The sequence below is a fragment of the Camponotus vicinus genome, unplaced genomic scaffold, assembly GCF_025532165.1.
Source record: "Camponotus vicinus isolate PSW18456_S1 unplaced genomic scaffold, iyCamVici1.0 SCAF_1, whole genome shotgun sequence".
Classification (NCBI taxonomy): Eukaryota; Metazoa; Arthropoda; class Insecta; order Hymenoptera; family Formicidae; genus Camponotus; species Camponotus vicinus.
The window spans coordinates 2,998,538-4,082,172 of NW_028141945.1; the positions used below are offsets into that span (position 1 = coordinate 2,998,538).

The 1,083,635-nt window shown below is 33.7% G+C and overlaps 37 protein-coding genes, 5 long non-coding RNA genes and 3 pseudogenes across 98 annotated transcripts; 22 read left to right on the plus strand and 23 right to left on the minus strand.

Annotated features, from left to right (window-relative positions):
• Positions 1 to 352: 352 nt before the first annotated feature.
• On the plus strand, positions 353 to 322,917 carry Sli (slit guidance ligand). 4 transcript variants are annotated; one of them, XM_083092293.1, is made up of 30 exons: positions 353 to 1,700; positions 292,152 to 292,223; positions 292,543 to 292,686; positions 299,914 to 299,985; positions 300,420 to 300,491; positions 300,597 to 300,810; positions 301,151 to 301,314; positions 301,794 to 301,865; positions 301,971 to 302,042; positions 302,120 to 302,191; positions 302,469 to 302,612; positions 302,773 to 302,936; positions 306,344 to 306,494; positions 308,738 to 308,884; positions 309,673 to 309,744; positions 309,836 to 309,907; positions 310,010 to 310,173; positions 310,599 to 310,800; positions 310,879 to 310,950; positions 311,043 to 311,114; positions 311,521 to 311,592; positions 311,668 to 311,831; positions 312,430 to 312,649; positions 314,080 to 314,389; positions 316,544 to 316,757; positions 317,080 to 317,541; positions 318,412 to 318,612; positions 318,953 to 319,102; positions 319,293 to 319,432; positions 319,894 to 322,917. In XM_083092293.1, the coding sequence occupies exons 1-30, from the start codon at positions 1,408 to 1,410 to the stop codon at positions 319,978 to 319,980; spliced, it is 4,527 nt and encodes a 1,508-aa protein (XP_082948419.1). In that variant the 5' UTR covers positions 353 to 1,407; the 3' UTR covers positions 319,981 to 322,917. The 4 variants fall into 4 exon arrangements, with proteins under 4 accessions (XP_082948419.1, XP_082948429.1, XP_082948439.1 ...); XM_083092303.1 differs by having other exon boundaries at positions 302,773 to 302,930; XM_083092313.1 differs by lacking the exon at positions 353 to 1,700 and adding an exon at positions 175,044 to 175,183.
• On the minus strand, positions 124,120 to 242,820 carry LOC145967443 (uncharacterized). Its single transcript, XR_014437425.1, has 3 exons — positions 241,709 to 242,820; positions 219,902 to 219,992; positions 124,120 to 124,435 (listed from the first exon to the last, which is right to left on the minus strand). It is a non-coding gene; the product is annotated as an uncharacterized LOC145967443 (long non-coding RNA).
• Positions 322,918 to 330,971: 8,054 nt separating the features above from the next.
• LOC145968311 (uncharacterized) lies at positions 330,972 to 332,040 on the plus strand. Its single transcript, XR_014437712.1, has 3 exons — positions 330,972 to 331,186; positions 331,511 to 331,625; positions 331,940 to 332,040. It is a non-coding gene; the product is annotated as an uncharacterized LOC145968311 (long non-coding RNA).
• Positions 332,041 to 332,810: 770 nt separating this feature from the next.
• LOC145967335 (pheromone-binding protein Gp-9-like) lies at positions 332,811 to 334,648 on the plus strand. Its single transcript, XM_083092137.1, has 5 exons — positions 332,811 to 332,898; positions 333,213 to 333,321; positions 333,592 to 333,707; positions 334,035 to 334,155; positions 334,413 to 334,648. The coding sequence occupies exons 1-5, from the start codon at positions 332,857 to 332,859 to the stop codon at positions 334,550 to 334,552; spliced, it is 528 nt and encodes a 175-aa protein (XP_082948263.1). The 5' UTR covers positions 332,811 to 332,856; the 3' UTR covers positions 334,553 to 334,648.
• A 2,432-nt stretch (positions 334,649 to 337,080) lies between these two features.
• LOC145971122 (pheromone-binding protein Gp-9-like) lies at positions 337,081 to 340,106 on the plus strand. Of its 2 annotated transcripts, none has more exons than XM_083098447.1 (5): positions 337,081 to 337,205; positions 337,396 to 337,492; positions 338,922 to 339,037; positions 339,499 to 339,610; positions 339,871 to 340,106. In XM_083098447.1, the coding sequence occupies exons 1-5, from the start codon at positions 337,167 to 337,169 to the stop codon at positions 340,008 to 340,010; spliced, it is 504 nt and encodes a 167-aa protein (XP_082954573.1). In that variant the 5' UTR covers positions 337,081 to 337,166; the 3' UTR covers positions 340,011 to 340,106. The 2 variants fall into 2 exon arrangements, with proteins under 2 accessions (XP_082954573.1, XP_082954583.1); XM_083098457.1 differs by having other exon boundaries at positions 337,126 to 337,264.
• Positions 340,107 to 344,748: 4,642 nt separating this feature from the next.
• Obp4 (odorant binding protein 4) lies at positions 344,749 to 347,852 on the plus strand. Its single transcript, XM_083097879.1, has 5 exons — positions 344,749 to 344,840; positions 345,042 to 345,138; positions 345,688 to 345,803; positions 347,218 to 347,329; positions 347,589 to 347,852. Exons 1-5 carry the CDS (start codon positions 344,802 to 344,804, stop codon positions 347,753 to 347,755), a joined length of 531 nt encoding a protein of 176 aa, XP_082954005.1. The 5' UTR covers positions 344,749 to 344,801; the 3' UTR covers positions 347,756 to 347,852.
• On the plus strand, positions 345,810 to 347,179 carry LOC145970864 (uncharacterized). The gene is made up of 2 exons (XR_014438644.1): positions 345,810 to 346,540; positions 346,633 to 347,179. It is a non-coding gene; the product is annotated as an uncharacterized LOC145970864 (long non-coding RNA).
• A 2,840-nt stretch (positions 347,853 to 350,692) lies between the features above and the next one.
• On the minus strand, positions 350,693 to 402,939 carry LOC145967741 (putative G-protein coupled receptor No18). Of its 3 annotated transcripts, none has more exons than XM_083092690.1 (7): positions 402,574 to 402,939; positions 357,079 to 357,266; positions 356,669 to 356,806; positions 356,175 to 356,287; positions 354,874 to 355,210; positions 351,583 to 351,883; positions 350,693 to 351,082 (listed from the first exon to the last, which is right to left on the minus strand). In XM_083092690.1, exons 2-7 carry the CDS (start codon positions 357,232 to 357,234, stop codon positions 350,907 to 350,909), a joined length of 1,221 nt encoding a protein of 406 aa, XP_082948816.1. In that variant the 5' UTR covers positions 357,235 to 357,266; positions 402,574 to 402,939; the 3' UTR covers positions 350,693 to 350,906. The 3 variants fall into 3 exon arrangements, with proteins under 3 accessions (XP_082948816.1, XP_082948808.1, XP_082948807.1); XM_083092682.1 differs by having other exon boundaries at positions 357,079 to 357,304; XM_083092681.1 differs by lacking the exon at positions 402,574 to 402,939 and adding an exon at positions 373,282 to 373,587 and having other exon boundaries at positions 357,079 to 357,304.
• A 3,457-nt stretch (positions 402,940 to 406,396) lies between these two features.
• Gen (XPG-like endonuclease) lies at positions 406,397 to 409,495 on the minus strand. The gene is made up of 6 exons (XM_083092668.1): positions 409,255 to 409,495; positions 408,843 to 409,122; positions 408,481 to 408,764; positions 408,226 to 408,387; positions 407,978 to 408,143; positions 406,397 to 407,894 (listed from the first exon to the last, which is right to left on the minus strand). The coding sequence occupies exons 1-6, from the start codon at positions 409,410 to 409,412 to the stop codon at positions 406,728 to 406,730; spliced, it is 2,217 nt and encodes a 738-aa protein (XP_082948794.1). The 5' UTR covers positions 409,413 to 409,495; the 3' UTR covers positions 406,397 to 406,727.
• A 754-nt stretch (positions 409,496 to 410,249) lies between these two features.
• LOC145967857 (modular serine protease-like) lies at positions 410,250 to 421,902 on the minus strand (annotated as a pseudogene). Its single transcript, XR_014437579.1, has 8 exons — positions 421,665 to 421,902; positions 420,505 to 420,544; positions 420,018 to 420,410; positions 419,498 to 419,928; positions 419,109 to 419,330; positions 411,340 to 411,633; positions 410,920 to 411,250; positions 410,250 to 410,671 (listed from the first exon to the last, which is right to left on the minus strand). The product of XR_014437579.1 is annotated as a modular serine protease-like (transcript).
• On the minus strand, positions 412,688 to 414,985 carry LOC145967824 (uncharacterized; annotated as a pseudogene). The gene is made up of 3 exons (XR_014437567.1): positions 414,828 to 414,985; positions 413,437 to 413,718; positions 412,688 to 413,270 (listed from the first exon to the last, which is right to left on the minus strand). The product of XR_014437567.1 is annotated as an uncharacterized LOC145967824 (transcript).
• A 1,764-nt stretch (positions 421,903 to 423,666) lies between the features above and the next one.
• On the plus strand, positions 423,667 to 425,875 carry LOC145967766 (charged multivesicular body protein 7). 3 transcript variants are annotated; one of them, XM_083092703.1, is made up of 5 exons: positions 423,667 to 423,789; positions 423,907 to 424,366; positions 424,600 to 425,377; positions 425,452 to 425,644; positions 425,703 to 425,875. In XM_083092703.1, exons 2-5 carry the CDS (start codon positions 424,083 to 424,085, stop codon positions 425,789 to 425,791), a joined length of 1,344 nt encoding a protein of 447 aa, XP_082948829.1. In that variant the 5' UTR covers positions 423,667 to 423,789; positions 423,907 to 424,082; the 3' UTR covers positions 425,792 to 425,875. The 3 variants fall into 3 exon arrangements, with proteins under 3 accessions (XP_082948829.1, XP_082948835.1, XP_082948845.1); XM_083092709.1 differs by having other exon boundaries at positions 423,698 to 423,803; XM_083092719.1 differs by having other exon boundaries at positions 423,717 to 423,803; positions 423,884 to 424,366.
• Positions 425,876 to 426,278: 403 nt separating this feature from the next.
• Positions 426,279 to 431,285, minus strand: LOC145967661 (modular serine protease-like). The gene is made up of 8 exons (XM_083092674.1): positions 430,988 to 431,285; positions 429,850 to 429,889; positions 429,365 to 429,757; positions 428,845 to 429,275; positions 428,457 to 428,678; positions 427,429 to 427,727; positions 427,009 to 427,339; positions 426,279 to 426,747 (listed from the first exon to the last, which is right to left on the minus strand). The coding sequence occupies exons 1-8, from the start codon at positions 431,109 to 431,111 to the stop codon at positions 426,506 to 426,508; spliced, it is 2,082 nt and encodes a 693-aa protein (XP_082948800.1). The 5' UTR covers positions 431,112 to 431,285; the 3' UTR covers positions 426,279 to 426,505.
• Positions 431,286 to 431,560: 275 nt separating this feature from the next.
• Positions 431,561 to 435,564, plus strand: LOC145967792 (uncharacterized). Its single transcript, XM_083092751.1, has 4 exons — positions 431,561 to 431,889; positions 432,084 to 432,256; positions 432,434 to 432,588; positions 434,245 to 435,564. The coding sequence occupies exon 4, from the start codon at positions 434,257 to 434,259 to the stop codon at positions 435,427 to 435,429; it is 1,173 nt and encodes a 390-aa protein (XP_082948877.1). The 5' UTR covers positions 431,561 to 431,889; positions 432,084 to 432,256; positions 432,434 to 432,588; positions 434,245 to 434,256; the 3' UTR covers positions 435,430 to 435,564.
• A 700-nt stretch (positions 435,565 to 436,264) lies between these two features.
• On the plus strand, positions 436,265 to 440,875 carry LOC145967709 (uncharacterized). Its single transcript, XM_083092679.1, has 9 exons — positions 436,265 to 436,601; positions 436,896 to 437,153; positions 437,246 to 437,338; positions 437,422 to 437,556; positions 437,698 to 437,829; positions 437,980 to 438,111; positions 438,585 to 438,817; positions 439,699 to 439,858; positions 440,146 to 440,875. Exons 1-9 carry the CDS (start codon positions 436,400 to 436,402, stop codon positions 440,265 to 440,267), a joined length of 1,467 nt encoding a protein of 488 aa, XP_082948805.1. The 5' UTR covers positions 436,265 to 436,399; the 3' UTR covers positions 440,268 to 440,875.
• Positions 440,876 to 441,407: 532 nt separating this feature from the next.
• Positions 441,408 to 463,057, minus strand: LOC145967838 (flap endonuclease GEN-like). Of its 5 annotated transcripts, XM_083092877.1 has the most exons (7): positions 462,848 to 463,057; positions 445,271 to 445,622; positions 444,918 to 445,196; positions 444,542 to 444,835; positions 444,376 to 444,443; positions 441,668 to 441,778; positions 441,408 to 441,568 (listed from the first exon to the last, which is right to left on the minus strand). In XM_083092877.1, exons 4-6 carry the CDS (start codon positions 444,616 to 444,618, stop codon positions 441,729 to 441,731), a joined length of 195 nt encoding a protein of 64 aa, XP_082949003.1. In that variant the 5' UTR covers positions 444,619 to 444,835; positions 444,918 to 445,196; positions 445,271 to 445,622; positions 462,848 to 463,057; the 3' UTR covers positions 441,408 to 441,568; positions 441,668 to 441,728. The 5 variants fall into 5 exon arrangements, with proteins under 5 accessions (XP_082949003.1, XP_082948967.1, XP_082948992.1 ...); XM_083092841.1 differs by lacking the exon at positions 462,848 to 463,057 and having other exon boundaries at positions 441,668 to 441,815; positions 445,271 to 446,039; XM_083092866.1 differs by lacking the exon at positions 462,848 to 463,057.
• LOC145967833 (uncharacterized) lies at positions 446,381 to 448,840 on the plus strand. Its single transcript, XM_083092830.1, has 4 exons — positions 446,381 to 446,561; positions 446,741 to 446,937; positions 447,015 to 447,325; positions 447,414 to 448,840. Exons 2-4 carry the CDS (start codon positions 446,754 to 446,756, stop codon positions 447,666 to 447,668), a joined length of 750 nt encoding a protein of 249 aa, XP_082948956.1. The 5' UTR covers positions 446,381 to 446,561; positions 446,741 to 446,753; the 3' UTR covers positions 447,669 to 448,840.
• On the minus strand, positions 454,358 to 464,780 carry LOC145967673 (modular serine protease-like). 3 transcript variants are annotated; one of them, XM_083092677.1, is made up of 6 exons: positions 464,637 to 464,780; positions 459,161 to 459,496; positions 458,773 to 458,994; positions 455,450 to 455,703; positions 455,030 to 455,360; positions 454,358 to 454,787 (listed from the first exon to the last, which is right to left on the minus strand). In XM_083092677.1, exons 1-6 carry the CDS (start codon positions 464,758 to 464,760, stop codon positions 454,546 to 454,548), a joined length of 1,509 nt encoding a protein of 502 aa, XP_082948803.1. In that variant the 5' UTR covers positions 464,761 to 464,780; the 3' UTR covers positions 454,358 to 454,545. The 3 variants fall into 3 exon arrangements, with proteins under 3 accessions (XP_082948803.1, XP_082948802.1, XP_082948804.1); XM_083092676.1 differs by having other exon boundaries at positions 454,359 to 454,787; positions 455,450 to 455,748; XM_083092678.1 differs by lacking the exon at positions 464,637 to 464,780 and adding an exon at positions 463,052 to 463,156 and having other exon boundaries at positions 454,360 to 454,787; positions 455,450 to 455,748.
• Positions 464,781 to 465,168: 388 nt separating this feature from the next.
• Pus1 (Pseudouridine synthase 1) lies at positions 465,169 to 467,728 on the minus strand. Of its 2 annotated transcripts, none has more exons than XM_083092731.1 (6): positions 467,437 to 467,728; positions 466,764 to 467,150; positions 466,144 to 466,480; positions 465,810 to 466,068; positions 465,428 to 465,573; positions 465,169 to 465,330 (listed from the first exon to the last, which is right to left on the minus strand). In XM_083092731.1, the coding sequence occupies exons 1-6, from the start codon at positions 467,501 to 467,503 to the stop codon at positions 465,237 to 465,239; spliced, it is 1,290 nt and encodes a 429-aa protein (XP_082948857.1). In that variant the 5' UTR covers positions 467,504 to 467,728; the 3' UTR covers positions 465,169 to 465,236. The 2 variants fall into 2 exon arrangements, with proteins under 2 accessions (XP_082948857.1, XP_082948866.1); XM_083092740.1 differs by having other exon boundaries at positions 466,773 to 467,150; positions 467,437 to 467,726.
• A 126-nt stretch (positions 467,729 to 467,854) lies between these two features.
• Positions 467,855 to 472,701, plus strand: Mrpl45 (mitochondrial ribosomal protein L45). Of its 4 annotated transcripts, none has more exons than XM_083092811.1 (7): positions 467,855 to 468,068; positions 468,443 to 468,763; positions 469,023 to 469,174; positions 469,393 to 469,441; positions 469,537 to 469,686; positions 469,768 to 470,078; positions 472,547 to 472,701. In XM_083092811.1, the coding sequence occupies exons 1-6, from the start codon at positions 468,018 to 468,020 to the stop codon at positions 470,062 to 470,064; spliced, it is 1,020 nt and encodes a 339-aa protein (XP_082948937.1). In that variant the 5' UTR covers positions 467,855 to 468,017; the 3' UTR covers positions 470,065 to 470,078; positions 472,547 to 472,701. The 4 variants fall into 4 exon arrangements, with proteins under 4 accessions (XP_082948937.1, XP_082948927.1, XP_082948918.1 ...); XM_083092801.1 differs by lacking the exon at positions 472,547 to 472,701 and adding an exon at positions 470,692 to 470,837; XM_083092792.1 differs by lacking the exon at positions 472,547 to 472,701 and adding an exon at positions 470,181 to 470,326.
• LOC145975923 (uncharacterized) lies at positions 470,411 to 473,352 on the minus strand. The gene is made up of 6 exons (XM_083106694.1): positions 473,197 to 473,352; positions 472,807 to 472,901; positions 472,531 to 472,707; positions 471,741 to 471,930; positions 471,364 to 471,617; positions 470,411 to 470,832 (listed from the first exon to the last, which is right to left on the minus strand). The coding sequence occupies exons 1-6, from the start codon at positions 473,350 to 473,352 to the stop codon at positions 470,616 to 470,618; spliced, it is 1,089 nt and encodes a 362-aa protein (XP_082962820.1). The 3' UTR covers positions 470,411 to 470,615.
• A 1,198-nt stretch (positions 473,353 to 474,550) lies between these two features.
• On the minus strand, positions 474,551 to 477,382 carry LOC145967725 (glutamate receptor ionotropic, kainate glr-3-like). Its single transcript, XM_083092680.1, has 7 exons — positions 476,989 to 477,382; positions 476,738 to 476,832; positions 476,421 to 476,594; positions 476,000 to 476,226; positions 475,570 to 475,787; positions 474,910 to 475,160; positions 474,551 to 474,795 (listed from the first exon to the last, which is right to left on the minus strand). The coding sequence occupies exons 1-7, from the start codon at positions 477,199 to 477,201 to the stop codon at positions 474,567 to 474,569; spliced, it is 1,407 nt and encodes a 468-aa protein (XP_082948806.1). The 5' UTR covers positions 477,202 to 477,382; the 3' UTR covers positions 474,551 to 474,566.
• Positions 477,383 to 479,666: 2,284 nt separating this feature from the next.
• LOC145967592 (uncharacterized) lies at positions 479,667 to 703,787 on the plus strand. 7 transcript variants are annotated; one of them, XM_083092658.1, is made up of 7 exons: positions 479,667 to 479,937; positions 499,264 to 499,378; positions 676,331 to 676,417; positions 679,923 to 680,211; positions 680,615 to 683,009; positions 698,825 to 698,961; positions 699,163 to 703,786. In XM_083092658.1, exons 5-7 carry the CDS (start codon positions 682,832 to 682,834, stop codon positions 701,668 to 701,670), a joined length of 2,823 nt encoding a protein of 940 aa, XP_082948784.1. In that variant the 5' UTR covers positions 479,667 to 479,937; positions 499,264 to 499,378; positions 676,331 to 676,417; positions 679,923 to 680,211; positions 680,615 to 682,831; the 3' UTR covers positions 701,671 to 703,786. The 7 variants fall into 7 exon arrangements, with proteins under 7 accessions (XP_082948784.1, XP_082948772.1, XP_082948780.1 ...); XM_083092646.1 differs by lacking the exons at positions 479,667 to 479,937; positions 499,264 to 499,378 and adding an exon at positions 668,759 to 669,857; XM_083092654.1 differs by lacking the exons at positions 479,667 to 479,937; positions 499,264 to 499,378 and adding an exon at positions 668,759 to 669,857 and having other exon boundaries at positions 679,923 to 680,020.
• Positions 482,534 to 484,931, minus strand: LOC145975932 (glutamate receptor ionotropic, kainate glr-3-like). Its single transcript, XM_083106701.1, has 6 exons — positions 484,846 to 484,931; positions 484,530 to 484,703; positions 484,101 to 484,327; positions 483,657 to 483,874; positions 482,877 to 483,124; positions 482,534 to 482,762 (listed from the first exon to the last, which is right to left on the minus strand). Exons 1-6 carry the CDS (start codon positions 484,929 to 484,931, stop codon positions 482,534 to 482,536), a joined length of 1,182 nt encoding a protein of 393 aa, XP_082962827.1.
• On the minus strand, positions 486,803 to 490,169 carry LOC145970144 (glutamate receptor 2-like). The gene is made up of 7 exons (XM_083096650.1): positions 489,960 to 490,169; positions 489,170 to 489,264; positions 488,621 to 488,797; positions 488,217 to 488,434; positions 487,607 to 487,824; positions 487,105 to 487,355; positions 486,803 to 487,019 (listed from the first exon to the last, which is right to left on the minus strand). Exons 1-7 carry the CDS (start codon positions 490,116 to 490,118, stop codon positions 486,803 to 486,805), a joined length of 1,335 nt encoding a protein of 444 aa, XP_082952776.1. The 5' UTR covers positions 490,119 to 490,169.
• Positions 492,329 to 757,221, minus strand: Ror (tyrosine-protein kinase transmembrane receptor Ror). 4 transcript variants are annotated; one of them, XM_083092607.1, is made up of 15 exons: positions 756,793 to 757,221; positions 756,524 to 756,674; positions 540,937 to 541,030; positions 532,252 to 532,462; positions 531,859 to 532,018; positions 499,285 to 499,363; positions 497,779 to 498,031; positions 497,567 to 497,691; positions 496,887 to 497,440; positions 496,565 to 496,801; positions 496,341 to 496,474; positions 496,047 to 496,263; positions 495,620 to 495,961; positions 495,221 to 495,489; positions 492,329 to 495,134 (listed from the first exon to the last, which is right to left on the minus strand). In XM_083092607.1, the coding sequence occupies exons 2-15, from the start codon at positions 756,591 to 756,593 to the stop codon at positions 494,436 to 494,438; spliced, it is 3,444 nt and encodes a 1,147-aa protein (XP_082948733.1). In that variant the 5' UTR covers positions 756,594 to 756,674; positions 756,793 to 757,221; the 3' UTR covers positions 492,329 to 494,435. The 4 variants fall into 4 exon arrangements, with proteins under 4 accessions (XP_082948733.1, XP_082948725.1, XP_082948742.1 ...); XM_083092599.1 differs by having other exon boundaries at positions 756,524 to 757,221; XM_083092616.1 differs by lacking the exons at positions 756,524 to 756,674; positions 756,793 to 757,221 and adding an exon at positions 733,296 to 733,451.
• On the plus strand, positions 579,953 to 584,115 carry LOC145970030 (uncharacterized). Of its 2 annotated transcripts, none has more exons than XM_083096421.1 (10): positions 579,953 to 580,492; positions 581,269 to 581,396; positions 581,497 to 581,646; positions 581,999 to 582,271; positions 582,360 to 582,514; positions 582,618 to 582,874; positions 583,013 to 583,197; positions 583,270 to 583,432; positions 583,500 to 583,633; positions 583,759 to 584,115. In XM_083096421.1, exons 1-10 carry the CDS (start codon positions 580,405 to 580,407, stop codon positions 584,092 to 584,094), a joined length of 1,869 nt encoding a protein of 622 aa, XP_082952547.1. In that variant the 5' UTR covers positions 579,953 to 580,404; the 3' UTR covers positions 584,095 to 584,115. The 2 variants fall into 2 exon arrangements, with proteins under 2 accessions (XP_082952547.1, XP_082952551.1); XM_083096425.1 differs by having other exon boundaries at positions 579,953 to 580,475.
• Positions 757,222 to 757,586: 365 nt separating the features above from the next.
• LOC145967973 (uncharacterized) lies at positions 757,587 to 762,224 on the minus strand. The gene is made up of 12 exons (XM_083093122.1): positions 762,031 to 762,224; positions 761,602 to 761,740; positions 761,029 to 761,410; positions 760,633 to 760,719; positions 760,420 to 760,495; positions 760,168 to 760,339; positions 759,834 to 759,915; positions 759,235 to 759,345; positions 758,906 to 759,065; positions 758,213 to 758,434; positions 757,970 to 758,039; positions 757,587 to 757,769 (listed from the first exon to the last, which is right to left on the minus strand). Exons 1-12 carry the CDS (start codon positions 762,087 to 762,089, stop codon positions 757,704 to 757,706), a joined length of 1,626 nt encoding a protein of 541 aa, XP_082949248.1. The 5' UTR covers positions 762,090 to 762,224; the 3' UTR covers positions 757,587 to 757,703.
• Positions 762,225 to 764,106: 1,882 nt separating this feature from the next.
• Positions 764,107 to 768,684, minus strand: Spt5 (Transcription elongation factor subunit Spt5). Its single transcript, XM_083095621.1, has 12 exons — positions 768,607 to 768,684; positions 768,447 to 768,531; positions 768,141 to 768,229; positions 767,754 to 768,006; positions 767,420 to 767,652; positions 766,837 to 767,335; positions 766,408 to 766,756; positions 765,726 to 766,315; positions 765,277 to 765,638; positions 764,801 to 765,202; positions 764,543 to 764,715; positions 764,107 to 764,402 (listed from the first exon to the last, which is right to left on the minus strand). The coding sequence occupies exons 1-12, from the start codon at positions 768,617 to 768,619 to the stop codon at positions 764,160 to 764,162; spliced, it is 3,291 nt and encodes a 1,096-aa protein (XP_082951747.1). The 5' UTR covers positions 768,620 to 768,684; the 3' UTR covers positions 764,107 to 764,159.
• Positions 768,685 to 768,854: 170 nt separating this feature from the next.
• Positions 768,855 to 773,498, plus strand: LOC145967881 (uncharacterized). Of its 6 annotated transcripts, XR_014437595.1 has the most exons (14): positions 768,855 to 768,938; positions 769,296 to 769,600; positions 769,684 to 769,906; positions 769,999 to 770,243; positions 770,363 to 770,552; positions 770,654 to 770,809; positions 770,971 to 771,142; positions 771,907 to 772,011; positions 772,084 to 772,166; positions 772,290 to 772,348; positions 772,427 to 772,479; positions 772,540 to 772,660; positions 772,741 to 772,921; positions 772,985 to 773,497. XR_014437595.1 is itself a non-coding variant. In XM_083092959.1 (13 exons), exons 2-13 carry the CDS (start codon positions 769,409 to 769,411, stop codon positions 772,822 to 772,824), a joined length of 1,620 nt encoding a protein of 539 aa, XP_082949085.1. In that variant the 5' UTR covers positions 768,855 to 768,938; positions 769,296 to 769,408; the 3' UTR covers positions 772,825 to 773,498. The 6 variants fall into 6 exon arrangements, 4 of the variants coding, with proteins under 4 accessions (XP_082949085.1, XP_082949061.1, XP_082949075.1 ...); XR_014437600.1 differs by having other exon boundaries at positions 772,572 to 772,660; positions 772,741 to 773,498; XM_083092959.1 differs by having other exon boundaries at positions 770,717 to 770,809; positions 772,741 to 773,498.
• Positions 772,911 to 783,460, minus strand: Oga (O-GlcNAcase). 4 transcript variants are annotated; one of them, XM_083092913.1, is made up of 14 exons: positions 783,032 to 783,460; positions 782,824 to 782,875; positions 782,067 to 782,400; positions 781,493 to 781,937; positions 780,578 to 781,158; positions 780,191 to 780,511; positions 779,921 to 780,095; positions 777,441 to 777,494; positions 776,047 to 776,132; positions 775,804 to 775,973; positions 775,454 to 775,649; positions 775,198 to 775,357; positions 774,866 to 775,038; positions 772,911 to 774,699 (listed from the first exon to the last, which is right to left on the minus strand). In XM_083092913.1, the coding sequence occupies exons 1-13, from the start codon at positions 783,099 to 783,101 to the stop codon at positions 774,902 to 774,904; spliced, it is 2,781 nt and encodes a 926-aa protein (XP_082949039.1). In that variant the 5' UTR covers positions 783,102 to 783,460; the 3' UTR covers positions 772,911 to 774,699; positions 774,866 to 774,901. The 4 variants fall into 4 exon arrangements, with proteins under 4 accessions (XP_082949039.1, XP_082949029.1, XP_082949044.1 ...); XM_083092903.1 differs by having other exon boundaries at positions 772,911 to 775,038; positions 783,032 to 783,458; XM_083092918.1 differs by having other exon boundaries at positions 772,911 to 775,038; positions 780,593 to 781,158; positions 783,032 to 783,457.
• Positions 783,461 to 792,938: 9,478 nt separating this feature from the next.
• On the plus strand, positions 792,939 to 919,462 carry Ih (hyperpolarization activated cyclic nucleotide gated potassium channel Ih). Of its 8 annotated transcripts, none has more exons than XM_083093038.1 (16): positions 792,939 to 793,087; positions 815,195 to 815,278; positions 851,742 to 852,097; positions 856,486 to 856,756; positions 890,700 to 890,863; positions 892,087 to 892,223; positions 892,683 to 892,826; positions 896,087 to 896,161; positions 901,688 to 901,795; positions 906,923 to 907,072; positions 907,488 to 907,706; positions 907,791 to 907,937; positions 908,195 to 908,312; positions 908,456 to 908,744; positions 909,777 to 909,912; positions 910,109 to 919,462. In XM_083093038.1, exons 1-16 carry the CDS (start codon positions 793,050 to 793,052, stop codon positions 910,253 to 910,255), a joined length of 2,583 nt encoding a protein of 860 aa, XP_082949164.1. In that variant the 5' UTR covers positions 792,939 to 793,049; the 3' UTR covers positions 910,256 to 919,462. The 8 variants fall into 8 exon arrangements, with proteins under 8 accessions (XP_082949164.1, XP_082949123.1, XP_082949170.1 ...); XM_083093044.1 differs by having other exon boundaries at positions 792,940 to 793,087; positions 908,456 to 908,732; XM_083092997.1 differs by lacking the exon at positions 896,087 to 896,161.
• Positions 919,463 to 922,247: 2,785 nt separating this feature from the next.
• Positions 922,248 to 942,560, minus strand: LOC145967943 (uncharacterized). Its single transcript, XM_083093056.1, has 4 exons — positions 942,118 to 942,560; positions 941,714 to 941,868; positions 922,791 to 923,369; positions 922,248 to 922,687 (listed from the first exon to the last, which is right to left on the minus strand). The coding sequence occupies exons 1-4, from the start codon at positions 942,358 to 942,360 to the stop codon at positions 922,495 to 922,497; spliced, it is 1,170 nt and encodes a 389-aa protein (XP_082949182.1). The 5' UTR covers positions 942,361 to 942,560; the 3' UTR covers positions 922,248 to 922,494.
• On the plus strand, positions 927,702 to 941,525 carry LOC145967950 (carbohydrate sulfotransferase 11). Of its 2 annotated transcripts, XM_083093077.1 has the most exons (8): positions 927,702 to 927,974; positions 928,411 to 928,547; positions 932,513 to 932,685; positions 937,393 to 937,646; positions 938,869 to 939,109; positions 939,375 to 939,554; positions 939,752 to 939,909; positions 940,058 to 941,525. In XM_083093077.1, the coding sequence occupies exons 3-8, from the start codon at positions 932,554 to 932,556 to the stop codon at positions 940,140 to 940,142; spliced, it is 1,050 nt and encodes a 349-aa protein (XP_082949203.1). In that variant the 5' UTR covers positions 927,702 to 927,974; positions 928,411 to 928,547; positions 932,513 to 932,553; the 3' UTR covers positions 940,143 to 941,525. The 2 variants fall into 2 exon arrangements, with proteins under 2 accessions (XP_082949203.1, XP_082949193.1); XM_083093067.1 differs by lacking the exon at positions 928,411 to 928,547.
• Positions 942,561 to 942,910: 350 nt separating the features above from the next.
• Positions 942,911 to 950,671, plus strand: Tnks (tankyrase). 3 transcript variants are annotated; one of them, XM_083093101.1, is made up of 11 exons: positions 942,911 to 943,327; positions 944,085 to 944,287; positions 944,398 to 944,723; positions 944,910 to 945,163; positions 945,275 to 945,608; positions 945,729 to 945,850; positions 945,928 to 946,156; positions 946,488 to 946,873; positions 947,092 to 947,523; positions 947,694 to 948,226; positions 948,318 to 950,671. In XM_083093101.1, the coding sequence occupies exons 1-11, from the start codon at positions 943,126 to 943,128 to the stop codon at positions 948,906 to 948,908; spliced, it is 3,612 nt and encodes a 1,203-aa protein (XP_082949227.1). In that variant the 5' UTR covers positions 942,911 to 943,125; the 3' UTR covers positions 948,909 to 950,671. The 3 variants fall into 3 exon arrangements, with proteins under 3 accessions (XP_082949227.1, XP_082949217.1, XP_082949236.1); XM_083093091.1 differs by having other exon boundaries at positions 942,912 to 943,327; positions 945,720 to 945,850; XM_083093110.1 differs by having other exon boundaries at positions 942,912 to 943,327; positions 944,431 to 944,723; positions 945,720 to 945,850.
• Positions 950,672 to 952,865: 2,194 nt separating this feature from the next.
• Gbs-70e (Glycogen binding subunit 70E) lies at positions 952,866 to 982,297 on the plus strand. 2 transcript variants are annotated; one of them, XM_083093318.1, is made up of 5 exons: positions 952,884 to 953,591; positions 970,255 to 970,503; positions 973,334 to 973,855; positions 974,542 to 975,031; positions 980,597 to 982,297. In XM_083093318.1, exons 2-4 carry the CDS (start codon positions 970,261 to 970,263, stop codon positions 974,719 to 974,721), a joined length of 945 nt encoding a protein of 314 aa, XP_082949444.1. In that variant the 5' UTR covers positions 952,884 to 953,591; positions 970,255 to 970,260; the 3' UTR covers positions 974,722 to 975,031; positions 980,597 to 982,297. The 2 variants fall into 2 exon arrangements, with proteins under 2 accessions (XP_082949450.1, XP_082949444.1); XM_083093324.1 differs by lacking the exon at positions 980,597 to 982,297 and having other exon boundaries at positions 952,866 to 953,591; positions 974,505 to 974,642.
• Positions 982,298 to 983,890: 1,593 nt separating this feature from the next.
• Positions 983,891 to 986,918, minus strand: LOC145968089 (serine protease snk-like). The gene is made up of 6 exons (XM_083093337.1): positions 986,811 to 986,918; positions 985,899 to 986,053; positions 985,344 to 985,453; positions 984,977 to 985,230; positions 984,648 to 984,817; positions 983,891 to 984,406 (listed from the first exon to the last, which is right to left on the minus strand). Exons 1-6 carry the CDS (start codon positions 986,884 to 986,886, stop codon positions 984,239 to 984,241), a joined length of 933 nt encoding a protein of 310 aa, XP_082949463.1. The 5' UTR covers positions 986,887 to 986,918; the 3' UTR covers positions 983,891 to 984,238.
• A 2,507-nt stretch (positions 986,919 to 989,425) lies between these two features.
• On the plus strand, positions 989,426 to 993,021 carry LOC145968043 (venom protease-like). The gene is made up of 6 exons (XM_083093250.1): positions 989,426 to 989,598; positions 990,635 to 990,904; positions 991,336 to 991,606; positions 991,912 to 992,177; positions 992,273 to 992,439; positions 992,772 to 993,021. The coding sequence occupies exons 1-6, from the start codon at positions 989,511 to 989,513 to the stop codon at positions 992,952 to 992,954; spliced, it is 1,245 nt and encodes a 414-aa protein (XP_082949376.1). The 5' UTR covers positions 989,426 to 989,510; the 3' UTR covers positions 992,955 to 993,021.
• A 1,718-nt stretch (positions 993,022 to 994,739) lies between these two features.
• On the plus strand, positions 994,740 to 997,638 carry Scgbeta (sarcoglycan beta). 2 transcript variants are annotated; one of them, XM_083093298.1, is made up of 4 exons: positions 994,740 to 995,338; positions 995,560 to 995,721; positions 996,012 to 996,237; positions 996,425 to 997,638. In XM_083093298.1, the coding sequence occupies exons 2-4, from the start codon at positions 995,582 to 995,584 to the stop codon at positions 997,082 to 997,084; spliced, it is 1,026 nt and encodes a 341-aa protein (XP_082949424.1). In that variant the 5' UTR covers positions 994,740 to 995,338; positions 995,560 to 995,581; the 3' UTR covers positions 997,085 to 997,638. The 2 variants fall into 2 exon arrangements, with proteins under 2 accessions (XP_082949424.1, XP_082949432.1); XM_083093306.1 differs by having other exon boundaries at positions 994,740 to 995,130.
• On the minus strand, positions 997,632 to 1,000,379 carry LOC145968052 (interleukin enhancer-binding factor 2 homolog). 2 transcript variants are annotated; one of them, XM_083093286.1, is made up of 5 exons: positions 1,000,251 to 1,000,379; positions 999,216 to 999,519; positions 998,801 to 999,107; positions 998,439 to 998,696; positions 997,632 to 997,994 (listed from the first exon to the last, which is right to left on the minus strand). In XM_083093286.1, exons 2-5 carry the CDS (start codon positions 999,510 to 999,512, stop codon positions 997,708 to 997,710), a joined length of 1,149 nt encoding a protein of 382 aa, XP_082949412.1. In that variant the 5' UTR covers positions 999,513 to 999,519; positions 1,000,251 to 1,000,379; the 3' UTR covers positions 997,632 to 997,707. The 2 variants fall into 2 exon arrangements, with proteins under 2 accessions (XP_082949412.1, XP_082949406.1); XM_083093280.1 differs by lacking the exon at positions 1,000,251 to 1,000,379 and adding an exon at positions 1,000,033 to 1,000,167.
• A 751-nt stretch (positions 1,000,380 to 1,001,130) lies between these two features.
• On the plus strand, positions 1,001,131 to 1,003,657 carry LOC145968035 (uncharacterized). Of its 2 annotated transcripts, XM_083093228.1 has the most exons (5): positions 1,001,131 to 1,001,464; positions 1,001,626 to 1,002,146; positions 1,002,710 to 1,002,907; positions 1,003,060 to 1,003,198; positions 1,003,364 to 1,003,657. In XM_083093228.1, the coding sequence occupies exons 1-5, from the start codon at positions 1,001,209 to 1,001,211 to the stop codon at positions 1,003,567 to 1,003,569; spliced, it is 1,320 nt and encodes a 439-aa protein (XP_082949354.1). In that variant the 5' UTR covers positions 1,001,131 to 1,001,208; the 3' UTR covers positions 1,003,570 to 1,003,657. The 2 variants fall into 2 exon arrangements, with proteins under 2 accessions (XP_082949354.1, XP_082949364.1); XM_083093238.1 differs by lacking the exon at positions 1,003,364 to 1,003,657 and having other exon boundaries at positions 1,003,065 to 1,003,171.
• A 1,787-nt stretch (positions 1,003,658 to 1,005,444) lies between these two features.
• On the plus strand, positions 1,005,445 to 1,011,847 carry LOC145968048 (venom protease-like; annotated as a pseudogene). Its single transcript, XR_014437655.1, has 6 exons — positions 1,005,445 to 1,005,710; positions 1,006,924 to 1,007,164; positions 1,007,596 to 1,007,866; positions 1,010,732 to 1,010,997; positions 1,011,093 to 1,011,259; positions 1,011,599 to 1,011,847. The product of XR_014437655.1 is annotated as a venom protease-like (transcript).
• On the minus strand, positions 1,009,079 to 1,009,792 carry LOC145968103 (uncharacterized). 2 transcript variants are annotated; one of them, XR_014437669.1, is made up of 3 exons: positions 1,009,669 to 1,009,706; positions 1,009,468 to 1,009,589; positions 1,009,079 to 1,009,376 (listed from the first exon to the last, which is right to left on the minus strand). It is a non-coding gene; the product is annotated as an uncharacterized LOC145968103 (long non-coding RNA). The 2 variants fall into 2 exon arrangements; XR_014437667.1 differs by having other exon boundaries at positions 1,009,468 to 1,009,792.
• Positions 1,011,848 to 1,014,442: 2,595 nt separating the features above from the next.
• LOC145967981 (disintegrin and metalloproteinase domain-containing protein 10) lies at positions 1,014,443 to 1,082,673 on the minus strand. 3 transcript variants are annotated; one of them, XR_014437630.1, is made up of 19 exons: positions 1,082,264 to 1,082,673; positions 1,070,973 to 1,071,661; positions 1,066,433 to 1,066,574; positions 1,052,838 to 1,052,956; positions 1,027,791 to 1,028,034; positions 1,026,934 to 1,027,062; positions 1,026,078 to 1,026,265; positions 1,024,457 to 1,024,597; positions 1,024,216 to 1,024,340; positions 1,023,771 to 1,023,899; positions 1,023,466 to 1,023,634; positions 1,023,134 to 1,023,303; positions 1,022,584 to 1,022,751; positions 1,022,354 to 1,022,481; positions 1,022,128 to 1,022,242; positions 1,021,913 to 1,022,047; positions 1,021,077 to 1,021,307; positions 1,019,965 to 1,020,913; positions 1,014,443 to 1,019,697 (listed from the first exon to the last, which is right to left on the minus strand). XR_014437630.1 is itself a non-coding variant. In XM_083093146.1 (18 exons), exons 2-18 carry the CDS (start codon positions 1,071,238 to 1,071,240, stop codon positions 1,020,023 to 1,020,025), a joined length of 3,492 nt encoding a protein of 1,163 aa, XP_082949272.1. In that variant the 5' UTR covers positions 1,071,241 to 1,071,661; positions 1,082,270 to 1,082,673; the 3' UTR covers positions 1,014,443 to 1,020,022. The 3 variants fall into 3 exon arrangements, 2 of the variants coding, with proteins under 2 accessions (XP_082949272.1, XP_082949259.1); XM_083093146.1 differs by having other exon boundaries at positions 1,014,443 to 1,020,913; positions 1,082,270 to 1,082,673; XM_083093133.1 differs by having other exon boundaries at positions 1,014,443 to 1,020,913.
• LOC145968113 (uncharacterized) lies at positions 1,057,239 to 1,058,939 on the minus strand. Its single transcript, XR_014437671.1, has 3 exons — positions 1,058,582 to 1,058,939; positions 1,058,360 to 1,058,477; positions 1,057,239 to 1,057,864 (listed from the first exon to the last, which is right to left on the minus strand). It is a non-coding gene; the product is annotated as an uncharacterized LOC145968113 (long non-coding RNA).
• Positions 1,082,674 to 1,083,635: the final 962 nt, after the last annotated feature.

Genomic DNA, 1,083,635 nt, shown 5'->3' on the forward strand with positions numbered 1-1,083,635 from the left:
GTTATAAATGATTATGAAATTTAAGCTTTTTTCTGTAAATATTTTTTTAATCTTGATGTATATACTTTGTTGCAGGTGATGCCTCTTCCCCGTATAAACTTCTTGGCCATTTCATCGATACATTTGAGCGGCTCGTTAATGCTAATAATGCCCATGTAAGAAATAATCGTTGACAACGTACCGATTATCCTCCATCCATTAACGCACTTGTTTCGTCTAGTGCATAATTTTGTCGTGTATTTATAATCCATCCGATCATTGCATACCGAACTGAAATCGATTCGACATCTAATATCATTGGCGTTATTTGAAACAGTAAATGATTGTCTACGCACCGCAAAGTATCGATAGAAGATCTTTTCGCGATACAAGCCACGTACCCACTCGGGTACGGTAGATCCTTGGCCGAAAACCAGCATCAAGATAAAGTCAGTGGGAGCTGTACCGCAGGATGCGCGGGAACGGGTGGTGCTGTTAGTGGTGGATAACAATTCGTTGAAGGAACCAGCGAGCGGCGAGAAAGGGGGCCACGGAAACGGCCCCCGAAAGGGCCCGCTGGATGGTCTAGCCTGCGAGCAACCATCGAGGAGACCTAGTCAACAAGAAGGTGAGAATATCCAAACGACCGAGACGCAGGACTCCGATACCGACTACGGTTCAGATCTGGCCGCGGTGGACACCGGGCTGGGATCGATCGACGAAGGTGTAGACCTCAATGAAAGGATCGGAAGCGAGAAAACAAAGCGGCCGCAAAGCCCCATAGTGTCGACGATCGACAACGCCGTCCCGATCTTGATACACTGCAAACGTCAACCGGAGGAACTCAACGGCGCAACCTTGGAGCTACAATCGACCGGTAATAATTCCGACGCGCGTTCGAAGCGTTCGGAAAAGGCGTTGGACGACGGCAACGACAACGGCAACGACGACGAGCAACCGGCAAGGAGAATCTGCGCTGCTCATCGGCACAGAGTGTCCTGTCACATAATACGAACCCACGCGGAGCCACCCTGCCGAAGAGACCGAAGCCGGCCTTGTCGTGTTCATGATCGCCGACGGAACTGCCCGAGAGGAAAATCGACGGAGAGACCAGAACACCGGAATCTGAGATACCACGATCCGGAGAACGCCATCATTCGATTAGAACAGGATCCGATACTTCGTCCAGTGCGCATCCTCGGTTGCCCTCCAACGGAGGATCAGGAGATATCTTCCTTTCTGGAGCCAGCTGGGCCTAGTTACGTCTACCCGGGCATCAACGTGAGTCAGTTCGCCGGCGGTGAGCCGTCCTGTTTCGCTCAGCACAATCCAGACAATATTCTGCCCAAGAGCCGCGCCGGCAACATCGCCAGATTCCTCGACGGGCCGAATCGCGCCGTGAAGGACATCAATCGCAAGATCCTGGCGATGGCGCGTGCCATGACGCCCGCCTGGTCGCTACGTCTGCTCGGCGTCAGCTGCGGCTCCGTAGTTTGCGCCTGGGGACTTTTGCTAATATTATCCGTGCTCGGTGGCGGCGCCTCGCATGGCACCGGGATCGGTAGTTTCGGCCTCGGTAGTATGACGGGTACGATGGACGATTTGAATCCAATCAGGTGTCCTTGGGCATGCACGTGCGGCGGACAAGAGGTCGATTGCTCTTATCGCGGCCTGACGCAAATACCTGGTGACCTGGCGAGCTTGCTCATCGCGGAAAAACTGTAAGTAATTATTATAATTTTGAGAGTGCATGATATGATTGTGCTTATAAAAAACATTTGTATAATATGCATTAATGTGTATGTTTGCGTGTGAAAGATGAACTCTTTCATAAAATAATTTCACTTAAACACGCGTTGTCTTCAAAGAAAAGACAACAATTTGACTTTCTGGTCTTGTTTAAGTATTGATTTTCTAAAAACAAAAGCTACTAAAAATATCTAAACGTAATAATTATTTCACTTATAACATTACATATAATTGGAACGTCGGTACTATAATTATGCGAGAGCAAAATTAACCGAAGATTTAATTTGTGTAACTATAGTTTTTAGTTTCTCGAGAAATCGTCAATGATTTCAATCGTGTCGAATTAACGTCTCATTTAAAAATTTTAAGTGGGAAATTTTTATTTGACTTTTCGAAGATTAATTTGGAATACGGGACAAGTGGACTCAACGCGTAAATTTCGAAATATTACGCCATGATTCCAAAGCATATTCATGCATAATAACGCGCGTGTGTTTCAGTTATATAATTGACGTTTTTTAACATTCGCGTTTTTCGGTTTCGATACATGACGAGCCGTAGCACTACGCTGCAGATATTTTCAGTTTATTTATAAATCAACTGGAAATCTAAATTCGTGTTTGCTTTCGAGAGAGACTGTCTCGAAATATCGTTGGTCAAATAATCGATATGGCGATAAAAAAAATCGACTCGCCTGTGCGGATCGTAGCGTTCACTTCGTTATTCGCAATCCATTCCTTCGGAAAACAATCCACATCGTCTTTTTTGCAAGGCAACTGCTACATAATGAACGTTGGCTTCTGTCGCGGCTCAATATGTTCCTTTCGCTCGTGTATTTGTATATGCGTACTTAATTGAACCAAATTTAACGGCGAACACCGCGAAAAATTCAACGGCGGAGCTTTTCGAGTGTCATGATATTTGCATATTTTTATCGAATCGAGATACCGAAGTAACGACTGTTTAACAACTGCGCGCTCTTGTTGCCGGTTGGGACAGAAGGTAATGCAATAAAAATGGGAGGCAATAATATACATTACAGTCGGCAATAGAAGGAGATATAAAGAATGCCTTACGTTCTCCCGAAGAATTCTCAGAAATATTGCAGTGCTCCCTTTTTACCAATAATACTGTCTCGAATATTATAGTACCACGCACATCCGCACATTGCGCTCAATAATGTCTCGGTATATTTATATTGATTTGACGCGAAATAGGTATCCCGATTTTCGGGTAAGCAATATTGTCAGGAGTCCATAGAATGAACATGCTTTGTTTCTGCTTTACGCAATCTGCGCAATTCAAATAAAAGCACCGACATTCATTGAAATGATGTATTAACTCTTTATCGGATCTTTATTTACCGATGCAATATTGCACAATTTGCGAGAAACGTTATTTACTTTTTTTCGTATTGTATATTTTCAGTGAGATATTACAATGTCATGATCATAATTAAATCAATAGTAAATAAGGTAATAATAAAACCCGGGTAAATATTTAATGAATGCAATATGAATTTTGATGTATGTATTGTCTGAGTGTTTGCTTATACGTAGATATTTAAAATCAGTCTCGTAGACTAATTGAGTTATAAAAAATACGTGCGCTCAATCTCAATTTCCTTATCATATTTTTTTTCCGAGAATAGACGATCTCGACATCACATGTCGATAAATCCGTGCGTGATGTTCAATGTAGATATATTAACGGCTTTTGATTAGCATATGATTAATATGCCGTAGATGAACGTAGAGAGATACCAGGAATAATTAAATCCTCGAAATACATTGACACGCGATAACTCATCGTGGATGCACGAAGAACCTATCTTGAAAATACCATTGACTCGAAACACGAAACAGCTGCCGAATCGACAGACGACGTCTTTTTACGCGAGATTACGAACGCCTAATGTGTTGGCGCGAGCCACGAAATTCATTACGTCTTGTAAGCACGGACCGCTCGTATCTCAAAGAATATGCGTGCGCGTGTCCTGCCTGTAAATTAAATTCACAACTCAAATCGAGCATCGCGACTATGACACATCGCGTTAAAATGCGCGTACGATATTGATGTTAAATATTAACATGTTTTTTTATTCGTACGCCGGACGATCGCGCGTGAATATATTATTTGCGTACTATTATGTAGATGCACGTGCGTTTTTTGAAATTTGTTGAAACCGTCGGATCGATACCGATATAATTGGCTCGAAATATATATTTGACGCAGATATATTGCAGATACGTCGCGTAATATATCTGGAACATCGACGTATGGATACCACTAACACAATACGTTATAATTTAACTAAAAAAGAAGTAAAAATACGTAAGATATGTAAATCGCATAGAAGGAATTTATAGTAGCGTTGCTCTAGCTTACATTATCACATTTAAACCACTATCGAGAATGCATGATATCGGTACTTACGATCGATGCCAGAGCGAGCTCTCGAAATGAGATTAATGACTGCAGTCAATATGCTTGTATGAAAGTGACGTGATTGATAGCAAGCATGTATAAAGTAAGACTACGAATACGGCGAGCGAAAAGATTCGAGAGACGGGCGGTGAACGGAAATACTATGGTATAAAAGTAACGTCATTTATTTTTACATTCCTTTTACTAAAACTGTTAACATCCAATAATTCCTATCAATTTTATTAAAATTTTACACATATACACATATTTTATTAAAATCTTACATATATATTACATATATCTTACATATATCTATCATATTTTATTAAAATCTTATCTTTTACTTACATTTCAATATTTATTATATAATAACACAAGAGATAATTAAAATATCACTTCACCCATATAAAGATTTTTGGGTAATATATTCTTAAATTTTTAAAATACACATTCTCTATGTTTTCCATATCAATTTATGTTCCTAAATTCGCGTTAATCAATGAAGCTATAATAAACGTCGGCACAAAATCATCAACTACAGGAGACGGGCGATATAGATGAGCCACTTTGATCACTATCCAACTGAGAATCACTGTTTATACCTGTTCACCCGCAGCGAGTCGATCTTGGGATAATTAGGAACCCAAGGCAACTAGATTTCCCTCTTCATAGCCAACCCTATCTAAATCCGTAGCCTGCAGATGGCTAAACGTTCCCATGTTATACATGAGTATACATTGATTGGTGTCACTACCAGCCATACCTTGCTATCAGTAGTTCGAATAAATCTCCGGGGACGGTTCTAAGCTATGATGTACATGATCTAACACGCCTGAGGAAGATCCTGGTAGAGTGTATATCGATATATCGCGCACAAATATATTCAATATTATATGTGGTGAATTAAATTATTATCTTGATTACATCAAGTTCATAATTATGTTATGCATTAACAGGATTTTCTATAATAATATTTCATGACACGTTATTATGATCATATAATGATCATGTCATGTGAAATTTATCAATTGATATCAATCGGTTATAATATAATTTCGAAAACAAGGAATATATATATATATATATATATATATATATATATATATCCTAGTACTAAATTAAGAAATATTCTTTCTACGTGACATGATATTTTTTTATTATATTTTTATTATATTTTTATTATATTATTATATTACTGTAAAAATATTTTTTACAATAATATTGAATAATTTTCAATAAAATTTTACTTTAAGGGGAATATTGATAAAATAATACAATAGTAATTCTATTTTAATTTTATTTTTAATCATTAGCGACAAATCTAAACTTTATTTTATCGCCCTGTTTATATCCAAAATTTTTTTGTCGTTTCTCCATTTTTTAAATAAAATAATGTGTCGACGATTAACATAACATATTCTTTCTCGCTTCGAAACAACCATTCAGAAATTCACAAATATATAGGAGCTCGAGATCGACGCCGCACTTTGCTTCCGGCAACGTTCTGCTTTCATGAGTGGAGCACGCCGTTGTATAATAGTCGTACGTCTACGCGATATCGCCTGCACTTATGATTTTTCGATTAAGCTACGTAAACAGAGTACACGGTAAGCTAAACATCTGCCAGCGCGGGCCGAGTGTTTGGGCAAGGCTCCGATACGTTCAGCCAACTAACATTGAACGAACTGACGTCCGTAAAGTAACGTCCTACATTCAGTTCACCTCGACTTGTAGCTACCGCACTACGATGCAGTAAATATTAAAATCGACACGTGTGGCAGCCATTTTGTTGATCCACCACCATTCCCGATATTTACGTTTTCCAACCGCTTGTAAGCCAGATTTTACCGACTATCTTCATGCCCGCTCGCTAAATACATATTTTCCTGTCAGTATCGTTCCATTATATTTACACAATCGCAGAAAATATTGTCGAGTTAATTTTACGTGTCAATTATAATTTCGGAGTGGAACTGCCGATTATACATTATCGACAAATATATCTCATATTTCCATTATTTTCAGATTAATTCAAAAATCTATAACAATGTGAAGATATCATAATATTATATTACATGATAATACTTGCAGATTTGTTATTAAAATATATATAGCTTTGTAAAGATATAATCTAATATACCAACTGAATATCGAAAAACGATTTTTCATAATTTCGGAAAAATTGCTCTTAATTTAATAATAAAATATTTGAAAAATCGCTCGTTCTTGTAATATGACCGTTACAAAACTCGTGGAACATATTACATTACAATTACACAGACCCTGGAAATGTAACAAAATTAATTTATTAGAAACATTTTAATGTAATTCTGTAAAATCAGAAATTTCTATTCTTGTGACATTTCTGAATCAAAACATTAAAATTATGTTCTTGTACCATTCCACTTTGTGAAACTTCAAATATAAGAAAACGGTGGAAATTCATGAAATGAAGGTGGTACGCATTTCAACTTAATTAAGAAATTCCAAGCGTACACTTTTTTAGTCCAGTCGCGTACCGCTGGCGAATTGTTAAAGTCAGTGACCCTCATGACGATCAATGATTTTAATTAGAATTTTTTTACGTGCAATCCCATGTTTCGCGACGTGTGAAATCGGGTAAGATATGTAGCCGGTTCCCTTCAAATTCCTCGAGTGCAATGCAGTGATCCGCATAGTTGCTCGCGCGGCGTGAAACTACCATGTTCGCTTTACGCGTTACACGAAATGGGAAATGTGAGAAAGTGATATACATGGCGTTTCGATAGTACTGCAGTGCGGTATGATGATATTCTATTCTGGATTAAGCTAAAACCGAAATGAAATTTGACTACTCTCAATTTCTTGAAAAATGATAATAATTCTAAAACGTCTTTATTATTATTAATATTATATAATTTCTTGCAGAAATTGAAAGTTTTTTAAATTAATTAGAAGTTTTTTAATTGGTGTAATTAACAATCGTGTAAAGCGTCCGATCTACGGGTATAAAAATATTAATAATATATTATATATTTATTACTAACAATTTCACATCGCGATCAATTTTATCGGAAAACAACTCGATTTCGGAGACTTTCAACGAATGCGAAATAACATTCTCGAGACGGTTGCGGAAATGCGGTAGGAATCGTCGGATATTCTGTACTTTATAACGCTTTGCTACAGAAGTTACGACGATGAGATCACGTCGCGTCAAGGGTTACACAAATATTTTCATTTTGACGTTCGCGCGTTGCGGCTTTAGGACTTTTCTGCCGTATGAGAGAGAGAAAGAGAGACAGAGAGTAAGACAGAGAGATAGAGATCGCTCACAAAATCGTTTATAAGCGCCCGGCAATTTTGAAGCGTAGCGACGAAGCACCGTCTACGGAAAACGCAGTTGGCGGTTTCCATCACGCAGTTATTTGGGTTACCTCACCGACATCGCGCATAATAGGTACGCTATAGTATATGGTGAGAGCGTGTATAGCAGGGATGGTAGGGGCTGCGGCGTTTTGCTGCCGCAGTACGGGGGTAGACGATGCGACGCGGCGCGAGGGGTTAACGCGAATATTTTACGGCACCTTCGGGCGAATCCCTCACGTACTTTAATTTAGACTCATACGCGAAAAAGTGGAGTCGGCCGACACATAGATCGGACACATGCATCCTTAGATCCGCGAAATATAAAATGCAATAACGTTCCGCCAAGTTCGCCAGGATGAGCAGACCAACTTTAAGCGGCGCACAGTGTTAAAAGCATACCGAGATTCCGGCTGAATATTTATGCGGACGAAAGATTTCCCACTCAGGGTGTGAATTTTTTTTTAATTCCGTGAGCTGTGAAGATGTGCCGGTTGATTTATCTCGAATAATACTACTTTTCCAATGGATTAATAATAATTGCCACATTCGAAGGAAACATACATCATTTTTGATTAGAATGCAGAGAATTGTTAAATATAATAAATTTTTTAAAGTTTTTTGGTTATAATATAATAAATTTTTTAGTGTATTTTTTAGTTAAATATTATTGACACATTTTATATTTTGATACAAAAAGAAATTCAAATGTTGCAATCAAGAACGCTAATAATCGCAAATATTAATTCCATGAGTTATTCCAGCGCGTTCAAACAAATAGCGGCTTCTCATAGAATATTGACCGTTCATTCTTTTCACGACGTTAACTACCTTTCAAGTTCATCGAGACTCTCAAAAACTTGGAAACTCTGAGGGATTTTCAAAACTTTAAGAACTTTTCAAAACTTGCAAAGTACTATCGAGACACTTCAAGACCTTGAAATTTTTTAAAAATGCTTTCAGTATTTTATTCCTTTTAGTTTTATGCCATAAATTGGATATGATCGGTATCTCATAATTTCTATTGATTAACCGACGACATTCTTTTTAAAATACATCAAAATGCATTAGTGAAGCTATGTCTAGCTGTCAGAGTCTGTCAATATTATAATTAATCCGACCATCGATAATTAACTCAATGATAAACGAGGTGTCGGAGAAATGATTTGTATAATTATTTATAATAACACACCAATCTGTCGTGCGTAACGCGCTTTTGCTGGTGTACGCATCAACAAAACAATTAATCATCACTCCAACAACAATTACAGACGATTACAGTGCGGATCGATCGAGATATATTGTAATTAGTATACCAACAGCGCCTTGCTGCGGGTACAGTATTTGCAAAAAGTATATTGTCGATGTCCATGTTGAATATAATATAATAATTTCGAATCATGAATTTATAAATTATTACTTTTATTACTGGTTTTTTGCAGTAATTAGAAGTTTGTATAGAAATTATTTATTAAATTTTGACAAATATTTCACGTTTCTAAATTAATTTATTATTTTTAGAAAAATATGTTTAAAATAATGTTTAATAGAAATAATTAGATTAATGCAAAATAATATATTATCGTTGTATTGCATAATGTACGAGCAAATCGATACGACGCATTCATACGCGACTTCTCACATTGCGAGTACGCTCTTTTTCATTATTGTCTGCATTGAATATGTGTATATATATGTATATATATATATATATATATTATTCACACACATACATACATATATACATGGAAGAGTGCACTTTCTATCGAAACCCGCGAAAGTTCCATTAGACGTTGTGCAGCTTCTATCGGAATTCAGGAAGGGTGTCGATATGTCTGGGCGTAACGATTTTCTACCTGGTTCTGCTCGATCCATTCTGACAGCGGAATTAATGGCTTTCCCGGACGTGAAAGTGCGCAGGTCAAACAAAGAATTATTTGGGAAAGGGTTGGTTGCATTTTTTCACGTTGTCGGATCTTGCACACACCTTCGACTTTCCATCAGATATTGTCCCGTTGGCCACCCTCGCGGTGAAAAATTGCGGCTATCTATTTTCGGATCAAGTGGAGAGGCTACGGAAATTACATTTTTATTGCATTTTATTGCGTTGTTCGGAAGTGTATAGCACTATTTCTGATAGTATATTACATGTGTGTCCATGCCAGATGCAATTGAGCTCTTGTAGCTCAAAATAATTCAAGCGCCTGTTTTATCCGTCCTTCGTAATCCCAACATTACATTTTATTTTCGAAATGGTAGTTTTTAACTTATACATTCGTTTATATAATATTTTATTAATATACATAAAACGATAAAAACAAATATTAAAATCGTAAATAATTAACATAGAAAATGTAAAAGATACTTGTGGAATTTTTTTTCAAAACCATTTGCTTTTTGCTAAAATCTTTTTTATTGCTTTGCTGCATCACGTCTAATTATTTTATAACCCAAGTTAAGTTTGCTCGTAACATTATTTTTTATTATCTTCATCCATGCAATTAATATGCGCTCATTAAACGTTTAAAATGAAACAATACGAGACATTTTTACGACGATATACGATAAAGGGATGAGCGATCCATTTTAACGCAAAAATTAATGGCTTTACCCGACAAGAAGGCGCGTAGGTCAAGCAATGAATTACTTGTGAAAGGAGTCGCCGCATTTTTTCACGTTTCACGATCTCCTCCATTTCCGACATAATAGCATCCCCGCTGAGCGGTTTTCGGACGCGGCCTCCTTGGGTCGATTACGTGTTGGTATTATTATAGTATTCGCGGTTGCGGTAAGTTTTGGAAGAGCGGCTTTTTGAATTAATTATCACACATGGTGGATTCAGTCGCGTGGCACGTGACCATGCATTGACGGTCGACATTCTCGAATTTGCAGAATATTGTATTCGTCCCGCGTCCATTGCTACATGTATGCACGGGCACGTTTCCAAAATTCGATGGCTGCCGCAAACTCCACATCTGTCTTCCGTTCTGCGGAATGCTTTACAAGTTCACAACCCGTATATCTAGTATATGCATCTCGAGAAACTTTGAAAGTAACTATACTCCTGTGATAAATTGATATAATACGAGAAGAAAAAAGAGAAAAAAGAAAGATATAAAAATTCTTAAGAGAAAATATATATTCTGATTTAAAAGAATTTTCGTATTTTTTTGATATAAAAAAATAAAAGTACATTTTGTATATTTCAATATTTGTATATTCAATATTATATTATAAACATTTAAAATGTACCATTTAAAACGATTTATGATAATACTTTGATACCTATAGATATATTGAATATTTTATGAGGAATAAAACTTCTAATTTGACGCAAATTATACTTTATTCTTAATGAATGTCCATAAATGAGAATAATTTCATCGTCGCTCTAATTAAATCGCTTTTAAGGGGAGACTCGATTATCAAAGCCGGCCTAACGATCGTCATTACGAGAGATTATATTCCAAAAGTAATATAATAAAGAATTGATGCAACCGCGATCGCTTTACGCCAATGATGAAGACTTTCGCCGCAGTCTGCGCCAGATTGTCGATAAATCAGAATTAAGGCTTAGACATCTTATACGGTCGATTTAACCAAACGACGTTGATCTGAGCATAGGGTCTCCGTTGTCAATAGATAAATCTCCGTTTAGATGCCGCCCATTGTCGGCGGATTATGCGCCCATAGTTGATTCCGACTGGCTTCCATGGACCCAAACGGAGGTCGCGTCGAGATCAGAAGATTTCGAATTTTCAATCGGAAAACCTGTTGAAGGGTAAAAGCGACGACTCTCTGGAGTGGACGATTTTGTGGGATTATCAGACGAGCGATTCAAAAATAACCTTAATGATGGCCAGTATATTCTATTTCCTTGAAGAGATTACTTTTCTCTTTATGTCTTTATACTTGTGCTTTTGTCGCTCGTACTGATTTTTCATATTGATCGAATGTTCCGCGGATATTGGTCCGCTTTATGACATATAACATTATGGAAAAAAAAGTATAATAAACAGAGATGCGAAGAGCATCAGTCATCCATTGTAAATTATATTCAGAGTCTGGAAATAATGCATCTGAAAATAATTAACATGATCTCCCATTATCTCGCAATAATAAATCTCTACAAAAAAAAATAAAAATTGAAAAATAATAAAATAGAATGTACGTGCTTTATCGATATTTCGAAGAGAAATTAATCGCAATATGTAAAAAATTAAATGCAAGTAGTATTAATTAATTAAATGAAAGTAGTATTAATTAATAACGATGTATGCCATAGTTTGACATTGTAACGAACTAGATTAAAATTTTTCTAATGAAAAATATGACAAGTATTAAAACGAGTATACAATTAAGCAAACATCATGTGAAATGACTTCTTAAAAAAAATTTCCATTCCCATGACGACGTTTATCTCACGCATTCGTTTAATAAAGCAATTCGACCGTCAAGAGAGGATTCGCCTCTTCAGACGTGCTCTCGTATACTTCTGCTCTCTTAATTTTCCTGCCCACCGCCCGGAATCCTTGACGGTCCCCGGAGTACTCGACAAACGAATTTTTCGAGGAATGTCTGTAATCTCGACGATATGTCGGCAGACACCGCGAACATAAATAACAGCCAGCGGGATAGCGTACGACACGTCGCGTTTTCACCGCGAAACACGCCCTTGGATTTTTGGGTCGTGTCCTCTACCCCGGGAAGCGAAATTCTACCGCGTCTGCCTCGAGAAACATGAATCACGTGGCACATGTAAATGAAAAGGTGCGCGCACGTGTGGGGGGTGGACGCTACCTTCAAAAGGTCGTAAGTGCCGCGACTACGAAAGGAAGGGCGACTGAGTGAAGAAGAGAGGAGAAGGCGTGCTTGGTGTGTTGTACGCGGTCTGTCGGGAATTCTTTTTCTACGGGACGGCCACGCAAGTGCGGCGAAAACGTTGTTGCGGCTGCCTCGGTCGCCGAAATTTATTACAGCGTCACGTTACAAGCTTACTCGAGGGAAAAAGAGAAAGAGGGGGAAACGTAACTCACACAGAGACATGCTTGCGTTGCTTTTTGCGCGTGAATTCCACTACGCGTGACAGCGTATTTCAAGTACGACTCCGTTCGCTCTTCGTCCGACTACAATCCGCTCTACAATCCTGCGCTGGACAGAAGAGGGGAACGAAATTGTGTTGAGGGGATAAAAATAAAAAAAATGTCGCCATGTATCAGATATTTTCATATATTTTATCGCGCGCTTTTTCGCGATGGGCGGATTACAGCCACACATCAGCGAGAGCGAATCATAACATCTTCGTTTTTTTTCCGACGCGCCTTTTTAAATTTTTCCCTTACCCCGTGGTCCGCATCCTTACCTTTTCAAGTCCAGTAGCATTAACATTTATATTGCTCCGCTTCCCGCTTTCTCTGATCCCGATCCACATTTTTCGGACAATGCCGACCGCCCGCCGGGAGCTCGGAGCGATTCCACGCTCCACGATCCTGAGAACCTTTTATTATTCTCGTGGATCGTGCCGAGAGTCACGACGAGTACACCTGGGGGGATCATCGTGCGAATTTCGTCAAGTTGACAATCGTGTACTCCGGTAGTCGATACTATGGAACTCATGTTACCGCGCCATGGGGACTAAGAAAAATACGCATATGCACATGTATTCCATAATTACTTCGATTTTTACACTGAATTAATTACATACATCGATTGCACTTTTATAACGTGCATTCGCCGAGATGTTGATTATAGATGCTTACGTCAACTGCATATTAAGGATTCAAATAAAGTAATATTGTGCTTAAGGGATATATCACAAAAAATAGCATCAGAGAATAGCATATGTAAATGCTGATTTTAATATTTTAATATTGATTACAACGACATTGGCAGTTGATAATCGCAATAGCTCGCTAGTAATGGCTGTTAAAAATTGCAAGAAAAACAAAAATCTTTTACTTTATTTTTCTCTCTCGACGGAATAAATAACATATGTGCTGCGAACGTAAATGTAATCAAAATCGAGCGGTGATGATATTCGTTTCCTCCAAATTCAAAGGCAATTTCAATCAACAACATCTCAGTGCGCTCGTATGCGCTAAACGCGTTGAAAGCCTAAACGCAAGTGCCGAAACTTCGGCGTCGAGCAGAAAGAAGATTTATGCCAGGCGGTGGCGAGAAAGAAAAAAAATAAGTGTATGCACGCGAAGGGTGAGCCGAAGAATCGAAAGGGGCCCAAAAGGAAAGGAAGATGTACAGAAGGCGGATGGGGGAAGAACGCGAGAACTGAAAGCGAACAAGGACAAGAGGAAGGGGACACGATGATGGAGGACCGAAGGGAAGTGGGTCGGCCAAGAAAAGATGAGCAAACAAAATGCATTCGTATATCTCTGGCGTCTGTCAAAACAAGTGACGGTGCTTCGTTGGAGATCTTTTTGGTCACCACCTCGTCTCTGATCGTCCCCGAGACGATTCATGACACGCGATCGATGCGTCACAATTAACTGAATCATCGAAAGTGATTGATCGAAGGATCGGTTAAACACGAGGGGCGCTTTAAAGTGCTAGATATTAAATTTTTTTCTGCAAAAAAAAGCGTATTGATATTAAGAAGGGAAAAAATCTGACGTATGATTGATATACATCCCTCCTGCTGACAACGAACTATCCGTTCGTTGACTTCTTAAGGTCAACTTAATGATTATTAATGTATTTCTTACGCGCGAGAGGTGTGGAATTCATTCCTGGCTATGTTATTATGTCGTTACTTGACGAGGAGGCACGTTGAACGGTACGCATTCAATTGCATCACATTATTACATCGCATTACCATACGCATACGTTTATATCGCGGCCTATCTTTGCATGATCTTTTATCAAACATACAACATATTTTTATAATCGATGTGTCATGTATGATATGAGAGCCGCGATAACGCGTTTTTGATCTCAAAGCTCGATGTTAATCGGCCGTGTCGAACATCTCCTTTCTAACGAATACAGCCATCGCGAAATTGATTCATTTTTAAAGACCATCGAACACTTAAAGTTGAGGATTAAAAAGATTTCGCAGCGTCTTCGTTCACGCGATGTAAATCGATCAAGAGCACGGTAAGTACCAGAGAGCCGGCCAATCCTTAAAAAATTTGGTCGTAAGCCCGGATTAAGTTATGATGGCCGAGGGCTTCTTTCCGTCCATTCACCCTGTCCCCCTTCCTGTTCCCCTCCATGTGGCGACGAATAAACGGATACCATCGAATGCCTCGCCGACACAGGAAGAATCGAAACCAGTTTCTCCTCGCGCCGGACCATTATTGTTTCTTTTACGAATCTAAGCGACAACGACACGACGTGGAGGAGGAGAAAAAGCTGGTGGTAGGATATAACGGAAGAGGCGGCAGTGAGACATACGGGAGGGAAAGCCTGCGAAAAAGCTGCGGCCGGAGTTGAGAAATAATGGAACAAGGTAGGGTAGAATAGCGTGCGCGGCAGTACCAAGATACCGAGGGAAGAAAAAAGGAAGCATGAAACGGGAGAAATAAAGCACATCCGCGGTCTATTAAAGTCTCGACCGCGCTGTCTGTCCATTATTCGTCTCGTCGGCGAGATACACGCCTCACGGTAGATTCTTCAGCATCAGGTATCTCCGGGAGCAACGCATCGGAGACACGATATTTACGTCTTATCGGTAACAGCGCTTCGCTCTCATTCGGGATATCATTTCCTTGAGAAAATTACCATCCCTTGTAGAAGAGGGAACGACCTTTCGGGGGCCGGAGTAGAAAAAAGAACGTCTAGTGCGCCGTCGGTACGCATCAGATAAAACGTCAGATATCCTGACATCGACGAGCGTTTTCGTCGCACCGATATCGCGAAATGACGCGGCATCTTCTTCAACGACAGAATGATGAGGAGGGAGTAGAGAAGTATTTCGGTGACAATGCGAATAATCGATGGCATATCAGTGGTCATTGTTATTATAGCCCCTACAATAAGCTAATTTCGCACCCTAAGACGTATGACCTAATCGTATGATCGAGTGATGCGATTACTATCGCGTTTTAGGCGATTGATAATAGACGCGATTCGCATTTGCAATCCAATAATGAACGTGGTGCTAGTTTGTCTGGAAAATCAACGCTGCTCTCTTGGGGAGCACTTCGGGCAATCCCGTTCGCAAATGGTTGAGGCTTGCGTCATCGATGTAATTTCCGCCGGGAACCGTAAAAATGCTTCAACAAACGATTTTTAATGTTTGAGAGACTCGAATATTGTGGTCATATTAAAACTGAAACGCATACCATATTCTTTCTACAGTTTACTGAGCAAATTTGAATAGACTTTTCCTCTTTAATAAAAGTGGAAAATCCATAAGTTATAATTTAAAGTAACTTTTAATAAGATTTTCAACATTAAATAGGCTGATATAACATTAAAATAATTAAAGTTACTCCGAAAATTAACATTGAAATTTTTAAAAATTCATTCATTTAATTAATTATATTTTTGAAACTTAGTTTAGGATAATCTTTTAATCTTTAATAAAACTATGTAGATATTAATTAAACATATTTTTATAATGATTTAAATTTATCTGTTGACATTTAGCTAATTAAGAAAACGGGATCCAGTGTTTTTATTGTACTACAAATCGAATTAAAAATCCTCTCGTATGCGTAACAAACTATATACATAATCTTAACATATAATTATTCTAAACTTACAATATGTCATATAATCTTAATATAATTATCATAAATTCTAAATTTATCGATTATGGATTAAACTATAAAATTGCACTAAAATAAATTTTGTTTTTTACATGCATTTTGTAGGAACGCGCACTAATTTTGAGGAAGAAAATCAATGTATGCGCGCACAGAGGAGGGCGTCAGGAGGAAATTGTAAATAATACGGCGGGAGTTAGGGGCGCATCAAAGAAAATGATGCACTGCGCGAATTTCATATGCAACACTTCTGTGCCATTTAATCCGAACAACGCCGCGAGATGATTTAGCGCCGTCGAAGATATTGTGTCCGCCGCTTTTGAACACGTAAGCGAAACGTGCGATTTCGTGCGTTTTCGTGGAAAACATGGGAAATAGCAGCGAGTCCGCGTTGTCGATATTCGATACTCGTGGTGACTTCGGGATTTATAGACAATAGTGTGTTGGTCGCGCGGATTATTTTCTTTTTTTTCCGGAAACCAGGCCGATTATCCGGAGAAAAACTCAGCGGTAGGCCGACGACTGGCCGGAGGGAGAAATGAAGGCAAACAATTACCCAGCTGGCACTTACGTAAATGGCGGAGAACTAATTAACTTAGAATTCAGTTTTGTTCTCGGCAACGAACTCGACTGAAAAACTTCTGCGTGCTTACTGGTTAATTACAGGGCTTGATGAAATATCGAGGAAACTTTAAAGTTTCGTGTAATGCGCACGATATTGCCCGTAATGATACGAATTGCTTGAATTTAATCTTCCTCAATTGTCTACTTTTTAAATCAGATTTTTATTGAATTTATCACGGTAGAGAGTTCTAACGATTCAATTGAATATGTTTAAAGGAAAATCTTTTTTTCATTTTTGAGCTTCTTATAATACATATATATTCTCACATTTATTTTACTTGCTAAAATTTATTACTTGCGTAGTATATTCATATGATGATACTTTTATTTTGTTCTTAACTTTACAAAAATCCTTTTATGTTTCTCAATTAAATGGCATATAAACCACATTTTAAATCTGTAAAATTATATGCAATTTTCTTTTACGTAATGGCGTATTTAAATATGTAAATTTGCTTTTAATACTTTTTAATGCGTTATAATGATATGATATTAAATTTTTATTATCTGTCCAAAATTTTTATATTTAATGTATAGCACAACTCGAAACAATAAATATTCATACATCCGTACTACCATATGTTCATGCAAATGGCTTATCGTATTTAAGAGACACAAAATTTTTGCTTGGATAATATATTTACTTTATGATATAATCATATTGATAAATTTATGAAAAATCCGATGATCTGCTATACTTTCGTCTATTTACAGTCACGATGATATCGGATAATACAGCTACCCCTTTTCTCCGATTCGACATTTATCCAGCATATGCATCGAATCATATCATGATTCTTCGATGCGACTCATACTCGCAGCACGAGGCCGGTTTTACGGGCAGAGGCCACACCCGAGATGGGTGTGTGTATCGGAGAAGTCACGATGAGACTTCTCCGATCCTTCCCTCTCGATTTCTTCGCGCTCCCGTATCGCGCTTGGAATTGCCTTCCGCACAATGCGACCGCGATTAAGTTTATTACTCGAGACCAGACCGTTAAAAGACCTGCTAATTCTCTCTCTCTTTCTCCCTCTATCTTTCTTTTCTCATCGTGTCCGACGCGCACCACCTGTACGCCGATTTACCGGATACAAGAGACGATGGGATAATTGCTTTCGGTTTGATCCGTTCTCCCGAAACGGGAGGTGAGATTTATCGCCGAGCGTTCGTCGATACTGGACCCCGTAAAACGTTCCGAAGGCGATCCATATGGTACGTCGTAACGTCGGGTTATCAAGCCCGCACAGGACACAGACACGTTTACCGTTTTAGACAACAAAATCGGCGAGACGCGTTGAAATAATTGAAATAGCTACCTGGATGGACAAGAATACCAAATTCGAAAAAGCGCGAATGAATTCTGCTGAATCGGCGCTTTCGATGACAATGGATATGGAATGTGCGAAAAATTTTACATGGCGAAATATTTCCACGTGAAATTTAGAATAACTTATTTAGAGATTGAGCGTTTGAATATTTTACGTGATAAAACGTCGATACATTTCATTCGTGTTAAGTGATGGTATTTTTCCCTTGTCTACCTGTTAAATTTATAATTTTTAGGAACTTCACATAAAAATAGTTTTCTTGTAAAAATAAAAATTCAATTGTTTCAATCTTTAACACTAAAAATATGCTCGTTAAAATAACATTGAATCGATCTCTAATCTAATCTCTTAATTAAATACAGTTAATACGATAAAGGAAGTTATGCAAATTTATATTGATATTAATGGATAAATATAAGAACATTTTATAATTAATAAAAAAAGAATACGAAACGACGAATATTTTTTGTTCGTGTCAATAGCACTTGTCAAACATTTGAGCAAACCCAAGAGCGCATAAGTGATATGCGTCAGCACAAATCGAGGTTTATTCTGGGACAGTCGGCATCATTTTCGGCTGCTGTTCGCCATGATGTCGGCCTGATTCTCACTCCCTGTCGGCAGCGAAACTCAAACGTCAAGTTACAGCTTGACAGCTAAATTCGTTAAGAGGAGTCGTAATAAGATTGGGACAAAGTTTTGCACGACTGCAGCTGCTCCCGGTCCTCGCTCAATCTCCACATTTGGCTACGACGTAAGTGGGCGTCTCCTCGAACTCAGAGAGTAATGCGATTAACCGCTATATAATCTAATACGCTAGTTGAAAAATGGCAGTTTGCGTGAATAAGCGCGTTGCGGATTCGGAACGCGATTTAAAAGTTTCGACGCGGCGCCTCTCGTGATAGTCACGCGTTTCACGACGATGTAAACCGTAGTTGAAGGCGAGCCTCTCACGTTGCGATAAGAGTTTGCAAAATTGAGTTGCAGCTTTCATCTGCGTCTGATTTGTTTTGTTATTATTATTATTATTATTAGGTGCGAGATAAGCTCCATGCTAATAAAATTTCTGCTCTGTGCAAGCAAGAATTTATTTTTTCCGTAAAACTAACAGCACATTGTTTATGCGCGATATAAACGCGATGCATTTCTTTACAAACTTAATTTGTATAAATTGTTTCTGTTTATATTATTATTTATTATTTATTATTTATTATTTATTATTTGATATAATAATTACAGATTTTTACAGACATTTTTATTTGGAATAAGATATGATTACATCAAAATATTGAATTTATAACATAAAGACATTACATGAAAATATTGAATTCATAACATAAAAAAAGTAAAAGAAGATATTTTCAAAATGATTACGCGATGCATTGAAAAATATTGCGAGATTATGATTGTTTGTGAATAATAATAACGGGTATAACATGGATAAAAATAGAACAATTATGAAAAATGTATTGAAATTATAACATAATTAACTTCATATCATGTATCGCAAGAAAAATCTTTTATTAAAATTAATTTAAAAAAGTGAAAATATTCACATTATATATTATTCTTGATTCGTTGTCACGTATCTCTGTTAAAAAGTATCTTGTTTGAACATATGTTAAAGTTGTGTAATTTCAAGCGAGAATGTATTATCTCTATCTCACATGTTATGGCTGAAATTTCACCAACCTTAATTATTATAATAATGTTTCACTGAACTAGAGAAACAATTAAAAGTACGCAAAAAAATTTGGTCAACATACTGCCATGGAAAATATTATATATACTATACATATTATTTTAAAATGAATTAATTAATTAGTAATTTTATTTTCCTTTATTTTTTCACACATTATATATATATATATATATATATATATATATATATATATATATATATACTCCTGGACCAAATTAACGCATAATTTTTTTTTCACTTTTTCTTTAAAATTTTTCGTTAAAATTTAAATATCAGCTTTTAAAGAAAAAGTGAAAAAAATTATGCGGTTATTTTGTCCAGGAGTATATATATATGATGCATCAATTATATTAAACTTAAAGTGAATATTTAAGATATAATATCTGAGAGGTGCAATATTTCATGTTGCTATATGATGTAACATGCGACGTTTGTGAACTAATTTCTATCTAAATATTTGCACGCTCGATATTTCAAGGGAAATGCAACAACAGTACAAATTAGGTTACTCGTATACGAGGTTAATGGCATTAATTTAGCTTCATAGTTCTTGTTGCGACTCAAAGGATATCTCGGCGATGATATAACTGCAAGCGCGCACATTTTGCCGTCTCGACTACCATTTCCAAGGGAGACCTATTAGCAAGTTTGTCGTAAAGGTCTGTAAATATGTACGATGAAGTGACGGGGATCCTAAATTTGGACAGGAATATTCGCGATTTTCTTGGATCTTTTAGCAGATTGCAGTATGAATTTAGGGGGCGCGAAAGTGTAGAAAGAGAATTCGTCAGTGACATTTTGAATCGGAAATTATTATGTTTCCGTTGCAAATGTAGAAATCAAATTTACCTCGTCAACAAACGTTGCGTAATCAGATTTCCTACAATTTAAGAAAATCACAGCTTCAAAAATACACCGATTCACGTTGAAAGCAAACTTGTTTGACGAAGTGTACAATCGTTTTCCTTAAATATCTCTGCATCAAATACTTTTATCTCTATACTTGTCAGTTCATACTTCAGTTCGCGAATCAAAAATAACATTATGCGTGTTTGAAAGAATTGACATAGTTACATTATCTTTCATCTTATTTCGCTAAAAATATTGTTTACGAACTTTGCGAACTTTACTCACGATCGATAGAGTATTCGCGACATACGTACATTATCACTCTTGCTCCACCAACGCAAGAAACCCAATTTAAACTCGTCTAAGAATTCCCCGGCAAATTGCATTCCGTTCTCAAAACCCTTAATGACTTTCGCTTTCGCTGTTCGCCGTATTCGTTGTTGCGGTTTATTTAAAGACAAGAATGTCACGAGAGAAGTTGTTCGTGGGGGTGCGAGCGAGTGAGCGCACCGGCGCCCTTTTTGTCGAGCGTCGTGGCGTCTTTCTGGGAAAGGGCGTAGCGCGTCGAATGATTAACCGTACATACATATATTTCTCGCCGGGTAATTTGTCGCGTTAATTAGGCGTGTAACGAGGTCGGAGTAGCGAGCACCAGCAGCGGCAGCAGCAGCCTTTTGGCGATCCTCTTAGGTGCATTGTGCTGACGCGTGTAAGCATTTATTAGGTCGTTACCGATGCTCATTCTTACGCATGATCGGCGAGAAAAAGGCCGTAGGCCAATATGGAAGGCAGCACGGTGCTCGTAAATCACGTCGCGCTTCAAATGAGTTTCGGATTCCACTCGACTCCGTGTATTAAAACGAGGATCGATTGCCGCACGCGTCGCACGAATTTGTCTGTCTCTCCAAAGTATCGCCGCGAATAATCTCCAAGTGTATTTTTTCTTTGTTTTTTTTTAAGCTGATTTTCATATAAACTGGTATTTATTTTTTAAGGTAGTTTTACATAGCGTGTATCCGAGTCAAAAAAATTTTGCTCCTCTTTTCAATTTGAATTTTTTCACGTTTATGGATTCTAAAGAATTCCGATAAATAAGCAATACGAATAGTCTTCCATTTAGACATTTAAAATAGAAGCTTTGGGCAAATCTGCAAATAGTTTCAAAAGAGAATAATCTAGCTATGTGCTTAAAGAGCTCAAAATAGATGTTGGATTAAAAATTGAGGCCAAAAGCGAGAAAAAGATTTTGACTAAAGAATTTCAATAAAAGCAGTAAACGAACAGTCTTCTACTTAAAAATTTAAGAGATATTTTGAGTAAATTTAAAATAATTTGAAAAGAGGATAATCTGTGTACTTAAAATATCAAAATAGATATTAGATTGAAAACTGAGGTCAAAGGCGAGAGAAAAATTTTGTGACTCGGATATTGCGTAAGTAATCTTACCCATTACTGTATGAATATGAATAGATTTAATTATTCATATGAAAAATTAGAAATAGAGTGAAAAATGTTTATTTAAAAGATTATAATGTGCATAACGTCAGTTTTTAATTTAAAACTTTTTAATAATTTAATTTTCTCAAGCTGTTTAAATTGCGAGATTAATATCGATTTTTATTAATAATATTATCAGCATTTATTTAATATCAAATTATCATTTCACATGATGATCATTATATTTCTCGACTAAAACCGGATAATGATAACATTGATATAATAATAGAATTTAATTATTATCGCAAGTGTTATCGCATATTTCATGGCGATAACTAGACATTGTATTGTTCGAGCAAAAAAATTGAAAATCTTAATTTGATAGCATGTCGTTAAATATTGTTTTTATGTAGACACTTGAACGTTACAGGACGTATCGTTACGTCTCTGGCAGTGCACTCACGCGATAATGCGTTCTTTCGTGGATATAAATTACGCACATGGTACCCTATAACTTAAGCCATGCGATACGAGAAAATGAACCCGTAACCCATCCTCGTTTATCCTCGTGTAATATAGGTACTATATTGCCCGTCACCCATGGCGAGCATAAATCTCATTGCGCCGAATACCGTTTTATAATTAATAGCGCTGAGGCCCTCTCAGACTCACATCGTGAAAAAAAAATATTACTCTCATTCATTTTGAAAAATCACCTTAAGTTATCATCTAAGCGTTAATTATTTTAGCAGTGGATTATTCGACCAGACTAATATTAATTATTCGTCTTTTTATGATTCAAATGGTAAGCTCTCTCTTCCAATAATCAATATCTTTGATGTCTGATATACACGTAATATGCAAATAACCAATTATTTATACAGTTTTCTGATTGAGTACTAAGACGGTATAAAATAATATTATAATAAGTAAAAGTTACAGAGTGATGACATTATTAACACACACCGCAGAATTCGACACTATAATGTTTTTTAATATTGTGTTATGTAACTCGATGTATTATTCGGCATTATTTTCTAACGTACGAGATAAGGTATTTCCTGCATACCTAATAATTTCTCGTAGAATACCCAGGCTCATCACTCTGTTTGACTTAAATAGGTATTATTAGGCGCGTCCCTAATTAGCTCCAAAAGACAGGAAGAGAGGGACGAAGAAATATTACGAGGCTGTCGGCTTTAAACGAGTTCGTCGACGAAGTCGAATAACTATCTACGTCGTGCAAAAATGATTTACATGAGAAAAAGTGTGAGGAGAGAAATGTTCTCCCTTTTGGTCGAATGTCTTCTCGTTTTCGTCGAAAGCGCTCTTAATGCCAGTAGCTGTTTATTTCCGTTTATTCTTTCGTACGCGGGTCAAAACATTTTTGTAATTAGCTCGTTCACGACTCTGTAAGGGACTGGAACAAAAGAGGGTGAATTCGAAATGACAGACGCGACAACGTAGATGACGTTTGCGGAAGAGCGAAAACAATCGGAAATAGGTACAGGGAAGCAGGAACGGGAAAAGGCGACGGAGAGAGACAGGGGGAAAAAGGATAAGATGAAAGCTGATGAATTTATGCGCGACGAAGTATATCGCGAATAAGAGAGAAGGGAAGGTATGGGGGATAAAAAATTGCGACGGGCCTTTAATTACTACCGGGTGCGTTACGGGCGATTATTTTTAATTGCTGCGATTAAAAGAACAAGATCGTCACACGTCGGTGCGCGCGTTTGATGTGCGTAACGTCATTTCGGCAAAACGTAACTCGACGAAAGGGAGAGGGAAGAACATACGTGAATCGAGCATTTGTATCGATGGTGCCTATTATGTTTTATTTCTTACGGAGTAAATTACCGGAGGGGTGAATGGAATTTTGAAATGCACACTTTCATGCACAAACGAGCATCAGAACATATTTTTCGCTTTCAAGGATGGTCGATAGTCGACTCGCAAATTATATCGGCACTTAGTTCGACCGGAGAAAATACGAAATTGCGTGCCGAGACCGCTTTGAAAGAGACAGCCTCTGCTTTGTGTTTCGTAAAAACGCGCATCTTTGTTGGCCCTTAAATCAACAGCGTAGTCTTGAAGGAAAAAAAGCACCCTCGCACGCCGGTTCTCTGGCTGTACATCATCGAGTTTATGTTACGAGTTATTTCCATTCTTTACGTAAATCCACTAACACCGCCTCCGCACGTGTCATCGAGCACGAATTTATTTTTCAATTCTTCACGACCAACTTTATCGCGTCTTAACTGCGGACATTAAATCGGTCGCTGTAATTAACGTCGAGATATTCGATGTGGAACGCATACAAAACTGGAGAAAGTCTCACGCGCGCAATATAAACTTCTTTACGTAAAGTTGTGAAGTCCTATAATAATGTATCACGAGCGACTAAGCTAGTGAAATATGAACGAAGCACAACTATCATACGTGAAACACGAAATGGAATCTATAGGATAGTTATACACATATAACACATTTCATAATGTAAACTTTCTTAATGACACTTGATAAACGATAATTACGACAGAGCATAGATATCTTCTATTTGTTTTCTAATAATAATGAAAATTCGACATGGTTATCATCTTTTATATATTTTTTAATAAAAAAATAAAATTAAAAATTAATTAATAAATTAAAATATTAATTTTTTATTAATCAGTTATCAATATGCGTATAAATATATTTCCTCAGTAAATAATAGATATTATTCGCTTGGCTCACAAGCGATCTCCTCTGTTAAATTAGAAATGAAGCCACAAGCATCTCATTAAAGTCGTATGATTTATTCGCGAATCTTATCTTATTTTCTTGCAATATCCGTTCAGTAGAATGAATAGGTGACGTGCGTCACCTGGGATGGTGATCAGATTTTTCCATAACGTAAAGGCGATTTAGGATATTAAATGTTAGTGGCAAAAGACCGCCGGCGCCATCGTCGACGCATTAGTCGAGACATTAGTGACGATATCGTGTTACTGTCGCGCCCTATCTCGAACAAGCCAATGCTCGACGAAACAGCGTGTAATCTGCCGGAAACTGTATGGATGAAATCACATATGTATATAGCGGTTCTGGTTGTTAGATAACCGCGTATTATTGCAATAAGAAAATATTGAAAATACAAAGTATGATGCAATGCAACAGGTTTATTTAGCGTAGCAGCATTGAATATCCTTCTCGCGACCGCGATATAGCTTAAATTTATGTTCAGAGAAAAGAAAAGAGTCCGATGTTTATAATTCTCAAAATTTTTTTTATCTCAAAATATTTTTATTCAATAAATATAATATATACGAAAGAAAAATTTATTAGAAAATAATACGCTCAAAACGTCGTTGAAACGGAATTAATTAATCGATTTAACGTAACAAAATTTTTACAATTTCCCAGCAATTCCTCACAAATATTAAATTATTTACATACTCGAATTTTTGATATCGATATAATGAAGACACGAGTCTGAGAAGGGAATGCGAAGTTATAATTTTTAATAACGCACGCTGCGACTTCGGTACTTGATCATTGTGACGTAGGGAGGAACGTCGGAGATCTTTAGGTGGCAGAGAACATGCAGAGAGCGGCGCTCGTCAGCTAATGAGTCGGTCGCTTTGAAACGAGGCGCTTGTCTCTTTTCGCGCGCGCTCCACAAGACCGTACGTGGGACGCGCCGGCATGCGAAGTTACAGTAATAATTAATTTCGAAGTCACTTTGAAGCCAGCTGCGCGACGTACACCTCGACTGTGGGTGGGAGCGTAATATAAACGCGGCGGGCGGACGTCGTCTGCGGATCCGACATCGCAGCATCCCGCATCTGGGTGTCGTCATCGACGCCCGGTTTTGGTTAACCTGTGTTTCGCACAATGTGTGCGCACCGGCGTAAACGCTTCGGCGATTTGATGGGGATTTGAGTCAATTAACGTATCCGCGCTTGCCGACGTGAATTATAAACAAAGCATTTATATCCGAGCATTTGCAAAAACGGCGCAGTGTTCGCGTTAACGATTGAGCCGTATAAAAAGCGGATTTAAATGTTTTTGAGCTGATTGATTATGGCAAACGCGCGAGCATCGTTTAATGGCATTTGTTGTAATTTGTCGGTAAGGATAATATGATTATTTTGCCGCCTAAATCGCGATCGATGGAAAAGATCAACGCTTCACCTCAAATATAACTTTTCACAATTTATATTTGTCATGCAATGTGAAAAAAATAATTTGTTAATTTTAAAAAATACACAGTGTTACGAGAAATAGATGAAAATATCTTTAAAAATCACTTGAAAAATTCATATGTTGTAATTTCTTTTTTAGATATAAATATAAGCCACAACGAAAAATTTATGCATATATGCAGATTTATTTCTTATAAAGTTATAAATATATAAAAATGCATGTTCTCCTATATGCTATTTTCTTGAGAGATCGATGCTTCCTTGATTAATTTCAAGATAATCAGATTTATTTGAATTGTTTATTAACGTCTATGATCATGTGTATTTGCAAATTTTATTGAATTTTAAATTGATCCTTCCTGGTTCATACATATATATGTGGCCAAGTCGCTGTGTGTTATCGGTATTCTGCAACTTTAATTAATCTTGTCTCGTGGAAGGAAGTTCTATATTAATGCTGAGCTGATTCAGGTCGACTTAGACATCGGACCAGTTCCTATCGATTGGGCCAATTAAATACGGTCTAGCTGGCAAACAGTACCGCCAGTTTAATTCCGACGATGTCGGTGACAAATACGCGGTTATAAGCCTCTCGTTAATAGTTACAAATACTGTATATAAGTCTAACTACATCGAAACAATTTCAAAATATCATTGCATTTATTGTTCCGCCAATAAAAATTATTACTGCATCCAAACATGAATGCTGTTTTATAAATAAAATTCCTGAAATGGCGAATAAAATTAAATGGATTTGAAAAAAATAAATAATTTAAATTAAAATTTTAAAATTTATAAAATTACTAATAATTTCCAACTCTTTTAAAGTGCATGATAAAATATATATACTATATATACTTAGTTTAATTATTATTAAACTAAGAATTTATTGTATATTATATAATTATTTGTTACTATTAAACTTACTTTTAATTTATTATTAAATTTAATTCTTCTACTATGATAAAATTATATTATGATAGTTCTCGCTCTGTATCGAGGAAAATATTAAATGTCGGTCTTTTGAATGTCAACAGAAAGGAAAATTGCATTTTTCTTAAAATTTATCTTGTAGAACATCTGGAATGAGAATGAAGTTTGTCCTAGGAGAATAAATGTTTCATAACAAGAAGATATATATGTGTGTATATATATATATATATATATATATATATATATATATATATATATATATAAGTTCAATTCTTGACTTCCCGTTAAGTTTTCTTGTTAATGATTTCATGCAAGTTAAATATATAAATAAGTTTCTCAGTAAACTAATCGACAACCTCGACAATCTTTCTCGAATCACTTCCTGCACTCTACATTTCCTGAATGTAGATTAAATGTTAATTAATAAAAAACTAAACACTTTCTCATTAAAACTTATTGGCGCACTGTATCTTTGTCAAATATCTACGTTAGATATTTTTGCCAGAGAATAATTTTATCGAATAGTTTTATTATCATTATAGAACGATATCTAAATTGAAAACTGCCGGAACTTTTACGAAAAGCTATACTATTCGATTACAAAGGCTAAAATTGATTGTTCAACTTCTGTAAAGCGAGAATGTCCTTGCTTTTGGAAAGAATCGGACAAAGGAACGGACGTGCTTCGAACAACTTGAGCCGTTACGAGAAAAATAGATTGCGCGGAATTAATTTCCGCTAAATTTCAAGTATCGTAACACAATCAGCTCAAATTAGAAATGTTACGTTGGATCGTTAAAAATGTAGCATCGACGTTCCTTTCGATACATCGCGACGTTGATGTACGAGTTCGTATTTTCCGGTCGGGTACGAAATGCCATCCTCGTCGCAGTTCCGTGGCATTATTACCGCGACGAAGGAGCCCGGTAAGAAGGGTCCGTCTTCGCGGCTCGCCGCCGTTAACGACGTCGTTACGTCGCGGTAACCACGCGGTTCCACGTCCTTCGGCGTTTGCATTTATAAGAGACGCATAGACGCACGTGCTGCTGCGGCGACGGATGCGTAAATGCACGGCGGAATGAGCTTTTCACTGTTGCCCGAGACCATCTGGTGACCGCTGAAATTACGGCCTCCACTCACGATCGGCGTTTCCGCTTCATCAACGATCGTAAATCAGAATTAAAAGATCGTCTCGCGAGAGTCAAAGTAATTAAACCGTGACGCTCCGGATTCTTCGAATGGTTACTCGTCTCCCTAGAAAAGTTTCCTCGTCTTTTCTAGCGTGTCAGTTTCAGATCTCTCTTCGATTTATCGTGATTTGTTGTATGCGCTTTTAAAGACGCTTTAAAAGGGCAAAGAAAAAATGATTGAGTATCTAAATATGACATAAGTATTTTTCTATTTTTTTTATTATTTTTCTATTTTTTATTCTATTTTATTTCTATTTTTTATTTCTATTTTTCTATTTTATTTTTGGAGAATCTATTTCAACTTATTGAACGATCATTAATCAGATTGCATATAAAAGTATCATGCAAACATTCTTCCGAGAAGAATTATTATATTTTTGTTATTTCAAAATTACAAAAGTAGGTATTACATATACTTGAAATTATATACATAATTTATCTTTCGTGTAAGTACCGCGCATCTCTACAAAATAACGCGCATATTAAACTCGGGTAAAGTAAAGATCTAGTGACAAGGCCGACTTTTATGGGGAAGGACTAACCGTTTTGTTCTTAAAAGGTTATTAAGTAACGAAATACTGCTCACGGGACTCTAAAGAGGTGTGACGGACAGCTAATGTTCCCGGATGGAATAAAAGACACGTTCGCCAAGACTGGCAGATCAAATAAAATCCGCCCCCTCTTGCCCTCTCGGCGACAAGGGAACGCTTGTCACCGAACAGAACGAGCACACGAGGAGTCGCGTTGTTTGTTTCTGCAAAATAATCCACTCCCCGTGTGACTAACGATCGTCTGGACCCGTCTGGTCCTCCTCGGACCTCGACGGTGTGTGAGGTCCTGAGAAGCTTTTCTATCCTGACATACATATATTCATATAACTCATCGTACATTATTCCCTTTGAACATGGTCCACGCTTTCATATGCTTACCTTCATCGACTTCAACACCTTCTTCTTCACGACGTCACAAGGTTAACTCGTTTTTCTGGGACCACGAAGTTCTACTTGCTCATGTTGCCACTTCCTCAGAATTGTTAGGTACACGAGACTGCGCGTCGTAAAAACGAACGAGTTCCCTAGTATTTTATGGTTACATTTTGTCTAGGGATTACGTTGAAAGATACTTTAGAAAATTTTCCTCGCGTGCAGACATTTGTCGTTTTTCGTTTCTCGGTGAAATTAATTTTTAAAGATTACGAATTTTCGATTATATCCCTTTAATTGTTGCCTTTGATTAATTCAATGGTCACGTCCTATTATATACAATTAATTAATTAAAAGTTTAATTACTTAATTAGTATAAATTAATTTAATTATTTAAAAATTTAATTCATTAATTAGTATAAATTAATTTAATTAATTAATTAATATAATTATTTTATAATTCTAAATCCAAAACTATCAATTAAATATATTAAGAAGAAGCAAATGTACTTAATGCATCATCTTATAAGCAATTTGAGCAAGTGAAAGACTCAAAGTTAAGAGCGGCAAGATTCGTCCATCAATCTAGAAAATGGCATATTATGAAGGAACTGTAGCGCTTCGTCATTGTACATTATATATGGATGAGAATAGGGCTTCTACTCCAGCTCGCATAAAATTTTCAACCTAGAATTTCCGACAGACATTCTCAATGGCAGACGACATACAGAGTACTATGTGCATGCGTACATCTTGAAGACGTAGCCCATTATATAGCTTGCACATGCAGTCTCGGGTGCTCTTTGCTCTTTACTCACCTTTCTTGTTTGCAAGGCTGCCGTCTGCCGCCATCGTATAACGACACCAACGCATCAACGCACCTTTTCTTTGACTAATGCCTGCGAACGATCGTCGCTACCTCGTCTTTCGCATGTCTCGTTAATGCAAGTGGGAACGTATGGCGCGATCCATACACTCGATGCTCACAGATTTGCTCTCCAACGATCATTACTGGTGATCGTTCTTTGTCAGCGTTGAATGCTTGATGTATTTGCGACGTGCACAAAATAAACTCATTATATTTTTTGCTAACGTTCTCAGTGCAATATGATTCTTTACACAAATATTCCTCATCTCTTCGCATGCACAACATAACTTTTTCTTATCACTAAATAATAAATTTCGCATATAATTGACATTTAATTCTTCAAGCTTTATATCAAAGTTTATATCTCTTTAAACGCTGTTAATTTGTTAACATTTCTTCTGACAGTTAAGTAAAAATTGCGCATTTTTCTGCGCGCTTTACGTGAAGTTTCTAGGAGCTAAATCTGCTTAAATCGACATTTTACCGTAATTAGTCTGTGTAACGCAATGAGGCAAACGCTAGCCCATACAAAACAGATACGCTCGACAGTATCAACTCGATTTCGCAAACTCGAGTTACTCCCAACTTCCGACCGTGCACTTATGCACAGTGGAATCTCCGTCATTGCGCAGTGCTCTCATGAAAGGCGCATTAACCTCCCGAACGACAATGGTCATCCGTTCGCCGAAGCGCAGAGACGAGATCCCGACGAGATCCGAGGGTAGTCCTGGCGCTTTCACTCGTCTGGTTTACCTCTTCCTCGTCTCGCGCGCAATCCTCATCCTCCCTCGGCACTCAGACGGACCAAGAGTGCTTCGGGATCCCTCGCTTTCCTTTCTGACTATCCCTCCAGCTTTACGGTTCCTCCTCCCTCTCCCCGGACCATTCGTAGGTACACTGTATCCCCCTGTGCTCCAATTACGAGAAGGAATGCTCATTTGGTACGCGGCAGGGGATCCATAATGGTCAGCAACCACTCGAAACTATTATCGACCCACGGATTCTCGTCTAAAACGTGGGCGACATCATCCGCTCAGCTCCTCTCCTCCTCTTCCACTCCCGAATTTTTAATCTGGCTCCACCGCCCACTGACTACCAATCTCTCGGAAAGCACTTTCGACCAACGGCTGCGTCTTGCACGTTGGTGTAGACGGCTTGCATTTCTTATCACGGTGATGGTGCACGCCAGTGGAGTGGAAACACCAATCGTGCGATGGAGATTGCAATGCTAACCTCCGGGAAAAGCCTTTCTACTGCGGTTCCCTCTCTCTCACTTTCCTTCCCTTTCTCTCTCCTTACAATCTAGATGCACGGATTCCCCCGTCTTGCATATTCGATGTCTCGATTCCGGGGCATTAGGTCTGCCAGTTTTGCATGATTAGATGGATGTTTCACGCGATCGTTACCCTAAAATTATACATATAATCCATAAGAAACAAAACGTTTTTTAACGTGGAATTTTTATCCTGATAAAAATGGAATGTCGAATGATATTAAAAATGTAATTTATATTGATGAATAAATATATATAAAATTGCTCAGACATTATATGTTTTTTGACTTTTTCGACATCTATATTTACAATTGTATAATAATTATACATGTATGACTTGAGTAAATCTTTAACGTAGACAAAGTAACCATTTTTATCACGACACATGTTCCTCTCTCAGCTGTTACTTAAAATTATATTTGACACTTACTTAAAAAATGTTAACGATCGTGCGCGAATGGAAACCGAAGGCAGTACAAATAACGCGGCCACTCGAAAGAGGGATTTCTCTTTCATAGCGCGACGTGGAGGACATACTTGTCACTTTGGAAGCGCGTAACGAACAATAGCCCATTTCGACAACAGGATGGAACAAATTGGTAATGAACGACGCTGTGGAAGCCTCCGCTCTCCCTGCTTCTTGTTCATCTTCCTCTTCTTCTCTCAACTGCGAGGCAATTCCGACGCCTTCGTACTTCAAGGCGCGTACGTGAATGATTGAGACGTCCGCGAGCGAAGTCTTGCGCGCACAAATTATATTGGCTCGAATATAATAACAATCTTTCATGTACTCATTTGCGCGCGCGCTTCAACACACACACACGTACACATATCACGGATGTACATGTGTGTGTTGAGTGTACGTGAAAGTTGACGCAGCATGCAAGAAATAAGGAAGTCGTATAATTTCAAAGCTGCAGGTGTAGACGGTAAGTGATGGTTTAATTCATTTTCAGAAATTGAGACAAGTAATTATACCAATCATACTCGTAATTATATATGACGTTATCTCATATCTTGTCGAAATTTTTACTAGGAAAATTAAGTGAAATATATGTTACGCATAAAATTAATGATATTTTGTGCAATTGAACTAATAATAATGACAAAAGTTTTTTGCCAGTAAAACGTAACCCTTTTTAAAATAAAAATTATACAAGTCTTTAATTACACGAACATGTTTCAATTCTGCAATAAACGTGCATGGACGATTTAGCAAAATTAGTGTATCAAGGATACACGCTTCGGTACCTCTATTGTCTTATGCCTTCCAAAACAAAAGTCTTCCGTTAACAATGTGCCTGCATGCAGGCCCTCTTATGTATCAAATACATGCTTGTTCACGAACGTACTCTACCTGCGAAGTGGTGTACACGTATATTGTTGATACGTACGACAGAGAGTGAGCAAACAGTTTTCTCGTGTTGCCCTAAAGTTGCTGCTTGGCGACGAGAGGCCCTTTCTAAAGCGAGCAATTCAATTACCCGCAACTCCAACTTCCGTCCTTGTTTCCAGTCGAATTGCGTGCGAGCACCGATATTCATGAGAAGGAAACGCGATCTAAATTGTCTTGTACCGCAGAACAGAAAACGATTCACAAAATGAAAACTTGACCGGCCGGAAAAAGTGCGCTCTGTAAACGGTATTCCATGGAAACTGTCAATCATTTGTCACCAAACACGAATATTATTATTTTTTTATATAATAATATTTTTTTGTTTACTTTTTGTTTATATTCTTTATAGTGCTTGCAACAATAAAAAGTATGAAATTTACGAACTAACAATATTTTTAATCATACAATCTACATTTAAAATTTATTCTCATAATACCGCGAAATAGAACATGTGGCAAAAAAAAATATTAATATAAATAGAAAATAAATATTAATTAGTAGAATACAATTCTTCTTACGACAGAGTTTCATCTTAGAAATATCTTAATCTAGAATCTGTCAATTTAAAAAGATAGGAACAGACTCTTTTTAACGTTTTCTTACATAATAAAAATCTATCATTTGTAATATAATCATAATAATTCAACATAAATTGGCAATTTTTACGATATTTTTTCATTTAAAAGCATTTTGACAAGCGTACACAAATTGCATTGTAAGAGGAGGAGTTGCTATCGATACGGCACATAATATCGCCTTCTCTTAAGTCCCTTTCACCTCGTTTCGACTCATTCTCTTTTCTTTCTTCTTCACATTCTTTTTCATTCTGTCGGTGTCTCGAGACAATTTCGGCCCTCTTTAAACGCTCTCAATGCACGCACACGCATATACACCGACACACCTAAGCACGCGTTCACTTTTACACGCACAAAGGGGGACGTGACGCGGCTGGATACGCACAATCAGCCCGCAGTGATTGAGGTATTCAAGGCGTGGGCACGCACTCTTACGCGCGCTTACGCACAATTCGCTGTGGGATTCTCACGCTCTTCACGAGCTCGGTTACATAGTGACATTGAAGAACATTGCTGCAATCATCTTGTAAGAGTAATTATTATTCTTGCAGAATGATAGGTATGTAACATCGTAAGTTTCCAAGCGCATCTTTTGATCTTTTTAAATATACTTCTCTCTCAACAATAATTATATTATTTTTAAAAGTAATCAAAAATAATAATGTTAATTTAAAAAATAATTAAAAATCTTTCTACATTAAATTATGCGTAATGGTTATTATTGAATTATGTATTCCAATATGCTTTTATTCCATTTCAAGTTTTCACAGAACACAACCTTCAGTTTACATAATTGATACGAATGCGCAACGTCTAACGATAAATTACTTGGGACAGCTTTCAGTCTCGAGATGGAAAGTTCAATTCACAGAATTTTACCTGCGACTGACAGTTCCATTAACAAATTTGCACCGGGGACCTCGATTTTGTCGGTAGTTTTTTTTTTCTCCGTACCCCCATCGCGCTGCGTTTCGGCGACTGGTCGCGTCGTGAGAGTCGCCATTGAACGCGCGAGAGGTAATCTTTCGGAGCGTTTCTTCCCTTGCCTCCAACTTTAATTACTTCGTTTCATTTTAAAAGGGCGGGTAATTAGGAAGTAGCGACTACCTTTCTCTCGTCATATTTTTCCTCTGAGTGGAGCACTTGCGGAGAGCATCCATGTCGAATTCAGCGTCCCAACCTCTCATCTTGGCGACCGTGGAGTCTCGCGGAGCTCATCTCCCTAAAGAGCGCCGATCTATTTATTGATAGCACCGCGGCGCGCCGCGATGGCCGCCAAGATTAATCGCACGGTCATCTATAGCGATCCCCGCCCTCTCCGCTTTTATTAACTCCGCTCGTTCTGCTCTTCCAATATCACATTATTGCACTCGGCCGCCCGCAGCGTCACCGTAACACTCGAGAGTGGAGACGGCTGCTCATCTCTAGCCTCGTCTTTTTCGATTTACCTTCTCGCTTTCCGCCTCCTCGACTGTCATCTCTCTCTTCGGCGACGAGATCTCTGCTTGATGCTTTATTTCCACCTGCTAGGATTGTCCACAATACGCGGCAATAACCGAGAAATCGACGTTTTTACGTTGATGCCCTGTACCGTTTGTCCACTCGAAGTCACAACAAAGCATCTGCTATGGCATTTCTACGATCGTATCAAGATATGGCCTCGATGTATCGTCTTGAGAGATTCGATACATTATGATATTTTGTCAATATATCGAAATCAAACTTAAATTACACGCCGTGCAGCCTTTTTCTTGTCTTTGTGATAAAAATAATGTTTTGTTTTTTTCGTATATAAATTCTATCTGTGCAAATACAGATCCAGGCAACGACGATGATGATGGCGACGATGAAGGCATCTAACACGATTTGTAACGCCGAGTATCATTAAGATACCAGATCAGTTATTTTCGAAATGGACGGCAGGAATTCCTGACGACACGCAGCTTCGAAATATCGAGGTCAAACGAGTCCGCTGTAATATTTTTTAGCACGACCGCTTATTAGAGCGTATTAAAGAGTAGATATTATACGCAGTCCGTTGGACTATGATAAATAACTTTTGTTGCCTACACGCTTTAGATAAAAATGACGTGCTCTTCCCATATCCATGATAATGACGGTTGCAAATCTTTTTTTATTTCAATATACAAGTATAAAAAACAATCTATGACTGTTTATCATTTTTAATCGTTTATAAATAATAATTTTTGAACTTGATGGCCTGAAAGATGTCTTTTTATTACGTGCAATCTCACTCACCGCACAAGAATATAGCGTTAACTGTTAAAAGGAAAGGGAGAGAAATGGAAAGAAATTCCCTATTCCCCAGCTAATTTAGTAGAAATCTGATGGCCGCGACCGATGCTCGTTGCTTGTCACGATCTGTGCATTTAGAAAACTCATCTTCCTCTCCGCCGTGTAATTTTGCAATTTCACGAGATTCTCGTGCGACGTCTGGAATATCAAAGTAGTAGAATTGCACGATGCACACCGAAGTATGAAGCTAATAGTGATGGCCGATGTAGTTGTTCGGCAGTCGTTGCACGCATCTCCATCTATTTCTATTAACGTCGACCACACCTTGCCCGATCTAGATTACCCTGGGAGATGTCTTTCTTGTCAACATTTGTTATTCCTTTACAACCCGATCCTCGTACATCCGTTCCCAACGGACATCGTTACGCGTTGTGTCGTATGTATAGTCGTAGTTTCTTTTTTTTTCGGTCGATTAATTGCGATATAATGTCGGGAAGATAGAGTTGCGATAGATAGAGCTACGATCCGTAAACGCGACGATCTATTGCCGGAGCTCGTTATGCCCGCAGGTGAAGGTCTTTGGCGCGTTTCAAGCGAGATTCTTACCTAACACGCTGTTTAATTTCCTCGACCCTATTAGTAAATCATATCCGCTTGAGTAATGGCGGTGAGGATCTAGCCGGGAGAAATTCCTCGGCGCGGTTATAGACTTTTCCCGGAGAGAATATATAATCTTTCTACGAGAGATGTTCGGAGTAGTTACCGTCTCGAATTACATTATGGATGAAGGAGACCGTAGGAGGATTCACCGAATTTGTCAAAAGGGATCCGTGGATCTAGACGGATAAGGTTACCACATGGTGCTCGCGTTATGGCTGACGCATTGTCTGAACACGTGCGTCGCACCTATTTTTGCGATCGAGCCCGATATCTCGTTAAGGTGTACATCTTATGCCTGAGTCGAAATAAGAAGCAAACATCTTCATCTAATCGAAAAAACGCTTTGATTTTATATAAATCGCTCATAATTATATATAAAATTTATTTGTTACATATTTATTTGCAAATATTATATTTAGATATATTTGAAAATATTTTAATATTTTAATTTTTTTTGATACTATTAAATATCACAATTAATCGCGAGGAAGAAACGAGTTAATATTTTGACGTTTCATTCAAAATCGCGCATGTTCCGCTTGCAACATCTGTGTTATTAAGTTTCATCTGGAAGTAATTTATCTTACATGCGCCAATGCCGATGACAAATATTTTGCCAAAGATAATTCCCAATAATTGACCCCGATAGAAGTTTCCTCGCGTAGGATTTTCCCCGTCGCTAGTTTCCAACAATTTATTCCGCATACACTTGGCGAATCGGGCGTATATTGAATTAAGTTACAGCGGCTCCGCGTCGGACGACGACAAAAGGAAAGAAAGGACCAGATGCTACCCGGCAGGGGAGGAGGTCTGTCGCGTTTCTCGTGTTTTTATAGCCGTCGCTGGCCCACACGCCCACGAATCCGGAAATTCTCCCGGCGTAAACGAATTAAACCGGCTTGCCTATCTGCAACCAAGTGCTTCCGGGCTTCTAGAGCGACGCGCGAGAGATAGAAAGTTGCTAGAGGGGGAAAGGAACACGGCTTGCGAGAAAAGCCGCGTGCGGGCGAACGACGGCTACGCGCGGAATCGTATTCCGTCGAGTTTCCACCGAGGATTAACAAAAACCCTCCCAGGTTGAGGTCCATTGTCTTGCCTCGCCCTCCTTCTTCGATTTTCGCCGCGGAGTTTCTTAGCTAATTTCTTGGCGCGTGCTGCCGTCTGCTGATGGGAACAAGAGCAATTGCGAGGAAGCGAGCGAGGGAAGTGATGGAGAAAGAAAGATAGAGAAAATGAGAAAGAAAGACGGAATGCGGGGGCGAGAAGAAGATGGGAACTTTGCACGGGGTTGAGACACCTCGCGGATAAGGTCGAAAAGGTAATCAAACTCTATCCTACCGTGGCTATTAATTACTGCCTACCGCTTACGCGGCCCGAATTCCAAAACTCGTCGCTCTCGACGAGTAGATGCCGCATTGCCTTGAAACTCGAAGCTGCAAAGTGCAAATATCTCGCCAACGACGGCTGTGCTCCTATGAGTGTTTGAGTTTCTAATCTGTAATCTTGACGTTTTGTTCTTGAAACTTGGGCAATCGAGATCCGTGGCATAACGATGCTGTAGAAATAGTATATGTTCCATATTCAGCATATGCTGCATAATAATGATGATTTTTGCACAATGTTATCAAGACAAATTTATGCGCTCTGACTTCATTTATCGCCGCTCAATCAATCAATATTCGCATCTATTATTATTGAACGTAACGTAATATCTCTACATTATTTTGCCAAAAATTATTTATAACTTGGAGTAAAAAAGTTTGCATTTCTTTCAGCTTCAATTATTATTATTTCCTTTAAACGATTGTCACGTAAATCATTCGGAAGATATTAAATCATTTCTCTTGCTCCTTTATCCTCTATTGTTTTACATTTCCATTACTCATGCTTCTTGTCCAGTATATCATTATTCAAATGTGTCTTGCGTTATCTTAGTCTGTCACTATATAATTTGTTATTCCTACATTCTTACATAAAAAAATTTGTATTTTCTTCCTACATTCTTATATATGCGCATTTCTAACAATCTTTTATTACTTTGACTTCAAGAATTTTATGCCCTATTTGCAATTATTAGTTTTTTAATTTCTTCTTATTTTTTTCCCTCTAATAAGGTCTCGTGTAGCAATGGTGTAAATATTAATCCGTGGGTTTTCATCATTTTAATTTCATACGCATTCAACAAGCCATGGCGGCTGATCTCGTTTACCCCTAATGTATTCGATCAGCATGGTTCAACGGATTTATATATCATGCTGCGGCGTCGGGAGCTGGGATCAAGTTAACCGTCCAGGTCGTTGTAGCAATTGTGGAGTATATCGCGTAAGCGCCTTACGGTATGTATGGCATTGACACACGGGGTGCAACCGCGCGCCTGCTATTGTTTTCGGCTTATAACCGCCCCTACGCGCTGTGCGGTCTCTCTCTTTCTCTCTTGCGAGCAACCCCGTCTTTTGGGGTTCCGATTCTGGCACAATGAGAGACATTCAACGGCCTCAGTACCGTCTGGCCCCGTCAGAAAGAGACCGACGACGACGAAGTTGATCCTTTCAACGAAGTCGTGCCAGATAGAGGGATTTCGCGCGTTTCGAGAGCCTCAAAATGTACTTTCTGATTTTCTCTCTACGAGAGAGCAATCGCAAGGATTTTGCTCTTGGAATCTACTGGCTTGGCGCTCGTTATAACGGTCCAGTTGGTCGTTCGATTAACTGGAAACCAATAAGGACCACAGAGCGACAAGGAGCTGGGAAACGCCTCCAACAATAAACGTCGTTCCGAGGTCGTTAGAAAGAAGACAAAAAGAATTGACTTTTCTGTGGTTAACGAGTGGTTATTGTAATTTTTTTTTAAGTAGAGATTATTATTGCAAGTATATTTTTCATGATAGTAATTGATCTTACAATTTAATGATCATATTTGCTGATTTGAGCATTTTCGTATCTTTGCACACATTTAGCCATTTATAAAAAATGAGAAAGGAGATTATATAAAAATACATAGTGTAATTAAGATATAAAATTATATAGTATCTACTCGTTATCTAAATATTTATTTTCTTTATATAAAATCAAGATAACAAGTGTCATATAACCAAAAAAATGTATAATAATTTCTTTTAATTTGCTTCACTTTATGCATACAATTACATGCATCTTTATATTTATATTGAAACAATTATATTATCAAACAAATGATATGTAAATCTTAAAGAGAGAAAAGACGATTAGATTCACGTAATATTTTTGCGCGATGCATGATAAACTATTAGCTCAAGAATAAAGGTCATAGTTGCGGACATGTTACGATGTAAATATGCAAATGCTGTATTTACGTATCGCGAATAATCATCGGTTTCACCGCGATAGCCCTGGGAAAGGAATGTCAAAATAACGGGTCATTTTCGGGGCATATTCAAGCGCACGTGTAATTGAATTTCGTAGCCGGGGATGGCGGCTACCGCGTGATTCTGTAATATACCCGGTATACGTGGGCTTTTTAGACTTATTATCGATGAAACAAGACGGCGACGTCAGTGCGCGCTACAGCTGCTCGCCTACAATCGGTGCTCCATATTTAGCGACGAGCTTCGTGAACACCATCAAAGGAACGCCTTAATCATTCTCCCGAAATTCTCGTGCGTATAAAATTACAGTAATGCCTACCAGGCTATAATGATACGACATCAAACATCGTAGCGTGTTCCTGATGATTAGCGTCATTAACCTTTTTTAGCTATCAATGTTAACCAAAGTTTGATTCGGAATGGTAATGAAGAAGCTAAAGTCGATTTGCACAAAAAATAACAGAATTATATTTGAATATTATAGAAACAAAAAACATTTAATGATGTATTTTAACATCGTAGTAAATTCTATTTTAAATTTTATATCGCTAAGCGTATAAATCATGTTAATTATACATTTTGAACTACAATGTAAATGGAAATCGATGTTTTAGTTAACCAGACACACAGTGTTAGTTATTATTTTATGCCAATATAATTTACCAAAGATATAATAAATTTAATTATAAATAAAAATTATAGTAAACAGAATAATATTTAGAGATAAAGAATTTTAAATATATAAAAACAGAACATAATAAGAAATGAATTAATATAAGTATACAATTTTATAGTGTACATCTGTTTACTTTGTTTTACATAAGTTATGACTATATTATTTTGTGTGCTTTATATATTTTTTATCATAAATTCTCTATACTTTCTCTATCATAAATCTTATAATAATAGTATTTTAAATTTAAACTATTGAAAAATTAATAAACTAATAGTCTTTACAACGGAAAATCGTTTTAGAAAATAGTAAGCCAAGTTGCACAATAGATAATCGAGGATGATCTCTTTATATTGCTCGACGACAAATATTTTTCTACATTCTCTAGCTCGTGAATGAGAGTACGGATTTCCCAGCTATTGCATCTTGATTACGGTATTCCAAGTTATATCTATTTTTTAATGAATTTACGGCCGATTGTTAAACAAAAATAGCTAAAAAATTTATCCTCTTTCGTTATCGCGAAATTATTTAATATGACAATTTAATATGACAAATGAAAATGTGTAATCCATCTCGTTTTCATTCGTGAAATTTCCGCAATAGTTATTAGTAGGAAATTATATTTCCCTGGAGTACAATATGAAATGTCATGTTCATTTTATTCAAGATGCGTTTACACGAGTAATGATTGCGTGACGTAATGTAGCTAAAGACAATACATTTCTCTCTTCACAGGTAAAATCTTCTCTTCATCTATTCTCAACAGCGAGTTAGCGCTATTATAAACGGTATTTACTTGTTATTATACATTCTGTATCTTATGTCTCTCTACCTTTAATCTCTTAAGCAGGCATGACAAATATGCAACGCTCCACGTTAAGTAACTATTCCATATAATAGTTTATGAATGAAAGGACGGGTTTTTGGGATTAACATTTGTTAATATATTTCATCATTTAGATTCCAAAGCGTTACAATTATCTTTATTATTTACTGGATCTCTTGATGCTTTTTAATACTAATATCCACATAATTATATTAACAAAACAAATCATGACTTTTAACTTCCTAGTTTATTACACATGAATAAAAAGTTATTATTATAATTCACAAAAACTATAGTATAATATATTAGCCGATTCCATTAGTTTGCAAGAAAGCTTTTACAATTAGTGATTGTTTCAAAATTCTCTGTTATTACTAAAATTCTATATATCTCTCATATATTCAAAATACTATACTACAATCAAGAATCAAATCTCAACGTTACTCAAACTTTGTGCAAATTACTCGCTGATTGCCTCCGGCAATATGAATAATTTGCATTGGATACGAAGGACTTGAACTTAATTTCTAAGTTAATTTCAAGAGAGGTTTATCGTCACTTAATTGAAGTTTTGAAGAAGTGAGCACGATATTAAAATATTAAATTAATTTTGTCTGAAATTAAAATAATCTCGGTTTTATTCTCTGTATCAGATTAAAATAATATGCAAATTATTATATCATATGACATTTGTTAAATGGATCGTTTAATTTTGGAAGCTCAAATTAGTCATTCGCCTTTTCTAAATATCTGATACACTTGTAATTCTTTCAATTATATCTGAAATGCAAATAAAAAAAAATATTACGCCATTTTTTAAATGCGAACTTGATAAATTCAATGTCAGGAGAAGCATTCGAATTATTGCTGCGCGATTTCAAAAATTCTCGTGCTTTTAACGCGTCGCATTTATAACGCATTGTTCTCATACCTGCACGCGACACGAGATCGTGTCGCACGCGTGCGACGTGCGTCGCATGTGGCGCGACTAGACGTACCACCCGGCGATTCCGCGGTGAATTAAGCGCATACATGCGGCGCGCTACAGACGACCGGCATTATGCAGATTCGTCCTGCCGTATAACGCTGAGTTTAGCGCAACCGCAGCATAAACTCCGCGGAGTTATTCGCTATCGCGGACGATGGTGACGGCGGCTTCGTATCGTCGTCGGCGTCCTCGGCACGAAGGGCCGCAAACACCGCTGGCACTTGGGCAACGTATCGACACGATGCCGCTAAGCACCGATGCTCTCTCTTTCTCTCTTTTTTTTCTCTCTCTCGCTCTACTCGTTCCTCAGATTTTGCCGCTTTTACGAGGCGAAAGTCATTTACACCGCGCGATTTACGGCTGCGTTTCCTTTACCCTGCTCCCGCTGCCTCGGGTTGGTCCACCAACCGAGTATCAATGCCACGATAGAGGGCTTTACTCTCCTCGAACTCGACCTTCCTTAGTCCCGCGCGATGCATCTTCTCTGCTGGCACAGCTATCAACCTTCGACGGGCATCGCGCAAAACGACCTCGCAAAACGCCAAGTTAAGGTTCTTATTAACGCTCGGTCTACGCGAACGACAGGGAGCGCTATACCAAGGTGAATCGAGGTTTGATGCCAGCGATTGAAAAAGGCAACTTAGCACCTTTTATATATAAGATTGGCATTTTATCGTTGAAATTTTAGTTGGCATTTTATCCTGAAACGTCTGCGCTCCTCCATTTCGTTTCTTTGAAAAATTTATGCTCCGCAATGTTTCTTCTACAAATTTGTTATGCAAAATTCCATTAATGCATCTTGGAATGTAATAAAATGTATCTAGCAAAAAATATTTAATATAAAAATCTTAGTGTAATATATTCTTTTGGAATTGATGATGTTTTCTTGCATCTTTATATTCATATTTTTATCAACATTTTTAACAAATTTTGCAATCAATTATATTTCTATTTTATCACAGTGATATAATTTACAATAACGTTTTTAATACATTATAGAATATCTCAATTGATAATAAAATTATCAATTTGAAATTTTTTCTTAACAAAATCTATCATTTTCTGTTGATTTACAGGTAATATCCTCTATTTACCGTTTCAATCGAAGTATTTTATCCTCGCTGTCGCGCTTTCAAACTCTGCTTTTCTAGATTCCCCATAGGAATTGCAGAATGAATCGATCGGAGAATGAATAATAAAAGACAATGTGAGTTTAGTTAGTATATCCAATATAATATCCAGTGTTTCATAATCTGAGAGCCAGTCGTCTCTCAGCACATCTGAAAAGGGGCCTGATAGAGAGATAAAATATCTCTGACATGTTCACCATTTATCTCTCGAATGCGCTTATATATCATATGGATTTAGTTTTCCAAAATGCACGAATCCGTTCTATTTAGAAAAAAATAATATCTCTTTATAAAGATTTATAATCTTCTCAAAAATAATTTTGATCTACTTTAACAAAATGTCACATTATTTTTTCGTGACTATAATTTTATTTGCACCTAAATTCTACGCGAGCTCCGTTAAAAATTTTATCGAGACGATGTTAAAACCGCGAACAAATTCTGCAGAGCATTAAACCAAATTATCGCGACCCGAATCAGACCGTAATCAGGCGTTTTTCTAACACAGTAGAATTCACATTTGACATGGAACGCATTGAGCGCGAGTGCATTTTGCTTTGTATCCACGGCTTCACCCGCTAATCCGCTAATCGTTCGCGGATCTACGTCGCGCAAAGTTTTCGTGACGTTTGTTCATTCGTAGAGCGGCGATATAAATTTTACTTTGGATGTTATATTGCGCGTACGATCACATACATAGGCTGAATCGGTTAAGCTGGTGGGTGGAACAAATGGGATAGCGGCGTGAAACAACATAGAGGAGGGACCGCACGTCATAAGAGAGATTTCCGTCATGAAACAAACAACCTCCGTGCGTCGAGGCACGAAGCAACCTTAAGCAAGCGTCTAATCATCGATCGGAACCGAATGTAAATCCCCCGCTTCGTTTGTCTTTCCGAACTACACGGTAATTTGCCGGGGCGCACCCTCTAGCCCACGATCCTTAATGAAATTTGAATCTTTAACCACGTCATGCACTTGTCTTCGGTGTTTGGCTCGCAACTACACGCTGTTTTATTGTACACGCAAACTTTAGCAGTTTGCTGTGCAAAAGTAGTTGTACCCGTTAAAATGGAATGCCAGTTTAACGGGCCACCAAATCACCTTTGCGTTGCATTACCTTCAAAGTCCGCGAGAAACGGTTAATCCATGGCATTCTCATTTTTGCAATAAGGGACGAACAATTTTTGTTTCGAGTTTCTCGGTACAATTGGCGTTTTTTTTTTGCGGCACGTTATTTTTCTCTCCTCTCTCTCTTTCAATAGTATATGTTTCTGTTGAGCCAGAGATGAGAGGAGAGAAAAGAGGCAGAGGTAGCAGCGCGTGCGGAGTGTGTACTCCTCGCGGGACGAAACTTTCCGCTATCTATCTTCCGAACAATTAAATTCGTTTACAAACCGGATCCGCGCTCTCCCGTACGCGGGGTTTGTTTTTTAGATTTTCCACCACGGGCTCCTCCTTTTCCCCCGACGGAGTTTCTTCAATTTCGCTTTAACTGCACGGTTCGGGCTGATTGCGGAGCGAAATACAAACTTCGCCATGGATTCTGACACAAACGCTTCGAGACGCCACGGCCGTAATCTCGAGCGCAAACATGGTGTCGAGTTTTATCTCCGCTCGCGTAGCCCGCAATAAGGATTTAAGGCGCGAGCTGGGACGCTCTTAAGCGAGATCTTTCTCTTATCGCGACGCTTTTAGGTGTCTCGCAATATATGAAGCTGGGACGCGCCGTTGAATTTTTAAAAGGTTTGTGTCGCGCGCGGCGCGTTATCGACCGACACGCTGTAATCGGATCAAGAGTCTTCCTCGAGTTAATCCCCGTGCATCTTGGGCGACAATCCGGTAGTCCCTTCCTTTCCTCTCCCCTTCCTCCCCCTCTCCCCCTTTATCCTTTCCCTCGGAAAGAAGGAAATGGAACGGGTGAGAAAGAGTCTCTTTCAACTTTTCGTTGGCGGTTACGCATACGTCGCACCTTCGATATTAATTATAGGATAATCCCTTTGATGTTATACCCTCGGGTTAAAGCTGCAGATCGGAGGACGCTACGGAGGATCCCTTCTTTTCACGACCTGTGCTTGACGGGAGGAACAAAACGATGTTATACGCCTTTGTCGAGATTACGACGAGGAGCCCCCAAAATCGGAAGTCGCTTTTCACTACATTCCGAGCGTGTTGACATTCCGCAATTAACTGAGCGTGTTCTCAATTTGAAATCGTTGTGAAGCAATCAAGTGCGCAGGTGGATAAATAATATTTTTTTAACTACTCCTTTTATTTTAATCGAGCAATATTTATAACGTGTAGAACAAAATTATATCGTAATATATATAATTGTTAAAATACAAGAAAATATTTCATAAATTGATTAAAATTGCAATTTAATTGAAAATGAAATTATTCAGAGGGAAACAAATATCCGGCTTTAAAAAAGAAATAATTAGGATTTCTGGTACACGTACATACAAGAGACGTATCGATATAGGGATACTCGCAAAAATTTTCTTTCCGCCGAAGTGATTTCACTAACTAGAGCGCTAACAATTCTCTAGATGTAACTATGTGCTTCTCATTATGCCGGGTCAACGAGCTCATTCTCCGATACGTTAATCAGTAGATACAGGCGCGGAAGAGTTTCGAAGTGGAGTTCGCCCGCGAACAAGTAAATACGTACCCCGAGCGTGTATCCCGTGGTACGTATATTTCAGGCGTCTGGTGGAAATTTGCGAGTAAATATAGGAGTTCGGTGGTCTGTATGCGACACTAACGAGCCGCCAAACTTTGTAGTCCGTACTTCTCGAAATCGCGTCGTTGATCGCGACGCGGCTCGGAAAGAAGGAGGATGAGGTATCAGGTGGAAAGAACGTCGTACTTGCGCCTTCTTTTTCCATTCGAAACTTTCCGTGGAGAAACGAACCGCGAAGGGTACTGGCCGGCAACTCACGTATCGCCGGACGGAAACCGGTGATCTCCCCCGGTTGGGATACCCGGGATCGTTTCGACGAAATCGAGCGACTTATCTCGACAATTAGGAACCAATTAGCAGCCACCTGCCCTGACTCGCCGATTGCTCTCTAATTGTCGGTCGCATCAGCTCGCGCTGGAATTGCTGGATCGTCGCCCATCATCGGCCAGAATTCCATACGTTCACGGTATCTACAAATAAAAGCGTGACTTTGCTGGTTACTCGCTCACGTGTCGCGCCACGAGACGTGTCGCGTTAATCTAGAAACGAATAAATAATGTTATTCGCCGTCACGACACGAAGAAACTCCGCGCGACTTCGTGCAGATAGGAAGGCGATCGTGAGAACTGCTTAGATCATTACGATGAAAAATACGGAGAAAAGTTTTCCTTTATTTATAATCAAGGCTTTCGAACAACTTAATATTCGCGCTGTGCACGTGAGGTCGTACTTCGGATCAACGACTGCGAGAAATTCATGGAGAGCGAACGGAAAACCCTTAATCCGCCAAATAAGCGAGTAAATCAAAAATCCTACCTGAGCGCGGAACAACCGAATTGAAAAGGAGCGGCCCAATAGTCAATTAACTGTCGCGACGTAAAGTCGGCGAAGTAACGCGTCGCGGTTTTCATCGCTGACGGGCTTCCGTCGGCAAAACACGGCTTTTTCTCGTCCGCGGTAAGCGAGAGCCCGCATCCGGACCCGTCTACACCGCGGAATTATTTAATTTTCAGCCGACTCCTCGTCTCCGCGCCGGAACTTTTCACCAGGATCGTTAGCGCGACTCGTAGAATTCTTCTCTCTCTCTTTCTCTCCCTCTCTCTTTTTCTCCTCTTCTTGTTCCTCTCTTTCTCTCTCTCTCTTTTGTCAGATTCCCAGGAAACTGAATAAAGCTCTACGCCATCGAGGGGCGAGTCGCAAGCGTCGCGACGCGCTCGGACGGCAGAGTAAACGACGCGACGGCAAGGAAAGAGGAAGACACCTTTACAACGTATCCCAGGACAGGAAAAATGTGCTTCTAGGGGATTGCACCCCCAGGAGAAAGAGAGAGAGAGAAGTGACAAGTCACACCGCGCCAGGACGCCCTAATAATTGGACGCCTCATTACTTTCATCTTTCTCTCTCGCTTTCACTCTCTTTTTCTTTTCCGCTTTATCCCACGGTCGATCTGCCGCGTAGGAGAGATCCGGAGCGTATCGTGTCTCGCACTCGCTCTTTAAGCCGTGGCCACCACTTTCCGCTATGCATCTCGCCCACCAGCCTTCGACCGACCACTCGAGTACACCGCAAACGAGAAAGTGCTTCGTTAGCGAAGGAAAAAACTCTCGGATTCTCTCGATTCTTGTTAACGCTTGATGCAGGTGTGCAGCTCTCGAAATTGCATCATAATTATTTATCACGTCTTTTATTGAAACTGTACAAGCGGCAGCTTTCAGCACGTTTTTTTTTTCGTCTCGCTAAGTATTATTCCCTCCCTTACATAAGGGAGATGAGAGAGATTGTAGAAGATGTTCCACGTGTACTTGTCGTGAATTTCGATGAGACTCCAGTTCTTTCTTTTCTATGATAGTTTAAAATTTTTTTTCTGGAATCAGACTAGTATTAGCACCTAAATACATATGCTAGTCGATAAAGTGCATTTAGTCGAAAATCTTAGCTTTTATTTTCCGCTACCAAACGCAATAAAATAATAAGCGATGAGACCATAATAGCGGAAGAAATATACTACATAATTTATACGTATTTGCGTTCCGCGAATATTTACGCATAATAAAAACATTTATCGTTTGGCATCGAAACTGCAGTCGCATTTCTGCGCACAATATTGCGCCTATATTTTACAAGAGACTTTATAATGCATGCGCGACACTCTTAATCGTTTCGCCTTATGCGCGAATTTTACGCTTCTGCGAAAGGGCCCAATAACACACTCGGTTTCTGGCGGGCCCGCAGCAGCGGGCTCGGTAGTGCGCGTTGCCGTAAAATCTGCTCGTTAAAACGACACGTTCCTTTCGACGCGCTATATATCATCCATAAAGTCGGAGCTATAACGGTTCCGCGCGCGCGCGCCGTCCGATTCGAAAGAAAACGCTGAGCGGTTCGATTTCTCGACCCGGCTCTGACAACTTGCCGGACATTGGCGATCGCGATATCTATTACCGTCGCGCGCGCTCATCGATTATACTCGCCCGTCGGCATCGATCAGCACTTTCGTCCTCGGCCACGCTCTTACGTGTCCATGTCTCGCACCCACACACGTCCTCGGCGAAATGAAACTTTTGTCCGCGGGACTTCGACACTTTGTCAGTGTCGTTTCTCGATTATTACGCTTCACGGTAGACGCGTCAAATAACGGGTGTACAGGACGTCGCAGAGAGCATGACATGCAGACGCCTTGTTAGCGTAAACTGGCGACGAAGTTGGCAGAGAGGGTATCCGACTAACGACGCGCAGGTATCCCACGGATGCTCATGTCGGTACGAGAAAATTTGACGCGTCGTGTTCGTGAAACATGACCGCTTCGATGAACCAACTGACGACTGATGTATTGCCGTTCGAGTCGATGGAAAAATGTTTGCCAAGGATACATCTCGCGCAATCTTTCGATTAACGGATTATATTTCGGTCTCATTAAGAGAGAGAGTGGAGTATAATTAACCATCGGTATCATTTACCTCTAAATTGGACATTAGCCCAAATAGATTAAACGAACTAATTCTGTGGAGAAACGGACGGGGATGAAGAGGCAATATGATAAGCCGGAGGGGAATAGCGAAGAGGATCGAGTTCGTCCACCGGCCTCGCTAAATTTGACTGGTCTTTCCGTTCGCCACGTGTGACATGTCCACGTACGGCGTGAACACAGGGACGGTCGACGATGGTGGTGGACAGTGAGAGCGAATTGCGGCGTCTGTGGGTAGCACACGTGCGCAACGGGCTCTCGTATCGTCGCCGTCGCCGTCCGTCGTCTGGGTTATGAAATATCACAGGGTCAGGTCAGCTACGTGTCACTGCAAGGGACTTGGACGCGTCTTAACAAGGCGAACTCGAGCCACCCCCTCGAATTCAGAGAGACGCTCCGTGTTCTCCACCCACCTCTTCTCCATAAGATCTATGCGATCGTTCCCTCTTCCTTCTCTCCTCGATGGACGGTGACACGTGATAGTAGACCTGTCTGCGCCGAGAAGACGCGGAGGGAACGAGGGAGAACAAAGACTGTGCGCAGTTAGCCCGAAGCCACTTCCGATCCTCTAATTGAGAGGCCCGTCCGGATATCTACCCTCGTGGATCAGGATCTCCGTCTCTCTCTCTCTTCTTCTATCGTTCTCCAAATAACTATCTATCGATCTGTACAGCATCGTGGATGTAACTATCTAGCCGCCTATATCGATCTTTCACCATCTGTCCCCATCTTCTTCCTCTCCCTCTTTAATTTCACGACAACTCGACGGCGTATCCTTCGGCACATGTATCCTCTAGACGATTTGCTTCATGGCTCTTTGTACCAAGTTCAAACGCCTCGATGAGTTCTTCGCGCCTTCTCGCAGCCAAGAATCCACACCCTACGGGAAGGGAGCACGTCGCGTCGAAACTTTTGGTAATTACACGGCGAGAGAGCCCTCGCTCTCTTGTGGCGAAAAATGTCGCTACCTCGTTAATATTTAACGAGTCGTTAATTACGTCCGTGAGCGACGCCGTGACGAGTGCTCGTGTACGAACGTATATTTGTTAACACTTTCTTTCGAGCATTTCCTCTAACGTATTTCGGATGTGGTAATAAATTTCTCTGCCTGATGGTTTTAAGAGCAACACGCGGATTACCACTACATATTAATTTACACGTATCTGTGCAAAGATACACCTCAAAAATTGCAAAAATACAATTTAATACTTTAAGCGAAAAGTTTGTGACCAAATTTCTTAAAAATATTAATAATAAAAAATGACATGTCTCTAAGAGAGACATTTATAGCTCATAAAAATAATATTATAAATAAATATTAAGATTTAATTATTCACATGAGAATATTTTAGAATTTCTCTTCGTTAATATTTTATGATTTTTCGATTGATAGTTATTCCTGCTATTTCCATAAATGAAGTTTTAAAAGCTTCGATCAAACGAATCCATAGTACTCAAGTTGAAAGTGCGATCATTCCAATCTAAATCGTCAAGCTCCGTAATACGGAGAAAGCGTGCATTTTCCACTCACACAACTCACACTTTCTTTTGCTATCAAACTAGAATCTTTCAATTGGCACTGTTAAAGTCGATCGATATCTATTAAAGAATCGACTCGGTTTAAATGACTTTGTGACAGGCAATCGGTTTTTAAAATTGGGACATTTTACCTGTCCTGCAGCAATATTTGACGTTTTAATATCTCTGTGTCTATTACATCTGGAAGCAATGTTCAAAATAAATAATAACAATAATATCGCGCCAGATAACCAAAATACGCCAAAATAAATCAGGACAGATACAGAAATATCTTGAAATTAATATCCAATATCAAGATAATTTTATTATACAATAAAATAATACGATTTATTTCTTGTCAGTAAAATTATAGAAGAGCGTGATGTTTTGAAACAAAGATGAGCTGAAATATGCGGCGTGCATTTTTTAAATTGCTTCTTGTTTATCGTTAAAAATATAACGCCAAGTGCAATTTTTAATTAATGGAGATTATTGATCGAGAATACTATTCACTTATTTTTGCGATTGAAGGTAAATATTTTCAATCTTGTATTACATATTGTATATTATTGTATATTATTAAGTGACAAAGTGAACAAATTTATAGACGATGTTAAAAACTACTCTGGAATGCTTCTGTAACTTGCACATTGTTGCATAACGATTCTTATTGCATTGTGAAATTTATAATCGAGATTAAGGCACTTTTCATAGATAGATCCGTTGAAATGTCACGTTTCAACGAACTAACGACGAGATGATGCGATTGTCGTAAGCAACGTAAAAAGAAAGCACATCTAACGAAATGGCTTTGATTCCGCGCTTTCCTCCTTTTATATCGATTCTTTTTTTTTAATGTCGTTGAAAATAATGGAGCTCGAGGTACAGACTCTCGTTCGAGCGAACGAATATAATGGTGGATTTTTATAAAAATTGTACGGTTCGACCTGTACGACGTAACGAGGACCACGCCTGTTTCCTCGCGCAACGATGGATCAGCGATTGATTACCGCCTCGTAAAAATCAAGAGCAACGTCTTGTGCGATTGCCTTGTAGATCTCCGCGAAACGCTTTGAAAATGTCATAAATTGTGCGTAAATGTCATATACCTGCGAATAATGTATGAAAATGGTCGTACGTTTGCCATGTGCATGACAGAAGTGCTACAGCGAAAGGTAATATACGCACGTACACCTGTGCATATCGATCGGGATCTTATTTGCTTTTAAAGACAGAAACGTATAATTTTCACGGAGTTGGTCGTCCGAGAGAAGATATTATTATCATTATTATTATAACCACAAGTAATTGCAACGAATATATCGGTAATTGGATACAAAGCAAAGGCAGGTACAGATCGAGTCCTTTCGATATGCGGATCGAGATCTACGGTAGGACGAGAGAAATGCGCGCAATTAAACGCAGGTGTGTGCGTAGCTACTCGAGTCGAACGTTGTTGCGTAAGCGCGTATCGATAGGCGCGAGAATTTGTTACGTTAGAGGATTATAGAGAGAGGAAATTATTTATTGTTCATCGGACGAGCTTGTACTTCGGCTGTGCCATAATTGAAATAATGATTTACAGCCATGTTGGAAGCGCGAGGAGAGAGAGTTTCTTTATTTCCGCGACGCGGATAAATCGGGCAGCGCCCGATATACCTTGGATTTAAACCGGATTATCGCCGAATCGTCGGCCATTATCATCGGCTCACCATCAAACATCGACGCGTGGACATTTATCGGCGTAGTTAGGATTTATTATCGCGGCTGATGCTAGACATTTTTCTTCCACGCTCGACGGCGCGGTACCCGGCGATTTCCGATCGATCCTTCGATCCCGCGAGGATCTTCGCTCTTCGTTAAGAGCACTCGTACCGTGCCGGATCGTCGCGTCGAATCCGCTGTCGCCGTTAATCCCCGTCGCTGATATTTATTCCGAGTGTAATCGGAACGAGAAGTAGAGCCATAAGACTCGCTAACTAAGCGTCCCAAGATGTTAAATCGTGCCGCCGATTCGCCACGGAGGGCCCTCCATTACCGGTACGCGAGTTTCGAGCAAATTCATCGAGGCGATAGACCGCCTCGTCGAACTTGGAAGATTCAACATTTTAATGGTCTAAAAATTTCCGTAACGCTATAACTTTGTTATTATAAATTGGAAAATTATTCGATTAATAGCTGCAACATATGATGATTAATAATTTTTAATAATAGAAAATGAGCAGGTTCATATTTTTGTGGAGCATCATTGTGGATAAAAATATATTGGAAATTATTAGAAGAGAATTATGCGATTGATACTAATATTAATGATGTAATGTAGTAAGCAGTTAATGAATTGTGAAATAATATCGGATCATGTTGACTTATCGCTATTTTGTTACCATTAAACATACGTTCTGTTATATATATACACACACACATATATATATATATATATATATATATATATATATATATATATATATGCACCATTAGTTTCCACATCCAGCATTTGGAGCAAAAGCCGCAGAGATTAATTATCGCAATCATTACAGTAATTGAGTTAACTAATAACCAATATGAAGCACATTAGTGCCGATAGTGTCTCTGTGCGCACTGTTAAGAGCACTGATATCATAATTATCGTAAAATTGTTTATCCTCTTTAGCGATTATCGTATTCTGTGTTTATCCGCATTCGATCCGCAATGTTCTTTAAATAAACGGAATATTTGCGTCTTGAATCAATTTTATCATAAAAAGGACTAATGCGTTCAGGATGCAAAAAGTCAATTCAGCTATAGCGTCCGTTGGCGTAGTTTTGGAAAATGAGGCAAGTTTGTTTCGTTATTTTGGACGTAAACTTTGCTGTTTAAGTTTAGTGCTCGCTAATAAATTCTCGTCAGTTTTTCATGAAGCACTTTACCAGCGCAAGTTGATATGGTAGCCATTGACGTGCTCGAACTTATGCTAAAGGAACGAATGCAGCACGTTTACGTACTGTATATAAAGTATGTTGTTGTTCGAGCCTCGGAACTATCCGCTATCCAAACTATCCAGTAAACAAACTTAACGAACTCATTAAGCAAACACTTAATCACCATCCCCTCGACACGTTTATTAAGCTTAAAGTTAAACCTATAGACTAAGATGGTGCAAATATTAACATAAGTAAGATATATAAGTTTCGTAAAAAGGCTTACTTTAAACAAAGTTTTTACAAGCACCGATTTATTTTTCTGCAATTTATTTTATCGATCCATTTTTTAATACGTATATTGTTCCACTCTTCACTGATTAATTTTGTTAATTTGTAAACTGATATGTGAATAGCGGTTTATTTATGCCGAAATCGGATAATTGAATCATGGTTCGATTCCCTAATATCTCAAAATTCTTCGAAATCCAAATTATTTGGAATGTTGGCCAACTTTGGCCCGTCCTAGTGATTTATATGAGGTTGTCATGACGACGATTTATCGGTATGGAAGCACCAACAACTGCACGAAGCGCGACAACATCAAACATATCGAAAATCTGATCAAATCAAAAACGCCAATGTATCAATTTAATTGAAATATCCGACAACACGATTGTTTATTTGATTAATGACTTCCGCGTTTTCAATCTATTTTTAAAAATTACATCATTGTTTCTTGCTATTTCATCAATTGTATATATCAGATATATATAATTTTTACATTACATTTGTATAATACTTGAAATAAAGTAATATCAATTATATGAGTTGTCTGGAAATCTTGTGCGCGCAATCAGACATATAGAAACATTTGTCATGTGATACAGTTTAGCAAAGCCAACTTTTCCATGCATGTGCTTATCTGTCAATCGCTATATATATGTACCGGGTATATAATATTTCAATCTCGCTTTTTCAAAACTGTCACTCGATTTAACTCGATTTGACAAAACTGCTTGTATACATATTGAACGTTTCATTTTCACTTGATCAAATTTCGTTTTGATTCCTTGACAATTTTAAGTTTTTTATAAGTTTTTTTATTGGTTTTTTTTTCAAAATATCGAGAAATAAATCATCATCCTACAATTTTATTAAATGTATTATGTATATATTGAGTTTCTAAAATATTATGTATCTTCGCAAAATTAATCTTTTCGTTTTGATTCCTTGACAATTTTAAGTTTTTTATAAGTTTTTTTTTATTGGTTTTTTTTCAAAATATCGAGAAATAAATCATCATCCTACAATTTTATTAAATGTATTATGTATATATTGAGTTTCTAAAATATTATGTATCTTCGCAAAATTAATCTTTTCGTTTTGATTCCTTGACAATTTTAAGTTTTTTTTTATTGGTTTTTTTTTCAAAATATCGAGAAATAAATCATCATCCTACAATTTTATTAAATGTATTATGTATATATTGAGTTTCTAAAATATTATGTATCTTCGCAAAATTAATCTTTTCGTTTTGATTCCTTGACAATTTTAAGTTTTTTTTCAAAATATCGAGAAATAAATCATCATCCTACAATTTTATTAAATGTATTATGTATATATTGAGTTTCTAAAATATTATGTATCTTCGCAAAATTAATCTTTTCGTTTTGATTCCTTGACAATTTTAAGTTCTTTATAAGTTTTTTTTTATTGGTTTTTTTTTCAAAATATCGAGAAATAAATCATCATCCTACAATTTTATTAAATGTATTATGTATATATTGAGTTTCTAAAATATTATGTATCTTCGCAAAATTAATCTTTTCGTTTTAATTCCTTGACAATTTTAAGTTTTTTATAAGTTTTTTTTTATTGGTTTTTTTTTCAAAATATCGAGAAATAAATCATCATTCTACAATTTTCAGCTTTGATTAAATATATTATATATACATATATTGAATTTCTAAAATATTTTCTATCTTCGCAAAATTAATATTTCTTTTGAACAATCTGTCACTTGAAAAACCTGTCTATGCAAATTACATGTCATGTGATATTTCGAGAACAGATTAAAATGATAGTTGATTATAGAGTATTCATATCACACATAATAATTATGTCACTATCGCTTGACGCAGCAAAGATTTAAATCTTTCTCGTATGCAATATGTAGGCAATATGTTTTAATTTATGCGACAATACGAGAAACCGACAGAAGAGAAAAGGGGTAAAACGATTGGCGGTACGAAGTATACAAGGAGAAAAAGATTACGTAGGCACGGGAAATGGAAGGTGGAAAGGAAAGGGGGAGGGAATAAAGAAGGGAAGCAAGGAGACGCGCGCTAAGGGAGTCGAAGAGAAGCGAAAAGCACGAAACTCGCATTTCCCTAAGTATAACGTATGCTCTTAATCCCGGAATTTATGCGAGCGGAATTAACGCTGGCGCTCGACTCTCTCACCGGCATTATAGCTCTCGTCTTAAAGTACACGCCGTCCGCCTTCATATTCTACAAAAGATTCCAACACCGTGTGTGCAATCGTCGGTAGTGATGGCCCGAAACCGATATCCAACCATGCGGTTTTCGAGCGACGTATTGCATATTCCTTTGATAACCTGGAATAGAAGAGCAAACATCGAAGGTACGGAGAAGTGTATAAAGGTCGGTTATAGGCTCTTATCGGGATTTACGACACCTTCGAGGCACACTTCAGCTATGAGCGAGAATGTGAGGAAGGATAATATTTTTGTTTGCGAGCTCTCGTGAGAATTATACACTTTGGGCGATATCGAAGAAAACCTTAAATCATGCAGAGACTCTCAACCTCGAGATGAATCAGCACATCTACCAATCCACCGGCGATTATTTTGAAGGTTTCTGATGGAATAAAAATATATGCAATTGATAAAATATATGCGCTATTGAAGAAAGTGTGGATAGAAAAATATAAATTCTATTTTCTCTTTCTTTTATATATCTCGTCTTTATAAGCACTATTATTTCATTATACAATTTATCATGCTCATATCAAGCAACTTACATTAAATTTATTTACAATATCACCTATGTTTTTTTTATCATTAATTTACAATTAGCATACATTACCATAAATAAATTTTATCCTTAACATTTCTAATTAATATTATTCTACAACAAGATTAATGGGACATAACAATAAGATTAAATCTGAAATGTTTGTTTTACGGTGAAATAAGCGCAACCTACTTTCGCGAGGAACGTATATATCTATTATCAGCGAGCCAACTTGCACGATTGGCGGACAATTAATCTTCATGAGCGTCGAAGCACGGGAGCTATTTGATGTATCAGGAATTTCTGGCATATTGGCAGTCAAGGCAGTCGATAGCCCTTACGCAAGGAATATCGATTCCATCGCTAACTGTAGATCTCTGACATACGTTTGCGGATCCCTTCTCGGCTTTGCCGTACTCTTTCCGCCACGCACTTCAACGTATAAAGCGGAAAACGCATGAACGCACTCGGGAGCTGGCGCGGAAATCGTCTTGCTGCGTTAGGCCCTTCCGAAGGGTGAAGAAGAGGGCCGTGTCGAAGGGCGCGAACACGTCGTTGTGTATGTCGTTGCCGGATTTCATAAAGAGACCTTTAGCGACAGACGGCTGCTTATTCGTCGGAGATTTCGTAAAGGACTTTCCTATAGTCGATGGTCCCGTCGTCGTCGCTTACTCATTTCTCTCAGTCTCCGAGAGAGCACCCCGGCCGATTTACTTCCGATTGTGCCCTTATTGATCGACCGAAATTTCATTTCGATTACGAGTTATTTCGACCGGAGCCAAGTAGCTTCGTCGGCAAATCCCCCTTGCGTTTCCATGCAAGCGAGCCAAGATTGACATTTTTCCAAGCTTGGCTTTTTCTCCACATTCGCGTCCACGTAAAATTCTCACAAACCGAACGAAAGATACATTCATTATTCCTCATTTTAATGAAATGAAGATTAGCCCGTCATAATTATAACCGATAGGCAGAGTTATTCACATCGTTGCGCGCATGCATATGCATATTTTAAGGTATCTTATGCGAGCGACAAAATGAGATTTTCCACACCTACTTCAAAGTTACTCTATGCAAATTCGTTTATCTGCATTACAAATGTGTCACATGGCTTGCGGTACAAACATAAGTTCCTGTGTCAAGATATATCTATGGAATAGAGAGAGTGTTTCTTTCTTCACCGTTAAAATTCTAAAAAAAATTCTATTCTGTTCGGATAAGTATATTATATTTAAACGCAGATTGTGCTTTTCTATAAACTTATATGAGTATCTTTCGTATGAATAATGTTATACAAGTCTCTACGTTAATAAACGATGACCCGCATGCTGTCGATAATGTTGAGTTGGCGCACAAGACGCTGTATAAATTATTCTCGCGATAAAGCACGCACGTTGCGAGATTGTAAAGGCGATTTAAAAATTTCAAACAACGTGCCCGCGAGGAGATTAACCAATCGAATTGCCTTAAAGCAAGAGAAATACACGTACGACGTCGCAAGTAGCGGGGAAAGATGTGTACTTGACATAAAAAGTGTATTACCGGGTCTCGATTGCTCCCAGCGGTGTACCTGAGTGCGCGTTTTACGGGCAGCATGATTGGTTAACTTTAATCGCTTCCTGTTCAAGAACCTAACTTCCTCCTCCTTGGTATGTATATGAAGATTTTCATCTCTCAACCTCTCCCGTAGAGTCTGTTGAAGTGGCTCCCTGGTGATTGTACCAATGTTGGGTTTAAGTACCGAAACTTAATATTTCTCTTGGCGTTCAATTCTTGGGTATATTAAATTAGGAAAATCAAACCGCACACTCCAACTAACGTGGATAATTTATATGTAACGCTGTAATCGATACGCATTATTAAAGATAAATAAGTACGTGAGATATACAAAATATTTTATACCGTTGGCATCATTAATCTTAACAATAAATAAAAAACGATAAATTTCAATATCCAGTTCTTTGCGCATTAACCTGTAATTAAAATTAACAACAATGTAATTAAAATGTTTGCGGTGTAATTCCTAGTAGAAAATCCGGTATATTGATACGAATCGATAAATGTGTTAGTCGTGACGCTGCAACGTGAAGGGTAAAAGTGGTTTACGACGGATTGTAGTGTAACTACCGGCGCTTACTTCTTAATGATCATGCAGATTTATATGAAACGCATGCCTGGCTACCGCGAAAGCCGACATGCATGTGCGATGGATGGTGTACAAACAACTTGGGTTATCGGGGATCTCTAAATCGCATTCGAGCGAGGATAAGAGGACGGCTACAGTGACGTGACGTGACAGGAAATTCCGGCGTGATTATGTCAGGGTATCGAATTAGTGTTGGAAATTGATGAAGCTACGACTCTCAAAGCGTAAGACTAGCCGGCCACCATGAATCCGATATCGGCGATCCTATTCGATTGCATTTGATCCGATTAATATTCGATTGCATGGGCGATTCTACTTCTTGCATATTGGAAACCGGCGTCGATTTCAACGGAAAGGATTAAAAGATATTTGTGGTTTTAATGCAGATTTGATTCGCGCTGCGTAATTGATGGATTGTTTCACGCGCGGACCGGAAAACAGATCGCTGATAGTAAATAAATTGTGTCGTAACACGCCGGGGTGTGTACGAACGCGACAGAGCACGAGACACGTTCCGTTGTGCAATTATGTAACGCCGTTATACGTGCTAAATAATGCAAGCGGCGGTATAAAGTGACTTACCCCATTTTACGAAATTGGAGTTCAGCAACGTGATCTAAACTAAGTTCGCCTGCCGCTTAAACGCCGTTCCAACGTATCACTTACGGAATATTTATTCTCCATTTTAGGACACGAAAAAAAATGAGAAAATGACAAGAATATATTGTATATTACACTTTTCATTACGTCACTTTTGTCAGATGATAAGGGAGAATGAAATGTTTTAAAAAATTTCTAGAAAATCTCTTTTTAGTAACGTTATTAAAGATGCATTCTTATTTGAACTGTATTATATTCAACTTTTAATTGCCGATATTTAAGGCATAAAATCGATTATCCAATTCCGATAAGAACAAACGTATTGCAAGATGATAACTCGATTTATCATTTAATATTCAAAGCATTGGAAATTCATTCAGTTTGATTTCTTGAATGATATTTCGAGAAAAATAGTACGAATCTCTCGATAGTATGAATCAACCTAGCGCTTACGGTAATCTCAGCCTCGGGTAATAAGACAGACGGAAAGAAATCTCTTTACAGTCAGATCGCGTCCGCGAGGGTGGAGGTTTCGATTGAGGCGATTATAATAAAAATCGCAAATCGGCAGGAAGGCCATCGGCGGTGACGACGGCACGAGAAATGGGGTGACAGGGGGACCGCTGCGACGGTCTGCCATGACGGCTCTGTGGTTTCCAATCACGCAGATTTACATTTTTAATTTCCGCCCCGCGCCGTCTCGAGTTCCGTCCCTTCGCTGCCGGTTTAATTAACTCCGTTTTCTCGCTTCTTATATCGCTTGTCGTATCCGCCTCTCATCCTCCTCGTGCGATCTTTCTCTCTCTCTCTCTCTCTTTCTCCCTTTCTATTCCTCTCTTCCCTTCACGCTACCCCCTCCTATCTTGACGGCCCTCCGGCGGACGTATCGGTCCCGACTTTCTTCGGGCTATCGACAATTTTTCAATTACCCGAGCGTAAGCGAAGTAAATTAATTGTTACGGCGAGTTTACCCTCTCGCTTTCTCTCTCTCCCTCCGGTTTCCTCTCGCGCGCCCTGAGCTTCGCTTCGCGTCCGTTCTCGCTTCGTTTGTGTATCCAGAAGACTGTTCAAAGAAACGAGTCAACGATTTGCAGATCGCTCGCTTCTTTTGCCGGTATACTTCATTAAAACTCCCGAAGCTTTCCGGAAGCAACCTAAGGAGCGCAGTTTTTGGATCTGTGGATGGAGCGCGACTATCACTATAGCCGTCGCGCTTAGTTAAAACTGTGAAACAACAAACTTTTAATTAACGATGTCTTGCATAGTCGCGCGAGCTATTTGCCTTCTTCGATGAATTCAGATTTACCTAAGATATTAATGAGAGCTCTCGTACACGCTACATTGCACCATAAATTTGTTTTATCATTTTAGGTCTCGCGTATATAGAGAACAATACTTTATGGCTCGCGTGATTCAGGTTACGGAGTAGGATTAAGGTTAACGTCAATCATACTCGGAATATATTATTGATATAATGGTAAGAATAAATTTCTAACTATTGCACGCTCCCTTGCAGTTTTTTCTTCTTTAGGCTCATAAATACTAATATTTTACATCTACAATATATACCATATATTCTCAAATTTTTCTTGTGTAAGAAAATAAAATAACAAAAAATTATTATAGATAATTTTTTCTTATTTTATTTTCTTACACAAGAAAAATTTGAGTATATATCTATAATAGAAAAGTATGTGTATATCAGAGAGAGAATTATCAACGGAGACATTTTGCGAAGAAATATTTCTTATACACATGTTTATTAGATTAAATAGTTTTTTGGCCGTATGTCATAAATTTGATTGAATTGCGTGCGAGCGAGAATAAGATTCATTCTATCACATCAACATTTACTTCCCCGACTCGGAAGTTTCCCGAAGCGAAGGGTCGCGTTAACAAGCTGGGCACGTTCGCCGTCTCATTTTTTCGTCTGGCGGGAATATGACAGTCGATCGGTTTTGGTAAAGATTTCGGCGGTGCCACGTTGAAAAAATTGATAGAGTGCGTGGAAAGGGTGTGGGCGTGGGGATTTCATATTTTTCTCTTCCCTTCGTACGTAGTCGAACATAAAAGAGAAAAAGAGAGGCAGAGAGAAAGAGCTAATAGTGCCAGGTGCGAGCACTCGATGGAATATAAATAAATACGGAACGATAGGCCGATCGATCAAACCATCGAGCGTACGTATACGTTCTGGCGACACGCATCGCTGGTCACGCAGTAGTATAGGTTCCCAAAGCGTATAGGACCCATAATCTAGGCCCGCTCTTGAAGTCAGCGAATGGAAGCATCGCGTTTCGCGATTCGTTAATTCTACGGGGAGAACAAGTTCCCAGGCGAGCACGCAATAATGCAAACGCTCGATCAAGCATGGCTGGCTTTAGATGGGCGCTCTCAAAGTTCGCTCGACTAAAGTAAACTTACTGCCATTTACGACACCACAAATATCCTGTGGAATCGTATTGCGCAACACTTCCGAGGATACGTACGATTAAACCCGATGTAAGAATGCACTCTTTAGAAACAATTTAAAATTACGCTACGATTGTTATAAATCTTGAATGGAATTTTAGAAGGCAATTTTGGGAATTAAAAAATAAAATCGTTTATACTTGTAAATGTGATTTACGGAAATTGCATACTGCGTTCTTCTGTTTATCTCAAGAGCAATCTGTATAACTGTACACAATATACTGTGCATTCTATTGACTCGCGAGTTTATATTGATATTGCATATTGATATTTTTATCTATTCGCGTAAATAAAAATTAAATAAAGTAATATATATATACATTGAATAATATTTATATTAAATTATAGCTTCATCCATTATCTTTTAATCAGATTAATCGAATCAAAAGAGAAATACTTTTATAATAAAATATAAAAAATTAGATAATTATGAAGTAAATAATTTAATAATTTAAAGGATATATTATTAAGTTTGATTCTCTCTCAATTATTGCCACATTTAGAAAAAATTTTGCGAATTTTATCAATATTTTTTTCAATATTGTGCATCGTAGACATATCAGACGATCATAGCGAAAAGATAGTAGATATTTCTCTCGTCCCACATAGTTACGTAAATCCGATAGCCTGGAAACATTCTGACAAGGTTGTAATACGATATACCCTGTATAACCCGATTCACGTCAATTCCCATAGTCGTATATACCTTTCTCGATCATCGAACTCGTTAGACACGCACGACGCGCATCCCAAGCTCACGCACATTCTAGTCAGTAACACACGCATCTTGCCAACGTAAAGCCTCGTGATCACGAAGAAGTTTTAATATCGCAGAAACTTTTCGAATCAAAAATATCCGTCGTATTTGTAATAATTTAGCATTTACTCTAATCCCTTGAAACGTGTCTACATAATATATTACGACATCATAAATAATTTTAAATGATTTCTGAATATATTTATAGAGGGATATCGGAGGATTCGTCGCACACAAAATTTCTTATCAATGGATTTAAGCTCTCGCAGATTATCTCTATTGGCCGGGTTGGAAAAATCGAATAAATGACTTAACCGTAATCCATCTAGGTGGTAGCAAAATTCTGCTCGACGTCTGTTTACGAGCCAACCGCGGTCTTAAAATGGACAAGAAAATAAGAAGGTTGCGGGGCACATGCGGTGCGTAAATACGAACGATTAGCGTGTCATCCATCATTCGGAGTGACGTTCGGTTACCAAACACTGGTACGGACAACACGTGGTCGTCGTCGTTCTCGTTGATGTCCCGAACTGACACACGTTCCACCATGCAGCCGGTGCACCGACATCATTCGGTTTCTCCCACGTTGTCACTCGAGCCGGGTCATCCTCTCAAACGGAGGGGGTTCAAAATTAGGTTTTTATCGTTAATCGGATTCCTCGAATCTCTATCCACCGAGAATAAACCGATTCTTTTCCTGGATCCGAAGAAAAACACGATCTCCTGGCTTTCTAGAATACTTTTCCGCTGGACGAATTTCTCAACAGATCTGTAATAATAACCAACGAAATATTTTTAGCTGTGATAAACTCAGACTAAATCTTGATACACAAGATATCCGCAAAAACCACGTTATTTTTTTTACATTTTTCTAAATTTACTTGTACATTTTATATTTTTTTAGAAATATTTCTTGTATTGATTAATTTTTTTATATAAATACTGCAAAAAGAGAGAATGTTCTTTTCTATTTGAAATATAATTATTAAGCTTTGTAAATTGCTTGTTTAAAAATACATATATGAAATCATATTAAAAAATAATAATTATATTTTGTTTGAAGTAATCAATATTAAATATAACAATCTTTAGACAAATTGATTTTGATAAAATTGATTTATCGAAATTAATTAATAATTTAGAAAATTTATTGCAATTTCACTTCCGCGCGCTAACTTCACTCGTTTAACTTTACTATGTAACCTCGGTCCGCAAATTTGCGGATACCCTATAGTACGATGCAGGACTCGATTTCGCATAAACCGTTTACCATATCGGCTAAGCGTTGTAGAAACTCGTTTGAAAATGGATCTTGGAAACTGTCGATTTGGTGACGTACATTATCTTTGGATTTATCTTGCGCCAAATCAACCGTGATGCTGCTTGCCGATGGTACTTATCTCGAAACTTAGTGCCACATATCTCCAATACTTCATTGCTGGGGCCTGTCCAGAAGTGGCCGGGTCCATTACCTTTGGCCATTTCGTCTCGTTACTTCGAAACGCAACGTCATGGCCAGAATCGAGCTTTGAAAAAGGGGCTTTGCTGATGACCAGGCAATGGTCGAATGTACATTCCACGAAATAAAATAGATTGCACGACGTAAAAGCGGCATTCATACAGATCAAATTTTTTTATCGTGGCATGTTAATATTAAATAACTACTCGCCAAATCATTTATTATTTACTGCTTTTAATTTTAATACGATCGGATTTATATTTAACTTTTGTATGTGTGTGTTTTCAGTGAGATTTATTTTTTTTCATAAAAGTGTACACAGAAAAAAAATAAGTGTGAAATCAAAACTTATATACTTAAACTAACGCATTCATTGTTTCGTATATACGCAACAATTTATAATCTTCTTAGAAGAATTTAATAATTTTAAATTTCAACAATATTATAGTCTTATTTTAATATTGTAATTGTCACCTCAAGAATATATAATTATTTCATTCTACTTTAAGAAAATTATAATCTTTGATTTAAAAATGTTATTTTCTATCTGACATTGTTTCTTTTCCATTCAAGAAAATTAAATCTTAAATCATAAGAATATATTTTTCTTGATTGAACTATATAAAATGGCTTCATTCAAGTAAGCAATTATTCAAGCAATTATATTTTTTCTTAATTAACGCAATAAATATAATCTCATTTCAAGATTTCCATGTTAAAACTAAATATATTTTCAAAACAAGAATGTCCTTTTTTTCTGTGTAGAAAAATTTACGACATTATTTTATTATTTCTATTTCTATAAATTATATAACGTGCAATGGCCAAATAAAAGAACATTGATAGTCTTAAAAACCCCTTGCACACCTGTTATCAAACGGGATCATTTATCCTTAAAGCTTAATTCTTTGTGACATATCTTCGTGACGGCAGTCAGTGAATCACAATTAGCCGCCGCAGGGAGCATAAATATTCGAGGCGAATTATAAACGCGTTCTAGGTGATTATCGTGAAGGCGCACGTTTGATAAAGTACGCGATCAAATCTCGGTGGGAGAAACACGAGATTCACGAGATCGATATGCAGCAATCGTCGTCCTCGTCGTCCTCGTCGTCGTCGTCGTCATCGGTCTCGTCGTTGTCGTCATCTCCTCGTCGCGACCACGAAATTGCGCACGTATTTCGTGTCAGCGGGTCGTAACGCCGATGTCACACGTTATGAAATGAGCAACGTGCACGAATGTACGTAGATGTTATAAAGTTATAGTTGTACGGGAGATTGACGCTGTAACAACGGATACGGTATGCATCGCGGGGCAAAAGTCTTGCAATACACTTCTTGTGGCATTTTGTTTTCATCTCAGAATCGGAAGATCCGAAGGAATACATAACTGAAAAATACTTCATGAAGAGATGGAAAATTTTATGTCCCAGAAGACGGCGGTACGTAAATATCGGCGGGAGATGGTATGTCTCACGTTATGCGCTTTATTCAAGAACGTAAAATCGGTCTCCTGAGATGCAGTTCTGTATCACATAAAAATCCATGATATACTTTTCCTTCGCTTTCCACGCAATGTCGCATATATGAATTATTCGAAAGCCTTGACGCGCTAATAAAGACATAACTGCTACAGTTTAATAAATATGGTATGTAGTTTAATAAAATAAAAGAGAGAGAAGAGAGAGAGAATCTAAGACAACATAAGTATTAATAGAAATTTTTCATTTAAAAGATACGCGCACATTTTCATCCTTTTTTAGTCATTGTTTATTTTTGTTCTGATATCCTAGAAAATTAAGTTTTATATGAAAGATTTTTACATTTATTTATAATTTGTCGTAATATCTCTTTTATATAATTTTATATAATTTTATATAATAAATGAATTGATGCAATATATATATATATATATATATATATTTTTTTTTTTAATTTAATTGTTATAAAACTAATGTAACATTCTCACATAGAAAATTAAATGTTCAATTAAAATGTTAATTTAGTTTTCAGAAATGGGCTTCATAAACCATATTTTTCTCTTCGATCTTTTCATCAACTTTTCTGAATTAGGCGAATGAATAAAATTTAAACACATGTAGCTAAAAGCCTGTTTCACGCTGAGAGCCTTGCGATAGAGGCCGTATTATTACGTACACGGATCGATATTATCATCTGTGCCCCCGCCCCTGTTTTCCTCTATAAAAACTCGAAGGCGAGAACAGGCGATCGAACTTTACGAGGTAACCCTCTAAGTTCAGATATACGTAGCCACCTTGGGTAGGAAGGGTTCGTTTCGCCATTACATACATGAAATCGATTTTTTCACTCCACCATGCGAAACCACACCTCGCATCGCTAACCAACATCTCTCTTTTTCTCCCGCTCTCTCCTCTCTCTCTCTCTCTCTCCTATTTTTCTCGTAGAAGTCATAAAAGTCTCCGCATATCATGCGACACGCCAACCGTTGACCAACACACTGCGATTTCCCGTCTCGTTTCTCGTATGTTTTCCAGCAGGGCACAGTCGGGCCAATTAACACCTGCCTTGCGGCATTCTGCGAATACACAACCGCGACTCTGGCGCATTGGTCTTTTTTTCACAATATGCACGATATTAACTGTAGCAGCATCCACTTTTGTATTCAATGCCAAGCACGCTGGATGCCGCTTTTTATTCGCGACTAACATCATCCCCGATAATTAACAGAGTACGCGATTCTGCTTGTACCATTTAAATCAGAAGCGTTTGCAGATAACGGTCAAAGTTTTAGCAATTATTATATTCTTGGAGGGAGAGAGATTCTGTTCCTTAAAATTAAATAATTCTTTTAATCTTTATATAAATATTATTTATATAAATATATATTATTTATTAAATAAATATGATTGACTACATTAACATTGATATGTTAATAATTTTAATGATATGTACCACACAATAAACTTTTCTTTTATATACATATATATATATATATATATAAAACTTTAGAAAAAAAACTTATTTTAAAAATAGTATTAAATTTTTCTATCTAAGTCCTAAAGGAGTCTATTAGTTACATAAAAAATAAAAAATAAGAATCAAGTGAAACTATACAGCGTGCAACTTGTCACATCACTATGTGTATGGACTTGTCAATAATTATATTATATACAATTTTAATAGCTCGATTGATGTTTGTAATCCACTCGTTACAAATCTACATATTGGGAGTCAAATATATAAGTCATAAATTGCAAAACTGTATAGCCTAAATAGATATAATAAACATTGAGCAATTTGGAGCAAAATTTGAAGAGAACAAAATCAGTAAATTAAAATTACACTAATTTGTCAAACGTTTGCTATGCAGTGCTTGATAACATGATACTATCTATCAGAGAAAATAACATTCAACGTTCGTATACGGTACACCAAATTCTAAAGCATCCAATTCGGATACAAATTGCCGAGCAATGAAGCAGAGGGTCCCCTGCATTTCGAATTCCATGGCGGTAAAAACGTAACGACTGATCGACTGGGTCAATCTAGCTAGCGATTTAAAGGAGAGCATACGCGAGGACACTATAAGACCCTGCTTCGTCGAACGCGTGTTTGCACAGCGGTGCTCGATAGTTTGCCTCATCGAAAGCCAAGCGGAAGAAGCAGAATTCGGATCGTATGCGTTCTTTCGGGCGCAGCTGCCCTCGGTCAAATTCAGTCCCTACCTTTGCACCGACAGAATATTAAGCAATTCGCGGAGGGTAGCCCGGTATTAAAATAGGAGGTTCAGGAGTGGCGCAAAGTGGCCGTTATCAGTCAGAACCGTCAGCGGCAAGGCGCCCCTGGGTGGCTTCCAAATCGAGCAAATAAATTCACGTCACGACTAGTAGCTTACACGGCCCTTCAAATAATCGGTTATTTCGCTATTGATATATTAGCAAGGGAGGTATCCACGCTAGACACACTACAAATGCGTTGTAGATAGAGTTTTGGATTACTTTCTACTCTTTTCTCTTCACATTGCGCATTTTTGAAATACTGAATTGAATTATCGGATATTTATTATTTAGATTTTAACTGAAAATATGAAAATGATTATATCGAATAAAATAAAAAAAATAAATACATACATATTATGAAAGTATAAAAAATATTTTTAATATTTACATCGAACGTATCTTATTTTATGAAAGTGTGTCACCCATAATAATTACATGGCGAATAAATGAAGAACTTTTAAAATCTCGTTGTAATTTGATAATACTATTTTGATATATTAATTTTGTAAAATAAATTTATTAAAGCATTATTGGAATAGCGCTCTGTCAATACTATATATTTATTCTTTTTCTTTTCTATCCGTATGTATCTGCATTTTAATACAATAACAGTTGCAGTCTTAGAAATAATTCTCTTGGGAATACATGTACTTCACAAGTGCAGCGATTATAATTGCACGTCATTTCATCCTCGTTAAAACTTTTGTCGTAACCGATCTGCGCGAAGTTCATCGGAAGAGTAGCAAGTCTACTTGGTACTCTTGACTCTAACTTTCTTAGTGATCTTGAAATTTCAACTATTTCCTCTCTGTTTCATATTTTCTTGCAAGAAATATAATAATATTACGCTTTAATTATATCCAAGTCTCTTTTATTTTGTTAACAAATTATGACACGAAGACATATCGATGCAATTTTATTCGAAATTAAAAGAGTACGAGTTGTTCTTTTATTAAAACGAAGCAATAACACGGGAAATCTATCGTCAATGCGATGCTATTAACTCCAGCCGCACTTTGCCCTTAATCCGCGTCGACCAACCCACGAAAGCCCTCAAAAAGAATCAGCCACGAAGAAGACACACGGGGAGAATGCGAGCGATAAAAGCGCGATCTCTATAAAACAGAACGATACTTGCCCTTTTGTTCCGCGCACCTCCGGGCGATCATAATTGAATCCCGTTTTCAAACGGATAAGCAAAGCCGCAAACGCGATCGAGCCAGCGCGCTGTTATTAACGCGGCGGGAACGAGAGGGAAACATTGCGCGTGGCATACAGAGGACACTAATTATACGCGAATGGAAAGGGTACAACGTCGACAGGGCGCGATGGACCAGTCGACGAAAGGTGGAGAGGTGGAGGGTGTTGACGATGACGGGCGAGGAGGGACGGGAAGGGTCGGTGAAGGCTGGCGAGAGCAGATCGGGGTCGATGACGTTAATTACGATCACGCTCGTCGTTTTCCCGTTGTCTACGTGGATTTCAAAAAGTAAAGCGAGTGTCCCATACCACGCCGCAGCTTCCGCACTGTAACTCGCTGCCACCCTCTCACCCCCTTTATGTTCGTTCATCCGAGAATGCGCAAGCAAAATTCTGTTCGCGGGATGGCGCGTATGGTACCGCTCTCTCGGCCGTGCGTTAAAACCGAACGCGATTACACATTTTGTGAATCGATTAGTCACATGTCGACGAGCATCGACGCAATTTATAAATATCGGCCTGATCTTTCGGTGAATACCGCGAGACAAAGTCGTATATTTTCGAATTTCTCATGATAAGAACAGAACAATTGCATTTTGAGATCGCGATGCACTTGGGTGCAATCGCGATATTATTTTTTAAGAAATATGCAGAAATCTCTTGTTAGATTTATTATTCTGTGCTACTCTCAAGTAGCCTGTTCAAGTAGCCTACCTTGCTCAATAAAAACACAAAAAACAGACACGTTTAATTATGAGATGTATTAGAAATATATTATAATTTAAAATAAATTATATAAAAATAAATTATATATATATATCATATATATATATATATATATATATATATATATATATATATATATAAACAATATCTCGCTTAAATAAATCGAAACAAATTTCGAGCAACTGTTAGAGATGTTTTATGGTTCAATAATCTGGAAACGTGTAATTTAAATAACATACACATGCAATCATAAAATGTTATACTTGTTGTTATATATAGATGACACTTTTTTAGCGAATATACATGTATAATATTTATAGAATATATAAGATACAAATTATTAATAACTAAAATATAAAGAATTTTTTATATTTATATGTTGCTTGTAATTATATTGAAATATTGTCACATGTTATACATTTTACACAGATAAGATCATAAAATTCTCGCATTCGAAGAGACGAAATATAATGGTTTGATCAATTCAATGGAGATATGGACGGCGAACACGAATCGGCAGAAGCTCGTACGTGCGATTTGGACCGATTGTAACGTCTGTCAAAACCTGCAATGACAGACTTTACCAGATGCTACTATCAGTTAAAGCCAGCAGTGACAAACGATAGCATCGGAAGAGAAACATATGCCCGTGTCTGAAACGTCCATCACTCTAGCTTGCTTTACGATTAAAACGGTAGCTAAATAGAACACTGTTTCGTGAATTCAAAAGATAGAGGACGTGTGTCTGTCTGATATATTGTTTGTTAATTTTCCGAAAAACCTCTGAGGAAAAATTAGCGTGATTTTACACATACTTTATGTATAACACACAAGTTTGATGAAAGCAATCGAGCAATTTAAAAAAATGATTGGAAATATCCGTTTGCCATTCTCACTAATAAATCGCGATGTTAAATCTTATGACAGTTATGTCGATCTTAGGATGATATATAGGATGAGAAAGTTCGATCCAATTGCATCGAATCGTGACTTTTAGAAAATTACGGTCAAACAATTTGTCAGACAGAATTAATTTCGGATCCCAATTACAGACTGAACGTATGTAATAAATGATGACGCCGATGAATCAGCGTGAACTTATACGAGAAGCGAACGCGTCTGTGTGATGTCCAGCTAGCAGCCGTTTTCTAATCACATGGCTTATTTAATCTAAAGGAACCCATCGCGTTATATACCCTCTCTGGTTTCTGTCAATGTTATGAGAAGACAGACTTTGTTGCTTTTTTACATTCCGGCTTTAGTACGTCATGTTCATTATGCTCATTAGCTTTCACATATCAAATTTCATGTAGCTTTAACAGGGACCAGTGGCTATAGAATGTATCGATTATAATATCATTAACCTACTAATGAAAACGTTGGCTTTAAGGGACAACGTTATCTAACTTTTCTATATACTTTGATTTTTTACTGGTAGTTAATTTATTTCGAGATTTAAAATAAAGATAATTTTATGAATTTTATTTTTTAGTATATCTCAACATATGAGAAATATTTTAAATGAAATAAAAATTATGTAATAAAATTATAGCTAAAAGAATATTAATACAAAAATCTAATAATAACAAATAAATAATTTTTTGTGAAATAAAATAAAATGTGATGTTTGATGTTGACACATTATCCATATTTTTATTTTATTTCACCCATAATTATATATTTTACAAATTTATTTTTCAAGAATAATATTTTGTAAGGGAATAAAATCACTATCTCTGATTGTAATACCATGTAAATCTCGCATATGGAGGTGCCCCTGCTCGGAAATATCGTGGTGGAGATAGAACGTGACTGCCAATATCGGAACGTAATGCCCCAGGATCGGACGTATTCTCGCAACGTCAATTCTATTAATTCCGTCCGCGTGGCGAGCCGTCGGATTTGTCAGATCCGATACAGCGCGGCGATGCCGGAAGCGGGGCCGCCGTTGCCACCGAAGTAAGCCAAAGTCACTCGCCGGAAGTTCTCGGGGAAAATCTCGGAGATGAAATTTCCGCGCGTCCCCACGTTATATACATGCTCGCCGCGACCGGATGGATTTGTCGGGCGATCGCGTGAAAAGCGATCCCGGGATTTCTCGCAGATGACCGTGCGCGTGCCTTTAATTCCTTATTAGCCCCCTTCGATCTCGTGGAAGCAGCGGAATCCCCGCGTGAGACTCCGCCGTCGTCGGGTTTCCGCGACGGGAGACGATCGTATCGGCGCTCACGATTTCCGCGCTGCGATCGTGTCGAGAGAGCGCCGGGAGCGTTCTATCGTCGGACGACATAAATTATTAATGCGCCTCTTCGCCGCGATCGTGAACCACCAGCCGGGAATACGAGCGGAATGCTGCGGATCCACCGAGAACGCTGATCGTTAAAATCATACCGAGCCGGTAGAGAGGAGCCGCATACCATACGCCGGAGATATATCGTTTCAAGCGTGATTGGCGCGAGAGGCACAAACTCAGGCGAATCTCAAATCAGCAGCGCGACCCTGGATCGCGAACTCGTGGCTTCGAGGGAGGGATAAAAACGTGAGAAACTGTCTTCGTTTGAGAAGTCAGGGTCGATTTAAAGCTACTACAATAGCCGGCTGAGAGTGCCCTGAGGGCAGTAGCCTTTCCGAGGACCTCGAATGGTAGAGCTATTGTTCTGACGTAGAATCGAATGTAAAAGTAGCTTATCTTTTTTTAAACTCGATATGAAATATTTTTGAACTTTTTTATGTTTTTCTCGTAATTGTCTACATTTATGATTTTCCATTGTCAGACAGCGTATAGTATAGGAATTTTTTTTGTAGAAGAACCGCAAAGTTAATGGAATTGAATTAGTATTGCATAAATTATTTATTTGTGCAAAAAGAAAGAAAGAGAACGAGAGAGAAAGAAAGAGAAAATGAAAGTAAAGGTCATCGTAAATAAGTCTTAAATAAGTAACAAACACACATTTTATATATGTATAGTATACATTAAAAACATTTATATTAATATTATATTATTACTTCTCAATTCTTCTAAATTGAAAGAGAACGCAATTATAATAAAAGCTTTTTTCATTATTTAATTATGATTAATCATTTAAAAAGTTTGTTTTTTTTATTATATATTTTTGACATTTTTATATATAATTGTTTTATATTTTTTGGTATTATTTTATTATGATTAATTTATTATCCCTTTTAATTAAATCATTGTTCTATTTAATTTATTATATACATATTCAATGTGATAATAAAATATTAAAATGTGAAATAAATCATTTTATTTTATCTTTTAATAAAATATTTTTAAAAATTATCTTTTAATAAAATATTTTTTAATAAAATATTTTTAAAAATTATTCCCATTATATTTCAAAAATTTTATTTGTAACACTTATTTTATTATATTTTTACGTATTCAATTCTCTGAAACAAATTAAAGCCTCATGTTGTAAAGGCGAAATTGAATTTTGACTTCCTTGATATAGACTTCTTCTCTCTGTCATTTCGATCGTGTTTCGATTACTTTTTTCCATATTCATGCTTCAAAACAATATTATATTACTATATTACAAACTATTACAAAACTTTAGACTCTTTTTATATTACGTTTTACTACTTGTCGAAAACTACTTTTTATCGAGCTGAGTTCAAAATCTTTTGACTGGAGATTTAAAAATATAGCTCACAAGAGCATACATATATACATCCACATAAGAAAATAATCTAAAAAATATTTCGTAAAAAACGAAAAATAAAAAATTATCTAATATACATAATTATATTTATTAAATCATATATTAGAAAAAATTATATCAAAGTATTTAATTTTTAGAATAAATGTGTGTAGTAGTTTCGCTAGTATTTATTTCGATGAAATAAATAGCAATAAAAATTTTACATGTATTCATACATGTATGTGAATGGATAAAATATCAAAGAAAATAAAATTGTAAATTTCCACATCACATACATCCATCTTTTATAGTCTATAAAATATTTCTTCACTCGTGTATGCGTCGCATTTTTTAGATTTTACTGCTACATGCAAAAATAGCTCATAACACGTCATCCATGTATCTCGACTTTCTTTCCACACGTTTTATTCAGCTTCTGGATCTTCTTCGAAAGAAGAAAGTTAAAAAGATCCTCTCGTCCTTTATATTATGTCTATTTTCTTTTTCAAGTACCGCGCGTTACTATCTGATAGTATCGCATTCGAAAGGAACGCATTGAAAACTCTCAGTCGAGTTTATACTCTGCCCGCGAATATATTTAAAGGACGTTCGTACAGAGAGAGAGTGCGTATACACCGTCGTCGAATTTCACTTGAAATAATCCGCGTGCCTTTCCTCGGAAGAAGATCGGGTTCCTTTCGGTTTTAAGCGACGAATACACTGTAGTCCCGGGGAAAAAGCTGCCTGAAAGTACGGACTGTCGAGGAGTTTGCCTTCGCTTATATAGCGGACCGGAGGATCGATCCCTGATCCTTCCTTTCTCGGTCACAGTAGAGCCGTTTGGGATTAGCTCTTGGGAACTTTGATTGAAATATGTTTTGCCACCGTTTACCGCCCCAACGTTCAACGTCGCAGTTATATTCTGGCGACCGTTATTACGATATTTTGCTCCTAATACCTCAAAGGAAAGGATGGAACCATTCAACCGAATTAACAAGTTATAGTGTTCTTTTATGTGACAAATCAATTTCAAGCATGTGTATTATATTTTAATTTCATAAAACACACTAGAATTACATAATATTTCTTTTAATCTTTTAGAATACTTAAACCAATATTGTTAAACGCAAGTCCTCTACTCATAATTCTAATACATTGCTGTTGCATATGCAGTTTGCGAGGCACACTTTATGCTAGTATAATATGCAATACTCACGAGAGATTACGCATAAATGAGCGAAATTACAAATGTATGTAAATTTTCTGCAACATATAGCGACGTAGTAAGTAATATTCTTTCGCGAGAGTTTCTATTTTTAGGTTTATGCTGTACAATGTACGAGCGCGAGAATTTAAGAAGCCATTAAGAGTTTTACGAGTGCGATATTTCATCCTAGAAGCTCAAGGAGGTCACACTACATCTTCCTTTTGCCTATCTCCGTCATTGTAAAAAGTATCATGCTCGCCATCGAGAGAAACGTACACGTACACGCTCAATCGTCGGCATTCCGAAAAAAAAATAAATCTTTCGCGGCACGCGCGATAGGTTTGAAGTATGGCCGTCTCCTACGCAGCACGCATCTCTATTAGTAGAAAATTGATGCTGGTTGCCCGTAGCCCGTCTTCTATGCAGCGCTCGACGGAAAACGGAAGACGTGAAAGTGACAGGCGCTATCGCGACTGTCACTTCACGCATCTCTAAGTCCGTGAACGTCTCCGCATGGCGAGTGTCTTGGCGATAAAAGGCGACAGCTACTTCTTTAAAAGAAACCCCTCGCGCGCCTAGTATGTGTCAGGGATTCGACTCGTCAGACGCGCCGGTTTGACGGCATCGAAAATCCATAAACGACAAGTTTCCTTCACCGCCGCCGAAAGTCGTTCTCGCGGAATCGTCGATATGTTCTTAGCGTGGCGGATCGACGTCGTCTATGCCCATCGGACACTGCGAAATATTGTTTTGAGAAATATCCTCGGACTTGCAGTGCGCACCCCTTATTGCTTCTCGCTCCGTTGGCGCGGAATACGATTGTTTTATTATACGATCTTCGTCGCGAACTTGGAAAAGTTCTGCCTCCTTTTTCCCCGAGCTTCTTTATCTTCCTCCCTCCGTTTTTGTGACTTCGATCCCATTTCGTATATCATCACCTTACTCATCTCCGATAGTTCGGAAGTTCGACGACTTCGTAGTTACGACTTTTACCCGGTAAACAACGTTGATTTTAGCATGATGTCATCTCGGTTATGGACTCGGATCGGCAAGTTATCTAATATAATAAACAGAGAATTCGAGAATATGGCTGTCATATCTACGAAATATATAACGCGCGCGGCGAATTTTATATTCCTCTGCATACGATTGTGTCTCCTCGCGCATTTCTAGTTCTTTATCTCTACAAAAAAGATCAGAGAATCTCAGATAAGCTTTAGAGAGATAGTTTCGAAACGTGTGAAAACTGTCGAAAGATAAGTTTTTAGTTTGATTACATGGTAATTAAGATAATCAATGTTGCATATTCAATATTTCCGTCGATGAAGAGCATAGATGAAACATTTGTCTCAAGTCTAATTGGCATTATCGAGCGTGTCATTCTCCGAGATAACGGAGAGCTAGTAGATAACAGAAGCCGATGTAATCTTGCAAGTGTGTGTCAGTCTTCGGCATGATACGCTCGCTTATGTGTATGTCGGCAAACACGTGCCTAGAAAGTCTTGGGAGAATTGCCCCGAGGTACGTCTGCCAGGAAGCTGCTAAATCGCTTCTCTACGATTCATTTGGAGTCGAAAGTCGCATTATCGTTTTTACCCGTGGGCTGTTTGCGAGGCCAAAAAGACTATTAAAATTTCCATAAGCTTGGCAAGCATAATTCAACGAAGGATCGCTGAAAGACGATAATTGTATCGATGTTACATCTTGCTCATGGAGAATAATCGCGGACTCTCTTTTCGCTTCTTGCGTGCATCCATCTTTCATTCCGATAGAGCATCTTTTAATGGAAATTTATCACAGTTTTTGCAGCCTCGTTAAGAGACATCAATAACTGTCCGAAACAAATTCGTAATTCGATAATACTGCATGAAAATATGTTTTTATACATACAATGATTTAAGAGGTAGTCTCTGCTACCACTCTTTCTTTCTCTCGCGATTTATCTCAAGAAGCCAGGGTTGCCTCGTAACGAGCGACATTCTGAATACCCCGGTGAAAAATTGTATTCTCGGAAGTCGCGTTTTCGCATGGATGAAACACCGGCAGAACCGCATCGTCACGACCCGATCGTCACCGTCATCATCCTTTCGGCGTGTGTGCGGCCAGTCGACTATGACGAGCGTTGATCTCTGGTTTTTGCGGGCGCGCGTCGTGCGCGACGAAACAAATTGTCCGCTTTAATCTTCGTCGATGGAAAATGAAAAACGAGATTCTCCGATCGCGGGCATAGGTCGTATAGAACGGGCTCGTGTGCCATTTTTCTGCGTTACGCCTTCGCGCGTCCGAGCAAAAAACCGAAATAATCGCACCGTAAATTCGCGCGCGTGCAGGGACCCCGATATAGATTCTCTTCGTTTCTTCCTTTCGTACGAATACGCGCGCTAGGGGGCCGATGGAAGTAGCCACCCCCGGTGCCACTGGATAGCTACTTTTTGCCGAATTGCTGTTCCTTTTTCCTCCTCTCTTTCCTTCGCCGCGTCTCTTGCCAAATCGCCAAATTATTTCGCTGCCGATTAACCTCCTGCGTGAATTAATCGCCGGTTTCTTCGAACGGGCAGAGTAATCCTCATGAATCTTGATATAAACGAGAGTCGGCGTTGGTATTTTTCTCTACGTTTTATGATTGTGAAAGGTTCTACGGTATAATATAATCTTTTGGGATTTAAAGTAAAATTGTGTGTGCCTGAAATGTTTCTTTTTATACATGTCAAGTGGATTTTTATAATAATTTCCAAAAATATTATATATGATACTTACACAGAAAAAAAGGACATTCTTGTTCTGAAAATATATTTAGTTTTAACATGGAAATCTTGAAATGAGATTATATTTATTGCGTTAAGTAAAGAAAAATATAATTGCTTGAATAATTGCTTACTTGAATGAAGCCATTTTATATAGTTCAATCAAGAAAAATATATTCTTATGATTTAAGATTTAATTTTCTTGAATAGAAAAGATGTTAGATAGAATGTTAGATAGAAAATAACATTTTTAAATCAAAGATTATAATTTTCTTAAAGTAGAATTAAATAATTATATATTCTTGAGATGACAATTACAATATTAAAATAAGACTATAATATTGTTAAAATTTAAAATTGTTAAATTCTTCTAAGAAGATTATAAATTGTTGCGTATATACGAAACAATGAACGCGTTAGTTTAAGTATATAAGTTTTGACGCTTATTTTTTTTCTGTGTATACTCTCTGCCTCTCTCGAGGATAAATAAATATATCATGCACTTTGAATCGATTTTGTATATAAAATGCCTTTATATATGTGCAAAAAAAGTAACATTATTAAACGAAGAGAGAAAAAGATAAAATAATTTTAATCATCTATTACGATTTATTTACTTATCTGTATTAACAAGATAAGAAATGTGAACCGAGTTTGAAAAGAGGTACTTTGTAATCCTCAAATCATTGTTATTTAAATGAATTCTGTAATTATAGACCTACTGGAGTTAGACAAACAACCCCAGCAGTTTTGTCTGGATGGATGTCAAGTGTCGTCGGCAAACAAACTTAATAGGTTGCGCACGTTCGCTAATTATAACAAATAGTTCTCGACAAAAAACAATTTACACTTTATCGAGCTCGTCGCTCGCTCTCGGCTTTCATCGAGAGAAGTTAACGACGAGTAAATGAGAGCTTTGGCCACCCGCTGAACATCGACGCCGACTTCCGCGATGTACCCGTCGACTCGACGATTCCGTCGACGTGGCGTATCTGCTTATTCACCGGCCGCGTAATAGGGCGAATCTCCGCGTGACGAACAAAGCAAGGGGCGAAGAAACGAATTGGCAACCCATCGCCGGGAGGCCGGGGGTGGGTTAGGGGTTCCGGTAACTAAGAAGATGGAGGACTCGCACAGAGAGGGTGCGCTGGAAGTCGAGAGAATCGAGAGAAGAGGAATGCTCGTGGATGGGGGATGGTAGAAAGAGGGAGATCGAAGTCACTGCTGGCGGTTACGGCAGCGGTGGCACGACGATCGTACTATCTCCGGTGAACAAAGGGTAGGTTACCCTCCCCTGGTGTACCGGAAGCAGGGCGCAGAAGGGAACGGAAGACACCCTGAGACCCCGACTTCCGGTTACTGCCTTTCATATCCAGGCCTTCCTATGTCGCGCAGCCTATGTGGCACATGAGAAGGAATCTCTGCGTATACGCAGAATTCGCGATGCATGCGTATGCGTATAACGAGACGCTTTACTACATATCCAGAACTAATAACTCGGGGTTGGAAATTGGCTGAAGGCTTCGCGTTGCTCCGAAATATCTCTTCCTTTACTCCCTCCCTTCTTCTCTTCTCATGCCGTACGGATTGTGTCCCTTCTCGATTACGCGTCTTAGATAGTATGTTTGCAGTGGTTCTGAATGGAGAAGAGAATCGTTCGAATGTAAACGCGAGGGGAACTTTCGCGACTCCGATGAAAACCCTAGTCTCAAATGTCACAGTATATATTGCCATAGGAAATACACATAGCAATTATGTATTTAAATTATAAGTATAATAAATAAATAAATAAATAATATAATATAATAAATAATATAATAAATAAATAAATAAATAAATAATATAATAAATAAAAAAATAAATATATAATTTTATTTTTGAAACATCTGTTTATCATTGTCAGTTTAAAATATTTCTTTTGTAATTAACTTGCTGTCAAGCATATTAAATCGAGTTTTTTTCACAGTGTAATGACGTTGCCGAATAGGAACATCATTCGCAATCACTGTCGTTCGTGTAATATCTGGCAATCCGTGATCGATCGCAATAGCCGTAAGCTATACCGGTTAAATTTATCGGTCCGCGAGAACCTGTCTCATTGAGCAATCCAGCCTAGGGCTATGTTATATCGGCACTCTGTTCTCGTAAACCCAGCACTCTTAGATGATGGGTTTTAACTTATTCACGGTACAGCCGCGCTTTCTTCGCTGTAAATACGTCGAGCTTTTGATAAACAATTAGTTCCGGATATTATATTCGATTTCACGCGTCGTCTCGGATAACTTGTGTAGCGATATGTGTGGGTATAATGTTCCGGAAAGAGAAAGAGAAAAGAGCATCATGCGAGATATAGGGTGTGGGGCAGAACATAAAGAAGAGCTATCAGCTTTCAATTATCCATTAGCCATTCTTACGTGACTTTGTTGACGACTAATTAAGGTTAATTTTCTCGACATCATTTAATGCCATTATATATAAATTATAAACTGAATAAAAACAATAAAGTTGATAGATTAAATATTTACACGATTTTTGTACACGTCTCTCTCGTATATTCAGAACTTTTCTCGGGATAGGGTCTAACGTTCAAGCAAGAGAGTTTGTTCAATGGATGAGTGTCTCATCGCGTTTATAATAGAGATGAATTTGTCGGCAGCGGAAATTCTCATTTGGAGGAACCACTCGCCGTTGGCTACATTATATCGGTACTTTGTCGTCGTCCTCGTAAAACTACCTGAGCTCTCAAACAACGGGGTTAACTTATTTACAAGACTGCCGCGGTTATGGTCGTGTAAACACGTCCGGCGTATTTACAGGTCCATAACGTGATACCGAGACTGGTGTCGCGACACGTCTGCGAGAGTCTATATCTTATGAATGTGAACGTCCGTGTGCATCGTAATGCCAACGCGATATAGAAAGACAGCCGTAAAGGATGGTTTTTGAGACGGTCGTCTATGGCCGACGACAGTTTACTGGCTATCGACACTTCGAAACATATCAACGCTTGCAATCAATTGTTTGTTTGCTAGATTAAATATTAAATACGATATATATTACACGATAACATAGATTGTACATTATTTTAACGCTTTTATTTCTGACGCTTTTAATAAATTTAATATCACTTTTACATCATAATTGTGAACCTCTTTTGAATTTATACGACCATCAACAAAGTAATATCTGCGTTAAAAATATATGACACAATCAACAAATATCTAATGATTAATTCTTACAATAGGCAAACAATTTCATTTACATTAAGCAACATTATACCATAAAATTATCTGCCAACTAGTGCGCGTTTGTCAAATATAATGGTTAAAACTCTCCTGATAATCATTCTAAGCATGCTTAATAAACGTAACGATTCTCTCACTTCGAATAAATTAATGTCCTTGCAGTTGTAATAGAATTTTTGCTCGGAAAAGTGTGTAATAAAGTCTGAACAAGAAGCAAATCCTTCCTCTCTTTATTCTCAGCAGTATTTTCCGCCAGAGCTTGAATGTAACTATATGTACGTACCATAATGGCGATGTATAGGATGTCCCGTAAAAGACACGACGGAACGTCGGTAGGTGCCCATTAAGGGTAGTCGTTTCTGCCTCGAAGGACGGCGGTCGCAAAATCAATTACGTCAGAAGCTCATGGACCCCGGAGGTGGCCTCTGCTGTAACGTAGTGGAAAGATCAGAAGTCGACGACGGGGTCGAAAGTGCAGGCAGAGTCTTCCTTCCTTGTGGAGGCATAGACCAAAGTCAATAACTCACTCGGCTTCATCGAGAAACAAAGTGAGCGCCAGCTTCCCCCTTCCGCGCAGAAAAGGAATTTTCGTCTCAATAAATAATTTGCAAAGAATAAATAACTTGCAAAGAATTTTTTAGACTAGATATTAATCTTTTACTAAATATCATGTATATTTATTTATTTTAAAATCTAAACATTTAGTCGTTTTCTTTGAAAATCTATTTTTGAAACTGATGGACAATTTATGTATACGTGAGACTCTTTCTTTGCATAAGTTTACATAAAAACTAAAGTATGAATAATTTTAATTCTAACTTTAATAATAATATTTAATTTTATAATCTTAAATATGTTTGCACATATGTACGCATATTTTTCTGCTAATTGTAAATTATATATATGAAATCAGTCTTCAGTGTTTCTCAGATATATCTGCAATAAAAAGATGACTAATATTCGAACGAACGAGAGGGTACATTGCGAGGAAAGAAGGAGACACTTTACAGTTCAATTTCATAAAAGAAAATCCCAGTTATCTGCAAGAAACGGAGACCGACATTGCATTGATTCTCGCTACATTTCACGAAGTGAAATCGAACTTGGCAAAGCATGAACAAGAAGACGTTGTAGTATAGAGAACAGAATACCAAACTATGTAGCAAGTAGCTACTTAGTGACGCGTGATTCATAATCCTAGTCAAGTAGTATAACTTTAGTCTGGGAAACGATTATCTGCGATAAAATCAAAGAGACCGTGAGTTGATTAATAATCGAACACATTGCAATCTTGTTAAAAATGTATGATAATAACAATAATTAAAAGTGCTTTCTAATATACGAAACGTATAATTTGCGGCAATATATGATAGCTTGTTTTACATATCGAATTGAAAAAATACAAATACGTACTTAATGCAAATTTGTTACTATAACGAAAAAATATAGATGGAACATAACAAAAATACAGTATTAATATAAATATTTTTTCAACTCTTCTTCTTTTTCTCTTTTCATAAGACAATAAAATTTTCTTCTGATCTCACATCGATATATTATGTGTACACATTTTTTAAAATAGATACTTAAGTATATAATTTTTTTAAGTACCTTATTTTCTCGATACTTAAACATCTGTAGAAAATTGGAACATTTCGATGATATCATTCTGCCGAGTCGCCTAGAAATAGACGAGCGAGCGAATATATTACGATTTCCGGTAAGTTAACGTAAGCAAACGCGCGTGGCAGAGAAATCGCGAGAATAGCGTCGTTAATGCAGTTGCCAAGTCGGGCTTCTCGGACATTTTCAAACCATCTTTGAGTCGTCTTTGAAACCTCACCTTTGATGAGCCGCCGCTGACGTCGGAGTTGCAGAGCAAGGCTGCTGGCTTTAATAAGAGTCTGCCAAGCGCCGCCACAAAGGAATGCCACTGGAAATTTCTATGTCTCGAAGATAGAGTGGTCGAGAGTAGGAGGATGGCCGCTAGAAATGCCAGTTTTCGTATGTATCTTTCTTCTCCTCTCTCTTTGTCTCTTTTTCTCCCTTTCCTTCTCTCTCCCCATCTCTCTCCCTTCTCTTTTTCCGACTGTTTTAAATGCAAATAATACAATTACCGGGGGAGCATGTGCGACAGGTGCGCTTCTTCGACAGGGCGCATAATTCATGTCCAACCGCAAAAGGGGTGCAAAGTAGGATTACGGAATTAATTTCGGATTCGTTTGATTCGACATCGGATGAGCTATTAATCGGGAGGATTGCACCAATCGTTTTGACGCGTATAGGGATGAATTGAAGGGAAAATTAAAACTACAATGTCCATAAAACATGATATCAATAATCTTTCTTGTTGCATTCCGTAAAAAATTCGTTAGCTTATGCGTTATTCATTTTCTATTGAATTTTTATATTATATTCATCAATGAATTTTGAAACGATAGGATCCGATAATGAACTGAAAAAGTGAGCGGCAAAAGAATATAAAATCATTGCCAAGCGTCTTGGAAGACGCGTTTTAACAATTATCTCGTCCTCGGTGAGGCAGCCTTGTGACGCATTCCATCCCCGACTTTCTTTCAGCCCCTGAAGGCAGGGACTTTGCCTCGAAATTCCTCGCGAGCTTCCCGCGCTACCACCTTTGTACACTATACCTATCCGCCCTTTTTCACCGTCACGCGCCCTCCGTCGTGGCTCGCCCTCCCTTATTTTCCTATCGTCCTCGCCATTCTTGTTCCCTCTTTGTCGCCTGCCATAGCCGTTTCCTGCGGATCACCCCTCGTTCGTGCGGCACTCTCACCCTCGCCGCAGAGGGCATCGTAGAACGGAACGAGCGGCGACCAGTAAATTGATATTAAATGACGAGGTTGGTCACCTTGTATATTTCTTTATTAACTTCGCGGAATGGGCCATCCGACTCCCTCGCCGTTTCCTTATAAAAGGACCCATCTCGCACCCATCTTGCTTTATTCCACCGCGACTTTTTTCTATTTCGTATTCTAACATTGGAAGCGGCTCTGCGAGGATCCTTAGCGTCACATTTAAACGGTCGAGAAGGAAATGACAGACGTCTTTTACCTTCTCTCGCGACGCGACGTACGCTAGAAACGGATGATCGTACTTATTCGAAGATTGATGAAGAGCACGCGTGTTGTGAAAGGATCTGTAATTGAAAAAAATTGCTGCGAGGGACGATTCCCGCGATATCGAGGCCCAGCTTAACGGTTTCCAGCCACTGAGGGGCAAAAAAAAAAGCGGGAGCTAATTCTTATGAGAAATTCCCAGGGACGCCGCGCAGGCGGCGGGAGAAGGACAGATGATGAGAGACAGTGAGAAGGAGCGCGGGAGATGTCTTGGTTAATTAACGGCCACGTGCGTCTCATTAACAGACTTTCAACCACAAATCACGGCATGGCATTGCGCGGCTACGAGCATAAATACCAATTATGCGTAGCTCGTACGACTCGCTTCGGCCTGAAGCGACGGAGGGTGCGCGAAGGGTTCCCTAAAACGAAATTCAACCAGGCATAATTGTAATGCATATAGGCCAACGAGGGGTGACTCGAGATTAAAACTCCTTTCTCGAAATTAGTACGAGGGCTCTTACGCGAAACGTCGTCATCGGCGTCGCCGGCGCCAACATCGTTGTTGTCGTCGTCTTTCACGCGGTAAATCACAGATTGCTTTTATTTATTTTATTCCTCGGCGAAAGGAAATTTACCTTGCGGGGGAGTAGACGATACACGTCGTAATTCATCTCGTAAGATCGTTTAGCCGCCATGTAAATCATATTCGTATCGCATCCGATCGGACGATCCATTTTTATGAAATATCGATGCGAGGAGGCCCACACGCTCGTACGCGCCTTTATACCCAAAGTGATCGTTCGACGGGGCTTAAAAGCGCTCGTCGGACGCGCAAGTACAGCGCAAAAGTACCGTACTTAAGCGGAATCGATCTCCGGGCCGGTCCAACGATAATTTTCTGGGTTGTATAAATTAATTACTCTTGCCAAGCACTCCCCCTACTCTATACTCTCTCTCTCTATCTCTCTTGCTCTTTGCGAGTCCCACCGTAAATTACCCGGTGCATTATGGAGCACGATTTATTAATACAATTTGCCTCCATGTAAAAGGCGCCAGGCGCCAATTACCGTGCCACGTTCTTGACGCCGGTGCTACTGCGACGTGGCTGCAACACGTTACATCCGTTAAACCGCACATGCACCGTGCGGGACAGAGAACGGATGCACACGTGCGGCTTAGCTGCCTGAAGTTTTGCGGACCGTACACGCCCGCGCTATCTCGTTTTAATACATAAGTATTCCTCTCATCTCGCAGCAACGTGGACAAGGAAATCTCGAAATAAAATTATTTAGGAGCGAATAAAATTATGCATCCGCCGGCATTTACGCGCCGCGCGGCTCTTTACCTAGCAGCTGGGGTCAGGTGTTGTCGGAACTTTTTTAATCCCACTTACGCCAGGAGAATATCGTAAGAGAAAATTGTGATAAATCCGAAGGCGCGCGACCATTTTATCTTCATTTCCGAGTGGTGGATGGCAGAGGATCACCTGTTTTAGAATTAAAAACTTGTATGAATAGAGCTCGATTTATCAGCATTCCGATCAAGTAATATGCGTTATCGCAATTGCTAGACCAATTAAAAGGGAAATGGTATAAAATGTATTAGCAAAGATACGCGATAAGTCAACAGACGCGTTATTGCAATTTTCGTCAACAACGATAATGTCATAATGTACCTTTCTGTTCTCGTTCCTGCAGTCATTTCATCGCGGCTTTCACGTCGCGACCGACGTAATGAGTATCCAGTTGCATTACGTTAGACAAGAACTCGACTAAGCCCTAGGCATATTTACAAATGCGTACGCATGCGTTTATTTAAGTTTTAATACGTCAAAGCAATAGACTCCAAATACAAGGGAGGCATTAGCCTCCTTTGCGCGAGCACTTTACAGCTCCCATTACCCAAGTTTCACCTAGTGATTAAACCTCAAGCAAGTCACTCAGAAGCTTTTCGACGTTAACTCAGCTTCCCGTTGGTATTCAAGATTTCAAGCAATTTCGCTCGGCTGCATTGTCGTCGCCGTCGTTCCCTTGTCACCGCCTCGCTTGGCCCGCTCGTTTCGTCTCGTCTCGTCTCGTCTTTTGCGCTCTCGGCGCCACGAATTGTTCCGCTCTGCTTAGGAAAGAGTACGCGCGAGTCCTCTGGTATAAGTGCTAAAGCGTGACGGGGCTCCGGCAGAATTTTCGTCCCGACAGGAAACAATTTCGTCGTCTTGATTTTCTATCGTTCCCCTTTGCGACGCGCTGATTCGCGAAAACACACACATAGGGCGTGCAAGCAAGCATTGTGACTCGCGCTCGATTTCACGTCAAAACTCGGCGACGGATACTCTCGTTGAAATTGTAATCGCACTGTTTGCCGATTTCAATGTAACTAGTGTTGAAATTACTTATAAAAAATATCTGGTTTTAACATTTGTCATGCTAGAAACTCATTCAAACAGTTTTATCAGAACTAGATTTTATCAGGGAGTTCAAATATTTATTTTTTATCTATATTTTTTAAAAATTCTATTTACAGATAAATTTGTAAATATTTTTCTCTTTATTTTCTACCATAGTTAAAACTTTTTAATACCTGGTATTTGTTGCAAGGATTTTTAGAAAAAGATTTTTTTGTAATCTGTGAAATTCCATTGAGTCGCTAATAATTTTTTCAGGTTATTAGGTCTCCGTTTTAATTCTCTTCCCCGTTGAGCCTCGTTTAAGCTTTTCAGCGGACCACGCGGGGGACCGAAAATGTTGCCGGAAACTCAAACATAATTAATATCGCAATACTCGCCATCCCGTAGGAAAAGCCAATATTATGTACTGACGGTGAGCGAAGAAAAAGAATGAATACGAAGGGTGCAGCGTAGGATAATACAGGGGCCGCCTAATATACCACTAGATATTCGGTAACTTGGCATGAATGGAGTCATAATACAAGTAGGTAGTACTAAAGGCTCCTTCGAAGGAACGTATCCTTCGAGGGATGATCGGCAATGGGGGAAACCGTTGCCTCGGGGTTTCCCCGGAGACTGCAGGGGACTCTTTATTTAATATCCCCAGGCTGGTGTCAAGGAATATGTATTACCGGACCGTCGTCGCTTCGGCACTTATTCGCCTTCTTCGCCTCGTTACTCTCGCCAGATTCAACGATGCGCTCGCGTTTTCGCCAGATTTAAGATAGCCAATTATCGTAATTAAATGATATGAGATTTTACAGAGACATACAAAAATTTTTGTGCGCAAAATTTATCTTATACAAGGTGTCAGGGCAATCTCTTCCCCAAAAAAAGCTCTTGTAATCTCGAGAGCTTTTTAAAACACTATAATAAAGTATTTTTTCATTGAATACTTTTCGAGTTATGAGACTTGAAATAATCTCTTAATTTTACATAAACCATAAAATATCTAGTAAAATATTCATTTTTCGATTATTTTACCTTAATATTTTTATGTACAAAATAATGAGAGGAATCAATTGGTGTAAAGAAAACAATATGTAATTTGCAATTAACAACTACAAGAGCTTTTTTGGGAAGAGATGCTCTTGTACCCTGTATATTCTATAAATATGTAAATATTTAAAATGTTTGAGCTCTGAATAAAACGCCATTTTTCCTTAAAGCTACAAGACAATTATATTGGCTGTAATGAAATAACGTTCCATAATCTTGCAACAGTAGATGTTTCCATTGCGATGCGACTAGTGAAAAAGTTCAATATATTTCTAGCACGTCCTTGGAAACTCTCATATGATGGACTTACTTCGACTTGCGAACTTCTCGTGAAAAACTAACATGCAGTAGCACACTCTTTCTTCTCCTTGACACTCGGTACGTGGGGAAACTCTCTTGGCCCACGGAAGTTTTCGAAGAGGAGCTGTCTACGGTTTTTCAATGTCTCCTTAGCTGCAAGTTTGGATTGGAGTTGCAGTCGCAACGAATCACGATGCGGTAAAGATGAAAAATCACAGTTTGCGCGATAGCTGCATGAAATGCAAATCCAAAGAGGACGCCGAACGTAATCATTTTTGAGAGTGTACACGCTTTGTTGGGATAAGTCCGTGGTATGTGTGCGACGTCTTCATAAGCAGCATAATCTTCGCTTGGAAATCAAACGTTTCCGAGCATACCGTCATATTTCACGATCAGCCGCACGGTTGCTCTTTCATCCTTCCCTCCGCGAAAGCATTTTACGCCCGTTTGATCTCGCCAGTTATACAATAGCGAACGCGTGTTACGACGCGTATAAATGCAGTGAATACCGTATAACGTTACGTACCCTTCGAGATTATACAAGCTTTTACGTGGAAATATCGCAGACTTAATTGACCGCGCATGAATACGCTTCATGTGCCTTTAAATGAACTCTCTTACTTCCTATCGGCTTGCATCGATATCACGGGTTCTTTTACTTATTTTGATATTAATTATACGTGTAATTAAACTTTTAAATATTATATTAAACTGGCTAACGTTTTCTTCAAATTAATAATACTTTATTAAAAAAGATGAAATATTCTACATGTTGTAAAAACACTGTAATTGAGCGATTAAAAGCGTATTAAAATTTCCGGTATTTCTGATTCCCGTATACACATATCTTATATCAAGTTTTATAACATGAAAATCATGGCGTAATGTTTTTTTAATTAAAATTCTTGTAATGTTTAATATTATCGATTCAATAGAGTATTTGATATTGTCGTACGTATCCGAGAAATTTCGAAAAATGCAAAAATGCGGGCAAATATCCGGCGCAACAGCATTCAGTATTTGCTGGATCCGGGCGATATTTGCTAGCGGAGGCACACGAAATTGAAGGGGACACCCTCTATGTATCGCACAGAAGTGCAATATCCACTCTCAGTTTCTCTCATATACTTACTCTCGTTTATATACGCGTAGCTTACATACAAGACGGAACGAAACCCGGGTAAAATCACCTGACGCGTGTAATGCGTTTTTTATTAAAGTCTCAACTCGCGCCTCGGGCATGTAGTCGTACTTGACGTTAAACTTACAGCATGAATACGCAAAATAATTTAACAAATTTGAGAAAATACTCCGGGTTCATTTAAAAAATTTAAATTTACTGGTCGACAATTGACGACGATTATTAATCGCTATGTTTTATTTGTTTCAGGTAAGTCCCAGTGGTTTTTTCATTAAGCGAGTCCGACAAAAACAAGGTAAATGTTTGATAGCACTAGTCACGAAATATCCATGATCGGCTCGAACTATAATATTTTCTAACGGTGTATCTCACATCCCCGCCTCACATTCCATCTTGCAATATTTTCGCCGATCGTTTTGGCCAACCATTCCATATCGCTGAAAAACAAGACAAACACTGTATTTTTTTAGGATTTTTGCCATTACATGTTAACCGTCGGTTTGCAGACGATCCTTTTAACTTTATCAAGTCAACAACAATACCAATCGCGCTTACGTTATCCTCTTGCAGTTATTGTTTGCTCTCAAACCCAATTTTTCGCGTGCAAACCGCGCTCAGTGCAGCCAGGGGAAAAAACTGACAAGCCAGCCAGCAGCGGTTTTCGTTGACACACGCGCGAATCCAGCGAGTCCGGTAATTGCCTTCTCGATTGCGCGGCCTTTCTCAGCCGGTGAAAGTAACGCGATCATATGATTCGCTCTCATTAGAGGTGCAAAACGCGATCGCGCGATGCGGTTGCTTACGATGCACGCTCGTTCGCGTCCCCCAGCCTCTCGCGTTCTCTCGGGGTGTCGAGCAACGAATCGTGCCGTCGAGAGAGACGCGGCTTTGCCATTAGCCGACACCCGTTGTCGCACTACGCGGGGAACGGCAACACGCAGCCTCTTCTCTTCTCTTCTCTCCTTCGCTACTTGGCACGCTAATTGGCAAACATCGGCCCGCGGACGGCTTATCGCGATCGGCCGGCGATTTTTGCAAATTACGACTCGCTCGTCGTTCGACACGGACCACGTCCCCCCCATGGCCCCCTTTCGCCTCTCGGCACCGCTGCTAGTTCAGAGATCGACGATAACGTGGTCCGTCGATATCAAACACAGCCGTCGACCTTTCGAAACACACGCCCGGCTCTCTCTTTCCCTTTGTCCCCGCTCTATTTTCTCGCGAATTAATTTTCGCGCTTCCTCTGTTTTAACCGTTGTATTATTCATCTCAACATGAGCTGGATGGATAATTATATTTACGTATGCCGTGTGCTTTTGTCGGATGAATGAGTGATAGCTTACGATAGATGAAATATTCGATTAATGCGAGAAATCGACATGTTATTAGTCACTGTGTTTGTAATTTGTCGGGCAATTCTACAGGTTATTTATTAATCAATTACACGTTCTCTCGCAGTTATGTAATATAGGTCACGTTTGAATTGTTATGTGCGTCTATTTTTAAAGAAAAAAGCGGAATGAACGCGATTGCCAAGTTTAAATTTATAAAATACGGTGACACGAATCGCGGTTCGTGTTTATGACATCTCCATTCTGTTTTATTTTTATTTCACCGATTATACAGGATTATACAGGTACATTGAAAAAGAAGTTAAATTGCATCTCTAAGGCAAAATGATACAATAGCTTTATGCTTTCTCGTTTTTTTCTTTATAATTACTATATAGAAAATAGTTATAAAATGTAAAATTTTATAAATTTATTTCCTTTTCTTTTTGTCTCTTATTTTATTTCTATCCTTCTTTTTTTCTTTAAAATTTATTTTTATTGATTTCTATCAATATAAGTCGTATATAAAAATCTAGATTTTGACATATAAAAAATCTTAATTACGAGATAAATGAATTAGTGATTTCTATCAGTTTAAGTCGTATATAAAAATCTAGATTTTGACATAAAAAAAAATCTTAATTACGAGATAAATGAATTAGTGATTTCTCAATCAATATAAGTCGTACATAAAAATCTAGATTTTGACATATAAAAAAATCTTAATTACGAGATAAATGAATTAGTGATTTCTATCAATATGTCGTACACAAAAATCTAGAGTTTGACATATAAAAAAATCTTAATTACGAGATAAATGAATTAGTAATTTCTATCAATATAAGTCGTATGTAAAAATCTAGATTTTGACATATAACAAAATCTTAATTACGAGATAAATGAATATTTTTACACATTATTTGTTTCAAACTTTATGTAATAGCAAACTATTGCAATTGAAAATAATATCAACTTCTGAATGGTTGCGTCTGTTGTGTGAGCGAAACATTATGATATATTCAGTGACGCAGCCTTGCTAAGTTCTATGGCAAGCGGAAACGCAGATAAATCTTGCAACACGGGAAGGAAAGAATGCATTACACCGCTTGTCGTCCCGGTATACCGCACTCAGTTTTCATGACACCCGTTGTTTCAAAACTAAGATTGTAAATACATAATAAACATGTATGCTATGCAGTTCGTGCTTACACATTTTAGAAAATTGCGAGATGGTGTATACGATGTTGAGAAACTATACTCCGGGTAATAACTATATCAAGATAAGATGTGCATTATCCAAACGCGTTTCTCTTTCTCTTTCTTTCTGTCATAGTGCATTTTAAATAAAATAGGGAGAAATGTGTCGCTTACCAGTCGGCAGGATCGATATTTTTGATCGACAAACTTCGACATACATTCTTTGAAAGCGGCATTCGCACGTGATCGTGCATGAATAGCATTCGCTAGGCTGACAAGAGGATCTTTTCACGAGTAAGCTCGCGCTGAAATCGAATACGTGTGTATGTATATATTTTTTTATTTCCCGACGCGAAGCATTTTTCGACCGAGCAGCCAAGTTTGTGGGTTTGCGCTTTTGTCCGCGGTGGCGCGCGAACTGTAGTTCAATCCCCGACGCCCTTCCCGACCGGTTCGGAGTAAAAAAAAAAAACACGAAAGAGTTCACCGGCAGGTGGCACGAAAAAATGGGCCGAAAAGGTTTGAATTGCGATGCGGCGAACGGTACGCTGCACGAGCAAGCGGACTGGAAGCGCCATCCCCCCCCCCTAGCTACCCCCTTTCCACCTATTCCGGCCCATCCTGGCACCGCAACCGCCCTGCCTGACACCCCTCTCTGATACTCTGCCCTTTTTTTTCGCGTTCCCTTTCTTCCCTCGTCGGCGAAATTAATTTTACCGGCGCCGCCACGATAACTCACGGTTGCATGTCAACGCTTTGACGCACATAAAAATCTCGTTGCGGTCGGGACCCGGCGTGTGCATGCGACTCGCATGCGACAGAGCCGCGCGTTGCCACGCCGTTGCACATTAGTCCGCGAGTTGGAAAAAGATGTACGTTTATACCGCGGGCACGCGCACCGATTTGCCTAAGCAACGGAGAAAATACGTGCCGCGGTATAATGCGGAATTACAATGCCGCGCGTCTTGCCGCCATCGGAGGAAGAGCAGGAGGAGGAGGAAGAGGATGAGGAGGAGGAGGAGGAGGAGAACGGCGACAGCGGAGGCGGCAGAATGCGACCGGCGACATAAAATGTCCTTAATTTCCCTGAAAAAGATTATTTATCTCCGCGGCTCACTTATCCGGATGATCCAATTTCGCGCGCACGCCCGAGTCGAGCGGCAATGCTTACGCTGGATGGAAATCACGGCAGGAATATTGTGCGAGTTGTAATAAGTCTTATTTTTTTTTTATTACCGTGGAATGTATTTTTTTTTACATTAACCCGCAATACTAGCTTCAATTGCCGCGGCAATTGCGCGCAGATTGCGAATGATAATTACACAATTCTGCAATGCTCGTACAATTGCATAAAAGCACTGCATGTGTAGGGTTGGGCGATACCGATGATGTTAGGAAATAATTAAGATGATGTTTGAAGCAAATGGGATCTGTCACGATACTAAATTGATTCTCAGGCGGCTTGTTCCGAGGTCAAAGGCCATCTGTAAATCCTATTAACCGTGTCTGCTGCGAGGACAATGCAACGATGAAACGTGCAATTAGTTCATTGCTTCAATTACGTTTCTTATTACGCCCTTCTTTTACATACTATGTGCTTTTGAATTTACTTGATAATACACAGTAATAATGTAGCAATCACGCTTTAATAATAGCGCGATATCTCGAGAATTCAATCGATAGTTGTTAGAAACAAGGAAACAAGGACAAGTATTTTTCTCGTCACCTTCTTTGCACATTTTAGAAAAAATTAAATAATTCGTTACTGTATAATAATCTCTTCGTGACTTTACATCTCTAATATTATTTCCGATATCAAATCATATAAATTAATGGGTGTAAAATTTTGTCGACGCTTTCATTACATACGTTATTCGTATTAACATACGTCAGGGAAATACGTATTATTGCAAAGTGGCAATTTTTAATAACATCAGTTTCGCGTTCGGTCGCGAGATTAATTGCGTTTCCATGATTACATATCGCGTAATCTGGCGCTCTCTCACATTCTCCTAAAAAGCCTTCCCGCTTTGACCAGCGTGGCGAAACGGTTCTACCCAATTATCTAATTCGATAATGCGACACAGGCCCGTTATAACGTAACGTTAAAACATAGAGCCGCGTTGTGCTTTTCCCACACGTTCCTCGGTTTCTCGCGCCACAGTGGGAAATTCAAAATCCGTGCTCGCGGCGATAAATCCTCCCGCTCGTGAATCAACGTTTCCCTCTGGCTCGTTCCAGTTCGTTCATCCAACGGTGGTTGCGCGGCCCGTGCTGTTTGCACATAAAGAGGGCAAAGGGCGAGAGAGAATGGGGACAGTGGGAGAATGGAAGAACGCAGGAATGTAACGTATCCAAAGAGACCGAGAAATGTGAAAATATGGTATCTCCTTGAATGCGGTTACGAGTGTGTATGGAATTAGGTGTTCAGGAACAATATACGAAGACACTTATGTCATCTAACAATAAGTTAATGTAATAATGTAAATTTGATTAATATTTCATTTTAAATATTATTACACTTTAACAAAATAATCGTTTCAAATAACACTTATTAATCCATGCACTTTGGTAGAAAAAAATTGCACGCGTTGACATTTAGATAGCCATACTTCATTTACCGTTCAATTCTCTTTATGTAATTAATCAAACAGCACACGAGCTCGGCTCGCTTCTTTAAAGCGCCTGTTGCTCTCGATACGCGCTCATTGATTGTATGCGTATCGCGAGCAGTATAAGGGCTTTCACTCGCAATCAGAACGAGAGAGAGATTCGGTGGAGAGAGGACAGTCGATCGACGATCGAAAGAGCGAGAGAGCGCATCGAGATGCTTTTATTTTCGCGTGGGTGGATGCACATACAGTCAACGATCCGGACTCTCACTCCCTCGCTTTCCAGCAAGTTTCTCTCTCTCTCTTTCTGTCTTTTTCCTCGTATCTGGTTCCGCTTGGTTCTTCTGCGACACACAAATACTCGCAGACCATGCGAGTACCTAGCTACACACGCCGCATTTACCCTACCTACTTATCTCGTTAGAACCGACGCTCTCCTACGCCGACCGGTGTCGCGAATCCCGGATCTAGCAATTTCCCTTCGGTATCATATCGCCCTCTCTTTTCTCTTATGCTTTGTAGGAGAATATTCCTTATGACAGCGCGAAATTCGGAAAAATGTGCGATTCGAATTAAAAGCGACCGCGCGCTCAATTTATTAATAATAAGTATCGTAATTGGGCTCTTTAGGATTTAAATCCAATAGGCTTAAGAGCGCTTTAACGCTCGTAATTATTTCGCACGGCAAATTACACGAGAAAGATTTCTTGTATTTTTTTTATTATTACGGTCTGGATCGCCTGAATGAACTGCTCCGCGTTGATAAATTATAGTAGATGTATAGGTCTTATTGTCTACTACATCGATCCATTAGTTTAAGCTCTTAATCAAAATTGCATACATCTCTTTTTCGAGAAGCAAGGCGCATTTTTTCGTAAGATCAAAAATTAATTTGTTACTCTCTTATACATTACAACATGTTTGATTAAAAAGCAAAATTTCAGAATCGTTTAAACTATAATCAAATTAAAAAATATTATTAAATTAGAAGGTTATTTCTTTCAAAATTATAGAAAATTAAAATTTCTGCTTTGTATTTTCCATATTTGTAATAAGAGTCCTACTTTAATAATTGAAAGCCATATGCTGGAAAAAGAAATCATCGAGTTAAACTATCAGCTTATGTGAACATGTCATCTTCTCTGATCGGATCGCGGCGTCAACATGGATCGACAACGACGCTGTCAGGTCTTTACAGCATGTTACGACGTGCGTGCCTCGATGCTCGCCGCGGAGGGTGCATAGATATTAGGAATTAAAAGCGACATTTGCATGCAGACGGTCCCGAATATCATCTTGACACACTGTTCTCGCAGCTAATTCCTGCTTCGTCTCGCGCAACATTTTGTAAGTTCGACACTTCCAAAGTTCGGGAAATTGCCGGGGGGCGGGAAGGGAAGGGGCTAGAGGCTGTACACATTCCTACGAGCATCCATCTCTCGCGATCGCGCAAATCTTGAAACTCTATTTGGCATAAAACACGAGCGGCAGTTAACGCGCGTTGAGATTCTGCATTACCCTGCGGCATTCCGGTATTGTATAACTTTGCTGAAACTTGGTGTCTGAGGCGGGAAGAGAGGATTGGGGGCAAAGTGCAGCGCGGCGAGGGTTTAAAGGACAACAGAAAGTTCGGTCGCTTCGCTAAATGAAAATAGCGGTTTTTTTTAACAGTACTCCTATGTTGGCTTCCTCGCGATGCGAGAACATGTGTGTTTTTTCGCATGAAATATTTCCTCTCGTATTATTCGTAAAGTCAATTTTAAACTTGCCAAAGCTATATTATTTAAAAAAAAATTGGAAAAATTTAATAGAGCATCGCTACTTTTCTTAATTACTTTAATGAGATATTTAATGACGTGACATTTCAATTTCTATTTTATCAACGGCACAAAGCGTCTAATTACTCTCGTATTTGCCTAATTCCGCGGGACCATGTAAACCAGAGTATATTGAATGTCTGCACGGATATCCAACTCCGATAATGAGGAATAGTTAGCGTCGTAATGGTGAAATAGTGCGTCCTATCGATCAAGCCGATACAGCGTAGGCAATGATGGAATACTGTTTTGGCAGCAATAGCGAGAGCACCTCGAAATATTAAGTCAACGCAATTATCTCATGTTTTACAGTGTTCAGTGAGTAAGCCGCGAGAATAACTCAAACGATCCTTACGGCCCTTCTCTCCAAGTTGCTTACGTCGTCATTTGTCTTGTCTTTCGACAGCTTTACTGCTTTTGTGGCGCTCAGAGGCCGTTCTTTAAGAAGGTGGTGCCAGCTTAAGTATCTATCGAACGCGGATGGCCGTAATGCCGCACATATTGCGTATAAAGCAGCACTCACGACGGCACATTCCGAACGTGCTCTTCCTCTCTTTCTCTTTCTCCCCGTCTCTTTTTCTGTCTCTCTCTGTCTCGCAAGAGATACGATACCGTACTTTACGCCTACGTGGCTCAATACACACGGTGCTCTCGCGCAAAGCTGCTCGTGAAAATCCAATCTAACGAAGTCGCCATTGAAATTGATAAGTATCCGCATTTCAAGTCACCGCCGCAAAAGCCATCTCGGAGATATCGTATCACTTTTTTTCATTCTTTCTGTCGCCATCCAACGTTTTGAATCGCAATACGATCTCGTAGCTTTTATTATGCGATTGTATTATTATTTAATATATGATAGAATTTCATAATGTTGTATTAATTCGTTTTTATATATTGTGTCATATATAAAAGATTATATAATTTTAAAACTCATGCATCATTTTTTAATAACTTCTATTTCTTTCTTTCGCATCTTTATATCGATATGATGTTTCGAGCTATAAAAACACGAGGTATTACGCGGCTTAAAAAAAATTCTGAAAAAGAAACTGAAATTCAAGAAAGAATTAAGGCCAGCAACGATAAATGATTATGAAATTGCAGGGGAATGTAATGCAGTGCATAAAGTATAATATTCATTTCTATATTCCAGTCATTCTGCAGTATGATCTCGCCGAGCGATGGCTTGTGCGCCAGTAAGATTTACCTGCAGATATCTTGGAGATTCATAAATTTCAATTTCATATAATAAATGTTTTCAGATAAATTTCGTTATATCCTAACGCAGTTCCTCTGTCCTTATTAAAAAAAAAAAAAAAGAAGAATTGAAAAAGAAAATTGTCATGCGCTTGTATGACTCGCCATAACCAAACTCATTTCGCAAATTAATGCGAGTGCACTAATTAGATCTCATCCATCGTAAATATAAAATATCTTGAAAGAGGAATCGTTAATTAACGCGAATCGGCCGCGAGCTGCGTAGCATTCCTAAAATGTACGAGAGTCATTTTATAATTAGCCGCGGCTTTATCCAATTTACTCCAACTTTTGTGATCGTATTCCTCATCTGCCTACGTCGAGCGTATAAATAACTTGTATTATTCTGCTATCTTAAAATTTATTATGCCATGTTTCCTTTATGAATGAGATAGATGACACGCTGAGACGATAAGAATTTTAAATCGCCTCTGGCACACATCACATATAGATTAAATATTCAAGTAAATTGCGCGCAAATTCTGACACGTAAAATTAACGAGCCTGTTGTTTCGTTACGTGACACCCGGTTTAAGAGAATGAACTCCGACCGTCGTGAGTAAAGAGTTCGATCGTAGTCTCGGACAGGGCAGGTGTGTTTTGCAGCGGAGTCCGACGTAGCAAGTCGAAGAGGCAAAGAGCGGGAACACGTAGGTGATCTTTGAACCCGGTGGACTCCCTGCTATTTCTCCATTCCTCTCCTTGGGCCCACGTTATACACGTTTCGCGTTGGCCAACCCTTTTGTACCATTCGTCTTCCTATCGAAGTCACCACCACCTTCTTGGATACTATGCCATTGCATATCTCCGCAGCATCCTCGATTGATTTTCTTTTACAGAAGATTCGTGATTGTACGGAGGGCACACACGATGTGCAACGAGAATAATAAAAACGCGATAATCAAGCCAGCGTTCTTGGAGGACTATAAATCTCTCGCTTCATTAAAACTCGCGCTGTACTTGTTGCCTCCTTTTTCGGTAGATTCGTATCAACGATGTTTTCATTAATAATTAAGTCCATCATCTCCATGGTCACCGTATTATATTTTCAATTCGAAAATATTCTCAAGGCACGAGATGTAACGATTCATCGACGCTTTCATCGCAAATATATCTTAAATTCTGATTTCCATTATTAATTGACGATTAATTCATTATATTTTTCGAAGCAACATGATACATGCGGCCGATCGGTTTATTTCTCTTTGGTACATTATGGCCTCAAAAATGCCGATACTCGGGCTCCATGGAACACAATGGACGACTCAATACCTATATTTATGGCTGTTCTCATTTGTTCTCTTTTCTTTCTTGTTCTCCGCTACGTACGTAAATCTGTGCGAGAGTATATTTGCACGGGGCAAGTGCGTTTAATCGTGTTAGTAAGATATGGTCTTAAACGCATTTAATACGCACGTCTGCGTATACGCATGTACGAACATGTAACGTACAATTCTCGAAGGAGAGAAGGAGAGAGATATGCTCGCGCGTATACATTAGGGTCAAGATACTCTCGGAGTTTCTTCGCGTGAAACGGCGTTCAGTTAGTGAACGTGGGGTACTGTTAATGCAACCTCACGATCGCGCGATCGCGATGAGGCGCGAGAAGACTGGATCCGAAGAGGATCCAGCTCCTCGACGTGGTGCGCCGTCACGAGTTTCTCTTTGAACCGAGTACTCTTCAAGTTGCTTATATTTAACGGATTGTTGAACAATCGACTCTCATGCATTCTCGATCGATAGTTCACTCGAGGGGTGACTATCTGCAGTCCTACAAACCGTGTTGGGCTGTTAAATAAAACACATCAACGAGACAACTTAGTATATAACGAAATACTAACAGTTTGTTAGTAGAATAATTTGCTGTCGAATAACTCGTCTAGAAAATATTTATAAAAATTACTTTAATGCAAAGAAATCGTGTAAATCATGTAAATGTGTGGATTTTCGATAAGACTTTTTAAAATCGACATGTATTTTTATATTTTGCATAAAGGTAGATGTTTTCTTTAAACCCCTTTAATCCCCTCTTCTTTAAACATCCCTCCTCACCCCTTCAAGCGTGGGCGATCGATTGACTCGCGCAAGTAATGCGGAAACGTGCCTCGACAGTACCTTTTTTTGAGTTCGCGAATGAGAAACGTGGCTGATAAACACAAATAAAGCTTTCCACTTCGTCTAGAATTGCTATCGGTATTTCTCTACTCCGCGCAAATGAGGGAACCGAATCAAGTCTATAAGCAAACGAATGGTAATTTACACCGCAGTTACCTAATGATCCGTAACTCTGCTCCGCGTTTCTGTTGTAGCGCTTCTCATCATGATTGTATTTTATAGCATGTATTTCTTGATTCAATATCAGTCTAGCCTTGCATATTCATGTGATTATCGTAGAAAGTATTCAAGTAACGATATAATAAATAAAATCTAGATGAGATATGCACCATTGATTTGTGCAAGCTTTACATTAGAGAGAGAAAGAGACATGCATTCTCAGCGTCACGACATAGCTTTCTATGCTTCACAACGCTTATCAGCGAAAAGTGGGCCAATCAACTATCACAATAATCAACAATCGAAAGCTAGTGGAAAATCACTTTACGTGAAGATGGTGTCGAAGATACACTCGGAATGTGTTCTGGTATGCAATGCAATATGGAAAGCTGTCGGTTCCTTCGCCGTATCTCAGGATGGCTCGGGTGAGATTTAAGATGTATCAGCTTACTCCTGATTCTCTCTCATACATCGTTGGAAGACGTTGCTTTCAATTAAAGGGGGAATCTTCGAGGACACGTTCGGTTCTAGAAACAGATTAGAGGAGAGTGTAACTTCGGGTTGTAGGATCGAAAGACCTCTTCCTTTTGAGCCCCCCGTTTGCGTGTGTCTCCTTCGTGGAACAGAGAGAACCAGTCTTTAGTCTTTGGCTCGGGTTGCCCGAGTCGCTTCTCCATCCCTTCCCCCCTCCCAGTGAATTACCACTAATCTCCTGTGCGTCTCCTCTTCTCCTCGTCTGTCTGTCTCTCTCCCCCTTCTTGTCTTCTCCTCGGTTCTTTTGCCGTTACATCTCTCACTCTATTTTCTCTCACGAATCTTCCTCCTATACCTGACTCGACAACCCCCTCTCCCGCCTTCTCTTACCCTTCAGAGTGGTTCAAGTGGTGTCTAAGCGCACTACTGGAAGCACAGTCGAAGAGGCTCGTCTCTTTTGCTCCGTCTCCTCGCACACCTATTCTGTCTGGTCTCTTCTTCCCCGTATCGTTCACTCTCTTCTCCTCCCATCTCTTCCTCGATCTTCTCCTTTAGCTCAGAGGCGGACTTGACGTTTAGCCTCGAGCACTCGCCACTTTAAAATTCCTCCTAATCTCAGTAACCGACCTCGTGTTCTACGTAAGCTGCCTCTTTACCTCTCCCGCTTTCGTTCTACCCAAGTAACTCCTCTTCGAGCATCGTGCTCCTTCTCTCTCCCTCTCTCTTTTTCTCTCTATCTCCTAGCTTTTACCTTCCACGTTGAGCGTTAATGACGACGATAAAAAGATTAACGGGGATTGCCCGCAGTGGATTTGAGCCTATGGGCGCCTACGGGGGCATTCCGACCCGACGAGAATTAGGCGGGTGGAAGAGAATGGCGCCGCGTTGGAAGAACGCCCGCCAGCTCTGCCCAGAACGTGAAATACATACACGGCGAGTATGGAGTATATATACCTCTCTCGTTTAGCGCGGAACACCGGGATGCAGGAATGCGGTACGGATTTTTGAGCACGTATATATGTACGTTGAGCGAGGGCGGAGAGAGGAATTATTTTCCGGCGCAATGTGAAATTAGTATATAGCTCACACATACGCGTACTCGATCATATTAACGTTACTCATATTCATCATATCGTTTGATGCATGTTGATCCACTAATTTAAACCGCAAATGCTGTGTTTTCAGAGAACACGGGTTTTAACGTTTACAATATATATCACAGCACATACATATGTATATCTCTCGTATCACGATGCGAGCGATAGGATTTGCATGTGTCGTTAGCGGAGAACATCGAAAAAAGTGTGAATAATGCAATCATCTCATTCCCGACGTTAAATGTTTTTCCACATCGGTCCGCTGAGTAAATAAAAACAATGCGAGCGTAATTGTAACGCGATTGCCTCGCGATCGTTCGATCGGTCGGGCGCGGACAATTTATCGCTTGCCACGCGCAAATCGCAACTTTCAACTTATGTAAAACAATCCGGCGGCAAAAAATCCACCGGGCCCTCGTTTATCCGCTTGTTTAGTTGCTCGCCAAGCCGCGTTTCTATTTATCAGCGGATCGCTAATGTGTATCGCGGCGTTGAAAAAATAATCGATCGCACGTTAATTGCAACGTCGGCCAGCTCGGCCGAATAATAATACGTAGACACCGGGCACGGAATTATATGTAAATAACAAATGACCGAGCATTTCGGATGATAAACGCTCGGCGCGAGCAAGCGACGCGACGCGGCTCTCCGACGAGCGTTTTCCAATTAATGGATTTCCGGCTTTATCTGGCTAACGGCTACTAGTCGTCGTCCGTGCGCGAGCAGCGAGGCTCGAATTTATTCACAGGTAAGTGCATCGTTGCGCAGGTGCGCGCGTCAACGATGCGAGGGATAAATCTCGTTTTCGATGCCAGAGCGCGCATGACACCGTGATGACGCGTTGAGCCGCGAGCGTGGTTTCGATGATTTTTATTCGCGTCCCGACTCGGTCGCCTCCCTCCCAAATTCCGTCCAAAATCCCGCAAAATTGGCATCCGTACATCGAGACATGTGTGTAATGCATTATGAGAATAAATGCGTATATGTATCTATTTCTCTCTGTGATTAAATTATTTTAATGATTTTATGTGATTTCTATATACAAATTGTATGCGACACGGCGTATGATAGTATTAAACATGCATATGAGATAAAGCGCAAAAACATAATATTTTCCATCGGGAATCGTTTGAATCTCCAATGCAAACTAGATTGAAAGGTAAACGTGTACATCCCAGAATTGATATTCACAGCGAATGAATATTCCAGTCACAACACTATCTTCTTTGCGATTGGATTTACTCTTTTTAATTGATTCGTTATGTCTTTCTATATTTATCGAACGGTGTGCAATAGAGTTTACCGTTTACCATTGTTGACGAACGAACTGGACGTTGGTAACGTTGTAGTTCAACCGGTCTACTGGGAAATCTCTCGCGTTCTCAATTGCAAGATGACTGTGTACAATTGCTCGTCAATTCAATTGGCACGGTTACAACCGATCAAATAGTATACATAGAGGCGTATGTACGTACATAATTATTAAATTACACAACACTATGCACGTTGACAGATCAGCAATGCCTCCAATTCGCGTCGCGCTCTTTTTGAAGTATTAAAATCTGATTTATATTTATATGTAAAATATTTCTTTTTTTTCTCTCTCTCTTTTCGTTGCACCTATAACACTATTGTTTGCGTTTCCATGACTCGCGTTTCCCGCGACGATCCAGGAATCCTTACGAGGTGAAAGTATCTTGTGGATTCTCATGTTTCTTTTCGAATATAAATATCGCAAGAGCTAATACATGTGATTATATTTTTAAAATATTCAATTGCAAAGTTTATGATACGTCAGATATATTCTTTCATAAACTGCAAGCACGCAGTAGAAAATTAATATTGATATTTTAATGCTATATAATATATATACATATCTCCCCCCTTATACAATATACGTACGAAATTAAAGCAAGCGTTATAATATGTTGATCGAAACGGTATAATGTCATTTGCGACATTACTCCTAGAAGCATTGCGGGACATTCCGATATTCGCAGCGTCTCCACAATGGCATCCACATTGTACAGTGGCACCTACATGTCAACGTCTGCTAATGTCAGTCGCCGCCACCGCAATGTGCGGTATTGCATCGGGGCTTCCCGGCTTAGAATTACAAACAAACGCGATTACGCTATTCCCTTACACGGTATAGGATCGTCCACGTGGTGCTACGCAATGGTAACTTGCTAGATCGATTGATAAACAAGTCGAGGCCGTCGCTGCCTTACTCGAACTCCGTTTCTTGATTTTTGTGTCTATTCATCAACTATAAATTCTATGTAATGTTGTAATACTTTTGCAATTATATGTAAACAGAAAAAATGAATAAACATTTCAATAATCACGCGATCATATATGTTTTTATTTTTTTCAATCATATTTAAAGAAGGAAAAAAGGTTACATTTTCTCTTTTTAATTAATATTTGAAAACGACAAATAATAAATAATTATTTACTTATAGGAAGCTTGAACGAGAAAAATAACAGATTTTGTTGAGTTAAATATAAAATTAAAAATATAATAAGCTATCAAGTTAAGCATATAATATACATAATAACTGATGAGATACGTATTTAAAAATTTTGTGCATAGCAGAGAGAGAAAACATTTATAATAAAATTTTATTTTTTCTATATATCGGAAACAAAAATATTAGGGACGATACTTCTTTATTTTTCGATTTCTGTATACATGTTGTCTTTTTCAGTTCATAATTTAATTCTTAAAAACTAAAAAGCACCGAATACATAGCATTATAAATTCAATGATATAATATCGGAAAATATACGAGGATTATAAATATCGAAAATATAATCGATATAATAGTCGGAAAAAGCCAGTAATTTATGCTTTATAATGACTGCATCTTTAATAAGCAACGCTCATTACTTTTTCAAGCATCTTCAGGATCGAATGTATGAGACGGGGCGTCGCGCAATCGGGCCATCTAATTATCGTTAATAGTAGAACGCAATCCGTGCCTTAGAGCGGACGGTTTGAATTAATCGACGAATTACCGTAGCCGATAGCTTCATGGACTGGCAGGAACGAAGGGATAACACTTAAGTGTCGCAATTATAGAGGATTTACTGCGGGATATAACGCGCGATAAGGCCGCCTTCGGAACGCATCATCCATTTAATTAAGGGCCGTCAATGAGTTTACAATTTCGCCGTTATCATTATATTCCGTGGGAGCTTTTACGACCGACAATTTGCAAGCTCCGTTCCATCGATATACTTGTCGTCCGCACATTATGCATCCCTTTATAAAGTTCGCGTCCGCGCCCGTCGCCTCGTATCTTTCTCCTCTTATATTCGTCGCTTATTCTTCTTTTTTCCCTCACCGCAATCCCGATGCCATTGCCACCATGCTGATCGTTTGGTTTACACTTATCTGGTTCACCGACTGCACCCATTGCGCCGGCAACCTCGTATCGTTAAAGCGAGTGCCTTCTAGACGGTGTCATTAAAGACAATGTTCGAGTAAAAGTAACTACAATCTGCACGGATAGAAACTGCGGCGCAACAGGCTCTATTAGTCGTTTTATTGGCCGTGCTCTACTGCATATTTCCGTTTCGACGACAATGAAGAACGACCAGATAAATCGGATTTCATGCGCTCGAACTTGCGTGTCTCTCACGAAATATGAGGACGAGAAATTTCCCGTGTAATAGGAGAAATAAGAGAAATAAGAGAATTCAAAATTTAATAATATATTAAGAGAGATAATTATAATTCAAGTATAATCATAAAATACACATAGTGTTATCGAAAATATATAAATAATATTATGATACGATGAATAATTATTTCTTATACTGAATTCTCACCTTTTATTGGCATAAGTGAAGACTCAATATTATATTAAAAATTTTCGAAAATTTAAATCTTGTCTTTTGGTTTTGAATAAATTTGTATAGTAAAAGTTTCATCTTGTATTGTCTTGCCTCGACTTTATTAATAATTTTTATAAATTATGCAAAATTTATATTGTTTATCTTATGAATGTATTGTATTAATATGTATATTTATTGTATTAATTATATCTAAATTTATTAATATAAATGTATGTGTTTTTATTTATTAAATAAAATTGTTAGTTCATATACAGGGTGACCCATTTTAACTTAGGCAGCCAAATAACTCGAAAAATAAGCAAGATAGAGAAAAATGTTTTAGACAAAAGTTGTATGGTTTCGAGGGGGCCATAAGATGGTATCATTGGTTTGACCTCGAAGAGTCATTTGAAGGTCACGTGAAGGTCACTTCAATTTTTTTAAATGGAACATCTATATATTTTTGTACATTCTTGTAGCTCATCTCGAGAGCTTTCCAAAACACTATAATTAAGTACATTTTCGTTAAGTACTTTTTGAGTTATGAGGCTTGAAATAATTTCTTAATTTTACATAAACCGTAAAATATCTTGTAAAATATTCATTTTTCGATTACCTTACCTTAATAGTTTTATGTACAAAATAATGAGAGGAATCAATTGGTGTAAAGAAAACACATAGTTGTTTCGAAGAAAAAATATGTAATTTGCAATTAACAATTCCATATTTTTTCTTAAAAACAACTATGTGTTTTCTTTACACCAATTGATTCCTCTCATTATTTTGTACATAAAAGTATTAAGGTAAGATAATCGAAAAATGAATATTTTACAAGATATTTTACGGTTTATGTAAAATTAAGAAATTATTTCAAGCATCATAACTCAAAAAGTACTTAACGGAAAGGTACTTAATTATAGTGTTTTGGAAAGCTCTCGAAATAAGCTACAAGAATGTACAAAAATATATAGGGTATTCCATTTAAAAAAATTGAAGTGACCTTCACGTGACCTTCAAATGACTCTTCAAGGTCAAACCAATGATACCATCTTATGGCCCCCTCGAAACCATACAACTTTTGTCTAAAACATTTTTCTCTATCTTGCTTATTTTTCGAGTTATTTGGCTGCCTAAGTTAAAATGGGTCACCCTGTATATATAATATACTTATTTTTTTCTTATCTAATTTATAAATATATATTTTAGCTTTTAAAAAAAATTAATAATCTTGACAAGACCAATAATCTCTCTTGACAATCTTAGTCTTGGTATTGTCTTGATAATTCAAAATCTTATTTTGAGCTCGTCTCGAATTTCGAGACAAAACGAGACATCAAGACTGATCTTGGCCTCTCGTGCGATTCTAGCTAGAGCAGCAGATACAATCGCTTCATTCTTAGACCGTGACATTGTTACTTGTTTGAGATTTCGCTTTTCCATTACCGAAATAGAATGCAGATCTTCACACTTGGCGACGAAGAATAATGCGAGGGAGCATTCCAACCGCGAACGCAGAAGGAGCCCAGTTTGAATCACAAATTCGCGCGACGACTAGGCGCAGCCAAAATAATATCGCGCCGCCAGTATATATTTTGAATCCCACCTACGACATACGGTACCTGACACACGCCACTTCTGCGAGTCTGTTGCCGCGGCCGTTATGCCCGGCCGTGTTTTGACGGGCCATATATTTTTCCGGTCTTTCGCGGGAGCAGAACCGAGGGTTTAGAACACGGAACGTCTAAGTATAGAGTCCCGGTTCCCTCGGAATCGTGGCGCAGTCGTAGGCAAGATGAAGCACTTGAAGCAACGAGATTGTCACGCGGGACTAGCAATTTAACCGTAACCCCTAAGTCCCAGGCAAGACGCACAGCGCGTATCGCCTCGCGGATGATGAACCGATGCGAGATAATTTCGGAATAAATTAGCGAGGACGTGAGCATGCAAAATGCAGATGCGCGCGCGAAACGACCGAGCCTCTCGCAGCATCGCTTTCGAGGGAAGCAGACAGGCTGGCTTGTCGCGTTTCTTAAATAGCTTCGTGAGTTGCGACTGACTGGGAAATAGACTCGAGGCTTATCGATCCTGCAGCAGGAAATGATATGGCTCCGCGCGAATACATAATGCTAGTGAGGCATTTTTATATTTTATGTATATGTATATAATGTATAGGCGGTTAAAATATGCATAACCGAATGCTATATATTTTAAGCAATTTAAATATATAAATCGAACCATGTTCAAAGTAAACATTACGCAAAAGATACATTTTTCTCTATGAAATAAGTTTCTTACGTAAAATGCATTTTATTCACCATTTTTAGTTAATAGCGAATTGCCACCTTTATACTGATAATTAACTTTCATCAACGCAATTTTTTTCACAAATAATTAAATTATATAGCACGATGGACAATAATTTCAGAAAGTAACTTAATCACAAAGACGGATATGATTTCCCTGCAAAATGGAATTTACCGTGATGTACGTAATTTATCCTGTGACATGGACGACCCTGCGAGAGAGACCGGGTTCTAGTCTCACGCTTCCAAAGCGATATGTCCGTTAAATGTGTTTACGGCATGAAGGACAGCGATTCGGTTACCTATGAAGTGCAGTTCGACGGACAATTATCCGCGCTTGTCTCTCCTGTCTGCCTCATCACCCATTTGGATCGGTCCGATCTGTCCACGCTTTGGTTTCACGAGACAGAAAATCCAGTCGTTCCACTGACGATTATTAACGTGAGTTTCTGTTCTACGTTTAGCGGTGCTCGTATTTGGACAAGGACTGCTTTTCATCGATAGTTAAAATACCGATGATTAATTGCCGCTTGTTATTGCGATTTACCGAATCGCTGGATGTTTGGAATCACGCAAACCCTCTGAAAGCGGTTTATAATGGGCGACGGCTGATAAATTACTTTCCGCCGCGTAAGCATTGCAGATCCGTCGCCGTTTATCGTTAATCGAAAATTTTGCTTTATCTCGTCGGTTGTTGAAACGCGAAATGCACGTGTATCAAAAGGGCTTTCAGCTACGTATTGCATTAAAATTCTTTTCAAATTTAATAGCGATTCGCTGCCTTTGCAACATTGAAGGCGGCCAATCAGTGCCGATATTTGATGGAGTGTGGGAGCGATTACAGAGTTTCGCGTCAGCATTTTTTTCTTGCATGAATGCAAGTGATATCTGTAGAATCGATCTATAGAAATGATATATACATATATATATTTTTTTCTTTAAATAAATGTATATACCACATTTTTTCGCAATATTTTAGTGTGATTGCATAATCAATTATATGGAATAACGTGCTGAATATTTAACATCATTACGTATATTAATAGGTAATGTCGAGGAAGATTTAAAACGTTCATTTAAATTTTTATTTACGTCAGTATTTCTTTCGCGACACATACATTATAATACTAATAGCACGCAAAATCAAGGGGTTAATTTCGTGGGCGATAAATCGCGTATCAGCCGCAGAGACCTACATCTATACGCGCGTTCATTCGACCGCGAGGAACGCGTTTAGTCGCGGCAAAACGCAGCTGCCGGCCCGAGCCTGGCGTGTTTCACGAGGGAAAGAGGGAGGAAAAAAAATAAGCGATGCGTTTCATTTGCATTCGCTTTGCAGTAAAACCACGGCGGCCTTAATTAAGCACCGACGTGGATGAGAGCGCCGGCCGGGCGATGAAGACACGCTTACACATCCGTTATCTTTTCGAGAGCCTCCACCCACGCGGAGCGATGGCGCATAACTCGTCTATTGTTCCCGCGAGGATAAACGGGCCATTATCATTATTCATAAACGACGTGAGCTTGTTCGGTTAACGCGAGACGGAGGCGCGGGTGGACGAAGGGGTGGAGGAGGAGAAGGAGGAGGAGGAGGGGGAGGACGAAGAGGAGGAGGCGGCGGTGTGCGCCGTGTATACGCGCCCCGGTAAACCGTACAGCCGCGTTGTTTTCACGGCACGGAAGCGCCACGATTCAACCCGTGATCCTCGCGAAGCCTCGCGTTTGCACCTACCCGTTCCTTCGCTTTTACGCCCCATCCGGGCTCTTGATATGTTGCCGGTGCCGCGCGAAATCCGGCCCGAGCACGCGACGTGCCTTCGCAAATCGAGAAATGACTTCGTCTTCGTCATACGCGGAGATATTCTCGCGAGAGCGAACGGCCTTATCGTGGATTTGTCGGAGCAAAACGCGGATATACCTGCATTTCCAGAGAGCTTCCCGTGACCGTGATAAATATAAATAATAAAGATTTATCACGCGAGTTGCGAAACGCTACCTATTTTCCAGAGTTTCCTTCTGTACATTTCGAGGCCAGCTTAGGGAGCAATCTGTTCCGGCGGTTCTTGCTGGGAATGCAGTTCGTATTTAGTTAATTGCCGTTGACACGAAAACGAAGAGCCATAGATTTAGATGCCTTCATCCGAGCGCGAATTACACACCATGTTTCGCCCTAATAAAAGTCCAAATAAAGCTTAAGTTGTTGGAAAAGTTCAAGCAAGAAAATTCGTGTTTTCTTGGGATTATAGTACTGTATTGCCTTCGTCTTGTAACTAGGAAGTTTCCTACGCACAGTCGTTGAAATTTGTATTTTTAGAAATATAGAAGAGGGCGAAGAGAGAGAGGTTTCGCGAAACTTGCTCGTTGCTTGTTTCTCGCGCTACTTAAGCTCGGCAGATGATACGGTGCACGTATGTGGGTTAAAGAGAGTTCGAAACTTTCGCGATATAAGCCGGTTCGGGTGAAAAGCGCTTTACGAGGGCTGCGGAGTTTCTCCTTGAGCCGGTTGATTCGACGAAACTCGTTGCGGCGAATCGAAATGAAATGTCAATTTTCGTAAACAAAGCGCAAAAAGTTTAAAGCCTTTGTTCTCTCTACGCTCTGTAGTTAGAGCGATTAAAGAATCACCTTATATGTGTCAGATTAACTGAAATTCGATTTTAAGCAACCACTCTAAACGAATATACAGAAAAAGAGAGAGACATAAATAACAAATTTTGTTACATTTTTTAATTAATTTAAAAGAAACCTTATTTTTCAAGATCTGAAATATTTTTAATATTATCGAGGTACTTGATATTCAAGATTAAAATTTGTCAAAATCAGCGGTAAGCTTGCTTTTAACGGTATAACAGTCTTAGCAGTATATACAACCTAGCAGGATGCAATATACGACCTAGCACAGTGCATTAATTAAATGGCGACGACGACTTGTAAGATAGCATGATGAATGATCCTTCTTTCTTTCCTAGAGCCCATTCGTGTACCAATCCAAAATGGAGACACTTTATCGCCCCGTGCTTGTACTTTAATACGCCTTTATTCCCGTTTCTCGACCGTGAAACGTCCAGAAGAAAGATCCACGCCCGAGATCGCGGTACGAACGATTTGCCGGAGACGTTCTATGTAACCGCAACATAAATGAACATGGTTGCTCGAGTGCGGTTAAACGTGCGGCCGCTTTAAACACACGGGGCTGTGCACAGGAAAAAGTCGTTGGATTTACTGCGACTCTGGTAAAATCCATAGCAGTGCGATGCAACCTTATGACCGCCGTCGCTTTCTTCTCCGACTCGTTTTCTTTTTTTTATGTGGCATTAGCGTTCCGTAACGCGAAGAATTTGTAACGCGTTAGCGCGATAACAATCGATCTTAAATGTTACAAAATTCTCATAATTGAATGTTATAACCGAGGAAATAGATTCCATTTGACGGCATATCATCGTTAATGTCGTTATCTAAATGGATTGATCATGAATAATAATATCTACCAAGCCATGTGCATTTTAAATTGTTTAATATTCAAGTGTCACGACTAATTATAAGTACACTAATTAATAAGCATGTTGTATAAATTACGTAAGATATTCCAAGTATTTTGCACTTTGTTAGATATGACAATTTGACAATTTGATATTTCGACTAATATAGAATCTGTCTTTAAATACAAATTTCTTTCTTTCTTATATCTTTCCTTTCTTTTAACATACAATTGATATAATTTTACATCAAACTCTATATTTTTTTGTAAATATAATCTTTACATTTATAAACATTCAAAACTTAATTATAAAAATTTTAATAATTTCTGTTAATAAAAGTTTTACCTTCAAATATTCAATAAATTAGATGGAAAAAATGCATAAAATCTGGATATACACACTGTATATATTAAATCTTCACATGGTTGTATTAAATAATTCGTGCGAATAGTGATTCGTATTTTGTGCATAATTGAATGTCGCATTTACGATAATCCGCGCATTCGACGTTTGCACCGTAACTGTAATGCTTTTTATGCGTTTCGATCATTCAAGTTGAAAGTCGAATAACATTAATACATGGACCAATATCAGATGAATTTTAATGCGATATTTTACGGTCGATCCGGCTGTGCGATATTCTCCAGAAAATGCTACAAGTACAGCCGCGTCTCTTGTGAGGGAAACATAATTTAAAACGCGCCGAACGATTTTCAAGTACACACGTAAGCTTTTTACCTTGGGAAATGCATATTATCGATGGCAGTGCAATTAAGAATATCGTGTAAATAGGTTAAGGAATCGGGCATTCCTAAAAACGACCGATCGAATGTTATCTTTATTTGCAGTTCGAACGCAAGTATCGCTCTTATCCAAGGCAGACTCTCGCGATATGAACGAGATTGAATCACGAAGTTGGACATATCGTGCGACATCGTCTTTTCTGACAGTGTGCACGCTCTGTACCTTCTCGTAGACATACGGTACGATAACAGATAACCAAGTTGACATAAGCAGAGTATACATTCGCAATCCATTTGCCGAGCGATAGATATCTCTAAACCAGATCTCGCTGGAATTCGCGCGAGAACTGCGACGGTTCAGCTCTAGAATTATGTCATTTCGTTACAATTCACTCGCGTAACGTGCACATTATTTCGCGAGAAATGCGATTATTTTATTATAATTTATATATATACAGAAAATACAGTATTGTTTTATTTTTTTAATTCACTAATATTGCATTATTATTACTCAAGTATCGTATGATTAAAATTCATACGATTACACGCTTAGGAGAGAGAAAAGTATCAACTTTACATTTAATAATATAATGATGAAATAATATAAGACATATCTGAATTATTTGCTAGGTTTAAAATTTTTTACAATTATATAAAGAGAGATAATTTTTAAATTTGCAATATTTATTACATTTAAATTACATTTGCATATTAATTTTATATTTGAATATTTTTATATTTAAATTAGTTTACAATATTCCCTTCAATATTTGAATTGGAAATTTAAATTGACATGTTGAGCAATGATTAATGTTATTTGGTATAATGGATGAGAGGACATGATAATTGCTGCTTCATCGCAAATAAAGTAATGCACCGTTTATTTTGCGAACGTGAAGTCACGAGAAAATATCTCTTTTATTACATAATTGAAGATATTTGCAAAAGTTAGCAAGTAGGGGCTCAAATAATATGATTACTCCAATTTCGCATAGAATCGATAAATCAAAAATACTAATTTAGCTACGATGCAACGCGAGAGAACCAGTTATTTTAGATTCCGGTTGATTGTAAATTGAATCAACATTGCGGGTCATTTAATGGAAGTCGCGTGTGACAAATGAGACAACTTCTGCGATTTTAAACGATGTTATCTTACAATAACATATAATTTATTCACGCGAATATGTCGTCAATAAAAAAATTAGAAATGGAAATAGAATCAACGAAGCGATCTAGAAACGCGATAGCTTAACTCACCGGTCGTACAAAAATAGGAATCATCGTTTTCAAACTTCGAATTACCTTTGCACGATGTCCCCTAAACTAGATGTAATCTCTCGTTACATCACGTTACTATTTCCGGTGCGTAGCGATATGCGTCGATCGTACGCACACCTTGAGTCGTAACAAGTTCCGATCCGCTCGTAATAATCTTTTAAGCCTTTAACCGTGACTTTAACTCGTTCGTCTTATCTGTCGTTCCCTTCCCTCGTTTCGCGGTCGATCGCCGATCGTATTCACAAACGCTGACGCGCTTCGTTATCGACTCCCCTGTCGATCGTGCGGCGCGATCGCGACGATACATGACGGGTCCGAGCGCCCCGTTTCACTAGAGCGCACATTTCATTATCTAAAGCGCTCGCGTATCGCGTAATTACAAGAATAAACGATCGCCGACTCGTCATACGCGCCGATGAAATTCCCGCGATAACGAGTCAGCCGGTGTCGCGCCGATCCATCGAATATCGGAATCGCGTGCGTCAACCGATCGGAAAGCACGCCCGTCGTTTAACCGGATTATTCACGCTCCGCCAATGAAAAGGGTCCAATGAAATTGCGATAAAGCCGAAATTGTGAGCCTCGCGAGGTCGACGGGTCGAGAGGTCTCGGAGGGAGGGGGAGTCACAGCGATCGTGCCACCGTTCTATAATAGTGCGCGGGGGTGGCGGTGTATGTAGGTTCGGCAGAGCATAGGGGGAGAAAGAGAGGGATTGATCAAGCCCGCTGGCAAATATCGCCGGACGACTTTCATTTTCAGCGTACTAATTATTCAGCTAGGCGCAGCGCACGTTCGTTTGTTTCTGCCGCTTTCGCAAATAGAAGCGCGAGCCGAAAATGCGGCGTATCCGGCGCTCAACAGGAAATCGCGGGAGCGTCTCTGAACGAGAGGGTGCACCGACAAAAAGCCGATGGTCGCAATTAATGAGCGTTACGCTCGAGGACGTCGGCGACCTTCTCGCGAGTGTATGATTAAGCGTCGCTTATTTCGAGCAATGTTGAGAGACTCGCAAAGTTCTCCGGCAAAAAAAGATTGCGTGCCTCGTGTCCTGGTCGCTCAATTCTTTCGCCCGAGGTGCATTTTCAAGGATGTACTCGTTCTCTTTTATTTATAATATGCATGCGTATAACTGCAAAAGACCTAGTGTAATGTTTGCTTGTAATTATCAAATGTATTATGTACACGTTCGGGGAAAAGGCGGGCATACTTTCATAATTTCCCCCCTATTATGTGATTTAAATAATTCACTTTTCCAAAAAATGTTGTACATCACAAATTCAGGCTTTTGAAATGAATTTCTCGGATAATACAATCGCGCACTAACGATAAGATCAAACATATTTTGATTAGCTATTTGATCGCTAATGTCCAACTTGTATTCAGCTTTCAACTGACGCAGGTCATTAAACGTTCATCTATCGATCTGCAATGACGTCAATTAGTGAGCTCACGTTAATTACTAATCGATCCGTAACGATCGAAATATACCTAATTAGCGGCTGTTAAATCGCTCGCTGATCCTCCATCACGCGACCGAATATGCATTCCGGGCAAAAAGTTGCCGCGATGTTAAAAGTGCCTTTCAAAAAACTAAACGAGATTTGCTTAATTAAATCGACGGAGATGAAAATTCGCCTCCTGCGCTGTCGCGCAAGGCCTCTATACGAAATTGCAATGAAACGAGGAAAGGGGACGGATTAATGGCCTTGACGATGATACGATTCCACCATGACGGGAGTATGGTTAAAAGCGATCATTTCACCGTAATGCCGTAACGTCCTCTCGTTATTATTAATTGGCGGCCGACAACCCGACGTTTCGCGTTAGCGGACCGTACACTGGATTGTCGTCTATATTCCACCTGCCTGATTGAAACTGGATATCTATTTAGATTACATAGCATATCTTGGAAGTATATATATATCGTACCAAGTTTCCTCGCGAAAAAACCATAACGCGCGCCAGAATTGCTTCGCGAGCTCGTAAAATGTAATAAAGCGAGATATTTATATCGAGAAGTAAAAATACAGAATATTGCATATAAATATTAATTAGAGATATATTGTGATATAATACTACTATTTTCATTAATTGACAGCAGCCAGTAATCCTATGAAAGGAGAATGCGAAAATGGAATGAAATAATAAACGCAATTAAGAGGAAACAAGCGGTGCGCGCGTTGCCAGCGACGGCGAAACAATCGCAATAATTTCATTAAGCTATCAGGCAGACATCTACCATTTTACCATCCTACCCGCCGGTAGACCGTATGTACTTAAAAGATACGGACCTTCACATCCATTTCTCGCGGGTACATATCCGAAGGTAGAAATAAAAATTAGATTACACGGCGCGCTGTCGGCGCCACGCTCGCTCATTAAATTCATATAATTCATTAGGCTCCCCCATCGGTGGGTAGCGTCGTGCTGCGAAATGGAAGCTCCGCGAACGTACGCATATTTTAGCACCTCTTGGGAGTCGAGCTAAAACGATTCGAGATACTCAACACGATCGTGAGCGGAACTACCGCTTGCTCTCACAACTGGAATATCTCTAATTATCAGGTATAATCAGTTTCCATCTCGGTTTTTCCGACCAAACGAGAAATCTAACATGAACTTGCGAAAAATCCATGACTCTAGAGATCTCTTCATTTCCTTGTCCTTCCAATTAAACTCTGCTTTCTTAATCATTTTTATAATTAAAAGATAAAAAATATTTTTTCATATAATCTCTCTCTCTCTCGAAAAATAAATAAATTTTGATATAAAAGAGAGAGAGAGAGAGAGAGAGAGAGAGAGAGATGCGACAAAAAAACAATTATTTATTGATGAAAATTTGAACAATGAAAATTAAGAAAACGAGATTTTTAAATCTCATTGGAAAACCTCACAAAATAATTTTATTCTGTTTAAAAAACAAATCAATTTTTTTTTAATTATACATTCTTGTGGAAAAGTACACACACGTTTCTTTTAACACCTGGCTCTTAGTTTTCGATAATGATTTTTACAAAAGAAAACTTAACAAATAATTCAAAATTATTTAGTTGTACTCTTTTTTCTTAATTCACTTCCACAACGTGCTTGAAATCGCTTTCTTTGTACTTCTTCAGGAAGGGATGTTTAGTTATATCCTACCCTCACAGAACCTTGTTCGTAGCAGAATCGACCATAAAGGGTCTTTTCATATAATTTCGATAAATCTATCCCAGTACTAGTCAGTCACGCCGCAACTTCGAGGTTGCTGGTGACACGAAATTTCGTCGTCGACGTAGTCGCGTCCACCACGAAGTGGCGGGACGCGATAATTACTAGGCGCGTTGCCAATTCGCTGCGGCGCTGTTAATTGATTCCCGGGGAAATGGCTGCGGAACGACGACTTGTCGACAATGATTTTGCCCGCTCGTCGTTGGCGGGTTATCATCGCTGGACTTTGTGTGGAAGGGTAACGCAAAATCTAGCGTTATCTTTCAATTCTAAGTAGAACTTTGGTCAATAATCATAAACTATTCGAATATGCCATTCATATATCGATTAAAAAAGACAAATTGAATCGATCATTTCGCAGATTCGTCGTATGTGTGAAAAAATATTAAAAGATTGCAATGTGAAATAATATTTTTATCTCAGTATTATATGTACATATATTTTAACTATTAATTGCAAAATTATTCTTACTATTAAAAAAATATTTTAATTCTGCAAAAAGTTCTCAGTGAGATTATTTATTTATTTGTTACATTTTTTTATAAAATATTCTTATCTTTATTTTAGTAACAATATCTATTACATCTTAAATTAATTAAAGATTTAGTCTATGTGCTTGACACAATTCTCTCTATAATCAAAACAGTATGTCAATATGCTGTCATTACCATATGATTAATAGGTATGTGTATGGTGCAAATCCCTTAATTTGAAATCGATTTCCTTTCATGGAACTTTCTTACTTGAATAAGGGAGTGATTCGGGTCTTATATAGTGTCTCAAGAGGCCGTCAAGATAAGGGGAACGTATATAGCGTTGTGCTTTCTGGATGAAGCACACGGAATGGCATCGATTGGTCGGTTGCGCGGCTAGTGGTGGGAAAATAACGATCTGCTTATTATTTATTTAACGAGAAGTGCCAACAACTAGCTAATAATTTTTTTTTTACGTTCGCGAAATAGGGGAAGAAAAGACAAAAGTTGGAAACGAATCCCCAATAGAATAAGAACACATGTCATTTCTGTATTGATTTTACGAGAAAACAGAATTTGAGCATAAAATAGAGAGTTAACGAGATATTCGATACAAATTTTTGCTTTTTGTGACCACAGAAATAAAATCTTTTAAATTGAACAATTGTTAATACGTAATCAATTGTTTTCGTTTTTTTTAAACTGCATGCTAAAAATACGATAACAGCAAAATTATTTCAGCACAAAACGATTTGTAGATTAAAATATCATATTTCTCGTAAATTTATCGAGATATTGCATCATTGCAATTTTTAATACACTCTGTTCGGGGATTATTCAGGATATGGGAAACATAATGCAAGAATGTAACACGTTCTTGATGGCTTATGCACCGAGTTTACCACAAAACCTCATTTGAAAGTTTGATTAAAATTTCAACGAGTCGACCGTATAACAAACTCATCGAACTCGGAAGAGTTTTATATGGATTGAATACGACAATTTTTATCAAATCTGATAAACATCCTATTTTACGCAACGTATAAATTTCCTACTCTGTATAACTAAAATATTAAAAATTTTTTATATAAAAAATATTCAAGAAGTGCTGCTTGTAGAATTATAATAGACAAATCAAATTAGTAGAGGCTCTTTTTCTTTCTTTTTTCCCTCTCTCTAATTATAAAAATGCGTTAGTATTTATTATGGTAATTAGTATTAAATTAATATTTTCTACTTACACATTTAGAGGAATATAATACGAGATACAATATACACTAGAAAAGAGAGATATCATTTTTTTAAATTTAGTACACTTCTTTAAAAAAATATTAATTAGCACGTACTTTAATACGAGATGAATAAAAATCGCTTTACGTCATTTTTAAAATATTCCAACGTTTTCAAGTGATAAATGATATGATTAAAGATGAAATAATTTTTCTAAAACAATAGATAAATATAAGACATTTCATCTTATAATTAATACTTGTATTTAAAAACTATATATTATAAAAGCTATATATTATATATAGTAAAAAGCTTTATTCTAGTTGATGAATTCATTCTCTTAGGTCAAAGAGGTAGATTTTTCTACGTAACAAGAAGGACCACGTGCTTCAGGTTGCTCTCCACGGTGCATTTAAAGACAACAAACGCACGAAACGCTTTACTTCCGCTTTTTTTTTCATAGAAGGCGGATAGAGCATGTCCATAAATTTTCGAACACAGACAGAGTCTATAAATATTTGGTTCGTTCCTTGCGGCGCTGCATCCATCTCTCTCTTTCTCTCCGATTTCCCTGAGTGTTGAGCCAAGGCGAGAGAGCGTAGAGAAAGTAGAGGCGCCAGAGAGAAGTACCATGCAACGTCCCTGGGATGAGCTCCGTCTCTGTCTCCGGCACGTGCTTCTCACTCTGACTTAATTAAGCCGTCAGTACAAACGCGCGGCATCCAAACACGTGGCTATGTCAGATTTTGGCGTGGCGTCCTTTCCACTACACGGAAATCACGACGGCGTATGAAAGCCGGGAGAAGAGACGCTTAATTCTTGTTTTCAGGATTAGTCGTTAAATCGGAAGCGCGTTAGTCTTGGATTTCATCGCAATCCGATTTTCAAATGGCCCCTAACATGAGAGGGATTAATACTTGTTACGGTTGTCGTTTCCGTTGCTCCCGATTACGTCCGTGATTAAGTACATATCCATATTATATATTATTTTATCATGTATATCTAGAAAATCTTATACAATTACTTTGATTTGCATATTAAAATATTATTTCAATTTATTGCTTTTACATGTATTTATTCTTAACTTTATACTAGAGATCTTTCAGTCTAATTCACACATATAAATTTCTTGACTCATCGATAAATTAATTAAAATGTAGCACTTTAATTTTTTCCTCTGTTAATACTGTACATGTATTCATGACGCTGCTAATCCCTAACTAGATTGCGATAAATCTCTAAGATTTCGGCCAAAAGCGCACCATTCTGCCCGCCTGAGTTAGCGGAATTACGGTCCAGTCCCGTCTTACCTTTCACGCAAACGCAATTTGTTAGCGCGCGTCTGAGCTAGGTCCAAACTGTATCTGGGTTACGCCGAAGTTTCATCTCTATCTCGCGCACGTGTTTCTCGCTCTGAATTAATTAAGCCGTCAGTACCAGCGGGCTAGAATACGACCGCGTGGTTAAGTCAAGCTTCAATGTAACAGTTCGGTGGACCGGTAGAGACCGAAATCACACAACAGCAGGTAAACGCTCGGTAAACATACACAATACGAACTACGAAAACGAGTTTGCGCCGCCTTATAATGGTGCCGGTTTTGGAACCTGTCACAGACTGTCGGACCGTAATGATAGCTCATTAGTAGCGCGGTCAACATGCGTTGAGAATCAACATGGGTCTTCTTATTTTTCCCGAGCCGTTACAAATGGTCACACAACGTTTCTACGTGTCGTCGGCATAGCTTACGTAGGTGGGAGATGAAGAATAGGCGACATTCGGGCCCGCTCTCGGCAAAAACGACGGCCATTATGGCGCAACGGATGAAACGGCGCCGCGGATCAAGCGGCGATTATTTATCGCTTGCCCAAAGATAATTGGTCGATCGGTCGAACGGCAATCAACAAATTCCCTCCCATTCCTGTAACCCAAATTTATGCCGCGCAAAAGAACTTGACGAGATTATTAAAATACGATAATCACAGATAATATACGATCTTGTCATTTTTCAAATATAAAAAATGTTAAAAGAAAAACATAAATTTCATAATTATAAACAAGCAATATAAATCATAATATTTTCGAAAGCGACATAATTTTGCAAACAACTCGATAATATTCTTCAGCCTGGAATGAGAAAATTAAATTTATATACAAACGTTTAGCATATGTAATAATGCATTGTTATTACGTGTATATATTTTATATATTTTATTAAATAAAATTATATTATTATTATAATTTTAATTTAATAAAATATCAAATTATTAAAACTGAGAAACAGTCGATTGCGCAGCTAACATTTATTTCATTGTTTTATCTCTCGCGTGTATCGCATCATTTTTCTACATTTTACAAGTAAATAATTTCGTACATTTTTCTAACAAAAGCTTTAACTACTTCATAATCGTTTGCGTTTTAACATTTACATCATGAAAAAAGAATACGCATATATATCACATGGTGATGAAGTAAAATTTTCTGGAAAATTCAACCGTGAATTCGCATTATGCATGCATTAATTTACTAACTTGATGAGCTTTCATTGTTTTCGCTCTATCTCGCTCAATGCAGCATTATGTAGTTTTATGCAAAATATTACTATTTTCACACCGTAACACAGCTTTCCTGCTTCTGACATTCTTTCAGAGTAATTTACTCATTAATTTACCTGTATTTTTCGCCGACTTCATCTCTTTCCTTGCTTGCTTTACTCGACGGTGTAAACAATAGAGCGTAAACTTTATGCTCGTTAAAATAAAAAGAAGTTGGAGTAAAGTCGATTAAAAAGGAATTTCGCGAAGGCATTGAAAGCAACAAGAACCACTCTCTCGATTATACACACGACGACTTCGTAGCGCCGACAGTCTCGTGGACGTTATCGATTAGTCGTACTTGAGCCGATCAGCTTCGACTCGACCCTCATGTTAGCACAAGAACCAGCAGTGGTTTCTTGCGCGAACCGAGCGTTCCTTCCGCGAGGAAACAAAGAGCCAGATTTTCCACGGCGCAGTCGAGTATAGCTTTCAGTCTGGGCCCTTTCGCCTCGTGTTTCACTGCTCCAACGGGGTGTTAATGGTGCCCGAGGCCACAAGGCCATCCATCACCGCACTCGGCCTCTATATGCTTCGCGCTGTCTACTCACGGTGTCTCCGGGCTCTTCCGTGTGAACCGTAACAATGCTTCTTCAGTTCACCGATACACTTACGTTACCGTGGGCGTTATACCGGCGAGCTTTGGCATCCGCTTTCGAACTGCAATTACTAGGAACGGCGATATCGATGGAACAGCTATTACCGGTAGCTACTATATGCGTCAGATACAAGCGTGCTCCAGCTGCGTTATTAGTGATTGCATTTGTTTGGGCTGTGTACAGCTTAGCTGTGTACACCGTATACATAATTGCATGTGCGGCAATTATTGGAAGATGCATTGATGAACGTTAAGGTATGCATACAGTTGTGGATGCGAAATCGTGCACAGATCAAATTGTTAATTACTATCTTCACTTACTCTAATATCTCTATGTACTGCGAAAATATACACGTGTGATTCTAAATTGGTACAATTATTTATTCTTTTTTTATTCTGTATATTATACTTTTATTTTATTATTCGGGATCTCCACAAGTATTTTACGCAATGTAGGGAAGAATTTGTAATTAAAGTTATTTCTCAAAAAAAGTTACTTCTGAACAAATTTAGATATAATTACTGAAACTTGCGCAACCACATCAAAAAGATCAGGAAGAATTTATTTATTTGAGAACTACATTAATCTCAAGAGGCACAAGTGGATCGCTTTCGAGAGATACTGGTGAGCGAGGGAATGTACGCTTTATTTACGGTCTAAAAAATGCAGACACGCGGTATGGCCATCGAGCTCTCCTCTTCGGATTCCCTTCACAGATCGCCTATCCCATTTCTCTTTTGCCGCGGGCCTCCCTTTCGGTATCGTTCCCTCGTCCTTCATTTGCCTAAAAGATCCCTTTGTCCACTCATCTTCATCCTGCTTCACTTGCAGAATCCTCTACGCATTTCCTATCCCCTTCTTCGACCACTCTTCTCCCATTCGAGATCTCGCGAACGATGATGCCAGCCGTTTCGTCGATGAAACGACGATAACGAGATATTCGGTTTCGACGATACGGAAGTGAATTTTTCGCGAACGGAATTCGATACATCGTACATTGAGGGCGGTTCAGCTCATTGAATTGACGTATCCGCGTATCTAATATTGAGTGCCTTCAATGGTCGATATTTGATCAAGCACTACTATAAGGCGTATGAAAAAGATTAGATTAATTATACATTTGAAAGCTTTGCTCCCCTTTATCGTACGTACGTGTGTGTGCGTATTTTATCCAAAATAGCAAATGTCTATTAGTAATTCATACTTTCTCCATTATACTTTTCAATAAAAAGTAATAATTGTAAAAAGTTGTTGGAGAATTCTTTGATGTGCATTTAACATTTATATTGACAATCTCTGAATAATTTTAATATAAGTAACAAATATTCAGAAATACATATATGACACGAAAAAATAATATCATAAATATACATAATATACAGTCAGAGTTGGTTTAATTTATAAAATAATTTTATATCCAATTACAAATCCAAATGCAATTACATTAATTGTTAAACGCACGATAAGTATCAATATAATGTTCTTTCGCTTGCGGACATTTATTTAGGAAAACCACTCGTATTTTAATGCTCCACTTCCACATACATACATTATATATCTTGACGTATTAATGTCACTGATTCAACCTCACTATACAATCAGTATGCGAATCGATCTGTTGCGAACGTTGCTGAAACGCGAGGTTCTATTTGCGTAATGAATAAATATAAAATATTTAATGCGTTATTCCTCCGAAACCAGATAAACAATCGCACTTTGCTCATCCATGTGCATGCCCAGCCCACATACGCATATACACGAGATACCGTTTAGCAGATTTATATTGCATCATACACATAGAAACGGCGGAATAAAATTAACTGATATTTAGTATGCGCGTATATATGCCAAGTTGATATTTTATGAATGGATTCTCTCTGAATGTCGAACCAGTATCACGGTTTTGGATTGATTCTCTCCTGAAAGCCAATGCGAAAGGATTAATCCGTCTATGTATGACAGGATTTATCGAAATCTATCTATATTCTCGTAATCAATAAACACGCATTAAATTCTGACCGATTTAGTAATACTCGTTAATTAAGTCGCATTAATGTTGCTTGATATTGTTGTTCGATTAACACGGTAAATTCAAAAGGATATTGTTGCGATAAAATTAATAAAATGCGCAAAAACTGATATAGCGGTAACTAAATAATCTTAATAATATTACGATAATACAATACAGAAATAATTAACTTCTGTCTTTCTTTTAATATAATTAATTAATTAATTCCTGTCAGGTTTGAGCCGCATTTCTTGCTAACAAAGTATAAATTAAATTAGAACAAAACATACATATTTTTGTAAATAAGCTTTCTTTAAAGTGAAGTATAATAATTATCGAATTTTTTTCAATAACGTAGTATATTTTTTTAAGACATACATTTCAATAAGATATTTGCATTGATCTTACAGAGATTTTTGAAAGTGAACATTTTGCAGACATACTCGATTGAAAAGTTTGCAACTCTAACTTTGCTAATAAAATCTTACAATATCTCCTAATTAATCAGCAATAAAATTTAAGTCGAAATATCAACTTAATTATTCTTCAAACGGTCGCTCTTCGTTTCGTTCTTAACCAGAGTATCACGTGAGGTATCATTGCAACCGCATCATCCCCTTAGACGAGTCCTTAACAACGAGCTCACCCTTAGCTCGGATACTGAAGCACGGCAGACCGACCAAGTTCAAAGGGTCGTTTCATGACCGATCGAAGCATTCGGAGGGAGTCTCGTCGCCGCAATGGCAGGAACAGCTCGTTTTTGCGATTGCCACGAGCGTAACTACTCACCCTTTTTCCTCCCCCGCGAAAGCTCAACGATACACGAGGCGTTCGGCGAATTGCGTAGGCGCGCGTGTTCGCGTGACTCCGCCGCATTTACGCATCGGTCGCGCAACCCTGTCATTTTTTTTCCTTCACGGATTCCGTGGCGCCGAGTCGGAGTCGGGGAAGCTCCCTCCCCCCGCCCCAAAGTCTGAACCAAGTTGTAGTGCGGTGTACGCGTACACAGTCTAACCGATTATGGGTTATGATTTCCCATAAATGCCTCCCTCGCCCCTCACCGCGCCCCCACCGTTTCTTCCGGTGTTCTCTCACTCGCACCTCTCTGTCCTCCCCTTACGCTTTATTCGCAGCGCCACTTTCGCAGATAAAATCGCGCGACGTTTTTCTCCCGCAGCCACGCATAGGATAATTACACGGCTAAATGCGGGGTTCATCGTTAATTTTCAGTCGGCCGAGCGTGAGCGCGCGAAAAATGTTTGCGAGTCGCCACGGGAATCGCTACTCGACGAGGCGGCGCGACACCGAATACATGAAATCGCGCACATACTTCGCAATGTGATAACTACCGCACGATAAACTCGACATATTACGCCTTTATTTGAAAGCTCGGCGCAAAAAAAGGCAGTGCCATATTGTCCAAGTTATTTTTTTCATTGAAAAAAAAACCGACCAACAGCACTGTGAAAAAACGCAAAGCGCTGTTTTCAAAATTTGTTTTGAGATATCTACCAGCTATAAATTTTTAAAGAATTCCGATTGTTTTGTGTAAAAATGTGCTTTTAATAGTTTTTTCATCGAGCATTTTTTTCTGATTTTAAGTAGCAGCAAGACTTTACTCCAATAATTATTCGAGGAAAATGTTTGACATAAAAGTGACAGTTAAAGTATTTAAGTTATTATATGTATATAGACTTAAATATATGTATATAGACTTAAACATATGTATATAGTCTATATATGTATATAGACTTAAACAAATATAAAGACAAAAATGCATAAGAAATACGACGAAACTCTTCATTTATTCGATTTGTCCATAATCAATTCTTCTTAAATTTGACATGACGTCGAAAGAGAGACGGAAATATATTTTAACTTAAGATTTACTGCACTTACTGATTTACTGCGGAATCTCGTGCTTTCGCAGAGAGCACTGTGAGAGCCGTCGATTATGGAAGAATATATGTCGGCCTTTCAATATTCGGCGTTTATATTTTTTATTTTAACCAGTCGAGCGCCGGCTATATTTCATCTCCACATAAAGAGCGCTATCCCAAAATTGGAATATTTAATTACCACGTTTGAATGCCTCAGCAGAGCATTAAAACATTCCATAAAAAGCATGGAATTCTTCAGTCCAGTAATTATGGTAACCGTGAAGTACTGCAAGTGCAGCCTCCTGCAAGCAAAAAACAAATGCAATAATATAAATAATATAAATAATCAATTTTTTAACATTGATATGATTATAATTATATAATAATTTAAAAGATTTGATTCTTCAATAAAACTATGTAATATATACAACTTAAATCATACACGAAATTTTTAGCAGGTAGAAACATTTTGTATAAACGATGATAGATATAAATAGATCACAAGTCGTTACTCAACCTAAACCATTTTACGCATTTTGATTTTCCATATCTTCCGTGTAATATGAGTTGCCGATTTCTTCTTTTTATCCTCGATTTCGAATTCGTGTTACACGAATGCGATGTGATCCCTTTTCCTTTGATATGTTATACGGTTGAGAGGACGCACGCTATCAGTGTCGCAAACGTATACGCCGAACGCAGCAAAAGGACTTTGTGAAACAAATCTGATGCAATTGAACTTCGAACTGTGCATCTGAGTATTCTACGCGGTAAAAAAAAAAATCTCGAAATCAGTCGTGCGACGAATTCGAAAACTGACTTGTACAGATATGTCCGATAGCATTCGGCAGCTCGCTCGTGACAGTTATTGAATTTCATTTTGAAGTAAACAGATACAAGGATCATCACGAAAAAAATTTTTTATACTGGAAACAGATGTATCGATCTTACGCAAAATATTTTTTATCACATGCAGTAGAAATTAAATCAGAACTATTGTCATGTGCTTTAATTTTTCAGGTAATATAATTTTTTTTAATAATCTTTATGAGAGCTCTACTATGAATTAATATTGGAAAAATTCTCGATGGTAATATAAAATAAAATGCGTGTATAAGGAGTTTCTTTTATCAAAGATGCTACGGTCGAGAAAGCACGTTTGTGGCACACACCATTACGACATTATCGAAAAAAAGCTACTGTGCCAAATATAGCGAAGGCGGTACCGAATAACGGCGCTTAATACGGCGCCATGGGAAGAAAGGCTCTAAAAAAGAATTTTCACAGGCAGTTAAAGAGCTAATATCGCGGGCGCGCGCGTATGCAGCAGTTTTTATACTTAAGAGCCTCTTCGCGGCCGTAAAAATACCTACCGAAATTCGTTTTCACGGTACGAAAAGACGGCGGACACGCACCGGCTATTCTTTTGAATTCAAGCGATCCGCCGTTCAGCGTTTACATCGTATCTGCAGGGTATGTTGCATGCAACGCTCGTAAAAACTGTCTGGAAGAGGTCTGCACGCTCGTGAATCGTGGAAAAAACAAAGGGAACGAGTATGCTACGTCCAAACAAGTCGGGCCCCCCTGCTTGTGCCTCAACTCACCCGCCACTTTGCTGCCATCTTTGACAATCACCGCCAGTCTTGTGTATATGTGTGTGGGTGTGTGTGCTGTGCAGCTTCACAAATTTGCTCTAGCGTGTATCTCGACCGTCCCGCGCGTGCTGGAAAAGTCGCGTAAACAGACGAACAAATAACGAAGACGTGTGCCCTCTCTCTGCTAAAAGAAAAGAAAATGGAAACGCGGCTATTTCAGAGTAGACACACGTAGGAGGTGTCCCCGTGCGTCCTTCTGACGTTTATTCCGCTCGTTGCGTCTCCTAATTGCCCGTAACCGTTATAGAAATCCAACCGTCCCCGAGAAGATTGTTCGAGCGGATGTAGCGTGATTTTACGGTAATTGCAAAATTATTGTGATTACGTTCTTAATGACGCGATGCTTATGGAGCACTCCTAATGTAATGTTCTTCACATAGTATTCGAAATACGTAAGTATGATGAAATTATCTGATGATGATTTGAAGTCTTTATATCTTGCGACAATATATTATATTAATGAGCACTCTTTACTAATTTGAAGAATCAAATGACATATATGTATAATGTCATACAGATGTAAACAAAGGATTTTTAAATAAAGAGCGATCTGTGTACAAAATAATTTTTAATTGCACAAAATAAAGAATAAATAATATAAATAAAAGAGATATGTGTAAATAAGCAATACTCTCTCTCTCTCTCTTTACTAACATGCTCATACTAAACATGCAATATATGTATAAATAATATATTTCTCTGCACTTTAAGTTTTTAATAAAATTTAATTTATCGCGATTATTTACCTTGTAGCATGAAACAAAGCTTTTAATCTACATTTGTTTTTCATATATCTTATTTTCAATCTCGATAACAAAACAGCCGTAATTAGATTCGTATAATTTTATTCAGTATATAATGTGAAACGGTATGTTTTCTCCTATGCAATTAAGAATTAGTTCCTGGAGAAAATTATGGCTACCTAGAAACGCGCTATAAAGGGAAGGCAAAAAGTTTGGGTGGACATCACGAAAGATACGGTGTAGCAGGAAGCGGAAACTCGCCGCGGTATTTCGGTAAGCTGGAAATGGAAGTTACATTCCCACTGTCGAGGACGTTTCACTTTTTGCCCTTATTGGCAGTAATAATCCGCGGTGACTACCGAGGAGCTGCGGCAATCGGGGTATTCGGAGTTGAAGGTACCCGTAACCCATAACCACCTTTATCCGCGGGTTTGCGGCGGCGTCGACGACGACGACGACAACCGGGAGCGGTGCGGTTCATGGCGAGAAGAAGGAAAAAAAAAGGAAAAGAAAGGGAAACAAGTTTTCCGACCCCTTTCCAACGCATACCACGGACATTACCGCGACACGAACCGGCACAAAGTATTTCCATTACGCGGCGATGTATTTCACCGGTGCATACTTCGTACGACGATTTTGCTCTATTTGAATTGTAAACCGCGATTTTCTTTTCCCTCTTTCCCCGTGAGTTATGTCGGCCGTTCTTCATTTTCGCGAAATGGAACGCCGTTCGAAATATCTCGCGTTCTCGTTTGCCCTCGACGAATATTAGTTGAACGTTGTTATTGCATCCGGCACTCGGTCCTGCAATGCATCTACGAATTGCAGGAGATTCGACAGGCTTGTTTGGAATAACGACGATAACTCGGAAGACGGTTGGCGTTCCCTGTAAACAAAAAATATCCGCCGTTCTCGACGTTTACGAGGAAAGATTACGTCCTTTATACTTATGCGTATAACGCCCGAGTCGCTAAACGCGTTTCCGATGGGCCGTCATGCGGCGAAACTTTGTTAATCTAAGACGGCGAATGGCTAATCATGATTTAATTACTTGCTTACTTACATAATTGCATCGCGCGTAATAACGTTTACCTATAATAGGATAATGTTCTTGTTCACGCAGCCGCAAATTTTGTTCACAATAGTTGCCCCATCAAACGCGAAGTTTCTATGTAGCGCTATGTTACAAGTCTCATTACCCGATAAATAATTCGTGCGCCTATAATTACTGGCGGCTAATTCGATCCTGATTAACCGAAATGCATTTATAGCGAAACGATTATGTTATTTTCGGGAATTAATTAGGTGAATAAAGACTCAATTAGCGTACCTTTTTCGAAAATTCAAAAGCACCGCATTAATTGCGAGACAAACATTTCGAATTAAATTAATTAATTTGCAAAATAACACTCTTTAAATTATATCAGATGATTTCCTTGGTAGAAAATTATATTAAACAACTTGTGACTTGAGAGATTTGCTAAAATAAATGTATCGCATAATACTTTTTTAAACGATGATCGATGACGCCACGGGCGCATCTCGTTTTAAAAAACGATGACTCTAATTATCTAAGGTACCATTAACTCGACATTAGATTCATTTTCATTAACGTCTCGCGTGAAGATAACGTTTCAGAATAGAGAGTCGTTAAGCGCTCTTCTCCTAGAAATTCTCATAAAGTTCTCTCAAACCGCGCGCGCCGCATACTCGGTGCATAAGCCGGTCGCAAGTGTACCAGGCATGCATTTTCCATTATTATCTCGACGTTTTATGACGTCCCTTACGTGGCTGATTAGCTGTCACGCTCGTGCATTATAAATATACCGATCTACATCTGATCTATGAATAATGCGAGTGGTTTAAGCCGATACTGGGACCCCGGCGCATTAAGTCGCGCACTCTGCTACCGGAAAGGTAAAAAAAAAATTATTCGAGCAACTGCCCGACCGCCGGAAGTTCCATTTCTTCGGGGATTTATCATTGACGTAATGCTGGAAACGAAATGTACAGTTACTGAATATTAAAAAGGTTCTTTCGAACAATTGCGGATTATGGAATAAACTATGCATGTCGAAAAATTAAGTTTCACACTCATGCGCGTAAAATTTCCAGAGGATATCGTCGTCTGAATTGCATAATGTTGAGATTCTCGCATCGATCATCGTGTCTAGTTACCATCCGACCGGTACCGTAAAAGCTAATCGCGTCTTGCCGTGTGAATATTATTCTTCTAACGATCTCAGGATATTTCTGTAATATATTATAAGAAATAATATTATTCTTTCCCTCATTATGTAAAAGAACAATGTTGCAATTACTGTTATTAATGTATGGCTGTACTTTTATGCAATTATTTATGTACTATTATTTCGAAAAGCTGTATCTAACGCAGCATTCTTTGACAACAAACGACTTCGAAAACAAATTTTCATCAAAATAGTGACAACGTTTTACGATAATATATAATTATGCCTTAGAATTTTGCAAGCATTTAAAATAATAAGCATATTAAATAAGTATACTTTATCGCAGTAAGTTGTTCGGTATCAACGAAAAATCTCTTGTTCGCAATAAAAAAATGCCAATGTGGTCAAGCATTAAGAAAAAAATAAAACACGTCGCTCGTATTTCAGGCCAGGCATTAATGCATCATTAGTGCACTTTCACGGACGGAAATAAACATTATCACGACTCATTGCCAAGTTGCATAGTTGCATGTGTTGCGGGGGAGCGTGGCGCGCCTTATCCGTTTTTCCTCGAATGCACGCGAGCTTCCGTTTTCTTCGTTACCGTGTAATAATTATTATCTATTGCTCGAACGTTTTTATCCGTCATATACAACTCGGTTGCATTAGCTTTATCGGTCGCCGTCTCGTACGCGCTGGCTTTTCGCGAATCGCGATGCAGCGCGATGCAACGCGACAGAAATGCTCCGCCAAAAGTAACGAAGCTGCCGGAGAGAGATGACCCGAGTGTGAAATTTACAAAAAATATTACGAGGGCGTCTCTCTGTGCACATCCTCGCCGTAACTCTTATGCTAATTTCGCACGGAAAGAAGACAAATTGTAGTGGGTCTTAATGCACACACAACGACCGTAATCTAGCGACACACAAACGTTTCTGGCGCACTTTCCTACGCCCGACTCGTCGTAAAGAGTATTTTCCTTAACGTCTGATATTAGTCTTTATGAGCCGCGCACGATGCGAGTTCGTACGCGCGGAAGCTAACCAGGTTTCCTCCGAATTTCGCAGATGTTAAATTAACACGACGAGCACAGATTAACTGCAAATATAATTTACGAAGGTCTTCCCGTCGAACGCTCTTGTAAATATTCACGTACGAAACGCGCTCTGGCATATTTCTTATCTAAATAGTTAGACCCGAGATTTACTCGTTTTACTATTTCGAGCGTTCCTGTTTATTTTGTTACTTTTGACAACGATAAATCCCACTAAAAAATAGTCTGCTCTTTAAAAATATGCACATATTTTTTATTTTACTTTTCTTTAAAATAAAAATTAGGATAATATGATAAATAATGCATCTCTTATATAACTGGGAGTAATAATCATGAGATAAATTTGAAAATAACAAGCGAATATATTTTTCGTCGAATTCTTCGATTTTCGATATTTATCTCGATAATTTTTCATATTTATTCATTGTAACGTCGATCAACTTCAACTTGCGTTCCATTCACTGCTCTCAATGCTATTGGCAGTTCTCTTTGTCAGTCAGTCGATGACGGAATATGCCTAAGAATAGAAGTAGACCCGTTGCATTCAGCGAGCGGCCTTCATTGTGCTCGCGATGGCAATGTCACGCGGCACTGCTCGCGCTCGCATCGATTTCTTTTGCCCCGGTGCCCGATACAATTACCGAAGCTATTAATCGGGCTGCGTGCGGCGTCATTTGGCACTCGACAGGTCAAAAACCGCGAGATGAGTGCCACCGTCCAGACGCCCCGCGGGAACGCCATTAGTTATACACGGGCAAGCGCCGACTATGAACACCGGTCAGAGAATCAGAGACGCGTACAACCCCTCGAGACCGGCAACGCGGAGGGTGTCCCGAAAGGGTGTTTGACCTCCCCCGTTTAAGGTCTCCCGGTAAAGGGTATCTCGGTTGGCCGCATGCCCGGGAAGTTGGAAACGGAACCGAGAACTTGGTGTAAACGACGTCGCGCCGTTGTCTCCGGGCATATCATCGCGATTCACGCGCATTCCCTTCGCGACAGCCGTTGTAAAACACACTCTTCCCCTTTTTACGGTTGACGCACTCACGCGGGCGGACTTTCGCGAGGCGCGACTCATAGAAATGAAATTTAAATAATAATTAGAATTCGCGCTTCGGCAGAAGTAGCTTCGGATTCGTTGACAGGCGGAAGCCTTAATCATTTAATGAAGTAAGATCCGGAATAGGATTAGATTAAATCAGGGGAGAACCGAGAGAAACGGATTCGTTCGAGGCGTCCGTTGTTTCATCGACAGTTTTCAGTTAACGATTTTACGATAGGAGAAAGGAACTCTCGAAGCGATTTCCGAGAGTTTTTTCCGAAATTACCGGTCGCATTCGGTCGCGAACGAAACGGTTTTATTCATCTCTTGCCCTGGACTTTTAAAATAAACGATTTTTTTATCCGACCGCAAAACATTACTCGTTCGCTCCAACTGTTTTTCATTTGTCTGCCGCTCCGTCGCTCTGTTCTTACTCATACATTCGTTGGACAAATTTTCCATAGGTCGTCTCGCAGAAGGACAATGAAATTTTCATTCGTCGACAATTTTCATTAAATCCGCAGACACCTCTCGACCGCGTCCGGCAACCGTCCGTCCTCTTTGAGGATCAGCCAAATATTTTCGTCCCGCATTATCGAATCTCGAGATGTTCCGTCTGGCGTGCTAGGAATAATCTGAAGTATCTCTAAGAGAATTTTGGATTATAAATAAAACCGTTGATTGTGACAAAAACTGAAATGTCAAATTTTAATTATTTATTATTTTTAATCGATATATATGTTATTAATTTCTATATACTGATTATATTATTTTAACAACATAACTATAATTTTTTTATGAAATAATATCTTACTATCGTTTTTATATAACATGAATGTGCAATAACTATTAATAATAAAGTAATTTTGTAATTGTTACTCTTGAATTTAAAAATAGGTCGAAATTTTACGAAAGATATGTAACCAATGTAAATTTATGTATAAATGTCAAATTTTAAATTATTTATTATTTTTAATCGATATATATATGTTATTAATTTCTATATATTAATTATATTATTTTAATGACATAACTATAATTTTTTATAAAATAATATCTTATTATCATTTTTATATAGCATGAATGTGCAATAACTATTAATAATAAAGTAATTTTGTAATTGTTACTCTTGAATTTAAAAATAGGTCGAAATTTTACGAAGGATATGTAACCAATATAAATTTATGTATAAATTCTGTTATAATTCTGTCTTCAACATTGTTAAAGCATTATTCTTCCCATTCGCAGTGGAGCATAATTGTCGGCGCAGTACTGTCCGAATGAAATGGCTCGTTGATAACCTTTTATTTTGAAAATTCCGTTGAACGATAATTTGATTTGCCGTAACTTTTTATCAGCTGCCAACTATAAACTGCTGCGCGCAATAAAAGCGTGAGAAATAGACCGTCTAAAAGGTTTATCGAAAGCGCTGGAACTCTTTCGCTTCGAATGAAATCTGACATTTTACGGAGCGCGTAAGAGCAAACGAACATTTATAAAATTTTAAGTAACTATTACTGCAACACGAAACTAGGGTGAATAAAAAGGCTAGGGCTCCTGCTGATGTTGCGTTATTCACTAATCATGAACGGCTGTACATAGTTTATAGCTTTGGGTTGGTCGACCTTACTTCGCAATCGATACTTACTCAAACCACACAATGTATATAATTCGTAGTTGTTTGTCACAGTGCAAGATAAAAACAAGTCAAAACACTGTTATCTGTCTGGAAACGCATTTAGTCACTCACTGCAAAGTGTGATTATCATTAACTGTCATTAATTATTAAATTTGTTATATCAATCTTTTTATATTAAAAATTCGCAATTATTATTAATTTAATTAATTTTGTAATCTCCATATTATTGATGAAATTCAAAATTTTATTAATCGAAAACTCTCGATGTCAAATTTAAACAGAAATAATGTCAACGTGTTATTTTGAATTCGAGATTAGGATCGGATAATGAACATGGTTTAATTGATAAATAAAACTTTTTTTAACCACATGTATCATATGCATCGCCTCGAAGATGTTTTCAAAAGTGCACGTCATATTATCGATTAATAAATATCGAGAAACTGTTCGCTTGTCATACAATGAAAATAAAACTAGAACTGCCAATAGAGAAAATTGCATCAAAATTATAATTTTGATTTCATTTAAGACAAATATGCATTAAAGAATTAAGTTTAGTGCAATGCATATCATTTGATTTACTTTTGAAATGTGAAAAATAATAATAAAAATAAAATAATTGTGAAGAAGACAAATATGTATAATTTGTCGATTTATAAAAACTCACGAGAACAAAATGAACGCAATTTATATATTTTATAATATTTTATGATGACATCTCTTAAAACAATTAAGAAAATACAATTTTCATGTCAACCTCATTTCGAAAAATAAATCTAATAATAATCAGCTTAAATTATCTTTTAATATGACTCTAGTCTTTGAGATCGCTTAACAAACATGTTCTACGTATTTTTTTTATATCTTCTACTTCTTTACATTCATTATCTCCTCTTTGTCTCTACGTTCTCTACTTTCATTATTTTACGTCGTCTAACATTTGACAAAGAATATAATTTTATTTTATGCTTTTCTTTCATTAACACTATCTTACCCTACAATTATACAAAATATTTCATGACACTTGTTTTAAGGAATAATGTTGATTGTAAAGAATATGTTTATAAATTATGAGTTTTGATATGAGAAGTCATCGTATATTCTTGATTAAATTTATTGTGTTTGCTAGATGCTGTTACGAACAGCACTCAGAAAGAACCGGTTCACTTCTGGCCCTCTTCGATCTAACGAATCTCATATTTCACTGTTAACCACGGTACTTCGTGGCCAATTAACTTCGATACTGCGAGCAAAAAATCAGATCACCGTGGCTGCGACTCAAGTGAAAGATATCGACCATAACACGTCATTGCGTACCGCAAGAAGAATGCGTTTCAAATATAGTTTACGGACTCGGAGCAATATTTCGCGCCAAGTTACGACATAATTCATGGAACGAAATAATATTGATTAAACATACTTCCAAATTAATATCCATGTACCGCGCAATTAGAAATTCAATTTGATTTGTATTCTATTCATTATTTCATATTCTTGCCTCGTAATTGCATTTGTAAATAAAGATCCCATTGATGATGTTAATTTCAGTTAAAACTAATGATGTTGAATATCACATTTCTTGTATTCTCGAGCATATCGATGAGACAGGCACCTTTCACTGATATTGATCGGTGCGGCTTTAATAGATGATTAAGCGTTCTTGATACTCTAGACACATGGAAGTTCAGCGCGAAACGCACACGAAATAGTTCAAAGGTCGTGAGAACATCGACCTTTAGCATTCCTGGTCGGCTTCACCATCACCGGAATCGAACTCGGTGGCTACCTCGAGCGAGGGTCAAAAGCGAAGGCGATGGAATGGAGAGCTAAGGAAATGTAATTAAATGTATACCTACAGTAGAGTCTAACGTGCTTTGATAAAATGCACATATACCTTTTGTGGATATGTGTATGTGTGTGTGTAAAGTAAGCGTTAATTTGACTAGAATGATTTACTCATTTTCAACAGACATGCCCTGCGCGGCATTTCTTCGCTTTGCGTAAAAAAAGTTGCATAAACACCGATGAATACTGTTTACTTGTGACTCTTCATTAGCATAAAGGAATAAGAAATTTCAATAAAACTATGATTCTCTTAAGACTCGTCTTAATTAAAGTGCTCGTTTAATATCTCCGCTTCAAATCTTCTCTTAGCTCTTGAAATCTTTTTAATTTTATTCCCTTTTATACGCTCTTGCAAACCTCACATCTTTTCTGATTATATTCCTAGTGACAGAGATATTTCAACACACGCAATTAAATTTACAGTTGTTTCGCATTATGCGAATATGTGTTATATCGCAACAGAATATTTCAGATGTCAACGACTGGGTTTGGTTGGTTAACTTATATATGTCGAAATTTATCATGATAATATAGGCTAGTGTTAAATTAGAATTCCTTTGCAATATTGCACGGCTGATAATCTTTTAGCACACAAGCTATATTAGATTAATCCACTTTCAACGCATTAATATTGTCAACGTCAATATCGTTAATTGGCATCGTGTGACGTAATTTTGTCGTTGACGTGCCGTGATAAACTGAGCATCAAGATTTGATTATATAAGTTGATAAATTTATATATATTGCGAAATACATTCTCCCGTGCGCGACTATCCTATCAGTATCGATATTGCACTCGGACAGTCGGACATGATATTATTTCAAATATTTCTCCAAATCATATTTTTGTATTTAATACGAAAAAACTTAAGCTTGTAATTCTGAACATATTATCTTATAAAATTTTTTATTGAATTTTATTAAATAATTTTCGTAAAATTGTATATTCTCAGAATTAAATAACATATTGCGTTGAAAATAATCATTATCAATTATTTTGGTAGAAATCTATCACATTTTAGGTATTTTTTATTATAAATCAAATTTTTACAGAAATTTACAGAATTTTAGAATTACATTTCTACAGAATCTATATTACTTCTTTTAGTTTGTGAAAAAATATATGTAAAATATATACGTGAAGGTGCGTTTAATTATATAATTTAATTAATAAAATAAATAAATTAAAAACAAAATCATGAATAAAATTATTAAAAATATTATTGTACTGTGCATAAAAATTCTAGAAATTAAATTATTAATTAGATATTATTGTGTTAAAATGTTAACTATATAGTTTATTCGCAAAATTGGCTTGTATTATGCCTAAAATAGCGTCTGTTTGCAGTCTTCTTCCATGAATACCGAATGCAAATTGCATTTGGTCTCACGTCACAGCCAAACACATCCGAATTACTCTGCAAATCTTTGCACGTGCTCAGCAACGGAACTTCGGGCGACAACGACGTTCCGTTGGAGCGTGCATCGGAAGCCATAATCTCACTGTCGGTTGAAAGGATCGCTCTTTGTATTCGGAAATAAGACAATTCTATTCGCGTAATATATCCATACTCGCAAAACGAATAAATACAGAGAAGCCTGCTATTAATTTCACAATAAAATTTCATTCCCCGATATTCACAAACTAAAAAGGACATGTGACATGATTTATTTAATTAAATTAACTTATTCATTTATTTTTATTATTTTTTATTTAAATTATATTTAATGTTGGATTTTTTAAACTCTTGAAATACTCGAAATAGAGCACTGACGTGAATGACAACCACGAAAGATAGTTGAAAATTGCTATTTTACCTGTTCTACGACTTGAAATTTTGTCGTTACTAGTCCGTCATCCCGTGGGACAAGCCCGTGGCGTGTCCGCATCCACGTAGGGCTTGTGAATATTTTATACTCGTAATATCTACGCAGAGCCTTCGAAGGAAGGTCCTCTCTTCGATGGCAATATCGGTTATACGAATGGAGAACGCCCCGCGAACGAAGGGCGCCTTGGATGCACGCAGTGGATGGGAAGTCCGAGGGAGAGAATCATGAAGAGAGAAAGAGAGAGAGAGAGAGAGAGAGAGAGAGAGAGAGAGAGAGAAAGCTAGAGTACTTCTCGCAATAAGGGTGAGAACGAGCATGTGCCGTCGCCATAAGTACCTGGAATATATATTGTCGCGATGCTACGCTACGAAACACCGGTAGCTCGCGCGGTAAACCGAGCTAGACAGACGAGTAGACGATGGCTGGCGGAGTAAAGCACAAGAGGAAGACAAAGAGAGATAAAGAGGGAGGGAGAGAAGAAGAGAGATGTACTTGCTCTCCAAGCAATTGCGCTCTACGTGCCGTCGCTGGAAATGAAAGAGGTACCAACGATGGGAGCACACTCGATATTGTTTCTACTGCTTTTCTTCGTTTCCCTTTTTTAATTCTCCGCCCGCTACCTTGGCCTCTTTACGTTCGTCTCTCTTTCTCTCCCTTTCCTCTGCCTCTCTCTTGTCCATTCCATTCTGCCTACGTTATCTAGTGCGTTGTCCTCTCGTCGGTCGCTTATAAGGTGGCCCGCCACTTTATTGCATCTGTGATCTTTTCCTTTATTACGTCCTGCACGCAGCGCAGAGACAGAACAGCAACTCCGGTCTTTATGGACGCAATTACGGCGCATCCGGAGAGTGTGCGAGCGGCCAAACACAATCGACGAAGCCGGACGTGAAATGTTCTTCTCAATGGTACGCGCAATTCAAAAGCGACGGCGGTAAATCTCTACCGATCGTCCGGAATTTCCGCGGGCGATCGCGACCGAGGGAAAAAGAGGAAGAATGAGAGCTTTTTATACGAAAACCGCGAAAAATGTAAAATTGATTTAGATTTTCGATGCTTGCGCGAACTCGAGCCACGCTCTCTTGTCAGATGTGCAAATACATATGCTAAAAATGCGCATATTTAGGAGATTAATATATGACTTCGAAAAATATCTTGTACTATAGAAAAAAGTCGAGAATTAAAATAGTTTACTCTCGGGGTCCGATCGCCCGACTAAAAGCCACCGCCAATATTTTTGTTCAACTTGAAAATTCCCCGATAGCAACCGCAGAAATGAAATGATCGTATATGTACTCTGCAAATAAAATTTTCCTCAATATAGAGTTATTGAAGTAAAATTGAAATAAAATTCTACGTGTTTGTACAATATGCGAATATAATGTATAGATCAACAGAAATCTTGAATTTTTGTGCAATAAATTTTTTTTATAATAACAAATACGGATACAGCTCTTTTTTTAAGTAAAGTACAAACACGAGAGTTGAAAGTTTGCAGCAATTTTGATGCGAGCAAAGATGGAAACAGCGCGATAAATTGACAAAGATAAAAGAAAAGTTTAAATAGATGAGCGAGAGTAATAACATCGGGGATACAAAGATCGGCGCATACGCAATCAAGTTAGTCTCTCGGCCACTCTTTCGCATTGTTTGTCTTAACGTTAATTAGACGCAGCTTTCTTTCATTATAACTTCGGAGCGATTCGACGATGTCGGAGAAGTACGCCAAATTCCTCAAATCGCCCTTTAATAACATTCCACCCCTTTCTTACGACAATCATCCCCGGGAATCCGGGGAACCATTCTTCAAAGTTGCCTTTGAAGTTAACGTCCGCCAGGATAAAAGGGGAGATAGTGATGGGTCCTTGCTCGGGAAGAGGGGCATCAAAGAGATCGCGATCGCTGACAGGTGCACGATAAATTGGCCCGCCACGATAATAAGAGGTGCCTCGTCCTGTGTGCCTAAGAGGCAACCGATACCAAGGATATCGGATACTTGTACGACGCCGATCCCATAAATTTCGTGAGAAACAACGTGCAATTTCGACACCTCATAAATCGTGACCGAACGGCCATCGTCGATCTCGCAGCTTTTCGAGCCGCAGGATCGCCACGAAATGTGCGGACGAGGTGGGTGCAACGCGCGCTTGAATTTCAGTTGACGTCCTCTCTTTCCCTCTTTCTCTTTTTCTCTCTCCCTGATGGGCCGCGCGACCCGGTATTTCGTCCGATGCGGCATACACGATGTCCGACGCGTGCCAATGAGAGTTTCGTGTATTTACAGGACAAAGATTCGTTGTACACTGAAGAACTACAAATGGACGATGTGGAAAATTGCTTCTCCCGATTACTCTCCCAGAAAGCTTTCGAAATTTCGTTTTCTAGCGCGCTGCGATACGCGTCCTGCAACGATATCAATTTATATACGTTGGTATTCGTTTGCCGAAAACATTTCTCGGTTAGCTAATTCGAGTCTGATAGCAACAAAAGCGGAGAGAAAATGTATTCTCTCTCAAATGAAAATGGACAAATAAAAATTGCTTACAATTTTCCATCTGTTTCGATATTCTGGAATTTAATTTAATTCGCGAATGATAATGTGATTAATTTGATTTAAAATGCTATTTTGTTTACGTATCGGACGGTTACTTTACGTTGCAACTTGGAAAAAGAACTTTATTTGAAAAATCGCATCCTTTTAGTACTAATAAAAAATTATTAATTTAATCGTATTCGAAAAAGCATCTATAAAATCGACTTCAAATTTAATAAAGTACGATAAAATGCAATAATAAAATTAGGCATCGAGACAAAGGTTGAAAGGTTGCTCATAAGCTCGTCATACTTCATCCATCCATATATTACGAGATATCTTAGGATATACCGCACATTTTCTCTCACGCAAATAGCGTAAAGCTATTCAGAGACTCCATGACAGGCAATTTCTGACGCGTAATGACGAATGGAGGACAGCGTCATGTCGTGACGCTCTTTCGGCCGATTAAACATAGCGGACATAACTACTCGACGCGGCTGATATTTATACAGGGGAGTCGCGTTCCGCGACAAAATCGAAATGCGTTTCGCATAACGAACGGTACGTCGCGCCGGCGCGTGTTTGAGAGCGGCTGTCACGCGAGGTGACGATCCTTTCACCACCAATGCCGTCGAGCGCGTGGCAGATTTTTAATTAAAAAACAAACTTTATCATTGGCGCACACCCCCGGTGCAGTCGCCGGTCTGGGCATAATTTACACGACGAAATAGACGAACCGCCGTGTTAACGACGCACAGCGGCGGCGACGGCGGCGGCGACAATGATGAATCCTCTCATCCCCACGAAATTTTAATTAAAACTAATATTCACTAACGAATTTATCGGCCGATAGCCATTCGCTGTATCGAGTACTTTTACGGATGATCCGGCTCCATTTAGCGAATTGGATTGAGAATTCGCACGATTTTGCACGATTTTCAACAGGGGATATCCGCACAGCAGTAAATTATTAAAGAGAAATTATAACTCACCCTAAATTATTTATAATCAATAATGTATTTTATTTCACCTATGCTTTTTCGAGATTGCAAAATACATTCAAATACAATATCGATAAATGAATAAATTCGAATCTCAGAGGAAAGGGAATTAATTGTGTGACGTCTTTCAATCAGTTGTCATAATTGCCCTCTTTACTTCTATCTTACAATCTTTCTCCTTTTATTTCCCTTACATCAACCGTTGTTTTTCAGTTCGCTTTTTTGATCCTACCAAGTTCAAGGTTAATCCACTTATTTCTCGCAAGGCGAATACAATAACAATTAATTCGACGAGGGTGTCCCTGCGCCTGGATGTCGTCGTCGTCGATATCCTTTACGACGAGCATTGTGCCCAACAACGAATGCGGCTGAGGGATGGTTTCACGTAGACGCGCGGCGGGAGAGAACCCTCGATATTCCGTGAAAACCCGTCCACCTCCGCGGTCAGAACGCACGCGCGCGCCCTTATTGTGAGAAAAACAATGCAATTGTTTCGAGCTAATGTGGACGGCGACTGTGTCCATTAGAACACGCTGCCAAGGGACCCGCTTCGGGAGATCCACGACGGCCACGCCGTCCGCGTATATACGTGGCTCTCTTGTACATTTCGCGCCGCCATTAATCCATTCCCGATCCATTATACCAAGGGCCGAGACGCACCGTGTGTACCTTAGAGACGCGCTAATTTACCCGGCTGGGCTCTCCTCTCCCCCATCCCGGCTTTATATCGCGCTTTCATCTTTCGCCAGACCGACCGATCCGCGTAACGCGCAGGGGTAGTCGCGGCATTAATTATTTCTGTAATTAGTACCGCGTCCGTTCGTCCCACCCGAGGGATAGAGAAGTTGGCGGCTTGGTCGGACGACGCGATGCCGGCGGTCCACCGACGATCGCGGAATAAATATCGCGCCCGGCGTGATCGTGACGCTGATGAGTTCAGGGAGTCGCGCGCCATCAGGATGCAAATGCGATCGCCTTATTTACAATTCATGCAGAAGGGCCGCGTTATTAAAAAATTGCGACATCGCGGCAATGTATGCGTGTACCGTGCATACGAGACGCGATTCTAAGCGAGAGGATTAATCGAGCTGAGCGGTGGGATTTTAAGTAGCTATATTTTAACTAATAAATCTCCTGTGTAAGATACTTCTATTTTCCATTATCCAGACTAGTAATCTCTTTCGTTTAAAATTCTTTAAAGAATCGTAAACTCTGTATTCTTATTTACTCTCCTTCTTTTTCAATTATATTTTTCCCCCATAATTATTTTCTGTCTTAAGCACACAACTCTTTTCCTAGAAATTGAATAAAAGAAAGTACTGAATAAATCTTGAAATGCGCAGATATAATTTATGGCAAATATGTCTCCTTAGCTTTGCGAGGTTTAGCTTTGATTGCCGTTTTACTGATGGATCAGCTCGCAATAATTTATGTCGCGATGCGGCTTTATGCCACCGTCTGGCGTCAACATGCGCGTTCACCTACGAAACCATTCTCCGGTAGTTTGTAATCTTCGTGGTTTTAGCACATGAAATAATACATTACGACTTGCTTTGAACGTGCGCCGATCGATCGTAACGGCAATAAATGATTAAAACGGATTCTCATGTACAAGCACGCAGAGCACATATCTCTCTCAACGTCCTTTTCTGCTTTGTTCGTGCTTAACCTTTTCACGCTACGCTGAAGGGCTTATAGATGTAGAATGAGTTTTATTGTATTTTTGTAACGATATAAAATATATAAAATCCGATAAAATACTTTCAACTCTCATATTTCTTATCTCATAAAAGGCTTTCATGAAAATTATCTTGTTAATTGCGCTTTTGCAATTATGTGCACAAAGTGAATACATAAAATATATCTTCTTTTGTGTCAGAAAAATGTTCTTTCACAATTGTACATGTTTCATTGGAAAGAAATTTATTTCTATCGATAAGTAATATAATAAATTATAAAACATACACATACAACGCCGCTACGTGTAATACAAATTTTAAAGGTAGACTATTCTATACAAAATGCCATACTTTGCATAGACAATAAAAACTCAGATATTCGACAAATGATTATCTTCGTCTTTCGTCGCGATAGTTTATCATTGACCGAAAACTTGGGTTGAATATTTCGATCAGCATAGCAGGTCCTATACGACATGCGTGTGCGTATGTACGCACGCACGCACGCACACGCTTACACGAGAATGCCAAACTGGAAGAACGGGATTGGTACTTACGACCTTAGCGCGACCGAAACTCATTTCATTCAGCGATTCGCTCGGGTTCGTTCCTCTCCGTCATGCTTGGCCGGACGTATGAGAAATGGACCGCTATAGCCTGCAATTTTATACCTGGCATTTAATAGAAAGCAAGTGCGCAAGAAACGTATGAGAGCTGATCGTCGATCGAACGCTTCCTTCGTACATTCGAGATAATTCGAGATAATTCTTGAATCACGATTATCGTACTCTGTTCCTCAGGTACGCGATAATCTCGTGGACGTAATAATTAAGGAATTATGTCGAATCGTTTCGGCCCAGATGCAACATTGTAATCCAGCGATCGACTCTGATCATAGATAATGTTAGGATACAACTGAATCGTGAGTAATTTATTAATTTTTATTTAACTTTTATTTTTTAACTTACATATGACTAAAAATGCAGAGAGATATATATTATATGTGTTTAAGAAATTATATTTCCAACATATTAAATAGTAATCTTTAATTTCTGCGAATAAAAATTGCTAAACAAATATTATTAGTATTATTCATCACTTGTTCGAGTTTGCGATCATGATGCAAACGATGTCTTCAGCAAATATTGTCGCGATAATCGCATGCGCTTCGTACGCATTGCTCATCGCAAACACGTGTAGATGTTACTCAATACTTCAACAACACTTTGCAATTTGCATAACGTAGAATAATGTTATTCACCTGTTGCACCGAACTAGAGAGATACTAATTAGTAAGTAAAAAAAAATATCACACACACACGTACACAAAATGTAAGCCTAAATTTTTAATTATATTTTTAATATAATATAATGTGCAATAATGCGTGTGTGTAATAATTAGATATTAATGAATTATAATTCTAGATATATTAGTATTAAGAAAATATATACATATATTAATATACGTGTGAATTTATTTCCACGATATATTAATTTCTTTATTACAGCTTTAATTAACAACATTAAAACGCAATATATGCTTTAAAATTATTTTTGCCAATCTCAGCCAGTTCGAGAAATTCGGGACGTCACATCAAGAAAAGAGACAGAGGAGACTATGAATGAAACGACTATGATTATTGGTCATGATAGATGTTTCCGCGCAGATTAATTAATACACGTTGAATATAAATGCTAGAGATCACTCGCTCTTTACCATCTCTATTTTTATTCCAAATAATTGGATTTTTTTTCATGTGTACTTGCATACATAACGAAGAATTCATTAAACAGCGGAAATGTTAAACAAGACAGCGCGTTTCCTGCTTTTTATGTCAAAAAGTATTAGTCATTCTACGTTGTGCATCTCGGAAATACATCTGATTGCTTCAAAATTTCATTGACAACTTGAAATATTGACTTGAAACGTCGATTTTCAAGAATGGAACTAGGAATATAATTCGTCCTTAGAGATGATCAATGTTATAAATAATATACTCTTGCTTAAAAACATAAAAATATACTGCAAAAAAAATAAGTCACAGAGAGAGAGAGAGAGAGAAAGAGAATCGAATTTATCGCAGCGCGAACAAATCTCATCGCAAAGTTTATTCTCCATAGCAGAAAAAATCATAGAAAAAATTTCTACTACGTATGTATGCATTATGCATGTGTACTATTATGCACACATTTCATATACAATGATTTGGATTATTAAATACTTTCTACCTTTACTGAAACACATAAATTAAAATAATATTATATTTTTCTGAAAAAATGTAATGTTAAAAGAGAAATGTTGCGTAGTACATAAAACAGAATAATAAATAAATTAGATTTGACATAATTATAGGATTAATTTGCATTAATATGCAAATATAATTCGAACCTGCATTAGAATACTGTTGCACTCTGCTATATCAAATATCAGATATTATTTCGTTCATTTATTTCACAGATTTATTCATGAAGATGGTAAATTATATAATTGAGTAATTAGACACGATATTTAATATAACTATATCAAAGATATTTATAACAAAAGTATTTACAATCATCAAATTTTTAATAATTTTCTTCTTTTAATTATGCATTTTTTTATACATCAGCCGTAAACGTTATGGATTTCATATAACATAGTTGACTGCTGCAAACGTAACGGCATTTAACAAAGGAATTTTTTTATGCAGTTCACGTTATAACGGTCAGATTTTATCAAAAACGAAAATGGCTGGATATGTTGAAAATAAAAAATCTGATATTACATGATTTTCTCTTTTATAAAAAGTGTCTGCCTCACAAATATATAAAATATGAATTACTTTTTATCCAATTGTTATCATTTTGACTCTATTGTATTACAGATAAAGTTGTAGCATTTATTGAGTTATTAAACGAAATAATTGATTAAATCATATTTTTCTCGTTTCACAGAAAATAAACGAATTTATAAAAATAAAATCTATAAGTACTTTATTGCGGGATTTTTCAATGATTCTACAAAAGGATAAAATGCAGAATCTTAAATTAATTATGCAAGAAAATAATATGTAATAAATTTCTATTTTTATTTATAAGTTATTAAGTTTTATTAAACGTTATGGATCTCGTGACATAGTTGACTGCTTCAAACATAACGGCATTTAACAAAAGAATTTTTTTTATACAATTTACGTTATACAACGGTCAGATTTTATCAAAATTGAAAACGACTGAATATGTTAAAAATAAAAAAAATTTGATATTACATGATTTTCTCTTTTATAAAAACTGCCTTACAAATATGTAAAATATGAATTGTTTTTTATCCAATTGTTATCATTTCGATTCTATTCTATTACAGATATAACGTTGTAGCATTTATTAAGTTATTAAATGAATTAATTGATTAAATTACATTTTTCTCGTTTTACAGAAAATAAACAAATTTGCAAAAATAATATAAAATTTGATTATTTTACTTCTTAATTTCCTAAAATGTAGAATATTGTTTTGTTAAATTAATTATGCACAAAAAATAACATGTATAAAAAGCTTTTTCTTTATATTCATAAATTATATGTTTTATTCTGCATATGTGAAAATATTTTTGTAAAATTCTTAGAACATATATATCTTTGCCACATAAATTAAATTAATGTATCTCGACTCTCTTGCAATTCAGATCAGTCAGCATATGTAATAAAAAAAATGCTGTTGGAGATATAAAAAGATACGTGAATAATAATTTTTCGAAAGCGGTCATACACAAAGTACTTGATTACGCTTTCCAATATTATCGATGCGCTTCGAGGCTTCGAGGAAACCCGGCGTTTTAGCCGAGTCAAGTGTATCGTAAAAACGTATAGTCCGGGGAAACGCGAGTTGAAAATATGAACGGTTGCGCTGCATACGGACCTGCAAGGCCCTCTCATAACGTATGCCGTGCGAGGCTTCATGCGCCAGGTGCCGGTAGTTATATCGTACGTGTCCCGTCGCACTTCTTGCCTGTGTGCCTGTCGTGGACCGTTGTCGTGTGTATGCACACGACAAACAATCCTCAGCTGCGGAGGATGGCCCTCGCGTTTTCTTTCCGCGAGGCATCTAACGACTCGACCCTCCTCCCCCGCCCGCGAAAGATAAACGTCCGACACAAGGGGAACAGGTGCGAATCTACGCTCTCGGGAGGCAGTCAGTTATGCACAGAATCTCTAACGAGGTTGAGCAACGCGTCGCGTTCTACTGGCACGTTTATAAAGAAATTGAAGGGACTCTCGGATCAAAGTCCTGTTTATTAAATCACGCGTTTTCGGCCAAACATTAATAAATTTTTTGGAATACTTAAAATTTATGTTTGAGAAATATCTCTGAAGGCTTTCATTTTCTTGACAGATTTTCGTCAAAGATATATTTACTTTAAATTCATCGATTGAGTAATTACTAAATAAAATAAGATTTAATTAAATTTAAATAAAATAAATTATAAAAAGTAAATTTAAATAAAATAAGAAGCATAAGATAAATACATTATTGAAATTATTATCCAGAAATCATGTATCATTTGTTGAATTGGTAGACTCCCTGTCTTTCTACCGAAACATCTAATGCTTCTGATTCGGTGAACAAACACTGCCGGCAAGCACAGATCTTCGTTAGTGCAGCGGAAACGGTTAGTTAGACGGGAAATCTGTAATAAGCCGGTACAGAGATATAATCTTCAATTGCATGTCACTGAATTGGAAATTCGCTACTCCGTACAATCCAAAGCATATCGAGCGTTACTCCCTGTATATGCTTGAATTTCAGGGACTGATGAACTTCTAATCAAAATTTTGTTCAATTATACGTGCTATCCTACTTCGATTAAAATCCAATAAAATAATCCAGTAAATATAAAATATATCTCTACAAGTATTATCTTCGTTTAATTTGCAGAATTTAATCGTTATCGCTATAATAATGATATAAAAAGCGGCTTATTTGACAATTTCGCCGAACGTTAAATCCCAAATAATCCGTGGAAGCATCGCGATGAGTCTGTATCTCCGATGAATGCATCCATGGCCTGCCTATGCATTCGCAAACAAACGAGCACCACCGTTAGCCGCTTAAATGCACAAGAAACGGTGCGAACTATTGGAGGCTATCATGAAATCGGATGTGCCCGTTTTCGATGCGACCGTTCGTGCAAAGCTGAGTAAACGACGAGGAGAAACGGCAGTGATGGAGAAGACGGGGAGGAGAGAGGGAAGAGAAAAGGAGGAGAAGGAGAGGAAGCGGAGAATGCGACGGAGGCTGTCGATCGGTGCGGGAGAGCCTAGTAACGCTAGTACGAGTCGGGCCTAACGTTGTACATGTATGTGTACGTACGCGCGGAAGACAATCACAGCGAAACCCTTTGGGCCAATATTGACGCAGGCTGCTATCGCAATAATGGACAGACGTGTAGGGATAACGCGATGTGCCATGGTGCTCGCCGCGTACATTATACTCCCGCTGCGTATACTTGTGTTTATACAGTCGTTCGTGTGGATTTCTGTGCGCGCGCGTGTGCGACACATAATCGTGCGTCCCGTACGTGCGAATAGCGTCGCTCGTGTGCGTTCGCTCCTCGATAGATACGTGCGAATATGTGCCGTCCCGCGATACGTACGCGCGTCTTACAGCCATGTTTTCGAAACGATCGTGCGCGCACTCGAGCTGTCAATCTCGGAGCGTTTAGACAGCGTGCCGTCGACGTCAACCACCGTCATGCACATCCCGTCCGTGGAGGAGAAGAAATATCGTCCCGAGATGTTTTCCCTGTGTCGGCGAATCCGAGCCGAGGGGGGATACGTAAGAGAGGGGGGGGGTGAGAGCGCGGGGCGCGAAAAGGGTCGCTGAAATTTATTTAACGCGGATATCTCGAGTGCGCGCCCGCTACCGTGATTGCCTGGCCCAAGCCCGGCTTACGTCTGCGCGAGAGACGTAAATGGGATTTTTGTGTTGACGCTGCTGGCTCGTTCTTTTGTTCGAGGGGACTGTTTACCCAGAACGATAGACTGCCGATGAGACCCCCCGTCCCACGTTTACTCGCCTCGTATTCATCTCGGATCTCTATTCGAAGAAAAAATCGGGGGAGGAAGGGGGATGATACATTCCGTTCGCTCGCCCTCCGTTCTCGATTCCATGACAGATTCGATTCGATCGCGAGCCAAGTCGTGTCCATGCGATACGCGTGTAAGTTTGCATGTAAATGGCCGCGTTAGAAGTAACGAGCGGAGTAATGAGCGAAGCGTGTCTAATGGATGGGACTACACTCGACCGATTGCGCAATCGCTGAGAACGCGGGGTTAACGCCGGAATTCTCGCAACTGCTCTCGACATTGCCGAGTATCATCTCGTTGGAAGACCTCCAACGGCAGGTATTCCGCCCAGCGCACACTCTCGGATCGTCGATATTTTTTATAGCCTATTTCCCCGGCGACCACCGAGAGGAAACCTCAATTTCGCGTTGATACGCTTCGCGAAATAACTCCCCGCAGAGGATAATTCGCATTTAATAATTAACGACGGATGAGACACGTAATCTTCTCCGCCGGCCCGACGTATGGATAGCCCACTTAATGGAGGATGACGCTGTAAAATGCATCGGAGAGCATCGCCTGGAAGATAAATCCGCGCGGAGGGAAAATAAATCATAAGGCATACAAATTGAATTTCGACCGGCGGCCGCGTATATCCTCCCTTGTTGCGCGGGGGAGGCCCACTTTTTTCAGATCATGAATCAAAATGACGTTCATTAGGTTTCTTGTCTTTTCATCCCGCGAAAAGTATTCGTCGTATCGACGATGTTCACGTTCACGCGGTGTCTCGGAGACGACTAGGAGGCGATCTTCCTGATTAAATTGCTTTTCGACCGGGATTTGCCCCTCCCTCAAACGAGAAAGCGAGAAAGAGAGAGAGGGAGAAAGAGAACGGATTCAAATGAGATAAGCGATTGTCAAGCTCAATCTATTATGATGATATAAGACAAAGGGCGACGTCGAATGACGAATGACCGTGATCCCTTGTCTCTGGCTTTGTATCCGCGTTCCTTCTCCGGCACCGCCTTCAATAGCGAACCCGCGTATTTCACTTTTATCTCCGAGACCACGTCTCTTTTCGTAGACGAATACACCGTAGAGGGTTCCGCCTTGAAATATGAATTTGTTTTCGAAGGGAGGAAGAGAGGGAGATCTTGCAAACCTCGCGCTGCACCTCGGAGGATCGCCTTCTTCGCCTCCTTCGCTCGCACGAGGATTCTTTGTAAACCTTGAGGAAGGGACGACATTTATTGCCGTTATTCATGGCGATTCGGTTTTGCCGTGATTGCACATTCAATTTATGTGGCTTTCTCTCTCTCACCGCTGATAGTTACGCCGAGCTCTTTTCGAGTGTGATCGATTTATAATATCCGAAAGAAAGAAATAATTTGAAAGATAAGTTATTTCAGGAGATCTAACAAAGTTAAAAATAATTGACTTATGAAGAAGTGTTAATATTTTGTTTTCAATGGACGGAGCGTTTTATTGCAACAGGAAAATTTAATAATCTTTGTTCTACACTAATAACATTTATTGTTCAAAATAGCTCTCACGTTTCAGTCAGTGCAAAGTTTGCAATTCTTCTATTTATAAACTTTGCAAATTACGTTATCTTCCCAATTTTATCTTTTAAATGGATTTAGCCATTGCTAAACGAATAAATTATATACTCAACAAGTAGCAGTTAAAAGGGTTTTAACGCTATAGGAATATTTCAAATTTCCTCTGGTCTGGCGACAATATATATTTCAATATAACTTTTTGGTTCATCGATTGTTTGGTTTATTCGTCCTTCCTAGTCTTTTATTATTCTCATTGCTTCTCTTTAAATATTAAAGGCTCGGAAATAGCCTGTCGCGAGAGAATATTACATCGAACATACATTTATCGAATTTCAAAGTTCATTTCATTGTGTTAACACAAGTGTAACGTGCTGAAACGTATTTTATATATACAAATGTGAAAATACTCGACAATTGTTTCTTTATTTATTATTTAATACTATATGTAATTTTTATAATATATGTAATTATTATAAATTTATGCAATATATGTAATTTTTATAAATTTATGTTATATTAAACGAAATTAGAAATTAAATATAATACAATGATAAGTAGATAAAATAATTTATCATTGAATACACTGAAATATTATAATATAAAATGTTTTTCATTGTTTTTTATAATTGTAATCATCTCAAACCAATCAATATTATTTTGAAAGTCACTTAGTTACGTTTGATTGTAAGCAATCAAAGGAATCAATAATCGGAAGCTTTGAATATCCAACAGGTTCCTCGTGGGAAGCATTCATTTTTCTTGCGGATATCGAAAATCAATCAATTACTGTAACTATTCCGCACAATTCTATTGATAAATCGTCCACTTCAATACCTTCAGGTCTTTTCTACTCCATGCTAAAATATAGTTATCGCGAAACGAGTATAATTAAATCGGTACTAACATTTCAAAACTTTTTTTCCTTCTTCATTGGTTACATTCAATAATTTCCACATTTCCGCTGTATGTTCTCTTAATAATACTTCTATTTCCAGAAAATATGTAGATAGTTTATCGTATGTATTTTACAAATGAATGTATTCCATTTTTATAGTAAAACTTCCGTTGCACATTTAATGAAAAATGTGCCAAGAGTCATCACAAAAGTGCACACAGTATTTTTTCCTTTTAACTGCGCTATTTCACGAAATAGCACACGTATGTTTACATTGTACAGAAAGAGAAAAGTTGGAGATAAAGTACTAAAAATGTTAAAGAGATCAGAATAAACGTTAAAATGCTCCGCAAAGACTAAAATGCCGACTATCAATTTTTCTTTCATGTTCTTATTACCAACAATAGTGAATTCACGTTTGTTTCACATAGTTCGGATAGAATGAAGACTCAAAGGATGCCATCGAGATCACCATCTCGATATTAAAACCATCATTGGCGTCGTATCAATGGAGAATTGCAAAGCGCGATCGTTCCTCGATAACCACAGTTTAGGTTCGCGGTTGCAAGGTACAATCCTCACACACATCGAGAATGTTTTTCTCTTTTCCCGTTTCCAGTCTATCGTGCATTCTCTCTCTCTTTCTCTTTCTCTTCCGGTTTCATCCGGAACTACCTGCGGTAATGTTCTCTCACCGGCCGTTGCCTTTGACCACCGCACAAATTGCAAGCTCGAGTCGTGGCAAAGCCACGCGAGCCAGCGCACGCACACACGCACAGCCGCATCCACGCATACGTGTTCATGTCGGAGATACTATGGTTAAAAAGTTTGCAACCGCGCGTGCTACTTTCGCGGAAATTCGCCCCCGCATCATTACAGGAGCCGGGACAGAATCGTGGTCAGCGCACCCTGTAATTTGTCGTAGTGCGTGTAAGTAATAAATGTGCGCGCCTTTTTCCTTGGAAAATTGTTCGCTTGTCTCCCCTATAGTGAACGAGGAGATCAAAGGAAAAATATAGCATAAATCAAGTATCGTAACATGTAGGTACATGGCACTGTACATGCGTCAATATTGCAGACTACAATAAAATACAGACATTTTGTTTCCGATTGAAAATTGGTGGCTAAAATTTATGGTACGGTATATGACAATGTTACGTAATGAAAGATAAATTTTTCAATAATATGAAAGATGTAAAATCACAGTGTTGCATACAATTTTAGATATTCCTAGTTAAAAATACAAAGATTTTCATACGGGAAAAAATAGATCAGAATTATTCATGAAGATATTACATATTTTTTTTATAAAAGTTACAATTGTAACAATACACGCGTCAAGCAGTTACATTTTAATTATAGACATAATGTAAGATGAAAATATTATTATATATATATATATATATATATATATATATGTATATATATATATATATGTATGTATGTACTTGCCACGAAATAATCGAATATCAATCAGAATAAAAAATACGTGAGAAAGATAATCTAAGGAACTTTTTTCGCAGTCCAATAAAATCGCGAACATAATCAGAAAAAATCGGAATTGTTTTATAATTTGTTAACAGGCGTTGCCACGGAGAATGCTATCGATCTCTCAACTTCGTATAACCGTCGATAAATCCTTTCCCGACGAGTCGGCGGTGCGTTGTACGCGGAGGGAAAGTTGGACGATATATCTCGGGGTGCGAAGAAAAGTACTAGAAATCTCTGTTACAAAGTTCGACCGCGCTAATAGACCGCGCGTAACAACGACAGACGAGCGGAAGTATCCCATTATACGATACGTACGTACCTGTCTTTCTCTCTTTCGCGAACTTGCGCCAGTGCCAGATAAACGTGGCGAGAAAAGCCGAAACGGCGCCCGGGAGGTCGCGAAGCGTTAACAAACTTTTGGCGGATATTGTATGCGCACGTTGGCACCATGCCCAATTTCAATTGTTCCGTTTCATATTCTTTCTCCCCCTCACGCCCCCTACCCCCTTCCCGCGCCGGCACGGCGTTTCGCCGACTCGTTTTTTGCGCCGCAAATAGCTCGCGCCGTGTATGTAGCCCTAGCCCCGCCGACGCCCCGCTGCGCCATTCAACCCTTGTTTTGCTTCGCGATGGTGGCAAACCGGTGTGTCCCGTTTCGTCCCGTTTAGCGCAATCCGCCCGAATGGTGATTAAAAGTGTGCTGCTGTCCGGTCGGAGAACTCGGAATGATGCATAATAACAATGCCAGGCTCGCATCGACGTGAACGACGCGCCTTGGGCTCGAGTTCCCCCTCGTGCAATTCCGATCTTTTTATCCGGTTTGCAGAAATGAATCGTCAATCGCGGCAACCGGAACCGAGAGCTGCTACTCATCTGTTAATTGTTCTTTCCAGCTAATTCCAGTTATCTACCATCGCGGATGGCGGCAGGTAATTGGGTTAGACGAGAGCTGCACATAAAGTCCGGTACTGACCTCGCCGTAACTTGGAGGAAAACTTCCGATAGTCAAACAATAGCTTCCTTCGCGTGCACTTCCATATCGCCGAGATTCAAACTTGTATGTTTGGCGTAAGATATTGGAGGGACAAGATTTAATGGCTTTAGTATACAAGATTATGCGAAGAGATAGATTGTTTAAAAAGTGTATGAAAAATTTTGTGATATTATATAGATTTTGGATAATTTTAATATAATATATGTAGGCATAGTGAGACACAAGGGATTGACGAATGTTTAATAAAATTGTAAACAGAAATGCTGGATTCCTCTCGCCATGTTACTCGCTTTAAGTACAGCGTTCCACTGTGATTACCATATATAGTAGATAACGCTTTTATGTATTTCAGCCCGAAGCAGGGAGATACGGTTAGGCTGAGATTGCTCAGCTGCCAATTGCTTTGAACTTACCTTTGCTACCCTCCTTGTGATCCGATCCTAGTTGGAGCAAACTGTATCGTTTAATCGACCCTTATCTGTTACGTTAACCCCCCCGATAATAATAATATTGTATATAGATTTTTCAAACGACTAAATTATAGATAACGCCAGGAAGATGAGTTCATAAATATAAATTGATCGACACAAGTTTAAGAATTTGCATACTTATAGATCAATAATGAGATATTAGTGGAAAGAATATCCATAATTCTAAATTTATAATAAAGTTTCTCATTTTACTTTGAATTTTTGCCGATAATAATAATGTTAAAATATTTAGATATATAAGGAAAAAGATATTTTCCTTTACTTTCAATATTATTAATTTTGTATATTGATTTGTTTTATGTCTTTCTGTTTCAGGTGAGTACACATACTACTGCGTCAACGATCATAAATGCACGTAAGATTAATATATATGAATTGGCATATTTTTATCGCAATAAATTTGTCAAAATCTTTTAAATTTAATCAGCTGATGAGCAATCAATTTATATATTTATAAAATTTAAGTAAATATATTTTTAATATATTGTACGATATATCATCACATACTATTCTATAAAATGTTTCTCAATGATTCATGATGATTATTATCTCGAGATTCAAGTTCACTTGGTGATCTAAAAAGTGACTCACATACTAGATAATAGATCCTTCTAAAAAGACCCGCGTGATTGAATTGTCACTGCTCCTTCAATAATCTCGTATCTCATAAAGAAAATAAATGGTCTGTCGGCCGTCTCGACATCATCCATGGAATCGGTAACCTCCAGAGACACATTTCGCAAGTCTCCATTCTGTCTTGCACAATGGCCTGTTCGCGACGAGAGGAAGCTGTCACGTACCGTCCCGTGATGTAGGAAACGAGAAGTGTCATCTTCGCCGTCGTCGTTGTCGTCGTCGTCGTGGTTGGCGCCGGAATTATTCACGAAAGCATGCGCGTCAGGCGTGTGTGGGTGGCGGTCTCACGATCCTTATCCGCCGATAACCATCGGCATACATCGATGTTTCGTTTCTCCCGCGGGGACAAACATCGGTGCGCGACGGGTGCACCGGCAGGTATTAGCATAATATTGGTTCCGAAATATGAGTGAACGAGGACAACGTCGCCGGACTCGGTGGAGGGGCGGTAGAAAGGTAGAGACCGCCGATAATGCATAAAAGATAAGAGAAGGTTCGCTTCTGCTACGGTCACGAAGAGGACGACAGGGATCCGAAACTTATCTCCCGCGGCGGTATCCCGACCGAAGGACCAAATCGAGAAAGAGCGAGAGAGATAAAGATAGGAGAAAGAAAGACGGTGGGAAAGGGTGAAATAGGAGGGGGCGGAAAGTTTGCTGAAACTCGCTAGGTCCGCGCGCTTCAAAGTTATTCCGAAGAATTATTGAAAGTCTTCGGCGTGCTCTCGCATATACCCTCGCGTCGCTCTTTCTCCGTCTGCCTCTCTGCCTCTCTTGTTTTCTCGCTCGAGATCCTCCAGCAGGTTCTTAGCCACCTGCTTCCCTTCTTCTGGAAACCGACGTGGAAACTAGAAGAAAAGAGACCGACGCGACGGACGGACAGACAGGCGGACGGAATGACGGGCAGAAAAGGGTGGTGGGCTTTACTCGCGTCTACTTCCGGTGTAATGAATGGAATCTTAATGGACGGAGCCTTGTTTACGATCCGAGTTTCTCCGATTAATTACCAGCTAGATGAGGGCGCCGGTTAACGCGGCGGTAATAAACGGCAAAGTTTCCGCAGGCAGGCCAGTCACCTCGCCCATCCTCTCCATCGGCGAGATGGTTAGGAATATCTACGGGAACAGCGTTCGCGTCCGAGCGCAAGTTCTCTCGAAACTTGTCGGCTGAAAATCCTTCAGAATTTCTAACAAATTTTTTTTCACTATCTGCCCCGGTGCTACTTGCAAACTCGTCGTAGAGGTCCCGGGGCGGATATCCAGATGCTACTGGAAGCGGACACAGTAATTCCGACTTTGGCGCGCCAAGTTTCGCGAAGGGATACAGGGCTTGCACTTCGTTTCCTCGATTTTTCATGCTCGTCGTGCCGCATGGAATGCATCGAGAATATTTCGTCGGGCAAGATATATATATATACTCTTGTCTCTACAATTTCAAGATGTATATATTCGCTTGGAAGAAAAAATATTCGCGATCTCGTTGCTGTGATGCAAATGACAAATATGAGAGACAATTTTGTGTCAAAAGTGTCGTACGAAGCGAGTCGTATGATGGTGATATATAGGGTATTTTAAGTTTTTGTTTGACATAAAAGTGGAATTTTCACTAAAATCGATGGCGCGCTGGGAAAAAAGAACGCAGTTTGTCGGGATTGGCTGTTAAAATTCCAAAAATTCCATATCTCGATATCTCGACATAATGGAACTTCCGATAACTCCAAGAAGTTCGATATAAATAAAATGCATCCATACTTAATACCAATAAAATATTATCGTCGCTCGCTTTTCCGGATATTGCCAAATATATATGTAGGTATTTTTCGAGGCATATATGCGAATCGATATTACTTTCGACTTCCGCACGTTTCTTCTCAGCAGAGAAACTCTTTTATAAAATTTTCGTACAACCATCTTAGCCTTGCATCGAATATACGGGGTAAAAGCTTCGCTATATTTGCAAGCGTTCTTTTTTTACGAAGAGCTATATACAACACTGGCAAAATTTCGCACTACGGCTAACAGAGTTTTCTTGAAAGCGGGAGAATATTTTTTTATAGATGTAAGAATCTAAAACGTGATCGTGCGCGATCGTATATCCATCGCACATATTCTGTAAATATATGAACGTTTCCAGGAATTTCAAAATTTACGAACCGAAAGACCAAACGTAGCAAGAGTCTTTTACACTGAACATTCATTCATACATATATCTTATTTTTAAATTTGTTGTTTGAAATATAAATGTAATAATAATATTATAAATAAATAATGCAATTATCGACATTAAAGTTACACGAGAATAATTTCATTAAATCCAACGTATAATACGACATTGAAATGAAACGTACCAGTGCATAAAAGCCGAATTGCGCAAGTTTACTTTTACAATCTATTGTGAAATAACCAATGCACGTGCTGCATATTATATAGTGCAAAACAGTCGCACCATGCTTGTTGTTCTTCAATCCTTAAATTTTTGAAAATTAATTCGTTTTCGCGTGTCACAATATAAACCTCACGTCGCGCACCCGGACATTCGGTGCCCTATCGAGCGGTAACTCGACTCAATTTTCATATTTATAAGAACACCAAAGTACCGAGTTATAGAGCGGGACACGGCCAACGAGCGATTTTTCCACGGTGCGCACGTGAACGTCGAGACAAACAATGCGGTGGGATCCGCGTGGCATCTCTGTAGCTCCCCGCTCGACGCGGCTAAGCCTCCCTCACGGCGGCCCCTGTGGATCACGAAAACGTTACCAGGTACGAAATTATTGTATGACATACAAAGGATAACGTCGGGTCGATGATAGGCCCTCGCCGCGTCGAAAGGGTTAGCAGAGCATACTGAAGTGGTTTCCTATTGGTCCGGGGGAACACGGTTGCACCGTGTTTGCAGTGTTCAGAATGGACGGAGACCCTATTGTCCCGGCGAGCTTGTTTCTATGCAGATGAGATATGCGAGCGCCCGTGGACCGACGCGACGAACGGACGGATGGACGAGACGGGGCCAAGTCTCTCTTCCCCTTTACTTCAACTCCCTCGTCGCTATCTTCTCGTTAGTCCCATCTCTTTCCGTCTTCCTTCCTCGCCAGCCGAGAACCACCCTCCGCTCTTTTTCCACGGGCAAAATTCGATACGTCCTCTCTCTTTCTCTCTGTCCCTCTCTATTACTTCTACACCTTTGCGTTTCCTCTGTCGGTCTTTCTCCTCTCCTCCCCTCCCTGTCGTCGATAACTCTACCTCACATTTAGTCCTTCTCTCGCGCTCCAGTATTCCGCGCCTCTTTTCTCTTCTTGTCTTTTTTTCGATTTTCCGTATTTCTCTTTTCTACTTTCGACTACATTTCTCGGTCCTACTGTTTTTGCCTTCCTCGTCCTGTCGCTCCTTTCGCGTTCTGCACATCCTGCTCGCCTGGCACAATATCTTTCTTCTTCTCCGCCTTTCTTCCCTCTTTGTCGTCCAATCGTTTGTGGCGCATTGCTACCAGCTTACTCCTACGCTCGGTTCTCCCTTTAACGTTCCAACGTTATTCCAGAAGGCTGCTCCTGTTTCTGCCTTCTGCAGTCGAGTGTCGCGGACGCGGAAGGAAGAGAGACGGCGGGTAAAAATAACGCGAGCGCGCGCGCGCACGAGACATAAAACGAAGATAACCCCCGAGCGGGGGTGGCTCAACTTTCGACCCACACTCTTTCCTCTCCGTTGAGTTGAAGAAGAGTGAAAATGCGAGAAAGCATAAGTTCTCGCGACAGTCGCTAATAAGGAAGCGGAACCCTTGTCATCGATCTCATTGAATTTTTGGTAGGTTTTCAGCACAATGAACTGAGAAATAAAACATCACATTCATTTATTATAAAATATAAGATGTTTTTAACATTTAAAAGTCATGAAATTATCATATTGCATCCACAATGCTTTTTCTATTTTCTGTTGTGAAAAAAAATGATATATATTTTTGTTATTTCATTTAATCAGTGCGATATTCAATCAATCAATTCATTTAATCGATCGGTAATTTTATATTAATTTTGGTCGTTAATTTTAACTTTATATACATTTTATTGAAAGTTTCTTTGAAAGAATATGAAATATAATCAAAATTAACAGAAGTCAATTTAACTTTGCTATTCCGGTTTCTAAGCTAAAAATCGTTATTGACTGGTCAGAATTTCAACCCCAATTCAATGTTGAACGAAATAGGAATTGTTGCCTTAGGCTATGATAAAGAGATAGAGCGCCCCTTGCTAGCGCTTGCTAATGTGATGATATGCTCAACTGTCATCGCTGCGGAAAATTATTATGTCAGTAATGATGACTACACATAACGAATATAAATTTATGCTCAGAAAGAAAAAAGAGAGAAATGGAAATATTTTACGAGAGAATATCTATCTAATATTTCAACAGATAGATTGAACTAATATTTTCTCTACAATCATATTAAATGTTATATTTTCCAACCTGAATATTTTTTAAATATTTTATTAGATTAAATTCATTCATACTATTTATAAAATATAAATTATGCATATTTATTTTACATAATTATTCAAATATTATATTATAATTATTATAAATATTATAAATATTATATTATAAATATATATTTTAATTATTCACAAATATTATACATACTTTTAATTATTCAAATATTATTTAAAATTATATATTGTAAAATGAGTCTTGTTTATAGATATGTGATAAAACTATAATCACCTTTCGAATTTTTTAAAAATTTTACTGCTTTAAAAAGAGTATTTTTAACAGTTTTTATTTTGTACCTATATTTGCACATTTTTCTCACGCTTGTTTTGGTGCAAATGAACGCTCGTGAAATATTAGAGTATCCGTCAATGATCTTCTGTCAATGAGCAAATATGAACTGTGTGGGTATCGAATAAAAATATTTCATTGGCGCGATACTTCACATTCTCTTCTATACATATTTTTCTCAAATGTCATATAATAGTCATAAAATAATTTTGAAAATCGTACTTTGAAACAAAATTTTTATTATCTATGAATATAAATGAAACACACTATCAAAAGGTTAATTTTCATAACTTTTCCAGCAGGAGGTATTCTTCTTCATAATAAGAAACAATCATTAAAACGACCATTAAAGAAATAGCCATCGAATTATTTCATTTTTGCAACTAACATGAGAAAGGATCAGTGTCATTATAGAGCTTACAGTAATATTGTATTCAGTTGATAGTACGTGCTAGTCTTAAACATTTGATGCTGCCCACTACCCATAAGTTATGACTGTATTCCTGTCTACCTTTCACTCTATGTACGTAAAACTACGTTCGCGTGTAGGCGCCGCATACGCGAAACGATGACAACAATGACAATAGCGGTGACGATGAGTATGACGGACGGCGAAGAGGGATCGTACAATAGTGAAGTCGTCGTGTTATAGTCGTATTCCTCCGCTGCATCAACGTAGCGGCTTTCCATCGAAATAATCCGTCGTTTCGCGCACGGATGTCTACGACATATGGACGATTTCGCGGCTGCTCGCATAAAGGGACTTGAGAAAATTATTGTTATAATCACGCATTCAGTCACAAGTGCTCTTTCACAGACCGCGCTTTTTATTCAATAGAGACAGATGATAAAAGATAATTTATTTTCTGATGTCTGTAATCGTAATTATGCAAGGCATAGAAAATTAAGAAACAATAGCAAAAATACATTCAACTTTGTCTCTTTTGATATAAGTTTAAAACAATATATATGAAATTATATAATTTGATTAGTATATTTCTATATTCGAATGTTAATTATGTGCGCTTATTGTTATATTAATATTACAAACCGTCTTTTTGCATGAAAATTGATTCTCTCGCTAGTGTTAAGATCTTTTTTTTATACTCACACATTTTTCGAAGCGTTAAGTATATGGCATATGAAAGTTTCATGATGCATAAAAATCGAGAGATGGATGGAATCGATGGAAACGTTAAGCCAGCTCGCTCAGAAATGAAGCCACTCGTCAGAATGCAATAAAAATGTAACGCGCCACTTCACATATTCTAAAATTCACTTGTTATATTTTCCGATAATTTGACATGCGCGATACTATTCGGTCAATAATATCGGTCAATAACGTCAATATTACTCGGTCAATGAACGACAAATACGGCAGCTGCCGCTTTTCGGCCAAAATCTACGAACGGACGCATATAATTTATACGTAATAATAGCCCATGAAATAAAAATACGTCAGCCACGTTCATAAAATACACGGGACGTTTATTGAAAGAAAAACAAATACGACGATGAAGGCGAGCGTTATAAATGAAATATCGCATTGTACGCGAACTGACAGTTAAATTCTCTCGTTTACTATTGCGAGTAAACTGCATGCGCTATCAGGAGTGCGAGCTTTGTTCGATTAAACAAGAAGCCGATATGCAATGTGTCCGAGATAGAAAATTTCCCAACTGTAAATTATGAAGCTGCGTGAAAATCCATTTTCGCGCGATAGGCTTATTCGCCGGATATTCGCTTGACAAAGCCTTTACGATTCGTATTGTTGAAATTCAACCGCGATTAAAAGCACAGCATTGATACATACAATCATGTCATTAAACTCGCGAACAATAAATGTGCGATAGTTGAATAAATTTTGCTTTGTTTTAATATTAATATTTCATATCGATTCATAATTAGTTACGTATTTTCTTATTATAGCTAAGTATTGACGTTTTAATTAAAAATAGATATTGTGAAATAATCTCTTTGTAGTCTTTATAGGCACTACAAATAAAATTAACGAATAATCTTCTTTTACTCTACTATAAAAACATTATTGCCAATAGTAATTAGCGAATATTTAAAAAGAATTATAGCTTTAAAAATGATAGCTTTGATGTCACAAATTTAAGAAATAAAAGTGTGTATATATATATATATATATACATGAATAAATTATATATATATATATATATAATTTATTCATTTAATCCAATATATTATTTATAATAAATATATTTACAGCGACAAAACAATTAAGTCTTGTCTAAATAAGTCTAAATAAAATTATATTACGATACATTTTAATATTTATGATATTTTTTAACGTACGCAAAATTAACAATTTCCATAAAAAAAAAGTTGGAAAGTTTTATTTTATTGGATTTTATTGGATATCTTATATAAAGAAAAAATTATCAAGTACTATACATGAATTAAATTAAATCAATCAATGATTATATCATTCGTATCAATTAATTGGTAATTATGAAACTAGATTGAGCGACTATCGCGATGATCATTCACGCCCAAGAGTGATCCATTTAACGAGGGAGATAAACTTTATTCTAGGAGCGTGGCACCCTTCGGCACAAAGATATTCGATGCTGGCGCTTTTCCGCGATGAAGCACCGTGAATGAGGGTGGACGGCAGGTTTCAAATGCAAACTAAGCATTTCGCCGCGGGTCTAATAAATGTAAACCGCCATCCTATTGTGATGGAGGTCCATTGAAAAGTTTTGCATGGACCAGGCTGCCCTTCCTCCGCTCATGAAAAGCCTCCGGGGACCTGACCGTGGGCAGCCGTTGTTCACCATCTCTTGCAGACGACCAGATTTACACGATGTGTAAACACGGATAGCCCACAAAACTTGACAATTTTCTCGCTCCTCGTCACAACTTCATCTTCGGATTACACGCTATCCATCTCTCCTTTCCTTTTTATCTCCACGAGCGCTAATATGTCAATTTATATCGATCAATGCTTACGATTTAATAATCAAACAAAGTGTCAGAGTCACATAGTAAAGAAAATGAGCAGAGTTCCGAAATATTTTTACGTTACCTGTGTTGATTCAAAACGCGCGTAATGCAGATATCTCCCATTTCTTTTCGTTACACTAATAATTCGTTTAAATTATCGCATTCTCGTCTAGGCAAGAGCGCTAATCAGTTTCGACATCACCTACCGCAAAGAGACAGTTAACGAGCAACCTCCGAAAACATACCGATCGAAACGGAACGCCGTTTAGAGACCTGTTGTAGCAGCAAATTTCTATCCGTACCTCCTATCGCGCGGCCGATCGATGTTCATGAAGGAGACGGCGTTAATGTAAATTCGTATGCATAGCCCGTTTGATCATACACAACGCTGACCCGACTGGTCGGCACCTCGTTTGCCTTTGGATGCTGACGCGTGTGGTCGCTTGCATCGGGCAGCGCACGTGTTCGGGTCCCTATGCGCCGTCGATATGTTCGCACCTGTACAGCACCGCAAATAGATTCTACCGCATAGATGAGACGCACTTAGCATGTTCTAGTTACCGTTTGATGCAATTATTGGAGTTATCACTGCCGCGTCTGGTTCGATACGCTCGCCAAAAGAACCGTATTTCTGGCACCGTCGTCGACTCTCTGGAATGTCCAGATACGTTCTTTTCCTTCTTTCCATTCGTATCATGTTTTAATTGCGATCAACTTCTGGGTGGCATTTGCGTAGCGGCATCGATATGTGCCCCATATGCACGTGCTTTGCGACAATGATGCATAGCATACTGTCAAATCAGGCCATTGAGTTGAATTATGGCTATTATGTAATCGAAGAGAATTTATGTAAACCATTGACATAATTATTAACAATTACATTAACAGTTACATTAATAATTAAATTAACTTAAAAAAAACTATAATTATCTGAGAGTTTTTTGCAATGAATTATTACATCTAATTAATATATTTCTCCTCTATTTGTAATAATAATAATAATAAAAATAATCATAAATTAATAATAATAAAATTTAATTAATAAAAAAAATTGACGTTTATCAGTAAAAATATGTTCACTATAAACTTGCTAAATATCTTTACTTGTTACATAAAATTTGATTGCAGAATAAAAAGAAATTTATTCTTTATTCTTTAATCAGATTAATACGCATGATGAAAAATGTTTAGACAACACGATACCTTGAGAGGTTTTTTTACATTTTTTAGCATGTATCGCAAAACATGTGGGAAACCTTCTTCATGTAAACTTAATTATATCATTACAAATTCCCTGCGTAAATGGCTATGCGCGCATCTTGAAAAACCTGTTCGACCCGTTAAAGTATATCAAACGTGATTATCTCCGCGGATAAAGAGTGCGCTACAAAACGAAACATACGATCCTCGGCGAAACTTTCGAACTTCTATCAAGCGTGGAATCTATGAATTGCTGGACCTAAGATTACATTATGCGATACCGCGGTGGAAAATGCTGCGAGGCATACGAGAAAAAGACGCGGTCGTATTAGCGAGTGGGTATAACGTACAAGATTAGGGGGATAAGGGTTCAAGGCGTTTTATACGATGGCGAACGTGAAACTGTGGAACGCTCGTAAAATTTTCGACAAAGATCGAAAATAACGACGCATTATCTTTGATGACGTGTTGAAGGAGCTCGATTAATTTTTTCAATGGATACGTCTTGCGTTATCGCGAACGATTCTTAATTAACCGGACAAATTAATCGTCGGTCGTGGTAACCTTCGCAAAGAAACGAATTCGCGCCGATTCGAATCCCAGGGCATTACTCAAGCCCACGGGGACATAAAAAATAATTTGATTTTATGGGTACTTAATTTGTGGAAAAAAAATGCGAAACCAAGCCGAGGAGGCGCCATAATTTCGACTTTAGGTTTTGCTTTACGAGCGACAACGTCAAAGGGGCCAGGCTTAAGCGATCGTAAACACAATTAGTGTCTTCTAGAGAGCCCGCGACATAACGTATACCCGTTTTCTCGTATTTACAGAAATTTAAAGCCCATAACGGCACGCTTAATTTCTTTAATTAAAATTCTCAATGATCCTTTGCATACTCCATGTACGCACTGCTTTAAAAATAAAATGTACACGCGCCAACTTCGACGGCGCGTAGAAGCTCGTCTCTCGGGACGAAGAAATAACTCTCGTGAACATTCAGCGTCTCCGTATAATTTCTTATGCATGTATAAATTCCACAAATATTTATAACCGCTACTTTATAAAAATAACTTTGACTCGCGTACCGTGATCAGCACTTTAAAGAAAACTAGTTAATTGCTCTTGACACTAAATATTTCACAAGACACACAAGTAGGAATTTTCGATCATGAAATATTCCCGCATACATCATAGAAAATTACTATTCCGTATACGTCGTATATCATATAAAGTTACTAAGATAGCACGTTACCTAAGAAAATCGCATCGTACAAGGTATATATTCTGTTCATATCTCTATACACTTCTTTTTATAATATATTATAAATTTATACGGCATATATAAAATATAATGGAAATTTAAGTACATAATTTTTCATTTATCTTTTTACATAATTGCAAGAGAATATTTCATTATATAATTATATCGACCATTAACTATTAAATATCTATTTATATGATATTATATATGTCTATTCGTATTAAATGTATGCATTTTATAAATTTAATATACTTGACTAAAAGTCCGTGTAATTACATTATAACAAATACCAGGAAAATTATAATCGATCTATCTTGGAGCACCATGAATAACACTTTGAACGGATATTGCGAGTAATGGCCATATCTAATAACGAAGCAAATTTCGCTTTCCAGCCTGTCTAGTGGAGTTTACCTTATCTACTATCCGACATAGTTCTGCCTGTGAAGCATTACTCTTAGCGATATCGCTCGTAAAACGGAACGCTGTTCTTCTCCCTAAAACATACAGCTTATTCTCTGAAACATTGTACCAAGCAAGGTATTCTCCACTAACATTCCGCGATAAGAATTTACCACCGCGTTGCCTCTTGTATCCTGGAAAGGATAGATTCAACGCGTACAAAATATACCCGTCAACTCGTACCAAATTATATCTGTGCCCAATACCAACTTTCTCTATCTACCGGAATTCCTTCGCTCTAAATATGCGTCAGAGACCGAGCTTGCCATGTCGAAAGTGAAATCAACGCTGTTGGAGAAGGGTCTGGATCCTCGAGACATCGCGCTCCTTGAATGATATGCGTAGGTAGCATCCTGTTACGCTCATCTGACATTCTAACGGAGAATGAATCTTCTCTCTATCCACGCTTTCCACTCGCTTATCTGAAAAAATGGGGACCGCCATACCGAGGATATAAATCTAGCAGATCGAATCGTGTATATTTCACGAAGGTAATGGTAATTTCTGCGAAACGCGTGCGCTACGAATGTGGAAAGTAAAATTATTCTTGCGCGTGCGGGGAAAAAGAAATTTCGACTCCGGCGGCACGCATGAATCTTTTAACGCTGTGAAATTTATCTGGTAATTACGTGCGTCGGGTGCACACTTGTCTTTCCTAGTGAAACGCGCAAAAGAAATTGCAAGTTTCCAGCTTGTTATGTTTTTAGAATAATACTTCTCAGAGGGAAAATAAAAGTTTCGTACTAATTAATTTTAATTGCGCAAATTAACAGCGAAATTTTTACATAACGTATTTAAAATAAAGATTACAATCGTTATCCTCTGCGAAAATTTTGAAGAATATTAAAAGAGCCGGCACTCTTAAAGCTTGAACGTTTTAAAACGGTTTTAAAATAAACAGAGCGTTTGTGTGGGAGTAGATACAAGCATTGACAAAGAAATTATTTTTAGCCAACAGGGAAGGAACACCGAGGCACGAATCCCAGTAGCAGCTATGAATCTTTTAGCACCGTGCTTTTTCCCGGTAATTGCGCGGTGCCACGGGTAGTTACCTTCATCTTGTGACGATAGCCGCTTTTCATTTAATTGGCTAGTTAGGCTTCGCTGTAGACCGTGAACGGTGATCTCGAAAAAAAAAAGATCACGGCCGTTAGATACCGGCGGTCGGGAGAATCTACATTATGGCTTCACAGGCCGGACGTATTGACAAGAACATCGACTTTGCCTGGCGAGAGGTTTATGAATTGGAGTTCACTCTTTGTTGGCTCACCAAAGCAGTTTTAGATTGTGATATATCATGCAGCTGTCTCGCTGAGATCCGATAGTTGGTAACGATTATTAATGACGCCAGCCGATCCTTATGATATCGCTGTATCACTTAGCGACATTCCATATATTTGGTACATTTTTACACGAATATGTATGTAGTTCCATTATGTGAGTAAATTCTCAATATTAAATTAACAAATCTTGTTATTAAACCCTATTACTTTTTTTAAATATATTTTCTAAATTTTTTTAGACTGTTTTTTTTTTTAGAAACAAAATGGATAGTTTTTCTTCGGCAATAAATAAATATTAATATAATAATAAATAAACATTAGAATAAACTGTAGTGCAAATGACAGTCTTAACTCATGAATATAAATAGATGTGCAAGCTCTCAATGAAGCATTAAATGTAATCGCGTCTGAGAGACCACAAGACAATTTATTTTCGTTTACGATTTGCCGGCGCCATGTATACGGCTCTTTTCAAGAAACCAATCGCCGGGCGGTCTTCATTTGATTTCAACCGTCTTATGTTGCTCCGTGTAAACAGCAGATACAATCGTGTAGCATGGAGACAACTTTTCCACATGTACAAAATTGAAAGATCTCGTCCCCTTTTCGAGTGTGGATACAGCATCATTGAAAGGGAACGGAGAAAAACGATCGTAGAAGACCTCGCCATTACCGCGTTTCCACGAAGGGATCCTGAACCGCAGGAGGACGAGAACCTTTTCCCTCTTTCTCTTTATCTTGTCCGTCCTATCTCGCTTTATCACCCTACGCGATGCATCGAGCTCTTCCTCCTCTCATCCGCGTTAAAAAGAGGGCATCTCTGGCACCGGGCCCTGTTTTCTCAGGGGGGAGCAATTTGAAAGGCAATTTGTGCGTTCGTAAGAACGATCACGATTACCGGTAGAGCGGGACTAATGATGATGGCACGGAGACTCCTTTCCGTCCCTCTTTAAGTCGTCCCGGGCCGTCGAACAAACGACAGAAAGAGAATTTCGCATGTTGTCCCATTTGCTTTTTTATCTCTCCCCTCTTTCCTCCCGATCATCCTAGTCGGATCTAATCGAAAGTATTTGATAGGCCAGTGTAAATTTCTCTGTAGAAACTCGTATCAGCGTATTTATAACAAAAATGTAGGAAATAGTGTAGGAAAGAGTTAAAAAAGGAGATAATTATAAGCTCTTACGCTGAACATGCTTTATGCCTTCGTCTCTGATTAATCTTTATGTCGGTGTTATCCATGGGGAAATTAACCGGTTGACAGATTGACTTATGCATACACCTGTTTAAGTTATATGCCGCGGTAAATCGCCAGTATTCGTTGCACTAGTTGCGGAAAAACTGGCTCTATCAGTCTTAAGCAAGTTGTAACGCACGTGTGTACCCACCTGTTCGAGGAGCAATAAACTACGATTATGCACCTACTAAAATTCTGTTGCAAATTACGCATAATTGCTACGCACTTATTATTAATTGCATATAAAATTACTACAAGTATCTAATATGCATGTATATACATGTATATATAGGGTGAGCCTGACAAAAAGTTTACTACACTTTTCTCGAAAATGACTAAAAATAGAGGCAGATGCCCATTATCAAAATTATAGGGCAAGAAGACATGCTATGTGATTTTCAGTGTCCGGAATGTCTTTTTTACACTAAAATTTCTTTTTTTTTTTTATAGAAAGGAATACTTTTGAGTTATATGTATTTCCTCGATAGTTCAATAAATTTAATAACTTTTGTATCGGAAAATCTTTTCGAAAAGTCAATCTAACTATTATCGGGATATTTACAAGATTAGAATAAAAGTTTGGCATCGAGTGATCTGCAATGATTCAAAATATTTCATCAGACTCACCCTGTATATTAAGGAACGCAGTCACTCGGATAGAAGTTAGAAATTAACTAGATAAATTTATCATTAGCACAAACATCGACAAAGTAATAAAACAAAGTTATAATGAAATAATTACATCCTTACGAAACGTCTTGATAATCAAAACATACAGATTTCAAGATACCTATATTTTAGCGATAAAATAAATTTTAACTGTTAATCGTAATATACATTCTACTTCATCGGCCAAGCCGTTATTCTTCCGCGCAATTAACATATGGCCTCGTCACTGGGAAGCAGCTTAAGGATTGCCGGCATTAGTCGCTGAAAAGGAAGAGAAAGGTTCACGTTAGGCAAGACGCGAGATAGCGAGAAGTACAAAAGGGGAAGAATGACGTCGGTAGCACCCGGAGCACGACCTACTTTCTTTCATCGCGCGCCGTCCGTTTTTCAATTTTCGATTTAGCCTGGTCGCCGATAAAGTAATACCGGCCATTCATCGTGACTCGCCCGTGACTGCCGCGAAAGGTTGGCCGGTGGGTAGGAGAGGGAATGAGAGAGGATCTTCCATTACGCATTGATCCCCTCTTCCCCCACTCGCAATTTTTTCGTTTCTCATACGTACGTATCCGACATATGGATCGGCACGCGGACAAAGCTCGCCGATTGGACCGATTGGCCCGCCGGGAATAAAAAGCGAACGCAGAAAAAAAAACTCACGAAAGATGCAGGCAAAGAGGTATCTCGATTCGTTTCGCACAGGCGATCCCTTTGTTTCTCGCGCTTGCAAATAATCTTTCCGCCTCGCACCGGTGTGTACGAAATGATGGCGTACAAGCCCGAAGCTCAAGTATCCCGCACCGATACATCCTCTCCACGAATGTTTCAATCGTTTTCGATATTTCGGCACTCGATACGAATCATGACATCAATCTCACTTAAACACATCCCACCCCTAATGGAAAAACAATCGCAATGCTATCATTTTTGTGTTACAATTATGTTATAAATGTTTGCAATGATTGATCTTTTCGTTTTTTGGATGGAAAATATTTTTAATGTAGCGACACTATCCATGGATGTTCGTGAGAACAATGCGGAAACAATAGCGCGTACGTTAAAATAGTTCGTGTTAGTTTCTTTTAATAGCGGTTTTGCTTGTGATTAAAAAAACCAACACAATTAAACGTTTCGATGTAATGCATGCATATCTCTACCTTCCACGCTACTTTTCTATCTTCCTTGTGACACACCTTGTATCTTGTTTTCAAGCAAGTTGAATGTATTCGCATCGTCAAGCTTACATAACACTCTTATCTAATTAAACGGTCTAATAATTCACTGAAGAAAAGCGAGAATAAAAACAGCCACAAATTGTAATAACAGCGTATGAAAATCTTGCCTACAGATATTTTGCGAATAAATTAAAGAGACTTGTTAAAAAGAGAAAGATCTATAAAATGAACAAAAACAAGAGCCATCCTATTATTTAAAAAATAAAACAGCCATGTAAGAGGAAGAAAGGATGTATACGAGAATAAAAGTGAAACGAGATACTCGATGGTCCGACGTGTTTCCTGGTATCTTCTGTTTCTCGTGAAAAAAGCCAAGAAAATGTGCAGTATAGTTACGTGGCTTATACGTGGCTTATACGGAGTCACGAACAACAATCGACAGGCATACACGTGTTATAGACGTAAATGGTAGATATGGTGCTGAATTTCAAATCAGGGAATAAGTTACGCTCGTTGAGCATAAGCCGGGTTGAAGTTTCCTTCTTTTTCGAGTTGGATGACTTGCGCCCCCCTCGTCATCCGTTTGTTTCCACGCAGGAAATCGATCATAATTCGCTCCAATTACTATTTTCGGCGTATTAAACCGACTAATGATTAACGCGAGCACCAACTGACAATATTCGCACGAGAATCGAAGTAGTTATCGTCTCTGACCAATTATATGCGACTATGCGATTAACAATTATTTTCTCCAAGTTTATCGTACGCACACCTGCGTGCACGTTCGTACACACAGTAGAGAATATCAATTTGCCCGTCTGCATTTCATAAATCATAATGGAAAAAAAACGCGCGGTAAAAGCATTCGCAATAATCGCGCAAATTAAATAACGCATAAATCACAAAAAGCCGTAAATATGAAGCGCACACGCCGTTATCGCATTCATCTTCTACCACTCGTCATAATTGTTCGCGCTACAATCAACAGCAGTTACGACAGTCAGACGTAATTAGACTGCACAATGCACACAATGCGCATTGCGATAAAGGTCTAATTACAATTTCTATGCCTTCTAATTAACGAGCATCGTACACGCCAGACAATTATATTTGGCCGTCGACTATCGACGGTAATTCGAATTTTAAGAATATGTAGCTTCTATTTTTTTTTGTCGTCAAAGAGAGGAAGAGAAAGAGAGAGAGAGAGAGAGGAGCGTTTACCGGTCGAATAGGTCAAGACGGCCCACGTGGTCGACCCGCTCGCGGTCCGGCACCATAGATCTCGACGTCTCGATCGTTTTGTTTGGGCGAAGGGTGGTCGTCGAACCATCGGCTAGAACAATGGTCCATTTGAACCACGGTTACAAGGCGCGCGCGTTCTCCTCTTCTCGCGTTCTTCTCTGTCGGTGCTCCGTGAGCTCGCATGTGGATTCCGTTGTGTCTCTCACGGCTCGGACGGAAAACCGAGGCTTTCGCAAATTATGTTCGCGTGGGCTCGTCCCGTAGATATCGATCGAGGTCGAGGAGAGCGGGGGATCGCGATATTTCAGAGCTCTCGCGGTTTACCCGCACAACTAAATAATATATAATATACCGTCTGTGCGCAAGCGAGTGGGTGAACGCTGCAATTTCCGGTATTCTTGCGCACACGCATCGCGGGTATCGCGGACTTCCCGTCGCCGACGCGCCATTTAAATTCGGAATAAATTCGGTGAGAGGCGATCTATGGAGATACGTCCGCGGATGAGACCGCTCGATTTAAATTTGATGTTGGGATAATGGAGCGAGATGTTCCTTAAATTACGCTCTATTCAAAGGGATCGCATCCGGACGGAGATAAGGACGATCCGACGAAAGACGCGGAAATGGAGTCTTCATCCTGGCCCACGCTTCGAAACTTGTTATATATCGTGTTTCACTTAACGGTATGCTCCGTATCTATTTTCAGCGTACGAGAGTTTCTTGTTGCGCTTCTTCGTTGCAACTGACATTAAGGAGGTACACGTAGTTATCTGCACGCGAACGCGATATTGAACGATGACTCTCTAAAGTATTAAATCGTACATCGGTAAAAGATCACGTAGATTGCAATGCAGTTAAAGGAATTAATTATACTTAAAAGTCGCACTTTTAAGGTCTGTGTACAATAAGATGTAATCTTTTTATTCTGCTTTAAAAAGGAAAGAGTGTATAACGGTAGAACTTTAATATAAAATCTTCAAATACTAAGATCTCTTATATCCTGTTTCTTTCTTTACTCAGCGCTCTTATTAAAATCTTCAGATATAGTACAGAGTACGTAAGATCTGCTCATTTAAATTTCTCCTCTTTTAAGTCGAGATAATAATGACAGCTTTGACATATCGTATAACTATTTGCTAAATTCCATTAACTCGATTTCAAATATGCATAATCGCTAGAGCACGTGGAAACAAATAGCAAATATCTAAATGAATATTGCCGTTTAAATGAATATTAATTAATTATATATAACAAATTATATATAACATAATTTAATTGATAAAATATATTGATAATTAACGTTGTTGACTAACTACTACTATTAAGTTCGTTGTCAATAGTGCACGACACAGTCATATATAATTCACATTGTTATAAATTCTAAATTATACGCGCGTGCGGTGCCGCGACATGCTGAATACATCGGACGCATCGGATCGAATTGGTTAACCAACGATAGATCGATGCCCTCCTGCAGTTGGCAGAAAATAATTAAAAATAAATTATAGGAGAATAGCGGATAATCAGCGTAAAACGTTTCGTCTTATCAATTATATCGGCAACGATTCGAGCTCATAACGATATTACTTCGATGTAACGTCGTTACATCATAACGCGACATAAAGGTATCACCCGTTTCCTCCTCTCAGTTCCTTCCTACTTTCTACTTTAATATCGGACGACTCTTCATTATGAAGAACCTGAAAAAGTGTCGGGACACTTCGCAGACTCCCAGACGTTAATCGTGCGTATTAAATTGATCCTCTGTCGATGGAACTGCCTGACGCTGATAACGCGCAAAAATATCGCGCGCGATATTACTGCTTTTACTTTCCTGATGTCATTAATATTGCACCGTGATTTCGAGAAAATAATCAAATTCCGAGTTAGAAATTTATAACGCCAACTTATCATCAATTTATTCAGTAGCGAGTCATTGATGGTTTTCTCACTTAAGTCGAATACATTTTGTAGATAATTCTATCCTTGTCTCAACGAAATTATACATCGCTATCATTTCGCGAAATCGCAGGAAAGATTTCCGTGTCGTTCATTATTTGCGGAATCTCGGTCCCATTATTCATTTCTTAACGAGATCTTTAATCTGAGCGATACAGAGTGTCGGACAGTCTATTCTTTTCGAGGGAAACGTCCTAACGAACAAAAGAGGCAATCTTCCTCCTCGACGTAGATCGCAAAGCGGCGGAAGCTCAATCGAATCGCGCGAACTCGGTCACGACTCGTCGAGGGTCGACTGTATCTAAGCACGGGTCGATTATATCCGTGGCTCATCCACGAACCTTTCCTACGGAGGAAGATGTCCGACAAAACAATGGCTCCTCCTCGGTGCCAGGAAGTCACTTAACCCCGACGTGCATTGGCTCGAACCTATCTCGGATAATTAATAGCCTGGTCTCTCGATCGATCAGGGCCAACATCGTACAACCGTGATCCCGAGCTGGACGAGCATAATGCCAAGGTAATTGCTTTATACTTGTTACCCGTTTGACCATCTTGCCGACCGATCGATATATTACTTTCGAATAGTGCATTATACTTCATAAGCGTACGCTTAATGCTTATATCCGCAAATAACGGACGCCTTTTATCATGATTGAAGAAGCTTTACTTTGTGGAAGATGGAGTTTTCGTGAAATTTCAATCTGCCGTGTAACTGGTATTCCCCTTGCCTTTCCTTTCCTTATAATCTATTCTCGATCACTTTTCTAAACAAGTTTTTCCTTAGGAGAGGAAGCGCTAAACGCTACTATCGATTTTCCTTCATTCTCTCTCCCGAAGACAAACTATTTCGGGAAATGGATGCGGAGATAAACGTTACATATAAGATCCAAATGTCGTCCGAAATGGCATCACGTATAAAACCGACGTGATGTGTGCGCGCTTCTCTTACATCCCGAGTGACGGCGAGATTTTCGAAATTCCGGGTACGTAATCGCGGAATGGTTCCGTTAGGAGAAAGTCGGTTAAGTGAGCTTGCGAGTTTGCAAAACGACCCTTCCTCTCCCCCTCCCCTCCCTGTCTCCCCTTCCTCAGACCGAGTGAGCTTGTTGTTAGTGTGTCACATGGGGTGCATTCGTAAATTTCGAAGTGCGTTACCTTGTTAAAGGGCCGTTTAATGCTCTCAAGTCCGCCTCGAGATTTCCCATCGGGAGCTTCGGGTGTTGAATGCAATCTCATCGTCCCGGGCTTGCACTTTCGAAACACTCTGTACACGCTTACAGGTACACGCCTCGTATCCCGACGACTCCCACGCGACCATGGAAAAAGATCATTACGGTGACGTTCTATCTCTGTCTTCCGTTCCGCCGAAGAGCCTTCCTCTTTTTCCATTCGCGTCCGCCCCGGTATCCCCCATTCTTGTTCAATTACACGACCGAAGCAATGATTGATACGCGGCTTATCGTGTTCGTGCAAAAGCCACTTCATGCCTCTTGGTGCCTGATGTCGACAACGAAATGCTCTACATTGCAGGCGAAATGTCCGCGTGTATATGTGCGCACGTGTACATACGTACGTACGCTTAAATAATGATGATTGCTCGCGCATGTATGCATGTATGTATGTATTAGCGATGGTGGATTTATGCGCTCCATTCGTCCGTTTTATAGCCTGTAAGAAACGCGACGGATTAAATTTATGTTTATATAACCGCGAAATACTTCTTATTATTTTAGTGGAATTTTAATGAAATTTTTTATAACTCGCATTACACCTGCAATGAATTATTCCCATCTTTTATACTCATTTCGACAAACATAATCGGTTTATGAGCAAATTTTTATATTTAACATTTTTGTATATATATGGTTATATAAAAGAAATTCGAAATTATATTGCGTTAAATGTAAAAAATATCTGTCGAAACGAATATAAAAAATGAAAATAATTGTAATTGTAATGTAACCCATAAAATTTCATCAAAATTACACACGTATGTATGTAAGATACCGGATCAAAGTATTGCATTACGTATAAAAACAGGAGATTTATTTTAATAAACAAAAAAATATATATATAAATATTACCAAATCATATTTCATTACTATTATTTTATATTTAATAATTTTATGAGCGAAACAGCTAGAGGAAAAAAATAAAAATCGTAATCATTTACTTGTGTTTTTTGAGGATTATATGCAATACTTTTGATCGATATTGTGTACATATATATAATCCTAAATAAATAATTTAATTTATTACACATAATAATATATTTTTTTCGAAAGATTGTTTTTTTTTTTATAAATATTTCAATACAGAATCCTTTACTTATCTTTATATTTGTTTTTTAATATTTTTTTTTATAATCAAGAATAGCTATACACAATTTGTTAAGTATTTTACTTAAATTCGAATCGTGAATATTGAGCGAAAGTTTGATTCGAGCATCATTGAAACGCGCATCTCTCTCTCTCTCTCTCCGGGAAAGCTTTAAGTACCTTTAGTCAGACCTTTTAGTCTGTATCAGAGCTCGTAAACTGATCGCCGGAGTATTCTCGTTCAAGGTATGGTGTCTACTGAGAACATCTGGTACACACCTTATCGAAATCGTAACGCAATCTATTTAAACAAAACACCAGGCTCTGTCGTAACACGAGAAACTGCTCATAAAATAGTTCATCGTACGAGATACAACGCAACTCGCCATGCTACCTGCTATAAACGGCAATTACTTATGCACCCTATTTAGGACATCTTTTCTTAAATCTCTGTCATTAAAATAAAGCTACTGAAAAGTCAGGGGAAAATTTATATATATTTTATTATCTTCAAATTTTTTAATTATTTTTTTTTTGAAACGTGAATTGTGTATTTTAACAATAATAAAATCTAAAAATAATTTTAATAACGCATTAAATTGTAATATAATAATGATATTATTAATAAATAATATAATAATAATATTATTAATAAATAATTTACTGTAAAACTATATTAAAGAAAAACGTTTGAAATGTATAAATTCGATATATTAATTTTGACATAAAAATCTTATTAAATAAAAATATCTACGAGAGTACCATATTATAAAACTAATAATCTAATTTCGTACCTATATGTATATATTTTTCTTGTCAGATTCAGTCATGTGGATGTAATAAAAGCTAGAAATAAAGAAAAACTTGCCGAACAAGAAGCAGCATGTACGAATAGACGGAGATACAACGCAAAAAGTAATAAAAATATATTCTTATATTGCAGTTGCTCGTTGTACGGTTGCATTCCGTTCACGATTTACTATTACATTTCCAAGTTCCAGACGAGATTGCCGCGGCGGATACGCGCTCCATCGTCAGAACACGAAGAATCACAGGGACGCGATTGCGAAGGTCGGAAATAAGTATCGACGCGATACTACCGTCATAGCTGATACAAACGACATTCCGTTGCGATGATCCGAGAAGGGTACCTCAATTACCGTACCTGGTCAGCCGGTAGCAGGTATGCGAGCAGATTGCGTTACCGTAATTGATTAGGCAACGGTAATTGCCAGTAATTAGAGCATCGGTAGTAACGCACCACGTGCTGCGCATCTCCATCTCTATGAGACGGGTGAGATGAGGATGGGGATGTTGCGAGGGCACCCTCAATCCGCCAAGTCCGACCAAAGAGTACATAATTAACTCTAATTCCACGTATTGTAATCTACCTCGTGAGATTGGGGTCTAATCCGCATGGACGGCTAGCATTTAGCAATTTTACCGATCGCTATCGAAAAACGCTTCTTTATCTCGAAATCTCTGCCTTTGGCCAGTTACGTACCGTGTCAATTTCGCGAATGGTTCAGGCTCGACGCACGCGTTGTCGATTATAATCCGCTCACGCTATATTTGTCAAAAATATTTAGAGCGTACGATTCACCGTTTCAGCGATATAAATTCTTCTGCCAGTTTTTGACGCGTTTTTAACGCGCGCTATATATCTCTTTTTTCTCCCGCTGAAAACTTTGCTCTGCTGGAGAATTTATGACGAGTCTCGAGCGACATTTTCGCTTTAGTATCGCGCTTTTAATTCAATTGCAGATCATTTTAGTGTGCGTTATATCTACCGAATATCCTCGAAAAACGTAATTCCGTTGACGATTAACGTGCGCTAGAAAAGCGACACGGATTCCGATAAATGCTGAATAAAACTGTACTGATTTGTATTTCTCGGCGTTATCATACTATCCGTGCGATTCACTATTCCGCGTTCTTCCCATTCTCTCAGGACGGTGATGGAGATTCAGTGCGATTTCGGAAATATTTCTGCCGAGCCAGTATCTTGGCCATTCGATAAATCGAAGCTATATATGCGTGCATCGGTCGACACACAGACGGGACATGCGCCAATGTGCACGTGTACACATATCTGAAGGAAGCGTGAGCCATTCACGCATTCACTCGCCGTGTCTCGATAATATCGAGTGTACGAACCGCTTATCGATAACGGGCCTCGTTCGACGCGTTTCCCGTCCTCCGTTCTGTCTACTCCATTGCCTCGTGTAAACGTATGTAGATCGGCTCTAGCGATCGCTGCCCGGTAATCTGGACCAAGTAGGTATAGGTACCGTGCCAGAATCAGGATTCTCGATGGAAGCGGGAAGTGTATCGGAGAGCACTCTATGCCGAATCAAGTACTGTCAACGAATCGATCGAGTGCTCGCAGCGAGAAGGAAGAATAATGGGATGCACGCGGGACGCGATATAATTTACAACGTACGCCAAAATTGGGACGTTAGCCTTTTTGCTTACGTCAATGTCGAGTGACTGCGCGTTAGTTTGAATTAATCCCGCTGATCACATCGCGCTCCTTTTTGTGAAATCGCTGCTCGTACTTTGCTACACGTGATATGAAACATATCAATGTATAATAAATTAATTAATCTTCAAGAAAGAAAGGAATAATAATAATGAAAAATGTTTTCAACGAAGAGATTAAAGAGAGAAATTTTGAAAAAAAAGACATTTAATCCTATAATCATGTCTAATATTTAATATATGAATGTTTTTTAATATTTTTATTACTAAAATATATTAACAAATTATCTATGTCAATATAAATAAATTTCGTTGTATTTAGTGAAAGATATCCGTACACACAGCATACTAATTAAATTACGAAATTATTCGAACAATGTGACGTGTATAATAGCGGCAATAATGACTGTTAAAAATTAATAGAAACGTTACATTGTTTGCAAATATTATATATTCGAATTGCGAATATATAATATTTGCAAACAATGTAACGTTTCTATTAATTTTTAACAGTCATTATTGCTGCTATTATACACGTCACATTGTTCGAAATACTTTCTAATTGCGAATATTATTGTTATTGAATATTTACCTAGCATTTTAAAATAAAATGCATTCCAGTATAAAAGGTAAGATAATATGATATTATTGATCTATATCCAAGAATCACAGTTCTGTCAACATAATTAATCCGTAAATGGGCGAGATGCATCTTGTGCGCGATTCACAAAGCCGAACAGAGAGGAAATACAAATAACGTGGAGAGAGCTGATTAGAACGTGGAAACTCTATTGACCAGAAACCAGAGCGTACAAACATGTCCTGCCTACCTTTGTATGCACTCAATTTTAAAGCCTTTCGACGACAACGGACAATCCCACCAGGTCCCCGTCCATTTAGATTCACTTCCCTCTAATTACTGTTGATTCGAATCTACGACGATAATAGGCTTCGGCTGATTGTTTCGTGTTTCCGGCGTTTCTGTCGTCATATTATCGTCATTTTATCGCCATTTCTATCATCATCATCATCATCCGCGACAGTGTCCGTGATGCCTGGCTTTTATCTTATTACGGTTTCACCGGATACACGCGCTTATGATTTTCCACGTGGTACTATTCATTTCCAATATTGGAAATTTGATTTGATACCGCGAGTGATTGATGCCACAATCTAATCTTTAAAACATTCGAGCAACTATCGAAATTTGGATAGGATATCCAATTCTGCCGATGATAATACACAGTCTCCCAACACAATTTTGTTCTTAATATATTTTATAATAAATTTTATGATCCGAAATAATATTTCATGAAAATCTACTGCAGACAATCAGAATTATGGTATCATTAAGAAATATTAATGCAAACGTCAAGTGAAACGATAAACTCCATCCTTCTCGAGAATCGCTTTAAATTATCTTTTGCGAGTTATCTCTCTGAAAGTAATTTCATACAAGAAGCCGTTGTCAGCTTCTATTCCAAGTTTTTGCAACAAAAGTTTGTAGAGTATGGCAACGGCGGTAGCGATTTTCTCTCAGCGTGGCGCGCTAAATATTTCAGTCGGGCATTGGTAATCCGTTTCCAGCTGAAACCGTTGACGTTGCTTCAACTAAGGAGTGCTCCATCCTTTTAAAGCCGGTAGAAAGGATCAACGACCGAGATGAGACAATCCGTAGACGGATTCGCCGAGGAGGATAAGGGCGCGAAGAGGGACAAAAAGATGCGGAACGATGGCGCACACGCGCGCATCCCTATCGCGGATGAAACCCGAAGTGTGTTTCTCGCGCGAGATCTCTCGCGAGGTATCTGAAACGATGCCTGCTGCTTGTGCAGAAAGGAAGGTAGGGTAAGACCGTGTTTCGCTGTCCGCGCGAGCCTCCGTTTTCCTTCCTCGCCCCTATTTTCTCGCTTCCGTTACAATCGCACTTGCACCTCTTCTCTCCCCCTCTAATCTCTCCTTGCACAATTCTCGGCGCGGTGTGACACGCGGATCCCGAGCTCAGCCTTTAAACACGAGAAGCAGCTTTCAGCCTAGAGTCTCGTAGCCAGAGGTCTCGTCAACCGAGATCAAGCCTTTCGCTTCTATTCCCGACTGTTTTCCGCCACGCGCTCGGGTTGAAAAGTCGAAATCTTATGTAGACTATGCGACGTTAAAGCTCGAGGTCAAAGATAGTCGTCGACTTTGCTCGGTTAATCCCTTGATAATTAATGAGAGACGTTTAATCTTTTATTAAAGTTCATTATAGAGCTCGTATTTCCTTATTTATGGAAGTCTCGTTATTTTTCTGTCCACTGCTTTCAGAACGATTTTTACGTACGAAGAGTATCGCATATTTTTCGCTGCTTTTTGATGTATATGTGAATCGAATAAATTCGCTTCTTCTCTAAGTGGCAAAGTATAGAGATTTCAACTCACGAGCATTAACGTGATGTTTGGTTCAACGGTGTTGGCTGAGAAACCTGTTTCCACAGTAAAAAGTTTGTAATATCACATCGAGAAGTTTCTGCACGCGTAGAATAAAGCGCGTACGGCTTCGTCATCGTGCGCAAACAGTATGTTAGCGATGAGTATAAATAACGTTCGAGGTCTACAGTCAATTATTTTACACATCATACTAGTATAATATCCACTACTACTACGATATCTTGTACGACCTTCTCGACCTCGATCTTACAGGATGTTGAAAATACATATTTGAAAACGTGAATATTTGAAAACGTGAACGCTTTATACAGATTTTTGTTCCAGACAATTTGAATAATTTAAAAGGTGAACACGCGATGATAACCTATAATAATCTGTATGTTGAAAGATACTCAGAATTTCTTTTTTAAATATACACGCTTGTCGACTTGTCAAGTTGTAAAAAGGATATCTTAAAAAGAGAATATTTAATAATATATTTCTTTCCCGAAGGTACAAGTAATATATCTTTTTCTTGCATCGATTGAGAATAATTTAAACTTCTTGTAGCATCTTGTACGTACACATGTGACGTCTGAGAAAAACTCAACCCTCCGCAACGGTATCTGACCCTTCCTTAGAGAAACGCTAGACGAATACATAGTTAACTGTAAAGCTGCTCGCAGCAGGCGGTAATAAGCGCTTATCTTTAACACGATAGTAAAGAGCCGCCGTTAAGACTGTGGACAATCGTGTATGCGATTCGTGAGACCGGAAGAAGGCACTCGAGACGTGTATACGAAGCAAGTTTTTAAATGGAACGCAGCGACCTTTTTATATATCATTTCAAATTTTCCCCTCTAATTTTTTAACCAATTTCCCTCTTCCTCTTGTAGAATTTTAGCACATAACGTGCCGATTAAAATGTACATCACATAAATCAGGATTGGAACGCGATGAAAATACTGCCAATGTAATTTTAATTCACAAGAGACGTCAATATAATATTTCTGTCAGATCTTGTATAAATTTTGAGTGCGGCGTTGAATATTAGAGATGAAATTCCATTTTTATTTCCATGAATTTTTACGTAAAATTGCGCCAAAGGTAATCATATTAATATTTTGCGGACCACCGGTTCTATTTGCACAAGCTGACTGGTCACGTTCGCAATTACGTGCAATATGAATATATTATATAATGCCCAGTTCGCGAGAATATAGTGCTTATTATACTTTTGAATACGTCAATGAAAATCATACATTGCTCTGTACGAAGATAAGAGAGCTCGTAACAACTCAATCACGATTTATAATTATGTGATTCGTAATTACAAGTTGCAACAAAAGGCTCTTTTCTTGAGTGCGCGAATCGAGAAGAAATCTCAGGTCAACGCTGATAGAAAAGGATACAGAGAGATGAGCCAAGCTTCACGAGGGCAGAGGGTAGAGAGCGGAAACGAACGATCGAATATATTAGAAGAGAGATCCTATCAGGCGGTACAGCCCGTTATACCTGTGTTTGCCTCGGACCAAATTGGAGACTGGTTCGTCGTGGAGACTCTCGTGGAATACATTCTCCGATCCCTCTCGACTCCTTGCGAGAGACGCTCGCGGAGTGACAAATGGTTTGGCCCTGAAAACGCCACAGCCGTTCTTTCGTGTTTCTCCTTCGCCCCGTGGTTTCTTCGATTCCGTTTTTTGCGTCGCGCGCACGACACGCTTGTAACAAACGTTTCGCGACGATATTTGCGTATAAAGAACTCTCGGCGTTGTTACAACAGCATCTCGTGACGTATCGCGACGACACGCCTCGCGGAAAGGACATGTAACCGGAAATTTATCTCTGTGAAATTTAACGATCGAAGTCATAAAGCAATGTCCCGTTAACGCTTATTAAAAATTCCTTTAACGCACGCTGTCTTAATTATTATTTTACGCTTGTGTTAAAACAGAGTTATCAACAGAGTTTACAACAAATTTCCATTCGTAAATCAAATTCTTTTCCGCAAGACTTAGAAATTTAATCAAGTCGCGTGAGATGTACTCGAATGAAATTTGAATTAGTTACGCTTAATTCTGACATAAAACGGTATTATTAAGACGCGTGTTGAAATTGACCCTCTTTTCTCAGTTAATAAACAATTTGCTGAGTTTCTGCCTGAAGAGACATTATTAGCATCGGTATGTTGATTATACATTTAATATATAATATTAAACCTGAGGCACAAAATATATGAAGTTAATTGCGCGGAAGGGCAGCTGACCTGAATGTTGATGACGCATTTTGCACCGGTAACAGCTATAGGGAAGGTATTGACAAAAAGATCGGTTGCAGATGTCAAACACAAAGAGACCATCAGGTATCTAATAGTTTTTGTACAGCTCATCATTGTAGCTCATAATTGATGCAATGAAGGTCTTTGTGAACATATCAGATTGTAACTACTGAAATTATCAGAGTAATATCATTATTTCTATCTCGCACGAGGAGAATATGCATTTCACGATAATTTTACCAAGCGTTAATCATACTTTATGTAAAATGGAGAGACTAATTGTAATTTTTAAGCCCTATATTTAAACTTCTAAAATCTATAAAACCGAAAAAGGCACTCATACAATTTTTAAATGTCACGTTGATTATTAGAGCAGAAAAATCAGTACGTTAATTTACATATCGCCGTTGATATGTTAGCGATAATGAGATTTGCAATAAAAACAGCAGAATGTCACCGCTATGCGAGGATGATACTATTAAGGTTTTACTATCGCTCATACGTCCAATCAAAGTATCCCAATCAAATAGTCGCAAAATTTTTATCGTCCGAGTATTTAATTTTTATAACGGTCATTTGTGTATCTCGTGAAACGAAATGGCGAAGAAGAAAGAGATATTCCACAGAGAAGCAATTTCCTGGATGTTGTGGCGCACGAATGTATCTGTCGAATGAACACGTGTCCAAAGACGCACATGACAATTAACGATCCGCGTCATATAAAATAAGCGAGTTAATAAAGTGTCGCGTAAAACCAAGTCCGTAGCGCACGTTCTACAAAAGAAACCTCGCGTTCTAGTAAATCAGTTAAAGTTAGGCAGAGAGAAAATGACATAAAGCGCAAATCGGCGAAGTCGTGAGTTTGCGGTCGCGCGCTTGTTTCACGGACGTTTACAGCTCCGTCACGGTGCGGAGAAAATATGAAAGGAGGTTTCTGGGAAATCGCGGAGAATTGCGATGCCGCGAATTCGCCACTGTATTTTAAGGATCTCGTTAAAGCGACGCATCGATCATGCTCGTCCGCGGCAAAAGAAAACGCGCGACGAGAGACAAGGGGGAGATGGCGAAAAAAGAAGCGAGAGCGTAATGCGTGGGTGGAGAGGAATCCATTATGACGTCGGTTAGCTGTCTGGAGGTAGCCGGCGCGGGGGGCAGGATCCAGTAAGAATTGAATAAACATGCACGGGATGGCAAGTGTCCCAGGTCGAAAATTAATGTGCCTGTGGAAGTGAACGCGGCGGGGCATCCTTATGTTGCGCCAGCCCTTTAACTCTACCGACGACCTTTTTGAGGAATCCAGGGAACGCCGCAAGAACCTCCTAGCCGTTGTTATTGCCCACGATCAATTTAGCATATCCACAAGATCACAAGAGTGGATCTATGTACCTTCTTCGCGTAAGTCACGTGCCAAGTACGATCGCACATCGATAAATTTATCACGTGGTCTAAGACGTGGCTAGAATAATTTCTAAGAGAATATTTTTCGAAAAAGAGATTTTATTTCGAATATCTCTAGTTTTAAATATCTGATCATTCAAAAAAATTTAATTACTCTCGATTATTACGCCGGAATTATAATGTAATAATAAGTATGGATATTAACAAAAGTAAATACGGATTATACAGGGTGTCCCGAAACTAACGCTTGATATTTTAAAGGCAGATTCTCTGGCCAATTTAAAAACGATTTTTCCTCAGCGAAAATGTCGCGGCACTAATAGTTTTCGAGTTATAAACGATTGAAAATAAAGGGTTTTTCGCAAACTAAGGCTTATGGGAATAAAATATTAATAAAGTCACATTCTTTAGTTCATTTTAGGTAGAGTTTACTTTAATAGAATTTTAATTTAAGGCTTAGTTAGAAAGATACATGATGACAAAAATTGGGAATATGCAAAAAATAATGATCTCCCTCGACATTTTCGCTGAGGAAAAATCGTTTTTAAATTGGCCAGAGAATCTGCCTTTAAAATATCAAGCGTTTCGGGACACCCTGTATACTTGGAATTATCTTCCGATAGATATATTACAGAAAGTAATTGTTCAGTATATGAATACTATTTCTTCACAACTGTATATTCACGATTTGGAATCGAACATCTGAAATAGGACGTGGAACTGCCGTATCAATTTTTAACGAGCGGTTTACGTTGTTAAAAAAGACGAATCAAACGCACATAACTCAATAGTCACGAAAGTCATTTTCCCCGAGCGCATCGAGTGTGGACACTGAGAGAAATATTTTCGTCTTGTCTGATGCTCTTCCGCTCGAAAACGAATAGCGGCGGAGATAGCTTACTGCTTATCGCGATTTCGACGTCGCTCGTGCAAAAATTTCTCGCGGAACGGGAATCCTATACTCACTCTTTTCCACTGAATCGAATAGACTTCCGGTTCCATGAACGGCATCATCCGCCAACGCGGTGAAAATCGAAGGCGCGGCAACGCTCGCAAACATATATATGTATATATATATATACTCGGTGTTTCGGAATTATTATTATATCAGTAGATAAAATAAATAATATTGCGAAATAAATAGAAATGATAAACTTTGATGACACAATTTTCGTCGTATTAATTATATTTCTAATAGCTAATATATTTGCGCTATCGATTTTATTCTTTTGTAGTTGCATTAAATATATATATTTTCTCTACGACCCTATATATGCGCGCATCATGATATATATATGTATATTCTTTAAAAGTCATCCTTCTTCGATGTTCATCTCCCGCGGAAATCAATATTCTGACATGAACTTCCCATCGGACGGTGGGCGCACAATTTATTTTTCCCTCGAACAGGACCACGTTATCTATCGCCGGTTCCCTTTTCCTCCCTTCTCGGCGTCCCTTTTGTGAGAAAAGCGAAAGAAGACCTGGAAATTGAGACTAGAATTTGATTTCGAGCCGGGATCGTCGCGTGGAATAAGAGATACTCGAAACCGTAAAGATACAGCGCGATCCAAAACTTTGTCGCAGTTAAATTTCTAAGTCTTCCTCGAATATGACTTTGACTGTGGTAAATCTAGGATTTTATTTATTTAGTTTAGTCTTTTTACAATCCACTTTTTGAATATAAATCAAATACTAGCTTAACATTGAAGAAGTAAAACTCGCATAAAAATGATAAAAAAAATTTTTTAAATATAAAATAAAAATAACAGAAAGAGGGGAAAAATTATGCTATTTACGATAATATAATATGCATATTTTTTGGCTATAGATTTGAATTCAAAGACTTGCTTTTATTTAAAAAATTGTATAAAATGAGATAAAACCAGTAAACATACTAGTATATCCATTACATGATCATGTTACACTTACAATTAACGTAAAGCATCAACCTGTTGCGGTACGTTTATGTTTCTCTGGATGTTGTGAAAACAGTAGGACAAATAAAATCTTGTTTACCGTGATTAATACTAACAAAACAAATTCAAATCTTTTATTATAGGAGCTTGGAATGATATGTAGAAATCGAGCAAAGATAAATTTGAGATACAAGAGGGATATCTATTTACAGCAAATAATGCGGAAAAAAGAGAACAATCTCGCTCGCATGGCGAATCGCCTGGAATTTTTCGTTTTACTCTTTTCGACAACCCATGCGATCCTTCAGAATGAAAATTTCCGTGTGTGAGCACACCAACACGCAGGTAGAGACTCTCGCGCGTCACGCGTCAATATAATGCGTACGCGGCTGGCTCGTACGCAAAGGTCGAACCTCATTTTCCCAGGATTCTGAAACATTCCCCGCATATAGGACGAGTATGATGTACCGCGATTGCGGGGCAAAATTACGTTTATGTATTTCCGGTATACCGAGCGCGGAAATCACGGGACACGCACGGTCGAAAGGAAGTTTCTGCGTATTAATCATGCAACCATAGAGAATATATACGCGAAATTATCGCGCTTATACTTCGTATGAAATGTTTCGCCCGCCGCTTATATTCGCTCTCGCCGAGCATAAATACAGATTGCGAATGAGATTTTCCACGTGCGCCGAGTGGAATCACATATCGTATTGTAAATTAATTAATCTTTTGTCAGCTCGCGTCGGTTCGAGATAAAAAAAGAAGAGGGAAGGATTACGCCGCAACCACCAATCAATTTCATCCACCCGTCAGCATCCTTCACTCGCAGCTACCCGTTCGAGTTAACGCCACTGATGCAGCAGCGGCAGCATCGGCTTTGGCGCGAATTCGCGTTCATTGCGGAAGCCTACGTCGAGCAAACTTCGCGTCTCCGGCACGGCAAGCATACTTTGCATACTGAAGAGAGGAACGTCCATTTGATGTGGTCACGACTAAACCTCCCAGGCTCCACCTCGATTCGTTGTCGAGGCAGCTCTCGATGGAGGCGGAGGGAAAAGCGGCGGAGAAGCGGTTGCGTTCGATTCGCCCTTAACGGTATCTTACAGGCTCGGCTAGAGCAGGATATTGCAAGCTGTAGGATGTTTGACTTGCCAAGTAAACCACCGTCAACCCTTGGAGCCTTCTAGCTCTCCCTCTCATTCCGACCACCCTTTCCTCCGCGCCATCTCCATTCGCCTTCGTCGTTTCTCGCACACCTCCTCGATATCCGCACGCCGCAATTTCTACCGAGCGCGTTCTAATAAGGGATATTATGCTGCAGTAGACAAGTGAAGCTTTCTCGAAGCGCAGTCTAGCAACGTTAGACCATGCTAGGGGAAAGGGGAAGGCGGAGCAAGGATGGGGAAAGACTGAGGACCAGGGGTAAACTAAGAGAAAGAGAGAAAGGAAGAGAGGAATAACTTTGTCCCGGCACTGGTTGGCGCTACGCTAAATTGCGGCTTACCTACCCTAATTAATTTCGGCAGATTTATATCCTCATGCTCGACACGTCGGGGGGGGAAAGACGGCCGAAAGAGAGGAGGAGGGCCGTCACACGAATTACCTCGGTAACGAGGCGCAGATGCGCTACCCTACCTCTTATTAGACGGGATTCCTTATTAATGGACATCCGATCATCGAGATATAATGAACTCGGATCTCGCTGGACGCGGAAGATCGAATGCTGGGAGGAAAAAAAGAGAAGGGATGATTAAAACGGGTTCGGGCGCGGTGGGTTATTGCATGTCGCTTTCGTTGGAATTTTGAAGGATCGCGGAATTTAATTCGCGCGCACACTGCGGAATTTCGCGAGGGGAACGATCCGAGAAGTCGCGAAATCGAAGGGCGACCGATTCAAAAAAAAAGAAAGAGAAAGAAAAAAAATCGGGATATAAGAACCTGAGCTCATCTCTTGCGAACGGGACGGACACGACAGACGACATTCCTCGAGCGAAAATTTATTGAAAATTACTTTACGGTTCAGTTGCTTGCGATATGTTCACTATCTAGTGAAAATTTTCTGCGCGATCGGGATACATCGACTTTGTGGAATTTATTTTTACGCTCTAGATATTTCTCGCTATTTCTCTTTTAATATTTTTCAACACTTCAAATTATATTATTTTTTCTTATATACATGCGTGTAATACACGTGGAAGATAAATGTGATTATTTTCTTATCTCTCTCTTTCTTCTTTCTCTCTTTCCTTGTTTCTTTTTCCCTTTTTTTCTCTCTCCTTTAATAAAACTCTAAGAAGAAATTTTACTACAACAAATCATTAAACTGTAAAGAGCTATAAAAACATTCGTATGTGGTCTCAGTTTATAAGTAGCCCCCTGAAGTTGACACAAACGGAGGAGAACAAACATGTTGAGTTTGAGAACGATTTCCACGGGCTTATCGCGGTGACATTTACATCCTCGTCTGGTCGAAAAAGAGATTATCGAGAAAGAGTCTTACGAAAGAATTCCTTACCAGATGGAACGCCGAGATGACTGCGTTCGAGAGAGGGCCACTCGCGGAAGTGAATCTGAAGGCACACGAGAGGGAAGTCTCTACGAAACACGTGAAGCGATAGGCGGAATGTGGCATATCGGAGCGTGTCGCTTTAGATTCAGAATTATATCCTCTTTTTCCGACTCTCTTTCTCTGTCCTCTTTTTTCTCTCCAGTTTCCGCTCATCCCTCTCGTTCGATCTTTCGCTCGTTCGCGAGGACCTGGCGAGGTACGTGTTTTCACAGCAAACATTCCCAAGAAGCGTCTCCATGTAACAACACGACGGTGAATACAAAAGGTACGCGTTCGATTTCTTCCCGACAGCTATGGCGTATCTTTTTGTCACATTCTCTCTCTCCCTCTTCTTTCACTTAAAGCCAGTTCGCCACTTAAACGGGACGTGTGAAAAAAAAATTATGTTTGCGCCGCTACTTACACACAGTTTGGTAACGTAAAGAGCTGTGCTGTCGATTCGTTTAACAACGGAAGCTCATAGCTAAAGAGCGCGTAAGTAAATTGACTCTTTACCTTCTTCACTTGAATTAGCGTGAAAAACTAATCTCTCAAACAGTAATCTAACTTTCTACTTTTGTAGAATTTTTAGTGTATTATGTGATATACCGACGTATTTTTATACATATATGTTATTGTATATATATATATATTGAAAGTTTATATAAGTCACACATCAGTGATTCTATTTTAATTTCTCTCTTTTTGAATTTAAACACTTAAATTATCTCCACTATTGTTTTCATAAACAGATATGTTTTAAAATTAATAAACTGAAATTCACATACAAAATATATATTTAAAGGTTTTTGAAACAGAAATTATTTATCACGTCAATTAAAAACGATTTATACAAGTTTAAATTAACACCGTAAGGCAAGGCGTAAATTCCTCGTCTTTTTCTCGATCTTGTAATATGCATATCTCTCGATAAGGACACGATACAACTTGAATCCCGGTGTGTACCCTTCTTTTTCTTTTTTTCTTATTTCTCTGTAACATTTCTCACCAAGCGATACCGGCTATACCGTTCATCGGCGAAATGAAATGAGATAAAGTTGACGCCGCAACTTCTCGAATCTAGGAAGAAAAAAAACGGGACGAACGAGCGACGCAAACGAGTGGAAAGTAAGTGGAAGTACACTTCCGCTGCGCGTGCCGCTACGACTTCGTTGAAGAGAGTGTATACCGCCTTAATTCGATTCGCGTTAATTGACGGGTTCTAACGAAGGCCCAACTTCGTCCATCCCAACCTACTCTGCCCTCCATCACTTCTACTTTCTCGTTTAAGCCTCGCCATCCGTCGCTAATACCGTGATAACCGCATTGCAGCTGCACCTGTGCAATTTGCAAATGTCGGATATTCTCCACGGATTCCTCTCGGTCTCTTTTAGATATGCTTGAATATGAATAAACAATCTCTCTCATCTCTTCAACCTCAGAACTCTATCATTTATGCGACATTCCCTAGATTCCCTCCGGAAATTTATATAATTAAAGCAAAGTAATAACTGAAGAACCGATATTAATGGAACCCGTACAAGAATACCGATAAATAAAAATTGTTATAACTCTTTTATAACCTGTATAAAATTCTTTTTATGAGAATATCGAAAAATATTTGTAGTATGTTATATTCCTACTTTTCGATTATTTATGTGCTCTCTTCTCTTTATTTTAGAATTTTTAAACGAATAAATTCAAAAAAGAAACATGAAAATTTTATATTATTGTAAAATACTACATGACATGAGATTTATATACGAAAAAAATTATGTTATTCTTTAATACGTGATAATGTTATTATACTTTCGACAAAATTTATATCAAATAATCGTTGATGAATAATATTATCACAATTTCAGTATTGCATAAACAATACAAAGTTCGTTATTTTGTAGTTGATTTGAAAAACATCATATGAGAGAATCGAAGAAAGTCTTAACACTTCCGAGATTCTAGTTCCAGGTAAACGAGACTCTGGATTCTTAACCGATCAGATAAATCGGGGCTAATTTCTCTTAGGGCGCCTCGAATTGCTTTCAAAAGCGATAGAACGTGTACGTTTGGTCACGCACGTCTCGATCAATGCGAAACCTTCGTCTTTGCTTCGTACACACGGCGAATCGACTTACGGCCGCATGCACGTGTAACACGATGTATCTGCTCCTCTTTGTTAGAGAAGCCGAGTCGACCCTTTGGGGCTGATATTCCTTCACTTTGTTTTTGCTTTTACTTCGTCCGACGGACACGCGCGAGGCGCACGCAGAACGTTGATTGCAATAAATTGCTATGCGCTTGCGTGTCTGGGTAGAGTTTTATTGCATTACGAAAGGGTGGCCTCCTTACTCACTGGACGATTGAGCCTCGTACGCATAAACTCGTACGACAAAATTGCACATTATGCATCGGACAATTCCGTCTTGATTAAACTTGAATTAATCCCACTGAGCGCTATGCAACTTGAGGAGAGAGACACGTCAGAAAATTTCTCGCGATTTCTCTCACGTAAACAACTGCTATTCAAATTTATTTTGAAATAATATAAGAGTTTAATGAAATGCATATTCATGTATCGCGTCATTTTTTTTATATAAGATTAAAATTATGCTTGAAAATGTAGGGACGAGATAATCAACGTAACGAAATATTTTCGAGGCTCTTTTAAGATATATGATATGTACACGTTAAATGAAACATGTATATACATATACACAGATACAGATTACAAGATTCTTTAAATAGCCAATATCCGCGTGTACAATGATCGTTAAATCAAGATTAAATTATAGTGAAGCGCTACATTCACGGTACACGATGAGACTCCTTTCAAGAAAGTTTCTCCTCATACGATGGAGAGAGTCCCAACACTTGTGGAACGCAGGTACCATCAGTAAGACACGACCCTCTATCGTGACCACATCGAGAAACTTGTTGCGCGTTGGAAAAGGCACCGCAAAGCTTGTTGGGCTGCAGCAAAGACGTAGGAGTTGCACATCAAATATTGAAGTCGATTTTTGCTTATTTATAAATATAAATATTTTATATATATATATATATATATATATATATATATATAAAATATTTATATTTATAAATAAGCAAAAATCGACTTCAATATTTGATGTGATATATAATACAGGGTGTCAGGGCAATCTCTTCCAAAAAAAAAGCTCTTGTAGTTTACCTCGAGAAGCTTTTCAAAACACTATAATTACACTATAATTTCTTAATTTTAAAAACTATAATTTCTTAATTTTTACGTAAACCATAAAATATCTAGTAAAATATTCATTTTTCGATTATCTTACCTTAATACTTTTCTGTACAAAATAATGAGAGGAATCAGTTGGTGTAAAGAAAATACATAATTAATTCCTCTCATTATTTTGTACATAAAAGTATTAAGGTAAGATAATCGAAAAATGAATATTTTACTAGATATATATTTTATGGTTTATGTAAAATTAAGAGATTATTTCAAGCCTCATAACTCGAAAAGTACTCAATAAAAAAATACTTTATTATAGTGTTTTGAAAAGCTCTCGAGGTAAGCTACAAGAGCTTTTTTAGTAAGAGATTGCCTTGACATCTTGTATATATATCGACATATATATATTTACAATCCAGAACAGCGAGAAAATAAAAAAAGAGAGAGAGCGACTGAGTAGGAAGGAATAAAATTCATTTTATGATTACTGCTTTTGCGCAAATCGTGTCGTAGTTTAACGACAATTCCTTCGCCTCGTTCGATTTATGAAGACATACGAATGTATTCCGTTAACACGTGACGTTATCTTGGATCGACATAAGCACAGTTTTCTCGTTCTCGTGGGTGGTAGTAATCTTAATGCGATTTCTGAGATTCGGCACGAAAGCTTGCGCTTTACGATTTCGATCGTAATACGATTAGAAAATCGAGTGGTGCATGTGCCCAATGTATATGCGCACGCTACCGCGTAAATACATATGACGATAAGTGTGCCTGTAAACGAAGCTTTCGTCCAGGTGACAACGCGTTTAAACGGTTTATCGATTTCTTCGCTGCACCCGTCGATTAGATAACACGTAGGGAGATTACATTGGCACGGTTCTCTCTCTGGTCCTGTGGGTAGTCGATATATCGACCAGGCGCGGCGATAAATAAATGACACAAAAAACTGAAATGAAAAATGGTAGGAGACTTTTTTTTAGAATTGATCACACGCGGATTGCAATCTCTTTTTAATCGAGTATTATTTTTATGCCGGCATCGGCGTACGACGTGATACATTAATTAGATATCTGACAGAGCTTACGATATCATTTATTATTATATGCTGCGGGCTGCATATCTCACGCATACTGCATTTTTTATGCAAAATTTTATGCATATTTTATTGCAAAATTACATTTATAGGTAAACGTTTGTACGATAGTATTTCAATTGAAAATGAAAACCATTAGTCATATAAATTATGCGCATTTCATAACTAACGATTGACGATTCAGTCAGCGTTGAAGTTATGGCCTGGCTATAATCGATAAATGGCATCGAGTCAACCGGATCGTGAAATTTGATATGTATCCTCTATACACAAGGTGTGCGGTATACGAGGTTATGCTATGCGTACGTAAACATTTCTTCAGCACACGAATTTTCACGAGGTGCACTTGCATTTATTCGCCCAGTTATTCCGCGTTCGCGCGCCCCAACGGCTTACAACCGGATAAACGCTGTCATTCGGACAAGCCTTCAATGTAATTCACTAGCATTGCAATCCAGTAAAGTATTTATGCCTTCCTCTCTGCCTCTTTTACTTCCAGAATATCATTTTCACCGAGTGTTGGTTCGAGACAGCTTTCAGAAAATTTACATTTGACGCTCCGCCGCACGACGCGTTTTGCTTCGCAAGAAAATTATTGTCACGCAAAAGAGTTTTGTAAAGATTGTAGACCATTTGATGCGCCGTTTAAATTGCATCCACCGCGTTTCGTTGCTCCTTCTGCCTTTACACACGACAGTAGCAAGAGATGCGCCACAAGATCCGCCGTCTTTAAATTGTATCGCGCACAACGCGCTATTAAAATGAAATTATTATTCTACCGATTCAATTGCTTCTTTCGTAACTCGTCTCGCGAAGAATCAGAATAACGAATAATGATAATAAATTTTCATTGAAAGTGAAATTTAACCGTGGCACCGTCTCTGCGTGCAAATGCAAGTGTATACAGTGTCATAAATTATTTTCATTGCATGTCTCTAGCGTCGTGTGTAAAGAAATCTCGAGAATGTTAAAGAGCACAAAGGTCGCCAACATTTGCAAGATGCAATAAAACATTCACGGTAAGAATGCGTACGGAGATCAATGTCGTGAGCAACATGCGGCAGAAGCGGCACGAAAGATTTAGCACGGACGGCGCGAAAACAAAGTGGCTGATTTGAGATTTAGTGAGCCGTAAAGGAGGCCCCCGGGAGGGCAAACAAGCAGACAAGGGCTGACGATGTTCGCGTAACGAGGCAGCGGCGTAAATATGCACCCGGCGCGATAATTAATGCAATTAAGTTCCCTCTCCCGTTTCCGAACAACAACGCGCTGGTGCGGCGAAAAACTTCCCGGACATCCCCGCCGGCTTCCTTCTTGATTTGTTCTTGCGGTTGGTTGCTAATTCATGGAAACTTAATGTCCATTTCGGTGCCCGAGTGCGCGGGTGGCTCGTCGTTAAAGTAACCCGTGGCGAAAGCTCATTAAGGGAATAAAGATAATGCGAAACGTAAATGTGAAATTGTCACATGAAAGTTTGAAAAAACAAATCCAACGTGTTATAATTTATTCGAATTGTGCGTAAAATGTGCGTCTAATGCGTAGCTCTCTAGTGTTTCTAAATATTTTAAAAACTGCACGTACGCTGTATATTTTTACTTATTTATTTTGTTAGTTCTAATGGCCGCACCGTACACACCGCGGGCACAAACAATGCGCAAATTGCGAGCAACATAGTTTTGTTAACGGTAAACGTCAGTTAAGTCCGCAGCTCGTGTAAAATTAAAAGCTCGCCCGCAATGTGTGAAGATACTTTTAGGTCGGTGCGTCGAAAAGGAAACGAGAATTCCACCGGTTATAATTGGATGCGCTTGCATACCAACTTTATTCGCCGCGCGAGAGATATAATTCTAACAAATGCATAAATTTTAATCAACCGCGTGAAGCCGTTTCAGCGATATTTATTATGATTTATCTCACTACGGTCATTAGGGCGATATCACGCCCAAATACAACATTTACCATCGTCAGAAACTACCTAGTATTTTCTTCCATTAATTAAAATCTTGACTCTTGTGAAACATAATTATGGCACCAACTGCAACGCTATCGTTTCTAGATAATATTTCGTACTCGATTAACATCATGAAATATTTCAGATCTTGTAATAAAGAATACAATATTCCTGACATTATTATAATTAATTTTTTCTTAAATATTTTTTTTCTACAAAATTGATCAGCATATTATATCGTGTCATAATTTAATGCGCGTTGTAAAGCTTTCATTTCGCGTCTTTAACAAAGTGGCAGGTATTGAAATTTTGCATGTGACATGTTTATCCAGATAATGCAAATTCTGTAGCCAATAATCGGGCTACGCATTCCTTCCGTTATATACATTAATATAACGTTATATATATAATCATAGCTAATAAATACCTATTAATGTTAATTTAATTTTCATATTTTATTAATATTATTTCCTCGCATTGATAATATTCATCCTCTATGCGCGCATATCGGGCATTATTAATTCGGCGGCGCAATAATGTAATATGAATTACCCGGCCAATGAGAGGCTATATAAACAATACGTATTAAATTTCGATGTAATGCGACATAGCTCGCGCGTATTATTAGACAAATCTCTATCGAGATCCAAAGTATCCGAATACAATCCGCCATTTGCCGATAGCAATGCCAAAGCAATCGTTACTGGAACTGTTCCCGTTTTTTTGTCAAGGGAAAAAAACGATTGATTCGTACTGTTCCAGCGCGCCTGGCATTTTAATTACGCGCGAACAATATATCCACGGCTAATACAGGTTATGTATAGGACACTTGCATGGACGACAATTCATACGATAGCCGATTCATAGTGGATCGTACCGTGACTAATAAAAGTCGAGGAGCTTCTGGAACTCGTTCGCGAGTAACCCGACGCAACATATCACTGTTGTCATGTCAGTATCCAGCCTGAAAATTTATTCTTTTTAATGTCGTATATTCATGTGCGATGAAACATGACACGAACGAGATGACTTGCTTACGTGAATATATGTTCCCGTTATATTGCTAGATCAGTATTTATGATATGCAAAAAGGTTCTGATCGCTATTCGTCGAGTACTTGGTTTAAATACATAAAACACATTGAATCGATATATTTAATGTCGATAATTTTTATTACAATGTATTAATTTGACGCAACGTACAGTTTAATCGAGATATTTGTTCTCTGCTTTTCCCCGGATTATTTTAATTAAAAATAATAATTAATTAATAGGAGAAGGGATATATCGATGATTGAAAATGCTGAGAGTACAAGTTAAGACAGCCGAGATAATGAAAACGTTTAATGCTCGATAAATTAAATTTCCTTCTTGGAAGTATATTCTCTCGCCATCATAATCGTACATAGTCACGGCAATAAACGCTTGATACATAGGAACAGTTCACAGATCTCACCCGTCGGATTGCCCTCGCGAATGAGAAGACGGACGAGGGAGGATGTGTATACGTGCTGATGCGTGGGCGGGTTGTATAAATACTGTGGTTCTCGGTCGTAAGTCGGACCATGGCGTCTTAAGGAGGCACGCGTATAAAGGAGCGCAAAAAGAAGAGCCGCGATAAAGAGAGAGGAGGGAAGAGGAGGCCCTCGACGCGGTGGAAGACACGCGGAATGGACTCCAGGAGGATCTCGGTAACGTTGAGACACTGGAGTCACGCCAACGAATTAATGGCCTCGGTCCTCGCCCCGAACGAGAGACAATTATCCAGAGTATTTTATTTAGCTCTTACGTCCGGCCTCGCCCGTCAAAATATTTCCAGTTTTCGCGATGATCGAGCGTCTTTCCCTCCTCCCTCTCTCCATCATCTCTCTCCTTTTCTCCCTTTTTTCTTTTTTATTACCTCTTGGCTCGTTTCCAAGGCTACCTCCCTCGTCAACCGCCTCTTTCTTTTCTTCACTTTAATGCGAACGACACGCCGTATATCTGACAGCAGCGTCACTCGATACGCGATACGTTCGCGCGCTCGGAAGAGAGCATAAACCCCCCTAACGAATGTAAATTACCGTGTTCGAGAGGTAAGGGCCTAGGTCTCTCCGCGAATGATGACACGGGCAAAAATCTACCCGGAGAGGAAACGCACTATTACCTCGGGCGACGACGTGTACACCTCGGAAGGCGCGTTGAGCCGAATGCAAATGAGCGAGGTGCAAGGGTGGGTGGATAGATAGATGGAAGGGGGAGAGGGCGAAGGGTGGCGCTCCGAAGAAGGCGGACTGCCGGCGGCACGATCGTGAATCGCTATGGATTTAATTTAGCCGGGGATCCATCAGTCAGACACTCGTCGTAATTGCGCTTACCGGTGCAAAAGCTTTTTTTGCCATCCCGATCGTCGGCGAGAAGATGAGGAAAAGCGAGGCGCGTGGGAGCCGCGCGTCAAGTAGGCGCGTCGACGCATCGACGCGTGGGCGCGAGCGGTTTCCTCTTCGCGTATCGCCGAGTTAACGACAAGGAGGAAGTCGATATCGCAAGGGTTGACGATGGATTCGGTTCTCGCCGAGACAAAGGGTAGAAGCAAGATCGTCTATAATCGCAACGCGCGGTCGTAATAGCGACGATCATGTCCGCTCGACACGGAATTTCTATTGTCACATACGCATGTCCGGCTTAATGATTTAGTGCTTATTGTTAGTCCTTGTCGCGATTACGGAGGGCTATTGTATCGCAGGTAGACAATACTGTCGCCGTTGCATTAAACGATGTGTGTCGCATAAGTATATTAAGGACGTTTGAAATGAGTCGAGTAGACTTTTCGCATTTATTCGCATTTATTGTGAGATATATCTTCCGCTGCAAGCTTTAGACTGTCACTTTTTTACGGTAATCCATTCCCCGTTTTGCAGAAATGTCTCTCTTTCCGCATACGGTACAAAATTCTCTGTTTTCCAGAAATTTCTCTTCCCGCATGCAATACAAAACTATTCGGTAGTTTTAAGCGTAGAAATTTTTCGCGCACACGTAGTTGGCGTGTATATTTGCACAAACTGTTTCATTACGTAACTTTACGTAACTTTTTAGAAAAAATTCCGCCAACATACATTTTTTCGTACACATGTTTTACATTGAAAAATGTATCATGGGATTCTTTTTACCAAAAATATTACCGCAAATACCGCCATGTCACGGAATCGATTTCGAATGCTCCGCAATATTCACATTTGTCACGTACACTCTCGATAAAATATCTAATATCTATTGAATTTCGATAGAACTAATCTTGCGGATTCGCGATAGATTTGCCAAGTCACCCTAAGAATTTTTCTTTCCGCCCTTCCGATTGGTGTACATTTCGGCAGCTTTTTATCAACTCTCCGATACCCTCGAAACCCCTCGTTCTCCCCGATCTCTTCCTCGGTGGTCGTATCAACGTTATTGTGCCACGTACATCAGATACTATTCGATTATCGAGCACCCAAGGGACATCCACAGGTACCCGAGAGGTACTCTCTCTTCGCGACGATGGTGTTGCGAGTCGTTTCTAACTTATTCATCGCGCATTTACTTAGACCCGTGGAAGCCTTGGGATCGAACTGCCCCTTCGAGATATTTTCCGTTTTACGATTCGAGTACTTACGACGCGTTTAAGCCGGCGAGCGGGGAAATAGGCCGCACGTCACGCCGGATATCGTTTCGGTCCCTGCGTTTTTTGGACTGAAATTTCTTCGGTATAGGAATTGTTAGGCACTTTCTCGCAGTTTCCCGACATTATGTTGTAGTGAATTATGTCCCGAGTAAATGGATTAGAAAAATCGTCAGAGACATTAACATGCCTGTGTTTTATGAGCATAATTTGCACGATTGATTATAATTGCTTTCGAAATTATTTAAGCTTCCATCTCATTGAAATGGTCGAGCCATTTCGGAGAAGCTTTAACGTAATATTTAATTTGTTCTTCTCACAAGAGATTTTAATGATTCATGATACCAACCTTGTTCGTATTAAAAATTTAAGTTTATTTCCTGGACTGATATCTTCTTGGGAGTTTCGCTCCTGGAAATTGGAAATTTATTAAATTTTCTCAAAATATATAGAGATCTTGCACGTTATTTAATTAAAACGTTTGCTATTTTTATAAACACGTAAAATTTAATTGTCTAGAGATTTTACAACTCACAATTTTAGATCATTGGATTCATTTTATAAATTTAATAATATTTATTTATTCCTAAAGACTATCAAACATCGTAAGAAATAAGAATCTGAATGTCGCATATTATTTATTAAATTCAATGAATTATTTCATGAATGAATTTTATGCGAATGTTCAATCATAGCACACAAATGACGTTACAACAAGATTTCGTACAGTTATAACAAGATTTTTTTTTTGGCCATTTGTATACTTATTAATAAGCAAATGCAAATCATCTTAAACGGATGTATTTTCTTAAAGAGGCCGAAATTATCACAACGAGCGAAGGCGGCGACAAAAGTCGGACGAGCTAGAGTTCTTCCTCTTTAAATTTCGCAAGTCAAAGAACTTTGTTTCCCGAGTTTCTCGTGTGGGAGAAAGGCTCATCGCGTGTCCGTCGACATCAGAGAAATATAATACGGGAAGATAGCAACCGAGTGAGCGAAAGTTTGTAATAAAAGTACGTAAGAGTTTCCAAGTCGACATAGCTTCGCCGTTATTATTTTCCACTATTAGCTAGAACCAACGCTATTAATTTTGTCATTGCATTAATATGCAGGTTGCAGGCAAACTTGCGGGATATATAACGATTACATTTCTCAAAAACTTCTAAATAATAACGCACGAAACCGGGCATTTTGCAGATAGTAGCACTTTAGATGCAAATCTTCATCTGACTTTCTTGTAATTGCTTCCGGTGCCACTATTTTTAAAGAGGGATATATCATCGCGGGCTATACTATTGTATGCTAAATAAAAATTTATGAAACGTATCACATTAATATATTGCTTTATTTGTCATTTATATATATTTACCTTAATATAATTATATTACTGATTGTGTTTTTACTATTTTTTCGCGCACTAAAAAGTACAATATGTATGATTGTATGTATTTATCATTTTTGATATTCTTATGTTATCGATTAAAATATAGGGTCGCTTGTTCTAATATGTTAGTCAAATAATATGTGATATGATATTTTTATTTTTCTGTAAAAAAATAAAATTGCAACAAATAATTCTTATAAAAAAGATGAAATATTTTTAATAATTAAATACTTGGCATGGAAAAAACTGCTTCTTTAAAATGATATTTATATTCACTTGCAAATAAAAATTATATTTTTTTATTTGCTTTATACATTAAGAATTCTTATGCACAGAATCTTCCTCAACGATAAATTAATCTTACTTGTCTTGCGTCTTCAGATTTTTATTATTTATATGAAAAGCGTGATTCACACACAAACATACACATATAAACTGAGAGATTCATAGCGCACTTTTATGCTATTTTCCAATAGTATTCGATAAAATCGAGTATGCTTCGAGATATTGATAGAACGCCTTAACCGAACATATGTGGCCGAAGGCATGTATGCGATTCCCGTACACGTTACAAATACGACTCAAACGTAACATTAACATCCGTTCGTGCGAAAATCGATGAACACGCCATAATGTTTTCGAGCAACGCGTTGAAACAACCATACAGTTATCTGCAAATATCAGCACGCCGTTTCCCGTACAACTGTGTGAGTGGTTGATTAAAGCAATTTACAATCCCGTTTGTAAACAAACCGTCGTTCGTTTGTATACGCTTGCCCATCAACACTTTTGTTTTATAGTAGTAAAATTAATGTCGCGCTTTCTCAGAAGGATTGCATTGACATTCAATCGATTTAGTTAAACAATCTGAAAGGAATATGATTTAGAGGAGTATGATTCAGTCTTAATAATTATCATTAAAAAATATTTTACATTACTTTGAATTTTGACTTTGAATATAATTTTTAAAGTATAATTGTAGGTAAAAATATAAATATTTTGTAAAATAATAATTAGACATAATATCATGTACATATTCTCACGAAATATTTAGAAATAAATATAACGATATAAAATACTGAAGCGAAATAGAATACTAATGCTGTGCCGAAATTTACACAGTGACCATATCTCTGTTCATTGAAATTAATTAATAACGATTGAATGCCTGCAGCCAGAATTTATCGAAGTGTGAAGTAAATTGCATCGTGCTTTGAGTCTCTTACGAGATAAATATTGAATTATAGTAGAGAGACAAATTTGGAAGGTTAACGGAAAAAAATGTTCAATAAGTGAAATGAGCAATGAGATTAAAATAACGTTGCATTTATAATGACGCAAGTAGATCGCGAATAAAGAATATGTTAACGTAGATTCATTACGCCTCGATCGTCAAAAGATTCGCGCGACCGTTTAACAACTTTTGCCTTTGATCACCGTATATGTAGTTCGTACTTCCTATCGCTCGTATTTCCATGTAATTTTTGCCGCGGTACTCCAATATACTTACTCCAATAATCACCTATCTTGCGTGACCTGAACAATTACCGACAACGCTCTTGTGGGAGAGAAAATCGACCCGCGGCGACTACCCTCTTTGGCACGTCAGCTTTGTTCCTAGGAAATTGGATTTGTCTAGAATGCAAATGGAGTACTGGACCCACGTATGTCGCACATTGGTCGATTACGAAGTACGCGATTGCACGTAGAAATGCGGAAATTGGCGTCTTTATCGCGTAATTCCAAAACTGATGAGCACCAAGTAGAACATAAGGAAAAAGCTTGGATTGATTGATAATAGCGAGAGGACAATGATACTTTATAAAGCAATTTTACAAGGTACACGTATGTTTAGAAAAAAAAATATTACGCGCGTTATTGCAAGACGCTATACTATTTCATACACTGAGAAAAATCGTTTGATTGTATCAACAAGACGTAGCGTATCTGATAGCGTATCTGATAGAAGGCATTTTGGTTAAACCAAGCAGAATTTCTATCATAATAACACTCGATTTTTTATAACTAGAATAGTTTAATAGACTTTACTACAAGGATTTGGTTAGTATTTTCTAATTGGATCTATAAAACTTCTTGTTATATTAATTAAACATGGACAGGGCCATTTTTTTTGTAAATTTAGTATTATTACCAAGAAAATTTGGTAAATTTAACAGGAAGAAATTAATTATACTCATCTGGTAATTCCTAAAGAGGAATTCTGATTCGTCTATTTTCCAACAGACATACTGATTGAAGCTACCAGATTTCTAATTAATGCAATCAGATTTTTTTCTCAGTGTAATTCTTTCGTTGAAGCTCGCATCGTCAATTTTTACGATTCATCGACATCGAACACATTTCGCGTTAATCTTCCCGCGACAAATAAACATTCTCTCGCGCACTTTCAGAGAATCGAACTTCAAAGAGATATCAGAATCAATCTGACAGTGACGAGCATAAAGCAACGCTGCAACAGAACATGCAGCGAACGTAAGGTGCGGAATAAAAGAACAGGCTTGCTGCAGCGCACGCTGCAGCTTTCGCTTTAACAAAAAAAAGGAAAAGAAGAAAAAAAATAAAGTGAAAGAGAGAGAAAGAGAGGACGACCCGTCTGGCACAATGCCGCGCGAACAAGCTCGCAAGTGTGTGCGGCGAGAAACCGTGTAATCTTACTTTCTAGCCGGTCGATTGGCCTCGAGGAGAGTTACTCTTTTAAGCTCGACGGTCAGGCATGTAGACACACATAGCCACGGATACATACGAGCATAACGAACAGCGCGCCTGCTACTGCGTTTCGCCGGCATGAAAATTGCTTGTTGTGCGCTACGAGCACGTTGCTCCCGGTTGTTTCCGTCATGTGGCGTAACGAGTCATATCTAAATATTTCACCGGCATGGTGAGATACGTCGGATAATTGATAATTGAACGTTTGAGATATACGTTATCTCCGATTTTTTGCGTAAACGAGGGAGAGAAATATTGTACGCGTACGAGAGAGATACGCGTTCATTAAAAGACTGGTTCGTACAGTGACGTTGAGCGCTATTCATATGAGATGGTAGGCGCAATTAAGGCTCTGGCTAAAAATCATATAATGACGTATTCAGTTTTGATCCTGCATTTAATGCTATACGATAATTTTTCTCGATATGTCGTATTCTATTACAAGTTTCAGAATTTTTTATATTTTAAAAAAGTACAATATTATATGTACATTCGCAGATATCATTAAATGTGTTCATTTGCATTATAAATTTGTTTTTATCTTATTTATTTATATACTTTATAGAAAATGTTTCTCCCATCTAAATAAATATATTTTATAATATTTTAAACAAGAGAGAGAGCATCAACTCTGCTTATATTTATAATAAGTAAACTAGAAGATTAATAAGTGCTAGAAATCTGCAATAATTATATAAAACAATAACATTATTTTATGAAATATATTTACTCTACTATGTCGAACTATATCATACCAATCACAATTATTAATAACATCTCATTAAAAATATTTGAAAGAGTTTTTCCATTAATAAGACACTGTGTAAAAGTAATTAAATACTGTCAAATAACATTTATTTATTCACTGTTATCTCCGTTATCATTGTTATCCCCCATTATTAGAGGTTCGTTAGAGAGGGCGAATTTGGTATTTTTAATTAAATTCTTTTATCGCGAGCAACGAACGGACAGGGACGCGCAATAAAAGCATGACAACGACGATGGTGGTGCGTAACGCATGAGATTTACACCATGCCGATCGGAGTGCGGCGTCTATTAAAACGGCTTTCCGCGCATTCGCCGGTGTCGAAGGCAAATAACCGTTGACCAGAAATTCTCACACGTATCGCCGTTGTAAAACTCTCGAAAGCCGACCCGTGCCCATCTCGACGAGGTGTAATCATCCCGCTAAGTCCTAAGTACACACACGCATCACCTCTCGTTCGACCGTGATTTATCCGCGCGATAATATTTTCCCAATTGCCTCTACAGGTATAGAGAGATCCGACTCTCCTACCCTCGCTCGTGAATAATCGACACTGACAACGTGAGGGATAATTTTGTAATAATTTATGAAAAGCGCGGCGAATGCACGTCGGTAGCGGATAGCCCGACGTGTTTCAGGATGTATATCATTTAAGTATTATGCCGCTGGAACAACGTGTAATTTCGTATCTATCTGCTCTTCCGTGAAATTAATCGGAAAGGCAAAGATGACCAGCGTAGCGTTAAAATAATTATGCGATAACACATTTACCTGTCGTCCTCGGGCTTTTCAGGTTGAAACTTATAAAAGCAATGGCTTTAAGCTGACATTCCGGTTTACAGGCAACAAGTTTTCCAAGCGTTCTCAGCGATAACTAAGTAGACGTAAACATGTGTAGAGCGGACATTGCCTGCAATTCTTCTGATGGGGGTCCGCGACTTTGAATATTTCCTTAAGATAAGTGCTGCCCGATATCCGGAACACAGGTCGCGATAATCGAGGACGGTGATTTGACACGGGGTCAAATCACTGGATTAAACTTTACGTGGGACTCGGCTACGCTGGCCCGGCATATCGCGTGACCGCGATGATCGATGTCTCTCGTGTTAAATAATTCAACGATTCCCGACGTATAGTCTCGTGCATAGGTACTTTTTCCTCCTGCTCTCCTTCGTAACTGCAATTGCGCGTGTAGAGGCCTAAGTAGAGGCGAGTGATACCTTCCAACACAAGTATGTAACGTAATAAGGACAAATTGCATGTGTCTCGCATAAAATGACACGATGCTGGACAGACGTGTGTTCAAGCCTAACGACTACTGGTTTCTCCTAAGACATTAGGTCAGCGAGTTATCAATGTCGTCCGCGAAATGATTTACTCCGAGTAATTATGACTCGCTCAAAACTTTTTTCTTCCAACGGAGACTTAATTTCCTGGCTCCGTTATATGAATTAGAATATGTGCTCTATAGAAGCCTTCATTTTTCATGTATTTAACTTTTCTGTCTCTTTTTGTTTCAGGTAAGTGCATCGTACGTCAACAAACATTAATGTTACCATGTACGGAGCAAGGTAAATATTGCTGCAACAATTTCGGATCATGTTTGGATTGTTTCCCTTGCTATATACGTTTGCTTTTAATGTTATATAAACAATGCTATGTCAATGCAAACATAAAAAAGTTCTGATTCGTGGAATTAACTTATTTTCTTAATTACGTAATTGCGCGAGCGTGCAATTTTCAATAAAATTCGAATTGAAATACAGCTATTTTGGGTTATGCAAAACTGTCCTAAACGCTAATTCGATCGCAATATTGTTCCTTGTGAAAGGAGTGTGAATCGAGTACGTATTCATCTCATGCGCGTATAATGAATCACGAATGCTCGACAACGTTGTTTAGATAGGTGTAGTTACAATAGTTAATTAACTCGTAGCATTCAAGGCACAATCGAACACGATGCTCGGCTAAATTTTGCGTGGCGATCGCGCGCTATTTTGATCGAACGCGAACCTGTCCAAACAATCGGCCGATCATCTATTAATTTGCTCACTATGCGAAATTGAACGCGAAGTATCTACGCGCCGAGAGATAATACGCTCTGAAACTGGACTGATCGAATCGCGAAACCCCGTCGCATTATTCAGATGCCGTTCCACGACGAATCAGATTGAAGCTTATAATAATTCTTGGGCGAGAGGTCGCGAGATCATAAAATGCAAACAAGAGGAAGCATTTAAATTTTTTACAGCGATTCTGTAATTTTTGCCCGAGTTTCTTTCTCTCTCTATATTTATCTATCTTTCTCTCTCGTTGCATTTAGATAGCAATGTGCCGGTAATTCATAAATCACGTCCTGACTTTGGCGTGACGCGACGACGTAACGCACAAGCCGAATGAATATACATAAAATACTTATATGCATGGTGCGCGAGATTTTATCGAACCACGCGGGGACATTAATTCCCATTGTACCGCATTATACGGATCATAAAGCTCCGCTGGACAGGGCGATGGCAAATCTATAACAAGCAGATCGGCCGCCCGATAATCGGCCCCGCTTCGGATAGCGTCGACTTTAATGGAATCATCTCTAGCCGATATTGAATATCAGTGTGAAAAGTGTCGGTTCAATTATAAGTAATGCAAATTTCTCACATTTTGCGATTGGAAAATACGACGAGAGCGTGTTTTTATTTTATGATAAAATCCGTTAATGCATAGTAATTAATATTTATGAATGATAAGCAAGTTACGAATGTTTTCATTTGTTCGAGTAAATCGCGATTATTTTTATTTATTAAAAATAAGCATGTATGTATTTTTGCTCTATTGAAACACGATTATAAATATTTTATTTGTAATAACGCGTCTCTCTCCATTTATCATAATCTCTTCAAGGATATTGGCACAAATGTGTATTAAGTTTTAGTATATGAAATCCTTTCAGGAATAGTTAATTTTACCTCACAATGGCAATATATATTTTTTCAGATATTTTATACATTCTTTAATTTTTTGTTTAAATTTAAAAAATTTAGCACAAATATATTTTGAATAAAATATAATTGAAAGAAAATATAAGATAATTTCTCTGGCTTTAAATAAATTTGTTCTTAAAGAAAATAATATAATTTTAATGTAGCTATTCTCTCTCTCTCTGTATGTCTGCGTTAAATCATGACAATCGTCAACAATTTTAATACACTGTTATTTAATAAAATCACGCAATGTTTTTAAAATAAATAGCTTGCATTTTACATAACGATAATAAAAAAAATGGTTTCTGCAATAATTTTCCTTTTAATATATTCGTAGATATAAAACAGTTATTTCTAGAAATATAAGCAAATTATTTTTATATAACCATATATTGAATTAGATATAAAACATTATAACAATATGACGTTTAACAAATATCTTTATAATATAAATAGTCTCTCTTTAAAACTCGAATAATAAATTACATTTAACGACACTGTCCCTCTTAAGTACCTCTTATTAATTTTTTGCCAAAAACATCGTCTGCATTATTTCTCAGAAAAACGTCCGACGCAGAGCGTTAAATCGTCTGCCGGTACGGAAACGGGCCGAGAAAGAGAGCGAGCACTATCTCCGCACCCGGTTCGAGGTGACGGCGAGGATCCGGAGAAATGGACTACATCGAATCTGCGGCCGACTTCATAATACGGTCTACGGAATATCCATTTGTCGTCGGGCCAAGCCTACGGCCGCCGGGATATCCTTCTCCCCGCGGCTGTACGCGCGGCCGCATTACTTTTATTCGGACGTTATTGATAAACGATAAAATCTCCAGTCGGAAGTCCTCCCGTTCCTCCCCCGGCTCATAAATTCCGCGGCACTTCCGCCCGACGGGCCGTTCGACAAACCACTCGCGATGAATAAATCACTTCCACCCCCGCGAAAGCATTTCCCGGCTAACCGTAATCCGAGCATCGACGAATTAAGAAGCCCGCTGCGGCCGGGTTTTGCGCCGGGTCGATCAAATTATTATGCGATTTATATGCCAATGCTCCGTGTTTCCTCGCGCGTTTCACACACGGCTTCACGAGCGGCTTCGAATGCGATGTGGATGCAATTTAATCGTACACAATGCCGCGTGTAGATTGCAACCACCACCGATCGGTCGAGAATGAAACCTTCAGTAGCGATTTGCGTAAACAATAGCTGCTGTTAATTCTCTTGAAATAATTATTGTATTTGTCAAATGCATTGCACAACACGATACTATTGTTACATTTAAACATTTACGTGAAGAAAAAAACAGTTCCATTATTACGCGCGCGCGCATTCGATTTACTCTTTTTATATTTTCTTAATGATTTTAATTAAACCACGTTGTTATCAGTTTTAATAGTACACATTTTTAACGATGCTTATTGAGCACGTTTATACGCTGTGTGTTTTTTTTTAGTAAAAAATTCTGCTTTTCCTCTTTTTTTTCGAAAGGATAAAAATTCTCGGTTTTATAAAGTACGACAGTAGGAAGAATCGATCAATCTTTTTTTTTGCTCGAATTACTTACGCGGTCGGCAGAGTTAAAATGACAGATACAGAAGCTATTCAATATCGCTGGAATACAGTGAGAGAGGAATCTGACGAATAGGCTCTAGTGCGACATTATTGTGATGTGTCGTATATGTATCGGAAGCCAATGCCAATCTTTTCCCTTCGTGTATGCGTTGACGTGAAGACGTATGTTCTCTCGTGCAGAACCGTAGAAACGTGAATTACTTGAAGCGCCTTTCAACCCCAACCACGTAAACGTGTGTACCTATCTCTCTGCCTACACTTTTGAATTGAAGTATAACTGCACGTGCTTGCGGTACTGTCGCGACTTCAAGACCGAATAGTCTCCTCAATTTCCTCTCCCTCTTCCTTTTCCTTTCCCTTTTTTCGTTGAAAATATTTCCCTTTCATCTTCGATCGGCGGTTCCAAGAACTCTCGCTATGCAAATCGTATTTTGTCGTAAAACGTGCAGATTCGCTGCCGAAGAAGCCAGCACGATGGAACGGATGTAAATGTCGTGACTACGAATCCAAAGGGAGGGATGAGTAGTCGAGGGTGAACGGCGTCCACGTTTGCGAAAACACCGAACGGGAAATTTAAGAGCGAAGTACCGTTGTTGTAGAAAAATAAGGAATTCTCATTCTGCATAGAGCATTTTTACAGCTAAGCTTTCGTGAATGCCAAATCGGTATATATTTAAGCGAATCAATCGTCTATGAATAAAAATAGATTTCCTGTTAAGGTGGAATTGATCAATCTTTTTAATTATATTTTTTTAATCTGGCTGACTACATAGAATCATTTTTAATAATTGAAGTGCTTTATAAATTATTCTGTACGTGTTAAATATAGCTCGTATTACAATGTGATAAAATTACACACATGATAAATTATGTTGTATTAAACAAGATCAAACTTAGCATCAATTAAGATCGTAGAAAAAGCTGATCAAATATAGCATCACTTTTATACATATAAATAAAATATTATATATTCTAGTTTTTCAAAAATAATTCTACATTAAAATCGGCATTTTTTATGTATCTATCTTTTATTTAACAGAGAGAGAGAGAGAGAGAGAGGGAGGGAGGGGGAGGGGGAGGGGAGAGGGGGAGAGAGGGGGAGGGAGGGGAGGGGAGGGGGAGGGAGGAGGGAGGAGGGGGGAGAGAGAGAGAGCGCAAGAATTAACAGAGATTACGCGTACTACGGTCGCAGTTTCGGATTTGATTGCCCATAATGGAAAGTGAAATGGCATCGTGCGAGGTTGTCACCGGATGCGTCTGCGGATGCTGTGTACCAATGGCGTGTACCTATCCACATAAGCGAAGCGGCATGTACGAGAAGAGACGCGATGCGATGCGACGCGACGCGGACGCGTGTCTCCGTGTTAATAATCGCGGCGCTTTCGAGACGTGTGCGTTGCTTTACATGCAAATCAGACAATTGCAGCCGATATATACCCGTGCGTGCGTCGGGAATGGGGTTAGAGAGCGGAGACTATGTCCATCGGTGGTTTAATTAGATTATGCTGCCATACCTCATCGGGCTTCACCCTGGTTTCCCCACCATCGGCGCCGGGCTCTGTGCAATCTGACAAACACGGAATGACACTCTGTCCGGCGATGCATAACGCGATAGCGCGTGCACAGATTAGAGATAGACAGCCACGATAAGTACACCGAGACAAAAACATGATGGACTTCACCATAAATTGGAGCGAATTTTGGCAGAACGCTCGTATACACGTCTCAGATCTGGGCAACATACACGCTCCTAAATCGCCAAATTTGCTCGCTGTGTACTGCGAGCGAGCCAATATGTACGGCAAGATTTATTTTATGCGCATCTCCAGCCTTGAAATGTGTAAATTACATAACATACTAGAGTACAATGCACACCATTTATTATTATTATTTTATACGCATTTAATTGTAACAACAGCTACTGAGCAAAGCTTTGAGAAAATAATCTATTTGATGATATTTAAGAATTAATAAACGGCTCGATAATGAGATGAGAAAAATAACGTGTGTAAACATATTTGATTCTCATATTTGATATGCACAAGCACATGACGTTTTCCAAGAGAATATATAAATATGTTTGCGTTTAATTTAATTCGTTTCTTAATCGCATTGCAATTCGATCCATTAATAGACTGCGCTAAAATTTGAATCAAATTTAAATAAATTGAAAGAATACTATTAAAAATCGCGTCAATGCTGCTGAATGAATTCTTGCATTCTTATATTCACGATCAGTGTGAAATTTTCCATGCGCGGTTCCTAAATTAAATAAAGATTTTATGCCCGCCAATTTCCGTGCTATCTCGCTATCAAACGTAAATTCATAAACACGCGCGCAGACAAACGGCATATTAAATATGCGGACGAATAAACAGATACGCGCACAGACGGATGAATAAGCAAACGGAGATCCAGCGGGATGCAACGCGAGCAAAGAGCGAGAGGAAGAGGGGACTGAACAACGTTGAATGCTTCGGGATATTCGGAGTCGACAGTCCCTGCGTTCCTGTCCGACCCGATGATTGGACACATTCCATTCGTCTCATCGTCGCCGTCAAGCACGACGGGGCCGTCATTGTTTCTCGACAAATTAGTTTGTCAAAACCAGCAGGAACGAGAATGACTCGCAAGCGCGCGAGTCATTTCGCCTTGAAGCCCGACTAGGACGAAATTGAGGCAGCAAGATGGATCGACGGTGGCGAGAATAGCAGAAGCGCGAAACGTGCCGGTCAAAGTTATTTCCGTGCGCGATTGGACTCTTTTTTTCAATACGCGGAGGTTCAACGAACGACGGACGGGCGGCTATCGCGCAATGTCGTTTGTTTCGTCTGCGTGAATTGAATTTTGCTTTTTGAACTTTTCGCGGTGGATACTAGTTAAAAAAGACAAAAGCGTTTGGTTTAGACGTGAATCAGATATCAGTTTCATGTCTGAATTAACTGGAATTATTATTATTAGCTTCCATTTTTATCAGGATCAATATCTCGGAGATTTTATTTATTCTTATCATTGACTAAATTAAAATATAAGATTTCTTTGACACATGTGTGTAATCATACATAATATATATACATGTACGTTAATTTTTTGATTGTACTAAGAATAATATATTTTAACAGTTTAGAACAAAATTAAAATAATGGTAAAAATGTACTGAAATATTTCTGAAAATATCTCTCGACATAATAGTAACCAGTCGTACCGGGTGTGAAATATAATCATGCGCGAAAGGGATGTAACGGGAGGAGAAAAATGTGCAGATCTTAAAGAAGAGCGGACAAACGAGAAAATGTTAACACGACTTCGAAGCAAGAAATCGCGCGACCGCAAGGTAGTCGGGTGGAAGTCTTTGAGATTTTATTTCCGCCCGAGATAACACCCTCAACTCATGACGCTCGCGTGGCGGCATGGAGCCAACCAGAGTGGCGTAATTACCTACAATCAGTCACAGGATTACGTGGGCTCTGCAGACCCGGCCATTCGTTCCTTTTTTCTACGTCTATCTTGCATGCACGCACATCAACGTGCGCATGTTTTTACACGGTGGCCACTGTCTATGTATTCCCGCGACGGATAAATTGCGCAAAAAGATAACGACTAAAAATGCGTCTAATCTCGGCCGAAAGTCGGAGCGATGTCTTTTTCCGCAAGAGTGCCCTGAAAAACGAGCTATGGCCGAGTACTTACTTTGCGGTACTCGATTACGGAAATCTTACAAAATCGCGATGTCATCCGTAATACTGAGCTTTTTCATGAAATTAAGATCCTTGTCGTATAATATCGCATCGGATTTTAATGCTAAAAAAAAACTTAGCGAAATCCCTATTCCGTGAGCGTATCATGACGCTACACTGATATTATGTGCCATTGTTCGTAATTCAGATCTAAAATGAGTCAACGACCCGAAGACATTTGTATTTCGTGCAATTATGAAAACGACACACGCTATTCGGTATTCACATCGCAAAAAGAGAAATCCTCATTCTAATGCCGTGACCGAGGCAAATTAAAAGGATTGGCTCGCAAGTTTTACAATGTAAAGTTATTATCGCGACGTGACGTAAACGTTGTGACACCTGCTCGTACATAAGTATTCCTGGAAGTTAATATCGTTTACATAAAGCGGTAATTTCGTTTGGCAAGTATTAGTTTAATATTGAGTTGTAAATATTGAACTTTCAACATGCAATTTAGCGCAAGATACGGTCTCAAATTCTTTTAATTATTACATCAGTGGCACATAATAACCATGCTTTTAAGAGAGTTATCGCGGAAAGTAATACGAGAAACTTTCAAGAAATTAAACAACTTTTTTTTTTATATCGCCAGATTCAAGATAATATTACTCGCGCGAGCGCGTTATGCTTTCACTTTATTCCCAAATCAATTATCAGCACTTCAGCAATTAACATTAATCACGCAGCAAGTACACATATACCCCTTCCCAAGAGGAGCCGGGCATTTTTCAACATTAAATGACTTCACGTTCTCCGCGCCACCCTCACGTAGGGTCAAGAATTTAACAATTGAACAGGCTGCCGTTTATCTCGTCAGGGGTTGATCGCCTTTTTGCGCGACCACCCTCCCTGCCTGTGCAACGACTAGACGCGAGCGAGGGTGGATGTGGTGATGGACGAGGAGCAAGAACGAAGCTCCCCGGTTGCATGATGCGAATCGCTATGGGGATATATATGCAGTTATGCAGACTCCACCGATGCGTCACTCCAACGCATTATACGACGTGCCTTGGGATCACATATTCCCTCGGGAAGTCTCAGGGGAAGAGAGAAGAGGAATCCTGGCGGAATATATTTCCTAAGTCGCGCGAAGCGACAGGTTGAGCTCGTAGAATCACGATGTCGTCCTCTTTAATCGGAAAACCTCGATGCACCTTCGATTGCATAGAGTCGCTCATTTCACGGTTGATTACGCGATAATGAGTTATATCCATAGCTTCAAGCGAGCAGAATTAAATTTTACCAAGCTTTGATAAAATAATTAATTTAGATACGAGATGCTATAAAGCATCTGAATGGCATTTCACACATTTTCCTCTCTATTCTCGAAAAATGTGTAAATGACGTAATCTGTCAGAATAATCGGATTTTATTTCACGAGTCGATAGATTGAAATAAATACTTTCATTTTGACAATTATTAATCTCTATTGCCATGCTCGCGATAATGTGCCACGGATTTTCGCAATTAGAATATTTAGCTCATGAAATATTTCATTCCTGCTCTGTATTACATCTTTGTCGGCAAATCATGCATTAATACTATTTTCATGATAGATTACTTGGCAAAGCTTATTATTACCATTCGGTATTGATGAATCAATCGAAATGTCACCGACAAGCTCATCAATTTGCATACAGCTTCACCACGCCAGATACGCGTGACCGCCGCGATGCAATTTCATTCCTTCATTTCCACGGAAGGTAATAAAACAGTAATGGAGACTGATAACAGACACAGAATGATGCTGATTCGCAACGCTTTGTAACAAACCGCGGAAATTAATGCCTGCCCGACAAGATAGATGTCTTGTTCTTTTCTCTACAGACGTCGACACGCTATTCGAAATTAATACCCCTTCATTAAAAAATTCGAAATATATTAAATAAATTTTATACTAAATACTCAAGTATTGCACTTTTTTAAAATTATTACGATTATGAAACAGGGGACATTTTTAAAATCTACTCATACGTTATCTTTTTGCATATTATTAGTAGTACTAAATAGTTTTAATTGACCATGAGACTATCACATCTTTTTACTAAAGAGATAAAAGCCGAAAGAAGTCCGTTAATTATTTAATCATTTATTATTTAATTTAATTATTTAATTATTTAATTTAATTTAATTTAAAGTTAATTATTTAATTTAATCCGTGTAATTATTTATTCAATTCCTAAGTCTTATCTATCCCGGTGCAATGGTGTCCGGTACTTCTCAAAGTTGCAGATAATACAGAGGCGACCGCAGGTCGTCCACAATTTTGTGAGATAAATTTAGGAAAATCGATTCTATTGATCAGCACGCGACGTAATTAAGGGGGATAAACAAGGCGCCGTACTCCGATGCAATGGTGCAATAATCGATCGTTGTAGCCACGTGGAGGAAAGGGCAGAATAGCGGGTTCGGAATAGATAACCTTGTGGGTGGCACTAGCAGCAGGGATGGCGATAGCTACAAAGATTGATTGCCAGTAATTAAATGATCGCGGTCTTCCCATCTCGTAATATTTCGCTGAGCTCGGTGCTGCGCGTGCATTTGCGTAACACGAAAATATACAGCCTGATTTTATGCGCAAGTTACACGCAGACTATTCGGAATTGTTAAACGAGAAACTGTGCAATAATGTAAATTGTCCAGTGAAAGTCAATTATCAAATAGAATCGGAAGGATTTTTCAGCAGTAAATTCATTAATTATCGTAAAAAATAAAGTAGGTTCTAAAGAAAAATATTACGTTGCCGTTAATCCATTCAGACCTGAATTTTTTCTGGTAATGTAAAAAATTATGTATTATTATTATTATTGTTATTATTATTATTATTATTATTTTATTATTATTTATTTTTTTTTATTATTATTATTTTTATTATTATTTAGTCCACCGAGAGATCGCAGGGAAACTAATTCTAAAAAATAACTATTTCACATGATATATTTTAAAGTTTTTGTGCATAATTATGTACATAGGGTCTGAATGGGTTAACAAGGCTTCAAATTGCACGACAAACTTATCTTCTTAACGGGGATTGTGATTCACGACTATTATTTGACAGTGATTAGGGGATAATTTGAACACACTGATTAAAACGATGTTATCGAGTTAACGAGAGGTATCATATCTCGCATATACATCAAGGTATGCGGATGATGCATGTATATCTTGACATGCGCGTCAAATCTCGCTGAATCAACACACCTGAATTCAGTTGATCGAGTCAACTGTATCATAAGCCGCGTATGCATCCGCGACGCGTGCGAATCAATCATATCGAAACGTGCAAAATGTGCGATACACGAAACTCTTGACACATGCTCACGCGCTGTCGTAACAAATAACAAGGCAGAACAGAGCTCTCTCCCCAATAAATGCGCGAATTTTGGGTCCCCGTGATGAGACTCGAACCCGAGGTCGAATAATCATCGTGTACAGTAGATTGCGCGCGCATAGGACGAAAGATATCCCCTTTCTCTCTCTCTCGCTCGGTGGGGGAGATGAGGTATATTCGGTCGGATCTATTGGATCGATCAGCCCCTTATAATTAAGGGACCTCCTAACTAGGCGCCACATTTTGATCGCATAATAATCATCGGGCGTCAGTGTCGGGGACACGCCGGGCGCAGTCGGCCCGAGTGAGATAATCCTATGGATCAGAGGAGCCAAGGAGCGACGGCGACGACGCGCCTCGTAAATTCCACGCTGGCGCGTGACTCACGGCGGGGGATGGATTAACCACCCTCTACCCGGGCTGCACCCCTCGCAGGCCGCATTGCGGAAGGAACGCCGTCACGACTCCAGGGATCTAGAAACCCGCTCGCGGTGGAATGAGACGCGCGCCGAAGATGATGTTGGAAATCGTTCTCGCATTGTTAAGTAACGACCAAGCTAGTTCACTTCCTGCGATAAGATTTTTATCATCGGAGAGAGACTTTACTTATACATATATATTAGATTTCCGTTGCAAAAGTCATTTTATCTTAACCCCTTCACTGTCAGTTTGGCCACTATAGGGGCCAAAAAAATTCGTGCCACTTTTGCTTCATGACCCCTATAGGGGCATCTTGAAAAAAACATGTTATTACTATTACGATTTGGTTGTCCTTGGATATTTTAAGGTTTCTGAGGTCGCTGAATTCGAATCTGAAATCAGAATTTCAAACTTCAAAATGGCGGATCAAAATTCAAAATAATTTTGGGTTTGAATAAAAATGGGTTTCTTATCGTTTTTGGGGTCGCCGAATTCGAATCTAATATCAGATTTTCCAAATTAAAAATTGCAAATTTAATATGGCGGGCCAGAACAAATAGTTGCCATACATAAAAGATGTACACTTTTTTCTTCAATTACTTATAAATCCCGCTATCTGCCGAATCCAGAGTCACGAATTATCAAATCAAGCTGTTTGCACAGAAGTGGAAACGTATGCCAGTTTTCAAGAAATAAAAAAAATAAAAAAATGGAGTCAATAACCGCCACGTTCTCGATTCGTGACTCTGAGTTCGGCAGAGAGCGGGATTTAAAAATAATTGAAGAGAGAAATATACAACCTTTATGTACTTATGTCAACTATTTGTTCGAACTCTGATCCGCTATATTGGATTTGCCATTTTCAATTTGGAAAATCTGATATTAGGTTTGGATTTTGCAACCCCAAAAATGATACAAATTTTTATTGAAATCCAAAATTATTTTGAATTTTGATCCGCCATATTGGATTCACCATTTTGAATTTTGTAATTCTGGCTTTAGATTCGGATTCGGCGACCTCAATAATATTTATACTGACGTATTCATGCAATTTTAAAAACGTTTTTCTTCAACACACTTTTGGCACGGAAAGTTTCTTTTCGCTTGACAGTGAAGGGGTTAAGAATGCTTTAAATGTCATTCAATCTTATAGATTAAATGCTAAAATAATAAACGTCTAAACGTTATAAATATAAAAATCAAGAAACTGAGCATTACATTTGAAGCAGATTACAGACGGTTATATTACGTTTAGTTTGTTACAATTTATACTTGTATATTTTAATTTAGAAGCATAATTTCCAAGAAAGAAAAATATATTACATAACCAGAGAAGAGTAGTCTTGAAAAAAATACTAACTGCTCGAGATTTATAAAAGACATGCATTCTCATTTACGTAACTCTAAATTTACTGCTTTATTCTGGGTATGTCACTTTGGACAAGAAACATCGTCGCATTCAGCAGCGGAATTCATGTTTTCCGCGACGGGAAGAGCAGTATTTTGCGTCACGATTTATCGGAGTTAAACTCGGGATTGGTTCCATTTGCCGCGCGTATCGACCACGCGCGAAATATCGCCGGTGAAATCGCACCGCGTGCCAGTGCGAGCGGAATCCAGATTAATTTTGTGCCGAGGTCAGAAATCCAAGAAAGACGGTTTATGCTCGATGCTTACGTGGGTCGATTCGGCAGTTATTTAGGTCATGTAATGTCGCGACGACAGAGACCGACAATGCGGCGCCATAAACTACGATTTTTCTATTACGTAACATGCACAGGCCGTTTCACCTTCGATGGCACGGCTATTATTTCGATCGTTCGATTGTTTCATTCTATACACGAAGGAATCCGAAATCGATGAACGTTTCGGCGTGCGAATGCACGCGCACGTAACGCCGGGAGAATGGCGTTGCGATGGTTTCAGATTCTAGCGAGCTGTCAAAAGAGGATTCCGAGAGAGCTGCGATATTTAAAACGCAGTCAGCCATTCGTTGTTTGTTTGGAATTGATTCCTGCTCACCGATAGGTAGACAATTCGCGTTTGGACGAATCGGCGGAATGCATCACGCTGACTGTCAGAGATTTACTTTATCCGACTCTTCAAATGTGTAACAAATTCACACGTAGTTCGTTTGACAATTGTCAAAGATTTAACTCTCGGATACAACGCGTAGTTCGATTTCCGCGAATTAATTCCTAGATGCTCGTTTCACGAAAAATGCTTTAACTGCTGCGAAATGAAATGCGCATCTTGCGCATCTAAGCCTTGTCGAGGCGTAAACTCGAAATTGCTTCCGTTTGTCTCGCCTACTAATTGAAAAGCGAGTTTTGTTTTCGGAATGGACTGTGGAATGCGCCTGGGCGAACGTGGAATTCAGTTTAATGCCATCTCGAGATCAGAAATCGAGAAAGCACCCTTCATAATAGCACAATTGTAGATGCCATTGACTCGGTTATTTAATCATTTTGATTTAGATTTAAAATGCTTGAGAAGTAAAATATAAACTGGTCCAACTAACTCCTGATAGTATATACGTAAAGCGCGTGTTGCAATAACACGTGTGCACCGATCTGTCATCTATTATTCAACACGAATGTGCGTAAGGCACGTTGAATTTATTCAGACACGTAATTTATATATATATATATATATATATATATATATATTTAAAAATAAAAAATGATTAAACACAAATTCACCGAAAAAAGTGATTGTCCCGCTGTTGCCCTCCTCCTCCTCCTCCTCCTCCGAAATTTAAAAAATATTACAAATGTAAATTGTTATAATTATCATACGCGCGGGAAAATGATGGATGGCATAAAAGGAACATATTCTTATCTTCGCGCAAGAGTCGCCACTCAATGTAAACATTTAAAAATCTCGTTCCCTTCACAATTCTCTGCTTCCCCTAACAAAGTGCGCGAGTATACTTTCGACAAAATATCCTCCCCCGCTCACTGTCCTCTTCGTACCTTCCTATTCTTTGCCATAGGGGATGAAGAAGAAGGTAAGGAGTAAAAGTAAGGAGATAACGTGGCACAATAGCCGACGAGAATGGCTTCTTAGCATCGGCGATTACATTAGTCAAATTCTTATTCGGCAGCTACCTCTTGCGAGAACTTTTGCGTCGAGCTGCGGGGAAAGTAAGAGAGAGAAAGATGTAGGGAGACAGAAATGTATAACGTTAAAAACAGGGAGCGAGAATTACGTTAAAGAAGGATAGGAAACAAGAATTTCTTTCTTCGCGGTACCCCTGAAGAAAATGAAAAAGGGGGCGACTGCGAGGAGCGGAGGGTGTCGCCCTGATGGGACGAGAAGTCTGTCTCGCTGCCGTGCCTCGTGTTGTAATGCGAAACTAAAACAGAATTATCTGGTGCCCCTGCCCTCTACGGTACACGGTATGGGGGCCGAGTCGCTCAGGAGGTGAGGGTGACTGTCGCCGCCCGGGCGCCGTAGCTTCCTACCAGGGGTGCATTTTAACGCGAGTAAAAAACGGCTGCTTAAGGCCATATTCAGCTCCGAGGAGAAACCCGGGGATGGGCGTATATTTGTGTGCACTGTGTGTGCAGATATGCGCGAACCTGGAACGGGGTGTTTTGTTTGTCGACGCACAACGGAGGGTCAAGAATTTATTGATTTACGGCCTGGACGGATGCATATCGATTTATGTAATTCAGAGATAACTCGCTTTCTCTCGCGAGAGGGAGGAAAAGTTCATTAAGTTAATGTGGTACATTAACTAACTCAGGGGTGCGCGTACGTGCGTATATTGTTTTACATATCATTATGTATCTGCCAATTTTTATATATGTATAATTCAAATTTTTCCTTCCGAGAAAAATTTCCAAGAATGTATCGCAAAGAAACTTTCAATACAATATATAAAAAAATTTTTCAATCACACAACTTTAGTTTTTTCTATATATAAAATAATATTCGCAAAAAATGCATAGACTATATGGCCGTTTACATTTATGAAATAACGGTAAAACTAAAGTGGATTTCGTAATCTAACAACGGGGGGTATTATATCGAAAAATATGAACGTAAAAGAGACGAATCGCGTTATTGCTTTACACGCATGTTTCTTGGTCGGCTGTGACATTGGATAAGCTTCAAAACATATTTCAGACTTATACCCATACGTGTGCATTGCCAAACCCGGCTGTAAATTCTCGCCTCACCCACACAAAGTCGAAATACGACAGGCAGACTTTAAATTTCGAAAGACGGTACAAGGCCTGGACATAAAGCGACGCGATTTAAAAGTTCGCGAAGAAAGTATGGCGATCCGTCAAACTTCTTTAATGCTAAAGAAAACTCTGCTAATTCGCGTGTCCGTTTAAAATTTATGTCTGTTTTGATGAAACTCACGAGTTAGTTGATACGGATGATAAATAATTAAAAGTCTTGCAAGTATTGTTAAAACTTGAGTAATCTACTCGTAAATTCGCAATAAATTGCAATAAAAGGCAAGATAATTTCCTAACTCTTAATATCGTCCATTAAGAATATTACTAAAATTAAATAACATGATATTTAATTATACGTTATATAGAATTATGTTTTTAAATCTTTATTTAGAAAAGACATTATCCCGAAATTCATTCATATTCATGATCCGAGATTTTTACGAACGAATAAATCAAAATTTTGGTTAAAATTTATAATAATTTTATAAATTATATGTTAATGATCAGTTTTACATACTTTATATGTACTTGACATAAAATTTATACTATATATAAAAAAAAATTATAGAGACGCATAGAAGTAACTATAATGTACCATCATTTCCAAACTGTTTCAACGTTCATCGAAGACAGATTTTGCGTATCCATGCGTCAGGTTCGTATTACCTGTGGCATATATGCGATACGTTTTCTCGTTATTTTTTTTTTTAACCAAACGCTCCCCGTTATTAACGCAAGCGCGATCCAGCTGTAGGGATATCAATGATAGCCGGATTTTTCAGAGATCGTTCTGTTCAACGAACAAGAGTATCTGGTTTCAATAGTATCGGTGATGTTACCATGTCGATACCTTTGCAACCTCGATCGTAGATGTATCGTAATGTCGCACTAACGGTATATATGTCGATATAACATATGAAATGGATCGATCATAAAATGCAGAACCTAAACTCCATTATTTTTTTTTGCGAGATGTTCTAAACCTTATATAAGGTCTAAACCCTATATAAGGTTTTGAATATATATATATACATGTATATATAATTTGTATATTACTAAAATTTTACTGAAGAGTGAAATCAACAAAGGAGAAAAATTATTTTCGTTACTAGGCAATTAATATCATTGGAACATGCGCATAATTTCATATTTCTGTGATTATATAAGACGTTTGAGATATTTTCTATATGTTTTAATATAAATTTGTTTTAACTAATATAATACCAAGTTATCAATTAAAATAGATTAATTGATACTTTCATAATAATATATAATATTATATATAATAAAATTTATAATAAAAAATTAATTAAACATTTACTTAAATTTGTATCATTATATTTTCATTTTAAAATCATTACTTCAGAGAGTATCATTCACTTATACTTTAATTGCTCAAATATAACAAATAACATATTTCTTTAAATATAATAAATGATTTAATAACTTTGGTTGATCGATAACTTGGATTTGCATTAATTAAAGCAAAGTTTTTTGATACATTACACACTACATAATAAAAGAATGAACTACAAAAAATTAGAATAAAATTAGCATTATAAGAATGCGTTATAAGAATAAATTATTACAAACAATATTAATAAAATTATTAACGCGTTCTTTATTAAATAAATCTGAATTATGTTTTTTGTTTATATTTCTATAATTTATATTTTAATTTACTTGTCTGTAATACATTTATATGCATATTGAAAGAGTTTATTAAAAATTATTTAGCCTAATTCATTGTAGCCCAGCCATTTTTTAAGACAACGGACCTATTTACAATACAATCGTAGTTTAAATCTCATGGGTACGCGATTAATACAAAGAAAAAAAAATAAATTACTCACCCCAAAATTCCCATCAGCTTCGCTAATGCCCGGATGCCTCTTCTAAGCCTCCTCTTCCTCTCAGGTTATCAAGCTCGTCAGCTACGTTGATCTGTAACATACAAATAAATTCTAAATTGCAGTAGCGCAAAATAATTAATATTTTAAAATTTTTAATATAATTTTAATATTTTAAAATAATTAATATTTTAAAATTAATATTATATGCATTCAATTTTATATTTGACGCATATAATAATATAAACAAATTAGTGAAATAATTTTATAAATTTTGAAAAGAGGGTACTAATAAGTTTTAATAACTCTATATAAAAGCTATAATCCTCTAAAAATAGAAATTTTTGCAAGATTATAGCTTTTTTATATAAGACTATTTTTCTCTAATTCTGCCTTATTTAAATTATATAAATAAAAAATTATATAATTAAAATTAATTACATAATTTAAATTACATGATGTGTCATATATTTTGTCAAATTATATAATATAGATATCGAATGTGTGTGCGATTTAAAATGTTTAACATTAAAAATTGATTATCAATCACATTATAATTCGATGCGAGATTATATTCAAGTATAAGAAATGTATAGGTAGTGTAATCATTACAATGTAATTATTACAAAAATAATTATTACGTGTAAATATATCGGAATAGAACGGTAATTTACAATTTCCATTCTCCATTGCATCGAATTCTACTTTAAATAAATTGTGCAAAGTATTTGTTTCGGTAAATAGTAGCATTCTTGATATATTTTGACAAATTTTTAATCGTAGAATTTTAACTATAGATTAATCAATCATATAATCGACAATTATTAATTATCATTGCGTTTTGATAAATGGGATATGAAGCGAATTGCATGTTACTACCTGCTGACTCGAGTTTTATCATGCGAACATTATAGCACGCATACATAGCGTAGGCGTAGACAAACTATACAGCCAGGTGCCAACTGATCTGTTATCATTCCAAAACATTATTATATATCAAATATTTCATACTTTATAAAATAATTTCACTTTTATTTCTCGCATTTGATTGATTATAACGCAAACAAACAAATTAGGATATCATAGCTTTTCTAAAACATTCAATTCCATAATTCGTATATTATTCTACGGTTTACCAATTGTTTTCCTCTATTTAAATATTATTTAATCTGATGAATCCATTGTTATTTTGCTCGTGATAAATGTTTGTATAATAAATAGCCATCGCTTTAATATGTTTACAAATTATAAGTTTACAATAAAAGTTTAATAATCATGTGAACTGAGTTAAAATTGTTTGTAGGGAATAATTGCGTTTTCTCTTAATATTTGTCGCAATCGCGTTTCGAAGAATAATTATACGGCAACTCGTACCACTATCTGTCGGCTTGAGTCTTGCCATGAGACACAATCCCAAATTCGATTTGAATAGCATCAACAACCTTCGTAGGAAGATCGCGACAATTATAACGTAGACTTCCCTACACGCCTTAATGCTACCAAGTTGAAAGGGTTAATGGTATCTAACATGCATTTAATCGAGATTCCACAAATGCAGTTTCCATCCTGACGGCGCGCCATGCGTGATTCCTATGGAACGTAATTGCTTATTATGCCGCGACTTTACGAGATTAAATTCTCACTCATGATGCCTGATCTTCCTTTTGCTCCATCATCCATCCTCCCCTCCTCTTCCGCCCCTTCGCGCCAATCTCGGCAAATGACGACGACTGTACGCCTCATTAGAATCGCAGAATACGCGCGAAAACAGCGGCGACGCCTATGGATTTTCCATTCGGGCGTTCATTCGTACGCCCGCGCACGTCTCTCGTAATGCGTGTGCGTGTCGCCGGCATTCGTGGGCCCCGATAATGCACTTATCCAGACCGTGGGGCGAACCAAGCGAAGCATCGTAACAAACGCATTCAATGCCACCTTGATTGGACCCCCGAAACGCGACGATACGTCGCCGCCTGACGTTTTCAGCTCCCGCGATTTGATTACGCTGACGTTTCATCGAGCTGACAGCTTCTCGTGATCGCGTAGAAGGATAGAAGGATTCGACCCTATTTATTTACGACGAGAAAACCTCTCATCGCGCTCTTAGGCTTTTTTTTCTGAACGAGTGCTCAATTTTTTAATTTTATGACATTATGACAAACGTCTTGCTAAATGATAAATGTAGCGTAATCATTTGATTTATTTTACTAAATTTATTTGTTCATATCAAGAATAAAATTTCAATTCAATTTTAAAATGTATTCTGTAATGTTGTAGAAATATTATAGAAATATTGCGTAATATAGGAATATTGTACAAATATTATTAATGCAGTAAAGTGAAACTGTATTAAAATTGTCTGTAATTGATTTAGTAGTCAATATTTTAACTCGTATTCCAGTATATTTAACATATGTATTGATTTTCTTTTTTATCTCGTTTGAAATCGGTCTTTTTTCGAAATTTTATGCCTCATATGATTGACTCGTCATATTTGGATATTATATGGATTATATGCATTTTAAAAATATTCGAGTACCTGTGAGAATATCCTGGCGATATTCTAATATGTGCTCAATGAATATTCATAAAATATTCATAGGTCGAGAGCTCTCAATGTGAATTATCATTTTAGTGATACAAAATAAAATTAAATCTGGGAAGAAGCAATCAACGCAATTCCGCTACTCCTTCAATATGATATCCAATACGTATATTCCAATATGTATATGATATCTTTATTTTTCTCGTATTTTTTCGTAATATGCAATAATACAAAAAAAAACATTTTTCTAAAAATTCTAAAAAATTCTAAGTTTAAAGTAATTATGAATCTTTTAAGTTTTAAATACAAGTTTGTCTGTGTGTCATAAATTTCTTTTAACAGTGTAATAAATTTTACATTAGAGTAAATCATACATATAACTTATTATTTATATAGACATCACATGTTTTTCAAAATTTCGAGGTTAAAAACAATTTCAAAATTTAAATTGTAAAATTGTACGCCGTGCCATCAAGGTTATTTATTTTTATAATATTAAGATTTATATATATGTATTATTATAACTGTAATAATCTTTAGAATGTTATTTATATATGTATAAGAATTTTATATCCCACAAAATATGATGCTTCACTTTAAGATAGAACTTTCAGTCTATCGCTTTATGTTGCTTCTCTTTATAGTAGGTGGTTTACCTCGTAGCCGTTTAAACGGAAATTCCGGTGGTACTTACATCAACGTTTGAATACTGGAATGCCTTTGACGTTTGCAATAAAACACAACTGTAATAAATTCATACGAGATCAGACGCAACGCTAATTATAGTAATTTGCCATCTCAACGAACAAATAGATAGTTCCCTCTCCATTAATCAAAATACACGCACATCATATAATAAATTACACAATTCAGCTGTACATAGACGATCAAAAGCGACAATCACGATACAATAGCGACATGGTTTTCGTTATTACCGTCAAGAAAAAATACAAATAATAATGTGGTACATAAACCTATCACGGGCAAACTTATCCTCTCCCTCGATAGATCCTCGCGCAATCAGGTGTTCTTCGCTGAAACGCTTTTTCATCTCCATGGATAATAAACGTATAGCTACGTGTGTGCAAGAGGAGTTTATGCCGGCCTACAGAAGCCGATCGACCTGTTATTACGCGATCACATTCGTTATTTAAACTCCTGCATCGGCCGGTTGCACCCCGACGGCGACTGGCTTTAATTCATAACGCCGGACCGATAAGAACGCTCCGGAAGATTAACGAGTGCGATTTTCGCGACGTTTGCTGAACATCTTCGCGTTATAACGACCGTGGAAGATCGACGAGCGCTGCCGGGTCTCGGACGGATAAACGCCGTATTTGCATAATCCCGCTATTTTTGCGATTCCACCGAAAAATGAACAAACGAACGACGAGTACCGGCGGCCCGTTTCGCTCGATCCTGTCGATTCGTTTAATAAAGCCGACTCATTTACATAACGTCTACCTTCGCGTTGTTGCGCCGCGACGGAATTACTTTCGTCGATGGCAAACTTTCATATTTTTTTCGCGGACGCATAATATAAGCGGATAACTTTCCAAAGTACATACGAACTTGGCGCGAACGTAAGATCGAAGTTTATCGGCCATTTATTTGCAAACTTACGTAATGATAAGTTATTTTTGAATAAGTTTAAAAAATATCGCGCCAAGGAAATAATATTACGTAAATAATTGGCAATCTGAGCATTCCGTTTCCTCGAAACGATTATTTATCAAACTCTAATCGGAATAAAAAATTACAATTTACCGCTGTCAGCGTTACGTAGTCAAAGGCAAGACTGGACTCAAATCTCGTCTAATTCCTCATCTTATGGCTAACATCGAAAGTCCAGGTTTATTAACATTTTTGATTTTTCAATATGCATTACATAATAATTTAACGTAGACCGAAATATTAATCATGTAGCATGTGACTCTTGCTATGTAAGATAAAATATGTAAGATAAAATGCGGCAGAGATATAAAAGGGATTCTTTCAAATCGATATATCTTGTTATGTAACATTATTACACTAATCATCAGTTTCGTTAAATTACAATACAAACTGTAGATTTTCGCGCGCGAACGACAATCAACAGTGAATCAACGAATTAGACGCCGAAAATAATTACAATCCGCTTTGACGAATCAATCGTGACATATACTCGGACGAGACTCGCTTGCCGTTGCTTTGATGTCCACACCGGGATCGTGGGATTAATTAACTCGACGACGCAATTATTACGTCGGTGGGACGCGCCTTCTTTCTACTAGATTTCTAATTAAGTCGCCAATTTCATGCGATTACGGTAGAATGCAGACGCGCAACGGAATAATTAACGAATGCACAAAGAAAATGTTGGGGCATAAAGCAAAGGACGTGCATAAATGTAATTTGACTTATCGTCCGTACGTGTAATACGTCTAGCGTATCATCGTGTGCGTCTGTCAGTTTAAGACGCATCCGCGGAGCATCTCGCGCTGTTTCCGTCTAAATTTTTTGGTCAACCGTGAAAAAAAGAGATAGATACGAATAAATGCAGTATTTTTCGGTCCGCGCGATGCTTCCTATCTGTAGGCGCGATATCGCGTTTGTACATTTTTGCATACAAATTTCCGCGTGACGATGTGATAATGTAATTTTTTATGGCCGTCCATGCCTTTTGAACATGTGTTACCGCGCGAGATAATTTTGCATATAAATTGGCTCACAGTCGACGCATGTCGAGAAACGGGAAACCGGTATTCAAAGTACGCTCAGAATACCGTGAATACGATTACGGCACCGGCCTGTGTGTGTCTGAGCAGTAGAAAAACTTTCATATTTCCAGGCACGCGAATGTCATCGTCGTGTTGCCGCGCGTACGTACAAATTTCAGTCTCGACAATGCCATTCGTACAGGGCGCACTTCGAGCGAGATAATCGCGGTTTGTGCATGAATGCTTTTTTATATGAGCGCCCTCATGTGCCGCATAAAGACGCGGATGTATCGCTGATATTATATGGCAAACAAAGAGACCTCGATGCACGCCTATCATTACCGACGATACTTTATAGGTACATAAACAGCGCCAAATCGAGACGACTCGTGCGATTTCTCGGATGATTGTCCTTTTAAATTCAATTATATTTTCTGTATGCTAAAATATGCGGTCTAAAGAGTCTTATCAACTTTTATGCAGACGATATAGCGCGATACTCTCCCTTCAATAAATTAAATCGACCGAGATCGGCCGAGAATCCTCTCGGACGATATAACGCGCGCGATTTCACCTTAATTGCAGTTTATTCGATATCTCGGCTTTTTTGAGATTAAATCTCGAAAGTGAAAACGGTTACGCGAAAAGCTCGCTGTTCAATCGAGCACGAATCTATGAATGAGGCAATGATCTAAAAAGCCAATGGCTACCGTCTCCTTCGACGGCTTCCTACGCTCAACGACAACATTTCCCCGGTGTTCTGCACGATTACTCCAACACCCAAAGTGTCTGGAAAGCACCTTCGATCGCCCACGCGAGCCTTTATCGATAGTGTGTACGGAATTTATCATAGGTGCAGGCCCACAAATCATTTTCACAGCAGGCGAGAATCTCGCTCGCACGCAACGCTAGCTCTAACAATACGAATACGCTGGATACGCGCCGGAATAATTGCATTTTAACAAGGAACGCTCTTAAGCCTTATTGCACGTTGCAGGCGATACACAATCGCTTTCGCGGCTGCGAATGAATGACGGTATGAAAGTCAAATTGCGGCTTTCAATTTCATCGTATAATGCAGATTGTATCATCAAAATTATTCAATTTCTCCTACGTTTCTACGAATCCATGAATTTCATGGCACAAGAACTTACATCGTTTAGCTCTTTAACCTTTAAAAAAAATTCCACGTTGCTCATTATACCAATTTACCGCTTGCCTAAACGTGAATGAATATTTGATGTTCTCGGATTTACATATTTCATGGAGCCTCATCCGAGCCTTGGAGATTCCGCCCTTCTAATTAGCGACTAATCGTTCAATAATTAATCGCGGAATGCGATCGAGTGGAATCGTCATTAGCTGCGGCAGCCGGCAACCACGCTAGATGGCTTTTCGACGATTCCTTTCGCGAGCGAGCGCGACGACAACTTCTCCCCGGGGTGAAACCCGTGTAATTATCCCGTCACCCTTGGAAGGCGTCCCGCGTGCATCTTCCACTGTGGCAGTGCCACAGGAAAGCGCGATCGGAGGCGAAGCTGGATTTAAATCGAGGGGACTCCACTTCGAAGGAGACGAGTCGCGAGATAAGATCAGAGGCCACTTGCCAAAGGCATGGACCGGCGTGGCACATAAAGGCCGAGATTCCCCTGACCATGGTATACGATGATGTCGGGCCGCGCGAGAGAGGGACTCGACAGGCGTAAGCGAGGTCGTGGCAGAGCCGAGTACCGAGAAAGAGAAAGAGCTCGCGCTTTTCTGGCCCTTCGCGAGCGTAGTTTCGCGATTGTGTGCATTCGGGCGTGCATACATACATATGTACGCGCGTAGATGTACTCCCCTTCTTCGCTGCACGAGGCGGAATTGGGTAGCGCGCCTATATCTATATGCAAGCCGCCTGCAGATCACCCATGTATATGCATAAAAGATGCTAATCTCAAACGGTAGCTCGCATCGCCGCGAGTGGAGCAAGCTCTCCGACGTCGACCAACTGTTCACTTCACCGGTCCCGGCGGTCGAGCTGGGAGATCCACAAGCGAGATTGCGAGCTCCATTCATGGGAGAACGAGCTATACGTGTAGATGGTCCGCACGGTCCGCACTCGTTAGCGGCGCTAAATAGTCGCACCGATATATCGAGGCGAGGAACGTGCTCTCCCTCTCTCTCTCTCTCTCTTCCTCTCTCCTCCGTCTTTCTCTCTGTCGTTCGAAATGGCCCGGTAATCGCCCGCACGGAACTTTGCCAAACAATCGTAGGAAAGTGTCTTTCCGTAATCTGATCTCCCGTGGTCTGGCTCCTGGCCGAGATGATGTATCACTCATGAATGGAATTTCATCAAAGGATCTTCATAATCTAAATGCGACTCGAGCTATAGATATATCTCATACAAAATTCTACGAGAGCAGCGCACGTTGAATCGCGAAATCATCGCGATATTTGTATGGTACATATTCGTTTCAAATCCGAGCAGTTATGTCCGCGTATATATACCCTATGCAAATATAAATTACATTAATCTCGCAGATGACATGACTTAATCCTCCGCTATATCGAACGACTACAGTACGCCGGAATTTTCTCGAAAATTACATACGTTGAAACAGATTAATTTTTTAGCTTGCTCACGTGATTAAATACGTAGAGAGTTTTCTAACGAGCTTAAAAAACATTTTTTCATTCAATACAATTTTCTGTACAAATTTATATCTCGTTTAACATAAATTGTGAAGTAGTTTAGATTGCGCTTGTCGTATAATGTTTTAATTTCATACTGACCATGAAAGTTTTGCAAATTGCGACACTGTCCAGATTTTAGATCTGCGATAAAGATTATTTTTTTACGAAATCTGTTATTCTTATCATTTTTATGTAAAAGCGCGCAATTGCGTATTATAAAATAATCTCCGCGCATCATCGCACGAAAAATCGCTCTTTCTTTTTTTCTTTCTTAAGGCAATTGGTAAGATCAAAGATATTCAGTTTTTCATTAATGAAGTAGGTAAAATGCTGTGAAATCGTATTTATAATTGCCGAATGAATATACAGATGAGAAAAAATTAAACATATTTAAATATATTAATTTTCGGTTTTATATATATGTAAAAAAATATCAGTATCAACAAATAAAACAAAAATTGTAATCAATAATTAACAAAACAAAATATTTAAGGATAATTTGTGTTGCATAACTCATTCAGTTATCGGGCTGAGTTAGACGAATTTTATACTTTTTAATGCCACAAAAACTGAACACGTCGTGTTCATGAAATGCAAATGTGTCTCGCACTTGTGGCGAGTCTTCCGTGGCCGGACCAGGTCGGGACGATAAGTTTCCTTTGCGTAGGCCTTGAAAAGCGCTGTATGCCCAACGACTGTTCGCTCGCTGTCTGCTCGCGCTTCGAGATCCAGGGGTGAGATTGGTGCCTCATTCACCGGATAATGCGTTCACGGCGCACGGGCCGAGCTATACTCGTTAACCGCTCGGTAAACAGGCTGATATATCGCGATAGGCGCATGTGTGCATCGTTTCTCTGTGCCAGCACCAATCAGATCGGAGACAACGTCTCATTGTCAGGCGTTCCACGCTGTCGGTAGCCGATAACGATTATTTCAGCGCTGTCGGCGTCTTCCGAGTGACTGTGTGATTTATGCGGTATTTATTCATCATTCGTCATATGCGACGATATCTTCTAGATTCCAACGACTGTTTTCAAATATCGCAATTCCACAGGCGAGTTTTGGAGTCGGAGTAATTCAAATAGCACGATTAAAGGGAAAAATAAATTATAGAAAATAAATTTATAGAAATGATTCAAATTTTTTAGAAAATAAAATTTTCAATTAGTTTAAAATATATATTTGCGATAAAATTATAAATTTATTGCGTTCGTTAACATGATATATATGGATGGAAACTCTATATGAAATAGTAATTGCATCATTTTAAAATAGATAATATTTAATTCAAAATGTTTATTTTGCAGAAATTACGAAAAATATTTGATATTAATTGCATACAAATATTTCATTATTTCAATTTTACTATGATTATGTCAATGATTGAAATGGTTGGTCTACAATTGTTAATTGTATAATTATTTTAAAGTTATCATGTGAAAGGAAAAATTACAATAAATTAAAAATAACAATAAGAATATTTTTGAACATTTTTTAAATAAACGTTTCTGAATGCAATTAGTTTGTTTATGCGATTTACTAACGTAAAATATTGAGTGGAATTTTAAAAACTCGTATTCCTTTTTATTTCCAATTTAATCTCACATTCCTGCTAAAATAAATATTTCACAATCCCACGAATTTTTCGAAGTTATAATGAGACAGTTCAATAATTAACGAATGATGGAATGCAAAAAGTAACGTCGACGTAAGTAACGCAAGTTAAAATGCCGTTATATGTGGTATAGGAACACAATGAATATGCAAATATTCGAACGTCCCTCGTTAGTTCTGTTTTAATAAAGCCAACATCGAGACGCAACATTCACATTGATATCAACAGTTCGCGAAACATGAACAAACTAACGTTTACACGCGATACACGAAAACCTGTTGAATACTATTTGGCGTCGAATAAGTTTGTAGGAAACTCATACACGTAGACTGGTCGGGCAATCAATATGTAACATGCAAGTTAGTTCGACGCGTTTCACCGCATTCAGATTCCAGCTAACCAACAAAGTTACTTTCGAGTTCACAAATATAATTAGTCCGATCAAATATACCATGAATAGCCAACGTTTGTATAATTCCATTGTGTGAACAGGCTTGACTTGTAATAAATCTAAATTATTTTTGTCAATTATGACTTTCTAATGATGGCACGATTTTCTGTAATATATTCATCTAATATATATATATATATCAATTCTCATAAGTTGCATCGAAAAATTGATAAATTAATCCTTTAATTACGAAAGTCATACATCAATCGTCGGTTGCGAAATCTATCTGTATATTTGCACACATTTAGCAGACGGTTTGCAAACGAAATGTACTGTAACTAGTAATAAAAATATAGAAATGCATATACATATATCTTAAACAATGACTCTATAATATAACGAAACATTTCATGTAATTTCTCTAGTATTAATCTTGTTTTATTTTTGTTTCAGGTAAGTGAGCTCGAATAATAGCAAGCGAGAGAAGAGGAAGGAAAATGGATTTTGGCTTACCGGCGCAATTGTTTTTCATATTTCTCTCGGATGATATAAAAGTGAAATTGAAATTTTACTACGATAACGATAAAGCGACACGATCACTCGGATAAAATAGTTCCAATTAGCAAAATATTCTTACAGCGATAAAATGGCAGAAGAGCACGCGTAAATAAAAGTTTTACCGACGCACTAAAACTTTACTGCGGTCATAACTACACTGCGGTTGGCTTACTCCAATTGCTGTCAATTTCGTTTCACCCTTCGTTATTAATTTTCAACGGCAACCTATATCAATAATATTTTTTTTTATTCCGCTTCTCTTTCCTTTATCTATCGATACAATATTATCTTCCGTCAGATTCCTTTACAAAGAAGAGATTATAAAGTAAAGGGGAAAAAAATATAAATCCTTTGATAAAAAGTGCTCGAGAATTAATTAAAACCGAATAATTTCACGTATAAGATAGATTTCAATATTATCTTTGTAATATTGAATAAAAATGTAGTTTCTATATAAAAGGAAACTATATATCTTATATCGAATATTCGTAATTAAATACAACAGCTGATCGTTAAAGTCGCGCGCAAGCACTATCGAAAGACATCATTAAACCCATTGCCAGCCATGGCCTATATTTCGACACATAACTGCCAAAGTTGAATCAGAATCAACATCCGGAATCAGAAATGTTACAGTATTTTCCACGAATACGGATCTGAATTTCAAGGAGGCTAATCGCGTGCTGCTTGCTCGAGCACTTCAAAATCGGAGCATTCATGTCTTTCTCTCTCTCTCTCTCTCAATCATCAGGCTGCCCGAAGGGAAACGACCGAGCAAGGATTCGGCTAATGGATTCGCAAAGAGCCGTGTTCACCCACACGCGCGTGCAGCGAGTGCGACCTTCGCGCGTCGACCGACCGCGTAAACGTACACGCGGGGGAGGAGGACGAGTGTTTGTCGCGCTGACGTGTACGCACTAATCGCGAAAATGCACTAAGCGCGCCGATCCCCGGCCCGGAGGGTGCTCGAAAATTCGTAGGAATTAACACAACTGAATTTCAAGTCCCCGTCCGACGGCGTGCAAAGTTCTCCAACAATTTCCATCACGGTATATCGCGCGGGTATAACGGGAGTAATTCTGAATTGAGAGGAGAGCCGGGGATATATCCGCGGGTGCCTCTCGCGGCGCCAGACGTCGTCTCGTGAGCGAGATCGACTCGTCGTCGTCGTCGGCTGCCGTCAACGTCTCGATCGTTCCGTGACAAAGTGGCATTAATTTCTGCATCTATGTTGTTTCCCGAGCTGCTGGAAAGAGCCGTTTTGAGCCGACGCTCGGTATATTTAAATATATGTACAGTGTCGATCAAAAATATATCAAAATAAAATATATCAAAAATATATCTTTGTTTTTTGAGGGTAACTTAATTCAAAGTACATATATTTTTATCTAGTCAAATATGTTTAATACTAAGTATATAAGTTACTGAACAATAAACTTTTCATTCAATAATGAAAACAGCAACTCAAGAAAAATTAATCAAATATATACATTTTGAATTAAGTTTTTAGTAATTATCCTAAAAAGAAACATAAAGGTGATATATTTTTGGCCGGTACTGTATTTTGCATTGCGGAGCGTATCGCAAAAAGAAGCAAATCAACATTAATCGTCTGCAATTGCGCGTGCACCGATTAAATTTCAAGATAAACTATGCACACTATAAGTGTATTATTTATGGAGAAAAGATTTGAATGCGAAATATATTCCTGATTTACGTCATGTCGTTTCTGTATTTTATGTAATTATTCATAATGATTTATTTTTATACAAGAGATATCATACAGCAAACAATGGTGATATTAACAATCTATTTCTCCATTAAATTTATATCATCGTGTATTGTATAAGAATGTTATGTAGAAAGTAATCAGATAGGAGAGAAAGCTCTTGGAGCGAACTTAGATATTTAAATATCGTTGGTAACTTCCGTTCATGGTCAGTTTTAACATGGAAATCTTGAAATGAGATTATATTGCGTTAATTAAAGAAAAATATAATTGTTTGAATAATTGCTTGAATGAAGCCATTTTATATCGATCAAGAAAAATATATTCTTATGATTTAAGATTTAATTTTCTTGAATGGAAAAGAATGTTAGATAGAAAATAACATTTTTAAATCAAAGATTATAATTGTCTTAAAGTAGAATTAAATAATTATATATTCTTGAAGTGACAACATTAAAATAAGATACTATAATATTATTGAAATTTAAAATTATTAAATTCTTTTAAGAAGACTATAAATTGTCGCGTATATACGAAACAATGAACGCGTTAGTTTAAGTATATAAGTTTTGATTTGACACTTATTTTTTTTCTGTGTATATACGCAAGTGCTTTATCGGCGTATGTGAATTTTAAACGTCATTTATCTCTGACCACGATATTACGTTAAACGCTCGTAAAAGAATGAGGCGCACGCGGCTTCTCTCGTTATTCGCGTCAATCAGTATAATGCACAATAAATCAAGCAGATTAGAAATAAGAGTTACGCTAATGGGAATTAGGTAATGCCTCGCTCGATAAATGCCGCGCGAAAGTATGTATAACGTAAGTTACACAATCCCCTTGTGATGTCGTGTACCATTTTAGCGTTACGTAAAGTATATCGAGCGTCTCGTTCAAGCATTCGCCGGCTCATTCAATCCCCGCGCTTATGTTGGATCCCTCGGTGGCCGTTATCACATGTGGTGGGTATATCGCACCCAGGAATGCGGTCCCGTATATCGCATTACATTTGTTTATGTACGCTTCGTTGGTCGATTACGTGAGCCATTGTAATACCGCGGACACATACTCGACGAGGGCAATATGTTACGTTCTTATTGTTGGCAAGTACTCGCAATCTCAGTTTCCCGGAAGCTACTAAAGGACTGCCCGTTTATAACGCGTCGAGGAATCAAGCTGTTGATATAGCTGAATTCAGAGTGCCGTGCGGCGTGAAATTAAATTTCCTTTTGACGCGTCAAGATGCGGACGTTAAAGGTAATCAGAGGGATTATTCAAGTGTGTGCGCGGCTATTTCTCTAATACAAAAATTGATGCTAACAAATTCCGTACGTTCCCAGTGTGGAAGTGCGAGAGACGTCTCAATAGGTCTGACACGGAAGTCATAATTTACATTAAGTAAGATATGGGAGATATACTGATACACGTGTGCATGAATAGCCCGAGCTAATGCAATTTGCAACGCTACTATACGATTCTAGTGTAATACGTGAGATTTACAGCGTTTTCTAGATGGTAGAAGCTGAAAATTATACTTTGCGAAAATGCAACGCCAAGTTTCGATTTCACCAAATAACTCTAGAAGTTCAGATCAATATCGTTTCAAATGTTAATATTGATTCTAAATAAACAAAGATTTAATTAATTATGATTTGTTGACATTCAGTTGACAATTAGCTGGCATTGATATACTATATTTAATTGCCAATTAATATTTGAGTTTACTAGCGTAATAATTAAAGTGGTACACGTGCACAATGCTTAACGAATCATGTTTTGAAGATGAAACCATAAATATTCAATGATTAATTTGGACAGATTTATGCTTTGTGGGATCATAAATTGTCGCAGCTCTCATTGCGCGCACATTATATAAAATTGATCTTTGCCATGATAATTGCTCTGATGCATGAGATCACGTTATATCGCACATAGGAGGAGAGACGCGCTAAATACTTTAACATTTGACATAGTTAAGCCGTCACTACTGACGACATTACTGTCAAGTGTGTCGCTACTTCTGATATATTATCATTGAAAATTCCAGTTAGGACTTGAATAATGTCACGTTTCTCATCAATGTATACGAGGTCCTCTTAAATCAGGTCAAGTGACCTGGTACCTTCGCTCCCGACACGTTCAAGTTTTATTAAACATCAAGGTCTTTATAGAAAGCTTCACAGAAAACTTAGCGTTATTTTAAACATATGCTTCTATTTTATATTAATTTAATAGTTTAAATAAGAAGAATTAAGAGCAAAATTTCAAAAGTAATTATATTTTTTCCCATAAACAATTACGGTTAATTAGAAGCGTGAAAATAAAAGACAGATTTAAAGAAAATATAGAAAAATAATTAACTTTTCACTAGGAAACTATAACTGTTATAATATGTACTAACTTTAATTACACATCTTTTTCGCATATAAACTGATTTACGATCATATTTATGGACTATATTTGCCAATACTTGCGCAACGCTTTTAACGTCACATAGAAAATAGGCAATCAGCATTTTACGAGATGCAGAAAATATCAACTTTGAAAACGCTTTTACCGCGATGATTTTTGATTACGTATTAAATTATTTTTACTTCATGAAAAAATATAAATTAATCGCGCATTACGTTCATATACGTGATTTTGCAGATCGTTTTTGCATAACTAAATATTAATGTCTTACAGATAATATATTTTTATGAAATCATAACCCATTGTCGTAAATTGAAAAGAAATTCACGCGAAAGGAGAAAGAAGCGACGGTTTGCCGCGCGATTTATTCACGTCGTTAACGAATCACAAAGCGCGCTGTCGCTCTTTCAGAACTATAATCATAACGCGGAATAAGCTGAAGTAGTATGAGTCATAAGCAGCCTACGCGGATGACAACAATCACGAGCATCCTGCGGTAGGAAATAATCACGTCATACGACCAACGTCGACGACAACCTAACCATGATTTTATAAAGACATACGGTGCGCCGTAAATATATTGCTAACGCGAGTCAACTTTGGACTTTGAAAAAAATCTCGCGCTTCATTTCCTCGCAAATTTGCATGCGACTTGATCGCAGCGCTCGTTGAATTTCATGAGATCCTCATCAGAAGAAGATACCGTAGCACAAATTGTAATTTCAAAGATATTCCGGGTCACTGGAAACGATTCGCACCGTTACTTTTTATTTCCGAAGCGCAACATTTGTTCCTTAAAATCCCGCCAATTATATTTTAATCGCGTCCTCCATGAAATCTCGAGTAAATATTCAACTCAAGTGATACCTAGAGACGTGATACGTAGAGACGATTTTATCTGACAACCAAGCCAATTCAGCAACAAGTTGCGAACCGTAGACGATCGCAAACACGAAACGCGCTTTGACTTTCATAAGGTTCCTGTTGCGGAGGCGACTGTGACTTACACCTCAGGAGGAAATGTCATAGATTTTCGCGGGACGCTCGCGCGCAGAGGATCGTTCCCTTGTAGGAAACATGGTGTAAGTGCCTTTCCACTTTCCCATGCAGGGAGTCCACCCTACACTTGGTCCATCCGACACGGGCCTACGAGAGTGCTCGTATGTATATCGTCGCAACGCACCGAGTCTTTCGAGTTGGCCGAGTCCCAGCGGGCACCCTTGAGCCCCGTTACAGAGAAATTTGATCGAAACGATTGATAATCTATGCCCTTTTCGAGATCGTGATACCCGCTGACAGCCGGATATGCTTCGACGCCAGTAACGGTGATCGAACTGCTGCTTTATAATCTATGCTCTTTTTGATCGTGAACTCTGGCCCGGACAGTGGCGGAGATGTAGATCGTGCTCGCGGAATGGATCATCTTGTAAAAAGTATTGAACAAGCGGAAAGATGTATCGCTGGCATTATACGGAAAAGAGGAAGGCATATAAAGGCAGATATCAATCGAGCATACATCAACGATGGTTTTTAGCAGGCAACATTATTTTTTTTTACCCATCGGATGCACATACTTGCGAAAAAAGGTACGCTTTTGTACTTTGATATTAACGTTGAAATGAGAAGGTAACAAAAAGATACATGAAGATTATAACGAAAATATATATAAGGAATTATTACGCACTCTTATTACAATACACGATCTTTATCACACGTGCTTTATGATATAACGAGTGTGACATGAATGTCAAACGTGAACGTGGTCGGTTGAAATCGCCTCGTCGTTGATGTTACTTAGTTAAAGCGCATAACGTTGCATCGTGAAACTACGATGCAACGTTATTATAACGAATAAAGCAAAGATACGCACGGGTCATAATTATTTACCATCAGCAAAACGCGCGATAAAAGACATATCTGGCGAGGATCGGAGCGTGATTACTATGCCGAGTTAACCCGACAAAGAGTCGCCCGTCATAGTTGGTCGGGCGACGTTGGCATCCGTAGCGATCGTTATTCTTTGGCCGGAAGCCATGAACAGGCAACCTTACGCGCGTTTACCCTAAGCACGTATACGCACGTGCGTGTGTCGTTCCGTCGTGACGCGAGAGATCCAATAACGCTCGACGAAACACTCGTCTATATGATAATGAAGCGCCGTCGCCAAAATTAATGCCGATGCGTAGCGAGGTCTCTCGTCAAATCGATCGAGATACATTCCACCCGGCATACAATCTAACTTCCGCTACGTTGTTGTCGCAAAATCAAAAGTCAAATTAAGAATTTCGAATTCAAGTACATGAGCATTTTCATTATCTTAAGAATCATTTCTACGATGAAAAAAAAGTCTCGATATCGATTATCCATGCATCAGTAACGAGGGTATACAGGGTGTCCCATTTTAAATAATACGCTCAAATATCTCCGAAATGGTGCGTTAAATAAAAAAATGTTTCAAACAAAAGTTGTATGGCTTGAAGGGGGCCATCAGATAGTGGCAATGATTTGACCTTGGAGAATCGTTTGAAGGTCACGTGAACGTCACCTTCAATTTTTTAAACAGAACTCCCTATTTTTTATTACTTGTTTTTGTAGCTTATCTCGAGAGCTTTCCAAAACACTATAATAAAGTATTTCTTCATTGAGTACTTTTCGAGTTATGAAGCTTGAAATAATTTCTTAATTTTACATAAACCATATAATATCTAGTAAAATATTCATTTTTCGATTGTCTTACCTTAATACTTTTATGTACAAAATAATGAGAGGAATCAATTGGTGTAAAGAAAACACACAGTTATTTTTAAGAAAAAATATGTAATTGTTAATTGCAAATTACGTATTTTTTCTTCGAAACAACTATGTGTTTTCTTTACACCAATTAATTACTCTCATTATTTTGTACATAAAAGTATTAAGGTAAGATAATCGAAAAATGAATATTTTACAAGATATTTTACGGTTTATATAAAATTAAGAAATGATTTCAAGCCTTATAACTCAAAAAGTACTTGAGGGAAAAATATTTTATTATAGTGTTTTGGAAAGCCCTCGAGATAAGCTACAAGAATATGCAATAAAAAATAAGGGGTTCCGTTTAAGAAATTGACGGTGACCTTCACGTAACCTTCAAATGACTCTTCAAGGACAAATCATTGCCACCATCTGATGGCCCCCTTCAAGTCATATAACTTTTGTTTGAAACATTTTTTTATTTAACGCACCGTTTCGGAGATATTTGAGCGTATTATTTAAAATGGGACACCCTGTATAATTGAATTGAATTTATTAAATTACAAAGATAATGTATTGCGTCATATCACATACACAAGTGCGCAGATATTCCCATGCAGCACAGAATTGTTGTAACATTGCAACAATATTGAGGCAATATTACAATGTTACTGCAATGTTACAATGTTCTGTGCTGTATGGGTTTAATCTAGGAAAACTGATTAAAGATTTTGCAGAGTAGAAAAAGTTTGATTATATATAATAGACTACTCTCTGCCATTAAATATATTTATAATGAAATCAATTTGTTTCAATTAATTTATAATTCAATATTCCGCGCGCTATGTCTTGTCATTCTCGTTCTTGCTAAAGGATGTTTCATGAATTAAACATTATCACGCCCTCGTCGTAAACAGGTATACGCTTGAAACACGACGCTGAAAGTCGCGCCTGTAAAAATTAATCGCACTTGAACGCGCGCGAATATCGTCGTGAAACGCGTGTTTTACCGGTAACAGGTGCTAGTTTGATTTTCACGCCCTAAAGGGCCCTCCTCCGTAGGTGTCCGCCGACCCGTGAAAGTCGTTCTTCTCACCAAGTAACCCTACCTTCTGGCCGCGTGTCTGATCGCCGGGGCGTGCCGTCCTACGGGAACGACACGGAGGACCCTCTTCTGCGGCGAAACGATACGCATATCCCGCAATTATTCAATGAATATATGAATACCGGTATCTATCGATTCCAACCAGCTATACGGCAAGCAACATGCATAATGTGCATACTTTAGATAACGTGCGGAGTAACTAGAAATTGCAAGGCATTAAGAAAGCTCGCTGAGATAAACATATGATTAACTATAAATGTAGGATTTTCATTAACTCTGAATACGATATTAAAATAATATCGCATGTAGATAAATTAATAAGCTTGCATTACATTATAATATCCGCTTGACATATATGTGGACTTGCGTATTTTATAAATTGTAAATCTATACTTATAATTGCATTTTATATAAATATCACGATTGGTATTGGATTAATTTTATTAAATATTTACATTATTGCCCGATAGCTTCGTTCGAATTTTATTTAATTTAATATTGCTCGAGTACATGTTACTCTTATTTTTCACGTTAACGCAGAGTTGAATTATTAGCATCTTGCTCTTAAGACTGCGTAATTGCCTACCAAAGATGTCAGAGTGCGATCGAAGCGAGTGATTAATCATGCATAATCGAGAATCGACGGACGAGAGTTACGGGCCGGCATTAAGAGGCCGTGCACCATAGTTTCCCGAGTCGGTGCATCGACATCAGGAACACGCATCTCCGTTGAATTGTGAGTATTATGCAATAGCATAGGCGCGCGCGCGGTAGTTACAAGACACAATGGGACTCGTCCGGTATCTTTTCTGGGCTACAATTTTCTCGATAAACGAGGTGGATAATTCACGGGTGTGCTGATTCACGCCTCGGCACGATACCTCGCCCTAGGGCTGCCGATATCCCACGGGATTGAATTAGGAGAGGACCGATCGCGCGCACCACTTTACTCCTCCTACACATCTTCCGTCGTCCTTCACTTCGGGAAGATGCGCGGTACGAGTCGTGGGAAGGGGCAGGTGCCGCTTTTGTCTTTCGCTCTGGAAACGATATTTAAGCGCCGTTCGATGTTATCGCCCTCGGAATTCTCGCTTTGGCGAATCGTGAAATTCCGGATGCCCTATTTGTTAGAAAATTTCATCTCCTCCCGCCGATTACCGCTGATCTTTGCGCTAGTGCCGTCAATGATTCAATAGCTCATCGCGTTTAATGGCCTCGGAACGTGAACTTCCTAGTTTGCACTTTATTGCTCCGATTTTGTGCAGCGTACTTGAAGAAAGCTGGAAGTCGCGCAAATTCGCAAAAATCTTGAATGCTTTTTGGTAAATTACTTCAATAATTGTGCAAGAGTGAATGAAAATTATATTTATTTTGAAGATGATAATAAAAGCAATTTAATTTATACAAAAGCCTTAAAAATTACAAACAGATTTTAAAGCTGAATAATAAAAAAGATATTAATAGATAAAAAATTTTATTAAGAAAATTTAACGAATTGAAATATTTTTATCTCATGTCAATATCTTCTATATCTTAAATAAAAACTTTCCATTGAGATACAAGTAAAGAGAATTAAATGGTCGTTGGTTAAGACTAAGAATCCGGTATAAATTTAAATACATTTGTTTCGCTAATTTTGAACACCTGTTGAGAGTTCCTTTTTCTTATCATCGTGTGGCTTCTTGTGTGGCTTGGTATTAACAAGAAAACTAAATGTAAATAGATTATATAAAATTTTGCAAGCGTCAAGTATCGTGCAAATTATCATCTTTCGATAGAAATTATATAATATAATTATATAGAAATTATCGATTCTCTCTCTTTTACGTAGCATCCCGTTCTTGTTTCTACTTTATTAGGTTCGGACGCGCGCGACCGAGATGTTTCCCATATTGTCTATCCGCAGACCGCATTGCAACAAAGGAAAAGTATAGCGTTTCGCCCGCACAAACGCACCCGTCAATTTCACGAAGCATAGAATTCGAAATTGGATCCGCAGACGCGTATTCCCCCTTTGTCCATTAACCATACGAACCCCCCAGCTTAATCCTATAGACGCGTATGTTCCTACATCTTGTATGGATGCTGCCCCCTCCCCCTCCCTCTCCCTCTTCATATATGAGATGCGGCAAGTGGACTCCCTCGTTACGAATCTCGCATAGTCATGGATGAGGGGGCACTCGGGGGTAAGAAAGGTGGCGGAAAATAGTTACAAAACAGACGTCACGGGGGTCGGTAGCGCGATAGAGAAGCCGCATTTGATTCTTTGGGGGGGGGGGGGGGTACCATCGCGGGGGCGGGAGTGTGAAAATATTCAGGGGTCCCGACGGAATCCACGGGGAATCTACGGAAAGATTAAGTGTCCCTTTCTCGTACAGCACGTGGCTCGCTCTCATGCGTCATACTGCGACGCCGATATTAATATATGTGCACATGCGGTATAAGCATGGTAAAAGATGGTTGCTTATTATATTTATACGTCATATATGACAGTCTAAATGAGAGATTTGTACAAAAATCAACTTTAATTTATCCATTTTATTTATTTATTTAAAGCAATGGACTTATGAGGTATTCAACTTTAATTTATCCACTTTATTTATTTAAAGCAATTGATTTATGAGATATTCGTTTTTATGAGATATTCATGTTTAATAAACGTGATAAAAAAAATTACAATTTATCGTATAATTTAAATCTAATGTCGAAATATTTTATTCATTTATTTAAAGCAATATGAGATATTCAACTTTAATTTATCCATTTTATTTTATTTATTTAAACCAATGGATTTATGAGATATTCATTTTTAATAAACGTGATAAAAAGCAAAAATTTACAATTTGTTGTATAATTTAAATCTTAGACACAATGTCGAAATATTTGATTTATATTTATATTTAAATATTAATTTTGCCGTATGTATATTTTAATATAAATATTTTAAGCATTTCAAATAAAAGAATATTTTACATACATTGTATTGCAATAAAATAAAATGGATCACTATCCCGTGCATGAAAAGACGAGCAATCAATTTTACAAATAATAAATAATTATATTAATACGTTGAATGCTGTGTCAGTCACCAGTGATTGCTAGAAAGATATACGTAATAAACGTAAATAAACGTGAAATACTTTTAACCATTCTGCATCGATCACCGATGATTGATAGAAAGATAAATATCATACGAATAATAATTTTGCAGAAATCAATTATATCGTGTAATATTTTATCGAGATCTAACAGTGAAAATTTCATTCTGATGTAAATGAAAGACAAGCGAATTAGAGCCGGCATTCAACGTGTTAAATAAGTTATAATTGTCTATCTCACCTTACAATTGTTTCGTCGTTATTCGATGCTATCCCTCCTGGGTTAGAGTCTCCTCCTGCTCCTCCTCTTCCTCCTCTTTCTTTCTCTCTTGTCCCTCTACTGCTCCTTTTATAGCATTCACACACACTCGCGAAAACACATTAATTACGATCGCGCGATACTTTGCACGGCACTCTCGATAAATCGCACACTTATATTGAAGGAGAAAGACAAGGCGAGAATAAGATTATGATTCACTCGCAGGCAAATTCACGCACTATTTTCCACGACGTTACATTTGTTGCTAAGAAATAGTCAGGGCCGGATTTAGGGGGGGCAACAGGGGCTAAAGTCCAGGGGCCTCCACAAGAGGGGGGCATCCACAACATAAATTTTTGGGTAAAATTTCCTATCGAATGGTATACAACACTTACAAGGTCTATGTATATTGCTTGACCTTGTTATTTCGCAATAAATTATTTAAACAACGTAAAAATTTCTATTTGATTTTGGTTCAAAAATGGTTAGGGGTCTTCGTTGCCCCAGGGCCTCCACATCTTTAAATCCGGCCCTGGAAATAGTATATATATTTGGGCAATTTTATTCTCTTTATAATACAAATATCCACGAACTATTCAAGATTTACCGACTGTTTTTCACGGTATAGATTTTGATGGATTAAAGGTGCACTCCGCTTAACGCTACGTTCCCTTCTAATTTTAAGCGCCAAATCTTCGCCTTGAAGCGAGCTCAGATTAGGTTAGATTCATCAACCGCTTTGAAGTGAAAATAGTCCTTCAAACGAAGCGCATCCTATAATTCTCGCGATATACGCATTTCGGCAATTTAAAATGATATACAAATCCCGATTTTATAATAACGTGCTTGACAAATTTGATTAATGACGACTGTAAGTATTAATTTCATTTTAACTTAATTATCGTCCGTAAAGATCGGAATAAAAATATAAAAATATAATTGATAATTTCTCCTCACGTTGTTTCACGTCTGGAATACATTGCGTGAAATAGCTGCTTTAATAGATGCTCGTCGTTTCGTCGTCGCTTAATCATTAATAAATTAATCACATAAGTTGATAATTGCTAATTTTATAATCGTGAAAGGAACGATCGCGCTCGGCACTTCTTGACACGACTGCGCGTCAAAGGATAATACGACGACACGCGGAGCACGTACGTCACTGCTGACGTCACGAGTCGCGTCGCGCGGCGTACTTCATACAAGTAAATCGCGTAGAATTTCATACAAGGCCGCGGAATGTAAACAATACCACGCTACGCGAGCAAGTGATTCTCTCGTTGAGAGATATTTAAGTACGTAATATTTAATATATTATAAAATGAATTCACACGGGATATTCTATTCGCTGCTCTTATCGGATTTTGCATCAATGAATAGTGAGATTGAGATATATCGTGCCTCTTTAAATGTATACATTTCAAATATATAACAACGAAAACCGAAAATTATACATAAATTATGATTTTATTTTAATTACTCTGCAATTCGCGTATTACGTTTTCAATCCGAGTCCAATTCCCGTTTTAAACAAGAACAAAAATTATGAATTATGGTTTTATTCCGACCTTTCCGAATGATTAAAGTATTTATAAATCTCGCATGGAGCGAGTAATAAGGTTATAACGCATCGCGCTCTTGTATCGTATTATCTCTTAACACGCGATCATATCAAGAAGTACCAAATGCGACTATTAAAATTAACGATTATTAACCGGTGCGTTAATTTATTAACGATTAACGATGATCGTCAGCAAATCGAAACGACCAGCATTTATCAAAGCAAGTATTTCGTGTGTATAAATGTATAAATTCCAAGTATGAAATAACGGGAGAATATAAATTATGGTTTTATCTTATAATCTTTACGAGAGAGAATAATTATATTTAATAATGCTTAGATATCAATATGTATTAAAAGTTAATCTTACGAAAGGATTTTGAAGGTCACTATCAAAGAACAAGAATTTTGATAACAATATATAATATCCTAAATGTATTGGTAGAGAGAATAACAATTTTTTTTTGTCTCGCGCGTTAGTCCTTTTCCCCTTTTCGCGATGCCTACATCATAATATAACTACGTGTACCAAGGACATATTTTGTTATTACTCACAAGTATCAGTTCCAATTTGTCAGTCATTGATAGAACGTCGGAAATAAGAGACGACTGCGATAAAACTATAATAAAGCGACATGTTGCATTAGATTAATTTTATTATAATAATTATTAATCCAGATTTCAAAATTTAACAACGTATACCATAAAATCGGGATTTATATATCATTGTAAATTATCAAAATGTATATCTTGCCAGAGCGATTTTATTTAATTGAAAATCTGTCGTGCAAATAATCGACAGACTTAAACATATTTGCAGATATTGCAGTTCGCGGATATTTATATCTTCAATTTTAATTTGTGTGTTTGTTCACTGTTATATGAGAGATAACATGAAGTAATAAAATATACTATTCTTTAGCAACAGATATAGCGTTATCGCAAAGAGCGATGTGTGAATGTCGCCTGCTAAATAAATCATAATTTTATGTATAATTTGCATATAGTTCTCGCAATATTTTCTCTGTACAAAAGTACGCGATTTATCGGGAGTGCCGTGCAAAATGCCGCGCGATTGTAATTAATTTCGCGAGTGTGTGCAAGTGCCATGAAGGAGACGACGGATAAGAGGGAGAAGGAGGAGACAGCCAAATCAACTATAAGGTAAGAAAATTATAATTTAATTAATTATAACTTATAATGCCATGAAAAAGCAGAAAATAAAAAGAAAGTAAAAGCGCGGAGTAGCATAATATGTATAAGTAAATTACGTTGAAATAAAAATAAAAAATTATTGTTACAATATGTTACAACAATGAGATTATATAGTAACGTAACTTGTAAAATACAAGTGTATTATAATTATATAAAACTTTTTATTATATAAAATGTATTATGATTATATAAAACAAATAGCCAATATAAAATAATATTTCGAAAAATAATTATTACAGAAAGATAAATCTTTTAAATAGGTATTTAATTTAAAAAATCATAATTTGAAATCAAATTTTAAATTAAAGACAAAATTTTTCCGCTTCTATGTAAGTAGTTTATAATTAATCGTAAACAATTTTTAAAAATTTTGATATTTACATTTTTTAATATAAAATGCAAAGAGAACAACTAAAAATTTTTAACCGTTGTATGCACGTACGAATGAGAATAGAGAGAGAAAATGAGCTGTTAAAGAGATATTCCGAAATTTTAACATAATATTATTTTGTCTTTTTTTATTATGAGATATCATAAAAAATGTGAATATCATAATTCTTTCATTTTTGGTACACAATTTTATGATTTTTGGTAGAAATTTCAAATCTCCATGTTTTTAACTCTTGTTTATCTACATGAATTTTATATTTTCACACATAATCTTATTTTATTTTCATTTCATCGTTTTAAATTTATATGTGAGCATGTTTTCAAATCTATTTTATACTAGCAAAAATTTTAAATTTACAATCTAAAAACACGTCAAATTTTTAAAATAATGTAGAATATAAAATTCTTTTTTCGTATAAATCGAATGATGAAACATTTATCGATCGATGATCGTGTTATTTGCTTTCGATAGCCAAAAATAAATTTATTGCTCACCGTTGACACAGCACATATTGCATAAATAATCATGACAGGCAATCTCTGCACATAATCATCGTATCGATATCACGCGTATTGACTTTGTACATACAAGGAGCAAAATGAGCAACAGCAACGCACCCCGCTGCATTCATTATTCATACATGGACGTGCGACTTTAAATTCCGCGTATTATTAAGATTCTAATTTCGTTTCGCGGTCCAGCGGGCACTCATTCCGTCCGAGAGGCAATCACGGAATGACTGGCGGGGCAATAGCATTGCGTGGCCTTACATGTCGTGCGTGAGAGGGTGACTTTAATGTCTTTAATCTAATTCCCCGCGTGTGCGAAGCTTGCACGAAACTCCTCCCTCGGGATGCGATCCGCCTCGCTGGGGAATTTTTGCATCGCGCATAGACAGAATCCAATGTGACAATAGGGCGCGCGAGTCCTTTTTGAAGAATGCCTCCGGTGATTCCGCATTATCGATCCTTGTCGAGGCCTCTCCTTCGAATTTCATTTCTTAATGTACTTTTGTACTCGCTCCGCGTTCGATTTTCTACACATTCGCACTTTAGATAGGTAAGCTCTATCTTGCTCCCCTTATTTTTTTCACTATTGTCTGGCATATCTCACACTCGGTGATTCATGCATTAATATTGCATCCAAATTATCCGATGATATACATTTGTGTGTTTTTAATTTTCACAACATCGGATTACATTAAATAAATGTTCATGTTATTCAATTATTTATATTGTTTTAATTACGAAAGTAACAGAGTGTCTATTGTAATCTCTTCTAAAACTTTTTAATGCAAAGAGGGGAGAATTCAATACACCATTGAAAAAAAATTGCATCATAGAAATTATTTCATAGAATTTCTCGCATGTAAAAGAATGCCTCGTCCCCAATTCGAAATGACATTAGCCTGACGATTGCAATGCAGCACGTACTTGCACTGCGATGCATCGAGGCAGAAAGGTTTCATCGACAGTAAACCAGTGACATTCCGATAAATCGTTGGGTAGTACTTTGACTGCAATTAGTATGGTAATGAGAGGAGGCAGGAGAGGGGAACACAGACGTACCGTGCGTGAGGAGGACAGAAAACGTGGAGCTGTCGTTGAATGGGACAGACACGTGTGTGCGAGCGCGTATGTATGCGTGCGCGTAACACGGTGCAGCGCATCCGCCCACGCACGTGGACCACCGCGGGACGCGTACGCGTAACCGGTCGTTACACGGAGAGAGGTGCAGCAGCGGCAGCGCCTTTCGAAATCACTTAAACTGATTAGGCAGCGAACGCGCTCAGGGTGGCCTCGGAACAGAACGAAACGAAACATGACCGACCGAGTGATTTATAACCACCGGCCAATTTCGCATTTTCGATATCCGAGCGCGGCCCATCCACCCGCTCGTTTTCGATCTTTTCGCGCGCGTCTCGCTCGTTACGCGCGCAGTCGTAAAACAGCATGTGCCCCGATGCGTAACGGCATGGTCGAGCAAAAAAAAAAGTGCGTCACGGTGAAACTGTGAATAAGAATGGATAAATGCGATTTTTCGCACGTACAGATACACTGTCGAGGCAAATTACTTGATATTTCTTCGAGAGAAATAACACAATATTAATATACTTTTATTGTAACTTCCTTTAAGAGATAAAATCGCGATGAATAAAATTTTGCAGATATGTATTAAAAGAGGAGAAATTATGAAACACAGTACAAAATAAAGTTTGATTTCTCTTTTATAATTTTTTCATATTTGCAGCGCTGTTATTGAAGATACAAGTATATGTGACCTAGAAGAATATAATTTTATTTGAATTATTTGAGAGAGTCTCTCCCTTTTGATACCAGTAATTTGACACATTTCGTTCAATTTTCGAGTTACTATTATATCAGGCTGTCCCTTCCTTAATAAATTGAGTGAAAAATACTTACACATATAAGAAACTGTACATAGAATAAATGAATAAATGAAAATGTGCATATTATTTGCAAATTGCAGCTATTTATTATTTTTTTGCGCATAGCTGATATTAATTAGCGGGTCTAAAGTAATCTTTTACCTTACCGTTTTACCGATTGATGTAAATATTAATTAGATTATGAACGTGAGGAATCGATTTTTTTCACTTTATTTTATTATAATTATTTGATTGCTTAATATTTGATTTGTTTTAATTGAATACATAGAAATAAAAACAAATAAAAAATAAAAATATCCGCAGTAGCTTTGCGAATAAATAAGCGTGTTGCAAATATTTGTACTGTTTATTTCCACTATCATTTAATTTTCTTGAGTTGTTTACACAGTCTCCGTTTCTCGTGACCAATTTTCGCACAACAAACGATTAATATAATAGCAAGTACGAGTACAGATTTATAAAACCGTATGAATTACGCGAGAGAACGTTTTATGATTTACCCCCGCTAATTGTAGAGCGGGCGAGCTCGTCCATCCAATTAGTTCTGTTATTCTACCCCGCACAAGCTTAATTTAAGTTAAGACTAAAGCCTAGTTTAAGATCAGTTTAAATTGTAAGCAGCGCGAGCACACCTGCACCGCGTTAACTAGTTGGTACCTTGCGCCTCCGCGCGCTAATTGGTTTGCACGTCGAGAAAAAATAATACGCACCTTTAGAAACAGTTATTCACGATGTTGCATTTTAGCAAAGAGCTTTCCACCATATTTTGCTTTACCGGAGATTAAATAAAAAAGCCACGCGGAAGCAAGTTATAAAGAAATAAAATGGTTTTGCGCTGTTTCGTCATATCTCTCCGAATAAAACTAGCGATTATTGCAAATTGAAATAAAAAAATATTGAAAACATAATTGCAAGAACTGAGGCTAAAGAAAATATATAAAAAGACGCATTAAAAACGTACAACTGTTTGAAAGCATTTACGATTGCATTTGATAAACATTCGTATAGAGAAAATATTTCAATTCGTTGTTAGCACATTCTACTTGTAGAATATTTTATTATTTTCTCAATACTTGACGAGATGAGAATAGAATCCAATATATCTTGAAAAACGATACGTCTTCTACTCTCTATTATTTATAGCATTTTTTCACGAAGATATTTTCCGTCGAACGATAAGGGAAAACTCTTACGAGGGTATCGCGACGGAAACGAACTTTGAGAAAATGGGAAACGTCACGGGGATCAAGTGCGTGCATTAAAGCGAATCAGCTCCACGTCTCATTGAGCCGCTCTCGCGGCATCATCTAATTCTTCCGTGCTTCACGGTGCATTTGGCATCGCCTTTCTTCATTTTCCACTCCGCTCGTGGCATTTATGCCCCGCTTAAATGTTTGCCGAGCGCGGAAGTGGGGTGCGCGCGAGAACGTTGGAGCGCAGGAGCGTGTCAAGTGATGGAATTAATCGTAGATGGATCCCTCGAGGGTAGTACATGATTCACCACACAACACATCGCGCCACATACACCCCGTTCCCGCCACAACGCTCGCTGCACCGTGCACGCTTATGTGACAGCGGGGTGTACACGCCATCGAACCGCGTGTCGATGTATACGAAATGCGTGTTTCGATATACGCGACCCTTTATCGAGGGGTTTCGCTAAAATATCAAGATGGTACAAGATTGGAAAAAGGCAGGGATATTTTGCTATCGCAAAATTCAGGAAATTCTCTGCTGTCAAATAATGATTATAAAAGATAGCTTTGACAAAAGATACAGATAACCGCTCTCTCTTTCTTTAAGATATATGCTATATTAGAATCTTCAAATCTCCAGTCGGTTGAAGATATTTCGTATCTTGCGATATAAAAGCAGCTATTAAAGATAATTGGAAAGAGACACACGTTTAATTTTTTTATTTTTTTTTTAATAATAGCAATGATTTTAGTCGCAGATAATTGAATTGTCCATTCGACGAAGACTGAGAAATCTATTATTCTCTTTCAATCAATGCGCGCGAAAGTGCACACGTATGCGTTTACAACAGCAATAATTTACACGTCATGGTGCACAGGCACGGTCGATCCGCCGCGACATATTTCACAATAATTACCGGGGAGTAAACAGCCTCCGCGATCATAACCGCGCACTGACAAGGGCCGCTTTCCCTTGGCCCGTGTTACTACGTAACCGTGCCGAATCCCTTCCGATTATCATGCCAATATTGTCCCCGGTGCGTGATCGATGCTCTTACTGCTCATGCAGATACGGCGAACCCTCAGAGACGCTCCGGCGTCGCCAGCCGTGCGCGTACGCACTACACACATCTCCGGGTACACGCATCTGCGTGTGGGCACGCAAGCAGGCGGTTGCTGCGTGTGCAAATTCAACCGCAGAATATTGTAACATATGGCACGGTACACGAAGCTCACGTACTAGTGGGCGTCTTCGAGTGATTCGGACTCGGTATTTGCATTTTGCGGACGGGGGCGATTCGTTGTTTAATCAGGCGCGGTAGTGCATCAACGCGCCGTTGATCGCTGTTTGATTACGATTGTGAGTATCCGTGGGTGTTTTCGCGACGCAGCACGTTCATTAGCGTTTCCCGGAATACCTAGTACGGCGACGTGCATAATGACGCGTTAGGTACGTATGTATGTGTGTGTGTACGTGTGCCATCGCACGCGTGCTCTAACGAGCGACAATTTTGCGGGAATCCCGCGTGCTTTTATATGGTTTTCTATAAATCATGGTTAGCCTTTGTAATATTTCAAGCGGTCGCGACAACTTTTGCAGGCATATTGAAATAATGAGATTGTACAGAGAGAGAGTTTACATCGATTTGTGCAATCATGGTGGAGAGATGCCAAAATTATCGAATAATTTAAAATGTTTTATCTCTACATATTATCAGTATATATTTATGATTTGTTTATATAAATTTCGAGCTAACTTTGAATCTAATTTTGTTTATTGGGGTAATCGAATTTTCACAATTTACAATTTTCTTGCTCATCTCGTGAAATTTATATTGATGTACATTAACAAAATTATTTAAAGATATTGCATATGCTACACAAATATATTTTTATATTTGAAAGATAGGTACGTGTGTGGATATTTACCAAAACAAAAGTGATGGAATCTAAAAGCTTCCACAAATGGACGGAGCGAGTTTTGGAATCATACCTTTCAATTCCAGATCAACGCCTGAGAGAGGAATAAGTTTTCCCCTCTTTACTTTCACTACCATTCTATGAATTTTAAAGGAGCTCTTTCGCACTAAAGAACTCACTTTTCTTCACTGACAAAATGGGGATAAGAAATCTATCTAGTCTATTATATTATTCAATTTCATCTCGAGATCTCGAAAATAATAGTAGCGGGGAATAAAAGAATCTTAAAAAAAAACTTGATATAAATGTGAAAAATTTATGCTTGTCCTAAAATTTTTTGTTAAATATACTAAAAATGTCTCCTCTTCTTAAAATTAAAGATTTTTATTTTAATTTATCAATTAAACAAATAAATCAATATCAATTTAACAAATAAAAAAAGGAAACGTGATTTATATTTAAAACATTTTTTTTTCGATAGTCGTCATATGACAAACGTAAATAATAATACTTAAGACACGAAATCTGCTCGTCGTGTTTGAAATTCGTTCAGCTTTTGATGTCTGATCGGTTTTACGACACACAATGATCCTTTACGTTAGTAATTCCACCCACGCGTTTATTTCTCGTCCCACTTTGCGACCACAAGTGCCTTCGACGCGCACGACACCCAACACGGTAATTAATTATAATTATATCTGAGGAGAGTCCGCCGAAGTCGAAGTTATAATTACACCGGAAACAATCAACAACTACCGTGTAGGGCAACTTGACGCTGGATGGGGATGGATGGGGAGGACGATGTGAAAAGGGCGAGTTGCTAGTTTGGTGGCGCCCCGTGCGATCGAGATGAGGGGGAGGGTGGGTCGAAACTCGCCTCGTGTTTGGAGTCTCTCGAGGGCCCGTTCACCTCGACAGGAAACTTTATTCCTGGCAGACCCGTCTCGCCTTGCGAGCTGCTTGTCTTTCGTGTCCTCTCGATCCTCTTCCCGCGGTTCTTTTTTTCTTCTCGTCCTGTATTTTCCCCTTCCCTCTTCTTGTTTTATCCGAAGGTCTCGACCCTGGAGATCGGATCGGTATTGTCCTTGCTTTCGAATCCTCCTCTACGCTTTCGCTACCCGTCCGCTTTCTCCCTCTCGTTTTCTCCCCCGGATGTCTTTCCTTACGCGTTACTCGCCTGACCGTGAAAGGAAAAGTTCGGAATTAAATGAGTGCCGAGTACCGCTCGAGGGATCATTATCCATGCCGACGAGAGAAACGCCGGTTCTTGCCAGCTAAATGCGTTATCATTAAACGCGTATCTCCTTAGGGATCCATTTTCGCTGATAGTCGCGCAGGAAGAACTTTACTTGCAATTCGCATTAATGGCATTAGGAGATAATACAGATATCGTAACAGATATTGTACAAAATGCAATTGTCTACAATTGCACACATAATGTGTGTATATATGCAGAGAGAAAGCCATGTATATAAATAATTATATATATAAATTACTGATATTATATATCTTTAAAAGAAGGATATAATTTATTAACTATTAATCTACTGGTGCGAATATTTTTAAAATTTTTTAGAGAATCGAGGCGCTTTTTTCCATGAAATCGACCGGCGCGAAACCAAATTACGTGGTAGGTGAGATCATTTTAGTGAAGTAAATTTGAATAAAATGCGCTAGCTCCAGATTTATTACGTTGCATAAAAGTCGCTGCGAGTGTAGATACTCCTTATGAGAGGCAATATTTCAAAAGTAACAAATTGTGATATCTTCCGCGGATGCATTTACGTTTTACACACGTCAGAGTAAAACACGCTTGAGAATCCTGCGTTTTACGCAGTCCTCGACTTTATTTCTGGTATGATCATAATTTGAAATTGCAGGAATTGCGAATCTATAAACTTTTCTTCTTTTTATAAGAAACAAGAATTTCAACATCCTCTTTCCGCCAAACCAAAAGTTAAAGAAACAACTTTGAATTTAGATTGAAAATATTGCAAGTATCGCTGTTTCCTGGTTTCTTATCGTATGTGTATTTTTCTTCTGAATTTGAAATGTGCAAACATATATTAAAATCAATTGGCACTTTCGTATCAATTTATGATACATTCTGAGTTTTGTATAGTTTTTAAATAATAATTAACCAGAAAAAGATAAATTATATATGCGCAATATTGTTAATAAATAATCGCAGAAAACGCATGTAATCTTTCGTACAAAACAAGTTAACTAAAGATTGAATAGAAAGAAATGATTATTTCCGATAAAGTTTAATATGCAGACAAGGTACTCTTTAATATATCGATCCTGTCCAAGATTTGATCGTGCAGAAAAATACGAAATCGAATTTTAAAAGCAGCCAAGATAGTTCGTAATTTCATAAGCTCGTGCTTTATGATTCCCGACAGACCGACCCGCGGATGCTCGGTGCATCATCATATCGCTGAATAATATCGCAGTATTTCCGTATCTGGCGCATCGAGACGAGCCCCGAACAGTGCAACGTTCGCGTCGGAGGCGTATGCTTACTCGAGTATACATACGTAATAGGGTCACCGTGCGAAAAATAAGACGGAGAGGAGAGAGGTGGCTGCATGCGAAAAGACGCCCTGTGCACATTGAAATTATTTGCGACGTACATTATGTTAGTCTCGTTGAGAATTTTTCCCTGCTCCCTGAGCGCCTCTATCTGCTCCGAAATATGCAGCCGTGGTGCATCTTGTCGTTACCGCGCCGGCATTATTGTCGCGACGACCGTAAATAGCCAGCCGTGCAAAAGAGCGACGTGAGCTAAGCTACATCTTGATAAAATGCTAAAATCTCCAAGGGATCGTCGCGATAACGATACGTTCCACCAACGAAGACGCTCTTGCGACATCCGGGACCTCAATGTGGCGCGAGCCCTTCAGATATTCTCTCAGATACCGTTGTGGCCCAGATAGCTCGATTTAGTAAATTACACCTACCATATAGTTGAGACGGAGCCGTATGACGTGACGCGAAATCAAAATCGATGATTATATTCACGAAGTTGCTTCTTTGGAGTTACGAGGCAATATCGCGAAACATGATGCCAGTGAGAGATTGTAAATCGAGTGGTTTAATTTTTTTTTTGCCAATTTAAATTGCAGTCTTGTTTTAAAATTTTAATTTTTCGCGATGGCATATTAAAGTCTAAAGAATGAAATATACCATTAGACTTTTTAATACGAGATTATTTTGGAAAGAGCCCTTTACCTTGGAATATATTTAGCGCGGGGAGAGGGGGGAGGAGGGAAATGGGTGGGAACAAACGTTGAAGATATTCAAAAATGTAAATCATGTTTGAAGAATGATTACATGCGGCAGCCTTTTGAATTTTTAACTTGGAGCAAGCATACATAACGCATCAATTAACAAACTTGTATAAATTTAATTATTTCATGGAATTTAGTTATAATGTAGGCAGAGCGCGGAGGCCGATGCGTATACCGGGTATATATAAATTTTATCTCCGTCGCGTTTTTGCAAATAAACTCGCGAATACAAGTTGTTACACCGACCCACGAGGGCGCAAAAATATTATTCTGCGAGCGCGCGACGGTATCACGCGCGATTATTTTTATTCGATTTTTGCACGGTCGTCGCGCAAAACGGCATGGCGCGATGTTGCACGATCGGCGATTTTCGGATACGGATATCGTTATCGATATCGATGGCATTTACCGACCACGAGTGAATCCAGGAAGCGGCGGTGCGTTTCTACTTAACATTCAGCTCAACATGCCCGCTGATTGGCTATTAATTATCGACGTAGCTTCCCGGACAAGAATAACGATTAACTTCGTGTACTACGTTGTCTGTGGCACTGCTACCTTCCTCGATTCTCTCGTAGATCGATCGTAGATCAAGCAAGAACCATCGCCGTCCCATAAATCAAACGCGTCTCGCTCGTAAATTCGATCTTGTGTGCGACGACTCATCGTTCGATCATCGATCCGTCGCATAATTTTGCACGGCCATCACCACGGCGGATGGTGAGTCGGTGGTAATCGAGAAGTCACTAATTGATTCGGTGATAGATAGCGATTTCAACAGGAAACGAGCTCTTGTGCGGCCTGAATGGATAATACGCTTCGCGAAGAGTCGCCTTCTTTTTTCGCCAGCAAGTCCGTCGCTTGTGGATAATTAAAGGATGTGTTGTCATAATCGCCGTCGAAAATCGCTCTTTGATCGATCCCGGTGACAGAGAGGCGGTCCCGTCGATTGATTAAATCTTGTATCCACGAAAGGCTTTCCCGTTCGTTGTATCGCGAGAGATGTAATTTATGTTAATGCCACGCAAGCCCAGGTATATGTATATAAGATACGACGCGATGTGAAATTTTAAAACTGCGAGAGTTACGAGTTGTATGTGCATACGGCTCGCTATTGCACAATATCGGTGAAATATTGTTCCGTTTAAATATACCTTGAGGAGATACGAACGAGGTCGCCTTCGAGAGATTCGCAAGACTGTCCGCCTCGCACCCTCGTTGCTAAAATATGACAATTAGCGAGCATAGCATTATCGAAGGACTGTACCCCTTTATATGAAAGTTATCGTTCTTAAAAGCCCTAATCGACAATGACTCTCAGATTTTCAGCGTACATACGATTTTGCTCCGATACTGTGCGCTTCGCGATACTCATCGAGGATTCCGCGCGGCTTGTGTATCCACCCTTCCGCTTTTTTTTTCTCCCCATCAAGCTTTTTTTATTCGCCGCGACCTGACTTCCCCGTCCGACGGGCCACGATTTTAACACGTACAGCGACACGTGAAATAAAACGAGATAAAGGTCGACAAACTTGGCGAGTCACGTACGGTGTCAAGTGCGGAGATAAAAACGAAAAACTGCGTTGCCAGGTAATTTATTTTTACGTGGCAGTTGATATTTTTGCGTGTGCGCGTGTCCCTGAAATTTTGTAATACACGAGCAATACGGCAATTAATTCTTTGGTCGCGCAAAACTTTTGTAATTGCATTTAAATATTTTTTATTTAATCGTAAAGAAAAAAAATACAAAATGTAAAAGAAGGCGTGCAAATTGCGCTTTTTGGAAAAGCTGATTACACTCCATACATGTATATCATATGAGATTTATACGAGAACAAAAATATTTGTCCATTTCTCAATTATTCTAAGGATTAATGAAATGCGTCATAACGGATAATGTTTTTACAACATATTCGAGATAACGTGATGTATTGTTTACAACCGCATACAGTGATATTATGTATGGATCGCAATCATTTTTTAACGTGAAAGTTTCACAATCGCGAACATCGAATATCGATCGCAGAATTCGCTTCCTGCGATGTGCAATTTGATCACCGAAGGATCAGCACATCGATCGGGCTTTAATTGTGGCGGGGATTAAAACTTTCTCGTTTCGAAAACTGACGCGTGGATTTTACGCGGCTTTGCAGTTTTTTTTTTTTTTTCCGACATTATATATCAAGGGTTGAATGTGCGCGTCATAAACGTCAGTTTCAGTAGTTTTTTTTTTTAACAATTCTCCTTCGCTGCTTTTCACTCCTGCTCCTAACGTGATTATATGTATTAAGGAATCTTTTGATTGTCAAATATTCTTCATATAGGTATGTCACAAATTTATTAGGTAAAATATGAAATTATATTTTCTAACGTTTCGTTAATATACGAATTTTAATCATTAAAAAATTATAAAAAATTCAATAAAACACCGAGGATTCAATTTAAATTAATAATGAATATATATCGATTAAAATACTTTTAACGGAATAAATTGCCAGAAATTATTCTATCAATAACTTAGCTTTCAGCTTCAAATTTACGAATGTCTGCACATTTTCATTAAAAAAGAATTACGAATTCTTTATAAGAAGCGAGAATTAACCATGCATAGTTATATTTAATCATTTTCAGCCATCTCATTAATGTTCGCGTTAACGGACATCGTTACTTCGAATGCAAAATATTTTAATCCTTACATTTTAATTAGTCAACCGTATTTCGACGACTTTCTTAACGGGACGCACACGGCCATATCTGTATTACTTATGCTCGAAAAGTAATCTCGTATTTACTTCGATGTTATTGGGCGAATTAACACACTCGGCACGTTTTACGAGCAATTCGCCGCATTTACGTGCGCCCTTATACATAAGTCGGCGCAAGTATGAGACGGCATGTGCGCGATCCTCGGGTCGGTGCGGCGCGACGTCTGCACGTGCCTCTCGACGTGCACCACGAGAGCGAGGGAAATTACCCTCGCTGATGGAAATATCTCCGTCGCGACGGACGACATACGGGACTCGAGATTTCGCGGAATTGCAAGCGATAATGCTTCACCAGCCGAAAAATGATGACGAACATATTCTACAAATTCTATATTGAATTGGGAGAAAAAAACGCGCGCGTTATTAAAGAGAATAATAATAATAATAAATCATATAATTAAAAAACATGAAGATGAAATGTATCCTAATTAAAGGAAACAATTCGCATCACATACTGATATATAATTTATATATAAAATTTTCTTCTGTCAAATGTCTAAAATAATAATCAATTAAGATCCTTTTTTTCATTTACAGCACTAAAAGTGAATCTAAAATTCTCTCTTAAAACTACCTCATCTCTTCGCGTCCCCGGTCTCAGCTACATCGATTATGGCGGTAACCCTGGACGTCGTGCTATTAACTAATCGCTAATTACGCTTCTCTCCGTCGTACGTCCGCCTGCTTATTCCGTAGCGATATTATCGCGAGAATTGTCGGGGAATTGAAAGCAGCAGCTAGCGCGTGCCGGTACACACGACGCGATATCAAATTGCGGATTATACGACGTTAGAACGACGAAAATGTTTGCCGTTGCGGTCCACGGTTGCACGCGCTTCGCTATGCATGAAACAGCAATTGCCGGCGCGGCCGAGTTTTCGCGATAACGCCGAGTTAGCGCGTCAACGGAGTTGATGAGGTCATTACGGTCGTAGAGATTTGTTAAAATGGCTGCGCGTCGCAACAGCCGTTAATTATCGTCGACGAATGCGCGTCCTTCTCCTCCTTCGCCTCCCCTCCGTCCCTCCCTTTCTTTCTTCTTTTTTTTTTCACTTTTCCATACAATTACTTCGGCACGATTTACCGTTACAACGATGTAGCGCGCAAAGTCTGAAGAGGGTTTTATGAAATTACAGTTTTTACTTTGATGTCGCAGCTCATAATACTTTAATTCGCAGATAGCAGCGGATATTAGCTTTTTTTTTCTCCTTTTTTTTTGTCCGAGTGCACGTTTGTCGATGCACACCGCGAATTGTTTTATTCGGAGACATTGTTCCGATAACGGTGTAAGAACCACTCTGCGGTACACCGCTTTCGTTATTAATGCTGGCAAATGCACCATTTTTCCGGTCGCGTTAATGGATCGCTTAGGGTGAATACGAAAATAATGGGAACCCGCATTATCCATCTGAAAAATTAAACGCACGTTTCTATGCGTCATTCCATTTCTATTCGAGAGAACATGTTATCATACAATTACAAATTTTATATAAATAATTTATATATACAGGGTGTCAAGGCAATCTCTTCCAAAAAAAGCTCTTGTAGCTTACCTCGAGAGCTTTTCAAAACACTATGATGAAGTATTTTTTCATTGAGTACTTTTCGAGTTATGAGATTTGAAATAATCTCTTATTTTTACAGAAAAGAAAAAATATATAATTTGCAATTAACAATTACATATTTTTTTCTCGAAACAATTATGTGTTTTCTTTACACCAATTAATTCCTCTCATTATTTTACATAAAAATATTAAGGTAAGATAATCGAAAAATAATGAATATTTTACTAGATATTTTATGGTTTATGTAAAAATTAAGAAATTATTTCAAGCCTCATAACTCGAAAAATATTCGATGAAAAAATACTTTATTATAGTGTTTTGAAAAGCTCTCGAGGTAAGCTACAAGAACTTTTTTTGGGAAGAGATTGCCCTGACACCCTGTATATATCTCTCCGATATTTAGGAATTAAAGTCACATTGTACGCTATTTCGTTGCAAAATAAACGGGGCATTTTATATACGCAACTAGTCGATTTACTTTACAGTAGCTTATTTAGTACTTTACTACTTACTTATACTTTGCTACTTTACACAGTAGCTTATTAGTTTGCTATACCACGCGTACCAGTATATCTTGATATCCTGGACACACGTTATACTGTATACCGTACAAAAGATGCTCGCGCTCGACCGTGAACAGGCTGCTTAATTAAATGTATTCACACGTGCGGCATCGAGCATTTATCTCGATTAGCCTAAGTAAAAGCACTCTCGTCGCTTTATTCGCAGAAGCCGGCGTATCTAATAGCAAACACGTTTAACGTCGTGGAGCCGCGAGCCATGCAAGTCCTCCCTTCGCAAGCTGCAACGTGTTACACGGTAGCGGACGTTGATGTTTTTACATGCGCAGCTTCCGCGAGCGCTTGATTCAACGATCGCATCTATCTCGAGGGCGCGGAGATCCGGTCGCGTTGCATAAGTGCACATGCACAAGTCCGGGAGGATGGCGCATCGAGATAATGACGGGTCGGCCTTATTGAGATATCACAATAAGGCGCGCGCATCGCGTTTTGCAAATTATACCCGCGCGATTGCATCCGATTGCTCGCTCCATGGTTCTCCTCCGTACGTATCGATCGCGCATATCGATCAGGGTTGGTCCCACGAGAGAGATCGAAGATACATGACTCCGCGATCTCGAGTGAATCGATGGGAATTGCGATTTATGACAGAACTGGACAATCGTCTACGATAATGTGAACCCTTCTCCGAGTTATTGCAAATAAATCTCTTTAAATATCGTGACATGTTGGCTCTTTATCGATCTTCTAATTTTAGCATATCTTCTGAGATTTCGAATCTTTCGAAATTTTTATTTAAAATGGCAAGATATAAATGGCAAGATATAAATAAAATCTGTTTATCGCGGTCTTTTCATTGCAATAAATGTGTCACGTCAAGCTTTGGTCGAAAACAACCGAGAGCCCGTCTAAGAAAATACTTTTGGGACAAAAACTCTATTTCATTGTACATGAAATAGAATCAACTTCCATGCAGTTAGGCGTGAACGTTGGTTAACGTCCAAGTTATTTCACGTCAATTAACAGTTCTGAGCGAATTACAGCTTGTTCGACCGCAAAAGCATCCGTATCCGCTTGAAACGTTTAGTTCTTCGAAACAAACGCTATTTCGCTGCACGAGTTAGCTTCGCAATGTCCGGCACGTCAAGACTCGTTGATCTCCAAGTAATTTCACGTAACTATACAATTCTGTGTGAGTTACAGCGTGTTTGACCACGTTAGCCAGAATGCAGCCAGATTCGCCTGAGAAGATTTAGTTCTTCGAAACAAACATTTGTTCAAATTGTGCGAATCAGCTTTAGTATATCTGAGAGAAAAAGAGAAAAAGAGAAAGACAGAAAGACGTAATTAATGATTCCAAATTATTTATTTTATGTTACTTAACATTAACAGAATAATTAGTAAATTAAGTAAAATTATTCTCCATGTATTTTAAAATATATGTCAAATGCATAAATTTCAAATTATACCGGTTTATATTCCTGACATTTCCTGATTTTCTACGTATTAATATGTGAAAATTGATGCCATTTTATATATGCATTTATATAATTACAGAGTTTAACGACACATTTTTGATTTCTATCAAATGCAAAAAATCTATAAAACCAGATTTGGAATACATTTGGCGTTAAAGCCGCTTTGTCTACTTTGTCCCGCGAATTTTTGAGCTTAATTACACGATCGAGTAAGGAAAGTATGAGACACCCGGTAGAATGTCTGCGCCATGGACGGCCGTGCCGTTTCATTTAAACCGGAAATTGGAATAAAAGCACAGCGCGACTCAATTAACCGCCGGCAAATATTTAATTACAAACGCAAACCTAGCGCGTTGGCGCTCCATCGGTTGCGGGCAACGAGGGAGGATGGCGTCCATTCAAGACAACCTCTTCCGTCTGCTTGCACGCGGTTTCCGTTAACTCCTTTGAATGCGAGACTGCGGGACACCGACAAGAAAATAAGACGACCGTCGCCACTAGTCGGGCACAATTTCTCATTCCGTTATTCGCCGGTACCCGAATTAATCCAATCGAGAGTCCGCGAGCGGTTCCACAAAGCATGAACGATGATAACTGATGAATGTTTTAACGCGCGCACCAAAAGTTTCGGCTGGTTTCTACCGCGTTTCCGTTTACTCCTTATCGCGCATTAATAATACGAGCTCGAATGCCGCGGAAAACACTTCACCGAAGTTTGCAGACGCGTATTTTTGACGAAACGACGTCTGCGTCTGAAAAGTACGAATTACCGGTCGACGTTTATAAACGAAAGCGATTGATCACAGTCTAACGCTTTCTTCAAATATTTTTGAACTTGATGAATTGAACAAACCAAGTCTTATTGCGGACAGTCTGGAAAAGACGCGAATTAAGGAAACTGAAATATCCACACACACATAGACCCGCAATAATTTTTTAAAGCACAATTATTTATTTTATTGCCTCGTTAATAGTTTTATTTTTACGTTTATTTATTTTTAGTTATTGATTTGACTTAGTGATTATTTCAATGTTCTAAAGCAATGTTCAAGAATTAAACGCTTTAATTTATGATGTGTATAAAAAAGACTGAGACATTATTAAATGTGTGTGTGGTATCGAATTAAATTTCATATTTTACTTGCTAATAAGTTTCTTGAATTCCTACAAAGTAATCTAAAAAGTGATTAAAACCGTCTCGAGAAGTCTTTGTGTTCGCCAACGTTATCATTTATTACAAGATATCTGATGTCGCGATACACGTGAAAAACTTCAGATCCATTTGAAGATATAAATTTTTTTTCACTTTCTGATCACGCAAATAAAAAGGTCAGAGAATATCAATCAAAAAATACGAATTGCAACACGACGTGTCCGGATTCCTTCTGCGCCAGCTATTTATTTTAAACCGCCCTATAGATCGTCCGACCGTACTAAGTGCATAGTTGAGAATTTTACAGGGCAGTACCGGTTAGACGGGCTAGCCCTCACTCGGCAACGATTCTCCTTTACACGGCAGGTGCACCTTGCCGCTTACGTGCATCAGAATCTTTCGCATCACAATAGCACGGCATGGCAGTCGCGCACCGACTACTTGTTACGCGGATAGACGTTGCCAAGTACGACGTAATCCGGTCTACCAAGATATCAGCATATGACGTTTCAAGATCTGATTATCGTGCTTCTCTTTCACCCTGCTTTATACCGTCACAATGATATCTATTATAGATCATTACAGATGCATAAACTTCATTATAACTCTTGATATATATATATGTAATAAATCTTGCATACAACTAGGTCGTTCTGGTAAAAAAGCCGATTTGATATTATCATATAGAATTATTCAAATAATTTCAAACTATCTGAGGAAATAAAATATTCTAATTTTTATATGTTTAATAATTTTATGAACATAAGCAAAACAGATAAGGAAAAAAAATAAAAAAACTTATTCATTTCTGTGTTTTCTGTATTTTTTTAGAGTGATGCAATACTTTTGATCAGTGCTTAGTATATCTTCTTTTCTCTCTTTATCAAATCATATTCATCATTAACAATTTAATTCTTGCTAACCCGGAAAAAATAAATATCTATATAAGTGTGCCATAGTTTATAACCTGGATCTATTATAGATCATTACAGATACATAAACTTCATTATAACTCTTGATATATACATGTATAATAAATCTTGCATACAACTAGGTCTATCGTTCTGGTAAAAAAGCCGATTTGATATTATCATATAGTATTATTCAAACAATTTCAAACTATCTGAGAAAATGAAATATTCTAATTTTTATATGTTTAATAATTTTATGAACATAAGCAAAACAGATAAGGAAAAAAAATAATAAAACTTATCCATTTACTTGTGTTTTCTGTATTTTTTGAGAGTGATGCAATACTTTTGATCAGTGCTAAGTATATCTTCTTTTTTCTCTTTATCAAATCATATTTATCATTAACAATTTAATTCTTGCTAACCCGGAAAAAATAAATATCTATATAAGTGTGACATAGTTTATGCACGAAATACGAAATAGCTAAAACTATTCAACACTAAAATGCATCAAACCTCGTAAATCATGATTCTTCATCATGCGATCTTTGCCTTTTTCTGTGCCGCATGTCAAAAGAAGCTCGCAAAATCTGCATCGAAATTGCCAGCTCCGCTCGGCTTTAGCACATGCCCGGAAACCGATGACACCGTCGTAATATAACGATCTTGTTGGCCGGCCTTTAAGAGCGAAAGCTGTCAAAGGAAAAAATAGAAGAAAAGCCGGGCGGAAACGAGAAACGAAAAGTCGCGCGAGCGGCAGCAGTGGCACTCAGGATGGCGAGAAGAAGGTAGATGAATATCGTACGATGAACTGAGTAGAAAGGAGTCCGGTTGTAGAAGAGGAAGGAGCGGCCGTTAATAAACCTTAGTTATGCCTTCGAAGCACAGAACCGCTCGACCGTCTAATCTCTTTTATCCACACTCATTACTTAAGCAGCGGTTCTCATGCCCCCCCCTCCTTTCTTCCATTATCTGTATCACGTTTTAGTTGTTGCCCCGTGACGTGGCATGACAGAGAGAGGGATGAAACTGAGTAATTATAGTTTGTAATTGCATCACAATTCATTTTCTTTGCGATGTTTAATTAAATTAATTTCTGCATCGCGTGCCAATAGAGGAACTGTTTCAGGGCGAGTGAAGTTCAACGAAAGAAAGTTGTTGCAAAAGCTATCGTTAATTTACTTGTAAGTTACCGCGGTTTCTATAGACCCGCGATCGATTTCCCATAATTAATTGCACGGTTGCTTTCAAAAAGTAATTTCAGAGTAAACGTACTATCCGGCGTGATAAATCGTTTGACAAAGTAAATTTGCTCGCACCATCATTGCGTTCCGTATAGCCTAGTTAAGTTTTATTGCAATATTGACCGGATCTTACGTGAAGATTAATGTTATTAAAAATAAATTTGTCAAATACTTAAACTAATCGATTCGAACTATATCGACGTAAAACAAAGCACACCGTTGTAGGAGTACGGTAATGTCAGCTTCTCTGAACACGATTTATCGCTCTATCGCTTCGATGAATAGCATATAATCGGGGAGGAAGTAACTGATGGCCAAGATCTGATCTACATATCGTTATCACTTTTCTCGCGTTAGTTCTCACCCTACGGACAGCACGAACCCTTGTCATTCTACCCTCGAATCCTCTCGAGCAAGTAATCCCAATGTTTTCTTATTCTCAGTTCGAGAATAGGTTCGTCGGAATCGATAAATCACTTTTTCATTTTTAATATAACTCCCACACTACTGAGTAATTTTTAAAATCCATTAACATCCATTAATCCAGATTAACATTGTTTAAAGATAGCTTTATAATTCAGATAATAGTTACGCGCGTTTATGTGTATTAAGGTCTCTTGCATAGAATTTATATATTCGTTTAATACAAAGAAATGTTACCCTACAAAGCAATATTATGAGTAAATTTAACTTTTTGCAATCATATATCATTTTTATCGTGACAATTCGTGGAATTTAATGCATCCATCACTAGTATATTGTACGACTAAATCAAGCTGTTTATTATGCAAAGCGTATAAATCATCGCTCGACATAAATTCGCGATAAATTCGTGATTTTACCCGGCACCTTGTTCCACCTTATACGTATTTATCTGATTTTTCAGAGACGAAAAATACATTAAGTTATCGTCGGCGTCGTCACTAACGTCGTTGACGGCCTCGTCTAAAGAGAGCAAAACGGTTTTAATAAAGTCTATAGTACTTTGTACGGCGAGATCGACCGATCGAACGGGTTCACCTTCGGCAATCTCGGTTTTATTCCGGCCGTGGGCGGAAAGTCTCTTTGACGCGAACTTTTCGCGCTCGTTTTATACTTCATGTGTATTCAAATCTCGGCTCGCACATTCGTCTTTATAGGGGCAAGATGGAACTTATCGTAACCAACTTATTCGCGACGCTCATATAGCAACACGTATTTTGAACAAGAATTTTATACAAGCAGATATTATATTTCTTACTGATTTTTTAATAGATTTTTCATGTATTTTTTAGCTCTTGACAAATTTTTGTAATAAATTTTATATTCACTGTTAGTTAATAAAAATTAGAGCTAATTTTTTTGTAGGTTTTTAATTTCTAAAATTAAATATCCAAGTCTCAACGAAATTTTATCAATTTCTTATCACTCGTTATTTTACATTGTTACTCTTGTATTATTTTCATGCATCTAACTACGATTTACACCGAGAAATTACGACATGAAGCATGTTCGATAAAATTCTCTTTGCAATATCGCGCTGTAGATAATTACTCGATTCTCGCAGTCTCCCTTATCACTGATTCACAACAATCTGGTAGCTACTATAGCGCGCGCATTACGAAACAAAGGACGCATCAATCGCCCTGCGAATTTGCCCGTCGATCGACTCCATTGTGACAGATCAATCCCAACGAGCTCTCCCATCGAAAGTAGCCACGATAATCGGTCCATTACCAGATGAATCCACTGGACGTGGGATCCACCTGGCTTTGCGATCGCGGATGACATATTATATCGCGATGGCAATCACTGAATTACGCGGCGAATGTAACGATTGTCAGCAACTGAGTGCGCTTGCGAAGATCAATAAAAATACGACCTATCGGACCATAATTGCAGCCGGCATTTATTGCCGATGTGCTATCCCGGTATTTCGAGGTTACGATTGCAGCTCCTGCTTTCAGCCCCGATAACCCAACGGTTAATACGCGGTGAGTGCATGGAAACGTTACCTCGCGGAAACTATCGACTTCTGGTTTCCTCCCACGGACTTCCGTATCTCTCAGAACGGTCGGATTACCTCTGACCGGAACAGACAAGATCCGAGTATTTTCACTGTAGAGAAAAGAACTTGCGTTAGATTACGAAAAGCGTCCAGAAATTAACTTAGCAATCCGATTAATTAGATTGTAAAATTATTAATAATGCTAATAATATCTAAGATGTAAAAAAATACTTGTCAATAATTATTTTATCTAATATGAAATAATTAGTATACAAAGAGCTGTTTCTCTCTTTTTCCGGAGAACATTTTAACATATTAATTAAATTATCACTGTCATGTTAAGTTATTAAAGAAGATTAGCATTTAATATCATAATTTCTAATAAACATGTAATATTTATATTTTATCTTGCTTGTTTCGAAAAACAGAGTAGATTTAAACATTAATTATTTATACTTATTGTTAGCATGAGATATATCTCTATTCAGACGGGAAAAATATAATAGAGTAAAATATATAAAAAAGAAAAGCGATCTTCATGTATATCAATCGAACAAATGTCACTATTTATTTATTTCGAAAAGTGAAACGTGGTTTTCAAAATATACTTTTGTATACTTTTGTATACTTTTGTATACTTTTGTATTTATACGTGTAGATATTACGATCTCGATATCGATTTTACGTTATGGACCACTGTACACGCAGTATCATTTTCCAGCAGAGTGCTTCAATATCGCACATTTCTTGAAAATTGCAATGTATACTATAATGGTCCATCAGAGAGACTTGTAGAGGATTATAGTGCAGCCTTAAGCGTATTTTACATTAACACGTTTTTACATTTCATTTTATAAAGTCTGCATTTCTATCAATATTTCAAATCTTTTGTAATTTTTCTATTACTTTTACACTTATCACTATTTTAATTATATTAAAATTATATATTTCTTATTTCAATTTTTTTCTATTTTTTAACTTCCAAATATTCATGATAATCTTCTTTTTATCGTTTGCATAAAGCGTTCACAATTATAAATTTTGCTTTGTAAGTCACTGTTTTAACTTAACCTTTGTAGATAAAGGATTGCTTTCTTAGGTATGCAAAAAATATGTTGCCAGGAAGCATTATAAGCTGCTTCGTTTGCACGACACGTTGCTACGTTGCATGCAGATTTAAGAAACTACATCTCGCGCGCATTGAAAGACGATCCTGTCGGAGTAGGTACGGTAAGACCTATGTCAGCCGTACGCGGGCGCTATTAGTATCCTGATATTTAATCTCTAAGGAAAGCATACCAAAGTAAGAAGCGATTACTTTAATATGCGGGAAAAAAGGCAAAATTACGGCATTCGTCAGAAGTACATTTAATTCCTATATGCATACTTTACTTAATGAATTAGTTTATGATTAACTGGAAATTGGGAGATTACGTACACATAACATAAAAACACAAACATAAAAATTTAATTTTACTTAATTTATTATAACGTTGATACAAAATTATTTAATCTCGTGAAAAGAGTTTAAATAATTAAATATATTCTCCAATTTTTGTAGTAACCGTCGCGAAAGTGACAGAAGTACACAATGCAAAATTTGAATTATAGTTACATCGGATATTTTACTTAACAAACGCGATGATACACAATATGCTAGCAGTTATCAATGGCGAGGGGAAAGCTTACACAAGCAAACAGGATCTATTTTCGCTCGTAATTAAATAAGGGTATTATTACGTTTCAACGAGTACAGCCGATTAATCGAGTAATTAACAATCATCAGAGTGATTTACGTGGTGCGCGACTGGTATCGTCTATGTTATATTAAACGGCGTCTGTGCCCGCAACTCGCTGGAGGGCGATCCCGTCAGCGAGAATTCTCCGGCATGTATATTAACTCTCGGAGCGGGTCATTAATATCGTGATTTTTAATCAGCCGGCAAAATGAAATGAGCCCGCTTAACCGAACGACTTGGAAGTAGAATGTCGATAAAAAGAGAGGAGGCGGAAAGTTAAGTTTTGCCTCCGCTAAATTTCGCCCGGGCGTTTTTACACGCTTGTTTTTTGCACACGCAACTTTTGAGGTAGAATATTTATTTGAACTGTCGCTGAACTGTCGTGCTTTTATATAAACTGATTTACGTAGTCGCAATCGCCACTTTTCGCGCAAGATAAACGTGCGAAAAAAATTCAATTTCGAACGGCCGTATGCTTCGTTGAAAAGTTAGATCTCGCATCCCTCTCTCTACAGAGAATTAATTGAATAAAATAACTATCATTCTTTGTTTTATATATATATATATATATATATATATATATATATATATGCAGCTTAACAAAGAGCAATATTATTTCAATGCTCCAGTTGTGTAAAAAGAAAGAAGAACTGTATTAAATATCACAGTTATATAATAGGAAACATGCATGATGTGAAATTAAAGTATTATTGCAAATTATGGAAATATAAGGAGATACATTACATGAATTATTTATTAATAATTAATAATTATTAATAAATATTATAAAACTCTTTTATTACTTGAACATAATCTTCTTTCAAAAGAATATTTATACAGAATATTTAATGATTTTTTTTATAAATGTCATCTTTATATATTTTATATAAAATGTAAATGTAATTTGTATTTTAATCAAATATGCAAAGATTAAAAGTGTTCTTCTGTATATATCAGCAAGAATTTTGTTTTGAAGCTTTGATCCTGAATAATTAAGGAATGTTATTTCTGCGAAGATTTCAAATATTAACTCTTCAATATGTACTTTGCCATCGCCATCAATGCATTAAATTAATAACACGATTAATACACGTTTAACAATATTTGGTTCTCATTTACTGCACGCTTTTTAATTAATTTCATCGCGCGACCTAGATCAGAAAAAAAAACGAAACGATAAGATCTCTCCGGATCAAAGAACGATCACGCATGCTCGATGTTTGGATCTCGGACCTTCTATTCTTCGTCGTTTCGTGGTATGACAGCTGACTTTGAAAAGCTGCACCCGTCTGACAGAGCTGTCGTCTGGATGACTTGAACAACTAACAGGCGCGGACAAAAATATACGTCTACACATAAGCGCTACTACGTTCCTTTCCACGCTACCGTGACCGACTTCTACCGAATAAATTATCGTCTTTTATAATTTGCATTAGCCGATAAAATCATCAAGTCGCAGTCCCCCCAGTGCATGTATGACGACCAGACGCGTTTTGCTTTACTGACAATGTAACTTTCGAATGAAATCCGATCGCATTCTGTTAATAATTTCACTACGCTTTGTCATGGTATATTTGCAGATTGATTAAAACGTCATACAATAATATCATATTTTTAATGAGGAATATTCTCTCGATGAAGCGAGTTTAAATTCAAAGGCAAAAGTGCACGGTTTTTATTCTCGATTTGTGTGATTTTATTACTTTTATTCTCTGTTATAAAAATAAAATTGATTATCTTTTTTAGTATAACTTCAAGTGTCAAATCTCATAGATAGTTAAAAATAACTTATACAAACTCTCTGTTAAAAATAACTTATACAAACAAATTCATTGAATTAAACATAAAAGATTCCAAGTTTTTAAAATGCATAATCAAATAATATCAATATAAAAGTTAGTTATTGCATTTTATGTCTAGTTCCTTCATTTGACAATTGAATGAAAAGATATTAAAATGACTTTAAAAGTTGACGTAGTATCAATATTTGGACACATCCTTTTACTTTTTACCTCTCTGAAGTGTTGAAGCCAACTTTTACTTCTCGAAGGCTGCCGCTTGAAAGTAATGCTCGCAGAAAAGAAAAATTTCTCGCTCGAAAATAAGTAGCGAATGGTCGGAGGAAGAAGATTCGAACCACCTGGTTAGCGCGTTTCAATTTGCTCTCCTTCCAAGGGCATGCGAATAATAATAATTCATACGGTTACCGCAGCGTGCGTCCGGACCGAAAATAACTTGGAAACGCGAATCGTGCCTCTTCGTCGGCTTACGTATAATATCGACTTGACGGCGGCCGAGTTTATGCCCCGTTTAAACTTTATGCTCGATTAAAGTCGTGCGCATTTACTTCCAAACTGCAGCCGGATAATGCTTAAATCCGCCGAGAATTGTAAATCCTATACGCGAGGCTGCATGAAACTTAAGGTGGTGATTTTGTATAACGAATATTTGAATATATTCGTTGTATTGCTCATACATAATTGACTCGCTAAAATGCTAAATTATGATAAAAATTCAAATTAAGATAGACGCACTTTTCATATAAAAATATTTTAGAAACGATCGATATTAAGAATAAATTATTTTCTTGAATTTAATTGTTTATACAATTCGCATTTTAAATTTGAGTTTGCTTTTCTTATATTAACCCCTTAACTGTAGATGACGCACATATGCATGAGGAAGGTGGGCTCCTAGTGTGGTTGACGCATATATGCGTCATGAACAAAATCATATTTTAAAGATTATCATACCGTAAAAGCCAACTAAAATATGAATTTTAATAAATTATAAAATTAATAAATTAAAAAATACAAAAAATTTAAAAATTTGGAAAAGAAATAAAAAATGTTAAAAGCAAAAAAAACAAAGAAAAAAGAAATGCAAGACTCTATCGTATCTTCCTCGTGGCGCGCGTATTCATAAAATATTTTATAAAATTAATTTATTAGCTAACTGTGCAACAATACTAATTTTTATTTTATATTAGAAATACTTTAATATTCTTCGATAAAAAACCGATAATATATATTCTTGAAATAATATGGTCTAATAGTTAGAAAAGAATTATTTCAGGCTTTTGTTTGAGTTTATTGGTTTTTCTGCGATACAATCATAGTTCTCAATATACCTTTAAGTATTGTAAATCTCTTAATACCGATATCTGCATCCAATTTATATCTCATCTTCGGCAGCCATGAAAATAGCGCGCATCGATGGGGAACAGTAATTCGTGTTTACATAGCATACAGCGGGGTATTACAGAATCCCTTCGTCTCGGTTAAGCCGTATTCTTATAGCGTCTCGTTGTAATCGCGTGCTCAATACGGTGGTACGTGGTTTTCGACTGATCTCAAGGCAGTAGATAGAATCACGTGCGAAACACTTGGTTTGTTACAAGGAAGGGCAATAAAACGCGAAACTACATGGAAGCATAAGCGACGATTATTCTGACGCGCATTATTACCGCGATGAATATTGCGTGCTTCATGAATATCGCGTAATACATAATCATCTCTCAACTCTTTTATTAAAACAGATATATAAAACATAAGCAAAATAAAGAATGAATTTACGAAAAGAGAACATTTTATATTTTTTACACTCGTGCAAAAATTTAATCTTTTAAATAAAAAGTTGAAAACTACCTAACGCATGAATCTTCCGTTTTAGATAAACGTGATGATAAACGGTGATGATAAACGTTCATGCCGTATCATTCTCAATCCTGCGGGGACAAATCAAGCGGCATAATGACGATTTATGAAGAGAACAGATTTATTCTAATTGCAGACAGCCCCTTTAAAAAACGAATACTTTTTAATTGGCGCGGCAATATAAGCGCGAATGAGCGAGCGAGCGAACGACTATTCAATAACGAGATATATCCTCGTAAAGTCTCAGCAGCCGTTGAACCCCGTTGAAAATTGGAAAGTTTTAATCTCTCGAACACAATGTCGATTTCATGGTGAAATTACTCGGTTTGAGGCAGACGTTCCCGGGCCGGGACGCAAATTGCGGGTTCCTTCGTTCGGCGGCCGACTCCCGTAAAGATTTGCATGCGCATCCGGCTGCGATTTCGAGCACGTCGATGATTCCTCGTTCGATGAGCCGCGCCGTTTCATTCCTTCATTTTTACTCGTCGGTCCGACTCGCCTCGCCTCTCCTCCTCTCACCCCCTCGTCGACCCGATCTTCCGCGCCGGCTGGGAAGTTCTCGAGTGCGCTGTTTATAAATACCGACTCGGTCGACCATCTTTCGCGAATTGCACGTGGCTTCTCTTCGTCCCTATCCGTGAACAACCGGCTCGTTGAACTTCTGAGAGGGCGGCTCTCGAGGCTGCGAGAGGTCGATCACCATCGATTATCGTGCCTGAGAGTCTGGCTGTACGCGAAATCCACCGGGTGTCCTGGGAATCTTGACAACACTTTCGCGGGAACATGCAAAATTATATATTATTGTATATAATTCAATAGATATCGTATTTCGTATCAAAACTGTTAGTTAATATCAAAATAGCTAAGTGCAGAAATTTATTAAATTTGCTAAATTTGAAAAATTATTGCTAAAAACATTTAAAATTGAAACATAAAAAAGTGATATTCATACGTTTCCGCTCAAAAAAAAAAATTTTTAATTAATTTCCAAATTAATTAAAAATTTCTCGATTGAAAAACGCTACAAAAAGCTTAGGATATATTCTACATATTTTAATTATTAAAATTAGGTAATAATGTACAAAATTTAAAGAAAAAGAACAAAAAAATCAATAAAGCCTGCGTTTTTTTTTTGCGCGAGAATTTAAAAACTACGACGTAACCATGAATCAAAGTGTTCTATTGATGGAGTTAACAGTGCGCCGAGCTGAATCGCGAAAATGGCCATTCGTTACTCCGGGATTGGACAGCGATCGGTAGCGAGACCGACGGCGTAACAACGATTATGCCTCGCGACCGCGAGGATTATTTATCGTCGTGCGTTCTGACATGCCTGCCGCCATCGTGCAAATGAGAAGGACCGACGCAATTTCGGCGTGCCTGTCCGCCGCGCGTCATTAATAAAAGCTTCAAAGTCGCGTCCGCGAATGCCGCAGATAGCGAGCACGAGATCAAGAAGGGCGGCCGTGTCGTGGGATGTTATTAACGTGACATAACGCCATAACCGTGCCGCGGCTCAGTCGTGCTTATCCTACCCTGGCGTGCGGGTGTCATCCCGAAGATGCCGCGGAATGGAAAAGGAGATGCAACGAGACGTTGGAGACTCTATATTTAAATGCGACGTCCCCGTCGCCTACGACGGTGACTGGGCCGAGAAGCCGTGGCTTTTGCACGTGCATGCGATTCCTAGAAACCATAAAATCGACACTTAACGAGGCCAGGGAGCTTCCTTTAGCCGTTTAAGCGCGAAAAAGCGAGACCGATAGAATGCTCTTCGTATTTCTCGAGATGTCCGATGTAGAGACTTTTTTCCGCAGTTTTGCCTCGAGAGAGTTGCAGTACAAACACAGTTTAAAGAAAAATATGCAGTTCGTTAATTAAAATTTCCGTAAAAATTTTAAAAATATTTATAGAAAGAATCCATCAATCATTAATGAGAATTAGCTTTTGATCTAACTTTCGATAATTTACTTTTTAATCGATTATATATAATTCATACAAACGCAAGATTTGTTTTAAGATAGAGTTTATACATTTAAAGCTATAAATAAATATAGATCAGCAGACCTGCCACAAGTTTTTCATCATGTGACTTATCATATTATCGTCCTAACTCCCTAATAGCACGCAAATGCATGAATACAATTTGCTCGGCAAGCTTATCGAGCGACCCTGAGCGATTGCAAAGTTTCACTTTGCGAATTCCATTTGTGGCGTACTTTTCTTCAAGATTAGCACTCGTAAACTTAAGGCGATTTCGATAAAAAAAAAAAGAGAAAGAAAGCAATTAATTTCAATTTGAATATGAAGTCGCACACAAAAGTGGCTCGCTTGATGGAATAACTTAGGTAGCACGCGGCGCGCTGATTTTCACGAGCTTCGACTTGCGATAAGACCGAAACAAATTTCTCTTTTGTAATGCAAATCTCCTTGGCCAGGCGTTGTCATGGCACTCGCACGAAAGCACGGCCATAAAAGCAATATTGTCGTCTCACCGGCATTGACCCAATTCGCGCCATTAAATTATTACGGTGTATCAAGCCGGTAATAGCGTGTCCCAGGGGTTACCACCAAAACCGTATCAGACTCTCCATGCGAGCCAATATTATCGCATGCCGGGACAGGAATATCCGAGCATGCGGTTTCTACGTGCGTGTGATCTATGCATGCTCTATACAGAAATTAATTATTGTCACATAATTTGTATTTATCGGGAAAGAATAATTCCTATAATCAAAATTGAAGATTATTATCATTATTTCCATCTTGTATCATTGGTGGAAGAATACAAATATTTGTACAACTCGGAAAAATTGTTGATATCAACAAGGGTAGATGATAGAAAATGATTTTGGCAAAAGATTCATAGTCTCAACGTGGCTCCTACATGTTACGCGTAATAACGATCTTATCGGAATCCTTCGCAGCACGTACGACCTATAGGTATGGATCAAGTGCAAACGGGGCAGGTATCGAATTTCCACATACCACAAAGTAAATGCGGCTACAGGCACCGGTATGGCACCCGCTGGCATAACAGCTCACTATCTGTTTCAACAGACGCTATAAAACCAACGCGTCACGTTGATAGTAGAGTACGATACGCGGACCGCGAATTTCTGGACATGGAAGGAAAGGGAGATCCGAAAAAAAGGAGGGAGGTAGGGAATAACCGGCGATAAAACTCACAACGAGCAGGACTCTGCTTTTTTTCGCGCTAGCAAAGCAGATTTTATGGAATTATTACGGTTAATGGACTACCACTGGCTCTGTTACCATAATTATGCGGCCGATGATAAAAAGCGAGTGCATAAATAGTGACTTTTTCTCACGTTTGTAGATTTAACGCGAACCGCGTATTTCTGAACAAAATTTTGTTAATAAAATTACAAGAAAGGCTATTATTTGTATATGTGCATATATATATATGTACAAATATAAATTCATATTTAAATTTTATCGGAGTTTTATCATGAAGTAACATTTCATAAAAATGTAGAAGGTAATAGGAGCAAAACTAACTCGTAAAGACTCAATTTTTTCTTATTAATATACGAACGTAGCTCAGAAAGAATGAAAATTCTGTCCAACATCGCAATCTGTCCATCCAAGTACAAGCACTAATAAAACTCGAAGAATTTCAGCAACGCTGTGATATTTCGTGACAAAATTATTAAACGCGAAGAGAGATTTGATCGAGATATTTTCAAAGCCAGCAGGATGCTGCAGCGAAATCGATGTCGCATGTCGCTCATTAGAATGGCATATAACAAATACAATTTAAAAAAAGAAGAGAATAAAAATGATAAAGCATGTAACAATATCCTCCAACGTAGGTATCTTTGTTGGGAAATAACAGGCTCTCGCTTCACGCACGATATTCTATGGGGCATTAAACCGGCAATAATTACCCGCCGATTCGCGGTACACCATCGTAATGTCTTTATGGTGGTTCCTCGCGGCTAATTAATATCAATCCGATATTGCGGGTTTATCGTATACACGGTGGTGTAAAACCTTTAATTAACTCTATCCTCGCAGCATTTACATATGATAGGCTGAGCAATTGTGAAAAATAAGGATTTTTTAAAAGCGAAAGTGTGAAGACGATAGAATAATCGCTTCGATTTTATAATATTGCTCCCGATATGTAAAACAACATTTAAACTCTACAATTGTTATTTCTAATTAGAATATTTAATTAAGAATTAATTACAGATACATTAAATATTTGGTATATACAGGGTGATTCATTTGAATCTTAACAGGCAAATATTTTGAAAAATATGCGAGATACGAAAAAATGTTTCAGACAAAAGTTATATGGTTTTAAAGGAGACATAAGATGGTGTCATTAATTTGACCTTAAATAGTTACTTGAAGGTTACGGGAAGGTCACCCTCAATTTTTTAAATGGAACCGCCTACTTTTTATTACATATTCTTGTAGCTTATCTCGAGAGCTTTCCAAAACACTATAATTAAGTATTTCTTCATTGGTTTATGTAAAATTAAACGATTTCAAGCCTCATAACTCGGAAAGTACTTAATAAAAACTAACTTAATTATAGTGTTTTGGAAAGCTCTCGAGATAAGCTACAAGAATATGTAATAAAAAATAGGCGATTCCATTTAAAAAATTGAGAGTGACCTTCACGTGACCTTCAAGTAACTATTTAAGGTCAAATTAATGACACCATCTTATGTCTTCTTTAAAACTATATAACTTTTGTCTGAAACATTTTTTCGTATCTGGCATATTTTTTAAAATATTTGCCTGTTAAGATTAAAATGAATCACCCTGTATATGTATAATATAAAAAATATCTTTATTACAGGATTTATAATCAATAATTAATGATTTCTTATTTTTATCTCTTTATAATTAATGATTTCTTATTTTATAATTGAGTGAAATTTATCAATTAATAATTATATATAGACATTTTAACATAAATTTATTTATGCTAAGCAATCTCTCTCAGCGACACTTTCGTCTTTTTCCGTTATAAAAATGCTCTATGCTGATGGGAGTTTGGAACAGATGGACTTTCTACGTTATCTCTTGACTTTTCATGCTAGTGGAGCTACGTGTGCATGTATTATTAATTCCTGAACATTCGTTACCGAGCGGATTCGAGCCAATGGTAATAGTCGCGTCACGCGCGCGGAAAAAGGTTTTATCCATCGTTGGACGTGAGTGCTCAGACCATCGCGATTAATTCCCAGCAGTATCTTAAAACGATGAGGGGAAGGGTGCAACCCACAAGGGTAAGAAAAAGCGAATGAAAAGAGACCGGCCGCAGTTGTGGTAAGATAATATCGAATCGAGCATAGACACGCGAGATTAGCTTGTATTAAGATTATGAATCCATTAGCGAGGAACGGTTAGATGAGGTTGAAATATTCCTTAATGTTTCTAATGGGCGTCCCTACTTTGTATCTTTTATAACGCGAGCTGCAGCTTGTTGTGGACAGAGAGAGTCAATGCATTTCTTCGATACGCTATCTAATAATGTCAGTCATTCGCGCTGAAAGTACGAGATAACGGGGGATGATTGATTGTTATTCTTTATGATTTATTATTAAATATCTCCTCTAGTTTTAGCTCTAATAATCAGATATTATATGTGAATTTATATCGGTGTTTATACATTCATAGGAATAATTCTCGTTTTATTCCGCCATATTGCAAATGTTTTAATCCTTGATGGAGTCTTAAGCGATATCCGCTCGAGAAATATAGTAAAATAAGAGCTCTTTTATGATCAGTTCTTCGTAGACATTTTCAAATCTTTGCTATCAGCTGATCAGTCTTATATGACGGTAGTGGCTTTTATAATGATACCGTGCAATTAAAACGCGACGTGCTTCATCTTACGCGACAACGATAAATGTCGGGCAATAAAGCCACCGCATTATGTTAATTAAAACGTTGATATTTATTGAAGGCATTCCCGGCTCGTTAGCGCTCGCGATTTCTCGGAGAAAACAACGGCATCGCCCTATTCCGTCTTCCGTCTCGTCGACGGCCCGACGCGTGCAGTCGACGAGTCGTTTACTTTAATTACACGAGTGCGAAACAAATGATCCGTCGCGCGTAAAGCACCGGAATTAATAGAGCGACGCGTTTACGTTAGTAACGCGTAAAATGAAAAAAGGCAGCAAGACTCGTTCTCACGCGCACGTACACATGACCAGAAACCCGGAAAATTTTATTATCCATAAATATTTGCCGCGTTTATGAAAAGCCAAATTTTCCTGTTGCGTGGCGCGAAATTTATTTCCGGGGACGCGCAATAATAAAATGTGTACCTGTTACTCGGTGACACGTGTACAAGAGAGGGCCGTGCTTTCAGTGTGTATGCGCGCATAAACTCATAAATCGTGAAATCCGCTTTAAAACTTCCGAAACGGTGGAGTTTAAAATTAAAAGTGATAACGCAACGATGCGGCAGTTAGAACATTTGCTAGAGGAGATGCAAACTATATATAAACCATGAGACGTATATTATATTATATATAAATATATTTATACATACTTTTATATATATATATATATATATATATATATATATATATATATATACATGTGTGTATATATTTCTTTTTCTATAATTTATTTTTCGCGATATATATATGCGTCATATATAATGTGCGGTATGTGGAATTAAACCGCAATTTCAATAATGGCGCCGGTGCGAAATTCATATTACCCGAGTTGCGGAGAACATTATATAACAGAACCATTGAAACTTGGTCACTAAGGACAATGCATTGCTTATTGCATTAATAACTATTAATAACTATTCCGTATTTTGGCCAGCTTCCCCTACGATATGACACGTATAATTGATTATGTTCTGGAATCAAGTGCTTGTGATTTAAAGTACATAAGTATAGAAATATATAAATAATATATAAATAAGTACATAAATATAGAAATGGCTCTATATGTAAAATTGTCGCGTTTACAAAAGATGATTTTTTAACTTATTATATATTTCAAGAGAATATTTTTGTTATTAAAATAAAATTGCCTATTAAATGTTGATTTTCTGATAATAATCACAATAATATTAAATGAACGCGACTTGGAATACCTTTTAACGTTTTCAATTCATTGATAGATATCTGAAATCGTATTTTACCACAATGCTGTAAGCTCGCTAGAATAGCAATTAGGCGCGAGCCGATGACACGATATCGCGTGACAAAATAAACGCAAAATGAACAACGTAGTTTACCCGATCACGTATACATGTTGGGGGGAAAGAGTAATCAATAGTGCGAACAGCGCGAAAAATAGATGTATTGTGCACGCCTCAACCTCCCGTTCTCCACGTCTCTTTGTGCGCAAATACCGTCCCAAATGTTTGAACCGCGACTCGATCAAAGCATATTTACCCCATGTGCTTTTCTCTTGCACGGCGTTTATAGTCTTACGCATGCAAATTATGTATTGCTTTTGGCCATAATGATTAAATGCCATTCGTCAATTTGTCGACTAAATGCGACTAATTGCGACACTTCAAAACAATAATTATTAAAATTTATAACATTATAGAGAGAAATTTATAACGTGTTAATGTTTGTACTATTGTAGATATAAATTCCCGTAATATTTTAAATTACTTTATAATTAAAGAGAGAAAGAGATATTGAATAGATTAAAACTTTTGCGTAAAATTCAATTGCGTGAGTATTGTTACGCAATTGCATTATTATTAAAGATAGGCATGTAAATGCGCACAAATGCTAAAATAAATGTCATCGAAATGTTAAACTGCAAAATGCTGGTAGTCATCATCAGCGACAAATATTCGAAGCTGCGTGATCGGCCGCGATGATATTTATGATAATGCGTTAAATGTATATTAGAGAAATGCGCTCGGTATGCAGCTGCGCATGTCATAAAAACATGATATTACAATTTTAACTATACGTTATACAGTGTAACATTACCGTGATATTACAAGCGTGGATCGTCAGAGATTTATATTTCACGAAGCACAAGCAGCACGAACTATAAATATAGCTATTAATAGTGCAACGCAGCATTCGCAATATAACGTTGCAACGAATGTATCATGTTTTAAGTTCCGGTAAATCAAGATGGATATTCCACAAATGCATTAATATTTTATGATCCAATTGTAACATTGGATTTTAGGCCAATTACTCATCAGAAAGATAAATATTTCTTTCCAGTATAATATAATTTATTATATAATATAATATTATAAAATATATAAAATTAATAAAAGTTACTAATAAATAAAGACAAACAGCGTTTTCTGAACATTTCTTTCATTTTTCAAAGAGTTCTAATCAACAGCGATAATTAATTTTTTTATTTACTTCACGATTAACCTCGTACCGTCACATTTTTAACGTATATGAAATGAGAGTTTGGAATTCTATTTATAATAATTTATAATTTATTTTACCCGAGAAAATGCTCAGAATTTCAGGAGAATCATTTTAGACTAAACAGGCCTTCTAATATATCAATCAGCATTTCAGTTTTATATAAATATATTTTTCCGATCATGTACATCTGATATTCATAACATTTTAATAAGTATATTTGTAATATATTTACTACAGAGATAACTTTTAGATAAATTTAAAAACTTCAAATTAATTTTAAAAAAAACTTCATTTTTTAAATTGAAAATTTTTTTGTTATTTAAAAAAATAATATAAAATTTTAATTAGACTTATCTTTTTATGACATATTAAGCAAGAAATACTTAAATTTTAGTTCAAAAGAATGTTCTAAAATATAATTAAGCTTATTGGTCACGTATTAATGTTACAATATCTAAAATTGTAAAAAAAAGCTTAAGAACTCTCCTTTAAAAAGTTATCATTTTCCTGAGGATTTAGCCTTTCATATAATATGAAGGACATTAATCCTTCTCTCGTGCTGGAAAAACATCTTGATAACGTTCGTGAAACGTCACACGACAGGGAGAAAAACGCAAACATACGCTCAATTACACGAGCATGCATTTCAAGTAGTAGCGGACAATTTTCCTTAATTACTGAATCCTCTACAATACCAAGTTTGATTATACTCAGACACGTGAGTTTCGCTTTCTTGTTTAAATTGTACATACAGTTGCGGAGAAGGATTATGACGTTATTTCCATGGATTTCGTGCAAAATATAAAAGGATATATATAAAGAGACGAGGTACGCGCACATAATTCTAAAAAATGTACACTGCAAAAAATACATCGTTTATTTTAAAATTAGTACCAACGTGCACACGAATATCAAGTTGTTGAATTAATTATTTATTCATTTTGTTATACCAGATCAATACTATATTCAAAAAGAGAGATTTTTCTTACACACACATTCACACACGTACGCACGCACACATACACGCACACATCCAATACTGGATGTCAATAGCAAGTGATAAACTTTGTGTTCGATTTGCCTTACATATCGAGAGGACGACACTGCAAAGTTGCAATATATCGTTATTGCAAACAATACACAGGCATCTGTGAATTGAAATTTCAACTTTAAATTGAAATACAAATCCATCGTAACCTCCGGCAAAAATCTGGCATTGTCACTTCTTTTATTTCCAGAGGCAGCGGATTTTCCCCATGCAAAAATGTACAAAAATCCGATACGTCCATATTTATTGACTGATCCGGTGCATTTTCCCTCCACGCTTCTTCACGCGCGGAATTTTATCCGGGTGCCGTTAACAACATAAAAATACATAAGCCCTCGACGCTGCGTTTCAATTATTCGCGAGCTCAATTTTTGGTTTATCGCGAAATCGACTGGCGAAATAATCCCATTGCTCACGTAACCAATTGTGTTTTCCTCTTCCTGCTTCTGTGTGTTATGACCACATTCTTAAAAAATAATATGTAAATGTTTCACGGCTACGCGATTTACATGATATATTCCGTACATTCGCCGACAAATTACGCAGTCAAAATGCGCTAGCTCCGTTATAACTTATATTTTATGATGACGATATTTTATGATGGCGTAATAACGAAAGCAATGAAAAATTCAGGATTATTCGATCTTTATCAAAACTTTTTGATTCCTTGTCAATTTTCGCGATTTACCTTTAATGAAATAGGTTTCAATTGAAACATCAGTAAAATAAATTCTCAAACAGACAACGATTGAATGAGATCTTGAAATGAGCATCGCTCATGGAAATCGACGGCATTAATGTTGGCGTTAATTACGCGGTTCGCGTTAACGATAATTAGTCGTCGCCCGGAGAGGAGAAACAGAGGCGTCGTGTTGCGACGCCGTTTAGATTTAGACGCCTGATTTCCAAGCATGAAAGCACGCCGCATATTTACTTTCTTTTTCTTTCTCTCCGTGTATTGCTCATGCACCCTTTCAAGTTTGGCTCGCGGTGTTACGTGCACGTTGCGTTCATGTATGTACGCGTGAGCATGCGTGTAACTTCATAGCCGATGAGCGACATATACATCGTCCGTGATTTAACTCCGCAAAATATAAAAGCGAGCTGTCTGGGAATTTATAATCGTATTATCGTAAAGGCTACGTATTTTATTCGTATTTTATTGCAATTATTTTCGGACATTAATTATCCTTTATTTTTTTCCATATACTTTTAGTTATAAAATGATTTAATGATACGATAAATGTGATGCAATAATAACAGATCACGTACAAAAATATTTTTTTTAATTATATCACGTTTTTCTTTTACTATTTAAAAATAATCACACTTGCAAAAATCGTATTTATGAATGAACATTCGATATATATTTGTTTAAAAGAAATTTGCACAAATTTGAAATTTCCAAAATTATTTCGCGAAATCGCAACAATCATTAAAACTACATTATGCCTTCACGTTGAGGAGAAGAATAATAAAAATTGGATTGCGTTTTGAACATTGTAATTAAGAAAGGTAAGCGTAATAGCATGTACGTTTATAATGAGCACGCGGAATGGCGGTATGACGATAAACGAAGGACGTGACAACGAAAGAGCAAAAACGAAAAAAATGACGTAAAGGCAAAAGCATTTTTTCCCGGGTGCTCTTCCATGCGGAAAAAATAGCATCAACAGAAGCGCTAAAATGCACGACTTTGACAGGCACTTCCGCCTCGAGACGTTTTTCGTTAATTGCTACGCGTGTTCTTCAAAAAATAAAAAAAATGATAGTTATTGCTTTTCGTATATATTTGCTTTTCGTATATATTTCAACGTCAATATTGCACGTTTTATACAATAAAAGCTGGAAAATTATTTGTAAGTTTAATAGAAACTCTTCACAAAAGAAAACACAATGACGATGTCATCCAACAAAAATATTCATTTAAAGTTATAACATGTAAAATATTTACAAATAAAAGATTTACAAAATGTTTGTTATAGTAAAATTAAACACATTTTATAATTGGTGTCTCTCAATTCAATTTACATATAATAAAAAGCTAAAAAGACGTAGCTATACATATTTAATTGCACAAATAATTGCAATCGTTCCTATGAGCAATACGATAGTGTTCTTCTTCCAAAAATATAAAAATATACTAAATATTAATTTAGAAGTAAAATTACAATAATCACATTTATAAAAAGCTATTATAACTCTGCTTAAATATATTTTAATCAAAATAATGGCTCTTACAACACTATTTATCAACGAGTAATATATTTTTAAAATTTTTTTAGATAAATATCCAGAATTTTTTGAATTTTGTTCTCATCAACAATGCTTTTTATTTATGAAGTTAATTTTCAAGCTGAATTTTTTTAAAACACTAACGAGAAGTATGCATTTAGCCATATTTGCTTTATATCAAATGCTAAAATAATATTACAGACTATTTCTATTGTATGCAATGTTCTAATTTAATTCTCGTACAAAAATATTTCTCTCGTAATATTTTTGAGATAGTAAAAATGAATGTAAATCGGTATTAACAGAAAATATTAAAACAAAATATGGAATTACGCAAAATTTTAAAATATTCTCATTGCTGGTTTTATATCGAATAATCAGTAATATTAGCGTCAGATTATGCGCATATTCGCGATTCGTGTTTCCCGATACATGAATAATATAAAGAAATCTGATTAATCAAATTTTGATGAATCTTCTATCTACACACTATTCACAAATTATAAACGAATTGCGAGTATACAGTTTAGAGCTAACAGAATATGTACAGGTATAGATTTTATTTGAAAAATTGAAAATAATACGAATATTGTGAAAATATAATAAATTGTGCTATTATAAATACTGATAGAGATTAGATTTGTTATAATTATTTTGGCAATTTATTAATTTATTAATTAACATACAAAAAGCACATATTTTTAACGAGTCACGATTTATATAATTACATAAATTGAAAAATTAATTATTATCTTATTTTATTTGTTCTTTAGATATATATACACATACAAGAAATATTTATTTTTGGTTAAATATTATTAAAACTAATCTAATAAAAAATATTTTTCAAAAATATTAATTTTTATATTATGCTTTAATTGTTTCTTTCAACTTTATGCGTTAAACTAATCTTAAAAAATTCCTAATTTATACATATATGTATAAGTGCAGATATTTCCAAATATACATATATTTTATTTTAACATCGAGATAAAAATGACTTGAGAATTACCAGAATCTCGAAACCACTGTGATGCATGATTCACATCAACAGTTGGCGTTTCGTAGACTGCAACAGCTGGTAGAAATAGTCGTGAATGTCTCGGCGCTGGTGCGTGCATCTGTATTGGACATTGCATTGGAAAATGCGAAACGCTGGTATTCGCGAGCCTCCGGAGAACATCGTCTACGATACAATTATATCATATTGGAAAAAGAACAACGCACTCTGTTTATCGAATATTATGGCACGTAACAACGAGCCTTGACGCAAAAGAACGAAAAGGAGCTCGAGCGATTTTAATATTTCAGCAAGCCCGCGGAGAGTGTACGGCGTTGTTTAATTATCTTGATTACAATGCTGCCTCGCGATTCGCTGATTGCGCGGAGGTAAAAGTACCGTCGAGGTCGTTTAACGAACTTGGCCCTTTGATCCTCGTACCGAAGTTCTTAATTATTTTTCCACTGCTTAAGGCAGTGTATCTATGAAAGAAAACGTTATATATATATTTATTTGTAATAGAGTTTTTCATTAATCCATTAAATAGAATATTATGTATATATTATATATATATATATATATATATATATATATATATATATATATACACGATATGGCACATACTTTGTTATATTATGACGTGTATATAGGAAAAAAATATAATTCTTATGATGACTATAAAGCAAATTAACGCAATGGCATTGTCGGGCTCTATAGATAAACTTCATAATTTTATTCAAAAGAATAAATTAATAAGATTGTATAAAAGAAAAAACCGTGTTCTCAACAATTATCAAACTTCACTTTTTCTTTTGTTGCTTCTTTTGTTCATATAATGCATATGAAAGACGCACTATATTCTTACTTTTGCTGATGCAGAAACACAGATTTTATCTTGTTCACGTTCAACTCTTAACGCATTCCATCTCATTCCTGGATTACACGAACAGCGTAATAGACGCACCGTACATCCTGTTTTACAGCGCGAGAGGATGCTCTGCTCACGAGATGCATGCTATCGCGATAAAACTCGCATGGACCATCGTGGCCGCTTTATGTTCTCGCGATATGGGGTCGGTCTACTTGGAGAAAGAACAGAAAAATCATACAAGAATTATCTAACATGAGAGTCTCTACGTAATTTCTCCTGCATTATAGCGAGTCCATGTCGGTTGTTATACATACTAGTGTATTTATCTTTTCTGAACCAGTTGCTCTAGCCAAGATATGAGTGTCAGGGAATCTTGAAGGAGATACATGCGCTTTCGCTGGATAAAACGATACAAATTACTGCTTTGGAGCATTTCAGGTCATGAAAGCGAAAAATAGGAAAAATAACGTGCGACATTTCACATATTTTTTCGTTTGAATATTTATTGTCAATTAATTCGCATATTTCTTATACAATGTATATTAACGAAATTTATCAATTATTACCAATGTATTAATTAATGCCAATTTCTTGTTTGGTAAAAATATGAAATTTATTATTTATAATTCATTGTAACATAATCCATGTTGTAGACACTCTGTAATTCGTTGCATACCAATGTATATATGTATATTATATATAATACATTGCATAAAATTGTAAATAAAACTTTATCTTGAATTTTGTCGAAATTGTGAGATGTATAGATTATTTAAATATAGTTAAATTAAATACATATATATCCATGAAATAGGTCAATACAAGCGATTTTAAAATTATATATAACTGCATGTTACAAATATAACAATTTTATATTTTATATGATTAACAGTGTCTTCTGAAATCTTATTGCTTTTGCATATTTATTGATAATGTCTTTTCAAATCTTATTGTCTTTGCATATTTATACGCGAACAGAAATCAATGTGTACCCATTTTATCGCACACAGATAATACAATCGAAATATCTGCTCGATAACGTAAATTTATTTCTAAGATCTGTTAATAAAAGATAAATAAGAGATCGATTTCACTAATTTTATTATGGTATTTGACATTAAATATTTATGAAGTAATATATGTGTTATCTAACATTGCCGTAGATATAAATTCTCGTCGCACATAGTTGAATCTACGACTGATCGCCGATTCGAATAAACGCTTATCTAAATTGTAAAAAGGCTCCAGGTTACTTTCATGCTTTCCATAGTTCGGGTCGGACTGCACTGCTACGTGGGTGAATATTTATTTTTGCTTGACTAGTTACACTCGCTAACGAACCACCCACACTGTCGGAAATTCTTAAAAGTGTAATATATCCTCCAGGCGAAACGATATTTTACTGCTCTCGGTTACATTGCAACTATTACCGTCGCTACTTAAAATAATGGAGAACGAATATCTTAGCGCCAGCAAAGCATTTGTAGGGCATCAAATATTGATATAAATGATATAAAAAGATGTTTTAGATTATTACATATTTAATAATAAGATTGTATCAGAAGAGTATCATAAAAAATTATATATTTTGATGCAAATAGCTGTCATATTTGCACACTCACAGAATTAATAACAATATAAATAACATATTTACATATTTAATAACGCATACTGCATTTTCGAAACATTTGCAATCATAATTATAATTATAAATTATTTATTTCCGTCTATACGTGAAACAATAATATTTAAAACACCTTCTGTAATTTAAAGCAAGAGAATGTATTTATAATCTCCATGAAATGTTTGCTATTAGTTTTCGTTCAAGACTCTGAACACAGAAATACACTAGGAAGTAATTTGCCGCCCAAATGACAAATCGATCGATCAATTACTACTCTTAGCGCAAACTCCAAGGAGCTTTTCTTCGCCGTATTTTAGGTCAGTTCAGGTAGCTCCTTTATACGCGACCCTGCATTTATCTTTGCTGAACTACTTGCGTCGGCAAACGAATCCTGGTCTGACAGCCGCGGAAGTGAAACAATAGTTTGGCGCTCCTCTCGTATACATAACCAGAGATGTTTAGTATCGATTCTGCTGTTAGGTGTACGCTAACAGACCATCATACGCAGCTGGTGGAGAAATGCTAAAATGCATGTAGCGGACTCAGTGATCGTCTACGTTTCTACGCTACAAAAGCAGCGATTGTTATTACTGCCCCGGACTGCGTCTAAGAAACATGGCATTCGCTTTGAATTGCACTGTTCGAAGACTCAAACGATTCTCTTGTTGAAGACAATGACCGCTTGTAAATTGATGTCATGATGAAGGCAATATTATTGGTCATGGAAATTAGCCAGTTAAAATTTAATTGATTTAAACGCAAAAGAAATATATATATGCATGTATATTTACCCTTAAAATGTTTTAAAAAATTATGCTTCTATTATATGTTTTTTATAATATATTAATAATATAATAAAATAATAAAATATACTTATATTTTATAAACATACAATGTATAATTTTTTAAAAATTATATTTGAATACATGATGTATATATATATGCGTTTGTGTATAGATGCTGACGTAGCATAATGAGAAATGTTATATATATTAATATCTTTAAATTATTCAAATATTGCAATTACTAGAATAATGTAAGTTAATTTAATGTAAGTTTATTTAATTTTTCCTCGCACAACAGATATTGTAGAAAGCAAAGATAAAGTTTAAGCAAAGTAAATTTGAAATAATATAATTAAACGAAGATTTGACAAATATAATCAATCAACGAATTAATTATTCAACGAATTAATTATTTAACGAATTAATTATTCAACGTAACAACGAGCAGCCATAACATTTTGATATAATAACAGTGCAACATTTTTCCTATCTCTATAGACTTTTTGTCTGATTAAATCTGATAAAAAACTGAGCTAAAATCGATCTCTCAATATCATTATGACAAATGTTATATTTTAATCACTAGATTTTTATGCATTTTTTATCTGTCAGACAGTTTCTTCGTATTTCTAAGACTCTTTATTTTGTCATACATCTCGCATAAAACATAGCTGGTATAGCACAGTTGATACGTCGCACCATAAATACGCAGGCATATGAGCGCGATTCTACGTCCCGGCGATCGTTAATATTTGATTTTACTGAGTTGACACGTGCGCGGCGCGCGGTGAGGAACGACTCGCCACGAAACAAAAAAGAAATTTCATCTTGGATGTATGCCAGCTTGATAAATTCAAGCATAGACTGAGCGACACTATATTACAGCGTAAAATTCCGTCTAAATGTTTTAGAAGTCAGCATGTATTTGTTGCGTTACAACTTCCTTCGCCGCAATAAGTTTCCACGGTAATGCGGACAAAGCTTAAGTTTAAACACTAAACTGTTAATTGCATTGTTCTGGGACGGAGGAGGAAACGACAGTAATGTAAAAGCCATCTGCCTTCTATGTCAAACTATTATACCATGAATCAACTGTCCCCGTCTTCAATTTGCTACCATTACCTCAAAATATACACAGACACTAAGTGTCACTTGTTATTCAGCAAAATAATGATAGCGAATAGTGGTAGTGAATTATTATCTATTATGTTGAAAAACATAGAGTCAACACAAGTCTATAAGATAATAAATATGTATTATATTAATATAAAAAATAATAGTATTAAAAGAGAGATTTTAATTATAAGTAATCTGAATACCAACTTTTATTTAACTGTTCGTTTGTAGAATGAATCATTGCATACCGTTCACATTCCTGTCATTCCTAGTCACAATTATTCGAGAGTAGCGAGTCGAACGGAAAGCCGTCGATATATCAAATCAATTCGATACCTTCGCTTTTTTCCACCCTTGTTGAAGAGACTAAAGGCGTTGATATTTCAACGGTAAACTCAATCAAGAGATTCCATTTGCATTTCTACGCTGACACGCAGAAGACTATATTTTCTATCACGGCAGCTTTCTTATCTGACACGATATTTTCATTGCGCAGCTATCTCCGTCCATCCTTCATCTAACTTGCTGCAAAATTCCCATGGATTCGATCGCAGAAATGAACAGTCGCTCTAAATGCAATATTCAACTTATCTAGATTTGCGATTTTAGACGCTCCGAATGCACTGGAAAAATCGAAAATGCGATCTATTCGGGCGAGGAGACTATATTTTCTCAGGGAAAATAAATCGGCCTGCAAGCGGATATTACTGCCACAAGGTGTACATTATAGATCCTCCTAACTTCATGGGAAATTGTACGACTTACAATCAGACATAAACAAATTGAAGTACATTATTGCGCGAGAGAATTTTTACATTATTCAGTATCAGATCAATTGAAATAATTAGAAGGATATATATGTGCACACACTCATATGACAAATTACATCATGCCATTTTTCTAGCATTTTTAAAATTATTAATATACAGATACACATGATACCAGCAAGCATATGCATAATCTGAATATAATCATTGCCTATAAATTATTCGATTCTCAAATCTTGGCAAGAAGATGAGGCAAGAGGAATCGCGCAGGGTCGATCCTTTCTGTCTTACTTTGTCGCGGTTTCTCTCCTTTATTTCCACCCGCGACATTTCTACGACATTAAGCAGGCGTATCGACAACGCGCGGCGTGTGAGATACGATGGGATATCCGGCCGATCCCGCGGCGGTATCCCTTATGTTCCTTCCCCTTTTCTGTTTCTCGCAGAGCCTCTCCTTCGGGTCGGGGTTGTCTGCAAACTTTGATTACATCTGCCAGCAGCCTGTCCTCCCATCCCTCTATGCTTTCTCATCCCGCCACAACTCAAATATAGACATGTACTACCAACACCTTATTCTTGGACGTTGTCTACCAAGCCCGCGTCACCCTGTGTAACTGCCCCTTTTTGTTCTTTCAGATTCTCATACCATTATCCCTCGTCCCATCAGATTTACCATTCTCGAGGACTCTCCCGCCATTTTCATTCCTCTCTGCGCCGCTTCTGTCCTCCCGTCTTCGCGAAAACCCATGGAAACGTATTTAGCGGATGTTCCGGTCGACGACGCGAGATCTAATTTCGTTAGCCGCTACGTGAGTCGCCTGGCAAAAGTGCAAGATGAAAATTGCGTCTTCTAGAATGCTATTGGATTTACGACGTCGTTGTAGCGATCGAATCGAATCAACGACAAGCTATACGACTTGAATCGCAGAACCGCAATGATAAGCACTCATCATCGCAGCGGCGAGTATATCTTTTAGAATTAGTTATTTTTTTTCTAAATTGTTATGCGTTTTTGTTGGACGGTCTGCCATGTTACTAAACTGTTGTAATTAATTGTGAATTTGGACTGACAATTTATTTCATTGAACGCGAAGCGCATTTAATGATGTATGCGACTCAAATTTTATGGAATTTATTCCATCGCGCGATATAAATGTGACAAATTTAAAAATTCACATTATTTCACGTTCATTTAACGACTTCTGTGTTGTAATATGTATTCTCATTTTATTGAGCGATTCATCAATTTTAAATATCACTGCGCTTCAAACAGATTTTCAATGTTTGATTTAAAATATCTTTTATTAAACACTAATATTAATTTCAAGTAACTATATTTTATAAATAAAGTATCATTTTATTTTAAAGGCCGCGCAAAAATTAGTCTTGACTTTTACTCTTAGGTGACATTTCATGTCCTTCATCGAAAACTTTGTCAAAAAGAACTTAAGATATTTATAGAACAAGCACAACGAACATGGGCATATTGCGAAGTTTTGTCTCATCGTAACGACGAATTACGAACTGTCGCTTCGGGCGATCGACCCTTTGCATCGCTCAGACACTCCTCTCAGTTCGTCGAGCAAAGGTTCTCCATACAAGACGATTATCCGAACAATCGCCGTTATTGCTTTCCGAGAAGATATCGCGCTATTTTAATTGAGCGTAACACTACGTAAGATGGCAAGACTCTCCGCGAAAGGCCACATTAGGATTCCTAGAAGCGCAAATCTGTCGTGCAAACGGCACACGCCAAGTTTCTATCTTATTCTGCGAGTTGGCGGTTAGTTCATGAACCACGATATTTCGCATAGAGGATGTCGTCGACGACATTGAATAATCGTAGTAATAACGGAGACAGCGGTTTAAACTTCTATTGCGTTCGCGACCATTCATCGTACATGATCAAATAATGTAGCTTTTATCTCATACACACACATATATTAGATAGCGCGTAAAGCCTTGATATTTTAATTAGAAAAAAATCAGATAAATTAATTAATTCATTATTGATATTAAAAAATCGGTAGTTTTTAAATAAAATATAATTTTATTAAGTTAAGAGAACTTAATCAAATCAACTTTTACATGAAAGTCGAAACTAAAATAATATTGTCATCTATTCTCCCGATGACATTGTTTGTTCATCATAACGACATTCATCACACTCATTCTACAAGAGAACCATGGAAAGAGTAGTGACAACGTTAACAGGAAAAGTGACATCGTTCGTTAGGTAGCTCCTAAAGCTCTCGTTAGACGCTGGGTAGCCGTCACCGTTTTATCCCATCGAGAATTAATCGAATCGTCGATAAAATGGATTATGCGTCGAGGTTCGATGGGCCTCGATTCTATAATGCGATTGGCCATGCTCCTCCTGCGGGAGGTATTTTCAGCTTCCTTCAAGTATAATGATTTGTAATTAGATATTACCTGCAACGTATTAAGGAGGGCGCTTAATATCTTAATAAAGTTAGCGGGAAGTATTCGTAGTCGTTATCTTAGGGTATTATAATTAACTAGCTCGCGAACGACTCAACGGGAGTGATTTTTTTTCCCCTTACTTTCAAACTTTTATGCTTGTACGAGAATTTTTTAGAATGAAAATTGTATCGTGTCATTCGACAAATATTTTTCTACTATATTTATATTGGCGAAATTCTGTAGAAATACAAAAAATAAATCGTACATGATAAAAAACATAAATATTGAGATAAGAAATGAAACAAAATCTAGAGATGTGGTATAATTATAAATAAACAAAATATATAAATAAACAAAATATTATGATTTTATAATGATGACGTTATTTTCATCAGTAAACAAATCAGAAATTCACTGATGAAAATCGATGAGAATAATTTCACTGAGTATTCGCTCAGGAATTAAATCTTATATGTGAGATGTAGATTTCGAATGTACACTTCTGCCATTTTATTGTCGGTAGAGAATTACACGTCAGTGGGCGAAAACGAGGGAATAATTTACGCCAGTCGTCAGGCCAGAAAGGAGAAATCTGCGTTGAGGGGAAAAAGCGTTCGTAGGCTGACTTTGTTACTCGTTCTTATCCTGAGCTTTTTGTCAGGTAAAAAAGTTTCCCCGGGAAAAGGAACCAATTTAATAAGGCCTTAATAAAACTTCCCCGAGAGAGGTAGACGCTTGGCGTACGGCTGTGTTTGACGGCTACTTCACGGTCTTCTTCTTTTTCGATGTGAAGAGTAAATTCACGCTTCCTCGTAACGGAGTGGTATAACCCTTTATTGGCAGAACAGCGATACCGTGTACTCATTCTCTTACTCTCTCTTTCCCTCGTGGTACAATTGTTCGCCTTTTATTCCGCGTCAAGGGTTACGGGGTATAGAACTAGATTCGTTGAATCGATAGTATTACGTGTTAAAGAATCTTATAACAATGACGATGCATTATGTCAGAAAGAAGAGTTGTTTAAGAGTTGTTTATTTTTTCTTGCACGATATGCAATGTACACCTGAACTGACATGTCGATTTATTATCGTACAAATAATTTTTTAACAATTATTATTAATTTATTTAATTTTTTACTTGTTAAGAACTGATATTTATATTGGCTTTGTTTTTCTTGTTGCAGAGACCTTCAAGGAAATAATATATCGGTGATATTCAAAACAGACTTTGAAGATATGGCAACGCTCCACGTTTTGTAAGTAATAATCTTTTACTTTGATCAAATCTTTAATTATTTGTCAAATTAATATAAACTGTTAATTATATTATTGTATTAATTTTTATTGTTGAACATAAAAGAACTATATCAGAAATATATCTATTTAATTTCTAATTACATTAATCATAAAATGCAAAAATCAGAACGTTGTTATATATTATTTTTCTATAGCAATATATATATATATATATATATATATATATATATATATTGATAAAATCATTCATATTATATTCGCATTGCAATAACCATTTTTTCCGATTGGTATTGTACATTAGAATTTTTTATATTACAGGTTGCTATCTAACAATCAAATTCACACCATCGAAAGAGGGGCTTTTCAAGATTTGGTGGCAGTGGAAAAGCTACGTCTAAATAACAATCAAATACGCCATTTGCCCGATCTTCTCTTTAGCAATATGATGAACTTAAAACGCCTGTGAGTACAATATTATGTTGATAATTGGATTTCATCTATATTATATAATTAGATGATAAATATCTTCTGACATTTATGATTCATTAACGTTAGACCTTCAGCGTCTTGTTAACAGACTTGCATTATTGCATTAGTTTTGCAAATTCGAGGCATCTCATGTGTGAAAGATCGACGAACAAACAAGTACAACAGAATTTGTTAAGAGCCGGTAACATGTTATGTCGTGGGGTTTATGCAATCTGTCAGTGGTATACGGTACATAACGTGCGACTAAAGCGCAGCAACATTGCGAGATACGAGCGATGTTGCAACGAGTCTACAACGTCATGAAAGTTCGTAATATCGTAGCAACATCCGCGCCGGTATTTCGCGCGCGCGTATTTCTCGAGAAGCGAAATCTCGGGAGAATAATTATATGTGAGATCAGTCCAAATGTCAAGTTTCATATACCAGATATATACGCACAATACGCACGTACATATTGCCGCCTCTACATCCCTCTCTGTCTCTCTGTCTCCGTCTGTCTGTCTCTCTCTGTCTTTTTCTCTCCCGTCATTGTGTTAAGCACGACGACGAGGTTTATCGCATAAACTTTTCAGACGACGGCCTACATACCTATTGTACATGTACGTATGTACTGCGAGAGGCAAGTCAAGCCGGTAAGCCTGTGTAACCTGCCGCGAGTCGATCGAATGTACGCGGCTGCATACGCGACTTTTCACCCCGGGGTTTAGTTTCTTAAAGGTGATCGTTCGATATGTAACCCGCCGTCCCGACGCTTGCCTTTCGTCTTTGCACGCGACGCTCTAAAGTGTTTTCACTCTTCCGTGACCAGTTGCTTGAGTACGGGGTGCGCTATCGCTCACCGACTGTCTTATTAGCGAGGCCTGATTCGATAACCGGAGGAGGGCAAAATGAATAGACGGGAGAGAGTCCACAATTTTAGACATTTGCCATGTACAAAGATTGATGAAGTCATTAGTTAGATATGATAAAATCGATGCTTCGCGTTGTTCATATAGGGTTGCACGTGATTCATGCCAAGATAATATTTGGAAAAATATTACATCAGTATTGAAAATTTTTTAAAACTTGAATTTTATCTTGATCTTAAATAAATCTTTACAGCAAAAATCTCATCTTGTCTTGTTTCGATTTTATAGACAATTTTTATTTAATATCGAACAACTGTTTAAAATAATATTTAGCATTTAATCTGACAATCTTAGTCTTATTGTTTTGACAATTAATTCAAAATCTCTTCTTGATCTTGTCTCGAATTTCGAAATAAAATAAGATCAAGACTAAAATAATAAAATAAATAAAATAATATCAGGACTAGTTTAGATCTCTCTCATGCAACTTTATATACACAGAAAAAAAGACATTTTTGTTTTGAAAATATATTTAGTTTTAACATGGAAATCTTGAAAATCATTATATTGCTGATCATTATATTGCGTTAATTAAAGAAAAATATAATTGCTTGAATAATTGTTTACTTGAATGAAACCATTTTATATAGTTCAATCAAGAAAAATATATTCTTATGATTTAAGATTTAATTTTCTTGAATAGAAAAGAAACAATGTTAGATAGAAAATAACATTTTTAAATCAAAGATTATAATTTTCTTAAAGTAGAATTAAATAATTATATATTCTTGAGGTGACAATTACAATATTAAAATAAGACTATAATATTGTTGAAATTTAAAATTATTAAATTCTTCTAAGAAGATTATAAATTGTTGCGTATATACGAAACAATGAACGCGTTAGTTTAAATATATAAGTTTTGATTTAACACTTTTTTTTTTCTGTGTATGAATCTTTAATACACACACATGAAAACTCATTAATTTTGGCGCATTAAAAGAGAATAAACTCTATATTCAATTATTATGAATATTACACACGAGAGAAATAATTATTATAAAATTATATTTAAAAAATTATTGTACTTTTGATTTATGATCATTGATTTTATTTACAATTTATCAAAGATACTCCACTCTTAGCTATAGCTATTGATCTCAGAAAGTGATTGTATCGGAAGAACACTCGACCGTTCTGTATACACAAATTATGCTCATCCATAAGGTATCCATCGAGAAAGCGAACCGACTTTTTTCCAACGACATGACTGGTCCTCCCCGTATCTGACATACGGTTCGCCTCTCACTAACGAGAACAGCTACCTTGACGTTCATAAGAAATACCGATCCCGCGTGATTACGCTGTCCCGCCTTCGATGCTTTTCCTCTGAACGCGCGCGCCGTAACATTCTTCACGATCCGGAATCTCAATCAAACGCGGCACGACGCTACCTCGGTTGTAGAGAAAAACAAAATAGAGACAGGCCGACTCGACGAGCAACGATATCGCGTCTTTATCGCGATGGAGCGAGGGGCACGAACCGATTCCGTTCCGAGGTTCCTGGTGTTCCCAGCAGCTGCCAACCACGCAGTCGAAAAGTGCACGAGTCTTCTCCTCTCGTCGTGGATGACAGGACGACGGGATCCGGGAAGAGAGCCGAGGCGCAAAAAAAAGAGAGACAAGAGGAGCGGCAGCAGAAAGCGAAAAAAGAAAAAAATGAGGAAAAAGGAGAGGAGGAGATCGTTCATCTATCATCCTGCAAAGTGGGCAAGATGGACGGGACTCGAAACCTCCCGTCTCCCTCTTGGAGGCTGCGCTTCGCTCGGGCATAACCTGCAGTTTCTGACGATAAGGCTGGATCAGCCACCTTACAAAAGGACGTATTATGTTACGACCTTACGGCAAGATTCCCACGAGCGTTTGGATGCCCGATAATCCTTCATCCGGCGCGGATAAATCGGCGTTAAAATCGTAAAGTGGAAGATGCTAATTCGCGCACTGCTCCGGCCGCTATTCAGAAACTCTCAGAAACTCGTAATTCCGCGACAGCTTGCTTTGCAGACCTTCTCCAAGATATTTCTCTAATTTATAATTAAATCAGACCTCCCGCATTACAAAACTCGCTCTATCTTTCCTTTTCTCTTTGTAAAGATTCTAGATACGGGATTCTCCGCTTTTTGTCGAAAGAATCAACGAAGCAATGTCATATTGCAGTATTATTTTTGTACCTTTTCTTCTTACACAATATTGTAATATTACGATAAAATTGATTACATACTATATTCATTATTTGCATATATATAATTCCTTTTTTTGTGTATACTTTCTCAATGTATAATTAAACTATTTTACAATTACGCGATAATTAAACTATTTTACAATTACGCGATTTATAGAAAATCATCGCCCAGATACAGAATCTTGAGCCTGATAATTGAGCGATAAATGGACAGGCAATTAATTAAACCCTCCTTGATACACGGTCGAAAGCCACGTGGACTTAATTATGTGCTCGTCTCGTAAATTCGACGTTGACTCGCCGGGATGTGGGCAGATCGCGGTGAACGTAACATATGATTAACCCATCGCGCAAACGTAAAAAGATACGGTATTCCATACGATAAGAGGATGAAACCTACGTGGTAATAAATGGTTTGACACAATGGAAAGGGGCGCGGGCACTTCGCTGATTAGTATCACTCCGTCGCACGGTCGTATTTGCGGCGCTTGTAACGCGATGCAGCAACGTGCAAGCTTATATTTTACGACGTTGCAAAACATTTGTCCACTGTTATGTTTAAGCGTGATAATAACCAGGACAAACGTCCGGTTCCAAATGGAACCGAAGTCGCGCGACCATGCGAATGATTTAGAGGACAAAATTCGAGAACTCGAAGAGACCGCGGTGGTTTTCAGCGTCGACAAATTATAGGCCCGTCATACAAGGAGCCGTGCACTCAACCCCCGGTTTATCGCTCGAGCGGCTGTAATAATTATCGTACAGTTGTTATCGTGTATCCCGACGATCGTAATATGCTGTATTATGCAGCCTTCATGGCCCTTGCAGTAAATCCCTCTCATCCTGACGTATGGTGTTATATCACATATGAGCCGGATGTAAAATCGCGTTCATTTCATCTGACATTTTCATATATTCTTCAACGCGTAATTATATCGGCTGACGCACCGTAAATTCGTTGTTGCTTCATTTTTATTCGATTCTCCATATTACGGAGACGAATATATACGAGTTGGAGTGTCTACTCGAGAGAATGAAAAGTTTTCAAACTGCAGTCCAACTCGCAAGTCGCAAATATGCTAAGCAAAAAATACCAAGACTCGACGTTGAATGTCGTTATAAAGACCATTAAAACCGCATACGCAGGAATGCTTCTGCGTAACATTCTAAGCATCGGAGGAATGCGCGGTCGATTGTAATTCTCGGCGCGTCGACGTCCCTCGAAATTTCGCAATCCCTCGTGAGAAGGCGATTATGCCACACCGGCCATAGGAAAAGATTGTAAGGCGCGGGTCTTCTGTTACGAACAGAAGCAAGCGATTTCTCGTTGGATCTCATTTTGTCCCGTTCTTATCGCGGTAACGCAGTTAGCGGCCCCGGCAACATTCGGAATTGGACAGACTGGTCGCGAGAGACGAGGACCACCAAGGTCCTTTTGTTAATTTCGCGCGGGCGCGGCCACGTCGAAATTCGGTAATTGCTTTCTGGATTGACCCGAGCGAACTGGGAGTTATTCTAGCTCCCTCGTCTTACATGCCACGACGCGAAAGTGCACAAAGCGAATGCTCGATATGCTTGCTTTCGCTGTTGATTATTGTCGCAGCTCATTATCGTCGTCTATTCTCTGAGCTCGCCCAGCTTGAGAAGACGCGATGCCATACGTAATGAATTTATTTTGAATAATGTCTCATTCTTCTGTGAATTTCAAACATGGAGTGTCGCGTTTATCAAGCTTTACCTTTGTAATTTTACGTTATTCGATTACTTGATGATTAAGTCTTCATTTGCATTGTTTTCGTAAATGTAAATTGATTTGTGTTTAATTAATTTCTTTTATCTAAAATTTTTCTCTAATTATATATATGTGTAGTGACCAGATTTGCTTTTATCCTCGTAATCAATCGCTTGAAATAACGAATGGTATTTCGAAATAAAACAGAGGCTTTGGCTCTCTTTGTCGAATTAGCGTAGTCATTTTGAAATTCGAATATCGCTTTTTGCGATTGGACCGAACGCACTGGGAATTTAATATTCCAAGTTTTTACATGAAAATACTCCAACTTTTTATTATCATATTTCTCGTATCTTTTTCTTCTTGCATCTTTCCAATTTATTAAACACATCGTACATAGAATATTTCCAGTTCATTAGCAAATGTATATTTTCGTTACTCGAAATAATTTATACGAGTATTTTTATCGATGAAAAATGCATGAAGGGGATATCAAATATATAATTTCTGACCTCTAATCGATAGCTATACAATTTTTAATTTGCTTCAGTTCCGCGAAGTAGAACTCTAGAGAGACAAACTTTTATTGTGCAGCGTGTGACAAACGTTTATTCGATGGCACGATCAAACTCTACGGGGACAATAATATTTCGCGCCGATCGAACTCGAACGCGAATGACGCGAGTTCCCTTTGTGCGTTCGGTGCAGACGCGGCCGCGCGTCGAAATTCGGTAATTACTTTCTGGATTGGCTCGAGCGAACTGGGAGTTCAATCTCCCAGTCTCACACTCTCACCTTACATTCCCCCCATCGTCTTTCTTTCTCTCTCTCCCGGTTACCATCGCTATCCCGTTCTCTGTTTCGCATTTTTATTGTTCCCCCTTTTCCTCTCGCTCATTCCCCACGATCCCTCCTCGCGTTCTCTCGCAAACATAATTACAGATTACGAGTTCCAACCCAATGGATGGTCAATGGCAAGAGCCGTACTGCGAGACCACTAACCTATCATCACAAGCCTCTGGTTAACTCGGACTTCGAGGAGAGATTTCGAGGTTCCACGATATTCGCGTGCTTTTCGAGAGATTCCAACCGCGCCATTTGTCTAATCCTCGATCGGTTCAGAGGTGTCTTTTCGTATCAGCGGGAGACGATTCAATTATTTTGTTAACCCTTATTCCTTGTTTCATTAGTATTTAATTATACAGTAAATATAAAAAATGAGTATTTAGTATAACGTATAATTATTTTTCTATGTTTGTGATATACCATTCAATTTAATTTAAAAACATAATTAATAAGACATGTAATATGAATGAATATACACAAAAAAAAGATTAAATTTCTAATCTCTTGGAAAGAGGAGTGACAACCGATATTTTTTATATCAATATAGTACAGTCCTTTTTTTAGATTTGAATTTCTCTTCTTTCTATGAATCAATTTTAACGTAACGTGAAAGTAACTTTGAACTTCGTATGATTATGAAGTACGTCAAGATGCTCGTAAGAAGGCGGCTGTCGCGTGAGACGGTGGAAATGGTTTCTCGTTACACGGGTAATGAGTCCAGCCGCGATGAAGAGTAAGTCTATAGTCACTCACGTGACAGTCTGATACACGTGTGGCCGGTCACACGCACTAGCGACAACTTTCCGAGGGATAATCGGAGGCGCGCGGAGAAGGTACATTTGCCGCGGCATTCGAAGCTCTTGAATAATTGATCGAAAATGTAGGACGAACTCGCGACTATGGCTGCAATAAAGTGGAACGGGCGGGTGTTGCACCGATGATGAACGTGGTCATCCGCCTTCGAGAACGTATAGGTCGAGAGGTCAATGGACAGTCGCGAGTTTGTAACGTGGTTCTGGCGAACGTGACGCTGATGGATTTTAGTAGTTTTTACATACACGTGTACGAGAAATTAGGGCAAAGTACTATTGAATTCGAGTATGCTTGAAATTTGATTTAATTTGATTAAAAAAAGAATCGGACTCGTATACACACATGTATACATAGATGTGTTATATTGCACAGCATGTATTTTGGAAAATGTATTGTATAAAAATATATTTAAGTTTTTTAATTTCTAACCCTCTTTTGTAATGGATTTCGAAATTGGACAGAAAAAAGTTTTTAATATTTCTATTAATATCTCTTCGATAGAAAAAAAAATCTGAATTGCGCTTGTCGAAGTTAACGAAACATTTTTTTGTATATTTTATTTGCGTATTTGACATTTTTTTTAAATTATGTTAATGAAAATTAAATAATAATATAACCATGATTAATATTCAAGATAATAATTATTGAATTTGACTAAATGATTTAATTGATAGATCAAGATCTGACGTTTAGAAAAATTATTGTGTTTTATATTACAGAGACCTCAGTCACAATCAGATTGCCACTATAGGACCAAAGACACTCAGAGGAGTGTCCGCTCTTAAACATTTGTAAGTATCTTATCAGACATACTTGCTACAAAGACAGATTGTTTCGTGACAATCTCTCTGCAGGCCATTTAGTCAAAGTCCACTAGTCCATTATAAGCTAAGATGTTTTATATATGACGTCTTTACTCTCACATTATGCAACTAATGTTCTCTAACAAAAATCTAGATAAAATCTACGATTGAGTCTACTTTTCAAATATATATGTCGAGAAATATTAGTATCAGCTTTCCTACGTTATAAATCTTTTTCATTGTTATTTATTTAAGTAGTAACATTCTGCATGTGGTCAGACAATTTCAAAGAAAATCAAAGAAACAAAATCAAAGAAACAGAACTTTGAGATACAATTATAATATTTTTAAAAGTTGATTATTTACATTGTACTAAATTATTTTGCTTATTTGGAAAACATAAATTGTCACTTCTTTTCCAGATTACTTGACAACAACGTATTGACCTGCATGGATGAAGCTTCGATACGAGAATTAAAAGATTTAGAAATATTGTAAGTACATAAATGTGTCTGTCAAGATTATTTAGAGTGGATCTTTTGTAGAAATAATTTTGCGTTTGTGATAGAAGATAAACATGTGGTCAATATCCATTTTAGAATGCTAAACAACAACAAACTCGTAACACTCGGCAAGGAGATGCTGAACGGCTTGTCGCATTTGCGAACTTTAAAGCTTGCGGACAACGCTCTCGCTTGCGATTGCCATTTAGCATGGCTATCGCGTCATTTGAGAACTTATCTTCGCCTAGGGCAACACACACGATGTGCATCTCCGGCTCATCTCAAGGATCGCAATCTGGCCGATCTACAGGTGAGACTGATTAAAGAGTCGATTAAACTTTAGTTTGCAAAATCTACAAACATTTCTCATTAGAATTTATATAGATACTCTGATCTACATATATTTTTAATATATTAATATATGACAAATAATACTACAAAAATGCATCTTTATAAATTATTAAATTATTTACATATCCATAACTGTCAAACTTTCTAATGAAACAGAATAGTCTAATTATTATTATTAACCAAATATAATTGTATGAGAAAAAAGTTTCAATAGTACATTTTTAACAATTATTAAATTTATCGATACTCCTGCTAACCTACTTCATACTTGATACGACTTCTAAACCTATTGTTTGCAGGAGCACGAGTTCAAGTGTTCGGGCCTGGTTGAGCGAACGGGATCGGAATGCAGCGCTGAACCTCAGTGCCCGCATCCTTGTAAATGCGCTGATGGGATCGTCGATTGCAGGGAGAACTCCTTGACGAAAGTGCCAACCCACCTCCCCGAGGACACCACTGAGTTGTAAGTAAAACCGCCATACCATGTTCGCGCATTGTGTGTATCTCCTCTTTGTCTGAAATTTGTTTCTTGTTTGAATATTATCGATAACACGGGTTGATTCAACAGATTTATATCTCAAACCTGCTTTATTTCTCTTTTTATTGGACGCTTGTAATTATTTATTCAAAAGATAACAAAAAATAATACTAGTAATTTTTTAAATTCGTGATTTTTATTAATAATATTTCCATGTAATCCTACATAAAGACAACAATCACAGATGGAATCTTAATACAATAATAAATTAATAATACATATAAAGTGCATAAGAAGAAATTTATTTTTGTACATATCTGTGGAAAATTAAAAAGATTAATGAAACCTAAAATAATACGAATAGACAAGAAACGATCGATAGCCGATGTTTTAAGAGATCACTAGCATAAATGTGTAAATTTGCCAATATAATTTTGTAATTCACTTTATTTTTATTCATGCAGGCGATTGGAACAGAATAGTATTACGGAAATTCCACCCAAGGCCTTCTCACCATATAGAAAATTGCGAAGAATGTGAGTGACTGCCTACTTTAACACATATATTTACACACTATTATTCAGTCATGTACGAAACGTTTAATTTTGTATGTTTGTATGTTTCCGATTTTTCGTCTGCAGTGACTTGAGCAACAACCAGATAAAAAAAGTAGCGGCCGACGCTTTTCACGGTTTGAAGTCACTCGAATCTCTGTATGTATTTTTTTATTGATACCTTTAAAAAATCTCCTATTTTGTATAATAATAACCGGCGATGTATTTCGTTGCAGAGTTTTGTACGGCAACAAAATCACGGAGCTACCAGCTGGTCTTTTCCAAGGCTTGACAAATTTGCAATTGTTGTGAGTAGATACAGAAAATTACAAAACATAAAGTTTAGAACCAAAACATGAAAATTGCATGGAAAAATCTTGTCGAAATTTAATAATTTAAAGTATATATAGATAGTTTTTTCACATGAAGCGAGGTCAACTTTAAGAAAGCGGGAGAATTAATAATTCATATTATAACTACTGAAGAAAATGTTTTTATTCATGGCCTTACGTATTGTTCTCGCTTTCCCGTGAGGTATTGCAACGAAGCAACTGTTGGAAATTATGGCGAAACTTATTGTTTCAGGTTGCTGAATGCCAATGAGATATCATGCATACGAACAGACCTGTTCAAAGACTTAACCAGTCTCACCTTGTTGTCTCTATACGACAACAATATACGTTCATTAGCTAATGGGACTTTTGCCAACCTGCGAAGCATTAAAACATTGTTCGTATTATTAATGAAAAATATTTTTACTAATATTTTCACTAGCATGTTAAAAACATCCCTTTGTAAAAGCATTATTTTTAAAATAATTGATCAAAAGAAAGTATTTTTCTTGCAATTTTTACAGCACCTTTCCAGTAACTTTATTCTTTTTCCACAGACACTTGGCGAGGAATCCATTCATCTGCGATTGCAATCTACGATGGCTGAGCGCGTATCTTCACGCGCACCCTATAGAGACATCCGGCGCTAAATGCGAAACGCCAAAAAGAGCACAGAAACGGAAGATCGATTCGATGCGGGACGACAAGTTCAAATGTAAGGGTAAGCACAATTCGACTTTTCCGGTATATCTCTTCTTAACACTTCGGCAGGATAGTATACAGGTCGGTAGTCTATGTGGAGGAAGATATATTGCACGATGAATGTAAATAGGCCCCTATTATCCGCTCAGACTTGCATTTACATTTCACACATCTTCACGAATTTTCGTATTATCATATATTCATATATACATATATGTATCTGTGTGGATTTAATCATCTTTTCATCGACACAATTTAGGTGAATATTGTCATTATTCATTTCATCTTAGCTTTTGACTCATTAAAGATCAGAAACGTGCACTTATCTTAAATAGAAAGCAAATATAAAAAGCGAATATGAAATTAGAAGAAAAAATCTCTCTGAAATTAATTTAAGATCTAAATATTCTTTTCTTGCTGAAAAAGGATATTGAAAGTCTACGCGAATCGTTGAAATTGATCGATCGTATTACTTTATTATCAATCACTCGATGGATGATAACACACGGTGTGCCATTTCCGAACCGATCCTCGGTTTCCATTTTCGCTCGTGTGAAATCACCCACCGTTACTTTCAATGCTTCTTGCATCCCATATCCAGACACGTACGTCTTCTCCTTTCTCTCTCTTTCTGTCTCGATTCTTCTTCGTTCTTGTCGACACGTCCGGAACAGGTGACCAGACGATCTATATAGGTGTTCTCTCACAGTAGGATCCCTTGATAAATGCCGGTCACTTTGCCGGGCGTATGTAATTGCCGATGGATGTATCTCGCTAATCTAATATAACACGGTAGGTATGCATTAATGTCAGCCGATGTTATTATGTGCATTTGCAGGCACGCTCGCAAACTCGTTTCGTTCGTGCTCGTACGGACGATAATCATTTACCGAAATAAAGCTGCATACAAATGATAGATGTAGATAAACGTGCCATAGAAAGGTTGCATTTTTCGACGTTTTATCTGTCTGTTGACGTGAAATTTTATGTTTGAGCTCACGGAAGAAAATCATAAGAAAATATTCCAGCACGTTATACTGTTAGATATAACGATGCTGTTGGTAGATAAGGAAACTATAATTTATGTATAACTGTGAAATTTTAATATACATTGTCATTTTGATATTCTCCGCATTTTAGAAAGACAGTTAAAAATGTTTCAACAATATTGCATCAATCTTATATATAAGACAAATTTATATTTTCTATGATTAAAGTCACTCATATCTTCGATGAATATTAAATTTTACGAGATATACACACACATATCTACATGATTTACAATGTGCTTATCATCGTACAATTCACAAATTTTGATATGTGACTTCTGGAATTACAAGAATTTTATATCTCGGTTACTTTTCCATCACGTAGTCGTTCACATTTGTTTCGTCTTTCCGTGACTTTTATAATTTAAAAGAAATTTATTGAAAGTATACGAATGTCATCACATTTCTTTGAAATGCAGCATATATGAGATTTTTTACCGAGCAATTTGTGTTTTTGCTATATCCGTTTGACAATAATATCTTGAAGTTTCTAACATTTCTACTTGCAGTTCCATGTTTCGCTCGGATGCATTTTCCTTGTATGCCACGTAATTCCAAAAAAACGTATACATATACCGCTGTATAAAGCATATATTCGGTTATATAGATGTGAAATGCAAATACTGAGAACTGTGTAATATCTTGCTTGTTAACGTCTTGAGCATGTATCAAATAATGAAAGGCAAACAAATTTGATATAGTATCGTTGGGAAGAAATTGTCTTACGAGTTATGATATTAATATATGCATATATATATTTAATACAAATTTAAACACAAATGTAAATATATATTTTTAAAAAACAAATTTAGCATCCTTGCATAAGTATTGGTATAAAATGCTCGCCATAAATATTAATATAATCAAAATTTAAAATTAGTCTTTAATATGCGTCACAATAACCGTATTTAAAAATTGATATCGCTGAAGATAGAAATTTGCCTTTCAAAAATAAACGATATTTAATTTTATATTGTTATATTGATTTATTCACATTTCAAGAAAGAATATAAAACAGATTGCGTTGCATTATTCAAGCAACATACGAGCACAGTTAATGCTACTGGAAGAAAAGATGATATCCATCTCTGACGACTTACCCCGTATGTATTTATACAAAACTCAATTCAGAGTTAGTGGAAAACAAACATGTTGGTAGCACTCATATGTGCACACATATATGCCAGTATAAACGCGCATAACTGCTACGTGTAGCTCTGCAAACAAGAACTTACGTTGCTAGAGTAAAACTTGTATACAACTTTCGCAACTTGCGCGCCGCTGGCTACGACAAAAATTTACACAATACCCTTGCTTCTGTTTTACGAAGGATTTCGCGAGAATTAGGAGAAAAGTGCTTTTAGTCTTTGCAGAAGGAAACGAATGTCGCTCCTTAAACAGCACTCTATAAGAATATCATCAGAAGTGGTTCGTCGAAAAGTGGATCAGACAACGGAGAGTACTCGATTAATTGTAACTTAACAAATTTACGCTTTTTATTTTCCTTAATCATATACATAAAATAATACATATGTACATTTTTATGCGGAACAAGTATAAAGTTATTATATGATATTTTCTTTATTTTTGTATATTATATCACATTGATGTGAAAAATAATTGATAGTTCCTTCTTTTGACATCATTAAATATCAGTTTTTAATCCGTGATTTCTCTATTCGTTTACAAAATGCAGCATCGAAGATAGAGAAAATAAGCATGTGTGCGAATTCAATATAGGAAGGGAGAAAAATCAATTCTTGGTTTCTTTTCTTTTAACAGTCTTAACGACTAAAAATAAAAACGAATAAAAATTGCTATTGTATTTTGACTACCGTAGAGAGAGCACAATCGATATACATCATATAACTCTGCATTATACAATGTGTATCGTCAATATAATTACGTATGCGTACATCACACCCGGCAAATTGTAATGTGGTGTATAATATGATGATAAATCATTTCTGCCGTAGCCGCATTCATACATAAACATATTTAGTTCTCAACACTAACGCACGACGTTAAACACTCGATTAACGTGCAAGCACATACGGTATCGCGCGTACGAGTGGTTCGTTTAACGACGTCATTAATTACACTGTTCATTATCAAAATTTATCGTTAATGAATCGACATCATCATCATCATCATCATCATCACGTTTATCGTATAATTGCGTTTGATCGAATTTTCACGAAGGAATGTCTCGTATGCAGTATTCATTCGTGACCGGAATATGAAATGACGCTCTTCGAGCGACACGTGTACATACATTATTCGCGTCTTAACCCGGAGAAAGATCGTGATCGAGTGCGGAAGTGTTGCTCAGGCGCGATTGTTCGAGTTCGACTCTATCTCGAAACTTTGTCCGCAGGTGACGAGGAGCTGTTAACAAAAAGGGCCGGTGAGTGTATTCTGCCTGGCGCCTGTCCCGCGCCCTGCACATGCAACGGTGCAACGGTTGATTGCTCCAATAAGAGATTAACTGCGATACCGAAAGATCTGCCGCTTTACACGTCGACTCTGTAAGTACATCTCTTAATCGACATGTTAAACTTGCGCGCGATAAGACAACACTTGTGGTTAAGTCCTTCCAATTGGCTATAAACAATGTCAAAAGATTTTTATCGGAAAACTCTATAAATTACTTTCTTTTATATCTTGATAAATAAAAATTCCATTGATAACGGAAAAATTTGACAGATAAAAAACCAGTTAATTTCCGTTAAAGCTTCCTCTAACAATATTTTACTTGTCGTTACATCGCGAGAGCGACAAACGTAGGCGTATAAAATGAAAGAACCAAAGGCAAACTCAATTTATGTCATACAGGATGTAGCGGCATCCGCAATATATTTCATGCAGTTATGTTTGTCACGCTGAACGCACTTGCACCGCGAACATTTTTAGTGTCTCCCGAAATACTATATGACATCGCGTTGATAAAGAGGTAGTTGGTCGATCTAAAATAAGAGAGATATTCCCATCAAGTATTTTGTTATTTAAGGTATACAAATAAAAATAATAGCGCAATTTATTATCATTTTTGTTATATTTACCTTTGCCGGACAATTCTGTCTCTCAGAATTAAAATTATAACAAAATGCTTTTAATAAATAATAGATAATAAAAATGATATGCTATAATATATATTTAGTGCAATATAATTATATTATCATAATATCTACCATGTAAAATTTATCTATTGAACACAGAAATTCGCGATAAGTATAAATAATGACATCACATTTAAGCGTGCAATGAATACACATGAGCCATAATATTATTAGCAATATTAAAGGGCAAAATTATAAAAGTAATTAATATGGGTGTTAAATGCAACTGGCGTCAACCAGAATGATAATTATTTTTAGCTAATGGCAACAATTAGCGTGTTAAATACGGACATATATGTGCATTAATAATCCCTAGTATAAATTGCAGATTGCAATTGCAAAATGATGTAAGTACACATAGGAAGATAAATTGAAGTAAACCAAAGAATTGATTAAACCGTTCAAATATGTATGATGAAATATATTTAGCAATAAAAATGATAAAAAAATAGATAATATTGAGAATGAATGCAGTAAAGTTTAATGATCTGTTGCATGCACAAATATGTCGTTTACAATTAATAATGTTTCATATAACATGATTGACAAAAATGCTTCATCTAACATTACACACATTTCACTAGATAATTTTGGAATAGTTTTTTATGAGGAAATGTTTATTTCGAGTGTCGGACATGTCGATCGATCGGTCGGGACGGTCCAGTTGAGTGGTTAGGATGAATATCATTCGTCTGTAGAAAATTCCTCGTCGCTTCGCTCGAATATTAATTCGATCGTCGAACCAGATAATCACCTGATTAAATCGTGGAATGCGATGGAAAAAAGACAATGAAGAGATCCGGCTATTATTCCCAGTAAATTATGCATCCTGCCCGTTTAATGGATTGGTACTTTGGAAAATAATTTCTCGATACTATTTAACGAGAGAGAGAGAGATTCATGCATATATATCAGTTTTTAAAAATAAAAATACACGTCAAATTATTTTTCTAATATGTATATATAGCCTTTTAATTTTCCTTTATTATCTTATTTGTATTGCTTATATATTAAAATGTATTAATATATATCTGATATATATTTATGCAAGATTTATCTCTACTCTTTTGCAATCTGATATTTTCGCGTTGAAAAATTTTAAAACTTTATATATCCGAAAATTAAACAACGAACGCTGGTAATAATTGTTATAGGAATTGCGTTTATCATTTTACTTTATTTCACATGTGCGCGTAGCGTACATTTTTGTACCCCGATAGGTTCCAAGTTAATAGTTGTAGCTATACGTTAGAACGTATTAATTACGAACGAAGCAAAACAATCAACTGCACAAGTTACACTATTGCTCGGTATATCGCACGAAAATTCTGCAACACACCAATTTCTGCACGAGAGTTATTCCAGCGTGCAATTCGCAAAATTTATTGGGCGGTGCATTGTTATAACGCGGTAGAGAGAATAAATTGCTCGGCGGGTAGTCGAAAACAAGTGATGGAGTAACGAACGGCAAGTACCAATTTCGCTCTTTTCTCTCTCCGTCTCTCTCTCTCTCTCTCTCTCTTTCTTTTTTACTATTTGCTGTTTGACTAACGATACATACATACCGCAAAACACGCAAGCATTTCGGCGCGATCATGTTGTCGCGACTTTTGCTCTACATATATCTTTTTCTGCTTGTGTGTTCGCGCCAGACTGCTGAGCAACAACGAGCTGGACAAGATCAAAGCAGACGGCCTCTTCGAGAAGCTGCCGGAGTTGCAGCATCTGGACCTCAGGAAAAATAAAATCTCTCGCATCGAGGCGTCCGCCTTTCAAGGGGCTCACAATCTCACCGACCTGTAAGTCAACCCGAATTTACGCCGCTTTCGTACAAGAAGCCGGCTTCTTCTTCACGATGTCGTCGTCGTCGTCGTCGTCTTTCCGGAAAACTTCGCTTTTGCTGGCACAATAGAAGTCGTTCTAAAAGTACCGTTGTGTAACGCCAGGATTGTTTTCTTTGCGCGACCTTCTTAGTCGATATTTTCAACTTTAGAGAACCTTCCGGGGAATTTTCGAAGGCTGCATTGTCCCCGAGAAAATTATTAAAACAATGCCGACGGTTTTCCATTAAAGACTAGAGTGGTATCTTGAGTATCTATTTAACGGGTTGTGAAATTTTATTCCAAAACGTGGTTTATATATCTGATACTGATTACTAGAAACATTACAATGTCACAAATGTAGTCACAATTGATCTATAAATATAATATATTAATTAATTTAATAATATCTAAATATTGTTTTATCGCGTCTTATGAAAAAGTAAATGATATATAAGAATTTAAATTGCAGATACTGTATTAGCCCTTCTTGACATTTATTACGTACAATTTATAATTCAATAGATGACAAGGATCATAAATTCTTCATAGCTATATATATTTTTAAAGCATGCACATATCACGCGTGATATTATCTTCGAAATGTTTCGCATACCTTCATGTCTTTCATAATGTTCGTACGCGTTGTATGATATTTATCGACTCATAAAAATAACGACGGCAAATTGTAATTTGCGGCACAACTCAGTTCGCAATCTTTTCTCATTATGCCTCGTTTCGCGAAGTGACGAGCTTTCTTTTCGCAGGCTTCTGTCTGAGAATAGGCTACGAGAAGTACACAATAAGATGTTCGCCGGTCTGTCGAGCCTTAAAACGCTGTAAGTGCCTCGTTGATACAACATATCGTCTTCGTTGATAAAACGCTACATGTAATACAAAACGGTGATTCGTATAATTCACTCTGCGTAGGAATCTCCACGGTAATTCCATTACGTGCGTTATGCCAGGATCGTTTGATGGAATGCCGCATATACGCGCTATGTAAGTAAACAATTATCGGTAAAAAGAATCATTTAAAAGTATAATTTCACTTATTTCTTATTTTGCTACTGTCTCGTTTGATATATTTCTCGGTGCTTGCAGCAACATGCAAAGTAACCCGCTATCATGCAACTGCTATCTCGCGTGGTTTGCCGGATGGCTGAGGAAACGAGATATAGCTGGAATCACTGGCCGTTGTCATGATCCGCCACGATTAAAGGACGCCATCATTAAAGACATTCCCCATCATGAGTTTAAATGCAACAGTGCGTACCATTTAATATATTGTCTAATCGCATTTGAATATTGTGCAATTGTAGATAGATACATCCATCTTCGTGTATAATTCGTACTGTCGCGTTTTATCGTCCATCAGATCGCTATGAATTTAAAATAGAATACAAATATGATAGGTATCCCGTGAAATCAATGTATACAGCTTTGAATACAAACTGATTCGGACACGTATTACAAAATCGATATCAGTTTGCATATCAATTAAATTTGAACTTTTAACGAATTTGTTTGTGTCTTCGATTTACATGTCATCCGGATGGCGATCGCGAAGAAATTTCAGAAATAAGCCAATTACTTTCACACCGCGCATCTTTATTCGCTTCGATAAAATAATATTCGCGATTTGAATTGCAAATCCTCGTTAACGATCCACCAACCGTTTTACACCCATCAGACGACAGCGTGGGTTGCCTAGGCGACGATTACTGCCCGCCTCAATGTAATTGCGCGGGCTCGGTGGTGAGATGTTCGAGGTCTCAGCTTACAGAGATTCCGCGCGGGATTCCACCGGAAACCACCGAGCTGTATTTGGACGTGAACGACATCAAGACGATCCAGCCGGAGAGGCTGAACCACCTGAGGATTCTCACCAGACTGTAAATAAAACACGCATGAACCGTCCGTATATCTTTCGAGCGGCTTTCGCCATGTTTTAACGTCCGCTTCGTTTTCAGGGATCTGAGCAACAACCAGATCGGAATGCTGTCCAACGATACCTTTAGGAATCTCACGAACCTGTCGCACCTGTAAGTCGAATATTTACTTCGCAGAAAATTCTCGTGAGACCTAACCCACGAAGCGATTTATGTAATGTACGACGCATGAATCTCTTTTGCAGAATCATCAGTTACAATAAACTGCAATGCGTGCAGCGAAATGCCCTCGCGGGATTGAAAAATCTGCGAATAATGTGAGTTACATCTACAAACACTCGGTGAAAGTTTTTATCGTGACGTGCCTCTTTTACTGTCGTCGCGAAACGATTTATGCACACGCTTTCATGCACTTTGCGTCGCAATTGTCGGATCGATATTTTGTACTAAACGGATACCATTTAATAAGCTCTCTATAACGAATCTATTAACGGGGGAGAAATAAAATTTAACGTTACTAATTGCATTAAAATGCGAATAAAATTTTATATTAAACTTTTAATTTGATTCGTAGTTATAACACAATAGAGCTATTAATCTTGATAAAGTAAAATTGCATAATGTTAAAAGTCTCAAATTATTAATCGATATCTGAATCTCCTTTCAATCTAATAAAATTTAATGTTTACCGATAATGCAAAAAATGCACAATCTCATTTTCAGTTCACTGCACGGCAACGATATATCAGTCATCCCAGAGGGAGCTTTTGAAGACCTCAAGTCTATAACGCATCTGTAAGTATCGTTTCGTTCGTAACCACATTAACTCGATTTTCGACACCAGCCATTTATCGATGACGATATTTACAGCGCCCTAGGGTCCAACCCGCTTTACTGCGACTGTAGTATGCGATGGTTGGCCGAATGGGTGAAGAAAGATTACGTGGAGCCTGGCATAGCCAGGTGCATGGAGCCTCCTGCAATGAGAGACAAATTGCTTCTGACGACACCGGCTAGTGCCTTTCAATGCAAAAGTAAATATTTTATAAACATATATCTCGATTGCGAGCAGAATGGCCAAGAGACTTCGCTTGCCATCAAATTAATTAATTGTTATTCATGAATGATGCGATAACAATATGCATTTGTTGATACAAATAATATAGAAACGAACGATCATTTACGTCATATTTGCTTACTCTAATTTTCTATTGTGCTTAAGTATGCAATGACACTCATTAATATTGTTTAATAAAATATTTACCACTAGAAGCGAAAATACAGGTCATTGTTCTGCTTCGTTGTAAAATGGCTTTGTTGTAAAACGGACCATTGAGTATTGATTTTCCATTAGAACTGAAAAATACATGACTTTTCGTTCTAGTTAATAATGTTATTTGACGGTGTGTCGATACGTAGAGTCATACAATGTTGTAAGAGAGGCAAGAGGAGAGCTTTTTCAATACTTGGCCATTACTGATCCGCGATCGCTTATTGATTGTCGCACGTGATGATGTTTTTAATTTTTCGTAGTACAACGCGACGCAGTCTGTTTAGTTCGTGGTTTTTTGGCCCAGTATCACGGTAGGGTACTAAAATTGCTCATTAATCGTAGACCTTTCTTCCGCGCAGCCAAGCAACAGCCAGCCGAAGTCTTGGCCAAGTGCGACCTGTGTTACACCTCGCCATGCGAAAACGGAGGATTTTGTGAGGCGCTTCCGGACCGGCAATTCCGTTGCAAGTGCACGCCAGGATATCACGGGGACCGGTGTCAGCATAAAATTGACGCGTGCTATGGAAATCCTTGCAGGAACTCCGGAACTTGCAAAGTACTGGAGGAAGGAAGATTCAGGTACTTACCAAACGCGACAATCCGAGTCTTGATCAAAGTAGTGGCTCGTCGGGCTGACTTTAGAGTTGATCGTTCAGTGGTACCCGTAGACAGCGTTTGCTATATCGTATTATATCCAGACGGAACTGACTTGCTTCGAGATTCTCTTGCGTAATGCCTTACAGCTGTTTCTTCTTTCTCGCATTAGCGCCTTTTGCTCTTACAAAAGTACGTAGAATTTTCACTATGTATAATCAAACGCATAATTAAACGAAAAATTGATGACATTCGAATTTTATTACTTTGATTATTGTTTTCAAAGAGGATCAAATAAATAATAATAACACTGCAAAATAGATCTATCGTATAAAAAATATAAAGACATATATTTTTTTAAGACAATAATCAAAATAAATTATTTAAATATTGCTAACTATTGAATGATATTTAAAATAGATTGGCATAATCGTAAAAAATTGTATAAAAAAACACAATGTCATCGTGATAATGATATGATCGTAGATATTATATCAGTAGAATTTGCACGTTATCAACATCATTTCACATCAGAGTATGCCAAATAGTTCTTTGAGATTATCATAAATAGTGTGGACATCAAAGTAGACTTAAATATGCACGATAGAAAACGCTTATATAGATGGATTGTATATCGAAGCTCGAGTTTGATTGACTCGTGAGAAAGCAATAAAAAAATCATTTTTCTGTCGCTATGCTATTTTGACAACTTCAATGCGTCGTGTTGCTAAAGTGCCGCCTGGAGTAGAATCCGATCGAAGCGTTCGTCAAATTCCAGCTCCCAACACGCGTAATAAACGGGACCTTCTGCACATGAGCCCCGAGGAGTGACGACTACCGGCTATAAACTGCCGACAGCGCTGTCAATAACCTGCTCAACAAAGAGGCTATTACAATTATCGAAAAATCAAAGAACCAAATTTACGCGTCTGCTAATTTCAATGTGTGTGTATCATGTGTGCTCAATATAAACTCAAATTAAAAATGTTGCGTAAAATTCACGCGATATTTTTGATAAAAAAATAATTTGTTTTTCTAAACAAGTTTATTTCTTTATACATATTATTGCTTACAATAATAATAAAAATAATAATTCACACACATACACACATATAAATTTGTAATAATAATTACATTCATGAAACTGCAAATTTTTTAAGTTAATATATTTTTTCTCGAAGCGCTCAATATATATCATTAAATTTACGAGTATCTTTGAATTTCTCTTTTTCTTATATCATGTCACAATATAAGCATTTATTCGGCAAATTTAATGCGTTGGAAACACGCGACAAAGAGAAGAGAGATGCGCAAATGTATCGGCAGTTTATCGCCCGCGGTATACGTTTGGCGGATTTACCGCGATCGCATGTCGGGCTCAATGTCTCGATTGACGTTCAGTCGGTGTGTGACAGTTGCGACTGCGCCCCCGGGTACAAGGGACTTCGATGCGAGAGCAACGTCGACGACTGTGCCAACAACAGGTGCGCTAATAACGCGACCTGCGTCGACCTCGTACAGGCCTATCGATGCGACTGCGCCCCAGGATTCATGGGAGAATACTGCGAGGAGAAGATACCCTTTTGCACAAAGGGGCACGACCCCTGTGAGAACGGAGGCCGATGCGTCGACCACAAGACCCACTACAGCTGCGAATGCCCAGTCGGCTTCGCCGGCCTCAATTGTTCCACAAACCTGGATGACTGTGTCGATCATATGTGCCAGGTATGTGCGTGATATCTTTCAATAATATTGCGTTCAATCGATTGCCGGATTTAATTTCTCCGCGCGTTGTGCCAATTTGATGTCATTTCCTAATCTTTCCGTGCGACGAAGCTATTATACGTAGCATATAACATAACGTAGATATAACGTGCTTTGTTGGAATAATATATCGATTATCGGATTGTTATATATTCTGTGCCTCATTCGAGTGTACGGCGATTGTTTGGCAAAAGTACATAATATTTTGCGTGTTGTTATATGCTTCTACTAACGAGTGTCACGAAATATTGAATAATTTCAATTTAATTTTGCAGCAATATTTTCCCATGTTTCTTCTCTTACGTCATTTTTTAAATGTCGATATCGAGCGCGATTTTAACAAATAGATTTAGATTTTATGACAAATTTTGCAAAGGATACTTAATATATTTTTTAATAATATTTTTTTAATTTACAATATGTGCAATTAATTCTAAACATTTATAAATACATGATCACAGTGTTATTATTTCAATGTAAAATTCATTAAAATAAGTAATTGTACCATTACTGTAGAAATCGCGTGCACGACGGTACCTATTTACATGAGGTCGATGATATCTGTTTCATTTACAGTATATCGTACAAATTTATTTTCTCATATCGCTAGCAGTCGCGACAATTGCAATTAATTTCTCGCTGTCACACTATCAGTTCCTTTTTACGTTTGTAGCAATTGTAATAATATAGTGCTCTTTGTTACTTTGAAATATTTTAATTATGTGACATTATATGTATTTTATAATCATTATTTTTTTAATTGCGTTATATATTGATATGACATTTAATACATCGATGTTATTCTTTAAATTGCATTTTGAAACGTATTTCTTGGATGAATCACTTAACGTAGTATCAATTTAATTCACCACAGTATCAACATGAAAAGTCAAACAGCGACATAACGACTTTCATGAGAATCAAACTTTTATTTGACTATCGACTCTTAAATAGAATCTCAGCCGAACAGATATGATCTTCCGATCGAAAGAAACTTTACAAGATCGACGACCTAGAAGCAAAGTTGGCGCATAAAATTTTACGCGAAAGTTCTTCACACTGTTATAATACTAGCCAAATTTCATCGGAGTGTTTGCGCGGTTTTGGAATAGCGGAAGCCCGTGTGGAGTTTTCGGTTTTGTGGTGCTAGCTCTAAAGCCACGATACTATATCACGTTTCAAGCTTCCTAAGCTTTCATGAATGGCGCAAAATTGACCTACAGAGGCTCTTCCATTAAATCTTCCATTTGCGTATATCGATCTTGCATATTAATTAACATAACTTAATAGACTAAATTTACGATATATTATTTATATTAATTAATTGCAAAGCCTATTACATTAAATTTTTAATTAATTGTAATCATTATTGATCGACGCGCTTATAGATCTTTATATTGTAACATTATATAACGTCAAACTTTCGAATTGCTTCCATTGGTTCAAACAGGATTCAGCTATTGATAAGATTAGCACGTGTAACTCGCAGAGGAGATATAGTATTGCACATATGTGACTTAAGCCGGAATACATGGCCTTTAGTTTGAGACTTTAGACCAGGCATGTGAAACTGGCGGTCTGTTCGATGATTTGTAACCCTCTGCTAGTAGTTAGCTGCATCCACACAGTTTGCGCGCGCGTTCCTATCTTATCCGTAAAGTTACTGGTAGACATTAATTACACGGCTACATTAGAAACGCATCGATAACCAAATTATTATTTCTATTTATTTTCTCTGTGATATTTTATCTTTAGGTATAGTAATTTTAAGAAATTCTTTATATATTAACCCATTTATAATTAACATTTAATAACATAGTCTATCTAGAAGCATAATCTATCAAAAACATAGTATCTATGTCTAAATACCCTTTTAATTTATCCAATGTTTATGTTTTATTTCTCTTTATAAAAAAGCAAAGATTTCTTAAAAATAATATTGAAAACATAAAAATATTGAAAAAGATGCTCGAATGATAAAATGTTATAAAATGTAATAAATATGTTAAGGTTTAAGTTAAATTTATTCTTCTCTCTGTCTCTGTCTGAGCTTTAATTAAAAACTTTTATCGACAAATTTGCATCTTTGCAAACTATAAATTATTTGCTTCGCAGAACGGTGCTACTTGCATTGACGGCATAAATAATTATGAATGTAAGTGCGCGGCGGAGTATACAGGGAGATACTGCGAGGCTGCACCCTCGACAGCCATGCTGTATCCACAGACCAGTCCGTGTGCCCACCACGACTGTCAGCACGGTGCCTGCTTCCAGCCAGCTCCTGCCTCCGCCGCGGACTATCTTTGCCAGTGCCACCCCGGCTACACCGGTAAGTCTTTCAAGAAAAAGTTCATCTCAATATATAGATGCCATGATCATATTTCATTTTAAAACCCCAATACAATATATATTATATAATAATTTTGAACAATGATAAAGCAAGATTTTTTCTAAATTATTCTTGTAAAATATTCTCTATATAAATATTCTCTATTTTTTTTCTGATAAATTATATTTGATATATTCTCTTTAAAATCCAGAATCAATTTAGTTTCTTCATAATTTCAAGATAATTTTCTATTACCTCTTGCGTGCCATGCGTGGCATTTCACGATAAACTGCGTGACATGCGAGACCACCTATCATTTCAGGAAAACGATGCGAGTACCTGACGAGTCTGAGCTTCGTGGACAATAGCTCGCTGGTCGAGCTGGAACCGCTACGCACGAGGCCCGAGGCGAACGTGACCATCATATTCACGACCACGCAGGAAAACGGGGTTCTTCTCTATGACGGGCAAAGCGACGGGCACATCGCCGTCGAGCTCTTTAATGGGCGGGTCAGGGTTTCATACGACGTGGGTAATTATCCTACCTCGACGATGTACAGTTACGAGATGGTGGCCGATGGCAAGCCTCACATGGCGGAGCTGCTGGCGATCAAGAAAAATTTCACAATGAGCGTCGACCGGGGCCCCGCCAGGAGCATCATCAACGACGGTCCAAAGGAGTATCTCAAGCTAGTCACGCCGATGTTCATCGGTGGCGTAGCGCCGGAAGTTGCTAAAGTCGCATTTACCGAGTTTCACCTAAGGAACACTACGAGCTTCCAAGGTAAATTCTTTTCTGAAAAACATCTTATCAAATTTTGATGAAATTCTGCATTATCCTTATAAAGTTACCATAATACTTAGATTAAAAAAATAGAATATTTATCAATTTCTTATTTAGATCAGTCTTTTTAGATAATCATCTTTATTGAATTATCACAATTATAATTACGTTTACACAGTTATAAAAAAAGCTGTCATAATAACATTCTAACAAAACCATCGAGTTGGGAATTTCGAAGATTTCATAGTTGATTTGTGCTCTCCGCCACTGCTAGTTCCAACACCAATATCCTGCGGTTCCTCGGGGAAACGATAGTTGTCGCAAACTCGGAATATCAGCCACAAATTTGCAACTTGCGGAGATCTCATTTAATATTCGGTTACATTTTTGATGTCCCTCGGCGCAATACTGATTTACTATGTTTGCATATGGTGTAGGAAATAATATGTAGCATGGTATTCATAACTGAGAGCTAGATTTGAAAAGTTTTGTAACAATACGATATGTGCAATTTGTAATCACACATGTGGAATATATTATATAGCGAAATTTATATTATAATTGTATTTTAAACTTCTTCTTTATTATAAAATAATGATATTGTTAATATAATAATATTGTTATTAATAGTGAGAGAAAGTATACATCAACGTCATCGATACCAATCGCACTGATCTTATACGTGTGACGTAGTCTTAATATAAAAATTTATATAAATGCACACACACATAGAATACATGCTTACTTATTATCTTATCCAATTGCATCATATAACGTCCAGTACACATTCGTGCCGCCACTCTTTATATAAGATAAAGCAAAAGTTTCTCCCTCGCCAGATCCATTAAAAGTTTTCTTGCTTTATCTCAGGCTGCATCTCCGAGATGTGGATCAATCATAAGTTGGTAGACTTCAGCAACGCCGCAAAGATGCATCGCGTTACTCCCGGATGTGCTGCTAGCGAAGAGGAGGCCGACGAGGCGAGAGATATTGTTGCAGCTGAGGGAATTAACAATAGCGGTAGTAATGAGGAATCCATGCCGCAAGAACATATACCTCGCGAACATTCTGGTATGTTAAACATATAATTGCTAATGATATAACTTGCTAAATTTAAAAATCGAGTACACTTGGATCCTTAAATTTCTAAAATATTCTAAGAAATATTCCTTTAAAAAAGCAACTTATAAAACACATGCTTAAAAAAATTTGAATTATTTCATAATCACGACATTATATAATTTTTTTAATCAACATGCTTATCATATTCGTTGACGATATTGCATTTATAAAATATGTTAAATTGATTATGTAACGCGAGAAATTATACATCTTAAATAGAATTAAAATAAGAAATTAATAAATTATAATTTGAAATATTGTTTGAAAAAATAATTTATGTTAATTATAGATATCATCATGTCGGTAACTGGGTTGGTGTCTTCGCACGCATGTATCGGACACGAGTGCAGAAAAGGATCGCAATGCATACCATCACCGTTCGGCACCAGTTATTCTTGCCGATGTCAAACTGGTTGGCAAGGACGATATTGTGAGAAAGGTACATGTCACGCATCCTTTATCTTTATGAATATAAAAATATATAGGATAAGCATACATTTATGTAATAAAAAAATAATGCATAAATATATTATAAATTATTATTTAAGATATTTTTTATTATTATTATATTTAATTCGTAATATCGTGCATGTGTCTTTCGATAAAAATAATTGACACTGTTATCGCAGCACCGACCTGTCGTAAGGAGCATACAAGGGAGTACTATAGCGAGAATGGTTGTCGGAGTCGGCGACCGGTGAAGCTTGCTAAATGTTGGGGAAGTTGCGGCAATTCCTGCTGTTTACCGCGGAAGACTAAGCGGCGCAAGGTACATAGGATATTCATATATCGATTGAAATTCGCGAACGATACGGTTTTCCGCGAAATACACTACAATGCATTGATTCTATTGTATAATTTTCAATTGTCTGGGGATATTCTCCCTGCATAACGTGAAATCTCGGAGTAAATTAATGTTGCGTCAACATTTACATGTTATGAGACCTACTATTATTCCGGTCGACAATGGGCAATGTCGTTGAATATTAAAGCCCATATCGCTCTTATTCTTGTTAATTGGTGTCAAATTCCGCGGCGCGAGGTGAAGTAGACTAGATGCCACGTCTTCCAAAGTGATCGATCGTGCAATGAACCGCGATCGAAGCAACCGCGTCAATTACTGCAATTATGATCATCAAGCTGGTTGATTTCGCTGCAGTTATTTGCCGATAACGGTTATACAATGATGCCAATATGTGGCCATTACAAACAATTACATATTAATTTCAGGTGCGATTAATTTGCACGGATGGCATGCGGTACACCAAGGACGTTGACCTGGTGCGTAAGTGCACGTGCACCCGCAAATGTTACTAGCCAGTCGACGCATCGCGGCCCGAGTCTCGTCGACGCGCGTCGAGACGTGAAACGAGACCGAGAAGAAACCCCCGGATCCGTAGCACTGCCACCGCTCGTGCTTCCATGCGAAGATGACGAAGGGAGCGGCAGCGGGATGACGAGGACCGAGAAGCTACCACGCGTCCACGACATCCCTACGCGTTGTCCCTTCGCGAGACGCAAGGGAGCGCGTGACGAAGTGCAGGCCAAAATGAGATGGACACACACATAGCCGGCTCAGTGTGATATGTATTATTAAAGAGAAAAAAAAGAGAAAGGGTGAGAGGAGAAAGTGAAAGAAAGAGAAAGAAAGAAGAAGCAAGATTATATTGTACGTATATATAGCTACGGACTCTATCGATATCGAAGCAGTTAAACGTATACTAGGTATTATTCGTATATAATGATCCGATATAGTTAATATAAAATAAACGAAAGGGTGAGACGCGAGCGCGCGCGCGCGGACAACGTGTCCGCACATTTGCGATCGCGGACCGCGCACGCGGGCGCTTGCGTGTTCGTAACATCGTACGCACGAGTGCGTGCGATTACGTCGTTGATTTAGCGCGGAATGGACCTAACTGGTAATGGGGGATTCGCGGCGGCGTGTAAACAGGCTTCCGTAATCTTCTTATAGGATCTATACGCACCGCATTTTGTTTAATACATTTCTCCCCCCCGATGGCGATTATAATCTCCCTTGAAAGTCTGATGTAATATACCAATGTAATCGGTCCGCTCCTTTTAAAAGTCATCACTTAAAAAATATATTATTTATCCTTCATCACGATATATGAGGATATTTGAAAATATCTGAAAGAAAGAATAATATTTGTGATTGTGATACGTTTATTTAAATTATTCGTGAAAAACAAGATATCAAGTTTATTAATATCATACATGAAAGTATCATATTTAATGAAAATTATTGACAATCGTAATTTCTCGAACAAGTTTTATAAGTATTTATATCGCGAAGCCTAGATCCCACGTTAGGTCTACCTTCCTCCCAGCGAATTTTTACACTAAACGCGAATCTTCGACCGCATAGTTATTTCTACCCACGGAGCAAATGGTCTTTGAATTTTTGCAAAAAAAAAGATCTACAAATACGTGAAAAATAGCGAAATAAAAACAGAGAGAAAGAGAGAGAAAAATGTTTGTGAGAATGACGCGAATGCAATATTGCTATTACTGCAGATTGTTTGATCTGGCGATCGAAACATTTCGCTTGTACCATACACATGCGAGTAACATCGTCATAATAGCCAATAAATCTAAATGAATCGGCGACGTGTAATAATGACACGAATAGCGACGTGTTTCTTGTCTTTTTCATGAGTTTAGTTACAGTGCTGCTAATTTAGCGTTCCAGCTATCACTTTAACTGCACGATCTTTAGCTAGCATATTAGACCGTTTGTAAATGGTACGATAATCAGAAGACAAGCAGTTATGCCATTAAAAAGTTATGTAGGGTCACAAGTGTGTGAATATAAATCACTGATAAATGTCTAATTAAATGTAAACTATATTTTAAGCGTGGCAGGAACATTTAATTGAAAGTCACGCCGTCGACATCTTCTTACCTCACCTCACCGACAGCAGCAGTGGGAATGTAGCTTAATTTTTGAAAAAGCCAAGAGATCATGCCGCGACGAAATCGCCGAGACGGACTGCATCGCGAATTTCGAAGGGCGCGCTTCGAATTTTTCACTTTACGGCCTAATATTACGTTTCGAGGTGCGAGATGCAGCCTGTAAGCTGCATAGAGCAACGGAAGAGTCGCATGCGAGCGTTACGGATCGATAATAGGAAAACAAATTATGGAGAACCTGCGTATAAACATTTGGTTAGCCGATCGCGAGACGAATGTAACTATATAGATCGGTAAATTCGAAACGGCGTTCGCCGATACAAAACCGCGTAATTATTTTTGTATAAGCGGATTATTTATATCTAAGCTAATTTGCTATTAGTTTAATCAAGGAGCGTAATTCGTTAAGTCTCTATTAATGTATGTCGTATCACGTACCTATGCTATATCTATTTATATCTATCCCAATCCCCCAGCCTCTCCCATCCCGGGAAACTGCATCGCATCTTCCACTGCCAGTATTTATATGTATTTATTCCGTTTCTTTCTTTTATTTGATAACATTTGTGTGTTAAACTATTTTTTTAAATGTACACCTAACGAATATCTCTCGACGTATTTCGCTATCATTCTTCACGATATCGACGCGATCTTATCATCTAGCGTGCGCCTCGCGAGAAAGTACCAATCGTAGGATTTATATAGACATAGCTTTTGGCCGCTAAACATTCAACGGTCACACGATTGTAGTGTATCTTTTTCGGATTTCACTACCATTATACGACTGTTATGCTTAACAACTGCCATGTATTTATCTGGCCATATATGAGAAAATGCGATAAACAAATTATCTGTCGACTTAAAGACACACAGGAGACTTTTGACATATTTTTTACATTTTTTTACTTAATTTCATACTGCATGAAAGATATATTTATTTTGATGCAAAGCGAAAGTAGAGACGAATAATAAAAGATTTATAAGAACCGTATAAACGTGGACGATGGTATCCATCATATTGATAGACAGGACTGAAGATCATCCTTTGTCTTTACGTTTTATTTTTTATATGACATAATGGAAAGGTAGGTGTATCATGATCGTATGATATAATATAAAATATAATTTAATAGTGTTAGTAATCGCATAAGTTCTCTGTGCCGTTACGTTTACGTATCATACGGTTGTCAGTATTCAGTTAATTCACGCAGTTAATTTCTATGAAACATTTGAAACTGGCGCATGTCGAACAGATTTTTGTAACACGATTCTGTACATTTGGTCCAACGAAATATAAATAAACATATGCAAGCAAGCATACGTGACTCATCGTATCAATAATCCATCGCAACATATGATTTAATCGCTTATGCATTTAGCATTAAAGTGCAGAGTTACAAAAGTACAATTAATAAGTATTATTACGGGCTCTAAAAAATACGAATATATTTTGGACGAAATACATAAAATATGTAAAAGTACGTTCCTTTATTTATATAAAGAAACCGTGTTATTCAGCTTGAAATTAATATTCAGATTCAGTGCTCAAGCGCGAAATCGTTATTATGATTTTACATTACATTACGGCAAATCTGTGACATGTTTATGTCATATGAAATTATAATGTAGAGAAATATTTATAACGAATTCTCCATGCATACAGTTATGATATATATTAGACAATAATAAAAGGGGAAATGCTCGTAATATTGTAATATATTTTCATGCCGTGCGCCTCGGAATTCCTGTGTATAACTGTGTATTTGTATATTTATTTGACGAAAATGTTTCATGTATATTTTGTGATCGATTGACTGGCGCATGCGACCGACGCATACCATTTGGCTTTTATTCTCGTAGCGAACACTTTTACGTCGAGTTATCGAATCATACGCTTCGAAGGACACATACATGCCTCGGCTTTGCCAGACATTAGCAATGGGAACGAAATCTTTCACTTGAATTTACGAAGGAAAGTCTTTTCGGAAAGCACCTCTTTATCGAGATCGGGTTGTTCGCTTCCGTGAATTTTGCGCACCGATTCACTCAACGAAGGATATATAAGCATTAAGACACTTTGTCTTTTGATGCTTTGTAAAATAGTCGATGCAGGAATCGACGAAACTACTACTTTGTCGCCTGTAAATCTCTTACGAGAATTTAATTAAATCGTATACGCGAACAATCAAAGGGAAACAAATTATAGATAACAAGCATCAGATCAAGTAGAAAAGATTTGTTACTAAACTATTTCGGGATTAAATAAATCTGCGATTGACATAATACATAATTTATTAATACATAATTTATTGATATGAATTTATTTATTTTTAATTCGTAAAAAAATATAATGTAGAGAAAAATTGACATTACATAAATTATGTAATATTATTTGCAGTGCACATTTGGCTAAATATGATTGTACTTTCATATTTTATGTCAATATTCAATATGAAAATATTTGCAATATTTGAAAATGCACAGACATGTTAATATATAAAAATATTAATATATAATTATATTTCTCAAAGCAGCCATATTTAACATTAGATGCATGGTGATAATTCAGATTATACGTAATCTTACATGCGATGGATATATCTTATACATTTTATTTTATAGATTCCATTTGTAGAATCTTTACTTAATTTGAATTTAGTTCAAGTTTTTAGAGAACTTATGCGAGCACAAAGGTGATATAACATTCCACATGAAGAATGCAGATATGAATTAAAAGGAATATGTGTTCTTAACAATGAATAAATTTGATTCATGTAATTTCTTTTTTTTTTTTAGTATTTGCGGAAACAGAAAATTTTTGGAAGCGTAATATAATCGTAATATGATAATGGAAATTATTAAATTTATTTTAACTTCATATATTGCAACTATATAAAAATTATTAAATGGTATATGAGTAATTTTTAACTTTATGAATAATAGATAATAAATGTTTTTTTATGAAAATAACGTTTCCTGTATACTTACGTGTATCTCAATCTGATTATATCGACTCTGCAAATTTCAAAAGTCACAAGTTTTTGTGATAAAATTTTTTAATACATTACAATAAGTTTATTTTCAAACTCCCCAAGATTATGTTACAATGCAATGACGCAGTGAAAGTCTGACACTTCGTTTTTAATGAAAATTTTAGCGACATTTTTGGATATATATTCGATAATATCCTCGAGGCATGAATTGATGAGAATAAATGAACAGTGCGAAAAAATGTATGCGTCAGTGAATACTATATGAGTGTAAAAAAAAATATTTCAAATGAGTATGCCAAGGTATTAGGGAGTGTGCAAGGCAATGAGTATAAATGTGTTTACCGTGCAAGCACGTTTTACTAAATAATGATGGAATACTGCATGCCTAGAAGTACTCTAACTCTATACCATAGGTATATCAAATTAGATAATTAGCGTAAAAAAGCAAAATGTCTATGTTTATATAATGTAATAAATTCTCGAAATATGAACGCTATTAAATAAACGTATGTAAAGTTTAACAAACGTTTTGCTATTAATAGTCCCATATATGTGAAAATGAAATCGAGACAAACATTTGCTATAATTATAATATAATAGGCACGTAAGAGTGTCCGATATTTACTAATTAAATATAATATTTATAAAATATTTTTTTTCGTATGTTTTTTTAAACATTGGAATAAGTCTTATTGAGATACAGAGAAATTAAATTATATCGAATTATATTAAAAATTTTCAAGATATATAAAATGTCTTCTTTATATAAAAACAATTATAAACAGATTAGTTTTTATATTATTTATTTTTAGATTATATTTTTATATTCATCATCACACACAATCATTTGTATTACACAAGTAATTTTATATAATGTATAAAGGTTTTTTTATATTTTGCTGCAGCTTTTTTCGCTATGATATATAATTTTATTTAACTATATATAAATATATATATATATATATATATATGTATTTATTTATTTATTTACATCCTTAAAAATAGCTTATATTTGTATTCAAATCCTCTTCATCCATCTGTACGAAAGAGCGTGAAACTGCATTGCGTTATACCACTACATTTTCCAAGTTCGGTTATATCGTATACTGTAAAGAGAAAGGAGTTTTGAAGCAGTACTTGTACTCAGCTGGTAATGTGAAAAAGTCGAACATTACATTAATATCTTGGAGTTATGTAATGTATACACGTACTTCAAAATATTCTTGTTAAATATTCCTTTAATAATACTTGCAATAATAAGCAAATTTATATATTTATATTTAATATGTAATAATTTATACATGCAATTTTATCAACGATACACAATATTATCTATGTTAGGTATATTGCCAATTTTATATTTAACAAAATGCATTTTACGATCAAAATATTATATGTATGACATAAAATATTATTATAATACATAATTCTACTCTTTTCAGTAGATTTTAAAGAAAAAATGACTATAAGATAATTATTATAAATATTAACTTCTTTTTAAATATTTTTATTGTCATAATTTAAAAATATATTGTTAAAGATTAATAATTAAAAAAGCTAAAAGTGTGTTACAATAATATTAAATTTGTATTTTAAAAGATATCAAAGAGATATATGTGTATGTATCGATATGTCGAATATTAAGTGGCGTGCCATCCGAGATAAACCTTGATTTGTGATTAAATTATCAAATTATTCGTAAATTAAAATATTTTATCTTTTAATTAATATTTTATCTAAATTACGAGAAATTTGCATAAAATAGCACATTACAAAATAATTTTTTTCACATTTAATTTTCATATTAAATCCTATATTTTTTTACGTTTGATTTGTCATGCATATTATAATAACATGATGCAATTATAAAAAAACACTCATTGTTTATCAAACCAATTTTATTGTTATATAGAGCAATAATATTAATTATCGCATTGATTGAAATTACGCGTGTCGCAATCGAGTATTGCGATCTTTATTTGTCCACATTCATATATGAAATTTAAAGTTATCGTGATTTATTTTTTTAATAAACTATTGGCTTAACGCTTAACCTATTAAAACTTTGCCCATCTTTTCGTGAGTTGAATTATCTATAAAATAAAAATTAAAGCACAAGAACTTAAGATGTTTATTAGAAGATGTAACAATTTCTTCTAAAACATAATAGCAAAGCAATCTTTTTCATTATTCTTTATTGTTTTCACCATAAAAACTTAATCAAATATTTATTTGATAATATATCAAATTTTTTAATTTTATGATTTTATTATTAAATGATTCATTTATTTATTATGGTGCGATAATATAAGACTTATGATAAGGAATAGAATCGTAAATCCAGGTTTGCAATTTCATCAAATATTAGTCTGTAATCTTATATCTTTGATCTTATTACGCATTTTATATTTTTAATGCGTATAAATATGATAGCTTCCAATAACTGCGATTAAGATTTCATAGAAGTTTTTATACTGTCTATACACAAGAATAATCTTAGTAAAATGAAAGCTTTCATACTCTGCATCTGTATTTTAAAATGTGTTGTAAATATCTTTCTATCATAATAAACTAACTGATTTTTAAGCGAAAAAGAAATCTTATTTCTAAAATTTAATAAAATAATTTAATAAAATAATTTAATAAAATTTAATAGAATTTTTAATGTTTTTCAATAATTATATATTAGAACATCTGCAATATATCTTTTTACATAACTTATTATATTACTATTTTTTTACATAATAACTTCTTTAAGACATAGATTCTTACATAATAACTTATTTAGATAAATATGAATTATATAGTTATTAATTATTTTAAATAATATTTAAAATAAAACTATATAAAATATGTATTAGGCTTTTATTTTTACCGATACTATAATGGCAAAACTAAAACGAGTAAGAGGTCCTGAGGACCATGGAAAAGAATTAGTGGATATTTGTCTTAATGAAGTTAATTTGACTCGAGGTAAGCTATTAAATAAATATTAATGTAAAATATCACTGATTTTAATTCTTGATTTTCTGAATAATTCTAATGACATGAATTTACATTTCATTAAATGAATGATACTTTTCAAAAATTGGCTACTTTCTAAAAATTTGTGATTTTCTAATAACCTAAAACAGTATTTCTCAACCCGTGGTCCGCAATGCATTATCAAGTGCTCCGCGGTTATATTATCAATTTAGTACTTTGATGTTTGATTTTTCTCTGATTTTTCTTTTTTTAAGTAATCCTATATTTTCTATAATTATTTGAGTTGTATTGATAGGAGGGGACGCACATACTAAAAGATGCCATTATACGGCGTGTGATCGGAGAGCTTGGCTCGCGACTTGCCGCGTCAAAAGAAATACGCTACTCATCGAGGTTCGTCTCATGACATGTTCACATAGGCTCGGAGTTTGTACGAGCCGCGCTAGGCTCGCCGAATCACGCACCGTGTAATATTGCCTTAACAAAAGAACGGAGGAAGAGCCACGAAACGAATAAACATACTTCTTTTGTCTCAAATGTTTTTTAGACGTTTCTAAAACGTTGCACGTTGTCTAAGTCACAATTTTAGTTTCTTTGATACTGTTCAGTTTTACCTATTTCTTTAAAATGAATAAACAGATTAAGTTATTTAAGTTTTTAAAACGAAAATCTGTTGATGACGATAAGTCATGTGAAGTCGGATCGAGTACGTCAGAGAGATTAGTTGCAAGTGGACAAAAGTGTAGAAAAGCTGCGAATCGTAAATACAATTCAGACTATATTAAATATGGTTTTACATACATTGAAGACATGGATGTTCAACAACCTCAATGTGTAATATGTGCTGAAATATTAAGCAATGATGCAATGAAACCGGCAAAATTGCTCCGCCATTTTGAATCCAAACACAAAGATTATGTTGGTAGGTCTATTGACTTTTTTAAACGTAAAGAATCTGAGCTGAAATCAAGGAAAAAAATAATGCAAACATTTTCTAATCACAATAAAGCTAGTTTGAAAGCTTCTTACATTATATCTTTGAGAATTGCTCAAACGAAGAAACCTTTTACTATAGGCGAAAATTTAATTTTGCCATGTATTGTTGATGCATCTCGTGAAATATTGGGAGAAAAATCGTCCCAAAAAATGATGTTCATACCTCTTTCTAATGACACAGTTACACGAAGAATTAAAGTTATGTCTTCAGATGTAGAAAATCAATTAATATTAAAAGTGAAACGATCTAAATGGTTTTCTCTTCAAGTTGATGAGTCCACTGATATAACAAACAAAGCTATGTTATTAGTTTATGTTAAATATATTGACTTTGAAAAGCTCTGTGCTTGTGAAGAATTTATGACTTGCCTAGAAATATCAGGTCATACAACTGGTGATGAAATTTTTAAAGTCTTAAATGGTTATATACAAAAATATAATTTGTCTTGGACTAATTGTGTTGGTTTATGTACTGATGGTGCTGCTGCAATGACAGGTCGAAAATCTGGACTTATAAGTTTAGTTAAGAAAGAAACTGATGAAAATATACAAATAACCCATTGTATTATTCATAGAGAAATGCTTGCCGCAAAACGTATGAACACTGAAATTTATGGCATTTTAGAAAGTGCTGTAAAAATTGTGAATTTTATTAAAAGCCGTGCACTTAATTCAAGACTATTTTCAATTTTATGTGAAGAAATGGAATCAACTCACACAAAGCTGCTTCTGCACACAGAGGTTCGTTGGCTTCTCGAGGACGAGTTTTAAATAGACTTTATGAACTCAGAGAAGAAGTATTTACATTTCTTATTAATAATAAGTCACATTTAGCTAATAATTTCAAAGATCAGCAATGGTTAGCAAAGTTAGCTTTTTTGTCTGACATATTTTAATTGATAAATGAATTAAATCTTAGTCTTCAGGGACCATCAAAAACAATTTTTGATTTTGGAAATAGAATGGATTCATTTTAAAAAAAACTAAAATTGTGGGAGAAAAAAACACAGGAAAATTGTTTTGATATGTTTCCTCTCTTCTCAGAATACATTTCCAACACAAAAGATTTAAACACACGAGACGTATTCTTATGTATTAATAATTACATTCAAGCTCTTCAAAAAAATTTTGAAGATTATTTTCCAGCTAGTTCTGATTTTAGGTCAGGAAATTTATGGATTATTGATCCATTTTTACCAGATGACAATAACAAATTATCATTTTCAGAGCAAGAACAACTAATTGAACTGTCTTCTGATTTGCATCTTAAAACATTAAAAAGTAACTCGATTAATATAACAACTTTTTGGATTCAAATTCGTAAAGAATATCCAATATTGAGTGGAAAAGCATTTAAAGTACTTCTTCCTTTTCATTCAACTTATTTGTGTGAAACTGCATTTTCTGCTCTTACTACTATAAAAACAAAATATAGAAACCGTTTGCAAGTAGAACCAACTTTGTGACTGTCTTTAACTGCTATAAAGCCTGATATTGAAAAACTAGTAAGCGAAATGCAAGCACAAGGTTCCCATTAAATATTTTATAATTCTTAATATTATTTCTATTATATTATTATTATAATATATAATAAGCAAAATGTGCAATATGTACGCAATATATGTGCAATATACGCAACCAAAGAAACATATATAAACTCTTTTTGCTGCATTTTTTGAAATAAATTTTTGTATTTCTTCTCCCCCTCCCCCTTACATATATAGACAGATGGTCCGCAATTCATACTTAGTTCAAAAAGTGGTTCTTAGATGTGGAAAGGTTGAGAATCACTGACCTAAAAGAATAAAATAAGTAAATTGCATTTTGTACTTTAAGAAAGATTGTTAAAAATGAAAAAAAATGATAAAATATATAAAATAAAGTGTATTATAAAAAATGCGATTCATTTTTCAGAGCAGGCCTATAATACAGGTCCCTGAATGGTCTGTACAAACTTTGTAAATAACTTCCAAGGATCTAAACAAGCAGAAAATGTCCCATAAACATGGGGTCGGAAACGCTTGCTTCTGGAGTTACGACGGTTCGAAGTTTTCCTGCAATAGCTGGAGAAATTATCACGTCAAATCGCATAGGTGTTACAAAACTGTGTTTAAAAACATGAATGAATCAAATTATTCATTTGATGAACTGGCGGATATCCATCTGGTGTATGGCCGTGCCGGTGGAAATGGACGGTTCGCCAGACAATGCGGCGACGTGCGCAGGCTTTCTTGGAATCTAACGGAGGCCATTTCGAACATTTGCTATAGCAAGTGTACTGTCCTGTTATGTCCGTGACAAAACCGAGGAAATAAATAAACACAGTTTTGTAACACCTATGCGATTTGACGTGATAATTTCTCCAGCTATTGCAAAAAAACTTCTAACCGTCGTAACTCCAGAAGCAAGCGTTTCCGACCCCATGTTTATGGGACATTTTCTGCTTGTTTAGGTCCCTGGAACTTATTCACAAAGTTTGTACAGACCATTCAGGGACACTCTGTATAGAAGATATTTTAAATAATGTACATGAACAAATTAACGTACATGAAATGAAATAAAAAAGAAAGAAACATGGTTGTGCAATTGAATGCATTCTAAAAAAGTTTGACTGGGTAAAATTTCATATCATCATTTTTTTCAATTTTAAAGTCTATTGTTGTATAATTTGCATAACAATACTCGACAATATAAATTGCTCAAATAATAATATAATTTTAAATCATTAAAAGTTTAATAATTTTAATGTAAAAATCACTAATATTCTAAGAGTAAATTGTTTTATCATAAATATTTAAAAATTGATTTCGTCACAAATAACATTATATTTATGCATTTACTTAAGGCAAATTTATTACAATATAAATGAGAAAAAGCTAAATTTTACAAAATATAATTAATTGTACTTATTAAAATATTATTTTTTTTCTTAATATAAGATGGAAGGAACAGAACTGAAGGAAGAGAGAATTTATGCAAATATAACGGAATTACTGAATAACCATCCGTTTCAAGCTACAGCACAAAAAATTGTACGTGATTGTGCTAAAGAAGGTAAACTATTATTATATTTATTATAAGTTTAAAAATGCACATAATTAATTATATATTTAACAAAATTGTTTGTAATAAATGTTTATTTTTTTATTTTTTTAATTTTAAATAATTTTTTAATTTTCTCATCTTAACATCAAAGCAATTGATTATCCTAATTATCACATTAATATTATAATAAATAATTAATATTATAATAAAAATTAATATTATAATAAATATATTATAATAAATAATTAATATTATAATAAAAATTAAAAAAATAATGCATTACTTCCTCTAATGTGCTTTAATTGCGTTTGTATATATTCTAGTAAAAAATACTATGCAAGAAAAATGTGAAAAAGGCGTTACAGCAATGGTATGTGTAGTAAAGAGTATAGATGAAAATCACACCTTAATATTTGGAGAAGACGAAGAGGATTGAATTTCAATAACTGAATATTATATGTTATAATAATTGATATTATTCTGTAAAAATAAACTGTAATTTAACAAGAAGGAAAAATAAATCTATATGCATTCTTGCACTCTTATACATTTTGATTTACATAATAAAATTGTACAGAATTAAAATTGTACATTTACATTTTTTAAATATAAATACAATAAAAATAGATTTATATATGTATTTAATTTTTATACATGTATTTAAATTTTTATTTAAATTTCTAAAAAATATAAAAATATGTTATATTATTATATTCTATATTCTATAGTATTATATTTCTGCAACATTATGATGTAATATTGCACCAATGTTGTTGCAAGCTTGTGTACTGTACAGGAAATTATGACAGCATTTGAAGAAGCAATGTATGAAAATCATAGACGTATTAATATAGAGTGTTTTCCAGCTAGGATACGCTAAATTACACTGTGTAAAAATCTTGTTGAAACGATCAAAGTATAGGTTTAATTTCTGAAAATCTCTATAGAGAGGGCCTCTATTGTGATTAAAATATGGTTATGATGTATTATAATATATTGTATAATTTAGAGCAATAGTTTTATTACCGTTTATTTTGTTCTCTACTAACATTAGTCATCAAAATAATAACGGAAAATTATCATTGTTTTGCTTATTTTACACTTAATATTTATATAATCTATGAACTTACATCTTTAACCCACACATTTTATATTTACAAACAGTATAAATACGATGTTTTCCAATCGCTACAAATATTCTACAAAATTGTGTGTAATAAAGTAAAATAATCTTAGCAAAATGAAGATTATTGTGCTTTGCGTCTGTGTTTTAGGATTTGCTGTAAGAATTTTATTATTATTATAATGTAAATTATAACAATATAGTAATAATAATAATAATAATAATAGTAAAAATAATTTAACTATAATTTTATACATTATCTTATAGATTTTGATATATTAAATAATATAATATCCAGATATTTTTTTTATGAAGAAAAAAATTATTTTTAATTATTTAAAGAAAATAAATTAATATTATAAAAATATTATATTTAATTAACGTATACTTAATATAATTGTACATGATTATATAACAATTTAGTAAAAAAATTATTTAAAATGGTATATAAAATAAAATTGCATATTTCTCAGTCATCTAACTTAGTTGAAGATGAAATAAAACGACAATTCAAAAGTGCAGTATCAAGTGAAAACAGGAACAATTTTCAGACTTGTAAGACAGAAAATAATGTAACTTTCGGTAACTATCGCTATAATAATACACATTATATATTGCAGAATTGTCTCACAGCTCATTATTTAAGGTTTTTTGAGCAATTTTGAACAAATTGTGCTTTGCATTATTTATAAATATTTCTTTAACATAATTTTTCAGTGTTTTATTTAATTAATTTTCTTTAATTTGATAGAACTTCTATATTTACTCAATCTATTTAAAGTAAGTTCAAAATAGCATAAAGTAAGAGCAAAAAACGCACTTTTCCTTGCAATTCTACAATTTATTTTTTAGATGATTGGTACGGAGAGGAACAAATAATGACTGACGTACATAAAAAACCTGAAAATGAAGAAAAGACAAGAAAACTAGGTTGCACCCTAGCTTGTTTTTTAAAGAAAGAAAATGTGGTAAATTTTTTATACTATATTATTTTATTTTCTGTGTATAATACATGAAAATATGATACTTATTGTTAGTTACAAAACTTTTTAATTTAAAAAAAACTAAAGAATTTTCTAATAATATAAAGATAATATAAGGACATCAATATGTGTAATAAAATATTATTTCACTATAAAGTAATATAAAAATTGATATTTTATACATTATTAATAGTACATACATGTAATTATGGATTTATTTTACTTTTATGAATATCTAAGTTAGAAAAATACTCAGAACTTTATATTCTTCTGTTTTTCCTATTTTATTTATAAATTTTATTTATAATATAGATGGAAGATTCAAAGATTAATAAAGGGAAATTTCATGCAAAATTAAATATAATATTTAATGGTCATCGTGCCGAAGTCATTAACGAAGTACATAAGATTGCACGTAACTGCATGAAAGAAGGTAACTTATTATTATTTCTATTATAAATATAAGAAATTTTACATATTACAAATATTATAGGAAATAAGAGAAAACAAACTCAGATTCATGATATAAGTATATTTTTGCACTAATTTTTGCTTCAGTTTTAAATAAGCTAATAAAAACAGATCTTATATTTTGTGTTAAAATATAATATAAAGAATAAAAAAAATTATATTTTTTTAATTTTTCGACAGTTTTTAATTATATTTATATTATTTTTATTTATATTCTAGTAAAAAATATTACAGAAGAATGTGAAAAGTGCTTCTCTCTATTTACTTGTGCTACAAGAGCTGTACATAAATTACAGAACCATGGAGAACATGAAAGATCAGAAATAAATGAAAATGAAGAAACAGAAGAAACTATTTGAATGTAATTAATTGAACATTATCTGTGTATTTTTATTAATATAAATTTGCAACAAAATGTAATTAAATAAACAATTATATATGTTTTTTCTCTTGTATTATATTCTTAATTTTCTGATATAATGAATTCTGATATAATGATTCTGATGATGAAATAGCTGCAAATGTAAAACAATATTAATTTTTCTAATATTTTAAATTTCATAAATGGATGAATAATAATAAAAATATTTGAAAATCAGTTTTTATATGAAGTTGTTTAAAATTAACAACAGTTGCATGAATAAAATTCTGATACTTTTAACGATTCAAAATCGTGTATTTCTGTAGAAAACTTAATCATAAGAGATTTAACGAAAAGAGATTCAACACTTTTCAAAGATTTCTTTAAGTTAATATTTTAATTAAATTAAGTTGCATATATATAATATATTATTTGTCGATACATATTATATAAAAGATAAATAAGCAAAAGTAACGTATTTTATAGCTGGGTAATCATTGTTTAAATTTTATACTCCTAATTATTGAATTTGTGATAATAACAAGAAGAGATAATCTTGACATGATTGAACTCATTAATAGTGCTGATCAAATAAACTTTACCATATAAGAAAGAAAAGGAAAAAGGAATAAAAATATGTCTTTTAGTTTCAGAAACTATTATGTTTTAGAGATTTTTTTGAGGCGCTATGATATATTTAACTTTGGAATGATAAAACTGTATGTATTCGTGTATTTTAGTACATGTAATTTGTGTGTGTGTATATAATAATATAATCTCTTCACAATTTCTTTAATTAATATTGCAAAAATCCCATATCTATTTTATCACATTATTGTTTATTACATTTTTGTTTTCCTAGAGTAAATTACTGCAAGATTACTATATTAACGCTAAAGCATAAACTATTTCAAAAATTTTTCCAAAAAAAAAAGATTTATAATTACCTTCTTTAAAAAAACATGTAAATAGAATGTTTATCCATTTAGATTAATTCTATTAATCCAAATTCATTCAATTTTAACTCAACTTTATTAAAAAAATATATAAAATATTTAAATAGAATAATTCTCTCTCTTTCTCTCTCTTTTTTGAGTAGAAAAATAAAATAATTTGTGCTCTCTCTCTCTCTCTCTATATATATATATATATATATATATATATATATATATATATTTATATATTTATATTTATATACATCGTCCTTTATTAACAAAGTTTATGGACAACAAGAAAATGTAAGTCGATCACAGATGTAATTTTGGTGATGACATAATTGGACGAGTTCGAAACTCATGTACATGAAAGTTTCAAATGCATCTTTGTGCCCGTTAATTGTAACAGGTTAATTTCCGATATGTATCATCCAAGAATTTAATCTATTCTTCAAACATTTCCAATGTGTCAAGCTAAATGAAATTTATCGAATAGAAAGTGCAGGTAAATATAAACTATGCTATAATTTATTAAAATTTAGCACAAAAATAGACATCAACATAAAAATATAAATTGTATATATAAGAAAATTATATATATATATATATATATATATATATATATATTATATATGTTATAGGTAAAATTCGCGAAACGCGGTCCTTCTTCGGAATAACTAGTCAATCCGCGGATTGACCAACGACTTTGGTCAAAATCCGAAATAGATTTAAATTTTGATTGATGTGTTTTTAGTCAATCCTAGGAGAGAATAAACAGGCCGGTCAAAGATAGAAACTAAAATAATCCAGTTCGTCCTTTGACTAGTTTAGGTGTAATTGCAATGAGGTAGACAAATCGTGATGTGCATCTTGTTTGTCATACATGTTATGTTTTTTTTATATCAATATATCATTTTAATACGTTTTTTTAAAAGATACCTAAATTTTATTTAATAAAAATTTGTCTATTTTAATGTTATTAATTACTTTATTTGATATGATTTCAATTATTACTACGAAGTTTTTGTTAATAAATGTAAAAATTAATAAGATATTAGAATGTACCAAAAGATTATTTAATACTACTTTTTAAAAGCCTATCCATTAATTTTACAAAGTTACTTACCTTTTATATTATTTTATATCGAAAATAAAAGAAATATAAGCGTTTTGTTGACACTTGAAAATTCAAGTACGAAAATTGTAACAATTTATTAAGTAAATAAAAAAAAGATAAAAATAATCAGAAATATAATTTTTTTTTATTAATCAAACTCTGAATAAAAGCATACCTTTGATCAGGCATGCTAGTTCATCCTAGAATCGACAAAAAACGCCCTAGTTAAAGGCTAAAATATAAAAATGTTTCGAAGATTGAGACTTGGTCAATCCTCAGAATCGACTCAAAGTGAGAAGTGACCGTGCATCGACCTTTGACCATAACATGTATGTATATGTCATGTCATATTCTAGTATATCATATCTGGAACAGTAAGAAAAAGTAAATTATCAATATACTTTCTTCTACACATCATATGTTTTATGTTTATATAATGTATGACCTCGATTTTATCTATGCATTTTATATTTGCAGCCGATATAAATACAATGATGCTGTTATGCTTCGCACAGTATACTTGAACAAGTATAATTAGAAACAGTATTTATATAAGCAAGATGGCGCGCGGATTCTACATTATCGTTTTCGCATTTATTGTAAATATCTTATTTTGCTATAAAAGAAAGAGTTAAAAGTAAAAAAAAGATAAATAAAAGTAAATTGAAATTTTTAATTAAAATTAATATATAAATATATTAAATTATAATTAACATATAATATTATAATATAGAAAAAGAAGAACAAAATTAATTATAATAATACAAAATATAATTGCACATATTTTAGCCTGCTATCTTAGCTAAAGATTTCAAAATGGACGACAAACTAGCATCCGATCGAAACTACTACAACGCTTGCCTGATTGAGACTGATACCACTAATAGTAAGTTATTAATTTATACATGACTTAATTTATATTAAGACTTTATTATTCTCTCTCTTTTTCTCTCAACTTGTGTTATTAGGAATTGTGTGATTAAGCCAACGATTTTTTGAGAAATAAATATTTTTTTTATTTTATGTTTAATCACACAATTTTCAATATCTACCATAAGATTCGAAGATCACTATTTCATATATATTAAAATTTTATTTAAATGAAATTTCTTTTAATGTTTATTAAAAATTAAATAGGGAAAGTGTTACTTATTTGCACTTCGAAATCCATAAATTCTGTTAAAATAACATATATATATATATATATATATATATATATATATATATATATATATATATATACAGGGTGTTCAAAAAGTCCCGGACCGGTTGAATAACTTGTAAAGTAGGCGTCGCACTGAAAAATGATCAAGACGAAAGTTGTATGGTTTCGAGGGGGCCATAAGATGGTACCATTGGTTTGACCTTGAAAAGTCATTTGAAGGTCACATGAAGGTCACTTCAATTTTTTTAAACGGAACACCCTACATATTTTTGCATATTCTTGTAGCTTATCTCGAGAGCTTTCCAAAACACTATAATTAAGTACTCTTTTGTTAAGAACTTTTTGAGTTATGAGGCTTGAAATAATTTCTTAATTTTACATAAACCGTAAAATATCTTGTAAAATATTCATTTTTCGATTATCTTACCTTAATACTTTTACGTACAAAATAATGAGAGAAATCAATTGGTGTAAAGAAAACACATAGTTGTTTTGAAGAAAAAATATGTAATTTGCAATTAACAATTCCATATTTTTTCTTAAAAACAACTATGTGTTTTCTTTACACCAATTGATTCCTCTCATTATTTTGTACATAAAAGTATTAAGGTAAGATAATCGAAAAATGAATATTTTACAAGATATTTTACGGTTTATGTAAAATTAAGAAATTATTTCAAGCCTCATAATTCAAAAAGTTCTTAACAAAAAAGTACTTAATTATAGTGTTTTGGAAAGCTCTCGAGATAAGCTATAAGAATATGCAAAAATATATAGGGTGTTCCGTTTAAAAAAATTGAAGTGACCTTCACGTGACCTTCAAATGACTTTTCAAGGTCAAACCAATGGTACCATCTTATGGCCCCCTCGAAACCATACAACTTTCGTCTTGATCATTTTTCAGTGCGACGCCTACTTTACAAGTTATTCAACCGGTCCGGGACTTTTTGAACATCCTGTATATACACACACTATATATTATATACTAATATATATAATACTAAAAAATACGTATTATGTTTTAGATATATTTTATTTAAATATTTAAATCTTTTATAAAATGAATAGAAAATTATAGTTATTGTATAGATGTTATAATATATAATGGATATTATATATTTTTTTAAATACTAGAATATTTATTTTACAGATGATATGTTCACAATAGGAGATCTAATACATGAGAGGCATAAACAATCTGAAAATCAAGAAAAACTAAGAAAAAATAGTTGCGTTGTCTATTGCATATTACAAAAAGAGAATATGGTAAGTTTTTTGAGATAGTTTTGTATAACATATGACGTTCAAAATTGCAAACTATATTTTTAGATAACAAAAAATTATTAAATATTAAATATATAAATGTAATAATCTTATAATATTTTTATTTAATAATCTTATAATATTTTTATTTTTTTTAAGTCAGCATATTAATTATTAACTTTATCTAGAAATTATATAGTACGTTCAATAAATAATGTTCAAATAATAACATAAACTAAGACTTTTAGAACGACTTTTAATTCATGTTTCACTTGAAGATTAATAATATTCTAATAATATGCTATATACTCTAATAATATAATTATATATCATCATATTTTATATCGATGGGAAAATTTGGTTTACTTTAAACATAATGTAAAGTAAAATTTTTGTATTGTTAAAGATAATCAATTTTTATCGATACCTTAATCTCCTCATTTATATTTTTTAAATAATGTTAGATGGAAGAATCGGAATTCAAACTAGAGACATTACATACTAAGTTTACTGAAATGACAAGTATCCAACCAGGACACATTCTTTACAAAGCTCTGGATGATTGCATAAAAGAAGGTAAAATAATATTATATGCATATTCTAATTTTTGCAATAAAAATAAAGTTATTTAGGTTACGTTAAGGAAAATTTATAATATTATTCATTATATAAATTCATAAACAGAATAAGTTAATTTATTTACATTTTGCTAATTTAATGTTATAGCAAAAAATGCATAATATGCATATAATATTTAAATGTATATGATACTTTATATTTTATAATATATATATTTTACTTTATCCTCACTTTTACTAATTCTTTTTTTGTTGTAGTAAAAGATATTGCAGCTAAATGCGAAAAAAGTTTTGCTCTAGCAACGTGTTTCTTCAAAGCTTACGAAAGACTTCTTTCTCAAGGAGAACATGGAGATCATGAGGGACACGAACACCATCATGAACATGAACATCAATAAATACAATTAACAATAATTGGAATCTTCTGGAATTATTTTTTGATTTTTTATGTAAAACAGAATTTTTTTATTAATAAAATATACTTATGTAATGTTCATGTGTATGTGGGAGAAGTCCCGTTTGCCTACCTTCCCGATTGCCAACTGCTTCGTTTGCGCACAACATTTTGCCGACAGCTTCTTTTGCCAACATTCCTGATTGCTTACATCCCGATTGCATGCATGTATTATTGCACACACGAAAAAAAATAAAGATACGAAAGTACGATTGCACACATGACATTATTGTACACATACACATTGCACACATAATATTATTGTACACTTGCACATTGCACACATGATATTATTTCATGTAAAAAATAAAAATATAATTAGATGCTTTGGGCAAGATTTTCATATGCGACCCATCTCCAAATTTGATCAATTTTTACAGACATATAGTACTAAATGAAGTCGAATGCTACAAATGCGAGTAGGCAGAAACGTTTTGTTCTTAAGGTATTCAAATTTTTATTATTTTTATACTATGTTATTTATATTATGTTGAATTTTTCGATTGTGTAAGCGCAAGATCGGTTCTTTGGAGAACTGAGTGGGTCATTGAACATAATGCGGCCCGAAATGAGATCTATAATTATTCTGTTTCACATGGGTTATCGATATTTCTTTTTATATGGAAATCTTAAATATTATTCATTTAAGAAAATAATTAAAATTAAAATATCAAAAATAAACGTTTCTGCACATTCGCTCTTATAGCATTCGACTTTATTTAGTACTATATGCTTGTAAAAGTTCCTCGAATTCGAAAATGGGTCGCATACGGAAATCTTATCATCAAATTGATTAAAGATTTAAAATCGGATTGTGTAAGCAATCCAGTATCAGTCTGCACTTTTAATCGTGGATTCTAATTATGCAAAGTCATTTTCTTATTGTATGTGTGCAATAATGTTATGTGTGCAATGTGCATGTGAGCAATAATGTCATGTGTGTAATGTGTATGTGTGCAGTAATGTCATGTGTGCAATGTGTATGTGCGCAATAATGTCATGTGTGCAATCGTACTTTCGTTTCTTTATTTTTTTCGTGTGTGCAATAATACATGTAGGCAATCGGGATGTAGGCAATCGAAAATGTTGGCAAAAGAAGCTGTCGGCAAAATGTTGTGCGCAAACAAAGCAGTTGGCAATCGGGAATGTAGGCATCTGAAGCCCTCCCCAATAAAATAGCAGCAAATATAAAAACAATATTAATTTTTCTAATATTTTAAATTTCATAAATGAATGAATAACAATAAAAATATTTAAAAATCAGTTTTTATATGAAGTTGTTTAAAATTAACAATTGCATGAATAAAATTCTGATACTTTTGACGATTTAAAATCGTGTATTTCTGTAGAAAACTTAACCATAAGAGATTTAATGAAAAGAGATTCAACATTTTTCAAAGATTCCTTTAAGTTAATATTTTAATTAAGTTAAGTTGCATTTGTCGATACATATTATATAAAAGATAAGAAAGCAAAAGTAATATATTTTAGAGCTAGATGATTATTGTTTAAATTTTATACTTCTAATTATTGAATTTGTGCATAACAAGAATAGATAATCTTGACATGATTGAACCCATTAATAGTACTGATCAGATAAACTTTATCATCACAAGAAAATAAAGGAAAACGCGAATAACAATATGTCTTTCAGTTTCTAGAAACTATTATGTCTTAGATATTTTTATTAAGGAGCAATTACATTTAAATTTGGAATGATAGAACTATATGTATTTGTGTATTTTAGTATATGTAATTTGTGTGTGTGTATAATAATATAATCTCTTCACAATTTCCCTAATTAATATTTCAAAATCCCATGTCTATTTTATCACATTATTGTTTATTACATTTTTATTTTCCTAGAATAAATTACTGCAAGATTACTGCATTAACGCACAAACTGTTTCAAAATACCAAATATCTTTAAAAAAAAAAAAAATTATAATTACCTTCTTTAAAAAAACATGCAAATAGAATGTTTATCCATTTAGATTAACTCTATCAATCCAAATTCATTCAATTTTAACTCAACTTTATTAAATAAATATATAAAATATTTAAATCGAATAATTCTCTCTCTTTCTCTCTCTTTTTTTGAATACAAAAATAAAATAATTTGTGCTCTCTCTCTCTCTCTCTCTCTCTCTCTCTCTATATATATATATATATATATATATATATATATATATATATATATTTATATACATCGTCCTTTATTAACAAAGTTTATGGACAACAAGAAAATGTAAGTCGATCACAGATGTAATTTTGGTGATGACATAATTGGACGAGTTCGAAACTCATGTACATGAAAGTTTCAAATGCATCTTTGTGCCCGTTAATTGTAACAGGTTAATTTCCGATATGTATCATCCAAGAATTTAATCTATTCTTCAAACATTTCCAATGTGTCAAGCTAAATGAAATTTATCGAATAGAAAGCGCAGATAAATATAAACTATGCTATAATTTATTAAAATTTAGCACAAAAATAGACATCAACATAAAAATATAAATTGTATATATAAGAAAATTATATATATGTATATATATATATATATATATATATATATATATATATATATATATATGTTATAGGTAAAATTCGCGAAACGCGGTCCTTCTTCGGAATAACTAGTCAATCCGCGGATTGACCAACGACTTTGGTCAAAATCCGAAATAGATTTAAATTTTGGCCTTTGATCGATATGTTTTTAGTTAATCCTAGGAGAGAATAAACAGGCCGGTCAAAGATAGAAACTAAAACAATCCAGTTCGTCCTTTGACTAGTTTAGGTGTAATTGCAATGAGGTAGACAAATCGTGATGTGCATCTTGTTTGTCATACATGTTATGTTTTTTTTATATCAGTATATCATTTTAATACGTTTTTTTAAAAGATACCTAAATTTTATTTAATAAAAATATGTTTATTTTAATTTTATTAATTACTTTATTTGATATGATTTCAATTATTATTACAAAGTTTTTGTTAATAAATGTAAAGGCTGTTAATAAGACGTAAAGATTCTTAATAAGATATTAGCTAATATTAATTACTAGATATTAGTTAATAAGATATGTACCAAAAGATTACTTAATACTACTTTTTAAAAGCCTGTTCATTAATTTTACAAGTTATTTACACAGTAAAAGATTTTGTGTTAAATTTAACATATTTCATATGTCCCAATTTATCCACTCTAATTTTAATGTTAATTTAACAGAAGGCAAATATGTAAATAAATAACACAAATAATATGTGAAAAATTAACACAAAAATGTAACACTTAAACGTTATCTGGAAGTAAAGTTCATGTTAAATTAACATATTTATAGTGTTAAATTTAATTAAAAGAAAATGTTATTCTTACATTTTTAAAAGTAGTTATTTAAAGATTTTGATAAAATTAAAATGTTAAATTTACATAATCCGTGTGTTAAGAATTCTATATTTTAACGTAAAAAAAATGTTAACGTTACATTTTTTAAATGTTAATTGATATTATTAGTATTATCGTTGCAGCGATACTATATATTACTTATTGTTAAGAAATAATACTAATATTAAATATTGTCGAGAAATAACACATTTTCCTGCACAAATGGCTTCAGCACATATAAAACATACGGATAGATGCATAAATGCTTGTTGTCGTATCACTCTTTGCCGCACAGTAATCGTGTCCGCACTTGCGCGTGGCAACCAAAAAAATAAAAGACAGTGATATCTCTTTATGATAAATAACACAAGAGACATGTCGATTTAATAGATGGAAACTGTTATAGAGAGAAAAGTAACACAACTTATCTGTTCATTTTAACATATAACATATTTCATCAAAAATTCGTGCATTTACATATTTAATTGTGTTGTTTTGACTCTTAGAAACGGTTAATATTAACTCAACGCAGGAAAGTCAAAATAACGCAATGACAATATGTTACATTAACATAAGAGTATGTTAAAAATTTAACACAAAAATTTTTACATGAGAAAATTTCAACAGAAATACAAAATGTTTTTTACCGTGTACTTCTTATATTATCGAAAATTAAAGAAATATAAGCGTTTTGTCGGTAGTTGAAAATTCAAGAACGAAAATTGTAACAATTTATTAAGTAAACAAAGAAAAAGATAAAAATAATAATCAGAAATATAATTTTTTTTAATCAAATTCCGAATAAAAGCACACTTCCCATACAGCACAGAATATTGCAGCAATATTATTAATATTGTTGTAACATTGCGGCAACATTGCAATATTGCCGCAATATTACTGCAATGTTCTGTGCTGTACGGATTAGGATTGATCTAGGCAAGATCCGAAATATTTTTTTATTTTCTTTCTTTGACCAGGCATGCTAGTTTATTCTAGAATCGACAGAAAACGCCCTAGTCAAGGGCCAAAATATAAAATTGACCAAGGGACTTGGTCAATTCTCAGGATCGACTAGTCAAAGTAAGAAGTGACCGTGCATTGACCTTTGACGATAACATGTATGTACATGTCATGTCATATTCTACTATATCATATCTGCAACAGTCGGAAAAAGTCAATTATCAATATGTTTTCTTCAACATCATATGTTTTATGCTTATATAATGTGTGACCTCGTCGATTTTATCTATGCATTTTATATTTGCAGCCTATATAAATATAATGATGCTGTTATGCTCCGCACAGTACTTGAACAAGTGTAATTAGATACAGAGTAATTATATAAGCAAGATGACGCGCGGATTCTACATTGTCGTTTTCGCATTCATTGTAAATATCTTATTTTGCTATAAAAGAAAGAGTTAAAAGTGAAAAAAGATTTTTTAAAAATATTTTTAAAGTAAATTGAAACTTTTAATTAAAATTAAAATTAATATATAAATATATTAGATTATAATTAACATACTATAATGTAGAATAAGAAGGTAAAATTAATTAAAATAATACAAAATATAATTGCACATATTTTAGCCTGCTATCTTAGCTAGAGTTTTAAATGAGAACATGAAACTAGCATCCGATCAAAACCACTACAACACTTGCCTGATTGAAACCGGTACCACTGATAGTAAGTTATTAATTTATACAAGATTTTATTATTCTCTCTCTCTCTCTCTTTCTCTTTGTCTCTCTCTCTCTCTCTCTCTCTCTCTCTCTTTCAACTTGTGTTTTTAGGAATTGTGTGATTAAGCCAACGATTTTTTGAAATAAATTTTTTTTTTATGTTTAATCTCCTACACAATTTTTAATATGTACCAAGATTCATTCTTTCATATATATTAAAATATTATTTAAATATTATTTAAATAAACTTTCCTTTAATGTTTATTAAAAATTCAATAAAAAAAGCGATACTTATTTGCATTTTGAAATCCATAAATTCTGTTAAAATAATATATATATATATATATATATATATATATATATATATATATATATATAATACTATATACTAATATATATAATATTAAAAATACGTATTATGTTTTAGATATTTTTTTATTTAAATATTTAAATCTTTTATAAAATGAATAGCAAATTATAGTTATTGTATATATATTATAATATATAATGGATAATATATATTTTTTTAAATACTAGAATGTTTGTTTTACAGATGATATATTCACACTAGGAGATATAATACATGAGAGGCATAAACAATCTGAAAATCAAGAAAAACTAAGAAAGAATAGTTGCTTAATCTATTGCATGTTTCAAAAAGAGAATATGGTAAGTTTTTTGAGATAGTTTTGTATAACATATGACGTTCAAAATTGCAAACTATATTTTTAGATAACAAAAAATTATTAAATATTAAATATATAAATGTAATAATCTTATAATATTTTTATTTAATAATCTTATAATATTTTTATTTTTTTTAAGTCAGCATATTAATTATTAACTTTATCTAGAAATTATATAGTACGTTCAATAAATAATGTTCAAATAATACCAAACAAATAACAACAAACTCAAATAATAACAAACTGAGACTTTTAGAACGACTTTTAGTTCATGTTTTACTTGAACATTAATAATATTCTAATAATATCCTATATACCCTAATAATATAGGAGGAGTTCCCCTAGTAGCGGACACTTAAGGTTTTTCGTAGATAAATTAAAAAAATGTATTTTATTTCTTTTATATTTTGCATTAATTATTAGTTAACAATATTAGAAATGAGAATAAATGAACGGAATAATCAACTTTTCTATAATATAATATTTAAATCAGTGTCAAACTTTGGTATAAAATTTTGTACGATCTTGAAGTGGCGCCTAGTACCGGACATGGTTAAAATAGATCCCCTAAACACCGTATAACTTCAAAATAATTTATAATGATCACAAATATAATTATCAGAACACTCAGGGATATCAGCATATGCCTCGTGAGCCCATTCTTAGCAGTTGGAGCATTGAATTCAATCTTTTTCATTGCTCTCTAGGCAAACTACACAGGTAGTATCATCGTTTGTATGTTTAGATGTTAGTGTTCTAGTTTTCTTTATCTTCTTTGATCGATTCGTCTTTTTAAACTTATTTCTTCACAGACATGCAATACTGACATTTTTAGTGTCTGGCAAGGTTAGAACAAAATATTCTGTCCGAGCCAGGGGACAAAAAATGTATTAAAAAATAACGAATAAAAATTAGTTTACTTTATGCAAAAAGCACATAGATATTTGAAAACTATTTATCAAGATACTTCATAATACAAGAACACGTATTGTAGACAACAAATCTTCGTAAGTATGACCTGTTTCTAAATTATACAATGCAATGTTTTATCTTCAAACGCATCGATTAACAGTCCTCTTAGCTTGCGTATGCAAATCTGGAGTGTGTCGCATCCTGCACGTGGATCACTATACTCTCTCCGCCCTATCACCGAAATAACCACCCAATCGCGTTTTTATTCGCATAGATATGACATATGTCCGGTACTAGGTGCCGTCCGGCGCTAGGAGAACTCCCCCTAATTATATATCATCATATTTTATATCGATGTGAAAATATGGTTTACGTTAAACAATTATGGTTACGTTAGACAATGTAAAATAAAATATTTGTATTACTAAAGATCAATTTTTATTGATACTTTAATCTTCTCATTTATATTTTTTAAATAATGTTAGATAGAAGAATCGGAATTAAACCTAGAAACAATACATACTAAGTTTACTGAAAAAACAAATTTCCAACCAGGACACATTCTTTACAAAGCTCTGGATGATTGCATAAAAGAAGGTAAAGCAATATTATATGTATATTCTAATTTTTGTAATAAAAATAAAGTTATTGGCTACGTTAAGGAAAAATATTTATAATATTATTCGTTATATAAATTCATAAACAGAATAGGTTAATTAATTTACATTTTGCTAATTTAATGTTATAGCAAAAAATGCATAATATGCATATAACACTTAAATGTATATATTACTTTATATTTTACAATACATATTTTACTTTTTCCTCTCTTTTACTAATTTTTTTTGTGTTGTAGTAAAAGATATTACAGATAAATGCGAAAAAAGTTTTGCTCTAGTGACGTGTTACTTCAAAGCTAAAGAAAGGTTTCTTTCTCAAAGAGAACATGGAGATCACGAGGGACACGAACATCATCATGATCATGTACATGATCATGAACATGATCATGAGCATGAACAGTAAATACAATTAACAATAATTGGATGTCTTCTGGAATTATATTTTAACTTTTTATATAAAACAGAATTTTTTCATTAATAAAATATGCTTATGCAATGTTCATGTGTATATTATAATTTAATAAAATAAAAAATGTTGATTATCTTAAAATTAAAATTATTTAAAAAAATTAGTACATGTTTTTAAAACTTATATCATATAAATCAATTATTTAAATAAGAAGATAATTATATAAATACGTGAAAATATAATTGAAGAGAGAGTATATATTCTCTTTTTTATTTCTCTTTTTATAATTATATTATATTATTATAATTATGATTTCTGTTTTATAATTATTGTTTTTACAGATTAATAAGAATACGTAATCATATGTAATGTATGTCTCATTAAGATTATTTCTTATGATATAATTCTGTATTTTTGTCTTAAAATGTAAATTGTAAGATTAATTAAATGCATAGATTTGTGAACTATATTTGTATTTCTTATACTTATGTAATGTTGTCATTCACGTTATTTGAAATACACATCCGTATCCATATTTAAACATATAGTTTATAACTAATTTTTTTAAACTTTGTATCATCCTAAACATATAAACCCCTAAACATATAAAAATTATTATATCTATAATTATTATATCTATAAATTAAAAACTGCAATATTTGTAAGAAAATAAGCCAATAACGCCTGTTATTATTTGCTTCATAACATTCTTGATATTGTTTTATCTATGTTTGAAATATTTTAGAAAGGCAAAATAAGAATATTAATCGCAAAATTGTATATGAAAAAATACAGCTGTGAATAATTTTTTTACTCACAATAAAAATTATATTTAACATAAACATACAATAGAGATTTATATTTATGTTTTATGTAGACATTTTCCGATACATTATAATAAAATAAAAATAACAGATTAGGTAAATGTGACACTAGAACATTTTCTAATGTATTTATTACATATTATATATAACTACTTATTTAATTGATGGCATTATGAAATAATTAATAAAATATAATTATTATATGTATTAATCGAAAATATTGCAATATTAGTAAATATTGCGATTTTAATAATAGCAATTAATTCTCAATTATTGATTCTCACGAATATAACATTGTTCAAAAGATTCTGATTATATGTGGTTCCGTATAAAGTATATATTTTTATTAATAATCTGCACATAAATTAATAATTGTTGCATTATCATATATGTTACAAATGTACATTTTAAAATTTCAAATATTTATATTTATACTTAATAATATTTATTTATATTTTATATATAAATTATAAATTAATTCATAAATGCAAGTTATAAAATATAATATTTTCATAATTTATACAGTATTCTTCAAAATTATATACTAATTATTTAAATACATACAACCAATATGTAAATAAGTTATTTTGTTTGTTAGTGCATCAAATTCACACACTTATATGTATTCATTTTAATTACTATTATAAAAATATCAATACGATAAAGCAAAATATATGCTGAATTATTGGAAATAATAATAAACGTATAAATCGTTTACTAATTTTGTCTTATTAATTATATACTTATGCGTCTTCGACTTATGTAATATAAAATCTTTTTCTGGTGGTACATTTGCAATAATATATAAAAGAATTTAAAAAATCAATTGCGCAATAGGAAATAAAATTTCGAAAATATATAAAATATTATACACAGTTCTATTTTTAATAACAGATTAAAAATAGATTATCTATCCCTCATCAGAGAGTTCCCTATTTTCTAAAATACATTATGTAGAATATCTACTTACAGTCTTTAATTAGAATGTTGATGAATTTTAATAACATATGAAATTTACGTATATCAATATTCTCTCAGTTAACTAACATCTTTCTCACTTAATTAATATGCGTAAAAGTTTTCATTCGTAATTTAATGAGTATTAGATATTTTTTATATCATTCTAAAAAATAATTTAATATTCCCTAAACTATCTATAAATAACTTTTTGGTTATTTAAGTTGGGGGGTATCTATCTATAAATAACTTTTTTACTTTTACATAATTTATAAATTTATAATTTTTTACGTAATTTATAATTTTAATACGTATATATAATGTCCTGCTATTATTTTCTTATATATGTAATCTATATAAATAAATATAAATAAAATATTATTTTAAAATAATTTTGCACACATTTTGCAGTATAAAATTATTACTAAAAATTCGATGCATGTAGCAAGCTTTCCTGGAAAAGGATGTAAAATGTGCGTAAAAATGTCATACACATGTTGATATGAAGAGAAACTGGAAGAAGAAAATTTTCAATCTTCTATTCCTTGTATAAATAGATTTCAGGAATAAATGCGACAAGATGACGCGACATCGATATCAATCACAGATTAAGTATACAGCTATCAGTCATACATATGATTGTATAATCCATTGTACATTGTTTTTCTTGCGAAAGTAATCTCATTATATTATATATTCATGTATATTTCCTATTTTTATTTCAAAACGTTTTCATTAAGAGAATCTGCTACATGCTACGAATCTACTGCATTTTAACTTATATTCACGTGCATTTAATTAAATCATTCAACAAATATATGTCAGTCAATAAATTGTATATACGTAATATTAAAAAATCTTTAATAAAGAGGTCTTGAACAAAAACTAAATGATGGACATATTAAAAAATACATTTTATAGTATATTAATATTTTACTTTCTGATACATATGTATAAAATTAATTAAATAAATTGAATTTTTTTTAAATTTAATTTATAATTAAACATAATCACATAAAATTATTTCAATGTGAATAGACATTGAACAAAACTGTGAAGACTAATTATATTGTATACACAAAAAGAATGACTTATATACATATATCTATATGACTTTTGAGAATAACTATTTCAATATGTATTCTAATGTATTGTGCGTAGTGAAACATTTATACTTTATAAAATCACATAATAGCTATTGATTATAAGCACATACATACTTGAAATTATACACGTTTAATCTTGATACGCGTCATTCCTCATTAGTGTATCGCGATTATGAATAAACGCAACTCAACCATAGTCATTCTAATACCGGAGATGCCACATAATTGAACAAGTTTGAAACTCTTGTGCGGAGATCTTCACGTTCTCGACGTATCTTTCTTCCAGTTAACTGGAGCGGGTAATTTCCGATTCGTACCAGCCAAGTTTAGTCTACTCTTTGAACATTTCCGACATGTTAGTCGCCAGAAAGCGAGCCTGAAGTCTGCTGAATAGAAGGCGTAAATGAACGGGTTGATAGCCGAATTGATCCACCCTAAACATATAAAATCACTTCCGATCATTTTATCCCACAAAAATATTAGAATAATAATTATCAATTGATTGCTGTTATATTATGATTTTAAAAGTTAAAAATTACAGAAATAAATTATAAACTAAAAATACAAACATAACATAAATGAAATTATGTTAGATTTTATTCAATTTATATCCATTTCCGATTTCAATTTAAAAAAAAAACTAATACGTATAAAAACTGTTCTCTTAATTTTAATGTATGATTTTAATATAAAAAAAAATTTATTCTTTTTATATAAAAAAAATTTAATGTGGAAAATGTAATTGTTATTAAAACATATGATTTAGACGTAAAACATATAATTTACTAAGTCTTACATGAATTTAAATCTGTCAAGAGAGATTCACAGAAAATAAAAAAAAACGAACATACTTTAAAAAATCTATATATATGTGTGTGTGTGTGTGTGTGTGTGTGTGTGTGTGTGTGTATGTGTGTGTAAAAAAAGAAATTACCTAGCCACGTCAAAGCTGGCATAAGAATATCCGGCGGCTGCACAGGTATAAAAGGTGTTGCCAGATATAGAATAAAAAATGGCAGCCAGCATGCAACAAAACCACCCACGACTACGGCCAGGGTACCCGCAGTTTTCGTTTCCCTAGCGACTTTATTAATGCAGCTCTGTTGATTTCCTCGAATTGTACCCAACTTTTTACACATGCTCGTTGGTTCGGCTTCGTCGGATGGCTTGCCACACGTCTCATTACTCTCGGCACAATCCGTACGTTGCACTTTAATACTCTTCCCACGATCAAGCTATTAAAAAATAATTCCGAGAATTCCGCACATACACTTGTATGTAACTAATTATTATATATATATATTTTTTTCTAATCTACTATGTATATATATATATATATATATATATATATATATATATATATATATAGATTAATTACAACATATTTTATTTTAAAGTGAATATATGCAAATTTTTCAAAATCAATGACTGTAACAAAATCATGTAAGTTAGCTTTATCTTTAGCCGTTTATTCTTTATTTCTCTTAAACATTATCATGTTTATAATTTAATACATCTTTCAATTATTATAATTATATTTTTTTGTTTTGCGTCGACCATCTACGCGTGTGGTTCATTTGCCTTGTCATTATTAATTTGTTGATTCTTATCTTTATAACCACTTTTTAGTCTTATTCTTTTTAGCTTTATCATTTAGCCGACTTAAATACTTGATAGTAGAATTATCGTTTAACTGGAGATAAAAAAATTATCATTACGCTTTGCTTTATATGTTGTTCCATTAATGTTTACAAGATTTGCTATCTCTTGTTTTTTAAATTTTATATAGATTAGGAAAAAATTAATTATAAATCAGAAATATTATATTATATAATAAAATATTAATTTTTTTACAAAAATATCACATACGCAAGAAGAAAATTCTCTAATAATTTAAGTATTACGAAACCTAGATAAATGTATAATAACTTTATATATTGAAAATATAAACAACAGTAAATATAATTTAATATACAAAATGTTATCAACATAACAATCAATATCAATTTTTGAATGTAATATGCTTTCATAGAAAACATATTTTTGTATATTACTTTCTTATTTTCTAGTTAATAAAATAATAATAAATATAAAAGAAATATCTCGAAATTTTAAATGTTGCTATATAAATACATATATAACAAAAATATAATTTTATATTAAATCAATTTTAATATTTACTTAAAACATAATCAAATTTTCTTAAAACTAAGAGAGCTATGAGAGAGAGAGAGAGAGAGAGAGAGAGAGAGAGAGAGAGAAAGAATAAGCAATTTTACACACATGAAAGCATCAAAGTAATTTTTCATAATATTATATTATTTTATTTTTCAAAATTTATTTGATAAATTATATATTTCCTAAAAGATATATACATATAATTCTTATTAATTATTTTAACAATAATTGCTTGAATAAAACAGCAAGATAATATTTAAAAATTTATCGGCGTTTAAATAAAGGTATATGTTTAAATGTATGAATTTTGTCCCGCATTGTTACACAAATTATATCAATATTTTATAATTATTGTACAAAAGATTTTAATTCCCTTTTTATTTTAATTAAAACTTTTTATTAAGCTGTCAAGTATTCACTCAAAAATATTATTATAAATAAATTTTTTTATTAAAATATCTTATATATATATCGCTAATATTAATTAATTTCTTTATCATTTAAACAATAATAAAAAAGTTAGAAGTATTACATAAATTAAATATATTCTTATGCATATCACTTTTTATAAAATAGGAAAAGATAATAGTAAAATTTAAATCTAAATAATATCACATGATCCAATTGTATATTTTTAATGATTTTATTATCAACGTAACAATAAGATTTTATGAATAATCTTTATATATCTCTTTATTTGTTTTCTATGAAAATAATGATAGGTATTTATTTGTAAAGAAATTTTATAGATCGTTATAAATCAAGTCCGACGATGAAATCCAGATGAGATATGTTGTATAAAATAATTTATAATATATTAATTGCATAAGGTCGGATAATGTGTGAAATCCGCGTCTCGCATTTTTTTAAAGCATGGATCACTCTATCGCTTGCGTGAAAGAGCAATTGATTTCTCTAATCTTTTTTTCAATTAAAAAAAAAATTGTGAGAATGATTTTGAATCGTGATATTGTCATTGCACAAATCACGATATGTTTTGCATTAAAAGCAGGCTAAATCTTCATTTCTGCAATGAATTTTTTCTGATTAAAAGTGAGCTTTAAATTTGGAACAAACTCATAACGCAACAAATTTGTCGTTTTCGTATTCGCGTTTAACTCTCTGCTGCTACATTTGTCATTGCAAGCATTTTAGTCTTTTTTTTTATTTTGCTGCCTTTTTATCCTATTTCTGTATAAACGCTGCAGTATTCTTTTTAAAATTTAATTATAAGAATGAAAAGACATCATATTTTATCTATAAAATGAACATCGTAGAAAGATGTTTCTCAAGAACGAAAAAACATTTCAGATAATTAAGAGTTTTTTCAAGAAACAAAGAAAGTTTCTTTTCAATTATGCATGGAACACATAAATAGACCATGCATACAAATTTTCATATTACGCGTATATGTAGATTTCAATGAATATTTAATATTGTTTAAATATTATATATTTTTAATATATTCAAATCTTTACTCTTATATTTTAAATGTTTTATTTTATTCACTTATTATCTCTCGAAGGTATATGATAAACTCAAATATTGATTGAACAGAATCTCAGCAACGAATGATTAATATCTTGCCGTCAGAATGAGCCTGCAATATCATCCATCGAATCAACAAACAAAGTATAATATTAGGAAGATTAATGCATAGGCAGGTGTAAACATAGGAAAATTTAATTTAATCTTATCAATATTATATCAAAAAATTTTTGTTATATAATAATAAAATTCAATTTTTTCATTCAAATAAATAATAACGCTATTGTTTACAAAATTGTAAAGAGTGAGAGGAACACAAGATAAACATAATCAATCGTATCACGATATTTCGCATAAAATACTAATTCCAGATGAATTTCACTATTTTAATTACAAAAATTTATTTATTCAAATAAAAAATACGATGCCACCGTATTAGATTTTATCAAATTAAATATATTTAATAAAAAGCCATTACACATAACAAGAAATAGCACTGGTCGTACACTGATGATTTTCGATCGCGTCTATAGGAAAGACTAAATCATGTAATTCTCACCGTGATTTTACGACGTGATCGAACATTTTCCACTTCGTTGCTGGTCTCCAAATTTCTATGTCTGCTCGCTATGACGCACGAAATTCTGCCGTATACATATAGCATTACCAGCATGGGCAAGAAGAAACTGCCCATCGCTGAAAATATCACGTACGAAGAGTCCATATTGTAGGAGCATTTTTTGACATCACGATTCGTTGCACGCGGAAAACAACCTAATAAAGGTGGGCTTGTTATGGCACCGGCCATTATCCATACCGCCACGATCATCACTCCGGCCAGTCTTTTACTCCTGCGTCTACGGCTATATATCAATGGCTGAGTTACGGCCAAATACCTTGAACAAAGAATATGACGCGATGGATTTCGCATAATTTTATTAACACATATCTGTGTTGAACGATCACAAATACACAGAAATGTAATATCGTAAATATTAAAGAAGATATGCTTTATTAACGAATGTGTCGAATGAATCATTCTGTTGTCCTAGAATTTTTGGAGCAGAATTCTTATAGCATTTTGGAGCATTGTATTTCCAAAGTTACATTGCAGAAAAAAGAAACGCGTATTCAAAATTGTATTTCTGAGAAATGCAATTAATCGCGTATGGTAATTTTAACTTCTTGAACAAATTACTTAGTCTGTAACCATTAAAGTAATATATAAAGTTAGAAGTATCTCATCATGCACAAAATATAATACAAGAATTAACTCAAAGTTAAAGTAAAAGCTGCAGAAAAAACTAAGAAAACTTCAATTCTAAGTAATTCCTTTACTTCTAAAAATTTGATTTAATTATAAACTTTTATATTAAATCTATTTTTCATTATCTTGCAATATGATACAAAAAATAAAATAATACATAGTTATACACATATATGTATGTACATATTATATTTTAAATATTATATCTATCAAAATATCAAATATAATATCTATCAAAAAAAGAGCATATAACTATAAAAAATATAAAGAAAAGAGAAGATGATAAAAGGATATAAGAGGATAATCACTTTTAACGAGCAATATTGACTTGTTTAGTTATAACGATAAACTAATAATAAAAGTATAATAAATTACTGGAACAAATTTTCTACCAACCAAAAGATTCGTTTGCTCCCATCATCGTTTTCTCGCGTGAAAACTCGTAAAGCGCGAACGTCGGAGAATTTACACGTGAAATTTTATTTTCTAATGACGTGAATATCTATTCGCAAAAGGTAAAACGGCTAAGGGTATTCTCCGATAATATCGCTATCTACGTGATGAGATTTGAAAATTCATACTACCAAATTTACCTGTCTATAGATATGGCACATAACGAGAGAATACTAGCTGTGCAGAGTAGAATATCAAGGGACACCCATGAGTCACATAGTATCTCGCCCAATTCCCAAGTACCTCCTGTAAGCTTCATCAAAGAAGAAATTTTATTTAATAAAAGCGTAATTAATTTTTTTACACGGTAAAAAAATTTGCATAAAACAAACGATATCTCTCTACTCTCTGTTACATAGTAATAATGTCGATGATGAAAAGTCAAAGTCAACAACATTGCAAGCATTTGCCCGCAGGGTTATTAAATGCTACATATAATGCAACAGTAATTAAATGCTCTAAATATCGTCACAATAATATGCGTGACGCAATTTGTCAATAATGTATGTATCTCAATTGCAGCATATTAAATAAAATCTTATCATAATGGTTCGATGAAAGCTCGTAGCTTAGCATTAAAGATAAATAGTTTGTGTAATTGAACATTTATTTAGATCTTGAACAACAAATGTACCTGTAACAGAACTGCTGGTGGCATCACAGCTAGACCGACTAATAAATCTGCTGCTGCGAGGCTGGATACAAAACAATTAGTTACGGACCGTAATCGCCTAGTAGTAATTACAGCCGCGATCACTAGAGTATTGCCGACCTGTAATAATAGAAAGAAAAAGTCAAAATTATTGCAAACATGTGTGCAAGTTTAGACAATATTAAAAATTTTTTAATTATTACATATTTGAGATTCCAAAAACAATATTTCAGGAAGTTTTTCAATGTTTAAACTCTATTCTGTATGTATGTAAAATTCTAAAAACGAATGTTTATATTTTAATGCTTTGCACTTTAATAAAATTTAATTATTAATATCTTGATATAGAAATACTTATAAAAATTAAAATATCAGATGATGCTTATGCTCACTATGGTAACAATAATCAGCATCGTAAATAATCCAGCTAGAACAAGATCGGTCCAATTGGGTAGATAATATTCCGTTTCCACATCCCCTTCGTCCGCCAATACTGTGAGATTCCATTGGTAAATGTCCCCATGGTAATCAGCTGTTTGATTTGCCATGACGTTCACCTTCGATCCATAGATGATAATTTCTGTTTTGCGGTGCATATATTTTGATACATGATGATTTCTAAGAAGAATTTATATCCTAAATATGACACATAAAATATTGTGCATTTTGTGTTCAATTTGTGTAATAAAAAAAATTAGGTAAAATATATGCAATATATTATATATTACAGTGTTATATTATATTGTTATTTTAATTTTGTCCTTATTAATGAATATTATTTTGATAAATATAAAAAAAAAATATATATATATATATATATATATATATATATATATATATATATATATATAATGTACACCAAACTAATATTCATTTATTATTAATAAAATATTAGTACACCTAGCATCAATGCGTTATGTTCTTTTACAGAATTTTTATTTCTATATTGCATAAATGAGTCATGCATACGATTTATTTGCTAATTTAAATAATCAATTTGATAAACAAATCCTGTATACAAAGATTAGCAAGAACATTTCTAAAGAGTGCGATACACGTATTTAAGTTAATTTTTATAAGTTATATTTCACATTAATGTTTTTTATTTGTAAATAAATAAATTAAATATTTTGCTCTCTTCCTCTTTCATAATAATTAAAATTTGTTGTCAAACAATTTAAGAAAATATTAGTTGATCATTAAATTGTATATAATATTATATATAATACTTATATAATAATTGTATATAATACTTATATAATAATTTGTATTATGAAATCAGAAATAGATGATATCTCAATAAATTTATTACTAACAACAAATTTTTAATAGCTAATTTTTTTGTCATAGACATATGTATATTTCAATTGGTTGTTAATTAATTTGTCGACTTAATCGAAATTAACAGACTGTGTAATAAATTTGTGCTGAAAAAATTTACAATAAACATTTGGCAAAATCTGTTCGAAGCTGATTGCATAGTTTCTTAGTTAAAAAAAAATAAATAAATTTTGTTCTTTGAATAAAGCATTAGATTTTATTTGCGATGATAGTGCATCAACATTAATTTGAAAAACAAAATGCAAAATATTCAGAATTAATTTATATTATAAAATAATATATTGTTACATATTTCGAGGCGGCAATAAATTAATGATGACGCATTTCAATCTTTACGGCATATAATGTATTATTATATTGTTATATTGTTATATGTATCATATTGTTATTGTTATCGCAAGCGCTCAATGTGTTGTCAGTCACGCGGCGACACTCGAGCAATAGTGGTACGAGACGCTCCATACATTAAAGTTAAATTTCTTTTTGAAACGCGATTGTGCGAAATATCTCAAAATAATTCACTATATTCAATTGATTTGCAATTGATGATTCATTAATTATAAATATATCGTGACAATTCTTTATCAAAGTGCGTATTTCTCGTCATTTATTCACTACATTTATAATTTCAATTATAAGCAATAAAGTTGAAAATTATATATTATTGTTTTGTTGCAATTTTTACGGGTTATAATTATTTCTCTAATGATGCTTAAAGTTAAATATTTCATTCGAAGCTATATCATTCGACTTTTTAATGATTTAAATATAATTCGAACTATGAATACACAATATATAAAATACAAATCGCAGGATCGAATAATTAACATAACAAAAGATCTTATGATTGATACATTAATCACGTTTAATAAATAACATACATATAATCTATAATCTATAATCATACATATAATCTATAATTGAAAATATAGTAATCCGCATATATATATATATATATATATATATATATATATATATTTTTTTTTTATAATGCATAAAATATTTCGTTAATAAGAATTAGTAATAACATGATGTTCGACCTTGATAACATAGCTTTTATTTACATGCTTCTTATCATTCGCACTGCGACTCTCAACTAGTAAAGTAATGTGAAATATTTCGTAAATTATCGAACTTCTTTTCCAATTGCGACAAATATTGCAAAATAATATGCTATATTTATTATAATTAATGAATGATTAACTTTTATAAATGACATGAAATTGTATCTCAACAACAGGTCTTTATCAAAATACGAATTTCGTGCGATTATTTATTCTTTCAAAATTTAAGCGATAGGAACAAAAATTATAAAATCTTTTTATAAAAATTATGTTATAAAATTATAAAAAAACTAAAAGTTAAAACTGTTCTGATCCTTACGACCTTTGACAATAATTATTTCCCTAATGATGCTTAAAAAGAAAATCATATATTTCATGCAATGTTGAAATTTTTTACTGATTTAAATGTAATTTGTGATTCAGAGTGAGCTTGTATAAAACATAAATTGCAAAATCGATTAAAGTAATTAAAGTAAATGCATTAATATAAATGGTAGTAATATGATAATCATTTAACAATTAATTTGAAATTCAAGAAAATAATTCTCTATACACAGAATAATAATTCTCTGCATAAATTTGTTTTGTATTGCGTTATAATATTTCGTGATAAAAATGAATTAATTTATTTGATATGCTCATTTTCTTACAATATATAATATATTCATTTTCTTATAATATGCATGTAACATTTCTCGCAAAATTTATTTGATTGAAATTTATCGTATAAACAATCAGCAAGTCTAATTATATTCCTAAATATTATAATACGAATATTTATCATTTTAATTTATAAATTTATTCACTTATATTAAAATAGAATATAAGTATACAATCTCTCCATTGTAAAATAAATTACAAAAAATATATGTTTTACATATATTACAAAATATATTACAAAATTATTTACTATAATCCTGTCAATGATATCTTGTTAACGGGAAGTTTTAATACCTGAAAAGTTTATCGTTCCTCTCCTTCAAATACCCAAACGCAGTTAATAGTTTTTAAATTTTGCAAGTCCTATTTTATCGATCTCTTTTTGCATTTGTAACTATCACCAAACGATTAACTTTCTCTTTTTAACGATCTCTTTTTGCATTTGTAACTATTACCAAACGATTAACTTTCAATGCTAAGGGAATGACATAGCTCGTTAAAATATTGCTTGGCAACGCTCAATGAGAGCACGCTCTATTCCAACAAGCGGTTTAGTCCGAATCGGTTAAAATTGTTGCTCGAAGTTTCATCGATTCGAAGTGTGATTCTCGTGCGAAACAACATATTGCTTCAAATGATTGCGGAATTCGAGATTGTGCAAAGTGTCGCATTTAAGTGCGGGAATACCATTCAAAATGTCGTGCATCTAAATGCGGGAGTGCCGTTTAAAGTATTGCGTGGTGTGAATTACCCTGACAACCTTGACAATCTTGATAACTTGAAAGAAAGAGCCGGTCTAGAAAAGGCATCGTGTATCGGAGTAACTCTGAGGTGAATATTTTATTATTTGCATATTAATTATATACATTAATTGCATGCGCACAAGGTTTGAATTTCATGATTAATAGCGAAATTTGATCTGTTTATTTAAATAATTTAAAAAAGAGAGAAAGAATTAGAGAAAAAATCTTACATATAAAAGTTATAATTCTTTAAAAATTTCTATTTAATAAGAAATAGAATCTTTTCAGAATTTATACAATTAGTTATTTATTATAAAATTCAATTTGTACAATGATTTTTTAAAATATTAATTATTTCGAACGTTACTCTACAATTTAAATTTTCTATTTATATGTTAGAAATTAACGTAGCTTTACTCCAATCCATCAACTATCATTAATTCCGCTGTTGTGCATCTGTTGGTGAGTGACGAATTTGTATTTTATTTGAGATAATGGATTTATAGAAATTATAGATATAGATGTATATTCTAGATTATAGATCAACATTTATCCCACAACGAAGGGATAAAACAGATTAGATTGAATAACTTTTAATATAGATTTTTTATATATGTATTCCATTTTATATATGTATTTTTTATATATGTATTTCAAAAGTAAAATAATAGATAAAGAATAATAGAAAACATTTTTTAATCAGTGAATTTTACTTAATTTATTTCATAAAGAATGTATTAATGATTTTATAGGCTCTAATTTTTTATAGTCTATTCGTTTATATTCACATATTAAAAATATCGTCTTAACTATTATAAAAGTAAGCTATCAATTAATTAAATTACATGCAATGTGATAATAAATAATAGAAAAATTTAATTAATTTTGTTTTACTATAATTATAAATTATAATTATAAATTTTATTATAAATTATATTATATATTTTAATATAAGAATTTTAGTCAATCAATTATGAAATTGACAGTTTGGCTTTGTATCAGTTAAAACAAAGTTACGTGAAAACGATATTCAATGAACAATCATCATAAGATCACATGATCGTAAAGCTTAAAATGTTTACGCTTATCTATCGACAACGGTAATGAGCTAGAAAGAGAATTTTTTTCCATCCTTGAGCTTTAGTAGAAAAATAGCTAAATGTAGCCAAAAAAAAGATGTAGTCAAAGCAAACGTAGTCAGGAAAGATAAAGAATAAATCCAATATTGGAAAAATGATACAACAAGCTATGCAAAGAATAGGTGGCCAATATTGGCTAGAATGCATAGCGAAAGATATAAAAAAAAGTTTTAACGGAAGCATATCTTGGAGAACATATTTTTTATTACATGTAATAGCATGAAATACTCCCAACGCATTTGATTAGGATATGCTATTAGAGCATGCGACTAGCTCACGAGATTAGGTCACGTTCTCCAAATCTCGGTTTCCGGCTTAGACAGCAAGTAAGAGATTGTTCTATTGAGATTATTACAACTTTCTTAACACAGAAATACCGGAGCTATTAGAATACGAATAATGTTAGAAATAAAATTTAAATATATTAATAATATTAAATTTAAATTTATTTATAAGAAAATTTAAAAAATTAAATTTAAATTATTTTTAAGAAAAATAAAATTAATTTATTTTTAGGAAAATTTGAAAAGCCTATTAATTATTAATTTATCAATTGTGCGTGATATCATTACTTATAGAAGTTAAAATAATATTATTTTAAACAGTAAAATAGTTTTTTGTGACAATATTACTTCTTACGATTTTCATTTTAATTAAAATAATATTAATTAATAATTGTTTTAAAACAGTTTGCTTGCACTGACAACAGCCGTATAAATGTAATGTTTTTTCTTACCTCTTTATAATTGAAAATAAAGTGTCGTTACAGTTATGTATTCAAGATATTATATTTGTATATTTTCTTTAATAGTACCAGATATTGGCATTTTTTTTATTACTTAAAGAAACAAATTATAATCGCGTTTTACATATAAAGAGATTAATAATGTAATCTTGAATTTATTTAAACTGTAATTACAATAATATCCAATCACATTGATATACTCAAAGGCTATCAATATAACCGCATGATCGAAGACATTGGAAAATATAATATTTGCATTAATAAAATTACATTTCTAGAATTGACTAATAATTAAAAATATTGCGATAATTTAATCATTTATTATTTTTCTGGTTTTTCTAAAATATTTCTAACCTTTTGTAATCAACAACCAATTATTATTATTAGGTTCGAGCAACAAATAGAATTCTCATCGGTTCGTCGAATTAAGCAAATTATAGCGATGTTTCCGCTTCCACGGCGTGACTGAATAATAGCAACTTGAAGTAAGAAGCAATTTAAAGAAAATGAAATTCCAAGCACTTAATTCTAATAACTATTTTATTTAACTCGAATAATCATCAGTAACAAACGCAATGTCAGATTATAAGATGTCATTTAATGAGCATTGTAATTCTTTGCATTTGTTAAATTTGTAAATCTTAGTTGCTTTTTAACTGCAAATTTCCTTTTCTTTATTTCTCTTTACATCTCGAGTCGTCAAGCACTTTTCAAGCGTTTTTATTAAATTGTAAAAAATAAAATAAATCGTAAGAAATAAAAAAAAACATGCAATGCAAAATGGTGTCTTTCACGCGTCAATATAAAGTAGCTTAAAGAGACTATATAATATTTCTTAACATACATCCAATATTTTTCAGTTAATATTCTAGTTATATGCAAGTGAAAATTTTAAATAACTACGATTCGTAATCTCTCGGCATTTATAAAAATTATATATATTATTTATTAAAACACATAAAATGTATGTCTTTGCATTCTTTAAACTCTATCACATTTGTACCTATGAATAGGAGAATACGTTACTATTATAAAAATTTCATATAAAAATGCCATTTTTATTATGATAAACTAAAAATTATTTATTAGTGAATTTTTAATTAATTTCAAGTATAAGAAAAATATGCACACTTTCAATGTACATACAATAACAATACTGCATCTATTACATCTGTATATTTCACACATTATTCAACTTTCACAACATAAGAAACGTTTAAAGATATTGAATTTTTATTGAATAGTTTTGTAAAAATCACGTTTACGATGAGATATCAAAGAAAAATGAAAGAAATTATATATGAAAATGTTTATATGTGGAAATATCGAGATATGTGCTTGCATCGGAAAACAATTTAAATATTACTAGGTCGATCAATGAATTTTTGATAAGAATAATCTCACTTGGAACAATGGGAGAAATCACACAGCCATAAATAATCGTCAATAACACGCAAACAAGGGAATAGTTTATTATATAAAATTTGACTGATAGTATTTGTGAAACTCGGATATATAAGATGAATAGACCGATGAATTGCACACGATCGTTATCGACTCTGAAGGATAAAATAGGATGGATTACTGCGAGAAATTCTGAATCCATTCTATTTCCTGAGGTAATAAAATATTTCGCAGAGACTTTGTATGGTAGTGCATTGTGTTGAGACAAGGTGCATTATCTTCACGAGAATATAATAAAAAATATATAATTCGAGTCAAATTTTTATTTCTTAAAATATTACTTCCTTATTTTATATTATATATATTAAAAACTCAGATACATAGTATTTTACTGAACTACATTAATAAGTAACATGTACTAAGATAACTAAGATGTATTGAAATCAGGTTATCTAAAAAAATATAAGTATCAATTAGAAAAATTAAATTATATTATATTAACAGCTTTACATTAACATAATATATATCTTCCTAATTATCGTTAAATACTATAAATGTTTTTGAAATATTTGCCATTTCTCTTATGCGAAATATCATTTTTAATATTTAATACGTTTAGTACGTTGCGATCAATGAGTGGGTTTATCTATTTGATAAAAGAGAAATTGATTCTTGCGTATCACGATATATATTTTATCTCTCCACTTTTGTCAATGTTCATTTTTTATAGAAATATACACAATAACCAATACTATTAACATTTTAATCCTATCTGGCATACGTGTATAAAAAGAATTCAATATATTCATTGTTACGGTTAGAACTGCATTGCATTAAACATGAATAGGATCTTTTCAAATGGTTTGGGTTGACCACAATTGTATTGCTCGGATTGCTCGTGTGAATTTTTCGCCGATTATTCTCAGATTTTGTTCTGGCATATCACACAGATAACATGTAAATGCAGTGGAACAAGATAAAATGTAGTGATCAATCTAAACAGACATATGTCTAGAAGTTTCAAGATTATAGATACAAGTTAAACATTTATTCCATAATATAATGACTGCATAATAATGTTTTATGAATGTATGTCATATAAATGAATAATTGAATGTGTAAAATGTAGCGAATCAATGCATATGTTCGCGTTTTTTACTCTTTCTCCCTTTCCCTCTATAATATTTAAGAAAGAATATTTAACTACTCTGAAAAAGTTTTGCTGCAACTTCTCGCTTAACTGTACGCAAAATTTGAAGAAGAGGAGAGAGAAAGAAGAAAGAAACACGCAAAAATTTCAAAAGTTTTTGCTACAACAATTTTAATGCAAATAGAGTTCTTCGACAATTTTGCCTATTATCCTAATAAAAAAAGAAAGTACAAAAAATGCTGCTAATAATCTTTGTACTAAAAATATTTTCATCGTGAATCTTTCTCTTCAATTATAATGCAAATATTAAACGTAATAATATTAATAATTACTATTTTATAAACATTTTTGGATTTAATATTTATTCATTTATGTATCTGATCAAATATTTAAATTAGCATACAAACAATTTTCATTATATTATTATTTGATTTAATTATATTATTATTACATTTAATTATCAACTATCCAAATTTTTAATACTTTATCATCTTTTGTATTTTATAATTTTATAATATTTTATTTTAAGTATATGTACTTGTATAAAATTTATTTAAAAAGTTTTTAGGTATAGGAGTAAATAATATAGATACTTATTTCATTTGCTATATTGTTTTAATATATATATATATGTTTGCATGATATTTATATATATATAAATTTCATGCAAACTGTTATCTGCGACTCTCGTTTAGCCGTGTGCGTGGCACGTTTTTTCTCTTTTAGTCAATTCGCGAAAAAACTTGGATTATTTGGACTCTGAATAAGAATGCACTGTTTGCCATAATTATGTAGTTTTCTTTATTCTCGTATACGTGTTTTCTTCTCAAGCGCCACACACACTGTCTCTCTCTCTCTGAGACTACTATAAACGCCAAGATAGGGGCAGTGCGCCCCGGCGGGGCGCAATCTGCCCTCTCGCGGCAGATAACTAAATATACGTTTAAATTAAAGACACGTGGCCAAGGGCCTGAACACAAACATATATACTCAATGAAAATAACATAAAAAGTTAAAATTAATTTTTTAGCATATATGCATGTAAATTTATAAAAAAGAGAAAAATATATCTATCTAAAAATTTTAAAATTCAATAAAAATTTAAATTATTGAATTTATATAATCTAAAAAAGTAATATAATAAAAAATGTAATTTAAAATAAGATATACATTAAAAAAATAGGAGAATATTGTGAGAAAAAAGATTGACTTTTTAATCACAATCCTTATCTTTTTATTTTTTATTAATTGTGTTTACTATAAAAAGAAAATTCCTGGGATAACTTGCATATATCGAATTAAACAATCATCCTTGTTTGTTTATTTGAAATTAAACAGAAATTAAAAATCGTTCAATTTTCCATAATTGATTGATTTCCATGATAAAATATATCTATCACTAATTGTTCCATTTTCACATGTATTGTTATCAATAAAAATAAAATATCCTTTCTTCATATATCTACAATATTGATACCTAAACATTTATCGAATTTATATATTTATTTCAACTTCACGGTTGAAATGAATAATATGATAAATATAATGAATTATTTAATTATTAATATAATTAATATTATTAATATAATTTATATAATTTTTCTTCCATCTTTTAACAAGAACTCATTATATTCTTTAGTTTCTTATTGAATAGATTTACTTTTAAATATATTGTCTTTTGATGATACAAGAAATAAATGTTCTTGTATCATGCAGTAAAAACAGAAAAATCGCACACATACAAATGATTGTTATATTAATTAATATATCATTTATCATTCTCAATTCTCTAATCGATTGCGTAAACTTAATCTCCTAACTTTTGTTATGATTTCACTGCGCTTTTATTTTAACAAAAGTAGAGAATATATGATACATAAAATATTTACAGATGCATATGTGCATGAAATAATATTACCGTTACTATTGTTATTAACTTTTATATTTTTTTAAGGTTTTCACGATATTTTTAGAAATATCATATAAGCAGTTTAATAAAATACGACGTATCTTAGTTATATAATTGAAGAATTGTTTCTATATCTGTATATATTTTATCGGAAATCTGTCGATGATACAAATAACGTTAATAATAGAAACGAAAACTGCATTGTACGCATGTTATAACATCGGAGCTGCAGATACGCGGATTCAATTGTAATGAATTTCCCGTAAATGTAAAAACTAAGGACTTTTATCAATCCACCGTCAAGATTCTTTGTTTTGAAAAGACTGCATTCAGAAGCATGGCAGCAAGCATGGATGCTCGCAAATAATAGTTATTCGTAACTGCCTTTTGAGATCATTAGGATTAATTGGATTTTATAATTAAATAAATAAATTTTAAAAAATGTGCATTTTTATATCGTAATCTTTGATTTAAGATTCAATCTAAAAACAAGATATTCTGTACAGTTAATATACATATATATATATATATATATATATATATATATATATATATATATATACCGCTTTGCGTCTTAGAAATAGCAAAACTAGAGATTCTGATAAATAACACGACCAACTCCCAGCATAATCCTCGTCTTATTCTATTGTAGCTTCGAGGATACTAGACACGTTGTAGCGGTTCAGGTATATGAATTATCTTTACAATATATATATATATATATATATATATATATATATATATATATATATACACGGTGAGTCATTTTAATCTATAATCCCAATTATCTCGTTGGCAAAGCATGACAGAAAAAAAATTTTCCCACAAAAGTTGTTTGTTTCTTTGGGGGCCATAAGATGGTGCCATTGGTTTGACCTTAAAGAGTCATTTGAAGATCACGTGAAGGTCACTTCAATTTTTTTAAATGGAACACCCTATATATTTTTGCACATTCTTGTAGCTTATCTCGATAGCTTTCCAAAACACTATAATTAAGTACCTTTTCGTTAAGTACTTTTTGAGTTATGAAGCTTGAAATAATTTCTTAATTTTACATAAACCGTAAAATATCTTGTAAAATATTCATTTTTCGATTATCTTACCTTAATACTTTTACGTACAAAATAATGAAAGGAATCAATTGGTGTAAAGAAAACACATAGTTGTTTTGAAGAAAAAATATGTAATTTGCAATTAACAATTCCATATTTTTTCTTAAAAACAACTATGTGTTTTCTTTACACCAATTGATTCCTCTCATTATTTTGTACATAAAAGTATTAAGGTATGATAATCGATAAATGAATATTTTACAAGATATTTTACGATTTATATAAATTAAGAAATTATTTCAAGCCTCATAACTCAAAAAGTACTTAACGAAAAGGTACTTAATTATAGTGTTTTGGAAAGCTATCGAGATAAGCTATAAGAATGTGCAAAAATATATAGGGTGTTCCATTTAAAAAAATTGAAGTGACCTTCACGTGACCTTCAAATGACTCTTCAAGGACAAACCAATGGTACCATGTTATGGCCCTCAAAGAAACAAACAACTTTTGTGGGAAAATTTTTTCTCTGTCATGCTTTGCCAACGAGATAATTGGGATTATAGATTAAAATGACTCACCGTGTATATATATATTTCAACTTCACGGGAGTTGGATATATATATATATATATCTATCCTTTTCTCAATATGCATGATCATCAGGAATGACATAATTGATGTTGTTTTCTAATAATATTACAAACAATGAATACAGAAATATTATATTCTATTGAAATCAAGGCAATATAAATAACAATATGAAGATTGACACCTTAAAAACAAATCTGAACATAATTAATAGCTCTCTCTCTCTCTCTCTCTCTCTCTCTCTCCTCCCCTCTCTCTCTACCGTATTACATATACATATATAATATGTAAAGAAATGTCCATCTATGACAAAGATATAGTACATTTGCTTTATTTGTCATGTGATAAGTTCGAATATAATTTTAATCTTCGAATATTTTTTAATCTTTTTTATAACGTAATATTGTGTTTCTCATGCTATTTATAAACTTTACATACGATACTTTAAGTCAGCCCGATATCACAGAATAGAATTTGTTGAAAGCGCATACAACTGACCATTAAATGCATTTTGCTTCGCCGCAATTCGGAATATAGATAAGGTAACTTTGACCGCAGTTTTGACCGCAATCGAAAGGAAATATATATCGATAAATATATAAGCGATCGGTATATTCCATAAAAATCTTATTTACAAATCGATTTTAACTATGAATATATATTGCAATATTTCAAATTTTATATCTTATACTTATTTATTTTTGTATACGTATATTTTAAAATAGGTTAGATAAAAAAACACGTAAATGTAAAATGAAAATCTTGAATAATAGAGTGTAAAATGTTACATTTTATATATATGTGAGTGCGTATGTACGTGCGTGTACGTGTGTGTGTGCGTGCGTACATGCGTGTGTGTGTGTAATATTTTAAGAAAAGATCTTTCGAAAAAATATCTTAAGAAAAAAGACCTTTCGAAAAAAATTAATTACCGCACACAGCCAAATGCCACCTCAAAATAATATTTTAGGTCAGCAGAGATATTTCTTAATTCATTTCTTTAAGTACTAAGGGAATTATCTTGCTGGCACTTTGAAAGCTCGCAATTCTCATTGCAGTCCGTAATTTTTCCGCAAAGTGGTCGGTACCACCGAAGATTAAACCAAAACGAATATTCCTCATTAAGGGATTCTACTTCCTCAGTGCCAGCAGCAAACCGGATATTAGTTGGATAGTTATTAGTCTTCGATCGAAAAGTCATAATTGCCCGGAACATAGTTATTAAACGAACCTTATTTCCATTTAATAAATTCCGCAATTTATTTAGTGCAATTTATATTATTTAGCTCATGCGCGAAATTTTATTCATATAATATCAATACGCGCATTTTCGATAATGTTATTAGATTGAGCCGCGTACCAATTTTGCAATAGTATGTTACTTTTTAATATTTAAAATCATATGGTAAAATAAATTACGAGATGAAAGAAAATATATAATTGAAATGAGAAGAATTCCAATGGAAAATAATGCGCGACATGTAATACGACGTGATTACATAATGAGTCAATAATACTAACTAATTAATGATGAAATTGAATTACCTGCATCGTTAGTAATGATTAGCAGAAGTGCTTACGTGCTACGATCAACCTTTACCTATTGTGTAATATATACTGCTTTACATGTGTTATTCAATACTCAATTAGTATGCTGTTATCTCAGTAATTCATCACATAGCGAAAAAGGATGTACAACATATATATATCCTTGCAGATATAGACTATCTGCTCGTAAATATATTTATACGAGAGAAAGAGAGAGAGAGGAAGGGAGAAATGTTTCTTAATATACGCTGCATGCATTTTGCGTATACGCATTATAAATATGTATTAAAAATCATGTTTCTAATTTTTTCAAATGTTACAAATTATAAAATGTTTTATTATTAAAATGTTACAATATTATATTTATCAAAAGAAAAACTGATTCTATATATTGTATATAAGAATTATATAATCTTTCTAACACAATTCCAATACTTTTCTACATGTATGTGTGTGTCTATGTGTATAAAATCACACTCTTATTATTATGTTAATTATAAGTTATAATTAATATTTATAAAGTTTGACTTTTATATATGTACATATATATACATATATATATATAATTTTTGCAAGCAATATATTGTAAATCTTTATAGAATAAAACTTTTTAAAAAAATTCAAATTTGCATAACGATTATCCACGAAAGTTTCCACGACTTGGGAAAAGAGATTTTGACATTTTAAAATTCTATGCAATTCGAATTCCCTTGATACTTTTGGTGCAAATGGAAACGTGATGTCACGTATTCCAATATTTAACGTGTATATATATATATATATATATATATATATATATATATATATATATATGAAAAGCTACATCAGATGAAAAGCTATACATATATATATAGTTTTTCATCTGATGCCTAGGAATAGCTTCTTCATCAGATCAATGACTTTAAATTTTAAATGCATTAACATATAAACATTGTGTGTGTGTATATTACATAAATTTTTAAAAATATATTTATAAAAAAAGGCGCATTAATATTTATGTTAACTTTAAATATTTATCAAATTTTTTTATACAAGTATAAATATTATATTATCTGCATGTGTAATACAGAAAGAATATATTTTCAGTAAAAGCAATAAGGGTAGTAAGCTTAAAGGGTCACGGTATTTATGTTACATGAAGTGGAAGCAGGTGCAATGTTTCTCTTAAATATTAGGTGAATTACATAGTTAAGTAACATATCTTCGTACAAATTATAAATGTATGATCTATTCAAGCGTTTAAAGTGACGGCGGACTAATCTCTTGTATTTCTGCAGAACTATAACTGTTCTGCTCGTGCTGTAACCGCCAAATCATGCATTGCATTTAAAAAATAACACAAATAGTTTCATCAACAAGAGAAAGATAATTCACAAATATTTCTAAATTTTTTTAGTTTTCTATTTATGCAAGAAGGTAATAATTAAAACTCTTTCTCGGATATTCTTTGATGATAAGTTCTATTAAAAATCATGTAGTTTTGTTAAAGCATCAAGAATAATGGGTATACATAAATAAATATTTTTTGATTTTATGAAAAATTTACGATACGATTATGCATGTACAATATAAATAATATTAAAATAATATTATATTTAAAGAATTGTCTGGAATAGTGTATATTATATATATATATGCATATATGATAAATATATAATATATATAAAATATAAATCTTGATGAAAAGCATAATTAGAAATAAAAATCAATTTAACACGTAAAAATTGAAAATTAAAATATTAGCCAAGTCTTAGCGTCTTATTAATACAATTTATTTTCTATCTATTTCTATATACGTTTTCTCTTCTTCTTTATCTTTCTAACGAATTTCGCTTACAATCAAGTGAAGAAAAACATACCAAATGGTCCGTGTGACAAAGTACATGCATGCTTAACTATCTATATAACGTCCAACTATAAGGATAATTTCACGGCTGACATAATCTTCCAAGCGTATAAATGTCAAGTGGCTAGCATCCTAAGCTTTACAGTCGTTAAGAGTGCATTCATCATGGACATAATTGAATATACACTGTAAGGTGCATTTACATATGCTGCTGCTCCATGTTCGTAGACACTGCAGCGGCAACTGCTCAGAATAGATATGAAATACCAAGGAAATACCACGGAAATACAGTATTCCCTACCGAGCTCATACCGAGCTGCTAAATCGTCTGGCATGTCACGTATATATATGTATATATGTGTATGCAATATATATATATATTGCATACACATATACAAACACACATACAAACACATATAGTTGAAAATCCTGTCAATAAAAACTATTAATGGTAGTGTTCGTTCACAAATTCGTATATTATTTTCTAATAAGAACAAGATTTATTTATCTATTTATTACTTTAAAGACCAATCAAGCATGAATTGAATATTTTGTGGAAAGATATTTTTTTGGTATATGCAAACATAAAACATCGATAATATTAAAATTTTCAAACATTTAAAAGTTTACGCATAAAAATATACACGGAATAATCCAAATAATTTACGTATCTCCAATAAATAGTTTATTTTACACAATTTATTTTGATAACTGCAATTTTTATAAAAATATTTTTTATCTATAAAAAAAATTTATTTTGAACTTGCAATATTGATATATACATATACACTACATACAGGGCGATCCTGAAAAACGTTATGTCTTTAAAATGACGTATTCCTGACACCATTCTAAGACAATTTTTCCTTTACCAAAATTTGATTTGAAGCGTAGTTTTTGAATTATGAGCAAAAATAGTTAGTAAATCACGCGTCGGGTACAGAAGGCAGGCAGGAGCGGCGCGGCGTGCCGCGAGCGCGGGCGCAGCTGACCGCCCGACGGGTGATTATCACCGCATGAGTCGCTAACTATTTTATCTTATAACATAAAATTATGCTTTAAATAAAATTTTGGTAAAGAAGAAAATGTCTTAGAATTACGTCAGAAATACGTGTTCCTTAAAATAACGTTATTTTAATAATGAAAAGTTGTTCCGGATCGCCGGCCGTCCGACGTTGCAATCAGCTGATTGCTACACGCGATGTGTGTATGGCGGAGTGTGTGCGTAAGAGAGAGAGAGAGAGGGAGGGTAGGAGGGACAGACATTCATACACACGCACGCACTTTTTTTCTCGCTCTCTTTCTCTCTTTTACGCAACACTCATACACTCTCTCATTCAGTCTCTCACTCACACTCTCTCGGTCACTCACTCACTCACTCACCTGCTTACTCACTTGCTCACTCACCTTGTAGCAGCGTAGCGAATCTTCATGCTATGTATTGTTGTTATCTGCTGCACGATTATGATTGCTAGAGATGCGCGACACATCGAAATTTTTTCGATTATTAGTCTCACACTCGATTGACACAATACAGATTACACGATAACGAGTTTACTGTTTATTCACTCACTATTGATTTATCGATACCAAAAATTACTTTCAAAGAAACGCGAATGCAAACAGCACATGACTCGACGCGAAGCGACGGACCGCGGAGACTGCGCGACCACAAGAGTTATGTTGCGTTGATGAGAAACGCGACACGCGACATCTAACAAACGACTTGCGCGTGGCGCGTGATTGACGCGAGATAAGACGATTTTAATTACATTCGTCTTATCTCGCGTCAATCACGCGCCACGCGCAAGTCGTTTGTTAGATGTCGCGTTTCTGGCAACATAACTCTTGTGGTCGCGCAGTCTCCGCGGTCCGTCGCTTCGCGTCGAGTCATGTGCTGTTTGCATTCGCGTTTCTTTGAAAGTAATTTTTGGTATCGATAAATCAATAGTGAGTGAATAAACAGTAAACTCGTTATCGTGTAATCTGTATTGTGTCAATCGAGTGTGAGACTAATAATCGAAAAAATTTCGATGTGTCGCGCATCTCTAGCAATCATAATCGTGCAGCAGATAACAACAATACATAGCATGAAGATTCGCTACGCTGCTACAAGGTGAGTGAGCAAGTGAGTAAACAGGTGAGTGAGTGAGTGAGTGACCGAGAGAGTGTGAGTGAGAGACTGAATGAGAGAGTGTATGAGTGTTGCGTAAAAGAGAGAAAGAGAGCGAGAAAAAAAGTGCGTGCGTGTGTATGAATGTCTGTCCCTCCTACCCTCCCTCTCTCTCTCTCTCTTACGCACACACTCCGCCATACACACATCGCGTGTAGCAATCAGCTGATTGCAACGTCGGACGGCCGGCGATCCGGAACAACTTTTCATTATTATAATAACGTTATTTTAAGGAACACGTATTTCTGACGTAATTCTAAGACATTTTCTTCTTTACCAAAATTTTATTTAAAGCATAATTTTATGTTATAAGATAAAATAGTTAGCGACTCATGCGGTGATAATCACCCGTCGGGCGGTCAGCTGCGCCCGCGCTCGCGGCACGCCGCGCCGCTCCTGCCTGCCTTCTGTACCCGACGCGTGATTTACTAACTATTTTTGCTCATAATTCAAAAACTACGCTTCAAATCAAATTTTGGTAAAGGAAAAATTGTCTTAGAATGGTGTCAGGAATACGTCATTTTAAAGACATAACGTTTTTCAGGATCGCCCTGTATATACAGGGTGACCCATTTTAACTTAGGCAGCCAAATAACTCGAAAAATAAGCAAGATAGAGAAAAATGTTTTAGACAAAAGTTGTATGGTTTCGAGGGGGCCATAAGATGGTATCATTGGTTTGACCTTGAAGAGTCATTTGAAGGTCACGTGAAGGTCACTTCAATTTTTTTAAATGGAATACCCTATATATTTTTGTACATTCTTGTAGCTTATTTCGAGAGCTTTCCAAAACACTATAATTAAGTACCTTTCCGTTAAGTACTTTTTGAGTTATGATGCTTGAAATAATTTCTTAATTTTACATAAACCGTAAAATATCTTGTAAAATATTCATTTTTCGATTATCTTACCTTAATACTTTTATGTACAAAATAATGAGAGGAATCAATTGGTGTAAAGAAAACACATAGTTGTTTTTAAGAAAAAATATGGAATTGTTAATTGCAAATTACATATTTTTTCTTCGAAACAACTATGTGTTTTCTTTACACCAATTGATTCCTCTCATTATTTTGTACATAAAACTATTAAGGTAAGGTAATCGAAAAATGAATATTTTACAAGATATTTTACGGTTTATGTAAAATTAAGAAATTATTTCAAGCCTCATAACTCAAAAAGTACTTAACGAAAATGTACTTAATTATAGTGTTTTGGAAAGCTCTCGAGATGAGCTACAAGAATGTACAAAAATATATAGGATGTTCCATTTAAAAAAATTGAAGTGACCTTCACGTGACCTTCAAATGACTCTTCGAGGTCAAACCAATGATACCATCTTATGGCCCCCTCGAAACCATACAACTTTTGTCTAAAACATTTTTCTCTATCTTGCTTATTTTTCGAGTTATTTGGCTGCCTAAGTTAAAATGGGTCACCCTGTATATATATATATATATATATATATATATATATATATATATATATATACATAAGAATATATAATCACAAAAGTGCGATATAAAAATGATTACTAAGCTAATCGATACAAAACTATCGAAAATGGATGAAGCGATAGTATATCACGTCTATACCCTGCATATGTGCACTTATGATACGATCGTGATATGCCGCTAAAAAGGAAAATGGGAGAGAATTTTTTACGGCGCACACATTTTAAATGGAAAATCAATATTTTTTACCGGACAAGATTTCAATTTTATAGAAGGGAATTATTCAATAATATATACGATATTTAAAACTAAAGTATAAAATCGACTCAAGAAAGAAAATATATATAATATAAATATTTTTATTAATACATTTCATATATTTTTCAGCATAATCATTATTTCAGCATATCTATTATTTTTTGTTATTGTAGTTTACCGGCTTATATTATTTTATAAAATCAAATTTAATTAAAATGTTATTGTAAATTTATAATGAAACATCTGATATAAAATAAAAGAAAATTTTATTTAATAAAATATGGAAGATATAAAAATAATATTTATGAAAAATTGTTATGTATAGAAATATATGTATATATATTATACGCGCAAATATACATAACACGTGTTTAATAAAAGAAGTTAAAAAATGTTAAACTTTCTATAGTATCAGATTCATATTAAACGTAAACCATAAATGACAGTTACTTTTAAATTAATGTTCAAATTTTGATAACTTGTATAAAAGTTTAAGGCGCGAAACGTTTTATTATAGTCTATAGAAATATTGTCACATTAATGTTACAGCAGATACATTACTCGGGTAAGAGTAGATTACTTTAACATAGTTGAAACTTATGGTAAGTTCCTAGTAAGTTTAGTACATTTGGTTTATAGAATTAAGGATTATATTTTAAATATATATATATCTGCGAATACATATAAAAGATATTCATTCAAAAATGCACTATGCAGTTTCTTATTTATAAAATGGCTACAATTAAAACTGAATTATTTTATATTCTTCTTTTGTCGATTTTAATCTGATTGAACATATATTTGAAATATACAGACTTACATACAGAACTAAAATGTGGTAAAGCCGCTTTTTTTATAAAAGTTTTTGTATAAATTATAAAGTTCAATTCACTTTAGTTGATTAACATCTGTGGGTGAAATAGTATGAGAAAACTTTTTCTCTAGGTAGTTGCAGTATTTCCAACCAAATAAAACTCACTCTATATATAAACTTTTTTCTCTCTCTTTCTCTACGATCATATTTTGTAAAATAATAATAACAAAAGTTACACTAAAAATTAAAATACTACATAATAATATATATTGTGTTGTATTAATATTAAGATGTACTAATATTTCACAGATTTTTGAAGAATATGTAATTGAATTGATAATTTGATAATTTAAAAAATTAAAATAATTTATATCTATAATTTAAAATATATTATACATTTAAATTATATTAAAAGAATGTAAACCCCGTATAACCTGATTAATCTCTTAAAATTTAATTATGATTATAATAATAAATTGGATAGAAAGTGAATAGAATTTGCAAGCTGACAAGATGCATGAGATATCAGATGTGAACTACATATTTCTGACACCAGTATCACGTCGAGTATTAATACGATGTGTGTTCTCGCATGTGTGGCAGCTGTATGTGCTGCTGCATGTTTAACCGATAGCATTTAAGCGTCAGCAATGTATGTGCAAATACTAAAGCCTGATTACTGCATGATTGACATATGGCAAACTGCAAATAAATGATATTATAGTTAACTGCCAAATGAACGTTCGCATAAGTGCATAGAACGAAGGATTTCTGCTTACATAACTGTACGAAAGGAGATACACAAACAGTTCCAATTTATGTACAGAATGATCGCAAATCTGTGTTCGCATACCATATAGCAAGATTCCTTGAATAATTCAGAGCATTTCTTGTGCACTTGCGGTCCACGCTCAATATCTAATATATGTATAACACACAGACACTTTCTAGTTTTTCTTATATATATATATATATATATATATATATATATATAATATATATAATATATATATATATATTATATATATATATATAAAAATATTATTGTTAAATGTGTGTTATATATAAAATAAAATAAAATAATAAATACAATACAACAATAAATATATTGGAAATATATTAAATAAAGAAAGAAAATTTATTATATAAAATAATATCGTATACATATATATATATATATATATATATATATATGTATACGATATTATTTTATATAATAAATTTTCTTTCTTTATTTAATATATTTCCAATATATTTATTGTTGTATTGTATTTATTATTTTATTTTATTTTATATATAACACACATTTAACAATAATATTTTTAATTATACATTTTTATTTTTTTAATTTTATATAATGTCATATTTTTAAACAAAGTTTACTTATTATATTGTTCTCACTACTTTTATAGTATTATAAATATGTATCAATTTCCATTTACTACACACACACACACACACACACACACACATATATGTACCATTTTTCCATATATATAACTAAACATTAATATCTATTTCAGAAAAAATTTGCTTAAAATTAATCTAAACATAATATGTTTTAATTTCAAAACTTTATTCCAAAAATGTCAGATCTTTTAATGAAAATTGAGTACCTTTGTGATTTTCCGTTGCTATATTTTTATCACTTAAAACACGATATGAGGTCAAAGATATTTTATCTGCTTTTATCTGAGCTTGGTTAATTTCCTTAATAAACGTACACACATTATTTCTTTAATCAAAGATTCGCAAATGCAAAATTAGACAATGTGATTTTATTTTTAATCTGTATCGATAAGTATAATACAGAAATGGAATATAAATAAGGTGATATATTTATGTATACGGATATCGAAACGGAATTTCAACATAAAACTAGTCGACTCTTAATCGGAGGCATCGATTTTACAAATGCTACATGTCTACTTTTTAAAGGGGAAGGAATGTTCTTAAAAGTAACATAAACTAACTTTGGAAAAAAGAGAAATAATTTTATAAATAAATTTTATAAATATTATACCACAAACAAAAGCATATCTTTCTATAATAATAATAATAATAATAATAATAATTATTATTATTATTATTATATAAAAATAATAATAAGAATAATATTTATTATTTCCAACATACATTTTACTGCTTTTCGCTTTAAATATCTTGATTCCTGATTTATATCATTCTAAAATAATTAAAAAATATATAGTATTTAGATAGGGGAAAGAGATTAAAAAATATATATATGTGGAATTATATATGTAATTTTTCCTAAAAATATTTCCTTTTTACACAAATGTATTGTGCAAATAAATTTGCATGTTTATGTAACATAGCACTTACTATCGCTTTCGTCTTTAATCTGACACTCATTTAATATTTCTTGCTGGATACGCGCCTCGTATTTGCACAATTTGAGAATAAATTTTCACCTCTTTTTTCTTAAGCTACTAAACTTTTAGAATTTTAAAAGTTGCTCGCTTTGCTTGGTATTACTACTCATCGCTTTATATCGCATAAAACAGCTTCCACGATTATGATCTTGATGCTTATCGCTCATCTCGACTGCGCAATAGTTTTTATTTTGCAAGCGTTGCACCCTTTTGTAAACGTGTTGCGAAAAAAAGTGAGTGCGGCAAATAACCGCGTTTTAGCACTGCATTAAAAAAATATGATGCATGAAATAGCACAACGATGAAGAAACAAAACAAACGCAAACCCATTTTTCATATTTTGTAAAGCACATAATGACATTTATGCACACAGATTCTAATTCTTCTTAATGTAGACATGTAATATACTATAGTCTGAAGGATATTATAACACAAGACATGCATCACATACTTCAGAGTGTGTTAATTATACTAATATTAATTTATATAGCTAATTAATCTTACTCACTTATCTTGTAATATAACCTTTTAACATACAATTTGTTTATATTAGATTATTATGTTATATTTTTATAATATATTATTATTACATATATTACTTTATTTTTTATTTATTTGTGTTTTTTAGTTAATTAAAAAATGGAAAGATATGAAAAAAAGTTAAGCAATTCTTACGTCATCTTTAAGATATATAAATTATACAAATTTATTATATACAAGTAGTATAAAATAAAATATTTTGTACAAGAAATATATATACATACGTAATTAATATTAATATAAATTAAGATAAAAAAAATAATAATAACGTTTCTTTCATGCTTATATTTAACAATCTCAATCTCAAACTATTAAAACAATGATAATATAAGTACAATGTGCTAGACATTCTTTTTTTATCACAAAGAAATACTTCTGAAGACCTTGGTCTTACATTTCTTTTTATGCGCTTGTTCACAGTCAGCACTTTTCGAGACTTCAAAGAGATATCTAATGTTAGAACACTAAAATGTATTATACATATATAAAAAGCAACATTTAAAAAGAAATATTCTGAAGTGTATAAATTCAAATATAACTAACAAAAATAATAAAATGCTTTCTTATAAGTCGTGATAACGGCAATAGCTTTTTTAAAAATTGATCACGTTTAAATGTTTTTATCGATATACTCTGATTTAATCAGTTCTTTACTTCCCTCTCATAGTCGTATACTTTGTAAACAACGTGAAAATAATGATATTACTTTTATTCAACAGCAAGTTTCTACGTTTTAAAAGCTATTCTTGAAAACTTCTAAAAGAGAAAATTCTGTAATATAAAAAAATTTCAGATGCAATATTAACAGAAAAGTTGTATCTATAATGACATGTTGCGACATTCATTTCATGAAAAGTAAGAGTGTGCATCGTGCGAGATTAAAATTTTTTTGCACCACAATTTTAAAAAAAGTATTCTTGAGATCTTGCTTAAGCTCGCATTTTTCTTCATGTTATATACAGGCAGCAAATTTTAAAACATTAAATAAAGATTTACAGTTCGAAAATATTAAAATGCTTTACGCGCGGTAAAAATTAAATAGGAAGAAGGAATAAGAGCAGCAGAAGTATAAAGTCGATTGAAAAGCATTTTGTAAGAGTAGGAAATTACTCTCTTACAAATTGTAGTTGGTAATAGCTTTTAAAATTCGATTGGACGTTCTCTATACATTATACGAATTAATCAGTTCTTCACTTTCGTCACGTATCGCTTCTATTCGTAGTAAAAAGCGAGTTTGAATTTCACTTAACTTGCGTTCACGCTTGTGTACCGAAGAAAGAATTAAATTACTTACGTACGTGATAGTGTTCTACACTTGGATAATTTTCAACATCGCTAAATTACATGTTCCTGATTAGTATCATATTCTTATGTCTGCATCGTCCGAAATACCGCAGTTGAGTAACAATAAGGAAATCTCGAATGCTTCTCATACCATTAAAATTCTGTGGCAAATAAGTCGAAAAATTCACGAATTTATTTCAAAAAACTATAAATAGAACTCGACGATTACGACAATACATCGCGTTTGCAGGCCTAAAGAGCTTCTTGTCTGCAACATTTTTTTCGTATAAAATTAGCAGTGTCTAATTGACCGACTTTCAGACCAGCTATGAGATTCGTGAGATTCTTACATTTGCAGGAACCGTAAAGTTCCTTTTTTTTGCTATAAAGACGATTAATTACACAAAGTCTAATCAGTTCATTTTAATAGAAATATTTTGATTATTATAAATGATTAAAACTGAAATAAATAAATGTCTTATTTTTCATTAAATTTTATATTAATTTTATTTTAATTAAATTTTAATTATGATGTAAACGTTATTGATTAAAAAATTATGATAAAAGTTTCTATTATACATTGACACATTTTAGCTCTCTATTAAATTTATAAATTAAATTTATAATAAGACAAAATCGAGTGCTTAATTAATCGAAAAATTTGTTGTTAAAGAAGAATATATCTAATAGAACATTCTATACATACAACATATAATTCCTATATCGCATTTAATACCGAATAAAGCTATTCTCCTTTGCCGTTTTGTTGTGTGTTTGTTTTTGCCACTGCGTGAGAAATTCGAGTACATACCAGTCTACGTCTATCCTCTACATATCAGATCTGTTATCAGTTTACGCAACAAAGCTCCTACACATGTAAAATGAAAGCATATACCGTAATTCTCTTAAATGTATGTAGGAATTATTTATACACAAAAAATTAAAATATCTTTTCCTCTTTTTTGTTCATTAATAGATAAAAGCTTAAGTTTTGATAATATAATGATAAAAATAATTTGATAAAATTATTAGCATCTACAAAGAAAAAAAAATTCTCAATTATTCATATATTCTTAAATTTTCTTTGATTTATATATTAATCACATGATCAAATTTATTATCAATCATAGCATTTCTAATCAATATTCATTTACTAATCAATATTCACGTAATAAACAAAACATATTTGCGACGTGTTATGAACATGTCATATTATCATATAGTTAACATAATAGTAGCATTATGATGATAAATTGATATAAACTTTGTAGTGTACATATGCTAATATATATCACAATCAAGTTGACACATACTATAAAGAGTTTCTATATATCATATACATATACATATATACAATTCAAATCATCACTACTTGATACGCATTTATATATATTATTGAAAAAAATATATATTTTTTTTTCTACAATAATATACATAAATGTGTATCAAGTAGTGATGATTTGAACTGTATATCGGATAATTTGTGTTTGCTTATAAGTTTACATGTGCGACGTATGAGTAGTTACCATGAAGTATACTCATACAATTGCATATTATATGTAACAACATCTATCTATGCTTTAACGTTATAATATCATTAAAATTAGCATATAGAGTAAAATACAAAACTATTTTCTTCGCGAAAACCTAATTTACAGGGAGTAAAGTAATATACAAGCTTTCCTAAATGAATATTAAAGAAATAGATAAGATGTTAATTCTTGAAAAGCCTAAATATTCATTTTTATTTTATGCAGAAACAATCTTAATATCTAATTGTTTCCTATTTGTAAACGATATTTATCATTCTTTATCTCATATTGTCGCAAGAAGTTATCATAATTTTGAAATTATGCAGCTACAAAGAGCAATTCGAAACAACATTATCTTTTTAATTAAGAACTGCAAAATAAGAGAACAATTTAAAAGGATTGCCTCAAAAAAGCATTAATAACATGTTTATTATTTAAAAAATTAAAATTTTTAATATTTTGAAACGTACTGTGTTGTAATAAGTGTTTATTAAATCAAATATAAATTTCGAATTGGCTCAATAATTTACACTTTTGCTCCTATTCTGTCTACTTAGCATTACTTACTATTCCCTATAGGTACAAGATGTTTAATGCATACGACAACAATACAAGGTATGCCACGTGTACTCGACAGAAACTGGTTTGCGGTAAATTGGATGCGATGAAAGAGGTGAGGGGCAAAATGGTTGAGGCGAAACGGAAGCAGCATTAACTTGAATGTTACTCTTAGATATTGTGAATATGTTACATTAATTATATATTAATGTCTATATAAATTAAAATTATTTTTCACAGAATTTATTTTCCTTTTTTCCTTGTATTGTATCTGAAGAATTTGATTAAGATACAAATCTTATAAAAGATTTTAAAATAATACGATGTAATGATAAACGAGGATCCACTTATTAAACTATATAAACACTTTTTGCTTGCAACATATATTATTATTTTATTTATAAAATATATTTTATTACTTTATTTTTAATTTGCTTATATATATATATATATATATATATATATATATATATATATATTTGTCGTGCACTTTATATCTCGCTTTCATTACTTGTTTTCAATCAATCATTTCTCTTCACATATAAATATTGAATTATCAATATTGGAACTTTTTATCAAGCAGGATTCGTTCACATCAAATCGCATAATTAGCAATCAATTAACATCGAAAAAAAGCAAATTAAAACAAATTATAATTTGCAAAATTTAGGCTATGTTTTACTTTTTTCCATATTTTTTGTTTTTAATTTGTCTCAATGTATCAAATATGAACCATTTTTTTATTTTATGTAATTGCTCGATATTAAATTGTCAACATAGTTGTCAATATTAATTTGAGAGACTATCAGTTTGAGATTCAGAGACTAACATCAATTATATTTACAACATATGATAGGATTAATAAGCGACGACATAGTAATTACGAATCAGCGAAAGACTCGCCAGATTCCCCAATAATATCTCTGAGATTTGAGATATTATATTGCATTTTATCTTATAATATATATAATTCATTTCTTCTCTTACCGTTACATTTTTTCTTTTTATGTTTTATTTGTCAATTTTTTTAGCAACCATTTTTTTAATGCATGTTAAATATAAAATTGTTAACATAAAATCTATTACCAATTCATACAAATTTACGCATCCTAAGACACGTAATTCAGACAACCGATTCGTATTACAAAGAAACTACGATTCATGAAATGCCTCGCTATGTTCTCTTTAAAATTTAATTATAATAAACTATGCCATTATATATTTTAATTATTTATTATAAAATTATATTTTATAATATATATTCATACCTTATAAGTATATATTTACACGTACATATTAGATATAATATTAATTTTATTCAATACAGTTTGCTTTTTAATTTTCAGCATTTAAGAATAATTGATAATAGAAATTGACGATAAAATTTTAGAAAAATTCTGTACACACACACACACACACACACACACACACACACACACATATATATATATATATATACATATAGGGGGAGTTCCCCTAGCGCCGGACGGCACCTAGTACCGGACATATGTCATATCTATGCGAATAAAAACGCGATCGGGTGGTAATTTCGGTGACAGGGCGGAGAAAGTATAGTGATCCACGTGCAGGATGCGACACACTCCAGATTTGCATACGCAAGCTAAGAGGACTGTTAATCGATGCGTTTGAAGATAAAACGTTGCATTGTATAATTTAGAAACAGGTCATACTTACGAAGATTTGTTGTCTACAATACATGTTCTTGTATTATGAAGTATTTTGATAAATAGTTTTCAAATATCTATGTGCTTTTTGCATAAAGTAAACTAGTTTTTACGAATTCGTTATTTTTTAATACATTTTTTGTCCCCTGGCTCGGACAGACTATTTTGTTCTAATCTTGCCAGATACTAAAAATGTCAGTATTGCATGTCTGTGAAGAAATAAGTTTAAAAAGAAGACGAATCGATCAAAGAAGATAAAGAAAACTAGAACACTAACATCTAAACATACAAACGATGATACTACCTGTGTAGTTTGCCTAGAGAACAATGAAAAAGATTGAATTCAATACTCCAGCTGCTAGGAATGGGCTCACGAGGCATATGCTGATATCCCTGAGTGTTCTGATAATTATATTTGTGATCATTATAAATTATTTTGAAATTATACGGTGTTTAGGGGATCTATTTTAACCATGTCCGGTACTAGGCGCCACTTCGTACAAAAGATCGTACAAAATTTTATACCAAAGTTTGACACTGATTTAAATATTATATTATAAAAAAGTTGATTATTCCGTTCATTTATTCTCATTTCTAATATTGTTAACTAATAATTAATGCAAAATATAAAAGAAATAAAATACATTTTTTTAATTTATCTACAAAAAACCTTAAGTGTCCGCTACTAGGGGAACTCCCCCTATGTGTATACACATATTTCAATGTTAGGTAACCGCGAGCATTTTAATATCCTGCCATACCGCGTCAGAGTTTCTTAGCAGAAATTACTTCTTTGTAAACGTTAAATGAAGGAACTTTCAAGAACGACGAAAATTTACATAGAAATCTAATATCAAGCAATATTAGCTTTTATATAAAACACTCGATATAATACTATTATTGTACAACTATGGTTTCTTTAAATCTTTAAGCATAGTTCCTCTATTATGATAGCTTTTTCTTTCGAATGGAAACGATGCTGTCAGAATTTCAGAATACGGAAGTATATGCCAGAAATACCACGCTCTGTACACTTTCTGGTATTAAATGAATATTCACATTCACACATCCGCAAAATATTCTCTTTTAATACAAAGGATATATATGCACATCACATATAAGTTTATGTATTTCAACATGAAATCTATGGAAATTTTACGCTTTGCATTACTGGACGGAAAAATTAGACTATTCTTATAATATTTATTCTAAAAGCTTCCTCTTTTTTTTTCATCAAACGCATATGTACATATACGCGGTGCGCGAAACATTTCAATGAAAAATGTACCGAACGTCAAATGCAACGTTTGGTCGCTGCATGTTGGTGCAGATCAGCATACAAAAATTGTATATAGAGGAACAGTATAAAATAAAATTCCCCGCCGGGCTTTCGTTCACGCGACGATAGAAATTCTGACTGCGCAGTGTCATCGTGCGATGTTATTTTCGCAGATAATAGCTGAGAGAATAGTAATTTACATCATAGTAAGGCATCACAATTCTTATGGTAAGCGTGATTTATTCTTTGTCATATATTATATTTAGATCTTACATTCTTTATATCTACAGTCACTTTTATTTTTACTATTTATTAATATTTAGCATTTGATCAGCGTAGAATTTTAATAAAATATTCAAAAAGAAAAAAAATTTTGCATGTAACTTTATAGACTTATTACCACAACATGTATTATACATGAAATATATCTCAGAGATATTCCCTGCAAATGTTTCTTCTATCTCTCCCGACGGAAGATCTACAATACTTTAGATTCTCCACTTGAATTCAAGAATTTGAGGTTTCAAAAGATAAACAACCATTGAATATAGTATTACATAAACAGAAATAACACAATAAATCATTATATGTATATGTATAAAGCAGAAAATATCTTTAAAAAAAAACACAAAATATTAGTATATAAAATGTTTATATAAACCTCTTTTATTTCACAGAGAAAAAGAGAAAAAGAGAAAAAATAAAAAAGAAAACGAAGATCTTTTTTATGCCATTACTTATTCTTCTGCTCTTTGCAATAATCATTCATATTTTTAATTATTTAGTTCTAAGATATAATTGAAATTTTATAGTTATATCTTGCATAAGTAATTATTTTTACATTTAATCATTACACAATCAGAAATTAAATTAAATTATTCAGTGTATACATAATTTTATTATCAATAACTAAAGATTTACAAGAGCTCAAGTAGATTTGTTTGTAAATTTTATAGCAGTTTACCTTTTAAAAGATTTCACTCAAAAATTTCACAACAAAAATTAAACTATTAAGTATATAATTTATATTTTTGTTATTAAAAATAATTTTTCTAATTTTTTTAAAGAGTTAGAAAAACTTATTGTTCTCAGATAATTATAATTTTATTAATTCTCTTATATTGCAATTTTTAATTCGGATTTTTATTTCTCAACTTCAATATATTCCTTTCGAATTCCAAGCACTTTGTTAGCCTTAGGCAACCTATAGTGCCTAATAGATAAAACGATTCTGCTATCTATGGTATGAGAATCAAAAGCATTTATATGTCATATCCTTTGTCGCTATAACCTTTGCCATAACATCTGATGCATTTCAGCAAACGTTAGTCACTTTGTGACGGTTGCTAGTAATGCTGATGACAAAGAATGCAATTCTAGTTAATTAAGAACCGTATAAATCATATTTTACAAAAGTTATTATTTTGCCGGTTAATGCACATATATTGCAAATAGTAGCTAAAAAATTATTTCTTACATAGTTTAATAACATTAAAAATTTATACATTTATTACTTAAATTTATCACTTATAAATAATTAAATAACCTTCCATTTATGCCTAATACAAATAATATCTCATCGTTATTGATGTGATAAAGTGTTCTTAATCCTCTATAACCACGATATCCTCTATAAACCGTACAATATAAGAGCATATAATATGGCCTAATATTATGCCATGATGTGCCACCAATAATAAACTCAATATTTTTTTAAAGAAAGCTTTTTTAATATGAAACCTAATTATCTGAAAATATTGTATTTATGCTAATCAATTATATTTTAACCTATTTTACTTAATTACATTCCTTACAGATTAAAAATAACAAGTCTGCCAATTCAATTATGCAATTGCATTATGCAGACATTCCTTCATTCTCTACTATTTTACGAAATATATAAATAAAAATTTAATTTATAAAAAAGTAGAAACTACATGTGTGTAGTTAATATTATTTCCTTCTTTAAAAAAAAGTTTTTCTTCTAACTTTTTAAACAATATTTATTGAATATTACGTAATAAAATCAGAGAGATATATTACAGTTTGTATTATTTGAGAGAGAAATTGAGACATTGTTATTACGATACAAAAAATTCTAAAATTATACGAAAATATAGGTCAATCAATGGCTTTAAGTCATTTGTCAATATCTCAATACCGTAATAAAATTTGTTGAACTTTCTATATCGTCGAATTTCCACGATCTGCGAAGAGGAAAAGCAAAGAATCAAAGTCAGAATGATTCAGAATAATAATATTCTGAAATAATAATATTAATCTGGAATAATACTTTAATGTCATAGAATCATTTTTACAAATTTAGCAATTTAAATTTTCAACAGATGGTTCAACATAAAGATATAATTCAACTTATTTCATTCAATAATTAATCATTTTTTCTTTACAATTCGTACATATTCTGTGATAAGTTTGAAACATGACATTTCTATAGTAAGATTTTGATAGATTTTGAAGTGATTTTTTAAATAATTTAGAATATTTTTTAAAAATTTAAAAAACTATGAATATTTTTGTTGAAAAAATAAATTCCCAATTCAAAAAACTATCAACGAAAAGATGGAAAAGGATATATTTTCTATATATAAATATATATAATTAATCAAGGTTAAAGTTTTATATTGTTTATAGTATTCAATTTTTCAATATAAAATAAAAGATCATGAATGATAATTCTTATATTTTCAAAACGTGCAAAACAATATTTAATTAAAGAAAGATAAAATTAACATCGAACATATATATTTGTATATTAATTAAAATTTTATCCGATTAGTCGATGGTAATCCGTTTAATTCCTGATAATAATACGTGAATCAATCTTTACCATTAAAAGCAGACTTTTGAGCGTTTCACATTCTCTAGAGAAACAAAATGCCGATAATGGGTATCCTGTATGCAGAGTACGTATGTATATTTTACTATATAAGTTCTACATTTCCCATTATGACATAAATAAAGCGCAGAAACATGCAACGACGGTAATCCTGCATTCAACAGTGACGCGATTATTGCACACAAAGTATGCAATTTCTATCTTTTTTGATAGAAGTGTTTCTATGCGCTTTCTAGATAGTGATAAAATTTATACAACTACTACATCAAAAACCAATACTATATATTGTCTTATTCAGTTCAATCTTATCCAGCAAATATTTATATCAGATTGTAAAGATTGTAAAGATTATAATATACAATGATAATTATATTTATACGATAAATATAACAATAGTTATAGTTATTATTATTTCTTATATAATATATAAATAGATTCTATTGAACTTTTTATTTGAAGAATTTTCATTAATTAATGTAAAAGTTAAATAAAGAAGCTAATAAAACTAATGCTCAATAATATTTTTTGTATTGTTATACATTTTTTAAGAAAAATAAAGCGAATTAATATCCACAGGACTTTAATTATCGAATTTAATTAGCAACACCGCGCGTGCAACACGTTTGTAAAAATGCGATAAGTTACAACACACATTTGTATATTATAACAGCTGTCAGTAGTCGCAATTAACTCTTTGAAAGTACCTATTTTACTCCGGCAAATACATGATTATATAATCCCAAATAGTTGTCACACATTGTCTCTAAATAAGTACAAATATACATCAGGAAAATTTGCAAAATTGGCAATTTGTTAAATTTATAAAATTTGCAAAATTAACATGCATTTTGAATGCATTAAAGCAACAACTTTTTAATCGAATCGCCCTTTATAGTTTAGAATTGCGAGCAATTATGCCTGATGTATTTTTACTGAAAATTGGTTGTATTGACTTGTTTTTCATTGACACTTTAGTGTGATATTCCGCAATGCAGACGAATCCAAACAAACGGAAGTCTGCTAAACTATTACCATACTCAATTTGATCCATGAGCAATTAAGCGTGCAAAAATTAAAACACATTTCGAATAGAATCGAAATAGTCAGACATCTAAATCGAGAGATCAATGCTTCTTTCATTTTTTCGGTCAAATTTTTAATTAGTTCTGCTCAAATTCAGCATGGTATACATATAATAAACGTTCTTTTATTGATTTAATCCTCATTATACTCTTATTGACATTTCTGTGCAAATATAATAGTAGAATTATATTACGCATGGCTATACAATTTATATTGACATATTGTAATAACAAGTTTAAATACGGATATAAGATAAAAGAAATATATAGAATCTCACATAATTTACTGTATTTTTCTATATATTTTAGTCATACAAGATCCTACTTGTTAGAAATATATTCTTCTGTAGAAAAGGTAAATATAGAAATTTGTAATCACTTGCTTTTAGAACTATATAATACTACTCTCATATGAAAATATCAACTCGGTATAGTACTCATAATGTCTTTATATATATATATATATATATATATATATATATATATATATATATATATATTGGATATATTTTAATCCGAGGCGAAGAACTTCGAAATTAGAATTCAGAGAATAATTTGAAAACGAGAAAAAAATACATTTTAAATGAAAGCAACTGGATACGACATAAAGTACTAGTCGCAGCTCGATATTAAGCAGAAAGTTTCATAATTTGTAGATGAATAATTATAGGAAAGTTTTAAAATTATTGCGCAAATATGTAAAGTTGAAAAAAGTCCAAATAAATCCAATAATCCAACTTAATTTAAAAAATATTAAAATAATCATTTATGATAGCAATTTTTCAAAAGATACATTCGCGAAATAAATGCCAAGTATTTGCTTATATCTGAATAATATAACCTAATTTCGAGCAAAAATCTGAATAATATAACCTAATCTCGAGCAAAATTCTTCAAGATGAAATTAGAATATATTTAAAAAATAAGATATCAAAGAATATAAAATATGTTTGTGTGTGTGTGTGTGTGTGTGTGTGTGTGTATGTGTGTGAAAGTATATAAGATATCAAAATATAACAAGAACATTGCAAGAGATAAATTGTTTTTAATATTTTTTATTTTATATATAAATAATGAAAATTGTATAATAAATTACTATAAAATAAAAATTTTTTTAAAAATTTATCTTTATGGATATCAATGGACATCAATGAAAAAGAATGTTTGTATTTTCTATTGTTTGTTTATAAAAGTCTATATACAATAAATATAGACAATAGCATAACATTTCTTTAAAATTAATTCTTTAATTTATTTTAGAATAATATTTATCAAATAAATGAGAATAAAATAAGAAAAAAATAAGGAAAGAATAAAGTAAGAATAAAAGAAGAAAAAGAAAAAGAGGAAGATAACAAATTTATAATTAATTTATATTGCAGATATTAAAAATCTAATATTATACGAATAGTGTTATTGTGAGTAAGATTGGATAATTAATTCCAAAATTAAAAGAAGCACTTTATTTTCTCTTTCTGCTTCTTTGTCGTTTTATATTCATAAAAAAGTCTCATGTTGATACTTGATTTTCATTAAGTTTATTAAATTTGCATTCTTAAATTCCTCCTTCCAAAAATTTTTTTATTAGAGAATATATTTCGCAATTTTCTTTCCTATATTTGATATAATTTTTTTATGTGCATTATCTCTTATTTTATTTATCTTATCAGGCCGCGATATAGACCTACGCAATGAGATAAATTATCATGTTCAAGCTATTACAAAAGTTCCAAGAAATATTATTCATAAAAATATCACTTCTTTAATAAAATTGGTTGATTTTAAATGATTGAAATACTTATAAAAGAAGTAAAGTACAAAATAATCACTATCTAATCTGATAATCGAGTCGATCTCATTGTACATAGATCAATGTGTTCTCGAACATAAGTATAACAGAACAGAAATTATAAGAGATATTACTAGCTAACAATTATTTTTTTTAGGAGTAAATAAAGAAGAGTAGTATACGTAAAATAGTAAGATAAGAAGGAATATATAGGTTTAGTATTATCAAGTTTTATTTAAAAAAGATAGCGTAGATTATGTCATCATATATATTATAAATTATCATTTTCTGCAAAAAATTATAATAAATTTTAAAGAATAGACTATAGAATTTTATTTTAAAGAATAGACTATAGAATATTTTTAGTGTAAGTCTCTCACTATAGATGACATGTATTCATCGATCTATTCATGTCATACGTAACTTCGTGAACTCTTCTCTGTACTCTACTAAACTCGCTATCGACAAAAGCAATTGTCACGCACAACACATTAATTTACAGTCAAATGATGTAACCAACAGAGAAACGATTTCTACTATACTATATGATACAATACGATGTAGCGAAACCGACGCGCATGTATTACCGCAAACTTATCTAATTTGCACCTGCTTTTCAAAGTTACAGTAAAAATTATGTATTAAGAAAAAATTGAATATAGCGTGTATAATTACTATGTATTTACCTGAAAGTATATAATCAATTGAAACATATCTTAATATAAATAAAACAATTAATATTTTATTATTTTTTAGCTTGCCGCAGAGTATGTTATAATTTCATATCAATGCTCAACGCATAAGGAATACATAAGTTATGTCAATTGCACCTGACAGAGCAATAAACACACGTTATTTAGTTATAAATAAAAATTTGACATTAAAATTCACGAAATATTTGGAAACATATTTATGAAAAGCGAACGAGGTTTTCAAACGTGAATATAATATGATTATGCTATGTCAATGATTCAGTATAGATACGATGGAAATTACGTTTGCAATAGTAAACTCACTGCTTGTTGATTTCTCTCGCGTGCTGTAGATTCATAAATTATATCACCCAACCGGAGACTGAAAAACTTGGTATAAGGAAAAGCATCTACAGATTTTTTTTTTAAAAAGTCAGTGCAATAGATGAAAATCCAAATCTCATTAATAACTTTTTCTTGATTAAGTCTCAGTTCTTGACTATCAACTTTGAAGGAATATAATAAGCTATTGAACGAAATAATGATGTAAGTCAGTAAAAATAAAATTCTTATATGTTTCCATATCTTCCCAACTTTTACACATAATTATCTTAATATTACATAAGTCCTCATAAGTTTTTCTCCACAAAATATTATGGAAAATTATTATAATAGAAGTTGTATTTTATATATCAAATATTTTCATACATATAAGTATACACATTGATATATAAAAATAATATAAACATGTAGTTATAAATACACATGTATATACACATGTATATATACATGTAGTTGATACTCTTTATATTTTATAATATAAGGTACGCGACGTATTATTTTATTTGATAGAAAAAGTAAAAAATATTTTTTTTTATTTAAAATTCTTAGATTAATACTAAATATATTCAATTCATTTAGTTAATATTCAATATCAATACAGAAAAGTACAATGTATAAATTATTATGTAAATATATGTACATTATGACGCATTTTAAATTTTAATTACGACCATAGCGATCGATTAAATCCTAAATTTTCTCTTCAAAAGTTAATAGATGCGTAAAATAATAAACAGTTAATTAAAATGGAAATCGAAATGTATAATCATGATTATATTCTTCATTATAATGCCCTTGTGAAACATTTGTTATATAATTATAAAACTCATTGCCTAATTATTCATTAATTAATTGCGTTATATATGTCATGTGCTCAGAATTTCAGTGATAGAAAGTGTAAAATAAGCTATTCAAGCTTTTTTAAAAGTACATATAATCATGCGATATAAATAAAAAAATTCGCAATTTTTTTATAGTATTATAAATAGTCAATTTCATTTATCACTTGGCAGTATTATAAATAGTCGAATATAAAAAAGTTGAGGTCCTATTATTAATATAAAAATTATAATTAAATAATGATTATATCTTTTGAATGATGATATAGTGCATATATAAATCTGATGGTCTAACTATAAAAAAAATCGATAATGTTAATGATAGTTTTTTTCATAATACTACATTAACCACGGTTACTTTATTAGTAACGTTATATAGAGAGAAAAAATTTTTAGATATTTATTTAAGATTTTGCAAAGATTTCTATCTAATATTTTAAGATTATATATTTTTATATATTTTTCTAAGATTATATATTTTTATATGTCTATTTTTATATGCTAAGTCTTGATATGTTATATAAATCACTGGTATGAAATTTTAGGATTTCGCTTTCAATTATATTTCTTTTTTTTGTAATTTTAACGTATATTTCTAATTTTATGTATCAATATTTAGTACACATATGATATATATACTACCGCTTCTGGCAGTATTTTAAAAACTTCTTTGATAATAAATGTCTCCAATAAATTTCTCTCGATTGTAATTGTTTTATTAGCTTTAAGGAAAAATCAGGATTATTATAAACTTCTTTTCTATCAATGCTTATGTATCTATTTTATCTTCTGCATTTTGCCTTATTTATGCATTTAAATAAATTCAAAGATAAGATATTATGTTTGAAATTTGACAAAGCATTGTGCATGTGCATAATACGAAAATATTCCTATCACAATTATTAAGGATATATTTTATAATTATAATGCATAATTATAAAATAATTTGTATTACATTTTTATACAATAATGTGTCTATATTTTTTTACATATTTTTATTAATTTTTTAAATACATATTATTATGCAAATTCTATATAAACTAAACTTTTAACATAAATTATTAAATTTTTTCAATAAATCTGCATTTATCTATCTATTTCAACTTAAACGATTTGAAATAGCATCTCTTTATTAATTATGAAATATGAGGAGAACCGTTATTAATAATTCATGAATCATTTAGAAAAGATTAATGTGATCCGTAATGATTCACGATGAGCTAAATAAGGAGTTATTAAAGCATTTTAATGAACAGTAAAGCTTCTTCTTTCACTTTTATAATAAGCGCTGTTTTTATTCAAGACAATTTTTCTACTACCACAAAGATAGTTTACACTTGAGTGGACAAATCCTTCCTTTGCTTCAATTATACTGACTGGGTCCTTTTATTGTAACTTATCTTCATTTATCTATATTCTTTTTTCTTTTCTTTCTCTCTTCATGCTCTGCTCATTAGATTTTCCTCTATTATCGTTTATTTTATCATTCTTACGAATCAATTAATAATGAATCTTATTCTGCTTTTCAGATAAATATGTATTGTATGTCATTCATAATTTATATTTATAATATAGATTTATTTTATTCACTGTGTTACATCATCTGTTTAGACATTGTATAGCTGCTATTATTTATCTCATTGTCTAGGAATATAAATTGCTCGTTCAAAACAATTGGCAATAAAGATAATGCGTTTCCAATGTATGTGAATATGAGTATTGAGTTGCGCTATGATATATTCCAATCAAATAGCAGTGGGCCACTACAGTAGCCACAAAACTTTGAGTATTCCATAAAAAGTAGAAATCAAACATCTTGTTTAAACTTCTTTTATAAGTATTTTTGAGAGAAAGCCACACATAAAATATTTTTAACTACACACATAAATATTTTCAAAAAAATTGCTACATATTTGATTTTAATAATCAGTGAATAATTACATAATTTGCAGAATGCTATTGAATATTCTTTGACGAAATAATTCCATTTGATGTTAATATATTGTTTAAAAATTCTAGATGTATCGATAGATATGCAATATATATTAAAACTTTTAGCAATCATAGGACTTTACGCAATTGAAACTATTGGTTATTAATAAAATACTCGAATTAACTATTAATTACTTTTTGGAACAAATCTGCACCAACCTTTTACTACTTATGAACGGAAATCGATTGAAGAGCTTTATCGACAGGATAATTGCACTTAGTAACATTCCATTCGCAACATAGGCACTATCTCTCGATTTCTTTTTCTAAATTTCCTTTAAACAATTTCTATATAAATTCTATCACAAACATCATAGTCTTTCTTTTAAAGTTAATAAGATATTAATAACATTTAATATCAATATAACTTAATCTAAGAACAACTTGAAAAATAATTCGATAACTTAACGAATAGATTAGAAAAGAGACTAATTTGCATCAAAGATAATCTTTTATTTGTTTAATTAACTCACCCGCCAGTTGTTTTAACTTAATTCAATAACAGATTTACTGTATTGGTGCACAATTTATACTTATAAATGAATTTATGTCCTTAAGCGTTATTATAAAATTAAAACAATATATACTACAATTAAAAATTGATGCAGTTACTAGAAAAATTTTGGAATTATTTATTATATTTGCATTATAGTATGTGTTATATGTATGCATATAGTATGTGTTGAGCAAAGTAAATTATATATGTTATATTTATGCATATGAGTAGAAATCACTTACTTTATTAATTAAATTCTTGTTATTCCTTCTAATAAATTATTTCTTCTAATTAAGTAACAATAATTAAGTTTAAAATTGAATTTTTTAAATTTAATTATTATTACTTAATTATTGCTATTTTATCAAAAATAGTCCAAATTATCAAAATATATAAAAACAATAAATTTCTTAACATATCAATTAATCTTAAATGCATGTTTCCTCTCATCGAAATAAATTGACTTAAATAAATTGAGCCAAATCATTCTTATGATTCAAACTGTTTGAAAAAATTGATATTCCTTAAAAAATTATTAAATATATCTAATATAGAATAATACACAATAATCTAACACAGAATAAATCACAAAATGAGAATAAGCAATTTTTTATTTGTTTTTATCACATCATCTTTGCTTTAATATCTGAGAAAATACCTCGAAAAACTTGAAAGTGTATTGGATGCATGCATATCTACTGTATTTCAAATGAAACAACGGTTCTTCCCAAGAGTATTGTCACCATTTTAAGATGAGACTTTTCATTAAACAACTATATGCACTCTCTTAATTCGAGATGCACTGCTTGTGCAGTAAAAAATATGCAGTGACTGCGAATTAAAACCAGTTCAACAATGCAAGAAACCAGAAATCAGCACAAGAATATTAAAGAGCTGAAAAGTGTACTGTAAGATTGCTCTAGTATAACAAAAGATTAGCATGATCTGGATTTATCAATAATGCAACTGCTCTCATTTGTGAAAAGCGAAACTGACCGTGTTTAGTCAATTAATATTAAACCAGCAATTAAATATCTCATCACATCATTCTTTTTACCATGAAAACAGAAAGAATAATTGTATCTAGTATAGCGAGTACATATTTCTTGGTGATAAAAATTTGGGGTCAGTTCAAAGCGATAAGATGAGAGATCTTATGGGAAATTGCAATCGATATATGATGTAGCAGATAAAAATGGCGATCTTGTTATAAGATACAAGGTGCCCTGAAGAGTTTGTTTTTTAAATCGACCTATCTGATATGCAAGAACGTATCTTCGAGATCGAAGTATCTAATGCAAATTGAATCAAGTAAAATTCGTATTGAGTAAAATCATTGTCATATTTTATGCAATTGTTATATTTTATGCAATGCAAAATTAATTTTTTTATAAATAGATTCTTTACAAAAACTGTAATAACTGTTAATATATAAATTATTGAAAAAACATTAAATATTTGCACGTGATACATCACATATCAGTTTTTATATTTACATTAAAATAAGAAAAAACAATTTACTATTTCTATGATACTTCTACTATTTTCTTAGCAAGTACTAGATTAAGTCTAAAAGATTAAAAATGTTTTGATATAACTAATAATGAATTATTTACTAAAAAACAATTTACTATTTCTATGATACTTCTACTATTTTCTTAGCAAGTACTAGATTAAGTCTAAAAGATTAAAAATGTTTTGATATAACTAATAATGAATTATTTTTATATAGTATTTAAATAGCATTATTTTTCACAGTTTTATCGATTCTCTAAACAGTGATTTAATTTATAGAGATACAAGAGTATCTAATTTTAAAATATTAATAAATGTAAATAAAATAAATTTTCAGATTTCACTGAAGAAGTCTGTTTAAATTCTTTAAAAAACAGAAAAGTGTGGCAAATTTGAAACATTTAAAATGAGATATATTTGATAATTAATTTTTAATTAATATTTAAATACTAAATAATAAATATTAATTATCAAAATAGCGCATCAAGCATTTTATATTATTCGGATAATTGAAAAAAATAGCAAGCAAAGTTATTTATCTTTTTTATGTTATACTTGTCAATAAAATATTTCAACACAAAAGTAATAAATAAAGTTATTTAATATTACATATTGAAAGTGCGTTATATACGACATGTAAATAAAAAACGCATAAAAACAATAAGAAAACACATATTCTCGTATTAAAAAATGACAAAAAAGCGCAAACTTGTAGAATTATTTCTTTATCTTTCATACTTGTAGTATTATTTATGTTTTTAAATATACATATAAATATCAGGACAAATTTTACTTATTAATCGATTAATGTTTAGTTCGTAGAAATATATATATATATATATATATATATATATATATATATATATATATATAATCTTACCCACCCAACACAAAATATTGCCGCAACATTGCCGCAACATTGGTGCAATGTTGTAATATTGCCGCAATATTGCTGCAATATTCTGTGTTTGCTGGGTAGCCTTATAATTGTATGTATCTCTTTTTTAATTGTATGTCTTTCAATTATCTCTATCAATATATAATTTAAATAAAAATCTTTGATTTCTATTAACTAATCTAAACTTTCTATTAACTAATCTAAACTATCGATTAATGAATAAAACTTGTAATGTTTTTGATTAAATAACAGAGCAAGTTGTGAAGAGTATAGAAAAGCAGAATAAGAGAAAATAAATTAAATGATTTATACGCAGTTATGGTTTGAGAGTAATAATTTGAGTTAAAATTTTTTCAATTGAAAACACAATATTCAAATACCGACATTACAAAAACAATAATAATAAATTTACAATAATTCTTCAAATACTTGACAAGGATGCGGTGATTTTGCATAAAAATACGCCGTTCATGTAAATGTAAACAGTGTTTTGCACTCAAGTCTCTTGCGCATTGATTTTAATACAAATTTACTTGTAAAATTGTATCATTAACGATGAATTGTCTCATGAAATTTTAAACACATCCTATCCGATTATTTTAAAAATAATTGTACATTAGGATTATATCAACACTGATTTATGAAATTATTTTAGCTGTATTTGACACGTGAATTTGGGTAGACAAATCAATTTATAATAATTATTTTTAATAAATAATTATTCTTGAAGTCTCCAATTATAGTTATAATTTAATCTATCATTTTGATTCTTTCTAAGAAATTAAAATACTAGAGTCAACTTTCTTAATAATAGACACAGCACAGAGAAATTCCTTGAATATTGAAATACAATCTTATTTTGAATTCACACAAAATTAATCGAGATTACAATTTTATTTATGTGACTTCTGTTTTAAATTTTCTTATTTATAAAACTATTAATTATAGAATAAGTACTTTGTTAAATACCATTGTACTTTCGATATTAATTAAGATAGTAAATTTGCTAACAATGCATCTACGAAAAAACTATAGATATTGTATATATGTATATAATACTTTAATATGATGATTTTCCCCGAGTTGCTTCAGTTATTCACAAGCTCGAACTAATTTAATTTATGCAATTATGAAGGGCGCATAATTATGGTCAGCATTTCAATAAGAAGTTTGTTAGTAGTGCAGTTTAATCTCATATATGCTTTCATTCTCTAAAATTCTCTCTATCTATCTATCTATCTAACTAAAAAATTATAAAAAATGTTAAAAATTTAATGTCAAATTAACTTTTGCCTTGTTGAATACGTATAAAAGCACAAAATATTAATTTTTGAAAATTAAGAAAATATAAAAATTAATATTGTCAAATATAAAGAAAACAGCATTGGAAAACTATTTATTCAATTTTACATTAAATTGTAAAAATCTTGAAATATCTTTGAGAATTTACACTCTTCATAGTAGTGGCTACCAAATACACCATATTTTCACCGTGGTTTCGATATGTCAAATATCTATATTTTTAAGTTTTTAGATTGTAGTTTCTTTCAATCTTCATGATCTTTTCTCGGGATTTTGAAAGCTTAAAAACTATTTTAATAAGTCATCTGTAGTAGCTGTTACCACATAAGTTTTATAGATCTATATTTATGAAAAAAATTTCTCAATTAATAATTTAAAATTTTATTGGAATTAAAATTAGCGCATAAAAAATTAAATTTTACATTAATTTATATATAAAATTTTATTTTATATTATATTAATATATTGATAAAAAAAGGCTTAAGATAACGTTTCTTATATATTGGTAAGTAACTTAATATTACCTAAAAAATAATTTTTTTAAAGATTTTTTATATGTTTGATATTTTGGTTCTGACACTGCTTTTGTGCCTATCATAACTTGTAAACTGTTATCTTATTTAAGCTAACCTTTGATCATTTTTCCTCCATTGTCTTGCTTTTAAGATTTATACAATTAATAGTATAATTCATAATATAATTTCTATATTTTTATTATAGGTTAAAAATTGTCTTTTTATATATATTATGGTTCTTTAAAATATTTTTTTTTAAAGTCAACAATGTAATATTAAACCCTGTATATATCTTTAATTAGATTGAATAAATATTAATATTAATACTAAATATATATAACTTACCAAATAATTAACAACCAGATGTAGCAATTCATACGTATCAATCAAAATTTATCTCACAATGTAAATTCAATTTGCTCAATTAATTATATCATTACTAACATATAAATAACAATTAAATACATAATCTATTAATATATCAGTCATTCATTTACATAAATAATCTGTTTAACATGTTTCGCGCAATTATTGTTATAATGAAGGACATATAAATATAATATTATGAGTTATACTATCATGATACAAGCGTTAACATATCCATCCCATTAATTGTCTGTGTTCCCGTCTCCCGTCTTACAAGACTTTATTAATTAAAGTGTTTGCAACATAGCAAAGTGCTCGAAAACCAACATCAAGCACGTCGTATGTCGCTTATAAAATATAGTCTTATATAATGTCGCATATTTCGTAACATGTGCATATATTATGTGCACATAATATGCAATATCCGGGCGCCGGCACCTTATAAAAATTAGCTTATGAAAAAACTATACAGGGTGACCCATTTTAACTTAGGCAGCCAAATAACTCGAAAAATAAGCAAGATAGAGAAAAATGTTTTAGACAAAAGTTGTATGGTTTTGAGGGGGCCATAAGATGGTATCATTGGTTTGACCTTGAAGAGTCATTTGAAGGTCACGTGAAGGTCACTTCAATTTTTTTAAATGGAATACCCTATATATTTTTGTACATTCTTGTAGCTTATTTCGAGAGCTTTCCAAAACACTATAATTAAGTACCTTTCCGTTAAGTACTTTTTGAGTTATGATGCTTGAAATAATTTCTTAATTTTACATAAACCGTAAAATATCTTGTAAAATATTCATTTTTCGATTACCTTACCTTAATAGTTTTATGTACAAAATAATAAGAGGAATCAATTGGTGTAAAGAAAACACATAGTTGTTTCGAAGAAAAAATATGTAATTTGCAATTAACAATTCCATATTTTTTCTTAAAAACAACTATGTGTTTTCTTTACACCAATTGATTCCTCTCATTATTTTGTACATAAAACTATTAAGGTAAGGTAATCGAAAAATGAATATTTTACAAGATATTTTACGGTTTATGTAAAATTAAGAAATTATTTCAAGCCTCATAACTCAAAAAGTACTTAACGAAAATGTACTTAATTATAGTGTTTTGGAAAGCTCTCGAGATGAGCTACAAGAATGTACAAAAATATATAGGATGTTCCATTTAAAAAAATTGAAGTGACCTTCACGTGACCTTCAAATGACTCTTCAAGGTCAAACCAATGATACCATCTTATGGCCCCCTCGAAACCATACAACTTTTGTCTAAAACATTTTTCTCTATCTTGCTTATTTTTCGAGTTATTTGGCTGCCTAAGTTAAAATGGGTCACCCTGTATACTTAGATGTAACTGTAGTTAAAATAGATTTATGAGTAATACTTAAGAAAAGTTGTTATGTTTGCACGTTTAAAATAAAATAAAAATAAAAATAAATGTTCTTATTATTAATTATATATCTCAATTATTATATATCTTAATTATTTTTGTGATTAACATGATATAATTTTATATATGTGTTAAGTATTTTCTAGTAATCCAAAAAAACAGTACATCGTAACATTAAAAATTAATAAAAATATTATTAAATTCTTAATACTTTCGTTCACATTTTCATAAATAAATAATTGCATTATCAACTTTGTACGTCAATGTAAAATGTCAGTGTTGTAGATGTTGTAAATGTTTGTAGTGCGTATTTTTTAGTATGTATAATAAAGAATTTTATATAAGTAAAATAATTTATCTAGTGATATATTTAATAATTAATTTATTACAGCGTTATTTACAGCGTTTCTAATTATCTATGATTAATTTATTTATCATTTTATTCGATCTATTATCAGGTTGCTAAATTTATAGCGGAGTTTAGACGGAAACTGTTGGCGTGATTAATTCATTAGTATGTAGATATGCTGCTAATTGTCCTCTGAAGAACATTCAAAATCACATTTTATCATCTTATCTCACATGCAATCATTACAATGTTTTTAAAAATTAATTAAAAATAAAAATTTGTTATGAATCTTACTTTATAATGCTTGTTCCAACTTGCATTTGAATTAAAGACACATGATTATTGAAGTTATCCTTTTTTCAATTCACAAAATTTACACACTTTCAATATGTTAAGTACAATGCGTATCATCGGATATCATTTTTTTATATTATTTTATTAGCAACTAGTCATAGATCGCACACGCGGATTTCAAGATACGAATATTCAGGAAGAACCATGTTTTCGGCACGGAGATCGCGCGCGTACTGAAAATCCCAGCAACCACCCCCATCGACCCTCGCTGTTCGCCCCCGTTCCAATACAGGCAACGATGTATACGTAATACGTGTAAAACGCATGGGCTGCATATTCAAATGGAACAAGAGCAAGAATGCAATTATAACAATACCGTAAAATGTAGTATTTCTTGTACGAATATTTTGTTTATTAATTTGTTGATTGTTTCTTTTTTCGATTTAATGAGCAGCAAATATTGCCTTCATTAATATTTAATAAATATTAAACATGTGAACACAATAATAAACTGTATAAAAATTATCGGTACCTATTTTAATAATTAAAATTCTTAACTAACTTAAATCGCCTACAAACACAATAACCACTCCTCGAAGTTTGTGTCTAATTTAATCCGTTTTGATAATTAAAAATAATTTATATATTATATAATGATAATTTTTTAAGTATAAATTATAATATATTACACTATATATATATATATATATATATATATATATATATATATATATATAATACAATATATATACATATATATATTGCTTAAATATGCATAAAATTGCATATATGTATGCAATACATATATAAACTATTTTCTTAGATTAATTATTCAATTAATAATAAATTTAAAACTTTGAAAGGTTATATTAAAATTAAATGTACTAATGCGCGTATGATTGTTATTCGTGATTGTGACAATTGTACTCAGAGGCTCAAGAATTTGTAAAAATTATTGTAAATTATTCTATACATATCTCATTCAGAAAATATAATGTCACCTATTTCAATTAGGCGTTGATTGAGTTGCATCAGTGATTCGAATATTAAATGCATCAGTTTACGCACTAGTTAATGAACTACTCACCGTTATTAATTGCTGAAAGTTAAATTAAACGAAAACATGCACTCTACATGTTTCACGAATATGCATAAATAAAAGTCTAAAAAATTTAGATGTACTTATATATTGTATTATATTAGTATTAAGATATACTTTTAAAAATTTAATAATCATTACAGAAAACATCATAGATAGTATTTCTCTTTCACTTTTTCATGCGAAACATTATTATATTCTTGAAAAATAAAATTTTATTCTCTCCTAAAAAATAAGATTTTATCTTCTTGCCTTTAATTTATTCTATTTATTTCTAATTTCGTGTTTCAATCATTCGCAGTTGTATTTTTCAAACTAATTTCTATGGTTGTACAATCACGATACGTGATACGTTATTATTATAAGAATATATAGTTATCGACAAGTAGACATTTCTCAATTTCAATAAGACGGCAAATATATTTTAAACGATGATTGGTTCTCTCAACGGTGATAGTTCTCAATCGAACTATCGCACAAGTAGTTGCATAGTCGGAAATCAATACTAATATCCTGCTTAAAACTTCGTAAAATCCGATTACTACTCTGACTACTATATTGACAGTTACATACTTTTGTACATACTCGTATAAATAAATTGAATTAAAACCCATTTCTTTTCCTTTCTCTTTTTCTTTTAGTAAAAATCTTATAATTGTATCTTAGAATTATATTTCAGATCATCATTCAAACTGTACAATTGGTTTTAATGTCTTAATTTTCCTTCGTTATTTTTTATCTTTAAATGATCATCGTCTGTATTTTTTTGCATCACAAAGAATCTAATATCAAAACAGCTGTGTTTTTCGCCCATAATTTCTTCATAATCCTTCAGATTATGGAGATTATCAATGTATAAAAATTATATTATTTATATATATTTTGTTGGTAATATTGAAATTTATAATATCATCGCCATCTAATTTATGCAAATATAAACATTTTGTCGAAATTTCCAGATCCATGCTTGACCTATTTAATGCTAAATTAGGATGCTATCGTGCTCTGATATAATTTTAATAAGGTAATTTCAAGCATTTCTAGAAGTTATCGACTGACAAAGGGATAGATGCACGAAGAATATTAAGAGTTTAATAATGTGTTTAGCTAATTGATCTTCTTACTCGCTAATATAGATAAATTTCTTTCTAAGAGCTAGTTTGCATAATACATAAATACAGTTTGTACAAATAAGTGTGTTAAAAGCAGATTGATCATCATCATTACAAAAATTCAAGCAGCAACCTAATATAAATCAATAAAAATTTTATCAAAATTATTAAGACTATAAACCGTGGATAAAACAAATAGTATTTCTTATAACGAAATATGACATTATCAAACATCAATGTAAAATTCGTCTGTAGTTCGTCCGTACAGCATGATCGATAAAATTCTCGACAATTAAAAGTCAATTGATATTTATATCAAATATTATTAATAACTTTATTTCCTCTACATTTACATTTGCATAAACTGTGAGATGACAATGGAATTAAACTTTATTATTCCAACAATAAAAAATGTGGGGAATGCTAAGGAGTAATCAATAAAGGATTACGCGAGAGAATGACATTCTCCCAATATCGGATTCTTTTTCACGTCGCAAAGTACTATTAAGATGTACGCGACGACGATCGTTTTTCGATATTCGAAACATTTGTACAGCAATGTAAATAGTAAAAGAAATATTTGTAAATATATTTATTAGATATAATATTTCGATCTATCGAGGCAACCATTATTTTTCAATCTACCTCTGACCTAATAGTAGATGATAATCGCGAAGATTTTTATATAATCATAACCCTAATCTTTACCCTCGAAATATGTATAACGATCAAATGGATAGAATTTTTATAAAGGACGAAAAAGATTAATAAATGATACGATTTCTATTGCTGAAAGCAAAGATTGAAAGAATTCGCAATTGATATACATTGATATAATGGCCAATTATTCAAACCGAAAGACTTGCTCGATTTTCGTACTTCGAAATTCTGATCTAATATGTCACAAAATTATTATACTTAATAATCTCACAGTTTAAAAGTTGACGCTGATTATGAATAATCATATCTATTAGCTCAATTACCTTTTTTTTCAGCTTATTTATCCCGACAATACTGTAACTTCGATGCTCTGCTTCATGTGATGTCCCGCGAAAAAAGAAATAGGAAGTCATAACGCGCAATGCGCAAGCGGATATGATATAACCAAGATAAAATTTCCTTGTTCTAATTGGTCAAACGGCAGAAAGAACAAGTATGAAATAAAGATAATTAAAAATAGTTATTTGTTAATTAGTTTTAAAGAAAAGAGAAAAAACAAAATCTTTCTCAGAATATTAAAAATCTTGCATCTAAATTATTATAAATAATGTATTTGATGCACATATAAATAATATTTGAGATATTACACGTGTAAATATTTTTTTACATTATATACATATATATACGCACCTTTGAAGTAATCTAAATAAATGTGTAAAAATAAAATATCTCATTTTATAGTTATATTATAAAATATGAAACAGATTCATGCACATTGCGTATATAAAAATAAAAAGTTATTACATAATTTATAAGGTTTAACATGTACAAATTTTTATCAAATATGATAAGCATATTAGATACTGCAGAATTTTTATAAATTTCAGATTTTTTCTTATATCATCCGAATTAAACACGTATACAATATAAATAATATATAATAATATAAATATATATTGAAAAATTATATTTTTTTTATTATAATTACAATTATAAACAATTAAAATATTTACTCTTTAATAGAATTATATCTTTAATTATAATTTAAAAAAATACAATAATGATATAATATATTTAAAAATTAATCTAAGAATAATGTAATGTGATCCACATGCCACTTTCATGTATTATAATATTTATTTTTTTATTATACATCTTATTTTAAAAACCTGAATTTGACAAATATAATATAAAACTGAATTATATTGTAAAACTTCATATATGATAAAACTTTCCATTACATTTAGTAATTACAGTTTTTAAAAATAGTATTTTATATAGTATCACGTGTCTAAATGTATACTTTCATTATCAGTTTCGTCCATAACATTTTCAAAAGCACAACTACATTTTTTTATTTGATTGCATACCTTCTTGCTTTCCTTACTTACTTTTACCTTTTCCTGTATCCTTCGATTAATTGGGATATACAATTCACTTATATCACCAAATTCATCATCAGAATCACCTAATTTCTGTTTTCCATTCTCGGCATAAATATATTCTTCCTTCTGTATCATGCATTCATCAATTTTATTTTCTAGAAAATTTTCCGCATTTCCTTGATTAGTAGATTCAATGGACTGCCAATTTTTTACGCTAAATTGAAAAATTCGTTTGCCACATATGTTATTTATTATGTTTGTCACATTTAAATCATTGTCTTCATTCTCACTCATAAAATCATTGGGAGAAAGTTCATTAAAAATCCTATCAATCGTATTATTCAATTTTGAATCTATCTTATCCATTTCCAAAATTTTTTTAAACTGTGGCCCACGTTTTACTTGTTTTATGTCCATTGCAACATTCTCAGATACGTTCTTTAATTTATTTATGTTACTCAAAGCATTTTCCTGCTTTGATCTTTTTGGTGTTATTGCCATGTCCTCAAAGGATTCTTCTAACGACATAGAACGATTTCTAGATATAAAATCTTCAATCTTTCTATTATTTTTGCTTCCTAATGTTTTCTTTTTTGCTTTCTTTTGTCTTGATTTTGCGATATTTGCTATTTCAATGTTATTTTCTTCTACATTTGTAGTAATCTTTTTTCTGCGAGAATTAGCAGTTCGTTTCTTCGTTTTTACGTTTCTAGTATTTTCAAATATTTCAACTAATTCTGGATAACATTTTAAAACCAAGTCTTGTGGCTCAATAGTTGTTAGTAAAATGCCTTCTACATCATTATCATTTGGCTCTATTTGCTCTTTGTACTCTTTCAACATTTCTATTACACTATGTTTTTTCTTCCAAATAATTTCATAACTGGCTATAGATCTGATATTACGTATCTTTTTTATTTGATCAGGAATAAATAAATTTGACATACACAAACGTTCAGCAGGTGTAAAATCTGACAGATGTAAAAGCTGCCATCTAGTAGTTAATGTGAATATTTTTTCAAATGCATATTGTGGTTCCCAACATAAATGTTTCTCCATAAAATCCTAATACAAAAAAGATTATATATATTTAATAGTACATTTAATAAAAAGACTATTTTATAATATATATGTAACAATATATTTACAATAAATTGATCGACTTGAGGTTGCTTCCAACCTATATCCAATTTAGATGGAATCAGATCTTTTTTATTGAGAAATTCTTCTATTAACTCTTGATTAGGGAAATTTTTATCATGGAGTACCTTTCTTCTCAATGATATTTCATTTAACATTAGTGCTCTCTTTTCTCTGCATATATTATAAAGCGTAATATATTGAATTATTAAATACAATATATATTTCAAAAACATATAATGCACTAATAATTTACCTGAAATTATCATTACATTTTCCAACAGTACCACAATCGTCACAACCTGATTTGTTATGTTTTTGTAGTTTACCTTGATGACCACATGATGTACATAAATTAGGATTTAATAAATCTGATTCAATTCTATCTAAACTTGTGTCAGTTTTCCAATTTTGAATCCTGAAAAGAGAGGGGAAAAATGGTTTAGTTATAATAAATAAATTTTATAAGTTTGATTAGTATATAATCTTTTAATATATCTAATATTCTAACCTTTGTAAAACATTTTCATCATCTACAGTCTTGAAAAATTTTAACGCAGCCTCCTTCCCAACACCATTCACTCCTTCGCTATAGTCACAGCCACACAATAAAGCCAATACTATCATTTTATTTCGTCCTATGTTTAATGTCTTTTCTATCTTTTCTATATTGTAGACATCTACAGAACCAGCAGTAGCTCCATTGTTTCCTTTACTTGTACAAAAATTTCTATATACTATTTTTGCGCCATATAAGAAGCAATCACTGTCTTGACTTACACATCCATCTACAAGCTAAAAACATATATTTTTTACAACTAAGATTATCAGTAATTTGTTAATTTTTATCAAAGAAAATCAAGTTATATGTACCCCATTCTCATTCAAATATGCACACATAGCTTCTGCTTCACCATAGCTCTGTACACAAGCAATACCCATAAATTTTAGCATTTCTTTACATTCATTTAAAACTCGATTAAACTGTGTCCTCCCTCCTTTTTTAGCAGCCTCCTTCCTTTCCTGAAATCCACTACGAACATCATTCCTTCGTGCAATAGTTTTATGTTTTAGAGTAGGAGCCTTTCCTTCCAATACAAATACTGGAGATATTCCTTGCATAAGAAGAAATGCTGTACGAAAGTATAGATTCCTGCAATGCAATTTAAATCAATAATTAACATCTTATTAACTGTAACATAATTCGAAGAAGAAAGTATGCTGTATATTAATTAATATCATGTGTTCCATTTCGAGCTAGAAAATGTAATACGAATAAATTTACCTGAGATACATCTTTGGTTGTACTGCATTGTCAACGATCGTCTGACTATCAACGACCCATCCACTTAAATCAATCGCAATAATCTTTCCCTGTAGTTCATATAACGGTTTTCTTTCGCATAAAGGCGATAAAATATTCCATAAATCCTTCACACCCATCTTGTGTCAAGTATTTTGAATTGAATCTGTGAACGTTTTTTTTTTTTTTTTTATTCAGAATAAAATGGTGGCATAAGCAGCGCCATCATGCCTGTACATCTCTGTAGATACGTATAAAGTCGATAAAGTAGTACAAAATCGATACTAAGTGTAATTATAAATATCTGAGTAGTATATAAAAAAAAACTCCAATCAGAACCGCTAATGTGAATGTATGTTTTCAAAAGGATTTATAACATCGCCATCTCATATTTCATATAGCTAATACAATAGTCAATTACATTCTTACCTGCAATAGATAAAAGTGATTACATTTATCGATCACCTGAAGCAGTCAAGAGTGAATGAGAGAATAAATAGACAATTATGAATTCATTTTAAGTAATTTACATGTATATTATGTATATAAAGAGAATTAAATATATAAAAAATAAAAAACATGCGACTCTGAAAATTATCAAAACTATTTTGTGACTTAGTATAAAATGACTTAGTATAATTGGTTAAAATTAAAATATGTGTGTGTGTGTGTGTGTGTGTGTGTATATATATAAAGCAACTAGAGTTCATGTATATTTCAGTCTATTTTTTATGCATATTATCTATATTTTTATTGTAAAATAATAAAAAGATTAGAATCAGTAAATTATAATGATGAAATAATAAACATTTTTTAAATTTGCGAAAATAACTTCCATATTTATTATATATTTATACTATTATATATTTATATTATATTTATTATATATTTATTATATTTATTATACTATTTATTATATATTTATATTATATATTTATACCATATTTATTATATATAAAAAAAATTATTTTTTTTAATTGTTAATTATTTTATTCAATAAAATACAACTTCTCTCTCTACATAATCACATTAAGTCTCATTTAAAGCATACATACTTATCAATGATATGGTATTATATGGCATAAAATTAAGGTTCTTTAAATTATCCATAATAATCTCAATAATTCCATTAATAAATTTGAAAAAGTATACAATATTCAAGTCTTAATTGTGCATGAAGTATATGACTGATTATGTTTTATATTAGCAATTACATTTTGTATCCAATCAATATAATTAGATACTTGTGTATATAAGGTATATAAATTATTGTCACAATGAGCAGTTCCACCTTCTAATATCGTGCCAAGGGAAACGTTAACAATACCTCTGAGATACCACAGACCATTAGTTTTAAAAACTAATCCTCCACCATTATCACCATCACAAACGGTAGAACCTGAAATATACCGCTTATAATGCTTATAACTAAAAAATTATTCTACTTCTTACAATTTTACAGGATAATAATTCTTACAAATGATTGAAAAATAATTATACTTTCCTCTCTTTTTCTTATTTTATATAATTTGAAAATTATATATATATATATATATATATATATATATATATATATATATTATTGATCAATTTTATGGAAAATATAAGATAACATTGAGAACTAATATTAGTTGTTCTTTGACTAACCATTCGTATAGCCTCCGCAAAACTTATCATTAGTAAGATATTGTTGTGTATTGGCATCTTGGCTTGCAGACTTGCATTGACTGAATGGAATATATGGTACTGTCAAAGCCTGTAAGATTGCACTGGATTCACTGGTTGCAGTTCTACCAAGTCCCGCAACTTTTCCAGTCACACCTGCTTCCAACACACTTCTATCGCTGAAAAGATCTATACACACAGGAGCTAACGTAGATGACAATACAAATGGTTGCATGAGTTCTAATATAGCGATATCCCTGATATAATTTCCTAAACGTCCTAGATAATTACATACAATGTAAATATGTTTCACCTACAAGAAAAAATACATGTAAACAATTAAAATATGTAAACTGATAATATTACATATAAATTAGTTATGTGATATATAAACTTGCAAACCTGATTTTTTTGAACATATTGTGGATTGTGATAAATAGATTCATAATCACGAAAAATGTTTCCCGTTGCTACGTAAATCTTCTTGGGATTAATCACTTGTCTAGTATTTTCATCATATACGCAATGAGCTGCTGTTATCAAGAGATTGTCTTGAATGATTGATGCTCCACAGAAGAATTCCTTTGACTTGCCTTGTACATCGAGGTACAATGAGGCATGCCATGGAAATTCCGTGATATTAGCTGGAACACCGCCTACAATGAGCGGTGTAAGATGGGGGCGGTATACCGCATACTATAACAAATATTTTAATATTGAAACAGATGTTATAAAATAAATACATATAAATATAGCATTGTGTCGGCATTTATATTTCGATTAGGTTCAGCTAATGAATTGCTTGTTTAGTAGCAGAAACACAAAATAACAATGAAAATTCTTTGAATTCATTGATTTGGACTTTTGCTCCAAAACACTTTCATTCTGGAGCAAAGATTGTTGAAACAGCAACTTTTCTGGCAATTATTATCTTTAATGAAGGATTTATGACAATTTTGAAAGTTATAAACGTAATGGGAGTGACTATTGGTCAGCAAGCGGAAATGTACGCAAATTTTCGGAACGAAGCTCATATCACCTCGAAACGGCATTCAACTGACTTCGCTACAGACCAGAGAATAAATCGCAGGGAAGAGAGAGCAGCTCAATAGAACTTCTATAAGCAGGAGGGAGGACCCCTATATGGCTCTGAGCTAGCTGATTGATCGTAAATAAAATTATTTCTATGTAATCAGTACGAAAAACTTTAAACGCGTTTTTCTCGAAATCACATTTTTCAAACTGGCGAACATGATCTCTCGAAAACCAGTTGACCAATTGAATCGGGCTTATACACACATCTTCAGCATATGTGTGGCTATAGTTCCTACCAAAATCAAGTCAAAAAATATTTCTTTTTAATTTTTACAGTCCTTTAATGATGAAAAAAAATGACAAAAATAGGAACTTAACTTTTTAAACGACGCCATTTTTTTAAATTTTCAATATTTTTTTCCTTTTAGTACCTGCTATAGCCAAACTCATACTAATTAAGAATTTTTTAGTTTTTTTGTTTCAAATAAACAGAACAGCCGGAATCACGGACACCACGGACTAACTTTTTTTTTCACGGTCTTCTTTAATATTATATACTGAGCTTATTTATAATCATTTTTTAATAAAAAAAATTTTTAAAGGTACTTTAAATATGTAGAAATATGTAGGAAAAAACCTTATTCTAAAAAACCTTATACCTTTTTTAAAAAAAATTCGTAAAAATAGCATAAAAATTCGACTTCTAGACTAGAATACTCCCTTAAATAGGAATTATAACATAGAAAGACATTTGTGTGTGAATTATCTCAATGAGAGTGATGATATATAATATGTAATTATTATATGCTAACTATAGAAATAAAATTATTTAAAAACTACTATTTATAGTCTATTACTATTTCTCATAATTTTAAGACCATGTCCAAGGCATTTCTTTTGCTAAATCATTGTTTGATGTTGACACCCTAACATCTATATTTGGATAATTTGGATATTTAGTTTTTATATGTATAATGACTCTGTCATTCAAAATTTCAATAAATGTTGCATTGTTCCGATCTAAAGTGGTATGCAACGCAAGATTAATATCGTTAAGATAAATATTGTGAGCGGACCTGGAATACATCGTATAGGCTTTGGTACCCATTGACCATTCTCATTACATCTCACAAAATCGCTTCGTCTTCAAAATAGAGAGCTTTCATATTGATAATTGTCTCGGCAGGACAATTTGGCACATGTTCCAGGTAAAATTGGAGAATCACAAGACACCCCCTCATAGTTGTATGTACAGTCGGCATTAATTGATGCTGTACTTAACGTTTGACAGCGTATTTCTATTAAAAAATATTTTAAACATGAAATTAATACATAATTGCACATGAAAAATACCTGTTATATTAAAATATTTTTACATTGTGACCATCATATTTCTAAACTTTTCTTTTATTCTACATATTTTCTTATATTTTACAAATATGTGTGTAATTATTATTATCATACCTATACAACTTGGTATATTAAGCCATTTTCCTTCAACACTACAGCTTACATCCATAGAACCTTTTATCTTATATCCTGAATTGCAGGAGTAAATTAGATGAGAGCCTGGTCCTAAGTTCACTCCTTCCGAAATATAACAGTTCTGTTCAGTGTTTGAACATTGCAATCGATGCAACTTCCAATGACCGTTTTGCGGTTGCGGTGGGGCTTTGCAAGTTTTCGTGCCAGATATTGGAACAAAAGGACTTGGTGAAGTTTGTGCATACCCGGAACCAATATACACTATGAGAAATCCAGGAAACAATTTTATTAGATAATGAGAATTTAATTTTTCTCTATTATATACATTACATGCGTTGTATAATTATACGTGTGTGTATATATATAAATTAAAATTACATTTTATAAAATTTTTAACTATCATTAGAATTTTTCTAGTAATATGCATGCAAAAATCCTGTTTAATAATTATAAATTTTTTTATGACGAAATTAATCAATTACAATAATGTCAACTTGTATCTTTAAAAGAAAAATTTTAATAAACGTGACAGAGATAACACACATCACATATTTGCGAGTATTTTCCTCGTTATTATATACCAATATATGTAAACATATAGATTCTTCTACTGGAGGTTCAAGGTCATCAAACTGGTTTTTAAGATTGGCTGAGATTACGGCGACGTTTTGCAAATCTTTTGAACTAAAATGTTGCAGATACTTAATTATTATAAACAAAGTTTAGTGCATATATGCATAAAATTCGTCCAAATATATGAAAAATAAATAAAAATAAATGGAAGTAAAAAATAAAAATAAAAATAAATAAATAAATAAAAATAAATGGAAGTAAACAATTTTTTTATCAATTGTCTCTCATTCACAAGAAACTATTCAATCAATCAGTTATATACATACAATATATAATTCATTGATTTCAATTAAAATTAAAGTATACAAATGTATACAAGTATGTAATAATTTTAAACAATTTTGAAATATATTTAATATTTTTTTCAAAACTTTTATGTTATATGTGATGTTATTTTTTATTAATATGATTTCATTACTGTGGAATGCCTAGAAGTTCATTATTGAATATAAGATAATATCAATCGGCGTCAGTGAAAAACAACCATATTTTTATGCATTCTCAAATTGTTTTTCAATGCTATTTTAAAGTAATATGCTTCAAAAGATTTCTCATAAGCCTAATTTTAATGTAATTTAAGTTTCTTTTATATATTATGCTGTTATTATATACTAATAAATAAAAAACTTCGAGAAAAAAATTAAATTAATAATAATTTCTCTAAAACATTATAGTTTTACAGTTACAGTTTCGTAATATTCTTACTTTCATAAATATGTAATAAGATTCTTACTTACCATAAACAATCGTTGTAGCGCGTAATAGCGCAGAAACGTGCTTAATAATCCGCATGATGAAGCACTGGAGAAAGACCGAGAATTGTTCGATCCGCGTCTTCTTATAAGACGCTCGATCACTAACTGCGATCATCTACTAGTTAGTAGTTACCACAAGGCTGGGATAACTGGGGATAACCTAAGCAAAACGTGCACATCATCTCTGTGTGTAAATGTGCGGAGATGCACAAGGAAAGTATGTATGTGTTAACATATGCTACAAATAAATCAACAAGAATCAACACAAACGATGATGTATGTGAACACATTCACAATTTAGTTCAAAGAACTCCTACAAAAAAGATGATATGTATATCAGAATACATGACTGAAGAATCATTGCTCTCTGTGTGGGTGTGTGTGTTTCAGGTTTGCATAGAATCATTCAAAAATTTGCACAAGAAATTATAATTATACTTATATTAATTAAAAATTATACTTATACGCGAAATTATAATTATAGTCTTGAATAAAAAATAATTAAAAATTTTCGTGTGATAAATAAAAATATTTGTTTCTTCTTGAATATTTTATTGTATTTTTTTTTTGTTACAGAGACGAAACTATATATTTTATATATTATTGTCCTTCTTGTTCTTCATTATCTTCCATAGGAAGTTCTTCTCTATTATTAAATGAATGGGAGGGAAGACCTGCTATCCATTTTAATGTTCTAACATAACATTGATTAAGGTAAATGAAAGAAAATTTTGAAAGTGCAAAAATAAAATAAAAATTATTATACAAAAAATATTATTCACATTTAAAAGGATATGTTTGTTCTGTAATCTTGGTATCCACCATATATTTCAAAATATATTCCTTCTAAAATTTTTCTACTTCATCTTCACATTCTTTCCAGTCCAATGTTTCATGAAGACCATCTGCACCATATCTCTTACTATAATAATCATAGTGTACCTGTCAATAATCATATATAAAATCATATATATATATATATATATATATATATATATATATATATATACAGGGTATCTGAAAACTTTTCGCGTTCCCGAAGTGTGAAGGTAGATTGGCTCAAATTAAGAAGGAAGGTCCTCTACTGTTTTGCGATATTTAGAATAATTAACGAAAAATTAATTAAAGAAGATCGACCAATGCGCGTGACGGTGTAGAAGTGCGTGGCGGTGAAGGCGGTCTCACTGTAACATAATGGCAACGCGCGGCGAGGCGGTGATTAGCTCGGCTATTCAAAAAATATATATTATTTAATTTGATATGCCCACAAGGAAAAGATATTAAAAGCATCTCAATGTTTATAATTATCACAATGAGAAACATATCTGTAACTATATAATAACTCTGAAACCATTTATTAAAGAGATTCTATTTTTATATTCTTCCAAAGCTTCTATTCTTTTAAACATTTTACTGCATCTATTGTGTTACATAATAAAAAATAGAATACATATTATATTATGTATATAAAGAGAATTAAATATTTAAAAAATAAAAAACACGCGGCTCTGAAAATTATCAAAACTGTTTTGTGACTTAGTATAAAATGACTTAGTATAATTGAAATTAAAATTAAAATATGTGTATGTGTGTGTGTATATATCTATATAAAGCAATTAGAGTTCATGTATATTTCAGTCCATTTTTTTATGCACATTATCTATATTTCTATTGTAAAATAATAAAAGGAGATTAGAATCAATAAATTATAATGTTGAAATAATAAACACTTTTTAAATTTGTGAAAATAATTTCAATATTTATTATATATATAAAAAAATTATTTTTTTAAATTATTTTATTTAATAAAATGCAACTTCTCTCTTTACATAATCACATTAAGTCTCACTTAAAGCATACATACTGATCAATGATATAGTATTATATAGCATAAAATTAAGGTTCTTTAAATTATCCATAATAATCTCAATAGTTCCATTAATAAATTTAATAAAGTATACAATATTCAAGTCTTAATTGTGCATGAAGTATATGACTGATTATGTTTTATATTAGCAATTACATTTTGTATCCAATCAATATGACTAGATACTTATGTATATAAGGTATAATTGTCACAATGAGCAGTTCCACCTTCTAATATCGCGCCAAGGGAAACGCTAACAATACCTCTGAAATACTACAGACCATTAGTTTCAAAAACTAATCCTCCACCACTGTCACTATCACAAACGGAAGAACCTGAAATATACTAATTATAATGCTTATAACTAAATTATTGTACTTCTTCCAATTTTACAGGATAATAATTCTTACAAATGATTGAAGAATAATTATACTTTCCTCTCTTTTTCTTATTTTATATAATTTGAAAATTATATATATATTTCATTTATATATTATTGATCAATTTTATGGAAAATATAGGATAATGTTGAGAACTAATATTAGTTGTTCTTTGACTAATCATTCGTATAACCTCCGCAAAACTTATCAATAGTAAGATACTGTTGTGTACACAATGAGCTGCTGTTATCAAGAGATTGTCTTGAATGTGTGTGTGTGTGTATGTGTGATTGATGCTCCACAGAAGAATCCCTTTGACTTGCCTTGTACATCGAGGTACAATGAGGCATGCCATGGAAATTCCGTGATATTAGCTGGAACACCGCCTACAATGAGCGGTGTAACATTGAGAGGCGGTGTAACATTGAGAGGCATATATACCGCATACTATAACAAATATTTTAATTGAAACAATTGTTTTAGCATAAAACAAAAAAGAAAATTGAGTATTTAATATAAAAAGAGGTAATTCACAATAACTGTAATTTTATTGCATATCATTACATATAGTTCTACAATTAAAGATAAGGAAAAGAAAAAATGGAATTAATGTTATATTTGTAGAAAAATTAATTTACTGAATAAATTTATTGAATATATTTTGCTTAGCTTAGTATAATTTTAATAGCGTAATATAATATTAATATATAAATATATGTATATATGTATGTATATATAAATTTGTGCATTACTAGAAAAATAGAGTATATTTTAATAATACTTCATTAAAACTTTGGTTCAATAGGAAACATTTTCAAAGTATAACTTAAATAGCAATTATAACAGAAAGATATTTGTGTGTGAATTATCTCAATGAAAGTGATGATATACTGGGTGTTCTAAAAAGGTATATCAAAAATTTAAGGAGATATTCCTCACACCTGAAGGATGAAAAAATGTTATATGGACATAGGTGCGGAAATGCTTATTTCAGGAGTTATGTTGAAAATACTGTTAGCTGTATTACTTACACAAGGAAAAATTTAGGATTAATTATTGTAGACGACAATCGTTTAATTAGGCTTATTTACATTTGGTTTTAATGTGACCTTGATTAATTGACTTATGTTACAATAAATGTTGAAAATGTTCACTATTTTCCTGAAAACAAGCAGTGACACGTCGACGCATCGATTCACGGACACGTTCAAAAATGCCTGGCGTACAGCGGATTGTCTCGCAACCTGCAGTGATACGGTCACGCAGATCTTGAATATGGCGCACTGGTGTAGCATGATCTACAGAATTGAACTGAAATGTGATGACAATATTCTGCCGATTTCAAAGGCGCATATTATTATTCAACCACTGCTATTGTCTAGGTGTAAACAAGTAACCATAACATTAAAGGGCATTTTTGAACGTGTCCGTGAATCGATGCGTCGACGTGTCACTGCTTGTATTCAGGAAAATGGTGAACATTTTCAACATTTATTGTAACATACTCAAGGTCACATTAAAACCAAATGTAAATAAGCCTAATTAAACGATTGTCGTCTACAATAATTAATCCTAAATTTTTCCTTGTGTAAGTAATACAGCTAACAGTATTTTCAACATAACTCCTGAAATAAGCACTTATGTCCATATAACATTTTTTCATCCTTCAGGTGTGAGGAATATCTCCTTAAATTTTTGACATACCTTTTTGGAACACCCTGTATAATATATGATTATTATATGCCAGCTATAGAAATAAAATTATTTAAAAACTACTATTTATAGTCTATTACTATTTTACTTAATTTTAAGACCATGTCCAAGGCTTTTTTGTTGCTAAATCATCGTTCGATGTTGGCACCCTAACATCCATATTTGAATAATTTGGATATTTGGTGTTTGTATGTATAATGACTCTATCATTCAAAATTTCAATAAATGTTGCATTGTTCCGATCTAAAGTGGTATGAAACGCAAGATTAGTACCATTAAGGTAAATATTTATTGTAAGCGGACCTGGAATACATCGTATAGGCTTTGGTACCCATTGACCATTCTCATTACATCTCACAAAATCTCTTCGTCTTGAAAGTAGATTGCTTTCATATTGATAACTGTCTCGGCAGGATAATTTGGCACTTGTTCCAGGTAAAACTGGAGAATCACAAGACACCCACTGATTGTTGTATGTACAGTCGGCATTAATTGATGTTGTACTTAACGTGTGACAGCGTATTTCTATTAAAAAATATTTTAAACATAAAATTAATACATAATTGCACATGAAAAATACCTGTTATATTAAAATATTTTAACATTGTGAATATTATATTTCTAAACATTTTTTTTTATTCTACATGTTTTCTTATATTTTACAAGTATGTGTGTAATTATTATTATCATACCTATACAACTTGGTATATTAAGCCATTTTCCTTCAACACTGCAGCTTACATCCTTAGAACCTTTTATCTTATATCCCGAATTGCAGGAGTAAATTAGATGAGAGCCTAGTCCTAAGTTCATTCCTGTCGAAATATCACAGTCCTGTTCAGTGTTTGAACATTGCGATCGATGCAACTTCCAATGACCGTTTTGTGGTTGCGGTGGGGCTTGGCAAGTTTTTGTGCCAGATATTGGAACAAAAGGACTTGGTAAAGGCTGTACTGGTAATCGTTCTGCTGTTGGTCGCACCGTTGGTCGTAACGACCACGATCCGCTGGCACACGATTTTCGAGTCTCATCTGATCCATCGACGCAATCAATTTCTCCGTTACATCGTAGATCACCGTCGATACAAGCTCCATAATCGCATTGAAAAACTATCGGTGGACAACTGGAAAGAAATTGTCGATTGTAAAATATCTGTTTGCTTAATATTTGACCTAGAATTAGCAAAAAAAAGAAAAAGAAAAATTCTCTTACGTCAATGACCCGCATAGTGCTGACGTTTCGTCGGAGCCATCCACACAGTTTTTATATCCATCGCACACACCAGTATTACTGATGCATTGTCCATTAGTGCATGTAAATTGATTACGTCTGCATTGTAGAGGTCTTGCTAATGTTTGATTATTTCTCATGCACCCAGGTTGCGTTTCGTCGCTATTGTCGACGCAGTCCTGGATGCCGTTGCAGACGCTGTCCCCATTTATACACGCACCGTATTTACAACGAAAAGCATATACAGGACATAAAATCTCCGGTTTCGTACATTCGACCTGTGTCTCGTCGGACGAATCCCTACAGTTCACTTTACCATCGCATAACAATTCGCCCGCTATACAATCTCCATTGCGACATTGAAATTTCCTGTACCTATTTGAACAATAGAATAAAAATATTTATTTATTTGAATATATTATGTGTATATCTCAAAGTGATTTTTATTATTATATAATCATGAACTCACCCGCAATTATTAGTTTGTGCATACCCGGAACCAATATACACTATGAGAAATCCAGGAAACAATTTTATTAGCTAATGAGAATTTGATTTTTCTTTATTATATACATTATATACATGCGTTTACTATTACATTGCGTTGTTTAATTATACGTGTATATAAAAGTATATGTATATATAAAAATTAAAATTACGTTTTATAAAATTTTTAACTATCATTAGAATTTTTCTAGTATAATATGCATGCAAAATCCTGTTTCATGATCATAAATTTTTTTATGGCAAAATCAATCAATTACAATAATGTCGACTTGTATCTTTAAAAGGAAAATTTTAATAAACGTGACATATAGATATGCGCATGATACAGATAACACACATCACATATTCGCGAGTATTTTCTTCGTTTATTATCTACCAATATATATGTAAACATGTAGATACTCCTACTGGAGGTTCAAGGACATCAAACTGGTTTTTAAAACTCGTTGAGATTACGATGACGTTTTACAAATCTTTTGAATTAAAATATTGCAGATACTTAATTATTATAAAGCAAAGTTTACCGCATATATGCATAAAATTCGTCCCAATAAATGCAAAATGAATAAAAATAAATGGAAGGAAAAAATTTTTTTTATTAATTGTCTCTCATCCACAAGAAACTATTCAATCAATCAGTTATATACATACAATGTATAATTAATTGATTTCAATTAAAATTAAACTATACTTGTATACAAATGTATACAAGTATATGTAATAATTTTAAACAATTTTGAAATATATTTAATATTTTTTCAAAACTTTTATGTTATATGTGATGTTATTTTTTATTAATATGATTTCATTACTATGGAATGCCTAGAAGTTCATTATTGAATATAAGATAATATCAATCGGCGTCAGTGAAAAACAACCATATTTTTATGCATTCTCAGATTGTTTTTCAATGCTATTTTAAAGTAATATGCTTCAAAAGATTTCTCATAAGCCTAATTTTAATGTAATTTAAGTTTCTTTTATATATTATGCTGTTATTATATACTAATAAATAAAAAACTTTGAGAAAAAAAAATTAATAATAATTTTTCTAAAACATTATAGTTTTACAGTTCCGTAATATTCTTACTTTCATAAACATGTAATAAGATTCTTACTTACCATAAACAATCGTTAATAGAGCAGAAACCTGCTTAATAATCCGCATGATAAAGCATTGGCGAAAGACCGACAATTGTTCGCTCCTTCTTATAAAACGCTCGATCACTAAATGCGATCATCTACTAGTTAGTAGTTACAAGGCTGGGATAACTGGGGATAACCCAAGCAAAACGTGCGCGTCATCTCTGTGTGTGCGTAAATGTGCGGAGATGCACAAGGAAAGTATATATGTGTTAACATATGCTACAAATAAATCAACAAGAATCAACACAACGATGATGTATGTGAACACATTCACAATTTAGTTCAAAGAATTCCTACAAAAAAGATGATATATATGTATATCAGAATACCAGAGTTAGGAACGTTACTTCAAAAAAGTAACGCGTTACCGTTATCGTTACTTTTCGTGAAAAGTAACTCGTTACCGTTACTCGTTACTAATTTTGAAAAGTAACTCGTTACCGTTACCGTTATTAAGAAAGTAACGATTCGTTACTTTTTCGTTACTTTTTATAATACAAAAATTAAATTAATTTATTTTAAAATATAATTATTATTTTATAGTATTTATTATAATTGATTTTAAAATATAATTATTACTTTTCGACTACTACTTTTCGACTACTATATTCGACAATTATAAATTATTCCATCATTGATGTTCTTCATATTCAATTTTTCATTTATTGTAATTTAGAAATTTTAGATTTATGAATACAGAGAAAAACATCATGCATGTATATAATTTTCCAAAATATTTGTAAACTGTTTTGTAATAGGAATAGATTTTTCAATTACTAAGGGGATACTATCCAGGATTACAAAATTAAAGTAACGATAAAAGTAACGGTTAAATTCCTTACCGTTACTGTAAAAATGTAACGACATTACCGTTACCGTTACAGACAGAAAAAAGTAACGGTAACGGTAACGACGTTACAAGTAACGCGTTACTTCCCAACTCTGCAGAATACATGACTGAAGAATCATTGCTCTCTGTGTGCTTTAGTATACATAGGAGATCTATTATTGTACGGTTAATTCCACATGGGTTTGCTACTTTCCACGCGAAGCAAGGTTCAATCCACACCTCCCTGTGCTTTCAGTGCGAAATTCATAATACATTCTCGTAAAATCCTCGTTAATCTTTTCGGTATTTATCATTTTTAGTATATTATAAAGTTCAAATTTCATGCGCTCTACTGGTGACGAATAAATACATTTAGTCGATATGACAGGTTTCCTGATCCTAAATAACTGTCAACTTTAGTGTTTCGTAACATTTTTCCTAATTGAGAGGGACAATTTTAATTGACATATTCATGTTTTACGCACTAAAATATCCAAAATTGTAAAATTTCAGCGAAATCGGTGAGGATACCACTCTCCTTCACAATTTTTTGAAAAAATTAAAAATTTGTTTATGATTTTCTGAAAAAACAGGAGACTACCAAATGTTTTGAATACGATACCAAACACTACTAATCAATAATCAAACGATTGGTAAAAAAAATACTCAATAGTCAAAGTGGTGGGGCTAAAAGAAGATTAAAAATTTGTTTACGATTTTCTGAAAAAACGAGAGATTATCAAAAATTTTGAATATTATATCGGCTGCGTTCCAAAATTCACTGCCAGTACTGAAAATCTATAGCTTACGTGACGTACACTATAGATTTTCAGTATTGGCAGTGAATTTTAGAACACAGCCCAAATATTACTAATCAATAACCAAACGATTGGTGAAAAAAAATTTCCAATAGTCAAAGTTGGGGAGCTAACTTTGAGTCCGTTTTCCCCGCTCCAAGTGCATGCTAGCGGCCGAGCGCCGGAAGAAAATATAATAATATATTATATTATTTTATATTTCATATAATATATATATTATTTTATTATATTATTTTATATATTATGTATAATATTAAATAAACATATATTCTATGTTAATATATATATTTTTTTTTCTACGCGACGGTGCCCTCTTTGCTACCATCACTAGACCGGCATAGACGGTACTGCTTTTCGCGGCGTTCGGCCGCCAGCATGCACTTGGAGTGGGGAAAACGGCACCAAGATCCGGACTCTGGTTATGTTCATCGATTTCGACAAAGCATCGTTTAAAGTAATTTGTAACTTGCAAGTATTTTATCAAAATGTTGAGTTTGAAATGACATTCAGTGTTTATTAGTTAGTCATTTATTTTACATTTCAAAAAGTTGTATTTTTTTTATTTGTATAGCACAAATCTCGCCATTTAGGTTGAACGGAAATGGGGAGGGAGCTGAGAAAAGATTTGCATGTGTAAAAATAGAAGGCCTTCATTATAGCCAAGCAATCTTTATAACCTAACTTGAGAAGCAGAGACTACACGAGATTTTATATAATTAACTTTAGAAAATTAGCATTGACAATAAGATGGTTGATAAAAACATCAGTGGCAATTTTCTGCTACCAGCAGAAAAACTACCAGAATGTTGGAATCAAGAAGAAAGAATGAGTGCATTGTTCTCACCATTTCGCAGTAAATCTGCCAATCCACAAGATTGGATTTCTAAGTACAAATTCTGGAATAATTTAATATATGAATGGCTGGAATATACCATGCAATGCAGTTTTTCTATCATCGATTTAAATGAAGCTTTTAAAAGAAGAGGTTGTACACCCCTTTGTCTAGTTACTGTGATTGAAGAACTTATCAGGTATTATTCTCTATTATATAGCACATTGATTAAATATTTTTATTTTAGTAAAAACTAGTCAATCATGAATTGATTAGTGAATTGTTAATCAGTTATTATATTCAATGATTGTCTACCATAATAAAAATAATTATTTGTGTATATCTGTTATCAATTCAAAAAATATATATTATTTAATTTGATATCGTCTTTAATATTATATCTTAATATGTGTATTTTATAAAATTTTCCAGAAATAATGAAATAATTAAAGAGACTGATTTTTTTCAAGAACCATGCGAAACGTGGACAGCATGGTCAATTGATGTATTTATAAAAAAACCAATTAGTTGGTCTTTCTCAAAAGTGAAAAATTATATAGTAGGCCAGAATGTAAATAATTTAGAAGTGAGATACATACATTTGCGAATCGTTCAGGAATTAGGTGATATTATTCTTTCTATTGTTGATATTAAAAAAGACAATGTTTTATTCCTGATTTCTGAAATAGTGGAATATTGCAAGAGCAAAACTAAGAAACAGATTTCGGACAGTACAGTGAGATTAGTTTTGGAGTGGCTAAGGCGTAGAAAAAAAGTTACTTTCAGGAAAAGTTTCAATTCAAATAACGAATTATTAGTTAAAATTTCTACACAAACAGTAAATGAAATTACGGAAGTAGAAGAAGGCATGTATAAATTGATCAAGCAGGAAAATGAATTGATTAAGGAGATAGAACTTATGGAACAAGAGAAACTTAATATTATCAATGAAGCAAAATCATATTTGGCAAAAGAATTGCGTCAGATGGCAAAAACACGCTTAAGAAGAAAGATGGAATTGGAAAAGACCATAGAAAAACGTGCGCAAGCTCTTGCAAACCTACGTACTTTAATTACCAATATTGAAGATGCACATTCTAATTCTGCTGTATTATCTGCTTACAAGACTGGTTCTGATGTATTAAAGAAAATAGGGCAAAATGATTTAACAGAATACAATGTTAGAGATGTTATGGACGATATTAATGAGGTAATTATTTTGTATTATTTGTAAATGATTGTGTAACAAGAGAGATATATTAACATTTATTATCGGTTGACCAGATTTTAGAAGAGAAACAAGAGATAGACTCAGTTTTATCTGAAACATTGAATCTCACAGACTCGGATGCCGAGTTGGAAAAAGAATTAGCAGAATTATTGAATAAAGACAATGTAGATATTTCTAATACAATTTTTGAATCAAATCCAGAAATTAAAAAATTAGAGCAACGTTTGAAAGACTTGCACATGGAAGGTAAATATTGTGTAATTTATTATATTTCATATAAACTAATGGGATATTTATAATATAGGTATAGTTCAATCTGACAAAAATACATCTGTACTACCAACTGTGCCATCCCACAAGGAAAAGATGTTAAAAGCATCTCAATGTTTATAATCATCACAACGAGAAACATGTAATTATATAATAACTCTATGAAACCAATTTATTAAAGAGATTCTATTTTTCTATTCTTTTAAACATTTTACTGCATTTATTATGTCACATAATGAAAAATAGAATACATGTATATTATGTATATAAAGAAAATTAAATATATGAAAAATAAAAAAACAGGCGACTTCGAAAATTATCAAAACTGTTTTGTGACTTAGTATAATTGAAATTAAAAATTAAAAATATACATATACATATATATATATATATATATATATATATATATATATATATATATACATACACACACACACACACACACACACACACACACACACAATATATGTATATATGTATGTATGTATGTATATAAAGCAACTAGAGTTCATGTATATTTCAGTCTATTTTTTTGTACACATTATCTATATTTCTATTGTAAAATAAAAGGATTAGAATCAATAAATTATAATGATGGAATAATAAACACTTTTTAAATTTGCGAAAATAATTTCAATATTTATTATATATATAAAAAAATTATTTTTTTTTATTATTTTATTCAATAAAATGCAACTTCTCTCTACATAATCACATTAAGTCTCACTTAAAGCATACATACTTATCAATGATATGGTATTATATGGCATAAAATTAAGGTTCTTTAAATAATAATCTCAATAGTTCCATTAATAAATTTGAAAAAGTATACAATATTCAAGTCTTAATTGTGCATGAAGTATATGACTGATTATGTTTTATATTAGCAATTACATTTTGTATCCAATCAATATAATTAGATACTTGTGTATATAAGGTATATAAATTATTGTCACAATGAGCAGTTCCACCTTCTAATATCGTGCCAAGGGAAACGCTAACAATACCTCTGAGATACCACAGACCATTAGTTTTAAACACTAATCCTCCACCACTATCACCATCACAAACGGCAGAACCTGAAATATACCGCTTATAATGCTTATAACTAAAAAATTATTCTACTTCTTACAATTTTACAGAATAATAATTCTTACAAATGATTGAAAAATAATTATACTTTCCTCTCTTTTTCTTATTTCATATAATTTGAAAATTATATATATATATATATATATATATATATATATATATATATATTTTACTAATATATTATTGATCAATTTTATGGAAAATATAAGATAACATTGAGAACTAATATTAGTTGTTCTTTGACTAACCATTTGTATAGCCTCCGCAAAACTTATCATTAGTAAGATATTGTTGTGTATTGGCATCTTGGCTTGCAGACTTGCATTGACTGAATGGAATATATGGTACTGTCAAAGCCTGTAAGATTGCACTGGATTCACCGGTTGCAGTTCTACCAAGTCCCGCAACTTTTCCAGTCACACCTGCTTCCAACACACTTCTATCGCTGAAAAGATCTATACACACAGGAGCTAAAGTAGATGACAATACAAATGGTTGCATGAGTTCTAATATCGCGATATCCCTGATATAATTTCCTAAACGTCCTAGATAATTACATACAATGTAAATATGTTTCACCTACAAGAAAAAATGCATGTAAACAATTAAAATATGTAAACTGATAATATTACATATAAATTAGTTATGTGATATATAAACTTGCAAACCTGATTTTTTTGAACATATTGTGGATTGTGATAAATAGATTCATAATCACGAAAAATGTTTCCCGTTGCTATGTAAATCTTCTTGGGATTAATCACTCGTCTATTATTTTCCTCATATATGCAATGAGCTGCTGTTATCAAGAGATTCTCTTGAATGATTGATGCTCCACAGAAGAATTCCTTTTTTTTCTTGCCTTGTACATCGATGTACAATGAGGCATGCCATGGAAATTCTGTGATATTAGCTGGAACACCGCCTACAATGAGCGGTGTAAGATTGGGGGGCGGTATACCGCATACTATAACAAATATTTTAATTGAAACAGATGTTTTAGCATAAAACAAAAAAGTAAATTGAGTATTTACATTATAAAAGGAGATAATTCACAGTAACTATGATTCTGTTGCATATCATTGTGATTGACATATAGTTCTACAATTAAGGATAAGGAAAAGAAAAGATGGAATTAATGTTACATTGGTAAAAAAATTAATTTATTGAATAAATTTATTGAATATATCTTGCTTAGCTTATAGTATAATTTTAATGTATAAATATATGTATATATGCATGCATATATATAAATTTGTGCATTATATACTAGAAAAATAGAGTATATTTTAATAATACTTCATTAAAGCTTTGGTTCATTAGGAAACATTTTCAAAGTATAACTTAAATAGGAATTATAAAATAGAAAGACATTTGTGTGTGAATTATCTCAATGAGTGTGATGATATATGATTATTATATGCTAGCTATAGAAATAAAATTATTTAAAAATTACTATTTATAGTCTATTACTATTTCTCATAATATTAAGACCATGTCCAAGGCTTTTCTTTTGCTAAATCATTGTTTGATGTTGACACCCTAACATCTATATTTGGATAATTTGGATCTTTAGTATCTGTATGTATAATGACTCTGTCATTCAAAATTTCAATAAATGTTACATTTTTCCTATCTAAAGTGGTATGCAATGCAAGATTAGTATCGTTAAGATAAATATTTATTGTGAGCGGACCTGGAATACATCGTATAGGCTCTGGTACCCATTGACCATTCTCATTACATTTCACAAAATCTCTTTGTCTTGAAAGTAGATTGCTTTCATATTGATAACTGTCTCGGCAGGACAATTTGGCACTTGTTCCAGGTAAAACTGGAGAGTCACAAGACACCCACTCATTGTTGTATGTACAGTCGGCATTAATTGATGTTGTACTTAACATTTGACAGCGTATTTCTATTAAAAAATATTTTAAACATGAAATTAATACATAATTGCACATGAAAAATACCTGTTATATTAAAATATTTTTACATTGTGACCATCATATTTCTAAACATTTTTATTATTCTACATATTTTCTTATATTTTACAAATATGTGTGTAATTATTATTATCATACCTATACAACTTGGTATATTAAGCCATTTTCCTTCAACACTGCAGCTTACATCCATAGAACCTTTTATCTTATATCCTGAATTGCAGGAATAAATAAGATGAGAGCCTGGTCCTAAATTCATTCCTTCCGAAATATCACAGTCCTGTTCAGTGTTTGAACATTCCGATCGATGCAACTTCCAATGACCGTTTTGCGGTTGCGGTGGGGCTTTGCAAGTTTTTGTGCCAGATATTGGAACAGAAGGACTTGGTGAAGGCTGTACTGGTAATCGTTCTGTTGTTGGTCGCACTGTTGGTCGTACCGGCGACGATCCGCTGGCACACAATTTTTGAGTCTCATCTGATCCATCGACGCAATCAACTTCTCCGTTACATCGTAGATCACCGTCGATGCAAGCTCCATAATCGCATTGGAAAACTGTCGGTGGACAACTGCAAAGAAATTGTCGATTGTAAAATATCTGTTTGCTTAATATTTGACCTAGAATTAGCAAAAAAAAAAACAAGAAAAATTCTCTTACGTCAATGACCCGCATTCTACTGCCGTCTCGTCGGAGCCATCCATGCAGTTTTTATTTCCATCGCACAGATTAGTAATACTGATGCATTGTCCATCAGTGCATGTAAATTGATTATGTCTGCATTGTAGAGGTCTTGCTGATGTTTGATTATCTCTCGTGCACCCAGGTTGCGTTTCGTCGCTATTGTCGACGCAGTCCTGGATGCCGTTGCAGACGCTGTCCCCATTTATACACGCACCGTATTTACAACGAAAAGCATATGCAGGACATAAAATCTCCGGTTTCATACATTCGACCTGTGTCTCGTCAGACGAATCCTTACAGTTCACTTTACCATCGCATAACAATTCGCCCGCTATACACTCTCCATTGCGACATTGAAATTTCCCGTACCTATTTGAACAATGGAATAAAAATATTTATTTATTTGAATATATTATGTATATATCAAAGTTATTTTTATTATTATGTAATCATGAACTCACCCGCAATTATTAGTTTGTGCATACCCGGAACCAATATACACTATAAGAAATCCAGGAAACAATTTTATTAGATAATGAGAATTTGATTTTTATTTATTATATACATTATATACATGCGTTTACTACATGCGTTGTTTAATTATACGTGTGTGTATATATAAATGAAAATTACATTTTATAAAATTTATAAATATTGGAATTTTTCTAATAATATGCATGCAAAATTCTGTTGAATGATTATAAATTTTTTTATGACGAAATTAATCAATTACAATAATGTCGACTTGTATCTTTAAAAGGATAATTTTAATAAACGTGACAGAGAGATATGCGCATGATAGAGATAACACACATCACGCATTCGCGAGTATTTTCTTCGTTTATTATCTACCAATATATATGTAAACATGTAGATACTCCTACTGGAGGTTCAAGGACATCAAACTGGTTTTTAAAACTCGTTGAGATTACGATGACGTTTTACAAATCTTTTGAATTAAAATATTGCAGATACTTAATTATTATAAAGCAAAGTTTACCGCATATATGCATAAAATTCGTCCCAATAAATGCAAAATGAATAAAAATAAATGGAAGGAAAAAATTTTTTTTATTAATTGTCTCTCATCCACAAGAAACTATTCAATCAATCAGTTATATACATACAATGTATAATTAATTGATTTCAATTAAAATTAAACTATACTTGTATACAAATGTATACAAGTATATGTAATAATTTTAAACAATTTTGAAATATATTTAATATTTTTTCAAAACTTTTATGTTATATGTGATGTTATTTTTTATTAATATGATTTCATTACTATGGAATGCCTAGAAGTTCATTATTGAATATAAGATAATATCAATCGGCGTCAGTGAAAAACAACCATATTTTTATGCATTCTCAGATTGTTTTTCAATGCTATTTTAAAGTAATATGCTTCAAAAGATTTCTCATAAGCCTAATTTTAATGTAATTTAAGTTTCTTTTATATATTATGCTGTTATTATACTAATAAATAAAAAACTTCGAGAAAAAAATTAAATTAATAATAATTTCTCTAAAACATTATAGTTTTACAGTTTCGTAATATTCTTACTTTCATAAACATGTAATAAGATTCTTACTTACCATAAACAATCGTTAGTAGCGCAGAAACCTGCTTAATAATCCGCATGATAAAGCACTGGCGAAAGACCGACAATTGTTCGATCCGCGCCTTCTTATAAGACGCTCGATCACTAACTGCGATCATCTACTTGTTACCACAAGACTGGGATAACTGGGGATAACCCAAGCAAAACGTGCGCGTCATCTCTGTGTGTGCGTAAATGTGCGGGGATGCACAAGGAAAGTATGTGTGTGTTAACATATGCTACAAATAAATCAACAAGAATCAACACAACGATGGTGTATGTGAACACATTCACAATTTAGTTCAAAGAACTCCTACAAAATAGATGATATATATGTATATCAGAATACACGACTGAAGAATCATTGCTCTCTGTGTGCGTGTGTGTTTCAGGTTTACAATAGAATCATTCAAAAATTTGCACAAGAAATTATAATTATACTTATATAATAATTAAAAATGATACTTACGCGAAATTATAATTATAGTCCCACACAGCACATGATATCGTACGAATATTCTATATTCATTCTGTGAATGTACGTACTGTACGTAATATACTGAGAACATCTCTATAATATCTTGTGTAGTATATTATTTTTCGTATATTCACAGGATATTATCAGAACATCTTGTGTAGTATATTATTTTTCGTATATTCTCGTATATTCTCAGAATGTACTTTTAATATCTCTTATAGTATATTATTTTTCGTATATTCTCATAATATACTATTGAATTACGCGCATTTTTACTTATGACCGGATATGTATGCCATTTTGGATACGTAATTTCCGCTATTGCCGTCATTTGTCTTTTCCTTCTTCTTCTTCACTGACCACGTGCAAGTGCTATGTGCAATCTGGTGCAATTATATTACGATTGTGATTAATCGCAGGTAATCCTTTTTATTTTCAAATAAATTAAATGTAAAAAGGGTATTTTATAAAAGCTATTCAATGATTTATTAATACTTCATAATTATAAACACACAAATTAACCTCATTAATGCAAATTATAACCTCACAATCGAATATTATAATGTATCAAAAATATGTATTTTTATGTGAAATTCTTATTATTATGTTACAGCATTTGCACAAAAAAGGACGTCATTATCAATTGTCGTATATTATATCAATTATCATTTTGTGATCTCTGCAGAATCTTTCTAAAGAAAAAGTATCTCCGCATACACACACATATATATATATAGATGGGATATGTAAAAAATAAAAGTAAAACTCTGGATTCGCAAAAATCAAGTGAGTTTTATAACATATTTTAATTATATAGTGTGCGATTAAGTAAGAGCTAAGTTATTACTGCAATTAATTTTTAAAATGATTTTAAAAGTTAATTGCAGTAACAACATAGAGCTTATTAAATATATGTTAGATATTAAATGTATTCTTATGTGAAATTATTATTATATGTTACAGCGTTTGCACAAAAAGAACATTATTATCAACTTCGTGATCTAATACTTTCTGGGAAATAAGAAAAATTATATACATATATATACGTGGGATATTTACAATATATATTTAAAACAAGGAAATATAAACTGCGGACTCAACAAATCACAACAAATCAAGTAAGATTTAATGATATTTTTTAGTGTAAGTAAACTAGCTGTTATTGCAATTACTTGTAAAACGATTTAAAATTACTAAAGTCTTATTTAAATTCACTACTACACTAAATTATTTTATATTTTACAAAAATGTTTACGTATCAAATATATAATTATGTATATATAATTTAACTGGAAAGTACTAATTAATGCTAATGTTAGAGGCAAAATGAATTTAAAAATAACTAAAATTTCAAAAATTTCATTTTCATTTTTTAATAAGATTTTCTAAAATAATGAGAAACAGTTTTCTGAAAAATTTGAACTGTACATCATTTTTGGCTACAATATAAAAAGTTATAACTTGGGTAAATTGATTGAATATTTTCTTATTTTTACTGTGTACTATTTATTATTTTATTTGTATTATGTGTATGTGTATTTATATTTAAGTATAAAATATATTTATATAAGTATAAAATAAATAATAAAATAAATTTAATGAAATAAATAATAAAACAAATGATAAATAAATAAAATAAAATATATATTTAAAAAAAATTAAAAATTATTTAATTTAAATTGTAATCTTTAAAAATAACCGGAGATATTTCAGGTAGACAAAATTATTGTGTGGTCCCTGTACATACACAAAATATCCCATTTAAAAGAATACACTGGAATATCTGCTCAAGAAAACATTTTAGAGAAAAAGATTTTAGACAAAAGTTGTTTGGGGGACATAAGATGGTGCCATTGATTTGACCTTAGATAATTATTTTGAAGGAGACAAAAAAATTTTCAATTTCTTAAATGGAATCTTATTTTTTTATAGCATATTCTTGCAGCTTACCTCGAAAGTTTCCCAAAACACTTTTATTGAGTTATTTTTCATTCAGTATTTTTGTTAAAGTTTACAATATTTTGACAAAATATAAAATATCTTGGGAAACATTCAGTTTTCGGTAGTCTTATCTTAAAACTTTCATACACAGAATAATGAGATCAATACATTCGTGTAAAAAAAACACAGTTGCTTTTTAAACAAGTAATTTGCAACATGCAGCTGCGTACTTTTTCTGAAAAGCAACTATGTGTTTTCTTTACACCAATTGATAGGTCTCTCATTATTCCATGTATAAAAGTATTAAGATTAGATTATTAAAAACAGAATATTTTACAAAATATTTTAAATTTTATGTCAAAAATTGTAGACTTCAAGCTTTATAACTCAAAAAATACTTTAGTGTTTTGGAAAGTTCTTAAGATAAGCTACAAAAATATTCAATAAAAATAGTAAGTCCCATTTAAGAAATTGAAGGTGACCTTTATGTGACCTTCAAACAATTATCCAAAGAATCAAATCTTTGTCACTATCTTATATCCCTCTTGAAGCCATACAACTTTTTGGTTTGAAATATTTTTCTCTAAAATACTTTCCCTTCAGATATTCCAATGTATTCTTTTAAATGGGACACCCTGTATAATTACAATTTTACCATACAATTTTACCAATATTATATTTTAACAATTTTAACAGCAATATTTTATTTTATAACATCAATTTTATTAACATATATATGTATATATATATATTATAATATCGACATAATAATTAAATATTAAATTATATATTTAATAGTTAATATATTTATCAATTTCACAATATGTTAACAGAAAAGAAAAAAAATGGATAAAAAGCGCTCAAGAAAAGACGCTGCATGTGTATCAAAACGACATTTAAAAAGATTAGCTGTACAAGAATCCGAAATTGTTTGCGATGCTTTATTAAGTACGACTACAGCGTCATATAGTAACATTACTTATAAATGCACAGAACATTTGGAAAATGTTTCTATAGTAAATTCAGAAGTAAAAAACATTCAAGCTGCTGAGAATGCTGTAATCGAAAATTATAATGTTCACGAGTGGAACGAAAGTAGTAACAATGTATCGAACATGCAACAGTCTTCCGTTAGCGATTCTTATGAATCACAAACTGATTTAGCATCTGAAGATGCAAATGTAACAGATGACAATTTGAAAAATGATCTTGCTATCTGGGCTGTGCAACACCAAATTTCACATACGGTTCTAAAAGCATTACTTCAAAGATTAAAAAAACATTCATGTTTTTCATCATTATCTGTAGATGCACGTTCACTTTTAAAAACTCCGAGAAAACAAGATATACGTGTAGTAGAGCCAGGAATTTACTATCATTTTGGATTGCAAAAGTCTATGTTGAATATATTAACCTCCATGAAGAACAATATTGATAGTATAAAAATTGCTATTAATGTCGATGGATTACCACTCTCAAAATCATCGCAACAACAATTTTGGCCCATACTTGGTTCAATTTTTCCATATAATAATGTATTTACAATAGGAATTTATCATGGAACTGAAAAACCTGCAAATGTTAATGATTTTTTAAAAGATTTTGTGAACGAGGCTGCAGAAATGTGTGAAAATGGAATATATGTCAATAGTCGTAATATACAATGCAGAATAGAAGCATTAATATGTGATACACCGGCAAAAGCATTTGTGCTATGTGTAAAAGGGCATTCCGGATATTCAAGTTGCACTAAATGCACAACAGAAGGAGAATATGTCGGAAATCGTATATGCTTCCCACAAATTGATGCACCAATTAGATCAGATAATGATTTTATTCAAAAAATTGATGACAGTTATCATAAGCCAGATATAACATGCAGTCTACTCAAAATACCTCATTTCAAAGCAGTTACAAATGTTCCCATGGATTATATAGCACCTAGTGTGTTTGGGAATTATGCGGAAATTAATGTATTTATGGTTGAATGGAGAATTCTATTATCGGCTACAACATAGAGCCATTGAAGAAATATCAACACGTCTAACAACTCAATTAAAGCCATCGATACCTGTAGAATTCGCAAGAAAGCCACGCAAAATAGATTACATTAAATTATGGAAAGCTACGGAATATAGACAAATATTGTTGTATACAGGTCCATTGGCTTTCAACTCAATATTGAAAAAAAGTGTGTACACCCATTTTATGACACTGCATGTTATTATTAGAATCTTGTGTTCAAAAACTTTGTATGATGAACATTTATCTTATGCACAAGATATGATTCTTTTTTTTATCAAAACATTTATCAAGATTTATGGAGTGCAAAACGTGTCGCATAATATTCATAGTCTCGTACATCTTGTTGACGATGTAAAAAAATTTGGACCACTCGACAATTTTAGTGCGTTCAGGTTTGAGAACCACATGCAAGTGTTTAAAAAATATCTCAGAAAAGCAGAAAAACCTTTGGAACAAGTAGTACGAAGATGTTTTGAAAAAGAAAATTTAAGTACATCAAGTAGATTAAGTACATTGACTAATTTGTCAGATTCTATCCTGATACATCCCACTTTAATTACATTACATGACGATGGTCCACTTTTACTCGACTGCAATAATCCACAATATAAAATTATCAAATATGTCAATGGAATAACATTTAAAACTGGCTCACATGCAGATAATTGTTGTGGTTTAAATTGCGGTGCTATAGTATGTATTGAAAACGTGGCACACTGCAAAAAACGAAATATTCTAGTTATTATTGGATACGAATTTTTGGAAAAGGAAGATTTATTTAATATACCTTGCTCATCATCGTTGCTTGGGATTTATTCCGTAAAATCATTATCAGATTTGAAATCATGGCCATTGAAAAATGTGATAAAAAAATATGTCAAATTGCCATACGAAAATGTTAAATACGCAGTTTTCCCATTAATACACAATGAAATATAAGTAATTAATATTCATTGACACAGAATGACTGATAAATTTTATGCAATCGTGGAATTCGAAGATGGACTGCAAGTTATACCAAATAATTGGTTAAGTGGAGACTTAAAGAAAGCTTTTTGGCCAAATTTTACGAACAACAAGCGGTATGATAAAGCAGTTAAATTGAGGGAGGAGCCAGAATGTACTTGGTTGGAGCATCCTATTCGAAAAATATATGGAACATTTCGTAAGTAATATAGTTATATTTTTTGTATATATTATTCTGAACTATTCTTTTACAATAAATAATAAATATACAGTGGCGGCCAACTTTTTAAGATCCCTTGTTTAAAAAATAAATGTCTCACATTTCATAAATTTCAATCTTTTTATGTTAAAATCGTAATTAAGATACATTAAATAGCTTTAGGCCGCCACTATATATATGTTGCTATTTTGTAATAATATAAAAAAATATGATTTTATAAAATTAAATTTGTATTAAATTATTTACTGTTTTATTTAAAAAAAACTTTTTCAGAAAACTATGGAGTGGCAAGGAAAAAGCTAAAAGATGCCGAAGAATTATCCGACATTAACTCTGGCGCTGATATAGAAGAAAATTTAAAAAAGTCGAGAAAAATTAGAGCTGCTAAAATTGTTGACGAAACAAGTAACGATGCTGATGAATCATCAGACGAAATGATACTAGTCTCAGAAATTCCAAAGTTTCCAAACAAGCATTCCATGACTGCAGAAACCAGTAAAACATCGAAAATTACAAAAAATGCACCAAAAGGTAAGTACGATCTAATAATAATATAAAAGTAACAATAATAGATTTAAGTAGAGAAAATATTTTAATAATAGAACACTGTTTATGAATTACAGATGTTAATAATTTGGAAAGAAAATGTACAGCAACACAAATAAAGAAGTTTGCAAACATAAACACAAATATAGAAAAAAGAACAGATGATTCATGTATGATTTTAACTTATTCATTATAATTATTAAAATATTATATAAACATTTATAATATAATAAAAACATTTTATTATTTTCAGCTCTAAATTGCAATAAAAATTTGATTGATGCACCCGCAGAACAATCATCGTTTGATGAAACCGATGATGAAGTTAATGTACAATTGCCAATTCAACTAGGAAATAAAACATCGTCAAATTTATTTTATAAGCAAGGTACAATGCACAATTTCATTTATTTAGTTACGATAATTTTTTATATATTTTAAAAATATTACATTTTTTTAAAATAATTTTTTTTAGTATTTTTTAATTTCAAAACTTATGTTGGAATAATATAACGACGTATTTTTTTAGCTCTGCATTGTAATGAAAACGTGCTTGATGCATCCGCAGAACAATTATGTGATGAAGTTGATGAAGTTTATGCAAACGTGCCAACTCAATTGAGAAACAAGACATCATCAAATCTATTAATTCATAAGCAAGGTACAATGCACAATTTTATTTATTTAGTTACGATTATTTTTTATATATTATAAAAATATAACATTTACTGTTTTACTAATTTTTCCTAGTATTTTTAAATTTTTAAAATTATGTTGGAATAATATGATAACATAAACATTTTATTTTTAGCTCTGCATTGTAATAAAAATGTGCTTGATGCATCCGCAGAACAATTGTTTGATGAAGTCGATGAAGTTAATGCAAACATGCCAATTCAATTGAAAAACAAGGCATCATCAAATTCATTGATTAATAAGCAAGGTATAATGCACATAATTTCATGTATTTTAGTTACGACTTTATATATATATAAATATATATATATATATATATATATATATATATATATATTATATTGTATATTTTAGTGTATATGTATAATTCTTTATTTCAATTTCAATTACTTGATTATTTATAATGTAGTTCAGAATTATATAGTATACACACACATTTATTCTTAAACTATTTTTCCTAACATTTTTCTAACACTATTTTTGAATTTTTTAAATATATATAGATTTTATATTTTATTTTTATACATCTTACATCACACATATGTATCTTACATTTTTTATATTTAATATTTTATCTGTACATATATCTTTAATAGTACATATATTCAAAAGATGTTTAGAGAACGTCTTGTCCTCTATTCTATACATTTTTTGAAAATACGTGGTGTTTGGGATATAATTATAAATATAACCAACATGTGTTTTGAATATTTTTTATAGAATCTGACCCGTACGAACGATTTGTCATTAATAAACTTATAAGTTTAGAATTAAAACTAAACTCTATAGAAAGATGTCAAAAACTTATTCTAAAGAAAATTTCAATCGACACATTTGAGGCCAAAGAAAAAGAAACAATAGATATCTATCAAGATCTACCGTTAAAAACTGAAACTGATTTACAATCAATGGAAAACAAATTAAATAATGATTCATTATATCGAAATGAAATGGTAAGTTGAATGTCTTGTGTATTTCGACGTTACAAAATGAAATCATATACAAAAATAAGAAAAGGCTCTAGCAAATTCAAAAATAATAATATAAAACGACTAATGAGAGCCACACAATTGTTAATGAATGTTAAATAATAAAAAGAACTAATTAATATTCAGGTATTTGTTTAATGATAAATGTTTTGGGCCACTCTCAAAACAATATTTAATCTAGAAATAAAAAAATATATAATTATTATATTGAATATGAAGTCAGAACACAAGCGTTAATTTTACAATTAATTAGCATTAAAGAAAGTACACGATTATCTACATATGTTAGAAAATAGTATATAGTAAAAATCTCGGTGCATGCTGGTATAAAAGTCTGTCGTTTGATAATTATATATACATATTTTTTGTTTTATTTTTAGTTTAAATTATTTTTATAAAGAGGATGGTCGGAAATGGACTGAAACATTTATCATTTAATAAACATCTGAATATTAATTAAGTTTTTTTTAACATTTATAACTTTTGCTCTCATTAGCAATTTTATATTATTTTTTAAATTATATATACGTCTCTTTAAAGATGTTTTAATAATTTTCGTAGACTTTTTATTAAAATATCACATAATTTTTAGAATAATTAAATTGATATATATTTACAGTATTTTTACATGAATATATATATTGGATGATTGCAAAAGTTCGTGCCCGATTTGAAGTTATTAATCCATCTATGCAAATCGGGCACGAACTTTTGCAATCATCTAATATATATATATATATATATATATATATATATATATATATATATATATGATAATTTTATTATATAAAAGTTTCTTATAATATCTATATATATAATAATTCCATACTTTGTAATAATTTTAGGTTAAACAATTAATCCATGTTACATGCCAGGATCTGAGGACTTCTTGTATACGTCTTATGAAAAAAATTTTTGTAAATGAACTGGCCGTGAATTATAGTTGGTACGGAGCAAAAAAAAAAGAAAATTTTTCCAAATTGCACATGTGCAAAGTTATTATGAGTAAGTAAAATCAAAAACAATTTTTCTATTTTATTATTATAGATGCTATATAATTTCTGTACAAATTAAAAAATATATTTACAAATATTTATAACTTATTTATTTATTAAATTACTTAGAAATGTTCCAATTGTTTTATATGTTTATAGTTTTAAACGCTCATCTGTATACATATATTGTAGAAATGAGGTCGAAATTTTTTTTTCAATATTTAACTTGAAATTTTAAAAAAATTAAAGAAATTTTATTTATCAATAATTCATAAACAATTTTAAAAACTTTTCCAGGTGCAGTAAGAAAATTGCACATCAATGCTACAGACGAACAGATTTCAGCTCCAATAAAAATATGGTTGGCTCATGCCAAAGAGCGTATGCAGAGACAAACATTGAATAGTGAAAAGGACTAAAATAGTACTTCGTTGAATTTTTCTTCAGTCTTTTCTTGAATCTTTATAATTTATAATTTGTTTTGAGTTATTGTTGACAACGTTTATAATTACGGTGATTATCCGTCGAATCCTTTATTTTAAGTAGCTATTCTTTAGATTTATTCATTTTTCAAAACTCACACACACAATTTTGTCCTAAGTTTTCTTTTGTTTTATCAGTACTAAAATTTTTTTAGTGAATGTTATAATGTATGTGAACTCTTTTATATTCATTAAGAAGAATTCTATGAAAATCTCGCCGGTGGGTGCTGGGACTGTCAATTTTTAAATGACAGAGTCCGCACCGACGAGATTTTTAGAGTTTAAATATATATATAATATAGCTAAACATATAAACTATAAAAATGTCATGTTTATGTAAATGTTTAATAGTATGTGTTAAAGTGTTTCATATATATAAAGTATATTATAAATATATAAAAGAATAAAATTTTATAATAAATAATAATAAGTAAAATGTTTATATAAAAAAATATAAAAGTGCAATTATATGTTCAAATAATATATGTGCAATTATAACATATATTTAAGAAATTTGAATAAAAAGATTTTATATGTGAACAAAATGTTAATATTTTACACCAATAATCCATTTATAGTATAAATATAAATGGATTATATATATATGTACCGTAAACACTCGAAATCTGTTTTTCCGTATACTTAGTAGTCAAAATTTGCATATTTTTACTAGTAAGTATATGAAAAAACGGATATGGGGTGTTTATGGTAACATATATCATTTATATTTATATATAAAATATAGAAAATATAAGTTAATCTATAGAATGTCTTGAGTATATTATTAGTACATTATTAGTACATATATGTATATACCAATGTCATACTCAAGACATTCTATAGATATACTTATTATATACTAAAAGATATTTTCAGTATGTACTGAGAAGCAGGAAAAATCGGACATAGTAGCATTCTTAGTACATACTCAGTATATCGCAGTATGTATTTCGAATGTTCCTAGAACATACGCAATATACTTTTGTGATATTCTCAGAACATTCTCGGAATTTACATGTGCTGTGTGGGGTCTTGAATACAAAATAATTAAAAATTTTCGTGTGATAAATAAAAATATTTGTTTCTTCTTGAATATTTTAATGTATTTGTTTTAGTACAGAGACAAAACTCTATATTTTATATATTATTGTCCTTCTTGTTCTTCATTATCTTCCATAGGAAGTTCTTCTCTATTATTGAATGAATGGGAGGGAAAACCTGCTATCCATTTTAATGTTCTACATAACATTGATTAAGGCAAATGAAAGAAAATTTTGAAAGCAAAAATAAAATAAAAATTATTATACAAAAAATATTATTCACATTTAAAAGGATACGTTTATTCTGTAATCTCGGTATCCACCATATATTTCAAAATATATTCCTTCTGAAATTTTTCTACTTCATCTTCACATTCTTTCCAGTACAATGTTTCACGAAAAGACCATCTGCATCATATCTCTTACGTTAATAATCATAGTGTACCTGTGAATAATCATATATAAAATCATATATATATATATATATATATATATATATATATATATATATAAAATATATATTATTAGGTGCGCAACTAAGTTCCCGCTGTTTGTCAATAGATTGCGCCACCAATAAGTGTTGGTCGATTTCGACATATCCAAAACGTCATGAACCAAGCTTAGACATATGGTAAACAAACCGTTTTGACACAGTAGTGATTTTGTTTTGGCGTCATATACTTTTGGTTGTGTGAAAATGTCTGATTTTGTGCTAAATAATCGTCATTTGCGGGAAGTGTTGATTTTCTTCTTTCATTCGAGGAAAACGGCGGCTGAAGCGCATCGAGAGCTCCACAAAGTTTACGGAGATGCTGCTCTAAGTGAAACAACGTGCCGTGATTGGTTCCGTCGCTTCAAAGACGGTGATTTCGATGTTGACGACCGTCCGCGTGAAGGAAGGCCAAAAACCTTCGAAGACGCTGAATTGGAGGCATTGCTCGATGAGGATCCATGCCAAACGCAACAAGAGCTTTCATCAGCATTAGGAGTTACCCGCCAAGCCATTTCCAAGCGATTGCATGCGTTGGGAATGATTCAAAAGCAAGGAACTTGGGTTCCTTATGATTTGAAGCCAAGGGACGTTGAGCGTCGTTTTTTCGCCTGTGAACAACTGCTCCAGCGGCAAAAAAGGAAGGGTTTTCTTCATCGCATCGTGACGAGTGATGAAAAATGGATTCATTACAGCAACCCAAAGAAAAGAAAGTCATGGGGACTGCCCGGTCATGCTTCTACGTCGTCGGCTCGGCCGAATATTCACGCTGCGAAGGTTATACTGTGTATTTGGTGGGACCAGGTCGATGTTATTTATTATGAGCTGTTGAAACCGAACGAAACCATCACTGGGGAACGGTATCGACTTCAATTGATGCGATTGAGCCGAGCACTGCGCGAGAAACGGCCACAATACGAGCAGAGGCACGAAAAAGTGATTCTACAGCATGACAACGCTCGGCCTAACGTTGCCAAACCCGTTAAAACCTACCTGGAAACGCTCAAATGGGAAGTCCTACCCCACCCGCCATATTCCCCAGATATTGCGCCGTCCGATTATTACTTGTTCCGTTCGATGGCACATGGTCTGGCTGATCAGCAGTTCCGCTCATATGAAGACATCAAAAAATGGCTTGATTCGTGGATAGCCTCAAAAGATGAACACTTTTACCGTAACGGTATTCGAGCTCTGCCAGAAAGATGGGAAAAAGTTGTAGCTAGCGATGGGCAATACTTTGAATGATTCATTTGTAACCATTTTTTCACAATAAAGTTGCATTTTCATAAAAAAAACAGCGAGAACTTAGTTGCGCACCTAATATATATACTTATTCTATATATATTTTTATATAATTTGCTTATATATTTAAAAAAAATATACATATATATATATAAATGTGTGTGTGTGTGTGTATCTTAGCAAATTATAGTAAAAAAAAAAGTGATATAATCCCCAAAAACTTACTTTTTTAAAAAAAGGTAAAAAAAAGAGCGCCAAGTTGATGCACTAATTGTATCCAATTGTCATATTGTCTACAAAAATAGTGATATAAAAAAATCGCGCCAACTAAGAATAAAAATTTGTACAAGATAAATAGAAGTACAAGGAAGAAAACTTGTACAAGTTTAAATAGAAATATTTTAATTGAAAACATTGTTATACAAAATAGTTGTTTCAATTTTCAAAAATAATAATATTAAAAAATTAAAAATTTATTTAAAAATTGAAAACTGAAAATTAATATAAAACAAAGTAAAAAAAATTTTAATTAAAAAAATTTGGCGCTGCCAATTTTACTAATATATTGTTCAGCTTAAAAGTCTAAATTTCCAAATATAAATCAATATGAATTAATTAAAGAAATTAGGTCATTAAATTTAAATGTTAATAATTGGAATATATTCCAATTTTTTAGATTTCCATACTATATAAAGTTGATAAAATAGAAAAAACATAAGCTTGAATGAATCTCACAGAAATTTCTAAAGTAAAAAGTATAATTTGTGAAAATAACATAAGAATTATAATAATTAAATTATTAATTGAAGATCCAGAAGATCTTAAGAGAGTTAATAATAAATGTCCAGCAATTATATTTGCTGTTAAATATATATTTAATTGGAATATATGCCAATTTTATTGGGAGCGCCGTTTTTTTAATTAAAAATTTTTTTATTTTTTTGTTTTATATTAATTTTCAGTTTTTAATTTTTAAATAAATTTTTAATTTTTTAATATTATTTTTGAAAATTAAAAACTATTTTGTATAACAATGTTTTCAATTAAAATATTTCTATTTAACTTGTATAAGTTTTCTTCCTTGTACTTCTATTTATCTTGTACAAATTTTTATTCTTAGTTGGCGCGATTTTTTTATATCACTATTTTTGTAGACAATATGACAGTTGGATACAATTAGTGCATGAACTTGGCGCCCTTTTTTTTACCTTTTTTTAAAAAGTTAAGTTTTTGGAGATTATTTGTAGTTTACTTTGATGACCACATGATGTACCTAAATTAGGATTTAATAAATCTGATTCAATTCTATCTAAACTTGTGTCAGTTTTCCAATTTTGAATCCTGAAAAGAGAGGGAAAAAATGGTTTAGTTAATAAATAATAAATAAATGTTATAAGTTTAATTAGTATGTAATCTTTTAATATATCTAATATTCTAACCTTTGTAAAACATTTTCATCATCTACAGTCTTGAAAAATTTTAACGCAGCCCCTCTCTCTCTCCTTTCCAACACCATTCATTCCTTCACTATAGTCACAGCCACACAATAAAGCCAATACTATCATTTTATTTCGTCCTATGTTTAATGTTTTTTCTATCTCTTCCATATTGCAGACATCTATAGAACCAGCAGTAGCTCCATTGTTTCCTTTACTTGTACAAAAATTTCTATATACTATTTTTGCGCCGTATAAGAAGCAATCACTGTCTTGACTTACACATCCATCTACAAGCTAAAAGCAGATATATATTTTTTACAACTAAGATAATCAGTAATTTGTCAATTTTTATCAAAGAAAATCAAGTTATATGTACCCCATTCTCATTCAAATATGCATACATAGCTTCTGCTTCACCATAGCTCTGTACACAAGCAATACCCATAAATTTTAGCATTTCTTTACATTCATTTAAAACTCGATTAAACTGTGTCCTCCCTCCTTTTTTAGCAGTCTCCTTCCTTTCCTGAAATCCACTACGAACATCATTCCTTCGTGCAATAGTTTTGTTTTAGAATAGGCGCCTTTCCTTCCAATACAAAATACTGGAGATATTCCTTGCATAAGAAGAAATGCTGTATAAAAGTATAGATTTCTGCAATGCAATTTAAATCAATAATTAACATCTCATTAACTGTAACATGTGTAACATGTAACAAATAAATTTACCTGAGATACATCTTTGGTTGTACTGCAATGGCTGCGTTCAGCAGGAAAAGCTGCTTTGCAACTGTTGTAAAATTCGTGAATCTGATTGGTGTATGTTCTTAGATCCAGTCAAAATTAAGAGCATACACCAATCAGGCTCACGAATTTTACAACAGGTGCAAAGCAGCTTTTTCTGCTGAACGCAGCCATTATCAACGATCATCTGACTATCAACGACCCATCCACTTAAATCAATCGCAATAGTCTTTCCTTGTAGTTCATATAACGGTTTTCTTTCGCATAAAGGCGATAAAATATTCCATAAATCCTTCACACCCATCTTGTATCAAGTATCAAGTATTTTGAATTGAATCTGTGAACGTATGTTTTCAAAAGGATAAAGTCACTAGATATACAAAGTACCGCAATCATTCGCCATTTTGGCTCCAATAAGCGGTTCATTCAAATTATATATTTACATGACCCCTTAATGATAATGTATTTTTGGCAATTAATTTCAGCCATTTTTTGCATTTTTTGTTGTTATTTTCGCTTTTTGGGATGCGAAATAAACGAAAACCTTTTTCGCTTTGATTTCTATAGCCTTTTACGCAACAACTTAGTCACGAATGCTTCTCAGATTTCACATACAGGTTAGAAAATTGCACTTAAAGTGTACATACATACGTAACAAAAGTGTGCACTTGTACTTTTTGGCGTCCATTTTGGCCCATATTCTGAATCCTCTTTTATCGAAAGTGCTTCTAAAAGTGGCCTGTAGCCAATCAGAAGGCTTATATGCCACTTTTAGAGGCACTTTTATCGATAAAAGAGGATTCAGAATATGGGCCTATGGCTCCAAATCCTTATACATTAAGGCCCAGTTCCACAACTTATTCTAACCGAAGTTTAGCTCGTTAAAGGAGGATTTACGTTGCGTCCCAAATCCATTGTATCCAATCGGACGTCATACATTGGACATTGAACGCAATGTAAATTCTCCTTTAACGAGTTAAACTTCGGTTAAAGTAAGTTGTGGAACTGGGCTTAAGGACCGGTTTCACAACTCAAGTTAACCCGAGTTTAATACGTTAAACTGGGTCCTGATTGGTCCATTCGCCACTTATAGCGTTTTCGATTGGGAAAAAGTTAGTGCGCACCAGTGCGCACTCAGTTCACACGAACACTGGACAAGTTCCATGGGTTGCACTGAATAGTGCAGGTGAAAAAGAACACGCCGAAATTTTCAGTGCCACTTGAGTTGACTAAATCGCGGGAAGAACGAAAAAGTAACCTCGACATCTCGTGTTCAGTTAAGTAATGATTTTTACTATATGTAATTAAATAATATAGAAGATGATCAAGAATATCACGTATTTATCAATAATTGTACACACTTACATGCAATAAATTATTACATGCAATGGCACAAATAAAAAAATTTTAATCTAATCTTTGAGTTTTTACTAATATTTGATATTATTCATTTAGGATTGAAAGCATAATGGAAAAAATAAATGTAGAGTGCAGTTTCTGTGGAATTGTTGGATCATATAAGACTATATTGAATCATATTAATTGCGATCATCCCGATTCAGAAACTAACAATTGTGAATCCCAGGCTGGATGTAGCAATGTTCAGAAATCGCAAGAAAATTCAGAAGTAGACGAGACTGATAATAGCAAAAGTAATATATTTTTGGTAAATAAATTATAATAGACATTTATCAATGCAATGAAGGTCTAATAATATAAATATTTTAAGATTTGGCAGAATGGAGTGAAGGTGAAACGAAATTACTCCTAGATAAATATGGTCAATACATGGTTATGATTGGTCCGATGAAAGAATTTAAAACAAAGAAAACTATGTGGGAGAAAATAGCAATGGACTTAAAAAATATTCTTGGTGTGTCCAAAACATCTCTGCAATGTGAAAATCGGTATAAAACCATCATGAAACGAAAGAAGAAGGCAATCGATAACAACAAAAGTACAGGGCGGAGTAAAATGACTGTTCCTTATGAAAATGAATTATCAGGAATTGTAGGATTAGATGATAGCATAGAACCTGAGGTATAATTTTAATTTTAAATCATGTAATCAATCTTATAAATTTTTAATTATATTTTATAATTTTAACATTATTTGTGTATAAATATAGGTTTTAATGGCCAAACATCTAGTTGTAAACAAGAAACGAACATTATCTAATCTTGGAAATGAAACCAAAGAAAACGTTTCTGATAAAGAGACAAATGCTAAGAAAAAGAAGATTTCTAATAAGAATCGAAGTGTCGAAGACACTTTGAAGGAAATACATGAAAAGAAAGAAGAAGGTAGAGAACGAAAACATCGAGAAAAACTTGAGTTGTTTAAACAATTTTGTGAGAAATATTACGAAAAGAAAAGTGAATAATATAACATTCCAAACACTTTCAACGAAAAAGTTATATACATTTATATACATGTAAACCCCTTCAGGGTTAGCCGAGTAAACGGTATTACTTCCAAATATTGTACCAAAGTACTTGCATTATTTCCAAATATTCTACCAAACTTAATATTGTGTCATGTTTTGTGTTCATTACTATTATTTTTTATTTTATTTTAATTTAAAGATTGTTACACAAATTAAGGCATTAATAATAGAATAAGAATTTACTATTAACTATTATCAAATGACTCGCATATTTCATTTCTCTTCTGCTCTCCTCTTCTTTTTGCTTCTATTTCTCCCAAAACTTGGGGATCATCGATATTAAATATTTCATCATTATTGGGCTCGTTTATTAATTCTATGTCGAATGAATCCTTCAAATCAATACACAAATTGTGCAATACGCAACATGCCATTATAAATTTTGACATTTTTTTGACATCGTGAAATTGTAATTCTATTAACTGACGAAATCGCGACTTTAACAAGCCAAATGCATTTTCGATAAGCACTCTAGTTCCACAAAGCTTTTTGTTATATATTCTTTGTGATCGAATAAGATTTCCATAATCTTTATAAGGTGTTAAAAGATATTCCCTTATTGGGTAAGCACTATCGCCTAACAAGTGATACTTTCCATTTTGACATATACCACTAATATTTTTGCTTATGAAGGATAATGTGAATGTCCTGCTATCGTGAAGTTTGCCAGCCACTCCAGTGAAGGCGTCAATAAATCTCTTCTTATCATCACAAATTCCTTGTAATACAAGACTCGTTTTGTCATGTTGATTAGCGTAAGTAGATCTTATTTTATACTTAGGAGTTCGAATGTTTATATACGATCCATCAATACATCCTAATATATTTGGAAAACCTGATATCTGAAAAGAAATAATTATTTATTATTTTAATTTATAACAATTCAATAATAATTAGAAGTAATTTTCTCTCTTTTATTTAAGATGTAACCTTTGAAAAACGATAAGCCAGCTCATCTTTTTCTTCGTTATTATTGGGAAACTGTATAACATCTTTCGCTATGCTTAAAAGATAATTCATAACCCTTGATAAAATCGTTTCGCAGGTTGAAATAGCTGTATCGAATCGATCTGCTACATCTCGCATCGATGATTTGTTTCCTGCAAACCTGTAAAATATATTATATCAATTTTTATACAATTATAATTATTAAAAGGAACTGTTTTATGCTGCACTAACCACAAAAAAGATAAAATATGCTTTTCAGCAGAAACTGCTGATCTACCACCATGCATTTCATTTTTTGGAAAGAAATCTGATTGCTGAAAACCATCTATTAATTGCTCACATGTTTCTGGACACATTCTGAAATGCCTACAGAACTATGACAAATATAAAAATTATTATTATTCAGTATAAAAATGCTATTATATTACATTGTACATTAATTATATTTTAAAAAAGGATATAGGTTCGATGTTTATATAAAAAGATATAACACTTACGGTGTCATTATCCATGTTTTTCACACATGCTACGTAATTTACAGTTTTTGGAATTATTCTTCTAGTTCGAAGAGTTGTAATTATTTCTTCTTCCTCGCTTGAACTAGAAGAAGATTCCAAAAATGTCTCCAAAATATTAAAGAGAGCCAAATCCGAATTGCTCATTTTGTCGAATTTTCGTTCGTTATTGTTCAAAAGAATGCCCTACTGCTTGCATGCATCCAGTGCACTAAACTGGCACCGTCAAAATATCTCGTGCCACTTAGTGCGCACTGAGTGCGCACTATGCGAGTGTCGTGCGTTCAAACGAACACGCAACACTAGCCAAGTACGCATTGGCACTGCCAATCGAACACGCGCCTGACACTCAGTGCAGCCAGTGCACCCCAATCGAAAACGCTATTAAACTCGGGTTAACTGAATTGTGGAACTAGGCCTAAGGCCCAGTCCGACAGTGGCCAGTTAGCTTAACTATCCAGTTAGCCAAGTCTGCTCGAACAGATTTCGCCAAGTGCTTGCTAAAAATTGTTGTCAGCAAAAAGGCTACAATTTTTCTACAAGAGTTGTTATTACCTGATTAAGCTGGCAGATTGGCGGCAAAAACCGAACAAAGCTTGCTGACAAAATCCGACAACAAATTGGCGGCAAAAAGCAAGCGAAGCTTGCTGCATTACTTGACGTCAAATTGGCGGCAAAAACCAAGCAAGATCTGCGCGTACAAAATTTGACGTCAAGTTGGCGGCAAAACCCGAGCAAAATCTGTGCAGGAAAGTCTGATGACAAATTGTCAGCAAAAAGCAAGCAAAGCTTGCTGCATGACTTGACGTAAAATTGGCAGCAAAAACCGAGCAAGATCTGCGCGCATAATTTGACGGCAGATTGGTGGCAGAAATCGAGCAAAACCTGCATAATCGGTATTTAGATGCCTTGATTCAATAGTTCCTTCGCTTTCCGCTACGCGATGCACGCTTTCTCGCAATCAAATTTCTGTTAGAAGTAGATATAAAGCCTGCTAGTGGCTATTAATAAAAGATCAAAAGTATATTTCTATTGGTTTAATTTTTGATATCTCATACAAGCCTAATATGAGAATATTAAACTGATTAGAATCAACAGGATAAATGGAAAATTATGGGTGCTTTCCATTTAGCGACACAAATCGACACAAGTGTCATTCTATCTTTGTTTGTGTTATTTACTGAAAAAAGATAGAACAATGCTTGTGTCGACTTGTGTCGCTAAATAGAAAGCACCCTATCTTATTTGAAGCATAAAGCAAAAGTTTAATTATCATATAAATTATATCTCAATTTTATAAATTAAATTTAATTATTTTCACAATTTACTTTATTATTAATCTAATTAAGTTGAAAGAGAATTTGCTACGTGAGATATAACTACGATATAACATTACATTTCATAGTTATTTATGAAAAGAAAATTATAATTTACCAATAAAACTTATTCTGTAATATTAAATTTTATTGCACTTTGGTCAAAAGCAGATCATGCTCGGTTTCTACCGTCAATATGCTGTCAGATTGCGCGCGCGCAGATCTTGCTCGATTTTTGCCGGCAATTTGACGTCAACATGTCAGCAAGCTTTGCTCGGGTTTTGTCACCAATTTGCTGTCAGGTTATGTCAGCAAGATTTGCTAACAAAACACGAGCTTAATGCGGACACAGATGGCTATGGATTTGGTGTGGAATTTTGATTAAATTTGCTGCCAATTTGCACGCAATTTGTTAACATTTTGCTTACTGGGTAGTAGTTAAGTAGTGATGCCAACCAGTGAAACAAAATTCGGTAAGCTATTTACAAGCTATTTTAATTAATATTTAGCTTCGTTCTCATTACGATACCTCATCGCAAAACGAAAATGGATATCAAAACAAATCGTATACGAACACTAAATTTTTGTCATGAGGAAAAACTGGTACTTGTATCATTAATAAAAAAATACAAATTGATAATAGAAAATAAGCGGACTGATGCTGTGAGTGTTAGGGCCTGAGCAGAATGGCTGCCTTATAATTTTAAGACTATGTTTTATGCCTTAGGTCTTTGTCTTAGGTAACGCACAATACTGTGTGTTATGTCTCGAGTCTTATGTATACGCGAACGTTTGTAAGAAATAAACGTTCGCGTATACATAAGACTCGAGACATAACACACAGTATTGTGCGTTACCTAAGACAAAGACTTAAGGCATAAAACATAGTCTTAAAATTATAAGGCACAATACTGTGTGTTATGTCTCGAGTCTTTGTAAGAAATAAACGTTCGCGTATACATAAAGGGCAGTCTACAATGGCAGTAGCAGTAGGTCGTAGCAGTCGTAAGCGAAATGAACCAAATCCATTTCCTACGGATTTCGTGCGTTCTACGGCGGTCGCGCATACGCAGTCACGGCGAAGAATTCTGCGTTCTTAATTCTGATTGCGCGTCCGCCGTAGAACATACATTATAGCCGTAGGAAATGGATTTGGTTCATTTCGCTTACGACTGCTACGACCTACTGCTACTGCCATTGTAGACTGCCCTTAAGACTCGAGACATAACACACAGTATTGTGCGTTATGTGTCGTCTACAATGAGATTTTAAGGAGACTTAAGGCGTAAGATTTAAGAAATTGACCAATCACAGTCGAGTATTCTCTTAATACTTGACTGTGATTGGTCAATTTCTTAAGTCTTACGCCTTAAGTCTCCTTAAAATCTCATTGTAGACGACGCTTTACCTAAGCCAAAGACTTAAGGCATAAAACATAGTCTTAAAATTATAAGGCAGCCATTCTGCTCAGGCCCTGAGAGACAAAGAAGAGGCTTGGCTGAAGATATTGGACGAGTAAACTTGTCAAAATCTAACCTTGTAAATAGCTTACCGAATTATGTTTCAGTGGTTGGCATCACTACTTAACTACTAGTTAAGCTAACTGGCCACTGTCGGACTGGGCCTTAGGCTGCGTTTGCACACTCACACGCTATGAGCATCATTCTGTTTTTATTGCACATCGAATATCAAACAGAGATAGATCGATGTTTTCAGTGCTGAAAGCGTCAAAACGAACGCAGCCTGAGTCTTATGGATTGCGGTACTTTGTATATCTAGGTTACGTTCCAAAACGTCCTCTCCGAGGAAAATTTTAGGGTGCAGTCCCACGTAGAAGAAAAAGCGGAACGGAAAAGCGGAACGGAAAAGAAGTATAGTGGGGGTAACCAATCAGAACGTTTCTCCAAAAGACATATCTGTTCTGATTTTAAATAACCGGGTTCCCCATGTACTGGAAAAAGCGGAAATAAGTAAGAGTAAAAAATTATTTTTTACTCTTACTTATTTTGAATTATAGTTAACAAGAATAATCAATTTTAATTAATTTTTGAATTATAGTTAACAAGAATAATCAATTTTGTAAAAAAATATCTTTTTATAATAAATGGAAAAATTCCAATGGAATATAATTTACGAAAAAACAAAGCTAATTCAGAATTATTGTAAATTTTAGGTTAGAATTTTTTCCGTTTTTGCGTAAAATATATTTCATGGGGAACCCAGTCATATAAAAGCGGAATGGAATAAAGAACTTTATAATAATATAAATTTAACAAGAGAAATATATTATTTTAGTGTAATTTTGTTATGTTTTTATATTTTGTGAAAATATAAAATTAAACTAAACTATTTATATGAAACAATAATAAAATTACATTTTATATTGTAACAAATATTTTATTCAGAATAATATATTTTCACCTAATTTAATGTTAAGTGTAATAAATTGTTACAAAATTTAATATATATATCTAAAAATAAAACACACACACACATATTTTATATTATAATAAAAAAATTTACCGATGACATTATTATTATATATAAAAATAAATATATAAATTTTATTTATGAATAAGAAAGACTAGATATGCTAGGTATGTACATACATACGAGAACGCTAGGTATGCTGTCTTTTGGAGAAACGTTCTGATTGGTTACCCCCACTACACTTCTTTTCCGTTCCGCTTTTTCTTCTACGTGGGACTGCACCCTTACTTGATGGCCGTTCCGAAACTCTTTTAAGTCTTTCCGATTGGTTCAAATCGGCCATCGAGTAAAATTTTCCTTGGTTATTTACATAGACATAGTAAGTATAGACCGAGCATCCATTGTATAAGCGTTAAGTATACGAAAAGAAAGACAAAAGATGTAAGATGAGTTTCTTTCTCTTTTCAATGCCGGAGGAGTGGGGAGCACTTCTCTTCATCTCCTCGCGCCGGTTCGTCGTTTCCCCTATTGAGATGAGGAGAAGTGCTCCCCACTCCTCCAGCATTGAAAAGAGAAAGAAACTCATCTTACATCTTTTGTCTTTCTTTTCGTATACTTAACGCTTATACAATGGATGCTCGGTCTATACTTACTATGTCTATGGTTATTTACGTTTTGGAACGTAACCCTAGTGACTTTACAAAAGGATTTATAACATCGCCATCTAATATCTCATATAGCTAATACAATAGTCAAATTACATTCTTACCTGCAATAGATAAAAGTGATTACATTTATTGATCACCTGAAGCAGTCAAGAGTGAATGAGAGAATAAATAGACAATTATGAATTCATTTTAAGTAATTTACATGTATATTATGTATATAAAGAGAATTAAATATATAAAAAATAAAAAACATGCGACTCTGAAAATTATCAAAACTATTTTGTGACAGTATAAAATGACATAGGTCCATATTCTGAATCCTCTTTTATTGATAAAAGTGCCTTTAAAAGTGGCTTATAAGCCTTCTGATTGGCTGTAAGCCACTTTTAGAGGCACTTTTATCGATAAAAGAGGATTCAGAATATGGACCTTAGTATTTAAAAATATGTGTGCGTGTGTGTATATATATATATATATATATATAAAGCAACTAGAGTTCATGTATATTTCAGTCTATTTTTTATGCATATTATCTATATTTTTATTGTAAAATAATAAAAGGATTAGAATCAGTAAATTATAATGATGAAATAATAAACACTTTTTAAATTTGCGAAAATAATTTCCATATTTATTATATATTTATACTATTATATATTTATATTATATTTATTATATTTATTATACTATTTATTATATATTTATATTATATATTTATACCATATTTATTATATATAAAAAAAATTATTTTTTTTAATTGTTAATTATTTTATTCAATAAAATACAACTTCTCTCTCTACATAATCACATTAAGTCTCATTTAAAGCATACATACTTATCAATGATATGGTATTATATGGCATAAAATTAAGGTTCTTTAAATTATCCATAATAATCTCAATAATTCCATTAATAAATTTGAAAAAGTATACAATATTCAAGTCTTAATTGTGCATGAAGTATATGACTGATTATGTTTTATATTAGCAATTACATTTTGTATCCAATCAATATAATTAAATACTTGTGTATATAAGGTATATAAATTATTGTCACAATGAGCAGTTCCACCTTCTAATATCGTGCCAAGGGAAACGCTAACAATACCTCTGAGATACCACAGACCATTAGTTTTAAAAACTAATCCTCCACCATTATCACCATCACAAACGGCAGAACCTGAAATATACCGCTTATAATGCTTATAACTAAAAAATTATTCTACTTCTTACAATTTTACAGGATAATAATTCTTACAAATGATTGAAAAATAATTATACTTTCCTCTCTTTTTCTTATTTTATATAATTTGAAAATTATATATATATATATATATATATATATATATATATATTATTGATCAATTTTATGGAAAATATAAGATAACATTGAGAACTAATATTAGTTGTTCTTTGACTAACCATTCGTATAGCCTCCGCAAAACTTATCAATAGTAAGATATTGTTGTGTATTGGCATCTTGGCTTGCAGACTTGCATTGACTGAATGGAATATATGGTACTGTCAAAGCCTGTAAGATTGCACTGGATTCACTGGTTGCAGTTCTACCAAGTCCCGCAACTTTTCCAGTCACACCTGCTTCCAACACACTTCTATCGCTGAAAAGATCTATACACACAGGAGCTAACGTAGATGACAATACAAATGGTTGCATGAGTTCTAATATAGCGATATCCCTGATATAATTTCCTAAACGTCCTAGATAATTACATACAATGTAAATATGTTTCACCTACAAGAAAAAATACATGTAAACAATTAAAATATGTAAACTGATAATATTACATATAAATTAGTTATGTGATATATAAACTTGCAAACCTGATTTTTTTGAACATATTGTGGATTGTGATAAATAGATTCATAATCACGAAAAATGTTTCCCGTTGCTACGTAAATCTTCTTGGGATTAATCACTTGTCTAGTATTTTCATCATATACGCAATGAGCTGCTGTTATCAAGAGATTGTCTTGAATGATTGATGCTCCACAGAAGAATTCCTTTGACTTGCCTTGTACATCGAGGTACAATGAGGCATGCCATGGAAATTCCGTGATATTAGTTGGAATACCGCCTACAATGAGTGGTATAAAAGCTTTGCGAGGTGGTACACCGCATACTATAACAAATATTTTAATTGAAACAGATGTTTTAGCATAAAACAAAAAAGTAAATTGAGTATTTACATTATAAAAGGAGATAATTCACAGTAACTATAATTCTGTTGCATATCATTGTGATTGACATATAGTTCTACAATTAAGGATAAGGAAAAGAAAAGATGGAATTAATGTTACATTTGTAAAAAAATTAATTTATTGATTAAATTTATTGAATATATCTTGCTTAGCTTATAGTATAATTTTAATGTATAAATATATGTATATATGCATGCATATACAGGGTGACCCATTTTAACTTAGGCAGCCAAATAACTCGAAAAATAAGCAAGATAGAGAAAAATGTTTTAGACAAAAGTTGTATGGTTTCGAGGGGGCCATAAGATGGTATCATTGGTTTGACCTTGAAGAGTCATTTGAAGGTCACGTGAAGGTCACTTCAATTTTTTTAAATGGAATACCCTATATATTTTTGTACATTCTTGTAGCTTATTTCGAGAGCTTTCCAAAACACTATAATTAAGTACCTTTCCGTTAAGTACTTTTTGAGTTATGATGCTTGAAATAATTTCTTAATTTTACATAAACCGTAAAATATCTTGTAAAATATTCATTTTTCGATTATCTTACCTTAATACTTTTATGTACAAAATAATGAGAGAAATCAATTGGTGTAAAGAAAGCACATAGTTGTTTTTAAGAAAAAATATGGAATTGTTAATTGCAAATTACATATTTTTTCTTCGAAACAACTATGTGTTTTCTTTACACCAATTGATTCCTCTCATTATTTTGTACATAAAACTATTAAGGTAAGGTAATCGAAAAATGAATATTTTACAAGATATTTTACGGTTTATGTAAAATTAAGAAATTATTTCAAGCCTCATAACTCAAAAAGTACTTAACGAAAATGTACTTAATTATAGTGTTTTGGAAAGCTCTCGAGATGAGCTACAAGAATGTACAAAAATATATAGGATGTTCCATTTAAAAAAATTGAAGTGACCTTCACGTGACCTTCAAATGACTCTTCAAGGTCAAACCAATGATACCATCTTATGGCCCCCTCGAAACCATACAACTTTTGTCTAAAACATTTTTCTCTATCTTGCTTATTTTTCGAGTTATTTGGCTGCCTAAGTTAAAATGGGTCACCCTGTATATAAATTTGTGCATTATATACTAGAAAAATAGAGTATATTTTAATAATACTTCATTAAAGCTTTGGTTCATTAGGAAACATTTTCAAAGTATAACTTAAATAAGAATTATAAAATAGAAAGACATTTGTGTGTGAATTATCTCAATGAGAGTGATGATATAATATGATTCCCAATAAGCAAAATGTTAACAAATTGCGTGCAAATTGGCAGCAAATTTAATCAAAATTCCACACCAAATCCATAGCCATCTGTGTCCGCATTAAGCTCGTGTTTTGCTAGCAAATCTTGCTGACATAACCTGACAGCAAATTGGTGACAAAACCCGAGCAAAGCTTGCTGACATGTTGACGTCAAATTGTCGGCAAAAACCGAGCAAGATCTGCGCGCGCGCAATCTGACAGGATATTGACGGTAGAAACCGAGCATGATCTGCTTTTGACCAAAGTGCAATAAAATTTAATATTACAGAATAAGTTTTATTGGTAAATTATAATTTTCTTTCCATAAATAACTATGAAATGTAATGTTATATCGTAGTTATATCTCACGTAGCAAATTCTCTTTCAACTTAATTAAATTAATAATAAAGTAAATTGTGAAAATAATTAAATTTAATTTATAAAATTGAGACATAATTTATATGATAATTAAACTCTTGCTTTATGCTTCAAATAAGATAATTTTCCATTTATCCTGTTGATTCTAATCAGTTTAATATTCCCATATTAGGCTTGTATGAGATATCAAAAATTAAACCAATAGAAATATACTTTTGATCTTTTATTAATAGCCACTAGCAGGCTTTATATCTACTTCTAACAGAAATTTGATTGCGAGAAAGCGTGCATCGCGTAGCGGAAAGCGAAGGAACTATTGAATCAAGACATCTAAATACCGATTATGCAGGTTTTGCTCGGTTTCTGCCACCAATCTGCCGTCAAATTATGCGCGCAGATCTTGCTCGGTTTTTGCTGCCAATTTGACGTCAAGTCATGCAGCAAGTTTTGCTTGCTTTTTGCTGACAATTTGTCATCACACTTTCCTGCACAGATTTTGCTCGGGTTTTGCCGCCAACTTGACGTCAAATTTTGTGCGCGCAGATCTTGCTTAGTTTTTGCCGCCAATTTGACGTCAAGTAATGCGTCGTCTACAATTAGATTTTAAGGAGACTTAAGGCGTAAGATTTAAGAAAACGTAGACTTAACGACGACGCTTAAAGCGTCGTCTACAATGAGATTTTAAGGAGACTTAAGGTGTAAGACTTAAGAAATTGACCAATCACAGTCAAGTATTAAGAGAATACTCGACTGTGATTGGTCAATTTCTTAAATCTTACGCCTTAAGTCTCCTTAAAATCTCATTGTAGACGACGCTTAATGCAGCAAGCTTCGCTTGCTTTTTGCCGCCAATTTGTTGTCGGATTTTGTCAGCAAGCTTTGTTCGGTTTTTGCCGCCAATCTGCCAGCTTAATCAGGTAATAACAACTCTTGTAGCAAAATTGTAGCCTTTTTGCTGACAATAATTTTTAGCAAGCACTTGGTGAAATCTGTTCGAGCAGACTTGGCTAACTGGGATTATTATATGCTAGCTATAGAAATAAAATTATTTAAAAATTACTATTTATAGTCTATTACTATTTCTCATAATATTAAGACCATGTCCAAGGCTTTTCTTTTGCTAAATCATTGTTTGATGTTGACACCCTAACATCTATATTTGGATAATTTGGATCTTTAGTATCTGTATGTATAATGACTCTGTCATTCAAAATTTCAATAAATGTTACATTTTTCCTATCTAAAGTGGTATGCAATGCAAGATTAGTATCGTTAAGATAAATATTTATTGTGAGCGGACCTGGAATACATCGTATAGGCTCTGGTACCCATTGACCATTCTCATTACATTTCACAAAATCTCTTTGTCTTGAAAGTAGATTGCTTTCATATTGATAACTGTCTCGGCAGGACAATTTGGCACTTGTTCCAGGTAAAACTGGAGAGTCACAAGACACCCACTCATTGTTGTATGTACAGTCGGCATTAATTGATGTTGTACTTAACGTTTGACAGCGTATTTCTATTAAAAAATATTTTAAACATGAAATTAATACATAATTGCACATGAAAAATACCTGTTATATTAAAATATTTTAACATTGTGACCATCATATTTCTAAACATTTTTATTATTCTACCTATTTTCTTATATTTTACAAATATGTGTGTAATTATTATTATCATACCTATACAACTTGGTATATTAAGCCATTTTCCTTCAACACTGCAGCTTACATCCATAGAACCTTTTATCTTATATCCTGAATTGCAGGAATAAATAAGATGAGAGCCTGGTCCTAAATTCATTCCTTCCGAAATATCACAGTCCTGTTCAGTGTTTGAACATTCCGATCGATGCAACTTCCAATGACCGTTTTGCGGTTGCGGTGGGGCTTGGCAAGTTTTTGTGCCAGGTATTGGAACAGAAAGACTTGGTGAAGGCTGTACTGGTAATCGTTCTGCTGTTGGTCGCACTATTAGTCGTAACGACCCCGATCCGCTGGCACAAAATCCTGTTAATCCTAATAAGGGAAAAAAAATCCTTCTGAATCCTAATAAGGGATCAAATCCTTCTGAATCCTAATAAGGGATCTAGATTATTAAACAAATAATTTGTTTAATAATCTAGATCCCTCGTTGGGATTCAGAATATTAAACAGATTTTTCTTCATTGAATCGGTAAATGGGAAATAATTCATTTATTGCACGTTTTAAAATATTCTGGTACCGAGTGTATGTAAAATAATTGTATGTATATTATTGAGATAAATATTTAATAAGACATATTTAATAAAAAACACTAATAGATATTTTTTTTCAAAGGCGATAAATGTTTTTTTTCCTATCTTTCTTAAACATTTCTTTATATTTTCAGTTTATTTATTAAATTTAAAACGGTCTGCATTTGCAATAGCAAAACGCGTTTTAATATTGCAAATACGTTGCACCATAACATTACTACAATCTTACATTGTAATATTTCTGAGGGCGGACATTGCAACGTTGCTGCAAGCTTGCAGTAATGTTACAGAAACATTTCGCAACTTCTATGCAATATTACAATGTTTCAATGTTAGATCTATGCAACGTTTTTGCAATCTTTCGGTGCTGTATGGGAGAATTTGATTTTTCTTTATTATATACATCCCCAATAGCCAAGTCTGCTAAAGCAGATCTTGTCAGGTAATCTGTTACAAATTTTTGTCGACAGAAAGATTACAGAATTGATGCAGGTTCTGATATATCATGTGATGTCGGCATAATGTCAACAGAAATATAACAAAATCTGTTCACATAACTGGACAACAGATTATCAACAGAAACCGAGCAGAACTTGTTGATATAATTAACGGCACATTGATGGCAGAAACTGAACAGGATCTGTGCGGCGCAATTTTGACAGCAGATTGGTAACAAAAATCGAGCAGGATCTGCGCAATGAAATTTGATATCAAATTGTCAGCAGAACCCGAGTAGAGCCTGCTGATGTAACTGACGGCAGATTGATGGCAGAAATGGAACAGGATCTGTGCGGCGAAATTTGATTGTCAGATTGCCTGTAGAAACCGAGCAGGATTTGCGCACACAATATCTGATAGCAGATTGACGGCAGAAGCAGAACAGGGTTTGCATGATTCGATAGTTCCTTCGTTTACCGCTATGTGACATACTTTCTCGCAATCAAATCTCTGTCAAAAATATATATAAAGTCGCGATTATTAATAAAAGATCAAAAATATAGTAACTATTTCTATCACTTTAATTTCTGACATCTGATACAAACAGATTCAGAATATTAAACTGATTGGAATCAATAGGATAAATGGTAAATTATTCATTTACTGCCTATTTGAAGCATAAAGCAAGAATTTAATTCTAAATAAATTACATCTCCAGTTTTACAAGTTACATTTACTTTTATCATTTACTTTATTATTAATTTAATTAAATTGAACTAGTCCTTCGTTATGTGAGAATAATTACAATATAACATATATTATTATACATTATGTCATATCAGAAAAAATTGTAATTAATCGATAACTCACCGATAATACTCTTATTTAGCACCTGTAATAATCAATTTTATTGCATTTATACAACATTAATATAAGTAAGCCCAAATCTTGTTCGGTTTCTGCTGTCAATTTGCCATCAGATTGCGTGCGCAGATCCTGCTCGATTTCTGCCGACAATCTGTTGTCAGATTATGTTTACAGATTCTGCTCGGTTTTTGCCGCCAATCGAGCGTCAAGTCATGTTAACAGATCCTGCTGGATTTCTGCTACCAATCTGCTGTCAGATTCTGTGAGCAGGCTCTGTCAGCAGAATATAAGCTGAATGAGGACGCAGTTGATGTCAGTCTGCTGATATACTTTGATTAAATCTGTTACCAGTCTGCCGACATACTGCTAACATTTTGCTTACGGGGAGGAAAACAAAAGAATTCGTAGAGACACGTGTACAGTCGACTGTTCCGACTTTCGACTCTCGTATCGTGCGTTTGCTTTTTGTCAAACTTTAGCGCCAAATACACGATAAAGACGACCCTGGCAAAAATGAGACGTTTGTTTGGCGTTTACATGAACGTTTGTGGAAGTTCGTCGAGAGTTTAAAAACGATTAGTAAAGAGTTTGTAGAACAAAAATTGCAACACTGCAGCGTTTAAAAGACGTTTGTACGTTATAGCGTAAACGTAAACGTTTGAAAAGTCTGAGTAAACTCTGTACACGAAGATGTATCAACGTTTACTGAACGTACTCTGAAAAATGTTACCTCAGCATTGCAAAACTTTCATGTAACATTATATAAAGAGTTTGTAGAACAAAAATTGCAACACTGCAGCGTTTGATAAGCATTCAAAACCCAACAGCGTTATGTAAGTGCTCTTACAAAGTTTGAAAAGCATATAAACTCTCAGAAAACCCTCACTCAACGGTTGTTAACGCTTTATAAAGTTTCTTATTTTCGCCAGGGGGGCACTCGGGTGATGTTTCCGAACGCAGCCTATAATTATTAGTGAGATATAAGATAAAGTAACAAAAATAATATTTACCAATACTAGGAAAAATAATTAATAAAAATTATTTATGTTAAGAGAAATGTGTACACATCTATCATACATCCATAACCGACGTCTAATGGACATCCATGATGAATTTACAAACGACATCTAGGTACCGTAGAGATAATATGGATTTCTATTAGAGATCCATTGAACATCCACCGTGGAGATAGAGGTCATATGGAGGTATGGAGGTTATATGGACCTCCAATGGATGTCATGTTCCGTGTGGGATGTGTGTATATATAAATGAAAATTACATTTTATAAAATTTATAAATATCATTAGAATTTTTCTAGTAATATGCATGCAAAATCCTGTTTAATGATTATAAATTTGTTTATGACGAAATCAATCAATTACAATAATGTCGACTTGTATCTTTAAAAGGATAATTTTAATAAACATGACAGAGAGAGGGAGAGATATGCGCATGATAGAGATAACACACATCACGTATTCGCGAGTATTTTCTTCGTTTATTATCTACCAATATATGTAAACATATAAATTCCTCTACTGGAGGGTCAAGGTCATGAAACTGGTTTCTAAAACTGGCTGAGATTACGACGACGTTTTGCAAATCTTTTGAGTTAAATTGTTGCAGATACTTAATTATTATAAAACAAAGTTTAGCGCATATATGCATAAAATTCGTCCCAATAAATGCAAAATAAATAAAAATAAATGGATGTAAAATTTTTTTTTATTACTGGCGAAAATAAGAAACTTTATAAAGCGTTAACAACCGTTGAGTGAGGGTTTTCTGAGAGTTTATATGCTTTTCAAACTTTGTAAGAGCACTTACATAACGCTGTTGGGTTTTGAATGCTTATCAAACGCTGCAGTGTTGCAATTTTTGTTCTACAAACTCTTTATATAATGTTACATGAAAGTTTTGCAATGCTGAGGTAACATTTTTCAGAGTACGTTCAGTAAACGTTGATACATCTTCGTGTACAGAGTTTACTATCAGACTTCTCAAACGTTTAACAAACACTTTTTCCAATACCGTTTTTTCACTTTCAGCAAATACTTTTTCAATGTGGCGAATTGTACGGCGTTTACACAAACGGCTTGGAAACGCCTAAGAAACGCTTAAGAAATGAAATAGTACATATGTATATAGAATGTATATGTATATGTATATAGAATATGCTTCCTCGCTTTGCCACTATGCGGCGCTGCATCAAATTAGCTAACTCGTATTCAACTTTCCGTCATAAAGTGTATATAAAGAACTGATACTAACACGATCCGAAGTTTATTTTTTCTTTTAAGGACCGTCTACGATGGAAGTAATATGGAGTGGACGGTGGAGTAAGGCGTAAGCGAATGATTCTTTTCCATTTCGCATTACTCTTAGTCTTACTCCACCGTCCACTGCACCGATATTATTTTCATTGTAGACGGTTCTTTAGTCAGTTTAATTAATAAACTGATTTAATTTAAAATAATTTGTTTAATAATCTGGATCACTTGTTGGGATTCAGAATATGGAACAGATTATTTGAAATTAAACGGATAAATGGGAGATAGCCTATTTATTGCGTATATTAATAAAATATAAATAAAAATAAAATTATTCTTATGGCCGAGTGTATTTATATACTTTTATAAATGTCCAAGATATTCACTTATCAAAAATGAAAAAAGTAATATGTCTCGAAAGTTCATGAAATTTTCACATAGATTCCACGTAGATTCTAGTACCGTTTTTGAGCGGATTATCCACTTGAATATCCACGTAGATTCAACGATATTAATCTACGTGGTAATAACGTGGATTTCACGTACTGTTTTTGTCGGGTAATCGCTTAATAGAGGATGCACGCAGTTTCCAAAGATGAAATTAAACACTTAATAGAGGATCTATAAATGTTTAAAGAACTCTTTGCATACGCCATGTAAACGCTATGCAAACTCTCAAAAACGCTATGTACAAACGTCTTTCAAACGCTGCAGTGTTGCAATTTTTGTTCTACAAACTCTTTACTAATCGTTTTTAAACTCTCGACGAACTTCCACAAACGTTCATGTAAACGCCAAACAAACGTTCATGAAACGTCTCATTTTTGCCAGGGTAATTGCCTCTCCACAAGAAACTATTCAAAATCAATCAGTTATATACATGCAATATATAATTCATTGATTTCAATTAAAATTAAAGTATACAAATGTATACAAGTATGTAATAATTTTAAACAATTTTGAAATATATTTAATATTTTTTCAAAACTTCTATGTTATATGTGATGTTATTTTTTATTAATATGATTTCATTACTATAGAATGCCTAGAAGTTCATTATTGAATATAAGATAATATCAATCGGCGTCAGTGGAAAACAACCATATTTTTATGCATTCTCAGATTGTTTTTCAATGCTATTTTAAAGTAATATGCTTCAAAAGATTTCTCATAAGCCTAATTTTAATGTAATTTAAGTTTCTTTTATATATTATGCTGTTATTATACTAATAAATAAAAAACTTCGAGAAAAAAATTAAATTAATAATAATTTCTCTAAAACATTATAGTTTTACAGTTTCGTAATATTCTTACTTTCATAAACATGTAATAAGATTCTTACTTACCATAAACAATCGTTAGTAGCGCAGAAACCTGCTTAATAATCCGCATGATAAAGCATTGGCGAAAGACCGACAATTGTTCGATCCGCTCTTTCTTATAAAACGTTCGATCACTAAATGCGATCATCTACTAGTTAGTAATTATCACAAGGCTGAGATAACTGGGGATAACCCAAGCAAAACGTGCGCGTCATCTCTGTGTGTGTGTAAATGCACAAGGAAAGTATATATGTGTTAACATATACTACAAATAAATCAACAAGAATCAACACAACGATGATGTATGTGAACACATTCACAATTTAGTCCAAAGAACTCCTACAAATAGATGATATATATGTATATCAGAATACACGACTGAAGAATCATTGCTCTCTGTGTGCGTGTGTGTTTCAGGTTTGCATAGAATCATTCAAAAATTTGCACAAGAAATTATAATTATACTTATATTAATTAAAAATTATACTTACGCGAAATTATAATTATAGTCTTGAATAAAAAATAATTAAAAATTTTCGTGTGATAAATAAAAATATTTGTTTCTCCTTGAATATTTTATTGTATTTTTTTTTGGTACAGAGACAAAACTATATATTTTACATATTATTGTCCTCCTTGTTCTTCATTATCTTCCATAGAAAGTTCTTCTCTATTATTAAATGAATGGGAGGGAAGACCTGCTATCCATTTTAATGTTCTACATAACATTAATTAAGGCAAATGAAAGAAAATTTTAAAAGTGCAAAAATAAAATAAAATTATACAAAAAATATTATTCACATTTAAAAGGATACGTTTGTTCTGTAATCTCGGTATCCACCATATATTTCAAAATATATTCCTTCTGAAATTTTTCTACTTCATCTTCACATTCTTTCCAGTCCAATGTTTCATGAAGACCATCTGCACCATATCTCTTACCATAATAATCATAGTGTACCTGTCAATAATCATATATAAAATCATATATATATATATATATATATATATATATATATATATATAATATATTTCTTGGATAATGGATATGTTTTAGACAATTTAATGTTTAAATAAATAAGTTATGAAATAGTGATTTATAATTCCTGTTAATATTATATTAACTGCAAACAATATAAATAATATAAATTCTACATTTTAAACATAATATTGCAAATATATAACAAAATTTCTTACATGACATAGACATAATCCTAAGCTAGGTGCAATCGGTATTTCCAACCTATCCATTGTCTTAAATGCTTCATTGATTATTTCTTCAGATATAATATTCCTCGCAATCCCAACTACAATTGCGACCATTTTTCGAATTTGATGTAGCATGAAACTTTGTCCTTTAATTTCTAATATTGCGAATTCCATACCATTTGAAATAAACGTTTCCACGCAATGAAATTTGATTATGTAACGTTGGGCCCGTGGGTCTAATGGTTTTCTGAATAAAACAGAACATGTGCTTTAGTTTTGAATAGTGAATTCAAATACATTTCTTCAAATTAATACTATTTACACTTTAGATGTGAAATTATGAAAATTGTGTGTGCCTTCCATAAGTTTTAAAATTGAATTTAATCTATTTAAAGATTCTGGAGATAATCTGTAGTCAACATATGACTTTCCAGCAATAGTTGATAACTGTTTGATTCTTTCTTCTTCATTAACTTCTTCTCCGATTTTTAACAATGTCAAATCCTCCGGTGCAAATGCAAAAGTAGGAATGATGTATCTATAAGTACGCGCATCACATTGGTTTTTGCTATTAAAACCTTTTGTCACTCGCTTTATTCCAAATACTTTGATTACATCAGGTAAAAATTTATTTATTACTGTCTTGTCAGACTTTTCCGCTGTAAAATATATTTAATATTTAATAGTGTAATAGTGTAATAATATAGATTTTTAATACTTTAAATAAAAAAAGATATTTCAACTATTTTTAAATTTAATAACAAAGATCTAAATTCCATTAAGAATAATAGCTTAATAAAAAGTATTATTGTGAAGATATTAGATTAAAATATAAAGTAAAATATAAAATAATATAGTAAACATAAATTAAAATGAATTTAACTTAAAAATTTTTGTAAAAAATCTATAGACAAAAATCTATAGATTAATATTATTAAAAACCTGTCTTACGCAGCTTCAGTGAAACAATTTGCCTAATTGCTGATACTCCTTTGTCTGTACGTGCAGCTCTTTGAAAACTGATTAAACGTATATTTTTGAAATGTTCTGTAGTTATTAAGTCTGCCTTCAATAAGGCAGTAACCAAATCTTCCTCAATAGTTTTCATGCCAGGATTTCTTTGCATACCATAATAATCCTTACCAAGATAACCTAACAGTATAGCATGATTTTTTCTCTTAATCTTTTGCATTATCTCTGTCTTTTGTATTTTAGCTTCAGTCTCATTGCCATCATCTAACATTTGTCTTTTCTCTCCATGCATAGTATTTATATCAGGCTGAGCTATAGGATCCACCGTAGTCGACATAATTCTGTGACAAGTATTTTCTAAACAGAGATTTACATAAACATTAGTATATAAACAGGTAATAATAAAATATTGGAGTCAAAGCATGATTCAAATGAAAAAAAATAAAGTGACAAACATTTCATTAACTTTAAGTCTGTCATATATATGTTATACATGTTTTTATATATATATATGCACACACATATTTTTAAAATTTTATTTTATATAAAATCATCTTGCTTATATATATATCTTTATTTAATATTGTATATCGTATAAGTAAATATTAATAATAATAATAATAAATAAATATTGTATACACACCTAATTTAATCTTTAACCAGTGAAGTGCAGAATTATTTAAGAGACAATGTTTTGTCTTATACAACATTAGCAATCTCTTAATTCTTCTATTTTACAAATTATATATATTCTATATTAGAATAAATTCAAACTCTCTCTCTTAATTAATCGAAATTCACGTCATTTATAGTATATATCACTTTAGAAAAAACGAACGCATGAGTATTTAAAAATCCACAATATATACGTATAAATTAACCTAATACGAGATTTTGTTTCCTAAATTCCTCGTAAAGCAGCGTTATCGTATTGACTTTTGAGAGTGAAATCATTTACTCTACCGATAAAATCATTGGTAAAATTATCAGCAGCGCAGCGAGTTGGTCACGCCATCTATTTTTATGAGAATAACCACTTCGTCGGCAATATAATTTTCACAATATTATCATGGCTTGTGATGTGTTAGGATTCTATTTGGTTAGAATTGATTATAATTCGCGCTGATGCGATATAACTCTGAAACGTAAAATAAAAACACGAAGTTTTACGTGTTCGTGTTTCTCTCTTTTACAATTTTTAATAAATAAATAAAGTCTTTAAAAATGCTGTCGAAATATGTAAACTCAGTATTTACTTATGGAAAATTTATACAGGTTAGATACAGCATCTTTTTCTTTAGAGAACTAAAAAATTTGCAATAACTGATTTGTATCACTTAATTATTATAATATGAAATTTAATAAATTAATAAAGAATCTCTCTAAATATTAAAATGACTCTTCTAAAGAAACATCACTAAAAATCAAATTATTTGATTTCCTTTGTGAAATATACAACTATTTTAAAAATTGTCTATATTAACTTAAATATATATGTAGTTATAATTTTTAAAGCATTTTTTAAATATTATATATAGATATAAATATATTTCATATAGTAAAAGAATCATTTATTCAAGTATAAAAAATTATAATAATACAAGTGTATTAAATGATGAGATATCTAAACGGATATAATTTTATTTCAGAACAAACTATCATTATTTAGTGCTATTAATTATCCTAATGATTTTACACAAGTCAGACATATCAACAAGCATTGGAATCCAAAATTTAAGAAATTAAGAAGAGAAAAAGTTATTAAAATAAATCTTCCAAATTTTAATGAAGATAATGATGATCCTATGAAAATGTATAAGGAACAAATACGATCGCGTATGAAAGAGTTTGGTTTTATCCCTCAAAAAACTTGGCAAGAAAGATCAACATTTATCACCTCTACCCCTACGATTTTTGAAGCCTATATTGCTCCTGAAGGAGATGGAAAATATTCTGCCATGACAAAAGAGGTATTTTCTTTCCTTTTTTTTTAACTCAGTAATATTATTTATATAATATAATTTGGAAAATATAAAATACGTAAGATATATTTTTTATAAAATACATGTTTATTTCCTAATTTTTTACTAAAAAAGTTTCACCAACATTAATTGCTGAGTTTTAATATAATAATTAATATATATAATAAAAATTATATATATATATATATATATATATATATATATATATATATATATGAATTTTTTAAATTATTATTTCGTGATATAGGGAGCAAAACAAAAATTTACATTTTTGGAGAAAAAGGGCAAATCTTTAATGGCTATTAGAAAAATTAAAACGTTTGATGATACATTTAAGACGTCATATTTTATAGAAGAGGCTACAGATATTTATCAAAAGGCACATGAAGCTTTAGCTGCGTAAGACACACAATATATATAATATTCTTATAATTTCCATCATACAAATAATATTAAAAATTAAAAAAATTATGAAAGAATAAAATTATTAATTAAAAAATTATGAAAAATAATGAAAAATTAATAAAATTATTAATTAAAAAATTATGAAAAATGTAAATATTGTCTTTGTTTATTTAGAGTAACGTTATTAAATAAAATAATTGTTTTAATTTCAGAAAAAAGAAAGGAATGTTGATAAAATATGTTACAGAATCAGCATATCCTGTAAGTTCAAAATTTATCTCATATTGCTGCTAACTCAGAATAAACACAAATCTATGTCATAATAATATATATTACGATAATTTTTACATTTTTAGAAAATGATACACAACTTGATGGGTAAAACTATACATTGGAAGTTTTTAGAATCTTTAGAACCAGCTCGTGTTGTCCATGCAAGGACTACAGATGTGATAACAAAGGAAAATGTTTTTGCACAACTTACTGTTCGATTCCACACACAACAGGTAACTTATTACTCTTTGTAATTTACTTTTTTCATTAAATATTAATGATTTCTAAACTAAAAAGCTCCTCTTTCTTTGCAGATATTAGCTGTTTATGATAGATTTGGTCGTTTAATACAAGGAAGCGAGATTCTGAGGAAAGATGTATTAGAATACATAGTATTTGAAAAGCATTTAGCTAATGAATATGGCGCTTGGCGGATTCACGGTAAAATTATACCATCTTGGATGACTCCGACAGACATAGCAGAAAGCACATATGTTTTGAAAAATTCGGAAGAAAAATATGATCCTGAACCTAGTGAACCTCATCCTGTGGAAGCTACCTTAGTAGAAGAAAAGGATACGAAAAATGTGACGAGTGCACAATCTTCATGAATTATAATAAATAGGTATGCTAGATAATGATTGTATTATATATTGTTGGTAAAGTAAAAAATATATCAATTTATATATCAAAATACATTTGGGATTATTTTGTGATTGTAATATAGGAAACAAAACAAAAATTTACACTTTTGGAGAAAAAGATTTATAATGGCCATTAAAAAAAGTTAATCGTTTAATAACACGTTTAAAATATTTTAAAACGTTTATATTTAATAGAAGGCATATTAATAATCAAAATGTATTTGTATTCCAACAAAATTTGATAATAATATATTCACAAAATACATGCATTATTTTTTTCTAAATTTTAATTTTCATTAATGGGGATAATTAATAACAACACTTCAGAATACAAAAAATACTCTTTAAAAGTTTTCTTTGATATTACTCACATACATATGTAGCTACTTATATCATTATGTTTCACAGTATATTACTGTAAATTTATTAAAATTTTAATCATTAATGATAAATAATTTTTATAAATGCATGTGTTTAAATTCCAACTTGTGAATAAATCTTTTGTAGATTACACATAATCACAATTGCTTGAGTTTATAAATGAATACGATTTTTTCGATTATGAAGATAATAAAAGCAATTATCATTCCACAGCACAACACTGCAATTATTAAAGAAACTTGATATATTTCAATCGGTTGCGGCGTATTGTCATCGTAATTCTGTTTATCTTTTTGTCTCAACCAACGATCTCTTAATATATTCAACAGTCCAACTTCCTTTAACTTGAGAATCCTATTCATAAATATTATTTGTTTATATGTCAAATTCTGTAATATGTGATTATGACTATAAAATTGCTTTATAAAGTTGCTTTATAAAACTATAAAACAAACAATATATCGAATATTCTGAAAAATGAAATCGCAGCATCGATCTTTTCTAAATAAATTTTACTTAATAGAGGATCAATTTAATCAATAATTAACTTATTTAGCTTTATGTCTATATGCTATTTGTTTTTATTTATTTTAAAATTATTTAGATATTTAGAAAATTAAAAAATCTAGTTACAATAACAAACATGTATAATAGTTCTTTTCTATTATTCGATTTAACGCAAGTTAGATAAATATTCACATAATGGAAATAGTGATTCATATAATGGAAATTACAAAATTGAAGTAATTTTGCATAGTGTTGCATTCATTTGAGCAAATCATGTTATCACAAATCATTTTATTAAAGAACTCCATGATTTATTGCTGATTCTTATAATTTTTGAAACTTTGTCTAAAATATTATCTTATGCAGATATTTCTTTACCCAAGATCCACTGTCCTTTTGTACTTAAAATTTTTCACAATGCCGGAAGCAATCCATATTTTTACTAAAGGTCTTCCAGTCGGAATTAAATGACACATAGTATGTTCTCTCATTCTGTGATCATCTTCACTTTCGTATATAGCATATTTGTCTTTTTGCGAGAAACATGCCCATTTTTCCATTTTTTCAGTAGTTGATATTATAATCAAGCGTTTTATCTTTCTTGCTTGCACAATTCGCGGATCAGAGTGTCCCTATAAATTTTAAATAGTAAACATTTAATATATAAAATGTTCAACGGTGCATTTCTAAAACATTAAATAATTTTTTAAATACACACATATGTAATATTATTAAACATATATTTATTAAAATACCTTAAACATCATAGCTCCAGTAGAACCTTTTAGACTGACAACGCTATATTTAGTATTAGCTATTAAAGAGGTGAAACTATCGAATGGTGATACATAAACATTCCTCGCCATATAAATGAATAATACAGCACCAAATGCTATGTATATTAAAGAACAAAAAAAACCTAGTGATACTTCTAATATCTTTGATCTTCCATTTAAGAATTCGGGAATGTAGCCTTCATATATAAATATACATGTATATATAACAATTATTATTCTATTACAAATTAAATAATATTATTATATATCACTATATAAATTATTATTATTATCTTACAAATTAATAATGACTTTTTATTTTATCATTGTTATGATTAAATAATATATTTATTTTATAGTGTATTAACTTATTTCTTTTAAGAAGGTTACAGTATATTAATCAATAATTTTTACATACTTTGATTGCAGAGATTTCCAAAGTTATAAAATAAATGTTCGTTGAAAGTCGTGTTTCGGTATTTATCTTTATTCCGTACAAAAATATTCTGCAATTAAAAAGGTGCATACGCTTATTAGTATATGCATTATCAATATAGTGAACCATATTTGCCAAGAGAAAACTCTTAACATCCATTCATTGTCATGTATTATTTCACGACGAATATATAAATGATAACTATGAAATTATTTTACAATTATTATAGTCATCTATATGTAATGTAGTTTATATTAATACATTTTATAACAATGAATTAAAAAAGCAAAAAAAAAACTAAAATTTAAAAACTGATAAATTAAATTGATATACTTGTTTATTCCAAAAGGTACTGTAAAATCAAGAGCCATAAGTCGGTCAACAAACGTATCGACCCTTGGTATTACAATCGTTTCATTGCGAGCAATAATACCTAATAATCCGTCTTTATAAATTCCGTCTTCCTCTGGAACACCCATGCCGTCTACGTTTACTCTCACTGGCTGCAATCTAAAAGAATGAAATATCTTTTGATTATTGTTTGTTGTTAGTTTTGATCTCATAACATGAAAATCTGTTTTTGTGATCTAATTCGTGCAAAGTGCTTACGTAAAATTCAATAATTCGGAAAGAAGAATCCATATTTCACCGTTAACTCCTGTAATCTTTGTATCATTATCGTAAAAATCAAAAAAATACTCTTCCTGAAAAATATAATCGAAGAAATTATCATTCAATCCCTCGTTAATTCATACTTCTTAATAGGTCATTATTTAGTAAGCTACAAGCAATCTCTGTTATAAATTATTTATCTTTTCACGTAAATTTTTACATCTCGATTAAGACTGGAATTTAAGATACCGCAATTTAAAATGTTATAATTTAAAAAATTTTATATGAAGATAAAATAATAATAAGTTATTATGCTTTTATTAATTAACAAATATTGAAAAAATAATATTAACCAAAAGTATACATATATATTTTTTCTTTTTATACCTTGAAAGATGTTACGGTTAAATTCTGCAGTTGAAAATTGTGAGTCTCGAGTGCTCGGCTCTGTCTGTAACGTTCTTGTTGTATCATTGCAAAAATCGGTACACTGGAAATCGGCACAAAAGTCTTTTGCATTTTATTCCAAATAATACCATTCATTGTCTCAGACGATGGAATTTTATACAATATAATCAGAAACAATAGCCGTTTCATAAAAATATATTGTTAACACTTACAAAATTTATAAGGTTCTTGCTTTGGTAGCAAGACTCGAATTATTTACAATTTACATATCCGCTAATATTCAAGATCAATATCCAAGAAAAAAAATGATCATTATTAGATTGATTTCCGTGATAGATGAAAGGTATGTCATTATGTCACTTTAGATAAGATCTTTTTTCTTTTTCTTTTTTTTTCTTTGAAAAATTGCGTTATGCGTACATGTCAAAACATAATCTTTAGATTATTTTATCTATTTTTATCTATATTTCTATTTTCTATATTTTATTTAATATATACAAAAATAGTTGTATATAAAAAGTACAAGTATATAAAAATGAAATAATAACAATGAATAAAATAAAATCAATGTATAAAAATACATAATCTATTCAATATTTGCTTTTAGAATCATTATTTTTGATCGGAAAAAAGATCTCATATCAGGGATTTTATATTATATCTATATAATTTATCGTGATATCAATCAATTTTCTAATCAATTTTAATCGTTATTACGATTTGCGGAATTCTGCTTCGACTATTGCATTTAAAGAGACACATTAATATGTTATCATAAAAGTCTAATTGCGGACATTGAAGATAATAGAAATCAATTTTACGTATCGAAATATTCAATATAAATGTAACATGAATAATTATATACATACAAAGTCTTGAATTGTGAAAAGCGTTAGATATATATTTTATTAAAAAGCATAAATTATGACATATACATTTTTCACATAATTTCAATTGCTTGATATATAATTATTGTTTGTGTCTATGTTTCTTATAATCATATCTTTTTATTAAAATATATTAAATATATATATTAGAAATGCGAATCTATTTTAAAGTTCTATCTATTTTAAAGTTCTTTTTGACCACAATATATAAAAGTTTGCATTTAAATTTGCAATGAATATAAATGCAATATTAAAATCTTATTTATTACATGTTTCTATAAACTACTTGATATTAGAAACTATTATTTATTATGAAATTAAAGAAGAAAAATTAATTAATTGAAAAGATATAAGAAGAAAAAAATTTTTATTATTGAAAAAGTTATATACATATTATTCAGTTTTTTTTTAATTATAGTTATGTAATATATTTTTTCTATTCTAAGTGTATCCAAAATTTATTTACGTACGTCTATGCAAGACGTTTTTTATTTCATAATAGTACATTATGTTTTCTAAAAGGAGTATCGCAAATGATATAAGCGTTCCCCAAAAGAGTATTAGAAAAATTAGATAAACTTGATGCAAGTCGATCATCTTGAACTGTATTTCTTCTATTTCCTCTAATTTTATATCCAGCCAACGATCTTTAAGAGCGTCCATCAGTCCAACTTCATTAAATTTGATGAGTCTGGAAAATACATCTTGACGATGAAAAAACATGTGATATCTATTAATTAGACTAATAATTCCTTAAATGATCAATGTATTGAAATTCTAATGTTTATATTTGTGCAATACTTACGCGTAATCTATATTTTTTTTGTAAGGATAATGCTTCTGAAATCCAAATGATATATAAGTCTCGTTGTAATTACCAATAGCTGTGAGCGGGCAATCGTTTTTTTTATTCAATGCCATAAATCGATCGTCAATCTCAAACATTGCATATTTCTTTATATTACTGCAAATTGTGTTATGCATATCCTCTGCAATATCTATGAATTGAACACGCTCAAGTAGATTTTTACCATTCGTGTTATTTGCATATTTATCCTAAAATAATAAGTGATAATTTAAAATGTACATGTTGTTGTTTCTAATTTATTTTTTAATTGGTTTGTAGAAAATATTTAACACGCATATAATAAAATATTCTAAATGTTTTTTATATAATTATATAATTTATTATATAATATTTTTCTAAAAATCATTTTGCAAAATATTATTTATATTATATTTTACAAATATATATATATATATATATATATATATATATATATACATATATATTATCTGTTAGAATATAAATATATAACTCTCGAATGATTATAATATGAAAATTTCTTTCGATATCGTATGAAAATTAATTTTGCTACAGACGTTTAACAGATTATATTTATTAATTAAAATTCCTACATTTTAATCGAAAAAAAAATTTATGTAAATAATTTTTAATATTTACGTTAAGATAATAGTAAATGATGGAGCCACGAAATGCTAACAGGATTTTCTTTGTATTGGAAAAAAAAGTATCTACATCCTTAAATGGTAGTATCGTTTCTTTAACCGTCATGCGATATATGAGATGAGAACTAAAAGCTAACAATACCAGCCATGCGAATATACTTTTTGATATTGACAAAATCTTAAACTTGTTGTAAAAAGCATCAGGTATGTATCCTATAAAAAAACATAGATTATCATAATTCATCTTCTCGTAGCTTTAATTGCTCTGTAAACTGTAATGCGTAATTATTTATAACTGGAAGTTTCCTTTTACTTTATTACATTTTACGTTGTTAAAAAATTCTATTAATAAAGAGTTTTGATAAAATTATTTTGTCGAAAAGATTAATGCGTTTTTACTTAATTTTCTTAATTGTATTATGTACCTTGTGCGCACATCATGGCGAAAGAATGGAAAAAATGATCATTTAGACTAAAATTTACGGAAATTTTATTTTTGAGCTTGTAATCCATCGGTAATTTTTGCAGAAAATAACCGACGAAACTTAGGATAATAAACAGGAATATTATAGAATACCATGTTTTTGGGCAAAATAGCGTAAATACCCATGTATTACCAAATTGCAATTCCGATTGAGTATAAATGTGAAATCTGAAATGTCAATTCATTAACAATCCATTATTATACTACAGATAATAAAAAAATATAAAACGATATTTCTTTTTACATCATTTTGTTTTTCACTCGATTGTACAGGAAAATTTCAAATAATAATTTAGAAATGCCGCATTGAAAACAATTTCTCAGTAATTTATTATCAAATGCATATTGACGTAAAATCTCACTGGCTTTTCCAAAGAGGTCCTGTATAATCCAAGATATCCATACGATTTATAAAATATCCAGTTCTCATGATTGCCTGTGCTTCATTTCGCACTAGCATACCAATTATGCCGGTATAACTGCCGTTCTTAAGCCTCTCACCAAAATTTCGATTAGTCGTTTTCATTGGAATAAATCTGAAAAATGCGATAATTTAATTAATGATTAATTCATGATTAATAAATTCCCCATTGTGCGATTAAATGAATGCACAATATTTCAAAAATAAGTGTACTGTTATTATTCAGTGATATATGAAAAAAAATTTATCGTTACATACGTGAAATTGAGATAATCCGCAAGAAGATACCATATTTCGCCACAAATACCATTAACTCTTGTGTCATTGTCATAAAACATTACCATATTTTTTTCCTATAATCAAAAAAACTTTTTTTATAATAGAAATACATTATTATAAATATATGTTTTTCAATATTGTAACATATACTCTTATTACAATATTATAACATAAAGAATTAAAACTTTGCGAATTTTGGTACTGTTGATCTCTTTAGAATCACCTCGCACCTCATAATATACAGCTCTTACTATTTCATTTTTCATGTCACTTATCATTTCACGTTTGGCTAAATTTTCCTTTTGCAGAGCAGCAAATTGCGGGATACTAGACAATTGCACAAATTCCTGCTTTTGTTTCAACCAAATTATTCCGCTCACAGCACAACAGCCAATGATTGCAAGTTGAAAAACCATAATTGTTAATATGCATTTCTCAATCATTTTCGTAAATTTTTAAGCGTTAATCCAATTTTACGTCGATCATGCAACATGAAGTTTACATAACTGAGAATATATTAAGTTGCAATTTTTAACAAGATATTACGATATGGTTTATTATTTCCTTTCATATAACTTTTAATGCATAGTTATTACGAGATCGTCGAAGATTGATATCACGTAATCACTTTTCTCGATTAATGGATGTCAGATATTAATCGCATTCATCGGTAATAATTTATTTTAATGGTATTCAAACCGTGACCAGTAATGTCTTATTTTGTCTGTCAATCAAATATATTTGCTATTTTTTTATAAACATACTTTTAAAAATATATTTTTTTATAAATATTCAAAATGATTGATGTTAATCTTTCACAATTTGGTTCTTTCAGAAATGTACAGAATTCTTTCAGTAATATGTCATTTAAGACCGGGATTTAAGACAATTCAAATTCGCAATTTCAAATGTTATAATTTCAAAAATTTTACATAAAAATAGAATAATATAAATTATTATGTTTTTATTAATTAATAAATATTGAAGAAATAATATTAACGAAAAGTATATATATATTTTTGTACCTTATAGTTAAATTTTACAGTTAAAAATTGTGGGTCTCGCGTGCTCGACTCTGTGATGTTCTTATTGTATCATTGTAAAATTCGGTACACTGGACATCGGCACAAAAGTCTTTTGCATTTTATTCCAAATAATACCGTTCATTGTCTTAGACGATGGAATTCTATAAAATACAATCAATACAAGAAATAATAATCGTTTTATAAAAAAATATATTGTTAACGTTTACAAAACTTATAAAGTTCTTATTTTGGTACCAAGGCAGAATTACAATTTACATATCCACAATATTCAAGATCAATATCTAAGAAAAAAGTGACCAAGTGACCCATTGATTTTCTGTGATAGGTGAAACAAGATATGTCATTGTGTCATTTTAGATAAGATCTATTTCTTTTGAAAAATTGCGTTATGCGTACATGTCAAATCATATTCTTTAGATTCTTTTATCTATATATTTCTATTTTCTACATTTTATTAAATATATACAAAAATAGTTGTATATTGCAAATATATAAAAATAAAACAAGTAATAACAATGAGTAAAATAAAATCACTGTATAAAAATATTCATTATTTACTTTTAAAATCTTTATTTTTGATCGGGAGAAATATCTCACAAATCGAGGATTTTATATTATATCTATATATAATTTATCGTGACTAATCAATTTTAATCGTTATCACGATTTGCGGAATTTTGCTTCGATTGTATTTAAAGACATTAATATGTTATCACAAAACTTTAATGCATGTATTGAAGGCAATAGAGGTCAATTTTATATGTCGTAATTTTCAATAAAAATGCAACATGAATAATTATACAGGGTGATTCTGAACAAACGTTTATCTTTAAAATATCAAATTCTTGAATGAATTCTAAGATGATTTTTCCTCTTGCAAAATTTTGCCCGGAGCTTAGTTTTTATACTATAAAGGAAAATAGTTAACTACTTACGGAACGAGTACAAGAGGTAGGCAGGGACGACGCGATATAGGCGATTACGTGGGCGCACTCGCCGCGATCAGCTGATTGCTATACGCGATGACTGTAACAATCAGTGTGTGTGTGAGAATGTGTATGCACGCGCGCGCGCGCACACACACACACACACACACACACACTGATCGCGTATGATATATATATATATATATATCACGTCGAGGGAGATCATTATTTTTTGCATATTCTCAATTTTTGTCATCATGTATTTTTCTAACTAAACCTTAAATTAAAATTCTATTAAAGTAAACTCTACCTAAAATTAACTAAAGAATGTGACTTTATTAATATTTTATTCCCATAAGCCTTAGTTTGCGAAAAATCCTTTATTTTCAATCGTTTATAACTCGAAAACTATTAGTGCCGCGACATTTTCGCTAAGGAAAAATCGTTTTTAAATTGGCCAGAGAATCTGCCTTTAAAATATCAAGTGTTAGTTTCGGGACACCCTGTATATACATATATCACTAAAATGTTACAAATGTTACGTGCGAATTAGGTCCTTCTGCTATGTGGTATAACACAAGAAAAAATACAATTGCAAAAATATATCACGCCGAAGACGATCATGATGTACAAGTAATGAGTATAAATCGGGGCGTAATTACTTACAATGATTTAATGTATCGCAGCGACGGCTGTTTGTCGAAAAAAATATTTCGTGTGCTTTATTTATTTGAGTAAATATCGATGCGAAATATTTATGTAAACCATTATCTCATAATATATATTTCCAATGAATGTCATGTAATAATATTATATTTTAATACTTTTCTGCTGCGTAGCGTATAAATATGATATTTGTGTGACCATCGATGATTTATTGAAATCTTTATTGTTCGTGCGCATGCGAGGTTAATCTTTTTAAAGATATCGCGGACAACCGTGAAATACAACGAGCGTTTTTTCTCGCGTTACATTCTCGGCATAATTAAATGCGCCTGCCATTAAAATTGGAAGTTTCGTGTAAAGTGCCGCGTGCACATTAATTATATTCGAATGTGATCAGTGTAGTTATAATTAATTAATTTCATTTGCGAATGTATGCTTAATTGTAATTAATTATTTTTTTAATGCCACAAAGGAGTGACAAGTGAAATAAGAGAAAAGTAATGAGGAGCTGTAACTATGATAACAACAAAGCAATCATGAGGTGAATAATTTATTATTTATTTATTATTATTTATAAAATATTCGATAAAAGACAAATTTTAATGCACGCAATAATTACTTCTTGAAATATTAAATATAGTTTGAACTTTTCTTAACTTAAATTAAATAAATATATTTGTGTATTCTACAGATCAATGTTCTGTAATACGCTGTGTAACTCCATAATGCGATACTGCACCGGTGATTTTAAATTGTTTTTTTCCCTTTAATTATGAAATAATTATCGATTTATGAAAATTTTTTTATCAGATATACATATATATGGAATGTGTGTATCCATAAAAAAAATATTAGACACACGAATCTAATATTTTCAAATATCTTTTTGATCACTATATATATAAAAGTTTGCATTTAAATTTACAATATATATATATATATATGTGTGTATATATATACATATATGTATATATGTATACAGGGTGTCCCAGACCACCCGTACACTCCTTTTAAAATGAAAATAAATGGCTTTTGTCAAAAATCGCGAACAATTTTTAAGTAAATCAGGTACGCTCTATCAAATGGTGATATTTTCAACTTTTGATTCCGATCGGAAATACGCCATCCGGATTGGAAGTTGAATTTTTTAAGGGGAACATGGTACTTTTTATTACAGATTCGAATTGTACGTGAAAAAATAAGAAACTTTTGTATCAAACGTTTTTTCTGAAAGTGCCTCTGTCAATCTTAAAATTGACCTTGAAAGTAACTGTGATGAACTTTCAATAATTAATATTTCTATTATTATTACAAAAATCGTTACATGGAATAGGATTTCTTTATTTAATTTACTGCGCTCTACCTCCTCACAAGTGCGTGAGCTCATGCTCAGGGACACCCTGTATATATAGGGTGTTCGGAAATTCAATCGACAAATTTTCAGAGATTGTCGGGGGCACCATAAGAATCATTTTTTGCAAATGAACCTGGGGTCGGAAACGTGTCATTACATCGCTACGGACATGGAGTGTTCGAAAGAGTCAGGACCTCGAAATATCACAAAAAATAGAAGTTTTACAAAAATTGTTTCAAACAAAAGTTGTAGGGTGTAAAAAGATCTATTTACTGGCGCCATGTGTTTGACCTTGGATGGCGTCGCCAAGGTCACGACAAGGCCACCTTGAATTTTTTAAATGGAACCCTCCACTTTTTATTGCATATTTTTGTAGCCCTTCTCGAGATCTTTCCAAAGCACTAATTTTACCAACTTTAAGTAAGCTGTTTCGAAGTTATTGAAGTTATAAAGTTTTTCCTGATAAGTCGACGACTGTAGCTATTGTATTATTATCCGCGAATGAAGGTAGAAGTGGTAAATGATGGTGGATCTACTTTTATAACTGATCGATGCGTATGATATTTTGGGTCATTTTTTATTACAGACATTCGAGCAAATAAAAACCTTCATTTTTTTGTAGACTTGAGTTTGTACTCCAAACAATACTGTTGTGCACTGTTGTTAAAGCACGTATCCGATTGAAATCATCATCTAGAAAATAAAGTATTTTATTTCTGATTTCTCTAATATGCAATAAAAAGTGGAAGGTTCCATTTCAAAAATTCAAGGTGGCCTTGTCGTGACCTTGGCGACGCCATCCAAGGTCAAACACATGGCGCCAGTAAATAGATCTTTTTACACCCTACAACTTTTGTTTGAAACAATTTTTTGTAAAACTTCTATTTTTTGTGATATTTCGAGGTCCCGACTCTTTCGAACACTCCGTATGCCGTAGCGATGTAATGACACGTTTCCGACCCCAGGTTCATTTGCAAAAAATGATTCTTATGGCGCCCCCGACAATCTCTGAAAATTTGTCGATTGAATTTCCGAACACCCTGTATATATAATACTATAATATATATAATAACATCTCATTTGTTATGTATTTCTATAAATTATTTGATATTAGAAGCTATTATTTATAATGAATCATATTCAAAATATTAAAAATTATATTTAAGAACATAATGAAAGTTAATGTTAAAAATATTATTGATATATAAAACTCACAAATCCTCATGGTGTCTTAAAGTGAGCAGATTAAATTAAGTTAAATATTTAAGCTTAGAATATATGTGATTATTAATATGCATATAAAGATGTACACATACAAGTAATTTAGACATTATTTTTATTTATGCATTATTTACTAGGTTGGTCATTTAATCCCATAAAAAATATTTTTACAACTTTAATATAATTGGTATAAAGTTATGATCAATGATAAAATATTTTTGTTAGAAAAAGGAATTGTTTAAACTTGTGAAAAATCTGAAAAGATAAAAATATTAAGCATCTTCTAAATTCTCATTCTTTATAAACAGAATCGAATATTTAATTTACTAAATACTTGCCAATAAAGTAAAATTAAAATGAATAAGAGAGAGATTATATATTAAAGATTGGAAAAATTAATTAATTAAAAGGTATAAGAGGGAAAAAAATTTTTATTATTATTAAAAATTTTATTAATATTGAAAAAATTATACACGTATTATTCAGTTTTTTTAAATTCTAATTATATAATTTATTTTCTAATTACATATAGTATATCTAAAATATTTGTTTAAGTACATCTCTATATAGAACGTTTTCTTTTTTCGTAATAGTATATTATGTTTTCTAAAACAAGTATCACAAGTGATATAAGCGTTCCCCAACATAGTATCAGAAAAATTAGATAGACTTGATGCAAGTCGATCATCTTGAACTGTATTTCTTCTATATTCTTATATTCCTCCATTCTTATATTCATCCAACGATCTTTAAGAGCATCCATCAGTCCAACTTCGTTAAATTTAATGAGTCTGAAAAATGCAAATTGACGATGAAAAAATATGTAGTATCTATTAATTAAACTAATAATTTTATAAATGATAAATATATGTAAATCCTGATGTTTATGGTTGTGCAATACTTACGCATAATCTATAGTTTTCTTGTAGGGATAATTTTTCTGAAATCCAAATGATATATAAGTTTCGTTGTAATTACCAACGGCTAAGAGCGGACAGCCGTTTCTATTTAATGCCATAAATCGATCATCAATCTCGTACATTGCATATTTCTTCATATTATCGCAAATTGTGTTATGCATATCCTCTGCAATATCTATGAATTGAACACGCTCAAGTAGATTTTTACCATTCGTGTTATTTGCATATTTATCCTAAAATAATAAGTGATAAATTGTATTTAAAATGTATATGTTGTTTTTAATTTGTTTTTTGTAGAAATTATTTAATATACGCATGTAATAAAAAATTCTAAATATTTTTTATATGTAATCTATATTATATGATATTTTTCTCCCGGAATTTATGATGAGTCATTACGTATATTTTTAAAATATAATTTATGTTATATTTTATACACACACACATACGCACTATATATATATATATATATATATATATATATATATATATATATATGTTACATGTTATATGTATAATCATATGTATAATCATATTCGAGAGTTTTATATATATATATATATATATATATATATATATATATATATATGTGTGTGTGTGTATGTATAAAAAACTCTCGAATATGATTATAATATGAAAATTTCTTTCGATTACATAAAAATTAATCTTGCTACAAACAAGTTTAATTTACTATACTTATTAATTAAAATTTCTATATTTTACTCGAAAAAAAGTAAATTTATGTAAATTATTTTCGATATTTACGTGAAGATAATAGTAGATGTTGGAGCCACGAAATGCTAACAAGATTTTTTTTGTATTGGAAAAAAGAGTATCTAAATCATTAAATGATAGCGTCGTTTCTTTAATCGTCATACGATATATGAGGTGAGAACTAAAAGCTAACAATACCAGCCATGCGAATATACTTTTTGATATTGATAAAATTTTAAACTTGTTGTAAAAAGCATCAGGTATATATCCTATAAAAAAGCATAGATTATCATGATTCATCTTTTCTTCAACTTTAATTGTTCTGTAAATTGTAATGCATAATTATTATTTAGATTTGTAGCTGAAAGTTTCCTTTTGCTTCATTGCATTTTACATTTGTTAAAAAATTCTATTGATAAGAAATTTTGATAAAATTATATTGTCAACAAGATAAAATGCGTTTTTATATATAATTTTCATAACTGTATTATGTACCTTGTCCGCACATCATGGCGAAAGAATGGAAAAAATGATCACTTAGATTGAAATTTACGGAAATTTCTTTTTTGAGTTTATAATCCATCGGTATTTTTTGCAGAAAATAACCGACAAAACTTAGGATAATAAACAGAAATACTATAGAATACCATGTTTTTGGACAAAATAGCGTAAATACCCATGTATTATCAAATTGCCAATCTGGATGAATATAAATGTGATATCTGAAACGTAAATTCATTAACAATCCACTATTATACTACAGATATTAAAAAAAATATAAAACAATATTTATTATTTCATCTTTATGCCTTCCATCCGATTGTACAAAAAAAATTTCAAATAATAATTCAGAAATGTGCATTGAAAACGAGCAATTTCTCAATACTTTATATATTATTAAATTATATTGAAATAAAATCTCACTGGCTTTTCCAAAGAACCATTGTGTAATCCAAGACATCCATGCAACTTATAAAGTACCCACTTCTCATGATTGCCTGTGCTTCATTTCGTGCTACCATACCTATTACGCCAGTATAGCTGCCGTTCTTTAGCTTCTCGCCAAAATCTCGATTAGTCGTTTTCATTGGGATAAATCTGAAAAATGCGATAATTTGATTAATGATTAATTTATAATTAATAAATTCTTGTCTCATTGCGCGAATAAGTAAGTGCATCTATTAAATATAAATGTAGTATTTAACTATTTACTGATAAAAAAAGATTTATCGTAACGTACGTAAAATTGAGGTAATCTGCAAGAAGATACCATAAATCGCCGCAAATACCATTAACTTTCGTATCATTATCATAAAACATTATCATGTTTTTTTCCTATAAATAAAATAAAATTTTTTTACAATAGAAAGAAATTATTATAAATATACGTTTCCAATATTGTAACAGTATCATATATTCTCTTATGACAATATTATAACATAAAGTATTAAAACATAATTCTTTATGATATAAAGAATTAAAAATTTGCGGATTTTGGAATTCTTTAGAATCATTTAGAATTATTTCAATTCATTACCTCATAATATACAGCTCTTACTATTTCGTTTTTCATATCACGTATTTTTATCGCTCGACGTTTGGCTAAATTTTCTTTTTGAAGAGCAGCAAATTGCGGGATACTAGACAACTGCACAAATTCTTGCCTTTGTTTTAACCAGATTATTCCGCTCACAGCACAACAGCCAATGATTGCAAATTGAAAAACTGTAATCGTTAACATGCATCGCTCAACCATTTTCGCGAATTTTTAAGTTTTAGTTCAATTTTATGTCAACCATGGAGTATAACTGGAATATAACATGGAGTATAACTGAGAAAATGTTAGATTGTAATTTTTAACAGAATATTACGGTACGGTTTATTATTTCCTTCCATATGACTTATAATGCACAGTTATTACAAGATCGTTGAAGATTGATATCACATAATCACTTTTCTGGATTGATGGACGTCAGACAGTAATCGCATTCATCGATAATAATTTAGTTTAATGATGTTTAAATCATGATCAGAAACACATTATTTTGTCAGCCAATCAAATGTATTTGCCATTTTTTTATAAATATACTTTTTAAAAATATGCTTTTTATAAATATTATTTAAATGATTGATTTTAATCTTTCTCAAATGTAATATGTCTGTTCTTTTATAAAGTGTTTGGACAAATTTAATACAGATATAATATAATATCACATCATTACGTAATGCGAAAAAATATATTCACACATATGTTAATATAAATCCTATGTTTAAATCCTAAACTTATAAAATATATCTTATTTTTTTGTCAAGATATTATTTTATTATTTTTTATAACATTATTAGTTTACATTAAATTTTAATTTTTTGAGAGGAAATTAAAATTATGTAATATTTAAAAAAAAGTAATTTTCTAATAGTTCTGGGAAAAATTCATATTTAGTTAAATATATACTTATATTTGATTATATATGGATTAATATTATATTTCTTCCCCGAGTACATATAATGAATAATGGAATGATTGATTTATTATATACAACGCAGATATATTTTGAACAAATAGAAAAATTGTATAAAAGTGTATGCTAATAACAATACTATTTTCTTCAAAGTATCTCTTATATATGATCTCTAATTTATATGTCATAATTTTTGTATTTCTCGTCAATATTATTTTCTTAAAGTTAAAATACTCAAGTTTTTATTTGCAAATAGTAACAAATATAATGAACTTACAAGAGGATAAAAGGGTTTATATAAGTAATATAAAGCAAATTTTAAATTCTACTTTTAATAAAAATAAATAGTAAATATATATATATATATATATATATATATATATTTATTTATTTATTTATTACAAAAAGATATTAAAATATAACAATAATATTCGGATTAAGACTGAATTTATTGGCTGGACTCTTATATTAATTGTTCTATGGCAAAGCCATCGATCACAGTTACGTTGATATTCTTGATATAAATAATATACTTATAAATAATTTGTAAATATTTTTTTGATTAAGAATTTTTAATTATTAAGATTTCAATTTATACAGCATTAATTATGATTTAGAAATAAGCGCAGTATAGACATGGTGAAAGAGATATAATGGTAGTTTTTGAGTATGAGTTAAAAATTTTTATTCATAAATAAATTTTTTGTTTATTTGCAATGATATAAATAAAAATAATCACGATTGCTTGAGTTTATAAGCATACACAATTTTCTCGATTATGAGAATAATAAAAGCTATTATTATTCCACAGCACATCATTATAATTATTAAAGCAACTTGATCGAATTCAATCATTTCCGTTGTCTTAACATTATTATTGTCCTTATATTTTCTTTCCAACCAACGATCTTTTAGCATATCCCAGAGTCCAACTTCCATTAATTTGAGTATTCTATTAATAAGAGTTATCTTTTTACATATATAACAAATTATAACATAATACATAATTTTATTCACTTAAATTGCTGTTTTTTTACCCAAGATCGATGGTTCTTTTGTACTTAAAATTCTTTACGATGCCGGAAGCTATCCACATATCTAAATAGGATTGTCCCATTGGAATTAGGTCGCACATAATTTTTCTTGCTTTGTATTCATCTTCACCTTGAAATGCAGCATATTTTGGTTTTATTGAGAAACACACCATATCAAACATTTCTTCGAGTGTTGATGCAATGATGACGCGTTTCGCCTCTCTTATTTTTACAAAATCTTCGGTAGTACTTAGCTATAAATTTTAAATAATAAACATTCAAGTATGTACATATATATATATATATATATATATATATATATATATGCAAAGCACTTTCATACCATACAAATATAAAGCATTATTTAAAAATGTTTTTTAACTATATATTATAAACAGCAGAAAAATTTATTCAATGTAAAAATAATATTTGAAATTTAATTTAAATTACGTTTATTAGCATATTATATGTACAATTAATATTATAAACATGTATTTATTATTACTTTAAATGCAATATCTGCAATAGAACCCTCCAAACTAACAACGCTGTATTCAGTACGAGTTATCAGAGATTTAAGATCATTGAATGGCGGTATAATAATTTCTTTTGTCATAAAAATAAATAATATAGCATTAAATGCCATATATATTATAGAACAAAAGAGAGTTAATGATACTTCTACTATCTTTGATCTTCCATCAAGGTCTTCAGGAATATGATCTATTATAATTACAACATAATTAATTATTTTTCATTATTAATGCAGAATTTTCAAAATTAAAATATTATGTGATTTCGATAAAGACTCTCGATTATAACAGATAATACATGTCGCACATTTTGAACTAATATTAACTTCTTTTCGTTTTTATGAATTGATAAAATTTAGATTTCGATTTTTAAATTATACAATTTCTAAATTAGCTTTAGAAAGTTATAAATCTTTCTCTTTTTCTTCGTGAAAGAGATATAAAAATATATTACATAATTTTCATAAATATGACATGTAATATCTGCATTATTATTTAATTTCATTATGAATGTAATTATAAAAGTATAATTGTTGAAAAACGAGAATATAGGAATAAAATATTCAAATTGCTCATTCATACTTTGACCGCAGAGCATTCCAAAGTTATAAAATAAATGTTCGCCGAAGTTCGTGTTTTTGCATCTATTCTCGATCCGTGCGAGAACAATTTGTGACCAAAAACTACAGACAGTTAGCATTATATACATAAATAGTATCATGCACCATACTTTCCAAGAGAACACCTTTGCCATCCATGTGCTGTCGTGCGTATCCTCATAGTGAATGTATGTTCGATAGCTATCAAATTGTTTTAAAATTATTATAGCCATCTATTATATAGATTATTAAGCTTTTATCAAACTATTAAAGGTATATATTTTACACAATATGGTATGAAGTCTCTTTCTCTATGAACTAATTATTTTTTCTTTTATTTAATGTTTTACAAAACTTGTCATCATTAAACAAAGCAATTCGATATACCTATTCATCCATAAAGGCATTGTAAAATCAGTTGCCAGAAGTCGTGAAGTATACGTTTCGATTTTTGGTATAGCAATAGTTTCGTTACGAGAAAGTATGCCTAATAATCCTTGTGCATAAGTATTGTTTTTCTCTAATGTACCCATACTGTGTACATTTGTTCTTACTGGTTGTAATCTAGACATACGAAATATTCCTTAATTGTTTATCGTTAGTTTTTTTATATCCATTTAGATAATTATTTAAATATTTTATTATATATTTATAAAATTAATATATTTATAAAATTAATATATTATTAAATTATATCCATTTAGATAATTATTAAAATATTTAAAAATATTTTATATAATTAGATAATTATATAAAAATATATGGATATAAAAATATACGAGTAATACGTTCTTAAATTTACATATATATATATATATATATATGTAAATTTAATATATATATATATATATATATATATATAATATATATATATAATATATATATAAACTTAAAAATGTATTAATTGCTTTTACAATTTAATCAATATAATCTTACGTAAAGTTTAACGATTCAGAAAGAAGAGTCCATAATTCACCACAAAGTCCTCTAACTTTCTTGTCGTTGTCGTAGAATTCAAGGAAACTTGGTTCCTAAAATGCGTAATCGAGAAAATCATTATTTATTTAATTTTTTATTGTCTTCTCTCTCTCTCTTTCTCTCTCAATTTTTTATATCATCTGATTATCTAACAAAGTATTACATTATTATAAGTAATAAATAGTTTATTCATCCGTTTTCCAATTATGAAAGATGTATTTTTCACGTTATCGTAAATTATCACACTTCTATGAATTAAATATCATTTATATGCAATAATATTGATTATGTCTTTGTATCCTTAAAAATTTTTACAATTTTTACATTAAAATTTAAGATGCCAAAAATTAATGTATATAATATTAAAAAACTACAGGAAAAGTTTTAAACAATAATTGTGGGAATTTCTTTAACTTATTTTATAATTATCCATTAATTAATAAGTGTTAATTTATATCACTTAACATAACATTCTAGATAAATTTATATATGACGAAAAAGGTTTGAATATTCATATATTATAGAATGTATATAATATATAAAATATATAGCTTTATATAAAAATATTCATAAATAATTTTTATAATGAATTTTTAGAATGCTATGCTATGACAGACAGCATATTATTATTAATTAATATCAATAAATATTAAAACGAGTTAATGTTTGAGAAATATAGATATCGCATGATAGACAGATTTCACAGAATATCCAAGAACAAACATTAGAAATCTATATAAAAACATACTTGGAAAGATGTTAAGGTCAAGTTCTGCAATTGAAAATTGTGGTTTTCCAGTGCTCGATTTTGTTTGAAACGTTCTTGTTGCACCATGGCATATGCGGGTATACTAGAAATTGGTACGAAAATCTTCTTCATTTTGTTCCAAATTATGCCGTTCGCCATTTTAGACGATAATAACACTCCATTGATATAATTAATCGTCTCACAAAGAGGTATTGCCTGTGCTTCGTCGACTTATAACGATTAATGACGACAACGTTATTTTGTTGCGCGATATAACAACTGAAATTATTATCGTATATCTGATCACGTTTGCTCGTTAGCAGAATAAGAGACAAATGAGAATAAAAGTGTTTGATATGTGTTTGCTTTAGATAATATCTCTTTCTGAAATTTGTGTTAACTTAATTTTTAGCATTAATTTCTGACTGAGAAAATGTGATGTATATGATAATACAACATTGATACAATATTCGATTAATCATACTTTTTGATTACAATATTTTCTATTTACTTAGAAAAAGGAATTGCATATTATTATAAGAAATTGTAGAATTACAGTAGAGATATATGCAATATATTTAAACGATGGTAGCGTTGAGATCGTGAATCTAAGATATCTTACAGTGCATTTTGCTTACGTCATTTACGGTTAATCAATTTTAGTAGCTATCATGATCTACAAAATGTATTTGTATTTTTCCATGACGGAAAAATGCAAATTTTTTCCTTGTGATGGCATATCGATGTTATCGTACAATGAAACTAGTGCAGAAATAAAAGCAGTCAAGGACAATAATATACATGTCATAATGCAAGAAGATACATGTGTGTGTACGTATATGTGTGAACAAATTATACATTTACAGGTGTTATTTTTCATGCACCTTATCTTTTACTACTATATAATTAAGATACTATATAATTAAGAATCTATCATGATACTTTATCATGGTAAAAATAGTAAAAATTATTTAATGCGAAATTAGATACAATAAATAAATAAATTAAATTAAATTAAATGATTCATTTAATTATCTCATTGTCATAATAATCATTATTATTAAAAATAATCTCGAAATATACATATAAATAATTAAACATTGTGATCATACATTAAATATAAAATACTATTATGCTATTTATAAATTGTAAATATAAAAATAATCTAATTAACGTAAAATAAAGAAACTAAATTATATAAGTATAGCCAATTTATATTAAATTATATAATTATATAAACAAAAGTTGTAAAAATAAGTTTATCTGTATTCTAAAAAATTCATTATTCGATTTAATTCCCAAGATATTTATCATAATTATTCTATATATATATATATATATATATATATATATATATATATATATATATATATATATATATATATATATACAGGGTGTCCTAGACCACACGTACACCCCTTTTCTTTCAAAAACTAAGCATTTTAGAGAAATACGTTTTCGACAAAAATTGTATGGTTTTGAGGGGAACATAAGATGGTGTCATTGGTTTGACCTTGGATGGCATCGTTAAGGTGAGGTCAAGGACACCTTTAATTTCTTAAATGGAACCACCTATTTTTTATTGCACATTCTTATAGCTTATGTCGAGAGCTTTCCAAAACACTATAATAAAGTATTTTTTCATCAAGTACTTTTCGAGTTATAAGGCTTGAAATAATTTCTTAATTTTACATAAACCATAAAATATCTAGTAAAATATTCATTTTTCGATCATCTTACCTTAATACTTTTATGTACAAAATAATGAGAGGGATCAATTGGTGTAAAGAAAACACAAAATTGTTTCGAAAAAAAAAATGTAATTTGCAATTAACAATTACATTTTTTTTTTCGAAACAATTATGTGTTTTCTTTACACCAATCGATTCCTCTCATTATTTTGTACATAAAAATATTAAGGTAAGATAATCGAAAAATGAATATTTTACTAGATATTTTATGGTTTATGTAAAATTAAGAAATTATTTCAAGCCTTTAACTCGAAAAGTACTTGATGAAAAAATACTTTATTATAGTGTTTTGGAAAGCTCTCGACATAAGCTATAAGAATATGCAATAAAGAATAGGTGGTTCCATTTAAGAAATTAAAGGTGTCCTTGACCTTACCTTAACGATGCCATCCAAGATCAAACCAATGACACCATATTATGTTCCCCTCAAAACCATACAATTTTTGTCGAAAACGTTTTTCTCTAAAATGCTTAGTTTTTGAAAGAAAAGGGGTGTACGGGTGGTCTAGGACACCCTGTATATATATATATATATATATATATATATATATATATATATATATATATATATATATATATTCCTTTCTAGTAGGAGGGAGGGAATAATCAATCGCAATATACGAAAAACATGAATTGTATATTATATTTGACTGAATATATAAAGGTCTTAAATGTATATAAATGTATATAATCTTTCACTGAAGTTTTTATTCGACATAAATTAATTTAGATCTAATTGTAAGTTTCTGTGGCGAACCTTCGAGACGGTTAGGATTACAATCGATACAAATTTCTCGATTCGGAGGTTCGTCAATTCTAGAAGTCTTATTTAACTTTAAATAGCACTTTCGCGCACTCTCCGATCATTGTCCGTCCGGTTAACGAACATTGGAGGTAAAAACTGCCGAACGATAAGTTCAGTTTTCTTTATTTTTTCTCCAACAAACAAAACATACTTTTTATAACTTTTTTTTCACGTTAATACAAAATTATAAAAAGTTATGATACAGTCTTCCTTCGGATACATTAATTCTATGTTTTTTTAAATATCGTCCTGCATTATTATTCATTATCTTTGTTTAAAGTAGGTATTAATTTTGCAAAGTTTATCGTCAAATAGTGTCGAATCGAATGGCAATAATTTAGTATTTTTTTAAGATGTATATTGTATGTCCTATACATAAATAACATGTGATTTATATGTGAACGCTGATAATTTTCCGTTTAATGTCACTGATTGTTAATTGATATTAAATCTTAGTTATTTGCATTTTCGAGGTCAAAAAATACTAAAGATATATAGTCGAAAAATTAGTAACGTCTGACAAATTTCGTAGTAAATTACCTCTCTTATTAGCAGTGTAAAATTATGCTATATATTAAAACTTTTTTAAATATTTGCAATGTGACACATGGGGGAAGCCATGAATATTATAATAAATTAATTTCTCTTATGTTTTCCGATATATATCAGACGCTATGCGTTCCACAATTAAGGTACGCCAATTTATATATATTTATATATATATATATATATATATATATATATATATAATATATATACATGTATATATAATGCAATTACAGAATAATAAATTAATAATAATAAATTAGTTTTCGGTTAAAAAAGAGATCCCAAAGATTTACAGGTAAAAGATACACATATGCAGTTAATATACAAATTGAATACGTTTTTGTTAACAGTCAATATTCACTATCCGGATTTTGGCATACGATATGACGATTATAAAAATTGCTTTTTAAAAAACATCTTAAAATATACATTCATAAAATACACACACTCACATATTTTTCTCTTTCACGCTTGTTCTCTCATTTCCGCTTATTACAATATATATCCGATTGCGCGTATTCGCATCTTTTTGAACAATTCTGTAAAGATTATTTGAAAACATGACTCATAAGATATGCCTTATATAGAGCATAACAATATTCCATACAATATTATACTCTTTGGACAGAGCATGCATAATTAAACATTCGTTTTAATGTAGATATCAATATCCATTGATATTTTGCAAGTTTCTTTTTATGAAATAGAATTATCTCTCTCTCTCTTTCTCTTTGCTTTTCTTATATATAACTTATGAATAAACGTATAAATTATACATATATTCTCACTCTAATATAATGTTTCAATGAATATCTTTCCGTAAAAATAAAGGACAAATATTAAAAATTTTATCCTATTTTTACATGACCATAGTCATAAATGAGGAATCATATTCAAACATGATATCCGATTCTATATTCTGCCTATGTAAGGGGTATTCAACTATTTTATATGTGTGTGATTATCAACACATACTATTAAAATAAACGGCAGTATAAAATACGTGCATGTTTATAACAATAAATAAATACAGCTGTATGACAGTGATATTAAGTCTTGCAGTTAGCTTCTGTATTCCTCTTTCGTTTAATGCTATCCAAAAAAAGTCTTCAATAATATCGTGAGAATACATACCATATGTCATCCGAAATACGCGATAATATAAAATACGTGTATATTTGTAAAAATAAATAAATATACATATATATGGCAGGGATTAGTGTTGCAGTAGCTTTTTGTATTTAGTCTATTCGTTTGATACTATCTAAAGGAATATCCGATAGTGGCGTGAAGATCCGATAATGTTTTATCATTATTGACGATTTATTACGACAAATATACGAAAAACAGATACATTCGTCGCAAAGTCGTTTATTTCGATACTCTCGTCTCAGTTGTGACTTTACTGGGGTCAGGTAACCTGACAACCAATTGTGCACCATTTTGTAATGGTCTTGGGCCATTGTTGAGCGCATTCGATTTAGGCACACCTGCCTGAGGTGCTATTGCAGGTAAAACTTTCTTCGCGCCGCTTAATTTAGGCGAGCAACACTGTTTATCATCATAGACGTCATTTAGATTGACATTCGTAGCCGGATTCTGATAATTAGGCGTTTTTATCGGTGTTCCGTGTTCCATATTGAAACCGCAATTCAGTCTTTGTTCGACGCAGTTAGAATTCGGAAAAGTATTCACTGCCGGCAGCATTTTTATCGCGTTATTGTGATCATTAAGATTGCAGATGACCATTGGTTCAGTGCCAGTCTTCTGATCGCTTTTGTATATGGGCGCTGATAGTTGTGTTGAGTTGGTTTTATTCGTGCTCTTATGGCTACTGCCAGAATAACTGGTAATAGATTCGTTGCAGAAATCGCTCAAATAAGTTCGATTTATATACCAATTGTGTAACCGGTGGTGAATCTCCGGGAACTGCGGCCTGCGATTCGCTACTTCGTGCCAGCACTCAATCATTAAACTATAAATCATTGTCGGGCAGTCTTCCGGACACGGCAACAATTGCCGTGAACGAATCATATCTATGACTTCCTGATTATTGTATCCGTAATATGGCTAGAGAAAAAAATATATAAATTGTAAGAAAAAAATTCAAAATTGAAATATATTGCTTTTATATTTTATAAAATATATTGCTTTACCTGTAAACCATAGCTGTAAATTTCCCAGAGTACAACTCCAAAACTCCATACATCTGATTCGGTGGTAAATTTACCATAAAGAATTGACTCGGGTGGCATCCATCGAACGGGTAATAAACTCTTGGATTGTACTCTATAGTAATCGCTGCTGTATATATCTCGTGATAAACCAAAATCTGAGATTTTCACTGTTAAATCATCGCCCACTAGACAATTTCTCGCTGCCAAATCGCGATGGACATAGTGATGACTAGCCAAATATTCCATGCCTAAGGAAAATAAATAATTATCATAAGATATATAAAATAAATAAAACAAGATAAATAAAATTGTGATAATTTGATTGTGATAAATCAAAGAGTAAAGTATAAAATAAGAGTAAAATAAATTAATACTTACCAGAGGCAATTTGTAAAGCAATTTGTAAAAATTCTGGTTGTTCTAAAATTTTTCCATTACTGTTGTTCAATGGAACATCCGATCTCGGGGAATGGCAAATTAGATATTCGTGCAGATCTCCTTGAGTCATGTACTCAAAGAGCATACACATTGGTTCTCCTTTCAATATTACGCCTAACAAACAAATAATATTTTGATGCTGTAGATCTGTCATGAGTTCAACTTCTCTTTTAAAATCGCTTTGAGTCTTTGGAGTCGCATTTTCTTTCAATGTTTTTACCGCTACATAAATAGGTGGTTCGCATTTATTTCCAGTTTGTAATTCACCCTTGTAAACTTTTCCTAAAGAGAAGAGAGATATGTTAATTTAAAGTACATTGTTTGTCAAATTTTATGATAAAAATTAATAAAATTTTTTTATTCTTACCAAAAGCACCTTCACCCAATTCTTGTAAGAGCACAATATTATTTGTAGTAAATTGCCGTATTCTATTATTAGATGTTCTACTACTGCCACTACTTAAGGTACCAGTGCCTGGTGTTATGTTACCAGGTCCTGCCAAGAGAGAACTCATTTCCATGGGTTGTGTCGTACTTCTTCTTCCGTCATATATGTTCTTATCACATTGGATACCGGTTAATATCTTTTAAAATCAGAATATTATATTAACAGTGCTATTCATTTATAAATTATAATATAAAAATATATCAATATACTTACTTTATTTGATGGTAAATGATTCATTTGTCTTCTAGATTTTCTACTTCTGTAGCAGCAACAATAACAAATTAATATAATAACAAAACCCCCTGTTAGCACAAAACCAACGACCGCATAAATCCATAAATTCTCAACTAGAAGCAACAAAACATTATCCATATTAAACTTGCATATGATAAGTAAACAGATATATTTATCATGTATATGTTATTATAAACACTTACCACACTTAGGTATATTGCAAAACTCCTTTTGCATTCTGTTATTGATATCGACATAACACCATGGTTGAATTTCTTTTCCACCAGGATTCCGGCAGTAAGAATGACGTCCGGCTAATTCAGGATAATCAGATATTGGGAGGTTAAAATGATGAGCCCATCGTAAACACGGCCTTCCACTAACACTCGTTTTTATGGTTCCTCGATAGGATTTTCCACTACCCCAATAGCAATAGTCATCTGCAAAAATATGTTAAAAGGTATTAATTTTGATATATTTGTATTTAAAATCAAAACTGTTTATGCAAAACAAATATGTGCATACTTTCTTGCACATTGTTTGCCGCTGATAAACCAAGCGTTAAACAATCGCGAGCTTCTGTCGTCCCATCCAGCGGTAAATCAGAACATTCAACCAAAGGCACTTGATGCCCGATTAACGGATGCCTCTTCGCTATCGCATATTCCTTTCTGCACAATTCATTTTCCAACATTTCGCATTCTTCCCGACATATCCTTCGTAATTTACGATTGATCTCGTTTCTGCTAGATGCTCGATGCTGCGCGTCCCCGTAACTCTGATTAATTATCTTCTTGTTGCTCGATTTCCCGTTTTCGTTAGGCATCAAGTCAAAAACCGGATTTAATGTGGGACTACGTTTTTTATGAATACCGCGCAGCTTTGCGAAATCGTCCGTCTCGTCGCGATCTCCGTCATCAAAAAGATCATCTTGCCTGGAGTTTAGGAGGTTGAAGAGCTGTGTACTGGCTTCTGTGTTTTTTGGTTTCTGAGTATTAGATGTCGCATCGCGACATATTGGAAAGGCGGAATAACAAAGAGACGGTTTGGCATACCCTTCGCAATTTGACGAGAGTTCACTATAATGATAAAACAATTAAAAATATTTTAGTTTTTCTTTCTTCATTTTTAACATGTGATATTATCTTGTATGTATATTTCACAAGTTTTATTTCAATATATTCTAGCTTGATATAACAACATACTTTGAAAAATTGATAACTTGAAAAGCCTTCATTAATTTCTCCTCGAGCATTTTCTGTGTCATAGGATATATAATATAAACTGATTGGTTTCCTACAAACTGTGCACAAGTTTTTCCCATATACACCTACAAATTTAATTGTCTTGTAACTCCTTTTAATATTTTAAACATCTCAAGTTAAATATATATTAATTTTTATACTTAAGTATATACCTCACAAGTTCCTTTATGATTGTCCTTTCTGTTTGGAATTGAACTTGATATTTCATCAAAATTCATATTAGGAGGGAATTGTATATTGCCATTATTAAGGCCGCTAATTGTATTAAGATCCATAGTGCTGGACTGCGAGCTGGTTGGCTGTGGGCTCGGCGAAAGTATAAATGGATTTATGGATGCTAAATGAGAGATGTGTGGTGTAGACATTCCATTCCCTGAGATGCCTAACATATCTCCATTTCCCATACTAATAAAAAACAAACAATTTTATATATTTTATATCTTTATTTGGTATAAATATATAATGACAAATATTATATTCTCGCTATAATTTTTTAACTCAAATTCTGCACAAAATCTTATTTTTAATCAATTGAAGGAAAAATAAGTTGATAACTGAGATAACGATGATTATTCATGACATTTTTATGTGATAATTCAAAACAAAGTAATCATGTTTACTTCAAAACATAACCTTAGAAAATTTATAAAAAAGTTAAATTTTTAAAAATCAGTGAAATATTTACTGCAACAACAAAATAACAAAAAAAATTCGCTATCGAGTTGTTTATTAATGGCATTGGGCTATCGAATTTAAAAGATTCGGAAATTAGAAAAAAAATATATTCTTCTGGTATAACCTCGCGACGATAAAACTAGGCGTATTACCTCATCTTTGTCGTGGTTTTGGCGTTATTTACGGCTCGTACAAAAATACAAGTATTTTGTAACAATGCTAGGTACAAGAGTAGCTTCATAATTCAGAAATTAATTATCAAAACATTTGGTTTAACGTATAAGAGTTTGTGTCAGTTGACACCACACCCGGTGTCAACCATTTGTAAACTGACGTTGATTGCATATTTGATTTCTCGATAGATGTCGCCACAAATATGACTTTTTTAATGTCCCTAGAAGATTCTTCTAGGGACACTAGACTTTTTATGGTTTGAAAAAGCAAGTATTCAAAATTAGTTCAATTGCGCGCGTCGATCAGAGAAGTCTCGAATTCCTCCTTTAATCGAAAATATTAAGAAAATGACGGAATTAAAGTCGAATAAGTGGTGAATAATTAATATCGACAAGGCATTTTAATAGAATAAATAGTAAGTAAGAAATGATAAAGTAATATATAATAAAAATCTAACACAAAAGTAAGGAACTGAAGTTTCACAGTTTCATAGTTGCAAGTTGCAACGTGTTGTTAACATTAGCTATTTTCTTCATTATGTTTTACGTAGTTTATAATAATTATAAATATTTTTCTGAAAGAATAAAAATAGATATCTTAAGAAGTAGTCTTTTTTTCTTAGCATTGGCATAAATTACGTCATTACTTATCGAACTAAAAAGTAATTTAAATGCTGAGGAATTTTGTGATAAAAGTACATTATTTCCACAAAGGTAATATAATTCACATCACGCAAACATTTAACATTTTATTGAGTTACGAGAATAAAAGAAAGTTTCTGATTTTAGATACTAAGATCAAGTGTTTACCTGTCGATGAAATCTGGACCAGACATTCCAGTAGAAAATCTGTCGGTATCTGATGACTGTCCTATAGGGTGTACAGGAGCTGCAAACAGAAATAGTAAGTCCTCCGTAAAATCATTCTTTACATAATTTGAATTAAAAAAAAAAACATAGTGCCATTACTTATGATATAGAAAAATGTTTTATTAAACTATTAATGTTATACATAAGCTATGTTTATCGAAACTCTTTTTTTTCTAAATGATAGAATCTATGAAGAAATACTATACAATATATAAAATGCTATAAACGTATTATAATTTATTTCATTATAATTTTTCTTAATTATACTGTTTCTCTAAAGAAGGAAAAATATAAAAAATTAAAAAATTGCCAGAAAAAAATATTATTTTGTATAATGGACTATCTTTATTTATAAATCTTATTTTCTTCCATGTAAGCTTGACTTAAAAAATATTTAGAAAAAAATATAAAAGCATCGTTCTTTAGAAATAGTGTCGGCTTCTTATTGGTAAAATTAAAAATCAACAAAATTCAACATTTCCAAAAATATTTTGAGTACTGAAATACAAAATTCCAATTAATAAAATTAATTCTATCGTAATTAATCTTTCTTTATCAACGTTTTTTGTAAATAAAACTTTGAAAATAACACAATGTACACAAAAAAAGACTCAATGTATTTTGCAACTTTTTTTAAAAAGTGTTGAATAAATAATTAATAATGATTAATTTGTATGTGCTTATATATTAAGAATATATACGTTCTTATAATATATATATTCTTATCATTTCCGACTAACATAATGATACTGAAATATAAAATATTTTTTATATATATTTTATGCGAACATTAACACATTATGTTATTTAATATACCATGATAAGATTTTGTTGCATATTTTATAATCATTTATACTCTGCAGATCAACTTTTCTGTGTCGCCCATTTTTCTATGAATATATATGAAATATAAAACGCCGGCTAAAGATTTAAAGAGATCTTTCAGTCTTTCCTGCAGTAAAACTCGACAGCTCGGAGCGCACTAACATGCGTGCAATTACGATCCGTCAAAAAGAGGACGCGACATCAAACGCCTCTGTTTGAAGAAAAGCAATTTCGTGAAGCAATCGTTTGGGCTTATTATAGGCGAAGCGATTTTCAGGGGGCGGCGATCTCGTATTCGTCTTCTCTATGTTATCAAGGATTTGCACAGTTCTTTATACCCTCTCTTTCTTTTCTGCTTATACAGTATGGTATAAAGCAAATAATATCGGAAATCTGAATCTACCCCTCGAGAACTCGCACGAGAGGGCTTTGACTTATTTCTTGTTCGACATGTGAATTCTTGAATCGCTTTCGGCACGAGGGAGAACCCGTGATGTCCTAGGAAGTTGCGTAAGAAGCTGCCGATCGTATTTTTACGTGTTCTTTAATTTCGCTAGTAAGAAAAGCCGGTGCTTATTCCTAAGGAGCGATGCTTTTATATTCTTTTCTAGACATTTTTAAATCAAGTTTACAGGAAAAATAATATCTGAGATACAAGGTATTTTTCTGACAATTCCTTTATTCCTTATATTTTTCTTTCTTTAAAGAAAGAAGTCTTAAAATAAGAAAAATTATAATGAATGGTAAAATTATAATGCAATTTATAGTATGTCATGTATTATACAACATTCCTTCTTTATATGAATTCTTTCATTTAGAAAAAAGTTTTGACGTTTGAAAAAAATATAATATAATATAATTACATATATATAATATATAAGAAAGTTTAATGAAAATTTGTATACAAATAATTCGTTAAAAATAATAATATTATCTCTTAAAATTATATTTATGTTATGCAATAATATTACATAATATTAAAACTATTCTAAAGTTCGCATATATAATTTTACAACGTCGGCAACATTCTTTATTTAATATTTTTAACCGTGACAATAGCGATAAAATTTTCGATCGAGGATAAACTAATCGCTTCCTCAAGTCATCTTTCTTACTATGCGGGTGCGATTTCATGCAATGATAAATTCGCGGGTGCATATGCAAGCGCTGTGGAACGCGAAGGGCACATACAATGAGAGACGAGAGCGAATCTACCAAAGTCGTATGCACAGTGTTACGACACGTTGCAACGACTTGCGCGCGAGGCGGCCCACGATATTATGTATCTCGAACAGGAAGTGGAAAAGATAAGACGGCTTGTGATCATTAATAACCCTCGCCTACTTGCGGAACAGCTCGCATCCCTTACGATCTCAATGGCGGTGACACCGTTTTAAAGAGCAGTTATACCGAACGTCCAGAAGCACTTATAATAATGATGATAAAGCACTATTTTCTACGAGATCTCGAAACAACTTTTCTCTCGCTAAAAGCAAAATTGAAACTTCATTTAATGTTTTAAAAATATACAAAAAAGATAATTAATAAAGTTTTATTTTCTATTTAATTTCAAATTAATTTTAATATATATATTAATGTAACACCATTAATATATATTTTATTAAAATATTTAATGTTGTGAATTTGAATGTTCTAATGAAATGTAATATATATTTGAGAATTTTTGTTAAAGAATGTACCGCGCACACGTTTTATCATTATTAAATATAATCATAATTTTTTTTAAATATCTAATATATGTGCTCCTGTATTGTATATTTACGGAGTATGCGTGCATTTATACATACATATGTAGGCGGATATCAAGAGTTTTCTATGTGTTATTATTTCCAATTTAATTAGAGGCCTTGGCGGACAATGCCCTATTGCGTTTTATTGAGGGAGATAAACTTGTCGCAATTAGAATTCTCGTCATATTCTAATAGCTGCATGTATTATGTCACGCCTGACACATGGCACATTTATAAATTGACCTTTATTACTACCTTTATAACGACAACTTCTTGTCAATAATAATATATAGTAATCATAAATGCAACTCGGACATTTACGAAAAAGAGAAAGTATTACAGCTTTTAATATGTTATATTGAGTACTTGTTGAATAATTGTATATTGAATACTTGTTGAATAATTGTTATATTGAATAAAATAAGTTTTAATTCTGTTCTTATCAGTTGTAAAACTACATTATCTTAAAAATATGCAATTAATATTTCAAAAGATGATAAGTGTGATAATGAAGTTAATATATATGTTAATATATACGTATAAAGATTAACTTTATTATCACACTTACCATCTTTTGCAATATTAATTGCATATTTTTAAGATAATGTAATTTTACAACTGGTAAGAACTCAATTAAAACTTATATAAATATATATATATATATATATATATATATATATATATATACAGGGTGAGCCATTTTAATTAACGCACGCAATTATTTCGGAAACAAAGCATTTTAGAGAAAAATGTTTCAGACAAAAGTTTTATGGTTTCGAGGGGGCCATAAGATGGTATCATTGGTTTGACACTGAAGAGTCATTTGAAGGTCACGTGAAGGTCACTTCAATTTTTTTAAATGGAACACCCTATATATTTTTGCACACTCTTGTAGCTTATCTCGAGAGCTTTCCAAAACACTACAATTAAGTACCTTTTCGTTAATTACTTTTTGAGTTATGAGGCTTGAAATAATTTCTTAATTTTACATAAACCGTAAAATATCTTGTAAAATATTCATTTTTCGATTATCTTACCTTAATACTTTTACGTACAAAATAATGAGAGGAATCAATTGGTCTAAAGAAAACACATAGTTGTTTTGAAGAAAAAATATGTAATTTGCAATTAACAATTCCATATTTTTTCTTAAAAACAACTATGTGTTTTCTTTACACCAATTGATTCCTCTCATTATTTTGTACGTAAAAGTATTAAGGTAAGATAATCGAAAAATGAATATTTTACAAGATATTTTACGGTTTATGTAAAATTAAGAAATTATTTCAAGCCTCATAACTCAAAAAGTACTTAATGAAAAGGTACTTAATTATAGTGTTTTGGAAAGCTCTCGAGATAAGCTACAAGAGTGTGCAAAAATATATAGGGTGTTCCATTTAAAAAAATTGAAGTGACCTTCACGTGACCTTCAAATGACTCTTCAGTGTCAAACCAATGATACCATCTTATGGCCCCCTCGAAACCATAAAACTTTTGTCTGAAACATTTTTCTCTAAAATGCTTTGTTTCCGAAATAATTGCATGCGTTAATTAAAATGGCTCACCCTGTATATAAGAACTTATATATATATATATATATATATATATATATATATATATATATATATATATATATAAGTTCTTTAATTTAGATTATATTTCACGGTGCATATAAATCATATTTCTTAGAAACGCGTTTCGTAGACGAACCGCGTGTACGCATTGATAGCCCGCGGGACCGCACACGTACACTCACATGTTCGTATGCCGTAGTCAATAAGAGAGGTCATTGATCATTGGTCAAGCAAGATTAATGATGTCTGTGCACGTGCACCACTCTCATGTGTAAGGCGTGTGCGTTGAAATCGGGAACCGTCAAGTGGACTAAAAGTGAATTTCAGCAGCCACTATAGACTTCCTTTGTAAATCGCTGAGTAAGACATCGATTGACTGTTGCCGACTTATATCAACTCTTACTCTTGCTCCATTTATTGTAATTCGTTATATCTCCTCTATAAAATTTAAAAAATTATTAGAAATTATTAAAAGTTTACAAGGATAACTCTTTTTGGTAATTATATACATTAGCGATTCCTCACCGATTTCAATGACCTTGAAATATGTTGTCGGGAGCATGATTCTGAACAACTTTTCCTTATACATGTTACCGCTGCTCGGCCTTAGTTTCCGAGATATTTATAAAAATATTTTATGGTTTTGCAATATTGTCACCATTATGAAATAACTTTTTTGCACCATGTATTCAGTTTTTGACAAAGTAATAATGTTTACCAAAAAGAGTTGTAAAGCGAGACCCTACCGGCGGGGTGGTTGCGGGAGGGGGGGGCCGAAGGCCCCCCTTGCACCCCCCCCCGCGCGCGTGTGTATGTGTGTGTGTAATATACATACATTTCTGATATTTTTTAATTTGTATAGAATTTAATACAATTTAATACAATTAAAAAATATCAGAAATGTATGTGTACACACACACACACGCGCGCGCGCGCGCGCGCGGGAGGTGCAAGGGGGGCCTTCGGCCTCCCCCTCCCGCAATCACCCCGCCGGTAGGGTCTCGCTTTACAACTCTTTTTGGTAAACATTATTACTTTGTCAAAAACTGAATACATGGTGCAAAAAAGTTATTTCATAATGGTGACAATATTGCAAAACCATAAAATATTTTTATAAATATCTCGGAAACTAAGGCCGAGCAGCGGTAACATGTATAAGGAGAAGTTGTTCAGAATCATGCTCCCGACAACATATTTCAAGGTCATTGAAATCGGTGAGGAATCGCTAATGTATATAATTACCCTCTTTTTTATTAGTTTTTCAAAAGGATATTCTTTTAAATATAATTTTCAAACGTTTAAAAATCCAAAGCTTTTTCCCAAATTAAACTTGAGGACTATGAACAGACAAGGCAATGTTATTCTTTGATTTGGATTCTTTGATTTTGAACGAATTTTGAATGGATTTGGATTGAATTTTGTATTAGCTTTTAATCACAAAAATGTCTATTTAATTTTTTAATTTGTAATACACACAAATGCTTCTCTTAATATTTTTATTAAAAAAGATAAATTTCAGATTCGTAGAAAAATTTGCATCATAATAATTTGATATTGCTGAATATATATACTTCTAAAACTTTTAAATATTCGTTATGAAAATTATGTATATTGTAATTTTATAACGTAATTTTATATTTATATATAATTTTTTTATTAAGAAAAACTTTATTTCTATCCAACATTTTTATAAAAATAAAATTTCTTTTAAATATTATTATAATGTAATTACAATGCACATATAATTCTCATAACGAATATGTAAAAGTTCTAGAAGCTTAATGTCCCAGATGACAGATGAAAAGGTGACAATAAGATTTTAGTAAATGAAAGTAAGAAATATCGTGATTATACAATTGATACGCTCTATTGGTGTAAACCGGAGAGGAAGTAAGATGCGATTGCATGTGTTTACCATATCGCGATTATGCAACGCTTATGCAAATGGCAGCAAATCGCGCAAGCTCTCGGAGGCACTTTTAAAAACGGCGACGGTGAGAGACGTATTATGTATCCGTGGTAGAACGATGATGAAATAAGCCATTAAGTTACGAGGCTCGGCGTAACGTTACGAGAAGCAACGTAATCTCGTCTAATGTCGTGCAATGAAATGTAATAGCGGCTGCAGCGTATCACCTTATTTCGCATGCGGTCAGATATTACGTTGCATCGGCGGACCCTCATGTGAGGCTAAATCACCTTGTGACATTTCGAATCTTTTTGAAATCCATTTTTATTTCCCACAACGATCGACAATATCATCTGTCCATTCGATTTGAAGAAAAATAGTATATGTTCGAAAAATACACAAATTTTTATACTTCATCGCAATCATTTTGTATATAATTATAAGAGAACACATACGATAGATCTAAAAGCGGAGGAATTCTTATTTCAATTTGAAGTTGAAAAAAAAGAAAATAGTATTTTAATATTTCTAATATTATTTTTATAATTTTTCAATTAATATAAATTTTAGGAATGCGTGTGTAGAATTTTTTATCTCATGTTTGAAAAATAAAATCTTGAAGAAATGATTCTTATTGTTACTACGGGAGTGCGATATTGTGCACCAAGTGGCAAAAAAACAATTATCCCTATTTACATAGTTGTCCCCCGTGCTATAAATGCGTTCGCTTTTAATTTTGCACACGAAGCGTCCTCGCGGGAGGTCGAGTTTACACGAGCAGTGTCATTATTCAGGCTCTCTATCGTCCTTGTAAATTATCAGTGGAACGTTCGCGCGACACGCCACCCTGAGGGGTCACGTATGCGGCCCCCGGGGCCCGCGACCGCGGGGACAACCGGCGACGTCAACCGTGCACGCACGCAGTGAGGAGAAAAAAAAAGAGAGAGAGAGAGAAAGAGAGAGAGAGAGAGAGAACGTTTGTCTTTGATAATCAACGGATGTCCCATCTATCTTGGTCGAAAGGGTCAACACTTTTCCGGGCGCGATACCCGCGGTCGCTGGTCCCGACCAGTGCATTATTCATGAGGCCGTAGTAAGTGTTGTCCGAAATTCAATTCGGTAGCCCGCGAAGGACGCTGTACGTGATTTGCTTCCCGCTGAACAAACGGCTGGATCTCTGTCTCTTTCTTATCTTTCATGTCAAAGAGTGTATGTTATATGTATGTGACGTATCTTTTATTATTTATTAACTAGAAATCTGAGAATAAAAAATAACTTCATTTAATACTTAGATGCTCATGCGTTATCCGATTCCATTTTCATCTTCTACTCTTATTTTCGATATATTCAATTATAAATCTCTCATCACTCTCTCTCACATTTCTCTCCCTTTCTCTGTTTGTTCTCTTATTCTTTTTAACATCTAACTTATTTTTAATATTCATGTACAATTGATGAACATTTATACATAATTTAATTATGTTGAATTTATATATAATGTTTCATCGCGATTTCTCAGTTTCGAACACGAAATTTTCTCTCCACTCGTTTTTCTTCATTTACCGACTTTTCATGTGCTTCTCATGCTTTGTCGGGCTTCTGCCTTGTCTTGATGAGAAGAATCGCTTCGAGCGAGTTTCCAGCGGAAGCTGATCGAACCGACAAAGTTATATGATGCTGCTCTCTCATCAACTCCGAGAAATGATCGATAGACATAACTTCGCGTTCCGGCTGCATACGCTAAGAGATGAGCGGTCACCGATAGTGAAAATGATGTCGGTTTTAACTCGCACCATTAGCGAATATTAGCATTAATTGATAATCTATCATAACAATAATGTTAGAATTTTTTTCAAAACTTGCTAGAAAAATTACATTAAATCATAATTGAATCATTCTGTTCATCACTCAAATTTTTTAATCGAGATTAATATAATTGTATAGGTATATATGTGTAAATTTCTTAAAAAAAAATTATATATATATTTACGCATATACACACATTGAAAATATTATCACTAAATATCTACAAGCTATAAAAATAAGTTACAAATTTTAACTTCTTGTTTCTGCTCTCGGCATACCATTTGATTAATTATATAAAAATGACATTAATATGTATTATCAAATTTTAATCGCATTAATAATTGTGAAAAATATTTGAAACTTTAAAAAAAGTCAGAATATTTCGAAAGCAGGAACTTTTAGTTGCTGTCTCTTTCCAGGTGCATCGATACTAACGTATTGCACATTGCTGAAATATATTCTACACTGAAACAAAAATTCTGGGTAAATCTATGAGATGCATTTAGTAATGCATTTTTTGAAATATTTAGTTTTTATCATCAAGTATGATAATAATAACAAAATATTTAGTAATAGTTATAAACATTTTCCAAAAATAGTTATAAATATTTTACGTTTAATTGAGTTCACTAAATATTAAAAATAATTAAATAATTTCGTCTTAATCACCTATACGTTTAGTTGAAACTATTTCACCACAGCGCTGTGGTGAAATAGTTTCTACTAAACGTATAGGTGATTAAGACGAAATTATTTAATTATTTTTAATATTTAGTGAACTCAATTAAACGTAAAATATTTATAACTATTTTTGGAAAATGTTTATAACTATTACTAAATATTTTGTTATTATTATCATACTTGATGATAAAAACTAAATATTTCAAAAAATGCATTACTAAATGCATCTCATAGATTTACCCAGAATTTTTTTTTCAGTGTACAATACATCCGTCCAAGACAATACTGTCTGATTTCACCGCGATTTCATATAATTTCGCTAATGGACCCTGGTAACGGCGAGGTAACCCCGTGCGCAATGCTATTAACTGCGCTATTAAATAGCTTTTATCCGCGCGCGGGTATCGATAGTCCATTAATATTAATGCACCACCGGCGACTAATGAGCGGCGCCGATCGTCTAGCAGCGCCTGTACGTTCGATAGCGGCTCTGCGTTATAAGCTACTTTCCTCCATTAAGATTTAACGCGTACCTAGCTACGCAGGGCGTCCATAACTACGAGAAAATTGTCCGTTTTCTCCTCATCTGCATACACTGCACGCTGACTGCGTTTCGAGCAGATACGCGCCCTGAAACACATGGCTTTAACCGCTCCGCTCAGCTTTATTATAATTTCACTCGTGATTCCGCTAATGGGGATTAACCCCGACGAAGCGCGGACAGAGAGAAACGTAGAGTAATATTAAGAGAAAACAACCGGCGAGTCCCGCAATTCCGCACTCTGTAATCCGCCTTAACCCTTTTTCTTCTTTAAACCATAGTCGATCGCGAAAATATTTTTTTTTTCGTTGGTAATGTGCGAATCTAATATTAGCTTTGTCGTGAACATTTTCTGAGTTACAATTTGAGTCATTCAGCAATATCTGTAAATTTTGAACGGAATAATAGAGAAGGATTTACACTATTTATATTTCTAAAATTTTCATTTCAATTATAGTCCAGAATTATACTAAATAAAAGAGATAAAAATTTTATTATTTACATAACATGTAATATTTAATTGTCGCTTTTTATGCTATAATTTAAAGTGAAACTACAAACGCGGTGTGTGATAAAAACTATATATTAAAATAAAATTTCTCTAAAAAATATTTAAAAGTAGCATAACTCTTAAACATATTTGACATGAGCTTTTTCTCAAATAAATCTTGTTACTGAAAGATCTAATACGCGTACGTATTATTTTTCACGATGCGCATTCTCGGCCAGAATATTTCACACGAATGGAGTGGTTACCGTCTCGAGGAGGGAATGTTCAGATATTTTTCACTGATTCTCTAACACGTGGATCTAGAGAGAAAATTGTTTCGCTCTGATATAACACCGACGTCGCTGCGTCAGCGCCGGCCGGCGCTCGCGATATAACCCGATAATATATGATTACGTTTAATCGTGCACGCCGCGCCGCTCGAGCGGGAGTTAAGCTTTACGAGGATGAAGGCGAGAAAATTGCAGGGTTCGAAATTATATCGCGCGTTGTACTTACCATAGAGTTGAGCATTGCTGAACTGCTCGAGCTTGCGGTTGGCCATCTGCTTGATTACATTTTATTACTCAATCCTTTTCAAGTCTTTGCATAATACGTATTTTATATTTAAGTAAAATAAGAATTAGACTCATTCAGTTAAATATTTTCGCATGTGCAGCTTTTAATTTGTGTAAAGTAATAAAAATATTAATTTTCAAGCCTGCATTTAAAAAGTTATGTGTATATTCTTTAAGAGATAGATAAACAATAAAAATTTTTATTAACTGTATAATACTTTTTTGTCAAAAATATGAATATGAATATTTTAAATAACATTTATATACAAGAGATAAACAATAGAATAATAGAATAATAGAAACAAAATTTTATAATATTAATTATAAAAAAGTTTTTTCAATATTTAAAATATACCAACTTTTTAATGATTTTCTGATAATTGTCTCAATAACAAAACAATTAACTTTAAACTCGATGCAAAACTAACTCCGTTTCTAGTCAGTGAAATATTATTGTCAATTTCAATACCATTAATTTTTATGTTGTTAAATGTTGCCATTAAGATGGCGCAATTTTTTAAATTCTTCAATTTCCCGAAATGTCGATAGTTGATCATAGTCACGATTTGATATTGGAATTGACTAGACGTCGATCAAGTGATCTTGAGGCTGCATATATTTGTTCGATTTGAATTCATGAGCGAGTATCTTGTCGCAATGAGCTCTTGTTGCTTTTCTGTTATTTCTTCCTCGAATTATTTGCGAATTATTTTTCTTATAAACTTTCATAATGTAAAATCGCTAGCTCAAAATTATTTTCATATTTCATATTGTTAAAGATAAAGATTTCTTACTAAAAAACTACAATAACTACGATAATTTTTATAAATTGAATGTTAACGATGTTCTTATTAAAATTTATTAATCTAAATGTTATATTTTGATGTATTTATAAATAATTTATCGCTCAATGTCATATGATTTCGGGAAATTTCTTGCCTATGGTGAAGATTTGTAAGATAATACAGTACGAACGACGAGAGATAACATCGAATCTCCCTCGGGCATATAACGCATCTTGGAGTGAGTCAGATCGACTCCATAGATTTCCCGGAGAAATATCGTCGGTGCGACGTATATAATACCGGAGAAACTTTTGAGACCCCTCTCACATACGTTTTCTGCGGTGTCATAGCGTGTTTGTGACCTTTCATCGATTCATCTGAAAGCATTCATTTAATTCGATGTATTTCCGAACGCGGTGGCACAGTGCTATTGTAGTACCGTTGTACAATGGCTACTATACAATAGTAATCAGTCTTAACTCTTTCCCAATCTGTTTCATTGAGAAAAATCTATCTTTTTCATAAGAATTAAATGAAGAACTTCTTTACTATAAAAAAATATTATTTTACATAATGGTTATACTATACCACATAATAATTTTTAAATTAAACAAAAAGTTATTATGAATTTTATAAAATTTGAATTTTTTTCTATTTTTTCCATGTTTGCTAATTAAGTCGCATATCCATTCTAACAAGAAAAATATTGAACATATATATATATATATATATATATATATATATATATATATTAATATATTTGCTCTCTTTTTATATTAATTTATTCAGAAATAACGATAAATAATAATTCAAAACATTCATTTAAAAAAAATTTTTTTTAATTTTAAGAAAATTAAAAAAAAATATTTTTTTATTTATCCAGAAATAATATAGACCATATATAGATAAAGATATATAAGAGATTCGTTCCAGTTTGTCGATGCTAAGTTCGCGCAACACATATTTTCTATCGATCGTGGGCGTTGGCTCGTTAATCGAAAGTGTTAGAGATCACTACAATAATGCCACCGACCCTTTTTGGTATTATACGAAAACGAAAGCGTTTTCGCGGAGATTATCTGTTTTACCGCTTTGCACGAAATTTACTGTGGTTTCGACACTCGTCGATTATCATAAGTTCATTAAAATCGGAAATTTACCATACGGTTCTCTAGATCCTCTATATGAGAGTTTAATAACGTTGTTGTTGGAAATTTGGACGAACTAAACTAGGGGATAAAGACACATACATACATATGAAATCAATATAAATACAAAGAAATTATTTTCCAGTAATTGTTTACAATAATTTTAAAAATATTTGCAAGTATTTATTTAATGAAAAATGTTTTTATTATAACTTGCAAGTATATTTATGTAATGAAAAATATTCTTAAACAGAGTGTGGGAATTTAAAAATATTAATAATTATAAAAAAGATAAAAGTTTAGATATTTTTATAGAAAAGTATAAAATATTCTTTATGTAATAGCTAATCTATTATTTTAGCAATTAAAAATGAAAGATATATTTTGGATTGTTAATAATTGAAAGATGATAGACCGACGTTAATAAGCGATCAATTTTTGCCACGTAATAAATCAGGATTTAGTCGTAGAATAAACGATTAGCCGATTTTACCATGACACGACAGCCGTGTAATGAGGTACACTCGAATCGAATGTACGTAATTGCCTCATCATTGGTGGTCCCGTTCGCGGAGTGGAAACACGCCATCGCGATTTTGGCACGGGTTTAGCGGAAATACGTTGCATTGCGGAATCAAATATGCACAGAGTGTTTGCGCGATTTTCAATCGAGTTGCAGGTGTGTTCGCGCGACCCGTGCAAATATCAGCGAACGTGCAGTTTTATCTCGCTTCTATTCCACGAGAGACAAAGAGAGAAAAAAATGAAAAGAGGAATAGAGATTTTGTCCAGGTTTGCTTTTGGAACAAATAATCCCTCGGAATTGATTTCTACCTTTCAGATGATCATAAATCGATAGTCAAGAGTAACGATAAAACGTAGAATGCAAGTTCACGTAAAAACAAAGTCTTTACTCTGCCTTTAAAGCGTTAGAACTTTTTTTACTTTGAATGTCACGTATCGAAAAATTATAATTATTCCGTATTTTACATTCAAATATAAACATATAGAAAAAGCGATTTGAAAAATATTTTGGTAATTTCTCATTAACTGAAATATCATTTTTTATAATAAAAATAAATATATTTTATATACCCCCCATCAAAATTTAATTAACTTGTCTAATAACATAAATATAAATTTTTATTGATTTTATAATTTATAATGCTAAATTGTTGCTACAGCAACATTATACGGGGGGGGGGGAGGTCATTAATAATTTAGAAAAGTCTAGTTCTTTAATATAAAATAATAAGCAATCTAACATTTTTTCTCTCTTTCTATTTTAAGTACTACAAATTATGCAGGTACTTAAAGTAAGAGGTATGAAAAACAACCTCATAAGCTTTTTTCTGTAAATAGTCGCATGTAATACATCGCGTGTTATACGCTATTATTACCATACCAAACTTTGCAACGTCAATCTAGCTCGAGTGTAAGTGTTTCAAGACGACGAGGTATACCGTTACAATGATTTTATTCTGACGCTTTCAATTTTAATGTTAATTCACGTCGGTGGGCGTGCGATGCGATACAAGCACTTTTCCGTACACCATACAATGCGCTTCGATATTCAACGTAATATAATGGACGGCTTCAATGTTTGATTTCGCACGTTCGACACTCGATATCGATTATTCGACTTCTATTGTACCCGCAAAACGTGTTCCATTCACCGGATGCCGTGACGGTAAGATGCACCATTGAGATTACAACAATGGAAATTACAATAACGCATACCCGCGCGTTAACTGTTGCGATGTAATCTTTAAATAATTAAATGTGTCGTTGTGAAATTCGACAAGTAAATAGTATACCACAATTTGGAATGCAATGTAAATAAAATGTGCGGTTAAATGCTATTCGAATTACGTTAAAATCGATGTTATAAATTTCATTACATTATTGTAGCCACGAGTATCGATGAAATTCTTCCTGCACTAACATTATATATATTCTTTTTTCTTTTCCTAAATAATTTTTTAGAAAATTTTAGAAAACTTTATTTTTTTTATATTTTATTTTTTATCTCTCTTATATTAATATGATATATTTTGTCATTTGTTTAACACACAAGATTTTTAATTTCAATATTTAATTATATTTTTATTTCAATATTTTATTTATATAACATCACTTTCAATTTTCAGAGTTTATTTTTCGTTACTATATGATTATATTCGAAATAATAAAATTTTATATATTTTTATAGAAATAAATTGAAAACGAGATATTTTAATTAAATTTTAAAAAGTTTTCATTTCTCTTATATTTCATATCCTTTTATGTTTTTGTACGTTTTTATTTTAGATAATCTGTTATCAACATTACATATTACTTTAAACGTATCGTATAATTCCTTATTAAAAGAGTGAAAATTATGATTATCAGTATCGCTTCATTAAAACACTTGTAATTTTTTATTCATTAATAATTTCGATTTTCAATTATATTAAAGTTTTTCTATGTTTTCTGGAATATTTTTTTATTCTTTTTTAGTTCAAATAAATGAAAGAAACATTATTTTTGTGTTTTCTTTAAAGGGCATCTTTTTAATTGTTCTCGAAAATCGATTTAATGTAGCTTGTTGATATGTTACAATCTATAACATATGGATAATAATACTCGATAAATGTGAAAGACTAAAATGCTGCTTTGTTCTTTCTCATTATAACTTTTATATAGTCACGGGAAATAAATAAAAAAAAGGGGGAATTAAATATATATCTCTCTGTCTTTCTCTCATATATCATATACACTCACACATACACATATATATAAAATAGATACATGAACGACAGAAAAGCGAGAAATATATCGACGGATCATCGATTGAAAAGAGATACAATTGTCATTGCGTTTCATTTGCGAATTTTCCGAATAGGGGTTGCGAATTTTCCGAGGGGCGGTGGAGAAGTATAAACCAATAGTGTTCATCCTGCGTATCATTTCCTGAGGGCAAGGGGAACAGAGTAGACAGTCATGGGGTGAGACCATGTTTAATAAATACATGACCAATGCCAGGCAATGGTTTATACAGTCTAGCACTGGTTTCTACGCGTTACTGCACGACCTGTCCAGGATTATTCGAAATATCGATACAAGGGTCGCGCTATTATGTTTTATCCGGTTTTACCGGTTGCACCTATACACATAGTACGCTAAAAAATCATCAGATCAAATTTTAATGGACACAAAAAAATGTGAAGAACGTAAATAAAAAATCATTCAAACGAGATATTGTTTGCATCTGCAAATGAGAAAGAGAAAGAGCTTACTTTTTTCTCTAAAATATCTACTTTTTACATTTATATACGGTTTATTTTCACATCAAATATTTAATAAACGGAAAGTTCGAGGATGAGGCAAAGTAAAACTCGCGGATCCTACAACTCGATATTCGAGAAACGAGAACATCGATCTATAATCTGATCGTAGCAACCTCGACAAGATTAATAATACTGCTTATTGTTCAGATCTACATGTCGCTCGACGTGTATCCATTTCACGCATCATGGAACAACCGAGAGATCTGTCGACGGCGAGGGCTCTCGCCCATCCGACCGGAGCTTAATCCGCATACCGGAGCTACCGTTCGTTCTCTCGAATTTAACCCTAACCGCCGTTATATCGATGGCACAGCCAGTGCCAGATGGCGAAACCGGTGCGCCGTGTCGGTCGCATACCTGCGATCCGGACGATAGCTCTACCGGGGGTCGGCCAATAGGTTCGATATGTGACAAGGGCCGGTCGCGATAAACCGGACCTATGCAACTGCGAGCTCGCGCAAAATTCGATCGTTGATTTCAGTCGGTGTACTGCCGTTATCGACAAGCTGTGCTCGACCGACCATAATTCGCGGCGAAGAGCATGAGTGGTGTTCGTGTTAAGATCTACATTGATTGAATTAACGTAATACAGGTGCTGTTCGTGAATCGTAATTTTCTTATCTTATTTCTCTCTATCGTTCATTATAAGCGCGTAGAAGTAATAGACCGTTAAATGAAAAGAAAAACATTTAAAGAATATGCTGTGTAATAATCAGAATTTCTTTTTGCTAATCATATTTTCAAATTAAGCTTACTTTAAAAAAAATTAAGTTACTATATACAGGGTGCTTCTTAATAAGTGCGAAAAATTTTAGATGATTCTTTGTTGAAAATTAAGGGAGGTTTTTCATATAAACATTAACAAGTTTTAATAAAAAATTGTATAGGGGTTGCTAGTATCATCTCCTTATAACAATAGGGAGCCTGAAAAAAATATTAATAAATAATCTTTTTACTAGTAGAAAATATCCACCTAATTTCATTTCTTTAACTTGTTCCAAATTTGAGAAAAAAATAAGAACCTAATTTTTACCCCCATTTTTGGAGGAGTGTAACTCCACAGGGAGGAATGTAGGAGTATATGTTTATGTGAAAAACTCCCCTTAATTTTCGACAAAGAATCATCTCCTAAAATTTTTCGCACTTATTAAGAAACATCCTGTATATATATCCACAGAATAAAGAGAATAAATTCAGTAACTTTTGGATTTTTAACATTCTTTATACATATAATCATTATTAAAAAGAGCTCACTTTTTATCCACTTTGAAGCGATCTACGCGAATAAGCATTACAATTCGCAATGGCTGTTATTTTTGAAACGTCAGAAAACCATGAAGTTCATGTTTCTCGCGCTATCTGTATATCATAAACGCTTCGGGCAGCCCGAACAACATGCGAAAGGTCAGACCATGGATCCGTACCAACCATGTACAACGGGCTTGTCGGTGCTGTATCCTGTGACGCGGGTAAATAGCCTTCGTCCTCCGTTCGTGTTTTCTATTCTTTTCTCTCTCTATCCTCGTCGAGATATTTCTCTCTTCGTAATCATCCCCGTAGTCTCTTTCATCCTTTTTCTATGTTTAATTTCCTTCTCATTCCTTTTCTTTTACTTTTTTGTAGTCAGTTTGAGTTACATTCGGGCAAAACGTTGACGTTAACATTTGTGGTACTTTTTTACCCACTGCATTTTCTGTGTTTTTTTATTTAGCATTTCCCATAGAGAGAGATTTCACGATACATAATAAAATTATTTCCCTTCCTTTTTATGTTTTACATCGCGCTGCCTAATTTAAAATAATTCTTAATTCGTAAATATATGACTTTTATTCAAATAGGCATAATATTTTAATATTGTAATTATTATTTATTATATTTCAATAGAAGTTTCTTTAGAATGAATAGCAATTTTAGTTAAAATTATCTTCTCTCATTCTCTATCCTTTATCTATTCTCTTTTGTCAATTTTACTCTATCGGTTTTTTGCTGTCTACATTAAAGTGACAGTTAGATCGGTATACACATTGGTACTCATGCATGTTAGAGAGATTAGGAACGTGTGGATGCGGTGTATGGGGTCGGCACGACGGGAATGCAAACGATGAAGATTCATGCGAGATTACGCGAAACGCGGATTGTTAAGTCCCTTAAGCTCGGCTTTTAGAGGGACTACTACGGGTGTTAACGGGCGTTAGTGCTATATACAAATCTGCCGCTGCGTATGCTCAGAGCGTATATTGGGATCTCTCGCGTTCGCACGGAATGGGGAAAAAAAATTGCGATTTGCACGCGCACGATGTCGATAACGCGGTCGTGCATATGCGGTTCGTATCTAAATGCGTTTTACTCCCCATCCTCTTCCGGTTTCGATGCATCACGTTGCGATTCCGACGAATTCGGGGGCTGAAAACGTAGATGGATTTTCGCGATTTTGACGCGAAGCGTGAGAAAACCTTCTTCGGATTATCTTTAATGGATCGCACTTATGATACAGAAAACTTGATTAAAAATCGTCTTTAAAAATAAAAAAAATTTTCGTTATATTATTTTTTATTATCTCTCAGATCAATTTACATTTAAGATTTAGGAAGCTAAAAGATTTAATATATATTAAAATATGTCAAACTAATAAGATTCGTCTTTCTTTGCTATAAAATTATTTGAAAGCTATCAGATCAAAATATCTTTTAAAAGTGATTTTATTGATTTTCATATGTGTATATTATACTAATAATTTTCGCGAGTAACAATTTAATTGATTAATTCCTAAATACACATCCCATAAGAAAGAATCATGAAAGGGGAATGACGTGACATGATAAGATCGAGAAATTCGAATGGAGTCTCACGAAAATACAAGCTAGTTAAGTCGGAATGAAATCACGGTCTGGCTATCGGGAACGTTGGCTATCGGACACGAAGTACACCCTAAAAAACAAGGCAGCAAGAATACCACGAAAAGACAACAAAGAAGAAAGGTATCGCGAGCTTCGCGAAAGGCGGCAAAAGAGATAAGGTCGGTCGGAAGGTAGAATCCGTAGGCGCCTGGCTAACAAGAGCGAAAAAGCCACGGTGTTAAACTTTTAATGAATTAGTCGATAATCGGCACTCAGGAGTATGCCAGTAACACAAATGACTAAAATTATTGAAAGAGATGAAATAGAGAGCGAAAAATAAACATGTATGATTGATTCATTTACATTACGATTGAATAATTCATCTAATTTCGAAAAGTTAAGGGAGAAAATAAAAATGATATTTATATATTTATTTATATATTTCAATATACATATGTTATATTATACGTATAAAATCATTTTTTCGTATTTTTCATACTACATCTCTTTTATAAAATAATTTCTTATAATTATTTCACTAACATCATTGATAATAGTAAGTTGTAAAGAATATTAGTAATACAAGTTTTTAAGGATACATCACATGCTGTACGAAATTTTTCCTTTAGCCATTTTAATTATGGTACATTCATCCGCATATTTCACTTTCGTTATTTGTTTTAAAAATCTCCACTTGTCATTTGTGATATCTAATGCTTACAGGTATCGTGTGTAATTTTATGCAGCTGTAGAAAACCAATATAATTGAAATCGAGCTTTCATAAACGTATCTGTATCAATAAAAAAAGAAAGAAAAAAGAGAAATTTGCGGTCCACCGTAATGCTAATGTACGATTCATATATGATCTATATATTACTGCACGCACTCGATATCGTGTCACGCTATGTTGCCTTTGGGTCTTGCAGAGAACGATAATTTACAATGATCTTGAAAAAAGAAAAGTAAGAGATTTTAATTATATAACATTTTCCAAATATACTACCAGAAGAGATCTCAATTTTGTGGAAAAGTTATTTATTTTCTAAAGTAATCATAAATATGGATTTTCAGAAATATTAATGTACGTTCTACTTTATTTAAAGATTTGAAAATAATTTTGAACTTAAATTTTTTACTTTATACACTTTACGTTAAGAGAGATATTTCTCTATTTTACTCCATATTTCATTTTTATTCCAAGCATATTTTTATTTTAAAGCATCCTTGAATATGTAATTTATCTAAAAAAAAGGAAAAAAAGAAAATAGAGACTAGCTTAAAATTCATGATCATGATTAGCTTCAATTAAATAATTTAAATATATCAAAATGTGTTTTTTTTTTTATATAAAAATGTTAAAGGAAGTTGGCAAAATAGAATTGAACGCACTTCAATAATCCCTATGGCAAATGCGTAAATGTGCGCAGCAAAATAAAACAGAAGAGAGATTGTTGTTCGTGAAATCTCTAGGAAGAGCACCCCCACGAGCTTTGCATGTGTTACTAACACGAATTTCTTGGTGGAAGTTTCCGCCGCACGAGAGCGTATTCGAAACAGAGGAAATGCCATTTCCGCGGACACAATAAACCCAAAATGGTTTCTCGGAAACCTGATTTCCATGGTCTTGCATAAGGTTGATAAACATCGCAAGTGGCATGTTTTATCAATTGCATCTACGAATTTACGATTGATATAAATTGCACAACTATTGATTCAATCGTTTCGTTTATCATTTTATTACTTAATTTTCATTTTTTTACAAGGAAATCATATATCTTTTATGTAACTTTTTATTACATTTTAGTAACTTTTAAGCGACTCTTAATTAAGCTTAAATAATTCACTTAATTTTATATATTTTATAATTTTTTTTACAAATTCATCGTATTATCGTATTAACTATAATATAATCATTTTTGTATTTTATAATATCAACTATAATATAATTGTTTTAACATTTCTCAATATCGTTCTAATTTATGCAAATTCTGGAAACTACAGTAATCTCTGCATATGAATTCAGTGCAGTTGTAGAACTGTAGTAAGAGACTGGTGGAAGATTTCGCGAATTCCGTTAAAACTTCAATTCAAAGTGCGTTCCAAGTTTTCCGAGCATACGATCCTGATATGTAGATTTTAGCGGTGCAGTTATCCTAAATTATTCTTGCAGGGCCTCCGGGCTGAGAGAGGGCGTGTTTTGTGTTCGCGATTGCACAGAACACATGCATTTACTGGATGAAAGAGGGGCGTGTATATAAATGATGTGCTCATGTGTTTATGTATTATACATCGATATCGTACATAACGCATATATATCGCCGCAACAAGTACGGACTGTTTCGACCGAGCGACGATAATTACGTTTCATCGCACTCGTCTCGTTAATGGCACTAAGTGTAACGAACACGGACATGCAACCAATTAATCGTATCAACTTCGATTCAACCCGCTATAATTTCACTGCAAAGCTTGTTACTCGTGCCTCTGAAGCACGATATATTCGGTTAATATCACTGATTGGGTCAAGCACCTATTCTTGGACGAATTTCATCTCAAAGTCTTCATTGTACATCATCTTCTAGCGATCAAAAACAATAATGATTGCAACGTGTTATATATTATATAATTTGCAGTAGTTACATTTGTGTTGATTATATTCTTGAACAAAAGATATGGAATATTAAATTTCTTACAAGTATTTACTCTTATAATTTTCTACGAAATAAATTTTGTACTCTTGACACAGCATATATTTTTTTTTAATAATAAATTCAATTTTCTTGTCTCTTTATCTTAAATTCAATATTTAAATCATATAAATTTTTGTATATCTGTATTTTTATATAATTCATTAATTTTATTATTCACAATATTTACATATTTTAATTTTTCTCGAAAAGAGAGCTATACAAAAATTAACTTTTCTTTTTCTTATCACGTTCTCTCTATTTCATCTTATCATATTATATTTTCGTACGGTAAGGGAGACGCGGCGCATTATTACAATATTATACTTTGGAAAACAATATCACGTGCACAATGTCATTACACGCAGGGACCGCTCAAATATGTGCTTAAACATTGATCGAGTTCATTAAGGGACCGTTGGCAAGACCCATCTCGTTAGGGCCGCGCATGTCTCGAGATTGAAGCTTTCGGCGTGAGCAGTATCTAAGTTTCGTACAAAGTTACAGCCGCGCCGCAGGGTGTGAAAGCGTCCTCGGGAGAGAAAGAGAGAGTGAGAGAGAAAGGGAAAGAGAGAAAGAGAGAGAAATAGGCGTGACTAACTCGCGATTCAAGATAAGCTCGACCTCTAGCATATGCTCGCGTTCGCAGAGTTCGCTCTGTTCTCTGCCTCTCTTGTTGCACGAATACGAGATCGCGGTCCCGCAGACGAGATTCCGCGGCCGAACACGTTTAATCGTACGGTAAATTGCGAACCACAACAACGAATCAGATATTCCGCGAGTTGGTCCAGGAAATAACACGCTCATGAGAGATTTTACGCGATTCCTCCTCAATTATTATTCCGAATACAGCAGATGGAGTAAGAGCAATAATTAATTATTTAATCGTGTGTACCAGCTATCCAACAAAGTTATAATAAACGAGTGAATACTTTTGATACAATACAATGCCTTTTATCGCTGTATTATTTCCAGCCGGAAGATGGTGTGGAAAACTGAGGAAATGGAAACGAGATAGGAGAGAAAATTGGATTTATTTCAAGTGCAAGATTAGAATTTTAATTATTTGCAGAGTTAAGAATATACGTGATAGTTTATTAAATTAGATTGAAAATAGTTACCACAGATATAAAACGCGATATGGATAAAAATTCAAGTTCAAATTTCGATGCTAAAGACACATGATAACAGTAAATGATTGCTGATATTTATTCGAAAGACCGAAAATGCAACAATCCGTAAGGCCACTTGTGTCAATAGCATGTAATATTAATTTGCCAATTGAATTGTGAATTATGTAATAAATTATGTAAATCGTAATAAATTTATCGAAATTATACAGATTGTGTAATTTGCTTTTAGCGATGTTGAGTAATACTCTTCTAACGATACGCTTTGACAAAAATTCATGTTTGCTCGATGCACTCATGTTGGATGATTTATTCGGGATGCTCATCAAGAGCGAACCGTGTAAATTCGGCTTATGCACGGTGCAATTGGGAGGGATTGCAGTTTAAAGCGAAATAAAAGACCGTTGGCCATCGATCAATCGTTAATTGTATACCTCGAGAGAAAGAGAGAAAGATAGAAAGAGATCTCTCGGCCGAGATTAATGTGCAGGAAATAAACAGCGCGTTTGTAGTTGTACCGGTAGGGAAAAGAGTCGTTGTGAGTTATATTTCGCTTGTGGGAAGATACACGCGGATGTATTCCCGTGTACCAACCAAGTACAAGTTCCATTTAAGCGATACAGTATTCTGAGGATTTGTTTCGCGAACCAATCGGATAGCGAACCAATCGTTCGCTATCCGATAGAAATGCTAACGAAATTTAAAATTATTGTAAATCAAATCGTTCGCGGAAAAAAAATTAAAAAAATTCTTATCTTGTAACTATATTAATTTACATAATAATGTTTTAGTAAAATGACGTATTATATAAAATTTGAGACACCGTGATATATATTACATATATTTAGTTTTCTATGAAAAATAAAATATCTAAAATAAATTTAAAATTTACATACATGTATATAATTTACAAAACTATAAATATACATATCTAATTATGTTTCATTAACTTTATTATTAATTGTTTTAATTACATTTATATATTATATATTATTTTCTATTATCTTTATTATATAAATTATTTTAATAGACATGCTTTTTTTTACTTATGAAGGCAAATAATCAATATATATAATTAATATATGCAAATAAATAAGAAATTTACGAACCATTGTCTTTTTTAATTATAATAAAGTTTAACGAAATCCTACCCTATGTATGCATATGACTTTAATTTGAACAGGACAGTTGGGATTACTTGCAGACCCTTTATTTACCCTTTTAAGATTCTCGGGATAATGTAGGTATATGAAAGATTATTTCGCATTCTGTCGGGATTATACGTTACGAATTACTGTCTTCCCATAAATTTTCTAGCTTGTACGAAGCTATAATTATCTCGAAAAAGAAAATTTATGAAAAATTATAATATTTGCAATACTATAAATTTAATAATTAAAAGAAATAAATTAAAAATATAAATATTTTTCTGAAATTTGAACAAGTTTTATAAAAACTTTCTAATTAGATAAAATAAATTAATCGATATCATAAAAGTTTAATATTAAAGGCAAATTGTATTGTAATTGACATGAAAAATGTTTAATGTCGAAAACAATGTACTGACACGTTAATAATACATTTAATTAAAAATTACTGAGAGGGAAAAAGAGAGGTTTTTGCGTCAAACATTACTTTGTGCTTTCGATACGATAGTGACATGTTAAAACACCGAGATTGTTAATCATTGTGGAGATGCCAATAAACAATGCTTTGTTGTCTCGAGGGGGTGCCTGAAGTAATAATAATTTTATGCTCCATTCTTTATACACAGCGGCCGGTCTAGTTTCGCTTTATCTTCAAACAGTTGCTGATTAATGGCCCAAATTACTGGCGGCAACAACTATACCCGGTCCCGTGTTACATGCGCGAACTTTCAGGCGAAGTTCCAAACGTAGTAGAGAGTTTGAGTTAAGCTACTTAATCGTGCTTGACTGTAAATCGCGGCTCGTAACGTCGCAGTCGATATTTCGCACAAGTTACGCGGCAATAGTGTTCCTTCTCGAACAAATAGGATAGTGAGATAGATACGAATTGATAGGATTTCGATATAGTATTGTGCGTTAGATATCCAAGAGTTTCATTATTTAAAAAAAAATATTTCTATACAGAATTTTTTTTAAACGTCTCAGAAAAAAATATTGATACTTCTTTCCACGTATATACTCTAGAATACGCGAATAGACAGTAAAATTGTAATTGTATCAACAGTTTATTTTAGATATTATTTAAAATTGTAATTGTATCAACAGTTTATTTTAGATATTATTTAATCAATTATATTATTTAACTAATTATTATAATTTTTATCAACCAATTTATCAATCGTAATTAATTATAAATAACTTATTTAATATTGAATATTCACAAGTTCTCAGAAAAAAAATCTACATTTTTCATAGAAGAAGTAAATAATATAGGGGTCTCGAATATATGTTTCTGAATTAATGTTCTTTCTCTGTCTTTCTTTTTCTAAAAGATCGTTAGTTCAGTCTCTTTTTATATAATTTATTCTTTTTCGCGTGCGGATAAAATTCAACTTTCGAACGTGATATTGCATAAAGGCAGGCGGGCATTACATATATGTATACGTCAGCAGACTTTTCGCGAGTTGAATTTATGCCCCGCATATTACTATGCCGACTGGATACGATGAAGGTACTCGTATATCGTATTTCAATAACCGGGTATCGTCACATACATCATCCAGCGATAGAGGAAAGTCGCACGTCTCGTATTCCGCGCTCCGATAACCATGTAAACATAATCCTCTTGGCTCGAGGAAAGGATCTCGTAGAATTAATAAGCATCCGAAGATAACAGTGATTAATCGAGATTCATTCATTACTACCTAGAGATTCTAAATATATTCATAGGAAAAAAGAAAGTGAAAAATATACTATATAAATGAATAATAAAATATAATAAAGAAAATAGTAGAATAAAAAAAATATTAGATGTGTGTAATCTTTTAACTAAGAAAATTGTTTGAATTTATTTTTATTTAAAACAAAACTTATTTTTCCTGAGACTTACGCAAATCAAATGAATATCCCTTTATTATTATTAGATAATTATTATCATTTTAAAAAGAGAGAGAGAGAGAGAGAGAGAGAGAGAAATGTAATAAATACAATAAAATATTCGGAATTACATTTTCCTCTCCGGGAGAAAGATTACAAATGTCACAAGCACAAAACATGTAAATGTTCGAAACTTTATCACACATGATAAAACAATTTTGCGCAAGTTTATTGTACGATATATAATTTCCGTTTTTGCAATGCAATTTGAGCCACGCGCGATTCGAGCGAGAAGACATTCATTATCATGACATTCATCTACATGCCACACAGCTGCCGCAACGATAGGATCTTAGATTCTGCTCGCATGGTTATCTATATACGATTACATACGATTACATGCTCTACGTAGTTCGGAATTTTCTCTCTCTCTCTTTCTCATCCTTTTTCTCTCTCTCTTTCTCTCTACCAGTCGAAGTGTGTCGCTTGCTTTGTGAGCCCTAACTTGGCTATAAATTGAACGGCCTCCCCGAGAACAAGGATAACGCAGTGTTGATTCCTCGTGGGAGTGAACACGGAATGCACGCGGTGCACGCTGCACAAAATGCGTTGCCTCGCCTCAATGCATTCAACAACACGTTCGCATTGCGGAATATTAATGCACACGCGCGAGAGACCAACTTTTCCGATTATTTCAGCGGCACCGTCCCGACTGTTCCCGCGATCGCGCGTCCGCTGCCTCAATATTTGCGTTTTTAATGGTGCAAAACATCAGGGGAAATTGGGAATCGGTCACCTCGTGGCGGACGAATTTTCGTTAAATGATGCGGTTTTGTCGATAGTTTGCTTTCGCTTCATAATGATGCTTTTCTAATTATGTATATATTGTAATTAAAATCATTAAAGATGGATTGTTTGGCTATTGTTTAAATGAGATACTTGCGAAATAATTACTCATAATAAAATTAATAATTAAACGCGCGGTTATTTTTTTATAATTATATATTTATTTCTATACAATTTTAATATTCAAGAGAGAGATGTTGACAAATATTCGAATTAAAGGTTTCCGAAAAAGAATAAAGTTATGGAATAACATAAATTATTAATTTGAAACTTAGATATCATTTATGATTGCGTATAAATAAAACAAATTTCTGAACATTGATATAAAAATTGCAGATTCTCTATATTAATAAAAGTTTACAGACATCAGAAAAAAGATAATACAATATTTGGCTTCTTATTCCGTTATTAAAAATTTCCTTCTTTTACAATTTATATATATCATATTATATATCATATTATGCGATTTAATATATATTCAATTTATGTCAGTATTTTTTTGGCGGGAGATTGAGGCTTTACATCGAATCCACAAAAAAATCGCGAACATGGCAAAGCCAAAGCTAACCACGAAATATCCGTATCCAACTTCGTGAGCATATAACCAACAAAAAATCTCATAAATATCATGTCGTCGTGGCTATTACCGCGACCGGCGGGTATACGGAATACTAATCGTAACACACAGAAAAAGAGAGAGAGAGATGGACGGCTGTCGTCGCGACCGTGACTAAACTTTTTCAATTATGTACGCATAAAACGCGTCTGGTCCTGTGTTCGTCCACGGGCAAACTCATTTCACGTCGATATTCCCCACTTATATTAAAAAATATCCCAATATTTTACGATTAAAAGTAGCAACATTGCAAGTAACGGCCATAAATAATGTATAATTTAATCAATAGCAATGCCTAATTACATGCAATTAAATCTAAATATGTCGAAAATAAGTATATAAAATAAATGATATTGTTAGGCATGAGATATTCACATGTGTATGTTTCAATCAAAAGCTTTAATAGAGATATACATATATCTAATGAATAAATATTCTTTCATGATATATATTTGTTCCTTTGCATTAAACGTAAGATTGCATGGATAAAAATAAGGAATACGCATGAAAAATATAATAGATAAATTTAAGATAATAACTTCTTCGTATAAGCGGATATGAAATCGTCGGGGAAATTTCACTATTTTTCCAGCGTTATCAAAAAGCTCTCGGGCCATGAGGGATCGTAATAATAATGTTTCATGAGCGAAGCATGGATATTTTATATTTTGCCACCTGCGCGCGAAGCGAGCACGTGAGAAATCCACCCCGATGGGCTTCGGGGTAACTAAGTGTTCCGCTTCTTCGGGTTAAAAACCCGAGGGCAATGCGGATAACTGAATTAGGAAGGTGCGGGTCAGACACCCTTTTAACGCGGCCATTTACCTCTCCCAATTTTCCATCGTCGCCGACACATCGCCATCCACCCTCTCCCACTTCGGTCGTGCTAATAAAAAGAGCCGGAAGACGTGAACATCATATTAAGTGATCAAGTTATTATTTCTGAGTCACACGTTTGCTGAACGTTAAATGTTATCATTTCGCCGTTATCGGGATCGAAAGAAAAAAAGTATACGCGGAGTTATTCCGAAGAGCTTGTCCTGAAACGGGCGACATCCATTTTTAATAAAAGGTAAAGCCAGATGTAAAAGTTTCACCATATTTTCTTTCCAATTTTGCTAAATTAAAATTCACTTAAACCATTATGAGAGAGAAAAATTAAAATTGTATGATAATAAAAGATATATAAAAACGAAACAATATAATTCGCAAATATACATGTGATGAAGAACTTAAAAATATGACTGTTTTAAACAGAATATTTTTTTTGTAAAATAGTCTAGCTCTAATTAAAACTGATTTATAAAGCAAAGGGGAGAATTTTATATTAAATTATATAATTTACATTTTCGAGGAATTTAAAAATATGGAAATGTATTTTTTATAAAATACATCTTCATATTTTCAAATTTCTCGAATATTAATTATATAATTTGGCGATAAATTATTCAGTTTAGAGAAAATATATAGAGAGAAAGCCTGAAACTCTGGAGTGTACACCAAGCTTCACGTTTGCGATATGAATTTCATTCGCGCGCAAAGTTTACGATGTAGACGACGTGCGGCGAATTTGTTCGGTTTCCGTATCACATGAAACAATCGCTTGCAAACACGAGGAGCGTAAATTTTAGCTGCCATGATCAGTATATCTTTCCATAAAATCGCGTTTGCATAGCGCGTAAACTGCGCTACTATTCTAGATTACTGAATTCTTCTATTCTTGTGCGTATGTGCGTGTGTGTTAATGTTATGTACAAATATATTTGCATTGTTTATAAGAATGAGAAAGAGAAAGAAAGAAATTTTTAAAATATTAAAGATTATTTAATTTAATATATAAAAATTTTTTTAGTTATTAAGTATAAAATGACAAAGTTTTAAAAATAAATTATATTACGTTTATATAAGCTAGTTTATTCGTTACTTGGGATTGTTGTTTATTTATTTCAGCATATCTAATATTAATTATTGGTACGAATAAATGTGACATTAAAGTAAGGGTAATAAAATTGTAATTTAACATTCATTTTCATTTCGCAATCTACAACCGAAGCATCAGTTAATTGGGTAATCCCGAACCCACTACACATTAATTGATCCATGTTTTCACCCTCAGAATTAAATATAAGGTACCCGTGTCCCGAAAGGAATGTATGACTGACATATAAACATGCCAGGATTTACAAGATAATAGTTAAGTCAAATGATTACGTTCTTCGCTGTTGGAAAAAAAGTCATCTTCCTTCACCCCATCGGCATCCCTCGCGATCTTCCGCGCTTCCCCTTGCGGATCCTGCGCGATCCAGCAATGTTTTACCCTCGTCTCTCGCGTCAGTGTTAAACCCCCGTGGGGCGGGAAATGCTTTTCGGCGAGAGAGGAAAGAAGTTTGAATTTTCCAATGTCGAGTTTGACTTGCAGAGTGCTAATATTAAAGTTCGTCGTGTGCCGCACGGGAACGAAGGACTAGGCTTCGGAACGAGGACACGACACGACGAGAAGAGAGGTGCCTGCCGCGCCTCGTGCATTAGTCGAGGCGCCCTGGCTCTCGGGATTAGATTAGAATTTGTTAGGGGCGTCTCTTCGGCGGTAACTTCGTCCCAGGAACGCCGCCAGTTTTGTTTCATCGCCTCCGGGCGTGAGAGCTTTTCGGAAACTTTATTACAGGAAGTTCCGTTGGGACGCACGTTACCCACTAGGAGACGAGGTACAAAAGGTTTTTCAAGCCGGCCCGTCGAAGCGGACCGGAAAGGCCGCGAGATTCTCGCCCTGGACTGTTTGTTCACTATTATCCCTGTCTCGAGTTGTAATTTGTCATTCTATTGGAAGAGAATTTACAGGGGGACAAGTGTGTTTAAATCGTGATATTGTTAAATGAAAAAGTCAAATGATCAAGATCATATTCATATTTGTATATCGATAAATATCAAACAGAATTCATGAATTTTTTAAATATATACATGTATCTGATATATGTATATTTTTTCCTTGTATTTTATCTCATGACTTCATCTTCTATATAATTTTTATATGTTAAATATAATTAATTAGCGATATATTTACTTTTTAATGCTACTAACGTATCCACGCTATAAAGTTATTATTTTGAGAAATCTTTACAGTAAGAAATGTCTAACTTAATTCAAAAGTACTTGCGCTTGGTTAATTGTAAATAGTTAATAGTATGTCTCAACCGAACACGGTCTGAGTAGTTTGTTGATGCAGTGGCTTCCAAATTTTAGTTACGTGACATTAACAATAAACTTTTCCTCGGAAGAAGAGTTGGCACGATTTGTCTATCTTCAAGAGATAGACTTTGCCGAGGTTTGCTTCATTCTTGCTATACTTCGCGCATTAACCGAAACACTACGAAGCTGGATTAGAATTTGTCAGAGCTGTCTCGCAATAACTTCGTCCGAGGAAATGCTCGGAGTTTTGCTTTAAGAAGTTTGCCTCTCGTCTCGTGATAAATTGAAACTAATTTACACCATGCATAATAAAGTTCTTGAAATAAAGTGCATCTCAAAATCTCGGAAAAAGAAAAATTTATATGATCTCGGAAAGTGTGTATCGTATGTCGCGAGTGAAATAAAGTTCCATTAATTGGCGAGTTGAAAATGACTGTCCGATGCATTTAAATTAGATATTATTTAATGACAAAGTTAATAAATTATGATCTCGATAAATAATTTATTGCCAGAGTTGGTTAATCTCTGATGAACTTCGAAGATTAAAATAATAGAGAACAGTACGGATAATATAATTTCTTGCATATAACATTATAAATTGTATTTTGATGATGAATAAATAATATCATAATTATTATTGTACAATAACAATGTATTAATCAAATAATCAGATTTAACAATAATTATTTCGATGATTTTCATTTTGATAATTTAAGCGATTATTAAAACAATGTTAATCAACTTTAGTAATTGTTTTTTTATATTTATCATGGTTATTATTATTCTGATAAATTAGCGCGATTCAAAATTAAAGGTAATCCAAATGTAAAAAAAATTTTTTCCCTATTTTTTTTTTTTTTTATTTAACTTGTTTTTCATTTACTCTAGTAATGGACGTCGACCGTGAATTCGCTTCAAACTGACAGTTTTACGACCGCATTAAGTTTCTTATTTTTGTTCCTTTCGAAGCCGAAACACGAAAGAGCTTTTCTTCGTCGTCTTTCCACTTCGACCATCGACGACTACGCAAACCTGATTTTCACTTTTCTTTAATTTGATTCAATTTTTGCTATGGCGAGAAACATGGTATTCGTATAACGGCATTACTTTTTATGATTTATTCCTTCTTAAGAATTTTTTTTACGAAATTATTTTTCAAAAAAGCTTCATTTTCAGTGTTTTCCATTGAGCAAAAACTGAAATCAAACCAATATGTTTAAACGAATAAACATAATAAATGCACTTTGAATATTTAATGTTTTAGGTTACACAAAATTATAAATTATTACTATTTCAATAAAATAACAATAAAATAAAAATTATTGAAAGAGAAAGGAAGAGAAATGTTATCCTGTTTATTAAAATAATCTTGAAAGTAGCGAAATTTTTTAATGGATCAACGATATATCGACAATTGCAATTTCTTTAATTACTATCTTTAAATATTTACTGTAACATCACATTAACTAGAATAATCTCGAGTATGAAAGCGTAGTGCATCGTAAACACAAAGTACCCACTAGAGCAGAGAGATAATGCAGGAACGTAGTCGCAGAGATTCTTATAGGGTTCAAAAATTTTAGGACATCCTTTTCATAAACATTGCAGAAATTTTATATTAATATTATAAAATATTATAAATAATAAAACAACACAAACATACGTAAAATAAAAAATAAAAAGAACTATTAAACTAACTATAAAAACGAAATGTGAAAATATATATCTCACTACTTACACACACAAAATATCGATGAAACTAATTATCTTTTGTACGCAAACTATTATTCGCATGTTCACTCATTTTATTTTGATATAAGATCACAAAAAAATTAAAATCTAAAAACTGATTCAGAACTATTCACCAGAATATTCCTGAATTATTTATAGTTACATAAAGAAACACATTATATTAATATAAATACCCTTTATATAATAAATCTGAAATATATTCTTTTTTAATGAATGAACGCTACGGTTAAAACATCATTTTAAGAAAATCTTGCTTACGCCCTTGGAACATAAGATAACAATACAGTTGGTGTAGAGCCAAGCTGCATAACCATTTTCATAGTCAGGCGGTTTTGCGTTTTATGGTAATGCTCTCGCGTCAAACATACACCGTTACTTCCGACGTTTAATGCGTTTACTCGAAAATTTTCACCGCGACGGGGTGGATAAAGTGTCACGATTCACTACCCGCATTACAAATGTTTTTTACGGTGTTGTGTTCCATAAGCGAGTTACGACCACAAATTCACCTTACGAGACTCGTTCCTCGGTGACGTGAAAATATCATACTCGTCGGATTTTACGGGCCGTGTATGTTTAAAACTCGCGTATTTAATTATTCACGTGCAATATAAACCACTCGGATTATGGGCGAATTTTGCATGGCTTTAAAATTACAAAAGAGATATGATTATCCCTCCTAATGGTTACGCCGAGGCTCGTTAACGTAATTGCATAATGGCCGCTCGGACATAATTTTACCGAATATGCATAAAAATCTCATTTTGTTTAAATGCAATATTGCAAGTTAAAATAATAATGTAACACGGAAAAAAATTTTCATTTAAATAACATAGAATTTTCATAACAATTAAAATATCTTGTAATACATCTCGTAATACATCTAATGAAATATTTGAGATAAACACAATCATATAAAAAATGTTGTTAATTATATTACCTTGTTATACAAATGATTAATTATTGTTTTGTACATCACAAATCAAAATGCTAATAAAAAGTTAATTTTGAGTTTTACGTACCTTGCCACTTTTTCGAGGAATCAACTCGTAGGGTTCCTTCGCTCTGAATTTGATCCTTACCGTTGGTAACGCGACAGGTATAAAAACCAACATCAGAAACGTCTAAATTTGTGATTTTTAATCGACTTCCGGCCAGATTCTTCGCTGCATGTTCGTGCATCTGGAATGTTGAACATATCGATCTACATTTATTGCATAATAATGTAAGAAATATAAAATAAAAAAATGAATAAATTTAATATTAAAAAGAATTTAAAATGCATAAAAATATAAAATTTTGATTTAAAAATAAAAATATAGAAGAGCTAATTTTAGAAAAAGAAAATTTTTCTTTTGCGTGCCATTCTCAGAGAAACAATTCCGAATTTAATGGTTTGATAATTTTATGCATACTTGTGCGTGTATTTTCCTAATAGTGATTTTCGGTCGGTCTTCTTCTAACGGGGCTTCATTCTTGAACCATCGTATCCTTGTCGGCGGAGGATCGCCCACGACTTCGCATCGCATATGGGCGACGCCGCCGGCGTCCTTCGAGATATTTGTCAGAGTTCTTACGAATTTTAAAGTGCCACTTTTCGTGCCGGATGCAGCGTCCACATCAGTCCTGCGAAAAAGATGATAAAATATATTCTTTATCACAGTATCACTAAAATGTGAGATGCAATTTTTTAAAGCTCTATTTATAAAGTTTCAATGACAAGATATGTCTTTGAATTATAAAAAGACATATTATACAATATGTATTCATGCTATTTTGCATTATTATCTCATAATGTCGCGATAAATTTGTGATAAATTTTCTATTATTTTTAAATTATATATCATGCAAATATTATTTAAATCTTTATTGTATGAATCGATCGCGTTCGTAATCCTAGCTGTAGTAACTGCAAAAAGGAATCATTAAGGAAAATAAAATATATTATTCTTTTTATAGAGCAAGTTCTATTATTTGCAAAAAATTTAAGTTATATATATATATATATATATATATATATATATAAACTAATCTTAAATTATATAATTATTTTTATTAATCGCAGCGTTAAATAAATTTTAAAATCATTTGGCTAATTTTTTTCAAAGAATGTAAGAAAGTAAAAATTTTCAATAGAGATAAAATATGTAAACGAATCAAAGAGAGATCTCTTTTTACTATCACACATAAAATGTTGTGAAAAACTATGTATATAAAGAAAATAATTGCGTACATCATTTATATTATCAGTACATTATTTATCTCTAAATTAATTATTATTAAAATTTTTTGAAATTAATTCTACTTTAGAGATGAAGATATTTTTCTACTTTTATAAATGAGACTTTATATATTGGATCTTTCAATCTTTAAATATTTATATAAAATATTTTTCGCAAGTGTTATATTTTTACGCAGCTTGCAAAATTATACAACATTTTTACATGACAATATAAATCGTGTCCCCAAAGATATAAGTTTATGTTAACACAATAATCGCGAATGAGATGTTGATACAAGATGTAACCCAATTCAACAGCGATAATGACTTCAGAGACATGGATGTTGCAATCAATTGCAGCATCCGGTGAGTGGAGACACTCAAATGGGCGCGCTCCCTATGATTAAACAAAGAGGGCTGCTACACTAAAATGCAGTATTAAATATAAATACGGAATCATACGTTCTTTTTCTCTTCTTCTTTCCCCGACTGTCCATGAAAGTAATGCTTATCGCGCCAAGTTTTCTTTATCCCGGGAGACTTGATACATGGCGTTGCGAGACGCATTTAGCGCATGTTTCCGGAAACGTGCGCCACACACTTTTTAAATCCCGTATATTCGCGCGAAAATACGACACGCGACGTGCATCCGCGCCTCTCGCTAAATTCCTGAAAGTCAGAGAATAATTCAAGCGCAACGCGCGGTGGGACAAAGGGCGACTTTAATTATGTCGCCGATGCAATTGCATTTCACGTGGCGACATTCACGACCGCCGACAGTCGTAATGTTACGACGTGCCGTTGTAACGAGAGATACGCACCGTTTGGGTGCGTCTATGCGATAAGACGCGGTTATTACTATCCATGTTTGTACGCTATTATTGTTGTTTGGCACGGGGAATGATAATAAGTTTGAGAAAGATATTCTTTGAATGCATGTGGTATAAATTCCAATAATTGGTAGTAATAATATAAAATGTTCTCGTGTGGATATTCAAATAAAATTCAATATAATTAGACAATTATTTAGACAAATTAATAAAATAAAGATTTTACGGAAAAAGAGGAAGATTTAAAGTAGAAGAATGGCCAATTAAAACTGCATAACTTTCTGATCCTCTAATATTTTGCAATATATTTTTTTATTAAATATTATATTAATTATATATATAATATCATAAATTGATTTACGAACACACGTTTATTAAAATCTCTCCATTTATTTAAAGGAATTTCTTCATTCCTCAAATGAAATATTTTAAATTTCTTAACTTTTTCTTGAATAAAAAATTCTACAGACATCTTTATTCTCTTATTATTTAAATTTTCTTTATATTATGTATGTTTTTAATTTGATTTTCGCTTTTATTACAAACTGTCAATTTCGAAAATAGTTTATTTATTCATAAGAAGTGTTCTATTAAATTTTACTTGATCGATAGCCGTTCTCGCGCGATGAATTTGAGCGATAGCTGATACGCGAAGGAACACAAACGGAGGAACAGGGCGGTTAGGGTGACCCTATCCTTCCGCAGAGGGCCAATCACCGAGTTTACATTGCCGCCTGTATGCGTGCAAGTCGGCAAGAAGCGTGTGTACGGGTGAACATGTGTGCGAGGCCTTAGATACACGGATGTGAGAGACATTTGTGTACGTACCATCAGCCACGTTTGCACGTGGCAGGACGTGATTGCATGTAGGTACGGAGAGTAACTAACCCCGCGTTTACCGCTGGTTATTGAATATAAATCAACCTATGATCAGGAGTAAGTCATCGTGATGGTACAGGCCTGGCAGGAAGTTCGCCTCGTTCATGACGAAGCACAACGTCGTTTGCAAACATCAGAATAACTGGGAAGTGGATAATCGCAGGAAGATCGTGTATCAAAACTCATATTTTGTATCGAAATATGTAGAGAGAAATCGAAAGTATTTCTCACGTTAGACAATAAAAGTACACATGCCATAGGATTTAACATTTAATAAAATGTATCTCATTAATGTCAATAACATCTGTATTTTTTTAATCATATGATATGATGTTTTTGATGTTAAGAATAAATTGGAGCTCTCATTATCAAAATTAATATATGATTTAAAATTTATTTATGATATTAAAATTAATTATAAAAAATTAAAATTAATTTTAGCATTTCTATTTTCAAAACTACTCTCAATTATATCGAAATAAATTTCACTAAAAAAATATGATTTTACACATTTGTTAATTCCTTCGCATTAAGAAATATTACATCTATTTTTGTATTCTCTCTGCATATTTCACATTTTTCTAAATGCAATTTTTTTGAAGCCCTCTGAAAATTACGTTCGGATTAAGTATCTAATTAAATATAGCAACAAGATTTGGTTTCTGGGATACGCTCAAAGCTGGAGCTTCTCGGTGCATGAAAATGCGCCAATGTAAATTGCATAAATATCAACCGCGACACGTGTGTCAACCGCGGCTGGCAATTTTCGACGCCGGGTGGCGCGTATGAAATTAGCGGCGTGTATTCGGGCAAGATGAAAATACGTACACCGCCTGTGGTGCCCTGTACAGTGCGTCAGTTGACTGCACTTTATCTACCCGCTATGTAAAGTAATTCTATGCATTTTGAAGCGACGCCGCGTTTATCAGCTGGTTGAAGCGAAACGCGCTCTTTTCATTTTCAGCGCGCTGCACGCGGTGACATGCGCGCCTGCATTCTTAACTCGGTGACGCGCGATAAAATTGCATACATTTACGTACGTAAACGGGATGCTGCGCTCTTATCTATCTGCGCATCGTGACGATATTTTCATGCTGTCTCGTTATGCGATAACGAAAAAAAATTCTACAGGAGGCTATGGCAGAGTTAAATGAAATCGAGATCTTTGAAAGCCTTAAAAAACACGGAGTTTTTTTATTATTTCATGTGTATGATATAAAATAAATATTATTTTATTTTTGAAGATAACGCAGAGGATTTACGTTTAAGAAAATATATAAATAAATTATTTGTTACAAAATCATGAATAAGCTTATCGAATTTGACTTGGTGAATATCGATTTTATCACCTTTTAAAAATTCAAACATTGATATACGTTCTGTTATTCTGCGGCAAAGATTGACAAAGGAGTTAGAACACTCACGACGTGCACTTGCGACACATAATAGCATATGCAACTCTACTAATTACGTGGCTCGGTCCCTCATGGCGCGCGATGTTTGTTGTTTGAGTAGAATATTATTGCGCATTCACGTACTGAGTGAACTTCGTCGTCAGAGATTTGTAATTATATCCTAATAAGGAGATGTTGTAATTCAAATGTTTAAATTTTTTAATTAAAAATTTATAAATTTTAAAACATGACGGAGACACTGAAAAGCTAGAGAATAAAAATTTTCGTTTTAAAGAATGTGAACTGATGTAGCGAAAATGCTTCGATTTAAATTTAAATGATAATATAAAAAAAATGAAGTTTTACATATAAACGTTTGTGTACGTATGATTTTACGCAATTATATACATATATTTATAAATTAAAAATAAATAACATTTATAGATCGGTAATTTTGAGAAAGATCGCTATAGAAGAATTTGATTTTTTCACATTTTAGATAGTTGAACACAACTCGATATTATAAAAATATTATGTATTTAAATATCAGAAAATTTTGTGAAATGTAGAACACATTAAAGAAAGATATAATCTGTAAGATTTCTTCAGAAGAGACGCGGGAGGTTTATAAGGAAAATGTGCGTTGGAAAGCGTTAACACTTCGTCGCACCGACGGCATTACGTCACTTCCTTCGTTGGCCATTTCAAGCAGACAGAAGACCTTCTCAGACGAGGATTAGGAGGTTGCAGGGTTTCTATAAATAATGCAACGTTTAACCATCCCTTATCCTCCTTCCCTCCCACTGTTCACCGGCGGTCCCGCACCCCATTGTCGGAGACAACATTTTAAGTGGTAGAGCTTGTTTCTCGCTCGCCTGCTTGGAAAGTTAAAGTTAATGCTCTGGCAGGAAATGTACAAATTGTAGAATGAAACATCATAATGGGTCTTCATATATAAAAAAATTTTTAGATTTTTTAAATTCTCATATTCTCATTATTTTAATCATATTTGTTTATTAAATGTTTGTTATTCTTTCTTCAAAATTCGTAAATCAATTCTAATTTTTTTGGCGCTAAAAGTGAAAATACACACACACAAATTGTAAGAATTTAATTCTATAGATTCCTCTCATATATATTGTTTTATTGGTAAGCAATTCTTTAACAAGCTCGACAAACAATCGTTGAGTAATTTACCAATGCTGGTTGTATTATTGTTATCTATCACGGTGCCTATTACTATTAAATAATGATTTCAATTATATCACGATTGGAACCTGGGAAATGGTAAGGTTTATCGAACATGGCCATCATATTCAGGCCAATAACACGTTGTTTCAATATTAGACTATTCAACATTCATTGGGAAGTAATGCACGCCGTCACATTTACATCCAAATTAGAGATAAACAATACTGTGCTAATGATTACGATTGATATTGCGGTTATAGAAATTTCCGTCACCAATCGTGTACGAATAATCGCTAATAGGTGAATTAATTAACACTTGGTTGGCATAATTACGTATCTGTATCTCTTTGTATATTTACATTTTTATTTATATTTACAAATATGTGTGCGTGCGTGTAGTACATATGTATTTAAAGCAATGTAAATTTTTATCAATTTTATACACATTTAAAAATTCTTATTCTATAATTCGATCTAATCCTATAATTGGATTTTTTTCAAGCGATTGCGATGTAATCGATTACAAAGACGTTCCCAGAAGGAAGATTTATTCTTGCTTAATATTCCGAGAGAAATGGCTACTCGTAGAAGCCCGCAGCCAACCGGGCATCGATATTAATGGAGTTATGTCATATTTAGGGTCGAATAATGTATAGCGATCGCATTGGAGAAGTACATGTCGAAATTGTGTGCATACGCAAATACAAAGGCACGCACTTACACACAAATGCTCATACACAACGGGCCGCATATGTCGCTATCGGTATCAGAGCCATAATGTGTTACCACGACCGACTAGGATGTGTAATTTCAATCGCGTCGAACCCATTACCGTGTCATTATGTCGTGATATAATGATGTAAACTAATGTCACGTGCAGGTGCGTAAACGTGATGTTATAATGGGTTATAGCGTAAAGCCAAAGTTGTATAACTTTGCAAACTCGAGTATAGCATCTTAGATAATTAAAATGTAATTAAATCTGATCGTCGTGAATTTACGATGGTTATTGTTATTTTACCTATCCAGATGTTATCTAACAGTGTATCATATTATCGTAGTTTAATTCTAAAAGTACAAAATCAAACTTCAAGTTCAAGGATATGACTAAGGTAGAGTAATCGAATTTAATCCTTGTAGATTTATGACAATAATTATAATTTATTTAGACAAATTATATTTTAATCTTGCTTAATGTGCTTTTTTACATTTTATAAATATATTGAATGTTTTCGGTACGTTTTACAAAATGTGAAAACGTTTTTAAAATTATGAATTTTTTTATCGCTTAAATATTTAATATATATTTTATGAAAAATATTTTATTTGATGATAATTCATATGAACATCGCAGTATAAATGAAGTAGCATTAAGATTGTATATATAGCTCTATATAGATCCTTGAAATATTCCTTGACTACGACTATGCGAGAAAGATATAAATTCCAATGAAACAGCCAAAGATATATGTGCTATCTTGGAAGCAAGATGTCGCATACGCGTTTTATGGCGTGTAATTTCAATAACGATGAGTGTATTATCGCATCAGAATATATACTACGATAAATCTATGCACTGCGTATCGGCTCGTACGTCACTTGTGTATCCAAGCATGAAGAAGAATAGATTACATAGAATAACATAATAATATAATATTGAACGAAACAAATTTATACCGTAAGAAAACTTATAAGTCGATAGATATCGTAAAAAATTGTTCTTTTATCTAAAATCAAATATGTTAAAAAAATCATAAATACTGTTAGGTCTATTTAAGAATATAAGTCATCAAAATAAGTTTATTTTTAATCCTTTATAACTTATAAATTATTAATGTCTTTTAATTGAGAAGAAGTGATTTTTACCTTTTTACTCGCGCAATATAGATTTCAATTTTTTAATAACATAGATTTTCCATTTTCTAACCGATCAAACTGATTTATAGCGACGAGATGTCAATATGAAATTCTTGAAAAGAGAAAATTGCAGAAGTCGAACTCTGCAGAAAGTACGCGATTTTCCTATTCGCGACAGTAAAAGATTCATGAAAAAGAAGAAACGTTAACAGGAAATTAAAAAGATATATTACGTATTCGAGGTAGAGAGCAGTATCCCGTATGTAGAGGGTGCTCCAGAACCACCGAATGACGTTTTAAGCACCTATCCTTCGACGAATTGGAAACTTTTCCTCTCTGCCCGACGCTGATTTCGATATTAAATTTTCCAGTGTAACGACAAAACTGATTTATTGCGACGGGACGTCGATATCGACTCCTCGTGGAAAGAAAATCGCACGGCGCGGGCCGCATCGCGGAAATTGTGCGACTTTTCTGCTCGACATCCTGAGCGCGAAGGGACATTCCCCGAGATGGGAATTTTCAAATATATTTTCATCCCGTTGTAAACTCACACATCGAAAAGCCTGTCGGAAGCTACTTCGCAATCGCTGCCCGAGGAAAGCGCGGATATGAAATTTGAACTGCGGAATTTCGATTGGCTCTATCGACGCGTCCGTCGCAAATTAGCTTAGTCGTAGAGAGGGTGAGAGGGGGGCGGAGAATTCAAATTTAATCATGCGGCAGCCTTTACAGTTCCACGAGACTTGCCTACACGGGAAGTGGCATTATTAGCTTTCGAATCGAACCAATCAAGTCGCTTCCTTATTAAGCCCCGCGGGGTTCCTCTTCCCTTGTCCTTGTCCTTTCCCGTTGTACAGTAAAAACGAATCTGTCTGTCGTTCCCTTCATAATATTTTCCCCTTTTTGATATCTGTCCAACTTTCTTTCTTTCAACTATATATTTCCTCCGAAATAAATATCGTTATTTTTTAACTTATGATTTTAATCGTTATACTTTTTTTTAGTCGTTGTGAAAGGGATTTTTATAAATTTAACTAAGTATATATGTAATATCACTTGTAATATCATTTTATATTTAATTTTCCAACCTTTCTCTAGCTGGAAACATTATATTGTTATTAACTATTTTTTTTTAATTGTGATACTAAAATATTTTTTTGACAAATATTTTTCATTTAACTAAAATTGCATTTGACAAATATTTTTCATTTAACTAAAATTGCTGTATTTTTACTAAGATATATTTTCTTCCGCCTTTCACGCAAGAAATATTTATATAAATTTTATTTTATTGAATAATCACAAGAAATAAGTACAACTAACATGATAATATGATAATTAATTATAATAGTTATAGAATCCGTTAATATTGGCGTTGATTTCGAAATTTGTTCTCCTCGATCAGGATTAGCTAATTATTCGAACAGATACTTTGACGAGATTCAACGAAATATTTTGTCCTTTGTTTTCAAATCCCCACAAAAAATGCGACAGTATGTATATGTGAATGTGTAACGCAATTAAAAAGGGTCGGTTTCTTGCTTGTCTCGGCAATTTCGTCCGGATACAGGTAGGAAGTCTTCGGTCATCGTTGATGGACGCGGTCGATAGCAATTTTAATTGCTAATTAAGCACGGTGCTAGTTAGACGGATATATGTTCTGCATTTAATCCTGCGATAAGACGATAAGAGAATAGGGGTTGTAAGTAGATATATAACACTCACCCGTTACTGGTCGAGTCAAAAACATCGTTGTAGTCTTCGTCTGTGCTATAGTCCTGTACGTCAGTATCCGAATCCTCGATATCGCCATTTCCACCTGTAAACAGAAAACCGATTTATTTTTATTGATTCTAATTTAATATGATTATTTAACATAACGTTACGTTAACATTACGTTTAATAGAAAACATACATAAAATCGATATTGAAATATTGAAGTTCCCTAACATATTAAAAAAATTTTAATAAATTTTCTAAAATTATAGTTTTAATTTTTTGATCTATGTTATGAGAAATATGATAGTTTAAGATATATGAAAATTGAAATTTAACAAATTAAAAAGATAAAAATCTTTTAAGAAATTCTATATAATTTTCCACTTGCCAGTGCTCATTGTTCAATTCTCAATAATCACATTAAATAAAGTCTGAAGTATTCTACCAATAAAACGACAATTAGCGTTTTTGCGGTTTCTTGTAAAGTTCGTTGTGAAACGAACCGTTATCGATTCAATATTGATATTAAATCAAGAGTGGATCAAACTCAACAGAAGGATTAAATTAATTCTCGCGCACACATTTTCAATCAATTTGACCCTCATCGAACTTGCTATTACTCTATTACTATGATGATGAAGTTTCATTCAAGCATAAATATTTTATGAAATATTAAAAAGAATAGAAAATCATTTATTACCTTATTTTTATTAATATTTTATTATACAAATTTTATTTTTTATTTTATTATTTTCTTTTTAATTATTCAAAACAAATAATCAAATTTAGCGTTCTTTCTTATAGAAAGTAAATTTTTTTAATGAATGTGCGATTTTTACAACAATATATAATTACAATATATATGTTTAAAATTAAATCAATTAATTAATTAATTATATAAAACTGAACGAATAAATCCTGATTTACAATGTACACGTTTGTTTTGATAAAAATACTTCTTCCATTTGATTCCTCAGAGATGTCATAGAAACGTCTCGCACTATATTATCGTTTTCATGTCGGACTAACGATTTTTCCTGCGTTCCTACGCTGAGAAGATTCACAGGGATTAATACGTCGAATTCTCGACATTCCGCCGATTAAATTGCAGCCGGTACAACGGATATATTTGCCGATGTCGGAGGGGTAATCTCCGTGCACACAATTATAACTTACTCGCACGTCTTCCGGATCCTAATATATTTGGCTAGACGGTGCCGTCAACAAACGATTTCGTCGGTCGACGGTGCCGCGAGATTAATTTGTGAATCATGATTAAGGTCGGCACGCTCCCGAGTTGTTAGCGCGATAATGAGTAATCCGCCAGCGAAAGAGGTTTAATATGGAATCTCACTCCGAGAGTGTGTACGGTACACATACTGGCTATTATATGACTGACCATATTGTCTATTATATTACGACTGTAGAGCTGGCGCAAATAATACCAGACTCATATTTATAAATTATCATATCTCTAAAAAGTTACGTTAACGCCGTAAGTGATATACATGAAAATTTTTTGGCGTGAAAAATAAGTGGGGGAGCAATTTATTCAAATTATATTACTATATGATCTTCATATTTTAACATCTTTTATTTAAAATTTTTTCATCTTTTAAGATTCTATAATAATTCTCTATATATGCTCTCTCGCAATCTGTTGTACGTGTACTTTCATAAGTCATAATGCAGCAAAAGCTATTAACTAATCAAGTAAATTATTTGTTTAGTATCTGCACAACCGAGTAGGTGGTAAGAACATATTTAAACTCCCAGTCCTCTTACGAATATCGTTTTCCGATTCATTGATCAACCCAATTTACCATCGCATGTATTAAACATTAATAAATCATTATGAAACAATTATTACAAAATATTAAACTTTAGAATTACGAAAAAAAGATAAAATACATATTTTTTTAAATAAAAGTTTGATTTTATTTTTTTTAAACTAAATGTCAAAAAAGTAAATTGTTACATTAATGATTTTCCACGATATTAAAGTAAAACGAAGCTCGTAAAAAATTTTTTCCAAAAATATGTCATTTTAAAATGCATAAATCTATCCTAGAATAATTTTTTGGTTTGTTATATTTGATATGTAATTTTTCATTTTATTAGTATGAAACATGTACGCTATATCTATCGACAAACACTCCAAAATAATTTGTTTTTTAGTTGCATACTCTGAGCCATCGATTTGATTATAGTCCATCACGTTGAAACGACGATAAAATATTTTTTGCCTGTTGCCCCTAGAACGTGCTTTATCATCGATAGACTGCGAAGCTGGGATTTTTGATCGGACACAGAGAAGTTTTGCAAATATTGGTACGGGAAAAATACGAATTTTATTCAGTGTGTATCTGCGATGCATCCCGTTCGTATTGTAAAGTGACGTTTAACTTTGAATTTCGTCCGTGCCGCGAGTTTTTCAGTGAGCGCATGATAAAAAATCTATTCAAAATAAATATGAAAAATTTCTGGCCGATGTAAAATAAAAGCACGCGCGGTATATATAACAAATATCGACGAGCAGTTTGCATCTCTATTTCTATCGAGATTGTAATATTGATTGACAAAGCCGTATGACGTTTTTAATATATGAAATATGTAGGAGACTTATACATACAATACATATCGATATAGATTTTCCAATTGTGCAATCAGTGACAAAGTACTCTATAAATCAATTGCGGTTTATACATAAATCTATTTACGGTAAACACGAGTAGAATTTTAATGCTTCTTTTTTGTTAATCTATATGGATTTTTAATATCAAGTACAAAATTATAGAATTTATATTTTGCTAAATATTTTACAGTAGTGTAAGAAATATTAAAGTTATATTGAATTGTTATTTTGATATTATTTTGATGATTGAATATTTTTACATGTGTCTTAATTAATTATTTAACAAGATTGAATAAAATAATTGTAGCTATTTAAAATAATACGTAATAATACGTAAACTACAATACGTAAAGTCTCTAAATTCAATTGAATAATTCGTACGTTATTAATTAACAAATGAGAAATTCTTTTAGTATTCTACTAAAAATATTGACAGAAATGCGAGAAATACAAATATTCTGGAATGTCGAAAATCTCCCTCTCGGAGAATCCTCAGGTTAAGCAAGCCATGGTTTAATTTCGTTGACTATCCGCGTTGCAGCGATATTACAACGTTAAGCCGCTGGCCATTTCGCCACCGCCGTGTAATTGTCGCCGCGAAATTACGGCCGCGGAAAGGCCCCCTCTTGCGTACTTTCATTCGCTCCTGCTCTCTTGCGTCACGTTTCGTCTAATTCAAAAGTAGTATCTCGAGAGGAGAGTGGCTAATCCCGCTGCTGACTGTCCCCGACAGAAACGATCTCCTGGGTCTCATAAAAATAGTAATCTCGAATCTTTGTCAGGAGCTTATCACACATAACAATCCCATCTATTGGTATGCGTCATAAAAATGACACACGTTATCAACTCATGTCAGAACAAATGCACATTAAAAAAAAAAAAATATGAAAAACGAACTAGTCATAAAGAATTTTAAATATTTATATGGCATAATCTGCAGATATAACATTTTTAAGCAAATATTTTATTATTATTTACATAGACACATTTAATACTTATATCTGTTACTATACAAAACTTTCCAAGAGGCAAATAATTACGTAAAGCATCTGTTATAAAGATAATTATAAAAGATATTATTTGATTATGCTATTAAAATAATTATATATACATTAACAATTTAATAGCTTTAAAAGAGTAATTATAAGAGTAATATATAAGGTCGTTTAATATGAACTACTTTTTATCTAATTACATGTAAAATAATTAAATATTACAAATGATCTCTGTCAGAAAATCGACATGTTTGTATATACAAATATTTTATATATAAATATAATTCCTTGTCAATAAAATTTTCGATTCGCGTTGTTATAGTTTTGGATGCTGGTAAATGTTACTGACGCGCGACATTATCCGACGCATTCGATGAAACTCGGCAAATTGTTGGAAATGCACAATTCTCAGCGATTTTGATATTTCGCATATCTCCATGTGTATTTTATGTTTACATTACGTATACACCAGTTGGCAGATGTTGTCAACGCAAGTTTAATTTCGAATTAATGGGATGGTAATATCGTAGAGATGATGAGATTTACTGCACCATGTATAAATTGTTGCAGGATTCAGTGTTTTAGCATTGTTCAGTGTTTTAACAGTGCTCGCTATAACATCGGAAATATGGTGTATGTTAAAAATATAGGGATATATTTTCCATCATAGTTCTCTTTTAACGTTTATTTTTATTGCCACTTTATGAATGTCACAATTTTAGAATAAAACTGGTATGATTAAAATATCTGAATATCGCGCACGGAAACAAATATTAAAGCAGCATTTCACTTTTATGGAATATTCATGCTTGACAATAGCTACGTCGCGATAGAGAAACCCGAAAGATTAAACGGATTTTCGTAATATGGCCGATTTAAATTGCAGTTCGAGTTAAATTTCACGGGTCGCCGAATGCTACCGCTACCAAAATCCTGCATCCTTTAATAACTTCTAATTTTGGTGAATATTCGCCTGGTGTCGCACGCGAATATTTTCCATCTCGGTGCATACGAATCGACCCGTGTGTGAATCGAGGGAACATTGCTTTTTTTAATTACAGCGCGACTGCGGCTGTGCAATTTATGGAAACGCTGCTGCGCTGTATAAAACACTATCAAATCGAGAATTGCGTTCGCATTTTTTATATCGTTCTGTATTTAACTTTGTATCCATGATCAATCAATCAATCTCTCTCTTTTTTTATAATGTTTATTTTTTATAATTTTAATTTTATATCTTCCTCTTTAATACATTTTGAAAGAATAAGTAGCTCACATGTGTCGTGAAAAATAAGCCAATATGATTCACGATAGCATATGGCTTTTCATAGAAAAATGTCGGACATTTGGTCCTGAAATTTCGATATACAACGCGAAAGAGCTTGCTTCTCCTCGATCTGCTGACTGTCGTCGGTATAACAACCGCAACCTACATGCACTGTACGAGAACCATTTGAACCAAGTGTCTGGTTACGTGGTATGCGTCCCTCGTGAAAACGAATGCCCGTAGCACGTATGGAAAAAGAGAGAGAGACTGTGCGCATGTGTCCACATATGGGACATGGTACATGCACTACTCGTGGGAGAGGACCAATAAAATCGAACGTCATTGTAGTCACGTATGTTTTTTCCCATGCTTTTCCCTATCTTCCTGAAAAAAGCCGCAGAAACCTAAGAATGCAATTTCAATCCAATCGTAAAGTGTGTACGATACAATGCATATAGCATATTGATGAAAATTTTCCACAGTGTTTTTTACCAATAGATTTTTTGGGAAATTTACAATCAACATTTTTTTAATCACAATTTTTTATTAAATTTTATTTTTTCATGTTAAATTGCGATAATTAAAATCATGCCAGAATGAAATCTAAATATTAAATTTACTAACAATTGAATACGATTGATACATGAATAAAAAATAACATTTCTTTAAATTGTTCGAAGCGAATAGAATAATATAATAATAAAATAATATGACAGATAATTTTGAAAGTTTTTTTTGGATACTTATTTTCTACTCGCGTATAAAAGACGATAAACACATTTTGCGTCATAGCTTTCACAAAATGTTGAGTAGTAAGGTTAATCAACTCCCATACGTCATCGAAATATTGCTCTCTTGGGCGCGGTGTCTAAATGAAATTTCAATTTCTCGTAGACGGCTGGCTGGCGTGAAACAAAGCAGGTCGGACCGTGTGTGTCAGAAGCAGACTGACACGCGCGCGCCGCGCTCGCAACATTGGCATCCCACCAACGGCGGCACATCACCGACCCGTCATTATGCATTCGGGGTACAGCTTTAAACAAAACCTCGCCCACACGTAGCCGCGGGCGCCTTGACATGACATGGTTAATTCCGACACGACGATAATTAGTCGGCATTTGGTATTCATTGACGTGAACGCGTCGACTTTTTGCGCGTTTTGCAATGGACGGGAAATTATGGCACGGGTGCATAATCGTCGGTGTACTTTAACGATCCCGTGTATAATATAGTCGGTGCTAGTTCCGTTTTATGTGCGCTTGTACGGTAAATATTAGGATCTTCTACATCATTTTTTTTTCTTTGAAGCATCACATTAGCTTCAAATATTAAATAATACTTATTCTCTTATTGTTAGCAATGCTTATTATAACAGAATTTTGTTAGCGTATTATTATAACAGAAAGAAAATATGAAGAAAATATAAAACTGCTATGAATAGACGTCAGGAAGAACCGACATTGTAAAAGAGATGAAAACGGTCCTATTCAGACCAGTGGAAAAATACGATACCCTTTTAATTTAAGGGATATTCGCAGCACAGGCTTTGCATTTAAATGGTCCAAAAAAAAATCGACGATCCCATAAAAATCTCGGACGCTTGCGGAATTTTTTATACAGGACGGACTGAACATCAACGTATGTTTTTTATTCATATACGTGAGATCATTTTTTAATAATTATTCCACTTATTCTGAAAAATATCTTGTAAGACTTAGTCTTAATTTATAGCCATAATTATGCTTTATATTTTTTTAAAATTAAAATAAAAGAATATGTCTTAATCAGATCGTTTTCGTTTTCTTCTTGAAAAGAACTTGAAAAATTATAAATAAACATCCACCAATATTTCCTTTTCAAAATTAGATTTTATTCAACTTGAAATAAGCTTTATTTTAATTCGCAGAGTTTTAAGATATTCAATAATAAAAGAAGAAACGTAAGATTATTCTATTTATTGTATCGTGAAAAAAATGATCTCAGTTATTCGTGGTAGAATCCGTAATAGAGAAAAAGTGCACGGTGAGGATAGCTCGTCCATGACACTTGCGCGGAGCGTATTTTCCAGCCGGACGAACACAGGCCGTATCGGCGATTTGTCTCGTCACCCGTAAAAACATATATCTAACCCGGCTGTACCGTGATGAAAAACATGTGTGACCGATTGAGATTATTTCAAACACGAGCACCTCGTCGATCGCGCGGGCTTTCAACCATGGCTATTAGCGCGTTAAATATGCGCCCCAGGCGCGATCCGCGTTATGCGCGAAACGTGATCATTGTAAATTACATGTACCTTCCTTGTTAACCCTTTTAAACGTGTTAATATATTGCATTTGATGCGGTTTCGATATGCATATTATAGTGTTTTCTTTGCGTATTTTCATCGACTGTTACATGTGAATAGGTACACGTGTTACGCATATCATTACCCGTTGGGGTATTCAAATGAAAAAAAAATAGAAGAAGATAATTATTTATCTTTTTGAAATATTAGTGCTTGCAACACACAAATTATATTTAAATATTAATATCAAGAGATACTTTAATAAATTTATACAAATATTTTTTTATTTTTTTATTATTATAATTATATTCTTTATTCTAAAATACACCTACTTTAGAATGAAAAGATTCAAATACGAAAGTAATTACATAAATAGAGCGAAAAAAATTTGTGCATTTGAATGGTTAAGTGAATTAAAGGCTCAACTGAACTTTCTCGCCGTGTATCCGATTTCAATGAGAAGTACTGAGTACAAAATCGCGTTTGTTAATTTACGGGGATCGCAGTTTTCGCCGCTCAATGGTCGGTCGCTCCTCTCACTGTCGTTAGCAACTTTCGCCGTTGGACCTGGCGATTAGATGCTCAGGAGAAACGTTCTCCACCGAGGGAAAACCCGGTTTAACGCGGTGAAGGAAGCCACAACAGTGAATTGACTCAAAGTTTACCGGGTTGTCCGCCACAACCACTTTAAGCTGCGTTCTCTCTCTTTGTGCTCGATGGATTCTCATGTAGAAGCCTTCAAACCCCGTTCTGCCGCAGGCTCTGGCATGGACAGTTCCCTAAAACGATTCTTGACCAACTTCGCCTATTCCGTTCTATGCGAACAGTCACTCGAGTTAAATCCACTTTGGTTATCTCTCTAACTGTTTGACCGAGTAGAAAGATGATTTTATGTATTGAGATTACGTTGTGTTATTATTTTCAATATTATTCGTATTAAAATTAGCAGTATACTTTAAGAATAATATCGCGAATAGATTTTAGCTCTATCAAAAATTAATATTTTTATTCCGAATGTAGTCATTTAATTTCATACCGAAAATATATATTAAATACAAGAATAAATATTAGAGAAATTAATATAGAGAAATATTTTAAAATATTTTAAAGATGTATAAAAATGTCTTTTTTAAGTATTTTACTCTGCATGCATTAAATATATTAATATATGCCAATCGAGTGGAACGCAATTTACTCATCATACAACTGTATCCTTGCAATGCACATTATGTCGCGAAATGAGACGCGAGCGTGTAATCCGCGGTTGCAGAAAAGTGCGAACATTCATAAAGTCGGTACGTGCCGCTCGTTGTTCGTGTGTAGTATAAAAGAAATCGGTAGGGGTTGCGATAAATCAGCGACCGCGACGCGAGTCGTCGACCGCGAACAGCTTTAAAACGCTCCGCGCACCGCTTTTTTAAAGCTCACCGTTGCACCGTTGCACTACGTCCGCGTTGGACCGCACGAATTCGCATTAAAGTTTCATTTCGCGTTGACGCTGCCCATATAATTTCACGCTGAACGCGCGCGTCTTACGTAACTGGTGTGTATGCGAGCCTCGCCTTTAGAAAATTTAATTTCGCCACGGACGTCAAAGGTAAACGCCACGTGATAATCGAGCACGTGCCTCGGCATACCATGTGGAAAGCTTTTTATCTTTTATGTTTTTCTGAGAAGAATGATGTACGTATATATAAATTAAGACATCGCAAAGTTTGAATTCTTAATCGGAGCAAAAATAAGCTTTAGTTTTCATTACGAATGTTATATGAGAAGCAATTTTATATAATATAATTTTTAATAATATAATAATATTATATGGGAAGCAATTTTTATTTAGTATAATAATTATAATAATTTTATTATACATATTTAAATGAGTGATTTTTATTTAGTATAATAGTTGTAATAATTTTTTATACATATTTGAATTAGTGAAACATTTATGTTACTAGTAAATTATCTTATCATAATAATTATCTTCATGAATATAATTATTATGCCTCGGCATATCATGTAGAAAGCTTTTTATCTTTTATTTTTTTCTGAAGAATGATGTATACATATATAAACTAAGACATCGCAAAGTTTGAATTCTTAATCGGAGCAGAAATAAGCTTTAGTTTTCATTACGAATGTTATATGAGAAGCAATTTTATAATATAATTTTTAATAATTTTTAATAATATAATAATATTATATGGGAAGCAATTTTTATTTAGTATAATAATTATAATAATTTTATTATACATATTTGAATTAGTGATTTTTATTTAGTATAATAGTTATAATAATTTTCTTATACATATTTGAATTAGTGAAACATTTATGTTACTAGTAAATTATCTTATCATAATAATTATCTTCATGAATATAATTATTATGAAATATATATAGATATCTACGCCATTGCTGCGGGGTACATCCGGCTTCTATAATGCACTCACTATGCGAGAACCCGTAAATACCGCGGAGCGAAAGACCGACTAGACTGCGCCAACATCCTCCCCTTCGCTATTGTGATGTCCCGTAATAATCGAAAATGGCACCCTCTTCCCTTTTCTCTCGTCGATCTTTGCGGCGACGACGTGGTTGTGCCAACTATCAAAATAAAAAGACCTCAACGGCACTCGGGTCGATTGTACGACCGTGAAATATCGACGAAGTTACGGACGCCCATTGTGACGTTCGACGGTTCGTTTATATCATTTAAAGCTTTGACCGCCCTTATGGCGAGTCATGGACGAATGAATATATTTGGATGTGCGACGTGTGTTTCGAGAATTTTTATGATGAGAAATGGCTACTGGGGCACAGTGTCAATCTTGATAGTCTTTCATCGATATTTGCAACGCATATATCGTAACTGAAAAAGCTATATGTATAAATATTAATATATAAATATTAATATTTATATACATATTTATTTATAAATATAAATATTTATATTTATTTTTATATATTTATATGGCTATTTCTTTGAGTTACGATACATACGTTGAAAATATGGAAGATCAGTTGAGATTAATACGTCCCAGTAACTATTTTTAATCATAAAAAATTTCGAAACATACACAGGCATACATATATATTTAGTTTAGTTCTAAAATTGACAATTTTAAATTGTACATATATATATACATTATTTCTATAAAAGTTATGAGACCAAGGAGATAGCTTTTTTATTCATTTGTGTAATTATTATATAACAGTATTATTCGCAATTTTAACGCTTATCGTTGAATTTGGTAAAGTTTGAAAATGCTAAAGAAAGAATGTATTTCGTTCTATCTTGTTCGTGACAAGAAAAACAATGTATCGACTAGATAGGTAAACTCATGGGCGATTACACTAGAGAACCGCTGATCCGGCAAATTCGCATGCAGCACTCGGCGGTTCCGTGGTGCACTTTAGTCCTGGCACAGAGATGATGTCACGCATTAGATACGGTTATTGACCCTGACTAAGAAATTACTTTTTGCTTACACAGTATATGTTGCTCTATACTCTTGCGTGCTCTCTTCTCCGCAATATTATGTAATCTCTTATAGAAAAATTTCTTTATAGAATTTGTAGAGTGTAGAAATAAATACTTGAAAATATTGTTTATCTTATGAAGCAGTGGTGATTGTAACTTCTGTTTGCAATCGATTTGAACTTTGCATCCATGAAATCTATGGCATCTTATTTAGACGCGAATAATCACGTGATCTCTTGTCGAGCGATCACTCGTCGGTTGACGATTCGCGAGGAGGCATCGAGAGCCAAGGGAGAATCTTTGGGAGATCCTTCGAGTTGCCTCAAGGACAACGACTCGGCGGCCGGCGCGGAGGAAAACGGGCTTCCTGAAAAGGCGTTGCTGGCGCGAGATTACCATGAGAATAAGGACCCGCTGTCAGCGGTGTCAAAATACGACCGTACCTTCGTATAAACGGCTCGGTTCGGTTCGACTCGGTTTGTCGCGTCGTCCCGAAAACGTGCCATTCAAAGACGAGACTGCTGTGCCCGGCCCGGCGCGACTTAAAAATTGTACACCTCGAAGAAATGCGACTCCCGCTGTAAAAGGGCCGATTACATTCCGGGCTGCATAATCGCAAGAGTCGCGCGGATCCTTTAGAAAACTTAATTCCTGGCCATGGGCGCTATATTAGGGGCCGCATCCCTTCTAGGTTTCCTCAAGATAGATGAAAAAAGTTCAATTAAACAGCTTTATTGACGAAACTTTTAAGAAATAATTAGTTGTTCGTATTGAAAAAAGGGACTTTATAATGTACTTTCTAAAGAATCATTTTAAAAAGTTCAATTTTGAAAATTCTTAAAAATTTTATGCAGAATTTATGTTATATTTAAATATTTTTTAAATATAAAAATTATCAAACATGATAAAATATATATATAAAATCCAATTTAAGATAAATGTAATATTTATATAAAAGATATATATATGTATTTAAATAATACAGAATTTACATCATTGGCTACTAGAAAATTTATTTGTTCAATAAAATACATAAAACACTTGAAAATGAAAATTTGCAGAATTATATCATAAATAATTTGTTTTTGTCATATATTAAATGACACATTATATAAGTTTTCCTAAACGAGTCAACAAAAAGTAAATTGCAAAGTTTATTCGTGGAGATTATCTCCGAGTTCAACAGAGTACAACGGATGAGATACTTATTGTACTATTCAGTAATTCTACGCTTAAGTATAATGAGATCAGAACTGGCAGTGGAAAAGAGAGAAAGGGACTAGGAAGGGGGATGCAATGTGCTGCGCAAAATAGGGAACGCATGACGCAGAGAAATGGCGTTTCTAAAGAAGGCGCGAGAGGAACATCTGACAAGCCTCACAATGCTCTCGCTCGGTACGCCCTCCTGAATTTATGCATGCGTCAAAGTCGTCGTGGATATGCCGCCTTGGTATGCGGTTCCTTGGGCGCATTTGTTGCGTGCCACGACTGCCGCGAATGCGATCGAGAAGGAAAGGAAGCAGCGTCAGCAGCGAAGCTGACGGAAAATCTCGCGATAATCCCGCGATCAGAAAACGCATCTCGAGTTTGCCTCGAAACTTATCCTCTCTGTCGTCTTGAAAAATATAGTATTATATTTTTCAATCACATTAGTTTTTTTAATGACATATAATTTATTATTCTTTAAGAATAATAAATTATATGTCATTAAAAATTTATTATTCTTTAAGAATATTATACGTATCAATATATTAGAGATTTGTTTCATTTTTGTCTTCGATTAAAAAGACACTAAAAAATTGCAAGAGATGATTATAACAATACCAAATTTTTAGAATTTAATTAATTAAAGCGCCTTCATAGGGATTCAATTATATCAAAATATAACATGGCATGGATCGAAAGGTGTATTGATCAACACGACCACATTAATTTTCCCATTCTCACTAAGTACATACATATATCCATATGATCGGGAAAATTGCAAATTGCACTGACGCATAGTACGGTAGGTGGAATTAACCGCGATATAATTTAACGCATGTCTCAATCAATCGAATTAATCGGGCTACCCCCCTCCCCCATGCCTCTCCAATAGCGTTCTACCAATATTGCAACATGTATATCCTAACGGGAATCATAATTTTGCTTGGCAGCTGCATGCGAGAAAGAGAAGAGGCTGACAAGCGTTGAACTGCGACGTCTCCTGCAATCAAATTGAGATAAATTACGGGTAAAAGCCGCACATTGTTCCATCCAACCTCTTCCACTTCTTTCTATCTCGCACTTTTTCCTCCCATCTCATGTTTCTCCGCAGGTTCGTGTTTCTCATTTACTTCACGCATAGTAAATATGCATAATATGTACATTATAGCATAATTTAAGGTGACCAACTTTCAAGAGAGGAGAAAAAGATCTTTCTTTACGCACACTGAGAAATTTTATAATATATGTTCTAATATGTGTAAAATATGAACTAAACATTGTTAAAGGTAAACTCAACATTTTAATACGTTAAAAAAATCTAAATATATAAATCTGAAATGTTTAAATAACAGTAAAAATCTATGAACAAAAATTATCAATTCTATGTGTGATGTGTGTGTGTGTGTGTGTGTGTGTGTGTGCTCCATAATTTTGTTGTCTTTCTTATTAATAAAAAATTCAAGAAAAGGACTTCGCTTTTGAAAGGATTAAGGCAAAATGCATAGAAGATCCTTGTCTTGGAGACGATCACGTTTCGTTGATTTTACGTTTAATTTCGCACTCGCCGCGTTACGTGAGTCACATTTTCTTCGCGTTTTGCGAGGACCGGCTGGCGGAGACAGGAAGAGAACCGGGTAACGCGATCTTTCGTTACCTCCGGCGGGAAAAGGAAAGGGAGAAGAGGGAAGGACAACCCGTGCCATATTTCAGAAGCACGTCCCACGTTAATGCAGTAATTTCGCAGATAGCGAATTTTCCTGTAACCCAGCGCTAATTGCCGGCGAGAGAGTACAGGACGACGTAATATCGTCGTCTCCGGTGAGGGAGTGCATTCTCCGGAGGAAACGGAGGTCATATACGTGTGTGTGTGTGTGTGTGTGCATCTATAAATAGACGATCCCGCATAATTAAAGGACTACGCCGGAAAGAGAATATAGAAACGAACCGGCAAGTTTTACGTACTGTCGCATCTTCGTGAAGTGAGTTCCACAAGATTCGTCTACTTCGTTTTCTGTAATTTTGTCTAATTTCGAAGGCTGAAGTTTGTCACACGCACATCTTCTTTTGTGATTTCGGAAGCACGCTTTCATTGCTAATTAATTCCCATTTAGTTCCAAGAGAATGCATGAGACAGACAGTCGATATGAAAATAGTGAGAGAATCATAATTCTATTTCTTATTAATAATTCTGTTTCTAATTAGAGCTTGATACTATTTAGGATTAAAAGCTCAAAGATTTAATATTTATTAAATCTTTCAATAAATAATACTTATCATACTTTCTTATAACTATTAATTTTTCGTTTTTTAGTTAAACAAGTTACTATATAATTGCAATTTTTCTTTTATAATATTTAATTTTATTTTTTTAACATTTATAAAAAGAGTCAAGCTTTTTTATTAAATGCTACGAAAATTGCTACTTTATGACTTAAATGTTTTCAATACAGTCACATAAGTCCGGAAGTTAATAATTTCGCGTGTGATACTTGTCGTGTGAGACTCAGACAATTAGCTACGTTTCCCCTCCGACAAACTCGTACTTGTTAGGGAAAATATTCTTGCGATAAAACTCCTCAGGTGTCAGCCAATAAAAATTCGGAGTCGGCGGGAACTGAAAGAGTGTATATACACATATATATGTATATATGTATATATTTGTATAATGTATATATACTTAGCGTATCATGTCGCGTGACTACGGAAATCTTGCGTGCCGCATGTCACTTACGCGCCACGGTATATATTTCCGCGCCCAAGTGCGTTGTCGCGCGTGTCCACATGCGTATTTATGTGTGCGCCACAAAGTGCAGCGAGGTGAGCGGGAAGAAGGGAACGGGAGTACGAAACATAGTCCTCTTATCTGCGTGCATATTGGCGGATTATTCAGACTGCCGACACCACCCTCGAATGTCCTGACTGTCACGTCGTGTAACTTTGTACTCACTTTCACAGCGAGTATCAGCGTATCAGCGTCAATCGCGCGCGCGCGCACGTGCGTGCGTGCGTGCGTGCGTGCGTGCGTGCGTTTCGGGCGAGTCGCACGAAAAGTCGAGTTCCATATTTACGTAAATGCATGATGAAAGCGAAAGAGACGAGGGAGGAATCACAATGACGATCTCGGCGGTGTTGTGATGTCTGACAAGTCCCTTGGAAAAGTTAAAAAATATAAAATGTTTGAAAAAGAATTTCGGTTCAAATTTATTAATTCGAGCGAAACTTTTCAGCATATGTAAAATGACTTAACAATAATGATACGTCTTATTTATTCTCTATTGTTCTTTCAAGATTTTATGTCACGAGATTAAAATAGTTTTTATAGTAATCAGTTAAGAAAAATAATATACGTTTGCAAATAACAAGAATAATGAAATAAAATTTAAGAAAACTCAATTTTTTCAATAAATATTAAATAATAAACATTTTTATATAACTTACTAAAACATGTCTACCAAAAGCTTAATAACTATAAAACGAACATGGAATTTATATGCGTACTTGGAGAAGCGAAGAAGATTATTGTTTCCTTTTCGTCGAGAGAACATTAATCTTGAATTCCCAAGGGAAAAACGATGATTAATGGCGAAATTTTCAACGCGTGTGCTAATAAAGCTATCACGATGAAAAGAAATATTATGCGCTAGATATAAAGTACTTGCTGTTTAAAAACAGGAAAATATTAGCAGATGCTAAATGATTCGCATTTTGTTTCTTTAGAATCACTTAACTTTTAATATAATGCATGCATCAAGAATATATGCTAATTATATTATCATATGCATATTTAATATATTATTTATGAATTAGTATGGGTATTAGTATTGTGTCAGGAAAGTGTGAAAAAATTTATTTTCCTTTATAACCGAAAACTTATAAAAAAATATTTTGAATACAGTTTAGTATAATTTATTATAATTTTGGACTATTATTAATAAATTTAAATTTACAAGTCTAATAATTATTTTTAAAGTCGATAAAATTTAAATCTTTAAATAAGCTGCTTGTGACATTATTACACCTATTTATGAAATAAAAATCTATAATGTGTCTAGTGAATATGAGAAAATATAATTTATATATATTTTAGCTGCAAAATATTGTTTCCTTAAAACAAGATTAGAAATAAAGTATATTATTACAGCTAAAGCAAATTAAGTTGCAAATTTTATCTAGAATATTTTCGGATTACATATCAGAGAGTTAATATAAAAGCCGCGGAATTTTCATTCTGGAAGTGTATATCCCAATATTACGAGATACATCCTATTGATATAATTCCTCTCGCGTCGCGACCATCCATGTCGATCACAAATTAACTCGGTTTAATTAATGTCTGTTCTCCCGAGCGCCCTGCACAGCCCGTCGTTTCCCTCCCTCGCCATCCAAGATTCGTCGATGCGAGTAACTCCCGGAAGGAAAGGGATGGAAGAGCACACCGCGGATACCCAGCAACAACCGATGTCCCACTCCTTCTCACAGCGGAACGAGCACAGAGGTGCACTTCAATTAATTGCGCGCCGAAAGACACGCGAGAGCGCGGGCCCTTTTTTTGCGAAGGTCTTTTTTGCACGAGAAGCGATACCGCGTTTGAAACGTGGCGAGGAATCGATAGATACGTGCTTCTCCTCCTCCTGCCCCCTTTTTGTCCTCGACATACGTGGAGATTTAAAACGACAAGCGACCACAATGGCACAAATGCAATAATCGTGTGTGATAAAGAGAAAAGAAAGAGGGAGAGAGGGAGGGAGGGAGGGGGGAAGAGAGAGAGAGATATATATATATGAGAAGAAGGGAAGAGGAAATAGAGAGAAGACGAAGTGAAAGTCTGTTCGGTTGTTTGACATCAAAGAGAAGTTTTGTCGCATGAGTAAAGAAGAGATGGCAAAATTTGAGAGGTGAAGAAAAGGGACAGGAACGAGATCTCGCCGCAATGCCTGCATAACGTATCTGCGTGTGTTTCTGCATCCGTTGCACGCATCGCACGGAAACGTGCTCTCCGTCTCGTCTTTCTTTCTCCTCCTTTCTGGACCTCCAAATTAGATGGACGTAAAGTGAATTCTAAAAAAGTATCTAAGTCCGATCGTGAGATCTTTTGATCGTTCAGTGTTTAATTTATCTGTCCCCGGCGAATTCGTCGAATTCTTCTAGCGAAAGTTGAAAGGGAAGAAGAAGAGAATTCGCGATTTTTTGTAGGAGATAATGCACTTCCTGCCCAGTCACCAATTCGCTCGCGTGAATAATTATGTCCGCTTCTGGTGCTTGAAATTGGAATGAAAACGCTGATTTTCGCGATAAGGAGCATTTATGGAACCACCGCTTTTTAAGTGCGATTTAACATTCGTTATACTTATAAAACGGTTTTTTAAGTTGTAGCAAATAATCTTAAAAATTCGCCACAACTATAATTTTCCTAATATATGTACGCTTTAATCAATTTTTATTTTAATTTTTTTACATTTGAATATCATAATTTATGATGGCTTTTAAAATAGAGTTGTGAACATGTCGGAAACAAAATTCTAAATAAAAGTTCGGCGAAAATAAAAGCAACACATATATACATATATTTAAAACATTAGATAAAAATATATATTTTATTTTCTGGCATATTCACACATTATTAAATTCGTAAAATTATTTGAAAAATATATTTACTTAATATAACTAAAATATGGTGATAATGGATAAGAATAATTTAACATATAACCGTTAAGTGCAGAATATAATATCGACTCTTTCGGATAATATCATGTGGCGCGGAAGCGAAGTCTTCTTACTCAAAATGAAGTCTCCAACATCATTAAACGCGAAGGATTCTTTCAATCGCGCGCGAAAACTAATGAAAAGGGTTTTCGCCTGCCAACTTACTCTCTTAGATCACGCTTGTACCACCGATCACAAGGACGGAAACGAATCGTGAAAGATAATACCGATTCGATGATAATTACACGCGAAGAGAAACGAGATTATGAACTGTGAGAGATTTGTAAGAGATATCATTTAGTAGAACAAGAGGTTGGGAACGACAAGGAGAGCAAGACTCGCATGGGCGCCATAAACGGTTAATGCAAAGAGATACAGCTATCTCTTTTAAACAAGAAGAAAAGATTTTTTAAAAAATTTTATTAAGAGATATTCATTCTGCAAAACAATTTTTATATTAATAAATATTTTAATTAAAATAAATAATAATTAAAAATTTTTTCTTTGCAGCAACATACTGCAAGTCCATATCGCGCTATTATACTTGTATTTGACATGTTAATTACAATCCTTTCTCGTTTCGACGAACAAATAAAATGTTTTTCAGGACTATGATTATTAAATCTATGAAAAAATTATTGAAGACAAAATCGATTATAAATTAGTTGTAGAATTTTTTCGAGAGCAGAAAATAATTCACATAATAAAAATTTAAAAAAGAGAATTTGTATAATGTAGAATAAACAATTCAACTTTAGAGGCGTTTCGCTTTTGTTATTCTAAGCATGAATGGAATAATCATAATGAAAATACTATCGTTTTAATGGGATCATGAGAAAAAAAATTTATCGTATTCAACTCCGATGGAAAATCTCGGCGACGCCCATGGCAGAAAGATAGAGCAACCTCGTCGATATTCCGCGACTTTATCGGCCCGCGGAATAATTCATGAAAGAGGGCGGATAGTGCCAATTATAAAATAACGAACCTGTGCGCGAGAGAAAGAAAAATGGTAGAGCGAAAAGGGAAAGGGCGGAAAAGAAGAGGAAGAAGTTTCCCCTTTGTGTATGGATCCTTGTCGCAGAACGTGCTCTCCTGCGAGTGGACGACCCTTCAAAGGCCTTTCTACCTCCCCAATCCCGTTCCGGCCTTTAGTACTCATCGTCGGTTCTCGTTTCGATGGAACAAATGAAATGTTTTTTAATTCGCGATATCCCGCGTTAAAACATGTCTCTCTTCCGGAGACCAATTCTAGACGTCACTCGCAGAAAACCATCGATTTTGCCGCGCAAGAGAGAGGCAAGCGGGACTCTGTCTTCATTTTACAGAAATTCTTTCGGTTTTAATTAAACTTTAATTCAGCTCGTTCCAACCAACAACCTTTATCGTAAGTTTCACAATCGTTCAACTTTAAATTAGATATCACATTTAGTATAACATATATATATATATATATATAACGCATATCATTGTTTTCTTTATATTGAAAAGTTAATATAAAGATTTTTTATTTTTTATTTACATTTATTTTTATTTTTGTAATTTTTTATTTATATCGCGAAGACTAAATTTCGATAATACATAAAAATTCATGCATTTTATATACGTAAGATAGAGTTTAATAAAATTTAATTTTTACTCTCTTTTAAGTTCTCTTTAAATTTTTTCATTCATTTTTTATGTAAACAGTAAAAAAAATATTTTTTTTCTTTTGTCATTATAAAATTTCTCAACTTCAGCCTCAGCTGTTACCGTCGTAAAATATGTCCCCGCGATTGCATTATGAATTCCTGAAATATCCGTTTTTTTTTCTCTGTACGACACGTATGCATTGAAAAGTGTCCAAGGGTGGATTTCCGGATCGTCTCCCCCTCAGCCCAATTCCAGATGTCACTCGCAGAGAATCGTTTTATCCACGTCCGACACGGGGGTCCTCTTTCTTGTCCAGCCAGAATTTTTTTGGCTTTAATTAAAGTCCGCCCCGCGAGACAGCGAATTAAGCGGACGGCTGATTTCAGCCGTTGCCCCTCTATGGGGTGCCGAAAATAAAACAGGGAGAGCGGCGACACGCGAATAGTTTTTAACGCCTCGTTAAATTTTCACCGCACTTTCCGCGTCCGCGCGCGAAGGTGCCAGACGCGAGAAATTTAATTTAATCTTGGAATGCCAACAGACGTAATCGGTAGTCTCGTTGCGGTTTTATACACGTGCCGCGTATTTCCATTTGACCATTTACTATATTTGTCGGAATTAAATTATTAATTCAATTTAATAATTTCTCCATTCAATTTTTATAATCTTTAATTATATGTAAAATTATATTAATATTATTGAAGGATTTTTAATTTTTCTCTCTTGAGAGATTATAGAAATAGAAAATTATATTAATGGCAAATAATTTCATGTTGTTATTTCACTTTAAATTTATGCTGGTAGTTAATGATACCCTGGGAAATATTGGTCAAGGTTTAGTATCACATTCGACATCGTAATTTACTCCAAACGGTTGGTCTAAAAGGTCGAAGTTACTCGGGCGGATAATTAAATCGCTTTATAAGTACGTCCTCTAAGCCTTTTAGGGCAAATTAGAGACTCGGCCCGGACAACTTCGAGAGGTGCAAGCTCGTTTATAAGTATGCCACTTCGCTTTTCAAGTAATTTTTCTCGCCTACATTTGCAAAAGTAGATGCTACCGCTGTGTTGTTTGTTAAGCTCATTGATCTTAATCAAAAAGTTATACTTTATTTGTAAAGTAGATTGCTTTATGGAAAATCTGTTACAGAAAATTTTTATACATCGCAATTTCAAATAGAACATAACATAATAAGAAAGTTTTTGACTTTCATTATGTTTAAATTCAGAAACTGAGGAAGTAAAGAAAATTAGATTGTAGTGAAAAATTTCTATTAAAAATAACAGCTTTTCTATTAGTTAAATATTGTTAGATATTAGATTTTAATGCAATTGATATTAAATGAACACGCATATAATTGGTAATAAATTGACAAATTATTACTATTACTCTATTACTACAGTACTACATATAACGATCTATTACAGAATCAAGAATTTAATTATAATTATATGACATTTATTATCAGTTATTTCCTATTGCATCACAATTATTACATAAAATTATTATAATAACATCGATATATATTATTACAATAATAATTTACTATTATTATTAGTCAAACATAAACATGTGATTAAATATTTTGATAATCAATTTAATATATGTATAAATTAAGAACACTATTCTTTGATCATTTTGACAAAATTTTTATTTCAAAGAATATATATATATATATATATATATATATATATATATATATATCGCAAATGTCCTTTCTCTCGTCTGTGGCAGAAATGGTCACGATCCTTCGCGATTTAATCGCATTTGCGTCCCATAAGTGTGTATTCCACCGTAAGAAATCGCGCCGCTACGACGTGTGTATGCGGCGAATATGAAATGTTAATTACTTTGATTCCCGGGATTCTCGGCTTCCGCCATTCCGCTTAAGCCGTTTTACATACCGCGGCGCGTGTTGTTGGCAGCGACCGTGTCTCGAGACGCGGAAAATCGAAACGAGGGTCACCACGACAAAAGGGGACCATTTGGAAGCAAAATGCTGCTGACCAAACATCCGAATATGCAGACTATTATTATCATACGGACAAAAATTCATTATCCCCCTGCACGATTATATTTTGCTACGATAAAAATTAAATTGGTACATATTATTTGTACTTATATATGGAAATGTGCGCTCTCTCTCTCTCTTTTTTCTCGTTCTAATATTATATTATTTAATTTATTATATAATTTAATTTATATCTTCACGATATCAATAAATTAAAGTAATTAATTGTATGTCCTTTTTATTAACTTAAATATATCGCCATGAGGCTTAAATTACCTAATATTAATACCTTGTGTAATCTTTTTAAAAATAATATGTAATCTTTTTAAGAAAAAATTCCGTGTAAAAATTATAATTTTCTTATTCGATATATCTTGCATAATGTGAGAAAGTGTTGTTCATTAGCATAAAAAATTATTCAATTCTATATTATTTTTAATGAAAATTTTGTTATATCTTCAAATGTAATTTTGTCAAAATTACATTCTTTTTCTTTGAAGATCGTGATAAGTTTCGCATAAGAATTTCTTTCAAATAATGCTCGAGAGACCCTAAAGACTAACCAAGTTGGAATTCGAAACACAATATAAAGAAGAAAGAATCAAATATATATCTCGTGATTTATTTCGTTGTAAAAGAATTCTAGGATAAATCCCGACTACAACCTATATGCGAAACGTCTCTTGCAAGGGGAGGCATATTTGCTTCGGCAAACACACTTTAGACGGCTCTGTTTTTCTTTCCATCGAACCGCGGGCTTGCTGTGCAATATTCTACTGTGATACGTTGCTGAACAAACCAGGGGTAAGAAAGTGCAGCTTGACTATACGAAATGGAAGTTACATGATGTATCTGCTGTAAACGAGATTTTTATTGATGGGAAAAAATAACAGTGAATTGATACAGAGAGAGATGAATACATAGATAAATAGATAAGATAGATGGAGAGCATACGTTTAAACAATATTATAATAATAACAAACTTTGATTACTTTCGCACTAAAAAACTATAATAAATATAAATAATAAAAAGTACACGATGTTTAATCTATTATACATGAACTAAATATTAAATATGTATAATAATTTCATTATATCGTATATATTAATAAAATTACTAGAACTCTTTCTAGAAAAGTTCAAAAAATGTAACAATAAAAAAATATTTATAATTTTTTTTATAATTATATTTTATAATTATATTTATTTCTTATTCTTTATATTTATTTTATATTTTATATTTATATTTTATATTTATTTTTTATTTTATATTTATTTCTTATTCTTTATATTTATTTTATATTTATTTTTATAGTTATATTTTTATTTCTTTCCGCTATAATATGCATTTTGCTTCTGAAATATTTCAACTATCAGTCTTGTATATTTTTGATTTATCATGCTAATAATACAAAAAAAAATACAATAACACATATTTTTGTTAATTAAACATTCCTCACATTTTCCCTCTCATCACGTAGAATACAGTTTCTCGAGATCGTTTTATATTCACGGTGGGTCTAGAATTTCCACGCACGCACATAAAAGGAAGCAGACGTAAGTTGGCTATGAATATATCAGGATAAAAGCGAAGGAAATATCAAATCAGAAGGAAAGGTCCGGCCAATATACACGAGTGCAAATCCAAATCGAGGAAAAAGTACAAAAGGTCTGCACGGTCGAACGGTTCGCGCCCGAGAGACGCTTCGCACATGTGCGGCAAATGTATATTGTCATACCTCTATCGATTTAAGCCTGGAACCAGACGGTGAAACTATTGTAAACATTCCCAGACAACGAGCTCCGAGAAAATTCGAGCAGTTTTCTTGATGAAATTATACGTAAACTCAGCTAATATAATTCGCTTCAACTCGATTACTTTAAATGTTATAGTAGAAAGTTAAAGCTTAAATGAAGCAATACCTGGATAGTAGTTTAGATTTTCATTATGTGGAAACATTCTCTTTTAAAATGATTATATTATTAAATATATGTTATACAATAGAACGTTTTTTAAAAAAATAAATGTTGAGAAAAGCTCTCTTTAAAATTAACAATTAGAAAAAACAATAGGCAATAGAGAGCATGGGAATTGAATTTGACTTAAAGTAAAGTAAATAATCAGAAATATAATTCATTAAAGTGATACAAAAAACTAAATATGTAAATAAATAGGCGAACGTTTCTGGCTCTCGCTTTGAACCTAAATTTTTGGATTTGTATCGTTTATTAATGCGCTGAAGCGCATTAATAAACGATACAAATCCAAAAATTACGCCATGTTGTGAAATCGGACAGACTTGTTAAACTCCATGTTAGACTACCAGCCGTCAGTGGATCGCGCATAACAAAACAGACCTGAGACGCATCGTTGGTGGGCTCACGTTATCCATATAAGGCTCCATGGTGGTTGAGCCAAAGAGTCTTCTATATAATATCTATTATCAAAATTCTGATCTGATAATGGTACCAATCATATCCTGTAAATGGTACAATATAAGTGTATGAAAGAAATTATTTAATTGCACTCAACTAAACCGCTCTAACGTTGATTTTTTTAACAAACTCACAGAGAGAGAATATTCAATAAAAACATTATAACGGATAAAGCAACAGTATCGTTCTCAAGTCGAACAGACAATGTGTGGAAACTCACAAAACATATTGTTTATATACAATTACATGACTTTTAAATTTTCGGAAGCTTATTTATTATGTCTTGATATAAGGCCGGTAGGTTATCTGTGTCTATCTGTAAATTCAAACCATTCTTTTGTCTTTTAATATGAAGCATTTCTGAAATCAGTCTTTTATTGTAGTATGGGATCTCCTCTAAAATTTTTACATCGTTCCAGCAAAATTCATGGTCAAAAAGAAGTCTGTGATTAGTGATCACAGAGTAATTAGTAACATTCCTGTTAATTTGTGATTTATGTTCAGAGACTCTGGTCTTCAGCATCCTAGAAGTCTGACCCACATAAGATGCATCACATTCAGAGCAATTGATCTTATAAACAACATTATTTTTACATTCATTAGGGATATTATCTTTGTGTGCCCTGATGAATTTTTTTAATTTGTTTAAACTAAAGTAAGATAATCTAATATTCATATTTTTTATGATGTTTCTAAATTGCTCTGTGACATTAGGCAAATACGGAATCGTGAAAAAAGAGGAAGCGTTCTCCAATGTCTTGTCATTAGTGTCGCCGTGTTTATTAATCAAATATTTCAGACGTTGATTGAAGACGTCAAAAATCAATTTCAAAGGATAACTATTGTCCAGAAGAATTCCTATAATGAAGTCCAAATTTTTGTTGTGGAATCTCGGATGTGATAAGGAGAAAGCTCTGTCCACTAGGCCAATTATTGTGCCTTTCTTCTGGTAGAGTTTTTTCATATCCTTTATATAATTATAATTTTACATTCTCTTTTTAATATCTTTATATTCTTTTATAATTCTTATATATAAATCCTAATGTTATACAATAACTCTGAAAAATTATATTATCTAATTACTGATTGTATAGTGTGTGATATTATTTTCAATTTGCAAATTATAAGATATACGAAATATTTATATTTTGTCTCTCTACAAAAAAATTGAGTCTTTAAAATTCAATGTGAGATAATATGTACGGAAGAAGATATTTCTGAACGGAAATGTATGTTGAAAAACAGAGAGACTCGTGACGGGAAACGTTTCTGATAAGAGACGCGCGCAATTTTCCTGGTCGTTGCTCATTTGCGCGGCGGCCGCAAGTGGTGTCGTTCTTTAAGGGCGCGTTCCGCGGTAATTAAGACGTAAAGGGTTCTGGTTAATTGGAGGAACATGCGGATACGCCGCGCGCTTCCTGTCGCTCTCGTGGAGGGAAGTTCGAGGACCAGGGATATATCCTGACCTGGGTGGACATCAAAGCGGGAACTAAAGGGGCGACTGCACACACATATACATACATACATACATACACACACACACACACACACACACACACACGCACGCACGCACGCACGCACGCACGCACACACACTCTCTCTCTCTCTTTCTCTCTCGTTCGAATCTCCGAGATCAAGCTTAAAGGGTGAGATTCCCCTACGCGGATGTATCCTCGCAACCCCTGCGGCAACGACGGAACAAAGAGAATGAATGAGCGATTGAGAGAAGGATTGACGGAGACGGGAAGAAAAGGGACGAGAAGGGAGAGAAAAGTCCTCTTCATGCGAGAGAAAGAAATCTCATCCCGCGGCGATTCTTTCTAAAATCGGCCACGTCATAACAGCATGTTGGCAGAAGAAATTCATTAAACAAACTTGGCATTATCGTGATAAAAAACTGGCGAATATTGGTGAGTAGATTAGACATAATTTCCGAAGATAAAAGGTCGCGCAGTGCATTATGAGTAAAACACAGAAGCAGAAATATATATGAATCATACAGAGGTGGTTCTCCCTCTCTTTCCCTTTCACAGAATATAACACATACTTTATCTATTTCGACTAACACTTTTGCGTGCTATTTCGATACGTCTAAAGAATGAATTTGCCATAAATCAGTTTATATCTCTTTAAGCTTCAGCCAAGACCGACAATCTCGCTATTGCACCCAGTCGCGAAGTGCACCGTTAGCAACACGAAAAGTCACTAGCAGTTGAAATATCCGATCCTATCTTTCAGAAACGCCGAACGAAAATTGCGCAATCTGAATGCCTTATCACGTATATATAACCAAGGTTCTTGACTGAAATTTATTACACGACGTTACAGCGCATGTAATGCGTGTAATGTAAAACGCGACGGCGCCACTGAAGATCTTAAAACACCTTAATCTACAATGCGGTCATATTTTTCCGTAGAATAAGATTAATGTTATCCAAGGCGCGTTTTCTCCCTATTGTATTCGTCATATTTGCCCGTGCGACTCATTACGTTGGTTCGCTCGGGTTATCATACTCGGTATATAACTCGCGCCTCTTTTCTCTCGCGCACGCGACTTAAATATGCGACAAGACGCAATCAGCGGCATATTAAAAACCGCCGTTGGTCTCGTTGAGCCACATATCTCGTCGAGAATCGAAGTGCGTGCGCACTTTCGAGATCTGCTTTTCGTGTCTCACGTAGGTCACGGAACTGACTGTTTTGCGGTGACTATTAATTCCGATATTTCCCCTCTTTCTCCCTTTTCCATGCGTGTCGCGAGTTTGCGCGCTCGTTTAAAAATTTAGACTCCGAAGGAAATTATGCTATCGGTCAACGATCGCTGTAATCGCAAACGCTACTCAATTAGTCCGAGTTTGATCGTTGTTGTTTGACACGAGCAGAGCTCGCTCCGCGTAATCTTAAAGGGAAAACGGCTCGAATATCGCCGTCAATTTTCGCACGAACCGCGAATGTATGGTATAACGATAAAAAGACCACTTGAGCTTTTCTAATTAAAGCAATCATTAGAGCTCGAGACAAAGAAGTGCCGCAAAGACGTCATAATAATTGCTCGATTGTAAGCAACGAGACGAACGGCGCTCCGGCGCTTGTCGAGCCAATGAGCCGGCGAATAATTCTCGCGTATTATTTTCATCGATGCTTCCCCTTTCTGATTCGGAGGGTGGAGCGGATTGGGCTCTTTACAGCTGCCCCTGCACGAACCGGTCTGAAAACTTCGCCGCGGCTTTCTCGGTGCTTGGGGGCGCCGAGTGATTCTTTGTAGCTGCAGGGTCGTCCCCGCGGTTATGTTGCAAAATCCGGAGCTTTCCCCATTAAAGGGACTCTTCCCTTATTCTCTTCGGTCTTCCCGATCTTTTTTTCCCTGCCCTGTTTTCTCCCTCAAAGTGACTCGACACGTTGTTCGCAGACACTTTCATGTCCGTGAAACAAGCACGTCGACGATGTTTTCTTTATGGTAGAGTAAAACTTTAATATTTTTTTAGAATTTTATATTTCACGTTTCTTCGTGTTTTAGTAATTGTACGTTTGTATCCTGTGCGCAAATATTATGCGATTTAATCTCAAAGAGCATAAATTTATAGCGGAATGAATTATTCGTTATCTACACAGTCACAATAAATGATGTAATTAATTATGATAATACAGTTAATAATTAATTACTGATATTTTGTATATGTAATAATTAATCGCTACGTGATTATAAATTAAAGCTATTATCACTAATCCTCTAATGATCAAGAATTTTATACATGTGTTATCGCAGAAAAAAAAGAAAATTCTAATATTTCTTTTAAAAGGAACATGTAGTTTTAAAGTTAATAACTTTCAAAAATTAAAGCCCCCTTAACTGATAATTGAAAAATATATATGACAAAAATATATATTTAATATTCTAAAAAGGATAAAAAAAGACTAATCTATAATATAATCATCCCCTAATTAATCATAATGAATTTTCTATCTAAAATTGAGAGAAACTTTAAAAGAAAATTAAGATCGACTGAAAAAATGCAACATGTTTCTTCATTCATAACAATCGATTTCATTGCGATCTTTTTTGCAAATGTTTCGATTCAACCGAATGTCCATCGAATCAGATTCTGCATCTGCTCGACGACATTAGCATCCTATCAAGGAACCATGGAACACGGAGCGAGGATTCGCACGTGCACGAGAAACATTCTAAAGAGATTTCAAACCTCTTGAAAACGCAAGAGAGAGTAGGGAACATAATGGCTACAGTTATCTGGGATCGAAGGGGTAAGGAAATCGAGAGCGTGCTTTGCGTTCGCCTTGAGCGTATCGAAGTAATGCTATGATGCATTCTTCCTTGCATTGCATCTGGATATTTCTCGATTGGTGGACGAGATTTTATTTTTACATGAGTGTCAAAATTTTATTTCCACTTGAAAGTTATACACCACCTAAGTATTTTTTTTGTAATCTATATTAAAAATTTATCATACTTATACTTATGTATAATTATATGTATTAAAAAATGTCACAATTATCAAGAAATGTAATATACGTAAGATTTTAAAAAGAATGACCTTTTAACTAAATACAAAAGCCTAAAAATAACGCCATAAATTAAAAATCGTGACAACACTATCGTTTTAATATTTTCATATAAATTATTATTTTTATTAGATATTTAAATAAAAATTTTGCATTTTATAAACCTTTTTTCGTGAACTGCTTTATCAGGGAAAAAAATTCTTTATTTTACATCGCCACAAGACACATGTGACAAAGTTACAGCTTTCTGAAAAATCAGGAATACTCTTCCTTCAAGTCGTAAAAGTCGAAGCAACGCCAATGGACATTGCCTGGAAAGAACCCTAGAGGAAGGACAAGGATGCGATACGCTTGCAGCAAGAGGAGGTGAAAGCTTTCTTAGATTGAGTTTCGAGTTGTTCGTCTACGAAACCCGGGCAACTCGTCATTTCGCTCGACGACGAGAAGCTGTAACCGGAAAGCAACGGATCAGGGGAGCGTGGAGCACGATACCATAGACGAAATCGGATGGACGTACGAAAGGTCCGGCAGGATGAAGGGCTGCTACGAAGGACAATAGCAACGTGTTCGGAGCTTGTTCCATCGGGAGTTCGATTTCTTGTTGCGTCTTTCCGTTCTTGCTTAGGTTTTCTTACTCGTTCGTCAATACACGCGAATCGATTCTCTTGAGAGCAATGTTCATTCGAGCGTTAGCTTAAGCATATCAAGCACGGATAAAAATGGATAAGTTTTTATTTTGAGGGGAATAAATTTAAATATAATTGATAATGTAATTATACAGCCATGAAAATAATTACTTTTCTATCATTGTAAATGTTAGATTAAAATTTGGATTAAAATAAATAAAAGATTTCTGAAAGTTTTTTGTAAAGAAAATGATGCTTTTTTTAGCATTTTTAGAAGAAATGAAAACTTGATGTTTCTAGTATTGATCAATGTCACAAGTATGCAAGTTTAACAACAGAAAAAAATCAATTTGAAAGAATCTAATATTTTCTAATCATTGAAGAAATTTAATACAAGAAAAATTTTTCAGTTCATTTTGATATTCAATATATGAAAAATGTTGGTTTCAATAATCTGCTTTTTCTAAAAGATGTCTTGTCAAAAGTTGATACTCGCATGAATAGCTTTCATCGATTCACGATGACTGAATTGATAGAGATCGGCGTAAAGTGAAAAATTGACATTTAAAGAACCGATCAATCATTGCTCTTACTTTCAAGAACTTAAGATGACCGCGCAAATAAATGACTCTGCCGAATTTATATTTATATAAAATATTGTAAGAAAAAAATAATAAAAAACATTGTAAAACAATTTTTCATGATGAATTATAAATTAAAATATACATATAAAACTATTTTTATAAGCTACTCCTTATTAGCAGCTCTGCATCATGTATTTATAAAATTAATGGCATTGCAAATTTAAAATTTTTGTTGATACTTGAAAAGCCAGACAATGTTTTTTTATTTTACAAAAAATTTAAAATATACCTCACACAACATTCTTTAACCGATCATTCATGAGTACAATTACCTACAATCAGCCTTCGTGGTTGTACGCTCAAGTCCAAGGTGGCTATCCCACGATAGTGCACCGCAAAATGAGTAGTTTCTTCGATGCAAGGAGAAGGAGAAAAAAAAAGATAACGACTTATCGATCGCAATCTCGCGGCTCGTTCGCGCCCTCATCGAAAACCCGATTCCCTGTTGCGCCTTTTATTACATGCTTTCCTACCGTTCGTCCTTCTTCCGTTCGCCGACTTGTTTCACACCGACGAAATCAATTTCACATGAAGATATCTATTCTTCGAAGTCGAATACTTGATCCGTACAACTCGCCGATAAATTGCATGGAACTCGTCTTGAGAGGAAAACTGATCTTCCGCGATCGAAAGTATCTATTTCTATCTATCTTCTTTTCCCTTTGAAACCTTGCTAAATTTTTCACAACAGGCGGCTATACAATGTTTCAATCAAAATAAAATGTGCAAAAATAGCAGATTGTTTTAACGTCGAGATATCGATCACAGATTAATTTAACATTAATATTTTAATTTATAATGATTATTTATACTGTTAAAAATTAAAGAATTTTAACAAATTAAATATGATATAAATAGATAACATGATACAATAAATTTTAATCTAATTGTAAAATATGTAACTAGACTTGCATGTGCAAACATTTAATTTAAAATATTATTTAACAGCGTACATTGAGAAATTTATATTTACGCATACATTTATTAAATTTATATTTAATAATTATTAAACCTTATAAAAAATTATTGTTTTTCTTTAAAAAAATCAATTTTTAATTTATCGCAAGATTCGTGACTGAAATTTTCAACATATTCAGGAAACAAGTCTAGAATTGCTACTCAAAACACATTCATCGATAAATCATTCTTGACAACGTCTTTTTTCATTGGCTGCCGTTGGATTTTTTCTTGGATGATTCGCTTATTCGACTCTGACGAATGTACTCGATGCCATCTGAATTGATTCTTGGAGATCGCGCATCCGCCCAAGAGCCTCTCTGAACGACGTTGACAAATCGAGCGAAATTCATACGCAAAGGAAAAGAGAGAGAAATAGAGAGGGCTCAGGTTCTTCGATAAAAAATAAGATATTTGTTTAATCCATTCTGATCCGCGTTCCTTAGAAATTGTCTTCTTTGGTATTCGTCGCAATACAGGACAGTTTAATAAAAAACGACTCGACTTCCACCTCGTAGCTTTTCTCACCGCCTTCACGTTCCCTTGCTCGCTCTTTCACCGGATATTTATTCAAGGCAGTGTAAAGACTCCTTTTGAAACGTCGATGTAAAATGGCTAGCAATTAACATTAATATGACAGTATATTTTTACCTGTTTTCTTTCACAAATTTTTCAAAGACTCGTAATATTAAGTAATAATAAAATAAATATGTAATAGTATTAGATTTAATATATTGTAAATTTACATATTAATTATGCATTACACATAATTTCAAATTGTTATACGATTTCTTATGAAAATTCTCATGGAAATATCGAACAAGTAATGCCATATCAAAGATCTGTTTAAAATTATAATAATAATTAATAATTTTTTTAAGTAGCCTAAATATATATTTTTTAAATATTATAATTTTAGTAAAACTATTTCTGATTATTTTTTATTAATTTATTAAAGTTTTAATTATAAGATGATAATGCATAATATACTGATATTTTTAACGATGTCAATAATTGTAATATTCGATACTTATGCGATTTTATTCAAGCAGCTCTGCTTAATATATAAATACTCACATTCAAGATTTCGACTAAAGTTTGTCGAGCTTTTATGGACGCACTCGTTGCGATATTGATCTAGGACAAAAAGGGAACACAGCATTGGGAATTAGCTCGTGCAGAGCTATCGAACATCACCCTCCGCGGGCACGCTGTATAATATTCGAAGATTATGCACCGGCAGACTCATAGCGAGGAATCGACATACGATCGACGGGGGAACGATATACGGGTCACGCGACCCTGTTTATCTTTCCCGACTAATACCTCGCAATGTGCAGCTTCCGTCTCGGCCCCGAAATTACAGTTCCTTGTCCCAGAGGTCTAACCAAGGAAGACTATGACTCGAAATTAACCAAATACATTAATCGGAGTATACAACTTTATACAGTTTATATATATATATATAGAATATATAATTATATACAGTTATACATGTACGTATACATAAATGTACGATAAATACTGTCCGATGATTAATTTTATCATATTAAATTTATTATAAAATCTTTATCTATTTTATCTCTATCTTATAATTAATTGTTAGCATTGTAATCAAAATATTCCAATTAGCTAGTAAAAAATCATTTGATTTCCTCTTTAAAATTTTTTATGAATACGACTTGAGGTTTAATTAACTTATTAGCTCTCTTGCTAATAATAAACCATACATAATCATGCTTTAAATATTGAAGAGAAAAAATAGGGAGCAGAGAGAGAGATGCATTTAAGTAACTGGGCTGTATGCTCCCCGTTTTTTCCGCCACTTATGCAATCCAGTAGAAAAGCCGGTGGGAAAAGAACGCGTAGATTGACGTTTCTGTTTGCCTGGCAATTTAACCTGGGGTGTATTTATATTATTTAATACGTGACTATACTGCTACGAGCGGAACAATGGGATTGCGTGATTTGTATGCGTCCGAGATCTGGGACAATCAGCCTGGTCCATATGTTATATGATTATTCTAATAATTCTGTATCGCTTCAAGTTTATTCGTTTCGCCCAATCGCGATATGCGATGATCGGCATAAAATCTGTGCGATATAATTTCATTAATTATTACAATCGATACAGAGGAATTTGCGAATTTATTAATATCATATAAGTGAAAATCAGATGAACGAGAAGTTTTTCTACGTGCATATATATAATCTAAAAAAATGTGATGAGTATAAATCTCATCTTTATAAATTAATTTGTTTATTAATGCAAACATATAGAGTAATATATAGAGAAGTTGTAGATAAAAATAAATCACATTTTAAATCTTAATAAAAACTTAAAGAATGTTATTGATATAATTGTACTTGTTTATATAATTTTTTCGTATAATTATAGCTAGGGATTTAAGTAGAAATATTCTACATAATTTTATTTTCTATTTTTGTGTTTACGTTTTAAACATACAAATTTATTTCATAAGTTTTCCATGGAGATGTTTCTCTCTCTCGTATATTTCTCGTATATTATTTCTTGAATTTATATCGTCTAGAATTAAATACAACGCAGGATTCAATCGAAAATTTATTACATTCCTTTATTCGATTATTCCAAGCTTAAAGCACGCGAGTCGATCTCGGCATTCGTATATCACGATATTGAATAAATATTAGTAGTCTCGACGGAATAAACTGCTAAATGATATTCGACCGAACTCCATTACGAATCCCATTCTTCGATAAATTCTTAAAACATCAATCAAATAGCATATCCAAGTATACATTCCTTTTGATATATGTTATTACAAAAGTTTACGTCATTATTATTGTTAGAGGGCATATTTACGTTCGGTTAAATTCAATTTAATTCCATTTCATAACAAAAGACATATCAAATTATTGAATCAAATTAATAAACATATATAATTAAAAGATTAATATCAATTAGTAATATATTCTTATATATTAATTTGTTAATTAATATATACAATAAATATAGAAAAAATTTCTTTGATATATAAATTATAATTTTTAATTTCAAAACAGAGAGAGAAGAGAGATATAAACAAAATAAACTTTTGAATCAAAAAATGATTATTTATCATATGAAAAATTGAAATCATTCATATATTTCTATGAGACACTTTCTCCCACTTAAGAAATAAAAAAATTATTAAATTTTAATATTAATAGAAATAAAAGCATAAACTTTGCATGAACTTTGCATTTTTTTACTACTGAAACTAAATCGAAGGAATGCAATCTGTATGTTCTCTACTTTGTATATAACTGCAATTTTTATAAGCTCTCTCTTCGTGTCGCTGATGTATCCGTGCTAGCAATCGAGGTTTTTTATAATTAAAGCGTCATGTTCTGCGGCCATAACACGCCATCGCGTTCTCACTCACGAGAACGGGCTCATGTCGCGTGATGTCGACGAGATCTTCGACATTCTATGTATCTCTATTATCTCGTAAATCGCTCCAATAATCGTAATAATGTAACGACGTAATGAGCACGGTGTATCGCTTGAGAATGTTTGCGATATTTTTATGTCTTTCGAACAAAATGCAATATTTTTCGCTCCTTTTGAGAAGAAATGGGTTTCAGAACAACCGTTATTATCGGCACATCCCATTGGGATTATGTTTTTCGGCGAATAACGGTAGAGCATGAAATATGAATGAAGAAATAAACGCGCGAATTTTCCAAGAAATGATCCTCTCTCTTAAATTCTCCTTCTCGTAAAGAACTCTTAATTGAATATTTAACAATTTGATAGTTCCTTTTCATACTAAAAATAACTTAGAAATTTTTTAGATTAAATTAAATCGCTTATGAATATGTGTGATGACTTGTCAGCTTTTATTATATTCTATGCATCAATTATATTAGATGTCAAAATGAATGATCGTTTCTTTTTTTCCTGACGTGTATACTTTCCCCGTCATATTTAATATTCTATTGATCAATTTTTTAAAGTTGAGAAGGGTAGACAATAAATATAACAAAATCTAGATATATCTAGAATGTCATAAATCTAGATATCGTCTTTTAATGCAGTTTTTATATGAAAGTAATTCAAATGCTTTCACGCTGAACGAAATACAAGATGCATCATTATCTCCTCGCCGAATCATTCTCGTAACGTAATGCTCAGAAAGCAATTCTAGGGGATGTCACGTACGTCATGTGTAGGATTACATACAGGGTGTTCGGTAAAATAGAAGAATTTGATGAAGGGTACTATATTTCTCTTTGTCAAAGACTAAAATAACTTTTTTTACGAAAATGTCACTTGATATCATCTGTGTTTACGCAAGTTTTAAAATATTTCAATATTAAATAATTCGATAGATAAATTCAAAGTTAAAATTTCGTTAACATAATATATCTATATTTAATTGAATAATAAAAATTTGTTTACAGTCTTGAAATTCAATCTGTCATAATTCATCTTGTTTAATCCCAATTCATAAATGATTAATTTCACAACACTTTTGTTAAGGGAAAAAATTGTTTCTTTCTTCCATAGAGAATATCTCACCTATCGTCGGACCACCCTGTATGTATGTACACACAGATGTGAATGTCCCATATGTCGCGAGAGTTCAGAGAGTCGTTTGTCCCCCGACCTTATTTCGAGCCTTCACCGACACTTCCGTCAGCCCCGACTCCAATCTCTGCCGGGCCCCTCGCACGTGCCACGAAGGGTTCCATGACGAGTGTGTTGCCTTCCAAGAGGCCTGGGGTACGCGACGAGAGACGGACTCCCGCAGAGAAAGATCCTAGAACGCGCCCGTATCTATCTGGGGCGCGATAGTGTTCGCCATCGTCGTTCCCCTCGTTGCGTGAATTAACTCTGTTTCGCGCTGTCTAAGTACTGCCTCGAATCCCCCTCGTTCCCGCTTTCCGTCTGGTTTACTTATTCTGCCGCGAGTTACGCGGAAATCTAATTTTGAGCTCACGGTCAAGCGTAATTAGATCGGGAAGTTGACGACCAGAACGCGCTTTGCTCCGTCTGGCAATTACCGTTTCGAATTGTGGAAGCGTAGATGAATGACGGATGACGTGAGAAATTGTAAAATTACATTCGAGAGACACTGGTCAGAAGTGAAGATAATAAATTCTGTTCTATTATTCAATGTCCACTCTCGATTGTAAGAATCTAAGAATGGATGAACGCTGCTAGAAACATGTAGATATATATTTTCAACACTACACGCATTTCGGAAAATTGGCAAACACATCTCTTGTTATGTAACTAATTTACTTTATCATTTTTTAATTTTTTAATTTATTTTATTGACTTTAGACGAAAAGAGAGAGAGAGAGGAAGGAAATTAGGATTATAATTAAAATTCTCAGGTTGCGTTATAATGTAAATTGTTGGTTTTATTATGTATATAAGCCGAAATAAAATTTTAATATAAATGACAGTTAAAATGGACTAATAAGAGCCGAGTGCAACTCTCTCAAAAAAAATAATAAAATAAACTTTTTAATGGTTATTAGATGAATTTATTAATTAGATATTTCGACTCCACTTGGGCTATCTTTAGTAATTGAGATAAATTAAAAAGACAAAGGCATATATTATCCGATCGAAACAATACGTATTCTATTTGATCCATTCGATCGCATAATATATGCCTTTGTCTTTTTAATTTATCTCAATTATTCTCAATTATTGAAAAGCCTGAAGTCGAAATTTAATTAATAAATTCACTTAATAACCAGAGAGTTTTATTATTTTTTTACTATTTTTTATTTTATTTATTATTTTTTTATCTTTTTTTTTGCGCTGGTTGCCTCGGGCTCGGCTTTAGCCCATTATATTGTAATATTCAGAGCTTTATTGATCTCGTTTAATAAAATTTTAAATTAGTTATATACATGTTTTTGTTGTAAATATCTCGCAACACATAAATAATTCGATGTATAACATTATATGTGACACTGACAAATTTTGATTCCATTATGACGCGCGGGAGCAGCAGCATTTTAATTTGAAATTTAATCACTCATACATTTAACGTTGTAAAAAGTTATTAAAAGCCGTGATAAATGATCACTATCAAATTTGTAGCCGGTATAAATGAAGCTTTTGCGAGATAACTAACGACACAGTCGGTGCGTGAACAAATTTTCTGCTCGACCTGTATTAAAGAAAGAAAAAGAGGAAAGAGAGAGAGAGAGAAAGAGAGAGAGAGAGAGAGAGAGAGAAAGAGAGAGAAAAGACATTAATGTACGTGCAACGATGCTTATCGATGATCAACCAGCTGTATCGCATTTCCAGCGACATAACTTGCCACCTCGCGTGGGCGATTTGATCAATCGTATTGATATCGGGAGAAAAAGAGAGCATAATATCGAATTGGCTCGTCAATATATTTAGCTCTTTCAAAAGTTTTTGGTTCATAAAAATTCATATATTATATTTTAATCTTAATATTTTTATCGACACGCTTTTTTTTATTTTCTTGTACGTATCTTATATTTCGATTAATTTATGTAAAAAAAAATCCCACAGAGAACTTATAATTTTATTCATGTCTGTTAATTTTTACATCCATGCATAACAATTTTCTATAGGCTCGCTTGGTCAGTGATCAACGGCCTGGCACAACAGTTGGCACTGAACACAATGGGAACGGGAGGTGTAACCGCGAAACGAGTCGTCCTCATTTTTTCCCCATCACAGCGACTGATTAAATCCCTTTGATTTATCGCGCGAAATACGATGCCCGATGCGCTAACCCTTCCCACGAGCTTTTTGATTCCCGTAGGACGATGGGCCGGCCGACGCTTTCCAGGGCTTCATCAATCGCTCGTAGAATCGCTCTCTCCTTTCCTCCCACTCTCTCTTTCGCTCTCGCGCTCCTCGATGAGAATCAAGCTTAATCGTGAGAGATAAATAGTTGGAATGAATCCAAAGAATGTGTATACATACAAGAGGACTGATGAATCGGCTTTCGCAATGAATGATGTATTTTAGAATGATGCGAATTATTAACAGGCGATCTAACTTTAGTAAAAGTAAGTCCTAATCTGCATATAGTGATTTGAGTATGGCTCAATTATTCGATTATTAAGAATTTTAATGTCGAATTGAAGATTATTTCCACATTATAAATAAAAATTGAAATATTTAACAAGACTAATAAAGATTTATAGAACATTTAAGTGTTCTTATCTTCTGTTGAATTATTTATTGTAATTTTTATCGACCATTTTCGTAAATGTGTACATATAAATCTCTTCCATAAATCTAATAATTAAATGTGCATGTATATAGATAATATTAGATTCATCTTCAGATTTGAGATGAAATTTGTTAGAATTGAATCAGCAAATTGAAAGTGCATAGCTTGCATTCGACATTTTGCAATTGTATCGATCAGCCGATATTTGCAAGTATCTTTGTCAGTATCTGCAAAACGTATTCACCGCTAAATACGATTGTTTGATTCTATAATCCCTGGTTTACAAAATATGTATACAAAATACAGTGTTTAACACACGAGTAAACTTTGCATCAGATATTCAATGAATTATGTGAATATTGATGCTTATGCACTGAAAAAATTATTTTTTTGACTGCCACCAAAATATTTAGTACACACATTTTGGTTGACGGTATAAAATATTTTACTTATACTAACCATATTTATCATAGAGAAAACAAAATTCAAAAATTCAGTAAAATTAGCGCAACCAAATTATTTGCTTAATTTCTTTAGTTTTTTTTTACAGGCAAATTATCATCTTTACAAGACTTTATTATTAAGTAATATTTAAAAAATTATTATTAAGTACATTTATCTTAAAAAGAAGTGTTTAATAAAAATTTATAATTATATATATACATATAGTGTTAAAAAAGTCTGGACACGGTCGAATATCTCGATAAGGAAGAGTTTTACTAGAAAGTGTTTCAGACAAAAGTTGTATGGCTTCGAGGGGGACATAACATGATACCATTAGTTTTACCCTAAAGAGTCACGTGAAGGTCACCTCCAACTTTTTAAATGGGACACCCTATATACTTTTACATATTTTTGTAGCTCATCTCAAGAGCTTTCCAAAACACTATAATTAAGTTAGTTTTCGTTAAGTACTTTCCGAGTTATGAGACTTGAAATCATTTCTTAATTTTACATAAACCGTAAAATATTTTGTAAAATATTCATTTTTCGATTATCTTACCTTAATACTTTTATGTACAAAATAATGAGAGGAATCAATTGGTGTAAAGAAAATACATAGTTATTTTTAAGAAAAAATATGTAATTGTTAATTGCAAATTACATATTTTTTCTTCGAAACAACTATGTTTTTTCTTTACACCAATTGATTCCTCTCATTATTTTGTACATAAAAGTATTAAGATAAGATAATCGAAAAATGAATATTTTACTAGATATTTTATTGTTTTATGTAAAATTAAGAAATGATTTCAACCTCATAACTCGGAAAGTACTTAATGAAAAATAACATAATTATAGTGTTTTGAAAAGCTCTTGAGATGAGCTACAAAAATGTGTAAAAGTATATAGGGTGTCCCATTTAAAAAGTTGGAGGTGACCTTCACGTAACCTGCAGGTGACTCTTTAGGGTCAAACTAATGACACCATCTTATGTCCCCCTCGAAGCCATACAACTTTTGTCTGAAACACTTTCTAGTAAAACTCTTCCTTATCGAGATATTCGACCGTGTCCAGACTTTTTTAACACCCAATATATATATATAATATAAATATTATTTTTGTGAAATCTGACGGTTATTTTTTCGTCGCACTTTTAGCGGCAGATAGTATTTCATGATGAGGCGGGAGGCGGAAGGGACCAAGCGAGTGCGCGCCTTTGTACGCGCCTTAATACATACGCACTTCGAGTTGCGCGTGATCATACCGGTAAAAAGATCTTGTCAGTACAAGTCGATACGCAGTACGCAGCGTTTGGCAAGATCCAGTTCAAGATCCTAGTAGAAGTTTTTTCTTGTGTCTTGTGGAGTTTAGTTTTACTAAAATTAGTGTCTTGTGGAGTTTAGTTTTGCTAAATTGTGTTAAAATCATGAAACGGGATATTAATGACGATCAAGAATTTATTAAAACGACATTAAATGACTGGAAATTATCAAAATGGTATGATCGATTTATTGGTAAGTACTTATTAAATACGCACATATAATTATATGTTGAATTTTATCATTTTTATCAGATGTAACAATAATTAACATATCGATATCTTGCTTTAGACTATATATATTTAGCATGTTAACATCTTGTTTCATTAAAGTATAAAGTATATGTACATTAGAATACGCATTTTTTAGTCTGTTTTTTAGTTCTGTTGCCGGGTGTTTGTTAAACTTGCGAGAGTGAAATAATTGATTTATGATGAAAGTGTCTTTAACCTATAATACACAAATTGTTGCATTGTTGATTAAGGCTACAGTCAAGCGTGCGCTACGAATAGTGAATCTAGAATGGATACGCTGGCAGCAACAAATTATTTTACATAGAGTATAGTTCGACGTTCGGCCCCTCGATCCTCGACTGTTCCACAGGAACGCCGAGCTATACTCTCTATGCGAGATAATTTGCTGCTGCCAGCGTATCCATTCTGGCATCACTGTTCGTAGTGCACGTTGACCGTAACCTAAAACAAGGACGGACTCGTCGCAACATTCGACTGTTTATACTCTCACGATCTTATTGTTAGTCGGCGATAAAAAAAAGTGCGCATTCCACTTATTCCAGTGTAATAAATAATTCAGTATATTTCGTCGATTTAGAACACATTTTTGAGAGATTTAGTGTATTTATTGACCGATACGGTTTAAATAATTGTAAATGAAAACAAGGCTAGATTTAAGTTTAATCGTTAAACAATATTAATTTTCTTTAATTCTTTTATTCGTATCTCATGTTTTAGAGGAAGACATTGATAAAGAAGCTTTTCTGAATATAAGTGAAATTGAAATAGCACGAATAATAACTACGATTGGAGGGATTCGCTGTTTTCTTGAGAAAAGAAGATTATTGATAGACAGTATAAAATTGGTAAGATAAAAATTTTTATGCTTTTCGAAATATTAAAAAACAGTAAAGAATGAATTAAATTGTAAATGTTTGGAAAAATTAATATCTGATACCTTTATAGGAAAAATTACTAAAAGTATCAAATGACGACAATGATGATAATCAATTGATACAGTTACAATGTCAAAATAATGAAAAAGAGCCTCAAGAATCAAATAAACAAAAAGAAGCAAGATTTTCTAAATTATCCTGTAGTGATGCACAACCTTCGGTATGTTTAATAAAATATTTCTTTTCTTAAAAATTTGAATAACTAATAAAAATAAAGCAATAAATATTATAAAACAATAAAATATATAAAATATATAAAAAATATATAAATAATATATAAAATATATAAAAAATATATAATATATAAAATATATAAAAAATATATAAAATTATAAAATATATATATAAAATATTTAAAATAGTTATATATAAAAATATAAATAGTTATGTATAAAAATATATAAAAAATATATGTATATAAATATAAAATCGAGTTGTAAACAATAAATGTAAAATATAATTACTTAATTGAAAGAAATATATTTATTAATGCTTTTGTTTTGTTTTTTTAGACATCGTGTGCACAAAGAAATCCCTTGAAAGATAAAACAACACAAATATTAAATACAACTTCAATTGATGACTTTCATAGTGAACATTATAACACTGGGAATATATTAAACGATTCATCAGATGAATGTACGAGTACCGAAGAAGATAATAAAAATTCAGCACTAAAGGAATGTGATAATATTAAGGAAAGTGGGTCAGAAAAAAGTAATAACAATCAGAACAAATTTAACATTTCATACACCTTAAATCATTCTACATCAATTCAAAATGCGGTAATGTTTTCATGCAAAATACAATTTTATAAATATTTTATTAATTTTATAAATATTTTACAAATATTTTTTTTTATCATTTTAATAGGATTTGAGAAAACTATTACTAAGTTTTATAGATGGACAAATTATTATAAAATTTTATGAAAAGCATAACATACTCGATGAAACCAAACGTAGGAAGTTGACCGAACTTCTTGTTACTCAATTTATGTTTGCAAAATCTGTGGACGGGACAGAAATGTAATTGCTAAATATACATATATATGTATAAAATATTTATTCTATATTTATATTATTAATATATATATATATATATCATATAAATGTATTCTAATGTTCGTAGAGTTCGTTTGTTGAATGCTGATTTTGACATTGTATCGAAAAAGATCCAGAATTTGTTTCCAAATGAGCAACAGGCATTTTATTATGTTCCACCAAAATCTGAAGGACCTTCCCAAAAAATATCAAAAGGAAAATTACCGGATTTTTATCGAAATAAACTTGATGAATGTCGACAAATTGGACTTATAGAAAGAAAACGAAAGAGAACTAGTGAAAACATTAATAATTCAGATATTGAACTAAGCATTAATTCTGAAGGTAATAATAGAATATATGTAGTTAGTTCTGTAAGTTGTATTTTTTTAGATACGTTACAAATTTAATTAATATTACGATATATCTTGTAAAAGATTTTTAAGTTTAAAACTAAATTATTAAATTAAAATATAAATATAGCTAAACGTGTTTGCGAAACACATCTGCAATGGTTGCGGTATAATACAGCACCTTGGTCGTCTGTAAAAAAACATTGGAATGGATCTCGTGAACTGAGACATCAAAGTTTTATAAAACAAAAAGGAAATGTTTATGACATTTTTAACGAATACCCAGTGCTTAAACAAGAATTCGGTTACATGCTTGTATGTAATGAAAAATTTATTTTTACAATTTCTTTTTAAAAATTTGTATTATATATGTAGTTTTTTTTTCAGTTGGATGCTGATTATAATGCTTTAATTAATGAAAAATCTAATATTTACAACGAATGGCCCGAACTATCTAAAAAATTAGAAACATTACTAGAAAATCGAATCGTAAAAGATAAAACTTTTGCGAAGCAACTTGAAGAGATCCAATTATATGAAAAAGGAGATGGTAATAAAATTTTTAGTATATAATTAAAAAAAAATTAATTTATTAATTATTTAATTATGTTGAACAGAATGCAGAGATGCTGCATTGATTTCTTTAATATCGGTATTATGTCCTTCCAATGTGCGATTAAAGATACCAGGAGGAAAGATATGGCGACCCACTATAGCAGAATCAATGGATGCTTTTATTTGTCATATTAAAGTGAGAAATTTATTTAATCGACATTTTGTTATCAGATTTTAATGAAATCGATTAAATTTCATCTTTATATAAGATAATGTAAATACTAATTAAAAATTAATAATAAGAAGAATTTAAATTTATAGGTTCCAGGGGAATTGGAAAGAATAAAACGTCGAAGACAAGAGAGAGCCATTAAACAGAAAGAAACTCTACAGCCATATATAATTGCAATAGGCTCACAATTAACTGCAATTGAGACATTTTATATCATCATTGATGATATAATGTATAAAATGGAAAATGTGTTAAAAGCTGTTGATATCCTGTACAAGATTTTTCAAGTTCTTAATGTCAAATATCCATCCGCCTGTGAACAAGTTTGGCTTTTTATACAAAAATATATTTATGGGCGAACAACAGAATGGGATAAGTATGACAAATCTGTCATGAATTTAATCGATCTTTTGAAAAGATTTTAAAGGCAAAATATAAAATATGATATCAATTTAGATTGAGAATTTGATTTATCATTTATTACATTAAAAGAAAGAAATTGTCGTTAATATAAAATTTTGATATTTATGCATTCATTAATTGATTTAATAATTGATTGATTTAATAATTGATTGATGTTAACTGTTCAATTTATAATTTAGTTTAACACAATTTAAGATAATTGTCATTGTGTTAAATTCTATATTAGGGATGCTAAGTTTATCGGTATTTATCGATACTATCGACAAGCACTAACAGCACAACAGTCGATAGTTGTCGATAAGGAAAATAATTTATCCATAACTATCGATAGTTTTCATGTAGGATTTCTGAACACGGCCTTTGACGATAACATTGTGTAAAAAACCACGACTCGATGCCATTGTATATCGAGATGTAGTAATGCGTTTCAAATATTATTGTCTTTCGCTTTTGTTGTCTTTCGCTTTTGTTGTCTTTCGCTACTGTCGTCTTTTGCTCTTATCGTCTTACTATTTATTATAATTAGTAGACAACGGATATATACTAAACATATAATATAAATATATAATATATATAAACCACCTGCAATCTAGAGAACCTAAAATTAAAAAAAATAAACAAACAATTAATAAAATTATCGATATTTGTCGACAGTATCGACAAGGATTTTGAAAACTATCGATAGTATCAACAAGCAAATTGTTTCGATATTTAACATCCCTATTCTATATATTTTATTACGTTATAATTCTATATATTATATTACGTATAGTAGTTTGACTGTTTCCAAAAATATATAGTATAGTTTGAAATGTCGTTAAGCGTTAAATGTAGTTATAAAAGTTTAAAAGTAATATTGATATGTATATGTGTGAATTGCTTTCACGCTATTTAAAATCTTATTTTCTATTTTAATAAGTTGTTTTTTAGACGTAAAAATAAATCTTGCGTTTGTGATTCTATCATTCATGATGTTCCGTTGCTATTTATGTGAGAGAGGATTCAAAAATATTGATCTGTTTATTCGTCATTTTTCTGTAATTCACAAATTTGAAACATGTATCAATCGTTTCACATGTATGCAAAATGACTGTTACCGCATTTTTCAAAATATTAATGTTTTTAAAAATCATTTGATTATTGATCATTCAGAAGATAATCAAAGATCTTTAAATGTATTAAGAATTTCTGCTGTTGATATATCAGCCCCAAGTGATAATAGTAACAGGGATTTTGATCTTACTTCCGACTCATTTGAAAGTGAACAAGAATTTATTAATGATTTTGACAATACTGAACAGAATCTTATTGACTTAAAAAAACAATTACAACATGAAGCTGCAAAGTTTGTATCTAGTTTTTATAATGAATTGTCAATGAATAGAACGCATGTGCAAACGATTGTTGATTCTACACGTATATTTGTCAACAAAATAATATTTTCATATCTGAAGCCAAATGTTCTAAATTTTACCAAAAATGTCGATGCAATCCAGTATAATATTGAGCAAGTCTTCAACTTATTTGAAAATCCATTCGATTCACTTGATTCAGAATTCAAACGGTTTAAATACTTTAAAGAACGAGGTACTTTAATAGAACCAGAATCGTACGTAATTGGACAACAAACTATTGGTAAAAAAATTGAATCAAATTATGTAATTGTACCCACTAATGTGACCGGTCAATATGTATCTATACAATCAGTTATACAAAAATTATTTGCTCTACCTGATTTCTTACAACAAATTTTAAACTATATGCAAAGTTTATCATTAGAATCGAATGGAATTTCAAATATAATTCAGGCTGAATTATTCAAAAAATTACAACAAAAGTATCCAAACAGAATAATTATTCCTCTTATATTTTATTATGATGAATTTGAAGTGAATGATCCACTTGGCTCAAAAACTGGCACTCAAAAAATTGGTGCTGTATATTATTCTTTACCATGTATACCTCCAAATGCTCAATCTCATCTTGTTAATATACAGGTTGCATTATTATTTAATAGTAATCATCGAAAAGATTTTGGCAATAGAAACGTCTTTTTACCACTCATTAAAGAATTAAAATTTCTACATACGCATCCAGTTTACAGGACGAATGACAATATTGATATTTATGTAAATTGTCTCTTATTTGTAGCAGATAATCTTGGTCGTCATGAAATAGGTGGTTTTGTTCAGTCTTTTTCAGCCAATAATCCATGTTCAGTATGTAAAATATCTCGTAACGAATTACTGAGTGCAACTTATGAAAAACCCGAACTTTTACGTAATATGGAAAATTACAAACTTGATGTTGAAAAAAATGATGTTAGTACATCTGGAATACACGAAGAATGTGTATTTAACGAAATAGAAGATTTTCATATTTTGGAGAACAGTGCCCTTGATATCATGCATGATATTTATGAAGGAGTTTGCGAATACGATTTGTCTCAAATTTTATTACACTACATTGTAAATTTAAAGTATTTTACACTTCAAGATCTAAATGATCGTATCGGAGCTTTTGACTTTGGCGTAAGTGAATTGAGCAATCGAATTCGTTTTTTGAAGAGAGAAAAATTAAATAATTATCGTTTAGGTTTTTCTGCATCTCAGGTAATACGTTTTATGAAATATTTTGGCCTTATTATTGGCGATCTTGTGCCTCCAGATGATTCTCATTGGGAACTGTATCTTACTCTTAGAGCGATAATTGATATTTTAAACGCTAGATCATTTTTATTGCAAGAAGTTGAATATTTGCAATGTTTGGTAACGGAACATCATGAAATTTATATTAGATTATTTGGAAACACTTTAAAAACAAAACATCATAATATGTTGCATTACACACGACTTATGCTTCGTGTAGGACCTCTAGTGAATCTTTGGTGTATGCGTTTCGAAGCAAAACACAAAGAGTCTAAGATAGAATCACATATAATTACTAGTAGAAAAAACTTACCACTTACTCTTGCTTTGAAACATTTATTAAAACTGAATGATAGATTACTTAATGAAATTCATTTCATTATCTGATGAAATGTTACTCGGACCAAGTATTTTAACAGATGCTATATATTTTTATCCTCATTTTAATTTATTTAAAGAATATTTACCAGAAACTTACACAATTGTGTCATGGATTAAAATTCAAAGCATTTTATTTAAGCCAAAATTTGTGTTAACCTTAAGTGTAAAAGATTTATTACCTGTTTTTGGGATGATACATTTTATTTGTTTAAATAATGTAAAAAAACCGTTTTTTATTTTACAAATTTTAGAAACAGTTAGTTTTTCGAGGCATTTATATGCCTATCGCGTTTCATTTTCAACAAAATGGAAAATTTTTGAATGTAATAATATTAAGTCAATTATTAACTATAATGGTGTTACTTCTTTAGTAAAATCGGCTGATGCCGATTATTTTGTAATAATGCAAGAATAAAATTCTACCAAAAATATGGTTGTTATTATTATATTTTTATTTAAGATAAGAAAAATATTTTAGTTGTAAGAACTAAATACAAGGAACCAAATTTTTTAGTTGGAACAATAAAATATTTGGTTGATCATATATTAACCAAATTATTTGGAACGGTTTACCAAATTTTGATTATGTCAACAAAATTGTTTTTTCAGTGTGTGTATATTTGCAATATTGGGAATTATCGTTTTCACAGGCTAGAGGTTCCAAGTAACTTAATTATTGAAAAATTTGATGCTAAGAATAATAAAATTGCAACAATAATAACATTTCATATCAATTATAATTATTTATTACCATTAATTATTATATATTAATTATTAATTATTATAAATATTAAAATTAATCTCTTTAATGTTTTTTTGAAAAAAAATGTACTTATTTTAAAATGTTACTACAATTTTTATATAAAAATTAATGTGATGAGAGAAAAGAAATTTACAATTAAAAAAATTAATTACACATCAGAAATAAATATTTAATTATTTAGAAGTAATAATCTTAATATAATAATTTTATTAAATTATATTTATTAAATTCATGAAACTATCATAATTACATCACGTATTCGATGCAACAATTCCGTTAATAACCATAGTAAAGCTCGATGGTTTCGAAAGTTCCTCGTACAGCGGGGACATAATTAATCCTTAGAATGGCGCAATAAATTCATTATATCGGGTGTCCATCATTTAAGGATCCGACTCTCTCTTTCTCTCATTCTTCGTATTGAAGTTCATTCGCTCGCACAGGGGGCAATCTAAAAGTCATAATTCAAACGGTCATTTGATCCTGTCGCCGAGAAATGACGGGAATTGTACGGGCCACATAATTCTTGCATTTGAACGTCGTAACTCGCGCAAGTAGAAAGCTAGAGAACGGGAGGGAGAGAAAGATAGAGACACACATGCATATATATGTTCGGATTAATTGCAGATTACGGCCAGTTTTCGTGGTAGTCGAATTATTCACAGTCCGTTCAACTTACTCGTACATTTTTCCGCATCGAGCATTCCGACGCGATGAAAGAGCGACTATAAAACTCTGCACTTTCGTTCATCATTCGACTGCTATTCGATATGCGTGGTCGCTCGTCGTTACGGTAAAAATATAAATACGACGATTTATGGTGGGCCGTGCACGTTAAACTCGAGTAAATCATAAAATGGTACGTGCATCGCACAATCTCAAGTCTTATATTGTGCGAGAGGGCATTTATTCTATTGGTTATCGTGAATCAAAGATTTGCGAGCTACCTTAATTACTTTGGTTATTACTGATAATAATAAGGCTTGGCCACTAATTATTGACCAATAATTAATCACATTGATTTAAAAATTAATAGAATATATATTATGTATGACGAATTATTTTAAAGTATTTTAAATAAATCGTTTAATAAATGTAGAATATTTTTTTACTATCAATATGTTAGGAACAATGATCTAAATGATCCCATTAAATTGAGATTAATTGATGGATAATTAATATTCAATACATTTCTTTTCTATTTTGTCCTTATTTAATGAAGATATTATTTATTTTATTTTTTTTCGAAAATATCTCTTAATAATAAAATTGTACCTTTTCTCATTTTTCATAAAACTATGTCGCTGAAAAAAAGAATGAGAAAAGAACGGCATAAAGGATTAAATCCACATGAGGATTATATAATGCTCGTCGTTCACCGGTAATGATCGTAATCCCAGTGACGTAACGTGTAACTCCAAATAATAACGACCGACACAAACAACCCACACAGAATCTACTAATCACCGCTTCGGTAACAGAACGGAAAGAAAATGTCGCTTTTCACATCGGCGCTTCAATGGCGGTCGGCTCTCAGGTTCGTTCGTTCAGATCCATTTGTCCGTATTGTCTATCAAAAGAGTACGATCGCTATTTACGACTAAAGTCCTCCCCTTCACCTCTTCCACACTCTGAACCCATACACACGAACATACATGGCGTAAAGCCTTGACAAAAGCTAATTAACGATATATCGCTCCATGTCAGAGAAACACCCACGCTGTCTGCCTGGGTTCCTCTCGGAAGAAGACCGGGTTCATTCACGAGAGCGAGAGAGAGAGAATTCAAAGCGAACCGTGGAATACAATGGTTGACACTGTGAACCCCGGTTGTCGGTTTGATTTTATTGCGGCTTTAACTCCGGGCAATGCGGTGCCTCCGGTCGAATCGTCCGAGTTTGTCCATGAGTTTTTAGGTGCATGGTTCTCATGGCTTTTCTTATATGGCTGTATTATCGCCTTATCTTGCTGCATTTTATTTCTGGTCGGGTAAACAAGCGAGTTACGTGTCATTGCGAGTGAGTTACATTCAACGATTTATGTCCTCTTTCACGCTTTGCCGAAGACATTGTTAGCTTTATTTCATCTTTTTAAGGGGCTGCTTTCTGTAGGTAAAACTGAGTTACATATCACGTATATATATATATATATATATATTTATATTTTTATTATATAATTTATTTATGTCTTTGCTTTATTGATTATTTTTATAAAATGTTATCACTTTAAATAATCGCATTTTTATAAATAAAAATAAGCAAAAATAGCAATAATTATATATCTCACATTATGCATCACAGAAAGCGAATTTATCGGATTATCTATTGAAAAGCAACATTCACTGATAATATCAGTTTCATTCATTACCGTAATTATTTTTACTTCCGTTATATATTTGCATTATAAACTTAATATTACAATTTAATGTGATCAGTCATGCGTGCTCATTACATGCATATTCATTTACATACATAAAACGCTACATTTGAATGCATACAATTCGTATCACCGCATGTCGAATTTCAAAGTCGCCGTATGTGTCAATCATATTCATGAATAGTAAAAAATTAATTCAATAATATTATAATTATTAGATTGTTAAAATGTTAAGACAAGCCATTGCATTTTATTAAAGCAAAGTTGAAAATAAAGAAAGCATAAAATTTTGTTATCTCTCTCCAAACTATTATTCGCCAAAAATTGCGGCAATTTCAATTTCTGCAGCAGAGTGAAATTCAGAGACTTTCGAGAGCCACACGGTCATATCCATTCGCGGTTTTCATTTGCAACCGGTCAATGACATCTTCGCTCACTTATCGCGCATTCTACCCGAATAAAAGCGCGACGGGGGCGCAATAATAAAAACTAATATTCCCTTTAGCGGAGCTATTGTTCGACGTTCCCGGCGGTGTCGCGTCGCGCCTCTCGCTCGCGAGAAACGGAAGAGACCGACCTCGTTCCAGGCGTGTACGACAGTGCATGCAGATCCTAGATAGGGGACGAGGCTTGTTGCCAGCAAATGCACTGCGCCTCTCTCCATGGTCCTCGACACAGAGAAAACGTCGTTGCCTTAAGACGAATTCACACGGTTGTATTGTTGCATGAATAGTGGCATGATTGAGTCATTAAAAAAGTGCAAGAGAAAAAGAAAGGAAAATAATAGCTAGAAAGTCGCACATAAACGATATTATCACATCAATCTAACATAATTCTACTAAAAATTGCATAACAATTTAAAAGAGAGTATGAAATAAATCAATTTAAAGACTAAAAAATTCTATATAAAATCAAAAAAATCTGCGAATAAAAAGAAAATTCGCATACTTGTGACGTACATTTATTAATCATCATATATAATTTATGTACGTATACTAAACCAATTTTCATCAATTTAAAAATTTATGTTTTTAACGCATTCAATCTAATTGAACGTTTTTGTGAAAATATGATTCACGATTCATTTCCCCTTGATTTTGGATGATTCACCTGGGATTAGTCGTGAAAAACAGGCTGCGTGAATTCGCCTTTACATAGACTGTTCGACCACTCTCGTTGCCTCGGAAGTTTCTGATAAATACGCCAAGATGCTCGCGAAAGCCACGGCCACTGCGACGTAAATGGCATCAACGAGTGGCGGCGAGGGTGGAGAGGAAGAGGGCGAAGAGGAGGAGAAGTGCGGTAACCTGGCATCGGCGAACCACGGGGGGTTATTGTTCCAGGAGCGCGCACACAAGGAAAGGCAGGATTCGTCGTTTCGCGAAACATACAGTACGGTTCGTTATTAATTTCCGCGCGCAGCGACTCTCTCGTTAAGTATTCTTAGTCCGCGCTGCCCGCAAGCGGGCCCTCCGGGACGTTTAACGCCCTGAAAGGTGATTTTCTTTCGCGTCGCGATGTTTTTTACGTCGCCAAGATAAAACTCAGTAATCTCGAAAGTAAAAAGGATGAACTTGTAAGACTTTGCTTACTGCGTAATCTTATTAATCCAAAAGTGAAGACAATAAAGATAAGATTTAAATAAATATTAAAATAAATGTTAAATATGAAAACAAAAATATATAATAAATACTATAAATATAATATACAAAAATATATAATAAATATTATAAACGTTACTAGCGTCAAAATAAGTATTATTGAAATTAAATTAAATAAAATTAAAAATTACCAATTAATTAAAATATTAAAGGAGGAATGTGCCTTTAAAATTACGGTCGTAAAATTTAAAAGGCTTCTACGCAAATTTATCTTCTTGTTCAATACTGTTAGTACTGTTTGCTTAGAAAGCAAAAATTATCTTGAAATTTTTTCCTACCTAGAGATTCCATAAATAAAAAAAACTGTAATTTCCATAACTTCTCCCTCAGAGGAAAATTTTAAACGCTTTAAACGTATATTAAATAAAGATTTATTATGTACAATACACACTGCTTTTGCCAAATAAATTTATGTTTATCTTACGCTTTACACTCTATACTTGGAAAAGCGAAGGTGCATAAGAAATTAAGCAAATTAAAGCATCAAACATGAATATCATAAACGAACGGTAGTCTCGCCAGCAATTCCGTTTATAGGGGAAACCTGCAATTTATGCGTTTCAATGATAATACCTACATCAATATGAATGTCTTCTAAAACTAAGTGACTGTCGTCGGGAATGAGTTGCACTCTCCCAGCGCGAAGAGAAGAGCTTTGTCGACGGACGGAACTTTGAACTTTGCGGTTATTAATTTCCACGTCTTTGCTCGAAGCCCACTCTTGCGTATATTTGCTCGTAGACGATATTCAACGTCGTTCTCGTAAGGATAAATTTCCTTTTCAAAGCAAGTGCTCTCTCGCGAAAGAACGTCTACTCTCGAGCGAGAGTACAATTTTACGCCCTCTCGTTTCGCCGGACCGTGATTGCTGTTTGGGGATGATTTTTTACATTAGATGACTCTTCCGGGTAAATATAGAATATATTAAAATATACGCACATAGGAAATTCTGTTTATATTTTCTCCTCAATATGGATTTTTTTTTAGCAATATAAAGTTGATTTCCTCTTATAGAAAATAAATTTAAAATATACGACGTAAAGTTATAGCTAATAAAAATTATTAGTTATTCTACATAGATTCTATGTAGCTGCTATAAAGATTTAGTGATAAAAATTTCAAGATTGCTCGTGTCGCCACGAGATGATACTAACTTTTATTTATTAATACTGCATGTAAGACGGTTCATGCAGATATTGCTCATGTGTTCAGATACGCCGTGTATAAACGTGCTTAATTTGATATTATCTTGCCACGAATTCATGAGCGCGCGCGCGCGGCAATGAAATTTCATCGTCTAGCAAAGCGCCGAGATCAATTTCGAGGAAATCACTTTTGCATAATTGAGCATTTTTCAGGAGGGGGCCAGCATCGGGGAGTGAGCACGCTAATACAAGTTCATAAATTATAAATATCGAGCGGTGCGCACGCGAGAGAGGGTTCAAAGAAATAATTGGTTTTTGTCCCGAAATGCCGAGATGGGAAACTGAAAAATTTAAAAACTTTGCGTTTATTACTTTCCTAGATGAATCTCTTGAAAATAAATTTGCAATAAAACCTGATAGTTTTTTTTCTACGGCGAGATCTCCAATTTATTGAGATTGCCAATATTGTATAATAAACGATACAGTAAATTGATTCCAAATTAGTATAATCGATTTAGTTGTATATATTATAAATAGTAATATCAAAAGTCACTAAATTCTCCCATAATTGCGTTGCGATAAAAGTACATGTAGTTTGAAGAAAATTATGAAATAAAAGGGAAAATTCTTGGAAAAGACTTTTTTTGACGTTGATGCGTAAAATAGAATGCGTCAACTGTACATATGATTCTCCTTTCATAAATGAAATATGTTACACATTTTTATTCTGTATGATAAATTCGCATGATAAATTATGGAACATGTATTGTTAAACGTATCTTTCATATATCAGCCTGAAGCTTGAGTAAAAAACCTGTCATTTTACTGCGTAAGTTAAAATTAAAATTCATAGTATTCATGCTAAAAATAGAAGTAAATAATTGTCAGATTATTCTAATTTTAAAATTTTAATATTAACTTTAATAATAATATAATAACGTGATAATTATATGTTGGAAAGTCTTACAGTTGAATGCATCTGTTCTTTATTTTATATATTTTAGCTTTATTGTTTTTGCTTCGTAATTTTATTGTCGTGGTAATACGATTTTATCTATAGTTTTATCCAAGTTGAGAAAAAATTGAACTAAATAAAAGAGAAAAATAAATATTCATTATTTAGATTTATCTTAAAAAAATACAAAGAACGCAGCCACTCAATTAAATGTTACCACAGACTACTTATAAAATCCACATTCTTTTCTTTCTTGAAGCTATTAATCCTTGCAAGGAAAGGGTAATTTTATTTAGATATCTTATTTAGAGAATACTTTGCAAAGGAGAAGAGAGAAGCGGTCAGTGGAAGGCTCGATGAGGAAGATACCTCCTTTGAAGCTAAAGGATGACCCGGGAAATCGACGCGGGAATAAATGGCACTTCGAAGGGAATCTTTCCGCGCTTTCGAGCCACCACCCCCGCCCCGCGGGTCAAGACGGACATAGAGAGGATGGCAGTCGTCGAGGACGAGGGGATGGATAACGCAAACGCCGAAAGCCGCCGCTAAACTTATCGGTTTCCGATGTCGTCGTTCGCTGGCAATTGGAAAACTTTTCTCGTAATCCGTCAGATAAATCACGCGTCTCTTGTGCTTCCTTACGCCACCTCTCACCCCTCATCCACCCCCGTACGATCTGAGGACACTATTGAAGTATTCGACCATCTCGGATAGTCAGTCGAGAACATCTAAAAGCGAATTTACATTTATACGATTATTCCTTGCCCCCTCTTCCAAGATGAATTGTAGACGCAATGATGTAATAGATTGAAGCATAAGATATTTATTTAGATAAAAAAAGTGTGAAAGCAAAGAAAGAAAGAAGATAAAATAATGTGATGTTAGACAATACATCTAGCAAAATTTTCAGTAACTTATCTCTTTTATTTGCATTATAGATTATTATTATTATTTATATGATGATCAAAGTATATGCTATTATTATATACGACATATTATCTTTATATATATAATTTCGCAGATCTTTTTTTCACGTAAGTTCCTTCAAATGTCGAGAATTCGCGTTATCGATTCATCCCCTTTCCATCGTCGACAAAAGTACAAGCAACTTCCGTTCGGAATTTACATCAGTTTTCCTGTTAGAAGAAACTCAGACTACCATGCTTGAGTAAGAACGAACAAAGCAGACGTTCAACGGAGATCGAAGGATTTATCGGTTAAAGCGATGGATTGCGGTGGCGGATTTGCGAAAGGATGATAGCGTGCATCGCTTCTCCGATCTTCGGAAAAGGGGGCAGTAATTTTTTACGTATTACTTTATTTATGTATTATATTAGATCAGAATTTAAGCAATAGACATTTGTAAATACGTCCAGCTCAAGTTTGCAACTTTTTTTGGAACTTTTTTCTATGATGAGAAAATAAGTAATGTTGCCTCTATGTTAATTTATGTTTAATGAAAAATAAACTCTTAGTACAGCCACGTAATATGTTACTAAAAGATTACAAATTAATTTTACAAATGAATATTATAAGATGTTTCAAAATCTCTTTGATTTCAAATTTAAAAAATGTAATAAAAATTCTCAAGGCATGCAAGGATTGTAATCGCGCCTCCTACAATCAATTTAAAATTTAGGCTAATAAAGTAAATCACAAAATATGTTTCCCATTGATAGTGTATCGTTTCCAGCATCTACAGATCGGAAAGCATTCCGGCGACACGAAACACGAGACTACTTTGTTGTTTAAGAGCTCGCACCGTGAGTTTCGAAGGCTCGCGCGCAATTACGGACGGCGACATACCGGACCGTCTGCGACGGCACGTATCGGGCACGATTCCGCCAGAAACTTGGACGAAGCACGCGCTCCGCGCGAGAGAAGCGCGGGCGGACAAAGTGACTCGTTTAAAGTTACGGCCCGATGCCACGTGCCTCGCGTGCTTCGCGGCGCGATCGCCGAAAATCGTCCGTCATGTTGCGGGTAGGCAAAATAGCGAGACAAAAATTCGATCTCGCGTGTCCCACGCCCGACTCGATCTCTGACCGATCGCGTGAGCGTAGCCTGATATTACGGAAGGATACCAAAGACATTCTTCATAAACGATTGTGAAGGATTTGGCTAATTTCGATGCGTTCAATACGTTTAAAATTTCAATTGAATGCAGCTACATTTCTCCTATCACGACTAATATTGATTCGATTTCTTTCTATTGTCCGTTTCAGAAATAAACTAGTATATTTAACTGTATTAATCTAAAGAGATCTTGCTATGAAGATACTAGATATTTTCGTTAACGTTGTAAAAGTCAGAACTTACATCATTCTCAAAAAATGGTTTGCTGATATAAATAAATTTCTAGCTGTCACAACAAAAGAATTTATCGCTATTTCTTGTATCTACTAGAATATTGTTTGTAACATTTAAAATCTATTACAGCAAGTTATAGTAATATTTTGTGGCAAATTTAGATCTCTCATTTTGCTAAATATTAATTATTATTACATTAGATAATAAATGAGTTTCGATAGAATAATTGTGAAGGATTTGGATTTGATCTTTGTGAGGAATGATTTTTATGCGTATCAGTCATAATCAAATTTTATAACAAGTTTGATCAGCCTTAATATGGATAGAAATAGAAAAGCTTTTTTTCTAAATTTCATTAACAGTTCAGATGTAAATTCTGTCATTTTTAGATTGATTGATTAAGCGAGACATATATCGCGATATCACAATATTTCCTAATAATTTATCTGTCTCAGTTAGTTTTTTGCACCTAGAAAATTATTACTATGATTGCAAGACTATTTTTTTAAGTGCACCAAAGTTAACAATACTGATTATGAATCAACCTGTTTAAATAATACGGGAAATTCCGGAGCAAAGGCTAATCCGTTTTAGTTCCAGGGATTATACGAAGGCGAGACCATGCTCGACTATGTTTCACATATGAAGATATTCACGTTGGATTTATGAAGCGCGCCTCCTGCACATTTCATAAAATCTGTGACGTTAGGAACATTCTTTTGAACGATGCGAGCCTCGCTTAAGAGGCGAAGGAGGGAGGAAAAAAAAAGAGGAGGAATTTCTCGCGAGAAATCCAACTCGCGTACTCGGCCTCGGTGCTCGAGGCGAAAACTTCTTGAACACCCGACAGACGAAACTTTCTATCCAATTTTATTTAGTGCCTGATAACTCATGGCTTGCCCGCCATACTTCAAGCCTCGTACGCGTCGATAGAGGATCGAGAAAAAGAGCACATTTAATTCCCCTAACTTTTAACCGTGATGAAAATTAAGCGATATAACTGTGTTATCACCTTTGACTTTGTTAATAGTTGAAGCATTGTTTAAAACAAATTAAATTATATAATGCATGTATGTCCGTCTTATTGATAATTGAAACATTTCGAATTTCTTCATGAATATATCAAATTTTTACACTACTAAATAAATAGTACAACAATGGAGAGTTAAGATATAGTCTTGAAAAGTACAGCTAAACACGCGGGGAAATAACATCGTGGTATTACGTGATCGCAGGCAGAAAGTAAAATATATCGCTGTAAAAGGGAAGGTTGAATGCTTTTATTTTCCCTCTGGGCCGTGTCGTATGTTAGTAACGATTACTCCTTATATATGGCACTGTATATATGTGACGTACACACGTCGATAAAATTATGAGCTTCTAGCTGCTCGTTAACTCCCATGCGGGAAATTATTATTGCTCTTATTATTCTTCGCTCCATGCGCGCGTATATTATTAACAATGCACTTTATGAACGCGGTATGTTCATAATGGATGCGGGTGAATTGGTATTTCAGTATCACTCGTATTTGCCGCTTCGACAATTAAATACACGTGAATAAGGCTCGCAAAAACCTAAATATTATTGCTGCTAACAAATTTTTAATTTTTCGCTAGCGAAAATTCTATAAGCTTCATTCCAGAAAAGACTAAAAGCTTAATTGGATTTTACTTGTGCAAAAGTTTTTCTTCAATTTTTCATATAAGAATTATATCAGTTTTTTTCAAAGAAACAATTTCAAATTGTGGCTACAGAATGTTAAAGAATATAGGCAGTTATGGATTATATTTTAAGTAATTCTGTATTCTTGTCGCGATTTTATGTATTAAATATTAGTGCTGGTAACAAATTTTTAATTTTTTGTTTCTATAAGCTTTATTCCAGAAAAAAATAAGAGCTTAATTGGATTTTACTTGTGCAAAAGTTTTTCTTCAATTATTTATATAAGAATTATATCAGTTTTTCTCAAAGAAACAATTTCAAATTGTGGCTACAGAATGTTAAAGAATACAGGCAGTTATGGATTATATTTTAAGTAATTCTGTATTCTTGCCGTGATTTTATGTGCTAACGAATGCTATAACGAAAGGACAAGAAATTTTTGGTCCGACTTCATCATGAAAGGATTAAAATCATACGAAAGAGAGAAAGAGAAGTTGAAGGAAAGAAGAAACAAGTCGCGGAAAGTTCTTTCTTACACTTGCGTAGGCAGCGGTGCATTAAAATTCACGTCGCGGAGGCGGAAAAGAGTCCCCGCGAAAAGTCGTACCCCTTATTCCTCCGTCGTTTGTGCGTCTCTATCGTCGTCTCGCGTAGCATAAAAAAAGAATTCTCTTTCCTCTTTCTCTTCTTGACGTTCGACGAACGAACGAGAAAAAACAATGTCGAATGGCGTCCCACGACACTCGACGTTAACTGTAAAACACGGTCGAGTCACGAAATAAATTCTCAGGAAATTATAAAATACAAGGGTGCTCCATAAGGAATTACATTGAATCTTAGGAGCGTATTTTCCAAGGAGTTTTTAAGCTATTTCTTCTCAGCTAGAATATGGCTCGCTGCCAGTTTCTCTGAATCTTTTTATCGTTTCAACATTATGTATCTTGATAAATTGATTTTAAATTAGAATAAAATTCTTTTTTAAAGTTAATTATAAAAAAAAAACTTTCAATTGCGCTTCTAAAATTCATTTTGTGCGTGTATGTGTGTGTGAGAATTTAATTTTCATTATTAAATAATCTCGTGTCTAAATTTTCTAATTTTCTGAAAGATACTGTTAACTTTATATTCATCAGATTCCTAAAGTCTCGAGCAAATTTCCACAGCTTTACACACGTTCAATTGTTACGCAGGAAGGCAAGATAAAGAAACGGGATTGCGAGAGATACAGTGATATTACTCGAACGTACTGGGGTAAAAGATTTAGCAAAAAGAATAGCGTCGAGTAAAACGCGAAAAAGAAAGATCAGATACAGATCCGAGAAAGAGTTTCTCGCCTTATACGCGTCTCTAAAGTTTTCTTCACGGCGCCGAAATTTCTGGCCCGGTAGACTTCGTTCTTGCCTCCTTAAAGCGGCGAAGGGCGCAATAATATTTCATTTGAGATATCGAGCACCCTACCTTTCTCGCGCGCGCGTGGAGGAAACCGACGCGGCCACGTCGTCTCGGGAGTGAAAAATCACTGGCGATAATAAATTCTATGAGGAAGCCCCTTTTCCCGCCGAGAGTCCTTTCCGCCCGATGATAAGATTCGCCGACAAAATCGCGGATAAGGATGGAGATTGCTGAAGAACGGAACGTTTCCTGGAACGTTCCAATGTACTTCCCAAGAATCCATTTTCTTGACCGTAGAAGAGATAGTCTTTTGAGGAAATTAAAAATTTACGGAAACCATGGTGAAGATGATAGTGAAAAGTTTGCTGATTTCTGAAGGAATTAGAAATCTTTCTGGAAAAATGAAATAAATAATAATATATGATGCAATAGAATTTCTTTGTCGATTTTATAGATAATATTTTTTTTATTTAAATATAAAATTATTTAATATTTTAAATTAAATAGCTTTAGCTAATCGATCAGAAAAATTAATAAGTACCTAGAATTTTTCCCGTAATTTTGACTAAATTTTTCGAATGAAATTATTTAGTAGAATTTTAATTTATAAGACAGTTGTAAGATATTTACTATTAAACATTGCAAAATTGTGAAAAGAAATAATATATATATGAAATCTCTTATATAAATTTGAAATATAAATTACCTTGTTACATCGTTATAAATTTTCTCAGAAATATCCTAAACATATATCTCATGATTGTACAATATAAAAGTGCTCAATCATTTCTCATTTTTACCCGGTTCTTTTTACAAAGATGTATGAATGCTTGATAAATCGAAGAAGAATGTCTTTAGTATTCTTTAATGCATATAAATACACACGTAGTTTTTTAGCTAATAAATTTAATGCAAATATTAAATCATAATCTACTGATATTTTAAGTATCTTTTTAGATTTTAATACTCGATAAGTAAATTTTGATTATTATGATGTGTATAAAACTTAGTAAGTGTGTAAAATAACGAGCAATATATAAAAAAGTTGATTTTATTTAATATATAAACGATATACACTCTTTAAGATTAAAATGAAGGTATAAAACCAATCATGCTTTAAACATTACCATAGTAATTTATGTATCAAATATATAATATTAAAAAAAGTATATACATATAAAAAAGCTTAAAAATGTTATAATAAATAATTTATCCCGTATATATTATCGAAATTAAATGTAGTTAGAGAATAGATCATATGCGAGGATGATTAAAAGAAAGAAAGACTTAATCCCCATCCCGAAAGATCTCTGGGTTCTTCTTTTCGCCTAAATAAGTTTTAACGAAGGGAGACTTCCGCGAGGGTAGCGCTGCACTAATACATCGGACAAGGCTTATCCCTTAACAGACGTCTAATAGCTCGCAAAGGATCGACGAGTGGTTACTAAAGAAAGGGAGCGGAGGATTACATGTGCGTGATCACGTAGTAATATATAGACGACGCAGCAGGGGATACACATGTAACTATTCTTGGATCTTTAATTATCGTGTCCTCCATCAAATCTATTAGATCGTCAGGATCCGCTTAGAAAATATCCTGAGCTCTGCGAAGATAACGTCCGCCATGACAAAAAAGAACGTGGAAGGGCTTCCGGTTTGCGATGCACTAAAGCAAAGACATCAAGCCGAAGAAACTTCGATAGTTCACCCCGACATTCCCGCCTCCACGTCTTTATATCACGATCGACCATCGTCTTGGATTTGCGCCCAGATTTTATCGGTTCTCCAACCCGTCGCGATATTTCTGTCAACTTTATCACCGGCTTTCACCTGGAGTCCCCGTAACTCGTAAACAACCCGGCGACATTATCCGGGCGTGTCCTCGAAAAAGTATTCACTCCGGTTGAGAGTTTCCACACATGCGAGTAAAAGGACTTGGAGCGAAATTCGATATTGGAGGAAGATTGGCGGCCTTGTCGACGATTTCAATTTCGAGAGAAATCCGAAGTTCTTCCTTCTCCCTTCCGAGGAATCTTAGCGAAATTACTAGCGATTGCAATTCACATTGCGTGACGAGATAAAGATAATGTTTGTGTACGTGTGTGAGTTGTGCGTGTAATCACAGAGAATTGTATAAGAATATCTTCTACACAAACTATAAAATTGTTCTTCTTTACAACAATAATTAGAAAGATTCTCACATAAATTATTTTAATTATTAAGAATTTTCTTAGAGACTATATAATTTTTTTTAATTAGAATTTCATGTGTGGTTTTATTATATTTATCCGCATATAATTTGTTACAATGGGAGATGATCAAACAATTCCTAAATTCAGTCCTCTATAAAGTTAAATCAACTTTTTAAACGCGACACGGCTTTAACACGTTTATGCACTTTTCTTAATTCACATCGTCTTCATTAAACGTGTTTAATATCTTATTATTTTTTCGTTCTCTTTCTCTCCCTCGGTGTCTCGTCAGAAATGGCTAGTTTCACTTGTATCTGTAAAACGAACTGGAGAGTCAAACGGAGCGTAAGTGTCCGCCATGTTTCATGAAATAATCGTGAAAAAGTTTTCTACCGTTGTCCGCCTGTAGAAAGAGGCAAGAGGGGTGGCTTAATAGCAGCGCGCGAAGCTCGAAGTACCTAAGGTAAACAGCCTGAATCACCCTGCGACGTTAACCTTTCCAACTGAGGCTTTCCCATGGAGCATTTACCTCGCTTTGGCCTGATGTTCTGCGGAAATTACGAACGAGCGACATAATAAAGCCACCGTAATTTCTTGAATTACAACTCGTTCTCTCGAAATGTTTATTTTGAAGGCGCTCTCTCTCTCTCTCGCTCGATAGGAAGAAATCCAATCCGGCAACGAAACGAAAATAAAATTCTATTAAAATAAACGAGAAACAAATAATAAAAGTTAACATTAATTATTATTTATAGATGTAAAGAAATACAAATGGCATCTATTTATTTTAGCCCCCTAAATTATCTTTATAAATATATCCTCTCTCGAGCATATTAATTTATATTTTCATAGAGTTAAACAATTCTCTAAACTTTAATCCCTTTATCTATGTATGGACAGCAGTACGCGTTTCTAGGATCAAGTTTCATTTGTATCGGCGAATTACTTCGGGATATCTGATCGCGAGGTGTTCATTAAAGGGCGACGTACTATCACGAGAGAGCGACGTGATCCGCCAGGCGGAAGAGAGCAAGAAAAACGCTCGATCGCCGAGGAGAGAACAAAGAGAGATATAAAGGCTATCCGAAGCAATTTCATCGCTCGAATGTACACAGACCATTAGGCTTGGCAACGTATCGACATCCCAGGAGGAGATCGCGATCGCCGATCGTCAACCACGCCCGTGGAGAAAATCGATTTGCCTCCAACGATATAATGCCGCGTAATGATGGCGGTCGTAATGATCGCGATAACGAGCCACTTCCCGTCCGAAAAGGACTCCCTTTCTCTATCTTGCCTCGTTATAACGCTTACTACTGTTTTTCTACAGTATTCCTAGATCTCTATCATCGCATGATGGAAGGATTTGCGCGTTGAAATTAGGGGTGTCGATAATATCGTGATTTAACAGCGGACATTGTTTATCTCTATCGAATATTTCTCAGGTAATGTCGGTCATCCTTTCACATGTATGATATATCATATAATTACTGATCGTATGATACATGAGCATTTTGTAAATATTTTTTTATTTATATTTTTATTTTAATTTCATTTTACCATAATTGTGTATGAATTACCGAATTATTTTAATTATTTCGAATCAGAGAATTTACATTAAACAATTTTATATTACATGTTAGAAAATAATTTTCAGAAATTATTAAAAATGTTATATTACATATTTAATTAACGATATCGTAAATTTAAAAGATTTAATAAATTATAATGCTTACTACTGTTTTTCTACGGTATTCCTAGATCTCTATCACCGCATGATGGAAGGATTTGTGCGTTTAAATTAGGGGCGTCGATAATATCGTGATTCAACAGCGGACATTGTTTATCTCTATCGAATATTTCTCAGGTAATGTCGGTCATCCTTTCACATGTATGATATACTATATAATTACTGATCGTATGATACATGAGCATTTTGTAAATATTTTTTTATTTATATTTTTATTTTAATTTCATTTTACCATATTATATAAGTTACGGAATTATTTTAATTATTTCGAAGAAAATTTACATTAGACAATTTTATATTATATGTTAGAAAATCATTTTTAAAAATTATTAAAAATGTTATATAACATTTAATTGATGATATCGTAAATTTAAAAGATTTAATAAATTTTCTGTCTTTTCCTTTCTTCTCTCTGGTAGCCAGAAACGCACTATCATACCTCGCCTACGTATATCGTTATCGAGAAACAATCGAGTTACATATAAAATCTTTCAGCAAGACAATGCAGCTGCGAGTTAAACGCACCGTTTCTATCTCGTCTCAAGAAAATCACGTAAAGGATCGTACGTGCGGATGTCTCAGCTTGATGTTTTATTCTTTTGTCAATCTTAAATCAACTTTGATATCTTTCCTCTCAAAAACAAGTTATTTTTTAGTATAGTTTAATCCTTGACGTTGTTTAGGAGCGACCGATAATAACTCTATAAAATACATTGATATCAATACTCCATGTTATCAATTAAGGAATCCGAAAGCAAACTTTACATTCTTAATTCGCCAAAATTTGTAAAGTTAATAAGGATCTCATGTGTCGATTCAAAAATAGATTACTTAGATTTCTTATTTCTATAATAAATTAAAAATGCTAGTCTTTCTTGTTTTGTTATATACTTTATTTGAAAATCGCAATGAAGAAAGGAACTAATTTCTCTTAGACTAAGAGTAGAGATTTATCAAGTTGCCGTGCGAAATCATCGATAAGACCTAGGATGATTGAGGAGCGTTGATTATCTCATGGAATCATTCAGAATCATCGAGAGAAAAAGAGAGAAAGGCAGAGAGAGATTCTTATTCGTACGTGACGTCGCACGCTTGCACACGCACATTCAACACACGCTTCTCTCATTCCAGAACGGACGGATTGATCGATGAAGAAAGCACACGAAGGCAGACGAATGCTTGAAAGCTTGAGAATTCAATCCCGGCATCCCGATAGATACCGCGGAATTCTTAATCCCGCGTCCGTGAGATCGGCACGCCATAGAATCGTCGACGAAGCGAAGAAGCCTTAAAAAGAAAGCAACCTGTCTCAAGCTTAATTATCTTCGCGTAATAATAGGTTGTCGATATGCGCGAGCAAACGATCGATACGGCTAATTAAAAAAGTTTCTTATCGGTTTACCCGGTTATTAAGGTAAGGATTCGTATTCTGCGAGAACAGCAGTATCGTATCCTCGTTTAATTAAGAAGAGTTGCACGACAATTGCATAATTATCAAAGCTGGGTAGCAATTTTACTACGACACGAAAGTTATATTTCAAATATTCCTCACTATCTTGATTTCGCGCGTTGCGATATAATTGCAATTATAGTATAAAATATACTCGCGTATCGCGTATGAATTAATTAACACTTTTAAATGAGCGAAGAATATTCGGGTATACACTTCGCAATAATGTTCGCCAAATCGACTAATTTGATTACAATCATGTCAATGCGCTTCAGTTTGATCGCAATTTAAAATTAGATTTCATCAGGAGGGATTTTCGTTCGGATGCGCCGGCTCGTTACGTGCGATTATAACGTGCAACGCGATAAAACGGCCACGTCCTCGTAATGATACCTGCCAGCTCTTCTCTTGTGACGTGCTAAATGAGATTAATCGTTTTGCCGTAGTAATTCGATTAAACCGGACCGAAGCTCGGGCGCGTCGTTGCAATGTATGCTGTCTGCAAATCATGATTTTCATAGTAACTGCACGTCATAGTAACTGCGCAACGAGCGTCATTCCTCGCGATGGACCGACGTAGGAAACTGCGAGGCCATTTGCGGATCATCAATCCCGATTGTCCTATGGGTTAGGATACGGCGATATATATCCTCAGCTTGCTCTCGGTTTAACGACACAATATTGGATTCTGGACTGCACTGCCAATAACGACCAGACTATCGTGATAGCTTCGTTGTTAAGTGCCTACGGGACCGGTTTCGTGACAGTAAAATTTAAAGTTACATCGATGTTAAGAATTATTTTTTTACCGTCGCGATATGATATCTGCCATATAAATTGAGTTTCTTCAATGTTTAAACAATATTTCAATGGAAGAAAAATATGTATGGTATTCCTCTCTTTTGTATAAAAGGTTGTGTTTTTCTGTATATATTATCTATATTTTACAAGATGAAAAATTTTAGTCTATGTAAAAATTGTCATACTGCCTGCTCTTATACAAATAAAGATCGGAAATTAATTGAAAATATAATAAATAGCAAATATATTAATTTATAGTATTGAAAAAATAAATCATCTGTGATATCTCAAAATAAGTAAAATTACTTTTAACGAAAAACAGTTTCATGTATTTTACCACAATTAATTATTTAGCATATAATTGATTATTACAAACTTTGAAAAGAGAAAAAATTGCAACATAATTCAAATTTTATACACGTACTCCTACCACCTCCTGTCAAGATCGATCGAACGGAACATTCTTCTCAGGTTTCTTGACGCTAAGTTTAACACCTTCATCACCCAAGTCCCGGTAATACTTCGGAGCTTATTCGGGCCGAGCTCGACTCGAGTGACAGATCACGCTTGAAAGAGTTCCGAATGCTCGTGAGTAAAGTTACCTACCTAATAAATATATCCAGGCGCCCCATATGTTACAGATTCAAATAATTGGCTTCTAAATTGTTAATAGCTATACTGATTTTGTGTTCGATGAACAATTTTGTAACTTAAATATTAACGCGTATTCTTCTTAATCTTAGCAGAAATTAACGATAAATTTAAAAAAAGGTATTGAAAAACTACGCTTTAAAATAAACTGGTTTACAATTCCAAGCAACAAATAATAATACGATCAATATAATAGATTTTATCAACATTGAAAATTATGTTTAATTAAATATTTTTATTTATGTTTAATTAAGTATTTTCATTATGTTTAATTAAGTATTTTCATTATGTTTAATTAAGTATTTTCATTTTATGCAAAAGGTGCCACTGATATATTTGACCTTTACTGTATTTGATATCGTGACGAACGTCGAATCCGAACGATTCTCCGTTTTAGGTTCCTTGCATGAGTCTCGAAATTACCTCCAGAGAGGCTCATTAGCCAGCACGGAATTACGTTCGCGTTCATTATCGCGCGAATCTGCGTTGCCTTTAGATCTACATCGAGAGACGGCTTTGCATTTACGCGCGAACTGGCAGCCTGACAGTCTGCGCGGATCTGTCAGACACCGTTATTATCATATTTTCGCTACACCACGAAATCCCCCCCTCTTGTAATTTTGTGGCATCCCTAATTACGGGCGGACTTGATATTCCCTTTGTAAATCTCGATGCTACATCTGCCACGGGCACTCTGCAACAGCGCCCGGCTGTTAATCATTTGATTGGCCAGTTAAGCGAAGTTCAATTGGCATGAAATATTAACGGAAATCAATTCGCAATAATGGTGCAGGTAACGTTACACTACCGCAACTAGTTGCAAGCAGTAGATTTTTAAAAGCAAACATATTACTATTAATCTAATTTATGTAAGATTAATCTAATACAGTATTTCAATATGTAAGTGGTGCATCATTATATATAATTTCAAAAATTGTTTCAATATATCAATAATTTCTTTTAATAATTTAATAATTTCTTTTTAATCATATTTTATTCGTCGTAAATTACTGCTACCAATATTTCACCACTGCTACTAAATTAATGTTTGTTTGTGGTGAAAGAATAAGATTTTGTGATTCTAATAATTAGAATATAAAATCTTTAATATTTAATTTATTTGTTGTAAAATATAAAAATAGGACATTTTAAATAATAAAAGAAAAGGATATAAAATAAATAAAATATGCAAAATGCGCGAGTAGCTAACAGAATTCACATCAAATATATATATAAATACTTTCGTCAAATTTTTGAAATGTTTATAATTTCACTCAGCATCTCCTTAATCGAGATAAAGTTCATTCTATCATTATCAACGTATGAAAAGTAACAATGCGCCCTAAAACTCTCATTCGCCCTTTTCAGCCTCTAGCGCAATATCGCGGTCTCGTCAGTCATTATTATGTCTCATGCGCGTACACCGACAACCATAGGAGGGAAGGAGAAATTTCGAGGAACGGCGCATAATATCGGAAACGAATAACGGCCGAGCAAAACGAAGGCCGCGGATACCTTATGAGATGTACGACGCGAGAGACGGAGCTTTACGGCGCGCCGTACGCGAAATCCCATAATTTCGGGGATTCATATAATGCCCTGGGCTACGTCATCCTGCGCGGCTGCTGCGTTCACTTCCCCATCGGCATCGACTATGCGCACGCGGACGAACGACGCATCGAATTCCATAAAGGGAATTTCCCCCATATAATTTATCGCGCGACTATCATCATTCTCGCTTCGTATATTTGAATTCTAGGAGCAATTTAGAATAAACTCTGTAGTAATAAGGATAGTGCAATGGTCTTCGAATTAGAAATATGAAAATTTCAAAATTTATTTTTTTTTTTTTGAAGAAAATTTTTTTAAGTGACAAGAATAATTCTGAGACATTCTACGCAATCCTTCCTATCATCTCCCACTCTCTCTGTCGTTTACTTACATTTAATCTCTGCATTTATCTCTCTCTCTTTCTCTTTCTTGCTACATCTATTGTCCTCCATTCTCCCGCAAGTTCCCTACCGATCGGTCGAGAATTTATGATCCCGCCGGTGCTCGCCACTGTGTCGTGGTGATGGCTCTCGAGAGGAACAACGGGCAATGCCTCTGAGACTAATATTCGGCATAGACCCGATATAGATGAAATTTAATCATCGACCGGAACGTCGGAGGTAGATCTGAAACTCTCTCTAGATTGGCGCGAACATGGATGTGTCGTGTAACGCTTTGCTCGAGCATCGATTTCTAGGCACACCGATTGGAACAGGACTAATTAAGTCTCATTGCATATACACACAGATATATTTGCAGCGGTGTTTTCATTGTAAATTTACATTGTCGCTCATCGAAAAAGAACTGGCTCTTTCAGATTTCCAACGATAATATTATTTAATTAATTTTCAATGGATTTGTAACAACCGTTAAAATTATATCCTCTTCTGTCATTTATCATAGTTAGAATTGATTACACACACGTGTGTAAATAAAAGATAATATAAATTCATATAATAATTAACAATAAAATCATTATATCTGTTGTTCAAACTTTCCCCAATAAATATAATGGTAAATCTTCTTTATTTTACATAAAATAAATATACGTAAATTTTCTTTATTTTGTATAAAATAAATATTTAGTAGATTTATTTATTTATTTCATTTTATATATATTTTTAATTTTTTAATTTTTTTTATCTTTGGTAAAATAGATATTGTTCATGCTTAGCGTAAATATTGGAAAGAAAGAGTAAGATAAAATGTTAGAAGAAAAATAAAGTAAAAAAAAGAGTGCATACTCTTACTTCGCGAAAGTTTCAAAATGAGTAAGTATTGATAAGAATATATGATCATAAGAGTTATATGTTCGCGTCGACACATTTCCATATGGCTATAAATTAGTTCTAGTCTTTTGATCTAATCCAACTTGAAAGTTGAATCCATCCACGATAATCCTATATCCGATAATCAAGGAGACATACCACTAGTTATCATAGAAATTGCATCGTAAAACGTTCTACTTAATCATCTAAAATACCATTTGGTGCATCTTATTACACTGCTCCTCAGCGAACGAAAGCATCGTTTAGGAATAAATCGAAATCGATAATTTTCGTATCGGAAAAATTTCTAACGGCGATGTATAAAAAAGTTATCGTAGTCGCGACGTAAAAGATCGACAAAATTCAATGACGTTTGTCGAGCGGATAAAAATCTCGGACGGTCTTTTGCAGAGTCTTTTGTCCTCTTTTTTGATTCGCGTGACGCCGTCGCCGCAAGAGCGGAATGACCCGCAGATATATGGCACGCGTTATGAAAAGTCACGCCGAACGACGCGGATCTAAAAATTCAATTAACGCCGTGTCGTCCCGGGGCGAAGCGTGCACGCGTATGTGTGTATACGCACGTATGTTTTTTTTTCCATCAACGTAGACACGGCGGTTGTCGGTAAATTGCATTGCCTATAGAGAGCCTCAGGGGGGCAAAAACGAGCGAAGGCGCACAATTTTGAAAATCGCACTGCCAGAAGCTTATCGTTGGACAAACCGACTGATTGATCGGTCTCGTGCCCTTTGCGAGAGTCGGTCCGCGCAATCAGTAATCGATTTGCCGCCACTTTGTGCACAAGTCGACTTTTGAGTCTTTCGGTTTTTTTAGTGGTACTTTTTTTATCCCGTAAAAAAAAATAAACTTGTAAAAACAAAAGATACGATTGTTTTCATTGGCGATTGTCACTCTTTGAAATTTTATTTCCAATACATCGTACATAAACGTATGAAATTTTCGTGACAGATTTTGTGTAAATTATAGCTTAAATTTTTCTTTTACAAAAATTAATGTTTTTTAATTATAAGCAATCAAAAAACAAAAAAAAAAACAAAGTTTTGTGAGTAAAGCTTTAAGATAATGCGAACAAATAAAAGCGCTTACTTAAGTATTAGTTTATTATATTAGTAATTAGTATTTAATATTAATTAATAAAATTTTTATTTAAATTTTTTTCCAGGATATTTTAACAAAATATTCACGATATATTTTTATATGATAGGAATAAAATGATAAATTAACTTATTAATTAATTACATATATTAAAAGTTAAAAAGCTAGATAAAATAATATTCTCAAAAAATTTCGCTAAAAAATAATATAATTCAAATATATGATTAACTGATAAACTGTGAAATTAATTTCGTTGTTCTTATTACGACTCTTATATAAAGAAGCTTTCATATCAATGTTTGACTCTTAAAATAACTCTTTTTTGTTGAGAGTAAAGAGACTTAAAACGCATTCACGATACACGCTTCTTTCTTCACGCAATTAATTATAGCATTCCCGGCGAAGATGTTTCGAATTAATAAGCGGTAAGACGTGACTCGCATCAAATCGCCGACATGTACGAGGCAATAAAATATCCGCTCACGACCGGGAGAAACTAATAATCCGGCAATTATACAAATATTCTTGACATGGCAAAACAACTCGGGGAAATTAAAAGACAGATTAATCGATCGCTTTGATAGTGTTCGTCCACGATCGTCGCTCCATTAATTTCGTATAAATTCGATAAACTCGCCGACAAGGTGTCGATATTAAAAGTTTGTTTTTATCGTCGATCCAGTTCTCCGAGCGGCCTCGATTCCGGCCAGTTAAACGACGTGTACCAACGGAACTGCATCTTGCAGTCGCGATAAAGACGCGATAAGAATCGGTAGCTATTGGCTCTTTAAAGGCCAATAAAACGATAAAGAGAAATCAGCGATGTACTGCTTATCGCGAAAACCTGGAAGGGTGCGAATCTTGTGTTTATAAGTTCGATATCGATTTATCGGTTGATCGAACCGGCGACAAAAAACGAAGAAAACAGAGTGAGAAGGAAAAGAATACGCAAACATTGCAGCAAAAACTGCAGTAAAGAATGCAAACTAAAAAATGTTAAAACGCGTAACGAGTAAATAGCGTATATATTTATTCGACTAGTTAAATTAATTAGTCAAATTAGTTTAACTAGTTTAGAATGAACAAATAAATGTGTATATAATATTAACGTAATTATATCATAACATGAGAAATTATTACTGCGAGATTCTGACACGCACGAATTATTATAATAAACTTAATTAAAATTATAATAAACCTAATTAAAATAATATTACGTAATAATATTATATTGTTTATTAAAAATATGTAAATTTGACAGCTTGTTTTATAACTTATACTAAATTAATAAAATAATTTAAATATTTTTATAAAGAAATCAAGTTGAAAATATTTGGTTTTTAAATCATAAAAATCTTAAGATATACTTTGGCAATGATATTTGTACTTTTACATTTATATCTTATATTTTTTGACATTTAAAATATTATATAGAATTGAAATTTTTTCTTAATTTCTCTCTATATTAAAAAAAGAGGAAGAATTTATATCGCCAAGATTTTATTTCCTCTTGTTATATAAAAGAAATAAGCGTACATATATCAGAATATATTCTGATTTTCTACAACGGAGTAGCTGTTTTATTGATATCAAATCCGTAATCTTTTTAAGAAAATCAGACATTTGCATGACTTTCATTGCTGACGTTCTTTGGCAAAATTTCTTTGCATATGTGAAATGATAGGAACTGGTTTCTTTCGTATATTTTTCTTTGTCACAAATCAAGCTCTATTTCCCAGTGGACTATTTCCTCAGTTTAGTATATGTATATAAGCTTTCAGGGTACTTGTTAGATATCTGACACTTGTCGTTTTATCGCATTGAAACTTTTTTTCTAGAGTAAGGCCAATATCGCGAGTTTGGTTTCCTTGCGAAGTGAACAACAAGCGAAAAGGAAACGAGAGAAAATAGATGGAGACAGCTGAAGGAAACGCGTGAAAGCGCGGAAGGATAATCGATTTCTATATCCTCTAGAATTTTATTATTTTCCTTTTTCGTATTATTTTATTAATACTTATTTAATTAGAATATATTTAGAACATAAATATTCCAAATAGTGATAGCGATCTTTGTTACACTTATCAAATGTCATGAATTTCTACTTTGATTTCTATCGAAAGATATATAATTTAATTTTTTCAGTCTAATTTCTAATTTAAATAAAAAAATTTAATTAAATTCAAGTACAAATATGAAATAATAATTAAATAATTAAATAACAGTAACTTTTTATCACATATTAATTCATATCAAGAGAATATTTGAATTCTTTCTATTTTCATCTCCATCTGTGCGCATATATATATAATATTAATAAAATTAATAACAATGTAATAAAAATAATAATAATCATAATAGAATAATACTTGAACAAATATCCGGGTAAAATTAAGAAATTGAAGAAAACCTACAGAAAAAGGAAACGAGAAAAAGAAAGGTAAAATTAAAAAAAAACAGAACGAAGGAAGGAAGGAAGAAACGAACGAACGAACGAAGTCCAAGGCGAGGTTACATAGGTTTCGAATGCCTCTTCGGTTTTTCCCAGGATACTATCAGCAGTTTCGAGGCGAGTTCATCATCCCCCTGGACCCAGGGTGTCCTGAGGGAGTCTTATCCCAACTTGGCTTTATAAAGGGGCGATCCACCGACACGGAGATGTCGGCAGAGGAAGATGAGAGGGAGAGGGAGGAAGAGTTCAAATACATTCTCTACGACCTATATCCTGCAGGAAGCCGCGTCCTGCCTAGATAAGAACTAGCGAGACGAATTCCCAGGGCCATTCGCTCGATACGATCATGCAATTCATCGTTTCAATTCATACCTTTACTCGTAAATTTTTAGAACATTGATATATTATTTGATCCGTCTAGTTTCCGTTTCTTCTAGTGACGTTAATTGTGGTTAAAAAGTTCATCAATCGAAGAGATTACACACACATATATTAAATTATAAACAAGAAAATAAAAATAGAAAGAATCATGCACAAGGATTGTAAATAATTGTTCATTACTTGAATTTTATTTATATTACTAATATAATTTTTCTGAGAAATTATATTCTATATATTAATATGTGTTATTTATTTCATTTATATATTTTTTATTAATATTAATATAAATGTGCTTAAATATAAAAAAAAAAATAAGAATTTTTATAAGAACTTTGTAAAAAAATATCTTTTTCATGTATTTACGAATAGAGATAAATAACGAACATATAAAAGTACATACGTGATAAAAATAAATGTTAAAAATATAATAAATCGTTAATATTTCTTTTGGGTATATCAGTTATTTCTATACGATATATCAATTTTGCCAAAATAGGTAATGATCCTATTTGAAATTTTAACAAAATCTAATTAGTTTCTGATTCTGGTCGAAGACATTATTTAGGATATGTCTAGAGAAATCAAATATCAAATGATTTATATCGATACTACAAAATTATACTTTTCCTTAATCTTTAATCGAAACTTTTGCTTCTCATCGCCGGAATTATGAAACTCTCGCCGTTAGTTGCAAAAGACGAAGAGACACTCGCTCATTAACGACAAACTACTTTTTCAATTAGACGCATCTCTACGAGAGCCCGGGATCGTGACTCTTCCTGTGACTTCGGTCGTAAAGTTCGTCCAAAATTTTCCAGCATTAAAGGTGATAAGAACACGCGCCGCTTTCTCTGATCTCAGCATTTCATTAGCGCGAAAACTTCGCGAGAGTCGGACTTACTTATATTTATACCAGCAATGAATCTGCAATCGCGTTGCCGAACTTTTCGTCCCTAATAACCGGATAACTTTTGCATCACCTTCTTCGCTGTCTTGCAATATGTTTATTTCTTATGTATTTTGCATACATTCAATATTAAGTAGTACTCATAATTTATAGTGAATTCATAATTATTAATATTTTCAACAAAATGTTGTAATACAAATTTATTTTGTTCGAAAAATCGCGATACAAATTTTTTAAAGTTTTTTAAATTTTCACACACACAATATAAATATCAAAATATTAATTAATATTTTCCTAAGTCATTTTATAGAAATTATGCCAATAAAAGATTAATTTTTAGAATTTGAACATTAATACTAAATCAAGATTATTGCTATATATTTCTCAAAAGTTTTGTTTACAAAAAATCGAGAAATTCTCCTTTTACAATTTTTTTATTCGATCTTATTATATTTATCTGTAATCTATATTATTGTTAAAATTTTGCTTTTAAATTTTTATAATTATGAATAATAAACATTCATGTATATATAACATTCATGTATATCGTTTCAGTATAAAAAGTTTGTTTAAATTTGCGGAACAAACATTGACGAGTCGTCTCGCACGGACGCTATTACTCAGAGTGCTCAAATTGTCTAGGCTGCAATTATCTAGACTCCAATACAACACTATCATCTCCCTGATTTTTCCATTCCCGTTCTCGGCATCGTATTTTGTGTATGCCCGTAATAATGATCCCCTACGAACGCTGCTTTGACAAGAAGTACGGTCTAACTGTAATATACGCTCGGGGCCTGCACTCTCACTCTCTCCTCTCTCTCTCTCTCACTTTACCTTACCCTTTGTATCCGGAGAATAAACACCGAGGGAGAAACGGCGAACACGAGTCGCCGACAGTTGTAATTCTATTGTGGACGTGCCCGCGCGGCCACGTCGTCTCGCAACGCGAATTTCCTAGCCGCGCCACGTTCGCCGGTGCCGACGAGGTGCGGAGTCGGTTAGCGAATACTCGTATAGTTACCGCCTAATGAGTGAACCTATCCCTTTACGTGGCGTGCATTTACAAGCGATCACGGCCGCACCGGGCCCGTTGCACTTTGCGTCGCGTAAAAACTGGCGCGATGCCGGCCGGTCGCAAATAATTCAGGAGGCTTTTACGAATATCCGGCGGCCGAATCGAAAATGCACGCGAGCCCTGATAACAATTTACAGTGATCGTTCGCATAGCACACAGGAAGCTCAGAGATATCAATTTTAATTTTAAAGAGATTCAATCGACTTAAAAATTGATTCGTTCTTTAATATATTTAAAGTGTTTTCGCTTCCCAAAATTTTTGCGAAAATGTCAAATGTAATGCTTCGTAAAAATTGGCGCGATTCGTAACGACAATAAAAGGAATTCTTCGTAAATAATATTTTAATTGTAAGGAATAATAAATCTGCAATTAAGGGATGATTTGTTTTTTGCGCTGGTATGAATGGGGTTTAACACGAGCGTCTTAACCGGCAGTACTTATAACAAATTTCGTTCTAGTTTGCCTTAGGTCACCCTTTCTTTCCTCTTTGTCGGGATGCTGAAATAATTAGGAATAATTGCGTCTCGAGGGTGAAGAGTGCCGTCTTCCGCGCTCACAAATACACTTCTTAAGTGAAATAAATGCCCGCTGCCAACTATGCTTCCATTATGCGCACTTACGTCTCCTCCTTTCGAGACGAGGTTTTAAAACCCTTAGTGTTGTGTGCAAAATATTTTAAACATATTATATAAATATCAGAGGATTTCTCTTTCTACGAATTATTCGATTAATTAATATATTGGATTTATATTCGATATAAATGGATTTGTTTTAGATTTTCGTTAGATTACTGCGTACATTCCAAATTTTCGATGCACATTCTAACAATTGTAAATTTCATTAATCCAAGAATACAAGATGCATACAACAAGTAGTATCATACGCGATATAATGTACACACTTCTCGCGAGCGTGTTATTAATTTTTTCGCTCGTATAGGATATGCATGCAAAGCAAATTTAATCTAGCTACGCTTTTATTCCGGAAAAAAGAATTCGACTCTTAGATGATCCGTAACGCAGTTGCGAAAATCAAATTTTTATCTTTCTTTTCTCTTCTCCTCTGCTAAACAAAACCTCATGGAAAATTTTGCCATCCCAAGGGAAATACAATTTTCTATTCCTTTCTCAAGAATTCTACGGAAACCTTAATTTATGTGCGAAATGTTGAACGCGAAGCAAGTGTCGTGAATGTATAGCGTCTCAAATTCGCGTACGTTTTATTGATCGCAATCTCTTGAAGTGAAACAAAGAAGAAAACTTCAAAAATTCGTGTAATGACAAATAATGAATTACTCGTTATACAAAGGAATAATTTGACGGATTTTATTACATGAAAATATAATAAAGCGCCCCTTTATATAATAAAATTGAGAAATACGCGTGTTAAATATAATAAAATACTTTGTATAAAATTAATTTACAACACGATAAAATATACATCTTTTAATCTACATAATAAAGCAAATGCTGAGCTTAAAATTTAAATGGTGATACATTAATTAATGCCAATCTCGTGTAACTATTATACGTTAACATTTATTTATAGCATACTGCATGTTAATAAGGATATATTAAAACCAGAATTTTTAAATACATATTTTAATATTAATATTGATATGTATATAATATTGATATATATATGGATTTCAAGAATCATATATTCCATCTAAAAGTAACGCTTAATTAATTTTAGATAAAAGTTATACAATTTCATGAAATTCCTCGCGCGAGTATACTGTTAAAATGCAAATGTATAGGGTGCAAATAGAACACGGAATACATAGAACGCAGTAAGAATCTCTCGTGATTCGAACAATGTAACGCACGGTAACAATAAACAACACTCTTAATGTTATACCGTGATCCGCTTCAGGCGCGACATACGAAAATGAGACAAGAATAATAAAATACTATTGCCATGATACGTATAGTAGAGCTGGGCGAGCTTATAAAGGTAGAGAGGTTGGAATAGTCCGGGGAATCCAATGCGGTACATAAACTTTCCAACTTGCATAGCGGCGACGTCGGATCTCTATACACGACGGTCCCACCAGATAATCTTTTTGATCACAGGATATATCTTGAGTGTAATAACAATCTTATACATATATATTAAAAAATTCATGTAAAATTAAAAAAATATCTATTAATAAAGAGGATTGTCTGAAGTACCTAAAATTCTCAATAACCTTTAAAAGAAATAAAATTTTTTCTATCGGAAAAAATTATTATTTATTGCAACTTGTTTTTTGCTTTCAATATTAAAATATTATCTGATAAGCAATATTGAATCAAAATTTTTATTAAAACATTAAGCCGTAATTAACCAGAAAACAAAATATTATAATTTAAATCTTTGTAATTTAATTCATGAAAAATCTTTCATTTCCAACGTAAGATATCTCCGCAATTATGACTCTTAAGAAAGGTTTTTTTTTTTTTAAGATAATTCTATTCTGTCATTGAAACTAAGTCGCCCAGTACATAACGACCAGTCGCCCTATGCACTATGTTTCTTCACTCGTGGAGAGAAAATCTCTATCCATTTGATGCTCATCGAATGTTATAGTTGCCACGATTATCCAGAAATTTATTCGCGCACGAAATAGTCCATGAAGCTATATCACGCGTAAATTCATCCCCGTTAAGAGCCGGACGACTGCATTTCGACCACTATAAACGTCAGCACTCATTAAAACAAGACATGCAGTATCGATTAGTGGAAATGCAGGCGGCTACGCTTGACGGAGCGTTATGCGGATCTCATGGGAATTGATTTACCGGAAGTTATTTGGGGTATCTACAAGCGCCCGGGAGATATCTAGATTGGAAATTCATCAGATAAAATTGCGCAGCTCGAGAATGTTGATTTGAAATGCCGGTCTTGTTTCGCGTAATCCTCCCGAGCAAGAAGTGTAATTTTAATTTTGTAATAATACAGTGAATGCTTGTGATAATAACAATTTTTGTTCCCATAGATCTGTCCTTCTTTCAACACAGAGAGAGGATAAACATTTTGTACACAAATGCACATAGTTCGCTATAATCTAAAGCCACTCGAGTTTCCCCCATCATCACGACGAGTTATTTCAAAACGGATTTAAAAAGGGTAAAATTTTGAAAAAAAAGAAAAATCACGCTGGTCGTGGTAATCCTACGACGCAAACGTCGAGAGTGGTGCATCATTCGCATAGCTTAAGCTGGCCCTCGCGCTGTTAATATTTATGGACGAAATATACCGAATGATATCCGCGGGTTCGATGCCCCTCGAAACCTCTTTAAAGATACGTTAAGAGCCTTTTAATGCCTCTCATCGAGTCGAACAGCGCACAGTGCACCGTTATAGCGCTCTTGCACTATATGTATAACTCTCTAGCTGTGCAGGCGGCATTGTGGGTGGACATGTAACACCCCGACGTAATAACATAATGGTGTGTTACGGGTATTACGCAGATTACGCAGTTTCCGTTCAGTCACGCACGTCGAATCCAAATTGGGAAGGGTAAAACGACAGAGAGAGAGAGAGAGAGAGAGAGAGAGAGAGAGAGAGAGAGAGAGAGAGAGACTAGAAGAGAAAGGGAAGGCTTTGCCTCTCATTCCCTCCATGTTTATGTGGGGAAAGGGGAAATGCAAGGGAGATCGACGATACAAGGATGGGCAACCATTAGAAGATTAATCATCTCAGTAAAGACTATTATCTCCTCGATATCAAAATAAAAATGTCTACTTTATCAAACCTAAATAAGTTAAAGTATAGATTTTCGATAACAATCTTTGTATATATCGATAATCAAATATGATTTGTTCAGAAAATCTGTCATTTTTAATATTGAGTCTGATCACAGATACAAACAATATTTGAGAAAAAAGTTTTAAATAAAAATTTCATCAATGTAAAATGCACTTAAAATTAAACAAAAAAAATTAAATTTTACTACCTACTTGCTTATTAAAAAATATAATTTCTTAAAATATTTCTTAAAATATAATTTCTTAAAATGTTTCTTAAAATATAATTTCATAAAATGTTTATCAATGTTAATTATAAAATTCAGAATATCTTAAAAAATTTTCAATCCTTTAGAATTTAAAATATGCTATCCGATTGAGTCACAAACTTGATTGGAACCTAACAATGCTGAGTAATTGGCAGAATCGGGCAGGCATTCGCAAAGTGTCTGTGAAGTTGGCACGACAATCTACGAATTATAAAAAAATACTAAGAGTTCTGATAGCACTTTTCATAGTTCTGTAGTTCCTGATAAAAATTAAAAAGAGTTCCGCATTCCTTATATTAAAAAATCGAAATCGAAAAAATGTCGTGCTAACTTCGCGAATCTAGCACGACACTCTTTCCTCTAAAGTACCAAAACGCGTTGAATATTATTATTTTTAGCAAGAGTTCCCGATAGTTCTGTTCAAGTTCAGCCTATATATGCAATTTCAGATCGATATTTCAAAAATTAATAATTTTTAAACAATTTTTAAAATTCTCGCCCAGCACGACATTCTCCCTCTAAAGTACTAAACCGCGTTGAAAATTATTATTTCTAATAACAGTTCTCGATAGTTCTGCTATAGTTCAGCCTATATAGGCAAATTTCAGACCGATATTTCAATAATTAATAATTTTTAACGAATTTTTAATGTCCTCGACCAGCACGACACTTAGTAAAAATGTGTCGTGCTGATGATTTTTCGTAGTTTTAACGATAGTTCTCGACAGTTCTATAAAAGCTCTATTCTTTGAAAACGTTTTTACGCAGAGTTCCTTTTTTATTATTATCCAGCACGACACTCTCCCTCTAAAGTACTAAGACGCGTTGAATATTATTATTTTTAGCAAGAGTTCCCGATAGTTCTGCTATAGTTCAGCCTATATATGCAATTTCTGATCGATATTTCAATAATTAATAATTTTTTACGAATTTTTAATGTCCTCGACCAGCACGACATTTAGTAAAAATGTGTCGTGCTGATGATTTTCCATAGTTCTAACGGCAGTTCTGGACAGTTCTATATAAGTTCTATCTTTTAGAAACATTTTTACGCAGAGTTCCGACCGATTACTATTTTTTAAAATAATTTTTTACAATAACCCAGCACGACACTCTCCCTCTAAAGTACTGAGACACGTTGAATATTATTATTTTTAGCAAGAGTTCCCGATAGTTCTGCTATAGTTCAGCCTATGTATGAAGTTTTAGGTCGATATTCCAAAAATTAATAACATTTTATGAATTTTTAATATTCTTGACCAGCACGACACTTAGTAAAAATGTGTCGTGCTGATGATTTTCCGTAGTTTTAACGGCAGTTCTGGACAGTTCTATATAAGTTCTATCTTTTAGAAACATTTTTACGCAGAGTTCCGACCGATTACTATATTTTAAATAATTTTTTACAGTAACCTAGCACGACACTCTCCCTCTAAAGTACTGAAACGCGTTGAAAATAATTATTTTTGACAACAGTTCTCGATAGTTCTGCTATAGATCAGCCTTTATATGCAATTTTAGGTCGATATTCCAAAAATTAATAATGTTTAAACAATTTTTAAGATTCTCGCCCAGCACGACACTTAGTAAAAATGTGTCGTGCTGATGATTTTCCGTAGTTTTACCGGCAGTTATCGACAGTTCTATATAAGTTCTATCTTTTAGAAACATTTTTACGCAGAGTTCCGGCCGATTACTATTTCTTAAATAATTTTTTACAATAACCCAGCACGACACTCTCCCTCTAAAGTACTGAGACACGTTGAATATTATTATTTTTAGCAAGAGTTCTCCCTAAAATTGCATATATAGGCTGAACTATAGCAGAACTATCGAGAACTGTTGTCAAAAATAATTATTTTCAACGCGTTTCAGTACTTTAGAGGGAGAGTGTCGTGCTGGGTTATTGTAAAAAATTATTTTAAAAAATAGTAATCTGTCGGAACTCTGCGTAAAAATGTTTCTAAAAGAGAACTTATGTAGAACTGTCCAGAACTGCCGTTAAAACTACGGAAAATCATCAGCACGACACATTTTCACTAAGTGTCGTGCTGGTTAAGAACATTAAAAGTTCATAAAAAATTATTAATTTTTGGAATATTGACCTAAAACTGCATATATAGGCTGAACTTCAACAGAACTGTCGGGAACTCTTGCTAAAAATAATAATATTCAACGTGTCTTAGTACTTTAGAGGGAGAGTGTCGTGCTGGGTTATTGTAAAAAATTATTTAAAAAATAGTAATCGGCCGGAACTCTGCGTAAAAATGTTTCTAAAAGATAGAACTTATATAGAACTGTCGATAACTGCCGTTAAAACTACGGAAAATCATCAGCACGACACATTTTTACTAAGTGTCGTGCTGGTCAAGAACATTAAAAATTCATAAAAATTATTAATTTTTGAAATATCGACCTAAAACTGCATATATAGGCTGAACTATAGCAGAACTATCGGGAACTCTTGCTAAAAATAATAATATTCAACGCGTTTCAGTACTTTAGAGGGAGAGTGTCGTGCTAGGTTATTGTAAAAAATTATTTAAAAAATAGTAATCGGTCGGAACTCTGCGTAAAAATGTTTCTAAAAGATAGAACTTATATAGAACTGTCCAGAACTGCCGTTAAAACTACGGAAAATCATCAGCACGACACATTTTTACTAAGTGTCGTGCTGGTCAAGAACATTAAAAATTCATAAAAAATTATTAATTTTTGGAATATCGACCTAAAACTGCATATATAGGCTGAACTATAGCAGAACTATCGGGAACTCTTGCTAAAAATAATAATATTCAACGTGTCTCAGTACTTTAGAGGGAGTGTCGTGCTGAGTTATTGTAAAAAATTATTTAAAAAATAGTAATCGGTCGGAACTCTGCGTAAAAATGTTTCTAAAAGATAGAACTTATATAGAACTGTCCAGAACTGCCGTTAAAACTACGGAAAATCATCAGCACGACACATTTTTACTAAGTGTCGTGCTGGTCGAGGACATTACAAATTCGTAAAAAATTATTAATTATTGAAATATCTATCAGAAATTGCATATATAGGCTGAACTATAGCAGAACTATCGGGAACTCTTGCTAAAAATAATAATATTCAACGCGTCTTAGTACTTTAGAGGGAGAGTGTCGTGCTGGATAATAATAAAAAATTGTTTAAAAAATATTAAACGGTCGGAACTCTGCGTAAAAACGTTTTCAAAGAATAGAACTTTTATAGAACTGTCGAGAACTATCGTTAAAACTACGAAAAATCATCAGCACGACACATTTTTACTAAGTGTCGTGCTGGTCGAGGACATTAAAAATTCGTTAAAAATTATTAATTATTGAAATATCGGTCTGAAATTTGCCTATATAGGCTGAACTATAGCAGAACTATCGAGAACTGTTATTAGAAATAATAATTTTCAACGCGGTTTAGTACTTTAGAGGGAGAATGTCGTGCTGGGCGAGAATTTTAAAAATTGTTTAAAAATTATTAATTTTTGAAATATCGATCTGAAATTGCATATATAGGCTGAACTTGAACAGAACTATCGGGAACTCTTGCTAAAAATAATAATATTCAACGCGTTTTGGTACTTTAGAGGAAAGAGTGTCGTGCTAGATTCGCGAAGTTAGCACGACATTTTTTCGATTTCGATTTTTTAATATAAGGAATGCGGAACTCTTTTTAATTTTTATCAGGAACTATAGAACTATGAAAAGTGCTATCAGAACTCTTAGTATTTTTTTATAATTCGTAGATTGTCGTGCCAGCTTCACAGACACATTCGCAAAGACATTATATAACGTGCTGTGCACAAAGACATTCCTTATTCGGTCGATCAGTGAACTTGTTCGGTCCGTTCTGTCGACGAGGCGCAACTGCCATTTACAAGATACCAAAAAGCTAATCGCGTTGCTGTGCGTTTCGCCTATTTCATGCAGCTATTTGCAAGATCTGGGTCCGGAAATTGCTTTTGCCGGAGAAATCTCTCCTCGCGAAAATACTCGACAAAAAGCCGGATTGTTCTTATAGCCGTAGAAATTCCCCGAGAAAAACGCATTGCTACAAGGGGGACTAAATTGCGGTCTATGGGCAATGATAAGCGCAACGTGATAGTCGTTAACGAAGGCTCGCAGGAGAAAGACCGGAGTGTGTCTCTGATGTCTGGCGATTCTACCGGAATATTCGCGTCTCTGCAAATTTCCGCACTGCAATGAAAACCGCAAGATGTTAGAAATTTCTTCGCCTTTATAGACGACCTTCGCAATCAGAGACAAGTTGTTCGTAAAGGTGGAGAAATGTTTCTAACATCCTGTGGCTTTCGTCGAGGAGTGAAGAAATTTGCGGAAATATATCAGGACAGAGAGATACTGTAAGAAGATTAACAAAGTCTCGTATCAAAAATAAATTTATAAATTTACTTCTTTTTTTTTTTACTACTTCATTTAACGATTCTATTAAGATTCTATTAGAAAAAAAATTTCTTCTCAATCTATCTTGCTCATTTTAAAATCACTTGATTTATAGACAAGCTAAAGGAAATATGCGATCAAGAATGATAAAGTAGCATTTCGAATAGCGCTGAGCTAAACATTCTTGACCAAAAATATTTCCTCTCAATGCGAAGACACGTCATACGTCTTTCCCAAGACGCGCATCTTATTTCGTACGTGCCTTCTCTCCGAGCTGCCATCACATCCCTTTTCCTTTACTCTCAACGCGCCCATTTTTTACATCCTCTTACCGAGAAGAGCAAGGATGTGAATTCGTCCACAGGATCACGATGAATCGCAACTGTCAGCCTGCAAATTGTGACATAACACCGCCTTCAGGATCTCTCCACGCCTTTCTGTCTCCGGGGGGACAGAGGTGCGGATATGTAGGAGCAGGGGAAGAACGGGTGAGGACTTTGGCGATGGTGGATGGGTCGGAAAATGAAATTCCGCGGAGAGGCGGCTGGGCAAATTCCATTCACTTATGTCTGGGCAGGCACACACAGCGCTTGCATGTAAAGTCGGTGAGGAGGAAGAGAGACGGACAAGTAGAGAGCATACGCATCCCGCGACGGGTTTACGTGCCGGCATTATCATCCGGACGAATTTACAAGGGAAATAAACTACGTCCGGACTGCTAAGGCTAATATCATCGCAGACATCTTAAGATTTCTCACGAAGCATTCCCGCCAACTGCTAATCATCGGGTTCGCATGCACTTTAACGCACGACGGACGTCAAGAAATGCGATAAGTTCTTATCTGTTTCCGTAAAGCATACAAATCTTCTTAAACTCCTGATGAATCAAATATACTATACTAATTGGTATAATTTAGCGACTTAGTGGAATTAAAATGATACCTTATTCGTATCTCTAATAAGTTTTTAGAAAGATGGAATTTTATTAGGACGTATCTTACCTCAAACAGAAAAGCTGAAAGCTTATCGTATAAAGTTTTTAATGCAATTTTATGCGTTAAAGACAAAGTTACAAAGAATATATTCTAATAAATATTCTCTAAACTGGAGATCCATACAAAATGAAAAATCTATTTCTTGTTTTTCACTCTATGAAAGCCTCTCAGTTTGTGTATAACGGAAGAACACCCTGCAAAATTATATGAGAACGAAGTCAGAAATTAAGCGAGTTATAATTTATTCTCTCGCATAATTAGAAAAGATCTCCCACGGTGCCGGAAAGGATAAATGTAAAAATACTGTTCCTACTCCAAACTAGAACAACGGTGCTTTTACATTAGGTACTTCGTTATAAGTCTCGCGAGAATTTTCAGGAAAAATTATTGCTCCACCAGAGAATTTGTTTCAAGAAGTTATGAAAAAAATCTCTTAATTTTCATATTATGCTATAATTATCCTAATTAACTTAAGAACATATTTAGCAAACTATCTTATCAAATACTAATTAGTTAAATAATATTTCTTAATTGATGTTTCTATTTTTTTAAAGATTTTTCTTGGAAGATCCTCTCAAATAGATACGTCTAGGATATATTTTCTTTACGACACAAATGTATAGGAAAATACAGTCGGCTCATGGATGGGAAGGAATGTCATTTCACCGAGATCGTTTTAGTATACGGTACACGTTGCACCTGTGACGAACGGCATATATCACGCCTCAACACAATCGAAGAGAGAAAATGCATAATGGGAGACTGAGATGCAGAGATGCACGTGTCAACAGCCTCGATAATGGCTCATCGCAGATAAGAATACACACGATGTGACCTCATTCCAGGTAAATGTGAATGGTTTGCATGGGCGCACAGTCGCTGTAAATTGTCTGACATTTAACTTGTAACACGACTTGCGCAATCGGCAGTTGAATCGATAATTAAATGAATGCGCGTTTCGCACAGTAAAATTTGTTCTATTCGAAACTTCCCATTCAATACAATAATATTGCATTATCATGATAGTGTTGAAAGATCGATAATCAAACAATGCATTAATAATATTATATAACATGTGAATGTGCTTTTCCATATCTATAACATATATATATTTATAAATTTAAAATACTTTCAGTTTCTAGAATTTAACATATTTGATAGAATTATCGAGAATTATGTATTAAACATCACAAGTTTTTTAGGAATTTTGCATTTTATCATTTTAAATATATGCATAATTAAATAGATTATTCGCACACATTGATCATAATTTAAAAAAATATAATAACAATACATAATTCACTAAATTATATATGTTAGAATTTAAAATGTAATAACTGAAATTAAATTTTTCTTTGCAACGTGCTCTAATTTTATCGAATAATAGTGTATATAAAGTGCTGTGTGGATCGCAGCGCCGAGCAAAACCTAGGTTATTTTCGTCTTTGTAGTCGGCTAATTATTCACGAGGGAATTTCGCGCGAGGAAACGATCCTCTCCAGAGAGAAACAGAACCTCCCGAGAGGCACTCGTGTTTTGCTCCTCGTATTTTGTGCCACGCGCGACGTATACCTGGGACTACCGATACACACGAATGTCGTAGACTCGCGCAAATCGGAATAAAAAAAAAACTGAAGAAACGAGACGCGAGAGCAAACGCTTCTAAAAGTCGACCCGAGCTAATCGGAATATCGCAAGGCAGCTTTTCGCACAAACAGTCTTCTCGCAAGAGTCGTTCGCACGTGTGTACCCGGAAAAACGTAAAAAATATAATGTTAATTTAATGCATATTAATGTTTATTTTTTCTTTTTACAACTGCGCTATCGTACAGCATGTTTTCTAGTTTCACAAATTTTACATATATAATTAAAGAGATAAATAATAATATATAATACTTATATGATTTATAAAAAAATTATAAATCTATACTTTTTATTAATAATTATTATTATTTATTAGTTGTTATTTTGTTGCATTATTAATATGTTATTTTATATTTTGATCGATTAATATGTCGAGATCGAAATGATGAATTAAAGTGAAGTCAATTTGACAGTCACTATCTGCGGTAATCGAGCGAAAATTGTATCTTTCCTTTCTTACCTCGAGTCGTTGATTAAAAATGGAGGAAAAATCGGCGAACAGCCACGCGTTGTTCTCCGGGAAAAGAGCATCGGACCACTTACCTGAAACAAGAAAAAAGATTTTCATCGGTTAGCTTCTTTCCCGAGGCGGAGAAAACGGTGAAATAAAGAACAGGAAGACACTTTGTTAATGAAAGAAACCGGCGAGGGAGAGAGGACGGGGTGAACCCTCTGAGTGCTCCTCGAAGTGCGCCACTCTCCGAGCTTCTAGGTATTAAGTATATACCATGAAGAGCTCGGAGAAAGACAGAAAGAGCTAAGAGCTTCAAGCGGATTTTCTCGGGATCTCGAGTCTGAAAGCGAGAGTACACGATTGCGAGACGTTCCGATTGCCATTTTGGTCGATGAGGCAGTAAACAATATTTGCGGAATAATTAAATATTGGAATTTTTTCGTCGTGAAAGAGTTGAGTGAATAAAAGGCTGCGATATTTTGCGGGAGAGATCAAGATTTTTATTTCTTCGGAATTAGCACGTTTGGACGTCATTTATATTTTACATTACGATTTCAACCTCGATATATCAAATGCCTCTGTACAATTTTTGCAACTCGAATTTCGTTAGAATACGCGTCGTCCAAAGAGAAAACGGACTTTATAATATTACTTTACTCGTATTACTCCATTTACAGTAAAACGCAGAGGAGTTCGCGTTCGCGATCGTAACTGTCAAACATTCGAGCAGTAACACATGACTGCATAAGATCTCGTAAAAACTCAGACGCGCGCTTTAAAGTCTAAATTCCAATTTTGCGAAATGTAGCTTTTTACGTAGATTCAGATGATTCAAATGCCATTTCTGAATATAATTATTTTGATATAATTTTACATAAATTATATATAAAAATAGATATATTTTATTACGATATTATATTTGCTGAAAACCCAATTCGATAAAACTTTTTTAATTACAGGAAAAAAAATTCAGATGAGTCAAATGCCATTTTTGAATATGATTATTTTGATATAATTTTGGATAAATTATATATAAAAATAAATATATTTTATTACGATATTATATTTGCTGAAAACCCAATTCGTTAAAACTTTTTTAATTGCAGGGAAAAAAATTCAGTTGATTCAAATGCCATTTCTGAATATGATTATTTTGATATAAAAAAATTGTGGATAAATTATATATAAAAATAAATATATTTTATTACGATATTATATTTGCTGAAAGCCCAATATTCGTTAAAACTTTTTTAATTACAGGGAAAAAAAATACCTCATATTCAAAAATACTATTTTTAAGTTCTCCCTTTATGCAATAATTACAATTAGTCTTTATTTTAAACATTTTCGATATAAAAAAGCGTTCAATTTGTTATAAGAAGTAAATTCTTCCATCGACGTCGAAACGGGTCAAGGACGTTAATTTCGCGATGAATCACGCATCCGGATATTAACATTGCTCGATCTCGAAAATGAAGGGCGAACGGAAGAAGGAGGAGAAGGAGGAGGTGCTGGAAATAAAGTTCACCGGCGCAGCGTGCACGTAGGAGCGTTTAAAATCAGCGGTATTGTTTGCTCGCTCTCCCACGCTCCATTCCAACGTGGAAGCCATGGAAATAACTCGAGCCGAAGGTACGGGCCGCTTTCTCAAAAGGTTCGATTTTATTGCGCGCGAGATATCGAGTTTCGTAGCGAGAGAGGCGAAACGAGGCTGCGAAAAAACGGGGAAAAAGGCGGCCGAGCAATCGCCAGTGTCACATATGACGTTCGGTCTCTCGATACATTTTGCCCTCTGGCTTCCGATTTCCGATCCTTCCTCTCCGTTTCTCTCGCTCCCCGCTCTCGCACCCATCGCTCTATCTCACTCCATTTTCTATATCGAGAAGCGGTGAAGGTCGTTTGCACTCGCACCGGATGGCAAATTGGACGAGGAATTTCATTTTACCGGATGAGAGGCCTCCACGCCCGGAAAGAGGTAGGAAAGGTTTCCGGAAGAATGCAATATTCCCGTCGACTAGGAAGACAAAGAATGTCATCTGCACATGAAAGTGGATACCCAAATGAAATTCAATATGACAACGTGGAAGATCATCCTACCGACTTTACACCATGTATTCTGCCCCCTTTATTTCAATCTCCTTCTTACGATGAAAATGTGGTTTCTTCGGATACTCCAGCTTTCGTTCGATTTCGTCATGGATCCGTCATGGCGCCTGTTGCATCGAATTTTGTAAACGCCGCAAAATTTTGTGAAAAAGAACAATCACGAGTCATCTTAATTTATCTCTTTAAATATTTTAATTTACATAGAGTATCGATCAAAAGCATCATACAAGTAGAAAAGTCGTTGCTTTAATAAACACACACATACAAGTATATATAAATGTTATCAAATTATATTTTATTAGTCATTTTATGCTTTAATAATTTTAAACATGAACAAAACAACTGAGAAAAAAAAATAAAAAAAATCTACTTGCTTGTACTTTTGTTTGTATTTTTGAAGATTAATACAATATTTTTGACCGATACTGCAAGTTAGAATATGTTTTAGAAAGAGATAAAAATTAAGATGACTCATTTAAAAGTTTTTCTGTCTCAAGGCATGTAAATAAAGTTTCTGAATTATAATAAACCGAAAATTAATTACAAGTTAAATTTCGAAAGATAGCAAAAGATACTTAAAGTAAGCACAGCACAGTAAATAGAGAACAGTAAATTCGCGCTTCTTAACTCCAGAGTTCGAGTCTCCGCATAACTCTGCGGGAAGTTAATATTCGCCTACGCCCTGGCGAATCGAGGTCCACCGAGGACGATCCGATACCGCGCACGAGGAGGACTTCTGTGAATATTTTACGATACGATCATGCGGAAATGCCGACGCGCCCGAATTTCGCGCACAAATATCATAGAGCGATATATTGAATAGAAGGGATAATCTTTCCTGCCGGCGCGCGCCATTATCCTAGGTAAATTGGTATCCATTGTTTGTTGATGGGACTGCTAATTACCAGACGCCGCTCGCGCACTGACGTCCTAAAGGGCCCGGGGATTAAGTAGATCGGTAGGTATTAGTCTGCGGTCGCTGGTAAATGCGCACTGTCTACTACAGGCTGCTCCTTCCAATAAGTTTCCTTAATGCGCCTCTATCCGCGCGTGTATCGGAACACCAAGATTAATACTCCCACGCATGCCGCTGCAGGCGGCGTCGCTTCTGCTCGGGGATTTTCGGCGATTATACGCGTCACTCGTCATTTAAGCCCTGTAGCGATTTTAACGATCGAGCGCGGAAAGCTTAAACAATTTCAGAATTAATCCGGTAAAGCAAATTGTTTCGATATGTCAGTATGTTTAATGTGTTTAACAAAGAAAAACGTTAATATATTATGTATCGCATGTATCTGTTAATATCTTCAATGTAACAAAATCCAATTAGCGTTTATTCCTCAATTAAAATATTTGTTTCCCAATGGCTGCTAATTTTTTTCCCCAATTCAGTTTCTACACTGAGAAAAATTGTTTGATTGTATCAACAAGACGTATCTAATAGAAGATATTTTGGTTAAATCAAGCAGAATTTCTAATTATCACAATACAAGTAAGACTCGATTTCTTATAACTAGAACGTTTAATAGATTTTATTACAAGGATTAGTATTTTCTAGTTGGATCTATAAAACTTTTTGTTATATTAACTAAACATGGATGCACAATGATGCCATTTTTGTTGTAAATTTAGTATTATTACCAAGAAAATCTGGTAAATTTAACAGGAAAAAATTAATCACACTCATCTGGTAATTCCTAAAAGAATTCTGATTCGTCTATTTTCCAACAAACATACTAGTTGAATCTAGATTTCTAATTAATGCAACCAGATTTTTTTCTCAGTGATAATTTAAGAAAATCTTGATATTAATTAATTAGGATATATATGTAAGATACTTTAATTTTAAAAAGAATGACACAAATAAACTTGTGACATTTTGCAAAAAGACACATACAATTTGTCTGAATTTCTTTACTCGTATTCTTCTAAAATGTTTAAAATTCTCTTATTTATACTTTCTTTTTTCTCTCAAAATCAAGATTTTAAGATTAGAGTTCTGTCGTAAATTATACATGGAAAATTAATGCAAAGTTTATTTATTAAAAAAATATTTGTATCCGAAGTTTCTATTTAACAGGATTGTAGTGTAAAGTAAACCTTTTCGCATCTCGCCTGTCTGCTATCATTGAAACAAGGGTGTGAAAAAGAGCAATCATTAGGATCGTGGTGCTAATTACTATTATTCGACAACGAGCGTTAGCTCTCCGAATGAAGCGACGTGTTCACATTGGGACAGTCAATAGGCCCAATAACGGGCTCTGTCGTGAATGGACAGAGCTTTCAGCTACTGTGGCGTCGTGATATCTGTGAGACCGAGTGCACGTGATAATGGATTCCCGGAAGGGTTGAAATTAATTATAGAACGTTGTAGCTATTACAAAGGGAGTGTACAGCATTGAGAGCCAAAGTGGAATGAGCGACTGAGAGGGTGGGCCTTGTTACTTGCAGGACGCAATGCGAATTTACACGTTTATACGTCTGTTACGGGGTTTGTGTCGTCGAGCACTGACCGTTATCGATATTAGATTGTCGATTAAAATTGATTTAATTCTAGGAATATTAAGTTACAAAAGTTTTTTGCGATTTTATGCGCTATCAAAGGATTTTCTGCCTGTAAATATTGGAGAAAAATCACATTAAATCAGGAAATTTCATTGTTCGTTCATTGGTCGCTGTTTTTGTACATTTATGTGATTATGTCGATTAATTATATATTAAAAATCAAATACAATAAAGTTAAATTAATGCAGAATAGGAATATAATTTATGATATGTTACAAAGAGAGAAATTCCAATTTCATAAAAACATGGAATAAATATGATATGTTATAATCCAGTGATATAGCTTATGTCCCCCTCGAAACCATACAACTTTTGTCGGAAACATTTTTGTTTGCTGGGCTTAGTTTTTGAGATATTTTACTGTCCAAGTTAAAATGGGACACCCTGTATATTGCATATGTCTATATTTTTCCTATAAAAATTATTAATAATCAAATTTAAGTTGAACAAATTAAACAAAATTATTAATCTACAAAATTCTAATTTAAATCATATCAAGATATCATATCACATCTTAAAGCAAATCGAAACAAATTTAATTATAATTTATTCTGATTTCAATTTAATTATAATTTAATTGTGATTTATTATAATTTTTTAACATTAATTTTCTCGAAGGAGATATGTGTAATTGTAAATTACGTGAAATATTACGTAAAAGAAAGTATATCTGACAATGAAACATATTTTCGAATTCGCAATCGAGTGTCACGAACAGCGCAATTTTATAATAAAGAACGGCTTGAAAGTATGACCGTCGCTTTTCGCGAATTAAATCGATCGCATACGTGCCTCGTATCGAAAGCTCGGCCAATTTTGCTCCGATGGCAGGTGTACAAGCGTAGGTAGCTCTGTAAGAGAGAAAGAGAGAGAGAAAGAAAAAGAGAGAGAGAGAGAAATAAACGGCACTTCCGCGAACATTCAATTCCGCGAGACTACATTCAATGTGCAATACTTTTGCATAGCACATAAGGCGTACGATTTATGACAACAAGTGCTCGCATCTGGCTAGATATCCAGCTTCAAATATTAATGTTTTTCAAGAACTGATATGTAAGAATATCATGGCGTAAATTAATTTAAAGAAGTAAAAAAACGTAGCTCTTGCAACATATAAAATATTAATTTTTCTTCAACTACTATAATTTTCCTTCAACTATAATCTTTGACGAAAATAAATAATATTTTCTTCAATTGTTTTAATCTTCTAAATTTGAAATAATTCAGTAATCTTTTTTATTTATCTTATTTTATTTATTTATGACAGCCAGTAATCAAGAGAATGAAACTGCAAGAAATTTTTTTCCAACTTGTTAACATCAAAAATAATAATTTATTGATTAGCATTAAAAAATATACCTTTCATGATAGACTGACTAATATTTTAATAATTTCTTTTCTTTCAATATTTTAATATTTATTTAATTTTCATAATATTCTTTGCACATTTGAAGTTATAAAAAATTATTTATATTATAATTTTCAATCATTTTACATAAAATAACATAATATATTGTTTCATTATGTATAATGTAAAAAACTATTGATGCGTACAAATATATTATAAATTTGCGACTCATAAACGTCATAATATTCGAATATTACAAATGGTCAACATAATTGAATGGCTAATCGTGTGATATTACATCGTTGGCTTAATGAACATTTGCACCGAATTATTGTATCATTAATGGTGTTATTAATTTGCGTTACTCGTTGGTTGAGTAGAAATTAGTGGCAATGATCGATGCAAAGAGGTTTCAAACAGCAACGGATAATGCGTTTCAAACAACATTTTTTTCCGCGATACTCTGGCACAGAAATTCGACTATATGAATACACTATTGTGTTTATTTCATAATACGAGTACATTCGCTAACTTTTCTCAGGCAACTGGAGCAGTAAAGGAATAACAATAGAACGTAGACAAATAAAGACAGAATTAGAGACAGAATAATAATATAGTAAAGGATAAACATAGGAAAGAAAGAAAAAAAATACAGTCAACAGAAAAAAAGAGGAAAAAAAAAAAGATTTATATTCTAGAACACAAATATGCGGTATTTTCCAACTGGAAAAAATATTTCAGGCACAATATAAAAATAAGAAAATATAAGAAAAATATAAAAACTCTTATAAAATTTATTAAATATATCAGTATGTAATATTTACATACGATTATGACTTATATAAAACATGTATGTGTTCAATAAGATGTCTGCTTTCCATAGTAAAACTCTTTTAGATATAACAATTTTTATATATGTATGTATAAGAGAGTAAATATATCTATTCTTGAAATAAGAATAAAATTAATGATGTTATATTTGTGTATCGCGAGAAGAAATACTTTAGCTTAAAAATTAAATCATCCTAATTTAATTTATTATTTGTGTTAATTATAAGACAGAATAATACGTTTTGATCTTTTATACAATATGTATCGTGATCTCTTAATCTGTTAGAAAGCTATATAAGCAGGTGTTAAAACAGTTGGAAATTGCTGCTTTGAAGCGGGAAAAAAAGAGGAAAATAGGAAAAGGGATCGAAGAACGAAGGAGAGGAGACAAGCAAGGGGCTCGCGTGCGTTTGTTTGTGTTGCTCTCTTTGCGCTTTCGTTCGGTTTCATTCATTCGAGTTTTTCAGTCGCGTCGCGAAGCTTTGTTTTATGGTGACCGGCACGAGCCTCCTCGCGAAAAAGGGTGGAAAGGCGGAGACGGAGGGATGAAGGGACGGTATGAGGGAGTGGCACTGCTTAACCAAATTGCGCGGAATAAAATTTGCATTTTATTGCGCGCGATTCCTGAACGCGAGTTTCCGTCGCGGCTGTGGAAAACTCCCGTCTGCCATTATGGAGGTAGTAATTTCCCGATTTCTTTCCGGGATATGAACATGACATCGCTGTTTGATCCGTCGATTGGTTTCCATGGTGAACCGATCGGCAGAATAAAGATTCTTACATGTGTTTGATTCTTCAAATATTCATCGATTCTAATCCACCATCAGAATTTTAAAAAAAGTTTCACCAAAAATGTCTAATTTACTGATATATATTTTATACTTTAGTAATAAATATAAGAAAACAAAAAAATTATATTTCCCAAGTTACTGAGAATGTTATGAAATAATAAAAAAATTAAAATTTAAAAGTTTCTTATCTGATAACAAATAGATTTTAATTTTTATTCATAGCAAATTGATCACAAAATAATGAGTTTTAGCCTCATATATAAAACCAGCTTGTATTTGTAATAGGTTTTAGATAAATTGTGAAGTCTATTATCAATGATATAAAATGGAGCTTTTTAAGATTTTTTTGTGTCATATATCTCTAACTTCGATATCACCAAACCTGGCGCTTTATGCAAACTGAAAGCATTCGTTTGAAGATGAGCTGCGAGTGCAGCTGCAGTCGCAAAATGGATATTTCTTCTTACCAAATGGCGGTCTGATAAGAGAATTCGTTTTCCGCATCAGCAACGTAGGGATAAAACTGGAGGCGAAAGGGTGGCAGTGCAAAAAAGAAAGGTATAGAAAAAAAACAATATGAAAAGAGATAGGTAGAGCAGGGGATGAGGAGCATTCGATTCGATATTCTATCGAGATAGCCGACATTTTTCAGCATGCCAATGGCCACAACCATTTTTCGAAGCGTTGGAGGTCTCTCTCTCTCTCTTAAAAATATCGACGTATCTATATACATATATATATACATATATTCTGCATATATATGCATACACAGCTATGTATGTGTGTGTATACATAGTTGTGTGTATGCAGAATGAGCAAGATCTATCGTCACCTATTCATATAAATTCTTTCGCTCATTAAAAATCTAACCCTTTTTACGAAAACATCAAGAAATAATTTTAAATAATCATTAATGAAATAATCGAAATCATTAAATATATGAGGGAACGCCATGATTTGATAATTACAACTTTAATTTATATGAAATTATAAATATTTTCTAATCAAAGTAATAAATGTTTAATTAATCAAAGTAATAAATTTTTTCTACAATAAAAGAGAGATTGGTATAATTAATGTGTGCGTAAAATTATTTAAATATCTTTATGAAATCAGATTGCAAAAATCATGCAAATAAATATCAAATCATACGTTTCAGTTAATTCAAAACAAACTTCAAATCATGGAATCATAATTTTACTTAAATTATAAATCTGTTTAGATGTGATAAGTAGAAACGTTAATTCGTTAAAAAGTGATTGAATTGGCGTCAATTTTGCACTGGGATACTTGTCTAGTACACTTACATACTTCGTGTTTTTCTCTTCCAGAAATATTGAATCTTAGCTCCTTGTATAAAATATCTGATATTAGAGATCGCCGCGAATGATGTGTAAGTGATAAAGAATACTGGCATCCGCGTTATTTCCCGGCTCGAAGGAATTTTCGCTCATGCGAAACGCGGGCCTATAATTATCCGCGTGAGTCAGCAGATCAAACGTAGTTCATCGTTTTCACAAGGTGATTCACATACTGTGATCATATACATTGTAAATATCAGCTGATCAATAGATTCAATATATAGATATTTAATATCTATATATTGAATCTATTGATCAGCTGATATTTACTTAACTATGATTAATTTAAATATATTTCTGGAAAATTTTGATAAAATGAACAAAGAAAAAATAATTTGCGAACTTTTCATATATCGAAAAGACTTCTGCAATTTATGGATGGACATATATATAGATGTGCATCGAAAAAAATCATAAAAAGATATCGAAAATCAAGGCTAATTCACATACTCTTAAAAAATCGTGAAACTGCTCTTACAGTAATAAAACGCAATTGAAATCGCATTGATCTTTTTCCCATTTACAAAGAATCACTTGCGAATTTGTCTTTCTGCTTCGCTCTACGAATCTTTCCTTTTCACCGCATATGTCAATCTATAAATCGGAATACGAAAATAATGCTGAGAGACCCTGAATCGCCACAAAGAGGATCTCTCATGCAGTATGAATCGTTCTTGGGCATACATTCCGAGGACAAGTGGCTTTTATATGCATATTAGAGACGAGAGGCCTGTTTTGCATACCGACGAACGCTGATAAACAGAACTCGAATGTTTGGAAAGTCAAAAAAAAAAATATATCACGGAGGCGCGGCTTCGCTAAAGTTATTCGTTGAAAGACTAGATCTTTTTCTTTTTTTTTAACGTTAAAATATGCTGTATTTATAAGTATGCACATATATAAATAACAATACATAAATTAACATAAAACACACACACATGATATTATTTATATTTGCTTTAGGTTTTAAAAAATTATAATTTATTACTTATAATTACGTAACTAAAATAACATGTGTACTAATAGAAAATAACATGGCTTAAAATTGCATATGGAAATAGCTTAGGAGAATTATGGAAATTATTTTTGCAACATATCGGTCGTACGGTTCAATGTTGTTTAAAGTATTTGTAAACGCAAAAACTTTATGGACTGTCAAACAGAAGGAAAATAATGGCGAATGCGTTATGTGGGTATGCGAGATCGAAATTTGATCAAAATCGCGACTTGATACAATTTGATTCACCGAGGGGAGATGGTATTTCAACTGAACACGTTTATCACATATAAATTATTTCCTTCGTTTTGCGTCTACGCACACGTTGCGATAACATGTTCCGCACAGTCGATCCAATCGCCGTTTTCGATGGTCCGTTTGTCATAATAATCCAAGGACGGAAGCCGCGATCGCGTGCGTTACTTTCGTATCACTGGTTTCATATAGTTGTTTTCCTCATAAATCTGCCGTTAACTCTTTTTATTACCATTTATTTTGCGATATTTATCTTACCGGTAACTATGTAATATCCCTTTTACAATCACAGACATGTATATTGCAGGAAAAAAAGACAACAAACTAACATCCATCATATATGTATATTTCACATTCTAATTTTATTTATTTTATCAAATTTATTTTATTCAGAGATTGTTAACGCGCTGCTTTAAGTCTTTATCAAGAGATATCTGTAATTATCTTCTTGAATCTTGCCGAAAAATTAAATAAATAATTACGCTTTTGCAATTATTATGGCTCTTCCATGTCCATTTTCAGGCACAGTTTATTTCTCTCGTCTATGCTCAAACCAACAAACTTCGAGCAATATGCAAATACAGGAGACAAAGGTTCCCGGACTTTGTCCCCCGAGCTTGAAAGAGAGAGATCCTCGTATTCTGGTCCTACAGAATTATTTACCAAAGTTTCTGCGCGCGGCTAGAGAAATTTATGACGACCGCCGAGAAATTTAACATGGGTCCGGCAGAGATTTTCTGGCAAAATACAGATTTACGTAAGCTCGGAGACGGTGCTTGTTTAAACATTCGATTAGCGCATGCAGATACTGAGAGCTCAATTCTTCCAATGTTGAATTTTATAGCAATATGTTGTACATCATTTTTATAAATCTTGTATTTGCATATACAGAAAAAAAGGACATTCTTGTTTTGAAAATATATTTAGTTTTAACATGGAAATCTTGAAATGAGATTATATTGCGTTAATTAAAGAAAAATATAATTGCTTGAATAATTGCTTACTTGAATGAAGCCATTTTATATAGTTCAATCAAGAAAAATATATTCTTATGATTTAAGATTTAATTTTCTTGAATGGAAAAGAAACAATGTTAGATAGAAAATAACATTTTTAAATCAAAGATTATAATTTTCTTAAAGTAGAATTAAATAATTATATATTTTTGAGGTGACAAATACAATATTAAAATAAGACTATAATATTGTTAAAATTTAAAATTCTTCTAAGAAGATTATAAATGGTTGCGTATATACGAAACAATGAACGCGTTAGTTTAAGTGTATATTTCATTTGACACTTGTTTTTTTTCTGTGTAATAATTATAGAACGCTACGTTTAATCGAAAAAAAAAACTTAAAGCACAATTATACGATGTGTTCGAAAAGTCCCGGACCGGTAAAATATCTTGAAAACGAACATACAGAAAAATTATAGAAAAAAGTATTTCATACAAAAGTTGTTGGATTTCAACAAATGCATCAAATAGCAAAACTTATTTAAACATAGTTGTTTTTAAGAAAAAATATGTAATTGTTAATTGCAAATTACATATTTTTTCTTAGAAACAATTATGTGTTTTCTTTATACCAATTGATTCCTCTCATTGTTTTGTACATAAAAGTATTAAGGTAAGATAATCAAAAAATGAATATTTTACAAGATATTTTACGGTTTATGTAAAATTAAGAAATTATTTCAAGCCTCGTAACTCGAAAAGTACTCAATGAAAAAATACTTAATTATAGTGTTTCGGAAAGCTCTCGAGATAAGCTATAAGAATATTGAATAAAAATTGAAGGTTTCCATTAAAAATTTTAAAGTTGACTTTGAGAGCTCCTCCATGGTTACGCTCAAGGTCAAATAAGTTTTGCTATTTAATGCATTTGTTGAAACCCAATAACTTTTGTATGAAACATTTTTTTCTAAAATGTCTCGTTTTCAAGATATTTTACCGGTCCAGGACTTTTCGAACACATTGTCTAATATTTATATGCAAAATGAGAAGAATATACATTCGTAATTTAATAAGTATTCTATTCTTTTTCAGATATGACAATAAATGTAATTCTATTACAGTCTGATTTGGAAATAAAATATTGCCTTCACGAAACGAATATAGGATCGGAAAGGTTAATGTAATCGGAGCAACACGAAACGGAAGGCAATGTCGTTCGAAAAATGAAACGGCCGACATGTCGTAGCAACAGCGCGGGAATTAACTTACTCGGATTTATTGGACGTACGATAATAACGATCTGACGTTCTGTATACCCTCCCTTTTTCTTCCATTCTCTCGTTCTTTCTTTGTTAAAATCTCTGGTTACATATGGATGGACGGAACGCATCGAGTTACTCGATACCTAATTAAAGGGGATGTTTTAATCGCCGTTAGTTGACGATATCGATGCCTTTTTGGTAAAAGAGCTGCAAAACAATACGCATTCACGTTCGTTATTTTATTCGTTATCGAATTGGGAATGCACGATTGGGAATATAGGTACGCTGATGATAAAAATTTTCATCAATCAATAGATGGAATTATAGTAAACAACGTTGAAAAAATACAGTTTAAAAATATTTTTATAATGTATTTTTTAAAGAAATGATTTGAAACATACAGCATCACAAATTCTCTTAATTAATTTTTGAATTAAAAAACACAATAAAAAATAATTGACAATTTCAAAAAAAAAAACAAAATTGCAGTTCTTGCTACATTAATAAAATTGGCTCTATTTTGTCTTAAAACATATTGTTGTGTGTATCTGCTAATAATATCAAATTATCTTGATAAAACAAGATCTCAATAACTGATAATATTTGTATTTTTTGCAAAGAAAAAATACGGATAGCAGATAACACATTTCATGTTTTATTTAGCTTATACCAGATTACAATATCAAATTAATTCGAACGACATTTTAATTTTGTAAAAATATTTTGTCCAATATTTTAAAATAATTTTTGTATTTAATATTTTATTGACAGTAAAAGTAGTAAATCTCGTCTGTCATCGATATCACATCTTTATCTTTAAGAGTAGATATGCCTCTTATTTTTTCAAATGTCAAAATCGTTACCTGTCACATAACATCAAATTCCAAAGAGAGAAATTACATAAGTCAGAGATTAAAAAGTTTCTTCTTCTCGCTTATCGCGGAAGTATACGTAAAACTTCAAACTCCTTCCTTTTATCCTGAAAAGTGCTTAATGAATCGCTCAATCTTTCGTACACGCGATATTACCTGAGTGTAAAAATATTTTGCTTCCGTTCAAACCGACCTGCGCGGTGCCGGAACGAATGATTAAAGCGCAAGGAACGTCAGTATCAAAATGATCACTTTCGGAAAACGTCGACCAACCGGCCAGCCCCGCGGTTTATTCGGCGACCTCTCGCGAATTCTCTCTCATTATCGCGCAGACAGGCTCTCGAGGGGGATGCACGACACCCCACCGCAACAGTGCGGTGAGTGAAGGGCACGCAAATTCGTAAGCACGAATCGCGATTTTATCGGCGACCGGAAGTCCTATTAAAGTATCCCTCCATCGAGCGAGCGACGGCGGCGACGATGGAAAAGGAACGAATGTCTGAAAGAAGGGAGGGGGTGACAATTAGCTCTCTTTTTCTTATTTTTAGCATCTCAGCAGTTCGATCCTCCTATTACGCGAGATATTTCGAACTATTCGGGGTGAAAACTTACGAAAAGGGGAAATCTCACATGGGAATCTCTCGAATATCGCCCCCTTCTTCTTCCGGTCTTACCCTCGTGAATGTCACTATCGTTTTAACTGTTACATGGAGAAGCTTTTATGGAGACTCGAGCCTACCAACAAGCATAAATCCAAAATAAAATATCGTTGACGTGAAGATTAATATATTATGTTCCATATGAGAACCATATATATATATATATATATATATATATATATATATATATATATATATATATATAGTGTTACGTCCCTGGTTCGGGTCGCGGTCGAGTCCGTCGTGGAACGAGAAGAAGTCCGTTGTCAAGAGGTTGTTGACAGCGGCGGCTGTCATTTGAGTCTGGAGCCAGCTGTCAGGCTGTGTGGACGCGTTTTTCTTACGAGTCGATCCGTGTTATTATTATTGTGTATTTACGTTCTGAGTTACCGTTTGTGTTGTAATTGTGCAGTGCATTAAAGTTCTTTAGTTTCCTTAAGTGCTTGTTTATTTAGCGCGTCCCGCGAGCGGCCGATCTCTTTACCGCGCAACTTCGATATCTATCGAAGTCCCCGCCCCGGGCGTAACATTTTTGGGGGCTCGTCCGGGATACCAGAATCCCGGGGAGAAAGGATCTGAGAATCCCGGGAGTGAAAGGATCTGAGAATCCCGAGAATAAAAAGAACATCCTGGCGTTAAAAATGGCAACGCTCCGTGAAGGACGAATGCGGCAGCGGACGGAGTATACGGAGCAGCTGTGGCGAAATGCTCCGAGAAAGGGAGGAGAGGAGGCAAACGATCCAGCTAAGTCGCTCCAATATTTTAAAAATGCGGCTAATAAATCGCACGCAGTCAGATCTGCACACGTAATTTGTTTTTTTTTTTAAAAAAAACGTTATGTTAAAAGTGTTTCCTTTAAAAAAAAAGTTTTTCTTTAAAAAAAGAATGAACTGGTGTGTGTAAATTAAGGCGGGCTCGGATGTATCTTGGATAGGGGATTAATTCTTTCATTAGAATGCCTGGATGGCAATATTCATGATTTCCAGTGCTTGTTTTAATAATGGTTGCTTTGATTCTTATTGTCTTCTGAATGAGTTCTAATTGGTAGACTAATCCTCGAAGTGTTGTGGGAGGGACTCCCGGATTTATTTTGATTAGGGAATGGTTCTACATCCGAGGCCCGAAAAGAAAGTTTTGGATAAAAGAGTTTGGTGCTTTTTACTCGTTTAATTATTTTTGTTGTTTAAGGAAAAGAAATTTTGGAAACAATTCCGAATTTGACAAGAAAGATTAAGGAAGGAAGGAGAGGAAGGCAGAAAGGAAAATAAAGGGAATTATTTGAACACTAGAGGACGAAGACTGCCTCACCCACGGTTTTTGACCCGTGGTTTTCCCGTGGGTCTTCGGGCGAATGCCGAGGCAGGGGCTTGAGGAGTTCTCTTGGGAGAACGGAGGGTCCACGGGAAGATACCCCCCTCTTGCCTGAAGATTTTTCTCTAAGGAGAAAATCAGTGAAGTCGTTGGAATCTGCGAAGTCGTTTGATCCCAAAAAGACGTGTGGTTCGGTAACCTGCAACAGCAGTTCAGGGAGAACATGGAGACACGTCGGGAGCTGAAATACGACGAGATTCCTTTGAAGACTTACCACAACGTGATTGTCGGGACGACAATCTTTCGAGAGGGGAGCAAGTGTTACGTCCCTGGTTCGGGTCGCGGTCGAGTCCGTCGTGGAACGAGAAGAAGTCCGTTGTCAAGAGGTTGTTGACAGCGGCGGCTGTCATTTGAGTCTGGAGCCAGCTGTCAGGCTGTGTGGACGCGTTTCTCTTACGAGTCGATCCGTGTTATTATTATTGTGTATTTACGTTCTGAGTTACCGTTTGTGTTGTAATTGTGCAGTGCATTAAAGTTCTTTAGTTTCCTTAAGTGCTTGTTTATTTAGCGCGTCCCGCGAGCGGCCGATCTCTTTACCGCGCAACTTCGATATCTATCGAAGTCCCCGCCCCGGGCGTAACAATATATATAACTTTTACTCATATTATATAAAATTTAAAATTAAAGGTTCCCGAAAACACTATGTACAAGATGTCTCTTCAAATATTTTTTTCAGCTACAATTATCTTTGATAAAATTGAAATTAACATTTTCTTAAAAGGAATTTAATTGTATTCTTTTCTAATTTCTAATATCATATATGTATCTTACACAAATTAAGCCCTAAATTAAAGTTCTGCTTAGGTGTGGCTCAATGAGGGGTAAAAGGGTGAAAAAAGAAACGAACTGACCATCAACTTCTGATTTATCTAACTACCCCTCATGTGTCAAGCAAACGTAGCCGGTAATACGTTACCACAAACTTTTTTGTCCGGTTTATCGCTATTGCTGACGCGCCAGCGACGTGGCTTATCGTTATCGTTATCGATCACGCACGCCAACATTGTCGAATAAGTCGCGAATACTTATCTTTCAGCCACGACGATGAAATGAATCATTCTAAGGGCAGGCAGTCGCACGAAAAACGTATAAACGTGATACAAGTCTCGAAACGATCCGGAAACACGTCGGGGCTTCATTAAATCAATTAAGCAATTTGCTCAGTACTAATGTTGCGAAAATTATAAGTCGGTGATGACGATCAAAAAATAGATTTAGGTTTCTATTACCATCACAAAGTATGTAATTTGTAACATTATTTTTTTTATTTAAGTAATATATATATATATATATATATATATATATATATATATATTTCTCGTATCGATTTAAAAAAAATTTAATTCAATTGTTCGTTTAAAGCTACAAGTCTTAAAAATCCGAATAATGCAATTTTCTTGATAATTTCCTTTCGTATTTCATATGTAATTAATTCTACTCTTATTTAATTTTAATTAAAGTTAATTGAGAAAGTAACTTTTTATCTAGGCTTGCTCTGTCAATATATCGATAAATTCTCACTTTTTTGTATCTTCGTTGTGATATATGCGCCGCCATTGTCCGTATATGCAGCTCTCGAGACGTCCAGTACTTTCGTGCGTCTCGCTCTTGATGCATGCATGCATGCATGCATGCAGCCGGGTATGCGCGATTACATTGACTATAGGGAGAGTCTAGCCCCTGCACGGCGCCACGGGCGGTCGACATCCCATATAAGCTGTCTCTTCGAAGTCGAGCTTATATAAGTGCATTTGTACGTGCCGCACTGAATTCACATTTGAGATGTTTTGTCGCGGAGGAAAGAGTGCACTTGGCTGCATTGACCGCGCTTTATGCCCTCGAAAAATGCATGCTCGATGCAATAACTGAATACAAATGTCGTACTTATGTCCAACATTTGAATACAACATCGAACATAATTCTAATATCCAGGACTACTAATGCTGAAAATATTCTCTTTTTTTAAAACTAAAATATAATTTTAATATTTTATAACGAAATGAAGTCAAAGAACTTGATGTCACTTGCACGGTTTCAGTACTCGTTATTTCAACTCGTTATTGCAGCAATTAGTAGGAAAAGTAAGATCAAAGATATTTTAATTAATTACTAAATAATAAACAACAAGTTTTTTAAATTAAAGGCAACAAGTTCTTCGTACATTCGCATATTTATTCGAATATTTAATTACGCCGGCACATCGTCGCGTCGCGGGCAAAAACTTTGAAAAAAGATTTTCCGACGATTTATCTTTATTATTAAAGTTTGAGGTAAACATCAAGTTATATTGCGCAAAGTTTGCTCAGCTCTTTTAGATAGTACGATTGGCGAAGTATCGTTGGGTGCTTTCTTTTCATTTCCTAGCGTCTTTAACGCGATCTTCCGTCTCGCTCTCATCCCTTCCCTTCGCGACTTCCGACGCCGATTTCTTACCTCGCATTTTCTATTTCCTATCTTTTAGTCTTCTCTTTGCGTAACTTCCCTTATCGAGACGGTCGTTCGCCACTGTTCTCCATTTTCCGCGATTCCCGCAATTTCCTTTCGCTCAAGATAGCAAGTACAAACGTCCCCCCCGCCTCCCGCAGATATTTAACTGAGAATAGCGACACGAAAGTCATATCTTCTTTTCGGAATGCGACATTAATGTATCCGGAGGTCGGAAAATACACGGCCGTCATAACGACCTCGGTTGGGCTGATATCTGCCTGCGCGAAAAATGCACGCGACGTTTAAAGTCGCATCTCGATCGGAGGAAGGTGGTGCAATCACCACGAAATGTATGTTCGAAAATATCAAATTCGAAATAATGTCGCGTTTCGATTAAACGCGACGGCATAATGGAGGAATATATTTTGATGATCCGGAAATAAAAATTTTAGCTTTTATCTCGAATAATAAAACGATGATAAATTCATCCGGAAAATATTTTTCACGTGTGTAATCACTATTTGTACGTTTTTATGTCACTGTTTTTCGAACTATAACAATGTTTCCTCGTGAAATATAAAATTTGATACGTGTGCAACGATTTCCCAGAGATTCTCCATCATTTACAATCTCGAGAGAATTTTACCATCGCGCAGCCCCGTGAGATTCGACTCGTCGCGATTTATACGTACAAAGAGAGAAAGAAAGAACGCCGAAGTCTTTCGTTATCGTCAGAGCAAAAATCTCGCGGAGGAGAACCGCGCATCTCGTTGATTTCTCGTTACATCCGCGAAATCAGCGCTAGTTCGAACGATCGTTCATCATCGACGGTTTTGTAGCGACGTAGACGTAAAAAGGAAAAGAAGCGCACGCATCGCATACGCTCGCGTTGCACATTCACATTCTATGCGGGCGGAATAGAAACCGCTTCCGTTTCGCAAAAAGAAAAGTGGAAAAACCGATGTTGCCTTGCCGCGAAATGCCCGAGGGATTCGTTTCTTGCGCATTTTCATGTATGTATCCCGCCGGGATACGTCATAACCATGTACCGAGGTGGAAATTATTCGGATACACGCGAAAATACATATTGTATATTGTTGTGTTTCACGGCCGGAGTTCGTTATCTTTGGCAAATCGTTGTTTTCAGCGTTTAATTATGCCAGAAGACAGTTGTAAAAAATGCAAACCGTAGACTACCGGAAAGAAGCACAAGAGAATGGTTGCTAGATGTTGTCACGATTGCGCCTACAGACATTTCTCTTTTTGACGTGACTCATATTTTCTTCCAGTTCGCTGCTTGAATTTCTTTACCTCGCGTGCCAGATTAAAAATCCTAGGATATAATAAAGGTTGAATGTGTGGCTGAAAATTGTTATAAAAATCTTAGAGCGATATACGAATCACCATACACGTCCATTCCATAAGTTTGTAAGTAAATTTATCGAGCTCGAAATGTGGAAGTTATGAGTCATGTATTAAAATTAGGTAAGGTGTAACGAAAAAAGATAATATGATAATATATAATATTTCTATAATGGGATAACAGTCGACGGATAAGTTCCTGCTGGCAATTCAATCAACTGTAATCGAAACTGCATTATTGTGCAGCGCGAGGTATATATATAGAGTTCAACTTTCTTATACTCGCAGAGAACTTTCCATTTACGTTCACGTTTTCACCGAATGGCTGGCCGACCGACCAAGCCCGATCTCGATAACGAGCACAATCGAAGCTTACAGCATTGCAACGCACTGTTCCGACTCGACTAAAATACAGTTTGCAGAGAACACAGCTTTGAAACTCGGTCTATCAGATCTCGATTCTTGTTCGTCTTGTTCTCGTTCTTGTTTCAAGCAATAAAAAAATGATATTAATTTGAATATGTTCATCATATGTTTTTCTATACAGTATCGATCAAAAATATTGAATCACCTATAGAAACAAAGAAATCGTTACTTTAATATAGAAGTATATATAAATGTTATTAGCTTATATTTTATTATTGTTATTTTATGTTTTAATATCGTGAAAATTAAAAATAATACTGTATTCAATATTGCTTTAATCGAATCGTATATCATTCAAAAAACAAATTTCCATTGCAGTAGAATTCAATTCTTTAAATTTCGTGGTTTTTTTTGTAAAACATTAAATATTTCTCCGATAAAAAATAAAATAAAATTTTTATTTTATAGACAACAATCGTGCAATTTAATTTTAATTACAAAAAATTGATTCGAATATTATAAAGATATGTGACTGTAGCAACAACAATCATCATCAATATTCTTTAAATGGCATCGATTTTGTCACATCATTTTCATAGACACGATATAAATTATGATAAAAACAGCGTTTTGCTCGAACCATTATTATACTAACGCATCTTTCAACCCTGCTATTAAGATCACTCTTTTGAATAAAACGCATACATCCCGTGAACTTACACAACTCCACAAGAATGATTATCCTCTTTCTCTCCCTCGTAACCCTGTCGTCGCCTTATGACGGAGCAGGCAACGTCGCGAAGGGCGTGAAGTGCTCCGGTTAGTGTGATTTATGCTCTTCCTAATCACCAGTTATCGCCGCAGGTTATTTTTTAGCGCTGTCAGAATGCGGATCAACACTGGTCCAGCAGCCACCGCGTAGCATCCAGTAGCCGATGCACTTAAACGCACGCACAACGCACAATAACTTAAGTCTTATCGGAGTTCCATCGCTCGAAACTGGTTTTTCGAGTTATGGCATATCAGCCAAAATTTACGGACGAAATTCACGTCGTGCACAAACATTTAACCCCTTCGCACTCAACGTGACCGTTATGATGTATTTTTTATGTGCAGTTTTTTAGAGGCAAGAATATCCACGAGACGCATGTGATTTCGCTGAAAAATGATAAAAATATAGCCAAGAATAATAATTTTACAATTAATTTACAGAATTTTCTTTCAAGACATTTGTTTGATGGACGGTCATGAATTATTACCTGAGACTCTTACACGGTTTCAAGATCGTCTCTAATTAATAAAAGACGTCCGATCCTTCTCTTGATCAAGGCAGACTCGCAAATTTAAAAATGCATCAACTGTGACGATAAATCGTTGGATCGCGTGCAATTTCGCTCGCAATTGGAATACGCGCGATGATGAGATGTTTCGCGTGTGTAATGCGGTTTCCCTATTTCTCTCGCATTTTCCGTAGTATTTTCACTCGCGTTGAGAATGAATTCGTGCGTACCGCGAGCGCATACATCGCTCGCACCGGCGTAATTAAATAGGAGAAATTAAACGAACGTTTCCGCGAACGCACGGCGGGTCGTCATTACTCGTAATTAGGATTTTAATTGCCACGTTACCGCGCTCCGTTTACGACCGAAAACGATTACGTCCATCGCCCAATTATTTTCACCGGTCACGAAGTAGCGCGGGCATAATCGAGAATCGGAACCGATAATTATGGATATTAAAACCGTAACAGTAAATATCAAGCCCGTTCATCTTCGCGTGAATTTTCTCAAGCGTGCTCGACAATTAAAAACGTAGCAAATAGCTATTACATTTGCATTGTTTCACAAAGGTGTTATAATTAAGTGTTATAAATATAATAAATTACATCATCCCGTATACGAGCCAAAATATAATAATCTGGTAAAATAATTTCATAATTATTTTTGTATTTTCGAAGCATTCTCTCTCTAAAAGTGAATCAGTGAAAATATCACTAATTTAAACAGTAAAATATAAGATTTCATTGAGAATCAATGAATATTTTACTGATCTTCAATGCAAACGCTTATTTTTTGTTATTTTATCTTATATCTCATTGATTATGGTCAGTTAAAGTAAAATTCACTGTAAAACCAGTAATCGCTAGTTCGTTCGTTGATCTCTATCTCTCTCGTATTTAAGTTTTAGTCATAAGAATTATATAAAGTTTGCAAAGAGCGACAAATAAAATTAGAAATATTATTTCGATTTAATTTCTGATACAATCTCAATAGAGAGGCTTAGCTAGATATTAAATCGATTTTATAAGTCGAACAAATAAATGTCTGGCGATTTAATGAAAAAAATTATTTGTTCGTTATCTATTTAAAATAACAAGTTCAATACGCATGCAATATAAATAAAATAAAATTTTTAATATAATAAATATAAATAAAATATTTAGTAAATAAAAATAAAATTTTTAATTTTATATGAAATAGATAGAGAGATAAATTGTAATTTAATATTACTGATTGAAACAGTCAATATTATTAACTAATTCTTTCAATAAAATATCACTGATTTACAATGCTGTATTTATAACTGCTGTAATCAGTGACTATTTACTGTTTTTTCAGTGATAATACACTGATTCACTTTTAGAGAGCTCTTCTTCAACTTATGAACTTGATTTCTAAAATTATTCCATAACATATCAAAATAAATACAAGAATAAACAACCTAATTCTAAATATACAAGCATTTAGGTAAAACATACATAAAAAGGCGCGATATCCTTTAATAAAGACCACATATACCTAGTGTTCTCTAATAATCTCTAATGATAGCGGCTTTGCAGTCAATGCACCTGGTATATAAATAATCTGAGTGTCTGGAAAACATACGTGATTGGCCGCGCATGGCCGCACAATTAGTGTAACAAACGAGTCCCATAATGGTTCTCAATAAAACGATTATTAACGAGTCGCCTACGTGCTAGAGCGGAACAAGTGCGTGTGTCTATTAACATTACGCGTCAACGGGTTATTGTATTATCCGTCTCTTTTTCCGGCAATTCGAATGTCATTGCCGGAGTCTTAATTGTCCGTCTGCGAGCGCGAATAAACGAACGAATGAACGTGCGGATATCTTCATTACCGCGCGAGGAAAAAGAGGAAAGAATCCCCGAGTAAGTGCTTAAAGCAGTGACGCACGTCGGGGATCGCAATTAACGATCGCTAATGAGACGTATGCAAATATCGAACGGTTGTTAAAGGCGCGCCTCGCGCTTTCTCGACATAACGCACTTCGATATTCATGCCACGCATGCCATGCATACGCATGCGAGATAATTTTTGCATCTCTGCAGCGCGAGATACAGCGTGATCCTCCTGGCGCTATCATCATCGATGACAACGTTCGAAAATGAGTAAAATTTATGGAGCATATTAATTGACTACTTGATATCGCCTCGAATAAAAGTCTCGTCCGCTATCCTTTTTGTTACGTTTCAAGACGTGTTTCTTTATATATAATCGATCCTATTCAAATTATAAGTTAGAATGCTAAAAAATATATAAAGCATTTAAATAATAAATAAGTAGATTAAATAATAAAATAATAAACAAATAAAAATACAAATAAAAATACAAATAAAATACAAATAAAAATACAAATAAAATAATAAGTTAAAATTAAATAATAAAGTTTAAATGAAACTGGAATCAACTTTACTATTTAATTATGTCACGATTATTTTAGTGCAAAGCAATCATTAAAGTATTACTGAATTTTATGTAGATCGAGAATCGTAAAAAGGAAAATATAATTATATTTTCTAATTAATATAAAAGTTATTAACAGAAGACAAGAAGCATAAGAAACATGCGCGAGAAATGAAACGACACGCTAGTACTAACTATTATTTATCGTTGCCATTATTATCTCGTAGAGATATAACGTAACAAGTATCGCCGTCGCGCAAGGATGCACTTTATGGCAGCATTGGACCGAGAGGTGTATTTACTAACCGACACGTCTTAATAAACTATCCGGTACCGAGAAATAATCGATCGATAGATATGAGTTTCCTGTCAATGCACAAGCGAGTCTCGGCGCGAGATTTGCTTTCGCAATCAGCGCCGGAAAAGCGCTTTATTAGACGATAAACGGGGAACGGAACACTGGAACGCGCCGATGGAAACGAAACGGTATCCGGCCACCGGGTATAATTCATGCTCAAATTGACTGTACGCGGGCCTTAGGTAACTCCGAGCATGGCATCGTGCACAGCGTTCGTTCCGCCCTGTTTCGTGCGCGGACTATAATTTATGGGAGGAGTAGCGAAGCACATACAGGCCGTGCGATTGACCCGAACCCGGGGTTCAACGATTATGCCCCGCGGGCATAACTCCGCTACGGATGTGCCGCGCCAAGGAAAAATTCGCCGGGCATTGTGTGCATCCGATCGGATCGCGCGAGTTCAGGGGGAGTCAACGTCGGCTCTCGTTGCCTCTCTTGCGATCTTTTTACAACTTTGGTGGCCAATTATATCCTTTCTATTCCACGTCGGAATGAACGCAATCTAATAATCTTATGCGTATATATTTTCAAGACAACATAAAAATACATAGATTTCTTATATGTAATACTGTAAAGTATAATAGATAAAGTATTGTACATCCAATATCATTATTTTTTACAAAAAATCACAAATTAAGGTCAAAAGTTAAAAAAGTTATGCGATTTAAAACAGATTAATTAATAATATTTCTCAAGAATTTATTATTATATTTATTTATTTATTATAAGACTTTTAAAATATTGATTGAGAAAACAATGCATTGAATAAGGAAACAATGTATCTCTCCAAATTTCGCGGAGGATATATATTGCACATCCTGCAGCGTGTTATACAACCCTTACATCCGGATGAGAGAGAGAACACAGCCTTACAAAAATCTGACGCATATATATTTTCTGGATAGTATGAAAATACGCATCTTTTATAATATTATAAAATATAATACGTAAAATATCGTATATCCAATACTATTATTTTCTACAAAAAATCATAAATTTAAATTTAAATTGTTAAAAAATTAAAAAAGCGTGAATTAAAACAGATTAATTAATAACTTTTGTGAAAAATTTACTATTAGACTTTTACTAAAATATTGATTGAGAGAACAACCGGCATCCCTCCAAATTTCGCGGAGGATATACATTTCACATCCTGCAGTGTGTTATACAACGTATACATCCAGATGAGAGAGAGAACACAGCCTTACAAAAATCTTACGCATATATATTTTCTGGATAGTATGAAAATAACGTATCTCTTATAATACTATAAAATATAATAAGTAAAATATCATATATCCAATACTATTATTTTCGACAAAAAATCACAAATTGAGACTAAAATTTAAATTGATAAAAAATTAAAAAAGTACGTAATGTGATTTAAAACAGATTAATTGAAAACTTTTGTAAAGAATTTATTACTAGACTTTTACTAAAATATTGATTGAGGGAACAACGCATCTCTCCAAGTTCCGGAGAATTACACATTGTATATATATCCTGTAGTGCGTTATACGAGCTATTCGTGTACGATAACCATCCTAACTTAACGATTAGAGTTACGATAGATGCGTGTTCTAGCAGAAGCTCGTTCTATCTAATTGATATGGAACATCGTAGATAATCAAATACATTGAAACAGATGAAGTTCATTGTAAACATGTAGCAATTAAATTCTAAATCATATCGATTTGAATCAATTAATTATTATCTCATTAAAATGTCCGAATTGAATTGCAAATGACTTTTTATCAGAACGTTTAGACATAATGTAATATAATAATTATATCGATCAATAATAATTATTATATATCTTGAAATAATTGTCATTATCCGAAACGACTCCTGTTCTTTACATTGTACTACGATATCGATTTGAACCGATTAATTATCTCATTAAAATGTCCGAATTGAATTGCAAATGACTTTTTATCAGAACGTTTAGACATAATGTAATGTAATAATTATATCGATCAATAATAATTATTATATATCTGAAATAATTGTCATTATCCGAAACGATTCCTGCTCTTTACATTGTACTGCGTAATCCGATAATCACGTCGGATGAGAACAAAAATTCGATAGTCAATATTATCAGAAATTGTCTGCGCGATCAGAAAATAACAGACGCATTCTGCGGGATTATATCGATCCCAGGGTGCACCGGGCGGGGGAGAGTTCAAGTTCGGGCGCTCGACGCGAAACAATTTTCAAGCGAATTTTATCGCGGCGACGAGCGATGCGCGCGGGCTCAATTTCGTTAAATGCAACGGAGCGAGGCAACGGAACGAGGAAAAAAGCTGGCGAAAAAAGAAATTGGAGCCGCGGGCGGAATGGACCCGCGTACTCGGCCGGATGGAAATTCACTTTGCGCTCTTTGCTCGGGATATCGACACACGGCGGCCGTTACTTAAAGACGCCACGACTCGGAATTTCGTTTTCCCGGAGAAATAGGAAAGGGGAGGAGGGGAATTAGATAGTCCCACGCGAAATCCCATTTACAACGTAGGGGCGCGGGCGATTGTCCGATACAAAATAGCCCCCGAAGGTCGCCAGGATGGATGGCGCGTGGGAGCAGCTGCGGGACGCAAGATGCGCGTGCCATTTCCGGTATTGCGGTGTAAATTCGGCCGGCGATCTCGTTTACGCGACATTGGCTTTTGCATCGACTGCAATCCGTTACGTAATGCGCGTTTATTTTTGACACGGTCAATCGGAGTGATCGGCGAGGGGAGAGCGATTCGGTAATAACCTCCAGCGATGAAATCAGTCACAATCGCAGAATCGCACAAAGGAACAATAACAATTAATTTAATAACACTGTCATAATATTAATTAGACAAATTATATATAATTATTAAGCGTAATTAAAAATAATTATATTCCGACATAATAATTTAATTATTTTACCAGATTCTTATTTTTGACACATGACACACAGTTTTTAAATTGTACATATTATGTAAGTATAATATGTAAATAAATCTCTTTTCATACACATAATATATATATATATATATGTTATAGAGTCAATTGCATTAGGTTAAAGTGAAGAAAAATCAGTTTCAAAGAGGCCGATATTTACAGTTAGAAAACATCTTTGATTGCTAATTATTAATCGTAAGAGCGCAATTAATTATAGATTACTTTATCTAAGTTCATGTATTGCCTACTTATTATTAGTCATAAAAATATTGCATCTGTCATTTATCAAATTAGCATAGATTGACGGATAAATAATTTAGATAAGGTTGCAATTGAGAATTTTTTTCGAGAAATATTATCACGGTCGTTTTCATACCTAAGAATAATTTGATGAAGGATTCGCGTGCGTCATGGAATCCAAAGAATTTGAGATCTCTTTTTACACTTTTACAGACGGAGCGTGTCGAGCTCGTTGTGCACCACCGGAAGATTAATCGTTTTGATTCGACGACACGGAATTGAATTACGAGCTACGCGCACGAAGGCACGAAAAGGTCGCGACTCACGTTACACAGTAGGATTCCTTGTGGGTGTGATGGTCGCGCGCTGTAAAATTTGAGACATTTATTGCAGTCATTTTGCGACCCGTATTTGAAACTCCAGACAATTCAACGGCGAAGAATTTCCATTCGTTTGCGAAATTGCTATTCATGTGCGAGACATCTCGTTTTAAAATCCACATGTGAGTAGATTGCCAGAAATCTTAAATGTGATATCCTCAGAGAGATATCAGCAAGATTAAGAGCGGCAAGATTTCTCTCATTTAAAATTTTAATGCAATTTATGATATATCGAAAGTTCTGATTTGCAAAACTGATAATATTCTAACAATGTTATTTAATTCTAATAATATTCTAATAATAAATCATTTGCAAAAAATATGGATTTTCATATAAAAATTAAAAATATGTATAAGAATTTAAAGCAAAAGTTGAAAAATCTATTTTGCAACATTATTTTCTATCCCAAATATCTTTTAATATTTAAATATTGTAATCATGTACTATTATCGTATATATTATGTCAAATGTCTGATATAAATAATTTATATTAAATAATCTTTTAAAAAATTTAATAATTAAATTAGGGAACGGTACGTTAAAGAATTTTGCTAATTTTGGTACACCTAAAATATTAAATTAATTAAAAAACCTGCAGATAAACTCGCAAGAAAAATTACGCAGCCGAAAGATTGAATCTTTTCTCTTTTCTAAGAATATGTAAATCGCGAGGGGGAACGGCATAATAAATGATGCCTATGGTACAACGACATAGACCCTTGATTATGGGATTTCAAGATGCAAGCCGACGATAGTGCAGGGAGATCCACCGCGAGACCGAGTGCGTGATCCTCCGGCAACTAATTGGAGTGTTTTAGTTAACAAGTCGAGCCGCCTTTCGGTAGCGCCGTATCTTTCAGACGGTGATCCGAAGAAATTGGCGGATCGATCGCTAACGAGCGACAAAAACCTCCGCGGCTTTATTTTTCTTCTGTTTTAAATTCAATAACGCGACGATGAAACACGTATACACTTGAGATCGGACGATAAATTCGCATAACGAGATATCGTTTATAATGATCGCATTTATCGTACTTAAGATTGAACGATAAACTCGCGCAGCGAAATATCGTTTATATCATCGAAGTCCTCGCATTTAAGATGTAAACGATAAAATTGTATACACGTCATCTACAATAATTTATTATTTAATTTTAAATATGATAAAATTTGAACATTAAATGAAATCTTGCTATTGCTCGCGAATTTTATAAATAATTTCTATAATTTGTTTATAAATTGAAAAAAGTGGGACATAGTGAAAGAGACTTTAATTGCACCTTCGGGTTGCTACAAACCAGATGTATGAAAAGAAAAATAATTTGTTGAATCATAGATAAACAGAGTCAAGATACCATTAATGCGGTTATATTTGGAATATCTCACTCGAAACTACGCATATTCTTGCGCGAAGAACTTTCGAATTAGTTTGGAATTTTCATATAAAAATCTTTATACATATATTTTTTAAATAAGAATAAGATGAATTTGTGAAAGCAATTATGTAAAAGGTTTCAGTTACCCTTCACTTGCATCGATTAAAACATCGATCAAACAAGATTTGCTTTCGTAAAAGCATCTCGTGAAAGTATTATAAGTCGTACATTTGTTAAATTTATAAGAAATATTAAGTACTATAGAAAAAAGATCTCTCTCTTGAAATTAGCTAAAAAATATTACAACTTTCACTATTAAGAAAATCAAATAAACGAGTTTCTAACTTAACGATTGACGAATTCGATTGAAAAATATAAGACATATTTGGAATAAAACTTTCTTAAGAAAAATTTTGAATCAAGATTATAAAAAAGATCTATTTAGATTTAAATTAATGCAATAAAAAGACTTTTTCAAATCAATTATTATCAGATTTTTGTTCCTCTTTTACATACTTATACATTTTCTAGCAATATCGAAACGAGGACTTTTGTACAAAAACTTCGCGAAAAAACGATTCGCCGAATAAAAGATCCCAAAGTGCGCTTTAACCTTTAATTCGCTCCCTTTAAACGCGTTTCGTTCACGTCGCAGAGAATGATAATCGATGCTTTTTAAAGCGTCGCGAGAATCGCAAGGTCGTAACGTCGTCGGTGCGCGCAGGAGCGTAACAATGGCAAAAGTTAATTCGCAGTCGTTGGCATGAAGAAAGGAGCAAAGATCCGGAGCAAGGCTCGTTCCAGATGAATCCTTGGAAGAACGATCCCGGGTTATCTCTCGGCGCAGCCGTACGAGATGATCGTTTAGATAACGATCGAGAGGTCGGAAGTCTCGGACGAGAGCGTCACGGGGAAGGATCAACCCCGGTAAAAAGCCCCGACAACGAGAGAGCGGCATGACATTAACGTAATTCGGTAGATAAGCCTCGGAATGGTCGCCGCGAGATTTCTTTCGCTATTTTGCTCAGAAACGAGCGGCGCACATGCGAAAGGAACTATGCGAAACCGTAAAAACAGATATTACTCCAGGCAATGAGGAATTGTCCGGAGGCAACCCTTTCTCCAATAGATATACGCGATGTGCGATTCATCATCGGATGAAAATATTAAACGGGCTCTTTGAAAAATTTCTTATCGACTTTTTCCGAGCGAGATTTAAACGAGTGACGAGTATTATTTGTTGCGCGTATATTTTTTCTTCGCGTTTCAACATGAATTATTTTCACAATCAAGTCGCGAATTAAATATTCCAAATCTATCTGAAATTACTCGATATGGACAAAGTCAATTATTTTAAATATTTAATAATTTAAGTATCAAATACATTGCGGAATATTAATTTTTATTCACTTATAGCTCGAAAACACTATAGATATTGTCGACATTGCAACAAATCTTCTGTGAGTTTGATCCTCTCACATACGATCAAAAAGATACACGCGTGTAAGATACGTCCGCAAAATTTATGGGCGCAGTTATTCATCCTCATGGCTCTTGCTCTATGACTAATTATTGTAAATTCATAACCATGGAGGCTTTCTTGTAAATCAACCGTGATAAATAGAATATATCCCAGAAATCACGAAATTACAATAGAATATAATATAATATCTGGGATTACGATACAAGAATATTTGCATCATACTTTTTCAAATAAAGTCAATGTATTATCACTGATAAGTATAATGCTTTCAGTTATAAGTTATACAATGCAATCTTATTGAGAAATTATTTAACGATAGTAGCTAATGCTTCAATGTAAAATCTTATATCAACATAAGACGAAAGTGCAAAATGTGTTTTATTGCTTCAGTTTAAGAGAATATTAAAAGAAACGCTTAATTTTAAGAGAATAAATTATCACAAGCACACATTTATATATCGCCACAACGTGTCCGTGACGTAAAAACAGTAAAAGGATTTCCGATACGAGAAAAACTCCGATCATTTAGATCATAATTTCCGTTTCCAGCGAACTTTATTGCATCGTAGCAATAACATTGTCTTTCTCTCCTCGCGCCAGGGAAACTTCGTGCCAAGATTTCTTTCGCTCTTCCGTTCGCGGAGCCGCGGAGGAAAGAGAGAGAAGCATCGAGAGATAGAATCGAGAAGAGGAGGCACGAGGAGGATGGCGTCTATCTTTGAGGGTGGCAGACGATACCACGTGCAAGCACTTCGTGCCAATACGCCGCGCGTCAGGATTACGCCTCGTCGCCCTGGAATTGTTTAACTTTAATAAAGCTATATCCTGCCAGCATACTTGCCCTTGCAGCCATGCTGTTGTCCTCCTCACCGCGACTAGACCGGAGGATATCGTCGTGATTGCCTAGATGCTTGTGCGCCTCTCGGCTTAAGCGCCTTCTCCGAGGCTCATGAGATTACTGCGGCTTCGGGATCAATAAGAAAACGAAAGAAGAAAACTCATTCATTATATTGTCCATTCGTATTTGATTCCGTTCTTAGCTTTGATTAACTTTATTAAGAAAAGACTTTTGCAAGTTTTATACATTAATAGTATAAGTAGCATCAAAAAATATATGTACACACATACAACAATATTAGAACTCTTCTGATGCTCTTCTCTCGTAATCAATAGGAAAAAAATGCTCGTGTAAGTGCTACGTTGATTCTCGTAATTACTACATCATCAGACATTGCGATGCAGTGAAATATTCATCGCATCGAGTGATAAATTCGTCGCCGAAGCAACAGGTTAACGTCGAAAGTTCCACCTCTGAGTGTATACGGCTCGTACCTTTGACAGGATAAATGCGACGATAAATGATTGGCTCATTACGCCGATCAACATAATTCATCCGCAGCTTTCGATAGCCGAGCCACCTGAAATAATTATTCAGCCGCGAGGAATATTTTCTTGGTCGAAATAACTCGATGTGATATAGATTAACGTGCAAGTCGAGCGATAGTTAATTCCATAACATATCATCGTCATCTCCGATACGCATTCGACGCAGGCTAGCTAATCGGAAGTGAAGTACGATATGGACGCGTGGGACACGAGGTAATTTGTCGCTTGATTGCCGATTCGTGATGCCCGCGGGATTTCGTTGATGACTTCGAAAACGCCGGGTACTCGGCAAAGTTCGATGTGGTTATTGACGAACGCGCGTTTTCCCTCACTCACACTTTCGTTTATCATCTTTCCACACATATGCAACGTTCATTCTAGCAGAAACAAATCACATTCTCCATTGCATGATGAACTGTGAAAAATGAATGAATAAATATCATGACGTAAAAAAAATATCGAGGGTGTTTACGTGTTTTTATCATCCCGTATTTTATTATTTTTTCGAAGCGCCCCTTCAAACTTCCCTTGTTTCAGGGGATGATAAAGTTCAACGCGGAATTCGTAAACTGCAAACTTATAATGATTTAGCTTTACACGTGTTCTTCAAACGGGGGGGTTCATGGCAATCGCGACAGCTACTGGTCGGGTTTGCACCACGAGCGAACTCCGATTTTCATTGAGCGTACACTACGCTCGTTCGTAACAACAACGATCCCACCGGCGATAACAGACGTTATCTCCATCACGTTTTCCGTTCCGTTCGTAGCACGAACAAAACTCGAGATCACCGCGATTGTTCGGCGCTGCCGGGCAAGAGAGGGTGGACGTTGCATCCCCGTTAAGTGGGTTCGTTTCTTCGTTCGCAGTCTCGCAAAGTCGTGGCACGCCGGGCTTCGGTAATTCGATAGTTTCGCTAGTTCCGTAATCCTAGATTTTCCGAACCATCTGCCACTCCGCTCCGCTTGCGTAGCCGAGATCGCGTCATTGAACTCGGCAAGTTAATTCTCGCCATCTCCTCCGTTTGTGCCGCGGGAAACCAGTTGGCCGATATAGTCGTGCAGCAATTACGTACACGTGCGTGTGCGACGACAGAGAATCAATTGCCGGGTACGTTGATTAAAGAAAAGAGAGTGGGCTTCCGGACAAATGTCGTTACCGCGAAAGAATTCGATATGTCGCAATATTTCGGGGGACATCGAGGGTGTTGAGTCATTTGTACGTTTGACACGTGCAACTTTGTATTTATATGCTTATAACGATAATCGAATGGCCTCTCTCAGAGAGAGAGTGTCTTTTAATAATAATTAAGATAAATCCCAAAAATCAAGACCGAATTAATAATTCGTAAAGATAAATAAATATATGAATAAATTAAATGAATATATGATATATGATGAATTATATGAATATATGATACGAGAAATAAATATAGAAAAATTATATAGAATTATAATGTAAATTAAAAAATTAAAATACATATCAAAGATGTAATTATATTTTTCTAACAAAATAAGAAATATTAACTATACCTTTCTGCTAATTTATATTGTGCTAATTATTTTATATTTTTATAAATAGTATATCGCAGAAAAATTGCGGAGAAAAGTATTAAATTCTCCGTTATATTTTCGTTATTATTTAAACATATTTTCCGATATAATTTTAAATTCGTTTCCTGCTTTTTGCGAAAAATTTAGGATTAAGATTCCCGAGTGTGTCGCATAACATCCGTGTGAATTGCGAAACGAGTGTACAGCAAGGAACATAAATCACGATCTGAGCGTCTATCAAAAGCATCGCCCGACGAAATCTTCTTACAGAGCAATTTGTAGCACAAACGAGCCGCGGGCAAGCGAAGGGGGTGGATGTTTATGAAACGCGACGAAGCAAAATTGCCGTAACTGCAGAGCGAAAGACAAGATAAAAGGGAGGCAACAGGGGAGCTCGGTCTATCTGTTTCGGGAGGCAATGAGACGAGCAGAGGGAGAGAGGATTAATGACGAAGACGCAGATGTTCGAAACGCTCTATAAGCGCATTTCCTTAATAGCACTAACTACTATATAAAGCGACGTGCTAGAAAGGCGATAAAAAATATTTTGCGCATTCTTATAAGCATCTCAGTCGCTTCTCTTTAATACTAGATGATATGGCACGGTATTTTAAACGGAAGATTATCTCGCGCATTTGCCACAAACCTGAGATAAAATTCGCGTTTGAAAAATCGTGAATCAAAAAGTTTATATTAACCTTTTTGCAATTTAAAAAATTTAATCAATTAATTATGATAAATAATTAAACACCTTATTTATTTTATTTTGTTGAAATTAATCATAAATATCGATGAATAAAACTGAAATAACTTTAGCAAAGCCAACGGAAACGTAGCGATAATTAAATTAGATTCGTAAAAACATTTAACGAGGGTCGTGAAACCGCAGATAAACGAACATAGGGTGGCGCGTCAATGTGGCAAATACGATTCCTCATCGACGCATTCGAATTCGAGGATCGGAAGGGAGGTGAGAGGACAATAATTTTGCATGGTCGATTTACGGGCGAACTCAGCTGCCTCTATAGCGGGTACGTCAGTTATATCCCCGACATATATATCCTCGAAATATATATCTTGCGCCCGTGAGGGAGATAGAGGTGAGAAGAAGATACGACGGTCTCGGCCGCCCACGTCGCTTTCGGAGTTCTTGAACGCGGTTGACAAGGGCCAACAGGAGGGTACGGTGAGAGCCGGAGCTGAGTTTTGCTGTAATCTGACCTGGCGCATCGAACCGCGATGTAATCACCGGTTTTGCCATTTAAGGAGTTACGATATATAAGAACGTTCGATATATAAGCGTCTGGATATGATGCAAGTTTTCATATGCGATCACTAAATATACGGTCAAAGTAATATAAAGCGAATATACACAACATACATATAACTTATATATAAATGGAACGTATATCATTAATTCGTTGGCGGAAACAATTTGCGGAAATTTTGAAAAAGCAGATATAATTTTAGCTTCAGTCATTTCTATTTCTTTCTCTTTCTTTATACATTTCCTACAGATCTAATGGCAGGTAATATTATAATATATATTATAAATATATAAATATATATAAATACATAAATATATAAATATATATTATATATATATATATATATATATATATATATATATATATTATAATAATCTGTAGCGAAATTTTGGATAGATTTAGATAGATTTTCTTGCAGTGAGATAATTCTAATAAATTTTGATTGATCACAAACTATGTATGTGATTTGTAAAAACATGTATAAATAGTACGAGCAAAACTTTGTGAACGCGAGAGGTAACATAATTTATCCAACAATCCATCTTCTTCGTAATGAATCGACGGAAACAGCATCGTCGTGCGTAAGTAAATATCGAAAACTTTTCTCATTCTCTCTTCCGATCCTATAATTTCTCTTTAATTATGCGATATTATGATTTTGCGCGAGACAAACTGCGACGGCGTGTAATTTAATAGATGATGGATGGATTTAGCTCGCGCAACCTCAACGAAAATAAGTTTTATTAATGAAGATGCTTCCCTCCTTCACGATACAATTGTGTCAACGGCTGCTGTGTACATAACTTCCACAATTTCGTCACTCAACACGAGATCGATCATCGCTTTCCACAGCGACAGTAAACGCGGTGCTTTACAACGTTTTGTTATGTAAACAACAAGATAGTATTATACAAAATCACATGAGAATTGACAGGAATTTTTGGAAATATTCGATCAAAGAACATATTCTGACATTTTAAATATTTTGAATATTAACAGGCACGATTATTTTAACTTTAATAAGTTGCTAGTATCTAATATAACAATCTAAATGCAAATTTTTATGTAAAAACATACAAAATAGCCTCTGAATTATTGTTTTATGTCAAAAAATTAAATAAATAATGTTAAAAATGTTAGTATAATACAACGTGTAACGTTAGCATAACTGACATACATCAATTTTCATGAATATTATTTCACGTATAATTAAAAATACTCATATTACTGATTTTTGCCCAATACATTTAGTGTACTTTACGTTTAATTCGAAGTGACATGTTAATCGAAACGCGAATAAGCCTCATCAATGGAATCCGACATTTCATATGGTCTGACGCTGAACTTCGAACCTATTTTACAAACGATAAATAGCTAAAGTAAAATATATATAGGGTCGTTTAGAGAAAATCTCTTGCACATATAATATATATAAAACGCATCTCGCTGACGCGCATCCAGTTTGTTAACAGTTAACAAGGTTTAACGAGCCTTGAAATATGACCAACCAACAAGAGTCCACGATCCCACATCCATTGAACGCGCAAAAAAAGTACCTATGTAAAAATGCTTGAACATTCATAAATAAATGCAGATACGTCTGACAAGCAAATATAGAGATCGATAAAGTTGAAAAAACAGAGATATAAATTTCGATCGATCATTTCATTTCAGAAAAAAATGAAACAATTCGATAGAAAAATATTAAGATTGAGAGATATAATCAAATTTCCTAATATCACATGAAAAGCAAAACTATTTAACCACCATCATCGAGATCTGAAAAAAATTATATGCAAAAAAACGCTTTCTTTCCAATAAAAATATCGTACGCGAGGATACAAATTATTTATATTATTATGATATCAATAGCCGAGAGTAATCGCACAATGAATAACCGTGACCTCTCTTCCGCTTCGTTAAAACGATTTATTTTATCGTGCCTATAGCAGGCACGGTATATTGTTTCCGCCGATAAGAATTAACCGGCAATTAAATTGCGGTTTAATATTTCCCACGTGCGATGGCTATATCCTATCGCCCGAGGTTATGCGGAAAGAGTATAAACTAAAAAAAAAAAAAAAATAATAAAAAATCCGGGAATGGCGCGTATTACCTCAAAGTTTAATTAACTCAATGAATCTACCCGGGGTATAGGCGAATATACCGCGCGTTTCCGCGTGTGCACGCGACGTACGCATATTGCGCCAAAGCCATAGCGCGGGTAATTCTCTCGCAACTATACTCTCGTTGACCGTGCAATTTATTTTCCATACAGTTTTCATGGGCTCTTAACGAGACCAGTCACCTCCCCCTCCCCCTCCCCTTTCCTCTTTCTCTTTCCTTCTTTGTAACGTTACGTATCCATATGTATACGTGTGCGTGCTGATTTTCACGTATTGTGCATAGTGACGCGCCGCAGCAGACGATACGGGCCCCCGACAAAGGGAAATGCAATTTACTTTGAAAGCGTTGCTTGCGTATTTGCGTCTGCGTAAATTAGATCTGCACGCGTAGTTCGTTTCTATACGGTTTGGTTGTAACCGGCTTGCGCTCTTTCTCTCTTTCACACACACACACACACACACACATATATATATATATATATATATATATATATATATATGTATATATATGTATGTATATCTCTCTCCTTGTCATACATTATACACACTCGTTTCGGGATAATTTTGAGTTTGACTTTAAAATTGTTGAGTTTGTACGCGATATGAAATTTGTAATTAACTCCGCATCGCGCTCGAGCGAGAAAAAAAAGTTACGTCCATTATTCAGGCGAAGTACGCGAGAGAAACGGCGTATTACAAATTTATTAACCGCCCATGCAAAAGTGTACCTGAAATTATAAGAACACTTTTAATAACCATTTTCATATAGCCTCGAATAAAAAATTGCAAAAAATTGTGCTCAAACAGCAGGATATATGGCGTTCAATGTTAAAACACGATATTTTACAACAAAAACATGATTAAATTTAGGGAGTGTTTCATGTATGTATAATTCATGCTCGTGTGAGGAAAAAAGAGAGAGCGAAAATTAGAATTTATGAATTTAGAAACATCATTTTGTATTTTGCGACAACACAGCGCGACTCAAAATGTCAATCGAAAAATAGTATCAAGAGATATGTCGATGTAGAACATCACTGTCGGGGTTCGTGAAGATTCTCCGTAGGATTCGAGCTACTTGGTTGTCGATTTACGGCTTCTTTGATCCTCTTGAAATCCCCGGGGCATTTACAGAGTTAAGAAAGGTACGCTTCGGAGCGCGGAAAGCCATATGTATGTGTGTCTAAGAACGACTGATATCATGAAACTCAATAAAACAGATAAACCGCGAAATACAATTTGATTTGTGACGAGAGAAGTAAACTATTCAACGATACATTAGACTAGAGAGAGAGTTTTGTGTATTATAATGTAAATTGTTCATAAACTGCGCTTTTTTTTACCTCCATATTTTTAAAATATTTTCCGATATCTGTTTGCATATGTTAATAATACGACAAGAAACTCGAAGGATTATCAACTTTCTCTTTATCATAGTATATAATTATAATAAATAATTAATTTAATTATAATATAAATAATTAAATTAATTATAATAATAATTGATTTAATTATAATATAAATAATTAAATTAATTATAATAAATAAAAAACGATTGAGAAGCAGTTTAATAAATCTCACTAATATCATTAATTATATTGCAAATACTTTTAAAACGGATTAAATTTCTCTTGATATAACTTGCAAATGAAAATTTTTGCGCACAGCATAAGTATTATATAATAATAAAAGAATTTGAGGGTCGCACGGATGGTGAGGCTAACAAAATGGCGAGAGGAGAATCGAGTGCGATGAAGGAAAATGCAATTTTGCCAGCCCCAAACACCGACACACACAAAAGCTTGTACTTACACATCGCAAAATATACATAGGTACGTATGTAGGTGTGTATGTGTGTGTGTCCCAGCATACTTCCGGGGCACGTAGGACCGCACGATTCAGGAATACCAACCTGCGGACAAACAAACGGGTTAATTAAAAGCCTGACTTCGGGTAGCGAGGGAGAAGCAACACGCAGAATGGAGGGCAAGCACAATGCACAGGCAGGACGAGGAGCCAGCCACCGTCCTGCCAGCCGGGTTTGGTCTCTTATTTAAGCGCGTGCGTACCACACACACGAATATTCTGCGAGGCACGCTAGAAATATATACATATGTGCATATATGCATATGCATTTTCCACGCTGACGTTGAATATGAAATTTTTCGCGTACCGATCGCCCCCTCTGTGCGTTAATCGTTCCGCAAAAATTACGCCTTGTTTTTGGCAGGCATTCACGATCGCAAACAGAAACAATCGTCAACGGAACGTTCAATGAAGGCCCCTTGTTTCGGGCGTACACGTGTGAAAACTTATAATTGACGACGTGATAAGAATGAGTCTGTAAATATAATCTCATTGATGTATTTGTGAAAAATATTAACTTTGATAAATAATATAAAGAACAATAGAATCAGCGAGTGTAAATATACACGATAAAAAGAAAGTAAAAATTATGCGAAAAAACTTTATCTCATAAGTAAATACTTATAATATCTAAATATTCTGTGTAATATAAAATAATATAAAACATATTATAAAATAATACACATCTAATTTAGAATTAATAAAAAATAATGTTCTTGGTGGCCTCCAAACGATAAATGCGATTGTTTTACTGCCACAACATTATATAATACGCTCTTAAATAATGAGGTTTTGCGAGAATAAAGTTAAACGCGAGTCTCGCGAAAATTGCGAAAATAATTCGTCGCCTCGTATAACCAATTTGTTCGCTCATAGTCGCGCAAGTGATCGAGGCGATGGTCGTAAACGCGAGTAGAAAAAGCCGTTTTTACGGGGAAGCCATTTTGATGCCAACTTTAACGACGTTCAACATCCAACGAATATAACCGGCTATGTGAACCGGCTCTTCCTTTCCTTTAACTAGAACACCGGTAGACTTTCATATGTCGTCTCATACACCCACGTGATAAATCTTTGGCTCGTAAAAGTAGCGTTTACCTATTCGGTCAGAGTCACGAGGAAATTAAATGCGGTCGAAAGGGCCCATCAAAATCGTATCTCGACGCGCGACGAAATTAAGTCCCTATAATAAAGCACAAACGTGTTTCGAGATCGTGTGGGATGAATAACGGGATCTTTGACTCTTGTCTGCTTGATAATCTCAATTAGAATTGCCAGCTAAATTCAGGAACGTAAGATATTAAGATAACATAATTGTAAGATAAATAAATTTTTAAAAAATCTGAATTTTTCAAATGATCCTGTTATTAAAAACTTGGAATAAAATGAATTCAATAAAATAAAAGGAATAACGAGATTAATACTATAGCACTAATGATTTGCAACAATTTTAAGAAATGTGTCGAAATTAAGTATTTAATATTAAATATTTTTATCTTAACTTTATTAATATTTTTTCTATAAGCAATTATATTTACATCTAATACCTCGTAAACATTATAGGAATATAATTAATGAATTATTGATTAATCCGGAATATTAAAAAAAATACACAAATTCTTCTAATTTAAATAGTAGCATAAAAAATTAAAGAAAATTATTTTATTACTAAAATATATGTGTCAAACTTGTGTTTTATTTTCATCATATGTAAACTTATTATTGCATTAATTTTAAGCGGAATTACAGAAGATTAAAGCGACGTATTCGAGTTAATCAAGTCGCGCAAAGGTTACTTTCTTGATTCTAGACAAGATCAATGGAACTTTGGGGTGCAAAATTCGCGATCCTATGGAAACATGCATAAGTTGCGCAGCTCTCTTATGAGCACGCCCGACGGTGGTAACATCGGCGCAATTCCGTGCCCGGCTGGAGCAAACTTCTCTGATTTCTCTGCTTGTGAACTAATTATCATCCGCGCGCGCTTATCGCGACCGTGTACATCGTTGGCGGTTACTTGAACATGTAACAATGGAAATTTCAGCCGCAACCGCGCCGCGGAAGATCGGCGCGCTCGATCAAACTTCGCGCAACTTTGTTGCACGTCACGATGAAAGCCGCAATCTCGCGGCGATTTTTTTCACCGCGAAAATCTTTGTGAATCCCGCGGAAACGCCTGGAATTTTTGCCGCGAGTCATTCCATTTGGCGCACACTCAAATGGCAGGAAGATCAATGCGCTTGAAAGTAAGACGAAAATAAGATGTTTATCTCTTGAAAAAGTGTTTTGAATAGTCATGCGAACAAATATAATTTATACATGTATTTTTTATTTTATGTATGTGTTATTTTTTTAATTTCTCTCCTCTCCTTTCCTAAGTTTTTATAGTTAAATAGTCTGCTAATCATATATACGATTTATTATTTGTGCAATCTTATGCGATAAATGATATTCTCTAATATATTTACTATAATATATGTATATCTATCGTCTCAATTTTCTAAGATGAAAAAAAATTCTGATATTATAGTAAAAAATTGTTGATCATAGAAAAATACACATCTTTAAAAAAAACAAACTACAGTTTATTCATTCGTTTCAAAACCTTTGAAAAAAATGTAAACCTATAACGTGTATTTATTATGTCTATTATTTTATATAATATATGATAATATTTTTAGAATGCATATTTATTTTTCAAGATAATAACAATTGCATTTTCTGGCGATGCATTCATCTTTACCTTAAATTTAAATTTTATCACTGTTGTGAAACAAGTCGCAACGAAACGAAGTGGATCGTTAATTTCCTCGCCTCGGAAATCCGTGGATGATTCGTTCGTGGAGTTTCTATGAATTTAGTTGCGGATGTAGGCCACGCAGTAACACGCGGATGCACGCGAATCGCAGTCGAAATTGATTCTCGCGGAGACCGATACTTGGATTCCACTCAATAGTGGGAAGTCAGGCGAACGAAGAAGGAGAAAGAAGAGGAAGAAGAGAAAAGAGGTGCGACAGGTGCGTTTAGATACACATAACTAGAGGCTGCACGGAAATATGTCACGCGCCTAAATCGAGAAGCCTGCGTGAACTCTAGCCAAATAGTCGGACGATCTTGAACCTCTTTTTATGCAAGAAGCTCACAGTATTTTATTTGGGTAGAATAGCGTCGAGTCGGGCCAGATATAGAAGTTCGAAGCTCAAAAATGCGGCCATTCTGAGTGTGTGATATTTAAAAATATAAATAAAACAAAATCTCCTGGATACGCACGAATTTATTGGATCTTTTCGTGAAATTCGATAGAGAAAGAATACAATTGCTGGATAAAACACTATAATAAAATTCGTGGCCGCAATTGTGAATGCGATGAAGTTGTTTAGAGAACAGATAATTTTATGTGCTTCACGAATTTTAATAATTTATCATGTTCATCTTGCAGTCTGTATGCATAAAACGTTATTACGCAAGCATTGCAGCAAACGTAAAACAGCAAAAGCGTATGTAAGAAGAAAATAAATTTATAGATTAATTGCAATGCAATATAATCTTAAAAAAATGTACGAATATTTTCGCGTTTTTTATTCGAGTGCGAAATGATATAAAACTGACTAGATTGTTATTAACAAACGTTCAAAGCCGAGCGTTCGCAAATTGAACGATTGTCCTTTGACTATTTGTGAGTTTATGGTGCGTGAAACGCGCCGCGGCAATTTACATAGCGTGCGTGCCTTTTCACATTCTTTATAGCCATAAGTCAGTTCGGACATTTACGATACTTAAACGTATAAAATTGCGGGGCCATTAAAAAAAAGGGCAGCTACCGTCACGATTTACGCACACCCAAAATTATATCGGTGAATATCGTTTAATCTTTCGTGTAAAAAATATTTGATGAAATTAAAGAGCCTTGATTTTCATTAGTATTTTAAAGATTTTGGAGTTAATTATTTCTTCGTAAAATTTTGATGGTATAATAAGATAGAAAATTTTGAACTTTACAATCAAAAATATAATTTTGCTCCTAGAAAAACTGCAATATCATTTAGTATCTAAAAAAATATTGTAATTCGTTTCAATTTCTATATTTTTTTCATTCTTTTCCTCTTTATTTCATTGCATATATTCCACGGATGCAAATAAACTTTAAAAATAAACAGTGAAAACGAGTTATTTTCTCGGTCTCCTTACGCTTCGCTTTGTTTTGTTTTCGAGAAATCATCTTCCTCGTTCCTCGCTTCTGTAAATCATTCTCCAATTACCGATCGACTCGTCGTCTGTCGCCGGATTGATCAACGACTACACTTTGGTGATATCCAAATGTCTAAATACTAAACTATAAATCTATGCGACCGATCTCACCCAGAGATGAGTCGCTCACCCCGCGTGCAAACTACACGCGCATGGCGAAAGACGAAGTGTGCGTTGAAAACCGCAGGAGAGATGGAAAAGCGGTAGGAGAAGACTCGGAGGGAGAGAGAAAAAGAGAGAGAGGGAAACCGGCGTTCATCGTTTCAGAGGTAATTTTAGATCGGTAAGATAGCGCCTGTGGTTCGTGCGAGGAAAAGAGATGACTAGTGTGAAGAAGAAGGATGAAACGAGAACGAGAGAGAGAGAAAGAGAATCTCACGAGGTGGGAAAGCAACATCGCCGGAAAACGTGGATAAAAGAGAGAGAGCGAGTTGGGACGGGGTGTTTACGAAAGCGGGAACGAGAAGCAGAAAGGGGAAGGGAAAAACACGGAAGGTGCGAGAAAGAGGGCAAAAGAGGGAGTGCGCCAAGGAGGAAGCTGCGGACAAAACGGAGTAAGAGAGAGAGAGAGAGAGAGAAAACGAGGAGGCAAGAGAGAAAGAGAAAGAGAGAACGATAGAGAGGGAGGTAGACTTTGGATGCGAGCGGTCTACTCGAACACAGTAATGCCGACCAGCTCCAACCGGGTGCCGCCAAATCGAACCCCGGTTCGAATTCCGCACGGCCGTGGCCGCGGGAAGAAGCGAGAGGAACAAGAGGAAAAGGAGGAGAAGGACGAAGAGGGTGGTAGAGGAGGAAAGGACAACGAAGACGACGGCAACAACGACAACAACGACAACGACGACAACGACGACGACGACGACGACGGGGAACGCGAATAAAAAGAAATCGTGGAAGTGGAAGAGAAAGAAGAAGAAAAAGGTACGTGCCAAAGAAACTTCCTGTCTTCCTGTCCGCGTGTAAAGGAAAACGGGGGTCAAAGGTAGTGTGACGTGGCGTAACGAAGTTCGAGGGAAAAAGGGTGGAACGCGTAAGACGAAGAGGAGAGAAGCTTCTTCGCGTAAAAAGAAAGGAACGGGAAGAAGCAAGAATAATGATAGACGGTCTGTGCTGTGATCTTCTGATTGAAAAGGTGTCCAAATGTGTTTTAATGTCTAATAGTTAGTGAGAAAGTAATGCTACGGTCATTAATACATCTTCTTAATCATTATTTAATATAATAAATGTAGTGATATTAAATTATTAATAGCTAATCTCATCAATATCGTTCAACTTTATTCTTAGCATAATTTCCAGAAATCTTTTTCTAAAATTAAAAAGTAAAAGTGATAAAAAATTCAATTAGACTAAATCAGTTAGACTAAAATTAAATTTAATCCGATTTGAATATGAATAATCGAAAACTATTGAATGTCTCTTATCTTTTTAATATTGTAAGGACAAATATAAAAAAAATGATTATTAGTAAAAGTGCGCGAATTATGCAGTGATGTTTTTATAAGAATTTTTAAATGAAAATTCAGAGAGAGAGAAAGTGCGTATTCGCAGCAACAATGTCCATTCATCTATTTTTCCTCGTGGATATTTGTCACGTGTAGCTGGTTAGACCGACATGTTTTTCGCGAAAGATCAATAAAGAGAAAGTGTAGAAGTCGAGAAATGTGAAGTTCGAAGAAAATTGGAAAAACGACGGATACATACGCGAGACCGAGACGGATATATGCGCGTCTTGGACAGTGTTTCGCGATGCTATATCGTCTTCTGCGGTTTTCACGACGTCGTCGTGGTTTTACGATGTTCTATTAGAATCGAAGGGTGCATTCTACTCATCCGCGCTGTTACGGCGCAAGAAGAAGAGCGAGGCGAGGCAATAAAGTGAACAGAATCGAGGAAACTCGAGGTTATCCCGGCGTAAAGAGAAAGAAAAATAACCGATCTTCTCGATCTTCTCCTTCGAATCCGGAAACGTGCCCGAAGATACCAGCGGATGTAAAGAATTTCTGTAGCAGAAATACGCGAAAAAGAAAAAACCGATACAGATAAAAGAAATGAAATCACGTTACAGACTGGTTCTGAAAAATTGGAAACGTCTGCGCTGGTTTATATGGTGTTTGAAAGACGAATAGACATTGTTGTTAACATTATTACAGTTTCGATGGTAAGGAGCGAGTTGCAACTGCTGATAAATGTCATTTTTGACTTAAAGATGTCACTAGAGCTTCCAATAATCGATCCTTCGATCTTGAAGAAATGATCTAAAACATAGTGTCTAAGTGTTTTTAAAGTACAAGAAAGAAACATCACACACGTGTTTCGATTCGCGAGCTTAAAAATTTCAAATTGCGGTAAAACTCCATTCTTGATTGACTACTTAATCGTTCGATGTTTAGTAAAGTTTTCTTTTTTAGAGAACGACTATTTCTGACACATATACACCCTGTCAGCCGTCTGAGGATTGTCAGAGGTACTCGCTAAAACTTTTCGCCGTTTTCTCTCACCGCTATATATATCCAGATGTTTACATTGCCGTCGATGGAGGCTTTGAGAATGTGAACGCGGCTTTCCTTTTCCATTCGTTCGGATTACTGTCTGCTTATCTCGTGCGAAAGTGTTTGATTCGGAAATTTGCCATCGGTAATTTTTTTTCCCACAGTAATTCCTCCCAAAATATAAGAAAATAATCCATGAAAAATCAATAAAGAAACATTATATACATAATATCTCTCAAATTTACATCTTTAATCCATCAAAATCGATTATTATAGAGAATAAAATTTTCTTTAGAAAAATCGCACAGCTTAAACACATCCGCCTTCGTACATTTCCTCGATGTCGATTGTCCCGAAGAAAAATGAGATATATCATAAAACCTACATGCGCGAGAAACAAGTGAGAGTATGTGTAAAGACACGAACGCGAAGATAAAAGTATCGCGAGGGGGAGAACTCGAATCGACCGCGTCAAATTGCGCGTGCATTTATCAACTGCCCTACGAAGGTGGACATTGAGACATTCGCTCACGAGGGCCCGGACAATAACAGCGTCTCTCGCAAAAATATCTCTAGTCCGTTAGCCGCCTCGCTGCCTTTTATTGCCGACCCTTTTACCACACTACACGCCGCATCGGCTGCGTTGAGTACAATTAGAATCTCTCTCTCTCTCTCTCTCTCTCTTTCTCGTTTTTTCCCTCATCGCGAAATCGAGTTTCGCCAAAATGTGGCTGGACGTTCGTTTCGTGCTTCACTTAATCCTTTCATTTTTCTTCCCAACGATCTTTGATTGCGAAGCCGAAAGCTCGCATCTCGATGAGAAAAACGTGAATATTATTCTGAAGCACAATATCAGCAAATTTTTGCGGTGACAATACCCCATTTCCAATATTTCTTTTTCGATACAAATGGTTTCAAAAAGCAATAAGTTAACTCTCTGCTCATCGTCTATCGATTTATCCTGTATAATAAAAAATTGAATATGTATATTACAGAAATATGTTCCAAGTTTTTTATAGTAAAAAAGCAATCATAAATTTGTATGACAAAATTAAAAAATTGAATTTAAAATTATATTATAATATGTAATATATTATAAAATGGAAAAAATCTTAAAAATAATATGCAAATAAATAATGTGAGAATCATCCTGTAATATTTAGATTAATAAATTCTTTTAAGTAATTTGAAATTTGAAGGGAGAATGTTTTTCCTGTATACACGAGTTGACATTATGAGTCAGACAATCGATGTAGACATTCAAGTAGTTACGCTCAAGATTGTTCAGACATAAATGACACGCTGCGGCGCAACTTTCCATGTTATAATGTTGTAACGATAAAATCCTCTTATGATCGTCGCACGAGCATCACGGAGGATTCGGAGACACGACATTCGTAAATCCGCACTTCGTAAACCGTTTCTGAAGCTGCTACGCCGCGGCAGCGAACAGTAAACGCAGCAATAAATGCGGGAATACGACATGGAAATTTATTTCACGACACATAAGAGCAACATGTGCGACATAAAAGGTAAACTTTTTCGAAAACTTTGTCGAACAATCGCGAATAGAATCATTTTATAATGATGTAACAGAAGATTTCACAAATCGCTGAAAAGAAAATCGCTTCTTTGCTGCAATATCAATGTATATTCAACAAAAATACAATATAATAATAATAAACAATTATTTCAAGAATTTCATAATAGTTTTCATAATTAATTCCTGAATCAATTTGAAATAAATTCTTTTTCTATATTAAAGTAAAACAATATCATACTTGAATTATAAGCGTGAATAAATAGCTTAATTAAAAGTTATTCCCACATTAAAATTTAAACTTTACTCTTTAGGAGTTCAATTTGTGATTTAATTAAAGTGCTCGATGCTGTAGGTTAAAAGTCTATTTCTGTTCTTCCACAGCAAGTATGTATCTCGAACTTTCAAGCGTATGAATATCTTCCAGCATCACGACCGATTAGTCGATTACGAGGTGTTTACATGCTAGCGCTTTCAAACTGCGTTCATATGATGCCCCGAGTTATTTCTGCCGCGAAGAGTAGTGCGGCTATGAAATTCCGAATTATCGTGGGGTACACCATATGGGAACCCCGGCTTCTTTTGCGTTTCTCTCTTTCTCGCTTCCTCTTCTCAGCGATTAAGCTCTCATCGTCACGATTTCATGCTGGCTCCGTGCGATCGTTCGTTCTGAACACGAAAATGCCGCGTAAAAGCTTTTTTCCTGCAACCAATCTGTCGGCCGTCGACCGTAATAACGATTGGTCGACGATGAATTAATCGTCGACGGTAGTGCCATGAGCCAGCCGATGATTCATTTCTAGCTCGGCGGTCGTTCGTTTTTCTTGGAGTCTTTCCCCGCTCAGTCAGGCCGTTGACAGTTCAGACGTATACTCGAAAAATTAGCCGAGACAGGTCGCACAGAGCAGCTGAGATATCTGCCGCTGTCCGTTTCGAGCAGTTTATTCTTGCGCGCCGTCTATGTCGCGACCGCGAGAAGTTATTACAAGAAATCATGATAAAATCATTCGAGGATTGTAAATAATTTTCTAATGAAAGAAAAATGGAAGATTTAAGTGTGATTTTGTTCCGTAAAGAATCAATATTGTGCTGTGTAATTTATTACTGCATTGATACATATTCTCGTTGTAACCACGATAAATAATTTAAACTTTACGAACGTCAAATATTTTCACAAATATTTTTACAAAAATGTCGCAAAAATATTTTATGCAGATGTATTTTAAAAAAACCTTATGAATGAATCATGAAATTGTGACAAATAATTATTTTCATGTCTGCTAAAGAAATTTCAATCTTAAATTCATGAAAAGGCAAAATTCTATTTTTACAATATTTTGCAATAAGTTCAAATAATGCCAAGTCTCTAACATTACGAATATGTAAAAAGACCAGTATATATTTGAAGCAAGAAAAGCACATCGCAGTCGCCACATTAAAATGATTCATGAGCCATCGCGAAGACTGGGGAGAACCACGGCTATGTCCCAACGCTAGCTAAGGTAACCCGCTTTCAAGGGCAGAACGATAACATCGCGGCCCAAGTTTAAATTGGAGGGTTGGCCGCTTAAGATTCAGTTCTATAAACTCGAAAGTTCAGTCCCACTTTCAAGATGGAAGGCGAATCGAGAGAGGCCGAGTGTGCGGGAGTAGAGGAGGTAGGCTCTGGAGAGAGAGAAGAACAGCCAACTTCCAAAGACGAGGCTTACGAGAACTTGACGCTGCAATTAGGCAAGCATTTTCGATCGAATTCAATTAGCTGCGTCCGTGGCCTCGTCGCGAATCCGGATTGCCTCGGCGAAGTGACTTCTGCGAACGCGGTGAAACTTGGCTCTTGTATTGTATTCCCGTATTACGTTTCTCTCAAAGTATACCAGAATTGCAAATGGAGAGGGGACGGTCGTCTCGTTAGCATTCCTCGAGAGGCAGCACCTCTAAGTACATCACCGTTTCATTTTATTACTATTATTAGACATTCTTGTCTAACGAGGCTGACCCGACCAGGTCCCGCGTGTATTCTTTTATTGCGCTCATTTTGTCTATTCGCTTAATATCGAAGTTCTCATCTTGCGATGAGAAGCAAGAGATATTTTCATAATTTTGTATACACACAAAATGTAACTTACCTTGTAATGAAATCTCTAATTTTCCTTTTTTTAGAACGTTGAGCCTCCAGTAGTATTTAATTTTTAATTTGAGTCTTTCATTGTAATTTCAAGATATTAGAATCATTAATTTTGCTAAATTTAAAATCAATATGTTATCAAACAAATAAGGATTTTCATTCAAAGCTTGGCTTTCACTTTTAGCCAAGGGCAAAATATCGAAAAGAAACATGTCACGTTATGAATAGAAGAAGCACGCAAAGGATACCTCGTTTAATTGGACACGACTCGTTCTGAATGAAAAGCCTGAGAATGGCGATTCCTCTTCGTTACCTTCGACATGTTTCCATCGATGACGGATGTTCGCCCTCGAGCAGAATTTCGCGATGAAAAGAAAAAAAAAACAAGCGCGCCGAAACTTGACGAGCGATAATTAAAACCGACGAATCGGACACTGTTAACGATCGTCTGGTTAACAATCGCACTCGAAATTAAATCTTCGTGCTGCATCTGTGCGAACAAATCGCAGCCGGTGCATGCTACGCACGACCGCGTGTAAATCATTCGCAAACCACGTGTACACGCATTTCCGCGCAGCACTTACGCGCTACGAGACGCACCGCAACGCGGCAGAGCCGCGACGACGCACGTGTGTTAACGTCACGCCGGTAAACGTGTCGGCGACACGTGTTGGCTGTGTAATCCATGGTCCCGTCATTGCAACGACTGTATGTCACGAATGCACCGCCATCGACATGTTCTACAGAATGTTTCGGGTGTTAATCGCTATTTCTCTGACTCTAATAAATTAAAAATGAGAATCTTTCCTTCTTACAAAAGGAAATCTTAATATTAAAATAAGTAAGAATTTAATAAGAATACATAATTGTATGTTTTTAATATATCTTTAATAATATTTTTATTGTGAAATTTTCACAATTAATCTCTTATTTCGATTAAAATGAAATCTTGTTATATAACAAATAAATAAAATAAGCAACTTTTTAAAAATCTGAATTTAAGCTAAATAATTATTATTTAGAAAGTAATAAAAATTTTTCTAATCAACCAGAATAGATTAAACATTTTTATATAGTTTTTTTATTAATATTATATTAACTAATTTTTTAATCTCTCTTCCACAATTTTATTAAGTAACAAATAAGTTCTTTTCCAAAAAATGAAAGAATTGTTAAAAACGTTTATAAAATAATTCAATATATTAATAATTCTTCAATTCATATTTCTTACTTGTTCTAGGAAATAGCAGTGCGCAAACAATCATGCTCATTATGGCGAACAAACTGGAAGTTTCAATATCGTTTCACACAGCACAACAATATATTCGTAAGTGAAAAGATTCGCTTTAATATGGAAAAACGCGGGAGACGTCGACGACGAATATCATTTTATGATCGACAAGCCGTCGTCGCTTCGCTTAATAATAACGCGCCCCGTCATCGATTCCAATTCCAGCGCGAACGATCATTCCAATCGAGATTTCAAATCACGGCGTCTGGTTTGCGTCGACCTTCGAGCGTCGGCGACGACGTGCAAAACGTGTTACGCCGAAAGTACCGGCCCGGAAATCGTTAAAATTGTGCACACGCCTACTGGCCGATAACGCCCCGATCTCGCACTTCACGGTACAAATTCGATTTTTGCGCGAGGCACCATGGTCGCTGCATCGCACTACATCGTTTATGTTTCACGCCACGCAAATATACGCTAGCAAAAAAAGGTCAAACTTGTTTCACACAGAATCATCATCGCATGAAATGAAAATGAAAACTCAATGTCCTAAATGTATCAAGAAGAGAATAAGAATTGCTTTTTTATTTTAATTAATTTTCTCTCATTTTAGAAATAATATTATAATTATTCTACTTAGCCTTTATCATATAATAAATATAAATATTTATAAAATATTATATTAGGATATAATATTATATAAATATTTATTAAATATGTCTTCTCTTTCTTTCACATTAAAAAAAATCTCTTTGAAACTTGACATGTGTAAAATTATGAAATATAAGATATGATGTATGAGTTATAATTCTCTCTCGGAATTACAATTCTTCAATATTTCATATATGTTTTATAAATTGTGATTATAATAATGCGGATGCATAAAATATCACAAATTAATATTAATAGTATCACATTAATATTCGTATATTATGCAACCGATTATGCTTGTATAGATCAAGCGCATAACTAGATTATATGCAATAATTGCTTGCATATAATGAAAATTTTAGAATATACACCGGAAATCACGTTTTCCGATTATTTAATACTGAGAACGTACCGTTGTTGCCACGTATCGAGATCCACGTCTGTTTTACGTCGAGAATTATATCGCTTTGTTGATACGCGCATAATACGTGGCCGCCAAACATGTATCCGACCGGAAATCGTTAAAATTGCATGGCCACCAGGTGGCCAATAGGCGCATTATTGCATTTCACGCACGTAAGAATAAGCAGGAAAAAGCACTTCATAAAATCAAATAAATAAAATCATAAATAAAATCATAAATAAAATCAATCCTATTCTAATCACGAATAAGAAATGAGAGAATTTTTTTCGCACAAGGAAATAATGTGAATACTTTTGCGCATTAAAAATATATAAATATATTTACATCAAAATTTCATATTTCTTGTAACAGTTATTAGAAATATTTTATTAAAAATAATATTTATTAATAAAATATTTCTATATATTTATTAATATTTATTAAAAATAATATTTGCAATATAATTTTCTCAGTGAAAAAAATATTTAATTTCTCTTAAAGAAAAAATGTGTATATTAAAAGTAGCTACGCGATAAAGAAATTACGCATTATCAAGGATATTCTTTCGCGAAGGTATAGTATAAGGTATATTATAGAAATGGCATTAACGCGCGCAGCCGAATAAATAACACCAAAGTACCGAGGGTTTAAGAATCGGGCGAATATATATATACATATACATATAATTCGTCTTAACAACCGTGCGAAATGCGAGGGACGTCCTCATTAATCCTTCCGGCTTTATCCGACCGCGCTGGCACGTATCTTAAAGATCCTCGCAGGAGTTGTGATAAATGTCATGCAAATGTGCGCCCCTTAACGAGCCTTAAGTTTTTGCCCGGCAGCGCGAAAACTTTCGTACTGTCAAGTTCGCGTTACAAAGGAGATACATCGCCCCCGCCATTCTGTCGCGCCGTTCACGCTTAAAGGAGCGTAATTGTTGCACGTTGTAACTTCTGGCCTCTTACATCTCGTCCCGTATCAAAGACCTCGCGGTCCTACCTCGTTAAATTACGAACGTGTGAGCATCTATGTCGACAGAGAGAAAGAGAGAGTCCTCTCACGGATATTTTATTTTTTTTAAGCGAGAGTTATGCTGGCGCTTTTGCACGCGACGCGCGTTTGCTTATAAATAGCTGTATCATCTGGTGCTGCTCTCTTAAGATATTCATTAACTATTATACGTTACAAGAGAAAAATTAAATAAATAAATTAAATAAATTAAATGTATTTAATTCAATTAAATTTATTTAGCTGTAGAGAAAATAATGCAAAAAAATAATTCTAAAATAGTTAATTATTGATTAATAGTTAATTATTTTTGAGACGCGCGGATCTCTACATATCTCATATATTTAATTCCATCAAATAAATAATAATAATAATAATAATTTCTAAATAAATAATGATAATAATTTATCAAGAGAATTAATGGCAGCAGAAATTCAAGAGCTCAAAATATATATCATTAAAATATTTGGTAATGTGACAGACATGTCATTAATAATGATGTGAGGTGCGTCTGTATTTTAAGTAAAACTATCTAAAAATATATATATGATGAAAATCCAATTAGAGAGAGAGAGAGAGAGAGAGAGAGAGAGAGAGAGAAAGAGAAAGAGAAAGAAAGAGAAAGAGAGAGCTATTTTCGTCCATTGCAGTAATAAAGAGATGAAAAAATAAAAAAAAAATAAATAAACTTTTATCTTATAAATTGCTCGCGATATTATTCGCAAATAGCTTTCATCGAATGCAACGTTAAGTTCGTACTAGACACGAGTCGCAAATCATGACTCATCACTTGGAATGCGTTCAAATTGAATATCTGCTCTAAGCATATGCATCGACATAGTCTTGTCGCTTCGCCATAAAATACTTAAACTTTACGATTTTAACTTCATTTCACAACATCTTCGTGTATTTATGTGCTCGCGCAAATTACATCTCTTCGCATCCAAAAAAATATCTTAGCGAGAAAAAGACTTTTACTTTTGCCATTATTTTTTTATCAGTCTCTGTCGGGATGTTAATTGCAGAACATTAGCTTCATCAAGAAAGTCAACAGACATACGCATGACGAAGCGTAAAAACGTTCTCACTTTTCTTCTAATTATCGTGTTAAATAGTCCAAAGATAATTGCAAGTTTCTAATGTAAACTTAAAAAGATCATTATTTATACAGCGATTAAGCTCATTCATCAAAATTATATATTTTTTTATATAAGATTAAAGAAATTTTTTTACAAGGAATTATTGAAATTTTAAGTATATATTCTATTATACATATCTGTAAATATGTAAAGTTTGTGAAGAAAATTTTTTTTGTGAAAGCTTGATAATCCGCTAATGTTAAATTTAATTAATTATATTTTATAAACATCTTAATTTTAGCAAATAAAATTTCTTATATATATCCTTTCAAGGTATAATTTTTCCTGAAATATTTTTCTCTTTGTGTATGTGTATTTCTCTCTCTCTCTCTCTCTCTCTCTCTCTCTCTCTCTCCCTTTTTCTTGTCTTCTTGTCGCTCTTTGCGTCTGCTTTCAGAACAGGGTAACAACAAGCGATCGAGGATATGCACCTGCTTTGCTGTATGATCCTCTTTGATGTCATTCCCTGGACTTTGAGTGTCACAAGAAGAGCAGGCAAGAGAAAGAAAAAAAACGCTGAGGGAGCAACATCGCGAAAAAAGCGCCTTTCAAAGCGGATAGTCGCTTCTTCCTTTGCGCAAGAACGAAATGTTTCGCCTTTTCACGCATTTACCCGAATACGCGTGTCGATACTTCGCATTCTACGATACGCGAAGCAATTCTCTACAAGTGAAGTTGTCTGCAAGGTTTTAAATCAGTTCCTCTGTATCCTTCTTGACTTCTCTCGAGAAGTTTCGCGGGCAAATAAAACCTTCATTCACGAGAGTTTTTACAACAATATTGACACTTTTGTTGGACGAAACAAGTTTTTATTGTGACGTTTAGCAATTCTACTTACGGGCAAATATTTTATTTTTACAACGACTGAAGCTCGATATTTGATAAATGCAACAATTTGATCTATTTAAAAGGAATGAAATATTGGCAAATATTCTATATTTTTATTTTAAAAAAATATTCGATACTATATAATATATAATATATCTAATATATGATAAATATTCAATACAAAATATTCGACACATGATATGACAATAAAATAATTATATGATTATTATATAATTTTTAATACTAAATTTTTTTTTTCAGATCTCTAACAACGGGAACAATTAGTTCTTTATTCAATGGCAAGAGTGGAGATAAAATTCACAAAAAACATCAACGTTCCTGAAGTCATCTAATAATTATCACGTCATTTACTCCAATCTGACATCAGCAATTACTTCGACATTAATTCATATTTCAAGGACCAACAAGTCTTCGAGTGACGAGTCGCATCACGGTACACGCATCATCGCGGATAATCGTTTCGCAACAGCTGCAGTGCACTGCACGTCGCAACCACTTATCGTCCTCGCGAGGGCAATTTTTGCGCGAACGCACGAGCGACGTCCCTAGCGAATAGAGAAGAAACTAAATACCAGAAGCTGAAACTTCAGGCTCGCAACTTTAAGTCCCTTATGAATAATCACCGGTCTAGGGACGAAAGTCTCGACATACATAACGGGCCGTAGATAGCGAACTGATGACCGGCGCAGCCGGCCAAAAGATTGAAAATCCGCCCGAGCGACGAGATAAATTCCCTCGCGTGTGCCGCGCGGACGTGCAAAACAAATTAGAAGAGAAAGACAAAACAAAATAGAGAGAGTGGAAAAAAGAGAGGAAGAGAAGAGAAGGGAAAAATAAATAAAAAAAGGCGCAAGAACGGAAACTACGGGAGGTGGTCGTCCGAGCACGCTGATAAACGCTGAGTAATGGGGACGCAAATTGCGTACGAGGAATACCGCGTGAGAAATGAGTGCCCGATGCAAATTCTTCCGGCCGCGAGGGCGACGCCGACGACCGGTACTACCGGAAGCTGTAATTCCACCTAAACGCGACCACGGACGGATCCACGAAGCTGACAGTGTCTCGTTGTATCCGTGACGATTCGACGAGAGATGTGTGATTCTTGAAGAACTCGTCAATTAAACCGCCTTCAATAGAGAAATTCCATTAAATTGATACAACGACGTATCAGCACTGAAAATTATAGATGGGGATTACGTTATGTTACAGCCTCGATAACTCTCAACACGATCTTCCATATGAACCAAGCAATCTGCGAGATACTGACACAAATGGTCTTCGCAAACTAACGTATACGAAATTTTAGACGCAGATTATTCTCCAACGTCAACAGCTCTTAACCCTGATCTCGCGACGCGATATTATGTCTCTGTATAGTCTTCGTGATATTACGAGCCGACGTGTACAAACTTCGCGGTGCTACAAACTAATGTATAGTCTTGACAATAGAAAGTGACTCGGCGAGTCCGTAGGCGCCTGTCGGTCTTCCCGGAGTTTCTGCGGCATCAATTACATCTCGCTTCCCGGTTTTGTTCTCCGGGATTGATGCAGACTCTTTGCCGGTGGAGTGACTGTGCGATTATTCGAGAAACGAATAGTTCCGCATTAACTGGGAGGAAGCGACTTTGCTGAGATCAGGTACATCTCAGCGCATCAATATCATCTTATAGCCTATTATATAGCGCATCTTTAACCCTTTCCATAAAATGCTGAGGTATTATAATATAATAAGTATAAGAACATCGAAGTTAATTTTTCATTATCGATCGAATTAATGTAAACTGATCGAAAGATACTTGCTAGGAGATGCTGGCTAGAATTAATAAATATTAAATAATTTTCCAATGATAAAGTCTAATAAGTATAAAAGGGGGGGTTCTGAATTCTGCGTTTTTATAATAATATTAACAAGAAAAAATAATTTTACAATTATTTGAACAATTTCTTTCGTATCATTACACGAATATTAATACAAACAGTTCGTCAAGTTAGATAATAGAAAGTGATTGTGTTCAGTGACAAGGTTTTGATCTCAAAATCCGCTATGGGAGAAACTATCTAAAGAAAGTGTGGGTAAAGTGTTTCGAAGTGAGGCGTATCATCGTGTATCAAGGATTAAGGCAAACTTTTCGAAACGGACCCTCGGATTTGCCTACACGATAGGAAGAACGTCAAGTGGCCAAGTCATAGTCGCAAAACTCGGGTGGAATCCTTGTGCTCGAAACTTTCTTCGAGTAAAGATCAAACAAAGGATCAAATAGTCACGAGGACGCGCGCGCGCGTGTGTGTGTGTCTATCTCGCGAAAGTTTCTCGCGAAGAAGAGGAGAATAAGAGAGGAGAATCGCTGATCCTTTCGAGAGGCTGATCGTCGCGGACAATCGACTGCTCATCGTGATACGCTCCTTGTAATACATCACATACCGGAGAAAGTAAGAGACCAGTGACACAGGAAAAGGATGATGGCGGGGGCGGGGGTGGGCGGCGTCGGCGGTGCCGGGATGCTGAGAACCAGGCGGAGGGACGTCAGCGTCAAGCCAAATAGAAAACTCGACCGGAAGTCCTCAAGGGGGATGATTTACGAGAACGAGGAACTCAGACTGAGGACCATTCACATCAATGCGGAGGTGGAACAAGGTAAAGAAGGAGGTTAATACGAGGGAGAATACGAACGTGCGGTAGCTCGCGCGCAAATCTATCGATGGATTAGGGGGGGAAAGGGGGAGCAATGAATATATTGTTATAAAAAAATATTATAAAGCGATTATTATTCATCTTCTTGTTCGACTCGATGAAATTAATGAGGACTCGCAATGAATAAATCAATTAGAACGATTTTCGATGTACGAGGAGAGACAGGAAAATCATTTCTCCAAGTTTCTTTTATCTCTTTCGACAAAGAAATATGTACATTGAATTTAACAATTAGATATTTCGCTATAAAAAATAAAATTAATATACTACAATTAATTTATTTTTTATGTATTATTATTTATACGCAGTTTATTTATTATTTACTAAATTTCATATGTATAATGTATATATTTCTCTTTCCGTATAAAATGTCCGGAGAATATTCACGTGAATTTTAGCGCAATTGCTCCGAATGCCATTGTTTGAATTATTAATTTGTCGTTATAGACGATTCACACTCGGGGGTCAAATTAATTTCACCGGGACTTCCATTATGCGTTAGTGGCAGGCCAGACCAACTAATAATGTTAAATATTTGATCCTCTGGAGTATGACTGCGCCAGAGCAATCAAGGATTAATTTAACTACCGTGTTAAAGGAATTTTTGATATATCATGGAAAAGAGCAATTCTATGCTTTTATTATTCTATTAAAGTTAGCAAATATCTTGTGATAAAAAGTGACGCTGACATCTTGAAGATACATAAAGTATCTCATTACATTTTCGAAAAAAGAACAAGTCAATCTTGAACTCATTAAAGAATATGTCGTTAAAGTTTTACAAAGTGGATTATCCTTCTGTAGAAAATGCTGCCCTTTTTTCTTCTTCTCTCTTATCTTTTTTAAATACATTGTGAAATTAATTGAGGACTTTTGAGATAGGTTTTAATAAATTTATTCCACGCAATTTTGCTCGCTGAAATTAAACGATGTTTTAAATGGATCTCGCTAGTCTCGCAAATCTCAGTGGCTATTATTAATTATAAATTCGCCATTATGGATGATACCGCAAATAAGCAGTAAAATATACTTTATGACGTCATAGAGAATTTCATTATACGGCTATGGCTAAATCTCGTAAATTGCATCGCGCCGGAATCGCCTACAAATAGATATGCGTATGCATATGATATATCGAAATCGCCGTATATCGTACGAACCTACTATGAACTATTTTCGAAACCCGGTCTGCATACGCTGAATTTGTCCAGTTGGATAAGCGAATAGCACAGTTTCTAATAACGGCGAACTAGATCCGGCAGACTTGACTCAGTTACTAAATGCGTTCGAGAAGACACAAAGCATCTGCATTCTATTCTGAACAAAAAAAAGTTTTTTTTTTCATTACATAGCAACTTTATCCTGACGAGAAAAACAGTGTCTTAACAAATTAAGCAAAAGAGGAAAAAATTGCAAGTGGCTTTTAATTAAAAGTGAACGCAATAAATAGATGATTAATTTAATTAATGAATTTACAAAACTTAAGCGAACCTATACGAATTGAAATTCAAAAAGAAGCTAATTATCTAGAAGTAAAATTAGTCGATTTATCAAAGATTTTTTAATACGGAAAACAACATATAAGAGACTATCAGCTGAAATCGAATGTTTGATCGAAACACATTTTTTTGATGATCAATTAATAATGTAGGTACACGTGGCATGTATAATTTTTGATAAAGATATTTCCCGTTAATTATAATTCAGGAATGAGTTTGAATGGATATACTGACGTTGTGTGAATATGTGACGTTAAAGCAAAAAGTTTGAATGACGATATAATATATGAATCGCATATACGTGATTTTCTCGAGATTTATTTACCGGAGGAGCCAAGAAAAGCTTTGTTTTGGCAAATATTCCGGGGCAGCGTTTGTTCTCTCGAAACTCGAGGTCCAGATGTCGACGCTGTACAGATTCTAAGATCTAAATGCTAACTTACTATCGTATGTATAATACTGTTGAAATGTCAAATTAATTAATTTCAATTTCAATTTCTATCATTAATAAATCAATAAAACTTGAAAATTTCAAATTATTTTATCTATTAATAAATTTGAGTCACGACATAAGCAATAATAAAATTTAATCAAATAATTATATTATCTATTAAATCGAATTTTTTAATGAATTTTTTAAAATGACAATAAAATTAAATAAATATTGCGAATCACACACAACAATCAACATATACATATAGAAACATTTTAAATATATTTTTTGAATTTTATTATTATTTATAAAAAAAACTAGTGCGGTAACATAATTTAACTACAAATTTTAATCATTTCATAACTATAAATAATTATAGCCATATATAATGTGTTACAATTATTAATAGTTACGAAATGATTAATTAGAAACGACTTAAGGCCACTTAATATATGTCAAACAAAAAAGGGTGCCTGACACTCTCGTCAAATCAAGATAGCGTCTGAGCTTTTTTATCTCTTCCGGCACATTATGCAGCCGGATTATCGTAGTGCATTCAAGTAACGTGCGAAGAAAATCCTCCACGGCTAGAAAAACTGATAGCGCGCGGCGAGGATCCAAAGTGAGTTGTTGGATCAATCTATCGGTTCTGCTCTTTTTCCGTTCCTGTCTCATGCTCGATGAGAAAACCAGACGCCACCTACGTCAAGCTCGGAGATTATTTTGAGTCCTTTTTCAACCTCTTGATAGATTACATCGCGTGAAGAAACGGCGCCGGTCTAATGAACAATTTATCATCGCCCCGGGTTGCACCGACACCGAATTTCTTCAATATCAAAAATATCGCGCCATCAGACTTCAAAATTGATGATTTTAGACATAAGAAGCGACAACGACACTCGTCACGAAGAAACAATATTAAATTGCTAAAAAGAAAAGAAGATAGAAAATTTAAAATGTGTCTAAAACGTAATCGTCACGCTAAAAAAATTCAATCATACATAAAATTAAATGATATATGAGCTTGCCGGGGAAAAAGGAGATTTTTGTCATTCGAGCTTTTGCGTAATATCGCGGTCAAGGCGCGTAATAAAATGACGAAATTTATAAGAACGCCTCCAGCGACGTTTCTAAAATAACATCAAGACACAATGACGTTGATCAGTACCGGAGCATCCTGGTGTTATCTAGTAATATCAGATGCACGAAAAGAGACTTATCGAGAAATTCAATGTGAAATATTTTTATATACTTTCTGCAAAGATATCTTCACATTAAAATCAAATTAAAACGAAACTTATAAGAGAATTTATTTATCTCTTTTCTTTATAAATAATTTGTACTATTTATGAGGCAAAATCTTAATATATTTCATCAGTTTTTTATATATTTCAACAAAACACGTGACGAGAAAATAACAACGAAATTTTCTGATATTTAATGATATATCAGTTTCATTTCATAAATGCCATCAAAAATTGTACGCTTTGTCATTTCAAAATAATTTCAGTACATTACTTTTACATATATCATTCCATTTTCAATTAAGAATTTCTTTCTTTTGGGAGAAATGGCGAAGAAATGCATTAATTTGGTATCGTTATCCCGGCGCGATAACACGGTCCTGGCGTCGCGGGACCACGAGGGACTACAAAAGATTTAAATAGTCACGAGGGCTAGAAAGAGAGAGACCCGCGGCGGTGATTTCGTGACGCGCGATGAAGAAGCTGACGAAGAAGAGGTAGCTCGCGGTAGGGATAAAGACCACGGCAGTGATGTAGTTACGCGCCGACTAGTTTCGCCCGGTGACTCTAAACGGCCGGCAGGCTTTTCGCGGTCCGCGAAAACTGTCAAACTTACGAAGCGCGATCCCGGAAGCGGAACTAATCCAGAAATCGATCTCGTGTACCGACATTCGTCACCGTTCGACGCGCCGATGTGATACGTTGTCGACCCTCGGCGACGACATTGTTGCACATCTGGCGGAGACGCGCATCTCGAGGTTACGTAACGAGAAAGAGAAGACCGAAGATTGAATTGTGGAAGAGAAATTTGCGAGACTACAAAGTGCGGGATAAATTTGCGTGCAAGAGTATAAAAAAAACTAGTGAGGTTTTTTTTAAGGTCAAATTGAATTTTAGCGTCGTGCTATTAAAAAAGTTCAGCTAATTTGGCCCATTTTCATTCTTCATTAGCTGTCAGTAGTGGTACTCTGTATTAAAATGACATGTGTAGATATCTTATCTAGGATTTATATCTAAATTAATATCGCGAATTCTTAATCAAAATTAATATCGCATTAAATTTTTTAATTGCCTCAAGCATAATATTAATTTATCGCTGTCATCATCTCGCGCGACGTTTTGCGATGCTTAAAGATACTGACATACGTCATTCGCACAATACGGAACCTAACAACTGTTCGCGGGAAATAAGTTATCATAGAAAACACTTGGTCACGGACGGAAGAAGAACAAACGGCGAGTGTTGTATGATGTCGATGCAATTGACTGACAGGATAGTAACAAAAATAAGGAACGTTTATTACGAGAACGAGCTGTCTCCTGCGGATCTTTCCCGGAATAAGCTAGAAAAGAATGAAATTCAGAATTCACGCCAGTAATGGCATTATTTATTAATGGACATTGATGGATTATTTAATAATTCGACCGGTGAAATGACCTCTACCCCTATTATTCGAGTGCATGGAACTCCTAAAGAGACGATACGTATAGTATATACGTAATTAATGCGAGCCCACTGTTGATCTGACGAAATCGTGGCAAGTCGCGCATCCAAGAGGGGAGTTGATCCTCCTCGACGAAAAGTCAAGGCACGAATCTTTCGTGCTCCCGTGTTTCCGTATCTTCCGTGGCGTACACAGAAATGGAAAGAGCGGGTTATAGACATGATGCAGAGAAGAGACTCGACCAGATCAATGAGACGCGAAGAGAAGGAAAGCTCGTTTTATTCGTCGCGAAATTCTGGTACGAACTCATTTAACCGTAACCTTAATCTTTTAACCCTTAACGCGCACTGGTGACGATGAACAAGCACTTCTTTAACGACCGTATTTTGTATTTTCTTTTTCGATTCGTAGATTCATTTGACTAACTTATGTTCATTAGCAAATAGTGAAGAAATTGAATTATTTTGTGGACCCATTTGGATATATTATAAATGATTTTATTATCCATTTGTCAAAGTTCAAGTCTTTGTCTTTAAGTCTTTCTTCACTCTTAAATTTCAATCAATTATATAGATATAGATTGATGCCTTAAAATTAAAGTGCTTTTTTATATGATTCTAAATATCTGATATATGGATGATATTAAAAAATAATGTTAGAAGCGAGACGCTTAATTTCAGCGAATTCTGAAACGTGAGCTACGACGTAATTAACAATGACGAGAATGTCGGAAACGGCATTTAAACTGAAGATTTAAATCCAGGAAACATTATTAGCGCATAGCCGAGACCGGCAAAGAGCTCTCTCTTTTCTTCAAAGCGCGTAGAGACGAGGAGGAAAAAGTTTTTAACGCTCTTTCTACCCCCAACTTCACCTGCTTGTATCGTGCAACTCGACCATGCTTTCGTTCGTCGTAAAAAAGGGAGATGTGACAGTGTCTACGACGTACACAGGTGGATACAATTTTCACTGATAGAATCTACGTAGCTGCGCTTCTCTCGCTATAGCATCTCGCTACATGTATAGCACCAGGAAGATATCAGCTTGTCATAATGGCTCGTGCAGCCGGAGAGAAATTTTTCCTCGAGCGCGGAAAAATAGTCCTCGTAAAAGACAACGTGATACACACATTCGCGAATACGATGGTACTATAATTTTGCGACGATATTGAATCCACAGAAAGGTTAAAGACCGATTTTACAACACCATCCACTTTATGAGATCGTTGGACCTTCCGCGCAAACGATCTTTCTAAGTATGTAGTCTATGCTCGCTGAAAAATTAAGTCGTAAGTTTGTCATTAATTCGTATAAACGTCACACATTGATCGTTATTATTCATTAAAGACTGCAAAAGTACAATCATTACAGGCAGCTAGTCTTACTATAAAATTTTATGCCAATATTCAAACGACATGTTTAATGTTTCTTTCTTATTAGAACTCTCGATGCGCACACTTTCGAATTACATATATATTTTATTTTATTTATAAGAAAAATTTTTAATATTAAATATTATAAAATATATTTATATATATTTACATATAATTTTACGTCTCATAATTAAACTGTTGATGTTTAAATGCATTAAATAATCGGAACGAAAATTGATCTCACTCGGAAATTTTTTTTCAACAAAAACACTCCCACGTTAATTGAAGAATCAGTAATAATTAAGTTAAAATTGTATTTTCACAACAGGATCGTAATTAACGGGTAACTCACGAGATTCGATATATGCAGATACATTCTGATACCGTTATTCGTGCACTCGAGTGCGGTTGTATATGCCAGCGATAACGCGCAGTCATTGCAAAAGTACGTGATTCTACCTTCTCTCTTTCTCTCTTTCCCTCCCTGTCTCTTTCTCTATTTCTCTATCCGTCTATCCCTTTCTTGCATCAGCAAAATTAGCATAAGCTGAGAACTCCGCCAACACGATCAACGCGGCGGGAAGCGCATCCGTGAGATTCCCAGAACCCAAGTTGACAATGCAATCTTGACTAACAATAAGCACTGACGCGAAAGTAATCCCGGGCACGCGACATACTCGGAAACCGCTTCTCTCGTGTCGACACGGGATTTCTCTCTCATTGTCAGTGGGAGATGCGATTCGTTGCAGTTTTCCGACTACGCTCGCGCTTGTGGAAGCTCTCATGGAGAGGATGCAACGCAATAATAGAGATGTAAATAAAAAAAACAAAATATTTTTCCCTCTATAAAATTCTTTTTTGTGAAAAAACAACTTTTTTCAGTTATTTTTCTTTTTTTCTAAATATCTAATATCTTTATATTTTGATTATTGCAAGTTGATATTTTATTATTTTAATTTTTTTTATTTTTTTATTTTGATTTTTTAGCTGAGATTTGAACTAATTACCACTATTTTAAATAAAGATTGCATTCCAATTGGCTTAATTGTATAATTACTATGTCTAATTTGATAAATTCTCCAAAATCAAGTTAAAATTGAACTTGAATGAATTGTCTTTATTACAGATATAGAAACGCATTTAAAGATGTATAATGTAGTCAGTATTTTAATATGATAAAAAAATTAAAATTCTTATATTTTCAATTTATTATTTTTTTCAAGTAATTTTAATAGATTAATGACATTTTTGTGATTCAAATGACACCAAACGCGACATAATTCGAATAATTTCAATCAGATGTTATAATAAAAATTTATGTTATGCATCCAATTGAATTTAAGTAAAAATTATGTGAATTATGTTTAATATAATTTGTCGCAAAAGAGTCTTAATTCATTAAAATTACTTTTAAAAAGAAAAATGTAACAACTTTATTTTTTTACATATTAAAATAATATAAAGAAAAATCTTATATTAAAAACATATTAAGAATTAAAACGTTAGAAAAGAAGGCTTAGAAGATAAAAAATGTTAAAAAATATTAATATATCAAAAGTAGAAAGTAAAAATAAAGAAGACTTGCGACTTTTAATGCGCCCTGTATATATGACACAAGAAAAAAAATACTGAAAAAGCAGAAGCGCGAAAGGCGAGGAGTTTTTTTTCAATGCGCGACGGGCGGAAACGTAAGCTCGCTTAGGAACGTTGTCTCTGTCCCTCGGAAAGTGTCACGAGACACCTTGCAGTCAGAGAGACTTTCATAAAAATCTACTACGTCGCCGAGAAAAACGGAATGTTGTCGTCGCGCGTTCCTAAAGCGAGATGCTCGAGTTTCCCGTATTTTTCAAATGCTCGAACGAGGACGCGCACGCAAAGTACACGATCGCATGCATCGGCGGATGCAAACACCTGCCCCGAAACTTTCGCGAACGAGAGATGGAAATTTCAGGTCGATCTCCTTCTCATCCGCGGCTTACAGTTTTGAAGTACCTACTAAAGTGAAACTTCTAAACCTCCTCTCGTATAAATTTCAGATTTTGTGGCTTCATTGTTGCCGGGAAGCAAACCGCAAATTTTACTAAATGCTCTATCCAGGTCGGAATTATTTAAAGGTACTCGCGCTATACTATATCTTGTACATCATTAACAGATTCTCAAACATTTTTCGTAAACTTTTAATTAAAAGAAAAATTAAAAGAAAACCGTATCATAATTTTTAATATATTTCTGAATCTCATGATTCTCGACGCTTAGTTTGTGAGAAAAACTCTTCGATCATTCGAATTTAAAAATTGTCGTCGTTCCAATATTCTCGTTAAAAATAAATTAACTCGAGAAAATTAATCTGTCATTAATATAGGAAGAACGCAACGTAAATTTTATTTATGGCAAATAAGATTCATATAATATTACAGATTTAAAGTACTATTGTCTAATTATCGATATTTTTAATCCTCTTTTTAATTCTAAACATATATAGTTGATCGAGCGGCAACGAGGCGTTCCGTAAATATTTCACATGACACTTTACAAATGGTATTCATGGTGTCACGCAGCATCTCCGAGACAAAATTTAAACAGGAGCAACAGATTTAAATATACTGTCGACTGCAATTATTTATGCAAGTAGATATTTTGACACGATTACAGAGAGTTCACTGGGCCATCATCGTTTAGAAACAACGTCAGCGGAGATTCTATGGAACTGTGCGTCCAGGAATATACTCATGGGATATGTCTATATGTATCTACGTAGGCACGCATGTATATATATATATATATATATATACACCATGTGCCACAGCGATAATTTAACCGCGTCAGAATTCTAGTGGCTATAAAACGCGTATACGAATATCTCGTAGGTGTCTAGCGACTGGACGAAACCATAAACAATGATCGCTTATTTCGACGGCGTTCATTGTACGATACGTACTATATATCCGTGTCAATCAATCAATCGTTATGTTCATATATAATCGTTTATCCCGAATAAATTACATCGGTAATACACATGTAGAATATTGTATAAATATTCGATTGTCGGATAAGAAATTAAATCATCGAAAATTTTGTAAAAAACGCTCTTTGAAAATTATTTCTCTGACAAATGAAACATTATTGCAGTCTCCGAAAATCCTTTTAGACAGTTTTATAAAGGTTTTTTTATCTGACAGCTAATTAATGTCAAAAGTAATGGGGCTTATTAATAAGATAACTGGGGACGTTTCACGTTTTTAACAAGATACAAGTTTTTTATCCGCCAGCCAATTAACACGGAGTGTAATATAGGCATGAGATAATCAGTTGTCGCCGACTTATACGGTCTCGTTTTTGCGCTTTAAAAATCTGTCCATCTTAGTTAATGGAGCTTCGTCGCGACGCAAATTATTCTTGCTCGAAGCGGCTTTCATCCATCGTGTTCGCATATGCGCTATCTCGACCTGCCCATGTGTGTTTGATTAACCCCAGGGGAGTAGTTCACCGATAAGCCGTGACATACACAGTGAGAAAAAAAGTACAATTCCGCCATCGTGAGGTTGACGCGCGGACGTCATTTCGCAGTCTGCTCTCACAATGTTGCTTTTAACATGCGGTTTTCGCGCACATCGCCGTAGTGATGACGTTATGTTTGTATTAAAAAAATAAATAAAAAATAAAAAGAAAAAAGAAAAAGTGAAAAAAGCAACGCCTCTCTGAACATCGAAATGGAAAATATCTCCTGATTTACGAGCCCTCGGTGTAACCGGCGACTACCTGGAACGTTCGTCATTCTGTCAATGGTGCGGCTGCCCCGTGGCGATAGTCTTGCATATACAACGCTGCATTTAGTTATAAACTCACGAGACTGAGAACTTAGAAGTTATTCGAAGGAAAGTGCTAAACATGACTTGTTAAAGAAGATCCTGACATTTCTAACACGCGAATTCTAACAAGAAAGTTTTATAATTTTTAAAATAACTATACATCTTAAGAGTACAAAATTGATTTTTTTTTAATGCACAGAAATTGAGTATCGTTCGAAATTTGATTCACAGGTAGAAAAAAGATATTTTTTATATTGATATAAAACACTATTAAATAATCGACATGATACGATAATATCATTTCATTAAAGTATAATTTTGTTCCTATTTTATATATTATCATATATAATGAAAATAAATTAATAATTATATTTACATACTAATGTTTGATTTCTCTTTTTCAAAAGAATCAGTTTTCGTCGAGAATAAATGAGTCTAATAGGATACCATATTTTGTTCCAATCCCTGTTTGCATATATACGATCTCAGGCAGCAATTCTTGAAAATGAAACCCCGCGTGTTTTCAATACATACCTTCGTTAGATCGGTCCTTAACACTTCTCGCGAAGCGACAGATTAAATCTCGAGAGAAGAGAGAAAAAAAAGAGAGCGAAAGGGTCAGATATTTATGAGGTGGTTCTACCATCGTGCAGCCATCGGATATTAATGTATTCCCTTTAAAAAGAAAGACCGATCGACCTGATCTCGGCCGGTTTTACCGATTTTAACATGGTAGAAGATAACGGGCGACAACAGATTAATTGGAATCGATTGGGAATAGATATATTTCGAATTTTTTTCGCAACATTCGTACTTTTATAGCACTACTATAAAGAAAAAAAATACGTTCTGTAATATAGAGTGCTTTAAAATTGCTTTACAATCTTTTATTTACAAATAGTAAATAAAATTAATTAATTAAAATAAATTATAAAGAATGGCCATTTTTTAAATAATGCTAGAAAATAATACTTATGGAATTATTGAAATAATAATTAAATAAAAAGCTTTACTTTAATAAAAATCTACTATAACGAACCTTATTTATCCAGATATTAATTTAAAAGACAAACAATATATTAAGAAATCTTGCATATAAATAACAGGAATTATTTTACTCTCATTAATTATAATATATGTAAAAATTAATGAATTGAATATTTAACATCTTTGTATCGATCGTTAGGGGAAAAAAAGAGCATTTTCTCTAAAAATAAAAAAAGAAAATACCGCGATTTTTTTGCTTCACAAAAATAAAGCCTTTTCGATAACTTTCCATGTAAGCACGAGCTTATCCGCAGGGAGTTTTCGGCTCTCTTGGTATTACGGTAGCGGTCTGTTAGCGATAATTTACATGGGATATTGGCGTGATCTAATTCGGGCGCGCTCTGGCAGCCGACGGATGGACGGCCATGTCACGTTCGATTATATCCAGAAGGACCGCGCTTCGTAACTATGAGCTTGCGAACCTTAAATGAAGTGTTAGTTGACGCGACGAGCCGTCGATCTAGATTACTTGGTCTAGACACGATCTTCACACTGACGTTTGAAGGGCTGAGCGACCCTTCAGCGTAGAATAACGCCGAAAAATTATATTAAGGCAAAATATTCATCTCAAAATTCATTTCAGAATTATAAAATGAGAATTTAAAAAGAGAATTCTCGTTAATTAAACATGAAGAATATTAATTGTCTTAATAAAAAGATTTTCTCTGCATACTTTATTATAATATTACAACAATATGATATCATCATATATAAGATTAAGTTTAATTTATTCCGCTTACACATACAGATAAAAATACGAAATGTAATTCTATTAAGAAAATAATCCTACCCTCTATTCCGCGAAAACAAAAACCTACAGATTTGTTGCAGCGATTTAGAGACATTCCGTACGAATAATTGCCACGAAAATTACAGAATAATGTGCTTCATTTTCCGACCCTACGACGTTCCCCTCACTTGACGAACGTTTTAGCGGCCATTCTGATTTACTGCCAACGGTATGAATTAACACTCAAGCGACCGCCCTTCGTTTATCGTCGACTGTGAATCATCAAAATGTGAACGTTCTGTAAGGAATTTTTGCGACAATTATTCCGCTAAATAATCCGATGCTACTTCTCTTAAATTGGGTAAAGAAAAATCCTAACTAACTAGAAATGCATTAATTCAAATATCGATACTTTAGCTCCTTCAACATCCGAGACCGGTGATTGGTAATTGGTGATATCATATCATGTGGCAATATTATATTTTATTTAAAACTTTTCTCCGTCTATCTTAATTTTATATTTTATTATAAAACTGCACCGATGCAATATTCAAGCAAGGCATTGCACACCTTTCACCTCATCAATTCGTTAGCAGACTCGAATCGATATCGTCAATCGTGACGTGTAAACAAACGCGCGAAATTTTCTGCGAGATCAATCGGACGTCTACGATCGCGCGGATTTCTCATATTCGTGAAGACCGCCTCGCTTCAAAGTAACGCAATCGCAGAGAGGCGGTACCAAGAGTGAAAAGCGAACCTCCGGAATATTTTCCCCGAGTTCGTTTGCACTCGTTCTCGGGACGCAATTTCCACGTTTCAAAGAGCCAGAAGAAATTCTGGCCTGTTGATAGGAACAGCGAGTTGGCGAAACCAAATATGTATTTCGCAGTTGCTTTGATCACCTTCGCGGCGAAAACGCCTACGGCAAACGAAAAAAGACCGATGAAGTCGAGGAAAAACGCGAAGACTCATACGCCCACACTCTTTTCCGTCTCTATGCAACTTTGCTTTTTTTCTTGCTCTTTCCTCAAAAACCCGAATCTACGTATGTATGCGTAGGTAGGTACATGGCTTGTGTACTTCGTTTTTCCAAAGGCAAACTCGAAGGGCGATTCGCTCTTTTTAACTGCCAGGATTAATTAATGCCGATCCTCCGTGAGAATTACTGGCTCGTCGCTATTTTTAAAGACATAGAGGATCCCGGGCAACGGAAATAAGGAGTAACACGACGCCGACAGTACCGAGTGATTAAACTCTCCCGGATACGTGTTTGAGGAGGATCAGGAATAATTAAAACTTTCTATCTCTTTCCTCATGAGCAAAGAATAAAGCATACCTGGACGAACGCTGACGTAAAAAGATGATCAACTATGTGCGTGAAAAAATATTCTCGTCTATAATAAAATATCAGTGAACGAAATATAAGTCGATAGATAAAGTAAATATTAATATTAAATCTACATATGTATTTATACTCTCATATTATATTACTAATCAAAACGAGCACATCGAATATGAAATGCAATACTATTAAAAATGAAACAAGTTGAATAAATTTAAGAAAATTTTGAAATTCTCATATTGCTTTCTTGAATTTAAAAAATTAACTTTTTCGTCACTTTAATTTAGGAAAATTACAAGTATTAATTGATACGTATAATGCGTATTTTAATAAGTTTCTTGCAATTTATTTCATTGTTACATGCGCGTCTAAATAAATAAATCTGATATAAAAATCAGAATAGCACATTATAGCTGATGTTCACATAATGGTAAAAATTTATATTCGAGAGTGTATACATTGATCACCCTATATGACCTGTCACAATTATCCCGTTGTCGAAAATAAAATGAACATCGCTCGCCAACGAAAACGTTTTCAGCGAGCCATATTTCGTCGTTGTTCACGAATATTCGGTTTGATGCTTGATTGAAGGGTATTTTGCACGCGGCTAAAAATATCCACGTGTATTCCCGCTGGCAAACTTACTTATTCGAATAAAAAAAAAATCACCGTGTTATTTTGATGTAAAATTTAGTAAGTCATGAGATATTCGTTCTTTTTATACGGCGCTCGTAAATGTCACGCGTGTCGACGAATCTGTTTCAAACACACAACCAACTGTAACTTTATTATACTTTTTCGAGTTGCACAATTTTAAAAAGTTTCACTATTACCGACACTCATTTCAGTGGCAGATTTTTTTGAAATTTGTGATTGGCTTTTCCTCAGCGAAAGTTTCCAAAGTAATAATGGTAAAAATGTTTTGCAAATTTCTTTTTTATATGAAACTTTGCTTACAGGAAAATTTAATATTGTGAATTGAAGGAAACATTTTTCGATTGACGCGAAATTGTATCGACAAAATAAATACATTTCCTTATATGCAAGAATACAATAAAACATATGTCGTAGATGCATACAAGCCAAATCAAAAAATTACATAATATGTTCGAATTGCATATCGGATAATTTTTATACTTTATCATCGACTCAATTAAAAAAAAAAGATCAATAGTCGATTCGAGTATCTATATTTGAACAAATATCGTTTTTCAAACGCGATTCACGCATAAGATAAACGGCCAAGTTTTAATAGCATTTAAATAACCGTTGGTGTCCACAAAAAAAAATTCGAATTTATGAACCTCCGGAAGAATTTAATTTAAATTTTAGATTGGTAAGCCAGGTTTAAATCCTGATTTACCACATGGCTTTTCTTGTAACAGGCACACTTACTCCCTAGGCTTAAGAGAACTGTTATCACGAACGCGCGACTTTTTTATGCGCGTATAACATAAAAAAAAATAATATATCCTGCAAAATATCTTGTGCCGTGAAAAAAGCTGATTAAAAAAATGTCCAAGTTTTCGCGAAACGATGGCGTCATAAAATTATGCATAAAGATGCATAAAACTATCGCTGTAAATAAAGGATATATTACTAATATTTTATATAATTCCTTATATAAAAAAAATTTTTAATTTGATTTTAACTTTTAATTTCCCATTCTCCTTTTATTTAAATATTCACTACACTTTTCCTCAGCAACTAATGTTTAAAACATTAGCAAACCGAGTTTGAAAACAAAACAATCATTATACATCATACATGATAAAAAGCTTGTAATGGTATATATCGTTGAATTATCTGAAAACTTTCGCGATCGGGTCACAGTTCAAGCGCTAGGAAAACATGTTTCAAGCATAAACCCATTAATCATCAAAGTGGAAAGAGGCACCAATGACTGATGAGATACTTAACTTAACTCGCATCTAGATGGATCGAAGATGACTAAAAGACGTTCAAAAAGAAGAACCTAACCGATCGATTTAGTTTCCAACAACAATAGTTATTGCATCCGCATATATCATCCTGAGCGATTTCTATAGACCCTTGCATAATGCATAGGAGACAAAGTATTGAAAAATGTAAGCCAAATAAAAATTTATTAATTAGAATGATAATTTCTCCACAAAACTAAAAGTTTATAAAAATCTACATAATTTGTACTCATGTATTATTTCTGAAATAATACATAAAATATGTAAGCTTAATCTATAAAATAAAATAATCTGTAAAATAAAATAATCTATAAAATAAAATTAATTTTTATGTAAAACACTTTTCAATCTAATAGTTGAGAAATTAATGACTTTCTATTCCTATCTTTCTATTTCTATCTGTCTCTATACTGTACACAAAGCTTTCGCTATTTCCATCGCTGGAAAAATATCGAGCGTTTGTATCGCCATAGGCGCGCTTTCTCTAGAAAAGATTTAACGCGTTATATGCGCAGACAGCAAGGTTTATTCGTTTCTCTTTCTCTCTCCCTTTCTCCATCCGCAAAGTTAAGTAATTGGAAGACCCGACTCTGGTGATTTATCACCGGTTTCTTGACGCACGAAAGGGCGCAGAGTTAGAGAGGAGGCTGGCTCCTCAAGCGGAGATTGTTGCCGCGTTGACCAATGATCGATCGTTCTGATAGATGCAACGCGTATTGCGAGCAGCCGCACGTTGTGAGTCTCCGTTGGACGGTGATTAAGTGATTTCCGCGAAAAAAATTGCGAAACGAATCTAGCGGGATGTCGGCCTATCTCCTCGGTATAAGAGAGTGTCTTACACCGGCGGTCTTTGATGTTGCGTCGAAACGTTCCAGTCTGTCGTGATTTCAGGTCAAAACGATATCAAGAAGCTGCGAAGGGAAAACGAGCAACTACGTAGGGAAATTTGGAGCCTCAGGGATGAATACGACAAGCTCGAGGAAATTTTGAAGAAACAGAAAAATCACGACGAAAGCGAAGAGTACGAGGTAAGCAGATTATCGATTTTAATTACATATTATAATAACAAAATATGGTAATAATTAATCTAGCAAGAAAAAAGTTTCATTGTTTCTGCACTTTTCATGAGAAAAAAAAATGTTGGACACTTTTTAATTAAAATATAATATTGTTACCACAAATTAATAATCGATATGATCAAGGAAATAAGAATATGTTGTAAATTACAGGATCGCTCCGAGGAGGATGACCCGCAATCGGATTTTTCCTGCGACGAGGACGAGGAAAAATACGAGGATAACGAAAAGACGGCCGAGGATTTTAACCAGGAGGAGCAGTTAGAAAACGCGGAAAATCAAAAGATCTCTTCCGAGAAGATGAGCAATAGTTTGCATCGGCTTCACGTGGAGTTTGATGATCTGTCGGTCGTCGAAGAAGAGGAAGAGCTCAAGAAGGATAAGGAGAGAAAGGACACGACTCCGTCGGACGAGGGCCAGAGGAACGAGGCCGCTCGACATCCACCCCCGCCGACCCTCGGCCCCCGGCAACTTCACGATAACATCCCGTTTTATCCAGCCACGTACGAACCGACGAGTAGTTTTAGCGGAACCAGTTATTACACCGAGTACCCGTTCGAGTTCCCGAGTACGGTCGATTTAATGTTAGCCGCGGATACATCTGCCTTATTGGTTTCGCCCTGCTCAGGATTACAGTCTGATCCATTGATGCCGCCGATCGGCCTGAACACCGATCTGGATCGAGTGGCTGATCCGATGCTACCTCAAATTCACGTTCCGCCCGTCGGTTGGCAAAATGACGTGGCTTCTCAAAAACAACTGCCGATTTATATGACTACGAGCGTCGCTCCCATCGCGCCAGTAACAAGGATGCAAACGATGAGAAAACCGGATTTGCACCAGGAATATCAGAAAATGGGAAATTCGATATCTTCCGACGCTTTGTTAAGGAAAAGGAATGCAAGTACGAAGCAACCCGCAAAATTCCAAACCATGTCAGCTATTCAAGATTCGCGAACGCAACTTTCAAGTTCCGAAGAAGCGTTCGACAAGAACATTTGGAACGTCACCGCGAATTTTCTCGATAAAAAGCAAGCAATGACGAACGGAGAAAAAGATGTGCAAAATGCAGAAGATACTATCATCGCGTCTATGATGCCGGAAAAACCAAAACATTTTTTCGCGCCGCTATCTTTCAAGCTGAAAAAACAAGAAGAAGAATCGCCCACCGCGAGTATGAGTCATTTTGGAACCGGAACTAGTTCGAGTAGCGGTAAAACAACTTCCACAGTCGTCTCCAAAACTAATCCTTTCGTAGCGCAAAAAGGTTCGGCGGATATTTACGTGAATGGCGCGATACCTTGCGAGGATAAAAATAAAAATGATTCGAAGACATTCCTAAGTACCGATAATCTGTTGATCGCGGACAACAGAAGCGCTCCGAGTAATCAATTGATGAAATCGTTATCGTGTCAAAATCTTTCCAGCGAATCTCAGAATATGGCGCAACAATTAAAATTGAATCACATTGAATCTCAAATGTTCACAAAGAGCGACAATGCTTTAGACAATATTTCGAACAATTCTTCCAAACCGTATAAAAGTCATCTAAACGTGACATTGAAGATACCGCGAATCGAGCGAACACCGAGCCCAGAAACACCGGAGATTCCCAATCTACCCTCGATAGATTACCGCCTCTTCAGAAATCCCTTTCTGAGAAACTTCGATAAGATCTGTCCCAGCTATCAAACAGAACCGAAACCTCCTTCTGCCACAACGCCGTTCTCTCTTCAAGTAAATGACGATGACCTCGCTTATCAGTACCCTACACCGACTTACGGTCGAGGAGTTCACTTCAACGAGAAGTTTCAAACTACGCACTTGCCGGATCAGAATCGATTGCTGATACCTGGCGATCAACTGATGAGCGGCAAGCAGGACATCCAAGTGACTTCCTTCGAGAAACCAAGTCCTTGCACTTTGATACCTTCCGCCACTCCGTATGATCTGACGACTCTAAGAAGATTGAACGCGAATCGATATCTTCAAAGTCAGAACTTATACCAAAACGTTCCGTTTATACCGCACAGTCCATTTTATCCAAGGAGAAACGAAATGTTGTACTACGATAACATCGCGATGAAAGTACCAGCGCAAACGCAAACGTCGCTCGACGGTGACTCGCATCACGAGGATGAGGAAACGATCAGCGCGCCAAATTCACCGGGCGGACAGATACGGAAGAAGATTGTCAAGAGGGACAAAATTTCAGTCAAGGATCAGAGACCGTTATCGCCGGCGACACAAAGGAGACTGAAGAAGCAGGGTAGCGCCACGTCGACGGATACGCTCGATTCGCCGGGAAAAATGACGCGGAAGAAACCGAGGCGATTGAGCACGTCTGACACGCAGGAGGATAAGAATGAGAGCAGATCGTCGTCTTCGGGACAAGACTCGCCGCGCAAAGATCAGAACCGAAAGATGTCCGCCTTCATTAATTCTAAGAGACGACCGTCTCAAACGTCACTGAAAACATCGAGAAGCGGTAGTGTGGACGCGTCCAAGGACAAATATATGGACAGTGCCGCGCAGAATTTAGAACGCGAAAGGACGAACTCGGTCAGTAGTCGGGAAATTGCCAACGTGAAAGCTCGCAAAACTAGTACTAGCAGTGGTAATGTGCCATGGTGCGCGTGTTGGGGAAACGGCTGCATTTAATCACGGTTAGATATTTAATCCCATTTAGGGATAAAACTAGAGAAGCGGATACACGTGTAAAATGTGAAACGTTGATTAATTTTGATGTTAAAAGCCAAATATAATCAATAATAATTAGGGCATTAATTGCCATTTAATCAGTATCATTAATCTTGTGATCAATTTCGCTCGCGTAAAATTAATTATATTTAAAAACAAAATTATGAAATAATTTTGTAAATATTTAAAATTATTATAAATATCAGTATATAAATAATGTAAAAAACTATATTATTTTATCGTTACTATACTATACTTCATATATTACTCATATATATTATTAATTTCAAAAGTGTGAGTATACACCGGTAATTTATCATTTCCAAAAGTTTAGTGCGCCAGGTGCATACTGACCTACTCGCATTTTACTTGAATGCCTTTCAGTATTCTGATTTCGTATGCATCTCGCGAAACATTAAAACGAGAAGCTATCACTTGAACTGGACGCGATGATCTTTATTTATTTAAGACAGCTGCAATTTCTGTCAACAGCAAAAGGTTCTTGCTACTTTCTGGCCCTCAACCGAGAGAGGGTCGAGTCGACTGAATAATTCGAAGGACAAATACCAAAGGGAAATGCTGATGGGCCGCGGAATGAATTCAGGAAGGAAGACTCCAACCTCCCTGTCGCTAGTGTAAGGATACCGTTATCGTAGCCAGGTCGTAAAACAAGCACAGACAGTGATAGTACTGTGGCAGTACTAACGCAGTCGCCGGGGTGACAGTTGTATCTAAACTAGTTCTGCCAAGAGACCATGAAGGCAAACCTGCATCCGCTCTTAAGGCAAATTTGCTGGGGTTAGCGAGAGTAAGCTTGTCCTAAACACGCGTGCGAATAATGGTTCTTGAATTATATAACTCTCTGTAACAATGTTAATCTATGATTAAATTTTTTAAACATGAAAATCTGAAATATATCTAAAATATTAGATAAAATATTAGATAAAAAAATTAATTTTTTAGAGATTTATGTTATTGTGTTTTGTTGTTATTGTGCTTTATTTTAAGTGTCCATACTTTTTATCTGTCATAAAAGAAATGTGTACAATTTATAGTCAATCTGTTTTAAAAAATTACTATTATAGATTTATTCTCTAATTCTTGCGTATTGATTATTAATTATGAATATATTATTGTTGTAAAATATGAAACTGAATTGTATACGAATATATTATTTCTAGTCATTTATTATAGTCATGCAATTTGTTGCGCGTTTTAATGTCTTAATTTATATTAATTTATATTATAACAATATTAGCAATATTCTGGCAATGAGTATTCCCACGCATTTAGAGAAAATTAATTAATTAATTTTTAAAATAATAATGTTAAAATAGTATAAGAATGTATATATAAACATAATTGCGTGTTATATTGAACTAGTATGTATTACACAATATTTGTATATTTTGATAATTAATTTATATAGACATTTTTTTTAATGTAATATTTAAAATGTAAAGTGATTTATATCTATGAAATTTTAGAAACGTTTCAACATACACATGTTCTCAGAAAGAGTCTAGTCTTATAAAATTGTTTTTCTTTTTTAAATACATGTGTTATGTATTGTACTTTTATACTTTCTAAAATATAAAATATGGATTTTTTATTTAAAATTTTATCTTATGCATCCCAATAACCTATTAAGTAATAATATTCCTAACTTACTTCCGTGCATCATCAATTATCCAATTACGTAAAATTCATTAATGGCTGACAAGATACAAGGAAAATTGAACAAGTTCGCGATTATTCCTTTACGAAAACTTCTCCGCGTCATTAGTTGTCGTCTAATTACGTACGAAGATAAAGAGAGAAATATATAAAAGGCAGAAAATAAATTTGTCTTTCAAATTTTATAAGATTTTAGAAAAACTTAATTAAAATTTAATATAAATAAGATAATCATTGTTTTCTGTTTTAAAATAACCATCGCGCGAGTGAATAAATCTTATAAAATTCTTATCCATATATTCGATTTTAGTCTCGCATTTTTGACAAATATTTAATATATAATATTAATTTATATTAGGGAATTTACTACCTATACACACGCACATAGTTTTATATTTACAATTATTTTGAAATTTATAATTTTTTATTCTTAATTATTTTATAATTTTTATACACGTTTCAAAAAAAATATTTCTGTAACTCAAAATTATATGTATGTAACTATATGCATATGTAAAATTACAATAATTGTACTTTGAATAAAAATATATATAAATGAGTATTTTAAATGTGAAAAAATGATTTCTTCCTTCTGTATACATATGTATATAAATGTGTTTTTATGTATACACACACATACATATTTCTATACATATGTATCGTGTGTATATATATCGCAAAATTTTAGCGGCAGATGTACAAGAATAATATTTTCTGACACACACACACTCTCTCTCTCTCTCTCTCTCTCTTTCTCTCTCTCTTCGAGCACTTATCCTATATTTTACCAATCCATACTAACATCTGGCGATATATTTGGCGCACTTACGAGTATGCGGAAGTATCAACTCATTTAATTATTGTGAATGTGCTGACCGTGAGGGTCGCGAACAGCAACGGCGAATTTAAATTTAAAAAATGTCTACGTCATTCCCTCTTTCTCTCACTCTCGAGCGAATCCTTTTACGAGAAACTGTGAGAAGAGCCGGTTGGGTCGCGTACGAGTGCCAACGATGAGAACGGCAAGGAAGATTGCAGGTGCAATTAAAATGCAAATCATCCCTTTTCCCGCGATCCGCCCGCTAGACCATCTTTCCAGGAGGTCCCTGGTTCTCTCGCGTCCTCGCAACCCTATACCATAATAGTAACGCCGTCACCGATTAACTTGGAACTAGTTTAGAAGCGACACGACTCAGTTCGACTCTCCGCACTCGGTTACACGAAGGCACACACAAAGAGCGAGAACAAAACTCGGTCCTTCTCTCAGTCTCTCTCTCTTTCTCTCTCTCACAAAGTGGCACGTAAATGGAAGATGGTATACGCTAATACGGTCTAACATCATTTGCAAATGTCACTGCGAGACGTGCTCCCGGCATCCAACATGAGATACGTGAGAGAGGTGCGCTTCATTTTATCGTAGGAGAAACAGACTTCGTACTACGACGAAATATAAAGAATATAATAAAAATTCTAAGATTATCTTAATGTTATATATTTCTTTAATCTCTATATCGATCATCCGTAAATACGCGAAAGCACAGAATAATTAAAGGTAAGTTGTGTATATCCAAATTCAGAATAAAAAGAATAATACCGAATTATTGTTATAATATCTTAAAGTGTACTACAGAAAAGCTAATAGGAATATAAAATAATCATCATGTCCATATAATTAATCGTTTAAATTAATAAATGTCATTATTTTAAATATGTTTTGAATCTCTATATCTCTAATTAATATAAATGCATATCATATGGATAATTTTCAATCGTTTTACACACATTCAAAATTTTTATATCTTTTCTTAAGAAAATCATTTAACGTCTCAAACTCCTGTATAGTCTATTTATCATATTCAAGAAGCTTCTTTACTTAAATATTTTTTAGTAAAATATTCTGTTATATCAAAAGCTAATTTAATAAGATTTTGCTTGGATTCCAACGATTTTATATCTTTGGCGTTGTTCAGACGAACAAATCGTTACTGAGACGAGTATGCAGATTAATCGCGAGACAGCAGCAATATCGCTGTCATCTGTCTGCAAGATAACTGTGGAATGCGGACAGGCCGGAAGTAACGTCGCATTGTCTTCGTGGAAATAGCGCGGAACAAGATGGAAGAGACAGTAGCTTAATGGCCTGATTTCATTTGCAAATGTCATCAAGAATTTTCACTCCGCTCGACGGAAACGTCTCGCGCTTCTCATGCGAGATGATAAGCATAATCCAGAGTAGCATAATTCCCACTAACGCATGCTACTTAATTAATTATGCGGAAGAACTGTCGCGCTTCTGCTCGCGTTCAATTTACAAATTACAAAATACTGCATTACGTTCCAACTAATATGCAAATATGCAATCTACTCTCTAGCGAACTCCTTTAATGCGTGAATAAAATTCACATCATTTCAAAAATATAGTATAAAATATATTAAAATATATAAAATATATTAGAACAACGCCAAAGATATGAAGTTGGAATCCAAGCAAAGTCTTATTAAATTAGCTTTTGATATAACAGAATATTTTACTAAAAAATATTTAAGTAAAGAAGCTTCTTGAATATGAAAGATAAACTATACAGGAGTTTGAGACGTTAAATGATTTTCTTAAGAAAAGATATAAAAATTTTGAATATGTGTAAAATGATTGAAAATTATCCATGTGATATGTATTTATAATTAAAAAAAGAGATTTATATAAAACTTCGAATTTGGCGATTTTTATAAAGACACTATGACACATAAAAAGCACTATTGTCAGAAAAAAGTAAATTTTTTTCGGTTTTAAAACATTACATGCTTTTTTTTTGATATATAAGTTACAAGTTTATCAATCGATTTTGTCGAGATTGATTTTATCAATATTTTGTAAAACACAAAAATGAATTCTTAATTTTCCAGGACAGAATCAATAATATCGGCATTGCAGATAAACAAATACATATTTTATATTTCCGGAATCTCAATTAAAAAGTATATTGACATTGAATTTTATGATCGGATTTAATATGAAACATAATTATCTACTGTTAAATTTTAATATTAAAATAGTAAATGTTAAATTACACACTTTTTAAATCTATGAACATTATCAGTGAATAATCATATCATTGGCATAATGATGGCGATGCCAATTTTGTAGAAACCTGTTGAATTGTGTTCGCGATTTCAAAGAACTGCCGCATTAATTCTACGCAATTCTGTTAAGAAAAATGTGCATAAATTCATAGAATAATGTAATATAGTTTCTAGTAAAATAATATGACAAAGAAACTCGAGGGAGGTATGGCACGTCTACTGCTCTCGAAAACTTCGTGGCGGAAAAAATGTCAAGGCCGCGATCGGCATAAGTTTCTCCCGGAAAAAAAACTTCAAACATCCCTACGACTCGCTAAAGCTTTAGCAAGAATCCATGAATCGTCTCCGTCCCCTTCGCTGTTTCGCCATCGCTTTGCATTATGCACTCTTGAAAGTTTCACAAGTCTTTAACTTGAACGGTGCAGACTCTTTGCCCCGTGCGGAAATTTCACGTAAGTTCCATTATATTTTGTGCGTTTCCACAATTACGTTCTCGTCGTAACCAAGTCTTATTGCCGAACTTTTCAGATTTAAGAATAACAGAGCTTTTTACGCGCAGGAAACGGATAAGAGGAAGAAACTTTCTCGACTGCGCTGTTGCAGATTGATATGAATCTCTTACAAAAAACTATGTATATATTAACTGGCATTAAATGATATAACAAAATATATAAAATAAGCGTAATATTTATATAAGTAATATTTTAAGTTGAAAAAAAATTTTAAAGACCAAGCAAAAATATATTTATAACTAGAAATATATGTGTGTATATATATATATATATATATATATATATATATATATATATATAATTGTAATATTACTATTTTTTAAATTAATATTTTAAATTAATATTTAAAATTTTTTAAATTAAAATTTTTTATATTACTATTTTTTAAATGTTTCTCAGTTTTTACCTTACATCTTATAATAGAAGAACATTTTTCTAGCAACAAAAGTAAAGTAAAGTTATAAATTACTTTGCATATTACGAGAAAAATACGAAAGGTACAACAATATGAAAAGTATTCTTGACGTTTACATTACTTTACATTTCCAGTCCACGCTTTAATCTGGCAGAAAAATGCGCCATAATAATCGCTAGGATAAAGACAATGGATATTCGTGCAAAAGTATTCATATTCATTTATGTATGTAAGTTAAATAAATTTTAAATTCTACATGTAAGATTCTAGCAAAATCAGATCATGTATTTTGCCATTTCGTTTTTCGTTGGGATAACTAGGGAATTGTCAGTCCCTTCTCGGACAAGAAACTCAATATTCCGGTTTAATAAGCAGAAAATATTTACTCACGTTGTGTACTTCGGTGTATTACATAATATTCCGTAGTATAAGTTTCATCAAGCTTCTTTTTGCGCACAGTTTCTTTTTTTCTACGAAATAAGCAGCAGAGGTTGGCAATTTTGCTTAACAGAATAAAAAAAGTCAGATATTTGCATTTTATCCATAGCGTGACATTTAGACCGTTTTATAGGAGCTTTTAAAAGATTCGCGCATATTGAATATTATCGGAAATAGAATTATACGTATTATACGTGTTCTTGTAATACGAAACAAAAATAAGTCGAGATAAACGAAGGGATTACAGAAGAGGAAACAAATGTATTAATACAAAAAACTGAATAAATTAAATCCTAACTAATTTATTGAATAGCACTTTTTTTATTCGAAACTTTACAGCTATCAAATATTTGTAAATTGTAAATGTCGGATTGTTTTTACACAGAAATTTTTTCCGATAAAATTTAAAGATCAGATTGCTAGTGTAAAATGCAATTTGATATGTATATTTATCTAGAATATTTCCATTTGAAATCTAATGCCAATATTTCTATTGTTAAAAATAACAGCATGTTTATTAAATAAAATTTAAATGAAATTCTTCAAAAATTCTGATTATTTAAAAAACTTTGCATTAAAAAAAACTTCTCGTAATTATCCCAGTATCTGATTAAAATTGACGATGTATTTCTGATCAAATTTAATATAAAACATGTTAGCTATGCTATAACATAAACTACTAAATTATAAATAAGACAGACGGAACATGCCGTTCTTTTTAACATTTCTCTGTGCAAGAAATATGAAATATTCCCGGCTGACGTTAATTTATATAAAGTTGCAATTCGATCGCGAGAAATATTCCATCAGGCTTTCAAAGCTTTCATCTCGAATGCTCGGCGTCTCAAATTTACTATATTATCGCTCGAGAAACTCTAGAAGATGAAGGGTGAAAAAGAGAAATATTGAAGAAAATGCGAGAGAGTGAAAAGAATTAAAAAGATACCGATAGAGTGCCACTCCACGTCCGATCAAGAGGGGTTTCATCAAGGAAAGAGCTAATTATCGCTCCTTTGTATTCAGCACGCGATGCTCCGAGAAAAAGATATTTACTGCGGAAATGCATTTCCTTTTATAGCGAGAAGAAAAAATTAATGTATCTCGTCGTGAATGAGTCACGTTGAACTAATAATGCTATTTTTTTCTTGTTTTTTAATACCTTTCTTCCCAAGATGAAACATGCATATATATATCCCGTATGAATGAACCGTACTATTCTGATATAGTCGGCGAGCAACGTCCTACAGAAGCGATAAATCACGTGGCACGGCAAGTGTTGTACGAGATAAATGGATTACCCGAAACACACCGCGGTTTAATACGCCGTAAATCAATTTCGCAGCGTAGATGTTTTTCGATCGGCTCCAGGATCGAAGTCAAACTATTTGCATTAATAACAATTAATATCTTCGCGTATAAAATAGTTATCTCGCAGCAAAATGTCACTCGACAAGTTGGAAGATATATCTCGGCGATTTGATACCGCGATTTGATACTTATTCACTTGAATTCTTAAATATAATATTGTACACGTTTTGTCGATAAAATTTAATCTAGTTTTTATATTTCCCGATCTCTAATATACATATGTATAAAAAAAGCGCGAGAACTTTGAATAAAAATCATATTTTAGTTAGAGTTTAAAATATTGTTTTCAATTAAATAAAAGTAATGAAATAAAAATAGAAAAAATATTTATATTTTTTAATGTTTTTTCTCTTAAATTTAAATTTAAATTTTTGAGATTCTAAAAAAAGACGTTACGCGTTAATTTTTCTTGCCTCGAAAGAATGTCGAAAACAAAAACAGATACGGATTTATGTCGTATGAGACCCCGACCGGGGCGCAAATTGAGTCGAGCTAACGATCGACGGTGACAAAACGTTTCGGGTGCTCCGCCGCGCCAGAACGGGTTTACTCGCACTCATTAATAAGCGAGAAAAAGAAATCCCCGTTTCCGGAGCACTTTTAACGATCCCCCGCCCCTTTCGTTCCGAGGATCGAGCGTCGCGATACGAAATTAGCTCGGGGGTGGTTGCTGGGGGGAGGGAGGGGGAAGCCAAGGGAACGAGCAGGATAGCAAGCGCATTCGTGGCATTTGTGCCATGCGAACTGTGCCTAAATATATGTATATACATATATATACACACGCCCATGTAGACACGCGTATTTCACACGCACACGTGTCTAACGGCGCGGAGGAAGGGCCCATCGCGAAAACGAATGAGCGTATAAATCAACGGTAACGATCGTTCCGCAAACAATTCGCGAGGCTAACCAGTCTCGAAATTAAATAAGTCCACACCGATAACTATCTCGGTCATCGAAACGCAGACGAGGGTGCGCCCATACGAATGCACGGTTGCATACGTACCCGCTAAAATAAGTATCTCGAACACTTGCTTATGCTATACTTAGGGAGAGAGCATTTCTCTAGCGAATTTCAATCTTATTAAGTATTCATTCATTCAAGAGTCTAAAATCTCTCTCGTAAAAACCTTTAAATCTTAGAATTTCAACCGCCCATAATCAAGGAACCATTAATGCTTCAACATTCTTATTAGGGAAAAAATCAATTTTATAATGCTGAACGAAAAAAAGGAAAAAAAAGTGAAACATCTGGAATATCTTATGCAGTGCGCTTTAGTATGCAACAAGCGCATTCATCTATAGGAAGACGCGTTATTCTTGCGCAGCACGGTGTTCCCATGGCCGTCGTCGTAACCGAGGATTCGTCCTGCTTAGCATATAACAGCAATAAAGACGAGATTTATGCGTTTGATACAATAACCGAGAAGATTCCGATCGGTTCGAGCTGCAACAGCTGGTCGGCCTTTTCCGCGACCGTCGAGCACCGCCGGGACGCCGAGAGAAAGAGAAAGAGGGAGAGAGAAACCGGCGTCACGTGCATGTGCACGGGCTAAACGGTTCGCACGTGCACCTTCAATAACTAGACTTTCCGGCCCTCGCCAGGTAGTTACGAAGTTTCCTGCGGAATTAACCGTGCAACGTGTTGAGACGTATAAGCTTTCGCGGAACGTTGCTCGACGCGCAAAACTAACGACGGTAACGGGCGATACAGAGTTACGAAACATTTGTGGAATTTGTGACGACAAAGTTGACTAAATTCAGAGAAAATTCAAAAGTAAATTCAAAAGTTTCGATATATATAAGTAAAATAATTATTTTCTTAAAATATTAAAGGAGAATGAAATTATGTGTGAATTTTTTGGATATTTCGAATATATTACACGAATGATATGTATTGCGCATAAATAACACAGATCTACAAGGTTTTGTTGTTGGGCAGCTGGAGGTCATTTCCGAAGTAATTTTCTGCGTAGAATCCGAATCTGAGGTCAGAATTGGCCCATCACGTCAGGATTTTGAGATATTTGAGATTATATACTCGAAAAATGGCTTTTTGGGCTACTTTTGAGGTTATGTACAGGACGCACAAAATTTTTTAGCTCTTTTCTTCTAATTGCATCATTTAGTACTACTCTTTCCCTTCAAAATAAGCTGTCGAATGGTCATCTATTTTTTCCTTGCATTTTTCCTTGCAAAGTTACGGCCATTTTAAGATGACATGATGAATTCCAAACCCTGCGCCGTTATAGCCCAACAACCTCATGAGCATTCACATTAAACCTGTAAACTTTGAACTATAAACCCGAAAACCTGGACTGAAAACTGTATATATGGATTTTTGGGGTCGCTGATTACGAATCTGATCTCAGATCGACCCCAAACCTATTATAGGTTTCTATTATAGGTTTGGGGTCGATCAGTCCAGGTTTTCGGGTTTATAGTTCGGGTTATAGTTGGCCGTAACTTTGCAAGGAAAAATCGTAGATGACCATTCGACAGCTCATTTTGAAGGGAAAGAGTAGTACTAAATGATGCAATTAGAAGAAAAGAGCTAAAAAATTTTGTGCGTCCTGTACATAACCTCACAAGTAGCCCAAAAAGCCATTTTTCGAGTATATAACCTCAAATATCTCAAAATCCTGACGTGATGGGCCAATTCTGACCTCGGATTCGGATTTTACGCAGAAAATTACTTCGGAAATGACCCTCAGCTGCCCAACAACAATCATGACCCCATTTTTTGTAGACCTGTGTAATTCATTAAAAGTTCGACAAAATTATTATATTTAAAAATAAAAAATATACGAGTTAAAAATATGAATTGTGTATATTTTAAAATAAAACGAAAATATTGAAATATTGAAAGCTCTACGAAGTATCATATGACACAACCAGCCTGTTTTTTTAAAGGCATACGATCTGACGAAAGTGACATAATCATAAAAAATTCTGATATTTCTTTCTTCCTCATGCTATGGGAAGCTGGGTGCGAGAAATCTGTTCGACCGATTTATCGGACCAACGCAACGTTCGAACACCATATGTCGCGTTTGCAGAGAAAATAGATGTGCGAGTAAAAAAAGACTTGGAAGACTTTAAAGACGGCGCTTACATAGTCGATATTATTAAAGTGATATGATAAAGTCAATCAAAATGCTCTTTTTAAGAATATTATAAAGAAAAATTATAAAAAAATATTTATAAATTTATATAATAATTAATTCACATTAAAAAAATCTTTCACGTAATATTGTGTTTCTTCAAATAATTTCCTATGGCCTTAAATTAAAATTAAAATTAAAATATCAATAAAATTCTTTCAAATTTCTTCAATTTCAATATATATAAAATCTTCACTATATCATTCTTGATTGATCTATGATATTACGGAATATATGCAATATAAAATGTGGAACATTGAAACAAATTACAATGCCATTTTCTTTTATCGATCAAATATAATATGATATGCTACTTCAAATTTATTTTTGATAGATTGCTATACATTACTCTACTCTAGATTTAAATTCGATAAGAGCTGGTTTCCAGCGTGTATTACCGCATTGCTGTGCATCGTTTAACGCCCCCGGCGTTGGTGTCCGAAACGAGAGACACTTTTTTCCAATCTTTTTGTCACTCGTGTCGACCACACGCTGTCCCACGAAATCCCCAATTCGAACGAGCGCGTTTAAAACACACGCGCGTGCATAAATATCGCGAGCACGTGCGAGAGGAAAAGAGATAGAGGGAGAGCTGGGCTTTTTGCGAAACCACTCTGGCGAGATACCTGTGTGACACTCCGCGTAATTGTAGCGGAATAAACGCGGTTTCGTATATGCACCCGGGAGATGCGTTTGACCGGGCGCAGACGGAGATCGTCGCGCACATTCGTTGTACACTGCGCGTCGAAATGTTTGCTCAGACGAGAAATAACGAAAGTGCATGAAATTTATGTGGACGCGACGTCGAGCCGTATATGACCGTTTCAAATTTTAGCTTCGAAGCCTCGGCGGGATCCCGTTGATTGATTAAAAGAGCTCTCTATCATGCGCTATGTGTATTACGTTTTACTACGTGAGTACGCTTTTCCTCGCGATCGCATCAACTGTATTGATAATAAAAAATTGCTTCTTGTTTCAAATTTTATTTACGTCAGAGAAAATATATACCCCTACATATCTTGTTAAGTTTACGAATAAATATAGAAGAAAAATGTTCAATTTCTGTGAAGAGAATGTTGCATATACATATCATATCAAAACCAATTTATAACACACTAAACTGTCAAACTAATTCTTGCATTACGTGCAGTATATTGCTACACACATATATAGAAGATGTCACTAAATGCTATATTTGAAAGCAAAAAACTATATCGCATGCAGTAACTCTTCTTTAATATAGGATACATCGATCGTAAGAAAAAAATGTAAAAAGAAAATGTACCACATACAAAAACCATTATTTAAAAAATTATAAAACATGTTTAGGCGCGTAAAAATTGAGATTATTAAATTAATTTTTCTCGTGAAATTAGAACACAGAAAAAATAAAATATAATTTAAAGTAAAATTCAAATATCAAGTTATATCTGAATGTTATAAAAAAACGTATAACACTGTAAACATTAAGAAAAGAAACTTATATAAAATTAAATTTAATTTGACGTTTATATATTTATGTTGTAATTTAATAATATACTCTATTAAGTAATTTATATATTCATCATATTTGTATAAATTGCATGTTTTCATTATCACATAATTTTAAGTGTATTTATTCAATTTTCCACCTTCAAAACAAAACCTGTTTAATTACTGTATATGTTATAAAATAAATAAATATCAAAGTTATTATTTAAATATTTTAAGAAAACAAAATGCATGTTATGTCTATATTATTCGACTCATCAATTTCTGATACGAATTATATAAATAAAACAAATTTAATTATATTAATCCGCCGATTAAAGACTATCTCATGATTTCTCAAACCTTGTATCTTCGTTGTCGGTCAAATATGAACAGCTTTGATATAGTTTCATTCTTTTTTTTATTTCCGCAAAGGAAGGCAGAAGAAATCGAATCACTCGACCGAGCCATATCGTGAACCCTAATTTGCATTTATATCGATTGCATGCCATAAACGAAAATATTAAATCCATTTTCGTGAGAATAAAAGAGAGAAAGACTCGCTCACGCGATACGCGCCACCACGTCTGACGCTTTATTGCGATGCTCTGAAAAAATCAATCGTGCAAAACGACATGACGTGTGGCGTCACGAGCGTACGTCTTGCGTGAATGCGTATCTCGATAATTTCACAAGCCCACACACAACTACACATTATAACCCACGTTTATAGTCTACGTTACCTTATTTTCAAGACAAAATTCAATGCAAAAATATATAGTATAATTAATTAAATATAATATTTCGTTTACATGCAATATATGTTTTTTTTAATAATTAAATTTTTCTATATGTATGGTTTCATTCATATTTTTCTACAGATTCTCTATCTCTCTCTAAAGCTAATCGAGAAACGTTATCATAAAAATTCTACAAGATACATTATTTCGAAGCATTCGAAAATAATAATAAAATGTTGTAGGATTCGAATCAGAACAACAAAGTTATATAAAAATTTCAGAAAGTTACGAGCTGAGTTAATTAGTACGTTATGTACGGTGTAATGAGCATAATTAAATGGGAATTACACTGACGAATAGAATATATAATCGCCGATCGAGGGGAACTGGGATTAAATGTAACACGTCGCATGCATATGTATTTTACCCTATATATGCTCTGTATTGTATTCTATACACCATAATGAACCATACGTTATGGTTCAGCTCGTTAACGGGGATCAATAATTACAATGAATATATACATATTCAATATTCATACAAAATGATGTCACAATCTCTCTGTCAGCGTATATCTAAATAATGATGCAACGATAACCCTTGAATACCGTTAGATACCTAGCCAAATGACAAAAATTAATAATCACGTAAATTAATAATCAGTTTATTAATCCGTGATAAATAACTCAAGCTTTTTTTAAATGCCAATATCTCTTTCATCGATGTAAGATCTGTCTAATGCAATTCATTAATTTCGAAATTACCGTTATCAAGTCCCATAAGTCATAAAAATATAGCTTATGGACTAATGCGGTTGCTTCTGAAGAGCTTTAATTAGAATATCAAGGATTGTGTGTGCGCATGACGGTGCTAATGTCGTTGGGAGAAAGTTTCGCCGCTTCCTAACGTGATGTAGAGATTTTGTTATCCTGACATGCGCGCCCACGTAGACGTCGCATTCCTTCGGAATACAACAACGCTATCGCCTCGTCACGTTGGCATCGAGTGTGTGGATTTAGGACTGATACATCGCGCGAGCGAAGTCGGCTTTAATATGCATGCAATGCATCTTAAGACGCCGCGACGACCACGTGCGATATACGCTCATAAGGACTCAAAGATCCTCCCATCTTTTTTACATAGTACTTAAGACGCGATATACAGGGTGTCTCGCACACCCATCGGATGTCCTTTCATTCAAGGATTCTGTACCTGACTTTACGAACAATTTATCTCTCACGAGAAACTTGACGAAACTGTTCACGTGCACCATAAGCTTATTAAATAAGTCGGCAAATATATATAAACTTTAAGTGAAATTTTTGTAAATTTGATAATCAATAACAATCTTGTAATTTACATTACAGACATATATAATATAAATTTTATATTAAAATTGATATCTCAATCGATATTTCGAAATAATCGCAATTATTCTTAAATTGACTTATAATTTGATGGCAAATATGATTGAAATAACAGAACTGAGACACCCTGTATATATAAGACGGCGCCCGACCGCTTTAACCCGTGAATCATCGATTCACCACGGACACACCTCCCCATCACGTTCATCGTATTTTTTTTCTACGTGTTTCATCGACCAATGTGTGAAATGCGTGCAGCTCCCTTATACGCGGCATTTTAACCTTGTTATGTTCTAAATATTCCTTTTCAATTCCCATTTAAATGACACATTTCGAATTACGATTACCACAAATTAAATTAAAACAGAAAGAATAGTTTGAAGATTCTTTAAAGATATGTCAGCCATAAGGAAATTGATAATTATCGTTAATACCTAAAACAAACTCTCATCATCAGACATCCCTCTTTTTAATGACATTATTAAATATTATTTATAATAATAATGAAAGTAAATGTGTTACAAATATTTTGGCACATTAGTGAAAAAAATCATACGGAAATATATTCTTTTAATAGCAATAAATTAAATTTCAATGTATCAAATATTATATTGAAGTAAAATTCACAAGTAAATCGTTAAAACTAAAATTCCGATGAAGAAGCTAATCCCCGCTGCGTTATAGGAGTATTAATATTTTGTCTTCGCGCGTTCACAGATATAATAACATAATGGAAACGCATTACGATACAACATTACTGTCGTCTGTTCGGCACTGATAGGGTTAAACCGTGGGCTCAGTACCAAATTAACGTTTACGACAGCTCGCCATTCAAGCCTAGCTTTAAGCCTGGCATACGATCTATTCAGAAGCGCCGTTATTACTCTGAATCCCCCGCGAATCGAATGTAAGACGCTTTATCCATATATGCTGTAGATATAACTTATCATTATGTTGTTTCGGATTAGTAATAACTGCAGAAAAATTAAATACGTCAACGTCGGGTAATAATTCAAACAGAAAGAAAAAAAGTATTTTTAATTTCGAAGGAAATAAATAAATATATATTATATTTTTAATTACATGAGAAATAAACGACGTTGCGTTACTAACTGCCTGCAACACCATAATGTAAATTCTAAAGTTTCCCCCAACTTTCACTGAGTTATAATTATTGAAAGACGCCATAATTATAATACGGCCGTAATTATAACAAAGTTAAAATGTAGCCTGTCCTCTGGGCTCCGCTATAAAAGTAAGCATTTTATTGACATTTAGGAATACTGATGAACTCGGTAAATAAGTTCTTTGAGCCTCGCTTTACTCTCCGATAAAAAATTTGCGGTTACTAAGCATATTTTATGCACATTTGTAGCTCACCTTACGCGATCATATTTACAGCGAAAAACATGAGACCATTTTCACGATTCGTACAAAAAAATTAGCTCATTGGACTGGATAAAGTGGCGTTGGTAAACCGCACCTGAGCTCACTGCGTGTTCCTGATGCTGCCGTTCACTTATATGGCAAAGGCGGATAATACGCCCTACTACATCAACCGGATACCCACTTGCGTCCATGTCATTTACATATGTTGCGACGCGACTGGTGTACGACAGCTTCCCGTAGACAGCGAAACGAGGTATCGCGAATGGCGTGCGAGAAAAGAGTGGTTTTCTCACCCCCTCACCCCCTCCCCTCCCTTCTCTCTCTCTTTCACTCTCTCGGTTTTCTCTCGGGCACTCTCGCGCGATGCGTGACGCTCTCTGTCTTCGTGTGCTACGTTTATGAACGCATCCACGAGAGAACTCGGGCATCCACTCGTGCACGTTCACGTTGCGGGAGTAACCCACGATGCGATTATCCACGTCTGTGGATGAGGTTCGAGGGCTACTCGAACGGGATTTTAGCTCCTCCACGGCTGAATACGTCGTAATTGGTTTCTGCGGCGACACCCCGGCTTCGTCCCGCCGAGAGAACCGCCGACCGGTTTCAATATCAGTTGATTCGCAGAGCAAACGTTGCTCGTACTGCAAACCGTGACCGGAAATCTAGATACGCATTAAGACATGATAACGTCTATTAGCAAAAAGAAAATCTCGTAAAAGCGTACGTCTTCGTTTAGTATGTATGACATCGATGGCAGCTGTGGCAGCGAATGGTTTACCAATTCCGTATATTACTAGTAGTACGTATATAAAATATGGGAAAAATAGATTTGCAAGAGTGTTTTACGAAAAGAATAATTAAAGATACGATAAAGTTGCGTTTCATCTAAATATTTATATATAAAGTTGATAATTAAAAACCTATGATGATATATAAAGTTGATTAATTAAAAACCTATAATTATAGATCAATTATAAGTCGATTCTATCATGTACAGATGATTCCCCTGCATCATTGCAAATAAATTTAAATTATTTTTTATAAACAGTGTCGATTGTTTAATAATGGAAAACATTAACTGTATATTGCTAAAAAGATAAATTAGGTGAAAGTAATCAGAAACATTATTAAAATGTTCAACTGCGCACGGCTTGCAACGCTTAAACTTTACAAGCGGCGGTGCTAATATTAGCTTCGCAAAGTTTAAATTCAATCATTTGCATAACTGTTGCATAACTTTAAACGTCATTTTAAACTTACTTCAATGAAAAAGCTTATAACCATGGATCAAATAGATTACAACGACTTCTCAAATTATTCGGGAATAGAAATGCAACGAAAGACAATTGTTATTAAATTGATAACATTTACGAACTGTGTTAGTTGCGTGCAAAATTATCTTAATAGAGAATTTGCATAATATTCTACAAGGACGCAACATTAATTTCAACTTGTTTCATGTATCAATTCATAGAAATATTTTCATAGAAATATTTGCCTTCACAAAAAGAACATGCTATTATATTTTAGCGAAAGTACCGGCCAGCGACAAATCTTGGCGTAACGTCCGGCACAGAAAATAATTACGAGTCAGAAGTAAATTAATAAACTCTTTTAAGGACAAAAGAATCGGACTGTGTAGCAATTTGCGGGGAAAATATGCACACGAAAGATCTCGGCGAAGAGAGAAACGCGCGGCGAAGAGATGGTACTCGGGGGAACTACTAAAGTGTTTTCGTGACGAAAGATTTTCAGTGCGCGTAGAAAAAGAGGACGAGAAAAATCCTCGTGGTTTCGTGTTATATATAGACGCGTGTCAGCACACGCTCGCTCGCTCGCACGGCTTGGATTCTTCTCCGCACGGAGCACGTAGCGATTCATGGGGGTTCCTTACGAGCTGCCTGACCAAAATTCATCCCCCAACATCCCTCCCGGGTCCCAAGATAGCTATCTGCCGCGGGGTGCGAAGAAAAGGTACGTAAAGTGTGAAAACGCAAGGTAGGTCGGTATATCTCTAACACCGGCGGGGATGTCGGAACAGTCGGGACTTTATTTACTCCGAGTTACAAAGAGACATTGTTCTCCGGGCTATAACGAAAGTGATAGCGATAAAATAGCAATAAAGTAAATATCAAATTTATATATCTTGTTTCTGCATTTCTACAATTATTTTTATAAAATAATATCCAGTTAACATATATAATTATAAATGGAAATAGAGTGATAAAGTTAATTTATATTTAGAAAAAATTTCGTTTTAATTATTAAAATATCTTTTTTTTCCTCTTCATGTATGCATAATTATACTAGGAATAAATTAGTTAACAGTATGCATGTTTTCGCACATGATGTCAAATTTATATCTTGTTTCTACATTTTTACAATTATTTTTATAATATCTAGTTAACATATATAATTATAAGTAGAAATAAAGTGATAAAGTTAATTTATATTTAGAAAAAATTTCGTTTTAATTATTAAAATATCTGTTTTTTCCTACCTCTTCATGTATGCATAATTATACTAGGAATAAATTAGTTAACGTTATGCATGTTTTCGCACATGAATTACTCATAAATCATATCCCCGCTACTTGAATTAATATTTCGTGCGATTAATCATACCTCCAGCTGATCTCCGTATATTTATTCCGAATCGGAAAAAAATACACGAGCCATGATTTGCGTGTCTACACGTATACGATTATTTCGCGCGATAACGGATTTGGATTCGAGCTCTTTTTCTCGACTGTAGGTCGGAAGGCTAACGAACAGAGCCTTCAATAAGCCATAACGTAACAAATGGCGTTATGGCGATCGAATTTGCAATTAGTCGCGCGAGAGGCGAAAAGGGTTCGCGCAGTTGCAGTTAGCGACCAGGTGTTACACGCCCGGTATTATTTTCAGGGCGCTGTAACAAATGGCACCTGACTGAGTGCGCGATTAATCGCAGGAGACTCATTTAGCGTGCCTTTGAGAATTCGGGCCACCTTACCCAACACATTACAGATTCATATTTATTATTAACGAAATATATCACCTTGTTCTGAATGCCTCCTGATTAATTATCGTGGCGCGAATAGTAATGTCGATCCCCCGGGGACCATAAATCGCGCGCGCGATTCACATAATAGGGTAGAAAATGTATGTGCTTTATTTTATATATTTGCTCTCCTTCTATTTTAAATCTCTCTTTCCTTTATTCTTCTCATATAATTCAAACGTGACTTTAATTTAACACTGATTAAACATTAAACATTTTGAAATATTTTTTTATATTAAACATTTTGAAATATTTTCATGGATACGTAGGGGGAGTTCCCTTAGTAGCGAACACAAGGTTTTTTGTAGATAAATTAAAAAAATGTATTTTATTTCTTTTATATTTTGCATTAATTATTAGTTAACAATATTAGAAATGAGAATAAATGAACGGAATAATCAACTTTTTTATAATATAATATTTAAATCAGTGTCAAACTTTGGTATAAAATTTTGTACGATCTTAAAGTGGCGCCTAGTACCGGACATGGTTAAAATAGATCCCCTAAACACCGTATAATTTCAAAATAATTTATAATGATCACAAATATAATTATCAGAACACTCAGGGATATCAGCATATGCCTCGTGAGCCCATTCCTAGCAGCTGGAGTATTGAATTCAATCTTTTTCATTGTTCTCTAGACAAACTACACAGGTAGCGTCATCGTTTGTATGTTTAGATGTTAGTGTTCTAGTTTTCTTTATCTTCTTTGATCGATTCGTCTTTTTAAACTTATTTCTTCACAGACATGCAATACTGACATTTTTAGTATCTGGCAAGATTAGAACAAAATATTCTGTCCGAGCCAGGAGACAAAAAATGTATTAAAAAATAACGAATTCGTAAAAACTAGTTTACTTTATGCAAAAAGCACATAGATATTTGAAAACTATTTATCAAAATACTTCATAATACAAGAACACGTATTGTAGACAACAAATCTTCGTAAGTATGACCTGTTTCTAAATTATACAATGCAACGTTTTATCTTCAAACGCATCGATTAACAGTCCTCTTAGCTTGCGTATGCAAATCTGGAGTGTGTCGCATCCTGCACGTGGATCACTATACTTTCTCCGCCCTGTCACCGAAATTACCACCCGATCGCGTTTTTATTCGCATAAATATGACATATGTCCGGTACTAGGTGCCGTCCGGCGCTAGGGGAACTCCCCCTATACTGTTATAAATAGATATTTTACGTCGATTATCGAATAATACAAAATATTCTTAAGGTACTTAAACCATTGTAACGTTTCGTACAGTTGTAGATTGATAAGAATTTGATTTCTATTAGGATTCTGATTCTCTCGACAGTTCTTTTCGCTCCCTTACGCTTTTTTCGCCTCGAGCACTCACCCTAACACTCTATTACGATGCAGACACGCAGAAAGGAATCTCGAAAAGAAGGGTGTTCTTACCGGAATAAAAAAGCTATGGTACTCCTCGATGACCCGACTTTAAGCATTTCTTTTCCGGAGATTATGGTGAGATTTATCGAATCGGAAACAGAAGGCCCCAAATTGCGAAGGTGAGTCGCGGATGCTGTGTCACGTACGATATTTATGATTGCGTTCGCGTGCGTGAGATTCGGAGGATCGACCGAGACGACGAGAATTATGAGGCCGAGAAGGACAGCGCATTTCGAGCGGGCGTCGTGTACATAATACCGATGCCTCGATAATATTGGAAATTCTACCCGGTATAAAGAGAGACCAGGAGACGCGCGCGTCTTCGCATGCATATGTACGTCCATGCACACAAGCCAAGTATCGTCTACCACTACACTATTTCGAGGGAAGTAACTTTATATCGGAATATCGAGCCCTGGAGAGATCTTTCTCTCCTTAGATCAGGTCAAAGTTCTTCAAAGACGATGGACCTATCTACATCGCGAGCCATAAAAATATTTTTTACGAGAGCGATCACGTTGAATGAATAAATATGAATATGATGTCGTTTAAAAAATTACTATCTAAAACTCGATGATAATGTTCGACGTAAAAATACACATGCAAGCATTATATAAAATATTATTACATGCATTATGTAAAGAATTTTCTATTCTGTTTCTAATATTAAAAAAATGAAATTATTTATATGTATTTAATATCTCTTGAAAAATAAAACTGTTGAGTTGTTTGGAAAATTTTTTATTTCATATATATCTCATAAAAAAGACTAGAAAATTTCAAACAATCCAATACTTCGAAAAAAAACTACTCTCATTGCATAAAGAAAAAAGATGCAAATAAATTATATAAATATATAAAAAATATTTTTTCTTTCGGTTGAAAAAATTTTAATAATTGTAAATTTTATATTAAATCTATTAAAAGTTAACGTCGAAATATTGACATATTTTATATGTACAAATGTAAAACATTTATTCTTTCTCTTTTAGTTTTCAGTATTTAATAAAATGATCGAGTTCGCTATTTTTAATAAAACTTCGATATAAAGTTTCATAGCGAGGACAGGAATATAAGTCACCCGAGACATAAAAAATAAGCCGAAATATCGCGAAAGATGGACTTATCGTTAGTCTTAAAAAATCGGATGCTTCGCTGATGCTACTGGGATGGAAATTGCATTACCGCGATCTCGTTGCAAGTAATCGGAGATGTGTGAGCCGGAAAGTAATGCTGCGCGTTCGCGCAACGAAATATACGCTTCCATAAGCTCGTAAACGGATTTACGTTGATAACTCGCTACAGCCGGGCGAAGGATAAGGCCTATCCAGTTTGCCATTCGACAGGCGTCCCGGCAGCGAAATTGGCGATAGCACGTGTGCGGAGTACAGAAACGAAATCCAGGCAAAAGCGAGAGTTCTTAAACATTAGGCAACAGGATCGTATAAAAGGGACTTCACGCTTCGAATAGCGCGCCGGATGAATGGACAAGCCCTTTACGATAAAAGTCTGAGGGGGGGACGAAATTACGCGAACGTAAAATTCGAAGGAAGAATTGGCGGTTCGCTTCTCTCGAAGAATTTTTTATCAAAGGGAATGTGATCGAATAGATACACATTTTTCTAGCTTTCACGATCGACATTTACCAATGAATTGCACTATTCAGCTAATTTTGCGATACGAATAAAAATTTCCTCGTGTTTTTCCAGGCTCGGAATTACATCTTCGAATTAATACGTAATGATGGGAGACGTGGGAGAACAACAGATAACACGAGTCGGAAGTAAAACTCGTGAAATTTGTTCGGAAAACTCGATAAATACGCAGGACAGAACGAAGAAACGAAAGAACAAACTTGAGGATAACGGAAGAAACGGTTGGAAAGATCTGTTCAGTGGTTAACTTCCATTTAGCGAGGATGGAGCGAGAGCGCGGAGTAAACTTCGTAAGCGGTAAAAACCTACCGCGAAAAGGGGGAGAGAATTTCAAAAGGAAAGGTAAACCAAAGAGGTCCGCGGAGTCAACTCGATGGCGGTTTCCTCTCCTGTAGTAATTACTGGTTCTCGGATAACAAGTAACTACGGGAACGGTACTGTAATTTTCAGGAAAAAGGACTTCGAGGGTCGAACCACGGTATTCTCTTTCAGAACATTTTATTACCGAGAAGATTGTGCCCGTTGATAGACGTAACAGTATAAGAAGACAGAAAAAAAGAGAAAGAGAAAAAAGGAGAAGAGAAAGAAAGAAAAGTTACATACTATCATTTTATACAGACACACATCTTGATTAGTATGACGTTAATGTACCATGTGCAAAATTGTTGTAAAATACAATATTCTTCACGTAAATATTGTTTATATATTCTCTTGCAATTATAAGAAATTATAGTACTATTTTAATTTTTAGTGTATAATTTATTTTATTAAATAATTTTATTAAATTATTTTTATTAATTATTTATAATTTTTACTTATCTTTCTCTTTACACATCACTCTAATTTTTCAAATATATATAAATTGAGAGAATAATAAGATAAATAATAATTATATATTTGCTAATTAAATTTACTTAGAGCAGAATATATTTTTTTATTCGATTGTTCCATTTTTAGTACGTTAATTTTGGCCACAAAAAAGCGATTCATATATCAATGCTTATCTCGCTCAAGAGAGAGAACGAAGAGAATTTTATTTATATATTATTTTGTATCTCTTGATATGATTATGTCGGTGATATTTCATAATAATAGAAAAAAATTTGCGAGTGTCGAATACATTTAAAGGGGAATATTAATTATTAGACTGATCGGAGGATATCGTCTTCGATAATGGACAAGTCGAGCGATTAAAGAAGCACACGGTTAACATCGTACGCAGGCAATAAATGGAACATACGGCGTGACGCTATCACGTTGTCATTATACACTGCTTGATGCACTGTTCGCCACCCAAAAGGACCGCCGCGAGTCAAGAAGTCTACGATTTACAGCTCTTGATGGTCAGCCACACGAGTGGCACGGAGTAAGCTTTCTCGTCTCACAACACGAGAAAGAGCGATCAAACCGGTTTCACACGCGTGCACGAGATAACACGATCGCATATCTACTATATACGCGCGATTTCTCGTTCTCCTGTACCTAATTAAATCCAAGTACACATCCCGAATGTGTACGAAGCGTTAATGGCGTTATGTAAGATGGAGTTTGTCGGAAAAAGTTAAAATATTAATCGTTAATTTGTGTAACTTTAATTAAAACACCATTTTCTTGCGAGAAAGATTCAAATCGAAATCTAATAAATATGCTGTTTTTTAAATTAAATATTCGCATAAAATTAAAACGTTGCTTTTAAAATCAATAGAATAAATAGAAAAATAAATAGGACGGAATAATTTAATGCTTCGCATTGAGAATGAGTGAAAAATAAATAACAAGCGTTTTAAGCATATATATCTATCTGTGATTCTTACATTTTGTATTGTATGATATTTTACATACGTGTATAATTATTAATGTATCTTTTTATGTAAATAAATAATTGCATCTTGATACTGATAGACACCTGTGCTAGGGTTACTTGTATTTTTGATGAGATCTAAAAGCAGATACATCAAGGGTCTCAGTATCTTGTTCTGAAGTATCTATTACAGGTTTCATGTTCGGGTTTATGGGTAAAGTGAGGATGGCAATCTCATAGTCCTATAATCAAAGGATATATCCCCAGTAAGATGAAAAGCAGTCGATCGTTAATCAGAAAAATATTTAAATCTAACAGAATATTAATGTTTTGTGTGCATATGTATGTACATATGTATATCTAATTAATTCAATAATCATTTAAAAAATCATCAAATATTAATATTATTCGATACTTCGTAATCTCAATATCGCTTCTAACAATCAAAAAAAAAAAATGTTACGTCATAATATATTAATGGCAGTTTATGCAAATCGATGTAGATCGATGCAAATTAGGCTATAAGTAAATGCAAATTAATGTAAATCGAAACATCGATATTACCTACGTAATATCAAAAGGGGAAACATCAGCATGGTCATAAAGCTCAATACTCTAAGGAGAGCATCGTTGGTTTTGTAGTAAACATTCCTAGGGATATACGGCGGAGAAACGTGAATCACGGTGCCATTAACATACTCCATTGTACATACATACATAACACTTGCATCGTTCGAGTATCCGAGACTCGAGAGCCATACGCGTGCGTAATTATCCGCGTGAACAGTGGGTTCACGTATGTAAATGCGCTTTATATGCGTATGCATGGCTGAGCGTGTCGTTACTGCAAATTGCGTTCACGTACGGCCACGCGCGCACGCGTGTGCATGCAAGATTCGTCAATCGATGCGCACTTCCGTGTAATTATACGTGCTCTCGCGAGAATAGCCGCATCTACCGATTACGCTCGTGCACGCATACGCAAATGCATTTCTTCGTCCCACTTTTACTTATCTGGCATCAGAGGGTCAACAGACATTGATGCGGTACGTCCGCAAATTTAATTATTTTTACCATTAAAAAAATTTTTTCCTCGACATACCATACCCTGAGAAGATTTCCTGAATACGATTTCATATGCGTGCACTGAGAAAAATCGTTTGATTGTACCAACAAGACGTATCTGATAGAAGGCACTTTGGTTAAATCAAGCAAAATTTCTAATTATTAAGACTCGATTTTTTATAACGATTTTTTAGAACGTTTAATAGACTTTACTATAAGGAATTGGTTAATATTTTCTAATTGGATCTCTAAAATTTCTTATATTTTATTAACTAATCATGGACACGGTGCCATTTTTTTGTAAATTTAATATTATTACCAAGAAAATTTGGTAAATTTAACAGGAAAAAATTAATCATACTCATCTGGTAATTCAAAGGAATTCTGATTCGTCCATTTTCCAACAGACATCTGATTGAATCTACCAGATTTCTAATTAGATTTTTCGCAATCAGATTTTTTTCTCAGTGTGGTAAAAAAAAAGAAAATAAAAGTCGTCTAAAAAACTCGGTATCATAAAATGTATAACACACACACACACACACACACACACACACGAACATTGTATATATTACTTAAATTTAAAAAGTCGTTTCAGAGATTAGGAAAGGAGTGTATGCGCCGATAAGTGTGAAGAAGTTGCGTTTAAGAAGTCTGGGAAGTCCCTCGACCCTTTCCCTATATTTGCATATCTACACCTGAAGGACTATTTTATTCTACCACGTCCCTGGACGTTCCTTTCCTTTCTCATCAAGAAGCACTTAAAGGGAATATCAAGCGGTTTCGGGAGAGAACTCGTAACATTTATGAAGATACGCGGGATCGGAGAACCAACGAACGTGTCCGACGTAAAACAAGGATTATCTATCGTGTTGAAAATCTGTACACGAAGGCGCCGTTTAGATGAAAATGTAACACGCGATCTCTCCATCATCGAAATTATATTTTCTTAGACAATTTCCGGTGTAGACAAATCCGTAAAATATATTATACATCGTGCTAATCCAATAAAAACAGTGCATTTAATTTTGTGATGTGCTGTTCCGATAATACTTTATAAAAATTACATATACAGGGTGTTTCTTAATAAGTGCGACAAATTTTAAGATATGATTCTTTATCGAAAATTAAGGAAGGTTTTTTATATAAACATTAAAAAGTTCTAATAAAAAATTGAATAGGGGTTGCTAGTTTCATCCCCTTATAACAATACAGGAGGCTGAAAAAAATATTAATAAATAACCTTTTTACTAGTAGAAAATATCCATCTAATTTCATTTCCTTAACTTGTTCCAAATTTGAGAAAAAAATAAAAACCTAATTTTTACCCCCATTTTTGGAGGAGTGTAACTCCACAGGAAGGGATGTAGGAGTAGGTATATGTTTATATGAAAAGCCCCCCTTAAGTTTCGACAAAGAATCATCTCCTAAAATTTTTCGAACTTATTAAGAAACACCCTGTATATATAAGAAATCTAGAAAAGTTATATTTTTTTCAATAAAAGAGTTGGAATGTTTTATGGTCGCTCTGCACTATTATTTTTTCTGATCACGCGATTTAATATGGTAGAAACTCGGATACCGTTTGTCATCACTGATAAAGTCTGAAATATCAGCGTTTCAGACAGAATGTCGCTTGCAACATGCACACGTCCAGCGTCGATATCATTTTGAAGCATATAAACTCTCTCTTTCTCTCTTTGTTTCTTTTTCGCCGGCTCTCTCACGCTCCGGTGAGGTAGCCCTTTGTGAGTGCGCGTTGCGCGAAATTTGCGTTTTCGCACCGGGGCCCCGGATCTGATATCGGCCTGGACGCGAATGAATATTCACCGACGATGCCAAATGCTCGCGCTAGCGCGTGTCCTATCTCGACGCTGGCGGTATCGAAGCGTCCCGAACAAAGTGTCAAAAGCGCCCTTTGCGTCTGCCTCACCCATAGCGAGTTGGCAAACGACGAGAAAACGCCGCGAAAACATCCTGCCTCTCCCCCGCGTTCACCGCGGCACGATGCGTCGACGATGACACGACTTGTAATTAACCAGATGTACGGTCGTGCGGTGATTAACTTCATCTCGCGCGGAGCTTACTTTTACTTAGCTCCACGTATACGTGCGCGCGTTAAGCTCATCTGCTCCGCTCTCGGCTAACGCGATTTTTCTTCCTTTTCTCGCCTGCCCGACGTACCGTGTCGCTTTAATCATAGGCGCTAATGGATGTCGGTCTAATCAACCGTGATGACAACGAGCCACGATTGATTAAACTTGCGCCAGTGATATCAAGGGAAGTTCAGAAAAGAAGCGGAAGGAAAATTTAGACATCAGGATTGATTTAATTTTTTCCCAAAGCAAAGAATATTGATAACCAACTATATTACATCTAATTGAATAGCGAATATTAATTATTAATTAATTTTCAACTTAATTTTAACTCATAAATATATTTCTTTGATGAAACTATATGATTTTACTTATATTTCATTAACGATGATTATTAATCTTACTTTCTTCATATCGAGAAAATAATATACAAAATATTTTAAGGCTTGAATCTCTTTAATCACAGATTATTTAACCAACTTGATTTTTTAAAATAAAGATTTAAATATGAATAATGTCTCGATATAAAGTAAAAAGTTGCAGTAAAAGATGACTTCCCTTAATTTTTTCAAAGGAATTGATTATAAATTAGCTACAAACTCTATACATTATTAAAAAGGCATTCAATGCTTTGGAAATAACTTAATATATATAAACGAAAAAATAAAAATATAAAAAATATAAAAATAAAAAATATATAAACGAAAAAATAATGCGCGTCATTAATTAAATTTAAGTTGCAAATAATTAATAAGAAATATATGAACAACAAGATAGATAGAAATAAACAAGGTGATTAAAAAATTAAAACATCGAAAAAATATCGAAGTCAGAATTGATACTGATAATCGCTGTTTAACAAAGCATGAAATGTCTTCATATAAGACTCGGGACAAATTTATTCGAAAGTCTTTTAAAGCCCGTTATGATCGAACATTGACGTATTCGGAAACCCTCTGCTGGATTTCTCGGTCTCGCTCGAGAACTAATGCGTGCCGATAACTATACATCATAATATACGTCGAACGCTGTCACAGAAAACGAAGATCAAATGCCTTCACGGTCGATGTTGAGCTTAAAGAGCCGATAAAACGCGAAGCCTCATGCTAATGTCCACGACTTCTCGTCTCTCGATCGTGCACAAAGGAAAATATTTTTTTAATAGCACGCGATGTCTTCTCGCGATTACGGGCGGATTATGCTTAAAAGTCGATTAGCTCAGACAGGGAGAAAACGATTTCTGTGATGTCCTGGTGGTAAACGTATCTCGAGATAAAAAGAGAAAAAGAGAGAGAGAGAGGGAATCCTTAAAGATGGATTCTGCGCCCGACGTACAAGATGTAATCTCTAAAGAGACAAGGAGAGACCGCGAAGGAGACGAGACGAAAGGGAAGAGATTATGCCCGATCCCTTCGAGCAATCCTGTTAGCGTTAGCCCAGCGCACAGGCGAAGTAAAAGACAACGTCAGGAACGGGGTTCTCGCATCACCGTTACGTCGCGCAAGCTCTTGTAACAATCTTACTCTACCGTGTAATACGGTAAGAACATCATGTTACATGCTCATGTGACATATGCTGATTTATGCTTAGAGCTAAGGATCTCCTTATCTCTCACCATAATTTCAAACATCACATAAGCAAGTTTAATAACGCAATTATCCACTAAAACAGATATTTTTACAGTAATTATGTATTCTACTGTAATTATATTTTATACAGGGTGTATCTGAAATTATGCACTAAACTTTAGGAGCGTATTCTAGAGGTCAAAATAAGACTTTTTTTCTTATAAACATGGATCCGCAAATGAACCCTCCTCCGAGCTAAAATTCGAAAATGTGTGAAATTGACCAAACACCTGCAACGCAAATTTATTTATCTCTCAAGAGAGGGTGATAGGTAACGTCAAAACCAAGGTCAAATAATTTTTTTCTGAAATACAGCCAATTTTCAATTTTTTCCCCAAACTTTAGGGGTCTTTAGCTCAAAGGGGGGTTCATTTGCGAACCCATGTTCATAGCAAAAAAAGTCTTATTTTGACCTCTAGAATACGCTCCTAAAGTTTAGTGCATCATTTCAGATACACCCTGTATATCAATAGTATCGCAATTTACACTAAAAGAAATGAATTTAATTTGCACTGTACACATTTTAATTTCTAGAAAAAGTGAAGAATACAAAGTATTAAATTTAATGAATGATATATATGTGTGTGTACTAAAACTACTTGAAATATATATATGCTTTATATATAAAACTTTCCTGCTAAAATTGTATTGTAAAGTATATCCTATGTGCAAATATATATCAAAGTAATTGGTGCAAAGTTTGTCATCTCATTATCGAATTTTCGTCGGGAACGAATTTCAAGGAGTTTGAGCACAGAAAATATCTCGGTTTCCTGCCAGCGTCGCAGAGTTCAAGAGATATGCTGTAACACATCGATTTTACATTCTGGCAAACTGTTCGCATGAAGCGTCTGTAATTTTCTCAAGATGACTCGGAGAATAATGTAATAAAGTACATAACCTTCCGAAACTTTAGCTAACAGCAGGAATAATATATTAATACTATTCGCGTTACTATAATCATTTTATCGACAACCGTTTGCGATATACGATCAAACATTGATATCCATTTACTGAACTTTCATCTCTGTCATCTCGGATTGCATAATCCGCCATTATAACATGGTTAAACTCGATATTCCTGGTAAATTACAAGAACGCCGCGGGAAATGCATTTGCATTGGTTTATTATTCGAATCTTCGGGGAAAGCATCGTAATTGTTAAGCAAGGAAACTATATAAACGGGATAAATCTCGTACGCGAGGCAGCCACTTGATTCGCGAGCTGTGTCTGGCAAATCCAATTACCGTTGATAAAAGGAAATAAACCAGGAGCAACTTCTGATGCTGTATCAAGATAGGGGAAGAGGAGATAGCGCGTTTTGTCTCGAAAAAGAAATCCTCAAATTCAATACGTCCCCCATCGCCGTTCGCATCGGAAATAAGATTTTACTCAGCCAGAAACGCGATATCCCATCGTCAAGTAAGATAGAATCTCTCCCAGACGGAGAGCCGCAATTAAGTGCACGAATAATTGTAAACGCAATCCGCTCGCCACAAAAGAGAAATCCGACTAATTAAAGTGAGGTGTTAAAAAACCGATGAACGCAATCCGGCAAATTCGTACAAAGCGTCGCGGAAATTTATTAAATTATTCACTCTCTATTTTTTACACACACACACACACAGCGTTACTTATAAAAAAACTCTCCCTTTTTAATTTTCTCGATATTTTTAAACGATGCCGAATCAATAGATTCTCTCGTGTTCGTGTGTCAATACTATCTAGATATATTTTCTTTTAATATTCATTTTTCAATATTAATTATATCAATATTCTCTTCCAAATCAAATACAGCATATTTTATAAAAATTCGATTTTATATACCCGAAGATAGACTCATAAAATGGTTATTTTACGGTTTCGAGAATCCTGTTTAATTTATGAGTGACGTATGATTAATGGGTCTACCATGAGCAGCATAAAATATACAGTTATTCACCAGTTAAAGAGTATTTGCTTTTCATGCGGAAATAATAGATACGTACATATGTATTTATCGCACAAAATAATAAATATAAAAAGACATAACATGTGAAAGATGGATATATTTTGCTGCAATTAATCAGAAGTGATTTTATTCTTTATACGTTAATAATAAAATTTAATTAAATATTTTAATTGAAAATACGTGAAATAATAATTCATCTGTATATACGATTTGTATAATACGAGTCGGAAATTAAATTCTTTTCTAAATAATATCTCAAAGTTGATACGGTATGCCTCGAGACATTTCTACGATACTAATTTCACGCGAAACAGCTAAAAGCCTGAAGATTGAAGAACGCAAATGGCAATTTAATTAGCCGTAGCACTACAGGAGATGGGTCGGCGCAAGGGAAATTCCTTTTTTATGAGTTTAAGAAGAAAACAGCCGCGCATCTGCCGCCTCCGAAGCCCATGTATCAACGAACCGAAATCATGATTTCTTCATTAGAACGTCGTTGCTCGCATCGGAGCAGATAGTGATAGATATTTCATGAAGAATGGGATAAACAGACGCGGTAAGAATATAAAGAGGTGAACGAACGAAGGGGAGAAAGAAAAGGTAAGAAAGGACACAATTGATATTTTTTATCTACCGCGCGGAAATGTTATTAAGTTTTTAAAAAAAAAACGTATATATAATTTACAAACTGACAATTATTTTTCAACTACGGCGCAAAATACCGACTAACATTAACAAATCAATGTGAATTTTATGTAACGAGAAGACAAAATATCGTAACATCGTGAAAATCAAATATCGTGAGGGATAAACCGTTGAACAAAATTGTATATAGCCTATTTTTTTTAATAATGTCTATTAAAATTAATGCGACTAAAATCCCCAATCCACAAATTTCAATATCTTCAGCATAGGATGTTGGAGATCATTATTTAATTAATTGAGAATCACAGATTAACCATACTTTAGTCTCAACTTCACTCATTTAATTTTATAATAAGTCTTTTAAATATACATATTATAAAAATTATATGTATATTTTTAATAAAATATAAAATTTACTATGTCGGTATATGCTGGTGAATATCATATTATATATTATAAAACAAGATATGATGTAAAAAATATAGAATGTATGAAAAATACATTTATATTTTGACGTATTTTTAAAATAATTTTTGTGATATTAACGATAAATATTTTTCGATAATGTATTCACGAAAGAACGAGATTTATTATCGCCCAATCATGTCAACTCATTACATATGGATTAAATATGAAATTTAATTATAATCATAATTATTGACTCACCAGTCGATGTCTGTTTCCTGTTGTCATTTAATCGATTCGTCTTCCTAAACCTTCGATGATCCATTGCACATATACTCGAATCAATCGATTGGACATCAATTACTATCACTCACGATATTTAAAGTTCGACTGCGCGATACTTTTTTTCGACACTTCCGATTTATTTATCCAAATATTAAAAAAAACAAACTTACAATATTTGTACTTTTTCCCGACATTTACTTTACGCGCGATATACTTTCAATCGGATATCGATATATAAATATTATCGGCGAAACTTGTCATTCGCGTAATCACAGTAATAATCGCGCGATACTTTTTATTCGGCACTCCCGACATTTATACGCGATAATCCAGCATATTTTATTATTACTATTACTCTCTCGCCACACTTAAATACGATAATCGCACATTTCGCCCGATACCTTCTCTCGAATCCATCTACGCGTGATGGTTGTTATTCGGCAACTAAGGAGACGATTGTATTACAAGGGCGTATATTCATACATCCTCCCTCAAGGTTTTGTTTTCATTTGAATGTTTATATGCGTACATACGTAGGTTTCATATCTTACTGTGTAACGACGCGTGTCCTTTGCGAGTAAGAAAAACATGTTTGTTTTTTTGCGTATACCTGGCGAAAGATGATTTCGAAATACAATTATATTATTTTCTTAAATACTAAATGAGTATTATAATGTTAATAAAACATCAAACGTTCGCGTAAACATTTCTTTTCCCTTAACATGATAATATTTAGTAATTATTAATCAATCAATGAAGTTTGATAATCGTATTACGAATATTAATATTTTTTATATCGTGAATTACATATATTTAAAAAAATGCTTAGGTGATTTTTTCGCAATGAAATTGTATACACACGCTTATATATAAAAATTAATTACGCTTCAAAAGTGTAATATTAAATCGCATATCATTTGAATTAATGATCATAATTGGAGGGCGTTTTCATGATTTATTTGTAAATGTCTCCTACATTTATATATGAAAATTTAAAGCAAATAGAAATCTCTTTATTGAAATATACTTCTTGAGCCTGGCAATCTCGCGAAACTTTATTTTTAAATATACTTTTTACCAGAGAGAGACAAAAGCTACCGATAATTGTTTCAAGAAATAATTGCTGCTGTCTCTTAAAGCTTTGTTCCAGGCATCCTGTGTAATCGCTCCGTACAAATACCTGTCTACAGTTTAAACATCGAGAATAATATAAACCTGTAGCAAAAGCAAAAGATTTTTCTGAAAGCAAATTACGACTTTTAATTTTAAGATAAATAAATTATAATAATTTACTCTCATTGCAATGCAAACAATTGTAATAAAATTAAATGTTAAGTTCGGTGTTTCGACGTTTAATAATCTTGAAATCATCAAATATCGTCGAGAGAAACAATATGCGCGACATTCACTCCGCGCATTATTTTTTCAACACATCAATCACTTAACGAAAATTTAATCGGAACCCACGTGGGATTATATATTCATTAAACGACCACCATAGTAGACGCTCCCTGCGCTAATAATGATCGCAAAGCCACGAAAAGCTCTACGCTGCGAGGGTGCGAAGGGGTCTCCACGGTAACCGCGGGCAGGTCGACCGACACAAATTTAATATCTGGTAGTTCATAATGACACCCCTGGAAAATGAGCCTCAGACCAACACGACCCCCGCGCGCGCGGTTTATTTCCTACACGCCGTGTGTACGCACGCATGCATGTACGTACGCACACGAGCGTGAAACGCGAGCGCGAATTCCGTCAGGCGTGTTTTACGGGGGCGGTTTATCGGGGGTCTACCAAGGGGAAACTGTGGAAGGGCGGCGTCGAAAGAGGAGCTTCAGAAGAGCCGGGCAAAAGCGGCGTCTCCCCGGCAAAGAAATCATCGCGTCAGTATTATTATACCGCGCAATTAAAATCGAGATCGAAAGGAACCGCCTAGGGAATACCTTAATCACACTGGTATTCATGCATCTCCGTCGATTTCTCTCCGAACGACGAAATAACAAGCCGAGTTCCGACTTTGTCGTTTTGCAAAGTGCCTCTCGAAATCTCGAATGAGTGCGTCGAGGTCGAAATGCGAATGCGAATGCGTGCTGCGAGAGGCGAGAGACGCGAAGTTTCACGGTTTATTACGAGCTAAAATTGCAGGAGCATAGGGGAAGGTAGGAAAAAGGAGACCGGCGATACAAGGAGGGTTGATGTGTCGTTTGTTTCGAAGACGCGACGCGAGACTTCAAAGAGGAGACTTTTCTCACACAATTGCCGCCGTAATGATTTCGGGCGCGATCGAGAAGATAGCCAAAACCACCCGCTATGAGTGCTTCTCAGAATTCTTTTTCTTGTCGTAATTTGCGCAAAAAATCTCTTTATTTCTTTCAGATATTTTTATATATATCATATATTTTGATGTATATATATATATATATATATATATATATATATATATATATATATATATATATATTCTGATACATTTTATTATTTTTATTATTTTTATTATTTTATTATTTTATACATGTATATTTATAAATTTTATTTTTTCAATTATTTTTCATATTATCCGACACGTAAAATTACAAATATAATTCTGTCTCGAATTTTGTTGCAAATTATATATCGTGTAAAGTGAGCTTTGGAAATCTTTTTAATTATTTGCTTTAGACGTTTAAAAATTTAAATCTTTACTTAAATTTAAAAATATACAGATTTTGTAAAAAATTTTTATATCAATCAAATATTAAAAAAAAAAAAGATTTAACTTTTTTATAAAACACCGAATTTCTTGCCGACATTTTATAAAAAAATATAAGATTTTTTTTAAAAAGGCCGAATTTTTACAAACAAAATCTGTAATTTATATGTTTAATGACACACATATTTGAATTTCTTAACTAAAAACATCAATTAGAAAGTAATATTCCTAGCTTTCTAAGAAAATTACCGGTCTCGCATAAATATGTTCTTTACAAAAAAAAAATCACCACAACTAATTTCTTTGCTCAAAGAATAAATTTCTTAGTTTAATCTCAGTCTAATAAATTTTACTATATCAAAATGATAGTGGTCAATGAATCAATCTTTACAGAAGATAATACCGACAATAGATAAATATTTGCAATTTTGGGGAGCGTTTGTGTCTGCGATCGCGATCAATAAATAACGTATGCACGTGAAATATCAACATCGGCGAGCGATTCGAAACGTTCGCGTTATATGTACGTCGATTAAACGATATGGCATAGATGCGTTTTTCGGGCTGGCCGAATGCGTAATTACTAAACGGCCGCGTGCGCTTCCGAAACGCGCGCGTTCGCATATTTGCACCACCCGGTCCGCCGGTTGCCATTAAAGAGAGAGTGCATCAGGCTGAACATAACGTTCGATTAGATTAGCTTTGTGTACAGGGAAACGGTATTCGCGACTCGCATATTAGCGTAGGCATGCAGTTACGGGCACACACGATAATATGCCGGTCCGACGAGGCTTCGGCGAGGTATTTCCTTTCGAGCGCTGCCTGTCAGCGACCCTGTGAGTTAATCAACGAGATGCATTTGGAGGGAGAGAGACAGATAGATTAGAGAGAGAGTTTGCAAGCAAGTCGAAACGCTCCCGTCGCAAACGGATGTGTAGGGTAGAGCGATGCAATATGCACGCATTTACGTCCGACCAACGAAGCCCGGACCGAAGGACAGACAAGGGCTTGCTGCAACTAGTTGCGTGAAACACGGTCGAAACCCGTGTTTACGCGCCGCATTGACGTGAAACCGACAGAAATTACACCTCGGATCATGAGGCATTCTCTACTTCGCCCTCGGAAACCCGTAATATACCTTTCGTGCAATTTCAAAAGTTTTCAGATGTAGAATGTAATGTTACTGCATCGTTTTACGTCAAAGTTTTCACGCCTCGCTTGAAACATCTCACTCGGGCATTCGGGAGAAATAATTTTTTTAGATGAAGTGAAGTTATCTCTCGAATTTATTGAAGTTTAATGCATTGATTTATAAAATATGTATCTTTCAGAGTAATATTTTTGAAGTTATCGTCTCTGTAGTTTAGAAGAAAGTTTAATAAAATAATCTTGACAAAATTTTGACGTTTCACACATTTCGAAACAACACATGAGGGATAAAATTTCATTAAGGCGAGAAATTTAAGATTGATATTTTTCATCGATAATGGAAGTTATCGTCTCTGTAGTTTAGAAGAAAGTTTAATAGAATAATCTTCACCAAATTTTGACGTTTCACACATTTCAAAACAACACATGAGGGATAACGTTAAAATTTCGTTAAGGCGATAAATTTAAGATTGTCGGTAGCATAACATCCCCTCATCCATTTTCACCCCAAACAAGCAAAAAGGAATTCAAATCGCGAAATTCAATGACTCGAGCAAGCCCCGAATGTCCGATCGCATTCGCGTCAAGCGGTCGATGTACCAAATACACCGAAATTCACGACTCGATGGCAGCATTCCGCGACTAACCCATCGATGTTCGTCGCTTTTATGTACGAAAGCATTCGTTAATTGAGCGTCGAGACGGGAAAGCGCTCGCACTCGATACGCGCGCGGAATTTTAGATTTCAGGAAAAATCAGGTTTTCGCGGATTGCGGGGGCACGGTGAGGATGCGGGGGAGGAAGGGGGTATATATATCCCGATGGAGTTTCGGGAGCGAGACGAGTCGCAATTGAAATTGAGTGGATGTACATATCTGTAGAAGACCTGTGCCCGCGATCGACATCGAACAGCGACATTGGTTTTATTTTATTTTTGGTCCCTGTGCAGCAAACCTTTCTCCCTCCTCCCTCCTCGTCCCCACATATCGATCGAACGCTCGACTCCGCCTGTCTCTCCTTAATGAGACTGTTTTGTGCGATTCAATTAATTCCGCTAAGAGAAAGACAAGCGGGCGAGAGGAGGAAGGGGCGAGACTGATACGATTGGTAGCCTCGGGGTATGGCAGAAGGGATCATTTCGCTGGGATATTTTCCTCGTGTATCATAGAATTAATTAATACCTGTTATAACGATACCCGCAACCGTTCGACTTCCGCCGGGATCGCTGATACAACCCGAATTGTACGCGATGCGATAACGTATCACATCGGAGATTCTATAACGCAAAGGACCGCACGAATCAGATATCATCGGCCATCGGTCCGATATAAATGAAACAGGTGTGTGGAGAGAAGCTCTTCAATCACTTTTCACAAGATATTTTATTATATACGCGATATAGAATTTTTGCAACAATATATAAATTTTTTTCCCCGCAAAAATGTCGAAATAATAAGTAATTTTTAAAAGATAAGTGATTGAAAATCGAGAAAACCGCTTTTCTCAAGACAAATTAAATTTAAATTTAAGTGTAGCTAAAAAAATAGGAATAACAAATTTTGCTTTTTTTATTTCTAGAAACACTTTAACAGAACTGTTTCATTTAAAAAACGAAATAAAGATTTTTAAAATTAAATATAAACAAAAAATTTATAAATGGGATATAAAAAAATAAAATTTAATTTATATATAAGGAAAAGAAAAATCCCTCGTATTGTAAAGAATATAAAACGAATGTATAAATCTTTTCTCTCTGCATGTAAAAAACGTATATAATACGATTTTACGCAGTTGTCTTATAATGACCACCAGGAGATTTACACGCGAATCGAATTCTATTTCATATCCCATAGATTGAAATCAAACGATGCGCGATATGAATTACCCCGACAATCGTAGCATTAAATCACATGACGGCATAAAAACCTTTCACCTGTTCCGTCCGATGATATTTGAATTGAGCGACCGGATATTAATTATAACTACATGAAAGCGAGTATCGTGATGAAAGCGCACTCGCTTTTCCAACAAGGGCTCCAGATTAATTTCAGTTTTACTGCGCTTAATTCCTCCATGACTACAAACCGACAATTATGAAGCAAGTATCGATCAATTCATTTTGGAAATTTAACTTGCATCACTATAACGTTCACTATTATCAATTTCGTTATAAATTACGTTATATATTACGATATTATTATCATAAAATTCATTAAATCTCAATTTTTGTTCTAGAACTCATCAAACTCTCTCCATGTACAACGTTATTAACGCTTCTTTGTTCTCGCCTATGCAGTTAAATATCACATAATCAATTATTCGTACAAGAAGTTAATATATAAATTATTATGTGTAAAAATTATATCAATCATTCATTTCATAAAAGAAAGAGGCAAATCCACAAATAATTTTATGTTGCCCTGCAAATTATCCTCGAAATATATAAAACATAATCTTAAATATCGATTTCAACGCGTATGCACTTTGACGCACCTATTACATCATTGGATAAGATTAATAATCACAGAATATCAATTCGCGAAAGCACCCGCATACTATTGGCCGCGATAGTTTCAGGCGAGGGTTTCAGTGTGAAAGCGCCTGCATACCTTTCATGCATAACGAAGAGGGCCCACTCACCTGGCAGTCGTCAGACAAGATTCACTAATTGGGATTAATTCGCGCTAATTAATTAAATCACGGAATACCCGCCCGTCATGCACGCCCGTTGCGCTCATCCCGTGCAATTTCGGGCATATTCGTCTCTGAATATTCTGCAAGTACATATGTAACGAAGCAGATCCTGTGACTTATGCGAAATAGATATAATAAATTCATTGAGCAACCGAAATATATCTGTGTAACAATATTTCCACAGATTAAGAATCGTCATAATATTTCTCGGGAAATTAAACATTTTCGATAATTATGAATTCAAAAGATGCTATACACATTTTATGTCAACTGTCGATATGTCAACCTTCATAATCATGTCTTGCGAATATAAAAATAATTTTAGTCCAATCAAAGTCCGAAATCTATCGAGTTTCAAGCTCCGCTATTTATGCGCAAATCCCACAAAAAATTACACGGTGAAAGTAAAATACGTTGATTAATCCTGATAAATGGCTCGTTAAAAGTATCATTCGCAATTCAGAGAAAGTTGCTGGGAAAAAAACATACGTATTTTCCGCGCGCTCGTATTTGCTCTTTGCCGAGTTGCATTCAAAGGCACGTCCGACGAATTGCAATTGAAATGATACTGCTCTGTTTTAGAGAACGGCATACTGTATGTACAGCGTCGCACCGAATATTGCACCAGACGAAAATGCATTCCGATATTATTGAAGCCTTCCGCGCTTTTGATCGTATGATACCCTCGCCAAATGATTTATTCCAGTAATGTAAATGTGCAATAGCTGCGAAATGCTTCTATCCTTTTATCTCTCAACCTCTTTCCAATTCTCTTTGTTCTCATCGTCATATCATCGTCATATAATCGCGCTTTTCTATCCCATAAATAACGTCGACATTATAATGATAACGTATTTTACAACTATAAATTAATAACACAAATAAATAAATTTTAATTTTAATTTAAAAAAAAAGAATATAAAATTTTTTATTAATTTCTTTTTAATTTTCTAGTAACTTTTCATATTAAATATATTATAAATTAAATAGATTTATAAATATAAATAAATAAATATAAATATAAATAAATAAAAATATAAATATAGATTTATAAATATAAATATAAATAACTTTTTTGTTAATAAACTCATCACAACCTAAATAATATTTATTCTTAAGAAAAAGTTTCACTACATGTACATAACGCAATCTATTATTCTGAGAAATCTCTATCACAGACAATAACACCGATTATCGCAGTGCTTCGTATATCGTTCTAAGAACACGATAATCTCATTCGTTTTGATTTGGATAACGCAATATCGCGTATCATTGATTGCAAGGAGTGTACTGGGGGAAAAAAGCGTATCCATGCGTGCGCAACGATGGGCAAAAGAGAGTCGCGATAATTAAATCTGTCGTTTTGGAAGAGAGCACTCTCATGTGGACAAAGCGCGAGCAAAAGGAACGTCGCATTCGACGAAGCCTGGTGGAAATAACGCGGCGAAATGACTCGCAGATGTTAACTCGCGATGCTCGAAGCAAGGCATTTTCCGTCCGACGTCGACTTCGCGCGCTGAAAACTGTCCGCTTGAATGTGCACTTTACCGCAATCTCGAAATGTACATGGCGTGCGGCGTAATATTAGATTATAGCGCAAACGTATGAGCAAGATTCATAGTCGCCTCCGCATTTACGTTCGCTAATCCTCGCACAGATGCTTGGGAAAACGCTTTCTCCGCTTGATTATTCTTTGTTATTCATTTAAATACAATCGCCACTCCCATTCGACATAAGTGCGGCCTCTTCACCTTTCAAATACGTCTTTGAAAAATATTTTAAACTAAAGGCAGTACATCCGTTTGAAAAAGAGAAACTTTATTGCGGAGCACAGCACGTTGACAATTTGAGAAATAAAAAATAAATTAAAATATTTTATAATATTTATGTTAAAAATTATACAAATTATTATAAAATAGTTCCCATGTGAAAGCACGAAAAAAAAACTGCTCATTATGTTTATACAATGCACAATCTGTTTACATAAAAGATACTTCCTTTTAATTTAACATAAATTTATAATATATATATTTGAGACGCGAAAATTATAATTTAAATAAATAAAAAATTACAATAATCGTTTTCGAATTGTTTCAGCTTCATTACGATGGCAGCACCGGCCGATTCTCAGATCACCGTGTAGAAGCGAGAGGTTGACGTTTTCGCGGCAATCTAAATTTAAGCCACAGATTTATACGCCCTCACTCGCCGGGCATTGACTTTGCTCCGACGGATCGACTTTCAACCCCCTTCTCCTACTCTGCCTCTGCATCCACCCTTTCTCCCTTTTTCTCCCTTTGGTCTCTCCTCCTCGCGTCGTGCACGCGACTCTCTGACTTACGACTATATTCCCTTTCTTCGCTTATTCCCGTTGCTGTTTATTACTGCCACGCGATATTCGCGATGCAATGTCCTCGCAAATATAGAACTAGCTGGCCTTCGCTAAGGACGTCTCGAAAGCACTACCAGACCCCCCAAACTCATCAGGTCGGACGACAGAACTAAAGGACCCTCCGGCAAGGGCCAAGAGACTATCTGCGATGGAACTTTGGAGGAGGAATGTAGCACGAAATCCCTCGCGAGAGTCCACTCCGACGGAATAGCCGGAGCAATTTGTTCCCGACGAAACAGAGTAATCTAACGTTTCGACCGCGATAAAATCTGAAAAAGCTTCGTTCCGGATCTCTTTATCTTATCCCCTACTCTCACGCAGCGTTCTTCTATTCAAGCCTTCACAATGAATTTTGAAGCGAATCCCTAAGGGTGTATCTTCAATTAGGATTTTCTGATAAACACAATTGAGAAAGTCTTCCTATCAACTTGATCTTTATTGACTAAATCGATTTAGTAATAAACAAGAATTAATCTTTTAATTAATATGGATAATATTCGCGTTTTATCGAAGTTCCACATATTTCTGCAATAAATAGAACAATTTAATAACGATAAAATCGCATAATTAAATTTTAAAATTGCTTCAAATCGAAGTTCTTTTTCAATGCGTATCTCTGTGTACTTAAATTCGAAAAAAAAATTAACACGACATCGAAGCAAACACTCTAGTGTTTTTTTTTCCTTTATGTAAAGGCTACATCACGATTCTAATTCATTTATGACTTTGTTGCCAGCGGCAAAAGAAAAATATTGTTCCTCGCGCGAATAAAAGAGAGAGAGTTAAAGTTATTATAACACAAAACCCGCGAATAAATTTGAGCTTTTTATGCTACGTAATTATAGCGATGCTGTAGATACGAATTATCATTAGTACATTATGAACATATCAAACGAATGTTTTAATTAGAAGTAAAAAAGTAGCTTTTTTAATCGATATATTGGAGAATTGCATTATATTACAGAATTAATATAAAGAGGAAGAGAAAGAGGGAATAATATTTTCTAAAATCGTTGACCAGAATTTTAACTAAACGTGACGTTATAGTCGAAGTTGATACTGACACAACTAGACTGCTAAACTTCCTCCCCTATTTCTTCTTTGAAAATTTTCAGAACTCGACACATGAAACGGATATTTTTCTCGATATCCTAGGAAACTGATGTCGTCGACCGTAAAAGAAATATCGAAGCGAGAGTTTCAACTTCATCGAATGAGAACAATAGTTCTACACCGTGCACCATGACGACGTACGATTTCCTTCGAGTTAGTGATAAACTGCACCGATATTTTAGCGACGATACTTCGAATTTATTTCCTACATAGACTACGGCTCTTTGTGCGATCATTCCTATTGTGCGCGATACGGGCAGCATGAGCGAGAGAAATGTAGAGGGACCTCCTTCTAAAGATTTCGCCAAATTTATGATCGACATAATGACTCAGACTAAATTTTAGCCCCTAAGACTCGAATCGCTGGCGATTCAACTAAAACCCGGGACTCGGTGCATTTATACACTCGCATTTATGAGTCAGACTATATCTTTACGTTAGTTTCTAAGAGAAAAAAATTTACGAGCGATCAATATTATTAACTAAGAACAACAGGTCTCTATATTTGTTTCTAATAACTCAAGTAATTTAGATAACATTCTATTCTTAAAATTCGTAATAATATATCTTAATTAATTTTAGCAAAATACTTTATTGGAAATGATTGTTTTGTTTAAATATATATATTATTTTTAATCACTACATTTTTCATTAGAAAACATTGAGAAAATTGATTCTTCTTAATTTTATGAAAAAATATTAAGAGAGATATTCATCTAATCTGCGAATATGATTAACGATAAATATAGAGACCTATTCTTACGATAATATCAATTGATACAGTCGCTCTTAAATTTTTTTTAATAGCTAACATAAAGATATGATATTTATCTTATATATCTTATATATATTGACAAAACGATAATCTCTTAAAAATACTTATATGCACAAAGAATGTCGTAATCGACGAGGATCAACCTTTGCTCCGGATCAACGCGATAATTCTCATCCAACTAAGGATCCATATATATTAATAGTTTAATTAAAATCGATAAGAGCTTAAACATGAGCGGTTTAAACGGGGGTGTGAAGTTAGAATTTCGACTGAAAGTTCTGATAGTTCTGATTAGAGTTTCAGCTTCCTTTTAAAGAGTTTTAGAGTTCCTTATTAAAAATTAAAAGAGTTCCGGCGATTAACACCATTATAATAACATTTAAAAAATGGGATGCTAACTTCACACTCGATTTAAAGATCAAATAGTTCTGAATAGCACATTTGCTTCATTTTAATGTGTACTAGAGTTCCTGATAAATAAAAAAAAAATTTTTGATATTATAAAAAAGATATAAAAATTAAAAAAAAAAATTTATGTTGATTAGTTCTGATGATTAATTACAATCCCTCTGTACATTTTTAAGAGTTCCTGATAATTTTTATAATTAAAATAAATATAATTAAAAACTTATTCAACTTTAAAGAGACCTCGTTGCGTAAATCTTCTAAGTACGGAGGGAAATTATTTTGAGGAGTTCCAATAGTTCTCGCAACAGTTTTGGTTAGTATTCCAAGAGTTATAAAAATAATCCTAATGATCGAAAGCGATCCGATTAATAATTAAAAATTTATTCGACTTTAAAGAGACCTCGTTGCGTAATTTTTCCAAGTACGCAGGGAAATTATTTTGAGGAGTTCCAATAGTTCTCGCAACAGTTTTGGTTAGTATTCCAAGAGTTATAAAAATAATCCTAATGATCGAAAGCGATCCGATTAATAATTAAAAATTTATTCGACTTTAAAGAGACCTCGTTGCGTAATTTTTCCAAGTACGCAGGGAAATTATTTTGAGGAGTTCCAATAGTTCTCGCAACAGTTTTGGTTAGTATTCCAAGAGTTATAAAAATAATCCTAATGATCGAAAGCGATCCGATTAATAATTACAAAGTTATTCAACTTTAAAGAGACCTCGTTGCGTAAATTTTTCAAGTACGCAGGGAAATTATTTTTAGGAGTTCCAATATTTCTCGCAAGTTTTGGTTAGTCCTCCAAAAGTTATAGAAATAATCTTAATGATCGAAAGCGATCCGATTAATAATTACAAAGTTATTCAACTTTAAAGAGACCTCGTTGCGTAAATTTTTCAAGTACGCAGGGAAATTATTTTTAGGAGTTCCAATATTTCTCGCAAGTTTTGGTTAGTCCTCCAAAAGTTATAGAAATAATCTTAATGATCGAAAGCGATCCGATTAATAATTAAAAAGTTATTCGACTTTAAAGAGATCTCGTTTCAAGCTTGTATCTAAACATATACGTGTGTGTGGACCATATTCATGCATTCTCTTTATATTATTATTACATTTATTGCATTTAATTTATTATTTATTATTTATCTTTGTGTCATCTATTACTTCTTATATAGTTTCCACACCTGTCTCAATTAGCATATCAACATTAATATAGCTTTGGAAAATGTCTGTGATTGGGTATTATGACAACTGTCGCAAATTTTAATACATATTAGTATTGGTATTTCGATAAAAAGAATGTCAAAATGTTCTACATTATAGTTGGCGTTTGCTCGTCGTATATGTGTTATATACTTGATAATCGATTAGAAATAAAAGAAATGTCAAATTAAAATTTTGTCTTAAATACACTTAAATAATAAATTTTTCTTTTAAAGGAAAGGCGCATGTAAAATAATTGCGTAGTACTTTTTTATCGCGGCGGTATTGTATCATTTAACGGACAGCAGAAACTGCTTTGAACTGTGCTGCAAATAAGGCATTAAATCGGTAAAGCATAAACATGAGATCCTAGTAAGTGATACCTGAAAGGAGGCGCGGCTCACGCGGGTACATCAAAGAACCACGCACACGTGCTGCGCAGGACGCTCTGCGCAGCACATGTACATGGTTCTCTGATGTGTGCGTCTTCTTTCTGGCATCATTGGGTCCTAGCTCACGCATGTAGAGACTCGTGTGTTGTACAGAGCGCTTTGCTTTCTGATGTCATTGCATCTTTCACAAACCATTGTGTAAGAATTAAGTTCTGTCGATCGCAACTCTTATTTCTGATCGATTATTATCTTATGTGGCAAAAATAATAAAAGACAAATTATCTAATTAAACTTAATAGTAAGTGTCTCAAAGAATACCAATTTTCTATTCATCTTTAACAACGGATATGTTATTAGAGAGATTTTTTAATAAGAGATATTTATCTCTTGAAGAACGTACATTTATATAAATTAGGTACGTATATTTTTATAAAATGATATTTTACAAAACTGTGATTGTGTTTACAAAAATTTATGATTTTTAAATATGTTCCCAATTCAAAAAAGATTATTAAAAAACAAAAGCTCACGGTTATTTAAGTATATTGTACTTCATGTTAGAAGAATTTTCGAATATAGTAAATATATATTTAAAAGAAATATATGTATATACTTTAAAATCTAAAAGAAATATATGTATATACTTTAAAATCTAAAAGATTACAAGAATTAAATTTTTATTTTTTAAGTATTACAATTTTTTTAAGAATAATTACCACTTTCATAATTTTGATGTAGCAATTACTTTTATCTCTTTTATGGTTATATTAATACAAATATGCTGTAATAATATTATATTAATTAGAAAACTGTTACACAAAAGTATTTAATGTATTTTTTGTTTTTTCTTTCTAAAATATTTTTCGCTTTTATTATATTAATAAATATATAAAATTACAATAATTTTATATGATTTATGAATTATATTTTAATTAACAGATTTAAAGGTTGTCAGAAAAAGAAAAGTTTTAAACTTAATCATAAAAAATGTATGATATTGAAAAATTAAGAAAATTATTGACAACAGAAGAATACAAAGTCATTGATGACAATGGGAAAGTTTTACCGCCGTCAAATCAAATATATAAAAATGTTTCTGAAGCTATGGATGGTAATCCTAGTGCCAAACATATATATATTATTGTTAAAAATAACAGAAATGGAATGTATAATTTAATATTGGCCTCTTTTGGACTTTTGAATTCAACTGTTGAACAAAATCAGGATCACTCCTTTGATCCTAACATTTCGGCATCAAAAAATATGGATAAATTTAATTTAAAACTTACAAAAGAAGATTGGATGATGATGAAACCAGACGATAAAATAAACAAAGATGATCGACTACATATTACTCTTCAACCAGGATGGAGCGATATCCTTGTAAGAAATATATGGATCCAATTTCGTGTCCCCTGCCCTTGGACATTTGAAAATTCAAAAATTTCACGACAAAAAAATAAAACATATTGCAGACTCAAAGCAAGATGTAAAGAATGTGCTGCAAAATTAATATGTACACTTACAGAAAAACCAGCGACAAATGAAGATATTATATTTAATTGTATTATTAAGAATGCTGTTCCAGAATATATTCATAGAAAAAGAAGACAATTAAGAGGAGTTAGAAGAGCATTGTTAGCTAATACTTTGATAGATACTAAAACTGATGCAATCTCATATGTGAGAACTCAAGCAAAAAATTTAATTGATTTCGAAGGTCCATATCCTCCTATTCTTCCAAAAACTACTGTTATCAGAAAAGCTATTAGCGAAACAAAAAACAAACGTTTAGGACTCACTGGCTCAAAACCTATTAACAATCTTATCAATGCTAAAGACACGACTCATATAGGTTCCATACATAACATTGGCGGATCTCCATTTCTCTGTTATTATTGGACTAAAGAACAAAAATTATTATATAAATTACATTATAAAAATGATACGCAATCATTTATGACAATTGATGCAACAGGCTCAATAGTAAAAAAGATTAAATATACTCATTCAAAATCAAGTCATATTTTTTTATATCAATGTATGAGTGTGTCACGTACAGGAGGTGTACCCGTATTTCAGATGCTGTCTGCCCAACAAGACACAGTCACAATTACATCATGGCTTTTAAAAATTATAAGTAGTGGAGTATCTGTACCTCGAATGGTTGTATGCGATTTTAGTCAAGCTTTGTTAATATCTATTTCAATAGCATTCGCACATAAACGCGATTTACGTGACTACATGCAAACTTGCTACGATCTTATTATGCAAAAATCTCAGATAATGCCCGCTACATTCATTAGACTAGATGTAAGTCATTTAATATCAATAATATGTAGATGGGATTGTTTGAAACGAAATCCGTTGCCCAAAGTACGGCAATTTTACATTAGAGCTATTTGTCAGGCGTATAAAATAGAAACTTTACATAATTTAGAATATTTTTTGGAAGCTTTATTAATTGTGGCCATGAGTCCAAATATAGGCACATTTTGTGGACAAAATTTAGAATCACAAATACGGCATGATTACGTAAGCAATATTATTAAAGGTACATTGTCTGAAATGAATGAAGAAGTGCATAATAGTATTAATAATATAGATGAAATCGATCTTGAAGTAGATTGTCATACCGGATGGCTAGACTGGAGCAAAATAATTTATGAAAGAGCATCTGCTATTGCAATAAAATGTGAGGATGGAAATATTATAAATACATTTTATAATATTGAAATAGCAAAAAAAATAAAAAGACTCATGACTTATTTACCTATTTGGACAGCTGTTTTATTACCATTTTTCAAAATTGATTCTGTGATTGCAACTTCGTCTAGCGTTGAATCCGAATTTTCAAACATTAAAGGGCGTGTTTTTAAAAATGAACTTTCTTTAAGAGCTGACAAATTTATTATACGCCACTTAGATTATATAGACGGACGTGTTAAGGAAGCATCAGCAAATTATTATAATATAAAGAAAGAGTTAAAAATGGAAAAAAATATTAAAGAAAATATTAAAGAAAAATGTCTCGATGAAAATATAGACACAACCCCACCTGATTTTTTAAATACATCAACTTCCGTTGCTCTTAATAAATATGAAAATTGGGGTGGCTTAGGCAGCATAAAAAATAATAAACAAAAAAAGCCAAATTACTTAGATACTTGCCCAGAATGGGATTACGTCCAATCACATAAAACAATTGAAATACCTATTTTTAGAAACGGTAATCTTTGCGAAAATGTACGAATAGAAGAAAAACTTGTTTTAATAAAAGAAACATGTGCCTTTGACTCCCTCATGCAATTAATTATGCATGCTATTGGAAAGGAATGTCGATACAAAGAACACATTCAATACTTAGACTATCCTTTAATTAAATTAGCTGTAAGTATAATTAATAGAGGAAAACTTATTGCGGCGGACTATGTTGCTCGAGCTAAGATACTTTTGAACATAGATATTTGTCAAAAAATGTCAAGTACAAGACACATACAATGTGCAAACGCTAACTGTAATGTAGGACATTTAATTGACATCCTTCTCATCGAAATACCAACAGTAACACGTAGTAAAACTTGTGATAATTGCCATAATACTCAATCCAGACATTTTCCAACATTACATATTAATGTCGGTATGCTAGTCGAGAAAGGTCTGGGAACTATACAAGAAGCAATTGATGATACAAAGATGAATGACAAAGAATGTATAATTAAATGTAATAAATGCAATAATAATATTAAGAGAATGGATGAATATGGTCCACATATATTTTTAGATACAAGTTTAATAACAGATCCAAATTACAAACCAGAAATACACTTTGAGTCGACATTAGACAGTATAACAAAATCGATTTATCTTGATGATCGACATTATACATTGTGCGGCATAATAAATTATATTTCTTATAATAATACTTATTCCGATAAAAACTTAAGTCAAGGTCATTACGTAGCGTTTGCATTCACTGGAATGCATTGGTACGAATATGATGACCTTAAAAAAGTAAAAAGTTATGTTTCACCACAAAAAATAGTTACACCTCATGTAATTATGTATGTACAGTAAATTTTTTAGTTTTATAGTGTTATTTAGTATTTAGTATTATCATTATTTAGTATTTAATATTATATTATATATTTAGTATTATTCAGTATTTTATTTTATTTTAATATTATATATTATATATATATATATATATATATATATATATATATATATATATTTTAGTATTATATTATATCCTTCCAGAAAGAAATAATTTTTTATTTAAGTTTATATGATACAGAAATAACATTTAAATTAATTTAAAAAATTTGACGTATTTGTGCGATTTTATATTTATTTATTTTATTATATAATTCATAATTTCGTTATTATATCTTAATAAAATTTTGATGAAAATTACTTTCATAACTTTTAAAATACTAACTCATTCTACTGCGAGAATTATTTAAACTCCTCAAAATAATTTCCTTCCATATTTAGAAAATTTACGTAACGAGGTCTTTTAAAAAGTCGAATAAATTCTTAATTATTAATCGAATCGCTTTCGATCATTAGGATTATTTTTATAACTCTTGGAATACTAACCAAAACTGTTGCGAGAACTATTGGAACTCCTCAAAACAATTTCTCTCCGTACTTAGAAAATTTATGCAACGAGGTCTCTTTAAAGTCGAATAAATTTTTAATTATTAATCGGATCGCTTTCAATCATTAGGATTATTTCTATAACTTTCGGAGGACTAATCAAAACTGTTGCGAGAACTATTGGAACTCCTCAAAATAATTTTCCTGCGTACTCTGAAAATTTACGCAACGAGGTCTCTTTAAAGTCGAATAACTTTTTAATTATTAATCGGATCGCTTTCGATCATTAGGATTATTTTTATAACTCATGGAATACTAACCAAAACTGTTGCGAGAACTATTGGAACTCCTCAAAATAATTTCCCTGCGTACTCGGAAAATTTACGCAACGAGGTCTCTTTAAAGTTGAATAACTTTGTAATTATTAATCGGATCGCTTTCGATCATTAGGATTATTTTTATAACTCTTGGAATACTAACCAAAACTGTTGCGAGAACTATTGGAACTCCTCAAAATAATTTCCCTGCGTACTTGGAAAAATTACGCAACGAGGTCTCTTTAAAGTCGAATAAATTTTTAATTATTAATCGGATCGCTTTCGATCATTAGGATTATTTTTATAACTCTTGGAATACTAACCAAAACTGTTGCGAGAACTATTGGAACTCCTCAAAATAATTTCCCTGCGTACTTGGAAAATTTACGCAACGAGGTCTCTTTAAAGTTGAATAACTTTTTAATTATATTTATTTTAATTATAAAAATTATCAGGAACTCTTAAAAATGTACAGAGAAATTGTAATTAATTATCAGAACTAATCAATAAAAATTTTTTTTTTAATTTTTATATTTTTTTTGTAATATCAAAAATTTTTTTTTTATTTATCAGGAACTCTAGTACACATTAAAATGAAGCGAATGTGCTATTCAGAACTATTTGATCTTTAAATCGAGTGTGAAGTTAGCACCCCATTTTTTAAATGTTATTATAATGGTGTTAATCGCCGGAACTCTTTTAATTTTTAATAAGGAACTCTAAAACTCTTTAAAAGGAAGCTGGAACTCTAATCAGAACTATCAGAACTTTCAGTCGAAATTCTAACTTCACACCCCCGGTTTAAACAACGCGAGAGAAACCATCCGTTTTCTTTTGTCCGCGAATTTCTATGTCGGTCCGACGGAAATGCGTATCGATGAATATGTAGCATCGAGAGACTCGAGAAAAGAAGCAAAGGAGCAAAAAAAACAAAGCTGCGATATTTATTCATTTATTTTGCTTACTATCTTTTTTGCGTAAATAAATTCGTATATTTTTTTTGTAATAAATCATAGGGAAAATAATTTTTCTGATAATAAGAATTTTGTACAACGTTAGATATCGCACGTTCACCACTAGGAAATTTTTCCGATATTTATAATTATCTTTTATTACATATATTTTAGCAGAAATAAACTCTCTTTCAATGGAAAGTATAAAAAAAAAATGAAAATGCAATTTAATGCAATTATATTCTATAAGTAACTTCCGTTACTTCTATTTAAAATTGATAACAATTCGATAAACATCTTTTACGTATTTATACATTAATATTGTAAATATAAGTTAATATTTAATTTAGCATTTGTATTTTAATATTATGAAAACAAGAAATCGCACGGAGTCAAGTTATATGCAAAAATCGCTGGCAAAAGGCAAAGAAAAAAAAACACGAAAAAAAATCACAAATTACGAGTTACAAGTCATACCTATAAATATAAGCGATGTATGATCAGAGTTTATCGATCATTAAGCGCATCGATGTTGTTAACCGCGATGCGTTTAATATGCAGTAAAAAACAGCCGCGTAAATTAATCATCTGCTCACGAGTGAACATACGCACCGTTACTAGCCTCCCAGAAGTGTGTAAATGCTTCTCCACGGTACTCGATACAACGCGGAGATTACCTCATGGATGTCGCCTACCCGCTATTTACGATCGCAAGAACTATAAAGCCACGCGAATCGTTACACGCTCCTTTTGCGAACGACTTGTCTCGCTTTTGCCCGTCGTCGCTTCTAATGCGTGAGCTATTTCACTCCTTTGTATTCACTGAGCTAAAGTAAGAACGAGAAATATACCGTTGATCAAGATTTTTTTCATATATTATCTCTAGCATGAAATAATAATCCCCATGAATAATAATATATTTATATCAAATTATTAATAATGCAATATTATCGTGCGTATTTTTATTTAATTTCTTTTTGTGTTTTGAAAGACCTGAAGAATAAGTGGCTCCAAAAGATTAATGAATAGGATCTAATGTATTATTTCACATATTACCTTATGAACTTATTCAACTGCTTATAAGAATTAATATATTTTACGACATTCTTATATGGAAAGAAATTTTTCACACAGTCTGCTATTATAGATAGTCGCTTTTAAATCCTACATGTAATATTCGAATCACGTTTCAATGTTACGTGCTCTCTCGTATCCTCAAGTAAACCCATCAAAGGAAAGGATAAGGTTCCAATGCTCATTCAAAATTCTATAATATATGTATAAGTTGAATATAAACATATTGTTAAGTCGAAATAATTATTAACAATTTCTTTTACTATAAATATTTTAAGAAAATTTAATCTCGTATAAAAACGTTTTTAATTGTTACGAAAATTTTGTTTTGTAGAAAAATATTTTCGGCGAATCTTTGGAAGCTCTATTTTTCTTAAAAATATATTTCAGTTGATCTGTTATTCTGTTTATCTGTTATTATTATTCTGTGTTTTGTATACCGAATGAGTATTGACAGCAACGTAAATAAAATAAATTAGCACATTTATTCACGTTGAAGAAGGTTGAAGTAAATTGCGGGTAAAAGTAATGGGATGAGTCGGCTGCTAATTACCGACAGCAACATATTAGCACGAAGCTTCTGCAAAATTCGTGACTAAAGGAAAAGGGGTGACGGAAAAAACGGGAGGAACTTGCGCGAGTTTTTTTTTATCCTCTCCGATATATTTCATCGAACCACAATCGTGGTATTTCGTTGTAGCGACATGCATCTCGCGCCATTCCCTTTAAGCCATTCCCTAAATAACGTCCGATGAAGTCCTTAAATGCGGGGATGCGTCGCTACGCATAATATCTATTATTTACAACTCAATAAAATCGCGCCTCACGAAACTCGAACGCATAAATAAGTGGTGAGGAAAAAGAAAACGCGGCCCCTCACAGCGATTATGTAATAACTTATAAATTTAGCGCGTTAATGTCAAAAGAATTTCCATGTGGATAATTCTCCTTTCTATACATAAATATATACGACTCAAAAATTATACAACTAAATATAATCTAATTTGGATATAAAGTCGTATTTATAATATGAAACCAGTTTTTAGAAAATTTAATAGATGTAATATATATTATATAATTGTATATGGTTATATCGCACAAAGCCAGTCTTTAGAAAATTTAATATATATAATATATATTATATATAATTATGGTTATCACGAACAAACCCAGTCGCCCGTGCATTAATTTCATTAAATATTATCGCGTGTTATTAATCGATAACATGTGTACGATAAAAAATTTCTTTATAAGCGTTTCCTATTTTAATTTTTAATAAATATTCACGAAATGAAATTTAATAAATACTCGAAAACCATAGAATTTTTCATAAATCTATCATTGTATTTTTTTTTTAATTAACATAATAAATATAATATACGATAAACGTTAAAACTGTGTTCCAGCACTAGAAATTTTAATGTTACATAATAATATTGTATAAAATATTTTATAAAATGAGCATTAATTATTTTTCAATGATATCAATTAATACATTAATAGATTAATCAATTAATACATTAGTTCTATGATTTTTAAGTCATATTAATTATTTTTCAATGATATCAATTAATATCGTTTATTTTCAGATGAACCATTTTCGAAAATAGTAATAATTAAAATAGTAATAATTACAATTTTTTTTATCATGCTCTTTTAAATAATAAAATACTGTAAAAAAAATTATTATATTTTTATAAAAATATCAAAGAACTAGAATAGAATTGTAATAGAAATTTGCAAGGCAATTTCTAATTGCGTATTTTGAAAAAAATACGCGATGTTTACGGGATGTTTGCCAGCCTTTAATTTGAGCATGTAATTTTTTTCTGAGAAATACGTCGACTTTAAATCTATTAGCCTTGGGGTAGAAAAAAATAAGGAAGGAAAAACTGGTCTGAAGTCTTGTCGACAACGTCGCAGAATCCGCTTCTTATGGGCTCAACCATCCATAAATGAAAAGCGTTACGCGGACGGGAGTAAGTGTCAAGGAAGACGGTAATAGTACATTAAACGACAATTAAAAGTGAGCCTATTACCGTGACTAACGGAGCGTGAAATACTTGAAATCGTTTACGAAATTACTCTGTCTGTGAACGTTGGAACGTCTGCTATTACATACGGAACTATGTATGTATGTACGGAATTCACGCAGTACGAATATAATCAATGACTTCGATACTTTTTGCCAAGCGCAATTATCTCATCGAGGTAGAAAAAAATAATTGTCTCTTCCGGTTGAAAAAGTTTACTTTGACCTTTTAATATTGAATTACCGATAATTCAGTGCTCACCCACATGTACGGATTTTAATAAAACAATTGCAGTTATCGAGATCCATCGATCGAATAGTTAAAAATTCAATAATTTGCATATGAAAGGAAATTTATTGGGCAAAAGCTAAGAATTCAAAATAACGATCTGTCCATGAAAAATGATATTGATAAATGTGTTTAAAATATAATTTAAAATTCAATAAAAAATATTGTAAAATATTGTAAAATTATTTGGGAGCTTATTTAAATTAATTTAATTTCCAATAATTGATATATAATTAATCTACAATATATATAAATTGCAAAATTGATTTGTGCATTATAATACTGCATCACATTTATCTATTCATGAACGAAAATATACAAGGCTACACTAAAATATATAAACATCATACATAAGCAACATTTTAAAAACCGCTAAAGTTCGATATTTTATGACGGTAAAAGTCTTGGCGGAGTTTGGGCGATTTGAGAAGCTCTCGTGAACTTAACTCGCACGAGCCAATGGACCTGTCACCACTTGTTGAATGTTTATGAAGAAGAACAGAAGTTGAAAGTATACTTGAATCGGCCAATCACAAATTTCGAGTGGAGAGATTAAACATTTAATTCCTTATTATCGTATACCTTGAGAATTCTTTCGATTGAATTGCTGATAAAGCGAATGATAAGATTGCGAGACAAAATTTCACATAATTATTATATAATATTATTATTTATTAAAATATTAGTAATAAACAATATATTTATAAAACATATAATAATGAAATTATTTAAACAATATTCAATAAAATCCCGGTAAGATAATTCAAGGAATTATTATCTGTAGATAGATGATAAGATCTATAGATTATAAACGTGATTTATGATGATTCAAGAATTTCAACTTTTGTTCCTTCAAAAATTTGACAATCTTGAAGAGCTAACAAGAGTACATATAAATATAATACACATTATGTAAGTTAAACGTTTGTAATACAAGTGATGTGTGTGACAGAAAAAAATAATTTCAATTGAGAAACATTTCTGGAATATTATAAAATCCTACAATTATTGTATAATTCTAAATTTTGTATGGCATACTTTTATTAGCTCTTCGAGCGCGATAAAAGTGACGCGCTTTATTTTCTGTTTGAACGTTACGTATATCCAAATGTAAACTTACCTTTTAAAATATCCGCGAAGAGAAGAAGGAAGAACAGCGCGCATAATTGGCGGTGGCTCCTTCGTGCCATGTTGTCCCACGACGAAGCACAGGATGCACAAAAGTCAATTGTAGACGCGCACTACGAATACGAGGAAACACGAGAATCCCGCTGTAACACACATATTCAAGATACGGTCAATGTACAAACGCAAAAACATGTCTCGATTGCGTATACTTGTCGGAGCAATGTCAACATTCGTGCGTGTGTACGCGCGCGTATTTCTTACATGAGTAAAATAACTCGCGGTTTTATCCGCGAATTCTTCTCGACAATCCTTCCTGTCCTTGTCACAATCCACGAAGATGTATCCAGTCAAACAACGGGATATCACTGCGATATTAACCGCATTAATGACGCACGCATTAATCACGTAACGAAATGGCGCGAAACAGAGTCGTCCTTTCTCGATCGTTCAAACATCGTTCAAGTACACGAGTGAAGCACGGCGAATCAAGGATACGTTCGCGGAACTTTTCTACGAACGTCTCATCGCGACACGATCCGTGATAACAGTTCGATGGCGTTCGATCACAACGGGTTTGACTCTTGACCTTGTTTAATTCAGAAACCGGCGTCTCTCGCGACGCAAAACACGCGTGTCACTATCACGCACGTCTTTACGTACACACGAACAACGCAACGCACCACTCCAAGTGTCGCGCGACACTGCCGGCGCGCCGCTTACTTCGCGCGATTTCATCCTCACTCGGGAGACGCTCGCGCATGCGCAACGTGACGCGTGCGCGACGTTTGAAGTTTCTGCGCCCCCCCCAAGAATTCTAACGAGTTATTAACATTTGAAGCGCTTAAATTAATATCGTAATTTTCCCTACTTCATTTTATGAAGTTGGCATCGGGAAATCATCCCGGAAATTTAACAATATTTTTTTTTACTTAACTAATGCCAGAACTATTTTTAATTTTATTAAGGAACTCTAGAACTCTAGAATTCTTAGAGGTGCATTCAGAACTGTAACAAAAAGTTGTACACTATATATAAAAATGCATAAAAATTGTAGAAACTGTTAGATTTTGTTTGTTTATTGATTGAAATATTGTTAAAATTAAATGGTATATCTTAAATCAAGTGCGATTAATGCCTTCATAAGTATGCAAAACTTGAAGTTAATGCAACTACTATCTTGGCTTGGCTGGACTATCGGAATAGGTGGTCGAGCCTTCAGAACTATAGCAAACACTATGCTGTGGATAAAATTCGTGATTACACAAAAATCACATATATACGAATTCAATCGTTATTTACTATAAGAGTTAAACTTCATTAATTTTTTATGGCTTTTATAGTTAATTATTAATGCCTCAAAATGTATATTCAAAATTATATTCAAAATACATTTATTCACATTGAATACACATGAATAAATGCAATCATAATCACTTACTTTGTAAGGTATACGACTTCTGGATGTTCCCGATGGTGAAGCCGAAGTTGATTTAGTGTATTTCTTTCGCCTGTTAATCAAGAATATCTTGAAATAAAATCACATTCTCAGAATAACATATGCTTAATGTGTTAGGATTAATCTAGTAATATGATTGCAAAACTATATTTTATCTAATATTATTAATAAGAAACATATTGTTGTAATATAATATAATAAAAAAAGATATGTATGTACGCTTACGGATAAATTCTGCTGCTGTTATTGAGGCTGTCTTTGCTGTTGTTGTAACTGATTGCGGCTAAGCAACGCTCCTCATCCATATGTTCTTGACATCCCCCTGGGCATCGTCCAAATCTATTTCTCCACCATTCTTTCAATTTTTCAAGCACACCCTTCCGCAATGATTTCGAGGAGCACGTATCCGGCTGGCAATAATCCGTATTCTCATATAAAACCGCAAATCTAAAGAGAAAAGAACAGATCAAATGTCATTATCAAGTATTTGATCTTTTACAAAAAAATGTACTTTTACTGAATACTCAAAATTTAATTAATAACTTTTCTATATCTTAAAACTTAATATATTATTGATTTTAATATTATATTAATAACTTTATAAGTGTAAGAAAAGTATAAAAATTAATTTGAAAATTATGAAAAGTTAATTTTTTTACAATAGAAATATAGATTAAACTCTATGTAATTAATTAGTTTATTACTATCGTAATGTTTTATTTAATTAATTGTACTATTAAATAAGTTGTTTATAATTTACTGTAAAAATTGAAAATTAAAGAATTAAAAATTTTATTGAGAAGAATTAAAATTGATAAATGGTGGACATAAAAAATAAAAAATAAATCATAATAAATTATTAATTACTATTTTTAAAATATAACCAGAAAAATATATCAGATGTTAATTTCAACTTACGGAGTAGTTTTCGAATCGCAAGGTGGGCATTCCTGGGGTTGCTTGGTGAGGAATCTGTAGCACACCAAGCATAAACCCACCAGTAACCATACTAGTAATGCAGCTACTACCGCTGTAATCACGATTTCCGTAGTGCCAAGTGTCATTAGTTTGTCATTGCCTACATTTAATTGGTATAAACTTAATTAGTTTTTAATAGTTAAAAATTACTATTACACAAAAACTAAAATACTACTAAATAAACTAAGTAAATTAAACAATTAGAGAAACTAAATTAAATTAAATAGTGCAAAAAAATTTTATCGCATGTTATATCATGAACAATTTACTTTGTTCTTTTCCTTTGTAAAATATGCTTTCGTCTGCCTGATTCGCACCTACTTTGGGCATAACTTGGTAAGTCCCGCTTGTTCTGCTCCTCATAATTCCATCTCCTATACCTGAAATGAAACATCAAGTTTATAAGAAATATTCCATAAAATTGTTTAAAAAACGAGACGCAGACATTTTTCCTAATAGACTGCACATTTTAATATTCTGAGAGATTTTATTTAAATATTACAAAATTATTTAAAATAATGTTTGTGTGTATTTTCTTTCTATATGACTTTATAATGATAAAATAAAGTATAAAGCATATTTTATGTAAAATTATACATATACAATAAGAAAATGATATGAAGTTTACAAGGTCACCTTTTGATCTCCGAAATGCATTAAAAATTTGAAATATGTGGGTACACAATTTATATTTTACTCTTCTTTGAAATGCATGATGAAGTTGTATATGAATTACAAATTAGTCAAAGAAATATTATGGAAGCTACAATTTTCTTAGTTATGTAAACTCTTAAACGGAATAATATATCGGTTCATTAATTTTCAAACACGACAAATTACAGGCAACGAGACGGTTATGAAATATTACCCGATTCCCGCAAGGAGGCCATTACTCTGAGAACACCCCCAAATGCTGGATACCACTTTTCGTCGTCCAGGTGTCGACGCACCTGAAATGCAAACGGTACTTTTATTTACTCTCCGTCGGGGATTGGAATTAATTTCAAGCAACCGCGTCAGCATTTAGGAAATGGAAAATTCTCAGTGAAAGATCAAGAAAGTAAATATGATGTCTTTTTAGCATAAAAACTGCAGCACTTTTTCAGATGTTTCGTGATTCATACCAACATTAATTAAATTCAAATATCTTAATTTTTTATTTCATAATTTATAATATCATTAAAAAACGTAGTAATTCATACGGATTGTTGCAGCCAGGCGTGGAAGTCTTTGTTGAATCTTTGCAACTGTGTTCTCGTATTTGATCGTGATATAATGCACTTCACGCTGGCGATATAGTACTTTACGAGAGCGAAAGCCGACTTTTCCGAATACAATGATTGCAAGCTGTCAGTTTTAAAGGGCAGTGCGATGCTAGATAGAGACTTTGTATAAGAATCTTTAAGGTTTTTTAATCGACGAAGCATTCTTACAAATTGGTACTCAACAACTACCTGTTGGGATCTACTTCGTTATCGAGGAATGGAAGTGGTATGATAACTTCGCTCGTCGCAGCTTCGTTATTATAGTCTTACAAAATTAATAAAATCTTATATTTGCATAATATTCTCAAGAAATAGCAAAAATACTTCTAGTTTTTATTCTTACGTTAACCATATGCTGAAATACTAATATTAGTTTAAAGTTCAATTTGTTTTTTCTCTCACCATCAAGTGCACGTCTAGAATGTCCTCGCTTCACCATAGACCGTTTCTTTTTCCTGAATGTGAAGCTTCGATAATCGTTGTCGACAGCTATTCATTTCAGAAAAAAAAAACAAATTATTAAAATCCTTTAATAACCATGAATATCGAAAATATATTTTGATTTCCTATGATCTCAAATCAAAATAAACTCGATACATATGAGAATTATACACACATAAGAATTATATATTTTTCTAAATAATATAGCACTTGTAAACTGTATTTCTCTGTTTTTTGAAGAGTTACAAAGGACAGAAATTATTTCTTTATTATTTATACAATCAAATTTAAAATGATATTCAATTTATATTCATTTTTAAAAATTTCTTTGGATCATGATGGATTAACAATACTTACGTGCCGAATACATAATAAGTCCATTACAGGCAATCGATGTTTTCGGTGGTGTAATTACGATGGGAGGAATCCTGACATTTTCAATCTTCTGACTAGGCTTCGACCAGCCGGCTCCATTTGTTCGAAGGAAGATCTTCAACTCATCGAAGAGCTCAAACAGCATCTTCGCGTTGCGATACTTGATATTCCCTGCGTAATACGAGCGCCTTGTGATAGGCAGGATGTAAACTCGCAAATAACCGCCCAGAGTATCTGCCAGAGCTTTCAACATCAGATGCTTCGTTTTGCCCACGGACAACCTTTGCACACTCTCGAGACATATGTGAATATAATCCATGAGATGCGCTATGTATTGATCGTTTTGGGAATCGATGACTTTCACCTGACGAAAGAAAAATTTCAATTTCTATGGGATTCTTTTCATTCATTTAGATATTTACTCTTTTAATTATCTCTTAATTATCTTAAAATTTTTGAATTATAATGATAAAGTATTTTACTTTGATATTATATAATAATTTATAAAGTAGTTAATAAAAGAATTTTTTTAGAAAGAACTCTCAGTAAATTTACCTGGGGCAAAATGTCTTGAAACATCCTTCGACTGTTAAGAATAGCAAATTCTTCATTGGTCCAGCACTGCTTTCCATAATCATTTTTCTCAAATAAAACGGTGCCAATATTGTGATTAAAAGATTTAGCATCGATTATCCTGTCACGAAATAAGAAATAAGAATAATAAATACATCGAAAAGTTAAATTCATAAAATGTAACGCGTTTATGATTTTTATGTGCATGTTATCTTGGATCTTTGACTTGATAAATCTTAATTCAAAGAAAAATTAATTCATTATTTATCTAATTATTGATAATATTAATATTGCAAAAAATTAACAAATTAATATGTTAAATATTAAATATAAAGAAAATCTTTTTAATTTTTTAATATATATACATATCTAATAAAATATGATATATATGTATCTAATATCCAAACCAACCTTTTATTGAAGATGCAACCTACAAATATCAAGAGAAACAATAAGGAACATATACTCATACTCTGAAATAAAAATTCCAAATATTCAACCGCGTGATTTTTTTTCGCGAATTTCTTGAATATTTATCACATGTCTATAACGACTTGCCCATTATTTTATTACGACATTACTACGTCTATCAAACATATTACTTCATAGTGTTTATTTACGCAATACTTCAGTATACTAATATAAAATAAATATTAACTTTAAGCATAATTTCTCATTCTATGCAAAATGCTAAATTTTAATAACGTGTAAAAATTTCGTTTAATTTAGAATCTAGAAATAATATTTCTTAATAGCAATGTACAATAATGAGAATTGAATAAATATAAAAGGTGGACAATATTAAACACACATACATACTTAAATATATCTTGAGAATTAGATAAACATAATAGATGGGCATTATATATGCACACTTAAATGTATCTTATTGTTAAATATAAGATGCATACATAAATGTATCTTATATACAGGGTGAGTCAAAAGTATGTTTTAAAAATTTGTGAGCGTGTTCCTGGATAAAAAGGAAGAACAAATGTTCATATGAACATATGGTCGCAAATGCTTTGTTGTCGAGATAATGGACATAAATCAGCAGTATCAAATAATGCTTTATTTGAACGTTTACAATTTTGTATTGTAAATGTTCAAATAAAGCATTATTTGATACTGCTGATTTATGCCCATTATCTCGACAACAAAGCATTTGCGACCATATAGTCATGCGATCATAATGAAAATATTAACATTTTTTTCTTTTTATTATGATTACTTAGTTACGAGCTATAATTTAATGTAACGAGATCAAAAGAAAAAAATAAATATATAGGATGCATTTTCTCTCTTCTTAAAACGTTTATACTTATAAGAGCTATTTTATATTGTTTCATTTAATTTTTAAACATTTCAAAACTGCTAAAGTCTCATCATATCCTATTTGATGCAATCTTCAAAAGTTATGCCACTATTACGGTGTTTAATTTAATAATCAAACAAAAAACGCATATTAGCATTTACGCTTTCTTTACTTTTTACACTACAATACTAGCAACGTTACTTCTTTTTTACCTTAAATAAATATTTATTAGTAATACTTATTTCTGTTAATATTTTTTAGTGTTTAGAGTCAAAATAAATGAAATAAATCTTATAAACGTTTTAAGAGATGATTGTCCAAAGTTGAACGTATCCTTAATATCACAATATTAATCAAAATGGTCAAAATGAATATTATGATAAGAGGATTATATGACGATTATAGTCTTTATTTGTCGTTTTTATTCATCATCTTTCTTCGTCATCTTTATTCGCCACGATATTATAAAATTCATTGCAATATCAATACAATGAGTATTTATTTAGGCTGGCCTCCTTTTTTTATTTTTTTATTTTTTTATATAATATTTTATTTTTATTGACATTGGATTTTTGTTACATGTGTAATGGTTACAACTATTTCAATAAGTAAGTATTAGATACATTATACAATCTTTATAGTAGTTTTTAAAATTACCGACTTTTCACGTCGAGAGAGAGCTACGGTAAATCTTATTCAGAAATTGTTTCAAATTACATCTGAATGACCGGATAAAGTCAAAGTAATGAAACCGCGCGATTAAACACTTTCAACATTTATCTCTCGCTCTCTCTTCCTCATCGTTGCAAAATATTTGCAATCTGTACAACAAATCGTGCTTTTGGAAAATACGATTGAATTTATTTAATCTTCTTGTATTAACAAAATTCATAGAAAATTTTCTGCGATTTTAGAAACTAATATAGAAATGGCTAAAAAATTCTATTGCAATTTTTATAGAAAATTTAGTAACAAAATCAAATCATCAACAAGATCGACGATTACGAAACTCAATAACAGAACGGCATATATCCGCTGTAATAACTTTAATGAATAAAATTCTGAATGATTTTTTTATTATAATATCTATAATATCCAAGAATTGTTCTAAAAAGATACACGCAGATGGTAAAAGATTATTTTGAGAAAATCTAGAAAAGAATTTTTTCCTGTAAGATTTTAAATAATTTAATACAAGAATTATATAGTATAATCAGTTGAAAAATTATGTGTTAGGTGCTTTCATTTTACATAAAAATCGTAATTGTAAGAATTTGATTTCTTCCGTATTTAGTTTCACCACACCTTCTTGATTGTCAATCGAAAGTAAAGTGCCTACGGCTTCGCGATCTTCTCCTAGAATTACTTTGACTCGATCGCCACGCGATGGTACTACAGGTTCTAGTTGCTCGCATCCTAGATTAACAACTCGGTCTTCGGTAGGTAAATAAACAGTACACATACCGCCCTATAAACATAAAAAATAAACATGTTATTTTTAAAAATCAGTGAAGAGTGTAAGCGTGTGTGTATATCAATATTAATATCGCGATAATTAAAATCTAGATCTTTATATATTATATGTTTAAAGTAGACAGAATTACATACAGAAATTCCTCGAATGACAGCTTGCTGTCCAGCTAGTGCAGGATCATCATGCGAATCGCGGATGCGTACTTCAATATCTGTCGTATGCCAATCTGAACCACTTATGCCAGAACCGACACCTGTATCCAATCCAGAACCAGGTGTTTGTGGATTATAAGGACTACCTGCCACTCCTACAACCATTACAAATTATATTACACACACAAAAAATATTATCTCTATGTGTTAAGATTCCTTTGTCATCGTCACATTACTTACCAGGTGTCATAGGACTGTAACTCATCGGAGATGGTGTTGCAAATGCTCCGTGAGGACTGGTAGTATATCCAGTGCCACTTGGGGACGGAGTAGCCACATAACCTGCAGGACTTGGACTTGCGGTAGCGCTGCCTGCAGGACTAGGACTTGGTTGATATGAACTGAAACTTTGCTCCGAACCATACATAGTACCCGGAGTTTGTGGAGTAAATGGTCCTCCAGTAGGCGGATATCCAGGTGCATAGCCGGGTGAACCACCTTCTTCCATACTATAACCGTCAAAATCATTCGTTCTAGCGGGTGTATTAGTAACTGCCGGGTCCCAAGCTCCTGACTGTCCTGGAGTTCGCGAACCATCGTGAGATGGCGTCATCGAACCATAATGAGGAGTGCGAGAACCGTCTGTAACATTAAAATTAAACAAATTTTAAATTATTCCAAGTAAAAAAAGAATTATGTGATACACGGCTACTCACTTTCGTACATAGGTGTTTGAGAGCCATGCATAGGCGTCTTCGATCCATCTCTCGCATACATCGGTGTTTGTCCACCAGCTCCGTAGGCTGGAGTTCTGTTGTAACTGCTGAAACCTCCGTCCTTTGTCGGAACACCAACATTCGCTATGTGAGATCGATCGACAGAAATCGTTTGGCAAGTAGAATGCAGCTCCACGCGCGCCGTTGTCTCCGTCGCATCTTTTACAATACCCACGTTTCCCTTGTATGGTCCACCAGTTATCTTAATAGTTGTTCCAATTAATTCCCGGTCGCGTCTGGCACCACTACCGCCACCGCGACCTCTGCCTCTTCCACCTCCACCACCTCGACCAAAGCCGCCTCTGTAAGAATCGATATTAAGGAAATAAAATTAAAAAATGAAAATAAATCTCGAATTTAACAAAACAAAATAAGAATAAGAGACTGACCCGCTGGGATGCATCGGAGAAGCAATTCTAGGTGACATAAATCCTGCCACTGGTGACATAGAATTTATAGAATTTGTCTTATTCCCACCAGACAGTTGTAAATGTCTGGTCTTGCACACAAATATACCGCCATTGTCAACAAACATTCGCGAGTGTAGAAAAGCAAAACTCCTATATAAATGTTTAATTTCACCACCTCGACCTGCATGCGGCCCGTCAACCACTTTAACAATATCCTTCTTTTGTATGGTATTTTGTTGAGAGTCCAAAGCGACCGCATTCTTATTCTCTCGACGCTTCGTAAGACCTTGTGGTCTTGCTTCGACTACTTTTCCATGCATAGAGAGTACATGGAAATTCTCACGTTCCAGTCGCACGATGACGCCGACTGTTTGCGTGTCAAGTTGTACCAAGTCACCCCATTGAAATTGTCCTAAACTATCGACACCAGTTGCCATGTCGGAACATAACTGCAAATCTCTTGGGAGAACTTCAAGTTCATGCATTGATAAATCAGAGAACAAAACTACTCGATTTTGTTCTACTCTGACGATTAAACCTGTATCACCTTCGTATCTCCCGGCTACGACCTATCGATTAATTAAAACAACATTGTAATATAATATTGTAAAAGAAAATTTCTATTTTAATAGAAATCTAAATGACATTGCAAACATTTTACCTTTACGTGATCGCCCTGTGTGAAATATTTTCGTAATTCTGAAGCTTGAAATTCCAAAGCTTCTTTAAGTTCTTCATGTTTTGGCATAACCATAATCATATTTCCGTCTATGGAAACGATTTTTCCTTGTAGATTTATCAATTCACCTTCACACACCTCTACATTATCCCCATTACTAAAGGAATGAGCTAAAGCTTGATCTTCTTTTCCAGAAACTCCAGTTCCTGGTGTACCACTTAAATCTATTTCAACACCTTCTGGCGCTTCTTCAAATCTCTCTAATTCAGAAAGTGTAGGTTTAACACCTTCTGCGATAATAGCACTTGTGGTGAAATTCTTATAAAGAAAGCTGTACAAAATAATTAATCACAATAAAAAACTATACACAAGAATAAAATATATATTATAAAATACAGCAGCAAAACAAACCCTTTACGACTGTATCTATTTCCTTCAAAAATCAGAAAATCTCCATCGCTAGTAACCTCTCCACCAATAGCACGGATTGCTTCAGGATCAAACGGTTTTGCTGGTGGTCTCCTTTTCTTTTTGCGTTTCAAAGCTTCAGATTCGCTCTGTGCTGTTCTCAATGCACCACGCGGTCTAGTGTAATCTATTCTTGGCAATAATTTTAAGTGAACTTGATTTTGTGCTAAGTCGACATAATCGACCTGAGCTATGTCGTCTTTATAAATGCCTCGTTTTAAACGGACCCATTGTTTAGCTTTTAAACCAGTCTGCTCTTTAACAACTCGCAGCACATCTGTCATCTCTTTAATCGGTACCATTTGTTGCTTCCATATACCCATTCTGAGGTTTCCAACATTTTCAATAGCAGCTTTTACATGCGGCTGTTTGTAAGCCTCTATATAAATATAACCCTTAACACCTTCTGGAGCAACAACAGATTTTATCTGGAGAGGTTCACCTAAAATTTTAAGAAATAAAGAAATATTTACGATGATATATAATGACAATATAAGATTCAATTTCTTTAAAATTTATATCTTACCTGAAAATTGATACGTAATAAATTTTCGCATCAATAAGAGCACAGTAGATTTTTCTTCTCCTATACGGCATTTTACCATCCACAAATTAGGATCTTTTACACCAGGCAACAGAGTTTGCTGAGTAATTTCATCACTCATTTCTTCACCACCATCGCCAAAATGACGAGCAGCAATCGATTCGTCAGCATACTTTTTTCTGAGGTATTCTTCAATTTCATCTTCTTTCTGTGAACTAATAAAAAATATATTTGTTGAAAATTTAATTACTTTATATTTAAATAAAAAAAAATTAACAAGTTGTAATATCTCTCTTCATAAAATTTTAATACTTACTCCCACAAATTTGTACCTCTACGTCGTCCTTCAATCTCACGTGCAGTTGGTCCCAATTCATCTACTTCGTTTCCTACAATACCAATTTCTTGGGCACCTTCTTCCCAGTCATCATCATCTTCGACTTCGTCATCTACTTCAGCTTCATCTATAATAAAACCACCAAATCTATCTTTTTTCTTCTTTTTCCTTGGTCTATCATCATCTTCTTCTTCTTCTTCCTCATCATATTCACTGCTATTCAAGTCTTCTCCTGTAAACATAAAATATAGGAAAAAAATGTAAAAAATTTAATTTTAAAATTTGTGAAGAAAATTATAAACAAAATATTATAAACAAAAATTTCTTATATCATCTTTCTAATATTATAAGTTTTCTGATTTATACCTTCAGGTTCCTCTTCTGGTTCCACAGTTTCTTCATCTCCTGATCTAACTTCCTCTGCTTCGTCTGCCTTTGTATCTCCATCCTCTGAACTACAAATAAAATAAATATTACACATAATTATAATGAAATATATTTCAATGTAACCTATATATGTATATACACATAAACAGAATTCACATTTAAAATAAGATAACCTAATTTGAATATATTTAAGAAATATTTATTTGTAAATGTTATAAAAATCTATGCCTATATAACATATATTACGTATGCAAGTACAATTCGAGATTTGAAATTTTGATTTACCCAGATGGTGATCGGGAACGTGAACGGGACCTAGACGGACTCCTAGATCCCGAACTCCGCGAAGGGCTTCCAGCATCGCTTCCACCTGCATAAATTTAATTATACATTTTTTATCAGATATTAATATCACCCATTTATCACTTTTGTTGTTAATCATTACCTGAATCCGACATTTCGAATACAAAACAAATCTCCAAGTAAAGTTAGAGAATTAATGGAGTTATACCATAGACATATATGTTATATGTTATATATGCTACGAATATATAAGTATAGTGGCGCTCCTAACGAAAATTTCTCGAACTCTAAAGGAAGTTACTCATTAGGTACAGAAGTATCGATTCTGGTTTGGACATTTTCGGTTTAAGCATCTTATCTACATATTCATGCTTATTCATGATTAAGTGTCAATAATTCTGACAGCTGACAGCTGTTTAACAGCTGTTTAACAGCAGTCATGATTTATGAATGTCAATGTCCTGACTTGAAAATGTACTGTGCACGTTATCTTAAGTAGAATTACTTTGATAGAATTATTTAGAATAGTTTTTTAAAATTCTTTGATATTTCTTTATATATTTTCTTTCAATTTTATTATATATATAAATTATATATATCTGTAATTAATTTTATTTAGACTTACAAATTCAATATCTGCATTTATTGTGAAAGATAAAATATCATAGAGAGAAAAGTAATAGATTTTTCTTTATAAGCAGCATTTTTTTTCTATTACATATGTCTTTAAAAAAAATAGATTTATATAAATATAAATAAATAATTTATTGCCATATATTATAAAGTTAAAAAACTAAGAATGACTAACAAAATAAAATTTGTGAAATATAGATCTATCAAACGCTGGAAAATTACCTAGGTAACAAATAAACAAGATCATGATTAGTTGAGTATTACTCATATTTTTCGAATACGTTTACGTAAACCTGTCGTTCAACTTCGACATGTCTGATATCGCGGAAAATCTTCTCGCGCAATATTATGGATTGTCTAAAAAATCGGAAACTGAAAAATTTGTATCAATTCATGATTGCGTGAACAATGCGGAGAACGACATAGAGAAATTGATTGGCGAACAATCGACCGTGGATACGAATGACAATGATACGTCTGGGGAAACGGAAATGCAGGTGCAAGTGCGAAATTTAATACAATTTGTCTTTTAAAAATAAATCGATTAATTAAATAAATTAATAATACCATCCTATTATGTTTGCAGGGGGACATTGAGGACGAAAACAAAAATGCCGAAATTGACATTCCGGTGAGATCCTCCCGAGCATTAGAATGGGAAACATTAGAAGATGATGAAAAAACATCATCTGGATTCGATATTATTTTCGAAGCAAATATAGCGAACAATTTATGTGAAAATACGAGCATTTCTTCCGGCAAAGAGACGCAAGATCTTATCTTACACAATACCAAAACCACCACTTTAGGTAAACGAAAAATTATAATATAAATTTCTTACATATTAATTTTTGGTCGAATATATTTTAATATCATTCGTTTTATTGTGATACGCAAAAAGATCCGGAAGACAACGAGGGGAATGATTTATATCTCTCATTTAGTGAAGATGCAATGCCGGATAGTGCTTCAGATGTTTCTTCGATAACGGGGACGAAAAAAATGAAGAAGTCTCCAGATATGTATGTCTCATCGACACCACCGTTAAATAAATCTCTAATATACAATGAGACTTTTGTAGATTTAACGAGCGCTGGTCTTACATCGCTTCCCATTGAAGTGATCGAGAAATATTCTACAATACAAGTATGAACACAGAGTAGGATTTACTAATTTTTAGAATTAGAAATGTATGCAAAAATTTCTTCCAAATACTTATGAAGAAATTCTGATTATATCAATTAAGATATTCTATTCATTTTTAGATGTTATATCTAGAAAATAATAATCTTTCCGAGCTTCCTGAAGAGCTTTTCGTTTCTTTGCCACATTTGCAATGGCTGGACGTTCGAAATAATCAATTGACAAATTTACCTGCGAGTATTCGATCGCATCCTTCGCTCGAGAGCATCCTGCTACAAGGAAATAAAATCGAGAAATTACCATTAGAATTGTGTAAGCGAATAAAATGTATAATAATTATTTTATCAATTGTATTTTTATCTTTTTATTTTTTATTTTTTTTTTTTTGAAATAATTGCGATACTATTTCACAGGTTTGGTGCCAAAACTTAAAATACTTAATATAGCACATAATCCTATTATTACACCTCCAAAAGATATTATAGCTCTTGGATGTTCGGGTATTCTCAATTATCTTCGAACTGAATGGAATAAATTGCATCCGGATGAGCCTGTGGCGTCTGTGGAGCGTAAGAATGTCGAATTTATATATTCTAATTCCCCAGCATAATATAAATTTATCAATAATAATTCTATTTAAATTAATTAATAATTTATTAACGATTACTTGAATAAAACAAACTGCATAATCGCCAATGTATAAATTACAATCAAAACAAATTTATTTCAGAAAAAATTGAACCAAAATTATCAACGATTTTGTGTTATCAATTTCCTCACGAAAAGCGACGAAAATTATCAAAAATTTCGCAGCGAGCATCGAAAAGTACCAATGACATCGACGCTTCTTTCAAGGGCATTTCGGTCAGAAAGAGGAGCAGAGCTTACAAACCTAGTAACAGGTATATCAATTCACAAATTAACACTTTCCTGGAGAATCCGATAAATGATACGCGTGTCGATGATGCAATGAGTTCTCTTTGTGCGTCATGTGCACGAAATCTTGCTGACATCCAATACAAGAACGAGAATAACACGAAGAAAAATGAAAGTGATGATAATCAACATAAAAGACACGACCAACACGCATTATTAAAAATGATAACTTCGTGCCACGATGTCAGCAAAATTTGCATCAAAAGAGAGATCGCTGAAGTGGATGCGAAAATCTTGCATCTAATCGGGCCATCGCCTAGATCGTGTTATATTAGACGAAATGTTACGGGGTTGATAACATATAAACGTTATCCTGGAAAGGAATGTAGAATTCAGACCATCAGTAATGAGACTAAACACATTACGCTTGGAAAATCGCGTAATTCCGAGGTATTCAATGAGGAGAAAAAAAAAAGCAGGAACATCAAACACGCGGAGTTAGTTTTCGATATTGTCACGAAAGATATGCAAAGAATGCAACTGCATCCGATGCAGCTAAAAGATTCGCACTGCATATTATCGTGTTTGGAGAATTATCTTGGTATTAAAACCGATTAGACATCTCTGTAATTTTTGTTCAATACCTATACAGCAAATTTTTGTCCAATATAATACAGCAAATTCCTTTAAAATTTTTCGTAAAAAAAATGTATAAAGAATTATTCTATCGTAATGATACTATTTTATTATTACATATAAAAAATATGCAATGTGCATTTTCTGCATTTAGATGCGAGAATAAAGGAACCAATATTGCTATAGAAGAACGGCTGCAGTGGATTTCTAAAGCGAGAGATTTATTCAGTGCGCAATCGGCAACAATTCAAAGAATTAAGTAAGACATCTATCTAAATTGTTCTCAATAATTGTAAATAGTGCATACACACGTAAATTGTATTATACGTAGGGATTCGGATACTATAAAAAAATGGAGACGCGATAAACGAAGTTTCAGTAAAAGCATGGAGAAAGTATCGAGAAGAAATGAAGGTATACAGCAATATAATAGAAAGAAATAGTAGAATCTGTAACATTTACATTCTTTGATCTTTGGAATACGAATATAAAATATAGTATCGTAGGATTATAACTCATGACATACTTATTTATTAGACGATATTCCATTCGCAATCGACATCAAAGATTATCCTACAATACGACCACAAAAAGCGGTATAATAATTTAATATAAATATTTTATCTGAGAAAAAATAATAAGTTAATTTAATAAGAATAAATAATCCGATCTAGGAAGAATATGCGAGTAATCAGATATATGGAGAACTAAGATTTGCTGCACCAGAGTAAGTTAGATAAATAATAAACATTTTCAGTCATTCTTCACTTTAAACATTATATTTTAGAAATATAAATAACAAGATTAAGGAATTATTAGGGTCTTTGCAAAAATTTGAAATTACGAAATCTTCAGAAATATTGACACCTAAATCCAAACAAAAATATCTGCAAACTGAGATTAAAAAGGTACATTGTGTTATTTCGCGGGTGTTTTGCAGTTAAAATTTATTAAGAAAATAATTACTATTTTTTTATTTATTTCATAGCTCTCACATTTTCAAAAGGAAGTTCAAAATCTAAGAAGATTCAACGAAATTATATCAGCACCAATGAATTCTCCGAATAATTAATCTCGATGTTTTCTCTCTTCTGATTTTTATTCGGAGATTTTATTTTTTGTATCTATTACTATTTATGGAAAATTTCAAGCTCAGTATCAGTCTTGAGGTATTTATTAAATAAAACAGTATTAATCACACACGCATATTACAATATTAATTTCATGCCCAGTTTCGATAGCACTTATCGAGGCAATTGGACAGACGCATTTTCATTACTGTTAAGAAACGAAAATATGAAAACTGTAAAATTATATTATATTCTACAAATATATTATATCTATTATCAAAATGTATAATGCAATAAAAAGATATTATTAAAAGAAATGTGTGTATTTCCAAAATACTTATAAAAATTATTGAAGTGATTTATGAGAAAATTCTCCGAACGCATTTTTTCCAATGTCCTCGCTAACGCAATCGATTCTCTTTGCTTTTATCGCTATATTCAGTATAAAAATCCTAAAAGCCATAATTACCACCCAATATATGCAAATATCTGTGCGATAGCCACAAATATTTTTTTCTTTTTGTACATGGCACTTAATCAAGCCTCGTAATAAAGTTTGGAGGTATGTACTATACAGGATTTCTTTTAGGAAATTATTTCGAGAGCAACACAGTAAATTATTATTGTAATCAGTACCATCAATAGAGGCAAATAATCTATATCTTTTGTGATTAATTTTTTTTCAGTTTTTAATTCTGTCCATTTTTTAGTTCATATGTTTTAATGAATTTAGTTCGTACAGAAAGATAACGGTCAACTTAGTAATACTTTAATAAAAACATCACTTAATAAAGAAGTGAATTATATATATTTATATAGCGTGCATTATTGTTTCCATTACAATATTGCATTTTCTATTTTGTATTTGTTTGTGGCATTACTTGTAATATAAAAAAAATCTTCTAATGATTAATACATTCTATGTCAATTAATAATGTGTTTTCTCGCAAAGCAATTAAAATAAATTAAAATAAGTTATAATGTATAAGTCCTGCATATTTATAATGTCGAATATGTGATTTTATATAGAAGATAACATCTATAATGTCTTGTTCATATGTTCAATAATAATTGATTATGACAAAGGAATGATACTTTTTATATGTCTTATATATCTCATCACATTTTGTAATGGCATATATACATATGTATTGCACACGCAATTATAGAGCCGATAGAAATATCTAATAAAAATTATAAAATGTAAAATTATGTATAAAAAGCTTCCCCATAAACAATGTATATTACATGGCTGAGCAATAAACACTATGAAATATATTTTTATATAATATGCGCATAGAATAGAATTATATATTTAAAATCTGAATTAATATATTTTTTATGTAAAATATCTGTCATATAATATTTAAGCATTTGAAAGAAGATGTGCTTTAAAATTATATTCGATTACTTTTATATATGATTTTGATAAGAAAATAGTTTTCAATGAAAGTTTAGATAACTCAGTAATGAACACACATACGGCATTTCACACACATATCACACATATACACACATTCTTCTTCTTTGACTCTTTTTCTCTATTCGGAATTTTATATACATATTATTAAAACCAATGAAAGATACTGAATTGTTATAATGTTGCAATAGACTATTAATAAAGAATCGAATTCACATATTATGTTGAAAACGAATCTAGAGTTATTGCACTATGTATTCTTATCAATGTGATTCTTGACATATTGTTATGATTAATGAAATATTATATGATATTAAAATATGATATTAATTAGCATCAATTAATTATACCATACATACATATGTATATACTTGTATCAAACAAAAGTTTCTGAAGAGTTTGATGCCATAAGAAAGATTACAAATCAGAATATTAGTGATCTGATTGTAAAATACTTCTGAAAGAAGTACACTTATTTTTTTAATCTATCGGATTGGCGTGCTTACAGATTCAACAAAGGCGCTCAATTTTATTAATAGTCACTTAAAACTATTAATTTTAAATTATTAATTATTTCCCTAAGAAAACATCGTTTTTTTAGGAGATGGTCCAAGTAAATATACCTTGTTGACAAATATCACCGGAGCACTGATTCTTTGTTAGAAACTTCTACACATAGTCTTAATTCCAGGATATTCCTCGTGTGCCGGATTTAAATCAACAAAACCCAGCTTGCCATAAAATTCGTGGGATTCTTTATCTGTTGACGATAGCGTTGTATGTACTCCAAAAGAACCTGAAACCCATATTTATATAGTATCATATAGTACAAAAAATAGAAAATATAATATCGAAGAATATTTAATTATAAATTGAAAAAAATACAAAATCCCGATTTTTAATAAAAATCGGATTTTTTTATATATTTTATTATATTTCAATAAAGAGTTTATACCATTTGCTCTTAAAGCCGCAAGAATACAGGTTATTAAACGTTTACAAATAGACTGATCTGTTACACTTGGTAATACAGCACAAATAAGTTTCGACGGATGTTGCCTGCACAATTGTTCTGCCACATCCGGAATAAATGAATGGAAATATTGTATGGCATCCTGTGCAAATTTTAATTCGAAAATCATCAGTACCAAAATCATACAATAAATGTACAAAAATACAATGCATATAAAAAATCATTAACATTCGGATACCTGAACGTTTTGTGGCAACTCGCTAATGCTATTATCTAAAGGATACTTCATTCGCAATTCAGGGATCCAAGAAACAGCCATTTTCTGATTATATGATTTTACATTTAGGGCAGCCATTGCATAGCCCACTATACCGTTTTCATCTTCAACAACCATACATAACTCTGGACTCAAGGTAAGATATCCTCCAACAAGTCTAAATTATAAAAAAATATTTATTAAAATTTTGTTTAGGCGAAAAATATATTATATGCATAGAACTCTGATAAACTTTAGCTGGAAAATTCTTGAAAAAGACAAATTAATATATATTTTCTATTGCATTACTACATCATATATTAATGTTATACCTGTCCGCGACAGCTGTTGAAGTCGTACAATTATTAATTTGATTGCAAACTGCATAGATTGCTTCTTCATCGCTAGATAAATATGGCCGAATTGTATATATTTTACTATTGGGCACTTCCGGTGCTTTATAGACAAATAAGTCGTTACCACTATCCACTGGAATTAATCTCTAAACACACAAATGATATGTTCTTCAATGTATCTCATTCTTATGATTAACCAAACACAATACGAAAACGTACCTGTAAATCAGCTGTAAGCCCACCACGAAAAACCCATGGCTCCTGGTCTCCACTCATAAATGTTTCTTTCCAACCATTTGAAAACCCTATAGCCCAAAACACAAAATCATTTTTAATAAATCATAAAACATTTGAGTTAAATATTCGCGCGTCATGCGAAATTTAATTTCAATTTTAGCTTCCACTGCTTGAGCATCAATTTTGCTTAAATCTTTAACATGCGAAAATATTTGATTGGTTGTCTCTTGTTTCTTTCTCCCATTTATCTTGGAATGCCTTTCTGCTTCTCATGTCAATTAAATTAAAGTATGAGAGAAAGAATGATCCATCCAATCGGACAACTGAGGTGCAGCAAGTTTTATAGATATGAAAGAAAAGATTGGATAGAGAAATAAAAATTTTATAAAAATATTTAACAACATATAATATGAATAATAGTTTGAAATTGAAAGAATTGTATAATATTGAGTTTAAAGAAATTCTAGTTATAATAATTATTCAAAAATATATTGTTTAATTAAAGAAAGTTAACATTAGTAAATAGAGGAAAAGAATTACAGTTGTTACATGCTGCACCAAAGCTCGCGCAATATTAAACTCTTGAAGCATTGGATCAGGGTATAGGAAAATTGGAATAATAGTCCAGTTTGCCAATATGCGCCTGAAATAAAATTCTTATCACGCCTGAAAAGAACATAGTTTCTGAAACTAAGTAAAAAATAAATTAGTGCAGGCCAGTTGGCAAAAGGAGAGTAATAGTTGATCATTTAAGATAAAGAAAAAGAATAAACATTTTTTACTGCAATACCATTGTTTGCAGTCCATAAAATATTATTATATATTAAAAGAATCGAAAGAATATCTTTTATCACAAATGACCAAAGATTTGTAGATAGGAGATGTTCAAGAGCTTATAACTTTCTGTTTGCTAAACTGTGCCACTTCTATATAATTTTTCGATGGACCTAATTCAGAGATGCAAAAATATTAAAATTAACATGTTGAATATTATTAATTCAACTGTATACTCTGTTTCTATATAAACATAAATTTGGAAAAAATTTAATATCTTTAAAATTAATTTTATATATTCATGCAAACTAACATTAATTATTACATAAATGTGTAAGAGGTAAAATATTAATAATTAAATTATATCATGAGAAGTACGTCCATCATCTATTAACACGAAAATGAATGTGCTTTATACACATTGATTTTTCGAGCTATTACAACGCCGCTTCTACGCGCATTCTCCCTAAGCTCGTTAAACGAGATAATTTTTTATAAATTCCCAAACAAAGTTTTTAGATTCAATTATCGCTACAATGTTTGGAGCTTTATTATTTCGCGCGCTTTCTGCTATGTTACTCAAAGACTGTTGAACCGCATACATGTGTAGCTGCCCTGGGTAAACGTCGTCATCGTTGATGGAAATCTGCCAAATGCTATCAACAAGACAAAAAAACACAGAAATACGAGTTAGTGAATAAATTCAAGCTATACTGATCGTGATCATTTATTTATTCTGCAAGAGGATGTTTGCCATAAAATAAACTATTTTGAGATTTAAATTTTAGATTATTTCAATTTTGTAATAAATAATTTGGCACATAGAAAGAATAATATTCATTAAAAAAATAATAAACATTAAAACAAATTCCAACTTCAATTTCCAACTTCAATAATTTTAATATTGAAAGTGGTTGCATAAGAAGAGGAACATAAATATACATAAACATACTCCTGCTTTGTATTATCTGCAAAGAAAGTCGACTGATATGTTAATAGCTGGTTTAAGTACTTTTTCAAATTCAGCATTTTTGTTCACCTCCTTAAAGATGCTGTTGATTGCCATCTCATAAAAATCACCGTATTCGCCATTGCTACAAATGATCTTTTCGCCATAGTCAACATCAAAGCCACATCAATTTATTTCATATCTTCAATCAGATATATGTATTACCTGTGAGTTAAATTTAGATCAAGAAATTTGGAATTCAGATATAAAACATTTTGAAATCTAAAACATTTCGCTAATATAAAATAAATTTTATTAAAATCAGAAGAAGAAAATAGATGTTGTGGCTTGCCTATGAATTGTCAAAATGAATCAGGCTATTAGTCAGAATCGTAAAACGGTACAAAAGTGTTAAAAATAAAAAATAGTTAAAATTGTCAACAATTTTCAGACAAATATCAATATTGTGCGTGCGTGTTTGTAACATATAATAGAATTCGACAAATTCTATTCACGCAATTTTTTGCGAAAAACTATCTAATATGTATGAGTATAAATTTATGTATATTAAGTGTGTAATTCTGACTTACAGCAAAATTTTTCCTTCGCGCGATACAATGCATTTATCTCTAATGCGCAGAAACAAATGCATATTACGAGTTCACGAATATACAAATTGGGGTATGTGCATTTCCGAATATTACTGATAGTAGTGTTACTAGTCATTACGCATGTTACACAAAAGAATTATATTGTATTATATTATGAATACAATAAATGTAAGCAAAAAAAATTATTTCATCAAAGTTATCATTTTTTCACATTAATTTAAAAAAAAAGAGAGAACTAAAGATTTGAAAAATATTAGATATTCCCTAAAACAATATTACCTTTTAAATTGAAAGTAATTTGTAATTTTTTTCTTTCTATATATATAAATGATTCAAATATATTATAAAAAAAAAAAAAAATTATGTGGAGAGTCATATAAACCAAATAATCAGTAATTTACGGACATTAAAAAGTAGATATGTATAGCATTCTTACAGCACAATATATCCATTTACAAGGAAATAATTTAATTATTATATTAGCTTTATAATGATATTATAATGACAATATCATATAAATGGTTTTTAATATTTAACACTTGTAAATGGTTTTTAATATTAAATACTTGTAATAAATAATTTACATATATGTTTATCATTGCAAGATTTTAATTAAATTTCATGTAAAACTAACATTGAATAATCAGTTGTATTTTTAGAAAACAAAATAAGTATCATATGGTATATTACTATAAGCATCTTAATTTCAAGATCAAATTATTCAAAAATATCATCCTTGTAAAAAGACAAATTTATATAACGAAAAATAAAATAACATTCACTTACCAATACTCAACACACTTTTGTTCTGAAATATATAAGTATAGGTAATAAATTATAATATTCCTGAAAAAAATCGCACAAACAACAGCACTTGTCTGCAGTACGATGGATATAAATTCAGTTAACTCAAATCAAAAAGACTAATTTTTATAAGATAAATGACAATTTGTAATAAGAATTTATAATAAAATTTTTACTAGAGCATATATACATATATTTAAAACTAGAAAAATTAATATCATAGATTTACACATTTTGTACCAGCATACTAGCATTTCAAATTGACTTTCTTTAGAATAAAAATAATAGCAAAACTATATATGCGCGTTTATTAATTCTTATTTTGATTCATATAGATTTCTGATATCTGACAAGTTTTAATATATATATTGTGTAATAAGATAGTGTAATGTGCAAATAATAATATAAAATTTTGCAAAATTGAAAAGATTATTTTAATTACGAAAATTTAAATTTGTATATAAATATAAACATGTATTTAAATTTTTTAGAATTTATATCAATAATTTTTGTAAATTATCTCGTGCTATAATTATTTTCAATATATATATTTCCAACTATAATAATTTAATTTTATTTGCCTTTTTCTTTGTAAACAAAATAGACTATTTCTTAGAGAGAATACTCTCTCTGTCTTTTTTAATGCACTATAATTTTTACTATCATCAATATATCAGATAATGTTTCATATATGAATCAATATATAAATACAACTTACCCAGCCATTTCACGTAACTATTTAGGAGGGACACAACTCCCCTCATATCCCATACATATGCATACAGATCATATAGCAACTCGCGATTATTACAGTATGTGAGCCTTTGGAATAATCTATTTACCCCATTACACATATCGTTTAATTTAGCTGCACGAAGATGCCATTCTTCAATCTGAAAGATTAAGCAAAAAAAAATATTAAAATTGTATAACTATAAAACTGAATAATAAATAAGAAGATAAATGACTTGCTCGAAATGCAACTTACAGCTGATTCAGACGTTGGTTCTTCGTCTTTAGATTTTTTCATAACAAGATACGCGTTACTTTTCAACCAATTAAATTCTTGCAACAATTGAATTCCTTGGCCACCATGCTCAAATGGTAAATAAAATAGATCGCACAGAAGTGATAGATCCTCTTGCGTGAGCTGCTTATTGATATCCACAGATTCTTGAGGTATCACATCTGTGTTATCGGAACTTTCGTGATTTTCGCTATCATTTTCTATTATCATTTGTGTACCATTAACTGTGGGAGAGGTATTGTCTACTTCTATTTGCATACTTCCAGAAGCTTCACTGCATGTCTGATAAACAAAAGTTACACGATTATACATGCATAATTAAGTTCTTAAAAACTTGTAATAACTTACAGAAGTATTATCTACCATAGCATCATCTTCCGTTGGAATTTTTGCTACATGCGCCGGCGAATTGTTTGGAGTTGTATTACAATCCATAGGTTCTATGGAAGATAACCCTGTTGACGGCGGGTCGCTGGTCATAGTGGATAATGTAGTCAAAATGGGTTCACTGACCACCTTTATGTCTGATACTAATGAATTCATTACAGGTCCAGATGAAGGTTGTGCGAAGCTATCGCTACATGTTACAGTTGAGCAAACTTCCGCCAATGCTTGAAGATGATTAGAATTTGTCCCAGATGTAGATGTGGCAGGAACTGTAGTTGTTGTCGTCGATGTAAGACTCATACATGTATTGACAGAGGGTATTATTGGAATAGGTATCGTAGGCGCGACACATGGTTGTGGTTTAGCTATTACACCCCAGGCTGCTTTCTTTTTATTAAATTCTAATAACCATTCGGTTATTGCATTTTTCAGAGCGTGTCGAGGATGATACATATTCGGGGATAATGTCGATGGAACGTCTTCACCAAGAACACCATCCTCTGTTTCGGTTTCTAATTTAATATCCGCTGATACAGTGTCATCTGCAGTATAAAATATTCTCATTAGTTTCTATATCTTTTTTATTAATATATGATTGTTAAATCATATATATAGTTTATATATACTATGTATAGAGTTCTTTCTTTTAGAGAGCCTCTTTTCTTTTATATATTTTTAGACAATATGTAAAAAACATAGAGATTAATTATATATGACTCAATCGTCTAGAACAATAGAAAGTAAAATATTTGGTTCCCAATCTATATATCCTAATCTAAATATTTTTTCCCATATTTTTCTTATTTTAAAGTTTATTGTAAAAGAAAGAAAATTTTATAAAATAAAATAGGACATTTTATAAAATAAAAAACATACTTAAACTTAGGTCTCTCTTTCCATCCACATTACATCTGCTCCACTGAGCCAATGTATGAATTGCTATAAAGTTTGCTCCATATTCGCAATTAGGATTAGTTAAAACTCCTCTAAGTTTAGGTATAAGATCGGGAGAACGACCAGCATATGGTCCGAGAAACACTCTTTTCTGATCATAATCGTTAGCATGTAAATTATCCCAGATAACAGGTGGTCTCCTGAGCACTTCTGTGATTTCTTGGATGGATTCTACAGTTAAGAGTCTTGATATGACTTTAGGTCCAGTCCACATTATGTCGATTTCTTGAGCTAATTTATTTCCGAGAGTATTGAGATATTCTGAAGATGCGACATTTGGCATTGCACGGGTCGCGCAATATTGTGTAGGACATAAAAGGAAGCGAGGCTGACCGAGATGTTGAAAAATATCGTTTGTGACAGAAACCTGTAAACAATAAGAAAAAAAATATAAATTATTATAAAATATTAAAAATATATGTATAAAGAAGATATAAAATTATTAATTTACTAACATTAAACTTGCTGTTAGACTATATGGATACTGTATATGTACCTGAGCATGTGCAAATGACTGAAACACTTCTTTGTCAGCTTCGCTCATTTCTGGTTCTATATCGTCAAATAACAATGCAAACGCTGTACAACCAAACTGACTGACTTGTTCCAGCTTTCTTTTCAAGGCAGTGACTTCCTTTGAACTGGAATATGTGATATCTAATCCTGGGGATAATGCATAATAAAAAGTTATCCCATATTCTCTAGCAGCTGTAATCAAACCAGTCAGATGCTCCGCTTCCTCTACTGTATATAAATCTCTCCAATAAGCACGATGTTTGTAATCATCTTTTGGTGCATACAGGTAAGAATCCATTCCCCATTTTTTCAATCTGTGTGATATATATAATTTATTGATATTGATATCCTAATGATCATTCCTAATATATGAAATATAATGCTCAAATTAGAAAAATGAAAAGAACTAATACACTTTTAAAACAAAAGAAAGATATATCTGTGTAATCTATAATACAAAAATATAAAATATGAATTTCTTACTAAAAAGTAACATAATATAATTCTCATAATAACTATGCTTCTTATTTTTTGAATAATTTATGAAAAATAGATACAGAAATGTGAAGAAAACTTGTGAAATTTTTATATCTATATCCCACAAAATAAATTCAAATAATAATTGGAAAACTTGTATAAAATGTTTAAAATTAAGGCCAGTGAAAGAAATATTCCAATTACAGTGCTCTCTTGACAAACATCTCATTCCCATTAATTCTCTCGCAACATAAACTTACTTTTGAAAGAGATCCTTTCGTTGCTCGGTAGTCCATGGTCGACCATAAAAACCTGAAAACAAGAAAACAAGAAAATATGCATTTAACAAAGGAATATGTCATATTATAGGAGACACGGAAGTCTTTGTTCATCGTAATTCGATTCTGCCAAATCAAGCATTTCTACAAAATATATATCATAGGAGTATTTTGCGATGTGTCTACATACCTTCCACCACACCACAGATGAAATTGCCATTCTTCGTATTCAGATTCGCGGCCCCATTTGTCTCAGTCATTGCGGCTCGCAGGAGGTACGTTTGTTTTGGGATCAAGGAGGTAGAAAAATGGCCCGAGGTGCTGCAAATCGCGAAAAGGAGAGAGAAAGAAGGAGAGAAAATCGCAGTAGTCTAAGAGAGAGGCTGTGGTTGCGACACGGCGTTACGATAATAAAGTCGGGGCGAGAGTGGCGATTGACATATGTACGAATTGCTATATGTACAAGGCGCGACACAGAAATCCCGTCGACATCACTCGGGAGCAGCTGAGATTCCGAAAAAGTACGGGAGCGCGCGCGGAAGCTCATAAATCCTAATGACAGACTGCACCCGATGCGCGCTGATCGATACCACCGAACGATCTGTCGATCCATCGAGGCCACGAACACGGCGGGAAAAAGAGACGGTGCTCTTTCTCGGCCAAGGTGTTCATCTGATAGTCGCGGAGAGAGATCTTTTCGCGAAAATTGAAATCAGTTCAAATCAGCTGTGATAGTAAAGCTTATTTTAGCTCGAATGCGCCTTGTATATTTTTCCTAAAATGTGGCACATTTTGTCGAAAACGTCATATTTAAATATTCTTAATATTGTTATTGTCACTTGATTACATTATTTCACATTGTATCGGTCAATTTAATATTACGTGACTTGATGGAAACTTTTATCTATAATTTCAATATAAAACATCTATGTCGAATTGTCAAAGTTGCGTTCGAAGTTCTAATTGTCGGAGTAGAGTAGATTTTCGAACGCACTTAGGATGTGGCTTTGACGTTCAACAGGTGGTGCATCTACAAGTATACATCAATCACAGGCATAAGCGTCATGCGTTCTCTTAGTACAATCAAGAGCCACGGGATGTCGCGCTGAGTATCATCTTCTTCGATTGTGACGCCATTTTCAGATATTGCGCGGTAAAGTCTCGTCAGTGTCGCGTTTTAGATATCGCATGTTCTTAAAAAATAATGCGAGTAATTACATTATTGTGCTCATTTGTATAATGTGTATCATTCTTAGTGAAAGACCCACCAGCGATGCTAGAGATGATAATAGATTCAGGTAAGCTGTGTTTATATAGATGTTATCGCGAATAAATAAGAGCGTCATTCTTTTCTTGGTATTTCTATTTGATGAACTTTAATATCATAATAAACGACAATATGATCTCCCATTTTATTTCAAAATACTACTTGAACACGGAAAATCTACATCTACTTCAAAATTAATTAATAAAATGTGAAATATTGCCGAAAAAATAGATATTGATGTATAAAAATAACTTATTATATTTAATAAAAATACATACAAAATCAAAACGATTGTATATATTTATATAGAAAATATTGGTATGATTTTTAATGTTTGAGAGACACGTAAAAGCATATTTACCATAAAATATTGAGAATAGAGTAAGCGTTAATTTAAAGTCATCCTATATCTCCTGTAAGTAGTCAAGGTATCGCATTCGTCAGACAAGCGGAGAATCGACGTCGCGCTCGATTGAGGACATCGCTTCCGTTTCTGCCTCTCGTCCTCTTTCACTAATAAGACAAGATGTTAAATATTCTTGTTTGAGTCTGATAAACATTTCAAGTTAAATTAAAATTTGGAAGATAATTATGAAGAGAGGAATTTGGTACATGGATAATTATGGAGAATTTGGCATACTCATCTCTTTTCTCTCTTTCCCTCTCTCTCTCTTATGTTAAAAATATAAATTATTCACATATTTACAAATTTCGAATTAAAATAAAGCTGCATTTACAAATCTGTAGTAAATGGATAAATAAAATTATCGTTTATAAATTATATAAATAAAAAATCGATTTCAGACATACTTTATATGATAATTCAAACATTTATTTGTATTTATTATTTACTTATTATTATTTATTTTATTATTAATATAATTATTAAAATATTTTAAATTATTTGATTTTACCTCTGATGCTAGATTAGTTTGGAGAATTAAAGATTATTAAATATTTGTAATTATTTTATATATTTATATATTTTTTTTATATATTTTTATAATTCAATACAAAATTTCTTATTTAAAACAACAAATATACTCATGATATGTTAACATTCTTTGCAAATATATATTGTACTATTAAATACGATTAAAATAGTAACTGTAAAGGGAGCAAGGTTACATCGGAACGATTTCAGAACTGGGTGTACAATAATTGATTGTATTTCCAAATCGATTAGTTAAGTGGACTGTGATACATAATGTCAATATTCTTTGTAGCAAAAGAAAGAATAATATTTAAGGAGATAGTATTACATTCTATCAATGAGGTCGTGTGCATTGTGCATTGCTAACATAATTATTACAAACATATCAGATTGTACTCACTTAGAAATAAATGCATCTTTTATAAAAGCAATATTTCACAAGTTTTATACGCGCTCTCCTAACATTTGTTTATAAGTTAAAAACTTATAATCATCTACTTGTCATACATTTTACGCAAAATAGAAATTTGGGGCGTATTACATATTTTTTCGCTCAAGAAGAACGTAAAAATATTAAAAGAATGCAAGGAGAGAGAAATTTGTGGCAAAAGGACATCCTTCTGATACAGGAGTACCAGGGACCGGGCTTGAATCGCTTCCAGGTAGCGTCGCGGCGCGGCGCCCGGGTCGTCGCGATGAGAGGGTGGTGATTTTTTTTTGCTCCGGACTGGAGCGAAACGACGGGGTGGGTGATTCGAGAGGAGTGGAGAACGCACGGCCAGGCCGCTGCCGTTGTACGGCGTGTAGCCATATCGAAGGAGCAGTGCGAGGCCGGCTATCAGCCGCCCAACATCGGCGTGTCGGGGTTACACTTGTATACGTAACACGGCTGCTGCAGACGCACATACAAATCACGCACGCACATCCAGACAGATAGACAGACTGACAGACAGACAGACAGACAGATAGACAGACAAGTAGACGGATAAGCATTATATAACACCGCGCATTCCCTGCCTCCTACGCGGGGGTTATCACTGTCTACTGTGCCGAGTTCATACATGGAAAAACGAGTAACGAGCAAAAGGAGATAGTGGACTTTCTTCCTCGTATCGATGGAAATTGAAAAGGACGAGACCCTTCGCAAACCCGCGCAGTATGCGTCGTGATCGATAAGGGCGAACGAAGGGTTCGTGTGCACGTCACCGATTATTTTACAGTAGCAATAATTACATCATCGATTATTTTACAGTAATAATAATGGGAGAAAAAGTTGCTTGGCGTCCCACGATGAAATTAAAAAATGATTACAAGTTCTGATTTTGAAAGGAGTACGAGGGAATAGCACGCGATAGAGGACGACGATAGAGAGAAAGTGCGATTGGGCGAGGCGAGGGAGGAAAAAGGAAATAAAACAGGTAAAAGGAGGGAGAAAAAAAGTGAAGAGATCAAGAAAAAGAATGTAAGAGAAGAATAAAATGTGCGATAAGTAAGCAAGAAGGGAAAAACCTATGTAGGAACATCGAACAAGTTAGAGGAAAAAGAAAAAGAGAAGAGTAAAAAACGTGGGCGGTGAAGAAGAAGAAAGAGACAGAGTCTGACAAAAGTCAAGAACGGAGGATCGAGAAAGAGAGAGAAAGAGAAAGGGAGAGAGAAAGAGGAAGGGGGAGAGAGAGAGAGAGAGAGAAAGAGAGAGGAGAGCTTGCGCGAGAGACGAAGGAACGTGGAGGAGGACCGACCGTGGTGTCGAATGTGACGTTCAGAGTATGATATTCGCCAGCCGGGGACCGACGTCGTGCAGCCAGTTTCCGCCCGCGTTCGATTCACGGAGTCGTCATCATCGCTGTCGGCGAGTCGCACTCTCGGTAGGCGAGATCCTCCCTCATTGAGAATCGCAGCTGTCACCCGATAAAATTTTCCCGCTGTCCACCTATCCGTCTATCGAGCTCATTCAAACCGAGTCATCCCCTTAGACAACGACGCCTCTCCACCAAAGACGACACGAGAGTCCTCACGACGACGACGACGACGACGACGACGACGACGACGACGACGACGACGACGATGATCACGACGACGACAACGAAATGACGGTATCATAATCACCGAACGGATTTACGTTTACCTCTTGTTGAAAGTGCGACGTCGAATAATGCGCGATAACGCGGTCATATCCACCACGACGAACACTGCGAGTTGTCGCGACCGAGTGAGAGTGCAACGGAAAAACAGAGCAACGCGGTCGGACGCGTAACATTCGTGATTGAAGGTGAACATGTCGTCGCGTAAGAATTCGTGGTGACATTTTAAGAACTCAAGGAGATTCTCGATATCGACGTTACCGAGTGCGCGAGAATTTCGTCGTGAAACATCAGAAAGATCCCTTCCTTTCTCGGACATACACAGAATTATATCCCCAGGATACCATGTTATTAATTTATTCGAGCGATGATTAATTTATCCATCGATGCTCCACCATCATCGGTAACGAGGGAGCTATGACGAGTCTCAAAGTTCAACCCAGAGATACTACTGGCGCGAGGAAAAGGCGGTCAGCGGTCAATTGATAGGATTCGAGGATACAAGCTGCGTGGAAGTCGCGTCGCCTCGTCGCGGCACCAAGCGACTAACTGAGAGCGTGCGCTCCGGCGATCCTCGTCGCCGAGAGACGAGGCAGTCGTGTGTGCCGGCACACAGTCGGCGATCGGCACGGACGCAGGGAGGACGATGGCATCGCGCGCCGCGCGCTCCCCCAGGAAGCCGACACCGCGGAAGAGCTCGCGCGCGGACTCGCGCCACAACGCGGACAGTAGTACGAGTCGTTGTCGCCTGGAATCAGCAGCAGCAGCAGTGATCGAGGACGGAAGCAAACAGACAGTTGCTAACGACGCAGCAACGGGATCGGTGGCTACCGTCATTCGACGTTTTCCGCGATTCAGCAGTCGCGTCGTTTGGCGGCCCGACGTCGTCGAGTGGTAGTCCTCCTTTTCCCCCCGGACAAGAGAAGATAGAGAGAGAGAGAGGAATCTCGCGTATACATCGAGCAGAATCGTGTCGGAAGGAAAATTTGTGCAGGACCGGGAAACACACGAGCGAGGATGATCGATAACGTTGCCACCGTGTCGGAGGCCAGAATCGGCGATCGGGCTTGTTAGGAGAGGAAGACGCAGCAATCCGTCCGCAGCACTCGCAGCAGGGGAGAATAATCAGCGCGGTTCGACGCGTTCGTCGTCGTCGTCGCAGTCGACGCGGAAACCCTTGGAGAGCCTCGAAGCTTTGATTGATTCCACAAACGTCGTCGCCGGCGAGCGTTAATAGAGAGATCGAGAGAAAAGGATAGAGAGACAACGGCTCCCCTCTCTTCGAGGAGAAAAGCACCGAAGATGGAAGTGTGTTCGGTGTACAACGAGAACATGGCGAGGACGTCGCGAGGAAACACCGCGCAAGGAGGCACGCACGAGGACCCGTTATCAATTCGCGACTGTGATTTCTAAGCTTAAGATTATTACCACACGTATCGTAAAAAAAAAAATAATTATCAGGAGATATTAACAAACAAAAACAACAAAAATCGTCCATTGTGATATTATGATATATAAACGAGGGTACGCGGAGGGGTATGTGGAGGGGTGGATAAGCACCCACGTGCGCTCTCACGGGGAACCGTCAACGGGCTGTTACAAGCATGAATGAATGAATCGCGTCGCGATGCAAGGCGCGATGGCGAGGAGTGCGGCACGCGACGCGAGTGTGTTCGATCGGGATAATAATGGTTGATCGCGGTGTTCGCGCGTCGAATCCGCGGACTGTACACTAATAATCTAAGACCCGTTATCCGATCTCTGATCAACGACTTATCGAGAGGGCGCCGGCTTAATTGCGCCTGCACAGGGTGCGCAGAGACGTGAAAAAGAGAAAGAGAGAGAGAGAGATCGGGACGGGATGACGAGTCACCGCCGATGCGGAATCTCGTTTGCCACTGTATCGTGATAAATCGTCAGGTGCGTATCTATTCAATGGAAAATACAGAGTGTTCGATAATAGGCGAAGTAACGTGATGAGATAATACAAACATTGAACGATCAAAAATGACCAAAAAAGTTCGAAAAAGATCCAGGGAAGACTCTTTTAGAAAGAAGAAAATTTTTAGAGATATAAACATTAAGAATCATATCATAATACTTATAAAAATATAAAAATTGTAATAATAAAATTGATAAAAATTGATTTCAATTTGTTCGGAATTCATTACAATCAATTTTCCTTTATTAAAATTTAAATAAATGTTGTTTATTTCCGTGAATTTGAATATATATATTAATATTTAAATAATTTGCTTAAAAATTATATGAGGCGAGCTTAATAAAATACACTGCATTGTACATCGCCCACGATCGAGCATTCTGTATTTCATTAAAATGCAGAGTTTATACATACATGTTAGCTTCATAGAAGATTGTACTGCTACAATACTAGTTTCATTCAGCAATTCGAATAAAATTTAATGCAAATTGGCTTATTTTTCTAAATTAATTCACCAGAGAAATATTGGTAGAAGTTATTTACATTGGCGATATAGTTATGTCCTGATATAACTGAAAATAATATTTTAATAACTAACTGAGAGATATAGTGATTATATTTCAATTGACAGATTTATTTCTAAATTTATTGCCATGTTAAATTTATTATTTATGCTCGCATTTAAATAGAAGCTGTTTACTAAGAGTTATATTTTTTATTTTAATATTATTATAAAAGTTTTTATTTTACATTATTCATTTTTAAAAAATCTTTTACTATAAAAATTATATATTTTAATTATTAAAATTTCTTATATACAGGGTGAGTCAAAAGTATGTTTTAAAAATTTGTGAGCGTGTTCCTGGATAAAAAGGAAGAACAAATGTTCATATGAACATATGGTCGCAAATGCTTTGTTGTCGAGATAATGGACATAAATCAGCAGTATCAAATAATGCTTTATTTGAACATCTCTTATAAACAACAATAACAAAATTGTAAACGTTCAAATAAAGCATTATTTGATACTGCTGATTTATGTCCATTATCTCGACAACAAAGTATTTGCGACCATATGTTCATATGAACATTTGTTCTTCCTTTTTATCCAGGAACACGCTCATAAATTTTTAAAACATACTTTTGACTCACCCTGTATAAAATACAGATATTTTCTGCAAAACGTAAACGTACGTAACTTTTTTAAAAAATTATTGAATCTTTCCTATTTAATGAAATAGGAAAGATTCGATAATTTTTTAAAAAAGCGTCATTTTATATCTGTAATAATTTTAAATTAATTTTTATTTTTCTAAAGCTGTTAAATCTTTAAATAATTCTCAAATTTAAATTTTCTAAACAAACTTATTATTTTACCATTTGATAGCAATTAAATCATATAATCTCGACTAATTTGATCATTAATTTTCAAAATATTTATTAAAACATGTACGAAATGTCGAACGTGGGATCGCAAATTCGTAAGTATTTCATAGCTATTGACACTGAATTAGATTCGCATATTAAATAAATATTATATAAAAGCAACGTAAGATGAGAATAAAATGACTTATTTCCATCGGCTTATATAATCCTTAAACGACTAGTCAGAATTGTCGAGTTTCTCGAAGTGAATGCATATCTTGAAGCGATACCAGACAGAATTTTCAAGAACGCGAGAAGAAAGTTTCAATTAAAAAGTTACGTAATCTAGAGTCAATTATAATAACTTCTATATATATAGTTACATGAAGTAAATAATTATAATAAATAAATTTGTAAATAAAAATAAATAAGTATAATAAATATTTTAAAATTTTTAATAGTGTTTTCAGAAAAATTCAAATGATTCAAATCATATCCCTGATAAGGTCCGATTTTGTTACGTACTACTTTCATGATACTATAGTTAGTTGAATACAAGTGTAATAATGCGGCCTCATCGTACTCCGCGACAGCTCGATACTTTATGTGTGATTATTATAGTTAATCCGATATTCAATGCGCAAAATCCGATACACGCGTAGGTTGTAGCCTGGATGCAGAATATTTTAAAATCTGATTTTTGTCTCGCGGCGCAAAACATACCACGAAGATAAAAGTTTCCAGGAGAGCGCGGAGGGAATTTTCCAATAACGCGATACCTAACGGTATTTTTCAATTTAAAGTTTAACGAGGACCACGGCCCACCATCTTTAATACGAGGGCTGAAATTTCTATCGGGTAGAAAAAGCGAAAAAGAGAGAGAGAGACTACCATAGTTTTGTGTCCCTTTCGTTCAATACCAGCCAGAGGATAGCGACACTCTGCGAGATCCTCGATTTACTTGCCATATTAATCAAGAAAATGGTTGGATGGTGAACCTTATTCAAGCCGATCGAAATAATACTCTTCCTTCTTCTCGATGCACTCGTTTTGATTACACGTCAGACAAGGAATATCGCAACATTTCCATACGAGCCGATCCGGTAACGATTTTCGTATCGATAGAAGTAAACAAGCGTACCTTCGACAAACTCCTTTGTCAAGTTTGTCGCGCATTAAAATTCAACGCGCACATATTTATTGCTTATTTCGCAAAGTGGCTTCGGTCAACTATACGTTCGATCAGTTTTCCAACACGTTATTGTTAACTAGACAAAGTATCGTAAACATTCGTTAACTGGGTGAATTTTGTAACATATTCGCCGTTATATACGTTCAAACATCGCTATTTTTTCAATTCGTAGATATTTCATTATGTTCATATATTCATTCTTCATTGCTAATATGCAATATGTTATTATAACGCTCAATTAGTATAATGTATCATGACTCTAAATTACACATCCGAGAGATCAAAAGTAAATATGTGAGCAAAAATTATTTTTTAAAAACATTTTTAAAGCTAAATTTTAATGCAAACTTGCATCATTAATACTAATTAAAAATCCAGAAAGAAAGTATATAGATTACGATAAAAAGACTTTTAATACATTTTAAATTCTCATATTAAAAAAATTGAGATGCATGCAAATAGCATTATCTTTCTAATGAAATAACTTGCGCTATACACACTGAATGATTTGGTAAAATGAATCAAAAAAGTGTAATCTTAAATTATGTACGTGTTAAATTGCCTTTTTTAATCTCCATCCTCGGTATAATAAATCACCCCTTTCCATCCTCCTCGCTCCCGTATAATCTATTATTAGAATTTTCTATTTTCTGTGTTCCAGCAGCACGCACGCACATACGCTCGCATTCGCTGGAGAAAGCAGAAGAGTTCGACTGACGACTAGTCCGAGAGCGAACATTGATGAAATCGCGGTCGAAACATACTTGGTGGGAGGGGGGTGTGAATAATTAACGATTATTAACGAAAGAAAGAGGAAAATAAGACAACGCGCGGCAAAGACGCATACGTAAGCGAGGGGGAGGGGGCCGAGAAGAGCAAGTCACGTGCGGAGGTGAGGAAGTGCGAGAGGAACGTAGTGAGGTGAGGTGCGGTAACCGAGCCCAGTGTGTGTACCACCCCCTGGACACGGGGGGTGGCACAGAAACGCCGTCAGCGTGGGTGCCGGTGCCGCAGGGGCGCGCCTGGCCCGTCGGCTCGCCCGCAGATTAGTACGCCGACTAGCAGTTACCTCGGGCCCCTTCCGGCGTTCCGGCCTGGCGACCTCGGCGGGCCTCACATCGGCGGCGGTGGTCGTGGCGGCCCAGGGGGAGCCCCACGCTCCCCCAGCAGCTGCGCCACGCCGCATCACGCCAAACGGAAGTGCCAGCCCGATCTCGGGCTCGGCCACGATTACGGGCTTCACGGGCATCGGGGCGACGACGACGACAGCGGCAGCGACGACGACGAGGACGACGACAACGGCGACGACAACAACAACGACGACGACGACGACGACGACGACGAGCACCACCACCATCACCACCACCACCACCACCATCACAAGCATCACCACCACGACTACCACCAGTCGTAACAAGAATAGAGCCATGTCCATGAGAAGTCTGCATCGGCGCGTCTCTCATCCGTAAGTTATGGTCCACACATTTATCGTTATGAAGCGGGCGGGACCTGGGGCACGCCCCGGGTTATTTCATCAGACGTTTCTATATTACCTGCCAACCCCTACTCACGCGTTGTGTGCAGATGTTTTACCTTGCTCGTCGTCCGGCTGAAGACAGTGGGCGAGATCGCTAGTAGTTGGTCTTTAGCAATCGGCGATGTTAACTCTTTCGGTGTGGATGATAATTATGGTCTAATAATATTATTATATACATACGCGGGGAGCGATAGGGATGAGATATGTGAGCATTTACAATTTTGGAACAAGAAAACAGTTGATATCAAGAGATAGTCGGAAACATTTCATTTTTTATTTTTTAGAAAACTGCACAATTTAATTAATTTATGTAGCATAAAATATTTAAGTATAATAATTTAATAATATTTAAAATGTCCTTTTTTTATAAAATGAATGAAATATCTTTTTATATGACTCCTTTTAGTTTTGTGTTATTCATTATTCGTTATTTTTTTATTGCTCTTTATAAACAAGATATTTAAATTTTTTTAAAGCATTTACTTCTGTTGCTCCTATGACTTTTATTTTTCGTATTTTCTGATATTCGCCAAGTCTGAATTAAATTCCTTTTCACTAATATTTTTCATTTATTATTTCATTAATGTTTCTCTTTGTTCCAAAAATTTCGTTCGATGCTTTTGCTTTTCTTATCCGAGAACAACGCTTTATATTATGATTCTTAATTAGAGATATTCTTTATCGAAAGAAATACATTTCTTAATATTTTTTAAATACCTTGTCTTTTTTAATAGCTAATAATTGATATTAATCATTGCTATGTTTCCGTATCGAAAGAGTTACAATAGACCAGTTTTAATTTTTAGTTCAGATCGTATAATGAGAACGAGGAGCGATCTGGATTGTAGAGGGACAATCGTAATTTCTGATAGGGCTTTGCATGGCGTGACGTTGAATTTTTGCGGCTTCAATGATTTGACAAGAGAGAGGGACTGAATTCAAAAGGATTTAAAGCAGATGATTTATGACACGATTAAAGAATTATATGACAGTTATGATCATAAGCATGAAATTTTAAAGCTTTCGGCTTTTGTGGGGAGATTTAAATTTATAAAAAATGAAATAATCGATCAATTTTCCTTCTGTAGCGTACCTTTTATTTAATGACATATTGCTGGGAGAGCTCAACACGTCCAAGTTTCCAACATGATCCGCTTATAACGGATCAAGATAATACCTTAAGAGACTAATGATAGAGACTACTTCATGCAAAATCAATTAATGGTCAGTAATTTACGAAATAATAGAATTTCCTTATAAATGATAACGCGCAATCTCTTTAATACTATTAGTAAATTGATTCCTCTATTATATCGAGACGAAACCGCAGAAAGTCAACGTCAAGAATGTGTAGTGATTCACGAATGCGAATATTATGCAGGATTTAGATTAGCATATAAATAACATAAAATGAAGTAGCCACATAACTTTTACGAAACAATACCCAAATCTTATTATACATTTCACACAATACTCTTTGAAAACACTCCAATTTAGAATATAGGCGTAGAATTATTTTTCAACTGTCGCAAAATAATAATAACATTGATGCGACAGTATCAATTGAAAAGGCAGCGATCTAAGCCTCCAAAAAACGCAGTAAAATGCATCCTCCTATCCTATTGAGACCTGTGAGCAAATGACGTCACCTCTGTTATCGAAAATCAAGTCGCTTCGAAAGCTTTCATGCGGTGCTCGTATCGCTAAACTTAGCTTCGCTCATGACCAGCAGTAAAACACAAGATTCCGATATCTGCGCGCAATTGAGAAACTTCGAATCTACGAACTGAGATCTCGTCGTGCAGATAACTTGTATCATAAAATAAGAACACATCGGAAATATTTCACGCTAAATTCGCATTCTTGATACTCGCCATAAAAGTTTTTGTTCGTATTTCTATAAATAGCCGTTGAAAATTTATTTTCAACGGCAATATTACGCGAATAAGAAACTCATAGCTCAGCTTATTATATAGTCGCGAATTATAGATCGTCTAAAATGAGCTTTGTATGCCGTTCTCGTACTTGTATTTATTTATTTATTTATTTACTTAGCTCAGTATATTCAATTAATAAACTATGAATTCGTGCAAAAGACATGCACATGGTATTATTTAATGTATAGATACTTGTATCTACCTATTGAGATTGAATTGTGGTATTAGTAGAGTCATCGAGAAAAAAAATTTTCATTCTTGTCAGTTTACTTCGTATCAGTCATAAATTTACTTACTGTTTGTCTTAAACTCAAATTTGAGATTTTATATCATTTTATTAACTTTTTTCATACATGTAGAAATGCGGGAAGACGCTTATCTATTTTCGAATGTATATCGGTCAATCCTTTCCCCTTCAAGCTTATCATGCTTCATTCCTAAGCTCGACATACCGTCGGGGAAATATTATTACGTTGCGGGATGTTAGAGGAAGTACGTACACAACAAAGTAGTTTAATGAACGAAATTAAAACAGCAACACGCACGAACACCCGACAATGTGGAAAATATGGAGCACGTTATATACGTTTGAACTACTCACGGCCGTCGTTTCTAACTTTAGAAATTAACGCGAAAGAACGTTAGGACGAAGAATCATTAGTAGATATTTGTCGAATCAATATACCATTGTTATCTCAAACGATTGTGTGCCAGTCTTAATCTCTCGATTTTAATTCATGACGTCGCAGAATGGAAGAGTTAAACCGAATTATACTACTTAATACTTTGCAAGAACTTTCAGACTCTGTGTACTACGTTCTTAATACATACTTCAAAACTGTCGTTAATGATCTGCAAGTTCGCGCATTTCTTAGCTCGGATAACACCTTGGAGTTGTTAGAGGAGGGTGATCCACTGCTCAGACTACTTCGTTGAGTTAACCGCGCCTGAATTGAAGGGCATACTTGTGGAGATTCGCGTAAAAACGTAAAGTGGTTCGCGTGTAACCAATTAATCGCAAAATCGATCGCGGAGAAGAAATTGCGTCGAAGAAATATATATGACGATGCAATAGTTTTCAACGATAAAATCAAGAGTCATTGTAAAATCGTGAGAAAAAGTTGCGTTTGTCAAGAATCCATAATTCTTTAAACTTTTAAACGTCAGAGCAGAGAAAAATCGACGATTCATGCAATTTCCTAGCACATAAAAGTCTGTCATATAACGTGGAAAAGATAAAAATGATTAAAAACAAGACAGCTGTCAAAATGACTCGAAACTTAGAAGAGCTACAATCGGTGTCGGAAATTATTCTGTCGAGCCGATATGTCGGGTCGCGATATAAGTTCTATCGAACTAAAGCAACTTTTTCAACGAAAAGCCATTTATGTGAAGTAAGTCGCAAGAATTGCATCCATATTATTTTACTCGCTTCTAACGTTATATATAACAACGGCTGACGTAGACGCTTAATTTATTATCTATCTACTATACACTACTTAGACTTATCTGCGATTATATAAAGTATTAAATATATAAAGCGCTATATATGGTTAGAAACTGTTATGTATATACATATATAGCACTAGATATTTGCCTATTATTATATAAAAGGCTATATAAAACACGTTGGTACTTATCTACAATTATATCAAGTTCGTTAAATAACGATGGTCATCAATGTTATCATTGAAAAATTTTTATCACGCTCATCTCACTGTCGTGATTATCGCGATTGACCGACAAGGGAATATGCTTTAACGCACTTTGAAAGAGCTTTTTTTTTTTTTTTTTACAAACCGTTCGCAGGGATCGATATGCAATGTCGACCATGTGTAGGGAGTATTACGGCGATGCAATGTCCGTGTATCCTAGCGAAGCGGAAGAGAGGCACATATATCTGTAAATCGGTTTCGAAGTTGCGAGTCGTCAACTATTGTTTCTGTCTGTGATGTAACTTTGTCACAGAGAAAATCAATTAATTCGTGACCCTGTCCACGGCCGGAATCATGTCCCGTAGTCCCACACGCGAATAAATCTTACAACGATTGACAATCGATATATCGCGCATGGTCGATCGAATGACTCTTAGGCAACGTAACCGCGATTATAACGCGATAAATTTACATTGCGATCGATTAACATTGTAATACGAACGACAGATTCTTCTCTGATCAATTTCCTAACCCGACTCGTGTAATAATTATCAATTCATGTTATTAGAACCGACATTACTATCGATTATTATCGTTGATTATTATCAGTGATGATTCGAAAAAATTCGAACATGAAATGTTCCAATATTTTGGATCAGGCTATTTTTATATTTCTTTTTCATATTCCATTTCAATATTTGGAATATTGAAAGAATCCCAATTAAGAATCGTATATTTTCGAGTTAACTCCAGGATTATCCGAATAATACGATTATTCGTATATATTCTCAGCTTTGCTTCATAACAATGATGCTGACGAGCAAAGCTTTGTTTGCCGTTTAAAAATCGCTGTGATTTTCTTTCCGCTGCAAGCAATTGTTCGCCAACCTAATATATATCTCACTCTTGAGGCTGATTCAAATCTCGCAGCTGTTGAACTGTCAACGTTCTCTTTGTTTGTCGACCCTGTTTCTGCCTCACCCGGCAGGACAATCTTTGTATAACGTGCAAAATTCTTTGAATAATCTCACACTTGTAAATCTTTATCTATCGAGAGCAACATTAAGAATGTATATTGTATATTCTAATTTTTAGAGAAAATGTATAAGGTTCTGTATTTTTGGTGGAAGCGTTGAATGCGACTTTGGCGGCAACATGCTCGTTTTTCAGAATTAAATAATGTCATTTCAAAATTAATTCACGAAGTTGAGCAAAGAAAGAAAGAAAACTTCAGTTGTTAATATTATTAATTCAGTTGTTAATATTATTAAGAATATTATTGATATTGAAAATTCCAATTTAAATCCAATTAATCTGAAAAATTCATTTATTGCATAAGATTTTGTTGCTTCTGTTTATAATTATATTAAGAAAAGTAAGAGAATAAAACTTACTTAATAACTTGAAAGTTTCTACGTAATGATAAAAAAATAATTTTTTAAATATATTATATTAATATTCTCTTTTTAAATAAATTATATTAACTTCCTCTCTCTCTTTCTTTCTCTCTACTTTATATTCATTTTCTTTCTTTCTTTCTCTCTATTTCTAATCTTTTTATTATCATAAAACACTAATATTTTATTTTCACAAGAGATAGGAGAGCTAAATTTAACATAAAATTAAAACTAAGCTAGAATGAAATAAACAAAAATTCAAAATTGCTGTCGACGATGTTATCGAGATCAGAAACTATGTTCGGTTACATTATTAATTTGTTATCGTTAATTGATACATTTGATCTTTTTGTACATTTTTTTCCTCAATCTTATGCAACAACACAAAATTATTATAAAACTCCATTGAATAATAAAACAATGAAATCTCATTGTTCTACATCAACAATAAATCACGTAATAGCAATGATGCAAACGCAAACAATATTATATATCGGTTTATCACACATCTTTTTCTATCTCTTTGAAGCGGAATTTGTTATCGCGATCAGAAACTATGTTTAGTTATCCTGTTTTTAATTCATTGTCCCTAATTGATACATTTGATTTTTTTATACATTTTTCTCACTTCATTATGCGACCGACGCTAGAATAATTTTTTTAGAATATTTTTGAATAATCTTTCCTATATTATTAACCCTTGATTACTTTTCTTTGGGTAAATATAAAAGATTTATATAATAATGATTAGCAATTTGAAATTATATTTGGATTTATATTATTAATATTATTAATAATTATTATTTATATTATTAATATTATTAATATTTATATTATTTATATTATTAATATATTCGTAAATTACAGATGTATTCTTTATTCTTTGGCTTATTATTTAATATTAAAATCTATGGTTTATTATTGCGATCTTAATATTAACATTTCTATATTAAATTGAATGATGAAAAATAAAAATAATTTTAAACTTAGAATTGCAATAAAATGGCAAAATTTTATTCTACTTTAAAAATTCTGCTTTTATACATTTTTTATTTTAAATTTATTTAGTAACAAACTGTACGATAATTGATTTTGTTTATAATCATATAGATATAGAATTTTTAAAGAAGAAAAACGCGTGCGATAAGATAAGATAAAATCAAAACATTTTCTTGTTTTCACGTTCAAGATATAATGTTTTGAAAAAAATAAAACACAGGAGTGGAAGAAAATCACGAAGACGAGTAGTAGGGATTTGAAATATATCGAGACACAAGGTCAGTTGTAAACGGACGGACGGAGCGTCGTGTCAAATCAATCAACAGAGAGAATATTAAATTTGTCTGCGAGAAATCAGACTTCCAATAAGAGGTTTGTCAAATTATTTTTATTTTTCGGGTATTAAATTATAATTCCCTATTATAAGGCGCCTTACTCGTTAATATTATCATGCAGCTTTCCTTTAGTGAAGCTTTTGTTGTTGGCCGTATAGATTCTATCTGCTCCAAGAACCCGTATACATTTTCCGGAGTAGCATGAGTAGGTAGGTAGTTGAAGTATACTTTGCGTGTACAATCGAGAGCATTGTGATACCGTCTAATACGTTTACATTCAGCAAATTTCTCTGTGTAATATTTAATAAATATAAATTTATCTTTCTGCTTATATACGATTAATAGTATAGCGAAAATCTTATTTTGTGAAAGAATGGAAAGAATCAATGGAATGTATTGTTTGTTTTCGTATTCGACGTTCAGTGTTTTGATAACAAAGAAAGAAAACACGAGAATGGGAAAAAAACAGAATAATAGGAATTTCAGATATCGAGACGGAATTTAATTGTAAACAAGAAACGCGACATATCAGATCAGTAAGCAAATTTCGAACATTTCAAGTCCGCGATGAAAAAGAAACAAGATCTCTGATATGAGAAATTTATTAAATTATTTTATTTATTATATTTTATTATATTTTATTAAATCTTTGGATATACGTTAAATTGTTATTCTTTATTGTAAGGTATCTTGTGTATGCTATTCGCAGGTATTGTCGTATCTTTTTTTCAGTCAAGCCTATGTTTTTATTGTCTGTCGGAATTTTTGCATGTGTACTTGTCTCGAAAATCTGCATACATTTTTCGGAGCTGATTTAACAATTAAAGCGGGTCAATCGGGAACATTAATGTCATTCGATACGTTTACACTCAACGATCAGATTTTTCTGTATGTGTAATATTTAAAGAATATATTTTTTTCATTTATGCTGTTGTAGTTCGATTTATGAGAAAATATATAGAATCATATATTATGAAGTGTCTCTTTAAGAATGCAAGCAGATTGGACGGTATTAAGGGCAAAGCAAAAAGTATCTCTCTATTTTTTTCTCCTCCCCTGTTCGCTCAGATATCTGTTTATAACTCTGATTTTTACAATTTACATATTTATTGCTGAACGTAAGAAATTGCAGCAAATAATAATAAAATTAGGTAAAAGATTTTCTTTTATAACGAAATTCAAATTTTAAATTTCCCGAAGGAAATTTAAAGTATTCTTCGGTCAGCTTGACTTGATCCATAGTAGTCTTACCTAAAATCCAATTCAATTTCACCTAATCTATTCAATTTTATCCAATTGTTTAAAAATATATATCTTTCGATAAACAGATACGATATTACTTTGCATGAAAAGACGAAAATATATTTTATTATGTACATACGCCGCGAGATATATGCTGTGCATTTCTCGATATACAGCTTGCTCGAGATTTGACAGCTGGAAAGTTACGAACAGACGTCCGCCCAAACTTCCACAGTCGTCGCATGACACGTGAACGTGCACATCTGATGTAGTATGACTTAAACCCTGCGATACATGGGAATCGAGAAGATATCGAGACAGCACACGCAATATCATACATTTTACCATTCTCCCGCGTAACGAAAGTTTAACGCGAGCGCATAAACGGTCGTTACCCGGTCGTTGATTATGCAAAAACACCGTTCCGGTTGTGTGAACTTGCCCGTAACGGCCGATCCGCGTGGCAATAAAGGGACTGAGACGACATTAAAGGGCGATAAGTGGTGGTTACATTTCGGTATCTAAGATAACAAGATAGAAACGGCAGAGGTATACGGTAGGCGTTACAGAGAGTCGACTAGGGAGCAATCAATAACTGACCCATATTGTAGTCCTCGTTTTCCCCTCTGCCTCTCTCGCTCTCATCTATCTCCTCTTCGCCATCCTTGCTCTGGCCAAAGTCTCTTTCTTCCTCTCTATCTGCTTTCTCTTTCTTTCTCTTTCCCTCTCGCTCCTTTGCTTTCTCCTCTTTTAACCCTTACGTTTTCTCATTCGTTCGTGATTACTGTCGTTTACCAATATCTTTTATCAGCTCGAAGATTTCGTTACAATTGCCGAATCATATCTTATTTTTATCTTTCAAAGATTTACACATGCACTTCTCTTTATTTACAATATGCAAAATATAAATAATTTTAATTGAAAGCTGTGTCGTAACAATAAATCAAGAATAGTCAGCACGCATGGATCATATTTTTTTACAGACAAAATATCTCAAGAATTTATAATCAATTTTTATTAGCGGAAATGTCGGATGAAAATTTCTGTCTCTTGTTTCAATTTCAAAGATTTTAATATTAGATGTCAAGCAACCAAATTCCAAGGTAAAATGTATTAAATAATAATGAATCAACAATAGTGTTCTTTTCATCCATCCATTTAGATTCAAAATTCAATTCTCGTTCTTTGCATAATAGTTTAATTTATAATTCAAAAACTAGATACTGCTGCGACATTCGTATTAAACAAAAATCTATTTCTGTAAAATTCGTCTTTAAAATATTATTATTAGAATATTATTATTAAAATGTTAAAATATTAACCATGCGCATATTTTATTCATGTCCTGTATTCTTGTAGAATCAGGTTTCGGCAAATAATGGTTTAATACGCTCGCTTTGCATTTAAGGTAAAATTATAAACGCATTATGACGCAAAAATGAATATCACGAGGATATATTCATAATCCCTTTTCGTGACGCTTTTACACAAGCCGTAATCTCACATGCTCTTTTTATATGTATGAGATCGTTGTATAGAGCGTGGTCGCTTTTAAACGAAAGCGAAAGATCCGTATATCGCGCTTAATTCGATCAGATTTCTCCGCCGGTGTGATTTATGCTCACTTCCGTTAGGTTGGCTGGCGATATGCGTTTTTACGCGACATCATTTCGCGATCTAAAAATCACTCCGTGGCCTATTAACCTTTAGCACGCGCGGATTTTCTTGAAAAATGATGTGCCATCATCTTTGCCTCATAAAATATGATATCTTAAAGACAAAGAGGATCGAGTATTGTAATATATTTCCCAGAAATATATTACGATATGAAAATTAAATTTTATTTAAACATGAAAATAATTCCTCATATGCAACAAAAAATATTTTTTAATAATAATTATACATTAAAGTGATTATTAAATAAATTTCTAAAATTGCTTGAAATTTACGAAATTAATTAATAGTACTCTTGTATGCAATATTTGAAATGTCGATTTCTCTTATAACTCTTGTAAATATAATATTGCTTATACACTTCAGTTGTTTTATGTTAAAAAAGTTTAATTTACATCCGAATTGATTTTTAAAAATACTTGTTACGTTTCCAGATGAAAAGTCAAAATTGTCAAAATTGTTTCATGATGCTAAATATAATTAATATAAGTCAAGTACCGAAACTGGTTCGATTTGCATAATAATTGATTTCTAACAAAATATTTCGAGTTATGGTTCACTTAATTTAAATAAAAAAAAATAACGTTCTATATACACGATGATAATCTGGTTACTGTCTGAAAAATGTATTTTACCTTTTTGTTCTCTTTTTTTTATCGCTAAAATGTTGTATTAGAAAAAAACAGAATAATGAAAGAAAAATTAAAGAAACATTAAATTAATTATAGTCTCCAAAAATTAATAATTTTCATTCTCCAAAATTTTTCTTATTTAATTATTTAATTATTCTTCATGTATATAGAATTCTAAAATTTCCCGACTCGTCCTGGTTTTCGTGATTTTCCAGAGTAGCAACCTTCAGATACATGTTACGTCATGTCGCATTATATCGCTCGACGTGCATTCGATACTGAACGTTTCGATCAGCACGTATCCGTGCCATCAGGGTAACTTTACGTGACAGGAAACCTCTATACGATGAAAAATAATTATAATAATCGTTTACACACAATCGTATCGAACAAGTACCCTCTTTCTTTTTCTTGCTAATCAGTTTCGAATTGGCGACCTAGATCTTCTTGACCATGAATTATCCGCGTCTTGTAAATAGGAAGTTGAAGGTATTTTTTGAGTGGATCTACAAACGGATGTCAACGTGGAGTATAGAGAATAGAGGATAGAGAGATGGATGGCCTGAGAGGCCTAAGAGGCGTCAGGGGGTGAACGAAAGTGCTTAGAGAATAGCGGCGACTCATATCTCTGCAATCTCTGTCGAGGTTCGCATCTCGCAGCCCTTGAGGACTCTACAGTATCTAATATCATGCTTTAAATCGCACGTTTCAAACTCGCTCGATGAAGTACGAAATCGTTGTGTGTTGACCGAAAAAATTTATCATAAGCATATTGAGTAAAACGTTAAGGGAATTAGCACATAAAAAAGTTATTTATGATTGTGAAGCAGACTCTTACATTTATCTACAAATCACATATTTTGCAGAAAATGGTTGATAAAAAAAATATGCGTGATACTATGAAGATCGTTACATCTTCTCAGCTGTCTTTTCTCTTTCATCTTTTTAAAACTTTTACAAATTTCTTTGCTAAATTAACAGATAATCGAGATCTGAATTTGTTCGAAATACTTTCGCGTACTGATATTGTTATTAATGCAGCTTAACATAGTGCGGCGATCACATTGAAGCTCACTGATTATTATATTATTGTGTTGGTAGGCATTGGACTATTGTCGGGACTGCCGGGCGATCACCATCGCAGACCTATGAACAATAGGGTACATTAACTCTCTTATCTTATTTTTTTTCCTTCATATTTTATTCCTTACGCTCGAATTTTTCTTCTACTTCTATACTATACTACTACTTTTTATCTCTTAGCAGATCATATTTAATACATATCAATTCGCCATTGTCACCATTTTACTTATTGTCTCTCTTCTATCTTTTTCTAAGAGTAATATGGCATCTTAAATTTTCATATAATTATGCATGTTTCAACATTTTTCGCTTTTAATTTTTCTGCCCATTTCTGTCATTTCTTTTTTCGACTTTACCAACTTTTTCCTATGACGTTACACGAAACATAGTGCATCATACTGGTAGCGTATGACATTATGAAACGCACCTCATATTTTCATTTCATTCAGCCCCGTAATGCATGTGCAGCGAAGGTAATATCACTAACGATCAGTAAGATCTCTTCAATTCATTCTATTCTTATTTATCTTTGATTATATTTTTTCTTAAACGTGTGTATGTGTGTGAGTGTGAGCAAAATTGCGAAGGTAAGTTTCATGATAATTAGTGTTTGTGCGGCTTCTGGCTTTTCCAAATATTTTTCTCTGCTTCTTTTTTTAATCTGAAATATATATTCTGCAGCTAAAAAATTTAATAATATAAAAAATAAATGTCTCGCAAAAAATATCCTTGCGAGCACGTACAATCTCAGTCTTCAAACTGTGATCTGAAAAATGCTCTTGGAAATAATCGACTACTTCAGAAATATAAGTACGTGTGACGTATGAAAGTAGCACGAACAAACGAGTAATTTATGTCGGCGCGTTTTCTGAATGAAAAATTAAAGTACTTAGACGGTTGTGATGCTCTTGAGATTTATATCCGAACTTGCATTTGCATATTAATGCGAGTAAAAGCACTGTACTTAACTCGAACCATTATTAGTGCACTCTCGGCAATGCAATATCTTTCCGCGGCAAACAACATATTTTCATACAATATACCAGAAGCTTAATAATGATATATGTTACTAATATATCGCTAATTTTAAAGAATAATAATATTAATAATAAATAACATGGAAACAACACATTTAAAATGTATAATTTTATCATTTTCTCGTTTTTTTTTATATAAGAGAATTATCTTTAGTTCTTTTATTATTCTAATATTATTCTAAAAAGGTTTATTCTCTATTTCTTAGAATAGAGATTTATTATATAATATCTATAATAATAATAAAAAATTAATTTTCATAAAATTCTTTATTTTCAAATTCATATATTACAAACTTTTTTAATCAATCATATATGTAAATTACTAATGCTATGATAGATCTTGATTCCAGAAAAATCAGATCAAAAATACAAAATACAAAACACAATGTAAATTTATTTAAATTCTTTAATTAAAATGAAAATATTAATTTCAAAAAAAATCAAGAAAGAAGCATATATTTTGTTAATTTTAAAGATTATAGTCGAAATTTTTTATCACTTATTTTCAAATATTTATCTAATAATGAATCTAAAGAATCCAACTTCAACGATACAATAAATTAAATAAAAATATTGCAAGTTAAAATAAAATCCAAAGTTGTAATGTGACGGATGACATATGATGATCATTATAATTCAGATTACTAGAAAGTCAATTGTTATTATACATTTCTTTCTTTCTTTCTTATTCATTGTTCCTCCGTAACATTTTTCACTGAAGAGTTGAAAAAATCTATTTCATTCAGAGATGTTCGTCTTATGAATTACCCGATCATTTTTTTTATGCCGATCAATGCTGGCAAAAATAAATGAGTCACTTACAATCTTCCTCTCTCTTGCAATCTTCCGTATCTTTACTTTATTCTTTAACTTTAATTATTTAATGCGCATAATTAATAAAAACGCGGTTAACACAAATAAATTGTACGAAATGATTATAAAATAATAATATCTAAAATCTTGTTCGAGTGTTTCTGCTTACATTTTTGTGTAAAGAAATATACCTAATATAAAATTTATTTAATTAAATAAAATATAATTAATTTTTCAAACAAAATTTCAGATATTATTATTTTATAATCACTTCATACACTTTATTTATTAATCGTGTTTTTACTAATTAAATGTATAAAAAGATAATTATATTTATTTATACTATCTCTTTGGTTTAATTTTTCTCTTCTTTGTAATTTTTCTCACTCAAAGACCTACGAAGATATAAGTTTTCACGTTTCAGTTCTGATATTTCAAAAAAATATTTTTAGCTTTGAAACTTTTTACCACGAAATATTTTTGTACAAAAAAGAAATATTTTTGTACAAAAATTAATGCTTTTTTTATTTTAATTCAAAGTCCTGTTGAAATATGAATATTACTTATAAAAATTTCTGAATATCATTAAAATATAATATTATATCTTACTTTTTGCAAATTTGAGATTCTACAGCAAATAGCTCTTATTTACAAATAATATACATTTTTGTAATTATCTTTATATTGTTAGCAAATAAAAAATCAATAAAAAGGCAGTTGTAAATCATTAAATTTTTTTTTCTATTAAAACTTTTTCTTAGACACATTTTTTAACATTATAATTAGTAATATTTAATGAATAAGCAAAAATATTTATCATGCAAATATATTGTCATTGGAGTTTATACAATTTAAAAGCATGCCGAGAGATTAAAAAATACGTTTGTACGCTTTATAGCTTCAATGCAATGCACAACAGGCATACGGCCTTTGTTTATGCGGAAACGCGTATAAAACTCATCAGTGAATTCCTTTCTGTACGACCAGACTGTGACGGCAGGAAGGCAATCTGTGCATTTGTTCTCCGTTAAGGGTCGAGAACAAGGCCGATCCAATGTTATTCTTCGTATCATACAATAACGATGATTAACTTCATCAAGTTTCATCGCGTTGAAATTAGACGCACATACTCCTGATATATTTGAGCGCACATACTCCTGATATATTCGACAAACACGCTCATAATTCGAAATGAACAACATTCAACAAACGAAGCTAATTTTAATAGCAGACTGAAATACAGTAGGTATTCAACGATCCAATCCGCGAATATTTATTTTGAACGCATACACACACATGCAATTCCTATTATAACTTTTATTAGACTCGAAATAGAGATGCAGATAATAAAAAACAATCAATATGCATAATGAGAGATTCGATAAAATAAATAAAGAAATAATAAAAAATTATTTGTCTTAAATATACTAATAATAATAAAGTATAATAATCCAAATAAATATACTAATAATAATATAAGTATAATAATCCAAATAAATATACTAATAATAATAAAGTATAATAATCCAAAATATTTAAAAAATCTTTCATCTTTATATAGCCATTTTTTTATATGTTACGTTTTGTGACTAACTTACGTAATTAAAATGTGACACAAATACATTAATAATAAATCAACACACATAATTCTGAGATAATTATTAAAAAATAATAAAAAAATATTTGTCTCAATGGTTTTATTATGGAAACAAAACTTGAGCATATTGTCAACCATGATTTGAATAACGATCATTAATATAATGAACATGATTTATAATCAGACCGCATATTGTACGAGCAGTATTATTTAGAGCTAATTCAGTAAAGCTATCTGTGAAAATGCACAGTTTGCATTGAGTTATTTTCAGTGTAGTGTGTTGGAGAAACGGAAACACTTGCGGGAAAAACACTTCTGAAAAAAATTGAAAGACTCGCGATTAAACATAGCGCATAAGCAGTCGAGAAAAGTGTCGCCTCATTATGGTGCATTCAGATTAGAGTTGTACTTATTCTGCAACGACGATACATTTCTGTTGCAATTTAAAATATTGGCAAGATAAATACAGATTAGAACATAGCATAGAAATCTATTGATACCGATTTATATCATTCATGGTAATACAACAATGATATCTAATAAGTATGTTAAATTGAGTTTGATTAGCTTGATGAACTAATTTCGAAATATCTTATTATTCATTTCTTATCAGAAAAAATATATATACGTATATAAAAACTCTTACATCTTCATCTAGAGGAATATATTCGCATTTATTAAATTTATTAATATTTATATGCACAATAGAAAAGTATCATTTTCTGTTACATTTCATTTCTTTCGCATGAATATCTTCAATTATTATTGTTACATTACGTTAAACGTATATTAAATTCGCTATTATTTATTATCTATAAAAATTTTACGATTATTTCGATTACCTTGCGGTGATTTATTGTAGAATGACAAAACCTTTAACACAAACATCAATCTCTCATCAAGTTGCCTCTTAAAAGACGCCTCGAGTATCTTTAATCTCGCCAAATCAACCGTGCGTTAATTTATAAAAAGCACTTGGACCGACAGACATTTTCCAAGATAACAATTACCGAGCTTCATGTCGACATGAAAGAACGCGAGATCGAACCCGCCCTAATTGTGGATTCACCCTTAACGTTCGAGTTGATTGCTGGCTGTGGTAGCAGCGCGGGCGGGCTAACGTGGGGAGGACAATGGAAATTGCGAGGTTGAAGCAGCGGCAGTGTAAAGACACTCTTTTGCTCCTTTCGGCTTTAAATTGCTCGCGGTGCGCTCGACCGGTCGTGCGCGAATAGTCGGGATGGTCTTTTCGAGCCGCGTATGAAAGCTCTCGTAGAGATTCTGTCTCTCTCATTCTCTCTCTCTCTCTCTCTCTCTTTTCCCCCCCTCTCTCTCTCTCTCTCTCTCGAGTAAGTTCGACGATAACAAGCTGTGTTATTCACGTACACATGTGCACATGCATACACATGGTACATGCACACGGGAATCACGATAGCATCCGGACGTTTGCCAACGTATGATGTATGATGTTGAATCGCTCTAGCGTTTCAAGCACGAGAAGAGACGTACAGGGAGTAACCGCGGTACATTCGCGCATATTTAAAACATAGAAACATCGTGATAAAATACGCGATTAGCAGAGAGAGAGAGAGAGAAATTCTCTGAGACATGGGAAAAAGCGTTCGAAATTACATGTCACAGATTAAACGCAATTATCGATCGAATACCTGTATTAACGCGAGATCAACTAGGCGATTTAAATACGCGATGCTCGAAAAGAATGTTGTGAGTTGAATTTTTGTTTAAAAAAATAAAATATAAAAAGTGTGGATTAAGCATTCCTACTTTGTACTTTTTGGCTTCACTCGAAGAGACTCATTCGATGTATTGCATATATAAAATGCTTTTCAAAATTTTTAAATATTAACATTTTTTGCTGAATATATATATATATATATATATATATATATATATATATATATATATATATATATATATATATATATATACAGGGTGGCCCATTTTAATCCATCCAGTCGAATATCTCGAAAACCAAGTCCGGGAGAGAAAAATGTTTCAGACAAAAGTTGTTTGGTTTCGAGGGGGCCATAAGATGGTACCATTGGTTTGACCTTGAATAGTCGCTGGAAGGTCACATGAAGGTCACCTTAAATTTTTCAAATGGAACACCCTATATATTTTTGCATATTCTTGTAGCTCATCTCGGGAGCTTTCCAAAACACTATAATTAAGTTAGTTTTCACTAAGTACTTTCCGAGTTATGAGGCTTGAAATAATTTCTTAATTTTACATAAACCGTAAAATATCTTGTAAAATATTCATTTTTCGATTATCTTACCTTAATACTTTTACAAGAGTAGTTGTAAAGAAAAGACATAATTGTTTCGAAAAAAAAATGTAATTGTTAATTGCAAATTACATTTTTTTTTTCGAAACAATTATGTGTTTTCTTTACACCAATTGATTCCTCTCATTATTTTGTACGTAAAAGTATTAAGATAAGATAATCGAAAAATGAATATTTCACAAGATATTTTACGGTTTATGTAAAATTAAGAAATTATTTCAAGCCTCATAACTCAAAAAGTACTTAACGAAAACGTACTTAATTATAGTGTTTTGGAAAGCTCTCAAGATGAGCAAGAATATGCAATGACAAATAGTAGGTTCCATTTAAGAAATTGAAGGTGACCTTCATGTGACCTTCAAATAACTCTTCAAGGTCAAACCAATGGTACCATCTTATGGCCCCCTCGAAATCAAACAACTTTTGTCTGAAACATTTTTCTCTCCCGGGCTTGGTTTTCGAGATATTCGACTGGATGGATTAAAATGGGCCACCCTGTATATATATATATATATATATATATATATATATATATATATATATATATATATATATATATATTACGGTAATTTACATGCTCTCTTTTCATTCTGTTCATATGGGTGAACTTTTTAATTGCGAGAATCGTGAAACTACGAAAAATCGTGAAATGTGTGAGAACTTGTGGAAATTTGTTAATTTTTCACTAATTTTATTATTTACACACTCTCACTATTCACATCGACTGTATCTTTATTCTTTTTACATAACACATGTTTTTTATTTTAAATCATTTTTTTTTCTTTTCTACGAATACTTTTATAATGATGATTCAATTATATAATAAAATGTTTTCTATATTCTATAAAAAAAATCTGGATGATATTTTTTATAAAAATTCATTATCACTACAAAAGTCATAATTAGGTAATAAAAAAAAGAGATAAAGAGGTTGTGTATCATTAATTTATTTCAATTATAATAGATATATGATATATTTTTTGTATAATTACATAAATAATCTTTATTCTAATTTCTAATAAATATAAAATAAATGTTTAAACCGCGCATTCAGATTGCATTTTAATAGTGCTAATCGATAATCGTGAATTAAAATCACAATTAAAACGTGATCAATCATCATGTGATGCATAAATTCATGCTTTCCTATATAAGTTATAATTGTGTGTAAAGAAATGATATTAATAAATATTTATCATAATATCTTAATATCTTAATATCACGCAATAAAATGTATTAAAGTGAAGCACGAGCATATTCTATTTATGTTCTAAAATAAAAATATCATTATTTCTATGCGTATTACGCAATCGAATTAAAAATCAATAATTATTCTTAAAAATTAATAATTAATTTTTATCCTGTTTTATATTTAATTTCTTATCATAAAAATAAACTGCGAAAAATATCAATAACTTTTTTTTAGAAACTTTTAATATAGTACAACTTCATCCTTATTATTGAGATTAAAATGACAATCATAATTAAGCCGTGCAAATTTAATGACAGCAGTTGAAGATTAATTGCACTATCGAGAGTACAATGTTCCGTACATGAGCATTGACGTTTAGCATAATATCAATAGTCGTGTTTGCATTTTATCAGGCAGATAGTTACGACAATGTGATAGTAGAAGGACATGAACTGAATTACCTATATAATTCTTGATTATGTAAATGAGATATTCCCGATGGAAAGTAACATATATGGATTAGTTGCCACGTTAGAAGATCCGCATCAAACAGAAATATATTATGACTTCTGTTATTTTTACTACGATTCCCAATGGAAAATAGACACGGACAAATGTATGCCTTAAGGTATTGATTCTAAAAAAATGTGTCCTATTTTTGGCGTCAGGCCTCCTATCGCTGAAAACCTGCCGCCGATTTCTTCATGAAGTTATTTAGTATAATTTGTAGACCGCATCGTGCAATATTATATGGCATAAGAAATTCCGCAATGACTGCATTGCATGAACAGACACGCAAAGATCGGCGTATCTAAAGCTTTTTATTGACTTATGTTCTATATTTTCATATCCATATTAATCCGTTTATTTTACTTTATCATAATTATCTTTCCTGAATTAATTTATTCAATTAATCTATTATATTGAAAAAAGTAACATTTAAAACATAACAACTTTTCATCTACTTTTAATAATATAATGGTCTTCACATAAACAAATCTCAAAATTATTTTACGTAAAAAGAATTTATGAATAGAATGTTATATGTAAATAAAACTAGCAGATTTATCAGAATTCAATATTTAAATAAATATTATATTATCATAAATTATAGTAAAAGATAAATTTTTCTATTACGTTTGAAGAATAATATTCGTGTGAAAATCAATTTTTTATCATTACATTTTCACCATTAAACTTACCCCTTAAAATTTAAATCTCGACAGTTAATTAAAAATTTTACGAGGATTAAAATTTCCATTCTAATATAGAAACTTAGGGAAAACGCAAATTTGTTCTTTCATAAAAAAAAAAAAATCAATACGTGCTGAAAGTGTTACAAGTTTTTTAAGTATTTGCACGCCAAGCAGACGCGTGTGTGTGTGTGTGTGTGTGTATTATATATATATATATATATATATATATATATATATATATATATATATATTTTTTTTTAAATAGCTATAGCGAATAAAAGAAGAAAAAAGGAAAGAGAAAGAGGGAGAACAAGAGCGAGAAAAGTTAAGAAAGTAAAAAATTTCGTCGTAAATATATTCCTAAGCTGCCGGATACATACACTGTTCGCAGCAGCTCGCAGTAGCTGCAGACGACGTTCGTACAAAGTAGTAACGTCGTTCGATAACACCTTCTTTCTGCGAGCTTTCAGTTAAAAGATAAGAATCTCGGATTCGAGGCCAAGCGAGCGCACACTCCTCGGGGGCATTCTTTGGCCATCGGCAAATTTCGAAAGGGCGCTCGACCTCGCAAGACGGCAGAGGATGGTGGGAGGGGGGGGGGAAGGGATGGTTGTATCAGAAATCACGTTGGAACGAGAGGGTGGCTGACGGAGCCCTCACCCTTCCCGTTCCCTTTTTTCTTCGAGCATATACACGCGCGAACGGATCCGGATGAATTGGAGCGACACCACAGCCAACAAAGGACGCCAAATATCTCGGATGTATCTCGCGCGTATTGTATAAGCGCAGGGGTTTTTTTTCTCTTCCTCCAATATAGCCGCGTCTCTCCTTCACACGACCGGCTGAAAGGGGAGTGCTCGATACGTTGCGGAAGGTCAAGCGCCCTCCGCACCAGACAATGACAAGCACTTCGAGTTTCACGTATAGGCACGTCGAGCACGTGTGTGGGAGAGACGAAAAGGGAACGAAGGGGGAGGTGGGCGAAGGCCTCGAGGATGGGTATACCGTGTGTGCAAGAGCGGTGCTGTATCACCACGGTGTATCCTGTAGGTCACACCGGCGTTTCGTATCGACCGACCGCGTGTGTATGTTACCTGCCAGCGTTGCCACCGACAGCCGAAATATTGCAGCGATTGAGCCGCGCGGAATCTTGGCCGCGATACCTTTCTCGGCGTGAATGCGTGGGCGGATCTTTCGTGAGTGACGTTAGGGATGTTAGGAAATAGGGGTGACTCCTGCTGCTACGTGACTCTGCAATTTTGCGCGATATGATTTGACATCCTGTCTGTAAATGTGAGTCTCATGTTCCATTATGCCATTTGCGAAAATTCGCGAATATATGTAACAATAGCGACAAACGAGTGGCCTTTAAAAACGAAAGAATTCTATCAATATTGATTAATTTAAATCACTCTCAACGCAATTGTTCTCGTTCTGGAAACAGAATGCACCTTATTGGGCAATTCGTTGAAGTTAATGGACATTTTGGAGAGATTGGCTTCCAATATCCATTAAATCCGAATCGACTTATATAACTCCTAATAAATTATCTCTTAGCTCTTAATAAATTATCTTATTTCGTGTTTTTCTGTAACGTTAATATTCAAATAATTAAGGCATTAAATGTTCTGCTTCGAGTCTCGAGAAACTTAATCAATTACCTGAATATCGCGTCGAAAAGTTGTGAATTTTTTAGGACATGTGGTTTTATGAAAAGCGGACTTGATAAAAATTAAGATTAAAAGTCGCGATTTCATTTTTGCTGCATAAAGAACGATTTTTAAAACGAACGATATGAATCGTTCGTAGCATCTCATTCTCTCGGATGCAGACGAAAGGGAATAAAATATTTAAAGAACGTTACGTCATTGTGATCTCTTGTACCCATTTCTACAGTCAAGCGAGAATAACGCGGGATTTAATTTCACTACCAGTCAATCTATTTTATCTCTAACGTTTAGAACACACGTGCTTCATTGTGCGCGATTCCACTGAATCGAGGCTGGACTTATGCAATCTAATCGCGATGCGCTGCATCAAATGTGTGGTAGGTAATCGAGGGACATGCGTTTTCGGTAAAAATGCATATTATTGTGAGGAAACGAAAGAATGGTTCCAGAAAGATTCTTAGAAAGTTCTTAGAAAGATTTCTCAATCGATTCCAAATCTCTTCTTAGCAAAAATATCATATTTTATATTTAAACAAGATTGTTTCATCAAGTAAAATTTTATTAATTAGAAAGCTTATATCAAATCTCCATTTCTTTTAATTAGCTGGAATAATTTAAAAAATTAATCATCGAGATTTAATATAGAATATTAAAAATTTGCCACAAAAGTAATGTCTCTGATTAACTTTACTATAGAGAAATCAGATTTCAACATAGTTCTCTAAAATAAGATAATATTTTCAATATTGCTTTAAATTGATTAATGCAATCTCATATATCATATGCATTCCATTTTTTTTCTCGCAATCACATACAATTCATTTGCTCGTTCGTCGCTCAATAATCCTAAATTCTTTATAAATAATTTAGTCGATGAATTTAATACATATATATATATCTCTTTCTCTGTTTTTCCTTTTACTATCTTCTCTTTCTGCCTCTAACTCTCACGCTCTGGTATTTCCTAGTATGATGCATGAATCCACATATTTTAAATTTTCGTCTACTTACATATCTCGGAATACATAATATTGTTTCGTTGCCAGCTCGGATATTTATTAGTGCTTATTCCGATCTTGTCTCATTTCTATTCCGTCATTATTAAGATTAAAAGTCGCGATTTCATTTTTAGCGCAAGTTACTTATTGTTAAGAATTACGACGAGACTGAGAGTCAAAAAGCGACAGCAAAAAATCAGGAATCTCTACGAAATGCACAAGAATTGGAATTATAATTCTAATCTTTCTTTTTGTTTTTTTCTCACACAGTTGCCATGGAATCGAGAACCGGCATGTCGCGAAGCACGAAAAACGTCCATCGCAGAAGCTCGAGACATCCTGGCCGTTTTCCTTGTAAGTCCATTTTCAATTTTGTTTGATTGCGAATCTATATATCTATATCTCTGGGAGTTTTCGATCGTGCGATTCCGCCCCGGAAATACGTAGAAACGAATGTGCTATTCTGCTACCTTCGTTTCTACCTTAGGTCGACCATACGTAACTTGCTTTATCGATATCCCGCTGTTTATTTTGTTGATTGTAAGAATATGAGCCGTATTTTCTACAATTTCCTTTTTCCATGGTTTCGCTTAAATCATATTAATTCGGATAATTGAAATTATTGGTTCAAATGAAATAATCGAACAAATTTTCAATAATGAAATTGATGGCTATATTACAAAATCGTTAAAGACTATTCATATTCGATAATCATTGTAGTTATTAAAATTATTAATTAAAAATTTATTTCATTTTATTATATTTGCCCAAAAGTTTTAATTAATTATCTTGTTTCGTTAATTTTTATAATTTATCAAGAATGTTTCTCATAAATACAGATACAAAATTATTTTGTTTGTAACATTACTGTTAAATTCTTGTATTTTAAAAAACTCATACTCATTTAAATAATAGTAACCAGGCACTTATATTTAAATTCTTAGGATTGTACTTCAATCAGTTTAAAAGTAAAAGCTCGGCTGTTAAATCATAATACAATTTGTAAAGTTTTCAACAAAATTCTCCAAATTTTTAATGAGAATTTTAAGGACAATAATAGATTTTCTCTTGCACATATGAGAATCGTTGAAGCATTCATTCGCGTGGAGTGACGTCAATGTTGCGAAAAAAAGCTCATTATTTTAACAGATAAAAAGCAGGGAACACTTAGGAATTGATCCGAACCGACAAGCTACCGTAACTTATGACTTGATATCCTCCTTACACAACTTTGCGTTGGCGCCATTTTTACGATCAATAATCTCCCGCCTTTCGGTACGGCTAGATGGCACGTTCTACCCGGGCACGATCTTGTTCTAAAACTTGCTACATGTACCGTGTGATAGCGCCACATCGAGCTTTCTAACTTTAGGAAACGAATTTATTAATTTTTTATTTAATATGTCGCAATTTATTGATATTTCACTAATAATTAAAATATTTATTTGGCCTGAAGATGCATTAAACATATGATGGAATACGCGTAAAAAAATTCATATAAAACAAAATACAAAATATAAAATAAATACGATAAGATGAAATGCAACAAAATAATATATAAACCCATACAAGTACATAAACACTTATGAAAAACGCCATAATTATTTTTATAAACGGTAATTACTTTTCAACATTTTTTTGAAAATAATAATGTTAAAATATTTTTTAAAGAGAATTAAAATAATGAGAAATAATAGAAATTTTATTTTACGCACACATTGCCTAATGCAATGTAATACGTTTGTCTATTAAATTATGCGGTATAAGTTGTTAATACATAAATTTTGAATACGTTCTCACTCGCTGAAATAATTTACACCGCAATAACCGATATTTCGTAGTTGTGTCATCGTAATAAATTCTTGCTTATTGCCCGAAGCTGATACGTATATATTGTACAAAGCGGATAGGTATTTGCTCGTAAAGTGCGTGATGTAATTGTGAGAAATGGTCGTAATACTAACCCTGGAAAATTAAAAACAATGTATTTCGCATGCGTCAAAACAATCAAGGTATGAGAAGTATGAAGGAATTAATAATCACCACACGGTATTAGAGGCACAGGTTCATTCATTCAAGAGAAAAATAGCGATTAGCAGTATCTTGCAATATTTAGATTTTTTAAATATTTTTAATATTTCTCCAGATTTCTTAATTATTGCTTCACTATTGAGCAGTAATTATTTTCTCAAGATCTTTTCTTACGTGTAAAAAATTTTTATGTGATTTATTTTTATGTAATTTATTATTTTTATTTTATAACGATGCAAATCTCTAGAAATTTTTGATAATGTGAAACAATATTGCCGATTATATGAGATATTTCTTCGCTATTAACTTCAAAAGCTGTTCATTTTACGGGAACAATTAAAAGACGCGAATAATGGATATTGCGATTTTTGCGTTGCAACGGAAAGGTAATATAATGGTCAGGAATGAAAATATATAAAGTAGTCAAAGGGCAGTTCGGACCACGCGGTCGCGTGGGAAGCTGCGTTACGACGATTCGCGTAATTATTTTATTTTAACCTCTCAACTCAAACACTTCGGTTTCACAAGCGTCACACGCTTTTGTCCGAATTGTTCGTCTCTATTTCCTTTTAGCGTCCCTTTAATTTCATGTTTTACACACTGCACGTGCATTAGCAATTAAGGATGGACGATTGCGATGCGGGATTAAATTATGTTTTGTTTGTACCCTCTCTCTCTCTCTTTCTATCTTTCCCTCCCCCCTCTCCTTTTCCATCACATCATGTTTAATTACACGTGCTTTTTGAACACGATAATGTCCAACGGTCGTGTTGGCGCGAACAAGAAGTAAGTCAAGGATCAATCCGCGCACCAGCCGGACGAATTTCGGTAGTCCTCGAGTTATCGTGGGCGCGCCCGACCTTAACACTGATTGGTCGATATCCCGAAATAGCCGCTGGGAAGATCTGATAACGTAGCCCCATATACAGGGTGTCTCGGCAGATTCTTTGATCAGTTTGGAATTAATTTTTCACATGAATGTCGGGGCACCGATAATCCGAAATGTCGAGCGATTGAAGATGAAGAGATTCCCGTGAACCTTACTCTTGAGATGTAATAATTAAATAACCTTTTTTTCACTTAAATATAACTTTACTTTATCCGAATTCTAGTACTTATTTTTAAGTAACTTTTAATTAGAATTTTATTAATTAGCTGGATATCTATAATGGCAACATGAAAAAGTTCCAATAAACAATATTCGTGCTCAAAAATTTGCTTAAGAATACGATTTCAAAGAATCCACCGTCGAAGTTGAAATCTAATTTTAAATACACGCTAAGAAATTCTAGAAATGTTCTTTGCGAAAATGTAAATCCGATTTGTCTGTTATTTTACACTTTACGTAAAGATCTATACAAAAACAACTTGAACATTTTTTACGCATTATAGTTTAACAAAATTCTAGCCTCTATTTTAACACAAGCAATGTGCTAAAAGAACTCTAGTTTATATAACTATCCATCAATCGTCCGGAATGATAAATATTTCGCAATGCTTCTCGGCTTCACTTCATCGACGAAATTCGAATACTGACGTCATCAGATGATCAGTCGTTCAAATTTACTCGTAGCAAGCAAATTCACAAGCGCCAAATCGAAAGATACATTTTGCGAATGTCATTGTCAGAGAAGTTCGATCTATTCAGAACATGCGGATCACTTTCAAATCATTTATGCTATTTTTTCGAATAGGAGATAATGCTAAGATTACTCGGATAATCTAAACTCGGCTCACATTTCTAAGCAACATCGCGCTATTTTTACGGGATGAGAAAATCGGTTGCAGGTGATCTCCGGTGACGATGCGCCGACGCGTCCCAGGGCGACAGGGTGTCTAGCAAACCTGCGCCGGAGTCAGAGAAATGTCGGTGCCGATGAAAATTCGCGTATATGTGTATTTTTCCGACACGTCTCAGAGGTGTACGAGCGCTCGTTATCGAGAGCGAGAATGCGCGATAAATTCAGGCAAGAATACCGGATGCACATAGAGATACCTCGCAAGAACTGCATCCGCACAATGGGAAAGGTGAGGCCGCTTTTGTGCACGCAAATCGATTGTCGGTAGATTGTATCGGAATTGCTCGGACGTTTACTTCGCACGCAACATATGTCTCGTTTTCTTTTCTCGCTTGGAAAAACATAAAACAGGAAAACGTTGATAGATGAATATAGAACGGATAGTAATCTAATGAAATATATTCGTACAATCATTAACGACATGTTAGATGAAAATTAATACTAAAATTCGATAACCCCACGTCTCTATATATATTGAAAGATTAGTAAGATAACTGTCAAATTATATTGTAATAACTAATAAATGTATCTTTTTTGAATTAAACATGACTAAAGCGATATTTTGATGGAAATACCTCCACCAAGATGAAAATATCTTTTAACAGCTTGCGTTAACTATTTAGCATTCTATTATTTGCGTGAAACTTTAAGTACGCCGACTTTAAGTACATGCTGCATGCAAAGCAGAGATTACAATAAGACGACGTTGACATGCAACAATATCACATAATGTATAAAACGTGGCCGTTTTAGCATATGTTTGACAAGGAAGCAAAACAAGAGCTTCCGTGCGATCAAAAGCCAATCAGTCACGTGTGAGAAAAACATCTGATAACGAGCCGCGTGTCGTGCGAGATCGGTTGGATTCTCGATAATGACGTTATCGATGGGGGTAGTAGTTTGTTCCGATCCTCCCATTCAATAAGGGTTTATTTTCACGACAGCCATTTTTTCTTCTTCATCCGCAAATGAACACAAAGGGTTATATATAATATAGATCGTAGAAAGAGAGAACGTAGAGGTTGGATGCGCGCGACGGGGGAGTCGGTAGCGAGGGTTGAACGGGGACGGAGTTTGCGCGATAATGCAACCATTCGATAACGAAGGGAGGCGCGGAGGAGAGCGACGAGCTCTTGACGAGCGCGTGTATACCTTCGCGTGTATACATCAGAAGATTCGACAAAGGTTAGCGGGAGGAAAACGCGTGTACGGTGGACCAGGACGTCCTTCTGTCCAAGGAGGGACACCATGGTATCGTCCTGAAAGGGACGAAGATTCGGGAGTGATCAATTCGTACAACGCAAACGTTTCTGAGCTCGATCTGAAAAACGGTGAGCTTTGTGAGCCAGCGAGAGAATCATAAGAATCTCTTGGTAAGCAAGAGAGACTTATTGTATTGTCTGCAGAAAGGACTGCGAGAGAGCTTTAGTATCGTCGTCGAGGGGATTGCAAGGGTCTCGAGCTTTTATCGTTCACAGAGAGAGTCTCAGAGGTATAAAAGCTAACCATACCGTCCATTTTTGAAGCATCCGTAAGGACGACGATGATAGAAGAATCACGTTTTAACCAGGGATTTTGCAATCGTACGATAATACGAGTATGACGATAGATAGCGGATGCTAAATGTACCAGGAGGCGAATTTACTCGTATCGTTCGTCAGCAGGGGATGACGATAATTTTACGGGCGCTAGTATCACTCGTAAGACGAGTATAATGGTCTACATGTAAATCTACACGCCGAACAGAGAGTCGCAAAGGGAGCCAAGGATATGCACGACGCGGGCAAGGTAATGCGAATGAACGACAGTGTCCTCTGCTGAATCTGCGCGGTATCTCCCCTGTAACATGAGATGGAGGACTTGTGAGAGGTGCGGCGAGATCGGATTTCGCCGTTCGATCGTTCAGCCCTACGTCGTTCGGTCAAGGAGACACTCGGCGTCGGCGTCGACGTCGACGTCGACGTTGGCGTTGGCGATTCCGAGGTCGGACGCGTCATCGATCCGGAAGAGGAGGCTGACCGATCGTCGGTACCGACAGACTGGCGGCCACCCCGGAACACCGGGGGGTGTAGGACGTCGCGATCGATTCGCGGGGGAGTACGACCTTCGAGAGTCACGTGCGTCGTACCGACCGAAAGTCGATGATACGAACGGCCGCCGCGTACGTGAGGGATTCGAGGCTTAAGGAAAATCCGCGTCGGGATATTCGCGAAGCGAAGGAAGCGGAAAGAGGCTTGTCCTTGATCCGCGCGCGATGCCCGGGGGTTACATCTATTTCCGACCGTCCGAGAATAATCCCGGCTCCGACTCGCTCCCGCGTTTCTCGAGTCGGTACGAGTCGCGGTGCCGGTACCACCCTGTAGAACGCGCGAGTGCTCGTCGACGGGGGATCCAGGATCGCGAAGGGCCTAGCTATATGCCGCGCTAGTGACTGGTACTACCGAACGTACATGATGTTCAGAGGGCTGTTGAGCGACGGCGGTGGCTCGATACCGGCAGTCAATGACGCTGGCGTTCTAATTTTACCGCGATGTAACATCGCGCGCCGATGGCGATCGCACGAGCGAGGATTCGCGTTTTCCGCTCGATTCGTCGTTGCTCGTGTCGGCCGATCGATACGTCGCCCGACGTAGAAAATTCCGCCCCCCGAAACGCGTCGACGGCAGCGACGGCCACTCGACGTAATAAGGACAGTTTATACGTCCGTATAAAGCGCGCCTCGCTACGACGTATGGCACACCGGGTATATTGTCTGTAGACTACAGCGACGCATCGCCCACGCAAATGGAATCCTTTTCGTTCTAAATCGAGCCCCTCGATTTTATGTTAATTGAGCGGGACGGATTGTGCGCGGGCGATATAGAGAGGATTTTAATCGACTCCCGAGCGGACTTTTCTACGGGGATATTTTGTATTCAGAGCCAGATCGGGTGATAGAGAGTGGATAGAGACGTGACGTATGAAACCGAGACTTTAATGCACGCAATTACGAAGTATTAGCATTGATCGCTATCGCGAGAGCTCCGAGAAGTTGCACGAGATTATTATTATGCATTCCAATTCGTCGTTTGAAAAATTTTGTTCGCCTTATCTCCTACCTATTATAGCGCTAACAAAGAAAGTAACGTCGGAAGAAATAGAGATTAAAAGGACGAAAAAGTCTGACGGCGATACGATCGATCAAATACAACGGAAGTAGCATCGAAAGTCGTTCATCCTTAGAGTTGTAATAAAGATTATAAGATTGCAAAGGATATGAACGCGCTTTATCCAAGGACAAGCATCTTGCGCAAGAAAAAAAATCTGAGAGCGATACGATCATTGAAGGATATCAAGAAACATGGTATCGACAGCCGTTCATTTTTGCAATTCTTTTTAAGCGAGGAAAGTGAAATATACGAATCTCTCTAAAGAAGATGAGAAACCGATAATCGAGTGGAGATACAACGAAATATACTTTCGGGATAAAAAAGTGATCCGATATCGGATCGCTCTCGAAAGCGAGAGTCTTCCGAGGTATCCTGCGCGAAAGCACGAACGACTTCAACGTTATCCACGCGCCGTTCGCCAAATCCTTACAAGCCCGACAAGAGTACGAGTCTCTCGTGTTCGATGCGCATGTCCAGTGCCTTGACTACCGGGACGCCTATACCTTCATCGGCGTCGCGAAGCACTCGGGAAAGCGACACACATATCAAAGTTTTGCCGCGTGTTCACGATAAAGTCGCCGCGCGCGCCTCGGCCGAAGATATCGCTGCGGAAAAAGAGAGCTCGGGGAAATCGAGTGTACGAAAAATAAGAAAAATCAAGGCTGAGAAGTGCGCGAGAAGAAGAACTGGGAGATCCATCTTCGCGCGAGGAAACGAAAGGGATTCACGCGCGCGTCCTACGGCATCGAAAATGGAGAACGCTTGAATCGCGCGGCTCTTTTTTTATTATAACATAAACGAAAAAATCGGCTGTGCTCCGCTATTTAATCACAGAGCTTAATGCACGCGCGAGCGCGCTTCGTCGAATTTTTATTATCGCTCGAAATTGGCTGTGCTGTTACTTAACGAGAGCTTAACACACTTAAGCTGTTTACCGTTTAGTGTTCGTTCGTAGTAGCGTTGCCCGTTGCGGGGTTCCACTTGAGAGAAAGGGCAAAAAAAAAAGAAGGAGAAGATCAAAGCGCGACATCTCGATATTTTTGCTACGTTTTATGTAATCGCCTGTTTACGGCGACTGTCCGTCACGAATAGACCGAATCAATCACGGTTCCGCGCAATCGGACTGCAATTAGCGATCCCGCCCGTCCTCCCCCGTCCGATCATCGACTGCCTGCTTTTGGAAATTTACGCGCTCGCTCGCGCAACTTGGTTCCATAAATCGTCGAGCAACGAAACTCGCGTTCCTGCCACGTTACATTGTGGGATCGATCGCCGTACATCGGAGACGGACAATCTCTCGTCGCCGCGATCGATTGCCTGTTTGTCTTCAGGCTCCGCGGACGAGAGAGAGAAAGAGAGAGAGAGCATCGCCGTGAGAAAACAACTGTAAATCTCGCCCGCGAGATTGGGACAAAGCTTCAGCACGAAATCGAGACAGTATTCGTTTCTCGATAGTAATCGTTTCTCGCCTGCGCAAGTACATAAATTTGTAAGAACGTCTAGAACGTGTAGAATGTCTTTGCTTGCTACTTGGTACGGCGGAAGCTCATAGAAAACGATAGTACGATGTAACAGATGGAGGCTCAATGTTCCTTGGCGAAATTAACACAATCGCCGCAATCGTTATTCACGCTCAAAGTTATTTAGTCTGTCGATATACGCCGCTCGCAGAGACTATTTGATCATGTCGTTTCGTAATATCCTGCGAAAGTGCATCGAAAAAACGCGCCGTATGATCATTCACGCGCTCAAGAGATGAATGGCCGTCGTTTATGGATGACAATCGAGATTGTTATTGCGGATCGTCGCGAGAGCGGAATATCGGCGCGTGCGTTTAAGCGATGTCGAAGCTGATTCGACGTTTTCGGACGTCGGCTGCGGGTTGATCGTGCGGACGGACTCGGAGAAACTGGAGTCAATCGAGGGCGAACTTCTGCACGGCCATGACCAAGTACGGCTTCGCCAGGCTAGCTTTATGGCGGCCGAGGCGATCCATGACTTCCCAACCGCCGAACAACCAGGAAAACAACCCTCTAATGTATGCCATCATTGTACTCTACACTCTGATATGTATACAGGGTGTATCGGAGATTGCGCGCTTTCCTTTTTGATTATATAACGATACTTTGGAGATGATTTGTGTAAATATTTAATTTGATGATTTTAGTAAATATTTAACAAAAAGACAATTATAGTTATTTAATATTAAAAATTTAAATTTTAGCGAATAATCCAGAGATTTGAAAAGAAAAAATCCTATTCTTCAATTAATTTTAAACATGTTTGAATTTAATAGAACTATAAATAATTCGAGGCGTAAAATATATACAAAATTTCAGAAGGGGACGATGAAGCTGAACATGTGCTAAGGAAACATGAAACTTGCGCGCGAGAAAGCGCGCGACTTTTGGTGTATCGTGTATATATATTTTTTGATGCAAATAAATAATATTATTGCGCTCTGTGTACGCTTTGGATGTTGCCATCGCTGAACTCGCTTGCGAGATCAGTTTGGTCTCGAATAACGAGACCAAACGTCCACGATAATACGCGCTACGTCCATGCAATATCCAAGAGCTCCTCAGTTTTATATTAGTTGTATTTAATAAATGTTATCTCGATGTATACACACCCCCGCCACGTTATATTTCCCTCCCTTACGCTTCACTTGGCTTGCTCACAGATTTATCCACTTTTTTGTCGTGTGTCTTTCTTTAGCACATTTTTATCCGTCTCGCCTACCATCACAACAAGCGCTTCGTATTTCTGGCTTTATGTGTGCTCGACGTTGAAAAAAAAGTGAGCTTGATAGCTCGTGCGAGAGCGTCGCGTTGCCGTGAACGTACGTAAAGTATGCATCAAGTACGCTCATCGTAACATGTTAGAAATTGCTTAATTTTTCCGTGTTTTAGAAAACGAGCTTTAATATTTATCGAAAAAAAAAACCTACTGTCCCTTATTGCGAAAAATAAAAATCAATCTATACACAATGAAATTATTACGCCCCAATTTTCCCAATGTTCATGGTCGATTTCACCGATGTTAGTTAACTTTAAAACCGTAATTAAACTTTCCGCCTGTCTTCTCTTGCTTTTAAGAAAGACTAAAGAATCAACGAAACTCTAAGGTTTAATTGACATCAATGAACTTGGCTTTTACCCGATAACGTCAGAATTCTCACAGTCTTCATAAAATAAGAGATCAATGTGCATAATAATTTATAATTCCAAAATTATATTATATTATAGCACTTGTGTGTGAGTGTTATTCATTTTTTATAGCATATAGAATGGAGAATTTTCTTTTCTCCTACGATGAAAAAATATTTAGTACATTTATGCCCGAAAACTAATTAATTTGATATCAGTTCATAAGTCACATTTTATGTGACTTATGACCTCTCGCGTTAGCCGCATATTCTTTTTGAAGCAGTAACAAGCAATGTGATAAAATGACGCAATAAATCGCGGCGAAATTTATAGCAATGCATTATTTTTAGTCCAGACAAATGAATGAGAGTATATGCGATTCGATTGTCAGAAAGTTACATCGATTACATGGCTCGCGGACATTCGTTTTACTCCGAGATAAATATTGCTTGTCGTTACGATATCTGATTAGTAGTGGCAATTCTGCACATGTGATCAATTTTGTTGCTATTCTTACACTTGCGACTTGATACGTGCACGAGCAAAGTCAAGCACGAAAAATATCGTTATAGGATATTGGAAACTAAATTTAATTGTGAATTGCACTGATAGTTTCTATGCAAACGGTTATTGATATCATAAATCCTGTATAATAACTCGTACATACATATTACTAGCTTCGTAAAAAGAGATATTCTAGTATAAATCTCGTGCGATAAAATTATGCAAATTATATTACAATCGTTAAACGCCATTAATCGTTAAATTCCGACAAAATATGGACAAAGTAACGTTGATATATAAGCTGATATAATTGTAATAATATAAATCCGAAATAATCCGAGAGGCCAAATAACAGAATCTCGAAAGCTCGTTCAAATTAAACATTACCGATTCAATAAACAATCTCATCAGTTGTTCTCCAATCTATGCCACGCTAGCGGGATCGACCGGCGATAAAAATAAAAGATCGATCAAGAAAATTGCGCCATTGAAAGAGAACTCGGTACAGTCCAAGAAATGAGTCGCGAGCAAGATTGCAGGCTCTGATATAACTCAATAAATATTTATGTATATCACGCGTCGGGCGAGAGAGACAGAGAAAGAGAAAGAGAGAGAAACACCGCTCGCGAAGTTGCCCAAGAAAGTGCATGATTAATAGGTGAGCGATTAATACCAGTAGGCGATCTTGCAATGGTATTGGTGCATAGCTGCGGCGTATCCGGAGTAGATATTTCGGGAATACGGAAAGATTGCCGGATCTGTCAAACAGAGAGACGGCTATAAGGAACGCGATTGAATCGAGCACTTAATTCGATTTGTCTCGCGATCATTCCGTCCTCCGAACTGCCCCCGATACGTTTTCCATCGGTGCATCTCGAGTAAAGGTCGCGGAGCTATCGTTCTCTTTTGTGTAAAATATACTTGCTCGGAAGTTTAAAGCGGAGCATGCCCGAAGCAATCAGCGACCGATCGATTACCGAGAGAGTCTCTCTCTCTCTCTCTTTCTCTGTCTCTCTCTCTCTCTTTTCTTAATGAACTGACTTCCTTATTCTAAACTACTATGAAGTTTCGATCGACGTGATGTAATAATCATCAAGATTGAAATGTTGATGTGCTGTCAGAATGTTAATGTACGGTGTACATTATGCATAAAGGACAAAGAAACGCCTTCGCGGCTAGATATCGACTTACACAATCGCATTGCATCAATTACGAGTTTTCGCTGTACTTGTGAATTACATCTAGCGACCGTACTTTTTTATTCCAGACTGCTACGTAAAGTTTCGATTTCGCGTGACGTAAGATAGTCGAGGTCGAAACGTTGAATTCGCTCGCACACATGGTAACCTGAGGTACGTTTGAAGAGAATTTTATTTAGATGAGACAGTTACGCAATTACATTGAAGAGATAGTAATCAAGATTTTCATTTTTCCTTAAACAAGAAATATATTAATAGAAATAGAAGGAAAAACAATTTATATTATTGGAACGTTATAATCAAATATATACATATATCATATACTTTTACTTTAATCATTTTTTAAAATATTTTAAAAATATTTTTTAAAATATATTTATTTTACTACATTTATAAAATAAATTTTTTGTAGATCAATATATGTATATTTATATTGCAAAATTAATTATTAATAATATATTCACGAAATAAATTTATTCGAGTATATTTTAGTGAATATACACAAATATTACAAATTAATATTTAAAATAAATTATTATAAATTGCAATTAATTTGAAATCTAATTTAAAAATATTTTTATTTTAAATATTTTATATTTTTCTAAAATTTATCGTTTTTATTTGTTACACATATTATTTAAATAAAATTATATTCACAATTATCTTTACATAAAAACGTATTGCGTAGCATTGACGTAGGATTACGTAGTATAGTTGAGGTCGAAGTGTCGATTCGTTCATACACACTAAACCGCATTTACATTATTTAGTCATGATAGAAGCGAGTGCATTTACGGTTTAACTTGCGTCAGAATAGTCTTATTATGCTAAAGTGGAGATACAAAATGCTACATATTTATGTGTGTGTATCTCACCGCAATGTTTAAACATGATAGTTGAGGGATATAAAAAAAACATGCTAAAAAAATTATGCGAATCATTAAAGCGATGGTATCGATAATCGATGAATATCGATCGTTGCGTGAAGCAAAAAAAAAAAGAATGCAGTGAAAATTCGTTGAAGTTTGAAGTTCATTCGAGGACTTTAAATATTTTGCGGAAATATTAGCGACCAGTAAAAACAATAGGCAGAAAAGAGAACCTCCGGAATTATCGTAATATATCGATCCCGTTCGAAAGAGGAGTCGGGGAAAAAACGTGTGTTATATACATTCGCATCAAGTTCAATGCACACAGCGACGATTGCATAAATCTTCGTAATGGATAGAGACAATGCGAGTTTGAAAGCGGGAAGATATGCGGGACGCGTTCCAAAATTTTGACTTTTCGTGCGAATTATGGTTACGGTGTGTGGGCGCAGCAGTCACGACGACGCCTGCTCGATCTATCCAATCTTTTTTGTCAGTTTCGTGTGTTCCGCGGGTTCGCGATCATGTCACGCTTTTGCCGGTATTGATCTGCCTTTACTCCGCATTCCACGGCTCTCCTCCTCTCTCTCTCTCTCTCTCTCTCTCTCTCTTCCTCCCCCACGCAAGCAACTCTCTGCACCTACTCGCCGCCCCCGCACACGATGGATTTTGTGCACATAGATGTATCATACACCCTCCTCTCCCTCCTTCCGCCTTAACCGTATAATGGCATCATGGTCTAACAATAAACGTCGGTCTAATCCTGCATATGTACTACGGTTTTAGCGCGTAATCGCCCAAATGTTCGCCGTCAACGATGTCGACATACAAAATGTCTCGGTTAACGAGTATTTTGCCCCCTATCCTCGCCCACATTTAGCACCATATTTAAACGGAAAGGATTTTCTATGAATGGTTGCAATGCGATATAGAATTAGACAGTTTCAAAATTATGAATACAAAAGGAGTAAAAGAGTAAAAAATTTAAATAGGATAGCATGTATTTATTATAATAAAGCATAAATAAATCAAGCGGACAATTTGAAAAAAAAACATACTTGAGAAATATAATTAATTTTCCATCGAATAAAAAAAGATATATTTTTGTCACGCTTGAACCCACGAACAAAGTGATCGTAAGAATCAAATGATCAGAGTGAAGGTCAAACAACAACACTGAAGGTGTGACAAGAACATACAACTTTATCTTAACCAGTTCACTGGTAATGGCCCATATATGGCCAAAAAAAAAGTGCCACAACTGGTAATGTCCACTATGAATAACTTTATCAATTTTCAACGGATTTGCATGAAACTTGATACACCCACATTTTTCGGGTCGCTGATGACAAATTTGGGATCGAAATTTTTAAATTCAAAATGGCGGATTTAGTATGGTGAATTAATTTTGTTATTCTATTATTATATTTGTTATTCCATTAGAGAAGATTCAAATTCGATATGTTCAAGTTTGAATGTCTTGAACTAATCCGTTATCTGCGACGAAAAAACGTACCAAATGTGATATATTTCCATAATGGAATATCAAAGTTAATCACTAGAAACCGCCATATTGGATCTGCCAGTTTAAATTTTGCAATTTTATCTATAGATTCATCATAGAGACTCGAAAAACGCGAACATATCGAATTTGATCTTCTCCATAATGAAATAAAATTAGTTTGCCATATTGGATTCGCCATTTTGAATTTTGAAATTTCGACCCTTGATTCGTCACCAGTGATGCAAAAAACCCCTTATGGATAAACTTTCATGTAAAATACGAATTTATTTGCTCTCACCAGTTTTGGCACAAAACGTTGATTTCGGATGTACCAGTGAACCGGTTAACTTTATTGTCAAATGGAGCAGGAATAAAAGATAAAGAATTATTTAAAAAAAAACATCGTATAATATTTTTCTCTAAAACCTGATTCTCAAACATAGGTTTGAATCAATATTTAATTCAAGAAAATTCACAAATTTTATTAATATTAAAATATATATGTATAGAAAAGAAAAATGACGCGTCCAATCAGATTTTCGCTAAAAGAAAATCAATCGAATTTATCAAAGAATTTGTAATCGCAAAAAACACGTGATACCTGAGCCATATGCAATATACGATGATCGATATCACGTTATTTGACATCCTTTTCGCCGGAGGAGATATCTGACATTTTACGCGAAAGCGTGCTGTATATGTCACGTATGGTTTATCGCACGCGATGCGACCGCTTTGTCGTCACCACGAACGCGTTTATTTTAAAAATCAAAGTATCGATATTGGAAAAAGGTACGATACTTTTTCGATAGAGGAAAATATTCATTGCAACAGAGAGCTATCTTTAGCTATCCTCTAATTTGTCCAGCTTAATCATATAGTTATTGCAGAGAAGAGACAAATTTAAATTGTGCGGGGGTGAGAAATATAATTTATCTAATATTTCAAACTTTCAGGATTCGAAAATAGATTAAATTTCAAAAATATAGCGGATAAATGGTAATTTCGAACTATCTGATATATATAAATAGTAACAAGAAATGACATTTCGAAAATGAAATAATCAGTTTATTCTTCGTCATTTTCGGAAATATTAAAAATAACTTTCACATTGACATAAACTTCTTTCATATATAACTGGATATTTGTTTAAATGTTGGTGCATGGTAAATGACAGTAATACTATCATTATAGATTTAATAAATATATCATGCACTGCCAAAATGTAGTATAGTCACAGAATTTCACGTTTGCTGGTTACATAACATTGATAATAGAATTTTTTTCATTCAACCAGGGTTATTGTCGATATTATAGTGTGCTGGAAAATGTAAAAGTCAATTTCAGTTATAGATCATGTTACTTTATACGGCGCCCTGCTGACGGATTCGAATGTTAGGTTGACGTAAAGCGTATCATTTGAACAATCGATAGAAATAGTGAGTTGACATTGTAACACCGTAATTAATTAATTTGATCGAATACTTAAAAACCCAAAAATATTTTTTAATAATTTCAAAAAGACTATTTTTCTCTTATACTAAAAGGAACAGATCTCTAGTGAAGAATTTGTGAATATAATTTTGTATTTGTTATATAATTATAACTGCATATATATATATGAGTAGTTAAATTTGAATTTTATTGTACAAATCAATATTTATTAATTAATAATAAATATTAATAATAAATATTTAACAGAGATCAAGCAATAATATCAATCAAGCATCAAATATCTAGTAAAAAAAAGAAATTAAATTAAAATATGTCGTAAAAGATGAATCAATGTAAATAATTCTGGAATATATACATATACACATGTATAAAAATAATTCCGTTATTAGCAAATCCTAGAAAGCAAACACTAACTTGATAAAAATTATATTTCTATTTCCTCATATCGTTTGTTTCCTTAAAAATTATTTAAACAAAATTTAAAAAAAATTATTATGTAGCAATACCATCGATCAATAAACAGCAGGGAATCTTATTTAATTTTTCGCCAAGTAATCAATATCGTTTATCGTCGCGAAAATCCGATTAAACGTCGCCTCGTCGACGTTTATCGAAAACTGCATTAGAAGATTGCTTATAGCGCATCTTGAGAGATCGATCCTAAACAGATTCGGGGACATAACGCGATAATTATTCGCGGCGTCCGAAATTAACGCGCGATATCACTAGCACGCGTCATTACGTCATCACAGAGCACAATACCATTTGTCATTGTAGCGTTAACAGTTATGGCGTAAGGGATGCGTGTACAGCCACCACCTAGGCATACCGGTCATGGCCGCAAAAGCGTGGGCACGAGTTCATGCCTGAACACGTGCGAGGCAGTACTTAAGTGTGCATAGTCTGCGGAGAAGAGGGTGGGCAGATATCGACGAGTTTAAAGCGAAAAAAAGGATCCTTCCTCCGGCCACAGCCGTCGTTTGCGTCAAAGTTCCCAACAGAGAGTATGACCTGTGAGAGCGTGAGTTCCGTCGCGCCTAATATACGACCTTACCCTTGAGAGAACGCGATTAATATCGCGAGTCACGTAAGATTCGAAGCACGAAAGGGTGAAAGTGGCGATTCACGTAACGAACTTAAAATATTGTATTTCATAACTGTACTTTCATAAACGCACACGCTGTTTCGCAGATCGATGGTAGATGATCTTTTTAGAAAAGATTATTCTTTTCTTTTTAAACACGTAGGTGAGAATGAATTAAGATGAATGATTACGTGCACGCAAATAAATTTGTATAGTGTAGATATTTTTTTGGATATTTTTTAAGCGATTTAAATTTAATAAATATTGAAATCAATAATTATACAGAATATTTAACGAATATTATAATGCAGATAAAAATCGTAAGAGACGTAGAAAGTTGAAAAATTATAATATATCAATTAATTAATAATTCATAGCAATATACCTTGACAAGATTTACATTCTCGATATTTTCATCATAAACATTTCTTTAAATTTCTCGAGAACCTTTATCAGTTAATTTCTTATTCAAAATTTATCAAATGTTGAGGAAAAATTAGTGAGATACATTTTCTACGTCAAAACGGAAGAAATATCATAATACGATACAATTGAGCCAGTTTGCGGAAATGGAGGATGGCTGTAGATGGCCAGCCGAAAACCACGAATCCGGTAATGTCTAATTGAAAAGGAGAGTTACGAAAAAGGTACGGTTGTATACGATCCACTGACCTAAATCGCACGCCACGTCGCCACCGTCGTCGTGCGGGTATTCAGGTGAATGGGCCGGCATATCCAGATTCGCAGTATCAGGGGGAGAGAGTAGGAGCCTAATCGATAACCTACTAGATTTTATAGGCCTGTGCACAACGTGTATCAAACGCTATAATTTCACAGTGGGTGACCCCGCCGCAGGTCCGATGGTCGGATGCACACATGTATGCATCGGACACATTCGTGGGAGATTCGCGCATCATATATTAATTTCCCAAACTCGCCGCATACGCATTTCCATTGTGTAACATCGTCGATCGCTAAAATATACACCGAGATCTCGATTCTTGTAAAGATCGATATAAATTCTTCCGGTAGAAATTATTTCTAGGAATCATTCTTGCGCGCGTGATTACGCGTACAGGCGAATGCTTATGTGTAATGCACATTGCATTATAATTTTTTATTCTATCGTTTATACATCTAACACATATAAACCTTAAATAATTGCAAATTGCATTTATACACAGGGAAGATTGTATCGCACTATCATTATTCTCTAAATAGCGATGTAATTTAATCTCGAGAGAGTTCATACTTGATTGACGCGACCGCGATGCAAAGGGATTGCGAAAAAAATCTAACCCTATACATACATAAATATGTATATATATATATATATATATATAAACATTTAATAATTAATAATAATTAATAAAATTTAATCATTAAGAGATTTGATGAATAATTAATATAAAAAATAAAATAATTTAAATATAAGAAACAACTGAAAAAAACTAATAGACAAAAACGCAACATTTTTATAGTTTTAGCGGATTTAATATTATTTCATTTTTCGTGTCAATTTATAATGAAGCGGCAAATAGCTTTCCAATAATTCTCGTAAAGTTTCCAATAATTATGAAGGTTTTAATGTAGTTACGAGAACATAGGATCGATCTCGGAGCTCTCTATTCAATTTATTCTCGCGTTGATCGTTAAAGTGGTGTCGATGGTATCGAAATTCGCGGTGTAAAGTATCTCGGATAACAGTTTCCTCTGCAGCCTTCGAAAGATATATTGCCAAGTGCATTAATGCCTTTTTACGGGACAAGTCCTCGGAGAGTTCTCTGTATATTTTACTACTAGATTTCTACGACGGAACCTCGAACATTATATTGTGAAAGCATGCGAAGTATCATAGCGGATCAAAGTATACAGCGAGTCTGCATTGGTTTCATTTTTATGTTGCTCTCTGACAGCATATTATATTAAGCTCACAGAAAGGGAAAGAGAGAGAGAGAAAGAAGCAATCGTTACTAATTATTTTATATATATAGCTCATCAATATAGAGTATAGATTTAAACAAAAAGCAATATGATCATTTTTATTACAGTTACCTCATTATATTAAGTTTGTAGACAATTATTACTATTTTTTATATATACTTTATCAAGAAGAGACAAACTATATCTAAGCAAAAAGCAAAAAACAGATATTTAAAATTAAATTAATTCGATCTTAAATATTGCTCAAATCATTTTAAAAGCATTTAAAGACATTTAAATTGATATTTTCACAAATTTTTCAATGTTTGTAATATTTTTGTTCGAGAATGCAATTAATTTTAAACAAAATATTTTTTCTAGATGTAATAGCGATTTTTTTTAATAAAAATAAACATTGAAAAAAATAAACATTAAGTTGAAAGCTAAAATTGCTATAAATTTATTCTAGAGTATATATTTCATATATACATATATATAGAGAATAATAAATTTATAACAATCTTAATATTTTTAATTTTTATATATAATATATACATTGTTGATAAGATGGTAAGGCAGAGAGCTTCTGTTATACAGCACCACCTGCTAATAGATGCCTGAAACGGTTTTACAGTAATACCTATCTACGGTTAAGACTCGTCGATCGATGATATGCGCGTGGAGAGAATTTATGCGTTAAGGAAAGATCGACAAAATAAATATGCGCCCGCACTTAGTATTTTTTCAGCAGCAATTTTACAGTTGTAACGATAATTCATATATGACTCGCTAATATAAAAACTTGTACGTCTTACGATACGTTGAGTGTGACACATTATTATTGGCGCGGTCGCGTCGAGCACGTGATGCTTAAATTATTTATGGGACCGTTTGATCCTGATTAACCGGTAGATAAAACGCATCTTTAAGCAAATTAAGCCCAACCACGTGAGATTGCATCGAGCCCAATCATTTAAATTAATTGTTTTAATTGGACAGAAAGTCGTGGCTAAAATAAGGAAGTAAAATTTGACGTCAGGTCTCAAATGTTCTTGGAAATCAGAGATATTTATCATACAAATGTACGTCAAAAGATTTCGCGAAAATATCATTGATTCGACAATTACAATTAAGTGATGTGTTTGGAATGACGTAATGTTCTATTTGATTGGCGCTTCTATATAGCATCTCAAGATTATATCATTTTCTTTTATTACATTTAGATACATTTGAAATAAAAATTTTTCCTTTACAAATAAAACTTAATTATACATATGACAAGTTTTTTATGTTTTATATTATATTTTTGCAATTTTAAATCTTAAATTAAATTTCTGTTGCAGCCAAGTCTAATTGAAATTAATTCCGAAGAACAACAGACTTCTTCAAATACTTACACTCTTAAAATTTAATTTACTAAATATCTTTAACGTTAAAGAAACTTTGAATGTTAAAAAAGTCCGTAAAACTATTAATGTATTATCATTGATAGAATTGTATTTTCTTTACATTCAAATATAATTCCTATCATTCAAAGAACATCGAATTGATACGAGAATATTCCGCCAATAGTATCAATGATTATTTGTACGATCTGTTTAAGTCCACATAAATTGTTTGTCTCTCGCTCGTTTATTATCGCTATAATCGGAAATGTGTCAAAGTGCGACACGACGTGATCATAATTTATTGTTTGTATTCACAGCGGACGTACTAATTACAATCCATTCCGTTATTTTACAGTTCAATCACCCGTTATAATTAGAACGTATCGTTATCCAATATCGCGAAAGCATTACAGTCGAATTATCATTATCGATCTAGAAAAGTTGAGTATTTTGCTAGAGTCGCAAATCTTCGACGACCGCATCGTCTGCAAATGCGAGACGTGCAATATGTAAATAAGGATTTCCGACGTTCTCAGAGATGTTTTGTTCTCTGCGTTTTTCTTTATGCCTGACGAACGTGTTTGCTCGTAGCGAGAGGGAATTGTTGCACAAGATTTTCAAATGTTTTCGAAGAAACATTTGGTATCGACTAGTCGAATGCCGTTGACATATTTATTCACGCGCAAGGAATGCATCTGCGCGTGAAATCCTGCTTCCTCATTTTCCCTCAAGTTCTCTCGCTCGTGACACGCAAGCGAGATAGATGAAGGATATTCGTTTCTTTCGGTAGACGGTAGGTAGCAAACACGCGCAATTTTGCAATGAACCGTTGAATAATGAGCATTCCTTCCTGGTACGCAGGTGCAATCCTGGCTGCGTCGATTTAACGTGTGTCGAATTAACCGGCGCAACGCGCGAGACGTTACGACACGGGGTTAATTATATTTTCATGTTATTTACGAACTTTGCGGTATGAAAGAATCTGCGAGAGAGTATCGACGAGCTATCAAATCTGTTCCGCGCCGTCATTATGTCATTACGTCATATTGGTCGAATACCTCGAATTTACTCGCCCTCGATATTTCTCGCAGTATATACGCCTACACACGCATGCGCGCATATGAAAAAGCGCATAATAACGTTGTGTAGCGGGTTCAATAATCAATTATTCATACGCGAATTAGCCCGGGTCCGGAATTTTATTTACGATGTATGCGCACATGTGCATTAAGCAAGGCGCGAGGCACGCCATTTATACGCTCTATTATTATTAAATGAACCGCTAAAACGCGACGGTAGTATGACTTCGTGCGCAGAATGAAAGTATGATATAACTGAACATAATAATAACGCATTTGTAATATTTTATACGGTGAGACTTTGCATTGAATCGTAGAGTTCTGAAGAAATATCGAATACATTCAAATAATGAAGTATGTAAAATGAGAACCGATAACTTGTTCGGGTCGACAGCACGCGCGAGTCGATAATTCTCCTTGGAAAATCCTTCGCGCAGCTCCAATTTCACGATTGCCCTTGGAAATTCGCATTTTCGTATTTCGCGATGACGGATCATTTCATCGGCGCCGTATCTCGCCACCGCAAGACGTTTCTGCAAAACAACGACTGTTTCGTACTGATACATCGCGAAATAAATTAACTATAAAAAATTATATAGATTTCGATTATAGATTACGATTATACTACAAAATTATTGAAAAATATTTATTGGAAGAATATGGTATTAATAATCGAGAATATATCTATATTGAGGTAAAAATGAACTATAAGTTTCCCGCAATTTATTTCACTTTCAAGACGCGCGCAATCTTTCTGTTTATGTATTTTCAATTTATTTTTTTACTATTTTTATCTTCATATATATTTAGACTCAATGTCTATTCTTTTCGCTTCAATGTGTTTCGATATGAAATTAGAAAAGCAATTCTGTTCTATTCATTCTTCACCATCGTACTCTTATTTATTATAAAATTTATCATCGCGTATAATTATGCAAATATATTCAAGAATGTGTGTATCTATATAACACTCTTATGAAGACTAAATGGTGTTCCGAATAAATATCATAGGACATACTGACGGCTGAAAAAATTTAAAAAGCAAGTTTAATGAGGCATTTAAAATAATGTAAAAGTATCGTATTCTGTCACGAAAAATGCATGCTTCGAAACTAATTAGTCGGAAGGAAATTTTTTTAATTTCCATCCATTTCTCTCTCTCTCTCTCGCTTTCGGTTTCTCCTGCTCCTTCGCATTTACGTTGCCCCTGCGCCCTGCACCTTGCCACCTCCTCTCTCTCTCCTACTCTTGTGTCTCGGCGCAATTCGAACCGTCCTGTGATGCTAGGCATATAGAGCAAGCGAGAGAGAGATAGAGGACATGAAGGCCCCGGTGGCGCGACGGAGGAGCTATTCGAGCTGTGCACTTAGTCAGGCCAGCACAGTTCGGTTAGTCGGGCTGCAGTCGAGGCACAGCCGGTGCAAGTCAGAGCCGCCAAGTGGCTACTTCGACGATAGGTTCGCCTGCCTCTCGTCATTCAGCACGTGCGCGCTACCAAGCCACACACGCGTATCCTGCTGACGTATCGGGGGTTGCCGGTCCAGCTTCCGGTGATAATCACTTCGGCCGGGCTACTCTGTGGGAACGTGTCCCGGTAGCCAAGCCAGAGATTGTGGTCGCAAGAGTAAAACGACGAGAGAGCACCGGCGACGACAGAGAGAGAGATAGAGAGAGAGAAAGAGAGAGAGAGAGAGGAAGAAAGACAGACAGAAACAGAAACAGAAAGAGCATGTCTGTTTAGTCGTTTCGCAGGAGCCGGCCAAGTCGGTCGATCGCTCTCGACCCATCGGCTCCGATCAGCTGTTCACCGCCGCTGGTCGCTCCGGACAGTCCAACAATCGACCGCCGACACGTGCGCGCGACTCGGATCAGCCGGCGATGCGGACATACCTGCATATGTTACCGCTGACGTGCGAGCATTGGATTTCACGAAAGCAAAGGACGGTTCTTGAGCTCGACACGTCAGTCAACGCGATTATCAGGACCGTCCATTCCCACTCGAGTGTATTAGATGGAAACATGCGTGCGAATCTTTAATATCTACATATCGGCTACATATCGCACGTGTGTAAAGACACGCGACTAACGTCCGCTTTGCCTAATCGTCACATATCATACGGTTCCCCCTATTCGGATTATCGCGAGTTTTGTGCGCGTTTATTGATGTCCTGACGTTGAAGAGAGATAACCGGAAGGACAAGGATTTTTCGGAGCGATGAATCGCGCTGTGTGTGCCATTGTGAAGCTCGTGTCTGTACCAATGTGACCCTCGTCTAGGACCGATCGAGAATTTTCATCGACGGAAATTCCTATTGTTTTGAATACGCGATTATTCAGTGAAAAATTGGGCGTCTATTCGGATCGATTAAGTGCGGAATTCAGTGAGAAATCGTTCGATCTACATCTGGCAATAGCACTGACGGAGGAAGAAGAAAAAGCGCGAACTCGATTTTCTGACAACGTGTATTAGATCAATCTACGATTAGTACAGTAAGTAGTGTCATTCTTCGCGTTTTCACATCGTGTTTCACAAAGCCTGCGGTTCGACGATGATCGGATGAGCGGATAATAAATCTCACTTCAACTGAGTGCTTGCTGAAGTGCGAATTCCTAAATACGATACGATAAAACATACATTTTTTTCTCTCTTTATCGATTGATCCGATTAAAAAGATTTTTTTTCGATGTAGAAGAAAGATCAAGAAGCCTTTATATAAAGTGACTACGCGACTTATTCCCCAACATTCAGGATTTTCCAATTTCCGAGGAATTTTCTATCGGACCTCTGAGATTCGCGTGGCTTTTCTGAGCTTTGATACGGATAGTGTCAAATGCGAAAATTTTCCAATCTCTCAAAATTCCTTGCTTTTAAATAAATTTCTTAAAAGTTTAAATAAAAAATTTTTTTTAAACGTATACCATGATACATTGTATTAAAAATATGTTTAATTAATCAGAATTAGTGTTAAGGTCAAAAAGTTTGACAGAGGTAAAATTAGAGTCACATTTACAGAGTTTATATTACGTTCATAAGTAATGATTGAGCAGATCACAATTCTATTATTGCTACGTATAATATGGATGATTTGAAATCTATTGGAAAAATGTCAGGAATGACGAAGATATTTCCGGTTATCTCTAGACTGTTCCCAAAAAATCACGGAAAAATGTCGATTTCGGATGTCGGTATATGTCCATCGTGGAACTTTTACGGAAAAGCAGATATTCTCAGCACTTTAAAACGGCAGTGGTGCTCGATAGTTTGCATACTGTTAGGCATTCTATCGCTTATCGTGGCTGTTTTACGATGACAGAAGATTACTCGGTAGCACTTCTCATATCCCTTGTACGTTATCGTAAGGCCGTTCTGGCATGAGTGCTTAAACATGCATACGAATTGTCACTGTTTTTCGATCAACATAACGGTTAGTCGGATCTTTGTTTTCGGCGGGCGAGCGTTGTGACAAAATATTTGTTATCGTCTATGCGGCGTCTATCTGACCTTCTCCAAGTTCTTCTCGGACGAATTTAATACAGCTGATATGTTTTGTACGTCCTGTGCGGCTGGAATACGTTCCGTCTCACATCCGTTCACGCAATCGTTGGTAAATGGAGCAATGATAAGAGTACCGGTTGATTCGTGTCAGGATCGAACGATGCAATGAAAAGGATATGAAGGATATCGTTTCAAAAATCTCCGTTAATTCTTTCAACATTTACGAGATATAATAATACAAGATATTATTTTGCCTCTGTATTGGTAAGTTTATAATCAATGAAAAAATCTCTCGAAACAGTTGACGCGTTTGAAAAGACGTTTTAAATCCGTGATCTTAAATTTTAATATTCGCCGGGAATTTATTGCTCCTTATTCTCTTAAACGTCAAATGTGTTTAAGAATTTAAGAATCTAAATCTATCTCTCTTTATTGTTATTTTTCATTTTTGGCGCAGTTTCAACGAGTGAAAGAATGAATGATAAATATTTCTATAGAAATTCCTCTCGGATTCACACGATAAACATTTCCCAGACTTAATCCGTATTACAAATATTGATTCTATCGTGCCGGTGCAACTCAGGCTGCGATGCAAGCAGCGGATTAAATTACTAAGAACGATAAGATAACGCACTTTAAAGAGATTAACGCACTACTGTGTGTGGTTAATATTGCGTGCAATCTATGATTTAAAAGTTTTGTCAATTGCGTTTTATTGCTTTTCTTATTTCATAATCGCATAGAGATGTTTGTTATGATTGTTGTAGCGCAACTCATTAACTAATATTGTTTATATTCACTTTTAACGTATAATAATTATTTTTTAATTATTATATTTAAATGTATAATCGATTCTTTTTTAAACATTTGCTTTTAAAAAAATGTTAAGAATAAGAAAGTAACAAGAAAATATATGTGTAATAGATATCGCAATTATGTTAATAAGGTACAATGATGATGAAATGTAGGAAAACATAATTCATGTTGAGAACGCAGAGACCCTTATTATTATGGCAGCATTTGCACAAAAATTAAAATGCTAACAATAAAATATTGCGTAAATTTCTATCGTGACCAAATCTGTAACAATTATAGCCAATTATAACTGGCTTAATTATAGCCAGTGATAATCAAGAAAATATAAACTCCACTTTGTAAATTTTGCTTTGTGAAACCCGTTGGTTGATTAAAACAAAGAGAGAAAAGACTCCGCTAAAAACGGCTTACTCCGTTTTGAGACATTCGCTTTTAATTAGCGTTGTGACATTGGGGGACTGACACGTCTCCGGATATATTCAAGTATCTTCATCATCATATATACGCGTATGTATGTGCAGCAGCATGTGTCCTTTTCGACCAGGGCCGAGAAATAGTGGAAGGATTTATCGACGCGGAATTTGAATGAGAGATACAGATGTGACGCGAATATTTCGGGATTTAATCGATGAAAATGGATTGGCGATTGTATGGTACCTATGCACACTTTATTTCACGATTGAAAGAATCGCAGAAACTTTACAATCCAATTTTAGCGTTTCGCTGAAAGTTCCTCGTACAAATCTGAAATCGTAATAGTTTCACTTTTTTCGCTTTTTAAAAATAAATATCCCTTCACAGTATATTTCTCCTGATGTCTGTATTGTAAAATAAAATATTTCTGTAAACTTTAGAAACTATTAAATAATTTAGATACTATTAAAATGAGCACATTCAAATTTCCCTGATAAAAATAAAATTATTGTTTAATTGAAAAAATTGAGCATTTAATAAAATAAAATAAAATATTTATTATAATAATTTTCGATAAAATAAAGATAATATAATAAGATAAAAATTTCATTCTATTTTTTTTGATATAATTAATTTTGGAAGGCATTGCTGGACTTACTTTAGAAGATTAAATCTTATGTGTATAGGAATTATATATATTCGTAATATCGATGAAACCAATACTTTCTCGGAAAATATAGTTTGTACAGATAATTTAATTGAAAAAGAAAACGATTTCTAATCAAAATCGGCTTTGTCTTATTATCATCATATAATAATTGAATATCCAGAATCTACTATACGCATAATGCTATTAATAGGATCATATATGTAAAGCAATTTACAAAAAATGATTTTTGCAATACTCTGTTGTACTTTTTTTATTGCTTTTTATAAATATTAATCTTTTTTTAATGCGCGCATATATGATTTTACTACATGTTTTATCTAAAAAAATATCAAAGTACAATAATATTTTTTAACGTATATTTATTTTAAAATATACATAGTCTTCACAACTAAAAAAAAATTAAATTTTCATATGTAGAATAACATTTACAATGTGGTTTTCCGGTTATTAACTATAAAACATGACGACATAGCTTCGATATATTGAGAGATAATTTGAGATCTTTACACATCGAAAACCTCGAATATATTGTGTGGCGTTATTACTATATTTATATAACATGTGTGCGCAGTTTCGTTAAATTAATTATTTATGACAACTGATTAACATAAACGATATTGACATAGACATTATTAAACGCTCATGACATATCAGAGCATGCATAATTAAATGAAACTAGAAACTATAATGCATTATACATTGATTCGTCGTAATGCATCAAGCTAAATAAGTCCTAAGAAAGAAATTTGACCGACACGATAAATTGACATTTAGGTGTCCTACCATTTAATGATTCAATATTACATCCGATAAAAACTTGAAATTATATCATGCATTGTGAAAAATGCTATGACGTAGCTCTTTCCACATATCTGTGACTCACCTCAAGTATTCAATTTTTACCTTAATTATTCGATGATCATAGTTCTTATTCGATGTATTATCAAAGAAGATATAAAATATATATATAATTAAATAATTATGGCAGATAAAAGCTATTTACATCAATGTCAATGTGTCAATTGATTAATACATGATAATAGAAACGCCGATGTAAATTTCGTACATGACAACGATGTGATTAAACAAGAGATAAAACGAAAGTTCAATTAAATTCATAATAGAATGAGTGTATAAAGCACATTTCGCGGAGAATAACACGTGCCATTTGAAGCTCACAGATGCCATTGGGGAGCACCTGATTCACGGAGCTTAATTGAGATCGCATTTGCGTCGCCGAGTAAAAAGCCACGTAGAGCAAAAGAAATCGTATACGGGCCATATCGCATTCAACACCTTTGTGCAGCGCATTGTGACGTATAATATCTCGGCGTATATAGAAAATTCCATAAAATTCTAAGCTCGGAATGTACACAAAGAGAGACGCAATCGTTTGATGCAACGCAAACTACGTTCACAACAGATGCAACAAATGAATTGTCGATCTCGATTGTCCGTGATTCTCGGATATTAACGATAAGAAAATTATTCAAAGTGTGTGTTCCTTATTAATTATTCTCTATATATCTATTACGTGTAAAGTATTTGGATGTTTGCAGAAGTAAGTAACTTACGCAATTAAACACAGCGTAATAATCCTGATAGAGTTATTGTGTTCTGTTTGACTTGTATTTTTGCTGTGCTAACATTTTGCATATGTATATTATTATTGACCATTATTAGTAAGAAAATAATTATAGAAGATTTACGCAAGAAATTTACGTAATGGAAAAAATGTAAAATGCAAAAATAAGATAGAAGAAGTATTATGATCAAAAATACTATTATATATTGTTTCTTATTTATTTTACTACATCGAAAAATTAAACAAAAAAAGAATAATTTATCATATCTTATGTTATCGCAAATCTTTGCTAAATTTCGAATACACCATTTGGAAATGGGCAAACAAATTTAGTGCATCGATACAAATTTAGAAAAACCGGTAATTGTTATAAAAAATGTAATCTCGACGAATCATCTATCAAAAATGAAATTCGGACAAGATGAAAGATAAAAATCTGTTTCCGTCATCAATCTTTTGTGTCTGATGTATCATAACAAAGCTATATATAAAGCTATATACAAAAGTGACATTAATTTGTCTAAAATATAAGGCTGAAAGTACGAATATTCTATCATTAAAAATTTGTAAATAAATGTAAAATAAAATATCGCTGCTAAAATGTCGTAGTTATGAAATTTAATATAAAACCTATATCGTGACGAAACTCGATTGTCATATCAATAAAAAAAAAAAACGAAAAAGTTTTTCGCAAAATGGAGGTTGAAACCACAATGTCAATCAGAGAAACTAGTAAAAATTGTATATTTTCAAAAATTCAATACAGATTCAATGACAAATAACTCTGGTCGTGATTACTGGAACGCTTTTTTTTGTAAATATTGTTAATAATGCAATTTCTTTTTTAATCAGTTTGCACTTTAATTTTCTGTTTTCAATTTGAGAACTTTAATTAATAAACAAAGTTTTTAAAATTTTAATATAAAATAATGCTTTTGTCATAATAAACTTCTTTTTAAATCTTGTATATCTGTGAACATATTCAATATTATTTCGTAACTAATATTTAACTAATTCAAGATTATAATTAAAATACTCAAATTAAATATGGTAATGCAATGAATCATTGTGAACATAAAGTTTTTCTTATTATTTTTAGAACCATCTCGTTGCATATCAAATATTTTTACGACTATGCAAATAGTCGTGAGGGCGTTAAAGCCGAAAAACTGATGTAAAAATTGAGCTTCATGAAGTACACAACTAGGTACTGTTAATCCAAACGAATTGGCGCATGCAATAAGTGGGTCAGTAAAACTCGCTTTTTTTCGAGCAATCGAGAGAGTAAGCCTCGAGGGATTGCGCGGGAAGTAAATTGCGCGCCACAAGACAAACACGAAGCTTAAAATGTAGCAGCGAGAGACTGTAAATTTATAACGAAAACTTTATGCCATCGTTACCGCGTAATACTTTGATCTTGATATGCTTGATTCGATCAACGAACATGTCATGTCTATCATCATGAGAAACGTGTCAGGCATGTGTTGGCTGTGCGAACAGGATTTTTAATAATCGTGTGCAAGCTTACACGCTATTATGAAATCAATGTACAAAAGTATTTCAATATCGCTACATTATGACTATAAAATCAATTTTAAAATATTTCACTAAAAGTCTGCTAAAAATATTTCGCAATGATATTGTGCTATAGCACATTTATAGATTATAAAGGTAGACTTTAACATGTAATATATCGTTTTGGCATCATGCCGTATTTAATTGAAATTAAGATTTGCTTTATGCAACTATCAAATCACAAATTCGCTGTCCTACTTTTATCCGGGAAAAGAATAAAGACATAATAGATTCATATCTTAATTTAATCGCAATGATATTATGTAGTGCTGTCACTTGCTCAAGCTCTTAAAATTTTATTTGGTGATCATTATTGATTTCTGGCATAATTATTTTAAATTATTCTGAAATAAGCGTCGCACACATGAAACCAGAATGAAAAATAAAACAAATATCTAAATTGAATTTTTTAAACTGAATTTGTTAGATGAATTCGCGGTAGATAAATAAATATAACGATAATATACACTCTGTGTGAGAGAGAGAGATGAGTTTAGGTGAAAACATATTACAATAAAAAATTTAGAAAACTAATATTTTACATATAATCCTAATTTAGTTTTACCTTCTTTGCGAGAATGAAATTACAATATATAAAATTTGTTAATTATTTTAATTGAAAATATATGAATTACATTTAATATTTTTTGCATATTTATTAGAATCACATTATAAAATATATAAATTCTTAATTATTTTCAAACATATGCATCCTAATTTCAAAATCTTGTAATTTTCTCTTATTTTTAGAAAAATTCTCTATTTTTTTATCAATTTAAGTTTAATGTAGTTAAAAAATGGATCTTTGTATTAATCGGCGTGAAAGGCGCTAATATCTTTTTGAAACTGTTTTAAAAGAAAGGTTACATTAAATGCTTTTTCTTTTTAACTAATGCCACTTGGGGTCATATTTGTTACTCATAAGCGGAGGAGCGTTTAATATGCGGAACGTTTAATGCGCTATGACGAGGAGTTCGTATGTCCCAGCGGCATAAATTCGCAGTTATAAATTGCCGGAGAGCCACGGCGGGCATATTTACGTACTGTGTGAAAGGTTCTGTTCATTTCAACTCGTTAACTCGAGTTTTCAAGCTGCGATTTTATGCGGAGAAAATTCGAATCTCGTTGAGCGTATCATATTACAGATATACAAAGTTAATCCCCAAATTACACTCTTTAAAATAATTAATAGTATATAAACAGAGAATTATGTAGCATGCATGAATATATTTGAAAAAAATTCCCCCTCATTAGAATGATAAAAACGAGTAGAAATTAAATTTTAGATTTTATTTTATTATAATATATGTAAAAATTAATTTATTCCTGTTTTTTCATTTTCTTATAAAATCTAGAAAGTTATGTGTATGTGTACGCATATATTATACATATATGGTTGAAGATAGAAATGCAAATGGATCATTGTATCTCTTCCTTTTTTAGTTGCTAGATTGCATTTAAATAGAAGGCAATTAAAAGTTATCACCAATGTGCCATTTTTATGCGGTTGACAGATATGTATCATGATGTCGATTCGATAGTCGCATGACACGCAATTTGCGAACGATCACGTGAAAATAGTTGTCATATTTCTAAATGCTTCAAAATATAACGTTTCAGATTTTATCCATTAGAAATATAAAACGACAAAAATATGTGAAGGTATCAATCGTCATCTGTGCAAACATAAAGTGGTACCTGCATTTAAACGGCGGTTGATCACAATTTATATTCCTTTAATTATTATAGTAATAATAGTAATATAGTAATAAGTATTTTTTCATTTCTCTTCTTTCTTTGTTGTGCGATGCTGAAGCATATATTCGAATTGAACAACGTCATCGTATCGAAATTGCATTGGTTTCCGTGTTTCGAACAAACATGCAGGTATTATGGATCGAAATGGTAGAAAGTTGTTATGAAAAATGCGTATAAAAAAAGCACGATATTCTGATATCCGGTGTTTATTTCCGGTAACCTAACAAAAAATTTGAAATAGTAAAAGCTTTCTAAATCCAGCAAAATATTGCAAAAACTGTGAAAAAAAGAAAAAAAATAAATAGAGTAAATTTTTAGAGTAACTGGAGAAACTAGAAAGCAAAAAAATTTTATTATTTAGTTGATTTTTAAAGTAAACTTCACTATTTCTTAATTAAAAGATTAAATAAAGTTTTTAACGTTAAGTATTAATAAGTTGCACTGTAAAGTTGACAGCCACTTTCCAATAAGTTCACTTGAAAAAAATCAATATCACATCTGTAAAAGTCCTTAAGGTCTCTTTTTAAAATTATTACTATATATTATTTGAGAATACTTTGTATAACATAATTTTTTGCTATTACATAACAAATTTTAGTGTGTTTCTCGATTCACGTTATATCATGTATTATTTATACGATGTGACAAATCATGAAATGCAAAGAGGTGCGATTAGCAAAAGACTAAAGAGGCATTCATCAAGATTATCATAGAGTCGCAATTATATAAAAACTGTGACTTTTTATGAGGTATGTTTTAAGTGTGTAGATACTTTTAGCGTATATATGCGTTAAGAGGAAAGACTAGCTTTTCTTGTTGGATTGTTAGATGTTCATTGCTTAATGCAAAGTCTAGTTAATTAAATGCTTGTACATGATGACACGATCATAATCGAAAGATATAATTATATGAATATAATCATAGAAAATACATATACTCTTAGTGAATTCTATGATTGTATTCATATATGATTAATAAACAGTATTAGATCTCATATTATAGACAAAAATATCATGTAAAATCCAAAACTTCGCTTATTATGATAATCATTAGAATAAAGCATACCAATTATATATTTGAATCTATTTCTCTTTCAAATATCAAATAAAAAAATTTCCATTATATTAATTTTTTCCATTCCTATTACTATTTTCTTTGATATTAATTTTTTTTATTCTAATATATAATAATGCGATATCTCTTTTTAAATATAAACATATAGTTCACTAGTTTATATGACGGTATTCAAAATTATCAACTTTAAAAGTGAAGAGAAATTATTGTAAAATTGTGTTTAAAAAAGTTTAAAAGTTAAATATATATTTTTTAAAAATATCATATAATAATTTTGCTGTCATATAGCGTTCTAATCAAGCTTGATGAAAGATGCTGGTCTAAACCGGTCTCTTATGTAGCTATTATCTACAAGAACACAATCTACATAACAGAAAAAAAGTTACATTCTGTTTTTATTACGTTGCTTAAGGCACATATAATTCACCATTCACTGAATCGCAGCTATTAATACACAATAGTCTCGTTATATTTATAATGAGAAGACCATCGGTAATGGAAGTAATCGGAAATGTTTATATCACCTAACTATCTGTACTATCTTAATTGAATTTGAGTATTTCACGATTAGAGAATTTTGCTGCATATTAAATTTCGTCTGCAGCAGCGAAGCAAGATGTGACGTCAATATTGATTTACCTTCGACTCGATTTGCCTTTCGATAGAGAACATGATAAATTGAAGTCGTGCAGTGAAGGCACAATCACTATACAGGGCATACACAGTATAAGAGAGACAGTTTCTGTGATACAATAATATAATTTCCATTCTTCCTTTTTCAGATTATTGTAAATAACTTTTCCACGTGATTTCCTTCAAATATGTAACATGCAAAAGATAGAATATTTCGAATAATTTATACATATATATGCATAAATACATACATTCATCAATACTATTCTAATTTCATAAAAAATTTTAAAATGACGAAATTTTTAATAAAAATTAAATATAAGCAATTCCACTGATCAGAAAGACTACTGTGCATAAATAAATAAAAATATACTACACTTTAAAAGAGATTGACATCATCTGTTATCTGACAGTCTATTATACCTCGTTCAATCTAAGATAACATCTGCGGAAGCACGCATTCGACGTTCAACCTTGTCGAAAACAGCCAGTCAGGTCGTTCTCTTGCTCTGCCATTTGACAAATTGAAAAAGCTGTAGTAATCGAAAGTAAATCTTCGCCCTTTTCTCATCATGGATTTTTGAGAGGCGCATACATCTCGACTCGGATGCTTTTTGCCGCGGTCGACCGCAACACCCAGTGGGGAGGTTTCTTAAAATAGATTCCAGTGTTCTGGCTTAGCTACATATGTATACATACATACGCATATATACATTTATATCGAGTGGTGCATACAATGCCATCGCAATGAACTAGAGGTTTCTTTAGACGAGATTTAATTCTATAAAAATTAGACATGTACACGTATTTATATCATAATCCGTTGCAATTGTTGCATTAAGATCTACAATTCGACTATCTGTCGCGCTTTAAATAAGAAGATTCAGTCCAAGATTGTTGAAAAGTGTCAAAAATATTCTGTAACTGACAGCGTTGTAATTAAAAAACTTTTACATTTAATTCATAATTTGATTTCTACTACAATTTTATAAGAAGGTAAAGAATAAAATCACTTTATAGTTTTTATAAAACTATAGTAGAAGTCAACACGCTTAGTAAAAATATTCTTAACGGGAGTATATTTAACTATTATTCACAAAAGAAGAAAAAAATATATTTAGAAAGATACTAAACATTTATATACTAAGCAAAATCTACAATCTGATGTATTCGTTTACAAAAAAATTTCTCTCAATTTATTTACTTGCATTATAAAAAAATTTTGAAGACATTTAAAAAAATGATGAGCTTGCATTCGCAATTTTGCCCTATGTCTTTACAAAGTCTGGCTAGTTCTTATTTTTTGTATGTTAGACTTGTGATATCTCGCCGCCCTTTCGTTGAGTGCGTATCAAGAAGCAGAGCACTTCTCATTGATTATTCTCTATCGTTTATCTATTGTTGTTATCGCTTCCTTCATGAATTTACCATTACCATTTCGGAGAAAACTCGAGAAACGTCTTTCACTTTATAGATAACTGCGCTCAAGGTAGACCGGACGTTCGTTATTTTTACATGCCTTTTCGATGCTATTTTCGACGTCTCGCTTATTTATTTGCCCGTCACGTCACTTGCAATTATCATGGACGCGCTTTGCGATTTAATATGCGGCCGCACTCCGTCGCGTTTTAGATCGACGTGATAAAATTTCCGACAATTTGTTTTTCTTCCGTCGAATACGCATGCATGGACGGGCAACGAATGGCGGAGCGTGACGGAAATTGCATTATTTTCGGTTATTGCTTGGGGGAATAAAACGAGCGTGTTCGATAAAACCTATGCTATGGGAGCTGTATATCGCTATATAATTGCGGTAGAAATAATTTATATATTACAGTCAAAATCATCAACACGTATAATAAAATTTCATTTCGTATCCGTCAACAGATAATAAAGTTTCATTTCCAATACGTTCTGAATAGCTTTCCAATTTAGTCTAATGAATTAATTTGTTTTCGCCATTATATTTTTATTTTATATTCTCTCAATATTAATAAATTTATATAATTATAAAATAGTGATAAATACGGCCAGATGCATCTAAATATGTTTAATTATACAATCTAAAAATTCTTAATTTTAAATATAAAGCACCAGTTTTTAATAACTTTAGAGCTATGTGTTATAAATTACACAGATTGAATTATTTCGCAAACTTTGAAGCTATTTGGAAATAAAAAACAGATTTTTTTAAATATCTAACTTTTCAAAATGCATGACAATTTTATATGGCAGGAGGTCATCGGTCTATGAATGGTCGTTTAATGATGGACTGAATGATTTTGTATGCCATACGGGACGTGATCAGAATCGACAAGGTTGTCTCCACGTAGATTGCCCTCAGCTGTCCCGCCATCAGCTGTGGTTCTTAACAATTTCGGTAACACAATTTGATCCCGGAACACGGATTTGATTTATGTCGTGCGCGTAAAGCGTGAGAGAGCAATAACATTGGACTTTCGCTGCATTCGACATCCTGCTCGCGCGTTTGAATTGACGCTATCGATATCTATATAATACGTGAGAGAAACAAACGCCGATTCTTGCATGTCAATAGGAAAAATCTACTATTGATGCATCAATAGTTCCACGCCCTCATACACAAGAGAAAACATTTATTTATTGCTCTTCGCAATTTTACACCATCGAAGTGCCGAGATATTCCATGATCTATCTATTTCGTGGAGCACATTGGTAATATATATGCTCGATGTCACGAGAAAACGTGTTACTATATCAAATTTTATATCAAATGAATTGTCAATATAACAACAATCGGCGTGATGCATTATAAATCTGTTGCCTAAGTCAAAGATCTATTTTGAAGATATATAATTATAAAAAATATATGTTATTATATTATTTTATGAGAGATCTTCCTTAGATTTAATATGTTTAATTATTTCTTATCCCCTAAAATGAGAAAATTTTAAATTCTTTATAAAATATTATTTTTATTTATAACAATTTTTATAAAATAGAATATTATAGATAAAATTGGAGCAATAATGATAGACTCGTATTCATAGAATATAATGGATATATTTGGCGAATAGGCTGATATTTCTTAAGTCAAGTGAGAGATTAAAATCTTAAAATTAATCAAAAAATGAAATTTATATTAATTTACCCATTTTGCGAAATTTACGTCTTCGAAATGTTCTCTTTTATTATATTCTTTCGGAATACTGCTGGAAAATATACCGAAGCACGTGCCGCGGCATCCATTATCACAACGAATCGCCATGCTACATACGAAATGTCGCTGCGAATATTTCCATAATAATATGTATACGGGAATAGCGAGAATCGCTTCGTCGCAAGGCACTGTGCCGCGTTGTTGCTCCAATTCTACAAATCGAGCTTTGATGTATTCCACAGAGCGGCAAAGAGTTACTTCGACTATATTCGTAGTCTCTTTTTTTTTAATAAAAAGAGATGTTCAATTGCATTCTAGCAGAGGAAAAATGATTTATCGCCAAAAATTCACGTTAAATGCATTACTCGAACATTTTGTACAGTTGAAGAAAGTCTAGGACAGTGGGATGATACTTTGAATGATACCTTGATGATACCTTATCTAGAATACAATGTGTCAATGTCCGTTGCAACAAGTGATAAGAAAAATATTCGAACGGCTGTTGAACGACCGATCTGTTGCAGGGAGGGCGAAGGCGGTGGCGGTCGTTCTGTGACCGGCGCCGGTGGCGGCGGTGGAGGAGGCGGCGGTCGACGGGCACCGAGCCTACGGCTGGTGAACGGAAGGGCGACCACCGGGGTGAGTTTGCACACCAGCAGCACCGAGTCTGTGCGCTCTCCCCATCACCAGCTCGGCCAGCAGCAGGCCGGCAACAACAACTGCCAAGCCGGTAATAACCCCGCCGCGAACAATCATCCACGGCTCAACAAAGATGATAGCATCAAGATCAGCATCGAGAACACCAACACTTGCACAGACAGCCTCGTCACTGCTCTAGACGACGAGACCCTGCTCATCACTGATTTCCTGGGCGATACAGGTAAGTCATTGATTAGCATTTTAAATAGTTTAGAAAAAAAATCATGATTGTGTGTGTGTGTGTGTGTGTGTGTGTGTGTGTGTGTGTGTGTGTGTGATATTTGTATTTTTTTTTTCTCGCGAACACAACACGAGTTCTCTAAAAGTGAATCAGTGTATTATCACTGAAAAACAGTAAATTTCACTGATTACAGCAGTTGTAAGTACAGCACTGTAAATCAGTGATATTTTATTGAAAGAATTAATTAATAATTTTGAATGTTTCAATCAGTAATATTAAACTACAATTTATCTCTCTATCTATTTTATATAAAATTAAAGATTTTATTTGTATTTACTAAATATTTATTACATTAAAAATTTTATTTTATTTATATTACATGCATATTTTATTTATATATATTACATGCATATTGAACTTGTTATTTTAGATAACGAACAAATAATTTTCATTAAGTCGCTAGACATTTATTTGTCCGACTTATAAAATCGATTTAATATCTGAAGCCTCTCTATTGAGATTGTATCAGAAGTTAAATCGAAGTAATATTTTTAATTTTATTTGTCGCTCTTTGCAAACTTTATATAATTCTTATGACTAAAAAACTTAAATACGAGAGAGATAGCGATCATAGCGGTAAACGAACTAGCGATTACTGATTTTACAATGAAATTTACTGGTTTTACAGCGAATTTTACTTTAACTGACCATAATCAGTGAGATATAAGATAAAATAACAAAAAATAAGTGTTTCCACTGAAGATCAGTAAAATACTCACTGATTCTCAGTGAAATCTTATTTTACTGTTTAAATTAGTATAGATATTTTCACTTTTAGAGAGAGCATTTCATAAATGTGCATGTTATTTGCGTTCGTAAAAACGCGATTGCTCGCAATTAAAATCTACGAGTCGTTTTTATCGACAAAAAGTATAACAAATGTATTGCGGATTACTTCAAAATTAAATACAATATTTTGATTAATTGTAACGGCATACTCACAAAAAATATTATTTCTATACGATGCAATCGAATGCATCGACATTGTATTTCACGAGATCCTAGGAGAGAAGCTCTATTTGAATATAGTGACGTTATTCGATCGTATAAATGTCATCATTCGTATCATTATTTACGAACGGCAATACCGCATAAATATTACGCTTAAATGAACGATAGAAACGAAAGGTTTTACGCGGAAATATTTCACGCTTATTCACGTAAGTACGGTTTAAGGTATAGAATCCTTATAAATTCGAGCAAAGCTTAAAATCCTTACACGAGTGAACTTCTTCGAAAGGATATAGGAAATACGAGTAAGAACAAGACAAATTTAATGATTCATTGCAATACGGTGACATTATTCTAACAACGGAAATAAATTATGCAATTGCGTTGCCGTAATATCGAGTGCAGCAGGTAGCTACATTAAATTACGACTAGGCTCCGGTCGTGAAATTATTCGCCAAGTTTTGACGATTTACGGTGGATAATACTTATTAATGTAAAGCTATATCGCACAATGGACCACTAAGTCACGCGATCGAATCGAAACGCTAATAAACGTCGAATTAAATTCGTTTCTCGTGAACAGGCGAGAATGTATGATTGTCGCATTGTGGCGCTTGCGGTAAAATTTCATAAATCATTGATCAGTCCCATGTGACACGCGTGTACACACATGTGTAACGACCGTATTGTCCACCGCACACAATGCGCAAAACAAGCAGCGTGGTGTACTTAGTGATAAAATATGTTCGATATGGTTAATGACGATGAAAAAAATATCATATAGTTTTGTATTCATCAAAATAATTGAAATGCAAAGAGATTACATACGTATATATACATCAAACACACGATACAAATAATATCGAGGCAAAAATCGATAGCGCGATGCAATATTAAACTAGAGGGTGTGAGAGGGAATTTAAATATTTCAGAATCTTTCTCATAAATGTAGGATGAGATATAATATATTACGTAAAAAATGATTATCATTACTCGAAGTTGCTTCCGGATACCTGACTATTTAAAATATGATTTAATTTTCACATAAATTAACAACACAGGTAATAGTATATGAATAGAAACTTCTCGTGACATCTTTACGTGTCATTGTACGAATGCAAATTCAACATTGTATATTTTGCATCGAAATATAGTCCATTATAGGTATCTCATCTTTCCGGTTTGAATGCATCATATAATATTCGCTGCAGATGTAAAAACGCGGCGGATCTTGTACAAAAATGGAAAAAACATGACGATAAACCTGATCTCTTTTGGAATATAATAAAAGTCTGATGTTTTTAACATTTCGCGCGAATATAGGCACATGGATCGCACATTCACAGGCGTATCTATTAATAATAATATAAACTTCTCTCAATTGCAAATTTTCTTCTGAAACGATATTATGTTTTCTTATGTAAATAATTCTATAGGAAAGTAATATATAACATGATTATAGCTATACTTATGCCGCAGCAACATGTAAATCCTTTCGAGCCCGCATTTTTACGAGAGACATTCTAGAAATATATAAACTTGGGAATATATATTACTCATAACAATCACACGAATATCGAGAGAAAGAGGATTATAAAGTTTTGAATATATCTTTACTAAGCATATGTCACACGTGACGCATAAATTTTAAACATAAACATTTGAATTTCGTAAAAATTTCAACATTTACGACATTTCACGGAAACACGAATATCACGTTGATTTGAATTTCATTTAAAGTGTCATTTATCAGTTAATTTGTGAATTTCATTTAAAGTGTAACACAGATACCGGCAAATAAAATTTCTCAAATAACTGCACGTTGTTACATTTATCAATCTGTTTGTCAGTCACGATTAAAACGCAAAAACACTATTCCGGTCATCTGTCAGTGTGGAGGGCGCAATAAATCGTGATATTGAATCTTTTACGCAACTGTGATATGTATCGGCAGGGATTATGGTGAAGCACGTCCACATATACCAACATATGTAAAAAAGAAACGGGCATATGTATTCGTTCGTCCGGCTAAAACCGGTCAGTGGATATGCGTCTCCTCTCGCGCTTCTTTCCGTCCTTGATCCGTTAGTTGCTCTAAGTAATTCTTGCGCGGTATCTGTCTTTCGACCGGGTCAGCGCGAGATTCTTCGCGTTTCATCCCATTCTCGTCTGGACTCATTATGATGGTACACGTCGAAGAAGGAGGATGCGCTTCTACGGCGCAACAAAAGCCGTTGTTGCAACAAGGCAACAATCCGTTGCAAAACGGTTTAAAATCAAAGGATACTGGATCGTGGACAAAATCGTACGAGGAGCTTATCTCCACTTGGACGTTATGGAGTGTTTATAAATCGCGAAGATACAGTGAGTGTTGGAAAAAACGTAATGTTTACACATTCATCGATCGCCGTCAATTTTATCGGTAGTTATTTTAAAAAAAGAAAACGAAAATGTGTGTGAGCAGCATTCCTTGAATTTTTGTTCAACTTTCTTAAATCAAGTGTATATAAAAAAATATGAATGTATTTAAAAATTAAAAAATAAATACTGATAAAAATATACAAACACATATAATATTATGAATAATATAATCAATTAATAATATAATCAATGGATTTTATGAATATGTTCATGTGCAAAAGTAATAGATATACATAATGTAATTATTTATGTAGGAATATTTCATACATTATTCACGTGAGATTGATTTGTAATTACAAAGTTAAATTGATATTAATATTGAAATTAATTAAAATATTAACGTACTAAAGGCAAAATTGGGAAAATTACTCGCATATTAATTGATATGTTTATAAAATAAATTAGTTCTTGAAAATATTTTAAGATGTACAAGTAATTTGATATCAAAAAAAAAGATGTTAAAAAATTGATATATTTTAAAATATATCTTGACTTAGACTTCCAAAAATACAATATACATACGTGGATATGTTGATCATAAATTACCAAATATGGACAGAAATTATCAGCCTATAAATAATAATAATGTTTTTCAGAGGACAGACAAATAAATGTGTGTATGTGTATATGGTATGTGTACATGGTGCGTGTGCGTGTGACCGCCCCACTTTTATACATTCTAGGAAGTTCCATGAAACTTACTCAAAGTATTATCAAGGTCACAAACTATAAAAATATTTCGGGCAATGACATTGAGCCATACGCTTGATGTTATCGTGTCGCGAGTGATTATGGACAATTCGCGATTTATACCTCGTGCCAATCGTACGACTCGAGTTTATCGGCTGATACGAGATTTCACGGGCGCTTTGAATGACGATAAAATTAGACGTCAAATGATGAACGGTTGTATCGATCGCCGACATTGATTTCACACGATTATCGTTGTGTTACAGGCAACGAGATGAATTACAAAGGCAGCGGGAAGGTTCACTTCGGGGTGGATGATGTGTCTCTTTATGGCACCCCGAAGGAGGAGCCGGGCCCGGGCCTCCCGGGCCAGGAAGTCAAGCAGAGTTTCTTGAAGAATCAACTTCAGGCTCTGTTCCAGCCGACGGACAACAAGTTGGCTATGAAGCTCTTCGGCAGCAAGAAGGCGCTTATGAAGGAACGAATCAGGCAAAAAGCCGCAGGTCACTGGGTCATCCATCCTTGCTCCAGTTTTCGGTAAGTCCTCTGCCTATCAGCTGATCTCATTCAACAGGCATCAATATTTCGCGCTATCACATTCGTTCCGGTTGGAAAACACGTCCTACTAAGAAATACCGGTTTCAGGTACAACCTCATATCTAAGTCTGCCCGAATAAACTCGCGCGTGAGATACGTCCCGTGTACTTTATAAAAGAGAAAAATGTCTGTATAGTATTTGTGTTTTACGAGACTTATAAAATTCGCTTAATTTTGCCGAGGAATAATAAAAAATAAATAATTTATATTAAAATTATAATTAAACAAAGTACAAAAAATTTATAATAACACTATTATTTTAAAATATTTATTTTTGTGGATGAGAGTGAAGAATATAAAATGCTTTTTTTTCAAATAGTTCATAAATAATCGACAACTGGGAAATATTTTTTTACCACAAAACCGATTATCTATACAAACTGTCAAAAAAGTTTTTAACATGCATTTATTACCAGTAGATATCTTAAAAAAAAAACAGTTAAAATAAATGATTATTTTTTATGTTTATTTCGAATCGGTAGAAATCAATTATATCATTTTCTGATTTGGAGTAATAAAAATTTTAATTTCAACAGTTACTACCATTAAATATATAAACGTATATTATATTATTAGATAAATTTGTTATATAAATCCGCATATTATACGTGAAACATCGCGATAGTGGAAAATGATAAATGGCAAAGTGGCTTGAGTGGACGAACATAGATTACCGAGTCGTGTCAGTTTATCCGCAAGCCGAAACTTTTCGGCTTGACTGCGACCCGGGGCTTCAGCAAAGTGAACTAACGTCTTTGTGCGGCAATAAAATATCTGCCGTATCCGTATCGTGCATCGCTCAGTCTGTCGAGTAGAGCGCGTCGCAGGACAGATTTCGAGGATCACAAAAGGGCGCGTTTGACCTATACAGCGGCCTACGAGCAGCTCACACACGTCGCTCGCGGCTTCGATCGATCTGGGTCGCGCGGAATATTCAATGGCTCTGCACAAGAATCACGGATCTAGTCATATACATGCAGATGTGCATACAGCCGCGAGGCAGCCGTGCTCGTCCTGAGACGAAATAGTGCGGGTCTTTACGGCCTCAGGAAAAGCCCTTTTTTAGGCCTCTCGCTTCCTGCTAGTGTTGCCTTATCGAATGGCGAACCACAATTCGTCCGAATGTGTGCTATCGACTCCTCGCGGAGGATCTTGGCGCGCTCGCCAAGTCTTTTATGTGTCCGTTTAAGGACAAATGTATCGATTAGAATGACAATAAAGGTTCAAGAGTGCCTGTCTACCGGGCGATAATAAATGGACGTTGGTCCGATTAACGGTAATTCCTGCGGGATTGGTTATTAATCTACGTTCAGTCAGACGAAAAAATTTACAATAAAGTATTTTTCGCGAGTTTATATTAGCGAAAGTTTATCTGAATAACACAACGTTGAGAAACGGAAATATCAAAGTTCGGAGAATTTATTTTTAACCGCAGTGCTAAATATAATCTTCCAATTCTCTTTCTTCCAAGTAATAACATTTAAAGCTCGATAAACTATAACTTCGTCCTATTTAATCACTTTAAGATATATCAAGATATATAAGACAGATCGCATGATTCATTTTTGATGAGCGCGTGCTTTATGAAAAAGATCGTAATTTTTAATTTCCTGTCCAGCCATCCACGCGAGCGACTTTTAATCCTTAAGAAAAAAAACATTTCTTGCGAGAAGAATTAACATAATGAATCGCGCGCGGTACGATTGAAAGCGAGCGAGCGATGCTGCAAATGACTGTATCAAATGGCTATGATATTAAACGTGCATAGTGAATAGAGGCCGCCGTTTCATATAACGCGCGAAATACTATACTAGACAGCAACGGCATTTGTCGTTCAATTGGCTGAAATTACCCGGCGCTTCCGTTCGGAATCTTGGCTATTACCGGCAACGCGCGGAAGACATCGGGTCCTCGCAATATCCTCTACGATTCCGCCAGACCGAGAGAATCTCGTGGGCATTGAAACTTTAATTCGCGCCTCCGCGAATTTAATGCTAACGATATTTTCCACGAGAGGCTCCGCGACAGAATGAGCATAAGCGATGACTGTCGTTAGCTTCGCGCGACGTCTAACGCTAATATCTAGCTGCTAAATTATGCAGATAATCATCAACGATGCTCCATTTTCCGATCGGCATTGTATCAAGTATCTGCATAATAGGACTCACAGAAGCTCTCCATCTTACCCGAATGTAACACAATCGAATTAATAATTTCATTATTTAAACGTGCCTATTCTCTTTTGTTAACTATCTATATTAATTTTTAAAAATTTGTTAAAAATGTGATTTTAATTTTGTGATGTATTTGTAACACAAACAAAAATCGGAGCGATATATTTTTAAAAATTCTCGGATATTAGATATCTTTATATCTAATATATATCTAATATAAACGTAATAAAATATAAATTAGATCAAATACGATATATTACATATTAAACATATACATGTATTTCTTTAAGAGATATCAACTTTGTCATACATATATACATGTAATATAACAATTTTAGTTTCTTCTTAAACAGAGACATAAAATATAAATTGTTTTATTTAATATGATAAAAATTAATTCTATTTTGAAATTCTATTTTAATGATATTCTGATGTATAATATAATATTCTGATAATTATTCTAATTTGTAAAGATGAGAAAACATTAAAATAAATATTTAAAAAATTGGAAAGTTTGTTTCACACATGATTTGGACACTTAAATGAATGTGCTCTTTGATCTTTAAGCCTGAATATAAATGAAGCCGAAATATCCGATAACACGTGCCACATAGTCGGTTGTAATGTCACTCCGTCAGCAGTTCATTATCCCGAACATCCTGAACATGTGCATGGCTCTGTAGTAGATATCGCGTTAATGGAGATCCATCCATGAGCAATTAACAAGGACCGTTGATACGATATTGATACGAGCTGGTCGATCGAATTTTCTATACTTGAGTGTTTAAACATATCTCTTGAGAGCAAAATGTAGACAAAAGAAACAATTCAATACCGATACAAAATTGTTGTATTCCTTCTCAATCACAGATATTGAAAAGAAAAATAAGAAACAGCAAGATGATAATTGTAAACTTATTTAATATACTCGGAAATATAGTTTTTATTACAGTAAAATAGTTTTTCAGATAGTTTCGATCGATTTTAAATTTAAACGAAATTGAAAAACTTGATTACGTCAAAATATTTAGTACCGCATATTACAAATTTACAACAAGCAATGCTGATAATATGATTTCCTTCTTTTTATTAATATACGACCGCTAAATTGCTATCCTTCGTGTTCGAACATTTCATGAATTCGTAATTCATGGAGTGCTTGCCTCGCGCGATACGTGATATTCATAATGTATGCATATGACAGTATCTGACGACATATTGCGAAATTAGATGAAAATATTGTTACACGTGCAGTCTGAAAGAAGACTGAAGACGACGAAGGCTGCGCAATGAGAAAATTTTTGTTCTTACATCGAAACAAAATTGTTTCCTTTATGAAACAAAACATATATACTCTGTTAACCGGAACTGCTGCGGCGAATATAACTTGACGGTTGAGACTCTGTCAAGAGGATACTCTCTCTCGAAAGGAGGACCTCCAGTAAATATGAGAAATCATAAAAGCGAACATAAACTCTATGCTTGACCCCAAACGGTGTATTTCTTTTTCTTTGCGCTGTGTTAAATAATATAAAAATTGCAGTTTTACGAAGGAAATATGCTTGATTTATCGACGATAATAAGATATGCAAAACTGATCTCAGAAGTCGAATGATTTATCGCTTACCGGCATGACATCGATTCAGGTATTTATACATGTAATATTTTTATTTTTCCGATTCGCGAGAAAAAAAATTATATCTTATGAGATGTAGTTTTCTTCCTTTTAAGAGAAAACTAAAATTCTTTCTCATAAATTTTGTATATAAAACATTGAATAATTTTTTTATATATTATATTTCTTCTTACATCTTAATAAAGTTATTACCGAAATGCATCATTATATATCTGTCCACTCATTTGTCTGAAAATAAAGAAGAAGAAAATAAAGAAAATGTACTTAAGTAGCAATTATGCAGACATTGAAATTGTCGGACAAATTGTCTATTTCCTGAAGTACTAGATTTGAATAAAAGCGCGAAAATATAAAACGAAGCACCAATTATTTTTGTGCTTCGAAGTAAAATGTATTTATAGCATCGTCAAATAAAAAGGATGACGTTTTCGATGTCGGAAACAGTCAACAGTCGTTAAAACGTTGGTCGTAGTTCGCGTGATACAATGTGTATTTTATGCGTACTTGTTCCGGTGAAAACCAATTAAAAAATATATATTACCTTGTTTGTGCAAAATTCGACATTTAAAAAAAGAACAATTACTGTTATCTGAATGATCGTTGTTACTCAATTTATCGCGTTATTACAGTACGATAATATCGAGTGACACCGAATTGAAACGCAATTATCCATCTTCAGTCCATTATGACTTTCATTAAGATAACTTCTTCTGGAATAATTAGCGATTAAAACGACATTCCAAACGATTGACTTCAGCAGCGTCACACCTCTTGTACATTAATGAGGAAAAACATTACGATAAGATACAACAGTCGAACCACAAATTACTTTGGATTGGTCAATCGATCTTCCCGAAGCAAAATTGCAGTGAAACATTATAGAGTATCTAATATCGAATTAAAATAAAACACAATCTAATATATTAGTCTATATAATTCCCTTCTTTCTCATATAAATAATTTATATAAATCTTATTTAAAATTCTCCCCTAAGAATATATTAAAGAAACGGCAGTATTTTCAATTAACCTATTTATATTATAAGTTATATTATCGTTTAAGGAGATTAAAAAAAAATTTCGTATATAAATATAAATTTCTAAATTTAAATCTGGCACATCAAAGATAAAATATTCATGATTAAGAAGATTATTATTCTCGACCACTATTTATTTCACGACTTTAACACCAAATTGTGCGTATGCCAAATGAAACTTAGCGAGAGCTAAGTAATTACATTTGTATACAAACGTATTTAAAAAGCGCATTCAGGAAGTTGTAAAATTATATATTCAAATGAGAATATGAGGGACATTGTATCCGGATTGTAGTGAGGTCACATGTGTATAGTTTATCGACGAAGATAATTTACACGCAAGACAAACAGAGGGAATTGCTGAGGACAAACTTTGAATGAAACCATCATTTAAAATTCGAGTCAGATAATTATAATAAGATAAAATTTTATAACGCGCGCGATCAGGCAGCGTCCACAAACAAAGCGGCAGAATGTAACGATGACATAACAGAAATTTGTATTCTAAACACCGAAGATAATGCAACCGCATGCAGTTTTGTATAATTTACATAATGCAAAAGACGTAACCGCAAAACGCTCGTTATATGCATAAATGATTACTTTGTGATATAAACGGCAAAGAGCTCGCTTTAGCGTTTCTAGAGTGAATCTTTCACCGCCAACTATTCACAAAGATGACGAGTAAAGAGGAAATTCGCGGTATCTTACGTTCTCTTCCACGGGATTGTTCAAGATCTTGGAGAAAACGGACTATTATATGCCGGCTGAAGAAACGAAGAGATGAAACTTTTGGCGGAAACGCAAGAGATCCGCCGCGAGCATCTCAGTCGCGTATCTGCAGAATAACGGATTATCCACGGTTAAAGAGATTAAGACTCGGCGAAAGCGGCCCCGCGATGTCCTAGAAATTAACGGAATAAAAACTAAGAAAAGTGGTTCTCTCGAAAGGATAAAAAAGAAGATTGAAGAAGGAGGACAAGTCCGGCTTGAGCCAGTTACAACTGTGTGTTTATACATCGGCCGCCAGTCCGGCATCAGTTGTAAGAATGATCTCAGAGCAATCATTTGATTAAAGTCGGAGGACAACAGTTTCACTAATAGTTGTTATGCTGGATCATATTCTAATACTTGACTAAATTTAAATTGATGGTAATTCTCGTTCTAAGACATAATATGTGATCTTTCGATATTTTAAATAGAAATCTTTAATTGCACACATTTATGTGATTAAAAAATTTTACAAATAAATAAAAATAAAAATTTCTGATATATAAAAACATCTTTTCGGAAAATCTATTTGAAATAAAATGAAAATTAAAAAATTTTTTTGTTCTTACAAAACCATATATATGATATATAATATGAATATATAATAAAAAAGTGCTGGAACTTATAGTAAATAATTTTTCACTAACTTATAGTAAACAATTTTTTAAATATATATATATATGTGTATCGAATTATTTATCACAAGCTACTGGATAAAATTTATCGTATCGAAATTTATAACGAAGAATAATATTGTTTCAATTGAATGTATGCATCGACTAGTTTCCATCTGGATTCTCCAGTCAATCAAAGAATGACAATCAATACGCCGTTTTTAATATTTTGTTAAACGTATATTGTAATGTCTGAGAAATACATGATGCTAGGAAAATATTTAATTAGAAACACAAAAATTTAGATAAATATCCAAATAAAAAAACTGTAACAATTATTTTTATTTTGTCTTTATTTTAATTTAATTTTTGCATTTAATGAAATATTTGGTAAAAGTAATTTTAAATAATCCTGAAAATAATATTATTTGAGAGAGATTTCATATTTTACCCTTCGTAAATTTTCCAAGACAAATAATAACATATTTCGTAATAAAAAGAATATATGATTATTTTAATATATGGTAATCTCTTTCCTACAAAAGTTATTTTTTATATTTTGTATATATTGCACTCTCCTCGCGCACGCGATTTTATTTTTTTACTTGTTCGAATGTAACATATTATGATAAATATATAGGTCAGCGGGGTGTGAAATAACTAGGCATACATTTCCGGACCATTTAGAGATATTACACGTGCGAAAATTTTGCATGCTCGATATTTCCCGACGGTATAGGCTCCTCCGGCCGGCAGTAAAATGTTATTCGCATACGTAATCTTTTTACTTGTTAAAACGCTCATAAAAGTGAAATACAACTTTATTCCGCTCTGCGTACGTTTCTGGTAATTCTTTTTGCGAAACAATCTCCCGCATTCATCATTGGTCACACTTACAAAAACGTGCGGTGGTTTCAGCAACCAGGACGCGCATATAATAAATACGCATCTCGCGCCGCGAAAATCAGAATACCTTCGCGATGATTATTGTAAACACTATCTGCTTCGTTCGTTGCGTTCGAACGTTATTATTACAAGTGTATAGTATAATATTTGGAGAATTTCGCTACATTATCACGCATTGCATACCTGCGGCAAGAGTTGACACAACGAGGAGAAATATAACCGCATATAATTTATTGATTTAAACCAGTAATAAACATATCACGACCGATTTATACACTCGGTTCCTATATAATGGAAAGCCTAATTAGTGTTATTATTTAATTATAAATCAAAATATTCATAAATCGACGTTCAAATTCTTGAGTTTATATCTTAGTTTCCCGATTCACTGAAGTTGAAATATCTGTCATTATTTAATGTTTATAATTCGATTTTAAAATAATGATGAGTAAATTATAACGCTCTATTCCAAAATTAATAATTTATAGATTGGAACAGTGTGTGTACATATATGTGTGTAATGATTCCATGAGCCAAGTATAAAAGCTTTGATAATATATAATAGGTTGTTTATTTATAGAATCGTTATATATATATATATAGAATCTGAATGTCCAGCTGTTCTTTTCCTCTTGAGACTCTTTATTCTTATCATTATTATATCTTTCTGGGTCGCTGCGCGAATACCAACGATTACATTCGATTAAGAGCCTGAAAACACAAGAGCAATAATCCTGCTTCAAATTTCGCTTCTGCTTCGCAAACTGCGCCGTATACCTTCGATAATTTTAATTACCTCGCGTCATTTCCAGTATCTTTTCTAGTATACTAATGAATTTTACGAGCCGGTCGTTTCTTCTCGCGTAATTCGCACAAATGTATCTTACAAACGAATTCTCGTCAGTCGCACTAACGTCTCAAAAGTACGATCGCTATATAAGTGACATTGTGTTGATCGCACTTTGGAAAATTGTCTGCTATGTCATAAAATATATATCATAATGATTGATCTTTTTTGAGAATAACTGCATACACAATATTTAGTTATTTAGATCGTTTAGTACAGTACAATATAAAAATATTAGATGCTAAAGCCCGTTTAAAAAAAAGCTCAGAGTTTTTTTTAAATTACATCTTTGTAATATCACATCTCAATTTCTGATCTTAATTTATATTCAAAAATCTTAATTTACATCCGATTATGTATTCTACGAAAATATGCCATTTGCATTCTTCTAAGAGCTCGACATCATCGGAATCATAATATCGTTGAGATTCCGATTTCTGCCCGACAAAAATAATGCACCAAAGCTGATTACGAAAACGTTTATTCGTTCGCTTAGAATGATTAGTTCGCGACGCAAACGACGTCATTACATTAATCTAGTATAGTGTTTCTCGCGAAGATGAGACAATGCATGTATATGTATGTGCGCTGGTTGCATATCGTATGTACTCGTGCATTCCCTCGGGTCAATTAAGACGTCTCGTGGTTATTCTATCATCCCCGACCCTGGAGCGGCAAACATTGTGCAATTCAACATGTAGGCCTAGCCGTTTCTCGTCTATTTTTGTCGCTCGAGAAGACCGTTGCGCGAGAGACTCGTAAAAAGACCCCAGCAATTAATTCGTCTATCGAGGGGAAGGCGCGATTAATTAACTTCGACGGCGAAGCGCGCGATTTTCGCACTAGCATCATCGATTCCGGACTGAACGCTAATGAGTCGCCGCGGATTAATTCTTCTGGGAGGTGACGCGATTCTACTGGTTCGAGAAAACGAATTTAATTCATTATAGAACATCTGTCCACTCGAACGAATTCGTCATTATCGCTGTCGTAATCGCGAAGTGTCATTATGACCGAGTTTTCTTCGATCCCAATACGTATTCGAGTGTAATTAAGAAGCTGTCAGGAACAATTGATTATGCAAGATACGGGAACGAGAGAATTTGCACTGATTTACGAGTTGCATACAATATGCATAAATCGTAAATGTTTCTCGAGCTTGCATTTCCCGAATAATTTAACGAAACATTGAGTGATTAAAATTAATTTTGCGTTACAATTATTTTGTTAAAATTTTAATCAATTCATAAAATTTCAATGTAAAATAATTCTAATTCTGTTTCTTGCTATAAATTTTTGAAGCAATGTTTGAAAATATATCTTGATTTATATAAGTATATAAATGCACTACAATAGTTAAACATCACGAAAAATGATAGCACGCAATCAAATTTTCTCTATGACAACAATTTTATACTTAAATATTCAAGAATTTCAGTAAAATTTCAGTAAAAGGAAATATAATATATCGAGATATAATCATCACAATTCTATGAAAAACATAATTCCTTCCTACCAGATCATGAGTAAAATAAATACTCGAATATACAACATTAATACATTTAACAAGCAAATAACTCAAGGTAAAGATTCGCGCTTTGAGTGTTAAATAAAAGAATCGAGAGATTAGTGCGGATTTTCTGTTTGAAGCGCACCTTTACCATTCGCGTTATCAATAAAGAAAACCGAGAATACGGTATCGCGACTCTACGGTTGCTTCGCTCATGGAGCCACGATGTTTTACTCACCCATTAATTATACGGGACTGTAAATGGAACGTTCTTTTATTAAGCAATTACCGACGTCATCGTGTGGCGCGTGCCGCGTTCACCCGATTAATGTGATCACTTTTCTGTCAAGTGAAGATACAACAATCCTCTTTAACGATCTATCATTATTTATCTCAACGGATAATTATACTAATTGAGTTTGTGTAAATATATTTCTAAAGTTTGATGTACTTTTGATTGTCGAAAGTCATACATTGGAAAATGGATTGGTATTTAAAACTGTAACTCTATCATGCAGGCGACTTCAAAGCGGCGGTTTGACAAATATTCATCAAGCCGATTGAAATGATGGAATATGTGTGTTAAATTAAAGAATGTCAATGTGTTCTAATTGTATATAAAGTTTCGAAATTATTATTAAATGTTTTCAAGTTGATTCCTTTTGTTGAAACAATAAAAAATTTCAATTAAACGTATATCTATAAAGACTTTTTCATATTATCATTGTTCAGAAATGTCAATAGAAAAAGTTGAAATTATTGCATAGCCATATATATTTATATAAACTTCTCTATTACTTTGACAAGATGAATAAATTATTATAAAAACATGTGTAAAATTATCATATATCTACATATTATCGTATGGTTACAAGGCCATATAGAAAAAAAAACAAACAATTATTAACTGAAACTAAACTATACATATAAATAGTGGAATAAATTAATGATAAGTGCTGTAATCATTTCAAGACAAACATACATTATCATCAAGCGTTCACTTCATCACAGAAACTACTGGAATTGAATCGATATGACGGTGTGTCATTACGATGAGTTTTTACATTAACAATTGTTTCGGTTCGACGACTTTCGCGACGCAATCAGTCATACGTTATCTGATCGCGATCGACTTATACGCTCGATTACGATTTTTTATTTTACTCTTGCCCTCCTTACTCGCCGGCTTTGCTCCCAATCAGGGTCATCACGTGATCCTTCCCCGACCGATTGCGTAACACCGACCGTAACTGTGCGCTCTACCACGATGGTGGTTCGCGTTAGCGGTAGTAGGAAACCATTGTTTAAATTTGCAAACTACCTAATGACAGGGCACCCGAACAAGGCCTCTGCAATTTTCAACCGACCAGCTGGTTTCCGATCGCATCTGCGTTCGAATCGGATAAGAGAGAGAAACGTCTCTCGCGCGCAAACGATGTCATCGCACTTTGATTGTGTTGTAAGGCGACAGCACTTTTTCGCAGCAACGATGCGAACATCCATAAAAAAAAGTCGAACAAGTGTAGGCGCGTAATTCTTCAAACATTGCATTATTTTATGAATCAATTTCACAGCATATTTTTTCAATCATTCTTATTGGAGATTTGTCAGCTGCAGAATTGAATGTTCATCAATCATTATCATTTGTCCATCAATCATTATCATTTGTCCATCACTAATACGATATTGTAGCGAAAATTTATTGTTTATTTTAATATTTATATGCAATTTTAGTATTATTTTTATCGATATTTTCATTATTAATAAGATTTTAATAGTCCATTTATCATGGATATATGGATGCTTAATCATAATTTTACTAAATATCAAGATTAAGTTAAAGTTACAAAATGTAATCTCATTAATATATCATTATAGTTTGTGAAACTGCAGCGAAACATTAGCAAAATCTTCGCAAACAAAAGTATCTAATTGATCAGAGCACTCAATTTCTATTAACAAACTTTATCGACAGTTAACTAATGGATCGGCGACGCAACAGCAAAGTCTAAAAGCTGTCCAGATCGCCGTCTGATCCAACTTTAATGGCCGCGCAAACTTGAAACGGGTTTCGAGGTTTATATTTCCCGGTATTCGCCCGGGCAATTTACGACCTTGCTCCAGAAATCTCCGAGGACGATTCTTCAATCTTATTAGACATTCGCGGTATACACGAAGGAGATAATACGGATGTGGAGGGAATGGATGTGGAAAGCTGTCGGCTTACCTGCTCTCACAATTATGCGAAGGTTATAAAGCAATGGTTTGCGAGTTTAAAGGAAAACTTTCATCTTCGCCGGTAAAAAGCAATGGCGAAAGGAACGAGAGAGGACGAAGAATAGAAGAAAGGAGAGGAAGAATTCTGATTCTGATAATCTTCAAAACGAGTGAAGTTTCTCTCTCGTTGCAGTCGAATTTCCTCTCTAATTCATAAAATTTTATCTTCTTCATTTCATCTTTCATATTTATGCTGATGAAAACAATATCTCGAAATTGTAATAATAAACAATGAAGTATTTACTTTTAATAATTATTGATGACAGATAATTAAAAATACTAATATTAAAAATGCTTGTCATCCTTATTAATTATTATATAATGATATCTAATGTGATAATTAAGATATATTAATTAAGATATATTAATTAAGATATATTAATTAAGAAAATATTGATAAGATAATATATTGATTAAGAAAATATAATATATTAATTTTAAGATAATATATTAATTAACAAGATAATTATAACACAAAGTTCAATACAACAAAATATTAATGCAATATCAACGATAAATGTTATTATATTCACTATAAATTCATAGAAATAAGAGGAAATAATGATCTTCAAGTATACACGTTAACATTATCACTTATTATTACAGTTATCGCAACGATAGCACGTAATAGACACTACAATTATGGCAACAATAGTACTATTTATGAACAAAAATGACGTGCGTATTGTATACAATTGAAAAGAATAAAATCATATTATTATATTTAAGCAATTATAATCATATTACTATTATTTTTTTTTTCGTTCCGATTTAAATTATCATTTTTATGGGAATATTATACGTAATAATCGATGAAATCGATTAAAGTATTTTCCATGTATATCCGTGTATATATCCGTCTCTCTTTATGTCGAGCAGCCTTGACGCGAATAATAATCGTCGGTTTCCTTGCTTTTCAAGAAGCATTGTGCGATGACGAATGTAAGTAGACGAGTTGTGATTAACCAACGCATTAACGAATTCGCGCGCGCTCGTATAATAGCCGCACACTTACTTCATGTAATATCGATAATACTACTCTCCATGGCAACGCATTATATAAAGATTCCCTAGATATGCTAGGTACGCATAATGTCACATCTCGGTTCGCAATATCGCGAACTTATTTTATACTTGCAGTAATCCCAGAATTAAATGCCAAGCCAGAGTTAGCCGATCATTTTGATTGTCTCTCGTAAAACGACACAGTTGAAAAGATAAAACATAGCAATCGATAAAAATTCCTGCTATGTCCTTGATTGCTAAAAATGCTATTCTAATGTAAAAAGAGAGAGAGAGAGATTTTACATTCTTACATCTGTCATGATATAAAAGAAAAATTCTATAAATATTTATAGATATTTTTACACCACAAATTAAAGTTATTTTCCATCAATTAATAAGAAATGTGTTTTATTGATAGACTGACTCCAATGAAATTAATATCGTTATTTTCCAACTATTTCTATCGCACGAAATTGGTATGCAGTCCCATTATACGGAAATATAATTATGTTATCTAAAGATAACTTTTCGTTTTTCAGCGAATCATAATTCGGAAACTATCAACGATACGCATTTGTTGAGTGCTCGGAGTCTCGAGTGGATCCTATTTTATAGCATCTATTTGACGCCTGCAAAACACTGTGCGTCACGTGTCTTAAAATATACGAGTATCATACGCTGAAAACCTCTTGAAACACCACGAGAGCCATCGGCTAATTTATATTGCTTTTCCACATGAAATCGCGGATTTTATAGGAATTTTAATGTTTCTGCGGATCAGTTTTTTCTTGCAATCCCATAATCCGGGAACGTAAATCGATTTACGAGGTCGGGATATCTAAAATATAAATCTTCATTCCCTTATTATCCCCTTATTAATCAAAAATGACTCTCATGTACTCGATACAAATGATGATTAATGCTAATTAATTTATATCTCATTCTTCTTTTAATTTTTTTATCGTGCTTCTTTTTATTAATTCTCTATTTGTTAAATCTATTCGTTCCCTTTGATCCTTGAGTTTATCAGTTTTCGCAGAAATCTGCTCATCCAACATTCCCTTCAACTACCACGACTCCAAACATGTTTATCAAATATGGATTACGATAATCCGACTAACATAAGACGGAATTGATATATAGATTCGATAAATATACGGTTTTCTTGCCGGGTACGTAACATATTCATCCACAGGCCGCAAGAAATCGCAGATTCTTCAATATTGCAAATTGCATAATTTCGTAGAATCGACGAAGGACTGTCTACGCATCTGACGTTAAAATAATAATCGCGTTAAAATTTAACCTATCTGAGGAATGATTGGAATCGCGCGAATTGGTTCACTGTAGTTCACGGCAGTTAATCATCGTCTAACGCAAACTTCGCGGCTCGCATTCGCGGATCGCAATATATGAAACCAGGTTATATAGCGTGTTGACACGCACACGTGTGTTGACTCCGTACTTATGCGGTTCAATCGAGTCAATTTGTCCGATATCATCGATCCCCGCTGCCTGACTCAAGCTTGTTTCTTCAGAGTTTAATGCGCATATGGATCCGCGTATTATGCACTTTTGCATATAAATGCGCACGAGGGAATGATGTTTTCAACGTCTTAATCTCGAAATTAGCATTCGATTCTCGGAATTCCGATATAAATGATCGATTTCTGTCGCCTCTCCTTGAATGAACTCTTTTAAATTTCCTGACACGTTTCACAGCTCGGAATCGGGAGATATAAAATATTTTTACGTTATACGAAAAGTTAACTTTTCATAACTTTTTTAATTTATAATCAAAATCGAGATATAAATTCTAATACTCCCACGAGAAAATTCTCGGAATTAATCTAAAGATTAATCAGACGAAAAATGGGAGCGGTCAGCAGATCAATGCATTCGAAATAAAATGCGCGTACGTGCTTCTCGTGAGCTAATTAAGTCGACGATTCTGATAGAAGTACGTCTGATGATTTCTAAACGTTTGAATAAAACAATCAATTAAAAGAAATACAATCGACGAGAAAATTATCTCTTAAATTAAAATCTTGCAAAAATAAAATCTATTTATATTTAAGTAAGAAATGAGAGTTTATTATTTGATTATTATATCTATTAATATTTTAGTTAGTAGTTTAATTATTTAATTAAATTTATATAATTTGCAAAAATTTTATAATTAAATTTATATAATTTCAAAAATTTTTATTTATTATAGATATGTTATTTTGCAAAATAGGATTTTCTCTCTCTTTTTCATATTGCGATGAAAAAAATGTGGCGAATCAAGTCTGTCCTCGTTTAATCGAAAGAATTCTTGCACCTTGACTGTAGTAACTTTCCGAGCGCAAGAGCGAATTTCTTGTGTCGAAATTACATTTTATCCTTGATTCTCCAGCAGCCCACCTCTCAGCTGTCGGGAATCGCCTTCGCTGCCGGCAGGTAATCTCAAGGGGTATTCGTATGCACTTCCATATATGTATATACCAACTGTATACCGACATTTTGTGTATACGCGATTAGGTAGACGTGGAGCTATATAGGCGAACGGGCATATAAGGAATATCGTGTACATGCCCGGTAACGTGTTCGAATAAATCAGTATTGGAAGCCAAAGGTGCGCGCGTTCGATTTCACTAGGCCATGGCCATCACGATGCCGAGATGAATTTAAAAAATATAGCAAGCGGTAGAAGTATTAATCGGAGAGATTAAGAGCTTTTCTTTCTCTTTCTCCTTCTTCACAATCAATCGGTTAATCAATTATATTAATATATCAAATCTATCAGATCTCAGCTCTATGAATAAATCTTTTTTTTTTATACGTGTGTTGTAACCGTAATGATCTAGAAAGAGACGGTTTATTAAAATAACATAATTTTGACTATTGATGTAACGCATTCTTAGAGTATGTTACGTTATAATGCCGGTTAGTGCGATCATGGCTGAATAATGACGACTGAATGAAATACAAGGTAACCAAGATTAAGATCTCGACGACGAAGATCCAGTATAATAGCTGGATATGAGGTTAACCATCTCTGGAAGATAACGCAGTAATGGATGGTTTCATTGTTATAGTCATTTAACTTAAATTCGACTAAAATCCTTTCTTGGAACTATAATTATTACTGTAAGTGATAAAACAAAAAATCAATTCCACTGTAATTAAAGTTGATAAATGTTGACGAAAATGATTGTAAATGTTAGTAAAATAAATAAAATAGTAATATAACTCTATACAATCTTTTAATTTAAAACAATTAAACTTAAGAGAATAATTTTGCAACTTATCTCTAATTTTAACGCAAATTTTCAATTAAAAAATTACTAGAATTTAAATTAAATTTTCTTTCTTATATCACAGATAAATTTTAAAAGAGATAAAATTTTCTCGGTGTAGTTCTACCTGTAATTGTAATTGTATGTAATTTAATTATCTTATAGTTCAAGTAAGAAAATCTTAAGAAACTGAAAAAATTGATACATTGCCGTATTAAATGCAGCATTAAAGAACCGGCCATCTCTTCGTTTTGTTTGGCCGTATTTTCGGCAACGAGATAAATATGCCGAAAAAGATTGCACAGCTTTTAATGATGACCGGCAGACACCATAAAAGAGAAGCTACTATTAAGATACTAGTAGCGTTATTACCATAAAATTTAATTGGTTCGATTTGGTCGGTGATCGGAGCTGGTAAGGCAAGGTTAAAAGCGGTTGCTTACGACTGAGAAGCTATAAATTTGCTCAACGATCGGTGACGTATACATACATATACGAATCTCGTGATATGGTCAGTGTTTTCAGTACGTTAACCTTAGTTATGTTGATCGAGAACGGAAAACATATTAGATACGGAAACTGATTCTTGCAGCTGTGTAAAGATAAGTAAAAGTTTTGATGGAGAGATTAGCCAATGAGATTGTTTTTTCCGAGTTTCCGTTATATAATTCCGTAGAATATACTTAAGATATAACGTAATATAAAATATACTTGTAAATCAGCGTATAATTACATAAGATATGATTCCAGTTTGTCATTTTGCCATTCAAATTCTTTAACAATCTCATATTAATTGTTTCTAAGCGTAGATAATTTACAAAAAATATTTCTTTAATTAAATTTAATTTTTATATATCGCACTTAAATCTCTTTTTTTAATGAAATTTTAAAATAATATGTCAAATTAAACCTTCTAAAATAAAAAATAAATAAATTTAAAATAAAAACCTGATAAAATAAAAAATAAAAATAAAAAATAAAAAATTTGAAATTAATAATACGCTAAAGAAATATTTAAAATATTTAATTTTTTTAAATCTTTAAATTTTTCATTTTTTCAGCCTTTAAGATTTTTAACGTTTAATTGCGCGATTTTGCGTAACCTGATCCAATCAAAATTGTAACATGATATCGCTCGTCCAAAACGACCAATCGTAAAAGTTAAAACCATCCACCTCGTAATCACCACCATGTGCAGACGCATTTTAACTGACTGAAAGCATCCTGTCTGCTAAACACTCATCCTTCAGCGTTTAGATATCGCTGAGCAAACACTTGTAACCCACTTTGGTCTGGTGACGAATCAGCCTGTAAGACGTGACATCGCAAAATGGGTTCACCAGAAACTCGTTCTCTCAATTTCCGATCTTTTCCGAAAGCCACCGGACTTCCGGATAACAACTGCGTTATTAACTTCGCGAAGATACAATGACGATCGCAAACTAGTTTAAGCATAGGAATACTTTCGGACTATTTTCTTAAATCTTGTGCAACGTTATGCCGACTGTTACAAAAGAGATCATCGTAAAATACAGATTATAAAACTCAGGATTTAGAGTCGAGATATGGAGCGTACTGAGTGTCGCGCAACAATGTGGAACAATTTCTTTTGTAGAACTTAACATGAAAATTTACGAGATATGAACGGAGATTTAAACTCAAAAGAAACTTGTCTTAAGTAACGCAATTAATTACAAAAGTTCACTTCCTTCACAAGTAATTTAATTGATACAATTGGATACGATTTAAATTGAAGAACAAAATAAATAAAATAAATAAGAAAAATAAATAAAAATAAAAAATAAATAAAATAAATAAGAAAAACAAATTCGTAAGATTGAAAGAGATTCGAATAAACTTTTAAATAATCTTTTTTAACAGAGAGAAGTAAAAAAAAATATATATATATATATATATATATATATATATATACATATATTCTAATAATTATATATTATTTTTTATTCATATATTATAATATACTTGATTCCCTCTGTCACACTTTATTATAATATATATTGATTATTTATATTGCATGTTTTCATTTACTTTCAAGAATATTTATTTCCGAATACTTTCCTCTCATATACATTTGACGAGTCTTTAATAATATAAAGAAAAGTAAATGTTATCAATATAAATATGATACATTTGTACAGGATATTAAACGACTGTTTGACTGTTTGGAAAAACATTTACGAAAACATTTTGTGGAACACAAAAACTTTGGGAAGTAGTTACAAATGGTTTTCTTCGAGGAGAAAGCCGTTTTGCTATTGCAGCATTATCGATTGTTTGGATAGACTGTCATAAAATACTAGCAAAACAGCCGAAAATGGTATCTTGGAAGTTTATTATCCACATGCATATTCAAGAGAGAAATCTTATTACTTACATACATAATTTACAAGCAAGAATCGTGACATAACGATATTTCATGCATGAGCTGAAAGCGGTTTGCTCGTTAACCGCACGGAAATAGGATAATTTATAATAATATTCGCATTTACGTGAAGTGATAACGACAAGAGAGAAATTGAGAAGAGAATTGATTTTATTATCTTTCTAGTAATTTTCGTTTAACTTGAGAAAGAAAATTTTTATATCTTTGTCTAAAGCCTAATTTCTCAAATTCCGAAAATTTTCCCTCGAAATATTTTTATTAACATCGTAAAAATAGCTAAAACATTCCTGAGGGAACCATTATGGGACTGTAATATGCCACATATTACAACGTATTCAAGCGACGTGGTGAACGTAAAGCCGATTACTTAGTCATTTATACACCGACACCAACCGTGCTAATTGCTTGTAACAGAACGAATTGTCTCTCTCGAATCATCGTCCTTCGTCAATGTCGACCGCGTAGATTGTTTCATTCATAAGGGCAGCGTAAAAAGCGCGCCGCGGCTTTTTGCGATCGGCAATTAGGCGAAATATATTTACACGCCCGCGCAGAGAGAAAGAAAAGGAGGGAGATAAAGAGAAACCGTGTGCGTACTCGTCAGGATGAATTTAACCGAGAGCGCAATTAAGATGACTTAATTAATTAACTCGTCTCTATTTCTGCGTTAATTCCCCGAGTATGAAACCACCACGATCATGACCTACGCCCACCGCGAGGTGAAACACACATTTCCGTCTATCTCTGTCCACATGTTAAAATAAAATAGCTTATTAAACTTGTTGATAAGGAAAGATATATCTTTCTAGAGAGAAACAGGAGAGAGAAAGAGATACACATGTAATTAATTTTTTTATTTAATCAGAAGAATCCCTGCGTCTTTATAACAATATTAAAACATTTAATGTTAATTCTATTCTCCTTTTTCTTTCTAGAAAAAAATTTGAACGCAAGAACGATTTGCATATTTCCGGTTAATATTAGAAATCATATGTCATGGGTTTGTTAATATGTAATTTTTTCAATATTAAATTTACATATTTCTTCGATTTTGAATCATAAAATTTTAATATTCATATGTTATTATTCTGTACCATTCTCTCATATACATAATGGGGAGTAATTATACAAGTTATCTATCATTTTTTATTTATCTTCCTTTAATTATCCTGTAATTATTCATTTTTGCTTTTTAATCATCTCTTATAATTATATGCATGTATATATTATTCTATGTTTTATTTTCTTTCTTGTCTCTGTCACAAGCGTTATTTTTTTCTTTTGTCTTCGGAATCAACGAAAACAATGATTCTAATTCTTTCGCTTGTCACACGTGGCGCAAATAAGCTTTAAATAAGAGATAACGTGTTGGGCCGAAAGGGTCCGAAGTGTTCACTTAATAACCACACAACGTGCTACGTTTGATCATCGACTGCGCGCTATAACGACTCAATCAATTATTCTTAAGTAGCGTTGATCATCCGGTTCTACATGTCGGAGCGACTGGTTCGGAGCGTGTATAGGCGCGTGAAATAGCGATGCCCGATGCAGATGCCTTTATCACTGCCTATAACCGCCGTCATGCCGGTTATTTCTGGAAACTCCAATGAGATGCTGATCTAGTATATCTTTAAAGGTACATAAATTTTAAAAAATATAATTGTGCGTGCTTATAAAATTTTCCATATTAAATAATTTCAACTATTGATAAAATCAATTCAATTTTCTCTCTGAGAGTTTATTCTATATCCAAAGTTATGGCGATTGGCGCATCGCATTCACAGATACATGATGGTTGGGATGTTATGAAATTAATACGATGAGGCGATGATCCTCGAATACAATCTGGATAATTAAAGAGTCGTCGGCTCGAAAATATCGAAGATTATTCCACGGTTACTCGCAGTTCTGGAAACTCCAATGACATGCTGATCTAGTGTATCTTTAAAGATACATAAATTTTAAAAAATATAATTGTGCGTGCTTATAAAATTTTCCATATTAAATAATTTCAACTATTGATAAAATCAATTCAATTTTCTCTCTGAGAGTTTATTCTATATCCAAAGTTACAGCGATTGGTGCATCGCATTCACAGATACATGATGGTTGAGATGTTATGAAATTAATACGATGAGGCGATGATTCCCGAATACAATCTGAATAATTAAAGAGTCATCGGCTCGAAAATATCGAAGATTATTCCACGGTTACTCGCAGCTCTGGAAACTCCAATGAGATGCTGATCTAGTGTATCTTTAAAGATACATAAATTTTAAAAAATATAATTGTGCGTGCTTATAAAATTTTCCATATTAAATAATTTCAACTATTGATAAAATCAATTCAATTTTCTCTCTGAGAGTTTATTCTATATCCAAAGTTACAGCGATTGGTGCATCGCATTCACAGATACATGATGGTTGGGATGTTATGAAATTAATACGATGAGGCGATGATTCCCGAATACAATCTGAATAATTAAAGAGTCATCGGCTCGAAAATATCGAAGATTATTCCACGGTTACTCGCAGCTCTGGAAACTCCAATGAGATGCTGATCTAGTGTATCTTTAAAGATACATAAATTTTAAAAAATATAATTGTGCGTGCTTATAAAATTTTCCATATTAAATAATTTCAACTATTGATAAAATCAATTCAATTTTCTCTCTGAGAGTTTATTCTATATACAAAGCTACAGCGATTGGCGCATCGCATTCACAGATACATGATGGTTGGGATGTTATGAAATTAATACGATGAGGCGATGATCTCCGAATACAATCTGGATAATTAAAGAATCGTCGGCTCGAAAATATCGAAGATTATTCCACGGTTATTCCCAGCTCTGGAAACTCCAATGAGATGCTGATCTAGTGTATCTTTAAAGATACATAAATTTTAAAAAATATAATTGTGCGTACTTATAAAATTTTTCATATTAAATAATTTCAACTATTGATAAAATCAATTCAATTTTCTCTCTCTGAGTTTATTCTATATACAAAGCTACAGCGATTGGCGCATCGCATTCACAGATACATGATGGTTGGGATGTTATGAAATTAATACGATGAGGCGATGATCCCCGAATACAATCTGGATAATTAAAGAGTCGTCGGCTCGAAAATATCGAAGATTATTCCACGGTTGCTCGCAGCTCTGGAAACTCCAATGAGATGCTGATCTAGTGTATCTTTAAAGATACATAAATTTAAAAAAATATAATTGTGCGTGCTTATAAAATTTTCCATATTATATAATTTCAACTATTGATAAAATCAATTCAATTTTCTCTCTGAGAGTTTATTCTATATCCAAAGTTACAGCGATTGGCGCATCGCATTCACAGATACATGATGGTTGGGATGTTATGAAATTAATACGATAATACGATGATTCCCGAATACAATCTGGATAATTAAAGAGTCGTCGGCTCGAAAATATCGAAGATTATTCCACGATTATTGCTCGCAGGAGAGCTATCCACAGAGCGGCAAGTAAATTATTAATAGCCTAGTTACGGCTAAGCGCACGTTAGCAGCAATTTAGTAGCGTAATATGGTACAATCTGCATAATCCGATATCTAAATGCGTCGCAGAAATAGCCGTGATAATTCCCTGCGAGATGTATCACTTCGCGAGGCATTAAGTAAAGTCGCGATTCGATGGAAAGTCTCGCGACGAGTCCCCGAGACATTTAAATGAAGAAATAATATCAAATATATATTCAGAGAAAAATAAACGTCGTCTCTCCCTTGTTTCCTCCATAATCTGAATTTTCAACGTAATAAAATTCGAAAACCATTATTTTTAAATCTTACAGAAATTTCATATTTCAAATTTTTAAGGAGAGATTAAAAAATTCGGGGATCTCTTGAAAGTCGTTTCATAAAGTCGTTCGCGCACGCGTTAGACTTATAAAATAAATGATCGTGCTTTTGATTATGTCAGCATCCTCTGTCGGACAATGAGCGACCCCGCAGTATTGTTCGGTTCGCGTGTATGCATAAGTGTATGGGTACCATTTCATGGCGATTCTTATTAATCAATGTAATCATACGAGCGTACGTGTGTGAGCGCGCACGTACGTATGTAACAGTATGCGCTTCGCTAAGCAAAGTGCATCTAATCTCTCGGGAATCTGATAGTCGTTGCAGAATTGTTCTAATTACAAGCAGCCGCGGGTTTTCTCAATAATATTCATTCAAACAAGAAAAGATTCTTCACTTCGGCACTTTGCTGACTCGTTAGAAATGCCGTAATATTATATTATCTTCTGAAATAATACTTTATTAAACGAGGGAATTACGATATGCAAGTACTATTTACTATGAGATATAATTAATTTTTATCGACTCATTCATCACAAGACTGCTTCTCGAATTAATTTTAAGCTTCCTATTAAAAGATTATAAATGCCTTAATGATGCATTGCAATTGATTTAATTATTATATAAATCGAGCATAAACATCCATATATTATCTATAATAACAAGACTTAATCCTCGCAAATATATTCTTGTTTCATGCAACAAACTTTTATAAGAAAAAAGAAATATTGCGACGTAAGAAAAAAATATGTTAATTTGTTTGATATTGAATAATCTTCTGTACACAACGCAACTAGTAAAGTCTCTGTATTACATAATGAATTTTTTTAAATACCAAGCGGTGATTAATCAATTAAAATCTAAAGAAGCATGTATAAATTTGCCTAACATCAATCTTCATCTGATTGCGCGCTCTCTATCAATGCTCAATTATCAGTTTCGATATTTATATGTAATATTTAATTGCCGATATTTTTCCACTTTTTTATTTATCTTATTTTCGCGCAATTTTTATTTGAATCAACTAAAACAAAGAAGATATTAAAATTGTAAGCAATTAATCTATAGGTAAGAATGCAACTTATTAAAAATTAAACGAATATATTTGCAAGAGAAGAGGTCGTTTGCAAATCTGTATAATGTTGCTGCGACTTTTACATATCTCGAATACGTGTAACAGAATCATATGCGCGACTTTTAACTTTTTGAGATATGTATAAAAATTTGTCAAGTATTTGATACAGTTTTTTTTTCATTTTTGTCACGTGAAAGCAAAACGAATAAAATAGTTACATTGCACCTTATTAACACTTATTTATTCAAACTTATGAAAAAACTTGGTAGCATCTCGCGTCAAACGTAAATAATCTCGCCCCCCTCCCCCCCCGGAGATATATCTTTTAAAGATAGACTTTTCTGAAGATAATTTAGATATTTCCGGAAAAAATATGTAAACGCGGTTAATTAAAAAAAATATATATTTTTTTTTTCTCTCTAATTGACACAGAATAAAAACATTATCATATGCATTAGCAATTTCTCAATTTAACATAATTAAAAAAAAATTAATCTTATATATGAAATACGATCATGACCAATATGGATTAATATATTAAAATATTAAATAATTTACTTAAAAAATACTCTTTAAAATTTTTGAATTTTGCAATTATTCTAATGCTTTTTGTAGAGATGATATTTACGTGATATTCATTTTCGTTCACTCATTTCTTTTCGTCTAATGGAATCGATCTCAAACTTGATTTCCGTAAATCTGTTTGTTCCGAGAATAGTAATACAGCGTAGAGATCCATCAATGTCAGAAGAATTAATAGGCCGGAACAATGGTGGTTAACTTCTAGAACATCACGTGTATTGTATTGTTCTCTATATTCCAGCGCTAAATCGATAATTACAGTAAGCAATGATGGAATACATCTTCCGGCTACAAAGTTATCGGGTTATTATTGCAACACTCGGTTTTTTTTTCTTTTTTTTTTTTAACAAAACGATGGCATCTACGTAACGAGAATTTTGCGGATAATGCAAGTCCGTTATTTCGCGGATGCTGTATTATGCATTTCCAATCAACAGACACTGGCATTACAAATTTAGCGATACTAGCACTGCAGTAAACAATTCCTGACTACGCTAGCACGCAAAAGTGTGCTCTACGAACGTTTTCCTACTTTTACTGCAACATACGATAAATGTCTCCGTATCGCAAATGGAAAAAGAGTTAAAGCTGTAAATACGAAAAGAGAACACACAAGTAATGTACTTTTTTCAAAACATTTTTATTTATACATGCTTCTTTTAATTTCGCGATATCTTAAAAAAAAAATCAAGTACTGTATATTTCAATCTTATAAAATATTAGGAGTGTAATAAAATTCCTCTAAGAAAAAAAGAAGAAGAGAAAAAAAACGCATATTTTTATCACAATTTATTTATTGGAAATTAAAAATACTTTTAAAATATTTAATATTATATAATATTTATAATATAATATCTTTAATAATATCTTTAAAAATAAAAAACATATCTGTGTAATATTCTCTTAGACACAAATAAATCTTTTATTCTCTGCTAGTTTAACGATTAGTAAAGCATGCTGATAGTTGCAATTACAAATTACATCCACTTCATGGATAATGTTGAAGTTACAGCTCAACTCTTTTGGCATGCAGCGACATAGAGTAAAGTCACGTGTTGAAACAGAGTCTTGAAATGGAACACAATGCGATATATTATCATTATCGACATTAACCGAAATCCTGCGGATTTTACCTCAAACAGTTGGACCTATATATCACATTACATATTGTAGTCGAAATTCTTGGCTTCCTACATGCTTGCCCTATGACAATATCGATTTTAATCAATTCTTTACTGATTTATACACTTTAGTAAACGTATTTTTCTCATATATGAAATTCATTTCTAAGTTTGAAATTTTCGATAGTTTACAGAAAAAATAATAATGTCCTGTAAATTGAATTAGATTACACAATTGAATTACATATATATATATATATATATATATATATATATATATATATATCATATCAATTAATATTTAAGAAAATAATTTATTAATTCTAAGAGATCTATATTTTTAGATAATATTGATAATATTACAAAATAAAAATATAATTATTCTTTATATATTAATTATATTTATCTTCAAACTTGATAAAATAAAAGAAAATAAAAGTAAAAGTAAAAAAAATTATCAAACTGCAACGAATCATGCTCGAGTTTATAAATGGTTGTCTGTTATATCAATTTTTACAGAGAATGAGTCCCTCTCCCTATGAAATATCTTTGACTTCTCGGGAGTCACGCGGTTCGCGGTTTTATCTATGATATATTACTGTACATTTAGTCGAAATTTTCCGCGTTACTTCCGCCAAAATATCATACTTTAAATAGCGTTTCTCGCAACGAGAATAGCGTGCGAGTGAAGTTAATATGTATGTATATGCGAAAAATGGCAGAATTCTCGGCTTCTTGCTTCATATAATCCTATTAGAATGTTGTATGACTACAAAATTCGTCGCTCATATGTGACATGAGATGTATATTTATATATATATATATATATATATATATATATATATATATATATATATATATATACACCCACATTTTATATATATATAACTGGCAACCCTTCTTAATCCTCGTGGCATACAAATACGCGCATAGTAATCATTTTGGATGTCACACTTCTCAGCATTCACACAGCAACAGATAACGTACGAATAATCCGTTCCAATATTCATACTGCTGAGATGCTTGCCACGAGTCTCTAAAATATGCAGCTAGATAGAATAATAATAGATTGACTATAATTTTAAAAATTATTATTTCCATAAACAGAATTTGGAAGGAATTTGATAAGTTTTCTGTACTGTAGACAATATATTTTATTTTTTGCTAAAAGTCACATCTCTTTATTCTTGATATCTTTTATTTTCCGTTCGAAATACATTTTTATTCTTTGTTCCGCTCTGACATAAGCTATTTTGATCCCGATTGCATTGAAATCGAGGAATCATAGCAGCTTCGATAAGTTCCAATTCTTATTTAAAAATGACACGACGCATCTTCAGTCAACGTGGAGCATAAGATGGATCGCGAGCATTCGCAACCATACTGAATCATCCATCCTTCTGACGCGGCAATTCTCCGGCGTGTCGCATTTTTTCATAACAAAAGAAAAAGGAGGCTAACGTCGGACGGAAAAGGTCAAGAAAGTCTCCGAGAGACTCAATAAGATGGAAAAGTTTTGATGTACGACGCTGTTATATCCAAATCGTCTAAAGCAAATTAAGATTAATGCAGTCAGCCTCTCGCAGGTAGGATAGCTGGAAGTATCCAGAAGAAGAGAAACTAGGACGGGTAACATATTCGCCTTTTCGCGGAGGGATGAAGCGCGTGGGAGGCCGATATTTCATCGATATCGTGCCAACGCCGTTCCGTGGAATTCCATGGAGATCAGTGTAGGCGTATAGTTCCGCATTTCAACTTCTACATTTCACGCTTGTCCACGATCGGCGAATTACTCGGCAACAACTGGAAATTTAGAGCGCCAATAGAGAAACATATTCAGCTGATTCAGATCGTAACCGCTGACTTCGAGAGAAATATAAAAAAAAAAAAAACGAAGAAACATATTGCACTTATATGAAATTTATAAAGGAAAGAAAAAACATTGTTCTTGACGTACAATTATCGCAGAAAAATATATTTGTCTGAACAATACATCTAATTATTATGACAAAATTTACTAGGCGTGAATGCAACTATCCACTGTGAATAGGGCGACTAGAGAAAAAGTATCTTTGAAAGGGATGAGAACGTGGTAAATTGTCTCGAATTCAGGGAACCCGCTGCCCATACCGTACGCTCGTTAAAGCAGATCCTCCGAAAAAGCGGCATAAATTTGATCCAGAGGTATGGTTATCGCCAAGGCGTAATCTCACAAGCGCTTCTAGGTCACTGTCTAGCGTTACGTATGCGTGGAAAAAAGTCCGCATGCTACAAAAATCCCCGGAAAATCCCTGGTCGAGATGATATAACTCTTCATGCCTCGTTAATTCATTTCATCTCGCAAATATTTATGTTAATATGAAAAATTACAATTTTTTTTGCTGTTTTATATTATTACGTTATTATGATAATTTATTCGATATCTAAATATTACGTGAGCATTATTTTAAATATTCTCAATAAATCATTCATGTTAATATCTCTAGGATATTTTTCATATTGGAACATGCTCCTTATGTGAATTCAAACGCAGATAATAAATTAAATAAATTATAATAAATTATAGGAATGCACCGCTCGAGAAAAGCTGCTAATTATTATCTATTTTAATTCCCCGTTATATTTCAACGGAATGAGGCGTTGTTCCTGAAAGATGCGATTAAATCGAAATAATATCCCGTATAAACGAGATACAGACAGATATAAACACTCGCTTTCGCCGAACCGAATGCATTTCATCGAATTGAACTCAGGGCAGTTGGCCAATATCCACGAATTTATACATGTCTTTTTCCATTTCAATTGATCGCTTCATTTGATATATGACCTACATAGAGAGTATCCCAATTTTAATTACAGCCTGTAGAATATTTCCAAACATATTACACATATTGTACAAAACATATATTAAACATGACGTTTATTATCTCGCAATAATAATGTCGATTATACCTGTACATGACTCGTTCAAATTACCTATCGGCAAATTCTGTAATTAATTTCTCCGTCATTATTTTGTAAATATTATTAATTACCTGTAAACGATAAAAAAAACAATTTAGTGAAAATTTTCAAATTCATTTTCGCCGTTTCTGATGATTTCGTGTTCGTTACGATTATATTTGCCTTTTCACGCGAATGAAAATCGACCAGCAAAATTTTTTCCAATGCATTTCTCCCTCAACATATCGCGATATTGTATCGACACATAAAGTGAACTATTATAATCCAAATTCCCAAGGCGAGCGCGTTATTCGAGAAAATGTTTTCGCATGAGCATAACTCATGGAGAAACATGAGCCGCGAATTGAAACAAACGGCACGTCATAAAGAAAAGAATCATTCGACCTACGGTCGTGCTGCTGGAAAGCTACGATCGTCCATCAATCTTCTTCCCACTTCCAATACCGCTGAATTACGTTTAATTTCGTGCAGCACCGAAACTGGGCTGCTCCAGTTTATTATGGCGCAAAGATATTCCATTTCATTCGGTTTAGAAGGCAGCTTGAGTATTTTGGCACGCTAGAATCAGCCCTTGCGTGCATATCACGAGTAAGTTCAATTTTTTTCGGTCCGTCAACTATGCCACCTCTTCGTTGTCGGATTGTGATTATCTAACTGTGCTGTCAAACGTAAATCATTCGGTGACAAAAAGTTAAAATGCACGCAGATGTACACGCAAAGTGATTCTTCACGCGTGCATTAAATATATCAAAGCAAAAAAAATTATATTATTAATATGTAAGTGTTTTATAAATTTTTAAGAAAATAAATAATAGAATTAATTTTTAAATTAGGGACCCTCAAGTGAGGGATGGGACAAAGCCGCCATTAATGGGATAGCGGAAGTGTGATTACTTACGCGCCGTTTTTGAATAAAACAAAATAATTGAATCGAAAATATATCTACATAAATTTAATTCTATTTACGATTAGAAATGACTATTTAATATTATTTCTATTTCTATTTAATACTAATTAAGGAATTATTATATTTCAATTAAATTGAAATAGATAAATAAAACTCAATTAAATGGAATAAATTTCATAAATTAAGAAATTGACTAAATAGTTTAACAAATTATAAATACTAATGAATATAATTAACTGACATATGCTATATATTCTTTACTAAAATGTACTCAAAACGGAAATATCCCATTAATGGTGAACGACCAATCCGCATCCTGCACCCTCGGTGTCTTATCCCTTACTTGAGGATCCCTATTTTTAAATGGACACCTGATGTTTGCGTGTTTAATGTTTTAAAAAGAAGATTGCAAGACTTGACATTTGCAGCAAAATAAAATATTCAAAACTTATTTTATGATAAAAATAGCAATACGTAAAATAACTCGTTGTTAAATCATTACGTAGAAAATTGTATTTTAAGATATGCTTTGTCACTTTTCTGTCTTTTCTGGAGATAAAAAGCGCATTAACGCTAAATGTCTCATTTACGTAGAAGTGTTTAAATCCCTTATAAAGAAAGTTTTATATTTTTCTTTTGTTTTATAATTTGTATTTCTTTTTTTTTCTCAGTCTCTTCAAGAATATTTATTATACACTTAAAATATCTCGTGTAATATTATTATTTAATATATTTATTATATATATTTCGAACTATTAAGATTTCAACAAATGTATATGTATATTATGTATACATACTAGGTACATATATTTTATAAATTTAATCTGTGTGTGTGTATAATCTTCATTGATTAATACGGAACTTGTTCGAATTTCTTGCTCAATTAATAACTGCTTACATTTTCTTAGTTATATAAAGATTAATGTGTAATATTAAGTAATATTAAGAAGTTCTGCCTACAAAACTTGAATTACATTTATCTCACAACGCTAAGTAAAGGATGACATTAAACTCTAGAATATCGTCGACGCGCGATTATAAGCATTATCTAATAAATTAATTAGAGCTAATGTGTGTCGTCTTGAGCTCAGTATCCTAATGTGGTTTACCCGCTCAAGCTTGAGTTAAAATGAAGTATAGTTGCGGCTTTTACCAGCCACATATTCTCGGTATAATCTAATTCAATTGCAACAGGGATGCGCCTGTGTAGTGTGTACTATGGTTCTCTCGCATTCAAATTACCCGAATATTTTCTTTCGATTGCTTCGCTTTATGCTTCGACGAGTGAGTGAAGACTAAATGCGAATACATTGCGAGCGATTCATACTTGACGAATAAAATGTTTCCGGCATTACACGTTTATAGTTGCTGAAAAAACGATGTACAATATCACAATATCGAGCACGCAAAACTAAACAAAATTGTTGCGATAAAGAATGTATACCAAGATTCCGCTATTCCGACATGGAATGTGTACAAGCGCGCCGACAGGATGCATTCGCGTGCAGCATCCGACACCGGACACGCAAAAGCTCGAACTACGTGCATGTTGTTCCGTGAACTGCACGAGATAGGGAGAAAAAGAAAGAGGTAAAGGAAGAAACATATCATTTATTATTTGTACTGTGAAGTAAAATCTCTTTGAACATGCAATAAAAAAAATGTTCCCGATTTTTTCACAAAAACTTATTGCAAGCCACACAATGTGTGTAGTAACGATATTTAACATATAAAAACAATATATAAAACGGGAAGAGACAAAGCAGAAAAAAAACAGGAAGAGAAAATATTAAAAATAAAATTTCAAAAATTTCAAAAAATTAAAAAAAAATAAAAATAGAAATTTAAAAATATAATAAAATTAAAAAAAAATAAAAATGTAATTTAATTTATAAAACAATTTGTCAAACAAAATCTATTGAAACGTGAGACTAAAATAATAATAAATTTAGAAATAAACGCAGAAATTTTTTCGCAGAAATGGAGTTTATTTTTAAACGACGAGATTGAATCAAATCGTCTACCTACAGGAAAAGGGAAAGAATTAGTAGGATACCGTGAGGTATATACTGTAAGATATGAGCGCATTTATTACCGGACTATAGCAACGTAATTACTTCAAAAAGTGTTATCAATGTTTTCGGTTCGGATTAAAATTGAATTAACCGACTGATTAAAGTCGAGCTTTCAGAAATTGAGTTTTGCAGAAATCTTTGTTCTTTAGATTCCACGAGTACATTATTTTCTTCGCTGTAACACTGATTTAGCCATGTCTTACAATTGTATTAATGGCTCGTATATGAAGTTGTATTGCTTTATATTATACTTTTATAGATTTTTTAATCCCCCCACAATGTTTCTCAAATTCGTATTTTCGTTACAATAACGATATTTAATAAATGATATTTGATAAGTTTTATATATAAGGTAATTAATAAATTGATGAGTTATTAAAAAACCGTATTTTAAGAGAAAGAAAGAAAGATAGAGAGAGAGATATTTAAAGTTTTTATTTAAAGTTCCTTTTTTATAAAAGGAGATAACTGTACGTAACTTTATTAGCATATAATTATACTTAGATTACATTATATTATACTTACAAGACTATATTTATTTAAATAAAAAGAAATTATAGATAAAAATTATAATTTTTAAAAATTTGTTTTAAAACTTTTATAAATTTATTACATAAACTTTTTAAAATATCTTTTGATAAGAGAATTAATGGAACTAAAAAAAATGTATGATGTATTATGTTCATCTTGTGTATACAACGATTTATTATGATAAGATGGCAATTTACTAGGATAAAAGGAAGGAAGTAATTAAATTGTTGATAATTTGAAGAATAGCAGTTTATAGTAATGCATCATCATGTTGAGATATATTGTTGTAGAAATTTATGTGTCATAACGCGCGTGCGTTAATATCATGCATCGTAAAACATTAACTGTCTACGCAGATTTATATCCATGTTAAGACAAAACTTTCTGTGTATCAACTATTCTTCTAGACTGTTAAATTTTCGAAATTTATAGTGCATCTAGTAAATCTGAAAGTTATGACGTTTTTTATATTCCATATTATAATTCTATAATAAATTAAATCATTCACACATTATTTTTAGCACGTAATTCCACGTGTATACGCAATATTCCGTATATTCAGGTACAATTGTATTTATATTGTAAACAAAATTTTATTCCCGGATATATCTTTTGCACATTTAAGACTTAATTGGGATAAAATAAATGTTTATATTATTGCATTGCTGAATAAATAATGGAATAAAAAATGATATATGGCAAAGAAAATAATATATTAAATTGATTTTGATGATATTAGGGGAAATTGACAGAAGAATTTAAATTCGCGCTCATTCATATGTATGATTTCATCATCGTCATACTGTGTAATTTTGCATTATCGTTATTCTTGTTAGACTGCAGAAAAGTTGAAATGTTATATATTAAAATGCACTGTCAGTGCATAACTTCATCGTGTGCATATCTGATTGAAAATTCCAAAGTTGCGAAATTAGCGCTGCGAGTTTGTCCGTTAACAATCAGAATTTACGGCATTGCAGTTCACAAAGTTGCTGATATCCATCGAAAATGTCGCTCCGTCTCTATTCTCATTGCACATTCGACGCTAAAAACAACAGTATTGATAGCGGAAAATAATCTCATTTTGTCCCAATTTAGTTTCAATCTTACTTAAAAGCGTATTTAATTATAGATTAGTATCCGTATTTAATTCAATCTCTGATCTGCATTTCAATTTTATAAAACCTTATTTCAAGAATCGATCATTATTTAATACTCGTATTTCTTCCGTTTTTACTTGTCTCGTTTATATTACTTATAACTACTAGACTTTTGTCAAATATTGATTATTATAATCAAAAGTCGGAATGTAATTTTCAAATCGTTGATTATACACAAAAAATTTGAAATAATTTAAACATTCGATAGAAATGTTATTAAAAATATTCCCTTCAATAGCATAAAACGCGGAAAAGTTTATTCTGCATTTCCACTTAATCTATCCGAGAGAAATCGCCTCGTGTCTTCAATTACGCCATGAATCTCCCACCTACCTCCCCCGCGGAATAGTGAAAAATTACCCTCATTCTTATTCACGAGCGCTATTTTGCAGACTAATGATTCCGTAATCGGTTAGGCGGATCAAAAACGTGAAATAAACTTGTATACTTGGTGAGCGTAATAAAATAATACCATTCGTTTGTAATAAATTCGTACCATTTGTTTGCAATTGGCATCGGTCACAGAATTAACTCTCCTTTGTCTTTGTAATTTGGAACTATTATCAATATCATTTATTCTCGCTTGTTGACTAATAAGTGCACTCTTTTATCAACTAAAAATTTGATTATATCAGGAAAAAAATTGCATAGAATTTGCAAAGAATATATTGTATTAATGTAAAAAGTATACTATATAGAAAGTATTCTTTTTCTCTACAGTAACATTTTATTTATATTACAAAAAATATATTGATATAAAAATTAATGAGATTATTCCTCTTAGCAATCTGTTTATTGTGTAAAAAATATAAATTAAAAAAATAAATTTTACAATATCTTCTAGTTTTAGAAAGTCACTATAAAGACGAGAGTTGGGCAAGATTCTGAAAGTTATTTTAACCGAGATTGCAAAGTCAATCCCTATCCTGTAATCCCCATTGGCTCAAGGCGTTTCAAAGTGAGAGTATAAAGTAACTAGCGCGTACGAGTTAAAATGAACAAAGTGAAATGAGAAATGCTAAATTGCTATCACATTTTCCTTTGAATTTGTATGAATCAGATTTTGCTTTTTAATTAGCATAATACGTTTATCCATTACAAGAGAAAATATAAATTATAAATTTCCGTGATTTATAATAGATTCATTCTAACATATTTTTTCTTTCTTTCAGATTCTACTGGGACCTCTGCATGCTCCTCCTGCTGGTAGCTAATCTGATAATTCTGCCAGTCGCCATTAGTTTTTTCAATGACGACCTAAGCACTAGATGGATAGCCTTCAACTGCCTTTCCGACACGATATTCCTTATAGACATCGTCGTCAACTTCAGGACGGGTGAGTCGAATTATTCGATCAATTAATTTGCTATGAAACTTGTGTTTACTTTTCTTTTATCTAGTTTTACTTTTTCTTTAAATTCTCAATATTTAATTAGACTTTATGATAAGACTATTAAATTTATTTTAAACGTGCTCCGCTTAAAACTTTGAACTAATCTTTCAAAGTATAATTTGTAAGCAAGTACAGTTGTATTGTCGTAAAGGCTTTGTATTTCTAGTGATATTAATAATGATTTTTTAAATTCTCTTCATTTAACATTTCCCTTCATGTTATCCCCATGAAAAAAAATAGTGTAAATTCTTATGTATGAATTAACATTCAAAACATTTACGCATGCATCTCTCTACAAAAAATTTTTTTATCACGCACACGCATTATTTTGTACTAATATAAAAAAAATATTTAATAATTCAATTATACTCGCAAAAATTCTTGTCAAACTTTTTTCCGTTTTACGTATTATTTAATTTGCATAATTGTACATTTTCACAATCACGAAATTATTTTACCAATGATATTATTTATGTACATAATGTTTCCTTTCTTAAAAAATAAATTCCATGAAATATTTTTCTTTCTTGAGAACTTCTCAAATTTATCTCTATCCAAGACTTTAAAAGATTCACTATCTCTTTGATTCTCGTGCGATTCGTCCTTTCTCCACATATAGACACCGGCAAAATCTCGAATAAAGACAGAGATGGATCATCTACTTGGGCCTCACCGATCCTGATATGCACAATGACAGTATTGTTGTGCAGGATAGAACACTCTCGGTTCCTTGACATTTCGTTATTATCTCGGGATTAATTTGAAATGTGTTTGAGTCGGCTCCACAAACGCGGAATTGGGTCACGAGCCGCAGCCGATGAAAATCATTGTATTATGTTGCACGTTGCGTTGTGTCGATTCGACATGATAAAAAAAAAAAATCCGAGTCGTGTTATCTCCAGCGGATGTTTTACATATAATACGATACGTAATAATTATTTCTCTTTTGTACGTATTAATGGATTCGTTTCTCGCATCTCCAACTCCAGTAATTAAATTACACATTATATGCGCATAATGAGTGCACTGCAATATGTCAAATTAGTGGTAAGAGTCGTCAGAGCATATGGCAATAGCATTAGCGTTTTTCCGGTGGTTGGAGCTTTGCAAATTTCGGGGAATCATTGACAATGGAAACTGTATAAAGCACAATTATTTCGTTGCAGGTATAATGCAGCAGGATAATGCCGAACAAGTGATACTGGATCCGAAGTTAATCGCGAAACACTACCTCAGGACTTGGTTCTTTCTCGACCTCATCTCCTCCATACCATTAGATTACATTTTCCTCATATTTAATCAAGTAAGTATATACTGTGTATATATAGCTCGTTAACGCAACTTAAGCCGTTGTTATATAAGTTATGTTATTATCTCACATCTTATATTCAGAGAAAAAAATTATTACAGCATAACTTTCTCCAATTTGTGCAACCATAAGTATCAGAGATTAGCATTTATACTTTCTTATATATGGCGTGACATTTTTAATAGAAATATTAAAACAGAGTATATATTAAGACAGAGTAATCTCGCGTTTAATTTTATAAATTTGACGAAGTTAAGCAAGAAATGATATTATGAAATATTTAAAAATATATGTGACAAAATATTTATAAAATCTATATTCTCTCAGTATACTTTCTCAAAATATTTAAAATTTATTTATTCTCAGTATAATTTCTCAATATCGTGAATATTTTGTACATTTACTGGGATTGAGGGATAAGATAATCAAATATTATGAAAATATATTCGCAAGTTTCAGGACTTCAGCGAGTCCTTCCAGATTCTGCATGCTGGACGTGCTCTCAGGATTCTCAGGCTTGCAAAACTGCTATCACTCGTTAGGTTACTACGTTTGTCAAGACTGGTGCGGTATGTCTCGCAATGGGAAGAGGTCTATGTGAGTGTTTCGCTATTTATTATACAGCATTGTTCTCATTTTGTATATCATATACGATACGTGTAGCTCGTGTAATTTACGTACAAAAAAAAGAGAAGCGTTTGGTGACCTTTAACGATTCAGGAAGCTGACAAACGATCTTCCTCCTACAAAACTGCCACTTTTCTTGCCGACAATGAGACCTAACGAGAGTTAATTAATGTCGATTGTCAGTTTTTTGGATCAGTCAATTGCAGAAATCGCCTTCCGCACTTACGCGAGATATTAAATAATTATGTCTATGCCTGATACATGGTCGCTGTAGAGAATTGAAGGAGATAAAAAGGGGGAACAACAGTCAGCCTTTTATACTTTATCTTTACATGGAGATTCCGTACTTAATCACAGGTGACTTGTTGAATGACAAGCGAAGTTCTCACGTCAGTGGTGGATTCTGTCCGTAGGAAATCTCTCTTATAAGTTTTCTTCCGAATTTACGCACTTTATTTTTACCTCATATATAAGGAGAATCTCTGCTTTTCCATCGTAAGAATTTCATTCAATCATTATCAAATATGTATATATATTTATAAATATATGTACAAATATTTTCTAGGTATATGCAGTGAAAGTAGGAGATATATACGCTTCTTGACAAAATAACTTTTTCAGCAACTTTATCGCAAAAGTCTCAGTCCACCACTGCGGAGAATCTTTTCGAACTGGGCTCTCAGATTATTAGATTATGTTTCGCTTTCCGTTGCTGAACATAATGAATGTCCCCACGGCTCTACTCTAGTGTATCCCGTGATACCTCGAAACTTCCACTTTACATGAAAGTCTCCAATCCCTCCCCGTCTATCTTTCTCTTTCATGATAATAATAATCGTAAATTAGAGTCAGTCGTTTTCTCTCTCCCTCTCTCTTTCTCCCTCTCTCTTTCTTTTACTCGATCATATCGCATTGCACCGAGAGAAGCGTAAACAAATATATATATAATAGCCATAATGATAAAAATAATACATCTAAACAAATAGTCCACGAATATAAGAGATAGCGTGACTAAATGGCAATAGAGAGAAAAAAGGTACGCGTGCACGCGATTTCCTGCGGAATCATCGCTAGCATATCGTAAAACTTGATGGAGAATCTCGTGATATACACACATATACACATACATATACGATATTTTATTATATTTTTCATTGTCGTTCTGATGCACCGATAATTGTTGCTATTCGCTACTCATATTTTTTATTCGTTTACTTTTTTTGCTCTCGTTTTCTAACGCACATATCGATTTTCCGCACGTAATATAATGGTGCTACGATCCGTCGACGGGTAAGTAATTGTTTTTCCAAACAAATGTACATGGTAATCACACGATAATAGATATGACATGTAAACTTTCACTCTGTCGAGAGTCATTTTGAAAAAGCTAAAAGAAAGAACAGAAAATGCAGTAAAGAAAAATATTAAATTAGATTAGATTGATTTTTTTTATAAATTCCCTTAATAAATACGCGCCTTTATCTCATATATTTCGAATATGTCTTATTTCTTCAAACAGACATTAATTCTCAAATCAAATAAGTAGTTATTGCATTTATATAGAATAGAAAAAGAGTTTATTAATATAATTAATAAATTTATGCATTCTTGCATTAATAAGAAGATGAGAAATGTAAAATTTACGTACACATGATGTATATTTTGCCAGGTCAATTATACAGCGAATGAACTGCAAGTTCATTAATTGTATGCGGTAATTGGGTTGAGAAATTATCTTGCTATCTTTCGGTGCTTCAGCACGTCGGCGATTGTGTTTACGTGGGATAACGTTTTGTGTTACATTATTTGTGCTCGCGCTGTTAGCGTAAAACCGTGCAGCGAAGAGACCAACGAATCAATCAGGCTTTTCGTCCAATCAAGAGAGCAGTCTGTCATTCGCTGAAAATCTTGTTACGCTTGCCTTGAAACGTACTATTGCCTCCCTCTGCTTTTTCCTCTCTGTTCTATTCTGTTGTACAAACCAGGTGCTTTAAAAAATGTATGCAATGAGGGAAAGCTGCGTTCTAAGTGCAATAGATTCCTTAAAGCGCGGATACCGTTCGGACAAACTACTATTCATCGAATAAAAGCAAAGGAATATGCGAAATGGATAACGATTCTGTTAAACAAATACAAATTGTATCGACGATCGTTATCCTGTATTCCGTTTCTTCACGAGATAGATGATTTCCCTATTAAAATGTAGGGATAAAATTCCTTTTTAATGAATAAAATTCAATTAATTCTTGTCTTATCTCTTCAACTTCAAGCTTCAATAAAAAAAGTTTAACGAATTAATAATTTCGCGTGCCAACGACAATGAGAATAGCGGCTATTCTCATATGCGTTTCACGCCATTTTCATATAGATATTTTAAAAATAATTAAAAACATTAACTCATTTAAATTAAAAATAATCGAATTATTATCATCAGTTATCATATTAGATATTCGGAATGCAAGAGTAAAATTTCGACAAATGCGTGGTATTATATCAAATCAAAATTCATTATTATTCAATTATAACAAACATATCATAATATATAGACTGCTACATGATATCTGTAAAATTTAATTTTAATTTAAATTATTAATTTTGCCACAAAATATGGACTTGACGTAAGAAGACCATAAGGGCTAAGTAAACAAGAATTACTTTTCTAGATGATATATCGTTTATGAAAAATATACTAACACATGGAAAACATAGCACTTATAACTTTCCATTTCAAATTTTCGAATATATTATCACATAAATAAACACTGAAATGTAACGCGATTTTCTTTCATAATCTGTACATTATGTTTGTCTCTTCGTCGTTTGATAATTTTTAAAGCGAGCACAGAGCCGTTAATGTGAAAATAGTGTATCCCTATATCAGGTAGACATAAGAATCGTCAATACATGCAAAAGAGATCGCAGATGGCATATTATTACGTCATTCAATATTCATAACATTATATCTCATCTTATCATATCATCGAAAATCTATTCTCTCACTTTCTTTCTTTATAATCAAATATCGTAAAACAATGACGATCTCCCTATCTTCCCTTATATTATACGTTTTTTCACACTATGCACACACATACAATCCAACTTACTTAAACACGTACATACAAGAGAATTTTGTATTGTACTCCCCCAACATATAAACACAAGAAAACAATATATACAAGAAAACGACTACTAGGCGTACTGCGAGAACACGTTTCCGAATGGGTTTGCAGATCCCCCTTTATCAACAGCCGGAGAGGCACTACGAGCGTCGGGCGACACCGCCCCAACCAGACCGAACCAGCAAGGTGTGCCTGCCTAGTAACCCTGAAACCAAGGCCAATTGCCCTTTCTTGATTCAAGCGTTCGTTAACACAAAACCTCAATGTGTTTCTACGTATATCTATATACGCTAGATCATTACTATTATTCACTGCTATTGTTTCTTTCGTTGTTATTACTCATTGATTACAATTATTCTGATTATCATTGTCATTTTCGTTTTGTGGTCATATTTCTCGTTGAGTTTTCTAGAGAGCGTGCATAGTCTTGTCGTGTAATTTACAGTCTTCGGTACGAGGAATTTTTTACACATATACACGCCCGATATTTAGATCCAGTTTATGAGTTGTAGCAGAGCCGATCAAGAGCTTTAATATTGTCGAGGAGTATCCGTAGAATAATACAGATCGAAAAAAAGAGACTATGCCTATCCTTTAGTTAAATGTCATATAACTACATAATACTACAGATTTACAAGATAATTATTCTTTCCTTGTCTTTGTCTCGCGTAACTTTCTCAAAATTTAAATACTTGAAATTTATATAAATGAAACAAAGAGTTTTATATATGATAATCAAAATAAGATTTATTTTATTATAAAAAGATTTTCAACTGAAATTACATATAATATTGTCGTTTCCAGTTATAATATTTCAAGTTATAATATTGTTATTTTACTTCTCTCATGAGAGATAAATGTAGTTGTAGCTTTTCTCGAAAGATATATAGTAAATCTGTTAAAAACCGCGTAGGAAATTTTAACAAGCTCTTGATCAGTCTTGCCCTTAGTCCCGTAGTTCTGGCGATGCGACGTGTGACATGGATCACAGATTAGAAGATGCGATATTAGCTGAGAAGAATTCAGTATGTATTGATCGATGGAGAATGATAATGCTTGCAATATTATTCTAGTGACGATGTTTTCTATTACGTAACTATATATATAGTTGAAGTCCATGTTTCACCGAATAGCTGATTCCTCGCCAAAGTTCTTGAAAACGGTTTTTTGGTATGAAATGCTCTTGTTTTTGTCGGGTTTTGTTGGAAAGTTCCGTTCTGTGCTAGGTACTAACATGAGTTTGATTACGAATAGTCATTGTGTGAATTAATTGGTCGTGTCGAATACTGATGGATCGCGCGCCTCGATCGCGTAATCGTAGGAACGGCCGATCGCCGGAACAGTACACTCATCTTCCTCGAATTTCTCGACTCTCGATTATCACCGACCCCATAAGCCGCATAATTTTATTGGCCTGATACAATATAGGTGCGCATGTATATTACCGTATGAATCAATAGCAGTTATCGACGTTCTTTCAGTGACGGAGAGCATAATCTAGATACGTGTGCATGTAACTGTACCGATAGTATTATATATATATAACGGATGCACCATTTCTTGACAATGGTAGCGCATGAGGTCACGGTGATGATTAAGAATCGAGAATTCGTTTGTCGCCATTATTGAAGTCTTACTACTTGAGGAATTTTGAAGAACTCAGCTGATATGCGATTATAAAATACGAAATGTCTCTAAGAGGAATCTTGTACAATACGAATAATTGTACAATAAAAATAATGATACGAATATATGGAAAATTTCTACGAGGTATTCGACGCGAACCGCTCTACAGACGAGAAAGTTGGTTGGTCTAACCGTAGGTCTGCCTGTGAGTGTATAGGTGTATATTAACCTTATTTGTCCAAAATTTTTGGCGATGTGCCCGTGTTCGGTGTGTGCTCCCAATTTTATTTATTCCAATGACATTTTACTCCTCTCTCCCTTGTTCCTTTTCTGGTAAACTACTTTCTAGCAAACCTCGCCAATTATTTTGTCCCCGATTATGTTGTGTTCCATCTGATTGCTTGTTATTTCGTGTTGTTTAGATATGTCTAATTTTAATCGAGAAGGAAGCGTTTCCAATACTCCATTTATTTTATTCCATTTATTTTATTTTAATATTTTACTTCCCCAAAACCCCAAAACGAAGAATACAAGAAAAGTCTATCGTTAATACTTTCCTTTGTCCACGTATGTATCCGTAATACTATTAAGTTTGATTTGTTTATTCTCTCCAGGAGCACGTTTATATTATAATACTGTCGATATTTTTCAGCGTGTTTTTTTTTTTTACGCCATAGACCTGATCGTTAGATCCATTCTATGACAGGAGCGAGGGAAGTACGCGACAGCGCGCGGTCATTTAACGATCTCGCTACTCGACATGTGTATATATATAAAAATATACATATATACATATATACATATATACATATCTTTGTGTGTATGTGTGTGTGTGTATGTAGCGGATATAACGTTTCCTCAGTTTCGCGTGCATCTATCGCGTCTTGTTCGTCTTGAAAATTGATGCTCCTCCGTGATCACACGGCGAATCGTCAATGATGCAGTTTTGTCTTGATTCTATTGTATAACAAGAACAAAATTTTCTACAAGAGAGATGTTGTTCTTGATACGTGTTCCTAAAAAGCGAAGCATTTATCAATATTTTCCAGAATATACACGTATATGTATATGTGTATGTGTGCGTGTGTATATATGTATATATATATATATATATATATATGTATGTCAACGTATACTGTACTCATTTGTACGTGCAATTTGTCTTTCGCAAAAAGAGGCCGGTAATACGTAGGAGACAGTTCATTAATCGCAAACCCGATCTCGAAAGAGACGAGTCTCATTTTCTATTTCTTCTTTTTGCGGTAATTCTCGTATTTTTCACTGAACAAAACTTATCTCGCAGAAATAAGATTTAGACAAATGTATCAATTTGGAGAATTGTAAAGTTACAACTCTGAAACTATCATTTGTCTTGAATTAATATTAAAGTCTTAAGTATAAAAAAACGTACAGATAAAAATATAAAATAATGTTCTGATGTTATGTTGCTGTTTTGAGTTTAAAACAATTTAATTTTAAAAGTTTTCGATTTTTATAGTTTATTCATGTTTTAATTAAAAACTTCTAACAGTATAACAGAAAAGAATAAATAGGTAGTTCATGATGTAGAAAAATAGAACGATAAAAAACATAAGAAAGATTAAAAAGAAAGACGCAAAAAAAAACAGACATAAAATATAGACATAAAAGGATACGCTGGAAGGTTTAATATTATTATAATTATTATTGATAGTAAATTTATCGTAATTTTCTACCTTATTTAATTTAGAATTGTATTAATTATCTTTTCCTCTAAGCGACATTTATATATTACAATGTGACTTATATAAATACTGAATTTCAACAAATATTTCAGCAAAATATTTTTACATTTGTGCATATATCTCCGAACTTTGACAGATTAGTACTAGTAGGATCAACTTCCGTTTCTATGCTCGTCTTTCAATTAATTAATGAATGAAAAATGTCAAAAATGACGCGGTGTTCTTTGTTTCCGCACACTCAGTTTCCCTTTACATCGTAATTAAATCAGATAACAAACACGAGTGCCTTTGTAAGCATGCACATTAGAGTTAACAGCTTATATAGCAGCAAACCGTCGCGATAATGGTCGGGGTTGGTTGCATTCACTATATAAATTAAAACGCACCCACGTGTGTGCGCACATTAAGTGACAATAAATCATAACCGTCACGCAGAAGCGCGCGATTATCACGCGATTACGTCTACGTGATTTTCACACAGCGCGCATTTAGCGCGGTGCAAATCGCGCGTTTCTTGACGCGGATTATGGCCCGAGATATATGCATACAAGTACAGATGTGGCAGAGCAAACTTGCAAGATCGATTAACAAGCGTATCCTTGATGTTGTATCTGTATACGATAATCTCATCGTTACCTATACAATGTCCTCTCATCTCGAGCTGCATACGGAAAATTTCTCATGAAAAAATGTGATCATCTTCAACTTTTTTCTATCTTCGTATCTTTTGCATGAAATTTTTCAGAAAAATAGAGGAAAGCCTCCTCTCTCTTTTAGGCAAAATGTTGAGTGTTTATCTCGTCACAGATTGTTTCTTTCAGCAGAGCAGCGATGCGCGCACATTACCTCGGCACAAGAGTGGATTTTTATATCTCTCTCATTGATATCATATTTACAGATTTCTCTCTCATCGATATATGAGTTTCACGGATCTAAATTAAGACACTATTTATCATCGAATTATCTGAAATAATTTTTCTCATTTTAAGCATAAATTAATATATACTTTTCATATTTCTTTTTTTTAGCTTTTCTCTAATTAATCCCTTTTTAATTCGATTCTACTAAATTATTAAATATTTGTCCAAGACAAAATAGGTAACTACATATAAAAGTTTTAAATCTTCTCTGTAGTTTGCGTACTTGGATTAAATTTATACCATTCTATTAAATTGAAACAATACCGTCAAATTTGCATGAAAGATGAGGTTGACAATATCGCGAGGCAGCAATCTTTATTGAAGTATATCAATATATTTAAATACGCTCGAAATGAAGATATACGGCTTTGATACGCGCGTTTTTATAATAAATTTGCCACCACATATATATCCGCTAATTAATTCATCGAGCTTCATCCAAGCTTGAAAAGGAACTGTGGCTTCACGCTTGACGCGCGATTGCTGATTCGAGCTTTGATACTAACGAATGGCTTGTTGATTACTAATTATCTAATTCACGGATCATCGGATCGTTACTCTCTTGTTACCGTGCCGACTGTATTTTCACGTGCACAACACTCGCTCTCACAGAAATCGTTCTTTTACTTGTGCTCCCGCTCACACTTTACTCACTTTTCCATCTACTCGACCGGTCAATCGATCGATCGACCGATCGTATTGATTAATGACGAATCAATACTCGCGAGCGAGACAAAAGTTCATATCGATACTGAACGATATACCTGGCGTGATTATTTACTCTATTTATGTGCTTGTATATGTGCCAGTATTATAGCGGTCAGGAAGGAGACGAAAAATGAGAGGTACCAACATCTTATAAATCATTTTTCTTTTTTTTATCTTGATTTATTTTAAGCGATAATACTTCAACGGACTTCATTGTTAGGAAAGTTCAAAATGACGTCAACTACCTTTGCACATCCGCTGGCGGATACCGCGATCGAGTACTATATTAACGAAGGCACGATACATTAGGGATGGGATTGTCCTTCAACGTTCGTTGTGTGATGTAGCAACTGTGAAATGCACACGGAAATTTCTGATCTCGCGAGAGACCAGAAAAAAATCGATCCTACAGCCGCCTGACAATTTCTTACTTCTGTCACACTGTATCACTATATACCATCTTGCAAAAGCTGTCAACTATAATACGTATCCGTCTATTACTAATTATACCGACGTTTCTCTCCCTCTCTCCTTACTGTTACTTTCACTCTGTTTCTTTCTATCTCTACTTCCTTCTCTTTCTTATATATACTGTTTCTGTAACTATTTCTATCTTTCTTTCTCTCTCTGTCTCTCTCCTTCTCTTTGTGAAATTTCTACTAACCTGCCAAATTTCTATTAACCTGCCCTCTTCTTACTACGTCTGGCTATGTCCCGCTTTCTTTTGTTTCTAGATATTGCAGAACCTACAAAAAAAACGCACTGAGCGGAGGGGGCGCCTAAGTTCTGACAATATGACTAAAAAGAAGTCCGGTTTCAGCAAAAGCGAACTTATTTTTAAGGTAACCCGTCCTGACGAACGCGCGAGCTCACGTCCATTCGATTCGTCCATCGCGAATCGACCTCGGCGATTCACTATCCGGTTTTCCGCGAGACTCGATAGAAGGAAATCGATTCTTTCAATTTTCTCCTTGCATCCGAATGATGTAATTACGAATGAAAAATCATACAAATCCGAACAATAAAAAGTCATCATTTCGCTTGTACACGTGCGTGTTAATTTTTGAAACAAAAGTTTCAGTAAATAAATAAAAATATTATATTTTTTAAAAGCGACGCTTCTCTTCGCGAACACGACTGAAATATATATTTAAAATCTTATGAAATCTTATAATTTTCGCCTCTCAAGATTCAATTATCAAAACCCATAAATTTGATAATTAAATCGATCAGTTATCTCCTTGGCATAATATTCGAAAAATAATGATTCGCATAGTATCGCGGCCGCGACAATATGTAGATCGATTGTCAAAACGATCGACTGCCCTTCTGCCGATGTCTCGCGAAGACCAGGAGCCGGACTAACGAGGTTAATTGGACGAAGGAGCTGTACGCTGATTGGCTCGTTGGTTTAATTACAAACATTCAGCTTTTATATACTTTTTCCGCCGCATTATACATTACATATACCCGCAGCAATAGGCTATGCTTTTATACATTCACCATCGGCACCCGCCTAGCGATGAGAAAGTCATGTAACTATGTGTGTGATATATTCTAGAGATCCACAAAAATATATTTATTATATATTTATTATATAGATAATAAAAAGGAAACTCCCGGCACACGTGTTTACGAGCGTGCATCATGTTTATGCCAGAGCACGGCGTAAACCACGCAAGATGTACAGGCCCCGATTTTTCGATGATCCTCGATCGATCAGCGCGATATTCGATACGTGCTCTCTGTGAAAGTGAACGGGTATCGGTTGTCGATAGTCCGGCATGGCGTGTTTGACTCGAATTTTGATCGTCATACTCGTTGAACCCTTCCTCTCTTTCTCTTTCTCTCTCTCTCTATCTCTCTCTTTATCTCTTTATATATATATATATATATATATATATATATATATATATATACGCATATATCTATATATGTATGTATATATATAATCTTTCTCTAACTTCTCATTCTAACTTCCTCTCGTTTGCTATTCGACTGTTTGTTGTCTTTCCTCGATCTCTCTGTATCTCCATGTATATTGTACCCTCTTCCACGTCCCATGTACGACCCGATGGAAAACTGCAAAAGCCTGTTTCCACGCACTATCTATTGTGAAATGCTTTTGATCGCTAGACGGTGTGCACGATCCTATGAAAACGAGCGCACGTGATTGGGCGTCCCTTCTCTGTCGCTTTGATGCAAATCGCGCACTGTATTACCATATCCGAGGCGCATCGTTATCTTAGAAGAGATATCATGGAAACGAAACACACAAGCCACACGCGCGAGTGTTAAAGGAAATAGTAATGATAGAATGCAACGAGTATGAGAGTAGACAGCTCGCTTCCCCTGCCGCTGCTCTGCGAACGATTTTTCACCCTGCATCCCCTCGTTAGCCGCGTCTATCATCCCGCTCTTGCTGTACCCGCTCGCCCTTCGCTGTCGCTGCTTCTCGACCGCAGAAAGTGCACCCCCCTTTTTTGTGTAATACTGGCTGGCTATGTGTATGCTTGCGAGATGAAAAAGGGCGGACATATAGAAACGGATGACAAAAAAGAGCGAAAATCCGGCTTTTTTGCTTCGTGGCTTGGCTTGCGCCGCTTAACTGACATCGTTTGACTTGGCAGCTGCGTTTTGTTTGTTGTCCCTTCATAATGCTCATAATAATAATCACTTGAAACGTGTCCGACGAAGCGTAAAACTCACCCACGACAAACATCTCTCCCTCGTGAACTCGTCGGTTGTTCTTTGTTGTGTTTTTAGTTTGCGCATTCATTTTTGTTCCGGTGTCGTTTAGAGCGTTTGTTGTTGCCACTTACAAATCGCCATCGATTGATTAGTGACGCTGACTCATTAATCGTTGATTATTCATTCATCATCGTGGAGACAAATCAAGCTTTCATCTTTATTGGACTTGTGACTGTCTCGTAGAAGAAAAGGTTGTGATGTTGAGTTTCGATGTATCGTTTACCTTGTGTTCCCTTCTTTTTTTTTTCTCTCTCTCTCTCTTTCTCTTAATTTACGAAGGCACGCCACGCGCATATATATACATCGTATATGGCCCATTAATTAAGACGTTGAAGGTATATGTATGCGTGCGCGCGTGTACGTGTACATCAAACGTGTACACGATCTTTACTTGTAGACCAGGTAATGTATTGAGTTATATGTCGTTTAGCAGTAAGTTTCCCGTGTTCTTACTTGTTTCCCGTAGGCGCAGAAACTGTACCATTGATCATCATTCATGGAGCATCACGATACCCAATAGATAATAGAATGTATTCATAATATTTTCGCCATTTAGAGACAACCAGAGCTCCGCGCTTCATCGAAATCCTACGGCGATTGGGCATCGATGCATCTCATTTTCTCTCATCGTCTTTTATATATTGCAATTTATTAATGATCTAAAATAACTACATGAAATTTTTATGAGATTCTTTGATTACTAGGTCTCCCTAGTGTATACGCAAGTAATAAAGCTATGCAATTTGATTAATTAAAATAATAATTTTACTCATAAAAATATATTATTAATATAAAAAATTGTTCCTGTGTATGATTTAAAGTTTAAGATTAAATGTGAAATTTTAAATTATTTTATTTGCTTTTTTGTGATCTTTATTGATATTTATTATACAATATTTATATAACTCTATATCGTAATAAAATAGAAAGAATATATGAAATTTTTGTAAAACCTATACAACTAAATTATCTTCAGCAAGAGATGACACATTTGTCTGAGCAGATTATTATACGTCATTATGTTATTATGTCAGTACTACAATGGTTCTGTCACTTCTGCGGTTAAATGCAAGAGTAATTACCTGTCATATAGGGGACAAGTCCCACTGCCGTACGATTTCAACATCATTATACCGCGATTGCCCATGACCGTTGGTTTAAAATTCTTTATTTTATTTTTAAATTTATTAATAATTTATCAGCAAATTTTTTATCCGATGAGGCAAAAAGCAATACTTATAATTTTTCTCACGAAAATAGCTTGTAACTAACAAGAACTAGCGAGAATGATAAATCGAACGATATCATAGACATTAAACAAAAATTAAGAACGCGAAGCTTCGCATTTGAACTCTTTATGGGTATTTGGGCAAACGCGTTTAAGTTCGGAAATATCAATTCGCCGCCGCATATATAACGAGATCGGGTTCGGGGAAATTTTCTTCGTACGTGCTCCGAAATGGCGTCGTATTGAAAATTCATTTTCGTCGTCGACGGAACACTCGAACAAAATTTCTCGAATACGAGAGAACCGCGGGTGCATGACACACTCATTATTGCGACGCACGTGTCGCGTTTCGTTGCGAGTGCTGCACGCATACGTGCGAAAACGGATATATATGTCATCGCCACACGTGTACATATGTTATGTACATAACCATGAACATGAATCGCACTTCATGATACCTTTGATGATCCTTAGATAACTTTATCCTTATCTCTCGATTAACAGGAGAACGCTGAGATTCAATCCGAGTCTATAAATAATTTATCGATTATTTTATTATGTCTTCTTAAACAAATTAAATTAAATTAATCTGTTGGATAAATTTTTAACTGATCATAAGAAGGATTTTCGTGAGATTCGTCATTTTATACGAATAAAAAGAAATTAATTATAAAATATAATAAATCTGCAATTTTGAAAGATTTTAATAATGTCATTATCACTTGTTATAATGTACTATAATTAGCTTAAACTTAAAAACGCAAATGGTTATATTTAAAATCAAATCACTTGTTAGGATTATATTTTCAATAATATTTTATTTTAACGCGCTAACATTTACTAGAAAAAGAAGAATCACTTATATAATAGTGTGTATTAATTGTTGAGAAAATATATATATATAAACCACATGAGAGAATTGTGATCAGCAAAGTAAACTGGAATCTCTCCAAGTTAATTTGGCAATTTAGCCCAAGTCGGAATATTCTCCGCGTTCTCCGGCTTTTCATTTTAGTACGGACAGATTCCCATATCGTACTTATTGCGCACAATGAAGCCGAATAATTGCAATTCACTTTCAAGCGAATTGCATCGATGTCACTAGATAAGCGTCGATTGTTTCTGTTTTATTCTGTTGTTATATTTGGCGCATAAGCGGTTTGAGAATCTTGACCCAACGAATTGCAAATGATCGATATTTTTTTGTTAGAGCATTTTGTAGAGTAACCAGTTATTTATCAACGTTTTTTAGGTTTCGTTAAATTGTTCTTTTTTGTGTGCCACGTGATGCGTAATTTCTAATACAGCATGCTTTTCTTAACGGATGAAAAAAGAAACCTCAAGAATATGAACGGCGATGACAATTTAGGAAAAATGTGACACTCTCACCCAAATTATCCGCACTAAGATCCGAATGAGTATTATTAGTGCTTGATACTTACGTTAAAAACAAAAATCATAATTTTTTAATTACATCTTAATCCTTTAAACTCCAATCTAAATCCATTAGCAGCAAGTTAAATTAATTAAAATTTTTTTAAAATGCCACTATGCGCAAAAAATAGACACTTATTTTTTAAATATTTATTCTAAAAGTTCGCGATTTTAACAAAAGTATATAATTTTAAATTTATGAATTAATTTGTCGTTTAAAGGATTAACTAGATTCATCTTTTACCTTTCGTCCTTTTTTTCCAAAATTTATGTGCGAAAACTTTCGATGAATAATTGTCGATAGACGATTGGATCTTAGTGACGGAATTCCTCACGTAGTTTATTAAATATTCCTAAACCTAAGCAAAAACAATAATAGAACAATGTACTCAACGAATTATATATCTAACGCGTTTTTGTGCAACACTCGCTTATTTGCTGTACACTACGCAACCGGAGCTTTGGACAAACGAGAAGTTTTAACCAAAAAGTGTGAGAAATTCCGATACATTCCCAATCTGACACGAGAGTAAAGCTTTACCATTGTTGTTGGCAGTTCCTGAATATGGCGTCGGTGTTCATGCGGATTTTTAACCTGATCTGTATGATGCTCTTAATTGGTCATTGGAGTGGCTGTCTGCAATTTCTGGTACCCATGCTTCAAGGATTTCCCAGTAATTCATGGGTGGCCATTAATGAGTTACAAGTAAGTAATTAATGTTATCATTTAGTACCTGTACCGTGGTTAATAGGCATATATATTAATATTATAATTAGAAATTTTGTAAAATTAAAATATAATCTATTTTCCTTCAAAATTGCTTCTTTAAAATATGTTTCCTTGTAGAATCGATAGACTTAATAAATTTTCTTTACAAATGGATTTTTTCAAGATATATCATGTAAAAATAAATAATAAAATCTCCTTTCTTTGCGATAGTATAAAAATTATTAAAAAAATAAAATAAAATTATTGGATGACTTGACGGTGTACCAATTTCTCGTAAATTTTCAAGAAACAAGATCACAAGAGGGCTTTACGTAAACACTATGCACTTTGTATCAGAATTGGCGATCGATCGCCAAATGCATTTCCGTTACGACCTGCCGCTTATTTACAGGACTCGTTTTGGCTGGAGCAATACTCGTGGGCCCTCTTCAAAGCCATGTCGCACATGCTGTGTATCGGATACGGTAGGTTTCCGCCGCAGTCCTTGACCGACATGTGGCTGACCATGCTCAGCATGATCAGTGGTGCGACGTGTTACGCTCTTTTCCTCGGACACGCAACAAATCTCATTCAATCTCTCGATTCCTCGAGAAGACAATACCGTGAAAAGGTAGCTACAACAAGACGATCATACGAAGCAACTCGCCTAGAATGTGTATCGCAAGAATTTAATTCTCTTCTGGCTTGTCCGTAGGTGAAACAAGTAGAGGAATATATGGCCTATCGAAAACTACCGAGAGAAATGAGACAGAGGATTACGGAGTACTTTGAACACCGTTATCAAGGAAAGTTCTTCGACGAGGAGCTGATTCTTGGAGAGCTCTCGGAGAAATTGAGAGAAGTACGATAGAATCACACATTGAAACATTTCAATCGGAATTTAATCAAACTCTAACGTTTATATGTATATTATATTCCTGAAAGAGCTTTCTTTGACATCCGATCACCTTATATACTAATGGAATATTGCTAATTAATAATATTAGTATTTAATATGATATTAATCTGTAAAATTCGTCAAAAGAGTTAAGCACACAGAAGAAAAAAATCTTTTGGCTCGAAACGGTGTCTGTATAAAGATTATATCTTCTCTTTCAGGATGTGATAAATTATAACTGCAGATCGCTGGTGGCGTCCGTGCCCTTTTTCGCCAACGCCGATTCGAATTTCGTCTCGGATGTCGTCACGAAACTCAGATACGAAGTCTTCCAGCCAGGTATCGATTGTCGCTGTCATTAAAAACGCGTTTTTTATCGCACCCATAAAACATCCCGTTTAGTGACACGGCACGGAAAGGATATTTCCTTGCGCGTCACTCGAAGAATCCTACGTGTCATTTAAGCGGAAATGAATTTACAGGTGATATCATCATTAAGGAGGGTACTATCGGCTCGAAAATGTACTTCATACAAGAAGGCATAGTCGATATCGTAATGGCGAACGGCGAAGTCGCAACGTCGTTATCGGACGGATCTTACTTTGGCGAAATCTGTCTGTTGACGAACGCGAGGAGGGTAGCGTCGGTTCGAGCGGAGACCTATTGCAATCTTTTCAGCCTCTCGGTGGATCATTTCAATGCCGTGCTGGATCAGTATCCGCTAATGCGCAGAACGATGGAGAGCGTTGCCGCCGAGAGGTATAAGCTTTGGTTAGGTTTGTTCTATCGAGTTGGTGTGCTAATAGATGTCAATCATCATTCCCACTCCCATTTACTTTATTTAAGCATTGTGTATTGTCCGACAAAACGGAGATCAATCATTTGTTACCTGTCGAAAGCATGTCGATCTTTCCTCAACATATCGATTCTCGTATGTGTTGTTAGAACACAATGCTTGTTTTCAACATACACATACACACACATATCAATAAAATTTCGGTTGAAAAAAAGAGAAATAATATTGTCACGTAAATTGCTCTTTATGTGACTTTTTAAACGAGGCAATACATTGGGAAGAATCTGGGATAAATTTATGATGAAAGCGCACTAACTTACGATATTTATAATGAGTTGAGAGGGTTAAATCTTATTCGAAATATCTGTTTGAAATATCGATGTAAAAATATAATCGAAATTTTTGCTTTATATTTGTAAAATCCAGAAAAGGATAAATATCCGATATAGTATTTAAAGTCGGATATTATCCGATTAAGAGTAGTTCAGAATCTTAATTTAAAGTCATGATAAAAGTTTTACACTCTCGACACATTCATTACATGATAATCTTATTATAATTTGGCATAACATATTTTAAATTATTTCAATACAATTTTTGTCACACACAACACAAGATAACTATAATATTAAACATTATTTTCTCAGTAATGTTACAAGATTTTCACGAAAATATTTTCGAATATTATAAAGTTTCTTCAATGAGTATTTATTTATTTATTTATTTATTTATTATTTTCGCACTATCTATTTATGACAAATATAGCAATATAAAATTCAATGTGTGGCAAAAATAAATTCTTTTATCAGTTAACTTCATTCAATTACCTTTAGCAGTGCAAGTAGTATTGAAACAAATAATAATGACTATTAAGTACAGATGATAAGCGGCAAGCGCCACAAAACGGACAGATCATTGTGCTGCTAAGCGGTTTAGAATTTTGTGTAAATAATAGTCGGTTATGCCCCGTGCAACATTCCCTACGCTTAATCATGCTCTCTTTGTAGGCTAAACAAAATTGGAAAGAATCCTAACTTGGTGGCTCATCGCGAAGAGGATCTTGGCAGCGAATCAAAAACGATAAACGCTGTAGTAAATGCACTCGCGGAGCAGGCCGCGCATGCCAGCGCCAGCGAAGAATCAGTAAGTATACGATCAATTATTCAACTTCTACAATTTGTACAGTCCCTTTTTTCAAACTTTGTTTGAAAAAAAAAGACCAAATTTTTATTCACATAATTTTATCAGAAAATCAACGAAATAAGTCCATTTTCTCTTGTCTTTGCAATAAATAAATAAATATACACAATCTGTCATTTTATAAAATTCGGCATTTCAGGTACACAGTATGGAGCTTAGAACGCTACCGGCTTGTCTCTTGCCCAGACCAAAGTCTGAGAATAATTTCGCGAGCCAAGAACTTACGAGAGAAGGACGGAGAATCTTCCACAAGAGCGACACTTTCCACAAGGATTCGTATCAATGACGACACTCGTTTTACTAGCATACGCAGAGATACTAACGGCTCCATGTTGGAACAAAGATAGAACTTTCTTATCGATAAGACAGCTGGTGGTTTTGTGCCTGGTGCTTGGGCGATTCTATAGCAGCGGTCTATACATAGATATCGGCCATGCCAGTAGTTCTCTAGCAATCGATTTATAGCGCCTTCTTATATTAATCTGACGGCATTTTCGTCCAAGACCGCAAAACTGACCAGAACAATCGAATCTTATGCTCCAACCATGATACAGATTTGTGCGAAAATGCGGCGACTAATATCAATTTAATATAATTTATATATGTATGATTTATATATGTATATATAAATTATTTACATATATATATATATATATAGGAACAAAGAGAATTATGTGTGTTAATATTTTATATATATTATCACAATATTTTATAATAATATATATAAAAAAATCTCTCCATAATATATATATATTTCGCGAAATAATTTTCCGATAAAAAATTTCGAAGAACGGAGGAGAAATATTTTATAGACACCCTTTAATTTTTCAAACTTTGTTCGATTTCCTTTAGAAGAGATGCCAAAATTCACACATTTGCGAAATTTTAGTTCATTACAAACGCAAGATGAAAAAAAGAAGTCATCTGTATCTCGGTTGGAAAACATGGAGTCCCGTTTTACGCCGCGTCTCTTCATTGAGAATAATCGCCGCGTCACATCAAGTGCAATATTAAAGAAGGACGGATAGACGCAGCGAAGAATGAAGATCTCAAAGACGACGAAGAGCAGGCCTAGAAGTTTATAGAGAATATGTAGTATACACATCGTGAAAAATTAGGTATAATCCTAAATAACAATGTAATGATGCGGAATTCTCTCTCTGTGATTTTGCAAGTTGACGTTTCGCACTTTAGGAGAGAAAAAAAACAATATAATCTACATGAATTAGGATGCTCTTTTTTTTAAGGAAACAATTAATATAGAGAGAAATCGTACGTCGTAAGACAGAGTATTCCGATTAAGTTAACGCGATTTAGCTTTAGCTTCGTATTGCATTAGAGCCGCGTAAATAAGTAAAACGAATATAACGCGTAATACTCCATACTCCGAGAAAAAAGTGCATGAATGAAGAAGAAGAAATTCACGTCAATGGGCTAATGTCTTACTGGAGAAGGAGTTTCTTTTTTATTTCAAACGCGAAATAATTTGCGTTCAGTACTCGCTTTATTTGATAGATCTTTCTTTATTTTGCTACGTTTTAATTCGCTTCGAAAATATTATAACGACACTAAGAGATCGAGTGATGATTACAAGTTGCGACTCAGTGTCGGATACATTCGATAGACCGTCCTGGTACATAAATAGGATCGGTGAGAGATGAGTGACTATGGTCGCGCGTTTGAAAATTCGTAAAAAGAATTTAGAGGTAGAGAGAGAAGGAAAGATAAATTACGATGCGATGATTATACGGATTAACCGGTTCTATACAAATGCTACCGAGGGCCCGAAGGCTGTGTTTACTTGTTGAGAGTCTTTTGGGCCGCTGTGGTTACACGTCAATGAATGAATATTAAGCGAAACGCAAGCAAAGTATCTTTTTATGAGATAAAGACAAAAAAGCGCGATGTACTATAAGAGAAGCTATAAATACTATGTAATAAATTATTATTATTGTTACGATTATATTACTTGCAATGATTACTATACCACTACCGCATAATTAGGCGATTAAATAAATGACAACAAATACAGATACACATATATATTATATATGAAATATTATGCATAGTGGTTAAATATCGTGTTGCGAGATAACTCTGTAATATTCAGCTACGTGCGAAATGGTCTGACACTGACTAAATCGATTAACCGATACTTACGAACAATTTATACAGATCACATTATTTCCCCGGAGCTTAATCTATCGTATTTCGTTCGAACAATAATTTATAAACACCCACATCTTTGAGGCCAATTGATACCGACCGATCTCGCTTTGTATATTTTAAAGTCGCTAATCAAAGAACCAAACAAGAAAAATACTCTCTTCATTTTAAATATTTCATAGTATAAGTAAATTCGGCATAAAGAAATAAGCGAAAGATAAAAAAAAATTATAGTATTATTTAATTTAAAACTATGAATCATATAACGTTTCTTACTCCTTAATCCTAAAGAGTACAAATAAATTCGTAGCATTAACACGTAATGTGTGTGTGTCCCCATCTATATATAAAATTATAAAATAAAACAGCAGTCTTTTTTTAGAAGATTTATTTTTTAAAAACCTATATTTTTTATTTATTTTTGAAAAAAATTGATAAATCTATTTTTTATCAATAATTTATCAACACATAAAATTTATAAACTTTAAACAATATAAATCATTCTCTATGCAACATTCTCTATGTAACATTCTCTATATCTGTCGTGCTTTTTAGGATTAATAAGGAAACGTTTTTTTCAATATTGCATGCAATAGAATGCAGTCGTTCTTTCTTTTAAATCGAAGACTGCGATGTTTTCTTTCACATGACAAGTAAAGTCAGTCATCCTCTATTAAAAATAACGCCCGCATATTATTTTTACTCACGTGATAACGAGATGCATTGGTGAATGCACGATTGAAAGAAAAGAGCCAAGTCGTTTTTTCTAGTTGACGCGTATCACGAATACATGTACATATATCTCTCTACATAAGATTTTAAAAATTACACGCGCGTTTCATACATATACATATGTACACTTACACACGTGCGAGAGGGAGAGAAAAAGAGGAGAGAGAGCAAGTGAAAAAGAAAGAAGTACCTATTTTTCATGCAAGAGAAACATAGTTTTCTGTCATTATTTTGCACATCTTCACACGTCTCATCTTAAATAATATATTATATATATATAAATACTATATATATAATAGAGACGCGAGAGAAAGAGGAAAAAAGAGAGAATGCGTTTAAGAGGTCGAAACATTCCAATGGTAGAATAGTCGTAGACCGCATAATCGACGTTTTTATAGGTTTAATCTGTACGAACGGTCTAGGATTAATCTGCCGGTTCGGGCCTAAGAGAAGAGTACGCATTACTATATAAATATTATATAAATATATAACATTGTTACTGTGCTCTCCGAGACGAGTGCGAGGTGAAAGAACGAAGTGATCATATATAAAAAAAAAAGGAAAAGAGGAGAAGTTGTACTCTTACTACCACTGCTAATTAATAGACACTATTATTTAGCCACTGTCTACTTATGTCGATAAAACGATAAAAAAAACTGCGGCAAGAATGCGCTGTGTTAGTACTCTACTCACATACACAAACAAAATATATTACGTGTACATATATACCGTACGCAATGTACGTGTAAAGAGATACGCATCTATAGTGCACTACAAACAAACAGGGGAGAATAACATTTTAGGATTAAACAGAGATTATGTGACTATTTGAGGTGTGTGAACCTTACTCCGTAAATGCTAACAGACAAGAGTGAGACATTATTAAATAAAAATTAAAAAAAGAGATGAATAGTTTTTGTATTGAGAGATAGATTGCGCGTGAACAGCAAAACTGGATCAGGCCACGGGAAACAGATCCGGAAATCGGAAATGGATGCATAGAGTCTGTACTGACGTAAACTGGCAGCCCGAGATAAAAACGCAGGTTTACTATATTCGATTCGAAGGATAATGCACTGGATTGCGGGGGTGTTAGATAGTCGTCCGAGGCTGATCAAAGTGCGTCAATTTAGCTACGGTCTATGCGGAATAGGACGTTGCATTAAAAAAAAAAGAGGAGATCGTGAACGTGTGTTTCAAATTTCACATATCAATTGTTCTGTTGAAAGACGTCGCGAAAGTATACGCTGGATGCGAGAATTCTTTTTAAAACGCGCTCGATAAAAACGCTTGACTGGTATATAGCGTGTATTATCGTATATTGATTTCTTTAGAATATTTAATCTCGCAATTCACATACAGCAGACTTCAGAGGCTTGGACAAAATTTCCAATTACTGTGTATCCCGACTATCCTCCGCTAATCTCGCTCATTAAATATCGTGACAGAACGAATACGACAGAACCATTTCAAAAATTATCTTCCCCTTGAAATAAACTTCAACAATTTCCGTTTCCGGTTTCAAGGATCGAAAGCCATAAAAAAAAAAACGACCGATAAAGGAACACGCGACTGTCCAAAGCTTAAATGAAACGCGGCTATTAGATCGGCTGTTAAATGTTTCTTAAATAGTTTCTTGCACGGTGACACGATATTTTTGCATATAATATTATTTTAGTTTTAAATAAAAATATATTCTTTCCATTCTCCTGTACTGTATTGCGCGTGTGAAACACACGTTATTAAGTATTTCATATTAAATGAAGCTTATTAAATTACTTTAACACTTTTGACAAATGTGAATACGTTAAAAATAATGTACCTATAAAAATAGATCCATACATTATCCATTTTTCTACAACTGTTCAAGAATTCAAATGTGATTGAGACAACGAATTACGCGCACATTAAAGCTTGCGCATGCAGTAATTCTTGTGTAGTATTAAATAAAGATGTATAATCGCTAGACCTTAATGATTGCACGAGTGCAATGGTGCTATCAAATGCCATAGTTTTTTCTAAAGGAGTCATAAATAATAGCAAATGTGTTTCGCAACCATCAGAGAAGTAGCAATTAATTCTCTGCAATAAATCTTAAATAGAATTTATCATATTAATTAAATCTTCGTTAAATATATATATATAATTCGTTATATCAATTTATCATATTATTATTTCAGTAAAATTTCTCTCTTTCGCATTATTATATTATTCTCTGAATTATTCAAGATTATCGACACATGAAATATTACTCGATTCTCGCCATATTTGTGCCTCTCAGAGCTCTCAAGTATCGTGGCACCGTGTGAAAACTAGGACAGCTAGCCGGGAAATCTGTGCATAGTACGCCTTGTAAAAAAATAAAATGAAGAAAACATTACCCTAGCGTCAATTTTCTATGAAAGAGTTTTTCTACAGGGTTCACACCATGAGCGGGAATTCGACGTCGTGCTTATGGTATGAATATGTACGCATACTGTGCGACGCTGGTACGAGTCTATCGGTGTTTTTTCTATTTACACGATATTACGTTTGTGTGATTACGATTGTTTCTCGCGTATGAAAAAAAGCAGCGTGCAACAAAGAAAATTATTAGTTAAAATAATGAGAAATTTGCTCGAGAGATCGATATATAATTGGAATGAGAGACACGAGATACGATAAGTACTTTAATTTTTTACGCAAGCCCGTTTTCGTTTCTTTAGCGATCCGCAGATTTTACTTGGTGTTTTGTAAAATAAGATTTTCCGGGAATTTAACTGCAAAGATCCTATACGAAATTACAAATTTGGATGAAATACATGGCAGAGTAAGAATGCTGCGGTTCTTTAGAAGCATATTGCCAATATCCTTTGCGATGCTAATGGTGTAGCTCGCACAACATTGCCCGCAAGTGTCCACCATTATTTGATACGATGTTAAAATGTAAAGGATTTTTAATAATTTGACATGATTGTTAAATATGTGTGAAATAAATAAATACGTGGCAAAATAAATATATATAATGTATAAATATATATTTTACAAATTATCCACATTTGTACAAACTTGTGTAAATTCTAGTATTCGAATATATTAGTCAAAGATTGCTTTAATATGCTACGCCATTACTCGCAAACGATCTTACACATGTCATAAGAGAGTGCAAAGTAATAATGATAAATATACGCCGTGTGTTCTACGCTGCCGTGCGTATTTCATTGAAACCGGCTGATGCTGTGAGTAAGCAATAATTAATAGCCAAGGATTTAATTCGAACGAGGAAAATTAATTGGATCTTCAGCTAATAACGCTTGGTACGTACGAATATTTCAAACTGTCGTACAATTTCCCACGAGATACAATTGCATCTCGTTAGCGATATCATTTACACCGAGTGAAAGTTAGTAGTCGGACGCATTCTGGCCGAAGGAACACACACTCGTGCTTTTCGAGATCTAACTTCTTCTCGTTTCGCGGTTTACGTGTAGTGCGATTTGCGATTCGATATATTTTACTAACGGAATAATTAGGCGTAACAAAACTCTAGATCGAGGAATTGCATGCGAGTAGGGAAAAAAAAATTAGCGCGGGCCGCGAGTGTGTGCAAGCCGCATATAATGTATCTATGCATATAAAAATTCGAATCGAGGTGACAGTTCTTTTCTAACGGGGCCGTCGTTTCTTTTTAAAACCGATTCGAGACCCTAGCCTGGCTATATTATATTTATAGGGGGATTAACCGGCCGACTATACTTTTATAAAGTGTACGAGAAGTATTTCACGCGCGTATTTAGACATCGGCACCTTTAAAATATACTTGCCATAACGAATGCCTTAGCAAAATGTTACTGTATAATTGAGATACCAGAGGGCGAGAAGGTATATAAATATAATAAGTATACATGTCACACACATATACAGACGCACACATACATACAGACACACACATGCAGATAAACACACAAATAGACACAACACAATAGGCAAATGAGTCAAAAGCCAATGCACATCAAAGAGTACATAAGTAGAAAACAGTACCTATATACATTCATCTATGCGTGCACACATAAGTATCGTAATCGTGATCGATGATGATACGTATTATGCGTGTAATCACATTAACAAATAACAGAGAGAAGTTGAATAACTCACTCTGGCATGCAGTGTATGCGAGACCTCTCAAAAGCGCACGAAAATACAAGTAAGGAATGTGAAAATGCAAAAGTGAGAGTATATTATTAAATGTATTATATTAAGATTGAATCACTCTAGAGCGCGAGCGAAAGAGCGATCATTAATCATGTACATACCATCGATGGCAATACTTGAAAATTCGCCCGTCCATTTAATTTCTACGTCATAAGTTTCCGAAAGAAAACTAGATTTTATTTTTATCCGCTTTAAATTCCAGATAACTCACATCTCATATAAGAAAAGTCAAGCGAACAGATTAACACACCGTCAAGTATATCTGCAATTTTAATTTTAAACGTTGTTACGCCTTGACATATGTGCCATATGAAGAATGAAAATTCGCGAATGTTAGATATTAAAACATGTAAGACGGAAGTTCCTAATGTGAAAAAGAATTTAAAAAAAATTTAACTCATGACTTTTGCGAACACGAATTTATCCTTAGCTATAATCACGAAACAACACAAATTTCAAAGAAACATGGGAATAAATCTATATATATATATATATATATATATATATATATATATATATATATATATATATATATATACGATTATTATATATATAAAATCGGCTAACTGTGTGTGTGTGCAACACAAAATTGTTTTTCGCAATTTTCGAAGTGTCAAAGTCTGCTTCGAAAATTTTCAAATTGTGCGCATATATATATCTTATTTTTTTATATCTTATTTATATATCTTATTATCTATATACACATCTTATTTTTTTACGTTTTGACATTATGCTTGACACGTATAAAATTGCGATGAATTTCTCTTATTTAATTCCACCGCGATAAGACGAATTCTTTTTTCATTTGTATGGTATTAAGCAGATATAAGCCAATACAATGCCAATCAATCAATTGCGATTTCATCAACAACACCGACTCGAAGAATAAGATTGTGGGATACAAGTTGTGACAACCAAGTGCGCGCATTTTGATATTATCGGTTCATGCGTTTCGGTCATTTGTAAAAAATCAAATTATAAATAATAATGTGACATACTATTTAAGATACGATACATTTTGTAGCAATATCTCTTTTACGACAATGATAAAGGGAGCGTTTTCAGTTTTAATCTGAAAAAAAAAAAACGTTAGTGCATATCTCGTCACATATTGTGTCCTGCCTGCCGACGAAATTATATACATGCATCTACACGTATAACATTCAACAGTTGACGAGTGTGAATGCATATACACATGTATGTACAAGTACACAGATACAAACATGACACACATACATGCATATTCCGAAAGATTTCATACAGTATCATATTAGCGATCTAACTAGTTGAAGAACTAAGCTATATAAATATATATAAATATATATATATATATATATATATATATATATATTTATTTATAATATATGAGAGAGAAGAAAATGAGAGTAAAAATACAATATCAAGTATCAAAGGTCAATGGCAAAATAGTTGAAAGACTCTAGCTTCGTGGTGAAGAAAACAATTATTTTCTATGCTATTATTTAATCACTGATAATCTACGTTAAATACGTCCGCACGTCCGTGTATACTGTATACGTTCGCCTAACGAAGCTTTGCTAAATACATAACTGTGACATTTCTTATCTGACTACTGAATTTTTCACGTCAAGACATTAAATATTTCTCGCTAGAGATTATATTTTACGATCGCCATTATCGAATATATTGCGTTAAAAGGACGTGTTATCAATATACACGAATAGGCGGACATACGTGTACATATATAGAATGAATTGCAAATAAATATTATAAAGCGACACGTTCTCTACCAGTGAAGTCAATCGCGATAAATCGTATAAGTAGCGAAGAGAACAATTGCAAAAGAAACAAGTATTAAGGCTAATCACGTAGTGGGAAAAGTCGTCTCTCTATGCTGATGTCAGCGAAAATAAGGCAAACGTTTGTATACCTCGTCAATACATTTCCATGTGCATGACGCGATTAACGCAATCGCCTGCGAATACATTACTCTGATTTTTCTGTCGTGGCGTCTTATTTGACGAGTGTCATAATTAGAATTTCAATCGGCATAAAATATGTTCGTTCCTTGTTACAGCGATAGTTCGTCGAATCGATTTTGCGATAAATATTTTGCAAAAAGTTTACGTTATGTTATCAGTTATCCCGCACAAGGTGGGAAGTAGAAATGAAAGAGACGCCTCAAATAAAATGTGAAGTAAAAAAACTCTATGCAACACTACTTCTTTACATGCGGCAAAAGTAATATGATGACGCTCGTACTTGTAAAAAAATTTATATAGAGTTTCCGAAATTGTCCTCGTTTCTAGACGACACTTGCATGCTAAAATGTTAACTTTACTTTCGTAATAATCATTGATAAACAAATATAATTTAGTGCCTTCGCTGCTACTTATTCTAAGAATAAATACTTTGGTGCAATTAGTATTGCCTGTACAAGAAATTGATTTCTCCTCGTACCATCCTACGATTCGTGTAAAATTTATTTGAACGCACGTTTGTCATACTGTATTACAATTACGCGTTTTCTACAAACAATAAATCAGGTAATGATAAAAAAAAGAAACAAGAGAAGAACTGTGGTAGAAAAATATGCAAGATAAATGATTAACATATACGGGATTACGTTCTACATAAATTTGATTCAATTCACTTGATGCAATTTAAATGAAATACATTTTGAAACTTGAATACATACTTTAACTCGTATTATAAAAGTAACTAAAAATGTTTGTCTATTCAATTATGTAGTTACTCAATTAAATGTAAAAATTGCATATAATTATATCTATATTTTTTTTATGAATTCGAAAAGTATTTTTCGAGTACAAAAAATGGGATGCGTCTGCGTATTTCCCTTAAAAATCTGATGAAAGAAATGTAACAAATATTTCACGTAAAACATTTAATTCAAAAACTTATCTTTGTGTATGTTTTGCTTCTTCGGTTTTAACAGTAAATTACAAGTAAATTTTTCAAATAAAATAACAAATATTGGCCTCCAAAGATTATGTTAATTACACCAAGGATTTTCTTGTAAAATTACTTCAATCGGAATCTAAGTATTACTCTTTGATCAAAACTGAGGATTATTAATATTATTAATATTTAATTTTGTATAACTGTCGTCACGAAAACTAAAAGATTTTTTGGTGGACTGAAAGAAATAGTACATAACATACATTTTTTTTTCTTTATTCTATGTGTTGAAAAGTGTTTCGCATTAATGCATTCGAGTTTGTCTTCTTTCGAATTTGGATTTCTGTATTTGCACTTGCTAATGATCATGCATTCGCTTATCTAATAATTATATTTTTCTCAAATATAAAAAATAAAACACATTAAAAATAATGAATATGAAAAATATAAAAAGAGAGATTGAATTTTGCACATATATATAAATTATTAGAAATTTTTGAAATAATTTTTCGCAGAATATTTCTTTAAAACTTATTAGTTTTCTTCGCGATAACAGCAATGAATTGCGTCTGATAGTCAGACGTTTAATTTGGCGAGGATTACATCGGCACGATAAACGAATCCATGATTTTTAGATAGCGAATATTGTCCCCGAGCAGTCTTATATTCTTACGACAGAGCCAAGAGCTTTCTTCTCGATAAAAATGCGACTCGAATAAGATTCGTGTAACAGCGATCAAAATTATTAAATTAAAATTAATTTTTTGATTGCTTTTTTGCGATTTTTATGAAACAAGAAAATGCTATGCGCGTATAATTTAAAGCTTAGAAATGAGAGCGTCGAATTGCGTGTATTAGCGAATTAATGCAATATTCAAGCAACGACGACGATGACGACGAGGACAACGTCGACTAGTTTATTTTATCGTTCATCGAGAATGAGGGACGAATGAGAATTGAGTACCTATGTACATTGAAATATACATATGAATATATATCCGCGTGTACAAAAGTGTCAAAGCCCAATGTAGTATGTAAATAATCCAATACGAAGGAGAGGAAGAGAAGGAGAGGAGAGAAAGAGAGCAAAAAAAGAGCGAGTGATGTCGCGCGTGGCAATAAGTTTCAGACGTAGAAGCTGGGGAGTTCGCAAACGAGAAAGTTTCCCCAGATACTCAAATAAGATTAATTAACTCTCAGCTAACAAGTCTCATGACAAATGATCGTAGACAAAATAATGTAGTGAAAATGAATAGCACTCACCTCTCTACTCGAACAAAAGTTTTTTTCACGTACGAATAATCTGTTGGCCCTGTTGGTGAGGATTAAAAAAAATAAAAGATATAATTAATAATAAAAAAATTCATTAAAGTCTCTCTTGAGAAAGAAACAATCGTATATTTATAAATAACAATTAAACAATTGGCCACCAATCGACTAATTAAAGTCCTAGTCTCTCAAAATAATCGATACACATATGTCACATCATGCATCAATTGTCACATTGCTCAATGGAATTGGCATCAACTGCTCCGCTAAAATATTGCATCGAGTTACCGATATTAAAAAGAAGATAAACTGGAATCCATCGGATGAATGTACACTCCGATATTTCATTATTACCTACGAATTGCGAAGCGCGCTAGCTGATACTTTAATAGAACTCTCATGTCGTGCTGTCCCTGCTGTGTCCCTTTATATTTAATCTTAATCAACAGCGAGGGCGTTATCGATTTTACAATACAGGAATCTTAACGTGTACATAGAAACATATATATTGCTGCGAGACGCATAAATCAATCGAGATATACATAGGGCGAGAGACGTATAATAGACACATTACGAAGTGATATCTGTAATGAAGCGACTGTATATGTATCGAAGAGAAATATCGTATGTAATCGTTAATGCACAGTGGACGTAGCGATGATATTTTTTATCGAAAGTGCTCAGCAAAGGTCTCTACTGACCCATATTGATCGCTCACTCACTCTATCACTCTGATCACTCACTACTCACTTAATACAGGATACATATATATACACACACACATATATATATATATATATATATATATATGTTACAAAAAAAATATGTGCTTTATATAGTTTAACAAAATAAATTATTTCAAAAATTTATCTAACGGCTTTCATTTTTATTCATTAGATTGCTAAAGAGAAATGGTACTATTATTATTAAATAAAATTTAAATTTACATTACAAATAAAAGATTATATAATTAAATTAATCTATATCGCAATATTAAAAGGGATAAATAATATTACACTCAATAGGAAAAACTAAATTTATTTAAAATATTGTTTTACTTAACGAAAATTGAACAAAAAAATTATATAATTATGCGCTCAGTTTTTGTTAAGTAGAAGATCAACTGAGCAGATGTATTTTTACAACACGTAACATTACGTTATGTTAACGCATTCGTATTACTTACATTGAAAATTATATTATATATTGAAAAAGAATCTTATAAGTAGTGGTTAAATGTGCATTATTCTTGTTTATAAAATAACACACTCAAGGAATAAGTAAATCCGTTATTACTTTTGCTTCTTGTATCTGAAGAGCGCTCTTCTTGTCGCGAATCATCTCTAATTCACGTATCAAAGCCTTTGCAGCCTCGTGGCAATCATCGACCTCTTCCAAAACAGTCATGTTCGGAAATACAGCCCGCAGAAAGTGCAATATTATGTTCAGCTGGTTGATGGATCTGTAATCATCGATAATATAAATCAATCTTCCATTATCGCACGTTTTACGCGCAAATTGCGAGAACGTCCATCAAAGCGCGATTCAAACAGCGTTCTATTTACCTGGCAAAGATTCTGACTTTTACTTCGTCGACGTTACTCAACCATTCCAACTCGACCAAACAATACATCAGGGAGCCATGTTCCTTCACCAAGAAAACGTCGTCGTAAATTTTTACGAAAGTCTTTTCAGTTAAGAAATGAAAGAGTTGTTTCTTCCCGGGCTTACATGAATCATATGAATCATCTTGATCGTCTTGATTATCCTTCGAGAAACGAACATTAACGATTTTTTCTGTGCTAGACGTACTTTTCAGCGCCAGTATCGCATTACGTTCGTTCTTGTTTAAAAACTTCATACACGAGCTATCGATCACTTCGTCGATGCTAAGAGAAACGGGCGGCACTGGGATCTGATATTGCGTCTCGTCGATCTCGTACGAGATCGTGGCCCAACATTCGCTGACGGATTTTCCATCGAACGTTGGTAGATCGAGCACCATCGTTGCCACGACATGAACGGCGCCAGGGTGGATCGAATTGATCTTTTCCCAATGAAAGAAGCGTTTCCAGAACATCGACTCACCGTAAATCTCCGCCTTGTCCCGTACATATGGATAACATTTTAGATTGAGCAATGTGCTGTAAAGAAAACTTACGCGGTTGCAGTTTGCGCTATTGATTATCGTTTAAAAGCGATGGATTTTACTTTTTCCACAAAAATTTGATTAATTCATATATACAGGGTGTCGCAGACCACACGTATCAGCCGAATATCTCAAAAACTGAGCGCGGCAGACAAAAATATTTCAGACAAAAGTTGTAAGGTTTCAAGTAACGCACTACATGGCGATATCAGTATGACCTTGAAGAGTGTTGTCAAGATCACGTGAAGGTCACCTTCAATTTCTTAAATGAAACCCCCTATTTTTTATTACTTATTCTTGTAGCTTATCTCGAGAGCTTTTCAAAACACTATAATAAAGTATTTCTTCATTGAATACTTTTCGAGTTATGAGGCTTGAAATAATTTCTTAATTTTACATAAATCATAAAATATCTAGTAAAATATTTATTTTTCGATTATCTTACCTTAATATATTTATGTACAAAATAATGAGAGGAATCAATTGGTGTAAAGAAAATACATAGTTATTTTTAAGAAAAAATATGTAATTGTTAATTGCAAATTACATATTTTTTCTTCGAAACAACTATGTTTTTTCTTTACACCAATTGATTCCTCTCATTATTTTGTACATAAAAGTATTAAGGTAAGATAATCGAAAAATGAATATTTTACTAGATATTTTATGGTTTATGTAAAATTAAGAAATTACTTCAAGCATACCTCATAACTCGAAAAGTACTCAATGAAGAAATACTTTATTATAGTGTTTTGGAAAGCTCTCGAGATAAGCTACAAGAATAAGTAATAAAAAATAGGGGGTTCCATTTAAGAAATTGAAGGTGACCTTCACGTGACCTTGACAACACTCTTCAAGGTCATACTGATATCGCCATGTAGTGCGTTACTTGAAACCTTACAACTTTTGTCTGAAATATTTTTGTCTGCCGCGCTCAGTTTTTGAGATATTCGGCTGATACGAGTAGTCTGCGACACCCTGTATATATTTTAATAAACTATTTCCTTCCTCGCTATTATAATAAAATAAAAAGTTTATTATGTGTAAATTATACTTACAATATTCATTATATTAACAATTTATTAATTTTTAATATCAAAAATTTAAAATCTGAAAATATGTAAAGGATGTGCAAATAATGATTATTTAACGTTCATTGTAATTAGTGTAATAATTACTTGCATTGCAAATATTATCTCATTAATGAATGTAAAATATATAGAATATAAAAGATGATTGTAATAAGATACATTATTTTAGATATTTAATACTTGAACATTTTTTCTGTATATAATTACGTAATTATAATAAGCTATTTTTGCATCGAGACATAATCTTATCATGATGTGTTTGAAAAACGTTTTGGGGAAGACGTCACGCGTTTTCTAAAGTAAAAGTCAATATTGATATCAAAGATAGGATAATTAGGTCATTAATTAAATATTTCTTAAAGTATAAAGACACAAGCGTTTGAAGTAGAAAGAAAGCAAATAAAAAAATCTCATAATTTAATCTCATGACAATATATTATCTAATATAAAATATTTAGGTCATAATACTCATGACTTAAATTGACCTATTAATTGTATTTATTATATTCGATGATGTCTAAAAATTCCTGATGTTATATAACAGATATAATATAAATCTATAATATGAAATGAAGATCACAAGCTAATCGACACAGTTCGCATTTTAATTCACCACATTTGAATAATACCCTACGCTAAATACTGAGAAAATATTCGTAAAAGAAATCGCAGAATTACGCGACATACTTTATATTTAAACAGATTTATTGCCTAGATTAATTATATTAATCTAGGCAATAAATATATATATTAAAGATCTCGAAGATAATCGAAGAAAAATCATCGTTCTACTTCCATGCACAAAGAAAAAATAGATTGTTTTTTTCGCTATTCAGATAATTTAACACACTTTACTTGAATTTTTTACTTGCTTGACTTATATATGTATTTATGCGTGTAAAATTTCTTATCAATTAATCTAAAGCGTGTATTCAGCTTATTTCTATTCCATCGTTCAAAAGTAACAAAATATCTCATTTTTTAATGTATAAATTAGCAGAAACTTAATTCAATTAAAAATATAATAAACTAATAAAGTTTAAATTTCGTATATTAAAATCAGAATAAAATTGTCAGTTCTTTCTCCTTGATTGATCGTTTTTTTTATTAATTCGCTTCTTACGAACGTTTCTTTTTCCAATTTATTTTCTTTTTTCTATTCGGTTACATCTTCTATCTTTATAATGATCTAACTATTGCTACTGTACGAAAAAAAATTATTGAACACACTTTTTTATAAAAGAAAAAAGAAAGAAAAAAAAACTTAAATCACGCACAGATAAAGCACCTGCGAAGTCAACGAGTATATGTACACGTGAATTGACCTTGAATATAACGCTTGCCGACATTATTTATGCAAATCGAACCACGAACAAAGATACCAATCGTGATGTCCCTGCACGAAGTATAATAACGCGATATCGACATTGATGTAATAATTTTATTATGTAAGTTGTTCTTTATGTAATGCTGATATAATTTATGATTTTTTTTCTTCTCTTTTTATGAAATACAAATTGTATTATTCTACGAACTCTTCTCTTTTTCTTTCTCTCTCTCTCTCTTTATACTCTATCTATTTATACTCTATTATTCTCTATTTAAAAAAATTTTTAACGGCTTGATTTAACAGCATTGATGAAACGAAAATAGTTCTACCAGATTATATCATAAAACATGAGTAGTGGACATCTTCGACCAGATTTTTGCTGTGATGCGACATAAGTTTGTGAGGAACAAAATAATTTTAGAAATAAAAATATATTTTTACAGATTCTTGCATTTTCATATTTACAGAAAATCAATGCTTATTTATTGTCCTTATATGTAGAAATGAGTATTAATTTTCAATCTTGCACTTATATCGCAGCAAAATCTGGTCAAAGTTGTCACTACTCATGTTTTGATGTAATCTGGTAAAACTATCTTCATTTCATCAATACCGTTGAATCAAGCCATTAAAAATTTCTTTAAAAATCAAATAGAAATCAGGATGGAGGAACTTTTAATGATAACAATTCAAAAGTACTGACAGAATGATACACAAACTTGAATCAAAACATTAGCCAAAACTTGGATCAAAACATTAGCAAAAACTTGGATCAAAACATTAGCAGCAGACTTTTTCGAGATTAAAAAAGATAATATTAATATTAATATTAAGAATGAGAGACTTTTATTTACAACTAATCGATATTGAATCTCTATATGTCTCATATTTTATTTTGATGTTTTAATTCAGATTGACTGATATAAAGGAATTTATGACATAAAAGTATAGTTTATGTTATCTCCTGCAGAATTAAACGTTTTAAATGTTAATATTACTATTTAATATCACTGTTAATATCGCTGTTAATATCGCTATTTAATATCACAGAAAAAATATCAAGAAACTATAAAATCGAGGCAATATTTCATATTCGAAACACAAGTAGCAATATTAAATTTTCGAATCTACATTTTGCGATCGCTCCACCGCGAATCAAGAGTTACCGTTTCTATTAATAATTAAATTTCAATTTTAATTGATCTGCCTCCAACCAAGAAGGTGTTCGCTAGCTTGCGGCGGTTCGCGATGCGTTTGCGCGAGAAACATCCGGCGGCAAATCGACCCGCGAAAAAACCGACCAATCGACGGAAGCGGGCAGACCGCAGGTCCGGTTTCAGACATTTATATACCCCTTGACATAAGATTTAAAAAATTTATAATTTTCATACTTATCATATTAATTATCAAATAGTCTTAATTTTATATTTATAATTCCTATGTATTATGGAATTTTAATTATTCTTGTTCATACGTAAGAAACCAAAAATGTAAACATATACTAATGTCAATATTAACTTATAACAAATGCAAAATTGATTATTTTCTCCTATTTGTATATGCTCTCCTTCAATAATTAAAAAAATAATTTTAAATTTGACAAGAGTTAAAAATCTCTTGAATTTTATTCTTTATCTCAATTTCTGATCGAATAAATTAAATAATTTTCTCAATAATCGAAACAATTAAATAATTAAATATCGAATAAATTAAATAATTTTCTCTCTGGAAAGAATATCCGAAAAAAATTAAATCGTTACGTCGAACCGAATATTTCGCACGTTTCGGAAGAAAGAAACGCGGTATCGCACCCGAGCGCCCGAAGAAACCGGCCCTGATAAGACGGGTCGGGTGGTAAGTGTTGGACGCGAGCGTCGAGGCGCCCATGAAACAGGGGCCGGTCGGTCGCTCTCAGTAATCTGCACGATGCCGCCGTGATCGGAACGGCATCGCGTACTTATCCTGGTGCGACACGCGCACGCATCACGTGGCACGCACAACGCACCACGCGTTCGGCTGTCCTGCTGCCTCCTGCGGCGCGAGGACCGCATCCAACGTCCCTCGCACGCGGCGTCCCTCGACCCGGGGGAGAAGCGACGCCCGTCACCGACGACGACGACGATCACGCGCGACAACAAATGCGTCAGTGATCCCGTCGCCGGATATATGCCCGGAGAAGGTACGACAGAAAGAGAGAGGAAAGAGACACGATCGACCTGGGGAGACGGATCTCTCCTGCGCGGCTCTGTAGAAATCCCGGGATTAAAAAGGCCACCCGCTGACCCCGTGAACCCAACTCGTGCGCTCGTCGCACACAGCCGCTTCCGCGAATGCAAACAGCGAATGCAAACTTTGCGGCGGTTATCCGGGAGATGCTATTTTCCGCGATAGCATAATTGGGGATATGAGAAGGTTCGATATAATAAAAGTCGCGTATATTTAATATACAGTGATAACGTTAATCCGAAATGTAAATTGACGTCGCGTGATTGTTTTGCACCAAAATGTGAAATTTTTATCTATTCCAAATGTGCGTTTATAACCCCAAGATTAATTTCATCTATCTGGAACCTTGTGTCATTAACGTGATTTGCTACAGTTCTTTTCTATTTTAGTTAGAGTACTATAGACTAGAATCGAAGAATCAGTTAAACTAGTGAGAACATATCGATGTTAGTGAAACACCGGGCATCAGAAGTTGACAGCGGTTAACTGAACAAGTTAAAGTTTCTCTCTACTTCGAAAAAAGAATGTAAGTCAAATTGCATAGTATGGATCTAACTGCAAGTTAAATTCTCGCTAATATTTACGAGACAGATTGGCCTGTATAATATATAAAATAATTCGAAATCGAGTTAGAGAGAATGTGTATTTATTTTGAAGAGAGCACAATCACAACAAGGTTAAAATTAATCGTTAAATGTTGATAAAATCTTATCTGTTATATGATAATTCTTGGAACACAAATTTGCCGATGTTTATTAATTTAAAATTCAAACAATGTAATATAAAAGTAATATTTAAAAAAAAGTGATACAATATTTTTATAAAATGCATTTAATAATTATAGTGATTTCTCTGTATCTTATTATCCAACGATAATTACAAGTCATATTATTGATTGACACAATGATGATTAGCAATATTTTGTTAACCCACTGACCTATATATCAGTTTCACAAACATTGTCTCGATCTAATAATTATTTCTCTAACATTTAATATATTCCCTCTTTGAGCAAAAAATGCTGCTTTTATAATTGTTCACAAATAAAAATTAAATTTTATTTATTCCGTACTCTAACAATAAACTATATAATTTTATAACAAATTTATTGAAACGTTTAATCGCTTCGATAAGTTCTTTTTATTAGAAATGTTAATTTTTCTCATCATATCTCTCGACTATCTCTATCATATTTCGTTAGTAAATTTTAACTTACAACAATAATAGAGAGAGGACAATGGAAAGAGAGAGAAAGCAGAAGATTCATGCTTGAACTAACATCTGTCGCTATCACATGCTTCAATAATAAATTCCCATGTATAAGATGCAAATGTAATAGTGAATCACAAATCGACGGTTCCATTCACAGTCGAGATCAAAGATTCCCTTCGCTGTGGGAGCGAATCGTTTCTCGCGTCCTGAATCTCACGGAAAACATAAGTCGCATGCACATAGAATCGTCCAAGCTTATGTAATCTAATCTAATGCTGGTATCCTGACGCTAGTACCGATCGCACTGCGTCGCACAAAAGTCTCGTTCGCGAATAAGATAAATCTTGTTTCGCACAGTGTTCTATTCATCTACATTAATTGCGCAACAGTTATAGTTCTTTCTGATGACTTGGTCTTACATAATATCGTTCTATCTTGTATTCGTACTATTATTATCATCGCGTGCATATCGCAATTATTCCGTAAGAGGAATATAAATGTATATTTATAATTCGATTAATTAATTATATGAAAATAAATCTACGATAACAATGAAATAGTATAAGTATACATATATTTTATTGATTATATTGAGTACGCAGAGAATCGCGTTACATAAAAGCTTATGTGACAACGGATGAACGGTACAATAGATTATTGGAACGATAAAACGGAAAAAAGTCATTTTTGCTTCAAAGTCTGATTAATCAGTACCGGTAATTATGTTATTGCAATACTGACATATCATGGTATCGCAATATTGAAAGAATGTGCTTAATAATGAAACAAATTATGCAAAAGTATACGAATTACACAATATCATATGGAGCTGAAATATCATGGAGTATTAATCAAATAAAATTACAAGTAATAATTACCTGTTATTTTTGTAAATATGTATCAAAATTGTTATAGAAAATCCATTGGAACTGTTAGTAAAAAAGTAACGAATCAAGAATTCATTACTCTACACTATTGTATCTAAAATGCTGATATGAATATCGCATGATACATCGAATCTGAACCACGCTTATTTTATGAAGCCCGATTGAATTACCCGATTGACCATACATATTTTTTACAACGGTTTCGTAACAAAATCTGCAAACGCCTACTAAATTTTTTTATAAGTATGTAATTTTTCCTATGTTGTTTTATTTATCAAATATAATTCAACAATTGTCCCTACCAAATCTATTTCGAAAAAAAACTGAGATATATTTTTCATTTTATTTGAATCAATAATACACGTCTCGACTATTGTATTAGCTAAAAATTTTATTTCATAAACCGCGAACAATAAACGAATTGTGAAATTAAATATTATACGGACGAAGTATATTCATTTTATTCAATTTAATATGCTTCTCTCTTTCTCTCTCTATTTTATTAAAATATTTTTGCAGACTAAAAAAAAATATTTAATAATTTCGATATATATAACGAAGCAAATTGTGTATAAATATGCGAATTATAGCAATATCAAATTAAGTGGAAAAAAATGTTCCGTGTTAATAAAATGAAATAATTACACTCATAATTAAATACATTAGATACATAATTTACTTCATAATATATTATAATATATTGTAGAATTCACTGTCAAAATAACAGTTCTTGTTCCTCTTTTATTATAATATTCAAAATATATTATTTTCAATATATTTTTTTATTTTTGCTAAGAATATTACTCTCAATTTTATTTATAACGAATATAAATTTTGTGAGAATAATCTATTTTTTATAAACGCAATGTTTTTATAAATAGATCGAGATATGCGACATTCATAATAGCTATCGATCGCATCTAAACTATCTATCGATCTAATGTGATTATTGTTCTGCTGTCTGATAACAAACAATGAAACACCTAATGAGCAAAATAATAAGTCTCGACTGGCCTGCCATTCGACACGCGATCAGACGTATAATTACGCTAACAGTACTTTCGAAAGAATCAACCGCGAAAGAAGATTACCCGCATGGACGTAATCACTGACATACTGACCGTGCGAATTTCTGCAGCCCGCGAATGCTTATCACACATGCGGTCACATTTCCGCGACTACTCGACTGCTTGGCGGGCAAATACATATTCGCGATCTCGACACATGGACAGACGCATACCGGCGAATGCGAAACTGATTACTCATTCCATCGATCCGATATCTATTTCCCACGTGTCTGTAACATTCCACAAAGTGGACACACACTTATCCCTATAACCATTCATCAATCTAATATATCTTCTGACTTTATTAAATATTCTTGAACACTATACATATATATTCCATATAAACTATACTTTGATAATTTTATATGTAAATATAATATCGATATAATACAATAAAATGAGCAAATATAAAATACTTGTATATTTTAGAAAAATAATTTGTTTCTCTCTTGATCATAAATACAATTATTATAAAGTAAGTATTTAATTAAGGTAGATGCGATTTTTGTATAAATTATTCGATATGGTACGATAAAAAAAGCAAATGCAAAATACTGTATATTTTAGAAAAAAATAACTTGATATTTTTCTCTTCTTGAATTATTATAAAATATGAATTTAATTAAGGTAGATGCAAATTGAAACGCGTAAAACGTTAGGAGTAAAAAGTTATTTTTTCACGTGCGCGTTCGGATAAAATGTAAAGCCATCTGAGAAATATGAAAAATGATAATTGATTCGTCGATATAACGAACCATATTACCATATGGTATTCATTTACGAGTGTCAAGACACATCACATGAGAGGGGGATGTAACAGTATATTCTCATTATCTGGTATCGCAATTCGCTTCCTCATCAAAGCGGAACACGCGTATACAGTATCAGCAAAGCAAACCGCACGTGCCATTAACTCTATCGGCTCTATATCTCACCCTCATCATAAAATAAAGATTATTTACATTATCAAACTTAAAGCGGTTAAAACAAGTGATTAAACAAGCTATCACAAATATGCCGTTACACGAATGCTACTAATTACAAGGTGTTCGACGTTAAATAATTCACGATCGGAGTACACACGCTTAATTTCCAGCAGCAACACCCTAACACATTTATGTCTTCAGTCTCACAATGATTCAATTAGCTCCCACCTTCTTGCTAGCGAGGAGATTCGAGAAGTAACGGTGTCGCGAATGATCGACAGATTAATACAATTAATGTTCCATGTAATGGCTAAGGATCCGTGAGAAGCCTCACAAATCAGTGATTCATCGCGGCAAACTACGGTAACATCGTACGGTAATGCTTTAAACGTGTTTCAGTTCGATATGAGTACAGACGGAAGCACGTTTTCCGGGAGAAGATGACCCCACGTCGTCGCGTCTTGGCAGGAGTTCGCCGTGCTATCATTGCCGCCGCTATCCTGGCACTTATCCTTCTGGCATTGTCTTGCCAGGATGGCACCAACACCTTGCAGCACGGGAATTCGCTGGAGGTGAGTCGTCTCTTGTAGAAATTTTATCTTAATTTTATATTAATTTAGTGCCGGGCCTTTTGGACGAAATATTTTATTCATTTTCAATAGAAATTTGCGCGTAACGTTACTTTGGATAATTTAGTATATAATATATATATATATATATATATATATATATATATATATACAGGGTGAATTTTAATGGTTGTGTCAATCTTTTTATCATACGGGAGATTACCGATCGCAATTTTAATAAATTGATTGATACATAGATGTCAGTTAATTGAATCGACTGTATCGAAGGCCGAAATATAATGTGTACAATTAAAGCAAGTTAAAAGCTGAAATTATGTAGTGTGGATTTATTATTATTATTAAAGCTACGCATTTATTATTATTATTATTATTATTATTATTATTATTAAATATATATGTTATTATATTTATTATTATTATTATTATTATTATTCTACTGTGATCAAATTAGGGATTTATTATTATACATATTCGATATATTAAAGCGGAAGAAATACATATTTAAAAATTCAATTCAAATTTAACACTTTAACGTTTTATGTAAAACTTTATTTCAAATTCCGCATTTATTTTTATGATAAATTTTTATTGTTTTATATGCTAAAAATATGGAGCAAAAAATTTTCTTCCTTCTTAAAATAAAATTACGCAATTGTTTCATAAGAATGTATTTCTTGTGGAACAATTGCGTGATTTTATTTCAAGAAGGCAGAAATACTACATACCTTTAGCGTATAACAATATTAAAAATTTTTATCATAAAAATAAATGCGGAATTTGAAATAAAGTTTTACATAAAACGTTAAAGTGTTAAATTTGAACTGAATTTTTAAATATGTATTCTTACTGCTTTAATATATTATATATGTATACGTAGCTTTAATAATAATAATAATAATAATAATAATAATAATAATAATAATAATAATAATAAATATAATAATATATATATTTAATAATAATAATAATAATAATAATAATAATAATAATAATAAGTGCGTAGCTTTAACAATAATAATAAATCCATACTATATAATTTCAGCTTTTAACTTGCTTTAATTGTACACATTATATTTCGGCCTTCGATACGGTCGATCCAATTAACTGACATCTATGTATCGATCAATTTGTTAAAATTGCGATCGGTAATCTCCCGCATGATAAAAAGATTGACACAACCATTAAAATTCACCCTGTATATATATATATATATATATATATATATATATAAAATTTATTATTTTATTATATATAATTAATCTTGAAGAAGAAATAAACACATCTATTATTGCGGGTTGTTTAATATTAGTGTGACGTTTTATTCAATGTTTTAATAGCATCAAGCATTTCCAAAATCACTTAAAATCTCAATTAAATATATAAACAAAATTTTCAATATTATATAAAAAAATTTGCAAATATTTATTATTATACGATCTTAATTTTAATTTCTGATAATTATATTTTTGGCTGTCTTTTCTTTTCTTTTCAAGTTATTCTTTGAACTTTCGCGTCTCTATCGCTAAATTTTTATAAATATTAGAAGAAATCTAAATTATAAGAAAGCAAATTATACGCATTTCTGACATACGGAAATTTGCATTAAAAAAAATCTGCTTCGAGAAAACGCAGAATTCTGTTTCCTACCAATTCCTGGGAGACCGAAAACGTTTGCCTTACGTAAAGCACGACGACCATATATTGGCACGCTTCCAGGCGCAATGCGGTACGTGGATCAGTGCCCGCCTGATATGGCCCATTTAAATGTCCAAAAGGATAGTTAAAGTTACCCTTGATGTGCAACAATCATTTTGCGAAGTGTCATCGCGAACGAATATGTTGTCATAATAAGATAAAACGTGCAATATTAAGCAAATCAATTAATCTCTTAAAAAGGAATATATCGCTAAAATGTAAGCCATTTCTAAGATTTTGTGCATGATTGTGTAGTCTGGAAATTATATTCATTTTTTCCCGTCACGATTTATTGAACTAATGGACATTTTTTTAGCGAATATTCTTCAGATAACAAATGTCCCGTCATAAAAAAAAGAAGAAATATGTACAATAAAGTAAAAAAAGAAAGCATTATATATCAATAGAAAATTTTGACATTATCTGATTCAGACACATATAACATCGAAAAAGTTTCTGTGTCAAAGTATGTGTATGATAAATTATGCCCATCATACATAACACTCCATAATTTTATTATAAAGTCAAAGGCGCGTGAGATGAAAAAAAAATTTCTGCTGAAAAAAGTTAATTACAAGATAATAACAGAATTGCGAGGCACAGTCGGAAACTTGTATTGCCGACGGGTAAAAACTTTATCCTTTGTAAAAACAACGTATATTCATTAACAAAGCTTGCGGAATAATGAAAGGCTATAAGATAAATGCAAGCACAAAAAATAACGCGCGCTCCTTTAAAAATAAAAGAACTCGAATGTAAAATTATAATAATCAGAATTAATTAAAATTAAAATTAATTAAAATTTATCTCCAAGAAAATAAAACCGAGATCTTTCGATTTAAAAACATTAATTCTTCATAAAACGACATAAGTAAAATTAATTACCAATAAGTATTATTCTGAATACTAATATTATATAAAACGAGGAAAATGCGTTCTATAGAAGACAGATATATCCGTGAAACTTCTTCATCAGCGCAATTTAAAACAGTACTTTAGTCGTAACAGGCGGACATCTACTTGCGCCTCAAAAAGTTGTCCGATCGAAATCATCAATCTTGTCGCCTTGTACGGCGGATGCAACGAGACGTCTACTTAACGTAAATAAATGCAGAGATACGGATACAGGAAAACAGCGGATATACGCATTCTAAAGCCTTGTCTTGCCGATGGCACGTGCATGCACGACGATGCGCCAGTGCATAAATGTGCGCGATGCGCCACCACCCTTCGTGGCCCACATTCGTCGCTGCACAAGGCGTGTTCTACATCGAAATCAATAAGCGAAAGCCGGTTCTGTATTAGGTCTTACCAGCTCGTTGTGCTACGCGCACCTATGCGATTTTTCCGCGTTACATCATCCCGAATGAATTATGATTCACCGAAATAACGAGAAAAAAATCGATCAATAAAGTTTCAGCGCGATCGCAATTGATTGTGCCGCAATCTGAATTTTAACCCTCGCACTTCAGAGAATAATTTAAAGATCGATATTTCATAGTTATTGAAATATCCCTAGAAAATACTGCTTCTTATAATAGAAACTATATTTCCTACAGAAACGAACATCACGAGATAAAGTTCTTATATTACAGATCAAAGAATGTATATCGTTTTCCTATACATCTTGGCAGCCAATTTCCCGAAAATTACGGATGATTCATGAGATCGTAGAAACGTAACATCTTATTTGCGACGCAGATTCACGCGACAAGGTGTGTCTCAAGATAGTATGCAAAATTGCTTCTCGCAATCTCCGCTACATGGAATGCGCTTATTACTGCTTATAATTATATCTCATTTAAGTGTCCGAAACGGCGCGATAATAGTACTTCAAGAATAGCTCATGATGAACTGCTTATGAAAATAAAGGCATAATGTAATGATATTGAATATTTTCTTGTCAAAAATAAATCCAATACAAAAGGCGCTTTTTGCGCTTTTCACTTGAAGGTAACGTGAAGGATGCACACACACACACACACACACACACACACATTAAAAATATATTTATATAAATGTGGCGTGACGTCTAATGTAAATGCAAATATATCGTAGACTCGTGAATTCTCTAATGCAGCGGGTACTCGGTAAGGTATGGACACGTATTTAGATTAATTGCAGAAATTAGGAAATTGGATTAACCTTGCGTGTCACGAAGAAGGTTAATATACGTGTTACAGTCCTGCCAAGAAAGATTTGCGATTGGTATGTAGATTTTCTGATTCATTAACGCGCGATATAAGTCGAAGCCTATCCTGCACGCATCGCAATTATCCTAACGACATTGCTATAGTTACCGCTCATTATCGCGTAATTATTCGCGATCTCATTATCTCGTAATTATCCATATTATAAACGCTATTAGTTCGATATCGAGTGCGAGAAGCGATTGCATTTGTTCATGCTCCTTTATTATACTCGCATTAAAAACTCAGTAAAAAATTTCTACGTAATGTGTGATTTCAACCTCGAGCGCAAACAAATCTATTAATCGTAAATATATTATAGATCGACGAGGTAATCATGCATTACATCGTTATATAAACAGTTGTTACCTGTACCCCTCGTTTCCGTCACTCGGTGAAAATATGAAAATTGCGCGACATAATTGAGCAAATAATCCTCATTTCGTACCTTACGTCATGTAACGTGTATCGTAACTCTTACGTCAGCGTCCAATTCATAATTCAGTGTATATAGCGCCGGCTCATTTCATAGTTCTCATTGGAATAATTTCTGGTATATCTAACCACTTGTTAACTACGAATTTAGGTCAAGTTGACGACAACTGGACAATGGTAACGCTATACCCGATGCCCTGTAATTTTAGTGATTCAAGTAATGGCTCAAACGAGAGATAAACATATCGTTAAACGAACAGTAAAATTCGCTGACATGTTATCAAAATATAGCCTGTCGCGCCTGAAATTATATCACATCTTTCCATTGATTTTCTTCTATAAATCAATGCTCTTATTCTCGTTTTAACAGGACGCGAATCTAACACCAGAAGAGAAAATATTGGAACAGATTACCGCGGTGGAAACAGAGCAACGTTTAATAGCCAGACGGAAATTTCTAGCGGAAAGATGCGCCGAGGAAGGTCTGGATCGTCCTGGTAACGATTCGCTTCACAGGCCAAACGCCTGGGAATTCCTTGTAAATAGAGAGTTCCATCTTATATGGTGCAACGTTTTCAAAGCGGCGTCCACATCGTGGATGTATAACTTTAACTTACTTGCGGGGTAAGTCGCCCATCGCTATTGCATACATATTAAAGTTTGCCATCGAAAAGAATAAAGATATAGTCGTACGTATCGCGCGTACAGAGAATTTATCATTGTAGAAAATTGCAAAATATAATTATAAAATAATAACATAATAATATATATAACATATACAGGGTGGCCCATTTTAATCCATCCAGTCGAATATCTCGAAAACCAAGCCCGGGAGAGAAAAATGTTTCAGACAAAAGTTGTTTGGATTCGAGGGGGCCATAAGATGGTACCATTGGTTTGACCTTGAAGAGTCATTTGAAGGTCACGTGAAGGTCACTTCAATTTTTTTAAATGGAACACCCTATATATTTTTGCACATTCTTGTAGCTCATCTCGAGAGCTTTCCAAAACACTATAATTAAGTTAATTTTCATTAAGTACTTTCCGAGTAATGAGGCTTGAAATAATTTCTTAATTTTACATAAACCGTAAAATATCTTGTAAAATATTCATTTTTCGATTATCTTACCTTAATACTTTTATGCACAAAATAATGAGAGGAATCAATTGGTGTAAAGAAAACACATAATTGTTTCGAAAAAAAAAATGTAATTGTTAATTGCAAATTACATTTTTTCTTTCGAAACAATTATGTGTTTTCTTTATACCAATTGATTCCTCTCATTATTTTGTGCATAAAAGTTTTAAGGTAAGATAATCGAAAAATGAATATTTTACAAGATATTTTACGGTTTATGTAAAATTAAGAAATTATTTCAAGCCTCATAACTCGGAAAGTACTTAATGAAAATTAACTTAATTATAGTGTTTTGGAAAGCTCTCGGGATGAGCTACAAGAATGTGCAAAAATATATAGGGTGTTCCATTTAAAAAAATTGAAGTGACCTTCACGTGACCTTCAAATGACTCTTCAAGGTCAAACCAATGGTACCATCTTATGGCCCCCTCGAAACCAAACAACTTTTGTCTGAAACATTTTTCTCTCCCGGGCTTGGTTTTCGAGATATTCGACTGGATGGATTAAAATGGGCCACCCTGTATATAACATAATAAAAAATAATATATAATATAAAATAATAAATAATTTTATTTAATTATTACAACTATTTCAAATTTGTGTTAAATTCTCTGTGTCTTACTGATTAAAATGCTGAGTGAAATTGATAACGATTGATCTCGCGAATAATTATTATTAATATTATATTAATTATTGTTAATATTACAGATATAGTCCGCAATTTCTGAAGGCCTCCAAGGCAGTGCCAGTATCACTGGCCAGACAGAGATACCCTAGGCACACCGCGGAAGAACTAGCTAAATTCTTAAACGATAGCATCAGTTTTCTGATAGTGCGACATCCGTTCGAAAGATTGCTCAGCGCTTACCGGGATAAATTGGAGCATAGTCTGCCACACACGTTTCATAGCAATCTCGGTGCACACATAGTTTGGCACTACAGAGCAAGGGTAAATATCATTTGGCAATTTTTAAGATCGATATCACTTCAGAAATAATAATATTTCGTAAAGAAACTATAAAGAAAATTAGAATGTAAAATGTGTGGTCCAGATCAATCAAAAAATATTTAGAAACAGATTCTGTGAAGAATTTTGACAACATCAACTTTTCCTGACTTTCTTCATGACAAATTTAAACTTGACAATTTAAATTGATAAAATTCATATCAATGTCAAGCAAAGAAATCATAAAATTGCTTTCTACAAAATACAGGATCCAAAAACGAATACGAGGCAAGGACCGAGATATCCACTTTTTGAGGAATTTGTGCGGTGGCTGTTATGTCAATGGAGAGCAGGAAACGATCTTGACATGCATTGGACACCAGTTGTAAATTTTTGCACACCCTGCCAAGTGCGATTCGATATCATAGCTAAATTCGAGACTTTGCATGTAAGTGAATCATCGACGATAAGAATCGATAATAGAGAGACAAGCAATTTCCGCTTATCTATATTTTAGAAAGAAGAAAACTTTCACAACAATTTGAAGATAAATGTATTAAATGAGATAAAATATATATTTTATTATTGTCTTTTGCGAGTCGAATCGAAAATTCCTTCCTACATATTCCTCTTTCTTGTTTTAAGGATGATCAAGACTATCTTATAAAGCAAGCTCACGTGGGACACATCATTAAACCCGAGTGGAAAAATCCAACTAGGGGCGTCCAAACGAAAGATGTTATAAAAAATTATTTCACACAATTATCTAAGACACAAATTGATGAGCTCTATGAAATGTTCAGGTATGTCTACATATTTTTATGGAATCTACGTACATTTGTTATTTTTCTGACAAAAAATTAGAAAAATGTATATGAACAATTCTATGTCTGACACTCCCATGAAAAAAACGTAAGATTATTTCCATCTTATCCCATGTTTCTCGTATAGGTATGACTTTGTGTTGTTCGATTATTCACCCGAAGAGTACCTAGCGTTTGGAAGAGATGAAATCACTACATTAACATGCAAATGATTTGACATTTCGTCCGCGCTTAATACGTATCATAGAACGATATATCGCAAAATCTCTAATTTGAATGGCGCATACGACATACAACGAAAATGTAGGTAGCCCTTAAATGAATTTGGAAGAAAAGGAAGTTATGATACCCGAGATGTATATAGTAACAATCATGCCGTCGATGCATTTACATAGAATTATTAAAATTAAAATAATACTTTACGAATGCGTTTTCGGGAAGCACACTTTTTTTAACGCTACGAATATGCTCTGTCCTTGTTCAATCTTCAGTAAGTGACAAGCATACTTTTAATGCGTATAAAGCGACTTCCCGAACACAGTCACAATATATGTCCTGGTTTTATAACTTGCAAGTAAACTGCGTTATCATTAAACATTTTCATAGTGTGCATATGTTAAAGTTTATCGAATTGTTGTACCAATTGTTTCGAGAAATAGAACACAATGGGGACTTATGAAAAATAATAATAAGAACTTCTTGCAAATATAAATGATGTATAGTTCATTATTTGTATAGTTAAATTATGAAGCAAGCTAAATTTTTATCAGATTTGAAGGCTTTATCGCTAACTAATCACTTAAAATTTCTCAATCATACATTTATCTTACATTTATCTATACAATCTTACATTTTAATTATATATAATATATTATGTAATATTATATATAATATTATATATAATATTATATATAATATTATATATAATATATAATATTATATTTAATATTATATATAATTATATATTACTAGATTGAATAATAAAAATTGCTAAAAACCCTTTAAATAAAAACGCAAAATTGATCTAAGAGAAGTCTATATAGATTTAAAAAATTTTGAAATATAATACAATTGAAAAGAATTTATGGTAGTTTCAGTTTGCCATTAAAAATATCTAACTATGCTAATGCAATAAAAATATCTAACTATGCTATTGAGTTGTTCCTAACAACCGCACAATAATCTTTGTATACACATGTGTACCATCGTAATAATAGTAATAGTACTGCCTCAAGGAAACATGGTGCAAAATGTTGAAACTAACTTATCACATTGTACACATCACTTTAAGGGATGCAGACATTTTTGTAGAAATTAAGTTATCCTAAAAAATTATAAAATGTATATTTCGAAATGAAAAAAAGATTAAACTGATAAAGAAAAATATTTGCATGATATGTTTTGCTACAGTAGAAATTGATTAAAATAGTGTGTAATATAAATAATATTTATAAAACTTAAGTCCGAAATGAAATATTTACACATATGACAAAATTCAATTATCAGATTTGAATGATACAAAAATATCTCAATATGCATTACAAATTTCTATAAAGTAAAATACGTTGTTGAATAAAGAAGATTTGTACGATATATATTCTGTGTTTACATCATTTTGCACTTTCTATCTCCTATGTGTATATATATATATCTTTATAGATATATATCTATGTATATATATAGATATTTAAAAATTTTCTATTTCGATATGTTCTTTCTGTCCCATTTTCTCATTGCAGAAAACAGAAATTACATCAGATACGATAATTGTCAAATAGCTCACCAACACGATGTATTTTGTAGCTCTACTCCAATAATCCATTTATCCTGAAGAACGCATTGCCACTGTGAGACTATTTCTACAATTTTCTCTCTATTATTGGTATTACGCTGTCCTCTTTTTTTCACGAAAGAAGGTTGTCCTTCGGCAGTGTACAACTATAACATATTAAAAATACAAAAAAATTAATTATTAAATGCAGTAAAATTAATCCTCAATTATTTGTATGCAAAAGAATTTCATGGAAAAAAGAAATCTCTCAACAATTTCAAAAATTCAAAAATTTTTTCAACAATACCCAAAACTAATTTCTTATTAAGAGAAAAGGAGTACAAATGAAAGAGGAAATATTCTCGGATGTTGTTAAGCATTGTATTAAATATGTGTCGTATAAAAAATTTACTTACGTCACAATCGGAATCCGAATTTACGTCCTCTCCATGAAGCGCGCGCCACTGCAGAGCGTTCAAAATGCGTGCAGTGGTCGTTTTCACCTCGGCAATCTCGTTTGTTGTGACATCGATCCTATTCTGGACATTGGCAAGCTCTTTTAACAGATAATCTTCGACGGGATTCGATGACGCGGTTTCCACCGCTGACGTTTCTTCGTCGCTGATAGCGAACATGTCCTCGTCACCAGACATATCCATCGCGCTGTCTCGTACGTACCTTTCGTTCGCAAACGTCGATACGATACGTTGCTTATACGCACATCGCTTTATTTCAGCGTGATGCCAACCACGTACCGTCGAAGAATACCTTTTCCGGGAAAAGAATTGCCCAAGAAATCGTGATAATGTCACGAGGATGTATCAGCTAACGCGCGCAAATAACCCGGCGGGCTCGCCATTTTGAAAATTTTCAAATCTCCGTAAAAGTTCACGCAGTGTAGCCAACGTGATTGATGGCTGATCAATCATGCAGACACTAGAGACTCCCTAAAATTATTCTATTCTAGTCGCGAGCAGCCAATCGCGTGAACGCAAGCGATACTAGTAATATTGTTTGCGTTCACGCGATTGGCTGTTCGCGATTAATGTAAAACGACCTTTATGTTTCTTGCATCTTTACGAATGATCGGTAATATCGATGTTTTTGATTACTGCAGTCGTCAAAATCAATGCTCCCCGATTATCAGCTGATTTCCAGCTGATAATCGCGAGAATTCGCTGGCCGTTTCGAGGCTCGGGGAAATAGTACTTCGTCCACGGCACGTCGGAAACGCGAAATGTCGCCAGTTGCTTCCCTAGCAACCCATCCGTTCGTCCGTACATCCGTCCGTCCGTCGTAAACGTGCGTGCGTGTAGTCGGACATTCGGCTGGTTGAACGTGAGATGTGCCTGTCTGTCGCAATTGCGTCGCGGGCCCTCCTGTCGTCGGACGGTGCGACGACGTGAAAATGGCGGTGTGAAGAAATGGCAGGACGCAGATCGACGTTGACAACGAATGCGGTGGACTCGCTGCCGGGATCGGGAGGCGGCGGTGATCCGCTACGCGAGCTCTTCGAGGCCTGCAAGACCGGCGATCTCGCCAAGGTGAAGGCGTTGGTCAACCCGAAGACGGTCAACGCCCGCGACACCGCCGGACGCAAGTCCACCCCCCTGCACTTTGCAGCTGGTGAGTCGGACACGAGTATGGGGAGCTCCGTTCTATTCTCGAATCGCGAATATTGTTTCCAAATAATTGTCAGAGGATGTAAAAGTTTTCGTAAACACGTGGATTGATAATTTAGGAAGGTTAATGAGCGAGCGTCACGTTCAGCTGATCGCAGTCAACTTGTCAAATCACGAACGCGGAACGATTTCTTAGCATTTATAATCAACGTTTAAATTTATTTACTTTAATTTAAATTCAAATTTTTATTTTTTTCTGCTTGTAAGTTGCAATATTTACAAGATCATTACACGTTACATGTATAAATTTCTTTAATTAAATTGGTGTATAATAATAAACACAATGTGTAATAATAGAAATCTGAAACCTTGTAATAAGAAAAAAAAGATAATAAAAAGTGCATATTAAATTTTTTCTATAAAGAGAGAGAAAGATGTAAAAATCCTCGGAAAGACATAAAAACTTTTAAATTAAGTGATTTAAAAGCATAAATTCTAATATATGGTTTTTAGTTGAAATAAAAGTATTTAGATAATTTATTTTATATCAATTTTTTATAATTATATGATAATTTTATGCGTAACTATATAATAACATTGTATTTTTTAGAGATCATTACATTAATCATTACATTATATAAATGTAATGATATGTAATATATATATATATATATGTATGTGTATATATATATATATATATATATATATATATATATATAAAATATAAGATTTAAAAATGTTTGTTTAATTTTAAAATTTAGGGTATGGTAGAAAGGACGTTGTAGAATTTCTTCTATCTGCTGGTGCCTCTATTCAAGCACGCGACGATGGTGGTTTACATCCATTACATAATGCATGTTCCTTTGGACATTGCGACGTTGTAAGATTACTCTTAGAGGCAGGAGCAAGTCCAAATACAAGGGATAATTGGAATTTCACGCCTTTACATGAAGCTGCAATTAAGGTGCTTATTTTGTAGCAAAAGACTATATTTATTAATGTGGCTTTTTGTCACGTAAAGAGCCGAAGATGGAAATGGTGTCTAACTTTTTCATCTTCATTTGTACTTGACAGGGTAAAATAGACGTATGTATTACTCTGCTACAGCATGGAGCAGATGTAAACATTAGGAATACAGAAGGAAAGACTGCATTAGAAGTAGCTGATGCCTCTACTAAATCAGTACTAACAGGAGAATATAGGAAAGACGAGCTCTTAGAAGCAGCTAGATCTGGAAACGAGGAACGATTGTTACAGTTACTAAATCCTCTTAATGTCAACTGTCACGCTAGCGATGGTAGAAGATCTACACCTTTACATTTAGCAGCTGGATATAATAGATCTAGAGTTGTACAGATTCTTCTTCAGAACGGTGCAGATGTGCATGCCAAGGATAAAGGGTTAGTATACCTGCAGACTCAATTTACATTTTTATTACGATTGTTTTAAAAATTTTTCCAAAAAATTATTCTTTATTTTATTCATAAGCTTATTATTTTTTATTTCAAGTATATTCACTGTAGCTTTTTATTCATATGATATATCGAGATTTAATCAGAATTTATTGAAATCCTAATTTTTTACAGAGGTCTTGTGCCACTTCATAATGCCTGTTCATATGGCCATTTTGAAGTCACTGAGGCACTTTTGAAGCACGGCGCTGCCGTTAATGCTAGTGATCTCTGGACATTTACTCCATTGCACGAAGCTGCAAGCAAATCCAGAGCGGAGGTTTGCTCCTTGCTGTTGAGCGAAGGTGCGGATCCGACACAATTAAACTGCCATAGTAAGAGCGCTATCGACGTAGCACCGACACTCGAATTACAAGAAAGATTAGCCTGTGAGTTTTAAACGAATCTATTGTATTGTACATACTTTCTATTGTTATTATCATATTTGTAAACATAGTTACAACTGTACATATTTTTAAATCGATGTTTATGATTTCCAGACGAGTATAAAGGCCACTGCCTATTAGATGCCTGCAGGCAGGCAGATCTAACGAAACTAAAGAAATATTTGTCTCAAGAAATCGTCAATTTTAAACACCCTTACACCGGTGACACACCAATGCATTGCGCAGTGGCATCGCCTTATCCGAAGCGAAAGCAAGTTATCGAGACTTTGATTCGAAAAAATGCTGCCATGAATGAGAAAAATAAAGATTTTCTTACGCCTCTTCATGTAGCGACTGATCATTCGCATTACGACGCGATGGATATATTACTTCGGCATAATGCGAAAGTCAACGCGCTGGATGGTTTAGGACAAACTGCACTGCACAGGTATCTTTGTTCTAGAAAACCACTAATTTCATTCTCGCCTTTATAAAAAAAAAAAATGCTTTAATTTAGATTAAATCAGTTCAAATCGTCAATTAATTATTTCCTTACTAGGTGTGCTAGAGAGGATAACGTACAGGCTTGCAGAATACTTTTATCATACAATGTCGACCCATCGATAGTATCTCTTCAAGGATACACCGCGGCGCAAATTGCTGCTGAAAATGTATTAAAAATACTGCAAGGTAAGGTATTTAATTTGGATTTTGGGATTTACTCTTGAAAAAACACACAATTTTCATTTTTAACTTTAATTTTACAGATCCGCCGAATGGAACTGATGATGCAGAAGCGCAACTTTTGGAAGCAAGCAAATCAGGCGATCTTGCAGCGGTAGAAAGAATTTTGCAGGCCAATCCGCACGCAGTGAATTGCCGCGATTTGGATGGAAGGCATTCGACTCCACTGCATTTTGCAGCGGGTTTTAACAGAGTGCCGGTTGTAGAGTACCTATTAGCACACGGCGCAGATGTGCATGCCAAAGATAAAGGGTAATTAACATATAATATTATGATAAAGTATTTGTATTATGATCTCATTTTTTTATATCTTATAGTACTTTGTTACATTTGGCTGGTAACTTATATCATTCTTTATATAAGTAGAGAATCCTTCTGCAAAATGAATAACTATAATTTATAATACTAATTATTTTTTTATTTGTTATACATTTTACATATTTACATAAAATATTTGTCAGTATACTTAGATTTTTTTTGGTTTAGTATAATTCTTCAATTTTCATTTTTATCTATAAAAATTTAATAAAATATATATTGGATAATATATTTGTTTATAATACGATATATTTTTATGATATAGTGGACTGGTTCCTCTTCACAACGCTTGTTCTTATGGGCATTACGAAGTCACGGAATTATTGGTGAAACACGGTGCATCTGTGAATGTTGCCGATTTGTGGAAATTTACACCACTTCATGAAGCCGCCGCCAAGGGCAAGTACGAGATTGTTCGATTACTATTGAGACATGGAGCAGATGCCACTAAAAAGAACAGAGATGGCGCGACACCATTGGATCTGGTAAGAGATGGTGATCAAGATGTAGCGGATCTTTTACGTGGAAATAGCGCTCTTCTAGATGCAGCAAAGAAGGGCAATTTAGCTAGAGTTCAACGACTAGTCACGCAAGACAACATTAACTGTCGGGATGCACAAGGACGCAATAGTACTCCGTTACATTTGGCCGGTAATTTTTCATTCTTCATAAATGTCAATCTTTGAACCAGTCATATTTTCTTTTTTTTATTCTTAATAATTTTTTGAATCATTTTATATCTTTGTTTATTACATATTATTGTTCTGTTGATATAAGAATTCAATTTTTTCTTTTAAGAGAATATGAAAATAGAAAGATTTTATTTTTATATATATAGTTTTATACTTATTGTTTTTTTTTTTATTTAGCGGGGTACAATAACCTGGAGGTAGCTGAATTCTTGCTCGAACGCGGGGCAGATGTAAACGCGCAAGATAAAGGCGGCCTTATTCCTTTACATAACGCATCGAGTTATGGTCACTTAGACATTGCAGCTTTGCTCATTAAATATAATACTGTAGTGAATGCAACTGATAAATGGGGATTTACACCGCTTCATGAAGCTGCGCAGAAAGGTCGAACGCAACTGTGTGCCCTTTTGCTTGCGCATGGTGCCGATCCCTTCCTAAAAAATCAGGAGGGACAGACTCCGGTGGATCTAGCCAGCGCGGATGATGTAAGGTGTCTATTACAAGATGCTATGGCTTCTCAACAAATCGTTCCATCAGTACCATCGGGTAATATAGTCAATAGTACTGGCAGCAATTCTGTTAACAGTAGGCCACCCAGTATTGTATCCGGTAAGAATACTTTGTAATTATAAACCGTTTTACAAATTTTTGAGTTTGATTACAATATATATCAAAAATTTGAAAAGATTCTAATACAATATACAGACCAAAAAAAAATATATATATATATAAATTATATTTACATTTATTATTATTTCTATTTTTTCACCTTTGGTTAGTTCCTGTTACACCGCCGCCGCCTCTTACTCAAGAAACAGTTATCATGCCATCCGGAGCGGCTATGACTCTATGCGTACCACTGGCTCGTCCAACGTCATGTCTGAGTCCAATGCCACCGAGCGAACCATGCTCCGAGAAAGAATCCAAGGACTTCTGCAAAGAACACAACGGTTCCATCACAACTGTTGCTGGTTTCCTGCAGAGCCTCGGTTTGGAACATTTACTCGAATTGTTCGAACGCGAGCAAATTACTTTAGATATACTGGCGGAAATGGGTCACGAGGATTTGAAGCAAGTTGGAGTATCAGCTTATGGTTATAGACATAAATTAATTAAAGGCATGGACAAGTTATTGAACACAGCAGCGGGCTCTCTTTGGCAACCTTCCATAAATCCCGGAACATTATTAGTGGATTTACTAGCGGAGGACAAAGAATTCTTGGCTGTTGAAGAAGAAATGCAAAGTACTATTAGGCAACACAGAGACAATGGCCACTCTGGCGGTATTTTTTCTCGATACAATATAGTTAGAGTACGTATAACTATCATGTAATTGTATCAAGAATAATAATTAATAATATTTTTATTAGCAATTTTTTTTCATTAAAAAAATCATTTTTTAGATACAAAAGGTTCAAAATCGCAAGTTGTGGGAACGTTACGCCCACAGAAGACAAGAAGTAGCTGAAGAAGTCGGCGCCGCTGCTCCCGCTTCTCCTGGTACTGGACCAAGAGGTACTTCCAGCTCGACAGTATCACAGGCGAATGAGAGAATGTTGTTTCACGGAAGTCCATTCATCAACGCTATCGTTCAGAAAGGCTTCGACGAGCGGCACGCGTATATTGGCGGAATGTTCGGCGCTGGTATATATTTTGCGGAGCACAGCAGCAAGAGCAATCAGTATGTTTATGGTATATGTGGCGGTACTGGATGTCCCGCGCATAAAGATAGAAGTTGTTACATTTGTCACAGACATTTACTATTGTGTAGAGTTACGCTCGGTAAATCATTTTTACAATTCTCGGCGATGAAAATGGCGCATGCTCCTCCCGGTCACCATAGCGTAATGGGTAGGCCATCACAGGGTGGCTTAGTATTCCCTGAATATGTTGTCTATCGGGGTGAACAAGCGTATCCCGAGTATCTCATTACATATCAAATCGCAAGACCTCAGCAGGAAAGCAGTGGTAGCGAGAGCGTCGAAGAACGGTGATCGAAAGAGCTGGGTCCCGCGGCGAGATTGCGCAGTCTCTGTTGCTGTCAGAGACCGAGGACATGCGGCGCATTGTCGCGGACATAAAGCGCGAGCTGTTTCATATTTGACTTTATCAGTTCTTCCACTTTTAATTGATTAGAATGAAACTGTGCAAAAGTAACAGTAAGCGCACGCGCGCGTGTTTATGTGTGTGACCGAAATATATGCACTTATAGAATATTTTATTCCAAAATAATATCTAAACTACTTAAAGAAAAGAAATGGCCGTTGTGTAATAGCTTATTTCTAGCATTTAAACGTGATATTATTTAAATTCAGTCCAAGCAGAGATAGAGAGATGCATATTAATCATGATGTATATATCGATATAAAATGTAGTATGCATCTCTTACATCGAATTTGATGTGTGGATTAGTGTGTTCCTAGGATTAGTCAGTATTAAAAGAAATTGCAATGTATTTGTATACATATGGGAAACGTAATTTATATTGGCACATATTTTGCGTGAAAAAAATTAAAAATATAAGCAAAAATATTTGATCTTGAAAGTATATAAAATCATCGAAGAAAAAATATAATTTAATTGACTGTCTCACACACAATATAGTGTGTAGCTATAATATAAATTTATCTATTTGATATATGCATTATAAGTAAAGTCTACATGTGATAAAATGTATATTTGTGTACAAATATAAATGTTTCTTTTATATGAAATAACATAATTAATTATTGAAAAATTTAGCAATTCATGATATGTGAACGATTTTTGTATTTTTATTTCAAGAAACAATCAAGAGAAATATATCTGTATGTAGTCTATTATTATTTTATTGCAGTTTATTTAATTGTTAATATAGATGTTCTTTTATATTTGGGACTTTACTTACGATGCATATAACATTTATAGTCTTAGTGTAAGTATTGTATATAAAATTCATGATTATCTATTCTTTAATATTTCGTAAATGTAATCAATGGGGTTCCTATAATTCGATAGAGCGATTTTTCAAATACTGTACAGCCTCTTTTTACCGAAACAATATATTTTATTAATGTCAATCTGTTTTTGAGGAAAAGAAGATATCAAAAGATATCTATGTTTATTACAATTAACTGTGAAAACAAAACTCGTACGCATTGTCACGGCCGGGTATAATACGTAGCTACAAATTATTATCATCGAAAAACAATTTATTAAATAACTGAATTAGCTTTACTTTAAGATACATATAATGCCGTTCAAGGAATAATAATTTTTCTAAACAAGCTGAATATTATGAATGGCGAACATCGAAGATACTGATCTCATTAAAAACGCCGTTTTTAATTGTTTCAGATATATATTAAATATAAAATATCATTTCGTCGTAATTCCAAAAAGAAACAATTATGCAAATATATATGAAGATAATACGATCTTATATAGCTGGAAACGAACACCACAATCGCAATTGCAATAGTCTTAACAATTATTCTCTAGGTGATGGGGTGATTCTTTGTATTTATGGGAGTTTTCAATTCATTTTAAGTAAAGTGCTATCGATTATCTGTGACAGGACATGGACACAGAGCTAATGATTTCTCTGCGCTGCTGCATCTGCTTTAAAGCCGATATTGCAATATTTTCATGTAAAGCAGATATGCAATAATAGGCCAGAATGATATATATGAAATGCATACATATTACCACTGTGTTCTACTTGTAAGAGAACGAGAGACTTATGAAGAAAAAAACAATGACTTTCTTTAATTATTAACACGTGAGTGTTTTTTGACTGTATTTTTATTCTATCCTCTTATTACGCGATATTTTTAGGATTCATATGAAAAAACATACACTTTTCTTTTCCCTCATAGATCATCTGTCCAAAGATTATTAAAGTTTTACTATTATAATACAAGTTTCGCTTTTAAGATTAACATCGATATTTATAGATTTCTTTATGTTTTTCAGTCTCTCAATGAAATCTTGTTTCTCTCTCTCAACTCACAGAATGCACGAGCACTGATATCTTTCACATGTATGCATGCATCATTCAATGACATTCATTAAAACGTAAATACCTTTAGTGCGTATTACACAGCGATATAGCGAGATGCAATTTATACGAATAACCCGATAAACAGTTTAATTCACAACATTGTGTCTATCTGCGAGTATTCCTTTTTATTCGATCGTCCGTTAATCTAAACTATGTTACATCATTCGCGGAATTTTTTCGATTTCAAAATCTTTTTATATGTGTTTATAAACATATTCTAAGAAGATGCAGATATACATATTGATGTAATAACAAATCGATTATATATACATTATACACACTTCATTGTATAGCAGATAAATTATTTAAGCATATGGTACACATATAACATTGATTAGGATAGTAGATTAGAAAAGTAAAACATAAAACATATTATCATTTATTTGCCAAATTATATTTTTCTTTTCCTTTTTTATATTTTTATCAGTCTAAATTTTTTTCTACCAAAACGCTTCTTTTATAATTGAATAAAAAGAGGAGTAGCATTTTATATTTATTGCGCGTGCGGAGCAAAAAATTTCTCATAAATTAAAAATCTTTATTTAAATTTTTTCTATTTTACTTCCGTAACGAAATATAATGAGAATATTATGAGATTAAAAATGTTCAGTCGCGGAATACGTTTTGCTAATTAATATTGAAAGGTGCTATTATAATTTCTAATCGATACAACACATGACTGTCATATATCTTCACATGAATATCAGGATCAATTTGCATGATAATATCCGATCACAACCTGGCACGTGATTTTAACGTGCAACAACTGTAAATATATTTTTAAGTAAGCACGAAAGCAGTCTTTTTGTCCAAAAAATTTTCTGTCAGTGTAAAATATGGGGCTAAACTTTAAACTTAAAGGGTATCATTTCGCGCATTTTTTCAGCGATATCCTCTTGATATCATTGACAGCAAAAACAAGTCCGTCTCGACTGATATAATATATTCCCCGGATGGGAAAAATTTGCAAAAATTGCAACGACCAATACCGATCGTCTGTTCTCATTTCGAGCGCTGTCACGTTCTCGTCGGTCGTTTCTTAAATGGAAAATTACGCAGCGACAAATCTTTTAGAAATTATGTTTACGTGTCGTGCCGTATCGTTTGATGAATCGACATGTTTTAATCGTTGGCGCCATTAAGTGTGGCACTTTAATAATATTTTCCGCGATATCTTTTTACTTTTTATCTCACTTTATTTCACTGTAAAAAAAAACCCGATGTTACAAATCTAATATTTTCTGCCGCTTGTTTATTCGTTATCTCGCGTCCTGTTAATTACAAATTTATTTGTATATCTCTTTATAAAAAGAGGATATACACATTTTATCGTACGGAAATTTAAATTGCAAATAAAATTTTTATTTTCGCAAAATTTTTTGCAGCGCCGAAAGATAATTTTATGCAGTGCGATAATCGCGCGACTCAGTTGTTAAAACTAAAAATATCAGTATGCGCGCTGTCATTATTTCCAACTCAGTCCGGTACGTCAACGACACCTGTTTATCGCGACATGCATATTTTATGTTACAGGCGACATGCATATTTTATGTTACTATTAATATACAAGCGCTTCTCGTTTATGCGTGATAAATTCCACGGAAACATGTTGACAGACTGCCGAAGGAGATTCGGCGCCGGTTACGTCAAGTTACACGTGCGAGTTCACAAGGTCGACTCCAGACACCGAGTTAGATCAAGCGCGTATATCATATATTCGCGATAAAACGCAACTCGAGCAATTTTCGAGGGCGAAGGGGAGAGATATTCCCTCAATAAAATGGAACATGTCAAAAGGCCGGCGCCACAGACAGAATCGGTATATATTAAAATCGTGCCCGCTTCTGCGCAACGTTATAGCGGGAGAAAATCAACCCGTCGGCTGCAGGCAAGAATGCAAGAAGCACGTGACTCGCGCACCGCTTTGATTCGTAAAGGCGCCGCGATCACGTGAATGTCACGCATGACAGTAGGCGCGCATGCGCGCGCTCGCGCCGCCGGCCGGCTCGCGCCTCGCGCCCTGCGTTTAAACGCGCGTCGGACGTAGTCGAAGGCAGATTGGTACCGCGCGATCGACGGTGGATTTGCGCCGTCCGGGTCCGCAAGACAGAGTTTGAACTCGCTCTTTTCGGACGATATCGCGATCTCGCGACTTTTCGCGTATCGGTCGACGAACGTCCGATCGAATGACGACGGATTAAGATAAGACGCCGCTGTCGGTCGAGTGCGACGGAGTCGATGACGGGCAGGCGTGCGATGCGTTGCATAGCGGTTATTAACATGTGAGAGGAAGAGAGAACCGCCCGACAATTCCGTCGATCCTTTAAACGACCCGCGTACATACACATATTTCCATACGACCTCCGTCCAATAAGATTGAAACTCAATCGCGATATATTCGAATATCGTGATGTTATGTACGGTCGTATGAGAGATTTGTCGGAGGGAAAGAGACGTCACTTCAACTGACAACTCGATTGCCCCAAAGTTGCGGAATAAAAAGAGCAAACAGGGGAATACTCTCGTCAGAAAGAAAACGTCGGTGGTAACTGCAACGAGAGGAAACGTCCACACGAAGATTTCTTTAATTCATTCCCCGTCGTGTCGGAAGGGTCTGTCATTGCTGCGAGAAACAGTAAGTAACTCGTTATTCTCTATCGTTCTTTATTGGTTTATTAACATATCACGCGTAGGCGATATGCACATCTCTCACACGTTGGGTCTCGCGAGGTTGAACGATTCCGTCGCGAACACTTACGATGCAAATGATTCGTCAAATGTAATATCACGATTAATGTCGAATTCGAGTTTAATAATTAACGAAAGGAAGCTGTTTTCACCACGTTAATAAATAAAATTTGTTCAATAAAATAACAGAAAATACGAATGGAGTTAAGGGAAAGTATATTTTATTCGGATTAGAAAGTTTTTCTATGTCGTAGCGACAATTGAAGTTATGAAGTTTGAACGCACGTTTGAAATGCCAAAAGATATTTTCTTTAAAAAATATATATATTAAAATTCTAACACTTATATGTCACAATCTTTTTTACACTAGTTCAGGTTTTTTCAATAATTAATATTCAATAATTTTAAAAATTATAAATTTTTAATAACAATTAATATTGAGAAACGAATCGATAATATAATAAATAAATCATATTGTAATAATTGTGAAAGTAATTATTTTTGTAACGACTCCTAGAATTAAGACAGACTCTTCAAATATAATTTTTTATTTTTGTCACATATTTGAGACATTTTTGCTCCAGAAATTTTGCATTCTCTATTTTCGTAAAGATCGTAATATCATAAAATGCTTAAATTACTGAAACTGATATTATAGTTTTCCAATAAGCTCAGATGTAAAACAGCCTCGCTTCCATGTCAATATATCTCAAAATAAAATTATATAGCTTGATAACTATACATAAAATATATTTTTTTATATCTGTAATAAAAAAATTCTATAATATTAAAAATTGAGCTTATATAAATCCCGAGTGAGCTCAACGGTACAGTAATTTTAGGATTACTCCGAAAACGCATTACTCCGAAATGACGCTTAAGTCTGTAATAAACTTGGATGTTTCCCTTAGCCGGGAATGATTTGTAATCGCGAATTTCATACAAATTTGATACGTGTGACATATGTCGAGAGTACAACTTACAAGAGTATTTATATCAATGCTATGGTTTAATTGTGTGTAACTAATGTACAAATGACATATTGAATAAGGATAGATGAAACTCAGATTTTGAAACAAATGTGACATAAATGAACTTGGATTATAGCGAAAATTTAATTTATGCAAATATAAATTTTTTTGTACTGCTAGAAAAATATTATTTGTGGAAATTTTATTTCCTCTCAATAAAACTAGATTTTAAGGGTACTTGATTTTAGAAAGGAAAGCACATGTTACAAAACGTGAGATTGAAACATAAGACAAAAATGAAAGATCATGTTCTGATCTCATTAACTTATTATATTTGCAATAGTGGAAAATGCCGAGAATAAATTTTTTTACGAGTTGTCTATAATTGAACTCTTGCTCCTTGTTTATCGATGCGATATTTTTATTAGCTGGCAAAAGAATACCAATATAATTGCGCCACGCGCAATAATTAATCGCAAGCTTGTTACGTATTTTATCATGAAGTTGCGATATTCTAAACGGAAGATAATTAGAATAAAAGTAACGTGTGAATATTAGTTTAGTGGGTTCTAATCATTTACACGTGTATATTCGGAATTTCTTCACAACGGGCCAAAATAACTGTACGCACGTTTACCATACTTATTATCGTTTCACGAAGGGGATTCTATGTTTACAAACAAGACCCGAGATATCTTCCGCAGACGACAGTCTGCATAATTCGCACTCGTGTTACATATTATATATCATGGCATTAATGAATTAAACATCCACATTAATCCAGCCTTGTCTAATTAATCCAGACGCGCGCTGAGAAATTTTTTAAATACACAATTGTTTTAATACAATTAATTAGGAGAAAGTTGACCAAAGATGAATGAAAATAAGTATGATCTGACAGTTATCTTAAAAAATTCTTTGTTCGTTTTTATTTTATCCAATTCTTTGCCTTTTTAATTTTATCCAATTCCTTGCCTTTTTAATTTTATTATATACAATTTTAGTAACCATTAATAAACAATAATAAAAATAAAATAATAAAAAAAATATCTTCGATGGATCAAGCTTGATAACTTTTTCGATTAGAAGAAAATTCGCAGATGAAAATTCAAATTGAACTCGAGAGATTCATAAACGAATGCGTCGAATATGCTCCACGTCCAGATATTCTCTCCAGAAACCAGCTTAGCGGTTTTCTGAACGACATTCACGCGTCGTATGCGTGCGTGTGGCCGCGTGCTCTCGTGCCCCCGCAAGAAAACTTGCGTGTTTTCCGGTCAATCGTCCCTCGCGTACGCCCACGCGGAATTCTATCGAACTAGCGTATATGAAGCATGGCATTCATATAATTCCTATTCGCTTATATGTGTTTCCACATATGTGCATGTTGAAGTACTCGCTTCCGGAGAAAGCCTGTCTGCCGATTATCGCAAAAAAATATTTTTTTTAAAGAAAAGAAAAAATCCTACAGACTGGATATTCGAATATATAGTGAAAAAAAATTTTTGATTAATCTAAATACAATTTTGAATTGTCACATAATATTAAAATATTGATATCTTTTCTATGAGCTGTAGTTTAACTCATTAGATAAAAGATCGATGATGATATTAGAGAGAAATGTTGATATTATTGTCAAATAAATAATAATTAATTAAATTTTATTTTAATAAAGTAATTGAATTAATGAATTTATTCATGAGGAATTACTATATTTTATATTTTGTTAAATATTTAGATCTTAGATAAATAGTTAAATCTTTAAATGAATGTATTTCGTTCTTTTATATGTAATATTAATAAATTAACAATTACATTATCAGACAAAGGAAAATATGACATCGAATAAAAAATTTATGATACCTTATCAGTCTTTCGATTTGTCTACTGATCTCTCACGTTGTAGTTTAAAAGAAAAAGTAAACTTAGAGCCACGTGATTCTCGAATGGTATTACATCAGATAAAAGGAAAAAAAGTTGAGGCGCCACAGTTAATTAAGTATAACCAAGTGCAACTCTTTTAATACTCGGAAAATAATCTGAAGAATTGTAAAATGACACGATAATTATATAATAACAAGCAGCTTTTAAATCAAAACCTATTAAGAGATAATTTATTTGGTTTTAAATTTTAACATTTATTATCTCTCTATTATTTTTGAGCGAGCAAATTAATGATCTACAGTTCTTCAATTAGCATATCATTTTTTTTACCTCAGGATATTTGCATTTGAATTTGCATTTGAAGTTATATTAGCAAATATTAAACAATCAAATATAGAAATAAGTACTCAGCATCTCTTAATTTCTGGATAAATTTAAAAACAACTTTTTATTTCCTGTTTCGACATTGTGCGTGCACGCATAGTTTCGGCACGATTAAACTTTGTTCAGTAAGATTCCGCGATCGACGAGGGCATTAGAGCTAAAGAAAAAGAGAGAGAGAGAGGAAGCCGAGGATAAATATCGGTTATCATTACTGCTTCGAACCAGAAAGGCGATAAGGCCGAGAAGATTCGACCTCAACGGCGCCTTCGTCTGAGCAAAAAGAGAAAAAAATATCCTACACTGAGACAATGAGAAAGAACGGGAATGAAAATGAATCACCCGATTCTAAAGGTAGCAACTATAATTCATCGAACATCGTTTATACATGCACTCTCTCACGTGCTCGTCACGTGGATGTCAGGTGACACATACAGCAGTTAATAAAGAAAACATTCTTAATTTTGTCAAATTACGACAATTTTTGCAAAACTCGCATTCTTTCGATTTGTGTGCTTGCAGTAGATGTAATTTTATAGTAAGTAAATTTTTTAGAAAATTCCTTGTACCGAAAATAAATGAAAAGATACAAAATAAAAAATAAATAAGCACTATTTGGAAAAAATTTCAATTAAGTGTCACTAATCGCAGCAAAGAAAATAAATTTTTTTATAATAGAATACATCTACGAATAAGCATTTAATCAAGAAGGTAAATTAAAAACGTTTTAAATGCTTGGCTAAAATAATTATATCGTCGTTAGTTTTATTTAATTATTTAAAATTTCGACCAACAATCGTAAAGTATAGCACGAAGAAATGGACCAATCAAAATGCAAGCCTAAATAATTTCCAAACTATTTTTTGTATCACGTACTGGTCGTAATCTGATCGGGACCCGAATTGAAATGAAGGTATTCAAATTCCGCCGACCGGTCCTTCTGCTTTCGACCGGATTTATGCTCGTTTCTCTTGTGACATGCATGCGAAAAGGTAAAACCGGTTGAGGAATGTCTTTTTCTCTGCTTATTATTTTTTTATGATAATCGGCTACTTTTTTATGGTTTAAAGCTTTTACCTTTTATGCATATATTCATTGTATACTTACACAATGTAAATTTGAACAAATTATCGTCGTAATCAAAATTTACTATGCGTTACTAATGTAAGCATCTAGCATGTTATTTTTCGACTCATCGCGAAAGTAACGAATGTATGATGAACAAACATGACATATGTCATAAATTTAAATAAAAATTTGACGAATGTTGATGTTTTTTACTTTTCAGTGCGATGGAAATATATATATATCCAAAATATATTTCCAAAATATCTTATTAATAGCAAAAAATATCAGTATTAATAATAAAATATAATTTTTACTTGATGTAAATCCAATTTTTTTTTGTCAGAAAGACGACAATTGATTTATTCACACTTATTTATGCTTTTAAAATTATTTGAAATTATTGGAGATTTTTTGTACGCAAATTTATTAGAATCTTTAGATTGAAAAATTTGTGTCATATTTTATAGATCTTAAAATTCAATTCATTATAAAAATTTGTTTGTTCGGAATGTGTTTTAAAAAAGCAAGTTTTTTAAGTAACAGTAATATATGCGTGCCTGACAATTAAAAATGGCAAAAAGCAGCAGTTCAAGGTTAGTCGGTATAATGTTTACATTCTTATGCACATCGTTTACATTATTCTGATCACTTTGATGCACAAACCGAGTAATATGATATCGAGATTATCATAGGTCAGGCATACACAAAGGTTTCGGCATCATTATTTCGGTGTCATTTGTCTCTTTTTTCTGATAATGTTATTTTTTTTTATATTTCATGTTCAAATCAACAATTATAATTAGAATGCGATATATAGATACAATATCAACAAAGTGTTTATTCGAGCAAAAAGGATGTAATTAATTAAGCAATTCTATCAGTTACTTATCTGTCAAATTTGATCTTGTTCATGAATGTAATTATCAGAAATTATTTAATCATTAAAAAAATATATTTTATCACAAATTATTATGTACTTTCAAATAAAAATTTTCTATTTATGATACTATTTTTTTTATAAACTAACAAATTTCTCTATCTAAACATTATGTCGGAAATTTTTAGTTACTCAGAGCTAAACTTCACATGAATTTATGCGAAATCTTTCGTTTGCTCATCTCTCGCAAACATTTTATAGAGTGAGGAAATCAGAATTGTTTGGTAAAATTCCATGGAATCTATAACACGTTCGAGAAAACGACTGTTTTCATTCACGATCGTCGTTCTGTCTTTATTTTTGTCAACTGATTCATGCGACAGAATAGGAGCATCGTGCTATTTGCGGAATGTCGTATTCCTGAGAAGCGAAATCGGGGCGATTCGCGCGGTTGTCCGCTCTCACGTGTACGATTTTACCCTCCTCGCGCTGTCAGTTTCAGCGAGACACACCGATCGACGTCATTGAAAACGTCATTTGCCGCCTCGATTGCTCCCAAGTGCACTTTTAACGCAATCAAATCAAACGTGCCCTCCACTTTTTTCCTCAATGATAAAAATATGTGTCTTGAGCCGCAAGGTGACTCCGATTAAATGCTGTATCAGGCAATATCGCACGTTACGGACCGACAAACAAAAGTCACGCTATATCGGTAAAACTGTTGAAACCGATAGCAACATGTGTTTTCGTATGCGCGATTAAATTTCTCTGTTTGATTCGAATATTTGTCAGATTTTCGGCTGATCATAATGTAGTAAAATAAAACAACCTTATATCCTATAATATTAATTTATATCATAATTTGAGATTCTCCAATTATAATTCTATTATTTCTTTATATTTTTTCAAACTTTTATTACTTAATTGAATATATAATTTTATTGTAATAATATGAAAATCCAACATTTTATAAGAAGAAAATGAGAAGCCGTTATCATTAAGTAATTAGATGCAGTTATATTATCTCGATATGACTCTAGGTCAATTATCAATTACTTATACGATTGCTAACGTAATGAAATGGGAGGAATTAAATTGAAAATTATTATAAGGCATTATCTACAAAAAGATTTTTGTGAAAATGTACACGTATTTTTGACACATTTTACGTCTTTTTTACTCGCTTTTATTATCTATGATGTTAATTCCATGCAATTAGTCTTATCACTTATTGATATAATAAAATTTTGACGACTGATAATAACGATTGATTTTGCAAAATTGGGATGTCTGCTGCATAGATACTGTGTTATTTCATAATATTTTTTCAGTTAAATAATCTGTCGTTGTGGACATTCGATAATGATAATTGACATCTTTACGACTTTCTTTCGATTTTTCTGAGTAACGTAAGATTATATGGCACATAAATTTATTTTCGTGATATGTAATGTATAAAAGTATATCTACAACTGACTTTAAACTTGCAAAAGATTGTATAACTTCAAAAATGAATTGAAAATAGTGTAAGCTAAAAATTAGAATTATTAGAAGAAAGATTCGAAATAAAGTTAATAATAATAGTTAGTAAATAATATAATTAAATTGTCATAATATTTCAAAATTTACTTTTACAAAACTTTATGTAAATGTCTCGTCTTTTAAGTTTAATTTTTTTAAATTTATTTTTAATTATTAATTATTCATTACACCAAATTTGAATTTTTTGCAAATGTTGAACCGACAATTAATGATAATATATACATTTATTATTATTAAATTCATTACGATTAATATATATATGCAGTGGTTTACTTAAAATTAATATTTTATTGAGATTGAAGAAACCGCATACGTAATATTTTGGTTTTTATGATTGGATTTGTAATTATTATATAACATATTTAATATTAAATGCGCATTTTTTGCTGCTTGAATCTGATGACCCAGTATTTAGCATCTCGTTCATTCGAGCAATAAATGACGATCTATTTATCGAGGCAAATATATAAATAGTACGCTTCAGATCGTATAAAGAGATTTATGAGGCAGATATCATTCATCATATTATCTCGAATAAAAAACTCATTTAAAAGATATACACTCCACTCCACGGGATTCTATCTTTCTAATTGATAAGGTCACTGACATAGAGGTCTATTATTATATTTCTCCATATTAAATTTTAATAATTATAAATGTTAAATATTAAATTTTAATAATAATAAAAATATCAAAAATAACTTTATATTTTTAGCTGTGTATGTATAAATAGATATTATCTATGTATTTATTATAAATTACATCAAAGTATAATAATTTCATATCAAATAGTATATGCTTAATTAATATAATTTTGTCAATGCAAACATTTTGTTCTGCTCAGTAATTTGCGTCTAATTGCACTTAATAAACACAACTTGTGCTTTGTATAAGCGTATATGTAAAATGTAAGTTGAAAAATTTAGTATAATCTCTATATAAAATATAAACAAATACGTATCGTAGAATTTTCTCTCTCGATTCTTAGGAAAATAATAGACTAGAAATACTAAAACAGATGAGTTTTTTGTTATAATTTTCAATTTTTTGTTGCGTTAAATTGTAATTATTGTTCTTTAAATCCGATTTGCTTCTTATTGGAGCTTGTTATTTGTGAACCGATGCATGTATCATAAAACGCGGGGTTAAGGTTTCCTATTTCAAGCAATTCGCAATTAGACTCGCTTTTCCGTTCTTTGATGATATGCGCGAGTTTATATCTACCTTAGAGCGTGGACAATTGGACCCGGTCCAAGGCCGTGATGTGTTTCGCGACACGAAGCGTAAGAGGATGATGGACCTTTTCTAAATTTGACTACAAGTATGTCCAAAATAGTTTGACGACTGCGCAATTTTCCGCAGCAAGTCACGAGACCGGACAGTACACCAACGAAAGAAAGGAAGCCGTCGTATAATTGAAATTTTACGGCACACTGCATTTAAGCGCCATAGACGCTTTCTCACGAAGCTATCGAAATAGATTTCAGTTTTTTTGCGAAATATGAAATTTGCCAGAATTGAATCACGTTTTGCAATCTTTTATACCTGTACATATTAAAGAAATATTATAATTTATAAAAATACAAAATGAGTTCTTCTTCAAACTAAATAATTAAGTATAAAAAAATCTCAGGTCACATAAAGTTATATTTCAAGAGTTAAAGAAGAAGAGAAAAGAAATGTAAAGAAATGAGAAAAACAAAAATAAAATTAAATAAAGCGTAAACGTAAATAACTCAAAGAATGTTCAACATAAATATTCATGTGATGTTTAATACATTTGTGATTAATTTGTAATTATATTAAAATTTCTAATTATATTACATAAAGTGATCATTTTATCTTTACAGCGTGCAAAAATAATGGACTATTTTTTTTAGATAAAAGAAGATGTCGCGTTATTTTATATAAATTGTGAATATATGTCATGTGATTTTTTTATTACAATATAAAGTAATGACCAATCAATTGCGATAAATTGCTTATCAACTTTAGCACATGATCATCAACATAATTATCAATCATTTATTTTGTTGATAGTAAAAATTAATATTTGCAAACGGGAAGATATTTATTTTAAATGAAAAAACTCATTTAAATTATAAATATTATAAAATTATAAAAATTATAAAATTTACAAAATTAATAATGTCAGCACATACATTAATCGAGGCGAAGAAGAGTGCCTTGTACATATCTGACACTTACTGCAATCATGTCGCGTGCTCTACCATATGACCCGACCCCACTGGTACAAACAGCAAAGGCCAGACGATAAATTGTTACTGGTGACATACTCGTATCCCATTCTGCTGCTTTTACAAGGAGCGGAAAAAATTGCATCATTTTGGTGCCATTAATTTTTGTTTCAATTGCGAAATTATTGATCAATGTCAGAATAACTCGGAATTTATTTGAAAAAGAAAAGAATATTTATAAAATATCTTTTAAATATTTTTTTAAATAGTCTTAAATAGTCTTTTAAATATTTAATTTTGTTTTTCCATTCCTATTGTTTTTTTATATTCATAAACATCAGTGAATTTAATTTAATAATATAATTAATATAAATATCACAACATTTTATTATTTATATTTATAGAAAACACCAAAAATTGAATTTTACCATAACAATACAATATTATAATTATCTTGTTTAATCGACTGTTACGCATTATATTATAAATGTCCATGAAAGAATATCCAAATGCAGCAATATAAATATTTTGAAAAAAATATATATTATTACATCAACACATTCTAATTCATATTATTATTCAAAATGTCCATTATATAATGTTTATCTAATTATTTACGATTAAATAAATTGGATAATAGTCCGATCTAATTATTAGTTTGATGAGAAATTTCTTCTTTTCATCTTACTCTATAAAAGAAAATCACTTCGAACACGTGACGATGCATCTCGATAAAGTGCAACGCGCCGTAAATAGAGATGTAACGAGGTATGTCGAATCGGGAATTAAGAGACCGTAAAGTCTATTCATTCCGCGGTCTCTTCGAGAACGATAAAAATATCACGGCCAAATATATCACGCTCGAACACGCGACGATGTTCGTGAGGAGGAAAATGCAACACGCTTGCCGCGAGTCATCAAATCGATGAATAGACGTGCAACGAGGCATGTCGAAGATTTATTGGCTGCAAACGCGATAATGAAGGCATTGACAACATGAAGGCATTGTTAGTGAATCTGGATCATTGATTATTGTTCGATAGAATTGTATAAAAGTCTGATTATTTAAAACGATAGCTTTGGCTAATTTTTGAGATAAAATTTTAATTTAATTTCTTTACGGTAATGCACAAATCTATTAATATTTTATCGCGTGAAAATAATTGTAATTTTGATTATTGATTCTATAAAATATTATAGCAAATAGAAGTATTATCATTATTTTTCTTAATATTATACTTTACATAAACACTACTTGTTAATTAATATAATACTCACTTATATATAAATAAAAATGACTGTATCTCTCTAAATTTCTTAGAGTGAAATCTAACTCCAAACGAGTGAATATTCACTCCAAGTGATAGTGAAAATACTGCCACTCGTAATTAGTGAACATTCACTTTTCACAAAAGTGAACTGTTTAACTCTGAACGTAAAGTGAATGTGTCACTCGGTTTGAAGTGAATAATTCACTCAATCAGAGTGGAGTCATCACTTTCGTCAAGTTATTTTTCACTCAATTACAAGTGAACAGATTCACTCTTAGGAAGTGAGATTCTAAGCCGTCTTTTACTAATAATAAGATAACACGTTACGTATATGACGTGAAGCTTCGATTAGTTGAAATGAGAAGCAATCATTGCTTTTTACTTGAATTAATCGAAGCTGAACATCGCACACAGCATGTTATCTCATTGTCGGTGTAAAAGCCGATTAACCTCCTTTTTTCTTGTCACAGCTATATAAATATATTTAACGTTACACACACAAAAATATATTTACATTTCGAAATATGTTAAAATAAAAAGATATATCCCTAAGAAGTTACTTTAATATGTCTTGTATACCAAGTACACGTGCGACGAGTTGGTAACGTCGCGAGACAACGATACGACAGTGTTGCTAATGGCGGACTCATGCGCGTTTCACATGCGCTTTATTCACTCTTCATGAGTGAAAATTTTCACTCTATATAGAGTGAAAATGCTACATAGAGTGAAAATATTCACTCTACAAAATAGAGTATACATATTTACTCTATTTTGCAGAGTGAATTTTTTACTCTACAACAAAAAGTGAGAAGAATTCACTCCTATGAGTGAAAAATCACTCTAACTAGAGTGACTTGACCAGTCACTCAATTTTTCGAGTGCATTTTCACTCTAAGAAATTTAGAGAGTATAATTATTATCAAATTTTATTTTTTTGTTTATTTTATATATATATATATATATATATATATATATATATATAATATGACTTGTAGTAAGAAATGATAAGATTTATATATATAAATCTTATCATTTCTTACTACTCTCTAAATTTCTTAGAGTGAATATTCACTCCAAGTGATAGTGAAAATACTGCCACTCGCAATTAGTGAACATTCACTTTTCACAAAAGTGAACTGCTTAACTCTGAACGTAAAGTGAATGTGTCACTCGGTTCGAAGTGAATAATTCACTCAATCAGAGTGGAGTCATCACTTTCGTCAAGTTATTTTTCACTCAATTAAGAGTGAACAGATTCACTCTTAGGAAGTGAGATTCTAAGCCGTCTTTCACTAATAATAAGATAACACGTTACGTATATGACGTGAAGTTTCGATTAATTGAAATTAGAAGCAATCATTGTTTTTTACTTGAATTAATCGAAGCTGAACATCGCACACAGCATGTTATCTCATTGTCGGTGTAAAAGCCGATTAACCTCCTTTTTTCTTGTCACAGCTATATAAATATATTTAACGTTACACACAAAAAAATATGTTTACATTCTTTCGAAATATGTTAAAATAAAAAGATATATCCCTAAAAAGTTACTTTAATATGTCTTGTATACCAAGTACACGTGCAACGAGTTGGTAACGTCGCGAGACAACGATACGACAGTGTTGCTAATGGCGGACTCATGCACGCTTCACATGCGCTTTACTCACTCTTCATGAGTAAAAATTTTCACTCTACAAAATAGAGTATACATATTTACTCTATTTTGCAGAGTGAATTTTTTACTCTACAACAAAAAGTGAGAAGAATTCACTCCTATGAGTGAAAAATCACTCTAACTAGAGTGACTTGACCAGTCACTCAATTTTTCGAGTGCATTTTCACTCTAAGAAATTTAGAGAATACAAGTCATATTATCACTTTGCTGTAATTTTCCGATGTCATTGCAATATCAACAATATATATCATCAAATTGTTGAATAATACTGATAAACTAGTGATTCATTTGCGTATTTTTATTAACAGACACAATTATCTATTAATTATTTATTAAACATATAATATAATAGTAAATTTTATATGTATACATATATATATATATATATACATATATATATATATATATGAGTTATTTTACCTTAATACTTTTATGTACAAAATAACGAGAGGAATCAATTGGTGTAAAGAAAACACATAGTTATTTTTAAGAAACAATTTGGAATTGTTAATTGCAAATTACATATTTTTTCTTAAAAACAGCTATGATTTTTCTTTACACCAATTAATTCCTCTTATTATTTTATACATAAAAGTATTAAGGTAAGATAATCGAAAAATGAATATTTTACTAGATATTTTATGGTTTATGTAAAATTAAGAAATTATTTCAAGCCTCATAACTCGGAAAGTACTTAATGAAAACTAACTTAATTATAGTGTTTTGGAAAGCTGTCGAGATGAGCTACAAGAATATGCAAAAGCATATAGGGTGTCCCATTTAAAAAGTTGGAGGTGACCTTCACGTGACCTTCAGGTGACTCTTCAAGATCAAACTAATGGTACTCTCTTATGGCCCCCTTGAAACCATGTAACTTTTGTCTGAAACATTTTTGTCTTAAACTTATGGATTTTGAGATATTTCAGTGCGTAGATTAAAATGGTGTACCCTGTATATATATATATAAGGACCCCGCGGAATCCTTATGGAAAATGACTTTCGGTCAAATGTTTCGAAACTTTGCAAAAAGATAGTTCTCAACATGTAGATTAAAAGTGTCCATGGGCATGAAGCTCTAAAAATTCGAGATTTTCAGCTACAGCCATCCAAAGTGGTAGATTTTTTAATTTCTGCAGCATATTCCGAAGTTCGGCAACGGTAGCTTATCTTAGTTGGGTGAGGTTTTACAAAAAAGTAGTAAATACAAAAGTTTTGTAGAAACAAAGAAAGCAAAACAAGCAAAAAAGCAAAAAAAAACAAAAAAAAGTAACTCTGCCATTGACAATTCCAAGCCTGTATTTAAAAAGAGGAGGATAAAGTAACAAATACATGTATATATTTTCAATCTGTCACACACACACACAATTAAGGCAGTCTACTTAGCACAAAAAATCATAAATCAGATAGTCTTGATAATTCTCATGCTTCCTACATGCCTATGTTTCTTAAACTTTGAGGACTTATAACTTTCACTTTCCCCAACGTAAAAAGCTTTTCATAGGGTGTTTTGGAAAGCTCTCGACCGCAACTATACAAATATGCAATCAAAAAAGTGCGAAGCTCTGGCCCAAAAATCAACCTTATTGGTTCAAATTCCTTCAAAAATCTACCACTTTGGATGGCTGTAGCTGAAAATCTCGAATTTTTAGAGCTTCATGCCCATGAACACTTTTAATCCACATGTTGAGAACTATCTTTTTGCAAAGTTTCGAAACATTTGACCGAAAGCCATTTTCCATAAGGATTCGAGATTCCGCGAGATCCTTTACTATTATATTATATGTTTAATAAATAATTAATAGATAGTTATGTCTGCTAACAAAAATACGCAAATGAATCACTAGTTTATCAGTATTATTCAACAATTTGATGATATATATTGTTGGTATTGCAATGACATCGGAAAATTACAGCAAAGTGATAATATGACTTGTAGTAAGAAATGATAAGATTTTTTTGTGTAATTTGTTAGACCAAACAATCTGTCTTTGCTACATCAATGACAGACGAAGCAAAATGCGAATGATACTCTCTCCAATAATTTCGACTTTTACTCATGTATGTACATATGTACTTATATAACAAACGATTTCATAAAAATGTATAGTATTTATGTTTTTATAATAACTTTCTTTCTGTATAATCCTATCATATTATAAAATTTGTTATCGTAATTGTTAACGTTTAATTAAATCCTTTCTTTAATTCAGTTTTAATTCTTTATTCCTGATAAATATTTTTTGTCTTGGAGAGAAAGAATCCTTATTCTAGATATAATTAATCTAGTTTTCCCGACTTGAAATAACTTGAAAGAAGATTTTTTTTTCCTTACATTGCTTAATGCTTATTAATTACCGGTTTTCTCCTTTAAATTTTTATTAAGCCGTAATAATAAAAATAATCGCGAGTATCTAAACGTGCTTAATCTAACAAGCAAACAGAAAATGATCATTAGATCCGTGTGCCAATTATTGAATTAAGCCTCATTGAATCTCTTCACACATGGTAAACCCACATAGTAAACCGATATCCTAAGCTAACTTTGTAGCTCTTATCTCGATTACTTTTTATATCATTTATCTGATATTACTTGATATAAAAAGTACTTTTTATATCATTAATCTGATATTACTTGATATAAAAAGTAATCGAGATAAGAGCTACAAAGTATTATTGTTTCTTTCGCACTTTCCTGAGAGAAATGAATCCTCTCAGGATGTTTCGTAGTACACGATTTCGCTTTTGCGAGCAATATTCGCAAACTGATATTGTATACATCTATTATCTGTTCATTAACGACGAACATAATGACATTACATTACTCCATATTTATAACACTGGAAATTAAACTTTTCGATATTATCCGATTCTGGTCCAGGAGAGAACCATGCAACCTTTGAGGCATCTCGCATTGTAATCGATATGCGTTCTCTCGGCGCGCGAGCGCAATTTAGGAGGTGACTTTGCGCTGAAACCTGAAACGTCCGCGCTATTCATGGTCCGCCGATTCTCAAACGGCGCGGACGCTCTGCCGTTCGGTTCCGGTCTGGTACATACAAACTGTGGTACATATACTATGCGCCTCGTCTCGAGCCCTGCTCGCCCGCGGAACCGGTCTTCAGAAAAGGAAGAGCGACAACGCGAGGATCGCCGGTTCGCCGCGCTCGAAACTCGTAATTCTACTCCGCGAGTAACATGATTACACGTGTATTCTACGGCGAGTACACGCGGCCGTCGTGTCGCATACAAAAAAATATATCAGAGGCAAAATTGTGCGTAGAACGACGGCCGCGAGGCTATAATAAGCTCTAGCATAATTAACTCTTTCTTACCCTTGATTAGATTTGAATTTATATGCAGAATTAAAGCAGTAAATTGCAACAAATTGCGTAGATTACGACAGCCTTACGTACGGCGAAGTAAAGCTACTATGTTCTCTCTGTAACATAATTAAAATACGAAAGAGGATAGATGTTATCTATTCGAGAAATTATGGAAGATACATGTTCGAAATTTTAGCGAAGATAATTTTTATCTCACATTGTGTAATTATTTCTTTATTATTTCATTACTATGCTGTCTTAGTGATTGATGTGGACTTGTATATTTGAAGAAAACCGTTAATATGTAATTATAATAATTGTGACAAATGATGGCTCCGATTAAATTTTCTTAAATTATGTAAAATTATTATTATATATCTTATCACGTTTCATCATTTAAAGCTCGTATTAATAAGATATATAATAAATCTTATTCATATATTTCTGAATTGATAGATTTAACCAGTTATTTTGCTCAATTTACAACCAGATTATCACATCGTATTTTGAAAGAAAAATGTATACACGTAACCTAAGATAAAATATTTTAATGCATACTTATGTGATAGATGATTGATATTGTAGTTGATATGATCAATAATTCCGCGAAATATATAAATACAAAAATTATGCGTATATCACGATTTAAAATCTTATAAAAGTATTTGGCGACTGTGTTATTATTGACACGGAAAATGTGATTAGCAAATCGATCAATGTATAAATATCTGTCTCATCGACAACTAATTGGCATTCGATCAATATAACAATCAAATATTTTTAAAATATACGGATCCACGTGACTTAGGAGTGAGATCCGAATGGTTGACGAAATCTCTGGCAGTATCGAGAAGCGACAATCCTGACAGTTTTGCTTCTGCCGTTATATCGTAGCGGGATACTCGATGTCGCCCACGACGACGTGGGGAAATTAATATTAACGGCATCTTGGCGCCAATAAATTTCAAACGCCAGAGTGACTTTACGAGTAGCATAATTCCAGTCTCGTTCGATTTCTCGCGAGTAATATTTAGCGATTACTTCTGTCATTATAATTCTAGCCGTGGTGGAATAATTAGAAAGTGGGCAAAAGAACATGTCATCGATGAAAATTGTATGTTATTATTTCCATTACAAGATGTTTCGAAAAATATAGGAGGAATTATATAAAATAATTTAGAAAATAAAATTATAAAGTCTAATTTTTATATAGCACTTTTATAATTCACTTTTATATAAGTATATATATGTGTGTGTGTATAATTCTTTGTTATATAATAATTCGAAAACATCAAATTTTAAAATATAGAGAGAAATCTTCCCAGACTTTTAAAATTTCCATGATTTTTACATGATGCGTACAAAATTCGTGAGATCATTGCAATCTTTTTAACAATGTTTCCTTTTTCAATTTCAGATCTAAATGTGTTCCATAGCGATGCCAGCCGAACTGCTTCTGGGGCACAGCCCTCCGGTGTACAGTTCTTTACTGTACAGTCCCCTGGTGGTCACGGCACCCACGATCACTAGCAGAACGGTGCCCCCCAGAATCAGACCATGCCTCTCTTCAGGAGCTTTGCCTCTGGACACATTGCGAAACGAAGGCAATGGCAAACAGAAGAAACGGGTGGTGTTTGCCGACGATCGCGGTCGTCCTCTCACACAGGTATTCACATTAAAATCAATATTTAAATTAATTAGACGGAATATTGATCTTCTTAATAATGTAATAGATTGAATTTTGTTATTTTTATATTTATATATTTAATATCCAGAGATTCGTTTCTCCTCAAGTTCCTAAGTAAAAAGAAACCAAAAAAAAATCTTTTTAATGCATAACTCGTACATCTTGTATCATGAATCAATGTTGTACTTTTTATTTAAAACACTAGTTAGTGAAATAATGCGCTAATATCTTGCTTTAAGATCTACATAAATCATGTGTTTGACGTGTGCGTTAGCATTTGCTATTTAATCATTTAACCTATGTTACATGAATATTAGTAAAAATGTAAATTGGATTTATGTCAAAAGTAAGTGCCAAGAATCACTTTATTTGATCCGTCTTACTATGCCAAAATACTAATAGTATTACCTTGTGGTTATTGTCAAAATTAAACTTTGTGGAATTTTTTGCTTAAAATTCAATTCACTCCACTAATATAATGCACTAATATAATGCAACTTTAATTGATATAAAAATGTTTTTTGAACTAAATAAAAATATTCTTCAAATGTTCAAGTTTTATATTCATTGCTCGCGAAATAAATAAATTTAAAAAATATAAAAAAAATAAATATAAAAATTAAATGAGGACATTTTCACGCAAACATGGCTATAAGAATAATTTTTAAAAATTATTTATTTTTCTACGATTTTGATGTTAAAATATTTTGTTTATTAATTGCTCTCAAAATATCTCAAAAAAGAAAATTCCGAATTTATTATTCGATTTATTATTTAATCTAAATAATTCGATATATTCGATATATTCGATATATTTGATTCGATATATTTATCTAAAACTAAAGAATATATTAAAACTTAATATTTCTTATAATACATTTAAAAGATTTAAGATCGAAACTAGCAAATAAGAAATTTCCGTGTTCTAATTGGCTATACGTTCAATGGAATTTTTACCTGCATTTTCTAATAGTTAACGGCTTAAAATTCCTATTTAGGCTACGTTTCGAAATGTACTCTCTGAAAAAAGTTTTATTCAATGGCCGTTCCGAACTTTTCCGATCCGCTTCGAGCATTTCCGATTGGTTCCGATCCATTACTCGAGAGCGTTCCAAAACTGAGAGAAAATGTTCGTGTTTCCTCCATTCATGTAAAATTTTCATCTACATTTTATGCGAGTAAACGCTCTCTCCTTCAATTGTGGGAGAGAGAAAGAGATCCGATATCGCTATCGCTCTCTCCTTCTAATGTTTAAGGCAGTCTTTTGTATAGGAGAATACGCAATCTATTTCTTTAAGTCTATGAGTAAACAACAAAGAAAAAAAATGACGAAGAAAACGAAAGTGCAAGTTGAAAATTTAATAAAAATTGAAAACTTCGTCGCTCCATTTTAAATTCAGCCGCTTTTGGAAAGAAAAGAAGAGTTAAAGGGATCCCTCATTGAACGGCGAACTCTTACACGATTACAGCGCCCTCATCTAATCCTCATCTCGTATCTCTCTCTATCACGTTATTTATAAAGAAGATGCACTGCTTTTTCTACTCTACTTTACCAACATTTTAGGTACATACGGACCGAAATTTTTGGGCATGTGCCATTTATTAATTAGACTACTAAACTCAATTTTCACAGTTCCTCAAGTTTTTATTGTGCAGTCCGCTATTGGATATGCTATTGTTTTATGCATAAAAGCTACAAAACATTTATACAAGGCTAATGTCTTTATGAGGTGATAGCTTTAGACGCCATGTTGATTTAAGAAGTCGATAAATAAATATATAATTTTATACTTTTTTTTCTTTCTCAGTATATAATCGGCTTCCCCATGTCCGTTTGCATCTATACTTCAACCGTAGAAAAGGATTTTTAATTCTATGTAGACAATAAAAAATGGCACATGCCCAAAAATTATAGTGTTTTGTCGATAAAAAAGATAGGTTGAGGGATCCCCTTAATAGATTTTTTTTTAATTACATCAAGTGTGTTCCAAAATTGGATTATTTTTCATGCAGCTTCGACTATTTCCCTTCATTTACCTTCCGTTTCTCTTAGCAACAGTTTTGGAACGCCTTAATTACTTTTTTACCTAGCCTTAATTATTTTTTTACCGTGCCTTGCCCTTTTACTATCACTTCTTGTTCGACTTTGATAGAGGGAAGTTGATATTTTGAAAGACTCGAATACGTGTGTGTCTTTAAAAGTGAAATTTTTTTATACAAATATTTTTTTATATATTTTATCAATATGTTACCAGAGCACTTGAAAGAAAAGTTACGCAAATTTCGTAAATCTAAGGTACGCTATAATTTGCAATATTACAATAAAACATATTATTTACACTCGTTTAAAAACTTATTTTACATTATATTTTTATACCGCGAAAATTCTTGCTAATTAATGTACATTAATCATGGATTTGTGAAAAGATAATATATTAAATTTTAATTATAGAAAGCACGTGGTAGCTACTCCGTATGACATTTTATTTCAAATTAATATAATACACACACACAATTATTTTTATTAGTATAATTAATAATAAACTTGTTCGATTGCAAGCAAATAATTTTTTTATATAGTTCGTTTGTATTGGCATGAAAAAAAATGTTTTCAATTACAGTTAAATTCATTTCACATACAAAGAGAGAGAAATAGAGAGAGAGAGAAAAAGAGAGAGAAAGCAAATTCTGAGTCATTTGGAATTATGAGTTATATCCGATAGAAACAGTGCATCCAATAATTTGTTCTCTTCTACTTTCTAAATTTTTTTCTTCTATCTTTCAATATTTCGTCCAATCTTTCGTGCAGATTCGCGTAATGTCAGAACCAAGCCACGTGCCACCACTGTGGAGCACGGCTTATGTGGCCGGCCTAACTGGAGGTCTACTCGGTTCGTCCAAGGATCAGAATCAGGATGCGACGCAAAACTCCACACCGCTCTGGCAAGTGACCTTCCCGCAACCGGCGAGTGACTATCTCGCCTTTCGACGTAAGCTCGAACAGGATAACGTCAGCTTGGAGAATGTAATTGTGCGCGAATCCGAGCAATGCTTGATAGGTACGGTAAAGGTCCGGAATCTGGCCTACGACAAGGAAGTCGTGGTGAGGGTCAGCAACGATTCCTGGGCCACTAACGAGGATGTGTACTGCATATACGTGGCGCAACGAGGGTCACCAGCTTCCTTCATACTCTACGACACCTTCCGATTCCGGCTCACTCTGCCAGTAGCGTCGAACGTTATCGAATTCTGTGTGCGATATCGCACCGACGGCAAGGATTTTTGGGATAATAATGAAAGCAAGAACTACGTAATTCGTAAGAAGCAAGAGGTAAATTTTTTATCCTCTTAACATGTTTGTTTTTTCATAAATTATAATGTACGAAAGATTCTCTTGATTCTTTTTAATTCAAATATATATATATATATATATATATATATATATATATATATATATATATAATTTAATTTAAATTAATTTTAATTGAATTAAAATTTTTTAATTTATAAATATATATATATAATTTTTATAAAATACACAGAGAAAAAATTTCTCAATATTTATCAAATATATATTGACTGATTCATGACGTCATTTCTATTTGTAAGTTTAGTAATGATGCACGATTTCTTGCCATGACTGATAGACTGACTTGATAAAAATTATTACGTGATTTTACTTACGAACATAAATATCAAAGGTTCTTCGGTACCTTCAAATATTTACCAAGTAGAGGCGATCCACGATTTATTGCCTTCCGAAGCTATTGAAGACTTAAAAGTCCTCAGAAATATTTTTATTCGAATGTCAACGTTTTTGCATAATATTCGCTGTTAAAATTATTTTTATTATTTCTTAAAAAAGTCAAATAAATACATTACGTGAAAAAAATTTTTGTTTCTTTATTATGTAAGTCAATATATTAAGTAAATTTCAATATATTAAGTAAAGAATCCCAAGAGATATTTTTCGATGCAAGCACATGCCAAAGGATTGAGACACGTCATACGCTTCAGCCTCGGGTAGCAGCTAAATGGCACGACAACATCCAGACGACGACATGCGAAGGGATCTCCGGTAACAACGAAAACGGCAACGTGATGCCACGCAACACGGAAGTCACCAGGCTCAACATGCGCACCTGGAGCGAATTCGCGTCCTGGCAGCACCTGGCCAACGACGCACCCTACTGGTGAATCCACCGACGAGGAAGCTGTGCCTCTTCGTCTCGATACGGATCAAGCTGTACGAACTACTCCAGTTTCTTCACCGGCAGTTTTGCCAAGACGAGACATCAAGCGGGACCATAAGCCGTAGGCATCTCATGGAACGCGAGTCACTTAGAGATGAGGGAGAACAACGAGAGAGGAGATCATCGCTGCGCGACGATCCGAATTGAGAACGAGGGAAACAAGAGCGCGCGTGCGGGAGAAAAACAATCGGTGGATGATAACGAACAGCGGAGCGGACGCAACGTCGAGCTCCTCGGATAATGCAATCTATACGGTAAACCCTGATTTTACTCTTATCTCCTTTTCGTATAAAAATACTTTGCCAAGTTTAATAAAGCTTATTTTTTCATGACGGATGAGAAAGAAGCTTATGCAGTCAATTGTTATGCCATTAATTAAATAATTTGCATATTAACTAATTTACATAATTATTGTGAACATAATCTTTTTACAATTAAGTCGGATAATAATTTTATTTTTACCGACAAAAAATATCTAACAGTATTTTTGTTTCATTTTTCTGAAATTTGATTAATTTACACGATCATTTTATGTATCTCGCTTTAAATAGATGGATACTAATAGATACATGAAAAAATTCGTTTCGGAAATGGAAGTTTTTAGTCTGACAAACATATCAAAATTTTATGGGTTTACAAATTTGATCAATGATTTTCGTACATTGCAATGCTTTTTGTCTTAAACCAAAGTCTTATTATTCCTCCTTTTGTATGCTTGAAACATGTATTATGAGCTAGTCCTTGCACGTAATGTGAAATAAAAAGAATAAGCGAGAGTCAGAGACTCGTTCGGCTCTGCTGGTTGATAAATGCTAAGAGATTGTAGAATCTGTAGTCATATATCAACAGATTATACTCGAATTTTCAATGCAACAGACATTGCAACAACATTTATATACTGCTTTTTAAAGGATAATATTTGATTATAATATTTGAATTTGATAAAGCATTATTTGCGAAAATATTACAAGAGTCAAATCTAACAAGCATCGAAAATAATTCTAATATGAAAGAGCATAATAAATAATATATTTAGAAAAAAACTTTAAAAAATATCGATAATAAAGATAATGACTCATATTAAAATATTAGCTAATATAACATTTTGAATTTAATGAAGTTTTTATTTAATTCATAAAACATATTTAATTTTTTTGTTTTTTGTAAAGAGACTTTTCTTGAATAGAAGCTTCAAAATTTAAAAGCTTACAATCTTTTTCCTATGCTATTTATTTTTTTAAACGTAAAAAGTACGGACAATTGTTGCCCAACACGTGACAAAAATTTTTCCAACTCGAGATTGGAAATTTATTTTAATTTCGACTTAAAAATAAAGTTTGTGACGCGCAGATTACGAATATGCAAATTTCCAGATGGATCGATTACCGTTCTAGGCTGATAAGAAAAATATTGTTTATAAAGATAAAAATTATATAAGTATATTTTTTATATTTTTGAGGGTAAAAATTAAAATTTTTATAAAGGAAAATTAAATAGTAACTCGATCCATCTGAAAACTTGCGTATTCGTAATTTACGCGTTACAAGCTTTATTTTAAGTCAAAAATGAAGTACTATCTCGAGTTGAAAAATTTTGGGCAACAGTCCTTGTGGGCGCTTGTTCGCACTCTTCAAGAAGAAAGATATGTTATATAATTCAGACTCAACAATGTGTAAAGTTCAAAGCTTGCAACTGGATTTCCTATGCCTTCACTTCTAAGAGATACATGTCATCTATTTGCGCTTTCTCTTTGCACGCAGACGGAATAGTACCATGCTCGCGGGAGCTATTATTAACCGACAAGTGCAACGTGCTTCCTTGAGGGTGGCTGCAAAAGCTCAAACGTTCTTTATTTTGCTATTTATCCGTTTCGGCGATTCGCAATCGCAATTACGAGGCCTGGAACGTCCATAGATATTACGTTCGCAAATTTTACGAATGTCTTTTTTAGCCATGCGAGTCGCAGATATGCTCACCGCTCCATGCTTGAAACTTTCTCTCTATAAATAACAGCCGACCGCCGACGTCGTCGTGTACGAGACGCGATAACAGACCCGACGCGACCGACAAGGAGTCGCGCGACTCTAATTAAATCGCCTTAACTAAAGGTTGTTACCACGCAATATGTGTGACGTACCGATTTCATGGCGCGCTCGGTCACGATATATCCTCTTTTCTCTCTCTCTCCCTCTCTATCTGTTTTATTTTCTCGCTTTTTTCTCTCTCTTTTGTCATGTTACACATGATAAAAGGGATGTAACAAATAATGGAAGGATTATATCTCGCAAATGTAAAAGATATTTCTTGGAACGAGCCATTTTTTGAAACCAATTAAGAAGGAGGCGCTATTCGTGTGAATTGACGAATAAAATTTGGCACTTCTTATAAATTCGAATAAATTTTGATTTTATAGAATTTGAATCTCAAACTCTTCTCTTAATTATCGAGATATTTGAAATATGTTTATATATATATTTTATATATATTTATATATATATATATATATATATATATATATATTTATATATATTTATATATATTGAAAATGAATGAAAATTGAAGTGATACAAAAGGGAAGATCCTTTTGCCTTAATTTGAATCAGTTTAAATAGATACATTATTCGAGAGAAATTCAAGTTGGATAAATCTAATGAGTAAGCGAAATATTAATCTCCCTTCGATAAATGTTATATAAATAACACTGAAATCACGAGTGAATGAAGGGGAGTCCGTCTCCCATGTGATATCACCAGAGTGATAACTTTACTCCTTTTTCTTGATATAATGTATATTTCTCATATACATATACATATTCATTCATCATTCTGTCAGGCGAGTTTCCCGAAGTTTCTTCTCTTCTCCCTGATACCGATAGTAATGACTTTGCTGCATTTCCCATTTAAATTCAGCGTTAACCATATTCCACTTTGCTATGCAAATCTGAGAAACGTCACTACTCATAGGTCATGGAGACCTCGTAACAACATTCGAAGCTTAACGGCAATATCTGACGGCAAGGTCTTGGGGAATATTTTCAGGGCCAAAAGAATATAAAGTGGTCCTTGACACACTGCCAAGCACATCCTATGCGCTATTATAAGTATAACGAACGAAACGGTTCTTTACAAGCGCAAGACCTCCTCGACACTGATCTGTCTAGCCTGAAAATTACAATAAAACGAGCAAAACCAAGACAAATTCGCGCTCAGTTTGACTCGTTCGACAACGTCGTTCATTCGAGAGTTTGCGAAACTCGACCCTGGTGCTAACGCGTTAACCTACTTTGTGCGATGTCGCTAAAATCAGTCTATATTTACCAACACAACGCTCTTTCCCGTGATGTCATTTGGCAACGAATGGAACAGGTGGCTTTAATGCCCGCGTTTTTAGACATCGCGACGGGAGAGCTACAAGCCGCGACAAATCACAGACGATGTGCATTGGTTGCAATTGTAGAAAATTGCTCGCGCAATTTGTTGATTTGTGAACTTGCAACATTTCACGACTGAGATATTTCCGATTTGATGAATAATTTAAACTTTGCGTTCTCATATCAAGATTCTCCTGTCACACATGTACGTTTTTAATAACTAATGTGATGCGCGCTACTTTTTTTTAATAAAATTATAATTTTATTGAGCATTTTTATGGACTTTTTATAGATAATAAATACGTGAAAGAAAAAAATTTATAAGCATATATAAATTTAATATTAAAAATATAAAATATATTTTTAATTATTACTAATTATTATGTATCTTTTCATTGAAATGCTAGAGAAATTATTATATTTTTTCCTGATTTTTATCATGGCTCGTCATTGCTTTATACAGAAAAAAATTTAATAGCCTTATATCTTGTGTCGATCGTATTCGACCGACACAAAGTTGCTTTACACGAAGTATTTAACGACTTAACCCTTTCACTCCTATAGGGACATATATGTCCCGGTGATATCTCATAAAAATTTTGTTCGTCTTATACTTGTTGAATCTTTTTTCTCAATTTTTCTCAATTTTTCTCTAACCCATAGAATTATAAATTTCCAAAAATACAAAATCAGGAGTGAAAGGGCTAAGCGAATGTGTTATCAACGTAGAATTATAAGATGTTTTAAAATTAAAATGCCTTGTTCACCTCCATAAAATGGTTCACCTTGTTATTGTTCATCATGTACGTATATCTATCTATGGGGATAAATACAGGGTGCGTCAAAATCTACATTTTTTTCTTCGTTTTCTTCAACAAAACTGGACAAAAATTCGGAATTTTAAATTCTTACTAAGCGAAAAATTTTGCTAATTAATAATACGATATTAATACTAATTAATAATATGCGATTAAAATATATTATTTTATTTATTATATTATTTATATTATTATTTATATTTATATATATTAATTATATTTTTTGGTAATATATATTATCAAAATTATTTTTGTCGATTTTCGTTAAGATATTATTGCGAATTATTTTTTCCTCAATGATATCGACGTAATACAAAGTATCTACATTTGCAGAGATTATACAGTAGTATCAGAGTATCCTGCGTTATTTATTGATGATAGATATTAAATAAACGACCTTTCAACTTTAAGATGCTCGATCTAAAAATTATCACCTTTTTTAAGAATTTGTATACATGATGCAATTTCGCATGAAATAATTAAATCTCTACATTTTGTTTTCAAGTAACAACATGATCCGATAAATATAAATTGAAATATAATTCTCGGTAAATCCCAGTATCATTCGAGTTGCATACGCACGATAAGAGACTGCAGGAGTTACTTTAATCCTCAAAGTGCATCAGAGAATTGAACCCTCGAGTGTCTTTATCTATGCGTCTCTCGACATTGAAACACTTCAGCAACGGTCGATATCTTCGCACGGAGAAAATGTGCGCGACTTCTGAGATATCCTGTAGATGTTTGAGACGCGGTTGGTGAGAAGTGGTGGCGCAGAATCATATATACGCACCGCGTGGTACCACGCCTTATGAACACAGAAAAGAGAGAGAGAGAGAGAGAGAGAAAGAGAACGAAAAAGAACAGAGAAAGAATTTTAAGACGTCTAGACGCGTGGGACGGACCGGAGTAATCTCAACTCTCATTGCTTGCTTACTTGTTCGCTTATTCGCGATGTTTGCACACGTTTGTACATACGTACGTGCACGAGACGCGCATTCCGATTCCGGTAAAGTTTTCGTTATTGTTAACCGGTGTTGGAAATCACAATCAATCTGTCGCGAAACTTCAACGTATTTCAATCCCGTCGTCAAAAATTAGCCGAGAGCATGGAGTATTTTTAATAAATTAAATCTGAACCAGTCTCTCTGTAACCAATTAATCTTTTTTTAATGATTATGTTACTTTATTATATAATTTTATTTCAACATGTATCATAAATTATATAGAAAGATATAGATTTTGATATTAAAAAAAAATAAAATAAATGTGTTTTACCTTCTATAAAATGATTCAAGCACGTTCATTATGCATGCAAATCTATTTATGGGGAAATAATGTGTCAAAATCTAGATTTAAAAAAAAATTATATTATGTGTGGTTATTAATCAAATTTCAAAATTTCTTACAATTTAGTGTAATAATATACTGTGCATTTTAATTTATATAAAAATTCACCGAACTCTTAAATTTTTTTATGGATATTATTTTTTCTCTTTATATATAACATATATACTTAATTTTGTTGGAATTATTCATTCAACAAAGCACTATACTTTCGACCTGTTTATATAAATGGAATTTGAATGGAATAAAATTATTTATTGTATTTTGCATTTTTGTCTTTCTAGATCCTAGCATCCACATTATCATACAACCGGATCATCAAGGTCATCCTACGTCCGTCTCCAGCGCGCCAGTTCATCGGCACGAACATCGTCGTCGCACATTATCTTCTCGAACGTCCTCTTCTTCTTCCTCTACTTCCTCATTCCTGAGATTTTCGATCCGCCTACGGATTCAAGATAGTCGGTCGCGGTTGAGCTTCCAGATCGAGTCGATCAAATCTTGCTCGTTTCGTCATGTCAGCCAATATTATAATCCTGTAAGTTATCTCCACTTTTTCCCTTGTATATTTTTTTCTTTTTTTCTCTCTATCTCTCTTCATCTTTGGCGCCCTTAACACGATCCTTTCTGCGGAATACAGATCCTCCACCAGCTGTGTCCATTATTTTATGAGTATAACGGAACATGTTTCAGTAAAGGTAAAACAGTTGCAAGATTACAAACGCGATATGCCTTGGTATGGTGTGGTTATATAGACGTTTGTTTCGTAGCGCCAATATGTGCAGCTCATCGTCCAGACACATGAATATCTAAAAGATGGTCTACGTGTGTTTGTATCAGAAGTGTTTTAGGCCTCGTCTCTGGGTTATTATCATATAGAATGCTTTTCATTTAGCGACATAAATCCACACAAGCGTCATTCAATTTTTGTTATTCACTGGATGTTGAAAAAAGACAGAGTGACGCTTGTGTCGACTCGTGTCGCTAAGCATCCATTCTTGAGTGATGTTACATTACTCCAACATTTTATTAAATGTTAAAGAATTATACTATTAGCAATTACAAGAAGTTTTTTGCGATCGCGAAGAAGCGTAGCATGCGTTCGCAGTCGACGTTAATATTATCAGCGGAAAGCGATGAAACAATAATTATCAGCAATTTTTATTCTACTATCATTTTATTCTCTAACTGGTGCTATCTCTGCCGTTTCCCTTACAATTCCTCTTTTCTTCTGTGTATTATTTCTCGCGAATAGAGGGTAAATTTAATTTCGCACGGTGAAGAAAGTTTCAGCAATCATTGTCACATTATTAAAATATACGAATCAAGGAGATTGAAATATACGATATACTTTGTAAGATATTACACTACTAATCTCCTACCGTGCAATTATTTACTTCTTTCGGGGTTTTTATTTATCACGGATTATTTTAAGACAGATTTATATTTTATATGTATGAATATATGATGTATGTACAGAATTATATATGTATACGTAGGTACATGTGTATACACATGTGCTACATGAGATCACATTACTCGCTCAATACTCGCTCGAATCGACGCGTATTTAAGCAAAGGCTCAAGAATTAATAAGAAAATCGCGAACACAGAAACGCATCGACAAACCGTTCGATTATGTTACATGCGTACTAATGGACACTGAAACGCTACATAATACCGGTCATTAATTTGTAATCTACAATAAGTGTAATTCTCGATAAAAAGAAAACGATACATATATGAGCCGAATCTTCATATGTCAAATATTTTTCTTCTGATGTATATCTGAAGGATCGGTTCACTTTTCCTCGAGTATTTACAAATTAGTGCGATCAATGCGGCTTTGAAGTATCGTATAAAGATAAGAGAGTGGAACACGAATACTTGCGAACATACGACGCCTTTCTGGCATTGAACTTTTCTATCGCCGATCAGTTCTTCAAGTTCTTATCTAACAAGCTTCTGTATAAGAAATTGAGAGTTAAATCTTTAAAATCATTCTTGACTTTCTTCCGACATGCGCATTCAAAGTGCTGTCAAGCGCTTCAAAGTCTCTGCTTTTCTTCAAGCTTCTCGTTTGGTATATCTCTCTAGTGTATGCGGCTGGCTCGTACGAAGATACAATGTACGTACACCTGTTACTCTAATCAATCGCGTTATTAAACGAAAGTACTTGAATACTTAACGATTTGAGTTTTGCTTTTGGAAATGACAGAGCGGCCAGACAAAGACATGTCATTATCACTTTCGCGATGAGAGAGTACTTTGCATTGTAGAACTGCGTACCGGAAAAAGTATCGAGAGGATCGTGAGAGATGATTGTGAAAGCTCTAGCTAGTCATTCGGTTAGGCGTCATTGTACGTCTTCTATATCGGGCTTTCATAGCAACATCGAACCTGCTTTCTCTGCTTATAGAGATTCTTCTAAGTGGATAACAAGAGTTTCACTTGCGCGTTATGCCTTTTCAGTGAGATAGCTTTTAACATCGAATCTTTCAACTTTTGTTGTATTAGCTTTCATTAGATTTATTATGTTCTTTTTAGGATCAATCTATCGTGTAATTCAAAGCGAATATGAATGAAAGTGTAGATGATGGAGATATATAATGTTCTCTAATCTAAATTATTCTCTTTTATATTTAATTGCTTTTCATTATATTAATTTGATACTGCAATACTATTTAATCAAGTCTATGAAGTAACACGTTATTATATATTATGTGTATGTATATAATATTAGATTAACAATTGAATGATCAATTGCAATGATCAATTGAGTTTAAAAGAGAGTAATTTTGGAACAAGAGAAATGAATATATCTCCTTCATTTATGCTGTATGTCAGATTTTTAAATAATTTCTTTTTTAATATCATTAAGTTTTTTAGCAACATATATTATTATCATTTTTTTAATTATGAATGACTTATAAATCGATATTATTCTCTCTTATTCTAATTTCTAATTCTTTTCTTATCTACTGTTTGCTCTTCTCTTTTTTTCTACAATCTAGAATTAAAAGCAACTTGCGAACAAGTATACGTGTATGGAATGTGTATGAAATGATTGTTATGATGGTTCGATTGCTGTTACAAAGAAACTAGTTTGTGTATCCGTAATGCTGCTCCGGATCGAGTCCGTGTCCGTTCATCGAGTATCGCTAATCGATGTAACGAGCGTTCACGTGTATACATATGCGTATGAGTGTACATTTTCTTTCGAGAGCCGTAAGACTGATAACTTAAATCACGTACATAATGTATATAATAAACATACTCAAGCGTAAGAATTTTAATCGTGTGTCTCGATGAAAGTTTTAAGTATCTTATCATACTCGACAATTACCGGGATTTCTCCTAATAGGCAAGCCACATCTCTGTATATTTTTTTTATTATGTAAGTTCTCGTTTCCTTTTTGCGTATTTTTAATTCCTATTTGTAACATATCGTCTACGTATACTCGATATATATATAGCATCTGTTAATGTTATGATGTGACACCTTTTTCACGTCGTTATCTGACAAACATGATTTGAATATTAACTTTGCAGCATATATTAGTGATTATTGCATACAATATTATTATCATCATTGTTGGTTGTTATATATTTAAGATATGTTCCCTGTATAAAATGTATAAGTTTTGAAAATGTTTATTATAATGTGGTTCGTACATATATATATATATGCGTTTGGGTACCGAATTGTACATATCAATGAGAATGATTATTATCCTTTTGCAATAAAAATTATAACAATGTAAATAATATACGACCAGATCTTTTTTATCTTTATCATTTTTCATTTTATTTTCCTCGTCATCTATGTAATTTTGCACAAAACTATCTTTCGACAATTATTCCTTGAAACTGTCGGAATTAAAGTTGGAGATTGACATTTGATGATATCTCTCGATCTAATTTTTTTATGGCCAAACAGTATTTTCGATCCAATCGAGATAAGAACTAATTCTAGTATAAATCGCGGGGGAAGCTTTAAAAGCGCAAAATTTTCCGAAGCTTGTCACACCCACGATACTGTACATACAGTAAGGTTCCGCAAGAACCCTTTGCAATGGACCACCGCTGTCACCCTATATATATAACATGAAATTAAATTATCAATTCAAATCTTTTTTAAACTTGTACATGTATATATGTATATAGAGTATCTCTCTAAATTATTATAAAAAAATTCATCCAGAGATGGAAAACAATTCTTTTTGTCAAAAGAAAAATGAATTGATTCAATTTAAGAAATGCAAGTAATATCTCCAAAACCTTTTGTAAAGAGACAAAAGGCTTGAAAATAATTTCGAATGTTTAACTGCACACCTGACAGGTGTCTTTTCCGCCTTCCATTATGCCGGCACAAAGTAAACCTTGTATCAAACCATCAGGCAGCCCCCGTGTACCGAGATCCTCGGCGTAACTTTTTTTACAGTCGTCCTCGGATATGTAATTCAACTGAACCTTCATTAATTCGTTGCTACCGATATAAGAATCTGCACAATATTTTATATATATAATATAAATATCTTATGTAATACCTTCCAATATATATATAAAACAATGAGTAATATTATAATAAATTAATATAAAATAATTTACTTTATAAAATATTAAAATATAAAAGAGGAAAAAAATATTTGAGAAATACTGACCGTAAGAGGTTTTCCCAAATCCAGAAGCGATAGCGCTTTTGCCCGGTATTTGCGAGTTTACTTCAAGACACGCGGGTCTTACTCGAGGATTCAACTCTAACGGTCGATCGAGTTTAAGTAATGCTATATCGTGATACTTAACCCAAGGCTTGTAATCCGGATGCTGAATTCTTTCCGTGATGTACCTCTCTTGCATGACATCGCCTGGAGTTGATAAATCAATCAAGCCGACACGTACTTTGATCGCAGGACCTCTGGAATAAAACAGATAGATAATATTAAGAATGACATTTTTTTATATTTTAATTTCAAAATTTATGATAATAAAATGAATATGATAGAATAACTGTAAGAGTAAAATTATTACTTATCCGGGGATTCCAAACAGTGAGCCGCTGACAGGATAAAATTCTCCGAAATGATACTTCCTCCACAATCCCAGGACATCGCGTCATTCTTGCCATAACCGATCACCGCCTGCAATAAAAATGATATTTTGTCAATTAAATATTGAATCACAATACATGGAAACCTAAGTATGTCACGTAGCAGTGGACTTTCCAAGCTACCTTAAACTGGAACATGTAGAAAAAGAACATACTAAAATATATTTCTTCCTATATAATGCTAAGATAAAAAAAATAAAATTATTGTATAAAATAATCTCGTATTTTATTTTATTTTATTTTAATTTTTGTGTTCTCTTTTTTTGTAATTTATAAAATATTCTTTAATTTATATAAAAATATTCTATATAATATTGTTTGTATAACACAATTATGAGTTAATGATATCATCGTTGATTCAATTATAATCAATAAAGATGATTTCCTTATCTATGCATTTCTTCCTCGTACTGATAATTATAATCACGGTTTTTCTATCGATTCTGTCAATAACACTTTTGTATATTTCTTCTTACCATGTGCGGAAATTCCGCGAGTTTTGCTGGAATTCCGCCGATGATAAGAGGCGTCTCAATAATCGCGCAACGAGACACTTTATTCGAGCCAGCATTGATTCGCAAAGTCGGCGAATTCTCGGTTTCGTAAACCAGATCGGCGTATTCTTTGCATTCTATGAAAATACAAGATGTGAGTAAGAATTATAAGAATTATGTAAATAAGTAAAACAGACGTCACAATGATGTCTGACGAAAATAGTGGAATTACAATATAGAAAACTATAATTATAAGAATACACAGAAATTATTCATTTATACGAGCAACTGTCTCCTAAAGTGCGTAGTTTATCGAGTTAGTCATACGTCATGACTATTTAATCACGCATCTACTACGAAATGCACGATTATTTATACATATATTGATGTAAACGAGTTATGCGTATTTCCTCAATCAAATCTTGCATAATAAAAATAATTTTTGCAAATGCTTTCGTAATTTACAATATTGCGTTTTAATAAACGTAATTTACAATATTGTGTTTTAATAAACGTAATTTACAGTATTGTGTTTTAATAAACATTAGATTTGTCATGAAATTTTATTAAAGCACTTGTAAAATATAACTTATATAGTGTACAATAACTCTTTTACATATAAATAAAATTAGAATCAAATTAGAATAAAAGTTTATCTTTGGATTTTTTTTAATTAGCTAAATAGAAAATTAATAAATGTTTGTTTAGTTTCCTATTTACAATTATAATTACTACATTTAATATTAAAAATTAAAGTGTTACGATGATTTTTCGTTCACAATTTCTGTCTGAGAATCTAGGACACATCGCATCAAGATCATGATTTGTATGCGTACACTCAAAAAAATTCCCTCGAATTCGATTGTGAATATAACAAGAAGAGTTATCACTAACTTTCTTCGCTTTTTCGCGCTGTAGAATTTCTGAATAAGATGACAACGAATAATACGATTGCAAACTTCTCGTACATATTGTGAGTCTAATACACAACGTATCGATGCCTTCTTTGAACAAAGGCCTTCATAGCAAATTCTCGCTTTTAAGTGTGTTGGATAATGCGTAACGAAATGCACACGATGATGGTTGTTCGTTAACGATCAGTAATCCGTAAGCTGAGATGTCATTAATATGATATTGTCGAAATTATATAGCCAATGATGTATCCTCTTGATTTTCTCCAAGAAATACTTCTTAAAACATTTGCATCTATTTGCGATAAGCAAATATTGCATTTTAATAATGGATGACTATTTCATAGTCATCCATTTCATAGAAAAATTAACGTTTTTATATTTTAATATATACAGTGTTTAGTATTTTTGCGCCATTTAATTAATTCAGAAACATGCTTATTTTTATTACTTAAACATAAATTATCTTGCACACATTTGTACACTTTTTTATGCTATTATATATACTAAAAAAATAAATATATGGCTCTAGAAATTTAAATAAATATATAAGAGGAATAAGGCAATAAGAGCCAGCGCAGGTTTTATATATCACTATTATATATCTTTTCAGAATGCATAAATTCTATAATATTCGATAGTTTAATTTATTTTTCGCAGAAATATTTTTTATGCAATACAGTCTCTTATTTTTTCACGAAAAATCATCAATATTTGTGTAATCGCAAAATAATTATCTTTATTTATTAATTAAATTAATATTATTTATTTATTAAATTAATAACAGGACTATCGTATTAATTTCTTCTAACTTGCAAATTAATATTCGAATCAACGCTACATCCCTGGATGTGCGGACGTGGTCCGCTCATAATGACATACCGGCTTTATTAAAGCTAACGGGTTTCTTACAGCAATATCGATCGCAATGAACCGGATTGGATTTGTCTTACGGTCTATTAAGTTCTATTTACTGATATTATTTCTAAAGTGTCAAAAAATATGTAGAATCTCTACAAATTTATCTTGATCTATTTATACAATTGTTTTAAAATATGTATAATATTCTTATAAAATTCGAATTCGTCGGCTAGCAATATATTTTCTTTTTAATATATAATATTTACTTTAATTCTGCTAAATATATTAATAATTTAAATTAAACAAATATTAAAAAATTTAATGCCATAAACTGTAGCAGATGTAATTTTTCAATTATTACTTTATCGCAAGCTTTCGACTAGATTGATTTGGCAATTTTTTATATCATAAGCGGAATAACTCGAGTTTATTTGAAATGTAATTTTTAAAGATGTAATAAAATTGATAAATCTTCTCTACGCGAATGTTGCTTTTCACTTTGTTATCAGTCAACTTTATAATCAGCTATCAATCGATATCTTCAATAATTATGCTATAACAGTTTGCAAGTAGTAATATTATACTACGTAACATTGCAAAAATCAATAACATACTTCATAAGAGCAATTATAATGCTCTGATATGCAAATATTACAGATTAATATCGCAAATATTAACTCCACAACAACTACTATCTCTATATTTATATGTATAATAGTAAATGATATTTTATTTAATATAAATATATTTACATAATTTATAAAAAATTTACTTATTTAATTATTGTTGCATTCATCGCGCACATTAAGAATATTTATCTACCTACGGAATTTCCATAATTATTATATAATTTGTGTATGAATCTATTGATAAGATGTAATTGGAGCAAATTTATTGCAAAATTTATAAATAAACATTTATTAAACGAAGAACATTTAATAAATTATATTTTTAACCTGCTAATGTAAATTATGCAAGCGTTCATATATCTTGATGAATAAAAGAAATTAATAATCATAATAAGATCTAGAAAGCTTTGAAAAGTTTTAATTAATCAACAAAGATTATAAAATATATATTTATTCTTGCAATATGACTGAATCATCCTCACTGTCTGAATGTAAAATAAACTATTTCGATATCTTTATATCTTGTATCAAGATTTTCCCGTTCAGAAACTTAATAAACTCGCTTTTATTGATTTATTGACGATACTGTTCAGTCGCTCACACTATGAATTATTAATATATATTTTAATTTATATTTAATTATATCAAAACATTAAAAAAATATTCAAAATAGAGAAAATTCATACAATATCAAGATGCCCAAAATATTTAAAATCGATGTAATTCAGTCAAATTCAAATTTCGAAAATAATTTGTTTGTATCATAATGTTTGATACTTAATTGCTAATAGCAATAAGTAAGATATATTTCAAAAAGTAAAATTACCGGAAAATCACATCAATTTCGATTCTCGTTACAAATCAATTACGACACGTGAATAATTGCCCCGCATAATTAATTGTTTCCCGCATTCATTTGAATGCATGTTGCTGAAAACACGAAACGAGATTCCTTTGAAAAAATCGCATCATCTCGCGAGGAATCGCATCCCACTCACGCTCAGCTAACCGGCTTATTGCAAAGTGTATGACCTCGCTATTATGAGACCATGGAATAACATGGTGGGGACCATGAGGAAACTCGGAAACCAGCGAATACGAGTGGACTGCCGAGTTAGATGAGATATATCTTGCGTCGCGGCCGGTACGCGAGACCAGACGAAGAGACCGCGTGATCAAGGTTGTGATCAAGAATGTCACAGAGCATGCTGGTCGCTTCGCCGTTATTATTGTTGGTGTTAGTGTCGATCCTGTTGCCGACACATGGAAACGATATGGGAGGTGAGTATCAGTTCTTTTCGCTAAAAATACAAATTCCTGTTTGAAACGAACGTCAAACGCATTTTTTGCGAATAAAAAGAAGATTGCTTTATCCCGAAAAAATTCCACTATTAGCATGTAATTTTGTAATCATATGAAGTGATTATATGATCATACATTCACAACAACAATCATCATTGATATAATTACTTGTTTATTTGATTGTAAGTACTCATTTTTTATTTATTCAAATAAAAAAATTAAAAAATTACCTAAGAATAACGTCTCAAGCATCAATTTTTATTTTTACATTTATTTTTAATATATCCTGTCATGCAAATTAACCGATACAATAATTTAACAACCGCAAAGCAAGCGTAGAAATATTTCCATCATCGGAAAAAACCTTAAACCTATTATAGTATACATATTAAATGTTTCAATTGTGAAGATATTAGATAAATTGACCTTACAATTCTTGTTGACAAAGATAATAGGCCTCTAATATGTATATGTATACTATAATAGGTTCAAGGTTTTTTTTCCAATAAATATAATTTTGTGTATGTACTTCTTATTAAGAACAATTCTCTTCAATTGCCTGTGATAATCGTTAAATTGTTCGTTAGATTATTCTGAACTCAGAAAAAGAGAGCAATATATAACTGTTGACATTTGAGTTATTCATAACTTTTATAAATGATCTTAAATGTGTGTGTGTGTGTGCAATGATATAACTGCGTATTTTTATCAGACCATTATATAAACGCATTTGTAAAATATAGTTTAAATAATAACACAATACGATTTAAAAAGAGTAAACGGAAGTTTCACATTTATATTCCAACTTATCTATCTTTTCCAATGATTTACTATACGACAACAAATAACCGTATTGAAATTTTTTAATTTTAAATTTTATTGCGCTTAAACCGAGAAGTATAACTTTCAAATATGTATATATATATATATATATATATATATATAGATCCATATTTTTAATAAAAACTTATAATACTTCATACACGCACATGTGCGCATCTCTTATAATTTTCAGAAGGATGCAATATCGATAATTCAGGCGAGCAAGGTATATGCAAGCTTCTGCGAGAATGTTCAATCGTTTACGAGCAATTGTTGGCTGGCAAAATGCCGGAAAATATTTGCGGCTTCTCAGGTTTTGATCCGATAGTCTGTTGCCCGACAAAAGCACGTGTTACCACCAGATCATCGCTGACACCAATACCACAAACTACCGAAATAATTCGAACGGACGACGTGCAACCTTTGAAGCTGGATGGCAGTAGAGGCTCGTTAGCGCGAGCAAGTAAGTGGGAATTCCTTCTCTAATTTTCTAATCTAAATGGATTCTAATTAGAAACGATGAATAATCTCTTAGCATAGCATTTTTCAAATCTGACATTGTTTATCTCATCGTAGTTGTACTTTCAGCGCTTCATAAAATGCTAAATCACATATGCTAAATCAATGTTTTCCGTAAATCTATACCAAAAATTTTAAGAAAATTCATTATTTCTAACTTAATATTTAAAAAATTGCATTGATGACATAATCAAGTTGTATAAATACATATTTCTATAATAAATTGAAATATATTAATTTAAATGTCTAGAAAAGAGACAAGATAAGAAGCTGATGATTCGTCAAGAGAACGAAAGAAGCGATGCAGTTTTAAATGTAGCTTCAGCTTGAAACTGAACATCCTTTCAAGTCGACATAATCTCCTCTGTTTCTCAGAATGCGCGGAAGCCGCAGAAGCTGTCTATGGCTTGGAACTACCACCTATTCCGGTCATTAATCGAAGACCCGTCAATGTATCGCGTTGCGCCCTAAAATCGCGCAAGCTGATCATCGGTGGCGTCAAAGCCGATCCGAAAGAATTTCCGCATATGGCAGCCGTTGGTTTCACCAACAAAAGAAGCCAGGATATCGCATGGAATTGTGGTGGCAGCTTGATTTCCGCTAAGATCGTCTTAACAGCGGCACATTGCACTTGGAATCAAAACTGGTAAAAAAATCCAAAAAGTTTTTATTTACCTTTAGAAAATTAATGAAGAAAAAGTGATCGAAGATACTTTTAGTATTCTAGTAAAATAAAAAATAGCTTTCTCTTTCTCTCTTTCTCTCTCTCTCTCTCTCTCTCTCATCGTAACAACTATGCTTCTCAATCTTTTTTTATTCATAATCCTTCAATCAGTTTCTTCGAATCAAAGCACTACTGTTTTTTTTAATCATGTGAACGATTTAAAATGATAATATATTTTTTATTGTTATTTTGTGAACGCATACTTCAATTTTTATTTGCTTAAAAAGGGGAATCGCGACATGGGTGCGAGTTGGTGATCTGAATCTTGTAGAAACGAATGACGACGCGATGCCGCAAGATATTAAAATCGCAGAAAGAATAAAGCATCCTAAGTACAAAGGTCTGTCAGTGTACAATGATATAGCTATACTACGATTGGAAAAAGAAGCTGACTATAATGCCTGGGTGAGACCAGCGTGCCTTCCGGTTGATTTGCCTGATATTGGCACGGATAATAAGGCCGTTGCTAGTGGATGGGGTTTAGTTGATTGGTGTAAGATCTTTAAAAAAAATTATAATTATAGATTTTATAACTATATACATGTATATATGTATATGTAAATTAATAGATCGTAATATATTCTGCAGCTGACGACACAGGCTCAAACAATTTACTGAAAGTAACGCTCAAACTGGTCGGTCACGCAACTTGCAATGCGAGCATTTCGGATGGCGGCACTAGTGCACAGCTTCCATTCGGCATAGTCGACGAGTCGCAACTATGTGCGGGGGAAGTAGGAAAAGATACTTGCCAAGTAATATATTTTCCTTCATATTGAAAACTTTCTTCTTCCTAATGGGAGCTTCATTTTAACTAAAGAAACCCTTATTCCCTTTTCTTTATTCTTCTTTTTTTATTTCCCTTACAGTCGTTCGTATAACTATTAGTTAAATGAATCACTTCGTGATTTAACTAATTTCTCTTTAATTTTATTTATATTTATAAGCAATAAATTAGTCAATGTTTAATTAATTTATTTTTAATTTTAGCTGAATTTATCCATAAATATATTATATTATTTTTATGATAAGTTAAGCAAAATTTGTGAAGTGTTAATCGAATGGATTTTTGTTTGTAATTATAAAGGGTGACAGTGGAGGACCACTCGCTATCTTTAACAAGGATCATGATTGCATGTACAACATAATCGGAATTACTAGCGTTGGACGATACTGCGGCAGCATCATACCTGGCGTGTACACTCGAGTCTACAATTACATCCCCTGGATAGAGAGAGTCGCGTGGCCGGAGTACTTTTCAGACAATTAATTTAAAATTATTTTTTTAACGTAAATGTATTGTTTTTTATATAGGAAATATATGCTTTTTTACACGATGCAGTTTGTAGTGATTGTAATTTTTTTTGCAATTTTATGAAACAAGTTTTTATTTTCAATCTTGTAATTCAGAAAATGTAAGCAAAAGAAATTAAAACTCATCGTAATAAAACGAATTTTTTGAAGAGATTAAAATAGGCGATAAAATAGATATTTAAATAATATATTTGATAATGTAAATATTGAAATATTTTTAATGAAAAATAATAAAAGATTAACGAAAGAACTTTATACAACGTTCAATTTCGACTTTTGAGAAGAATGCGATAAAATATCACGAAGGATTTTATACAACGTTAATTTCGATCTTTGGTAAATTATTGTTGGTTTCTATATAGAATCTCTTGACTACATTATTTTCCTATATGTTTATTCTATTATTCTTATATTATCTGTTTATCAATTAAATTTTGGCTTTCAATATTAACATTTACACATCGCTGAAGCACTAAATAATTATAGAAAAATTTCAATAAATATATTTAATTGCCAAATATATTGTTCAAGCGATTTTGTTGCTCACATTTCGGCCTCTTCATTAAAATTATTTTATATTTTCAATATAAGCTGATTAATTTCGATTCCACTTATATTTTTATTTAATAAAAAGAATTGAATTATCTAGCTTATTTTGTTGTTTATAGAATTAATTGCAAAAACTGCGAAACCTCATATGTGGGCCAAACAAAAAGACAATTAGGAACTAGACTTAGGGAGCACGTAAAGAATATTACGTTAGAATCTGCGAGGCATTCGGTGGTCTCAGAACACATTCTCAATACACAACATACCATTGGGATTGGGAAAATGTTAAAATATTGGACATAGAGTCTAATTACAGGAAGAGACTTATCTCTGAAATGATACATATTAAATAACAAAAACATGGAATTAACTATAATACAGACACCGAATTACTCGATAGCGCATATTATGATGTTTTAAACGAGTTGTCCAACGGATAATTGTTACTGTTGTTTAATTACTTTGTTCTTATCGTGTCACCTACATATTATTGATATTTACTGTGATCATGACATTTATTATCAGTCGTGTTCTTGACTCCGAAATGATAGGAAGCCTTTAGGAATATCTTGAGCTTTATAGAGACATGTTTATGACAAATTATGTAAACAGTTTTAACATTTTTTGACCGTTTTCATCAGTTATTCATTTATCATGAATAATATGTAGTATTTTATTGCTTATTAATTCATTAATATTTATTAATTTAATTCATTTTCTCTTTTTCTTAATTAATCTCAATTAATATTCAATAACAATTTTTGAATTTAAATAATACAATTACAGCATGAAAATGATAGACTCGGACACAGCTGTTATAGTCAGTTTCAAATCAGGAGCTTCTTGCTTCTCAACGAAGAAGTTGTGATTGAATAGGAGGCCAATTGTCACTCCGCGTCACTCATTTGTTGTGCTGCCGAAACATGTTCTTTTACAAGGGTTTTTATCGGCTTCTTTTTATTTAGTTATAGCGCTCTAACGATTGTTTCTTTTTATACTTATGATTTCTTTCTTTCTATGCGACATACGAAAAACATTTGTCAATGAATACGGATCATTTCACTTCGCTGATTTTGTTATATTTCTTACTGAAGAAGATTAAGTAAAGTCGAAACGTTTTTGTTATTTTTCAATTAAACGAATTTATGATTATTTGTATTTATGTTATTTAGACCTTAGTAATTAGCTCGTATTATTGGCCCTAGAATTTTTAATTTTTATTTTTTGATTATTGCTAGCTTATTTTCTTCAAACGAGTAGATATATATATTTTTCGCGACGTCAAGGAATAGAATCGTCAAGCAAGACAATCGCGCGCGGGATGCGCGCAACAAGAAGCAATTTATGCAAATACATAAACTCCCCGAGGTGGATGCGCGCGAGTAGGGCGAATTCCTGAGGATACTCGACATCGATCCTTGGACGCGCAAGCGCCGACCGACGAATTCTCGTCTACTTCCATCATTTCTGATCATCGGTGACGAGAGTTCGTTCGTCGTATTCGGCGAACATAGTTAGAACGCGGCCGTCTATTTTCGTTTATTTTAAGAGTTGACCGTCTTTCGCGATACTGCCCAGTCAAGGTAAGGAAGTCACGAAGCAACCACACGTCTCGCGACTTCTCGAGTTCATCGTTTTGTGTATCGAAAAATCTCGCCAAAAAGAAGACGAAAGATCTCTCGAAATTAACAATCATTATATTTTTTGTTGGCGAAATTTTGATATTAATTTTACGACTTTAATTAAGATCATTGCAATGTTGAAGCGACGAGAATATAGACTGCATTATAAGTAGATATCAATATTCTTTTTATGATATTTTAAAGAGAGAAAATCTAAAGTTTTATGTTATGTTATAAAAAATCTATCTAATTATATAGCCTATCCTATTTAATTAGAAGATAGATCTATTTAAGATGAATAATTTGACAATTTTGTGCTTAGTTTGTTTATATTTACGTTTACGTTTTTTTTTATTATTCTGTTATAATAATATGATAATGTTTCGATAGGTAGACGGACACAGAAGAACTAATGTCGGCTCTTCTAGATGTATGCGGAAATGATACTGGTTCACCATCGATATCGAAGGCTGACGACAATTTATCCAATAGTGATGGGCCTCTGATTAAAGGCCTTATTCGTCAAAATAGTTGCGGCAGCGTACATGCAAGGTGAATATAAAAAGCAATATGTATTAAACATTGAATTGTCTTAATTGGTTGTAACAATGTCTAGAATAATTATAATCTTATTAACATGCAAGGCTCGTTCTTTTCCTCCCATCATGTTATCTTATTAAGTCTACTTATCAAGTACTACTATTATTCATAAAGGGACTGAACAAGAAATTGACAATTGGAATTATTTCAAGAGTAATTAGTTAGTAGAAATTATTAGTGCAATCTCTCTAGACTAGAAATTAATTTCACCACAAATAATTAATCTTCAATTTGATTAACAGGACAATCGGCTCTTCATACGGTATGTCATCGTCGAGCGAAAAATCTACGAAGAGACGTTACTGTCTTTGGACATTAACTCTAGTACTGGCGATAATTGGCCTCTGCAATCTTTTTCTGAATATCACTGTCATTGCTGTTTTGCGAATTAGCCAGGGGATGGAGGCCATGGAAGTAATTCCAGATGAGAATCTTGTCAAATTTTACGGAAAAACCGACTTGGACAAGGTATATATATTTTCGTATTTGTTGTTGAGATAAATATTGGATAAATGTAGATAAGAATATAAAAAAACAAAGTAATAAAAAATATACGAGTATAGTCTTCATGCTGTTGCATATTTTGATCTTCTCTTCGTAAATATATTAATATTTTGAATATTATGAATATTTCTTCGCATTTTTTTCTTCAAAGATATCGCTGCAATCCGGTGTCTGCCAGAGTTACGGCGACGAGCCGATGGAGGTATCCGGCGACGAAGCTGGAGTGCAGGTCGACATAAAGGGCCATGGACGAACCACTCACGAGACACATCCGCGCTCAAAGCTAAGTGTCTTAGCGAACGGCACCATCATGACACAGGTGGAGTCATTCGAGGTGAAAGATCCGCGAATCGGCGCGACCTACTTCACCACCGATTTCCCAAACTTCGGCCTGCCGAACGGTGTCGAGACGATCGATGTGAGGATTGCGGAGACCTATCGGATCACTTCACCGGTCAATGAGAGTCTTGCAATAAAGTCCGATAATCAGATCTCAATGCACGGCGCGGAAGGTGTGCGTATAGAGAGCAAGGACATCATATGGAGTGCCGATCTGGACGTCTCTCTAAAAAGTGTAAACGGTAGCGTCGTGTTGGATGCCAAGGACGGTGTTTCCATCGACGTGGAGAATATTCCAGTTGCTCCCATGTTCTTGCAGAGTCCCACTGGGATTCACGAGCAGTACAAAGTTTGCGTGTGTATGCCGCAAGGCAAGCTCTTTAAAATACCGGTCCGGCCAGGCGCGAGTTCTCGTATCGCCAATTGTGCGCGAGTCGCCAGGACCCCCGAAAACGATCCATGTCTGCATTGAATTCTAAGTAAAGACTGTTATTTTTTATCATGTTTAAAAGACGCATAATCATTGCCAAAAAAGGCAAACTGCGTTAGAAAATCGGACAAGCACGGAGCTTGATTTGTGTAATATTGATAAATAGTATGTTGAATACAAGATATTTGAAATATAAATTAGATGAGAGATGGAGCTTCGGTATATTTACGCAGTAAATTGTTGACACACATAATCATTAACTCGCATATCCTTAAGAAAAATTGACATCATAAAGATTATTTAAGCCGAATCTTTAGAGATCAAATCTCTTCCTAACACTTATACAATTGTGAGTGAGAGTATAGAAGGTGCTATTATGTAAAAAAAATTCTTAGAAGTAGAGTTATATAATCGAATTTTTTTGTAGATTACACATTAATTTAATCTTTATTTTATTTACGACGAATCACGCATTTTATGAACGCATTCTCGAATCGTTCCCATAAATATGAACAGAATGTCATCTTAAGATCATCAACGAAACTTATCGAAATGTATCTTCGAATGTTAAATACAGTTTTATAAGAAACGACAATAAGAAAGTATTATTTTATTTCAAAAAGAAGAAAACAATTCACTGTACGAAAAGTGTATACCCAAAAATTTTAAATGCTTTCGGTAATCATTTCCTCATTGCTTTCATCCATGTCTTCCTGCTGTTCCTGTTCCGTAGGAGGCTCGTATGCTTTCTCCAACGGACTCGCCACTACTCCAGCCGCCCATACACTCATCTCTACCGCGAGCTTGTTAGAACCTTCCAACAATGGTCTGTAACCACCATGAGCTAATACACGCAGTAATGTCTGAGCAGTGAGACATACGAGATCTTGTTGTTCGAGCGTCATTGCGGTATGCACGCGTATGTTACCACCCTCGCACGGATCGGAAATACCTGAAGAAAGTTGTAATCATTGCAACATGTTGCGATTGAGGGAATATCTACATCGATTGTTCTAGGAACTATGACATGAATAATTCTCGCAATTGATATCTGACGTAAAAGACTTGCATTGAAGTAATTATACAAATTATCCTTGCTCATGACGTCATAATTCATAACGATTTAGTCAAAGATCTTTAATTTCAAGGCAAACAAGTAAATTTTTTGTATAACTGCGAAATAATGATCTGCAGTTTTTCTACATGAAAACAAAGAATAAATACAAAATTTCGTACATGACGATAAAATAAACTTATACTTTTTTAAGAATAATTTTCAAAAAACGACTCAAATATTTTTCGTTATTTATATATAGAAAATTTTTCAAATTTGGGATAGGAATATTTCTTATTATAAGTTTTTTTATGATTTGTGTGAACAAATAAATTAAAATACCTGCTGATCCTGGGAGAAAGAGTCCAGAAGCAAGCAATTGCAATACCCTTTTGTATGCCTGATTAATTGGCAATGCTTGTCTGCTGGGGTTGTTCATTATGGCATTATGTGCCAACAAGTCTAACATCCATGGGGATAATGGCTCAAAACCTTCAAATCTGTTTCTGAGATCACGAAGTAAACGTATTAAAACTTTAATGCTAGAATGATGAGCATTCTCCTCAAACCAACGTGAATGTCTAATAGCAGCAAGATGGCCTATAAATAAAAAATAAAACAATTATTCTCTAATGAATAAATCAGTTATTAAGACTTGACATAAGTTACTTATAATTACTGTCCAAAAAAAGTGAGACAGTTACCTTGACAAATTTTGACATCTAAATGTTGATCAGATTCCAGTTTGCGTAGATTTTGATGCAGAGTGGTTATTAATACACGCACAGTGGCTTCGGTATTACCAATATCGAATCCCCGTTCCGTCTGCATAACTTTGAACATTTCTTTCGGATTTACGGCTTTCAGATCATTATTGACTTTGTTCCCGAGAGCTTCTACTGCCGTTTTCGTCGGTAGAGTTTTCAAGATAACTACAATGTCAGCAACATTGTGACCTTTTATCATTGTGCCTTTCTTAAAACTGCCAACTTGTCTTACTTCTTCTAATTGCTACAGTGAAAACAAAAATAATTATTGCATATATAACATATAATAGAAAGAAGTATTAAGTATAAATCTGAATAATTTTAACTTTTGTATAATTAAACATGTACTTACGCAAGCTTCAAAGGTTCCTGGCGCAACAATCAAATTATCAAGAACACTCTGCAGTTTTGTTACAAGGTTTAAAATAGAAGTTTGCTCCTTTGGTGTAGGACACATGTCAGAATTCTTTTTCAAAAGAGCCGTTTGAAAATCCGATTCATCTGGCGCGGGTTTAACACGTGGAAAAGCAGCCTCGCATAGCGTATAATCAAATGGATGACGTGGAAGGAATTGTTTTCGTGGAAAACCCATTCCACGACCCATACCTCCTCGACCACCTCTGATCATTCCTCCGCGACCTCGTACCATGTTATTTCTGCAAGAATAAATAATATAATAATGTAATAAAATTATTTCAATTTATGTAAATAACATATGTTGGTATTATATTGTCGTGTTCTTTTATTCAAAGAAATATATATTTTTCTTTGAATAAAAGAACACGACAATATGAGATAAATTATTATCTTTTTATGATATTTGATATTTTATATACATATGTCTCAGTTAAAATTTTGTTAAAATATATTTCTTTTGAATGTAAATAAAAATGAGTTATCTACTTGTATTTCTAAGATTTGTCAAAATTTTGATGTTCGATAATTTGTAACAGATTATTCATAACTTCAAAAAATTATTGTTTTAAAATCTGCAATATTTTAATGTTATTAGCATATTATTCTAACACTAAGGATCTATGTGATTAACAAAAAAATTATGCAAAACTGACACACCCATCCATATACATTTGTAGAAAATAATAAAGATAGAGGTTATATATTATGCTCTAGCAATTATAACAATATTTCATAAAATATAATTTATATACATATATTTGACGAATGCCGAACATTTTCCCATTCAATTTTCAGATAATATTTAAAGTATTCACGTAAATGGTATAATATACAAAAATCAATATGATGCTTCTGGATAATTTAACCTAATCAATGCATGTTTTCGCACTTAAAAATCGGAGCATTTACAGCATAAGAGAGTTTCTTAGATCACTATTTTTCCTATATTTATATAAGTAAGTACACTTACCCAAAAGATGCAAATTGGAAAGACGTGATGACGGTTTATTAATAACCGAAAATAAAATTCGCCGCTTGGCGTTTACCGCCGGTCACGACGTACAATCTCGAGTTTGGATTACATGAATGAGAGACCCTGTAAAGGAAATGTGAGACACGGGCGGCTTGTTGCTGAATGGTCACAAAATTTTTAGAACAAAAATGGTGGAACCAATAAAAAATTATTACATTTAAAATGCCATTATTTAAAATGCTTGATAACATTAAAGTAAATAATAAAATATTTTGTATATTTAAGAAATTTTTATATTTTTGTATATTTTTTCAAATCTCTCTCTTTATAAAATTAAATATGGAATTATGTGACTAAATTTATTTGTTGATGCTGCTGGTAAAATCACGATTTGATGCGTGCGTGCTACACCTACAAATTTATGAATATGTAAACAGGAATATGTATATAGATTTATTGTTATAAATATATTTTAATAAGATATAAAGCTATAAATTATTCTATTATTGAGATATTTTATGTATGCATCTAATACACATAAAATAATATATAATAATATAAATATATTAAAATAATAAAATATATATAAATTATCTTATATGTATATCTTATATAATATATATATTTATTTTCACATATCTAAAAAATAGAGAAAAAGAACAAAGTATATTTTAGGAGGATATATAAAATGTAGATATACAATTAAAATTCCAAGAAATGCAATTCCAAAAATCTCTGAAATATTATTAAAAAATTTCTTGAATATTAGCATCAGTCTAAGTGAATAATCATTATATAATTTATAAACGCAACAATGACAACGATTTGTGTTTTCAAATAAAGGCAAAACCATTAACTAATTTCAAATTGATTGAAATTGGTTGATTATCGTAAAATAATGAATAGGAAAATGTTAAGCTTCATATAACTTAAAAATGATGAAAACTCGCAGAGGATGATATTTGGTAGACATCAAGATAGACATGAAGATGATAAAAGGAAAAAGTATGAAAAAGAAATACAGTTAGAGATGAGACGGGCTGCAATGTTAAAGCGGAGCGATGCCAAAATAGCTCGATGTCATTTACAGGCCAAGCAACGAGAAACCTGCGAGAAGGAAAAATTATTACATGCTCAAAAACTTATTGATCTGAAACAAAAAGAAATTGAAGTGACTCATAGACTGGCTGCTGAATTATCGCTGCGTAAAAGTAAAAACTTACGAACTATATATATTATATTTAGAATTTACCACATATCAAAATTATTTATTTATAAAAAGTTGTAATTGTTTCGTTTTCTTTTTTATATTCTTTCATCTTTTTTCAGTTCTTTCAATATTAAATAAAATCAGTTCTTTTATAAATTGCAGATGAAGAAATAAAACGCGCGCTAAAATTGAGTCGAGTAAAATCCTTCACTCGATCGCTACCGGATTGTGTTATAAAAGAGGCTCGATCACGTCTGATAGAGAAAAAAGTTAATTTGGAAGCGAGCCAGGCAAAATTAACGAAACTCTTGCATCAAGAGGAAACGCAGCAAGTAAAATTGCAACAAGCCGAACAAGAGAAAAAAAAGCGTAATTTGCGCGTTGATCTACGAAGACAATTAATGGACACTCATCAACGAATTCAAGAGAAAAGAAATAAAGAAAAAGAGCAGGATCGCAAGATGATAGAACAGACGATGCGAAAAATTCAGGAGGAAGGTGCAAGAATAAAAAGAAAGAAAGATAACGATATGATCCTTCAGAGAGAAGAGATGACTGCTTTTTTAGCAGCTAAGGATGCGTGGGAAAAGAAATATAAAAAAGCATTGAAGGATGAGGACGAGAGGATATCTCGTACAATCGCGGAGAAGGAAGCTCAGCAAGAAAAACTGCTCGATATGAAGGTAGAATCCTCTTCTATAAGGATATACAAAGTGTCAGGCAATTTTTGACCTTCACGAAGTAAGAAGGTAGATTGGCTCAAATTAAGAAGGAAGGTACTATACTATTTTGCGATATTCGCAATAATTAACGAAAAATTAATTAAAGAAGATCGGCCAATGCGCGTGGCTAGAAGCACACGACGGCGAAGGCGGTCTGACTGTAACATAATGGCGGCGCGCGGCGAAGCGGTGATTGGGGAGGGAAGGAGCCTTCGCCACGCGCTTACACACTCATCGCTCCTCTCCTCCCCAATCACCGCTTCGCCGCGCGCCGCCATTATGTTACAGTCAGACCGCCTTCGCCGTCGTGTGCTTCGAGCCACGCGCATTGGTCGATCTTCTTTAATTAATTTTTCGTTAATTATTGCGAATATCGCAAAATAGTATAGTAGCTTCCTTCTTAATTTGAGCCAATCTACCTTCACACTTCGGGACTGTCAAAATTTCCCTGCCACCCTGTATAAAATATAGTCGATACTATAAACTTATGTGATAAAAATTTTAATGCTTGTTTTTCATGATAGACCGAGTTTCGCGAAATGAGAGAAACGGCGATAGATAAAGTGGCTAAAAAACTGCTGGATAACGTATGTAAAAAAAGAGAATGGGAAAAAATATCTAATGAATTATATCAAGAAGAACAGAAAAATAAATGGGCAAAGGAACCGGCTATACTTGCATCAAGGAAGCAATATGCCATTGCAGAATTTCTAAAAGAAATGGCAAGAATTTCAATAGTTTAACAATTAGCGACATGATAAATTTAAATAATATTCGAATCATTTCTTGCACGAATGCCAAAATTATAGAAATAAAAATAATTTGTTTTGATGTATTAAATATATTTGTATGAAAAATATAAAATCGTTTGAAGGCCAGGCGACAGAAAGCTATCGCTGAACGCAAAGCGGAAGATGAGGCGATCGATGCCGCATTTACACGATATTTGACCAAAGAACAAGAAAAAAATGTCGAAAAGCAAAAAAAACACGATAATGAATGTCGTGCAAGAAGTAAGCTTGCTTTCACATTATGTTAGAATATTTCTATGATTTCGAATTATGAAATGTAAATGTATGTAAACTTATAATGTTTTAAATAATGTCAAATATAATATATAAAATGCCAGAGAAAATATTATATAAAAATTATAATTACAAAACATAATTACATTATAGAAATTCAATATGGAAGAGAGTTAAGAGAGACCATAAAAAATAATAGAATGTCTCATGCTACGAATATGTTGAAACGACAATCTGAAATTTGTGCGCACGATGAAAATCGCAATCGGATGAAAACGAGGGGAGATGACAGAAGCAAAAATAATACGACTATGAAAAAAGAAGTTAAAATGGACATCAGAGGATGTACGAGTGATTAATGATACAAATTCATATTAATTGATTAATAAAAAAAGAATTCTTTGACAAAAAAGAGCATTGCATATGATTTATCACAGAGATATATACATTTTAATGGAGAAAAATAAAGATATTTATAATAATAAATTAATATGCAAAAACTAAATTTATATTTTTAATTTTTTTAGTTATGCGATATTTAATTTTTCATAAAGAATTCTAAAATTTATTTATTGGAACAACTGTTTTCAAAAATGATACAAGAACGCTAATGGGAAATTGCTTAACGACCGTGCGATAGTGAAGGCGAAAAATTGAAAATTCGGAAAGTCCATTTAGCGCTTAAAAACACACATTCGATTTATATATAAATACATATCTTATTCAATTTTTTATTTAATGATATGAACATTCTATATATAATAATAGACTGACTTTTATTTCATAATCATCCATTTTATAGAAAAATTAACGTTTTTATATTTTAATATATACAGTGCTTAGTATTTTTGCGCCATTTGATTATGTAATTCAGAAACATGCTTATTATTATTACTTAAACATAGATTATCTACATTTGCATACTTTTTTATGCTATTATATATATATATATATACATATACAAATATTGATAATTTTTCGTGAAAAAAAAAGACTGTATTGCATGAAAAATAATTCTGCCTTATATACTGGGTGTTAAAAAAGTCTGGACACGGTCGAATATCTCGATAAGGAAGAGTTTTACTAGAAAGTGTTTCAGACAAAAGTTGTATGACTTTGAGGGGGACATAACATTAAGGTAAGATAATCGAAAAATGAATATTTTACAAAATATTTTACGGTTTATGTAAAATTAAGAAATGATTTCAAGCCTCATAACTCGGAAAGTACTTAATGAAAATTAACTTAATTATAGTGTTTTGGAAAGCTCTCGAGATGGGCTACAAGAATATGCAAAAGTTTATAGGGCGTCCCATTTAAAAAGTTGGAGGTGACCTTCACGTAACCTTCAGGTGACTCTTTAAGATCAAACTAATGACACCATCTTATATCCCCCTCGAAACCATACAACTTTTGTCTGAAACACTTTCTAGTAAAACTATCTTATCGAGATATTCGACCGTCTTCAGACTTTTTTAACACCCAATATATATATATATATATATATATATATATATATATATATACTTTTTCAGAATATATAAAATATAAATTATGTAATATCTGATAGTTTAATTTATTTTTCGCAGAAATATTTTTCATGCAATACAGTCTTTTATTTTTTCACGAAAAATCATCAATATTTGTTTATGAAATGATCCTGATACTAGTCGCTTTCCATTTACATCAAAACTTAGATAAATCTCACTTGTGACGTTATAACTCAGTTGAATGCGTGTTCTTTTTGATGTTAGCAAGTGAAATTCAACTGAGTTTTTACCATTAATCTGAACACGCTCGAGACCGTGTGCTTCAGTCTGATAGACTAACATTAAAAGTGAGGTTATGAACCTTACTTGTCTGTATTTGTTTATTTCTTTTTATTCATTGAATAATGACGTCACTAATCTGAGTATAAAATACTCACATAACTGAGTGACTCAGTATCACTTGAGTGTAAATGGAAAGCAACTACTACCTACAAAAGACGATAAACGCATATCGATTTCGCGCAACTACTGGCGCTAATATCAAATTATTCTAAGTGCAAGAAAATATAGCTTAGATTTCTTTATATTATTCTTGTTTCCAGATTATAAAGACAATCTTATTTAATTCGAGAGAAAAGAATAAGAATTATTGTTTTAGTTTTAAAATTGTTTCATTTTCATACTACATAAGATTGTGACCGGATTAAATGTGTCAAGAATATTTTTCGTCTTGTTATCAGAAATCCTTTCGGAGAGGGTATTATGAGATCATGGAAGAACATGGTGGGGACCATAGAATAACATGGTGGGGACCATGAGGAAACTCGGAAACCAGCGAATGATGAGTTAGATGAGATACATCTTGCGTCACAGCCAGTACGCGAGACCAGACGAGGAGACCGCGTGATGAAGATTATCAAGAATGTCACAGAGCATACTGGCCGCTTCGCCGTTATTATTGTTGGTATTAGTGTCGATCCTGTTGCCGACATATGGAAAAAATATCGGAGGTGAGTATTAGTTCTTTTCGCTAAAAATTCAAATTTCCTGTTTGAAACGAACGTGTCAAATGCATTTTCTGCGAGAGAATGAGAAGATTGCTTTATCCCGAAAAAATTTCACTGTTTGCATGTAATTTTGTAATCATATGAAGCGATTATATGATCATACATTCACAACAACAATTATCAGTGATATAATTACTTGTTTATTTGATTGTAAGTACTCATTTTTTATTTATTCAAATAAAAAAATAAAAAAATTACCTAACAATAACGTCTCAAGTATCAATTTTTATTTTTATATTTATTTTTAATATATCCTGTCATGCAAATTAACGGTACAATAATTTAACGATCGCAAAACAAACGTAGAAATATTTCCATCATCGGAAAAAACCTTAAACCTATTATAGTATACATATACATTATTATAGTATACATATACATTATTATAGTATACATTCTTTCATTTATTTGAGAAAATTATATTGATTCAAATGTATATGCGTAATATATTTAAATTTGCATATTTCTTAAATTATCATATAGGCATAAAGAAAAAACATTTCACACTTATTGTAAATATAATTTTAGCTGTTATTTGTTGACGTTCTTTTTCTCAAATAAATGAAAGAATATTAAATGTTTCAATTGTGAAGATACTAGATAAATTGACCTTACAATTCTTGTTGACAAAGATAATAGGCCTCTAATATGTATATGTATACTATAATAGGTTTAAGGTTTTTTTCGATGAATAAATATAACTTTGTGTATGTACTTCTTATTAACAACAATTTTCTTCAATTGCTTGTGATAATCGTTAGATTGTTCCGAACTCAGATAAAGAGGGCAATATATAACTGTTGACATTTGAGTTATTCATAACTTTTCTAAATGATCTTGAATATGCAATGATATAATTGCGTATTTTTATCAGACCATTATATAAACGTATTTATAAAATACAGTTTAAATAATAACATAATACGATTTAAAAAGAGCAAACGAAAGTTTCACATTTATATTCCAACTTATCTATCTTTTCCAATTAATGCTTTACTATACGACAACAAATAACCGTATTGAAATTTTTTAATTTTAAATTTTATTGCGCTTAAACCGAGAAGTATCTTTAAATAAAAACTTTTTTATATATATAGATCCATATTTTTAATAAAAATTTATACACGTACATGTGCGCACCTCTTATAATTTTCAGAAGGATGCAATGTCGATAATACAAGCGAGCAAGGTACATATATGCAAGCATGTGCGAAACTGTTCAGTCGTTTACCAGCAATTGTTGGCTGACAAATTGCCGGAAAGTATTTGCGGCTACTCAGGTATTGATCCGATAGTCTGTTGTCCGACACCAATACCACAAACTACCGAAATAATTCGAACGGAAGTGATACGACCTTTGAAGCTGGATGGCAGTAGAGGCTCATTAGCGCGAGCAAGTAAGTGGGAATTCCTTCTTAATTAATTTTCTAATCTAAATGGATTCTAATTAGAAACGATGAATAATCTCTTAGCGTAGCATTTTTCAAATCTGACATTGTTTATCTCATCGTAGTTGTACTTTCAGCGCTTCATAAAATGCTAAATCACATATGCTAAATCAATGTTTTCCGTAAATTTATACCAAAAATTTTAAGAAAATTCAATATTTGTAACTTAATATTTAAAAAATTGCATTGATGACATAATCAAGTTGTATAAATACATATTTCTATAATAAATTGAAATATATTAATTTAAATGTCTAGAAAAGGGACAAGATAAGAAGCTGATGATTCGTTAAGAGAACGAAAGAAGCAACGCAGTTGTAAATGTAGCTTCAGCTTGAAACTGAACATCCTTTCAAGTAGACATAATCTCTGTTTCTCAGAATGTGCGGAAGCCGCGGAAGCTGTCTATGGCTTGGTACTACCACTTATACCGGTCCTTGATCCAAGACCCGTCAATATATCGCGTTGCGCCCTAAACGCGCGCAAGCTGATCGTCGGCGGCATCAAAGCCGATCCGAAAGAATTTCCGCATATGGCAGCCGTTGGTTTCACCAACAAAAGAAGCCAGGATATCGCATGGAATTGTGGTGGTAGCTTGATTTCCGCTAAGATCGTCTTAACAGCGGCACATTGCACTTGGAATCAACACTGGTAAAAAAATCCAAAAAGTTTTTATTTACCTTTAGAAAATTAATGAAGAAAAAGTGATCGAAGATACTTTTAGTAGTCTTAATAAATGTCTATTATCTCCTCCTCATTTTTCAGATTTGGACTCTCGTTTGCTATCCTTAACTAAAATTACAAAAAAATTCCTTTCTGACCATCCTGACATCATTGTCACAAAAGCTGATAAGGGGAATGTAACTGTTTCTCTTGATAAGACCGAATATTTTGACAAGATGCATGACCTTCTATCAGACCGGAACACGTACATGGTAGTGAACCGCGACCCGACGAATAGAGTCATCTCCCAGTTGAGGGAGTTGTTACAGCGTTGGCGTAAAAATGAGTACATCTCTAACGGTACTTATAGAGCGCTATTGAGTACTGATGGGATCTTACCACGTGCCTACGGACTGCCAAAGATCCATAAGAAAGATTGCCCGTTACGTATCATCATCTCTTGTATTAATAGCCCTCTTTATTCGCTAGCGTCTTTCCTCCACAACATGTTAGACAAAGATTTACCTAATCCGAATAGCCATATTGCGAATAGCTTTGAATTGATTAAAAGACTTAACAATGTATTCTTAGATGATTGATACGATTTGGTCTCATTGGATGTGGAGTCTTTTTACTAATGTTCCATTAGATTTGGTTATTGGAGGAATTGCTAAAAGATGGCATTTAATTAAAAACAACATCAACATTCCTTATAAGGAATTTTTGATTTCTTTAAATCTTATTATGGACTCTACCTACTTCCAATTTGACAATGTCATATATAAACAGATTTTTGGCACTCCCATGGGATCTCCTTTCTCCCCGATCTTAGCGAATATTATTATGTCTGATTTGGAAGACAGAGCAATTTCGTCTCTTCCTGTTTCCCTTCCCTTTTATGTTCGCTACGTTGATGATATTGTTCTTGCTGCTCCTAAACAATACATCCAACATATTTTCCAGGTTTTTAATTCGCTTCACAATAGACTACGGTTTACCATTGAATATTCAAACAACAACAGTATAAATTTCCTGGACACAACTATCATAATCAACAATAACTATATTGAATTTAATTGGTATAGGAAACCGACTTTTTCAGGAAGATTTCTATCATTTTTCTCACACCATCCTCTGTCACATAAAAAAGGAGTTATCATTGGATTGACTGATAGAATTTTTAAACTGTCACATCCACGGTTTCATAATGAGAATTTTTCTTTTATTATTTCGACTTTATTAGGCAATGGTTATCCTATTAAATTTATTTTTCACACTATTTCTCAAAGATTAAAGTTTTTAATCTCTGACGTGAACAATAACGAAACTGCTCTCACTCAATCCTCCTCCTCTCTTATTCCTTTCTTCACCATTCCTTTTTCCTCAAGTTTTCCAAGAGGTTTTGTTTCCAACATCAAGAGTTATGCGAACAGAAGATTGGCATATACAGTCAATAACAAATTAAAATCCCTTATTAGACTGTACAAGGATCCGGTATCTAAATTCCACCACGTGAATGTCATTTATAAAATTAGTTGTTTAGACTGTGATGCTTCATATGTGGGGCAAACTAAAAGGAGGTTACTGACCAGAATTAAAGAACATCGTTCTGATATCAATAAATCTTCTGGTTCTCTCTCAGTTGTGTCTCTTCATAGATTGAACGGACATGAGTTTGATTGGGAGAATGTTTCCATTTTGGAGGAGGAACCTAGATATAAAAAGAGGCTAATTGCTGAGATGTTACATATCTCTGATCAGAAACATGGCCTTAACATTCAGAGCGATACCGAATTCTTGGATAAGATGTATTTGCCCATTATAAAAAAATGTTCGCAGTGATTTTGAAATTTTTCCTTCGTTCTGTCTTCTTTCCTTCTGTGACGTTTTGTTCCTCTCCTTCCTTTCCCTTCTCTCTCCCCCCCCCTCTTTTTGATGTTTCGCGTTCTGTGCTATATGTGATCCCCATGTGCCTCAGTTCGGCTCTGTTGATTGGAACGTCAAGTTGTGCTTAACTTGCTCTCCCTTTGTGTTCGATTTTTTGATTCGAGATCACTTTCAAATTTAGAGACCGAGTGTCAGATTTTTAAGCTTTTACTCGCACATATTTGGACCATCAAGTTTCCAACTGGTCATCGATTTATGCATCTTTGACTGTTTTTTCTTTTGGAAATGGTCATGGACCTGTATGTGGGTTTTCCTTCCGGTTTTTTTGGAGAGGATCATCTCGTTTTTAACGGTATACTGGTGGTATGCGGTACGAGCTTTCGGGTTTTCTGTGGCGATACGTTAATGCGATGCGTTCTTTCCTTTTTTGTGATTGACGGTTTAAATTTTCCGTTATTGTACATATATTTGCTTCCGATTTTTTGACTTTGCGTTGTTCCGAAACTTATTTACATTTCTCCTATGACCGTTAATTTTAATTTTATCTTAATGTTTATTATTCACTTTGTTAGTCGACATTGAAAAGGATCCGAATTGGATTGAAACGCGGCGTTTGTCATGTTCAAATTAAATAAACATTTTCATATGGTTATTTTATTGTAATAACCGTTTTATTATTTTTTGCATATTTCCACCATTGCGTTGGTCCTTGTAGCCTTTTAACTAATTTTTATTGATACTTTTAGTGTTCTAGTAAAATAAAAAATAGCTTTCTCTTTCTCTTTCTCTCTCTCATCGTAACACCTATGGTTCTCAATTTTTTTTTTATTGATAATCCTTCGATCAGTTTCTTTGAGTCAAAGTACTACTGTTTTTTTTTTAATCATGTAAACGATTTAAGATGAAAAATATCTTTTTTAATGTTATTTTGTAAACGCATACTTTAATTTTTATTTGCTTAAAAAGGGGAAAAGCGACATGGGTGCGAGTTGGTGATCTAAATCTTGTACAAACAAATGACGACGCGATGCCGCAAGATATTAAAATTGCAGAAAGAATAAAGCATCCTGAGTACAAAAGCCTAACAGTGTACAATAATATAGCTATACTACGATTGGAAAAAGAAGCTATCTATAATGCTTGGGTGAGACCAGCGTGCCTTCCGGTTGATTTGCCTGATATTGGCACGAATAATAAGGCCGTTGCTACTGGATGGGGTTTAGTTGATTGGTGTAAGACCTTTACAAAAAATTATAATTATAGATTTTATAACTATATACATGTATATATGTATATGTAAATTAATAGATCGTAATATATTCTGCAGCTGACAACACAGGCTCAGACAATTTACTGAAAGTAACGCTCAAACTGGTCGATCACGCAACTTGCAATGCGAGTATTTCGGATGGCGGCACTAGTACACAGCTTCCATTCGGCATAGTCGACGAGTCGCAAATATGTGCGGGAGAAGTGGGAAAAGATACTTGCCAAGTAACATATTTTCCTTCATATTGAAAACTTTCTTCTTCCTAATGGGAGCTTCATTTTAACTAAAGAAACCCTTATTCCCTTTCCTTTATTCTCTTCTTTTATTTCCCTTACAGTCGTTCCTATAACTATTAGTTAAATGAACCATTTCGTGATTGAATTATTTTCTCTTTAATTTTATTTATAATTATAGGCAAAAAATTAGTCAAAGGTGTTTAATTAATTTATTATTTTTAATTTTAGTTGTGTGAATTTATCCATAAAAATTATATTATTTTTGTGAGAAGTAAATTAAGCAAAAATTGAAGTTAATCGAATGCATTATTATTTATAATTATTAAGGGTGACAGCGGAGGACCACTCGTTATCTTTAACAAGGATCATGATTGCATGTACAACATAATCGGAATTACTAGCTTTGGACGAATGTGCGGCAGCAGAATACCTAGCGTGTACACTCGAGTCTACAATTACATCCCCTGGATAGAGAGAGTCGCGTGGCCGGAATACTTTTCAGACAATTAATTTAAAATTACTTTATAACGTAAATGTATTGTTTTTTATATAGTTAATATATGCTTTTTTACATGATGCAGTTTGTAGTGATTGTAATTTTTTTTGCAATTTTCTAAAACAAGTTTTCAACCTTGTAATTCTAAAAATGTAAGCAAAAGAAATTAAAACTCATCGTAATAAAACAAATTTTTTGAAGAGATTAAAATAAGCGATAAAATAGATATTTAAATAATATATTTGATAATGTAAATATTGAAATATTTTTAATGAAAAATAATAAAAGATTAACGAAAGAACTTTATACAACATTCAATTTCGACTTTGAAAAGAATGTGATAAAATATCACGAAGGATTTTATACAATGTTAATTTCGATCTTTGATAAATTATTGTTGGTTTCTATATAGAATCTCTTGACTACATTATTTTCCTATATGTTTATTCTATTATTCTTATATTATCTATTTATCAATTAAATTTTGGCTTTCAATATTAAAATTTACACATCGCTGAAGTACTAAATAATTATAGAAAAATTTCAATAAATATATGTAATTGCCAAATATATTGTTCAAGCGATTTTGTTGCTCACATTTCGGCCTCTTCATTAAAATTATTTTATATTTTCAATATAGGCTGATTAATTTCGATTCCACTTATATTTTTATTTAATAAAAAGAATTAGACTGTCTAGCTTATTTTCTTCAAACGATTAGATATATATATTTTTCGCGACGTCAAGGAATAGAATCGTCAAACAAGATAATCGCGCGCAAAATGCGCGCAACAAGAAACAATTTATGCAAATACATAAACTCCCCGAGGTGGATGCACGCGAGTAGGGCGAATTCCTGAGGATACTCGACATCGATCCTTGGACGCGCAGTTCTTTTGTAAATTGCAGATAAAGAAATAAAACGCGCGCTAAAATTGAGTCGAGTAAAATCCTTCACTCGATCGCTACGGGATTGTGTTATAAAAGAGTCTCGATCACGTCTGATAGAGAAAAAAGTTAATTTGGAAGCGAGACAGGCAAAATTAGCGAAACTCTTGCATCAAAAGGAAACGTAGCAAGAAAAATTGCAACAAGCCGAACAAGAGAAAAAAAAGCGTAATTTGCGCGCTGATCTACAAAGACAATTAATGGACAATCAGCAACGAATTCAAGAGAAAAGAAATAAAGAAAAAGAGCAAGATCGCAAGATGATAGAACAGACGATGAGAAAAATTCAGGAGGAAGAATAAAAATGCAAGAATAAAAAGAAAGGAAGATAACGATATGAACCTTTAGAGAAAAGAAATAACTGCTTTTTTAGCAGTTGAGGATGCGTAGGAAAAGAAATATAAAAAAGCATTGAAGGATAAGGACGAGAGGTATATCTCTTACAATCGCGGAGAAGGAAGCTCAACAAGAGAAACTGCTCGATATAAAGGTAGAATCCTTTTCTACAAGGATATATAAAATATAGTCGATACTATAAATTTATGTGATAAAAATTTTAATGACGCTTATTTTTCACGATAGACCGAGTTTTGCAAGATGAGAGAAATGGCGATAGATAAGGTGACTAAAAAACTGCTGGATAACGTATGTAAAAAAAGAGAATGAAAAAAAATATCTAATGAATTATATCAGGAAGAACAAAAAAATAAGTGGGCAAAGGAACCGGCTATACTTGCATCAAGGAAGCAATACGTCATTGCAGAATTTCTAAAAGAAATAGCAAGAATTTCAATAGTTTAACAATTAGCGACATGATAAATTTAAATAATATTCGAATCGTTTCTTGCACAAATGCCAAAATTATAGAAATAAAAATAATTTGTTTTATGTATTAAATATATTTGTATGAAAAATACATAAATATATTGCACGATATTTGACTAAAGAACGAGAAAAAGATGCCGAAAAGCAAAGAAAATATGATAATGAATGTCTTGCAAGAAGTTAGCTTGCTTTCACATTATGTTAGAATATTTCTATGATTTCGAATTATGAAATGTAAATGTATGTAAACTTATAATGTTTTAAATAATGTCAAATATAATATATAAAATGCCAGAGAAAATATTATATAAAAATTATAATTACAAAACATAATTACATTATAAAAATTCAATATGGAAGAGAGTTAAGAGAGACCATAAAAAATAATAGAATTTCTCATGCTACGAATATGTTGAAACGACTGAAATTTGTGAGCACGATGAAAATAGCAATCGGTTGAAAACGAGGGAAGTTGACAGAAGCAAAAATAATACGACTGTGAAAAAAGAAGTTAATATGGACATCAGAGGATGTACGAATAATTAATGATACAAATTCATATTAATTGATTAATAAAAAAAGAATTCTTTTGCAAAAAGCGTTGCATATGATTTATCACAGAGATATACAATACATTTTAGTGAAGAAAAATTAAGATATTTATAATAATAAATTAATATGCAAAAAATAAATTTATATTTTTAATTTTTTTAGTTATGCGATATTTAATTTTTCATAAAGAATTTCAAAATTCATTTATTGGAACAACTGTTTTCATAAAAGATATAAGAACGCTAATGAGAAATTGAAGCTTACGACCGTGCGACAGCGAAGGCGAAAAACTGAAAATTCGGAAAGTCCATTTAGCGCTTAAAAACACGTTCGATTTATATACAGATACATATCTTATTCAATTTTTTATTTATTGATATGTACATTCTATATATAATAATAGACTGATGTAGTAATAGGCTGCTCCTCTTTATAAATAAGATACGCTTACTTTTTATTGTTAAAATGCTTGTATACTAATTGCTAAATGTGCTTTCTCGTTCTTCAACACGTGTTATACACGTGTGTGCTCGCGTTCTACGGTCGCAGCTTCTTCATTTTTCATCACATTTCATCTAGCATTTATTGGTATACAGGTATGTACACATCGCGTGATTCTCCACGCGAATTCCTGTTATATTTGTACAAAGTCCGTGTAAAAATACAGCAGCCCCATCTTATGTCAATTATAAGTTTATGGTTTTTTACGCGTTAAAAGTTAAAATAAAATAACAGTCTCGCCTCTCGGACGTATCTAATATTCCGAATAGGTTCGGATCGAGACCACTTGTGCCCTCGACTTTGTCGATCCGAGTGTGTCATGTCATTTGGCATGCAGGGGTTTTCCCTTCTTCCCCCCCCCCCGTTACTGCTAACTATTAAATGGAACAAGAAGCACTCGAGTTTAACGGGAATGATTACAGTAGTGTATGTACGAGCAATCAACTTGTTCTCGGTTACTGTCTAATCATTATAGTCGCTCAACGCTCTCATCATTCGCAAAAATACAATGTTTAGTTACGATTACTGGACTATGATACTTTTTCAAAGTCATACGATGAATGTGCACACATAGAAAAAGATTTTACGCCACATAACAATAACAGTTCTTCCTACTAAATGATTTGCTTGATAGTCTTCAATCTTGTCAATAAATTGTAAAAGAAACTCTCAAAGAAATCGTTGTAAAAATTTAAGAAATTTTTTTTATAAAAATAGCTTTGTCAATCTTATAAAACTTACTCTGTAAAATAAAACAAAATTGAAAGGAATTTAATTTTCATTTTACATTTCAATCATATTATTCCATTTTATTTTCAGATTTGTTTAGAAAATTTCAATAGAAATCAAATCCCTTTCTATATATCCCTTTTCTCTTTCCTTAATATATGTTTCATAAATACGTTTTGATTTTCTCATTGTTTCTTTCCTTAATAGTACAGTTATAGTTATATTCCGTCGACTTAACTGTGCTAAATGACAAAATCTTCAGTTAAATATGCGCTATTCAATTTGTCAAATTAAAAATATAGAGTTGTGCAATTAAGTTCTTATACTAGAAAAAATGTACTTAAATAAAATAAATTAAAATGTTTAATATTAATTTTAAAATAAATCTTTTAAAAAATAATACAAATATGATATCTCTAAGATACGACTGATATCTATTTTTTTATCCATCCGCTTTTTAGTGAACACTTCGGGTTTTGCTTTGATTTTGTTATAAATCGATTATTTTCTCGATTCTTGATGTTAATCTGTGTTGATTCTTGTGTTAATCACGACTCGTGATCACAATTCGGGACGAAATTAGAGACCCAAGTGCTGCAAAATCTTTTTCATATGTATGCATTTTTCCATCGCACTCGTCAAATTTACGCGAACGTAGAAAATTGTTTAATTCGCGTTTACAGATTTGATTCATTTCGTCGCAACTGAATCTCTCAGTAGACTATACCAAGGTAACGGCTACGATTTATCGTCTACACATTACAGAATCCGAATATCTCAGCATTTCTGCTATCTACCTGCTGATTCTACGTTCAAGCTACATATGCCCTCTTGTTTCTTTCTCTTTTTTTTTTGCTTCATTTATATTACAACGCAAAACTTACGACCAAAGCGAAGTACATTCTCTAGTTAATCGTACAATATATATAAGTATGTATCACAATAAATGTATATATATGTATATGGATATAGATGCAAAACGAAATGCAACGTTACAGATATTCGAATTAAACGCTCACCGCAATCGCACGCGAATTCGCAATGATTTCTTTCGCGCAGCAACAGAGAGGCACAAAAAACGAAATGCGTCATTGGATTATAATCGATTAAGAACTCATTAAAATCGAAATTTCTGTGAACTTGGATTTAAATGCGACGTGTGTTACGCACGTTATTAATTCAAAAGAAAATGTTATAACACAGCTCGATTTCTTAAAAATAAAAACGTTTCCTTACGAGTTAAGCAATCGTGTCTATGAGTTCGTGTAAAATTAACATCACACATCTTCTTATAAATTAAGTACATTTACGAATGTGTACAGACACACACACATACATACACGCAAGCGGATTTTTATTATAAACATCACTTTCAGCAGTTAATGGAACCGTTTATGTAAGTATACAAAACATGGTTAGCCAAGAATATGTAAGAATGTAAGTGCTAAGACAAAGCACAGTTTCTGCAAAGTCTGTGTTTATCTATATAAATAAATGCATAATAGATGTACTGTCTTTACGAGTTTTGGAGTTAAAACATCGTTTATTTATTAAATTAGGCTCTCAATTGCATTTGATAAATGAATGTATAACATGTACCATTGTAGAAATGTAAATATTAATACTTGTTACCGTGATAGCTGCACTAGCTATTGTCAATCAAAAATCAATCGTAGCGATTTATATCCTTCAAAAGATAATTAATCAATGATATAAAATAATTTTTTTCTTTTTTGATTCCAATATACAATTCGATAACAATTTTCATTTACCATATATAAATTTATATAAAATTATCTAAATAAAAAAAATAAATAATTTAGAAATTAAATTAATTACACGATCCAATTACACTGAAATCTATAAGTACATATATAGCGGTGTCAGTAATTAAATTAAATTAAATTTTAAAAAACCTATCAAACCCTGTTTATATCGTTTAGCAGATTTTATACATAAAAAATAGATAAAGTTATATATTTACCTTATTTTGTTTTTTGCTTTCCCCTCTTGAATAATACTTTTTGTTACGGAATGATATAAAAATGAATACCGCCAACGAGCGTATTAATGGGCGTTTTTCAGCAAGCGACACAAAGGACACAGTGTAACACAATGAATCATTCCATCCTTGTTTACATTCGGTAATCAACAAGGATGACGTGATACATTATGTCGCTTGCTGAAAAACGCCCAATATTATTAATGTTATTATCCTTGAGTATCGAGTCCGCATCGATCCGACTTTGTTCGTTATTTTACTATACAGAATGACAACTCATACACGTGCATGTTTAACACGTCAGGCAGGCAGTATGAGAAGTCGGCGATCATAAACGGATCTTAAAAGAGGATACATTAACCGTACTCATACGTGTTGGCTAATAACAGCTAGTAGAGTCGATTTCATAACGATTAACCGAACCGGTCATCGCGGATCTATCGTGATCCAGAGTGAAATCGTGGCAGCTCGGAGGATCGCGACGACATACGCGAGAGACTGTGAAGCCGACTCTTGAAACGCGAACACGTGAATACTCTCTGTACCGAGACATTTTTTTAGCACCCGACTGCACGCGAGCCGCAAGCGCAAGGAACTTAAACTCGGCAAATGCATTCGATGCAAAAAATACACAAGTCAATTAATAAGAATCGATAGAGACCCGTTTTATATAACGGATTCTAGAATATATATATTTGTAATGAGAGATATACACAAAGACAAAAATATTTTTCGCACTTCATCGCGAATTAATTTCAATTATTATTTATACATTATATTTCATTCTTTTAATTTAATTCTTGGAATTAGAAAAATGTTTCTCTTTCTATATTAATAAGTACAATATATTTGATTGTATACATATTTTTCTATTTATCAGAAATATGTTTATGTTTATGGAAAGAGATCTAAATGCAAACAGGATTATCTATCGATTCTAGTTAATCCACTTATCTTTCGCAGAGCGAACGGCACAGGAATGTCTGGACAATAAAGCATATTTACAAATGGAAACACGATCGGATAAAGGCGTAAGTACATCGAGTGTCAGCACCAGAGATATCGGAGTTGGAGATTGAGTATAAAGTATAGGAGGAACGACGTGCCTCCTCCGATAGCAATCGCGAGCAACGGAAAACTCGGCGGAACAAGCATTGCTAAAGAGATATTGTACAGTCTTAAAAATATATAAGCAGTCCGCCGTTGGCTCGACTCGCGATTTTGCTCGCGGACACGCTGAAGATGTAAACTAGATCCCCGATGAGATGCTTCACGAGATGTAACAGATTAGGAATGGTCGATAGAAACTTCTCGAATGAATAATAACGTTACTTTAACACGTTATAGGCAAGTCGGGTGGCGAAGAAATGAGGGTCTCCCGACGATCTATTCAAAGCTACCTGATGGATATCATTCCCTACGTGAACGTCAACGTCAATGTCAGATTAGATCTCTGTTCACGTGCGTGATATATTAAGCTTTGTTCCTCTGCGTCGATATCATAACCCTAGCTATGATAAATATAGTTGTAGCTATGTATGATACGTTATATTATACAATGATGGCTATAACGTAAAATACACATTAATTATATTATAGCGAAAGCTATAATTTGCAATGTACAATGTATTTTGTAATGTTCTTAATTATATTATATAGCTAGGGTTATAATATAATAAAGTATATAATAGTAATATTACAGTTAGGGCTAAAATAGTATTTTCCTACAGCCGTATCATAATAACGGCTGTGATATAAAAATTATAGCTACATTTTATAATTAGGGCTATAATCTCGAAAGGAGCGATTAATAAAAATCAATGAATTAAAGCCATCTATGCTTTAACGCATTTTTCCTCTTGACCACGACCGATATAAATGAAAGCTTCATCTTCGCCAGGCGCGATTTTTCTTAAACGTCGAAAAATAGGGTACAGAGAGTAACAGCACAGGCACAGTGTAAGGAGATTTTAAGATAAAGCATTGTGCTTTCAATACGTTTTGCATTTTTGAATATGATATATCAGTTGCACACTGATTTTCAAAAATTTAAAGCTATTATCGATGAAAACGAATTGTAAGACATAATCTGCTTTCACAGTTTCGTGAAATATTAGGCGAGTGTAATTAGTGTATATATACTTGCAGCGTTTACTTGCCAGTCATTCTTAAACAGTTGATTTGGCCCCTTTCTTTGGAAGAAGAAAACTGGCTCGATCGTCAAAAACTATCGCCGATGATGTAACGTTCGTCATCGTTCAAGCGCAAATTTCGTTTGTTCTAATTGCACATGAAAAACATTTTCATCGTACTGTCGATCACAATACGATGAGCAATTACAAACGTACCCAGTTGTCGCGCTATCATTTTACTCTAGAAATGAGGGAAGAAAGAACAATAAGAATCGATATATGTCCTTCCGACCTATACAGGATAATCGGCAAATAGTTAAAACACGAATCGAAACATTATTCGATAAATTCGGCAATAAATCAATTAGACTACTCTTCCCTTCCACGTTTTCGGACGGGATTTCTTTAATACACGCGCTAGCGATTCAACGCATTTATCATCCAGCACGTATATCCTAATAAAGTAATCTCTTTATCGCGCTAGAATAAATATATAAGAGCTACTTACAAGTCGTGTAACGACTTGAAACAAACTCGAACACGTTTGTTCCTATCAAAGCCCATGGTCACGTGTCCGAGAAGAGAAACTCGCTCTCCGATAACAGTACTTCTAAATCAGAGGGTACGGTATGCAAATCAGAGTTGGCCGGTTCCGGCAAATCACCTCCGCTGTTTCCAATGCCGGTAGGCGCGATTTGTCGTGCTCTGCCTATCCTAACTCGATCCTTCCTCTTGGCCGCCGTTCGCAGAAGCACTCCCGTTCTCGGCAGTTTTGTCGTTCTGCTACTCGCGTTAGTATGACTCGCAGTCGCGCCTGCTGGTGCCTGCGCCACTTTATCAGATTTGCGCAGTTTTACACTAAACCGGAACGGTGGCTTATACACTACTTGCAGTCTCGCCCGTTCCTTTCTGGCGAGGGAACCCGACGAGTTTTTCAATTCCACCATCCGTCCAGCTTCCAGAGTTCCGGGACGTCGCGCGGATATTGGAGCTTGTTGTCTTGATACCGGCGGCGGCACCGGTTGTCTAGATGCTACTGCACCACCCCCACTGGCTGTTAGACCTACTGGGGTTGACTTGCTCTTTGGCAAACCGCTTACGTTAGTCCGCACGCCGACATCTGGTCGGCACTGCGAGGATGCTAATAGCCAAGAGCGCACCTTGCTCTTAGGATCTGCGTTTGGTTCCGGTTCTTTTTCCGCCTGAATCGCTGAATAGTCGATTACTTCTTTCCTATGTTGTTTCTTGCGCTTCCTCTTATCATTATCGCCATTGCTGGACAGATTATTACTGGCAGTTTGTCCCTTATCTTTCGCCGATGTAGTCTTCTTCCGTTTATTTTCCTGCACCGCAGCAGTCAAAACCTCGGCCGGCCTCTTCCGCGCAAAATCATCCACCTGCCCAGTAGATAATCTTTTCGTTTGCTGATTTTGTTGTTTCTTCTTCGTTATGACATCCTTTGAAAGTATAAACAAGAAATTAAATGTCAAATTTAATGTAAAGTTCTAATATATGAATACTTAAATTAATATTCAGATAATTAATAAACGATAATCATTACATCAATTATTGATACGATAATCCTCTAATGTATTTTTTGTTTGTTTGTCGATTCCTTACTTTATTGTTGGACTTGTCAGCGTGGCCACCTTCTTTATGTTTGCGATGACGCCTTTTTTCTCTGACTTTTCGACTAAGAGGAAGTTTGGCGCGCACTGCTGGTGGATGCACCGTCACTCCTTCCGCACCCTCCGGCGGAAGGCGTACCGTTTCCGTTGTAGAACTGTGAATTATCGTGACAGATTTTAACTTCAAGTCTGGTCGCTTGCCCAATAATCTCATGCTGGCCACCTAAAGAAAGAAATCATTGATTATTTGTAAGTAAATTTCAATTTTTATTTTCTATTTATTTCTTCATTAGCGATACAAGAATTTAAAAATATATGGGAATACTCTAAAGATACTATTACCACAATATATGCTTCTTCGTATATTGACATTTTTATTTTGCAAAGTAAAAAATTAATATATAATTTACGCTCAAAAAGTACCATTTTATTTTAGAAGTAATTAAAGCTTATATTTTCTAGCAACTATAGAAATTTTTGCTTCTACGTAACATTTTAATCAAATTTACGTATCTCGGAAAAAAACAAATAATTCTATAATACACAATAATATAAAATAATAAAAACAATAATTAATTCCATTATTTTATAATAAATATTATAAAATTAAAATGCAAATGGCTTACTTTGATATATCCCTACACTTACTCTCGTCATATTTCATTCTTTTCCATAGCCGTTTCTGACAATAAACATTCGATCAAATTCATTGTTGATTAAAAATAATAAAATCGATAAAACGGAAAATTTACAATTTAATTTTGCAAATAAATTCACAATTATCAATTCAATAAAAAATATAGATAATGTTCCTAATAATACACGTACCAATAACGATATCGCTGCTAAAATTATTAGTGCGGCGGCGTACCAATGTTCGGCGACCCACCGTCTGAAAGTGGCGAGACTCTCGTCGGATAATAAAAGTTTTCTTAAAGTTGCTAATGGACCGCTTGGATCAACCTGAATAAAATATTTTAATTAATACCAGCTATATATCTCTATTTCTATTTCATTATATCGTTTATCTTAATTTTATTTACCTCGCGACATTTTTGAAAGACATCACAGTAGCCGTTGTAATCGTTACATGGAGTTCCCGGTTTTGAAAACATATCAGGAATATCATATGGCGGGGAGTTCCAATCGAAAGAAGATCTGCAAAAAGACATGTTATAAATAATGAAAACAATTTATTAATTTATTAAAGAATAGAGAAAATTTTATTTAAATTTCAATTCACAAAATAATACGAAATAATATACGTACAGGCATGGTTGATTTTCTCCAGGAAGTCGGCAACAGAGTTCACAAGCCTTCGTTGGCGGATCGTTCGGACCTGGTATGCATTGGCAAGATTCCAATCCGTATGCCAGACAAATGCTGCCAGTGCACTCCTTATTATAAACAAAAGTTTCACGCGTATGAGATAAATATATCATACAAAAAAGCATCGTTTAAAAGCATCTCTTTATGTTTTTAATAAAATTAATATCTACCCCCATAAAGCAAACCAATTCCCGATTGCAAATGGTTTTATTGGGCTTATTAATGGACGGCGGACAATACGGAGAACGACCGTCGCAGAAACTCGCGTCGCGGCAACCATTGTCGTCCCTGCACTTGTCTCCAAAACGGAGATTACATTCGGCGGTACAGCACGGACCCTGAAAAGGGGAAAGCAAACAGAGCCGTCGAAATTACATCATGTCGTGCGTGCAGTGCGGCGTATAATCACATTATGCATATCGGTGAATAAATCGCCTAAAGCAAATTTCGTAGAATATCACTTGAATTAATTAATTCCTTTTTTTGAAGATATTTAAACAATTAAATATTTAAACTTTCCTTTGAATATATAGACAATTGGATAAGTATAAATATTTGAGAATTTGTACACTTGGATGTTTAATATTCAAGAGATTGAAAAGATACAAGCGTGACTAGAAAAGTTTTAAATAAAATTTTAAGAAAGAAAAGTCATCCTAAAATTCCCCCGACAATACAGTCCAACTTTCCAGCTCCTTTTTTTGTAAGCGTCATACATACTTGACTAGGACTACACACGGATCCTGGTGTGAGAGTACACGGAGTCTCTTCGGCCGGTGGATAACGGCGTTGGGGGAAACAACACGAGTCCCGGCAATCTTCCTCCCAGCCGCAGTCGCACTCCTCACCTTCCTCTACCACGCCGTTGCCGCACAGCGATACTTGCGGTTCTACAATAAACAATGCAAACGCCGCCAAGTTATATGGGACAACGGAGCGCAGAATAATTGGAGAGAAGCAGATGTGGAGCGTTCGATCAACGTTCGTTTCGTCGCAACGTCAACGTCATATATCGCGTTCATCGCGTTGCTCTCTCCATGTTTAAAACTCACCGGTAAAGCATCCCTTCGGCGAACGTGCTTTGCTGTTGAGCACGGGATTTATGGCGTTCAAGCTGCACGGGCTGAAGCGATTGTTGTTACGCTTGTCACCGCTGGTAGCGCGGGCGAACATTATAAAGTTGCCATCCTCGCCGCCCGGTGTACATTGTTCCGGATCGTGCTAGATGCGAAAGGACAATGAAACATATATAATGCATACGTCACTCGTATATTGACGGAATTACATGACGTATAGCACCTCGCGGAATGTGGGACGTGCGACGTTCTAAATGCGATTGACGGAAGCATATACGTACCGGCGAACCAAAGTTGTGGCCGATCTCGTGAGCCAAAGTAACGTGAGAGACCGCAGGCGGTACGTGCTTCCCGTAATTTAATAGGGTCACTATGCCGGTGTTGAGTGACTTCATGCTGCCGCGGTAATGCTGCAACGTTATTTCATTATCGATTATTTTTCGTTAACGTTTGGTCAACGACGATACGTCGCAATAATACGAGTTGATCGACAATTTACAACGTAACATCATTCGACAATCACTTCCATCAAAATAGATTAGCTGATAGATCACACTGTGGTAAAGAGATAAAATTGCATTTTAAATTTCATCGAATTCATTATTGTATATTTTTTTCAATTAATTATGTAATACTTAACATATTAAAAATTTAATTATAGATAAATAATAAAATCGACATTTTACGGAGAAAAATCTGTCATCTTTATTTTATATCTGCACTTACTCCGTTTTTTTCACATACGCCGCCAGCATTCTTCAAATCACCCGTCCACGCCAATCCCAGAGTTCCCATTTCGAAATCGCGATACGTGAACATGTAAGCCAGGCAGAACGCGTCGTAATCCTCCTCTGTAACGAGGCAAACGTTGAAGTATTATCAATTCAATCGGTTCCCTTCGTTCGAGCATCCATCGACATTATCCCACATATATTGAATTTTAAAACATGAACTATAATATTCTTACCTGAGAAGAGTTCTAAATATTTTTCTACGCCGTAATTGCCCGGAAAACGATAATTAGGATCTCTCAGCGCATCCTCGCTGTGCACCTTGACACGTTTTATCATAAAGCTGATGTTATCCGGTCGTCCGTCTTGATTGAAGTCTGAAAAGAAATATTATACTGTTAAAAAAAAATACCGTTATTTCTTATAAACATAAACTGCATATTCATCATGGAACTGAATAATAATTCACTTAAACTCGCGTATTATTCTAATCTCGTTTCTTGCTCCTCTGTGTTGACGACTCCCATGTGATTACCGTTCTCTGGTCCAAACAGAGTAATTTGCGTATAATGCAGAACTCAGTGTGTTATACGTAATGGAACAGTACGATAATGAAAATACCGTATGTAGAAACAAACAGGATAATGTATATTTTGAAGAAATATCTCACACACACACACACAAATATATGTAATAAATACAATGGTATATATATATATATATATATATATATATATATATATATATATATATATAATTTTTATTAAAATATTTTAAGTACACGTATTTTCGTGAATATATTAAATATATATTTTATATAATTTTAATTTCCATATTGTAAAAAACAGATAAACATAGTCTTAATTATAATTTTTATTCAACAATAAATCTTTTCTTATTATATGTTATTTTATTATTGTTATTATCAACATCGACCAATATTTTATTTTACCATTACACAAATGGATATATTCACCATAAACATACATTACTTATATTACTTCAATATCTAAAAATATCAACGAAAGCACTCAGAGTATTGGAAAGATTGAGACAGAATAAAACATTTCGAAGACGCTGGAGAAAACTGTTGTATTAATCTTAAAAATGCATTATTTTTTACACAAAACTTTTTTTATAAGTATAATTCCGTTTTATAAGATTATACATACATTTGCATTAGATTAAGACATATCTTATATTTTTCAAATTGGATTTGATATTAATGCAAAAATTAGTTTTATGTGATATATTAAGCTGTATTATTGTGTATAATACGAAAACTCTGTTTTCCTTTGTTTACTTTGATTAATTATCCATCTTTTTGTCGATTTTCCACAAACTAAAGTTTCGGTTACAATTCCATTGTTTTTAACACACATAATGTACTAAAATATTAATATATTAAAGCTAAGTATAAACAAGAAGAAAATAAAAAAACTGCCTCATATACTAATACGTATGAAATAAAATAAAATAACTTGTTTTTACCGTATCTTTCGTACAAATATAATATTTAATTACGCAATATTGAAATATATTAATATAAATGCAAATTCAAATGTCAATGATTAAAAATTGAATAAACGATTCATTTTCTTATAATTATCAATCGCACGATAAAAATTATAAAATTCCAGAAAATTCCCGTTAAATTTTCCGCCATTCTTTAAGAAAGTCTTTAAACTCTCTCTCGTTTTTTCTTCTCAATATTCGCCGGCTACTTTAAATTAGATTCTTCTGACATTTTTCGTACTCCTCTCGACAGTTTTCAATTTTCCTGACTTTTTGAACCAGCGAACGAACCTGTTAGATCATTTCTCCACACGATATATTACTATGAAGAAAAACACTCACCCGTGTGTTTGTAGATGGAGTTGACTCTCTGCACGTGCCTCGTCATCACCTCAATACAGGCTTCCTCCGTGCCGTATCGCGCGAAAAACTGATGGTCCGCTTGCAAGTAGAGCATGCAGGTAGTTTTCCGGGGATCTACCGTTGCGCGCTTGTGCAGATGCCTCGCGATCCGATCTCTGTTGCTCACACTACGAGGACAGGGGAGAGAAATAGAGTCGCTTTTATTGCGCGATGAAAAACGCCATGCTTCCCTCATACCTGAGTTCCTAACTCCGAGCGTCCGAATTCTATTTTAACTTTGCCATGTTCAATTCCGACCGTGACTTTCGTGTCCTCAGTACTTCACTAATATTGAATTGATCCAGAATAACTAGTATTTCGCATAATGTTGAAATTGTTGAACTTTTTCCACGGTTTTTTGGTTTCTTTTATAATTAAATCAGTCATTAAAAATAACATACAAGTCATAAATTGCATTCGAGGATAACGAGAAAAGCAATATCTACGATAATTTTTTAATGTTACCGGTATTACTCTAATATCTTTTCTTCTTTTTTAAACTCTTGAGTAATAATTCTTATACATATGATAAAAGAGTTACGTTGTTTATGCATACATATCTCATATTTAAAAAATATTAAATAGTATAATTAATTCTATATATAATAAAGTAATATACGAAAAATACAAAAATATAATAAAAGCATAATTTATAAGAACACTAGATATTAATCATAGCAATTCCTTTTTTAGAGAATTATTCCGTCATATAGTTAACGTCATTATTAACATAAAATCAAAAGAAGGAAACTCAGATACTTTTTACATTTTTTATTAAAAAATGCAAAATACTCACGCGTCTATATAATCACTCTCGTTACTCGTTTCCAATGTTAAGACCCTCGCGTTGTTTTCCCTCGAGTAGAGAGCAACGTGTTCGCCGAGCAAGGGCTCGTAGAATCCCTGAGAGTTGTTGTATCTATATCTGAAGAAACACAGATAATATATACATCGTGAAGTTTACATTTAAATTTACATTTAAAATTTGCTATATAAAGACTGACATAACGCGCATAATGTATAACAATCCTGGCTGACGGGAATTTTCTTATACGTGTCTAAATTATAGCGCATTTGCCAACAATATGTGCTCTTTTGTCATTTTTTTATACGGACATATTTTCATGATATAAAACGGCAATATGCGCTCTCGAAAGAATGTTGTAAAAAAAGTGTAGTTATTAAATTTTTAACTGATTTTAATTATAAATTATATGTGTAAGATAAATATATATCATAAATTATACAAAAAAACTTTCAAGAAAATATTTCAACATTTTTTTCAATTGATGTAATCACATTAAAATCTGCTATTTGATTTTTAAAATATTGCGTACAGTTACAACTAGAAATTATATAAAAATATACGTCTACGTCATCTGTCAAAAAGGAAGATGACGCGCGTCTTTATAATTCGAGATTTGTGTTTTCATGAGGTAAAACCTACGAAGCTCCATGAACATTGGTCACTGACATAATCCAAACTAGAGACATAGTCGATCTGATTTGACAAAAAATACGCCAAGCGGAATAGCATGAAAAATCAGCTATGAATTTTAAATCTTGTTACATAATCTTTGAAAGGATATTTACGTCGTCGTCGTCAGTCTACGTTGATGATGCTTACTATTCGAGAAAACGAGATAGACTCACCTATCGAAGGAATCACGAAGAGTTCCCTTTTGGTGTAGCTGATGACTGGCACACGATGCATGTGGCGGGGTGGTAACGTCGGAAGTACGATAAGCTATGCTGTGATAGGGCGGCGACGTGTCTTCATTTTTATTCAAATACCTACTCGTCGGCTCGATGTAATACTCTTCGAATCTGGTCACGATGCTTCCGTCGAATAGACCATCTTTCGTAACGACACCCTGCACCATGGCACTCTCGTCCCCTGTAAAGAGAAAAGGAAACGACACCAATCAATAAGAAAAGTAAGTAATCGAATTTATCGGAAGATAAAGAATTTCTATCATATCAAAATACTTATTCAATAGTGACAATTTTCAATATTTTTATAGGAAAAGAAATATAAATAATAAATCGAAGTATAAATAATAAAGGTAATAATTATTTGGTAATATCTGGAATCTCTCTACTTATATAATTACATTATAATTTATAGACATTAACAATTATAAATATTTTTATCTTTTCATTAAAATTTATTTTTGCCTTTGATTTATTGTTTCAAACAATGTTAAGAAAATTGTAAAATTTGTAAAATTTAAAAAAATATGTATTAATCCCTTACATATATATATATATATATATATATATATATATATATATATATATATATATATACAGTATTAGTACTTATATGTTTTATTTTATGTTATTCATGTATATAATACATCATTTTAATTACATATTTAATAATAACACAGGCCCACAAAAGAAAAAAGTACCCTGTGCTGGCGATCTGACTAGGCTAGTCTTATGTATTTTAGCCCGCTGAATTCGAATCTGACGTCAGAATTGCTCCATCACGTCATAGTTTTCTTTAAATCTCAAAAATAGACGAAAATTTAATAAAAATCGACATTCTAGGGTAATAAGACTACGCTTCTTGAAGAAAAAGTTACCGAAATCATATTTTAATGTATTTTCAGACATTATAAATCCAAATCCGACCTAGAATATAAATGTTGTGCTCAATTTTTTTTTTGTGCTCATTTCTTTTTTTTCAGGTTGTAACACCTAAAATTTACTGCAAACAGATTCTATTTATCAAGATGCGAAGATATTAAGATAGGGTTTTACCTCCAGATAGCACAATCTTTTTTTTCATGTACCTCTAGCGCTTTAAAGACAAATTAATTTGAAAAGAGGTTTGTGACCTATATAAAGAAATTTCTGCATCTTATACGAACTCAACAGCTAGAAACTGTAAGTTTCGAAAAAATTTTTCTCAAAATTTGGACTTGGAGAATATAAGATTAATTCTTTCCAATATAAGATTTATGAATGAACTAAAATCAAATACGGAATACGGAAGATTGCTACTTTTTCATGACAAATGTTAATGGAATCGATGGTATGATTGGTGTGACAAATCGGATTTGGATTTATAATGCCTGAAAATACATGGAAATATGATTTCGGTAACTTTTTCCTCAAGAAGCGCAGTCTTACTACCCTAGAATGTCGATTTTTACGAAATTTTCGTCTTTCTCTTTTGAGATTTAAAAAGAACTGTGACGTGATGGAGCAATTCTGACGTCAGATTCGAATTCAGCGGGCCAAAATACATAAGACTAACCTAGTCAGATCGCCAGCACAGGGTACTTTTTTTTTGTGGGCCTGTGTAATATTTCCTCACGACACAATCTGCCTTTTAATAAAACTCGCAAAAACCGAGAGCGTTAAATTCATTATTAATAGTTTTTGCAAAGAGGCGGATTCATGTTGAATGTATGCAATATAACCACCCCGAGCTACCTTTTAAATCTGCGAAAGTACGAGGGCGAACCGCGGCAGCAGGAGACTCGTTCCCACGGTGCATATAAAGTTACCGTCGGGGTAATTATATTTGTAGAAGCCTTTATTTCGAGTCGCCGGGCTTTCATTATTTCTTATGAAATTTTTGCGACTTTGCTAAAGTTAGACAAGGCGCACAACGAAAAAAAGAAGGAGAGAGAGACGCTTGTATAGTAACTTTTCGAACGGAATTAGAATGGTTTTGCCGGGTATAGAAGCCCATAACTTCGTTTCGCTTTGCGCAATTTCATCTTCATCCGAGCAGTTTAGCTTCCTGAACGAAACGACAGATTTCCGTGAACATTTCTTGGAATCGAAGTTTGCTGTCACAGCAATGAGCAAGAAATTTCTTTATGTATTTGTTTTATCGCTATTATTAATCTACGATATAATTTTATATAACTTGGGTTACAAAATTAAACACACAACTTACTTAAATATTAGAATTCGGTTGATAAATAATTCTTTTCGTGGCAAAATAATATTGATGGATAAATAAATTTCTGATAATTAAAATAGTCTCGATGTGATAAATTTGTTGTATTTTGTGTACATTGGCTTTAGATAAGAAATTTGAGTATTTTCGTCTTTCAAATTTATAAATATATTCCATTCTACTTTATTTTCCGCTTTTTTGATGCAAGAGCATAAGGCGAATCAAATATGACAATATCGAAAACGTTGGAATTCATCTGGAAAAAGCAGCATGTCTTGAGACTGTCGCTCAAAATATGCATAGCTTACTTCCAGTATATTTTTGTAAAGATGTTGCAGATTGGAGGAAGGGGGACACGTTTAGAAACTTGGATGTAGAAAACGAGGAAAATCAGGATCCTTGAGAATCGCCGCCTCTTGACTCGAAGTGAGTTTCTCGGATAAAACATGGGTGGATTCCAGGAATTCCAATCGTCAATCATAGGCGATATTCTGGACTATTACTAGAGAAGATAAATCGACTAAAGTGCTATCGCAGAGTCGGAGAAATTTACGACCACGTGTTACTTCCTACAAGTAATTGTTTGGATCCCTTTGGTTGTCGGCGCGCAGTCGATCCGTAAATTCACCCCTCATAGTAATCAATACTCTATCCTTCTCGATAAGGGACAATCGCGAAAGAAGTTTTTAGCGTAGCAATGGCTCTAAGTTATCAAAAGAAAGCAATTTGCACTTGAATAAAAACAGTGCATGAAAAAGATACATAAAAAGAACTAATAGCATTATACTTTGTCAATATTTTTTAAAAATAAATTTTAGTTTTTAATTTAAAAATAGAAACATTAAGTACTCTACCAAATTTTCAATATATAATTAAATATTTATAATTTTAATTTAGATCAAAGATAAAAACATACAAAAAAATGTATATAAATTTAAATATATCAGATCCAAAGATAAGCAATATATCTTAGAGATAATTATTAAATTATATAATTAAATAATTTATCATTAGATAATTTTACTATGTTACTGTTTTAGTTAATTTTGTTTAAAATAAAATATTAAAATAGTAGATTTATTAAAATTGTCTCAGATGCGTTAAATATTTGAATATAACTTTAATATAAAATTATATTATATTATATATATATATATATATATATATATATATATAATATAACTTATATTATATTATATTTTATATATATATAATATAACTTTAATATAAAATTTATTTTCTTCTAAATTTGAAGTTGAAGGAATGATAACGAAAATTAATATTATGATGTTTCTTTAGCTTTGCGTGTACATTTACTTTTAAGATATATATTAAGATTTATAATTCTGATTATATTTTTTCCGTATCCTACAATTAAATTTCTAGTAAAATTAGGACCTGCAGTATCATTTTTCTGACAATTTTTTAATATCATCTGTATAATCATATAATGTATATTTCTATATAATTATATATTGTTAAATAAAATTTCATTAAAAACTAAATCACACATAAACTTAAATAAGATATAATGAAAAGTTTCGTTATGTGTATTTGTATCCTAAATCAAATTTGCAATCTGAAAAAAGATTAAAAATTTCGACATTTTCAAACTACTTACGAAATTCTAAAACTAAACTAACTAAAATACCTAGCGATTTTAAAATATACTGTGAAGAAATTTGCTCCTTTCAGACTGCAAGAACATCGATCGAATAAAATCTAGAAAAGAGAGAGACGCGCGATATCGAGATGCTTAAAGAATTCTGGAAAAAATTCCGCGGTCAATTTTTCTAAAAAAAAAAACAAACTCGAAAATCGCCTTTTCTCTTTCTCTATAGAGTTTTCGCGACTAATTCGATCTCATTTCTTGCGATAACGTAAGCGTGAACGACGATTCCCCACGGACGAGTTGAAACGTAATCGATGTGGCGACGGCATCTTTTTCTCTCTCGATGGGAGATTGCCAATGAAAAGTGCATCTCCCGTGAGAGGCTCAATAGCAGAGAGAGCAAAGCTTGGACGGAAGATGAAAGGGGACAAAAAGTAAATGCGCAGAAACATAGGGAAACTAGACTATCATCAGATTAAATTTCGGTCGTCCTAGTTTTGATGCAGGTCGAGATCAAATCTTTCGATCTGTCAATATAATTAATATAATATAATAAATTGTAATCGATTTATCGTGTATCTCTAAAGCAATAATTATAACGTAGCTCGAAAAAGATATATTATTATAAATTATAATAATGCTTTGAGATAATAAATTGTAATAATACTTTAAGGTAATTTTTTAACAAGGAAAATATAGGTTCTAGATAATAACATATAAGTAATAAAAACTAGCTAACAAGAGCCGAACGCAAATTGAAATGTAAGGTAATTAATAACTTAACGATTAAAAAATTACATTTATTGTAATATACGTTTCAATTTACTTCGAGAGAGCTATTTTTAGCGCACCGAAATATACAAACAATATTACAATAAACGCAATATTTTCCTAATTGTTAAGTTATTAATTATTTTGTGTTTACCAACCTGCGCCGAATTCTTATTAGTCCACTTTGATTACTTACTTTATAATTTTTTTAAATAAAAACATTATTACAAGCATTATATAAGTATTATATAAAGATGTATAATCGTATGCGCTTCATCGAATTGAATTCTGAAATATATTTGTTAGCGCATAAAAAATCCCATGTTACAATTTTTATAATTAAATTTTTTTTAGGGTTTAGTAAATATTACGATACTTCATTATCGATCAACTCCATACATCCATCTCATTATTACAAATAGATTAATATACATGTGTGTGTGTGTGTGTGTGTGTGTGTGTGTAATTATTAAAAAGAATGTAGAGAATCATCAAATTACAGTAGTGATAGTCTACGAGTATCCGCACTTTTGACAGCATTTTATCGAGTTTTTTTTCACGTTTAAACGCTCAAAGTAAAGAACGCGGCTTAATCTCCAGCGAACGAGCATGAGAGTTCACGCAAAAAAGAAGCAAAAGGATTTTTCCCAAAAAGGGCGGATAAAGATAAACGGAGAAAACGCGGTAATTACATGGTAATTAACAAATACACTAGAAAAATACTAATTACACCCAAGTACGATCATATCAATGTGGCATTAAAGCAAGGAATAAGAGCAAAAAATATCAAGGATGAAAAGAAACAGGGTTGAAAGAACGCTTTTCTTTGATGAGAAGAAAATGAAGAATAGAGAAAAATAAAGATGAATAAAATATGAAATAATTAGACATAATAATTAATAAATACTTTAGAAAAGAATTGATTATACAAAATGAAGATTTGTAAATGATTAAAAGCGGGTAAGATAAGAACAAGATGTGAAAAATAAAAGAATTTTGAAAAGAGAATGGCAAGAATATACATATCTTCATAAAGATACATAAATCTTCATTTTGTATAATCAAATCTTTTCTAAAGTATTTATTAATTATTATGTCTAATTATTTTACATATTTCATATTTCATCTTTATTTTTCTCTAATCTTCTCTCTCTCTCTCTCTCTCTCTCTCTCTCTCTCTCTCTCTATATATATATATATATATATATATATATATATATATATAGAGAGAGAGAGAGAGAGAGAGAGAGAGAGAGAGAGTGTGTGTGTAAACGTATAATGAAGGAATTTATGTATATATTATAAAAATAATATTGCATAATAATTAATAAATATCAATATGTTGAGATAGAGACAAATATAATATATAATTATCATATTATATATTATATCCTAAATCAACATGTGACAATAAAATAAGAATAAAAAGAAAGGGTAGAAAAATATGAGAATTTTAGAAAGAGTTTATGACGTTATTTTTTTCCTATAATAATCTCTCTCTAGTCGAGAATATGAACAAGAAAATAAATACAAAAACGTAGAAATTAATGAACATATTAGGAAGAGTAGTGATTACAAAGCGAAAGTATGAATGCTGAAGCAGGCTATAAAGCGGGAATTATAAAGGCAGGAAACAACATGCGCGAGTGAAGGATGAACAAAAGTACGGGGATTACAGAACTGTCCGCGTATGACCGCCAGCGGTGTGCCCTTTTGATAGCTTTTGTCCAGAAAGACCAGACTGCCGGCTGTTCGAGAGAAAAAAACAGAAAGGAAGAATCTGCGACCTGCGGCTTAATCGAGTCTCATGCCGACGCGACAGTTTGGACAGGCGTAAAGCGGATAAAGTAGATCGCGCACGTCGACGGGGAAAACAAAGAAAAATTGATACAAAAAAATATAGGACACGTGTTAGATCGCGAGATATACGGAAATAAATAGAGGGAAACATTGGAATATACGATCAAACGCGAACGTATGAAGCTTTTGATTGTCATTCATCCCAAGCATCGCAAAATTTTGCATCAAAATTCGTAATTATCCTCCCTCCCCCCTCGTAATTATAACCCCCTCCAAAAAAACCAATAAATTAACCAGTAAATTAACCAACAAAATAAAAAAAAAGTTAGCTGAATCGACGATATATAATTTTTTAAATCGCTGAAACTTTATCTAGCTACGAAACTGCTATTCGCAAATTCTATTTTCGCGCGCGCGACATCGTTCAAATAAACATATGTACATGCTGTATACATGTAGTGCTTTTATGACACATATGTTATGTTGACCAGGTCTCGCCTTGAGTGCACCCGCGCGATAGAAATCGTGGTGTTAAACTCGCGTCACAATCCGCTACCGACGCATTGTACGTACGTGCACAACTGTATTCCGGCTGTGTGGTATATGTTGGCGATTTATCAATTATTCATCGCGGCGTTCCGCGCGTTCGCGAAACATTATTCAGCGCGGTCGCAATAGTCAAATTCCCTCGTTACACGTTTACATGGTTTTACGCGCCGACGCGAAACGCAAGAGAAACATTTCTCTCTTTCTAGAGAATCAACTTGGAAAGTATAATCCCGAGAGAAGAAGCTGATCAAATCGAAATGGCTTTGAGACGAGATATTGAATATATAGATAAAAGACAAAAATGAAGAAGGGGCAAAAATCGAAAGAGCTCATTCATACAGTACTGGCAATAATGACATTGCCTTCAATTTTTCAATTTCATCTTCTCTCCAATGTATCATAAATATAACACATATAATATAGATAAAGTAAATAAAATTTTATATATATATATATTATATATATAAATAGGAAACATGTTATTTGTTAGATAGATCCCTATATAAAGTAAATTTAGACACAAATTTATATCTAGAATACTATCTATAAAAAGATAGAAAAATGCTTATTTAACATTTATAAACATCTTCTAATAAGTTATTTATTCAAATTAATATTTCTGAATGACCAGTGAATAAATTGACAGACAGAATAAAACGGAACAAAAGTAGAATTTTAAAAATCAATTTTAAAATAATTTTGAAGGGAAAGAATCACTCAAGTTTGAATGATTATAAGAGTCGAAGCGGAAAGAGATAAAGAAAGAGGACGTGTATATGTGAGGGGGAAGTGTATAAGTGAGGGGGAAGTGAGGGTTAAATTCCCCCTGGGCAATATTTCGAATAGGACGAAAGAAAGAGAGAGAAAAAGATAGTGAGACGTACACAGACACATAGAGAGATAAAGAGAGAGATTGAGCGTAGGAGAGTCGTAGAGAAAAAAAAAATCGATAAAGTGCGATATATAAAAAGAGAAAGCTATCGCCAATAATTAATGAATTATTCATGTTCGAATTCGTTTTTATCACGCATTGTAGCGTGTTTTCGTTCATACTTATTCATCGACGGGCTCGTCCGACGATTTGGTGCTTCCGCGATAAAACGTTCTCGTTGGCTAACGGCCGTTTGAGAGCGCGATTTAATAGACTCCTCTCCTCACCGATCCATTCAGGCCGAAATTCAAGCCTTGCATTTTGCATTTTTCAAACTTAATACGTTCGAATTGACGCTTCCCTTGGCGGAACGTGATAAAAAGTGTCGCAATTTTTTACTTCGATGTAAATATCGTCTGTTCGCCATCCATCCGGCTCATTGATCATTATAAATAAAATATCACTTCATATCTGACAACCATCGTGAAATATTAACGAGCGTATATAATGTGAGGGATAAAAAATTACCGATGTAAAAAATATCGTTCAATTTCTTTGCTGAATGAGAATAAAATAATTATTAAATGACTTAAATTCCACAAAGAACCACGTTTAAAATAAAAATAATACTAATGGGTCAAAAATGTCGCATGAAAAAAAAACGAGACATTAAAATGCAGCATCATTAATATTTTGTACGGCAAGATGTAGCGAGATTGTCCGCCGTCAGCGACGAGGAGAGAACAAAGCAGCGTCAGAAAGGTGCACACACACAAACGCGCATCTTTCTCGCATCTAGAGATGCTTAATTCTCGCAGGAGGATCCGCGTAGCAAGCGAACCGTTTGGCTCGGTGTAATCCCGAGAAGTGGCAGAGCGGATCTATGGAAACGGAGCGACCTAATCGGACAGACGAAGAACGAAGAGAAACTAAAAAAAAAAAAGAAATTTTTAAATAAAGAAAAGTCGAGAAAGAGAGAGTTGTAGAATCCGAAAGAAAGAGAGAGAAGAAAGGGGTGAGGGAGAAAGGAGGCGCGGTATGGGGATGTGCGATCCGGAAAAGTGCGACGATAAAAGGGATGAGGCGAAAAGACGCGCTCTCAAACGGCGAGGGATGAAGAGGGGCTCGGCGGCCGGGGAAGAGAGCAGTGTCGAGGAGGTTTGCGAGGAGCTTTCACGGAGGAAAAGCTCTCTCGGACTCGTTAGTGGAAAAATCCAATTTAGAACGCTGAACGGCTAACGCGGATCGATTCGGTCATGGCGCGTTCGACGTGTCCGTCGATTCGCGATGGCACAATGCTACACGCACGAGAAAGCGCGACCGAGTTACGCTTTATCGATCAACAATCGGATTATGATAGCGCAGCGACAATCGCATTGATTCAAATCGACGTGACTTAGCGTCCAGCCTAGTTTTCAGGGGGAGAATCGAGAATGTCTCTCTCTTCCTTCCCCCTGGAAAAAATATTATAATTCGGAATGTGTAATAAAATTTCCGATAATCAATTAACATAATCTATCACTGAGAATTCTCTCTCATATTGGCAGGTATTTTGTAAAAGAAAGAAACGATTAAGTGCCTTCGTATGTAGAGAGATTAATTCCAAAATTCTCTCTAGTGCTAGACATTTTTACATATTATGATGTAAAGTTACCAGCGGCACGGTAAAATCATTTCTACACGAATGCGTAACAGCAAACTTTTTATCCTTGTTTCCTTCCCGCTTTATATTCTATTATTTGGCGCTCTGTTTAACTCCAATTCTCCGTAAAAGCGGTACATATGGATGGCCAGTTTCGGCCGATCGTACAAAACGTAGACACTGTGTGAAAAACTCGCCCGACTGCCGCTGTGTCGAAATACACAATGAAAATCGTGGCTGGGTAAAGTGGTCTTTTATCGGTGACTCTTCGCACATATGTTCGCATTCGCAGAACGATATGCAGCGAATAGTACTTGAATATCAAATTGTTTCGCAGTCCGATTACAATGTCGAGGGCTATCTACTTGTAATGTTTGACAGAACTGAGATAAAAAGGCTACGTAAGCCATTTATTTTGAATGCACAAGTCTAATTTCAGAAAATCTCAATGAAAATTACACTTTACATAATTTTTCATTCATATAAACACCAAATTTCGAAATAATTTCGATTTATGCTTTTTATAAAAATTCTATTAAAAAGGATATTAACATAATTTACGTTTAAATCTCAAGTCTGTTAAATTTGTTGTACAATAATTTAAATTGAACTTTGAAAGTGTAATTTTCTTTTTTCTATTTATATAAAAAATCTTATTGTAGTTAAAAATATTGTAGTTAAAAAATATTGTAGTTAAAAAATTCAAAAAATCAAACAATGATCTATAACGCGCATTAAATCATCATCATAATATTAAAAATTATATCCACTATATATCCAATCTTTCTCAAGATATTACAATCTACTGTCGTAGATAACTCTTCATTAAACCGTCCCCAATTCTCCATGCAGCAATCTCTTTGAGATTGAAAAGCATATCGTAATTTTCTCGTCTTACTCTTGCCAGCCGATTTATGCTTCGCATAAAATCCTGCAGATGTAGTCGCTCTATTAGCGTACTCGTTTGATCTATTTTTATGTTTCTGAGAGTTAATTATTAATCCTGTATAAAAGAGAGAGAAAGAGAGAGAGAGAGAGTATGTAATTAAGTTTTACTAAGAAAGTAATGAGATCTTTCCAATGAGTAAAATTAATTGCCATCTACGATACCACTCGTATACATATCGAAGATATTTCTTTGTGTTGTTCTTACAGGATTAACGTAACCAAAGGCGAACTATAATATAGTATCTATTTTGCCGGAGAAATTGCGATACTTAGGCTAATCGGCGTTGGTTAATCTTCAATTGACTTACTGTGAGTTAATCGCACGCAATAATTGTCCACGTTTTTCTCTCGCAGTATAAGCGGCACAAATCACGTGTTCCTATAAAATACGTGTATCTATATCCTAATACATCCTACTGTATATACAGGGTGTATCTGAAATGATGCACTAAACTTTAGGAGCGTATTCTAGAGGTCAAAATAAAACTTTTTTTTCTTATGAACATGGGTCCGCAAATGAACCCCCCTCCGAGCTAAAATTCGAAAATGTGTGAAATTGACCAAACACCCGCAACGTAAATTTATTTATCTCTCAAGAGAGGGTGATAGGTAACGTCAAAACCAAGGTTAAATAATAATTTTTCTGAAATACAGCCAATTTTCAATTTTTTTTCCCCAAACTTTAGGAGTCTCTAGCTCGGAGGAGGGTTCATTTGCGGACCCATATTCATAGGAAAAAAAAGTCTTATTTTGAAGAATACGCTCTAGAATACGCTCCTAAAGTTTAGTGCATCATTTCAGATACACCCTGTATATGCTTATATCCCAAGTACTTGGCACTCTTGTTGATTTGCAAATCTGCCTCAATTATCGATTTTTCTAACAAATAGGATTGTAAAATAAGGTAATCATTCAATTTATTAGCTGATTTCATTATATCTTGAAAAATTTTCGATTCACAATTACTCACGCAAACATTGCTGAATTGGCAAACAGATTAAAAATAGAGAGGTATCGATAACCTATTTTCATTTCTACGACCACATGTGTATACATATAAAATATTACAAATTTTTTAAAATATTTAATGTAATTATAATAACATTTTCATTTGTATAATTATTTTATATTTCTAATTATAGATTAAAAAGATTATTTCAGAAAAGTTCATATAGATAAAATAGATAGTATTTTAATTTTATTAATTAGTCACTAATTTTATCAATTTTAAACTGATATTTATTGCCGGTTAATGGCATTTACAGCAGAAAAATATATCTCGATAATAAAAGTATCGTTTAATAAAATTATTGCTTGGCTGATAATTATGGAACTGCTTTTTATTATAATAAGCCATCGCGATATATATATATATATAGTATGTCATTTATCATACATTATTATACATACACTTAATATTTGAACTGTCAAATGCACCGCTCAACAGGTTTTTATCGATATAAAATAATATATATGCAAGCGTTGAAATAATCAGCATTATGGAAAAAAAAAACAACAATACTTGCACATATCGGTTAATATACTTTTTGTACGAGTAGATTAATACAAAATTAAGGCTACTTATTATTGCCGCAGCGGGTAAATACAATTGATTCGTAATAAAACAAGAATAAAAACTGATAATTTCAGTCTAACAATATTGACACGGTAGTATAAAAAATATTGTACATATTATATAACAATAGATATAAAAAAATAATTAGATATAAAAAAAAATATATTTTACACTGATTATTATTATGTTTGTATTTTTATATAAATAGACATAAAATTTATTTTCATATATTTATAAAAATAAACTTCAGTCTTGATAAACTATATTGTACAAATTTTACTTGTCTCTTGATTAAAGCCGACGTTCATTCTTTCGAAACTCCTGCTTGCTTTGATTAATCGGCTTGCAAGCAAGGAGAGCGATGCAATCTCACGCGACGAAACTGGCTATTGTTTTTCTCCGTTCTCGACACTCGGAGCGCCGAAAGTAATAAATATTCTGCTCTTGATCATCGCAGCAAATTACGGGTCCAACGCGCACAGGTCATCGATATCGATGAACATACGCCGGCTAGTTTGTTAATTGACTATTGGAATACATGTCATTAAATCGGCTCGAATTACACTGCAGAAAGAAAAGTCTAATCATCCTAAATCGATGTACACGCGTTTTCAAGTACTTGGTTCATTCAATATTCAAAAATTTATATTCTGATTACGAGCGTTAAATAATCTGACGTAGACTTATTATATTCGCATTGATCTGTAAATATAAAAATATTTATAAATATATATAAATTACAAATATTTATAAATATATAATAATTACAAAGCTACTATGATTGTAAATATTCTATAAATTTAGTTAAAAGTGAGAATTGTTTAAAAAAATAAAAATAAAAAATCACTCTTACTACTATAATAAGATTTCTTTATTTTTTTCAAAAACAATTTTTATTTCTCAAAATAAATATAACATTGCTACATTTTCGGCTGATAGATTAGCATTATCTATTAGTCAAAAGCTTCACGGGAAGAAAGTTTATTTTCAAAACGGAAACAAAGGCAAAAGAATAAAGATTTGATGGATAAAAACGAACCGCGTCTGTCAAAAATCACATGAAGACGAAAGCTTATGTAGATGCGTAAATTTAGCATACGATGATTTGCAAAGAATACATTTCGAAAATTACATTTTCTTTATTAAAACTTGAGTATGCTCGATAAGTGATATAATCCGAAAATCTTGGCTTAATTAGCCAAAGTAGCCATAACTTTAAATCCGCATTCCTTGTCCCTTATCTTTTTGTCTTCGTAATTTGTATCCCTCAAGTGAAAAGCCCCGAAGCGAGATATTCCGCTTATGAATATGTCGAGACAAACTGGCGACTGGCCAGAAGGATTTTCATCTTACGATCGTGACTAACTTACTACCCTTTCGCGTTCTAGTTGCCGCATCAGAATTCTTAGTAAATCATATCACTTAATCAAGCACGCGTTATGATTTATTCGCGTGCTGTAATTTACAAAAAAAAATATTAAAAAGTATGTCTGTGTCACAATAAGAATATTGCAAATACACAATAATCCAAAAAGATACATGATTGAAAAATAAATAAAAAAAGTAGAATAGAAAATAATAAAAAAAAATGAATAAATGAAAAAAAGTAGAATTAACGTACATAAATTCTTTTAGAAGAGAGAAAGAGAAAAAAGAAAGATTGTATGATTTTGATAATTATTCAATTAAAAACCCAATAAAAAATATATATTTTGTCTTAATTTTTGGTATATGTTTAGAGATTCAGAATCAAATCGAATTAAAAAGCATATTACAGTATAAAAAAACAAAAAGTTTTTCATAATGGAAACATTAATAGCATGTAACGCATAGACATATAAGAATTGCATGATTTAAGCAAATTAAAACTTAGAGAATTTATGTAAAAATCTGAACTTTGTCTTTAATTTTAATCGAGTAATTTTTGTTTTGGCTAATACTTTACCGATTAGTTATCAAGATATTACAATATTACATAGAACATAGTAATAGTAGACGATACTTTGCAATCCATGTGTAAAGTTAAATATGATTTCAATTTATGGTAACATATTATATATTATAATAGATCTTTTCTTGTTCAAATTTAGATTTATTAATTCATATATATCATTTTGTAAATATAGAATATAAATGTGAAATTGCGAAAAATTTTATTATATATTAAAATTGTTATCAACAAAAAATATTTGTTCGATAAATTTCCACCACCAATAAAACTTTTCATCGAATTTGTATCAAATATGACAATGAATTTTTATTTCTGAATATGTAATCTTTATTCCGGAATAAGATTATATATAATGCCAGAAAGATTTATAGACTATAAAATGAAGATTTAAGAAAATCCAAAATGTGATCTCTCTTAAAACAGATTTTATAAATTTTAAATATATCATAAAATTTTCATATAATTGCATTTATGTGAATTATTATAATTCATATACTTTTTAAAAGCTAAGATAATAATATATCCATCATTTTAAAAAATATAAAAACACCGACATATAAAATCCCTCTTTCATAAATATATAATTTACATCAAACTCCGATTATAAAACGATTAATTTTACAGGACAAAATTAATAATACTCTGTTACTCTTGTCTTCTCTTCTAATTAACCAATCACAATCTATATTGAGTGTACATTCATAAACAACAGATATATAGAACAACAAATCGTGCAGATAGCAAATTGTGTTTGCAAATTCACTGTCAAGAGAAATTAGAATTGTCTCATCATGAAAGAGGCTTTTCTTCATCAAAGGAACAAAGCAGTAGACAAACGTTTCGACAAATATATATCGTCCGTTAAAGAGTTTAACTCGCCGCAAACCCGTGGAAACAATGGTCATCGCGGTAAGTGCATTTTGTGCCAGGAGATTGCATGGTGCATTTCGCCGCTCGCGTTGTCGCAGTTCGAATGCCTGCATTCTACGAGCCAAGAGACAAAATACGCCAAAATATCGTTATAGCTATTACTGGAGAACACAGAGCTGAGAGAAGACGGGATTGGCCTACTTTCCAACGCTACCCCCGAAGGAGCACGAAAGAACCGACATTACTCGCGTACTTTGAAATTTCGTCTATTGGGAGACGATGCAGAGGATTCTCCCCCGACTATGACAAATGGCTCGGCAATTTTTGTGCTTCTCGTAAACCCCTGATCGATTCTCAGACATCATCGTCGTTCTTGTAGCGCGAATATCCCGCGAATATAGCGTCGTAGTCTATTTTGAAGAAAAGACGGATCCGTCCATCCGTCCATACATATCGAGATGACAATATATCCAACATATCTCAATAACGAATCAAAAAATCGCCTATCAAAACGTGTTATACATATATTCCATACTAATGTTCTGAGTCCATTCTGTCGATGTAACTTTGTTACGTTAATATTTTACGAAATTGAAAAAAGTACTATGAAATTTTAACGAATATTTAATTAGTTGGAAAAAAATATCGACAAGGTATTTAAGATTTAAAACGTTTTAAATTTAAGATTGTAATTAAATTGTTTATAATTATTTATAAATTTTGAATTAAGCGCGAAATGCAATAGTTCCAAAAGAAGAAAAAGACATATAAAAAGAGATCCAGAAAAAATTGAATCAGAGCTACTTGTGATAAATTTATACAAAATGAAAAATATTGAAAATTCAGTACTTTAAAAATATATAAAATATTAGATCTGATATTATATATCTTGGTAGTCTATTATATATCTCCGCCGTTTAATAAATAACTACGAGAAAATTTGCAATATATATGTATAATAAATATTATAAAAGATATAATGTTCTCTAAATCTCAGTCCTAATATTATCTTAAATAAACTTTTAATCTATAAATTTAATTCATAATTCTATAAATTTAATTGCTAAATAATCAATCGCAATTCTGTTGAAATATTAAAACGTACTGTACATATGATACTCAAGAAAATAATATACAATGAATAATCTATGAATATTTAACATTTCTATTATAGGACAGAAAAAATACAATGAAATATTTATAAATTTCTTCACTATAATTGACAGCATATCTTTCTGAAATTTTTTTCTTCTGACATTCCTCGCTTGCATGAAAATACTACAGCATACTACAGATACTTCGTACTGAAAAGATAAAGAAAAAATTTAGTAAGAAACTTTTATTTTTAACTCAGGAAACTTCTATATTTAACTCAAGACTTGTCGTAAAAGACATTAACATTCAAGGGATTTGTGGTCGAGAGTAAGATTTGTTTGGCGGAGATTTAAACGAATACACTTTGCCCGTAATTGAATTTTAAGTATTATAAAACTCGCGATACAAAGCTCACACCAATCCTTGATTTTTTTGCGTGAATAAACACAAATACTTAAAAATTCATTATCCTTTTTTCTATTTTTGCTTAAAGAAATAAACAAAATATGTAAACAAATTATCTCTAATTCATCGCAATTTCATCCATCTATAGATTTTTAATTAATCTAATATCAATTTCTGTTTTACGATAATTCAATTGGTAGCAATGACATTTTAATATATTCTTTCAGCAATTTACATTTATCTCAATAACAGGGATTGTAATATCGATACGATTCAAACATAACACGATAAATAACAATATTGATACAGTTCGAAAATATAACATGGTAACTTTATTAATATAATATCTCCGATGTAAGTTGGTTTATTTGCGAACTTTTCAAGTTATTTGCTAATGGTACCGAGTATTCTCCATTATCGTGAATCGGAAATTGAGTGTCCCCGGATATGCAATTATACGCACGTATACCGTCAATTAGGCAAGTTTAATCACTAATCGGATTATCGTTGATACGCGTTATCCTGGACCACTGCGTCGGTTATCAGGCCCGAGTCCGCAGCCAACCAGCCAGCAGATTGCAGCGGTTTGTTGGCCGTTTACAATGCGCGCGGGCGCGAATACGCCAAAAAGTCAAGCTAATTTAATTGTCCCGCATCGCTCTACGTGTAATTACTAATTTCGAATGTCGCGCGGTTGCTTGATTAATTAAATGACGGTCACTATGGATATAACCGCGATAAAATCGCCTATGTCGAAATGTTATATTGCTATTTAACGTAACGATTACCATAATATAGCCTGATACTGATACTATAATGATATTATGTAATTCATATTTAGGTTTTTTTTTAAATTTCATAGAGGTTTCATAGAGGTTTTATCGTACAAAATTCTCTAAATCTTTCACGCAAAGAGCGGTTGATTTAATTGATTTAATTTCTTATCTTGCCAAATTTTCTTGACATTCGTTATTTCTAATAACGAAACAGTTTAATTGACTTTAATAAAGGAATCGAGTTTTACAAAAAAAATAAATTTCATTTTAAAAGCGATGTTAATTTAAAATATAAAAAGAGATAACAAAGTGTCAATTATTTGTCGAAATGTCATATACTCATCCTGATTTTCAAGGGAAATAAATTCCCTCGATTTTATCGATTTTTCACGAGAAGAGTGACAACTCTCTGATATATGATGACATGATGATATCGGTACACGCATAATAATATGCTTCTGAATATATCTTGTCACTCGACTTCTTTTACGCAGACAATATTTCACAGACAAAAATCAAGTTGATTAATGCAAAGATATATTAATTATATTAACAGATTAAAATATGTGATGTAAGTCAGTAAAAGAATATAACATTATTCCGAAATAGTATCTGTAATAATACAATATAATTGAACAAGATTTTCGATAGTAAAGAAATATTATATCTTAATGGTAAAATAAATTTTTTTACATGTTAATTTATTTCTATGAGGCAATCGTAATTTTTATCCTCCTTCTTCAATAATATCTCGCGGAGGAACATGAAATAGTACAGAACGTTTTGTCATAATTTAAAAAAAATCCAAAATTGTGAGAGAAGTTTGCAAAATAAAATATAATTTAAAACATATTGAAGATAGAGAAAATTGTCACGATAAAAATAATTTGAATTTCGCAATAATGTAATCGGTTATACGAGAAATAGCGTTATCCCAATTAAAGCTGTCGCGAACGAGAAGAATGTACAAGAAGATAATTAACGATTTCACCATTTTGCGCTCGCGCGTATCCCGGTAAGCGAGTTATCTCGTCCTTACCGTTTTATGCATAAATGCGAATAAATTACTTGCCCGCTTCTCTTTAACGGCGGTGGCGAATAGCATCGAATTGCTTATAGCCGGATCCAGTGCATCAAAGTCCGATGTCAAGTGTAATTCTCGACATTCGATCGTGAAGGATTAATAAAGTCTCGTCTCGTCTCTTGTCCACACCAGAGTCGGCGCTTCTGGTTATATCTAGAGGTATATTTAGATAGACATGCGCGATAGATAAATCGACTTTTCTCCGTATCGAGAAAAAAATTGATCAAATGAGTAAAACCACTGTTCATCCTCGTACGAATATCAGATATCAAATATCAGATTAAACATAAATGAATAACGTATTTTGCAACAAATTATTTTTGCATTAACAAAATTCAGCATTGTATCGATTCTATTAACTTCGCGATTGTTTGCAATAGCAAAAATATCAGCTTTATAAATTCATACAATTTTTTCTTACTATATAAAGTTACATTTATATAACATGAACGAGCGAATAATTTTGATGAGCAAGCATGAGTGAATGCATAAGTCCGGATATAGTTAAAGCGCGTTTTCAATATACGAGTATGAATGCATCAATGGATTCGTAATAAAGATTATATTAAATAAAAACGTGATTAAATGAATGTACTCGCGATGAAGATGCATTTGTATTATGTAAACATGAACGAATACTGGTAAACGAACAGATTCGCTATAAAGGTAAGTTCGCGTCATTCAAAGGTATGAATGAACAAAAGAATTTGTTACAAAAGTGTAGTTATACTATACGGATACGAATGGTCGAATTTTGATATGTTGTGACGATGAGAGAAAAAAAATTAACTGAATTCGATAAATAAAATGAATTCGATTCATTCGCGCTCGTCCTAGCAAACCAGCGAGAAAGGATAGAAGCAAAATGCAACGAGTAGTGCGAATGTGTCGATCTGAAATTGTGTGTATTTAAAGGAACCGCGTTCAATATACAATCTATGCATCGAATTCCGATGTGAATTAAATGGCTCTATCAGGTAAGCTTGGACATTTCAATATTTCAAATACTATGCGGTCATTGTGTATCACTATTATAGCTACATTACCATCTATTGATTTGACATTTTACTCAGACAATAGTATATGGAAATATTGGATATAAACAAGAAATATAAAAATTCAATCTATATCTACTACATTTTATTGGTACACAATTTTAAAATGTGAATACTCGTTTATATTTCATTTATGTATTTTATGCGATAGACACATTTTACTTTTTGGCACAGATTTATTAATTTATTTTTTACCGATAAAAAAATAATATATTTTGTTCTTTATGTATCTTTCTTTTCTCTCTTTCTCTTTTTTCTATATTTTTACTTTATTTTTATATCGTTTTATTTTATATTTCAATATATACAGAATGAGAGACGAACGAGCTCGAGAATATTGCCAAGACCTGGATCACTGACGTAGAAGGAATTCATCTGCAGTAGTTTAAACGTTTCTATTACGAGCACGAGAAGCAGCTGGTGCTCGTGTGCAGTGCAAACGCACCTTAAGGCCACGGTTATAGTGGATGCACGTTCCGACGGAAACTCCATCCGGACGAATTCATACCAGACATCGGAACTAATCAAATACGTTGAGGTAAGTCGAGATAACTATATGGGCTATCTTCGAACCACCACTTTCCTCGGGTTACAGGTTATATAATTTTAAATGAAATCATTGTTCGCGCAGCAATTTTTAAATTGTAAAAATCCTCATTAATTTAATTTGAATTACATTTGTTTTTTTAATTTAATATAAAATCTCTTATTTTCTAAAGGAAACAATATTCGGTTATATTTGCATTTACAAATCTTTTTATCCATAAAAATTGTTTAATTACCAATATTGTTTACTTTTTATTATATATTTAAGAACTATATATATGCTTTATTTTTCGAAATAATCATCATTTATTATATATATTTGGTCTATTATAGTATTCATTGAAAAAGATAAGATTTTCTCGAACGCTCTGTATAACGCAGGATTCGAGTTTCCACGTAGCGTATATAATTAGTTCCACTTATCTCGACACATTTAATTAGTTCTGATCGGCAAATTCCTATCGGCTCGTTCACTCTGCACCGTAATTCAAAGATATATACGTGGTATACTAATATAATCATAATCCCTAAATTATTGCGAGAAAAATTGCAAAGATAAGAAGACTCCTTGGATTACTGTTCTAAATTTACATATAGCAATATTCATAATAATATAATTAATAAGATTGGTAAACTTAATAAATAATAATAATTCAATAAACTAATAATTTGGCTATTAATAAAATATTTTGAAGAAAATGCAGAGCTAATTATTGAAATAATAACTTTAAATGTCCGTGTTTTACCGTATTTTTTTTGACGTCTGTCGCTAGTAGATGAAGTGAATAAGATTAATATGATTAATAAAGTAATTAAAGTTAACGAATTGAATTAATATTCTCTGCCACTAATCAAATACATTAAAGTGAATGTAGGTGGATACGAAACGAGATAATATAATTCCATCTCTCAACTTACAGATACAATTACAATAAATTAATGAAGGGACGTGAGCTCTCTCCTCCTTTGCTGAGTTCAGCCGATTTCCCGGCGGAAATTTGTCAGCGTGCAAGAACATTCGTTAGAGAAACTCGCGTACGATGCCGTAACCGCGGCCTAAAGTCGTCGAAGTGAAGACTACGACGTCCGGATATTACTACGGCAAGACGCTATTACGATGGGATTCAACTTCCCGCAATCCCGGTCGTCGAAACAGCACGGCGGGGTCGTTCGCGATTCACGATCCAGCGAAGCGACGAGGCCGCATTCACGATCAAGTTTCTAACCCGTTCGCGAACTTGCGGTTACGTTTAGTTCGCCGTATACGACAAAATTATACCACATTTTCTCCTCTTTCTCTCTCTTTTGTATTGTCCGATGCATGTGCTCGTCCGATTCCTGCAGGAATGCTTGCGGGCATCGGATGATGCACCACCTATTATTGATGAACCTGTCCAGTGCCGTGTCTAAGTTTTTGTCAGTTCAATCATGCGCATCGATTATTATAAAAAAAAATTTTAAAAATTTTTTTTAATCAAAATTTTTGAAGACCAAAACTGACAAAGTCATACAAAGTCCGATCTAAACATAATTACATATCTAAAATAATATTCAGAGATTATGACAATTTTCGTCTAGCACTCTAATGCTTAAAATAACGCTAATTTTTCTTATTTATCATAATTAGATTTTTACTCGTACATTTATTTTCTTAAACTAATAATTATTAAAAATTTAAACAAAAAGCCGGAAAATGTTTTTGCTATGTCGTTTTCACTATGCGAAAAAGAAGATTGTTATCCGAAATAAATTAATGATTAAAATTAAGTATAAGTACATAAAAGACCAGTTTTTCTATTTTTCAAAAGTACATAATATTAACTACAGGTTCTAACAGTTATAGTCACAACTATGGACGTACGTATGCTTATTTCCCACTAAAAGTCTATAGTCTATACTACTTTCCCCTATTCGTGACCCCTTCGGCAATACAGCGGTGTATTTCCAATATGTGAATCTGGCACGATTCCAAAAAACGACTAGGACGAAAATGAGATTCCTAGTTTAATGCGACAAGCGTAAGATAAGCGTGCTATCCGAAAATGTCAATTGACTATGATTCGAAATAAAGCAATAGTCCACATATTACGATACGTTTGTCTTCTAAAAAAAGCTACTTATGTAGAGAATAGTATCATAGTGAGACCAGTCAAAAAAAAATTATATTTGTGTCATTAACACAGCAATACGCGTATGCAATGTTGTAAGAATTTGCCACAAATTCGCACGCAAAATTTCAAATTTTTGAAAAATTTACACGAAATGACCCTTTTATTCTTGCGTTGTATTTCGCGCGATTTACAGATAATTTCGAATTGAAATCGACGATAGCTCGGCCTGCATTTCCGTCGATATTACGTCGCGCATTCCAATGCGTCGCAGCGAGGCGCACGCGACCCGCTTCGAGATACGCTCGTTCGAACACAAAATTTATTTCTCGATTTCGCTCCGGGTCGCGATGAGAGTCGCGAAAAGTTACGAGGAGAATATCTGATACCAGTTCAGTGTATAGAATGTCGCTGACTGACCTAGCCGATCCTTAGAGTCTTTATAAGATAGCTTATATGTATTTGCATAGATTATTGTGATTCATCTATTATCACTATTATTAGTTTATTATTATTTATTAAGCTTTAATCCTTCTACTGCGGGAGAATATTACTGTCTAACTCGCACCAGATAAAACTAACATATTCACAAACTGTATATTTCTATATATTATGTTATATTGTTTGTATATAATGAATACAACAGATTTTCCTCATTATATTTCTCATTATAAAAAGTTCTACGAAGTCTTTGTAATAAGAAGATTAAAATCTACAATATATATCTCAAATACATTTGTTGCTTATTAAGTGAAATATATAATTTAATATACATTTAAATTGACTAAAAATTGAAAAATTTTAATAAAAAAAAAATACAAATTTCAAAAATGTAAATGACAAAAACAGCTCTTCTTTCATTTAGTGTCAATATATTTAATGTCAATACTTTAACAAATCTTATTTTTTTTTAATATAAATAAGATATAATCAAAATATTTAATGTTAATTTATTATGAATATATTAGGAATTACACGTAAACAAAAGCGTTTGCCACAATCAACACAAAAGTCTATTATATACTTCAAATTTATCGCAATCATCAGTAACACCATGTCCAAAGAGGTCTTTATTATGAACGAATTATATAGATAACCACGCACGGTACTAATAAATCAAGTGAAATGTTTTTGTAAGGTCTAATCGAGAAAGATTATTTCTGTTCTCCTATAAAGAGACTGACTCGCGTAACGCGGAACAAACTCAATTATTTGTGGGCACATTAGCGACGCGAACTAACGAGGGCGTGCTTAATAAATTACTGAAATCGTATTCAGCCAGAAAACCATCTGCGGTTTCGCAATGACGTTAAACAAAGCGTTAATCCTCTGATGCACTTTGGGAGTTAAAATAACTTCATGTGTCGAGCATAATTTTCTTGTCACGCGTGCAATTTTGGAAATATTGGCTTATTATGTAGCAAATATCCCAAAAGACCTATGCAATGTTAGTAAAAGCAATTCTGAGCGTGAAATTTGAAGTTTTGAGATAATTTTTTCGTCGTTGTTTGCTAATGCTAAACTACATGTTCGATCTCGGAGGAATCGATAAAAAACTGATAAAAATAAAACTTTGTTTTTCGTTGACTAATTACTTTATTTTTGGAGTTCCTATAAATAGGATTTCAATATGCTGTTAGATTATTAAAGTATTTAAAGTATATGAATTTATATATCATATATAAAAATACGTTTACAATATATTAAATACAATTTAAAATTAATATTTTATAATTAATATTTAATATAATATATTAAAATAAATGTAAATTATTATGATTATGCAAATTAAAAATTCTCCTTAGTTTTGTCGTTTATCACAAAAGAATTTTAAAAAATAAAATGTATTTAATTATAATAAACAAGTGCTAATAATAAAATTTTTTACGCTTTATTTGCGGCGTTATCGAATTAAGATTGGAAGAAATTTTCTTAACGTAATTTTCGACTTTATCGTGATTCGAAAAACCGATATTCAATTATAATTAAGCAGTCTTTCCGAAAGCGGATAGAATGCCTCAAAGGATTAACAAAGCACCCTCAGATACGCTGAAGCGTGATTTTACCAGGTAAATGCGGCCGCACATATGCTCGCGAAAACCGACCTCGGAATAGCAAACGGGGCAGCTACACGCTATTCATCATGAAGCTGAAGTTGAAGAATGCCCGGCTAATTACTTTGTCGCGGACATGCTTGTCAGCCACGCCTAATCTCAAAATGTGCTGACACTCTTTCGCCAGCGATCGCTCCGCACCGTTAATGACGATAATACGCCTCGTTTGTGCAATGTAATTCCGATACGCGAAGTGAACGTGTATAAATATTGATCTGGTTGTGCTGCAATGACTATCATGGCACTCTCACTATGCAGTTGTATGACGCTGACGCGATGAGAGAGCTTTGAGATTATCGGATTGTTGAGATTATCTTGATAATCTCGAATCAAGATCCTCGGCTCGAGCAAGGAATTACGCGCAAACGTAATTAGTCCCTTTGATACACGCGTTTTGCGCTTAACGCTCGAATAATCTCTATACCTTCAATATAACACAAACATAGAGAAAATAGACTTCTCAATAGTAGTTGGAAAAAAATGTATTATATGGAGCAATTATATTTTAAAAACTTGAAAGATAATCGAATCTAAACAAACGGAATAAATACATACACATAGTGCGCAATATTTGTAATATATATTTTTCTGCTGTTTATATTAATAGTGAAGTAATTATATTACTTTTATTATAATACATATTTTAAGATTAAATTAATATGCAAAATTTGATCAATATATCGATCGAAAAATAATCGATTGTTAAATAATTTTATTCCAAAAATGACTAGAGTAAAAAATAATACTAACAATAATACTTGTAGAAAGCGTATTATTTTACTAACGTTCTCTTTTCAATTGCATAAATTAAATCTTTTTCTCAAGATCTTTTTATCAAGAGAAATATAATTTATTCACTAATTTTTTAATTCAAACAGTATTTAATTTAATAACACAATTACTAATTATATGGAATTAATTAAAACTTAATTGTTAATAAATTTAACAAATTTGAATTTATATCTTCTTTAATTGATATAAACAGAATAATATAATTGGACTTACCTAAAATGGTACCGACGTAAGAATGCAATGTGTCAAAGGATATTGGTCCGTCTGTACTTTCGAAAGATGCGTCCTTGCTGAACAGAGTCGCGTCATGAACTAACCGTATCGTCCAGAATCTGTAAGATGAATCATAATTATAAAGTGGCGGGATGAGAAAACTTTTTGCAGTTTGAATGCGGGAAAGACTAATTGCCGACCTTCCTCGTGTGCTATAATAATGATAACGACTCACTTCGGGTCATTACACAAAAAGTCGATAATCTGATAATAATATGAATAGTGGGAAGGAAATCGCCGTAACAAAGAAATGGAAATGAAGAACTATATTTCACTTATCTACAAGAATTATTCCGATAATTTGATTTAGATATTAAAAATGTAGAAAATATTTTTCCAATATTAATGAAATAAAGGATGGAACATTTTTCATATAATCATAATGTTCGAAATCGGTTCGGTAATAAATCCTTTTTTATAACATCATATTACATTGTATTATATTACCTATATGTAAATTGTATATATATGTATATATATATATATATATATATATATATTTTTTTTTTTTGTTTAAATAATAATTTTTTATAAATCTCATCTTTATTTGTTCGAAATGTGAGTTGAAGAAATTTTATATATATAATCAACTAAAATTTCGAACATATAAAATATCATATAATGAGATTTATATAAAAATATATTATTTTTAATCAAATATATACAAACTTTCCATATATCAATATAGATATTGTACGCGTTTGTGAAAGCAAAAAATGTGGATATACGTACATATGTGGATATATGTACAGAATAAAAATATCTTGATTTCTTTATTGAGATGCGATATCACTTTCGAACACGTACTTTATATGAAAAATGTCAGATCAGTTTATAAATCCGTGCATATTTACTATGTAAGTATATTTCAGTCTCTCGCATAAAAATAAGATATACAGGGTTTACCAAAAGTGTGGAAACCCCTTAATATTTCGAAAAATACGCATTTAAAAAAAAATGTTTCATACAAAAGTTATAGGGTTTTATGTGGCGCATTACACAGCAACATTATTATGACCTCGAATAGCGTTGTCAAGGTTATGTGAAGGTCACCTCCAAAACAACTATGTTTTTTCTTTACACCAATTGATTCCTCTCATTATTTTGTACATAAAAGTATTAAGGTAAGATAATCGAAAAATGAATATTTTACTAGATATTTTATGGTTTATGTAAAATTAAGAAATTATTTCAAGCCTCATAACTCGAAAAGTACTCAATGAAGAAATACTTTATTATAGTGTTTTGAAAAGCTCTCAAGATAAGCTGCAAGATAATGTAATAAAAAATATAGGGTTCCATTTAAAAAATTGAAGCTGACCTTCACATAACCTTTACAACGCTATTCGAGGTCATAATAATGTTGCTGTGTAATGCGCCACATAAAATCCTATAACTTTTGTATGAAACATTTTTTTTTAAAATGCGTATTTTTCGAAATATTAAGGGGTTTCCACACTTTTGGTAAACCCTGTACAAAGACATTGTTAGTAGGATGACGATAAATTATCGATAATAAAGAAATATTGTTGATATTATAAAATTAAAATATTTTAATCATTATATTAATATTGCACATATATTTACTTTATTCCAGCAATACTGGAGAAATATATTCAACGCAAAAAAAAATTTCCAATATTTAAAATAAAATTCTTAAAATAAAACAATTCTTACAAATAATTAAAATATGCTTTAATCGTGATGTTTATTACGCTTTCTTTTCCTAGCATAGATCAGACTAGGATAAATCTGATGATGCAGAATGTCTCTTATAACTTCGAGAGATATGATATCCGAAGCCTTCGAACCTCTAAAAGATCGCTTAAGCTCAAGATGAAACCATGTAACATCATACAGATCGAATGGCTTCCCCCACAGATTCAGCTAAATATATACATGCTCTTTCGCTCCTGCGAGTGACATTTACGTAACAAATTCGCCTTTAACGAGATCATAATCTGTTAAGATTGACATTTGCGTTACGGATTTCTATAAAGAAACACCATGCGGCGCGAGACGGATTAAAAACATAGCTTAACATAGATTGACATTTGTCATCAGGACACTTGATCGCAAATCGGAACATGATATGATGGAAATAAATCTTTTTTCCGATATCAAACGATGTCTTTTCTTCGAAGAAATATTGCGTTTTATTTTTATAACAAAATATGTCATGAATATACATAATAAATGAGAATCTGTAAAAGTTTTAATAATTCTAGCAAGAGTTTTACGCTTTACGTTCGTCATATTAAATTAGAGTATTATTTATTGATACAAAATACTACAGCAAATAAATTATGAAAAAGCAAAAATTTACAGAAAAAGAGAAAAGTTAAAGAGTGAAATATTAAAATATCATAATATGCATATACGAATAAATTATTGACGTTTTCATAAAAGCACTTTCAATCATTGACGTACCATCGAGATATACTACTAAAAATAGTATATCGCAAAAAAAATAAATAAATAATAAATAAATAATAAAGATATAATAAATTGTTGCTCAGAAATCAAATAACGTATTTCAGCACAAAAAAATTGGTTTCTTGATAAAGATGTACAGATGTTGCGACAGATAGTGCATTCATATGATGTAAAAATAAATTCGGTCACATTGCTATATTCTGTACAAGATGCAAAAAAATAAATTTAATAATTAGAGATTTGGCTCAAGTAATCAAAAAATTAAAAAGAAAATGGCATAAGAGCCAACGCGCAGTAGTTGGAGCGCAGAGAAGCAACAACACTTCTTTCTTTTTTCAGTATTAGTTTATTAAAAAACACATTATAATAACAAAAAACGTACGTTTCGGATCATCTTTTGATCCTTCTTCAGCGCGATGTTAACAATATATGTTACAGATAGTGACGCGTTACATTAAACGAAAAAAATAAATAAATTATGAAGGAGATATTTTTGAAAGAGGCAATATAAACGCATACAATATTAGAATGTGATAAATTGAAACGAGTGCCCGAGAAACTCGTTAGCGCTTTTACAAATACGCGGAGCATGTAGTTATTTTATTTATAACCGAATTATTAACCGAAATGCACCCGTCCATTTAAATATGCAACATAATTACATTTTCTGACTACTTTATATATATATTTGTAAATTAAACACATCGTAACATATTTAATCAAGAGCGAGCCAAGGTTATTAAATAGAAAATATATATGACGACAAAATTATATTTGTATATTATTAATATGTGAAATGCAAGCGCAAACATAAACTGGAGTTTTATACATTTTTAATTTAAACTTTTCTAATTTATTTAAGATCTAATTTTTTTAGACTAATTTAAATTTATCTTAAATCTTTAATTATATGCGCTTATCATATATGCTTCTTGTAAATCCTTACTCCATTAGATGATGAATCTTTTTTAAGCACACTGTAACGGTAATAGTGATAGTCATCATATGACAGGTGACTGATATGCAATGGCAATCAAAATGGTCGGCGAGAAATTGGTAATCGTTATAAAATACGGTGAAATAGTGACATGAATCTCACATCGAATACAATCAGTTGTTAAAATTTATACGACTTTCACAGTGACGATGCGCAAATACGTACCACGTTTCCGGATATCTCATTAAAGTCCAATTCCGCGATGACGTTGGATTTACACAGAAGGTCAAGCGAAACCAACCAAACGCGAAGTCACATTAAATGCCGCTATAATGACGCACGCTGCTAAATATATAAAGATTCTCAATATTGACTCTCAGTATTCTAACAATACATTTCACATGTTTTAGATCTAATCTTTCTTTTTCTCGTTCTTTCACCAAAAAATTTAGAAATTTATAGGCTTGTCCCTGCGCTCGTTCTTCGATGATTGACTCTTGTGTGTGTTGTCAATGTTTACAACTCTTATTATTTATATTTTGTTTATCGATGTAGAATTCCTATTTACGTTTCTACTTTTACATTACTATTTTACGTTTTCCCTTTTTCAGAAAGAATTGAGTTTATTTTATTTTAAGAATAAAAATATAAGCAAAACATTTTATGTGTTTCGTTTAAAAAAAGGGAGATATTTCTAAGGGATTTATACGAGATTTCGCACATTTTTTTCTTTGTATAGAATTCTTAATCAACAAATTATTTACGGCTGATAGACAAATTTTAGATCTATAAAAAAAATCTATTAAAAGATTTATTAAAAATGTATTGGCAATGTAAAAAAGAAAAAAAAATTATTCCTGCCACGTAATTTGCGTATTTGATTTTTGTATTTCATAATACAATTAATACAAAAAAGTTACAAACAACATATATTAGAAACAATTATATTATATATATATAATGCATTTTGAATTTATTCACTATATTGTTAATTTTTCTCTTTCTTTGTATCGTCTTATTTTCGATAAATGTCATCCATATTCGAGAAGAAAATATGTATGTGTAATTTTATTCTCTAAAGAATAAAGTTCTCTTAATGCATTACCAACTAACGGCTGTTCACGCTTTTATTTAGAGACCTGCCAGAACGATCGTAATTCTTTTCGTGGCGTTTATTATCATCGTCCTAGCAGCGCGAAGACGCCGAGGAAACGACTTTAGCGTACCCAAGCAAAAAGACGCTAACACGCTGGATTACCATAAAGATACGCGGCTAGAAGTTGGGACGCATTACCCGAGGAATTAGGGAAAGTGTAACAATTAGTCGTAGCTCTTTATGGCGCGCTCGCCATGCTGCTCCCGCGACAATCATTTTCATAATCCAACGTCTTTACGCCTTTGCCACGGACCGCCGCATTGAATCGTCAGCTTTGTCTTGAAGGAGGCTCGTTATGTCGTATCTTCGCCTCATCGCGTCGCGAAAAAGTCGCTTAAGTGCCGCTTTTAATGCTCGGAACTTGTAAAAGGCGAACTTTCGTTACGCTCACCAATCTTTTTGCCGCTAATCTCTTAAGCTTGTATACAAGGTATTCTTCTATTAAAAACCAAGAAACATTTAATCTATTTCTATCATCATAAATTTCTGAAATAAAGAATATCTAAAAATGTGCACACGTATTTAAATGATGAAAATAAAGAGGATGCCAAGAGGAATTATTTGCTAAATATTAATGCATTAAAGAATACAATTGTCCTTTTAGTTTCGTTAGAGATAAATTTCTTTTATGCTAAATTACCTGGCTATATATATTCAACATTCAATATAAAAAAAGTTGCTGATAGAGGGGAAGGAGAGACGATCATGCTATCAAGAGATTAAATTTTCCTTTAAGAAAACTCGGTACCAAATTCCTTTGGCAAAAGTAGAACTTTGCTACTTTCTTTCTTAAGGCGACTCTATAGTCGTTTTAGCTTTTAGATTAACTTCGTCAATAGTCTATGAGATATCTACATCTCTTTTATTACAAATATTGATTCGGGCTAATAACTAAGAGAGGTTAAAACTATTTATTAATTTTATGATCCTTACTCTTTCTAATCATTACGGGGAATATATGTGTTAACGCAGTCACAAAATGGAATCTGTTTAATAATTCTTCGAGCTTCTTTATAACGGTTATAACTTCTTCAGAAGAAGAGCGATCGAGCTACGAAACGGGAAGGTTAAAATAATTTTCCTGTTTTTTCTCGAAACTGCAACTTTTGCATAACGTTTATTTTCATAATGATCATAAGCATGCGATATACGTACTTTTTATAACTCGCCTGTCCCGTACCGAGGAAGTAAATTTTCACGATTTTTGCCACGATGCTGCGCTTTAGTAACAAAGGTCGACTTTATTGTATTAAGGAAGTCCAGGCACACATGCATATCTTAGAGGTAGAGGAAAAAGCAGCTCCGACCGTGTGCTTTTTAGCTTTCATATATTTCATAGCCGCCCATAACACACCCCCGTATGCACGACGAAACGATGCGTTGGCTTGGATGCTAAACCTGTGCCCACGTACGGGAAAACTGGATCCGCAACATCCGAGCTAGGTGCGCCGAGGTACGTACATACGGCCTATTCATGCGCGAAGGCTCTTTCATCGAGAAACAAAAGCACGGGTAGAAAAATGAGAAGGTGTCGCCTGTATACGATGTCTATTTCCGACTCTCAACCTTATCGCACTTTCCAAGACTGGACTACATATTGAGAAATTTATTAATATTAGAAACATATACAATACAAATGTGAGAAATATATATAAATATATATAAAATATATATAAAATATATATAAAAATATATACGGTGTAAATTTCTCACATTTGTATGTTTCACATATGTATGTCACACAATCTAAGAAAAACTAATAAAATTATCGATAAAATATAAATAGTTATTTCCATAATAATATGAAAAGAAAAAAAGCATTTTTAAAAAAGAAATATATAATATGATCATCCTTAATCGTTTTTTCGAACAATAAATTTACATCAATAAATGTATAAAAAATTCATGTTGCAAAATTGCTTCTTTTTTTTCAAATATGCTATTTTTAATTTTTACTCCAAAATGATTTTTTTCCTACAGTTTTTACATATATAATTTTTAATATTTCATATTTATTTATTTATTTTTAATATTTTATAAGGCATAAGAATCAATTCCATAAACAGTCGATAATATAATAAACTGTATGATAGAAATTATTCTTATGAAACTTTGCAGGTGTATTTTTATAATTTATCCCTTATCTCAGAATCCAAAATAGATGAGAGAAAAGATCATAAGACGAATATATCGTAGTCTAATCACGCGTTTCACAATAATACCGTTTCACAAAACAAAATTTACAAAAACGGTCTATCGGTGATCGATATATTTGCGAAATATGAGGGATATAAATGGCCGGCAACTTTGCCAAATAAATTCGCCAGGTCGTGTGTTCGCGGCACGGATAGGGGCAGGAAAATCGCATTGCGATACTCGACAGGAACAATCACCGAGTGGAGGTCGCTGCGACGAGAAACCGGGACGGCGCGTGTGTGTCGCACACGGGCAACTTCTTCTCTTCCTCTCCTCAACTATTATCTTGCCAGTTTGTACCAGGTGCGCCGGGGTGGAAACGGCACCGTCGTGCGACAGTGCAGGAGGGTTTCGGGGGGGTAGCAGGAGGGTGTGGCGCGCGCTTGGTACGACGACGACACCGGAAACGAACCAAGGGAATCGCGCGCACGACTCGATCCCCTTCTGCTTTACATTTTATTGCCCGACGTGAATTCGACCGATTTACATAAAGAGATACGTTGTAGTTACATCGGTGGACTGAGACTGTGGAGGAGATGTTCGAGGGATGTTTCTCTCTTGTGTCTTGTATCACCTGAGAGACGCTGCGTGTCGTTTGTCGCGTAAAACGTGAAATTTGCGATGCGAGGAGGGAGGTGCGCGAAACGGGAATGCCAATACATATCTCACGATTTTTTCTTGTACTCATTTATTTAACATTCCCCGGACAGCTTTAGGTAGGGAATTCTTCGCGAACTAAAATTCGTTCGAGACTGAAACTTCCTGGAATTGCTGGAACGTAGAATGGCAGTAGATATTGCGTCTGGCGGAATGTATAGCCGTAATAACTGTGCAAGTCGTAACGCATCAAGATAAGTGGCAATAGTGGGCTGCAACTTGCAGCAATTGCAATCGTTTAACAACGATTAACAACTTTATATAATTATACAAAGATACGATATGGTTGATAGTTGCAACAGAAATCGCACATGCATATTTAAGTAAGTTAATGTATTTTTAAAATGTTCTCAATAGCGTAAAAATTTAATAATAAATATAATATCATCTATATCGCGAGACTTTTCAGCCAGGGGAGAAAGACAACTACTCCCAAGACGCAGACCGATTCCGCTAATAGAATTACCGGCGTCTTACTAATTCCGCGACTTCAAGAGGATAAGCGCGGCGCAACAAATTTTCTTCACGGTGGATTTTCCAAAGTAACGGTAATCGCACCAGCGAGAGAGAGACGTGGGGAGAAAAAAACAATGACGTCACGTCGTCCTCGTCGTCGTCGTCGTCGTCGTCGGAGCAATTAGCGGTAATTACGCGCGTCCAAATCCGACGCACGGGAATCGCGGGACTTGACTCACTGATTTCTCGTCGAGAAGATTTCTCTCTTTCTCTCCCTCTCTCTCTCTCTCTCTCTCTCTCACATACACCCACACACATTCTCTCCCGTTGCTTCTCTGTCTCTTTCTCCGGGGTGCCGCAAATCCTCCTGACTGTCGGATCAAGAAGTACCCGCCAGTTAATTAGCTTAACGTCTATGAATTACGGGCGAAATTTCCTCGGAAACTTGTTTCCCTTTCCTTTTCCCCTGGGGAGGGGAAGAAGGGGAAAGAGAGCGAGAAAGAGGGAACACGACGGCGATGGGCTCGCGCGCGAGCCATTTCTACTGGGTCACTTCTCGCTACGGCCGAGATACTAGACCATTCGTTGTAACTTTGCAATCTACATGGTGCACACGGTCGTCACGGTCTCTTGCATAATGGATAGTTCGACAAATGTTTAATGTTGCCCCTCGCGAGACGCGAAACCAGACGAAATTTTCGGATTCGAGGTGATTTAATACGATTATAGAATCCATTTAACACGATCTTCTCTATTATTGAATTTATGTGAATACCTCATATCTTAGTATTCGTATTTAAAAAAGTCACTTGTGTGACATTTTGATCCTGTATAAAATATGCTACTAATTAAACGATAAATAAATAAGAACAGTTTCATTGTAAACCATTTAAGTACACATAAATAAGTATATCATATCTTAAATAAAATTAATAGTGGAATATAATGTACATCACAAACGCGAAAAATCATCAAATTTTATTTAATATTAAAGATTTAATAAACATGCTAAATCCGGAAAAAAAGTTCTAAAATTTAAAAAATAGGATAATGCTCTGAAAAAAATCCCGAAATTTGAAATATGAAACATTGTCTCAAAAAGTTATAACTTCGAAATTTAAAAAATAGAACAATGTCCCAAGAGTTTTTTTAAACATTGTCCATCTTTTAAATTCCAAGTTTCAAATCTCATTCTGTCTAAATCTAGAAATTTTCTTAAATTAAGCATTAGAATAATTAAAATGATAACGCAATTTTATTTTGCGTTTAATTTTTCGAAGAAACTTTAATAAAATGATTACAATAATATCTCTCTCTTGGGTTTTAAGATATGAAATTATTTCCATCCTATTTTGTTTTGCATTTGAAAATAAAGGTTAAAAAAAAGAAAAAATTATCATAAATAATGTTGCTAATTATTTGCAAGAGATTCATATAAATAAATAAATAAATATATATATATATATATGTATGTGTATGTATATATATATATATATATATATATATATATATATATATATATATATATGTACTTTACTTTATACGTGTATATATGTGTGTCTGTGAAGCTGGCACGACAATCTACGAATTATAAAAAAATACTAAGAGTTCTGATAGCACTTTTCATAGTTCTATAGTTCCTGATAAAAATTAAAAAGAGTTCCGCATTCCTTATATTAAAAAATCGAAATCGAAAAAATGTCGTGTTAACTTCGCGAATCTAGCACTCTCCCTCTAAAGTACTAAGACGCGTTGAAAATTATTATTTCTAATAACAGTTCCCGATAGTTCTGTTCAAGTTCAGCCTATATATGCAATTTCAGATCGATATTTCAAAAATTAATAATTTTTAACGAATTTTTAATGTCCTCGACCAGCACGACACTTAGTAAAAATGTGTCGTGCTGATGATTTTCCGTAGTTTTAACGACAATTCTCGACAGTTATATAAAAGTTCTATTCTTTGAAAACGCTTTTACGCAGAGTTCCGACCGTTTAATATTTTTTAAACAATTTTTTATTATTATCCAGCACGACACTCTCCCTCTAAAGTACTAAGACGCGTTGAATATTATTATTTTTAGCAAGAGTTCCCGATCGTTCTGCTATAGTTCAGCCTATATATGCAATTTTTGACCGATATTTCAATAATTAATAATTTTTTACGAATTTTTAATGTCCTCGACCAGCACGACACTTAGTAAAAATGTGTCGTGCTGATGATTTTCCGTAGTTTTAACGGCAGTTTTCGACAGTTCTATATAAATTATATCTTTTAGAAACATTTTTATGCAGAGTTCCGGCCGATTATTATTTTTTAAATAATTTTTTACAATAATCCAGCACGACATTCTTCCTCTAAAGTACTAAGACACGTTGAATATTATTATTTTTAGCAAGAGTTCCCATTAGTACTGCTATAGTTCAGCCTATATATGCAGTTTTAGGTCGATATTTCAATAATTAATAATTTTTAACGAATTTTTAATGTCCTCGATCAGCACGACACTTAGTGAAAATGTTTTGTGCTGATGATTTTCCGTAGTTTTAGCGGCAGTTCTGGACAGTTCTATATAAGGTTTATCCTTTAGAAACATTTTTACGCGGAGTCCGACCGATTACTATTTTTTAAATAATTTTTTACAATAACCCAGCATGACACTCTGCCTCTAAATTATTAAAATGCGTTGAACATTATTATTTTTAGCAAGAGTTTTCGATAATTCTGCTATAATTCAGCCTATATATACAATTTTAGGTCGATATTCCAACAATTAATAATATAATTGTAAAAAATTATTTATGAAATAAACGGTCGGAACTCTACGTATAAATGTTTCTAAAGGATAGAACTTTTATAGAACTGTCGAGAACTGCCGTTAAAATTACAGAAAATCATCAGCACGACACATTTTTTACTAAGTGTCGTGCTGGTCAAGAACATTAAAAATTCATAAAAAATTATTAATTTTTGGAATATCGACCTAAAACTGAATATATAGGCTGAACTATAGCAGAACTATCGGGAACTCTTGCTAAAAATAATAATATTCAACGTGTCTTAGTACTTTAGAGGGAGAGTGTCGTGCTGGGTTATTGTAAAAAATTATTTAAAAAATAGTAATCGGTCGGAACTCTGCGTAAAAATGTTTCTAAAAGATAGAACTTATATAGAACTGTCGAGAACTGCCGTTAAAACTACGGAAAATCATCAGCACGACACATTTTTACTAAGTGTCGTGCTGGTCGAGGACATTAAAAATTCGTAAAAAATTATTAATTATTGAAATATCGGTCAGAAATTGCATATATAGGCTGAACTATAGCAGAACTATCGGGAACTCTTGCTAAAAATAATAATATTCAACGCGTCTTAGTACTTTAGAGGGAGAGTGTCGTGCTGGATAATAATAAAAAATTGTTTAAAAAATATTAAACGGTCGGAACTCTGCGTAAAAACGTTTTCAAAGAATAGAACTTTTATAGAACTGTCGAGAACTATCGTTAAAACTACGGAAAATCATCAGCACGACACATTTTTACTAAGTGTCGTGCTGGTCGAGGACATTAAAAATTCGTTAAAAATTATTAATTATTGAAATATCGATCTGAAATTGCATATATAGGCTGAACTATGGCAGAACTATTGAGAACTGTTATTAGAAATAATAATTTTCAACGCGGTTTAGTACTTTAGAGGGAGAATGTCGTGCTGGGCGAGAATCTTAAAAATTGTTTAAAAATTATTAATTTTTGAAATATCGATCTGAAATTGCATATATAGGCTGAACTTGAACAGAACTATCGGGAACTCTTGCGAAAAATAATAATATTCAACACGTTTTGGTACTTTAGAGGAAAGAGTGTCGTGCTAGATTCGCGAAGTTAGCACGACATTTTTTCGATTTCGATTTTTTAATATAAGGAATGCGGAACTCTTTTTAATTTTTATCAGGAACTATAGAACTATGAAAAGTGCTATCAGAACTCTAGTATTTTTTTATAATTCGTAGATTGTCGTGCCAGCTTCACAGACACTATATATGTACTTTAATTTTTATCTTTAATTATGAATCACTAAACTTTTTGGTGAATGACTGAATTTAAAATTACAGGATCAATTTCTATTCCTATTCTTCTAGTCACTTTAATTTTCAGAATAAATCATAATATTGGAAATTAGAAATTCTTATTCAATTCAATTTAATTCATCTATTCTTAAACATAGAGGAAAAGGAAAAATTCGATTGCAGATTGTTGCTAAATTTGAACATAAAAGTTATATAAATAATAGTAATAAATAGTAAAAATATAGTTGTGTTGATAAAAATATAATTTTGTAATTCAAAAGAATGTTAATAAATTAATATTATGAACTAGGTATAAATAATTTTACTAGTTTAATATACTGTACTATAATACGTAATATATATGTAGTACGAAAATATTGAGCGAACTAAAGAATTCGAGAAAATCATGTTGTATACCGTTATAATTCGGAATATAAAAGGAGGATGGACCGTTATCTTCAACATCCATTTCTGAAGTTTATAAATACGCCGCAAGAGTGAAAGCGCGAGTCAATATTTAAATGATTCCGTAATGCATCGACTAGTGCGCGATTTGTATCGTTGTTAAACTGGAACGCTATCATAAACTTTCTGATATTGCGTTATATATTCCAATCTTACATTAAATAACCATGAGAGTGAAACTCTATAATTGCTCTTCCTATAGATAGTAAATCTAGTAAATCTGGTTTAACGCAAACATTGATATTATATTTGTATTTTTTTCTGTGATTCTCCAATTATCATATCTATGTATAAGCATTGCTGCTCTAATAGTTTAGCAACAAAAATTTATCTTGTCTTAGAAAAAAAAGAGTTTTAATAATTATGTCATACAATATCGTGTGTTAAACATAAAATAAAAATAGAAGATTCTTAAAAAATTCTCTAAAAATATACAAAAAACAACTTGTATGGTAGAAAATAAAGATACAAGATTTAATAATCCTAAAAATATTAGAAGGTATAAATTTTTAATAATAAGCTTTTTTAATAATGAGAGATAAATCTTGATAAGAGATAATTATTTCCATCCATATCTATTAATAAATTTCTACTCTTTATAAATATATATATATATATATATATATATATATATATATGTATATACAACATTTCCAAATAACTTCGATTATATACGACACATGCAAACTATATAAGCCGCATGTGAATTGGTCTTGACCACCATCTTTAATCGGATTGAGACACCACTGACCTAATTAGGATGTACTGCAGCGACACACCGCCTATTTTGTCTACATCGTTTTACAAGCATACATAAGAAATACAATATTCGTAATTTCCGAAATTTGTAAAAAGTTATATAATTATAAAAGCTTACTCGGAGAAGTTTTCATTAAATCATGCAAAATCTTTATAACAACATAAATCTGTAAAGATCAAAATCCTAATACCTTTTTCAAATTTCCCATATTCGTCATACTTTGATTTTGAAACTAGAATCGAGTGTTCGAGATAGATGAAATTTCAACAGGATGGCTTCTCGGATGTCCAGAATCAGATTCAGTATCGATCTTGTGTCTTTGCTCGAAACACGCGAGGGGAAAAAGAGCTCGTTGTGTATATCGAAATAAGAAAAGACGCAAGATTCGCTTATGGGACTCACCTGTCGAGCGTCTTCAGATGTAGAATCAGAGGTTGCTCGGAGTCGGTGACGTCGCGACGTATCCGGTTGCGATGTTGTCTCAAGGTCGCAGTGTCGTAAGTAGCTGCCTCGTAATATCCAATGTATGAGTTGCGCGTGATATCTAAAAAATGCACATAAAGGAAACGGTTCTATTAATGGCCATGTTTCTGAGAAGAATGCGTTGCGCAAACCGTAAATCGCGAGTCACGCGAAGATGAGTCGCGCCATAAAGGTACGTTTGTACCAGGTGCGAGCATGATTAAGAGCGCTTCTTAGATAATTCAAAAAGTCTTCCCGTTAATCTCTTTTTTTATAGGCAAAGAAAAGAAAAACGAAAAAAAAATTTCTTTTGTTATAGAATAATGCATCATATACACAATTATTGACATATTATTTCGTATTGTACGATTCAACGTCTCGATTATGACTATCTTATTTATAACGATAATAGAATAGACTTTGAAAGTATGAGCGCTTCTTAGATAATTCAAAAAGTCTTCCCGTTAATCTCTTTTTTTATAGGCAAAGAAAAGAAAAACGAAAAGAAAATTTCTTTTGTTATTATAGGATAATGCATCACATACACAATTATTGACATATTATTTCGTATTGTACGATTCAACGTCTCGATTATGACTATCTTATTTATAACGATAATAGAATAGACGTTGAAAGTATGAGCGCTTCTTAGATAATTCAAAAAGTCTTCCCGTTAATCTCTTTTTTTATAGGCAAAGAAAAGAAAAACGAAAAGAAAATTTCTTTTGTTATTATAGGATAATGCATCATATACACAATTATTGACATATTATTTCGTATTGTACGATTCAACGTCTCGATTATGACTATCTTATTTATAACGATAGAATAGACTTTGAAAGTGTAAGCCTAATTATACTCACACCGTATCATGGAATTGTTACTTCTTTTCTTTTCTCACTTTAAACATAACAGAATCTTTTTATAAAAAAAAGTGTTTTTTCTTTTTTTTACAACCCTATTTTATACTATAAAAATTAAATAATTAAATATAAAAAAGTAAAATTATTTGGAAGTAATATATTCTTTAGTCTTTATATTTATATGTTGTTAAATAATTCTATTGTAATCTAAAAATAACGATTGTAAAAGCCATTTTTAAAAACTTAACAACATATTTTTTTCAAAATTAAAAAAAATCGATTTAGACAAATATTTTCAATGTTCCATTGTCAGATTAAAATACTTGAGTTCTGTGTTAGATGATTTAAACATTAAAGCGTATTCAAATCGCGCTCGATGGTCCACAATGAAAAAAAAAAATATACAAACACGCGTTTTGCCGAGAACGTTACAAAATTCAAAAGCACATAGGTCAAACGAGATATATTTTCACTTACATGACTTATTGTAAAAAAGATGTGATAAATTTCGACATATCTCCTTCATAGCGGATGTAATAAAAAAATAAACTCAGGCAAAGATTATATTTTTTAAATAATTAAATCTATCATATAACAATCAAATAAATATATATCCATGAATAAACTTATCCGATTTTAGAATCGGGATTAAATAAAACATTCATGTTACCCTAATTTTAACTGTCAATTATATTTGGTATTGAACATGCGATGGTAACAGAAATCTACAATCTATATTTATATTGTTAAATTATATGATTAAAATTAGACAGCATTATTTAGTAAAAAATATGTAATAATTGAAATCAATATACTCGGTTTTATAGAAATGTAATTTAAATTTCGATAAGAAATAAAAGAAAACTATTATAAAAGAAATCGAATATCTACTTTTCTAAGACTTTTACGAATATTTTTCTCATTTCATTTCTTTTTTATAAATGAAAAAAATTTGATGTAAACTAATACACTTTGCGTTTTTTAACTTTTAATATATTTGTAGTATTTACAATGAAATATTATATTAAATGCAATATTTATAACTATTTCTTGAATTATGACTATGTTTGTGCTATTATATAATTTTATATCCAAAAGCTTCTTTTTCTTTCAATTTGCTATAAATACTATTATTTATTTGTGGAGACCGATATTTTATCGCAAAATAATTGTAAAATCAGTTATTTCATTTTTTGCAAGTTATATATGCTATGTGAAACATCATATTCGCTATGAATTATTTAATGTTTTAAGAGTGGTAAGGCGACAGAAATTTTAAGAGAAACGAACACTCAAGCACTCACCACGACCACTCGGTCGAGAGAGCTCCTCAGAGACGCGTTTTTAGATCTCGGACAAGTACAGCAACCAAAGTACACTTGTTCCGCGTCCATTTCACCGAAAGGATGCACACATATTAACTCTTTTATAATCCAGGCACTAGATTCCAATGTATGAAATTTAATAATTTTTAAATATTTTTGTTATCTGTACGAGTTGTGTCTGAATCAATGGAAGATATTTGAAAGTGTTTCAGTTATAAATAATTAAAAACTAAAGAATTTTACTCGGTAATAAAAAAACTCGAATAAAAAATAAAATTGTATTGATTTACATATAATTTTGTTAATTGTAATTGTAGATTAATTATAATTGCACTCTATTAGATAGAGAGATAATATTAATATGTATATGATCTATAATCTTATTGTTAGTAATAAGAGTAATTGCATCCAGCTAATGCGAAAACTATCGGATTCAATTCAATCACACTCGGATCCAATTACTCGCGCTCGACATTTTTTCCGCCTAGATATCTACATAATTATTTTTTCATAAAAAAGAGCTCAATACATGAAGAAAATATCCAATTTATTATTTATTATTCGATTCAATTATCTTTTAGTATCATGGTCTTCACTAGAAATTCTTATTTTGGATGTTTGTCTAATTATTTAATCGCAATTATACATTTTTTAATTATCTAAATTTATAGTAAAATTTCAAATAAATATAAAGATACAAGATATAAATTACGCGATATTTTAATGAACAGACTTTACAGATGTGACTTAAACAACTTTCGATGCATATAAATGGTTCGAACGGTCAATGGGACAACGCAAAGAGCAGTTTGCATCACGTGCTTTCGCAATTAGAGTGCCGTTTAAGGTCGCGTACCATTGTTTCCGCAAATACTATCGATCGAACGATCGGAACATAAAAGGAACACGTGAGACAAAGAGGAGTATCGGGTTTGAGGCCATCGCCGTGCGGCGTGGGCAGAGACTCATTCGGAACCCGTCCAGGACATCGAACAGCGAGGTACTTCTGAAGTATCTCTTGAGAGTCTCGCGAACACGTGTAATCGCGATGTAAGCCGAATTTTATAAATCTTATGTTAAATTATAATGAAAATATTATTTAATTAAAAAACAAAAAGTATTATCAAGTATTATCTATTAAGTTGATCGAATATTTTGAATTATTCTTATCATTTTCTGTATCGATATTGAGGGAAAATATATGAGAAAATATGGCTACTTTTTGTAAAATTTTGCACAATAACGTAATACGATTATACATTATACATATATATTTATACGAAAATGATATCAAAAGAACAATGAAAACAACATTGATCCATATGAGTCTATTAATTATGAATCAATCCCTCATGCGAGACCGATTTCGTATTCATTATACGAATTAGGGTTACATGATAGCATTTGCGAGATGCACATTACAGATTGCTAATCGAGAACAGATCTAATATATAACTCAATCGCGAATTACTCGTAATTTCACTTGAATCGATGCCGTAAACCGAGAGTAATTTCTATTGGAGAAATTGAATTTTTCTCTTAATTCTATATATATAAACTATTTTCTCGATTCTTTATAGGTCATTAGTTTTTGCGCCAAAAACGAAAAACTATGATAATAAAATGGAATAATAGTTGTTTATTATAAGAATATAATAGAGAAGCATTACGTAACGTATAATATCTCGTCTTCAACGAGAAGAATTACGTAACGTATAATATAAATTATTGTTTGTAATTTTAAAAATAAAAAAAGAAAGAAAGAATTAGTTTTTAAAATCTTAACTGCTTTAGTTTAAATTTTGTTAATTACTAAGAAAGACTAAAAATAGATCAAAAAAACATGTTTAACATTAGACATAATTTACTTTTTAGGTCATGATAATTATTTATGAATTCAAAACAATGTTAATGAGCTTTTTCTCGCTCTTCTATTAATTTTACTAATAATTATATTTTAAAAATCTTGACTTCTGTAACGCTAGAAAATTAAATAATAATATGTGAAGGAGAAAACTTCTTATAAAAAGGAAAACTTGTATTGAAAATGTTCTCTTTTCCAATTTTTAATCTCCAATTTGATCTATATGCCATATTGTACTATTACATTGTCGATGATCAGTTATGTCGGACATACTTATTGCAAGAAACTTTTGAAAGTCCTAAAAATTTTATCCGATAGTCAATCGATATGTCCATACAAATTCATCGTGCAACGAATGTAATATCGCTCTAAGCGTACTTTGGGGCACCGTTGCTCCAAGTCGACAAAGAAAGGTGAACGTGACTCACCTCTATGTGGTGGTACGGGATGAAGGGGAGACGCATCGACGTCGATCGTCAGAATCCAGACGGGTAACAGCAGCAGCAGCACAAAGAAAATCGGACACGTCGTGGCGGGCTGTCGACTTCTGCCCCCCACTGCCGCCGTAGCCGCAGGGCACATCGCGAGCCCGTGAGCCTCGTGGCGATGCCCCGTTCGGTCCTCCGCCTCCTCTTCCTCGTCCTCGTCCTCTTCCTCCTCGCCCTCCTCACCCACGGCCAGGGCCGCAACGCGCATGGGCCCGATGTTCCGTGCCCCGGCAACGACTAATGGCGGCGCTATCTGCCTTTCGTCGAGGAGTCGACCACCGCAGCACTTTGCCAGTCACCTACCAAGATCATTTCTCTGTCCTTCTTCGCCGGTCGTTCTCCTTCTCCTCCTCCTCCTCTTTCTTCCTCGTCTGCTCTTTCCCCACCGCCCTTTTCCCGCCACCACCTCTTCCTCGTCGTGGTCCGTAGGTCGCTCAACCTTTCGACCCCTCTCCACCGTCTCCTTCACCGCGACTCTTCTTCGCTTTCAGCCTTCCTCTTTTTTTCTTCTTTTTCTTCTCTTTTTCAGTCGGTTCCACCTCGCCTCACCTTCGACGGTGGATCGACTCCTCTCATCCTCTTTTCTCCTTGACGTCTACCACCTCCAGGTGTCCGGTCGTCGATCGATCCTGTTGACAAAAATGTGCACCGAAAAATTGGTCATAAGTACTATGAACAAGCATGATTATTTTCTTAGTAAACAAGATTAAATTATGGGTTAGAACCATAAAATCACAATTGTGAAACTTGTCATGCTGCGAAATTACGCGTTTCCACTTATGCGCTGCAAGGGGAGTAGAGGATAAGGGTGACCGAGAACATTTATCTCGAAAAAGTAAACTTGTAAACCATAAAGAGGAATTGTGTTTCGAAGGGGGAAAAAGAGGCAATAGGCAGAGCGTCGTCAACGCGACAATTGTGGCCGGAGAATTGTTCGCACGAGAATAAACGCGAGGCTTGTATAATGGGGCGCATTAATGGTCCCGATACATATGTACAAATCCTGCATGTAACGAGAGTTACATATAACTTGAATAAACAAAAGATATAATTCTGCGTTGTAATGAATAAAAATGCTTAAATAATGGAAAAATAACAGAGTATTGTGTTGTGTATGTTGTACGTGTGTTAATATTATATGGAATATAATAATTTAATATTTTTTATTAATTACTTATATATACGTAGAAATAAATAACAATTTTTCGTATGTATAACATTCGCGAAATTTAATATCCAAAAAAATTATTTATATTAATTCAAGTTTTAATAATTACGAGATCCCTCGAGTTAATTGTTAATTTATTTTCGTTGAATAATGTATGGTTCTATAAAACTACTCCGATGCAAAGTTACTTTTGATATAATCTAATCCCACTTCCCAATACCATCCTAAATTGTTCGCCTGAAATTTCGGTACATATAGCCGACGTAGAAGAGATTATTAATGAGCATAGCGACGATTAAAAATACTCGCAAAATACAGCAGTTTTATAACGCGCAAACAGTTTGCATTTTTCATGGAAAAAGTTCTGAAACATGCAAATGAAACGAGCTAGCAGAGTGACTTTCGTATTGTTAATACTCCATGAACTCCTTTTTCCGGGGAAAGGTTAACTTTGCTGGACGTCTTATAAGTTAGCGGAACAAAATGGGCGGAATCAATTATAATTGATATTTTTATTTGTTGCTCATTTGTTGCTAAAAAGTTGCCAAAGAAAAAAATTTGTTGCTCTGTCATTTTTTTAAAAAAATCATGTTCCGCTAAAGGAAGATTAAGTTAGCGGAACAATATATATAACAACAAAATTATACGTAATAATAATATAAAAATTTGTTGCTAATTTGTTGCTCTTAAAATATTCAATTTGTTGCTTGCAAAATAAATTTAAACAATAGCGGAAAACTTTTCACAGCGAGCAAAGTTACAAGAGTAAACTATCAGAAAAAAATTTGTTGCTCGCTTAAATTTGGTATTGAGATATAGTTTGAATTTGTTGCTTTCGAAATATCCAAGTTCCGAATTTGTTGCTTGCAAAATAAATTTAAATAATGATGAAAAACCTTTCACAGCGTGCAGAGCTACAAGAGTAAACTACTAGAAAAAAATTTGTTGCTCGCTTAAATTTGGTATTGAGACATAGTTTGAATTTGTTGCTTTCAAAATATCCAAGTTCCGAATTTGTTGCTTGCAAAATAAATTTAAATAATGATGAAAAACCTTTCACAGCGTGCAGAGCTACAAGAGTAAACTGTCAAAAATAAATTTGTTGCTCACTTAAATTTTATATTGGAATATAGGTTGAATTTGTTGCTTTCGAAATATGTAAGTTCCGAATTTGTTGCTTGCAAAATAAATTTAAATAATGATGAAAAACCTTTCACAGCGTGCAGAGCTACAAGAGTAAACTATCAAAAAAAAATTTGTTGCTCACTTAAATTTGATATTGGAATATAGGTTGAATTTGTTGCTTTCGAAATATCCAAGTTTCGAATTTGTTGCTTGCAAAATAAATTTAAACAATAGCTGAAAACCTTTCACAGCGTTCAAAGTTACAAGAGTAAACTATCAGAAAAAAATTTGTTGCTCGCTTAAATTTGGTATTGAAATATAGGTTGAATTTGTTGCTTTCGAAATATGTGAGTTCCAAATTTGTTGCTTGCAAAATAAATTTAAATAATGATGAAAAACCTTTCACAGCGTGCAGAGCTACAAGAGTAAACTATCAAAAAAAAATTTGTTGCTCACTTAAATTTGATATTGGAATATAGGTTGAATTTGTTGCTTTCGAAATATCCAAGTTTCGAATTTGTTGCTTGCAAAATAAATTTAAACAATAGCTGAAAACCTTTCACAGCGTTCAAAGTTACAAGAGTAAACTATCAGAAAAAAATTTGTTGCTCGCTTAAATTTGGTATTGAAATATAGGTTGAATTTGTTGCTTTCGAAATATCCAAGTTCCGAATTTGTTACTTGCAAAATAAATTTAAATAATGATAAAAAACCTTTCACAGCGTGCAAAGCTACAAGAGTAAACTATCAGAAAAAAATGTATTGCTCACTTAAATTTGATATTGGAATATAGGTTGAATTTGTTGCTTTCGAAATATCCAAGTTCCGAATTTGTTGGTTGCAAAATAAATTTAAACAATAACGAAAAACCTTTCACAGCGTGCAAAGTTTAAATTACATCGAAACCATATTGACTAAATTTTTACTTAATATATTTGGCACAAGTATTCAAGGCCATATAAATCTTATTAATTGTTATTGTATCGTCATATACATATTCTTGTAATTTAATTTGTTTATTATTTAAACTTATTGCATCAAATTCGAAACTTGGATATTTCGAGAGCAACAAATTCAACCTATATTCCAATACCAAATTTAAGGGAGCAACAAATTTATTTTTGATAGTTTACTCTTGTAGCTCTGCACGCTGTGAAAGGTTTTTCATCATTATTTAAATTTATTTTGCAAGCAACAAATTCGGAACTTGGATATTTTGAAAGCAACAAATTCAAACTATGTCTCAATACCAAATTTAAGCGAGCAACAAATTTTTTTGTAGTAGTTTACTCTTGTAGCTCTGCACGCTGTGAAAGGTTTTTCATCATTATTTAAATTTATTTTGCAAGCAACAAATTCGGAACTTGGATATTTCGAAAGAAACAAATTCAAACTATATCTCAATACCAAATTTAAGCGAGCAACATATTTTTTTCTAGTAGTTTACTCTTGTAGCTTTGCGCGCTGTGAAAGGTTTCTCATCATTATTTAAACTTATTGCGCGAGCAACAAATTCGAAACTTGGATATTTCGAGAGCAACAAATTCAAATAATATCTCAATACCAAATTTAAGCGAGCAACAAATTTTTTCTGATAGTTTACTCTTGTAACTTTGCACGCTGTGAAAGGTTTTTCATCATTATTTAAATTTATTTTGCAAGCAACAAATTCGGAACTTGGATATTTCGAAAGCAACAAATTCAAACTATATCTCAATACCAAATTTAAGCGAGCAACAAATTTTTTCTGATAGTTTACTCTTGTAACTTTGCACGCTGTGAAAGGTTTTCAGCTATTGTTTAAATTTATTTTGAAAGCAACAAATTCGAAACTTGGATATTTCGAAAGCAACAAATTCAATCAATATTCCAATATCAAATTTAAGTGAGCAACAAATTTTTTTTTGATAGTTTACTCTTGTAGCTCTGCACGCTGTGAAAGGTTTTTCATCATTATTTAAATTTATTTTGCAAGCAACAAATTCGGAACTTACATATTTCGAAAGCAACAAATTCAACCTATATTCCAATATAAAATTTAAGTGAGCAACAAATTTATTTTTGACAGTTTACTCTTGTAGCTCTGCACGCTGTGAAAGGTTTTTCATCATTATTTAAATTTATTTTGCAAGCAACAAATTCGGAACTTGGATATTTTGAAAGCAACAAATTCAAACTATGTCTCAATACCAAATTTAAGCGAGCAACAAATTTTTTTCTAGTAGTTTACTCTTGTAGCTCTGCACGCTGTGAAAGGTTTTTCATCATTATTTAAATTTATTTTGCAAGCAACAAATTCGGAACTTGGATATTTCGAAAGCAACAAATTCAAACTATATCTCAATACCAAATTTAAGCGAGCAACAAATTTTTTTCTGATAGTTTACTCTTGTAACTTTGCTCGCTGTGAAAAGTTTTCCGCTATTATTTAAATTTATTTTGCAAGCAACAAATTGAATATTTTAAGAGCAACAAATTAGCAACAAATTTTTATATTATTATTACGTATAATTTTGTTGTTACATATATTGTTCCGCTAACTTAATCTTCCTTTAGCGGAACATGATTTTTTTTTTTTAAATTACAGAGCAACAAATTTTTTTCTTTGGCAACTTTTTAGCAACAAATGAGCAACAAATAAAAATATCAATTATAATTGATTCCGCCCATTTTGTTCCGCTAACTTATAAGACGTCTTTGCTGGTCGAAACACAATTAGTAGCAATACAATACATTTTTATTCGATGTTACGCATGTTACGCGTTCTTAAATACAGATAATAAAATAATATTCAATTTGTAAATTCAGAAATAACGTTTTTAATAAAAACAATACATGTACATTTCGCAAGATAATACGTCATAAAATATATAGAAATATAATAATTAAGAGATGATTTCTTTATTAAAAAGAATTAAAAATTTTAAGTTTTGATATATAACATAAAATTATACAATTAATAGTGCATCTTTCGTTTCTTGCAAACGGATTTATTGCAGTAAACTGGTTTTCGCGTAACTGATTTACTCGAAACGTATATATTTCGTCATATGAGAAGAGAGCTTTACACTCTTTTTTTCATAAAAAAAGACCGCGTTGAGAAGAAACAGGTTCGCGCAGATCCGTTTGCGTTCCCGTATTCTTCTCGCGAATTCTTCCAGCGAAAGAACAAAATGAAATAATAATAATAACAAGATGCATTCTCAGAGAGAAACAGTTGCATATATATAATCGAGCTTTAACATATCCGACTAGCGTCGCGAGAGGTGCGCGCTATAATGTGCAAATAAAAGTGTGTATACATCGCGACGACGGCGACGTGCAAGCTCGACATCACCGGGGCGATAATACATTTTTCCTCGATGTGACATGATGCATAATCCGCGAATAAATCATGTTTACGCTTAAACTCGTGAGCAATGAACAATGGGTGCCACCAGCGGATCTTTTAGAGCATTTTACTTCAGCCAACTTTATCTCATAAACATGACAAAAACTAAAGAAAAAAATATATAAGATTTGAAATTATATTACAATTAAAATATATAAAATGCGATGAAATAATTGTGACGCGTGTGGCAAAAAAAATATGAAAAGTTTCATCTTGTCTTTTTAATGTAATTTTACTGTACTTATAAAGCGAAAATTATTTAACTGTGACAATTAGGATACACTTTTTCTCGATGTGACACGATGCGTAATCCGCGAATAAATCATGTTTACGCTTAAACTCGTGAGCAATGAACAATGGGTGCCACCAGCGGATCTTTTAGAGCATTTTACTTCAGCCAACTTTATCTCATAAACATAACAAAAACTAAAGAAAAAAATATATAAGATTTGAAATTATATTACAATTAAAATATATAAAATGCGATGAAATAATTGTGACAAAAAAATTTGAAAAGTTTCATCTTGTTTTTTAAATGTAATCTTACTGTACTTATAAAGCGAAAATTATTTAACTATCACAATTAGGAGAAAGAAATATGGCTAAATGCGAGGCAAGTTTAATTACACAAGTAAATTTGCATAAACTTGACGAACTTGAAAATGTCAACGTTGGGAATAATTTTGCTCCGATGTTATTTTAAACGCGATTCAACGTACTCGAGTTTCAAGACGAAGTCCTCGCATCAGAAATGGCGGTGCAATATTATTTTCTTGTTATTATTCTCGTTTCGAACATTCTTCTTCGATCCGTAAAGTTCGCAATTAAATAGGTAGGTAGGTCGCGATATTTCATTCGAAAGTTTGGTGCCAAAATAAATTACAAAGCATCGCTGCAGCATTGCAGGATACACTTACTCGGGATCGGGGGCTGGAGGTGGTCCCCGGACGGGGGATAGACACTACATTCCGAAAATGGAATGTCGACGCGATGTTCGTACGAGGAGGAGCTTTATCGCGCCTCGTCCGTTCCGCAGGCGGAAGAATGACTTGGCACGACGAAAGCTATTACTCGCATTTCGCAAGTCCCGGCACGGCGAGGCGACGAATTTACACGGTTAGGTTCGCATTTGATGATTATTCCGGGACGAGTCGCCCAAAGCGGAAAGGAAGTGACTCATGCGAACGATATTTCCGCAAAAATAGATCGTTCCGCGTTGAAAAATGACAGGAATCCAATATTTTTCTTTTGTAATTGAAACTGTCAACGTTGCGTACAAATTCATTTTTAAAATTGACAGTAATTTTAGGTACACATACACGTACACACTTTCAACAATTTCAAAAGATCTGATTAATAAAAATATATTATAATTTAAATATATTATTAATATAAATATATAATATATAATATATAATATAATATATAATTTATATTAATATAATATATAATTTATATATTAATATATTAATATAAATATATTAATAGCGAATGATAATAAAAATATTAGTTTGTCAACAAGCACAATTAAAAATATAGTCTCACACACACACACACACACACACATACACGTTTGCGAGAATTCATTAATTTAACTTAACAATCCAAACTCGCATTTCTTATCATACATGTACTGCTATTAACAGAACTTATACCGCGAAGCGAAAAAATCTCTCTATTTCTACCGTCTCTAAATGCAGACTATTATTTCTGTGAAACGATTCTTTTTGTTCTTTTTCTCTAATTTTCTCATCCTCATACAAAAGCGAACTCTCCAGTGAATTCGCCTTGAATCGAAGGAAACCCGTTCTTCCAATGCATTCACTTTGAATGAATCATCATTCGCGTAGATACAGACCAAGTATTTTTTTCTTGTAAAAGGATAAATGAATCTCCTGGCATGTAAAACTCGGAGTTTTCTCACACAACCCTCGACTATCATATATAATAATCTCGGACCCGACATCCGATTTCAGCAAGGACATTTCAAAAATTCGCATGTGCTTTTATCCGTCTATCTACATCATACTCGACGCTTTATTCTAATTGATTCAACTATAGGATATAATTGATCAAACTATAAGATCTCTCTCTTATCATCGCGGTAGTTTAGCAAAATTCGATCGTGATAATTCAGAAATATCGACACATAAAGACTCAATGCCGTGGAGATTTAACGTGTCGCAAGCGTCGTTCGCCGCTCGCTGGTGATCGGACAATTTTCCGAGCTCGCCTCGCTGAACCGTTACCTCACAACGCCAGCGCGAAACACGTTTTGCGTAATGTCCAAGCGTCCAAGCAAGAGATAGAGTCCGGACGTATAAAATAATTACGAACGCGCAAATCGACCATGCCAACCGGATGACGATTTATCGAATCTTTCTCAACGTCGGTAAATTTCCGCCTTCTTTAGAAATTTGATTACCCGTAACGTGTTTTCGTAATCGATATCGATTATGTAGTATAATAAGCTTTAATCTCTAACGAAAAATCAATTATTTTGATTAGTTTCAACAAGCACAATTAAAATTTATCATCACGTATAATTTCCGAGAGACAAATACTTTGATTAAAAAATAAATAATTGTTTCTAAATCTCATATATGTATTAATTTTTAATAAATACATTTTAAAATAGTCGTCCTGATTTTAATTTTATTTATATACATATATATAAATATTTTTCTAAGGTTTCTAACGTACTATAAAACAATATTTAGCAAGCATACAAATTTCATCTTCTTTTTCCAATAAATGTTTTTTTTTTCCAGAAATGCTCTGGAATCTTGAACTATGAGGCATTCATTACTCTCCAATTTTATGAAAAAAGTCGATATGAAAATTCGGGGAAGTATAATTTTAACAATTGCATCTTATAATGTGAGAATATCTCAATATTTCAGTATCACTTTCAAAGATTCAATTTTAGAGAAAAATAGAGAGATTTTTGTCAAAAATAAAACTAAAGTTATATATTTTCGTTTAAAGAGCAAAAATAATATTTTATGCAGTTTTATTGAAATCAATGAATTTTCGGAGAATTGATCGGAAAGTAAGCTTTATCTAATTTAAATATTTTCAATTTATTTCTGTAACAAAATATGACCAACTAAAAACGTTTGGAACTTAAAATAATTTATGATAAGTTCACATGAATCTTCCTGTTATTCCGGAATAAAATTCACGAGAATTGAATTTATGAGAATCCATTAAAATTGAAAGTAGCTTTTAATATGTAACCTACAAAATATTTCGTTACTATTTTATATCATAAACTTTTGTACATGAGTTTTTTTCTCCTTTTTTTAAACGTAGTTGTAATAATCAAAACCTACGTAATGTTTGATATATATTTTAGCAATCTTCTCCAATGTATCCAACCATCCGAATAATAGCGTCGAGATTCATAATGTTATCGCGTGTATTGTACAACCCATTGGGAATTTCAGTGTATATTACGAATTTCTGACCTAGTTTCATTTAGTCGAGAAAGCAAGAGCGAAATTGGAAACAACCCTGCGTTCTCACTCCAACTAATTAAAATTGAAAGATCTAATGTAAGAGAAAGAAAGATAAGTATGTATTAAATTACTCCAGCAAGCCAAGATAATAAAAGTCTCTATATTAATCAATACACATGCGGGAAAACGATTTAAATCGCTATTGTTAGCTTTCATTCCCGGTACGTATTATAATCGCCGAACGTTTAACCGACCGTTATTAGAGTTAATATAATTTCATCCTCATAATAATCGTTCTATTTTAATCATTAAAGATTCATGAGATGAGAATATTATCATCTCATGGATATATGAAAAAAAAACGGTAAACTTAATGCTTAGTCTACTTCCACTTATCCCTAAATGCAATACACATATCGCGAAAACCCTGAGTGGCGATGCCATTTTGGCATAACACGATAAAACACTTTGCCTGGGAAGGAGCAGAAGAAACGACGGACGTCAATATACAGGTCTTGCACTTACTTCCTCAACATTGCGACCGAGCTTGCAAACTTTACCCAAAAGCTTTGACGAGGCGTTACCAATATACACTATATTTCTATCGCAAATATTTCCTCCATGTTTGCCATGCTCGCTAACGAAGACGATTCAATCGAAAAACGAGGCAGCAGAGCCAACTCGTTCTTCATAATCACCAATTTAAAAAACGCGAGATATAATTTATGTAAATTGTCTGACGCGTAAATCTCGATGTGTCCAAAGAGCGAGATTGCGAAAAATCGAAAGATAGAGTCTTGACACTTTTTAAATTATCCAGGTTTCAAGCTACTTTATTATAGTATATTTCAAAGTCCTATTATCATAGAAAAGAGGATTTTAGTGAGCAAAAAAAAAAGAAAAAGATATAAGGCTACAATTTTTATTTCAATCAAATTAATATAAAATTAAAAAAGATTTCTAATTATAATTGATAATGTTAATTATTACGAATTTATTAAACGAATAATTCACATATACAAATTTTGTTGTAATTGTGTCGTTATAATTTTGTTGTAATTTATTTTGTTTACCCAAATTATTTTAAATCTGAACTGCGCACATCCCTTTAAATTAAATTAAAAAATAATGTAAAATAAAACATTAAACTAAAAAATTAAAAAAATACTATAATTTAAATTAATAACTACTATAGAATATATAAATTAAGAAATAGAATAGAATTTATAGAATAGAATTTAAATTAAAAAATACTATAGAATAAAATATTTAATTTAATTTAATTAAAGGTACATGGCTTAAATTTAAACATTAAAAAAATTGTAAAAAACATCTCATTTTAACACGTAAAAGCACAAATTTTTAAAACATACTTTTGACTCACCCTGTATATTTATAATTATAAATGGCAAATTCTTCGTTTTATTATTGTCAACAATAACAAACTAACAATTACAAACGCGTGTCAATGTAGCGAAAACAAAAACTTTTATTTTGGCATATTATATGTCATATTAAATTTCGAACTGATCGAATTCGAATATACAACAAGTCTCCCGTACCAATCCACGAAAAATCCATGAAAAATCTCACAAGATCAAATTTCCATCATTTTATTTCGAAACATATCGCAAAGAATTGCAGGGGTATTCAAATGTGACGAAGTATAGGGAACGCGCGCAAGATGCGTACACACACAGGGTTTCTCATTATCACGTATCCTCTCCACGACGGATACAACAGAACTCGCAACAATGAAATTAACAATTATTTCGACACTTCAAAACATCGATAATTACGAATTTCACTACTTTCGTATCAACTTGAAAAAAATTTAAATCGAAAGTTGCAATATCGAAATATATATCAACGTGTATATGAATCTAAATATTACGGAAAAAAATGGCGTCCTCTGTTTGAATTCTATCCGATAGACACGATATTTGTCAAAGACGTCGCGTTTGAAAGGACACGCGTACCAGGCCGCCCTGCATACGCACGCTTGTACGCACAGACACACACATCGTTGCGCCTGCTCCATGTGTATACATACATGTATATATATATATGTACGTTTGACACTTACCGAGACGCAGGTCCTCGCAGCTCCGAAAATCCTGCGGCTAGGCCACGGGCGTTCTTTCAACCGCGATCTTGCTGGCCGATGACGCGCGCCACGCGAGGATGAAAGCCCCGTGTGTCATCGGCGTTCACCGTCGCATAGCGACGCCGCCCGCATATTCCGCTGTGCGGGACGCATCAGGCAGGCATCCGGGATACATGCGCACACACAGGCACATAAACACACATATGCACACGCGGGATGAGAGACGGCCGGCGTCCTTTGACACGTCGCCCACGTAGACGGCCGCGGCCGCGAGAAACGCACCGCGTTACGCGAGACGAAATATCACGCCGCGCGCGAGCACGAACGCACAAACGCACCACCCGTCGATATCGACGTGACCGCGGTCCGCATCGGACTGACGAGCGCGAGACTCGCGCGTACGAAGACTCCCGAGGACAACGACTCCCCCCACCACTTGCGCGCGCGTTCGACCCAGCTGTATACTCCCCCCTCCCTCGCGTATCACTCTCTCTCTCTCTCGCTCCGATCTACGCAACGTCGCGAGATCTTTCTCTCCGCCCCGCTACTCCGTCTGTTACTCGGCGCTCTTCCTCTCTTTCTTCTTTCTCTCTCTCTCTCTCTCTCTCTCTCTCTCTCTCTCTTATACACATGTTAACATATTTATTATTGTTAAATCACAGTTAATAGAGACTTTGATTTCAAAGTTTCGCGATCGCGTAAAGTGTAATTATGTACGTTATACCAGGACACGCGTCGATATATTTTATTTTACATACTTGTCGAGACGCAGATAATAAATATTTCTTTCTCCTTCTTTCCCGTATTCCTCTATCATCCCCTCGCGCCGAATCGCTCCCCTCCACGAACAAAACGGGCTTATTCAACCCCCCCCCTCTCCCCCTCGTCTCTTCCAACCATTCTATCTCGCGGCGAACACGTCGCCCGACTCGTACCCGCGCGCGTTCATCCTGCCTCCTGTTCAACCTCCTCCGGTGTGCGAGAGGAGGAAGATTGGAGCAGCCGGCAGACAGGACAGGACGAGATGCGCGAGCGCGACTCCTCGTCGTCCTTTCGAACTTTCTCCATCCCGCTCGTGTCTTTTACGCTGATATTCCGCTCCCACCTTGATTCCATTTCTATCTCTCTCTCTGTCTCTTTCCCTCCTTCCTCCTCCCTCTTCCGTCTACCCCATAGATCTACATCTACTTTGTACAGTACCCGCGTCTGTCGCGCTATATATTTTCGTATCTGTCGTTCGGTATATTGCTTTTTACCCCTCGTATATTCGAAGTAAGCGGTGAGGCTTTTTCTCTACGCGAAGGGCGATCTATCAATGAAACAAAAGGAACGACGCGAAGGCGAAGGCGAC

Bases quoted from the DNA above. Each gene is read 5' to 3' on its own strand.
- Tnks (XM_083093091.1), top strand. From the start codon at position 943,126: ATGGCAGGACGCAGATCGACGTTGACAACGAATGCGGTGGACTCGCTG. The intron at 946,157-946,487 runs GTAATTAACATA...TTTATGATATAG, and splicing joins GTGCATGCCAAAGATAAAGG to TGGACTGGTTCCTCTTCACA. The intron at 948,227-948,317 runs GTACGTATAACT...ATCATTTTTTAG, and splicing joins CTCGATACAATATAGTTAGA to ATACAAAAGGTTCAAAATCG.
- LOC145967592 (XM_083092658.1), top strand. From the start codon at position 682,832: ATGATGGCGGGGGCGGGGGTGGGCGGCGTCGGCGGTGCCGGGATGCTG. The intron at 683,010-698,824 runs GTAAAGAAGGAG...TCGTGATTTCAG, and splicing joins CAATGCGGAGGTGGAACAAG to GTCAAAACGATATCAAGAAG. The intron at 698,962-699,162 runs GTAAGCAGATTA...TGTAAATTACAG, and splicing joins ACGAAAGCGAAGAGTACGAG to GATCGCTCCGAGGAGGATGA.
- LOC145968052 (XM_083093280.1), bottom strand. From the start codon at position 1,000,064: ATGGGAAAATGTTCGGCATTCGTCAAATATAT. The intron at 999,520-1,000,032 runs GTATATAAATTA...TTATTCTTGCAG, and splicing joins TCGGCATTCGTCAAATATAT to AAATAACATGGTACGAGGTC. The intron at 999,108-999,215 runs GTAAGTACATGT...TTTTCACTGTAG, and splicing joins CAGGAACCTTTGAAGCTTGC to CAATTAGAAGAAGTAAGACA.
- LOC145970144 (XM_083096650.1), bottom strand. From the start codon at position 490,118: ATGGCGAACGGCATAATTTGGAACAAAATGAAGAAGATTTTCGTACCA. The intron at 489,265-489,959 runs GTATGTTTTTAT...TACGCATTTTAG, and splicing joins TGACCTTAACATCTTTCCAA to GAACCAAGTTTCCTTGAATT. The intron at 488,798-489,169 runs GTAAGATTATAT...TCGTATGTCTAG, and splicing joins TCTGAATCGTTAAACTTTAC to ATTACAACCAGTAAGAACAA.
- LOC145967725 (XM_083092680.1), bottom strand. From the start codon at position 477,201: ATGATTGAGAAATGCATATTAACAATTATGGTTTTTCAACTTGCAATC. The intron at 476,595-476,737 runs GTATGTAACGAT...CGCATTTTTCAG, and splicing joins GCGGATTATCTCAATTTCAC to ATTTATTCCAATGAAAACGA. The intron at 475,788-475,999 runs GTACATAATACA...GTTTTTTTATAG, and splicing joins CGCCATGATGTGCGCACAAG to GATACATACCTGATGCTTTT.
- Spt5 (XM_083095621.1), bottom strand. The intron at 765,639-765,725 runs GTCAGTCTCTTA...CGATTCTTACAG, and splicing joins TCTCCGATGCATCCCAGCGG to AGGCGGCTTTGGTCGAGGTG. The intron at 764,403-764,542 runs GTATGTAATTCT...TTATGTTTATAG, and splicing joins CTGTCATTCGAGGAATTTCT to GGCGGTATGTGTACTGTTTA.
- Mrpl45 (XM_083092811.1), top strand. From the start codon at position 468,018: ATGCTGTCGAAATATGTAAACTCAGTATTTACTTATGGAAAATTTATA. The intron at 468,764-469,022 runs GTATTTTCTTTC...TTCGTGATATAG, and splicing joins ATTCTGCCATGACAAAAGAG to GGAGCAAAACAAAAATTTAC. The intron at 469,175-469,392 runs GTAAGACACACA...TTTTAATTTCAG, and splicing joins GCACATGAAGCTTTAGCTGC to AAAAAAGAAAGGAATGTTGA.
- LOC145970030 (XM_083096421.1), top strand. From the start codon at position 580,405: ATGAAACGGGATATTAATGACGATCAAGAATTTATTAAAACGACATTA. The intron at 581,647-581,998 runs GTATGTTTAATA...TTGTTTTTTTAG, and splicing joins GTAGTGATGCACAACCTTCG to ACATCGTGTGCACAAAGAAA. The intron at 582,515-582,617 runs GTAATTGCTAAA...TAATGTTCGTAG, and splicing joins TCTGTGGACGGGACAGAAAT to AGTTCGTTTGTTGAATGCTG.
- LOC145968043 (XM_083093250.1), top strand. From the start codon at position 989,511: ATGTCACAGAGCATGCTGGTCGCTTCGCCGTTATTATTGTTGGTGTTA. The intron at 990,905-991,335 runs GTAAGTGGGAAT...TCTGTTTCTCAG, and splicing joins AGGCTCGTTAGCGCGAGCAA to AATGCGCGGAAGCCGCAGAA. The intron at 992,178-992,272 runs GTAAGATCTTTA...TATATTCTGCAG, and splicing joins ATGGGGTTTAGTTGATTGGT to CTGACGACACAGGCTCAAAC.
- Obp4 (XM_083097879.1), top strand. From the start codon at position 344,802: ATGACGCGCGGATTCTACATTGTCGTTTTCGCATTCATT. The intron at 344,841-345,041 runs GTAAATATCTTA...CACATATTTTAG, and splicing joins TTGTCGTTTTCGCATTCATT to CCTGCTATCTTAGCTAGAGT. The intron at 345,139-345,687 runs GTAAGTTATTAA...TTTGTTTTACAG, and splicing joins TGAAACCGGTACCACTGATA to ATGATATATTCACACTAGGA.
- LOC145975932 (XM_083106701.1), bottom strand. From the start codon at position 484,931: ATGATAATGTTTTATGATAATGATACGAAAGTTAATGGTATTTGCGGC. The intron at 484,704-484,845 runs GTACGTTACGAT...CGCATTTTTCAG, and splicing joins GCAGATTACCTCAATTTTAC to ATTTATCCCAATGAAAACGA. The intron at 483,875-484,100 runs GTACATAATACA...GCTTTTTTATAG, and splicing joins CGCCATGATGTGCGGACAAG to GATATATACCTGATGCTTTT.
- LOC145967673 (XM_083092676.1), bottom strand. From the start codon at position 464,760: ATGATCGCATTTAGTGATCGAACGTTTTATAAGAAAGAGCGGATCGAA. The intron at 459,497-464,636 runs GTAAGTAAGAAT...TTCCCTTATTAG, and splicing joins GCTACTAACGATTGTTTATG to GATTAACAGGATTTTGTGCC. The intron at 458,995-459,160 runs GTATGATAATAA...ATTTTTTAATAG, and splicing joins TAATATACCAAGTTGTATAG to AAATACGCTGTCAAACGTTA.
- LOC145967943 (XM_083093056.1), bottom strand. From the start codon at position 942,360: ATGGATATGTCTGGTGACGAGGACATGTTCGCTATCAGCGACGAAGAA. The intron at 923,370-941,713 runs GTGAGCTATTTG...TTTTCTTTACAG, and splicing joins CTACAAAATACATCGTGTTG to CACATTGCTCAATCTAAAAT. The intron at 922,688-922,790 runs GTAAATAGAACG...CGATGATTACAG, and splicing joins AAAGTCAGAATCTTTGCCAG to ATCCATCAACCAGCTGAACA.
- LOC145968035 (XM_083093228.1), top strand. From the start codon at position 1,001,209: ATGATATTTGGTAGACATCAAGATAGACATGAAGATGATAAAAGGAAA. The intron at 1,002,908-1,003,059 runs GCAAGAATTTCA...AATCGTTTGAAG, and splicing joins CAGAATTTCTAAAAGAAATG to GCCAGGCGACAGAAAGCTAT. The intron at 1,003,199-1,003,363 runs GTAAGCTTGCTT...ATTACATTATAG, and splicing joins TAATGAATGTCGTGCAAGAA to AAATTCAATATGGAAGAGAG.
- Gbs-70e (XM_083093318.1), top strand. From the start codon at position 970,261: ATGTGTTCCATAGCGATGCCAGCCGAACTGCTTCTGGGGCACAGCCCT. The intron at 970,504-973,333 runs GTATTCACATTA...TCTTTCGTGCAG, and splicing joins GCGGTCGTCCTCTCACACAG to ATTCGCGTAATGTCAGAACC. The intron at 973,856-974,541 runs GTAAATTTTTTA...CATACGCTTCAG, and splicing joins TAATTCGTAAGAAGCAAGAG to CCTCGGGTAGCAGCTAAATG.
- LOC145967838 (XM_083092841.1), bottom strand. From the start codon at position 444,998: ATGCTAAAATTTATGGGTATTGCTTGTGTACAGAGCTATGGTGAAGCA. The intron at 444,836-444,917 runs GTACATATAACT...ATCTGCTTTTAG, and splicing joins CATATTTGAATGAGAATGGG to CTTGTAGATGGATGTGTAAG.
- LOC145967335 (XM_083092137.1), top strand. From the start codon at position 332,857: ATGAAGATTATTGTGCTTTGCGTCTGTGTTTTAGGATTTGCT. The intron at 332,899-333,212 runs GTAAGAATTTTA...CATATTTCTCAG, and splicing joins TCTGTGTTTTAGGATTTGCT to TCATCTAACTTAGTTGAAGA. The intron at 333,708-334,034 runs GTAAATTTTTTA...TTTATAATATAG, and splicing joins TTTTAAAGAAAGAAAATGTG to ATGGAAGATTCAAAGATTAA.
- LOC145967792 (XM_083092751.1), top strand. From the start codon at position 434,257: ATGGATAAAAAGCGCTCAAGAAAAGACGCTGCATGTGTATCAAAACGA.
- LOC145975923 (XM_083106694.1), bottom strand. From the start codon at position 473,352: ATGAATGGTATTATTTGGAATAAAATGCAAAAGACTTTTGTGCCGATT. The intron at 472,708-472,806 runs GTAAGCACTTTG...TCATTCTTTTAG, and splicing joins TCCGAATTATTGAATTTTAC to ATTGCAGCCAGTGAGAGTAA. The intron at 471,931-472,530 runs GTATATCAATTT...CTTAAATGGAAG, and splicing joins GTACCTTTTGGAATAAACAA to ATCAAAGATATTAGAAGTAT.
- Pus1 (XM_083092731.1), bottom strand. From the start codon at position 467,503: ATGTTGTATAAGACAAAACATTGTCTCTTAAATAATTCTGCACTTCAC. The intron at 467,151-467,436 runs GTGTGTATACAA...ATCTCTGTTTAG, and splicing joins CTGGTTAAAGATTAAATTAG to AAAATACTTGTCACAGAATT. The intron at 465,331-465,427 runs GTATCCTTTTAA...AATGTTATGTAG, and splicing joins ACCGAGATTACAGAACAAAC to AACATTAAAATGGATAGCAG.
- Scgbeta (XM_083093298.1), top strand. From the start codon at position 995,582: ATGTCGGCTCTTCTAGATGTATGCGGAAATGATACTGGTTCACCATCG. The intron at 995,722-996,011 runs GTGAATATAAAA...TTTGATTAACAG, and splicing joins TGCGGCAGCGTACATGCAAG to GACAATCGGCTCTTCATACG. The intron at 996,238-996,424 runs GTATATATATTT...TTTTCTTCAAAG, and splicing joins GAAAAACCGACTTGGACAAG to ATATCGCTGCAATCCGGTGT.
- Oga (XM_083092913.1), bottom strand. From the start codon at position 783,101: ATGACTGAGACAAATGGGGCCGCGAATCTGAATACGAAGAATGGCAAT. The intron at 782,401-782,823 runs GTAAGTTTATGT...TATATCACACAG, and splicing joins CGAAAGGATCTCTTTCAAAA to ATTGAAAAAATGGGGAATGG. The intron at 776,133-777,440 runs GTATGCGGTTCA...TTTGGGCTATAG, and splicing joins TACCCAGGGCAGCTACACAT to GGTTTTCAAATGGTTGGAAA.
- LOC145971122 (XM_083098447.1), top strand. From the start codon at position 337,167: ATGGCGCGCGGATTCTACATTATCGTTTTCGCATTTATT. The intron at 337,206-337,395 runs GTAAATATCTTA...CACATATTTTAG, and splicing joins TTATCGTTTTCGCATTTATT to CCTGCTATCTTAGCTAAAGA. The intron at 339,038-339,498 runs GTAAGTTTTTTG...AAATAATGTTAG, and splicing joins TATTACAAAAAGAGAATATG to ATGGAAGAATCGGAATTCAA.
- LOC145967881 (XM_083092935.1), top strand. From the start codon at position 769,409: ATGTCTGATATCGCGGAAAATCTTCTCGCGCAATATTATGGATTGTCT. The intron at 772,012-772,083 runs GTAAGACATCTA...TATTATACGTAG, and splicing joins GCAACAATTCAAAGAATTAA to GGATTCGGATACTATAAAAA. The intron at 772,167-772,289 runs GTATACAGCAAT...CTTATTTATTAG, and splicing joins AGTATCGAGAAGAAATGAAG to ACGATATTCCATTCGCAATC.
- LOC145967981 (XM_083093146.1), bottom strand. From the start codon at position 1,071,240: ATGCGCGTTGCGGCCCTGGCCGTGGGTGAGGAGGGCGAGGAGGAAGAG. The intron at 1,022,482-1,022,583 runs GTAGATATTAAT...GTTTATAATAAG, and splicing joins AATTGGTTTGCTTTATGGGG to GAGTGCACTGGCAGCATTTG. The intron at 1,021,308-1,021,912 runs GTACGTGTATTA...TTCTTTCTTTAG, and splicing joins TAGCAGCGATATCGTTATTG to GTGGCCAGCATGAGATTATT.
- LOC145967709 (XM_083092679.1), top strand. From the start codon at position 436,400: ATGACTGATAAATTTTATGCAATCGTGGAATTCGAAGATGGACTGCAA. The intron at 436,602-436,895 runs GTAAGTAATATA...AAACTTTTTCAG, and splicing joins AAAAATATATGGAACATTTC to AAAACTATGGAGTGGCAAGG. The intron at 437,339-437,421 runs GTATGATTTTAA...TATTATTTTCAG, and splicing joins AAAAAGAACAGATGATTCAT to CTCTAAATTGCAATAAAAAT.
- LOC145968089 (XM_083093337.1), bottom strand. From the start codon at position 986,886: ATGTACGAGAAGTTTGCAATCGTATTATTCGTTGTCATCTTATTCAGA. The intron at 986,054-986,810 runs GTTAGTGATAAC...GTATTTTCATAG, and splicing joins AGCGCGAAAAAGCGAAGAAA to AATGCAAAGAATACGCCGAT. The intron at 984,407-984,647 runs GTGTGCAGTTAA...TTATATATATAG, and splicing joins GCGGAAAAGACACCTGTCAG to GGTGACAGCGGTGGTCCATT.
- LOC145967973 (XM_083093122.1), bottom strand. From the start codon at position 762,089: ATGAGTATATGTTCCTTATTGTTTCTCTTGATATTTGTAGGTTGCATC. The intron at 761,741-762,030 runs GTTGGTTTGGAT...ATTTCGTGACAG, and splicing joins GGTTGCATCTTCAATAAAAG to GATAATCGATGCTAAATCTT. The intron at 759,066-759,234 runs GTAAATTGTTCA...AATTAAATGTAG, and splicing joins TTACAAAGGAAAAGAACAAA to GCAATGACAAACTAATGACA.
- Ror (XM_083092607.1), bottom strand. From the start codon at position 756,593: ATGGCACGAAGGAGCCACCGCCAATTATGCGCGCTGTTCTTCCTTCTT. The intron at 541,031-756,523 runs GTAAGTTTACAT...TTCTGTTTACAG, and splicing joins CTTCGCGGATATTTTAAAAG to GTGGAAATGGCGATATCGAG. The intron at 495,962-496,046 runs GTAAGAATAAAA...TCTTCTCTTTAG, and splicing joins ATTGGGTGAAGGTGCTTTTG to GAAAAGTTTACAAGGGTGAA.
- Ih (XM_083093038.1), top strand. From the start codon at position 793,050: ATGTCCATGAGAAGTCTGCATCGGCGCGTCTCTCATCC. The intron at 892,827-896,086 runs GTGAGTGTTTCG...ATGGGTTTGCAG, and splicing joins CGCAATGGGAAGAGGTCTAT to ATCCCCCTTTATCAACAGCC. The intron at 907,938-908,194 runs GTACGATAGAAT...CTTCTCTTTCAG, and splicing joins TCTCGGAGAAATTGAGAGAA to GATGTGATAAATTATAACTG.
- LOC145967950 (XM_083093067.1), top strand. The intron at 937,647-938,868 runs GTAAGTCGCCCA...TTAATATTACAG, and splicing joins AACTTTAACTTACTTGCGGG to ATATAGTCCGCAATTTCTGA. The intron at 939,910-940,057 runs GTATGTCTACAT...TTTCTCGTATAG, and splicing joins GAGCTCTATGAAATGTTCAG to GTATGACTTTGTGTTGTTCG.
- LOC145967766 (XM_083092703.1), top strand. From the start codon at position 424,083: ATGGTTGATAAAAACATCAGTGGCAATTTTCTGCTACCAGCAGAAAAA. The intron at 424,367-424,599 runs GTATTATTCTCT...AAAATTTTCCAG, and splicing joins GTGATTGAAGAACTTATCAG to AAATAATGAAATAATTAAAG. The intron at 425,645-425,702 runs GTAAATATTGTG...TTTATAATATAG, and splicing joins GAAAGACTTGCACATGGAAG to GTATAGTTCAATCTGACAAA.
- LOC145967741 (XM_083092681.1), bottom strand. From the start codon at position 373,364: ATGTGTCGCGCATCTCTAGCAATCATAATCGTGCAGCAGATAACAACA. The intron at 356,807-357,078 runs GTGAGCATAAGC...CTATTATTACAG, and splicing joins TGCTGATTATTGTTACCATA to GTCGGCAATACTCTAGTGAT. The intron at 351,083-351,582 runs GTAATTTCTTTT...TTATATGTTTAG, and splicing joins GCCAGCTTTGACGTGGCTAG to GGTGGATCAATTCGGCTATC.
- LOC145967833 (XM_083092830.1), top strand. From the start codon at position 446,754: ATGGAAAAAATAAATGTAGAGTGCAGTTTCTGTGGAATTGTTGGATCA. The intron at 446,938-447,014 runs GTAATATATTTT...AAATATTTTAAG, and splicing joins CGAGACTGATAATAGCAAAA to ATTTGGCAGAATGGAGTGAA. The intron at 447,326-447,413 runs GTATAATTTTAA...GTATAAATATAG, and splicing joins ATGATAGCATAGAACCTGAG to GTTTTAATGGCCAAACATCT.
- Sli (XM_083092293.1), top strand. From the start codon at position 1,408: ATGGCGCGTGCCATGACGCCCGCCTGGTCGCTACGTCTGCTCGGCGTC. The intron at 299,986-300,419 runs GTAAGTATCTTA...CTTCTTTTCCAG, and splicing joins GTGTCCGCTCTTAAACATTT to ATTACTTGACAACAACGTAT. The intron at 311,115-311,520 runs GTGAGTTACATC...TCTCATTTTCAG, and splicing joins TTGAAAAATCTGCGAATAAT to TTCACTGCACGGCAACGATA.
- LOC145967661 (XM_083092674.1), bottom strand. From the start codon at position 431,111: ATGATCGCAGTTAGTGATCGAGCGTCTTATAAGAAGGCGCGGATCGAA. The intron at 429,890-430,987 runs GTAAGTAAGAAT...GATTTCTTATAG, and splicing joins GCTACTAACGATTGTTTATG to TGTATATTGGTTCCGGGTAT. The intron at 426,748-427,008 runs GTTAGTCAAAGA...GGTATATTTCAG, and splicing joins TTGCGGAGGCTATACAAATG to GTTCTGCCGTTTGTGATGGT.
- Gen (XM_083092668.1), bottom strand. From the start codon at position 409,412: ATGGGTGTGAAGGATTTATGGAATATTTTATCGCCTTTATGCGAAAGA. The intron at 409,123-409,254 runs GTAAATTTATTC...ATTGCATTGCAG, and splicing joins CAACCAAAGATGTATCTCAG to GAATCTATACTTTCGTACAG. The intron at 408,144-408,225 runs GTAAATTATTAG...TAATATATGCAG, and splicing joins AAATGTAATGATAATTTCAG to AGAAAAGAGAGCACTAATGT.